At 43.8% G+C, this 1,126,881-nt stretch overlaps 1 protein-coding gene across 1 annotated transcript; it reads left to right on the top strand.

Moving 5' to 3' along the window:
* Nucleotides 1-228,579: 228,579 nt before the first annotated feature.
* LOC148474245 (C-type lectin domain family 2 member B-like) lies at nt 228,580-1,121,481 on the top strand. The gene is made up of 6 exons (XM_088458894.1): nt 228,580-228,652; nt 329,516-329,596; nt 401,178-401,231; nt 583,581-583,732; nt 958,120-958,226; nt 1,121,376-1,121,481. Exons 1-6 carry the CDS (start codon nt 228,580-228,582, stop codon nt 1,121,479-1,121,481), a joined length of 573 nt encoding a protein of 190 aa, XP_088315020.1.
* The last annotated feature ends 5,400 nt before the right edge of the window (nt 1,121,482-1,126,881 follow it).

Raw genomic sequence — 1,126,881 nt, 5'->3', positions numbered from 1 at the left:
ATTTTCAAAACCAGCACCAGACTCAACCTAGCCTGGGTGTAATGCCACAGCCAGGGGACCCTTTCACCGGGTCACCAAGGTAAAAGCATTAGTCAGCCCAAGCCAGAGATCCCAGAGGAGGGGTCCCCACAATAAAGAAGTTGCTCTCTCTCCTGAGCACCCCAGGCCTTGGCTAAAGCCTGGGGCTCTCCCCTCCACCCCTGGGTGGTAGGTGCAGGGGTATTAGTGATAATAATAAATGTATAATATTGCTTTTTTACAGTGGGACTACAGGTGCCGGTGTGCCTGCCCTTTAGCACTTGTGGAACTAAAAGTGCCAGCAGGTGGCCGGCACCAGTACCCCCATTGTAAAGCAAATAGTAAAAGACAACAGGACACTCACACTGTTAAAAGTATAAGTTTATTACACACAACACACACATACTACACTCACTTTGTACCCGGTGATCGGTCCCCTTCCCTTAGTTAATTGTAACCCTCTCTCTCGTACCTTATAAAGAGACCCTAGGTTACCAGATACTATACGTGACAATATATGTGCCTCCACCTAGGCTGGGGTTATAGGGCTAGCCTAGGAATATCATGTGTGAGTTATATGGTGTAATATTATGAATGTAATGTGACATGTAATTCATACAATACTGGTGCATTAACACTTTACTATAATGAATTGACCACCTGTTACTTTTCTGCACACGCTTCCCTCGATGACGCTCCTCCAATTCCTAGAGGTAAGTACTGCTTATAGTAGGCTAACACTTTGTATTTACATATGTCATAAATTCAGAGAAAAACATATTGATACAAGATTCACTACACATATATATAACACCAATTTTACTTCCATATGCAAATGGAATACCTTTTACACTAATATAAACTATTATAAAGTATAATACCTTTACACATAAAATGTTGCTCAGTATTTTAGTCTCTGCCTATGAAGTTCATTAATGTAGCAGATAAAGGTCCTTAATATGTCCAGAACCACCTGAGTGCAAATCCTAGTATCACTCGGCAGCGCAAAAGGAAGTTCAAAGTCCATTAAAGTTCACTAGTTCAACACAGTCTTCCTTAGTAATATTGCTGCAAATGTATATCCATATTAGAGGTGAGTGGGTTCGGATTTCTGAAATCCGAACCCCCCCGAGCCCCCCTGATCCGAGGCCGATCCGAGTCAGGCTCAACTTTTCCCGCCTGACTCGGATCTGAAATCGAGGCAAAATGTCATCATCCCGCCTTCCGGGTCTCACGGGTTTTGGATTCTATATAAGGTACCCGCGTCGGCGCCATTTTCTCACTCGGCTGTGGACAGTGAAGAGGGAGGGTGGGAGTTAGGGCTGGCTGGGCTGTGTAGTGTAGTGTAGCGTAGTGTTGTGCTGTGCTGCGCTGTGCTGCTGTTGTCCATAGGGGCTGTGTCCACTCCTCCAAAGTCCATAGGGGCTGGCTGGACTGTGTTGTGCAGTCAGTTGTCCATAGGGGCTGTGTCCACTCCAAAGTCCTGTGCAGTGTTCCAGTCCTAAAGGGGTGCTGTAGTGTTGTCCAGGGGGTGCTCTGTCCATCAGGGGTGCTCCCCCCAAGTGCAAAAAAAATATTTTTTTTTTCTGTGTTTGTGAATTGTGTGCGCAGTAGCCGCACGTGCATCAACAAAGTAGCGCCAAGTGTGTGCCTGTGTCATAGGTAAAGGGCCAGCTGGCTTGACCATTAAAGGGTGCTGTAACCCCCAAAGTACACTCCAACAAAAATAAAACATTTTCTTCTGTGTTTGTGAATTGTCTGCACTGCACGTGCATCCTCAAAGCAGCAGCGCCAAGCGTGCGTCTGTCTATTAAAGGGTGTTGTAACCCCCAAAGTGCGCTCCACAAAGAATAAAAAATTCTTCTTTTTTTTCCTGTCTTTGTGAATTGTGTGGCCTGCAGCTGCACGTGCATCAACAAAGGAGCAGCGCCAAGCGTGCGCCTGTGTCCCATAAGTAAAGAGCCGGCTGGCTCATTTCTTAAAGGGTGATGTAACCCACAAAGTGCACTAGTCTCCAACAAAAATAAAAAAATATTTTCTGTGTTTGTGTGCGCCTTAGCCGCACGTATATATCAATATAACATAAATGGAGGACCAAACTTTCTCCGATAAAAATAAAATAGGGAAAGATCAAGAACCACTTCCTCCCTCCTAGTGCTGAAGCTGCTGCCACTAGTCATGACATAGACGATAACATGCCATCAACGTCGTCTGCCAAGGCCGATGCCCAATGTCATAGTAGAGGGCACATACAATCCCAAATGACAAAGTTCAGGAAAATGACCTTGAAAAAAACATATAAATCATCTGAAGTGAAACGTAAACTTGCCAATATGCCATTTATGACACGGAGTGGCAAGGAACGGCTAAGGTCTTTCCCTATGTTCATGACTAGTGGTTCAGCTTCACATGACGATGGAAGCCCTCCTCCCACTAAAAAAATCAAATGATTTAAGCTGGCAAAAGCACAGTGAAGAACTGTGTGTTCTAAGAAGATATCACAAAGCCCCAAGGAGAGTCCAAGTGTGGTGGCGGTTGCGATGCCTGACCTTCCCAGCACTGGACGGGAAGAGGTGGCTCTTTCCACCATTTGCACGCCCTCTGCAAGTGCTGAAAGGAGCACCCACAGTCCACTTGCTGATATGCAAATTGAAGATGTCACTGTTGAAGTACAACAGGATGAGGATACTGGTGTAGCTGGCGCTGAGGAGGAAGTTGGTGAGGAGGATTCTGATGGTGATGTGGTTTGTTTAAATCAGGCTCCCGGGGAGACAGTTGTTGTCCGTTGGATGAAAAAGCCCATCACGGTCATGCGTGGGCAGAAGACCAAACATTCCACCTCTTTGGTCTGGCAATATTTCTATCCAAATCCGGACAACAACTGTCTTGCCATATGTACCATATGTAAAGGTGAAATAAGTAGGGGTAGGGACATTAACCACCTAGGAACATCCTCCCTTATACGGCACCTGCAGCGCGTTTATAAAAAGTCACTGTCAAGTTCAGAAACTTTGGCTAAGACCGTAAGCAGTCCAGGGACACCTAAATCCCGCTGTCCTGTTGTATCCAAGCGCCTGCAAACCACACCGTCAACTCCCTCCTCGTCAATTTCCTCCTTAGTCAGGATCAGAAAAAAGAAAATTGCCCCCCAGCACACTGCATATAAATCAAACATACTTGAATCCTACATGATAATAGAAATTAAGAGGTATTGGTTCTATCTTTACACACCTATCCTTTAACACTTCACTATCACCTTTTTTCCCCTTTTCGTGTGATGCCCTGGGGATGGTCCTTGGCTGGAATTTTTTGGGGTGCCTTGCTTCTCGGACGTGAACCCCTTAATGCTAGGGAAGCTGGTATAGAGGAGCCTTGATGACGGCCCAGCGCTTATTCATATATTAGCAAATGTATGTAGTCCAATACCTCTGAATTTCTATTATCATGTAGGATTCAAGTATTTTTGATTTATCTGCAGTGTGCTGGGGGGCAATTTTCTTTTTTCTGTGTTCAGTGTAAACCCCGCCCTTTACAAGCACCTGTAGTATATTAAGATGATTGAGCAACTACCATATTTTTTGCTTGCAGTTTGGAGGCATGAAAGGAGTCAGCATTAGGAGGAGGTGCTGATCCTTATAGTGCCATGTGGAGGTTTTTTGGGGTACCTCCAAGGTAAGTTAGCTCTCAGCTCATACATGTACTGTTATCATGCAGTACATCAATTTGTTATTATATGACCCAGAGTGGGTGCTACTATTATGTAGCAATAATTATTTTGGGGTGAGCGTTTGGGAGTGGGGCCCCCGGGATAGTTCTGGCTGGACCTTGCTCATGGCATCACCACTTAATTCACATAGAATATTTTTTCACTTTTCTATGCGTTTGTGTATTATTTATGTCATTTTAATTCTTTTACATCTCTTTAACACTTATTGATTTATCTTTACACACCTATCCTTTAACACTTCACTATCACCTTTTTTCCCCTTTTTGTGTGATGCCCTGGGGATGGTCCTAGGCTTGAATTTTTTGGGGTGCCTTGCTTCTCTGATGTGAACCCCTTAATGCTAGGGACGCTGGTATAGAGGAGCCTTGACGACGGCCCAGCGCTTATTCATATATTTGCAAATGTATGTAAACCAATACCTCTGAATTTCTATTATCATGTAGGATTCAAGTATTTTTGATTTATCTGCAGTGTGCTGGGGGGCAATTTTCTTTCTTCTGTGTTCAGTGTAAACCCCGCCCTTTACAAGCACCTGTAGTATATTAAGCTGATTGAGCAACTACCATATTTTTTGCTAACAATTTCTGACATGTCTACTGTCACTGCATATGATACTGTCACCATTGACAGAATGGTGGAGGATTACATCAGTGACAACATCCAAGTAGGCATGTCAGACAGTCCATACCTGTACTGGCAGGAAAAAGAGGCAATTTGGAGGCCCCTGTACAAACTGCATCTATTTTACCTGAGTTGCCCCTCCTCCAGTGTGTACTCAGAAAGAGTGTTTAGTGCAGCCGGGAACCTTGTCAGCGAAAGGCATAGGAGGTTGCTTCCACAAAATGTGGAGAAGATGATGTTCATAAAAATGAATTATCAACTGTTCCAGGGAGACCAGCCTCCAGAACGTACAGATGGACCTGTGGTGGTGGATTCCAGCGGGGATGAGTTAATACTCTGTGAGGATGAGGATGTACACACTGAAGAGGGTGAGGAATCGGTGGATGAGGAGGATGAGGACAACATCTTGCCTCCGTAGAGCCAGTTTGTGCAGGGACAGATTAATTGCCAGCTTGTTTTGTGGGGGCCCAAATGAACCAATCATTTCAGCCACAGTCATGTGGCAGACCCTGGCGCTGAAATGATTGGTTTGTTAAAGTGTGCATGTCCTGTTTATACAACATAAGGGTGGGTGGAAGGGCCCAAGGACAATTCCATCTTTTCACCTCTTTTTTTTCTTTGCATTATGTACAGTTTGGGGCCTAGTTTTTCAAACTGCCATCCTGTCTGCCACTGCAGTTTCACGCCTAGATGGGTCACGTGTTTGTGCCGCCCACTCGTGTCGCTTAGCATAGTCATCCAGCTACCTCGGTGCAACCTTTTGGACATAAAAACACTATTGTGAGGTGTGAGGTGTTCAGAATACACTGGAAATTAGTGGAAATTAAGGTTATTGAGGTTAATAATAGCATAGGAGCAGAGAAACCAACAAATTCTGTGATTTTAGCTGTTTTTATGCTTTTTTAAAAAAAAAATACAGATCCAAAACACAAAACCCAGAACCCAGAACACAGAAGGGTGGTTTTGGCAAAACCAATCCAGATCCAAAACACGAAGAAAGATCCAGATCCAAAACCAAAACACAAAACACAAAAAGTGGCCGGTGCACACCCCTAATCCATATACACTGAGAAATGTAGAAGAATGACATATAAGTCAGTAGAGGTAAGCCAGTGCTATATATACAGCTAAATTATACTGTCTTTCTTTCTTATATAAGCTGGCTGAGAGACAAAAACGTTCCTGAAGTGATTCTTCCTCAAATTACCCCCCCCCCGAATCCTCTATAAATGATAATGTAAGACCAATAATTAGCTTCTGTCTCCATACAACAACTGCATTAGTTTTATAGGGCTCTATTTACTACAATTCGCATATTGAATGCAGATTGTAGTGTGATATTACCGAGTAAATTCGCATTGCGAATTCAGGCAATAACACAGGGATTTACTATAAATCCCTTGCGACCCCCCCTCCCTTCATTACACTTACCTGCATCCTCCTGGCCTCCGGTGATCTTCTACGGGCTTCCCGATCAGGTGATCTCCCATACTGCACTGGGGCCTGATCACCTGATTACCAGGCCCCAGTGTACTATGGTAGACCAGCTGACTGGAGAGGAGCCTTCACCGGAGGCCCGATCACCGGTCCCTGGATTCAGGTAAGTAAAAAAAAAATGTTTCATTTTTTTTTTCTTTTTTTTTACAGCAATCAGCTTGCGGTCTGCTTAGACCACACAGCTGATTACTGGTACCGGCTCCCGCCTCTGCTCTCCCCATTAGAGCAGAGTGGGAGCCCGGTAACTGGGGGAGACCCTGGATAATGCCACCTCCAGGTGGCGTTCTTATCAAAGGGCTTCCCCCGGTATTTTTTTACAATTTATTTTTAGTAACTATGGTCGGATCACATTTCCCATTACAATTATGGGAAATGCGATCTGCTTTACTAAAAATAAGTGATACTAGGGGTTGGAGTATAATTTTACTAATTACCCTCCAATTGCCCTATAGTAACTACAGGTGAAACTAAAATAAAGTGAAAAGGGTGTGAAAACACAAAACAGCCTTTCTCACTTTATTTTAGTCAAAATAATGATAATAAATAGAGCCCATGGTCTTATCCTTTCCTTTCCCTGTTAGTCTGAAACTCAGTGTCCTCAGTATGGGTGTCAGCTTCTATACTATATATATGTCTCTCTGAGTTCAGAGCAATTAGTGGCTACTTAGTGCTGCTTGCAGGGCATGTACTTTTCTTTATCTACTCACTCGCTCCGTCCTGCGCTGATCATGAAGGGTGGGCTAGGGATACATTGCCTGTAACTGCAACTCTGTTACACTGTTTAGCTGATGTACACAGAGCCGGCCCTAGCCTATTTGGTGCCCTAGGCAAAATTTTGACTGGTGCCCCCTAGCATATAATCCCACCACCAATCTTATTGTTTATACGCGGACACCAAAAATAACACATCAATTGATCAACCAATATATCAGCCACTGTGTATCAGTGATATGTTCACAGAAATATTTTGTCGGCTCTGAAAAATTGTCATTAGCCATGGTATAGCGGCGTGTGTTATTGAAAGTATCTGGAGCACTATATATATATATATATATATATATATATATATATATATGTATACATATATATGTATACATATATACATAAATAGACATATATATATATATATATAAATCCATATATACTGTCTCTCTCTCTCTCTCTCTCTCTCTCTCTCTCTATATATATATATATCTATATTAGGGATGTGCAGGCTCGGATAGGTTCGAGTTTGCAGGCCGAGTTCGGATTGATGACGTTTTGCCTCTTTCCGAGTCCTGTTTTTTGGAGGGAAAAATCCGAACTCGGCCTGCAAACTCGAACCTATCCGAGCCTATATATATACACATGCAGATTACACTGTCAAACGCAGCACTGCCAAAAAACACACTCTTTGCACCCAGGCCTTTTTCCCAGCTAAATTTAATGAATCTGTGGCTAGTGGCTGGCTGTGCCTTATTGTTATTAGTTGTTTTAAATTCTTACCTGCGGGCACCGGGCAGCAGCCTGCGTTATTCAGAATGGCTGGCTCTGGCTGGGAGTGGGACTTAAGATGGAGGCGGAGGGCAAAGGCCCATGGGAGGTGTGGCATCTTGGCTCCTCCTGTAGACTGTCAGAATAAGCTTCTATGCAGAAGGACCGGGCAGATGCAGATCCCGGTCACATGACCGGCCTGGCCATCCGCTGCGCTGCCCGATCGGAGAGCTCCAATCTCGGAAGCGTTATGGGGATAGAGTGGGTAGCTGCGCCGCCGGCTCTGTGGTAGGTGGGACTGGGAGCAGCGGCTAGCAGCAGGCAGTGGCGGCAGGTGGAGGACTGAGGACAGACAGGCAGAGCTCAGCCCTGGAATGCCCCGAGCATACTGAGTCACCCCTAGGCATTTGCTTATAATGCCTATGCCTAGGGCTGGCTCTGGATATACAGGGAGACCGAATGGAGGCCTTGCCCACTGTCTCTGTAGCTGCCTGTCGTGGCTCTCCACCTTTATCTGCCTGTCAGGTGACTCTCCGCTTCTTCACATCTAAATACAAGAGTTTATCCATATAAACCTGGAAGTATACACCAAACATACAGATATGTCCACATACACTTCCCTAATTATTAGCCATATATACAATATGGCTACACAATAGAAATACCAGATTATCCCTAAAAAAAAAACTCACCTATCTCCTGGCACAGGTCGGTCCTCTTCTTCAGTAGAGTCCCGGCCATAAAAAAAAATACTCACCTTGCCCATTTTGGACGCTGGAGAGATGTATGTGTTTCCACATAGATTTCTGCCCCGGCAAGTGATTGAAACTTTGTGGGTTCCATCACTTCTGGGTTGCCAGCCAATCAGAGGCTGTTCTATTTAACTATTTTTTATTTATTTATTAACAGTATCTTATATAGCGCAGCATATTCCTTTGCGCTTATCAATTGGAAACATTAATAGAACAAAACTGGGTAATAACAGACAGATATATAGGTAGGAAGGCCCTGCTCATAAGCTTACAATCTATAGGGAAATAGGCATTGATACACAAGGATAGGTGCTATATATTGCATCTTGGTCCAGCCAGAATGCAGAGTTTCTTGGTGGGCTGCATGATCCAGTCACACAGGAATGTCAGACAAATATCAGGAGGATGTGAGAGAAAGACAATGTGTGAGGTTATGTGTGGACTGTGAGAGGGGATGTGATAAGACATGGAAGCTATGATGGTTATGTGGGTGGTTCTGGAATCTGATAAGCTTGCCTGAAGAGGTGAGTTTTCAGGGATCGCTTGAAGGATTGGAGACTAGAGGAAAGTCTTATTGTGTGTGGTAAGACATTCCATAGAGTGGGTGCAGCCCAAAGAAAGTCCTGTAACCATAAATGAGAGCAAGTAATGCGCGGGGATGAGAGACGCAGATCTTGTGCTGAGCGGAGAGGTCGCGTTGGGAGATATTTTGAAATGAGATGTATATTGGAGTAATTTGGTTAATGGCCTTTAGCCTTGTCTTTATAACCAAGTAAAACTAAATATGCTCCATAATTCTGTTACTTCTGTTCATTTTTTATATATTGTATAAGGCACCACATTATTTCTGGTTAAAATGTGTTGCAAAATAGAAATGTGTCAAAGCAATAACCAATAAAAAAATGTGTCTATGCCAAAGACTATCAAGGCCCCCAATCAGCCTATAATGAAAAGAAACACACAACAGCTTTATTTAAGTATATTTTAACACAGTGGCTGAATACACAACCCAGTGCCTCACAGCACTCCTAATAATGACACCCTAATGATGTTATTCTTTAACACAATTCCTAAACACACAACACAGTGCTTTACAGCACTCCCAGTAATGACACCCTAAAGATGTTATTCTTTAACACAGAGCTCGAATACACAAGTATTATTTTTTTAACACAGAGCGTGAGCACACCGCTCAGTGCCATGCAGCGCTTCTAGTAATAGCACCCTAATGACATTAATTTCAACACAGTACCAGAACACACAATACAGTGCCTCACAGTGCTCCTAGTAATGGCACCCTACTGATTTTATTTTTTAACACAGTGACCGAACACACAAAAGTTTTATTTTAATATTTTTTAACACAGTGCCTGCACAGTGCCTCACAGCGCTCCTAGTAATGGCACCCTAATGACATTATGTTTTAATACAGTACTTGAACACACAATACAGTGCCATACAGCGCTCTTAGTAATGGCACCCTAATGGATTATTTTTAACAGTATCAGAACACACAAAACAGTGCATCACAGTGTTTCTATGGCAGTGTCACCCTATGGCATTTTTTTAATAACACAGTGTCCCTTTAACACAGTTCTCCTCATGGCTTTTTTTAACACAGTGACTGTGTGAACACAGAACATAGGGCCTGATTCAGACCCGCTCGCAAGCACTTGAGCGCTTGCAAGCGGGTCGATGGTGTGCTCTGCGTACGCGCAGCAGGCACACTGCGTGTGCGCAAGCCCTAGAGCGAGAGAGAAAATCTCTCGCTCCGTGGCTCACTATAAAAGGGGCGGCTGTCGATGTTGATCGACAGCTCGCCCCATTTTGTAGGCATGGCCAGGGGGTAGCTTCACAAATGGAGGCGTTCCCAAGCGAACGCCTGCCATTTGTGGGCGGCCCCACTGACATCACCAGTGATGTCAGTGAGAGAGCTTCTGTGACCGGACGTCTAGGCCGGCCCTGGTCACAGGTTAGCGCTTTTGGACTCCCACTCACCATCAGTGACCGCCTGTCACTGACTCCGCCCACTGCGCCGTGGGTGTGTAACGATGCTGCTCTACCATCTACTCTACCATCAGCATTTGGAACCACTTTTTATGTTACCCTCAGGGTCCTACGTCAGCACCTGGAACCGCTTCTGCTGCGTATGCGTTGGACTAGCTGCGGCCACACCCCCTGATTTGTGTTGGCTAATTTCTCCTGATCCCTCGCAATGGACCAGGTCTGCACGGTAGCTTGGCAGAGGGCTTGAACTTGGAGATACGGAGCTCTTACCCAGAACAGCCGGAGAACGGAATAGCGTTTGGCGCAATTCTGATGGTCGCAGGATTGAGATACCAATTGAAGTCAGGCAAGATGTTTATTGCTCAAAGTCTTGAAGAAGACTCAACCTTCCAGATGAAGGGGTATAATCGCATACAAGAAATCTTATCAAGCAATTCTTCTCCTCAAAGAAGTTACAGGGTTGTACAAAAACACAGGCTCAAAGGATAGTCTCAGGCCATTGACTCTCTTCACACCTTCACAGCTTCCATCCTGGTCTCACTTGGAATGTACTTCAAAGAAAACTTTGTTACACAATGGGTCTGACCACTATCATAGGTCTGGATGATTAACATATCACTTCCTATGTCAGGAGGTGAGAAGGTCTCATAACCATTTCACTTAAATGCTACAGCCTTCTAACACAAAACAACTTATACATTCCTTATAAGTGCATAAGTTATTAAATATACTCTGCATCATGCACTAATGCATTGCAGATCAGCTGCAGTGCATTACAGCAATATAAATTTATACACTTTAATACAGTTTATTATAAACCATGTGCAGTGTGCTTTTACACTGTGTCCTCACTGGGACCGTAACTGTTTCAGCGGTGGTTGCAGTGACTCCCAGTGTGCAGCCACACTCTACCTACACTCCCCCAGTGCAGCCACACTCTACCTACACTCCCCCAGTGCAGCCACATTCTACCCACTCTCCCCCAGTGCAGCCACACACTACCTACACTCCCCCAGTGCAGCCACACTCTACCTACACTCCCCCAGTGCAGCCACACTCTACCTACACTCCCCCAGTGCAGCCACACTCTACCCACACTCCCCCAGTGCAGCCACACTCTACCTACTCTCCCCCAGTGCAGCCACACTCTACCCACACTCCCCCAGGGCAGCCACACTCTACCAACACTCCCCCAGTGCAGCCACACTCTACCCACACTCCCCCAGTGCAGCCACACTCTACCTACACTCCCCCAGTGCAGCCACACTCTACCTTGCTTGCGAGCGGGTCGATGTTGCTGCACCGTCATGTGCATGCGCGAGACCCGGATAGCGACGGGGACGCCATCACTCTGGGTCTCGCACCAAAGGGGGCATGCTGTTGATGGTGAGTGACAGCACACCCCCTTTGGTGGGCGTGCCAGGGGCATAGCTGCCCAGACGGAGGCGTTCCCATGGGAACGCTACCGTCTGGGTCCGGCCCCACTGACATCACAAGTGATGTCAGTGGGAGTGTTTTTGGCTCTGATAGAGCCAATAGCACTCCAGGCTTGTGGCCAATGAGACCCTACCGCAAGGGTCTCGTCGCAAGCCCGATGGTTGCAATGGTCTTGACCATCGCGATCATCTTTTTGGTTGCTCGCATAAGCTGTGGGTGGTCACCCAGGAGGCCGCTCCAGTATTAGGTAGGATGGCCCTGATTCAGAGTGACTCTGAATCAGGCTCTGAATCGGGCCCTCAGCGCGTAGCGCAGAGTATACATTTACAATGGGCGCCTGGTGCCTTTTTGTCCTTTTAAATATGGCAGCACAGCACGGGGGTTATCCCCTTCAGTGCTCTGGCAGCAATTAACCCCGTGTGGCCTGCCTCCAGCCACAGCTTCCGGCTCTATTAGAGCCAGAAGCTCTCTGGGTCTTGCGACCATGAGACCCTACCACAAGGGTCTCGTCTCAAGCCCGATGGTCGCGATGGTCTTGACCATCGCGACCATCACCCACAGCTATGTGAGCAGCCAGAAGGCCGCACAAAGAAAAAAAAAATGCCCAGATTCAGAGCGAGCACTCTTTCAGAGCGTCTGTCTCTGAATCAGGGTTATAGTGTTTTAAGTGTTTTTTTAATTCAGTGCTTAATGCCCAGAACACACAAAACAGTGCCTCACAGTGCACCTATGTCTTTATTTAATAACACAGTGCGCATGATTCAGAGCCGCTCGTAAGCGGCCGCTCGTAAGCGGCCGCTCGTTCACTCCGAGAAATGTTCGCACATCTGCGCATGCATATGGGTTATAATGCGCATGCGCCAACCAGTCACTGCGGTCAGAAATCGTGTGCTCGCAAAATAGCGAGTGCCTGCTAGTTTGAGTGACAGGATGAGGCGTTTGTGGGAGGTAACAGGGGAAGGTGCTTGAAAATGGGGAGTGGAGATTCGAACGCAGGCGTGCCAAACGGTCAAAATGGATGTTTTATGGGTGTGCATAATTAACAAAGCAGCGTCATCGACCACGTCACTTGGTTGTCTTTTAGCCTGAACTGCTCGCATGATTGCGGTAGGAAAATGCTACCACAAGAATAGCGAGCAGTTCATTCGCCTTTCGATGTACTCGATTAATCAAATAAATAGCGGAGATGACATTTGATGTGAACGGCCAAGGGGCGTCTTTACAAAATAACGAGCGCATGTTTCGGACGCTAGCTCAGACATAGAGGCGTCAACAGACCACAAAGAGCGAGTGCTCAATTTAAATAGCCAGCCCTTTTTCCTGAATGAGCGAGCGCAAATAGCGTCCGGCTCTGAATGAGGTCCAGTGCCCCTTAACACTGCTCCTAATGGAGGTTTAAGTGCCTGATAGTGAAGTAACAGTGCCTCACGGTGCTGCAGCCCACAGTCCACATCCTCTCCCTCCCATCTCATATGTGAAAACCAGTCACAAGGGAGGAACTTACATATTCAATAAAGAGTACATAGTTGACAGGATGACCCGAGCAGGGATTCGGTTTGACTTGTAACCCCTAACTTCAGGTGTGCTCCTATTCCAGGAATCCAAACTGGTACATCTCTATGCAAATCTAGTGCTAACATAGCTGTCATGGCTTCAGTGATCCACTGTTCAACAGGATGGTGGATGTCCCACTTGGTTCCTCTTAATAAACAACTTGAATGAACTTGATACAAACTGAATGAATTTGCTACAAATTAAATGAGAATGAAGGCGCCTAGATGGATAATGTCCTTACCTATACTTACTTTGGCACTACATATTCCACAAATGCTTTGACAAATGTCAAAGCATTTGGGGAAAAAATTCCACAGGTAGGAGATGGCTTTTTTGGCATTTTTCCCAGACAATGTGCTTCTTATCACTGGCATGAAGTGCTGCCGCTGGTAACTGACTTACTTCGACACAATCAAAATCACCCTCAACTACAGTAGTTCATGAAACATCAGTAGCAGGACCACTATTAGTAAAGAAAGTCCATGGTCTGGGTCTGTCCTTACCACTGCGTGTGGTGTATGGCATACATTTTATGTTCTTCATCAGGAACTTTTGCCTTCATAGTTAAATATGATGTTTTCTTAAAGATTGTCAAACATTGGGCCTGATTCAGAGCCGCTCGCTAGATACGATCGCTCGCACCCAGCATATGCAAATTCGCCTAAGTGACGGTATGCAGGCGCTCACTCAGAAAGGCATAAGCACGCCCACTTTGTGTTGGCGAGCGATCACTTTGGGTCTATAGACTCCCATTAGTATATGTAGAGATGCCCACTAGCTCACATCATCTCCAGGAAGTTTCTTTAAACATTGGTACATCGGGGACCATTGGAAGGGCTCGCAGCGCTTCTGGTTGCCTTACCCTACCTCAAGAACTGCGAGGACTTCAGTGTAAATAACAGGCAAGTGACGTGTACTATGACGCTGCCTGTTAATTATGCATGCCACTGAAACTGCGTTTAAACATTCAGGCACGCCTGCGTTCACACCTCCACTTACCCATTATTAGTGTCCTGCCCCTGTTACCACCCACAAATGGCCTCTCCTGTCACTCAATACACTGGGCTGCCTTTTCTGGGCGAGCGAGCGGATTCCGATTGCTCCAAGTAGTTTGTGCATGTGCAGAACCAAGCATACGCATGCGCGGTCGCTCACCTTCAGCCACGAATGAGCGAGCAACCACTTGTGAGCGGCTCTGAATGAGCTCCATTGTGTAGATTTTGGAGTGCCCTTTTTTACACACTTAACTTTCTTTGAAAGTACTGTAGATGTTGAAGAAGTACTATCACTGCCAGCACTTGTCCTCGGTTGCTCCTGTTCTTTTATCAATTGACCCATGATTGACTTTATTTTTATTGTACACCAGGATAAGAGTAAAACTGCTATAGTTGAATATTAACCACACCAAGTGAATGCACAATAGATAGGGAATTGAGGGACGGTTACATTTACCATGAAGGTTTAGTAAAAGACTGGAGATTTTTTTCTAAAGGGGGGCATTCACTACACGATTTTAGCAGGCGATTGAACGATAACGACGTCGTTATCGTTCAATCATTTAAAAATCGTTTATAAATCGTGCAGTGTTTGATCGTTAATGATCAAAGATGCGTGCTCCCGCTGGTCGTTTGATCGTCTCTTCAGTTGACTGAACATGCAGGTCAATTTCACTTGATCTATTAAAGATAGTTTGCAAATCGTTAAGGCTGAAAGATAAAATTTCAAGGGAAAAAATCAAGGGAAAATCATTTAGAGATTGGACAGGGAGTAGATCGTCTAGTGGATGTGCCCCTTAACACCTGAAAAAAAAAACTTTTTTTTCCATTTTTCATATTTTTTGGGGGTGCAGCTAATGAGAACACAACAACACCCAGTAACTAAGTGCAGTAATATATGCTGCCTATCCAAAACACACACACTTGAAATATGATTAAATTGAATTATAAAAGACTAAAAATATTAAAAAAAATTACAAAAAATAAACTTTTTTAACAGGCAAAGAAGTCTTCATTAGGGTGCAGCTCATTCAGACCACACACCATAGCCCTCATACACAAGTGACAAAATATAAACTGCAGTGTAGATAAATTCCCTTGTGAAAAACAAGTGCAAATTCACCTTAATAAACATACACAACAGCGTGTTTGCAGCACTGGATTGCAGTTGCAGTTAGTGCGAATGATTAAAAAAAAAAACAACACACATACTGTACACACTGCCTGCGGTCCGGTCACCCTTACCTCCTACTCCATCTACCTACTATAACTCTGTGTCCTCCTAATGGCATCCCAGCTACAGCCCACACCTTCCCCTGTGTGAAATGGCACCGGACTCTTATATACAATCCAAAACAGGTGAGATTCATGATTTCTGGGAAAATTAAATTTTGCCTCATTTTGAGTACTGAAATTGGTGGGAGGAATGTTCTGACTTGGTTTGAGAATCGAACTTTGCTGGAAGACCTGAGCCGGGACTCGGTTTGACTTGAAAACCTCAAGTTTGGGTGTTTTCAGATTTCATCAAAACTGAACAACGCATATGTAGTTTAAACTTGCAGCTGAAGCACATGGCAGCACCCCTGGGTCCTGGTGCTAAGTCAGTGTATGGGGGTAGGATGTCCAGGGGCTGGGTGCCATTGGCTGGAGCTGGCATTTTTCCAAAATGTTTGTTTAATGAAGTTGAGACCTTTTCTCGCCACTTACATCCCCCTGTGTTTAGGGCCATAGTATAGGGTACAGAGAGGGGGAGGTTAGGTTTAGGCACTAGGGGGGAGGGTAGGGTTAGGCACCGGGGAATTAGGGTTAGTTTTAGAAAAATAGCTATCTTCCCTATGGTTGTCGGGATTCTGGATGTCGGTATTGTGACAAGAGGAATCCCGACAGCTGGGATTTCCTACCCAACCTGTATAAATGTGTAGCTGTCTATAGATGGAGCATATCGCTTTGCAAATGTGTTTAGTTTTAAGGAATTTTGTGACTGTACCCCATTGTGTCCCATTATAGAGAGTATGGTAAGTTATTCTACTGATGCATTTTTAGATGACTAATAATAATAATAATAATAATAATAATAACATGTCTAGAAGAACTTGCTGTTTGGGCAAGTGGCAAAAGCCCCCGTGGCCAGGACGGTGGTGCACATAACCTTGGCATTGTTCAGGATCCTAGTTGCTGGAAAATGGTGACATGTTACAAATCATCACAATATGGAAAGAGAAGAGATGTAGATTATTATTAATACTTTTATTATTATTAGCACACGTCTGCTCACTATAGCAAAACTTAATCTGACATTTTGATCTCTAAAGAGGCATTTTCAAAACACACAAAACTGTTTTTTCAGACAACACTTTGGGCTCTATTTATTAACATTATTTTGACTAAAATAAAGTGATAAAGGCTGTTTTGTGTTTTCACACCCTTTTCACATTATTTTATTCTCACCTGTAGTTACTATAGGGCAATTGGAGTAGAATTCGTAAAATTCTACTCCAACCCCTAAGTATCACTTATTTTTAGTAAAGCAGATCGCATTTACCATAATTGTAATGGGAAATGTGATCCGACCATAGTTACTAAAAATAAATTGTAAAAAAATACCGGGGGAAGCCCTTTGATAAGAACGCCACCTGGAGGTGGCGTTATCCAGGGTCTCCTCCAGTTACCGGGCTCCCACTCTGCTCTAACAGGGGGAGCAGAGGCGGGAGCTGGTACCAGTAATCAGCTATGTGGTCTAAGCAGACCGCAAGCTGATTGCTGTAAAAAAAAGAAAAAAAAATGAAACATTTTTTTTTACTTACCTGAATCCAGGGACCGGTGATCGGGCCTCCGGTGATGGCTCCTCTCTGGTCAGCTGGTCTCCCACAGTGCACTGCTGCCCGGTCATCAGGTGATCGGGCTCCAGTGCAGTATGGGAGATCACCTGATCGGCAAGCCCGGAGAAGATCACCGGAGGCCAGGAGGATGCAGGTAAGTGTAATGAAGGGAGGGGGGTTGCGAGGGAGGGGGGTCACGGGGGTCCGCGATCGTGGGGGCGGGGCTTAGTGTTGATGGGGGGTAGCAGTGACGGTGGGTCTTGCATGCGCGGGCTCTTAGTCGCGGTATTTTTTCCGAAAATACCGTGACTAGAGGGTGGATGGGATCCACAGGGACAGAGCTTTATCGCAAGCTTTGTCCCTGCAAGGGATTTATAGTAAATCCCTGTGATATTGCCTGAATTCGCAATGCAAATTCACTCAGTAATATCACACTACAATCCGCATTCAATATGCGGGTTGTAGTAAATAGAGCCCTTTGTGAGAGAAATCACATAGACTGGAGTAAAATCCAAGATAAGTTTATTTTTACCCACAGGCAGATGTACAGGCATGTGCAGGATTCACAGGACATGTCAGTTCTTTACAGCCAAACAAGGTTCACAGTCTTTTATGTACAGCAACACAAGTTCTTTAGTAGACTCTCAGGTCCAGGACTCCTAACAGTACCACCTGGCCTGTCACCTGGGCAGCTTGTCCACCATCAGGAGGTCTGTCTCTTGTCTGAAGCCCTTTTACCATAAACTGACAGGTGTCTGCAGTCAGCTGCTTCTCAACACTCGCTAAAGGAAACACCTTTCCAGCCACAATCCTGTAGTTCTACAACCAAGTCAGATCTGTGCTGTCTCTGTCACAACTTTTATTCCTACCCACAGTCCTTCAGTTGGACAATCGCCCTCCCCGTGATGCACAGTTGGCACTGTGCCAGTTTGCTTAGTGAAAATATCTTGAATTTGCTCTGTGTATTCCATTAGAAGTGGGCGCAATCATTCAGTATGTGTCTGTAATTCTGCCATTTACTGCATATGCTTGTGTAAGGCTAGGCAGGACGGGGTGATGTAATCGTTATTGGGGACAAAATTGTGATGTTTTGGCAGAGGTCAGAACACAGAAAAAACATAAATTGGGCTCCCTTCAACCCTGTAGGCTGTACAAGTCAGATGGCCTGATATTGTTACTGCTAGTCATCCCAGGCCAGGGATCCCTGGGGAGCTGGGGCCCCCCCAATAAAGGGTTCCCCCTCCCTAGGGATCCTTGGCCTGGGCTATTAGTGGTCTGTTAGTGCTTTGGCTGGGGGACCTGGTGAAAGGCTTTCCCTGGCTGTGGCATTACCCCTGCGCTAGAAAAAGTTTGATACTGGTTCTGGAATTTACAAGGGACCCTACAAGTTTTTTCCTCCTGAATTACCAGATCCAGGACTGGCTCAGAGCACAGGGCTGGTTGCACTAAATACAGAGGACCCCTATGTCATTTGTCCCCTGTATTTAGCACAACCAGCACTGGGTCTCCTAAGGCCGGTATTGGTTGTTCTTTTGCGGAAATGGGCCGCGCTGTTTTTCTAGGTTTACACTGGCTTTAATTTATTTTTTAAAACACAGAAGCAGAAACAGAACTCCCTGATCCTGTCTGTGATCCTATGTTTATATTATTACATACAGATGCATGTATCATGGATCTCCCTGATCCCGTCTGTGATCCTGTGTTTATATTGTTACATAGAGATGCATGTATCATGGATCTCTCTGATCCCGTCTGTGATCCTGTGTTTATATTATTATATACAGATGCATGTATCATGGATCTCCCTGATCCCGTCCTGTGTTTATTTTGTTACACACTGTAACCAGTGTGTTAAATAGTTAATTTCTACATAAGCATATAAGTTGTAAGTTGTAACACATTTACCCTTGCTAGGCCTCATTGAGGTCCGCAAAGAGATTGTATGCATACAGTTGCAGTCTATGGACAGAATTGTTAAATATCACCTTTTGGGGTCAAATAAGACATAATTTGAGAGGCCTAGCATGTACCTGCCAATACTATTAGTAGATGTTTAATGAGCTATTCATAGCTTATATGTGTTATCAGTAGACAGCCACATTCCAATGGAGTGACCATTGTAAGATGTGTAGAGACGCTAAGCATTATGGGTAATCTGAGAATCTACAGAAAGGAGTTTTGAAAAACAGTTTAAATCCAGACATTAGGATATGTCATTACTGTATTTCTTTGTCTGAGTATATGTTAGTGCTTACAGAGCATGTGCAAGAGAGATAAGTTTGGTCAATGCTATGTTGGACCAACCAGTGCTTGATACCTAGTATGTAACTTATATGGGCTTAATATCTGGAAAGCCACCACCCCATACTAGGGTATATAAATCAAGAGCTTGACAAAGGTCGTGGCACATGCATGGATCTAAGGCCCTGATTCAGAGCCGGACACTCTGACAGAGCACTCACTCTGAATCAGGGCCGTCCTTCCTAATATCGGAGCGGCCTCCTGGCCACTCGCATAGTTGTGGGTGACCACCCACAGCTTATGCGAGCGGCCAAAAAGATGGTCGCGATGGTCAAGACCATCGCGACCATCGGGCTTGTGACAAGACCCCTGCGGTATGGTCTTGTGGCCGCAAGCCCTGGAGTGCTTTTTGCTCTGTCAGAGCCAAAAGCACTCTCACTGACATCACTTGTGAAGTCAGTGGGGCCGGCCCCAGACGGTAGGCGTTCCCATGGGAACGCCCCCCGCCACGCCCACCAAAGGGGGCATGCTGTCACTCACCATCGACAGCATGCCCCCTTTGGTGCGAGACTCATAGTGACAGCTTGGCCGTCGCTATTCGGGTCTCATGCATGCGCACGACGGAGTCCCCTCCATCGTGCGCATGTGCACTGGGCTAACATCGATCTGCTTGCGAGCGCTCAGCGCTCGCGAGCGGGTCTGAATTAGGCCCTAAGACTGCAGTAAGATGCCTTCAATGTAAATTGAACTACCTGCGCATTGTGAAACGAGGGCTCCCCGGAAGAAGATGAAGTACCGGTGTCATCTGAATACATAGACAAAAGTTGAGTATACAGTATACTTTGTATGTTGTTTGTTTGTTTGTTACCTGTAAATAAAGTATGTTCATTTGTACTCACTCATTTTGGTCACATACATGTGCACTATTTCATTTCGATCAGAATGAAACCCACCGTTATGCACACACAGGTGCATGTATCATGGATCTCCCTGATCCTGTCTGTGCTTCTGTGTTTATATTGTTACACACAGATGCATGTATCATGGATCTCCATGATCCCGTCCTTTCTTCTGTGTTTATATTGTTACACACAGATGCATGTATCACAGATCTCCCTGATCCCGTCCGTGCTTCTGTGTTTATATTGTTACACACAGATGCATGTATCACGGATCTCCCTGATCCCATCCGTTTTTCTGTGTTTATATTGTTACACACAGAGGCATGTATCACAGATCTCCCTGATCCCGTCCGTGCTTCTGTGTTTATATTGTTACACACAGATGCATGTATCACGGATCTCCCTGATCCCGTCTGTTCTTCTGTGTTTATATTGTTACACACAGATGCATGTATCACGGATCTCCCTGATCCTGTCCGTGTGTCTGTGTTTATATTGTTACACACAGATGCATGTATCACGGATCTCCCTGATCCCGTCCGTTCTTCTGTGTTTATATTGTTACACACAGATGCATGTATCACGGATCTCCCTGATCCCGTCCGTGCTTCTGTGTTTATATTGTTACACACAGGTGCATGTATCGTGGATCTCCCTGATCCTGTCTATGCTTCTGTTTTCATTTTGTTACACACAGGTGCATGTATCGTGGATCTCTCTGATCCTGTCTGTGCTCCTGTGTTAATATTGTTACACACAGATGCATGTATCACGGATCTCCCTGATCCCATCCGTGCTTCTGTGTTTATATTGTTACACACAGATGCATGTATCATGGATCTCCCTGATCCTGTCTGTGATCCTTTGTTTATTTTGTTACACACAGGTGCATGTATCGTGGATCTCCCTGATCCTGTCTGTGCTTCTGTTTTCATTTTGTTACACACAGGTGCATGTATCATGGATCTCCCTGATCCTGTCTGTGATCCTGTGTTTATTTAGTTACACACAGGTGCATGTGTGACGGATCTCCCTTATCCTGTCTGTGCTTCTGTTTTTATTTGTTACACACAGGTGCATGTATCATGGATCTCCCTGATCCTGTCTGTGCTTCTGTTTTTATTTTGTTAACCACAGGTGCATGTATCATGGATCTCACTGATCCTGTCTGTGCTTCTGTGTTTATTTTGTTACACACAGGTGCATGTATCATGGATCTCCCTGATCCTGTCTGTGCTTCTGTGTTTATTTTGTTACACACAGGTGCATGTATCGTGGATCTCCCTGATCCTGTCTATGCTTCTGTGTTTATTTTGTTATACACAGGTGCATGTATCATGGATCTCTCTGTTCCTGTCTGTGCTTCTGTGTTTATATTGTTACACACAGGTGCATGTATCATGGATCTCCCTGATCTTGTCTGTGCTTCTGTGTTTATTATGTTACACACAGGTGCATGTATCGTGGATCTCCCTGATCCTGTCTGTGATCCTGTGTTTATTTTGTTACACACAGGTGCATGTATCATGGATCTCACTGATCCTGTCTTTGCTTCTGTGTTTATATTGTTACACACAGGTGCATGTATCGTGGATCTCCCTGATCCTGTCTTTGCTTCTGTTTTTATTTTGTTACACACAGGTGCATGTATCGTGGATCTCCCTGATCCTGTCTGTGCTTCTGTTTTTATTTTGTTACACACAGGTGCATGTATCATGGATCTCTCTGATCCTGTCTGTGTTTCTGTTTTTATTTTGTTACACACAGGTGCATGTATCGTGGATCTCTCTGATCCTGTCTGTGATCCTGTGTTTATTTTGTTACACACAGGTGCATGTATCATGGATCTCCCTGATCCTGTCTGTGTTTCTGTTTTTATTTTGTTACACACAGGTGCATGTATCGTGGATCTCTCTGATCCTGTCTGTGATCCTGTGTTTATTTTGTTACACACAGGTGCATGTATCATGGATCTCTCTGATCCTGTCTGTGTTTCTGTTTTTATTTTGTTACACACAGGTGCATGTATCGTGGATCTCTCTGATCCTGTCTGTGATGCTGTTTATTTTGTAACACACAGGTGCATGTATCCTGGATCTCCCTGATCCAGTCTGTGATCCTTTGTTTATTTTGTTACACACAGGTGCATGTATCACGGATCTCCCTGATCCCATCCGTGCTTCTGTGTTTATATTGTTACACACAGATGCATGTATCATGGATCTCCCTGATCCTGTCTGTGATCCTTTGTTTATTTTGTTACACACAGGTGCATGTATCGTGGATCTCCCTGATCCTGTCTGTGATTCTGTGTTTATTTAGTTACACACAGGTGCATGTGTGACGGATCTCCCTTATCCTGTCTGTGCTTCTGTTTTTATTTGTTACACACAGGTGCATGTATCATGGATCTCCCTGATCCTGTCTGTGCTTCTGTTTTTATTTTGTTAACCACAGGTGCATGTATCATGGATCTCACTGATCCTGTCTGTGCTTCTGTGTTTATTTTGTTACACACAGGTGCATGTATCATGGATCTCCCTGATCCTGTCTGTGCTTCTGTGTTTATTTTGTTACACACAGGTGCATGTATCGTGGATCTCCCTGATCCTGTCTATGCTTCTGTGTTTATTTTGTTATACACAGGTGCATGTATCATGGATCTCTCTGTTCCTGTCTGTGCTTCTGTGTTTATATTGTTACACACAGGTGCATGTATCGTGGATCTCCCTGATCCTGTCTTTGCTTCTGTTTTTATTTTGTTACACACAGGTGCATGTATCGTGGATCTCCCTGATCCTGTCTGTGCTTCTGTTTTTATTTTGTTACACACAGGTGCATGTATCGTGGATCTCTCTGATCCTGTCTGTGATCCTGTGTTTATTTTGTTACACACAGGTGCATGTATCATGGATCTCCCTGATCCTGTCTGTGTTTCTGTTTTTATTTTGTTACACACAGGTGCATGTATCGTGGATCTCTCTGATCCTGTCTGTGATCCTGTGTTTATTTTGTTACACACAGGTGCATGTGTGACGGATGTCCCTGATCCTGTCTGTGATGCTGTTTATTTTGTAACACACAGGTGCATGTATCCTGGATCTCCCTGATCCAGTCTGTGATCCTTTGTTTATTTTGTTACACACAGGTGCATGTATCGTGGATCTACCTGATCCTGTCTGTGCTTCTGTTTTTATTTTGTTAAACACAGGTGCATGCTTCGTGGATTTCCCTGATCCTGTCTGTGCTTCTGTTTTTATTTTGTTACACACAGGTGCATGTATCATGGATCTCTCTGATCCTGTCTGTGATCCTGTGTTTATTTTGTTACACACAGGTGCATGTATCGTGGATCTCCCTGATCCTGTCTTTGCTTCTGTTTTTATTTTGTTACATGCAGGTGCATGTATCGTGGATCTCCCTGATCCTGTCTGTGTTTCTATGTTTATTTTGTTACACACAGGTGCATGTATCCAGTGGCGGGCTGGGCCGGGGGGCAGGGTGCCATATGCCCCCCGGGCCGGTATAATTTCAGTTATGGGTCCGTCATTCTCCATACACTTCTGGTGGTCGGGAGACATGCATAGGATGCTTCCCTTTCCACTCAGTTTGTGTAGCGAGGCTAATCAGTGCGGCCATCTGCCACACTGATTTTCTTTGAAGCCCTTGTAATAAGTAGCTGCCTGGGGAGCATCTTGTGCATGTCTCCCGGCCGCAGGCAGTGCAAGCCAGGATTTGGACTCACAGGCAGATCGCTCAGACATTCACCAGGGGCGTAACTGGGTGAGGGGAGGTGGCCAGGTACCTCCTCTTCCCTTCCACTTCCCATCTCTCACGCGCGGTCTGTCTCCACACTGCACTGCAGACTGCAGAGTCAGCAGGTAGAACGGGGAGCTAGTGATCCCTGCAGCGACTGTGCTTGTACAGATGCCTGGAGGCTTCCCCTTGTAGCCAGAATCACCTGGACTGTACATGGAGGTAACAAGTTTGGGGGCCCTACTACTAGGCCATTGACTGCCTGTCCAGCTGAGATGAGACTACAAGTCCCAACACAGCTTGTCAACTGGATGTGCTGGGACTTGTAGTTCCATCGCAACTAGAGAGGCCCTGAAAAAATGAAGTACACACACATATTATATATATATATATATATATATATATGTGTTTGTGTATGTATGTTTGTATATATATATATATATATATATACGTACATTCCACAAAGTCTGTCAATCGCATCATTGAAATCTGTAGCTTCCACTGGTGCCCTCAATCTCAATGTAAATCCCCCTCAGTCTCCGTCCTCACCCCCTCTGTAAGTTGCCCTCAGTCTCCCTGTCCTCTCCCTCCCTATAACTCCCCTTTAGTGTCCCTGCCCTCAGCCCCCCTTTAACACACACTCAATATTCCTGCCACTAATACTGCCTGTCACTTACCCTGATTCTCATTGCCCTGTCACTCAGTCACATTCACCCTTCATATAACTCTCACTGACCCTCATAGTGTCTATACTCATCATTTACTGTATTCCTGCCAGGCAATGACAGACATAGAGGGGCAGAACGGAAACAAAGACCAACAGAGGGGCAGAACGGAAACAAAGACGGACATAGAGGGGCAGAACGGAAACAAAGACGGACATAGAGGGGCAGAACGGAAACAAAGACAGACATAGATGGGGCAGAATGGAAACAAAGACAGACATAGAGGGGCAGAACGGAAACAAAGACAGACATAGATGGGGCAGAATGGAAACAAAGACGGACATAGAGGGGCAGAACGGAAACAAAGACAGACATAGAGGGGCAGAACGGAAACAAAGACAGACATAGAGGGGCAGAACGGAAACAAAGACAGACATAGATGGGCAGAACGGAAACAAAGACAGACATAGAGGGGCAGAACGGAAACAAAGACGGACATAGACGGGCAGAACGGAAACAAAGACAGACATAGAGGGGCAGAACGGAAACAAAGACGGACATAGAGGGGCAGAACAGAAACAAAGACAGACATAGAGGGGCAGAACAGAAACAAAGACAGACATAGAGGGGAAGAACGGAAACAAAGACAGACATAGAGGGGCAGAATGGAAACAAAGACAGACATAGATGGGGCAGAATGGAAACAAAGACAGACATAGAGGGGCAGAACGGAAACAAAGACAGACATAGAGGGGCAGAACGGAAACAAATACAGACATAGAGGGGCAGAACGGAAACAAAGACAGACATAGATGGGCAGAACGGAAACAAAGATAGACATAGATGGGCAGAACGGAAACAAAGACAGACATAGAGGGGCAGAACGGAAACAAAGACGGACATAGAGGGGCAGAACGGAAACAAAGACGGACATAGAGGGGCAGAAAGGAAACAAAGACGGACATAGAGGGGCAGAACGGAAACAAAGACAGACATAGAGGGGCAGAACGGAAACAAAGACAGACATAGAGGGGCAGAATGGAAACAAATACAGACATAGAGGGGCAGAACGGAAACAAAGACAGACATAGAGGGGCAGAACGGAAACAAAGACGGACATAGAGGGGCAGAACGGAAACAAAGACGGACATAGTGGGGCAGAACGGAAACAAAGACAGACATAGAGGGGCAGAACGGAAACAAAGACAGACATAGAGGGGCAGAACGGAAACAAAGACAGACATAGAGGGGCAGAACGGAAACAAAGACAGACATAGATGGGCAGAACGGAAACAAAGACAGACATAGAGGGGCAGAAAGGAAACAAAGACAGACATAGAGGGGCAGAACGGAAACAAATACAGACATAGATGGGCAGAACGGAAACAAATACAGACATAGATGGGCAGAACGGAAACAAAGACAGACATAGATGGGCAGAACGGAAACAAAGACAGACATAGAGGGGCAGAACGGAAACAAAGATGTATAGAGGGGGCAGAACGGAAACAAAGACAGACATAGAGGGGGCAGAACGGAAACAAAGACAGACATAGAGGGGCAGAACGGAAACAAAGACAGACATAGAGGGGCAGAACGGAAACAAATACAGACATAGATGGGCAGAACGGAAACAAAGACAGACATAGAGGGGCAGAACGGAAACAAAGACAGACATAGAGGGGCAGAACGGAAACAAAGACAGACATAGAGGGGCAGAACGGAAACAAAGACAGACATAGAGGGACAAAATGGAAACAAAGACAGACATAGAGGGGCAGAACGGAAACAAAGACAGACATAGAGGGGCAGAACGGAAACAAAGACAGACATAGAGGGGCAGAATGGAAACAAATACAGACATAGAGGGGCAGAACGGAAACAAAGACAGACATAGAGGGGCAGAACAGAAACAAAGACAGACATAGAGGGGCAGAACGGAAACAAAGACAGACATAGAGGGGCAGAACGGAAACAAAGACAGACATAGAGGGGCAGAACGGAAACAAAGACAGACATAGAGGGGCATAACTGAAACAAAGACAGACATAGAGGGGCAGAACGGAAACAAAGAGAGACATAGATGGGCTTAACGGAAACAAAGACAGACATAGATGGGCATAACTGAAACAAAGACAGACATAGATGGGCAGAACGGAAACAAAGACAGACATAGAGGGGCAGAACGGAAACAAAGACAGACATAGATGGGCAGAACGGAAACAAAGACAGACATAGATGGGCAGAACGGAAACAAAGACAGACATAGAGGGGCAGAACGGAAACAAAGACAGACATAGAGGGGCAGAACGGAAACAAAGACAGACAAAGAAGGGCAGAACAGAAACAAAGACAGACATAGAGGGGCAGAACGGAAACAAAGACAGACATAGAGGGGCAGAACGGAAACAAAGACAGACATAGAGGGGTAGAACGGAAACAAAGACAGACATAGAGGGGCAGAACGGAAACAAAGACAGACATAGATGGGCAGAACGGAAACAAAGACAGACATAGATTGGCAGAACGGAAACAAAGACAGACATAGATGGGCATAACGGAAACAAAGACAGACATAGATGGGCAGAACGGAAACAAAGACAGACATAGATGGGCAGAACGGAAGCAAAGACAGACATAGATGGGCAGAACGGAAACAAAGACAGACATAGATGGGCATAACGGAAACAAAGACAGACATAGATGGGCAGAACGGAAACAAAGACAGACATAGATGGGCAGAACGGAAGCAAAGACAGACATAGATGGGCAGAACGGAAGCAAAGACAGACATAGAGGGGCAGGAGAGCAAGAGGGGAAAAAGACCAAGATGGGATTGAAGAGAGAGACAAAGTAGTGAAGTAGTGGGATTGGAGAAAAAGAAATAGTGGAGGGAGAAGGGAGATATGGAGAAGAGACAGAATGGGAAGTGAAAGATGGAATGAGAAGGGAAAAGTGGGGAGGAGAAACGTGGGTTGAAGAAAGAGAGTTAAAAAGAAAAAGAAAGCCAGGCAACGCAGGACATTAAATCTAGTGTGTGTATATACTGTATATGTGCAGTATGTTTTTAAAAGTTAATTTTTGTGTGGATATTTTTTTTGCTGTAATGTGTGTTTACTAAGGGGTCTGTGTACTAAGCCATAGAGAGAGATAAAGTGGATGGAGATAAAGTACCAACCAATCAGCTCCTGTCATTTTACAGACTGTGTTTGAAAAATGATAGGCGCTGATTGGTTGGTACTTTATCTTCATTCAATTTAACTCTCTCCAGGGCTTAGTACTGTGCATTGTAATCTGCAGGGACTTAGTCACTGATGCTGCAGTGTGCTGGTGCTGCCCGTGGCTGAGGGCATGGGGGAGACTGGGAGCTCCTCTCTCTATTCCGCTCTTCAGCGCCTGCAAGTTGAAGTGTGGCAGCAACCGGTAGTTCCGCTGTGTGAGTCTGACAGGTCAGGTCAAACTTTTGTAGGGCGGCATGGGCAATGCTTATGTTTTTCTTTTGTTACACACAGGTGCATGTATCGTGGATCTCCCTGATCCTGTCTGTGCTTCTGTTTTTATTTTGTTACACACAGGTGCATGTATCGTGGATCTCCCTGATCCTGTCTGTGCTTCTGTTTTTATTTTGTTACACCCAGGTGCATGTATCGTGGATCTCCCTGATCCTGTCTGTGATCCTGTGTTTATTTTGTTACACACAGGTGCATGTATCGTGGATCTCCCTGATCCTGTCTGTGATGCTGTGTATATTTTGTTATACACAGGTGCATGTATCGTAGATCTCCCTGATCCTGTCTGTGATGCTGTGTTTATTTTGTTATACACAGGTGCATGTATCGTGGATCTCCCTGATCCTGTCTGTGATGCTGTGTTTATTTTGTTATACACAGGTGCATGTATCGTGGATCTCCCTGATCCTGTCTGTGATGCTGTGTTTATTTTGTTATACACAGGTGCATGTATCGTGGATCTACCTGATCCTGTCTGTGATGCTGTGTTTATTTTGTTATACACAGGTCATAGTTGCCGACATTCAGCTCCCTCTTTCCGGGAGGGAGCTGAATGCCTGCAAACAGCGGGGGGCGTGGCCGGGCACTGATGCATAATGGGGGTGAGGCCAGGGGCGTGTCTACACGATTGCGTGATCGTGGCCCTGCCCCCTCTTCACAATGCCAAAAATAAAGGCATTCTGAAGCAGGGGGCGGAGCCACGATGACGCGATTTAGCGCTAATCGCGTCATTGGGACCCCCGCTGCGGGGGGTTTCTGCTTGTAGTCGGGGGGTCAGGCGGCAGCCTGGAGGCTTGCCTGCCTTTCCGGGGGGTCAGGAGCGGCACCCGATATTCGGAAGGGTCCCGACCAAATCGGGAGGGTAGGCAAGCCTGACACAGGTGCATGTATCATGGATCTCACTGATCCTGTCTGTGCTTCTGTTTTTATTTTGTTACACACAGGTGCATGTATCGTGGATCTCCCTGATCCTGTCTGTGCTTCTGTTTTCATTTTGTTACACACAGGTGCATGTATCATGGATCTCCCTGATCCTGTCTGTGCTTCTGTTTTTATTTTGTTACACACAGGTGCATGTATCGTGGATCTCCCTGATCCTGTCTATGCTTCTGTTTTTATTTTGTTACACACAGGTGCATGTATCGTGGATCTCCCTGATCCTGTCTGTGCTTCTGTGTTTATATTGTTACACACAGGTGCATGTGTGACGGATCTCCCTGATCCTGTCTGTGGTTTTGTTTTTATTTTGTTACACACAGGTGCATGTATCATGGATCTCCCTGATCCCGTCTGTGCTTCTGTTTATATTGTTACACACAGGTGCATGCATCATGGATCTCCCTGATCCCGTCTGTGCTTCTGTTTATATTGTTACACACAGGTGCATGTATCATGGATCTCACTGATTCTGTCTGTGCTTCTGTTTTTATTTTGTTACACACAGGTGCATGTATTGTGGATCTCCCTGATCCTGTCTGTGGTTTTGTTTTTATTTTGTTACACACAGGTGCATGTATCATGGATCTCCCTGATCCCGTCTGTGCTTCTGTTTATATTGTTACACACAGGTGCATGTATCATGGATCTCCCTGATCCCGTCTGTGCTTCTGTTTATATTGTTACACACAGGTGCATGTATCATGGATCTCCCTGATCCCGTCTGTGCTTCTGTTTATATTGTTACACACAGATGCATGTATCATGGATCTCCCTGATTCCGTCTGTGCTTCTGTTTTTATTTTGTTACACACAGGTGCATGTATCATGGATCTCCCTGATCCTGTCTGTGCTTCTGTTTTTATTATGTTACATACAGGTGCTTGTATCGTGGATCTCCCTTATCCTGTCTGTGATCCTGTGTTTATTTTGTTACACACAGTTGCATGTATCATGGATCTCCCTGATCCTGTCTGTGCTTCTGTTTTTATCTTGTTACACACTGGTGCATGTATCATGGATCTCCCTGATCCTGTCTGTGCTTCTGTGTTTATATTGTTACACACAGGTGCATTTATCATGGATCTCCCTGATCCTGTCTGTGATCCTGTGTTTATTTTGTTACACACAGACGCATGTGTGACGGATCTCCCTGATCTGTGCATGTATCTGTGTAGGTTGAGTTATGAAACTCGAATGGAAAAATGGGTTGTATTTGGATTCTTTTTGTCTTTTGTGGCTGATTTGCACTATATTTTGGCCATTAAAAAATATACCGTCTGAGTTTCAGATATTGTTGGCAGAGCATTAGACCTCGAATGGAACAAAGTAGGCCGAGTTTAGCCTTTAGTAAATTAAGAATATGCATTTAATGGCCCAATTTACCTCTTTCAATGTCAGTCAATCTTAGAAAATTTACCTATATCAGTCACGGTCCTTCCTGACTTATACCCTGCATCCAGATATCCAGTGTTTAAAGTGGTCTTAGAGAAGCTTTGGAACTCCCCCTGACCCCCAATCAGATATTTTTTTGAAAAAGGAACAGCGTGCAGAAAAAAAGAGCTTGGTCTCTAAAGAAGGGGCGTGGTCACACAATAGTATTTCCTATTCAAATGACGCCACACAGTAGCATAATCTTGATTCACCCCTGATTCACATTGCACCACACAGTAGTGTCCCTTAATCATGTATGACACACAACAGTGCCCCTTATACACAATGCCCACTGTAGTGGTGGCCCTAATACACATAATACCCATTCTAGTGGTGCCCCCTATGCAGTGCTCCCTGTAGTGGTAGTGCCCCTTATGCAGTGTCCCAGTAGTGGTAGTGCCCCTTATGCAGTGCCCCCAGTAGTGGTGGTGCCTCTTATGCAGTGCCCCCAGTAGTGGTGGTGCCTCTTATGCAGTGCCCCAGTAGAGGTGGTGCCTCTTATGCAGTGCCCCAGTAGTGGTGGTGTCTCTTATGCAGTGCCCCCAGTAGTGGTAGTGCCCCTTATGCAGTGCCCTCAGTAGTGGTAGTGCCCCTTATGCAGTGCTCCCAGTAGTGGTAGTGCCTCTTATGCAGTGCTCCCAGTAATGGAAGTGCCCCTTATGCAGTGCCCCCAACAGTGGTAGTGCCCCTTATGCAGTGCCCCCAGTAGTGGTAGTGCCCCTTATACTTAATGCCCACTGTAGTAGTAGCCCTAATACACATAATACCCATTCTAGTGGTGCCCCTTATGCAGTGTCCCAGTAGTGGTAGTGCCTCTTATGCAGTTCCCCCAGTAGTGATAGTGCCCCTTATGCAGTGCCCTCAGTAGTGGTAGTGCCCCTTATGCAGTGCCCCCAGTAGTGGTAGTGCCCCCTATGCAATGCCCACTGTAGTGATAGTGCCCCTTATGCAGTGCCCTCAGTAGTGGTAGTGCCCCTTATGCAGTGCTCCCAGTAGTGGTAGTGCCCCATATGCAGTGCCCTCAGTAGTGGTAGTGCCCCTTATGCAGTGCCCCAGTAGTGGTAGTGCCCCTTATGCAGTGCCCCCAGTAGTGGTAGTGCCCCTTATGCAGTGCCCCCAGTAGTGGTAGTGCCCCTTATACTTAATGCCCACTGTAGTAGTGGCCCTAATACACATAATACCCATTCTAGTGGTGCCCCTTATGCAGTGTCCCAGTAGTGGAAGTGCCCCTTATGCAGTGCCCCCAGTAGTGGTAGTGCCCCTTATGCAGTGCCCCCAGTAGTGGTAGTGCCCCTTATGCAGTGGCCCCAGTAGTGGTAGTGCCCCTTATACTTAATGTCCACTATAGTAGTGGCCCTAATACACATAATACCCATTCTAGTGGTGCCACTTATGCAGTGTCCCAGTAGTGGTAGTGCCTCTTATGCAGTTCCCCCAGTAGTGGTAGTGCCCCTTATGCAGTGCCCCCAGTAGTGGTAGTGCCCCTTATGCAGTGCTCCCAGTAGTGGTAGTGCCTCTTATGCAGTGCCCCAGTAGTGGTACTGCCCCTTATGCGGTGCCCCCAGTAGTGGTAGTGCCCCTTATGCAGTGCCCTCAGTAGTGGTAGTGCCTCTTATGCAATGCCCCAGTAGTGGTAGTGCCCCTTATGCAGTGCCCCCAGTAATGGTAGTGCCCTTTATGCAGTGCCCCCAGTAGTGTTAGTGACCCTTATGCAGTGCCCCCAGTAGTGGTAGTGCCCCTTATGCAGATCCCCCAGTAGTGGTAGTGCCCCTTATGCAGTGCCCCCAGTAGTGGTAGTGACCCTTATGCAGTGCCCCCAGTAGTGGTAGTGCCCCTTATGCAGTGCCCCCAGTAGTGGTATAGACCCTTATGCAGAGCCCCCAGTAATGGTAGTGCCCCTTATGCAGTGCCCCCAGTAGTAGTAGTGCCCCTTATGCAGTGCACCCAGTAGTGGTAGTGACCCTTTTGCAGTGCCCCCAGTAACTGTAGTGCCCCTTATGCAGTGCCCTCAGTAGTGGTAGTACCCCTTATGCAGTGCCCCCAGTAGTGGTAGTGCCCCTTATGCAGTGCCCCCAGTAATGGTAGTGCCCCTTATGCAGTGCCCTCAGTAGTGGTAGTGCCCCTTATGCAGTGCCCCCAGTAGTGGTAGTGCCCCTTATGCAGTGCCCCCAGTAGTGGTAGTGCCCCTTATGCAGTGCCCCCAGCAGTGGTAGTGCCCCTTATGCAGTGTCCTCAGTAGTGGTAGTGCCCCTTATGCAGTGCTCCCAGTAGTGGTAGTGCCCCTTATGCAGTGCCCACAGTAGTGGTAGTGCCCCTTATGCAGTGCCCCCAGTAGTGGTAGTGCCCCTTATGCAGTGCCCCCAGTAGAGGTAGTGCCCCTTATGCAGTGCCCCCAGTAGTGGTAGTGCCCCTTATGCAGTGCCCCCAGTAGTGGTAGTGCCCCATATGCAGTGCCCCAGTAGTGGTAGTGCCCCTTATGCAGTGCCCCCAGTAGTGGTAGTGCCCCATATGCAGTGCCCCAGTAGTGGTAGTGCCCCTTATGCAGTGCCCCCAGTAGTGGTAGTGCCCCTTATGCAGTGCCCCCAGTAGTGGTAGTGACCCTTATACAGTGCCCCCACTAGTGGTAGTGACCCTTATGCAGTGCCCCCAGTAGTGGTAGTGACCCTTATGCAGTGCCCCCAGTAGTGGTAGTGCCTCTTATGCAGTGCTCCCAGTAGTGGTAGTGCCTCTTATGCAGTGCCCCCAGTAGTGGTAGTGCCCCTTATGCAGTGCTCCCAGTAGTGGTAGTGCCTCTTATGCAATGCCCCAGTAGTGGTAGTGCCCCTTATGCAGTGCCCCCAGTAGTGGTAGTGCCCCTTATGCAGTGCCCCCAGTAGTGGTAGTGCCCCTTATGCAGTGCCCCCAGTAGTGGAAGTGCCTCTTATGCAGTGCCCCCTGTAGTTTTAGTGCCTCTTATGCAGTGCCCCCAGTAGTGGTAGTGCCCCTTATGCAGTGCCCCCAGTAGTGGTAGTGCCCCTTATGCAGTGCCCCCAGTAGTGGTAGTGCCCCTTATGCAGTGCCCCCAGTAGTGGTAGTGCCCCTTATGCAGTGCCCCCTGTAGTGGTAGTGCCCCTTATGAAGAGCCCCCAGTAGTGGTAGTGCCCCTTATGCAGTGCCCCAGTAGTGGTAGTGCCCCTTATGCAGTGCCCCCAGTAGTGGTAGTGACCCTTATGCAGTGCCCCCAGTAGTGATAGTGACCCTTATGCAGTGCCCCCAGTAGTGGTAGTGCCTCTTATGCAGTGCTCCCAGTAGTGGTAGTGCCTCTTATGCAGTGCCCCCAGTAGTGGTAGTGCCCCTTATGCAGTGCTCCCTGTAGTGGTAGTACCCCTTATGCAGTGCCCCCAGTAGTGGTAGTGCCCCTTATGCAGTGCCCCCAGTAATGGTAGTGCCCCTTATGCAGTGCCCTCAGTAGTGGTAGTGCCCCTTATGCAGTGCTCCCAGTAGTGGTAGTGCCCCTTATGCAGTGCCCCCAGTAGTGGTAGTGCCTCTTATGCAGTGCCCCCAGTAGTGGTAGTGCCTCTTATGCAGTGCCCCCAGTAGTGGTATTGCCCCTTATGCAGTGCCCCAGTAGTGGTAGTGCCCCTTATGCAGTGCTCCCAGTAGTGGTTGTGCCTCTTATGCAGTGCCCCAAGTAGTGGTAGTGCCCCTTATGCAATGCCCCCAGTAGTGGTAGTGCCTCTTATGCAGTGCTCCCAGTAGTGGTAGTGCCCCTTATGCAGTGCCCCCAGTAGTGGTAGTGCCCCATATGCAGTGCCCCCAGTAGTGGTAGTGCCCCTTATGCAGTGCCCCCAGTAGTGGTAGTGCCCCTTATGCAGTGCCCCCAGTAGTGGTAGTGCCCCTTATGCAGTGCCCCCAGTAGTGGTATTGCCCCTTATGCAGTGCCCCCAGAAGTGGTAGTGACCCTTATGCAGTGCCCGCAGTAGTGGTAGTGACTTTTATGCAGTGCTCCCAGTAGTGGTAGTGCCTTTTATGCAGTGCTCCCAGTAGTGGTAGTGCCTCTTATGCAGTGCCCCCAGTAGTGGTAGTGCCCCTAATGCAGTGCTCCCAGTAGTGTTAGTGCCTCTTATGCAGTGCCCCAGTAGTGGTAGTGCCCCTTATGCAGTGCTCCCAGTAGTGTTAGTGCCCCTTATGCAGTGCCCCCAGTAGTGGTAGTGCCCCTTATGCAGTGCCCCCAGTAGTGGTAGTGCCCCTTATGCAGTGCCCCCAGTAGTGGAAGTGCCCCTTATGCAGTGCCCCCTGTAGTTTTAGTGCCTCTTATGCAGTGCCCCCAGTAGTGGTAGTGCCCCTTATGCAGTGCCCCCTGTAGTGGTAGTGCCCCTTATGCAGTGCCCCCAGTAGTGGTAGTGCCCCTTATGCAGTGCCCCCAGTAGTGGTAGTGACCCTTATGCAGTGCCCCCAGTAGTGGTAGTGCCCCTTATGCAGTGCCCCCTGTAGTGGTAGTGCCTCTTATGCAGTGCCCCCAGTAGTGGTAGTGCCCCTTATGCAGTGCTCCCAGTAGTGGTAGTGCCCCTTATGCAGTGCCCCCAGTAGTGGTAGTGCCCCTTATGCAGTGCCCCCAGTAGTGGTAGTGCCCCTTATGCAGTGCCCCCAGTAGTGGTAGTGCCCCTTATGCAGTGCCCCCAGTAGTGGTAGTGCCCCTTATGCAGTGCCCCCCATAGTGGTAGTGCCCCTTATGAAGAGCCCCCAGTAGTGGTAGTGCCCCTTATGCAGTGCCCCCAGTAGTGGTAGTGCCCCTTATGCAGTGCCCCCAGTAGTGGTAGTGCCCCTTATGCAATGCCCCAGTAGTGGTAGTGCCCCTTATGCAGTGCCCCCAGTAATGGTAGTGCCTCTTATGCAATGCCCCAGTAGTGGTAGTGCCCCTTATGCAGTGCCCCCAGTAGTGGTAGTGCCCCTTATGCAGATCCCCCAGTAGTGGTAGTGCCCCTTATGCAGTGCCCCCAGTAGTGGTAGTGACCCTTATGCAGATCCCCCAGTAGTGGTAGTGCCCCTTATGCAGTGCCCCCAGTAGTGGTAGAGACCCTTATGCAGTGCCCCCAGTAATGGTAGTGCCCCTTATGCAGTGCCCCCAGCAGTGGTAGTGCCCCTTATGCAGTGCCCCCAGTAGTGGTAGTGCCCCTTTTGCAGTGCCCCCAGTAACTGTAGTGCCCCTTATGCAGTGCCCCCAGTAGTGGTAGTACCCCTTATGCAGTGCCCCCAGTAGTGGTAGTGCCCCTTATGCAGTGCCCTCAGTAGTGGTAGTGCCCCTTATGCAGTGCCCCCAGTAGTGGTAGTGCCCCTTATGCAGTGCCCCCAGTAGTGGTAGTGCCCCTTAAGCAGTGCCCTCAGTAGTGGTAGTGCCCCTTATGCAGTGCCCCCAGTAGTGGTAGTGCCCCTTATGCAGTGCCCTCAGTAGTGGTAGTGCCCCTTATGCAGTGCTCCCAGTAGTGGTAGTGCCCCTTATGCAGTGCCCCCAGTAGTGGTAGAGACCCTTATGCAGTGCCCCCAGTAATGGTAGTGCCCCTTATGCAGTGCCCCCAGCAGTGGTAGTGCCCCTTATGCAGTGCCCCCAGTAGTGGTAGTGCCCCTTTTGCAGTGCCCCCAGTAACTGTAGTGCCCCTTATGCAGTGCCCCCAGTAGTGGTAGTACCCCTTATGCAGTGCCCCCAGTAGTGGTAGTGCCCCTTATGCAGTGCCCTCAGTAGTGGTAGTGTCCCTTATGCAGTGCCCCCAGTAGTGGTAGTGCCCCTTATGCAGTGCCCCCAGTAGTGGTAGTGCCCCTTATGCAGTGCCCTCAGTAGTGGTAGTGCCCCTTATGCAGTGCCCCCAGTAGTGGTAGTGCCCCTTATGCAGTGCCCTCAGTAGTGGTAGTGCCCCTTATGCAGTGCTCCCAGTAGTGGTAGTGCCCCTTATGCAGTGCCCCCAGTAGTGGTAGTGCCCCTTATGCAGTGCCCCCAGTAGTGGTAGTGCCCCTTATGCAGTGCCCCCAGTAGAGGTAGTGCCCCTTATGCAGTGCCCCCAGTAGTGGAAGTGCCCCTTATGCAGTGCCCCCAGTAGTGGTAGTGCCCCTTATGCAGTGCTCCCAGTAGTGGTAGTGCCTCTTATGCAGTGCCCCAGTAGTGGTACTGCCCCTTATGCGGTGCCCCCAGTAGTGGTAGTGCCCCTTATGCAGTGCCCTCAGTAGTGGTAGTGCCTCTTATGCAATGCCCCAGTAGTGGTAGTGCCCCTTATGCAGTGCCCCCAGTAATGGTAGTGCCCTTTATGCAGTGCCCCCAGTAGTGGTAGTGACCCTTATGCAGTGCCCCCAGTAGTGGTAGTGCCCCTTATGCAGATCCCCCAGTAGTGGTAGTGCCCCTTATGCAGTGCCCCCAGTAGTGGTAGTGACCCTTATGCAGTGCCCCCAGTAGTGGTAGTGCCCCTTATGCAGTGCCCCCAGTAGTGGTATAGACCCTTATGCAGTGCCCCCAGTAATGGTAGTGCCCCTTATGCAGTGCCCCCAGTAGTAGTAGTGCCCCTTATGCAGTGCCCCCAGTAGTGGTAGTGACCCTTTTGCAGTGCCCCCAGTAACTGTAGTGCCCCTTATGCAGTGCCCTCAGTAGTGGTAGTACCCCTTATGCAGTGCCCCCAGTAGTGGTAGTGCCCCTTATGCAGTGCCCCCAGTAATGGTAGTGCCCCTTATGCAGTGCCCTCAGTAGTGGTAGTGCCCCTTATGCAGTGCCCCCAGTAGTGGTAGTGCCCCTTATGCAGTGCCCCCAGTAGTGGTAGTGCCCCTTATGCAGTGCCCCCAGCAGTGGTAGTGCCCCTTATGCAGTGTCCCAGTAGTGGTAGTGCCCCTTATGCAGTGCTCCCAGTAGTGGTAGTGCCCCTTATGCAGTGCCCACAGTAGTGGTAGTGCCCCTTATGCAGTGCCCCCAGTAGTGGTAGTGCCCCTTATGCAGTGCCCCCAGTAGAGGTAGTGCCCCTTATGCAGTGCCCCCAGTAGTGGTAGTGCCCCTTATGCAGTGCCCCCAGTAGTGGTAGTGCCCCATATGCAGTGCCCCAGTAGTGGTAGTGCCCCTTATGCAGTGCCCCCAGTAGTGGTAGTGCCCCTTATGCAGTGCCCCCAGTAGTGGTAGTGACCCTTATACAGTGCCCCCAGTAGTGGTAGTGACCCTTATGCAGTGCCCCCAGTAGTGGTAGTGACCCTTATGCAGTGCCCCCAGTAGTGGTAGTGCCTCTTATGCAGTGCTCCCAGTAGTGGTAGTGCCTCTTATGCAGTGCCCCCAGTAGTGGTAGTGCCCCTTATGCAGTGCTCCCAGTAGTGGTAGTGCCTCTTATGCAATGCCCCAGTAGTGGTAGTGCCCCTTATGCAGTGCCCCCAGTAGTGGTAGTGCCCCTTATGCAGTGCCCCCAGTAGTGGTAGTGCCCCTTATGCAGTGCCCCCAGTAGTGGAAGTGCCTCTTATGCAGTGCCCCCTGTAGTTTTAGTGCCTCTTATGCAGTGCCCCCAGTAGTGGTAGTGCCCCTTATGCAGTGCCCCCAGTAGTGGTAGTGCCCCTTATGCAGTGCCCCCAGTAGTGGTAGTGCCCCTTATGCAGTGCCCCCAGTAGTGGTAGTGCCCCTTATGCAGTGCCCCCTGTAGTGGTAGTGCCCCTTATGAAGAGCCCCCAGTAGTGGTAGTGCCCCTTATGCAGTGCCCCAGTAGTGGTAGTGCCCCTTATGCAGTGCCCCCAGTAGTGGTAGTGACCCTTATGCAGTGCCCCCAGTAGTGGTAGTGACCCTTATGCAGTGCCCCCAGTAGTGGTAGTGCCTCTTATGCAGTGCTCCCAGTAGTGGTAGTGCCTCTTATGCAGTGCCCCCAGTAGTGGTAGTGCCCCTTATGCAGTGCTCCCTGTAGTGGTAGTACCCCTTATGCAGTGCCCCCAGTAGTGGTAGTGCCTCTTATGCAGTGCCCCCAGTAGTGGTATTGCCCCTTATGCAGTGCCCCAGTAGTGGTAGTGCCCCTTATGCAGTGCTCCCAGTAGTGGTTGTGCCTCTTATGCAGTGCCCCCAGTAGTGGTAGTGCCCCTTATGCAATGCCCCCAGTAGTGGTAGTGCCTCTTATGCAGTGCTCCCAGTAGTGGTAGTGCCCCTTATGCAGTGCCCCCAGTAGTGGTAGTGCCCCATATGCAGTGCCCCCAGTAGTGGTAGTGCCCCTTATGCAGTGCCCCCAGTAGTGGTAGTGCCCCTTATGCAGTGCCCCCAGTAGTGGTAGTGCCCCTTATGCAGTGCCCCCAGTAGTGGTAGTGACCCTTATGCAGTGCCCCCAGTAGTGGTAGTGACTTTTATGCAGTGCTCCCAGTAGTGGTAGTGCCTTTTATGCAGTGCTCCCAGTAGTGGTAGTGCCTCTTATGCAGTGCCCCCAGTAGTGGTAGTGCCCCTTATGCAGTGCCCCCAGTAGTGGTAGTGCCTCTTATGCAGTGCCCCCAGTAGTGGTAGTGCCCCTAATGCAGTGCTCCCAGTAGTGTTAGTGCCCCTTATGCAGTGCTCCCAGTAGTGTTAGTGCCCCTTATGCAGTGCCCCCAGTAGTGGTAGTGCCCCTTATGCAGTGCCCCCAGTAGTGGTAGTGCCCCTTATGCAGTCCCCCAGTAGTGGAAGTGCCCCTTATGCAGTGCCCCCTGTAGTTTTAGTGCCTCTTACGCAGTGCCCCCAGTAGTGGTAGTGCCCCTTATGCAGTGCCCCCTGTAGTGGTAGTGCCCTTATGCAGTGCCCCCAGTAGTGGTAGTGCCCCTTATGCAGTGCCCCCAGTAGTGGTAGTGCCCCTTATGCAGTGCCCCAGTAGTGGTAGTGCCCCTTATGCAGTGCCCCCAGTAGTGGTAGTGCCCCTTATGCAATGCCCCAGTAGTGGTAGTGCCCCTTATGCAGTGCCCCCAGTAATGGTAGTGCCTCTTATGCAATGCCCCAGTAGTGGTAGTGCCCCTTATGCAGTGCCCCCAGTAGTGGTAGTGCCCCTTATGCAGATCCCCCAGTAGTGGTAGTGCCCCTTATGCAGTGCCCCCAGTAGTGGTAGTGACCCTTATGCAGATCCCCCAGTAGTGGTAGTGCCCCTTATGCAGTGCCCCCAGTAGTGGTAGAGACCCTTATGCAGTGCCCCCAGTAATGGTAGTGCCCCTTATGCAGTGCCCCCAGCAGTGGTAGTGCCCCTTATGCAGTGCCCCCAGTAGTGGTAGTGCCCCTTTTGCAGTGCCCCCAGTAACTGTAGTGCCCCTTATGCAGTGCCCCCAGTAGTGGTAGTACCCCTTATGCAGTGCCCCCAGTAGTGGTAGTGCCCCTTATGCAGTGCCCTCAGTAGTGGTAGTGCCCCTTATGCAGTGCCCCCAGTAGTGGTAGTGCCCCTTATGCAGTGCCCCCAGTAGTGGTAGTGCCCCTTATGCAGTGCCCTCAGTAGTGGTAGTGCCCCTTATGCAGTGCCCCCAGTAGTGGTAGTGCCCCTTATGCAGTGCCCTCAGTAGTGGTAGTGCCCCTTATGCAGTGCTCCCAGTAGTGGTAGTGCCCCTTATGCAGTGCCCCCAGTAGTGGTAGTGCCCCTTATGCAGTGCCCCCAGTAGTGGTAGTGCCCCTTATGCAGTGCCCCCAGTAGAGGTAGTGCCCCTTATGCAGTGCCCCCAGTAGTGGAAGTGCCCCTTATGCAGTGCCCCAGTAGTGGTAGTGCCCCATATGCAGTGCCCCCAGTAGTGGTAGTGCCCCTTATGCAGTGCTCCCAGTAGTGGTAGTGACCCTTATGCAGTGCCCCCAGTAGTGGTAGTGCCTCTTATGCAGTGCTCCCAGTAGTGGTAGTGCCTCTTATGCAGTGCCCCCAGTAGTGGTAGTGCCCCTTATGCAGTGCTCCCAGTAGTGTTAGTGCCTCTTATGCAATGCCCCAGTAGTGGTAGTGCCCCTTATGCAGTGCCCCCAGTAGTGGTAGTGCCCCTTATGCAGTGCCCCCAGTAGTGGTAGTGCCCCATATGCAGTGCCCCCAGTAGTGGTAGTGCCCCTTATGCAGTGCTCCCAGTAGTGGTAGTGACCCTTATGCAGTGCCCCCAGTAGTGGTAGTGCCTCTTATGCAGTGCTCCCAGTAGTGGTAGTGCCTCTTATGCAGTGCCCCCAGTAGTGGTAGTGCCCCTTATGCAGTGCTCCCAGTAGTGTTAGTGCCTCTTATGCAGTGCCCCAGTAGTGGTAGTGCCCCTTATGCAGTGCCCCCAGTAGTGGTAGTGCCCCTTATGCAGTGCCCCCAGTAGTGGTAGTGCCCCATATGCAGTGCCCCCAGTAGTGGTAGTGCCCCTTATGCAGTGCCCCCAGTAGTGGTAGTGCCCCTTATGCAGTGCCCCCAGTAGTGGTAGTGACCCTTATGCAGTGCCCCCAGTAGTGGTAGTGACCCTTATGCAGTGCCCCCAGTAGTGGTAGTGACCCTTATGCAGTGCCCCCAGTAGTGGTAGTGCCTCTTATGCAGTGCTCCCAGTAGTGGTAGTGCCCCTTATGCAGTGCCCCCAGTAGTGGTAGTGCCCCTTATGCAGTGCCCCCAGTAGTGGTAGTGCCCCTTATGCAGTGCCCCCAGTAGTGGTAGTGCCCCTTATGCAGTGCCCCCAGTAGTGGTAGTGCCCCTTATGCAGTGCCCCCAGTAGTGGTAGTGCCCCTTATGCAGTGCCCCCAGTAGTGGTAGTGCCCCTTATGAAGAGCCCCCAGTAGTGGTAGTGCCCCTTATGCAGTGCCCCCAGTAGTGGTAGTGCCCCTTATGCAGTGCTCCCAGTAGTGGTAGTGCCCCTTATGCAGTGCCCCCAGTAGTGGTAGTGCCCCTTATGCAGTGCCCCCAGTAGTGGTAGTGCCCCTTATGCAGTGCCCCCTGTAGTGGTAGTGCCCCTTATGAAGAGCCCCCAGTAGTGGTAGTGCCCCTTATGCAGTGCCCCCAGTAGTGGTAGTGCCCCTTATGCAGTGCCCCCAGTAGTGGTAGTGACCCTTATGCAGTGCCCCCAGTAGTGGTAGTGACCCTTATGCAGTGCCCCCAGTAGTGGTAGTGCCCCTTATGCAGTGCTCCCAGTAGTGGTAGTGCCCCTTATGCAGTGCCCCCAGTAGTGGTAGTGCCCCTTATGCAGTGCTCCCTGTAGTGGTAGTGCCCCTTATGCAGTGCCCCCAGTAGTGGTAGTGCCCCTTATGCAGTGCCCCCAGTAATGGTAGTGCCCCTTATGCAGTGCCCCCAGTAGTGGTAGTGCCCCTTATGCAGTGCCCCCAGTAGTGGTAGTGCCCCTTATGCAGTGCCCCCAGTAGTGGTAGTGCCCCTTATGCAGTGCCCCCAGTAGTGGTAGTGCCTCTTATGCAGTGCCCCCAGTAGTGGTAGTGCCTCTTATGCAGTGCCCCAGTAGTGGTAGTGCCCCTTATGCAGTGCCCCCAGTAGTGGTTGTGCCTCTTATGCAGTGCTCCCAGTAGTGGTAGTGCCCCTTATGCAGTGCCCCCAGTAGTGGTAGTGCCTCTTATGCAGTGCTCCCAGTAGTGGTAGTGCCCCTTATGCAGTGCCCCCAGTAGTGGTAGTGCCCCTTATGCAGTGCCCCCAGTAGTGGTAGTGCCCCTTATGCAGTGCCCCCAGTAGTGGTAGTGCCCCTTATGCAGTGCCCCCAGTAGTGGTAGTGCCTCTTATGCAGTGCTCCCAGTAGTGGTAGTGCCTCTTATGCAGTGCCCCCAGTAGTGGTAGTGCCCCTTATGCAGTGCCCCCAGTAGTGGTAGTGCCCCTTATGCAGTGCCCCCAGTAGTGTTAGTGCCCCTTATGCAGTGCCCCCAGTAGTGATAGTGACCCTTATGCAGTGCCCCCAGTAGTGGTAGTGACCCTTATGCTGTGTCCCCAGTAGTGGTAGTGCCCCTTATGCAGTGCCCTCAGTAGTGGTAGTGCCCCTTATGCAGTACCCTCAGTAGTGGTAGTGCCTCTTATGCAATGCCCCAGTAGTGGTAGTGCCCCTTATGCAGTGCCCCCTGTAATGGTAGTGCCCCTTATGCAGTGCCCACAGTAGTGGTAGTGCCCCTTATGCAGTGCCCCCAGTAGTGGTAGTGCCCCTTATGCAGTGCCCCCAGTAGTGGTAGTGCCCCTTATGCAGTGCCCCCAGTAGTGGTAGTGCCCCTTATGCAGTGCCCCCAGTAGTGGTAGTGCCCCTTATGCAGTGCCCCCAGTAGTGGAAGTGCCTCTTATGCAGTGCCCCCTGTAGTTTTAGTGCCCCTTATGCAGTGCCCCCAGTAGTGGTAGTGCCCCTTATGCAGTGCTCCCAGTAGTGGTAGTGCCCCTTATGCAGTGCCCCCAGTAGTGGTAGTGCCCCTTATGCAGTGCCCCCAGTAGTGGTAGTGCCCCTTATGCAGTGCCCCCAGTGGTGGTAGTGCCCCTTATGCAGTGCCCCCAGTGGTGGTAGTGCCCCTTATGCAGTGCCCCCAGTAGTGGTAGTGCCCTTATGAAGAGCCCCCAGTAGTGGTAGTGCCCCTTATGCAGTGCCCCCAGTAGTGGTAGTGCCCCTTATGCAGTGCCCCCAGTAGTGGTAGTGACCCTTAAGCAGTGCACCCAGTAGTGGTAGTGCCTCTTATGCAGTGCTCCCAGTAGTGGTAGTGCATCTTATGCAGTGCCCCCAGTAGTGGTAGTGCCCCTTATGCAGTGCTCCCAGTAGTGGTAGTGCCCCTTATGCAGTGCCCCCAGTAGTGTTAGTGCCCCTTATGCAGTGCCCCCAGTAGTGTTAGTGCCCCTTATGCAGTGCCCCCAGTAGTGATAGTGAACTTTATGCAGTGCCCCCAGTAGTGGTAGTGACCCTTATGCTGTGTCCCCAGTAGTGGTAGTGCCCCTTATGCAGTGCCCTCAGTAGTGGTAGTGCCCCTTATGCAGTACCCTCAGTAGTGGTAGTGCCCCTTATGCAGTGCTCCCAGTAGTGGTAGTGCCTCTTATGCAATGCCCCAGTAGTGGTAGTGCCCATTATGCAGTGCCCCCTGTAATGGTAGTGCCCCTTATGCAGTGCCCCCAGTAGTGGTAGTGCCCCTTATGCAGTGCCCCCAGTAGTGGTAGTGCCAATTATGCAGTGCCCCCAGTAGTGGTAGTGCCCCTTATGCAGTGCCCCCAGTAGTGGTAGTGCCCCTTATGCAGTTCCCCCAGTAGTGGTAGTGCCCCTTATGCAGTGCCCCCAGTAGTGGTAGTGCCCCTTATGCAGTTCCCCCAGTAGTGGTAGTGCCCCTTATGCAGTGCCCCCAGTAGTGGTAGTGCCACTAATGCAGTGCCCTCAGTAGTGGTAGTGTCCCTTATGCAGTGCCCTCAGTAGTGGTAGTGCCCCTTATGCAGTTCCCCCAGTAGTGGTAGTGCCCCTTATGCAGTGCCCCCAGTAGTGGTAGTGCCCCTAATGCAGTGCCCCCAGTAGTGGTAGTGCCCCTTATGCAGAGCCCCCAGTAGTGGTAGTGCCCCTTATTCAGTGCCCTCAGTAGTGGTAGTGCCCCTTATGCAGTACCCACAGTAATGGTAGTGCCCCTTATGCAGTGCCCTCAGTAGTGGTAGTGCCCCTTATGCAGTGCCCTCAGTAATGGTAGTGCCCCTTATGCAGTGCCCTCAGTAGTGGTAGTGCCCCTTATGCAGTGCCTCCAGTAGTGGTAGTGCCACTTATGCAGTGCCCCCAGTAGTGGTAGTGCCCCTTATGCAGTGCCCCCAGTAGTGGTAGTGCCCCTTATGAAGAGCCCCCAGTAGTGGTAGTGCCCCTTATGCAGTGCCCCCAGTAGTGGTAGAGACCCTTATTCAGTGCCCCCAGTAAAGGTAGTGCCCCTTATGCAGTGCCCCCAGTAGTAGTAGTGCCCCTTATGCAGTGCCCCCAGTAGTGGTAGTGACCCTTTTGCAGTGCCCCCAGTAACTGTAGTGCCCCTTATGCAGTGCCCTCAGTAGTGGTAGTGGCCCTTATGCAGTGCTCCCAGTAGTGGTAGTGCCCATTATGCAGTGCCCCCAGTAATGGTAGTGCCCCTTATGCAGTGCCCCCAGTAGTGGTAGTGCCCCTTATGCAGTGCCCTCAGTAGTGGGAGTGACCCTTATGCAGTGCCCCCAGTAGTGGGAGTGACCCTTATGCAGTGCCCCCTGTAGTGGTAGTGCCCCTTATGCAGTGCCCCCAGTAGTGTTAGTGCCCCATATGCAGTGCCCCCATTAGTGGTAGTGCCCCTTATGCAGTACCCCCAGTAGTGGTAGTGCCCCTTATGCAGTGCCCCCAGTAGTGGCAGTGCCCCTTATGCAGTGCCCCCAGTAGTAGCAGTGACCCTTATGCAGTGCCCCCAGTAGTGGTAGTGACCCTTATGCAGTGCCCCCAGTAGTGGTAGTGACCCTTATGCAGTGCCCCCAGTAGTGGTAGTGACCCTTATGCAGTGCCCCCAGTAGTGGTAGTGCCTCTTATGCAGTGCTCCCAGTAGTGGTAGTGCCTCTTATGCAGTGCCCTCAGTAGTGGTAGTGCCCCTTATGCAGTGCTCCCAGTAGTGGTAGTGCCCCTTATGCAGTGCCCCCAGTAGTGGTAGTGCCCCTTATGCAGTGCCCCCAGTAGTGGTAGTGCCCCTTATGCAGTGCCCCCAGTAGTGGTAGTGCCCCTTATGCAGTGCTCCCAGTAGTGGTAGTGCCCCTTATGCAGTGCCCCCAGTAGTGGTAGTGACCCTTATGCAGTGCCCCCAGTAGTGGTAATGCCCCTTATGCAGTTCCCCCAGTAGTGGTAGTGCCCCTTATGCAGTTCCCCCAGTAGTGGTAGTGCCCCTTATGCAGTGCCCCCAGTAGTGGTAGTGCCCCTAATGCAGTGCCCTCAGTAGTGGTAGTGTCCCTTATGCAGTGCCCTCAGTAGTGGTAGTGTCCCTTATGCAGTTCCCCCAGTAGTGGTAGTGCCCCTTATGCAGTTCCCCCAGTAGTGGTAGTGCCCCTTATGCAGTTCCCCCAGTAGTGGTAGTGCCCCTTATGCAGTGCCCCCAGTAGTGGTAGTGCCCCTAATGCAGTGCCCTCAGTAGTGGTAGTGTCCCTTATGCAGTGCCCTCAGTAGTGGTAGTGTCCCTTATGCAGTTCCCCCAGTAGTGGTAGTGCCCCTTATGCAGTGCCCCCAGTAGTGGTAGTGCCCCTTATGCAGTGCCCCCAGTAGTGGTAGTGCCCCTTATGCAGAGCCCCCAGTAGTGGTAGTGCCCCTTATTCAGTGCCCTCAGTAGTGGTAGTGCCCCTTATGCAGTACCCACAGTAATGGTAGTGCCCCTTATGCAGTGCCCTCAGTAGTGGTAGTGCCCCTTATGCAGTGCCCTCAGTAATGGTAGTGCCCCTTATGCAGTGCCCTCAGTAGTGGTAGTGCTCCTTATGCAGTGCCCCCAGTAGTGGTATTGCCCCTTATGCAGTGCCTCCAGTAGTGGTAGTGCCCCTTATGCAGTGCCCCCAGTAGTGGTAGTGCCCCTTATGCAGTGCCCCCAGTAGTGGTAGTGCCCCTTATGAAGAGCCCCCAGTAGTGGTAGTTCCCCTTATGAAGAGCCCCCAGTAGTGGTAGTGCCACTTATGCAGTACCCCCAGTAGTGGTAGTGCCCCTTATGCAGTGCTCCCAGTAGTGGTAGTGCCCCTTATGCAGTGCCCTCAGTAGTGGTAGTGCCCCTTATGCAGTACCCACAGTGGTAGTGCCCTTTATGCTGTGCCTCCATAAGTGGTGCCCCCAATAGTAATGACCTTGAGTAATGCCAACAGTAGTAGTGTCCAAAACATGTTACCGCCCAAGTTACATATATTGTTGGCGGAGCTTTAGACCTTGAATGGAGCAGAGTAGGCAGAGTTTAGCCTTTAGTAAATTACAAATATGCATTTAATGGGCGAATTTGCCTCATTTAATGTCAGTCGAGCTTAGTAAATTTACCCCTATCAGTCATAGTCCTTCCTATCCTGTACCCTGCATCCAGATAGCCAGCATTTAAATTTGTCCTAGAAAAGCGGTGGAACTCCCCCCTCGGTAATTTTTTTAAAAAAGAGACAGCGCATCAAAAAATAAGGCGTGGTCTCTGAAGAAGTATTTCCAATTCAAATGATGCCACACAGCAGCATTATCTTGATTCACCCCTGATTCACATTACACCACACAGTAGTGTCCCTTATTCATGTATGATGCAGAGCAGTGCCCCTTTTACACAATGCCCACATTTGTGCCCCTTATACATAATACCCACAGTAGTAGTGCCCCTAATGCACATTCCATTTGTAGTGATGCCCCTTATGCATTGCCCCAATTAGTGGTGGTGCTCTTTATGCAGTGCCACAGTAATGAGAGTGCCCCTTATGCAGTGCCCCAAGTAGTGGTGGTGCCCCTTATGCAGTGGCACAGTAATGAGAGTGCCCCTTATGCAGTGCCCCTAGTAGTGGTAGTGCCCCTTATGCAATGCCCCCAGTAGTGGTGGTGCCCCTTATGCAGTGCCCTTAGTAGTGGTAGTGTCCCTTATGCAGTGCCCCAAGTAATGGTGGTGCCCCTTATGTAGAGCCCACAGTAGTGGTGGTGCCATTTATGCAGTGCCCTCAGTGGTGGTAGTGCCTCTTATGCAGTGCTCACAGTGGTAGTGCCCCTTATGCAGTGCCCCCAGTAGTGGTAGTGCCCACAGAGGTAGTGCCCCTTATGCAGTGCCCCCAGTAGGGGTAGTGCCTCTTATGCAGTGCCCATAGTGGTAGTGCCCCTTATGCAGTGTCCCCAGTAGTGGTGCCCCCTAATAGTAATGACCTCAAGTAATGCCCCCAAGAATAGTGGCCCCCAGAAGTTATGCCCCCAATAATGAAACCACTTAATTTAAAAAAAAAAAATACTTACCTTAAGCCCCGCTCCTGCGTCCCCTGCCTCCAGTCTGCCTGGCTGCTCCCATGGGAGAGATGTCATGACGTAATGCATTTGTCCCATAGTGCATTGGGGTGAGCCAGAAGCCGGAGCTCAAGAGTGAGCTAAAGCCTCCGGCTGGCGCTGCGGGAAAAGCCAGGTTTCTGCTGGTAACACAATCTCAGCGGGTGCCCGGCGGCACCGTGCTGAGGTGGGTGGGAGGAGACGGAACTGGTTCCATCTCCAAATAGAAGTAACAGAACGTTCCGGCCCACTTTAACCCCTGCAGACAATAATTTATATCTAGATGTACATTATTTCTTGGGCAGTGGTCAGAGTAATCAGGGAAAAGCAGTGACTAAAGCTGTATTGTTATATTTTATTGTGCCACAGATGCAATAAATGCAATACTTGATGTTTTCTCCATCTACTCATCCGAACACTATCTTGCAGCAGCTGCCGATTGTCCAGCCTACTTTGGGACACTGGCAAATACATTTTGTAAAAAGTTGGATGCTCCATGAGGTGCAGCCATTGTCACAGGAACAGAAGCTAGCGACGTAACCTGCAATAGGTAATAATAGAGTTAAACAGAAATAATAAAACTTCTAACAACATGAATATTTATACTTTGTGCATTACACCGTCCCACCACCATCTTCCCTACTACACAGAGCACCACAGAGTATGGAGACCAGTGTAAGCATGTTAGCAAGGAATCCACCTTCCGTTGCTGTCGGCCATGCAGTGGTGGATTTTCCAATAGGCTAACGTGGCATGTGCCTAGGGGATCCACTCGCTGGGGATGACACCTGGTCTCCCAGCATCAGGGCCCTGGTAGCTGCTGGCCTAATGGGACCTCCAAAAGGGTGGTGATACCTTTTATTATGCTGGTGGTGAGTTGTGCTACAAGTGGTGGGGTTGAGGCTGCTTTGGATGTCTGGAGACATCGGGGCTGCTTCTGGTGAAAGGGGCAGAGCCACAATTGTCATAATGTGGGGGCCGTGGCGGTTCTAGGGGTGGGCTAACAGGACCGTTGCCCGGGGCGCCGGCCCCTAGAGGGCGACACTGAGTCCCCAGAAGGTAAAAAAAAAAATAATCCCATAATAAAAAAAAAACCCCAGCGTCGGACCCCCCCGCGTTGCCGGGCGCCAGTTGATATTTGTTATCAGCGGGCACCCGGCTCCCTCCCTGCAACGGCAGACGAAGCTCACTCCAGAGCTCTGGCTACCGCATAGAGCACTATGGGAGGGAAGTCATGACGTGTTATAAAGGCCATTACTGCGTGTGGCATAATGTGTTTATAAAGGGCATTGCTGTGTAAGGCGCTTTACTGCACATGGCATTATTATTCGCCATGAGGGGAGAGCTTGGGGGAAGCCCAGCACCTTTGTAAGTTCTGGGCACGCCCCACAGTGTGATGAATTGGGAGTGTTCCGCAAGAACACGCCCCCTTTCCGGAAGCACGTGTGCTTTCAGCGCATGCAGAGGAATGTAATCTGCAAAAAGGTTTTTTTTTTTTTTGGGGGGTATAACTGTGAACTTTCGCCCTGAGCTCCACAATGTCTAGAACCGGCCCTGTGTGGGGGAGGTGTAAACAATAATATTGTGCTGTTCTTCAATCTCCTGTTCCATTGCAGCCTGTTATTACACCATGCTCTGGCCATGTTACTATCACACTCTCTGCCGAACCAAGGATGGTGAATGGGGGATGACCATTCCACAGTGACAGCTCATACAGGAGGCACCAGGAGGTCTATATAGTTGGAGGACGGGGGGGGGAGTGTGGTCATGGATAGTGGATTGTGGGTATGAATCAGAATGATGTCTTAGTTGTCTGTAGAGACAAAGTCTGAGGTGTACTAGTCCTCAGACATGCAGGGCCGGATTAACAATGGGGTGGGTGAAGCTGCAATTCCTGGTCCCCATGACAGTAGGCCCAAAAGATCGCTGGAGAGTGGTGAAAGTAAGATGGTATGGACCGGCAGCCATACCACCTTACTTATTGTCCACTCATGTGCCTGCCAGTGTCGTCCACTGGATGAGTATCACTGACTGTCAGTGATTACATGATGGCGCATCATCTAGCTAGTACACACACTATTCAGCGGCAGCACTGTGCAACTGATCAACTCCTTCACATCACAGCACCTGCCCTGGATCAGGTTCCTGACTCAGGGCCTGATGCAGACCCGCTCACGAGTGAAGGACGCTCGCAAGCAGGTCGATGGTGGCTGAATGCGCATGCGCACGACGGAGGGAGCTCCGTCATGCACATGCGCGAGACCCGGCGAGCGATGAGGAGTTCGTCGCTCGGGGTCTCGCACCAAAGGGGGTGTGCTGTCGATGGTGAGTGACAGCACGCCCCCTTTGGTGGGCGTGCTGGGGGCGTGGCTGCCAGATGGAGGCGTTCCCATGGGAACGCCTACCGTCTGAGTCAGGCCCCACTGACATCACTAGTGATGTCAGTGGGAGTGATTTTGGCTCTTATAGAGCCAAAATCACTCCAGGGCTTGCGGTCACCGAGACCCTACCGCAGGGTCTCGTCGCAAGTCCGATGGTCGCGATGGTCTTGACCATCGCGACCATCATCATGGATGCTCGCATTGCTGTGGGTGGTAACCCACAGCTATACGAGCGTCCAAGAGGCCGCTCCATTTTTAGGGAGGAGGGCCCTGATTCAGAGCAAGCGCTCTGGTCAGAGCGTTCAGCTCTGAATCAAGCCCTCAGTACCCACTCTGTCTCCTCCCCATTGTGCCCGGCCACCGGACCATGCAACATCTGGGCAGCGGTGCAGACGCCAGGTGAGGATGTCATGGCGCTGCTATCAATGCCACCTGACAACTCTGCAGTGGAGCTGTACCTGGAGGAGCGTCAGCGCAAAGGAGCACAAGAGAGCAGGGGAAGACGGGTAACTTTTCCGTGGACAGCACAAGACAGGTGGTAGAGAGGACAAAGCATGACAGGGGACAAAGGGGAGAAGAGGACAGTACAAGAGACAGGGCAGGGGGAGGTGATAACACAAGTTATAGAGAGAGAATGGGGGGATAGGGTTGCCACACATCCTATATTATACATAGCCTTGTCATAATATCCCTTTAATCCGGGATACCTGTGATTTACACAGGTTCGTGTGTCTGATTAATACCAGGTGAAATCCAGGCTTGAATTCAGCCAGCCAGAACCTGTGTTACTGATATGTGTCCCAGATTAAAGGCAAGCCTATGTGCGCTGCTGTGTGCATCATCCCCGTTACTAAGAGTGTCACGCTGCACAGCCATGCATTGCAGCAGCAGTACACAGGCAAAGGACTGAGCGCCTATGCAGCAACAGTGCAGCCTTTCCCTACCCCCATGGGATGGATGGATCCCAAGCTGCTATAAAGCTGGGATTTGGAGGCTGGAGTGGCTGCAGGCAGAAGGCAGTAGAGAAACACTATGGGCAGGAAGCTGGAGAGACTCAGAGGACAGGAAGCTGTAAAGACTCAGAGGACAGGAAGCTGGAAAGACAGGGGCTGGAGAGACACAAGGGGCAGGAGGCTGGAGAGGCACATGAGGCTCTAGGGGGGCAGGAGGCTGAAGGGGAAACAGGGGGCATGAGTTTGGTTGTACCTCTACTAATTGACAATGACATTGGACCATATGATCGCCTACATTAATAAGTATACCAACAGAAGATAAACGAAATGACTGTATAGGAGTGGAGAGGGTTAAACTTCCTAGGCTGGGGGCAGACCAGTGTGGGGAATCATGTGATAATTAGGGCCTATGGGTTCTTAGGATTGTAGGTTTTAGCAGGGATATTAGAGTTTGTTGGAGGCGGAGTCAGCCTCTTTTGTTCCTGTCTTCAGAGTTAGTAAGTGTTATTACTGAGCTCTGTGTTGCTGGGCAGTTTATATCAGAGTCCTACTTCTGTAACCTCCCCCCATTTGCCTGTGTTTCTTTCTTTCTTTAATTCCACTTCCTATCTCTATTGTGTTAAAAGAATATCCTGTGCTCCCTATTTTTGTGACCCTGATTTCTTTGCCCCACAATTACAACCCCCCCCATTTGTGTCATGCCCCGCCCCAGGCACGCAGCGCGGACCCCTGCCCGGTACCGGGTACCGGAGGCTAATGCTGGTGCCATAGTGGGAGCTCTTGATCGGCAGGATGGTACTGAGGTGGCCAGTGGGGAGTCCCCGGCGCCACAGCGGCGGCAAAGCTTAGGCGTGGCTGCACTGTGCAGCCGTGAGCGGGGGTCAGGTGCGGTGGCTCAGAGCCTGATAAGACCCTGCGAGTGGGCAGAGCCGCCGCAATGAGGCCGGTGACTGCTCGCCCGCAGAGGTTAGGCGCAGCGGCTCTGAGCAGCAGTTAGTGAGCCCGCGGGCGGGCAGAGCCGCCGCAGGGAGGTAGGTCAGCGGATGCTCGCCCCCCGCGGGTGCAGAGCCTACAGGGGTGCGCACGCTCCTTTAGAGGAGGTGTAGGGAGTAGGGCTAGTGCCCGGATGGGCAGCGGGGATCATCCCCGCAGTTCAGGTAGTGAGGGAGGTGAGAGACCTGGCCCTGTCAGTAGTGTAAGGGCTAGGTCAGGCAGGGAGGCTGGTGGCCATTACAGGGCAGTAGGAGCAGGCGTAGAAGGGGAGGGGCTAGGAGACAATATGGAGGATGATTGGCAGGCTGTGCACAGCTCTGATGGCAGCAGCCTGTCAGGTCCTGTTGTACAGCCAGAATCCACTGCTGCTGGTCAGCGCTCAGCGTGTAGGGGCGGGAGAAGCATTCCTGCGGTTGCAGTTTCCGGCTCACTGGATATGCAGTCCAGTAGTGGGCTTCCTAGTCAGGCTTTTGACCCTGCAGCGTTTGCGGCCATGATGTTATCTATGGCATCTGCATTTGCTCCCATGGTGGCGGCATTGGGTCCTAACTATGCAGCTAGTGTGGGAGTAGATCAAGGGCAGCGTTCCATTCCTGCTAATCTAGGGCCTGCTGTAAATCAGTTCATGCAGGCTTGTAGAGCTATGGCTGCTGCTGCGGCTTAGTTGGCAGCTGGTCCGGAGATGTCTGTGGTGCCTACTGCTGTTTCTTCTCTTGCCGTGTTGGCTGAGTCCGGGGTTTCGGCCCTGGGGCCAGTTTTACTGTCTTTTTCAGATGCTGTTGATGGCGGGACTATGGAGCAGGATTACAGCGTCGAGGAGGTGTCATCATCGGCAGCTTCCGGGGGTGACAAGGCTGGGTCGTCAGTTGTGACCTCAGAGGTTTTTGATGATGATATTTCTGATTCTGCCTCCTCTTTCTCCTCTGTTTCGGACTTGTCATCGTCTTCTTCCTCCTTGGCTTCTTCAGCCAGCAGCGCGATGAAGGCGCGGATGAGGGCTGCTAGATATGCACGACGAGAGGCGGCAAGGCGCGATAAGAGGGCAAAACGATGGCGTAAGGGGAATAGTTTGCGTAAGTCCAGGTAGCGCCAGGGTCAGCCAGGTGTGGTGTATTGCGGCAATACAGCGGTTTTGCGGGGTTTGCGTGCTTATTGCAAGAAGAAAATTAGGAAGGGCGATTACGTGGACATGTTTATCTTAACTGAGCAAGCCAAAAAGATTTTAAAGCAGCTAAGCTTAAAGGCGGTGTGGGGGTGGAATATTTTCGCTCTTATGATAACTGGCTGGCTGGGTTTTTGCGTATTCGCGGCATGCTACCTGAAAGATCGCCCAGGGGAGCACCTGAACGTAATACGGTATATCCACCTGATTCACGGGATGCAGCGTAAATCCAGGGGCAACGCCTGGAGGACCTTTGATGGGGAGTTTAAGCGCAAGCAGGACGGATCAAAAAACTTAGATTTCGGGTGCAAGGATGTGGAAGTGTGGCTTGACGTCACAGAACCACCTAAAGGTGGAGCGGAGGAGTCTCGGGCAGGCGGGGATACTAATAAGGGGGGGTCTGGTGCGTGGCACCCAAATTCTGATCCCTTCCCTGGGCGCCGGCAGACGGGCCCCGGGCGGCTTTCCGGGCAGACGCTTGTTAAGGGTAAATATTTTGCTTTTAATAATGCCACCTGTCCCCGGGGCCAACGGTGTCGTTTTCGACACCTTTGCTTGCATTGTAATGGATTGCACCCCGCCTCTAATTGCTTCCGGTTGTCGGCCCAACAGTGATCCAAGTCGGGAGGAGGAGCTATTCCCAAAGCCGGAGGTAGCGCAGGCGCTTAATAGGGCCCCAACACCTATCCGTTTGGATGCTATGTCCAGGTGGCTAGGGTGGTACCCTAATAGACAGGACGCTGAATTTCGTTTTTCGGGTTCGAGTTGGGTTTTAGTTTACCCGTTATAGGCAAAGTTTGAGTCTGTTCCCCTAGGAATTTACAATCTGCTCGAGTTTTTCCTGAAGTCCTTCAGGCAAAGATCGAGAAAGAAGTTCAGTTAGGACGGATGGCGGGTCCCTTTGCACATCCTCCAGTGGGGAACCTGATTCTTTCCCCGGTGGGGGTGTTGCCCAAGAATACTCCAGGAAAATTTCGGCTGATCCGGCATCTGTGTTATCCATCGGGGTCCTCAGTTAATGATGCTATACCTCCTGAACACTGTTCAGTGAGGTATCAGTCTTTTGATGATGCTTTCAGTATCGTTAGGGCATATGGATGTGGGGCCCTCATGGCTGAGATGGATGTTGAATCAGCCTTTTCGTTTGCTCCCTTTGCGACCTGAATCGTTTAGGTTCAGGGTTTTCGCATTGGGGGGGAATACTTCATAGTAAGTGCTTGCCTATGGGGTGTTCGATTTCCTGCGCATTTTTTGAAAGTTTAGCACCTTCCTTCATTGGTGCATGGATTTTTCTTGTGGGGATCATGGGATAGCGATGACTTCCTCTGCGTGGGCCCCGCTGGTTCAGAGCGTTGTAACGAGCTACTTGGTTCCATGAGAGCGCTGTTTTTTCTTTTTTCTTGTACCAATGGCAGATGAGAAGACAGAGGGTCCCCTCTCGTGTTTGTTGTTTTTTAGGTATCAGGATTGATACCTTGTCCGGCTCCTGTCGTCTTCCGCGATGATAAAGTTGACAATTTGCGAAAATCCATTTCAGAGAGTTTGGTTGCGCGTAAAATTTGTCCCAATCGCTTTTGGGTTGAATGAACTTTGCCTGTAGAGTTATACCAATGGGTATAGCATTTTGCCGAAAGCTAGAGAGGGCCACAGCGGGGGTTTCCAGACCGCACCATTTGATCGGTTTATCATCAAAAATAAAAAGAGACCTGAAAGTTTGGGTTTCCTTTCTGGCGGATTTTAATGGGGTCAGGGTCTGGTATCCCCTCTTGTGGACAATGTGGATTTGTAGCTGTTTACTGATGCAGCAGGATCTTCGAGGTTCGGTTGCTACCTGAAGGGATCCTGGTGCATCGCAACTTGGCCGGAGGAGTGGGTTCGTACAGGTTTGACAAGGGATATGTTGCTCTTAGAGTTGTTCCCAATAATGGTGGCCTTGGAGGTCTGGTGCGAGCGCATCTGCAATCGCAGCATTTTGTTCAGATGTGACAATCTGGGCGTGGTGCATGCGATAAATGGTCAGAGAGCAAAGTTTTTGTGGGTTTCGCGTGTGAGAGTGGGAAGTTTTTTCCGTGGACAAGGCCTCGGTGGTAAGGGTCAGCATCAGTTGATGCTTTCTTTTATTTGGCAGCTGTACATATCTGGCAGGTCAAGAGCAGTAGTCTCACGATATCTGGCAGGTATTTCGTTTTCTCCAAATTGAAGGGAATCCCTGACCTTACAAGGAGTTTTGTCATCACAAAGGCCTTGAAAGGATGGGCGCACGCTGAGCCAGTTACCCCCGATAAAAGACGGCCCATAGACATTTCCTTGTCACCGTCCATCCTAGGAGCAGTTGCGGACGTGGCGGTTCCGGTTTCGAAATGCTTTTGTTTGAGTTAGCTTTCTCCATGGCTTTTCATGGTGCTTTCCGGGTGTCAGAATTAGTTGCTCCCTCCAAATGGAGGGATTCAACTATGCTTCGTTCGGATATGAAGGTGAGTGAGAGGTCCTTGCTGTGCAGATTGCGTCGTTCTAAGACTGATCAGCTAGGCAGGGGTTGCTGGATAACATTGGTCCCCCCGGCGGATGGTCAAATTTGTCCGGTCGGCTTGGCCACTCATTATGCATCGGTTAGACCTTCAGCGGAGGGCTCATGGCTGATGCATTGCGATGGGCTTCCACTGACAGAATTTCAGTTTAGCTGGATGCTGCGGCGATGTCTTTGCAGCGTGGGCCTCTCACCAGGGGAATTCGGCACGCAGTCATTTCGAATCGGTGCTGCCGCTTCCGCCGCCACTGCGGGATCAGATTCAGGCTTTGGGCAGGTGGAAATCAGCCAGTGATAAGTGTTACATTCGGCCAAATCGTTGAGGTTTAATGTCGGGCATGCATGTTAATTATGGTTTGTTATGTGTTTACTAAATGTCATTGGTCCTGGTCTTGTCTGTTCTTCCCTTGTCTTTCCTACTCGGGGATTAGCTACTCACCATTGATTTCAGTGGGAGTCTGGAGAGTTTTGACGATTTTTTTTACCTGATCTGACAGACTTAATTCGGCTATTTGATTCACTATGATAATTATATGTCCCTCAGCAGGTTTTACGTTTTCTCTCCGGTCGAGTTCATTTGTGTTATCCCTAACCCCTCCCCCCCCTGCCATTTTATTGTTTTAACTTATCCTCTTGTGTCTTCATGTCGCTTCAGATTGGCACAGAAGCTTGTTGATCTTTAAAGATTCAGAACAAAATTTTTCTTTTTGGCAGATCCTCACTAATATGTTCCCCGTTAGATATACATTATTAAATATGCTAAGATTTTTACAATAACTTTAATCTTTTCATTGTTTTTCCCTCATTTATAGGAATGGCTAGTGATGATTGTACTGTATGGATAGTTGGCCATTCATTTGTTTTTGGGCAACTCAGTTCATGACCGCGCAGGAGGCGCCATTGTTTCCGGGATCTAGTGGAGTTAGATGGCTAGGGATCAGAGGTATGTTGAGGGAGAGCCTTAAGCCTACACTCTTGCAGCAGCTTTAGCGGTATGGCTTGCCAAGAGTCTTGGTGATACATCTAGGCGGGAATGTTCAGGGCAAGGGACATCTCTGGAGTTAAGGCATGCGGTGGTGGATGCGGTGGTGGATGATTTGGGTCAGATTATGATGGCTTGGCCATCTTGCAAAATAGTCTGGGCTTTCATGGTCCCTAGATTGTTGGCGTGGTGTGGTTAACGGCAGAGCCATTGATAAAGCTCGGAAAAAAAGTGAACTTGGCTGTTTCAAAATATGTGTTGAGAAATGGCGGGGCGGTGGTCAGACATACTAGGATTAAATTTAGGTATACTTACCTTTTACGGTCTCACGGGGTACACTTAGCTAAGGAAGGTTTGGTTCTTTTTCTTGAGGATCTGTTTGAGGTTGTGGTTTCTGTGCATTAGTTCTATGGTGGCAGTGCAAGGTTTCTGTTAGCAGAACCTTGCTTTTGGCGGGAAAGAACGGCAGGTTACCTATTAGCACTGTGAATATTGGTTTACTTTTTGTTTCGCTCACCTTCGTTGACTGTTAAAGTCTGCTGGACCACCCCGCCGGGGGCAGCATCATCACCTTTCCGGGTGGGTAGTCAAGGTAGAAGGCTTGAGCGTATTGTGTTGTGGTTAGAGTGTTTATAGTGTTAGGTTTGGGCTGTTGATAGCCGTTCTTTCTTTGCCACCATATTTCAATTAATTTAATTAATTTTAGTAATTAATTCATTATCTGTTAATTAAATAAAATAGCTAACAATTCTGCCAAATACAAGTCTCTGTGTCTTTATTTCAATTGAGTATGTTTTATTGTCAATGATTCACGCACTGGTCAATCCTCAGACGATGGGAGGTTTAGATAAACGAAATGACTGTATAGGAGTGGAGAGGGTTAAACTTCCTAGGCTGGGGGCAGACCAGTGTGGGGAATCATGTGATAATTAGGGCCTATGGGTTCTTAGGATTGTAGGTTTTAGCAGGGATATTAGAGTTTGTTGGAGGCGGAGTCAGCCTCTTTTGTTCCTGTCTTCCCACCCTCCCTCCCTAAATTTTATGTTATGTGCTCTCTTTGATTTGGGTTTGGTGATTTCTTCGTTGGCTATTTTAGGCAGGAAAGAACGGCAGGTTACCTATTAGCACTGTGAATATTGGTTTACTTTTTGTTTCGCTCACCTTCGTTGACTGTTAAAGTCTGCTGGACCACCCCGCCGGGGGCAGCATCATCACCTTTCCGGGTGGGTAGTCAAGGTAGAAGGCTTGAGCGTATTGTGTTGTGGTTAGAGTGTTTATAGTGTTAGGTTTGGGCTGTTGATAGCCGTTCTTTCTTTGCCACCATATTTCAATTAATTTAATTAATTTTAGTAATTAATTCATTATCTGTTAATTAAATAAAATAGCTAACAATTCTGCCAAATACAAGTCTCTGTGTCTTTATTTCAATTGAGTATGTTTTATTGTCAATGATTCACGCACTGGTCAATCCTCAGACGATGGGAGGTTTAGACAATGTCTGCTCAGGGAGGATCAATTTCTTCAGAGGTTCCCCATGGCAGAGAAAACAACAAATAGGTAAGGCATAATTTTAATTTGTACACACAAAAAACACAGTATAGAGCAGAGTAGTAAAATGCAGGACATACATAAGGATAGAAAGACAGCACAATGCAGGACATACATATGGGGAGACAGACAGCACAATGCAGGACATACATATGGGGAGACAGACAGCACAATGCGGGACATACATAAGGGTAGAAAGACAGCACAATGCAGGACACACATATGGGGAGACAGACAGCACAATGCAGGATATACATATGGGGAGACAGACAGCACAATGCAGGACATACATATGGGGAGACAGCACAATGCAGGACATACATATGGGGAGACAGCACAATGCAGGACATACATATGGGGAGACAGACAGCACAATGCGGGACATACATAAGGGTAGAAAGACAGCACAATGCAGGACACACAAATGGGGAGACAGACAGCACAATGCAGGATATACATATGGGGAGACAGACAGCACAATGCAGGACACACATATGGGGAGACAGACAGCACAATGCAGGACATACATATGGGGAGACAGACAGCACAATGCAGGATATACATAAGGGTAGAAAGACAGCACAATGCTGGACACACATATGGGGAGACAGACAGCGCAATGCAGGATATAAATATGGGGAGACAGACAGCACAATGCAGGACACACATATGGGGAGACAGACGGCACAATGCAGGACATACATATGGGGAGACAGCACAATATAGGACACACATATGGGGAGACAGACAGCACAATGCAGGACATATATTAGGGGAGACAGACAGCACAATGCAGGACACAGATATGGGGAGACAGACGGCACAATGCAGGATATACATATGGGGAGACAGACGGCACAATGCAGGACATACATAAGGGGAGACAGACAGCACAATGCAGGATATACATATAGGGAGACAGACAGCACAATGCAGGACATACATATGGGGAGACAGCACAATGCAGGACATACTTATGGGGAGACAGACAGCACAATGCAGGACATACATATGGGGAGACAGACAGCACAATGCAGGACATACATATGGGGAGACAGACAGCACAATGCAGGACATACATATGGGGAGACAGACAGCACAATGCAGGACATACATATGGGGAGACAGTCGGCACAGTGCAGGACATACATATGGGGAGACAGACAGCACAATGCAGGACATACATATGGGGAGACAGACAGCACAATGCAGGACATACATATGGGGAGACAGACTGCACAATGCAGGACACACATGGGGAGACAGCACAATGCAGGACATACATATGGGGAGACAGACAGCACAATGCAGGACATACATATGGGGAGACAGACAGCACAATGCAGGACATATATTAGGGGAGACAGACAGCACAATGCAGGACATTCATATGGGGAGACAGACGGCACAATGCAGGACATACATATGGGGAGACAGCACAATGCAGGACATACATATGGGGAGACAGACAGCACAATGTAGGACATACATATGGTAAGACAGACAGCACAATGCAGGATATACATATGGGGAGACAGACATCACAATGCAGGACATACATATGGGGAGACAGACAGCACAGTGTAGGACACACATATGGGAAGACAGACAGCACAATGCAGGATATACATATGGGGAGACAGACAGCACAATGCAGGACATACATATGGGGAGACAGACAGCACAATGCAGGACATACATATGGGGAGACAGACAGCACAATGCAGGACATACATATGGGGAGACAGACAGCACAATGCAGGACATACATATGGGGAGACAGACGGCACAGTGCTGGACATACATATGGGGAGACAGACGGCACAATGCAGGACATACATATGGGGAGACAGACGGCACAACGCAGGACATACATATGGGCAGACAGACGGCACAATGCAGGACATACATATGGGGAGACAGACAGCACAATGCAGGACATACATTAGGGGAGACAGACGGCACAATGCAGGATATACATATGGGGAGACAGACAGCACAATGCAGGACATAGATATGGGGAGACAGACGGCACAATGCAGGACATACATATGGGGAGACAGACAGCACAATGCAGGACATACATTAGGGGAGACAGATAGCACAATGCAGGACATACATATGGGGAGACAGACAGCACAATGCAGGACACACATATGGGGAGACAGATGGCACAATGCAGGACATACATTATGGGAGACAGACGGCACAGTGCAGGACTTTGAGATGGGACGGCATTTTGTGTATTAGGGGCAATAACAGCGCTTAAGTCCGGAGCACACGGTACATAGAGAGAAGTGGCGGCGGCAGTGTCAGACCTGCAGTGGACATTAATAGATCCATGAGGCTGCTCTCGCAGATGGCAATCACAGCCGCAGATAGGAAGGGGAATCAGTAGCGGCGGGCAGCGTTAGACCTGCGGCTGCATTCCCACACTATCTATGTTAGTAATAGGAAGGGGGACCCATATATACGTGGGGAACATTGTTTGCATTCTATTCATTACATGTTTGAGAAAGACTAACTATACCTCAGATCACCGTCAAATAAGTGGAAATTACACTCCACGAATAGACAATGTGAAATCAATGTGGAGAATGACTGGAGAGACAATAAATGTGTGACATTTTCCATTACTGTTATAAAACATCAAATAATTTGTCTATCATCCTCCCTATCCTGTTTTATATCTTCCTCAGGGCCGGATTAAGGCTTGTGGGGGCCCCAGGCAAGTAATTTGCGGGGAGCCCCTTCAAGCCACACAGAGTCGAGCCCAGCCCAGCCGTGCCCCCTGTAGCAGTCCCCCCTCAACAGTAGTCCCCCCAGGAGTACCCCTAGTAGTAATCCCCCTCTATGCTGTGTCCCCCAGTAGTGGTCCCACCAGTGTGCAGTGCCCCTAGTACTCCCCCGAGCAGTGCCCCTAGTAGTCCCCCCCAGCAGTGCCCCTAGTAGTACCCCCTGCAGTACCCTGAGTAGTAGTTGTACAACCTGCAGTGCCCCTAGTAGTACTAGTACCCCCACAGCAATGCCCCTTGTAGTACCCCCTGCAGTGCCCCTAGTAGTACCCCCAGCAGTGCCCTAGTAGTACCCCCAGCAGTGCCCTAGTTGTACCCCCAGCAGTGCCCCTAGTTGTCCCCCCCAGTAATCCCCCCCAGCAGTGCCCCTTGTAGTACCCCTGCAGTGCCCCTAATAGTACCCCCAGCAGTGTCCCTAGAAGTAGTAGTACCCCCCAGCAGTGCCCCCTATAGTACCCCCAGCAGTGTCCCTAGAAGTAGTAGTACCTCCCCAGCAGTGCCCCTAGTAGTAGTACCCCCTGCAGTGCCCCTAGTAGTACCCCCCAGCAGTGCCCCTAGTAGTAGTACCCCCTGCAGTGCCCCTAGTAGTACCCCCCAGCAGTGCCCCTTGTAGTACCCCCTGCAGTGCCCCTAGTAGTAGTACACCCCCCAGACACACACAAAAAAAACAACAACTTCCACTTACCTTAATCCTCGCTCTGTCGTCTGCTCCTCCGTCCGGTGTCCTCCCGGGCCGGCCCGCTCTGCATGATGGGAGAGACATCATGGCATCTCTCCCATCAGCCACTGCGGGAGCAGGAAGATGGAGGCTCCGGCAGTGGGAGCAGCAGCCGATGAGAGTCTGACTGACAATCATCAGCTGCTAAAACAAACACACAGCTGCCGGCGCCAGCGGCTGTGTTTGTGCTGTGTAGTGTGGACGGTACTTATGTGCCATCCGCACTACCGCCCTGCCCCAAGCTGATGCAGCAACACTCACTGTACTGCTGCATGCAACTGCAGAGCGCCCTCCTCCTGGGAACAGGTGCCGCCAGCACCTGTTCTCGGCAGGGTCACATCTACCCTGTGTGGGGGCCCTCTGTGTGTGGGGGCCCAGGGACAACCGCCCCTGTCGCCCCCCCCCTTAATCCAGCCCTGATCTTCCTAATAAACTGCCTTTAAAAAAGGATACAGTTACACTAACATTATGGGACAATGTAATAGGTAGTCAGTTTTAGTAACAGTACAACCTCGCACTTTCTCGCACTTTTAAAAAGTGAGAGTTTGTACTGAAACTCACAAATTCAATAGCCTGCAAACTTTACAGCTCGAGGCTACTGCATTTGCGAGTGCAGGTGAGTTTTTCCCTATGTAAACTGAAACCTTTTAATGCGAGTTTTACAAAAGCCATCACAGATCAGTGAGATCCGTGGTGGCTTCTGTGTCTGTTTAAATAAAAAAAAACGTGCACCCCCTCCCCAAAAGCATAACCAACCCCGGGCTTTATAAAGCCTGTTCTGGTTCTAAAAATACAGGGGCAAAAATGCGTAGGGGTCCCCTGTATATTAAGAACCAGCACAGGGCTTTGTTGAGCTGGTCCTGGTTCTGCAAAATCAGGGGACAATACGAGTAGGGGTCCCCTGAAAATTCCAAAACCAGCACCAAACTCTTTCTAGCGGGGGGATAATGCCACAGCCATGGAAAACTTTTCACCGGTTTCCCCGGCCAAAGCATTATCCCTGACCATTAGTCAGTCCAGGCCAGGGATCCCTGGGGAGTTGGGGACCCCCCAATAAAGGGGCCCCCCTCTCCAGGGCACCCCAGGCCTGGACTGATAGCCCGGGGCTATCCCCGGCACCCTAGGGCAGTGGGTGCCAGGTTGATAGTGTTAGTGTTCTGTGTTAAATTAAGGGTTAAATATTGTCTTTGGCTTTCCCAGCACACTCTGAATGGCAGCGTGGAGAGAACAACGGCGGTGAGCTGAGGTGACCCTGGACTGGAGGTGATTCTTGGTCAGGTTCTTTCACTCCCATCCTGCCCCCCGCCCCACACTACCACTCCCATCCTGCCCCCTGCCCCACACCACCACTCCCATCCTGCCCCCTGCCCCACACCACCACTCTCATCCTGCCCCACACCACCACTCCCATCCTGCCCCCTGCCCCACACCACCACTCCCATCCTGCCCCACACCACCACTCCCATCCTGCCCCCTGCCCCACACCACCACTCCCATCCTGCCCCCTGCCCCACACCACCACTCCCATCCTGCCCCACATCAGCACTCTCATCCTGCTCCCTTCTTTCCACTATTACTCCTATCCCACACCCTGTTCTGAACTACTACTCCCAGCCTGCCCCACACTACTACCACCAGCATTCCCCACACTACTACTCCAAGCCTGCACCTGCTCTGCCATTACTACTACTCCCATTTAACCCCCTGCTTCCCACTGCTACTACTCCCATCCTGGCCCATGTGTCCCACTACTACTACTCCCATCCTGGCCCATGTGTCCCACTACTACTACTTCCATCCCGACCCCAGCGGTGGCAGAGTTTATGACGTTTGTTCTGGTGGGGGCGTACACTGCGCACCCTATTTTTATTCTTGTGGAGAACAATGTGTTTGTATTTTTACCTCTGGGGGCCAATGTTTGTTTTCTGTAGGGGCCAATGTATTTGTTTTTTTCTGTGGGAGCTGGTGTGGGTTTTATTTTGTTCTTGTTGAGGCTAATGTGTTTTTATTTTAAACATTTTTTCATGTGGGGGCCAATGTGTTTTATTCTATAGCATGGAGGCTTTGTGTATTTTTTTTTTTTGCCGGGTGTCGTCCTATGTATTTTTTTTACTGTGGGGGTCAATATGTTTTTATTATTTTACTGTGGGATTTTTTTTATTTTTTTTTCCTGTTGGGGTTCAATGTGGGTTTTTTTTTCTGTGGGGGACAAAGTGTTTTATTTTTTTCTTGTGCATTGTTTTTATTCTGCACATGTGTCTGAGTGGCTGTGCAGGTACAGATGCACCGAGTAGTGTATTAGAAATGTATTAGGTGGTCACAGGGAGTTGGCTATAGAGATGTTGAATTGCTCACATTGGAGGCAATACTTAGATGGATGATCTGCGTCTAGCATAGGGCTATTGAAAGTTCCAATGCTGCAACCGATGGTGGTGTCTAAATTCTTAGGGGTCTACTCACTAATACTTGGAGAGATATAAAATGGAGAATGATAAGTCCCAGCCAATCAGCTCCAAACTGTAATTTTTCCACCCCCTCGATGGACCCCCTCCTCCTCAACAGCCACGCCCCCATTAGGGCTGCTTCCATAAATTTCCCGGGCTGGTTTTCCGTCCCAATCCGCCCCTGCGCCCATATCACTGGTCATAGCCCCAAATCACCACTCACCTTCTCCAACCACCCCCCCCCCCTCTTACCCTCGTGGCAACCAGGATTTGCAATGCGATATTTGAATGCAATGCAAGGATGTATCCAATATCACATGGAGGGACAGAGCTTGCACGAAAGCTCTGTCCCTGTGAATACTCTCTGAACACGGCTCAGGGTATTTTTCACTAAAATTATCCTTTGGTTCTGCTCATGGGATGCTGCCTGCTCCTCCCCCTCCTCTTCTGTTACCGCCCACTAAGCTGAGACTTAGCTGCATAGTGATCAGTGATCTGGTGAGATCCTCTGTGCCTCTGGTCAGCTGAACCAAGGGCTCCTGCACTGTGACCCCGGTATCAAACTTATGCCATAAAGTGAGATGCCGGTTACAGTGCAAGTCAGATGCCAGGGTCACAGAGCAGGATTTTGGCAATCATCTGACTGGAGGCACAGAGGAGCTCACTGGATCACCGGTCCCCTGGATGCAAGTAAGTTTTTTTTTTTTTTTATTATTATTACAGTGATCAGACTGTGGTCAATTTAGACACACAAAGCTGATCACAGGCACCGACTCCCATCTCTGCTGTCAGAATAGAGCAAGAGTTGGTGTAACCGGGGAAAACCCTAATTACGCCATTTCCAGGTGGTGTTATTATCACAGATCTTCCCTGGTATTTGTGTACAATGAAACGTTGGTAAATTTCAAGCCGATCACATTTCCCATTACAAATATGGGATATATGATCTGCTTACTAAAAGTAAGTGAATTAAAGGGCTTGGAGGATTTTTCACATAAACTACTTCAAAAGCCCCTTAATACATTTCAGTGGTGCCTGAAAGTTTGTGAACCATTCAGAACTTTCTATATTTCTGCTGAAATTTGGCTTAAAACTACCTCTGACTCTCACACAAGTCCTAAAATTAGAAAACTAAAACAAAATCAAACAAATGAGACAAAAAAATTAGACATGCTCATTTTTTTTTGAGGAAAATTACCCAATATCATATATCTGTGAGTGTCAAAAGTAAGTAAATCTTTAGGCTTAGCTGATATTTTGAAGGTTAAATTAGTGTCAGGTATATTCAATCTATGGGATAACAATCGGGTGTGAGTGCACAACCTGTCTTTTTTAAAGAACAGGGATCTATCGATGTCTGATGGTCACAACACATGTTTGTGGAAGTGTATCATGCCAGGAACAAAGGAGATTTCTAAGGACCTTAGAAGAAGAGTTGTTGATGCTCATCAGGCTAGAAAAGGGAATTGGTATGAAATACCGCCGGCCGCATGGCGGTTTAATTCCCAGCAGCGGCAGCCTCAACAGATGGAAAGTTCCCGGCAGTGGCAGCCCGACAGCGCTGGAAATCCCGATCGTCCTAAGGTAAGTATATACTAACCTAACTTAACCCCCCTAACCCTCCTTAGGGGTGCCAAACCCTAACCTCCTCCCCGAGTGCCTAACCCTAAGTTCACCCTGGGGGTGCCTAACCCTAACCCTCCCTCCCCCTAGCCTGACCCTAACCCTCCCGGGAGGGTGCCTGACCCTAAGTCCCCCCTGGGTGCCCTAAACCAAACCCCCCCCGCGGCTGTCCGCTCACGGCACCCGGCATCCCTTCAATCGGGATGCCGGGCGCCTGTCTCCCGGCATCAGTGAAATGAGCGGCATCTACATCTAGACGCCGGGCATTTCACCCTCACCAGGATATGACAGTCGGGAAGCCGGCTGTTAGTATAATGTCAGCCGGCTTCCCAATTGCATCCCTGGAAAAGGTTACAAAACCATCTCTAAAGAGTTTGTGCTTCACCAATCAGCAGTCAGACAGATTGTGTACAAATGGAGGAAATTCCAGACCATTATTACCCTCCCCAGGAGGAGTCAGACAACAAAGATCACGCCAAGAGCAAGGCGTCTAATAGTTTGCAAGGTCACAAAGGAACCCAAGTTAACCGCTAAGCAACTGAAGGCTTTCTCACATTAGCTAATGTTCATGAGTCCATCATTAGGACACTGAACAACAATAGTGTGCATGGCAGGATTGCAAGGAGAAAGCCGCTGCTCTCCAAAAAGAACATTGCTGCCCATCTGCAGTTTGCAGATCACCTGGACAAGCCAGAAGACTATTGGGACAATGTCTTGTGGACAGATGAGTCCACACTTTTTGGTTTAAATGAGAAGCATTATGTTTGGAGAAAGGAGAACACTGCATTCCAGCATAAAAACCTCATACCATCTGTGACACACAATGGTGGTGGTATCATGGTTTGGGCCTATTTTGCTGCATCATTGATGGGACAATTAATTCTGAATTTTACCAGAATAATCTAATGGAAAATGTCAGAACATCTGTCCATGAGCTGCATCTCAAGAGAACGTGGGTCATGCAGCAAGACAATGACCCAAAGCACACAAGTCAAGGTCCTGACCTTAATGCAATGGAAATGTTGTGGAAGGACCTGAAGTGAGCAGTTCATGGGAGGAAACCCACCAACATAGCAGAGGTGAAGCTGTTATGTACGGAGGAATGGGGTAAAATTCCTCCAAGCTGATGTTCAGGACTAATCAACAATTACTGGAAATGTTTAGAAGCCATTATTGCTGCACAAGGCGGTTATACCAAATACTGAAAGCAAAGGTTCACATACTTTTACCACTCAGATATGTGATATTGGATAATTTTCCTCAATAAAAAAATGAGCACATCTAATTTTTTTGTCTCATTTGTTTGTGGTTCTCTTTATCTACTTTTAGGACTTATGTGAAAATCTGAGGTAGGTTTAGGCCAAATTTCAGCAGAATAATAGAAAATTCTGAAGGGTTCACAAACCTTCAAGCACTACTGTACTTGATACTAAAATAATGTAAAAATAAAATTGATAAATAGCGGCCTTTGACAACATTTTGTGTCTGTACCCCATTACTAAGAGTGTGATATGATATTCTTCTAATACATTTTATTTATTTTTTTAGATCTTTTTATTTATCAAAATGTAAGACAAAAATATAAAACAACAACAGACATATACATCCGGAGTCATCAAAAAGCGGAAAAAGAGAGTCAAATGTTACAGCATGTGACAGAACCAGTCGAATGTTACAGCATGTGACAGAACCAGTCGAATGTTACAGCATGTGACAGAACCAGTCGAATGTTACAGCATGTGACAGAACCAGTCGAATGTTACAGCTTGTGACAAAAAGAATACAAATAAGCTTCTTCAAATCAGCTGACTATCTTATATATATTTTATCCTTTCCTCTTTCCTTCCATTTGTTAAACATATAAAAATGGATATGGAACAATGAACTTAAAACCTAAAATAGTGATAATTATTAATATTATATAAAATCAAGTTATTGATTATGGGAGCCATAAAAAACTCCAGTTATTGTGAAAAATATATCAAATTGTTACCTTGAATCTTATTAACAAATTTAAAAGATTAATATTAGAGCTTCAGAAACTGATCAGAGAGACAGTAATGGACAAAAGTTAAGGACGAGGAGGATTGGGGGGGAGAGAAAAGTTGGAAATGAGAGGAAGTGAGCCGTGAAAAAGGAGAGAGAAAAAAAATAACTAAATATAGAAATATAAAAAGGGGGGGGGGAGAGGGGCAACAGAAGAGAAAATAAATAAGTAAATAGATAACTTAATAAAAGTATATAAATATATTAGACTAACACCAGAATAGGGAATAAGTGTTTAAGATAGACAAAGAGCTCCTGTTGAGTTGGGGGGAGAAGCTTTTTTCCAGGACCTAGCGATCTGATATTTAGCCGCACAAGAAATATGCATAATCAATTTATTGTCAAACTTGGATAGCTGGCAGACCGAGGCACACAGGAGCAATGAGGCTGAGGGGAGGGGGGGCATAATGGAACTATAGAGTACATAAGTGACTGAACAAGCGACCAAAAAGGAATGATAGTAGGGCATGTCCACCAAATAAGGAAAAAGTAGCCTACTTGACCACAGTTTCACCAACACATGTTGGAAGTGGCGGGATATATTTGGTTAAGACGTTCCGGCACAAAATACCATCGGGTGTACACTTTATATGAGTTCTCTTTGATGGAAACACTGATAGAGCATTTTGATATATTGAGGCGGATAGCCTCCCAAGTTTCATCCCCAGAGAGATACCTAGGTCCATTTCCCAAGAAAGTTTGTGGGCCGCCAGAGGTGAATGCTCCTGGATGAGGATATTGTGATATATACAAGAAATAAGGCCTTTATCAGCAGGACTGTAAATACAAAGGCGTTCCATCGCCATGGTGTTGCAAAGAGAGTTAGAGTATGGAAGCGATGAGGTAACAAAGCTCCGGAGTTGGAGATATTGATAAAGACAGGTTTGCGGGAGTGAATGTTTCTCGCGGATGTCGGCGAACATTTGCGGAGCAAAATTACCAATGATGTGATGGAAACGGGTAATGCCAATATCTGACCAAGTAGTAGCCATATGGGGTGAGTTGCCAGGGGGAAAAGAGGGATGATTCCACAGGGGGTTTTGGGTGAAGGGTAGGTAGACAGAGCAAATTTAGAAGAGAGTGAGTCCTATGTAGACAAAGTGAGAATGACTGAGGGGATTGAGAGAGCTGAGGGGGGCCTGTGTTTGTGTTGAAGCCAGGGGAGGTCGGAAATGGGGGTGATTTTATAGAGTTCAGATTCCAGGTCAACCCATCATTTGGTACCTTTGGGGGAGTGCCAATCTGCCAGTTGGTTTAGCCTGGAGGCTTGGTAGTATTTAAATAGTGATGGAAGGCTTAGACCTCCTGTTACTGAACTTTTGAAAAGAATCTCCCTGCGGAGACGAGGTCTTCTATTGTTCCAAATAAACTTACCGTAGAGTGATTGAAGAGAAGAGAGAACATGGGGGGGTGGGGGTACAGGAATGGGGAGGGTCTGAAAAAGATATAATAGTCTGGGAAGAACATTCATTTTTACTGTGTTTATGTGGCCTATCCAGGAGATAAAAAGAGTATACCAATGAGAAATATCTTGCTCAATTGCACGGAATAAGGGTGGATAGTTCGCTTTGTACAGACTGTGGTAAGATTTTGTGAGGTGGATTCCAAGGTATTTAATAGAATCTGTCCTCCAGGTAAAGGTGAAATTAAGATGAAGGAGGTCCAGGGTTGCACTAGGGATATGGATGGGCAGGGCTTCAGATTTTATCGTGGTTTACTTTTTAATCAGACTAGCGACCATATAGAGATAATTCCTGGAAAAGATTTGGGAGAGAGATCAGAGGGTTGGTGAGGGTGAGGAGGACATCATTGGCAAAAAGAGAGATTTTGCATGAGGAATTGCCAATAGAGATACCAGAGATATCAATATTTGCTCAAATCCTACAGGCTAGGGGCTCTATAATCAAAGCATAGACAAGTAGGGAGAGTGGGCATCCCTGTCTGGTTCCATTTGAGATAGAGAAGGGGTCTGAGAGAAGGCCTCCTGCTAAAACAGAAGTGGAAGGATTGAAGTATAGAGCTCTAATGGCTTAGAGAAAATTGCCCTTGAAGCCAAAGCCAAGTAGAGTATCAGTCATAATAGGCCAAGAGACCTAAGGCCTTCTCAGCATCTAGGGTGAGGAAGAGGGAGGAGAGCTGAAGGGTATTGATGTGATGGATTAAATCTACTGTTCTACTGGTATTATCAAGTGCTTGACAGGTAGGCACAAAACCCACCTGATCTGGGTGGATGATAGAAGGGAGGATAGGATTTAATCTGTTTGCTAGGATTTTAGTGAAAAGTTTGAGGTGAGTGTTTAAAAGTGATATTGGGTGATAATTAGTTACAAGTTGGGAGTCCTTACCTGGCTTAGGGCGCAGGAAGGAAGCTACCCTCAAAGACATGATTTAAGAAGGTCGTAAGATGGGAAGTGAGAGAACCTTGAAAAGTCTTGTAATATGAAAAGGGAAGCCCATCTGGACCTGGTGCTTTTGAAGGTTTCTGGGTTTTAAGGGCATTAATTAATTTGTCTTCAGTTATGGGAAGACAAATATCCACAGCAGTGACAGAATCAATCTGAGGTAGAACACAGGAAGAAAGATATTCAGAAGTACGAATAGACGGGGCAGGTTGAGGAGAGTCATGATTTTTGAGATTGTAGAGGTGAGTATAATAGTCCCTAAAAATAGAGTTAATTTTAAGGGGATTTTATTGGAGAGATCCAGAGAGATCCTTGAGTGCCGGAATTGCTAGAAGAGATTTGCGAGCCTTCAGGCGATTGGCTAGTAAAGTGTCTGCCTTGTTGCTTTTTTCATAAAAGCGCTGATTTAACCTTCTAAGCGATTTCTCAATCTTCTTTGAGATAATAGCGTTAAGTGCAGATTTCGCTACCACCAGTTGTCTGTAGATGGCATCCATAGGTATGTTTATGAAGAGATTCCAACTGATGGACCTGTTCCATAAGGGACTTGAGGAGTTGTTTATGTTCCTTATTCCTATGTGAGGCATAGCTGATAATATTGCCCCAGAGGATGCCTTTATGAGCTTCCCAGATAATTGGAGAACAGCCAGAATCAGGCATATTAAGGGAAAAATAGTCCTTCAAAATATCTGTGATCTTTGCTCGGAAGTGAGGGATTTTTAATAGTGTCTCATTGAGTCTTCATGAGTGCCGGGCGACCGGGGTATCCACAAGGTCTAGAGTAGAGGTGAAAATTGAGTGGTCAGATCAAGAATTTGAGACAATCTCAGAGTTAATGAGGTGTTTGGAGACTAATAGACTGTAGAGGATTAAATGGATTCTTGAGTATGAATGGTGAGGAGCAGAAAAAAAGGTGTAGACTCTAAAAGAGGGGTTGAGAGAGCGCCATCTATCCGAGATCCGTGCTTCTATAACATGTTTAGTAAGAGAACTGGAGAGAGGGCATACCCGGGGATGGGCCTGATGGGAGGATTTATCTAAAGCAGGGTCCAGAACACAGTTAAAGTCTTCACCAAGAAACAGATAGCCAATACGTCTCGTATGCAATGAGCTAAAAAAGATTTTAAAAAGTGCTGGTGACCTACATTAGGAGCATAAATATTAGCAATAGTGACGTCTATATGTCCCAATCGCCCAGTTAAGATAATATAATGACCGTCTGAATCAGTAAGGACAGAGCTTTGAATGAAGGGCAGTTTATTGTTAATTAGGATCACAACTCCATTATGTTTGGTCATGCTGGAGGAGTAAAATACAGTGGATAATTGTTTAAAAAGTAAGGATGGATGGTCAAGGGACAGGAAGTGGGTTTCTTGTAAAATGACAATGTCTGCCTTAAGACTACGAATGGTTCGGAACAGATGCGAATGTTTCTGGGGGGTATTAAGACCTCAGACATTCATGGAAGCAATAGTGAAAGGCATGATGAGAAAGAAAAAAGAGAAAGAAAGAAAAAAAAATCAAATAAAAACTTAGCAGGTGGAAAAAATTAGACAGAATCTACGGCTCGCCTAGGGGGAGAGAAGGGATGGGAAAAGAAGAGAAAAGAGATGAAAAATGGCACCAAAAAGAAAAAGGAAAGAAAAAGTAGGGATAATGAAAATACTAGGGCTGAGTACGTAAACCTGAACAAAAATTTGGGGAGAAGTACACAGAAACTAGGACAAAATCATCCAAAGAGGCGCAGGCAAAATAGCCTGGGTCACCTCTAGGAAAAATAAATAAAAATAATTTACTTAGAATAAAATAACTGAAATCCTAATAGTTTATAGAGTGAAGGAAAAAGATGTTTGAGGGACTGCAATGTCCCCTGGGTGCTAAGGGGGAATAAAAGAAAAAAGAATAATAAAAAAGGAGAGGGGGGGTGGAGAAAGGGTAGCAAAGTGATATGCATGGAGGAAGATAATGGCATGTGAATTGGAGCCGCCTAAATCAGCATCATCTAATAATATCATAAACAGTGATTAACAGAGTACCAGTTTCTTAGATAAATTATATATATATAAAATATTCTAAAAAACAATAAAAGCATGATACAAAAAAATTGCCACAGGAAATAATCCTAATAAATCAATTACATATAATAGAATAAAGGTGAGAGAAAGGGGTAGAGGAAAAAAAGGGGTGGGGGGTTGAGGGAGACAAAACAATAAGCATAAAATAACACATTGATAATTGAATTGGAACACATTAGATCATAAACATCTAATAATATCATAAACCGTAGACTTAGAGATTAAATTACAAGTTCCTTGGAAAAGCTACAGAAACATGAAATGGAAAACAAAAACAGCAAAGTCATAGTCAGAGTGTAGCCTCGGAGAGGAAGATCACTTACGAATCAGGGGATTTGTTCCCAGGAGGTGGACCAGATTCCTTTAGGTGGGTTAATAAATCCTTGCACTCTCTGAGTTCTCGAATGAGGACTGATTTACCATTCAGGTCAACAATGAGCTTGAAAGGGAAGCCACAGCAATACTGGATATTCCTGTTACGCAGAGCTCTGGTTAAATCCCAAAAATTTCTCCGTTTGGCAATCGTCACGGGTGAAAGATCTTGGTAGAATTGGAGATTAACAGAATTGAAGAGGAGATGGGGCTTACCCCAGGTTGGAGCCAGAACAAGTTCCTTGTCCTTGTAACCAAGGAAGCGCATCATCACATCTCGGGGGGGGGGGGGTGTCGTTATCTCTTAGGGAATTCTCTGTTCTCCAAGATCCGGAATCAGAAAGGTTAAGAGATTGTGAAGATAAGGTTCCAAGGCTTCCAGAGAGAATGATTCTGGTATGTTTCGTTTACAAATGTTACTTCTATGCTCCCACTTTTCCAAGTCTTCGTTCTTTGTGCGGAGGTCTGAGAGTTCAGTAATGATGTGGTCCAGGTCCCTGCCAGTTTCATTGAGAGCTTTTTGAAAACTGTAATGGTGAGATTCTATTTTAGAGGTACTCGTGGCTAGAGATGAGATATCAGATTTGATGGAGGCCACTGCTTTGTCAAGCTTGTTTTCAAGAGAGTTCTTAAACTCTGTAATAAAAGAGCAGAGAGCTAAAATGTCCTCTTTAGTGGAAGGGGCAAGAGGTGAAGGACCTTCTTTATCCATATCGACCACAGTAGGGGAAGAAGGAACCCCTTGTTGGGAGGATCTAATGCCTCTGGTGAAGTGTTGGGAGATATCACCCCTTCCTTGTTTGGGATGTTTGGCAGCAGACATTTTCTTGTAGGCAGGAACCACGGAGGAGGGCTGTTTCCATTGAGAAAAAATAAAATTCCAGGGAAATAGAGAACAGGGTATCACCAATATAATATGTTATTGATAATGGTAAGAGGGGGGTCAGAGGACTCGTCCTCTAAAAAAACACTAAAAAAAAATCAATCCACTAGGACTAAAGGCAAGAGTCCGAGGGAGGAGTGTGGTGGGGGGGAATCTGATAAAGGCTGTATCAGGATGGTAGAGGTAGAGCAGTCCCCAGGGCAGTTGTTGGAGGACCACTCACTATCCCAGCAGATTCCCTGCAGGGAAACAGAAAGCAGCAGGATACGCTCCTATGGGGTGTGGAGGGAGGTTGGGAGTACCTCAATTGGAGACCCCTGGTACGGATCTATCTGTGGTCGCAGCATCCAGGAGTGTGCCAAATGAGACACTCCTGGTGGTACCTGTATTGCAGATCTATGGGGGATCCGGGGGACACCACAGTGATCCTGCAACCAACAACCACAGGGAGCGGATCACGGAAGGTTGGGACCACAGTCAGCACCACGTCTAAATGATAGGCTACAACTGAATGATGTGAGTGTGGGCTGGAGCAGTGATTCCAACACTGGTAGCCGAAGGGACCTCCAGTGTGTGTAAAGTTGCAGGAGTTGTGGGAGACAGCTGTACTTACAGTAAAGTAGTGCCCCTGGCTGTTCTCTGCATCCTCCACTGTCACTGGGACATAGGGCAGCTGCAGCAGGAATAGTAAGATAGTGGCTTCACGCGATTTGCGGGTCCGGCCGCGGGTATCTCCATGAGCCCTCCCGGGGTATGTGGGGTCGCTCCTGACAGTTCCAGCAGCCAGCAGTCCCCAAACAGCAGCAAGGTCTGCTGCTGCAATGCAATCCCCGTGCGACTTCCGGTCAGCGGAGCCGGCTCCAGCCGTCTAGGAGAGGCCGCGGCTTCAAATGGTTGGGTAGGCCGCAACACCGGGGGTGCCGCTAGAAGAGCACTGTTTGTAGGAGGTGGGGTCCGGGGCACATAGATGAGAGTAGCGGTCACCGGAGAAGCAGCCAAAGGTGGTAGACCCAGGTATAGGTGGGAAATCCCAGGGGATTGCAGGAGCTCTGGAGATACACGTCTGCTCAGATGGACAGCTAGGCCATGCCCCCCTTCTAATGCATTTTAGATAATAATAATAATAATAATAATAATAATAATAATAATAATAATCATAATATCTTACCTGGTGGACAAGTAGCGATATTCCCTGCTTGTCTAACACCAACACATAAAATCTGGAGTTTCTTCATGAGCTCAGTTGCTGAAAAATGATGACAGGTTACAAATCATTAGAATGTGGAGCATAAAAGAACAAATCTAGGAGCACTTTCTCTTATAGATCCGAATACTTGAATAAGTTTGAGGAAAGATAAGCACCCTGTTTACCATGGAATATTGCTAGTTCACCTGGGGTTAAGGAGAAGAGGGAGCGTAGCCAGGATTGTGTCCATCAAAACAATAGCCTATGGCAGCAATAAAGGGCAGGGCCCCTACTATGCATTATAAATAGCCTAGAAGAGGAGCCACCTTCCTCTTTTCCAGATCATGAACCAGGCTGGCTGAGTATCACCATTTATTAGTGCATTTGCTGCTCTGCTGTGTTTGTCATTAGCTGTTGCTTTACTGCTCCCCCTCCTTGTTTCCACTTTCATTTCCAGCCAGTTCCCCTGTATCCTTCCACCCTGTACCTACAGTAAGCAGACACTTCCCCTCCCCCTGCCCCACCAGCAGACACTTCCCCTCCCCCTGCCCCACCAGCAGACACTTCCCCTCCCCTTGCCCCACCAGCAGACACTTCTCCTCCCCCTTGCCCCACCAGCAGACAATTCCCCTCCCCCTTGCCCCACCAGCAGACACTTCCCCTCCCCCTGCCCCACCAGCAGCAGCTTCATATCATTTCACCATTGCAGATAAAAAGCTTTTTAATAAAGTGCAAATTTAAACAGCAGCTCATCTGCCAAAAAATGTTTTCATGTGTCTCATTATAAAGTAGGATTTGGGCACTTATCAGTACAGATTTATAACAAAAAAAAAAATTACATTAGTTTTAGAATTTTATAAGATTTCCCATAATATCCCCTTTGCATGCTCCCCCTCTATTTGCTGATTCCCCCTTTTTACCAACACCCCCAATGCAGTGTTATTCCAGCCTTCATAGCTGACACTACACATCAGTGCTGTTACACAACCCCCCACTAGGGATGGACTTTGATGGTCGATGATGGCCGGCCATCAATGTTTTTCTCCCGGTCTTAATGTTTTTGGCATTCGATGGCAGCATTCCAATGTTTGCTGCCATCAAATGGAAATCATTCAATGGTGTTCCGATGGTGGCTTATTTTCTTTAATTCTTAAAAGCTCTGCCTCCCATGGCTGCTGTGTGCTGTGTCTCTGCATGTGATAGTCTCCGTAGCTAATGCAGCTGGGCTCGTTGGAGGCTGTCTCTCTCTGCCTCACACATGACCCTCAGTCCCTTCCTCACTTCCCACTATGCTAGCTCTGATTGGCTCTCTGAGATTATGGGCTCTATTTACTACAATCCGCATATTGAATGCGGATTGTAGTGTGATATTACCGAGTGAATTCGCATTGCGAATTCAGGCAATATAACAGGGATTTACTATAAATCCCTTGCAGGGACAGAGCTTGCGATAAAGCTCTGTCCCTGAGGATCCCATCCGCACTCTAGTCGCGGTATTTTCGGAAAAAATACCGCGACTAAGAGCCCACGCATGCGCCGACCGACCACCGCTACTACCCCCCTCCGGAACTAAGCCCCGCCCCCGGCACTAAGCCCTGACCCCCGTGATCACGGACCCCCGTGATCCCCCCTCCCCCCCGCAAAACCCCCCCTTCATTACACTTACCTGCATCCTCCTGGCCTCCGGTGATCTTCTCCGGGCTTCCCGATCAGGTGATCTCCCATACTGCACTGTGGCCCAATCACCTGATGACCGGGCAGCAGGGCACTATGGGAGACCAGCTGACCAGAGAGGAGCCATCACCGGAGGCCCGATCACTGGTCCCAGGATTCAGGTAGGGAAAAAAAAATGTTTAATTTTTTTTTTCTTTTTTGTACAGCAATCAGCTTGCGGTCTGCTTAGACCACATAGCTGATTACTGGTACCGGCTCCCGCCTATGCTCTCCCCATTACAGCATAGTGGGAGCCCGGTAACTGGGGGAGACCCTGGATAACGCCACCTCCAGGTGGCGTTATTATCACAGGACTTCCCCCGGTATTTTTTTACAATTTATTTTTAGTAACTTAGGTCGGATCACATTTCCCATTACAATTATGGGAAATGCGATCTGCTTTACTAAAAATAAGTGATACTTAGGGGTTGGAGTAGAATTTTACTAATTCTACTCCAATTGCCCTATAGTAACTACAGGTGAAACTAAAATAATGTGCAAAGGGTGTGAAAACACCCTTTTTCACTTTATTTTAGTAAAAATAATATTAATAAATAGAGCCCAATGAGAGCCAATCAGTGTGCAGCCCTCACCCTGCAGCAGCAGTCACTCACAAACACACATCACAAAGATAGTGAGTGGGTCCCAGACTCATCTCCCAGTTTCAGCAGCAGCAGTGACTCACAGACACACATCACAAATAGAGTGAGCAGGTCCAAGAATCATCTCCCAGTGTCAGTAGAAGTGACCCACAGACACACATCACACATACAGTGACCAGGTCCCAGACTCATTTCCCAGAGTCAGCAGCAGCAGTGACTCAGAGACACACATCACACAGACAGTGAGCTGGTCCCAGACTCATCTCCCTGTGTCAGTAGCTGCAGTCTCTCATAAACACATATCACACAGACATTGACCAGGTCCCAGAGTCATCTCCCAGAGTCAGACGCAGCAGCAGTGACTCACAGACACACATCACACAGACAGTGAGAAGGTTCCAGTCTCATCTCCAAGTGTCAGTAGAAGTGACTCACAGACACACATCACACATACAGTGAGCAGGTCCCAGATCTTCTCCCAGTTTCAGCAGCAGCAGTGACTCACAGACACACATCACACATACAGTGACCAGGTCCCAGATTCATCTCCCAGTGTCAGCAGAAGTGACTCACAGACACACATCACACAGACAGTGAGCAGGTCCCAGACTCATTTTCCAGTGTCAACAGCAGCATTGACTCACAGACACACATCACACACTTAATGAGCAGGTCTCAGACTCATCTCACAGTGTCGGCAGCGGCAGTGACTCACAGACACACATCACACAGACAATGAGCAGGTCCAAGACTCATCTCCCAGTTTCAGCAGCAGCAGTGACTCACAGACACACATCACACAGACAGTTAGCAGGTACCAAACTCATCTTCCAGTTTTGGCAGCAGTGACTCACAGACACACATCACACATACAGTGAGCAGGTCCCAAACTCTTCTCCCAGTGTCAGCAGCAGCCGTCACTCATAGACACACATCACACAGACAGTGAGCTGGTCCCAGACTCATCTCCCAGTGTCAGCAGCAGCAGTGACTCACAGACACACATCACACAGACAGTGAGCTGGTCCTAGACTCATCTCCCAGTGTCAGCAGCAGCAGTCTCTCACAGACACACATCACACAGACAGTGAGCAGGTCTCAGACTCATCTCCCAGTGTCAACAGCAGCAGTCTCTCACAGACACACATCACACAGATAGTGAGCAGGTCCCAGACTCATCTCCAAGTGTAAGCAGCAGCAGTGACTCACAGACACACATCACACAGACAGTGAGCAGGTCCAAGAATCATTTGCCAGTGTCAGCAGCAGCAGTGACTCACAGACACACATCACACAGACAGTGATCAGGTCCCAGACTCATCTCCCAGTGTCAGCAGCAGCAGTGACTCAGAGACACACATCACACAGTCAGTGAGCAGGTCCCAGACTCATGTCCCAGTGTCAGCAGTAGCAGTGACTCAGAGACACACATCACACAGACAATGAGCAGGTCCCAGACTCTTCTCCCAGTGTCATCAGCAGCCGTCACTCACAGACACACATCACACAGACAGTGAGCTGGTCCCAGACTCATCTCCCACTGTTAGCAGCGGCAATGACTCACAGACACACATCACACAGATAGTGAGCAGGTCTCAGACTCATCTCCCAGTATAAGCAGCAGAAGTGACTCACAGATACACATTACACAGACAGTGAGCAGGTCTCAGACTCATCTCCCAGTATAAGCAGCAGAAGTGACTCACAGACACATATTACACAGACAGTGACAAGGTCCAGACTCTTCTCCCATTGTCAGCAGTGGCAGTCACTAACAGACACACATCACACAGACAGTGAGCAGGTCCCAGACTCATATTCCAGTGTCAGCAGCAGCAGTGACTCAGACTCAAATCACACAGACAGTGAGCAGGCCCCAGACTCCTCTCCCAGTGTCAGCAGCAGCAGTGACTCACAGACACACATCACACAGACAGTGAGCAGGTCCCAGACTACTCTCCCAGTGTCAGCAGCAGCAGTGACTTTCAGACACACATCACACAGACAGTGAGCAGGTCCCAGAATCATCTCCCAGTTTCAGCAGCAGCAGTGACTCACAGACACACATCATGCAGACAGTGAGCAGGTCCCAGACTCATCTCCCGGTGCCAGCAGCAGCAGTGACTCACAAATGCACATCACAGAGACAGTTAGCAGTTACCAGACTCATCTCCCAGTGTCAGCAGCAGCAGTGACTCACAGACACACATTACTCAGACAGTGAGCAGGTGCTAGACTTATCTCCCAGTGTCAGCAGCAGCAGTGACTCACAGACACACATCACACAGACAGTGAGCAGGTCCTAGACTCATTTCCCAGTATCAGCAGCAGCAGTGACTCACAGACACACATCACACAGACAGAGAGCAGGTCCCAGACTCCTCTCCCAGTGTGAGTAGCAGCAGTGACTTACAGACCCACATCACACAGACAGAGAGCAGGTCCCAGACTCCTCTCCCAGTGTGAGTAGCAGCAGTGACTCACAGACACATCACACAGACAGTGAGCAGGTCCCAGAATTATCTCCCAGTGTCAGCAGCAGCAATGACTCACAGACACATCACACAGACAGTGAGCAGGTCCCAGAATTATCTCCCAGTGTCAGCAGTAGCAGTGACTCACAGACACACATCACACAGACAATGAGCAGGTCCCAGAATTATCTCCCAGTGTCAGCAGTAGCAGTCACTAACAGACACACATCACACAGACAGTGAGCAGGTCCCAGACTCATATTCCAGTGTAAGTAGCAGTGACTCACAGACACACATCACACAGACAGTGCGCAGGTCCCAGACTCCTCTCCCAGTGTCAGCAGCAGCATTGACTCACAGACACACATCACACAGACAGTGAGCAGGTCCCAGACTCCTCTCCCAGTGTCAGTAGTAGCAGTGACTCACAGACACACATCACACAGACAGTGAGCAGGTCCCAGACTCCTCTCCCAGTGTCAGCAGCAGCAGTGACTCAGACACACATCATGCAGACAGTAAGCAGGTCCCAGACTCATCTCCCGGTGCCAGCAGCCGCAGTGACTCACAAATGCACATCACAGAGACAGTTAGCAGTTACCAGACTCATCTCCCAGTGTCAGCAGCAGCAGTGACTCACAGACACACATCACACAGACAGTGAGCAGGTCCTAGACTCATTTCCCAGTATCAGCAGCAGCAGTGACTCACAGACACACATCACACAGACAGAGAGCAGGTCCCAGACTCCTCTCCCAGTGTGAGTAGCAGCAGTGACTTACAGACCCACATCACACAGACAGAGAGCAGGTCCCAGACTCCTCTCCCAGTGTGAGTAGCAGCAGTGACTCACAGACACACATCACACAGACACAGAGCAGGTCCCAGACTCATCTCCCAGTGTTAGCAGCAGCAATGACTCACAGACACATCACACAGACAGTGAGCAGGTCCCAGAATTATCTCCCAGTGTCAGCAGTAGCAGTGACTCACAGACACACATCACACAGACAATGAGCAGGTCCCAGAATTATCTCCCAGTGTCAGCAGTAGCAGTCACTAACAGACACACATCACACAGACAGTGAGCAGGTCCCAGACTCATATTCCAGTGTAAGTAGCAGTGACTCACAGACACACATCACACAGACAGTAAGCAGGTCCCAGACTCCTCTCCCAGTGTCAGCAGCAGCAGTGACTCAGACACACATCATGCAGACAGTAAGCAGGTCCCAGACTCATCTCCCGGTGCCAGCAGCAGCAGTGACTCACAGACACACATCACACAGACAGTGAGCAGGTCCCAGACTCCTCTCCCAGTGTCAGCAGCAGCAGTGACTCAGACACACATCATGCAGACAGTAAGCAGGTCCCAGACTCATCTCCCGGTGCCAGCAGCCGCAGTGACTCACAAATGCACATCACAGAGACAGTTAGCAGTTACCAGACTCATCTCCCAGTGTCAGCAGCAGCAGTGACTCACAGACACACATTACGTAGACAGTGAGCAGGTGCCAGACTCATCTCCCAGTGTCAGCAGCAGCAGTGACTCACAGACACACATTACGCAGACAGTGAGCAGGTGCTAGACTCATCTCCCAGTGTGAGTAGCAGCAGTGACTCACAGACACACATCACACAGACAGAGAGCAGGTCCCAGACTCCTCTCCCAGTGTGAGTAGCAGCAGTGACTTACAGACCCACATCACACAGACAGTGAGCAGGTCCCAGACTCCTCTCCCAGTGTCAGCAGCAGCAGTGACTCACAGACACACATCACACACACAATGAGCAGGTACCAGACTCATCTCCCAGTGTCAGCAGCAGCATTGACTCACAGACACACATCACACAGACAGTGAGCAGGTCCCAGACTCATCTCCCAGTGTCAGCAGCAGCATTGACTCACAGACACACATCACACAGACAGTGAGCAGGTCCCAGAATCATCTCCCAGTGTCAGCAGCAACAGTGACTCACAGACACACATCACACAGACAGTAAGCAGGTCCCAGACTCATCTCCCAGTGTCAGTAGTAGCAGTGACTCACAGACACACATCACACAGACACAGAGCAGGTCCCAGACTCATCTCCCAGTGTTAGCAGCAGCAATGACTCACAGACACATCACACAGACAGTGAGCAGGTCCCAGAATTATCTCCCAGTGTCAGCAGTAGCAGTGACTCACAGACACACATCACACAGACAATGAGCAGGTCCCAGAATTATCTCCCAGTGTCAGCAGTAGCAGTCACTAACAGACACACATCACACAGACAGTGAGCAGGTCCCAGACTCATATTCCAGTGTAAGTAGCAGTGACTCACAGACACACATCACACAGACAGTGAGCAGGTCCCAGACTCATATTCCAGTGTAAGTAGCAGTGACTCACAGACACACATCACACAGACAGTGAGCAGGTCCCAGACTCCTCTCTCAGTGTCAGCAGCAGCAGTGACTCAGACACACATCATGCAGACAGTAAGCAGGTCCCAGACTCATCTCCCGGTGCCAGCAGCCGCAGTGACTCACAAATGCACATCACAGAGACAGTTAGCAGTTACCAGACTCATCTCCCAGTGTCAGCAGCAGCAGTGACTCACAGACACACATTACGCAGACAGTGAGCAGGTGCCAGACTCATCTCCCAGTGTCAGCAGCAGCAGTGACTCACAGACACACATTACGCAGACAGTGAGCAGGTGCTAGACTCATCTCCCAGTGTCAGCAGCAGCAGTGACTCACAGACACACATCACACAGACAGTGAGCAGGTCCCAGAATCATCTCCCAGTGTCAGCAGCAACAGTGACTCACAGACACACATCACACAGACAGTAAGCAGGTCCCAGACTCATCTCCCAGTGTCAGCAGCAGCAGTGACTCACAGACACACATCACACAGACACTGAGCAGGTCCCAGACTCATCTCCCTGTGTCAGCAGCAGCAGTGAATTACAGACACACATCTCACAGACAGTGAGAAGGTCCCAGACTCATCTCCCAGTGTCAGCAGCGGCATTGACTCACAGACACACATTACACAGACAGTGAGCAGGTCCCAGACTCATCTCCAAGTGTCCGCAGCGGCAGTGACTCACAGACACACATTACACACACACTGAGCAGGTCCCAGACTCCTCTACCAGTGTCAGCAGTGGCAGTGACTCACAGACACACATCACACAGACAATGAGCAGGTCCCAGACTCATCTCCCAGTGTCAGCAGTGGCAGTGACTCACAGACACACATCACACACACACACTGAGCAGGTCCCAGACTCCTCTCCCAGTGTCAGCAGTGGCAGTGACTCACAGACACACATCACACAGACAATGAGCAGGTCCCAGACTCATCTCCCAGTGTGAGTAGCAGCATTGACTCACAGACACACATTACACAGACAGTGAGCAGGTCCCAGACTCATCTCCAAGTGTCCGCAGTGGCAGTGACTCACAGACACACATTACACACACACTGAGCAGGTCCCAGACTCCTCTCCCAGTGTCAGCAGCAGCATTGACTCACAGACACACATTACACAGACAGTGAGCAGGTCCCAGACTCATCTCCAAGTGTCCGCAGCGGCAGTGACTCACAGACACACATTACACACACACTGAGCAGGTCCCAGACTCCTCTCCCAGTGTCAGCAGTGGCAGTGACTCACAGACACACATCACACAGACAATGAGCAGGTCCCAGACTCATCTCCCAGTGTGAGTAGCAGCAGTGACTCACAGACACACATTACACAGACAGTGAGCAGGTCCCAGACTCATCTCCAAGTGTCCGCAGCGGCAGTGACTCACAGACACACATTACACACACACTGAGCAGGTCCCAGACTCCTCTCCCAGTGTCAGCAGCAGCATTGACTCACAGACACACATTACACACACACTGAGCATGTCCCAGACTCCTCTCCCAGTGTCAGCAGTGGCAGTGACTCACAGACACACATCACACAGACAATGAGCAGGTCCCAGACTCATCTCCCAGTGTGAGTAGCAGCAGTGACTCACAGACACACATTACACAGACAGTGAGCAGGTCCCAGACTCCTCTCCCAGTGTCAGCAGCAGCATTGACTCACAGACACACATTACACAGACAATCAGCAGGTCCCAGACTCATCTCCAAGTGTCCGCAGCGGCAGTGACTCACAGACACACATTACACACACACTGAGCATGTCCCAGACTCCTCTCCCAGTGTCAGCAGTGGCAGTGACTCACAGACACACATCACACAGACAATGAGCAGGTCCCAGACTCATCTCCCAGTGTCAGCAGTGGCAGTTACTCACAGACACACATTACACAGACAGTGAGCAGGACCCAGACTCCTCTCCCAGTGTCAGCAGTGGCAGTGACTCACAGACACACATCCCTCAGTGAGCAGGTCCCAGACTCATCTCCCAGTGTCAGCAGCAGCAATGACTCACAGACACACATCACACAGACAGTGAGCAGGTCCCAGACTCATCTCCCAGTATCAGTAGCAGCAGTGACTCACAGACACATCACACAGACAGTGAGTTGGTCCTAGGCCCTCATTCAGAGCCGTACGCTCTGAGCAGAGCGCACGCTCTGAATGAGAGTCGGCCTCCATGAAAATGGAGCGTCCTCACCACCCACAGGCTATATGAGCGTGCATTTTGATGGCCGCAATGGTCATGACCATCGCGACCATCTAAACTGCGAGCCGGAGCCTGCGGTTGAGGTTTTCAACCGCAAGCTCCGGAGTGATTTTGGCTCTATCAGAGCAAAAATCACTCCCACTTACTTCACTAGTGATGTCAGTGGGCCGGCTTCTGACGGGAGGCGTTTCCATGGGAACACCCCCGTCAGGGTGGCACGCCCCCGGCATGCCTACCAAAGGGGGCGTGCTGTCAATCAACATCGACAGCACGCCCCCTTTGATCAGACACAACGAGCGAAGGACTTTCCTTCGCTCGTCACGTCTGGCGCATGCGCACGACGGAGCTCCCTCCGTCGTGCGCATGCTCAGTCCAGAACATTGACCCACTTGCGAGCGGACAGCCGCTCGCGAGTGGGTCTGAATCAGGCCCCTAGTCTTATCTCCCAGTGTCAGCAGCAGCAGTGACAGTGTTTTGGTGTCGTCCTCAGTACTGCCTGCATGGCTCAGCTGCTTTATTCTTTTCCTTTTTTTTTTCTGCCCCAGCTCTTACTCTCCCCCCTAATCTCACCCCTTTACTACTTATATAAATAGTTTTTACAATCAAATTATTTTGATGCAATGGTTAGTTACCATTGCATCAAACAATTCAGTGGTGAAACTGCCATCATTTGATAGTGGGCTTCCGATGTCCATCCCTACACCCCTCTACTCCTGGGCCCACTACCATTGTTTCACCATCCTGATGAGCTGAAGTATGGCGCACCACATGCTTCCACCTCACGTGTTATTATTTCAGTCCTCATGTTGCCGTCTCAGAGTCTTCCAAGGTTCCATAGGTTCTTTGGCTGTCCAGGTTGATCAGAAGAGAGATAAGTCATGGTGGGTGCACCACACAGTGAGGGACAAGCATTCACAGGCAATCGGTCATGGCCCGGCCTTCCTCTACCGGATCTGGTGAGCATATTGTTCCCCTTTTGTGCAGCATTTTCCCCTTTTCTTTACATGTTATAGGGATTCTTCCATATACACCGATAGGCTCAGTAAGTTCTTGAGGTGTTTGGTGCAAAAGATTAGGGGTAAGCATAAAAGCTCAAAGAGATCTAGTACTATATTAACAGCTAGGGTCCCGGTTGCAGCAGGGGATGGGGTCCATTGTGCAAACGCAGCTCTACTTAGGAGATTGGAGGTTAAAGTTATGGCAGCACAGATTGGGTAGTGGTTAACGTTACTGCCTCTCAGTGCAGACTTTATAGGTTCATTTCCATCCTTGGACCCAACTGTGTGGAGTTTGTTTATGCTACCATGTAATCTGGTTTCAGGGAGCGGATTAGGTAAGGCAAGTTGTAGGCATGTTTGCCAGTACGGCGGATGCTAAATGGCTTAAACCAGGTAAAGGCCTTGTTGGCATTTGGGGTTAGTTACCGTTTCATACTAGCGGTGTGCACCTGCCACTTTTCGTGTTTTGGTTTTGGATCTGGATCTTTCTTCGTGTTTTGGATCTGGATTGGTTTTGACAAAAGCACCCTTCTGTGTTTTGAGTTCTGGGTTTTGTGTTTTGGATCTGTATTTTTTTTTAAAAAAGCACAAAAAAGCTACAATCACAGAATTTATGGGTTTTTCTGCTCCTATGCTATTATTAACCTCAATAACCATAATTTCCACTAATTTCCATTCTTTTCTGAACACCTCATACCTCACAATAGTGTTTTTATATCCAAAAGGTTGCACCGAGGTAGCTGGATGACTATACTAAGAGATACGAGTGGGCGGCACAAACACGTGACCCATCTAGGAGTGACACTGCAGTGGCAGACAGGATGGCATTGAAAAACTAGGCCCCAAACTGTACATAATGCAAAGAAATAAAAGAGATGCAAGATGGAATTGTCCTTGGGCCCTCCCCCCCACCCTTATGTTGTATAAGCAGGACATGCACACTTTAACAAACCAAACATTTCAGCGCCAGGGTCTGCCACACGACTGTGGCTGAAATGATTGGTTAGTTTGGGCCCCCACAAAACAAGCTGGTAATTAATCTGTCCCTGCACAAACTGGCTCTACGGAGGCAAGATGTCGTCCTCATCCTCCACATCCACCGATTCCTCACCCTCTTCAGTGTTGTGTACATCCTCATCCTCACAGAGTATTAATTAATCCCTGCTGGAATCCACCACCACAGGTCCCTCTGTACGTTCTGGAGGCTGGTATCCCTGAAAGAGTTGATAATTAATTTTTATGAACATCATCTTCTCCACATTTTGTGGAAGCAACCTCCTACACCTTTCGCTGACAAGGTTCCCGGCTGCACTAAACACCCTTTCGGAGTACACACTGGAGGGGGGCAACTCAGGTAAAATAGAGCCAGTTTGTACAGGGGCCTCCAAATTGCCTCTTTTTCCTGCCAGTACAGGTACGGACTGTCTGACATGCCTACTAGGATGCTGTCACCAATGTAATCCTTTAACAGACAGACACACGCTTGTCGCTGCTGCTTTGATGATGCAGGTGCAGCTACAGCCCACACATTTCACAAAGACAGAAAAAAAATGAAGAATTTTTTATTTTGTTTGGAGTGCACTTTGGGGGTTACAGCACCCTTTAACGGACAAGCCAGACGGCCCTTTACTTATGACACAGGCGCACGCAGTCGCTGAATGGCAAAAGTGGCCAGAAATTTTTCGTCCCACCCAAAGCATCTCCTGCACGCCCCTGTCACTTTACAGAATATTATGTACCACCAAGTTTATTGTGAGCAAAACATTTGACGTGCTGTAATTTGCCCAGATGTAATGCCCTTACAATATTGGTGGCGTTGTCAGATATCACAAATCCCCTGGAAAGTCTAAGTGGGGTAAGCCACTGGGCGATGATTTCCCTCAGTTTCTCTAAGAGGTTGTCGGTGGTGTGCCTCTTACTGAAACCGGTGATACACAGCGTAGCCTGCCTTGGAACGAGCTGGCGTTTCTGAGATGCTGCTACTGGTGACGCTGCTGTTGTTGCTGCGTACCTTGATACATTTACCCAGTGGGCTGTCACAGTCATATAGTCCTTAGTCTGCCCTGTACCAGTTGTCCACATGTCAGTGTTTGAGTGGACATTGGGTACAATCGCATTTTTCAGGACACTGAGGACACTTTTTCTGACGTTTCTGTAAAGTCTCGGTTTCGCCTGCCTAGTGAAGTGGAATCTAGATGGGATTTGGAACCGGGGACACACTACCTCCATCAATTGTCTAAATCCCACTGCACTAATGGCAGATACCGGACACATGTCTATCACCAACATAGCAGTTAAGAGCTCAGTTATACGTTTTGCTTCAGGATGACTGCTTTCGTACTTCATCCTCCTCGCTAAGGACTGTTGGAGGGGCAATTGTTTAGTAAAAGTAGTGGTGTTCCTACTTCCTCTCTGGGATGATGAATAACTCCCAGCAGCAGCAACAGCACTAGGAGGAAGTAGTTCTTGATCCTTCCCTATCTTAATTTTATCGGAGAAAGTTTGGTCCTCCATTTATGTTATATTGATATATACGTGCGGCTAAAGCACACACAAACACAGAAAATATTTTTTTATTTTTGCTGGAGAGTAGTGCACTTTGTAGGTTACACCACCCTTTAAGAAATGAGCCAGCCGGCCCTTTACTTATGGGACACAGGCGCACGCTTGGCACTGCTCCTTTGTTGATGCACGTGCAGCCACAGTGCACACAATTCACAAACACAGAAAATATTTTTTTATTTTGTTTGGAGTGTACTTTGGGGGTTACAACACCCTATAACAGTCAAGCCAGCCGGACCTTTACTTATAACACAGGCGCACGCTTGGCACTACTTTGTTGATGCACGTGCGGCTACTGCGCACACAATTCACAAACACAGAAAATATTTTTTTGTTTTGTTTGGAGTGTACTTTGGGGATTACAACACCCTTTAAAGGACAAGCCAGCCGGCCCTTTACGTATGGGACACAGGCGCATGCTTGGCGCTGCTCCTTTGTTTGATGCACGTGCAGCCACAGTACACACAATTCATTAACACAGAAAAAATATATATTTTTTTGCACTTGTTGGGAGCACCCCTGATGGACAGAGCACCCCCTGGACAACACTACAGCACCCCTTTAGGACTGGGACACTGCACAGGACTTTGGACTGGACACAGCCCATATGGACAACTGACTGCACAACACAGTCCAGCCAGCCCCTATGGACTTTGAAGGAGTGGAACAGCCCCAATGGACAACAGCAGCACAGCGTAGCACAGCACAACACTACACTACACTGCACTACACTACATAGCCCAGCCAGCCCTAACTCCAACCCTCCCTCTTCACTGTCCACAGCAGAGTGAGAAAATAGCGCCGACGTGGGTACCTTATATAGGATCCAAAACCCGCGAGACCCAGAAGGCGGGATGATGACGTTTTGCCTCGATTTCAGATCCGAGTCAGGCGGGAAAAGTCAAGCCTGACTCGGATCGGGGGGGTTTGGATTTCAGAAATCCGAACCCGCTCACCCCTATTTCATACCTGATTTGGTTAATTGGCTTATTCATATTTGCGTTGAGTTTTACTGGAACACCCGTCGGGGAATACATGGATATATGAAGTACACACAGTTTTTTCAGGAAGAAGCAGGAAGGTTAGGCAGTGTTTTAGTTCGTGATTCAGGGACATGGAGTTTTTTGGTTGAAGGTTAATCGGCCATTCTGCATACTTATGGGTTCCATGATAGCCTGGAAGCAGCACTGTCCAAGTACCAAGTGCTGAGCACGGTGAAGGATATATGTTCTATAATGCCCAGTGCAACAGGGAGTCGGTGTAGGTGCATTGAATATCTGCATGCTGTGTGGTGATGGACGGCCATCGGCCAGTAATATAGCCGTATTGGTGGGGCAGGAGCGGGTCGTGTGGTGAACAAAATGAGCAGCAAGGGGGATAGGGTTAAAGGGTTTTTAAATTGGGTTTTCATTTGCTGTTAACGCACAATATATACATCGTATTCCAAACTGAGGACCTCATTCAGAGTCGGTCGTAGCGGCTGCACGGTCGTACGCCACCGATGTTCGCTAAACTGCGCATGCGTAAAGTTCACAATGCGCGTGCGCAATCTAGCTGCTACGATCAGAAATTTCTCTCTCCTTGAACACAGCCAGGTCGGTAGTTTGAGTGACAGAATGAGGTGTTTGTTGGTGGTAACAGGGGAAGGTGCTTGAAAACGGGGGAGTGGAGATCCGAACGCAGGCGTACCTAATTATGCGAATGGTGTTTTATGGGAGTGCATAATTAACAAAGTAGTGTCATGGCACACGTGACATGGGTGGTTTGTACACTGACCTGATCGTAGTGCTTAAGAGAGGGTATGGTCAACCTTAAGCTCTACGACCAGTTCCGATGGTTCCCGATGGTCTCGATTAATCCTTATATGCCCGGACATGACGTGAAATGCGTACGAGAAGGGGGCGTATTTTATGTCTTACGGCCGCATCCTCCCCTTGGTCGGCCAGCTAATGATCCGATCTTAAGGACGCAACTTGCGAGTGCATCATTTGCATATCCAGCCCCTTTTCCCTTACGACCGTGCGGCCGCTATGACCAACTCTGAATGAGGACCTGAATCTTTAGTCCATAACCAATCATCCAGAAGTGGTTAGGAGTAAATGGGTGGCCGAGGTGAGATTAGGGCGCATGTGTGGCACTTTCTTGCCTTTCCCTGGGAAGGGGGTTTGTACCTCGCCTTTGGAGCTTTTACCTAAGAGGGTGACGGGCAAGTTTAGATTTATCCAGCATCTTTCCTACCCAGAACAGTGATCTGTCAACGACGCGTTTAGATTCGGCAGTTTGCAGAGAGCTGTACCAATTCTTCGAGCAGGCATTGGAGAGGGTGCAAAGTTTTGGCGAGCGAGCCCACTGGGCTAAAGTGGATATCGAATACATTTTCGTTTAATGCTGCTTTCACTTTGTATCTTTTCTGTGTATGGGAATTTGAGTCACTGGAACTTATGCTGTAGATAGGTTCTTTCCAGTGGGTTGTTCTGTTTACTTTTCCTTTGTCACCTGTTGCAGCTCACCTTTGCAATGGTGCGTGCAGGCATGTATAAGTCACGGGGGGTGGCCCAGATTTTTTGGTTGCTTTATTGGTAGTGGGGCCAGTTGGTGGTTTTAGCTTGCAAGGATTTACTTTTTCTTTACAGGCATTTATCGATTCTAGGTGCATCGGTTTCCCACAACTAAACTGAGGTCTCTGTTACACGTTTGTCGTATCTGGAGATAGATAGACACTTTGGCCCTCATTCAGAGCCGTACGCTCTGAGCAGAGCGCACGCTCTGAATGAGGGCCGGCCTCCATGAAAATGGAGCGTCCTCCTGGATGCTCGTATAGCTGTGGGTCACAACCCACAGGCTATACGAGTGTGCAGTTTGATGGCCGCGATGGTCTTGACCATCGCGACCATCGAAACTGCGAGCCGGAGCCTGCGGATGAGGTTTTCCCGTGGGAACGCCTCCGTCTGGAAGGCACGCCCCCGGCACGCCTACCAAAGGGGGCGTGCTGTCAATCAACATCGACAGCACGCCCCCTTTGATCAGACACAACGAGCGAAGGACTTTCCTTCGCTCGTCGCGTCTGGCGCATGCGCATGACGGAGCTCCCTCTGTCGTGCGCATGCTCAGTCCAGAACATCGACCCACTTGCGAGCGGACAGCCGCTTGCGAGTGGGTCTGAAACAGGCCCTTTGTTAGGTCTTTACCAATTGCCTTTGGTTTAAGTTAGTGAATTGGCGAATTATTATGGAAGGTCACTAAAGCAATTGCAATCGCTTATAGGCTGTGAATTTTGATTGTAGAGTAGTACCCATGGGCAGGAAATTGTCAACATTTGGACCGCTTCATAGCCAGGATTCAAGATCTTGACATTTTCACTTGTCTCAGGACTGGTGGGAGGATCTGCAAGTTTGGTTGCTAAGGTTTCTTGATTTCAATGGAGTTAGAATTGGCTACCTGCTCGGGTGGACAATTATGGGTATCGGTTGTTTAAGGACACATCTAGTTTCGTAGTTTTAGGAGAGTTATTGAAGGGTGGCTGTACACAAGAACTTAGCTGGTTTCATGGATGCGGCAAGATCTGACTGACAGTTTGCTGTTTTTTTGGAATTTTTTCCAATCATGGTTGCAGCCGACATCTGGGCTACCAGACTCGGCAGCAGGATGATTATGTTATGCATTGATATTTTTGATGTAGTTCTTGCTATCAATATTTGTGGGGCTTTGTTTTTGAATTTGCTTAGGCATTTTTCACCTCTTTTTGTATTTGTGCAGGAGTATGGACGTTAGGGCATGTCACATTTGGAGAGTGGAGTATGGTATTGCAGATGACTTTGGAATCAGGGCCCACCTCCATTAATATGGAGCATCCTCCTGGATGCTCGTATAGCTGTGGGTCACCACCCACAGCATATACGAGCGTGCAGGATGATGGTCGCGATGGTCTTGACCATCGCGACCATCGAAACTGTGAGCAACAGCCTGCGGTTGAGGTTTTCAACCGGAAGGCCAGGAGTGATTTTGGCTCTATCAGAGCCAAAATCACTCCCACTGACATCACTAGTGATGTCAGTGGGGCCGGCTTCAGACGGTAGGTGTTCCCATGGGAACGCCTCCGTCTGGCAGCACGCCCCCGACATGCCCACCAAAGGGGGCGTGCTGTCAGTCAACATCGACAGCACGCCCCCTTTGATGAGACACTACGAGCGAAGGAAAGTCCTTCGCTCGTCGCGTCTCGCGCATGCGCACGACGGAGCTCCCTCCGTCGTGCGCATGCGCAGTGCAGACCATCGAACTACTTGCAAGCGGACAGCCGCTCGCGAGTGGGTCTGAATGAGGGCCTTTGTCTCGTTGTCCATGGATTGGGTTTTGGGGGCTGGCCTCCTCCCCTTTTTTGCTGAGATACATGGCTTACCCTGGTCCTGTTAATATCAGCTAGCTGTCTCGCCAGAATTTAAGTAGTTTGTTTTGATGTCATTGCCTGAGGATTTAGTTGACAGTTTATAATGTTTAGCAAAGTTTTCTTGGTTACGAGTGCAAGGGGAGGTTCTCCATTCCATGCATAGCTGTTGGAATCATTGTAAATGGCATGAGCAAAGTAATTGCGGAGCGTCCACATCTGCAGCTCGGTCTAGCGTTTTCTTCTTTCACAAAGTTTCCTGTTATGTCGGTCAGGAGTGGAGCACCCCATTCTAAGTGATTTTGCGAAGACCTGTTTAGCTATCAAATTTAAAGGAGCCGATACTTACAGGTTTGGGTATAGCATCGGTTAATTCAGAGGCGCAACTCTTTAATTTGGCATTTTGGTTAGCTTATTTAGGGATACTTTTAAGTGGTGGGTTGTTATCAAATAAGATGAGATAGATATCAACGGTGGATGGGCGATGGACCTCTATCCCAGCTCCAGCACACCCTTTCACCAATTTTAGTTGGATTGGCCGTACGTTTAATAGGTTATGGCCCCCAGGCAGCGCATGCTGGCTCCTTCATGCCACTCAGACATTATCTAGGTTTACTTTACAAGGGTCTTTCACAACTTTTTGATTGCTTTAGATTTGCCCTAGATCAGTTTGGCACACATTTTCCAGGATTGGGGCGGCAATCTGCATGGCAGCTGCAGGTGATTCATGGACGCCTTAAAACATTTAGGTCAATGGTAGTTGTCAGCCTACAAGAATAGTTGCATGGCGATAAGTTGCATAGTAATCAGCGCTTCTTGCGAGTTTGTTGGGAAACCCAGGGGCCTTATGCCTACTGCCGCTAGGGATTTTGAAGAGCTTTTCAGCTTTTGCCCTCAAAGAGGTTTTCTATTTTTCACCTTCAGATGGGTCACCCAACTTTTGTTTTCCTTTCCTTGGCTAGGATGTTTTTCTATAAATTGTATTTAGCCTATCCAGGTGTGATTAACCCCTTTTTGCAGGTTTATAGGAATTCTAACTGTAGGGTGTGGTTCATGGGATATTCATGTATCTACAGGGTTAATTAGCATCCTTTAGTAATTCAGGCCCCGCATTATTAGGTACTAATAAGATTCAGTGGTTTGGTGTTAGGGGCATGCGCTGGGGTGGCCTTTATTAGAAGTCTATGGACAGCAGAAGTCAGATTTGGGACCCCAATTGGTTGTACATTTGGGGGGAAATGATATGGGTACTTGTGATTGCATTGTACTTATTCTTGCTATTAGGAAGGACCTGCAAATAGTCTACTAGAGATGGCCAGCAGTAGGGTAGGCTGGTGGCAATACCAAGTCCAGTCAATAATGGGCGGGCAGGTTATATTAGCACCTTTGATTGCCTTACAGGAGAGGAGTTTTTATAGGCCCGATGGGGTACACCTCATGGGTGCAGGTCTAGAGTGTTTTATTCAAAAGATTGCAGTCTTCCTTGGAGTGCGATTATTTCCTGATAGGTGGCGGGGCTCGGCTCTTTGAGCCGAGCTTTGGCGGTAAGCAGTGCTCCTAGGCAGCCTATTATAGCGTAAGAGTGCCTGGGTAGCATTTGCCTTTTGATAGCGGCCAGTTGGTCATTCCCTTAAGGGGGGACTGGGCCATCATCTTAGGGAGGGGTCAATGCTGTGCCAATTAAGGGAGAATGGTTCTGCCTCAGGCCAGTTTATGCTGGGTGGGGATCTGCCTCTTATTATTTAGTCACATATATTTGCTGGGCTGTGGCCTTGGAGCAATGCATTTTTACTGCCACCATCTTTCTAATTACAAATTGATCAATACATTTTGGCTGTGTCCTCTTTTAATTCCACAGAGGTGTCCGTGTGGTTATTTCTAGTTAGTAGTTAAGTGAGTGAATTAGCATAATGTAAGATACAAACTATGGGTGACTTAAGCATAGGAGGACTGAGACATCTAGAGATGGTGAGCATTATATATATATATATGATAAATGGCAGATTATCATCCCATTTGTGGTCTCATAACAAGCTCAGTATTCAAGGAGGAAAAGGTAAATCTGGTCAGATGAGGATCATTATCTGCCTGTGTTTGAGGTAATCTTACTGGTAGTGACTGCCTGTGATCTGGCCAGCAGTTGTGTTACTAGGGCACTAGAGGCAGGCCCGCCAAGAGCCATGGTGGGCCCCGGTAATAGGGGGCATGGCCTAATCGCGGGAGGTGTGGCCACGCCCCCTCACCGGAAAAAAAAAACAGATTTCCAGCGCCGCACGCTCAGGAGGGGGGGCGCTCTGAGCCCCCTCAGCCCAGCGCAAAGCCAGGGGGGTGTGATCAGTGTGATCGCTCCCCCGCACAGGCATAGGAGACTGCTCCAGTCTCCAACTGCGCTCAGCACACGCTGTGTGCTGGGCTGCTGAGATGGGGGGGAGTGGTGCCGGACCCGGGCCCCCACCGGGCCCCTCAGGAAGCCCAGGCCCGGGTAATCTGTACCCACTCCCCCCCCTCTTGGCGCCCCTGACTAGAGGGGTGTGGACCAGGTGACACCATCTGAGGGGACCAAAATACTGTAGCAGAGCAGCTCTGCTACTTTGCTGCCACCCCCTTAGATGTTGTCACCAAGCAGCACTGCAGCAGCATCACCCAAAACCCTGATAAAGCAGAAATATGTATCTACTTATTTATACTCATAAAAAAATACAAAATATTAAGAATTTGAATGATTACCACAATTACTATTAGTCTGCGATACATTCCGGGGCTTGGATGTGGTGGGCAAAGTCATCTTTACATGGCATTGCCCAATAGAAGCCAATGGACTTCTATTCACTCTTTTTCCCCTGTGAGGGATCCAACCGGACCCCTCCCAGTACCCCCGCGGCATGTGTGTGTGTCATTCTACGCATGCACAGAAGGACACCAGAGGGATTTCTGGGTCATAGACCTGGAAATCCTTCACTTACAAAGGACAACTCTTATTGAGAGCGATGTCCAGTGCGTTTCTCTTCATGGATACTGGCGTAATTAATGCATGTGAAGAGTGGCCTGATGCATCGCACTCAATAACTGATGTTATAGCCAAAAAGTGGAGATGTACGCCGAACCCCGTGTTTTGGTTTTGGTGTTGCATCTTTATCTAACCTGGTTTTGGATCTGGATTGGTTTTGCCAAAACATCAGCTCCATGTTTTGTTTTTCGGTTTTGGTTTAGGATCTGGATTTTTTCTTAAAAAAATCATAAAAACAGCTAAAATAACATAAAATGGGCCTGTTTTTGTTCCTACAGTATTATTAACCTCAATATAATTTATTTCCACTCGTTTCCAGTCAATTTTGACCACCTCACAGCTCACTGTACTGATTTTTTCATCTAGTTAAGGACAAAAGGTTACATCCAGCTAGCTGGCTCAAAACTAATTGATAAATATAGTTGAGGACTGTGCAAATAAGATGGTTGGGGTACCCCTTGAGGATTGAAGAATTGATAGTTGATAGATGGCGCAGGCCCTGGCTGAAGTAAGAAGAATTGATAAGTGGTGCAGCCACTGGCTGTAAGTAGAGTTGATATTGATAATGTGGTGCAGCCCCTGGATGAAGAATTGATAGTTGGTGCAGCCACTGGCTGTAAGTAGAGTTGATATTGATAATGTGGTGCAGCCCCTGGATGAAGAATTGATAGTTGGTGCAGCCACTGGCTGAAGTAAGAAGAGTTGATATTGATAATGGGGATGTAGTCCGGAAGCCGACAGTCTAAATCCTGACTGCTGACTTCCCGACTTTCTAATCCCGGCAGGGTTCTAAAGACAGGCATCAAAATCCTGACACCTGTCATTAGATCTATACCGGGAGCCAGATACCCGGCCTACCGATCAAAGGTAAGCTGGGTGCGTACAAACGTAGGGGGGAGGGTTTGGTTAGGGGCTCCCGGGGGGGACTTGGGGTTAGGCACACCTCTGGGAGGTTAGGGTTAGGCTAGGAGAAGGGAAGGTTAGGGTTAGGCACCCCCGGGGTGAGGTTGGTGTTAGACACCCCCAGGATACTTAGAGTTTGGCTGTGGGGAAGGTGGGGTTAAGCACTTGGGGGGGAGGATAGGCACCCCCTAAAGGAGGGTTAGGTAATACTTACTACACCCTGATAATGTGGTGCAGCCACTGGCTAAAGAATTGATAGTTGGAGCAGCCACTGGCTGAAGTAAGAAGAGTTGACACTGGATAATTGGTGTAGCCTCTGGCTGAAGAATTGATAATTGGTGCAGCCTCTGGCTGAATGATTGATAGTTGTCGCAGCCACTGGATGCAGTAAAAAGAGTTGATACTTAATAATTGGTGCAGCCACTGGCTACATACTAGATAGTTGATAGTTAATTGTTGATGCAGCCTCCGGGCTGAGTAGTAGTGGAATACAGAGCTATGATTAGGAAGGAACCAGTCCTGCAACAGCCTTGAAGCCTGGAACTCTTGGCAAGTTGTGGCTGTTACAGGCTTGAGGGCTGGTGAGGAGTGACTGCAAGTGACCTTTGAGCCATGAAGCAGGATGCGGCATTTGGGCATGCAGGAGATGCTGTCTGTGGCCATTACAATTTCTGGACATTCATAAACCATAACATTAAAATGTCAGACAGCAATGCCCCAACCAACACATAATGGAAAGGAAAAAGGTGCAAGATGGAATTGTCCTTGGGGTCTCCATCCCACCTTTATGTTGTATATATGAAACAGGACATTCACAGTTTAACAAACCAATCACTTCAGTGACAGGGACTGCCACTTGTGGCTGAAATGATTGGTTTGTTTGGACCCCCCACAAAACAAGCTGCCAATGCACAGTGGACATTGGTGGCAATGATCCCATACACAAACTGGCTTTACAATACATTAGATTAGATGTTGTCATTGTCATCCTCATCAGTGTGTGCATTCTCCTCTTCTTCACACAATATTAAATCATCCCCACTGGAATCCACCATTACAGACGGTTCTGTATTTTTGGACATAAGTGCTGGTAAAGGTCTTCCTCGTGGAATCTGTAATTCATTTTGATGAACATCATCTTTTCCACATTTTGGGGAAGTAACCTCCTATGACGATCACTTACAAGGATCCAGGCTCTGCTGAAAACTCTTTCAGAGTACACACTGGAGGGTGGGCAACTTAAGTATTTCAAATAACCTCAATCTTCTGGCATTAACAGAAACATGGCTCACACAAACAGACCCTGCCTCCCCTGCAGCACATGGTGGCCTACACTTCACACACACCTCCAGGCATGGTAATAGTAAAGGAGGTGGAGTAGGAAAAATACTGTCTTTTACATACACAGTTATTCCACAGGTACCATCCCTAACATTTACATAATTTGAAGTACATTCTATTAGGACTTTCACTCCTTTCTCTCTGCGCATTGCTGCTATCTATCATCTGGATGACCCAATCAATTTCTGGAACATTTTTCTGCCTGGCTCCCTCACTTCCTATCCTCTGACAACTCCACCAATATTATGGGTGATTTCAATATCCCCATTGACAGTACACAATCTCCTCATGCCTCCAAACTTCTCTCCTTAACATCCTCTCTTGGCCTCTCCCATTGGACTGACTCCTCTACTCATAAGGAGGACACTGCCTTGATCTTGTATTTACCAGACTATGGGCCTGATTCAGAGCTGAACGCTCTGACCAGAGCGCTCGCTCTGAATAAGTGCCCTCCTCCCTGAAAATGGAGTGTCCTCACACCACCCACAGCTTATGCGAGCGTCCATGATGATGGTCGCGATGGTCAAGACCATCGCGACCATCGGGCTTGCAACGGAGACCCTGCAGTAGGGTCTTGCTCCCGCAAGCCCTGGAGTGATTTTGGCTCTATCAGAGCCAAAATCACTCCCACTGACATCACTAGTGATGTCAGTGGGGCCGGCTTCAGACGGTAGGTGTTCCCATGGGAACGCCTCCATCTGGCAGGCATGCCCCCGGCACGCCCACCAAAGGGGTCATGCTGTCTATCAACATTGACAGCACGCCCCCTTTGGTGCGAGACCCGGAGCAATGGAGAGCCCGTCGCTCGCCGGCTCTCACGCATGCACACAACGGAGCTCCCTCCGTCGTGCGCATGCGCAGTGAGGGAACATCACCCCGCTTGCAAGCATACTGCTGCTCATGAGCGGGTCTGAATGACCCCCTATGCTCAGTCTCTGATTTCACTAATTCTCCTTTCCCTCTCTCAGATCATAATCTTATCACCTGCACACTCTCCTCCATTGTGTCAACCTCAATGCCAAGCAAATCAACCAAACCTCCTCAAACCCGCAGAGATATTAATGCTATTAATTATGAACAACTATCCACCTCTCTGCAACAATCACTCTTACCTATTTCTAATTTCACTTCTCCTGAGACTGCTGTATCACACCTGAACCATACCCTAGAACTAGCCCTTGATGAAGTAGCTCCAGTTACCCATCACATTCCGCGTAGACTTAGACGTCAAGCGTGGCATTCCAAATTCACAAGACGCCTACAAAAACTCTCACGTAAAGTAGAACATCAGTGGCGAAAGTCTCATACTCCAAGTGACTTCCTCACATATAAAAGTATCTACCACTCTTATAGTAATGCACTAGATAATGCCAAACAGATATATTTCCAATCTGTTATCTCTGCCCAAGCCTCTAACCCCAAGCTACTTTTTAATACATTTAAATCACTACTTACCGCTCCGTCACCCAACCCACCTGCTACTATCAGTGCACAAGATCTTGCTTCCTATTTCAAAAACAAGATTGATAATATCCAAAATTAACTGGTATGCACTTCCTCAGCCAGAGTCTTGTTCAATTCCCTACCTGAACCCAGTGGCACGTTCTCATCATTTGACCCCACTAATGAAGATTATGTAGCTACACTCTTCTCATTCTCCTACTCTACTACCTCTCCTCTTGATCCTATACCCTCACAAATCAGTAAAGCTCTGTCTCCTGTGCTCATTCCACACTTAACCAAAATCTGTAATCTCTCTTTCACTACTGGTATCTTTCCATCACTGTTCAAGCATGCAGTGATCACTCTCAGTTTGAAAAAACAAAATTCTGACCCTAACTCTCTCTCAAATTACCGTCCTATCTCCCAGCTCCCTTGCCCCTCCAGGCTACTGGAGAGACTTGCCTACACTCGCCTCACACACTTTCTTAACACCAACAACTTATTGGATCCACTTCAGTCAGGCTTTCGTTCCCAACACTCCACTGAGACAGCACTGGCTAAGGTAGTAAATGATCTGGTCACTACCAAGGCTAAAGGCCATTATTCACTTCTAATTCTTCTAGATCTCTAAGCTGCCTTTGACACTCTTGACCAGGGGCAGATTGGGCCACCGGGACAGCGGGTAAGTTCCCGCTGGGCCGGCCCCATAATCCCCTCAGCCGGGCCGGCTCACATTGCCACTGGTTGCTGGCAGGGCTGGTTCACTGTTGCCCGCAGTCGCACTTCCAGTACTACTTACATTCCACTGTGGAATGCAAGTCTGGAAGCTGTCATAGCGAACACTTCCAGGAGCCGCTAGCCAAGAGCAGGGGCGGATAGCGTGGCTCCGCCTCCGTCTGGGAGTGGAGTAACCAACCTTACTACCTGAGCCATGGGACTGTCTGTCTGACCCGGAAGCAGGGCAACCAGCGGGACTAACGTCAATCAATGTGGGAGTCCAGGTACACGCTCTCCATGCCCCCTTACAGAGTCCCTACCCTTTGCTTCTTTCTCCAGCTCTCCTCTGGCCGGCCGGTCTATCTGCCCTGCAGTTTGCAGGCAGTAGTCTGTGGGAATCTCTCTACTCACCCCCAGTATTAATATTGTGCATCTCTAGTAGTACAATTGTCCCCATTATAAATTGTATTCTCCCACTATGCCACATTGCCCCCACTCCAATATTAAATATCATGCCTCACAGTCAGGGGCACCATCAGGGGCGATACTGCCAGGACTGGAGTCCCAGTCCTGGACAGGGGGGGCTACTGATCTTGTCTATCAGCCCTGGGGCCCACAATTTCATCCCTGCCTGGAATTCCAAATGTTTACAAGTATTGCAGACAGGTCAGTCTGGGGCAGTTATGTATGTTTATTTTTTCCTGTCAGGGGCTAATGTTTTATTTTATTCCAATTGAGGGCAATGTGTTGTTTTTTTCCGCCTGTTGGGGGCCATTGTGTTTTATTTTCTTCTTATTGAGGACAATGTGTGTTTGGTACTTTACCCTTTACCCTAATGTCCAACGTCATTCCCTACCATCCAATGTCATTCCCTACCATCCAAGTGGGCATGGAGGGGGAATAAATCCATGTGGCGAGCGAAGCATGGTGAGCTAAGCGAGCACGCAAGGGGCCGAATGGTATTTCCTCAAGTTTACGCTACTTATATATCTTCACTGAATAGTGAAGATACGTAAGTAGCGTAACTAGGGGCCGCAAAGATACAGAAGTACCGTGTGTTTTTCTTTCTTGTGGGTGCTAAAGTGTTTTTTTCGTGCAATGTTTTTTGTATGCACATGCATCTCAGTTGCATCGGTCATATGTCCATATGGTATTCAAGTGCTCCTTGTCTGGAATTGTTAATACCTAAACTAACAGCATTGGCCAATTAGGTCATTCATTGTATTAATTAACTATAGATCCAGGCCTTTTTACTTAGGATGCACCATTCCTATGCAATTACAGGCAGTTGGCTAATAAGACACAGATGTAAGGCAGTATGGGCGTGTCACTGAAAGTGGTTGCATACAGAAATGCTGAATTGCTTACATTGGAGGCCATACTCAGGTGGACTGCACCAAGCATAGAGTTAATATGATGCTGGTACGACTGATGGTGGGGTCTAAATGTGCACAAAGCATGATTGCAGACAGTGGGGGTCTCAGTCCTTGCATATTCGGATGCACAGATGTACACCAGGGAAGGGCATTGTAGCAGAATTAGCATAAAGTTGCAGACGCAGCTGCAGCAAAAGACGCAAGGAAGACCGTAACTGTGACCCCGCCCCCTTAACAGACCCCACCCCTTTAGGGCTGCTTCTATATATTTCCCGGGCTGGTTTTCTATCCCAATCCACCCCTGCTGTTGACCACTCTATTCTCATACAAACACTACAATTCTTAGGTCTTCAAGACACAGCCCTTTCTTGGTTCTCATCCTACCTATCTAATCGCTCTTTCACTGTTTGCTTTTCAGATTCTACCTCCACTTCGCTACCTCTATCAGTTGGAGTACCACAAGGTTCAGTATTAGGTCCTCTGCTTTTCTCAATATATACCACCTTTCTTGGCAAACTAATCAGCTCTTTTGGTTTTCAATATCACCTGTATGTGGTTGATACTCAAATCTATCTATCCTCCCCAGATTTGTCACCATCTGTGCTGGTCCGTGTCACTGAATGTCTCTCTGCCATTTCATCTTGGATGTCATCTCGCCACCTCAAACTTAATATATCCAAAACAGAATTAATTATATTTCCACCGGCCAATAGCAGTTACCAACCTGATATCTCTATTACTGTTGACAACTCGACAATTAACCCCACCCCACATACTTGACTCTGAACTGTCTTTTGTTCCCCACATTCAATCTGTCTCTAAATCCTGTTACATACATCTAAAAAACATATCCAAAATTTTACCATATCTTATGCAAGACACTGCAATAACTCTAATACATGCACTCATTATTTCCCGCATTGACTATTGCAATAGTCTCCTTATTGGTCTTCCCAAAAACAGGCTATCGCCATTACAATCCATTTTGAATGCAGCTGCGAGGTTGATCTTTCTCACCAAACGTTCAGTGTCTGCTGCCCCGCTCTGTCAGTCCCTCCATTGGCTGTCGGTCTTCTACCGTATTCGATTTAAAATACTTACACTCAGACATAAAGATATTAACCAAACAACACCAACATACATCTCTTCACTTATCTCAAAATATCTTCCAACCCGACATCTCCGTTCTGCACAAGATCTGCGTCTCTCATCCCCGCGCATTACTTGTTCCCATGCACAGGTACAGGACTTTTTTCAGGCTGCACCCTCACTGTGGAATACCCTCCCATGCACAATAAGACTTTCCACTAGTTTCCAAACATTCAAGCGTTCTCTGAAAACTCACCTCTTCAGCCAAGCTTATCAGTTCCAGGACCGCCCACCTAACCTTTTATAGCTCCCTATCTAACTCTCTTCTTATAGTAAACACCTATCACATCTTCTCTTTCTTCAATTTAACATCCTCCTAACCCTAGGCCAACTTTCCAGTGTGATTGGATTATACAGCCCACCAAGAACATCTGCAATTGGGCTAGACAAATTTGCAATATGCAGGGCCAGATTAACCATGGGGCAGGTGGAGCTACAGCTCCAGGCCCTTTATGGAAAATAGGCCCAAAGGATAGCAGTGGTTTAAGAAAGGTGGTACGATCCAGTAAGCGTTCCACCTTACATACTGGCCACTTAAGCACCTGCCGCTTTCAGGGCGATTGTAACACTGTATGCGGCTGGTAACATGGACCCACGGGGTGATCTGCTCCTATCCCTCCTACAGTGCCTCAGTAGCACTGCCCGGCTGCCGGCACCTGGATCACATGCACCAGCGCGTACATCACTTGATGACGTTGCCGTCAGTACAGACTCTGCAGTGGCAGAGCCTGGATCGGCAGTAGACCACGGACCGACACATGAAAGGTATGTTTTTCACAGGGCGGAGGGCACAATACAAAACATAGGGGGTGTTTCAGAGAACAATACACAAAGCATGGGGAGGGGGCAGAGGACAATACACAAAGCATGGGGAGGGGGGCAGAGGACAATACACAAAGCACGGGGAGGGGGGCAGTGGACAATACACAAAGCATGGGGAGGGGGGCAGAGGACAATACACAAAGCATGGGGAGGGGGGCAGAGGACAATACACAAAGCATGGGGAGGGGGGCAGAGGACAATACACAAAGCATGGGGAGGGGGCCAGAGGACAATACACAAAGCATGGGGAGGGGGGCAGAGGACAATACACAAAGCATGGGGAGGGGGGCAGAGGACAATACACAAAGCATGGGGAGGGGGGCAGAGGACAATACACAAAGCATGGGGAGGGGGGCCAGAGGACAATACACAAAGCATGGGGAGGAGGGCAGAGGACAATACACAAAGCATGGGGAGGGGGGCAGAGGACAATACACAAAGCACAGGGAGGGGGGCAGAGGACAATACACAAGGCATGGGGAGGGGGCAGAGGACAATACACAAAGCATGGGGAGGGGGCAGAGGATAATACACAAGGCATGGGGAGGGGGCAGAGGACAATACACAAGGCATGGGGAGGGGGCAGAGGACAATACACAAAGCATGGGGAGGGGGCAGAGGACAATACACAAAGCATGGGGAGGGGGGCAGAGGACAATACACAAAGCATATGAAGAGTGGCAGAGGACTTTACAAATCATGGTGGGTGGGAGAAGACAACACACAAAACATATGGAGGGAGAGGACAATACAAAACCTAATGGGTGAAGAGGACAATACCTAGACGTTAAGTCTCTGTGAATACATTGAATAGATGTTGATTTTATATAAATTTCCTTTACCCACCTTGTTCTATATCAAAATCTAACCATCAATTTTAATGGCACTGCCATCCACTAAGTAACATTTTATCATGGCTTCCTGGCACAATGTTCCCTAGCTTCTGGGCATTGCCAGTCACACTATGCCAGAAACGCCAGGTCCTTTAAAGATCCTCTGATCTGGTTACCTATCAATACCTATATTCCTCTGACACTGACATCATACATGGGACCAGTGCCCCAGTCAATGCCCAGGACTCTCCCAGGCTCTATGTACAACAATCCCAGACTCAATAGCACTTTAAGGGGTCTATTTACTAAGCAGTGTTAGGAGACAGAGTGAAAAGTGATAAGAAAGTTATAAGGTGCCAGCCAATCAGCTCCCAACTGTCATTTTTCAAACACAGCCTGTGAGATGACAGTTGGGAGCTGATTGGCTGGCACCTTATCACTTTCTTATCACTTTTCACTCTGTCTCCTAACTCTGCTTTGTAAATAGACCCCTTAATATTTGTCTCTGTTTACAATTATTGTCTCCCTGGTAGTGTTAGGGAATCCGGAACAGTAGTGTGGAAAGACTGGCAGTGCCAATGAGTCAGTTTGGGTTTTGGCGTTTGCCGCCTGGGTCCGATAACCTAATATTTATATATATGACGCTAGTCACACCCCCTGCAGCAGCACACTGTAGGCCTTGCATAAATTTCAGCTCCAGGCCCATATGGATCTTAATCTGGCACTGGCAATATGTAGCACCTCTCCTTGTGTATCAACACCTATTTCCCTATAGATTGTAAGCTTGCGAGCAGGGCCCTCTTACCCTTATGTATGTCTTTTACAACCCATTATAATGTTAATTCAAATTGTAAAGTGCGACGAAATTTGCTGCGCTATATAAGAAACTGTTAATAAATAAATAAATAAGTACAGCAAAGCCAGTTTGTGTAAGGGACTCCAAATTGCCTCTTTTTCCTGCCAGTGAAAGGGACAGAGTGACATGTCTATTTGGATGCTATCCTTTAAATAATCATCCACTATTCTCTGAATGGTGACCAGATCAGCAGTGGGTCTCTTTGGAAAATTTTGTTTTTTCCTGGCAGCTGTAGAAAATGAAGGAGGAGATGCTGCCGTGTCCCGTTACGCTTGAGCTGACAATTTTTTCACCACCAGCTCTTTGCATCTTTTCAGATTTATGTCCGTCAGAAAGAAAGACACTAGGTATGACAAACCTAGGATCAAGCATGGTCACCAAAATATAGTGATCTGATTTCAAGAGATTAATGACTCTTGTATCCTGTCCAAGCAAATGAAGGGCTTGATCTACAAGTCCGACATACTTAGTGGAATCTCTCCATTTCAGCTCCTCCTTCACTTTCTCCAGCTGCTTTTGCAAAAGTCTGATTTGGGGAATGACCTGACTCAAGCTGGCAGTGTCTGAACTAACTTCACATGTGGCAAGTTCAAAGGGTTTGAGAACCTTGCACAACACAGAAATGATTCTCCACTGCGCTTGACTAAGGTGCATTCCCACTCCTCTCCCTATGTCATAGGCTGTAGTGTAGCCTTTGATGGCCTTTTTCTGCTCCTCCATCCACTGAAGCTTATAGAGGGTAGAATTCCACCTAGTTACTACCTCTTGCTTCAGCTGATGGTAAATTCAACAGTTCTTGCTGCTGCTGCAATCTTCGACATGCAGTTGCTGAATGTCAAAAGTGTCCAGAAATATTTTGCGCTACTGAGAGCATCTCCTGCACACCCCTGTTATTTTTAAAAAAATGTTGCACCACCAAATTCATTGTGTGAGCAAAACATGGGATGTGTTCAAATTCGCCCAGATGTAATGCTCGCACAATATTGCTGGCATTGTCAGAAATCACAAATCCCAAGGAGAGTCCAAGTGGGGTAAGCCAATTTGCAATGATTTCCCTGAGTTTTTCTAATAGATTCTCAACGGTATGCCTCTTAGTGAAACTGGTGATACACAGACTAGCCTGCATCTGAATGAGCTGGCATTTGTTAGATACCGCTGCTGCTGTTTGCTCTGTTGGAGGCAATACACCTACCCAGTGGGCTGTCACAGTCATATAATCTTTTGTTTGCCCTGTCCCACTTGTCCACAGATCTGTGGTTAAGTGGACAGTGGACACAAAGGCATTTTGGAGGACATTAATAAGGTTTTTTTATATGTCCTTGTACATATTAGGAATTGCTTTTCTAGAGAAGTGGAATCTAGAAGGGACACAGTAGTGGGGACACAGGACCTCCATTAACTGTCTAAAACCCACTGCATTAATGGCGGATACTTGACGCACATCCAATTCCAGCATAGCTATTATGGCGTCAGTAATCCGCTGTGCAACTGAGTGTTTGCTGTCATACTTGTTTGCCAATGCAATGGGTTGTAAGATAGTCAATAATTTGGTTGAACTTGAACTACTAAAAGTAGCTTTTGTTCTGGTCCCCTTCTGGGATGAAGATCCGGTCATAGCAACAGCAGCAGCAGGCGTAACACTCAAGGATCCTTCTGAGGAACAACGGATAGGAGAGGAGTCAGTCCTTATGATATTGGATGCAGAACTACTTCTGATCATGAATGAGGATGCTGATGATGATGCAGGTGGTGGTGATGGATATTGCAGGCGCTTGGATCCAGATAGAAGGGAGCAGCTAGGTGACACTGGACTGATTGTTGTTTGCTTTTTTGTCCACAAAGTTTCTATACCCTTTCCAATTTGATGAATGCGCTGCAAGTGACGTGACAGGGAGGAGGTTCCAAGATGGTTAAGGTCCTTATCTCTACTCACTGTTACATGGCAATGGTTACAAGTGGCTTGGCAAAAGTTGTCTGGATTTGGGAGGAAATGATTCCACACATAAGTGGACTTTTGGTCCTTTGCCCAGGCATGGCAACAATGGGATTTTTCCCACCATGAGCAACAACTGTTGCCTGATTTACAGTTTTTACACAAACATCCTCATCATCAACATCCTCATCATCAACATCAACATCCTCATCATCTTTGTTGTTATTGCCAAATACATAAATATCCTCCTCATCCTCCTCGTGCAATTCCACAGAAGTATCTCGATTTCTATGTCAGCATGTTGACTTGTGCTGCTCATCCCCACATTTGTAGAGGGCACACAAATGGTGGAAGGAGGATCCAAAAGGACAGGCTCACACATGGCAACCACGAACACATTTGGACTCTCCTCGGGGATATGTGATTTTTTGGAGTACACAGTTGGTTCCAGTGTCTTACTAGTATTAACAATTTACATTTTTTTTGCACCTCTCCTACAAGCAGAGTGGCTTAAATCATCACTAGAACCACCAGTCATAAATAATAAAGGCCAAGGCCTTATCCTTTCCTTGCCACTTTGTGTAGTGAATGGCATATTGCCTATTTTTTGTTTATCTAAAGCTAACTTAGCTTTAGATTTTTTTTGCTTTAACAAAAGTTGATTTTTTTTGGCCTGACTTAAGCCCTGGTACATCGGCATTCATAGATGATGTTGACTGCTGCCGGCAGCTGCAACACTGGTATCTAGATCCTGCTCTCCGGTCATGTAACTGTCCTCCATACTCACTGCGGTCTTACAGCAGTGTCACCAAGCAATTATAGCGCAGCTAAGTTGGGGCTAACACACACAACCAACCACACACCACACAGAATTTTTTTTTTTTCACACTGGGGGTGAAGAACACCCCTTATGGACAGAGCACCCCCTGGACAACACAGCAGAACAGCCATCCCCTATGGACAACAGCCAGCCAGCCCCTATGGACTACAGCCAGCCATCCTCTATGGACAGGACAAAAGCTAGCCAGATCCTATATATGGACAACAGACAGCCAGCCCCTATGGATGGACAGGACAATCTCAGTCTCAACAGCCAACCAGCCCTTATATGGACAACTGCCAACCCCTATGGACATTAAGCAACACTGTAACCAGCACTATGCACAACAGCACAGCAAAGCTCCCAGCTCCCTCCCTCTTCACTCTCCACAGCCGGAATGAAAAATGATGGTGATCGCAGGCCCTTTATAGAATCCAAAATCCGTGAGAATCTGACAGTGGGATGATGACTTATTTTCGGATCCAAGTCAGATGGGAAAACCCGAGTTGACACGGATCACCTAAGTTCAAGTGGGTACGGTTCTCAGGGAACTGAACCCGCTCATCCCTACTAAAAAGTAGAGGTGTGCGGGTTTGGTTTTACTCGGATATGTTTGGATCTCAAAAACTGCATTTTATCAGCTATCACATGTTTTGGATAGCCAATAAAATAAATCCGAACTTGTGATAATTTTGGCATAAAGAACCCAGTAAATCCCCCCCCCATATAGCGTGACAAGTATGGAGGCATGACACAGGCCCTGCCCCAAAAATGGCACTCATCAGGGGGCGTGGCCATTGGGCACAAGTAACACCCTATTTCACATGCATGCTCCTTTGTTGCGCAAGAGGATTAACTGGGTGTTGCACAGGGTGTCTCCCCCCATAGTGCCACACAGGATGTCTCCCCCCCATAGTGCCGCACAGGCTGTCTACTCCCATAGTGCCGCACAGGGTGTCTCCCCCCATAGTGCTGCACAGGGTGTCTCCACCCCCATAGTGCCACACAGGGTGTCTCCCCCCCATAGTGCTGCACAGGGTGTCTCCCCCCCATAGTGCTGCACAGGGTGTCTCCCCCCAGAGTTCCGCACAGGGTGTCTCCCCCCCATAGTGCCGCACAGGGGGTCTCCCCCCCCATAGTGCCGCACAGGGTGTCTCCCCCCATAGTGCCGCACAGGGTGTCTCCCCACCATAGTGCCACACAGGGTGTCTCCCCCCATAGTGCCGCACAGGGTGTCTCCCCCCCATAGTGCCGCACAGGGTGTCTCCCCCCCATAGTGCCGCACAGGGTGTCTCCCCACCATAGTGCCACACAGGGTGTCTCCCCCCATAGTGCCGCACATGGTGTCTCCTCCCATAGTGCTGCACAGGGTGTCTCCCCCCATAGTGCCGCACAGGGTGTCGCCCCCCCATAGTGCCGCCACTGCTGCACAGCTAGATTTCCCCAAATGTGACTATCCAATATGTGATGAAATTACACATCACTTGGGCTACATTATGAATCATTTTAGCTACAGATTTAGATTGGGATGTACTAAACACAAAAATGCAGTAAAACCCCCCCAAAATGCGGTATTCAGGGATTTTCTGCTTACCCCATGTACAAAGCACTGTGGGAAACTCAATCTTCAGGTGGTGTTATACAATCAAAACCTATGGGCTTCTTCCTGGGAAGCTCCCCAGTAAGAAGCCCAATTGGATCCCTCCCATCTCCCCCCATGGGCGGCGTCCTTTTGCACACGTGCAGAACAATGCTAGAGGGACTTCTGGGTATTATCTGGGGGCATCACAAAAGACATTTCTTATTGGCAGAGCTGTTCTTTGTGATATTCTAAGTACATATCATGGTAGGTGAGGGGAGAGCGGTGTTTGGGAGAAATGTAGTATATAATTATATTGGGGCTGATTCTGAGTAAGAGACACATTCGCGGCCATTTTTCCATCTGGCGGCGGCCTCCATGCTTATTAAATTATTATAATCCAGCTGTGTATAGTAACAATGACAACACCCATTATATACAGTAATATAAGCTGCATCTCAAAATCACACTATACAAATTTTTAAATTCGATTATAAAAAACAGGCAATTATTTTGCACATTAGGAACAAAAAAGATTTTCTTTGCAATAATTGTTTTGGGGTGCAAATGATTTGGAGACCACCAAGCAGTTATAACAGTAATATACTCTGCATCTCAACACACATTTCATAAAAAATACAATGTATATTAACTTAGAAAAGACTGATGGTATTTATAAGATGACAGAAAAAAAATCATTTTAAATTTGTATTAATATTATTATTATTGTTAATGACAGCGGTCGGGATACCGATGCCATTGCTCATATTACCGGTGCCGTAATCCTGAAGCCAATCAAAATCTCAGAGCAGGCATCCCGACCAACGCGATACCACAGGTAAGTAGCAGGGTTAGAAGCAGGGTTAAGGTTAGGGTTAGGCATTAGGGGGAGTTCTAGGGTTAGGTACTAAGTGGGGAGGGTTAGATTTAGGGTGTGGAGAGAGGGAGGTTAGGCATACCGACCAACAAGTGGCACCTGTGTCCTGTACCCGTCCCCACCCCAGACAGAGCACAGGAATGTATTTTACAAATAATCTTGAAATAACACTGTCTCTGCCTACACAAGTGAGAAACAATATACTTTCTGCAGTGTAGATAGATTTTCTTTGTGAAAAAAAGTATAGTCACTTTATAACAAGCAATCAAAAGCCTCTGGGCAGCACCAAACATGGCAGACTGCAATTGCTCTGTGTGTGCCGAACAAACAAACTCAGATACACAGTGTGAAAGATGTCTGCAGTCATCCATCCCACCCACTAAATCTATTGGACCTACTACAACTCTCTCTGCCCTTATGGCATCAAGATGGCGTCCTAATAGAATTTTTTATGCACAGTCCACAATCCCAAACCATCTCCCTCCTGTGTGAAATGGTACCTGAACACGAGTTAGGGATTTGTATGCATAGTAAAGCACAGGAGATCTGACATCGCTGGGAAAATTATGTTTTTCCCTGTTTTGAGATCTGTGATCACTGGTCCCGTATATGTCTGATGTATTACTTACACTGCACTATGTATGGCTGGTCCCGTATATGTCTGATGTATCACATACACTGCACTATGTATGGTTGGACCTACTGCCGCATATAACGGGTTACTGTGATCACTGGTCCTGTATATGTCTGATGTATTACATACACTGCACTATGTATGGCTGGTCCTACTGCCCCATATAACAGGTTACTGTGATCACTGGTCCTGTATATGTCTGATGTATTACATACACTGCACTATGTATGGCTGGTCCTACTGCCCCATATAACGGGTTACTGTGATCACTGGCCCTGTATATGTCTGATGTATTACATACACTGCACTATGTATGGCTGGTCCTACTGCCACATATAACATGTTACTGTGATCACTGGCCCTGTATATGTCTGATGTATTACATACACTGCACTATGTATGGCTGGTCCTACTGCCACATATAACAGGTTACTGTGATCACTGGTCCTGTATATGTCTGATGTATTACATACACTGCACTATGTATGGCTGGTCCTACTGCCACATATAACAGGTTACTGTGATCACTGCTCCTGTATATGTCTGATGTATTACATACACTGCACTATGTATGGCTTGTCCTGTATATGTCTGATGTATTACATACACTGCACTATGTATGGCTGGTACTACTGCCACATATAACAGGTTACTGTCAGTGGCGTAACTAGGGTATTTGGAGCCCAGGGCAAATTTGTAAAGGTAGCCACCCTCCTCCGATGTGCACGCGCCAAAGGGGCCGGCGGCAAAAAAATGGGCGTGGTCACTTGAAAATGGGACGTGTCAACATGACACACCCCTTTATTTTCACACTGAACATTCCTATCCATATGCACCTTAATCCCAGTAGTACCCCTTATACAGTACCCCCAGTATGCAGTTGTGGTTCCTCTTATGCAGGCCCATAGTAGTGCCCCTTATACAGTATCCCCAGTAGTGGTCCCCCTTATACAGCCCCCAATTAGTTCCCCTTACTCAGTACCCCCAGTAGTGGCCCCCCCAAATGCAGTGCCCCACGTAGTGTTCCCCCTTATGCAGTGCCCCCAGTAGCAGTCCCCACAATGCAGTTTGCCCAGTAGCGGTATCCCATTATGCAGTGCCCTATATATGGTTCCCCCAGTAGTATTACCCCCCTATGCAGTGCCCTTTATATAGTGCCCCCAGCAGTAGCCTTCCCCATGCAGTTTTCCCAGTAGCGGTATCCCCTTATGCAGTGCCCTTTATATGGTGCCCCCAGTAGTAGTCCCCCCCTATGTAGTGCCCTTTATATAGTGCCCCCAGCAGTAGTCCCCCCCATGCAGTTTTCCAGTAGTGGTCCCCTTATGCAGGCACCCAGTAGTGATCCCCCCTATCCAGTGCCCCCTGTAGTGGCCCTTCCTATTATTGCCCCCAGTAGTGGTCCCCCGAGTGCAGTGCCTCTAGTAATAGGCCCCTTTTATAATGCCCCCAGTGGCAGTTCCCCCCCAAGTAGTAGTCCCCAGTATTGGTTCCCCCTCCTGATTAAGTGCCCCTAGTAGTAGCCCTCACCAGTAGAGGTCCTTCCAATAATGGTGCCCCCAGTAGTAGCCACCCCTCCCCCGTTGTGCCCCCACCACCAGTAAAGGTCCCCCCTGTAGTAGCCACTCCCCTCCCCTGTTGTGCAAATAGGTTAAAAAAAAAATATATAAAAACATACTTACCTGAATCCATGCTGCTGCTGCTCCGGTCCGCGACGCCGCTCCCGCCGCCGCCCTACAGTCCTCCAGGGCTGGACCGCTCAGCATTATGGGACTGACGTCATGACGTCAGTCCCATTACCCACTGCAGGAGCCGGACAGAAGCCTGGCTCTTGCAGTGGGTGCTGCAGCAGTCAATGAGAATCTATCTGACTCTCATTGGCTGCTGTTTAACACATGCATCTCTGCCAGCACTGGCAGTGATACGTGTGTTATGCACAGCCTGAGCCAGCCTCCTGGCGCTATTGGGCAAGCGCTCAGTGGGAGGGAACGGGCTCAGGCGTGCAGCACAGGACCGGCGCTGGAAGCCTAGCACCAGTCCTGTGTAAATGTGTAGCGCTGACTGCACTCATTGCGGTCGGCGCTACACTAACTAACTAGGGCGGGTGGGCCGGTACCGTGGCTGGCAGCGCCCCGCCGCGTCGCCGGTCCAATTGCGCCCAGGGCACCCCGCTCGCCCTGCCCTAGTTACGCCACTGGTTACTGTGATCACTGGCCCTGTATATGTCTGATGTATTACATACACTGCACTATGTATGGCTGGCCCTGCTGCCGCATATAACAGGTTACTGTGATCACTGGTCCTGTATATGTCTGATGTATTACATACACTGCACTATGTATGGCTGGCCCTGCTGCCGCATATAACAGGTTACTGTGATCACTGGTCCTGTATATGTCTGATGTATTACATACACTGCACTATGTATGGCTGGCCCTGCTGCCGCATATAACAGGTTACTGTGATCACTGGTCCTGTATATGTCTGATGTATTACATACACTGTAAACTGGCTGAAGCTGTAGAGACACAGGGGAGCTGAAATAAGGCAGGGACTGTAGTGAGACAGGGAGGCTGGAGCTGGACAGTAGCAGGGGAGATAGAAAGAGGCAGGGGTGATGGAGAGATGCAAGGGTCTGGATCTGGAGCAACACAGGTGGGCTTTGACGCATAAAATTGGGACAAGAGAGGGCTCTGCTCTGGCATGTATGGGTTTAATGGGCTCTAAGACATACATATGGACATAAGGGGGCATTGAGGCATATCAGGGGCACAAGGAGCTCCTTATTAGAGTGAGTAGAAAATGTCCTGAAATCTGACAAATAAAATTGTTCTAACCTGACTGATTCTGATTATGCCCCTTCCTAGGAATTTACAAAAGAAAAGGTTTAAACCTTATTACTTACCAATAGAAACAATACGATCATCAAATACTTGACTGAGGCTGCATGTTTCGGAGTTTCCATGGGTGACAGCAGAGACCAGGACCAGGACAATGAGTGGCAGAAACAGCTTCATTCTCCTGATGGCAGCGATGAGTCAGATACAGAATCCTGTAAGATAAATACACATTACTGTCCCACTACCTGGCTCATAGGTCCTGGAAATGATGAAAGTGTCCCAGGACCAGAAGTCAGAATAGTATTATTATTATTATTATTATTATTAGTATTAGTATTTATTACAGATTTGTGCAGACCTGTGTGTTTTGGTTTTGGATTTCTTAAAAAAGGTATATAAAACCGCTATAACCATGTAACATGGGCCTGTTGTTGTTCCTACAGTATTATTAAGCTCTATAGCATCAATTTCCAGTCGATTCTGGTCAGTGTTGACCACCTCACAGCTCACACCTCATAGCTCACACCTCATAGCTCACACCTCACAGCTCACACCTCACAGCTCACACCTCACAGCTCATACCTCATAGCTCACACCTCATAGCTCACACCTCATAGCTCACAGCTCACACCTCATAGCTCACACCTCATAGCTCACACCTCATAGCTCACAGCTCACACCTCATAGCTCACACCTCATAGCTCACACCTCACACCTCATAGCTCACAGCTCACACCTGACACCTCACAATACTGTTTTCAGTTTTCACCCATATTGGCCAAATGCTGCAGCGAGATGGCGCTAAACTATGGGCTTGATTCAGTCTTGGGAATAGAGTGAGATATCTCTCTCAACTGATCATCTTGGTGACACCATGCTGCACTGCATGGGGGGCAGATGTAAGATGTAACCAGGCTGCACTGCAGGTGGGGGCAGATGTAACATGTGCAGAGAGATTTAGATTTGGGAGGAGTGTTTCCACACTGACATGTAAATTGTAGAGTAATAATAAAGCTGTGCAGTATTTGTGGGCTACATACAAAAACAGCCAGTATTTACCCCACATGTAAAAAAAAATGTATTTACACCCCTTGCATTGCTATATGGTTTGTTCAGGTTCACAGTTGAGAGAGATATGTTTCTCTATTCCCAAGTCTGAATCAGGCCCTATATCTAGGTACTGTACACGCTTAACCGATATTGGCTGAGTTTGTCATTTCCAGGGATATCGGAATGACAAATCAGGCATATTGATAAATGTGTATGCCCCATGGGCACGCTGCCGTGGTCACATGCGATATCTTCTGGTTGGCCATTCTGCATGGTCAGTCAGAAGATATTGTGTATAATGCCATGCTGTGAATACACTATGGCATCCTACACCGTGCCATCACCCCAGCACCCTGCGTTTAGAGCGTAGGGAGGATGATCCAGGCAGCACTGTACCTGCGGTTCTGGCTGCAGGGTACCTATTAGTATCTCACATATACTGTTGCCATTACAATTCAATGTCATATTGCTTCAGTAGCTTACATAAAGCAGAGAGTATTCTCCACGGCGCTGGACTAAGGTATCATGTTATTCCTCTCCCTATGGGGCCCATTTATCAAAGTGTATTTGAAATAAAATCCCCAAAAACACTCATTTTCGGGGGTTTACCTCAAATACTAAGTATCCCCCGGATGTATTAATGAGGGACCGCAGTAGGTATCTCTGACATGGGGGAAGTGATGCTGCCAAATATATCAATATCCGCAAAGCGATGCATCCATATATTGGCCCCGATGGCTAATGCCGTCTGAAGGGCTATAATGCCCACTATTAGCCGGTGGAGGGATCCGCCGGAACCCTCCCCGGCTATGGCGGATGTGCATGTGCAGTCCACGGGACTGCGCATGCACACCACCCCCTGCGCTGGCCGGACATTCACCGGGACATCGCAGGGACTTTCGGAACAAGTGTCCCTGCATTTCCCGGATGATATATCCAGCCGAAGTGATCGCTTTTTGCAAAGTAGTCAGCTTCGTTACCTGAATGCCCTGATCGCTTTGTAAAAACGATCAGTGATAAATGTGCCCCTGTGTCATGGCTGGATGGGTACATTTGGATGAATCATTGCTGTTCCTCCATTAGCTAAATGTTAGGACTCACTTGCAGCCCAATTTACTACAAACTGCATTTAAAATGTGGTTGCAGTGTGATATTTTTGCCTAATTTTCATTGTGAATTTAGGGTTTATTATAAATCACTTAAAGTGACAGAGCTTTCAAGAAAGCTATATCCCTGCGAATCCCCTCCTGACCCCGCACTCTTACTTTCACTTAGCTCCGGTGGTGATCGCTGCTTCGGTGATGTCCTCTGGGGCTCCGGTCAGCTGGTCTCCCATCCTGCACTGTGACCCCGGTCAGCTGTTCTTTGCTGCAGCTGTCAAGGGTCACAGTGCAGGAGCTGGGAGACCAGTTGACCTCAGCCCCAAAGGACATCACCGGAGCAGTGATCACCCTGAATGCAGGTAAGTTTTTTTTTTTTTTACTTTTGTTATTTTATCCAGTGATCACTTATGGTCTGTTTAGACCACACAGCTGATCACTGGGGATGGCTCCCAGAACTGCTCTGCCTGCTAGAGCAGAGCAGGAGCCCGGTAACTGGGGGAGACCCTGGATAACGCCACCTCTAGGTAGCATTATTATCACAGGGCTTCCCCCGGTATTCTTTCACATGTAATTTTTTGTAAATCTCAGGCAGATCACATTTCCCATTACAATTATGGGAAATGTGATCTGCTTAGTAAAAATGTGTTAATTACGGGATTGGAGTAGATTTTTACGAATTCCACTCCAATTGCCCTTTAGTAAATTTAGGTGAAACTAAAATAACGTGAAAAGGGTGTGAAAATACAAAACAGCCTTTGGGGCCTATTCTTCAACACTAAATTAATGTTTTTAAGGACCTTTTCCTTAAATAACGTTATTTTAGTATTCATGAAGCCACTTAGCACAGGAGATATCACAGATATCTCCTTGCTAAGTCCTCCTGCATTAATTTCCACACTCCCCATATATTATTCCACCCAATAAACTAAATGTCTCTCAAATGTTTTCCCCAATCATATCCCCATCCCATGTAGAGTACAAAGCTGCCTGGAGGGAAGAGTGTAGAAGATAAATATATATATATATATATATATATATATACTGTATGTGGCTATCATACCTGGAGGGAACAAGTCTAATGCAATGTCTAACGAGAGGTGATGGGGGATGTGTTTAGGTTTTATATATTCAGGAATCTTGGTGGGTCCCGAAGGGATCTTGTCACAATGTTGAACCCACCAAAATTTCTAAATATATAAAACCTAAACATCTCCTCCACCACCGCTCCTTAGTCATTGCGTTATCATTTATACAAATTAGGGGTGTGCACCGGCCACTTTTCGTGTTTTGTGTTTTGGTTTTGGATCTGGATCTTTCTTCGTGTTTTGGATCTGGATTGGTTTTGCCAAAACCACCCTTCCGTGTTTTGGGTTCTGGGTTTTGTGTTTTGGATCTGTATTTTTTTTTAAAAAAGCATAAAAACAGCTAAAATCACAGAATTTGTTGGTTTCTCTGCTCCTATGCTATTATTAACCTCAATAACCTTAATTTCCACTCATTTCCAGTCTATTCTGAACACCTCACACCTCACAATAGTGTTTTCATGTCCAAAAGGTTGCACCGAGGTAGCTGGATGACTATGCTAAGCGACACGAGTGGGCGGCACAAACACGTGACCCATCTAGGAGTGACACTGCAGTGGCAGACAGGATGGCAGTTAGAAAAACTAGGCCCCAAACTGTACATAATGCAAAGAAAAAAAAGAAGTGCAAGATGGAATTGTCCTTGGGCCCTCCCACCCACCCTTATGTTGTATAAACAGGACATGCACACTTTAACAAATCAATCATTTCAGCGCCAGGGTCTGCCACACAACTGTGGCTGAAATGATTGGTTCGTTTGGGCCCCCACAAAACAAGCTGGCAATTAATGTGTCCCTGCACAAACTGGCTCTACGGAGGCAAGATGTCATCCTCATCCTCCTCATCCACCGATTCCTCACCCTCTTCAGTGTGTACATCCTCATCCTCACAAAGTATTAACTCGTCCCCACTTGAATCCACCACCACAGGTCCCTCTGTACCTTCTGGAGGCTGGTCTCCCTGGAAGAGCTGATAATTCATTTTGATGAACATCATCTTCTCCACATTCTGTGGAAGCAACCTCCTACGCCTTTCGCTGACAAGGTTCCCGGCTGCACTAAACACTCTTTCGGAGTACACACTGGAGGGGGGGCAACTCAGGTAAAATAGAGCCAGCTTGTACAGGGGCCTCCAAATTGCCTCTTTTTCCTGCCAGTACAGGTATGGACTGTCTGACATGCCTACTTGGATGCTGTCACCGATGTAATCCTCCACCATTCTGTCAATGGTGACAGTATCATATGCAGTGACAGTAGACATGTCAGAAATTGTTGCCAGGTCCTTCAGTCCGGACCAGATGTCCAAACTTGGTCCTGCCTGCCCTGCATCACCGCCAGCGGGTTGCTTAGGATACCTAAGTTTTTTCCTGGCAGCCCCAGTTGCGGGAGAAAATGAAGAAGGAGCCGTTGACGTGTCACGTTCCGCTTCAGATGACAGTGTGTTCACCAGCAGGTCTTTGCACCTCTGCAGGCTTGTGTCGGCCGGAAAGAGAGACACCACATAGGCTTTAAACCTAGGATCAAGCACGGTGGCCAAAATGTAGTGGTCTGATTTCAACAGATTGACCACCCTGGAATCCTGGCAAAGCGAATGAAGGGCTTCATCCACAAGTCCCACATGCCGAGCGGAATCGCTCCGTCTTAGCTCCTCCTTCACTTTCTCCAGCTGCTTCTGCAAAAGCCTGATGAGTGGAATGACCTGACTCAAGCTGGCTGTGTCTGAACTGACTTCACGTGTGGCAAGTTCGAAGGGCTGGAGAACCTTGCACAACACGGAAATCATTCTCCACTGCACTTGAGTCAGGTGCATACCCCCTCCTTTGCCTATGTCATAGGTGGATGTATAGGCTTGTATGGCCTTTTGCTGCTCCTCCATCCTCTGAAGCATATAGAGGGTTGAGTTCCACCGCGTCACAACCTCTTGCTTCAGGTGATGGCGGGGCAGGTTCAAGAGTGTTTGCTGGCGCTCCAGTCTTCGGCACGCAGTCGCTGAATGGCGAAAGTGGCCAGAAATTTTTCGGGCCACCCAAAGCGTCTCCTGCACGCCCCTGTCGCTTTTCAGAAAATTCTGCACCACCAAGTTTATTGTGTGAGCAAAACATGGGACGTGCTGGAATTTGCCCAGATGTAATGCCCGCACAATATTGGTGGCATTGTCAGATATCACAAATCCCCAGGAGAGTCTAAGTGGGGTAAGCCACTGGGCGATGATTTCCCTCAGTTTCTCTAAGAGGTTGTCGGCGGTGTGCCTCTTACTGAAACCGGTGATACACAGCATAGCCTGCCTTGTAACGAGCTGGCGTTTCTGAGATGCTGCTACTGGTGACGCTGCTGCTGTTGCTGCGTAAGGTGATACATCTACCCAGTGGGCTGTCACAGTCATATAGTCCTTAGTCTGCCCTGTTCCACTTGTCCACATGTCCGTGGTTAAGTGGACATTGTGTACAACGGCATTTTTCAGGACACTGAGGACACTTTTTCTGACGTTTCTGTACAGTCTCGGTATCGCCTGCCTAGTGAAGTGGAATCTAGACGGGATTTGGAACCGGGGACACACTACCTCCATCAATTGTCTAAATCCCACTGCACTAATGGCGGATACCGGACGCACGTCTAACACCAACATAGCAGTCAAGGCCTCAGTTATACGTTTTGCTTCAGGATGACTGCTGTCGTACTTCATCCTCCTCGCTAAGGACTGTTGGAGGGTCAATTGTTTAGTAAAAGTAGTGGTGTTCCTACTTCCTCTCTGGGATGATGAACGACTCCCAGCAGCAGCAACAGCAGCAGCGGCAGCAGTAGGCGTAGCAATGCAAGATCCTCCAGAGGAATCCCGGATAGGAGAGTCAGTCATGCCAGTGACATGGCCTGCAGGACTACTTCCGATCCTGACTAAGGAGGAAATTGACGAGGAGGGAGTTGACAGTGTGGTTTGCAGGCACTTGGATACAACAGGACAACGGGATTTAGGTGTCCCTGGACTGCTTACGGTCTTAGCCAAAGTTTCTGAACTTGACAGTAACTTTTTATGAACGCGCTGCAGGTGCCGTATAAGGGAGGATGTTCCTAGGTGGTTGACGTCCCTACCCCTACTTATTTCACCTTTACATATGGTACATATGGCAAGACAGTTGTTGTCCGGATTTGGATAGAAATATTGCCAGACCAAAGAGGTGGAATGTTTGGTCTTCTGCCCAGGCATGACCGTGATGGGCTTTTTCATCCCACGGACAACAACTGTCTCCCCCGGAGCCTGATTTAAACAAACCACATCACCATCAGAATCCTCCTCGCCAACTTCCTCCTCAGCGCCAGCTACACCAGTATCCTCATCCTGTTGTACTTCAACAGTGACATCTTCAATTTGCATATCAGCAAGTGGACTGTGGGTGCTCCTTTCAGCACTTGCAGGGGGCGTGCAAATGGTGGAAAGAGCCACCTCTTCCCGTCCAGTGCTGGGAAGGTCAGGCATCGCAACCACCACCACACTTGGACTCTCCTTGGGGATTTGTGATATCTTCTTAGAAAGCACAGTTCTTCACTGTGCTTTTGCCAGCTTAACTCTTTTGATTTTTTTAGTGGGAGGAGGGCTTCCATCGTCATGTGAAGCTGAACCACTAGTCATGAACATACTAGGGATCGACCTTAGCCGTTCCTTGCCACTCCGTGTCGTAAATGGCATATTGGCAAGTTTACGTTTCTCTTCAGCTGATTTAAATGTCTTTTTCAAGGTCATTTTCCTGAACTTTGCCATTTGGGATTGTATGTGCCCTCTACTATGACATTGGGCATCGGCCTTTGCAGACGACGTTGATGGCATGTTATCGTCTATGTCATGACTAGTGGCAGCAGCTTCAGCACTAGGAGGAAGTGGTTCTTGATCTTTCTCTATTTTATTTTTATCGGAGAAAGTTTGGTCCTCCATTTATGTTATATCGATTTGATATATACGTGCGGCTAAACACAGAAAATATTTTTTTTTTTGGTTTGGACTGGAGTGTACTTTGGGGGTTACAGCACCCTTTAACGGTCAAGCCAGCCGGCCCTTATGACACAGGCGCACTCTTGGCACTACTTTGTTGATGCACGTGCGGCTACTGCGCACACAATTCACAAACACAGAAAGTAATTTTTTTTTTTGTTTGGACTGGAGTGTACTTTGGGGGTTACAGCACCCTTTAATTGTCAAGCCAGCCGGCCCTTTACTTATGACACAGGCGCACGCTTGGCACTACTTTGTTGATGCACGTGCGGCTACTGCGCACACAATTCACAAACACAGAAAATATTTTTTTTTTTGGTTTGGACTGGAGTGTACTTTCGGGGGTTACAGCATCCTTAACGGTCAAGCCAGCCGGCCCTTTACTTATGACACAGGCGCACGCTTGGCACTACTTTGTTGATGCACGTGCGGCTACTGCGCACACAATTCACAAACACAGAAAATATATATTTTTTTGGTTTGGACTGGAGTGTCCTCTCGGGGGTTACAGCACCCTTAACGGTCAAGCCAGCCGGCCCTTTACTTATGACACAGGCGCACGCTTGGCACTACTTTGTTGATGCACGTGCGGCTACTGTGCACACAATTCACAAACACAGAAAATAATTTTTTTTTGGTTTGGACTGGAGTGTACTTTCGGGGGTTACAGCACCCTTTAACGGTCAAGCCAGCCGGCCCTTTACTTATGACACAGGCGCACGCTTGGCACTACTTTGTTGATGCACGTGCGGCTACTGCGCACACAATTCACAAACACAGAAAATAATTTTTTTTTTGGTTTGGACTGGAGTGTACTTTCGGGGGTTACAGCATCCTTAACGGTCAAGCCAGCCGGCCCTTTACTTATGACACAGGCGCACGCTTGGCACTACTTTGTTGATGCACGTGCGGCTACTGCGCACACAATTCACAAACACAGAAAATAATTTTTTTTTTGGTTTGGACTGGAGTGTACTCTCGGGGGTTACAGCACCCTTAACGGTCAAGCCAGCCGGCCCTTTACTTATGACACAGGCGCACGCTTGGCACTACTTTGTTGATGCACGTGCGGCTACTGCGCACACAATTCACAAACACAGAAAATATTTTTTTTTTTGGTTTGGACTGGAGTGTACTCTCGGGGGTTACAGCACCCTTAACGGTCAAGCCAGCCGGCCCTTTACTTATGACACAGGCGCACGCTTGGCACTACTTTGTTGATGCACGTGCGGCTACTGCGCACACAATTCACAAACACAGAAAATAATTTTTTTTTGGTTTGGACTGGAGTGTACTTTCGGGGGTTACAGCACCCTTTAACGGTCAAGCCAGCCGGCCCTTTACTTATGACACAGGCGCACGCTTGGCACTACTTTGTTGATGCACGTGCGGCTACTGCGCACACAATTCACAAACACAGAAAATAATTTTTTTTTTGGTTTGGACTGGAGTGTACTTTGGGGGTTACAGCACCCTTTAACGGTCAAGCCAGCCGGCCCTTTACTTATGACACAGGCGCACGCTTGGCACTACTTTGTTGATGCACGTGCGGCTACTGCGCACACAATTCACAAACACAGAAAATATTTTTTTTTTTGGTTTGGACTGGAGTGTACTTTGGGGGTTACAGCACCCTTAACGGTCAAGCCAGCCGGCCCTTTACTTATGACACAGGCGCACGCTTGGCACTACTTTGTTGATGCACGTGCGGCTATTGCGCACACAATTCACAAACACAGAAAATATATTATTTTTTTAGCACTTGGGGGGAGCACCCCTGATGGACAGAGCACCCCCTGGACAACACTACAGCACTCCTTTAGGACTGGGACACTGCACAGGACTTTGGAGTGGACACAGCCCCTATGGAGAACTGACTGCACAACACAGTCCAGCCAGCCCCTATGGACTTTGAAGTAGTGGACACAGCCCCTATTAACAACAGCAGCACAGCACAACACAGCCAGCCCCTATGGACTTTGAAGTAGTGGAAAACAGCAGCACTACACTACACTACACTACACAGCCCTAACTCCCACCCTCCCTCTTCACTGTCCACAGCCGAGTGAGAAAATGGCGCCGACGCGGGTACCTTATATAGGATCCAAAACCCGCGAGACTCGGAAGGCGGGATGATGACGTTTTGCCTCGATTTCAGATCCGAGTCAGGCGGGAAAAGTCGAGCCTGACTCGGATCGGACTCGGATCGGGGGGGCTCGGGGGGGTTCGGATTTCAGAAATCCGAACCCGCTCACCCCTAATACAAATAGGCGCCAGTGAATGCTTGCAGCACATACACATGGGTCTGCAGCTCTCAGTGTCTTCAGCATGTATCTTAGAATATTCCTCTATCGTAGCTGACTCCTCTTCCTGGCTCCATTGACATCCGGACTGCAACTTTTCAGAGGGCAGAGAAGCTGGCCAGGCTGTGCTGTGTGCAGTAGGATCCGTAGGTTGCAGCATTGGCTCTGCTGCACTGTGCAGATGCAGGCCAGCAATCTATTAGCCCAATATCTATGCCATCAGCCCAGGAAGAAGCGGAGTGAAACAGAGCTACCGGTATACTACTACTACTACTACTACTACTACTACACACCTCAGTTCACATAAAGGTAGAGCTCTCCACAAGCCCTCATCTCCCTTACCTGACAGTCAGTGGGTGAGCATCTCCATCTTCTTACCACCGTGGTGGTTGCACTACTGTAAGATAATCAGAGGGTTAGCCAGCATGTAGTGGCAGGTGCCAAAAGTAGGGTGTCCTTCAGCACAGTTGGCACCCCCTGAGAGCATGCCTATGATGCTGGTCAGGCGGCCTCCACTACACACAACTTGTGGTGGATGGCGGCTATTATTATTATTATTATTATTATCCTTTATTTATATGGTGCCACAAGGGTTCCGCAGCACCTTACACAGTACATAATCAAATGAGCACACAATAAAACAGTTATTAACAGTACAAACAATGCAGGACAGATACATGTTTAATACATTGCTGCATAACACTTAGATAAACAGCATGGTGTCGGCAACCAAGGGTGGGGAACTGTTGTATATTAAAGTATAATCAAGTGAAGGAGAAGCACATGAGGGAAGAGGGCCCAGCTCATGAGAGCTTACATTCTAAGGGGAGGGGGCAGACAGATAGGGGTGACACAGATGGGCTGGATACAAGGGTGACAGTAATATAACATTTATGGAAAGGTTAGTTTAAACTTAAGAGGAAAGGACAATGCGTTGATCCAAATTTCACCAAGCCTCAAGATTTGGGGGCCACAACCAAGGTCCATTAGAGGGGTCAGCTTGCTGCGTGGTTGGGTATGGCATAGTTGGAGTGGATAAGCATATTACATACGGAGGTCAGGAGGGATGTGAGCAGCATTGGAGATCCAGGTACAGGCACAGTCCATAGGCATGTTGGAAGTGTGGTGGTTTTTAAAAACAGTCCTTAATAGCAGGAATAGTTGACTTGTTAGTTTCTCCTTCTGTTCTCCTGAATAACTCCGGCTTCAATTTAATAATTCTAGTTACACTTTAAATTAAGCACTCTTGAAAATGCAGCCCTGGCTTAGCAGCCCAAGATGTAATGCTGGGCATACACGGCCAGATAAAATGTCTGTCAGACCGAAAGACATTTTATCTGGCAGCCTGCCAGCCGCAGATGTCGCCATAAAACGCTTGAGATTTCTCTCACAGTGTATCAGCCCGACATCCGCGCTCTGCCCCCGGGGAGGAGACATTTCCCTGTTCCTTCCGTAGGAAGGAACACAGGAAATGTCGGTCTGTCGGCCGCGGCTGGGCATACACTGCCTGATTTGGCCGACAGTTACCGGTAAATATCGCATCGGACGGGCATGCTGGACAATCCGGCATGCCCGACCGAGCAATATTTAACCCTCGGTCACCCCCCCCACATGCTACAATTATCGGGGCGATCCGCCGATATCAGGCGGATTGCCCCGATAGTTGTAGCATGTATGGCCAGCATAAGTAAATAAGTATGGCTGAAACCAGGTGTCCACACTGATTCTACCCCTCCCCAAACAGTAAAGGTTCTGCAAGCAAATAAACAAATGGTGAGAAGACAACCCACAAACACAGATACAGAGTTTCCTGCCTTGGTACAGACTTTAAAACTATATGAAATACTCTATAGTTAGATTACCTAGCAATTTTAAAGGCTGTGTAATAGTATCCAGATTCCAGACATTGTGAATCATGAGGTCCTCTCATCCAGTCCCTATCTCATCCAGTCCCTATCTCATCCAGTCCCTATCTCATCCAGTCCTTATCTCATCCAGTCCCTATCTCATCCAGTCCCTATCTCATCCAGTCCTTATCTCATCCAGTCCCTATCTCATCCAGACATTGTGCATCATGAGGTCCTCTCACCCAGTCCCTATCTCATCCAGACATTGTGCATCATAGGTCCTCTCACCCAGTCCTTATCTCATCCAGTCCCTATCTCATCCAGTCCCTATCTCATCCAGTCTCTATCTCATCCGGATATTGTGCATCATGAGGTTCTCTCCTCCAGTCCCTATTTCATCCAGACTTGTGCATCATGAGGTCCTCTCACCCAGTCCCTATCTCATCCAGACATTGTGCATCATGAGGTCCTCTCACCCAGTCCTTATCTCATCCAGTCCCTATCTCATCCAGTCCCTATCTCATCCAGTCCCTATCTCATCCAGTCCCTCTCTCATCCAGTCACTCTCTCATCCAGTCCCTATCTCATCCAGTCCCTATCTCATCCAGACATTGTGCATCATGAGGTCCTCTCACCCAGTCCTTATCTCATCCAGTCCCTATCTCATCCAGTCCCTATCTCATCCAGTCCCTATCTCATCCAAATATTGTGCATCATGAGGTCCTCTCACCCAGTCCCTATCTCATCCAGACATTGTGCATCATGAGGTCCTCTCACCCAGTCCTTATCTCATCCTGTCCCTATCTCATCCAGTCCCTATCTCATCCAGTCCCTATCTCATCCAGTCACTATCTCATCCAGTCCCTATCTCATCCAGTCACTCTCTCATCCAGTCCCTATCTCATCCAGTCACTCTCTCATCCAGTCCCTATCTCATCCGGACTTATGCATCATGAGGTCCTCTCACCCAGTCCCTATCTCATCCAGACATTGTGCATCATGATATCCTCTCACCCAGTCCCTATCTCATCCAGACATTGTGCATCATGAGGTCCTCTCATCCAGTCCCTATCTCATCCAGACATTGTGCATCATGAGGTCCTCTCCTCCAGTCCCTATCTCATCCTGTCCCTATCTCATCCAGTCCCTATCTCATCCAGTCACTCTCTCATCCAGTCACTCTCTCATCCAGTCCCTATCTCATCCAGACTTGTGCATGCGCAGACCGGATTCCCTATGGGATAGTGGGCAATCCAGGGTGTTGTTAAACATTTTGGAGTAGTGGTAGACTCTGCAGTGATACCGCAGATTCTGGGAGTACCACCTGTACTAGTGTGCCCTTGCATATGTGTAAATACATATGTTAAAATTGTAAAAATGCTTTAATATATACACAGCATAGTGGCTGTTATTGTATATTCTCTATATTAATGTATTTTGTCCACATGCTGCGCCCCTTTCTTGTGTGCATTCCACTCTCCCACCCACCCAAAGGGGTTAATGATTTTCCCCAGCCAGACTGTTCCATGTTAATGGGGCTCATGGCAGGGACTCTCCCATCAGACTCAAGATTGGGAGCCCTGCCTGCCTGTTAGCGTGCCCAGACCATTAGAGGAGAGGGACAGTGACATGTGGGATGTGGGTCTAGCGGGAATACAGCTGGAACGCGCTGGTGGCACAGTGGACCATTAGGGAATCCTGTATTGAGAGATTGACCATGGCTGCGCTGCAGCTGAGCAGTGTGAGGGATCGCCGGTGTTTAAGTGACAGAAGGCCGCTAGTGAAGGAGGAGCCAGGGTGGACCAGGGGAGACCAGCGCCGCCCATTCCTTCAACACATGCTAGAAGCAGGCAGTCTGGAGGCAGGTGTGTGGGAGGATCAAGGCTGCCCGGGGGGAAACAAGAGCAAGCCTTCATTGTATACCTCTCAGTGCCAGTGAGAAACTCGGAGGCAAGAGCGGAGGTGGATCTAGGTGGACTTCTCTCAGGAGGTGGGGCAGCTAATATTCACACATGGTTCCCTATGAGTCAGTCGGGAATCCAGGGTTTTGTTAAACATTCCGGGGTAGCGGAAGACTCTGCAGTGAAGCGGGAGTCTCCTGTGGGTTTCGGGAGGGTAGGCAACTATGCTCCTGTCAAAGCTGGATAATTGGCTGAGACAGAATCTGTTTAAAATTTAATCTGCACAATGCCATGTTGCGAATGGCAACAAGACGCCATTTTGCAAATGGGTGCCCAGCGCCATTTTAGCGAATCTCACACATAAGTACATACGGCGATGCTATTATTTAGCATTGTGCGATTCCCCCGCAATAGACCATTGTTAAAAGTCACCATTATATAAATGCATACATTGATATAAACATATAATATGATCAACCCTGCAAAACACGTACCACGGTGTACTTCACAAACACGTAGACGCACAACGCTAACTAGTGTCTTTTCTTAATACCCCAGTACTTACACACTGCACACTTACATAAAAAGGTTCCCTAATATTAAGGATAATATTTAAGGTTTTATTCATTAATAGTAATGTTGTGGAATACATGTTAGTTGATATCTAAGGTTTAGTACATGATAAGCAGACCGTGTTTGATATCATTCTAAACTACTGTGTCTTTGCAGATTTCCGGTTTCATCGGTGAGGAGATCGCAACATGTGTCTGCAAATTATGGATCATAGAGAGTTAGGCATTAAACTGTACTCTGTAATGCAGCCAGTTTAGATTTGTTATGCAGCGGGAAAATGGACACAAAGAGCTGTTGGAGACTGGACTGTGTCCATACGAACTGACCTATGAACTGTACTGTAACAGAAGAACCAGGAAGAAGAACCAATGGAATCATGCCAACCTGTTCTATTGTATTGCCTATCTCTGTAAGAGTATATATGCAGGCTCTCTGAAACTAGATGCCAGTCATCCTTTCTTTGCTGTTGACGGAGGTTTCATCTTTGATGCCGGGATCTGGATCCAGAGTGCATGCGAATGTAACGACTGTACCTTGCGACTGTATAATTTGTTTGCGCTAATTGTATTTCGATCACAGCATGTAACTATCTGCTTTTTCGTGAATAATAACTTTTTGTGCTTTGGAACCACAATCAAAGTTTGAAAGGAATTATTTCTTGTGCAACTCATAACGCTAAATAGCGACATTTTTAGAGTGTATAGATAGGTAGGAATCGATACTCCACTGTACTGTGTGAAATGAGCCTGATCACAAGGGAGGGACTTTTATATGAAATCTGAAACATGTAGTATCTGAGAACCCCAGGAAAAAAGATGTTTGGAGTAGGGATGAGGGGTTCGGATTCTGTAGAATCCAAACCGTTCTGAACATCGGGCATCCGAGTCAACCTGAGCCGGGACTCATGTGTTCCCACCTGACTCGGATCCCACTGTGAGGCTGAACGTCATCCTCCTGACGTTGGATTCTCGTGAGAGTTCAGCTCTACATAAGGCGCAGAGACCGGGACTCGGCATCATTTCTACCCAATGCTTGCAGGCATGGAACAAGGAGTTCCCTGGGGCAAGCATGAAGACACAGATGCATGGACGGATCATCTCCCTGGCAATTACAAGCCATCAAGATTAAGATGCTGCCGTCTAGCTTAATACGCTGCCCCTACACCCGAATAGCCAGGGTTGGTGAAAAGTTTCAGGGCGCCCTATGCAAAGGTTCACAATGCCGCCCCTGTTTTCCCGTAAACCCTCCGCTCAGCTCACAGACACATACACAGCGTCCTAATAATATTCACATGACACAAATTAATGGGATAATTCCCCCTGCAGTGCACCCAGTAGTAATGCTCTCTGCAGTGCCCCAGTAATAATGACCTTGTAGTGCCCCCAGTAGTAATGCTCTCTGCAGTGCCCCCAGTAGTAATGCTCTCTTCAGTGCCCCTAGTAGTAATGCCCTTGTAGTGCCCCCAATAGTAATGCTTCCTGCAGTGCCCCAGTAATAATGCCCCTGTAGTGCCCCCAGTAGTAATGCTCTCGGCAGTGCCCCCAGTAGTAATGCCCTTGTAGTGCCCCCAATAGTAATGCCCCTTGAAGTGCCCCCAGTAGTAAGGGCCCTTGTAGTGCACTGTGGGACCTGGAATCCAGAGCACCCTCCATAGTTAGGAGGACTCAGAAGCGCCCTCTAGTGGCCGGCGCACCTAGGTAGCTGCCTAAGCTTGCCTAGTGGTAGCGCCGGCCCTGCGAATTGCCCCTGCTAAAGGTATTTGGGTTTTTTAAATGGTCTCAATAGGAGCTATTTAGCGTCTTTGAGCAAGTGCTGAAGAATAGCATTTTGCTACTTTTTTTGGAAAAATAAGTAGTCTCATCAAATTTGTGGTACATGAAAATGGGTGCAAGCATAGTTCAAAATCACTAAAATCAAGCTTTAAAGTGCACCAAAAAACGAACCTTCAGCAAGCACCTGTAATCAAAAATACACCTCCCCCCATACTTGCAGCCCCCCCCCCAAGGCTATTTCGCTGTTTTTTTCATTTATACCCCCACTTTGAAATTTTTTGCTCAAATTTTTGAAGTTCTGCACTTTTTTCTGCCGGGTACTCTTGGGCAGTATTTGGAGCAAAAAGACGTCATTTTGGCCAATTTCACTTATGCCTGTAATCAATTTTAGCGTCTTTTCAGCAGTGCGAATACGCAATTCAATGCAATAGGTGAAAAAGTTTCTCCTATAAATACCCAAGGAAAAAAGTGCAGAATTGAGGTTTTGGGGTGCAGAGGAGCGGAAACATCTCTACGCCCTTTGTACACCCACTGTGACCATCACCAGGGGTTATGGCAATTCTTCAAAGCCCCATGTCATGTCTTTACGTAGTTTGTGTGCTCTGTATAAAGTGTGTGTATTATCATATTTCCCTAAAGTATATATTTCAGAAATGGCTGTTTGTGTAAACTGGATTGCAGAAGCTAATCAGGGCAAATGGTCAGGTGACATCTAGCCTGTGAAGACAAAGCTTCCAGACTGTAACATTTGCTCTCACCCTAGGGGGGGCAATGATGCAAGTCCAGTACACAGTCACACTGGCTGCTAGAAGGGTCATGTGTAACACCTCATGCTAGCAGTCTTCCTATCATAAAATATCTTCAAGGTCCAGGGAGTTATATTAGTGTCAGGTCTGGTAGTTTTGCTAATTTGCATCTACACAGACCCTGGGAGAACAAAGGAAAGTATTTTTGAGCCTGGAAGGGTGGGGTTCTGCTGAGGGAGAGGGGGGATGTGGATCCATAAGAATCATCTTCTTCTACCTGTCTGTGTTTACTTCCAGGGAGTAGCTGAGAGCTAAGGAGTGCCCCCCATGTCAGTCTATGGTGGTCTCACTCCAGATTCTCTAAGATCTCAGAGTAAGATACCTTAGGATTCTGATACTTTATCATTTTCTTTTATTTGTAATCATTCTGTGTAATTATATGTATGTATTGTTTATTTACCGATTTTTCCTGTAATTTAACCCTGGAGATATTTCTCAATAAGGGGCCTATTCATCAACACTAAAATAACGTTTTTAAGGACATTTTCCTTAAATAACGTTATTTTGGTATTCATGAAAAGACTTAGCACAGGAAATATCACAGATTTCTCCTTGCTAAGTTCCCCTGCGTTAATTTCCACACTCCCCATACATTAGTACATTAGTACATTAGTATTAGTACATTAGTACATTAGTATGGGGATATTAGTACATTAGTACATTAGTATTAGTACATTAGTACATTAGTATGGGGATATTAGTACATTAGTACATTAGTATGGGGATATTAGTACATTAGTACATTAGTACATTAGTATTAGTACATTAGTACATTAGTATGGGTACATTAGTACATTAGTACATTAGTACATTAGTATTAGTACATTAGTACATTAGTATGGGTACATTAGTACATTAGTACATTAGTATGGGTACATTAGTACATTAGTACATTAGTATGGGTACATTAGTATTAGTACATTAGTACATTAGTATGGGTACATTAGTATTAGTACATTAGTACATTAGTATGGGTACATTAGTACATTAGTATGGGTACATTAGTACATTAGTACATTAGTACATTAGTATTAGTACATTAGTACATTAGTATGGGTACATTAGTACATTAGTACATTAGTATGGGTACATTAGTACATTAGTACATTAGTATGGGTACATTAGTATTAGTACATTAGTACATTAGTATGGGTACATTAGTACATTAGTATGGGTACATTAGTACATTAGTATGGGTACATTAGTACATTAGTACATTAGTATGGGTACATTAGTATTAGTACATTAGTACATTAGTATGGGTACATTAGTACATTAGTACATTAGTATGGGGATGTGGAAATTGTGGTATTCATCAAATTCTGAAAATTATGAATTTTCGGAATTTGATGCAGTTACTATTCGCCACTGTGAGGTGGCGAATAGCAGAATCCACTTACCTGTAACCACGTGTGCAGGTCCCCCGACGAGTCCCTCCGGCGCTCTGCTCCATCCTCAGGCTCGGAGGCTGGTTGGACATGTGTGCTCCCCAGCAGAGTACAAGAAAGTTTAGCAAAAAAAAAAAGTTATTTTTTTTCTAATCTGTCATGTGGTCTGCTGGGAAACCACATGACAGACCAGCAGGACAGAGCCGGAGGCTGCTGCGCAGACAGGTAAGTCGGGGGGGGGTAGGTGAGCGGAGTGGGGAGGGGGGGTACACAAACTTAACGCATCTGTAGGCAGTGCTGCGCATGCGCTGGTTTTACAGATGTAACAGCGAATGCCCAGCACTGTTTCCAGACGCGATAAGGTAGTGTAGGCAGGAAAAGTATCTATTTCCCGAACAGCTGTCATCGCAAAAATGACAGGTACCGGAATAGACACTTATGGAGAGGGGGAATGATGAATTCCACCTATAATTAGCTAGAACTCCATGCGAGTTCTACCTAATTATCTCCAGAGAATTTTTAGGTTTAATGAATAGGCCCCTAAATCCTAAAACGTTATCAGTGTTAACTCTGTGCTGGAATGAATTCCCGTGCCTGGAGAGGCCCATGCTATATTTGTGTAATAACTGTGAGTTTAAGTGTCTGGCGAACTTAAGAGCGTTATTTTAATACTCTTCATGGTGACAGCTTAGGTAAAACCCACGTCACAACCACCCAGCTACGTCAGGTTGGTGTATCTGAGTGCAGGCTGGGCACGGTGTCGTGACACCCCCCTTGTCGCTAACTGCGGAAAAAACAACAAAAAAACCTCAAAGGACACCCCAAAAAAGCACTTTGAAAAAGTGGGCAAAAAATGTCAAAGTGGGGGTACAACGTCAAAAACTAGCGAAATAGCTTTTGGGGGGGTCTGCAAGTATGGGGAATGATTTTTTTATTATTGCAGGTGCTTGCTGAAGGTGCGTTTTTTTTTGGTGCACTTTAAAACATGATTTTAGTGATTTTGCACTATGCTTGCTCCCATTTTCATGTACCCCAAATTTGATGAGAATACTTATTTTGGCCCCAAAAAAGTTGCTAAATGCTATTCTTCACCATTCTCCCAAAGATGCTAAATTGCTCCTATTGAGACCATTTAAAGAACCCAAATACCTTTAGCAGGGCTAATTGGGGGTACCCATAGTGAACCACCATGTCAGAGCATCTTTAGGGGGTGTCAGGATGATTTCCCCAAAAATGACATGACTTTTTGCTGATTTAGGTTTCGCTGGGTCCCATTTTCGCCAGTTTGGAATTGAATACGGGGATACACGGGGTTGCGCGCGATACGTTTTCGACAGCAAAACCTCTGATGATGGACTTGCAGGACTTTTCACTCCAAATTGAATATGGCCCTTTGTACACCCAAAAAAAGCACTTTGAAAATGTGGGCAAAAAATTTCAAAGTGGGGGTACAACTTCAAAAACAATTGAAATAGCCTTTGGGGGGGTCTGCAAGTATTGGGGGAGGTTTTTTTTTTAATTGCAGGTGCTTGCTGAAGGTACCTTTTTTGGTGCACTTTAAAGCATGATTTTAGTGATTTTGTACTATGCTTGCTCCCATTTTCATGTGCCCCAAATTTGATGAGAATACGAATTTTTCCAAAAAAAGTAGCAGAATTCTATTCTTCACCACTTTCTCAAAGGCGCTAAATAGCTCCTATTGAGACCAATTAGGGACAAAGCCTGCAAGGTGTACGTTGGGGCTAGCATTGCCAGGATCTCTTGCATGGATGAAAGGGCTGGTTGGGACCTGTAGTTCCAAGGTTGAAAGTAGCATCAGGAGATGCGCTATTAGCGGGCAGCATCTTAAGCTAATGCGCTATTAGCAGGCAGCATCTTAAGCTAGACGGATGCGCCCATGTCCAGGCGTCCAAGATAGCGGGGAGCAGAAGGGGGTTTGATGAAGGGATGCACTGCAGCACATGGGGGTGCCCAGCAATTAGGGACAAGGTCAGCAAGGTGCACATTGGGGCTAGCATTGCCATGAGCACTTGCATAGATGAAAGGGCTTGCTGGGACCTGTAGTTCCACGGTTGAAAGTAGTGTCGGGGATGCGCTATTAGTGGGCAGCGTGTAGGATATGTACACCTTTTTGTATTGTCTAAAAGTAATGCATCAATCTTTTATCTGTCGATCTATTAGCTGTCTACTTAGTTGGCATAGATCTTGGACTAGTCGATCTTTTATCTGTCGATCTACAGTATTAACTGTCGATCTTTTATCTGTCGATCTATTTGATTTCAATCTGTTATTATGTCTATTTGTGGGGTGTCAATCTATTAATGGTCAATCTATTATTTGTCTACCTATTTGGTTGTCCATCTACGCTGTGTTGCCCTTATATACCTTTCGATCTTACATATTTGATATATTACATATTGATCTAATGTCCCGTTCGATTATATTACTGTCTGACTATTGTTACTGTTCGTCTATACTTTGTCTATCTAAACTACTGTACATGTGAAACTAATGTAGTCGACCATTTCATAGGCAAACGCAGGGGGGGTTTCCGTCTGCCTGGAAACCCCCCTCCCCAGCCCACACCATGACCACAATAGATATAGTAATAGAATAGAATTTTACTAGTGCTACATGTTCTTCTCAGTATCACAAATTAAATAATTAGCACCACCTGTGGATCTTTTAACATGTATCAGTCAGTAATAAATAACCTGTGCACCAACTAGGAGATCTGGAAAACATGCACTGTTAGGGATGTGCTGCTATAGAGCCCAATATGTACATATATGTCCAGAGCAGTGCTAGGTTCTGCTGCTTCTCCCAGACTCCCGGACTTGCTCCCATGCCCTGGAATGGTGCCCACAGCTAAAATAAAACCATTCAGCTCAGGCAGGATGGCCCTACTGCCACATTTAATGGCTTACTGTGAGCGCTGATCCTGTGTATGCTGGGATTATGACACAATACCCTTTGTATGACGCTTATTAAGCTGGTTAAGTGCTGATTATGTCCTCTTCATGGACTGGCAACACTCACTCTAAAATCAAGCATTTGGAAACCCCCCTGTAGAAATCCTGCGTTTGCCACTGCATTTAATGGTCGAACAAGTTTTGTCCGATCTAATAATCCCCTCCCGGTTGTATAACATCATTTAGGCAATAGCCTTTGTGTGGTTTGTTGACACAGAAGTGGGTGCCAGAATGAATGTGGGGATCTAGAATAGGGAGTTGGCTGAGATAAACTTTTCAGTATCTAGAGGTCATAGTATTTACTAAAATATATTATTATTATTATCCTTTATTTATATGGCGCCACAAGTGTTCCGCAGCGCCTTACACAGTACATAGAACTAATAAGTGAACAGGAATCAAGTAACTTACAGTACATTACAGTGCAGGACAAGGACACGATTTATATACATTACTGCAATAGCGATTATTACACTCACAATAAGCTGCCGGGAGTTATCAGTCACGTGTTAGGTGCCCTAATGGGGAGTAAGGAGTAGAAGAAAATGTAAAGAGAAGCACATAAGGGAAGAGGGCCCTGCTCGTGAGAGCTTACACTCTAAAGTAATATGTAATGCAACTAATTCATTCAGACTAATTCACTCATTGTGAGGGAAACCTTTTTTTATCAATAACTTGTACTATCACAGTGTATTAATATGCACTCTTAGATGTTGATGTTATTTGATGGATCCTGGTATAGCAGATTGCCAGAGTTCCTGAGGAATAAATATTATACATTGTTTCTTACACTTGGGTGTCATGTTCCTTTACTCGGCATAACACAATTCACTAACCCTTAGTCCTAGGGCAATAGGGCACTTTCCCAAGCCAACCCCTGGTGGATTGTGGGATAAGTGGAGACTTGGGTGGAGGCACTGCCAAGGGAGGATCAGTAGCGGAGGAAGGCTATCCGGAGCAGATGATAATAAGCCAGGGTTACATACAATATGCACTATGCGCCTGATTCACTACCGATCGCAACTGCGATTATGCACACAATCGGCCCGCAGTGCGCATGTACGAACCGGCCACTGCAATCGGGACTGTGATCGCAGACCCATCGCAGAGTGATGACAGGAAGCGCCATTTGTGGGTGGTGACGGATTACGGATGTGTGTAAGGTAAAGTTAGTGTTATAGTGTAGTGCTGCGAGGACATAGTGATCGCAATGGATTAGTATACCATCGCAGTTGCGATCCAAAGTGAATCAGTCCCTATGTTTTTACCTTGTTAGTCTAGGTGGTTGCACTAATGAGAGCTTCCATCCATCATGAATAATACAGCACAATATAGTAAGATGCTAATTCCCAGCCAGGCACAACCAGCCCCGTTCCCTGAGGACACACAATCAGTGGCTCACACTCACCTCTCTCTCCTGTGATGCAGATGAGCCACATCCACAGCTGGGCACCATAATATACCTCTCCGGGTCGCTCTGCGCAGTCACTTATTGGCTGGATATTGTGCTCACAAAAAAACAACAACAATAATACAGGAGAAAGATAAATCTTTGCCTGAGGTCATTATAACCTATGGAGAGCCACACAGGTAAGGTCACAAGATAGATCTTCTCACACAGGTTGTGCTGTGCAATGTCCACTAGGGGCAGAGCAGGTCTGGCTCACACCACAGGTGATGGTAATCTGCGTACAGTAATTACAGTATAGGGCTCCAATGATTTCCACATAAAAAAATCAGGGCATCGACTCCAGTGAGAAACTTCAAAAATATCTATAGAGCAAACAGTTAATATTGGAGGATGCCACAGGCAGAATCCCACTGACTTCAGCCTGCATGAGGACTCAACTAAAATTAGAGAGGAATTGAATAACTTCTCCATACAGTAACCGACGGCTCATGTACAGTGAGACACTGCTTATCTACAGACTACCGCACACTCTGTACACACTCCACACTCAGCCTGTCTCTCATTGGGTTACATTGGTGTACAGTGGTCTTACTATATTTATTAAGGGGCAGGTTGTCAAAGCCACCAATCATTGGTAGTTTTGACCAATCGTTTTAAAATAAGAATACAAATGAATTCTAAACAAGACTGGTTTAGCATTTAATTGGTATTGCCATTTTAAAACTATCACCGGTGTGGCTTTCACAAATAGCCTCTCAGTAAATCTAAGTAAACCCTTAGCCTCATTGGTGGTGATAGCTTCAGCATCAGTTTAGCTTTCCTGCTTCAAGATACAATTGATTTGATCTTTTGTTGTGTTTTGATCCCTGCTCATCTTTTTAACTTAGTTAGTCTGCTACCAGCCTTGACCTTTTGATCTGTTTTGGCTACTTATTTTGACTAATCCCTTTTGTTAGACAGTTAAATACTTATTATACAGATATATATATATATATATATACAGTAGTGTGGCCGGAGGCAGACCACACGTGCTTTAAATATTTGCCACGGCGCTGAAAGGGTTAACCCCCTGTGCTGCGGCGTCATATTTAAAGAGACAAAGGGCACTTGGCACCATGTTTAAATGTATTACCGGTGCTAGGCGCCGAGTGTTTAAACATAAAAACGAGATGGTATGTGCAGCACTGAGCCAGGACATGTATTGAAAAATAGGAAACCAGATGCTAATTGTGATTGCCTAGCAGGAGGTCTGATGAAAAGAAAGACCTGTTATGGTCAGTGAACTCTGGCTGGAAGCTTTCTGTGTGAAGGTGTGAAGACAGTCAAATGGCCAAGTCTTCCTGTGATATGTCCCTGAGATTGTCTCTTGTGTGTTTGCACTTTTGGGGAGAAAAGTGTTTGATTAATTTATGATTTCCTGAATATTGCAGGAGACGAAAGCGAATATTATTGCTGGTTATCCTACAAAGATATTTTGTCACTGTGTGATAAATGTATCAAAGGATGAAAGTAAATTACCAGTTCCTGTGGAATGTGAGTTGTAATTACCGTACATTTGGGATAGATGGTCTGATTGGGTTACAAGACCAACTGTGGGTGGATTTCACCATGCTGTATTATGTGTTCTGACTATAAAAAGAGGGACTGTGAGCCCTGTATGTGGTACAACCCTGTAACTTCTTTGAGGAGAAGAGCTGCTGATAATATTCCTGTACGTGGTACATCTTTGAAAATCCTTTGTGGAGAATTGCTGTTTGATTTCTGTGTGATATTCCCCTTCAGACGGAAGGGAGGGTCTTCTTTAAGACGGAGAGCAATAAAAACATTTGCCTTTAAATTCTACTACATCTGTATCTTGCGACCAACAGAATTCCGTAAAACGCTATTCCATTCTCCTGCTGTTCTGGGTAAGAGCTCCGTGTCTCCAAGTTCAAGCCCTCTGCCAAGCTACCATGCAGACCTGGTCCATTGCGAGGGATCAGGTGGGAACAGCTGACACCAAACAGTAGGTGTGTCTGCAGTTAATCAAACGCATATGCAGCAGAAGCGGTTCCAAGTTCCAAGGCAGGAGCCTGAGTGTACTTATAATAAGCGGTTCCAAACGCCGATGGTAGAGTTTGGTGGTGGCAGCATTGTTACACGCCCACGGTGCAGTGGGCGGAGTCAGTGACAGGTGGTTACTGACGGTGAGTGGGAGTCCAAAAGCGCTAACCTGTGACCAGGGATGGCCTAGGCGAAAGGCGTCCGGTCACATCTGGTGGCATAGCGGTGGGATAATCCCAGGCGGCTTTTCGGTCACCCGACGAGAGAAGCCGAGTTACTCAGGAGAGGAGTAGCTGCAGTTCAGGAGAACGCGCAGGATGACTGATAACAGCGGAATGGAGTTGCATGAGACGGAGGTGGAAAGTGCAGCCAGCGTAACAATGGACGCCCCTCAGAACGTGGTAAGAGCAACAAGTCCCACCCCCTCTAACAGCAGTAATGTTTCTCAGCATTCCCCAGCATGGCAGGGATCCCAACATCCCAGGGGGGACAGAATGGATTCCCTAGCAGAATGGAGCGAGAGGTACCTGTGGTGAGAGTCTACCTGGACTGGGGAGCTGGCCCAGAATTGAGGGATGTTGCAGTCATAGATGGCCTTCCAACTGATGTGGTCCTGGGGAATGACCTTGGTGGTGGAATTGTTACCATGTTTGCTGACGCCATCGACCAGAGTCAAGTTTCCGGATCACAGTCTACCTCAACTGCACCAGAACAGCCCAGCCCAGAGGAAAAGACTGCAGCGGCTAGAAAACTGCCAGCGCAGCTTACCACAGCATCAACAAGCCCAGAGGAAAAGATTACAGCGGCTAGATCAGCACATCTACCCAGCATGCCTTTTGCCTCTGGAATACCTACGTCGCCTAGCAATGCAGAGGAAGTTGGCTCCAGCTCGTTGGATCCTGTGAGGGTGCCCAGTGATGCTCCTGTCCCTAGTGGTTTGCCAACTCCGGCGGTGAGTATGAATGACCACGCTGACTTCCCTTTGACTGACCTTAACCAAACTGAACCTAGCGATCCAAACCCATATCCCCCTGTAGACTGTCCCTACTTAGAAGGAAGTGAGGGCCCCAGACAGGAGTTCAGGGAAGCTCAGCTTGCTGACCCATATCTGGAAGGCATATCGTGCCAAGCTGGCAGCAGCCTTTCAGGGATAGTGGCAGTGAGTGTGACCTGGCGGGAAGGGTTAAGGTACAGGGTAGCCAGGAAGGTAGAAGGGGATAGGCCAGTTAGGGAGCAAGGTCCCCTGCTTGTGCCAAGTAGATCGGGGAAGACACGCAGCCTACCCGTGGTGGATTCCACACGGAGCTCAGAGGCTGGTGATCTGCCAACCATCACTGTGGAACAGGTAGCGGACAAGGTGGTTAGAGAAGGCCTAGGTGACAGGGTAGGTTCCCCTAGTCATAGGTCATTGGAGGAGGATGGTAGGGCAGGTCTGACAGGTAGCGCAGACAGATGCCAGGTGGAGATGACAGAGGTGCAGTGCCCAGGGTATAGAGAGGGGGGAGACAGTGGTAGGCCCAGACCAGTGGGGGTGGAGGCAACCAGAAACTGTCCCCATCCCACAACCCCAAGACAGGTACTGACCTTAGAAACTGTAAGGCCCTACGGACGAGTTGTCCCTGACCTTAGTGCTGTAGTGACACCCCTTACAGAGTTTATTTATTTATTTATTTACAGTTTCTTATATAGCGCAAGAATATTCTGTTGCGCTTTACAATTGTCAACATTGATAGAACAAAACTGGGTAATAACAGACAGATATATAGGTAGGAAGGCCCTGCTCGCAAGCTTAAAATCTATAGGGAAATAGGCAGTAATACACATGGATAGGTGTTATATATTGCATCTTGGTCCAGCCACAATGCACAGTTTCTTGGTTGGCTGCATGATCCAGTCACACAGGAATGTCGGGCCAAATGTCATGAGGATGTGAGAGAAAGACAATGTGTGAGGTTATGTGTGGACTGTAAAAGGGGATGTAATTAGATATGGAAACTATGAAGGTTGTGTGGGCGGTTCTGAGATCTGATAAGCTTGCCTTGAGAGGTGAGTTTTCAGGGATCGCTTGAAGGATTGGAGACTAGAGGAATTGACCAGGGAGGGACTTCCCAAGTCAGTTGACTGGATGCCCGCTTGTGAGTTGGCATTCCAGTCATTGAAGGAGGCTCTGATACCAGCTCCAGTGCAGATGGCGCAATTTCAGGACCAGGACATTGTGGTATGAACTAATGCGTCATTGCATGGACTGGGAGCAGTACAGAGCCAGGAGGAGCCATATGGGCAGGAGCACCCTGTGGCTTGTTTGAGCAGGATACTGCTTCGGTGGGAGGTGGGGTATACCACAATTGGAACACAGTGGTTGGCAATTGTTTGGGCATTGGACCACCTTCAGCACTATGTGTGCGACCGGCCCCCCAAGAGGGAAACAGACAGACTGTTGTGGTGGAGCCTTGGACTGCAGTGTGACTATTTGGACATTGTGCACTGACAAGGAAAGGGCCACTGCAATATTGATTAACTGTCAAGGCCGGAGCCGAAGCCCACCAGGTAGCCTCCCTGAACCCCCCAAGAGACTGCGGGAACAGGAGCCATATCGTTGGGACATGGCCCTCTGGTAGCCCGCTTGAGGGGGGGGGGGAAGTGTGGCCGGAGGCAGACCACACATGCTTTAAATATTTGCCACGGTGCTGAAAGGGTTAACCCCCTGTGCTGCGGCGTCATATTTTAAGAGACAAAGGGCGCTTGGCACCATGTTTAAATGTATTACCGGTGCTAGGCGCCGAGTGTTTAAACATAAAAACATTTTCAAGATGGTATGTGCAGCACTGAGCCAGGACATGTATTTAAAATGTATGATTTTAAATGTAAAATGGTTTTAATGCACTTCTTGAATATGCCTGTATAAGACATGACCAGCTTGTGACTGTAGGAAACCAGATGCTAATTGTGATTGCCTAGCAGGAGGTCTGATGAAAAGAAAGACCTGTTATGGTCAGTGAACTCTGGCTGGAAGCTTTCTGTGTGAAGGTGTGAAGACAGTCAAATGGCCAAGTCTTCCTGTGATATGTCCCTGAGATTGTCTCCTGTGTGTTTGCACTTTTGGGGAGAAAAGTGTTTGATTAATTTATGATTTCCTGAATATTGCAGGAGACGAAAGCGAATATTATTGCTGGTTATCCTACAAAGATATTTTGTCACTGTGTGATAAATGTATCAAAGGATGAAAGTAAATTACCAGTTCCTGTGGAATGTGAGTTGTAATTACCGTACATTTGGGATAGATGGTCTGATTGGGTTACAAGACCAACTGTGGGTGGATTTCATCGTGCTGTATTATGTGTTCTGACTATAAAAAGAGGGACTGTGAGCCCTGTATGTGGTACAACCCTGTAACTTCTTTGAGGAGAAGAGCTGCTGATAAGATTCCTGTATGTGGTACATCTTTGAAAATCCTTTGTGGAGAATTGCGGTTTGATTTCTGTGTGATATTCCCCTTCAGGCGGAAGGGAGGGTCTTCTTTAAGACTGAGAGCAATAAACACCTTTGCCTTTAAATTTAACTACATCTGTATCTTGCAACCAACAGAATTGCGCAAAACGCTATTCCGTTCTCCTGCTGTTCTGGGTAAGAGCTCCGTGTCTCCAAGTTCAAGCCCTCTGCCATGCTACCATGCAGACCTGGTCCATTGCGAGGGATCAGGTGGGAACAGCCGACACCAACCAGGAGGTGTGTCTGCAGTTAATCAAACGCATACGCAGCAGAAGCGGTTCCAGGTTCCAAGGCAGGAGCCTGAGTGTAACTAATAAGCGGTTCCAAACACCGATGGTAGAGTTTGGTGGTGGCAGCATCGTTACATGCCCATGGCGCAGTGGGCGGAGTCAGTGATAGGTGGTCACTGACGGTGAGTGGGAGTCCAAAAGTGCTAAGGCGAAAGGCGTCCGGTCACAAGTATATATATATTTAGGATGAGCTTGTACGGATTTCTGAAATCTGAACCCCCCCCGAGCCCCCCAGATCCAAGCCAGGAACTGAGTATGGCTCGTGTTTTCCTGCCTAACTCGGAACTGAAATCAAGGCAAAACGTCATCATCCCGCCTTCCAGATCTCGCTGGTTTTGGATTCTATAAAAGGTCCCCACGTCTGCGCCATTTCTCACTCCAGCTGTGGACAGTGAAGAGGGAGGGTGGGAGCTAGGGCTGTCTGGGCTGTGTTGTGCTGCTGTTGTCCATAGGGGCTGTGTCCACTCAGTCCATAGGGGCTGACTGGGCTGTGTTGTGCTGCTGTTGTCCATAGGGGCTGGCTGGGCTGTTTTGTGCTGCTGTCACAGGGGCTGGCTGGGCTGTGTTGTGCAGTCAGTTGTCCATAGGGGCTGTGTCCACTCCAAAGTCTATAGGGGCTGGCTGGACTGTGTTGTGCAGTGTCCCATAAAGGCTGTAGACCTAAAGGGGTGTTGTAGTGTTCTCCAGGGGGTGATCTGTCCATCAGGGGTGCACCCCCAAAGTGCACTCCAAAAAAAAATTTTTTTCCCTGTATTTGTGAATTGTGTGTGCTGTAGCCGCATGTGCATCAACAAAGTAGCGCCAAGCATGTGCCTGTGTCATAAATCAAGGGATGGCTGGCTTGTCCGTTAAAGGGTGCTGTAACCCCCAAAGTGCACTCCAAAAAAAAAAATATTTTTTTTTTCTGTTTGTGAATTGTGTGGGCAGTAGCTGCACGTGCATCAACAAAGTAGCGCCAAGCACGCGCCTGTGTCATAAATCAAGGGCCAGCTGGCTTGTCTGTTAAAGGGTGCTGTAACCCCCAAAGTGCACTCCAAAAAATATATATTTTTTTCTGTGTTTGGGAGTTGTGTGCGCAGTAGCCACACGTGCATCAATAAAGTACTGTAGCGCCAAGCGTGCCCCTGTGTCATAAGTAAAGGGCCGGCTTGCTCATCTTTTAATAGGTGGTGTAACCCCCAAAGTGCACTCCAAACAAATAAAAAAATAATTACTTCTGTGTTTGTGAATTGTGTGCGCTGTAGCCGCATGTGCATCAACAAAGTAGCGCCAAGTGTGCGCCTGTGTCATAAATCAAGAGCCGGCTGGCTTGACCATTAAAGGGTGGTGTAACCCCCAATGTGCACTCCAAACAAAATAAAAAATTATTTTCTGTGTTTGTGAACTGTGTGCACTGTGGCTGCACGTGCATCAACAAAGGAGCAGCGCCAAGCGTGCGCCTGTGTCATAAGACTTTTAAAGGGTGGTGTAACCCCCAAAGTGCGCTCCACAAAAAATAATTCTTCTTTTTTTTCTGTTTGTGTGCGAAATGTATGCGCAGTAGCTGCACGTGCTTCAATAAAGGTGCAGCACCAAGCATGCGCCTGTGTCATAAGTCTTTTAAAGGGTGGTGTAACCCACAAAGTGTACTCCACAAAAAATAAACAATTCTTTTTTTTCTGTTTGTGTGTGAAATGTATGCGCAGTAGCCGCACGTGCATCAACAAAGGAGCAGCGCCAAGCATGCGCCTGTGTCCCATAAGTCTGTTAAAGGGTGGTGTAACCCCCAAAGTGCACTCCAACAAAATTAAAACATTTTCTTCTGTGTTTGTGAATTGTGTGCACTGTACGTGCATCCTCAAAGCAGCAGCACCAAGCGTGCGTCTGTCTGTTAAAGGGTGGAACATTTAATTAGGTTAATATGGTATGCATATAGGGCCTGATTCAGAGGCGCTCGCTATTTGCGAGCGCTCGCTCTGAATCAGGGTGGATTTAAAAAAAAAAATCTGCCTCCAGGGCTCTCACATAATTGTGGGTGACCTAGAGATGGTTGCGATTATCGCGACCATCGGGCTTGCGACGAGACCCTTGTGGTAGGGTCTCGGTTACCGCAAGCCCGAGTGAACTTCCTGCTCTAATAGATTAGAAAGTTCACTACTGACATCACGAATGCTGTCAGTAGGGCCACCCACAAACAGCATGCGTTCCTTTGGGAATGCCTCCGTTTGTCCAGCCTCCCAACCTAGAAAACGGGACGAGCTGTCCATCAACATCGATAGCCACCCCATTTTGCTGCGAGCCCCGGAGTGAGTGAAGGTCTCACTCGCTCCAGGGCTCGCACATTGCACATGCCGTGCGTGTGCACTGGCCGACCATCGACCCGATTGCGAGCGCTATGCGCTCATGAGCGGGTCTAAATCAGGCCCGTACTTACTTAAAGTGAGACGCACATTATTATCTACTACAGTATAAGGCGCTTGTTATATATACATATATAGGTATAAGGGGTGCACTCACCAGGCTTCTTTAAAAGTTGAATTTGTATTAAATTCCAGCAAAACAAGTGTACAGCGTATTACAGAATCAACGTTTCGGTCCTATCCATTTATCAAAGTACATCAATAGGACCAAAATGTTGATTCTGTAATACGCTGTACACTTGTTTTGCTGGTATGTAATACAAATAGAACTTTTAAAGAAGACTGGTGAGTGCACCCCTTATACTGTACTAATATTTTTGTGTGCATGGTCTTTTTGGTCCTGATTGGGTAGACACCCTAGCAAGATTCTACTATTACGATGTGAGTGTGCACCTCTCTGGATTTATAGAGATATATATCTTCTCAGTATAGGTGGCACACACAGAACTTCATAAATATACACAACAATGTATTCTTGTGGCAAAAAGACTCAGACGTTTCGGTTTATTCCAATCTTTGTCAAGGATACAAAACAAGATACAGTAAATGGCTGGTGGGCATCCAGGCACATATTGAATGAATCAGTGAGTGCCAGACAAGATTGGAATTGTATGCTTCCAGAACATAACTGAAGTGTTCTTTGGCATTCTGCGAGTACAGTAAGGGCACTTGACCTCATTTATATTTCTGTGGATGAGGATACACCGTATGGTTGCAGGGGCAGCAAAAGTTTTGAGAGGTTTTTAATTTTTATTGACGGACCTAATTCAGATTTAATTTGGCCTTTACAGATTGACATTCTGAGTCCCTCACAGAGTTAACATTTTGTCCTTATCTCCCACCTTTTGTGTTGAATTCACATATTTGACAAAAATGTTCTTGCCATTATTTATTGATTATCTTCAATTTGCTGCTCACAAGCTTACACTCTATAGGGAAATAGGCATTACTACACAGGATTGGTGTAACATATAGCATATTGGTCCAGCCAGATTGCTGAGGTTCTTGTTGAGCTCTATGATCCAGTCACACAGGAATGTTGCCAAAGGTCAGGAGGATTTAAAAGTGAAGATAGAAAATGTGTGGAATGTTAGAGGGGATGTAATTAGTTATGGAAGCTATGGAGGTTATGTGTGTGGTTCTAGAATCTGATAAGCTTGTCTGAAGAGGTGAGTTTTCAGGGAACGGTTGAAGGCTTGGAGACTAGAGGAAAGTCTTATTGTGTTCGAGAGGACATTCCACATAGTGGGTGCAGCCTGAAAAAAGTTCTGTAACCATGAATGGGAGCAAGACTCTCATGATGTTTGGGTTATAGGCCATTAATTTGTTTTTTGGGCACGACAGTCTACATTTGATTACAGTACTTTGCTTTTCCCAGGGACTCATAGTTAGGTGATTGGGTTATCCTGGCCTTGGTTGGGATACTTTGAAGGGTATATTACTGTGGAAGTGGAGTGGTTTAGACTGCCCAGATATGTCATGTTATATGTTGATGGCAATGATGACATTGGTGTACAGACATAAATTCAGTTAAGATTGACCATAGTTGAAGTCATACGCCTTTTATGAGGGTTTGGTCATCTTGTTTTTTTTATTTGGTCTTGTATAGTGCCTAAGATCTTCTGGAGAGGAGGTCTTGACTGTGTTGCATTGGCCAAGAAAAAAGTTAATACAGCTGTTAGCAAGTTTGTTTTGGCCAATGGTGGTGCGGTAGTATGGCATCCTCTAATCCATTAATGCTCTTCACATTTGTATCATGATGATGGTGTCCATTTGTCGGAAGTTGGCATGTTTTTGTTTATTGAGGGACCTTTAGGTGTTTAGTGAGCGCAGTTTAGGAGTGTATGGTGGCGGGGCATCACTCTGTTCTCAGAGTCTGGCTTTGGCAGGAAAGATTAGCAGGTCATTCAGCTCGGGTGGAGGTGATTTGTTTTTGGGTGCACTCATTCTTGTCTGAAGTCTGAACCACCCCACCAGGGGCAGCACTACACCTTTCTAGGTGACTTGTTATGTTGCAAGCTTGCATTGGGTAACCCCTTTCAGTTGTGTGTTGTAATCACCCATAGGACGGACTCCTCCTGCAATGCATGTTCTGTGTTTGCGTTGGTGCATGGCTAGGCTGCGATGATGATGGTGTCCGTCCATTTGTCAGAAGTTGGCATGTCTCTGTTTATTGAGGGACATTTAGGTGTTTAGTGAGCGTAGTTTAGGAGTGTATAGTGGTGGGGCATCGCTCTGTTCTCAGAGTCTGGATTTGGCAGGAAAGATTAGCAGGTCATTCAGCTCAGGTGGAGTTGATTTGTTTTTGGGTGCACTCATTATTGTCTGAAGTCTGAACCACCCCACCGGGGGCAGCACTACACCTTTCTGGGTGACTTGTTATGTTGCAAGCTTGCATTGGGTAACCCCTTTCAGTTGTGTGTTGTAATCACCCATAGGACAGACTCCTCCTGCAATGCATGTTTTGTTTTTGCGTTGGTGCATGGCTGGGCTGTGATGATGATGATGATGCCGCGTTTTCTTGCCACCATACAGTCTTCAATTTCTTTATCTTTTCAGTAAATAGCTATAACCTTTCTTAATGCCATTACCGTCTCTGTGTCATTATTTTTTTTAAGGTTTAAGGTTATTGCAACCGATTACACAAAACACATGTTAGGAGGTTTATCATAAGCTGACTGACTCCAAATAAAGCCTCATTGTTGGGACGCGGTGACCTGTTGCAGCCATTGTTCATACTAAGCTAATAGTGCGCTGTCCTCACAGGGGGAGACGTGGAACTCTGCATAAAGGGAAATAAACATGATTACATCTTCCCGTCTCATTCCCCAACCTGCTGCACCAGACACAGTTGGATTCCTCACAGCACAAGGGGCGCTACTTTCATCTAGGTATACATGGAGACGCAGCTCTAGCATATGTTCCCAATGGATAGGGTGGACACTACAGGGGTCATTCTGGTGTGGAAGCAGTTGCAGTAGTGACTGCAGCTCTTTATATTAATGCTGTGGCTGATCGGCAGCAGCCTATTGAGTCACCCACCAGCAGTGGCAGGAATACACCAATGGGCCCAATTCAGGTCCGGATGTTATTGCAGAGCTGCAAGGAAGCCGCTGTCTGATACCATCCAGCAAATATATAAATACTGCAGGAGGTGACTATGGGAAGCAGACGCCTCCTGACATCAAATAACAATCCGAGTGCAGTGTCCATAGACCCTGCAAGGAATCACCATGGCAACCATCATGATGGCGGCAGCACCAGCCAGTCTGAGTAAGCTTCAGGAAATCTGCATCCACCAGACCCTGGCCTTGGCACACCAAGAAAATGGGGGTGATGCACCCCCATTTCTGGTAACACTGGCCAGGCATGCCCCAACTCCACCTCCAAAACACCACAGCTTGTGAATCATGGGGGATCTGTGAGCACATGTGCAGAACAGGCTCTGCACAATCACAGTGTTCCAGTTATCAGAAAACTGCACTCAATGACCCACCAGCGTCCAGACCTGAATCAGGTACAATGTACGCAAAATGCACTATTGGAGGACCGCCCACTGCGCCAGTGAATATTGCACCTGTCTGATGGGACCATGGTCATCATAGTCAGTGGAACTGCATCTTTAGATACAGTCACTGACACCAACTTGACCGCAATACGCCCAGATCTTCGCAATTTGATCTGCATCTCCCGGCGGTAACCATCAGTACACATGCGCAGTGACTCTCAGACGCGTGTGCAGAGGGAAAACATCTGACACTTGTGTCCTGCGCTTCCTCCACGCCATTCACACTCACCCCCTATGTTTCTGTAAGGGAGGAAAGTAGGATCCTTCTCTGAGACATGGGAGAGTTATATTTATATCATCCGCTCAGGATTTATCAATGTCTGGGACATACGGTACCACTCAGTGTGCACTGACAATTTTAGTTAACAAACAACAAACAACCAAGAGTGAGTGACCCTGGGTCTGTCCCTATATTTATTCTATTTGGTTACAGTATTCGCAATTGGGATCAGTAGTAAAAAGTGATGACAGCAGTGGCTAAAGCAAGATTTTGAAAGGGGAGAGAGAGAGAGAGAGAGAGACATACCTTCCACAGGATTTAGGACCACTACAGTAAAATATACCACTCAGCTTACACACACACACACAGACAGACACACACACCTCTATCACTAAAAAACATGAATGCAGCAGGCAAATATATACAGCCAGCATGAGTTATTAAAGACCCCCCCTCCCCACAGAAGTCCCCCCTATACAGTGCCCCAGTAGTGGTCCCCCCTATACAGTGCCCCCAGTAGTTCCCCTTATACAGTGCCCCAGTAGTGGTCCCCCCTATGCACTGCCCCCAGGAGTGGTCCCCCCATGCAGTGCCACTTATACAGTGCCCCCAGTAGTGGTCCAACCTATGCTATGCCCCCAGTAGTGCCCCTTATACAGTGCCCCCAGTAGTTGTCCCACCCTGGGTTGTTTTAACAGCAGTGTGGGCCCAGGGCAAAGCAATGCACTGGGGCCCCTACCCACCCATTCATTGGAAAAAAAATTAAATAGTCAATAATACTAAACCTTCCTGCATGCCCATCAGACCTCCCACACATGCAGAGAGACTCTGTTTGATGCCGGCAGATGAAGTGAAACTGGGACTGAGGTGAGTACTCATCACGGGGGGGGCAGGAGGTTACATCAGAATACAGTGCACCGGCAGCCAACTTATAAAAATATCACAAATTTACCAACTGACTGCGGCTGCAGGGGGGCATGTTGGCGGGCCCCTACAAGCTTCGGGCCCTTGGGCAACCGCCCAGCAAGCCCAATGGAAGAAATGGCCCTGGTCTCACCTATGCAGTGTCCCAAGTAGTGCCCCTCATACGGTGCCCCCAGTACTGGTCGGCCCTATGCAGAGCCCCCAGTAGTGGTTCCACCATGCAGTGCCCCCAGTAGTGGTCCCCCTATGCAGTGCCCCCAGTAGTGGTCCCACTATGTAGTGCCCCCAGTAGTGGACTGCCCTATGCAGTGCCCCAAGTATTGGTCCCCCTATGCAGTGCCCCCAGTAGTGGTCCCCCTATGCAGTGCCCCCAGTAGTGGTCGCCCTATGCAGTGCCCCCAGTAGTGGTCTGCCCTATGCAGTGCCCCCAGTAGTGGTCCCCTTATGCAGTGCCCCCATCAGTGGTCCCCCTATGCAGTGCCCCCAGTAGTGGTCCCCTTATGCAGTGCCCCCAGTAGTGGTCTGCCCTATGCAGTGCCCCCAGTAGTGGTCCCCCTATGCACTGCCCCCACTAGAGGTCCCCTTATGCAGTGCCCCCAGCAGTGGTCCCCCTATGCAGTGCCCCAAGTAGTGGTCCCCCTATGCAGTGCCCCCAGTAGTTGTCCTCCTATGTAGTGCCCCCAGTAGTGGTCTCCCTATGTAGTGCCCCCAGTAGTGGTCCCCCTATGCTGTGCCCCCAGTAGTTGTCCCCCTATGCAGTACCCCCTGATGCAGTGCCCCCAGTAGTGATCCCCCTATGCAGTCCCCCAGTAGTGATCCCCCTATGCAGTGCCCCCAGTAGAGGTCCCACTATGTAGTGCCCCCAGTAGTTGTCTGCACTATGCAGTGCCCCAGTAGTGGTCCCCCTAAGCAGTGCCCCCAGTAGTGGTCCCCCTATGCAGTGCCCCCAGTAGAGGTCCCACTATGTAGTGCCCCCAGTAGTTGTCTGCCCTATGCAGTGCCCCCAGTAGTGGTCCCCATATGCAGTGCCCCCATCAGTGGTCCCCCTATGCAGTGCCCCCAGTAGTGGTCCCCTTATGCAGTGCCCCCAGTAGTGGTCTGCCCTATGCATTGCCCCCAGTAGTGGTCCCCCTATGCACTGCCCCCATTAGAGGTCCCCTTATGCAGTGCCCCAGTAGTGGTCCCCCTATGCAGTGCCCCCAGTAGTGGTTCCCCTATGCAGTGCCCCCAGTAGTTGTCCTCCTATGCAGTGCCCCATGTAGTGGTCCCCCTATGTAGTGCCCCCAGTAGTGGTCCCCCTATGCAGTGCCCCCAGTAGTTGTCCCCCTATGCAGTGCCCCCCTATGCAGTGCCCCCAGTAGTGATCCCCCTATGCAGTGCCCCCAGTAGTGATCCACCTATGCAGTGCCCCCAGTAGTGGTCTGCACTATGCAGTGCCCCCAGTAGTGGTCCCACTAAGCAGTGCCCCCAGTAGTGATCCCCCTATGCAGTGCCCCCAGTAGTAGTCCCCCTATGCAAAGCCCCCAGTAGTAGTCCCTCTGTGCAGTGCCCCTAGTAATGGTCTGTCAGTGTCATCTCTCCTCTGGGCTTATCCCAGAGGTGAGAGCTGGAAAGTAGGCAAGTAAGCGATTAGCACTACATACAGTTTTGCAGGGGTTAAAGTGGGCAGGAATGGGGTGGAACTGAGTTTTGTCACCTCTAATTGTAGGTATAACTAGTCCCACCTCCACCAAGTCCCTGCACAGAAGTCCCACAGACAGAGTGGTCGACTAGTACCCGGACGCTCTCGCTTCCAAAAGGGGCCGTGTATGCAAATCCCGTGATTGTACTGTCTGGTGAATGGACGCCCTCTATGTCTTAGAGAGCGACAGCAGAGTGAGCGCATGCTGGTATAAAGACACCCACTTTTCTGCAGCGATTGAGATAGACCCTACCCTTGAAGTAGATCCTACCCCTGAAGTAGATCCTACCCCGCTGCAAGCACTGTGATCACAAATGGTTGAAATATAACCATTTGATGTGTACAATGACACCTCCATGCTAATTATGTACACCTGTAAAATGCTGTATTGCCGCCCAGACACGCCTGCATTCGCAGCATCACTCCCCCGTTCACAAGCACCTTCCCCTGAAACCACCCACAAACGGCACTGACACTCAAAGTAGCATCCAGGCTGTGTACTATGAGCGCATGATTCCCGGACACAGTGACTAGTTCGCACATGCGTATTTTGCCACATACTCATGCGCAGACGGGCGACTATCACCCATAGCGTGTGTCCGCACTTAGCGTCCGGATCTGAATTGGGCCCAGAGAGCCCCTCACTGTCTGACTAGTGGGCTCAATTTCTTCAGAGAAACCAGCATATACTGTAGGTAAGAATCAAGCAAAGGCAATACATAGGGGCTGCAAAAAAACATCCAAGTGATATAGACTAGTTTGTAATAAAACTCACAGGGACGGCAGAGAGATAACACTGATGATATAGAATGTTTTTTTATTCTTTTTAAGTGATGTAACATTGTGGACTCAGCTGATGGCAGGGGCGCTAATAAAGCATCTAAATGTATTTCACACTGTCACAGCCTCCAAAGCCCAAAGCAGGCTATTCACTTTACTGTTTCTTATACACATGCGTGTGTGTGTATGCGTAAGTGTGTGTATGCATAAGTGTGTGTATGCGTAAGTGTGTGTATGTGTAAGTGTGCGTGTGTGTAAGTGTGTGTATGCGTAAGTGTGTGTATGTGTAAGTGCGTGTGTGTATGCGTAAGTGTGTGTATGCGTAAGTGTGTGTATGCATAAGTGTGTGTAAGTGTGTGTGTGTGTATGTGTAAGTGTGTGTATGCATAAGTGTGTGCATGTGTGTATGCGTGCGTGTGTGTGTGCGTAAGTGTGTGTATGTGTAAGTGTGTGTATGCGTAAGTGTGTGTATGTGTAAGTGCGTGTGTGTATGCGTAAGTGTGTGTATGCATAAGTGTGTGTAAGTTTGTGTGTGTGTATGTGTAAGTGTGTGTATGCATAAGTGTGTGCGTGTGTGTATGCGTGCGTGTGTGTATGCGTAAGTGTGTGTATGTGTAAGTGTGCATGTGTGTATGTGTAAGTGTGTGTATGTGTAAGTGTGTGTATGTGTAAGTGTGTGTGTGTGTATGTGTAAGTGTGTGTATGTGTAAGTGTAAGTGTATGCATAAGTGTGTGTATGCATAAGTGTGTGTAAGTGTGCGTGTGTGTATGTGTAAGTGTGTGTATGTGTAAGTGTACGTGTGTGTATGTGTAAGTGTGTGTGTATGTGTAAGTGTGTGTATGTGTAAGTGTGTGCATGTGTAAGTGTGCGTGTAAGTGTGTGTATGCATAAATGTGTGTACGTGTAAGTGTGTGTATGTGTAAGTGTGCATGTGTGTATGTGTAAGTGTGTGTATGTGTAAGTGTGCGTGTGTGTATAAAGATCAGTTTTCACACTTGTTTTGGCCTGTCAGACTGGCAGGGGGGGGGAGTGGGTGACAGGGGAGATAAGTACCACCGCCTCTCCAGGACCACTTTAAGCCCTGCAGTATTGCATAGAGAATGGAAGTCAGTGATGGGAGTGGATGAGAGCAGATCTTGTGGGACACACTATGATATAGGTGAAGAGATGTACTGTATGTTGGTGTAGTTTGGGTAATAGCCTCATATGTACAGTAAGTAGAAGTATTTTATATTTAACACGGTAAAATATAGGTAACCAATGCAGGGACTGACAGAGCGGAGCATCAGACAATGAATGATATAACTGAAGGGTGTCCCCCATGTCCCCCATGTCAGCCACACCGTACATACACAATAACATTATAATAACTCGCTAAAATAACAACTCTGACAAAGTTTATTGGATTATATTAGAGACCAGCATTTATTTATTTCATTTTATTTTAATTAAGATGTTTATATAGTCAAGACAATGTATGGTGGTGGTGAAGAAGAATGGCTATAACATAGCAAACACCTACTGTCTCACCCAAACTAACACATATGAACTGCAAAGGTAGATCGCCCAGGTGCTAAACACAGAATAATGGGTATCCAACTCCTCCTCCTAAATTTCAGTACCCACCCTATGAGGGAGCTGTTCCTGCCCCGTAGGGTGATGCAGCTCTCAACATAATCACAAAGTGTTCTGCTAATTAATTGTTTATTTTCCCACAAAGCAAAGTCCTGGCTTCAGAACTATCACACCTCCATCATACAACCTAGAAAAACCCTTTACGCCATCTGCACTCAGATGTACCACATCCACCTTATAAAGAAACATCATGAAAACATATTATAGGTTGCTCAACCAAAAACCCCTTTTTGGGCTAGGTGAAATGTATAAACAGCTCTACTCACCTTCTTCTGGGCCTCACCTATTACCACAGCACTGTGACCTACCAGCCTAGGAACCATACAGGACCACAATACCTTACTCCAAGGCCAGGCCGACATACTGTAAGATGTCCAAAATGCTGAACAAGTGAAAGTTTACCTCTTTCCCAATTCATTACAGCCTAAATGCACCACAAGCATCCAAGGGACACCATGATGGGCCACAGCCTCCAACAAATGCACCAGCAATGCATCCACAACATCCCGCTATAGCCTAACCAACATAGCCTAATAGACATGGGAAAAAGACTGCTCAGCCCAAAAAACATAGGAATGGCCCATGATCCAAATATCAAGAGCATGAGAGGATAAACCTAAGCGACGAAAAATGAGGGAAAATGTAAAAGACAGATATTAAATAAATATAATACAAAGCAATAATAACACAAAAGGAGAAGCAAAAACTGGGAGGGGGTAAGGTACACAAAGATGAACTCAGTGAGATATATATATATATATATATATATATATATATATATATATATATATATATCCTCCTCAGGGACATTAGAGCCAATTTTGCCTGTCTAGTGCGGAAAAATCAAAACCTCTCAATGCTCCCCTGCCAACACTGACCAGACGGGGAGCTCTGAGTAGGAAAGCCAAGCAATAGGTGACAAGCACAGGGACAACAAGATCAAAAAGAAAGAAAAATAATGCATAGAAAAGGGAAAACAAAACTACAAAGAAAAAAAAGGGGAGGGGAAACCAAACATGAAATAATAATGGCAATAAACCAAAAACCCAACAAAAACAGCAAGCCCCAGTAATCAACAGGACATATATAAGGTTTGTAACTAGAAGACTTTCACTGGCCCGAAACTTTAATCTCTGATACATAAAAAATATCTGCCGCTGAAAAAATAGTCTCACATATACTGTATGAAACTAGTGCGTCCTAAAATCTGCCAGCAAGAGGCTGAAACAGTACTTTAAAGACCAGGCAAACTGGAATTTTGATAAACAGGACCCATCAGCTTGCAGGAGCCAACACCCGGCTCCCAATGACAGAAAGGGCGCATAAACATGTGTAAGAACAACCAGACAAATCTTCATATCCATGAGGGCAGGTGGGACACCCATCTGGTCCTGCCCATGTTCCTGGTCCATTTTAGAGCACTGTATTTTGCAGAGAACTTCTCGCTCACCGATCATGGCATTGCCATAGCCAGCTTCTAAGGTGCCACCAACTCTGAAACCAAAACAAGCTTTGTTAATAGTATGCGAAGGCTGGATAAGCGTGAGTATAACTAAGAATACTATGTTTTTTGCTGTTTGGCTGTTAATGTCAGCCTTGTTGCTGGGCAGATTATAAGGCTGTCCAGTCAGCTGGTTGGGTGAGCCAATGATATTGCTTGAAGGAGTGGTCAGATGATCAGTATATATTGGCTTGTGTGAACATAGACAGCCTCTTGGTTCCTGGATTTTTTAAACAGTATTAGGCTGAGAAGTTTTTCCCTTTTTCTGTATAATCCTACTACCTTTACAGTCCCAGTTTATTACCTTGCATTCCCCCCCTTTTTCATATCTTCCCACTGGTGCATCCTTTTACATACATACCCTGTATATGCCGTCCTGCTCCCCCCTCTGTATCCTGTCCATATATAGCCCGTCCATGCCATCCTGTCCCCCACCTGCATCCTGGCTAATTAAGCACACAAGCACCTCGCACCTCCTGCATGAGGCATCCCCCCTCCACCTCCACTTGCTTGGACTCCCTCATGGCTGCATGTCCCCTGCTCATCCCGGGTCAGTGTGATCATTCCGCGCCAGCGGGAGCTCCCACTTCCACGCCTCCCACTGGTGCACTTTTGTCTGCCCTCTATCCCCACCCTCCTTCTCCACCTGCAGGGGTGAACACTCCCGCGCCTCCCGCCGTGCCGAGTCCCCAGCAACACAGGTGCCTCCCCGCACCAGCTGGAGCTTCCGCGGCTCCCGCGGGCGCTCCTTTGTCCTGCCCTTTAGCCCCTCTTTCATCTCCTCTGGCATAGGCCACCGCTCCCGCACCTCCTGCCAGTTTCCCGGTCACCCTGCCGCGAGAGCGGCACCGTCTACCCCCCCCGTGCATGACGCTCGGGGGGGGGCCTATTTTTTCCTTCCAGCAGCCAGCCATCTTCTCTGCCCATGCGGCAGGCTCGGCGCCCATTTTCCGTGGGGGCCATTTTGTAGTCCCACCTTGGTAGTGGTGACCTCAGCCCAACATCCAGCCTTAAGCCTTTCCTGAGCTGCGCTGGCAGCTTTAGTTACACTCCATTTTATTATCCACTGCTACCTCCACTAGCCCTCTGCCCCCTCTCCCCCACCCCCCTTTCATCTTTTTTTTTTTTCAGCTCCCTCACCCCCCCTCCCCCGGCCTCAGATTCATTGTTTCCTTTTCTGTACCCCCACTCATGTTTTATTATTATCTGCTGCCCCTCCTTCCCTGGCTATCTTTCTGTACACCTTCATCCATGCCTCCTTATAATATGTTCTCTTATGGCTCCCTTCATCTCTTCTTTGGCTCTGCTTCCTGTACCCCATCTTCCCCTTTATCCATCATCCTCACCCCTGTTGGTCCCATGTACCCTCCCTGTATACACCCCTGTCCCCCCCCTCATGCCTGCACCCCCCCTTCTCCTGCTCACCTTTCTCCTTTAGTTACAGGTCGGCCTGGCTCTGTGGGCACCTCAAGATGATGCAGTAGTTCATGCGGCTAATGTTCCAGTGCGGTGGCTAGTGATCCTGTACGTGTTGAGACGGTCATGGCGGTCGAGCTGGTTATGGCGGTCGAGCTGGCAGCTCCGCCGCGTTAAAACATCAAAGATGGCGCCTCGCAGAAGCATTGTAGAGGAGATTCTGGGCCCACCTGGTGATGGCGAGTATGATTGTGTCACAAATTTTGTTATGACTCCAGTTTTTGTTTTTCATCTAATATTTGCCTGGCCCGATTGCGTTAGATTGACAGGAGGGTTGCGCATAGGTTAGACAGGGGTTTAGGCGGTAATTACAGGGAGGCTTATGACGCAGTTCTGGGGGTTAGGAAACAAGGGTACTGTACATTGTGTGAATTCAGCTTTTGCTGTGCGCTTTGCACTTCAGCGAATAAGGATCCGCAGAAGTAAATTTGCTGATTTTTCTTGTTCAATTTTTGGATGTCATAGTATGGTATCAGGTGACTTAGGCGAGTGTCGCAATTTTTGTGAATATAATAAATTGGGTTGGGGGTGGAGTTACATGCTCCCCTGTGCCATGGGCTATTTGGCGAAGAGAGTGCGGAACACGGGTGGATTTATTATACATCTGTGTTGTAGTTACATGTTTGTCTAGTCCAGAAATTTGGCATGGGGCGATTTTATGCCCAATGCGGGCAGCACCATGATGGTAGGGTGGTTATGCCTTTTGGGTACAAAGGGTGTTTAAATTTGTTTATAGGTCACGCAGCAACGTTGACCCTCCTTGGTCACGGGGCTGCCTCCGCATTACCTCTTTGAAACGGGGTAATCCTGGTTTATTAAGGCATATGTTTCGCCAGTTATGATCCCCGATGTGTTGTAGGTTGGGCTGTCGTTTGCCCTCATGCCGCACTTGTGGGGGTAGCTCCTGTCCAAGGATAGCCTACGTGTATAGGTGGGTTTACCTCCCGATTCAGGGGTTAGCTCCAAGGTAGCTAGTCGGGCTCAGTCACCATTTTGTTTGGCTGTCTTTCGTAGGTGGTGTAGTGGTTAGCGTTCCTCCCTCCCAACGAAGAGGTTGTGGGTTCGGTTTCCACCTTGGCCGGATATCTTCCTGTGTTTGTGTTTCCTCCATGTATTCTGTTTCAATGCGTGGGGTTTTAGTGGTGTTCAGGTGAATTAGCAAAATAATGTTTACAAAGAAAAAATACAGGTGCACAACTCCAAATTAACTGATTATATATAATAAATACATTGATTTGCACACCTGGGAAGCCTGAGCCACTTCCCACTCAGACTAGCACTTCTACTACATTGGTTACAGCATGGAGTCTGGCAATGTAATATGCACACCAGTCAGGGCACAATATAGGTAAGTCCTGATAATATTTAGACTGTGTAGTGCAGCTTTGGTTCATTTTTGGGGTGTGGGTCCCCCTAGATTGCTTTGCTGATCTGCTTCAGGGCACCGCAGTATAACACATTTTCCTTTAACACATTTTAATACTTCACTGTCTGTTTCCTTTATATATATATGTATTTCACTTTTTTATTTTAATGCTTTATATGCGGCCAGCGGCTGCTCTTAACACTTCACTTTTCTTATTAGAGCGGTGTTTTGGGGTGGATTGGCTGGGCTAGTTTGGGGGTGTCCTGCGCTCTGGATTTGAGCCTTAGTATGTTAGGGACCTGCCCGACAAGAGGTTACCCGGATATGGTGGGCAGGCCCATAAGCTTGGCCAAGATTATGCCAAAAACCTCTATTGTATTTACTGCAAAATGTATTTATTTATATATAATCAGTTAATTTGGAGTTGTGCACCTGTATTTTTTCTTTGTGTATATATCAATGGTCTCCACAGGTAGCACCTCCAATTATATATATATATATATGTCCAGAATGTGCAGTCTGAGATCTCTTTTCTTTGCAAAATAATGTTTGCCTTCGGGCGGTGCGGTTTCCGGCACCTATATTGAGAAATCCATTTTTCTTACTTTCGCATGTTCAGGCCGGCACTGACCAGGTCGGTGCAGCACATCGTCCGTATTGATTTCTCTGCATGGGTGCGGGAAGGAGTGACATCTGTTTGGACCTCCTCTTGGGGCGCAGTCACCTTTTTTCTGTGTTTTGGGTGTTCCAGGTGCGCGTGGTATGATTGTAGGTTTTGTGTCCGGTTGGTAGGTTGGAGATGGAGATAGTCACGATAGCAGGTTATGGTTATTTGGTAGGTTTTGTAGCGTAGTGGGAAATGGATCACATATCACACTAGACATTTAAGGTTTTGAGCCTCAGTGGAAACATTTTAAAAAAAAAATAATAATAATAATGATGTACGGGGTTTTGTAAGTTGTTTGCTTAAATGCGGCGGATTTATAGGTTTACACAGTTTGAGCGAGCATTTCGTGGTTGGGCAAGTTTTCTTGTTCAATTTAACGGTGAACTAATTTGTACTTCAGCGGCAATTGTTGCTGCAATTTGTTTACCAATGCGGCTGGCTGGTCAGGTTTTTTGGGTTTTCAGTTGGAGGGAAATTTTTCAGTGTGGTTTATTACGATGCAGGTTTTTCGAGTAATTGTTGCTGTTCCCAATTTTCATGGCCAAATAAGGCTGGTTAGTGCGACTGAGGATTAATTATTTTCTAATCTACTCAATTGGGTGCAGTTCATGCCATCTACAACCGAAACTCGTTCCTTTTGCGTTTGCTTTGTCATTTAGTTTTGTGCGTTTAGTTTCAGAATATTATATTTCTACATACAAATTGCGTTTCGGTCTCTTGTCCCAATGATACCAAGGAGGTAATTGTCTGCCTGGCAATTTTGACGAGTAAGTTTTTCAATATTGCCTTTACTTCTTTGTTTGGAGCCATTCGTAGCGGAGCGGCTCCAAAGCCTCTGCGGTGGTGGCACCAGCGGGGATCTCATCTATTGTAAGCTTGAAGGTATTCATGTACATACCCAGTCAGTTATTACATGTTGGGTGAATGGTTTCCCCCCTTCGCGTCATCTCCTGGCGGCTTTTTGATGTACAGTTTTGATGCGTTGCTTGTGGTTACGGCAGGTGGCTTCTGATGGGTGTGAGGCTTCGCTTTTGCATTGGAACTTTCCAGCTGCAATTTTGGAGTGTTTAGTTTCATCAGGGATTTTGTTTAAAGATATTGTTTTTCAGGAGATCAGTGGTGCTTTGCAAGTTCATTGGGCAGTTCAGACCATAAAGGGGGGGGGTGGATAGTTTTCTTTTTCTCAAAATCCAGAGGTTCATTTGCCCGGTACGCCTTGCGGTGCATTACAGATGTGGTGCCCTGCTAGTGAACACAAGGAGAGTTTACATGCCAATCTTACCCTGCATTCTACAGTTCCCTTAGAGCACGAGGGTGATGTACAGCCCAATCTTATCCTACATACTACATTTTAGTTTTCTGCGGTTTTTGGTCTAAGTTTTGATTGGGGCAGTTTTTATGCTTCAGTTTCTAGTACTCATGTTCTTCAAACATCTTCGGTGGCATTTCCTGCAGAGTTTAGGGCGTGCAAATGGCTCCCTATGAGACATGTATTCAGTTGCGACTAGAACTAGTTGTGCACCTGGCGATAACCTGAAATGTTGTTTACCAACCAATGGTTGAACGACTAGCATTCAACAATTGGGGGGTGGTGAAGGAATTTTTTAAGTTTTCCTCCCGGGATCCTTGATCTGGCCCAATTGGGTTCACGGGTAGGTTATTTAGTTTTCCCCCTTCACTCGGGTTACTTGTTTCCCCTCTTATGCATCCCTGCTATTTAGTTGCTGTGTGTTTTCTTAAAGTTGTGTTGGGATGGTTTAGGTTTGGTGTGGTACTCATGGTACGGGACTTTGTTGCTCACTGGGAGTGCAGCATTTGACAGTTTGGTTTGAGAATGATGTGAAAGGTTTGGTGTAGAGTTTCGTGCTTGGATTTCTTGTGTCCTCGGTGACTAAATAGGATGTGTCTGCCTTGGAGGTGTTGCCCGTCATGGCAACAATGTGCGACAGCAGAAAGGTGCGGGGTGATCGTTCGTGGTGAGAGGTTTTGTTGGGCTTAAGACCAAATGGGAGGATGTGTGATCTGTATGGTGCATAGTGTGACTTGGAGAGTGGTGTATAAGCACGGTGCGTTAGACAGGACGAGGAAGAAGGTGAATGTGTCAGAAGACTGTCATGCGGTGCACTGGGTGGCTTGGTTGTGAGTCATAGCTTTTAGTTGGAGATTTAACTCTGTATTTTTTAATCCTGATTGAGGGCATCTTGATGACTTGGATTCAGTTTCCTTATTTAGGAATTCTTGTTTTGGGCTAGGTCGTGTTGGGTGGGGGGCCAGTTTTCTTTGGAGTCTGGCTTTGGTGGGAGTACACTGCAGCTCAGTGGCTGTATGTGGCGTAAGATACGTTGTGGGTGCACTTGCCCTCGATGAACCTGGCGAATTTGTCCTGCACCGCACGGGGGGACCCGGGCGCTTATTGCTTGAAGGAGTGGTCAGATGATCAGTATATATTGGCTTGTGTGAGCATGGACAGCCTCTTGGTTCCTGGATTTTTGAAACCCACATCCCACCCGTTACTATTTATGTTGTGTCATACTAACTATTTCTTCCCAATTCAGGGGAGTCTGGCTTTGGCGGGTGTAAGCTGCAGCTCAGTGGCTTTATGTGGTGTAAGATACGTTGTGGGGGCACTTGCCCTCGATGAACCTGGCGAATTTGTCCTACTCCGCATGGGGGGACCCGGGCGCTTTTTGGTACGGAAGCGCCTCGGATTGGCCCAGGAGGGAAGTGGGACCCTTGCAGCATTAGTGCGTCTAGAGGGGGGATGTGTCAGTCGTTACCCCGAGTATTTGAGCAAAGTAAAAGCTGGAACTGAGTCTGCAGCGTCTCTTTGCCACCCTGGTTAGGTTAATTAATTATAAATAAAAGCTGTGACCTTTTAGCCAAGCTCTTGTTGTCTGTGTCTTTATTTATTAGTTTAAGTTAAGTAAGCTATACAAGGTTGTTAAGGGTTAGAAGCAATAAACCAATGTATTTCTTAAGGCCAGTGCAAAAGCCAGTTTACACAACTGTGGCTTGTAAGATGAGGTATATCAATAGGACCCTTCCTGTCCACTAGAACAGGCACCATCCTGGCCTTTCAAGGCTTTCATAATAAGAAACATCTTGGTGAATTCAGAACTGATATACCCCGACTGACTGAGATACCTACCACCCTAGAACCACCAGCAAAATAAAGCAGCCAAATAAAAGCAGCCGAGAAAGGATTGCTTATGATTTAAAAGCCTTGTGCAACTTAAGTACCTTGTCCTTTAGCACCTATCCAAGGTATCAATTTTGATACCCAGTTAAGATAAATGTGCAGTGGGGCATCGAGTCTTCTCATGAACAAGGGTGACACCAAAATGGGTGAAGAGGGACCTCAAGGTAAACAGATGGAAGCTCTAAAATAGAATCAATTGGCGCTACCCCCTTGTTTGTGTAAAAACTAGGTGCTGCCTTTGATTCTTCATAGACCTAATGGAAATCAATAGATATTTTATTTGGTGCACTGAAAAATAATGTGTAGGACTATGAATCAGTAAATGAGAATTTTAATTCAAAATATTAAAATTAGTATAAGTATGTATACATAAAATAAAAACATCAAATAGATAAATATTTTGGATAATTATGGTAGATTATAGAGACAAAACATATATTCACAATTAAAAAAAATATATATACAGTATAAAAAAAAGGGTATAAAATGCCAGCAAAAGAAATAAAAATGTACGTCCTTCCAATATGCTTCAGACTGTGATGTCCAGGTGCGGTGGCGTTGCTGCTAATACACTCACTGCTAGTACAGAGTTCATGTGGGACTTATTGCAATAAGTTAAAACTGTCTGAGCCTTCTAAGCAAGCTTTATGGCAATGGCTGGGTATATGGAGGCTTCCAAAAATATTACCCAAATTAGTTGCAATTGTTCAAGTAGGGGATCCCCTATTGAAAGGTAGCTTTCCTGGTGGATGCTACGTGGTCATACCTGTGGGTCCCGGCACTGAGAGTGCTGTTTTGCAGGAGCGCTGTGCCAGGTGTTGCTATGCGTCTTCTTCTAGATTTATGCCTGGGCTGTGATTAACTTTCCTGCTTCTTTTGCCACTTCCAGACGCTGCTTACTGCTTGCCTTATTTTTCCTTTCTCCAGCCTGTGTGTCTCATTCAAGGGTGAGGGCTGCAGTTGTTCGCGATCCCATCCGAGAGCTACTTCCTGGTACCGGCTTCTCAGAGTGCTGTGATTAGCATACTGATGAGTAGGGTAGGTGTCTACCCTCCCATATATCCCTGAAGCCCATCATGTCCCCTTCTCAAAGAGGAATTCATAGGTACCTGTAAAAAAAAATCCATACCTCTCCCTATGCGGTCCATGTAGGCATCCATAGGGCTTGGCAAACAAACCAAAAATATGTGGACCAGTGGACATTAGTACTATCCTCTAAGGACAGTACTACACAAATGATGGCTCTGCCGCAGGATCTCACTATTAGAAATCCCAGTACTGAGCGCTCATTGGCTGAGAGAGGCGAGCCTTCTGCCTCTTAGCCAATGTGTGGTTCCCTCCATTGAAGTCAATGGTGAGAACCACGAAAGTAACCTTAAGTTGCCTTTGCGCTTCTCATCATTGAAGTCAATGGTGAGAACCGCTCATTGGCTGAGAGGCACAAGGCTCGCCTTTCTCAGCCAATGAGCTCTCAGCACTGTGATTTCTATAGTGATATCTTGCCGCTGAGCTGTCATTCAGGTCATACTGTCCTTAGAGGATAGTACTAATGTCTGCTGGTCAGCGTATTTTTGGTTTGTTGTTTTGCCAAGCCCTATGGATGCCTACATGGAACAAAGAGGATGTGATCCACGCATAGAGAGGGGTGAGTATGTTTTTTTTTTACAGGAACCTATGGATTCCTACTGGAGAAGGGGACATGATTGGCTTCAGGGATACATGTGAGATAGTGAGTGAGTGTGAATGTGTGTGTGCATGCAGGGTTGGACTGGCCCACAGGGGTACAGGGAAAATCCCCGGTGGGCCCCACTGCCTAAGGGCCCACCCCCTCTTCAAGGTGTCAGGTTCCAGACCTCATATTATACATTGTTACTCTAGTAGATGGTTAGTTATCTGGTGGAGCAGTACCACTGATAAATATGGGTGATTGGTTACCTTCTATAGAATCTACACCAGACTTATTGATTAGCCAAGCATTTTGGTTGACTGGCCACACCCCCTCTGATGGATAAACACACCCCTTAAGCATGGGCCCCTACAAATGCATTCCCCGGTGGGCCCTTCTTGCCCCAGTCCGACACTGTGTGCATGTATGTTTTATTAAACTTTTACTTTCATGGTGTGTGAGTTCTATGGGTTTTTTAAGTACAGGATTTATTTTGCAGTGGAACTACAGGTACCCGCAGGCCCGTAATGCCCCGCATTCTGGTACTTGTGGTTCTCCAAGTACCAGCATGCAGGGGAGGCTTGCTAGGACCTGCAGTTCTACTGCAATTGACAATACTTTTAACTCTTTCAAATGCACCACACTATAGTATCAACCCAGCACACACCACTCCAAGGGTGTTGAGCATGATCAACCTAGGTCTGGGGTGCCCTGAAGATGGGGACCCCTTTATTGGGGGGTCCCCAGATCCCCAGGGATCCCTGGCCTTGGCTGACTAGTGCTTAGGGGTAATGCTGTGGCTGGGGGATCTGGTGAAAGGGTTCCCCTGGCTGTGGCATTACCCCCCGCTCCATTAGTAAAAGTTTGGTGCTGGTTATGGAAACTAAAGGGGACCCCTACACTTTTTGTCCCCTGCATTTCCATAGCCAGGATGGTTTAGAGCCCAGTGCTGGTTGTGCTAAATACAGGGAACCCCTACGTCATTTGTCCCATGTATTTATGCAACCAGAGCTGGCTCTGAATAGCCAGGTGCTGGTTGTGCTTAATACAGTAGACCCGTACGTCGTTTGTCCCCTGTATTTAACAAAACCAGTACTGGGTCTACAAAGACCGGTGCTGTTTTTGTTTTGTTTTTTGGGGGGGGATTGCCACGTCATCCTGTTTATTTTTTTTACACAGGCTTTCATTTTTTTAAACCCAGATGCACAGATGGATCTCACTGATCTGTCCATCCATCTGTGTTTATTTTTTGACACACAGATGTATGTATCACAGATCTTCCTGATCCATCCGTGCTTTGTTCAAGTTAGTCAAAATCAAACGCTAAATACAAATGAATAATACGAATGATATCAAATGATTACACCATCGAACAACACGAATGACAGGAACTCAGCAGCTTAGTAAATTCAGTAAGCTGTTAGAAAAATGAAACACATGAATCCGGACGATGTCATCTGAGATAGATCTCGGATGACATCTAATAGAAATCATCAGCTTAGTAAATTTATCCCTAAGTGTTTTTGTCAAGTTGGACAGAGTGCTGCCTTCAGGATAATTGTTTGTGCCTTTTGCACTTGGGATAAATAATTTGGATGGCACCTGCCGTGGTTACGTCTAGCATCTGATTGCTGGCTATAAACTGAGTTCTGATATACTGTACGTATTGAGTCTCCCATATCCAATATTCCAAATACTCAAACTTTGTTTAAGGCACAATATTATTTGAAAAAATTGGATGAAAGTAACTTCAGGCTGTGTGTATAAGGAACATACTACAGTATAAATGAGTTTTGTGTTTAGGATTGGGTCCTATCCCATAGAACACATGTTCTCAAACTCATGGGGTGATTCAGATGCGGACACAACAAAGCGCACTTTTGCAGCCATCAGGGGCCGGGTATGCAAATTCCACGATCACACAGCATGGCTTAAGGATGCCCTCTATGTCTTAGAGAGCGTTGGCAGAGCGAACGCACACCGGTCTAAAGACGCCCACTTTCCTTTCTCAGTACACGTCATCTCCAGGAAGTGTATGTAATATCAGTAACATAGTGAACCATCGGAGCTGCTCACAGCCCTTGAGGTAGACCCTACCCCGCCGCAAGCACTGCGATCACTGCATCTGGAAATTCAACTAGGTGACGTGTACAATGATGCTTCTGTGCTAATTATGGATGCCCATTAAATTCCGTTTTGACACCCAGACACGCCTGCGTTCACAGCACCACTCCCCTGTTCACAAGCACCTTCCCCTGTTACCGCCCACAAATGGCGCTGTCACTCAAAGTGCGTCCAGTTGCGTGCTTCGAGCGAGCACTTCCCCATCGCACTGACTAGTTCATGCACTACGATGCATGCACAGATGGGCGACAATTGCCAATAGCAAGTGATCGCAGCTTAGCGTCCGGATCTTAATCGGGCCCCCAGTCCTCGAGACCCCAAACAGTGCATGTTTTCCAGGTCTCACAGAATCAAAAGTGAAATAATTAGCTCCACCTGTGGATCTTTTACAATGTGTCAGCGAGTAATGTATACACCTGTGCACCAGTTAGGTGACCTGAAAAACATGAACTGTGTGGGGTCCTGAGGACCAAGTTTGAGAACCACTTCCCTAGAAATGTCATTATGGTATGTAAATATTCCAAAATATGGAAAAATCTAAAATCCAAAATACTTCTGGTCCCAAGCATTTTGGATATGGGAAACTCACACTGTATATACATATACTGAAGTGCCAAAAGTCATGGGATAGCAATATGTAAAGGTAATGGTAGGTTGTGCCACCATACTCTGATGTCTTTGAGATGCCCAGACCTGCATTTAGGCTGCTCAAGGTAAGTGGATGTGAATTATTGGAGTTCAAACAGGGTATAATAATGGGTGCTCAATGGATGGGACATTCTATTTCTGAAGTTGTGTGGACATTCATCATTCCTCAATCTACTGTGTCACGTGTACTGGCAATACTTTATGGAAGGCATTACCACCCACTATGGACAGAGCAGTGGCCGACCACAGTTGCTTAATGATCATGACAAGAGGCATCTAGTCAGAATTGTCCTTGGTAACATACAAGCAACACTGGCTCAAATCACATCCACAATCAGTGCAGGAGGTACCAAACGCATATCCAGCAGGTAAGAACAGCTTTCTTTAGCTTCTATGGGATATGGGAATATCAGACTCTTCAGTGTGCCCCTGTTAATACTATGTAACTGGACACAGCGCCTCAACCGGACTTGTAACATCACTAATTGGATCATGGAGGACTGGCAACATGTGGTGTGGGTCTATGAGTCACAGTTCCAGTTGTTTTGGGCTGATGGTAGGGTTCAGGACTGACCAAGACCCATTGAAGCCATTGACCACAGTTGTCAACAAGGCGCCGTGCAGGATGTTGCTGGTTCCATAATGGTGTAGGGTCTTCTGGTCCTTCTAAACACAGCACTCACCATTAACTGCTATGTTGCATTGCTTGATGACCATTTGTGAATTTCATATACCCCCACAATTATGAAATATTCCAGCAATGGGCACTGTGTCATCAGTCCCAAGTAGTCCAGAATTGGTTCAAGGAGCATTGTAGAGAGTTTAGAAGAATGGTGTGGCCACCACGTTTCCCTGACATGGACCCAGGTGAGCATTTATGGGACATGGTACAGGGGTGTAGAGGAATCTTTTATATATTATGTTTATACCTGGGGTGCCAATTATTGAAGAAGGAATCTTCAATAATAATATATGTATACTATATTTATATATAATAAATATAGATAAAGTTCAATTAACATACATTTTATTATATATATATATAGAAAAGATGAGGAACGTACACAGTCACTTCAATGATAAATAGGTGCCAGGTCTGATAAAGCAGATATCAAAAAGGTCCCAAACAGCAAGCTTGCAAGGGACCAGACCAGCACACAATGTAAATAACAATATTCAATCACCATAAAAAAGTCATCTTCATGCACTGGTTTGAAGCATTAAAACTTTTTTATGGTGATTGAATATTGTTATTTACATTGTGTGCTGGTCTGGTCCCTTGCAAGCTTGCTGTTTGGGACCTTTTTGATATATATATATATATATTTGCAAATACATGCAGGTCTCATACGTATGAATTATGAAATTATGATTCCGAAAGTGAGTTCAGACTAGAGAGGAGCGGGTTCAGTTCCCTGAGCACCGAACTCATCCGAACTTAGCAGACACGAGGCAGATCCGAGTCGGCTCGAGTTTTCCCGCCTGACTCGGATCTCAAAATGAGGCAAAAAGTCATCCTCCCACTGTCGGATTCTCATGGGTTTTGGATTGTATAAAGGTCCCGCGATTGCCACCATTTTTCATTCCAGCTGTGGAGAGTGAATAGGGAGGGAGCTGGGAGCTGGGAGCTGCGCTGCTATTGTGCATAATAGAAGAAAAAGAATATATGCGCTGAGCTATAGTTCACAATGATTGAATGCAAAGGTTCGGGCCATCTCCTCCCCTTTCACAGACCTCCAATATGGATGCGCTGCTGGTTAGAGCACTAGGTTTAGCAGCTTGTGTGGGGTCCACCATCCATTGCCGTATACCCATACTGCCTTCCTCGGGAAGATCACCCTGGGCCAGCAGCACCGATATGTGTATCACATCCTAGCGGGACGCCGCTATTCACTATCAAATCAAACCAACCTGCATTTCCCTTACACTCACCTCTATTTTGGTGGAGCATCAGGGTTACCAGACTCCAATTAACACCTAGGAGTCTATGAGGCATCAAACTATCAGTAATTGTGTGCTAGCATTCATTCTATGTTGGGAGCTCCTCTGGCAGACTTATCAATTTTAACATTTTTGCGTTTGTTGATGTTTTGTTTTCATGACATTTTTGTAATGTATTTATGCATGCAGGTATTTATAATTTGAATACTGCTTCCTTAGATATGTTTTTTTGACCCGTATCAGTAAAGTTAATTATTCCTACATTCACCTATCTCATTTTGTTACTCATTAGCATATTCTGATTATTGACCATATCCATTTTGGGCCTAATTTAACATTCTGCATTCAATCATTGTGAACTAAAGCTGAGCGCGTATATTCTTTTTCTTCTAATTGCTTATGATAGAGTCAGCTATCATTCATATAGTGCAGCTCACTACAGAGCCATATATCCACATTTTTATCTCAGTGCACAGGTTTCCACCCCCCTTTCTTTATATATTGTGCATAATAGGGCTGGCTACAGTTGTGTTGTCACTCAGGGGCTGGCTGCTTAATGTCCTGTCCATAGGCAGTGTCGGACTGGGACATGAAGGGCCCATTGGGGGAATGCAGTGGTAGGGGGCCCATGCTTAAAGAGTTTGGACCGTCACCACAGATGCTTGGCTAACCAATGGGCAAATCTTGGTGTAGTTTCTATAGAAGAGAACCAAGCCCTCATGCTGATCAGTGTTCCTGGTAACTGACCATCTAATAGAGTAACAATGTATAATTTGGGCTCTGGAACCTGACACCTAGAGGAGGGGTGGACCCACAGGCAGTAGGGCCCACTGAGGATTTCCCCTATATCCCTGTGGGCCAGTCCAACCCTGTCCATAGGGACTGGCTGGATGTTGTCCATAGGGGCTGGCTGGCTGTTTTGAGGTTGTCCTGTCCATAGGGGCTGGCTGGCTGTTGTCCATGTTAATCCATATAGGGGCTGACTGTTGTCCATAGGGGCTGGCTGTTGTCCTTTCCATAGGGGCTGGCTGGCTGTTTTCCATATTAATCCATATAAGGGCTGTCTGGCTGTAGTCTATAGGGGCTGTCTGGCTGTTGTTCATAGGGGCTGGCTGGCTGTTGTCCATATTAATCCATATAAGGGCTGTCTGGCTGTAGTCTATAGGGGCTGTCTGGCTGTTGTCCATAAGGGCTGGCTGGGCTGTTGTCCATATTGATCCATATAAGGGCTGTCTGGCTGTAGTCTATAGGGGCTGTCTGGCTGTTGTCCACAGGGGCTGGCTGGCTGTTCTGCTGTGTTTTCCAGGGGGTGCTCTGTCCATCAGGGGTGCTCTTCACCACCAGTGTGAAAATAAAAACAATTCTTTGTGTGTGCATGTTAGCCACACCACCAGTGTGAAAATAAAAACAATATTTTTGTGTGCGAGTGTTAGTCTGCCACACCACCAGTGAAAAATTTAAAACAATTTATTTGTGTGTGCATGTTAGCCACACCACATGTATGAAAACAAAAGCAATTTTTTGTTTGCGTGTTAGCCTGCCACACCACCAGTGTGAAAATAGAAAAAAAAATTGTGTGTGTGTTAGCCACACCACCAGTGAAAAAAAAAGAAATAATTTTTTGTGTGTGGTTGGTTGTGTGCATTAGCCGCAACTTAGCTGTGCTAAAATTGCTTGGTGACACTGCTACTGTATAAGACCACAGTGAGTATGGAGGACAGTCACATGACAAGAGAGCAGGATCCACATACAGTACCAGTCTTGTAGCTGCCGGCAGCAGTCATGATGATGATGTAAGGCCGTCAATGTCATATATGAAGGTTGATGTACCAGGGCTTAAGTCAGGCTAAAAAAACAACTTTTACCCTGTTAAAGAAAAAAAAAATCTAAAGCTGCCAGCTGTAGAGAAACAAAAAATTCACTAAACGAAGTGACAAGGAAAGGATAAGGCCTTGGACTTTATTATTTATGACTTGTGGTTCTAGTGATGATTTAAGCCCCTCTGCTTGTAGTAGAGGTACAAAAAATTTTTTTTAATTGTTAAGACAAGTAAGACACCAAAACTGTGTGCTCTGAAAAATCACAAATCCCTGAGGAGAGTCCAAGTGTGACCGCGGTTGCCATGTGTGAGCCTGACCTTTCTAAAACTGTACTTGAGGAGGATCCTCCTTCCACCAATTGTGTGCCCTCTGCAAATGTGGGGATGAGCAGCACAAGTCAACATGCTAACGTAGAAATCGAGGATGCTTCTGTGGAATTGCACCAGGAGGATATTTATGTAGTTTGCGATAACAGCATGGATGATGAGGATGTTGATGATGATGAGGATGTTGATGGCGATGATGTCTGTGTAAAATCTGTAAATTAGGCAACAATTGTTGCTTCCATGCCTGGGCAAAGGACCAAAAAATCCACATCTCATGTGTGGAATCATTACCACCTAATTCCGGACAACTTTTGCCAAGCCATTTGTAACCATTGCCATGTAACAATGAGTACATGTTACGTCACTTGCAGCGCATTCATCAAATTGGAAAGGGTATAGAAATTTTGTGTACAAAAAAATTAACAATCAGTCCAGTGTCACCTAGCTGCTCCCTTCTATCTGGATCCAAGTGCCTGCAATCTCCACCACCAACACCTGCATCATCATCAGGCTACTCTGTGTATCACCGTTTTCACTAAGAGACATACCACTGAGAACCTCTTAGAAAAACTCAGGGAAATCATTGCAAAATTGCTTACCCCACTTGAACTCTCCTCGGGATTTGTGATTTCTGACAATGGCAGCAATATTGTGCGAGCATTACATGTGGGCGAATTTGAACACATCCCATGTTTTGCTCACACAATTAATTTGGTGGTGCAACATTTTATTTAAAATGATAGGGGCGTGCAGGAGATTCTCTTGGTGGCCCAAAAGATTTCTGGACATTTTTGACATTCAGCAACTGCCTGTCGAAGATTGCAGCACCAGCAAGTACTGTTTAGTTTGCCCTGCCATCAGCTGAAGCAAGAGGTAGTAACTAGGTAAAATTCTACCATTTATATGCTTCAACAGATGAAGGAGCAGAAAAAGGCCATCCAAGGATACACTGCGGCCTATGACATAGGGAGAGGAGCGGGAATGCACCTTTGTCAAGTGCAGTGGAGAATAATTACCATGTTGTGCAAGATTCTCAAACCCTTTGAACTTGTCACATGTGAAGTTAGTTCAGACACTGCCAGCTTGAGACAGGTCATTCCCCTAATCAGACTTTTGCAAAAGCAGCTGGAAAAACTGAAGGAGGAGCTGAAACAGACTGATTCCGCTAAGTATGTCAGACTTTTAGTTCAATCCCTTTATTCAATATGACAGGATCCAAGGGTCATCAATCTCTTGAAATCAGATCACTATATTTTGGCGACCATACTTGATCCTAGGTTTAAGTCATACCTTGTGTCTTTCTTTCCAATGGACATCATTCTGAAAAGATGCAAACAGCTGGTGGTGAAAAAATTGTCAGCTCAAGTGGCACGTGACACGGCAGCATCTCCTCCTTCATTTTCTACAGTTACCAGGAAAAAACTAATTTTCCTAAGAGACATACTGGTGGTGATGCAGATCAGTCAGCAAAACCTCACGACATCTGGTTGAGTCTGAAAGTACTGGCTACAATGAATGGCATGTCTACTGTGACTTTGTCTGATACGGTCACCATTCAGAGAATTCAGAGAATGGTGGATGATTATTTTAGTGATAGTATCCAAATAGGCATGTCACTCAGTCCCTTTCACTACTGACAGGAAAAAGAGGCAATTTGGAGTCCCTTACACTAGCTTTGCTGTACTTAAGTTGCCCACCCTCCAGTGTGTACTCTGAAAGAGTTTTCAGCTCAGCCTGGAACCTTGTCAGTGATCGTCATAGGAGGTTACTTCCCAAAAATGTGGAAAAGATGATGTTCATCAAAATGAATTACAAATTCCTCGAGGAAGACATTTACCAGCACTTAAGTTCAAAAAATACAGAAGCATATGTAATGGTGGATTCCAGTGGGGACGAATTAATATTGTGAGAAGAAGAGGAGGATACACACACTGATGGGGATGACGATGACAACAACGACATATAATCTAATGTATTGTAAAGCCAGTTTGTGTATGGGATCATTGCCACCAATGTCCACTGTGCATTGGCAGCTTGTTTTGTGGGGGGTCCAAACAAACCAATCATTTCAGCCACAAGTGGAAGTCCCTGTCGCTGAAGTGATTGGTTTGTTAAACTGTGAATGTCCTGTTTCATATATACAACATAAGGGTGGGTGGAGGGCCCAAGGACAATTCCATCTTGAGCCTTTTTGCTTTGCAGTATGTGCTGGTTGGGGCATTGCTGCCTGACATTTAATGTTATGGTTTATGAATGTCCAGAAATTGTAATGGCCACAGACAGCATCTCCTGCATGCCCCTATCATTTTTTTTAAAGAAAAGTCAGAAACAATTGCTGCTTGTTGTGTCAACCTGGCGGCACATGTCGTACAACAGTGACATTCACCCAAAGGTTCTCAGCCCTCAAGGCTGCTACACAGCCCAAAGGCCGCATCCTGGTTCACGGCGCAAATGCCACCTGTCATCACTCCTCACCAGCCCACAATGCTGTGATGGCCGCAACTTGCCAAGAGTTCAAGCCCTCAAGGCTGTTTCAGGACTGGTTCATTCCTAATCATAGGTCTGTATTCCACTACTACTACTACTCAGCCCAGAGGCTGCATCAACAATTAACTATCAACTATCAATTCTTCCGCCAGTGGCTGCACCAATTATCAAGTATCAACTCTACTTACTTCAGCCAGTGGCTGCACCAATTATCAAGTATCAACTCTTCTTACTTCAGCCAGTGGCTGCACCATTTATCAGGTATCAACTTTTCTTACTTCAGCCAGTGGCTGCACCAATTATCAAGTATCAACTCTCCTTACTTCAGCCGGTGGCTGCGCCAACTATCAACTGTCAATTATTCAATTCTGTGCAAAGATGATGGTACCCCATCCATCATCTTTGCACAGTCCTAAACTCTATTTATCACTCAGTTTTGAGCCAGCTAGCTGGATGCAACCTTTTGGCCCTTGGCTAGATAAAAAAAAATCAATATTGTGAGCTGTAAGGTGGTCAAAATTGACTGGAAATGAGTGGAAATAAATGTTATTGAGGTTATTAATACTGTAGGACCAAAAAAAGCCCATTTTATGTGATTTAGCTGTTTTTCTGATTTTTATAGAAATAATCTAAATCCAAAACCAAAAACAAAAAACAAAACACTTAGGTGAGGTTTTGGCAAAACCAATCCAGATCCAAAACCAGGGGAGATCCAGATCCAAAGCCAAAACCAAAACACGAGGGTCGGTGCACATCTCTAATTTAGATGTGGCGTACAAGCTCTGATTATCTGATATTTAATTACAGGCATATCAAGTTATACAGAATATGTTATACACAGTAGTGATATATATATATGCTAGTTATATTTATGCTTCCTTAAGACATACAACTTAACAAACAATTTAACAAACTTAGACAATTATTAACATGAATTGTGTACTTGCAAGTATATAGTTACCCTCTTGATGTTATAGGATCCATAGTCTCTCCCTCTGTTCTGACTCTGTACTAACTCCCTGTATTTCCCAGTGCCTGATATTTATACCCCTAACTGATCTAATCAATGTAATAGTTATTATTAGGTTTGCCCTACAGTATAACTGAACAAAAGGCCAGATAACATTAGCTAAGGATATGCAGATTTCTGATTGTGGTCTATGACTCTGCATTTATACACTCCCCTGTACATACCAGTATCTGTGTGTATTTTATTTCATCTATTTCTTACTATAAAGTAGAGCTATCTAAAATAGCCATTAATGATATTTTAATTCAGGCAATGTCTCAAATCCTAATCTTCCTAAAATATGAATAATTACCTAAATGGCAACAGGGATCCCCTCCTGGTCATGAGAAATTAGTTTGATTGGTTACACATTAAACTAACGTAATTATTCCCGATACACTTTGAAACATTTCTTCAAACCATTAGTTTTCGTTCTAACCAAGATTTTAACACAAAATATACAGTGATAACCATTGTGATAGTTACATATATTTTTTAAAATCTCTAAGATGGCTAAACTAACTCTATTTAACCTATTCTTCTGTAATATGACCATTACTGAGGTTTTATTCAGTATTCATGAGGAAAATATTTGATAAATCCAGACATTTAAAATACCATATTATAACTTGATTGTAGATATACTGTTTTCTATCTGTGGTGATGTCTTTAAGATACATCTTCTATACTGTGCCAACAGCAATTTGCTGGGGCAGGACAGTCATCTATGTGTCGGCTTGCCACTGGAGACGCGTTACCTTTGCAGTATGGAGGCAGTAGAATTCGGGGAAGCAGCCATTTTGCTTGCTATGCACTGGGCTGTGTACTTCGAGTGCTGTGGGCTTCCTCTGTTTTTTCCTCTTCACCACAATTCTGCAACACTCAGAACCTCCAGTGTCACCCACAGTAATACAGTATTTTGCAAACGTGCGTTGTGCGTCCTTTACAAAGTCTCTTGTCCTTTTTCTTTTTGTAGATAATAAATCTTAATTGTCTTTGCGCAATGATATTCCAAATTGCTGAGGTAGAGGAAGTCTACCATATTTACTCTATTCCATTTTCCTTACTGAATAAAGGGCCTGATTCAGACCCGGACGATATGCTGCGCTTGCTCGCATTGAGCGATTTTTCGCAATCTGCACATGCGTATGAGTTGCAATGCCCATGCGTGAACCAGTCATTGCGATGGGAAAGTGCTCGCCTGTAGGGCGCAGTCGGGCTGCTATTTTGAGTGACAGTGCCATTGTGGGTGGTAACAGGGGAAAGTGCTTGTAAACGGGGGTGTGGATGTGCGAATGCAGGCGTGCCCGACCGTCAGAACGGCGTGTAATGGGTGTGCATAATTTGCAAAGCAGCGTCATTACACACGTGACTGGTTTGTATTTTAGCCTGTACTGCTCGCAATGTTGTGGTGGGAAAAGGCTACCACAAGCGCCGTGAGCAGCTCCGATGGCTCTCCATGTTCCCGATTAATCCTACACCTGCCGGAGATGACGTGTGTTGAGAGTGGCAAAGGGGCGTCTTTATATAGGTGCGAGCGCATAGTGCGGCCGCTCGCTATTACTTAGTGGGCAGCTTTACGCGACGCAGTGCGAGCACATGATTTAAATAGCCGGCCCCTTTTAGCCAGCGAGCGGCTGCAAATAGCATCCGGGTCTGAATCAGGCCCAAATTCCCATACAGTCAGGTCTCATTCTTACCATATTCTTTTATACTATCTAACCGAAAACTAAAATAACCCTACACCAGAAAAATCCTACTTAATATCTTTATGTATTATAGGTTATATTTAACCTATAATACAATTAATAATACTATTTGGAATACTTTAATTTGTTTAACATAACATCATATCAATAAAATAAATGACTATACATATATGTTCTATACAGACATTAAATATCCTTTAGGAATGGCTTTCAATATGTGTAATTCAGCATTATGAGATGAAAACTGCTTTTGGATTTGTCCATGTGTCAGTATTTAAGGCTCTGCTTCTGATTCTTCTCTGCTGACAATCACCGACATCACGGGTTATGCAGTGAAGCTGAACTTATAAACTATAATTCAAACAAACAAAGAAATACAATGAATATCAAGGCAATTTAAGGAATGATTTTAGAGTTGTTTGCTAAACATTCTGTCCTGTCTTTTGCAGGTTATGTCAGGTACATAATTTACATATCTGGGGATTTAAAGATTTATGCCCCTTTTACATCCGAGCAAAAACCTGGGTTATTGCTGGGTCTACCCAGGTCGCAGCTCAGTGTAAAAGGGTCCCTAAAAAATAACCCAGGTCAAGTGACCCGGCAATCCAACCCAGGTAGCTACCAGGGTCTGACCCAGGATGGACCTGGGTAATGGTGCAGTGTAAATGGTGCAACCCAGGTTATCTGACCTGGGTCATGCCTAAATTAGCTGATTGGTGATTGTGGAGCAGTCACCTCCCACTTTTTATTACCTCACAAGTTTAGCAGGGCAGACCCAGGTTCAGTGTGAATGGGGCTGACCTGAGAATAGCCCAGATCGATGGTGCTGTGTAAATGGTGTCTGACCTGGGTTGAAAAACCATGTCTGAAAACCCAAGTTGGACCCGGGTTTTTGGTGGAAAAGAGGTATTACTAACATCCAGTTCTGGCCTGTGCCACAAACTTTGCTGCAGATATTCTGCAGGTTAGATTCAATCATGAAATTAAGGATTATGTTACCATGTGGGAGGTCTATAGGACAATCTCTAATTTCAATCCCAATGATGACTGCAAGTAAAGAAATTATACTTCTGTCTTGATTTGAGATCATACTCCCTTGTGAATAAGTCAGGATACAGCCTTTCTTCAATCGTAGTGTTTGCTGTTCAGTGTGACTTAGCATTGAAGAATCTTGGAGATCCTGGAAAATATTCTCAGAGAGAAACTAGTTAAACTGAGCCATGTATCCTTTGTAGGTTCCAGGGCTTTCAGGCTGCTCAGATCTGCAATAAAATGGTTGTGGCCCCAAAGCACAAAAATATTTTTCCCTGGTGATTATTTTTGTCATTGTTATCATTTGTGTGGTGTTTTCAGAATGACATTCTCCATGTGGTGTCTCTAAGAGTCTGAAACCATTTGTTCTAACACTAGATGGCTCTGAATGCAGTGTGGGTTTTACATAGGTATTGGAGCTCTGAGTATGACTAGATGTCTACACTCCTAAATTAACTTAATTGGGTAAATTTGCTAAGATTCGAGATTGGTCGATATGACAATCTCGGGTGAGTTTAGGCATGATTTTCATCTTGCAAATTTACTAAAGGCAAACTCAGGTGAGTTAGAGAGAGATTTCTCTCTTCTCACTCATAATACTTAGGTGAGATGGCAAACTCGAATCAACTCACCGTTGGGACAATTCGGAAGTACTTTTCACATAAAATAAACATCTCTCAAATTTACCAAGAATCAGGATGATAAGATCAGGTGAGATTGGAGTAAACTCTTTGCCAACCTCACTTTTCAAACTCTCAACCTCCTGAGCTGCGTGCTTGTAAATAGTTAAAATAGGGTTCATTTTGTTATAAAAAAATGACGTAGGGTCCCCCCCAAAAGAATAACCAGCCCCGGAATTGTAAGCCAGTCCTGGTTCTAAAATTATGGGGAACAAAATGAGTAGGGTTCCAATGTACTTTAAGAACCAGCACCAGGCTGCAGGGCCAGTCCTGGTTTTAAATATAGGGGGAAAAAATAGCTCCAAATAGAGAGGTCTCTTTTGAGTTACGCAGAGAGCCAAATAAAAATGGTTTGACCTATGAATGCCCGCAGTGGCCCACTCGAGTTTACAGGAGAAAAACCCCTACCTATGGGAATGACTCGGCTGGTGAAATCAAGCAAGCCCAAAAGAGGCTGAGCCAGATGTACGGTAGCATAACTTTCCCCGTGGCCAAGCAAACCTGAATGGTATCTTGCAACTTTAGGATCTAGTCCGCCGTGAGGTGACAGCACCCATGCAAGTTGTCGATTTCGATACCCAAGTAAAACAACCATGTAACAGGGCCTAAAATTTTGTCGCTTGCAATCGGAACCCCGTAACTAGAAAAAAGGGGCCTGAATGGAATGCAGCAATTACCGCAATGAGGAGAATCAGCAGGACCAACACAAAGAAAATCATCTAAATAGTGAGCGATACATGACCCACAGACCCAGACTCAATGCACCATTGCAGAAAAAATGCAGAATTTTCAAAAAGGCACAGGACACGGAACACCCCTTAGGCAAGCACTTGTCTATTTAGCATCCATCATCCAAGAAAAAACCCCAGCACAAATCAGGGTGCAAGGGCAGGAAAACGGAAAACTGATTCAACATCTACCCATTAAAGCACCAGACCATCGGCCCGGACAAGCTTCAGTGCCTGTTCAAATGACTGATAAGCCACAGAGCAAACACCTGCGGGATGGCATCATTAACCGATCTTCCAGATTGGCAAGATAGATGCTGAATGAGCCTAAAAAACCCTGGTGTCATCTTAGGGACAACACAACGGGAGGCAGCTCCATTCTGCAAGAGGAGGAGCAGAAAAGGGACCAATCATGCAACATAGCCGCTCATCCTCAAGGACCTTGTCCCAAACGATGAGCAGTTGCTCCCTTGCTGAGCAAAGTTTCCTGGGATAACTAACTGGCACATGAGATTCTACTGGCAAAAGAAAATCAAACTCAAAACGACCGCGTAAATATTGGGCTTCAACTCTGTTTGGATACCATGCCAACCACTTGGCCATGGCAACCAAATTAACCAGGGAAAAAGAGTTAGCTTGCAGCCCCGGATACGTTTTGCTTCCGGCATGCAGGGGCAGCAACTGGTTTTGAGCAGCTAGAAGTGGGGTGGCCTTCTCCACATTCAATGCAGAGGTGAGGAAAATGACACTGCTGCCAAAAATGACACTGAGCAAAGTTAAATGTGAAGCACTTGCCCTATTGCTGGGAGAGGGTGCAGGGTAACTTGTGCCTAATTTGCGACATTGATTAACCGTGGCAGGAGAAAAATGAAAACCTTGAGTGACCTCAAGCCACACCTGCATGTCTTTGACCTGAAGTCAATAATGCGCAAGCTTGTCCTGTTTGCAACTAAACTCTTTGTTGCAAATGCCATGCTCACCTCTACCAGACCGATACATGCTATGAATAAGAAGTCTCCAAATAGTATGTATATACCTATACCGCCCTTGCATTTTGCAGCACGCAAATCTTTCCTAATTTTCTCCATGAGGGAGTACACATCAACATATTGCTCCTTACAAATCTTGTCCCTAATGGTAGGTCGCAGCACACGCACAGTGGGCAACCCCAGCATCAGCACTATTGGCAGGAGCCTTGCCATCATGGCTGGTCGAGCGTGGGGGCCACATCCGCTGATCCTACTTATCAACCTCCAGCATAGCAAACTATGCCAGCGCGCCATACACATCATATGAGAAGGGCTGGAGTCACTAGACTCATCCAAAGTAGAAGAACTGACTTCACTAAATCTGGAATGAAAGCTCAATAACAGCCCACCTGAAACCTGAGCTGGAGGATCCTCAGATAAACCCAGCTGAGAACCTCCTGCAGCCTCCTCATCTTCAGCTTCCCACGAAGGGTCATCCAAATCTGAAAAAGAATAAGAGCACCCTCCAAAGCCGAGACAGGGCATGAACTCTCAGCAGCAGATAGAGCCCCAGCCACAATGCCCACAGGTGCAGCTCCTGATGCTACTCCTGAGGATGCAGATCCAACTGACATGTCAGTGGAAGGGAAAGCTAAAGCAGGCAAACCAGCCATGGACGCAAACCCCTGTACAAGGCTAATGGCCAGAAGGAGCAATAGGGGCTGGTGACGGGGATTGCACAGCAGTAGGGAGCAAAGCCACAAACACAGTGGCAATTGTTAGAAATAAAAACCCATCAGGGCAGCTGAGTCCAGAGCTGAGGACACAGATGAGCCAGCTAAGTGCACAGATCACCCAGCAGCAGTAGAAGCCTGTGGAGCACATGGAGCCACAGCAATGACAGGGTTAATGAAGAGGGCAAATTAGCCTGGGCTGCACTAGAAGTCCCAGGCAGTGACAGGGATGAGCCTGCAAGCGCTGGTTGTGTAAGCTCCACCCCCCACTGACTCCCACTGACTCCTAATATGGTGCCTGCCTCACCTGTTAATGAAGGTAGGGCCACTAATAAGAGCCCAGGGGCACTACTAGTGGATACTGCACTTGCAGAATATGAACGCCAAGAAGAACGCCATGCCTGCTATGACCCACGACCTCCACTAATGGAGTCTGAGTGGGATTAGGACCAGCTGCAGCTGCGGTCACCAGTGCCACCTGCGAGGAGGTAGGCAGCACTGGGAGGAAGCGGGCAGGGGCGAGGCATGACGGTGTAATGGGAAATAACACAGGGATGCAGGAGAAAACCAGGGCACAAGGCCAAAGAGAGAGGCGAAGGAGGAGAGGAACATTGAAATTAAATGAGGAGAGAGAAAGAACCAGGAGTAAGGAAAAGTTACACAGTCAGTATAGGCATAGAAGAAAGGAATAGAGAAATAGGCAGAGTATGTAGCACACAATAAAGTATCAAACGTTTAGTATAGACCCCCTTCCTGGAAAAATTTCTTCTGGAAAGAGGCCTAAAGCCTGTCAACCAGAACTTAAATAAACTCTGCAAAAAAACCACACCCCTAACGGTGCAATAGGTTAACTGAACTGCATGTGATCACCACCCAAGCCAGCCCCCAGCCTTCTGGTTTAGCCACTCCTGGCTCATCTAAGCCCTCCATTATTCATACATCTACACTATATCTCTTTGTAGTTTTAGGTGTTTCTATAATCTCCTCAAGAGAGGTCTCGACAATTTGGGCACAAGCTGCCAGGTTTATAGCTTCCAAATGTTCTCTTTATTTTCTTCTCTTTAAGAGACTTTAGTAATGTATGAATTTTTGCATTAATTGTCAGGCAGCTTTATAAAGAGGAGAACCTGACTTCTCGTTACATTTCTGATTAGCCTCTTTGGCTGAATTAGCATTTCTGTGCATTATCAGAAATGTTACAGCTACTTTTTGTGTATTCAGCATTGCATTTATTTTACAATGCTATAATCTATATATTTATTCCCTGTTTTTATTCAGATATCCTCTCCAAAAGATTTAATGGTTTCTTAAGGTTACTCTAATATCTGGTACATTTATTTGGGAATATTTAATTTCAATATTTTAAGCGTGATATCCTCCCTCATCTGTTCGCTAGCCTGATTAGTTAAACTCTAATATCCGCCAATCATTATTAATTTACTTATTTATTTTTACCCTAGGCCTTTCTTTTCTAGTCATTCGCAACTTATTCCAAAGTGATCTTGTAATTTGCCAGCAGGTAACAGCCCATTGTGCTGCTCCTAATAAATATGGTATTTAGTTCAATAGATAGACTATTTCCATGTCTGGTGCAAAATATTAAATGTGGAATCTTATATAATATTTATTTATTGTATCATATATTAATATATATCTTATATCTGCAAATATATTATAATGGGCTTACAAATTGGAATCAGTATGATTTACTGCCAGCGGAAACCCAGCAGTGAAGATCCTGAAAGGTAAGTATTTTTTCTATTTACTAACCTAACCTCCCCCCCTAAAACTAACCCTCCCTTAGGGGTGCCTATCCCTTACCTTCCCCCAAGTGCCTAAACCTAGCCCCCCTCTAAGTGCCTAAACCTAACCCCCCTTCCCTGCAGCCTAACCCTAAGTCTCCCGGGGGGGTGCCTATCCCTTACCTTCCCCCAAGTGCCTAAACCTAACTCCCCCTTCCCTGCAGCGTAATCCTAAGTCTCCCAGGGGGGTGCCTAACCCCAACCTCCCCCCTGGGGGTGCCTAACCATAACCCCCCCTTTCCCTAGCCTAAACCTAACCTCCCATGGGGGTGCCGAACCCTAACTCCCCCCAGGGAGCCCCTCACCTAATGCCCCCCCCCAGTGCGGCTGGCCGCCCCCAGCTTACCTTCGATCGGTAAGCCGGGTGTCGAGCTCCAAGCGTAGCTCTAATGACAGGCATCGGGATATCGACGCCTGACATTAGACTATTGCTGGAATTAGACAGTCGGGATGCCGACAGTCAGCATTTAGACCAATGGCATCCCGACTGCATCCCTACAAATTAGGTTGGCTCATAACAAAAGGACAGATGTTAGTACTAGTCCAATCACACAACAATGTACGTCACATGGACATTCCTATACATACGGTATGCATGTGATTGGCTCATGTGGTGTAAGGAGCTATAGCTCTACTGTCCAAGAAATATGTCCAGGCAAAGTATAAATATACAGAGATATATATATAATCTTTGCTCATTGACTATGCGAATATAGATATATCTATTGCAACAACAACTGTCCAAGCAATTCATCTATGCAAATGGTAAATATACTTTATGCAGGAAGGTGCCCTCATTAAACATATAAATACTATACCTTAGGAATATGAATCTATCGTCCAATCTTGCAGAGCCTTATATAATATATGCAGATTTCATGTATGGTTTCAGAGCTTCCAAAAATGAGTTTGAAACATGGAACATCAGCTATATTTATTCTAGGTATATAAAATACAAGATATGAAAAACACAGTGATAATAAGTCTATAATTATTATGCTTAAATATATCCCCACTGTGATTCTGCTAATGTGATAGTCAGCTTACAGCATTTGCTACTGCTTATAAATATTACAATCAGACAAACAGATACCGGAATCTTCACGTCCCATCTGGGGGGCCAAATGTTACAGAATCTTTTATATATTATATTTATACCAGGGATGCCAATTATTGAAGAAGGAATCTTCAATAATATAGGTTGAGTCTCCCATATCCAAATATTCTGAAATACTGAATATTTTTAGCAGGACTAGATAGTGAAACCTTTGCTTTTTGATGGTTCAATGAGTACAAACTTTGTTTAAAGCACAAAATTATAAAAAATATCATATATCAAGCTCTGTGTATAAGGAGTATACAAAACATAAATGCATTATGTGTTTAGATTTGGGTCCCATTCCCAAGATATTTAATTATTGTATGCAAATATTCTAAAATAAGGAATATTCCGATATCCAAAATACCCCTGGTCCCTAGCATTTTGGATATAGGAGACTCAACATGTATACTATATATATATATTAATAATAAATATTATTATTTATTTAGTAACAGTTTCTTATATAGCGCAGCATATTCCGTTGTGCTTTACAATTGGAAACTTAAATAGAACAAAACTGGGTAATAACAGACAGATACTGTATATAGGTAGGAAGGCCCTGCTAGCAAGCTTACAATCTATAGGGAAATAGGCAGTAATACACAAGGATAGGTGCTATATATTGCAATTTGGTCAAGCCATAATGCAGAGTTTCTTGGTTGGCTGCATGATCCAGTCAAACAGGAATGTCGGCCAAATATCAGGAGGATGTGGGAGAAAGACAATGTGTGAGGTTATGTGTGGACTGTGAGAGGGGATGTAATAAGACATGGAAGCTATGAAGGTTATGTGGTCAGTTCTGGAATCTGATAAGCTTGCCTGAAGAGGTGAGTTTTCAGGGAATGCTTGAAGGATTGGAGACTAGAGGAAAGTCTTATTGTGCATGGTAAGGCTTTCCATAGAGTGGGTGCAGACCAAAGAAAGTCCTGTAACTGTGAGTGGTAGCAAGTAATGCGTGGGGATGAGAGACGCAGATCTTGTGCTGAGCGGAGAGATCAGGTTGGGAGATATTTTGAAATGAGTGAAGAGATGTATGTTGGTGTGGTTTGGTTAATAGCCTTATGTGTAAGTAAAAGTATTTTATATTGAATACGGTAGAAAACCGGCAGCCAATGGAGGGACTGACAGAGTGGTGCAGCAGACGATGAATGTTTGGCAAGGAAGATAAGCTTCGCAGCAGCATTCATAAGTGATTGTAATGGCGATAGCCTGTTTTTGGGATGCCAGTAAGGAGACTATTGCAATAGTCAATGCGGGAAATAATGAGTGCATGGATTAGAGTTTTAGCAGTGTCTTGTGTGAGATATGGTCAAATTTTGGATATATTTTTTAGATGTAAGTAACATGATTTTGAGACAGATTGAAAGTGGGAAACAAAGGACAGTTCAGAGTCAAGTATGACACCTAGGCAGCGAGCTTGTGGGGTGGGGTGGATTGTCGAGTTGTCAACATAGATTGAGAGATCTGGTTGGTAACTGTTATTGGCTGGTGGAAATATAATGAATTCTGTTTTAGAAATATTAAGTTTAAGGTGGCGAGATGACATTCAAGATGAAATGACAGAAAGACATTCAGTGACACGGACAAATACAGATGGTGATAAATCTGGGGAGGATAGGTAGATTTGAGTATCATCCACATACAGATGGTACTGAATCCAAAAGAGCAGATTAGTTTCCTAATAGAGGTGGTATAAATTAAGAATAGCAGAGGACCTAAGACAAAGCCTTGCGGTACTCCAACTGAGAGAGGTAGCGAAGAGGAGACAGAATCAGAAAAACAAACAGTAAAAGAGCGATCAGATAGGTAGGAAGAGAACCAAGAAAGAGCTGTGTCCTTAAGACCTAGGGATTGTAATGTTTGTTTGAGAAGAGAGTGGTCAACAGTGTCAAAAGCAGCAGAGAGATCTAGAAGAATTAGAAGTGAGTAATGGCCTTTAGCCTTGGCAGTGACCAGATCATTTACTACCTTAGTCAGTACTGTCTCTGTGGAGTGTTGGGAACGAAAGCCATACTGAAGTGGGTCCAATAAGTTGTGTGAGTTAACAAAGTGTGTGAGGCGGGTGTAGACAAGTCTCTCCAGTAGCTTATAGAGGCATGAGAGCTGGAAGATAGGACAGTAATTTGAGAGAGTGTTAGGGTCAGAATTTTGTTTTTTCAGAATAGGAGTAATCATTGCATGTTTCAACAGTGATGGAAAGATGCCAGTAGAGACAGAGAGATTACAGATTTTAGTTAGGGTTGGGATGAGCACTGGAGACAGAGCTTTACTGATTTGTGAGGGTATAGGATCTAGAGAAGAGGTAATAGAGTAGGAGGATGAGAAGAGTGTAGATACTTCATCTTCATTTGTGGGGTCAAACGAAGAGAATGTGCCAGAGGGTTCAGGTAGGAAATTGAGCAGGTTATTAGCTGAGGAAGAGCATACCATTTAATTTCGGATCTTATCAATCTTGTCCTTGAAATAGGAAGCAAAATCTTGTGCACAGACAGTAGCAGGTGGCTTGGGTGAGGGAGGGAAAAGAAGCAGTTTAAATGTATTAAAAAGTTGATTGGGGTTAGAGGCTTGAACAGAGATTAGAAATTGGAAATATGTTTGTTTGGCAGTGTCCAGAGCAGTAGATAGTCTTATATGTGAGGAAGTCACTTGAAGTACGAGACTTTCGCCACTGATGTTCTACTTTACGTGAGAGTTTTTGTAGATGCCTCGTTAAGTTATAATGCCACGGTTGACGTCTAAGCCTACGTGGTGTGTGATGGGTAGCTGAAGCAACTTCATCAAGGGTTTTTCTAGAATCTGGCTTAGGTGTGATGCAGCAGTCTCAGGAGAAGTGAAAGTAGAAATTGGTGAGAGTCATTGTTGTAGAGAGGTAGATAGTTTTTGAAAGTAAATAGCATTAATATTTCTGTGGGTTTTAAGAGGTTTGGTTGATTTCAATGACACTGAGGTTGATGTAATGGAGGAAAGTGTGCAGGTGATAAGGTTGTGACCTGAGAGAGGGAAAGGAGCATTAGTGAAATCAGAAACTGAGCATAGTCTGGTGAATATAAGAACAATGCAGTGGCCCTCCCTATGATTGGGAGAGGCCAAGAGAGGAGGTTAGAGAGAGTAGTCTGGAGGCATGAGGAGATTGTGGACTGTCAATGGGGATATTGAAATCACCCATAATAATGGTAGAGATGTCTGAGGATAGTAAGTGAGGGAGCCAGGCAGAAAAATGTTCCAGAAATTGTTGGGGTGGCCCAGGTGGGCGATAGATAGCAGCAACTTGCAGAGAGAAAGGGATGAAAGTCCTAAATAGAATGTACTTCAAATGATGTAAATGTGAGTGAAGGTACCTGTGGGGAGAACGGTGTATGTGAAAGATTGGGAGAGTAATATTCCTACTCCACCACCGTTACTATTACCAGGCCTGGAGGTGTGTGAGAAGTGTAGGTCACCATATGAAAGTGCAGCAGGGGAGACAGTGTCTGATTGTGTTAGCCATATTTCTGTTATTGCCAGAAGGTTGAGGTTGGTTGAAATAAAGAGGTCGTGGATGGATGTTAGCTTATTGCAGACAGAACGTGCATTCCATAAGGCACATTTTAGTGACTTGGATGGTGAAGGGAGGCACGCCATGTTTATGAGGTTAGCTGGATTTATAGTTCGTTTTTGGTGTGGCATGTGGGTCAGGCCTGGATTAGGTGATATGTCACCAGCTAATAGAAGCAGCAGGAGAGAGATATAAGTACAATTGTGGGATTTGTATGACAGATTTTTATGACGACAGGTTGTGGATGTTAATGTCAGTGTGTATAGATAAGGTAAAAGCTAATGTGTGTGTGTAAGAGGAAAGTAGATTATGAGGCAGCAATATGTACAGAAGGATGAGATATAGGGAGAGTAAAGGATGAAGTAGCCTTAGAGATGCGTCCATGGAGTGAGATAATAAAAATACGTTTTTGTTACATTGTGTATTAAATATTTTTGAATGTGTTGAAACAAAATAAAAGTACTAGAAATAAATTAAGCTGTAATTACCTGGTTTTATATGTTGTTCAACTGTTTTTTAACTGTATAGTAATCACACTTAGTTATAACTACATCAAGCTGCCCGTAAGACTGACTGTTAAGAAATAGTATAATTGATTAAGACACATTGCACTGTGGGTTTAAGTAAACAGTCAGTATGACACTATAAACTATGCTTCAGTGATCCCCAAGTCATAAAAGATTCACATATATTTAAACTAGGGGTGTGCACCGGCCACTTTTCGTGTTTTGTGTTTTGGTTTTGGATCTGGATCTTTCTTCGTGTTTTGGATCTGGATTGGTTTTGCCAAAACCACCCTTCCGTGTTTTGGGTTCTGGGTTTTGTGTTTTGGATCTGTATTTTTTTTTAAAAAAGCATAAAAACAGCTAAAATCACAGAATTTGTAGGTTTTTCTGCTCCTATGCTATTATTAACCTCAATAACCTTAAATTCCACTCATTTCCAGTCTATTCTGAACACCTCACACCTCACAATAGTGTTTTTATGTCCAAAACGTTGCACCGAGGTAGCTGGATGACTATGCTAAGCGACACGAGTGGGTGGCACAAACACGTGACCCATCTAGGAGTGGCACTGCAGTGGCAGACAGGATGGCAGTTTGAAAAACTAGGCCCCAAACTGTACATAATGCAAAGAAAAAAAAGAGGTGCAAGATGGAATTGTCCTTGGGCCCTCCCACCCACCCTTATGTTGTATAAACAGGACATGCACACTTTAACAAACCAATCATTTCAGCGCCAGGGTCTGCCACACAACTGTGGCTGAAATGATTGGTTCGTTTGGGCCCCCACAAAACAAGCTGGCAATTAATGTGTCCCTGCACAAACTGGCTCTATGGAGGCAAGATGTCATCCTCATCCTCCTCATCCACCGATTCCTCATTCTCTTCAGTGTGTACATCCTCATCCTCACAAAGTATTAACTCGTCCCCACTTGAATCCACCACCACAGGTCCCTCTGTACCTTCTGGAGGCTGGTCTCCCTGGAAGAGCTGATAATTCATTTTGATGAACATCATCTTCTCCACATTCTGTGGAAGCAACCTCCTACACCTTTCGCTGACAAGGTTCCCGGCTGCACTAAACACTCTTTCGGAGTACACACTGGAGGGGGGGCAACTCAGGTAAAATAGAGCCAGTTTGTACAGGGGCCTCCAAATTGCCTCTTTTTCCTGCCAGTACAGGTATGGACTGTCTGCCATGCCTACTTGGATGCTGTCACCGATGTAATCCTCAACCATTCTGTCAATGGTGACAGTATCATATGCAGTGACAGTAGACATGTCAGAAATTGTTGCCAGGTCCTTCAGTCCGGACCAGATGTCCAAACTTGGTCCTGCCTGCCCTGCATCACCGCCAGTGGGTTGCTTAGGATACCTAAGTTTTTTCCTGGCAGCCCCAGTTGCAGGAGAAAATGAAGAAGGAGCCGTTGACGTGTCACGTTCCGCTTCAGCTGACAGTGTGTTCACCAGCAGGTCTTTGCACCTCTGCAGGCTTGTGTCGGCCGGAAAGAGAGACACCACATAGGCTTTAAACCTAGGATCGAGCACGGTGGCCAAAACGTAGTGGTCTGATTTCAACAGATTGACCACCCTGGAATCCTGGCAAAGCGAATGAAGGGCTTCATCCACAAGTCCCACATGCCGAGCGGAATCGCTCCGTCTTAGCTCCTCCTTCACTTTCTCCAGCTGCTTCTGCAAAAGCCTGATGAGGGGAATGACCTGACTCAAGCTGGCAGTGTCTGAACTGACTTCACGTGTGGCAAGTTCGAAGGGCTGGAGAACCTTGCACAACACGGAAATCATTCTCCACTGCGCTTGAGTCAGGTGCATACCCCCTCCTTTGCCTATGTCATAGGTGGATGTATAGGCTTGTATGGCCTTTTGCTGCTCCTCCATCCTCTGAAGCATATAGAGGGTTGAGTTCCACCGCGTCACAACCTCTTGCTTCAGGTGATGGCGGGGCAGGTTCAAGAGTGTTTGCTGGTGCTCCAGTCTTCGGCACGCAGTCGCTGAATGGCGAAACTGGCCAGAAATTTTTCGGGCCACCCAAAGCGTCTCCTGCACGCCCCTGTCGCTTTTCAGAAAATTCTGCACCACCAAGTTTATTGTGTGAGCAAAACATGGGACGTGCTGGAATTTGCCCAGATGTAATGCCCGCACAATATTGGTGGCGTTGTCAGATATCACAAATCCCCAGGAGAGTCTAAGTGGGGTAAGCCACTGGGCGATGATTTCCCTCAGTTTCTCTAAGAGGTTGTCGGCGGTGTGCCTCTTACTGAAACCGGTGATACACAGCGTAGCCTGCCTTGTAACGAGCTGGCATTTCTGAGATGCTGCTACTGGTGACGCTGCTGCTGTTGCTGCGTAAGGTGATACATCTACCCAGTGGGCTGTCACAGTCATATAGTCCTTAGTCTGCCCTGTTCCACTTGTCCACATGTCCGTGGTTAAGTGGACATTGTGTACAACGGCATTTTTCAGGACACTGAGGACACTTTTTCTGACGTTTCTGTACAGTCTCGGTATCGCCTGCCTAGTGAAGTGGAATCTAGACGGGATTTGGAACCGGGGACACACTACCTCCATCAATTGTCTAAATCCCACTGCACTAATGGCGGATACCGGACGCACGTCTAACACCAACATAGCAGTCAAGGCCTCAGTTATACGTTTTGCTTCAGGATGACTGCTGTCGTACTTCATCCTCCTCGCTAAGGACTGTTGGAGGGTCAATTGTTTAGTAAAAGAAGTGGTGTTCCTACTTCCTCTCTGGGATGATGAACGACTCCCAGCAGCAGCAACAGCAGCAGCGGCAGCAGTAGGCGTAGCAATGCAGGATCCTCCGGAGGAATCCCGGATAGGAGAGTCAGTCATGCCAGTGACATGGCCTGCAGGACTACTTCCGATCCTAACTAAGGAGGAAATTGACGAGGAGGGAGTTGACGGTGTGGTTTGCAGGCGCTTGGATACAACAGGACAACAGGATTTAGGTGTCCCTGGACTGCTTACGGTCTTAGCCAAAGTTTCTGAACTTGACAGTAACTTTTTATGAACGCGCTGCAGGTGCCGTATAAGGGAGGATGTTCCTAGGTGGTTGACGTCCCTACCCCTACTTATTTCACCTTTACATATGGTACATATGGCAAGACAGTTGTTGTCCGGATTTGGATAGAAATATTGCCAGACCAAAGAGGTGGAATGTTTGGTCTTCTGCCCAGGCATGACCGTGATGGGCTTTTTCATCCCACGGACAACAACTGTCTCCCCCGGAGCCTGATTTAAACAAACCACATCACCATCAGAATCCTCCTCGCCAACTTCCTCCTCAGCGCCAGCTACACCAGTATCCTCATCCTGTTGTACTTCAACAGTGACATCTTCAATTTGCATATCAGCAAGTGGACTGTGGGTGCTCCTTTCAGCACTTGCAGGGGGCGTGCAAATGGTGGAAAGAGCCACCTCTTCCCGTCCAGTGCTGGGAAGGTCAGGCATCGCAACCACCACCACACTTGGACTCTCCTTGGGGATTTGTGATATCTTCTTAGAAAGCACAGTTCTTCGCTGTGCTTTTGCCAGCTTAACTCTTTTGATTTTTTTAGTGGGAGGAGGGCTTCCATCGTCATGTGAAGCTGAACCACTAGTCATGAACATACTAGGGATCGACCTTAGCCGTTCCTTGCCACTCCGTGTCGTAAATGGCATATTGGCAAGTTTACGTTTCTCTTCAGCTGATTTAAATGTCTTTTTCAAGGTCATTTTCCTGAACTTTGCCATTTGGGATTGTATGTGCCCTCTACTATGACATTGGGCATCGGCCTTGGCAGACGACGTTGATGGCATGTTATCGTCTATGTCATGACTAGTGGCAACAGCTTCAGCACTAGGAGGAAGTGGTTCTTGATCTTTCTCTATTTTATTTTTATCGGAGAAAGTTTGGTCCTCCATTTATGTTATATCGATTTGATATATACGTGCGGCTAAACACAGAAAATAATTTTTTTTTGGGTTTGGACTGGAGTGTACTTTGTGGGTTACAGCACCCTTTAACGGTCAAGCCAGCCGGCCCTTTACTTATGACACAGGCGCACGCTTGGCACTACTTTGTTGATGCACGTGCGGCTACTGCGCACACAATTCACAAACACAGAAAATAATTTTTTTTTGGTTTGGACTGGAGTGTACTTTCGGGGGTTACAGCACCCTTAACGGTCAAGCCAGCCGGCCCTTTACTTATGACACAGGCGCACGCTTGGCACTACTTTGTTGATGCACGTGCGGCTACTGCGCACACAATTCACAAACACAGAAAATAATTTTTTTTTTGGTTTGGACTGGAGTGTACTTTCGGGGGTTACAGCACCCTTAACGGTCAAGCCAGCCGGCCCTTTACTTATGACACAGGTGCACGCTTGGCACTACTTTGTTGATGCACGTGCGGCTACTGCGCACACAATTCACAAACACAGAAAATAATTTTTTTTTTGGTTTGGACTGGAGTGTACTTTCGGGGGTTACAGCACCCTTAACGGTCAAGCCAGTCGGCCCTTTACTTATGACACAGGCGCACGCTTGGCACTACTTTGTTGATGCACGTGCGGCTACTGCGCACACAATTCACAAACACAGAAAATAATTTTTTTTTTGGTTTGGACTGGAGTGTACTTTCGGGGGTTACAGCACCCTTAACGGTCAAGCCAGCCGGCCCTTTACTTATGACACAGGCGCACGCTTGGCACTACTTTTTTGATGCACGTGCGGCTACTGCGCACACAATTCACAAACACAGAAAATAATTTTTTTTTGGTTTGGACTGGAGTGTACTTTCGGGGGTTACAGCACCCTTTAACGGTCAAGCCAGCCGGCCCTTTACTTATGACACAGGCACACGCTTGGCACTACTTTGTTGATGCACGTGCGGCTACTGCGCACACAATTCACAAACACAGAAAATATATTATTTTTTTAGCACTTGGGGGGAGCACCCCTGATGGACAGAGCACCCCCTGGACAACACTACAGCACTCCTTTAGGACTGGGACACTGCACAGGACTTTGGAGTGGACACAGCCCCTATGGAGAACTGACTGCACAACACAGTCCAGCCAGCCCCTATGGACTTTGAAGTAGTGGACACAGCCCCTATTAACAACAGCAGCACAGCACAACACAGCCAGCCCCTATGGACTTTGAAGTAGTGGACAACAGCAGCACTACACTACACTACACTACACTACACTACACAGCCCTAACTCCCACCCTCCCTCTTCACTGTCCACAGCCGAGTGAGAAAATGGCGCCGACGCGGGTACCTTATATAGGATCCAAAACCCGCGAGACTCGGAAGGCGGGATGATGACGTTTTGCCTCGATTTCAGATCCGAGTCAGGCGGGAAAAGACGAGCCTGACTCGGATCGGACTCGGATCGGGGGGGCTCGGGGGGGTTCGGATTTCAGAAATCCGAACCCGCTCACCCCTAATTTAAACAGATGAATAATAGTAGTTTGCAGGTGCAGAGTTTGAAAATGCTAGTATGGAAGGATCACCTACCTGGAAGATGAAATGAGATGAAGAAAGATTAGTCCAGGTTCATGCAGGGTAGAATTGTTTTTTTAACTGTACAGTAATCACACTTAGTTATAACTATACTTTGTTCATAACTACATCAAGCTGCAACCCTCAACATATACGCTTTAATATATATATATATATCCAAAAAATTAAGAGGGCTCTGCTCCAATTTTCAATGATGCAATAAGAAAAAAAAAACTTGATTAATGTTCATCACCACTCAGTAAATAGATTTCAATGGAATATACTCAAGTGAATCCTTTCAATTTGTCTGTTGACTTTGGTCCTCTCCTAGGCTGTTCTAGACCAGTGCAGTACACAACTTTAAAGCCATATGTAATGTCAATCAGTGACAGACCCTATCCGGGCCAAACCACAGCAGAGTTAGAATCAAGTGTTCCAGCAAGTGTTGTGAAGCCCCTCAGTCATCCAAACAGACACCTAAAATAGTGTTCCTTAATCTCAATTAGTTGACACCTGAGCACTTACCATTCCAACCCAGCTCCGCTCGCATGCTTTCCAGCATAATGTACATACTCCATCCTCCCAGCCTACCCCATCTGTTTTGCCCCTGTTTGTCTGTCCCTCCCCCTTAGAATGTAAGCGCCTATGAGCAGGGCCCTCTACCCTCTTGTGCTTCTCCTTACTCTACCTTCATCTACTTCTTACTCTCTACCAGGGCACCTAACACTTGGTTGCTTTGCATTGTTGCTTATCTGGATGTTATGGTCGCGAATGTAGCAATGTATATTATCCATGTCCTGTATTGTATTGTACTGTACTGTACTGTAAGTCACTGTAAATCAATCTATTTGTTTATGTTTTTTGTAAGGCGCTGCGGACACGAGTGATGTCAGTGGGAGAGATCTCGGCTCTGTGAGTGCCGAAATCTCTCTGGGGCTTACGGCAACGAGACCCTACCACAAGGGTCTTGTCGCAAGCCCGATGGTCATGATGGTCTTGACCATCACGACCATCTTCCTGGCCGCTCGCTATAGCTGTGGGTGGTCACCCACAGCTATGCGAGCGGCCAGGAGGCCGCTCTAAAAAACAAGAAGGCGGGCCCTGATTCAGAGCAAGCGCTCTGTCACAGCGTCCGGCTCTGAATCAGGGCCTCAATTCCTAGATGTGGCAATCTTTAAGGTCGATGGCAGTTTCGGTACCACCCTTTTCAGAAAAAATACAGACAGGATACTCTGTTGTATTTTACTAGTCACCACCCCAGGGTGCTGAAGGAGGGACTTCCAGTCTCACAATTTGTGAGAGTTTTGCTCAATAATACACAAGAAGAATTGGCTGAAGTACAATTGGCTGAGATGTTCCAAAGGTTCCTGGATCGAGGTTATTCCTCTGGATTAATTTGCAAATGCCTGGGTGAGGGCACGCAACATTCGCAAGAAGGAACCAAATAAAAAGAATAGGGGGACTATTGGAGAAATAACGGTGGTCACCACTCAGTTCAATACAAAAGCGTTGGTATTTGCCAAGTCTGTGACAAAACATTGGCCAATTATCGGCAGTGATGTGGCATTGAAAAATATGGCCAGTACCCCACTGGTTGATTTCAGAAAGGGTCATTATTTAATAGATCTGCTTATGAAACCAACTAAGAACTTTGCACGTAAGACCACAGAGACCTGGCTGCATGAAAAGAAAGTTGGTTGCTTTCGTTGCCTTGGGTGCACAACTTGCAGTGGCATGTTAACGGGTCAAGTTTTTGCACATTCACACACAGGTGCAAAGTTTAAAATTAAAAATTGGTTGACGTGCAGTTCAGCATTTGTGATATACATTCTTTCATGCCCCTGCGAACTTTATTATGTAGGCAAGACATCTAGATGTTTCAGGGAGCGTATGGCCAGTCATCGCCATTCGATAAGGCAAATGATACAAGAAGGATGGAGTGATAAACCTGTGGCATGCCATTTTATACTAGCGGGACATCAAGTCTCAATGTTGAAGGTTATGCATATAGATCACGTCCTGGCTTCTATGAGGGGTGGTGACAGGGAACGGATTTTATTACAAAAAGAATCAAAATGAATTTTTAAGCTAAATAAAATAGCCCCTAGGGGTTTAAATGAAAAGATTAATTTCAAATGCTTTCTATGATATGTGATGTTGGGTGTATTGAGCACTACATATTGAGAATGATCAACCCATTTAAAAAAAATATATATTAATTAGTGTAAATTATTATTTAGTGTTAAATATTGTTTATTGTGTATGTGGTAATGGATATTCACTATTGTTAAAAGTGTGGTGCAGACTTCAATCCCAGATACCGTGCAATCTAAAAATGTTGCATTGTGGTCTAGTTGATAAGAGTTGATATACAGTGGGCGCATGCGCGCTGATAGCTGTGGACACAACAAGGTTTTTTTGTAATCCGGGAGATGACCAGGAGAGCATTCCATTATGATAGTGCCATGTGGTGACACGCACACGTTATGGCTGGAACACACGCTAGAGGTTGTGGGTCCAGAAGTGAAGGAGTCTCGCGAGATGAGTCATCGGAGAATGATGGGACTCATGAACTGTATGCACATTATGGGTGGAATTCAATTGTCTGTTATTGGTAATTTTACTTACGGCTGGCAAAAGTTTCGCGCTAAGCACGCCTTATTTGTAGACCTATGCAATTAATTTAGCACTTAACCTTGATAGGCGCGTCCAGAGGGGGCGTTCGCGAAGATAGAGGGCGTGGTTTCACGCCTATTTCATTCTGCGCCATTAACCGAGTGGCCAGCATCGGAGCCTGGTATGCAGGGTTTTTTCCCAGGACGTCCAGCTACAGCGGTGATTTTTTTTTTTTATGGAATGCGGCCTTTTTGAGTGGATGTTGAGCCTGGACGAGTGATTAGTTCCTTTGGGCTGTTTGAAAACGCTATAATGAAAAGCGTGTTTACATTTTTTTTTAGGCAGAGGAGCTGTGGGTGTTAGGAAACAGAATCTGAGGGTAAGAATCATGTTATTTTAGTTTCTTGTGGCTTTGGATTGTATGGGAAAATGAATATTCTGGAGGGGGATTAAAGGTTTTATGATATTGGGGTGGGGAGGGGGGGATGATTTTGGAATGATAATGGAATTATTTTGGATTGTATGTTTTGCAGCATTTTTTTGTTTTCAAAATTTACCTTTTTCAAACAATTGTGTATATTCATGGAATAGTATGGAGTTGGGTGTTTTTTTTTTTTTTTTTAAAGAATCATTCGATTACAATTTACGCATTTGTAGCAAACCAATGTTTTACTGGGCAAATGTTTTGCAGGGAAATGCTCATTACAACGATGCATAATATTTTAATTTGAATTTAAAGTCAGTCGAAAAAGGTGTTAAGTAACAGGAAGAAAGGTTTATAGATAAGAGGCATGTGTTTTTGTGAGTGCAAGGTTGCTTACTGTCAGGGGTGTATATAGGTCTATCTTATTTGCTGTGGAAGTATATGTAGTGGCACCCACACTCCCCTTATAATTTCAGGCATTGTCCCCATTTTTTTTTTCACCCCAATGCTGAGTCTCCATTAGTAGGGCCCCCAGTATTATTCCACACTATACAATGTCCCTAGTAGTAGGCCCTCCTATGCAGTGTCCCCAGTAGTTGGCCCCATTTACTAATCAGTACTCCTAGTATTATTCTCCCCTATGCTGCAGTTCCCCCAGCAGTAGTGTACCCAGTATAGGCCATATACCCCCACAAAGTGGCCCCAGAAGATGCCCTCCTATACAGTGCCCGCAGTAGTAGTCCCCCCTCTACAGTATTTCCTGTATGACCCCACCCCATAAAAATAGTGTACCCAGTAGCGTGCCACCATGTATACTGTGCACCCTCTCCCCTGCCATGGTTTTCAGTCACACATAAATTAAAATCTTACCTGATCTGTGATCCTGCTGGCCATTGCTCCAGGGCCACTCTTGCTCTGCACAACAAGGGTTGGGAGAGACGTCACCTGGGAAAAACAGATCTCCAGAGTGAGCTCCAGAGTCTGCTACCTTATGTGGTTGATTCCTTAGCCAATAAATCTGGTTGTCTTTCATCCCCGATGCGATGTCTCATTTTTTTTCCCAATCTCTACCAAATATCTGGCGCCTGTATGTTTGTAATGTATTTATGGCTGCTGTCTCTCACTGTGGTTTGTTGTACACTTGTGGGGCCCATGGGACAAGCGGTGTCTGCAGGTTTAAGGCAATGGGTGTGTAGTTGCTAGTCCTAATTTATCCCTTGGTTGCTGGAAGGTGGTCCCCTTTGAGTAGTGTCGAAGGCGAGTGGCATCCAGGGCAATGGGTAGTTATGGGCCTGTGTACTGCAATGGTTTTTTTTTTTTGTGAATTTTTTAGTATTTTTTAATCTCCATGTTTTTTTTTAGCATTGTTTTTTTTTTAATATTTTTTTTTTTTAGTTGTGACTATAACAATTACTTAGTGATTTGTTTTAATTGATGTATGATGTTGGTCTGCATAAGTAATTTTTTTTAAATTTTTCATTTTTTTTGAAAAATGGTATAAAGTTGTCTGTTGGACTTTTTACCCCTTTTATTTGTTGATACTATCTTAATTTGTGAAATTTTGTGTAATTTTTTAGTAGGTTTGAAGCGTTTACAGGGTTTTTTTTTTTTGGTAGGTTTTTGGTGTTTAATCTTAGAGGTGATATGCACCCCTGGTTGTTTTTTAGCGCAGAAATGTACAAGCTTTTAGAGGCGTTAGGCGGGGCCATGTCTGAAGGCTTAACTCACCAGTCCATTTGGCCACTGTAGCTGTTGCATTTGAGCAGTACAGCAAGTCATTGGTATTGTTTCCTGCTTTTGGATAGTTTTAGAGGCAAAAAAGTAAGTGTTTTTGTGCCATTGTAAAAACCACAAAGATACATATATGCCATTAGAAGGAGCAATTACTGCAATGTACACAGGTGTTTAAGTGCAAATTTGTGTTTGATGTGTTTTTTTTGACATTTGTAGATTTATGGATATTATTTAAAGTGATGATGATAATGGAGATCAGTGTGTAACTGCTCCACCCAGTAAGCATAAAAAAATCGACCTAATTGTACTCAAATGGATGAGATTGATTCGGATGACCCTAACCCTCCCCAGGGGGGTGCCTAACCCTATGTCCCCCCGGGAGCCCTAAACCTAACCCTCCCCCCCGCGGCTGTCCGCTTGCGGCGCCCAGCATAGCTATGATCGGGATGCCTGGCGCCGGTCTCCCGGCGTTGGGGAAATGTGGGCGTCTACATCTAGATGCACGGCATTTCACCCTTGCCGGGATAAGACAGTCGGGAAGCCAGCTGCTGGTATTTAGGCAGTCGGCTTCCCGATTGCCTCCTCCCAAACATGTCTCTTTTTTCCAGCAATTTGGCTCTCTACCCCCCTTGGGCCTGGGAGGTGAAATGTTGCGCTTGCAGCTGATTGTGCCCGACAGGGGCAAAATTTCAATAGCTCCGTTGGGCACGTTTGGGACTTTAATCAATTGTATTCCACCCATATATGACCTTTTTAGTAAATGTTATAAAAAAAATTTTTTATGTGTGTAATGCAAATTTGTGAAAATTAATGTTTTTTTTTATTTTGTTAACTTTTTCTATTTTTATTTTATTTAAAGAAACAGACAAGAACATGTCAATTCAGCCCAAGTCAAAAATAATGAAGAAAAGTGTCACTCAACATGGTGATTTTTATTTTAAAAATATTTGTTAAAATTTGTAGTGATTGTGTTAAAACTTTGCTATGTTGTCATAGTAGTATGTGTTGACACAGAAGAATGGACATAGGTTTTTTTTTTTAGTATGAATAGTATTTAGTTTTTTGTTTTTTATTGTTTTTTTTTTTATTTTTTATCATTCTTTGTTTTTATAATAAAAATGTAGTGAATACATTGGACAATGGAGCTGGAGAAGGAACAAGTGTTATGAAACTTGGTAGTTGTGGATTTTTAATTTCAGGTATTTTTTTTTATTAATTGCGTGTTTATTTGTGTGTTGTGTGTGTTTTTTTTTTTTTTTAAATATGTTATTTTTCTGAGAGAGCTTTGTGGCAGGTGATTTTTTAGGCAATTATTTTCTGTTCCAATATTGTTTTGTTTGTTATATTTTCAAAGTATACGGGGCAATTCAATTGTTTTAGTGGGCTGCATCTCCTGTCTAAAGTGACAGGAGAAGACGGCACGCTATTTGATTTTTGGCTGTAATTGCACTGATCACTCCTTTAGAGGTGTGGTTTAGGCGTTTTAAGCTGCTGACCCCAATCATAGTGCTGGATTGCGAATGTTAAAAGTGATGTTTGGGCATCCAAACAGAACATTTTTAGCACATTCGTGCTCTCAAACCCCTTTGGGGCAGCGAATTTGAATTGTTGCGCTTGCAGCTTTTGGTGCATGATAGGAGACAGATTTGAATAACTCTGGCGGACTCTTTTTTTTATTTTTTTTTTATTTTGTATTTTGTCCTTTTTCTTATCCTTTTTTTTGTTTCTATTTTATTTATTTTTTTTTATTTATTTTATTTTGATGTATAAGGTAATTTGTTTTTAATTTTTTTTTGTTTGTTTTATTAAAAATGTATTAGCCCAAACAAAATCAATATCTAGACAAATAATGACCAAGGGCCAAAATACTGTAATGAAAAATGGAAAAATATCTTGTAGACTGAATAAGAAAACAAATCCCAGACATGCAGTAACATCTTTGTCTTTGACAACCAAAACACCACGACTTGTTGCTGAAGTAAATTCAGGTAATTTTTTTTTAATTTTTAATTAAATCAATGAATTGGTTATAAATCTTTTCAAACGGTATTAGTTGGAGTCCTATTTTAAGTGAGTTTGAAGTTGTTTGGGTTTTTTTTTTTAAAAATTGTGAGCTGCATTTAGGTTAGTCTCTTATTGGCACCCATACATCACAAATAGGCAAAATGTAGTGTTATTTGATCGTTACACCCTGTAATTTGCAAAATTTGAGGTGCCAATACACAACAGCGTTTTTCAGCTTTTGGCTATAGTTCTAAAAAATTTGCACAATGAAGTTAGGTCTGGCAAAGGCTGTTTATGTGCCTTACACTATTTTATTTATTTTTTATTGAAGAAGGATCTCTTTGAATAAATAACCCGCATAATTGTATAGTTTGGTTGAGTATTTTCCGGGTTTTTTTTTTAAATTTTGCTGGTTTAGTTTGTAGTCAATTGTATCAGAGGGCATAGTGAGAAGTATGTGTAGTTCTTTAATATTTGTTATTTTTGTCTGAAGTATTAAATTGTTGTTAAATGGTGTTTTTAATTTTGAATGGTTTTAAAATAATTATTTTTTTGTTTGTGTGAAAAATGTTTCACTCTTAAAAATGTTTTTCCAAAATGTTTTCATTAAAGGATTTTTGCCTCTTCAAAATGTAATTAATGATGCTGCTGGAGAAAACCAAAGCAATTTGGTGAATCAATCAACAGTAAATGAAGGTAAGTTTTTTTTTTGTTTTTTTGGTGAAAAATAATTTTAATTTGAAGAAAAATAATGTTTATTGTGAATATTTGTGCACTCTTTTTGATGTTGTTTATTTTACAGAAATGTTAATTTTTTTTTTGGAAAATACTTCATTTTAGGCGAAATAATGTCCATCAATCAAAGATCACCCATTCAAAATGCACATTTCATACCAACTGGAAATCGATGTCCAAGGGATACCAATATATTAGATAAAGAGGCTGTTAACCATCTACTGTCTACAGAAGCTGAAACAAATATAGCACATAACATTACAGGTAAATGGCAAACACCTATTCATTTTTAATTTTTTTAAAATACTGTGATCGTTTACCGCAAACTAAAATCATTTAAATGTTATGCATGCACAAGTTGTCAAATGCTTAATTGAATCAAACGAAGTCCTTTGTTTTTTTTTTTTTTTTTTAAATATTGTCTTCTGAAAATCAAAAAAAATTTTTTTGGCCTGTACTAATAAATCTTTTACATGTTGTCATTTTCTATTTTTTTTATTTTATTATAGCTTATTAAAAACATCATTGGTCTGTTATTTATTTATTTATTTTTTTAACAAATCTGTTTTTTTAAAGTAAATCTATAACAGAAAACTAACTTTAGGAAAATTATTTATTTTTTCTAAAAAAAATTTTTTTAGAGTTCAATTCTCCAGATTTAAATGATTCAGAATATATTGTTTTGACAAATATTTCCATGACAGGTAAGTTTTTTAATTTCTAACATAAAAAAGATCTACTTAAGCAGACTGTGAACTGAGGCAACTCAGGGCACTGTGTTCCCCTGGCATGAAATAGTAATTAGCAATAAAAGGTGTCATAATAGCATTGATGACAATTTTAGATGGTTATTCATTCCCTTGACATTTTTTTAAGTAAAAATTGTTAACAAAAATCCTGTTAACTGACTAAATATATGTAAAAGTAAACACGGAATACATCTGGTTTTTACAAATTATATGGGGTTTTGGGAGCATCGTCATTGAAAAATTTATCTAAAACATATATATATTTTTATAGTTTTGATTTTAAGGTTTTTTTTGTAAATTTCATAGTTAAATTTAAAAAAAAAAAAATTTTCCTAAAAATAACATAATTACACAGAAATGCCTCAAACCAAGATTCATGAAGTAGGTCCTGCAGCAGGAGAGTAGCAAAATACAGATCACGAAACGGTAGAAGGTAAGTTTTTTTTTTTTTTTTTTAAATTTTATCCATAATCAGAATTTGAATTTAGCTTTGTTTTTTACAATTGTTAAGTGTGTTTTGCAAATGTATACATTTCCAAAAGGTATATGAACAAAGCAATTAAATTCTTGTTTCAGTTGGTGAGTAACATATCTCTTCATTATTTTGGAAATGGCAGCAGCAGACATGTGCGAGCATTAACTTTAAGGATGGCGACCTGTGTGGGTGTGTGAAAGTCAAATGTAAATTGGCCATACAATTTTTGCTGGGTGTTACTAACCAGTCTACAGTGGTCACCTTTAGTAGTACTAAAAATTTTTATTTTTGCATTAAGGCCCGCCTTAATCTGTGACTTTTGACGACAGTTTGGCTTTGTTTTAAAGTTTGTGATACTAGTGTTATGAGTGTTTGTTTGTTTGTTTGTTTTTTTAAAAAATATATGTATTTATTAAATCAATACTGTAATTATTTTGTGTGTAATCACAGTCCTTAGAAATCCCTGCAAACGGACGGAATTTTGAGAATCTTGAGAATATAGATTTAACACAAGGTAAATTTTTATGTTTAGTAATCAAATGGAATTAAAAAAAAAATGTTCTCATTAAACTACATTTTTATATTTGCTAGTTTATTAGGGTTCTTTTTGGCATTTTTTTTAAATTCATAATGTTTATAATGTTTTGTTTTTTTAATTTGTAACGTTTTTGATTTTTTTATTAAAAAAAAAATGTTTATTCAGTTTTTCATTTTTAAAAAGTTGAAAAATGCTTATTTAAATTTTGTAATCTTAATTTGAAATTAATGTAAGGCCTTTTGTAACAAGTTTAAAATTTATGTTTTTAAATTTTGATTTTAGGGAGCTATTTTCATTTTTTACTTTTAAGAGAATCTTTTAAAAATTTAATTGGGAATTATCATCATTTAGGGATCACAAGTCAACGGCAACAGGTTAATGCTGCTAACCCTTTTGACGATATTACGACTTTTGCAAGCAAAATTGATGACAGACAAGAACTTCATCGACGAGAGATTGAGAAAAGTTTTTCAATAATTGGGGAAATTCTTAAATTTTTTTTTAATGTTTTTGAAAAAGAGCATGATAACAAAGTTACGCGTGCCACAATGCAGGACAGCATAAACCAATCTTTAATTGCCCAGTTAAATGCTATGAATACTTATATACTAAGCATTTCAAGGACCTTGGATAATATTAGTAAAATACAGCAACAAATTGCAGCAGCAACATTATCCATCTCTAAAAGTCTCGAATGTATTTCCACATAATTTAAAACAGATAGATATCGTGGAATATCTTTCCATGAACAAAACACTTTTAATCCTTTAACTGTACATCAGAATAATGTAATGATTCCCAAAAGTAGTGAAGTGAAAAGTGATGTTGACCAAGGCAAGATGACTACTAACCATCAGTCTCTTTATGACAGTTCAAATTAACATAGACATTTGTAATAGCAACACAAGGGAGTGTTTGGAGGTCGTCCTTAACAATAAGGGCTGTTTTAAAATTTTTAAAATGTTTACTAATTTTGACGTTTAGCTAACATTTAGGCATTTCAGGTAGAAAAATCTAAATTGACAAAAATAAATAGTAAACCAAAAATAAACATAATATGTAGAAATTTCATACTCTATTTTGTTAGTGTTTCTCCATGTTGTAATGGCTTACTAACTTTAAATTTCTAAATAATTTGAAACCAAATTTCTATTCTTGAAGCCGTTATGTAACAAACTTCCAAAATATAAAGGAAAAGAATACTTTAATTCAAAAAACTAATATTTTCAGATTTAATTTCCATGTACTGCTTATTCCGATGGAAGAGCTACATTTCCACTTGCATTTCCAGTGAGGTGTTAATGGAATATTGTAAAAAATTAGCAGATACAGTAAGGAAACCAAATTTTTAGGATGGGTGCCTCTAGGACTTTTTTGAAGGCATTTGCTGCTTAACGCAGCTCTGCCAGCATACTGTTTATGGAAACCCTTTTAAAATGACAAATTTATCACCTGTAGACAAATTCCATTCATTTTATTTAGAAAATACTTTTAAGGCAAAAGAATTGAAATGGGTCCTAAAAAATCCATACATTAGTCATGTTTCTTCTCTATGCATTTGTAATTTGCGTGGGAAGATTGATCTTGGAGCTATTCAAATCATTACTCATCTAACCAAGATTAATGATTTCTATTTACATCACTGTGAATTAGCAAACAAAAGACACACAAGTTTGTTTGCGAGGCTGATTCCAGGCCATCGCGCAAGGATAACAGCCGTGCAGCGGGAAGTGTGGAGGGGGAATGGCCGTTTTTGCAAATAAAAACTAATTTTTAAAGTGCGCTAACGACCCATCCCACCTCAAAAATAATGTAATTTTTTGGATTACAACAAAAAAATATCTATTTGCCAATATTTTCAAGCTAAAGAATGGAATTGTGGGGATAGTTCATATTTGCAGAGCAAAATATTTTGGAAAAAACAGTCTAAGCTAGAATTACCTTTAAAAATTATACTCAAAACCTTTGCTGTTTTATAAGATTTTTTAGTGCTTTACATGTTTTTTCTTCGCATCAACAATTTTTGAGTGTGTAAAGAAGTGCTCATGAGAGATCACTATTGGTTCTGAGCCTTCTTATATAGTCTTTAATAAGCTTACATTCTAATTTGCTAAAAACAATTTTTTCTAAAATATTGAAAGTGAGCTAATTTTTTCCAAAAACACAGAAATAAAAAACAAAAAGGTCTGATAAGAAGTCTACTATTGTTACTACTGTTATGTAAGGCTATGTTTGGTTCGATACTTGACTTTAAAGTCTGCTTTCAATTGTAATTTTACAAGTTTAAAAAATAAAGCAATTTTGTTTGCATTTGTAAAAAAAAAAAACAGAAATGCATAAATGTTTGCAATAAAACCATTTTACAAAATACTACCACCATTTACATGTGAAAAATGCATCCGTAAAAACCTAATGTTAGATTTATATTGTTATTAATAAAGTGACAATCTTTAAAAATTTCTGGGTTTTACATTGATTGATGTATTTTGAACAATTATTAATACACTAAACCAGTATCAGGTTCATCTTGCAAAAACAGGATTCAAATATCCTTTAAAATCAAAAACCCTTATTGCTTTGGTGTCTGACTAAACCCAAAGCCTTGTTTATTTTTGGTAAAGAAATCCAGTACCAGTAGGAAAATAAATGTTAATTAAATATCTGGTTTAATGAAAAAAAAATTACATCAACTACACGTTTTTTTTACACATCTGGCCAAGATCAGACCACTAAAGTGACAGAAGTTTGAGTGCCCTAATATATTTGTAAATTTTTGATTACTAATGCCTAATGGCTGTTAATGTAGTTTTTTCCCCTCCCTGATGTACTATCATAAATGACGGTTGCTTGGGGAAGAACTTTTCATTTGTTCTAACTAATCGTGCCTCAAGTGGTCAGGTTTAGGCATGTTAAGCAAATTAGACAGGTACCAAAAAAAAATCCTAAACAAAATAACAGAACTATTAATTGCTTTGGCTCAAACTGTTGCAAGGGGGGTTTGCAAAAAATGTTTGCCAGTCTTGATTTGCAAGACTACATTCTTACTATGTGAATTTGTTTCAAAAATAATTTTTCACACTTTCTAATCTTATAAAGTTTTAATGAAATACAAGACATAATTGCACTCTTTTTTTGTGTTTAAAGAAACAACAGTTAACAGAAATGTTTTTTTGGTATAAGAATTTTGAATATCAAAACATAAAAATAATCCAAACATTTCATATTATTAAAATTTCGAAATAAAAAAACCTTAACGAAACTTCAGGGTAGGTAATGGACACTTTTCTCTATTAATTATCTTACGTACTTCAATTCTATATAAAGGCAAAAAAAAATATAGACAATATTAACACATATATGTAAAAATTTTATTATTTATTTTAAAATAAATTGGTTTAACTACAAATTACAAAATGTTAGACAACCACACAGAGATAAGTTTTTGAAATTTTTGAATTATTTATGACAAATGTAAAAAAAACTTAATCAAAAAAACAAAAAATTACATCTATGCATATACATATTATTAATTATTTAAAAGGTAGGTTTAAAGGGAAGATGTAAACTGCTAATTTTCCAAAAAAAAAGATTTTACAATCTATACCGTTATTTATCGGGATAACTACTCAGTTAGGGGCCCATTTTTTAATGATTGCTATACAATCAGGGCATGCAGTACCACCCCTCATCTCGATGCAAAATACCATCTTATCTGCCGGTTGTATTATCCGGGGCATGCAGGGAGACGGGCTCCGAAAAGAGCCTGTTCCTGCGATGTCTCCGGAGGGCAGTCGGGGCTTCTGCGCATGTGCAGTCCCGCGGACTGCCCATTGCCGGCGGAGGGATTTGGGAGATCCCTCTGCCGGCAGAAAGGTGGTAAGTCCCTATAGACTACAGCGGCTAATGCTATTTTCAGATAGCTGTAGCTGCTGGATCCAAAATCACTAATGCTTTGCATTCCCAATAATAATACATTTGGAAGCATCGCATCCCCCATAGAAACCTATGGGGGAGGCGGCTGCCGGCGACAATGGACGGGATCACAGCAGGTATCAGAGATACCTGCTGCGATCCCACTTTCATACATCCAGGGGATAATTAATATTTGAGGTAAACCCCCTGAAAACAGGTGTTTTAGGGAAATTTACCTCAAAATTACATTGATAGATTGGACCCTTAGCCTGGCAAAGATTAACTCTTTGTTTTTGAACAAACGTTTCCCAAACTAAAGTTAGGGTTTGGAAAGCCACCCAGAAAAGAAAGGGAGCATAGAGGGCAGGACCAATTAGCCATAAGTGACGGGAGTTTGCAGATTGTTTTTAAACAAATATCAATGTTTTAAACACAAATAGATAACATAATGTAAAAGTCAACAAACATAAAAGAAAATATGGAAATATTTTAAATGAAAATATAGATTTGCAAACAGCTGTGCTGCTCTGAAAACTGTTCAACATTACTACTACAGCACTCACACTCTTGGGTGGTACAAGAAATCCACGCGCCACTTGGTGGCATCATGATGCCACGTCCATAAATCAGTGTAACAGTGTCTTTGAGGAACACGAAAAGATATTCAGAAAAGACACCACAGTTCTGCACCTAATACAATTGTAACAGATACACATCCATATGGGTTTACCCCAAATGGTAAAACACTATAAAATATGTGGCCTAAAAAGTATCCTCAAAAAATGAACCAAAGCAGTGGCCCTGGAAAAACACCAGTGATCTTCTTTAAAATTATCCATAAATCTATTTGACCTTGAAAAAGACCTTTAGCAGTGCACCCATGGAATTAAACAGATTACCAAAACAGTACCCCCAGTAGTGACCCAAAGCAGTGACCTGCACAATGGCCCCTATAATGCCCAATATAATGTGCCCACTCCACTCTGCTGAACCACTTAGCTCTCTTTACCATGTACACAGGGGTTTGCATATGGAATGTCCGGCCACGCACCGTATTGTAAGTCCTGCATGCCTCAAACATCATGCCATCACCACCGCCAGTGTGCATAGCCATTCACTAAAACATTATTTGTATGCCAGCGTCATGTTCCTGGTAGCACCAGTTGTAAGGGAATTTAATTGCAGCCTGGTCGGGTGCTAAGCCACATCATATGTGGTCACCGGTGGTGCACTGGTACAGGGGAATGGGGTGTGCAGCCAGCAGACGTGGTACAGCCCTCGGGTAAGTGCTCTTCATTTTCTTGTCACCCTGAAGAAGGATGACACCCTATACAAGCTACAACCTCCTTTTGACGCAATACTGTTTACATTAGTATAAACTAAAAAAAAAAATTTCAACAACGGTATGTACAAAAAAACATAACCTTATTTTTTCTATATTATACTTTGTTTGTCTGAGTAAAGCAAAAAAAACTTACAAATTATAAAAAAAATTTCCTTACATGAAAAATATGTATCCAGAAGATCTTGCCTGACTCGATTACCAGTTGCAAGAGGTTCATCTGGAACAGACATCACATCGGCATCCACAAGAACTTCGGGGTCAATTTCTGCCAAAGAATTTCCAGCTATGCAAATGTTGTGCAGTATACTGCATGCAAGAATAATATCAGAAGCCTTGGAAGCTGAATAGAGAAGAGTGCCTGCAGAATGATCCAAACATCGGAAATGAGTTTTCAAAATGCCAAAAGTGCGCTCAATAACACATCTTGTACATGTATGTGCAGCTTGATATTGTTTTTCCGAAGGCATGTCAGGATTTGACAATGGAGTTAATAACCATGGCCTGATCCCATAACCGGCGTCACCTGGAAAAATTAAGGTATACTAAGTAAAATACCAAATGTATCTAAAAAAAAAAAACATTGCAAAGAAAAAAAAAAATGTAGAACACTGGCCCTGATTCAGAGCCGAATGCTCTGACAAAGCGCTCGTTCTGATTCAGGGCCATCCATCCTATTTTTAGAGCGGCCTCCTAGCCGCTCGCAAAGCTGTGATTGACCACCCACAGCTATAGCCAACGAGCAGGAAGATGGTCTCCATGGTCAAGACCATCACTACCATCGGCCTTGAGACGACACCCTTGTGGTAGGGTCTCGTTTGCCGCAAGCCCTGGAGTGCTTTCAGCTCTATCAGAGCCGAGAACACTCCCACTGACCTCACTTGTGAGGTCAGTGGGGCCTGGCCCCAGACGGTAGGCGTTCCCATTGGTAATGCCTCAGTTTGGGCAGCAAGGCCTCCTACACGCCCACCAAAGGGGACGTGCTGTCACACACCATCGACAGCACGTCCCCTTTGTAGTGATTACAATAGCAATGGCTTGGCCGTCGCTATCCGGGTCTCGTGCATGGACAAGACGGAACCGGCTCCCTCGTGCGCATGCGCACTGGCCCAACATCGTCCCGCTTGCAAGCGTTTAGTGCTCGCCAGCAGGTCTGAATTAGGCCCAGTGGGCAGAATTCAATTGTATCTACCCCCCTTTGTGCCTGAGGAAGCTATTCAATTACTGCTCCTGTCGGGCACGATCAGCTGTCAGCACTCCATTTCAGTTCGCAGGCCCAGCAGGGTTCAAATTGAAAAGTGCAAAATTTAACCTATTTGGCCACATTAACCAATTATCGAGAACTCACCCAGCACTTTTGTCGGGGTCAGCTACTTTCCACGCCTAAACCCAACCACTTTGGCCGGAATTCAATTGATTATGCGGTCCGGATCTCCCGTCTAAAATGGCTGGAGTTTGTGGGCTAATTTTAAAATGTATTCAATTTTTGGGGCTGTTTGCGCCTTGGGAAAAATTCAAATGATCCCTGCCCCCTGCGCATCCAACAGAGCTATTCAATTACTGCTCCTGTCGGGCACGATCAACTGACAGCGCTACATTTCAACTTGCAGCCTCAGGGGGGTGAGAGCTTAAATGTGCGACAAATCACCTACTTGGCCACCCATACATCACTTTTCACAATCGCGCCCAGCATTTATGTCGAGGTTAGCTGCTTAACGCGCCTAAACCCAACCATTCTGGCTGCAAAAAACAACAAATTCAGCAAAAAATTCATAGCGCCACACGAAAACATGACACTTTTGACATGACAGGCGGACCACGAAAAGCATTGAAAACCATTAAAAATGTACAGGGTTTAGTCACGTACAGCAGCTACCCCCGACCAAAGTGCTGGCCATCTCAACGAAAAGTGATGTAAGGGTGGCAAAAAAAAATACTTTAAGGAAAAATTAACTCGCACCCTGCTGGGGCTAAAAAGCTGAAATAGAGCGCAGACAACAGATCGCAACCAACAGGAGCAAAATTTAAATAGATTCGTCGTGCACAAAGGGGGGGGGGAAACAATTGCATTCCGCCCTTTGTGTGCAATCACAAAAAAAATGGCAAAAATACAATAGCGGTCCATGATCACCATTCACTTCAGACGTGAGATCCGGACCGCGTAAACAAAGGAATTCCGCCCAATGTGAATTAGTGGGTGGGATTTTTTTGGTGAAAACATGTTTTACAAAATAAACAACCTGTTGACGGCAAAAGAGTGGAAATTGTATAAGTTCTTAACAAAGGAACAAAACTGTTTTCCAGCCACTAATTTAATAAATAAATGTGGCCCTAAGCTTTTTCGTAGCATTTCTGCTGCCATTCCCACAGGTGTGCTAGTTAAAAGCCTTAGGGGACCTTTTTTGAAGGTGGTTTAGGGGATGTTTTCAGGGGTTTAAACCTCAAATCAAAATATGCCATAGATGTTTTATTGGAGGGACCGCAGAAGGGATCACCGAAAACTTCCTACATTCCCTTCTTTGCCACCAGCAGCCAACTCCCCTATAGGTTTCTATGGGGGATGAGATGGTACAAAAAAAATTTAGCATAAAAAATACAAAGGATTTCGCATAAAGACCCCAGTAGCTAACACCATCTGAAGAAAGCTTAAGGCTCTGTAGACAAAAGACAACAGCGCACATTGGGGTACATGTATTATAGTGGCACGTTAAGTGCCGCTATAACACTTCCTGATTCGCCTCTTTACCGAGGCAAAGCAGGAAGCACAACCGGTGAGATGTGTGAACATCTCACCGGCCGGAGAGGGGGAGCATTAACTCCCCCCTCCGGCGCTACCCGCTACAGACCACATCGCATCAGCCTAGTGCTGATGCGATGTGTGTCAGGCCTGGCCGGCTCCACTGAGCATGCGCGGGATCTCGCAAGTATCGCCTGATCCCCGCGTGCAGCCCTGGAGCCACCAGCCACCACAGCTGGGACAGCTCTGTCCCTGCTGTGGTGATAGGCTAGCGCCAGGCTGTAGCTGTCAATAACGACAGCTACAGCCGGTCAAAGGGTCAGACGATCTGACCGTTCATACATAGCCCAGGCTGTCAGTGCTGCTATCTTGTAGATAACAGCAGCGATAATGACAGCGGCGCATAGCGCCCCTGTCATTTACCGCCCAGACCCCCGATCATACATCGGGGAGAAACGGTATCAGCGCACATAACGTGCGCTGATACGGCTTCTGGCCTTTATACATCTTTCCCATTATTAGTCAGTGGAGGGATCTACCCGATCCCTCCCCATCTACGGTGGATGTGCATGTGCCATCCATGGGACGGTGCATGCGCAACGCCCCCTGCACTGACCGGACACTCTCTGTGGACATCGCAGGGACGGGATCCTTTCAGAGCCGGTGTCCCTGCATGTCCCAGATAATACATCTGGCAACATTTTTGATTTTTTAAAAGAGGAAACATGAGGGCGTTACATGAAATTCCCTGTTCACAGTGCAAAAGCTATCCATGAAAAATAGGCAAATAGGACTGCTTAAGCTGCCCAGTGTATTTTTAAACACCAGTAAATGATTCCTGAAAGCAATCACATTGCACAGAATTGAATCGAGTAATTTCAAATTAAATAAATAAACCATTTTAAAAAAAAATACCTAGGAGCCATCCATACGGGAAAAATCCACCATCCTCAAACTTCCTAGATATAGTAAATTGTTGAAGTATGAATGAGTCATGAGTTGAGCCAGGAAAACAAACATTCACATACATTATTTAGCATTTAGCATCGCACACCATCTGAACGTTTAGCGAATGAAAACATTTACGATTGCGGAAGATCTCTTCCATCCTCACCGGTGCCAGAACAGCAACATGAGTGCAATCAATTGCACCTATTACATTGGGAAATTGGGCTATATTATAAAATTCGGATTTGACATTACGCCATTCTGCCTGACTATTGGGAAATTTAATAAAATTAGTTGTAATTTTGCGCATGCCCTTCAAAACCTTACCTAAAGCACGTGAAAACATTGGCTGGGAAAAACCAGCAACTTCGGCTAAAGTGGGCTGGAATGATCCTGAAGCAAAAAAATGCAGAGCTCCAAGTAACTTTCCAATACCAGGTACAGCTCTATTGCTACAGTATTTTGGCTCCAAATCATCCTTTAACATATTGTATAGTAAATAAATGCTATTAGTGGAAAGATGGAATAATTTCTGTACTTTATCCTCTGGCATATTAAGGACACGTCTACGCAAATATATACGTGGTCTGGGAACACGGCGAACCACATTGCTTAAAACTAATGTCTGTGGCTCATCAAAATAATCATTATTTTCTGTAAAACCATCAGGTAATGTAGAAATAACTGAAGTTTGACCATGAAGCCAGTCAGATTGGCTTTTTTCCGCACAAGCTAAAACAGCCAGCATCCACACGGACTCTGGAAATTGCTCCATAAGGAAAAATCAGTAGCCTTGAATATTTGGTCAGAAAAATAAATTTGCCAAATATATTACTAGGACAAATTAGCAGAGCAGATTCTTTTCACACACTAGCCTGCTGCCTGCAGTGTTAACAGTGATACATCCTGACAGGGGGGAAACACCATAACATTTATCATACAAAAAAAAAAAACACACAACCATTTCTTAAGAATTTAATAGAAAAACTTTATTTAGACACATTTCAAACAAAAGTAACTATTTTCAACAATACTCGCTCCCCCAAGGACAAGGGAGAAATAATGCGCCTCAACGGGGACAAATAAACGTGAAAAAAAAAAACACGCGCCCATTACAAAGATTTGAATGGCCATCCCCATTGTGAAATACGCTACAACATGGGCGCTCTTTCTTTACTGTATCGCGTCTTTGTAAAAGTCGAAAAGAATAGCACATGGAAATCGCGCTAACAACATCGCTGTCAAACGACGCGCAAAACGGGAGAATGTGACAATTGAATTCCGCCCTATGCTGGAAAGCATGTGAGCGGAGCTGGGTTGGAATGGTAAGTGCACAGGTGTCAACTAATTGAGATTAAGGAACACTATTTTAGGTGTCTGTTTGGATGACAGAGGGGCTTCACAACACTTGCTGGAACACTTGATTCTAACTCTGCTGTGGTTTGGCCCGGATAGGGTCTGTCACTGATTGACATTACATATGGCTTTAAAGTTGTGTACTGCACTGGTATAGAACAGCCTAGGAGAGGACCAAAGTCAACAGACAAATTGAAAGGATTCACTTGAGTATATTCCATTGAAATCTGTTGTGGATATTATGGCCTGATTCAGAGGCGCTCGCAAAAAGCGAGCGCTCGCTCTGAATCAGGGAGAGCGCTGTTTTTTTTAGGAGCGGCCTCCTGGACGCTCAAATAGCTGTGGGTGACACCCACAGCTATAGCGAGTGGCCGTGATGATGGTCGCAATGGTCAAGACCATCGCGACCGTCGGGCTTGCGACGAGACCCTTGTGGTAGGGTCACATGGTGACAAGCCCCAGAGAGCTTCTGGCTCAAATAGTGCCAGAATCTCTCTCAGTGACATTACTGGTGATGTCAGTGGGGCCTCCCAGAAACGGCAGGCGTTCGCTTGGGGACGCCTCCGTTTGCGAAGCCACCCCGGCCATGCCTACAAAATGGGGCAAGCTGTCGATCAACATCGACAGCCGCCCCTTTTGTAGTGAGTCCCAGAGCGAGCGCTTTTTGCGCTCGTCCCGGGGCATGCACAGTGCGCACGCCGCTCGTGCGCACTGTCCACCATCGACCCGCTTGCGAGCGCAATGCGCTTGTGAGCGGGTCTGTATCAGGCCCTTAGTGCATTGTCATACCTTTTTGGACATTTGATACAGCAACAGTGTTTTGTTTACTGTGTGGTAATGAACATTAAACAAGACATTTTACTTATTGCATCATTGAAAATTGGAGAAGTGCCCTCTTCATTTTTTGGATATGGACAGCAGTAATAATTACTGCTCTGGAGGTTGCACCTTCTATGTTGATAAATTAAGTGGTTGTGCATCTATTCTTCTACACACAGGGAAATCAATTTATATTAAACACTCCTTAACATGCACCTCAAAATTTGTCGTATATCTCCTGTCTTGTCCATGTGGCTTATGTTATGTGGGCAAGACTATTATAACGCTATTTAACCTCTGGTACAATCCTTCCTATAAACCTCTAAAATTGACGCTATTTGCGTACGCAGTCATACAGTAAAATAAAAGCCTTCAGACCTTGAAAATGTGTTTCCAAAGCACAAAGTATATTATTTCAACATAAAAACAGTACGTTACATGCATACAATACATACATACAATTTAGCGCAAAGATATTATACAGACCCAAGGTACAGTTATACATACGCAAGCGCACTGGGACCAGTTATCGGCATCCATAAGAAACCTCCATCAACAGCATCAGCATGAAGACTCCAGATTGGAGTCTGTACACACATTTATACCCTTACAGGGATAAGCAACATAATTGGAAAGTTTGGCAAGATTCCATTGGTTCTTCGTCACGGTGCTTCTGTTACAGGACATTTAACAGGTTGATTCAAATGGACACAGGTCAGCCCCAATGGCCTATTGTCTCCTTTCTCCTGCTGCATGCAAATCTAAGCTGATAACATTTACAAAATACATTTTAGTGCTTTAACTCTCTGCAGTCCATAATTCGTGAATGCATTTTGCGATCTTCTCACCGATGACACCGGAAAGCGGTTGAGACAGAGTAGATTAGTACGCTACCAAACATGGTTGGCTTATCATATACTAAACCTTAGATATCAAATAATCTTTATTTCACAACATTAGTAATAACTGAATAAAACCCTGAATATTACACTTTGAAGCTATGGAACCTTTTATGTGAGTGTGCAGTGTGTAAGTATTAGGGGTTTGGGAAAAGATGCTAGTTAGATTTATGTAATGAGGACTTCTAACTTGGAGCAGATGTGTACGCATGTAGCTAATTAACAGCGTTCGCATGCAGGATATTATCCATTCGCTCGTGGTGCGTTTATTTGTAGAGTGATACAGCGCAACTGTGTGTAATGTGCGGTGTTTATGCATGTGAGTCTATTTATGATGGATTTAATATATGCATACATATATATATATATATATATATATATTACATACACATATATATATCATCCCTGACTAACATTTTAAACTGCAATGCAATGTGTTATGGGCAGTGAGCTTCACTCTCAAACAGGGTGGAGACCCCCAGCTGTGTGCTGGTGCCAAACTGTCTGACAGTGAAACTAAGGGTTTTGTTCTGCCTATTTACAAATTCAATTGTGCAGATCACTGTCTGAGTTATATTTCAATAGCCATAGCTACACCTGCCTACATGTGAGGTTTCTTAATTTACATACAGAAACACCCACAGTTCCTGGTGTATTCTTTTTTTCTAATTCCTTTTCTCAGGAAGCTGTTTTTCTAGTTGCTAACTGATACTGTGTTTGTTTTGGTATATTTCTATGCAATGTTGTCCCCAGAATGGGCTTGTATACATCAGGGTATGGTTTCTGAAAGGATTATTAAAACATTGCCATATGTACTTAGCTCGTGAGTTGTAACTTAAAATGGCGCTGGATGGCCATTCGCAAAATGGCGTCGTGCAGATTCTGATTTTTTAGATGGAGTCTGGTTGCTATTCACAAGATGGCGTCGCTCCAAGCTAATTTTACACTTATTCTGTCTCAGCCACTAAACCAACTTCGACAAGACAGAGAGACAATTCAAGGAGAGAATGGCCCAACATAGGACGGCCATAAGGGCTTCCCTTCTACAGGGCAATAGCGAGCAAGCAGTGACCCGCTATTTTGTAGAGGCCAATAATACAATTGCTACTTTACCTTATCGTATGATTGATCACGTCCCTTGGTCTATCAGGGGAGGTGATAGATCAAAAAAATTAAATTGAAAGTTATTGGATTTCTACTTTAAACACGGTAAGTCCTTACAGTTTAAATGAGGCCTTACAGTTGAACTGTTTTCTTTAAATTGTGAGTTCTTTAAGATCACAGAGCTATTAAATAAGTATGAGTAGAGTGATATATAGAAAACATTTTTTTATATATTAATATTCATATTAAGACTGAATACTTGTTATTTCCTATGATAAAATAATATTAATATTCATATTAATATTTATATTACATGTAAACATGAACATATAATGTATGTAGTGGTCATTATATTATAATACAGGAGTAAAATCCTGATTTATCTAATTTTATTATGAAATTAGTGTTATTATAACAAATACATGTAATAAGTGAAGATATGTTTTTCACCACAAGATGTCACTATTTGTTTTATTCCATTAGTATATTTGATTTATGTTAGTTGGATTATTATCATTATTTTTATTTTGTCATTACCAATTTAGTTGTTTATATACACTTTGGCCCTCATTCAGAGCCGTACGCTCTGAGCAGAGCGCACGCTCTGCATGAGGGCCGGGCTCCATTTTCATGGAGCGTCCTCCTGGACGCTCGTATAGCTGTGGGTCACCACCCACAGGCTATACGAGCGTGCATTTTGATGGCCGCGATGGTCGTGACCATCGCGACCATCGAAATTGCGAGCCGGAGCCTGCGGTTGAGGTTTTCAACCGCAAGCTCCGGAGTGATTTTGGCTCTATCAGAGCCAAAATCACTCCCACTGACATCACTAGTGATGTCAGTGGGCCGGCTTCTGACGGGAGGCGTTCCCGTGGGAACGCCCCCGTCAGGGAGGCACGCCCCCGGCACGCCCACCAAAGGGGGCGTGCTGTCAATCAACATTGACAGCACGCCCCCTTTGATCGGACACAACGAGCGAAGGAAAGTCCTTCGCTCGTCGTGTCTGGCGCATGCGCACGACGGAGCTCCCTCCGTCGTGCGCATGCTCAGTGCAGACCATCGACCCACTTGCGAGCGGACAGCCGCTCGCGAGTGGGTCTGAATCAGGCCCTTTGTCACTTATTTGTTTCACATGAATGTTTTAATATTGTCTTCTCTTGGTTTTGAAGACATCTAATATACATTGTTTATCCTTCTAGCAATTGTGACAGCCCAGGGACCTCGTGGACGTCACTTCTGGTGTGACATCATAGCGGAAACCGGAAGTAATATGCCGGACGCCGGGAACATGGGCTGCACGTTGTGGGACCTATGCACCTACCTGTAAGTATAAATGATTGTCATTTTTTATGGTTTGTTGTGTGTCCTGATGAAGGGGGATTGGCCCCGAAATGTTGAAGAGCAAAGCACTGATTTTTACACACACACACCTACAGTATACACATGCACACACCTACTGTGTGTATACTGTAGGTGTGTGTGTATATACTGTAGGTGTGTGTGTATACTGTAGGTGTGTGTGTATATACTGTAGGTGTGTGTATACTGTAGGTGTATGTGTATAATGTAGGTGTGTGTGTGTGTATATACTGTAGGTGTGTGTGTATACTGTAGGTGTGTGTGTATATACTGTAGGTGTGTGCGTGTGTATACTGTAGGTGTGTGTATACTAGGGGTGAGCGGGTTCGGATTTCTGAAATCCGAACCCCCCCCGAGCCCCCCCGATCCGAGTCCAATCCGAGTCAGGCTCGACTTTTCCCGCCTGACTCGGATCTGAAATCGAGGCAAAACGTCATCATCCCGCCTTCCGAGTCTCGCGGGTTTTGGATCCTATATAAGGTACCCGCGTCGGCGCCATTTTCTCACTCGGCTATGGACAGTGAAGAGGGAGGGTGGGAGTTAGGGCTGTGTAGTGTAGTGTAGTGTAGTGCTGCGCTGTGCTGCTGTTGTCCACTACTTCAAAGTCCATAGGGGCTGGCTGTGTTGTGCTGTGCTGCTGTTGTTAATAGGGGCTGTGTCCACTACTTCAAAGTCCATAGGGGCTGGCTGGACTGTGTTGTGCAGTCAGTTCTCCATAGGGGCTGTGTCCACTCCAAAGTCCTGTGCAGTGTCCCAGTCCTAAAGGGGTGCTATAGTGTTGTCCAGGGGGTGCTCTGTCCATCAGGGGTGCTCCCCCCAAGTGCTAAAAAAATAATATATTTTCTGTGTTTGTGAATTGTGTGCGCAGTAGCCGCACGTGCATCAACAAAGTAGTGCCAAGAGTGCGCCTGTGTCATAAGTAAAGGGCCGGCTGGCTTGACCGTTAAAGGGTGCTGTAACCCCCAAAGTACACTCCAGTCCAAACCAAAAAAAAAATTATTTTCTGTGTTTGTGAATTGTGTGCGCAGTAGCCGCATGTGCATCAACAAAGTAGTGCCAAGCGTGCGCCTGTGTCATAAGTAAAGGGCCGGCTGGCTTGACCGTTAAAGGGTGCTGTAACCCCCAAAGTACACTCCAGTCCAAACCAAAAAAAAATTATTTTCTGTGTTTCTGAATTGTGTGCGCAGTAGCCGCACGTGCATCAACAAAGTAGTGCCAAGCGTGCGCCTGTGTCATAAGTAAAGGGCCGGCTGGCTTGACCGTTAAAGGGTGCTGTAACCCCCAAAGTACACTCCAGTCCAAACCAAAAAAAAAATTATTTTCTGTGTTTGTGAATTGTGTGCGCAGTAGCCGCACGTGCATCAACAAAGTAGTGCCAAGCGTGCGCCTGTGTCATAAGTAAAGGGCCGGCTGGCTTGACCGTTAAGGGTGCTGTAACCCCCGAAAGTACACTCCAGTCCAAACCAAAAAAAAAAATATTTTCTGTGTTTAGCCGCACGTATATATCAAATCGATATAACATAAATGGAGGACCAAACTTTCTCCGATAAAAATAAAATACAGAAAGATCAAGAACCACTTCCTCCTAGTGCTGAAGCTGCTGCCACTAGTCATGACATAGACGATAACATGCCATCAACGTCGTCTGCCAAGGCCGATGCCCAATGTCATAGTAGAGGAAACAATACAATCCCAAATGGCAAAGTTCAGGAAAATGACCTTGAAAAAGACATTTAAATCAGCTGAAGAGAAACATAAACTTGCCAATATGCCATTTACGACACGGAGTGGCAAGGAATGTCTAAGGTTGATCCGTAGTATGTTCATGACTAGTGGTTCAGCTTCACATGACAATGGAAGCCCTCCTCCCACTAAAAATATCAAAAGAGTTAAGCTGGCAAAAGCACAGCGAAGAACTGTGCTTTCTAAGAAGATATCACAAATCCCCAAGGAGAGTCCAAGTGTGGTGGTGGTTGCGATGCCTGACCTTCCCAGCACTGGATGGGAAGAGGTGGCTCTTTCCACCATTTGCACGCCCCCTGCAAGTGCTGAAAGGAGCACCCACAGTCCACTTGCTGATATGCAAATTGAAGATGTCACTGTTGAAGTACAACAGGATGAGGATACTGGTGTAGCTGGCGCTGAGGAGGAAGTTGGCGAGGAGGATTCTGATGGTGATGTGGTTTGTTTAAATCAGGCTCCGGGGGAGACAGTTGTTGTCCGTGGGATGAAAAAGCCCATCACGGTCATGCCTGGGCAGAAGACCAAACATTCCACCTCTTTGGTCTGGCAATATTTCTATCCAAATCCGGACAACAACTGTCTTGCCATATGTACCATATGTAAAGGTGAAATAAGTAGGGGTAGGGACGTCAACCACCTAGGAACATCCTCCCTTATACGGCACCTGCAGCGCGTTCATAAAAAGTTACTGTCAAGTTCAGAAACTTTGGCTAAGACCGTAAGCAGTCCAGGGACACCTAAATCCCGTTGTCCTGTTGTATCCAAGCGCCTGCAAACCACACCGTCAACTCCCTCCTCGTCAATTTCCTCCTTAGTCAGGATCGGAAGTAGTCCTGCAGGCCATGTCACTGGCATGACTGACTCTCCTATCCGGGATTCCTCTGGAGGATCCTGCATTGCTACGCCTACTGCTGCCGCTGCTGCTGTTGCTGCTGCTGGGAGTCGTTCATCATCCCAGAGAGGAAGTAGGAACACCACTACTTTTACTAAACAATTGACCCTCCAACAGTCCTTAGCAAGGAGGATGAAGTATGACAGCAGTCATCCTGAAGCAAAACGTATAACTGAGGCCTTGACTGCTATGTTGGTGTTAGACGTGCGTCCGGTATCCGCCATTAGTGCAGTGGGATTTAGACAATTGATGGAGGTAGTGTGTCCCCGGTTCCAAATCCCGTCTAGATTCCACTTCACTAGGCAGGCGATACCGAGACTGTACAGAAACGTCAGAAAAAGTGTCCTCAGTGTCCTGAAAAATGCCGTTGTACACAATGTCCACTTAACCACGGACATGTGGACAAGTGGAACAGGGCAGACTAAGGACTATATGACTGTGACAGCCCACTGGGTAGATGTATCACCTTACGCAGCAACAGCAGCAGCGTCACCAGTAGCAGCATCTCAGAAACTCCAGCTCGTTCCAAGGCAGGCTACGCTGTGTATCACCGGTTTCAGTAAGAGGCACACCGCCGACAACCTCTTAGAGAAACTGAGGGAAATCATCGCCCAGTGGCTTACGCCACTTAGACTCTCCTGGGGATTTGTGATATCTGACAACGCCACCAATATTGTGCGGGCATTACATCTGGGCAAATTCCAGCATGTCCCATGTTTTGCTCACACAATAAACTTGGTGGTGCAGAATTTTCTGAAAAGCGACAGGGGCATGCAGGAGACGCTTTGGGTGGCCCGAAAAATTTCTGGCCACTTTCGCCATTCAGCGACTGCGTGCAGAAGACTGGAGCGCCAGCAAACACTCTTGAACCTGCCCCGCCATCACCTGAAGCAAGAGGTTGTTACGCAGTGGAACTCAACCCTCTATATGCTTCAGAGGATGGAGGAGCAGCAAAAGGCCATACAAGCCTATACATCCACCTATGACATAGGCAAAGGAGGGGGTATGCACCTGGCTCAAGCGCAGTGGAGAATGATTTCCGTGTTGTGCAAGGTTCTCCAGCCCTTCGAACTTGCCACACGTGAAGTCAGTTCAGACACAGCCAGCTTGAGTCAGGTCATTCCCCTCATCAGGCTTTTGCAGAAGTAGCTGGAGAAAGTGAAGGAGGAGCTAAGACGGAGCGATTCCGCTCGGCATGTGGGACTTGTGGATGAAGCCCTTCATTCGCTTTGCCAGGATTCCAGGGTGGTCAATCTGTTGAAATCAGACCACTACATTTTGGCCACCGTGCTTGATCCTAGGTTTAAAGCCTATGTGGTGTCTCTCTTTCTGGCCGACACAAGCCTGCAGAGGTGCAAAGACCTGCTGGTGAACACACTGTCAGCTGAAGCGGAACGTGACACGTCAACGGCTCCTTCTTCATTTTCTCCCGCAACTGGGGCTGCCAGGAAAAAACGTAGGTATCCTAAGCAACCCGCTGGCGGTGATGCAGGGCAGGCAGGACCAAGTTTGGACATCTGGTCCAGACTGAAGGACCTGGCAACAATTTCTGACATGTCTACTGTCACTGCATATGATACTGTCACCATTGACAGAATGGTGGAGGATTACATCGGTGACAGCATCCAAGTAGGCATGTCAGACAGTCCATACCTGTACTGGCAGGAAAAAGAGGCAATTTGGAGGCCCCTGTACAAGCTGGCTCTATTTTATCTGAGTTGCACCCCCTCCAGTGTGTACTCCGAAAGAGTGTTTAGTGCAGCCGGGAACCATGTCAGTGAAAGGCGTAGGAGGTTGCTTCCACAGAATGTGGAGAAGATGATGTTCATCAAAATGAATTATCAGCTCTTCCAGGGAGACCAGCCTCCAGAAGGTACAGAGGGACCTGTGGTGGTGGATTCAAGTGGGGATGAGTTAATACTTTGTGAGGATGAGGATGTACACACTGAAGAGGGTGAGGAATCGGTGGATGAGGAGGATGAGGATGACATCTTGCCTCCGTAGAGCCAGTTTGTGCAGGGACACATTAATTGCCAGCTTGTTTTGTGGGGGCCCAAATGAACCAATCATTTCAGCCACAGTTGTGTGGCAGACCCTGGCGCTGAAATGATTGATTTGTTAAAGTGTGCATGTCCTGTTTATACAACATAAGGGTGGGTGGGAGGGCCCAAGGACAATTCCATCTTGCACCTCTTTTTTTTCTTTGCATTATGTACAGTTTGGGGCCTAGTTTTTTAATGCCATCCTGTCTGCCACTGCAGTTTCACGCCTAGATGGGTCACGTGTTTGTGCCGCCCACTCGTGTCGCTTAGCATAGTCATCCAGCTACCTCGGTGCAACGTTTTGTACATAAAAACACTATTGTGAGGTGTGAGGTATTCAGAATAGACTGGAAATGAGTGGAAATTAAGGTTATTGAGGTTAATAATAGCATAGGAGCAGAAAAACCTACAAATTCTGTGATTTTAGCTGTTTTTATGCTTTTTTTCAAAAAAATACAGATCCAAAACACAAAACCCAGAACCAAAAACACGGAAGGGTGGTTTTGGCAAAACCAATCCAGATCCAAAACACGAAGAAAGATCCAGATCCAAAACCAAAACACAAAACACGAAAAGTGGCCGGTGCACACCCCTAGTGTATACTGTAGGTGTGTGCATGTGTATACTGTAGGTGTGTGTGTGTATACTGTAGGTGTGTGTGTATATACTGTAGGTGTGTGTGTATATACTATAGGTGTGTGTATACTGTAGGTGTGTGTGCATGTGTATACTATAGGTGTGTGTGCATACTGTAGGTGTGTGCATGTGTATACTGTAGGTGTGTGTGTATACTGTAGGTGTGTGTGTGTATAATGTAGGTGTGTGTGCATGTATGTGTATACTGTAGGTGTGTGTGTGTATATACTGTAGGTGTGTGTATATAGTGTAGGTGTGTGTGTGTATACTGTAGGTGTGTGTGTATACTGTAGATGTATGCGTGTGTATAATGTAGGTGTGTGTATACTGTAGACGTATGCGTGTGTATACTGTAGGTGTGTGTGTATAATGTTGGTGTGTGTGCACGTGTGTGTATACTGTAGGTGTGTGTGTATACTGTAGATGTATGCGTGTGTAAAATGTAGGTGTGTGTGTATACTGTAGGTATGTGTGTATACTGTAGGTGTGTGTGTGTATACTGTAGGTGTGTGTGTATACTGTAGATGTATGCGTGTGTATACTCTAGGTTTGTGTGTGTATATACTGTAGGTGTGTGTATATACTTTAGGTGTGTGTGTGTGTATACTGTAGGTGTGTGTGTATACTGTAGATGTATGCATGTGTATACTGTAGGTGTGTGTATTCTGTAGGTGTGTGTATACTGTAGGTGTGTGTATTCTGTAGGTGTGTGTATACTGTAGGTGTGTGTGTATATACTGTAGGTGTGTGTGTATACTGTAGATGTATGCATGTGTATACTGTAGGTGTGTGTATACTGTAGGTGTGTGTGTATATACTGTAGGTGTGTGTGTATACTGTAGATGTATGCGTGTGTATAATGTAGGTGTGTGTATTCTGTAGGTGTGTGTGTATATACTGTAGGTGTGTGTGTATACTGTAGATGTATGCATGTGTATACTGTAGGTGTGTGTACATACTGTAGGTGTGTGTGTATATACTGTAGGGGTGTGTGTATATACTGTAGGTGTGTGTATATACTGTAGGTGTCTGTGTATACTGTAGATGTATGTGTGTGTATTCTGTAGGTGTGTGTGTATATACTGTAGGTGTGTGTGTGTATACTGTAGGTGTGTGTGTATACTGTAGATGTATGCGTGTGTATACTCTAGGTTTGTGTGTGTATATACTGTAGGTGTGTGTATATACTTTAGGTGTGTGTGTGTGTATACTGTAGGTGTGTGTATACTGTAGATGTATGCATGTGTATACTGTAGGTGTGTGTATTCTGTAGGTGTGTGTATACTGTAGGTGTGTGTATTCTGTAGGTGTGTGTATACTGTAGGTGTGTGTGTATATACTGTAGGTGTGTGTGTATACTGTAGATGTATGCATGTGTATACTGTAGGTGTGTGTATACTGTAGGTGTGTGTGTATATACTGTAGGTGTGTGTGTATACTGTAGATGTATGCGTGTGTATAATGTAGGTGTGTGTATTCTGTAGGTGTGTGTGTATATACTGTAGGTGTGTGTGTATACTGTAGATGTATGCATGTGTATACTGTAGGTGTGTGTACATACTGTAGGTGTGTGTGTATATACTGTAGGTGTGTGTGTATATACTGTAGGTGTGTGTATATACTGTAGGTGTCTGTGTATACTGTAGATGTATGTGTGTGTATTCTGTAGGTGTGTGTGTATATACTGTAGGTGTGTGTGTATATACTGTAGGTGTGTGTGTATATACTGTAGGTGTGTGTATACTGTAGGTGTGTGCGTGTGTATACTGTAGGTGTGTGTGTATACTGTAGGTGTGTGCATACTGTAGGTGTGTGCGTGTGTATACTGTAGGTGTGTGTGTATACTGTAGGTGTGTGTGTATAATGTAGGTGTGTGTGCATGTATGTGTATACTGTAGGTGTGTGTGTGTATATACTGTAGGTGTGTGTATATACTGTAGGTGTGTGTGTGTGTATACTGTAGGTGTGTGTGTTTACTGTAGATGTATGCGTGTGTATAATGTAGGTGTGTGTGTATACTGTAGATGTATGCGTGTGTATACTGTAGGTGTGTGTGTATAATGTAGGTGTGTGTGCACGTGTGTGTATACTGTAGGTTTGTGTGTGTGTATATACTGTAGGTATGTGTGTATACTCTAGTTGTGTGTGTATATACTGTAGGTATGTGTGTATACTGTAGGTGTGTGTGTATAATGTAGGTGTGTGTGTATAATGTAGGTGTGTGTGCACGTGTGTGTATACTGTAGGTGTGTGTGTATATACTGTAGGTGTGTGTATATACTGTAGGTGTGTGTGTGTATACTGTAGGTGTGTGTGTATACTGTAGATGTATGCGTGTGTATAATGTAGGTGTGTGTGTATACTGTAGGTATGTGTGTAAACTGTAGGTGTGTGTGTGTATACTGTTGGTGTGTGTGTATACTGTAGATGTATGCGTGTGTATACTGTAGGTTTGTGTGTGTATATACTGTAGGTGTGTGTATATACTGTAGGTGTGTGTGAGTATACTGTAGGTGTGTGTGTATACTGTAGATGTATGCATGTGTATACTGTAGGTGTGTGTGTATAATGTAGGTGTGTGTGTGTGTATATACTGTAGGTGTGTGTATATACTGTAGGTGTGTGTGTATACTGTAGATGTATGCGTGTGTAAAATGTAGGTGTGTGTGTATACTGTAGGTATGTGTGTATACTGTAGGTGTGTGTGTGTATACTGTAGGTGTGTGTGTATACTGTAGATGTATGCGTGTGTATACTCTAGGTTTGTGTGTGTATATACTGTAGGTGTGTGTATATACTTTAGGTGTGTGTGTATATACTGTAGGTGTGTGTATATACTTTAGGTGTGTGTGTGTATACTGTTGGTGTGTGTGTATACTGTAGATGTATGCATGTGTATACTGTAGGTGTGTGTATTCTGTAGGTGTGTGTATACTGTAGGTGTGTGTGTATATACTGTAGGTGTGTGTGTATACTGTAGATGTATGCATGTGTATACTGTAGGTGTGTGTATACTGTAGGTGTGTGTGTATATACTGTAGGTGTGTGTGTATACTGTAGATGTATGCGTGTGTATAATGTAGGTGTGTGTATTCTGTAGGTGTGTGTATATACTGTAGGTGTGTGTGTATACTGTAGATGTATGCATGTGTATACTGTAGGTGTGTGTATATACTGTAGGTGTGTGTGTGTGTATACTGTAGGTGTGTGTGTATATACTGTAGGTGTGTGTATATACTGTAGGTGTGTGTGTATACTGTAGATGTATGTGTGTGTATTCTGTAGGTGTGTGTGTATATACTGTAGGTGTGTGTATATACTGTAGGTGTGTGTGTATATATACTGTAGGTGTGTGTATACTGTATGTGTGTGTATATACTGTAGGTGTGTGTGTATATACTGTAGGTGTGTGTATACTGTATGTGTGTGTATATACTGTAGGTGTGTGTGTATATACTGTAGGTGTGTATGTATATACTGTAGGTGTGTGTGTATACTGTAGGTGTTTGTGTATATACTGTAGGTGTTTGTGTATATACTGTAGGTGTGTGTGCGTGTATGTGTGTATATACTAGGGGTGTGCACCGGCCACTTTTCGTGTTTTGTGTTTTGGTTTTGGATCTGGATCTTTCTTCGTGTTTTGGATCTGGATTGGTTTTGCCAAAACCACCCTTCCGTGTTTTGAGTTCTGGGTTTTGTGTTTTGGATCTGTATTTTTTTAAAAAAAAGCATAAAAACAGCTAAAATCACAGAATTTGTTGGTTTCTCTGCTCCTATGCTATTATTAACCTCAATAACCTTAATTTCCACTCATTTCCAGTCTATTCTGAACACCTCACTCCTCACAATAGTGTTTTTATGTCCAAAAGGTTGCACCGAGGTAGCTGGATGACTATGCTAAGCGACACTAGTGGGCGGCACAAACACGTGACCCATCTAGGCGTGATACTGCAGTGGCAGACAGGATGGCAGTTTGAAAAACTAGGCCCCAAACAGTACATAATGCATAGAAAAAAAAGAGGTGCAAGATGGAATTGTCCTTGGGCCCTCCCACCCACCCTTATGTTGTATAAACAGGACATGCACACTTTAACAAACCAATCATTTCAGCGCCAGGGTCTGCCACACAACTGTGGCTGAAATGATTGGTTCGTTTGGGCCCCCACAAAACAAGCTGGCAATTAATCTGTCCCTGCACAAACTGGCTCTACGGAGGCAAGATGTCATCCTCATCCTCCTCATCCACCGATTCCTCACCCTCTTCGGTGTGTACATCCTCATCCTCACAGAGTATTAACTCGTCCCAACTGGAATCCAACACCACAGGTCCCTCTGTGCGTTCTGGAGGCTGGTCTCCCTGGAAGAGCTGATAATTCATTTTGATGAACATCATCTTCTCCACATTCTGTGGATGCAACCTCCTACGCCTTTCGCTGACAAGGTTCCCGGCTGCACTAAACACTCTTTCGGAGTACACACTGGAGGGGGGGCAACTCAGGTAAAATAGAGCCAGTTTGTACAGGGGCCTCCAAATTGCCCCTTTTTCCTGCCAGTACAGGTATGGACTGTCTGACATGCCTACTTGGATGCTGTCACCGATGTAATCCTCCACCATTCTGTCAATGGTGACAGTATCATATGCAGTGACAGTAGACATGTCAGAAATTGTTGCCAGGTCATTCAGTCCAGACCAGATGTCCAAACTTGGTCCTGCCTGCCCTGCATCACCGCCAGCGGGTTGCTTAGGATACCTAAGTTTTTTCCTGGCAGCCCCAGTTGCGGGAGAAAATGAAGAAGGAGCTGTTGACGTGACACATTCCGCTTCAGCTGACAGTGTGTTCACCAGCAGGTTTTTGCACCTCTGCAGGCTTTTGTCAGCCGGAAAGAGAGACACCACATAGGCTTTAAACCTAGGATCGAGCATGGTGGCCAAAATGTAGTGGTCTGATTTCAACAGATTGACCACCCTGGAATCCTGGCAAAGTGAATGAAGGGCTTCATCCACAAGTCCCACATGCCGAGCGGAATCGCTCCGTCTTAGCTCCTCCTTCACTTTCTCCAGCTGCTTCTGCAAAAGCCTGATGAGGGGAATGACCTGACTCAAGCTGGCAGTGTCTGAACTGACTTCACGTGTGGCAAGTCCAAAGGGCTGGAGAACCTTGCACAACACGGAAATCATTCTCCACTGCGCTTGAGTCAGGTGCATACCCCCTCCTTTGCCTATGTCATAGGTGGATGTATAGGCTTGTATGGCCTTTTGCTGCTCCTCCATCCTCTGAAGCATATAGAGGGTTGAGTTCCACTGCGTCACAACCTCTTGCTTCAGGTGATGGCGTGCAGGTTTAAGAGTGTTTGCTGGCGCTCCAGTCTTCGGCACGCAGTCGCTGAATGGCGAAAGTGGCCAGAAATTTTTCGGGCCACCCAAAGCGTCTCCTGCATGCCCCTGTCGCTTTTCAGAAAATTCTGCACCACCAAGTTTATTGTGTGAGCAAAACATGGGACGTGCTGGAATTTGCCCAGATGTAATGCCCGCACAATATTGGTGGCGTTGTCAGATATCACAAAACCCCAGGAGAGTCTAAGTTGGGTAAGCCACTGGGCGATGATTTCCCTCAGTTTCTCTAAGAGGCTGTCAGTGGTGTGCCTCTTACTGAAACCAGTGATACACAGCGTAGCTTGCCTTGGAACGAGCTGGCGTTTCTGAGATGCTGCTACTGGTGACGCTGCTGCTGTTGCTGCGTAAGGTGATACATCTACCCAGTGGGCTGTCACAGTCATATAGTCCTTAGTCTGCCCTGTTCCACTTGTCCACATGTCCGTGGTTAAGTGGACATTGTGTACAATGGCATTTTTCATGACACTGAGGACACTTTTTCTGACGTTTCTGCACAGTCTCGGTATCGCCTGCCTAGTGAAGTGGAATCTAGATGGGATTTGGAACCAGGGACACACTACCTCCATCAATTGTCTAAATCCCACTGCATTAATGGCGGATACTGGACGCACGTCTAACACCAACATAGCAGTCAAGGCCTCAGTTATACGTTTTGCTTCAAGATGACTACTGTCGTACTTCATCCTCCTCGCTAAGGACTGTTGGAGGGTCAATTGTTTAGTAAAAGTAGTGGTGTTCCTACTTCCCCTCTGGGATGATGAATGACTCCCAGCAGCAGCAACAGCAGCAGCGGCAGCAGTAGGCATAGCAATGCAGGATCCTCCGGAGGAATCCCGGATAGGAGAGTCAGTCATGCCAGTGACATGGCCTGCAGGACTACTTCCGATCCTGACTAAGGAGGAAATTGACGAGGAGGGAGTTGACGGTGTGGTTTGCAGGCGCTTGGATACAACAGGACAATGGGATTTAGGTATCCCTGGACTGCTTACGGTCTTAGCCAAAGTTTCTGAACTTGACAGTAACTTTTTATGAACGCGCTGCAGGTGCCATATAAGGGAGGATGTTCCTAGGTGGTTGACGTCCCTACCCCTACTTATTTAACCTTTACATATGGTACATATGGCAAGACAGTTGTTGTCTGGATTTGGATAGAAATATTGCCAGACCAAAGAGGTGGAATGTTTGGTCTTCTGCCCAGGCATGACCGTGATGGGCTTTTTCATCCCACGGACAACTGTCTCCCCCGGAGCCAGATTTAAACAAACCATATCACTATCAGAATCCTCCTCGACAACTTCCTCCTCAGTGCCAGCTACACCAGTATCCTCATCCTGTTGTACTTCAACAGTGACATCTTCAATTTGCATATCAGCAAGTGGACTGTGGGTGCTCCTTTCAGCACTTGCAGGGGGCGTGCAAATGGTGGAAAGAGCCACCTCTTCCCGTCCAGTGCTGGGAAGGTCAGGCATCGCAACCACCACCACACTTGGACTCTCCTTGGGGATTTGTGATATCTTCTTAGAAAGCACAGTTCTTCGCTGTGCTTTTGCCAGCTTAACTCTTTTGATTTTTTTAGTGGGAGGAGGGCTTCCATCGTCATGTGAAGCTGAACCTCTAGTCATGAACATACTAGGGATCGACCTTAGCCGTTCCTTGCCACTCCGTGTCGTAAATGGCATATTGGCAAGTTTACGTTTCTCTTCAGCTGATTTAAATGTTTTTTTCAAGGTCATTTTCCTGAACTTTGTAATTTGGGATTGTATGTGCCCTCTATTATGACATTGGGCATCGGCCTTGGCAGACGACGTTGATGGCATGTTATCGTCTATGTCATGACTAGTGGCAGCAGCTTCAGCACTAGGAGGAAGTGGTTCTTGATCTTTCTCTATTTTATTTTTATCGGAGAAAGTCTGGGCCTCCATTTATGTTATATCGATTTGATATATACGTGCGGCTAAACACAGAAAATATTTTTTTATTTTTGCTGGAGAGTAGTGCACTTTGTGGGTTACACCACCCTTTAAGAAATGAACCAGCCGGCTCTTTACTTATGGGACACAGGCGCATGCTTGGCGCTGCTCCTTTGTTGATGCACGTGCGGCTACTGCGCACACAATTCACAAACACAGAAAATATATATATTTTTTTGTTTGGAGTGTACTTTGGGGGTTACAGCACCCTTTAACGGTCAAGCCAGCCAGCCCTTTACTTATGACACAGGCGCACGCTTGGCACTTCTTTGTTGATGCACGTGCGGCTACTGCGCACACAATTCACAAACACAGAAAATATATATTTTTTTGGTTTGGAGTGTACTTTGGGGGTTACAGCACCCTTTAACGGTCAAGCCAGCCGGCCCTTTACTTATGACACAGGCGCACGCTTGGCACTACTTTGTTGATGCACGTGCGGCTACTGCGCACACAATTCACAAGCACAGAAAAAATATTTTGTTAGTTGGTTTGTAGTGTACTTTGGGGGTTACAGCACACTTTAACGGTCAAGCCAGCCGGCCCTTTACTTATGACACAGGCGCACGCTTGGCACTACTTTGTTGATGCACGTGCGGCTACTGCGCACACAATTCACAAACACAGAAAAAATATTATTTTTTTAGCACTTGGGGGGAACACCCCTGATGGACAGAGCACCCCCTGGACAACACTACAGCACCCCTTTAGGACTGGGACACTGCACAGGACTTTGGAGTGGACACAGCCCCTATGGAGAACTGACTGCACAACACAGTCCAGCCAGCCCGTATGGACTTTGAAGTAGTGGACACAGCCCCTATTAACAGCAGCACAGCACAGCACAACACAGCCAGCCCCTATGGACTTTGAAGTAGTGGACACAGCCCCTATGGACAACAGCAGCACAGCACAGCACAGCACAACACTACTCTGCACTACACTACACTACACAGCCCAACTCCCACCCTCCCTCTTCACTGTCCACTGCCGAGTGAGAAAATGGCGCCGACGCGGGTACCTTATATAGGATCCAAAACCCACGAGACCCGGAAGGCGGGATGATGACGTTTTGCCTCGATTTCAGATCCGAGTCAGGCGGGAAAAGTCGAGCCTGACTCGGATCGGCCTCGGATCGGGGGGGCTCGGGGGGTCCGGATTTCAGAAATCCGAACCCGCTCACCCCTAGTATATACTGTAGGTGTGTGTGTATATACTGTAGGTGTGTATGTATATACTGTAGGTGTGTATGTATATACTGTAGGTGTTTGTGTGTCTATGTGTGTATACTGTAGGTGTGTGTGTGTATGTGTGTATATACTGTAGGTGTGTGTGCATACTGTAGGTGTGTGTATGCACGTGTGTATAAACTGTAGATGTGTGTGTGTATAAACTGTAGATGTGTGTGTGTATATACTGTAGGTGTGTGTGAGTATATGAGTGTATATCAGTATGCTTACTTACCCACATCCCTATTACTTAGATGTGAGGCTTGCTTATAGCTTACAGTGCAGTCATTGGTACAGATCTACTAATATAGCTTTATTAGAGCAGTTCCCTTTTTGGTGTCTCACTTCTTACCAGAGTCAGACCTCAGTAGGACGCAGAGAAGGTTATACCATGGCCGACATTGCCTATGCGGAGATGAACTTCACCAGGAAAGAAAAGTCACAAAACTCCGTGGTTCCAAAAGGTGAGAATTGTAATATATTTTATATATTATTATATATTTATTTAATAACTACAGTGTGTGTGTATATATATATATTGATATATAGTTCCAGATTTGATTCGGCACTCACTGTTTTGAATGAAAAATACTTGCTCCGGTGCCCTCCTATTACAGGGAAAGGCGTCCCCACCATATGCAAATGAAAGAGGCGGCACTCAGAAGACTTGTAAAACAAGTGAAGTGGTGCCATGCTTTCATTTACATCTTCATCTCATCAATGTTTCGGGGCCAACTGCCCCTTCATCAGGATGTCATAAATGATAACATTGATAATCAAACATGCTTTTATAACTCACCCCGCCGGACGTAACAATATTCACCAACCCTCTGCGCCACGCCGGGTCCCGGAACTCAGTCAACAAGCACACTGGTGATCATTGTGTGCAGCTGATGGTCATGCGGCCATGCCGGGCGCACAGGATGACAACACAATAATTATTCAGTAGTCATGGCAACTCTGTGTAACAGACATAATGACACATATAAATAAATGTGTACATTACAATAAACACACGTGGTGATAAATGAAAACAGCCAATCAATATGAAAAAAATCAACCTAAGTCAATTATATATAAAAAGAAACATTATGTGTAAAATATGAATATGTGAAAAAATATGTGATGATGTATGTGCTTAAATCGATCTGTATAACATTAGAAAACATATAATGTGAGTCTAAAAAACATGTAGTAATATTATTACAATGCCAGGTTACCCACAACACTGGCCAATAAATATATGCTGATAATACATGTGACTCTAATAAATATCTAATATCCTATATTATTGCCAGACTTTTGAAAACACCATCCATTTAATGTGTAAAAAATAACCATATACATAAAAAAGTGCTGAATAAAATGAAAACAAACAAAGAGTGTCAATAAATGGCATAAATAAAGCATAAAGATGATGTAAATGTATGAACATTATATATCACATTTCATGTCTAACACTAATCAAATAATGGACTACTATAAAATGTAATCACATGTAACCCATTGCTACTATACTAATATGGCAATAACGATGAAATATACATCTTATATCTTACATCATGTAAAGACATACATCGTACATCAAATCACCATATCGATACTCTGCAGGCATAGTAACAAATTGCCATGCCCACATGTACAGAAAAATACTTCAAATACAAGAAGGATATGAATATTCTTACTCAAATAAAAACACACAACTATCCTATGAACAAAATGTTCTATGGTAAATAAATGAAAACCAAAATGATCCAATATAGCAAAGAAGCTACATATAAATTAATGATGTAAAAACATCATAAAGAGCATCAGAACAATATGTATCCTAAAGACATGTTCAAAGATAGCAGCGTTTCATTTAAACCGCGAGGGGCCATAGTAACTAATCTGAAAATCCATGAAGCTTCAACAATTTTTTGGACCTGTCACCCCCTCTTATTGAATCTGGAACACGGTCAATGATCTTATAACGCACTGTGGCTATATTATGCTTCACAAAGGCAAAATGCCTGGCCACCGGTTGTTCACTGCTGCCTGACAAAAGCGCAGCTCTAATGGCGGCTCGATGTTGGGCCATTCTCTCTTTGAACTGGCGATCTGTCTTGCCCACGTAACATAACCCACATGGGCAAGACAGAACATACACCACAAACCGCGTGCTACATGTAAGGGGCCAGTTAATACTGAATTTCTTCCCTGAATAGGGATGAACAACATAATTCCCTGTCAGCACATATCTGCACGTGATGCAGCCAAGACATTTATAACATCCATTTTTCCTGCTTAAAAAACTAGTAACAGACGGTGTCTTAAAAGAAGTAATGTCTGTTTTCATTACATAGTCTTTGATGTTGCGGCTGCGTGTATAACTTGCCATGACTCGGGTGTCATGTAAAAGGGAAATACCTGGATAAGTAGCAATTATAGGCCACCATTTATTAACATGGGAAGACATATGACAACTATTTACATTAAATTCATTGACCCATGTTATCACCTTTATGAAGTTGTTTCTTTTCTTTAGGTACTAACAACTGCTGTCTGCTTTTACGTAATGCTTTATGCTTAGCTTAATGGGATACCCCGATGCAAAAATCTTTTCATTATCAAATCTAATTGTATCTCAGTTTCATTTTTGTCACTGGTTATCCTACAGACCCATTAAAAATTGGGAGTATGGTAGGCCAAACACAGTGGTTCGTGGATGAAAACTATTATATCTCAACAGAGTGTTCCTGTCAGTAGGCTTTACATACACCGATGTACTGATTGTAGAGTTGTTCATTTTAATATTAACATCCAAGAAATTAATCTCACTACAACTATATTGAGTGTGTCATGCCTTCAGCATAGGGTTTGTTATGTTACACTAATTCACATTAGCAGCCCCACCTAGTGGTCAGGACAGCAGCAGTTTAAATCCTTCTTAGCATTCCATAGCAGTCTAGCAATGCATTCTGGGCTAAAGGAGCTGTAAGCAGCCATTTTCCTTTCTCACATGGTCCCAGACAGTCATCATTACATATGCTCAACATGGTACAGTATCCAATGGTGAGTTCTAAGCTTCAACTGTGCCATAGATCTGCTTAGCCAGTTATGTTATGCATGTTAGCTGTACTATGTGACCCTACAGTCTATACTTTGCATACTGTATGTTACATGTTGTTTGCATATCCCATGTTATGTATATGTTTGCCTTGCATTCCCATGTACATATAGTAATTGCTTTTCATTGTTTGTTTTCAGTTTTATCACATAACTTATCATCGCTCATATCATCACTTATCATTTCTACACAAGTTCCTCTATCGAATAATAAACTCAGTTCTTCAGATCACATCTGACTGGATTATTGGAAGATAGAGTATTGGTTATGCTGGCTGCTCCAAATTTGTCAGACACTTAGTATGGGGCAGTACAGAGGGGTTAATTTGATAGGGATGGAGGAAGCATTTTGTGCAGAGACAATTGATAACAACTCTTGTATGTCTCCTCTCCAGAATATTAACAGATCATCGATGTATTGATAATACAAATAATATATTCAGAAATCACTGGATTTTCAAAAAGAGACTTTGTTCAACTTGCCACATGTATTGGCAAAGGACTGGGCTGCTGCAGAACCCATCGCGCATCCCGTCCTTTGTCCATAGAAAACACCATCAAACAAAAAATAGTTATGACTTAGGGTAAATTCAACAAGTGATAAGAAAAAACATAAATCAGAACCATCATATTTAGAATTATTAACCAGCAACTGTTCTACAGCCTTAATGCCCGCTCCATGCGGAATGCACATATAGAGACTCGACACATCGAGTGTCACCATAACAATATCAGTAGGTAATCTATCAAAAGATGACAAACGTCTTAATAAAGTTGTGGTGTCTTTTAAATAGGTGAAGGTGTCTTGGATGCAAGGTTGCAAATAAGTATAAACATAGATGGCAATAGCCTCACACAGAGAACCCCTGGCAGAAATAATGGGTCTGCCAGGGGGTTTCTGTGGATCCTTGTGCATTTTGGGTATAACATAAAAAATAGGCACTATTGGGTACTCTTGTCTTTCTAGTGATCCTACCAGTGATTATAAAAATGAATTAGATGTTTTGTTACAGCAAGCCAAATTAGAGGGTGTTGTTTCTAAAAATGTATGCAATAAGTTGATTACAGAGTACCCAATAGTGCCTATTTCTTATGTTATACCCAAAATGCACAAGACACTGGTCTGAGAAACAACTTAGTCTCTCCTTGCTTACAGATCTTGACCTCGACCATACGAACTTTTCCATCCTTGCATGGGAATGTCTTGGTGACAATACTCAAAGGCCAATCTTTACGTTGTGACTGACAATCTCTGACAAGCACAATATCACCAGGTTTTAGGTTGGGTTTGGCAACTTGCCACTTAGTCCTTGGCTGCAGGGTAGAGATATATTGTCTTTTACACCTGTCCCAAAAGGTGTTTGCTAGGCTTTGAACTTGCCTCCATTGTCGTTTGAATAAGTCTTTGTTGGTGAACTCTCCAGAAGGAGCATAGATAGTCCCAGTCTTCTGAGTAAGAAGAGTAGCAGGAGTAAGTAGAAGCGGATCTTCTGGGTCATTAGAAACTGAAGTCAAAGGTCTGGCATTAATGATAGCTGAGACTTCAGTCATGAAAGTTGTTAAACTCTCGTGAGTAAGTCTTGCAGTACCTACTTGTAGGGATACGGAATCAAGGATTCTGCGTATGATGCCAATTGTCCTTTCCCATGTACCTCTCATATGAGAAGAATGAGACGGGTTGAAAGTCCATGTACAACTTTGCTCACTGAGGTATCTCTCTACACCTTTAGTGTTGATGTTTGAGTGAATTTGTAGTTCTTTGGTTGCGTAAATATTTTGGCAGTGATGCCAACCTATGCATTCAGTCACTCTTAGAGATGTGGCACATTTAAATTAAGGGGCTATATGAGTTAGGCAGGTAATTGGTCTAAGAAGTGATTTCCAAGTTGAGAATCTTTGGAATCTGTGTGGCTCAAGTTGACAATGTGAGATCATGGTATGGATCATTGTCACAGCTAGCACTGCAGCACAAAGTTCTAGCCTGGGTATGGTACGGTATGCTCTGGAAGTGGTGCTAACTTCGCTTTGCCCATGACAAACCCAATATGACACTGGCCTCTAATATCCACAGTTTTAAGATATGCAACAGCGGCAATTGCTTGGATTGAAGCATCAGAAAATACACATAGTCTCTGGTTTCGTACTTCTGTAAAAGGCACAGGAGCATATGAATGTGTAATATAAAGGTTGGTTAAGGTGAACAGAGAACTTTTCCACTCCTCCCACAAATCTCTTTTCTGAGGAGACAGTGGCGCATCCCAGTCGGATGACTCGCAGGTTAGGTCTCTGAGCAAGGCTTTACCTTTGATAGTGACAGGAGCAGCAAATCCTAAGGGGTCATACAAGCTGTTTATAGCAGACAAGACATCTCTGCGGGTGTAGGGTCTTTCCCTACTGTTCACTTGAAGGTAAAGGAGTCAGATTTTAAGTCCCATAAGAGTCCAAGGCTACATTGAGCTGGTGCAGAATCCGTTCCTAACTCTATATCCCTTAAGTCACTGGTATGATCTTGAGAAGGGAAGGCTTCCATCACTCTTTTGCTGTTGGAAGCTATTTTGTGAAGCCTGAGATTAGAGCAGGCAAGCATTTCCTGAGCTCTCTTGAGGAGGCTGATTGCTGTCTCATCCATTGGCATAGATTTTAAACAGTCATCTACGTAGAAATCTTTTTCCACAAGTTGTCTAACATCAGAACCATACTCTAGCTCACCCTCTTGAGCTAAACATCTGAGTCCATAGATGGCAACTGCAGGGGAAGGGCTATTACCAAAGAGGTAATCATTTAGAGGGGTCATTGTCTCTGAACCAAAAGAATCTTAGGAAATTCCTGTCACTTTCCCTCATGAGGAGCAATGAAACATTTGTTGAATGTCCGGTGTGAAGGCAATAGAGTCCTTGCGGAAACAAATGAGTACTCCAAGGAGTTTGTTGTTAAGGTCTTGTCCTGTCAGGAGAACATCATTTAAGGAGATGCCTTCAAACTTGGCACTGGAATTAAGCACGACTCTGAGCTGACCTGGTTTCTTTGGGTGGTATACTCCAAACATTGGTAAGTACCAGAATTCATCTGTGTCTTTAAGAATGGGAGCTATCTCAGCATGACTGTTCTCAAATATTTTGTCCATGAAAGATCTTTCATTTCTGGCTTCTTGTGGAAGTTGCATTTTAGTGAAGAGAAGCATTTAAATACTTGTTCTCTGATGTTAGGTAAGCGCCGTCTGTGTGTTTTAAAGGGTAGAGGTGCAACCCAACTGTTGGCATCATCTTTGACTAGTCCCTTTTTCATTATTTCCAGGAATAGATTGTCTTCTATGGACATTGCGACTTGATCATCCGTTTTTGTGCTTTGGACGACTGTGCACCCCAAATGTTCTTGGTAGCTGTCACAGATGGTTTTCACTAGGGGAGTCTATGACAGTGCAGTGTGGTAGTTCCTTTATGAGGAAGTGATTGTGACATGGTTGAAATAGAGAAGGGCGTCCGTTTTCTAAAGTACAGGTAAGCATGCTGTTGACGGTAGCTGGTTTATGCACATTTCCAAGACATACTTCTCCTATTATGACCCATCCTAGATCTAATCTTTGAGCATAAGGAGCATTGTATGGACCGTTAATCTGACTTCTGACTTTGTGGACTCGTAAGATATCTCTCCCAATGAGTAGAATTATCTGGGCTAGTGGGTCCAGTTCTGGTATCAGATGTGCTATACGTTTTAAATGTGCCTGATGGATAGCTGCGTCTGGTGTGGGGATTTCAGACCTATTATCAGGGATCTCATTGCATTCAGTGATAGTGGGTAAGGGAAGGCATGTCTTTCTGTCTAAGGACTCGACTTGATAGCCGATTACTCTCTTCCCCATTGTCTCAAAACTCCCTGCACAACTCCTTAAGGAGTATGGAGTGCTGGGTCCTTTGATGTTAAAGGTCTCAAAGAAGGTTGCTCTGGCTAGAGACTTGTTACTTTGGTCATCTAGGATTGCATAAAGTTTGACAGCTTTCTCTGGTTGACCATTGGGGTAGACTCTGACTGAACAGATTTTGGTGCAAGATTTGCCACTAATAGTGTCTTTGCAGACTTCAGTACATTGAGAAGTTATCTCTGGTATGACTGCAGTAGTGTCTCTTTGCTCCACACTGAGCTCCCCGCCATGCTCTTTGTCCCCATAACTGTGTTGTAAAGTCAGTGGGGAAGGTCCAGGGTGTAGAGCTGTGTTGTGTTCTGTGCTGTGACATTCTATGCAGTTAACACTAACCTTACAATCCTTGGCAAGGTGGGTTGTAGAAGAGCAGCACTTGTAGCAGATGCCGATTTCTCTTAGGAATGCTTTGTGGTTCTCCAGGGACTTTTCTCTGAAGGCTTTGCATGTCAGGAGAGGATGCGGTTTGTTATGCAGGGGACACTGCTTGGCAGGATCTTTATCTTTGTTCTCTTGATGAGTAGAATTGGTAGACCTGTGGGAAGAATCCGTATAATGCACATTAGTCTTGTGAACTGCGACTGACATTTTGCGTGGCTTAGGTATAATAGCTTTTGAGCTGGTTTGGGCAAAGGCAAAACTAGGATCATTCCTGGTCTAAGCTTGTTGGTGCACAAAGTCCACAAAAACAGAGAATGGTGGAATGGTACGTTGTGCCGCTGCTTATATTTGGAACCATGGGTGAGCCATTGCTCCTGCAGATTGTAAGGTAGCTTTTGCACTATAGGGTTAATGCCTCTCGCTGTGTCGAGGAAGGCAAGTCTTGGTAAGTCTCCCTCACACTTGGCTACTTGAAGCTCCATTAGTAGGTCACTTAATTCTCTCAGTCTCTGATAGCTTTTGTTAGGTAACCTAGGGAAATCATCAATTCTTTTGAATAGTGCACTTTCCATTATCTCTGGTGAGCCATAGCACTCATTTAATCTATCCCAGATCTTGTTAAGGCCATTCTCAGGGTGGTTAATATTGATCACTCTTAACCTTCTAGCATGTTCAGCAGATTAATTCCCAAGCCATTTAATTAAAAGGTCTATCTCTTCCCTATGTGAAAGGCCTAACCCTCTGATTACATTTTGGAAAGAGGATTGCCAGGCTCTGAAGCTCTCAGGGCGATCATTGAACTTTGAGAGTCCATTTGTGACCAGCTCACAGCGAGCAAGAAACTTGGCAAAGTCTAATGTGTCTTGATTGGCTCTAGGAGATGCTGTTTGTGCAGTAAATGGTGCGTGGTCATACCTGTTAGGATTGTTTGGTTCCTGTTGGCTTGTATCATACCACTTTTGTGTGCGGGTAGTTGTGCCTTTGTTGTAGTTTGCAGATTCAGACACCTGGTGTGGGGGAAGATTGTCCCTCATGGGTTCCCTGTGTCTAGAAATCTCTTGTTTGCAAGTTTGCAGTTCACTGTTGACTAGTGGGGGCGCTGTATAGTGTGTTTGTCTTGTTTCACTGATGAAATCTGAATGCATGCTTTGTACTGATTGAGGTTTGCTGTCCATTTTGGATGCTTGATTTACATATTCTGATGGGCATTGCAATGAATTCTGTGATCCAAGCTCTGTGTCAAGCACATTGATCTTCCTTATATTAAGAAGTTCTACAGATTGTAAGAATTGTGCTTCAGCGATAGCAGCTGCTGCCTCCTTCTCTGCAGTGAGCTTCTCACTAATTGCTTCTAGGCGCTGTTTCTCCATAACTCTTTCTGCATCAGACGTGACCTCTCCATGTCTCTTTCTGCATCCAGACGTGACCTCTCTATTCCTTTCTCTGCTTCTAAACCTGATTTTTCTATTTTCAATCCCATCTCTTGTTCAGCAAAGGTGGCCCGCACTTTTGCAGCTTCCACTTTTGCGCGTGCCATTATGGCTGCATTGCTGACAGATAAAGATTTGGAGGAACTAGAGACTTGGGACCTTGTTTTGTATGAAGATGTCGTTTTCTGTGACATGATGATGGAACAGAAATGCTTGACTGTGTAGAGGCTGCTGTATTGTAATGTGCAGATAACTGAGCTGACACTGTAGCAGGTCTCTGAGCAGTCAGGGTATTGGGACTGTTGTTAGGCTGTTTGATTGTGCAGGGACTGTTGTCTTGCCATATGCAGGTGGCTGTACTGACAGTGTGAAATTCCTGTGTAGTCAATGGCAGTACTCCTATTGCTGAGCTGCCATGGTTAGACTGTATAGAAACTCTTGTGCTGTCATATGCAGATAGCTCTGGCTGGGAGTGTAACAGATCTGTGAGTCTGTATGTGTCCCACTTGCTGAAAGAAAATGTTGCTGACAAAGTCAGATATATGCATCAGATGCTGGAAGCCCGATGTTTTACTGTACTGCCCCGTCTGACCACCCACAGCTATAGCGAGCGGCCAAAAAGATGGTTGCGATGGTCAAGACCATCGCGACCATCTTGCTTGCGACGAGACCCTTGTGGTAGGGTCTCGTTGCTGCAAGCCCTGTAGTGCTTTCGGCTCTATCAGAGATGAGAGCACTCCCACTGACATCACTTTTGATGTCAGTGGGGCCGGCCCCAGATGGTAGGCGTTCCCATGGGAACGCATCCATCTGGGCAGTCATGCCCCTGGCATGCCCACCAAAGGGGGCGTGCTGTCACTCACCATTGACAGCATGCCCCCTTTGTAGCAAGACCCAGAGCGACGGCTTGGTTGTCGCTATCCGGTTCTCGCGCATGCGCATGACGGAGCCAGCTCCCTCATGCGCATGCGCAATGGGTCAACATCGACCCACTTGCGAGCGCTCAGTGCTTGCGAACGGGTCTGAATCAGGCCCAGAGTCATAACAAAATCTAGTTTGGGACCTGTATAGTGTTCATTAGACTCAAGCAGTATACGCATAGCTTCAACACCTAGAGAGTGTGGTATGCTAGTATCTAAACTAACCACAACATTACGCACCTTAGGCAAGGTATACAAAAAGGGATTCTTTGGAAAGTCACATGTAAGCACCTCCAAGGTAGACTTATCGATAATGCCATTTTCAAGTGCAGTGAGCAAAAATAGAGTCTATGGTCCTGATTCAGACCCACTCGCGAGCGGCTGTCCGCTCGCAAGTGGGTCGATGTTATGGACTGAGCATGCGCACGACGGAGGGAGCTCCGTCGTGCGCATGCGCCAGACGCGACGAGTGAAGGAAAGTCCTTCGCTCGTTGTGTCCGATCAAAGGGGGCATGCTGTCAATGTTGATTGACAGCACGCCCCCTTTGGTGGGTGTGCCGGGGCCGTGCCTCCCTGACGGGGGCGTTCCCACGGGAACGCCTCCCGTCAAAAGCCGGCCCACTGACATCACTAGTGATGTCAGTGGGAGTGATTTTGGCTCTGATAGAGCCAAAATCACTCCGGAGCTTGCGGTTGAAAACCTCAACCGCAGGCTCCGGCTCGCAATTTCGATGGTCGCGATGGTCACGACCATCGCGGCCAACACAATGCACGCTCATATAGCCTGTGGGTGGTGACCCACAGCTATACGAGCGCCCAGGAGGACGCTCCATTTTCATGGAGCCCGGCCCTCATTCAGAGCGTGCGCTCTGCTCAGAGCGTACGGCTCTGAATGAGGGCCTATATCCTTTTTGAATTGTAATGTACAATCCAGATCAAGTCTTTTACAAACCGATTCATCGCTTAGCTGCTTATTGATATCTTCTATATATGTGGTATGGTCCTGAAGGACAAGGGCCCCGCCCTTGTCGGCTGGCCTAGCCACAATTGACTTGCAGTCTCGTAGGGTATTGAGGGCATGATATTCTTCCTTTGAAAGGTTTTTAAAATTATTAGTTTTGTTTTTAACAGACTCTGCTGCTGTCTGGTCCAACATATGTCTGTAACTTTTAATAGATGCATTATGCGATTGGGGGTCAAAATGTGATTTGTTCTTTAAAGGATGATTCATAGGGGCCAATTGGACTTTACCAGGTTTATTGTGAAAATATTCTGTTAATTTCAAATTTCTTTGATGCCTCCACAAGTCCACCGACCAATCAAAAGCACTAAATTTGGCTGAGGGAACAAATGACAGTCCTCTGTTTAATAATGACTTGATCCGATGGCGTCAGATCATGAGAGGACAGATTAATAATCAGGTGCTCCGATTGTATTTCCCTCTGCCTCTTTCCTTGCCCCCCGCAGTGGGTCTTGGTACGTACCCTACCGTGCCCCTGGCATGGGTAGTTACCCCTAAAGGGTTTTTTGTTTGGAGGTACCTGGTGTTGACTCTACCTCACTTTGTGTTAACACTTCACCGGATGAAGGATCTAAAAGATACTTTCTGGGTGCTCTCGAACGGAACCTTTCCTGTCTTCTCACCTGTAAATGTCAATGTATTTTTAAATTAAATACATTGACACCAAATGGCTTGAATGAGACTATAAGCTATACTCGCTTCCTGTGAAAATAGTCACCGTTTATTGTATTAGAAAGTTGTTGTTCATTGGCAGAGTAATAGGAAGTGTAGTGTTGAAGATATCTGTCCAACATAAATATACCTTGACTAGCTAACTTTGAATGTTTGTTTTAGTTAGATCTTATTATAATTAGGGGTGAGTGGGTTCGGTTCTACTCAGTTCCATTCGGATTTAAAAACCGAATCTTATTGGCTATCAGCTGTCACGAGTTTTGGATAGCCAATAAGATTCGGTTTTTAAAACCGAACGGAACCGAGTAGAACCGAATCCGCTCACCCCTAATTATAATGCCTTAGTCAGGGTTGCCGACCCTCCTGATTTGGCCAGGAGCCTCCCGATAATCAGGTGCATCTCCCGGCCCTCCGGAAAGGCAGGCAAGCCACCCGGCGGCCGCCGATCCCCCTGAAATTTACTTTTAACCCCCGCTGCGAGGCCGGCCAGTAAAGCAATTCATGATGAATCGCGTAATTTTGGCCCTACCCCCTGCTTCACAATGCCTGTATTATCGGCATTGTGTATCGGGGGCGGGGCCAAATGATGCGATCACGTGACCACGCTCCCGTGATGCCTACAAACATCAGGCACCCATCCGGACACGCCTCTTTTTCCGGCCATGCCCCCCGCTGCCCTGCCGATCTGGCTGCTCCCTCCAGAAAGTCGGCAACTATGGCCTATGTAAGATTTACATCAGGCATATTGTGAGTATTACCATTTTTTTCTGATACTATTTGTGTTTTCTAAAAACAGTTGTTATCCTATAATTGTCAAGCACTTTGAATTACTTCAGGCGCTTGGGGTATGTATGCGCTTGATATATGATATGCACATTTTACTGATTTTATTATGTTTATGGTTTCTATGACAACGGCCTGACCCCTGTCTTCCTGACTTGCGGATGAGGTCATGACACCCGCAGCCGGAAGTCGGGTGCCCGGCATTGATGTGCATGAGGGTGGTGGTGATGTGATTTAGGTAAGTTGTATTACAGTGTTTTTGACCTTGAAATAAGATGTAGTAAAGCATCTGAAATGTTGGTCTGTTCAGCTGTGAGCTGTGGTCATTTCTTTCTGAAGTCCCTGGAGTGCTGTCCATTTCATACGTATGTATATATATATATATATATATATATATATATGTATATATATATATTTAGGAGCCGTGAACAATAACATTTTATCTATAAATACTGTATGTTGCTTCCCTGTAGATGTTCCTTGGCTGATGTCTGGGAGAGAATCTCTGATGCAGAATAAACAGATTACACAACAAGGGAGATTTATTAAAGTTTCTACAAATGAAACTGGTGGTGTTGCCGATAGTAACCAATAAATGTTGTCGATCATTTTCTGGGATGCCATATAGAAATGATACTAGAGGTGGATTGTTATTAGAGATGTGTGAGGACCCATGTTTTGGTTTTGGTTCTAATTCATCATTGTGTTGTGATTTTGGTTCTGTATCTTTTTCCAAAATTGATAAAAACAGATAATATCGCATAATTTCAGCCTTTTGTTGTTCCTACAATATTATTAGCCTGAATAACATTAATTTCTAGTCATTTAATTAATTTTGACCACCTCACAGCTCACAATATTGTTCACCTAAGGCTGCAGTGAGCTGGCTGGCTAAACTAAGCACCTGAGCAGCAGCACAAACATACGGATATTTAAAAGAAAAGAGCACATCTATGAAATATTGCCACACATCAGTCGCAAACAGGATTGCAATTTAATAAACTATACAACCACATAGAAACCAAGAATGTTTTCATTAATCAAGAATTAGATCAGAGGACCTAGGGCAGTACATGGAACTGTAGTATGTCTGTAGTGGAAGACAGGTAAAGGAAGGAAGGATTGATTTATCAGTTTCTATAATTGTTTTATTAATTAAGATAAAAAAGACAAAAAATAAAAAAGTGACAGAATGGAGCATATTTGGTATTATTCAATAACATGCACTAGAGCAGTGGTGACAACCACGGGCCCTTCCAGCTGCAGTGGAACTACGCATCCCAGCATGCACTGCCACAGTTTTGCTATTAGGGCATGCTAAAACTGTGGCAGAGCATGCTGGGATATGTAGTCCCACAGCAGCTGGAGGCCCGATTTTGACACCACTGCACTAGAGAAATTATTACCAGCAGTCAACAGAAATGTTTGCAAACTTTTAGATCATGGATAAGCCAAAAATCCTCTTCTTGTTGACTAGATTTAGGAGACAAAGGGGCCTATTCATCAAATGATAAATGGCCAAGTAACCATGCGGAAATGCCAGTTTCCGCATTTTTAAGTTACCGGCCATTCATCATTAGGGGTCTCCCCCCCCCCAGTATTCAGCAAACTCCGAAAACTGAAAGTTTTCGAAGTTTGCCCCAGTTGGGCGCAGTTGTCCCCTCACCGAAGCAATGATGAATTGCTCCAGTGTCAGGCTTCCCCCGCTGCGAGTTGGTTACTAAAGTATACCTTGCAGTGAGTCCAAACTTCATCATCGGAGGCCATACGGCCTTCAATGAAGAATAGGCCCCTAAAACATGATATTATCCCTTATACTAAGACTCTCTAGTGCAACTTATATATATACTACAGGCATTTGTTATCCAATTAGTAAGGAGGGAGGGAGGAGGGGTGGAGGGGTAGTATGGTGGGTCAGCCTCCAAATATTTGTTAGTGTAAGAAAGGCTGATGTGAAGTTTGCAGTTCTGAAATCCAAAATATTAATTTTCTTGGCCTCTTGTTTCAGCCCTTGTTTAGGAATACTTGGCAATGAACATTGTATTATTTTATGGTTAAAATGTGATGCAAATTAGTAATGTATTAGTGCAGTAACCAATAAAAATGTTTGTCTATGCAGAAATGACCATCCCCAATACCCCCGAAAAATTACAGCCCATAATGAAAAGTGATGCAAAGTAAAATAACACAAAGCTACTTTGTACAGTGGGGGCTAAAAATGTTTTTTTCTTCCTCCCAATAGTTAAAATGATTGTCTGACATCCTAATTTGTTGCTGTTAAAATAATCCTCCATCATTTTATTGATGGTACTGTATTATATTGAGTCATGGTAGAGGTTTCAATTATTTGGAGCAATTCTTTTAGGCTTGACCAGATGTCTCCCAGGTTGCAGCTTAGGATCGGCCATTACTCGCCTCAGCGCTGGCTTCCCCTGATCTCTAGAAAGGTCAGACTCCAGGTGCTGCGGCAAGTGATGCTGCGAGGATTATACCTGGGGTCTGCTAGGATGTCCATGTGCTCACTCGGTGATGTGGTTTCTGCAGTTACCATCATGGAGGAAGCCATGATAGTCTGTTAGTCTGTTTTCACCATTCTTCTGTAACAGTGCTGCGTCTAAAGCCACAGTGTGTGAACTTTGTACATTCATTGAGTACCATCTCGTGATACCAATCTCCTATGCCAGTTCTGTGTCTGAAGCTGCAGTGGGCGTATTTAATTAACATCTCATTACATCATCCTCCAGTGACAGCTCTGTGTCAGAAAACCATTAAGTGTGTATTCTATAAATCAGTTTAATTCTAAACCTCCAATATCTATCCCCTATGTTTTCCGGTGATAGTGTTCTTCCATTTGTACCCACTTGTGCTGGATACATGACCAAAGGGCCGCGACCTGCTTATTGACTGCAGTTTAAGCCCAAATCCTGCTTGGAGGGGTCACTGGTGAACAGTTCCCAGTAAATTAAGCTGCACATCCACTAGCATATATAAATGAGCGATTGAATGATTATGACATTGTAATCATTCAATTGCTCATTAATCATGCACAAATCATGCACTATAATGTTGGAAATGACCAGCGATGTACGCTCCCACTGGTAGTTTCCAACATCAATCATCACCTGAACATGATGGTCACACTGCCAACAACAACAGATTGGCCATGTTCGGGGAGGGAGGATGCCTACACTGAATGACATATTGTTCAGTGTAGGCACTATAGGGGATGAAGAACAACTGTACGATTACAATGTCATAATCATACTGTCGTTACGCTATTTGCTAGTGGATACATGGCTTTAGACTCCGCGTCTTTGGTCAGGTCTCACCAACATCCGCTACTAGTGGATGAAGAAGACACTGAACCAGGCCCCTCATCTCCTTTTCCTTCCTCAAACTGGATCCACATCTTCTAACTCCATATTAGAGAAACACCCTAGCCAGATCATGACAATGTCATAATGGCAATTTGCAGGATACTGTAAACTAAAGCACTGAGACTGTGTCATGTCATGTGCCACTTGAGCTGACAATTTGCTTACAAGGAGCTCTTGCTATCTCTTAAGATGTGTTAGCTGGAAAGTAAGACATTACGTACACCTTAAACCTAATATCAAGCATAGTTACCAATATTTAGAGATCCAATCTTGACAACCCTTTAGTCCTAGTGAAGCAAATACAGAACTTGATTTACAAGTCTAAAATACTTAGCAGAATCACTTAATTTAAACTCCTTTAGTTTCTCAAGCTGCTGTTCCAATAGCTTAATAAAGGGAATCACCTGACGCAGGCTGGCAGAGTCTAAACTCACTTCATTGATTGCTACTTCAAATGGTTTTAGAAGCTTGCAAAAAATGGAAAGTATTTTTCACTGTGATGGACTATGGTACATTCCCCCTCCTCCTCTCTCTATGTCATGGCTTGTTGTATAGATTTGGATGGCTTGTTGCTGTTCCTCCATTTTCTGAAGCATATAAATGTTGGAATTCCACCTGGTCACTACCTCTTGCTTCATTTGATGGCATGACAAAGTGAACTCTTAGCTGGTAGCTGAATGTCAAAAATGTCCAGCAATTTTACTGGCCACAGACAGCATCTCCTGCATGCCTCTTTCATTTTTTAGAATATTTTGAACCACCAAGTTTATTGTGAGGGCAAAACATGGGATGTGTACAAATTCACCCAGTTGTAATGTGCCTGAGAATAAAGAGACCGATGGAAGCATAATTGGATGGTGTTTGACATTGCAAAATAGAAGAGAAAAATATATCCCACAGGTTTTTAGATTCTGTCTGATATTTAGAAGCTGATAAGCTGCCCTGATTACCAGACTAACTGTGAGAGGCTAATAAAGTGTACTTCAGTCTCAGTAGTCAGTCTCTCAATGCCCGAGGAACAGGCCAGAGGCCTGTAGAGAGACACTGTGATTAATGAATGTAAGTGCTGTGCTAAAGACTTCTGTTTTGTAAAATGGATCTTAGGGCCTGATTCAGATTCACTCGCTTGGATGCGTAGCTGCTGATGTTTCGCAATGTGCACATGTGTATGCATCGCAATGCACATGTGTAAACTAGTCCATGCAATTGCAAAGTGATCACCCCATGTTTAAAGACACCCCGCCAGAATGAGTGACAGGTCAAGCCATTTGTGGGTGGTGACAGGTGTTGAACGATGAAAACAGGGGAGTGGAGGTGTGAATGCAGGCATGTCTGTGCATCTTAATGCCATTCCAGAGGCATGCTTTATTAAGACGGAGAGTCATAGTACACATCACCTGGCTGGATTTGACACTGACTTGCTCACAGTGCCTGCGGTAGGGTAAGGTCAGCCACAAGTGCTGTGTTCGCTTCTGATGATACTTGATGTTATCGATGGTTGCATACACTTCCTGGAGATGACATTTATAAGTGGGCATCTTAAGATAGGATGGTGGGCGTCTGCCTACACAGGGTGATCGCATGCCAAAATATAGTGGGCGTGCTTATGCCTTGCCGTGTGATCGCCTAACTTGCTGTTAGTTAGCCGAATTTGCATGCGCATTGAGCGAGCGAACACATCTAGCGAGCGGGTCTGAATTGGGCCCTTAGGTCTCTGCATCCTGAGAGAGGAAATCATGTTGTTTAATATAGAGATGGACAGGCCAGGATTTACTTTTATGCTTTGTTTATGTTTGTGTTGCTAATAAAACTAGCTGCAGTTACTTGTACCAAGGCCTGGCACTTCTGTACTACTTGGCTGCTGCAGGACAAGTGCAATCATTTACCCCAGGAAACGGCACCGTCGCCCCGATCTTTGCTCAATGCTATAAAATAATATGTTACTTGGGGTGAATATAGCTGCACCCGCCACACTCTGTGCCTGATTCAGGGGTGGATGCAGTGTTGGTGTAGCACATAAACAGCCGATATTGTTGTTCTGCGCATCCTGTTGTTACTACCGGGAGCCACAAAATTAATTTGGCTGCAGAGGGAGGTAATTATGGTGGGATTTTCTGGGTGGTAACAGGGGGGTGGCTAGTCATACGTGGGTGTGACACAGGTATGTTGTAAACAGGTGCGCTCACTCAGGCGGCCATGTTTAGATAAATAATCTGCTCTTCCATAGGGCTGGTGCAATGTTCCTTGGTTAGACAGATTTGTCAGACGGTGGATTAGTGCTGCAGCTGGTGAAGGTCTCTGCATGAATACTATCGGCAGAAGGTGGAGATGCGGATTAATGGCGTGCAGCTGTGAATATGGGTGCGATTCTAAGTCAGACTCACCGGTGTCATGTTTGAGTCTTACACAGCGATTGTGTCTGTTACTTTATGCTAATACTGGTATAAGTGCTTCTGTGATGTACATCAGTGCGTCTGAAAGTGCCAGGACTGGGAACCCACTTTGTGCATCTTTAGACGCCACCATCAGATGCAGCAACAAATCTTATACCAGCCCCTGCCAGGTGCAGAATCTCAGCAGAGGCTCCAATGTGCTCCTATAACACACTGGTGAAACTCCCATAACACACTGGTGACACTCCCATAAAACACTGGTGACGCTCCCATAACACACTGGTGAAACTCCCATAACACACTGGTGACACTCCTATAACACAATGGTGACACTCCCATAACATACTGGTGACACTCCCATAACATACTGGTGACACTCCAATAAAACACTGGTGACACTCCCATATCACAATGGTGATGCTCCCATAACACACTGGTGACGCTCCCATATCACACTGATGACGCTCCCATATCACACTGATGACACTCCCATATCACACTGGTGACACTCCCATAACACACTGGTAACTCTCCCATATCACACTGGTGACACTCCCATATCACACTGATGACACTCCCATAACACACTGATGACACTCCCATATCACACTGGTGACTCTCCCATATCACAATGGTGACACTCCCATAACACACTGGAGACACTCCCATATCACACTGGTGACACTCCCATAACACACTGGTGACACTCCCATAACACACTGGTGACACTCCCATAAAACACTGGTGACACTCCCATATCACAATGGTGACGCTCCCATAACACACTGGTGACGCTCCCATATCAAACTGATGACGCTCCCATATCACACTGATGACGCTCCCATATCACACTGGTGACACTCCCATATCACACTGATGACACTCCCATATCACACTGGTGACGCTCCCATAACACACTGGTGACACTCCCATATCACACTGATGACACTCCCATATCACACTGGTGACACTCCCATATCACACTGGTGACGCTCCCATAACACACTGGTGACGCTCCCATAACACACTGATGACACTCCCATATCACACTGGTGACACTCCCATAACACACTGGTGACACTCCCACATCACACTGGTGCTCCCATAACACACTGGTGACACTCCCATAACACACTGGTGACACTCCCATAACAGAATGGTGACACTCACATAACACATTGGTGACACTCCCATATCACACTGGTGACACTCCCATAACACACTGGTGACACTCCCATATCACACTGGTGACGCTCCCATATCACACTGGTGACGCTCCCATAACACACTGGTGACGCTCCCATAACACACTGGTGACACTCCCATATCACACTGGTGCTCCCATAACACACTGGTGACGCTCCCATAACACACTGGTGACACTCCCATAGACCACACTGGTGACGCTCCCATAACACATTGGTGACACTCCCATACCACAATGGTGATGCTCCCATATCACACTGGTGACGCTCCCATATCACAATGGTGATGCTCCCATAACACACTGGTGACGCTCCCATATCACACTGGTGACACTCCTATATCACACTGGTGACACTCCCATAACACACTGGTGACTCTCCCATAACACACTGGTGACGCTCCCATAACACACTGGTGATACTCCCATAACACACTGGTGACACTCCCATATCACACTGGTGACACTCCCATATCACACTGGTGACACTCCCATAACACACTGGTGACACTCCCATATCACACTGGTGACTCTCCCATAACACACTCTTGATGCTCCCATATCACACTGTTGACACTCCCATGACACACTGGTGACACTCCCATATCACACTGGTGACTCTCCCATAACAATCTCTTGATGCTCCCATATCACACTGGTGACTCTAACATAACACTCTCTTGATGCTCCCATATCACACTGTTGACACTCCCATAACACACTGGTGACACTCCCATAACACACTGGTGACACTCCCATAACACAAGCATAAGACAGTACCACTGTGAGACTGGACCGGCGCAGCCTAGGAATGAGCAATACATTGCAGAATGAATTCATCCCGATTGGTGCAGCATCTCTGTACACACACACCATGGGAGGCGTGCGCAGAGTTCTAATGTTTTTGCCCTGATGTGTGAGATTGCCCATTCCAAAATGGGGTCTGAATCTTATCCTGTAAAAAAAAATGTTTTACTTCAAAATGTGGTAATTCTGGTTTTGCATTATATTACAATCAAATATTTTTTAAAATGCTGAGATTATTTTTGGACTTATTACTTTCACAGTCTTGGCAGTGTTGTATTTTCTACCATAAATTGGCTTCATTAGCTGACGCTTACCTCGGAGGCAGCAGCATCTAATGAGTGTTATAGAGAAAATTAATAATTTGTTTCTCTAAAGTTCAAAAAAATAAAAACCTGATCAATGATTTGAGTAATATTATAAATCATCAGTGTGAACGGTTTTGATAGATGTAGAAGCTGGAAGACCCAGTGGGGCTCCGGCGTTGGTAGGGCTCCGACTTGGCATATACGGGCAATCCGGTGATTTGGAAATGTGGAGTTTTCCCTATAGCAACCAAACAGCTTCTAGCGATCATCTGTCTAGAACAGTGTGCCTGATGAAGTGACACACAAGTGAAACGCGTATAATTACACACTCATTGTTTACATCCATTTTATCCTGCAAATTCTGTTTTGCAATTTTATGGTGAATGTTGTTATTTTTTTTACACCGCTGAGTCTTTTTACAAATGCTACACCACTGAAGCTTGTTACAAATGCTACACCGCCGAGGCTTCTTACAAATGCTACACTGCCGAGGCTTTCTACAAATGCTACTCCGCCGAGGCTTTTTACAAATGCTACACTGCCGAGGCTTTCTACAAATGCTACTCCGCCGAGGCTTTTTACAAATGCTACACCGCCGAGGCTTTCTACAAATGCTACACCGCCGAGGCTTTCTACAAATGCTACACCGCTGCAGCTTTTTACAAATACTACACCACCGAGGCTTTTTACAAATGCTACACCGCCGTGGCTTTTTACAAATGCTACACCACCGAGGCTTTTTACAAATGCTACACCACCGAGGCTTTCTACAAATGCTACACCACCGAGGCTTTCTACAAATGCTACACTGCCGTGGCTTTCTACAAATGATACACCGCCGAGGCTTTTTACAAATGCTACACCGCCAAGGCTTTTTACAAATGCTACACCACCGAGGCTTTCTACAAATGCTACACCACCGAGGCTTTCTAAAAAATGCTACACTGCTGTGGCTTTCTACAAATGCTACACTGCCGAGGCTTTCTACAAATGCTACACCACCGAGGCTTTCTACAAATGCTACACCGCCGAGGCTTTTTACAAAGATAATTTTCTCTGTTACTATAAAATGTATTGTGAATATTACAAATCTGTTTTGTCTGTAATAGGAGATTCTTAACTCCATGATATCTCTTCAACTGTAATTTTGTGATTTGAGGAAATGGCTCCTAACAGACTTTACTTCTGAACTATACAAAAATGTATTGAAACCACATAAACCACTGATTTGGTGACTGAAACCGCCCATTACATTTATTTGGTTTATATAATTTATCCACAAAAGGTTTTTTGTCACTGCACCGTAGAGAACTTTGTACATTTAAATACTGTTATTTGTATGGCTGTGTAAATTCCTACAGTAATATATTCCCTTTTGTTTCATGTGGAGCTGTGAAATTGTCCCATACATACAGTATATATCTGCTGAAAGCTTGGTTACCAGTATTACATCCTGAGGACAGTATAACGGCCAGCACATTGCACTCTGTGGGACATGGGGCTGCTATAGGTGATCTATAGGTGTACACAATACTGGGTGCAATCAGCACAATATTGTTATATGATAGAGTTATCAGTACTTTGTATTCCATGTTACATGGATATAAGGGGCCAAATGTAATAGGGTAAGAGTGTAGAAAATGTGAGAGTTTAGCAGTAACCTCTCTCATTGGTCCAGTTTTATCTCCAAAATTGGAAAATATCTGGATGAGATTTTAAAACATGTGAGTTTCTTCTGCTGCTCTGTTGCTCTGCTGCTCTGTTGCTCTGTTGCTCTGCTGCTCTGCTGCTTTGTTGTTTTGTTGCTCTGTTGCTTTGTTGCTCTGTTGCCCTGTTGCTCTGCTGCTCTGTTGCTTTGTTGCTCTGTTGTTGTGTTGCTCTGTTGTTTTGTTGCTCCATTGCTCTGTTCCTCTGTTGCCCTGTTGCTCTGCTGCTCTGCTGCTCTGTTGCTCTGTTGCTCTGTTGCTCTGTTGCCCTGTTGCTCTGTTGCTCTGCTGCTCTGTTGCCCTGTTGCTCTGTTGTTGTGTTGCTCTGTTGTTTTGTTGCTTCATTGCTCTGTTGCTCTGTTGCTCTGTTGCCCTGTTGCTCTGCTGCTCTGCTGCTCTGTTGCTCTGTTGCCCTGTTATTTTGTTGTTCTGTTGCTCTGTTGCTTTGCTGCTCTGTTGTTGTGTTGCTCTATTGTTTTGTTGCTCCATTGCTCTGTTGCCCTGTTGCTCTGCTGCTCTGCTGCTCTGTTGCTTTGTTGTCCTGTTGTTTTGTTGTTCTGTTGCTCTGTTGCCCTTTTGTTTTGTTGTTTTGTTGTTTTGTTGCTCTGTTGCCCTGTTGTTTTGTTGCCCTGTTGTTTTGTTGCTCTGTTGCTCTGTTGCCTTGTTGCTCTGCTGCTCTGTTGCTTTGTTGTTCTGTTGCTTTGTTGCCCTGTTGCTCTGCTGCTCTGTTGCTCTGTTGCTTTGTTGCCCTGTTGTTTTGTTGTTCTGTTGCTCTGTTGCTTTGTTGCTCTGTTATTTTGTTGCTCTGTTGGCCTGTTGTTTTGTTGCTCTGTTGCCCTGTTGTTTTGTTGCTCTGATGCTTTGTTGCTCTGATGTTTTGTTGCTCTGTTGCTTTGTTGCTCTGTTGTTTTGTTGCTCTGTTACTTTGTTGCTCTGTTGTTTTGTTGCTCTGTTGCCCTGTTGTTTTGTTGCTCTGTTGCTTTGTTGCTCTGTTGTTTTGTTGCTCTGCTGCTCTGTTGCTCTGTTGCTTTGTTGCTCTGTTGGCCTGTTGTTTTGTTGCTCTGTTGCCCTGTTGCTCTGCTGCTCTGTTGCTCTGTTGCTTTGCTGCCCTGTTGTTTTGTTGCTCTGTTGCTCTGTTGCCCTGTCGCTCTGCTGCTATGTTGCTTTGTTGTTCTGTTGCTCTGTTGCTTTGTTGCTCTATTATTTTGTTGCTCTGTTGGCATGTTGTTTTGTTGCTCTGTTGCCCTGTTGTTTTGTTGCTCTGATGCTTTGTTGCTCTGATGTTTTGTTGCTCTGATGCTTTGTTGCTCTGTTGTTTTGTTGCTCTGTTGCTTTGTTGCTCTGTTGTTTTGTTGCTCTGTTGCCCTGTTGTTTTGTTGTTCTGTTGCTCTGTTGCTCTGTTATTTTGTTGCTCTGTTGGCCTGTTGTTTTGTTGCTCTGTTGCCCTGTTGTTTTGTTGCTCTGATGCTTTGTTGCTCTGTTGTTTTGTTGCTCTGTTGCTTTGTTGCCCTGTTGTTTTGTTGCTCTGTTGCTTTGTTGCCCTGTTGTTTTGTTGCTCTGTTGGCCTGTTGTTTTGTTGTTCTGTTGCTCTGTTGCTTTGTTGCTCTGTTGATTTGTTGTTCTGTTGCTCTGTTGCCCTGTTGTTTTGTTGCTCTGCTGCTTTGTTGCTCTGTTGTTTTGTTGCTTTGTTGCTCTGTTGCTTTGTTGCTCTGTTGTTGGACTCTATTACATTGGCCAAGTTTAGGGAAGTGTGAGAAAACTCTCTTCCTATTACATATGGTTCAACATGTATGATGTCTCTAATGGGAGTAATAACTGCTGTCACTCACATGCGCTCTCTTATCCCAGTCTCTCCACAGAGCGATGACATCACAGTCACATACGCGGCTGTTAGCAAAACAACAGGAAAGAAGAAGAAAAAATCTTCCAAGTCAAAGCAAGGTGGCTAATTGGTCTATAATTGTGTCACATAATTACTGAATGCAAATGTTGCTGGAAGCCCCATCATGACATCAGACCCTTAGGGACCCCATCACACATTGTACCTGACCTAACTTCTTCAGGGAAACAAATGTGTTTTCTACTCTCCCCCAATCCCTATGTTCCCTCATCATGGCAAAATACAGATAGGTCCTAATGCACCTTTGCCGCTTGTACAGCAAATTGATCCATGCATGGCACAAGTTGTGCACCCTCAAATGGAAACATGCACAGTGTTCACAACCGTGACACCATAGGATTGCATGGTGCGAATGCAGAGCGCGGCTTGGCGTACTGTGACATGCATGGCTGCTGATAATCATATAGTGTGATGCATGCGCATGTTTGCAGTGAGAGCAACAAAGATGAGAGGGAGAGGAAGAGAGAGGGAGAGAGAAAGAAAGAGAAGGGAGAGAGAGAGAGGGAGAGAGAGAAAAAGAGAGAGAGAGGGAGAGAATGAGGGGGAGAGAGAAGGGAAGAGAGAGAGAGAGGGAGAAAGAGAGTGGAGGGAGAGAGGGAGAGAGAAAGAGAGAGAGAGAGAGACAGAGAGAGAGAAAAAGAGAGAGAGGGAGAGAATGAGGGGGAGAGAGAGGGGGAGAGAGAGAGGGAGAAAGAGAGAGAAGGGAGAGAGAGAGAGGGAGATAGGGAGGGAGGGAGAGAGAGAGAGGGGGAGAGAGAGAGGGGGAGAGGGAGAAAGAGAGAGAGGGAGATAGAGAAGGGTAGAGATAAATAAATAAAAAAAAAAACACAATTAGCAAAGTTAAGATAAACAGAGAGTAAAGAAATGAGAGAAGTATCAGGACTGGAGAAGTCAGATGGGGGGGGGGGCAGAGGCCACTACTATTGTTCCTCTGAGATTGTACATAGAGCTTGTGCAGAGCCAGCTGATTAACAATTGATCTGTGATAGAGCCAAAAATACTTCATGGTGGTTGGTCCCTCTCCCAGGACCGGCCACCAAATCCATCCCTCTACTTTCACCCCTTCCCGCTGGCTTCCATTATTATTACCTCCATTACAACATGCCCCTTTGCTCTGATTTGTGTGGTGCCGGTTTATCTAGCCAAGTGAAACAGCTGATCCAGCTCTATACAGTCCAGATGAGAAGTGACCCAAAAGGAAAAATCAGGAATCAATCACAGATAATGAACCAAAGCTGTTAGTGAACTGTCAGCGCCCCCCCGCCACACACCATCACCAACACCGGTATCACCGCCAACACTACCACCATCATTCCAGTGTGTAATTCATATCTATTATGCAATCCTAATAACCCTTTTTCACTCAGTGCATCACCTATATCATTATCCAATCATAGTAATCACCCATCACCCCCTCCAGCCCAGTGTGTCACCTATATCAATATCCAATCATAGTAATCCCTCCTCATCTCCTCCAGCCCAGTGTGCCACCTATATCATTATACAATCAAAGTAATCACCCCTCACCCCCTCCAGCCCAGTGTGTCACCTATATCATTATCCAATCACAGTAATCCCTCATCTCCTCCAGCCCAGTGTGTCACCTATATCATTATCCAATCATAGTTATCCCTCCTCACCTCCTCCAGCTCAGTGTGTCACCTATATCATTATCCAATCATAGTAATCCCTCATCTCCTCCAGCCCAGTGTGTCACCTATATCATTATCCAATCATAGTTAACCCTCCTCACCTCCTCCAGCCCAGTGTGTCACCTATATTATTGTACAATCATAATAACTAATAATGTCATTATCCAATCATAGAAATCCTTCTTTATCCACTTCAGCTTAGTGTGTCACCTATATCATTATCCAATCATAGTAACCCCTCCTCATCCATTCCAGCAAAATGTGTCACCTATATCATAATCCAATCATAGCAGCCCCTCCTCATCCCCTCCAGCCAAGTGAATCACCTATATCATTATCCAATCATAGTTATCTCTTCTCATCCACTCCAGCCCAATGTGTCACCTATATCATTATCCAATCATAGTAACCCCTCCTCATCTCCTCCAGCCCAGTGTGTCACCTATATCATTATCCAATCATAGTGACTCCTCCTCATCCCCTTCAGCCCAGTGTGTTACCTATATCATTGTCCAATCATAGTAATCCCTCCTCCAGCCCAGTGTGTCACCTATATCACTATACAATCATAGTAACTCCTCCTCATCCCCTCCAGCTCAGTGTGTCACCTATATCATTATCCAATCATAGTAACCAATCCTCATCCCCTCCTGCCCAGTGTGTCACCTATATCACTGTGTAATAATTGTAACCCCTCCTCATCCTCTCCTGCCCAGTGTGTCACCTATATCATTATTTAATCATAGTAAACCCTCCTCACCCCCTCCAGCCCAGTGTGTCACCTATATCACTGTACAATCATAGTAACCCCTCCTCATCCCTTCCAGCCCATTGTGTCACCTATATCACTATCCAATCATAGTAATCCCTCATCACCCCCTCCAGCCCAGTGTGTCACCTATATCGTTGTATCATCATAGGAACTCCTCCAGCTCAATGTGTCACCTATATCATTGTACAGTCATAGTAATCCCTCTTAATCCCCTCCAGCTCTGTGTGTCACCAATATCACTGTACAATCATAGTAACCCCTCATCATCCTCTCCAGCCCAGTGTGTCACCTATATCATTGTACAATCATAGTAACCCCTCCACAACTCCTCCAGCCCATTGTGTCACCTATATCATTATCCAATCACAGTAACCCCTCTTTATCCCTTCCAGCACACTGTGTCACCTATATCATTGTACAGTCATAGTACCCCTCCTCATCCCCTCCAACCCAGTGTGTCACCTATATCATTATCCAATCATAGTAATCTCCCCAGCCCAGTGTGTCACCTATATCATTATACAATCATAGTAATTCTTCTTTATCCCCTCCAGCTCAGTGTGTCACCTATATAATTATCCGATCACAGTAACCCCTCCTCATGCCCTCCAGCCTACTGTGTCACGTATATCATTGTACAATCATAGTAACCCCTCCTTATCCCCTCCAGCCCAGTGTGTCACCTATATCACTGTACAATCATAGTAACCCCTCCCTATCCCCTCCAGCCCAGTGTGTCACCTATATCATTATCCAATCAAAGTAACCCCTCTTCAACTCCTCCAGCCCAGTGGGTCACCTATCATTGCACAATCATAATAATCCCTCTTTATGCCCTCCAGCTCAGTCTGTCACTTATATCATTGTACAATCATATTATCCCCTCCTCACCCCCTCCAACCCAGTGTGTCACCTATATCACTGTACAATCATAGTAACCCCTCCTCATCCCCTCCAGCCAAGTGTGTCACCTATATCATTAGCCAATCATAGTAACCCCTCTTCAACTCCTCCAGCCCAGTGGGACACCTATCATAGCACAATCTTAGTAATCCCTCCTCATTCCCTCCTGCCCAGTGTGTCACCTATATCATTGTACAATCATAATAATCCCTCCTCACTCCCACCAGCCCAGTGTGTCACCTATATCATTATCCAATCAAAGCAATCCCTCTTTATCCCCTCCAGCTCAGTGTGTCACCTATTTCGTTATCCAATCAATGCAATCCCTCCTCATCTCCTCCAGCCCAGTGTGTCACCTATATCATTGTACAATCATAGTAATCCCTCCTCACCCCCTCCAGCCAAGTGTGTCACCTATATCATTATCCAATCTTAGTAACCCCTCCTCACCCCATCCAGCCCAGTGTGTCACCTATATCATTATCCAATCATAGTAACCCCTCCTCAGCCCCTCCAGGCCAGTGTATCACCTATATCATTATCCAATAATAATAACCCCTCCTCATCCCCTCCTGCCCAGTGTGTCACCTATATCACTGTGTAATCATAGTAACCCCTCCTCATCCCCTCCTGCCCAGTGTGTCACCTATATCATTGTACAATCATAGGAACTCCTCCAGCCCAATGTGTCACCTATATCACTGTACAACCATAGTAACCCCTCCTCATGCCCTCCAGCGCAGTGTGTCACCTATATCATTCTCCAATCATAGAAACCCCTCCTCATCCCCTACAGCCAAGTGTGTCACCTATATCATTAGCCAATCATAGTAACCCCTTCTCTTCCCCTCCTGCCCAGTGTGTCACCTATATCATTATCCAATCATAGTTATTCCTCCAAACCCCCTCCAGCCAATTGTGTCACCTATAGCACTTTACAATCATAGTAACCCCTCCCCATCCCCTCCAGCACATTGTGTCACCTATATTATTATCCAATCATAGTAATCCCTCCTCACCCCCTCCTGCCCAGTGTGTCACCTATATCAATGTCCAATCATAGTAATCCCTCTTTATCCCCTCCAGCTCAGAGTGTCACCTATATCATTATCCAATTATAGTTAGCCCTCTTTATCCCCTCCAGCTCAGTGTGTCACCTATATCGTTGTCCAATCATAGTAATCCATCCTCATCTCCTCAAGCCCAGTGTGTCACCTATAGCATTATCCAATCATAGTTATCCCTTATCACCTCCTCCATCCCAGTGTATCACCTATATCATTATCCAATCATAGTTAGCCCTCTTTATCCCCTCCATCTCAGCGTGTCACCTATATCATTATCCAATCATAGTAATCCCTCATCTCCACCAGCCCAGTGTGTCACCTACATCATTATCCAATCATAGTAATCCCTCCTCAACTCCTCCAGCCCAGTGTGTCACCAGTATCATTATCCAATCATAGTAATCTCTCCTCATCTCCTCCAGCCCAGTGTGTCACCAATATCATTATCCAATCATAGTTAACCCTCCTCACCTCACCCAGCACATTGTGTCACCTATATCTTTTTCCAATCATTGTAACCCCTCCTCATCCCCTCCAGCCCAGTGTGTCACCTATATCATTGTACAATCATAGTTACCCCTCCTCATCACCTCCAGCCCATTGCTTCACCTATATCATAGCACAATCATAGTAATCCTTCTTTATCCCCTCCAGCTCAGTCTGTCACTAATATCATTGTACAATCATATTAATTCTTCTTAATCCCCTCCATCTCAGTGTGTCACCTATATAGTTATCTGATCACAGTAACCCCTCCCCATCCCCTCCAGCCCAGTGTGTCACCTATATCATTGTCCAATCATAGTAACCCCTCCTTATCTCCTAAAGCCCAGTGTGTCACCTATATCATTGTCCAATCATAGTAATCCCTCTTTATCCCCTCCAGCTCAGTGTGTCACCTATATCATTATCCAATTATAGTTAGCCCTCTTTATCCCCTCCAGCTCAGTGTGTCACCTATATCGTTGTCCAATCATAGTAATCCATCCTCATCCCCTCCTGCCCAGTGTGTCACCTATATTATTGTGCAATCATAGTAATCGCTCCTCACTCCCTCCAGCCCAGTGTGTCACCTATATCATTATCCAATCATAGTAATCCCTCCTCATCCCCTCCATCCCAGTGTGTCACCTATATCATTATCCAATCATAGTTATCCCTCCTCACCTCCTCCAGCCCAGTGTATCACCTATATCATTATCCAATCATAGTTAGCCCTCTTTATCCCCTCCATCTCAGCGTGTCACCTATATCATTATCCAATCATAGTAATCCCTCATCTCCACCAGCCCAGTGTGTCACCTACATCATTATCCAATCATAGTAATCCCTCCTCAACTCCTCCAGCCCAGTGTGTCAGCAATATCATTATCCAATCATAGTATTCTCTCCTCATCTCCTCCAGCCCAGTGTGTCACCAATATCATTATCCAATCATAGTTAACCCTCCTCACCTCACCCAGCACATTGTGTCACCTATATCTTTTTCCAATCATTGTAGCCCCTCCTCATCCCCTCCAGCCCAGTGTGTCACCTATATCATTGTACAATCATAGTTACCCCTCCTCATCACCTCCAGCCCATTGTTTCACCTATATCATAGCACAATCATAGTAATCCTTCTTTATCCCCTCCAGCTCAGTCTGTCACTAATATCATTGTACAATCATATTAATTCTTCTTAATCCCCTCCATCTCAGTGTGTCACCTATATAGTTATCTGATCACAGAAACCCCTCCCCATCCCCTCCAGCCCAGTGTGTCACCTATATCATTATACAATCAAAGTAATTCTTCTTTATCCCCTCCAGGTCAGTGTGTCACCTATATAATTATACAGTCATAGTAACCCCTTCTCATCCCCTCCTGCCAAGTGTGTCACCTATATCATTAGCCAATCATAGTAACCCCTCCACATCCCCTCCTGCCCAGTGTGTCACCTATATCATTATCCAATCATAGTAATTCCTCCTCACCCCCTCCAGCCCAGAGTGTCACCTATATCACTGTATAATCATAGCAACCCCTCCTCATCCCCTCCAGCGCATTGTGACAACTATATCATTATCCAATCATAGTAATCCCTCCTCAACTCCTCCAGCCCAGTGTGTCACCTATATCATTGTCCAATCATAGTAACCCCTCCTTATCTCCTAAAGCCCAGTGTGTCACCTATATCATTATAAAATCATAGTAATCCCTCTTTATTCTCTCCAGCTCAGCGTGTCACCTATATCATTATCCAATCATAGTAATCCCTCATCTCCTCCAGCCCAGTGAGTCACCTACATCATTATCCAATAATAGTAATCTCTCCTCATCTCCTCCAGCCCAGTGTGTCACCTATATCATTATTCAATCATAGTTAACCCTCCTCACTTCATCCAGCCCAGTGTGTGACCTATATCATTATCCAATATTAGTAACCCCTCCTCATCCCCTCCAGCCCATTGTGTCACCTATATCATTATCCAATCATAGTAATCCCTCCTCACCTCTTCCAGCCCAGTGTGTCACTTATATCATTGTCCAATCATAGTAACCCCTCTTCATCTCATCCAGCCCAGTGTGTCACCTATAAGATTATGCTATCATAGTAATCCATCTTTATCCCCTCCAGCTTAGTGTGTCACCTATATCATTATCCAATCATAGTAATACCTCATCTCCTCCAGCCTAGTTTGTCACCTATATCATTATTCAATCATAGTAATATCTCCACATCTCCTCCAGCACAGTGTGTCACCTTTCTCATTGTACAATCATAGTAACCCCTCCAGCCCAATGTGTCACCTGTATCACTGTACAATCATAGTAACCCCTCCTCATCCCCTCCTGCCCAGTGTGTCACTTATATCATTGTACAATCCTAGTAATCCCTCCTCACTCCCTCCAGCCCAATGTGTCACCTCTATCATTATCCAATCATAGTAACCCCTCCTCATCCGCTCCAGCTCAGTGTGTCACCTATATTATTATCCAATCATAGTCACCCCTCCTCATCTCCTCCAGCCCAGTGTGTCACCTATATTATTATGCAATCATAGTAACCCCTCCTCATCCCCTCCAGCCCAGTGTGTCACCTATATCATTATCCAAGCATAGTAATCCCTCCTCATCCCATCCAGCACAGTGTGTCACCTATATAATTTTCCAATCACAGTAAACCCTCCTCATCCCATCCAGCCCAGTGTGTCACCTATATCATTATACAATCAAAGTAATCACGCCTCACCCCCTCCAGCCCAGTGTGTCACCTATATCATTATCCAATCATAGTTATCCCTCCTCACCTCCTCTAGCTCAGTGTGTCACCTATATCATTATCCAATCATAGTAATCCCTCGTCTCCTCTAGCCCAGTGTGTCACCTATATCATTATCCAATCATAGTTAGCCCTCTTTATCCCCTCCATCTCAGCGTGTCACCTATATCATTATCCAATCATAGTAATCCCTCATCTCCACCAGCCCAGTGTGTCACCTACATCATTATCCAATCATAGTAATCCCTCCTCAACTCCTCCAGCCCAGTGTGTCAGCAATATCATTATCCAATCATAGTATTCTCTCCTCATCTCCTCCAGCCCAGTGTGTCACCAATATCATTATACAAGCATAGTTAACCCTCCTCACCTCACCCAGCACATTGTGTCACCTATATCTTTTTCCAATCATTGTAGCCCCTCCTCATCCCCTCCAGCCCAGTGTGTCACCTATATCATTGTACAATCATAGTTACCCCTCCTCATCACCTCCAGCCCATTGTTTCACCTATATTATAGCACAATCATAGTAATCCTTCTTTATCCCCTCCAGCTCAGTCTGTCACTAATATCATTGTACAATCATATTAATTCTTCTTAATCCCCTCCATCTCAGTGTGTCACCTATATAGTTATCTGATCACAGAAACCCCTCCCCATCCCCTCCAGCCCAGTGTGTCACCTATATCATTATACAATCAAAGTAATTCTTCTTTATCCCCTCCAGGTCAGTGTGTCACCTATATAATTATACAGTCATAGTAACCCCTTCTCATCCCCTCCTGCCAAGTGTGTCACCTATATCATTAGCCAATCATAGTAACCCCTCCACATCCCCTCCTGCCCAGTGTGTCACCTATATCATTATCCAATCATAGTAATTCCTCCTCACCCCCTCCAGCCCAGAGTGTCACCTATATCACTGTATAATCATAGCAACCCCTCCTCATCCCCTCCAGCGCATTGTGACAACTATATCATTATCCAATCATAGTAATCCCTCCTCAACTCCTCCAGCCCAGTGTGTCACCTATATCATTGTCCAATCATAGTAACCCCTCCTTATCTCCTAAAGCCCAGTGTGTCACCTATATCATTATAAAATCATAGTAATCCCTCTTTATTCTCTCCAGCTCAGCGTGTCACCTATATCATTATCCAATCATAGTAATCCCTCATCTCCTCCAGCCCAGTGAGTCACCTACATCATTATCCAATAATAGTAATCTCTCCTCATCTCCTCCAGCCCAGTGTGTCACCTATATCATTATTCAATCATAGTTAACCCTCCTCACTTCATCCAGCCCAGTGTGTGACCTATATCATTATCCAATATTAGTAACCCCTCCTCATCCCCTCCAGCCCATTGTGTCACCTATATCATTATCCAATCATAGTAATCCCTCCTCACCTCTTCCAGCCCAGTGTGTCACTTATATCATTGTCCAATCATAGTAACCCCTCCTCATCTCATCCAGCCCAGTGTGTCACCTATAAGATTATGCTATCATAGTAATCCATCTTTATCCCCTCCAGCTTAGTGTGTCACCTATATCATTATCCAATCATAGTAATACCTCATCTCCTCCAGCCTAGTTTGTCACCTATATCATTATTCAATCATAGTAATATCTCCACATCTCCTCCAGCACAGTGTGTCACCTTTCTCATTGTACAATCATAGTAACCCCTCCAGCCCAATGTGTCACCTGTATCACTGTACAATCATAGTAACCCCTCCTCATCCCCTCCTGCCCAGTGTGTCACTTATATCATTGTACAATCCTAGTAATCCCTCCTCACTCCCTCCAGCCCAATGTGTCACCTCTATCATTATCCAATCATAGTAACCCCTCCTCATCCGCTCCAGCTCAGTGTGTCACCTATATTATTATCCAATCATAGTCACCCCTCCTCATCTCCTCCAGCCCAGTGTGTCACCTATATTATTATGCAATCATAGTAACCCCTCCTCATCCCCTCCAGCCCAGTGTGTCACCTATATCATTATCCAAGCATAGTAATCCCTCCTCATCCCATCCAGCACAGTGTGTCACCTATATAATTTTCCAATCACAGTAAACCCTCCTCATCCCATCCAGCCCAGTGTGTCACCTATATCATTATACAATCAAAGTAATCACGCCTCACCCCCTCCAGCCCAGTGTGTCACCTATATCATTATCCAATCATAGTTATCCCTCCTCACCTCCTCTAGCTCAGTGTGTCACCTATATCATTATCCAATCATAGTAATCCCTCGTCTCCTCTAGCCCAGTGTGTCACCTATATCATTATCCAATCATAGTTAACCCTCCTCACCTCATCCAGCCCAGTGTGTCACCTATATCATTATCTAATCATAGTAATCACTCCTCATCTCCTCCAGCTCAGTGTGTCACCTATATCATTATACAATCATTGTAACCCATCCTCTTCCCCTCCAGCCCAGTGTGTCACCTATATGATTAGCCAATCTTTGTAATCCCTCCTCACCCCCTCCTGCCCAGTGTGTCACCTATATCATTACCCAATCATAGTAACTCCTCCTCATCTCCTCCAGCCCAGTGTGTCACCTATATCATTATCCAATCATAGTAACCCCTCCTCATCCCCTCCTCCCCAGTGTGTCACCTATATCACTGTATAATCATAGTAACCCCTCCTCATCCCCTCCTGCCCAGTGTGTCACCTATATCATTATCCGATCATAGTAATCCCTCCTCATCCCCTCCTGCCCAGTGTGTCACCTATATCATTATCTAATCATAGTAATCCCTCCTCATCTCCTCCAGCTCAGTGTGTCACCTATATCATTATCCAATCATTGTAACCCATCCTCTTCCCCTCCAGCCCAGTGTGTCACCTATATGATTAGCCAATCATTGTAATCCCTCCTCACCCCTCCTGCCCAGTGTGTCACCTATATCATTATCCAATCATAGTAACTCCTCCTCATCTCCTCCAGCCCAGTGTGTCACCTATATCCTTATCCAATCATAGTAACCCCTCCTCATCCCCTCCTCCCCAGTGTGTCACCTATATCACTGTATAATCATAGTAACCCCTCCTCATCCCCTCCTGCCCAGTGTGTCACCTATATCATTATCCAATCATAGTAATCCCTCCTCATCCCCTCCTGCCCAGTGTGTCACCTATATTATTGTACAATCATAATAACTAATGTCATTATCCAATCATAGAAATCCTTCTTTATCCACTTCAGCTTAGTGTGTCACCTATATCATTATCCAATCATAGTAACCCCTCCTCATCCCCTCCAGCCAAGTGAATCACCTATATCATTATCCAATCATAGTTATCTCTTCTCATCCTCTCCAGCCCATTGTGTCACCTATAGCATTATCCAATCATAGTAACCCCTCCTCATCTCCTCCAGCCCAGTGTGTCACCTATATCATTATCCAATCATAGTGACTCCTCCTCATCCCCTTCAGCCCGGTGTGTTACCTATATCATTGTCCATTCATAGTAATCCCTCCTCCAGCCCAGTGTGTCACCTATATCACTGTACAATCATAGTAACTCCTCCTCATCCCCTCCAGCTCAGTGTGTCACCTATATCATTATCCAATCATAGTAACCAATCCTCATCCCCTCCTGCCCAGTGTGTCACCTATATCACTGTGTAATAATTGTAACCCCTCCTCATCCCCTCCTGCCCAGTGTGTCACCTATATCATTATTTAATCATAGTAAACCCTCCTCACCCCCTCCAGCCCAGTGTGTCACCTATATCACTGTACAATCATAGTAACCCCTCCTCATCCCTTCCAGCCCATTGTGTCACCTATATCATTATCCAATCATAGTAATCCCTCGTCACCCCCTCCAGCCCAGTGTGTCACCTATATCATTGTATCATCATAGGAACTCCTCCAGCTCAATGTGTCACCTAGATCATTGTACAGTCATAGTAATCGCTCTTAATCCCCTCCAGCTCTGTGTGTCACCAATATCACTGTACAATCATAGTAACCCCTCCTCATCCTCTCCAGCCCAGTGTGTCACCTATATCATTGTACAATCATAGTAACCCCTCCACAACTCCTCCAGCCCATTGAGTCACCTATATCATTATCCAATCATAGTAACCCCTCTTTATCCCTTCCAGCACACTGTGTCACCTATATCATTGTACAATCATAGTAACCCCTCCTCATCCCCTCCAACCCAGTGTGTCACCTATATCATTGTGAAATCATAGTAACCCCGCCAGCCCAGTGTGTCACCTATATCATTATACAATCATAGTAATTCTTCTTTATCCCCTCCACCTCAGTGTGTCACCTATATAATTATCCGATCACAGTAACCCCTCATCATGCCCTCCAGCCTACTGTGTCACGTATATCATTGTACAATCATAGTAACCCCTCCTTATCCCCTCCAGCCCAGTGTGTCACCTATATCACTGTACAATCATAGTAACCCCTCCCTATCCCCTCCAGCCCAGTGTGTCACCTATATCATTATCCAATCAAAGTAACCCCTCTTCAACTCCTCCAGCCCAGTGGGTCACCTATCATTGCACAATCATAATAATCCCTCTTTATGCCTTCCAGCTCAGTCTGTCACTTATATCATTATACAATCATAGTATCCCCTCCTCACCCCCTCCAATCCAGTGTGTAACCTATATCTCTGTACAATCATAGTAACCCCTCCTCATCCCCTCCAGCCAAGTGTGTCACCTATATCATTAGCCAATCATAGTATCCCCTCCTCACTCCCACCAGCCCAGTGTGTCACCTATATCATTATCCAATCAAAGCAATCCCTCTTTATCCCCTCCAGCTCAGTGTGTCACCTATATCATTATCCAATCAATGCAATCCCACCTCATCTCCTCCAGCCCAGTGTGTCACCTATATCATTGTACAATCATAGTAATCCCTCCTCACCCCCTCCAGCCAAGTGTGTCACCTATATCATTATCCAATCTTAGTAACCCCTCCTCATCCCCTCCAGCTCAGTTTGTCAACTATATCATTCTCCAATCATAGTAACCCCTCCTCATACCCTCCTGCCCAGTGTGTCACCTATATCACTGTATAATCATAGTAACCCCTCCTCATCCCCTCCTGCCCAGTGTGTCACCTATATTATTATCCAATCACAGGAATCCCTCCTCACCCGCTCTTGCCCAGTGTGTCAGCTATATCACCATACAATAATAGTAACCTCTCCTCATCCCCTCCTGCCCAGTGTGTCACCTATATCATTGTACAATCATAGGAACTCCTCCAGCCCAATGTGTCACCTATATCACTGTACAACCATAGTAACCCCTCCTCTTCCCCTCCTGCCCAGTGTGTCACCTATATCATTATCCAATCATAGTTATTCCTCCAAACCCCCTCCAGCCAATTGTGTCACCTATAGCACTTTACAATCATAGTAACCCCTCCCCATCCCCTCCAGCACATTGTGTCACCTATATTATTATCCAATCATAGTAATCCCTCCTCACCCCCTCCTGCCCAGTGTGTCACCTATATCAATGTCCAATCATAGTAATCCCTCTTTATCCCCTCCAGCTCAGAGTGTCACCTATATCATTATCCAATTATAGTTAGCCCTCTTTATCCCCTCCAGCTCAGTGTGTCACCTATATCGTTGTCCAATCATAGTAATCCATCCTCATCTCCTCAAGCCCAGTGTGTCACCTATAGCATTATCCAATCATAGTTATCCCTTATCACCTCCTCCATCCCAGTGTATCACCTATATCATTATCCAATCATAGTTAGCCCTCTTTATCCCCTCCATCTCAGCGTGTCACCTATATCATTATCCAATCATAGTAATCCCTCATCTCCACCAGCCCAGTGTGTCACCTACATCATTATCCAATCATAGTAATCCCTCCTCAACTCCTCCAGCCCAGTGTGTCACCAGTATCATTATCCAATCATAGTAATCTCTCCTCATCTCCTCCAGCCCAGTGTGTCACCAATATCATTATCCAATCATAGTTAACCCTCCTCACCTCACCCAGCACATTGTGTCACCTATATCTTTTTCCAATCATTGTAACCCCTCCTCATCCCCTCCAGCCCAGTGTGTCACCTATATCATTGTACAATCATAGTTACCCCTCCTCATCACCTCCAGCCCATTGCTTCACCTATATCATAGCACAATCATAGTAATCCTTCTTTATCCCCTCCAGCTCAGTCTGTCACTAATATCATTGTACAATCATATTAATTCTTCTTAATCCCCTCCATCTCAGTGTGTCACCTATATAGTTATCTGATCACAGTAACCCCTCCCCATCCCCTCCAGCCCAGTGTGTCACCTATATCATTGTCCAATCATAGTAACCCCTCCTTATCTCCTAAAGCCCAGTGTGTCACCTATATCATTGTCCAATCATAGTAATCCCTCTTTATCCCCTCCAGCTCAGTGTGTCACCTATATCATTATCCAATTATAGTTAGCCCTCTTTATCCCCTCCAGCTCAGTGTGTCACCTATATCGTTGTCCAATCATAGTAATCCATCCTCATCCCCTCCTGCCCAGTGTGTCACCTATATTATTGTGCAATCATAGTAATCGCTCCTCACTCCCTCCAGCCCAGTGTGTCACCTATATCATTATCCAATCATAGTAATCCCTCCTCATCCCCTCCATCCCAGTGTGTCACCTATATCATTATCCAATCATAGTTATCCCTCCTCACCTCCTCCAGCCCAGTGTATCACCTATATCATTATCCAATCATAGTTAGCCCTCTTTATCCCCTCCATCTCAGCGTGTCACCTATATCATTATCCAATCATAGTAATCCCTCATCTCCACCAGCCCAGTGTGTCACCTACATCATTATCCAATCATAGTAATCCCTCCTCAACTCCTCCAGCCCAGTGTGTCAGCAATATCATTATCCAATCATAGTATTCTCTCCTCATCTCCTCCAGCCCAGTGTGTCACCAATATCATTATCCAATCATAGTTAACCCTCCTCACCTCACCCAGCACATTGTGTCACCTATATCTTTTTCCAATCATTGTAGCCCCTCCTCATCCCCTCCAGCCCAGTGTGTCACCTATATCATTGTACAATCATAGTTACCCCTCCTCATCACCTCCAGCCCATTGTTTCACCTATATCATAGCACAATCATAGTAATCCTTCTTTATCCCCTCCAGCTCAGTCTGTCACTAATATCATTGTACAATCATATTAATTCTTCTTAATCCCCTCCATCTCAGTGTGTCACCTATATAGTTATCTGATCACAGAAACCCCTCCCCATCCCCTCCAGCCCAGTGTGTCACCTATATCATTATACAATCAAAGTAATTCTTCTTTATCCCCTCCAGGTCAGTGTGTCACCTATATAATTATACAGTCATAGTAACCCCTTCTCATCCCCTCCTGCCAAGTGTGTCACCTATATCATTAGCCAATCATAGTAACCCCTCCACATCCCCTCCTGCCCAGTGTGTCACCTATATCATTATCCAATCATAGTAATTCCTCCTCACCCCCTCCAGCCCAGAGTGTCACCTATATCACTGTATAATCATAGCAACCCCTCCTCATCCCCTCCAGCGCATTGTGACAACTATATCATTATCCAATCATAGTAATCCCTCCTCAACTCCTCCAGACCAGTGTGTCACCTATATCATTGTCCAATCATAGTAACCCCTCCTTATCTCCTAAAGCCCAGTGTGTCACCTATATCATTATAAAATCATAGTAATCCCTCTTTATTCTCTCCAGCTCAGCGTGTCACCTATATCATTATCCAATCATAGTAATCCCTCATCTCCTCCAGCCCAGTGAGTCACCTACATCATTATCCAATAATAGTAATCTCTCCTCATCTCCTCCAGCCCAGTGTGTCACCTATATCATTATTCAATCATAGTTAACCCTCCTCACTTCATCCAGCCCAGTGTGTGACCTATATCATTATCCAATATTAGTAACCCCTCCTTATCCCCTCCAGCCCATTGTGTCACCTATATCATTATCCAATCATAGTAATCCCTCCTCACCTCTTCCAGCCCAGTGTGTCACTTATATCATTGTCCAATCATAGTAACCCCTCCTCATCTCATCCAGCCCAGTGTGTCACCTATAAGATTATGCTATCATAGTAATCCATCTTTATCCCCTCCAGCTTAGTGTGTCACCTATATCATTATCCAATCATAGTAATACCTCATCTCCTCCAGCCTAGTTTGTCACCTATATCATTATTCAATCATAGTAATATCTCCACATCTCCTCCAGCACAGTGTGTCACCTTTCTCATTGTACAATCATAGTAACCCCTCCAGCCCAATGTGTCACCTGTATCACTGTACAATCATAGTAACCCCTCCTCATCCCCTCCTGCCCAGTGTGTCACTTATATCATTGTACAATCCTAGTAATCCCTCCTCACTCCCTCCAGCCCAATGTGTCACCTCTATCATTATCCAATCATAGTAACCCCTCCTCATCCGCTCCAGCTCAGTGTGTCACCTATATTATTATCCAATCATAGTCACCCCTCCTCATCTCCTCCAGCCCAGTGTGTCACCTATATTATTATGCAATCATAGTAACCCCTCCTCATCCCCTCCAGCCCAGTGTGTCACCTATATCATTATCCAAGCATAGTAATCCCTCCTCATCCCATCCAGCACAGTGTGTCACCTATATAATTTTCCAATCACAGTAAACCCTCCTCATCCCATCCAGCCCAGTGTGTCACCTATATCATTATACAATCAAAGTAATCACGCCTCACCCCCTCCAGCCCAGTGTGTCACCTATATCATTATCCAATCATAGTTATCCCTCCTCACCTCCTCTAGCTCAGTGTGTCACCTATATCATTATCCAATCATAGTAATCCCTCGTCTCCTCTAGCCCAGTGTGTCACCTATATCATTATCCAATCATAGTTAACCCTCTTTATCCCCTCCATCTCAGCGTGTCACCTATATCATTATCCAATCATAGTAATCCCTCATCTCCACCAGCCCAGTGTGTCACCTACATCATTATCCAATCATAGTAATCCCTCCTCAACTCCTCCAGCCCAGTGTGTCAGCAATATCATTATCCAATCATAGTATTCTCTCCTCATCTCCTCCAGCCCAGTGTGTCACCAATATCATTATCCAAGCATAGTTAACCCTCCTCACCTCACCCAGCACATTGTGTCACCTATATCTTTTTCCAATCATTGTAGCCCCTCCTCATCCCCTCCAGCCCAGTGTGTCACCTATATCATTGTACAATCATAGTTACCCCTCCTCATCACCTCCAGCCCATTGTTTCACCTATATCATAGCACAATCATAGTAATCCTTCTTTATCCCCTCCAGCTCAGTCTGTCACTAATATCATTGTACAATCATATTAATTCTTCTTAATCCCCTCCATCTCAGTGTGTCACCTATATAGTTATCTGATCACAGAAACCCCTCCCCATCCCCTCCAGCCCAGTGTGTCACCTATATCATTATACAATCAAAGTAATTCTTCTTTATCCCCTCCAGGTCAGTGTGTCACCTATATAATTATACAGTCATAGTAACCCCTTCTCATCCCCTCCTGCCAAGTGTGTCACCTATATCATTAGCCAATCATAGTAACCCCTCCACATCCCCTCCTGCCCAGTGTGTCACCTATATCATTATCCAATCATAGTAATTCCTCCTCACCCCCTCCAGCCCAGAGTGTCACCTATATCACTGTATAATCATAGCAACCCCTCCTCATCCCCTCCAGCGCATTGTGACAACTATATCATTATCCAATCATAGTAATCCCTCCTCAACTCCTCCAGCCCAGTGTGTCACCTATATCATTGTCCAATCATAGTAACCCCTCCTTATCTCCTAAAGCCCAGTGTGTCACCTATATCATTATAAAATCATAGTAATCCCTCTTTATTCTCTCCAGCTCAGCGTGTCACCTATATCATTATCCAATCATAGTAATCCCTCATCTCCTCCAGCCCAGTGAGTCACCTACATCATTATCCAATAATAGTAATCTCTCCTCATCTCCTCCAGCCCAGTGTGTCACCTATATCATTATTCAATCATAGTTAACCCTCCTCACTTCATCCAGCCCAGTGTGTGACCTATATCATTATCCAATATTAGTAACCCCTCCTCATCCCCTCCAGCCCATTGTGTCACCTATATCATTATCCAATCATAGTAATCCCTCCTCACCTCTTCCAGCCCAGTGTGTCACTTATATCATTGTCCAATCATAGTAACCCCTCCTCATCTCATCCAGCCCAGTGTGTCACCTATAAGATTATGCTATCATAGTAATCCATCTTTATCCCCTCCAGCTTAGTGTGTCACCTATATCATTATCCAATCATAGTAATACCTCATCTCCTCCAGCCTAGTTTGTCACCTATATCATTATTCAATCATAGTAATATCTCCACATCTCCTCCAGCACAGTGTGTCACCTTTCTCATTGTACAATCATAGTAACCCCTCCAGCCCAATGTGTCACCTGTATCACTGTACAATCATAGTAACCCCTCCTCATCCCCTCCTGCCCAGTGTGTCACTTATATCATTGTACAATCCTAGTAATCCCTCCTCACTCCCTCCAGCCCAATGTGTCACCTCTATCATTATCCAATCATAGTAACCCCTCCTCATCCGCTCCAGCTCAGTGTGTCACCTATATTATTATCCAATCATAGTCACCCCTCCTCATCTCCTCCAGCCCAGTGTGTCACCTATATTATTATGCAATCATAGTAACCCCTCCTCATCCCCTCCAGCCCAGTGTGTCACCTATATCATTATCCAAGCATAGTAATCCCTCCTCATCCCATCCAGCACAGTGTGTCACCTATATAATTTTCCAATCACAGTAAACCCTCCTCATCCCATCCAGCCCAGTGTGTCACCTATATCATTATACAATCAAAGTAATCACGCCTCACCCCCTCCAGCCCAGTGTGTCACCTATATCATTATCCAATCATAGTTATCCCTCCTCACCTCCTCTAGCTCAGTGTGTCACCTATATCATTATCCAATCATAGTAATCCCTCGTCTCCTCTAGCCCAGTGTGTCACCTATATCATTATCCAATCATAGTTAACCCTCCTCACCTCATCCAGCTCAGTGTGTCACCTATATCATTATACAATCATTGTAACCCATCCTCTTCCCCTCCAGCCCAGTGTGTCACCTATATGATTAGCCAATCTTTGTAATCCCTCCTCACCCCCTCCTGCCCAGTGTGTCACCTATATCATTACCCAATCATAGTAACTCCTCCTCATCTCCTCCAGCCCAGTGTGTCACCTATATCATTATCCAATCATAGTAACCCCTCCTCATCCCCTCCTCCCCAGTGTGTCACCTATATCACTGTATAATCATAGTAACCCCTCCTCATCCCCTCCTGCCCAGTGTGTCACCTATATCATTATCCGATCATAGTAATCCCTCCTCATCCCCTCCTGCCCAGTGTGTCACCTATATCATTATCCAATCATTGTAACCCATCCTCTTCCCCTCCAGCCCAGTGTGTCACCTATATGATTAGCCAATCATTGTAATCCCTCCTCACCCCTCCTGCCCACTGTGTCACCTATATCATTATCCAATCATAGTAACTCCTCCTCATCTCCTCCAGCCCAGTGTGTCACCTATATCCTTATCCAATCATAGTAACCCCTCCTCATCCCCTCCTCCCCAGTGTGTCACCTATATCACTGTATAATCATAGTAACCCCTCCTCATCCCCTCCTGCCCAGTGTGTCACCTATATCATTATCCAATCATAGTAATCCCTCCTCATCCCCTCCTGCCCAGTGTGTCACCTATATTATTGTACAATCATAATAACTAATGTCATTATCCAATCATAGAAATCCTTCTTTATCCACTTCAGCTTAGTGTGTCACCTATATCATTATCCAATCATAGTAACCCCTCCTCATCCCCTCCAGCCAAGTGAATCACCTATATCATTATCCAATCATAGTTATCTCTTCTCATCCTCTCCAGCCCATTGTGTCACCTATAGCATTATCCAATCATAGTAACCCCTCCTCATCTCCTCCAGCCCAGTGTGTCACCTATATCATTATCCAATCATAGTGACTCCTCCTCATCCCCTTCAGCCCGGTGTGTTACCTATATCATTGTCCATTCATAGTAATCCCTCCTCCAGCCCAGTGTGTCACCTATATCACTGTACAATCATAGTAACTCCTCCTCATCCCCTCCAGCTCAGTGTGTCACCTATATCATTATCCAATCATAGTAACCAATCCTCATCCCCTCCTGCCCAGTGTGTCACCTATATCACTGTGTAATAATTGTAACCCCTCCTCATCCCCTCCTGCCCAGTGTGTCACCTATATCATTATTTAATCATAGTAAACCCTCCTCACCCCCTCCAGCCCAGTGTGTCACCTATATCACTGTACAATCATAGTAACCCCTCCTCATCCCTTCCAGCCCATTGTGTCACCTATATCATTATCCAATCATAGTAATCCCTCGTCACCCCCTCCAGCCCAGTGTGTCACCTATATCATTGTATCATCATAGGAACTCCTCCAGCTCAATGTGTCACCTAGATCATTGTACAGTCATAGTAATCTCTCTTAATCCCCTCCAGCTCTGTGTGTCACCAATATCACTGTACAATCATAGTAACCCCTCCTCATCCTCTCCAGCCCAGTGTGTCACCTATATCATTGTACAATCATAGTAACCCCTCCACAACTCCTCCAGCCCATTGAGTCACCTATATCATTATCCAATCATAGTAACCCCTCTTTATCCCTTCCAGCACACTGTGTCACCTATATCATTGTACAATCATAGTAACCCCTCCTCATCCCCTCCAACCCAGTGTGTCACCTATATCATTGTGAAATCATAGTAACCCCGCCAGCCCAGTGTGTCACCTATATCATTATACAATCATAGTAATTCTTCTTTATCCCCTCCACCTCAGTGTGTCACCTATATAATTATCCGATCACAGTAACCCCTCATCATGCCCTCCAGCCTACTGTGTCACGTATATCATTGTACAATCATAGTAACCCCTCCTTATCCCCTCCAGCCCAGTGTGTCACCTATATCACTGTACAATCATAGTAACCCCTCCCTATCCCCTCCAGCCCAGTGTGTCACCTATATCATTATCCAATCAAAGTAACCCCTCTTCAACTCCTCCAGCCCAGTGGGTCACCTATCATTGCACAATCATAATAATCCCTCTTTATGCCTTCCAGCTCAGTCTGTCACTTATATCATTATACAATCATAGTATCCCCTCCTCACCCCCTCCAATCCAGTGTGTAACCTATATCTCTGTACAATCATAGTAACCCCTCCTCATCCCCTCCAGCCAAGTGTGTCACCTATATCATTAGCCAATCATAGTATCCCCTCCTCACTCCCACCAGCCCAGTGTGTCACCTATATCATTATCCAAACAAAGCAATCCCTCTTTATCCCCTCCAGCTCAGTGTGTCACCTATATCATTATCCAATCAATGCAATCCCACCTCATCTCCTCCAGCCCAGTGTGTCACCTATATCATTGTACAATCATAGTAATCCCTCCTCACCCCCTCCAGCCAAGTGTGTCACCTATATCATTATCCAATCTTAGTAACCCCTCCTCATCCCCTCCAGCTCAGTTTGTCAACTATATCATTCTCCAATCATAGTAACCCCTCCTCATACCCTCCTGCCCAGTGTGTCACCTATATCACTGTATAATCATAGTAACCCCTCCTCATCCCCTCCTGCCCAGTGTGTCACCTATATTATTATCCAATCACAGGAATCCCTCCTCACCCGCTCTTGCCCAGTGTGTCAGCTATATCACCATACAATAATAGTAACCTCTCCTCATCCCCTCCTGCCCAGTGTGTCACCTATATCATTGTACAATCATAGGAACTCCTCCAGCCCAATGTGTCACCTATATCACTGTACAACCATAGTAACCCCTCCTCATGCCCTCCAGCGCAGTGTGTCACCTATATCATTATCCAATCATAGAAACCCCTCCTCATCCCCTCCAGCCAAATGTGTCACATATATCATTAGCCAATCATAGTAACCCCTCCTCTTCCCCTCCTGCCCAGTGTGTCACCTATATCATTATCCAATCATAGTTATTCCTCCAAACCCCCTCCAGCCAATTGTGTCACCTATAGCACTTTACAATCATAGTAACCCCTCCTCATCTCCTCCAGTGCATTGTGTCACCAATATCATTATTCAATCATAGTAATCCCTCCTCACCCCCTCCTGCCCAGTGTGTCACCTATATCATTGTCCAATCATAGTAATCCCTCTTTATCCCTCCAGCTCAGTGTGTCACCTATATCATTATCCAATTATAGTTAGCCCTCTTTATCCCCTCCAGCTCAGTGTGTCACCTATATCGTTGTCCAATCATAGTAATCCATCCTCATCTCCTAGAGCCCAGTGTGTCACCTATAGCATTATCCAATCATAGTTAGCCCTCTTTATCCCCTCCATCTCAGCGTGTCACCTATATCATTATCCAATCATAGTAATCCCTCATCTCCACCAGCCCAGTGTGTCACCTACATCATTATCCAATCATAGTAATCCCTCCTCAACTCCTCCAGCCCAGTGTGTCACCAATATCATTATCCAATCATAGTTAACCCTCCTCACCTCACCCAGCACATTATGTCACCTATATATTTTTCCAATCATTGTAACCCCTCCTCATCCCCTCCAGCCCAGTGAGTCACCTATATTATTGTACTATCATAGTAACCCCTCCTCATCACCTCCAGCCCATTGTTTCACCTATATCATAGCACAATCATAGTAATCCTTCTTTATCCCCTCCAGCTCAGTCTGTCACTAATATCATTGTACAATCATATTAATTCTTCTTAATCCCCTCCATCTCAGTGTGTCACCTATATAGTTATCTGATCACAGTAACCCCTTCTCATCCCCTCCTGCCAAGTGTGTCACCTACATCATTAGCCAATCATAGTAACCCCTCCACATCCCCTCCTGCCCAGTGTGTCACCTATATCATTATCCAATCAGAGTAATTCCACCTCACCCCCTCCAGCCCAGAGTGTCACCTATATCACTGTATAATCATAGCAACCCCTCCTCATCCCCTCCAGCGCATTGTGACAACTATATCATTATCCAATCATAGTAATCCCTCCTCAACTCCTCCAGCCCAGTGTGTCACCTATATCATTGTCCAATCATAGTAACCCCTCCTTATCTCCTAAAGCCCAGTGTGTCACCTATATCATTATCCAATCATAGTAATCCCTCTTTATTCTCTCCAGCTCAGCGTGTCACAAATATCATTATCCAATCATAGTAATGCCTCATCTCCTCCAGCCCAGTGTGTCACCTACATCATTATCCAATAATAGTAATCTCTTCTCATCTCCTCCAGCCCCGTGTGTCACCTATATCATTATTCAAACATAGTTAACCCTCCTCACTTCATCCAGCCCAGTGTGTGACTTATATCATTATCCAATATTAGTAACCCCTCCTCATCCCCTCCAGCCCAGTGTGTCACCTATATCATTATCAAATCATAGTAATCCCTCTTTATTCTCTCCAGCTCATCGTGTCACCTATATCATTATCCAATCATAGTAATCCCTCATCTCCTCCAGCCCAGTGTGTCACCTATATCATTATCCAATCATAGTAACCCCTCCTCATCCCCTCCAGCCCATTGTGTCACCTATATCATTATCCAATCATAGTACACCCTCCTCATCTCCTCCAGCCCAGTGTGTCACCTATATGATTATGCTATCATAATAATCCCTCTTTATCCCCTCCAGCTCTGTGTGTCACCTATATCATTATCCAATCATATTAATCCCTCATCTCCTCCAGCCTTGTTTGTCACATATATCATTATCCAATCATAGTAATATCTCCACATCTCCTCCAGCACAGTGTGTCACCTATCTCATTGTACAATCATAGTAACCCCTCCAGCCCAATGTGTCACCTGTATCGCTGTACAATCATAGTAACCCCTCCTCATCCCCTACTGCCCAGTGTGTCACCTATATCATTGTACAATCATAGTAATTCTTCCTCACTCCCTCCAGCCCAGTGTGTCACCTATATCATTATCCAATCATAGTAATCCCTCCTCATCCCCTCCATTCTAGTGTGTCACCTCTATCATTATCCAATCATAGTAACCCCTCCTCATCCGCTCCAGCTCAGTGTGTCACCTATATTATTATCCAATCATAGACACCCCTCCTCATCTCCTCCAGCACAGTGTGTCAACTATATTATTATCCAATCATAGTAACCCCTCCTCATCCCTTCCAGCCCAGTGTGTCACCTATATCATTATACAAGCATAGTAATCCCTCCTCATCCCCTCCAGCCCAGTGTGTCACCTATATCATTTTCCAATCATAGTAAACCCTCCTCATCCCATCCAGCCCAGTGTGTCACCTATATCATTATCCTATCATAGTAATCCCTCCTCATCTCCTCCAGCTCAATGTGTCACCTATATCATTTTCCAATCATAGTAATCCCTCTTTATCCCCTCCAGCTCAGTGTGTCACCTATATCATTATCCAATCATAGGTAGCCCTCTTTATCCCCTTCAGCTCAGTGTGTCACCTTTATCGTTGTCCAATCATAGTAATCCATCCTCATCTCCTCAAGACCAGTGTGTCACCTATAGCATTATTCAATCATAGTTAACCCTCCTCACCTCATCCAGCCCAGTGTGTCACCTATATCATTATCCAATCATAGTAACCCCTCCTCTTCCCCTCCAGCCCATTGTGTCACCTATATCATTATCCAATCATAGTAATCCCTCCTCACCTCTTCCAGCCCAGTGTGTCACTTATATCATTGTCCAATCATAGTAACCCCTCCTCATCTCCTCCAGCCCAGTGTGTCACCTATATGATTATGCTATCATAGTAATCCCTCTTTATCCCCTCCAGCTCAGTTTGTCACCTATATCATTATCCAATCATAGTAATCCCTCATCTCCTCCATCCTAGTTTGTCACCTATATCATTATCCAATCATAGTAATATCTCCACATCTCCTCCAGCACAATGTGTCACCTATCTCATTGTACAATCATAGTAAACCCTCCAGCCCAATGTGTCACCTGTATCACTGTACAATCATAATAACCGCTCCTCATCCCCTCCAGCCCAGTGTGTCACCTATATCATTGTACAATCATAGTAATCCCTCCTCACTCCCTCCAGCCCAGTGTGTCACCTATATCATTATCCAATCATAGTAATCCCTCCTCATCCCCTCCATCCCAGTGTGTCACCTCTATCATTATCCAATCATAGTAACCCCTCCTCATCCGCTCCAGCTCAGTGTGTCACCTATATTATTATCAAATCATAGTAACCCCTCCTCATCTCCTCCTCCCCAGTGTATCACCTATATCATTATCCAATCATAGTAACCCCTCCTCATCTCCTCAAGCCCATTGTGTCACCTATATCATTATCCAATCATAGAAATCCCTCCTCACCTCCTCCAGCCCAGTGTGTCACCTATATTCATATCCAAGCATAGTAATCCCTCCTCATCCCCTCCAGCCCAGTATATCACCTATATCATTATCCAATCATATTAATCCCTCCTCATCTCCTCCAGCTCAGTGTGTCTCCTATATCATTGTACAATAATAGTAATCCCTCTTTATACCCTCCAGCTCAGTGTGTCACCTATATCACTGTACAATCATAGTAACCCCTCCTCATCCCCTCCAGCTCAGTGTATTACCTATATCATTATCCAATCATAGTAAACCCTCCTCATCTCCTCCTGCCCAGTGTATCACCTATATCATTATCCAATCATAGTAACCCCTCCTCATCTCCTCAAGCCCAGTATGTCACCTATATCATTATCCAATCATAGTAATCCATCCTCACCTCCTCCAGCCCAGTGTATTACCTATATCATTATCCAAGCATAGTAATCTCTCCTCATCCCCTCCAGCCCAGTGTGTCACCTATATCATTATCCAATCATAGTTTTCCCTCCTCACCTCCTCCAGCCCAGTGTGTCACCTATATCATTATCCAAGCATAGTAATCCCTCCTCATCCCCTCTCGCCCAGTGTATCACCTATATCATTATCCAAGCATAGTAATCCCTCCTCATCCCCTCTCGCCAAGTGTATCACCTATATCATTATACAATCATAGTAATCCCTCCTCATCCCCTCCAGCTCAGTGTGTCACCTGTATCACTGTACAATCATAGTAACCTCTCCTCATCCCCTCCAGCCCAGTGTGTCACCTATATTATTATCCAATCATAGTAATCCCTCCTCATCCCCTCCATCCCAGTGTGTCACCTCTATCATTATCCAATCATAATAACCCCTCCTCATCCGCTCCAGCTCAGTGTGTCACCAATATTATTATCCAATCATAGTCACCCCTCCTCATCTCCTCCAGCCCAGTGTGTCACCTATATTATTATCCAATCATAGTAATCCCTCCTCATCCCCTCCATCCCAGTGTGTCACCTTTATCATTATCCAATCTTTGTAACCCCTCCTCATCTCCTCCAGCCCAGTGTGTCACCTATATCATTGTACAATCATAGTAATCCCTCCTCACCCCCTCCAGCGAAGTGTGTCACCTATATCATTATCCAAACTTAGTAACCCCTCCTCACCCCATCCAGCCCAGTGTGTCACCTATATCATTATCCAATCATAGTAACCCCTCCTCACCCCCTCCAGCCCAGTGTGTCACCTACATCATTATCCAATCATAGTAATCCCTCCTCAGCCCCTCCAGGCCAGTGTATCACCTATATCATTATCCAATCATAGGTACCCCTCATCATCTCCTCCATCCCAGTGTGTCACCTATATCATTATCCAATAATAGTAACCCTTCCTCATCCCCTCCAGCTCAGTGTGTCAACTATATCATTATCCAATCATAGTAACCCCTCCTCATACCCTCCTGCCTAGTGTGTCCCCTATATCACTGTATAATCATAGTAACCCCTCCTCATCCCCTCCTGCCCAGTGTGTCACCTATATTATTATCCAATCACAGGAATCCCTCCTCACCCGCTCCAGCCCAGTGTGTCAGCTATATCACCATACAATAATAGTAACCTCTCCTCATCAACATCTTCCCAGTGTGTCACCTATATCATTGTACAATCATAGGAACTCCTCCAGCCCAATGTGTCACCTATATCACTGTACAATCATAGTAACCCCTCCTCATGCCCTCCAGCGCAGTGTGTCACCTATATCATTATCCAATCATAGAAACCCCTCCTCATCCCCTCCAGCCAAGTGTGTCACCTATATCATTAGCCAATCAAAGTAACTCCTCCTCTTCCCCTCCTGCCCAATGTGTCACCTATATCATTATCCAATCATAGTTATTGCTCCAAACCCCCTCCAGCCCACTGTGTCACCTATATCATTTTAGAATCATAGTAACCCCTCCTCATCCCCTCCAGTGCATTGTGTCACCTATATCATTATCCAATCATAGTAATCCCTACTCACTCCCTCCTGCCCAGTGTGTCACCTATATCATTGTCCAATCATAGTAATCCCTCTTTATCCCCTCCAGCTCAGTGTGTCACCTCTATCATTATCCAATCATAGTAACCCCTCCTCATCCGCTCCAGCACAGTGTGTCACCTATATCATTATTCAATCATAGTAACCCCTCCTCATTCCCTCCTGCCCAGTGTGTCACCTATATCATTGTGCAATCATAGTAATCCCTCCTCACTCCCTCCAGCCCAGTGTGTCACCTATATCATTATCCAATCATAGTAATCCCTCCTCATCCCCTCCATCCCAGTGTGTCACCTATATCATTATCCAATCATAGTAACCCCTCCTCATCCGCTCCAGCTCAGTGTGTCACCTATATTATTATCCAATCATAGTCGCCCCTCCTCATCTCCTCCAGCCCAGTGTGTCACCTATATTATTATCCAATCATAGTAACCCCTCCTCATCCCCTCCAGCCCAGTGTGTCACCTATTTCATTATCCAAGCATAGTAATCCCTTCTCATCCCCTCCAGCCCAGTGTGTCACCTATATCGTTTTCCAATCATAGTAAATCCTCCTCATCCCATCCAGCCAAGTGTGTCACCATATCATTATCCAATCATAGTAATCCCTCCTCATCTCCTCCAGCTCAGTGTGTCACCTATATCATTTTCCAATCATAGTAATCCCTCTTTATCCCCTCCAGCTCAGTGTGTCACCTATATCATTATCCAATAATAGTTAGCACTCTTTATCCCCTTCAGCTCAGTGTGTCACCTATATCCTTGTCCAATCATAGTAATCCATCCTCATCTCCTCAAGCCCAGTGTGTAACCTATAGCATTATCCAATCATAGTTATCCCTCCTCAACTCCTCCAGCCCAGTGTATCACCTATATCATTATCCAATCATAGTTAGCCCTCTTTATCCCCTCCAGCTCAGCGTGTCACCTATATCATTATCCAATCATAGTAATCCCTCAACTCCACCAGCCCAGTGTGTCACCTACATCATTATCCAATCATAGTAATCTCTCCTCATCTCCTCCAGCCCAGTGCTTCACCTATATCATTATCCAATCATAGTTAACCCTCCTCACCTCACCCAGCACATTGTGTCACCTATATCCTTATCCAATCATTGTAACCCCTCCTCATCCCCTCCAGCCCAGTGTGTCACCTATATCATTATACAATCATAGAAATTCTTCTTTATCCCCTCCAGGTCAGTGTGTCAACTATATAATTATACAATCATAGTAACCACTCCTCATCCCCTCCTGCCAAGTGTGTCACCTATATCATTAGCCAATCAAAGTAACCCCTCCACATCCCCTCCTGCCCAGTGTGTCAACTATATCATTATCCAATCATAGTAATCCCTCCTCTACTCCTCCAGCCCAGTGCGTCACCTATATCAATGTCCAATCATAGTAACACCTCCTTATCTCCAAAAGCCCAGTGTGTCACCTATATCATTATCCAATCATAGTAATCCCTCTTTATTCTCTCCAGCTCAGCGTGTCACCTATATCATTATCAAATCTTAGTAATCCCTCATCTCCTCCAGCCCAGTGTGTCACCTACATCATTATCCAATAATAGTAATCTCTCTACATCTCCTCCAGCCCAGTGTGTCACCTATAGCATTATCCAATCATAGTTATCCCTCCTCACCTCCTCCAGCCCAGTGTATCACCTATATCATTATCCAATCATAGTTAGCCCTCTTTATCCCCTCCAGCTCAGCGTGTGACCTATATCATTATCCAATCATAGTAATCCCTCATCTCCACCAGCCCAGTGTGTCACCTACATCATTATCCAATCATAGTAATCTCTCCTCATCTCCTCCAGCCCAGTGTTTCACCTATATCATTATCCAATCATAGTTAACCCTCCTCACCTCACCCAGCACATTGTGTCACCTATATCCTTATCCAATCATTGTAACCCCTCCTCATCCCCTCCAGCCCAGTGTGTCACCTATATCATTATCCAATCATAGTAATCCCTCCTCATCTCCTCCAGCTCAGTGTGTCACCTATATCATTTTCCAATCATAGTAATCCCTCTTTATCCCCTCCAGCTCAGTGTGTCACCTATATCATTATCCAATCATAGTTAGCCCTCTTTATCCCCTTCAGCTCAGTGTGTCACCTATATCGTTGTCCAATCATAGTAATCCATCCTCATCTCCTCAAGCCCAGTGTGTCACCTATAGCATTATCCAATCATAGTTATACCTCCTCACCTCCATCAGCCCAGTGTATCACCTATATCATTATCCAATCATAGTTAGCCCTCTTTATCCCCTCCAGCTCAGCATGTCACCTATATCATTATCCAATCATAGTAACTTCTCCTCATCTCCACCAGCCAATTGTGTCACCTATATCATTATCCATACATAGTAATCCCTCCTTAACCCCTCCAGCCCAGTGTGTCACCTCTATCGTTATCCAATCATAGTAATCCCTCCTCATCTCCTCCTGCTCAGTGTGTCACCTACATCATTATCCAATCAGAGTAATCTCTCCTCATCCCCTCCAGCCCAGTGTGTTACCAATATTATTATCCAATCATAGTAATCCCTCATCTCCTCCAGCCCAGTGTGTCACCTTTATCATTATCCAATCTTAGTAATCCCTCATCTCCTCCAGCCCAGTGTGTCACCTACATCATTATCCAATAATAGTAATCTCTCTACATCTCCTCCATCCCAGTGTGTCACCTATATCATTATTCAATCATAGTTAACCCTCCTCACCTCATCCAGCCCAGTGTGTCACCTATATCATTATCCAATCATAGTAACCCCTCCTCATGCCCTCCAGCCCATTGTGTCACCTATATCAATATCCAATCATAGTAATCCCTCCTCACCTCTTCCAGCCCAGTGTGTCACTTATATCATTGTCCAATCATAGTAACCCCTCCTCATCTCCTCCAGCCCAGTGTGTCACCTATATGATTATGCTATCATAGTAATCCCTCTTTATCCCCTCCAGCCCAGTGTGTCACCTATATCATTATCAAATCATTGTAATCTCTCCTTATCCCCTCCAGCCCAGTGTGTCACCTATATCATTATCCAATCATAGTAATCCCTCCTCATCTCCTCCAGCTCAGTGTGTCACCTATATCATTTTCCAATCATAGTAATCCCTCTTTATCCCCTCCAGCTCAGTGTGTCACCTATATCATTATCCAATCATAGTTAGCCCTCTTTATCCCCTTCAGCTCAGTGTGTCACCTATATCGTTGTCCAATCATAGTAATCCATCCTCATCTCCTCAAGCCCAGTGTGTCACCTATAGCATTATCCAATCATAGTTATACCTCCTCACCTCCATCAGCCCAGTGTATCACCTATATCATTATCCAATCATAGTTAGCCCTCTTTATCCCGTCCAGCTCAGCGTGTCACCTATATCATTATCCAATCATAGTAATCCCTCATCTCCACCAGCCCAGTGTGTCACCTACATCATTATCCAATCATTGTAATCTCTCCTCATCTCCTCCAGCCCAGTGTGTCACCTATATCATTATCCAATCATAGTTAACCCTCCTCACCTCACCCAGCACATTGTGTCACCTATATCCTTATCCAATCATTGTAACCCCTCCTCATCCCCTCCAGCCCAGTGTGTCACCTATATCATTGTACAATCATAGTAACCCCTCCTCATCCTCTCCAGCCCATTGTTTCACCTATTTCATAGCACAATCATTTTAATCCTTCTTTATCCCCTCCAGCTCAGTCTGTCACTAATATCATTGTACAATCATATTAATTCTTCTTATTCCCCTCCATCTCAGTGTGTCACCTATATAATTATCTGATCACAGTAACCCCTCCCCATCCCCTCCAGCCCAGTGTGTCAACTATATCATTATACAATCATAGTAATTCTTCTTTATCCCCTCCAGGTCAGTGTGTCACCTATATAATTATACAATCATAGTAACCCCTCCTCATCCCCTCCAGCCAAGTGTGTCACCTATATCATTAGCCAATCAAAGTAACCCCTCCACATCCCCTCCTGCCCAGTGTGTCAACTATATCATTATCCAATCAAAGTAATTCCTCCTCTACTCCTCCAGCCCAGTGTGTCACCTATATCATTGTCCAATCATAGTAACACCTCCTTATCTCCTAAAGCCCAGTGTGTCACCTATATCATTATCCAATCATAGTAATCCCTCTTTATTCTCTCCAGCTCAGCGTGTCACCTATATCATTATCCAATCTTAGTAATCCCTCATCTCCTCCAGCCCAGTGTGTCACCTACATCATTATCCAATAATAGTAATCTCTCTACATCTCCTCCATCCCAGTGTGTCACCTATATCATTATTCAATCATAGTTAACCCTCCTCACCTCATCCAGCCCAGTGTGTCACCTATATCATTATCCAATCATAGTAACCCCTCCTCATCCCCTCCAGCCCATTGTGTCACCTATATCAATATCCAATCATAGTAATCCCTCCTCACCTCTTCCAGCCCAGTGTGTCACTTATATCATTGTCCAATCATAGTAACCCCTCCTCATCTCCTCCAGCCCAGTGTGTCACCTATATGATTATGCTATCATAGTAATCCCTCTTTATCCCCTCCAGCTCAGTGTGTCACCTATATCATTATCCAATCAAAGTAATCCCTCATCTCCTCCAGTCTACTTTGTCACCTATATCATTATCCAATCATAGTAATATCTCCACATCTCCTCCAGCACAGTGTGTCACCTATCTCTTTGTACAATCATAGTAACCCCTCCAGCCCAATGTGTCACCTGTATCACTGTATAATCATAGTAACCCCTCCTCATCCCCTCCTGCCCAGTGTGTCACCTATATCATTAATCATAGTAATCCCTCCTCATCTCCTCCATTCCAGTGTGTCACCTATATCATTATCCAATCATAGTAACCCCTCCTCATCTCCTCCAGCTCAATATGTCACCAATATCATTATCCAATCAAAGTAATCCCTCCTCAACCCCTCCAGCCCAGTGTGTCACCTATATCATTATCCAATCATAGTAATCCCTCCTCATCTCCTAAAGCCCAATTTGTCACCTATATCATCATCCAATCATAGTAATCCCTCCTCATCTCCTCCAGCCCAGTGTGCCACCTATATTATTATCCAGTCATAGTGACCCCTCCTCATCCCCTCCAGCCCAGTGTGCACATATCATTATCCAATCATAGTGACTCCTCCTCATCCCCTCCAACCCAGTGTGTAACCTATATCATTATCCAATCATAGTAACCTCTCCTCATCTCCTCCAGCCCAGTGTGTCACCTATATCATTATCCAATCATAGTAATCTCTCCATATCCCCTCCAACCCAGTGTTTAACCAATATCTTTATCCAATCATAGTAATCCCTCCTCATCTCCTCCAGCCCAGTGTATCACCTATATTATTATCCAGTCATAGTTACCCCTCCTCATCCCCTCCAGCCCAGTGTGCACATATCATTATCCAATCATAGTGACCCCTCCTCATCCCCTCCAGCCCAGTGTGTCACCTATATCATTATCCAGTCATAGTAACTTCTCCTCATCTCCACCAGCCAATTGTGTCACCTATATCATTATCCATACATAGTAATCCCTCCTTAACCCCTCCAGCCCAGTGTGTCACCTCTATCGTTATCCAATCATAGTAATCCCTCCTCATCTCCTCCTGCTCAGTGTGTCACCTACATCATTATCCAATCAGAGTAATCTCTCCTCATCCACTCCAGCCTAGTGTGTTACCATTATTATTATCCAATCATAGTAATCCCTCATCTCCTCCAGCCCAGTGTGTCACCATTATCATTATCCAATCATAGTAACTCCTCCTCATCCCCTCCAGACAGTGTGTCAACTATATCATTATCCAATCATAGTAATCCCTCCTCATCTCCACCAGCCCAGTGTTTTACCTATATCATTATCCAATCATAGTGACCCCTCCTCATCCCCTCCAGCCCAGTGTGTCACCTATATCATTATCCAATCATAGTGACCCCTCCTCATCCCCTCCAACCCAGTGTGTAACCTATATCATTATCCTATCATAGTAACCTCTCCTCATCTCCTCCAGCCCAGTGTATCACCTATATCATTATCCAATCATAGTAACCCCTCCTCATCTCCTCCAGCCCAGTGTGTCACCTATAAGATTGTAAATTCATAGTAATCCCTCAACTCCTCCAGCCCAGTGTGTCACCTATATCATTATCAAATCATTGTAATCTCTCCTTATCCCCTCCAGCCCAGTGTGTTACCAATATCTTTATCCAATCATAGTAATCCCTCCTCATCTCCTCCAGCCCAGTGTGTCACCTATATTATTATCCAGTCATAGTGACCCCTCCTCTTCCCCTCCAGCCCAGTGTGCACATATCATTATCCAATCATAGTGACCCATCCTCATCTCCTCCAGCCCAGTGTGTCACCTATATCATTATCCAGTCATAGTAACTTCTCCTCATCTCCTCCAGCCAAGTGTGTCACCTATATCATTATCCATACATAGTAATCCCTCCTTAACCCCTCCAGCCCAGTGTGTCACCTATATCATTATCCAATCATAGTAATCCCTTCTCATCCCCTCCAGCCCAGTGTGTCACCTACATCATTATCCAATCAGAGTAATCTCTCCTCATCCCCTCCAGCCCAGTGTGTTACCAATATTATTATCCAATCATAGTAATCCCTCATCTCCTCCAGCCCAGTGTGTCACCTCTATCATTATCCAATCATAGTGACCCCTCCTCATCCCCTCCAACCCAGTGTGTAACCTATATCATTATCCTATAATAGTAACCTCTCCTCATCTCCTCCAGCCCAGTGTGTCACCTATATCATTATCCAATCATAGTAACCCCTCCTCATCTCCTCCTGCCCAGTGTGTCACCTATAACATTGTACATTCATAGTAATCCCTCAACTCCTCCAGCCCAGTTTGTCACCTATATCATTATCCAATCATTGTAATCTCTCCTTATCCCCTCCAGCCCAGTGTGTTACCAATATCTTTATCCAATCATAGTAATCCCTCCTCATCTCCTCCAGCCCAGTGTGTCACCTATATTATTATCCAGTCATAGTGACCCCTCCTCATCCCCTCCAGCCCAGTGTGCACATATCAATATCCAATCATAGTGACCCCTCCTCATCCCCTCCAGCCCAGTGTGTCACCTATATCATTATCCAATCATAGTAACTTCTCCTCATCTCCTCCAGCCAAGTGTGTAACCTATATCATTATCCATACATAGTAATCCCTCCTTAACCCCTCCAGCCCAGTGTGTCACCTATATCATTATCCAATCATAGTAATCCCTCCTCATCCCCTCCAGCCCAGTGTGTCACCTACATCATTATCCAATCAGAGTAATCTCTCCTCATCCCCTCCAGCCCAGTGTGTTACCAATATTATTATCCAATCATAGTAATCCCTCATCTCCTCCAGCCCAGTGTGTCACCTTTATCATTGTCCAATCATAGTGATCCCTCCTCACCCCCTTTAGCACATTTTTCATGTACCTTTAATGATGCAGGTGCTCTGCATTTTATTATCAACTAATGGGTATAATAAGGGCTATTTTTGACCCACAACATTCACTCCTGATGAAGGTGAGTGACCATTGCTCAGTTTTTAGCTTGATCCAGATTCCAGTGACACATTGGTCATTTATTGGACGTATTTCTCTCGGCCTTGGAAACACATGCAGCTTTATAGGATACCGTCAGGGCTTGTGCTTCAACACAAATGCTTTCTGTGCTGGATGTCAGAAGATTTCTCCAGGACTATATATCCATCTTTGGTACCTTGAGAACGAGAACAAGTCCTAATTACTATAAATTCAGATTACTATTTCACTAGGAGCGGGTCCGAATGGACAATTATAGTGTCATTTAAATGCATTTAGCCCTTTTACTACTTTAGAGCACCTTTCATGCTTATTCAGAGCAATATATTAATCTTTATGTAATAAACAATATATATATATTTTACTTTCATTGTCCATCAGTGTTATTGATATAACTATGTGTGAATTAATGTACCTTTAGCGCAGGTGTTCAATATATTGTCTTTTACCTATTCAAAGATGGCCCATCAGCTGTATGGAGGTATGAGGTGCTTGGTGACTGTACTTTTTCTCATATTATGCTCTTCATGATAAACCAAAATGGTGAATGTCAGTAACCAAACCAACCATTGGCTCTATTTATATTACTTAGAGCCGTTACTGGCAACAGTGTAATAACTGATTGGCAAATACACAAACTCTTCTTGCCATCAATACCATTAAAATTTTTATATATAGTTATTGTAAATATCAAAATCTTTAAGTGTAACTCTCAAATCAGTTTATTATTGTGGAAAAATAAACTTGTAGTGGATGTATGCTTTAAGCTTGGGTCTTGTCTGGGGTCAGCCAAGGAATAGACAGTAGCCAGGCCCCAATATTGTGTGGCCATGTATCCTCCAGAGTAGCTCTGGTGTTAAATATTATGGCATCCACCCCCCATTCCTGGTTCTGCTACTGTAGTGTTTCTAATCCCCGCTCCTCGGGACTGCTCACATTTCCCATACCACCTACAGGAGACCTTCAGGTGTGTTCCTGAGGGCCATGCTTGAGAACCACTGCAAAACTGGAATCCACCCACGTTGTATGAGAGATGTCTTATGTCTCTGCTATGAGTAAATAGCTGCTGTCACTCACCTGTGCTCTCTTATCCCAGTCTCTCTGCAGAGTGGTGACATCACAGACGCATACGTGGTCATTAGGAAAACACCAGGAAAGAAGAAGGAGAAAACAGCCGAGACACAGCAAGGTGAATTCTATAATTGCGTCACATAATAATAATGTAAAGGTGGAAGTCCCGTCACCACGTTACACCAAACTTCCCTGTGAAAAAGTGATAGCCTTTTGCCAATTTAATGTATTATGATCATTTGTGGTGCTCTGAATCATAGGTGTTTTTATTATGGGTGCAGTACACACTGGTCCCTCAGTCACGGTATCCCAATGGCACCCACAGTTTAGAGTACTGCCAGAATTATTTATTTTGACTGGTGAGACGAAGCTCTGCTCCACTATTCCTAGGGTACTGGAGATGGTTATTAGTGGTGACATCTAGGAGAAGATAGGTGATGTCAGCCTGGCTACTCGTTATGTATCGGAGGTGGTAAGCAGGTGATATCAGCCGTGCCACTTGTTATGACATTACTTCAGCAACAGGGACTATCACTTTTGTGGCTGAAGTGGTTGGTTTGCTTGGGCCCAACAAAACAAGCTACCATTGGGCTTAAGGCAGCTAACAGTACTGTTAATGATTTTTTTATTTACACTGGCAAGATGTCATCATCCTCATCATTGTTAACATCTACTTCACACAATATTAACTCAATCTGCTGGAATCCACCATTACAGAAGTCTCTGTATTTTGATGCAATTGGCGGTAAAGGTCTTCGTCATGAAATTTATAATTCATTTTGATGAACATCATCTTTTCCATATTTTGAGGAAGCAGCCACCTATACTGATTGCTGACAAGGTTCACGGCTGTGCTGAAATCTCTTTCCAAGTACAAACTGGAGTGTGGGCAACTTATTTAAAGCAAAGCTGGTTTGTACAAGGGCCTCCAAATTGCCTTTTTTTCCTCCCAGCAGTCAAGGGACTGTCTGACATGCATATTTATACACTGTCATTAAGATAATCCTTCACCATTCTGTGGATGGTGACCTTATTAGATTTCATTATGGTTAATGTGTCACTAATTTTGGGCAACTCTTTTAGACCTGACCAGATGTCAACATTTTGTGATGACTTATCTACATCACCAGTGGGTCTCTTGGGAAAGCTCAGTTTTTTTTCTGGCACCAGCAGTTGCTGAATAAACTGAAGGAGGAGACGTCATTGACATGATGACATCTCCTCCTTCAGCAACTGCTGAATAAAGTGCCAGTGCCACTTGAGCTAAAAACTTGCTCACCAGGTGCTCTTTTCATCTCTTTAATCTGTCAGTTGGAAAGAAAGACATGATGTAGGACTTAAACCAAGGGACAAATTTACTAAGATTCGAGATGGTCCCGATTTTCAAAGCAATTTATCTTGCTGGAACTCACCAAAATTCGGGTGATTTAATCCCTTTTAATTTACCAAATTTACCAACAGGCGATTTGAGGCTAAACGAGTTGGCCTATAGTGAAGCAGAACGAGAGCTCATTTTGCAGGAGATTACTCACCAGAGATTGCAGTGTTTTCTTTCTGCAAATCTCTCCTGAGCTGGCAGCCAGCATATATCAGTGAGATATGTGCTTGCTGCTTGTGTGTTAAGCCTTGTAAAAAATAGATAAATGTTTTTTTTTTAAAATGACGTGAGGCCACCCCCAAAACACTAACCAGCCTTGGGCTTGCCAGCCTGTCCTGGTTCTTCACATTACAGGGAAGAAAATGTGTAGGTATCCACTGTAATGTAAGAACCAGCACAAGGCAGCAGAGACAGAGCTGGTTTTAAATATATGGAGAAAATAAATGACGTGAGGTCCCCCATATATTTAAAACCAGCCCTTGACCCTTTCTAATGGGGGATTGATGCCAAAGCCAGAGGTGCCCTTTCACCGGGCACCCCAGCCGCAGCATCAGCCCTGACCATTAGTCAGTCCAGGCCAGGGATCCCTGGGTAGTTGGTGACCCCCCAATAAAGGGGTCACCCTTTCCAGGGCACCCCTGGCCTAGGCTGATGCCCAGTGCTATCCCCACCACCCCTGGGTGGTGGGTGGCAGGTTGATAGTGTAAGGTGTAGTGCAAAAATTAATTTTTCATCATTGTCTTTACAGTGGAACTACAGGTCCTAGCAAGCCTCCCCCGCATGCTGGTTTTTGGAGAATCACAAGTACCAACATGCGAGGCATTAAGGGCCCACTGGTACCTGTAGTTCACCTGTAAAGAAATTGTTAATAAAACACACAATACACCGAGAAAATAAAGCTTTATTGCATCCTTAAACACACTTACACATACTCACCTGCTGCCAGATGTTCATGTCCCCTTGTCAACATAAAGTATCCCCTCGAATTACCTGTAAAGAAAGATCCAATTCTCACCTGTATCTCCCTCAATGTTCTCCTCAGAAATCCAATACGTGGGCCGGATACAGTGAAACAACATGCTTCTGCATGCTATTACACTGCACTAATGTCTTCTCATGGGAACGAGTTCACTTCAGTCCCAGGCCGCCGGCCAATCAGCAGCTAACATTAGCGGCCACTCATTGGCTGGGACCCACATGGAGGAGCCACTCATTGGCTAAGCCCACATGGGTCCCAGCTAATGAGCACCCACTAATTTTAGCCGCCGCTGATTGGCCGCCATCTGGAAACAGGTATGTATGTGTAAGTGTGTTTAAGAATGCAGCACAGTTTTATTTTCACAGTGTGTTGTGTATTTTATTAATCATTTCTTTACAGGTGAACTACTTTTGGGGGGGACCTCATGTAATTTTTTTTAAATTAACCCTATTTTAGCCATTTACAGAAAGAAACATACACAAATCACAATGAGTTTGAACAGTGATTTTGACAGAGACTTTGCTCCTATCTCACCCGAGCTTGTCATCCCGATTTTTGGTAAATTTGAGAGATGAATGTTTTAAGTGAAAAGTACTTCTGATTTGGCCCGATGGTGATAAGATTCGAGATTGCTATCTAACCCGAGTTTTACGAGTGAGATAAGAGAAATCTCTCTCCAACTCACCTGACTTTGCCTTTACTAAATTTGCAAGCAGGGAAAAAATCAATAAATCACCCGAGATGGTCATCTCAACCTATCTCGATTCTTAGTAAATTTACCCCCTAGGATCAAGTACGGTCGCCAAAATGTAGTGATTCAATTTCAAGATGCTGACAACCCTTTGATCCTGGTAAAGCAAATAAAACACCTAATCTACAAGTGTGATATACTTAGCGAAATCACTTAATTTAATCTCCTTCTTCAGTTTTTCAAGCTGCATTTCCAAAAGTCTAATTAAGGGAATCACCTGACTCAATCTGGCAGAGTCTGAACTCACTTTACGGGTGATTAAAAGTATTCTCCACTGCACTGGAATAAGGTACATTCCCCCTCCTCTCCCTATGTCATGGGATGGCTTGTTGCTGTTCCTCCATTCACTGAAGCATATAAAGGGTAGAATTAAACCTGGTCACTACCTCTTGCTTCAGTTGGTGACAAACTGAACTGTTCTTGTGGGTGCTGCCATCATCTACATGCAATTGCTGAATGGCAAAAATGTCCAGAAATTGTTTGGACCATAGACAGCATCCCTGGCACGCTCCAGTAATGTTTTATTAGATTCTGCCCCACCAAGTTTATTGCATAAGCAAAACATGGGAAATGTTGGAATTGACCCATCTGTAATGCTCTCAAAATATTAGTGGCATTGTCAGAAATCACCATTCCTGACGAAAGACCAAGTGGGGTAAGCCTTTTTTGCTATAACATCCCTTAACTTTTCTAATTGGTTGACACTGGTATGTTTCTCAGTGAATCCAATGATACAGAGAGTAGACTGCCTGGGAAGGAGCTGTTCTTTTGGGTTACCTACTGCTGCTGTTGAAGGTGGTACACTAACCCAGTGGGCTGTCACAGTCATGCAATCTTAAGTTTGCCCAGTACCGCTTGTCCACATATCTGTGATTAGGTGGACAGTGGGTACAATGGCAATTTGTAGGCCAATAATAATTTTTTTTATTAATGTTCTGGTACAGGCTTGGAATTGCTTTTATGGTAAAATAGAACCTAGATGGGATTTGGTAGTGGGGACACAGGACCTCAATTAACTGTCTAAAACCAGATGCATTAATGGCGGATATTGGACGCAGATCTAATATTACCATCATGACATCAGTGATCCGCTGTGCTTCTGAGTGACAGTTGTCAAACTTGCTTCCCCTGCAAAATATTGTTTAACAGTCAATTGTTTTTTTAAACTACTACTAGTATTCTTGGTCCCCTTCTGGGTTGAAGATCCACCCCCAGCAGCAGCAGGTGTAGCACTCAAGGATTCTTCTAAGGAATCCTGGATAGAGGAGGAGTCACCTAGTCATAGCAGGGATTTGTGACATTTCTGAATACACTGGGCCTGATTCAGCAAGGATTGCAGTTGCTCATACGCACAAAATTGGCAGATTGTTGCGCACTGTGCATGAATCGCAGTGCGAACCGGCCACTGCAACCGGGACTGTGATCACAGTGACCACGCAGACCCAACGCAGAGTGATTGACAAGAAGTGCTGTTTGTGGGTGGTGATGGGGGTGGTCGGGTAAATGCAGGCCTGCCAGTGGATTTCAACGCAGTTGCAGGGGTGTGCGTAAATTAGCCACTGCGATACCAGACGCTGCCTGAGGCCTCATAACATGCACTGAAGTGAGCAATTCCCGGGGTGAGGTCTGACCTGCCTTACCTGTGCATATGGGTACGATGTTACTCGATGTTACAGATTATTTTGCTATATAGGAATGTGAGTAAGGGGAAGTGAGCATCCTTATGTTAGGCTGCGACCGCAATACGAATGCAAACGTTTACATATCACCGCTGCTATTAGTGACTGTGCTGCGTGCGTATAAGCAGAATAGCGATCCTTGCTCAATCAGGCCCAGTTTGTTCTTTTGCCATAGTGCTTTTTTTTAGCACTGATTTTTTCTGTGTTAAATTTTTTAAAAACCTCTTCTACACTCTGAGTGAGACGTTATGTGAGGCAGAAGAAGATGCTTCACTGACAGCAGTTGCAGAACCACCAGTCACAAATAAAGGCCGAGGCCAGACCCTTTCCTTGCCACTGCGCGTGGTGTATGGCATGTTGGCAATTTTATGTAAAATATTCTTTTGATTTCAGATGCCCTGACTTAAAATCTTTGTGCCCTTTAGCACCAGCATTAGTAGACCAAGGGCCACGGCCTTAATTAATATTACCTGCGCTGTGCCTCGCAAATGTTGGTTTTATAAAAAAAAATCAAAAAACATTATTGTGGGTGTTCAAAAAAACATTAGGCCATTATACATTGTTTGAGAACACTGACGATCAGTAGGTCAAGGACCGCTGCCTAAATTAATATTAGTTGGTGGCCTTTAACCTACTGACCATTAGTGTTCATAAACACTATAGGACGCCTGAAGTTTTTTGAACATACAAAACATTTTTGTAGTTTTTTTTCAATTTGTTTTTTTAATAAATATTTTTTATTTTTTACACACTGTTGCGAATCACCTATTGTCATAGTGGGCACCAATAAAGGGTTAATGCTACACTGTTGGCAGTGACAAAAAAACCCCAGTGGGTTTGGTTTCCTGGAAACCGAACCTGCTTATCTCAAGTATACAGTATACAGTATATATTACATATGAAAATGTAAAGGAACTTCAGCTCCTTCTGACACCCCTCTTACAGGGAAAACACTTTTATATATCCATAGAAATGTGAGTGACCTGGGTGCTGCTATTTCAGTGTCTCCGCAGAGTGAAGATGCGACAATCACATACTCAGTGGTCAGGAAATCGCAGAAACCAGAAGAGAATGAGATAAGTCCTGGTATGGCCGAGGAAAGGAGAAATGTTACAGGATGGATGGAAATGTTATTACAGTACAGAGGTACGAGCTTGTCAAGATAGCATGATTCTAATGGAAAATGAGGTACAGTATGAGGCACAACCTGTCACTATGACATCATAACTCTCTCATAACATGGCTCATCCCACAGTGACATCAGTCCCATCATACAGTATTTTTTAGTTCCAGCCAGTGACATCAGTCCCATCACATGTTATAGCCCCACCCACAGTGACATCAGCCCATCACATTGTATAGTCCCACCCACAGAGAATCATTTCTATCATGTAACAGCCCCATCCACATTAACACAAGTCCCATTACATGATATAGCCCCGTTCACAGTAATATCAGTCCCATCACATGTTATAGAGCTGACCGCAGTGACATTTCAGTCCTATCACATGTTATAGCCACACCCACAGTGACATCAGTCCCATCACATGTTATAGTCCCAACCACAGTGACACCAGTCCCAACACATGTTATAGCCCCACACACAGTGACATTACTCCCATCACATGGTATAGCCCCACCAACAGTGACATCACTCCCATCACATGGTATAGCCCCACCCACAGTGACATCAGTCCTATCACATCATAGTCCCAACCACAGTGACATCAGTCCTATCACATCATAGTCTCAACCACTGTGACATCAGTTCTATCACATCATAGTCCCAACAACACAGAATCAGTAGAAAGTGATGATGGGTGTGTAAGAGGGACTGGTAGTATAGCCAAAGATGATGGGTTTGTGAGGGGGGCTGGCAGTGTAGCCAGTGATGATGGGAGTGTGAGGGCAACTGGCACTGTAGCCAGGGATGATGAGTGTGTGAGGGGGGCTGGCAGTGTAGCCAGGGATGATGGGAGTGTGAGGGGGGCTGGCTGTGTAGCCAGGGATGATGGGTGTGTGAGGGCAACTGGCAGTGTAGCCAGGGATGATGGGAGTGTGAGGGCAACTGGCAGTGTAGCCAGGGATGAGGGGTGTGTGAGGGGGCTAGCAGTGTAGCAAGGGATGATGGGTGTGTGAGGGGGGCTGGCAGTGTAGCCAGGGATGATGAGTGTGTGAGGGGGGCTGGCAGTGTAGCCAGGGATGATGGGAGTGTGAGGGGGGCTGGCTTTGTAGCCAGGGATGATGGGTGTGTGGGGGGAGGCTGGCAGCGTAGCCAGTGATGATGGGTTTTGTGAGGCAGCCTGGCAGTGTAGCCAGGGATGATGGTTGTGTGAGGGAGGCTGGCAGTGTAGCCAGTGATGATGGGTGAGTGAGAGGGGCTGGCAGTGTAGCCAGTGATGATGGGTGTGTGAGAGGGGCTGGCAGTGTAGCCAGTGATGATGGGTTTGTGAGGGGGGCTGGCACTGTAGCCAGGGATGATGGGTGTGTGAAGGGGGCTGGCATTGTAGTCAGTGATGATGGTTGTATGAGGGGGGCTGGCAGTTTAGCCAGTGACGATTAGTGTGTGAGGGGGGCTGGCAGTGAAGCCAGTGATGATGGTTGTGTGAGGGGGCTGGCAGTGTAGCCAGTGATGACGGGTGTGTGAGGGGGGCTGGCAGTGTAGCCAGTGATGATGGGTGTGTGAGGGCAACTGGCACTGTAGCCAGGGATGATGGGAGTGTGAGGGCAACTGGCAGTGCAGCCAGGGATGATGAGTGTGTGAGGGGGGCTGGCAGTGTAGCCAGGGATGATGGGAGTGTGAGGGGGGCTGGCTGTGTAGCCAGGGATGATGGGTGTGTGAGGGCAACTGGCAGTGTAGCCAGGGATGATGGGAGTGTGAGGGCAACTGGCAGTGTAGCCAGGGATGAGGGGTGTGTGAGGGTGCTAGCAGTGTAGCAAGGGATGATGGGTGTGTGAGGGGGCTAGCAGTGTAGCAAGGGATGATGAGTGTGTGAGGGGGGCTGGCAGTGTAGCCAGGGATGATGGGAGTGTGAGGGGGGCTGGCTTTGTAGCCAGGGATGATGGGTGTGTGGGGGGAGGCTGGCAGCGTAGCCAGTGATGATGGGTTTTGTGAGGCGGCCTGGCAGTGTAGCCAGGGATGATGGTTGTGTGAGGGAGGCTGGCAGTGTAGCCAGTGATGATGGGTGAGTGAGAGGGGCTGGCAGTGTAGCCAGTGATGATGGGTGTGTGAGAGGGGCTGGCAGTGTAGCCAGTGATGATGGGTTTGTGAGGGGGGCTGGCACTGTAGCCAGGGATGATGGGTGTGTGAAGGGGGCTGGCATTGTAGTCAGTGATGATGGTTGTGTGAGGGGGGCTGGCAATTTAGCCAGTGACGATTAGTGTGTGAGGGGGGCTGGCAGTGAAGCCAGTGATGATGGGTGTGTGAGGGGGCTGGCAGTGTAGCCAGTGATGATGGGTGTGTGAGGGCAACTGGCAGTGTAGCCAAGGATGATGGGTGTTTGAGGGGGCTGGCAGTGTAGCCAGGGCTGATGGGTGTGTGAGGGGGACTGGCAGTGTAGAAAGGGATGATGGGTGTGTGAGGGGGGCTGGCAGTGTAGCCAAGGATGATGAGTGTGTGAGGGAGGCTGGCAGTGTAGCAAGGGATGATGGGTGTGTGAGGGGGGCTGGCAATGTAGCCAGGGATGATGGGTGTGTGAGGGGGGCTGGCAGTGTAGCCAGGGATGATGGGTGTGTGAGGGGGGCTGGCAGTGTAGCCAGTGATGATGGGTGTGTAAGAAGGGCTGGCAGTGTAGCTAGTGATGATGGGAGTGTGAGGGGGGATGGCAGTTTAACAATGGATGATGGGTGTGAGAGGGGGGCTGGCAGTGTAGCCAGGGATGATGGGTGTGAGAGGGGGGCTGGCAGTATAGCCAGGGATGATGGGTGTGTGAGGGGAGCTGGCAGTTTAGCCAGTGACGACGGCTGTGTGAGGGGGCTGGCAGAGAAGCCAGTGATGATGGGTGTGTGAGGGGGGCTGGCAGTGTAGCCAGTGATGATGGGTGTGTGAGGGGGGCTGGCAGTGTAGCCAGTGATGATGAGTGTGTGAGGAGGGCTGGCAGTGTAGCCAGGGATGATGGGTCTGTGAGGGGAGCTGGCAGTTTAGCCAGTGATGACAGGTGTGTGAGGGGGGCTGGCAGTGTAGCCAGTGATGATGGGTGTGTGAGGGGGGCTGGCAGTGTAGCCAGCGATGATGGGTGTGTGAGGGAGGCTTGCAGTGTAGGCAGGGATGATGGGTGTGTGAGGGGGGCTTGCAGTGTAGCCAGTGATGATGGGTGTGTGAGGGGGGCTGGCAGTGTAGCCAGTGATGATAGGTGTGTGAGGGGGGCTGGCAGTGTAGCCAGGGCTGATGGGTGTGTGAGGGGGGCTGGCAGTGTAGCCAGGGATGATGGGTGTGACGGGGACTGGCAGTGTAGCCAGGGATGATGGGTGTGTGAGGGAGGCTGGCAGTGTTGCCAGGGATGATGAGTGTGTGAGGGGGGCTGGCAGTGTAGCCAGGGATGATGGGTGTGTGAAGGGGGCTGGTAGTGTAGCCAGGGATGATGGGTGTCTGAGGGGAGCTGGCAGAGTAGCCAGTGATGATGGGTGTGTGAGGGTGTGCTGGCAGTTTAGCCAGGGATGATGGGTGTGTGAGGGGGGCTGACAGTGTAGCCGGGGATGATGGGTGAGTGAGGGGGGCTGGCAGTGTAGCCTGTGATGATGGGTGTTTGAGGGGGGCTGGCAGTGTAGCCAGTGATGATGGGTGTGTGAGGGAGGCTGGCAGTGTAGCCGGGAATGATGGGTGTGTGAGGGGGCTGGCAGTGTAGCCAGTGATGATAGGTGTGTGAGGGGGCTGGCAGTGTAGTTGGGATGATGGGTGTGTGAGGGAGGCTGGCAGTGTAGCCAGGGATAATGGGTGTGTGAGGGGGGCTGGCTGTGTAGCCAGTGATGATGGGTGTGTGAGGGGGGCTGGCAGTGTAGCCAGTGATGATGGGTGTTTGAGGGTGGCTGGCAGGGTAGCCAGTGATGATGGGTGTGTGAGGGGGGCTGGCAGTGTAGCCAGGGATGATGGGTGTGAGGGGGGCTGGCAGTGTAGCCAGGGATGTAGGTTGTGTGAGGGGGGCTGGCAGTGTAGCCAGTGATGATGGGTGTGTGTGGAGGGCTGGCAGGGTAGCCAGGGTTGATGGGTATGTGAGGGGGGCTGGCATGGTAACCAGGGGTGATACCCCTTGCCATGTATCTCTTTGCTTAATCTATGACTTTTTACCAGTTGCTTTGATAAAAAAAATACCAATCCTATGGACTCATAGTACACAGCACACAGTAGCATTGGCCCTGATTCAGAGCCGGACGCTATAACAAAGCGCTCGCTCTGAATCAGGGCCGGGCTATTTTTTTTTTTTTGAACGGCCTCCTGGCTGCTCGCATAGCTGTGGGTGACCACCCACAGCTATAGCGAGCGGCCAGGAAAACCATCGGGCTTGTGATGAGTCCCTTGTGGTAGGGTCTCGTTGCCGCAAGCCCCAGAGAGATTTCGGCTCAAACAGACTCGTGATGTCAGTGGGGCTGGCCCCAAATGGAGGTTTTCACATGGGAACGCCTCTGTTTGGGAGCCACTCCCCCGGCCCACCCACCAAAGGGGGCGTGCTGTCACTCAAGATCGACAGCACGCCCTCTCTGGTACGAGACCTGGAGCGATGGATTGCCCGTCACTATCCGGGTCTCGTGCATGCGCTCTGGGCCACCATCGACCCAGTTGCGAACGCTCATCGCTTCCGACCTGGTCTGAATCAGGCCCATAGTTCAGAGCACACAGGTACATAGGGCCTGATTCAGAGGCGCTCGCAAAAAGCGAGTGCTCGCTCTGAATCAGGGCGGCCGCTTGTTTTTATAGTTGCAGCCTCCTGGCTGCTGGCATAGTTGTGGGTTACCACCCATAGCTTATGCGAGCGGCCAGGTGATGGTTGCAATGGTCAAGACCGTCGCGACCATTGGGCTTGCCACAAGAGGGTCTGAATCAGGTCCACAGTCACATAGTAAGAGCACACAGGGGCCTATTCATCAAAACATACTTATCACAAGTTCTAATCATGGTTCAAACTCGTTGCGAGTTCAAACACAGTTTAGGAGCCATCCATCATGCCTCATCCATCATGCCTCATCCATCATGCCTCATTCATAATGCCTCATCCATCATGCCTCATCCATCATGCCTCATCCATCATGCCTCATCCATCATGCCTCATCCATCATGCCTCATTCATCATGTCTCCTGCTCTAAGCTTTCATTTCCGAAAAACTGCTGTTTCTACAAAGTACTTTTTCGTAAGTGAGAAACTTTCCCTTGTCTGTCTTCTAACTGCGCATGCAGATCTCAATGACAGGCTGCAGACTTCACCCCCCGCACGGGTGTCTGACTGCCCCCTCCCCCCCACAGGTGTCCAACCCTGCCCCCTTTCCTGAGCAGGATTGTGACCCCCCCTCCCCGGTTTCTTACCGGCCTCCTTTGTGCCGTCGCATCTCTTTAGCCCGGCTCACCTGTCCTATTTCAGTGAGCCGACCACATGTCTTCAGTTCACCGGAGCTCGGCATTGCAGACATAGCAGGGGAGGGGTCTGCAGTGCCCCGGAGCTCGGCATTGCAGACATAGCAGGGGAGGGGTCTGCAGTGCCCCAGAGCTCGGCAGTGCAGACATAGCAGGGGAGGGGTCTGCAGTGCCCCAGAGCATGGCATTGCAGACATAGCAGGGGAGGGGTCTGCAGTGCCCTGGAGCTTGGCATTGCAGACATAGCAGGGGAGGGGTCTGCAGTGCCCCGGAGCTTGGCATTGCAGACATAGCAGGGGAAAGGTCTGCAGTGCCCCAGAGCTCGGCAGTGCAGACATAGCAGGGGAGGGGTCTGCAGTGCCCCAGAGCACGGCATTGCAGACATAGCAGGGGAGGGGTCTGCAGTGCCCCAGAGCTTGGCATTGCAGACATAGCAGGGGAGGGGTCTGCAGTGCCCCAGAGCTCAGCAGTGCAGACATAGCAGGGGAGGGGTCTGCAGTGCCCCAGAGCACGGCATTGCAGACATAGCAGGGGAGGGGTCTGCAGTGCCCCTGCGCTGTGTGGCTGCCATGTAAACAACAGCCTCTGATGGATATCAGGGGCTGGACGCCACCTGAAACCAAACTTAATATTTCCTTAGCATTTCATCTCCTCTGTCAGATTGTCACACAAACAGACTGATCCCAGAATAGCAATATGCAAATAGGCCACACTGTGCTGCAATCACATTGCAATTACGGACAAAGAGGAATCCAACGCAAAGTGAGTGACAGGCTGTCAGCATTTGGGGGTGCTAATGGGGGATGGAATGTAGGTGTGTCTGTCCATTCAATTCCATTTTATGGGTGAACATAAATTAACCACCACATTTGCATACATGGCCTGAGAGCACTCTGCCTGTAATGAGACCTGCAGCATCTGCAGCATGAGAGCTCTCTGCGTGTAATGAGACCTGCAGCATCTGCAGCATGAGAGTTGTCTGCTTGTAATGAGACCTGCAGCGTCTGCAGCATGAGAGCTCTCTGCGTGTAATGAGACCTGCAGCATCTGCAGCATGAGAGTTCTCTGCGTGTAATGAGACCTGCAGCGTCTGCAGCATGAGAGCTCTCTGCGTGTAATGAGACCTGCAGCGTCTGCAGCATGAGAGCTCTCTGCGTGTAATGAGACCTGCAGGGTCTGCGGCATGAGAGCTCTCTGCGTGTAATGAGACCTGCAGCGTCTGCAGCATGAGAGCTCTCTGCGTGTAATGAGACCTGCAGTGTCTGCAGCATAAGAGCTCTCTGTGTGTAATGAGACCTGCAGTGTCTGCAGCATGAGAGCTCTCTGTGTGTAATGAGACCTGCAGTGTCTGCAGCATGAGAGCTCTCTGCGTGTAATGAGACCTGCAGTGTCTGTGGCCTGAGAGCTCTCTGCGTGTAATGAGACCTGCAGTGTCTGCAGCATGAGAGCTCTCTGCGTGTAATGAGACCTGCAGTGTCTGCGGCATGAGAGCGCTCAGCCTGTAATGAGACCTGCAGCGTCTGCAGCATGAGAGCTCTCTGCGTGTAATGAGACCTGCAGTGTCTGCAGCATGAGAACTCTCTGCCTGTAATGAGACCTGCAGCGTCTGCAGCATGAGAGTTCTCTGCCTGTAATGAGACCTGCAGTGTCTGCGGCATGAGAGCTCTCTGCATGAGGAGACCTGCAGCATCTGCAGCATGAGAGCTCTCTGCGTGTAATGAGACCTGCAGCATCTGCAGCATGAGAGCTCTCTGCGTGTAATGAGATCTGCAACGTTTGCAGCATGAGAGATCTCTGAGTGTAATGAGACCTGCAGTGTCTGCAGCATGAGAGCTCTCTGCGTGTAATGAGACCTGCAGCATCTGCAGCATGAGAGCTCTCTGCGTGTAATGAGACCTGCAGTGTCTGCAGCATGACCGCTCTCTGCGTGTAATGAGACCTGCAGCATCTGCAGCATGAGAGCTCTCTGCGTGTAATGAGACCTGCAGTGTCTGCGGCATGAGAGCTCTCTGCGTGAGGAGACCTGCAGCATCTGCAGCATGAGAGCTCTCTGCGTGTAATGAGACCTGCAGCATCTGCAGCATGAGAGCTCTCTGCGTGTAATGAGACCTGCAGCGTCTGCAGCATGAGAGCTCTCTGCGTGTAATGAGACCTGCAGCGTCTGCAGCATGAGAGCTCTCTGCGTGTAATGAGACCTGCAGCGTCTGCAGCATGAGAGCTCTCTGCCTGTAATGAGACCTGCAGTGTCTGCGGCATGAGAGCTCTCTGCATGAGGAGACCTGCAGCATCTGCAGCATGAGAGCTCTCTGCATGTAATGAGACCTGCAGCATCTGCAGCATGAGAGCTCTCTGTGTGTAATGAGATCTGCAACGTTTGCAGCATGAGAGATCTCTGAGTGTAATGAGACCTGCAGTGTCTGCAGCATGAGAGCTCTCTGCGTGTAATGAGACCTGCAGCATCTGCAGCATGAGAGCTCTCTGCTTGTAATGAGACCTGCAGTGTCTGCAGCATGACCTCTCTCTGTGTGTAATGAGACCTGCAGCATCTGCAACATGAGAGCTCTCTGCGTGTAATGAGATCTGCAACGTTTGCAGCATGAGAGCTCTTTGAGTGTAATGAGATCTGCAACGTCTGCAGCATGAGAGCTCTTTGAGTGTAATGAGACCTGCTGCATCTGCAGCATGAGAGCTCTCTGCGTGTAATGAGACCTGCAGCGTCTGCAGCATGAGAGCTCTCTGCGTGTAATGAGACCTGCAGCATCTGCAGCATGAGAGCTCTCTGCGTGTAATGAGACCTGCAGCGTCTGCAGCATGAGAGCTCTCTGGCCCTCTTTCAGAGGTACTCGCAAAATGCGAGCGCTCGCTCTGAATGTGGGCGGCCAGATGTCTTTTGAAGTGCCGCCTCCTGGTCACTAGCTAAGCTGTGGGTTACCACCCACAGCTTTAGCGACCAACCAGGTTGATGGCCAATACCATCGGGGGATTGCGATGAGACCCTTGTGTTAGGGTCTCGGCAACCGCAAGCCCCGTGGAGCAGGAAGCTCCCCTCTGACATCACTGCTGATGTCAGTGCAGCCGCCCACAAAACAGCATGCTTTCCTTAAGGGACGCCTCCGTTTGTGAAACCACCCCCTCTCCCCACCTACTAAACGGGGTGAGCTGTCGATCAACATTGACAGCCACCCCGTTGGTAGCGAGCTCCGGAGCAAGAGAATTTCTCTCTCGCTCCGGGGCTTGCGCACGCGCAGTGTGGCTGCTGTGCCTGTGCAGGGCCTAAACATTGACGCGCTTGCGAGTGGGTGTGAATGAGGTCCTCTGTGTGTGAGGAGATTTGCAGTGTCTGCGGCTGGTGAGACCTGGTGTAATTCCTACGTGACTGGCCGATGTGCATCCATGGTACCGATGTTTATGCAGGAGAGCGACATTGCACTGATATGAGAGGGCAGCAGCGGGCGTCTTCATGCCAGCTGAGCTAGCACTGGAGGTTATATGACATATATAATAGGTGATGTATATTATATCAGTCTGTAATAACAGTGTTGTCAGTCTCACATACAGTAAATCCATCGTCCTCTCACTCATGTCATAACCAGAAACAGGAACCACTGTACATACAAAGACCAGAAACCATCTATGGAAGAAGGAAAAGCTGAGCAGCTCGGTCACAGCTGGGAGCAAACACTGACCCATCATCAGCACAATGACAACAACACAATACACAATTTCTACATAATCCCCTGTAATAATATCAGTATAACGTGTGTATTATAGGAAATGTGGCACTCCCTACCGTAATCTATCACGGATTAGACAAATTACCCCGAAGATCTCGTACTGTATAATCATATTATATTGTCACAAAACCCTTTATAATGTACATTACCCCATATATAAACTAGCGATGTGCGCAGACCCCATGTTTTCATTATCATTCTGGCAAAAACACACTCAAGCGTTTTGCTTCGGATTTGGTTCTGGATTTGGTTCTGGATTGTTTTAAAATTTCTAAAAACAGCAAAATGGTGTAATTTGTGCCTGTTCACATGCAATCAAAGCACAAGATGGTTTCCTAAATCCGCGTTCTGAATTTACAGCATTCCCAAGCCGCACATCTCTAATATAAACCACGCTGCGTCCAGCTCATTACTGTGCACGGTGACTTTATGTTCTGTATTACGTCAGTAAGGGACATTGTGGGGATACAGACAGCGAGTTCAGGGGACAGCGTCCGAGACACAGTAATATGGAGGGTACAGAGATAAAACCAGTGTATGGAGGAACAGAACCACACTTGTAACATGCTGGACGCATGCACTAACAGGAGTATATATTCATACACACCATCATCAGCACCTGCCCTGTCCTAGGGTCAAATATCCATGTGATAACAGCAGTATATATACCTACACACTAGGGGTGTGCACCGGCCACTTTTCGTGTTTTGTGTTTTGGTTTTGGATCTGGATCTTTCTTCGTGTTTTGGATCTGGATTGGTTTTGCCAAAACCACCCTTCCGTGTTTTGGGTTCTGGGTTTTGTGTTTTGGATCTGTATTTTTTTGAAAAAAAGCATAAAAACAGCTAAAATCACAGAATTTGTAGGTTTCTCTGCTCCTATGCTATTATTTCCCTCAATAACCTTAATTTCCACTCATTTCCAGTCTATTCTGAACGCCTCACACCTCACAATAGTGTTTTTATGTCCAAAAGGTTGCACCGAGGAAGCTGGATGACTATGCTAAGCGACACGAGTGGGCGGCACAAACACGTGACCCATCTAGGCGTGATACTGCAGTGGCAGACAGGATGGCAGTTTGAAAACTAGGCCCCAAACTGTACATAATGCAAAGAAAAAAAAGAGGTGCAAGATGGAATTGTCCTTGGGCCCTCCCACCCACCCTTATGTTGTATAACCAGGACATGCACACTTTAACAAACCAATCATTTCAGCGTCAGGGTCTGCCACACGACTGTGGCTGAAATGATTGGTTCGTTTGGGCCCCCACAAAACAAGCTGGCAATTAATCTGTCCCTGCACAAACTGGCTCTACGGAGGCAAGATGTCATCCTCATCCTCCTCATCCACCGATTCCTCACCCTCTTCAGTGTGTACATCCTCATCCTCACAAAGTATTAACTCGTCCCCACTTGAATCCACCACCACATGTCCCTCTGTACGTTCTGGAGGCTGGTCTCCCTGGAAGAGCTGATAATTCATTTTGATGAACATCATCTTCTCCACATTCTGTGGAAGCAACCTCCTACGCCTTTCGCTGACAAGGTTCCCGGCTGCACTAAACACTCTTTCGGAGTACACACTGGAGGGGGGGCAACTCAGGTAAAATAGAGCCAGTTTGTACAGGGGCCTCCAAATTGCCTCTTTTTCCTGCCAGTACAGGTATGGACTGTCTGACATGCCTACTTGGATGCTGTCACCGATGTAATCCTCCACCATTCTGTCAATGGTGACAGTATCATATGCAGTGACAGTAGACATGTCAGAAATTGTTGCCAGGTCCTTCAGTCCGGACCAGATGTCCAAACTTGGTCCTGCCTGCCCTGCATCACCGCCAGCGGGTTGCTTAGGATACCTAAGTTTTTTCCTGGCAGCCCCAGTTGCGGGAGAAAATGAAGAAGGAGCTGTTGACGTGTCACGTTCCGCTTCAGTTGACAGTGTGTTCACCAGCAGGTCTTTGCACCTCTGCAGGCTTGTGTCGGCCGGAAAGAGAGACACCACATAGGCTTTAAACCTAGGATCGAGCACGGTGGCCAAAATGTAGTGGTCTGATTTCAACAGATTGACCACCCTGGAATCCTGGCAAGTCCCACATGCCGAGCGGAATCGCTCCGTCTTATCTCCTCCTTCACTTTCTCCAGCTGCTTCTGCAAAAGCCTGATGAGGGGAATGACCTGACTCAAGCTGGCAGTGTCTGAACTGACTTCACGTGTGGCAAGTTCGAAGGGCTGGAGAACCTTGCACAACACGGAAATCATTCTCCACTGCGCTTGAGTCAGGTGCATACCCCCTCCTTTGCCTATGTCATAGGTGGATGTATAGGCTTGAATGGCCTTTTGCTGCTCCTCCATCCTCTGAAGCATATAGAGGGTTGAGTTCCACCGCGTCACAACCTCTTGCTTCAGGTGATGGCGGGGCAGGTTCAAGAGTGTTTGCTGGTGCTCCAGTCTTCGGCACGCAGTCGCTGAATGGCGAAAGTGGCCAGAAATTTTTTGGGCCACCCAAAGCGTCTCCTGCACGCCCCTGTCGCTTTTCAGAAAATTCTGCACCACCAAGTTTATTGTGTGAGCAAAACATGGGACGTGCTGGAATTTGCCCAGATGTAATGCCTGCACAATATTGGTGGCATTGTCAGATATCACAAACCCCCAGGAGAGTCTAAGTGGGGTAAGCCACTGGGCGATGATTTCCCTCAGTTTCTCTAAGAGGTTGACGGCGGTGTGCCTATTACTGAAACCGGTGATACACAGCGTAGCCTGCCTTGGAACGAGCTGGCGTTTCTGAGATGCTGTGACTGGTGACGCTGCTGCTGTTGCTGCGTAAGGTGAAACATCTACCCAGTGGGCAGTCACAGTCATATAGTCCTTAGTCTGCCCTGTTCCACTTGTCCACATGTCCGTGGTTAAGTGGACATTGGGTACAATGGCATTTTTCCGGACACTGAGGACACTTTTTCTGACGTTTCTGTACAGTCTCGGTATCGCCTGCCTAGTGAAGTGGAATCTAGACGGGATTTGGAACCGGGGACACACTACCTCCATCAATTGTCTAAATCCCACTGCACTAATGGCGGATACCGGACGCACGTCTAACACCAACATAGCAGTCAAGGCCTCAGTTATACGTTTTGCTTCAGGATGACTGCTGTCGTACTTCATCCTCCTCGCTAAGGACTGTTGGAGGGTCAATTGTTTAGTAAAAGTAGTGGTGTTCCTACTTCCTCTCTGGGATGATGAACGACTCCCAGCAGCAGCAACAGCAGCAGTGGCAGCAGGAGGCGTAGCAATGCAGGATCATCCGGAGGAATCCTGGATAGGAGAGTCAGTCATGCCAGTGACATGGCCTGCAGGACTACTTCCGATCCTGACTAAGGAGGAAATTGACGAGGAGGGAGTTGACGGTGTGGTTTGCAGGTGCTTGGATACAACTAGACAACTGGATTTAGGTGTCCCTGGACTGCTTACGGTCTTAGCCAAAGTTTCTGAACTTGACAGTAACTTATTATGAACGCGCTGCAGGTGCCATATAAGGGAGGATGTTCCTAGGTGGTTAACGTCCCTACCCCTACTTATTTCACCTTTACATATGGTACATATGGCAAGACAGTTGTTGTCCGGATTTGGATAGAAATATTGCCAGACCAAAGAGGTGGAATGTTTGGTCTTCTGCCCAGGCATGACCGTCATGGGCTTTTTCATCCCACGGACAACAACTGTCTCCCCCGGAGCCTGATTTAAACAAACCACATCACCATCAGAATCCTCCTCACCAACTTCCTCCTCAGCGCCAGCTACACCAGTATCCTCATCCTGTTGTACTTCAACAGTGACAGCTTCAATTTGCATATCAGCAAGTGGACTGTGGGTGCTCCTTTCAGCACTTGCAGGGGGCGTGCAAATGGTGGAAAAAGCCACCTCTTCCCGTCCAGTGCTGGGAAGGTCAGGCATCGCAACCACCACCACACTTGGCCTCTCCTTGGGGATTTGTGATATCTTCTTAGAAAGCACAGTTCTTCGCTGTGCTTTTGCCAGCTTAACTCTTTTGATTTTTTTAGTGGGAGGAGGGCTTCCATCGTCATGTGAAGCTGAACCACTAGTCATGAACATACTAGGGATCGACCTTAGCCGTTCCTTGCCACTCCGTGTCGTAAATGGCATATTGGCAGGTTTACATTTCTCTTCAGCTGATTTAAATGTTTTTTTCAAGGTCATTTTCCTGAACTTTGTCATTTGGGATTGTATGTGCCCTCTATTATGACATTGGGCATCGGCCTTGGCAGACGACGATGATGGCATGTTATCGTCTATGTCATGACTAGTGGCAGCAGCTTCAGCACTAGGAGGAAGTGGTTCTTGATCTTTCTCTGTTTTATTTTTATCGGAGAAAGTTTTGTTCTCCATTTATGTTATATCGATTTGATATATACGTGTGGCTAAACACAGAATTTTTTTTTTATTTTTGCTGGAGAGTAGTGCACTTTGTGGGTTACACCAGCCTTTAAGAAATGAGCCAGCTGGCTCTTTACTTATGGGACACAGGCGCACGCTTGGTGCTGCTCCTTTGTTGATGCACGTGCGGCTACAGCGCACATAATTCACAAACACAGAAAATATATATTTTTTTGGTTTGGACTGGAGTGTACTTTGGGGGTTACAGCACCCTTTAACGGTCAAGCCAGCCGGCCCTTTACTTATGACACAGGTGCACGCTTGGCACTACTTTGTTGATGCACGTGCGGCTACTGCGCACACAATTCACAAACACAGAAAATAATTTTTTTTTTGGTTTGGACTGGAGTGTACTTTGGGGGTTACAGCACCCTTTAACAGTCAAGCCAGCCGGCCCTTTACTTATGACACAGGCGCACGCTTGGCACTAGTTTGTTGATGCACGTGCGGCTACTGCACACACAATTCACAAACACAGAAAATAAATTTTTTTTTGGTTTGGACTGGAGTGTACTTTGGGGGTTACAGCACCCTTTATCGGTCAAGCCAGCTGGCCCTTTACTTATGACACAGGCGCACGCTTGGCACTACTTTGTTGATGCACGTGCGGCTACTGCGCACACAATTCACAAACACAGAGAATAATTTTTTTTTTGGTTTGGACTGGAGTGTACTTTGGGGGTTACAGCACCCTTTAACAGTCAAGCCAGCCGTCCCTTTACTTATGACACAGGCGCACGCTTGGCACTACTTTGTTGATGCACGTGCGGCTACTGCGCACACAATTCACAAAAACAGAGAATAATTTTTTTTTGGTTTGGACTGGAGTGTACTTTGGGGGTTACAGCACCCTTAACAGTCAAGCCAGCTGGCCCTTTACTTATGACACAGGCGCACGCTTGGCACTACTTTGTTGATGCACGTGCTGCTACTTCGCACACAATTCACAAACACAGAAAATATTTTTTTTTTGGTTTGGACTGGAGTGTACTTTGGGGGTTACAGCACCCTTTAACGGTCAAGCCAGCCGGCCCTTTACTTATGAAACAGGCGCACGCTTGGCACTACTTTGTTGATGCATGTGCTAACAGCATTATATATACCTACACACCATCATCAGCATGTATCTACACCTGCCCTGTCCTAGGGGCAAATATCCATGTGCTAACAGGAGTATATATACCTACACACCATCATCAGGATGTATCTGTACCTGCCCTTTCCTAGGGGCAAATATCCATGTGCTAACAGCAGTATAGACCTATACACCATCATCAGCACCTGCCCTTTCCTATGGGCAACTATCCATGTGCTAACAGGAGTATATATACCTACACACCATCATCAGCATGTATCTGTACCTGACCTTTCCTAGGGGCAAAAATCCATGTGCTAACAGGAGTATATATACCTACACACCATCATCAGCATGTATCTGTACCTGCCCTTTCCTAGGGGCAACTATCCATGTGCTAACAGCAGTATATGTACCTTCACACCGTCATCAGCATGTATCTGCACCTGCCCTTTCCTAGGGGCAAATATCCATGTGCTAACAGCAGTATATATACCTACACACCATCATCAGCATGTATCTGCACCTGCCCTTTCCAAGGGGCAAATATCCATGTGCTAACTGCAGTATATATACCTACACACCATCATCAGCATGTATCTGCACCTACACTTTCCTAGGGGCAACTATCCATGTACTAAGAGCAGTTTATACCTACACACCATCATCTTCATGTATCTGTACCTGCCCTTACCTAGGGGCAAATATCCATGTGCTAACTGGAGTATATATACCTACGCACCATCATCAGCATATATCTACACCTGCCCTTTCCTAGGGGCAACTATCCATGTGCTAACAGCAGTATATAAACCTACACACCATCATCAGCATGTATCTGCACCTGCCCTTTCCGAGGGGCAAATATCCATGTGCTAACAGCTGTATATACCTACACACCATCATCAGCACCTGCTCTTTACTAGGGGCAAAAATCCATGTACTAACAGGAGCATATATACCTACACACCGTCATCAGCATGTATCTGCACCTGCCCTTTCCTATGGGCAAATATCCATGTACTAACAGGAGTATATATACATACACAACATCATCAGCATGTATCTGCACCTGCCCTTTCCTAGGGGCAAATATCCATGTGCTAACAGCAGTATATATACCTACACACCATCATCAGCATGTATCTGTACCTGCCCTTCCCTAGGGGCAAATATCCATGTGCTAACAGGAGTATATATACCTACACACCTTCATCAGCATGTATCTGCACCTGCCCTGTCCTAGGTGCTAATATCCATGTGCTAACAGCAGTATATATACCTACACACTAGGGGTGAGCGGGTTCGGATTTCTGAAATCCGAACCCCCCCGAGCTCCCCCGATCCGAGTCCGATCCGAGTCAGGCTCGACTTTTCCCGCCTGACTCGGATCTGAAATCGAGGCAAAACGTCATCATCCCGCCTTCCGAGTCTCGCGGGTTTTGGATCCTATATAAGGTACCCGCGTCGGCGCCATTTTCTCACTCGGCTGTGGACAGTGAAGAGGGAGAGTGGGAGTTAGGGCTGTGTAGTGTAGTGTAGTGTAGTGCTGCTGTTGTCCACTACTTCAAAGTCCATAGGGGCTGGCTGTGTTGTGCTGTGCTGCTGTTGTTAATAGGGGCTGTGTCCACTACTTCAAAGTCCATAGGGGCTGGCTGGACTGTGTTGTGCAGTCAGTTCTCCATAGGGGCTGTGTCCACTCCAAAGTCCTGTGCAGTGTCCCAGTCCTAAAGGAGTGCTGTAGTGTTGTCCAGGGGGTGCTCTGTCCATCAGGGGTGCTCCCCCCAAGTGCTAAAAAAATAATATATTTTCTGTGTTTGTGAATTGTGTGCGCAGTAGCCGCACGTGCATCAACAAAGTAGTGCCAAGCGTGCGCCTGTGTCATAAGTAAAGGGCCGGCTGGCTTGACTGTTAAGGGTGCTGTAACCCCCGAAAGTACACTCCAGTCCAAACCAAAAAAAAAATTATTTTCTGTGTTTGTGAATTGTGTGCGCAGTAGCCGCACGTGCATCAACAAAGTAGTGCCAAGCGTGCACCTGTGTCATAAGTAAAGGGCCGGCTGGCTTGACCGTTAAGGGTGCTGTAACCCCCGAAAGTACACTCCAGTCCAAACCAAAAAAAAAATTATTTTCTGTGTTTGTGAATTGTGTGCGCAGTAGCCGCACGTGCATCAACAAAGTAGTGCCAAGCGTGCGCCTGTGTCATAAGTAAAGGGCCGGCTGGCTTGACCGTTAAAGGGTGCTGTAACCCCCAAAGTACACTCCAGTCCAAACCAAAAAAAAAATTATTTTCTGTGTTTGTGAATTGTGTGCGCAGTAGCCGCACGTGCATCAACAAAGTAGTGCCAAGCGTGCGCCTGTGTCATAAGTAAAGGGCCGGCTGGCTTGACCGTTAAAGGGTGCTGTAACCCCCGAAAGTACACTCCAGTCCAAACCAAAAAAAAATTATTTTCTGTGTTTGTGAATTGAGTGCGCAGTAGCCGCACATGCATCAACAAAGTAGTGCCAAGCGTGCGCCTGTGTCATAAGTAAAGGGCCGGCTGGCTTGACCGTTAAGGGTGCTGTAACCCCCGAGAGTACACTCCAGTCCAAACCAAAAAAAAAATTATTTTCTGTGTTTGTGAATTGTGTGCGCAGTAGCCGCACGTGCATCAACAAAGTAGTGCCAAGCGTGCGCCTGTGTCATAAGTAAAGGGCCGGCTGGCTTGACCGTTAAGGGTGCTGTAACCCCCGAAAGTACACTCCAGTCCAAACCAAAAAAAAAATTATTTTCTGTGTTTGTGAATTGTGTGCGCAGTAGCCGCACGTGCATCAACAAAGTAGTGCCAAGCGTGCGCCTGTGTCATAAGTAAAGGGCTGGCTGGCTTGACCGTTAAGGGTGCTGTAACCCCCGAAAGTACACTCCAGTCCAAACCAAAAAAAAAAATATTTTCTGTGTTTGTGAATTGTGTGCGCAGTAGCCGCACGTGCATCAACAAAGTAGTGCCAAGCGTGCGCCTGTGTCATAAGTAAAGGGCCGGCTAGCTTGACCATTAAGGGTGCTGTAACCCCCGAAAGTACACTCCAGTCCAAACCAAAAAAAAAATTATTTTCTGTGTTTGTGAATTGTGTGCGCAGTAGCCGCACGTGCATCAACAAAGTAGTGCCAAGCGTGCGCCTGTGTCATAAGTAAAGGGCCGTCTTGCTTGACTGTTAAGGGTGCTGTAACCCCCGAAAGTACACTCCAGTCCAAACCAAAAAAAAAATTATTTTCTGTGTTTGTGAATTGTGTGCGCAGTAGCCGCACGTGCATCAACAAAGTAGTGCCAAGCGTGCGCCTGTGTCATAAGTAAAGGGCCGGCTGGCTTGACCGTTAAGGGTGCTGTAACCCCCGAAAGTACACTCCAGTCCAAACCAAAAAAAAAATTATTTTCTGTGTTTGTGAATTGTGTGCGCAGTAGCCGCACGTGCATCAACAAAGTAGTGCCAAGCGTGCGCCTGTGTCATAAGTAAAGGGCCAGCTGGCTTGACAATTAAAGGGTGCTGTAACCCCCAAAGTACACTCCAGTCCAAACCAAAAAAATAATTATTTTCTGTGTTTGTGAATTGTGTGCGCAGTAGCCGCACGTGCATCAACAAAGTAGTGCCAAGAGTGCGCCTGTGTCATAAGGGCCGGCTGGCTTGACCGTTAAAGGGTGCTGTAACCCCCAAAGAACACTCCAGTCCAAACCAAAAAAAAAATTATTTTCTGTGTTTAGCCGCACGTATATATCAAATCGATATAACATAAATGGAGGACCAAACTTTCTCCGATAAAAATAAAATAGAGAAAGATCAAGAACCACTTCCTCCTAGTGCTGAAGCTGCTGCCACTAGTCATGACATAGACGATAACATGCCATCAACGTCGTCTGCCAAGGCCGATGCCCAATGTCATAGTAGAGGGCACATACAATCCCAAATGGCAAAGTTCAGGAAAATGACCTTGAAAAAGACATTTAAATCAGCTGAAGAGAAACGTAAACTTGCCAATATGCCATTTACGACACGGAGTGGCAAGGAACGGCTAAGGTCGATCCCTAGTATGTTCATGACTAGTGGTTCAGCTTCACATGACGATGGAAGCCCTCCTCCCACTAAAAAAATCAAAAGAGTTAAGCTGGCAAAAGCACAGCGAAGAACTGTGCTTTCTAAGAAGATATCACAAATCCCCAAGGAGAGTCCAAGTGTGGTGGTGGTTGCGATGCCTGACCTTCCCAGCACTGGATGGGAAGAGGTGGCTCTTTGCACGCCCCCTGCAAGTGCTGAAAGGAGAACCCACAGTCCACTTGCTGATATGCAAATTGAAGATGTCACTGTTGAAGTACAACAGGATGAGGATACTGGTGTAGCTGGCGCTGAGGAGGAAGTTGGCGAGGAGGATTCTGATGGTGATGTGGTTTGTTTAAATCAGGCTCCGGGGGAGACAGTTGTTGTCCGTGGGATGAAAAAGCCCATCACGGTCATGCCTGGGCAGAAGACCAAACATTCCACCTCTTTGGTCTGGCAATATTTCTATCCAAATCCGGACAACAACTGTCTTGCCATATGTACCATATGTAAAGGTGAAATAAGTAGGGGTAGGGACGTCAACCACCTAGGAACATCCTCCCTTATACGGCACCTGCAGCGCGTTCATAAAAAGTTACTGTCAAGTTCAGAAACTTTGGCTAAGACCGTAAGCAGTCCAGGGACACCTAAATCCCGTTGTCCTGTTGTATCCAAGCGCCTGCAAACCACACCGTCAACTCCCTCCTCGTCAATTTCCTCCTTAGTCAGGATCGGAAGTAGTCCTGCAGGCCATGTCACTGGCATGACTGACTCTCCTATCCGGGATTCCTCTGGAGGATCCTGCATTGCTACGCCTACTGCTGCCACTGCTGCTGTTGCTGCTGCTGGGAGTCGTTCATCATCCCAGAGAGGAAGTAGGAACACCACTACTTTTACTAAACAATTGACCCTCCAACAGTCCTTAGCGAGGAGGATGAAGTACGACAGCAGTCATCCTGAAGCAAAACGTATAACTGAGGCCTTGACTGCTATGTTGGTGTTAGACGTGCGTCCGGTATCCGCCATTAGTGCAGTGGGATTTAGACAATTGATGGAGGTAGTGTGTCCCCGGTTCCAAATCCCGTCTAGATTCCACTTCACTAGGCAGGCGATACCGAGACTGTACAGAAACGTCAGAAAAAGTGTCCTCAGTGTCCTGAAAAATGCCGTTGTACACAATGTCCACTTAACCACGGACATGTGGACAAGTGGAACAGGGCAGACTAAGGACTATATGACTGTGACAGCCCACTGGGTAGATGTATCACCTTACGCAGCAACAGCAGCAGCGTCACCAGTAGCAGCATCTCAGAAACGCCAGCTCGTTACAAGGCAGGCTACGCTGTGTATCACCGGTTTCAGTAAGAGGCACACCGCCGACAACCTCTTAGAGAAACTGAAGGAAATCATCGCCCAGTGGCTTACCCCACTTAGACTCTCCTGGGGATTTGTGATATCTGACAACGCCACCAATATTGTGCGGGCATTACATCTGGGCAAATTCCAGCACGTGCCATGTTTTGCTCACACAATAAACTTGGTGGTGCAGAATTTTCTGAAAAGCGACAGGGGCGTGCAGGAGACGCTTTGGGTGGCCCGAAAAATTTCTGGCCACTTTCGCCATTCAGCGACTGCGTGCCGAAGACTGGAGCGCCAGCAAACACTCTTGAACCTGCCCCGCCATCACCTGAAGCAAGAGGTTGTGACGCGGTGGAACTCAACCCTCTATATGCTTCAGAGGATGGAGGAGCAGCAAAAGGCCATACAAGCCTATACATCCACCTATGACATAGGCAAAGGAGGGGGTATGCACCTGACTCAAGCGCAGTGGAGAATGATTTCCGTGTTGTGCAAGGTTCTCCAGCCCTTCGAACTTGCCACACGTGAAGTCACTTCAGACACAGCCAGCTTGAGTCAGGTCATTCCCCTCATCAGGCTTTTGCAGAAGCAGCTGGAGAAAGTGAAGGAGGAGCTAAGACGGAGCGATTCTGCTCGGCATGTGGGACTTGTGGATGAAGCCCTTCATTCGCTTTGCCAGGATTCCAGGGTGGTCAATCTGTTGAAATCAGACCACTACATTTTGGCCACCGTGCTTGATCCTAGGTTTAAAGCCTATGTGGTGTCTCTCTTTCCGGCCGACACAAGCCTGCAGAGGTGCAAAGACCTGCTGGTGAACACACTGTCAGCTGAAGCGGAACGTGACACGTCAACGGCTCCTTCTTCATTTTCTCCCGCAACTGGGGCTGCCAGGAAAAAACTTAGGTATCCTAAGCAACCCGCTGGCGGTGATGCAGGGCAGGCAGGACCAAGTTTGGACATCTGGTCCGGACTGAAGGACCTGGCAACAATTTCTGACATGTCTACTGTCACTGCATATGATACTGTCACCATTGACAGAATGGTGGAGGATTACATCGGTGACAGCATCCAAGTAGGCATGTCAGACAGTCCATACCTGTACTGGCAGGAAAAAGAGGCAATTTGGAGGCCCCTGTACAAGCTGGCTCTATTTTACCTGAGTTGCCCCCCCTCCAGTGTGTACTCCGAAAGAGTGTTTAGTGCAGCCGGGAACCTTGTCAGCGAAAGGCGTAGGAGGTTGCTTCCACAGAATGTGGAGAAGATGATGTTCATCAAAATGAATTATCAGCTCTTCCAGGGAGACCAGCCTCCAGAAGGTACAGAGGGACCTGTGGTGGTGGATTCAAGTGGGGACGAGTTAATACTTTGTGAGGATGAGGATGTACACACTGAAGAGGGTGAGGAATCGGTGGATGAGGAGGATGAGGATGACATCTTGCCTCCGTAGAGCCAGTTTGTGCAGGGACACATTAATTGCCAGCTTGTTTTGTGGGGGCCCAAACGAACCAATCATTTCAGCCACAGTTGTGTGGCAGACCCTGGCACTGAAATGATTGATTTGTTAAAGTGTGCATGTCCTGTTTATACAACATAAGGGTGGGTGGGAGGGCCCAAGGACAATTCCATCTTGCACTTCTTTTTTTTCTTTGCATTATGTACAGTTTGGGGCCTAGTTTTTCTAACTGCCATCCTGTCTGCCACTGCAGTGTCACTCCTAGATGGGTCACGTGTTTGTGCCGCCCACTCGTGTCGCTTAGCATAGTCATCCAGCTACCTCGGTGCAACCTTTTGGACATGAAAACACTATTGTGAGGTGTGAGGTGTTCAGAATAGACTGGAAATGAGTGGAAATTAAGGTTATTGAGGTTAATAATAGCATAGGAGCAGAGAAACCAACAAATTCTGTGATTTTAGCTGTTTTTATGCTTTTCAAAAAAAAAATACAGATCCAAAACACAAAACCCAGAACCCAAAACACGGAAGGGTGGTTTTGGCAAAACCAATCCAGATCCAAAACACGAAGAAAGATCCAGATCCAAAACCAAAACACAAAACACGAAAAGTGGCCGGTGCACACCCCTACTACACACCATCATCAGCATGTATCTGTACCTGCCCTATCCTAGGGGCAAATATCCATGTGCTAACAGCAGTATTTACACCTATACACCATCATCAGCATGTATCTGTACCTGCCCTATCCTAGAGGCAAATATCCATGTGCTAATAGGAGTATATATACCTACACATCATCATCAGCATGTATATGCACCTGCCCTATCCTAGGGGCAAATATCCATGTGCTAAAAGCAGTATATATACCTACACACCATCATCAGCATGTATCTGTACCTGCCCTTCCCTAGGGGCAAATATCCATGTGCTAACAGGAGTATATATACCTACACACCTTCATCAGCATGTATCTGCACCTGCCCTGTCCTAGGTGCTAATATCCATGTGCTAACAGCAGTATATATACCTACACACTAGGGGTGAGCGGGTTCGGATTTCTGAAATCCGAACCCCCCCGAGCCCCCCCGATCCGAGTCCGATCCGAGTCAGGCTCGACTTTTCCCGCCTGACTCGGATCTGAAATCGAGGCAAAACGTCATCATCCCGCCTTCCGAGTCTCGCGGGTTTTGGATCCTATATAAGGTACCCGCGTTGGCGCCATTTTCTCACTCGGCTGTGGACAGTGAAGAGGGAGGGTGGGAGTTAGGGCTGTGTAGTGTAGTGTAGTGTAGTGCTGCTGTTGTCCACTACTTCAAAGTCCATAGGGGCTGGCTGTGTTGTGCTGTGCTGCTGTTGTTAATAGGGGCTGTGTCCACTACTTCAAAGTCCATAGGGGCTGGCTGGACTGTGTTGTGCAGTCAGTTCTCCATAGGGGCTGTGTCCACTCCAAAGTCCTGTGCAGTGTCCCAGTCCTAAAGGAGTGCTGTAGTGTTGTCCAGGGGGTGCTCTGTCCATCAGGGGTGCTCCCCCCAAGTGCTAAAAAAATAATATATTTTCTGTGTTTGTGAATTGTGTGCGCAGTAGCCGCACGTGCATCAACAAAGTAGTGCCAAGTGTGCGCCTGTGTCATAAGTAAAGGGCCGGCTGGCTTGACTGTTAATGGTGCTGTAACCCCCGAAAGTACACTCCAGTCCAAACCAAAAAAAAAATTATTTTCTGTGTTTGTGAATTGTGTGCGCAGTAGCCGCACGTGCATCAACAAAGTAGTGCCAAGCGTGCACCTGTGTCATAAGTAAAGGGCCGGCTGGCTTGACCGTTAAGGGTGCTGTAACCCCCGAAAGTACACTCCAGTCCAAACCAAAAAAAAAAATATTTTCTGTGTTTGTGAATTGTGTGCGCAGTAGCCGCACGTGCATCAACAAAGTAGTGCCAAGCGTGCGCCTGTGTCATAAGTAAAGGGCCGGCTGGCTTGACCGTTAAAGGGTGCTGTAACCCCCAAAGTACACTCCAGTCCAAACCAAAAAAAAAATTATTTTCTGTGTTTGTGAATTGTGTGCGCAGTAGCCGCACGTGCATCAACAAAGTAGTGCCAAGCGTGCGCCTGTGTCATAAGTAAAGGGCCGGCTGGCTTGACCGTTAAAGGGTGCTGTAACCCCCGAAAGTACACTCCAGTCCAAACCAAAAAAAAATTATTTTCTGTGTTTGTGAATTGAGTGCGCAGTAGCCGCACATGCATCAACAAAGTAGTGCCAAGCGTGCGCCTGTGTCATAAGTAAAGGGCCGGCTGGCTTGACCGTTAAGGGTGCTGTAACCCCCGAGAGTACACTCCAGTCCAAACCAAAAAAAAAATTATTTTCTGTGTTTGTGAATTGTGTGCGCAGTAGCCGCACGTGCATCAACAAAGTAGTGCCAAGCGTGCGCCTGTGTCATAAGTAAAGGGCCGGCTGGCTTGACCGTTAAGGGTGCTGTAACCCCCGAAAGTACACTCCAGTCCAAACCAAAAAAAAAATTATTTTCTGTGTTTGTGAATTGTGTGCGCAGTAGCTGCACGTGCATCAACAAAGTAGTGCCAAGCGTGCGCCTGTGTCATAAGTAAAGGGCTGGCTGGCTTGACCGTTAAGGGTGCTGTAACCCCCGAAAGTACACTCCAGTCCAAACCAAAAAAAAAATTATTTTCTGTGTTTGTGAATTGTGTGCGCAGTAGCCGCACGTGCATCAACAAAGTAGTGCCAAGCGTGCGCCTGTGTCATAAGTAAAGGGCCGGCTGGCTTGACCGTTAAGGGTGCTGTAACCCCCGAGAGTAGACTCCAGTCCAAATCAAAAAAAAAATTATTTTCTGTGTTTGTGAATTGTGTGCGCAGTAGCCGCACGTGCATCAACAAAGTAGTGCCAAGCGTGCGCCTGTGTCATAAGTAAAGGGCCGGCTAGCTTGACCATTAAGGGTGCTGTAACCCCCGAAAGTACACTCCAGTCCAAACCAAAAAAAAAATTATTTTCTGTGTTTGTGAATTGTGTGCGCAGTAGCCGCACGTGCATCAACAAAGTAGTGCCAAGCGTGCGCCTGTGTCATAAGTAAAGGGCCGGCTGGCTTGACAATTAAAGGGTGCTGTAACCCCCAAAGTACACTCCAGTCCAAACCAAAAAAAAAATTATTTTCTGTGTTTGTGAATTGTGTGCGCAGTAGCCGCACGTGCATCAACAAAGTAGTGCCAAGAGTGCGCCTGTGTCATAAGGGCCGGCTGGCTTGACCGTTAAAGGGTGCTGTAACCCCCAAAGTACACTCCAGTCCAAACCAAAAAAAAAATTATTTTCTGTGTTTAGCCGCACGTATATATCAAATCGATATAACATAAATGGAGGACCAAACTTTCTCCGATAAAAATAAAATAGAGAAAGATCAAGAACCACTTCCTCCTAGTGCTGAAGCTGCTGCCACTAGTCATGACATAGACGATAACATGCCATCAACGTCGTCTGCCAAGGCCGATGCCCAATGTCATAGTAGAGGGCACATACAATCCCAAATGGCAAAGTTCAGGAAAATGACCTTGAAAAAGACATTTAAATCAGCTGAAGAGAAATGTAAACTTGCCAATATGCCATTTACGACACGGAGTGGCAAGGAACGGCTAAGGTCGATCCCTAGTATGTTCATGACTAGTGGTTCAGCTTCACATGACGATGGAAGCCCTCCTCCCACTAAAAAAATCAAAAGAGTTAAGCTGGCAAAAGCACAGCGAAGAACTGTGCTTTCTAAGAAGATATCACAAATCCCCAAGGAGAGTCCAAGTGTGGTGGTGGTTGCGATGCCTGACCTTCCCAGCACTGGACGGGAAGAGGTGGCTCTTTGCACGCCCCCTGCAAGTGCTGAAAGGAGCACCCACAGTCCACTTGCTGATATGCAAATTGAAGATGTCACTGTTGAAGTACAACAGGATGAGGATACTGGTGTAGCTGGCGCTGAGGAGGAAGTTGGCGAGGAGGATTCTGATAGTGATATGGTTTGTTTAAATCAGGCTCCGGGGGAGACAGTTGTTGTCCGTGGGATGAAAAAGCCCATCACGGTCATGCCTGGGCAGAAGACCAAACATTCCACCTCTTTGGTCTGGCAATATTTCTATCCAAATCCGGACAACAACTGTCTTGCCATATGTACCATATGTAAAGGTGAAATAAGTAGGGGTAGGGACGTCAACCACCTAGGAACATCCTCCCTTATACGGCACCTGCAGCGCGTTCATAAAAAGTTACTGTCAAGTTCAGAAACTTTGGCTAAGACCGTAAGCAGTCCAGGGACACCTAAATCCCGTTGTCCTGTTGTATCCAAGCGCCTGCAAACCACACCGTCAACTCCCTCCTCGTCAATTTCCTCCTTAGTCAGGATCGGAAGTAGTCCTGCAGGCCATGTCACTGGCATGACTGACTCTCCTATCCGGGATTCCTCTGGAGGATCCTGCATTGCTACGCCTACTGCTGCCACTGCTGCTGTTGCTGCTGCTGGGAGTCGTTCATCATCCCAGAGAGGAAGTAGGAACACCACTACTTTTACTAAACAATTGACCCTCCAACAGTCCTTAGCGAGGAGGATGAAGTACGACAGCAGTCATCCTGAAGCAAAACGTATAACTGAGGCCTTGACTGCTATGTTGGTGTTAGACGTGCGTCCGGTATCCGCCATTAGTGCAGTGGGATTTAGACAATTGATGGAGGTAGTGTGTCCCCGGTTCCAAATCCCGTCTAGATTCCACTTCACTAGGCAGGCGATACCGAGACTGTACAGAAACGTCAGAAAAAGTGTCCTCAGTGTCCTGAAAAATGCCGTTGTACACAATGTCCACTTAACCACGGACATGTGGACAAGTGGAACAGGGCAGACTAAGGACTATATGACTGTGACAGCCCACTGGGTAGATGTATCACCTTACGCAGCAACAGCAGCAGCGTCACCAGTAGCAGCATCTCAGAAACGCCAGCTCGTTACAAGGCAGGCTACGCTGTGTATCACCGGTTTCAGTAAGAGGCACACCACCGACAACCTCTTAGAGAAACTGAGGGAAATCATCGCCCAGTGGCTTACCCCACTTAGACTCTCCTGGGGATTTGTGATATCTGACAACGCCACCAATATTGTGCGGGCATTACATCTGGGCAAATTCCAGCACGTGCCATGTTTTGCTCACACAATAAACTTGGTGGTGCAGAATTTTCTGAAAAGCGACAGGGGCGTGCAGGAGACGCTTTGGGTGGCCCGAAAAATTTCTGGCCACTTTCGCCATTCAGCGACTGCGTGCCGAAGACTGGAGCGCCAGCAAACACTCTTGAACCTGCCCCGCCATCACCTGAAGCAAGAGGTTGTGACGCGGTGGAACTCAACCCTCTATATGCTTCAGAGGATGGAGGAGCAGCAAAAGGCCATACAAGCCTATACATCCACCTATGACATAGGCAAAGGAGGGGGTATGCACCTGACTCAAGCGCAGTGGAGAATGATTTCCGTGTTGTGCAAGGTTCTCCAGCCCTTCGAACTTGCCACACGTGAAGTCACTTCAGACACAGCCAGCTTGAGTCAGGTCATTACCCTCATCAGGCTTTTGCAGAAGCAGCTGGAGAAAGTGAAGGAGGAGCTAAGACGGAGCGATTCTGCTCGGCATGTGGGACTTGTGGATGAAGCCCTTCATTCGCTTTGCCAGGATTCCAGGGTGGTCAATCTGTTGAAATCAGACCACTACATTTTGGCCACCGTGCTTGATCCTAGGTTTAAAGCCTATGTGGTGTCTCTCTTTCCGGCCGACACAAGCCTGCAGAGGTGCAAAGACCTGCTGGTGAACACACTGTCAGCTGAAGCGGAACGTGACACGTCAACGGCTCCTTCTTCATTTTCTCCCGCAACTGGGGCTGCCAGGAAAAAACTTAGGTATCCTAAGCAACCCGCTGGCGGTGATGCAGGGCAGGCAGGACCAAGTTTGGACATCTGGTCCGGACTGAAGGACCTGGCAACAATTTCTGACATGTCTACTGTCACTGCATATGATACTGTCACCATTGACAGAATGGTGGAGGATTACATCGGTGACAGCATCCAAGTAGGCATGGCAGACAGTCCATACCTGTACTGGCAGGAAAAAGAGGCAATTTGGAGGCCCCTGTACAAGCTGGCTCTATTTTACCTGAGTTGCCCCCCCTCCAGTGTGTACTCCGAAAGAGTGTTTAGTGCAGCCGGGAACCTTGTCAGCGAAAGGCGTAGGAGGTTGCTTCCACAGAATGTGGAGAAGATGATGTTCATCAAAATGAATTATCAGCTCTTCCAGGGAGACCAGCCTCCAGAAGGTACAGAGGGACCTGTGGTGGTGGATTCAAGTGGGGACGAGTTAATACTTTGTGAGGATGAGGATGTACACACTGAAGAGGGTGAGGAATGGGTGGATGAGGAGGATGAGGATGACATCTTGCCTCCGTAGAGCCAGTTTGTGCAGGGACACATTAATTGCCAGCTTGTTTTGTGGGGGCCCAAACGAACCAATCATTTCAGCCACAGTTGTGTGGCAGACCCTGGCACTGAAATGATTGATTTGTTAAAGTGTGCATGTCCTGTTTATACAACATAAGGGTGGGTGGGAGGGCCCAAGGACAATTCCATCTTGCACTTCTTTTTTTTCTTTGCATTATGTACAGTTTGGGGCCTAGTTTTTCTAACTGCCATCCTGTCTGCCACTGCAGTGTCACTCCTAGATGGGTCACGTGTTTGTGCCGCCCACTCGTGTCGCTTAGCATAGTCATCCAGCTACCTCGGTGCAACCTTTTGGACATGAAAACACTATTGTGAGGTGTGAGGTGTTCAGAATAGACTGGAAATTAGTGGAAATTAAGGTTATTGAGGTTAATAATAGCATAGGAGCAGAGAAACCAACAAATTCTGTGATTTTAGCTGTTTTTATGCTTTTTAAAAAAAAAATACAGATCCAAAACACAAAACCCAGAACCCAAAACACGGAAGGGTGGTTTTGGCAAAACCAATCCAGATCCAAAACACGAAGAAAGATCCAGATCCAAAACCAAAACACAAAACACGAAAAGTGGCCGGTGCACACCCCTACTACACACCATCATCAGCATGTATCTGTACCTGCCCTATCCTAGGGGCAAATATCCATGTGCTAACAGCAGTATTTATACCTATACACCATCATCAGCATGTATCTGCACCTGCCCTATCCTAGAGGCAAATATCCATGTGCTAATAGGAGTATATATACCTACACATCATCATCAGCATGTATATGCACCTGCCCTATCCTAGGGGCAAATATCCATGTGCTAACAGGAGTATATATACCTACACGTCATCATCAGCATGTATATGCACCTGCCCTTTCCTAGGGGCAATTATCCATGTGCTAACAGCAGTATATATACCTCCACACCATCATCAGCATGTATCTGTACCTGCCCTTTCCTAGGGGCAAATATCCATGTGCTAACAGCAGTATATATACCTGCACACCATCATCAGCAGGTATCTGTACCTGCCCTTTCCTAGGGGCAAATATCCATGTGCTAACAGGAGTATATATACCTACACATCATCATCAGCATGTATCTGTACCTGCCCTTTCCTAGGGGCAAATATCCATGTGCTAACAGCAGTATATATACCTGAACACCATCATCAGCATGTATCTGTACCTGCCCTTTCCAAGAGGCAAATATCCATGTGCTAACAGCAGTATATATACCTGCACACCATCATCAGCAGGTATCTGTACCTGCCCTTTCCTATGGGCAAATATCCATGTGCTAACAGCAGTATATATACCTACACACCAACATCAGCATGTATCTGTACCTGCCCTTTCCTAGGGGCAAATATCTATGTGCTAACAGCAGTATATATACCTACACACCATCATCAGCATGTATCTGTACCTGCCCTTTCCTAGGGGCAAATATCCATGTGCTAACTGGAGTATATATACCTACACACCATCATCAGCATGTATCTGTACCTGCCCTTTCCTATGGGCAAATATCCATGTGCTAACAGCAGTATATAAACCTACACACCATCATCAGCATATATCTACACCTGCCCTTTCCTAGGGGCAACTATCCATGTACTAAGAGCAGTATATATACCTGCACACCATCATCAGCAGGTATCTGTACCTGCCCTTTCCTATGGGCAAATATCCATGTGCTAACAGCAGTATATAAACCTACACACCATCATCAGCATGTATCTGCACCTGCCCTTTCCTAGGGGCAACTATCCATGTACTAAGAGCAGTATATATACCTGCACACCATCATCAGCAGGTATCTGTACCTGCCCTTTCCTAGGGGCAAATATCCATGTGCTAACAGGAGTATATATACCTACACATCATCATCAGCATGTATCTGTACCTGCCCTTTCCTAGGGGCAAATATCCATGTGCTAACAGCAGTATATATACCTACACACCATCATCAGCATGTATATGTACCTGCCCTTTCCTATGGGCAAATATCCATGTGCTAACAGCAGTATATATACCTACACACCATCATCAGCATGTATCTGTACCTGCCCTTTCCTAGGGGCAAATATCCATGTGCTAACAGCAGTATATATACCTACACACCGTCATCAGCATGTATATGCACCTGCCCTTTCCTAGGGGCAATTATCCATGTGCTAATAGCAGTATATATACCTACACACCATCATCAGCATGTATATGCACCTGCCCTTTCCTAGGGGCAATTATCCATGTGCTAACAGGAGTATATACCTACACACCATCATCAGCATGTATCTGTACCTGCCCTATTCTAGGGGCAACTATCCATGTGTTAACAGCAGTATATAAACCTTTACACCAACATCAGCATGTATCTGCACCTGCCCTTTCCTAGGGGCAAATATCCATGTGCTAACAGCACTATATATACCTACACACCAACATCAGCATGTATCTGCACCTGCTCTTTACTAGGGGCAAATATCCATGTACTAACAGCAGTATATAAACCTTTACACCAACATCAGCATGTATCTGTACCTGCCCTTTCCTAGAGGCACATATGCATGTTCTAACAGGAGTATATATACCAACACATCATCATCAGCATTTATCTGCACCTGCCCTATTCTAGGGGCAAATATCCATGTGCTAACAGCAGTATATATACCTACACACCATCATCAGCATGTATCTGTACCTGCCCTTTCCTAGGGGCAAATATCTATGTGCTAACAGCAGTATATATACCTACACACCATCATCAGCATGTATCTGCACCTACACTTTCCTAGGGGCAAATATCCATGTGCTAACTGGAGTATATATACCTACGCACCATCATCAGCATATATCTACACCTGCCCTTTCCTAGGGGCAACTATCCATGTGCTAACAGGAGTATATAAACCTACACACCATCATCAGCATGTATCTGCACCTGCCCTTTCCTAGGGGCAAATATCCATGTGCTAACAGCAGTATATATACCTACACACCATTATCAGCATTTATCTGCACCTGCCCTATTCTAGGGGCAAATATCCATGTGCTAACAGGAGTACATATACCTACACACCATCATCAGCATGTATCTGCACCTGCCCTTACCTAGGGGCAAATATCCATGTGCTAACAGCACTATATATACCTACACACCAACATCAGCATGTATCTGCACCTGCTCTTTACTAGGGGCAAATATCCATGTACTAACAGGAGTATATATATCTACACACCATCATCAGCATGTATCTGCACCTACACTTTCCTAGGGGCAACTATCCATGTGCTAACAGCAGTATATAAACCTTTACACCAACATCAGCATGTATCTGTACCTGCCCTTTCCTAGAGGCACATATGCATGTTCTAACAGGAGTATATATACCTGCACACCATCATCAGCATTTATCTGCACCTGCCCTATTCTAGGGGCAAATATCCATGTGCTAACAGGAGTACATATACCTACACACCATCATCAGCATGTATCTGCACCTACACTTTCCTAGGGGCAAATATCCATGTGCTAACTGGAGTATATATACCTACGCACCATCATCAGCATATATCTACACCTGCCCTTTCCTAGGGGCAACTATCCATGTGCTAACAGGAGTATATAAACCTACACACCATCATCAGCATGTATCTGCACCTGCCCTTTCCTAGGGGCAAATATCCATGTGCTAACAGCAGTATATATACCTACACACCATCATCAGCATGTATCTGTACCTGACCTTTCCTAGGGGCAACTATCCATGTACTAAGAGCAGTTTATACCTACACACCATCATCAGCATGTATCTGCACCTGCCCTTACCTAGGGGCAAATATCCATGTGCTAACTGGAGTATATATACCTACGCACCATCATCAGCATATATCTACACCTGCCCTTTCCTAGGGGCAAATATCCATGTGCTAACAGGAGTATATATACCTACACACCATCATCAGCATGTATCTGCACCTGCCCTTTCCTAGGGGCAAATATCCAAGTGCTAACAGGAGAATATATACCTACACATCATCATCAGCATGTATCTGCACCTGCCCTTTCCTAGGGGCAAATATCCATGTGCTAACAGCAGTATATATACCTACACACCATCATCAGCATGTATCTGCACCTGACCTTTCCTAGGGGCAAATATCCATGTGCTAACAGCAGTATAGACCTATACACCATCATCAGCACCTGCCCTTTCCTAGGGGCAAATATCCATGTGCTAACAGCAGTATATATACCTATACACCATCATCAGCATGTATCTGCACCTGCCCTTCCCTAGGGGCAAATATCCATGTACTAACAGGAGTATATATACCTACACACCATCATCAGCATGAATCTGCACCTGCCCTTTCCTAGGTGCTAATATCCATGTGCTAACAGCAGTATATATACCTGCACACCATCATCAGCATGTATCTGTACCTGCCCTTTCCTAGGGGCAATTATCCAAGAGCTAACAGGAGTATATATACCTACACACCATCATCAGCATGTATCTGTACCTGCCCTTTCCTAGGGGCAATTATCCAAGAGCTAACAGGAGTATATAAACCTTTACACCAACATCAGCACCTGCTCTTTACTAGGGGCTAATATCCATGTACTAACAGCAGTATATATACCTACACGTCATCATCAGCATGTATCTGTACCTGCCCTTTCCTAGGGGCAAATATCCATGTGCTAACAGGAGTATATATACCTACACGTCATCATCAGCATGTATCTGTACCTGCCCTTTCCTAGGGGCAAATATCCATGTGCTAACAGCAGTATATATACCTACACACCATCATCAGCATGTATCTGCACCTGCCCTTTCCTAGGGGCAAATATCCAAGTGCTAACAGGAGAATATATACCTACACATCATCATCAGCATGTATCTGCACCTGCCCTTTCCTAGGGGCAAATATCCATGTGCTAACAGCAGTATATATACCTACACACCATCATCAGCATGTATCTGCACCTGACCTTTCCTAGGGGCAAATATCCATGTGCTAACAGCAGTATAGACCTATACACCATCATCAGCACCTGTCCTTTCCTAGGGGCAAATATCCATGTGCTAACAGCAGTATATATACCTATACACCATCATCAGCATGTATCTGTACCTGCCCTTTCCTAGGGGCAAATATCCATGTGCTAACAGCAGTATATATACCTACACACCATCATCAGCATGTATCTGTACCTGCCCTTTCCTAGGGGCAATTATCCAAGAGCTAACAGGAGTATATATACCTACATATGTATACATGTATATTGAAGTATATATACCTACACACCATCATCAGCATGTATCTGTACCTGCCCTTTCCTAGGGGCAATTATCCAAGAGCTAACAGGAGTATATAAACCTTTACACCAACATCAGCACCTGCTCTTTACTAGGGGCTAATATCCATGTACTAACAGCAGTATATATACCTACACGTCATCATCAGCATGTATCTGTACCTGCCCTTTCCTAGGGGCAAATATCCATGTGCTAACAGCAGTATATATACCTGCACACCATCATCAGCATGTATCTGTACCTGCCCTTTCCTAGGGGCAAATATCCATGTGCTAACAGCAGTATATATACCTATACACCATCATCAGCATGTATATGCACCTGCCCTTTCCTAGGGGCAATTATCCATGTGCTAACAACAGTATATATATATATACCTACACACCATCATCATCATGTATCTGTACCTGCCCTTTCTTAGGGGCAAACATCCATGTGCTAACAGCAGTATATATACCTACATATGTATACATGTATATAGAAGTATATATACCTTCACACCGCTCTGGATGGGCCTTTCCTGGACATTGCCAACATGAGTATGATGCATTTGAGTAAATACATTCAGATCGCTGCTACCTCTGGTGTTCACATTATGGGGCCTATTCATCAACACTAAAATAACGTTTTTAAGGACATTTTCCTTAAATAATGTTATTTTGGTATTCATGAACAGACTTTTGCATGGGAGATATCACAGATATCTCCTTGCTAAGTCCCCCTGCGTTAATTTCCACACTCCCCATACATTAGTACATTAGTATGGGTACATTAGTACATTAGTATGTGGACATTAGTACATTAGTACATTAGTATGGGGATGTGGAAATTGTGGTATTCATCAAATTCTGAAAATTATGAATTTTCGGAATTTGATGCAGTTACTATTCGCCACTGTGAGGTGGCGAATAGCAGGTGAAACTTACCTGTATCCGCATGTGCAGGTCCCCCGACGAGTCCCTCCGGCGCTCTGCTCCGTCCTCAGGCTCTGGAGGCTGGTCTGTCATGTGTGCTCCCCAGTAGAGCACAAGAAAGTTTAGACAAAAAAAAAAGTTTTTTTTTTTTTCTAATCCGTCATGTGGTCTGCTGGGAAACCACATGACAGACCAGCAGGACGGAGCCGGAGGCTGCTGCGCGGACAGGTAAGTCGGGGGGGAGGGAGTTGAGCGGAGGGGGGAGGGTCGGGGGGTTACGAAACTTAACGCATCTGTAGGCAGTACTGCGCATGCGCTGGTATTAACAGCGAATGCGCAGCACTGTTTCCAGACGCGATAAGGTAGTGTAGGCAGGAAAAGTATCTATTTCCCGAAAAGCTGTCATCGCAAAAATGACAGGTACCGGAATAGACAGTTATGGAGAGGGGGAATGATGAATTCCACCTATAATGAGCTAGAACTCCATGCCAGCTCTAAACCTAATTATCTCCAGAGAATTTTTAGGTTTGATGAATAGGCCCCTAAATCAGTATAGCGAATGACCTTAAGATTCACTGTGCAAACTGTTGTACATACATATCTCAGACATAGAGCTCATAGATGATCTCTGCATCACCCAGGGCTGCACATTATAACATATCCAACAGGCCATAATTCTCTTACACAATGATGGTGAAGATATCTGGCAGACAGAATGTGTGTGTGGGGAGGGGGAGTTAATGTGTGCTGGCAGATGTGTGACATATAATGAATTGGGGGCAGTGTTATGAAGTACATTATGATATTGGTATCACATCTGTGTGGTATATTATGAATTGGAGAGTGCAGGGGAAGTGGGTGAAATGTTGCCTAGGGCACCCAGGAACATAGCACCGGCCCTACATGTCTGTGAGCGCAGAGCTGAGTGTGTGACCACCTGACATAGATATAGCTGATGTGCCTTACGTGAATTGCGCTGTCATGTGTTTGTGCTATTTGGTATTGCAGAACCAAAAGCATCTCAATTATTCACTTTTATTAGAAAATGTAACAAAACATATTTAAAAAAATAGCCCCTAAAATTGTTTTAGTTCCGTATTCTGACCCATTGTCAGTGTCTGCGTTTCTGTGTTACAGGGAAGAATCACATCCTCTGTAGTACATGAGAGTAACTGATGTTTCCACTTCTCCAGGTATCAGGTCGTATCTGTTCCTCATCCCCACCCTGATTGCCGTCATCCTGTTCATCTCCACCATCGTCCTGAGCGCGACCTGTGAGTATGCAACGCTTCAGCGCAGACATTACAATCACCTCTCACCTTCTACCTCCAACAACGGAGAAATTCTGAATTATGTTAATGGAAATTCAATCAGCAAAAAAAATCACATCAACAAATATAAATCATTTGTGAATAAATGGAAATAAGTGGGATGTATAAAGCAGAAAATAATAACACAACTGGCGACGTAATTAGTGTACAGACACGAATGCTCTCATCAGTCATAGGGGTATAATTACTATAGTGAGAGTTTTTAGAAGTGCAGTTGTTGCCCATAACAACCAATCTAGATTCTAACTATTATCTGCTAGAAAGTGTAAGAGAAATGATAAGTAGAATCTATTTGGTTGCTATGGGCAACAACTCCAATTCTAAAACCTGCACTTTTAGTAAATATACCATATAATGGGCCAGATTCAGCAATGATCACAACTGCGATTACAGAAGCAATTGGACGATTGTTGCATTCTGTGCATGCGTATGCATCACATTGCGCGGGCGCAAACTAGCCACTGCCATCGCAGAGACTACGCAGTCCCATCACAGAGTGAATAAGAGAAGGTACCATGTTTGGGTGGTGACAGGGGGGTGGTTGGTGAAATGCAGGAGTGCCAGTGCATTTGAATGCGATTACAAGGGCGTGCATAAATTATCCACTTTGATGTTATGTGCAGCTCGATAACATGGTGTTTGATGAGGTTAGTAATTCCTGAGTAAGGACAGAGCCTGTGTAAGTGTGTGTGAGGATGTGATGGTACTCCATGTTACTGATGGTCTCTCAGTCTTGTGTAATCACTGTGTGTGAAGAGGTTAGTAATTCCTGAGTAAGGTCAGAGCCTGTGTAAGTGTGTGTGAGGCTGTGATGGTACTCTATGTTACTGATGGTGTCTCAGTCTTGTGTAGTCACTGCGTGTGATGAGGTTAGTAATTCCTGAGTAAGGTCAGAGCCTGTGTAAGTGTGTGTGAGGCTGTGATGATACTCCATGTTACTGATGGTATCTCAGTCTTGTGTAATCACTGCGTGTGATGAGGTTAGTAATTCCTGAGTAAGGTCAGAGCCTGTGTAAGTGTGTGTGAGGATGTGATGGTACTCCATGTTACTGATGGTTTCTCAGTCTTGTGTAATCACTGTGTGTGATGAGGTTAGTAATTCCTGAGTAAGGTCAGAGCTGTGTAAGTGTGTGTGAGGATGTGATGGTACTCCATGTTACTGATGGTCTCTCAGTCTTCTGTAATCACTGTGTGTGAAGAGGTTAGTAATTCCTGAGTAAGGTCAGAGCCTGTGTAAGTGTGTGTGAGGATGTGATGGTACTCCATGTTACTGATGGTGTCTCAGTCTTGTGTAGTCACTGTGTGTGAAGAGGTTAGTAATTCCTGAGTAAGGTCAGAGCCTGTGTAAGTGTGTGTGAGGATGTGATGGTACTCTATGTTACTGATGGTATCTCAGTCTTGTGTAGTCACTGTGTGTGAAGAGGTTAGTAATTCCTGAGTAAGGTCAGAGCCTGTGTAAGTGTGTGTGAGGATGTGATGGTACTCCATGTTACTGATGGTATCTCAGTCTTGTGTAGTCACTGTGTGTGATGAGGTTAGTAATACCTGATTAAGGTCAGATCCTGCGCACCTGTCTGTGAGGATGTGATGGTACTCCATGTTACTGATGGTCTCTCAGTCTTGTGTAATCACTGTGTGTGATGAGGTTAGTAATTCCTGAGTAAGGTCAGAGCCTGTGTAAGTGTGAGGCTGTGATGGTACTCTATGTTACTGATGGTATCTCAGTCTTGTGTAGTCACTGCGTGTGATGAGGATAGTAATTCCTGAGTAAGGTCAGAGCCTGTGTAAATGTGTGTGAGGCTGTGTTGGTACTCCATGTTACTGATGGTGTCTCAGTCTTGTGTAGTCACTGTGTGTGATGAGGTTAGTAATTCCTGAGTAAGGTCAGATCCTGTGTAAGTGTGTGAGGATGTGATGGTACTCCATGTTACTGATGGTGTCTCAGTCTTGTGTAATCACTGTGTGTGATGAGGTTAGTAATTGCTGAGTAAGGTCAGAGCCTGTGTAAGTGTGTGTGAGGATGTGATGGTACTCCATGTTACTGATGGTCTCTCAGTCTTGTGTAATCACTGTGTGTGATGAGGTTAATAATTCCTGAGTAAGGTCAGAGCCTGTGTAAGTGTGTGTGAGGATGTGATGATACTCCATGTTACTGATGGTCTCTCAGTCTTGTGTAGTCACTGTGTGTGATGAGGTTAGTAATTCCTGAGTAAGGTCAGAGCCTGTGTAAGTGTGTGTGAGGCTGTAATAGTACTCCATGTTACTGATGGTCTCTCAGTCTTGTGTAATCACTGTGTGTGAAGAGGTTAGTAATTCCTGAGTAAGGTCAGAGCCTGTGTAAGTGTGTGTGAGGCTGTGATGGTACTCTATGTTACTGATGGTCTCTCAGTCTTGTGTAATCACTGCGTGTGATGAGGTTAGTAATTCCTGAGTAAGGTGAGAGCCTGCGCACCTGTCTGTGAGGATGTGATGGTACTTCATGTTACTGATGGTCTCTCAGTCTTGTGTAATCACTGCGTGTAATGAGGTTAGTAATTCCTGAGTAAGGTCAGAGCCTGTGTAAGTGTGTGTGAGGATGTGATGGTACTCCATGTTACTGATGGTGTCTCAGTCTTGTGTAAGCACTGCGTGTGATGAGGTTAGTAATTCCTGAGTAAGGTCAGAGCCTGTGTAAGTGTGTGTGAGGAAGTGATGGTACTCCATGTTACTGATGGTTTCTCAGTCTTGTGTAATCACTGTGTGTGATGAGGTTAGTAAATCCTAAGTAAGGTCAGAGCCTGTGTAAGTGTGTGTGAGGCTGTGATAGTACTCCATGTTACTGATGGTGTCTCAGTCTTGAGTAGTCACTGTGTGTGATGAGGTTAGTAATTCCTGAGTAAGATCAGGGACTGTGTAAGTGTGTGTGAGGCTGTGATGGTACTCCATGTTACTGATGGTTTCTCAGTCTTGTGTAATCACTGTGTGTGATGAGGTTAGTAATTCCTGAGTAAGGTCAGAGCCTGCGCACCTGTCTGTGAGGATGTGATGGTACTCCATGATACTGATGGTCTCTCTGTCTTGTGTAATCACTGCGTGTAATGAGGTTAGTAATTCCTGAGTAAGTTCAGAGCTGTGTAAGTGTGTGTGAGGCTGTGATGGTACTCCATGTTACTGATGATGTCTCAGTCTTGTGTAGTCACTGCGTGTGATGAGGTTAGTAATTCCTGAGTAAGGTCAGAGCCTGTGTAAGTGTGTGTGAGGCTGTGATGATACTCCATGTTACTGATGGTTTCTCAGTCTTGTGTAATCACTGTGTGTGATGAGGTTAGTAATTCCTGAGTAAGGTCAGAGCTGTGTAAGTGTGTGTGAGGATGTGATGGTACTCCATATTACTGATGGTCTCTCAGTCTTGTGTAATAACTGTGTATGATGAGGTTAGTAATTCCTGAGTAAGGTCAGAGCCTGTGTAAGTGTGTGTGAGGCTGTGATGATACTCCATGTTACTGATGGTTTCTCAGTCTTGTGTAATCACTGTGTGTGATGAGGTTAGTAATTCCTGAGTAAGGTCAGAGCCTGTGTAAGTGTGTGTGAGGATGTGATGGTACTCCATGTTACTGATGGTTTCTCAGTCTTGTGTAATCACTGTGTGTGATGAGGTTAGTAATTTCTGAGTAAGGTCAGAGCCTGTGTAAGTGTGTGTGAGGCTGTGATGGTACGTCATGTTACTGATCGTCTCTCAGTCTTGTGTAATCACTGCGTGTGATGAGGTTAGTAATTCCTGAGTAATGTCAGAGCCTGTGTAACTGTAAGTGAGCCTGTGATGGTACTCCATGTTACTGATGGTCTCTCAGTCTTGTGTAATCACAGTGTGTGATGTGGTTAGTTATTCCTGCGTAAGGTCAGAGCCTGTGTAAGTGTGTGTGAGGCTGTGATGGTACTCCATGTTACTGATGGTCTCTCAGTCTTGTGTAATCACTGTGTGTGATGTGGTTAGTAATTCCTGAGTAAGGTCAGAGCCTGTGTAAGTGTGTGTGAGGATGTGAGGGTACTCCATGTTACTGATGGTGTCTCAGTCTTGTGTAATCACTGCGTGTGATGAGGTTAGTGATTCCTGAGTAAGGTTAGAACCTGTGTAAGTGTGTGTGAGGCTGTGATGGTACTCCATGTTACTGATGGTCTCTCAGTCTTGTGTAGTCACTGTGTGTGATGAGGTTAGTAATTCCTGAGTAAGGTCAGAGCCTGTGTAAGTGTGTGTGAGGATGTGATGATACTCCATGTTACTGATGGTCTCTCAGTCTTGTGTAGTCACTGCGTGTGATGAGGTTAGTAATTCCTGAGTAAGGTCAGAGCCTGTGTAAGTGTGTGTGAGGCTGTGATAGTACTCCATGTTACTGATGGTCTCTCAGTCTTGTGTAATCACTGTGTGTGATGAGGTTAGTAATTCCTGAGTAAGGTCAGAGCCTGTGTAAGTGTGTGTGAGGCTGTGATGGTACTCCATGTTGCTGATGGTGTCTCAGTCTTGTGTAGTCACTGTGTGTGATGAGGTTAGTAATTCCTGAGTAAGGTCAGATCCTGTGTAAGTTTGTGTCAGGATGTGATGGTACTCCATGTTACTGATGGTGTCTCAGTCTTGTGTAATCACTGTGTGTGAAGAGGTTAGTAATTCCTGTGTAAGGTCAGAGCCTGCGCACCTGTCTGTGAGGATGTGATGGTACTCTATGTTACTGTTGGTCTCTCAGTCTTGTGTAATCACTGCGTGTGATGAGGTTAGTAATTCCTGAGTAAGGTCAGAGCCTGTGTAAGTGTGTGTGAGGATGTGATGGTACTCCATGTTACTGATGGTGTCTCAGTCTTGTGTAATCACTGTGTGTGATGAGGTTAGTAATTCCTGAGTAAGGTCAGAGCCTGTGTAAGTGTGTGTGAGGATGTGATGGTACTCCATGTTACTGATGGTTTCTCAGTCTTGTGTAATCACTGTGTGTGATGAGGTTAGTAAATCCTAAGTATGGATAGAGCCTGTGTAAGTGTGTGTGAGGCTATGATAGTACTCCATGTTACTGATGGTGTCTCAGTCTTGAGTAGTCACTGCGTGTGATGAGGTTAGAAATTCCTGAGTAAGGTCAGAGCCTGTGTAAGTGTGTGTGAGGCTGTGATAGTACTCCATGTTACTGATTGTCTCTAAGTCTTGTGTAGTCACTGTGTGTGATGATGTTAGTAATTCCAGAGTAAGGTCAGAGCCTGTGTCAGTGTGTGTGAGGCTGTGATGGTACTCCATGTTACTGATGGTATCTCAGTCTTGTGTAGTCACTGCGTGTGATGAGGTTAGTAATTCCTGAGTAAGGTCAGAGCCTGCGCACCTGTCTGTGAGGATGTGATGGTACTCCATGATACTGATGGTCTCTCTGTCTTGTGTAATCACTGCGTGTAATGAGGTTAGTAATTCCTGAGTACGTTCAGAGCTGTGTAAGTGTGTGTGAGGCTGTGATGGTACTCCATGTTACTGATGATGTCTCAGTCTTGTGTAGTCACTGCGTGTGATGAGGTTAGTAATTCCTGAGTAAGGTCAGAGGCTGTGTAAGTGTGTGTGAGGCTGTGATGATACTCCATGTTACTGATGGTTTCTCAGTCTTGTGTAATCACTGTGTGTGATGAGGTTAGTAATTCCTGAGTAAGGTCAGAGCTGTGTAAGTGTGTGTGAGGATGTGATGGTACTCCATGTTACTGATGGTCTCTCAGTCTTGTGTAATAACTGTGTATGATGAGGTTAGTAATTCCTGAGTAAGGTCAGAGCCTGTGTAAGTGTGTGTGAGGCTGTGATGATACTCCATGTTACTGATGGTTTCTCAGTCTTGTGTAATCACTGTGTGTGATGAGGTTAGTAATTCCTGAGTAAGGTCAGAGCCTGTGTAAGTGTGTGTGAGGATGTGATGGTACTCCATGTTACTGATGGTTTCTCAGTCTTGTGTAATCACTGTGTGTGATGAGGTTAGTAATTTCTGAGTAAGGTCAGAGCCTGTGTAAGTATGTGCGAGGATGTGATGGTACTCCATGTTACTGATGGTTTCTCAGTCTTGTGTAATCACTGTGTGTGATGAGGTTAGTAATTCCTGAGTAAGGTCAGAGCCTGAGTAAGTGTGTGTGAGGATGTGATGGTACTCCATGTTACTGATGGTTTCTCAGTCTTGTGTAATCACTGTGTGTGATGAGGTTAGTAATTCCAGAGTAAGGTCAGAGCCTGTGTAAGTGTGTGTGAGGATGTGATGGTACTCCATGTTACTGAAGGTCTCTCAGTCATGTGTAATCACTGTGTTTGATGAGATTAGTAATTCCTGAGTAAGGTCAGAGCCTGTGTAAATGTGTGTGAGGCTGTGATTGTACTCCATGTTACTGATGGTTTCTCAGTCTTGTGTAATCACTGTGTGTGATGAGGTTAGTAATTCCTGAGTAAGGTCAGAGCCTGTGTAAGTGTGTGTGAGGATGTGATGGTACTCCATATTACTGATGGTTTCTCAGTCTTGTGTAATCACTGTGTGTGATGAGGTTAGTAATTCCTGAGTAAGGTCAAAGCCTGTGTAAGTGTGTGTGAGGCTGTGATGGTACTCCTTGTTACTGATGGTCTCTCAGTCTTGTGTAGTAACTGTGTGTGATGAGGTTAGTAATTCCTGAGTAAGGTCAGAGCCTGTGTAAATGTGTGTGAGGCTGTGATGGTACTCCATGTTACTGATGGTTTCTCAGTCTTGTGTAATCACTGTGTGTGATGAGGTTAGTAATTCCTGAGTAAGGTCAGAGCCTGTGTAAGTGTGTGTGAGGATGTGATGGTACTCCATGTTACTGATGGTGTCTCAGTCTTGTGCAATCACTTTGTGTGATAAGGTTAGTAATTCTTGAGTAAGGTCAAAGCCTGTGTAAGTGTGTGTGAGGCTGTGATGGTACGTCATGTTACTGATCGTCTCTCAGTCTTGTGTAATCACTGCGTGTGATGAGGTTAGTAATTCCTGAGTAATGTCAGAGCCTGTGTAACTGTAAGTGAGGCTGTGATGGTACTCCATGTTACTGAAGGTCTCTCAGTCTTGTGTAATCACAGTGTGTGATGTGGTTAGTTATTCCTGCGTAAGGTCAGAGCCTGTGTAAGTGTGTGTGAGGCTGTGATGGTACTCCATGTTACTGATGGTCTCTCAGTCTTGTGTATTCACTGTGTGTGATGTGGTTAGTAATTCCTGAGTAAGGTCAGAGCCTGTGTAAGTGTGTGAGGATGTGAGGGTACTCCATGTTACTGATGGTGTCTCAGTCTTGTGTAATCACTGCGTGTGATGAGGTTAGTAATTCCTGAGTAAGGTCAGAGCCTGTGTAAGTGTGTCTGAGGATGTGATGGTACTCCATGTTACTGATGGTCTCTCAGTCTTGTGTAGTCACTGTGTGTGATGAGGTTAGTAATTCCTGAGTAAGGTCAGAGCCTGTGTAAGTGTGTGTGAGGATGTGATGATACTCCATGTTACTGATGGTCTCTCAGTCTTGTGTAGTCACTGCGTGTGATGAGGTTAGTAATTCCTGAGTAAGGTCAGAGCCTGTGTAAGTGTGTGTGAGGCTGTGATAGTACTCCATGTTACTGATGGTCTCTCAGTCTTGTGTAATCACTGTGTGTGATGTGGTTAGTTATTCCTGAGTAAGGTCAGAGCCTGTGTAAGTGTGTGTGAGACTGTGATGGTACTCCATGTTACTGATGGTTTCTCAGTCTTGTGTAATCACTGTGTGTGATGAGGTTAGTAATTCCTGAGTAAGGTCAAAGCCTGTGTAAGTGTGTGTGAGGCTGTGATGGTACTCCTTGTTACTGATGGTCTCTCAGTCTTGTGTAGTAACTGTGTGTGATGAGGTTAGTAATTCCTGAGTAAGGTCAGAGCCTGTATAAATGTGTGTGAGGCTGTGATGGTACTCCATGTTACTGATGGTTTCTCAGTCTTGTGTAATCACTGTGTGTGATGAGGTTAGTAATTCCTGAGTAAGGTCAGAGCCTGTGTAAGTGTGTGTGAGGATGTGATGGTACTCCATGTTACTGATGGTGTCTCAGTCTTGTGCAATCACTTTGTGTGATAAGGTTAGTAATTCTTGAGTAAGGTCAAAGCCTGTGTAAGTGTGTGTGAGGCTGTGATGGTACGTCATGTTACTGATCGTCTCTCAGTCTTGTGTAATCACTGCGTGTGATGAGGTTAGTAATTCCTGAGTAATGTCAGAGCCTGTGTAACTGTAAGTGAGGCTGTGATGGTACTCCATGTTACTGATGGTCTCTCAGTCTTGTGTAATCACAGTGTGTGATGTGGTTAGTTATTCCTGCGTAAGGTCAGAGCCTGTGTAAGTGTGTGTGAGGCTGTGATGGTACTCCATGTTACTGATGGTCTCTCAGTCTTGTGTAATCACTGTGTGTAATGTGGTTAGTAATTCCTGAGTAAGGTCAGAGCATGTGTAAGTGTGTGTGATGATGTGAGGGTACTCCATGTTACTGATGGTGTCTCAGTCTTGTGTAATCACTGCGTGTGATGAGGTTTGTGATTCCTGAGTAAGGTTAGAACCTGTGTAAGTGTGTGTGAGGCTGTGATGGTACTCCATGTTACTGATGGTCTCTCAGTCTTGTGTAGTCACTGTGTGTGATGAGGTTAGTAATTCCTGAGTAAGGTCAGAGCCTGTGTAAGTGTGTGTGAGGATGTGATGATACTCCATGTTACTGATGGTCTCTCAGTCTTGTGTAGTCACTGCGTGTGATGAGGTTAGTAATTCCTGAGTAAGGTCAGAGCCTGTGTAAGTGTGTGTGAGGCTGTGATAGTACTCCATGTTACTGATGGTCTCTCAGTCTTGTGTAATCACTGTGTGTGATGTGATTAGTAATTCCTGAGTAAGGTCAGAGCCTGTGTAAGTGTGTGTGAGGCTGTGATGGTACTCCATGTTACTGATGGTCTCTCAGTCTTGTGTAATCACTGTGTGTGATGTGGTTAGTTATTCCTGAGTAAGGTCAGAGCCTGTGTAAGTGTGTGTGAGACTGTGATGGTACTCCATGTTACTGATGGTTTCTCAGTCTTGTGTAATCACTGTGTGTGATGAGGTTAGTAATTCCTGAGTAAGGTCAAAGCCTGTGTAAGTGTGTGTGAGGCTGTGATGGTACTCCTTGTTACTGATGGTCTCTCAGTCTTGTGTAGTAACTGTGTGTGATGAGGTTAGTAATTCCTGAGTAAGGTCAGAGCCTGTGTAAATGTGTGTGAGGCTGTGATGGTACTCCATGTTACTGATGGTTTCTCAGTCTTGTGTAATCACTGTGTGTGATGAGGTTAGTAATTCCTGAGTAAGGTCAGAGCCTGTGTAAGTGTGTGTGAGGATGTGATGGTACTCCATGTTACTGATGGTGTCTCAGTCTTGTGCAATCACTTTGTGTGATAAGGTTAGTAATTCTTGAGTAAGGTCAAAGCCTGTGTAAGTGTGTGTGAGGCTGTGATGGTACGTCATGTTACTGATCGTCTCTCAGTCTTGTGTAATCACTGCGTGTGATGAGGTTAGTAATTCCTGAGTAATGTCAGAGCCTGTGTAACTGTAAGTGAGGCTGTGATGGTACTCCATGTTACTGATGGTCTCTCAGTCTTGTGTAATCACAGTGTGTGATGTGGTTAGTTATTCCTGCGTAAGGTCAGAGCCTGTGTAAGTGTGTGTGAGGCTGTGATGGTACTCCATGTTACTGATGGTCTCTCAGTCTTGTGTAATCACTGTGTGTGATGTGGTTAGTAATTCCTGAGTAAGGTCAGAGCCTGTGTAAGTGTGTGTGAGGATGTGAGGGTACTCCATGTTACTGATGGTGTCTCAGTCTTGTGTAATCACTGCGTGTGATGAGGTTAGTGATTCCTGAGTAAGGTTAGAACCTGTGTAAGTGTGTGTGAGGCTGTGATGGTACTCCATGTTACTGATGGTCTCTCAGTCTTGTGTAGTCACAGTGTGTGATGAGGTTAGTAATTCCTGAGTAAGGTCAGAGCCTGTGTAAGTGTGTGTGAGGATGTGATGATACTCCATGTTACTGATGGTCTCTCAGTCTTGTGTAGTCACTGCGTGTGATGAGGTTAGTAATTCCTGAGTAAGGTCAGAGCCTGTGTAAGTGTGTGTGAGGCTGTGATAGTACTCCATGTTACTGATGGTCTCTCAGTCTTGTGTAATCACTGTGTGTGATGAGGTTAGTAATTCCTGAGTAAGGTCAGAGCCTGTGTAAGTGTGTGTGAGGCTGTGATGGTACTCCATGTTGCTGATGGTGTCTCAGTCTTGTGTAGTCACTGTGTGTGATGAGGTTAGTAATTCCTGAGTAAGGTCAGATCCTGTGTAAGTTTGTGTCAGGATGTGATGGTACTCCATGTTACTGATGGTGTCTCAGTCTTGTGTAATCACTGTGTGTGAAGAGGTTAGTAATTCCTGTGTAAGGTCAGAGCCTGCGCACCTGTCTGTGAGGATGTGATGGTACTCTATGTTACTGTTGGTCTCTCAGTCTTGTGTAATCACTGCGTGTGATGAGGTTAGTAATTCCTGAGTAAGGTCAGAGCCTGTGTAAGTGTGTGTGAGGATGTGATGGTACTCCATGTTACTGATGGTGTCTCAGTCTTGTGTAATCACTGTGTGTGATGAGGTTAGTAATTCCTGAGTAAGGTCAGAGCCTGTGTAAGTGTGTGTGAGGATGTGATGGTACTCCATGTTACTGATGGTTTCTCAGTCTTGTGTAATCACTGTGTGTGATGAGGTTAGTAAATCCTAAGTATGGATAGAGCCTGTGTAAGTGTGTGTGAGGCTATGATAGTACTCCATGTTACTGATGGTGTCTCAGTCTTGAGTAGTCACTGCGTGTGATGAGGTTAGAAATTCCTGAGTAAGGTCAGAGCCTGTGTAAGTGTGTGTGAGGCTGTGATAGTACTCCATGTTACTGATGGTCTCTAAGTCTTGTGTAGTCACTGCGTGTGATGATGTTAGTAATTCCAGAGTAAGGTCAGAGCCTGTGTCAGTGTGTGTGAGGCTGTGTTGGTACTCCATGTTACTGATGGTATCTCAGTCTTGTGTAGTCACTGCGTGTGATGAGGTTAGTAATTCCTGAGTAAGGTCAGAGCCTGCGCACCTGTCTGTGAGGATGTGATGGTACTCCATGATTCTGATGGTCTCTCTGTCTTGTGTAATCACTGCGTGTAATGAGGTTAGTAATTCCTGAGTAAGTTCAGAGCTGTGTAAGTGTGTGTGAGGCTGTGATGGTACTCCATGTTACTGATGATGTCTCAGTCTTGTGTAGTCACTGCGTGTGATGAGGTTAGTAATTCCTGAGTAAGGTCAGAGGCTGTGTAAGTGTGTGTGAGGCTGTGATGATACTCCATGTTACTGATGGTTTCTCAGTCTTGTGTAATCACTGTGTGTGATGAGGTTAGTAATTCCTGAGTAAGGTCAGAGCTGTGTAAGTGTGTGTGAGGATGTGATGGTACTCCATGTTACTGATGGTCTCTCAGTCTTGTGTAATAACTGTGTATGATGAGGTTAGTAATTCCTGAGTAAGGTCAGAGCCTGTGTAAGTGTGTGTGAGGCTGTGATGATACTCCATGTTACTGATGGTTTCTCAGTCTTGTGTAATCACTGTGTGTGATGAGGTTAGTAATTCCTGAGTAAGGTCAGAGCCTGTGTAAGTGTGTGTGAGGATGTGATGGTACTCCATGTTACTGATGGTTTCTCAGTCTTGTGTAATCACTGTGTGTGATGAGGTTAGTAATTTCTGAGTAAGGTCAGAGCCTGTGTAAGTATGTGCGAGGATGTGATGGTACTCCATGTCACTGATGGTTTCTCAGTCTTGTGTAATCACTGTGTGTGATGAGGTTAGTAATTCCTGAGTAAGGTCAGAGCCTGAGTAAGTGTGTGTGAGGATGTGATGGTACTCCATGTTACTGATGGTTTCTCAGTCTTGTGTAATCACTGTGTGTGATGAGGTTAGTAATTCCAGAGTAAGGTCAGAGCCTGTGTAAGTGTGTGTGAGGATGTGATGGTACTCCATGTTACTGAAGGTCTCTCAGTCATGTGTAATCACTGTGTTTGATGAGATTAGTAATTCCTGAGTAAGGTCAGAGCCTGTGTAAATGTGTGTGAGGCTGTGATTGTACTCCATGTTACTGATGGTTTCTCAGTCTTGTGTAATCACTGTGTGTGATGAGGTTAGTAATTCCTGAGTAAGGTCAGAGCCTGTGTAAGTGTGTGTGAGGATGTGATGGTACTCCATATTACTGATGGTTTCTCAGTCTTGTGTAATCACTGCGTGTGATGAGGTTAGTAATTCCTGAGTAAGGTCAAAGCCTGTGTAAGTGTGTGTGAGGCTGTGATGGTACTCCTTGTTACTGATGGTCTCTCAGTCTTGTGTAGTAACTGTGTGTGATGAGGTTAGTAATTCCTGAGTAAGGTCAGAGCCTGTGTAAATGTGTGTGAGGCTGTGATGGTACTCCATGTTACTGATGGTTTCTCAGTCTTGTGTAATCACTGTGTGTGATGAGGTTAGTAATTCCTGAGTAAGGTCAGAGCCTGTGTAAGTGTGTGTGAGGATGTGATGGTACTCCATGTTACTGATGGTGTCTCAGTCTTGTGCAATCACTTTGTGTGATAAGGTTAGTAATTCTTGAGTAAGGTCAAAGCCTGTGTAAGTGTGTGTGAGGCTGTGATGGTACGTCATGTTACTGATCGTCTCTCAGTCTTGTGTAATCACTGCGTGTGATGAGGTTAGTAATTCCTGAGTAATGTCAGAGCCTGTGTAACTGTAAGTGAGGCTGTGATGGTACTCCATGTTACTGAAGGTCTCTCAGTCTTGTGTAATCACAGTGTGTGATGTGGTTAGTTATTCCTGCGTAAGGTCAGAGCCTGTGTAAGTGTGTGTGAGGCTGTGATGGTACTCCATGTTACTGATGGTCTCTCAGTCTTGTGTATTCACTGTGTGTGATGTGGTTAGTAATTCCTGAGTAAGGTCAGAGCCTGTGTAAGTGTGTGTGAGGATGTGAGGGTACTCCATGTTACTGATGGTGTCTCAGTCTTGTGTAATCACTGCGTGTGATGAGGTTAGTAATTCCTGAGTAAGGTCAGAGCCTGTGTAAGTGTGTATGAGGATGTGATGGTACTCCATGTTACTGATGGTCTCTCAGTCTTGTGTAGTCACTGTGTGTGATGAGGTTAGTAATTCCTGAGTAAGGTCAGAGCCTGTGTAAGTGTGTGTGAGGATGTGATGATACTCCATGTTACTGATGGTCTCTCAGTCTTGTGTAGTCACTGCGTGTGATGAGGTTAGTAATTCCTGAGTAAGGTCAGAGCCTGTGTAAGTGTGTGTGAGGCTGTGATAGTACTCCATGTTACTGATGGTCTCTCAGTCTTGTGTAATCACTGTGTGTGATGTGATTAGTAATTCCTGAGTAAGGTCAGAGCCTGTGTAAGTGTGTGTGAGGCTGTGATGGTACTCCATGTTACTGATGGTCTCTCAGTCTTGTGTAATCACTGTGTGTGATGTGGTTAGTTATTCCTGAGTAAGGTCAGAGCCTGTGTAAGTGTGTGTGAGACTGTGATGGTACTCCATGTTACTGATGGTTTCTCAGTCTTGTGTAATCACTGTGTGTGATGAGGTTAGTAATTCCTGAGTAAGGTCAAAGCCTGTGTAAGTGTGTGTGAGGCTGTGATGGTACTCCTTGTTACTGATGGTCTCTCAGTCTTGTGTAGTAACTGTGTGTGATGAGGTTAGTAATTCCTGAGTAAGGTCAGAGCCTGTGTAAATGTGTGTGAGGCTGTGATGGTACTCCATGTTACTGATGGTTTCTCAGTCTTGTGTAATCACTGTGTGTGATGAGGTTAGTAATTCCTGAGTAAGGTCAGAGCCTGTGTAAGTGTGTGTGAGGATGTGATGGTACTCCATGTTACTGATGGTGTCTCAGTCTTGTGCAATCACTTTGTGTGATAAGGTTAGTAATTCTTGAGTAAGGTCAAAGCCTGTGTAAGTGTGTGTGAGGCTGTGATGGTACGTCATGTTACTGATCGTCTCTCAGTCTTGTGTAATCACTGCGTGTGATGAGGTTAGTAATTCATGAGTAATGTCAGAGCCTGTGTAACTGTAAGTGAGGCTGTGATGGTACTCCATGTTACTGATGGTCTCTCAGTCTTGTGTAATCACAGTGTGTGATGTGGTTAGTTATTCCTGCGTAAGGTCAGAGCCTGTGTAAGTGTGTGTGAGGCTGTGATGGTACTCCATGTTACTGATGGTCTCTCAGTCTTGTGTAATCACTGTGTGTAATGTGGTTAGTAATTCCTGAGTAAGGTCAGAGCCTGTGTAAGTGTGTGTGATGATGTGAGGGTACTCCATGTTACTGATGGTGTCTCAGTCTTGTGTAATCACTGCGTGTGATGAGGTTTGTGATTCCTGAGTAAGGTTAGAACCTGTGTAAGTGTGTGTGAGGCTGTGATGGTACTCCATGTTACTGATGGTCTCTCAGTCTTGTGTAGTCACTGTGTGTGATGAGGTTAGTAATTCCTGAGTAAGGTCAGAGCCTGTGTAAGTGTGTGTGAGGATGTGATGATACTCCATGTTACTGATGGTCTCTCAGTCTTGTGTAGTCACTGCCTGTGATGAGGTTAGTAATTCCTGAGTAAGGTCAGAGCCTGTGTAAGTGTGTGTGAGGCTGTGATAGTACTCCATGTTACTGATGGTCTCTCAGTCTTGTGTAATCACTGTGTGTGATGAGGTTAGTAATTCCTGAGTAAGGTCAGAGCCTGTGTAAGTGTGTGTGAGGCTGTGATGGTACTCCATGTTGCTGATGGTGTCTCAGTCTTGTGTAGTCACTGTGTGTGATGAGGTTAGTAATTCCTGAGTAAGGTCAGATCCTGTGTAAGTGTGTGTGAGGATGTGATGGTACTCCATGTTACTGATGGTGTCTCAGTCTTGTGTAATCACTGTGTGTGAAGAGGTTAGTAATTCCTGTGTAAGGTCAGAGCCTGCGCACCTGTCTGTGAGGATGTGATGGTACTCTATGTTACTGTTGGTCTCTCAGTCTTGTGTAATCACTGCGTGTGATGAGGTTAGTAATTCCTGAGTAAGGTCAGAGCCTGTGTAAGTGTGTGTGAGGATGTGATGGTACTCCATGTTACTGATGGTGTCTCAGTCTTGTGTAATCACTGTGTGTGATGAGGTTAGTAATTCCTGAGTAAGGTCAGAGCCTGTGTAAGTGTGTGTGAGGATGTGATGGTACTCCATGTTACTGATGGTTTCTCAGTCTTGTGTAATCACTGTGTGTGATGAGGTTAGTAAATCCTAAGTATGGATAGAGCCTGTGTAAGTGTGTGTGAGGCTATGATAGTACTCCATGTTACTGATGGTGTCTCAGTCTTGAGTAGTCACTGCGTGTGATGAGGTTAGAAATTCCTGAGTAAGGTCAGAGCCTGTGTAAGTGTGTGTGAGGCTGTGATAGTACTCCATGTTACTGATGGTCTCTAAGTCTTGTGTAGTCACTGCGTGTGATGATGTTAGTAATTCCAGAGTAAGGTCAGAGCCTGTGTCAGTGTGTGTGAGGCTGTGATGGTACTCCATGTTACTGATGGTATCTCAGTCTTGTGTAGTCACTGCGTGTGATGAGGTTAGTAATTCCTGAGTAAGGTCAGAGCCTGCGCACCTGTCTGTGAGGATGTGATGGTACTCCATGATACTGATGGTCTCTCTGTCTTGTGTAATCACTGCGTGTAATGAGGTTAGTAATTCCTGAGTAAGTTCAGAGCTGTGTAAGTGTGTGTGAGGCTGTGATGGTACTCCATGTTACTGATGATGTCTCAGTCTTGTGTAGTCACTGCGTGTGATGAGGTTAGTAATTCCTGAGTAAGGTCAGAGCCTGTGTAAGTGTGTGTGAGGCTGTGATGATACTCCATGTTACTGATGGTTTCTCAGTCTTGTGTAATCACTGTGTGTGATGAGGTTAGTAATTCCTGAGTAAGGTCAGAGCTGTGTAAGTGTGTGTGAGGATGTGATGGTACTCCATGTTACTGATGGTCTCTCAGTCTTGTGTAATAACTGTGTATGATGAGGTTAGTAATTCCTGAGTAAGGTCAGAGCCTGTGTAAGTGTGTGTGAGGCTGTGATGATACTCCATGTTACTGATGGTTTCTCAGTCTTGTGTAATCACTGTGTGTGATGAGGTTAGTAATTCCTGAGTAAGGTCAGAGCCTGTGTAAGTGTGTGTGAGGATGTGATGGTACTCCATGTTACTGATGGTTTCTCAGTCTTGTGTAATCACTGTGTGTGATGAGGTTAGTAATTCCAGAGTAAGGTCAGAGCCTGTGTAAGTGTGTGTGAGGATGTGATGGTACTCCATGTTACTGAAGGTCTCTCAGTCATGTGTAATCACTGTGTTTGATGAGATTAGTAATTCCTGAGTAAGGTCAGAGCCTGTGTAAATGTGTGTGAGGCTGTGATTGTACTCCATGTTACTGATGGTTTCTCAGTCTTGTGTAATCACTGTGTGTGATGAGGTTAGTAATTCCTGAGTAAGGTCAGAGCCTGTGTAATTGTGTGTGAGGATGTGATGGTACTCCATATTACTGATGGTTTCTCAGTCTTGTGTAATCACTGCGTGTGATGAGAATAGTAATTCCTGAGTAAGGTCAGAGCCTGTGTAAGTGTGTGTGAGGCAGTGATGGTACTCCATGTTACTGATGGTCTCTCAGTCTTGTGTAATCACTGTGTTTGATGAGGTTAGTAATTCCTGAGTAAGGTCAAAGCCTGTGTAAGTGTGTGTGAGGCTGTGATGGTACTCCTTGTTACTGATGGTTTCTCAGTCTTGTGTAGTAACTGTGTGTGATGAGGTTAGTAATTCCTGAGTAAGGTCAGAGCCTGTGTAAATGTGTGTGAGGCTTTGATGGTACTCCATGTTACTGATGGTTTCTCAGTCTTGTGTAATCACTGTGTGTGATGAGGTTAGTAATTCCTGAGTAAGGTCAGAGCCTGTGTAAGTGTGTGTGAGGATGTGATGGTACTCCATGTTACTGATGGTGTCTCAGTCTTGTGCAATCACTTTGTGTGATAAGGTTAGTAATTCCTGAGTAAGGACAAAGCCTGTGTAAGTGTGTGTAAGGCTGTGATGGTACTTCATGTTACTGATGGTCTCTCAGTCTTGTGTAATCACTGCGTGTGATGAGGTTAGTAATTCCTGAGTAATGTCAGAGCCTGTGTAACTGTAAGTGAGGCTGTGATGGTACTCCATGTTACTGATGGTCTCTCAGTCTTGTGTAATCACTGTGTGTGATGTGGTTAGTTATTCCTGAGTAAGGTCAGAGCCTGTGTAAGTGTGTGTGAGACTGTGATGGTACTCCATGTTACTGATGGTTTCTCAGTCTTGTGTAATCACTGTGTGTGATGAGGTTAGTAATTCCTGAGTAAGGTCAAAGCCTGTGTAAGTGTGTGTGAGGCTGTGATGGTACTCCTTGTTACTGATGGTCTCTCAGTCTTGTGTAGTAACTGTGTGTGATGAGGTTAGTAATTCCTGAGTAAGGTCAGAGCCTGTGTAAATGTGTGTGAGGCTGTGATGGTACTCCATGTTACTGATGGTTTCTCAGTCTTGTGTAATCACTGTGTGTGATGAGGTTAGTAATTCCTGAGTAAGGTCAGAGCCTGTGTAAGTGTGTGTGAGGATGTGATGGTACTTCATGTTACTGATGGTGTCTCAGTCTTGTGCAATCACTTTGTGTGATAAGGTTAGTAATTCTTGAGTAAGGTCAAAGCCTGTGTAAGTGTGTGTGAGGCTGTGATGGTACGTCATGTTACTGATCGTCTCTCAGTCTTGTGTAATCACTGCGTGTGATGAGGTTAGTAATTCCTGAGTAATGTCAGAGCCTGTGTAACTGTAAGTGAGGCTGTGATGGTACTCCATGTTACTGATGGTCTCTCAGTCTTGTGTAATCACAGTGTGTGATGTGGTTAGTTATTCCTGCGTAAGGTCAGAGCCTGTGTAAGTGTGTGTGAGGCTGTGATGGTACTCCATGTTACTGATGGTCTCTCAGTCTTGTGTAATCACTGTGTGTGATGTGGTTAGTAATTCCTGAGTAAGGTCAGAGCCTGTGTAAGTGTGTGTGAGGATGTGAGGGTACTCCATGTTACTGATGGTGTCTCAGTCTTGTGTAATCACTGCGTGTGATGAGGTTAGTAATTCCTGAGTAAGGTCAGAGCCTGTGTAAGTGTGTGTGAGGATGTGATGGTACTCCATGTTACTGATGGTCTCTCAGTCTTGTGTAGTCACTGTGTGTGATGAGGTTAGTAATTCCTGAGTAAGGTCAGAGCCTGTGTAAGTGTGTGTGAGGATGTGATGATACTCCATGTTACTGATGGTCTCTCAGTCTTGTGTAGTCACTGCGTGTGATGAGGTTAGTAATTCCTGAGTAAGGTCAGAGCCTGTGTGTGTGTGTGAGGCTGTGATAGTACTCCATGTTACTGATGGTCTCTCAGTCTTGTGTAATCACTGTGTGTGATGTGATTAGTAATTCCTGAGTAAGGTCAGAGCCTGTGTAAGTGTGTGTGAGGCTGTGATGGTACTCCATGTTACTGATGGTCTCTCAGTCTTGTGTAATCACTGTGTGTGATGTGGTTAGTTATTCCTGAGTAAGGTCAGAGCCTGTGTAAGTGTGTGTGAGACTGTGATGGTACTCCATGTTACTGATGGTTTCTCAGTCTTGTGTAATCACTGTGTGTGATGAGGTTAGTAATTCCTGAGTAAGGTCAAAGCCTGTGTAAGTGTGTGTGAGGCTGTGATGGTACTCCTTGTTACTGATGGTCTCTCAGTCTTGTGTAGTAACTGTGTGTGATGAGGTTAGTAATTCCTGAGTAAGGTCAGAGCCTGTGTAAATGTGTGTGAGGCTGTGATGGTACTCCATGTTACTGATGGTTTCTCAGTCTTGTGTAATCACTGTGTGTGATGAGGTTAGTAATTCCTGAGTAAGGTCAGAGCCTGTGTAAGTGTGTGTGAGGATGTGATGGTACTCCATGTTACTGATGGTGTCTCAGTCTTGTGCAATCACTTTGTGTGATAAGGTTAGTAATTCTTGAGTAAGGTCAAAGCCTGTGTAAGTGTGTGTGAGGCTGTGATGGTACGTCATGTTACTGATCGTCTCTCAGTCTTGTGTAATCACTGCGTGTGATGAGGTTAGTAATTCCTGAGTAATGTCAGAGCCTGTGTAACTGTAAGTGAGGCTGTGATGGTACTCCATGTTACTGATGGTCTCTCAGTCTTGTGTAATCACTGTGTGTGATGTGGTTAGTAATTCCTGAGTAAGGTCAGAGCCTGTGTAAGTGTGTGTGAGGATGTGAGGGTACTCCATGTTACTGATGGTGTCTCAGTCTTGTGTAATCACTGCGTGTGATGAGGTTAGTGATTCCTGAGTAAGGTTAGAACCTGTGTAAGTGTGTGTGAGGCTGTGATGGTACTCCATGTTACTGATGGTCTCTCAGTCTTGTGTAGTCACTGTGTGTGATGAGGTTAGTAATTCCTGAGTAAGGTCAGAGCCTGTGTAAGTGTGTGTGAGGATGTGATGATACTCCATGTTACTGATGGTCTCTCAGTCTTGTGTAGTCACTGCGTGTGATGAGGTTAGTAATTCCTGAGTAAGGTCAGAGCCTGTGTAAGTGTGTGTGAGGCTGTGATAGTACTCCATGTTACTGATGGTCTCTCAGGCTTGTGTAATCACTGTGTGTGATGAGGTTAGTAATTCCTGAGTAAGGTCAGAGCCTGTGTAAGTGTGTGTGAGGCTGTGATGGTACTCCATGTTACTGATGGTCTCTCAGTCTTGTGTAATCACTGTGTGTGATGAGGTTAGTAATTCCTGAGTAAGGTCAGAGCCTGTGTAAGTGTGTGTGAGGCTGTGATGATACTCCATGTTGCTGATGGTATCTCAGTCTTGTGTAGTCACTGCATGTGATGAGGATAGTAATACCTGAGTAAGGTCAGAGCCTGTGTAAGTGTGTGTGATGCTGTGATGGTACTCCATGTTACTGATGGTTTCTCAGTCTTGTGTAATCACTGTGTGTGATGAGGTTAGTAATTCCTGAGTATGGTCAGAGCCTGTGTAAATGTGTGTGAGGATGTGATGGTACTCCATGTTACTGATGGTGTCTCAGTCTTGTGTAGTCACTGTGTTTGATGAGGTTAGTAATTCCTGAGTAAGGTCAGATCCTGTGTAAGTGTGTGTGAGGATGTGATGGTACTCCATGTTACTGATGGTGTCTCAGTCTTGTGTAATCACTGTGTGTGAAGAGGTTAGTAATTCCTGAGTAAGGTCAGAGCCTGTGTAAGTGTGTGTGAGGATGTGATGGTACTCCATGTTACTGATGGTTTCTCAGTCTTGTGTAATCACTGTGTATGATGAGGTTAGTAAATCCTAAGTATGGATAGAGCCTGTGTAAGTGTGTGTGAGGCTATGATAGTACTCCATGTTACTGATGGTGTCTCAGTCTTGAGTAGTCACTGCGTGTGATGAGGTTAGAAATTCCTGAGTAAGGTCAGAGCCTGTGTAAGTGTGTGTGAGGCTGTGATAGTACTCCATGTTACTGATGGTCTCTAAGTCTTGTGTAGTCACTGCGTGTGATGATGTTAGTAATTCCAGAGTAAGGTCAGAGCCTGTGTCAGTGTGTGTGAGGCTGTGATGGTACTCCATGTTACTGATGGTATCTCAGTCTTGTGTAGTCACTGCGTGTGATGAGGATAGTAATTCCTGAGTAAGGTCAGAGCCTGCGCACCTGTCTGTGAGGATGTGATGGTACTCCATGTTACTGATGGTCTCTCAGTCTTGTGTAATCATTGTGTGTGATGAGGTTATTAATTCCTGAGTAAGGTCACACTGCGTGTGATGAGGTTAGTAATTCCTGAGTAAGGTCAGAGCCTGTGTAAGTGTGTGTGAGGATGTGATGGTACTCCATGTTACTGATGGTTTCTCAGTCTTGTGTAATCACTGTGTTTGATGAGGTAAGTAAATCCTGAGTAAGGTCAGAGCCTGTGTAAGTGTGTGTGATGCTGTGATAGTACTCCATGTTACTGATGGTATATCTGTCTTGTGTAGTCACTGTGTGTGATGAGGTTAGTAATTCCTGAGTAAGGTCAGAGCCTGTGTAAGTGTGTGTGAGGATGTGACGGTACTCCATGTTACTGATGGTCTCTCAGTCTTGTGTTTTCACTGTGTGTGATGAGGTTAGTAATTCCTGAGTAAGATCAGGGACTTTGTAAGTGTGTGTGAGGCTGTGATGGTACTCCATGTAACTGATGGTTTCACAGTCTTGTGTAATCACTGTGTGTGATGAGGTTAGTAATTCCTGAGTAAGGTCAGAGCCTGCGCACCTGTCTGTGAGGATGTGATGGTACTCCATGATACTGATGGTCTCTCTGTCTTGTGTAATCACTGCGTGTAATGAGGTTAGTAATTCCTGAGTAAGGTCAGAGCTGTGTAAGTGTGTGTGAGGCTGTGATGGTACTCCATGTTACTGATGATGTCTCAGTCTTGTGTAGTCACTGCGTGTGATGAGGTTAGTAATTCCTGAGTAAGGTCAGAGCCTGCGCACCTGTCTGTGAGGATGTGATGGTACTCCATGTTACTGATGGTCTCTCAGTCTTGTGTAATCACTGTGTGTGATGAGGTTATTAATTCCTGAGTAAGGTCACACTGCATGTGATGAGGTTAGTAATTCCTGAGTAAGGTCAGAGCCTGTGTAAGTGTGTGTGAGGATGTGATGGTACTCCATGTTACTGATGGTTTCTCAGTCTTGTGTAATCACTGTGTTTGATGAGGTAAGTAAATCCTGAGTAAGGTCAGAGCCTGTGTAAGTGTGTGTGAGGCTGTGATAGTACTCCATGTTACTGATGGTGTCTCAGTCTTGAGTAGTCACTGTGTGTGATGAGGTTAGTAATTCCTGAGTAAGGTCAGATCCTGTGTAAGTGTGTGTGAGGATGTGATGGTACTACATGTTACTGATGGTGTCTCAGTCTTGTGTAATCACTGTGTGTGATGAGGTTAGTAATTCCTGAGTAAGGTCAGAGCCTGTGCACCTGTCTGTGAGGATGTGATGGTACTCCATGATACTGATGGTCTCTCAGTCTTGTGTAATCACTGTGTGTGATGAGGTTAGTAATTCCTGAGTAAGGTCAGAGCCTGTGTAAGTGTGTGTGCGGCTGTGATGGTACTCCATGTTACTGATGGTATCTCAGTCTTATGTAGTCACTGTGTGTGATGAGGATAATAATTCCTGAGTAAGGTCAGAGTCTGTGTAAGTGTGTGTGAGACTGTGATGGTACTCCATGTTACTGACGGTATCTCTGTCTTGTGTAGTCACTGTGTGTGATGAGGTTAGTAATTCCTGAGTAAGGTCCGAGCCAGTGTAAGTGTGTGTGAGGATGTGACGGTACTCCATGTTACTGATGATGTCTCAGTCTTGTGTAGTCACTGCGTGTGATGAGGTTAGTAATTCCTGAGTAAGGTCAGAGCCTGTGTAAGTGTGTGTGAGGCTGTGATGATACTCCATGTTACTGATGGTTTCTCAGTCTTGTGTAATCACTGTGTGTGATGAGGTTAGTAATTCCTGAGTAAGGTCAGAGCCTGTGTAAGTGTGTGTGAGGCTGTGATGATACTCCATGTTACTGATGGTTTCTCAGTCTTGTGTAATCACTGTGTGTGATGAGGTTAGTAATTCCTGAGTAAGGTCAGAGCCTGTGTAAGTGTGTGTGAGGATGTGATGGTACTCCATGTTACTGATGGTTTCTCAGTCTTGTGTAATCACTGTGTGTGATGAGGTTAGTAATTCCTGAGTAAGGTCAGAGCCTGTGTAAGTATGTGCGAGGATGTGATGGTACTCCATGTTACTGATGGTTTCTCAGTCTTGTGTAATCACTGTGTGTGATGAGGTTAGTAATTCCTGAGTAAGGTCAGAGCCTGTGTAAGTGTGTGGGAGGATGTGATGGTACTCCATGTTACTGATGGTTTCTCAGTCTTGTGTAATCACTGTGTGTGATGAGGTTAGTAATTCCTGAGTAAGGTCAGAGCCTGTGTAAGTGTGTGTGAGGCAGTGATGGTACTCCATGTTACTGATGGTCTCTCAGTCTTGTGTAATCACTGTGTTTGATGAGGTTAGTAATTCCTGAGTAAGGTCAAAGCCTGTGTAAGTGTGTGTGAGGCTGTGATGGTACTCCTTGTTACTGATGGTCTCTCAGTCTTGTGTAGTAACTGTGTGTGATGAGGTTAGTAATTCCTGAGTAAGGTCAGAGCCTGTGTAAATGTGTGTGAGGCTGTGATGGTACTCCATGTTACTGATGGTTTCTCAGTCTTGTGTAATCACTGTGTGTGATGAGGTTAGTAATTCCTGAGTAAGGTCAGAGCCTGTGTAAGTGTGTGTGAGGATGTGATGGTACTCCATGTTACTGATGGTTTCTCAGTCTTGTGTAATCACTGCGTGTGATGAGGTTAGTAATTCCTGAGTAAGGTCAGAGCCTGTGTAAGTGTGTGTGAGGCAGTGATGGTACTCCATGTTACTGATGGTCTCGCAGTCTTGTGTAATCACTGTGTTTGATGAGGTTAGTAATTCCTGAGTAAGGTCAAAGCCTGTGTAAGTGTGTGTGAGGCTGTGATGGTACTCCTTGTTACTGATGGTCTCTCAGTCTTGTGTAGTAACTGTGTGTGATGAGGTTAGTAATTCCTGAGTAAGGTCAGAGCCTGTGTAAATGTGTGTGAGGCTGTGATGGTACTCCATGTTACTGATGGTTTCTCAGTCTTGTGTAATCACTGTGTGTGATGAGGTTAGTAATTCCTGAGTAAGGTCAGAGCCTGTGTAAGTGTGTGTGAGGATGTCATGGTACTTCATGTTACTGATGGTGTCTCAGTCTTGTGCAATCACTTTGTGTGATGAGGTTAGTAATTCCTGAGTAAGGTCAGAGCCTGTGTAAGTGTGTGTGAGGATGTGATGGTCCTCCATGTTACTGATGGTCTCTCAGTCTTGTGTAATCACTGTGTGTGATGAGGTTAGTAATTCCTGAGTAAGGTCAGAGCCTGTGTAAGTGTGTGTGAGGCTGTGATGGTACTCCATGTTACTGATGGTCTCTCAGTCTTGTGTAATCACTGTGTGTGATGTGGTTAGTTATTCCTGAGTAAGGTCAGAGCCTGTGTAAGTGTGTGTGAGGCTGTGATGGTACTCTATGTTACTGATGGTATCTCAGTCTTGTGTAGTCACAGCGTGTGATGAGGATAGTAATACCTGAGTAAGGTCAGAGCCTGTGTAAATGTGTGTGAGGCTGTGATGGTACTCCATGTTGCTGATGGTGTCTCAGTCTTGTGTAGTCACTGAGTGTGATGAGGTTAGTAATTCCTGTGTAAGGTCAGAGCCTGCGCACCTGTCTGTGAGGATGTGATGGTACTCTATGTTGCTGTTGGTCTCTCAGTCTTGTGTAATCACTGCGTGTGATAAGGTTAGTAATTCCTGAGTAAGGTCAGAGCCTGTGTAAGTGTGTGTGAGGATGTGATGGTACTCCATGTTACTGATGGTGTCTCAGTCTTGTGTAATCACTGTGTGTGATGAGGTTAGTAATTCCTGAGTAAGGTCAGAGCCTGTGTAAGTGTGTGTGAGGATGTGATGGTACTCTATGTTGCTGTTGGTCTCTCAGTCTTGTGTAATCACTGCGTGTGATAAGGTTAGTAATTCCTGAGTAAGGTCAGAGCCTGTGTAAGTGTGTGTGAGGATGTGATGGTACTCCATGTTACTGATGGTGTCTCAGTCTTGTGTAATCACTGTGTGTGATGAGGTTAGTAATTCCTGAGTAAGGTCAGAGCCTGTGTAAATGTGTGTGAGGCTGTGATGGTACTCCATGTTGCTGATGGTGTCTCAGTCTTGTGTAATCACTGTGTGTGATGAGGTTAGTAATTCCTGAGTAAGGTCAGAGCCTGTGTAAGTGTGTGTGAGGATGTGATGGTACTCTATGTTGCTGTTGGTCTCTCAGTCTTGTGTAATCACTGCGTGTGATAAGGTTAGTAATTCCTGAGTAAGGTCAGAGCCTGTGTAAGTGTGTGTGAGGATGTGATGGTACTCCATGTTACTGATGGTGTCTCAGTCTTGTGTAATCACTGTGTGTGATGAGGTTAGTAATTCCTGAGTAAGGTCAGAGCCTGTGTAAATGTGTGTGAGGCTGTGATGGTACTCCATGTTGCTGATGGTGTCTCAGTCTTGTGTAATCACTGCGTGTGATAAGGTTAGTAATTCCTGAGTAAGGTCAGAGCCTGTGTAAGTGTGTGTGAGGATGTGATGGTACTCCATGTTACTGATGGTGTCTCAGTCTTGTGTAATCACTGTGTGTGATGAGGTTAGTAATTCCTGAGTAAGGTCAGAGCCTGTGTAAGTGTGTGTGAGGATGTGATGGTACTCCATGTTACTGATGGTTTCTCAGTCTTGTGTAATCACTGTGTGTGATGAGGTTAGTAAATCCTAAGTAAGGTCAGAGCCTGTGTAAGTGTGTGTGAGGCTGTGATAGTACTCCATGTTACTGATGGTGTCTCAGTCTTGAGTAGTCACTGCGTGTGATGAGGTTAGAAATTCCTGAGTAAGGTCAGAGCCTGTGTAAGTGTGTGTGAGGCTGTGATAGTACTCCATGTTACTGATGGTCTCTCAGTCTTGTGTAGTCACTGCATGTGATGAGGATAGTAATTCCTGAGTAAGGTCAGAGCCTGCGCATCTGTCTGTGAGGATGTGATGGTACTCCATGTTACTGATGGTCTCTCAGTCTTGTGTAATCACTGTGTGTGATGAGGTTATTAATTCCTGAGTAAGATCACACTGCATGTGATGAGTTTAGTAATTCCTGAGTAAGGTCAGAGCCTGTGTAAGTGTGTGTGAGGATGTGATGGTACTCCATGTTACTGATGGTTTCTCAGTCTTGTGTAATCACTGTGTTTGATGAGGTAAGTAAATCCTAAGTAAGGTCAGAGCCTGTGTAAGTGTGTGTGAGGCTGTGATAGTACTCCATGTTACTGATGGTCTCTCAGTCTTGTGTAGTCACTGTGTGTGATGAGGTTAGTAATTCCTGAGTAAGGTCAGAGCCTTTGCACCTGTCTGTGAGGATGTGATGGTACTCCATGACACTGATGTGTAATCAGTCTTGTGTAATCACTGTGTGTGATGAGGTTAGTAATTCCTGAGTAAGGTCAGAGCCTGTGCACCTGTCTGTGAGGATGTGATGGTACTCCATGATACTGATGTGTAATCAGTCTTGTGTAATCACTGTGTGTGATGAGGTTAGTAATTCCTGAGTAAGGTCAGAGCCTGTGTAAGTGTGTGTGAGGCTGTGATGGTACTCCATGTTACTGATGGTATCTCAGTCTTGTGTAGTCACTGTGTGTGATGAGGTTAATAATTCCTGAGTAATGTCAGAGCCTGTGTAAGTGTGTGTGAGACTGTGATGGTACTCCATGTTACTGACGGTATCTCAGTCTTGTGTAGTCACTGTGTGTGATGAGGTTAGTAATTCCTGAGTAATGTCAGAGCCTGTGTAACTGTAAGTGAGGCTGTGATGGTACACCATGTTACTGATGGTCTCTCAGTCTTGTGTAATCACTGTGTGTGACGTGGTTAGTTATTCCTGAGTAAGGTCAGAGCCTGTGTAAGTGTGTGTGAGACTGTGATGGTACTTCATGTTACTGATGGTTTCTCAGTCTTGTGTAATCACTGTGTGTGATGTGGTTAGTAATTCCTGAGTAATGTCAGAGCCTGTGTAACTGTAAGTGAGGCTGTGATGGTACTCCCTGTTACTGATGGTCTCTCAGTCTTGTGTAATCACTGTGTGTGATGTGGTTAGTTATTCCTGAGTAAGGTCAGAGCCTGTGTAAGTGTGTGTGAGGCTGTGATGGTACTCCATGTTACTGATGGTCTCTCAGTCTTGTGTAATCACTGTGTGTGATGTGGTTAGTAATTCCTGAGTAAGGTCAGAGCCTGTGTAAGTGTGTGTGTGTGAGGATGTGATGGTACTCCATGTTACTGATGGTGTCTCAGTCTTGTGTAATCACTGCGTGTGATGAGGTTAGTAATTCCTGAGTAAGGTCAGAGCCTGTGTAAGTGTGTGTGAGGATGTGATGGTACTCCATGTTACTGATGGTCTCTCAGTCTTTTGTAGTCACTGTGTGTGATGAGGTTAGTAATTCCTGAGTCAGGTCAGAGCCTGTGTAAGTGTGTGTGAGGATGTGATGATACTCCATGTTACTGATGGTCTCTCAGTCTTGTGTAGTCACTGCGTGTGATGAGGTTAGTAATTCCTGAGTAAGGTCAGAGCCTGTGTAAGTGTGTGTGAGGCTGTGATAGTACTCCATGTTACTGATGGTCTCTCAGTCTTGTGTAATCACTGTGTGTGATGAGATTAGTAATTCCTGAGTAAGGTCAGAGCCTGTGTAAGTGTGCGTGAGGCTGTAATGGTACTCCATGTTGCTGATGGTGTCTCAGTCTTGTGTAGTCACTGTGTGTGATGAGGTTAGTAATTCCTGAGTAAGGTCAGAGCCTGTGTAAGTGTGTGTGAGGATGTGATGGTACTCCATGTTACTGATGGTTTCTCAGTCTTGTGTAATCACTGTGTGTGATGAGGTTAGTAAATCCTAAGTAAGGTCAGAGCCTGTGTAAGTGTGTGTGAGGCTGTGATAGTACTCCATGTTACTGATGGTGTCTCAGTCTTGAGTAGTCACTGCGTGTGATGAGGTTAGAAATTCCTGAGTAAGGTCAGAGCCTGTGTAAGTGTGTGTGAGGCTGTGATAGTACTCCATGTTACTGATGGTCTCTCAGTCTTGTGTAGTCACTGCGTGTGATGAGGATAGTAATTCCTGAGTAAGGTCAGAGCCTGCGCATCTGTCTGTGAGGATGTGATGGTACTCCATGTTACTGATGGTCTCTCAGTCTTGTGTAATCACTGTGTGTGATGAGGTTATTAATTCCTGAGTAAGATCACACTGCGTGTGATGAGTTTAGTAATTCCTGAATAAGGTCAGAGCCTGTGTAAGTGTGTGTGAGGATGTGATGGTACTCCATGTTACTGATGGTTTCTCAGTCTTGTGTAATCACTGTGTTTGATGAGGTAAGTAAATCCTAAGTAAGGTCAGAGCCTGTGTAAGTGTGTGTGAGGCTGTGATAGTACTCCATGTTACTGATGGTGTCTCAGTCTTGAGTAGTCACTGTGTGTGATGAGGTTAGTAATTCCTGAGTAAGGTCAGATCCTGTGTAAGTGTGTGTGAGGATGTGATGGTACTACATGTTACGGATGGTGTCTCAGTCTTGTGTAATCACTGTGTGTGATGAGGTTAGTAGTTTCTGAGTAAGGTCGAGCCTGTTCACCTGTCTGTGAGGATGTGATGGTACTCCATGATACTGATGGTCTCTCAGTCTTGTGTAATCACTGTGTGTGATGAGTTTAGTAATTCCTGAGTAAGGTCAGAGCCTGTGTAAGTGTGTGTGAGGCTGTGATGGTACTCCATGTTACTGATGGTATCTCAGTCTTGTGTAGTCACTGTGTGTGATGAGGTTAATAATTCCTGAGTAAGGTCAGAGCCTGTGTAAGTGTGTGTGAGACTGTAATAGTACTCCATGTTACTGACGGTATCTCAGTCTTGTGTAGTCACTGTGTGTGATGAGGTTAGTAATTCCTGAGTAAGGTCAGAGCCTGTGTAAGTGTGTGTGAGGCTGTGATGGTACTCCATGTTACTGATGGTCTCTCAGTCTTGTGTAATCACTGTGTGTGATGTGGTTAGTAATTCCTGAGTAATGTCAGAGCCTGTGTAACTGTAAGTGAGGCTGTGATGGTACACCATGTTACTGATGGTCTCTCAGTCTTGTGTAATCACTGTGTGTGACGTGGTTAGTTATTCCTGAGTAAGGTCAGAGCCTGTGTAAGTGTGTGTGAGACTGTGATGGTACTTCATGTTACTGATGGTTTCTCAGTCTTGTGTAATCACTGTGTGTGATGTGGTTAGTAATTCCTGAGTAATGTCAGAGTCTGTGTAACTGTAAGTGAGGCTGTGATGGTACTCCATGTTACTGATGGTCTCTCAGTCTTGTGTAATCACTGTGTGTGATGTGGTTAGTTATTCCTGAGTAAGGTCAGAGCCTGTGTAAGTGTGTGTGAGGCTGTGATGGTACTCCATGTTACTGATGGTCTCTCAGTCTTGTGTTATCACTGTGTGTGATGTGGTTAGTAATTCCTGAGTAAGGTCAGAGCCTGTGTAAGTGTGTGTGAGGATGTGATGGTACTCCATGTTACTGATGGTCTCTCAGTCTTGTGTAGTCACTGTGTGTGATGAGGTTAGTAATTCCTGAGTAAGGTCAGAGCCTGTGTAAGTGTGTGTGAGGATGTGATGATACTCCATGTTACTGATGGTCTCTCAGTCTTGTGTAGTCACTGCGTGTGATGAGGTTAGTAATTCCTGAGTAAGGTCAGAGCCAGTGTAAGTGTGCGTGAGGATGTGATGGTACTCTATGTTATTGATGGTATCTCAGTCTTGTGTAGTCACTGCGTGTGATGAGGATAGTAATACCTGAGTAAGGTCAGAGCCTGTGTAAATGTGTGTGAGGCTGTGATGGTACTCCATGTTGCTGATGGTGTCTCAGTCTTGTGTAGTCACTGTGTGTGATGAGGTTAGTAATTCCTGAGTAAGGTCAGATCCTGTGTAAGTGTGTGTGAGGATGTGATGGTACTCCATGTTACTGATGGTGTCTCAGTCTTGTGTAATCACTGTGTGTGATGAGGTTAGTAATTCCTGTGTAAGGTCAGAGCCTGCGCACCTGTCTGTGAGGATGTGATGGTACTCTATGTTACTGTTGGTCTCTCAGTCTTGAGTAATCACTGCGTGTGATGAGGTTAGTAATTCCTGAGTAATGTCAGAGCCTGTGTAAGTTTGTGTGAGGATGTGATGGTACTCCATGTTACTGATGGTGTCTCAGTCTTGTGTAATCACTGTGTGTGATGAGGTTAGTAATTCCTGAGTAAGGTCAGAGCCTGTGTAAGTGTGTGTGAGGATGTGATGGTACTCCATGTTACTGATGGTTTCTCAGTCTTGTGCAATCACTGTGTGTGATGAGGTTAGTAAATCCTAAGTAAGGTCAGAGCCTGTGTAAGTGTGTGTGAGGCTGTGATGGTACTCCATGTTACTGATGGTATCTCAGTCTTGTGTAGTCACTGTGTGTGATGAGGTTAATAATTCCTGAGTAAGGTCAGAGCCTGTGTAAGTGTGTGTGAGACTGTGATGGTACTCCATGTTACTGACGGTATCTCAGTCTTGTGTAGTCACTGTGTGTGATGAGGTTAGTAATTCCTGAGTAAGGTCAGAGCCTGTGTAAGTGTGTGTGAGGCTGTGATGGTACTCCATGTTACTGATGGTCTCTCAGTCTTGTGTAATCACTGTGTGTGATGTGGTTAGTAATTCCTGAGTAATGTCAGAGCCTGTGTAACTGTAAGTGAGGCTGTGATGGTACACCATGTTACTGATGGTCTCTCAGTCTTGTGTAATCACTGTGTGTGACGTGGTTAGTTATTCCTGAGTAAGGTCAGAGCCTGTGTAAGTGTGTGTGAGGCTGTGATGGTACTCCATGTTACTGATGGTCTCTCAGTCTTGTGTAATCACTGTGTGTGATGTGGTTAGTAATTCCTGAGTAAGGTCAGAGCCTGTGTAAGTGTGTGTGTATGAGGATGTGATGGTACTCCATGTTACTGATGGTGTCTCAGTCTTGTGTAATCACTGCGTGTGATGAGGTTAGTAATTCCTGAGTAAGGTCAGAGCCTGTGTAAGTGTGTGTGAGGATGTGATGGTACTCCATGTTACTGATGGTCTCTCAGTCTTGTGTAGTCACTGTGTGTGATGAGGTTTGTAATTCCTGAGTAAGGTCAGAGCCTGTGTAAGTGTGTGTGAGGATGTGATGATACTCCATGTTACTGATGGTCTCTCAGTCTTGTGTAGTCACTGCGTGTGATGAGGTTAGTAATTCCTGAGTAAGGTCAGACCCTGTGTAAGTGTGTGTGAGGCTGTGATGGTACTCCATGTTACTGATGGTCTCTCAGTCTTGTGTAATCACTGTGTGTGATGAGATTAGTAATTCCTGATTAAGGTCAGAGCCTGTGTAAGTTTGCGTGAGGCTGTGATGGTACTCTATGTTACTGATGGTATCTCAGTCTTGTGTAGTCACTGCGTGTGATGAGGATAGTAATTCCTGAGTAAGGTCAGAGCCTGTGTAAATGTGTGTGAGGCTGTGATGGTACTCCATGTTGCTGATGGTGTCTCAGTCTTGTGTAGTCACTGTGTGTGATGAGGTTAGTAATTCCTGAGTAAGGTCAGATCCTGTGTAAGTGTGTGTGAGGATGTGATGGTACTCCATGTTACTGATGGTGTCTCAGTCTTGTGTAATCACTGTGTGTGATGAGGTTAGTAATTCCTGTGTAAGGTCAGAGCCTGCGCACCTGTCTGTGAGGATGTGATGGTACTTTATGTTACTGTTGGTCTCTCAGTCTTGTGTAATCACTGCGTGTGATGAGGTTAGTAATTCCTGAGTAAGGTCAGAGCCTGTGTAAGTGTGTGTGAGGCTGTGATGGTACTCCATGTTACTGATGGTGTCTCAGTCTTGTGTAATCACTGTGTGTGATGAGGTTAGTAATTCCTGAGTAAGGTCAGAGCCTGGGTAAGTGTGTGTGAGGATGTGATGGTACTCCATGTTACTGATGGTCTCTCAGTCTTGTGCAGTCACTGTGTGTGATGAGGTTTGTAATTCCTGAGTAAGGTCAGAGCCTGTGTAAGTGTGTGTGAGGCTGTGATAGTACTCCATGTTACTGATGGTGTCTCAGTCTTGAGTAGTCACTGCGTGTGATGAGGTTAGAATTTCCTGAGTAAGGTCAGAGCCTGTGTAAGTGTGTGTGAGGCTGTGATAGTACTCCATGTTACTGATGGTCTCTCAGTCTTGTGTAGTCACTGCGTGTGATGAGGTTAGTAATTCCTGAGTAAGGTCAGAGCCTGTGTCAGTGTGAGTGAGGCTGTGATGGTACTCCATGTTACTGATGGTATCTCAGTCTTGTGTAGTCACTGCGTGTGATGAGGATAGTAATTCCTGAGTAAGGTCAGAGCCTGCGCATCTGTCTGTGAGGCTGTGATAGTACTCCATGTTACTGATGGTCTCTCAGTCTTGTGTAGTCACTGCGTGTGATGAGGTTAGTAATTCCTGAGTAAGGTCAGAGCCTGTGTAAGTGTGTGTGAGGCTGTGATGCTACTCCATGTTACTGACGGTATCTCAGTCTTGTGTAGTCACTGTGTGTGATGAGGTTAGTAATTCCTGAGTAAGGTCAGAGCCTGTGTAAGTGTGTGTGAGGCTGTGATGGTACTCCATGTTACTGATGGTCTCTCAGTCTTGTGTAATCACTGTGTGTGATGTGGTTAGTAATTCCTGAGTAATGTCAGAGCCTGTGTAACTGTAAGTGAGGCTGTGATGGTACACCATGTTACTGATGGTCTCTCAGTCTTGTGTAATCACTGTGTGTGACGTGGTTAGTTATTCCTGAGTAAGGTCAGAGCCTGTGTAAGTGTGTGTGAGACTGTGATGGTACTTCATGTTACTGATGGTTTCTCAGTCTTGTGTAATCACTGTGTGTGATGTGGTTAGTAATTCCTGAGTAATGTCAGAGCCTGTGTAACTGTAAGTGAGGCTGTGATGGTACTCCCTGTTACTGATGGTCTCTCAGTCTTGTGTAATCACTGTGTGTGATGTGGTTAGTTATTCCTGAGTAAGGTCAGAGCCTGTGTAAGTGTGTGTGAGGCTGTGATGGTACTCCATGTTACTGATGGTCTCTCAGTCTTGTGTAATCACTGTGTGTGATGTGGTTAGTAATTCCTGAGTAAGGTCAGAGCCTGTGTAAGTGTGTGTGTGTGAGGATGTGATGGTACTCCATGTTACTGATGGTGTCTCAGTCTTGTGTAATCACTGCGTGTGATGAGGTTAGTAATTCCTGAGTAAGGTCAGAGCCTGTGTAAGTGTGTGTGAGGATGTGATGGTACTCCATGTTACTGATGGTCTCTCAGTCTTTTGTAGTCACTGTGTGTGATGAGGTTAGTAATTCCTGAGTCAGGTCAGAGCCTGTGTAAGTGTGTGTGAGGATGTGATGATACTCCATGTTACTGATGGTCTCTCAGTCTTGTGTAGTCACTGCGTGTGATGAGGTTAGTAATTCCTGAGTAAGGTCAGAGCCTGTGTAAGTGTGTGTGAGGCTGTGATAGTACTCCATGTTACTGATGGTCTCTCAGTCTTGTGTAATCACTGTGTGTGATGAGATTAGTAATTCCTGAGTAAGGTCAGAGCCTGTGTAAGTGTGCGTGAGGCTGTAATGGTACTCCATGTTGCTGATGGTGTCTCAGTCTTGTGTAGTCACTGTGTGTGATGAGGTTAGTAATTCCTGAGTAAGGTCAGAGCCTGTGTAAGTGTGTGTGAGGATGTGATGGTACTCCATGTTACTGATGGTCTCTCAGTCTTGTGTAATCACTGTGTGTGATGAGATTAGTAATTCCTGAGTAAGGTCAGAGCCTGTGTAAGTGTGCGTGAGGCTGTAATGGTACTCCATGTTGCTGATGGTGTCTCAGTCTTGTGTAGTCACTGTGTGTGATGAGGTTAATAATTCCTGAGTAAGGTCAGAGCCTGTGTAAGTGTGTGTGAGACTGTGATGGTACTCCATGTTACTGACGGTATCTCAGTCTTGTGTAGTCACTGTGTGTGATGAGGTTAGTAATTCCTGAGTAAGGTCAGAGCCTGTGTAAGTGTGTGTGAGGCTGTGATGGTACTCCATGTTACTGATGGTCTCTCAGTCTTGTGTAATCACTGTGTGTGATGTGGTTAGTAATTCCTGAGTAATGTCAGAGCCTGTGTAACTGTAAGTGAGGCTGTGATGGTACACCATGTTACTGATGGTCTCTCAGTCTTGTGTAATCACTGTTTGTGACGTGGTTAGTTATTCCTGAGTAAGGTCAGAGCCTGTGTAAGTGTGTGTGAGGCTGTGATGGTACTCCATGTTACTGATGGTCTCTCAGTCTTGTGTAATCACTGTGTGTGATGTGGTTAGTAATTCCTGAGTAAGGTCAGAGCCTGTGTAAGTGTGTGTGTATGAGGATGTGATGGTACTCCATGTTACTGATTGTGTCTCAGTCTTGTGTAATCACTGCGTGTGATGAGGTTAGTAATTCCTGAGTAAGGTCAGAGCCTGTGTAAGTGTGTGTGAGGATGTGATGGTACTCCATGTTACTGATGGTCTCTCAGTCTTGTGTAGTCACTGTGTGTGATGAGGTTTGTAATTCCTGAGTAAGGTCAGAGCCTGTGTAAGTGTGTGTGAGGATGTGATGATACTCCATGTTACTGATGGTCTCTCAGTCTTGTGTAGTCACTGCGTGTGATGAGGTTAGTAATTCCTGAGTAAGGTCAGACCCTGTGTAAGTGTGTGTGAGGCTGTGATGGTACTCCATGTTACTGATGGTCTCTCAGTCTTGTGTAATCACTGTGTGTGATGAGATTAGTAATTCCTGATTAAGGTCAGAGCCTGTGTAAGTTTGCGTGAGGCTGTGATGGTACTCTATGTTACTGATGGTATCTCAGTCTTGTGTAGTCACTGCGTGTGATGAGGATAGTAATTCCTGAGTAAGGTCAGAGCCTGTGTAAATGTGTGTGAGGCTGTGTTGGTACTCCATGTTGCTGATGGTGTCTCAGTCTTGTGTAGTCACTGTGTGTGATGAGGTTAGTAATTCCTGAGTAAGGTCAGATCCTGTGTAAGTGTGTGTGAGGATGTGATGGTACTCCATGTTACTGATGGTGTCTCAGTCTTGTGTAATCACTGTGTGTGATGAGGTTAGTAATTCCTGTGTAAGGTCAGAGCCTGCGCACCTGTCTGTGAGGATGTGATGGTACTTTATGTTACTGTTGGTCTCTCAGTCTTGTGTAATCACTGCGTGTGATGAGGTTAGTAATTCCTGAGTAAGGTCAGAGCCTGTGTAAGTGTGTGTGAGGCTGTGATGGTACTCCATGTTACTGATGGTGTCTCAGTCTTGTGTAATCACTGTGTGTGATGAGGTTAGTAATTCCTGAGTAAGGTCAGAGCCTGGGTAAGTGTGTGTGAGGATGTGATGGTACTCCATGTTACTGATGGTCTCTCAGTCTTGTGCAGTCACTGTGTGTGATGAGGTTTGTAATTCCTGAGTAAGGTCAGAGCCTGTGTAAGTGTGTGTGAGGCTGTGATAGTACTCCATGTTACTGATGGTGTCTCAGTCTTGAGTAGTCACTGCGTGTGATGAGGTTAGAATTTCCTGAGTAAGGTCAGAGCCTGTGTAAGTGTGTGTGAGGCTGTGATAGTACTCCATGTTACTGATGGTCTCTCAGTCTTGTGTAGTCACTGCGTGTGATGAGGTTAGTAATTCCTGAGTAAGGTCAGAGCCTGTGTCAGTGTGAGTGAGGCTGTGATGGTACTCCATGTTACTGATGGTATCTCAGTCTTGTGTAGTCACTGCGTGTGATGAGGATAGTAATTCCTGAGTAAGGTCAGAGCCTGCGCATCTGTCTGTGAGGCTGTGATAGTACTCCATGTTACTGATGGTCTCTCAGTCTTGTGTAGTCACTGCGTGTGATGAGGTTAGTAATTCCTGAGTAAGGTCAGAGCCTGTGTAAGTGTGTGTGAGGCTGTGATGGTACTCCATGTTACTGACGGTATCTCAGTCTTGTGTAGTCACTGTGTGTGATGAGGTTAGTAATTCCTGAGTAAGGTCAGAGCCTGTGTAAGTGTGTGTGAGGCTGTGATGGTACTCCATGTTACTGATGGTCTCTCAGTCTTGTGTAATCACTGTGTGTGATGTGGTTAGTAATTCCTGAGTAATGTCAGAGCCTGTGTAACTGTAAGTGAGGCTGTGATGGTACACCATGTTACTGATGGTCTCTCAGTCTTGTGTAATCACTGTGTGTGACGTGGTTAGTTATTCCTGAGTAAGGTCAGAGCCTGTGTAAGTGTGTGTGAGACTGTGATGGTACTTCATGTTACTGATGGTTTCTCAGTCTTGTGTAATCACTGTGTGTGATGTGGTTAGTAATTCCTGAGTAATGTCAGAGCCTGTGTAACTGTAAGTGAGGCTGTGATGGTACTCCCTGTTACTGATGGTCTCTCAGTCTTGTGTAATCACTGTGTGTGATGTGGTTAGTTATTCCTGAGTAAGGTCAGAGCCTGTGTAAGTGTGTGTGAGGCTGTGATGGTACTCCATGTTACTGATGGTCTCTCAGTCTTGTGTAATCACTGTGTGTGATGTGGTTAGTAATTCCTGAGTAAGGTCAGAGCCTGTGTAAGTGTGTGTGTGTGAGGATGTGATGGTACTCCATGTTACTGATGGTGTCTCAGTCTTGTGTAATCACTGCGTGTGATGAGGTTAGTAATTCCTGAGTAAGGTCAGAGCCTGTGTAAGTGTGTGTGAGGATGTGATGGTACTCCATGTTACTGATGGTCTCTCAGTCTTTTGTAGTCACTGTGTGTGATGAGGTTAGTAATTCCTGAGTCAGGTCAGAGCCTGTGTAAGTGTGTGTGAGGATGTGATGATACTCCATGTTACTGATGGTCTCTCAGTCTTGTGTAGTCACTGCGTGTGATGAGGTTAGTAATTCCTGAGTAAGGTCAGAGCCTGTGTAAGTGTGTGTGAGGCTGTGATAGTACTCCATGTTACTGATGGTCTCTCAGTCTTGTGTAATCACTGTGTGTGATGAGATTAGTAATTCCTGAGTAAGGTCAGAGCCTGTGTAAGTGTGCGTGAGGCTGTAATGGTACTCCATGTTGCTGATGGTGTCTCAGTCTTGTGTAGTCACTGTGTGTGATGAGGTTAGTAATTCCTGAGTAAGGTCAGAGCCTGTGTAAGTGTGTGTGAGGATGTGATGGTACTCCATGTTACTGATGGTTTCTCAGTCTTGTGTAATCACTGTGTGTGATGAGGTTAGTAAATCCTAAGTAAGGTCAGAGCCTGTGTAAGTGTGTGTGAGGCTGTGATAGTACTCCATGTTACTGATGGTGTCTCAGTCTTGAGTAGTCACTGCGTGTGATGAGGTTAGAAATTCCTGAGTAAGGTCAGAGCCTGTGTAAGTGTGTGTGAGGCTGTGATAGTACTCCATGTTACTGATGGTCTCTCAGTCTTGTGTAGTCACTGCGTGTGATGAGGATAGTAATTCCTGAGTAAGGTCAGAGCCTGCGCATCTGTCTGTGAGGATGTGATGGTACTCCATGTTACTGATGGTCTCTCAGTCTTGTGTAATCACTGTGTGTGATGAGGTTATTAATTCCTGAGTAAGATCACACTGCGTGTGATGAGTTTAGTAATTCCTGAATAAGGTCAGAGCCTGTGTAAGTGTGTGTGAGGATGTGATGGTACTCCATGTTACTGATGGTTTCTCAGTCTTGTGTAATCACTGTGTTTGATGAGGTAAGTAAATCCTAAGTAAGGTCAGAGCCTGTGTAAGTGTGTGTGAGGCTGTGATAGTACTCCATGTTACTGATGGTGTCTCAGTCTTGAGTAGTCACTGTGTGTGATGAGGTTAGTAATTCCTGAGTAAGGTCAGATCCTGTGTAAGTGTGTGTGAGGATGTGATGGTACTACATGTTACGGATGGTGTCTCAGTCTTGTGTAATCACTGTGTGTGATGAGGTTAGTAGTTTCTGAGTAAGGTCGAGCCTGTTCACCTGTCTGTGAGGATGTGATGGTACTCCATGATACTGATGGTCTCTCAGTCTTGTGTAATCACTGTGTGTGATGAGTTTAGTAATTCCTGAGTAAGGTCAGAGCCTGTGTAAGTGTGTGTGAGGCTGTGATGGTACTCCATGTTACTGATGGTATCTCAGTCTTGTGTAGTCACTGTGTGTGATGAGGTTAATAATTCCTGAGTAAGGTCAGAGCCTGTGTAAGTGTGTGTGAGACTGTAATAGTACTCCATGTTACTGACGGTATCTCAGTCTTGTGTAGTCACTGTGTGTGATGAGGTTAGTAATTCCTGAGTAAGGTCAGAGCCTGTGTAAGTGTGTGTGAGGCTGTGATGGTACTCCATGTTACTGATGGTCTCTCAGTCTTGTGTAATCACTGTGTGTGATGTGGTTAGTAATTCCTGAGTAATGTCAGAGCCTGTGTAACTGTAAGTGAGGCTGTGATGGTACACCATGTTACTGATGGTCTCTCAGTCTTGTGTAATCACTGTGTGTGACGTGGTTAGTTATTCCTGAGTAAGGTCAGAGCCTGTGTAAGTGTGTGTGAGACTGTGATGGTACTTCATGTTACTGATGGTTTCTCAGTCTTGTGTAATCACTGTGTGTGATGTGGTTAGTAATTCCTGAGTAATGTCAGAGTCTGTGTAACTGTAAGTGAGGCTGTGATGGTACTCCATGTTACTGATGGTCTCTCAGTCTTGTGTAATCACTGTGTGTGATGTGGTTAGTTATTCCTGAGTAAGGTCAGAGCCTGTGTAAGTGTGTGTGAGGCTGTGATGGTACTCCATGTTACTGATGGTCTCTCAGTCTTGTGTAATCACTGTGTGTGATGTGGTTAGTAATTCCTGAGTAAGGTCAGAGCCTGTGTAAGTGTGTGTGAGGATGTGATGGTACTCCATGTTACTGATGGTCTCTCAGTCTTGTGTAGTCACTGTGTGTGATGAGGTTAGTAATTCCTGAGTAAGGTCAGAGCCTGTGTAAGTGTGTGTGAGGATGTGATGATACTCCATGTTACTGATGGTCTCTCAGTCTTGTGTAGTCACTGCGTGTGATGAGGTTAGTAATTCCTGAGTAAGGTCAGAGCCTGTGTAAGTGTGCATGAGGATGTGATGGTACTCTATGTTATTGATGGTATCTCAGTCTTGTGTAGTCACTGCGTGTGATGAGGATAGTAATACCTGAGTAAGGTCAGAGCCTGTGTAAATGTGTGTGAGGCTGTGATGGTACTCCATGTTGCTGATGGTGTCTCAGTCTTGTGTAGTCACTGTGTGTGATGAGGTTAGTAATTCCTGAGTAAGGTCAGATCCTGTGTAAGTGTGTGTGAGGATGTGATGGTACTCCATGTTACTGATGGTGTCTCAGTCTTGTGTAATCACTGTGTGTGATGAGGTTAGTAATTCCTGTGTAAGGTCAGAGCCTGCGCACCTGTCTGTGAGGATGTCATGGTACTCTATGTTACTGTTGGTCTCTCAGTCTTGAGTAATCACTGCATGTGATGAGGTTAGTAATTCCTGAGTAATGTCAGAGCCTGTGTAAGTTTGTGTGAGGATGTGATGGTACTCCATGTTACTGATGGTGTCTCAGTCTTGTGTAATCACTGTGTGTGATGAGGTTAGTAATTCCTGAGTAAGGTCAGAGCCTGTGTAAGTGTGTGTGAGGATGTGATGGTACTCCATGTTACTGATGGTTTCTCAGTCTTGTGCAATCACTGTGTGTGATGAGGTTAGTAAATCCTAAGTAAGGTCAGAGCCTGTGTAAGTGTGTGTGAGGCTGTGATGGTACTCCATGTTACTGATGGTATCTCAGTCTTGTGTAGTCACTGTGTGTGATGAGGTTAATAATTCCTGAGTAAGGTCAGAGCCTGTGTAAGTGTGTGTGAGACTGTGATGGTACTCCATGTTACTGACGGTATCTCAGTCTTGTGTAGTCACTGTGTGTGATGAGGTTAGTAATTCCTGAGTAAGGTCAGAGCCTGTGTAAGTGTGTGTGAGGCTGTGATGGTACTCCATGTTACTGATGGTCTCTCAGTCTTGTGTAATCACTGTGTGTGATGTGGTTAGTAATTCCTGAGTAATGTCAGAGCCTGTGTAACTGTAAGTGAGGCTGTGATGGTACACCATGTTACTGATGGTCTCTCAGTCTTGTGTAATCACTGTGTGTGACGTGGTTAGTTATTCCTGAGTAAGGTCAGAGCCTGTGTAAGTGTGTGTGAGGCTGTGATGGTACTCCATGTTACTGATGGTCTCTCAGTCTTGTGTAATCACTGTGTGTGATGTGGTTAGTAATTCCTGAGTAAGGTCAGAGCCTGTGTAAGTGTGTGTGTATGAGGATGTGATGGTACTCCATGTTACTGATGGTGTCTCAGTCTTGTGTAATCACTGCGTGTGATGAGGTTAGTAATTCCTGAGTAAGGTCAGAGCCTGTGTAAGTGTGTGTGAGGATGTGATGGTACTCCATGTTACTGATGGTCTCTCAGTCTTGTGTAGTCACTGTGTGTGATGAGGTTTGTAATTCCTGAGTAAGGTCAGAGCCTGTGTAAGTGTGTGTGAGGATGTGATGATACTCCATGTTACTGATGGTCTCTCAGTCTTGTGTAGTCACTGCGTGTGATGAGGTTAGTAATTCCTGAGTAAGGTCAGACCCTGTGTAAGTGTGTGTGAGGCTGTGATGGTACTCCATGTTACTGATGGTCTCTCAGTCTTGTGTAATCACTGTGTGTGATGAGATTAGTAATTCCTGATTAAGGTCAGAGCCTGTGTAAGTTTGCGTGAGGCTGTGATGGTACTCTATGTTACTGATGGTATCTCAGTCTTGTGTAGTCACTGCGTGTGATGAGGATAGTAATTCCTGAGTAAGGTCAGAGCCTGTGTAAATGTGTGTGAGGCTGTGATGGTACTCCATGTTGCTGATGGTGTCTCAGTCTTGTGTAGTCACTGTGTGTGATGAGGTTAGTAATTCCTGAGTAAGGTCAGATCCTGTGTAAGTGTGTGTGAGGATGTGATGGTACTCCATGTTACTGATGGTGTCTCAGTCTTGTGTAATCACTGTGTGTGATGAGGTTAGTAATTCCTGTGTAAGGTCAGAGCCTGCGCACCTGTCTGTGAGGATGTGATGGTACTCTATGTTACTGTTGGTCTCTCAGTCTTGTGTAATCACTGCGTGTGATGAGGTTAGTAATTCCTGAGTAAGGTCAGAGCCTGTGTAAGTGTGTGTGAGGCTGTGATGGTACTCCATGTTACTGATGGTGTCTCAGTCTTGTGTAATCACTGTGTGTGATGAGGTTAGTAATTCCTGAGTAAGGTCAGAGCCTGGGTAAGTGTGTGTGAGGATGTGATGGTACTCCATGTTACTGATGGTCTCTCAGTCTTGTGCAGTCACTGTGTGTGATGAGGTTTGTAATTCCTGAGTAAGGTCAGAGCCTGTGTAAGTGTGTGTGAGGCTGTGATAGTACTCCATGTTACTGATGGTGTCTCAGTCTTGAGTAGTCACTGCGTGTGATGAGGTTAGAATTTCCTGAGTAAGGTCAGAGCCTGTGTAAGTGTGTGTGAGGCTGTGATAGTACTCCATGTTACTGATGGTCTCTCAGTCTTGTGTAGTCACTGCGTGTGATGAGGATAGTAATTCCTGAGTAAGGTCAGAGCCTGTGTCAGTGTGAGTGAGGCTGTGATGGTACTCCATGTTACTGATGGTATCTCAGTCTTGTGTAGTCACTGCGTGTGATGAGGATAGTAATTCCTGAGTAAGGTCAGAGCCTGCGCATCTGTCTGTGAGGATGTGATGGTACTCCATGTTACTGATGGTCTCTCAGTCTTGTGTAATCACTGTGTGTGATGAGATTATTAATTCCTGAGTAAGGTCACACTGCATGTGATGAGGTTAGTAATTCCTGAGTAAGGTCAGAGCCTGTGTAAGTGTGTGTGAGGATGTGATGGTACTCCATGTTACTGATGGTCTCTCAGTCTTGTGTAATCACTGTGTGTGATGAGATTAGTAATTCCTGATTAAGGTCAGAGCCTGTGTAAGTTTGCGTGAGGCTGTGATGGTACTCTATGTTACTGATGGTATCTCAGTCTTGTGTAGTCACTGCGTGTGATGAGGATAGTAATTCCTGAGTAAGGTCAGAGCCTGTGTAAATGTGTGTGAGGCTGTGATGGTACTCCATGTTGCTGATGGTGTCTCAGTCTTGTGTAGTCACTGTGTGTGATGAGGTTAGTAATTCCTGAGTAAGGTCAGATCCTGTGTAAGTGTGTGTGAGGATGTGATGGTACTCCATGTTACTGATGGTGTCTCAGTCTTGTGTAATCACTGTGTGTGATGAGGTTAGTAATTCCTGTGTAAGGTCAGAGCCTGCGCACCTGTCTGTGAGGATGTGATGGTACTCTATGTTACTGTTGGTCTCTCAGTCTTGTGTAATCACTGCGTGTGATGAGGTTAGTAATTCCTGAGTAAGGTCAGAGCCTGTGTAAGTGTGTGTGAGGCTGTGATGGTACTCCATGTTACTGATGGTGTCTCAGTCTTGTGTAATCACTGTGTGTGATGAGGTTAGTAATTCCTGAGTAAGGTCAGAGCCTGGGTAAGTGTGTGTGAGGATGTGATGGTACTCCATGTTACTGATGGTCTCTCAGTCTTGTGCAGTCACTGTGTGTGATGAGGTTTGTAATTCCTGAGTAAGGTCAGAGCCTGTGTAAGTGTGTGTGAGGCTGTGATAGTACTCCATGTTACTGATGGTGTCTCAGTCTTGAGTAGTCACTGCGTGTGATGAGGTTAGAATTTCCTGAGTAAGGTCAGAGCCTGTGTAAGTGTGTGTGAGGCTGTGATAGTACTCCATGTTACTGATGGTCTCTCAGTCTTGTGTAGTCACTGCGTGTGATGAGGATAGTAATTCCTGAGTAAGGTCAGAGCCTGTGTCAGTGTGAGTGAGGCTGTGATGGTACTCCATGTTACTGATGGTATCTCAGTCTTGTGTAGTCACTGCGTGTGATGAGGATAGTAATTCCTGAGTAAGGTCAGAGCCTGCGCATCTGTCTGTGAGGATGTGATGGTACTCCATGTTACTGATGGTCTCTCAGTCTTGTGTAATCACTGTGTGTGATGAGATTATTAATTCCTGAGTAAGGTCACACTGCATGTGATGAGGTTAGTAATTCCTGAGTAAGGTCAGAGCCTGTGTAAGTGTGTGTGAGGATGTGATGGTACTCCATGTTACTGATGGTCTCTCAGTCTTGTGTAGTCACTGTGTGTGATGAGGTTTGTAAGTCCTGAGTAAGGTCAGAGCCTGTGTAAGTGTGTGTGAGGATGTGATGATACTCCATGTTACTGATGGTCTCTCAGTCTTGTGTAGTCACTGCGTGTGATGAGGTTAGTAATTCCTGAGTAAGGTCAGAGCCTGTGTAAGTGTGTGTGAGGCTGTGATAGTACTCCATGTTACTGATGGTCTCTCAGTCTTGTGTAATCACTGTGTGTGATGAGATTAGTAATTCCTGATTAAGGTCAGAGCCTGTGTAAGTTTGCGTGAGGCTGTGATGGTACTCTATGTTACTGATGGTATCTCAGTCTTGTGTAGTCACTGCGTGTGATGAGGATAGTAATACCTGAGTAAGGTCAGAGCCTGTGTAAATGTGTGTGAGGCTGTGATGGTACTCCATGTTGCTGATGGTGTCTCAGTCTTGTGTAGTCACTGTGTGTGATGAGGTTAGTAATTCCTGAGTAAGGTCAGATCCTGTGTAAGTGTGTGTGAGGATGTGATGGTACTACATGTTACTGATGGTGTCTCAGTCTTGTGTAATCACTGTGTGTGATGAGGTTAGTAGTTCCTGAGTAAGGTCAGAGCCTGTGCACCTGTCTGTGAGGATGTGATGGTACTCCATGATACTGATGGTCTCTCAGTCTTGTGTAATCACTGTGTGTGATGAGGTTAGTAATTCCTGAGTAAGGTCAGAGCCTGTGTAAGTGTGTGTGAGGCTGTGATGGTACTCCATGTTACTGATGGTATCTCAGTCTTGTGTAGTCACTGTGTGTGATGAGGTTAATAATTCCTGAGTAAGGTCAGAGCCTGTGTAAGTGTGTGTGAGACTGTGATGGTACTCCATGTTACTGACGGTATCTCAGTCTTGTGTAGTCACTGTGTATGATGAGGTTAGTAATTCCTGAGTAAGGTTAGAGCCTGTGTAAGTGTGTGTGAGGATGTGATGGTACTCCATGTTACTGATGGTTTCTCAGTCTTGTGTAATCACTGTGTGTGATGAGGTTAGTAATTCCTGAATAAGGTCAGAGCCTGTATAAGTGTGTGCGAGGATGTGATGGTACTCCATGTTTCTGATGGTCTCTCAGACTTGTGTAATCACTGTGTGTGATGAGGTTAGTAATTACTGAGTTAAGTCAGAGCCTGTGTAACTGTGTGTGAGGCTGTGATGGTACTCCATGTTACTCATGGTATCTCAGTCTTGAGTAATCACTGCGTGTGATGAGGTTAGTAATTCCTGAGTAAGTTCAGAGCCTGTATAAGTGTGTGTGAGGATGTGATGGTACTCCATGTTACTGATGGTTTCTCAGTCTTGTGTAGTCACTGTGTGTTATGTAGTTAGAAATTCCTGAGTAAGGTCAGAGCCTGTGTAACTGTAAGTGAGGCTGTGATGGTACTCCATGTTACTGATGGTCTCTCAGTCTTGTGTAATCACTGTGTGTGATGTGGTTAGTTATTCCTGAGTAAGGTCAGAGCCTGTATAAGTGTGTGTGAGGCTGTGATAGTACTCCATGTTACTGATGGTCTCTCAGTCTTGTGTAATCACTGTGTGTGATATGGTTAGTGATTCCAGAGTAAGTTCAAAGCCTGTGTAAGTGTGTGTGAGAATGTGATAGTACTCCATGTTACTGATGGTTTCTCAGTCTTGTGTAATCACTGCGTGTGATGAGGTTAGTAATTCCTGAGAAAGGTCAGAGCCTGTGTAAGTGTGTATGAGGCTGTGATGGTACTCCATGTTACTGGGTCTCTCAGTCTTGTGGAATCATTGTGTGTGATGAGGTTAATAATTCCTGAGTAAGGTCAGAGCCTGCGCACCTGTCTGTGAGGATGTGATGGTACTCCATGTTACTGATGGTTTCCCAGTCTTGTGTAATCACTGTGTGTGATGTGGTTAGTAATTCCTGAGTAATGTCAGAGCCTGCGCAAGTGTCTGTGAGGCTGTGATGGTACTCCATGTTACTGATGGTCTCTCAATCTTGTGTAATCACTGTGTGTGATGAGGTTAGTAATTCCTGAGTAAGGTCAGAGCCTGTGTAAGTGTGTGTGAGGATGTAATGGTACTCCATGTTACTGATGGTCTCTCAGTCTAGTGTAATCACTGTGTGTGATGAGGTTAGTAATTCCTGAGTAAGATCAGAGCCTGTGTAAGTGTGTGTGAGGCTGTGATGGTACTCCATGTTACTGATGGTATCTCAGTCTTGAGTAATCACTGTGTGTGATGAGGTTAGTAATTCCTGAGTAAGGTCAGAGCCTATGTAAGTGTGTGTGAGGATGTGATGGTGCTCCATGTTACTGATGGTCTCTCAGTTTTGTGTAATCACTGTGTGTAATGAGGTTAATAATTCCTGAGTAAGATCAGAGCCTATGTAAGTGTGTGTGAGGCTGTGATGGTACTCCATGTTACTGATGGTATCTCAGTCTTGTGTAATGACTGTGTGTGATGAGGTTAATAATTCCTGAGTAAGGTCAGAGCCTGTGTAAGTGTGTGTGAGGCTGTGAAGGTACTCCATGTTACTGATGGTTTCTCAGTCTTGTGTAGTCACTGTGTGTGATGAGGTTTGTAATTCCTGAGTAAGGTCAGAGCCTGTGTAAGTGTGTGTGAGGATGTGATAGTACTCCATGTTACTGATGGTCTCTCAGTCTTGTGTAGTCACTGTGTGTGATGAGGTTAGTAATTCCTGAGTAAGGTCAGAGCCTGTGTAAGTGTGTGTGAGGATGTGATGATACTCCATGTTACTGATGGTCTCTCAGTCTTGTGTAGTCACTGCGTGTGATGAGGTTAGTAATTCCTGAGTAAGGTCAGAGCCTGTGTAAGTGTGTGTGAGGCTGTGATGGTACTCCATGTTACTGATGGTCTCTCAGTCTTGTGTAATCACTGTGTGTGATGAGATTAGTAATTCCTGATTAAGGTCAGAGCCTGTGTAAGTTTGCGTGAGGCTGTGATGGTACTCTATGTTACTGATGGTATCTCAGTCTTGTGTAGTCACTGCGTGTGATGAGGATAGTAATACCTGAGTAAGGTCAGAGCCTGTGTAAATGTGTGTGAGGCTGTGATGGTACTCCATGTTGCTGATGGTGTCTCAGTCTTGTGTAGTCACTGTGTGTGATGAGGTTAGTAATTCCTGAGTAATGTCAGAGCCTGTGTAAGTTTGTGTGAGGATGTGATGGTACTCCATGTTACTGATGGTGTCTCAGTCTTGTGTAATCACTGTGTGTGATGAGGTTAGTAATTCCTGAGTAAGGTCAGAGCCTGTGTAAGTGTGTGTGAGGATGTGATGGTACTCCATGTTACTGATGGTTTCTCAGTCTTGTGCAATCACTGTGTGTGATGAGGTTATTAAATCCTAAGTAAGGTCAGAGCCTGTGTAAGTGTGTGTGAGGCTGTGATGGTACTCCATGTTACTGACGGTATCTCAGTCTTGTGTAGTCACTGTGTGTGATGAGGTTAGTAATTCCTGAGTAAGGTCAGAGCCTGTGTAAGTGTGTGTGAGGCTGTGATGGTATACTCCATGTTACTGATGGTCTCTCAGTCTTGTGTAATCACTGTGTGTGATGTGGTTAGTAATTCCTGAGTAATGTCAGAGCCTGTGTAACTGTAAGTGAGGCTGTGATGGTACACCATGTTACTGATGGTCTCTCAGTCTTGTGTAATCACTGTGTGTGACGTGTTTAGTTATTCCTGAGTAAGGTCAGAGCCTGTGTAAGTGTGTGTGAGGCTGTGATGGTACTCCATGTTACTGATGGTCTCTCAGTCTTGTGTAATCACTGTGTGTGATGTGGTTAGTAATTCCTGAGTAAGGTCAGAGCCTGTGTAAGTGTGTGTGTATGAGGATGTGATGGTACTCCATGTTACTGATGGTGTCTCAGTCTTGTGTAATCACTGCGTGTGATGAGGTTAGTAATTCCTGAGTAAGGTCAGAGCCTGTGTAAGTGTGTGTGAGGATGTGATGGTACTCCATGTTACTGATGGTCTCTCAGTCTTGTGTAGTCACTGTGTGTGATTAGGTTTGTAATTCCTGAGTAAGGTCAGAGCCTGTGTAAGTGTGTGTGAGGATGTGATGATACTCCATGTTACTGATGGTCTCTCAGTCTTGTGTAGTCACTGCGTGTGATGAGGTTAGTAATTCCTGAGTAAGGTCAGAGCCTGTGTAAGTGTGTGTGAGGCTGTGATGGTACTCCATGTTACTGATGGTCTCTCAGTCTTGTGTAGTCACTGCGTGTGATGAGGATAGTAATTCCTGAGTAAGGTCAGAGCCTGTGTAAATGTGTGTGAGGCTGTGATGGTACTCCATGTTGCTGATGGTGTCTCAGTCTTGTGTAATCAATGTGTGTGATGAGGTTAGTAATTCCTGAGTAAGGTCAGAGCCTGTGTAAGTGTGTGCGAGGATGTGATGGTACTCCATGTTACTCATGGTATCTTAGTCTTGAGTAATCACTGAGTGTGATGAGGTTAGTAATTCCTGAGTAAGGTCAGAGCCTATGTAAGTGTGTGTGAGGATGTGATGGTACTCCATGTTACTGATGGTTTCTCAGTCTTGTGTAGTCACTGTGTGTTATGTAGTTAGAAATTCCTGAGTAATGTCAGAGCCTGTGTAACTGTAAGTGAGGCTGTGATGGTACTCCATGTTACTGATGGTCTCTCAGTCTTGTGTAATCACTGTGTGTGATGTGGTTAGTTATTCCTGAGTAAGGTCAGAGCCTGTATAAGTGTGTGTGAGGCTGTGATAGTACTCCATGTTACTGATGGTCTCTCAGTCTTGTGTAATCACTGTGTGTGATGTGGTTAGTGATTCCAGAGTAAGTTCAAAGCCTGTGTAAGTGTGTGTGAGAATGTGATGGTACTCAATGTTACTGGGTCTCTCAGTCTTGTGGAATCACTGTGCGTGATGAGGTTAGTAATTCCTGAGTAAGCTCAGAGCCTGCGCACCTGTCTGTGAGGATGTGATGGTACTAAATGTTACTGATGGTTTCTCAGTCTTGTGTAATCACTGTGTGTGATGAGGTTAGTAATTCCTGAGTAAGCTCAGAGCCTGCGCACCTGTCTGTGAGGATGTGATGGTACTAAATGTTACTGATGGTTTCTCAGTTTTGTGTAATCACTGTGTGTGTGATGAGGTTAGTAATTCCTGAGTTTGGTCAGAGCCTGTGTAAGTGTGTGTGAGGCTGTGATGGTACTCCATGTTACTGATGGTCTCTCAGTCTTGTGTAATCACTGTGTGTGATGTGGTTAGTGATTCCTGAGTAAGGTCAGAGCCTGCGCAAGTGTCTGTGAGGCTGTGATGGTACTAAATATTACTGATGGTCTCTCAGTTTTGTGTAATCACTGTGTGTGAAGAGGTTAGTAAATCCTGAGTAAGGTCAGATCCTGTGTAAGTGTGTGTGAGGATGTGATTGTACTCCATGTTACTGATGGTATCTCAGTCTTGTGTAATCACTGTGTGTGATGAGATTAGTAATTCCTGAGTAAGGTCAGAGCCTGTGTAAGTGTGTGTGAGGCTGTGATGATACTCCATGTTACTGATGGTCTCTCAGTCTTGTGTAGTCACTGTGTGTGTGATGAGGTTAGTAATTCCTGAGTAATGTCAGAGCCTGCGCACCTGTCTGTGAGGATGTGATGGTACTCCATGTTACTGATGGTCTCTCAGTCTAGTGTAATCACTGCGTGTGATGAGGTTAGTAATTCCTTAGTAAGGTCATAGCATGTGTAAGTGTGTGTTAGGCTTTGATGGTACTCAATGTTACTGATGGTCTCTCAGTCTTGTGTAGTCACTGTATGTGTGATGAGTTTTTTAATCCTGAGTAAGGTCAGAGCCTGCGCACCTGTCTGTGAGGATGTCATGGTATTCCATGTTTCTGATGGTCTCACAGTCTAGTGTAATCACTGCGTGTGATGAGGTTAGTAATTCCTGAGTAAGGTCAGAGCCTGTGTAAGTGTGTGTGAGGATGTGAGGGTACTCCATGTTACTGATGGTGTCTCAGTCTTGTGTAATCACTGCGTGTGATGAGGTTAGTAATTCCTGAGAAAGGTCAGAGCCTGTTTAAGTGTGTATGAGGCTGTGATGGTACTCCATGTTTCTTATGGTTTCTCAGTCTTGTGTAGTCACTGTGTGTGATGTGGTTAGTAATTCATGAGAAAGGTCAGAGCCTGTGTTAGTGTGTGTGAGGCTTTGAAGGTACTCCATGTTACTGATGGGATTTCAGTCTTTTGTAGTCACTGTGTGTGATGAGGTTAGTAATTCCTGAGTAAGGTCAGGGCGTGTGTAATTATGTGTGAGGCTGTGATGGTACTCCATGTTACTGATGGTTTCTATGTCTTGTGTAATCACTGTGTGTGATGAGGTTAGTAATTCCTTAGTAAGGTCAGAGCCTGTGTAAGTGTGTGTGAGGCTGTGATGGTACTCCATGTTACTGATGGTTTCTCAGTCTTGTGTAATCACTGTGTTTGATGAGGTTAGTAATTCCTGAGTAATGTCAGAGCCATTGTAACTGGAAGTGAGGCTGTGATGGTACTCCATGTTACTGATGGTCTCTCAGTCTTGTGTAATCACTGTGTGTGATGTGGTTAGTGATTCCTGAGTAAGGTCAGAGCCTGTGTAAGTGTATGTGTGAGGCTGTGATGGTACTCCATGTTACTGGGTCTCTCAGTCTTGTGGAATCACTGTGTGTGATGAGGTTAGTAATTCCTGAGTAAGGTCAGAGCCTGCACACCTGTCTTTGAGGATGTGATGGTACTCCATGTTACTGATGGTCTCTCAGTCTTGTGTAGTCACTGTGTGTGATGAGGTTAGTAATTCCTGAGTAAGGTCAGAGCCTGCGCAAGTGTCTGTGAGGCTGTGATGGTACTCCATGTTACTGATGGTCTCTCAGTCTTGTGTAATCACTGTGTGTGATGAGGTTAGTAATTCCTGAGAAAGGTCAGAGCCTGTGTTAGTGTGTGTGAGGCTGTGATGGTACTCCATGTTACTGATGGGATCTCAGTCTTGTGTAGTCACTGTGTGTGATGAGGTTAGTAATTCCTGAGTAAGGTAAGATCCTGTGTAAGTAAGTGTGAGGCTGTGATGGTACTCCATGTTACTGATGGTTTCTCAGTCTTGTGTAATCACTGTGTGTGATGAGGTTAGTAATTCCTGAGTAAGGTCAGAGCCTGTGTAAGTGTGTGTGAGGCTGTGATGGTACTCCATGTTACTGATGGTTTCTCAGTCTTGTGTAATCACTGTGTGTGATGAGGTTAGTAATTCCTGAGTAATGTCAGAGCCTGTGTAAGTGGAAGTGAGGCTGTGATGGTACTCCATGTTACTGATGGTCTCTCAGTCTTGTGTAATCACTGTGTGTGATGTGGTTAGTTATTCCTGAGTAAGGACAGAGCCTGTGTAAGTGTGTGTGAGGTTGTGTTGGTACTCCATGTTACTGATGGTCTCTCAGTCTTGTGTAATCACTGTTTGTGATGTGGTTGGTGATTCCTGAGTAAGGTCAGAGCCTGAGTAAGTGTGTGTGAGAATGTGATAGTACTCCATGTTACTGATGGTTTCTCAGTCTTGTGTAATCACTGCGTGTGATGAGGTTAGTAATTCCTGAGAAAGGTCAGAGCCTGTGTAAGTGTGTGTGAGGCTGTGATGGTACTCCATGTTACTGGGTCTCTCAGTCTTGTGGAATCACTGTGCGTGATGTGGTTAGTAATTCCTGAGTAAGGTCAAAGCCTGCGCACCTGTCTGTGAGGATGTGATGGAACTCCATGAAACTGATGGTTTCTCAGTCTTGTGTACTCACTGTGTGTGATGTGGTTAGTAATTCCTGAGAAAGGTCAGAGCCTGTGTAAGTGTGTGTGAGGCTGTGATGGTACTCCATGTTACTGATGGTCTCTCAGTCTTGTGTAGTCACTGTGTGTGTGATGAGGTTAGTAATCCTGAGTAAGGTCAGAGCCTGTGCAAGTGTCTGTGAGGCTGTGATGGTACTCCATGTTACTGATGGTCTCTCAGTTTTGTGTAATCACTGTGTGTGATGAGGTCAGTAATTCCTGAGTAAGGTCAGAGCCTGTGTAAGTGTGTGTGAGGATGTGATAGTACTCCATGTTACTGATGGTATCTCAGTCTTGTGTAATCACTGTGTGTGATGAGGTTAATAATTCCTGAGTAAGGTCAGAGCCTGTGTAAGTGTGTGTGAGTCTTTGATGGTACTCCATGTTTCTGATGGTATCTCAGTCTTGTGTAGTCACTGTGTGTGTAATGAGGATAGTAATTCCTGAGTAAGGTCAGAGCCTGCACACCTGTCTGTGAGGATGTGATGGTACTCCATGTTACTGATGGTCTCTCAGTCTAGTGTAATCACTGCGTGTGATGAGGTTATTAATTCCTGAGTAAGGTCAGAGCCTTTGTAAGTGTGTGTGAGGCTGTGATGGTACTCCATGTTACTGATGGTATCTCAGTCTTGAGTAATCACTGTGTGTGATGAGGTTAGTAATTCCTGAGTAAGGTCAGAGTCTATGTAAGTGTGTGTGAGGATGTGATGGTACTCCATGTTACTGATGGTGTCTCAGTCTTGAGTAATCACTGTGTTTGATGAGGTCAGTAATTCCTGAGTAAGGTCAATTCCTGTGTAAGTGTGTGTGAGGCTGTGATGGTACTCGATGTTACTGATGGTCTCTCAGTCTTGTGTAATCACTGTGTGTGATGTGGTTAGTGATTCCTGAGTAAGGTCACAGCCTGTGTAAGTGTGTGTGAGAATGTGATAGTACTCCATGTTACTGATGGTTTCTCAGTATTGTGTAATCACTGCGTGTGATGAGGTTAGTAATTCCTGAGAAAGGTCAGAGCCTGTGTAAGTGTGTGTGAGGCTGTGATGGTACTCCATGTTACTGATGGTCTCTCCGTCTTGTGTAGTCACTGTGTGTGATAAGGTTAGTAATTCCTGAGTAAGGTCAGAGCCTGTGTAAGTGTGTGTGAGGCTATGATGGTACTCTATGTTTCTGATGGACTCTCAGTCTTGTGTAATCACTGTGTGTGATGAGGTTAGTAATTCCTTAGTAAGGTCAGAGCCTGTGTAAGTGTGTGTGAGGCTGTGATAGTACTCCATGTTACTGATGGTCTCTCAGTCTTGTGTAGTCACTGTATGTGTGATGAGTTTAGTAATCCTGAGTAAGGTCAGAGCCTGCGCACCTGTCTGTGAGGATGTCATGGTATTCCATGTTACTGATGGTCTCACAGTCTAGTGTAATCACTGCGTGTGATGAGGTTAGTAATTCCAGAGTAAGGTCAAAGCCTGTGTAAGTGTGTGTGAGGCTGTGATGGTACTCCATGTTACTGATGGTATCTCAGTCTTGAGTAATCACTGTGTGTGATGAGGTTAGTAATTCCTGAGTAAGGTCAGAGCCTATGTAAGTGTGTGTGAGGATGTGATAGTACTCCATGTTACAGATGGTTTCTCAGTCTTGTGTAATCACTGTGTGTGATGAGGTTAGTAATTCCTGAGAAAGGTCAGAGCCTGTGTAAGTGTGTGTGAGGCTGTGATGGTACTCCATGTTACTGGGTCTCTCAGTCTTGTGGAATCACTGTGCGTGATGTGGTTAGTAATTCCTGAGTAAGGTCAAAGCCTGCGCACCTGTCTGTGAGGATGTGATGGAACTCCATGAAACTGATGGTTTCTCAGTCTTGTGTACTCACTGTGTGTGATGTGGTTAGTAATTCCTGAGAAAGGTCAGAGCCTGTGTAAGTGTGTGTGAGGCTGTGATGGTACTCCATGTTACTGATGGTCTCTCAGTCTTGTGTAGTCTTTGTGTGTGTGATGAGGTTAGTAATCCTGAGTAAGGTCAGAGCCTGTGCAAGTGTATGTGAGGCTGTGATGGTACTCCATGTTACTGATGGTCTCTCAGTTTTGTGTAATCACTGTGTGTGATGAGGTCAGTAATTCCTGATTAAGGTCAGAGCCTGTGTAAGTGTGTGTGAGGATGTGATAGTACTCCATGTTACTGATGGTATCTCAGTCTTGTGTAATCACTGTGTGTGATGAGGTTAGTAATTCCTGAGTAAGGTCAGAGCCTGTGTAAGTGTGTGTGAGGCTTTGATGGTACTCCATGTTACTGATGGTATCTCAGTCTTGTGTAGTCAACGTGTGTGTAATGAGGATAGTAATTCCTGAGTAAGGTCAGAGCCTGCACACCTGTCTGTGAGGATGTGATGGTACTCCATGTTACTGATGGTCTCTCAGTCTAGTGTAATCACTGCGTGTGATGAGGTTATTAATTCCTGAGTAAGGTCAGAGCCTGTGTAAGTGTGTGTGAGGCTGTGATGGTACTCCATGTTACTGATGGTATCTCAGTCTTGAGTAATCACTGTGTGTGATGAGGTTAGTAATTCCTGAGTAAGGTCAGAGCCTATGTAAGTGTGTGTGAGGATGTGATGGTACTCCATGTTACTGATGGTGTCTCAGTCTTGAGTAATCACTGTGTTTGATGAGGTCAGTAATTCCTGAGTAAGGTAAGATCCTGTGTAAGTGTGTGTGAGGCTGTGATGGTACTCGATGTTACTGATGGTCTCTCAGTCTTGTGTAATCACTGTGTGTGATGTGGTTAGTGATTCCTGAGTAAGGTCACAGCCTGTGTAAGTGTGTGTGAGAATGTGATAGTACTCCATGTTACTGATTGTTTCTCAGTATTGTGTAATCACTGCGTGTGATGAGGTTAGTAATTCCTGAGAAAGGTCAGAGCCTGTGTAAGTGTGTGTGAGGCTGTGATGGTACTCCATGTTACTGATGGTCTCTCAGTCTTGTGTAGTCACTGTGTGTGATAAGGTTAGTAATTCCTGAGTAAGGTCAGAGCCTGTGTAAGTGTGTGTGAGGCTATGATGGTACTCTATGTTACTGATGGACTCTCAGTCTAGTGTAATCACTGTGTGTGATGAGGTTAGTAATTCCTTAGTAAGGTCAGAGCCTGTGTAAGTGTGTGTGAGGCAGTGATGGTACTCCATGTTACTGATGGTCTCTCAGTCTTGTGTAGTCACTGTGTGTGTAATGAGGATAGTAATTCCTGAGTAAGGTCAGAGCCTGTGCAAGTGTCTGTGAGGCTGTGATGGTACTCCATGTTACTGATGGTCTCTCAGTTTTGTGTAATCACTGTGTGTGATGAGGTCAGTAATTCCTGAGTAAGGTCAGAGCCTGTGTAAGTGTGTGTGAAGATGTGATAGTACTCCATGTTACTGATGGTATCTCAGTCTTGTGTAATCACTGTGTGTGATGAGGTTAGTAATTCCTGAGTAAGGTCAGAGCCTGTGTAAGTGAGTGTGAGGCTTTGATGGTACTCCATGTTACTGATGGTATCTCAGTCTTGTGTAGTCACTGTGTGTGTAATGAGGATAGTAATTCCTGAGTAAGGTCAGAGCCTGCACACCTGTCTGTGAGGATGTGATGGTACTCCATGTTACTGATGGTCTCTCAGTCTAGTGTAATCACTGCGTGTGATGAGGTTATTAATTCCTGAGTAAGGTCAGAGCCTGTGTAAGTGTGTGTGAGGCTGTGATGGTACTCCATGTTACTGATGGTATCTCAGTCTTGAGTAATCACTGTGTGTGATGAGGTTAGTAATTCCTGAGTAAGGTCAGAGCCTATGTAAGTGTGTGTGAGGATGTGATGGTACTCCATGTTACTGATGGTGTCTCAGTCTAGAGTAATCAATGTGTTTGATGAGGTCAGTAATTCCTGAGTAAGGTCAGATCCTGTGTAAGTGTGTGTGAGGCTGTGATGGTACTCGATGTTACTGATGGTCCCTCAGTCTTGTGTAATCACTGTGTGTGATGTGGTTAGTGATTACTGAGTAAGGTGACAGCCTGTGTAAGTGTGTGTGAGAATGTGATAGTACTCCATGTTACTGATGGTTTCTCAGTATTGTGTAATCACTGCGTGTGATGAGGTTAGTAATTCCTGAGAAAGGTCAGAGCCTGTGTAAGTGTGTGTGAGGCTGTGATGGTACTCCATGTTACTGATGGTCTCTCAGTCTTGTGTAGTCACTATGTGTGATAAGGTTAGTAATTCCTGAGTAAGGTCAGAGCCTGTGTAAGTGTGTGTGAGGCTATGATGGTACTCTATGTTACTGATGGTCTCACAGTCTAGTGTAATCACTGCATGTGATGAGGTTAGTAATTCCAGAGTAAGGTCAAAGCCTGTGTAAGTGTGTGTGAGGCTGTGATGGTACTCCATGTTACTGATGGTATCTCAGTCTTGAGTAATCACTGTGTGTGATGAGGTTAGTAATTCCTGAGTAAGGTCAGAGCCTATGTAAGTGTGTGTGAGGATGTGATAGTACTCCATGTTACTGATGGTTTCTCAGTCTTGTGTAATCACTGCGTGTGATGAGGTTAGTAATTCCTGAGAAAGGTCAGAGCCTGTTTAAGTGTGTATGAGGCTGTGATGGTACTCCATGTTTCTTATGGTTTCTCAGTCTTGTGTAGTCACTGTGTGTGATGTGGTTAGTAATTCCTGAGAAAGGTCAGAGCCTGTGTTAGTGTGTGTGAGGCTTTGATGGTACTCCATGTTACTGATGGGATCTCAGTCTTTTGTAGTCACTGTGTGTGATGAGGTTAGTAATTCCTGAGTAAGGTCAGGGCCTGTGTAATTATGTGTGAGGCTGTGATGGTACTCCATGTTACTGATGGTTTCTATGTCTTGTGTAATCACTGTGTGATGAGGTTAGTAATTCCTTAGTAAGGTCAGAGCCTGTGTAAGTGTGTGTGAGGCTGTGATGGTACTCCATGTTACTGATGGTTTCTCAGTCTTGTGTAATCACTGTGTTTGATGAGCTTAGTAATTCCTGAGTAATGTCAGAGCCATTGTAACTGGAAGTGAGGCTGTGATGGTACTCCATGTTACTGATGGTCTCTCAGTCTTGTGTAATCACTGTGTGTGATGTGGTTAGTGATTCCTGAGTAAGGTCAGAGCCTGTGTAAGTGTATGTGTGAGGCTGTGATGGTACTCCATGTTACTGGGTCTCTCAGTCTTGTGGAATCACTGTGTGTGATGAGGTTAGTAATTCCTGAGAAAGGTCAGAGCCTGTGTTAGTGTGTGTGAGGCTGTGATGGTACTCCATGTTACTGATGGGATCTCAGTCTTGTGTAGTCACTGTGTGTGATGATGTTAGTAATTCCTGAGTAAGGTAAGATCCTGTGTAAGTAAGTGTGAGGCTGTGATGGTACTCCATGTTACTGATGGTTTCTCAGTCTTGTGTAATCACTTTGTGTGATGAGGTTAGTAATTCCTGAGTAAGGTCAGAGCCTGTGTAAGTGTGTGTGAGGCTGTGATGGTACTCCATGTTACTGATGGTTTCTCAGTCTTGTGTAATCACTGTGTGTGATGAGGTTAGTAATTCCTGAGTAATGTCAGAGCCTGTGTAAGTGGAAGTGAGGCTGTGATGGTACTCCATGTTACTGATGGTCTCTCAGTCTTGTGTAATCACTGTGTGTGATGTGGTTAGTTATTCCTGAGTAAGGACAGAGCCTGTGTAAGTGTGTGTGAGGTTGTGTTGGTACTCCATGTTACTGATGGTCTCTCAGTCTTGTGTAATCACTGTTTGTGATGTGGTTGGTGATTCCTGAGTAAGGTCAGAGCCTGAGTAAGTGTGTGTGAGAATGTGATAGTACTCCATGTTACTGATGGTTTCTCAGTCTTGTGTAATCACTGCGTGTGATGAGGTTAGTAATTCCTGAGAAAGGTCAGAGCCTGTGTAAGTGTGTGTGAGGCTGTGATGGTACTCCATGTTACTGATGGTCTCTCAGTTATGTGTATTCACTGTGTGTGATGAGGTCAGTAATTCCTGAGTAAGGTCAGAGCCTGTGTAAGTGTGTGTGAGGATGTGATAGTACTCCATGTTACTGATGGTATCTCAGTCTTGTGTAATCACTGTGTGTGATGAGGTTAGTAATTCCTGAGTAAGGTCAGAGCCTGTGTAAGTGTGTGTGAGTCTTTGATGGTACTCCATGTTTCTGATGGTATCTCAGTCTTGTGTAGTCACTGTGTGTGTAATGAGGATAGTAATTCCTGAGTAAGGTCAGAGCCTGCACACCTGTCTGTGAGGATGTGATGGTACTCCATGTTACTGATGGTCTCTCAGTCTAGTGTAATCACTGCGTGTGATGAGGTTATTAATTCCTGAGTAAGGTCAGAGCCTGTGTAAGTGTGTGTGAGGCTGTGATGGTACTCCATGTTACTGATGGTATCTCAGTCTTGAGTAATCACTGTGTGTGATGAGGTTAGTAATTCCTGAGTAAGGTCAGAGTCTATGTAAGTGTGTGTGAGGATGTGATGGTACTCCATGTTACTGATGGTGTCTCAGTCTTGAGTAATCACTGTGTTTGATGAGGTCAGTAATTCCTGAGTAAGGTCAATTCCTGTGTAAGTGTGTGTGAGGCTGTGATGGTACTCGATGTTACTGATGGTCTCTCAGTCTTGTGTAATCACTGTGTGTGATGTGGTTAGTGATTCCTGAGTAAGGTCACAGCCTGTGTAAGTGTGTGTGAGAATGTGATAGTACTCCATGTTACTGATGGTTTCTCAGTATTGTGTAATCACTGCGTGTGATGAGGTTAGTAATTCCTGAGAAAGGTCAGAGCCTGTGTAAGTGTGTGTGAGGCTGTGATGGTACTCCATGTTACTGATGGTCTCTCCGTCTTGTGTAGTCACTGTGTGTGATAAGGTTAGTAATTCCTGAGTAAGGTCAGAGCCTGTGTAAGTGTGTGTGAGGCTATGATGGTACTCTATGTTTCTGATGGACTCTCAGTCTTGTGTAATCACTGTGTGTGATGAGGTTAGTAATTCCTTAGTAAGGTCAGAGCCTGTGTAAGTGTGTGTGAGGCTGTGATAGTACTCCATGTTACTGATGGTCTCTCAGTCTTGTGTAGTCACTGTATGTGTGATGAGTTTAGTAATCCTGAGTAAGGTCAGAGCCTGCGCACCTGTCTGTGAGGATGTCATGGTATTCCATGTTACTGATGGTCTCACAGTCTAGTGTAATCACTGCGTGTGATGAGGTTAGTAATTCCAGAGTAAGGTCAAAGCCTTTGTAAGTGTGTGTGAGGCTGTGATGGTACTCCATGTTACTGATGGTATCTCAGTCTTGAGTAATCACTGTGTGTGATGAGGTTAGTAATTCCTGAGTAAGGTCAGAGCCTATGTAAGTGTGTGTGAGGATGTGATAGTACTCCATGTTACTGATGGTTTCTCAGTCTTGTGTAATCACTGCGTGTGATGAGGTTAGTAATTCCTGAGAAAGGTCAGAGCCTGTGTAAGTGTGTGTGAGGCTGTGATGGTACTCCATGTTACTGGGTCTCTCAGTCTTGTGGAATCACTGTGCGTGATGTGGTTAGTAATTCCTGAGTAAGGTCAAAGCCTGCGCACCTGTCTGTGAGGATGTGATGGAACTCCATGAAACTGATGGTTTCTCAGTCTTGTGTACTCACTGTGTGTGATGTGGTTAGTAATTCCTGAGAAAGGTCAGAGCCTGTGTAAGTGTGTGTGAGGCTGTGATGGTACTCCATGTTACTGATGGTCTCTCAGTCTTGTGTAGTCACTGTGTGTGTGATGAGGTTAGTAATCCTGAGTAAGGTCAGAGCCTGTGCAAGTGTCTGTGAGGCTGTGATGGTACTCCATGTTACTGATGGTCTCTCAGTTTTGTGTAATCACTGTGTGTGATGAGGTTAGTAATTCCTGAGTAAGGTCAGAGCCTGTGTAAGTGTGTGTGAGGATGTGATAGTACTCCATGTTACTGATGGTATCTCAGTCTTGTGTAATCACTGTGTGTGATGAGGTTAGTAATTCCTGAGTAAGGTCAGAGCCTGTGTAAGTGTGTGTGAGGCTTTGATGGTACTCCATGTTACTGATGGTATCTCAGTCTTGTGTAGTCACTGTGTGTGTAATGAGGATAGTAATTCCTGAGTAAGGTTCAGAGCCTGCACACCTGTCTGTGAGGATGTGATGGTACTCCATGTTACTGATGGTCTCTCAGTCTAGTGTAATCACTGCGTGTGATGAGGTTATTAATTCCTGAGTAAGGTCAGAGCCTGTGTAAGTGTGTGTGAGGCTGTGATGGTACTCCATGTTACTGATGGTATCTCAGTCTTGAGTAATCACTGTGTGTGATGAGGTTAGTAATTCCTGAGTAAGGTCAGAGCCTATGTAAGTGTGTGTGAGGATGTGATGGTACTCCATGTTACAGATGGTGTCTCAGTCTTGAGTAATCACTGTGTTTGATGAGGTCAGTAATTCCTGAGTAAGGTAAGATCCTGTGTAAGTGTGTGTGAGGCTGTGATGGTACTCGATGTTACTGATGGTCTCTCAGTCTTGTGTAATCACTGTGTGTGATGTGGTTAGTGATTCCTGAGTAAGGTCACAGCCTGTGTAAGTGTGTGTGAGAATGTGATAGTACTCCATGTTACTGATTGTTTCTCAGTATTGTGTAATCACTGCATGTGATGAGGTTAGTAATTCCTGAGAAAGGTCAGAGCCTGTGTAAGTGTGTGTGAGGCTGTGATGGTACTCCATGTTACTGATGGTCTCTCAGTCTTGTGTAGTCACTGTGTGTGATAAGGTTAGTAATTCCTGAGTAAGGTCAGAGCCTGTGTAAGTGTGTGTGAGGCTATGATGGTACTCTATGTTACTGATGGACTCTCAGTCTAGTGTAATCACTGTGTGTGATAAGGTTAGTAATTCCTTAGTAAGGTCAGAGCCTGTGTAAGTGTGTGTGAGGCAGTGATGGTACTCCATGTTACTGATGGTCTCTCAGTCTTGTGTAATCACTGTGTTTGATGACGTTAGTAATTCCTGAGTAAGGTCAAAGCCTGTGTAAGTGTGTGTGAGGCTGTGATGGTACTCCATGTTACTGATGGTCTCTCAGTCCTGTGTAGTAACTGTGTGTGATGAGGTTAGTAATTCCTGAGTAAGGTCAGAGCCTGTGCAAGTGTCTGTGAGGCTGTGATGGTACTCCATGTTACTGATGGTCTCTCAGTTTTGTGTAATCACTGTGTGTGATGAGGTCAGTAATTCCTGAGTAAGGTCAGAGCCTGTGTAAGTGTGTGTGAGGATGTGATAGTACTCCATGTTACTGATGGTATCTCAGTCTTGTGTAATCACTGTGTGTGATGAGGTTAGTAATTCCTGAGTAAGGTCAGAGCCTGTGTAAGTGTGTGTGAGGCTTTGATGGTACTCCATGTTACTGATGGTATCTCAGTCTTGAGTAATCACTGTGTGTGATGAGGTTAGTACTTCCTGAGTAAGGTCAGAGCCTATGTAAGTGTGTGTGAGGATGTGATGGTACTCCATGTTACTGATGGTGTCTCAGTCTAGAGTAATCAATGTGTTTGATGAGGTCAGTAATTCCTGAGTAAGGTCAGATCCTGTGTAAGTGTGTGTGAGGCTGTGATGGTACTCGATGTTACTGATGGTCCCTCAGTCTTGTGTAATCACTGTGTGTGATGTGGTTAGTGATTACTGAGTAAGGTCACAGCCTGTGTAAGTGTGTTTGAGAATGTGATAGTACTCCATGTTACTGATGGTTTCTCAGTATTGTGTAATCACTGCGTGTGATGAGGTTAGTAATTCCTGAGAAAGGTCAGAGCCTGGGTAAGTGTGTGTGAGGCTGTGATGGTACTCCATGTTACTGATGGTCTCTCAGTCTTGTGTAGTCACTATGTGTGATAAGGTTAGTAATTCCTGAGTAAGGTCAGAGCCTGTGTAAGTGTGTGTGAGGCTATGATGGTACTCTATGTTACTGATGGTCTCACAGTCTAGTGTAATCACTGCGTGTGATGAGGTTAGTAATTCCAGAGTAAGGTCAAAGCCTGTGTAAGTGTGTGTGAGGCTGTGATGGTACTCCATGTTACTGATGGTATCTCAGTCTTGAGTAATCACTGTGTGTGATGAGGTTAGTAATTCCTGAGTAAGGTCAGAGCCTATGTAAGTGTGTGTGAGGATGTGATAGTACTCCATGTTACTGATGGTTTCTCAGTCTTGTGTAATCACTGCGTGTGATGAGGTTAGTAATTCCTGAGAAAGGTCAGAGCCTGTTTAAGTGTGTATGAGGCTGTGATGGTACTCCATGTTTCTTATGGTTTCTCAGTCTTGTGTAGTCACTGTGTGTGATGTGGTTAGTAATTCCTGAGAAAGGTCAGAGCCTGTGTTAGTGTGTGTGAGGCTTTGATGGTACTCCATGTTACTGATGGGATCTCAGTCTTTTGTAGTCACTGTGTGTGATGAGGTTAGTAATTCCTGAGTAAGGTCAGGGCCTGTGTAATTATGTGTGAGGCTGTGATGGTACTCCATGTTACTGATGGTTTCTATGTCTTGTGTAATCACTGTGTGATGAGGTTAGTAATTCCTTAGTAAGGTCAGAGCCTGTGTAAGTGTGTGTGAGGCTGTGATGGTACTCCATGTTACTGATGGTTTCTCAGTCTTGTGTAATCACTGTGTTTGATGAGGTTAGTAATTCCTGAGTAATGTCAGAGCCATTGTAACTGGACGTGAGGCTGTGATGGTACTCCATGTTACTGATGGTCTCTCAGTCTTGTGTAATCACTGTGTGTGATGTGGTTAGTGATTCCTGAGTAAGGTCAGAGCCTGTGTAAGTGTATGTGTGAGGCTGTGATGGTACTCCATGTTACTGGGTCTCTCAGTCTTGTGGAATCACTGTGTGTGATGAGGTTAGTAATTCCTGAGTAAGGTCAGAGCCTGCACACCTGTCTTTGAGGATGAGATGGTACTCCATGTTACTGATGGTCTCTCAGTCTTGTGTAGTCACTGTGTGTGATGAGGTTAGTAATTCCTGAGTAAGGTCAGAGCCTGCGCAAGTGTCTGTGAGGCTGTGATGGTACTCCATGTTACTGATGGTCTCTCAGTCTTGTGTAATCACTGTGTGTGATGAGGTTAGTAATTCCTGAGAAAGGTCACAGCCTGTGTTAGTGTGTGTGAGGCTGTGATGGTACTCCATGTTACTGATGGGATCTCAGTCTTGTGTAGTCACTGTGTGTGATGAGGTTAGTAATTCCTGAGTAAGGTCAGATCCTGTGTAAGTAAGTGTGAGGCTGTGATGGTACTCCATGTTACTGATGGTTTCTCAGTCTTGTGTATTCACTGTGTGTGATGAGGTTAGTAATTCCTGAGTAAGGTCAGAGCCTGTGTAAGTGTGTGTGAGGCTGTGATGGTACTCCATATTACTGATGGTTTCTCAGTCTTGTGTAATCACTGTGTGTGATGAGGTTAGTAATTCCTGAGTAATGTCAGAGCCTGTGTAAGTGGAAGTGAGGCTGTGATGGTACTCCATGTTACTGATGGTCTCTCAGTCTTGTGTAATCACTGTGTGTGATGTGGTAGTTATTCCTGAGTAAGGACAGAGCCTGTGTAAGTGTGTGTGAGGTTGTGATGGTACTCCATGTTACTGATGGTCTCTCAGTCTTGTGTAATCACTGTTTGTGATGTGGTTGGTGATTCTTGAGTAAGGTCAGAGCCTGTGTAAGTGTGTGTGAGAATGTGATAGTACTCCAAGTTACTGATGGTTTCTCAGTCTTGTGTAATCACTGCGTGTGATGAGGTTAGTAATTCCTGAGAAAGGTCAGAGCCTGTGTAAGTGTGTGTGAGGCTGTGATGGTACTCCATGTTACTGGGTCTCTCAGTCTTGTGGAATCACTGTGCGTGATGTGGTTAGTAATTCCTGAGTAAGGTCAAAGCCTGCGCACCTGTCTGTGAGGATGTGATGGAACTCCATGTAACTGATGGTTTCTCAGTCTTGTGTACTCACTGTGTGTGATGTGGTTAGTAATTCCTGAGAAAGGTCAGAGCCTGTGTAAGTGTGTGTGAGGCTGTGATGGTACTCCATGTTACTGATGGTCTCTCAGTCTTGTGTAGTCACTGTGTGTGTGATGAGGTTAGTAATCCTGAGTAAGGTCAGAGCCTGTGCAAGTGTCTGTGAGGCTGTGATGGTACTCCATGTTACTGATGGTCTCTCAGTTTTGTGTAATCACTGTGTGTGATGAGGTCATTAATTCCTGAGTAAGGTCAGAGCCTGTGTAAGTGTGTGTGAGGCTTTGATGGTACTCCATGTTACTGATGGTATCTCAGTCTTGTGTAGTCACTGTGTGTGTAATGAGGATAGTAATTCCTGAGTAAGGTCAGAGCCTGCACACCTGTCTGTGAGGATGTGATGGTACTCCATGTTACTGATGGTCTCTCAGTCTAGTGTAATCACTGCGTGTGATGAGGTTATTAATTCCTGAGTAAGGTCAGAGCCTGTGTAAGTGTGTGTGAGGCTTTGATGGTACTCCATGTTACTGATGGTATCTCAGTCTTGTGTAATCACTGTGTGTGATGAGGTTAGTAATTCCTGAGTAAGGTCAGAGCCTATGTAAGTGTGTGTGAGGATGTGATGGTACTCCATGTTACTGATGGTGTCTCAGTCTTGAGTAATCACTGTGTTTGATGAGGTCAGTAATTCCTGAGTAAGGTCAGATCCTGTGTAAGTGTGTGTGAGGCTGTGATGGTACTCGATGTTACTGATGGTCTCTCAGTCTTGTGTAATCACTGCGTGTGATGAGGTTAGTAATTCCTGAGAAAGGTCAGAGCCTGTGTAAGTGTGTGTGAGGCTGTGATGGTACTCCATGTTACTGATGGTCTCTCAGTCTTGTGTAGTCACTGTGTGTGATAAGGTTAGTAATTCCTGAGTAAGGTCAGAGCCTGTGTAAGTGTGTGTGAGGCTATGATGGTACTCTATGTTACTGATGGTCTCACAGTCTAGTGTAATCACTGCGTGTGATGAGGTTAGTAATTCCAGAGTAAGGTCAAAGCCTGTGTAAGTGTGTGTGAGGCTGTGATGGTACTCCATGTTACTGATGGTATCTCAGTCTTGAGTAATCACTGTGTGTGATGAGGTTAGTAATTCCTGAGTAAGGTCAGAGCCTATGTAAGTGTGTGTGAGGATGTGATAGTACTCCATGATACTGATGGTTTCTCAGTCTTGTGTAATCACTGTGTGTGATGTGGTTAGTAATTCCTGAGAAAGGTCAGAGCCTGTGTTAGTGTGTGTGAGGCTTTGATGGTACTCCATGTTACTGATGGGATCTCAGTCTTTTGTAGTCACTGTGTGTGATGAGGTTAGTAATTCCTGAGTAAGGTCAGGGCCTGTGTAATTATGTGTGAGGCTGTGATGGTACTCCATGTTACTGATGGTTTCTCAGTCTTGTGTAATCACTGTGTTTGATGAGGTTAGTAATTCCTGAGTAATGTCAGAGCCATTGTAACTGGAAGTGAGGCTGTGATGGTACTCCATGTTACTGATGGTCTCTCAGTCTTGTGTTATCACTGTGTGTGATGTGGTTAGTGATTCCTGAGTAAGGTCAGAGCCTGTGTAAGTGTATGTGTGAGGCTGTGATGGTACTCCATGTTACTGGGTCTCTCAGTCTTGTGGAATCACTGTGTGTGATGAGGTTAGTAATTCCTGAGTAAGGTCAGAGCCTGCACACCTGTCTTTGAGGATGTGATGGTACTCCATGTTACTGATGGTCTCTCAGTCTTGTGTAGTCACTGTGTGTGATGAGGTTAGTAATTCCTGAGTAAGGTCAGAGCCTGCGCAAGTGTCTGTGAGGCTGTGATGGTACTCCATGTTACTGATGGTCTCTCAGTCTTGTGTAATCACTGTGTGTGATGAGGTTAGTAATTCCTGAGAAAGATCAGAGCCTGTGTTAGTGTGTGTGAGGCTGTGATGGTACTCCATGTTACTGATGGGATCTCAGTCTTGTGTAGTCACTGTGTGTGATGAGGTTAGTAATTCCTGAGTAAGGTCAGATCCTGTGTAAGTAAGTGTGAGGCTGTGATGGTACTCCATGTTACTGATGGTTTCTCAGTCTTGTGTAATCACTGTGTGTGATGAGGTTAGTAATTCCTGAGTAATGTCAGAACCTGTGTAAGTGGAAGTGAGGCTGTGATGGTACTCCATGTTACTGATGGTCTCTCAGTCTTGTGTAATCACTGTGTGTGATGTGGTTAGTTATTCCTGAGTAAGGACAGAGCCTGTGTAAGTGTGTGTGAGGTTGTGATGGTACTCCATGTTACTGATGGTCTCTCAGTCTTGTGTAATCACTGTTTGTGATGTGGTTGGTGATACCTGAGTAAGGTCAGAGCCTGTGTAAGTGTGTGTGAGAATGTGATAGTACTCCATGTTACTGATGGTTTCTCAGTCTTGTGTAATCACTGCGTGTGATGAGGTTAGTAATTCCTGAGAAAGGTCAGAGCCTGTGTAAGTGTGTGTGAGGCTGTGATGGTACTCCATGTTACTGGGTCTCTCAGTCTTGTGGAATCACTGTGCGTGATGTGGTTAGTAATTCCTGAGTAAGGTCAAAGCCTGCGCACCTGTCTGTGAGGATGTGATGGAACTCCATGTAACTGATGGTTTCTCAGTCTTGTGTACTCACTGTGTGTGATGTGGTTAGTAATTCCTGAGAAAGGTCAGAGCCTGTGTAAGTGTGTGTGAGGCTGTGATGGTACTCCATGTTACTGATGGGATCTCAGTCTTGTGTAGTCACTGTGTGTGATGAGGTTAGTAATTCCTGAGTAAGGTCAGATCCTGTGTAAGTAATTGTGAGGCTGTGATGGTACTCCATGTTACTGATGGTTTCTCAGTCTTGTGTAATCACTGTGTGTGATGAGGTTAGTAATTCCTGAGTAATGTCAGAGCCTGTGTAAGTGGAAGTGAGGCTGTGATGGTACTCCATGTTACTGATGGTCTCTCAGTCTTGTGTAATCACTGTGTGTGATGTGGTTAGTTATTCCTGAGTAAGGACAGAGCCTGTGTAAGTGTGTGTGAGGTTGTGATGGTACTCCATGTTACTGATGGTCTCTCAGTCTTGTGTAATCACTGTTTGTGATGTGGTTGGTGATTCCTGAGTAAGGTCAGAGCCTGTGTAAGTGTGTGTGAGAATGTGATAGTACTCCATGTTACTGATGGTTTCTCAGTCTTGTGTAATCACTGCGTGTGATGAGGTTAGTAATTCCTGAGAAAGGTCAGAGCCTGTGTAAGTGTGTGTGAGGCTGTGATGGTACTCCATGTTACTGGGTCTCTCAGTCTTGTGGAATCACTGTGCGTGATGTGGTTAGTAATTCCTGAGTAAGGTGAAAGCCTGCGCACCTGTCTGTGAGGATGTGATGGAACTCCATGTAACTGATGGTTTCTCAGTCTTGTGTACTGACTGTGTGTGATGTGGTTAGTAATTCCTGAGAAAGGTCAGAGCCTGTGTAAGTGTGTGTGAGGCTGTGATGGTACTCCATGTTACTGATGGTCTCTCAGTCTTGTGTAGTCACTGTGTGTGTGATGAGGTTAGTAATCCTGAGTAAGGTCAGAGCCTGTGCAAGTGTCTGTGAGGCTGTGATGGTACTCCATGTTACTGATGGTCTCTCAGTTTTGTGTAATCACTGTGTGTGATGAGGTCAGTAATTCCTGAGTAAGGTCAGAGCCTGTGTAAGTGTGTGTGAGGATGTGATAGTACTCCATGTTACTGATGGTATCTCAGTCTTGTGTAATCACTGTGTGTGATGAGGTTAGTAATTCCTGAGTAAGGTCAGAGCCTGTGTAAGTGTGTGTGAGGCATTGATGGTACTCCATGTTACTGATGGTATCTCAGTCTTGTGTAGTCACTGTGTGTGTAATGAGGATAGTAATTCCGGAGTAAGGTCAGAGCCTGCACACCTGTCTGTGAGGATGTGATGGTACTCCATGTTACTGATGGTCTCTCAGTCTAGTGTAATCACTGCGTGTGATGAGGTTATTAATTCCTGAGTAACGTCAGAGCCTGTGTAAGTGTGTGTGAGACTGTGATTGTACTCCATGTTACTGATGGTATCTCAGTTTTGAGTAATCACTGTGTGTGATGAGGTTAGTAATTCCTGAGTAAGGTCAGAGCCTATGTAAGTGTGTGTGAGGATGTGATGGTACTCCATGTTACTGATGATGTCTCAGTCTTGAGTAATCACTGTGTTTGATGAGGTCAGTAATTCCTGAGTAAGGTTAGATCCTGTGTAAGTGTGTGTGAGGCTGTGATGGTACTCGATGTTACTGATGGTCTCTCAGTCTTGTGTAATCACTGTGTGTGATGTGGTTAGTGATTCCTGAGTAAGGTCACAGCCTGTGTAAGTGTGTGTGAGAATGTGATAGTACTCCATGTTACTGATGGTTTCTCAGTATTGTGTAATCACTGCGTGTGATGAGGTTAGTAATTCCTGAGAAAGGTCAGAGCCTGTGTAAGTGTGTGTGAGGCTGTGATGGTACTCCATGTTACTGATGGTCTCTCAGTCTTGTGTAGTCACTGTGTGTGATAAAGTTAGTAATTCCTGAGTAAGGTCAGAGCCTGTGTAAGTGTGTGTGAGGCTATGATGGTACTCTATGTTACTAATGGACTCTCAGTCTTGTGTAATCACTGTGTGTGATGAGGTTAGTAATTCCTTAGTAAGGTCAGAGCCTGTGTAAGTGTGTGTGAGGCTGTGATGGTACTCCTTGTTACTGATAGTTTTTCAGTCTTTTTTTGTCACTATGTGTGATGAGGTTAGTAATTCCTGAGTAAGGTCAGAATCTTTGTAAGTGTGTTTGAGGCTGTGATGGTACTCCATGTTACTTATGGTTTCTCAATGTTATGTAGTCACTCTGGGCCTGATTCACTCCAGCACGCGAGCGCTGAGTGCTCGCAAGTGGGTCGATGTTGCCCAACTGCGCATGCGCACGATGGAGGCTGCTCCATCGTGCGCATGTGCGAGTCCCGAATAACGATGGCCAAGCCGTCGTTACAGGTCTTGCACCAAAGGGGGCGTGCTGTCGATGGTGAGTGACATCACGCCCCAATTGTTGGGTGTGCCGGGTGCGTGGCTGCCCAGACGGAGCTGTTCAAATGGGAAAGCCTACCGTCTGGGTCCCAGTGATGTCAGTGGGAGTGTTTTTGGCTCTTATACAGCCAAAAGCACTCCAGGGCTTGTGGCCAACGAGACCCTACCACAAGGGTCTCATCACAAGCCCGATGGTCACGATGGTCTTGACCATTGCGACCATCTTTTTGGCCGCTCGCATAAGCTGTGGGTGGTCATCCATAGCTATGTGAGCGGCCAGGAGGCCCCTCCAATATTAGGTATAATGACCCTGATTCAGAGTGAGTGCTCTTGTCAGAGCATGCGGCTCTGAATCAGGCCCTCTGTGTGATGAGGTTAGTAATTCCTGAGTAAGGTCAGATCCTGTGTAAGTGTGTGTGAGGCTATGATGGTACTCCATGTTACTGATGGTTTCTCTGTCTTGTGTAGTCACTGTGTGTGATGAGGCTAGTAATTCCTGAGTAAGGTCAGAACCAGTGTAAGTGTGTGTGAGGCTGTGATGGTACTCCATGTTACTGATGGTTTCTCAGTCTTGTGTAGTCACTGTGTGTGATGAGATTAGTGATTCCAGAGTAAGGTCAGAGCCTGTATAAGTGTGTGTGAGGCTGTGATGTTGCTCCATGTTACTGATGGTTTCACAGTCTTTTTTTGTCACTGTGTGTGATGAGGTTAGTAATTCCTGAGTAAGGTCAGAATCTTTGTAACTGTGTTTGAGGCTGTGATAGTACTCCAAATACTGATGGTATCTCAGTCTTGTGTAATCACTGTGTGTGATGAGGATAGTAATTCCTGAGTAAGGTCAGAGCCTGTTTAAGTGTGTGTGAGGCTGTGATGGTACTCCATGTTACTGATGGTTTCTCAGTCTTGTGTAGTCACTGTGTGTGATGAGATTAGTGATTCCTGAGTAAGGTCAGAGCCTGTGTAAGTGTGTGTGAGGATATGATAGTTCTCCATGTTACTGATGGTGTCTCAGTCTTGTGTAATCACTGTGTGTGATGAGGTTAGTAATTCCTGAGTAAGGTCAGAGCCTGTGTAAGTGTGTGTGAGGCTGTGATGGTACTCCATGTTGCTGATGGTCTCTCAGTCTTGTGTAGTCACTGTGTGTGATGAGGTTAGTGATTCCTGAGTAAGGTCAGAGCCTGTGTAAGTGTGTGTGAGGACGTGATGGTTCTCCATGTTACTGATGGTATCTCAGTCTTGTGTAATCACTGTTTGTGATGAGGTTTGTAATTCCTGAGTAATGTCAGAGCCTGTGTAAGTGTGTGTGAGGCTGTGATAGTGCTCCATGTTACTGATGGTATTTCAGTCTTGTGTAATCACTGTGTGTGATTAGGTTAGTAATTCCTGAGTAAGGTCAGAGCCTGTGTAAGTGTGTATGAGGCTGTGATGGTACTCCATGTTACTGATGGTGTCTCAGTCTTGAGTAATCACTGTGTGTGATGAGATTAGTGATTCCTGAGTAAGGTCAGAGGCTGTGTAAGTGTGTGTGAGGCTGTGATGGTACTGCATGTTACTGATGGGATCTCAGTCTAGTGTAATCAATATATAGGTCGCACTACCAGAAAACTGAGCTTAAGAATGTCCAAACATATCAGAAATATTAAAAGAGGGCTGGACACACACAATTTGTCATTGCATTTCAAGGAGACACAAACAGGACCCAAAGAAATTGAAATTTACAGGGATTTGCATCATTGAGAAGAACTGGAGGGGTGGGGATTTTGAAAAGATTATAAATAGAGACAAATTAAAATGGATTTTTACCATGAAAACACTTAGGACCTCATTCAGAGTCGGTCGTTGCAGCCGCATGGTCGTACTGGAAAAGGGGCCGGATATGCAAATGATGCACTCGCATGTTGCGTCCCTAAGGTCGGATCGTTAGCTGGCCGACCAAGGGGAGGAAGCGGTTGGAACACAAAAAATACGCCCCCATCTCGTACGCATTACACATCATCTCCGGCCATATAAGGATTAATCGCGAGCATCGGGAATCATCAGAACTGGTCGTAGATCTTAAGGTTGACCATACCCTCTCTTAAGCTCTACGATCATGTCAGTGTTCAAACCTCCCATGTCACGTGTGCCATGTCACTACTTTGTTAATTATGCACTCCCATAAAACGCCGTTCACATAATTAGGCACGCCTGCGTTCGGATCTCCACTACCCCGTTTTCTAGCACCTTCCCCTTTTACCACCCACAAAAGCACCTCAATCTGTCACTCAAACTACCGACCTGGCTGTGTTCAAGGAGAGATAAATTTCTGATCATAGCCGCTAGTTAACGCACGTGCATTGCGAACTTTACGCAATGCACAGTTTAGCGAACATCGGTGGCGTACGACCATGTGGCCGTGCGGCCGCAATAACCGACTCTGAATGAGGTCCTTAGACCACACGGACTTAACGTGGAGAACGAAATAAAAGCGAGCAGAAGCCTGCGGTTGAGTTTCTCAACTGCAAGGCCAGGAGTGATTTTGGCTCTATCTCCGTCTGGGAAGCACGCCCCCGGCACTCCCCCGGCATGCCCACCAAAGGGGACATGCTGTCAATCAACATTGACAGCACGCCCCCTTTGATCAGACACTACAAGCGAAGGAAAGTCCTTCGCTCGTCGCGTCTCGCGCATGCGCACGACGGAGCTCCCTCCGTCATGCGCATTTGTAGTGCACACCATCGACCCACTTGCGAGCGGACAGCCGCTCTCGTGTGGGTCTGAATCAGGCCCTATATCCTAATAAGGAATCCGGAGTCTCCTCGCACCTACTGCGAGTTGAGCAGCTGCGCGTACTGCTGAGCCCGGGTGCCACGTGATCTAACGGGATTGTGACACCCGGAAGTCTAGCAGTGCACAGTGTGGACTTCATCTTGGATGAAGCAGGACAACGGAGACCAGGAGGATGATAGAGAAGACAGAGGGTACACCCGGAGGTGAACCGAACGGACGCTGAGGGTAAGTAGGTGCACCTGGGGGTCTCGGGACGCTGCCCCACCAGACACCACTTACACACCTCACGTACACAGATCCCCACAAGGTAGACTTTGCCATCCCTGACTACAGCAGACTACTGCTTTACCAATATATCCCGTGCACTGTCATTTATCCTGTTAATACTCCACTCCAGACTTGCCACCATTAACCATTGGAGTACGGGACTAATATCAACACCCCTGGTAAGCAACGAGATTGCTGACCTCCACACAATACTGCACTCAGCAGTCATTATTTGCCTGGCATTTTATATAAGAGCACTGCAATAAATACAACCATACTTTATACACTGTGTGAGTTCCAGCAGTTGATATAGAATATATAAGTGCAAACAGTAATCATAATTTGCCCAGAGAAAAATATAATCTACACCATCATAAAGACAATATCCTATTCCAAGTGCAGTACCCCCCTCCAGCATTTACAACCCCCTATAAACCTGCCCCACCAGAACAGGCTTTGCCACATGGCGAGGGTGTAGTCTGGAGGTAGGAGGTAGTACAGTAGGTGAGAGGTGATTTGTTAAAGTTTTGTGCAATGTCTGAAGTCTCTTCATTTTCTGTGTAGTCTTATCTTTTGTCTGGTGTCGTTTCTATTTTCTGTAGTGTCAGTGGTCATTTGTCATACTCGCCTACCTTGCCGTATCTTGTACTGACCTTGTCTCCATATATAGGCAGAAGCAAATTGGATACACACTGTAATGGATCAGAAACATGTTATTCCACAGGTAACGTGTTTGTGTTTGTGCAGTCGTGTTACATGTACCCTCATCCCTCATGTGCTTTTCCTCCTTTAGTTATAGTATCATGTACTCCTAAAAACCCCAATTGGCACCTAACGCTTTGTTGTTTTTTGCCCTTCTGCTTGTGGTATGCAGCAATGTATCCAAACCATGTCCTTGTCTTGCCTTGTTTTGTATTACTATTACTGTTTTTTTCTGGTGTGCTCATTTATGTACTGTATAAGGCGCTGCGGAACCTTTGTGGCGCCATATAAATAAAGGATAATAATAATAATAAGAGGTGTGTGCTGAGGTGACCTCTGAACTGTAAGCTCCTAACAGCAATATCTCTAAGTATTTAAGGTATCTATGTACTAAGTCTTGGAGAGAGATATAATGGATGGAGATAAAGGGCGGGATGTACAGTACTAAGCCTTAGAGAGAGATATAATGGATGGAGATAAAGGGCGGGATGTACAGTATTAAGCCTAAGGGCTCTATTTACTACAATCCGCATATTGAATGCGGATTGTAGTGTGATATTACCGAGTGAATTTGCATTGCGAATTCAGGCAATATCACAGGGATTTACTATAAATCCCTTGCAGGGACAGAGCTTGCAATAAAGCTCTGTCCCTGCGGATCCCATCCGCACTCTAGTCGCGGTATTTTCTGAAAAAATACCGCGACTAAGAACCCGCGCATGCGCTGACCCACCGTCGCATGCTACCCCTCACTGACGCTAAGCCCCACCCCCCACGATCGCCGACTCCCGCGACCCCCCCGCAACCCCCCCTTCATTTCACTTACCTGCATCCTCCTGGCCTCCGGTGATCTTCTCCGGGCTTCCCGATCAGGTGATCTCCCATACTGCACTGGGACCCGATCACCTGATGACCGGGCAGCAGGGCACTATGGGAGATCAGCTGACCGGAGAGGAGCCATCACTGGAGGCCCGATCACCGGTCTCTGGATTCAGGTATGTAAAAAAAAATTGTTTCATTTTTTTTTTCTTTTTTTTACAGCAATCAGCTGGCGGTCTGTTTAGACCAAACAGCTGATTACTGGTACCGGCTCCCGCCTCTGCTCTCCCTGATAGAGCAGAGTGGGAGCCCAGTAAATGGGGGAGACCCTGGATAACGCCACCTCCGAGTGGCATTATTATCACAGGGCTTTCCCCGTATTTTTTTACAATTTAGTTTTAGTAACTTTGGTCGGATCACATTTCCCATTACAATTATGGGAAATGCAATCTGATTACTAAAAATAAGTGATATTTAGGGGTTGGAGTAGAATTTTACTAATTCTACTCCAATTGCACTGCAATAACTATTGGTGAAACTAAAATAATGTGAAAAGGGGGTGAAAACACCCTTTTTCACTTTATTTTAGTAAAAATTATGTTAATAAATAGAGCCCTTAGAGAGAGATATAATGGATGGAGATAACGGGCGGCATGTACAGTACTAAGCCTTAGAGAGAGATATAATGGATGGAGATAAAGGGCAGGATATACAGTACTAAGCCTTAGAGAGAGTTATAATGGATGGAGATAAAGGTTGGGATGTACAGTACTAAGTCTTAGAGAAAGCTATAATGGATGGAGATAAATGGCGGGATGTACAGTACTAAGTCTTGGAGAGAGATCTAATGGATGGAGATAAAGGGCGGGATGTACAGTACTAAACCTTAGAGAGAGCTATAATGGATGGAGATAAAGGGCGGGGTGTACAGTACTAAGTCCTAGAGATAGCTATAATGGATGGAGATAAAGGGTGGGATGTAGAGTACTAAGCCTTAGAGAGATATATAATGGATGGAGATAAAGGGCGGGATGTACAGTACTAAGTCTTAGAGAGAGCTATAATGGATGGAGATAACTGGCAGGATGTACAGTACTGAGCCTTAGAGAGAGCTATTATGGATGGAGATAAAGGGCGGTATGTACAGTACTAAGTCCAAGAGAAAGCTATAATGGATGGAAATAAAGGGCGGGATGTACAGTACTAAGCCTTAGAGAGAGATATAATGGATGGAGATAAAGGGCAGGATGCTCAGTACTAAGCCTTAGAGAGAGATAAGACAGAAGGAGACAAAGGGTGGGATGTACAGTACTAAGCCTCAGAGAGAGATATAATGGATGGAGATAAAGGGTGGAATGTACAGTACTAAGCCTCAGAGAGAGATATAATGGATGGAGATAAAGGGCGGGATGTACAGTACTAAGTATCACATACGCAATGTGGTGCATCCCACCTCTCAACAGATACATACCACAGTATGTACCTAGAATATCACAAAGGACAGATCTCCCGATAAGCTCCGTCCTTTGTGATGGCCCCAGAGAGAGAGACTTCCGTCCTTGTGTAATCACTGCGTCTGATGAGGTTAGTAATTCCTGAGTAAGGTCAGAGCCTGTGTAAGTGTGTGTGAGGCTGTGATGGTACTCCATGTTACTGATGGTTTCTCAGTCTTGTGTAATCAATGCGTGTGATGAGGTTAGTAATTCCTGAGTAAGGTCAGAGCCTGTGTAAGTGTGTGTGAGGATGTGATGGTACTCCATGTTACTGATGGTTTCTCAGTCTTGTGTAATCTCTGCGTGTGATGAGGTTAGTAATTCCTGAGTAAGGTCAGAGCCTGTGTAAGTGTGTGTGTGGCTGTGATGGTACTCCATGTTACTGATGGTTTCATAGTCTTGAGTAGTCACTGTGTGTGATGAGGTTAGTAATTCCTGAGTAAGATCAGAGACTGTGTAAGTGTGTGTGAGGCTGTGATGGTACTCCATGTGACTGATGGTCTCTCAGTCTTGTGTAATCACTGCGTGTGATGAGGTTAGTAATTCCTGAGTAAGGTCAGAGCCTGTGTAAGTGTGCGTGAGGATGTGATGGTACTCCATGTTACTGATGGTCTCTCAGTCTTGTGTAATCACTGCGTGTGATGAGGTTAGTAATTTCTGAGTAAGGTCAGAGTCTGTAAGTGTGCGTGAGGATGTGATGGTACTCCATGTTACTGATGGTCTCTCAGTCTTGTGTAATCACTGTGTGTGATGAGGGTAGTAATACCTGAGTAAGGTCAGAGCCTGTATAAGTGTGTATGAGGATGTGATGGTACTCCTTGTTACTGATGGTCTCTCAGCCTTGTGTAATCACTCTGTGTGATGAGGTTAGTAATACCAGAGTAGGGTCAGAGCCTGTGTAAGTGTGTGTGAGGCTGTGATGGTACTCCATGTTACTAATGGTCTCTCAGTCTTGTGTAATCACCGCGTGTGATGAGTTTAGTAATTCCTGAGTAAGGTCAGAGCCTTTGTAAGTGTGCGTGAGGCTGTGATTTTACTCCATGTTACTGATGGTCTCTCAGTCTTGTGTAATCACTGCATGTGATGAGGTAAGTAATTCCTGAGAAAAGTCAGAGCCTGTGTAAGTGTGTGTGAGGATGTGATGGTACTCCATGTTACTGATGGTGTCTCAGTCTTGTGTAGTCACTGTGTGTGATGAGGTTAGTAATTCCTGAGTAAGGTCAAAGCTATGTAAGTGTGTGTGAGGCTGTGAAGGTACTCCATGTTACTGATGGTGTCTCAGTCTTGTGTAATCACTGCATGTGATGAGGTTAGTAATTCCTGAGTAAGGTCAGAGCCTGTGTAAGTGTGTGTGAGGATGTGATGGTACTCCATGTTACTGATGGTGTCTCAGTCTTGTGTAGTCACTGCGTGTGATGAGGTTAGTAATTCCTGAGTAAGTTCAGACTCTGTGTAAGTGTGTGTAAGGCTGTGATGGTACTCCATCTTACTGATGGTGTCTCAGTCTTGTGTAATCACTGTGTGTGAAGAGGTTAGTAATTCCTGAGTAAGGTCAGAGCCTGTGTAAGTGTGTGTGAGGCTGTGATGGTACTCCATGTTACTGATGGTTTCTCAGTCTTGTGTAATCACTGTGTGTGATGAGGGTAGTAATTCCTGAGTAAGGTCAGAGCTGTGTAAGTGTGTGTGAGGATGTGATTGTACTCCATGTTACTGATGGTTTCTCAGTCTTGTGTAATCACTGTGTGTGATGAGGTTAGTAATTCCTGAGTAAGGTCAGAGCCTGTGTAAGTGTGTGTGAGGATGTGATGGTACTCCATGTTACTGATGGTCTCTCAGTCTTGTGTAGTCACTGTGTGTGATGAGGTTAGTAATTCCTGAGTAAGGTCAGAGCTTGTGTAAGTGTGTGTGAGGCTGTGATGGTACTCCATGTTACTGATGGTATCTCAGTCTTGTGTAATCACTGTGTGTGATGAGGTTAGTAATTCCTGAGTAAGGTCAGAGCCTGTGTAAGTGTGTGTGAGGCTGTGATGGTACTCCATGTTACTGATGGTGTCTCAGTCTTGTGTAATCACTGTGTGTGATGAGGTTAGTAATTCCTGAGTAAGGTCAGAGCCTGTGTAAGTGTGTGTGAGGCTGCGATGGTACTCCATGTTACTGATGGTTTTGCAGTCTTGCTAAGGATTACGGATGTGTGTAAGTGCTGCGACGGTATAGTGATCACAGTGGATTATTATATCATCGCAGTCAGACTACATGCGTTATAGCAGCAGCTTTCGCAGTTCCAATCTGTAGTGAATTAGGCCCAATGTCAGTAGGACACTGCAGACCTGGCTGTAATGTTGTGATATACATTTTGTGTTGGCATTTTAACTTTAGACAAGGTGTTTTACAATCATGTTTATTGTTGTAGGGGTAAATTTACAAAGTGATGATTTTGCGTCAGAAGCTAGCGGCTATATGCTTTATGTTGCTATAAATATGTGTATTTACTATTCAGTGGTTTTCAGTGTAAATAGAGAACAGACAGTGATGTTGGACAGTTTTCTCATCAGATTTGACATTTGCGATGAAAACAGAAGATAAAACCGAAAACAGAAACTGACAAAAATTAGACCAACATTTACTGGTGCTGTATATAGGGTAACACCTATCACGGGCAATTTCTGCATCACAACCCCCTATAAAACCATATCACGTGCAACAGTACTGGAGTTATATACATGGCAGAGTGCCCCTGCGACATGCAATCTATAGGACGCACTACCAGAAAACTGAGCGTAAGAATGTCCAAACATATCAGAAATATTAAAAGAGTGCTGGACACACACAATTTGTCATTGCATTTCAAGGAGACACAAACAGGACCCAAAGAAATTGAAATTTACAGGGATTTGCATCATTGAGAAGAACTGGAGGGGTGGGGATTTTGAAAAGATTATAAATAGAGAGGAATTAAAATGGATCTTTACCATGAAAAAACTTAGGACCTCATTCAGAGTCGGTCGTTGCGGCCGCACGGTCGTACTGGAAAAGGGGCCGGATATGCAAATGATGCACTTGCTTGTTGCGTCCCTAAGGTCTGATTGTTAGCTGGCCGACCAAGGGGAGGAAGCGGTCGGAACACAAAAAACGCCCCCATCTCGAACGCATTACACGTCATCTCCGGCCATATAAGGATTCATCGCGAGCATCGGGAACCATCAGAACTGGTCGTAGAGCTTAAGGTTGACCATACCCTCTCTTAAGCACTACGATCATGTCAGTATAAAAAACACCCATGTCACGTGTGCCATGACACTACTTTGTTAATTATGCACTCCCATAAAATGCCGTTCGCATAATTAGGCACTCCTGCGTTCGGATCTCCACTCCCCCGTTTTCAAGACCCTTCCCCTGTTACCACCCACAAACGCCTCAATCTGTCACTCAAACTGGCTGTGTTTAAGGAGAGAGAAATTTCTGATTGTAGCCGCTAGTTTGAGCACTTTACGCATGTGCAGTTTAGCGAACATCGGTGGTGTACGACCATGCGGCCGCAATGACCGACTCTGAATAAGGTCCTTAGACCACACGGACTTAACGTGGAGAACGAAATAAAAGCGATCATTATTAAAGAATAACATACACAGCCAATATTGGTATTGATAAGGGAACAGAGTGTATGTACCACATCCATCATCTTACTGATACAATAGGTAGATGGTGGTTCCATTATGGAAGGACAACCATATACATAATACACCACCAGGTCACCACTAACACTGTCAGTTGGTGCCAATTGTATAGGCACAGGTAGATGGTGTTTATATATAACTTAGATGGGTCATACACGCTGTATACACCTTCAGTCAGACCTTTCCCAGAACCAAAATGGCCACCATTTTAGATTTTCCCTTCACCAAGATGGCCTCTATACATCATGTATCCAGTAGAGTATGGCAGCAAAACGCAATGAGGGAGATGCCACACACAACATGGCGCTGAGTAGTACTCCCCTATATATAGAGTTACCACAAACAAGATGGTGCACATTACACTCCCTGAGGAAGGCCCGGAAGGCCAACAACGCGTCAGAGTTAACGCCAATAGACTTTCACACCTTTATACCAGAGACAACTATATCCTAATAAGGAATCCGGAGTCTCCTCACACCTTCTGCGAGTTGACCAGCTGCGCGTACTGCTGAGCCCGGGTGCCACGTGATCTAACGGGATTGTGACACCTAGAAGTCTCGCAATGCACAGTGTGGACTTCATCTTGGATGAAGCAGGACAACGGAGACCAGGAGGACGATAGAGAAGACAGAGGGTACACACGGAGGTGAATCGAACGGATGCTGAGGGTAAGAAGGTGCACCTGGGGGTCTCGGGACGCCGCCCCACCAGACACCACTTACACACCTCACATACACAGATCCCCACAAGGTAGACTTTGCCATCCCTGAGGGACTACAGCACACTACTGCTTTACCAATATATCCCGTGCACTGTCATTTATCCTGTTAATACTCCACTCCAGACTTGCCACCATTAACCATTGGAGTACGGGACTAATATCAACACCCCTGGTAAGCAACGAGATTGCTGACCTCCATACAATACAGCACTCAGCAGTCATTATTTGCCTGTCATTTTATATAAGAACACTGCAATAAATACAACCATACTTTATACACTGTGTGAGTTCCAGCAGTTGATATAGAATATATAAGTGCAAACAGTAATCATAATTTGCCCAGAGAAAAATATAATATACACCATTATAAAGACAAAATCCTATTCCAAGCGCAGTACCCCCCTCCAGCATTTACAACCCCCTATAAACCTGCCCCACCAGAACAGGTTTGCCACATGGCGAGGGTGTAGTCTGGAGGTAGGAGGTAGTACAATAGGTGAGAGGTGATTTGTTAAAGTTTTGTGCAATGTCTGAAGTGTTTTCATTTTCTGTGTAGTCTTATCTTTTGTCTGGTGTCTTTTTATTTTCTGTAGTGTCAGTGGTCATTTGTCATACTCGCCTACCTTGCCGTATCTTGTGGGAGACTCCCATATCAATGTCGAGTCTCCCGATGGAGAAGAAAATTTATTAAAAACCCTGCATTCCCCTGCTATGCCGCAGTGCAGCTGTGACAGGATGGCTTCTAAGCCGGGAATAACCTACTGTATGAACAGAGGAGCTCATTCATACCCGCTCGCTAAGATGCATATTCTCGCTGCTGCCAATGGTATACAGGGCTTCATTCAGAGCCACTTGTAAGCGGCCGCTCGTTCGTTATGAGCGATGTTCGCACATCTGCGCATGCGTACGGATTGTAATACGCATGTGTGAACCAGTCAGTGCAGCCGAAAATCGTGTGTTCGCTAAATAGCGAATGCCTGCTAGTTTGAGTGACAGGAGGAGGCATTTGTGGGTGGTAACAGGGGAAGGTGCTTGAAAACGGGGAGTGAAATTCAGAGCGCAGGCGTGCTTAAAGGTCAACATGGGCGTTTTAAGGGTGTGCATAATTAATACAGCAGCATCATTGACCACGTCACTGGGTTATTTTATAGTCAGAACTGCTCGCAAGACTGCGGTAGAAAAACCAACCACAAGAATAGCGAGCAGTTCATACGCTGCTCGATGTACTCGATTAATCTATTAAATAGCGGACATGACGTATGATGCGAGCGGCCAGGGGGCGTTTTTTTGCTAAATTACGACCGCAAGTTTTGTTTGCTCGTTCAGACATAGAGGCATGAACAGACCGCAAAGAGCGAATGGTTAATTTGAATAGCCACCCCTTTTTTCTGAACGAGCGAGCGCAAATAGCATCCGGCTCTGAATCAGACCCACAGTGTGCATGCATTGTGCATATGCGCATACCTTAGCGAAAGTTCAAAGCATTTGCTCACTGCGCATAGACAGCCCAGCAGAGTGAGTGACAGGGGAAGCCATTTGTAGGTGGTAATAGGGGCTGGCCATTAAAAACGGGGGAGTGGAGGTGCAAACGCAGGCGTGCCTGAGCATCTCAGCGGCATGTTTGAGGTGTCATAATTATAAGATAGCATCATAGTACACGTCACCTGGCTGGTTTTTACACTGAGGTGCTCGCAGTGCTTGTGGCACGGTATGGTCAACCTCAAGCGCTGCGATAGCATCCGATGTACCGATGGTTGCATACACTTCCTGGACATGACGTGCACAAGTGGGCATCTTAAGACAGGCTGATGGGTGTCTGCACACACTATGTGATCGCTCTCTAAGGAATACTGGGTTTAATAATGTATTGCTGTCCGGTAGCACTGCCTACACAATTTGCATTCACATCGTGCGAGCGATTGTATCTAGCGAGCGGCTCTGAATCAGGCCCTGAGCACCCATTAGCTGCATATGCTGCTTGTAGCCACCAGGGGGAGTAACCACTTCTTAAATGTGTTAGTATATAGTGGGGTTAAGATCTGTACTGACCTTGGCCCTGATTCAGAGCCGTTCGTTAGAGGCAGTACGCTCATTGCGTTCCGATGTTGAGTAACCGCGCATGCGTCGGTGTTACACTGCGCATGTGCATACGGCAGATTGCGAGTTTTTTTTGTCTCGTTCATCAACTAGCGTACAGGAAGTGACATGTCAAATGTGATTGACAGAACCGGCCGTTTTTGGGCGTTGACGGGGGTGGAGATGGAAAAACGCAGGCGTGGCGAGGCGTTTTTGGGGCGTACATACATTAACAAATGCGAACGTCAAATGTGTTCGTACCAATTCATACGTCACTGGATGATCCTCTTTCCCTTCAAAATGCTCGCACAGCTTAGGGGCTGGATAACTCGACCACAGTGGCGATGGCCTTCTCCTCCGTCCCGGCACTCCACGATGTTGCATCGATTAATCACGGCTTGTCAGAAACTCAATTAGTGTTGGATTGAAAACCGGCTTGGTATGTGTTAGGAAAGCAGTTTTTTTGGATAGCACAAAACCGAACGCAGGTGGAAATCAGAGCTGCTAATGTCTGGATTACACAATCAATTAGCGTACAGTTGTGGGGGTGTATTTTGCCCGCAATGTGTTCGTTTTTGGACTATTGTAACAATAATGTCATCATGTTTCAGTTTGGTGCCTCATTTTGTGTTTGCAAGGTGTTTATTCCTCCTTAGGTAATGTTTTAAACGTTCCTTAACGAGCACTTTTTTTACAATGTGTAATTTTTTAGTTTGAACGTTGTTGCCTTGTGGGCCCGGATTAAATGTAACCCATTTTGTCAATAATGTCAGAATGCAAAGTCGTACATTTCTGTTAAATTTATTTGTATCCACCCATAAATAAAAAAACATATTGAACTCCAACATTTTTGCCAGTGTTCCACAATATTTATTAATTGTGCAAACAATAATTTTTGAATAAACATAAATGTAAAAATTAAAAACAATTCACAAGAAAGGAGAGGGAGGTTTTGGCCACAAAGGAATATGAGCCAAGCACAGAAGGAGTGTGGGAAAAGTAGCCAATGGTGTCACCGTTTTTTCGCCCGTTTGGCTGGGGGAGGGAGGGCGCCAGACCGGGTCCGGGATGTCATCGGGCTGGCCTGTCCAGAGGCAGATGTTGTGGCCTCTGGACTAGGCACAGGGCTAGGCACATTTGGAGGATTGGCTGATGTTGTGCCAGAGGTGGAGGATCCTGATGTTCCGGCAGGAAGGGAGGTCGGCTCCACCATGTGCTGGCGAACGAGCTGCTCCAGGGCAGTGGCGATGCGGATGTTGGCCCTGGTATTTTCCGCCAGGGCCTGACCAATGGTCACGTTGGCCGCAGCATTTTGCTCCAGGGCCTCAGCCACCCATATCAGACTGGCGTCCATCCTCTGCAGAATCTCCGTATGGAAATCTGATTTTAAATTGAGTTCTGTGAGGAGGGACACTGCCTGCGAGGGGGATTGCCCTGGACTGGCTTCTACAGGGTCCTCAGCCGGATGTACTGGTTCCTCCCCTGCAGAGCCAGCAGAAATTCTGCGGCCAAGGCTCCCCTCTGGAGCAGACTCATCCGCCTGTGTCTCTGTTGGAAAAATGAGAAAAGACTCACATTAGAATCTACATATTGGCACAATAACATTTCACAGTTGGTGACATCACAACATTTACCTGGGACAACATGAGGAGCCGCAAAGTCTGGCATGTCCGTATCCATGTTTGACACGCCAAACACCTCCACAGGCTGCACACACCCCTGTGCCATCTCTTCTAATTCAGTAAACTCCAATGACACAAGGGTGGGACCCCCACCTGTCCCCCTTGCATGCCTAGCCCTGTGTGCCATTTTTTGTTTCAGGCGATATTTGAAGTCTTTTAAATTGGAACCATTACTTTTTATTTGATTTGGTTGTTGGTTTTAGGGTGGTCAAGTGTTTACTTACCGCCGTTTGACATCCCAGGCTAGATGGACATAATCATCCACCCTATTGACATCCACGGCTACCTCTTCCCACATTCTCCACTTCTGGCTTGCACTCATATTCCTGTCTGCCTGTGGCAGGATGTCCACACATTTCTGAATCAAAACCTCCAACTCCTTTCTTGTGAATTGTGGCTGCCTTTTCTTTTTGGCAGCTTTGCCCGGAATACTGGGCCCAGCAGCCTCTTCCATGTCATCCTCCTCACCTATTTGGGGTAATTTGAAGAAATCTGAACTTCCCAACTTGCACAATAATATGTTTATAATTAATCATTGAGTCAAAATGCATGAAATACTTACCGCGTGACTGTTGTCCATTGTTTTCCTGGTCTGTAGCCATGTGTGTTGTTCCAACTAGAAATACACCAGAATTGTGTTTTTGGCTCGTGACGTATTTATACATGCGTCCTTATTTTGCGGCCGCATCATTGATTGTGCGTTCCTCTGATCCTTCCTTAATTTGGGCGGGAAACGAAACACTATTTATGGGTTGGGGCGTCTCGACTCGAGGTGGCGTTTATTGAATGTTGGAGGTTACATTAGTTGGAGTTGATTGTTGGCTGGTTTAGGAGATTGCGTTTATTGTGGGGGGTTTTTTGGTGAGCGGTTTTTCTTGGTTTTCCGTCCCTTTTTTTTCAATTTTGGTTTTTTGGCTCGTTTCCAGTTTTGGTAAGTTTGTGGAAGTATAACTTCAGGTCAATTTGTCTCTCATTGTGGTGTTGATTTTTCTAATCATTTTTTTCCGTTATTTCATCTCTCTTAGGTTTTTTTTTGGCTCTGCCCCAAAGACATTTTGGTCAGGTTTCTTAGATATTAGTTCTTGGTAAGTTCATGTGTTAAATTGTTTAGGAAATGTTCTTGTTTGTCTGTACGCAACTTTGGTTGGCCTTCCACATGTAACGTTGTTTTTTGCCAAATCGAACTCTGTGTTTTTGTTGGGTTTTTTTGCGGCGTTATTGTGCCCTGTATTTGCGAACTAATTAGCGCATTTTTACTACTTGCTATTGTGCCCTGTATTTGCGAACTAATTAGCGCATTTTTACTACTTGCTATTGTGCCCTGTATTTGCGAACTAATTAGCGCATTTTTACTACTTGCTATTGTGCCCTGTATTTGTGAACTAATTAGCGCATTTTTACTACTTGCTATTGTGCCCTGTATTTGTGAACTAATTAGCGCATTTTTACTACTTGCTATTGTGCCCTGTATTTGCGAACTAATTAGTGCATTTTTACTACTTGCTATTGTGCCCAGTATTTGCGAACTAATTAGCGCATTTTTACTACTTGCTATTGTGCCCTGTATTTGCGAACTAATTAGCGCATTTTTACTACTTGCTATTGTGCCCTGTATTTGCGAACTAATTAGCGCATTGTGAAATGTGTATTCATCCCTTAATAATGTTTTTTGTCGCCTGGAGCATTGGTTGATTACATGTGGCCTCTATTTGACGTAGTGTGCGTAACGTCATTTTGCTCTTGGGCCAAATGTGTGTGTGTGTCCCCTTTTATGTTTTGTGTTGCTTAAATTTGTGATAATGACATGGCCAGCATAAAATGATGTATATTTTTGATGTTATTATTTGCAGTTACAACATATCATGACAATACCCCGGCATGTAAGCATCAATGGATGGTATTTGAAAGCAAAGTTACATGTATTTTTATTGGGTGTTGTAAAAAGGCTGACCTTCCAATGTTGTCATTTCAGGTTGATTTGGGTCGGATTGTTCTGGCCCTGCTTCCGGAAGCCGACCAACCTCAATCTCGTCCCAGGCATAGGCATCGTAGGCGTGCAAGGCCCCAGATATTTCGAACACGTGTCACCCTTTTTGGAATGCCAGATGATGAGGTTTTAAGATGATACCGTCTTCCTCCAAAAATCATCATAGACACTCTTTCATTAATAGAGAGTGATCTTGAGCGGCAAATTGACAGTCCTACAGCAATTCCACCACTTACGCAATTAATGGCGGTGTTACATTTCTGTGCCTCAGGATCGTTCCAAACAACGGTGGGAAAAGTGGCGGGAATCTCACAATCCTCCTTTTCCCGGATCCTGAGGGCCGTGATGGAGGCACTTTTCAAGCACCTCCATCATTTTATTCAAATGCCTTTGGATATGGGTGCCCTTAGTGTGGCCAAGGCCAATTTTTACCAAATAGCTGGCTTCCCACACATCATAGGGGTTGTGGATGGTACTCACATACCACTTCAGCCTCCAGCACGGCTGGAGGCAATATTTAGAAACCGTAAACACTATCACTCCCTCAATGTAATGGTGGTATGTGATGCCTCCCTCCAGATCCTGTCCCTGAATGCAAAATTACCAGGAAGTGCACATGACTCCTTCGTCATCCGGCAATCAGGGATATGGCACAAATTAACCAACCTACAAGCTGGTGATGCGTGGCTTCTGGGTAAGTGGAGACCTTTAGAACATAACAATGTTAAGCTTCATACAGAGTGAGCCTGATGTTGTCTTTTCGTTTTCACAGGAGACAGTGGCTACCCTTGCACGCCCTGGCTGCTCACTCCTTATTTGGCTCCCACACCAGGGCCACAAAGTGAGTATAATTCTGCACTTACAGCCACCAGGCAAGTGGTGGAGCGCTGTATCGGCCTTTTAAAAGGCCGATTCAGATGCCTCCACCGCTCCGGTGGTGAACTCATGTTTCAAAAATTGTGGTCCTGTGTGGGATATTTCACAACATCGCCATAAGGAGTGGTGTCCCAATGCAGCCAGAGGATGCCTTACCTGAGGATGGCCCCCCCGAGGTTGGTCGGAGGTCAGTATGTGGGGGGGCCATACGCGATGATGTGGTGGCCAGATTTTTTAGGTAATTATTTGCAAAAAAACTGTGTTGATACCTAATGTGGTTGTGTTTGTTTGAGAGCATCTAATTTTTTGCTAATTTTTTACTCCCTCTTCTGTTTTTTGACATAATCTTTGGCACTCCAACGATGACTACTTCCTGCTACTCTTACAAAACCTGTATGTGGATATTTTGTGGCTATATTCTGGAACACTTATTGCCATGCCATATATGTGGACTCATGTTGGCATGGTCCTTTGTCAACCAGTTCTTGATTGTTTTTTTATGATGTATTTTTTTTGGTATGTGTTGTATTTGAGATTATCACTGTGTGTTTTGTTTGTGAGTGACCACTTTGAATTTTCTGTTATGTTGGTAATAAATGTTTTTAGAGTGAAATGTTGTCCCTTTTTTGTAACGTTACCACCAAGTGTAACCAGGTTCACACACGTAACATTTGACTAAGGGGTAATCCATTACTGACGCCATTTGAGCAAAAATGATTCCTTTATTCAGGGTCCAAACCAACACCAAAAGGAAGCCTGGACAATCCTTTTGCTTCGTAATATTGCCCTAAGCTGCTTGCACACCAACTAGGAACCTGGAAAATGTAGAAATATCTAATTGTGACTACACCAAAAAAGGGAAATCAGATTTGTACTGTTAGGTGTTTCTTGTGGCTGTTTGACCCAAAAATAGAACACACACTCTTATTGGCCCAAATGTGAAATCCTTGCAGGAACACTCTACTTATGTCAGGGTAAACAATATGTGGTTGGGACAAAATGAATGAGCCAGAACGTAACTTCAAACAAAACAATTTATTTACAGAATGGTGAAAAAAAAAAAAACTACTCCCTAAGGAGGACCGACATACGGTCAAGGACCACCAGCACCCCGATGATAGTGCTGTGCATCTGGGCCATACATCCGGCTAAATTTGCCTGAAGCCTCTGTTCCTCTGTGGGTGAGAAAAATTTGGGGATTAATACAACAATAGTGAAACCACATTAAAAAACAATAAAAAAAACAAAAACAACAAAAAACATTTTAACAAAACTGCATTAAAAATCATCGCACTAAAATGGTGTAGGGAAAAAATACAAGGCCTATGTCCAAATTCCGACAGGTGTGCTATGTGTATGTTGAAAACAGCAGTAACAGGTTACGGCAATCGGCCAAAACCACTTATTTTTAAAAAAAAAACTCAAAAAACAAAAAATTAAAAAACAAACAAACAAACAGTTTGTGTCGATAAAAAACAGCAAAAAAAAACATACCGGAAGACCCAACGCCAGCTACAGAAGGCCCTCCATCGTCCTCCTCGGAGGTGGGTCCATTCCCCAAAGATCGGGCCGGTGTAATGACCGACTTCGGGGAGGGGGTCATTCGAAGAGGGGTGGTTGGAGGAGAGGTGGAATTGGGACGGAGGGGAAGGAGTCCAGAAAAATCTGGCTGAGGGTGTAGGAAGGCTGGGGAGGAGGGGGGAATAGGGGAAGGAGTGGAGTTGGAGTGTTGGCTGGGGGTGGGGGAGAGTGGCCGTGCTCGCCGTCTGGCGGGACGCTGACGGCGTAGTCTTCGCTGGGCCCCTAAAAGATTAGAAACAAATTGGGGTTAGTGCCAACACAAATCCGCAAACAACATCAATTTCAAATGCACCCCCCCAAAAAAAAAAGAGGAGAATGAATACATCTGAAAGACAGGGAAAACATGGCCATGCAGATATGAGGTGAATGAATAAATCTGAAAGACAGGGAAAACATGGCCATGCAGATATGAGGAGAATGAATAAATATGAAAGACACGGAAAACATGGCCATGCAGATAGGAGGAGAATGAATAAATTTGAAAGACACGGAAAACATGGCCATGCAGTTAGGGCCACAAAGACAAACATGAAAACCACAATCCATTAAACTTACTCGCAGCGATCTGCATGCGAAAGCATGCCAGCAAGCGGGGCGTCCGCCGTTGCAGGTCCGACCACCTGCGCTCCAGCTGCCCGATATGGCGGCGTGAGCCGAAGGAGCGCAGGCGGGCCCGAACCTCCGCATATGCGGATCGCTTCTCCCGGTTGGTGATGGGTGGAGGCTGGCTGGTTATCCGCCGATCCATCACCTCCGTAAGCACCAGCAGCTCGCGCCTGGTGAATGCGGAGGCTCTCATGATGGCAATGGAGTTTTTAATAAAAATAATTTTTGATAAAGTGCTCAAAAATTTTATGATTGGCTAATGTATTTAGGAAATTAACAGGAGCAATTCTATTGGTTAGTGTATGAGTCATGTGTTCGACAGGGCCAGAAATCTGTGGAGACTTATGATAGGCTTAATGCAGTGACATGCGTAAGCAATTTACCTAAAGAAATGAACTCCATGAAATATGCGGGCCTAAAAACAAATAGACCAATTATTTAATACGGGTTAACATGTATTTTGACAAATAAAAGCGAATGTTTAAGCCGTACGAATTCTGCGGGTAAACACAAACACGGACATAAATAAAGTTTATTGCATTGTGAAAAAAAAAAAAAAAAACAATTAAGCTAATTGATATATTGATTGGCATGTTACGATTGAGGGAGGTAGGCAGAATAAACGAGCAGTTAATCGAAATGTGACAGTCCAACTTCCGGGTAGTACTAGAGCGTGCGTTCCCTTCAAACCACTTCGGGGATGTATGCTCGCTATTTGGCACGCTCGTTAGTTAGAGGAGGGGCGCCTGAGTTTGGGGAGGATGTTTTGATGCGAACGAAAATACGAGCGTGTGCCTGAATTTAAATATTTTTTTACGTTCGCCCAACGTACGAACGGCCACTTGCGTCCGGGTCTGAATGTGGGCCCTTGTCTCCATATATAGGCAGAAGCAAATTGGATACACACTGTAATCGATCAGAAACATGTTATTCCACAGGTAACGTGTTTGTGTTTGTGCAGTCGTGTTACATGTACCCTCATCCCTCATGTGCTTTTCCTCCATTAGTTATAGTATCATGTACTCCTAAAAACCCCAATTGGCACCTAATGCTTGGTTGTTTATGCCCTTCTGCTTGTGGTATGCAGCAATGTTTCCAAACCATCTCCTTGTCTTGCCTTGTTTTGTATTACTATTACTGTTTTTTCTGGTGTGCTCATTTATGTACTGTATAAGGCGCTGCGGAACCTTTGAGGCGCCATATAAATAAAGGATAATAATAATAATAAGAGGTGTGTGCTGAGGTGACCTCTGAACTGTAAGCTCCTAACAGCAATATCTCTAAGTATTTAAGGTATCTATGTACTAAGTCTTGGAGAGAGATATAATGGATGGAGATAAAGGGCGGGATGTACAGTACTGAGACTTAGAGAGAGATATAATGGATGGAGAAAAAAGGCAGGATGTACAGTACTAAGCCTTAGAGAGAGATATAATGGATGGAGATAAATGGCGGGATGTACAGTACTGAGCCTTAGTGAGAGCTATAATGGATAGAGATAATGGGTGGGATGTACAGTACTGAGCCTTAGAGAGAGCTATAATGGATGGAGATAAAGGGCGGGATGTACATTACTAAGCCTTAGAGAGAGATATAATGGATGGAGATAAAGGGCGGGATGTACAGTATTAAGCCTTAGAGAGAGATATAATGGATGGAGATAATGGGCGGGATGTACAGTACTGAGCCTTAGAGAGAACTATAATGGATGGAGATAAAGGGCAGGATGTTCAATACTAAGTTTTAGAGAAAGCTATAATGGATGGAGATAAAGGACAGGATGTATAGTACTAAGCCTTAGAGAGATAAATAATGGATGGAGGTAAAGGGCGGGATGTACAGTACTAAGCCTTAGAGATAGCTATAATGGATGGAGATAATGGGCGGGATGTACAATACTAAGCCTTAGAGAGAGAGATAGTGGATTGAGATAAAGGGCGGGATGTACAATACTAAGCCTTAGAGAGAGATATAATGGATGGAGATAACGGGCCGGATGTACAATACTAAGCCATAGAGAGAGATATAATGGATGGAGATAAAGGGCAGGATGTACAGTTCTAAGCCTTAGTGAGAGCTATAATGGATGGAGATAAAGGGCGGGATGTACAGTATTAAGCCTTAGAGAGAGATATAATGGATGGAGATAATGGGCGGGATGTACAGTACTAAGCCTTAGAGAGAGATATAATGGATGGAGATAAAGGGCGGGATGTACAGTACTAAACCATAGAGAGAGATATAATGGATTGAGATAAAGGGCAGGATGTTCAGTACTAAGTTTTAGAGAAAGCTATAATGGAAGGAGATAAAGGGCAGGATGTACAGTACTAAGCCTTAGAGAGATATATAATGGATGGAGATAAAGGGTGGGATGTACAGTACTAAGCATTAGAGAGAGATAAGATAGAAGGAGATAAAGGTTGGGATGTGCAGTACTAAGCCTTAGAGAGAGATATAATGGATGGAGATAAAGGGCGGGATGTACAGTACTAAGCCTTAGAGAGAGATATAATGAATGGAGATAAAGAGCGGGATGTACAGTACTAAGCCTTAGAGAGATATATAATGGATGGAGATAAAGGGCGGTATGTACAGTACTAATCCTTAGTGAGAGCTATAATGGATGGAGATAAAGGGCAGGATGTACAGTGCTAAGCCTTAGTGAGAGCTATAATGGATGGAGATAAATGGTGGGATGTACAGTATCAAGCCTTAGAGAGATATATAATGGATGGAGATAATGGGCTGGATGTACAGTACTGCGCCTTAAAGAGAGATATAATGGATGGAGATAAAGGGCGGGAAGTACAGTACTAAGCCTTAGTGAGAGCTTTAATGGATGGATATAAAGGGTGGGATGTACAGTACTAAGCCTTAGAGAGAGCTATAATGGATGGAGAAAACGGCGGGATGTACAGTAATGAGCCTTAGAGAGAGCTATAATGGATGGAGAAAAAGGGCAGGATGTACAGCACTGAGCCTTAGAGAGAGATATAATGTATGGAGATAAAGGGCGGGATGTACAGTACTAAGCATTACAGAGAGATATATAATGGATAGAGATATAGGGCGGGATGTACAGTACTAAGCCTTAGAGAGAGATAAAATGAATGGAGATAAAGGGCGGGATGTACGGTACTAAGCCTTAGTGAGAGCTATAATGGATGGAGATAAAGGGCGGGATGTACAGTACTAAGCCTTCGTGAGAGCAATAATGGATGAAGATAAAGGGCGGGATGTACAGTATTAAGCATTAGAGAGAGATATAATGGATGGAGATAAAGGGCGGGATGTACAGTTCTAATCCATAGAGAGAGATATAATGGATGGAGATAAAGGGCAGGATGTTCAGTACTAAGTTTTGGAGAAAGCTATAATGGATGGAGATAAAAGGCAGGATGTACAGTACTAAGCCTTAGAGAGATATATAATGGATGTAGATAAAGGGCGGGATGTACAGTACTAAGCCTTAGAGAGAGATAAGATGGAAGGAGATAAAGGGCGGGATGTACAGTACTAACCCTTAGAGAGAGCTATAATGGATGGAGATAACGGGCGGGATGTACAATACTAAGCCTTGGAGAGAGATATAATGGTTGGAGATAAAGAGCGGGATGTACAGTACTAAGCTATAGAGAGAGATATAATGGATTGAGATAAAGGGCAGGATGTTCAGTACTAAGTTTTAAAGAAAGCTATAATGGATGGAGATAAAGGGCAGGATGTACAGTACTAAGCCTTAGAGAGATATATAATGGATGGAGGTAAAGGGCGGGATGTACAGTACTAAGCCTTAGAGAGATATAAGATGTTAGGAGATAAAGGTCGGGATGTACAATACTAAGCCTTAGAGAGAGCTAGAATGGATGGAGATAATGGGCGGGATGTAAAATACTATGCCTTGGAGAGAGATATAATGGATGGAGATAAAGGGCGGGATGTACAGTACTAAGCCTTAGAGAGTGATATAATGGATGGAGATAAAGGGCGGGATGTACAGTACTAAGCCTTAGAGAGAGATATAATGGATGGAGATAAAGGTCGGGATTTACAGTACTAAGCCTTAGTGAGAGCTATAATGGATGGGAATAAAGGGTGGGATGTACAGTTCTAAGCCTTATAGAGAGCTATAATGGATGGAGATAAATGGCGGGATGCACAGTATTAAGCATTAGAGAGAGATATAATGGATGGAGATAATGGGCTGGATGTACAGTACTAAGCCTTAGAGAGATATATAATGGATGGAGATAACGGGCGGGATGTACAGTACTAAGCCTTATAGAGAGATATAATGGATGGAGATAAAGGGCGAGATGTACAGTACTAAGCCTTAGAGAGAGATATAATGGATGGAGATAAACGGTGGGATGTACAGTACTAAGCCATAGAGAGAGATGTAATGGATGGAGATAAGGGGCAGGATGTACAGTACTAAGCCTTAGAGAGAGATATAATGGATGGAGATACAGGGTGGGATGTACAGTACTAAGCCTTAGTGAGAGCTATAATGGATGGAGATAAAGGGCGGGATTTACAGTACTAAGCCTTAGTGAGAGCTATAATGGATTGAGATAAAGGGTGGGATGTACAGTACTAAGCGTTAGAGAGAGATATATAATGGATAAAGATATAGGGCGGGATGTACAGGACTAAGCCTTAGAGAGAGATAAAATGAATGGAGATAAAGGGCGGGATGTACGGTACTAAGCCTTAGTGAGACCTATAATGGATGGAGATAAAGGGCGGGATGTACAGTACTAAGCCTTCGTGAGAGCTATAATGGATGGAGATAAAGGGCGGGATGTACAGTATTAAGCCTTAGAGAGAGATATAATGGATGGAGATAAAGGGCAGGATGTACAGTACTAAGCCTTAGAGAGATATATAATGGATGTAGATAAATGGCGGGATGTACAGTACTAAGCCTTAGAGAGATTTAAGATGGAAGGAGATAACGGGCGGGATGTACAATACTAAGCCTTGGAGAGAGATATAATGGATGGAGATAAAGGGCAGGATATACAGTACTAAGCCATAGAGAGAGATATAATGGATTGAGATAAAGGGCAGGATGTTCAGTACTAAGTTTTAGAGAAAGCTATAATGGATTGAGATAAAGGGCAGGATGTACAGTACTAAGCCTTAGAGAGATATATAATGGATGGAGGTAAAGGGCGGGATGTACAGTACTAAGCATTAGAGAGATATAAGATGTTAGGAGATAAAGGTCAGGATGTACAGTGCTAAGCCTTAGAGAGAGCTAGAATGGATGGAGATAATGGGCGGGATGTAAAATACTATGCCTTGGAGAGAGATATAATGGATGGAGATAAAGGGCGGGATGAACAGTACTAAGCCTTAGAGAGAGATATAATGGATGGAGATAAAGGGCGGGATGTACAGTACTAAGCCTTAGAGAGAGATATAATGGAGGAAGACAAAGGTCGGGATTTACAGTACTAAGCCTTAGTGAGAGCTATAATGGATGGAGATAAAGGGCGGGATGTAAAGTACTAAGCCTTAGAGAGAGCTATAATGGATGGAGATAAATGGCGGGATGCACAGTATTAAGCCTTAGAGAGAGATATAATGGATGGAGATAATCGGCTGGATGTACAGTACTTAGCCTTAGAGAGAGATATAATGGATGGAGATAATGGGCGGGATGTACAGTAGTAAGCCATAGAGAGAGATATAATGGATGGAGATAAAGGGTGGGATGTACAGTACTAAGCCTTAGAGAGAGCTATAATGGATGGAGATAAAGGGTGGGATGTACAGTAATATATCTTAGAGAGATAATGGATGGAGATAAAGGGGGGGATGTACAGTACTAAGCCTTAGATAGAGATATAATGGATGGAGATAAAGGGCAGGATGTACAGTACTAAGTTTTAGGGAAAGCTTTAATGGATGGAGGTAAAGGGCAGGATGTACAGTACTAAGCCTTAGAGAGAGAAATAAGGGATGGTCATAAAGGGCAAGATGTACAATACTAAGCCTTAGAGAGAGATAAGATGGAAGGAGATAAAGGGCAGGATGTACAGTACTGAGCCTTAGAGAGAGCTATAATGGAACGAGATAACAGGCGGGATGTACAGTACTAAGCCTAAGAGAGAGCTATAATGGAAGGAGATAAAGGGCGGGATGTACAGTACTAAGCCTTAGTGAGAGCTATAATGGAAGGAGATAAAGGGTGGGATGTACAACACTAAGCCTTAGAGAGAGAGTTATAATGGATGAAGATAGAGGGCGGGATGTACAGTACTAAGTTTTAGGGAAAGCTATAATGGATGGAGATAATGGGCGGGATGTACAGTACTGAGCCTTAGAGAGAGCTATAATGGATGGAGATAAAGGGCGGGATGTACAGTACTAAGCATTAGAGAGAGATAAAATGGATGGAGATAAAGGGTGGGATGTACAGTTCTAAGCCTCAGAGAGAGATATAATGGATGGAGATAAAGGGCGGGATGTAGAGTACTAAGACTTAGAGAGAGATATAATGGATGGAGAAAAAGGGTGGGAAGTACAGTACTAAGACTTAGTGAGATATATAATGGATGGAGATAAAGGGCGGGATGAACAGTACTAAGCCTTAGAGAGAGATAAAATGGATGGAGATAAAGGCCGGGATGTACAGTACTAAGCCTTAGAGAGAGATAAGATGGAAGGAGATAAAGGGCGGGATGTACAGTACTAAGCCTTAGAGAGAGCTATAATGGATGGAGATAACGGGCGGGATGTACAGTACTAAGTGATAAAGAGAGATATAATGGATGGAGATAAAGGGCGGGATGTTCAGTAATAAGTTTTAGAGAAAGCTATAATGGATGGAGATAAAGGGCAGGATGTACAGTACTAAGCCTTAGAGAGAGATATAATGGAAGGAGATAAAGGGTGGGATGTACAGTACTAAGCCTTAGAGAGAGCTATAATGGATGGAGATAACGGGCGGGATGTACAGTACTAAGCCTTAGAGAGAGATATAATGGTTGGAGATAAAGGGCGGGATGTACAGTACTAAGCCTTAGAGAGAGATATAATGGATGGAGATACAGGGTGGGATGTACAGTACTAAGCCTTAGTGAGAGCTATAATGGATGGAGATAAAGGGTGGGATATACAGTACTAAGCCTTAGTGAGAGTTATAATGGATGGAGATAAAGAGCGGGATGTACAGTACTAAGTTTTGGAGAAAGCTATAATGGATAGAGATAAAGGGCAGGATGTACAGTACTAAGCCTTAGAGAGATATATAATGGATGTAGATAAAGGGCGGGATGTAAATTACTAAGCCTTAGAGAGAGCTATAATGGATGGAGATAACGGGCGGGATGCACAATACTAAACCTTGGAGAGAGATATAATGGATGGAGATAAAGGGCGGAATAAAGGGTGGGATGTACTAAGCCAGAGAGAGATATAATGGATGGAGATAAACGGCGAGATGTACAGTACTAAGCCTTAGTGAGAGCTATAATGGATGGAGATAAAGGGAGGGATGTACAGTATTAAGCCTTAGAGAGAGATATAATGAATGGAGTTAATGGGTGGGATGTACAGTACTAAGCCTTAGTGAAAGCTATAATGGATGGAGATAAATGGCGGGATGCACAGTATTAAGCCTTAGAGAGACATAAAATGGATGGAGATAAAGGGCAGGATGTACAGTACTAAGCAATGGAGAGAGCTATAATGGATGGAGAAAAAGGGCTTGATGTACAGTACTAATCCTTAGAGAGAGATATAATGGATGGAGATAAAGGGCAGAATGTACAGTACTAAGCCTTAGAGAGATAAAATGGATGGAGATAAAGCGGGATGTACAGTACTAAGACTTAGAGAGAGATATAATGGATGGAGAAAAAGGGTGGGATGTACAGTACTAAGACTTAGTGAGATATATAATGGATGGAGATAAAGGGCGGGATGTACAGTACTAAGCCTTAGAGAGAGCTATAATGGATGGAGCTAATGGGCGGGATGTACAGTACTAAGTGTTAAAGAGAGATAAAATGGATGGAGACAATGGGCGGGATGTACAGTACTAAACCTAAGTGAGAGCTATAATGGATGGAGATATATGGCGGGAAGTACAGTTTTAAGCCTTAGAGAGACATAAAATGGATGGAGATAAAGGGCAGGATGTACAGTACTAAGCATTGCAGAGAGCTATAATGGATGGAGATAAAGGGCAGGATGTACAGTACTAATCCTTAGAGAGAGATATAATGGATGGAGATAAAGGGCAGGATGTACAGTACTAAGCATTAGAGAGATAAAATGGAAGGAGATAAAGCGGGATGTACAGTACTAAGCCATAGAGAGAGATATAATGGATGGAGAAAAAGGGTGGGATGTACAGTACTAAGACTTAGTGAGATATATAATGGATGGAGATAAAGGGCGGGATGTACAGTACTAAGCCTTAGAGAGAGATAAAATGGATGGAGATAAAGGGCGGGATGTACAGTACTAAGCCTTAGAGAGAGATAAGATGGAAGGAGAAAAAGGGCGGGATGTACAGTACTAAGCCTTAGAGAGAGCTATAATGGATGGAGATAACGGGCGGGATGTACAGTACTAAGTCTTAAAGAGAGATATAATGGATGGAGATAAAGGGCGGGATGTACAGTACTATTTCTTAGAGAGAGATATAATAGATGGAGATAAAGGGCGGGATGTACAGTACTATTTCTTAGAGAGAGATATAATAGATGGAGATAAAGGGCGGGATGTACAGTACTAAGCCTTAGAGAGAGATAAGATGGAAGGAGATAAAGGGTGGGATGTACAGTACTAAGCCTTAGAGAGAGCTATAATGGATGGAGATAACGGGCGGGATGTACAGTACTAAGCCTTAGACAGAGCTATAATGGATGGATATAAAGGGCGGGACATACAGTACTAAGCATTAGTGAGAGCTATTATGGATGGAGATAAAGGGCGGGATGTACAGTACTAAGCCTTAGAGAGAGATATAATGATTGGAGATAAAGGGCGGGATGTACAGTACTAAACCTTAGAGAGAGATAAGATGGAAGGAGATAAAGGGTGGGATGTACAGTACTAATCCTTAGAGAGAGCTATAATGGATGGAGATAACGGGCGGGATGTACAGTACTAAGCCTTAGAGAGAGCTATAATGGATGGATATAAAGGGTGGGACATACAGTACTAAGCATTAGTGAGAGCTATTATGGATGGAGATAAAGGGCGGGATGTACAGTACTAAGCCTTAGAGAGAGATATAATGGTTGGAGATAAAGGGCGGGATGTACAGTACTAAACCTTAGAGAGAGATAAGATGGAAGGAGATAAAGGGTGGGATGTACAGTACTAATCCTTAGAGAGAGCTATAATGGATGGAGATAACGGGCGGGATGTACAGTACTAAGCCTTAGAGAGAGCTATAATGGATGGATATAAAGGGCGGGAAATACAGTACTAAGCATTAGTGAGAGCTATTATGGATGGAGATAAAGGGCAGGATGTACAGTACTAAGCCTTAGAGAGAGATAATATGGAAGAGATAAAGGGTGGGATGTACAGTACTAAGCCTTAGAGACGGCAATAATGGATGGAGATAATAGGCGGGATGTACAGTACTAAGCCTTAGAGAGAGATATAATGGATGGAGATAAAGGGCGGGATGTTCAGTACTAAGTTTTAGAGAAAGCTATAATGGATGGAGATAAAGGGCGGGATGTACAGTACTAAGCCTTAGAGAGAGATATAATGGATGGAGATAAAGGGCGAGATGTACAGTACTAAGCCTTAGAGAGAGATAAGATGGAAGGAGATAAAGGGTGGGATGTACAGTACTAAGCCTTAGAGAGATATAATGGATGGAGATACAGGGTGGGATGTACAGTACTAAGCCTTAATGAGAGCTATAATGGATGGAGATAAAGGGCGGGACTTACAGTACTAAGCCTTAGTGAGAGCTATAATGGATGGAGATAAAGCGGGATGTACAGTACTAAGCCTTAGAGAGAGATATAATGGATGGAGAAAAAGGGTGGGATGTACAATACTAAGACTTAGTGAGATATATAATGGATAGAGATAAAGGGCGGGATGTACAGTACTAAGCCTTAGAGAGAGATAAGATGGAAGGAGATAAAGGGCGGGATGTACAGTAGTAAGCCTTAGAGAGAGCTATAATGGATGGAGATAACGGGCGGGATGTACAGTACTAAGTCTTAAAGAGAGATATAATGGATGGAGATAAAGGGCGGGATATTCAGTACTAAGTTTTAGAGAAAGCTATAATGGATGGAGATAAAGGGCAGGATGTACAGTACTAAGCCTTAGAGAGAGATATAATAGATGGAGATAAAGGGCGGGATGTACAGTACTAAGCCTTAGAGAGAGATAAGATGGAAGGAGATAAAGGGTGGGTTGTACAGTACTAAGCCTTAGAGAGAGCTATAATGGATGGAGATAACGGGCGGGATGTACAGTACTAAGCCTTAGAGAGAGCTATAATGGATGGATATAAAGGGCGGGACATACAGTACTAAGCATTAGTGAGAGCTATTATTGATGGATATAAAGGGCGGGATGTACAGTACTAAGCCTTAGAGAGAGATATAATGGTTGGAGATAAAGGGCGGGACGTACAGTACTAAGCCTTAGAGAGAGATAATATGGAAGGAGATAAAGGGTGGGATGTACAGTACTAAGCCTTAGAGAGAGCTATAATGGATGGAGATAATGGGCGGGATGTACAGTACTAAGCCTTAGAGAGAGTTATAATGGATGGAGATAAAGGGCGGGATGTTCAGTACTAAGTTTTAGAGAAAGCTATAATGGATGGAGATAAAGGGCGGGATAAACAGTACTAAGCCTTAGAGAGAGATATAATGGATGGAGATAAAGGGCGGGATGTACAGTACTAAGCCTTAGAGAGAGATAAGATGGAAGGAGATAAAGGGTGGGATGTACAGTACTAAGCCTTAGAGAGAGATATAATGGATGGATATACAGGGTGGGATGTACAATACTAAGCGTTAGAGAGAGATATATAATGGATAAAGATATAGGGCGGGATGTACAGTACTAAGCCTTAGAGAGAGATAAAATGGATGGAGATAAAGGGCGGGATGTACAGTATTAAGCCTTAGAGAGAGATATAATGGATGGAGATAAAGGGCAGGATGTACAGTTCTAATCCATAGAGAGAGATATAATGGATGGAGATAAAGGGCAGGATGTTCAGTACTAAGTTTTGGAGAAAGCTATAATAGATAGAGATAAAGGGCGGGATGTACAGTACTAAGCCTTAGAGAGATATATAATGGATGTAGAAAAAGGGCGGGATGTACAGTACTAAGCCTTAGAGAGAGAGAAGATGGAAGGAGATAATGGGCGGGATGTACAGTACTAAGCCTTAGAGAGAGCTATAATGGATGGAGATAACGGGCGGGATGTACAATACTAAGCCTTAGTGAGAGCTATAATGGATGGAGATAAAGGGAGGGATGTACAGTATTAAGCCTTAGAGAGAGATATAATGAATGGAGATAATGGGTGGGATGCACAGTACTAAGCCTTAGTGAGAGCTATAATGGATGGAGATAAATGGCGGGATGTACAGTATTAAGCCTTAGAGAGACATAAAATGGATGGAGATAAAGGGCAGGATTTACAGTACTAAGCAATGGAGAGAGCTATAGTGGATGGAGAAAAAGGGCTTGATGTACAGTACTAATCCTTAGAGAGAGATATAATGGATGGAGATAAAGGGCAGAATGTACAGTACTAAGCCTTAGAGAGATAAAATGGATGGAGATAAAGCGGGATGTACAGTACTAAGCCTTTGAGAGAGATATAATGGATGGAGAAAAAGGGTGGGATGTACAGTACTAAGCCTTAGAGAGAGAGAAGATGGAAGGAGATAAAGGGCGGGATGTACAGTACTAAGCCTTAGAGAGAGCTATAATGGATGGAGATAACGGGCGGGATGTACAATACTAAGCCTTGGATAGAGATATAATGGATGGAGATAAAGGGCGGAATAAAGGGTGGGATGTACTAAGCCAGAGAGAGATATAATGGATCGAGATAAATGGCGAGATGTACAGTACTAAGCCTTAGTGAGAGCTATAATGGATGGAGATAACGGGCGGGATGTACAGTACTAAGTCTTAAAGAGAGATATAATGGATGGAGATAAAGAACGGGATGTTCTGTACTAAGTTTTAGAGAAAGCTATAATGGATGGAGATAAAGGGCAGGATGTACAGTACTAAGCCTTAGAGAGAGATATAATAGATGGAGATAAAGGGCGGGATGTACAGTACTAAGCCTTAGAGAGAGATAAGATGGAAGGAGATAAAGGGTGGGATGTACAGTACTAAGCCTTAGAGAGAGCTATAATGGATGGAGATAACGGGCGGGATGTACAGTACTAAGCCTTAGAGAGAGCTATAATGGATGGATATAAAGGGCGGGACATACAGTACTAAGCATTAGTGAGAGCTATTATGGATGGAGATAAAGGGCGGGATGTACAGTACTAAGCCTTAGAGAAAGATATAATGGTTGGAGATAAAGGGCGGGATGTACAGTACTAAGCCTTAGAGAGAGATAATATGGAAGGAGATAAAGGGTGGGATGTACAGTACTAAGCCTTAGAGAGAGCTATAATGGATGGAGATAATGGGCGGGATGTACAGTACTAAGCCTTAGAGAGAGATATAATGTATGGAGATAAAGGGCGGGATGTTCAGTACTAAGTTTTAGAGAAAGCTATAATGGATGGAGATAAAGGGCGGGATGTACAGTACTAAGCCTTAGAGAGAGATAAGATGGAAGGAGATAAATGGTGGGATGTACAGTACTAAGCCTTAGAGAGAGATATAATGGATGGATATACAGGGTGGGATGTACAGTACTAAGCGTTAGAGAATGATATATAATGGATAAAGATATAGGGCGGGATGTACAGTACTAAGCCTTAGAGAGAGATAAAATGGATGGAGATAAAGGGCGGGATGTACAGTATTAAGCCTTAGAGAGAGATATAATGGATGGAGATAAAGGGCAGGATATACAGTTCTAATCCATAGAGAGAGATATAATGGATGGAGATAAAGGGCAGGATGTTCAGTACTAAGTTTTGGAGAAAGCTATAATGGATAGAGATAAAGGGCGGGATGTACAGTACTAAGCCTTAGAGAGATATATAATGGATGTAGATAAAGGGCGGGATGTACAGTACTAAGCCTTAGAGAGAGCTATAATGGATGGAGATAACGGGCGGGATGTACAATACTAAGCCTTGGATAGAGATATAATGGATGGAGATAAAGGGCGGAATAAAGGGTTGGATGTTCTAAGCCAGAGAGAGATATAATGGATCGAGATAAATGGCGAGATGTACAGTACTAAGCCTTAGTGAGAGCTATAATGGATGGAGATAAAGGGTGGGATGTACAGTATTAAGACTTAGAGAAAGATATAATGAATCGAGATAATGGGCGGGATGTACAGTACTAAGCCTTAGAGAGAGCTATAATGGATGGAGATAAATGGCGGGATGTACAGTATTAAGCCATAGAGAGACATAAAATGGATGGAGATAAAGGGCAGGATGTACAGTACTAAGCATTGGAGAGAGCTATAATGGATGGAGAAAAAGGGCAGGATGTACAGTACTAATCCTTAGAGAGAGATATAATGGATGGAGATAAAGGGCAGGATGTACAGTATTAAGCCTTAGATAGATAAAATGGATGGAGATAAAGCGGGATGTACAGTACTAAGCATTAGAGAGAGATATAATGGATGGAGAAAAAGGGTGGGATGTACAGTACTAAGACTTAGTGAGATATATAATGGATGGAGATAAAGGGCGGGATGTACAATACTAAGCTTTAGAGAGAGATAAGATGGAAGGAGATAAAGGGCGGGATGTACAGTACTAAGCCTTAGAGAGAGCTATAATGGATGGAGATAACGGGTGGGATGTACAGTACTAAGAGTTAAAGAGAGATAAAATGGATGGAGATAATGGGTGGGATGTACAGTACTAAGCCTTAGTGAGAGCTATAATGGATGGAGATAAATGGTGGGATGTACAGTATTAAGCCTTAGAGAGACATAAAATGGATGGAGATAAAGGGCAGGATGTACAGTACTAAGTTTTAGAGAAAGCTATAATGGATGGAGATAAAGGGCGGGATAAACAGTACTAAGCCTTAGAGAGAGATATAATGGATGGAGATAAAGGGCGGGATGTACAGTACTAAGCCTTAGAGAGAGATAAGATGGAAGGAGATAAAGGGTGGGATGTACAGTACTAAGCCTTAGAGAGAGATATAATGGATGGATATACAGGGTGGGATGTACAATACTAAGCGTTAGAGAGAGATATATAATGGATAAAGATATAGGGCGGGATGTACAGTACTAAGCCTTAGAGAGAGATAAAATGGATGGAGATAAAGGGCGGGATGTACAGTATTAAGCCTTAGAGAGAGATATAATGGATGGAGATAAAGGGCAGGATGTACAGTTCTAATCCATAGAGAGAGATATAATGGATGGAGATAAAGGGCAGGATGTTCAGTACTAAGTTTTGGAGAAAGCTATAATAGATAGAGATAAAGGGCGGGATGTACAGTACTAAGCCTTAGAGAGATATATAATGGATGTAGAAAAAGGGCGGGATGTACAGTACTAAGCCTTAGAGAGAGAGAAGATGGAAGGAGATAAAGGGCGGGATGTACAGTACTAAGCCTTAGAGAGAGCTATAATGGATGGAGATAACGGGCGGGATGTACAATACTAAGCCTTAGTGAGAGCTATAATGGATGGAGATAAAGGGAGGGATGTACAGTATTAAGCCTTAGAGAGAGATATAATGAATGGAGATAATGGGTGGGATGCACAGTACTAAGCCTTAGTGAGAGCTATAATGGATGGAGATAAATGGCGGGATGTACAGTATTAAGCCTTAGAGAGACATAAAATGGATGGAGATAAAGGGCAGGATTTACAGTACTAAGCAATGGAGAGAGCTATAGTGGATGGAGAAAAAGGGCTTGATGTACAGTACTAATCCTTAGAGAGAGATATAATGGATGGAGATAAAGGGCAGAATGTACAGTACTAAGCCTTAGAGAGATAAAATGGATGGAGATAAAGCGGGATGTACAGTACTAAGCCTTAGAGAGAGATATAATGGATGGAGAAAAAGGGTGGGATGTACAGTACTAAGCCTTAGAGAGAGAGAAGATGGAAGGAGATAAAGGGCGGGATGTACAGTACTAAGCCTTAGAGAGAGCTATAATGGATGGAGATAACGGGCGGGATGTACAATACTAAGCCTTGGATAGAGATATAATGGATGGAGATAAAGGGCGGAATAAAGGGTGGGATGTACTAAGCCAGAGAGAGATATAATGGATCGAGATAAACGGCGAGATGTACAGTACTAAGCCTTAGTGAGAGCTATAATGGATGGAGATAACGGGCGGGATGTACAGTACTAAGTCTTAAAGAGAGATATAATGGATGGAGATAAAGAACGGGATGTTCTGTACTAAGTTTTAGAGAAAGCTATAATGGATGGAGATAAAGGGCAGGATGTACAGTACTAAGCCTTAGAGAGAGATATAATAGATGGAGATAAAGGGCGGGATGTACAGTACTAAGCCTTAGAGAGAGATAAGATGGAAGGAGATAAAGAGTGGGATGTACAGTACTAAGCCTTAGAGAGAGCTATAATGGATGGAGATAACGGGCGGGATGTACAGTACTAAGCCTTAGAGAGAGCTATAATGGATGAATATAAAGGGCGGGACATACAGTACTAAGCATTAGTGAGAGCTATTATGGATGGAGATAAAGGGCGGGATGTACAGTACTAAGCCTTAGAGAAAGATATAATGGTTGGAGATAAAGGGCGGGATGTACAGTACTAAGCCTTAGAGAGAGATAATATGGAAGGAGATAAAGGGTGGGATGTACAGTACTAAGCCTTAGAGAGAGCTATAATGGATGGAGATAATGGGCGGGATGTACAGTACTAAGCCTTAGAGAGAGATATAATGGATGGAGATAAAGGGCGGGATGTTCAGTACTAAGTTTTAGAGAAAGCTATAATGGATGGAGATAAAGGGCGGGATGTACAGTACTAAGCCTTAGAGAGAGATAAGATGGAAGGAGATAAATGGTGGGATGTACAGTACTAAGCCTTAGAGAGAGATATAATGGATGGATATACAGGGTGGGATGTACAGTACTAAGCGTTAGAGAATGATATATAATGGATAAAGATATAGGGCGGGATGTACAGTACTAAGCCTTAGAGAGAGATAAAATGGATGGAGATAAAGGGCGGGATGTACAGTATTAAGCCTTAGAGAGAGATATAATGGATGGAGATAAAGGGCAGGATATACAGTTCTAATCCATAGAGAGAGATATAATGGATGGAGATAAAGGGCAGGATGTTCAGTACTAAGTTTTGGAGAAAGCTATAATGGATAGAGATAAAGGGCGGGATGTACAGTACTAAGCCTTAGAGAGATATATAATGGATGTAGATAAAGGGCGGGATGTACAGTTCTAAGCCTTAGAGAGAGAGAAGATGGAAGGAGATAAAGGGCGGGATGTACAGTACTAAGCCTTAGAGAGAGCTATAATGGATGGAGATAACGGGCGGGATGTACAATACTAAGCCTTGGATAGAGATATAATGGATGGAGATAAAGGGCGGAATAAAGGGTTGGATGTTCTAAGCCAGAGAGAGATATAATGGATCGAGATAAATGGCGAGATGTACAGTACTAAGCCTTAGTGAGAGCTATAATGGATGGAGATAAAGGGTGGGATGTACAGTATTAAGACTTAGAGAAAGATATAATGAATCGAGATAATGGGCGGGATGTACAGTACTAAGCCTTAGAGAGAGCTATAATGGATGGAGATAAATGGCGGGATGTACAGTATTAAGCCATAGAGAGACATAAAATGGATGGAGATAAAGGGCAGGATGTACAGTACTAAGCATTGGAGAGAGCTATAATGGATGGAGAAAAAGGGCAGGATGTACAGTACTAATCCTTAGAGAGAGATATAATGGATGGAGATAAAGGGCAGGATGTACAGTATTAAGCCTTAGATAGATAAAATGGATGGAGATAAAGCGGGATGTACAGTACTAAGCATTAGAGAGAGATATAATGGATGGAGAAAAAGGGTGGGATGTACAGTACTAAGACTTAGTGAGATATATAATGGATGGAGATAAAGGGCGGGATGTACAATACTAAGCCTTAGAGAGAGATAAAATGGATGGAGATAAAGGGCGGGATGTACAGTACTAAGCTTTAGAGAGAGATAAGATGGAAGGAGATAAAGGGCGGGATGTACAGTACTAAGCCTTAGAGAGAGCTATAATGGATGGAGATAACGGGTGGGATGTACAGTACTAAGAGTTAAAGAGAGATAAAATGGATGGAGATAATGGGCGGGATGTACAGTACTAAGCCTTAGTGAGAGCTATAATGGATGGAGATAAATGGTGGGATGTACAGTATTAAGCCTTAGAGAGACATAAAATGGATGGAGATAAAGGGCAGGATGTACAGTACTAAGCATTGGAGAGAGCTATAATGGATGGAGATAAAGGGCAGGATGTACAGTACTAAGCCTTAGAGAGAGATATAATGGATGGAGATAAAGGGTGGGATGTACAGTACTAATCCTTAGAGAGAGATAAGATGGAAGGAGATAAAGGGTGGGATGTACAGTACTAAGCCTTAGAGAGAGCTATAATGGATGGAGATAACGGGCGGGATGTACAGTACTAAGCCTTAGAGAGAGCTATAATGGATGGATATAAAGGGCGGGACATACAGTACTAAGCATTAGTGAGAGCTATTATGGATCGAGATAAAGGGCGGGATGTACAGTACTAAGCCTTAGAGAGAGATATAATGGTTGGAGATAAAGGGCGGGATGTACAGTACTAAGCCTTAGAGAGAGATAATATGGAAGTAGATAAAGGGTGGGATGTACAGTACTAGGCATTAGAGAGAGATATAATGGATGGAGATAAAGGGCGGGATGTTCAGTACTAAGTTTTAGAGAAAGCTATAATGGATGGAGATAAAGGGCGGGATGTACAGTACTAAGCGTTAGAGAGAGATATAATGGATGGAGATAAAGGGCGGGATGTACAGTACTAAGCCTTAGAGAGAGATAAGATGGAAGGAGATAAAGGGTGGGATGTACAGTACTAAGCCTTAGAGAGAGATATAATGGATGGGGATACAGGGTGGGATGTACAGTACTAAGCCTTAGTGAGAGCTATAATGGATAGAGATAAAGGGCGGGATTTACAGTACTAAGCCTTAGTGAGAGCTATAATGGATGGAGATAAAGGGTGGGATGTACAGTACTAAGCGTTAGAGAGAGATATATAATGGATAAAGATATAGGGCGGGATGTACAGTACTAATCCTTAGAGAGAGATAAAATGGATGGAGATAAAGGGCGGGATGTACAGTATTAAGCCTTAGAGAGAGATATAATTGATGGAGATAAAGGGCGGGATGTACAGTTCTAATCCATAGAGAGAGATATAATGGATGGAGATAAAGGGCTGGATGTTCAGTACTAAGTTTTGGAGAAAGCTATAATGGATAGAGATAAAGGGCAGGGTGTACAGTACTAATCCATAGAGAGAGATATAATGGATGGAGATAAAGGGCTGGATGTTCAGTACTAAGTTTTGGAGAAAGCTATAATGGATAGAGATAAAGGGCAGGGTGTACAGTACTAATCCATAGAGAGAGATATAATGGATGGAGATAAAGGGCGGGATGTACAGTACTAAGCCTTAGTGAGAGCTATAATGGATGGAGATAAAGGGTGGGATGTACAGTACTAAGCCTTAGTGAGAGCTATAATGGATAGAGATAAAGGGTGGGATTTACAGTACTAAGCGTTAGTGAGAGCTATAATGGATGGAGATAAAGGGCGGGATGTACAGTACTAAGCCTTAGAGAGAGATATATAATGTATAAAGATATAGGGCAGGATGTACAGTACTAATCCTTAGAGAGAGATAAAATGGATGGAGATAAAGGGCGGGATGTACAGCATTAAGCCTTAGAGAGAGATATAATGGATGGAGATAAAGGGCGGGATGTACAGTTCTAATCCATAGAGAGAGATATAATGGATGGAGATAAAGGGCTGGATGTTCAGTACTAAGTTTTGGAGAAAGCTATAATGGATAGAGATAAAGGGCAGGGTGTACAGTACTAAGCCTTAGAGAGATATATAATGGAAGTAGATAAAGGGCGGGATGTACAGTACTAAGCCTTAGAGAGAGATAAGATGTAAGGAGATAAAGGTCAGGATGTACAGTACTAAGCCTTAGAGAGAGCTAGAATGGATGGAGATAATGGGCGGGATGTACAGTACTAAGCCTTGGAGAGAGATATAATGGATGGAGATAAAGGGCGGGATGTACAGTACTAAGCCTTAGTGAGATCTATAATGGATGCAGATAAAGGGCGGGATGTACAGTACTAAGCCTTATAGAGAGCTATAATGGATTGAGATAACGGGCGGGATGTACAGTACTAAGCCTAAGAGAGAGCTATAATGGATGGAGATAAAGGGCGGGATGTACAGTACTAAGCCTTAGAGAGAGCTCTAATGGATGGAGATAAAGGGCAGGATGTACTGTACTAAGCCTTCGAGAGAGAGTTATAATGTATGAAGATAGAGGGCGGGATGTACAGTACTAAGTTTTAGGGAAAACTATAATGGATGGAGATAATGGGCATGATGTACAGTACTGAGCCTTAGAGAGAGCTATAATGGATGGAGATAAAGGGCGGGATGTACAGTACTAAGCCTTAGAGAGAGATATAATGGTTGGAGATAAAGGGCGGGATGTACAGTTCTAAGCCTTAGAGAGAGATAGTATGGAAGGAGATAAAGGGTGGGATGTACAGTACTAAGCCTTAGAGAGAGCTATAATGGATGGAGATAATGGGCGGGATGTACAGTACTAAGCCTTAGAGAGAGATATAATGGATGGAGATAAAGGGCGGGATGTTCAGTACTAAGTTTTAGAGAAAGCTATAATGGATGGAGATAAAGGGCGGGATGTACAGTACTAAGCCTTAGAGAGAGATATAATGGATGGAGATAAAGGGTGGGATGTACAGTACTAAGCCTTAGAGAGAGATAATATGGAAGGAGATAAAGGGTGGGATGTACAGTACCAAGCCTTAGAGAGAGATATAATGGATGGAGATACAGGGTGGGATGTACAGAACTAAGCCTTAGTGAGAGCTATAATGGATGGAGATAAAGGGCGGGATTTACAGTACTAAGCCTTAGTGAGAGCTATAACGGATGGAGATAAAGGGCGGGATGTACAGTACTAAGCGTTAGAGAGAGATATATAATGGATAAAGATATAGGGCGTGATGTACAGTACTAAGCCTTAGAGAGAGATAAAATGGATGGAGATAAAGGGCGGGATGTACAGTATTAAGCCTTAGAGAGAGATATAATGGATGGAGATAAAGGGCGAGATGTACAGTTCTAATCCACAGAGAGAGATATAATGGATGGAGATAAAGGGCAGGATGTTCAGTACTAAGTTTTGGAGAAAGCTATAATGGATAGAGATAAAGGGCTGGATGTACAGTACTAAGCCTTAGAGAGATATATAATGGATGTAGATAAAGGGCGGGATGTACAGTACTAAGCCTTAGAGAGAGATAAGATGGAAGGAGATAAAGGGCGGGATGTACAGTACTAACCCTTAGATAGAGCTATAATTGATGGAGATAACGGGCGGGATGTACAATACTAAGCCTTGGAGAGAGATATAATGGATGGAGATAAAGGGCGGAATAAAGGGTGGGATGTAATAAGCCAGAGAGAGATATAATGGATGGAGATAAACGGCGAGATGTACAGTACTAAGCCTTATGTGAGAGCTATAATGGATGGAGATAAAGGGTGGGATGTACAGTATTAAGCCTTAGAGAAAGATATAATGAATGGAGATAATGGGCGGGATGTACAGTACTAAGCCTTAGAGAGAGCTATAATGGATGGAGATAAATGGCGGGATGTACAGTATTAAGCCTTAGAGAGACATAAAATGGATGGAGATAAAGGGCAGGATGTACAGTACTAAGCATTGGAGAGAGCTATAATGGATGGAGAAAAAGGGCAGGATGTACAGTACTAATCCTTAGAGAGAGATATAATGGATGGAGATAAAGGGCAGGATGTACAGTACTAAGCCTTAGAGAGATAAAAAGGAAGGAGATAAAGCGGGATTTACAGTACTAAGCCTTAGAGAGAGATATAATGGATGGAGAAAAAGGGTGGGATGTACAGTACTAAGACTTAGTGAGATATATAATGGATGGATATAAAGGGCGGGATGTACAGTACTAAGCCTTAGAGAGAGATAAAATGGATGGAGATAAAGGGCGAGATGTACAGTACTAAGCCTTAGAGAGAGATAAGATGGAAGGAGATAAAGGGCGGGATGTACAGTACTAAGCCTTAGAGAGAGCTATAATGGATGGAGATAACGGGCGGGATGTACAGTACTAAGTGTTAAAGAGAGATAAAATGGATGGAGATAATGGGCGGGATGTACAGTACTAAGCCTTAGTGAGAGCTATAATGGATGGAGATAAAGGGTGGGATGTACAGTATTAAGCCTTACAGAGACATAAAATGGATGGATATAAAGGGCAGGATGTACAGTACTAAGCATTGGAGAGAGCTATATTGGATGGAGATAAAGGGCTGGATGTACAGTACTAATCCTTAGAGAGAGATATAATGGATGGAGATAAAGGGCAGTATGTACAGTACTAAGCCTTAGAGAGTTAAAATGGATGGAGATAAAGCGGGATGTACAGTTCTAAGCCTTAGAGAGAGATATAATGGATGGAGAAAAAGGGTGGGATGTACAGTACTAAGACTTAGTGAGATATATAATGGATGGAGATAAAGGGCGGGATGTACAGTACTAAGCCTTAGAGAGAGATAAGATGGAAGGAGATAAAGGGCGGGATGTACAGTACTAAGCCTTAGAGAGAGCTATAATGGATGGAGATAACGGGAGGGATGTACAACACAAAGTCTTAAAGAGAGATATAATGGATGGAGATAAAGGCGGGATGTTCAGTACTAAGTTTTAGAGAAAGCTATAATGGATGGAGATAAAGGGCAGGATGTACAGTACTAAGCCTTAGAGAGAGATATAATGGATGGAGATAAAGGGCGGGATGTACAGTACTAAGCATTAGAGAGAGATAAGATGGAAGGAGATAAAGGGTGGGATGTACAGTACTAAACCTTAGAGAGAGCTATAATGGATGGAGATAACGGGTGGGATGTACAGTACTAAGCCTTAGAGAGAGCTATAATGGATGGATATAAAGGGCGGGACATACAGTACTAAGCATTAGTGAGAGCTATTATGGATGGAGATAAAGGGCGGGATGTACAGTACTAAGCCTTAGAGAGAGATATAATGGTTGGAGATAAAGGGCGGGATGTACAGTACTAAGCCTTAGAGAGAGATAATATGGAAGTAGATAAAGGGTGGGATGTACAGTACTAAGCCTTAGAGAGAGATATAATGGATGGAGATAAAGGGCGGGATGTTCAGTACTAAGTTTTAGAGAAAGCTATAATGGATGGAGATAAAGGGTGGGATGTACAGTACTAAGCGTTAGAGAGATATATAATGGATGGAGATAAAGGGCGGGATGTACAGTACTAAGCCTTAGAGAGAGATAAGATGGAAGGAGATAAAGGGTGGGATGTACAGTACTAAGCCTTAGAGAGAGATATAATGGATGGAGATACAAGGTGGGATGTACAGTACTAAGCCTTAGTGAGAACTATAATGGATGGAGATATAGGGCGGGATTTACAGTACTAAGCCTTAGTGAGAGCTATAATGGATGGAGATAAAGGGCGGGATGTACAGTACTAAGCGTTAGAGAGAGATATATAATGGATAAAGATATAGGGCGGGATGTACAGTACTAAGCCTTAGAGAGAGATAAAATGGATGGAGATAAAGGGCGGGATGTACAGTATTAAGCCTTAGAGAGAGATATAATGGATGGAGATAATGGGCGGGATGTACAGTTCTAATCCATAGAGAGAGATATAATGGATGGAGATAAAGGGCTGGATGTTCTGTACTAAGTTTTGGAGAAAGCTATAATGGATAGAGATAAAGGGCAGGGTGTACAGTACTAAGCCTTAGAGAGATATATAATGGATGTAGATAAAGGGCGGGATGTACAGTACTATGCCTTAGAGAGAGATAAGATGGAAGGAGATAAAGGGCGAGATGTACAGTACTAAGCCTTAGAGAGAGATAAGATGGAAGGAGATAAAGGGCGGGATGTACAGTACTAAGCCTTAGAGAGAGCTATAATGGATGGAGATAACAGGCGGGATGTACAGTACTAAGTGTTAAAGAGAGATAAAATGGATGGAGATAATGGGCGGGATGTACAGTACTAAGCCTTAGTGAGAGCTATAATGGATGGAGATAAAGGGTGGAATGTACAGTATTAAGCCTTAGAGAGACATAAAATGGATGGAGATAAAGGGCAGGATGTACAGTACTAAGCATTGGAGAGAGCTATAATGGATGGAGATAAAGGGCAGGATGTACAGTACTAATCCTTAGAGAGAGATATAATGGATGGAGATAAAGGGCAGGATGTACAGTACTAAGCCTTAGAGAGATAAAATGGATGGAGATAAAGCGGGATGTACAGTTCTAAGCCTTAGAGAGAGATATAATGGATGGAGAAAAAGGGGGGGATGTACAGTACTAAGCCTTAGAGAGAGATAAAATGGATGGAGATAAAGGGCGGGATGTACAGTACTAAGCCTTAGAGAGAGATAAGATGGAAGGAGATAAAGGGCGGGATGTACAGTACTAAGCCTTAGAGAGAGCTATAATGGATGGAGATAACGGGAGGGATGTACAGCACTAAGTCTTAAAGAGAGATATAATGGATGGAGATAAAGGCGGGATGTTCAGTACTAAGTTTTAGAGAAAACTATAATGGATGGAGATAAAGGGCAGGATGTACAGTACTAAGCCTTAGAGAGAGATATAATGGATGGAGATAAAGGGCGGGATGTACAGTACTAAGCATTAGAGAGAAATAAGATGGAAGGAGATAAAGGGTGGGATGTACAGTACTAAACCTTAGAGAGAGCTATAATGGATGGAGATAACGGGCGGGATGTACAGTACTAAGCCTTAGAGAGAGCTATAATGGATGGATATAAAGGGCGGGACATACAGTACTAAGCATTAGTGAGAGCTATTATGGATGGAGATAAAGGGCGGGATGTACAGTACTAAGCCTTAGAGAGAGATATAATGGTTGGAGATAAAGGGCGGGAAGTACAGTACTAAGCCTTAGAGAGAGATAATATGGAAGTAGATAAAGGGTGGGATGTACAGTACTAAGCCTTAGAGAGAGATATAATGGATGGAGATAAAGGGCGGGATGTTCAGTACTAAGTTTTAGAGAAAGCTATAATGGATGGAGATAAAGGGCGGGATGTACAGTACTAAGCGTTAGAGAGAGATATAATGGATGGAGATAAAGGGCGGGATGTACAGTACTAAGCCTTAGAGAGAGATAAGATGGAAGGAGATAAAGGGTGGGATGTACAGTACTAAGCCTTAGAGAGAGATATAATGGATGGAGATACAAGGTGGGATGTACAGTACTAAGCCTTAGTGAGAGCTATAATGGATGGAGATATAGGGCGGGATTTACAGTACTAAGCCTTAGTGAGAGCTATAATGGATGGAGATAAAGGGCGGGATGTACAGTACTAAGCGTTAGAGAGAGATATATAATGGATAAAGATATAGGGCGGGATGTACAGTACTAAGTCTTAGAGAGATATAAGATGTAAGGAGATAAAGGTCGGGATGTACAGTACTAAGCCTTAGAGAGAGCTAGAATGGATGGAGATAATGGGCGGGATGTACAATACTAAGCCTTGGATAGAGATATAATGGATGGAGATAAAGGGCGGGATGTACAGTACTAAGCTTTAAAGAGAGATATAATGGATTGAGATAAAGGGCGGGATGTACAGTACTAAGCCTTAGAGAGAGATATAATGGATGGAGATAAAGGGCGGGATGTACAGTACTAAGCCTTAGTGAGAGCTATAATGGATGGAGATAAAGGGCGGGATGTACAGTACTAAGCCTTATAGAGAGCTATAATGGATTGAGATAACGGGCGGGATGTACAGTACTAACCATTAGAGAGAGATAAAATGGATGGAGATAAAGGGTGGGATGTACAGTTCTGAGCCTTAGAGAGAGATATAATGGATGGAGATAAAGGGCGGGATGTACAGTACTAAGCCTTAGAGAGAGAGTTATAATGGATGAAGATAGAGGGCAGGATGTACAGTACTAAGTTTTAGGGAAAGCTATAATGGATGGAGATAATGGGCGGGATGTACAGTACTGAGCCTTAGAGAGAGCTATAATGGATGGAGATAAAGGGCAGGATGTACAGTACTAAGCATTAGAGAGAGATATAATGGATGGAGATAAAGGGCAGAATGTACAGTACTAAGCCATAGAGAGAGATATAATGGATGGAGATAAAGGGTGGGATGTATAGTACTAAGCCTTAGAGTGAGATATAATGGATGGAGATAAAGGGCGGGATGTACAGTACTAAGCCTTAGAGAGAGCTATAATGGATGGATATAAAGGGGGGGACATACAGTACTAAGCATTAGTGAGAGCTATTATGGATGGAGATAAAGGGCTGGATGTACAGTACTAAGCCTTAGAGAGAGATATAATGGTTGGAGATAAAGGGCGGGATGTACAGTTCTAAGCCTTAGAGAGAGATAGTATGGAAGGAGATAAAGGGTGGGATGTACAGTACTAAGCCTTAGAGAGAGCTATAATGGATGGAGATAATGGGCGGGATGTACAGTACTAAGCCTTAGAGAGAGATATAATGGATGGAGATAAAGGGCGGGATGTACAGTACTAAGCCTTAGAGAGAGATATAATGGATGGAGATAAAGGGCGGGATGTACAGTACTAAGCCTTAGTGAGAGCTATAATGGATGGAGATAAAGGGCGGGATGTACAGTACTAAGCCTTATAGAGAGCTATAATGGATTGAGATAACGGGCGGGATGTACAGTACTAAGCATTAGAGAGAGATAAAATGGATGGAGATAAAGGGTGGGATGTACAGTTCTGAGCCTTAGAGAGAGATATAATGGATGGAGATAAAGGGCGGGATGTACAGTACTAAGCCTTAGAGAGAGAGTTATAATGGATGAATATAGAGGACAGGATGTACAGTACTAAGTTTTAGGGAAAGCTATAATGGATGGAGATAATGGGCGGGATGTACAGTACTGAGCCTTAGAGAGAGCTATAATGGATGGAGATAAAGGGCAGGATGTACAGTACTAAGCATTAGAGAGAGATATAATGGATGGAGATAAAGGGCAAAATGTACAGTACTAAGCCATAGAGAGAGATATAATGGATGGAGATAAAGGGTGGGATGTATAGTACTAAGCCTTAGAGAGAGATATAATGGATGGAGATAAAGGGTGGGATGTACAGTACTAAGCCTTAGAGAGAGATATAATGGATGGAGATAAATGGCAGGAATTACAGTACTAAGCCTTAGAGAGAGATAAGATGGAATGAGATAAAGGGTGGGATGTACACTACTAAGCCTTAGAGAGAGCTATAATGGATGGAGATAAAGGGCGGTATGTACAGTACTAAGCCTTAGAGAGAGATAACATGTAATGAGATAAAGGGCGGGAATTACAGTATTAAGCCTTAGAGAGAGATATAATGGATGGAGATAAAGGGTTGGATGTACTAAGCCTTAGAGAGAGATATAATGGATGGAGTTAAAGGGCGAGATGTTCAGTACTAAGCCTTAGATATAGCTATAATGGATGGAGATAACTGGCGAGATGTACAGTACTAAGCCTTAGAGAGAGCTATAATGGATGGAGATAACAGCGGGATGTACAGTACTAAGCCTTGGAGAGAGATATAATGGATGGAGATAAAGGGCGGGATGTACAGTACTAAGCCTTAGAGAGAGATATAATGGATGGAGATAAAGGGCGGAATGTACAGTACTAAGCCTTAGAGAGAGTTAAAATGGATGGAGATAAAGGGCGGGACACACAGTACTAAGCCTTAGTGAGAGCTATAATGGATGGAGATAAAGGGCGGGATGTACAGCACTAAGCCTTAATGAGAGCTAAAATGGATAGAGATAAAGGGCGGGATGTACAGTCTTAAGCCTTAGAGAGAGATATAATGGATGGAGATAATGGGCGGGATGTACAGTACTGAGCCTTAGAGAGAGCTATAATGGATGGAGATAATGTGCGGGATGTAGAGTAATGAGCCTTAGAGAGAGCTATAATGTATGAAGATAAAGGGCGGAATGTACAGTACTAAGCATTAGAGAGAGATAAAATGGATGGAGATAAAGGGAGGGATTTACAATTCTAAGCCTTAGAGAGAGATATCATGGATGGAGATAAAGGGCGGGATGTTCAGTACTAAGTTTTAGAGAAAGCTATATTGGATGGAGATAAAGGGCAGGATGTACAGTACTAAGCCTTAGAGAGAGATAAGATGGAAGGAGATAAAGGGCGGAATGTACAGTACTAAGCATTAGAGAGAGATAAAATGGATGGAGATAAAGGGCTGGATTTACAATTCTAAGCCTTAGAGAGAGATATCATGGATGGAGATAAAGGGCGGGATGTTCAGTACTAAGTTTTAGAGAAAGCTATAATGGATGGAGATAACGGGCGGGATGTACAGTACTAAGCCTTAGAGAGAGCTCTAAAGGATGGAGATAACGGGCGGGATGTCAAGTACTAAGCCTTAGACAGAGATATAATGGATGGAGATAAAGGGCAGGATGTACAGTACTAAGCCTTAGAGAGAGATATCATGGATGGAGATAAAATGCGGGATGCGCAGTACTAAGCCTTGGAGAGAGCTATAATGGATGGAGATAACTGGCGAGATGTACAGTACTAAGCCTTAGAGAGAGCTATAATGGATGGAGATAACAGCGGGATGTACAGTACTAAGCCTTAGAGAGAGATATAATGGATGGAGATAAAGGGCAGGATGTACAGTACTAAGCCTTAGAGAGAGATAAGATGGAAGGAGATAAATGGCGGGAAGTACAGTACTAAGCCTTAGAGAGAGATAAGATGGAATGAGATAAAGGGTGGGATGTACACTACTAAGCCTTAGAGAGAGCTATAATGGATGGAGATAAAGGGCGGTATGTACAGTACTAAGCCTTAGAGAGAGATAAGATGTAATGAGATAAAGGGCGGGATGTACAGTATTAAGCCTTAGAGAGAGATATAATGGATGGAGATAATGGGCGGGATGTACAGTACTGAGCCTTAGAGAGAGCTATAATGGATGGAGATAATGTGTGGGATGTAGAGTAATGAGCCTTAGAGAGAGCTATAATGTATGGAGATAAAGGGCGGAATGTACAGTACTAAGCATTAGAGAGAGATAAAATGGATGGAGATAAACGGCTGGATTTACAATTCTAAGCCTTAGAGAGAGATATCATGGATGGAGATAAAGGGCGGGATGTTCAGTACTAAGTTTTAGAGAAAGCTATAATGGATGGAGAAAACGGGCGGGATGTACAGTACTAAGCCTTAGAGAGAGCTCTAAAGGATGGAGATAACGGGCGGGATGTCAAGTACTAAGCCTTAGACAGAGATATAATGGATGGAGATAAAGGGCAGGATGTACAGTACTAAGCCTTAGAGAGAGATATAATGGATGGAGATAAAATGCGGGATGCGCAGTACTAAACCTTGGAGAGAGATATAATGGATGGAGATAAAGGGCGGGACATACAGTACTAAGCCTTAGAGAGAGATATAATGGATGGAGATAAAGGGCATGATCTACAGTACTAAGCATTAGAGAGAGATATAATGGTTGGAGATAAAGGGCGGGATCTACAGTACTAAGCCTTAGAGAGAGATATAATGGATGGAGATAAAGGGCGAGATGTACAATACTAAGCCTTAGAGAGAGATATAATGGATGGAGATAAAGGGTGGGATGTACAGTACTAAGCATTAGAGAGAGCTATAATGGATTGAGATAAAGGGCAGGATGTACAGTACTAAGTCTTAGAGAGATAAAATGGATGGAGATAAAGGGCGTGTTGAACAGTATTAAGCCTAAGAGAGGTATAATGGATGGAGATAAAGAGCAGTATGTACAGTACTAATCCTTAGAGAGAGATATAATGGATGGAGATAAAGGGCAGGATGTACAGTACTAAGCCTTAGTGTGATAAAATGGATGGATATAAAGGGCGGGACATACAGTACTAAGCATTAGTGAGAGCTATTATGGATGGAGATAAAGGGCGGGATGTACAGTACTAAGCCTTAGAGAGAGATATAATGGTTGGAGATAAAGGGCGGGATGTACAGTACTAAGCCTTAGAGAGAGATAATATGGAAGTAGATAAAGGGTGGGATGTACAGTACTAAGCCTTAGAGAGAGATATAATGGATGGAGATAAAGGGCGGGATGTTCAGTACTAAGTTTTAGAGAAAGCTATAATGGATGGAGATAAAGGGCGGGATGTACAGTACTAAGCGTTAGAGAGAGATATAATGGATGGAGATAAAGGGCGGGATGTACAGTACTAAGCCTTAGAGAGAGATAAGATGGAAGGAGATAAAGGGTGGGATGTACAGTACTAAGCCTTAGAGAGAGATATAATGGATGGAGATACAAGGTGGGATGTACAGTACTAAGCCTTAGTGAGAGCTATAATGGATGGAGATATAGGGCGGGATTTACAGTACTAAGCCTTAGTGAGAGCTATAATGGATGGAGATAAAGGGCGGAATGTACAGTACTAAGCGTTAGAGAGAGATATATAATGGATAAAGATATAGGGCGGGATGTACAGTACTAAGCCTTAGAGAGAGATAAAATGGATGGAGATAAAGGGCGGGATGTACAGTATTAAGCCTTAGAGAGAGATATAATGGATGGAGATAATGGGCGGGATGTACAGTTCTAATCCATAGAGAGAGATATAATGGATGGAGATAAAGGGCTGGATGTTCTGTACTAAGTTTTGGAGAAAGCTATAATGGATAGAGATAAAGGGCAGGGTGTACAGTACTAAGCCTTAGAGAGATATATAATGGATGTAGATAAAGGGCGGGATGTACAGTACTATGCCTTAGAGAGAGATAAGATGGAAGGAGATAAAGGGCGAGATGTACAGTACTAAGCCTTAGAGAGAGATAAGATGGAAGGAGATAAAGGGCGGGATGTACAGTACTAAGCCTTAGAGAGAGCTATAATGGATGGAGATAACGGGTGGGATGTACAGTACTAAGTGTTAAAGAGAGATAAAATGGATGGAGATAATGGGCGGGATGTACAGTACTAAGCCTTAGTGAGAGCTATAATGGATGGAGATAAAGGGTGGGATGTACAGTATTAAGCCTTAGAGAGACATAAAATGGATGGAGATAAAGGGCAGGATGTACAGTACTAAGCATTGGAGAGAGCTATAATGGATGGAGATAAAGGGCAGGATGTACAGTACTAATCCTTAGAGAGAGATATAATGGATGGAGATAAAGGGCAGGATGTACAGTACTAAGCCTTAGAGAGATAAAATGGATGGAGATAAAGCAGGATGTACAGTTCTAAGCCTTAGAGAGAGATATAATGGATGGAGAAAAAGGGGGGGATGTACAGTACTAAGCCTTAGAGAGAGATAAAATGGATGGAGATAAAGGGCGGGATGTACAGTACTAAGCCTTAGAGAGAGATAAGATGGAAGGAGATAAAGGGCGGGATGTACAGTACTAAGCCTTAGAGAGAGCTATAATGGATGGAGATAACGGGAGGGATGTACAGCACTAAGTCTTAAAGAGAGATATAATGGATGGAGATAAAGGCGGGATGTTCAGTACTAAGTTTTAGAGAAAGCTATAATGGATGGAGATAAAGGGCAGGATGTACAGTACTAAGCCTTAGAGAGAGCTATAATGGATGGATATAAAGGGCGGGACATACAGTACTAAGCATTAGTGAGAGCTATTATGGATGGAGATAAAGGGCGGGATGTACAGTACTAAGCCTTAGAGAGAGATATAATGGTTGGAGATAAAGGGCGGGAAGTACAGTACTAAGCCTTAGAGAGAGATAATATGGAAGTAGATAAAGGGTGGGATGTACAGTACTAAGCCTTAGAGAGAGATATAATGGATGGAGATAAAGGGCGGGATGTTCAGTACTAAGTTTTAGAGAAAGCTATAATGGATGGAGATAAAGGGCGGGATGTACAGTACTAAGCGTTAGAGAGAGATATAATGGATGGAGATAAAGGGCGGGATGTACAGTACTAAGCCTTAGAGAGAGATAAGATGGAAGGAGATAAAGGGTGGGATGTACAGTACTAAGCCTTAGAGAGAGATATAATGGATGGAGATACAAGGTGGGATGTACAGTACTAAGCCTTAGTGAGAGCTATAATGGATGGAGATATAGGGCGGGATTTACAGTACTAAGCCTTAGTGAGAGCTATAATGGATGGAGATAAAGGGCGGGATGTACAGTACTAAGCGTTAGAGAGAGATATATAATGGATAAAGATATAGGGCGGGATGTACAGTACTAAGTCTTAGAGAGATATAAGATGTAAGGAGATAAAGGTCGGGATGTACAGTACTAAGCCTTAGAGAGAGCTAGAATGGATGGAGATAATGGGCGGGATGTACAATACTAAGCCTTGGATAGAGATATAATGGATGGAGATAAAGGGCGGGATGTACAGTACTAAGCTTTAAAGAGAGATATAATGGATTGAGATAAAGGGCGGGATGTACAGTACTAAGCCTTAGAGAGAGATATAATGGATGGAGATAAAGGGCGGGATGTACAGTACTAAGCCTTAGTGAGAGCTATAATGGATGGAGATAAAGGGCGGGATGTACAGTACTAAGCCTTATAGAGAGCTATAATGGATTGAGATAACGGGCGGGATGTACAGTACTAACCATTAGAGAGAGATAAAATGGATGGAGATAAAGGGTGGGATGTACAGTTCTGAGCCTTAGAGAGAGATATAATGGATGGAGATAAAGGGCGGGATGTACAGTACTAAGCCTTAGAGAGAGAGTTATAATGGATGAAGATAGAGGGCAGGATGTACAGTACTAAGTTTTAGGGAAAGCTATAATGGATGGAGATAATGGGCGGGATGTACAGTACTGAGCCTTAGAGAGAGCTATAATGGATGGAGATAAAGGGCAGGATGTACAGTACTAAGCATTAGAGAGAGATATAATGGATGGAGATAAAGGGCAGAATGTACAGTACTAAGCCATAGAGAGAGATATAATGGATGGAGATAAAGGGTGGGATGTATAGTACTAAGCCTTAGAGAGAGATATAATGGATGGAGATAAAGGGCGGGATGTACAGTACTAAGCCTTAGAGAGAGCTATAATGGATGGATATAAAGGGGGGGACATACAGTACTAAGCATTAGTGAGAGCTATTATGGATGGAGATAAAGGGCTGGATGTACAGTACTAAGCCTTAGAGAGAGATATAATGGTTGGAGATAAAGGGCGGGATGTACAGTTCTAAGCCTTAGAGAGAGATAGTATGGAAGGAGATAAAGGGTGGGATGTACAGTACTAAGCCTTAGAGAGAGCTATAATGGATGGAGATAATGGGCGGGATGTACAGTACTAAGCCTTAGAGAGAGATATAATGGATGGAGATAAAGGGCGGGATGAACAGTTCTAAGCCTTAGAGAGAGATATAATGGATGGAGATAAAGGGCGGGATGTACACTACTAAGCCTTAGTGAGAGCTATAATGGATGGAGATAAAGGGTGGGATGTACAGTACTAAGCCTTATAGAGAGCTTTAATGGATTGAGATAACGGTCGGGATGTACAGTACTAAGCATTAGAGAGAGATAAAATGGATGGAGATAAAGGGTGGGATGTACAGTTCTGAGCCTTAGAGAGAGATATAATGGATGGAGATAAAGGGCAGAATGTACAGTACTAAGCCATAGAGAGAGATATAATGGATGGAGATAAAGGGTGGGATGTATAGTACTAAGCCTTAGAGAGAGATATAATGGATGGAGATAAAGGGTGGGATGTACAGTACTAAGCCTTAGAGAGAGATATAATGGATGGAGATAAATGGCAGGAATTACAGTACTAAGCCTTAGAGAGAGATAAGATGGAATGAGATAAAGGGTGGGATGTACACTACTAAGCCTTAGAGAGAGCTATAATGGATGGAGATAAAGGGCGGTATGTACAGTACTAAGCCTTAGAGAGAGATAAGATGTAATGAGATAAAGGGCGGGATGTACAGTATTAAGCCTTAGAGAGAGATATAATGGATGGAGATAAAGGGTTGGATGTACTAAGCCTTAGAGAGAAATATAATGGATGGAGTTAAAGGGCGGGATGTACAGTACTAACCCTTAGATAGAGCTATAATTGATGGAGATAACGGGCGGGATGTACAATACTAAGCCTTGGAGAGAGATATAATGGATGGAGATAAAGGGCGGAATAAAGGGTGGGATGTAATAAGCCAGAGAGAGATATAATGGATGGAGATAAACGGCGAGATGTACAGTACTAAGCCTTAGTGAGAGCTATAATGGATGGAGATAAAGGGTGGGATGTACAGTATTAAGCCTTAGAGAAAGATATAATGAATGGAGATAATGGGCGGGATGTACAGTACTAAGCCTTAGAGAGAGCTATAGTGGATGGAGATAAATGGCGGGATGTACAGTATTAAGCCTTAGAGAGACATAAAATGGATGGAGATAAAGGGCAGGATGTACAGTACTAAGCAGTGGAGAGAGCTATAATGGATGGAGAAAAAGGGCAGGATGTACAGTACTAATCCTTAGAGAGAGATATAATGGATGGAGAAAAAGGGCAGGATGTACAGTACTAAGCCTTAGAGAGATAAAATGGAACGAGATAAAGCGGGATTTACAGTACTAAGCCTTAGAGAGAGATATAATGGATGGAGAAAAAGGGTGGGATGTACAGTACTAAGACTTAGTGAGATATATAATGGATGGATATAAAGGGTGGGATGTACAGTACTAAGCCTTAGAGAGAGCTATAATGGATGGAGATAACGGGCGGGATGTACAGTACTAAGTGTTAAAGAGAGATAAAATGGATGGAGATAATGGGCGGGATGTACAGTACTAAGCCTTAGTGAGAGCTATAATGGATGGAGATAAAGGGTGGGATGTACAGTATTAAGCCTTAGAGAGACATAAAATGGATGGAGATAAAGGGCAGGATGTACAGTACTAAGCATTGGAGAGAGCTATAATGGATGGAGATAAAGGGCAGGATGTACAGTACTAATCCTTAGAGAGAGATATAATGGATGGAGATAAAGGGCAGGATGTACAGTACTAAGCCTTAGAGAGATAAAATGGATGGAGATAAAGCGGGATGTAAAGTTCTAAGCCTTAGAGAGAGATATAATGGATGGAGAAAAAGGGTGGGATGTACAGTACTAAGACTTAGTGAGATATATAATGGATGGAGATAAAGGGTGGGATGTACAGTACTAAGCCTTAGAGAGAGATATAATGGATGGAGATAAAGGGCGGGATGTACAGTACTAAGCATTAGAGAGAGATAAGATGGAAGGAGATAAAGGGTGGGATGTACAGTACTAAACCTTAGAGAGAGCTATAATGGATGGAGATAACGGGTGGGATGTACAGTACTAAGCCTTAGAGAGAGCTATAATGGATGGATATAAAGGGCGGGACATACAGTACTAAGCATTAGTGAGAGCTATTATGGATGGATATAAAGGGCGGGATGTACAGTACTAAGCCTTAGAGAGAGATATAATGGTTGGAGATAAAGGGCGGGATGTACAGTACTAAGCCTTAGAGAGAGATAATATGGAAGTAGATAAAGGGTGGGATGTACAGTACTAAGCCTTAGAGAGAGATATAATGGATGGAGATAAAGGGCGGGATGTTCAGTACTAAGTTTTAGAGAAAGCTATAATGGATGGAGATAAAGGGTGGGATGTACAGTACTAAGCGTTAGAGAGAGATATAATGGATGGAGATAAAGGGCGGGATGTACAGTACTAAGCCTTAGAGAGAGATAAGATGGAAGGAGATAAAGGGTGGGATGTACAGTACTAAGCCTTAGAGAGAGATATAATGGATGGAGATACAAGGTGGGATGTACAGTACTAAGCCTTAGTGAGAGCTATAATGGATGGAGATATAGGGCGGGATTTACAGTACTAAGCCTTAGTGAGAGCTATAATGGATGGAGATAAAGGGCGGGATGTACAGTACTAAGCGTTAGAGAGAGATATATAATGGATAAAGATATAGGGCGGGATGTACAGTACTAAGCCTTAGAGAGAGATAAAATGGATGGAGATAAAGGGCGGGATGTACAGTATTAAGCCTTAGAGAGAGATATAATGGATGGAGATAATGGGCGGGATGTACAGTTCTAATCCATAGAGAGAGATATAATGGATGGAGATAAAGGGCTGGATGTTCTGTACTAAGTTTTGGAGAAAGCTATAATGGATAGAGATAAAGGGCAGGGTGTACAGTACTAAGCCTTAGAGAGATATATAATGGATGTAGATAAAGGGCGGGATGTACAGTACTATGCCTTAGAGAGAGATAAGATGGAAGGAGATAAAGGGCGAGATGTACAGTACTAAGCCTTAGAGAGAGATAAGATGGAAGGAGATAAAGGGCGGGATGTACAGTACTAAGCCTTAGAGAGAGCTATAATGGATGGAGATAACGGGCGGGATGTACAGTACTAAGTGTTAAAGAGAGATAAAATGGATGGAGATAATGGGCGGGATGTACAGTACTAAGCCTTAGTGAGAGCTATAATGGATGGAGATAAAGGGTGGGATGTACAGTATTAAGCCTTAGAGAGACATAAAATGGATGGAGATAAAGGGCAGGATGTACAGTACTAAGCATTGGAGAGAGCTATAATGGATGGAGATAAAGGGCAGGATGTACAGTACTAATCCTTAGAGAGAGATATAATGGATGGAGATAAAGGGCAGGATGTACAGTACTAAGCCTTAGAGAGATAAAATGGATGAAGATAAAGCGGGATGTACAGTTCTAAGCCTTAGAGAGAGATATAATGGATGGAGAAAAAGGGGGGGATGTACAGTACTAAGCCTTAGAGAGAGATAAAATGGCTGGAGATAAAGGGCGGGATGTACAGTACTAAGCCTTAGAGAGAGATAAGATGGAAGGAGATAAAGGGCGGGATGTACAGTACTAAGCCTTAGAGAGAGCTATAATGGATGGAGATAACGGGAGGGATGTACAGCACTAAGTCTTAAAGAGAGATATAATGGATGGAGATAAAGGCGGGATGTTCAGTACTAAGTTTTAGAGAAAGCTATAATGGATGGAGATAAAGGGCAGGATGTACAGTACTAAGCCTTAGAGAGAGCTATAATGGATGGATATAAAGGGCGGGACATACAGTACTAAGCATTAGTGAGAGCTATTATGGATGGAGATAAAGGGCGGGATGTACAGTACTAAGCCTTAGAGAGAGATATAATGGTTGGAGATAAAGGGCGGGAAGTACAGTACTAAGCCTTAGAGAGAGATAATATGGAAGTAGATAAAGGGTGGGATGTACAGTACTAAGCCTTAGAGAGAGATATAATGGATGGAGATAAAGGGCGGGATGTTCAGTACTAAGTTTTAGAGAAAGCTATAATGGATGGAGATAAAGGGCGGGATGTACAGTACTAAGCGTTAGAGAGAGATATAATGGATGGAGATAAAGGGCGGGATGTACAGTACTAAGCCTTAGAGAGAGATAAGATGGAAGGAGATAAAGGGTGGGATGTACAGTACTAAGCCTTAGAGAGAGATATAATGGATGGAGATACAAGGTGGGATGTACAGTACTAAGCCTTAGTGAGAGCTATAATGGATGGAGATATAGGGCGGGATTTACAGTACTAAGCCTTAGTGAGAGCTATAATGGATGGAGATAAAGGGCGGGATGTACAGTACTAAGCGTTAGAGAGAGATATATAATGGATAAAGATATAGGGCGGGATGTACAGTACTAAGTCTTAGAGAGATATAAGATGTAAGGAGATAAAGGTCGGGATGTACAGTACTAAGCCTTAGAGAGAGCTAGAATGGATGGAGATAATGGGCGGGATGTTCAATACTAAGCCTTGGATAGAGATATAATGGATGGAGATAAAGGGCGGGATGTACAGTACTAAGCTTTAAAGAGAGATATAATGGATTGAGATAAAGGGCGGGATGTACAGTACTAAGCCTTAGAGAGAGATATAATGGATGGAGATAAAGGGCGGGATGTACAGTACTAAGCCTTAGTGAGAGCTATAATGGATGGAGATAAAGGGCGGGATGTACAGTACTAAGCCTTATAGAGAGCTATAATGGATTGAGATAACGGGCGGGATGTACAGTACTAACCATTAGAGAGAGATAAAATGGATGGAGATAAAGGGTGGGATGTACAGTTCTGAGCCTTAGAGAGAGATATAATGGATGGAGATAAAGGGCGGGATGTACAGTACTAAGCCTTAGAGAGAGAGTTATAATGGATGAAGATAGAGGGCAGGATGTACAGTACTAAGTTTTAGGGAAAGCTATAATGGATGGAGATAATGGGCGGGATGTACAGTACTGAGCCTTAGAGAGAGCTATAATGGATGGAGATAAAGGGCAGGATGTACAGTACTAAGCATTAGAGAGAGATATAATGGATGGAGATAAAGGGCAGAATGTACAGTACTAAGCCATAGAGAGAGATATAATGGATGGAGATAAAGGGTGGGATGTATAGTACTAAGCCTTAGAGAGAGATATAATGGATGGAGATAAAGGGCGGGATGTACAGTACTAAGCCTTAGAGAGAGCTATAATGGATGGATATAAAGGGGGGGACATACAGTACTAAGCATTAGTGAGAGCTATTAAGGATGGAGATAAAGGGCTGGATGTACAGTACTAAGCCTTAGAGAGAGATATAATGGTTGGAGATAAAGGGCGGGATGTACAGTTCTAAGCCTTAGAGAGAGATAGTATGGAAGGAGATAAAGGGTGGGATGTACAGTACTAAGCCTTAGAGAGAGCTATAATGGATGGAGATAATGGGCGGGATGTACAGTACTAAGCCTTAGAGAGAGATATAATGGATGGAGATAAAGGGCGGGATGTACAGTACTAAGCCTTAGAGAGAGATATAATGGATGGAGATAAAGGGCGGAATGTACAGTACTAAGCCTTAGTGAGAGCTATAATGGATGGAGATAAAGGGTGGGATGTACAGTACTAAGCCTTATAGAGAGCTATAATGGATTGAGATAATGGGCGGGATGTACAGTACTAAGCATTAGAGAGAGATAAAATGGATGGAGATAAAGGGTGGGATGTACAGTTCTGAGCCTTAGAGAGAGATATAATGGATGGAGATAAAGGGCAGAATGTACAGTACTAAGCCATAGAGAGAGATATAATGGATGGAGATAAAGGGTGGGATGTATAGTACTAAGCCTTAGAGAGAGATATAATGGATGGAGATAAAGGGTGGGATGTACAGTACTAAGCCTTAGAGAGAGATATAATGGATGGAGATAAATGGCAGGAATTACAGTACTAAGCCTTAGAGAGAGATAAGATGGAATGAGATAAAGGGTGGGATGTACACTACTAAGCCTTAGAGAGAGCTATAATGGATGGAGATAAAGGGCGGTATGTACAGTACTAAGCCTTAGAGAGAGATAAGATGTAATGAGATAAAGGGCGGGATGTACAGTATTAAGCCTTAGAGAGAGATATAATGGATGGAGATAATGGGCGGGATGTACAGTACTGAGCCTTAGAGAGAGCTATAATGGATGGAGATAATGTGTGGGATGTAGAGTAATGAGCCTTAGAGAGAGCTATAATGTATGGAGATAAAGGGCGGAATGTACAGTACTAAGCATTAGAGAGAGATAAAATGGATGGAGATAAACGGCTGGATTTACAATTCTAAGCCTTAGAGAGAGATATCATGGATGTAGATAAAGGGCGGGATGTTCAGTACTAAGTTTTAGAGAAAGCTATAATGGATGGAGATAACGGGCGGGATGTACAGTACTAAGCCCTAGAGAGAGCTCTAAAGGATGGAGATAACGGGTGGGATGTCAAGTACTAAGCCTTAGACAGAGATATAATGGATGGAGATAAAGGGCAGGATGTACAGTACTAAGCCTTAGAGAGAGATATAATGGATGGAGATAAAATGCGGGATGCGCAGTACTAAACCTTGGAGAGAGATATAATGGATGGAGATAAAGGGCGGGACATACAGTACTAAGCCTTAGAGAGAGATATAATGGATGGAGATAAAGGGCATGATCTACAGTACTAAGCATTAGAGAGAGATATAATGGTTGGAGATAAAGGGCGGGATCTACAGTACTAAGCCTTAGAGAGAGATATAATGGATGGAGATAAAGGGCGAGATGTACAATACTAAGCCTTAGAGAGAGATAAAATGGATGGAGATAAAGGGTGGGATGTACAGTACTAAGCATTAGAGAGAGCTATAATGGATTGAGATAAAGGGCAGGATGTACAGTACTAAGTCTTAGAGAGATAAAATGGATGGAGATAAAGGGCGTGTTGAACAGTATTAAGCCTAAGAGAGGTATAATGGATGGAGAAAAAGAGCAGTATGTACAGTACTAATCCTTAGAGAGAGATATAATGGATGGAGATAAAGGGCAGGATGTACAGTACTAAGCCTTAGTGTGATAAAATGGATGGAGAGAAAGGGCGGGATGTACTGTACTAAGCCTTAGTGTGATAAAATGGATGGAGATAAAGGGTGGGATGTACAGTACTAAGCATTAGAGAGAGCTATAATGGATTGAGATAAAGGGCAGGATGTACAGTACTAAGTCTTAGAGAGATAAAATGGATGGAGATAAAGGGCGTGTTGAACAGTATTAAGCCTAAGAGATGTATAATGGATGGAGATAAAGAGCAGGATGTACAGTACTAAGCCTTAGAGAGAGATATAATGGATGGAGATAAAGGGCAGAATGTACAGTACTAAGCCATAGAGAGAGATATAATGGATGGAGATAAAGGGTGGGATGTATAGTACTAAGACTTAGAGAGAGATATAATGGATGGAGATAAAGGGCGGGATGTACAGTACTAAGCCTTAGAGAGAGCTATAATGGATGGATATAAAGGGGGGGACATACAGTACTAAGCATTAGTGAGAGCTATTATGGATGGAGATAAAGGGCTGGATGTACAGTACTAAGCCTTAGAGAAAGATATAATGGTTGGAGATAAAGGGCGGGATGTACAGTTCTAAGCCTTAGAGAGAGATAGTATGGAAGGAGATAAAGGGTGGGATGTACAGTACTAAGCCTTAGAGAGAGCTATAATGGATGGAGATAATGGGCGGGATGTACAGTACTAAGCCTTAGAGAGAGATATAATGGATGGAGATAAAGGGCGGGATGTACAGTACTAAGCCTTAGAGAGAGATATAATGGATGGAGATAAAGGGCGGGATGTACAGTACTAAGCCTTAGTGAGAGCTATAATGGATGGAGATAAAGGGCGGGATGTACAGTACTAAGCCTTATAGAGAGCTATAATGGATTGAGATAACGGGCGGGATGTACAGTACTAAGCATTAGAGAGAGATAAAATGGATGGAGATAAAGGGTGGGATGTACAGTTCTGAGCCTTAGAGAGAGATATAATGGATGGAGATAAAGGGCAGAATGTACAGTACTAAGCCATAGAGAGAGATATAATGGATGGAGATAAAGGGTGGGATGTATAGTACTAAGCCTTAGAGAGAGATATAATGGATGGAGATAAAGGGTGGGATGTACAGTACTAAGCCTTAGAGAGAGATATAATGGATGGAGATAAATGGCAGGAATTACAGTACTAAGCCTTAGAGAGAGATAAGATGGAATGAGATAAAGGGTGGGTTGTACACTACTAAGCCTTAGAGAGAGCTATAATGGATGGAGATAAAGGGCGGTATGTACAGTACTAAGCCTTAGAGAGAGATAAGATGTAATGAGAGAAAGGGCGGGATGTACAGTATTAAGCCTTAGAGAGAGATATAATGGATGGAGATAATGGGCGGGATGTACAGTACTGAGCCTTAGAGAGAGCTATAATGGATGGAGATAATGTGTGGGATGTAGAGTAATGAGCCTTAGAGAGAGCTATAATGTATGGAGATAAAGGGCGGAATGTACAGTACTAAGCATTAGAGAGAGATAAAATGGATGGAGATAAACGGCTGGATTTACAATTCTAAGCCTTAGAGAGAGATATCATGGATGGAGATAAAGGGCGGGATGTTCAGTACTAAGTTTTAGAGAAAGCTATAATGGATGGAGATAACGGGCGGGATGTACAGTACTAAGCCTTAGAGAGAGCTCTAAAGGATGGAGATAACGGGCGGGATGTCAAGTACTAAGCCTTAGACAGAGATATAATGGATGGAGATAAAGGGCAGGATGTACAGTACTAAGCCTTAGAGAGAGATATAATGGATGGAGTTAAAATGCGGGATGCGCAGTACTAAACCTTGGAGAGAGATATAATGGATGGAGATAAAGGGCGGGACATACAGTACTAAGCCTTAGAGAGAGATATAATGGATGGAGATAAAGGGCATGATCTACAGTACTAAGCATTAGAGAGAGATATAATGGTTGGAGATAAAGGGCGGGATCTACAGTACTAAGCCTTAGAGAGAGATATAATGGATGGAGATAAAGGGCGAGATGTACAATACTAAGCCTTAGAGAGAGATAAAATGGATGGAGATAAAGGGTGGGATGTACAGTACTAAGCATTAGAGAGAGCTATAATGGATTGAGATAAAGGGCAGGATGTACAGTACTAAGTCTTAGAGAGATAAAATGGATGGAGATAAAGGGCGTGTTGAACAGTATTAAGCCTAAGAGAGGTATAATGGATGGAGATAAAGAGCAGTATGTACAGTACTAATCCTTAGAGAGAGATATAATGGATGGAGATAAAGGGCAGGATGTACAGTACTAAGCCTTAGTGTGATAAAATGGATGGAGAGAAAGGGCGGGATGTACTGTACTAAGCCTTAGTGTGATAAAATGGATGGAGATAAAGGGTGGGATGTACAGTACTAAGCATTAGAGAGTGCTATAATGGATTGAGATAAAGGGCAGGATGTACAGTACTAAGTCTTAGAGAGATAAAATGGATGGAGATAAAGGGCGTGTTGAACAGTATTAAGCCTAAGAGAGGTATAATGGATGGAGATAAAGAGCAGTATGTACAGTACTAAGCCTTAGTGAGAGATATAATGAATGGAGATAAAGGGCAGGATGTACAGAACTAAGCCTTAGAGAGAGATATAATGGATGGAGATAAAGGGGCGGGATGTACAGTACTAAGCCTTAGAGAGAGATATAATGGATGGAGATAACGGGCTGAATTTACAGTACTAAGCCTTAGAGAGAGCTATAATGGATGGAGATAACGGACGGGATGTACAGTACTAAGCCTTAGAGAGAGATATAATGGATGGAGATAAAGGGCGGTATGTACAGTACTAAGCCTTAGAGAGAGATATAATGGATGGAGATAAAGTGCAGATTTACAGTACTAAGCCTTAGAGAGAGATATAATGGATGGAGATAAAGGGCGGGACATACAGTACTAAGCCTTAGAGAGAGATATAATGGATGGATATAAAGGGCGGGATCTACAGTACTAAGCCTTAGAGAGAGATATAATGGATGGAGATAAAGGGCGGGATAAAGGGTGGGATGTACTAAGCCAGAGAGAGATATAATGGATGGAGATAAACGGCGGGATGTACAGTATTAAGCCTTAGAGAGACATAAAATGGATGGAGATAAAGGGCAGGATGTACAGTACTAAGCATTGGAGAGAGCTATAATGGATGGAGATAAAGGGCAGGATGTACAGTACTAAGCCTTAGAGAGAAAAAATGGATGGAGATAAAAGGCGGGATGTACAGTATTAAGCCTAAGAGATATATAATGGATGGAGATAAAGGGCAGGATGTACAGTACTAAGCCTTAGAGAGATAAAATAGATGGAGAGAAAGGGCGGGATGTACAGTACTAAGCCTTAGTGAGAGATATAATGAATGGAGATAAAGGGCAGAATGTACAGAACTAAGCCTTAGAGAGAGATATAAAGGATGGAGATAAAGGGGCGGGATGTACAGTACTAAGCCATAGAGAGATAAAATGGATGGAGATAAAGGGCGGGATGTACAGTACTAAGCCTTAGAGAGATAAAATGGATGGAGATAAAGGGCGGGATGTACAGTACTAAGCCTTAGAGAGAGAAATAATGGATGGAGATAAAGGGTGGGATGTACAGTACTAAGGCTTAGTGAGATATATAATGGATTGAGATAAAGGGCGGGATGTACAGTACTAAGCCTTAGAGTGAGATAAGATGGAAGGAGATAAAGGGCAGGATGTACAGTACTAAGCTTTAGAGAGAGCAATAATGGATGGAGATAACGGGCGGGATGTACAGTACTAAGCCTTAGAGAGAGCTATAAAGCATGGAGATAATGGGCGGGATGTCAAGTACTAAGCCTTAGACAGAGATATAATGGATGGAGATAAAGTGCAGGATGTACATTACTAAGCCTTAGAGAGAGATATAATGGATGGAGATAAAGTGCGGGATGCACAATACTAAGCCTTGGAGAGAGATATAATGGATGGAGATAAAGGGCGGGACATACAGTACTAAGCCTTAGAGAGAGATATAATGGATGGAGATAAAGGGCATGATCTACAGTACTAAGCCTTAGAGAGAGATATAATGGATGGAGATAAAGGGCGAGATGTACAGTACTAAGCCTTAGAGAGAGATAAAATGGATGGAGATAAAGGGTGGGATGTACAGTACTAAGCATTAGTGAGAGCTATAATGGATTGAGAAAAAGGGCAGGATGTACAGTACTAAGCCTTAGAGAGATAAAATGGATGGAGATAAAGGGCGGGATGTACAGTATTAAGCCTAAGAGAGGTATAATGGAAGGAGATAAAGAGCAGTATGTACAGTACAAATCCTTAGAGAGAGATATAATGGATGGAGATAAAGGGCAGGATGTACAGAACTAAGCCTTAGAGAGATAAAATGGATGGAGAGAAAGGGCGGGATGTACTGTACTAAGCCTTAGTGAGAGATATAATGAATGGAGATAAAGTGCAGGATGTACAGAACTAAGCCTTAGAGAGAGATATAATGGATGGAGATAAAGGGGCGGAATGTACAGTACTAAGCCTTAGAGAGAGATATAATGGATGGAGATAACGGGAAATAATTTACAGTACTAAGCCTTAGAGAGAGCTATAATGGATGGAGATAACGGGCGGGATGTACAGTACTAAACCTTAGAGAGAGATATAATGGATGGAGATAAAGGGCGGGACATACAGTACTAAGCCTTAGAGAGAGATATAATGGATGGAGATAAAGGGCGGGATCTACAGTACTAAGCCTTAGAGAGAGATATAATGGATGGAGATAAAGGGCGGGATAAAGCGTGGGATGTACTAAGCCAGAGAGAGATATAATGGATGGAGATAATGGGCGGGATGTACAGTACTAAGCCTTAGCGAGAGCTATAATGAATGGAGATAAATGGCGGGATGTACAGTATTAAGCCTTAGAGAGACATAAAATGGATGGAGATAAAGGGCAGGTTGTACAGTACTAAGCATTGGAGAGAGCTATAATGGATGGAGATAAAGGGCAGGATGTACAGTACTAAGTCTTAGAGAGATAAAATGGATGGAGATAAAGGGCGGGATGTACAGTTTTAAGCCTAAGAGAGATATAATGGATGGAGATAAAGGGCAGGATGTACAGTACTAAGCCTTAGAGAGATAAAATGGAAGGAGAGAAAGGGCAGGATGTACAGAACTAAGCCTTAGAGAGAGATATAAAGGATGGAGATAAAGGGGCGGGATTTACAGTACTAAGCCTTAGAGAGATAAAATGGATGGAGATAAAGGGCGGGATGTACAGAACTAAGCCTTAGAGTGATAAAATGGATGGAGATAAAGGGCGGGATGTACAGTACTAAGCCTTAGAGAGAGATATAATGGATGGAGATAAAGGGTGGGATGTACAGTACTAAGGCTTAGTGAGATATATAATGGATGGAGATAAAGGGCGGGATGTACAGTACTAAGCCTTAGAGTGAGATAAGATGGAAGGAGATAAAGGGCGGGATGTACAGTACTAAGCCTTAGAGAGAGCAATAATGGATGGAGAAAATGGGCGGGATGTACAGTACTAAGCCTTAGAGAGAGATATAATGGATGTAGATAAAGGGTGGGATGTTCAGTACTAAGCCTTAGAGACAGATATAATGGATGGAGATAAAGGGCGGGACATACAGTACTAAGCATTAGTGAGAGGTATTATGGATGGAGATAAAGGGCGGGATGTATAGTACTAAGCCTTAGAGAGAGATATAATGGTTGGAGATAAAGGGCGGGATGTACAGTACTAAGCCTTAGAGAGAGATAATTTGGAAGGAGATAAAGGGTGGAATGTACAGTACTAAGCCTTAGAGAGAGCTATAATGGATGGAGATAACGGGCGGGATGTACAGTACTAAGCCAAAGAGAGAGCTATAATGGATGGAGATAACGGGCGGGATGTACAGTACTAAGCCTTAGAGAGAGATATAATGGATGGAGATAAAGGGCGGGATGTTCAGTACTAAGCCTTAGAGAGAGCAATAATGGATGGAGATAATGGGCTGGATGTACAGTACTAAGTCTTAGAGAGAGATGAGATGGAAGGAGATAAAGGGCGGGATGTACAGTACTAAGCCTTAGGTAGAGCTATAATGGATGGAGATAACGGGCGGGATATACAGTACTAAGCCTTAGAGAGAGCTATAATGGATGGAGATAACGGGAGGGATGTACAGTACTAATCCTTAGAGAGAGATATAATGGATGTAGATAAAGGGTGGGATGTTCAGTACTAAGTTTTAGAGAAAGCTATAATGGATGGAGATAAAGGACAGGATGCACAGTAGTAAGCCTTAGAGAGAGATATAATGGATGGAGATAAAGTGCGGGATGTACAGTACTAAGCCTAAGAGACAGATATAATGGATGGAGATAAAGGGCGGGACTTACAGTACTAAGCATTAGAGAGAGTTATTATGGATGGAGATAAAGGGCGGGATGTATAGTACTAAGCCTTAGAGAGAGATATAATGGTTGGAGATAAAGGGCGGGATGTACAGTACTAAGCCTTAGAGAGAGATAATTTGGAAGGAGATAAAGGGTGGGATGTACAGTACTAAGCCTTAGAGAGAGCTATAATGGATGGAGATAATGGGCGGGATGTACAGTACTAAGCCTTAGAGAGAGCTATAATGGATGGAGATAACGGGCGGGATGTACAGTACTAAGCCTTAGAGAGAGATATAATGAATGGAGATAAAGGGCGGGATGTTCAGTACTATTTTTTAGAGAAAGCTATAATGGATGGAGATAAAGGGCGGGAAGTACAGTACTAAGCCTTAGAGAGAGATATAATGGATGGAGATAAAGGGCGGGATGTACAGTACTAAGCCTTAGAGAGAGATAAGATGGAAGGAGATAAAGGATGGGATGTACAGTACTAAGCCTTAGATAGAGCTATAATGGATGGAGATAACGGGCGGGATGTACACTACTAAGCCTTAGAGAGAGCTATAATGGATGGAGATAACGGGCGGGATGTACAGTACTAAGCCTTAGAGAGAGATATAATGGATGGAGATAAAGGGCGGGATGTCCAGTACTAAGCCTTAGAGAGAGATATAATGGATGGAGATAAAGTGTGGGATGCACAATACTAAGCCTTAGAGAGAGATATAATTTATGGAGATTAGGGGCGGGACATACAGTACTAAGCCTTAGAGAGAGCTATAATGGTTGGAGATAAAGGGCGGGATCTACAATACTAAGCCTTAGAGAGAGATATAAAGGAAGGAGATAAAGAGCGTGATCTACAGTACTAAGCCTTAGAGAGAGATATAATGGATGGAGATAAAGGGCGGGACATACAGTACTAAGCCTTGGAGAGAGATATAATGGATGGAGATAAAGGGCGGGATCTACATTACTAAGCCTTAGAGAGAGATTTAATGGATGGAGATAAAGGGCGGGATCTACAGTATTAAGCCTTAGAGAGAGATATAATGGATGGAGATAAAGGGCGGGATAAAGGGTGGGATGTACTAAGCCAGAGAGAGATATAATGGATGGAGATAAAGGGCGAGATGTACAGTACTAAGCCTTTGTGACAGATATAATGGATGGAGATAAAGGGCGGGACATACAGTACTAAGCATTAGTGAGAGTTATTATGGATGGAGATAAAGGGCGGGATGTATAGTACTAAGCCTTAGAGAGAGATATAATGGTTGGAGATAAAGGGGCTGGATGTACAGTACTAAGCCTTAGAGAGAGATAATTTGGAAGGAGATAAAGGGTGGGATGTACAGTACTAAGCCTTAGAGAGAGCTATAATGGATGGAGATAACGGGTGGGATGTACAGTACTAAGCCTTAGAGAGAGCTATAATGGATGGAGATAACGGGCGGGATGTACAGTACTAAGCCTTAGAGAGAGAGATAATGGATGGAGATAAAGGGCGGGATGTTCAGTACTAAGTTTTAGAGAAAGCTATAATAGATGGAGATAAAGGGCGGGAAGTACAGTACTAATCCTTAGAGAGAGATATAATGGATGGAGATAAAGGGCGGGATGTACAGTACTAAGCCTTAGAGAGAGATAAGATGGAAGGAGATAAAGGGTGGGATGTACAGTACTAAGCCTTAGATAGAGCTATAATGGATGGAGATAAAGGGCGGGATGTACACTACTAAGCCTTAGAGAGAGCTATAAAGGATGGAGATAATGGGCGGGATGTACAGTACTATGCCTTAGAGAGAGATATAATGGATGGAGATAAAGGGCGGGATGTACAGTACTAAGCCTTAGAGAGATATATAATGGATGGAGATAAAGTGTGGGATGCACAATACTAAGCCTTAGAGACAGATATAATGGATGGAGATTAGGGGCGGGACATACAGTACTAAGCCTTAGAGAGAGCTATAATGGTTGGAGATAAAGGGCGGGATCTACAATACTAAGCCTTAGAGAGAGATATAAAGGGTGGAGATAAAGAGCGGGATCTACAGTACTAAGCCTTAGAGAGAGATATAATGGATGGAGATAAAGGGCGGGACATACAGTACTAAGCCTTAGAGAGAGATATAATGGATGGAGATAAAGGGCGGGATCTACATTACTAAGCCTTAGAGAGAGATTTAATGGATGGAGATAAAGGGTGGGATCTACAGTATTAAGCCTTAGAGAGAGATATAATGGATGGAGATAAAGGGCGGGATAAAGGGTGGGATGTACTAAGCCAGAGAGAGATATAATGGATGGAGATAAAGGGCGAGATGTACAGTACTAAGCCTTAGTGAGAGCTATAATGGATGGAGATAAAGGGAGGGATGTACAGTATTAAGCCTTAGAGAGACATAAAATGGATGGAGATAAAGGGCGGGATGTACAGTACAAAGCATTAGAGAGAGCTATAATGGATGGAGATAAAGGGGCGGGATGTACAGTTCTAAGCCTTAGAGAGATAAAATGGATGGAGATAAAGGGCGGGATGTACAGTATTAAGCCTAAGAGAGATATAATGAATGGAGATAAAGGGCAGGAAGTACAGAACTAAGCCTTAGAGAGAGATATATTGGATGGAGATAAAGGGGCGTGATGTACAGTACTAAGCCTTAGATAGATAAAATGGATGGAGATAAAGGGCGGGATGTACAGTACTAAGCCTTAGAGAGATAAAATGGATGGAGATAAAGGGCGGGATGTACAGTACTAAGCCTTAGAGAGAGATATAATGGATGGAGATAAAGGGCGGGATGTACAGTTCTAAGCCTTAGAGAGAGATAAGATGGAAGGAGATAAAGGGTGGGATGTACAGTACTAAGCCTTAGATAGAGCTATAATGGATGAAGATAACGGGCGGGATGTACAGTACTAAGCCTTAGAGAGAGCTATAATGGATGGAGATAATGGGCGGGATGTACAGTACTAAGCCTTAGAGAGAGAAATAATGGATGGAGATAAAGGGCGGGATCTAAAATACTAAGCCTTAGAGAGAGATATAATGGATGGAGATAAAGGGCGGGATCTACAGTACTAAGCTTTAGAGAGAGATATAATGGATGGAGATAAAGGGCGAGATGTACAGTCCTAAGCCTTAGAGAGAGATAAAATGGATGGAGATAAAGGGTGGGATGTACAGTACTAAGCATTAGAGAGAGCTATAATGGATGGAGATAAAGGGCAGGATGTACAGTACTAAGCCTTAGAGAGATAAAATGGATGGAGATAAAGTGCGGGATGTACAGTATTAAGCCTAAGAGAGATATAGTGGATGGAGATAACGGGCAGTATGTACAGAACTAATCCTTAGAGAGAGATATAATGGATGGAGATAAAGGGCAGGATGTACAGTACTAAGCCTTAGAGAGATAAAATGGATGGAGAGAAAGGGTGGGATGTACTCTACTAAGCCTTAGTCAGAGATATAATGAATGGAGATAAAGGGCAGGATGTACAGAACTAAGCCTTAGAGAGAGATATAATGGATGGAGATAAAGGGTGGGATGTACAGTACTAAGCATTAGAGAGATAAAATGGATGGAGATAAAGGGCGGGATGTACAGTACTAAGCCTTAGAGAGATAAAATGGATGGAGATAAAGGGCGGGATGTACAGTACTAAGCCTTAGAGAGAGATATAATGGATGGAGATAAAGGGTGGGATGTACAGTGCTAAGACTTAGTGAGAGATATAATGGATGGAGATAAAGTGGGGATGTACAATATTAAGCCTAAGAGAGATATAATGGATGGAGATAAAGTGCAGGATGTACAGTACTAAGCCTTAGAGAGATAAAATGGATGGAGAGAAAGGACGGGATGTACAGTACTAAGCCTTAGTGAGAGATATAATGAATGGAGATAAAGGGCTGGATGTACAGAACTAAGCCTTAGAGAGAGATATAATGGATGTAGATAAAGGGGCGGGATGTACAGTACTAAGCCTTAGAGAGATAAAATGTAAGGAGATAAAGGGCGGGATGTACAGTACTAAGCCTTAGAGAGATAAAATGGATGGAGATAAAGGGCGAGATGTACAGTACTAAGCCTTAGAGAGAGATATAATGGATGGAGATAAAGGGTGGGATGTACAGTACTAAGGCTTAGTGAGATATATAATGGATGGAGATAAAGGGTTGGATGTACAGTACTAAGCCTTAGAGAGAGATATAATGGATGGAGATAACGGGCGGGATGTACAGTTCTAAGCCTTAGAGAGAGCTATAATGGATGGAGATAACGGGCGGGATGTACAGTACTAAGCCTTAGAGAGAGCTATAATGGATGGAGATAACGGGCGGGATGTACAGTACTAAGCCTTAGAGAGAGATATAATGGATGGAGGTAAAGGGCGGGATGTTCAGTACTAAGTTTTAGAGAAAGCTATAATGGATGGAGATAAAGGGCAGGATGTACAGTAGTAAGCCTTAGAGAGAGATATAATGGATGGAGATAAAGTGCGAGATGTACAGTACTAAGCCTTAGAGACAGATATAATGGATGGAGATAAAGGACGGGACATACAGTACTAAGCATTAGTGAGAGTTATTATGGATGGAGATAAAGGGCGGGATGTACAGTACTAAGCCTTAGAGAGAGATAATATGGAAGGAGATAAAGGGTGGGATGTACAGTACTAAGCCTTAGAGAGAGCTATAATGGATGGAGATAACGGGCGGGATGTACAGTTCTAAGCCTTAGAGAGAGCTATAATGGATGGAGATAACGGGCGGGATGTACAGTACTAAGCCTTAGAGAGAGATATAATGGATGGAGATAAAGGGCAGGATGTACAGTACTATGCCTTAGAGAGAGATATATAGTGGATGGAGATAAAGTGCGGTATGTACAGTATTAAGCCTTAGAGAGAGATATAAAGGACGGAGATAAAGGGCTGGACATACAGTACTAAACCTTAGAGAGAGATATAATGGATGGAGATAAAGGGCAGGATCTACAGTACTAAGCCTTAGAGAGAGATATAATGGATGGAGATAAAGGGCGGGATCTACAGTATTAAGCCTTAGAGAGAGATATAATGGATGGAGATAAAGGGCGGGATAAAGGGTGGGATGTACTAAGCCAGAGAGAGATATAATGGATGGAGATAAAGGGCGAGATGTACAGTATTAAGCCTAAGAGAGATATAATGGATGGAGATAAAGGGCAGGATGTACAGTACTAATCCTTAGAGAGAGATATAATGGATGGAGATAAAGGGCAGGATGTACAGTACTAAGCCTTAGAGAGATAAAATGGATGGAGAGAAAGGGCGGGATGTACAGTACTAAGCCTTAGTGAGAGATATAATGAATGGCGATAAAGGGCAGGATGTACAGAACTAAGCCTTAGAGAGAGATATAATGGATGGAGATAAAGGGGCGGGATGTACAGTACTAAGCCTTAGAGAGATAAAATGGATGGAGATAATGGGCGGGATGTACAGTTCTAAGCCTTAGAGAGAGATATAATGGATGGAGATAAAGGGTGGGATGTACAGTACTAAGGCTTAGTGAGATATATAATGGATGGAGATAAAGGGTGGGATGTACAGTACTAAGCCTTAGAGAGAGCTATAATGGATGGAGATAACGGGTGGGATGTACAGTACTAAGCCTAAGAGAGAGATATAATGGATGGAGATAAAGGGCGGGATGTTCAGTACTAAGTTTTAGAGAAAGCTATAATGGATGGAGATAAAGGGCGGGATGTACAGTACTAAGCGTTAGAGAGATATATAATGGATAGAGATAAAGTGCGGGATGTACAGTACTAAGCCTTAGAGACAGATATAATGGATGGAGATAAAGGGCGGGACATACAGTACTAAGCATTAGTGAGAGTTATTATGGATGGAGATAAAGGGCGGGATGTACAGTACTAAGCCTTATAGAGAGATATAATGGTTGGAGATAAAGGGCGGGATGTACAGTACTAAGCCTTAGAGAGAGATAATATGGAAGGAGATAAAGGGTGGGATGTACAGTACTAAGCCTTAGAGAGAGCTATAATGGATAGAGATAACGGGCGGGATGTACAGTTCTAAGCCTTAGAGAGAGCTTAAATGGATGGAGATAACGGGCGGGATGTACAGTACTAAGCCTTAGAGAGAGATATAATGGATGGAGATAAAGGGCGGGATGTTCAGTACTAAGTTTTAAAGAAAGCTATAATGGATGGAGATAAAGGGCGGGATGTACAGTACTAAGCGTTAGAGGGGGATATAATGGATGGAGATAAAGTGCGGGATATACAGTACTAAGCCTTAGAGAGAGATAAGATGGAAGGAGATAAAGGGTGGGATGTACAGTACTAAGCCTTAGATAGAGCTATAATGGATGGAGATAACGGGCGGGATGTACAATACTAAGCCTTAGAGAGAGCTATAATGGATGGAGATAACGGGCGGGATGTACAGTACTAAGCCTTAGAGAGAGATATAATGGATGGAGATAAAGGGCAGGATGTACAGTACTAAGCATTAGTGAGAGTTATTATGGATGGAGATAAAGGGCGGGATGTACAGTACTAAGCCTTATAGAGAGATATAAAGGTTGGAGATAAAGGTCGGGATGTACAGTACTAAGCCTTAGAGAGAGATAATATGGAAGGAGATAAAGGGTGGGATGTACAGTACTAAGCCTTAGAGAGAGCTATAATGGATAGAGATAACGGGCGGGATGTACAGTTCTAAGCCTTTGAGAGAGCTATAATGGATGGAGATAACGGGCGGGATGTACAGTACTAAGCCTTAGAGAGAGATATAATGGATGGAGATAAAGGGCGGGATCTACAGTCCTAAGCCTTAGAGAGAGATATAATGGATGGAGATAAAGGGCGGGATGTACAGAACTAAGCCTTAGAGAGAGATATAATGGATGGAGATAAAGGGGCGGGATGTACAGTACTAAGCCTTAGAGAGATAAAATGGATGGAGATAAAGGGGCGGGATGTACAGTACTAAGCCTTAGAGAGATAAAATGGATGGAGATAAAGGGCGGGATGTACAGTACTAAGCCATAGAGAGAGATATAATGGATTGAGATAAAGGGCGGGATGTACAGTACTAAGCCTTAGAGAGAGATAAGATGGAAGGAGATAAAGGGTGGGATGTACAGTACTAAGCCTTAGATAGAGCTATAATGGATGGAGATAACGGGCGGGATGTACAGTACTAAGCCTTAGAGAGAGCTATAATGGATGGAGATAACGGGCGGGATGTACAGTACTAAGCCTTAGAGAGATATATAATGGATGGAGATAAAGGGCGGGATGTAAAGTACTAAGCCTTAGAGAGAGAGATATAATGGAAGGAGATAAAGGGCAGGATGTACAGAACTAAGCCTTAGAGAGAGATATAATGGATGGAGATAAAGGGCGGGATGTACAGTACTAAGCCTTAGAGAGAGATATAATGGATGGAGATAAAGGGTGGGATGTACAGTACTAAGACTTAGAGATATAATGGATGGAGATAAAGTGGATATGTACAGTATTAAGCCTAAGAGAGATATAATGGATGGAGATAAAGGGCAGTATGTACAGTACTAATCCTTAGAGAGAGATATAATGGATGGAGATAAAGGGCAGGATGTACAGTACTAAGCCTTAGGGAGATAAAATGGATGGAGAGAAAGGCTGGGATGTACTGTACTAAGCCTTAGTCAGAGATATAATGAATGGAGATAAAAGGCAGGATGTACAGAACTAAGCCTTAGAGAGAGATATAATGGATGGAGATAAAGGGTGGGATGTACAGTACTAAGCCTTAGAGAGAGCTATAATGGATGGAGATAACGGGTGGGATGTACAGTACTAAGCCTTAGAGAGAGATATAATGGATGGAGATAAAGGGCGGGATGTTCAGTACTAAGTTTTAGAGAAAGCTATAATGGATGGAGATAAAGGGCGGGATGTACAGTACTAAGCGTTAGAGAGATATATAATGGATGGAGATAACGGGCGGGATGTACAGTACTAAGCCTTAGAGAGAGATATAATGGATGGAGATAAAGGGCAGGATGTACAGTACTAAGCATTAGTGAGAGTTATTATGGATGGAGATAAAGGGCGGGATGTACAGTACTAAGCCTTATAGAGAGATATAATGGTTGGAGATAAAGGTCGGGATGTACAGTACTAAGCCTTAGAGAGAGATAATATGGAAGGAGATAAAGGGTGGGATGTACAGTACTAAGCCTTAGAGAGAGCTATAATGGATAGAGATAACGGGCGGGATGTACAGTTCTAAGCCTTTGAGAGAGCTATAATGGATGGAGATAACGGGCGGGATGTACAGTACTAAGCCTTAGAGAGAGATATAATGGATGGAGATAAAGGGCGGGATGTTCAGTACTAAGTTTTAGAGAAAGCTATAATGGATGGAGATAAAGGGCGGGATGTACAGTACTAAGCGTTAGAGAGAGATATAATGGATGGAGATAAAGGGCGGGATATACAGTACTAAGCCTTAGAGAGAGATAAGATGGAAGGAGATAAAGGGTGGGATGTACAGTACTAAGCCTTAGATAGAGCTATAATGGATGGAGATAACGGGCGGGATGTACAGTACTAAGCCTTAGAGAGAGCTATAATGGATGGAGATAACGGGCGGGATGTACAGTACTAAGCCTTAGAGAGAGATATAATGGATGGAGATAAAGGGCGGGATGTACAGTACTAAGCCTTAGAGAGATATATAATGGATGGAGATAAAGGGCGGGACATACAGTACTAAGCCTTAGAGAGAGATATAATGGATGGAGATAAAGGGTGGGATCTACAATACTAAGCCTTAGAGAGAGATATAATGGATGGAGATAAAGAGCAGGATCTACAGTACTAAGCCATAGAGAGAGATATAATGGATGGAGATAAAGGGCGGGACATACAGTACTAAGCCTTAGAGAGAGATATAATGGATGGAGATAAAGGGCAGGATCTACAGTCCTAAGCCTTAGAGAGAGATATAATGGATGGAGATAAAGGGCGGGATGTACAGAACTAAGCCTTAGAGAGAGATATAATGGATGGAGATAAAGGGGCGGGATGTACAGTACTAAGCCTTAGAGAGATAAAATGGATGGAGATAAAGGGGCGGGATGTACAGTACTAAGCCTTAGAGAGATAAAATGGATGGAGATAAAGGGCGGGATGTACAGTACTAAGCCATAGAGAGAGATATAATGGATTGAGATAAAGGGCGGGATGTACAGTACTAAGCCTTAGAGAGAGATAAGATGGAAGGAGATAAAGGGTGGGATGTACAGTACTAAGCCTTAGATAGAGCTATAATGGATGGAGATAACGGGCGGGATGTACAGTACTAAGCCTTAGAGAGAGCTATAATGGATGGAGATAACGGGCGGGATGTACAGTACTAAGCCTTAGAGAGATATATAATGGATGGAGATAAAGGGCGGGATGTAAAGTACTAAGCCTTAGAGAGAGAGATATAATGGAAGGAGATAAAGGGCAGGATGTACAGAACTAAGCCTTAGAGAGAGATATAATGGATGGAGATAAAGGGCGGGATGTACAGTACTAAGCCTTAGAGAGAGATATAATGGATGGAGATAAAGGGTGGGATGTACAGTACTAAGACTTAGTGAGAGATATAATGGATGGAGATAAAGTGGATATGTACAGTATTAAGCCTAAGAGAGATATAATGGATGGAGATAAAGGGCAGTATGTACAGTACTAATCCTTAGAGAGAGATATAATGGATGGAGATAAAGGGCAGGATGTACAGTACTAAGCCTTAGGGAGATAAAATGGATGGAGAGAAAGGCTGGGATGTACTGTACTAAGCCTTAGTCAGAGATATAATGAATGGAGATAAAAGGCAGGATGTACAGAACTAAGCCTTAGAGAGAGATATAATGGATGGAGATAAAGGGTGGGATGTACAGTACTAAGCATTAGAGAGATAAAATGGATGGAGATAAAGGGCGGGATGTACAGTACTAAGCATTAGAGAGATAAAATGGATGGAGATAAAGTGCAGGATGTACAGTACTAAGCCTTAGAGAGAGATATAATGGATGGAGATAAAGGGTGGGATGTACAGTACTAAGACTTAGTGAGAGATATAATGGATGGAGATAAAGGGCGGTATGTACAGTACAATGCCTTAGAGAGAGATATATAGTGGATTGAGATAAAGTGTGGGATGTACAGTATTAAGCCTTAGAGAGAGATATAATGGATGGAGATAAAGGGCGGGACATACAGTACTAAGCCTTAGAGAGAGATATAATGTATGGAGATAAAGGGCGGGATCTACAGTACTAAGCCTTAGAGAGAGATATAATGGAGACTGGAGACTGGAGTTGTGAGAAGAGCCATGTGCACGGCAATGGAAGTAGAGATTATGGGGGTGGGCAGCGCTCTGGAGGGGGGCATTTCTGGAGACTCGGTTATCCCTGGAGACGCAGGCAGGGTTGGAAGAGGCATCGGAGGAGGGAGAGGAGGCAAAAAAGGGGTAAACGAGCTGGTACTAGAGCCAGGCTCAATTTATGTTTTATCAAACCCCCTTTGCCTAGCTTATTTCTAGCAAATGTTCAGTCCCTGACTAGTAAACTGGACGAATTACATGCAGTTCTTTCATACATGAAGCATCTGGAGTCCAGCTCTGTATTAATTTTTACCGAGACTTGGCTAAATGACTTAGTTCTGGATACTGCGGTCTCTTTTGGAAACAGGATTCTGTTCAGAGCAGACAGAACTTCTTCATCAGGGAAAAGTAGGGGTGGGGGGCTGTGTTTGTATGTCCTGCGTACCTGGTGTATTGATGCTATCTGTATTGGTAATCATTGCTCAGTGGATATTGAATATCTTTCTGTCAAATGTAGACCCTTTTATTTGCCCAGAGAAGTTTCGGTGGCAATTATCATTGCCGTTTATATTCCCCCTCAGGCTAATGTGACAATTGCCCTGGGAATTCTTTACGAGGAAATTGCGAAATTACAATCTGTGTATGTTGAGGCAGTTTTCATTATAGCAGGTGATTTCAATCAAGCTGACCTGAGGAAAGTATTGCCTAAGTTATATAAAAATGTATCGGCTCCAACTAGGGGCATGCGTACCTTGGACCAGGTGTATACAAACCTCAAGTCAGCTTATGAAACTGTTGTTTGCCCCCATATTGGCAGATCCGATCGTATGTCCCTGTTTCTCATACCTGTTTACAGGTCATTAGTTAGGAGAGTGCGACCGGTCAGACGTCTGGTAACTATATGGCCGGAGGACGCACTGACTAGATTACAGGATATGTTGGAATTCACAAACTGGGATTTGTTTATTGATGAGAGTAGGGTAAATGGCGATATAGATATTGACTCTCTAGCATCATTGATATTAGGTTACATCGGTTGCTGTACGGATAGTGTTACAGTAACAAAGAGTATTAAAATATTTCCCAACGTGAAGCCTTGGTTGAACGGGGAAGTTCGATCTCTACTCAAGGCTCGTGATAGAGCGTTTAAATCTGGTGATTTAGAAATGTTGAAATCTTCCAGGTGTGAATTGCAGAAAGGTATTAGGAGGGCTAAAATTAGTTACTCCGCAAAGATTGAAGCTAGAAGTCATGATAACAGGAATCCGAGAAGCCTGTGGCAGATGATCCAGGATATTACTGGTTGTAAAATAAAAAAGGAGGTGATTAGCAATGACAATAATCTATTAGCTGAAGATTTGAACCTGTTCTACTCTAGGTTTGATCAAGAGAATAGTTTTTCTGTTACGCCCCAAATTCCCCGGGTGGGGGAGTCTCCTCTTATGTTGGAGGAGTATGATGTGATTAAATGTCTACGTCGGGTTGATTTGTGTAAATCAGCCGGCCCGGATGGGATTAGCGGTAAAGTCCTCAAGGGGTGTGCAGACCAGTTAAGTTGGATATTAACGGTCTTATTTAATTTGTCCCTTTTTAATTGTGTAGTGCCGAGATGTTTTAAGAAGGCAAATATTGTTCCAGTTCCAAAAAAGGGGGTAGTAAAATGCCTTAATGATTATCGCCCAATTGCACTAACTTCATTGATAATGAAATGCATTGAAAGGCTGGTATTAGGACATATTCAATCTTTTTTCCCAGTAGATTTTGATCCTTTTCAGTTTGCATATAGGAAAAATCGTTGCACTGATGATGCGGTACTTACAGCACTTCACTCTATTTTAGCTCATTTGGAAGTGAGGGATTCTTATGTTCGGATACTCTTTGTTGATTTTAGTTCTGCTTTTAATACGGTTATTCCCATCTCACTAACATCTAAGTTGTTTGACTTGGGGTTAAGTGGGTCTATTTGTAACTGGGTTTTAAACTTTTTAACTGATAGACCACAAGTAGTTAGAATTGGAGGTGCTGTGTCGGGGGAAGTGTTGATTAAGACTGGTGTTCCCCAGGGTTGTGTTCTCAGCCCCCTATTATACTCGCTATTTACCCACGACTGCGTGTCGACTTCTGATTCTGTGAAAATCATCAAATTTGCTGATGATATTGCAGTCGTTGGGTTAATTAGCAGGAATGATGAGTCCCATTATAGGAAAGAGATCAAAAATTTGGTTTCTTGGAGTGGTGATAATCACTTGCTCCTAAATGGTGACAAGACAAAAGAACTGGTAATTGATTTTCGTAGGAGATGTTTAGAGCAGAAATTGCCAGTGTCTATTAACAACCAGGATGTTGATATAGTTGAGTCTTTTAAATTTCTGGGTATCCAGGTTGCGGCAGATTTGACATGGTCTTTAAATACACTGTCCCTAATTAAAAAGGCGCAACAGCGTTTGTTTTTCCTAAGACGTTTGAGGGCCTCGGGAGTTAGCAAAGTAACTATGCTAAACTTTTACAGATGCTCAATTGAGAGCATTCTGACGTTTGGTATCATTATCTGGTATGGCAACTGCACAGCGAGTGAAAGAAGTGCACTGGAACGGGTTGTTAGGACCGCCAGCAAAATCATTGGCGTGCAGTTGCCAACTATTCATGATGTTTATGGGCTTAGGGTTCTAAAGAGAACCAAAGGTATCATATCGGATCCAAGCCATCCATTTCATGAATTTTTTGATAAGCTCCCATCTTTAAAGCGGTTTAGAGTACTTCGGGCACGTACGAGTCGCTTGAGGGTTAGTTTTCTTCCATCTGCTGTGCGCATGTTGAATGCTATGATTGTATCTCTTTAGTTAATTTTAATTTTATTATTTTTGTGAAATTGTTTGTGATAACCTTTACCATGGATTGCTATTCACTGTTTTAAAAAAGTGCAATGTAATTTCGTCTGTCAAACTGGTTTTGCTGATGACAACAATAAATACAATAATGGATGGAGATAAAGGGCGGGATCTACAGTATTAAGCCTTAGAGAGATATATAATGGATGGAGATAAAGGGCGGGATAAAGGGTGGGATGTACAAAGCCAGAGAGAGATATAATGGATGGAGATAAAGGGCGAGATGTACAGTATTAAGCCTTAGAGAGACATAAAATGGATGGAGATAAAGAGCGGGATGTACAGTACAAAGCATTAGAGAGAGCTATAATGGATGGAGATAAAGGGCAGGATGTACAGTACTAATCCTTAGAGAGATAAAATGGATGGAGATAAAGGGCGGGATGTACAGTATTAAGCCTAAGAGAGATATAATGAATGGAGATAAAGGGCGGGATGTACAGAACTAAGCCTTAGAGAGAGATATAATGGATGGAGATAAAGGGCGGGATGTACAGTACTAAGCCTTAGAGAGATAAAATGGATGGAGATAAAGGGCGGGATGTACAGTACTAAGCCTTAGAGAGAGATAAAACGGATGGAGATAAAGGGCGGGATGTACAGTACTAAGCCTTAGAGAGAGATAAGATGGAAGGAGATAAAGGGTGGGATGTACAGTACTAAGCCTTAGAGAGAGCTATAATGGATGGAGATAAAGTGGCGGGATGTACAGTACTAAGCCTTAGAGAGATAAAATGGATGAAGATAAAGTGCGGGATGTACAGTACTAAGCCTTAGAGAGATATAGTGGATGGAGATAAAGGGCGGGATGTACAGTACTAAGCCTTAGAGAGAGCTATAATGGATGGAGATAACGGGCGGGATGTACAGTTCTAAGCCTTAGAGAGAGCTATAATGGATGGAGATAACGGGCGGGATGTACAGTACTAAGCCTTAGAGAGAGATATAATGGATGGAGATAAAGGGCAGGATGTACAGTACTATGCCTTAGAGAGAGATATATAGTGGATGGAGATAAAGTGCGGGATGTACAGTATTAAGCCTTAGAGAGAGATATAATGGACGGAGATAAAGGGCTGGACATACAGTACTAAGCCTTAGAGAGAGATATAATGGATGGAGATAAAGGGCAGGATCTACAGTACTAAGCCTTAGAGAGAGATATAATGGATGGAGATAAAGGGCGGGATCTACAGTACTAAGTCTTAGAGAGAGATATAATGGATGGAGATAAAGGGCGGTATGTACAGTTCTAAGCCTTAGAGAGAGATATAATGGATGGAGATAAAGGGTGGGATGTACTAAGCCAGAGAGAGATATAATAGATAGAGATAAAGGGCGAGATGTACAGTACTAAGCCTTAGTGAGAGCTATAATGGATGGAGATAAACGGCGGGATGTACAGTATTAAGCCTTAGAGAGAGATATAATGAATGGAGATAATGGGCGGGATGTACAATACTAAGCCTTAGTGAGAGCTATAATGGATGGAGATACATGGCGGGATGTACAGTATTAAGCCTTAGAGAGACATAAAATGGATGGAGATAAAGGGCGGGATGTACAGTACAAAGCATTAGAGAGAGCTATAATGGATGGAGATAAAGGGCAGGATGTACAGTACTAAGCGTTAGAGAGATAAAATGGATGGAGATAAAGGGCGGGATGTACAGTATTAAGCCTAAGAGAGATATATTGGATGGAGATAAAGGGCAGGATGTACAGTACTAATCCTTAGAGAGAGATATAATGGATGGAGATAAAGGGCAGGATGTACAGTACTAAGCCTTAGAGAGATAAAATGGATGGAGAGAAAGGGCGGGATGTACAGTACTAAGCCTTAGTGAGAGATATAATGAATGGAGATAAAGGGCAGGATGTACAGAACTAAGCCTTAGAGAGAGATATAATGGATGGAGATAAAGGGGCGGGATGTACAGTACTAAGCCTTAGAGAGATAAAATGGATGGAGATAAAGGGCGGGATGTACAGTACTAAGCCTTAGAGAGATAAAATTGATGGAGATAAAGGGCTGGATGTACAGTTCTAAGCCTTAGAGAGAGATATAATGGATGGAGATAAAGGGTGGGATGTACAGTACTAAGGCTTAGTGAGATATATAATGGATGGAGATAAAGGGTGGGATGTACAGTACTAAGCCTTAGAGAGAGATAAAATGGATGGAGATAAAGGGCGGGATGTACAGTACTAAGCCTTAGAGTGAGATAAGATGGAAGGAGATAAAGGGCGGGATGTACAGTACTAAGCCTTAGAGAGAGAAATAATGGATGGAGATAACGGGCGGGATGTACAGTACTAAGTCTTAGAGAGAGATAAAATGGATGGAGATAATGGGCGGGATGTACAGTACTAAGCCTTAGAGAGAGATAAGATGGAAGGAGATAAATGGCGGGATGTACAGTACTAAGCCTTAGATAGAGCTATAATGGATGGAGATAACGGGCGGGATGTACAGTACTAAGCCTTAGAGAGAGCTATAATGGATGGAGATAACGGGCGGGATGTACAGTACTAAGCCTTAGAGAGAGATATAATGGATGGAGATAAAGGGTGGGATGTTCAGTACTAAGTTTTAGAGAAAGCTATAATGGATGGAGATAAAGGGCAGGATGTGCAGTAGTAAGCCATAGAGAGAGATATAATGGATGGAGATAAAGTGCGGGATGTACAGTACTAAGCCTTAGAGACAGATATAATGGATGGAGATAAAGGGCGGGACATACTGTACTAAGCAATTGTGAGAGTTATTATGGATGGAGATAAAGGGCGGGATGTACAGTACTAAGCCTTATAGAGAGATATAATGGTTGGAGATAAAGGGCGGGATGTACAGTACTAAGCCTTAGAGAGAGATAATATGGAAGGAGATAAAGGGTGGGATGTACAGTACTAAGCTTAGAGAGAGCTATAATGGATAGAGATAACGGGCGGGATGTACAGTTCTAAGCCTTAGAGAGAGCTATAATGGATGGAGATAACGGGCGGGATGTACAGTACTAAGCCTTAGAGAGAGATATAATGGATGGAGATAAAGGGCGGGATGTTCAGTACTAAGTTTTAGAGAAAGCTATAATGGATGGAGATAAAGGGCGGGATGTACAGTACTAAGCGTTAGAGAGAGATATAATGGATGGAGATAAAGGGCTGGATATACAATACTAAGCCTTAGAGAGAGATAAGATGGAAGGAGATAAAGGGTGGGATGTACAGTACTAAGCCTTAGATAGAGCTATAATGGATGGAGATAACGGGCGGGATGTACAGTACTAAGCCTTAGAGAGAGCAATAATGGATCGAGATAACGGCGGGATGTACAGTACTAAGCCTTAGAGAGAGATATAATGGATGGAGATAAAGGGCGGGATGTACAGTACTAAGCCTTAGAGAGAGATATAATGGATGGAGATAAAGGGCGGGACATACAGTACTAAGCCTTAGAGAGAAATATAATGGATGGAGATAAAGGGTGGGATCTACAATACTAAGCCTTAGAGAGAGATATAATGGATGGAGATAAAGAGCGGGATCTACAGTTCTAAGCCATAGAGAGAGATATAATGGAAGGAGATAAAGGGCGGGACATACAGTACTAAGCCTTAGAGAGAGATATAATGGATGGAGATAAAGGGCGGGATCTACAGTACTAAGCCTTAGAGAGAGATATAATGAATGGAGATAAAGGGCAGGATGTACAGAACTAAGCCTTAGAGAGAGATATAATGGATGGAGATAAAGGGGCGGGATGTACAGTACTAAGCCTTAGAGAGATAAAATGGATGGAGATAAAGGGCGGGATGTACAGTACTAAGCCTTAGAGAGATAAAATGGATGGAGATAAAGGGCGGGATGTACAGTTCTAAGCCTTAGAGAGAGATATAATGGATGGAGATAAAGGGTGGGATGTACAGTACTAAGGCTTAGTGAGATATATAATGGATGGAGATAAAGGGTGGGATGTACAGTACTAAGCCTTAGAGAGAGATAAAATGGATGGAGATAGAGGGCGGGATGTACAGTACTAAGCCTTAGAGTGAGATAAGATGGAAGGAGATAAAGGGCGGGATGTACAGTACTAAGCCTTAGAGAGAGAAATAATGGATGGAGATAATGGGCGGGATGTACAGTACTAAGTCTTAGAGAGAGAGATAAAATGGATGGAGATAATGGGCGGGATGTACAGTACTAAGCCTTATAGAGAGATAAGATGGAAGGAGATAAATGGCGGGATGTACAGTACTAAGCCTTAGATAGAGCTATAATGGATGGAGATAACGGGCGGGATGTACAGTACTAAGCCTTAGAGAGAGATATAATGGATGGAGATAAAGGGTGGGATGTTCAGTACTAAGTTTTAGAGAAAGCTATAATGGATGGAGATAAAGGGCAGGATGTGCAGTAGTAAGCCATAGAGAGAGATATAATGGATGGAGATAAAGTGCGGGATGTACTGTACTAAGCCTTTAGAGACAGATATAATGGATGGAGATAAAGGGCGGGACATACTGTACTAAGCATTAGTGAGAGTTATTATGGATGGAGTTAAAGGGCGGGATGTACAGTACTAAGCCTTATAGAGAGATATAATGGTTGGAGATAAAGGGCGGGATGTACAGTACTAAGCCTTAGAGAGAGATAATATGGAAGGAGATAAAGGGTGGGATGTACAGTACTAAGCCTTAGAGAGAGCTATAATGGATAGAGATAACGGGCGGGATGTACAGTTCTAAGCCTTAGAGAGAGCTATAATGGATGGAGATAACGGGCGGGATGTACAGTACTAAGCCTTAGAGAGAGATATAATGGATGGAGATAAAGGGCGGGATGTTCAGTACTAAGTTTTAGAGAAAGCTATAATGGATGGAGATAAAGGGCAGGATGTACAGTACTAAGCGTTAGAGAGAGATATAATGGATGGAGATAAAGGGCGGGATATACAATACTAAGCCTTAGAGAGAGATAAGATGGAAGGAGATAAAGGGTGGGATGTACAGTACTAAGCCTTAGATAGAGCTATAATGGATGGAGATAACGGGCGGGATGTACAGTACTAAGCCTTAGAGAGAGCAATAATGGATGGAGATAACGGGCGGGATGTACAGTACTAAGCCTTAGAGAGAGATATAATGGATGGAGATAAAGGGCGGGATGTACAGTACTAAGCCTTAGAGAGAGATATAATGGATGGAGATAAAGGGCGGGACATACAGTACTAAGCCTTAGAGAGAGATATAATGGATGGAGATAAAGGGTGGGATCTACAATACTAAGCCTTAGAGAGAGATATAATGGATGGAGATAAAGAGCGGGATCTACAGTTCTAAGCCTTAGAGAGAGATATAATGGATGGAGATAAAGGGTGGGATGTACAGTACTAAGGCTTAGTGAGATATATAATGGATGGAGATAAAGGGTGGGATGTACAGTACTAAGCCTTAGAGAGAGATAAAATGGATGGAGATAAAGGGCGGGATGTACAGTACTAAGCCTTAGAGTGAGATAAGATGGAAGGAGATAAAGGGCGGGATGTACAGTACTAAGCCTTAGAGAGAGAAATAATGGATGGAGATAACGGGCGGGATGTACAGTACTAAGTCTTAGAGAGAGAGATAAAATGGATGGAGACAATGGGCGGGATGTACAGTACTAAGCCTTAGAGAGAGATAAGATGGAAGGAGATAAATGGCGGGATGTACAGTACTAAGCCTTAGATAGAGCTATAATGGATGGAGATAACGGGCGGGATGTACAGTACTAAGCCTTAGAGAGAGCTATAATGGATGGAGATAATGGGCGGGATGTACAGTACTAAGCCTTAGAGAGAGATATAATGGATGGAGATAAAGGGTGGGATGTTCAGTACTAAGTTTTAGTGAAAGCTATAATGGATGGAGATAAAGGGCAAGATGTGCAGTAGTAAGCCATAGAGAGAGATATAATGGATGGAGATAAAGTGCGTGATGTACAGTACTAAGCCTTAGAGACAGATATAATGGATGGAGATAAAGGGCGGGACATACTGTACTAAGCATTAGTGAGAGTTATTATGGATGGAGATAAAGGGCGGGATGTACAGTACTAAGCCTTATAGAGAGATATAATGGTTGGAGATAAAGGGCGGGATGTACAGTACTAAGCCTTAGAGAGAGATAATATGGAAGGAGATAAAGGGTGGGATGTACAGTACTAAGCCTTAGAGAGAGCTATAATGGATAGAGATAAAGGGCGGGACGTACAGTACTAAGCCTTAGAGAGAGATATAATGGATGGAGATAAAGGGCGGGATCTACAGTACTAAGCCTTAGAGAGAGATATAATGGATGGAGATAAAGGGCGGGATGTACAGAACTAAGCTTTAGAGAGAGATATAATGGATGGAGATAAAGGGGCGGGATGTACAGTACTAAGCCTTAGAGAGATAAAATGGATGGAGATAAAGGGCGGGATGTACAGTACTAAGCCATAGAGAGAGATATAATGGATTGAGATAAAGGGCGGGATGTACAGTACTAAGCCTTAGAGAGAGATAAGATGGAAGGAGATAAAGGGTGGGATGTACAGTACTAAGCCTTAGATAGAGCTATAAAGGATGGAGATAACGGGCGGGATGTACAGTACTAAGCCTTAGAGAGAGCTATAATGGATGGAGATAACGGGCGGGATGTACAGTACTAAGCCTTAGAGAGAGATATAATGGATGGAGATAAAGGGCGGGATGTACAGTACTAAGCCTTAGAGAGAGATATAATGGATGGAGATAAAGGGCAGGATGTACAGAACTAAGCCTTAGAGAGAGATATAATGGATGGAGATAAAGGGCGGGATGTACAGTACTAAGCCTTAGAGAGAGATATAATGGATGGAGATAAAGGGTGGGATGTACAGTACTAAGACTTAGTGAGAGATATAATGGATGGAGATAAAGTGGATATGTACAGTATTAAGCCTAAGAGAGATATAATGGATGGAGATAAAGGGCAGTATGTACAGTACTTTTCCTTAGAGAGAGATATAATGGATGGAGATAAAGGGCAGGATGTACAGTACTAAGCCTTAGGGAGATAAAATGGATGGAGAGAAAGGGTGGGATGTACTGTACTAAGCCTTAGTCAGAGATATAATGAATGGAGATAAAGGGTGGGATGTACAGTACTAAGCATTAGAGAGATAAAATGGATGGAGATAAAGGGCGGGATGTACAGTACTAAGCATTAGAGAGATAAAATGGATGGAGATAAAGGGCAGGATGTACAGTACTAAGCCTTAGAGAGAGATATAATGGATGGAGATAAAGGGCGGTATGTACAGTACTATGCCTTAGAGAGAGATATATAGTGGATGGAGATAAAGTGCGGGATGTACAGTATTAAGCCTTAGAGAGAGATATAATGGATGGAGATAAAGGGCGGGACATACAGTACTAAGCCTTAGAGAGAGATATAATGTATGGAGATAAAGGGCGGGATCTACAGTACTAAGCCTTAGAGAGATATATAATGGATGGAGATAAAGGGCGGGATAAAGGGTGGGATGTACTAACCCAGAGAGAGATATAATGGATGGAGATAAAGGGCGAGATGTACAGTATTAAGCCTAAGAGAGATATAATGGATGGAGATAAAGGGCAGGATGTACAGTACTAATCCTTAGAGAGAGATATAATGGATGGAGATAAAGGGCAGGATGTACAGTACTAAGCCTTAGAGAGATAAAATGGATGGAGAGAAAGGGCGGGATGTACAGTACTAAGCCTTAGTGAGAGATATAATGAATGGCGATAAAGGGCAGGATGTACAGAACTAAGCCTTAGAGAGAGATATAATGGATGGAGATAAAGGGGCGGGATGTACAGTACTAAGCCTTAGAGAGATAAAATGGATGGAGATAATGGGCGGGATGTACAGTTCTAAGCCTTAGAGAGAGATATAATGGATGGAGATAAAGGGTGGGATGTACAGTACTAAGGCTTAGTGAGATATATAATGGATGGAGATAAAGGGTGGGATGTACAGTACTAAGCCTTAGAGAGAGCTATAATGGATGGAGATAACGGGTGGGATGTACAGTACTAAGCCTTAGAGAGAGATATAATGGATGGAGATAAAGGGCGGGATGTTCAGTACTAAGTTTTAGAGAAAGCTATAATGGATGGAGATAAAGGGCGGGATGTACAGTACTAAGCGTTAGAGAGATATATAATGGATGGAGATAAAGTGCGGGATGTACAGTACTAAGCCTTAGAGACAGATATAATGGATGGAGATAAAGGGCGGGACATACAGTACTAAGCATTAGTGAGAGTTATTATGGATGGAGATAAAGGGCGGGATGTACAGTACTAAGCCTTATAGAGAGATATAATGGTTGGAGATAAAGGGCGGGATGTACAGTACTAAGCCTTAGAGAGAGATAATATGGAAGGAGATAAAGGGTGGGATGTACAGTACTAAGCCTTAGAGAGAGCTATAATGGATAGAGATAACGGGCGGGATGTACAGTTCTAAGCCTTAGAGAGAGCTATAATGGATGGAGATAACGGGCGGGATGTACAGTACTAAGCCTTAGAGAGAGATATAATGGATGGAGATAAAGGGCGGGATGTTCAGTACTAAGTTTTAGAGAAAGCTATAATGGATGGAGATAAAGGGCGGGATGTACAGTACTAAGCGTTAGAGGGGGATATAATGGATGGAGATAAAGTGCGGGATATACAGTACTAAGCCTTAGAGAGAGATAAGATGGAAGGAGATAAAGGGTGGGATGTACAGTACTAAGCCTTAGATAGAGCTATAATGGATGGAGATAACGGGCGGGATGTACAATACTAAGCCTTAGAGAGAGCTATAATGGATGGAGATAACGGGCGGGATGTACAGTACTAAGCCTTAGAGAGAGATATAATGGATGGAGATAAAGGGCAGGATGTACAGTACTAAGCATTAGTGAGAGTTAATATGGATGGAGATAAAGGGCGGGATGTACAGTACTAAGCCTTATAGAGAGATATAATGGTTGGAGATAAAGGTCGGGATGTACAGTACTAAGCCTTAGAGAGAGATAATATGGAAGGAGATAAAGGGTGGGATGTACAGTACTAAGCCTTAGAGAGAGCTATAATGGATAGAGATAACGGGCGGGATGTACAGTTCTAAGCCTTTGAGAGAGCTATAATGGATGGAGATAACGGGCGGGATGTACAGTACTAAGCCTTAGAGAGAGATATAATGGATGGAGATAAAGGGCGGGATGTTCAGTACTAAGTTTTAGAGAAAGCTATAATGGATGGAGATAAAGGGCGGGATGTACAGTACTAAGCGTTAGAGAGAGATATAATGGATGGAGATAAAGTGCGGGATATACAGTACTAAGCCTTAGAGAGAGATAAGATGGAAGGAGATAAAGGGTGGGATGTACAGTACTAAGCCTTAGATAGAGCTATAATGGATGGAGATAACGGGCGGGATGTACAGTACTAAGCCTTAGAGAGAGCTATAATGGATGGAGATAACGGGCGGGATATACAGTACTAAGCCTTAGAGAGAGATATAATGGATGGAGATAAAGGGCGGGATGTACAGTACTAAGCCTTAGAGAGATATATAATGGATGGAGATAAAGGGCGGGACATACAGTACTAAGCCTTAGAGAGAGATATAATGGATGGAGATAAAGGGTGGGATCTACAATACTAAGCCTTAGAGAGAGATATAATGGATGGAGATAAAGAGCGGGATCTACAGTACTAAGCCATAGAGAGAGATATAATGGATGGAGATAAAGGGCGGGATGTACAGTACTAAGCCATAGAGAGAGATATAATGGATTGAGATAAAGGGCGGGATGTACAGTACTAAGCCTTAGAGAGAGATAAGATGGAAGGAGATAAAGGGTGGGATGTACAGTACTAAGCCTTAGATAGAGCTATAATGGATGGAGATAACGGGCGGGATGTACAGTACTAAGCCTTAGAGAGAGCTATAATGGATGGAGATAACGGGCGGGATGTACAGTACTAAGCCTTAGAGAGATATATAATGGATGGAGATAAAGGGCGGGATGTAAAGTACTAAGCCTTAGAGAGAGAGATATAATGGAAGGAGATAAAGGGCAGGATGTACAGTACTAAGCCTTAGAGAGAGATATAATGGATGGAGATAAAGGGCGGGATGTACAGTACTAAGCATTAGAGAGATAAAATGGATGGAGATAAAGGGTGGGATGTACAGTACTAAGCATTAGAGAGATAAAATGGATGGAGATAAAGGGCAGGATGTACAGTACTAAGCCTTAGAGAGAGATATAATGGATGGAGATAAAGGGTGGGATGTACAGTACTAAGACTTAGTGAGAGATATAATGGATGGAGATAAAGGGCGGTATGTACAGTACAATGCCTTAGAGAGAGACATATAGTGGATGGAGATAAAGTGTGGGATGTACAGTATTAAGCCTTAGAGAGAGATATAATGGATGGAGATAAAGGGCGGGACAAACAGTACTAAGCCTTAGAGAGAGATATAATGTATGGAGATAAAGGGCGGGATCTACAGTACTAAGCCTTAGAGAGAGATATAATGGAGACTGGAGACTGGAGTTGTGAGAAGAGCCATGTGCACGGCAATGGAAGTAGAGATTATGGGGGTGGGCAGCGCTCTGGAGGGGGGCATTTCTGGAGACTCGGTTATCCCTGGAGACGCAGGCAGGGTTGGAAGAGGCATCGGAGGAGGGAGAGGAGGCAAAAAAGGGGTAAACGAGCTGGTACTAGAGCCAGGCTCAATTTATGTTTTATCAAACCCCCTTTGCCTAGCTTATTTCTAGCAAATGTTCAGTCCCTGACTAGTAAACTGGACGAATTACATGCAGTTCTTTCATACATGAAGCATCTGGAGTCCAGCTCTGTATTAATTTTTACCGAGACTTGGCTAAATGACTTAGTTCTGGATACTGCGGTCTCTTTTGGAAACAGGATTCTGTTCAGAGCAGACAGAACTTCTTCATCAGGGAAAAGTAGGGGTGGGGGGCTGTGTTTGTATGTCCTGCGTACCTGGTGTATTGATGCTATCTGTATTGGTAATCATTGCTCAGTGGATATTGAATATCTTTCTGTCAAATGTAGACCCTTTTATTTGCCCAGAGAAGTTTCGGTGGCAATTATCATTGCCGTTTATATTCCCCCTCAGGCTAATGTGACAATTGCCCTGGGAATTCTTTACGAGGAAATTGCGAAATTACAATCTGTGTATGTTGAGGCAGTTTTCATTATAGCAGGTGATTTCAATCAAGCTGACCTGAGGAAAGTATTGCCTAAGTTATATAAAAATGTATCGGCTCCAACTAGGGGCATGCGTACCTTGGACCAGGTGTATACAAACCTCAAGTCAGCTTATGAAACTGTTGTTTGCCCCCATATTGGCAGATCCGATCGTATGTCCCTGTTTCTCATACCTGTTTACAGGTCATTAGTTAGGAGAGTGCGACCGGTCAGACGTCTGGTAACTATATGGCCGGAGGACGCACTGACTAGATTACAGGATATGTTGGAATTCACAAACTGGGATTTGTTTATTGATGAGAGTAGGGTAAATGGCGATATAGATATTGACTCTCTAGCATCATTGATATTAGGTTACATCGGTTGCTGTACGGATAGTGTTACAGTAACAAAGAGTATTAAAATATTTCCCAACGTGAAGCCTTGGTTGAACGGGGAAGTTCGATCTCTACTCAAGGCTCGTGATAGAGCGTTTAAATCTGGTGATTTAGAAATGTTGAAATCTTCCAGGTGTGAATTGCAGAAAGGTATTAGGAGGGCTAAAATTAGTTACTCCGCAAAGATTGAAGCTAGAAGTCATGATAACAGGAATCCGAGAAGCCTGTGGCAGATGATCCAGGATATTACTGGTTGTAAAATAAAAAAGGAGGTGATTAGCAATGACAATAATCTATTAGCTGAAGATTTGAACCTGTTCTACTCTAGGTTTGATCAAGAGAATAGTTTTTCTGTTACGCCCCAAATTCCCCGGGTGGGGGAGTCTCCTCTTATGTTGGAGGAGTATGATGTGATTAAATGTCTACGTCGGGTTGATTTGTGTAAATCAGCCGGCCCGGATGGGATTAGCGGTAAAGTCCTCAAGGGGTGTGCAGACCAGTTAAGTTGGATATTAACGGTCTTATTTAATTTGTCCCTTTTTAATTGTGTAGTGCCGAGATGTTTTAAGAAGGCAAATATTGTTCCAGTTCCAAAAAAGGGGGTAGTAAAATGCCTTAATGATTATCGCCCAATTGCACTAACTTCATTGATAATGAAATGCATTGAAAGGCTGGTATTAGGACATATTCAATCTTTTTTCCCAGTAGATTTTGATCCTTTTCAGTTTGCATATAGGAAAAATCGTTGCACTGATGATGCGGTACTTACAGCACTTCACTCTATTTTAGCTCATTTGGAAGTGAGGGATTCTTATGTTCGGATACTCTTTGTTGATTTTAGTTCTGCTTTTAATACGGTTATTCCCATCTCACTAACATCTAAGTTGTTTGACTTGGGGTTAAGTGGGTCTATTTGTAACTGGGTTTTAAACTTTTTAACTGATAGACCACAAGTAGTTAGAATTGGAGGTGCTGTGTCGGGGGAAGTGTTGATTAAGACTGGTGTTCCCCAGGGTTGTGTTCTCAGCCCCCTATTATACTCGCTATTTACCCACGACTGCGTGTCGACTTCTGATTCTGTGAAAATCATCAAATTTGCTGATGATATTGCAGTCGTTGGGTTAATTAGCAGGAATGATGAGTCCCATTATAGGAAAGAGATCAAAAATTTGGTTTCTTGGAGTGGTGATAATCACTTGCTCCTAAATGGTGACAAGACAAAAGAACTGGTAATTGATTTTCGTAGGAGATGTTTAGAGCAGAAATTGCCAGTGTCTATTAACAACCAGGATGTTGATATAGTTGAGTCTTTTAAATTTCTGGGTATCCAGGTTGTGGCAGATTGGACATGGTCTTTAAATACACTGTCCCTAATTAAAAAGGCGCAACAGCGTTTGTTTTTCCTAAGACGTTTGAGGGCCTCGGGAGTTAGCAAAGTAACTATGCTAAACTTTTACAGATGCTCAATTGAGAGCATTCTGACGTTTGGTATCATTATCTGGTATGGCAACTGCACAGCGAGTGAAAGAAGTGCACTGGAACGGGTTGTTAGGACCGCCAGCAAAATCATTGGCGTGCAGTTGCCAACTATTCATGATGTTTATGGGCTTAGGGTTCTAAAGAGAACCAAAGGTATCATATCGGATCCAAGCCATCCATTTCATGAATTTTTTGATAAGCTCCCATCTTTAAAGCGGTTTAGAGTACTTCGGGCACGTACGAGTCGCTTGAGGGTTAGTTTTCTTCCATCTGCTGTGCGCATGTTGAATGCTATGATTGTATCTCTTTAGTTAATTTTAATTTTATTATTTTTGTGAAATTGTTTGTGATAACCTTTACCATGGATTGCTATTCACTGTTTTAAAAAAGTGCAATGTAATTTCGTCTGTCAAACTGGTTTTGCTGATGACAACAATAAATACAATAATGGATGGAGATAAAGGGCGGGATCTACAGTATTAAGCCTTAGAGAGATATATAATGGATGGAGATAAAGGGCGGGATAAAGGGTGGGATGTACAAAGCCAGAGAGAGATATAATGGATGGAGATAAAGGGCGAGATGTACAGTATTAAGCCTTAGAGAGACATAAAATGGATGGAGATAAAGAGCGGGATGTACAGTACAAAGCATTAGAGAGAGCTATAATGGATGGAGATAAAGGGCAGGATGTACAGTACTAATCCTTAGAGAGATAAAATGGATGGAGATAAAGGGCGGGATGTACAGTATTAAGCCTAAGAGAGATATAATGAATGGAGATAAAGGGCGGGATGTACAGAACTAAGCCTTAGAGAGAGATATAATGGATGGAGATAAAGGGCGGGATGTACAGTACTAAGCCTTAGAGAGATAAAATGGATGGAGATAAAGGGCGGGATGTACAGTACTAAGCCTTAGAGAGAGATAAAACGGATGGAGATAAAGGGCGGGATGTACAGTACTAAGCCTTAGAGAGAGATAAGATGGAAGGAGATAAAGGGTGGGATGTACAGTACTAAGCCTTAGAGAGAGCTATAATGGATGGAGATAAAGTGGCGGGATGTACAGTACTAAGCCTTAGAGAGATAAAATGGATGAAGATAAAGTGCGGGATGTACAGTACTAAGCCTTAGAGAGATATAGTGGATGGAGATAAAGGGCGGGATGTACAGTACTAAGCCTTAGAGAGAGCTTTAATGGATGGAGATAACGGGCGGGATGTACAGTTCTAAGCCTTAGAGAGAGCTATAATGGATGGAGATAACGGGCGGGATGTACAGTACTAAGCCGTAGAGAGAGATATAATGGATGGAGATAAAGGGCAGGATGTACAGTACTATGCCTTAGAGAGAGATATATAGTGGATGGAGATAAAGTGCGGGATGTACAGTATTAAGCCTTAGAGAGAGATATAATGGACGGAGATAAAGGGCTGGACATACAGTACTAAGCCTTAGAGAGAGATATAATGGATGGAGATAAAGGGCAGGATCTACAGTACTAAGCCTTAGAGAGAGATATAATGGATGGAGATAAAGGGCGGGATCTACAGTACTAAGTCTTAGAGAGAGATATAATGGATGGAGATAAAGGGCGGTATGTACAGTTCTAAGCCTTAGAGAGAGATATAATGGATGGAGATAAAGGGTGGGATGTACTAAGCCAGAGAGAGATATAATAGATAGAGATAAAGGGCGAGATGTACAGTACTAAGCCTTAGTGAGAGCTATAATGGATGGAGATAAAGGGCGGGATGTACAGTATTAAGCCTTAGAGAGAGATATAATGAATGGAGATAATGGGCGGGATGTACAATACTAAGCCTTAGTGAGAGCTATAATGGATGGAGATACATGGCGGGATGTACAGTATTAAGCCTTAGAGAGACATAAAATGGATGGAGATAAAGGGCGGGATGTACAGTACAAAGCATTAGAGAGAGCTATAATGGATGGAGATAAAGGGCAGGATGTACAGTACTAAGCGTTAGAGAGATAAAATGGATGGAGATAAAGGGCGGGATGTACAGTATTAAGCCTAAGAGAGATATATTGGATGGAGATAAAGGGCAGGATGTACAGTACTAATCCTTAGAGAGAGATATAATGGATGGAGATAAAGGGCAGGATGTACAGTACTAAGCCTTAGAGAGATAAAATGGATGGAGAGAAAGGGCGGGATGTACAGTACTAAGCCTTAGTGAGAGATATAATGAATGGAGATAAAGGGCAGGATGTACAGAACTAAGCCTTAGAGAGAGATATAATGGATGGAGATAAAGGGGCGGGATGTACAGTACTAAGCCTTAGAGAGATAAAATGGATGGAGATAAAGGGCGGGATGTACAGTACTAAGCCTTAGAGAGATAAAATGGATGGAGATAAAGGGCGGGATGTACAGTTCTAAGCCTTAGAGAGAGATATAATGGATGGAGATAAAGGGTGGGATGTACAGTACTAAGGCTTAGTGAGATATATAATGGATGGAGATAAAGGGTGGGATGTACAGTACTAAGCCTTAGAGAGAGATAAAATGGATGGAGATAAAGGGCGGGATGTACAGTACTAAGCCTTAGAGTGAGATATGATGGAAGGAGATAAAGGGCGGGATGTACAGTACTAAGCCTTAGAGAGAGAAATAATGGATGGAGATAACGGGCGGGATGTACAGTACTAAGTCTTAGAGAGAGATAAAATGGATGGAGATAATGGGCGGGATGTACAGTACTAAGCCTTAGAGAGAGATAAGATGGAAGGAGATAAATGGCGGGATGTACAGTACTAAGCCTTAGATAGAGCTATAATGGATGGAGATAACGGGCGGGATGTACAGTACTAAGCCTTAGAGAGAGCTAAAATGGATGGAGATAACGGGCGGGATGTACAGTACTAAGCCTTAGAGAGAGATATAATGGATGGAGATAAAGGGTGGGATGTTCAGTACTAAGTTTTAGAGAAAGCTATAATGGATGGAGATAAAGGGCAGGATGTGCAGTAGTAAGCCATAGAGAGAGATATAATGGATGGAGATAAAGTGCGGGATGTACAGTACTAAGCCTTAGAGACAGACATAATGGATGGAGATAAAGGGCGGGACATACTGTACTAAGCAATTGTGAGAGTTATTATGGATGGAGATAAAGGGCGGGATGTACAGTACTAAGCCTTATAGAGAGATATAATGGTTGGAGATAAAGGGCGGGATGTACAGTACTAAGCCTTAGAGAGAGATAATATGGAAGGAGATAAAGGGTGGGATGTACAGTACTAAGCTTAGAGAGAGCTATAATGGATAGAGATAACGGGCGGGATGTACAGTTCTAAGCCTTAGAGAGAGCTATAATGGATGGAGATAACGGGCGGGATGTACAGTACTAAGCCTTAGAGAGAGATATAATGGATGGAGATAAAGGGCGGGATGTTCAGTACTAAGTTTTAGAGAAAGCTATAATGGATGGAGATAAAGGGCGGGATGTACAGTACTAAGCGTTAGAGAGAGATATAATGGATGGAGATAAAGGGCTGGATATACAATACTAAGCCTTAGAGAGAGATAAGATGGAAGGAGATAAAGGGTGGGATGTACAGTACTAAGCCTTAGATAGAGCTATAATGGATGGAGATAATGGGCGGGATGTACAGTACTAAGCCTTAGAGAGAGCAATAATGGATCGAGATAACGGCGGGATGTACAGTACTAAGCCTTAGAGAGAGATATAATGGATGGAGATAAAGGGCGGGATGTACAGTACTAAGCCTTAGAGAGAGATATAATGGATGGAGATAAAGGGCGGGACATACAGTACTAAGCCTTAGAGAGAAATATAATGGATGGAGATAAAGGGTGGGATCTACAATACTAAGCCTTAGAGAGAGATATAATGGATGTAGATAAAGAGCGGGATCTACAGTTCTAAGCCATAGAGAGAGATATAATGGAAGGAGATAAAGGGCGGGACATACAGTACTAAGCCTTAGAGAGAGATATAATGGATGGAGATAAAGGGCGGGATCTACAGTACTAAGCCTTAGAGAGAGATATAATGAATGGAGATAAAGGGCAGGATGTACAGAACTAAGCCTTAGAGAGAGATATAATGGATGGAGATAAAGGGGCGGGATGTACAGTACTAAGCCTTAGAGAGATAAAATGGATGGAGATAAAGGGCGGGATGTACAGTACTAAGCCTTAGAGAGATAAAATGGATGGAGATAAAGGGCGGGATGTACAGTTCTAAGCCTTAGAGAGAGATATAATGGATGGAGATAAAGGGTGGGATGTACAGTACTAAGGCTTAGTGAGATATATAATGGATGGAGATAAAGGGTGGGATGTACAGTACTAAGCCTTAGAGAGAGATAAAATGGATGGAGATAGAGGGCGGGATGTACAGTACTAAGCCTTAGAGTGAGATAAGATGGAAGGAGATAAAGGGCGGGATGTACAGTACTAAGCCTTAGAGAGAGAAATAATGGATGGAGATAACGGGCGGGATGTACAGTACTAAGTCTTAGAGAGAGAGATAAAATGGATGGAGATAATGGGCGGGATGTACAGTACTAAGCCTTAGAGAGAGATAAGATGGAAGGAGATAAATGGCGGGATGTACAGTACTAAGCCTTAGATAGAGCTATAATGGATGGAGATAACGGGCGGGATGTACAGTACTAAGCCTTAGAGAGAGATATAATGGATGGAGATAAAGGGTGGGATGTTCAGTACTAAGTTTTAGAGAAAGCTATAATGGATGGAGATAAAGGGCAGGATGTGCAGTAGTAAGCCATAGAGAGAGATATAATGGATGGAGATAAAGTGCGGGATGTACTGTACTAAGCCTTAGAGACAGATATAATGGATGGAGATAAAGGGCGGGACATACTGTACTAAGCATTAGTGAGAGTTATTATGGATGGAGATAAAGGGCGGGATGTACAGTACTAAGCCTTATAGAGAGATATAATGGTTGGAGATAAAGGGCGGGATGTACAGTACTAAGCCTTAGAGAGAGATAATATGGAAGGAGATAAAGGGTGGGATGTACAGTACTAAGCCTTAGAGAGAGCTATAATGGATAGAGATAACGGGCGGGATGTACAGTTCTAAGCCTTAGAGAGAGCTATAATGGATGGAGATAACGGGCGGGATGTACAGTACTAAGCCTTAGAGAGAGATATAATGGATGGAGATAAAGGGCGGGATGTTCAGTACTAAGTTTTAGAGAAAGCTATAATGGATGGAGATAAAGGGCAGGATGTACAGTACTAAGCGTTAGAGAGAGATATAATGGATGGAGATAAAGGGCGGGATATACAATACTAAGCCTTAGAGAGAGATAAGATGGAAGGAGATAAAGGGTGGGATGTACAGTACTAAGCCTTAGATAGAGCTATAATGGATGGAGATAACGGGCGGGATGTACAGTACTAAGCCTTAGAGAGAGCAATAATGGATGGAGATAACGGGCGGGATGTACAGTACTAAGCCTTAGAGAGAGATATAATGGATGGAGATAAAGGGCGGGATGTACAGTACTAAGCCTTAGAGAGAGATATAATGGATGGAGATAAAGGGCGGGACATACAGTACTAAGCCTTAGAGAGAGATATAATGGATGGAGATAAAGGGTGGGATCTACAATACTAAGCCTTAGAGAGAGATATAATGGATGGAGATAAAGAGCGGGATCTACAGTTCTAAGCCTTAGAGAGAGATATAATGGATGGAGATAAAGGGTGGGATGTACAGTACTAAGGCTTAGTGAGATATATAATGGATGGAGATAAAGGGTGGGATGTACAGTACTAAGCCTTAGAGAGAGATAAAATGGATGGAGATAATGGGCGGGATGTACAGTACTAAGCCTTAGAGAGAGATAAGATGGAAGGAGATAAATGGCGGGATGTACAGTACTAAGCCTTAGATAGAGCTATAATGGATGGAGATAACGGGCGGGATGTACAGTACTAAGCCTTAGAGAGAGCTAAAATGGATGGAGATAACGGGCGGGATGTACAGTACTAAGCCTTAGAGAGAGATATAATGGATGGAGATAAAGGGTGGGATGTTCAGTACTAAGTTTTAGAGAAAGCTATAATGGATGGAGATAAAGGGCAGGATGTGCAGTAGTAAGCCATAGAGAGAGATATAATGGATGGAGATAAAGTGCGGGATGTACAGTACTAAGCCTTAGAGACAGACATAATGGATGGAGATAAAGGGCGGGACATACTGTACTAAGCAATTGTGAGAGTTATTATGGATGGAGATAAAGGGCGGGATGTACAGTACTAAGCCTTATAGAGAGATATAATGGTTGGAGATAAAGGGCGGGATGTACAGTACTAAGCCTTAGAGAGAGATAATATGGAAGGAGATAAAGGGTGGGATGTACAGTACTAAGCTTAGAGAGAGCTATAATGGATAGAGATAACGGGCGGGATGTACAGTTCTAAGCCTTAGAGAGAGCTATAATGGATGGAGATAACGGGCGGGATGTACAGTACTAAGCCTTAGAGAGAGATATAATGGATGGAGATAAAGGGCGGGATGTTCAGTACTAAGTTTTAGAGAAAGCTATAATGGATGGAGATAAAGGGCGGGATGTACAGTACTAAGCGTTAGAGAGAGATATAATGGATGGAGATAAAGGGCTGGATATACAATACTAAGCCTTAGAGAGAGATAAGATGGAAGGAGATAAAGGGTGGGATGTACAGTACTAAGCCTTAGATAGAGCTATAATGGATGGAGATAATGGGCGGGATGTACAGTACTAAGCCTTAGAGAGAGCAATAATGGATCGAGATAACGGCGGGATGTACAGTACTAAGCCTTAGAGAGAGATATAATGGATGGAGATAAAGGGCGGGATGTACAGTACTAAGCCTTAGAGAGAGATATAATGGATGGAGATAAAGGGCGGGACATACAGTACTAAGCCTTAGAGAGAAATATAATGGATGGAGATAAAGGGTGGGATCTACAATACTAAGCCTTAGAGAGAGATATAATGGATGTAGATAAAGAGCGGGATCTACAGTTCTAAGCCATAGAGAGAGATATAATGGAAGGAGATAAAGGGCGGGACATACAGTACTAAGCCTTAGAGAGAGATATAATGGATGGAGATAAAGGGCGGGATCTACAGTACTAAGCCTTAGAGAGAGATATAATGAATGGAGATAAAGGGCAGGATGTACAGAACTAAGCCTTAGAGAGAGATATAATGGATGGAGATAAAGGGGCGGGATGTACAGTACTAAGCCTTAGAGAGATAAAATGGATGGAGATAAAGGGCGGGATGTACAGTACTAAGCCTTAGAGAGATAAAATGGATGGAGATAAAGGGCGGGATGTACAGTTCTAAGCCTTAGAGAGAGATATAATGGATGGAGATAAAGGGTGGGATGTACAGTACTAAGGCTTAGTGAGATATATAATGGATGGAGATAAAGGGTGGGATGTACAGTACTAAGCCTTAGAGAGAGATAAAATGGATGGAGATAGAGGGCGGGATGTACAGTACTAAGCCTTAGAGTGAGATAAGATGGAAGGAGATAAAGGGCGGGATGTACAGTACTAAGCCTTAGAGAGAGAAATAATGGATGGAGATAACGGGCGGGATGTACAGTACTAAGTCTTAGAGAGAGAGATAAAATGGATGGAGATAATGGGCGGGATGTACAGTACTAAGCCTTAGAGAGAGATAAGATGGAAGGAGATAAATGGCGGGATGTACAGTACTAAGCCTTAGATAGAGCTATAATGGATGGAGATAACGGGCGGGATGTACAGTACTAAGCCTTAGAGAGAGATATAATGGATGGAGATAAAGGGTGGGATGTTCAGTACTAAGTTTTAGAGAAAGCTATAATGGATGGAGATAAAGGGCAGGATGTGCAGTAGTAAGCCATAGAGAGAGATATAATGGATGGAGATAAAGTGCGGGATGTACTGTACTAAGCCTTAGAGACAGATATAATGGATGGAGATAAAGGGCGGGACATACTGTACTAAGCATTAGTGAGAGTTATTATGGATGGAGATAAAGGGCGGGATGTACAGTACTAAGCCTTATAGAGAGATATAATGGTTGGAGATAAAGGGCGGGATGTACAGTACTAAGCCTTAGAGAGAGATAATATGGAAGGAGATAAAGGGTGGGATGTACAGTACTAAGCCTTAGAGAGAGCTATAATGGATAGAGATAACGGGCGGGATGTACAGTTCTAAGCCTTAGAGAGAGCTATAATGGATGGAGATAACGGGCGGGATGTACAGTACTAAGCCTTAGAGAGAGATATAATGGATGGAGATAAAGGGCGGGATGTTCAGTACTAAGTTTTAGAGAAAGCTATAATGGATGGAGATAAAGGGCAGGATGTACAGTACTAAGCGTTAGAGAGAGATATAATGGATGGAGATAAAGGGCGGGATATACAATACTAAGCCTTAGAGAGAGATAAGATGGAAGGAGATAAAGGGTGGGATGTACAGTACTAAGCCTTAGATAGAGCTATAATGGATGGAGATAACGGGCGGGATGTACAGTACTAAGCCTTAGAGAGAGCAATAATGGATGGAGATAACGGGCGGGATGTACAGTACTAAGCCTTAGAGAGAGATATAATGGATGGAGATAAAGGGCGGGATGTACAGTACTAAGCCTTAGAGAGAGATATAATGGATGGAGATAAAGGGCGGGACATACAGTACTAAGCCTTAGAGAGAGATATAATGGATGGAGATAAAGGGTGGGATCTACAATACTAAGCCTTAGAGAGAGATATAATGGATGGAGATAAAGAGCGGGATCTACAGTTCTAAGCCTTAGAGAGAGATATAATGGATGGAGATAAAGGGTGGGATGTACAGTACTAAGGCTTAGTGAGATATATAATGGATGGAGATAAAGGGTGGGATGTACAGTACTAAGCCTTAGAGAGAGATAAAATGGATGGAGATAAAGGGCGGGATGTACAGTACTAAGCCTTAGAGTGAGATAAGATGGAAGGAGATAAAGGGCGGGATGTACAGTACTAAGCCTTAGAGAGAGAAATAATGGATGGAGATAACGGGCGGGATGTACAGTACTAAGTCTTAGAGAGAAATAAAATGGATGGAGATAATGGGCGGGATGTACAGTACTAAGCCTTAGAGAGAGATAAGATGGAAGGAGATAAATGGCGGGATGTACAGTACTAAGCCTTAGATAGAGCTATAATGGATGGAGATAACGGGCGGGATGTACAGTACTAAGCCTTAGAGAGAGCTATAATGGATGGAGATAATGGGCGGGATGTACAGTACTAAGCCTTAGAGAGAGATATAATGGATGGAGATAAAGGGTGGGATGTTCAGTACTAAGTTTTAGTGAAAGCTATAATGGATGGAGATAAAGGGCAAGATGTGCAGTAGTAAGCCATAGAGAGAGATATAATGGATGGAGATAAAGTGCGGGATGTACAGTACTAAGCCTTAGAGACAGATATAATGGATGGAGATAAAGGGCGGGACATACTGTACTAAGCATTAGTGAGAGTTATTATGGATGGAGATAAAGGGCGGGATGTACAGTACTAAGCCTTATAGAGAGATATAATGGTTGGATTTAAAGGGCGGGATGTACAGTACTAAGCCTTAGAGAGAGATAATATGGAAGGAGATAAAGGGTGGGATGTACAGTACTAAGCCTTAGAGAGAGCTATAATGGATAGAGATAACGGGTGGGATGTACAGTTCTAAGCCTTAGAGAGAGCTATAATGGATGGAGATAACGGGCGGGATGTACAGTACTAAGCCTTAGAGAGAGATATAATGGATGGAGATAAAGGGCGGGATGTTCAGTACTAAGTTTTAGAGAAAGCTATAATGGATGGAGATAAAGGGCGAGATGTACAGTACTAAGCGTTAGAGAGAGATATAATGGATGGAGATAAAGGGCGGGATATACAATACTAAGCCTTAGAGAGAGATAAGATGGAAGGAGATAAAGGGTGGGATGTACAGTACTAAGCCTTAGATAGAGCTATAATGGATGGAGATAACGGGCGGGATGTACAGTACTAAGCCTTAGAGAGAGCAATAATGGATGGAGATAACGGGCGGGATGTACAGTACCAAGCCTTAGAGATAGATATAATGGATGGAGATAAAGGGCGGGATGTACAGTACTAAGCCTTAGAGACAGATATAATGGATGGCGATAAAGGGCGGGACATACAGTACTAAGCCTTAGAGAGAGATATAATGGATGGAGATAAAGGGCGGGATCTACAGTACTAAGCCTTAGAGAGAGATATAATGGATGGAGATAAAGGGCGGGATGTACAGAACTAAGCCTTAGAGAGAGATATAATGGATGGAGATAAAGGGGCGGGATGTACAGTACTAAGCCTTAGAGAGATAAAATGGATGGAGATAAAGGGCGGGATGTACAGTACTAAGCCATAGAGAGAGATATAATGGATTGAGATAAAGGGCGGGATGTACAGTACTAAGCCTTAGAGAGAGATAAGATGGAAGGAGATAAAGGGTGGGATGTACAGTACTAAGCCTTAGATAGAGCTATAAAGGATGGAGATAACGGGCGGGATGTACAGTACTAAGCCTTAGAGAGAGCTATAATGGATGGAGATAACGGGCGGGATGTACAGTACTAAGCCTTAGAGAGAGATATAATGGATGGAGATAAAGGGCGGGATGTACAGTACTAAGCCTTAGAGAGAGATATAATGGATGGAGATAAAGGGCAGGATGTACAGAACTAAGCCTTAGAGAGAGATATAATGGATGGAGATAAAGGGCGGGATGTACAGTACTAAGCCTTAGAGAGAGATATAATGGATGGAGATAAAGGGTGGGATGTACAGTACTAAGACTTAGTGAGAGATATAATGGATGGAGATAAAGTGGATATGTACAGTATTAAGCCTAAGAGAGATATAATGGATGGAGATAAAGGGCAGTATGTACAGTACTTTTCCTTAGAGAGAGATATAATGGATGGAGATAAAGGGCAGGATGTACAGTACTAAGCCTTAGGGAGATAAAATGGATGGAGAGAAAGGGTGGGATGTACTGTACTAAGCCTTAGTCAGAGATATAATGAATGGAGATAAAGGGTGGGATGTACAGTACTAAGCATTAGAGAGATAAAATGGATGGAGATAAAGGGCGGGATGTACAGTACTAAGCATTAGAGAGATAAAATGGATGGAGATAAAGGGCAGGATGTACAGTACTAAGCCTTAGAGAGAGATATAATGGATGGAGATAAAGGGCGGTATGTACAGTACTATGCCTTAGAGAGAGATATATAGTGGATGGAGATAAAGTGCGGGATGTACAGTATTAAGCCTTAGAGAGAGATATAATGGATGGAGATAAAGGGCGGGACATACAGTACTAAGCCTTAGAGAGAGATATAATGTATGGAGATAAAGGGCGGGATCTACAGTACTAAGCCTTAGAGATAGATATAATGGATGGAGATAAAGGGCGGGATCTACAGTATTAAGCCTTAGAGAGATATATAATGGATGGAGATAAAGGGCGGGATAAAGGGTGGGATGTACTAAGCCAGAGAGAGATATAATGGATGGAGATAAAGGGCGAGATGTACAGTACTAAGCCTTAGTGAGAGCTATAATGGATGGAGATAAAGGGCGGGATGTACAGTATTAAGCCTTAGAGAGAGATATAATAAATGGAGATAATGGGCGGGATATACAGTACTAAGCCTTAGTGAGAGCTATAATGGATGGAGATAAATGGCGGGATGTACAGTATTAAGCCTTAGAGAGACATAAAATGGATGGAGATAAAGAGCGGGATGTACAGTACAAAGCATTAGAGAGAGCTATAATGGATGGAGATAAAGGGCAGGATGTACAGTACTAATCCTTAAAGAGATAAAATGGATGGAGATAAAGTACGGGATGTACAGTATTAAGCCTAAGAGAGATATAATGAATGGAGATAAAGGGCGGGATGTACAGAACTAAGCCTTAGAGAGAGATATAATGGATGGAGATAAAGGGGCGGGATGTACAGTACTAAGCCTTAGAGAGATAAAATGGATGGAGATAAAGGGCGGGATGTACAGTACTAAGCCTTAGAGAGATAAAATGGATGGAGATAAAGGGCGGGATGTACAGTACTTAGCCTTAGAGAGAGATAAAATGGATGGAGATAAAGGGCGGGATGTACAGTACTAAGCCTTAGAGAGAGATAAGATGGAAGGAGATAAAGGGTGGGATGTACAGTACTAAGCCTTAGAGAGAGCTATAATGGATGGAGATAAAGGGGCGGGATGTACAGTACTAAGCCTTAGAGAGATAAAATGGATGGAGATAAAGTGCGGGATGTACAGTACTAAGCCTTAGAGAGATATAATGGATGGAGATAAAGGGCGGGATGTACAGTACTAAGCCTTAGAGAGAGATATATTGGATGGAGATAAAGGGCGGGATGTACAGTACTGAGCCTTAGAGAGAGCTATAATGGATGGAGATAAAGGGCGGCATGTACAGTACTAAGCCTTAGAGAGAGATATAATGGATGTAGATAAAGGGCGGGATGTACAGTACTAAGCCTTAGAGAGAGCTATAATGGATGGACATAAAGGGCGGGATGTACATTACTAAGTCTTAGAGAGAGATAAATTGGATGGAGATAAAGGGTGGGATGTACAGTACTAAGCCTTAGAGAGAGATAAGATGGAAGAAGATAAAGGGCGGGATGTACAGTACTAAGTCTTAGAGAGAGATATAATGGATGGAGATAAAGGGCGGGATGTACAGTACTAAGTCTTAGATAGAGATAAAATGTATGGAGATAAAGGGCGGGATGTACAGTACTACGCCTTAGAGAGAGATAAGATGGAAGGAGATAAAGGGTGGGATGTACAGTACTAAGCCTTTGAGAGAGATATAATGGATGGAGATAAAGGATGGGATGTACAGTACTAAGCCTTAGAGAGAGCTATAATGGATGGAGATAAAGGGCGGGATGTACAATACTAAGCCATAGAGAGAGATAAAATGGATTGAGATAAAGGGTGGGATGTTCAGTACTAAGCCTTAGAGAGAGATAAGATGGAAGGAGATAAAGGGCGGGATGTACAGTACTAAGCCTTAGAGAGAGCTATAATGGACGGAAAAAAGGGTTGGATGTACAGTGCTAAGCCTTAGAGAGAGATATAATGGATGGAGATAAAGGACGGGATGTACAGTACTAAGCCTTAGAGAGAGCTATAATGGATGGAGAAAAATGGCGGGATGTATAGTACTAAGCCTTAGAGAGAGCTATAATGGACGGAAATAAAGGGCGGGATGTACAGTACTAAGCCTTAGTGAGAGCTATAGTGGATGGAGATAAAGGGCGGGATGTACAATACTGAGCCATAGAGAGAGATGTCATGGATGGAGATAAAGGGCGGGATGTACAGTACTAAACCTTAGAGAGAGATATAATGGATGGGCGGGATCTACAGTACTAAGCCTTAGAGAGAGATATAATGGATGGAGATAAAGGGCGGGATCTACAGTACTAAGCCTTAGAGAGATATATAATGGATGGAGATAAAGGGCGGGATAAAGGGTGGGATGTACTAAGCCTTAGAGAGAGATATAATGGATGGAGATAAAGGGTGGGATGTACAGTACTAAGCCTTAGAGTGAGATAAAATGGATGAAGATAAAGGGCGAGATGTACAGTACTAAGCCTTAGAGAGAGATATAATGGATGGAGATAAAGGGTGGGATGTACAATACTAAGCCTTTGTGAGAGCTATAATGGATGGAGATAAAGGGTGGGATGTACAGTACTAAGCCTTGGAGAGAGATAAAATGGATGAAGATAACGGGTGGGATGTACAGTGCTAAGTATCACGTCCGCAATGTGGTGCATCCCACCTCTCGTCAGATACATACCACAGTATGTACCTGGAATATCACAAAGGACAGAACTCCAGATAAGCGCCGTCCTTTGTGATGGCCCCAGAGAGAGACTTCCGTCCTTCTGCGCATGGTGATGGGAGGGATCTGGTTGCAACCCTCTCAGGGGGGAGCGTACCGATAAGATGCCCATAGACTACTATTGGGTATCACAGCCTGAAGATGCTTAGTACATATGGGGAATGCAGTAAAACCCCTGAAAACAGCATTTTTGAGGGTTTTACCACATTTTCCCCTTTAGTACTTTCTTCCCAAAGTACCAACCAGTCAGCTCCTAAATGTCATTTTTTTAAACATTTGACAGTAAGGAGCTGATTGACTGGAGCACCATCATCATATGTTGTGTTTCACTCATTGTGAAAGATAAAACTCATTGATAAATGAGGCACACAGCCTGCAAGCGTCAGTTCGGAGCTGATTAGTTGGTACTTTATCTCCATCCACATTAACTCTCTCCAAGGCTTAGTACATAGACCCCTATGTTTATTATCCAGGAATCAGGAAGCGTCAGCACTAGATAGACATCAATAATAACACAAACCACAAACAGAATATGTTCAGGGCATAAGCGTAAAAGGGGAGAAGTGAGATTGTTTGTGGCATTAGCAGGAAGCAGAGAGGTGGAACAGGATGGGGGGTACAGTAAGTGCAAACTATTAGAGATGGAACCAGTCATTGCAGCTGGTGAGTATCTTGGCATTATCATTATTATATTATAATACTTTATTCAGTAGGAGTAGCAAGATACACGCAGCTCCTTATATAAAGGTATTCAGGAGCGACGAGAGGGGGGGAGCGGGCACTAATTGCCTGGGATTCCTGGAGGGGCATGGTGCCATCCCCCCTACCTCTTTCATACACGCTGCTGTGTGCTGGGCTGCACTGAGAGACTGCTCGCGGCTGCTAAATAGCAGCCGCAGCAGTCTCCTATGCCTGTGGGGGGAGCAATTACACTGATTGTGCCCCCCACTGGCTATGTGCCAGGTTTAGGGGGCTCACAGCACCCCCTCCCATCCCTAAGGGAGTGTGGACATGTCTCCTACAATTAGGCAACGTCCCCTTTGCCTAGGCCCGGTGACGCTCTTGGTGTGCCTGAGGGTCAGGGATAAAGAGGAAGAGAGAGAGGTGGCAGAAATCTTTAAGGCGCGTGTGAGAGTTAGTAACCAGAGATGAGGTGAGTCAGTGCTCATAGGAGGAATGAAGAGGGTTGGAGGGAGTTTGGACATAGATTAGGGGAGTCAGTGCTCATAGAAGGAACAGAGAGGGTGGTATGTAGTGTGGAAAGAGATGAGGTGAGTCAGTGCTCATAGGAGGAATGGAGAGAGTGGGAAGGAGTGTGGACATAGATTAGGTGAGTCAGTGCTCATTGGATGAACGGAGAGGGTAGCAAGGAGTGTGGAAAGAGATGAGTTGAGTCAGGGCTCATAGGAGGAATGGAAAGGGTGGGAGGGAGTGTGGACAGAGGTGAGTCAGTGCTCATAGGAGGAAAAAAGAGGGTGGGAGGGAGAGTTGGACAGAGGTGAGGTGAGTCAGTGCTCATAGGAGGAAAAAAGAGGATGGGAGGGAGCATTGGATAGAGGTGAGTCAGTGCTCATAGGAGGAATGGAGAGGGTGGGATGGAGTGTGGACAGAGGTGAGGTGAGTCAGTGCTCATTGAAGATACAGAGAGGGTGGGATGGAGTGTTGGACAGAGGTGAGTCAGTGCTCATAGGAGGAATGGAGAGGGTGGGAGGGAGTGTGGAAAGAGATGAGGTGAGTCAGTGCTCATGGGAGGAACGGAGAGGGTGTGAACATAGATTAGGTGAGTCAGTTCCCATAGGAGGAATGAAGAGGGTGGGAAGGAGTGTGGACATATATTAGGTGAGTCAGTTCCCATAGGAGGAATGAAAAGGGTGGGAAGGAGTGTGAACAGGTTAGGTAGGAGATAGGTGAGGAGTGTTTAAGATATGTATACAGTATGTGTTGGTCAGATGTTTGACCTGGATTCTGAATTGGCAGTCATTGAAAGAGGTTATAGTGTTTGGAAGCAGAAGCCATATTGCGAAAGATGAAAATGAGATGACCAGCAGCATTAATGATAGATTGAAAGAGGGAGAGATGAGAACAAGGGGGGCTAGGAAGGAGAAGTTTATGTTAGTCAAAGTGGGTGATAATAAGTGTATGGGTGACAGTTCTGGATGAGGATGGTATCTTCTGAAGGTGAAATGAACAGGATTGAAAGGTGTCCTAATTGTGATAACTGAAGGATAGAGCAGGGTGGCACTGAGGTGGATTTTGGAGACAGAAGAGAGGGTAATTTTAATAGCAGAGATAGAGAAAGGAGTGATGGGACCCTGGAAGGAGAGTGTTTTGGCAAAAACACCCACAGATGTTATGGTTTTGGTTTTATAAATACCACCCGTAAGTATTTTGGTTCAGTTTAGGTTTTGTTTTTGGATTTCTTTAATATTGCTAAAAGCTGCTAAAATCATGTATTTTGGACCTGCTTACAAGCAATCCAACACCCGAGATCCGTTTTTTAGATCTGAGATCCAAACTTCTGGGTAGACATGAGCCTGGACTCTGTTCCACTCAGAACCCCAATGGAGAAGGAATCTGTTGTACAGGAGAATAGAAATAAATTACATATGAGAGATACCCCAAATAATAATGATTTTTAATCCAAAATATAACTGGGAGGGGGGGGGGGGGTGATACTACATATCCAAAAGATATACAAATTGGAAAGGAAAAAGGAAAGGATTCTGTATATAGTGCACAAATGTTAAAATATACCCTTTATTCTATTAATAATAATATTCAGATAATACAAAAGCAAAGTGAAGTATTTGGGTAAAAGTATAGTAAGAATTATGTGTACAGTATAGTATGAAAAAAGTGATTAAAATAAAAAATATACAATAGTCGAGTGTCTGTTCAAGAATCTTTCAATAAAGGGTTAAATCAATTCTCTAAAAGTGATGTCTGGTCTCGTTACTTATTTTCATAATATCCTAAGTACCAATGTGATCTTACAAATATGTGACTGCTATTCCCAAATCTAAATATGTCAGAATGGCTCCAGCTAATTGAAAATGTTGCCCATAATCAGAGTAACTATATATCTCTCATATTAGTCTGTCATATTGTAACAGTTATTCACTGTATGTATCAGATACAATTGTTACTAGTAGAAAAGGACACAGTTACAAATATCATAAACTGCAGCTAGTGCATCCTCACCACACGGATATCCTGTAACCCTCTGCTCAGAGGATTTGCAATAGCAGCATATCAGGAATACACAGGATTACATTATATACCGTCTCATGGGAAGTCAGTGCGGCTATACTGGCGTGCTTATTAGGTAGTTTATGGAAATAGTTGTATTTTAGTCGATGATCATCACCACGTAATCAGTGTAGTACAGAGCCTGTGACTTTCACTTTATTTAATTGAATAGACAGATAAGTGAATTGTATCCTAATAAACATAATCTGAAATATCAGTAATTACAATAACACTACATCAATAAATCAGTATTATTGCATATGTATAACACATCACTGCTATCAGTATCACACAGACACTTATTGGGTCAATTTTCCTTATCATATAGAGCGATTCCACTGCAAATATACTGTGTATTGTGCCGCTGTAATTCCTATCACTACTACTGTGTCCTTTATTCCTATATTAGATGCAAGTAAGGACAGGTCTCCCATTATCAGTCATATCGGGTTGTATCAGCGGCATATGGAGGAAAGGATATGATCCTATCTATACTTATTATGTCATAGCATTCACCAGACTCATGAATAGTTTGTGTATATATAGAGGCAGTACTTAGTTTGTGTATAGATAGAGACAGTACTTAGTTTGTGTATAAAGGCAGTACTTAGTTTGTGTATAGATAGAGGCAGTACTTAGTTTGTGTATAGATAGAGACAGTACTTAGTTTGTGTATAGATAGAGACAGTACTTAGTTTGTGTATAGATAGAGGCAGTACTTAGTTTGTGTATAGATAGAGACAGTACTTAGTTTGTGTATAGATAGAGGCAGTACTTAGTTTGTGTATAGATAGAGACAGTACTTAGTTTGTGTATAGATAGAGACAGTACTTAGTTTGTGTATAGATAGAGGCAGTACTTAGTTTATGTATAGATAGAGGCAGTACTTAGTTTGTGTATAGATAGAGGCAGTATTTAGTTTGTGTATAGATAGAGGCAGTACTTAGTTTGTGTATAGATAGAGGCAGTACTTAGTTTGTGTATAGATAGAGGCAGTATTTAGTTTGTGTATAGATAGAGACAGTACTTAGTTTGTGTATAGATAGAGACAGTACTTAGTTTGTGTATAGATAGAGACAGTACTTAGTTTGTGTATAGATAGAGGCAGTACTTAGTTTGTGTATAGATAGAGACAGTACTTAGTTTGTGTATAGATAGAGGCAGTACTTAGTTTGTGTATAGATAGAGACAGTACTTAGTTTGTGTATAGATAGAGGCAGTACTTAGTTTGTGTATAGATAGAGACAGTACTTAGTTTGTGTATAGATAGAGACAGTACTTAGTTTGTGTATAGATAGAGGCAGTACTTAGTTTATGTATAGATAGAGGCAGTACTTAGTTTGTGTATAGATAGAGGCAGTATTTAGTTTGTGTATAGATAGAGGCAGTACTTAGTTTGTGTATAGATAGAGGCAGTATTTAGTTTGTGTATAGATAGAGACAGTATTTAGTTTATGTATAGATAGAGGCAGTACTTAGTTTGTGTATAGATAGAGGCAGTATTTAGTTTGTGTATAGATAGAGGCAGTACTTAGTTTGTGTATAGATAGAGGCAGTATTTAGTTTGTGTATAGATAGAGGCAGTACTTAGTTTGTGTATAGATAGAGGCAGTACTTAGTTTGTGTATAGATAGAGACAGTACTTAGTTTGTGTATAGATAGAGGCAGTACTTAGTTTGTGTATAGATAGAGGCAGTAATTAGTTTGTGTATAGATAGAGGCAGTACTTAGTTTGTGTATAGATAGAGGCAGTACTTAGTTTGTGTATAGATAGAGGCAGTACTTAGTTTGTGTATAGATAGAGGCAGTACTTAGTTTGTGTATAGATAGAGACAGTACTTAGTTTGTGTATAGATAGAGACAGTACTTAGTTTGTGTATAGATAGAGGCAGTACTTAGTTTATGTATAGATAGAGGCAGTACTTAGTTTGTGTATAGATAGAGGCAGTACTTAGTTTATGTATAGATAGAGGCAGTACTTAGTTTATGTATAGATAGAGGCAGTACTTAGTTTGTGTATAGATAGAGGCAGTATTTAGTTTGTGTATAGATAGAGGCAGTACTTAGTTTGTGTATAGATAGAGGCAGTATTTAGTTTGTGTATAGATAGAGACAGTATTTAGTTTATGTATAGATAGAGGCAGTACTTAGTTTGTGTATAGATAGAGGCAGTATTTAGTTTGTGTATAGATAGAGGCAGTACTTAGTTTGTGTATAGATAGAGGCAGTATTTAGTTTGTGTATAGATAGAGGCAGTACTTAGTTTGTGTATAGATAGAGGCAGTACTTAGTTTGTGTATAGATAGAGACAGTACTTAGTTTGTGTATAGATAGAGACAGTACTTAGTTTGTGTATAGATAGAGGCAGTATTTAGTTTGTGTATAGATAGAGGCAGTACTTAGTTTGTGTATAGATAGAGGCAGTACTTAGTTTGTGTATAGATAGAGACAGTACTTAGTTTGTGTATAGATAGAGGCAGTACTTAGTTTGTGTATAGATAGAGGCAGTACTTAGTTTGTGTATAGATAGAGACAGTACTTAGTTTGTGTATAGATAGAGGCAGTACTTAGTTTGTGTATAGATAGAGGCAGTACTTAGTTTGTGTATAGATAGAGACAGTACTTAGTTTGTGTATAGATAGAGGCAATACTTAGTTTGTGTATAGATAGAGGCAGTACTTAGATTGTGTATAGATAGAGGCAGTAATTAGTTTGTGTATAAATAGAGGCAATACTTAGTTTGTGTATAGATAGAGGGAGTACTTAGATTGTGTATAGATAGAGACAGTACTTAGTTTGTGTATAGATAGAGACAGTACTTAGTTTGTGTATAGATAGAGGCAGTACTTAGATTGTGTATAGATAGAGGCAGTACTTAGTTTGTGTATAGATAGAGATAGTACTTAGTTTGTGTATTGATAGAGGCAGTACTTAGTTTGTGTATAGATAGAGGCAGTACTTAGTTTGTGTATAGATAGAGACAGTACTTAGTTTGTGTATAGAGGCAGTACTTAGTTTGTGTATAGATAGAGGCAGTACTTAGTTTGTGTATAGATAGAGGCAGTACTTAGTTTGTGTATAGATAGAGGCAGTACTTAGTTTGTGTATAGATAGAGGCAGTACTTAGTTTGTGTATAGATAGAGGCAGTATTTAGTTTGTGTATAGATAGAGGCAGTACTTAGATTGTGTATAGATAGAGGCAGTACTTAGTTTGTGTATAGATAGAGGCAGTACTTAGATTGTGTATAGATAGAGACAGTACTTAGTTTGTGTATAGATAGAGACAGTACTTAGTTTGTGTATAGATAGAGACGGTACTTAGTTTGTGTATAGATAGAGACAGTACTTAGTTTGTGTATAGATAGAGACAGTACTTAGTTTGTGTATAGATAGAGACAGTACTTAGTTTGTGTATAGATAGTGGCAGTACTTAGTTTGTGTATATATAGAGGCAGTACTTAGTTTGTGTATAGATAGAGGCAGTACTTAGTTTGTGTATAGATAGAGGCAGTATTTAGTTTGTGTATAGATAGAGGCAGTACTTAGTTTGTGTATAGATAGAGGCAGTATTTAGTTTGTGTATAGATAGAGGCAGTACTTAGTTTGTGTATAGATAGAGGCAGTATTTAGTTTGTGTATAGATAGAGGCAGTACTTAGTTTGTGTATAGATAGAGGCAGTACTTAGTTTGTGTATAGTTAGAGGCAGTACTTAGTTTGTGTGTATATAGAGGCAGTACTTAGTTTGTGTATAGATAAAGACAGTACTTAGTTTGTGTATAGATAGAGACAGTACTTAGTTTGTGTATAGATAGAGGCAGTATTTAGTTTGTGTATAGATAGATGCAGTACTTAGTTTGTGTATAGATAGAGGCAGTACTTAGTTTGTGTATAGATAGAGACAGTACTTAGTTTGTGTATAGATAGAGGCAGTACTTAGTTTGTGTATAGATAGAGGCAGTACTTAGTTTGTGTATAGATAGAGACAGTACTTAGTTTGTGTATAGATAGAGGCAGTACTTAGTTTGTGTATAGATAGAGGCAGTACTTAGTTTGTGTATAGATAGAGACAGTACTTAGTTTGTGTATAGATAGAGGCAATACTTAGTTTGTGTATAGATAGAGGCAGTACTTAGATTGTGTATAGATAGAGGCAGTACTTAGTTTGTGTATAAATAGAGGCAATACTTAGTTTGTGTATAGATAGAGGGAGTACTTAGATTGTGTATAGATAGAGACAGTACTTAGTTTGTGTATAGATAGAGACAGTACATAGTTTGTGTATAGATAGAGGCAGTACTTAGATTGTGTATAGATAGAGGCAGTACTTAGTTTGTGTATAGATAGAGATAGTACTTAGTTTGTGTATTGATAGAGGCAGTACTTAGTTTGTGTATAGATAGAGGCAGTACTTAGTTTGTGTATAGATAGAGGCAGTACTTAGTTTGTGTATAGATAGAGGCGGTACTTAGTTTGTGTATAGATAGAGGCGGTACTTAGTTTGTGTATAGATAGAGGCGGTACTTAGTTTGTGTATAGATAGAGACGGTACTTAGTTTGTGTATAGATAGAGGCGGTACGTAGATTGTGTATAGATAGAGGCGGTTCTTAGTTTGTGTATAGATAGAGGCGGTACTTAGTTTGTGTATAGATAGAGGCGGTACTTAGTTTGTGTATAGATAGAGGCGGTACTTAGTATGTGTATAGATGGAGGCAGTACTTAGTTTGTGTATAGAGGCAGTACTTAGTTTGTGTATAGATAGAGACAGTACTTAGTTTGTGTATAGATAGAGGCAGTACTTAGATTGTGTATAGATAGAGGCAGTACTTAGTTTGTGTATAGATAGAGATAGTACTTAGTTTGTGTATTGATAGAGGCAGTACTTAGTTTGTGTATAGATAGAGGCAGTACTTAGTTTGTGTATAGATAGAGGCAGTACTTAGTTTGTGTATAGATAGAGGCGGTACTTAGTTTGTGTATAGATAGAGGCGGTACTTAGCTTGTGTATAGATAGAGGCGGTACTTAGTTTGTGTATAGATAGAGACGGTACTTAGTTTGTGTATAGATAGAGGCGGTACTTAGATTGTGTATAGATAGAGGCGGTTCTTAGTTTGTGTATAGATAGAGGCGGTACTTAGTTTGTGTATAGATAGAGGCGGTACTTAGTTTGTGTATAGATAGAGGCGGTACTTAGTTTGTGTATAGATAGAGGCGGTACTTAGTTTGTGTATAGATAGAGGCAGTACTTAGTTTGTGTATAGATAGAGGCAGTACTTAGTTTGTGTATAGATAGAGGCAGTACTTAGTTTGTGTATAGATAGAGGCAGTACTTAGTTTGTGTATAGATAGAGACAGTACTTAGTTTGTGTATAGATAGAGACAGTACTTAGTTTGTGTATAGATAGAGGCATTACTTAGTTTGTGTATAGATAGAGGCAGTACTTAGTTTGTGTATAAATAGAGGCAATACTTAGTTTGTGTATAGATAGAGGCAGTACTTAGTTTGTGTATAGATGGAGGCAGTACTTAGTTTGTGTATAGATAGAGACAGTACTTAGTTTGTGTATAGATAGAGGCAGTACTTAGTTTGTGTATAGATAGAGGCAGTACTTAGTTTGTGTATAGATAGAGACAGTACTTAGTTTGTGTATAGATAGAGGCAGTACTTAGTTTGTGTATAGATAGTGGCAGTACTTAGTTTGTGTATAGATAGAGATAGTACTTAGTTTGTGTATAGATAGAGGCAGTACTTAGTTTGTGTATAGATAGAGGCAGTACTTAGTTTGTGTATAAATAGAGGCAGTACTTAGTTTGTGTATAGATGGAGGCAGTACTTAGTTTGTGTATAGATAGAGGCAGTACTTAGTTTGTGTATAGATAGAGACAGTACTTAGTTTGTGTATAGATAGTGGCAGTACTTAGTTTGTGTATAGATAGAGGCAGTACTTAGTTTGTGTATAGATAGAGACAGTACTTAGTTTGTGTATAGATAGAGACAGTACTTAGTTTGTGTATAGATAGAGGCAGTACTTAGTTTGTGTATAGATGGAGACAGTACTTAGTTTGTGTATAGATGGAGGCAGTACTTAGTTTGTGTATAGATAGAGGCAGTACTTAGTTTGTGTATAGATAGAGGCAGTACTTAGTTTGTGTATAGATAGAGACAGTACTTAGTTTGTGTATAGATAGAGGCAGTACTTAGTTTGTGTATAGATAGAGGCAGTACTTAGTTTGTGTATAGATAGAGGCAGTACTTAGTTTGTGTATAGATAGAGGCAGTACTTAGTTTGTGTATAGATAGAGGCAGTAATTAGTTTGTGTATAGATAGAGGCAGTACTTAGTTTGTGTATATATAGAGGCAGTACTTAGTTTGTGTAAAGATAGAGACAGTACTTAGTTTGTGTATAGATAGAGACAGTACTTAGTTTGTGTATAGATAGAGACAGTACTTAGTTTGTGTATAGATAGTGGCAGTACTTAGTTTCTGTATAGATAGAGGCAGTACTTAGTTTGTGTATAGATAGAGGCAGTACTTAGTTTGTGTATAGATAGAGGCAGTACTTAGTTTGTGTATAGATAGAGGCAGTATTTAGTTTGTGTATAGATGGAGGCAGTACTTAGTTTGTATATAGATAGAGACAGTACTTAGTTTGTGTATATATAGAGGCAGTACTTAGTTTGTGTATAGATAGAGGTAGTACTTAGTTTGTGTATAGATGGAGGCAGTACTTAGTTTTTGTATAGATAGAGACAGTACTTAGTTTGTGTATAGATAGAGGCGGTACTTAGTTTGTGTATAGATAGAGGCGGTACTTAGTTTGTGTATAGATAGAGGCGGTACTTAGTTTGTGTATAGATAGAGACGGTACTTAGTTTGTGTATAGATAGAGGCGGTACGTAGATTGTGTATAGATAGAGGCGGTTCTTAGTTTGTGTATAGATAGAGGCGGTACTTAGTTTGTGTATAGATAGAGGCGGTACTTAGTTTGTGTATAGATAGAGGCGGTACTTAGTATGTGTATAGATGGAGGCAGTACTTAGTTTGTGTATAGAGGCAGTACTTAGTTTGTGTATAGATAGAGACAGTACTTAGTTTGTGTATAGATAGAGGCAGTACTTAGATTGTGTATAGATAGAGGCAGTACTTAGTTTGTGTATAGATAGAGATAGTACTTAGTTTGTGTATTGATAGAGGCAGTACTTAGTTTGTGTATAGATAGAGGCAGTACTTAGTTTGTGTATAGATAGAGGCAGTACTTAGTTTGTGTATAGATAGAGGCGGTACTTAGTTTATGTATAGATAGAGGCGGTACTTAGTTTGTGTATAGATAGAGGCGGTACTTAGTTTGTGTATAGATAGAGACGGTACTTAGTTTGTGTATAGATAGAGGCGGTACTTAGATTGTGTATAGATAGAGGCGGTTCTTAGTTTGTGTATAGATAGAGGCGGTACTTAGTTTGTGTATAGATAGAGGCGGTACTTAGTTTGTGTATAGATAGAGGCGGTACTTAGTTTGTGTATAGATAGAGGCGGTACTTAGTTTGTGTATAGATAGAGGCGGTACTTAGTTTGTGTATAGATAGAGGCGGTACTTAGTTTGTGTATAGATAGAGGCGGTACTTAGTTTGTGTATAGATAGAGGCAGTACTTAGTTTGTGTATAGATAGAGACAGTACTTAGTTTGTGTATAGATAGAGACAGTACTTAGTTTGTGTATAGATAGAGGCATTACTTAGTTTGTGTATAGATAGAGGCAGTACTTAGTTTGTGTATAAATAGAGGCAATACTTAGTTTGTGTATAGATAGAGGCAGTACTTAGTTTGTGTATAGATGGAGGCAGTACTTAGTTTGTGTATAGATAGAGACAGTACTTAGTTTGTGTATAGATAGAGGCAGTACTTAGTTTGTGTATAGATAGAGGCAGTACTTAGTTTGTGTATAGATAGAGACAGTACTTAGTTTGTGTATAGATAGAGGCAGTACTTAGTTTGTGTATAGATAGTGGCAGTACTTAGTTTGTGTATAGATAGAGATAGTACTTAGTTTGTGTATAGATAGAGGCAGTACTTAGTTTGTGTATAGATAGAGGCAGTACTTAGTTTGTGTATAAATAGAGGCAATACTTAGTTTGTGTATAGATAGAGGCAGTACTTAGTTTGTGTATAGATGGAGGCAGTACTTAGTTTGTGTATAGATAGAGGCAGTACTTAGTTTGTGTATAGATAGAGACAGTACTTAGTTTGTGTATAGATAGTGGCAGTACTTAGTTTGTGTATAGATAGAGGCAGTACTTAGTTTGTGTATAGATAGAGACAGTACTTAGTTTGTGTATAGATAGAGACAGTACTTAGTTTGTGTATAGATGGAGACAGTACTTAGTTTGTGTATAGATGGAGGCAGTACTTAGTTTGTGTATAGATAGAGGCAGTACTTAGTTTGTGTATAGATAGAGGCAGTACTTAGTTTGTGTATAGATAGAGACAGTACTTAGTTTGTGTATAGATAGAGGCAGTACTTAGTTTGTGTATAGATAGAGGCAGTACTTAGTTTGTGTATAGATAGAGGCAGTACTTAGTTTGTGTATAGATAGAGGCAGTACTTAGTTTGTGTATAGATAGAGGCAGTAATTAGTTTGTGTATAGATAGAGGCAGTACTTAGTTTGTGTATATATAGAGGCAGTACTTAGTTTGTGTAAAGATAGAGACAGTACTTAGTTTGTGTATAGATAGAGACAGTACTTAGTTTGTGTATAGATAGAGACAGTACTTAGTTTGTGTATAGATAGTGGCAGTACTTAGTTTCTGTATAGATAGAGGCAGTACTTAGTTTGTGTATAGATAGAGGCAGTACTTAGTTTGTGTATAGATAGAGGCAGTACTTAGTTTGTGTATAGATAGAGGCAGTATTTAGTTTGTGTATAGATGGAGGCAGTACTTAGTTTGTATATAGATAGAGACAGTACTTAGTTTGTGTATATATAGAGGCAGTACTTAGTTTGTGTATAGATAGAGGTAGTACTTAGTTTGTGTATAGATGGAGGCAGTACTTAGTTTTTGTATAGATAGAGACAGTACTTAGTTTGTGTATATATAGAGGCAGTACTTAGTTTGTGTATAGATAGAGGTAGTACTTAGTTTGTGTATAGATAGAGGCAGTACTTAGTTTGTGTATAGATAGAGACAGTACTTAGTTTGTGTATAGATAGAGACAGTACTTAGTTTGTGTATAGATGGGGATGCAGTACTTAGTTTGTGTATAGATAGAGACAGTACTTAGTTTGTGCATAGATGGAGACAGTACTTAGTTTGTGTATAGTTGGAGGCAGTACTTAGTTTGTGTATAGATAGAGACAGTACTTAGTTTGTGTATAGATGGAGGCAGTACTTAGTTTGTGTATAGATAGAGGCAGTACTTAGTTTGTGTATAGATAGAGGCAGTACTTAGTTTGTGTATAGATAGAGGCAGTACTTAGTTTGTGTATAGATAGAGGCAGTACTTAGTTTGTGTATAGATAGAGGCAGTACTTAGTTTGTGTATAGATAGAGACAGTACTTAGTTTGTGTATAGATAGAGGCAGTACTTAGTTTGTGTATAGATAGTGGCAGTACTTAGTTTGTGTATAGATAGAGGCAGTACTTAGTTTGTGTATAGATAGAGGCAGTACTTAGTTTGTGTATAGATAGAGGCAGTAATTAGTTTGTGTATAGATAGAGGCAGTACTTAGTTTGTGTATAGATAGAGGCAGTACTTAGTTTGTGTATAGATAGAGACAGTACTTAGTTTGTGTATAGATAGAGGCAGTACTTAGTTTGTGTATAGATAGAGACAGTACTTAGTTTGTGTATAGATGGAGACAGTACTTAGTTTGTGTATAGATAGAGACAGTACTTAGTTTGTGTATAGATGGAGACAGTACTTAGTTTGTGTTTATAGATAGAGGCAGTACTTAGTTTGTGTATAGATAGAGGCAGTACTTAGTTTGTGTATAGATAGAGGCAGTACTTAGTTTGTGTATAGATAGAGGCAGTACTTAGTTTGTGTATAGATAGAGGCAGTACTTAGTTTGTGTATAGATAGAGGCAGTACTTAGTTTGTGTATAGATAGAGGCAGTACTTAGTTTGTGTATAGATAGAGGCAGTATTTAGTTTGTGTATAGATAGAGGCAGTAATTAGTTTGTGTATAGATAGAGGCAGTACTTAGTTTGTGTATAGATAGAGACAGTACTTAGTTTGTGTATAGATAGTGGCAGTACTTAGTTTCTGTATAGATAGAGGCAGTACTTAGTTTGTGTATAGATAGAGGCAGTACTTAGTTTGTGTATAGATAGAGGCAGTACTTAGTTTGTGTATAGAAAGAGGCAGTAATTAGTTTGTGTATAGATAGAGGCAGTACTTAGTTTGTGTATATATATAGAGGCAGTACTTAGTTTGTGTATAGATAGAGACAGTACTTAGTTTGTGTATAGATAGAGACAGTACTTAGTTTCTGTATAGATAGAGGCAGTACTTAGTTTGTGTATAGATAGAGGCGGTACTTAGTTTGTGTATAGATAGAGGCGGTACTTAGTTTGTGTATAGATAGAGACGGTACTTAGTTTGTGTATAGATAGAGACAGTACTTAGTTTGTGTATAGATAGAGACGGTACTTAGTTTGTGTATAGATAGAGGCAGTATTTAGTTTGTGTATAGATGGAGGCAGTACTTAGTTTGTGTATAGATAGAGGCAGTACTTAGTTTGTGTATAGATAGAGACAGTACTTAGTTTGTGTATAGATGGAGGCAGTACTTAGTTTGTGTATAGATAGAGGCAGTACTTAGTTTGTGTATAGATAGAGGCAGTACTTAGTTTGTGTATAGATAGAGGCAGTACTTAGTTTGTGTATAGATAGAGGCAGTACTTAGTTTGTGTATAGATAGAGGCAGTACTTAGTTTGTGTATAGATAGAGACAGTACTTAGTTTGTGTATAGATAGAGGCAGTACTTAGTTTGTGTATAGATAGTGGCAGTACTTAGTTTGTGTATAGATAGAGGCAGTACTTAGTTTGTGTATAGATAGAGGCAGTACTTAGTTTGTGTATAGATAGAGGCAGTAATTAGTTTGTGTATAGATAGAGGCAGTACTTAGTTTGTGTATAGATAGAGGCAGTACTTAGTTTGTGTATAGATAGAGACAGTACTTAGTTTGTGTATAGATAGAGGCAGTACTTAGTTTGTGTATAGATAGAGACAGTACTTAGTTTGTGTATAGATGGTGACAGTACTTAGTTTGTGTATAGATAGAGACAGTACTTAGTTTGTGTATAGATGGAGACAGTACTTAGTTTGTGTTTATAGATAGAGGCAGTACTTAGTTTGTGTATAGATAGAGGCAGTACTTAGTTTGTGTATAGATAGAGGCAGTACTTAGTTTGTGTATAGATAGAGGCAGTACTTAGTTTGTGTATAGATAGAGGCAGTATTAGTTTGTGTATAGATAGAGGCAGTACTTAGTTTGTGTATAGATAGTGGCAGTACTTAGTTTCTGTATAGATAGAGGCAGTACTTAGTTTGTGTATAGATAGAGGCAGTACTTAGTTTGTGTATAGATAGAGGCAGTACTTAGTTTGTGTATAGATAGAGGCAGTAATTAGTTTGTGTATAGATAGAGGCAGTACTTAGTTTGTGTATATATAGAGGCAGTACTTAGTTTGTGTATAGATAGAGACAGTACTTAGTTTCTGTATAGATAGAGGCAGTACTTAGTTTGTGTATAGATAGAGGCGGTACTTAGTTTGTGTATAGATAGAGGCGGTACTTAGTTTGTGTATAGATAGAGACGGTACTTAGATTGTGTATAGATAGAGACAGTACTTAGTTTGTGTATAGATAGAGACAGTACTTAGTTTGTGTATAGATAGAGGCAGTATTTAGTTTGTGTATAGATGGAGGCAGTACTTAGTTTGTATATAGATAGAGGCAGTATTTAGTTTGTGTATAGATGGAGGCAGTACTTAGTTTGTATATAGATAGAGGCAGTACTTAGTTTGTGTATAGATAGAGGCAGTACTTAGTTTGTGTACAGATAGAGGCAGTCTTAGTTTGTGTATAGATAGAGGCAGTCTTAGTTTGTGTATAGATAGAGGCAGTCTTAGTTTGTGTATAGATAGAGGCAGTACTTAGTTTGTGTATAGATAGAGGCAGTCTTAGTTTGTGTATAGATAGAGGCAGTCTTAGTTTGTGTATAGATAGAGGCAGTCTTATTAGTTTGTGTATAGATAGAGGCAGTATTAGTTTGTGTATAGATAGAGGCAGTACTTAGTTTGTGTATAGATAGAGGCAGTCTTAGTTTGTGTATAGATAGAGGCAGTACTTAGTTTGTGTATAGTTAGAGGCGGTACTTAGTTTGTGTATAGACAGAGACATGACTTAGTTTGTGTACAGATAGAGCCGGTACTTAGTTTGTGTACAGATAGAGGCAGTACTTAGTTTGTGTATAGACAGAGATGGTACTTAGTTTGTGTATAGATAGAGGCAGTACTTAGTTTGTGTATAGATAGAGGCAGTACTTAGTTTGTGTATAGATAGAGGCAGTACTTAGTTTGTGTATAGATAGAGGCAGTACTTAGTTTGTGTATAGATAGAGGCAGTACTTAGTTTGTGTATAGATAGAGGCAGTACTTAGTTTGTGTATAGATAGAGGCAGTAATTAGTTTGTGTATAGATAGAGGCAGTACTTAGTTTGTGTATAGATAGAGACAGTACTTAGTTTGTGTATAGATAGTGGCAGTACTTAGTTTCTGTATAGATAGAGGCAGTACTTAGTTTGTGTATAGATAGAGGCAGTACTTAGTTTGTGTATAGATAGAGGCAGTCTTAGTTTGTGTATAGATAGAGGCAGTCTTAGTTTGTGTATAGATAGAGGCAGTCTTATTAGTTTGTGTATAGATAGAGGCAGTATTAGTTTGTGTATAGATAGAGGCAGTACTTAGTTTGTGTATAGATAGAGGCAGTCTTAGTTTGTGTATAGATAGAGGCAGTACTTAGTTTGTGTATAGATAGTGGCAGTACTTAGTTTGTGTATAGATAGAGGCAGTACTTAGTTTGTGTATAGATAGAGGCAGTACTTAGTTTGTGTATAGATAGAGGCAGTAATTAGTTTGTGTATAGATAGAGGCAGTACTTAGTTTGTGTATAGATAGAGGCAGTACTTAGTTTGTGTATAGATAGAGACAGTACTTAGTTTGTGTATAGATAGAGGCAGTACTTAGTTTGTGTATAGATAGAGACAGTACTTAGTTTGTGTATAGATGGAGACAGTACTTAGTTTGTGTATAGATAGAGACAGTACTTAGTTTGTGTATAGATGGAGACAGTACTTAGTTTGTGTTTATAGATAGAGGCAGTACTTAGTTTGTGTATAGATAGAGGCAGTACTTAGTTTGTGTATAGATAGAGGCAGTACTTAGTTTGTGTATAGATAGAGGCAGTACTTAGTTTGTGTATAGATAGAGGCAGTACTTAGTTTGTGTATAGATAGAGGCAGTACTTAGTTTGTGTATAGATAGAGGCAGTAATTAGTTTGTGTATAGATAGAGGCAGTACTTAGTTTGTGTATAGATAGAGACAGTACTTAGTTTGTGTATAGATAGTGGCAGTACTTAGTTTCTGTATAGATAGAGGCAGTACTTAGTTTGTGTATAGATAGAGGCAGTACTTAGTTTGTGTATAGATAGAGGCAGTACTTAGTTTGTGTATAGATAGAGGCAGTAATTAGTTTGTGTATAGATAGAGGCAGTACTTAGTTTGTATATATATAGAGGCAGTACTTAGTTTGTGTATAGATAGAGACAGTACTTAGTTTCTGTATAGATAGAGGCAGTACTTAGTTTGTGTATAGATAGAGGCGGTACTTAGTTTGTGTATAGATAGAGGCGGTACTTAGTTTGTGTATAGATAGAGACGGTACTTAGTTTGTGTATAGATAGAGACAGTACTTAGTTTGTGTATAGATAGAGACAGTACTTAGTTTGTGTATAGATAGAGGCAGTATTTAGTTTGTGTATAGATGGAGGCAGTACTTAGTTTGTATATAGATAGAGGCAGTATTTAGTTTGTGTATAGATAGAGGCAGTACTTAGTTTGTGTATAGATAGAGACAGTACTTAGTTTGGGTATAGATAGAGACAGTACTTAGTTTGTGTATAGATAGAGGCAGTACTTAGTTTGTGTACAGATAGAGGCAGTCTTAGTTTGTGTATAGATAGAGGCAGTCTTAGTTTGTGTATAGATAGAGGCAGTCTTAGTTTGTGTATAGATAGAGGCAGTACTTAGTTTGTGTATAGATAGAGGCAGTCTTAGTTTGTGTATAGATAGAGGCAGTCTTAGTTTGTGTATAGATAGAGGCAGTCTTATTAGTTTGTGTATAGATAGAGGCAGTATTAGTTTGTGTATAGATAGAGGCAGTACTTAGTTTGTGTATAGATAGAGGCAGTCTTAGTTTGTGTATAGATAGAGGCAGTACTTAGTTTGTGTATAGTTAGAGGCGGTACTTAGTTTGTGTATAGACAGAGACATGACTTAGTTTGTGTACAGATAGAGCCGGTACTTAGTTTGTGTACAGATAGAGGCAGTACTTAGTTTGTGTATAGACAGAGATGGTACTTAGTTTGTGTATAGATAGACTTGGTACTTAGTTTGTGTACAGATAGAGGCAGTGCTTAGTTTGTATATAGATAGAGGCAGCACTTAGTTTGTGTATAGATGGGGAGGCAGTACTTAGTTTGTGTATAGATGGGGAGGCAGTGCTTAGTTTGTATATAGATAGATGCAGCACTTAGTTTGTGTATAGATGGGGAGGCAGAACTTAGTTTGTGTATAGATGGGGAGACAGTACTTAGTTTGTGTATAGCTGGAGACAGTACTTAGTTTGTGTATAGATAGAGGCAATACTTAGTTTGTGTATAGATAGAGGCAGTACTTAGTTTGTGTATAGATAGAGGCAGTACTTAGTTTGTGTATAGATAAAGGCAGTACTTAGTTTGTGTATAGGTAGAGGCAGTACTTAGTTTGTGTATAGATGGAGGCAGTACTTAGTTTGTGTATAGATAGAGGCAGTACTTAGTTTGTGTATAGATGGGGAGGCAGTACTTAGTTTGTGTATAGATGGGGAGGCAGTACTTAGTTTGTTTATAGACAGAGACAGTACTTAGTTTGTGTATAGATAGAGGCAGTACTTAGTTTGTGTATAGATAGAGGCAGTACTTAGTTTGTGTAGATAGAGGCATTACTTAGATTGTGTATAGATAGAGGCGGTACTTAGATTGTGTATAGATAGAGCCAGTACTTAGTTTGTGTATAGATAGAGACAGTACTTAGTATGTGTATAGATAGAGGCAGTACTTAGTTTGTGTTTAGATAGAGGCAGTACTTAGTTTGTGTATATATAGAGGCAGTACTTAGTTTGTGTATAGATAGAGACAGTACTTAGTTTGTGTATAGATAGAGGTAGTACTTAGTTTGTGTATTGATTGGGAGGCAGTACTTAGTTTGTGTATAGATAGATGCAGTACATAGTTTGTGTATAGATGGATGCAGTACTTAGTTTGTGTATAGACAGAGGCAGTACTTAGTTTGTGTATAGATAGAGGCAGTACTTAGTTTGTGTATAGATAGAGGCAGTACTTAGTTTGTGTATAGATGGAGGCAGTACTTAGTTTGTGTATAGATAGAGGCAGTACTTAGTTTGTGTATAGATAGAGGCAGTACTTAGTTTGTGTATAGATGGAGGCAGTACTTAGTTTGTGTATAGGTAGAGGCAGTACTTAGTTTGTGTATAGGTAGAGGCAGTACTTAGTTTGTGTATAGATGGAGGCAGTACTTAGTTTGTGTATATATGGAGGCAGTACTTAGTTTGTGTATAGATGAGGAGGCAGTACTTAGTTTGTGTATAGGTAGAGGCAGTACTTAGCATGTGTATAGATGGAGGCAGAACTTAGTTTGTGTATAGATGGAGACAGTACTTAGTTTGTGTATATAGGGAGGCAGTACTTAGTTTGTGTATAGATGGGGAGGCAGTACATAGTTTGTGTATAGATGGGGAGGCAGTACTTAGTTTGTGTATAGACAGAGACAGTACTTAGTTTGTGTATAGATAGAGGCAGTACTTAGTTTGTGTAGATAGAGGCGGTACTTAGTTTGTGTATAGATAGAGACAGTACTTAGTTTGTGTATAGATAGAGACAGTACTTAGTTTGTGTATAGATAGAGGCAGTACTTAGTTTGTGTATAGATGGAGGCAGTACTTAGTTTGTGTATAGATGGAGACAGTACTTAGTTTGTGTATAGATGGAGGCAGTACTTAGTTTGTGTATAGATAGAGGCAGTACTTAGTTTGTGTATAGATAGAGGCAGTATGTTGTTTGTGTATAGATAGAGACAGTACTTAGTTTCTGTATAGATAGAGGCAGTACTTAGTTTGTGTATAGCTAGAGACAGTACTTAGTTTGTGTATAGATAGAGGCAATACTTAGTTTGTGTATAGATAGAGGCAGTACTTAGTTTGTGTATAGGTAGAGGCAGTACTTAGTTTGTGTATAGATGGAGGCAGTACTTAGTTTGTGTATAGATAGAGGCAATACTTAGTTTGTGTATAGATAGAGGCAGTACTTAGTTTGTGTATAGCTAGAGACAGTACTTAGTTTGTGTATAGATAGAGGCAATACTTAGTTTGTGTATAGATAGAGGCAGTACTTAGTTTGTGTATAGGTAGAGGCAGTACTTAGTTTGTGTATAGATGGAGGCAGTACTTAGTTTGTGTATAGATAGAGGCAATACTTAGTTTGTGTATAGATAGAGGCAGTACTTAGTTTGTGTATAGATAGAGGCAGTACTTAGTTTGTGTATAGATAGAGACAGTACTTAGTTTGTGTATAGATAGAGGCAGTACTTAGTTTGTGTATAGATAGAGGCAGTACTTAGTTTGTGTATAGGTAGAGGCAGTACTTAGTTTGTGTATAGATAGAGGCAATACTTAGTTTGTGTATAGATAGAGACAGTACTTAGTTTGTGTATAGATAGAGGCAATACTTAGTTTGTGTATAGATAGAGGCAGTACTTAGTTTGTGTATAGATAGAGGCAGTACTTAGTTTGTGTATAGGTAGAGGCAGTACTTAGTTTGTGTATAGATAGAGGCAATACTTAGTTTGTGTATAGATAGAGACAGTACTTAGTTTGTGTATAGATAGAGGCAGTACTTAGTTTGTGTATAGATAGAGGCAGTACTTAGTTTGTGTATAGATAGAGGCAGTACTTAGTTTGTGTATAGATAGAGGCAGTAATTAGTTTGTGTATAGATAGAGGCAGTACTTAGTTTGTGTATAGATAGAGGCAGTACTTAGTTTGTGTATAGATAGAGACAGTACTTAGTTTGTGTATAGATAGAGACAGTACTTAGTTTGTGTATAGATAGAGGCAGTACTTAGTTTGTGTATAGATAGAGGCGGTACTTAGATTGTGTATAGATAGAGGCAGTACTTAGTATGTGTATAGATAGTGACAGTACTTAGTTTGTGTATAGATAGAGGCAGTACTTAGTTTGTGTATATATAGAGGCAGTACTTAGTTTGTGTATATATAGAGGCAGTATGTTGTTTGTGTATAGATAGAGACAGTACTTTGTTTCTGTATAGATAGAGGCAGTACTTAGTTTGTGTATAGATAGAGGCAGTACTTAGTTTGTGTATAGATAGAGGCAGTACTTAGTTTGTGTATAGATAGAGGCAGTACTTAGTTTGTGTATAGATAGAGGCAGTACTTAGTTTGTGTATAGATAGAGGCAGTACTTAGTTTGTGTATAGATAGAGGCAGTACTTAGTTTGTGTATAGATAGAGACAGTACTTAGTTTGTGTATAGATAGAGGCAGTACTTAGTTTGTGTATAGATAGTGGCAGTACTTAGTTTCTGTATAGATAGAGGCAGTACTTAGTTTGTGTATAGATAGAGGCAGTACTTTGTTTGTGTATAGATAGAGGCAGTACTTAATTTGTGTATAGATAGAGGCAGTACTTAGTTTGTATATATATAGAGGCAGTACTTAGTTTGTGTATAGATAGAGACAGTACTAAGTTTCTGTATAGATAGAGGCAGTACTTAGTTTGTGTATAGATAGAGGCGGTACTTAGTTTGTGTATAGATAGAGGCGGTACTTAGTTTGTGTATAGATAGAGGCGGTACTTAGTTTGAGTATAGATAGAGACAGTACTTAGTTTGTGTATAGATAGAGGCAGTATTTAGTTTGTGTATAGATGGAGGCAGTACTTAGTTTGTATATAGATAGAGGCAGTATTTAGTTTGTGTATAGATGGAGGCAGTACTTAGTTTGTATATAGATAGAGGCAGTACTTAGTTTGTGTATAGATAGAGGCAGTACTTAGTTTGTGTATAGTTAGAGGCAGTACTTAGTTTGTGTACAGACAGAGACAGGACTTAGTTTGTGTACAGATAGAGCCGGTACTTAGTTTGTGTACAGATAGAGGCAGTACTTAGTTTGTGTATAGATAGAGACAGTACTTAGTTTGTGTATAGATAGAGGCAGTACTTAGTTTGTGTATAGATAGTGGCAGTACTTAGTTTGTGTATAGATAGAGGCAGTACTTAGTTTGTGTATAGATAGAGGCAGTACTTAGTTTGTGTATAAATAGAGGCAATACTTAGTTTGTGTATAGATAGAGGCAGTACTTAGTTTGTGTATAGATGGAGGCAGTTCTTAGTTTGTGTATAGATAGAGACAGTACTTAGTTTGTGTATAGATAGAGACAGTACTTAGTTTGTGTATAGATAGAGACAGTACTTAGTTTGTGTATAGATAGTGGCAGTACTTAGTTTGTGTATAGATAGAGACAGTACTTAGTTTGTGTATAGATAGAGACAGTACTTAGTTTGTGTATAGATGGAGACAGTACTTAGTTTGTGTATAGATGGAGGCAGTACTTAGTTTGTGTATAGATAGAGGCAGTACTTAGTTTGTGTATAGATAGAGACAGTACTTAGTTTGTGTATAGATAGAGGCAGTACTTAGTTTGTGTATAGATAGAGGCAGTACTTAGTTTGTGTATAGATAGAGGCAGTACTTAGTTTGTGTATAGATAGAGGCAGTAATTAGTTTGTGTATAGATAGAGGCAGTACTTAGTTTGTGTATAGATAGAGGCAGTACTTAGTTTGTGTATAGATAGAGGCAGTACTTAGTTTGTGTATAGATAGAGGCAATACTTAGTTTGTGTATAGATAGAGGCAGTACTTAGTTTGTGTATAGATAGAGGCAGTAATTAGTTTGTGTATAGATAGAGGCAGTACTTAGTTTGTGTATAGATAGAGGCAGTACTTAGTTTGTGTAAAGATAGAGACAGTACTTAGTTTGTGTATAGAGACAGTACTTAGTTTGTGTATAGAGAGTGGCAGTACTTAGTTTCTGTATAGATAGAGGCAGTACTTAGTTTGTGTATAGATAGAGGCAGTACTTAGTTTGTGTATAGATAGAGGCAGTACTTAGTTTGTGTATAGATAGAGGCAGTACTTAGTTTGTGTATAGATAGAGGCAGTACTTAGTTTGTGTATAGATAGAGGCGGTACATAGTTTGAGTATAGATAGAGACGGTACTTAGTTTGTGTATAGATAGAGACAGTACTTAGTTTGTGTATAGATAGAGGCAGTATTTAGTTTGTGTATAGATGGAGGCAGTACTTAGTTTGTATATAGATGGAGGCAGTACTTAGTTTGTGTATAGATAGAGGCAGTACTTAGTTTGTGTATAGATAGAGACAGTACTTAGTTTGTGTATAGATAGAGACAGTACTTAGTTTGTGTATAGATAGAGACAGTACTTAGTTTGTGTATAGATGGAGACAGTACTTAGTTTGTGTTTATAGATAGAGGCAGTACTTAGTTTGTGTATAGATAGAGGCAGTACTTAGTTTGTGTATAGATAGAGGCAGTACTTAGTTTGTGTATAGATAGAGGCAGTACTTAGTTTGTGTATAGATAGAGGCAGTACTTAGTTTGTGTATAGATAGAGGCAGTAATTAGTTTGTGTATAGATAGAGGCAGTACTTAGTTTGTGTATAGATAGAGACAGTACTTAGTTTGTGTATAGATAGAGGCAGTACTTAGTTTGTGTATAGATAGTGGCAGTACTTAGTTTCTGTATAGATAGAGGCAGTACTTAGTTTGTGTATAGATAGAGGCAGTACTTAGTTTGTGTATAGATAGAGGCAGTACTTAGTTTGTGTATAGATAGAGGCAGTAATTAGTTTGTGTATAGATAGAGGCAGTACTTAGTTTGTGTATAGATAGAGGCAGTACTTAGTTTGTGTATAGATAGAGGCAGTAATTAGTTTGTGTATAGATAGAGGCAGTACTTAGTTTGTGTATAGATAGAGGCAGTACTTAGTTTGTGTATAGATAGAGGCAGTACTTAGTTTATGTATAGATAGAGGCAGTAATTAGTTTGTGTATAGATAGAGGCAGTAATTAGTTTGTGTATAGATAGAGGCAGTACTTAGTTTGTGTATAGATAGAGGCAGTACTTAGTTTGTGTATAGATAGAGGCAGTACTTAGTTTGTGTATATATAGAGGCAGTACTTAGTTTGTGTATAGATAGAGGCAGTACTTAGTTTGTGTATAGATAGAGACAGTACTTAGTTTCTGTATAGATAGAGGCAGTACTTAGTTTGTGTATAGATAGAGGCGGTACTTAGTTTGTGTATAGATAGAGGCGGTACTTAGTTTGTGTATAGATAGAGGCGGTACTTAGTTTGTGTATAGATAGAGACAGTACATAGTTTGTGTATAGATAGAGACAGTACTTAGTTTGTGTATAGATAGAGGCAGTATTTAGTTTGTGTATAGATGGAGGCAGTACTTAGTTTGTATATAGATAGAGGCAGTATTTAGTTTGGGTATAGATGGAGGCAGTACTTAGTTTGTATATAGATAGAGGCAGTACTTAGTTTGTGTATAGATAGAGGCAGTACTTAGTTTGTGTATAGATAGAGACAGTACTTAGTTTGTGTATAGATAGAGACAGTACTTAGTTTGTGTACAGATAGAGGCAGTCTTAGTTTGTGTATAGATAGAGGCAGTCTTAGTTTGTGTATAGATAGAGGCAGTCTTAGTTTGTGTATAGATAGAGGCAGTACTTAGTTTGTGTATAGATAGAGGCAGTCTTAGTTTGTGTATAGATAGAGGCAGTCTTATTAGTTTGTGTATAGATAGAGGCAGTACTTAGTTTGTGTATAGATAGAGGCAGTCTTATTAGTTTGTATATAGATAGAGGCAGTACTTAGTTTGTGTATAGATAGAGGCAGTCTTAGTTTGTGTATAGATAGAGGCAGTCTTATTAGTTTGTGTATAGATAGAGGCAGTACTTAATTTGTGTATAGATAGAGGCAGTACTTAGTTTGTGTATATATAGAGGCAGTACTTAGTTTGTGTATAGATAGAGACAGTACTAAGTTTCTGTATAGATAGAGGCAGTACTTAGTTTGTGTATAGATAGAGACATTACTAAGTTTCTGTATAGATAGAGGCAGTACTTAGATTGTGTATAGATAGAGGCGGTACTTAGTTTGTGTATAGATAGAGGCGGTACTTAGTTTGTTTATAGATAGAGGCGGTACTTAGTTTGAGTATAGATAGAGACAGTACTTAGTTTGTGTATAGATGGAGGCAGTACTTAGTTTGTGTATAGATAGAGACAGTACTTAGTTTGTGTATAGATAGAGGCAGTATTTAGTTTGTGTATAGATGGAGGCAGTACTTAGTTTGTATATAGATAGAGGCAGTATTTAGTTTGTGTATAGATGGAGGCAGTACTTAGTTTGTATATAGATAGAGGCAGTACTTAGTTTGTGTATAGATAGAGGCAGTACTTAGTTTGTGTATAGTTAGAGGCGGTACTTAGTTTGTGTATAGACAGAGACAGGACTTAGTTTGTGTACAGATAGAGCCGGTACTTAGTTTGTGTACAGATAGAGGCAGTACTTAGTTTGTGTATAGATAGAGACAGTACTTAGTTTGTGTATAGATAGAGGCAGTACTTAGTTTGTGTATAGATAGTGGCAGTACTTAGTTTGTGTATAGATAGAGGCAGTACTTAGTTTGTGTATAGATAGAGGCAGTACTTAGTTTGTGTATAAATAGAGGCAATACTTAGTTTGTGTATAGATAGAGGCAGTACTTAGTTTGTGTATAGATGGAGGCAGTACTTAGTTTGTGTATAGATAGAGACAGTACTTAGTTTGTGTATAGATAGAGGCAGTACTTAGTTTGTGTATAGATAGAGGCAGTACTTAGTTTGTGTATAGATAGAGGCAGTACTTAGTTTGTGTATAGATAGAGGCGGTACATAGTTTGAGTATAGATAGAGACGGTACTTAGTTTGTGTATAGATAGAGACGGTACTTAGTTTGTGTATAGATAGAGGCAGTATTTAGTTTGTGTATAGATGGAGGCAGTACTTAGTTTGTATATAGATGGAGGCAGTACTTAGTTTGTGTATAGATAGAGGCAGTACTTAGTTTGTGTATAGATAGAGACAGTACTTAGTTTGTGTATAGATAGAGGCAGTACTTAGTTTGTGTATAGATAGAGACAGTACTTAGTTTGTGTATAGATAGAGACAGTACTTAGTTTGTGTATAGATAGTGGCAGTACTTAGTTTGTGTATAGATAGAGACAGTACTTAGTTTGTGTATAGATAGAGACAGTACTTAGTTTGTGTATAGATGGAGACAGTACTTAGTTTGTGTATAGATGGAGGCAGTACTTAGTTTGTGTATAGATAGAGGCAGTACTTAGTTTGTGTATAGATAGAGACAGTACTTACTTTGTGTATATATAGAGGCAGTACTTAGTTTGTGTATAGATAGAGACAGTACTAAGTTTCTGTATAGATAGAGGCAGTACTTAGTTTGTGTATAGATAGAGGCAGTACTTAGTTTGTGTATAGATAGAGGCGGTACTTAGTTTGTGTATAGATAGAGGCGGTACTTAGTTTGAGTATAGATAGAGACAGTACTTAGTTTGTGTATAGATAGAGACAGTACTTAGTTTGAGTATAGATAGAGACAGTACTTAGTTTGTGTATAGATAGAGACAGTACTTAGTTTGTGTATAGATAGAGACAGTACTTAGTTTGTGTATAGATAGAGGCAGTATTTAGTTTGTGTATAGATGGAGGCAGTACTTAGTTTGTATATAGATAGAGGCAGTATTTAGTTTGTGTATAGATAGAGGCAGTACTTAGTTTGTATATAGATAGAGGCAGTACTTAGTTTGTGTATAGATAGAGGCAGTACTTAGTTTGTGTATAGATAGAGGCAGTACTTAGTTTGTATATAGATAGAGGCAGTACTTAGTTTGTGTATAGATAGAGGCAGTACTTAGTTTGTGTATAGTTAGAGGCGGTACTTAGTTTGTGTACAGATAGAGACAGTACTTAGTTTGTGTACAGATAGAGGCGGTACTTAGTTTGTGTACAGATAGAGCCGGTACTTAGTTTGTGTACAGATAGAGGCAGTACTTAGTTTGTGTATAGATAGAGACAGTACTTAGTTTGTGTATAGATAGAGGCAGTACTTAGTTTGTGTATAGATAGTGGCAGTACTTAGTTTGTGTATAGTTAGAGGCAGTACTTAGTTTGTGTATAGATAGAGGCAGTACTTAGTTTGTGTATAAATAGAGGCAATACTTAGTTTGTGTATAGATAGAGGCAGTACTTAGTTTGTGTATAGATGGAGGCAGTACTTAGTTTGTGTATAGATAGAGACAGTACTTAGTTTGTGTATAGATAGAGACAGTACTTAGTTTGTGTATAGATAGTGGCAGTACTTAGTTTGTGTATAGATAGAGACAGTACTTAGTTTGTGTATAGATAGAGACAGTACTTAGTTTGTGTATAGATGGAGACAGTACTTAGTTTGTGTATAGATGGAGGCAGTACTTAGTTTGTGTATAGATGGAGGCAGTACTTAGTTTGTGTATAGATAGAGACAGTACTTAGTTTGTGTATAGATAGAGGCAGTACTTAGTTTGTGTATAGATAGAGGCAGTACTTAGTTTGTGTATAGATAGAGGCAGTACTTAGTTTGTGTATAGATAGAGGCGGTACTTAGTTTGTGTATAGATAGAGGCAGTAATTAGTTTGTGTATAGATAGAGGCAGTACTTAGTTTGTGTATAGATAGAGGCAGTACTTAGTTTGTGTATAGATAGAGGCAGTACTTAGTTTGTGTATAGATAGAGGCAGTACTTAGTTTGTGTATAGATAGAGGCAGTACTTAGTTTGTGTATAGATAGAGGCAGTATTTAGTTTGTGTATAGATGGAGGCAGTACTTAGTTTGTATATAGATGGAGGCAGTACTTAGTTTGTGTATAGATAGAGGCAGTACTTAGTTTGTGTATAGATAGAGACAGTACTTAGTTTGTGTATAGATAGAGACAGTACTTAGTTTGTGTATAGATAGAGACAGTACTTAGTTTGTGTATAGATGGAGACAGTACTTAGTTTGTGTTTATAGATAGAGGCAGTACTTAGTTCGTGTATAGATAGAGGCAGTACTTAGTTTGTGTATAGATAGAGGCAGTACTTAGTTTGTGTATAGATAGAGGCAGTACTTAGTTTGTGTATAGATAGAGGCAGTACTTAGTTTGTGTATAGATAGAGGCAGTAATTAGTTTGTGTATAGATAGAGGCAGTACTTAGTTTGTGTATAGATAGAGACAGTACTTAGTTTGTGTATAGATAGAGGCAGTACTTAGTTTGTGTATAGATAGTGGCAGTACTTAGTTTCTGTATAGATAGAGGCAGTACTTAGTTTGTGTATAGATAGAGGCAGTACTTAGTTTGTGTATAGATAGAGGCAGTACTTAGTTTGTGTATATATAGAGGCAGTACTTAGTTTGGGTATAGATAGAGACAGTACTTAGTTTGTGTATAGATAGAGACAGTACTTAGTTTCTGTATAGATAGAGGCAATACTTAGTTTGTGTATAGACAGAGACAGTACTTAGTTTGTGTATAGACAGAGACAGTACTTAGTTTGTTTATAGACAGAGACAGTACTTAGATTGTGTATAGACAGAGGCGGTACTTAGATTGTGTATAGATAGAGGCAGTACTTAGTTTGTGTATAGATGGAGACAGTACTTAGTTTGTGTATAGATAGAGACAGTACTTAGTATGTGTATAGATAGAGGCAGTACTTAGTTTGTGTATATATAGAGGCAGTACTTAGTTTGTGTATAGATAGAGACAGTACTTAGTTTGTGTATAGATAGAGGCAGTACTTAGTTTGTGTATAGATGGAGACAGTACTTAGTTTGTGTATAGATAGAGGCAGTACTTAGTTTGTGTATAGAGACAGTACTTAGTTTGTGTTTAGATAGAGGCAGTACTTAGTTTGTGTATATATAGAGGCAGTACTTAGTTTGTGTATAGATAGAGACAGTACTTAGTTTGTGTATAGATAGAGGCAGTACTTAGTTTGTGTATAGATGGAGACAGTACTTAGTTTGTGTATTGATTGGGAGGCAGTACTTAGTTTGTGTATAGATAGATGGAGTACTTAGTTTGTGTATAGATGGAGACAGTACTTAGTTTGTGTATAGACGGAGGCAGTACTTAGTTTGTGTATAGATAGAGGCAGTACTTAGTTTGTGTATAGATAGAGGCAGTACTTAGTTTGTGTATAGGTAGGGGCAGTACTTAGTTTGTGTATAGATGGAGAAAGAACTTAGTTTGTGTATTGATTGGGAGGCAGTACTTAGTTTGTGTATAGATAGATGCAGTACTTAGTTTGTGTATAGATGGAGACAGTACTTAGTTTGTGTATAGACGGAGGCAGTACTTAGTTTGTGTATAGATAGAGGCAGTACTTAGTTTGTGTATAGATAGAGGCAGTACTTAGTTTGTGTATAGATAGAGGCAGTACTTAGTTTGTGTATAGATAGAGGCAGTACTTAGTTTGTGTATAGATAGATGCAGTACTTAGTTTGTGTATAGATGGAGACAGTACTTAGTTTGTGTATAGACGGAGGCAGTACTTAGTTTGTGTATAGATAGAGGCAGTACTTAGTTTGTGTATAGATAGAGGCAGTACTTAGTTTGTGTATAGGTAGAGGCAGTACTTAGTTTGTGTATAGATGGAGGCAGTACTTAGTTTGTGTATATATGGAGGCAGTACTTAGTTTGTGTATAGATGGGGAGGCAGTACTTAGTTTGTGTATAGGTAGAGGCAGTACTTAGCATGTGTATAGATGGAGACAGTACTTAGTTTGTGTATATAGGGAGGCAGTACTTAGTTTGTGTATATATGGGGAGGCAGTACTTAGTTTGTGTATAGATAGAGGCAGTACTTAGTTTGTGTATAGACAGAGACAGTACTTAGTTTGTGTATAGATAGAGGCAGTACTTAGTTTGTGTAGATAGAGGCGGTACTTAGATTGTGTATAGATAGAGGCGGTACTTAGTTTGTGTATAGATAGAGACAGTACTTAGTTTGTGTATAGATAGAGACAGTACTTAGTTTGTGTATAGATAGAGGCAGTACTTAGTTTGTGTATAGATAGAGGCAGTACTTAGTTTGTGTATAGATGGAGGCAGTACTTAGTTTGTGTATAGATGGAGGTAGTACTTAGTTTGTGTATAGATGGAGGCAGTACTTAGTTTGTGTATAGATAGAGACAGTACTTAGTTTGTGTATAGATAGAGACAGTACTTAGTTTGTGTATAGATAGAGACAGTACTTAGTTTGTGTATAGATAGAGACAGTACTTAGTTTGTGTATAGATAGAGACAGTACTTAGTTTGTGTATAGATGGAGGCAGTACTTAGTTTGTGTATAGATGGAGACAGTACTTAGTTTGTGTGTAGATAGAGACAGTACTTAGTTTGTGTATAGATAGAGACAGTACTTAGTTTGTGTATAGATAGAGACAGTACTTAGTTTGTGTATAGATAGAGGCAGTACTTAGTTTGTGTATAGATGGTTGCAGTACTTAGTTTGTGTATGGATGGAGGCGGCACTTAGTTTGTGTATAGATAGAGGCGGCACTTAGTTTGTGTATAGATAGAGACAGTACTTAGTTTGTGTATAGATAGAGACAGTACTTAGTTTGTGTATAGATAGAGGCAGTACTTAGTTTGTGTATAGATAGAGGCAGTACTTAGTTTGTGTATAGATAGAGACAGTACTTAGTTTGTGTATAGATGGAGACAGTACTTAGTTTGTGTATAGATAGAGGCAGTACTTAGTTTGTGTATAGATAGAGGCAGTACTTAGTATGTGTATATATAGAGACAGTACTTAGTATGTGTATAGATAGAGACAGTACTTAGTTTCTGTATAGATAGAGACAGTACTTAGTTTGTGTATAGATAGAGACAGTACTTAGTTTGTGTTTATAGATAGAGACAGTACTTAGTTTGTGTATAGATAGAGACAGTACTTAGTTTGTGTATAGATGGAGACAGTACTTAGTTTGTGTATAGATGGAGACAGTACTTAGTTTGTGTATAGATAGAGGCAGTACTTAGTTTGTGTATAGATGGAGACAGTACTTAGTATGTGTATATATAGAGACAGTACTTAGTTTGTGTATAGATATAGGCAGTACTTAGTTTGTGTATAGATAGAGGCAGTACTTAGTTTGTGTATAGATAGAGGCAGTACTTAGTTTGTGTATAGATAGAGGCAGTACTTAGTTTGTGTATAGATAGAGACAGTACTTAGTTTGTGTATAGATGGAGACAGTACTTAGTTTGTGTATAGATAGAGGCAGTACTTAGTTTGTGTTTATAGATAGAGGCAGTACTTAGTTTGTGTATAGATAGAGGCAGTACTTAGTTTGTGTATAGATAGAGGCAGTACTTAGTTTGTGTGTAGGTAGAGACAGTACTTAGTTTGTGTTTATAGATAGAGACAGTACTTAGTTTGTGTGTAGGTAGAGACAGTACTTAGTTTGTGTTTATAGATAGAGACAGTACTTAGTTTGTGTGTAGGTAGAGACAGTACTTAGTTTGTGTTTATAGATAGAGACAGTACTTAGTTTGTGTATATATAGAGGCAGTACTTAGTTTGTGTATAGATAGAGGCAGTACTTAGTTTGTGTATAGATAGAGACAGTACTTAGTTTGTGTATAGATGGAGACAGTACTTAGTTTGTGTATAGATAGAGGCAGTACTTAGTTTGTGTATAGATAGAGGCAGTACTTAGTATGTGTATATATAGAGACAGTACTTAGTATGTGTATAGATAGAGACAGTACTTAGTTTCTGTATAGATAGAGACAGTACTTAGTTTGTGTATAGATAGAGACAGTACTTAGTTTGTGTTTATAGATAGAGACAGTACTTAGTTTGTGTATAGATAGAGACAGTACTTAGTTTGTGTATAGATGGAGACAGTACTTAGTTTGTGTATAGATGGAGACAGTACTTAGTTTGTGTATAGATAGAGGCAGTACTTAGTTTGTGTATAGATGGAGACAGTACTTAGTATGTGTATATATAGAGACAGTACTTAGTTTGTGTATAGATATAGGCAGTACTTAGTTTGTGTATAGATAGAGGCAGTACTTAGTTTGTGTATAGATAGAGGCAGTACTTAGTTTGTGTATAGATAGAGGCAGTACTTAGTTTGTGTATAGATAGGGACAGTACTTAGTTTGTGTATAGATGGAGACAGTACTTAGTTTGTGTATAGATAGAGGCAGTACTTAGTTTGTGTTTATAGATAGAGGCAGTACTTAGTTTGTGTATAGATAGAGGCAGTACTTAGTTTGTGTATAGATAGAGGCAGTAATTAGTTTGTGTATAGATAGAGGCAGTACTTAGTTTGTGTATAGATAGAGACAGTACTTAGTTTGTGTATAGATAGAGGCAGAACTTAGTTTGTGTATAGATAGTGGCAGTACTTAGTTTCTGTATAGATAGAGGCGGTACTTAGTTTGTGTATAGATAGAGACAGTACTTAGTTTGTGTATAGATAGAGACAGTACTTAGTTTGTGTATAGATAGAGACAGTACTTAGTTTGTGTATAGATAGAGGCAGTAATTAGTTTGTGTATAGATAGAGGCAGTACTTAGTTTGTGTATATATAGAGGCAGTACTTAGTTTGTGTATAGATAGAGGCGGTACTTAGTTTGTGTATAGATAGAGGCGGTACTTAGTTTGTGTATAGATAGAGGCGGTACTTAGTTTGTGTATAGATAGAGACAGTACTTAGTTTGTGTATAGATAGAGACAGTACTTAGTTTGTGTATAGATAGAGACAGTACTTAGTTTGTGTATAGATAGAGACAGTACTTAGTTTCTGTATAGATAGAGGCAGTACCTAGTTTGTGTATAGATAGAGGCGGTACTTAGTTTGTGTATAGATAGAGGCGGTACTTAGTTTGTGTATAGATAGAGGCGGTACTTAGTTTGTGTATAGATAGAGACAGTACTTAGTTTGTGTATAGATAGAGACAGTACTTAGTTTGTGTATAGATAGAGGCAGTATTTAGTTTGTGTATAGATGGAGGCAGTACTTAGTTTGTATATAGATAGAGGCAGTATTTAGTTTGGGTATAGATGGAGGCAGTACTTAGTTTGTATATAGATAGAGGCAGTACTTAGATTGTGTATAGATAGAGGCAGTACTTAGTTTGTGTATAGATAGAGACAGTACTTAGTTTGTGTATAGATAGAGACAGTACTTAGTTTGTGTATAGATAGAGGCAGTACTTAGTTTGTGTACAGATAGAGGCAGTCTTAGTTTGTGTATAGATAGAGGCAGTACTTAGTTTGTGTATAGATAGAGACAGTACTTAGTTTGTGTGTAGGTAGAGACAGTACTTAGTTTGTGTTTATAGATAGAGACAGTACTTAGTTTGTGTGTAGGTAGAGACAGTACTTAGTTTGTGTTTATAGATAGAGACAGTACTTAGTTTGTGTATATATAGAGGCAGTACTTAGTTTGTGTATAGATAGAGGCAGTACTTAGTTTGTGTATAGATAGAGACAGTACTTAGTTTGTGTATAGATGGAGACAGTACTTAGTTTGTGTATAGATAGAGGCAGTACTTAGTTTGTGTATAGATAGAGGCAGTACTTAGTATGTGTATATATAGAGACAGTACTTAGTATGTGTATAGATAGAGACAGTACTTAGTTTGTGTATAGATAGAGACAGTACTTAGTTTGTGTATAGATAGAGACAGTACTTAGTTTGTGTTTATAGATAGAGACAGTACTTAGTTTGTGTATAGATAGAGACAGTACTTAGTTTGTGTATAGATGGAGACAGTACTTAGTTTGTGTATAGATGGAGACAGTACTTAGTTTGTGTATAGATAGAGGCAGTACTTAGTTTGTGTATAGATGGAGACAGTACTTAGTATGTGTATATATAGAGACAGTACTTAGTTTGTGTATAGATATAGGCAGTACTTAGTTTGTGTATAGATAGAGGCAGTACTTAGTTTGTGTATAGATAGAGGCAGTACTTAGTTTGTGTATAGATAGAGGCAGTACTTAGTTTGTGTATAGATAGAGACAGTACTTAGTTTGTGTATAGATGGAGACAGTACTTAGTTTGTGTATAGATAGAGGCAGTACTTAGTTTGTGTTTATAGATAGAGGCAGTACTTAGTTTGTGTATAGATAGAGGCAGTACTTAGTTTGTGTATAGATAGAGGCAGTAATTAGTTTGTGTATAGATAGAGGCAGTACTTAGTTTGTGTATAGATAGAGACAGTACTTAGTTTGTGTATAGATAGAGGCAGTACTTAGTTTGTGTATAGATAGTGGCAGTACTTAGTTTCTGTATAGATAGAGGCAGTACTTAGTTTGTGTATAGATAGAGGCAGTACTTAGTTTGTGTATAGATAGAGACAGTACTTAGTTTGTGTATAGATAGAGGCAGTACTTAGTTTGTGTATAGATAGAGACAGTACTTAGTTTGTGTATAGATAGAGGCAGTACTTAGTTTGTGTATAGATGGTTGCAGTACTTAGTTTGTGTATGGATGGAGGCGGCACTTAGTTTGTGTATAGATAGAGGCGGCACTTAGTTTGTGTATAGATAGAGACAGTACTTAGTTTGTGTATAGATAGAGACAGTACTTAGTTTGTGTATAGATAGAGGCAGTACTTAGTTTGTGTATAGATAGAGGCAGTACTTAGTTTGTGTATAGATAGAGACAGTACTTAGTTTGTGTATAGATGGAGACAGTACTTAGTTTGTGTATAGATAGAGGCAGTACTTAGTTTGTGTATAGATAGAGGCAGTACTTAGTATGTGTATATATAGAGACAGTACTTAGTATGTGTATAGATAGAGACAGTACTTAGTTTCTGTATAGATAGAGACAGTACTTAGTTTGTGTATAGATAGAGACAGTACTTAGTTTGTGTTTATAGATAGAGACAGTACTTAGTTTGTGTATAGATAGAGACAGTACTTAGTTTGTGTATAGATGGAGACAGTACTTAGTTTGTGTATAGATGGAGACAGTACTTAGTTTGTGTATAGATAGAGGCAGTACTTAGTTTGTGTATAGATGGAGACAGTACTTAGTATGTGTATATATAGAGACAGTACTTAGTTTGTGTATAGATATAGGCAGTACTTAGTTTGTGTATAGATAGAGGCAGTACTTAGTTTGTGTATAGATAGAGGCAGTACTTAGTTTGTGTATAGATAGAGGCAGTACTTAGTTTGTGTATAGATAGAGACAGTACTTAGTTTGTGTATAGATGGAGACAGTACTTAGTTTGTGTATAGATAGAGGCAGTACTTAGTTTGTGTTTATAGATAGAGGCAGTACTTAGTTTGTGTATAGATAGAGGCAGTACTTAGTTTGTGTATAGATAGAGGCAGTACTTAGTTTGTGTGTAGGTAGAGACAGTACTTAGTTTGTGTTTATAGATAGAGACAGTACTTAGTTTGTGTGTAGGTAGAGACAGTACTTAGTTTGTGTTTATAGATAGAGACAGTACTTAGTTTGTGTGTAGGTAGAGACAGTACTTAGTTTGTGTTTATAGATAGAGACAGTACTTAGTTTGTGTATATATAGAGGCAGTACTTAGTTTGTGTATAGATAGAGGCAGTACTTAGTTTGTGTATAGATAGAGACAGTACTTAGTTTGTGTATAGATGGAGACAGTACTTAGTTTGTGTATAGATAGAGGCAGTACTTAGTTTGTGTATAGATAGAGGCAGTACTTAGTATGTGTATATATAGAGACAGTACTTAGTATGTGTATAGATAGAGACAGTACTTAGTTTCTGTATAGATAGAGACAGTACTTAGTTTGTGTATAGATAGAGACAGTACTTAGTTTGTGTTTATAGATAGAGACAGTACTTAGTTTGTGTATAGATAGAGACAGTACTTAGTTTGTGTATAGATGGAGACAGTACTTAGTTTGTGTATAGATGGAGACAGTACTTAGTTTGTGTATAGATAGAGGCAGTACTTAGTTTGTGTATAGATGGAGACAGTACTTAGTATGTGTATATATAGAGACAGTACTTAGTTTGTGTATAGATATAGGCAGTACTTAGTTTGTGTATAGATAGAGGCAGTACTTAGTTTGTGTATAGATAGAGGCAGTACTTAGTTTGTGTATAGATAGAGGCAGTACTTAGTTTGTGTATAGATAGGGACAGTACTTAGTTTGTGTATAGATGGAGACAGTACTTAGTTTGTGTATAGATAGAGGCAGTACTTAGTTTGTGTTTATAGATAGAGGCAGTACTTAGTTTGTGTATAGATAGAGGCAGTACTTAGTTTGTGTATAGATAGAGGCAGTAATTAGTTTGTGTATAGATAGAGGCAGTACTTAGTTTGTGTATAGATAGAGACAGTACTTAGTTTGTGTATAGATAGAGGCAGTACTTAGTTTGTGTATAGATAGTGGCAGTACTTAGTTTCTGTATAGATAGAGGCGGTACTTAGTTTGTGTATAGATAGAGACAGTACTTAGTTTGTGTATAGATAGAGACAGTACTTAGTTTGTGTATAGATAGAGACAGTACTTAGTTTGTGTATAGATAGAGGCAGTAATTAGTTTGTGTATAGATAGAGGCAGTACTTAGTTTGTGTATATATAGAGGCAGTACTTAGTTTGTGTATAGATAGAGGCGGTACTTAGTTTGTGTATAGATAGAGGCGGTACTTAGTTTGTGTATAGATAGAGGCGGTACTTAGTTTGTGTATAGATAGAGACAGTACTTAGTTTGTGTATAGATAGAGACAGTACTTAGTTTGTGTATAGATAGAGACAGTACTTAGTTTGTGTATAGATAGAGACAGTACTTAGTTTCTGTATAGATAGAGGCAGTACCTAGTTTGTGTATAGATAGAGGCGGTACTTAGTTTGTGTATAGATAGAGGCGGTACTTAGTTTGTGTATAGATAGAGGCGGTACTTAGTTTGTGTATAGATAGAGACAGTACTTAGTTTGTGTATAGATAGAGACAGTACTTAGTTTGTGTATAGATAGAGGCAGTATTTAGTTTGTGTATAGATGGAGGCAGTACTTAGTTTGTATATAGATAGAGGCAGTATTTAGTTTGGGTATAGATGGAGGCAGTACTTAGTTTGTATATAGATAGAGGCAGTACTTAGATTGTGTATAGATAGAGGCAGTACTTAGTTTGTGTATAGATAGAGACAGTACTTAGTTTGTGTATAGATAGAGACAGTACTTAGTTTGTGTATAGATAGAGGCAGTACTTAGTTTGTGTACAGATAGAGGCAGTCTTAGTTTGTGTATAGATAGAGGCAGTACTTAGTTTGTGTATAGATAGAGACAGTACTTAGTTTGTGTGTAGGTAGAGACAGTACTTAGTTTGTGTTTATAGATAGAGACAGTACTTAGTTTGTGTGTAGGTAGAGACAGTACTTAGTTTGTGTTTATAGATAGAGACAGTACTTAGTTTGTGTATATATAGAGGCAGTACTTAGTTTGTGTATAGATAGAGGCAGTACTTAGTTTGTGTATAGATAGAGACAGTACTTAGTTTGTGTATAGATGGAGACAGTACTTAGTTTGTGTATAGATAGAGGCAGTACTTAGTTTGTGTATAGATAGAGGCAGTACTTAGTATGTGTATATATAGAGACAGTACTTAGTATGTGTATAGATAGAGACAGTACTTAGTTTGTGTATAGATAGAGACAGTACTTAGTTTGTGTATAGATAGAGACAGTACTTAGTTTGTGTTTATAGATAGAGACAGTACTTAGTTTGTGTATAGATAGAGACAGTACTTAGTTTGTGTATAGATGGAGACAGTACTTAGTTTGTGTATAGATGGAGACAGTACTTAGTTTGTGTATAGATAGAGGCAGTACTTAGTTTGTGTATAGATGGAGACAGTACTTAGTATGTGTATATATAGAGACAGTACTTAGTTTGTGTATAGATATAGGCAGTACTTAGTTTGTGTATAGATAGAGGCAGTACTTAGTTTGTGTATAGATAGAGGCAGTACTTAGTTTGTGTATAGATAGAGGCAGTACTTAGTTTGTGTATAGATAGAGACAGTACTTAGTTTGTGTATAGATGGAGACAGTACTTAGTTTGTGTATAGATAGAGGCAGTACTTAGTTTGTGTTTATAGATAGAGGCAGTACTTAGTTTGTGTATAGATAGAGGCAGTACTTAGTTTGTGTATAGATAGAGGCAGTAATTAGTTTGTGTATAGATAGAGGCAGTACTTAGTTTGTGTATAGATAGAGACAGTACTTAGTTTGTGTATAGATAGAGGCAGTACTTAGTTTGTGTATAGATAGTGGCAGTACTTAGTTTCTGTATAGATAGAGGCAGTACTTAGTTTGTGTATAGATAGAGGCAGTACTTAGTTTGTGTATAGATAGAGGCAGTACTTAGTTTGTGTATAGATAGAGGCAGTACTTAGTTTGTGTATAGATAGAGGCAGTAATTAGTTTGTGTATAGATAGAGGCAGTACTTAGTTTGTGTATATATAGAGGCAGTACTTAGTTTGTGTATAGATAGAGGCGGTACTTAGTTTGTGTATAGATAGAGGCGGTACTTAGTTTGTGTATAGATAGAGGCGGTACTTAGTTTGTGTATAGATAGAGACAGTACTTAGTTTGTGTATAGATAGAGACAGTACTTAGTTTGTGTATAGATAGAGACAGTACTTAGTTTGTGTATAGATAGAGACAGTACTTAGTTTCTGTATAGATAGAGGCAGTACTTAGTTTGTGTATAGATAGAGGCGGTACTTAGTTTGTGTATAGATAGAGGCGGTACTTAGTTTGTGTATAGATAGAGGCGGTACTTAGTTTGTGTATAGATAGAGACAGTACTTAGTTTGTGTATAGATAGAGACAGTACTTAGTTTGTGTATAGATAGAGGCAGTATTTAGTTTGTGTATAGATGGAGGCAGTACTTAGTTTGTATATAGATAGAGGCAGTATTTAGTTTGGGTATAGATGGAGGCAGTACTTAGTTTGTATATAGATAGAGGCAGTACTTAGATTGTGTATAGATAGAGGCAGTACTTAGTTTGTGTATAGATAGAGACAGTACTTAGTTTGTGTATAGATAGAGACAGTACTTAGTTTGTGTACAGATAGAGGCAGTCTTAGTTTGTGTATAGATAGAGGCAGTCTTAGTTTGTGTATAGATAGAGGCAGTACTTAGTTTGTGTATAGATAGAGGCAGTCTTAGTTTGTGTATAGATAGAGGCAGTCTTATTAGTTTGTGTATAGATAGAGGCAGTATTAGTTTGTGTATAGATAGAGGCAGTACTTAGTTTGTGTATAGATAGAGGCATTACTTAGTTTGTGTATAGTTAGAGGCGGTACTTAGTTTGTGTATAGTTAGAGGCGGTACTTAGTTTGTGTATAGACAGAGACAGGGCTTAGTTTGTGTACAGATAGAGCCGGTACTTAGTTTGTGTACAGATAGAGGCAGTACTTAGTTTGTGTATAGTTAGAGGCGGTACTTAGTTTGTGTATAGACAGAGATGGTACTTAGTTTGTGTATAGATAGACTTGGTACTTAGTTTGTGTATAGATAGAGGCAGTGCTTAGTTTGTATATAGATAGAGGCAGCACTTAGTTTGTGTATAGATGGGGAGGCAGTACTTAGTTTGTGTATAGATGGGGAGGCAGTGCTTAGTTTGTATATAGATAGAGGCAGCACTTAGTTTGTGTATAGATGGGGAGGCAGCACTTAGTTTGTGTATAGATGGGGAGACAGTACTTAGTTTGTGTATAGATGAGGAGGCAGTACTTAGTTTGTGTATAGATATAGGCAGTCTTAGTTTGTGTATAGATAGAGGCAGTCTTAGTTTGTGTATAGATAGAGGCAGTACTTAGTTTGTGTATAGTTAGAGGCGGTACTTAGTTTGTGTTCAGATAGAGCCGGTACTTAGTTTGTGTACAGATAGAGCCGGTACTTAGTTTGTGTACAGATAGAGCCGGTACTTAGTTTGTGTACAGATAAAGGCAGTACTTAGTTTGTGTATAGTTAGAGGCGGTACTTATTTTGTGTATAGACAGAGACGGTACTTAGTTTGTGTATAGATAGAGGCGGTACTTAGTTTGTGTATAGATAGAGGCAGTGCTTAGTTTGTGTATAGATAGAGGCAGTGCTTAGTTTGTGTATAGATGGGGAGGCAGTACTTAGTTTGTGTATAGATAGAGGCAGTACTTAGTTTGTGTATAGATGGGGAGGCAGTACTTAGTTTGTGTATAGATAGAGACAGTACTTAGTTTGTGTATAGATAGAGACAGTACTTAGTTTGTGTATAGATAGAGGCAGTATTTGGTTTGTGTATAGATAGAGGCAGTACTTAGTTTGTGTATAGATAGAGGCAGAACTTATTTTGTGTATTGATAGAGGCAGTATATAGTTTATGTATAGATACTGGCAGTACTTAGTTTGTGTATAGATAGAGGCAGTACTTAGTTTGTGTATAGATAGAGGCAGTATTTAGTTTATGTATAGATAGAGGCAGTACTTAGTTTGTGTATAGATAGAGGCAATACTTAGTTTGTGTATAGATAGAGGCAGTATTTAGTTTATGTATAGATAGAGGCAGTACTTAGTTTGTGTATAGATAGAGGCAGTACTTAGTTTGTGTATAGGTAGAGGCAGTACTTAGTTTGTGTATAGATGGAGGCAGTACTTAGTTTGTGTATATATAGAGGCAGTACTTAGTTTGTGTATAGATGGGGAGGCAGTACTTAGTTTGTGTATAGATGGGGAGGCAGTACTTAGTTTGTTTATAGACAGAGACAGTACTTAGTTTGTGTATAGATAGAGACAGTACTTAGTTTGTTTATAGACAGAGACAGTACTTAGATTGTGTATAGACAGAGGCGGTACTTAGATTGTTTATAGATAGAGGCAGTACTAAGTTTGTGTATAGATAGAGGCAGTACTTAGTTTGTTTATAGATAGAGGCAGTACTTAGATTGTGTATAGATAGAGGCAGTACTCTGTTTGTGTATAGATAGAGGCAGTACTTAGTTTGTGTATAGATAGAGGCAGTACTTAGTTTGTGTATAGATAGAGGCAGTACTTAGTTTGTTTATAGACAGAGACAGTACTTAGTTTGTGTATAGATAGAGACAGTACTTAGTTTGTTTATAGACAGAGACAGTACTTAGATTGTGTATAGACAGAGGCGGTACTTAGATTGTGTATAGATAGAGGCAGTACTTAGTTTGTGTATAGATGGAGACAGTACTTAGTTTGTGTATAGATAGAGACAGTACTTAGTATGTGTATAGATAGAGGCAGTACTTAGTTTGTGTATATATAGAGGCAGTACTTAGTTTGTGTATAGATAGAGACAGTACTTAGTTTGTGTATAGATAGAGGCAGTACTTAGTTTGTGTATAGATGGAGACAGTACTTAGTTTGTGTATAGATAGAGGCAGTACTTAGTTTGTGTATAGAGACAGTACTTAGTTTGTGTTTAGTTAGAGGCAGTACTTAGTTTGTGTATATATAGAGGCAGTACTTAGTTTGTGTATAGATAGAGACAGTACTTAGTTTGTGTATAGATAGAGGCAGTACTTAGTTTGTGTATAGATGGAGACAGTACTTAGTTTGTGTATTGATTGGGAGGCAGTACTTAGTTTGTGTATAGATAGATGCAGTACTTAGTTTGTGTATAGATGGAGACAGTACTTAGTTTGTGTATAGACGGAGGCAGTACTTAGTTTGTGTATAGATAGAGGCAGTACTTAGTTTGTGTATAGATAGAGGCAGTACTTAGTTTGTGTATAGGTAGAGGCAGTACTTAGTTTGTGTATAGATGGAGACAGAACTTAGTTTGTGTATTGATTGGGAGGCAGTACTTAGTTTGTGTATAGATAGATGCAGTACTTAGTTTGTGTATAGATGGAGACAGTACTTAGTTTGTGTATAGACGGAGGCAGTACTTAGTTTGTGTATAGATAGAGGCAGTACTTAGTTTGTGTATAGATAGAGGCAGTACTTAGTTTGTGTATAGATAGAGGCAGTACTTAGTTTGTGTATAGATAGAGGCAGTACTTAGTTTGTGTATAGATAGATGCAGTACTTAGTTTGTGTATAGATGGAGACAGTACTTAGTTTGTGTATAGACGGAGGCAGTACTTAGTTTGTGTATAGATAGAGGCAGTACTTAGTTTGTGTATAGATAGAGGCAGTACTTAGTTTGTGTATAGGTAGAGGCAGTACTTATTTGTGTATAGATGGAGGCAGTACTTAGTTTGTGTATATATGGAGGCAGTACTTAGTTTGTGTATAGATGGGGAGGCAGTACTTAGTTTGTGTATAGGTAGAGGCAGTACTTAGCATGTGTATAGATGGAGACAGTACTTAGTTTGTGTATATAGGGAGGCAGTACTTAGTTTGTGTATATATGGGGAGGCAGTACTTAGTTTGTGTATAGATAGAGGCAGTACTTAGTTTGTGTATAGACAGAGACAGTACTTAGTTTGTGTATAGATAGAGGCAGTACTTAGTTTGTGTAGATAGAGGCGGTACTTAGTTTGTGTATAGATAGAGGCGGTACTTAGATTGTGTATAGATAGAGGCGGTACTTAGTTTGTGTATAGATAGAGACAGTACTTAGTTTGTGTATAGATAGAGACAGTACTTAGTTTGTGTATAGATAGAGGCAGTACTTAGTTTGTGTATAGATAGAGGCAGTACTTAGTTTGTGTATAGATGGAGGCAGTACTTAGTTTGTGTATAGATGGAGGCAGTACTTAGTTTGTGTATAGATGGAGACAGTACTTAGTTTGTGTGTAGATAGAGACAGTACTTAGTTTGTGTATAGATAGAGACAGTACTTAGTTTGTGTATAGATAGAGACAGTACTTAGTTTGTGTATAGATAGAGGCAGTACTTAGTTTGTGTATAGATGGTTGCAGTACTTAGTTTGTGTATGGATGGAGGCGGCACTTAGTTTGTGTATAGATAGAGGCGGCACTTAGTTTGTGTATAGATAGAGGCAGTACTTAGTATGTGTATAGATAGAGGCAGTACTTAGTTTGTGTATAGATAGAGACAGTACTTAGTTTGTGTATAGATGGAGGCAGTACTTAGTTTGTGTATAGATAGAGACAGTACTTAGTTTGTGTATAGATAGAGACAGTACTTAGTTTGTGTATAGATAGAGACAGTACTTAGTTTGTGTATAGATAGAGACAGTACTTAGTATGTGTATAGATAGAGGCAGTACTTAGTATGTGTATAGATAGAGACAGTACTTAGTTTGTGTATAGATGGAGGCAGTACTTAGTTTGTGTATAGATAGAGACAGTACTTAGTTTGTGTATAGATAGAGACAGTACTTAGTTTGTGTATAGATAGAGACAGTACTTAGTTTGTGTATAGATAGAGACAGTACTTAGTTTGTGTATAGATAGAGACAGTACTTAGTTTGTGTATAGATGGAGGCAGTACTTAGTTTGTGTATAGATGGAGACAGTACTTAGTTTGTGTGTAGATAGAGACAGTACTTAGTTTGTGTATAGATAGAGACAGTACTTAGTTTGTGTATAGATAGAGACAGTACTTAGTTTGTGTATAGATAGAGGCAGTACTTAGTTTGTGTATAGATGGTTGCAGTACTTAGTTTGTGTATGGATGGAGGCGGCACTTAGTTTGTGTATAGATAGAGGCGGCACTTAGTTTGTGTATAGATAGAGGCAGTACTTAGTATGTGTATAGATAGAGGCAGTACTTAGTTTGTGTATAGATAGAGGCAGTACTTAGTTTGTGTATAGATAGAGGCAGTACTTAGTGTGTGTATATATAGAGGCAGTATGTTGTTTGTGTATAGATAGAGACAGTACTTAGTTTCTGTATAGATAGAGGCAGTACTTAGTTTGTGTATAGCTAGAGACAGTACTTAGTTTGTGTATAGATAGAGGCAATACTTAGTTTGTGTATAGATAGAGGCAGTACTTAGTTTGTGTATAGATAGAGGCAGTACTTAGTTTGTGTATAGATAAAGGCAGTACTTAGTTTGTGTATAGATGGAGGCAGTACTTATTTTGTGTATAGATAGAGACAGTACTTAGTTTGTGTATAAATAGAGGCAGTACTTAGTTTGTGTATAGATAGAGGCAGTACTTAGTTTGTGTATAGATAGATACAGTACTTAGTTTGTGTATAGATAGAGGCAGTATTTGGTTTGTGTATAGTTAGAGGCAGTATTTGGTTTGTGTATAGATAGAGGCAGTACTTAGTTTGTGTATAGATAGAGGCAGAACTTATTTTGTGTATTGATAGAGGCAGTATATAGTTTATGTATAGATAGTGGCAGTACTTAGTTTGTGTATAGATAGAGGCTGTACTTAGTTTGTGTATAGATAGAGGCAGTATTTAGTTTATGTATAGATAGAGGCAGTACTTAGTTTGTGTATAGATAGAGGCAGTACTTAGTTTGTATATAGGTAGAGGCAGTACTTAGTTTGTGTATAGATGGAGGCAGTACTTAGTTTGTGTATAGATAGAGGCAGTACTTAGTTTGTGTATAGATGGGGAGGCAGTACTTAGTTTGTGTATAGATGGGGAGGCAGTACTTAGTTTGTGTATAGACAGAGACAGTACTTAGTTTGTGTATAGATAGAGGCAGTACTTAGTTTGTGTATAGATAGAGGCAGTACTTAGTTTGTGTATAGATAGAGGCAGTACTTAGTTTGTGTAGATAGAGGCATTACTTAGATTGTGTATAGATAGAGGCGGTACTTAGATTGTGTATAGATAGAGACGGTACTTAGTTTGTGTATAGATAGAGGCAGTACTTAGTTTGTGTATAGATAGAGGCAGTACTTAGTTTGTGTAGATAGAGGCAGTACTTAGATTGTGTATAGGTAGAGGCCGTACTTAGTTTGTGTATAGATGGAGGCAGTACTTAGTTTGTGTATATATGGAGGCAGTACTTAGTTTGTGTATAGGTAGAGGCCATACTTAGTTTGTGTATAGATGGAGGCAGTACTTAGTTTGTGTATATATGGAGGCAGTACTTAGTTTGTGTATAGATGGGGAGGCAGTACTTAGCTTGTGTATAGGTAGAGGCAGTACTTAGCATGTGTATAGATGGAGGCAGTACTTAGTTTGTGTATATATGGAGGCAGTACTTAGTTTGTATATATATGGGGAGGCAGTACTTAGTTTGTGTATAGATAGAGGCAGTACTTAGTTTGTGTAGATAGAGGCGGTACTTAGTTTGTGTATAGATAGAGGCGGTACTTAGTTTGTGTAGATAGAGGCAGTACTTAGTTTGTGTATAGATAGAGACAGTACTTAGATTGTGTATAGATAGAGGCAGTACTTAGTTTGTGTATAGATAGAGGCAGTACTTAGTTTGTGTGTATATAGAGGCAGTACTTAGTTTGTGTATAAAGACAGTACTTAGTTTGTGTATAGATAGAGGTAGTACTTAATTTGTGTATAGATAGAGGTAGTACTTAGTTTGTGTATTGATTGGGAGGCAGTACTTAGTTTGTGTATAGATAGAGGCAGTATATAGTTTATGTATAGATAGAGGCAGTACTTAGTGTGTGTATAGGTAGAGGCAATACTTAGTTTGTGTATAGGTAGAGGCAGTACTTAGTTTGTGTATAGAGGGAGGCAGTACTTAGTTTGTGTATAGATAGAGGCAGTACTTAGTTTGTGTATAGATGGAGGCAGTACTTAGTTTGTGTATAGATGGAGGCAGTACTTAGTTTGTGTATAGATGGGGAGGCAGTACTTAGTTTGTGTATAGACAGAGACAGTACTTAGTTTGTGTATATATAGAGGTAGTACTTAGTTTGTGTATAGATAGAGACAGTACTTAGTTTGTGTATAGATAGAGGCAGTACTTAGTTTGTGTAGATAGAGGCGGTACTTAGTTTGTGTATAGATAGAGGCAGTACTTAGTTTGTGTAGATAGAGGCGGTACTTAGTTTGTGTATAGATGGGGAGGCAGTACTTAGATTGTGTATAGATAGAGGCAGTACTTAGTTTGTGTAGATAGAGGCGGTACTTAGTTTGTGTATAGATAGAGGCAGTACTTAGTTTGTGTAGATAGAGGCGGTACTTAGTTTGTGTATAGATGGGGAGGCAGTACTTAGATTGTGTATAGATAGAGGCAGTACTTAGTTTGTTTATAGATAGAGGCAGTACTTAGTTTGTGTGTATATAGAGGCAGTACTTAGTTTGTGTATAAAGACAGTACTTAGTTTGTGTATAGATAGAGGTAGTACTTAATTTGTGTATAGATAGAGGTAGTACTTAGTTTGTGTATTGATTGGGAGGCAGTACTTAGTTTGTGTATAGATAGAGGCAGTATATAGTTTATGTATAGATAGAGGCAGTACTTAGTGTGTGTATAGGTAGAGGCAGTACTTAGTTTGTGTATAGGTAGAGGCAGTACTTAGTTTGTGTATAGAGGGAGGCAGTACTTAGTTTGTGTATAGATAGAGGCAGTACTTAGTTTGTGTATAGATGGAGGCAGTACTTAGTTTGTGTATAGATGGAGGCAGTACTTAGTTTGTGTATAGAGGGAGGCAGTACTTAGTTTGTGTATAGATAGAGGCAGTACTTAGTTTGTGTATAGAGGGAGGCAGTACTTAGTTTGTGTATAGATAGAGGCAGTACTTAGTTTGTGTATAGATGGAGACAGTACTTAGTTTGTGTATAGATGGGGAGGCAGTACTTAGTTTGTGTATAGACAGAGACAGTACTTAGTTTGTGTATATATAGAGGTAGTACTTAGTTTGTGTATAGATAGAGACAGTACTTAGTTTGTGTATAGATAGAGGCAGTACTTAGTTTGTGTATAGATAGAGGCAGTACTTAGTTTGTGTAGATAGAGCCGGTACTTAGATTGTGTATAGATAGAGGCGGTACTTAGATTGTGTATAGATAGAGGCGGTACTTAGTTTGTGTATAGATAGAGACAGTACTTAGTTTGTGTATAGATAGAGGTAGTACTTAGTTTGTGTATAGATAGAGGTAGTACTTAGTTTGTGTACAGATAGAGGCAGTACATAGTTTGTGTATAGATAGAGGTAGTACTTAGATTGTGTATAGATAGAGCCAGTACTTAGTTTGTGTACAGATAGAGGCAGTACTTAGTTTGTGTATAGGTAGAGGTAGTACTTAGTTTGTGTACAGATAGAGGCAGTACTTAGTTTGTGTATAGATAGAGGTAGTACTTAGATTGTGTATAGATAGAGCCAGTACTTAGTTTGTGTATAGATAGAGGCAGTACTTAGTTTGTGTATAGGTAGAGGCAGTACTTAGTTTGTGTATAGATAGATGTAGTACATAGTTTGAGTATAGATAGAGGTGGTACTTAGTTTGTGTATAGATAGAGGCAGTACTTAGTTTGTGTATAGATAGAGGCAGTACTTAGTTTGTGTATAGGTAGAGGCAGTACTTAGTTTGTGTATAGGTAGAGGCAGTACTTAGTTTGTGTATAGATAGAGGCAGTACTTAGTTTGTGTATAGATAGAGGCAGTTTTAGTTTGTGTATATCTAGAGGCAGTCTTAGTTTGTGTATAGATAGAGGCAGTAATTAGTTTGTGTATAGATAGAGACAGTAATTAGTTTGTGTATAGATAGAGGCGTTACTTAGTTTGTGTATAGATAGAGACAGTAATTAGTTTGTGTATAGATAGAGGCAGTACTTAGTTTGTGTAGATAGAGGCGGTACTTAGTTTGTGTATAGATAGAGGCGGTACTTAGATTGTGTATAGAAAGAGGCGGTACTTAGATTGTGTATAGATAGAGGCGGTACTTAGTATGTGTATAGATAGAGGCGGTACTTAGTTTGTGTATAGATAGAGGCAGTACTTAGTTTGTGTATAGATAGAGGCAGTACTTAGTTTGTGTATAGATAGAGACAGTACTTAGTTTGTGTATAGATAGAGGCAGTACTTAGTTTGTGTATAGATAGAGGCAGTACTTAGTTTGTGTGTATATAGAGGCAGTACTTAGTTTGTGTATAGAGACAGTACTTAGTTTGTGTATAGATAGAGGTAGTACTTAGTTTGTGTATAGATAGAGGCAGTACTTAGTTTGTGTAGATAGAGCCGGTACTTAGATTGTGTATAGATAGAGGCGGTACTTAGATTGTGTATAGATAGAGGCGGTACTTAGTTTGTGTATAGATAGAGATAGTACTTAGTTTGTGTATAGATAGAGGTAGTACTTAGTTTGTGTATAGATAGAGGTAGTACTTAGTTTGTGTACAGATAGAGGCAGTACTTAGTTTGTGTATAGATAGAGGTAGTACTTAGATTGTGTATAGATAGAGCCAGTACTTAGTTTGTGTACAGATAGAGGCAGTACTTAGTTTGTGTATAGGTAGAGGTAGTACTTAGTTTGTGTACAGATAGAGGCAGTACTTAGTTTGTGTATAGATAGAGGTAGTACTTAGATTGTGTATAGATAGAGCCAGTACTTAGTTTGTGTATAGATAGAGGCAGTACTTAGTTTGTGTATAGGTAGAGGCAGTACTTAGTTTGTGTATAGATAGATGTAGTACATAGTTTGAGTATAGATAGAGGTGGTACTTAGTTTGTGTATAGATAGAGGCAGTACTTAGTTTGTGTATAGATAGAGGCAGTACTTAGTTTGTGTATAGGTAGAGGTAGTACTTAGTTTGTGTATAGGTAGAGGCAGTACTTAGTTTGTGTATAGATAGAGGCAGTACTTAGTTTGTGTATAGATAGAGGCAGTTTTAGTTTGTGTATATCTAGAGGCAGTCTTAGTTTGTGTATAGATAGAGGCAGTAATTAGTTTGTGTATAGATAGAGACAGTAATTAGTTTGTGTATAGATAGAGGCGTTACTTAGTTTGTGTATAGATAGAGACAGTAATTAGTTTGTGTATAGATAGAGGCAGTACTTAGTTTGTGTAGATAGAGGCGGTACTTAGTTTGTGTATAGATAGAGGCGGTACTTAGATTGTGTATAGAAAGAGGCGGTACTTAGATTGTGTATAGATAGAGGCGGTACTTAGTATGTGTATAGATAGAGGCGGTACTTAGTTTGTGTATAGATAGAGGCAGTACTTAGTTTGTGTATAGATAGAGGCAGTACTTAGTTTGTGTATAGATAGAGACAGTACTTAGTTTGTGTATAGATAGAGGCAGTACTTAGTTTGTGTATAGATAGAGGCAGTACTTAGTTTGTGTGTATATAGAGGCAGTACTTAGTTTGTGTATAGAGACAGTACTTAGTTTGTGTATAGATAGAGGTAGTACTTAGTTTGTGTATAGATAGAGGTAGTACTTAGTTTGTGTATTGATTGGGAGGCAGTACTTAGTTTGTGTATAGATAGAGGCAGTATATAGTTTATGTATAGATAGAGGCAGTACTTAGTTTGTGTATAGGTAGAGGCCGTACTTAGTTTGTGTATAGGTAGAGGCCGTACTTAGTTTGTGTATAGATGGAGGCAGTACTTAGTTTGTGTATATATGGAGGCAGTACTTAGTTTGTGTATAGATGGGGAGGCAGTACTTAGCTTGTGTATAGGTAGAGGCAGTACTTAGTTTGTGTATAGATAGAGGCAGTACTTAGTTTGTGTAGATAGAGGCGGTACTTAGTTTGTGTATAGAGAGAGGCGGTACTTAGATTGTGTATAGATAGAGGCAGTACTTAGTATGTGTATAGATAGAGGCAGTACTTAGTTTGTGTATAGATAGAGGCAGTACTTAGTTTGTGTGTATATAGAGGCAGTACTTAGTTTGTGTATAGAGACAGTACTTAGTTTGTGTATAGATAGAGGTAGTACTTAGTTTGTGTATAGATAGAGGTAGTACTTAGTTTGTGTATAGATAGAGGCAGTACTTAGTTTGTGTATAGATAGAGACAGTACTTAGTTTGTGTATAGATAGAGACAGTACTTAGTTTGTGTATAGATAGAGGTAGTACTTAGTTTGTGTATAGATAGAGGCAGTACTTAGTTTGTGTATAGAGACATTACTTAGTTTGTGTGTATATAGAGGCAGTACTTAGTTTGTGTATAGAGACAGTACTTAGTTTGTGTATAGATAGAGGTAGTACTTAGTTTGTGTATAGATAGAGGTAGTACTTAGTTTGTGTATAGATAGAGACAGTACTTAGTTTGTGTATAGATAGAGGTAGTACTTAGTTTGTGTATTGATTGGGAGGCAGTACTTAGTTTGTGTATAGATAGATGCAGTACATAGTTTGTGTATAGATAGAGGTGGTACTTAGGGCCTGATTCCGACCCACTCGCGAGCGGCTGTACGCTCGCAAGTGGGTCGATGGTCTGCACTGAGCATGCGCACGACGGAGGGAGCTCCGCCGTGCGCATGCGCCAGACACGACGAGCGAAGGACTTTCCTTCGCTCGTTGTGTCCGATCAAAGGGGGCGTGCTGTCAATGTTGATTGACAGCACGCCCCCTTTGGTGGGCGTGCCGGGGGCGTGCCTCCCTGATGGGGGCGTTCCCACGGGAACGCCTCCCGTCAGAAGCCGGCCCACTGACATCACTAGTGATGTCAGTGGGAGTGATTTTGGCTCTGATAGAGCCAAAATCACTCCGGAGCTTGCGGTTGAAAACCTCAACCGCAGGCTCCGGCTCGCAATTTCGATGGTCGCGATGGTCACGACCATCGCGGCCATCAAAATGCACGCTCGTATAGCCTGTGGGTGGTGACCCACAGCTGTACGAGTGTCCAGGAGGACGCTCCATGAAAAAGGAGCCCGGCCCTCATGCAGAGCGTGCGCTCTGCTCAGAGCATACGGCTCTGAATGAGGGCCTTAGTTTGTGTATAGATAGAGGCAGTACTTAGTTTGTGTATAGGTAGAGGCAGTACTTAGTTTGTGTATAGGTAGAGGCAGTACTTAGTTTGTGTATAGATGGAGGCAGTACTTAGTTTGTGTATATATGGATGCAGTACTTAGTTTGTGTATAGGTAGAGGCAGTACTTAGCATGTGTATAGATGGAGGCAGTACTTAGTTTGTGTATATAGGGAGGCAGTACTTAGTTTGTGTATATATGGGGAGACAGTACTTAGTTTATGTATAGACAGAGACAGTACTTAGTTTGTGTATAGATAGAGGCAGTACTTAGTTTGTGTATAGATGGAGACAGTACTTAGTTTGTGTAGATAGAGGCGGTACTTAGTTTGTGTATAGATAGAGGCGGTACTTAGATTGTGTATAGATAGAGGCAGTACTTAGTATGTGTATAGATAGAGGCAGTACTTAGTTTGTGTATAGATAGAGGCAGTACTTAGTTTGTGTGTATATAGAGGCAGTACTTAGTTTGTGTATAGATAGAGGTAGTACTTAGTTTGTGTATAGATAGAGGTAGTACTTAGTTTGTGTATAGATAGAGGCAGTACTTAGTTTGTGTATAGATAGAGACAGTACTTAGTTTGTGTATAGATAGAGGTAGTACTTAGTTTGTATATAGATAGAGGTAGTACTTAGTTTGTGTATTGATTGGGAGGCAGTACTTAGTTTGTGTATAGATAGAGGCAGTACTTAGTTTCTGTATAGATAGAGGCAGTACTTTGTTTGTGTATAGATAGAGGCAGTATATAGTTTATGTATAGATAGAGGCAGTACTTAGTTTGTGTATAGGTAGAGGCAGTACTTAGTTTGTGTATAGGTAGAGGCCGTACTTAGTTTGTGTATAGATGGAGGCAGTACTTAATTTGTGTATATATGGAGGCAGTACTTAGTTTGTGTATAGATGGGGAGGCAGTACTTAGCTTGTGTATAGGTAGAGGCAGTACTTAGCATGTGTATAGATGGAGGCAGTACTTAGTTTGTGTATATATGGAGGCAGTACTTAGTTTGTGTATATATGGGGAGGCAGTACTTAGTTTGTGTATAGATGGGGAGGCAGTACTTAGTTTGTGTATAGACAGAGACAGTACTTAGTTTGTGTATAGATAGAGGCAGTACTTAGTTTGTGTAGATAGAGGCGGTACTTAGTTTGTGTATAGATAGAGGCGGTACTTAGATTGTGTATAGATAGAGGCAGTACTTAGTATGTGTATAGATAGAGGCAGTACTTAGTTTGTGTATAGATAGAGGCAGTACTTAGTTTGTGTGTATATAGAGGCAGTACTTAGTTTGTGTATAGAGACAGTACTTAGTTTGTGTATAGATAGAGATAGTACTTAGTTTGTGTATAGATAGAGGTAGTACTTAGTTTGTGTATAGATAGAGGTAGTACTTAGTTTGTGTATAGATAGAGGCAGTACTTAGTTTGTGTATAGAGACAGTACTTAGTTTGTGTATAGATAGAGGCAGTACTTAGTTTGTGTATAGATAGAGGCAGTATATAGTTTATGTATAGATAGAGGCAGTACTTAGTGTGTGTAAAGGTAGAGGTAGTACTTAGTTTGTGTACAGGTAGAGGCAGAACTTAGTTTGTGTATAGATGGAGGCAGTACTTAGTTTGTGTATATATGGAGGCAGTACTTAGTTTGTGTATAGATGGGGAGGCAGTACTTAGTTTGTGTATAGGTAGAGGCAGTACTTAGCATGTGTTTAGATGGAGGCAGTACTTAGTTTGTGTATATAGGGAGGCAGTACTTAGTTTGTGTATATATGGGGAGGCAGTACTTAGTTTGTGTATAGACAGAGACAGTACTTAGTTTGTGTATAGATAGAGGCAGTACTTAGTTTGTGTAGATAGAGGCGGTACTTAATTTGTGTATAGATAGAGGCAGTACTTAGATTGTGTATAGATAGAGGCGGTACTTAGATTGTGTATAGATAGAGGCGGTACTTAGTATGTGTATAGATAGAGGTAGTACTTAGTTTGTGTATAGATAGAGGCAGTACTTAGTTTGTGTGTATATAGAGGCAGTACTTAGTTTGTGTATAGAGACAGTACTTAGTTTGTGTATAGATAGAGGTAGTACTTAGTTTGTGTATAGATAGAGGTAGTACTTAGTTTGTGTATTGATTGGGAGGCAGTACTTAGTTTGTGTATAGATAGAGGCAGTATATAGTTTATGTATAGATAGAGCCAGTACTTAGTTTGTGTATAGGTAGAGGCCGTACTTAGTTTGTGTATAGGTAGAGGCCATACTTAATTTGTGTATAGATGGAGGCAGTACTTAGTTTGTGTATATATGGAGGCAGTACTTAGTTTGTGTATAGATGGGGAGGCAGTATTTAGCTTGTGTATAGGTAGAGGCAGTACTTAGTTTGTGTATAGATAGAGGCAGTACTTAGTTTGTGTAGATAGAGGCGGTACTTAGTTTGTGTATAGATAGAGGCGGTACTTAGATTGTGTATAGATAGAGGCAGTACTTAGTATGTGTATAGATAGAGGCAGTACTTAGTTTGTGTATAGATAAAGGCAGTACTTAGTTTGTGTGTACATAGAGGCAGTACTTAGTTTGTGTATAGAGACAGTACTTAGTTTGTGTATAGATAGAGGTAGTACTTAGTTTGTGTATAGATAGAGGTAGTACTTAGTTTGTGTATAGATAGAGGTAGTACTTAGTTTGTGTATAGATAGAGGCAGTACTTAGTTTGTGTATAGAGACATTACTTAGTTTGTGTATAGATAGAGGCAGTACTTAGTTTGTGTATAGATAGAGGCAGTATATAGTTTATGTATAGATAGAGGCAGTACTTAGTGTGTGTATAGGTAGAGGCAGTACTTAGTTTGTGTATAGGTAGAGGCAGTACTTAGTATGTGTATAGAGGGAGGCAGTACTTAGTTTGTGTATAGATAGAGGCAGTACTTAGTTTTTTGTATAGATGGAGGCAGTACTTAGTTTGTGTATATATGGAGGCAGTACTTAGTTTGTGTATAGATGAGGAGGCAGTACTTAGTTTGTGTATAGACAGAGACAGTACTTAGTTTGTGTATAGATAGAGACAGTACTTAGTTTGTGTATAGATAGAGGCAGTACTTAGTTTGTGTAGATAGAGGCGGTACTTAGATTGTGTATAGATAGAGGCGGTACTTAGATTGTGTATAGATAGAGGCGGTACTTAGATTGTGTATAGATAGAGGCGGTACTTAGATTGTGTATAGATAGAGGCGGTACTTAGTATGTGTATAGATAGAGGCGGTACTTAGTTTGTGTTTAGATAGAGGCAGTACTTAGTTTTTGTATAGATAGAGGCAGTACTTAGTTTGTGTATAGATAGAGACAGTACTTAGTTTGTGTATAGATAGAGGTAGTACTTAGTTTGTGTATATATAGAGGTAGTACTTAGTTTGTGTACAGATAGAGTCAGTACTTAGTTTGTGTGAATAGATAGATGCAGTACATAGTTTGTGTATAGATAGAGGCAGTACTTAGTTTGTGTATAGATAGAGGCAGTACTTAGTTTGTGTATAGGTAGAGGCAGTACTTAGTTTGTGTATAGGTAGAGGCAGTACTTAGTTTGTGTATAGATGGAGGCAGTACTTAGTTTGTGTATATATGGAGGCAGTACTTAGTTTGTGTATTGATGGGGAGGCAGTACTTAGTTTGTGTATATGTAGAGGCAGTACTTAGCATGGGTATAGATGGAGGCAGTACTTAGTTTGTGTATATATGGAGGCAGTACTTAGTTTGTGTATATATGGGGAGGCAGTACTTAGTTTGTGTATAGACAGAGACAGTACTTAGTTTGTGTATAGATAGAGGCAGTACTTAGATTGTGTATAGATAGAGGCAGTACTTAGTATGTGTATAGATAGAGGCAGTACTTAGTTTGTGTATAGATAGAGGCGGTACTTAGATTGTGTATAGATAGAGGCAGTACTTAGTTTGTGTATAGATAGAGGCAGTACTTAGTTTGTGTATAGATAGAGGCAGTACTTAGTTTGTGTGTATATAGAGGCAGTACTTAGTTTGTGTATAGAGGCAGTACTTAGTTTGTGTATTGATTGGGAGGCAGTTCTTAGTTTGTGTATAGATAGAGGCAGTACTTAGTTTGTGTATAGAGGCAGTACTTAGTTTGTGTATAGAGGCAGTACTTAGTTTGTGTATTGATTGGGAGGCAGTTCTTAGTTTGTGTATAGATAGAGGCAGTACTTAGTTTGTGTATAGTCAGAGACAGTACTTAGTTTGTGTATATATAAAGACAGTACTTAGTTTGGGTATAGCTAGAGGCAGTACTTATTTTGTGTATAGATAGAGGCGATACTTAGATTGTGTATAGATAGAGGCGGTACTTAGATTGTGTATAGATAGAGGCAGTACTTAGTTTGTGTATAGATAGAGGTAGTACTTAGTTTGTGTATAGATAGAGGCAGTACTTAGTTTGTGTATAGATAGAGGTAGTACTTAGTTTGTGTTTAGATAGAGGCGGTACTTAGTTTGTGTATATATAGAGGCAGTACTTAGTTTGTGTATAGATAGAGACGGTACTTAGTTTGTGTATAGATAGAGGTAGTACTTAGTTTGTGTATAGATAGAGGTAGTACTTAGTTTGTGTACAGATAGAGGCAGTACTTAGTTTGTGTATAGATAGAGGTAGTACTTAGATTGTGTATAGATAGAGCCAGTACTTAGTTTGTGTATAGATAGAGGTGGTACTTAGTTTGTGTATAGATAGAGGCGGTACTTAGTTTGTGTATAGATAGAGGCAGTACTTAGTTTGTGTATAGGTAGAGGCAGTACTTAGTTTGTGTATAGGTAGAGGCAGTACATAGCATGTGTATAGATGGAGGCAGTACTTAGTTTGTGTATATATGGAGGCAGTACTTAGTTTGTGTATATATGGGGAGGCAGTACTTAGTTTGTGTATAGACAGAGACAGTACTTAGTTTGTGTATAGATAGAGGCAGTACTTAGTTTGTGTAGATAGAGGCGGTACTTAGTTTGTGTATAGATAGAGGCGGTACTTAGATTGTGTATAGATAGAGGCAGTACTTAGTTTGTGTGTATATAGAGGCAGTACTTAGTTTGTGTATAGAGACAGTACTTAGTTTGTGTATAGATAGAGGTAGTACTTAGTTTGTGTATAGATAGAGGTAGTACTTAGTTTGTGTATAGAGACAGTACTTAGTATGTGTATAGAGACAGTACTTAGTATGTGTATAGATACAGGCAGTACTTAGTTTGTGTATAGAGACAGTACTTAGTTTGGGTATAGATAGAGGTAGTACTTAGTTTGTGTATAGATAGAGGTAGTACTTAGTTTGTGTATAGAGACAGTACTTAGTATGTGTATAGATGGAGACAGTACTTAGTTTGTGTATATATAAAGACAGTACTTAGTTTGTGTATAGATGGAGACAGTACTTAGTTTGTGTATAGATAGAGGCAGTACTTAGTTTGTGTATAGATAGAGGCAGTACTTAGTTTGTGTATAGATAGAGGCAGTACTTAGTTTGTGTATAGATAGAGGCTGTACTTAGTTTGTGTATAGATAGAGACAGTACTTAGTTTGTGTATAGATAGAGGCAGTACTTAGTTTGTGTATAGATGGAGACAGTACTTAGTTTGTGTATAGATAGAGGCAGTACTTAGTTTGTGTATAGATAGAGGCAGTACTTAGTTTGTGTATAGATGGAGGCAGTACTTAGTTTGTGTATAGATAGAGGCAGTACTTAGTTTGTGTATAGATGGAGACAGTACTTAGTTTGTGTATAGATAGAGGCAGTACTTAGTTTGTGTATAGATAGAGGCAGTACTTAGTTTGTGTATAGATAGAGGCAGTACTTAGTTTGTGTATAGATAGAGGCAGTACTTAGTTTGTGTATAGATAGAGGCAGTACTTAGTTTGTGTATAGATGGAGACAGTACTTAGTTTGTGTATAGATAGAGGCATTACTTAGTTTGTGTATAGATAGAGGCAGTACTTAGTTTGTGTATAGATAGAGGCAGTACTTAGTTTGTGTATAGATGGAGGCAGTACTTAGTTTGTGTATAGATGGAGGCAGTACTTAGTTTGTGTATAGATAGAGGCAATACTTAGTTTGTGTATAGATAGAGGCAGTACTTAGTTTGTGTATAGATAGAGGCAGTACTTAGTTTGTGTATAGATAGAGGCAATACTTAGTTTGTGTATAGATAGAGACAGTACTTAGTTTGTGTATAGATAGAGGCAGTACTTAGTTTGTGTATAGATAGAGGCAGTACTTAGTTTGTGTATAGGTAGAGGCAGTACATAGTTTGTGTATAGTTAGAGGCAGTACTTAGTTTGTGTATAGATAGAGGCAGTACTTAGTTTGTGTATAGATAGAGGCAGTACTTAGTTTGTGTATAGATAGTGACAGTACTTAGTTTGTGTATAGGTAGAGGCAGTACTTAGTTTGTGTATAGGTAGAGGCAGTACTTAGTTTGTGTATAGATAGAGGCAGTACTTAGTTTGTGTATAGAGAGAGGCAGTACTTAGTTTTTGTATAGAGAGAGGCAGTACTTAGTTTGTGTATAGATAGAGACAGTACTTAGTTTGTGTATAGATGGAGGCAGTACTTAGTTTGTGTATAGATAGTGACAGTACTTAGTTTGTGTATAGGTAGAGGCAGTACTTAGTTTGTGTATAGATAGAGGCAGTACTTAGTTTGTGTATAGATAGAGGCAGTACTTAGTTTGTGTATAGATAGTGACAGTACTTAGTTTGTGTATAGGTAGAGGCAGTACTTAGTTTGTGTATAGGTAGAGGCAGTACTTAGTTTGTGTATAGATAGAGGCAGTACTTAGTTTGTGTATAGATAGAGGCAGTACTTAGTTTTTGTATAGATAGAGGCAGTACTTAGTTTGTGTATAGATAGAGACAGTACTTAGTTTGTGTATAGATGGAGGCAGTACTTAGTTTGTGTATAGATAGTGACAGTACTTAGTTTGTGTATAGGTAGAGGCAGTACTTAGTTTGTGTATAGATAGAGGCAGTACTTAGTTTGTGTATAGATAGAGGCAGTACTTAGTTTGTGTATAGGTAGAGGCAGTACTTAGTTTGTGTATAGATAGAGACAATACTTAGTTTGTGTATAGATAGAGGCAGTACTTAGTTTGTGTATAGATAGAGGCAGTACTTAGTTTGTGTATAGATAGAGGCAGTACTTAGTTTGTGTATAGATAGAGGCAGTACTTAGTTTGTGTATAGATAGAGGCAGTACTTAGTTTGTGTATAGATAGAGGCAGTACTTAGTTTGTGTATAGATAGAGGCAGTACTTAGTTTGTGTATAGATGGAGGCAGTACTTAGTTTGTGTATAGATGGAGGCAGTACTTAGTTTGTGTATAGATAGAGGCAATACTTAGTTTGTGTATAGATAGAGGCAGTACTTAGTTTGTGTATAGATAGAGGCAGTACTTAGTTTTATGTATAGATAGAGGCAGTACTTAGTTTGTGTATAGATAGAGGCAGTACTTAGTTTGTGTGTAGATAGAGACAGTACTTAGTTTGTGTGTAGATAGAGGCAATACTTAGTTTGTGTATAGATAGAGGCGGTACTTAGTTTGTGTATAGATAGAGACAGTACTTAGTTTGTGTATAGATAGAGGCAGTACTTAGTTTGTGTATAGATGGAGGCAGTACTTAGTTTGTGTATAGATAGAGACAGTACTTAGTTTGTGTATAGATAGAGACAGTACTTAGTTTGTGTATAGATAGAGGCAATACTTAGTTTGTGTATAGATAGAGGCGGTACTTAGTTTGTGTATATATAGAGACAGTACTTAGTTTGTGTATAGATAGAGGCAGTACTTAGTTTGTGTATAGATGGAGGCAGTACTTTTTTTGTGTATAGATAGAGACAGTACTTAGTTTGTGTATAGATAGAGACAGTACTTAGTTTGTGTATAGATAGAGGCAGTACTTAGTTTGTGTATAGATAGAGGCAGTACTTAGTTTGTGTATAGATAGAGACAGTACTTAGTTTGTGTATAGATATAGGCAGTACTTAGTTTGTGTATAGATATAGGCAGTACTTAGTTTGTGTATAGATAGAGGCAGTACTTAGTTTGTGTATAGATAGAGGCAGTACTTAGTTTGTGTATAGATAGAGACAGTACTTAGTTTGTGTATAGATGGAGACAGTACTTAGTTTGTGTATAGATAGAGGCAGTACTTAGTTTGTGTATAGATAGAGGCAGTACTTAGTTTGTGTATAGATAGAGGCAGTACTTAGTTTGTGTATAGATAGAGGCAGTACTTAGTTTGTGTATAGATAGAGACAGTACTTAGTTTGTGTATAGATGGAGGCAGTACTTAGTTTGTGTATAGATAGTGACAGTACTTAGTTTGTGTATAGGTAGAGGCAGTACTTAGTTTGTGTATAGATAGAGGCAGTACTTAGTTTGTGTATAGATAGAGGCAGTACTTAGTTTGTGTATAGGTAGAGGCAGTACTTAGTTTGTGTATAGATAGAGACAGTACTTAGTTTGTGTATAGATAGAGGCAGTACTTAGTTTGTGTATAGATAGAGGCAGTACTTAGTTTGTGTATAGATAGAGGCAGTACTTAGTTTGTGTATAGATAGAGGCAGTACTTAGTTTGTGTATAGATAGAGGCAGTACTTAGTTTGTGTATAGATAGAGGCAGTACTTAGTTTGTGTATAGATGGAGGCAGTACTTAGTTTGTGTATAGATGGAGGCAGTACTTAGTTTGTGTATAGATAGAGGCAATACTTAGTTTTATGTATAGATAGAGGCAGTACTTAGTTTGTGTATAGATAGAGGCAGTACTTAGTTTGTGTGTAGATAGAGACAGTACTTAGTTTGTGTATAGATAGAGGCAATACATAGTTTGTGTATAGATAGAGGCGGTACTTAGTTTGTGTATAGATAGAGACAGTACTTAGTTTGTGTATAGATAGAGACAGTACTTAGTTTGTGTATAGATAGAGACAGTACTTAGTTTGTGTATAGATAGAGGCAGTACTTAGTTTGTGTATAGATAGAGGCAGTACTTAGTTTGTGTATAGATGGAGGCAGTACTTAGTTTGTGTATAGATGGAGGCAGTACTTAGTTTGTGTATAGATAGAGGCAATACTTAGTTTGTGTATAGATAGAGGCAGTACTTAGTTTGTGTATAGATAGAGGCAGTACTTAGTTTTATGTATAGATAGAGGCAGTACTTAGTTTGTGTATAGATAGAGACAGTACTTAGTTTGTGTATAGATAGAGGCAGTACTTAGTTTTATGTATAGATAGAGGCAGTACTTAGTTTGTGTATAGATAGAGGCAGTACTTAGTTTGTGTGTAGATAGAGACAGTACTTAGTTTGTGTATAGATAGAGGCAATACATAGTTTGTGTATAGATAGAGGCGGTACTTAGTTTGTGTATATATAGAGACAGTACTTAGTTTGTGTATAGATAGAGGCAATACATAGTTTGTGTATAGATAGAGGCAGTACTTAGTTTGTGTATATATAGAGGCAGTACTTAGTTTGTGTATAGATAGAGACAGAACTTAGTTTGTGTATAGATAGAGGCAGTACTTAGTTTTATGTATAGATAGAGGCAGTACTTAGTTTGTGTATAGATAGAGGCAGTACTTAGTTTGTGTGTAGATAGAGACAGTACTTAGTTTGTGTATAGATAGAGGCAATACATAGTTTGTGTATAGATAGAGGCGGTACTTAGTTTGTGTATAGATAGAGACAGTACTTAGTTTGTGTATAGATAGAGACAGTACTTAGTTTGTGTATAGATAGAGACAGTACTTAGTTTGTGTATAGATAGAGACAGTACTTAGTTTGTGTATAGATAGAGGCAGTACTTAGTTTGTGTATAGATAGAGACAGTACTTAGTTTGTGTATAGATAGAGACAGTACTTAGTTTGTGTATAGATAGAGGCAGTACTTAGTTTGTGTATAGATAGAGACAGTACTTAGTTTGTGTATAGATAGAGACAGTACTTAGTTTGTGTATAGATAGAGACAGTACTTAGTTTGTGTATAGATAGAGACAGTACTTAGTTTGTGTATAGATAGAGACAGTACTTAGTTTGTGTATAGATAGAGACAGTACTTAGTTTGTGTATAGATAGAGACAGTACTTAGTATGTGTATAGATAGAGACAGTACTTAGTTTGTGTTTATAGATAGAGACAGTACTTAGTTTGTGTATAGATGGAGGCAGTACTTAGTTTGTGTATAGATAGAGACAGTACTTAGTTTGTGTATAGATAGAGACAGTACTTAGTTTGTGTATATATAGAGACAGTACTTAGTTTGTGTATAGATAGAGACAGTACTTAGTTTGTGTATAGATAGAGGCAGTACTTAGTTTGTGTATAGATAGAGGCAGTACTTAGTTTGTGTATAGATAGAGGCAGTACTTAGTTTGTGTATAGATAGAGACAGTACTTAGTTTGTGTATAGATGGAGACAGTACTTAGTTTGTGTATAGATAGAGGCAGTACTTAGTATGTGTATAGATAGAGACAGTACTTAGTTTGTGTATAGATAGAGACAGTACTTAGTTTGTGTATAGATATAGGCAGTACTTAGTTTGTGTATAGATATAGGCAGTACTTAGTTTGTGTATAGATAGAAGCAGTACTTAGTTTGTGTATAGATAGAGGCAGTACTTAGTTTGTGTATAGATAGAGACAGTACTTAGTTTGTGTATAGATGGAGACAGTACTTAGTTTGTGTATAGATGGAGACAGTACTTAGTTTGTGTATAGATAGAGACAGTACTTAGTTTGTGTATAGATAGAGGCAGTACTTAGTATGTGTATAGATAGAGACAGTACTTAGTTTGTGTATAGATAGAGACAGTACTTAGTTTGTGTATAGATATAGGCAGTACTTAGTTTGTGTATAGATATAGGCAGTACTTAGTTTGTGTATAGATAGAGGCAGTACTTAGTTTGTGTATAGATAGAGGCAGTACTTAGTTTGTGTATAGATAGAGACAGTACTTAGTTTGTGTATAGATGGAGACAGTACTTAGTTTGTGTATAGATAGAGGCAGTACTTAGTTTGTGTATAGATAGAGGCAGTACTTAGTTTGTGTATAGATAGAGGCGGTACTTAGTTTGTGTATAGATAGAGGCAGTACTTAGTTTGTGTATAGATAGAGACAGTACTTAGTTTGTGTATAGATGGAGACAGTACTTAGTTTGTGTATAGATAGAGACAGTACTTAGTTTGTGTATAGATGGAGACAGTACTTAGTTTGTGTATTGATATAGGCAGTACTTAGTTTGTGTATAGATGGAGACAGTACTTAGTGTGTGTATAGATCGATGCAATACTTAGTTTGTGTATAGATAGAGACAGTGCTTAGTTTGTGTATAGATGGATACAGTACTTAGTTTGTGTATAGATAGAGGCAGTACTTAGTTTGTGTATAGATGGAGACAGTACTTAGTTTGTGTATAGATAGAGGCAGTACTTAGTTTGTGTATAGATAGAGGCAGTACTTAGTTTGTGTATAGATAGAGACAGTACTTAGTTTGTGTATAGATAGAGACAGTACTTAGTTTGTGTATAGATAGAGGCGGTACTTAGTTTGTGTATAGATAGAGACAGTACTTAGTTTGTGTATAGATAGAGACAGTACTTAGTTTGTGTATAGATAGAGGCAGTACTTACTGTGTGTATATATAGAGGCAGTATGTTGTTTGTGTATAGATGGAGACAGTACTTAGTTTGTGTATAGATGGAGACAGTACTTAGTTTGTGTATAGATAGAGACAGTACTTAGTTTGTGTATAGATAGAGGCAGTACTTAGTTTGTGTATAGATGGAGACAGTACTTAGTTTGTGTATAGATAGAGACAGTACTTAGTTTGTGTATAGATAGAGGCAGTACTTAGTTTGTGTATAGATGGAGACAGTACTTAGTTTGTGTATAGATAGAGGCAGTACTTAGTTTGTGTATAGATAGAGGCAGTACTTAGTTTGTGTATAGATAGAGGCAGTACTTAGTTTGTGTATAGATAGAGACAGTACTTAGTTTGTGTATAGATGGAGACAGTACTTAGTTTGTGTATAGATAGAGGCAGTACTTAGTTTGTGTATAGATGGAGACAGTACTTAGTTTGTGTATAGATAGAGACAGTACTTAGTTTGTGTATAGATGGGGAGGCAGTACTTAGTTTGTGTATAGATGGGGAGGCAGTACTTAGTTTGTGTATAGATAGAGACAGTACTTAGTTTGTGTATAGATAGAGGCAGTACTTAGTTTGTGTATAGATGGGGAGGCAGTACTTAGTTTGTGTATAGATGGAGGCAGTACTTAGTTTGTGTATAGATTGAGACAGTACTTAGTTTGTGTATAGATAGAGACAGTACTTAGTTTGTGTATAGATAGAGGCAGTACTTAGTTTGTGTATAGATGGAGACAGTACTTAGTTTGTGTATAGATAGAGACAGTACTTAGTTTGTGTATAGATAGAGGCAGTACTTAGTTTGTGTATAGATAGAGACAGTACTTAGTTTGTGTATAGATTGAGACAGTACTTAGTTTGTGTATAGATAGAGACAGTACTTAGTTTGTGTATAGATAGAGGCAGTACTTAGTTTGTGTATAGATAGAGGCAGTACTTAGTTTGTGTATAGATAGAGGCGGTACTTAGATTGTGTATAGAAAGAGGCGGTACTTAGATTGTGTATAGATAGAGGCGGTACTTAGTATGTGTATAGATAGAGGCGGTACTTAGTTTGTGTATAGATAGAGGCAGTACTTAGTTTGTGTATAGATAGAGGCAGTACTTAGTTTGTGTATAGATAGAGACAGTACTTAGTTTGTGTATAGATAGAGGCAGTACTTAGTTTGTGTATAGATAGAGGCAGTACTTAGTTTGTGTGTATATAGAGGCAGTACTTAGTTTGTGTATAGAGACAGTACTTAGTTTGTGTATAGATAGAGGTAGTACTTAGTTTGTGTATAGATAGAGGCAGTACTTAGTTTGTGTAGATAGAGCCGGTACTTAGATTGTGTATAGATAGAGGCGGTACTTAGATTGTGTATAGATAGAGGCGGTACTTAGTTTGTGTATAGATAGAGATAGTACTTAGTTTGTGTATAGATAGAGGTAGTACTTAGTTTGTGTATAGATAGAGGTAGTACTTAGTTTGTGTACAGATAGAGGCAGTACTTAGTTTGTGTATAGATAGAGGTAGTACTTAGATTGTGTATAGATAGAGCCAGTACTTAGTTTGTGTACAGATAGAGGCAGTACTTAGTTTGTGTATAGGTAGAGGTAGTACTTAGTTTGTGTACAGATAGAGGCAGTACTTAGTTTGTGTATAGATAGAGGTAGTACTTAGATTGTGTATAGATAGAGCCAGTACTTAGTTTGTGTATAGATAGAGGCAGTACTTAGTTTGTGTATAGGTAGAGGCAGTACTTAGTTTGTGTATAGATAGATGTAGTACATAGTTTGAGTATAGATAGAGGTGGTACTTAGTTTGTGTATAGATAGAGGCAGTACTTAGTTTGTGTATAGATAGAGGCAGTACTTAGTTTGTGTATAGGTAGAGGTAGTACTTAGTTTGTGTATAGGTAGAGGCAGTACTTAGTTTGTGTATAGATAGAGGCAGTACTTAGTTTGTGTATAGATAGAGGCAGTTTTAGTTTGTGTATATCTAGAGGCAGTCTTAGTTTGTGTATAGATAGAGGCAGTAATTAGTTTGTGTATAGATAGAGACAGTAATTAGTTTGTGTATAGATAGAGGCGTTACTTAGTTTGTGTATAGATAGAGACAGTAATTAGTTTGTGTATAGATAGAGGCAGTACTTAGTTTGTGTAGATAGAGGCGGTACTTAGTTTGTGTATAGATAGAGGCGGTACTTAGATTGTGTATAGAAAGAGGCGGTACTTAGATTGTGTATAGATAGAGGCGGTACTTAGTATGTGTATAGATAGAGGCGGTACTTAGTTTGTGTATAGATAGAGGCAGTACTTAGTTTGTGTATAGATAGAGGCAGTACTTAGTTTGTGTATAGATAGAGACAGTACTTAGTTTGTGTATAGATAGAGGCAGTACTTAGTTTGTGTATAGATAGAGGCAGTACTTAGTTTGTGTGTATATAGAGGCAGTACTTAGTTTGTGTATAGAGACAGTACTTAGTTTGTGTATAGATAGAGGTAGTACTTAGTTTGTGTATAGATAGAGGTAGTACTTAGTTTGTGTATTGATTGGGAGGCAGTACTTAGTTTGTGTATAGATAGAGGCAGTATATAGTTTATGTATAGATAGAGGCAGTACTTAGTTTGTGTATAGGTAGAGGCCGTACTTAGTTTGTGTATAGGTAGAGGCCGTACTTAGTTTGTGTATAGATGGAGGCAGTACTTAGTTTGTGTATATATGGAGGCAGTACTTAGTTTGTGTATAGATGGGGAGGCAGTACTTAGCTTGTGTATAGGTAGAGGCAGTACTTAGTTTGTGTATAGATAGAGGCAGTACTTAGTTTGTGTAGATAGAGGCGGTACTTAGTTTGTGTATAGAGAGAGGCGGTACTTAGATTGTGTATAGATAGAGGCAGTACTTAGTATGTGTATAGATAGAGGCAGTACTTAGTTTGTGTATAGATAGAGGCAGTACTTAGTTTGTGTGTATATAGAGGCAGTACTTAGTTTGTGTATAGAGACAGTACTTAGTTTGTGTATAGATAGAGGTAGTACTTAGTTTGTGTATAGATAGAGGTAGTACTTAGTTTGTGTATAGATAGAGGCAGTACTTAGTTTGTGTATAGATAGAGACAGTACTTAGTTTGTGTATAGATAGAGACAGTACTTAGTTTGTGTATAGATAGAGGTAGTACTTAGTTTGTGTATAGATAGAGGCAGTACTTAGTTTGTGTATAGAGACATTACTTAGTTTGTGTGTATATAGAGGCAGTACTTAGTTTGTGTATAGAGACAGTACTTAGTTTGTGTATAGATAGAGGTAGTACTTAGTTTGTGTATAGATAGAGGTAGTACTTAGTTTGTGTATAGATAGAGACAGTACTTAGTTTGTGTATAGATAGAGGTAGTACTTAGTTTGTGTATTGATTGGGAGGCAGTACTTAGTTTGTGTATAGATAGATGCAGTACATAGTTTGTGTATAGATAGAGGTGGTACTTAGGGCCTGATTCCGACCCACTCGCGAGCGGCTGTACGCTCGCAAGTGGGTCGATGGTCTGCACTGAGCATGCGCACGACGGAGGGAGCTCCGCCGTGCGCATGCGCCAGACACGACGAGCGAAGGACTTTCCTTCGCTCGTTGTGTCCGATCAAAGGGGGCGTGCTGTCAATGTTGATTGACAGCACGCCCCCTTTGGTGGGCGTGCCGGGGGCGTGCCTCCCTGATGGGGGCGTTCCCACGGGAACGCCTCCCGTCAGAAGCCGGCCCACTGACATCACTAGTGATGTCAGTGGGAGTGATTTTGGCTCTGATAGAGCCAAAATCACTCCGGAGCTTGCGGTTGAAAACCTCAACCGCAGGCTCCGGCTCGCAATTTCGATGGTCGCGATGGTCACGACCATCGCGGCCATCAAAATGCACGCTCGTATAGCCTGTGGGTGGTGACCCACAGCTGTACGAGCGTCCAGGAGGACGCTCCATGAAAAAGGAGCCCGGCCCTCATGCAGAGCGTGCGCTCTGCTCAGAGCATACGGCTCTGAATGAGGGCCTTAGTTTGTGTATAGATAGAGGCAGTACTTAGTTTGTGTATAGGTAGAGGCAGTACTTAGTTTGTGTATAGGTAGAGGCAGTACTTAGTTTGTGTATAGATGGAGGCAGTACTTAGTTTGTGTATATATGGATGCAGTACTTAGTTTGTGTATAGGTAGAGGCAGTACTTAGCATGTGTATAGATGGAGGCAGTACTTAGTTTGTGTATATAGGGAGGCAGTACTTAGTTTGTGTATATATGGGGAGACAGTACTTAGTTTATGTATAGACAGAGACAGTACTTAGTTTGTGTATAGATAGAGGCAGTACTTAGTTTGTGTATAGATGGAGACAGTACTTAGTTTGTGTAGATAGAGGCGGTACTTAGTTTGTGTATAGATAGAGGCGGTACTTAGATTGTGTATAGATAGAGGCAGTACTTAGTATGTGTATAGATAGAGGCAGTACTTAGTTTGTGTATAGATAGAGGCAGTACTTAGTTTGTGTGTATATAGAGGCAGTACTTAGTTTGTGTATAGAGACAGTACTTAGTTTGTGTATAGATAGAGGTAGTACTTAGTTTGTGTATAGATAGAGGTAGTACTTAGTTTGTGTATAGATAGAGGCAGTACTTAGTTTGTGTATAGATAGAGACAGTACTTAGTTTGTGTATAGATAGAGGTAGTACTTAGTTTGTATATAGATAGAGGTAGTACTTAGTTTGTGTATTGATTGGGAGGCAGTACTTAGTTTGTGTATAGATAGAGGCAGTACTTAGTTTCTGTATAGATAGAGGCAGTACTTTGTTTGTGTATAGATAGAGGCAGTATATAGTTTATGTATAGATAGAGGCAGTACTTAGTTTGTGTATAGGTAGAGGCAGTACTTAGTTTGTGTATAGGTAGAGGCCGTACTTAGTTTGTGTATAGATGGAGGCAGTACTTAATTTGTGTATATATGGAGGCAGTACTTAGTTTGTGTATAGATGGGGAGGCAGTACTTAGCTTGTGTATAGGTAGAGGCAGTACTTAGCATGTGTATAGATGGAGGCAGTACTTAGTTTGTGTATATATGGAGGCAGTACTTAGTTTGTGTATATATGGGGAGGCAGTACTTAGTTTGTGTATAGATGGGGAGGCAGTACTTAGTTTGTGTATAGACAGAGACAGTACTTAGTTTGTGTATAGATAGAGGCAGTACTTAGTTTGTGTAGATAGAGGCGGTACTTAGTTTGTGTATAGATAGAGGCGGTACTTAGATTGTGTATAGATAGAGGCAGTACTTAGTATGTGTATAGATAGAGGCAGTACTTAGTTTGTGTATAGATAGAGGCAGTACTTAGTTTGTGTGTATATAGAGGCAGTACTTAGTTTGTGTATAGAGACAGTACTTAGTTTGTGTATAGATAGAGATAGTACTTAGTTTGTGTATAGATAGAGGTAGTACTTAGTTTGTGTATAGATAGAGGTAGTACTTAGTTTGTGTATAGATAGAGGCAGTACTTAGTTTGTGTATAGAGACAGTACTTAGTTTGTGTATAGATAGAGGCAGTACTTAGTTTGTGTATAGATAGAGGCAGTATATAGTTTATGTATAGATAGAGGCAGTACTTAGTGTGTGTAAAGGTAGAGGTAGTACTTAGTTTGTGTACAGGTAGAGGCAGAACTTAGTTTGTGTATAGATGGAGGCAGTACTTAGTTTGTGTATATATGGAGGCAGTACTTAGTTTGTGTATAGATGGGGAGGCAGTACTTAGTTTGTGTATAGGTAGAGGCAGTACTTAGCATGTGTTTAGATGGAGGCAGTACTTAGTTTGTGTATATAGGGAGGCAGTACTTAGTTTGTGTATATATGGGGAGGCAGTACTTAGTTTGTGTATAGACAGAGACAGTACTTAGTTTGTGTATAGATAGAGGCAGTACTTAGTTTGTGTAGATAGAGGCGGTACTTAATTTGTGTATAGATAGAGGCAGTACTTAGATTGTGTATAGATAGAGGCGGTACTTAGATTGTGTATAGATAGAGGCGGTACTTAGTATGTGTATAGATAGAGGTAGTACTTAGTTTGTGTATAGATAGAGGCAGTACTTAGTTTGTGTGTATATAGAGGCAGTACTTAGTTTGTGTATAGAGACAGTACTTAGTTTGTGTATAGATAGAGGTAGTACTTAGTTTGTGTATAGATAGAGGTAGTACTTAGTTTGTGTATTGATTGGGAGGCAGTACTTAGTTTGTGTATAGATAGAGGCAGTATATAGTTTATGTATAGATAGAGCCAGTACTTAGTTTGTGTATAGGTAGAGGCCGTACTTAGTTTGTGTATAGGTAGAGGCCATACTTAATTTGTGTATAGATGGAGGCAGTACTTAGTTTGTGTATATATGGAGGCAGTACTTAGTTTGTGTATAGATGGGGAGGCAGTATTTAGCTTGTGTATAGGTAGAGGCAGTACTTAGTTTGTGTATAGATAGAGGCAGTACTTAGTTTGTGTAGATAGAGGCGGTACTTAGTTTGTGTATAGATAGAGGCGGTACTTAGATTGTGTATAGATAGAGGCAGTACTTAGTATGTGTATAGATAGAGGCAGTACTTAGTTTGTGTATAGATAAAGGCAGTACTTAGTTTGTGTGTACATAGAGGCAGTACTTAGTTTGTGTATAGAGACAGTACTTAGTTTGTGTATAGATAGAGGTAGTACTTAGTTTGTGTATAGATAGAGGTAGTACTTAGTTTGTGTATAGATAGAGGTAGTACTTAGTTTGTGTATAGATAGAGGCAGTACTTAGTTTGTGTATAGAGACATTACTTAGTTTGTGTATAGATAGAGGCAGTACTTAGTTTGTGTATAGATAGAGGCAGTATATAGTTTATGTATAGATAGAGGCAGTACTTAGTGTGTGTATAGGTAGAGGCAGTACTTAGTTTGTGTATAGGTAGAGGCAGTACTTAGTATGTGTATAGAGGGAGGCAGTACTTAGTTTGTGTATAGATAGAGGCAGTACTTAGTTTTTTGTATAGATGGAGGCAGTACTTAGTTTGTGTATATATGGAGGCAGTACTTAGTTTGTGTATAGATGAGGAGGCAGTACTTAGTTTGTGTATAGACAGAGACAGTACTTAGTTTGTGTATAGATAGAGACAGTACTTAGTTTGTGTATAGATAGAGGCAGTACTTAGTTTGTGTAGATAGAGGCGGTACTTAGATTGTGTATAGATAGAGGCGGTACTTAGATTGTGTATAGATAGAGGCGGTACTTAGATTGTGTATAGATAGAGGCGGTACTTAGATTGTGTATAGATAGAGGCGGTACTTAGTATGTGTATAGATAGAGGCGGTACTTAGTTTGTGTTTAGATAGAGGCAGTACTTAGTTTTTGTATAGATAGAGGCAGTACTTAGTTTGTGTATAGATAGAGACAGTACTTAGTTTGTGTATAGATAGAGGTAGTACTTAGTTTGTGTATATATAGAGGTAGTACTTAGTTTGTGTACAGATAGAGTCAGTACTTAGTTTGTGTGAATAGATAGATGCAGTACATAGTTTGTGTATAGATAGAGGCAGTACTTAGTTTGTGTATAGATAGAGGCAGTACTTAGTTTGTGTATAGGTAGAGGCAGTACTTAGTTTGTGTATAGGTAGAGGCAGTACTTAGTTTGTGTATAGATGGAGGCAGTACTTAGTTTGTGTATATATGGAGGCAGTACTTAGTTTGTGTATTGATGGGGAGGCAGTACTTAGTTTGTGTATATGTAGAGGCAGTACTTAGCATGGGTATAGATGGAGGCAGTACTTAGTTTGTGTATATATGGAGGCAGTACTTAGTTTGTGTATATATGGGGAGGCAGTACTTAGTTTGTGTATAGACAGAGACAGTACTTAGTTTGTGTATAGATAGAGGCAGTACTTAGATTGTGTATAGATAGAGGCAGTACTTAGTATGTGTATAGATAGAGGCAGTACTTAGTTTGTGTATAGATAGAGGCGGTACTTAGATTGTGTATAGATAGAGGCAGTACTTAGTTTGTGTATAGATAGAGGCAGTACTTAGTTTGTGTATAGATAGAGGCAGTACTTAGTTTGTGTGTATATAGAGGCAGTACTTAGTTTGTGTATAGAGGCAGTACTTAGTTTGTGTATTGATTGGGAGGCAGTTCTTAGTTTGTGTATAGATAGAGGCAGTACTTAGTTTGTGTATAGAGGCAGTACTTAGTTTGTGTATAGAGGCAGTACTTAGTTTGTGTATTGATTGGGAGGCAGTTCTTAGTTTGTGTATAGATAGAGGCAGTACTTAGTTTGTGTATAGTCAGAGACAGTACTTAGTTTGTGTATATATAAAGACAGTACTTAGTTTGGGTATAGCTAGAGGCAGTACTTATTTTGTGTATAGATAGAGGCGATACTTAGATTGTGTATAGATAGAGGCGGTACTTAGATTGTGTATAGATAGAGGCAGTACTTAGTTTGTGTATAGATAGAGGTAGTACTTAGTTTGTGTATAGATAGAGGCAGTACTTAGTTTGTGTATAGATAGAGGTAGTACTTAGTTTGTGTTTAGATAGAGGCGGTACTTAGTTTGTGTATATATAGAGGCAGTACTTAGTTTGTGTATAGATAGAGACGGTACTTAGTTTGTGTATAGATAGAGGTAGTACTTAGTTTGTGTATAGATAGAGGTAGTACTTAGTTTGTGTACAGATAGAGGCAGTACTTAGTTTGTGTATAGATAGAGGTAGTACTTAGATTGTGTATAGATAGAGCCAGTACTTAGTTTGTGTATAGATAGAGGTGGTACTTAGTTTGTGTATAGATAGAGGCGGTACTTAGTTTGTGTATAGATAGAGGCAGTACTTAGTTTGTGTATAGGTAGAGGCAGTACTTAGTTTGTGTATAGGTAGAGGCAGTACATAGCATGTGTATAGATGGAGGCAGTACTTAGTTTGTGTATATATGGAGGCAGTACTTAGTTTGTGTATATATGGGGAGGCAGTACTTAGTTTGTGTATAGACAGAGACAGTACTTAGTTTGTGTATAGATAGAGGCAGTACTTAGTTTGTGTAGATAGAGGCGGTACTTAGTTTGTGTATAGATAGAGGCGGTACTTAGATTGTGTATAGATAGAGGCAGTACTTAGTTTGTGTGTATATAGAGGCAGTACTTAGTTTGTGTATAGAGACAGTACTTAGTTTGTGTATAGATAGAGGTAGTACTTAGTTTGTGTATAGATAGAGGTAGTACTTAGTTTGTGTATAGAGACAGTACTTAGTATGTGTATAGAGACAGTACTTAGTATGTGTATAGATACAGGCAGTACTTAGTTTGTGTATAGAGACAGTACTTAGTTTGGGTATAGATAGAGGTAGTACTTAGTTTGTGTATAGATAGAGGTAGTACTTAGTTTGTGTATAGAGACAGTACTTAGTATGTGTATAGATGGAGACAGTACTTAGTTTGTGTATATATAAAGACAGTACTTAGTTTGTGTATAGATGGAGACAGTACTTAGTTTGTGTATAGATAGAGGCAGTACTTAGTTTGTGTATAGATAGAGGCAGTACTTAGTTTGTGTATAGATAGAGGCAGTACTTAGTTTGTGTATAGATAGAGGCTGTACTTAGTTTGTGTATAGATAGAGACAGTACTTAGTTTGTGTATAGATAGAGGCAGTACTTAGTTTGTGTATAGATGGAGACAGTACTTAGTTTGTGTATAGATAGAGGCAGTACTTAGTTTGTGTATAGATAGAGGCAGTACTTAGTTTGTGTATAGATGGAGGCAGTACTTAGTTTGTGTATAGATAGAGGCAGTACTTAGTTTGTGTATAGATGGAGACAGTACTTAGTTTGTGTATAGATAGAGGCAGTACTTAGTTTGTGTATAGATAGAGGCAGTACTTAGTTTGTGTATAGATAGAGGCAGTACTTAGTTTGTGTATAGATAGAGGCAGTACTTAGTTTGTGTATAGATAGAGGCAGTACTTAGTTTGTGTATAGATGGAGACAGTACTTAGTTTGTGTATAGATAGAGGCATTACTTAGTTTGTGTATAGATAGAGGCAGTACTTAGTTTGTGTATAGATAGAGGCAGTACTTAGTTTGTGTATAGATGGAGGCAGTACTTAGTTTGTGTATAGATGGAGGCAGTACTTAGTTTGTGTATAGATAGAGGCAATACTTAGTTTGTGTATAGATAGAGGCAGTACTTAGTTTGTGTATAGATAGAGGCAGTACTTAGTTTGTGTATAGATAGAGGCAATACTTAGTTTGTGTATAGATAGAGACAGTACTTAGTTTGTGTATAGATAGAGGCAGTACTTAGTTTGTGTATAGATAGAGGCAGTACTTAGTTTGTGTATAGGTAGAGGCAGTACATAGTTTGTGTATAGTTAGAGGCAGTACTTAGTTTGTGTATAGATAGAGGCAGTACTTAGTTTGTGTATAGATAGAGGCAGTACTTAGTTTGTGTATAGATAGTGACAGTACTTAGTTTGTGTATAGGTAGAGGCAGTACTTAGTTTGTGTATAGGTAGAGGCAGTACTTAGTTTGTGTATAGATAGAGGCAGTACTTAGTTTGTGTATAGAGAGAGGCAGTACTTAGTTTTTGTATAGAGAGAGGCAGTACTTAGTTTGTGTATAGATAGAGACAGTACTTAGTTTGTGTATAGATGGAGGCAGTACTTAGTTTGTGTATAGATAGTGACAGTACTTAGTTTGTGTATAGGTAGAGGCAGTACTTAGTTTGTGTATAGATAGAGGCAGTACTTAGTTTGTGTATAGATAGAGGCAGTACTTAGTTTGTGTATAGATAGTGACAGTACTTAGTTTGTGTATAGGTAGAGGCAGTACTTAGTTTGTGTATAGGTAGAGGCAGTACTTAGTTTGTGTATAGATAGAGGCAGTACTTAGTTTGTGTATAGATAGAGGCAGTACTTAGTTTTTGTATAGATAGAGGCAGTACTTAGTTTGTGTATAGATAGAGACAGTACTTAGTTTGTGTATAGATGGAGGCAGTACTTAGTTTGTGTATAGATAGTGACAGTACTTAGTTTGTGTATAGGTAGAGGCAGTACTTAGTTTGTGTATAGATAGAGGCAGTACTTAGTTTGTGTATAGATAGAGGCAGTACTTAGTTTGTGTATAGGTAGAGGCAGTACTTAGTTTGTGTATAGATAGAGACAATACTTAGTTTGTGTATAGATAGAGGCAGTACTTAGTTTGTGTATAGATAGAGGCAGTACTTAGTTTGTGTATAGATAGAGGCAGTACTTAGTTTGTGTATAGATAGAGGCAGTACTTAGTTTGTGTATAGATAGAGGCAGTACTTAGTTTGTGTATAGATAGAGGCAGTACTTAGTTTGTGTATAGATAGAGGCAGTACTTAGTTTGTGTATAGATGGAGGCAGTACTTAGTTTGTGTATAGATGGAGGCAGTACTTAGTTTGTGTATAGATAGAGGCAATACTTAGTTTGTGTATAGATAGAGGCAGTACTTAGTTTGTGTATAGATAGAGGCAGTACTTAGTTTTATGTATAGATAGAGGCAGTACTTAGTTTGTGTATAGATAGAGGCAGTACTTAGTTTGTGTGTAGATAGAGACAGTACTTAGTTTGTGTGTAGATAGAGGCAATACTTAGTTTGTGTATAGATAGAGGCGGTACTTAGTTTGTGTATAGATAGAGACAGTACTTAGTTTGTGTATAGATAGAGGCAGTACTTAGTTTGTGTATAGATGGAGGCAGTACTTAGTTTGTGTATAGATAGAGACAGTACTTAGTTTGTGTATAGATAGAGACAGTACTTAGTTTGTGTATAGATAGAGGCAATACTTAGTTTGTGTATAGATAGAGGCGGTACTTAGTTTGTGTATATATAGAGACAGTACTTAGTTTGTGTATAGATAGAGGCAGTACTTAGTTTGTGTATAGATGGAGGCAGTACTTTTTTTGTGTATAGATAGAGACAGTACTTAGTTTGTGTATAGATAGAGACAGTACTTAGTTTGTGTATAGATAGAGGCAGTACTTAGTTTGTGTATAGATAGAGGCAGTACTTAGTTTGTGTATAGATAGAGACAGTACTTAGTTTGTGTATAGATATAGGCAGTACTTAGTTTGTGTATAGATATAGGCAGTACTTAGTTTGTGTATAGATAGAGGCAGTACTTAGTTTGTGTATAGATAGAGGCAGTACTTAGTTTGTGTATAGATAGAGACAGTACTTAGTTTGTGTATAGATGGAGACAGTACTTAGTTTGTGTATAGATAGAGGCAGTACTTAGTTTGTGTATAGATAGAGGCAGTACTTAGTTTGTGTATAGATAGAGGCAGTACTTAGTTTGTGTATAGATAGAGGCAGTACTTAGTTTGTGTATAGATAGAGACAGTACTTAGTTTGTGTATAGATGGAGGCAGTACTTAGTTTGTGTATAGATAGTGACAGTACTTAGTTTGTGTATAGGTAGAGGCAGTACTTAGTTTGTGTATAGATAGAGGCAGTACTTAGTTTGTGTATAGATAGAGGCAGTACTTAGTTTGTGTATAGGTAGAGGCAGTACTTAGTTTGTGTATAGATAGAGACAGTACTTAGTTTGTGTATAGATAGAGGCAGTACTTAGTTTGTGTATAGATAGAGGCAGTACTTAGTTTGTGTATAGATAGAGGCAGTACTTAGTTTGTGTATAGATAGAGGCAGTACTTAGTTTGTGTATAGATAGAGGCAGTACTTAGTTTGTGTATAGATAGAGGCAGTACTTAGTTTGTGTATAGATGGAGGCAGTACTTAGTTTGTGTATAGATGGAGGCAGTACTTAGTTTGTGTATAGATAGAGGCAATACTTAGTTTTATGTATAGATAGAGGCAGTACTTAGTTTGTGTATAGATAGAGGCAGTACTTAGTTTGTGTGTAGATAGAGACAGTACTTAGTTTGTGTATAGATAGAGGCAATACATAGTTTGTGTATAGATAGAGGCGGTACTTAGTTTGTGTATAGATAGAGACAGTACTTAGTTTGTGTATAGATAGAGACAGTACTTAGTTTGTGTATAGATAGAGACAGTACTTAGTTTGTGTATAGATAGAGGCAGTACTTAGTTTGTGTATAGATAGAGGCAGTACTTAGTTTGTGTATAGATGGAGGCAGTACTTAGTTTGTGTATAGATGGAGGCAGTACTTAGTTTGTGTATAGATAGAGGCAATACTTAGTTTGTGTATAGATAGAGGCAGTACTTAGTTTGTGTATAGATAGAGGCAGTACTTAGTTTTATGTATAGATAGAGGCAGTACTTAGTTTGTGTATAGATAGAGACAGTACTTAGTTTGTGTATAGATAGAGGCAGTACTTAGTTTTATGTATAGATAGAGGCAGTACTTAGTTTGTGTATAGATAGAGGCAGTACTTAGTTTGTGTGTAGATAGAGACAGTACTTAGTTTGTGTATAGATAGAGGCAATACATAGTTTGTGTATAGATAGAGGCGGTACTTAGTTTGTGTATATATAGAGACAGTACTTAGTTTGTGTATAGATAGAGGCAATACATAGTTTGTGTATAGATAGAGGCAGTACTTAGTTTGTGTATATATAGAGGCAGTACTTAGTTTGTGTATAGATAGAGACAGAACTTAGTTTGTGTATAGATAGAGGCAGTACTTAGTTTTATGTATAGATAGAGGCAGTACTTAGTTTGTGTATAGATAGAGGCAGTACTTAGTTTGTGTGTAGATAGAGACAGTACTTAGTTTGTGTATAGATAGAGGCAATACATAGTTTGTGTATAGATAGAGGCGGTACTTAGTTTGTGTATAGATAGAGACAGTACTTAGTTTGTGTATAGATAGAGACAGTACTTAGTTTGTGTATAGATAGAGACAGTACTTAGTTTGTGTATAGATAGAGACAGTACTTAGTTTGTGTATAGATAGAGGCAGTACTTAGTTTGTGTATAGATAGAGACAGTACTTAGTTTGTGTATAGATAGAGACAGTACTTAGTTTGTGTATAGATAGAGGCAGTACTTAGTTTGTGTATAGATAGAGACAGTACTTAGTTTGTGTATAGATAGAGACAGTACTTAGTTTGTGTATAGATAGAGACAGTACTTAGTTTGTGTATAGATAGAGACAGTACTTAGTTTGTGTATAGATAGAGACAGTACTTAGTTTGTGTATAGATAGAGACAGTACTTAGTTTGTGTATAGATAGAGACAGTACTTAGTATGTGTATAGATAGAGACAGTACTTAGTTTGTGTTTATAGATAGAGACAGTACTTAGTTTGTGTATAGATGGAGGCAGTACTTAGTTTGTGTATAGATAGAGACAGTACTTAGTTTGTGTATAGATAGAGACAGTACTTAGTTTGTGTATATATAGAGACAGTACTTAGTTTGTGTATAGATAGAGACAGTACTTAGTTTGTGTATAGATAGAGGCAGTACTTAGTTTGTGTATAGATAGAGGCAGTACTTAGTTTGTGTATAGATAGAGGCAGTACTTAGTTTGTGTATAGATAGAGACAGTACTTAGTTTGTGTATAGATGGAGACAGTACTTAGTTTGTGTATAGATAGAGGCAGTACTTAGTATGTGTATAGATAGAGACAGTACTTAGTTTGTGTATAGATAGAGACAGTACTTAGTTTGTGTATAGATATAGGCAGTACTTAGTTTGTGTATAGATATAGGCAGTACTTAGTTTGTGTATAGATAGAAGCAGTACTTAGTTTGTGTATAGATAGAGGCAGTACTTAGTTTGTGTATAGATAGAGACAGTACTTAGTTTGTGTATAGATGGAGACAGTACTTAGTTTGTGTATAGATGGAGACAGTACTTAGTTTGTGTATAGATAGAGACAGTACTTAGTTTGTGTATAGATAGAGGCAGTACTTAGTATGTGTATAGATAGAGACAGTACTTAGTTTGTGTATAGATAGAGACAGTACTTAGTTTGTGTATAGATATAGGCAGTACTTAGTTTGTGTATAGATATAGGCAGTACTTAGTTTGTGTATAGATAGAGGCAGTACTTAGTTTGTGTATAGATAGAGGCAGTACTTAGTTTGTGTATAGATAGAGACAGTACTTAGTTTGTGTATAGATGGAGACAGTACTTAGTTTGTGTATAGATAGAGGCAGTACTTAGTTTGTGTATAGATAGAGGCAGTACTTAGTTTGTGTATAGATAGAGGCGGTACTTAGTTTGTGTATAGATAGAGGCAGTACTTAGTTTGTGTATAGATAGAGACAGTACTTAGTTTGTGTATAGATGGAGACAGTACTTAGTTTGTGTATAGATAGAGACAGTACTTAGTTTGTGTATAGATGGAGACAGTACTTAGTTTGTGTATTGATATAGGCAGTACTTAGTTTGTGTATAGATGGAGACAGTACTTAGTGTGTGTATAGATCGATGCAATACTTAGTTTGTGTATAGATAGAGACAGTGCTTAGTTTGTGTATAGATGGATACAGTACTTAGTTTGTGTATAGATAGAGGCAGTACTTAGTTTGTGTATAGATGGAGACAGTACTTAGTTTGTGTATAGATAGAGGCAGTACTTAGTTTGTGTATAGATAGAGGCAGTACTTAGTTTGTGTATAGATAGAGACAGTACTTAGTTTGTGTATAGATAGAGACAGTACTTAGTTTGTGTATAGATAGAGGCGGTACTTAGTTTGTGTATAGATAGAGACAGTACTTAGTTTGTGTATAGATAGAGACAGTACTTAGTTTGTGTATAGATAGAGGCAGTACTTACTGTGTGTATATATAGAGGCAGTATGTTGTTTGTGTATAGATGGAGACAGTACTTAGTTTGTGTATAGATGGAGACAGTACTTAGTTTGTGTATAGATAGAGACAGTACTTAGTTTGTGTATAGATAGAGGCAGTACTTAGTTTGTGTATAGATGGAGACAGTACTTAGTTTGTGTATAGATAGAGACAGTACTTAGTTTGTGTATAGATAGAGGCAGTACTTAGTTTGTGTATAGATGGAGACAGTACTTAGTTTGTGTATAGATAGAGGCAGTACTTAGTTTGTGTATAGATAGAGGCAGTACTTAGTTTGTGTATAGATAGAGGCAGTACTTAGTTTGTGTATAGATAGAGACAGTACTTAGTTTGTGTATAGATGGAGACAGTACTTAGTTTGTGTATAGATAGAGGCAGTACTTAGTTTGTGTATAGATGGAGACAGTACTTAGTTTGTGTATAGATAGAGACAGTACTTAGTTTGTGTATAGATGGGGAGGCAGTACTTAGTTTGTGTATAGATGGGGAGGCAGTACTTAGTTTGTGTATAGATAGAGACAGTACTTAGTTTGTGTATAGATAGAGGCAGTACTTAGTTTGTGTATAGATGGGGAGGCAGTACTTAGTTTGTGTATAGATGGAGGCAGTACTTAGTTTGTGTATAGATTGAGACAGTACTTAGTTTGTGTATAGATAGAGACAGTACTTAGTTTGTGTATAGATAGAGGCAGTACTTAGTTTGTGTATAGATGGAGACAGTACTTAGTTTGTGTATAGATAGAGACAGTACTTAGTTTGTGTATAGATAGAGGCAGTACTTAGTTTGTGTATAGATAGAGACAGTACTTAGTTTGTGTATAGATTGAGACAGTACTTAGTTTGTGTATAGATAGAGACAGTACTTAGTTTGTGTATAGATAGAGGCAGTACTTAGTTTGTGTATAGATAGAGGCAGTACTTAGTTTGTGTATAGACAAATTACTAATTACTAATTTTCTCCTTTTTATGGATTTTATTAATTTATTGTCCATTTTATAATATGTACTTTTTTCTCTCTTTTACATGTACTACAAATATTTATGACCTTCAATAAAAGTCCCCTCATCCATTTTAGGATATTATGAAGTATGGCAGTAGATTATTTAATAGAGGACGTGGACAAATTAAAGTTATGGATATAATCAAATATGCCCTGAGTTAAATGGCCACCACTCACTTTACGATCGCATCTGGTCAGGTGACCGGAAACCTTCAGTCTAACACATGGCATTCATCTTAGCAAGCAGGATGACTGGGGGGGGGGGAGAACCGGATGATAGGAGGTTTGCAAAGGTCAATCTACGGCGTTATAAACGGGTGTCTATTTAGCCGTGGACTGGAAGTGACAAGTGGAATGCAATAGTCACTTCCTGTATTGGATAGCCGGATGAAGACCATCTGTACACATCCAGGATAGGGGTATTTAAACCCCAAGAGTTTAGTCGCATGCTATCAGCTCCTGATGAAGAATTATCGAAACCCATTGTGCGGACTGCATGCTTGGACCTGGTTCTCTAAAAAGGATATCATGTATTCGTCGGTTGAATCCTGAACTGAGTTCCCTATACACCTATTGCGGTGGTGCTGTGCAATGTGATCCACTTGCTTGATTAAGCTAGCCCACCACAATCCCCAACGAGGGTGATAATCTTTTTAAAAGAAACTTTATGGAATTATCTTGATATTACACTGCCATGTATGGTCTGTGATTGATGTTTTTACATATGTGTATCTTTGTTATGTGTGATATTAAATATCATTAGAAATTGTCACACTTGTAAGGGATATTATTACCTCTTATATACCTTGTTGTAGGTACAAACATCTTCTAGTTCCCAGCGCCGGGTATTGAATATATCACTGTTTATCATTATTGTTGTGTATAACTCTGGAGTAATTTAATCTCCTATATACTATGTTACAGGAGGTCGCTGTCCTCTGTGTCCGGCTAACTGGATCCTTACTGATAACAAATGTTATTTCTTCTCTGAAAACAAAAAGAACAAAGATCAGAGTGAGAGAAACTGCACCGAGAGCGGCTCCCGGCTGGCAACGGTGAAGGAGGGAGTAATACTGGTCAGTCTCGGGGTCACTGGTCAGTCTGACATTGGGGGGCAGAGAGATCCTATGCGAGATGTTTATTCTTCTCACAGTGGTACCTGGTGGGTTATTATTGTTTCAAATAGAAAACACCCAAACTTTCCAGTTGATCTGAATTGTAAAATGATAAACAGTTAATGAATATACTGTAATGCAAATTAGCCCCATCTGGCTCACACACCTCAGGGTCAGCTGTTTTACATGCAGACAGGGGGGTGCTGAAAATTTTGACACATCATGTAAAATGTGAAAATCTATTACAAAACTACCAGAGACTAATTACTTACTGTATGTGTGATGTATATAGATGTGGAGGTAGTACTCAGTACTGTCTGTGTGATGTATATAGATGTGGAGGTAGAACTCATTACTGACTGTGTGATGTGTATAGATGTGGAGGTAGTACTCAGTACTGCCTGTGTGATGTGTATAGATATGGAGGTAGTACTCGGTACTGACTGTGTGATGTGTATAGATGTGGAGGTAGTACTCAGTACTGCCTGTGTGATGTGTATAGATGTGGAGGTAGTACTCTGTACTGCCAGTGTGATGTGTATAGATGTGGAGGTAGTACTCAGTACTGCCTGTGTGATGTGTATATATGTGGAGGTAGTACTCAGTACTGTCTGTGTGAAGTTTATAGATGTGAAGGTACTACTCCAGTACTGCCTGTGTGATATGTATAGATGTGGAGGAAATACTCAGTACTGCCTGTGTGATGTGTATTGATGTGGAGTGGGTACTCCAGTACTGCCTGTGTGATGTGTATAGATGTGGAGGTAGTACTCAGTACTGCCTGTGTGATATGTATAGATGTGGAGGTAGTACTCAGTACTGTCTGAGTGCTATGTATAGATGTGGAGGTAGTTCTCAGTACTGCCTGTGTGATGGGTATAGATGTGGAGGTAGTACTCAGTACTGCCGTTGTGATGTGTATAGATATGGAGGTAGTACTCGGTGCTGCCTGTTTGATGTGTATAGATGTGGAGGTAGTACTCAGTACTGCCTGTGTGATATGTATAGATGTGGAGGTAGTACTTAGCACTGCCTGTGTGATGTTTATAGATGTGGAGGTAGTACTCAGTACTGCCTGTGTGATGTGTATATATGTGGAGGTAGTACTCAGTACTGCCTGTGTGATGTATATAGATGTGGAGGTAGTACTCAGTACTGTCTGTGTGATGTATATAGATGTGGCGGTAGTACTCGGTACTGCCTGTGTGATGTGTATAGATGTGGAGGTAGTACTCAGTACTGCCTGTGTGATGTGTATAGATGTGGAGGTAGTACTCAGTACAGCCTGTGTGATGTGTATAGATGTGGAGGTAGTACTCAGTACTGCCTGTGTTATGTGTATATATGTGGAGGTTTTACTCGGTACTGTCTGTGTGAAGTTTATAGATGTGAAGGTACTACTCATGAACTGCATGCGTGATATGTATAGATGTGGAGGTAATACTCAGTACTGCCTGTGTGATGTGTTTTGATGTGGAGGTAGTACTCAGTACTGCCTGTGTGATGTGTATATATGTGGAGGAAGTACTCAGTACTGTCTGTGTGAAGTTTATAGATGTGAAGGTACTACTCCAGTACTGCCTCTGTGATATGTATAGATGTGGAGGTAATACTTAGTACTGCCTGTGTGATGTGTATAGATGTGGAGGAAGTACTCAGTACTGCCTGTGTGATATGTATAGATGTGTAGGTAGTACTCAGTACTGTCTGTGTGCTATGTATAGATGTGGAGGTAGTACTCAGTACTGCCTGTGTGATGGGTATAGATGTGGAGGTTGTACTCAGTACTGCCTGTGTGATGTATATAGATGTGGAGGTTGTACGCAATACTGCCTGTGTGATGTATATAGATGTGGAGGTAGTACTCAGTACTGCTTGTGTGATGTTTATAGATATGGAGATTGTACTCAATACTGCCTGTGTGATGTATAGAGATGTGGAGGTAGTACTCAGTACAGCCTTTGTGATGTATATAGATGTGGAGGTAGTACTCAGTACTGCCTTTGTGATGTGTATAGATATGGAGGTAGTACTCGGTACTGCCTGTTTGATGTGTATAGATGTGGAGGTAGTACTCAGTACTGCCTGTGTGATATGTATAGATGTGGAGGTAGTACTTAGCACTGCCTGTGTGATGTATATAGACGTGGAGGTAGTACTCAGTACTGCCTGTTGATATGTATAGATGTGGAGGTAGTACTCACTCACTGCCTTTGTGATGTGTATAGATGTGGAGGTAGTACACAGTACTGCCTGTGTGATGTGTTTTGATGTGGAGGTAGTACTCAGTACTGCCTGTGTGATGTGTATATATGTGGAGGTAGTACACAGTACTGCCTGTGTGATGTATATAGATGTAGAGGTAGTACTCAGTACTGCCTGTGTGATGTATATAGATGTGGAGGTAGTACTCGGTACTGCCTGTGTGATGTGTATAGATGTGGAGGTTGTACTCAGTACTGCCTGTGTGATGTGTATAGATGTGGAGGTAGTACTCAGTACTGCCTGTGTGATGTATATAGACGTGGAGGTAGTACTCAGTACTGCCAGTTGATATGTATAGATGTGGAGGTAGTACTCACTAACTGTCTATGTGATGTGTATAGATGTGGAGGTAGTACACAGTACTGCCTGTGTGATGTGTTTTGATGTGGAGGTAGTACTCAGTACTGCCTGTGTGATGTGTATACATGTGGAGGTAGTACACAGTACTGCCTGTGTGATGTATATAGATGTGGAGGTAGTTCTCAGTACTGTCTGTGTGATGTATATAGATGTGGAGGTAGTACTCGGTACTGCCTGTGTGATGTGTATAGATGTGGTGGTTGTACTCAGTACTTCCTGTGTGATGTGTATAGATGTGGAGGTAGTACTCAGTACTGCCTGTGTGATGAGTATAGATGTGGAGGTAGTACTCAGTACTGCCTGTGTGATGTGTATATATGTGGAGGTAGTACTCAGTACTGTCTGTGTGAAGTTTATAGATGTGAAGGTACTACTCTAGAACTGCATGCATGATATGTATAGATGTGGAGGAAATACTCAGTACTGCCTGTGTGATGTGTATTGATGTGGAGGTAGTACTCAGTACTGCCTGTGTGATGTGTTTTGATGTGGAGGTAGTACTCAGTACTGACTGTGTGATGTGTATATATGTGGAGGTAGTACTCAGTACTGCCTGTGTGATGTATATAGATGTAGAGGTAGTTCTCAGTACTGTCTGTGTGATGTATATAGATGTGGAGGTAGTACTCGGTACTGCCTGTGTGATGTGTATAGATGTGGTGGTTGTACTCAGTACTTCCTGTGTGATGTGTATAGATGTGGAGGTAGTACTCAGTACTGCCTGTGTGATGAGTATAGATGTGGAGGTAGTACTCAGTACTGCCTGTGTGATGTGTATATATGTGGAGGTAGTACTCAGTACTGTCTGTGTGAAGTTTATAGATGTGAAGGTACTACTCTAGAACTGCATGCATGATATGTATAGATGTGGAGGAAATACTCAGTACTGCCTGTGTGATGTGTATTGATGTGGAGGTAGTACTCAGTACTGCCTGTGTGATGTGTTTTGATGTGGAGGTAGTACTCAGTACTGACTGTGTGATGTGTATATATGTGGAGGTAGTACTCAGTACTGCCTGTGTGATGTATATAGATGTGGAGGTAGTATTCAGCACTGCCTATGTGATGTGTATAGATGTGGAGGAAGTATTCAGTACTGCCTATTTGATATGCATAGATGTGGAGGTAGTACTCAGTACTGCCTGTGTGATGTGTATAGATGTGGAGGTAGTACTCAGTACTGCCTGTGTGATGTATATAGATGTGGAGGTGGTACTCAATACAGCCTGTGTGATGTGTATAGATGTGGAGGTAGTACTCAGTCCTTTCTGTGTGCTATGTATAGATGTGGAGGTAGTACTCAGTACTTCCTGTGTGATGTGTATAGATGTGGAGGTAGTACTCAGTACTGCCTGTGTGATAAGTATTGATGTGGAGGTAGTACTCAGAACAGTCTGTGTGTATGTATAGATGTGGAGGTAGTACTCAGTACTGCCTGTGTGATGTGTATAGATGTGGAGGTTGTACTCAATACTGCCTGTGTGATGTATACAGATGTGCAGGTAGTACTCAGTACTGCTTGTGTGATGTTTATAGATATGGAGGTTGTACTCAATACTGCCTGTGTGATGTATAGAGATGTGGAGGTAGTACTCAGTACTGCCTGTGTGATGTATATAGATGTGGAGGTAGTACTCAGTACTGCCTTTGGGATGTGTATAGATATGGAGGTAGTTCTCGGTACTGCCTGTTTGATGTGTATAGATGTGAAGGTACCACTCCAGTACTGCCTGTGTGATATGTATAGATGTGGAGGAAATACTCAGTACTGCCTGTGTGATGTGTATTGATGTGGAGGTAGTACTCCAGTACTGCCTGTGTGATGTGTATAGATGTGGAGGTAGTACTCAGTACTGCCTGTGTGCTATGTATAGATGTGGAGGTAGTACTCAGTACTGTCTGTGTGCTATGTATAGATGTGAAGGTAGTACTCAGTACTGTCTGTGTGCTATGTATAGATGTGGAGGTAGTACTCAGCACTGCCTGTGTGATGGGTATAGATGTGGAGGTAGTACTCAGTACTGCCTTTGTGATGTGTATAGATATGGAGGTAGTACTCGGTGCTGTCTGTTTGATGTGTATAGATGTGGAGGTAGTACTCATTACTGCCTGTGTGATATGTATAGATGTGGAGGTAGTACTTAGCACTGCCTGTGTGATGTTTATAGATGTGGAGGTAGTACTCAGTACTGCCTGTTGATATGTATAGATGTGGAGGTAGTACTCAGTACTGCCTGTGTGATGTGTATAGATGTGGAGGTAGTACACAGTACTGCCTGTGTGATGTGTTTTGATGTGGAGGTAGTACTCAGTACTGCCTGTGTGATGTGTATATATGTGGAGGTAGTACTCAGTACTGCCTGTGTGATGTATATAGATGTGGAGGTAGTACTCAGTACTGTCTGTGTGATGTATATAGATGTGGAGGTAGTACTCGGTACTGCCTGTGTGATGTGTATAGATGTGGAGGTAGTCCTCAGTACTGCCTGTGTGATGTGTATAGATGTGGAGGTAGTACTCAGTACAGCCTGTGTGATGTGTATAGATTTGGAGGTAGTACTCAGTACTGCCTGTGTGATGTGTATATATGTGGAGGTAGTACTCAGTAATGTCTGTGTGAAGTTTATAGATGTGAAGGTACTACTCCAGAACTGCATGCGTGATATGTATAGATGTGGAGGTAATACTCAGTACTGCCTGTGTGATGTGTATTGATGTGGAGGTAGTTTTCAGTACTGCCTGTGTGATGTGTTTTGATGTGGAGGTAGCACTCAGTACTGCCTGTGTGATGTGTTTATATGTGGAGGAAGTGCTCAGTACTGTCTGTGTGAAGTTTATAGGTGTGAAAGTACTACTCCAGTACTGCCTGTGTGATTTGTATAGAAGTGGAGGTAATACTCAGTACTGCCTGTGTGATGTATGTAGATGTGGAGGTAGTACTCAGTACTGCCTGTGTGATGTGTATAGATGTGGAGGTAGTACTCAGTACTGCCTGTGTGATGTGTATAGATGTGGAACTATTACTCAGTCCTTTCTGTGTGCTATGTATAGATGTGGAGGTAGTACTCAGTACTTCCTGTGTGACATGTATAGATGTGGAGGTAGTACTCTTTACTGCCTGTGTGATATGTATAGATGTGGAGGTTGTACTCAATACTGCCTGTGTGATGTATATAGATGTGGAGGTAGTACTCAGTACTGCTTGTGTGATGTTTATAGATATGGAGGTTGTACTCAATACTGCCTGTGTGATGTATAGAGATGTGGAGGTAGTACTCAGTACTGCCTGTGTGATGTATATAGATGTGGAGGTAGTACTCAGTAATGCCTTTGTATTGTGTATAGATATGGAGGTAGTACTCTCTACTGCCTGTTTGATGTGTATAGATGTGGAGGTAGTACTCAGTACTGCCTGTGTGATATGTATAGATGTGGAGGTAGTACTTAGTACTGCCTGTGTGATGTATATAGATGTGGAGGTAGTACTCAGTACTGCCTGTTGATATGTATAGATGTGGAGGTAGTACTCAGTACTGCCTGTGTGATGTGTATAGATGTGGAGGTAGTACTCAGTACTGCCTGTGTGATGTGTATAGATGTGGAGGTAGTATATAGTACTGCCTGTGTGATGTGTATAGATGTGGAGGTAGTACTTAGTACTGTCTGTGTGATGATTATAGATGTGAAGGTACTACTCCAGTACTGCCTGTGTGATATGTATAGATGTGGAGGTAGTACTCAGTACTGCCTGTGTGATGTGTATTGATGTGGAGGTAGTACTCAGTACTGCCTGTGTGATGTGTATGTATGTGGTGGTAGTACTCTGTACTGCCTGTGTGATGTATATAGATGTGGAGGTAGTACTCAGTACTGCCTGTGTGATGTGTATAGATGTGGAGGTAGTACTCTGTACTGCCTGTTTGATATGTATAGATGTGGAGGTAATACTCAGTACTGACTGTGTGATGTGTATAGATGTGGAGGTAGTACTCAGTACTGCCTGTGTGATGTATATAGATGTGGAGGTTGAACTCAATACTGCCTGTGTGATGTGTATAGATGTGGAGGTAGTACTCAGTACTTTCTATGTGCTATGTATAGATGTGGAGGTAGTACTCAGTACTGCCTGTGTGATGTGTATAGATGTGGAGGTAGAACTCAGTACTGCCTGTGTGATATGTATAGATGTGGAGGTAGTACTCAGTACTGTCTGTGTGCTATGTATAGATGTGGAGGTAGTACTTGGTACTGCCTGTGTGATGTATATAGATGTGGAGGTAGTACTCAGTACTGCCTGTTGATATGTATAGATGTGGAGGTAGTACTCAGTACTGCCTGTGTGATGTGTATAGATGTGGAGGTAGTACACAGTACTGCCTGTGTGATGTGTATATATGTGGAGGTAGTACTTAGTACTGTCTGTGTGATGATTATAGATGTGAAGGTACTACTCCAGTACTGCCTGTGTGATATGTATAGATGTGGAGGTAGTACTCAGTACTGCCTGTGTGATGTGTATTGATGTGGAGGAAGTACTCAGTACTGCCTGTGTGATTTGTATATATGTGGTGGTAGTACTCTGTACTGCCTGTGTGATGTATATAGATGTGGAGGTAGTACCCAGTACTGCCTGTGTGATGTGTATAGATGTGGAGGTAGTACTCAGTACTGCCTGTTTGATATGTATTGATGTGGAGGTTATACTCAGTACTGACTGTGTGATGTGTATAGATGTGGAAGGTAGTACTCAGTACTGCCTGTGTGATGTATATAGATGTGGAGGTTGAACTCAATACTGCCTGTGTGATGTGTATAGATGTGGAGGTAGTACTCAGTACTGCCTGTGTGATGTGTATAGATGCGGAGGTAGTACACAGTACTGCCTGTGTGATGTGTATATATGTGGAGGTAGTACTTAGTACTGTCTGTGTGATGATTATAGATGTGAAGGTACTACTCCAGTACTGCCTGTGTGATATGTATAGATGTGGAGGTAGTACTCAGTAGTGCCTGTGTGATGTATATAGATGTGGAGGTAGTACTCGGTACTGCCTGTGTGATGTGTATAGATGTGGAGGTTGTACTCAGTACTGCCTGTGTGATGTGTATAGATGTGGAGGTAGTACTCAGTACTGCCTGTGTGATGTGTATAGATGTGGAGGTAGTACTCAGTACTGCCTGTGTGATGTGTATATATGTGGAGGTAGTACTCAGTACTGTCTGTGTGAAGTTTATAGATGTGAAGGTACTACTCCAGAACTGCATGCATGATATGTATAGATGTGGAGGTAATACTCATTACTGCCTGTGTGATGTGTATTGATGTGGAGGTAGTACTCAGTACTGCCTGTGTGATGTGTTTTGATGTGGAGGTAGTACTCAGTACTGCCTGTGTGATGTGTATATATGTGGAGGTAGTACTCAGTACTGCCTGTGTGATGTATATAGATGTGGAGGTAGTATTCAGCACTGCCTGTGTGATGTGTATAGATGTGGAGGAAGTATTCAGTACTGCCTATTTGATATGTATAGATGTGGAGGTAGTACTCAGTACTGCCTGTGTGATGTGTATAGATGTGGAGGTAGTACTCAGTACTGCCAGTGTTATGTATATAAATGTGGATGTTGTACTCAATACTGCCTGTGTGATGTGTATAGATGTGGAACTATTACTCAGTCCTTTCTGTGTGCTATGTATATATGTGGAGGTAGTACTCAGTACTTCCTGTGTGACGTGTATAGATGTGGAGGTAGTACTCTTTACTGCCTGTGTGATATGTATAGATGTGGAGGTTGTACTCAATACTGCCTGTGTGATGTATATAGATGTGGAGTTAGTACTCAGTACTGCTTGTGTGATGTTTATAGATATGGAGGTTGTACTCAATACTGCCTGTGTGATGTATAGAGATGTGGAGGTAGTACTCAGTACTGCCTGTGTGATGTATATAGATGTGGAGTTAGTACTCAGTACTGCCTTTGTATTGTGTATAGATATGGAGGTAGTACTCTCTACTGCCTGTTTGATATGTATAGATGTGGAGGTAGTACTCAGTACTGCCTGTGTTTTATGTATAGATGTGGAGGTAGTACTTAGTACTGCCTGTGTGATGTATATAGATGTGGAGGTAGTACTCAGTACAGCCTGTTGATATGTATAGATGTGGAGGTAGTACTCAGTACTGCCTGTGTGATGTGTATAGATGTGGAGGTAGTACACAGTACTGCCTGTGTGATGTGTATATATGTGGTGGTAGTACTCTGTACTGCCTGTGTGATGTATATAGATGTGGAGGTAGTACTCAGTACTGCCTGTGTGATGTGTATAGATGTGGAGGAAATACTCAGTACTGCCTGTGTGATGTGTATTGATGTGGAGGTAATACTCAGTACTTTCTATGTGCTATGTATAGATGTGGAGGTAGTACTCAGTACTGCCTGTGTGATGTGTATAGATGTGGAGGTAGTACTCAGTACTGTCTGTGTGCTATGTATAGATGTGGAGGTAGTACTCAGTACTGCTTGTGTGATGTTTATAGATATGGAGGTTGTACTGAATACTGCCTGTGTGATGTATATAGATGTGGAGGTAGTACACAGTACTGCCTGTGTGATGTGTATAGATTTGGAGGTAGTACTCAGTACTGCCTTTGTGATGTGTATAGATATGGAGGTAGTACTCGGTACTGCCTGTTTGATGTGTATAGATGTGGAGGTAGTACTCAGTACTGCCTGTGTGATGTATATAGATGTGGAGGTAGTACTCAGTACTGCCTGTTGATATGTATAGATGTGGAGGTAGTACTCAGTACTGCCTGTGTGATGTGTATAGATGTGGAGGTAGTACACAGTACTGCCTGTGTGATGTGTATATATGTGGAGGTAGTACTTAGTACTGTCTGTGTGATGATTATAGATGTGAAGGTACTACTCCAGTACTGCCTGTGTGATATGTATAGATGTGGAGGTAGTACTCAGTACTGCCTGTGTGATGTGTATTGATGTGGAGGTAGTACTCAGTACTGCCTGTGTGATGTGTATGTATGTGGTGGTAGTACTCTGTACTGCCTGTGTGATGTATATAGATGTGGAGGTAGTACTCAGTACTGCCTGTGTGATGTGTATAGATGTGGAGGTAGTACTCTGTACTGCCTGTTTGATATGTATAGATGTGGAGGTAATACTCAGTACTGACTGTGTGATGTGTATAGATGTGGAGGTAGTACTCAGTACTGCCTGTGTGATGTATATAGATGTGGAGGTTGAACTCAATACTGCCTGTGTGATGTGTATAGATGTGGAGGTAGTACTCAGTACTTTCTATGTGCTATGTATAGGTGTGGAGGTAGTACTCAGTACTGCCTGTGTGATATGTATAGATGTGGAGGTAGTACTCAGTACGGTCTGTGTGCTATGTATAGATGTGGAGGTAGTTCTGAGTACTGCTTGTGTGATGTGTATAGATGTGGAGGTTGTACTGAATACTGCCTGTGTGATGAATATAGATGTGGAGGTAGTACACAGTACTGCCTGTGTGATGTGTATAGATTTGGAGGTAGTACTCAGTACTGCCTTTGTGATGTGTATAGATATGGAGGTAGTACTCGGTACTGCCTGTTTGATGTGTATAGATGTGGAGGTAGTACTCAGTACTGCCTGTGTGATATGTATAGATGTGGAGGTAGTACTTAGTACTGCCTGTGTGATGTATATAGATGTGGAGGTAGTACTCAGTACTGCCTGTTGATATGTATAGATGTGGAGGTAGTACTCAGTACTGCCTGTGTGATGTGTATAGATGTGGAGGTAGTACACAGTACTGCCTGTGTGATGTGTATATATGTGGAGGTAGTACTTAGTACTGTCTGTGTGATGATTATAGATGTGAAGGTACTACTCCAGTACTGCCTGTGTGATATGTATAGATGTGGAGGTAGTACTCAGTACTGCCTGTGTGATGTGTATTGATGTGGAGGAAGTACTCAGTACTGCCTGTGTGATTTGTATATATGTGGTGGTAGTACTCTGTACTGCCTGTGTGATGTATATAGATGTGGAGGTAGTATCCAATACTGCCTGTGTGATGTGTATAGATGTGGAGGTAGTACTCAGTACTGCCTGTTTGATATGTATAGATGTGGAGGTAATACTCAGTACTGACTGGTGTGATGTGTATAGATGTGGAAGGTAGTACTCAGTACTGCCTGTGTGATGTATATAGATGTGGAGGTTGAACTCAATACTGCCTTTGTGATGTGTATAGATGTGGAGGTAGTACTCAGTACTTTCTATGTGCTATGTATAGATGTGGAGGTAGTACTCAGTACTGCCTGTGTGATGTGTATAGATGTGGAGGTAGTACACAGTACTGCCTGTGTGATGTGTATATATGTGGAGGTAGTACTTAGTACTGTCTGTGTGATGATTATAGATGTGAAGTTACTACTCCAGTACTGCCTGTGTGATATGTATAGATGTGGAGGTAGTACTCAGTAGTGCCTGTGTGATGTATATAGATGTGGAGGTAGTACTCGGTACTGCCTGTGTGATGTGTATAGATGTGGAGGTTGTACTCAGTACTGCCTGTGTGATGTGTATAGATGTGGAGGTAGTACTCAGTACTGCCTGTGTGATGTGTATAGATGTGAGGTAGTACTCAGTACTGCCTGTGTGATGTGTATATATGTGGAGGTAGTACTCAGTACTGTCTGTGTGAAGTTTATAGATGTGAAGGTACTACTCCAGAACTGCATGCATGATATGTATAGATGTGGAGGTAATACTCAGTACTGCCTGTGTGATGTGTATTGATGTGGAGGTAGTACTCAGTACTGCCTGTGTGATGTGTTTTGATGTGGAGGTAGTACTCAGTACTGCCTGTGTGATGTGTATATATGTGGAGGTAGTACTCAGTACTGCCTGTGTGATGTATATAGATGTGGAGGTAGTATTCAGCACTGCCTGTGTGATGTGTATAGATGTGGAGGAAGTATTCAGTACTGCCTATTTGATATGTATAGATGTGGAGGTAGTACTCAGTACTGCCTGTGTGATGTGTATAGATGTGGAGGTAGTACTCAGTACTGCCAGTGTTATGTATATAAATGTGGATGTTGTACTCAATACTGCCTGTGTGATGTGTATAGATGTGGAACTATTACTCAGTCCTTTCTGTGTGCTATGTATAGATGTGGAGGTAGTACTCAGTACTTCCTGTGTGACGTGTATAGATGTGGAGGTAGTACTCTTTACTGCCTGTGTGATATGTATAGATGTGGAGGTTGTACTCAATACTGCCTGTGTGATGTATATAGATGTGGAGGTAGTACTCAGTACTGCTTGTGTGATGTTTATAGATATGGAGGTTGTACTCAATACTGCCTGTGTGATGTATAGAGATGTGGAGGTAGTACTCAGTACTGCCTGTGTGATGTATATAGATGTGGAGGTAGTACTCAGTACTGCCTTTTTATTGTGTATAGATATGGAGGTAGTACTCTCTACTGCCTGTTTGATATGTATAGATGTGGAGGTAGTACTCAGTACTGCCTGTGTGATATGTATAGATGTGGAGGTAGTACTTAGTACTGCCTGTGTGATGTATATAGATGTGGAGGTAGTACTCAGTACTGCCTGTTGATATGTATAGATGTGGAGGTAGTACTCAGTACTGCCTGTGTGATGTGTATAGATGTGGAGGTAGTACACAGTACTGCCTGTGTGATGTGTATATATGTGGAGGTAGTACTTAGTACTGTCTGTGTGATGATTATAGATGTGAAGGTACTACTCCAGTACTGCCTGTGTGATATGTATAGATGTGGAGGTAGTACTCAGTACTGCCTGTGTGATGTGTATTGATGTGGAGGTAGTACTCAGTACTGCCTGTGTGATGTGTATATATGTGGTGGTAGTACTCTGTACTGCCTGTGTGATGTATATAGATGTGGAGGTAGTACTCAGTACTGCCTGTGTGATGTGTATAGATGTGGAGGTAGTACTCAGTACTGCCTGTTTGATATGTATAGATGTGGAGGTAATACTCAGTACTGACAGTGTGATGTGTATAGATGTGGAGGTAGTACTCAGTACTGCCTGTGTGATGTATATAGATGTGGAGGTTGAACTCAATACTGCCTGTGTGATGTGTATAGATGTGGAGGTAGTACTCAGTACTTTCTATGTGCTATGTATAGATGTGGAGGTAGTACTCAGTACTGCCTGTGTGATGTGTATAGATGTGGAGGTAGTACACAGTACTGCCTGTGTGATGTGTATATATGTGGAGGTAGTACTTAGTACTGTCTGTGTGATGATTATAGATGTGAAGGTACTACTCCAGTACTGCCTGTGTGATATGTATAGATGTGGAGGTAGTACTCAGTAGTGCCTGTGTGATGTATATAGATGTGGAGGTAGTACTCGGTACTGCCTGTGTGATGTGTATAGATGTGGAGGTTGTACTCAGTACTGCCTGTGTGATGTGTATAGATGTGGAGGTAGTACTCAGTACTGCCTGTGTGATGTGTATAGATGTGGAGGTAGTACTCAGTACTGCCTGTGTTATGTGTATATATGTGGAGGTAGTACTCAGTACTATCTGTGTGAAGTTTATAGATGTGAAGGTACTACTCCAGAACTGCATGCATGATATGTATAGATGTGGAGGTAATACTCAGTACTGCCTGTGTGATGTGTATTGATGTGGAGGTAGTACTCAGTACTGCCTGTGTGATGTGTTTTGATGTGGAGGTAGTACTCAGTACTGCCTGTGTGATGTGTATATATGTGGAGGTAGTACTCAGTACTGCCTGTGTGATGTATATAGATGTGGAGGTAGTATTCAGCACTGCCTGTGTGATGTGTATAGATGTGGAGGAAGTATTCAGTACTGCCTATTTGATATGTATAGATGTGGAGGTAGTACTCAGTACTGCCTGTGTGATGTGTATAGATGTGGAGGTAGTACTCAGTACTGCCAGTGTTATGTATATAAATGTGGATGTTGTACTCAATACTGCCTGTGTGATGTGTATAGATGTGGAACTATTACTCAGTCCTTTCTGTGTGCTATGTATATATGTGGAGGTAGTACTCAGTACTTCCTGTGTGACGTGTATAGATGTGGAGGTAGTACTCTTTACTGCCTGTGTGATATGTATAGATGTGGAGGTTGTACTCAATACTGCCTGTGTGATGTATATAGATGTGGAGGTAGTACTCAGTACTGCTTGTGTGATGTTTATAGATATGGAGGTTGTACTCAATACTGCCTGTGTGATGTATAGAGATGTGGAGGTAGTACTCAGTACTGCCTGTGTGATGTATACAGATGTGGAGGTAGTACTCAGTACTGCCTTTGTATTGTGTATAGATATGGAGGTAGTACTCTCTACTGCCTGTTTGATATGTATAGATGTGGAGGTAGTACTCAGTACTGCCTGTGTTTTATGTATAGATGTGGAGGTAGTACTTAGTACTGCCTGTGTGATGTATATAGATGTGGAGGTAGTACTCAGTACAGCCTGTTGATATGTATAGATGTGGAGGTAGTACTCAGTACTGCCTGTGTGATGTGTATAGATGTGGAGGTAGTACACAGTACTGCCTGTGTGATGTGTATATATGTGGTGGTAGTACTCTGTACTGCCTGTGTGATATATATAGATGTGGAGGTAGTACTCAGTACTGCCTGTGTGATGTGTATAGATGTGGAGGAAATACTCAGTACTGCCTGTGTGATGTGTATTGATGTGGAGGTAATACTCAGTACTTTCTATGTGCTATGTATAGATGTGGAGGTAGTACTCAGTACTGCCTGTGTGATGTGTATAGATGTGGAGGTAGAACTCAGTACTGCCTGTGTGATATGTATAGATGTGGAGGTAGTACGCAGTACTGTCTGTGTGCTATGTATAGATGTGGAGGTAGTTCTGAGTACTGCTTGTGTGATGTGTATAGATGTGGAGGTTGTACTGAATACTGCCTGTGTGATGTATATAGATGTGGAGGTAGTACACAGTACTGCCTGTGTGATGTGTATAGATTTGGAGGTAGTACTCAGTACTGCCTTTGTGATGTGTATAGATATGGAGGTAGTACTCGGTACTGCCTGTTTGATGTGTATAGATGTGGAGGTAGTACTCAGTACTGCCTGTGTGATATGTATAGATGTGGAGGTAGTACTTAGTACTGCCTGTGTGATGTATATAGATGTGGAGGTAGTACTCAGTACTGCCTGTTGATATTTATAGATGTGGAGGTAGTACTCAGTACTGCCTGTGTGATGTGTATAGATGTGGAGTTAGTACACAGTACTGCCTGTGTGATGTGTATATATGTGGAGGTAGTACTTAGTACTGTCTGTGTGATGATTATAGATGTGAAGGTACTACTCCAGTACTGCCTGTGTGATATGTATAGATGTGGAGGTAGTACTCAGTACTGCCTGTGTGATGTGTATTGATGTGGAGGTAGTACTCAGTACTGCCTGTGTGATGTGTATAGATGTGGAGGTTGTACTCAGTACTGCCTGTGTGATGTGTATAGATGTGGAGGTAGTACTCAGTACTGCCTGTGTGATGTGTATAGATGTGGAGGTAGTACTCAGTACTGCCTGTGTAATGTGTATATATGTGGAGGTAGTACTCAGTACTGTCTGTGTGAAGTTTATAGATGTGAAGGTACTACTCCAGAACTGCATGCATGATATGTATAGATGTGGAGGTAATACTCAGTACTGCCTGTGTGATGTGTATTGATGTGGAGGTAGTACTCAGTACTGCCTGTGTGATGTGTTTTGATGTGGAGGTAGTACTCAGTACTGCCTGTGTGATGTGTATATATGTGGAGGTAGTACTCAGTACTGCCTGTGTGATGTATATAGATGTGGAGGTAGTATTCAGCACTGCCTGTGTGATGTGTATAGATGTGGAGGAAGTATTCAGTACTGCCTATTTGATATGTATAGATGTGGGGGTAGTACTCAGTACTGCCTGTGTGATGTGTATAGATGTGGAGGTAGTACTCAGTACTGCCAGTGTTATGTATATAAATGTGGATGTTGTACTCAATACTGCCTGTGTGATGTGTATAGATGTGGAACTATTACTCAGTCCTTTCTGTGTGCTATGTATAGATGTGGAGGTAGTACTCAGTACTTCCTGTGTGACGTGTATAGATGTGGAGGTAGTACTCTTTACTGCCTGTGTGATATGTATAGATGTGGAGGTTGTACTCAATACTGCCTGTGTGATGTATATAGATGTGGAGGTAGTACTCAGTACTGCTTGTGTGATGTTTATAGATATGGAGGTTGTACTCAATACCTGCCTGTGTGATCGTATAGAGATGTGGAGGTAGTACTCAGTACTGTGTGTGATGTATATAGATGTGGAGGTAGTACTCAGTACTGCCTTTGTATTGTGTATAGATATGGAGGTAGTACTCTCTACTGCCTGTTTGATATGTATAGATGTGGAGGTAGTACTCAGTACTGCCTGTGTTTTATGTATAGATGTGGAGGTAGTACTTAGTACTGCCTGTGTGATGTATATAGATGTGGAGGTAGTACTCAGTACAGCCTGTTGATATGTATAGATGTGGAGGTAGTACTCAGTACTGCCTGTGTGATGTGTATAGATGTGGAGGTAGTACACAGTACTGCCTGTGTGATGTGTATATATGTGGTGGTAGTACTCTGTACTGCCTGTGTGATGTATATAGATGTGGAGGTAGTACTCAGTACTGCCTGTGTGATGTGTATAGATGTGGAGGAAATACTCAGTACTGCCTGTGTGATGTGTATTGATGTGGAGGTAATACTCAGTACTTTCTATGTGCTATGTATAGATGTGGAGGTAGTACTCAGTACTGCCTGTGTGATGTGTATAGATGTGGAGGTAGAACTCAGTACTGCCTGTGTGATATGTATAGATGTGGAGGTAGTACGCAGTACTGTCTGTGTGCTATGTATAGATGTGGAGGTAGTTCTGAGTACTGCTTGTGTGATGTGTATAGATGTGGAGGTTGTACTGAATACTGCCTGTGTGATGTATATAGATGTGGAGGTAGTACACAGTACTGCCTGTGTGATGTGTATAGATTTGGAGGTAGTACTCAGTACTGCCTTTGTGATGTGTATAGATATGGAGGTAGTACTCGGTACTGCCTGTTTGATGTGTATAGATGTGGAGGTAGTACTCAGTACTGCCTGTGTGATATGTATAGATGTGGAGGTAGTACTTAGTACTGCCTGTGTGATGTATATAGATGTGGAGGAAGTACTCAGTACTGCCTGTTGATATGTATAGATGTGGAGGTAGTACTCAGTACTGCCTGTGTGATGTGTATAGATGTGGAGGTAGTACACAGTACTGCCTGTGTGATGTGTATATATGTGGAGGTAGTTCTTAGTACTGTCTGTGTGATGATTATAGATGTGAAGGGTACTACTCCAGTACTGCCTGTGTGATATGTATAGATGTGGAGGTAGTACTCAGTACTGCCTGTGTGATCGTGTATTGATGTGGAGGTAGTACTCAGTACTGCCTGTGTGATGTGTATAGATGTGGAGGCTGTACTCAGTACTGCCTGTGTGATGTGTATAGATGTGGAGGTAGTACTCAGTACTGCCTGTGTGATGTGTATAGATGTGGAGGTAGTACTCAGTACTGCCTGTGTAATGTGTATATATGTGGAGGTAGTACTCAGTACTGTCTGTGTGAAGTTTATAGATGTGAAGGTACTACTCCAGAACTGCATGCATGATATGTATAGATGTGGAGGTAATACTCAGTACTGCCTGTGTGATGTGTATTGATGTGGAGGTAGTACTCAGTACTGCCTGTGTGATGTGTTTTGATGTGGAGGTAGTACTCAGTACTGCCTGTGTGATGTGTATATATGTGGAGGTAGTACTCAGTACTGCCTGTGTGATGTATATAGATGTGGAGGTAGTATTCAGCACTGCCTGTGTGATGTATATAGATGTGGAGGTAGTACTCAGTACTGCCTGTTGATATGTATAGATGTGGAGGTAGTACTCAGTACTGCCTGTGTGATGTGTATAGATGTGGAGGTAGTACACAGTACTGCCTGTGTGATGTGTATATATGTGGAGGTAGTACTTAGTACTGTCTGTGTGATGATTATAGATGTGAAGGTACTACTCCAGTACTGCCTGTGTGATATGTATAGATGTGGAGGTAGTACTCAGTACTGCCTGTGTGATGTGTATTGATGTGGAGGTAGTACTCAGTACTGCCTGTGTGATGTGTATGTATGTGGTGGTAGTACTCTGTACTGCCTGTGTGATGTATATAGATGTGGAGGTAGTACTCAGTACTGCCTGTGTGATGTGTATAGATGTGGAGGTAGTACTCTGTACTGCCTGTTTGATATGTATAGATGTGGAGGTAATACTCAGTACTGACTGTGTGATGTGTATAGATGTGGAGGTAGTACTCAGTACTGCCTGTGTGATGTATATAGATGTGGAGGTTGAACTCAATACTGCCTGTGTGATGTGTATAGATGTGGAGGTAGTACTCAGTACTTTCTATGTGCTATGTATAGATGTGGAGGTAGTACTCAGTACTGCCTGTGTGATATGTTATAGATGTGGAGGTAGTACTCAGTACGGTCTGTGTGCTATGTATAGATGTGGAGGTAGTTCTGAGTACTGCTTGTGTGATGTGTATAGATGTGGAGGTTGTACTGAATACTGCCTGTGTGATGAATATAGATGTGGAGGTAGTACACAGTACTGCCTGTGTGATGTGTATAGATTTGGAGGTAGTACTCAGTACTGCCTTTGTGATGTGTATAGATATGGAGGTAGTACTCGGTACTGCCTGTTTGATGTGTATAGATGTGGAGGTAGTACTCAGTACTGCCTGTGTGATATGTATAGATGTGGAGGTAGTACTTAGTACTGCCTGTGTGATGTATATAGATGTGGAGGTAGTACTCAGTACTGCCTGTTGATATGTATAGATGTGGAGGTAGTACTCAGTACTGCCTGTGTGATGTGTATAGATGTGGAGGTAGTACACAGTACTGCCTGTGTGATGTGTATATATGTGGAGGGTAGTACTTAGTACTGTCTGTGTGATGATTATAGATGTGAAGGTACTACTCCAGTACTGCCTGTGTGATATGTATAGATGTGGAGGTAGTACTCAGTACTGCCTGTGTGATGTGTATTGATGTGGAGGAAGTACTCAGTACTGCCTGTGTGATTTGTATATATGTGGTGGTAGTACTCTGTACTGCCTGTGTGATGTATATAGATGTGGAGGTAGTATCCAATACTGCCTGTGTGATGTGTATAGATGTGGAGGTAGTACTCAGTACTGCCTGTTTGATATGTATAGATGTGGAGGTAATACTCAGTACTGACTGTGTGATGTGTATAGATGTGGAAGGTAGTACTCAGTACTGCCTGTGTGATGTATATAGATGTGGAGGTTGAACTCAATACTGCCTGTGTGATGTGTATAGATGTGGAGGTAGTACTCAGTACTTTCTATGTGCTATGTATAGATGTGGAGGTAGTACTCAGTACTGCCTGTGTGATGTGTATAGATGTGGAGGTAGTACACAGTACTGCCTGTGTGATGTGTATATATGTGGAGGTAGTACTTAGTACTGTCTGTGTGATGATTATAGATGTGAAGTTACTACTCCAGTACTGCCTGTGTGATATGTATAGATGTGGAGGTAGTACTCAGTAGTGCCTGTGTGATGTATATAGATGTGGAGGTAGTACTCGGTACTGCCTGTGTGATGTGTATAGATGTGGAGGTTGTACTCAGTACTGCCTGTGTGATGTGTATAGATGTGGAGGTAGTACTCAGTACTGCCTGTGTGATGTGTATAGATGTGGAGGTAGTACTCAGTACTGCCTGTGTGATGTGTATATATGTGGAGGTAGTACTCAGTACTGTCTGTGTGAAGTTTATAGATGTGAAGGTACTACTCCAGAACTGCATGCATGATATGTATAGATGTGGAGGTAATACTCAGTACTGCCTGTGTGATGTGTATTGATGTGGAGGTAGTACTCAGTACTGCCTGTGTGATGTGTTTTGATGTGGAGGTAGTACTCAGTACTGCCTGTGTGATGTGTATATATGTGGAGGTAGTACTCAGTACTGCCTGTGTGATGTATATAGATGTGGAGGTAGTATTCAGCACTGCCTGTGTGATGTGTATAGATGTGGAGGAAGTATTCAGTACTGCCTATTTGATATGTATAGATGTGGAGGTAGTACTCAGTACTGCCTGTGTGATGTGTATAGATGTGGAGGTAGTACTCAGTACTGCCAGTGTTATGTATATAAATGTGGATGTTGTACTCAATACTGCCTGTGTGATGTGTATAGATGTGGAACTATTACTCAGTCCTTTCTGTGTGCTATGTATAGATGTGGAGGTAGTACTCAGTACTTCCTGTGTGACGTGTATAGATGTGGAGGTAGTACTCTTTACTGCCTGTGTGATATGTATAGATGTGGAGGTTGTACTCAATACTGCCTGTGTGATGTATATAGATGTGGAGGTAGTACTCAGTACTGCTTGTGTGATGTTTATAGATATGGAGGTTGTACTCAATACTGCCTGTGTGATGTATAGAGATGTGGAGGTAGTACTCAGTACTGCCTGTGTGACGTATATAGATGTGGAGGTAGTACTCAGTACTGCCTTTTTATTGTGTATAGATATGGAGGTAGTACTCTCTACTGCCTGTTTGATATGTATAGATGTGGAGGTAGTACTCAGTACTGCCTGTGTGATATGTATAGATGTGGAGGTAGTACTTAGTACTGCCTGTGTGATGTATATAGATGTGGAGGTAGTACTCAGTACTGCCTGTTGATATGTATAGATGTGGAGGTAGTACTCAGTACTGCCTGTGTGATGTGTATAGATGTGGAGGTAGTACACAGTACTGCCTGTGTGATGTGTATATATGTGGAGGTAGTACTTAGTACTGTCTGTGTGATGATTATAGATGTGAAGGTACTACTCCAGTACTGCCTGTGTGATATGTATAGATGTGGAGGTAGTACTCAGTACTGCCTGTGTGATGTGTATTGATGTGGAGGTAGTACTCAGTACTGCCTGTGTGATGTGTATATATGTGGTGGTAGTACTCTGTACTGCCTGTGTGATGTATATAGATGTGGAGGTAGTACTCAGTACTGCCTGTGTGATGTGTATAGATGTGGAGGTAGTACTCAGTACTGCCTGTTTGATATGTATAGATGTGGAGGTAATACTCAGTACTGACAGTGTGATGTGTATAGATGTGGAGGTAGTACTCAGTACTGCCTGTGTGATGTATATAGATGTGGAGGTTGAACTCAATACTGCCTGTGTGATGTGTATAGATGTGGAGGTAGTACTCAGTACTTTCTATGTGCTATGTATAGATGTGGAGGTAGTACTCAGTACTGCCTGTGTGATGTGTATAGATGTGGAGGTAGTACACAGTACTGCCTGTGTGATGTGTATATATGTGGAGGTAGTACTTAGTACTGTCTGTGTGATGATTATAGATGTGAAGGTACTACTCCAGTACTGCCTGTGTGATATGTATAGATGTGGAGGTAGTACTCAGTAGTGCCTGTGTGATGTATATAGATGTGGAGGTAGTACTCGGTACTGCCTGTGTGATGTGTATAGATGTGGAGGTTGTACTCAGTACTGCCTGTGTGATGTGTATAGATGTGGAGGTAGTACTCAGTACTGCCTATGTGATGTGTATAGATGTGGAGGTAGTACTCAGTACTGCCTGTGTTATGTGTATATATGTGGAGGTAGTACTCAGTACTATCTGTGTGAAGTTTATAGATGTGAAGGTACTACTCCAGAACTGCATGCATGATATGTATAGATGTGGAGGTAATACTCAGTACTGCCTGTGTGATGTGTATTGATGTGGAGGTAGTACTCAGTACTGCCTGTGTGATGTGTTTTGATGTGGAGGTAGTACTCAGTACTGCCTGTGTGATGTGTATATATGTGGAGGTAGTACTCAGTACTGCCTGTGTGATGTATATAGATGTGGAGGTAGTATTCAGCACTGCCTGTGTGATGTGTATAGATGTGGAGGAAGTATTCAGTACTGCCTATTTGATATGTATAGATGTGGAGGTAGTACTCAGTACTGCCTGTGTGATGTGTATAGATGTGGAGGTAGTACTCAGTACTGCCAGTGTTATGTATATAAATGTGGATGTTGTACTCAATACTGCCTGTGTGATGTGTATAGATGTGGAACTATTACTCAGTCCTTTCTGTGTGCTATGTATATATGTGGAGGTAGTACTCAGTACTTCCTGTGTGACGTGTATAGATGTGGAGGTAGTACTCTTTACTGCCTGTGTGATATGTATAGATGTGGAGGTTGTACTCAATACTGCCTGTGTGATGTATATAGATGTGGAGGTAGTACTCAGTACTGCTTGTGTGATGTTTATAGATATGGAGGTTGTACTCAATACTGCCTGTGTGATGTATAGAGATGTGGAGGTAGTACTCAGTACTGCCTGTGTGATGTATATAGATGTGGAGGTAGTACTCAGTACTGCCTTTGTATTGTGTATAGATATGGAGGTAGTACTCTCTACTGCCTGTTTGATATGTATAGATGTGGAGGTAGTACTCAGTACTGCCTGTGTTTTATGTATAGATGTGGAGGTAGTACTTAGTACTGCCTGTGTGATGTATATAGATGTGGAGGTAGTACTCAGTACAGCCTGTTGATATGTATAGATGTGGAGGTAGTACTCAGTACTGCCTGTGTGATGTGTATAGATGTGGAGGTAGTACACAGTACTGCCTGTGTGATGTGTATATATGTGGTGGTAGTACTCTGTACTGCCTGTGTGATATATATAGATGTGGAGGTAGTACTCAGTACTGCCTGTGTGATGTGTATAGATGTGGAGGAAATACTCAGTACTCCCTGTGTGATGTGTATTGATGTGGAGGTAATACTCAGTACTTTCTATGTGCTATGTATAGATGTGGAGGTAGTACTCAGTACTGCCTGTGTGATGTGTATAGATGTGGAGGTAGAACTCAGTACTGCCTGTGTGCTATGTATAGATGTGGAGGTAGTTCTGAGTACTGCTTGTGTGATGTGTATAGATGTGGAGGTTGTACTGAATACTGCCTGTGTGATGTATATAGATGTGGAGGTAGTACACAGTACTGCCTGTGTGATGTGTATAGATTTGGAGGTAGTACTCAGTACTGCCTTTGTGATGTGTATAGATATGGAGGTAGTACTCGGTACTGCCTGTTTGATGTGTATAGATGTGGAGGTAGTACTCAGTACTGCCTGTGTGATATGTATAGATGTGGAGGTAGTACTTAGTACTGCCTGTGTGATGTATATAGATGTGGAGGTAGTACTCAGTACTGCCTGTTGATATTTATAGATGTGGAGGTAGTACTCAGTACTGCCTGTGTGATGTGTATAGATGTGGAGGTAGTACACAGTACTGCCTGTGTGATGTGTATATATGTGGAGGTAGTACTTAGTACTGTCTGTGTGATGATTATAGATGTGAAGGTACTACTCCAGTACTGCCTGTGTGATATGTATAGATGTGGAGGTAGTACTCAGTACTGCCTGTGTGATGTGTATTGATGTGGAGGTAGTACTCAGTACTGCCTGTGTGATGTGTATAGATGTGGAGGTTGTACTCAGTACTGCCTGTGTGATGTGTATAGATGTGGAGGTAGTACTCAGTACTGCCTGTGTGATGTGTATAGATGTGGAGGTAGTACTCAGTACTGCCTGTGTAATGTGTATATATGTGGAGGTAGTACTCAGTACTGTCTGTGTGAAGTTTATAGATGTGAAGGTACTACTCCAGAACTGCATGCATGATATGTATAGATGTGGAGGTAATACTCAGTACTGCCTGTGTGATGTGTATTGATGTGGAGGTAGTACTCAGTACTGCCTGTGTGATGTGTTTTGATGTGGAGGTAGTACTCAGTACTGCCTGTGTGATGTGTATATATGTGGAGGTAGTACTCAGTACTGCCTGTGTGATGTATATAGATGTGGAGGTAGTATTCAGCACTGCCTGTGTGATGTGTATAGATGTGGAGGAAGTATTCAGTACTGCCTATTTGATATGTATAGATGTGGGGGTAGTACTCAGTACTGCCTGTGTGATGTGTATAGATGTGGAGGTAGTACTCAGTACTGCCAGTGTTATGTATATAAATGTGGATGTTGTACTCAATACTGCCTGTGTGATGTGTATAGATGTGGAACTATTACTCAGTCCTTTCTGTGTGCTATATATAGATGTGGAGGTAGTACTCAGTACTTCCTGTGTGACGTGTATAGATGTGGAGGTAGTACTCTTTACTGCCTGTGTGATATGTATAGATGTGGAGGTTGTACTCAATACTGCCTGTGTGATGTATATAGATGTGGAGGTAGTACTCAGTACTGCTTGTGTGATGTTTATAGATATGGAGGTTGTACTCAATACTGCCTGTGTGATGTATAGAGATGTGGAGGTAGTACTCAGTACTGCCTGTGTGATGTATATAGATGTGGAGGTAGTACTCAGTACTGCCTTTGTATTGTGTATAGATATGGAGGTAGTACTCTCTACTGCCTGTTTGATATGTATAGATGTGGAGGTAGTACTCAGTACTGCCTGTGTTTTATGTATAGATGTGGAGGTAGTACTTAGTACTGCCTGTGTGATGTATATAGATGTGGAGGTAGTACTCAGTACAGCCTGTTGATATGTATAGATGTGGAGGTAGTACTCAGTACTGCCTGTGTGATGTGTATAGATGTGGAGGTAGTACACAGTACTGCCTGTGTGATGTGTATATATGTGGTGGTAGTACTCTGTACTGCCTGTGTGATGTATATAGATGTGGAGGTAGTACTCAGTACTGCCTGTGTGATGTGTATAGATGTGGAGGAAATACTCAGTACTGCCTGTGTGATGTGTATTGATGTGGAGGTAATACTCAGTACTTTATATGTGCTATGTATAGATGTGGAGGTAGTACTCAGTACTGCCTGTGTGATGTGTATAGATGTGGAGGTAGAACTCAGTACTGCCTGTGTGATATGTATAGATGTGGAGGTTGTACGCAGTACTGTCTGTGTGCTATGTATAGATGTGGAGGTAGTTCTGAGTACTGCTTGTGTGATGTGTATAGATGTGGAGGTTGTACTGAATACTGCCTGTGTGATGTATATAGATGTGGAGGTAGTACACAGTACTGCCTGTGTGATGTGTATAGATTTGGAGGTAGTACTCAGTACTGCCTTTGTGATGTGTATAGATATGGAGGTAGTACTCGGTACTGCCTGTTTGATGTGTATAGATGTGGAGGTAGTACTCAGTACTGCCTGTGTGATATGTATAGATGTGGAGGTAGTACTTAGTACTGCCTGTGTGATGTATATAGATGTGGAGGTAGTACTCAGTACTGCCTGTTGATATGTATAGATGTGGAGGTAGTACTCAGTACTGCCTGTGTGATGTGTATAGATGTGGAGGTAGTACACAGTACTGCCTGTGTGATGTGTATATATGTGGAGGTAGATCTTAGTACTGTCTGTGTGATGATTATAGATGTGAAGGTACTACTCCAGTACTGCCTGTGTGATATGTATAGATGTGGAGGTAGTACTCAGTACTGCCTGTGTGATGTGTATTGATGTGGAGGTAGTACTCAGTACTGCCTGTGTGATGTGTATAGATGTGGAGGTTGTACTCAGTACTGCCTGTGTGATGTGTATAGATGTGGAGGTAGTACTCAGTACTGCCTGTGTGATGTGTATAGATGTGGAGGTAGTACTCAGTACTGCCTGTGTAATGTGTATATATGTGGAGGTAGTACTCAGTACTGTCTGTGTGAAGTTTATAGATGTGAAGGTACTACTCCAGAACTGCATGCATGATATGTATAGATGTGGAGGTAATACTCAGTACTGCCTGTGTGATGTGTATTGATGTGGAGGTAGTACTCAGTACTGCCTGTGTGATGTGTTTTGATGTGGAGGTAGTACTCAGTACTGCCTGTGTGATGTGTATATATGTGGAGGTAGTACTCAGTACTGCCTGTGTGATGTATATAGATGTGGAGGTAGTATTCAGCACTGCCTGTGTGATGTGTATAGATGTGGAGGAAGTATTCAGTACTGCCTATTTGATATGTATAGATGTGGGGGTAGTACTCAGTACTGCCTGTGTGATGTGTATAGATGTGGAGGTAGTACTCAGTACTGCCAGTGTTATGTATATAAATGTGGATGTTGTACTCAATACTGCCTGTGTGATGTGTATAGATGTGGAGCTATTACTCAGTCCTTTCTGTGTGCTATGTATAGATGTGGAGGTAGTACTCAGTACTTCCTGTGTGACGTGTATAGATGTGGAGGTAGTACTCTTTACTGCCTGTGTGATATGTATAGATGTGGAGGTTTTACTCAATACTGCCTGTGTGATGTATATAGATGTGGAGGTAGTACTCAGTACTGCTTGTGTGATGTTTATAGATATGGAGGTTGTACTCAATACTGCCTGTGTGATGTATAGAGATGTGGAGGTAGTACTCAGTACTGCCTGTGTGATGTATATAGATGTGGAGGTAGTACTCAGTACTGCCTTTGTATTGTGTATAGATATGGAGGTAGTACTCTCTACTGCCTGTTTGATGTGTATAGATGTGGAGGTAGTACTCAGTACTGCCTGTGTGATATGTATAGATGTGGAGGTAGTACTTAGTACTGCCTGTGTGATGTATATAGATGTGGAGGTAGTACTCAGTACTGCCTGTTGATATGTATAGATGTGGAGGTAGTACTCAGTACTGCCTGTGTGATGTGTATAGATGTGGAGGTAATACACAGTACTGCCTGTGTGATGTGTATATATGTGGTGGTAGTACTCTGTACTGCCTGTGTGATGTATATAGATGTGGAGGTAGTACTCAGTACTGCCTGTGTGATGTGTATAGATGTGGAGGAAATAATCAGTACTGCCTGTGTGATGTGTATTGATGTGGAGGTAATACTCAGTACTTTCTATGTGCTATGTATAGATGTGGAGGTAGTACTCAGTACTGCCTGTGTGATGTGTATAGATGTGGAGGTAGAACTCAGTACTGCCTGTGTGATATGTATAGATGTGGAGGTAGTACTCAGTACTGTCTGTGTGCTATGTATAGATGTGGGGGTAGTTCTGAGTACTGCTTGTGTGATGTGTATAGATGTGGAGGTTGTACTGAATACTGCCTGTGTGATGTATATAGATGTGGAGGTAGTACACAGTACTGCCTTTGTGATGTGTATAGATATGGAGGTAGTACTCGGTACTGCCTGTTTGATGTGTATAGATGTGGAGGTAGTACTCAGTACTGCCTGTGTGATATGTACAGATGTGGAGGTAGTACTTAGTACTGCCTGTGTGATGTATATAGATGTGGAGGTAGTACTCAGTACTGCCTGTTGATATGTATAGATGTGGAGGTAGTACTCAGTACTGCCTGTGTGATGTGTATAGATGTGGAGGTAGTACACAGTACTGCCTGTGTGATGTGTATATATGTGGAGGTAGTACTTAGTACTGTCTGTGTGATGATTATAGATGTGAAGGTACTACTCCAGTACTGCCTGTGTGATATGTATAGATGTGGAGGTAGTACTCAGTACTGCCTGTGTGATGTGTATTGATGTGGAGGTAGTACTCAGTACTGCCTGTGTGATGTGTATAGATGTGGAGGTTGTACTCAGTACTGCCTGTGTGATGTGTATAGATGTGGAGGTAGTACTCAGTACTGCCTGTGTGATGTGTATAGATGTGGAGGTAGTACTCAGTACTGCCTGTGTGATGTGTATATATGTGGAGGTAGTACTCAGTACTGTCTGTGTGAAGTTTATAGATGTGAAGGTACTACTCCAGAACTGCATGCATGATATGTATAGATGTGGAGGTAATACTCAGTACTGCCTGTGTGATGTGTATTGATGTGGAGATAGTACTCAGTACTGCCTGTGTGATGTGTTTTGATGTGGAGGTAGTACTCAGTACTGCCTGTGTGATGTGTATATATGTGGAGGTAGTACTCAGTACTGCCTGTGTGATGTATATAGATGTGGAGGTAGTATTCAGCACTGCCTGTGTGATGTGTATAGATGTGGAGGAAGTATTCAGTACTGCCTGTTTGATATGTATAGATGTGGAGGTAGTACTCAGTACTGCCTGTGTGATGTGTATAGATGTGGAGGTAGTACTCAGTACTGCCTGTGTGATGTATATAGATGTGGAGGTTGTACTCAAAACAGCCTGTGTGATGTGTATAGATGTGGAGGTAGTACTCAGTCCTTTCTGTGTGCTATTTATAGATGTGGAGGTAGTACTCAGTACTTCCTGTGTGATGTTTATAGATGTGGAGGTAGTACTCAGTACTGCCTGTGTGATGTGTATTGATGTGGAGGTAGTACTCAGTACTGCCTGTGTGATGTGTATATATGTGGTGGTAGTACTCTGTACTGCCTGTGTGATGTGTATTGATGTGGAGGTAGTACTCAGTACTGCCTGTGTGATGTGTATAGATGTGGAGGAAGTATTCAGTACAGCCTGTTTGATATGTATAGATGTGGAGGTAGTACTCAGTACTGCCTGTGTGATGTGTATAGATGTGGAGGTAGTACTCAGTACTGCCTGTGTGATGTATATAGATGTGGAGGTTGAACTCAATACTGCCTGTGTGATGTGTATAGATGTGGAGGTAGTACTCAGTACTTTCTATGTGCTATGTATAGATGTGGAGGTAGTACTCAGTACTGCCTGTGTGATGTGTATAGATGTGGAGGTAGAACTCAGTACTGCCTGTGTGATATGTATAGATGTGGAGGTAGTACTCAGTACTGTCTGTGTGCTATGTATAGAAGTGGAGGTAGTTCTAAGTACTGCTTGTGTGATGTGTATAGATGTGGAGGTTGTACTGAATACTGCCTGTGTGATGTATATAGATGTGGAGGTAGTACACAGTACTGCCTGTGTGATGTGTATAGATGTGGAGGTAGTACTCAGTACTGCCTGTGTGATGTGTATAGATTTGGAGGTAGTACTCAGTACTGCCTTTGTGATGTGTATAGATATGGAGGTAGTACTCGGTACTGCCTGTTTGATGTGTATAGATGTGGAGGAAGTACTCAGTACGGCCTGTGTGATATGTATAGATGTGGAGGTAGTACTTATTACTGCCTGTGTGATGTATATAGATGTGAAGGTACTACTCCAGTACTGCCTGTGTGATATGTATAGATGTGGAGGTAGTACTCAGTACTGCCTGAGTGATGTGTATTGATGTGGAGGTAGTACTCAGTACTGCCTGTGTGATGTATATAGATGTGGAGGTAGTATTCAGCACTGCCTGTGTGATGTGTATAGATGTGGAGGAAGTATTCAGTACTGCCTATTTGATATGTATAGATGTGGGGGTAGTACTCAGTACTGCCTGTGTGATGTGTATAGATGTGGAGGTAGTACTCAGTACTGCCAGTGTTATGTATATAAATGTGGATGTTGTACTCAATACTGCCTGTGTGATGTGTATAGATGTGGAACTATTACTCAGTCCTTTCTGTGTGCTATGTATAGATGTGGAGGTTGTACTCAGTACTTCCTGTGTGACGTGTATAGATGTGGAGGTAGTACTCTTTACTGCCTGTGTGATATGTATAGATGTGGAGGTTGTACTCAATACTGCCTGTGTGATGTATATAGATGTGGAGGTAGTACTCAGTACTGCTTGTGTGATGTTTATAGATATGGAGGTTGTACTCAATACTGCCTGTGTGATGTATAGAGATGTGGAGGTAGTACTCAGTACTGCCTGTGTGATGTATATAGATGTGGAGGTAGTACTCAGTACTGCCTTTGTATTGTGTATAGATATGGAGGTAGTACTCTCTACTGCCTGTTTGATATGTATAGATGTGGAGGTAGTACTCAGTACTGCCTGTGTTTTATGTATAGATGTGGAGGTAGTACTTAGTACTGCCTGTGTGATGTATATAGATGTGGAGGTAGTACTCAGTACAGCCTGTTGATATGTATAGATGTGGAGGTAGTACTCAGTACTGCCTGTGTGATGTGTATAGATGTGGAGGTAGTACACAGTACTGCCTGTGTGATGTGTATATATGTGGTGGTAGTACTCTGTACTGCCTGTGTGATGTATATAGATGTGGAGGTAGTACTCAGTACTGCCTGTGTGATGTGTATAGATGTGGAGGAAATACTCAGTACTGCCTGTGTGATGTGTATTGATGTGGAGGTAATACTCAGTACTTTCTATGTGCTATGTATAGATGTGGAGGTAGTACTCAGTACTGCCTGTGTGATGTGTATAGATGTGGAGGTAGAACTCAGTACTGCCTGTGTGATATGTATAGATGTGGAGGTAGTACGCAGTACTGTCTGTGTGCTATGTATAGATGTGGAGGTAGTTCTGAGTACTGCTTGTGTGATGTGTATAGATGTGGAGGTTGTACTGAATACTGCCTGTGTGATGTATATAGATGTGGAGGTAGTACACAGTACTGCCTGTGTGATGTGTATAGATTTGGAGGTAGTACTCAGTACTGCCTTTGTGATGTGTATAGATATGGAGGTAGTACTCGGTACTGCCTGTTTGATGTGTATAGATGTGGAGGTAGTACTCAGTACTGCCTGTGTGATATGTATAGATGTGGAGGTAGTACTTAGTACTGCCTGTGTGATGTATATAGATGTGGAGGTAGTACTCAGTACTGCCTGTTGATATGTATAGATGTGGAGGTAGTACTCAGTACTGCCTGTGTGATGTGTATAGATGTGGAGGTAGTACACAGTACTGCCTGTGTGATGTGTATATATGTGGAGGTAGTTCTTAGTACTGTCTGTGTGATGATTATAGATGTGAAGGTACTACTCCAGTACTGCCTGTGTGATATGTATAGATGTGGAGGTAGTACTTAGTACTGCCTGTGTGATGTGTATTGATGTGGAGGTAGTACTCAGTACTGCCTGTGTGATGTGTATAGATGTGGAGGTTGTACTCAGTACTGCCTGTGTGATGTGTATAGATGTGGAGGTAGTACTCAGTACTGCCTGTGTGATGTGTATAGATGTGGAGGTAGTACTCAGTACTGCCTGTGTAATGTGTATATATGTGGAGGTAGTACTCAGTACTGTCTGTGTGAAGTTTATAGATGTGAAGGTACTACTCCAGAACTGCATGCATGATATGTATAGATGTGGAGGTAATACTCAGTACTGCCTGTGTGATGTGTATTGATGTGGAGGTAGTACTCAGTACTGCCTGTGTGATGTGTTTTGATGTGGAGGTAGTACTCAGTACTGCCTGTGTGATGTGTATATATGTGGAGGTAGTACTCAGTACTGCCTGTGTGATGTATATAGATGTGGAGGTAGTATTCAGCACTGCCTGTGTGATGTGTATAGATGTGGAGGAAGTATTCAGTACTGCCTATTTGATATGTATAGATGTGGGGGTAGTACTCAGTACTGCCTGTGTGATGTGTATAGATGTGGAGGTAGTACTCAGTACTGCCAGTGTTATGTATATAAATGTGGATGTTGTACTCAATACTGCCTGTGTGATGTGTATAGATGTGGAGCTATTACTCAGTCCTTTCTGTGTGCTATGTATAGATGTGGAGGTAGTACTCAGTACTTCCTGTGTGACGTGTATAGATGTGGAGGTAGTACTCTTTACTGCCTGTGTGATATGTATAGATGTGGAGGTTTTACTCAATACTGCCTGTGTGATGTATATAGATGTGGAGGTAGTACTCAGTACTGCTTGTGTGATGTTTATAGATATGGAGGTTGTACTCAATACTGCCTGTGTGATGTATAGAGATGTGGAGGTAGTACTCAGTACTGCCTGTGTGATGTATATAGATGTGGAGGTAGTACTCAGTACTGCCTTTGTATTGTGTATAGATATGGAGGTAGTACTCTCTACTGCCTGATTGATGTGTATAGATGTGGAGGTAGTACTCAGTACTGCCTGTGTGATATGTATAGATGTGGAGGTAGTACTTAGTACTGCCTGTGTGATGTATATAGATGTGGAGGTAGTACTCAGTACTGCCTGTTGATATGTATAGATGTGGAGGTAGTACTCAGTACTGCCTGTGTGATGTGTATAGATGTGGAGGTAGTACACAGTACTGCCTGTGTGATGTGTATATATGTGGTGGTAGTACTCTGTACTGACTGTGTGATGTATATAGATGTGGAGGTAGTACTCAGTACTGCCTGTGTGATGTGTATAGATGTGGAGGAAATAATCAGTACTGCCTGTGTGATGTGTATTGATGTGGAGGTAATACTCAGTACTTTCTATGTGCTATGTATAGATGTGGAGGTAGTACTCAGTACTGCCTGTGTGATGTGTATAGATGTGGAGGTAGAACTCAGTACTGCCTGTGTGATATGTATAGATGTGGAGGTAGTACTCAGTACTGTCTGTGTGCTATGTATAGATGTGGGGGTAGTTCTGAGTACTGCTTGTGTGATGTGTATAGATGTGGAGGTTGTACTGAATACTGCCTGTGTGATGTATATAGATGTGGAGGTAGTACACAGTACTGCCTGTGTGATGTGTATAGATTTGGAGGTAGTACTCAGTACTGCCTTTGTGATGTGTATAGATATGGAGGTAGTACTCGGTACTGCCTGTTTGATGTGTATAGATGTGGAGGTAGTACTCAGTACTGCCTGTGTGATATGTATAGATGTGGAGGTAGTACTTAGTACTGCCTGTGTGATGTATATAGATGTGGAGGTAGTACTCAGTACTGCCTGTTGATATGTATAGATGTGGAGGTAGTACTCAGTACTGCCTGTGTGATGTGTATAGATGTGGAGGTAGTACACAGTACTGCCTGTGTGATGTGTATATATGTGGAGGTAGTACTTAGTACTGTCTGTGTGATGATTATAGATGTGAAGGTACTACTCCAGTACTGCCTGTGTGATATGTATAGATGTGGAGGTAGTACTCAGTACTGCCTGTGTGATGTGTATTGATGTGGAGGTAGTACTCAGTACTGCCTGTGTGATGTGTATAGATGTGGAGGTTGTACTCAGTACTGCCTGTGTGATGTGTATAGATGTGGAGGTAGTACTCAGTACTGCCTGTGTGATGTGTATAGATGTGGAGGTAGTACTCAGTACTGCCTGTGTGATGTGTATATATGTGGAGGTAGTACTCAGTACTGTCTGTGTGAAGTTTATAGATGTGAAGGTACTACTCCAGAACTGCATGCATGATATGTATAGATGTGGAGGTAATACTCAGTACTGCCTGTGTGATGTGTATTGATGTGGAGATAGTACTCAGTACTGCCTGTGTGATGTGTTTTGATGTGGAGGTAGTACTCAGTACTGCCTGTGTGATGTGTATATATGTGGAGGTAGTACTCAGTACTGCCTGTGTGATGTATATAGATGTGGAGGTAGTATTCAGCACTGCCTGTGTGATGTGTATAGATGTGGAGGAAGTATTCAGTACTGCCTGTTTGATATGTATAGATGTGGAGGTAGTACTCAGTACTGCCTGTGTGATGTGTATAGATGTGGAGGTAGTACTCAGTACTGCCTGTGTGATGTATATAGATGTGGAGGTTGTACTCAAAACAGCCTGTGTGATGTGTATAGATGTGGAGGTAGTACTCAGTCCTTTCTGTGTGCTATTTATAGATGTGGAGGTAGTACTCAGTACTTCCTGTGTGATGTTTATAGATGTGGAGGTAGTACTCAGTACTGCCTGTGTGATGTGTATTGATGTGGAGGTAGTACTCAGTACTGCCTGTGTGATGTGTATATATGTGGTGGTAGTACTCTGTACTGCCTGTGTGATGTGTATTGATGTGGAGGTAGTACTCAGTACTGCCTGTGTGATGTGTATAGATGTGGAGGAAGTATTCAGTACAGCCTGTTTGATATGTATAGATGTGGAGGTAGTACTCAGTACTGCCTGTGTGATGTGTATAGATGTGGAGGTAGTACTCAGTACTGCCTGTGTGATGTATATAGATGTGGAGGTTGAACTCAATACTGCCTGTGTGATGTGTATAGATGTGGAGGTAGTACTCAGTACTTTCTATGTGCTATGTATAGATGTGGAGGTAGTACTCAGTACTGCCTGTGTGATGTGTATAGATGTGGAGGTAGAACTCAGTACTGCCTGTGTGATATGTATAGATGTGGAGGTAGTACTCAGTACTGTCTGTGTGCTATGTATAGAAGTGGAGGTAGTTCTAAGTACTGCTTGTGTGATGTGTATAGATGTGGAGGTTGTACTGAATACTGCCTGTGTGATGTATATAGATGTGGAGGTAGTACACAGTACTGCCTGTGTGATGTGAATAGATGTGGAGGTAGTACTCAGTACTGCCTGTGTGATGTGTATAGATTTGGAGGTAGTACTCAGTACTGCCTTTGTGATGTGTATAGATATGGAGGTAGTACTCGGTACTGCCTGTTTGATGTGTATAGATTAGGGGTGAGCGGGTTCGGATTTCTGAAATCCGAACCCCCCCGAGCCCCCCCGATCCGAGTCCGATCCGAGTCAGGCTCGACTTTTCCCGCCTGACTCGGATCTGAAATCGAGGCAAAACGTCATCATCCCGCCTTCCGAGTCTCGCGGGTTTTGGATCCTATATAAGGTACCCGCGTCGGCGCCATTTTCTCACTCGGCTGTGGACAGTGAAGAGGGAGGGTGGGAGTTAGGGCTGTGTAGTGTAGTGTAGTGTAGTGTAGTGCTGCTGTTGTCCACTACTTCAAAGTCCATAGGGGCTGGCTGTGTTGTGCTGTGCTGCTGTTGTTAATAGGGGCTGTGTCCACTACTTCAAAGTCCATAGGGGCTGGCTGGACTGTGTTGTGCAGTCAGTTCTCCATAGGGGCTGTGTCCACTCCAAAGTCCTGTGCAGTGTCCCAGTCCTAAAGGAGTGCTGTAGTGTTGTCCAGGGGGTGCTCTGTCCATCAGGGGTGCTCCCCCCAAGTGCTAAAAAAATAATATATTTTCTGTGTTTGTGAATTGTGTGCGCAGTAGCCGCACGTGCATCAACAAAGTAGTGCCAAGCGTGCGCCTGTGTCATAAGTAAAGGGCCGGCTGGCTTGACCGTTAAAGGGTGCTGTAACCCCCGAAAGTACACTCCAGTCCAAACCAAAAAAAAATTATTTTCTGTGTTTGTGAATTGTGTGCGCAGTAGCCGCACGTGCATCAACAAAGTAGTGCCAAGCGTGCGCCTGTGTCATAAGTAAAGGGCCGGCTGGCTTGACCGTTAAGGGTGCTGTAACCCCCGAAAGTACACTCCAGTCCAAACCAAAAAAAAAATTATTTTCTGTGTTTGTGAATTGTGTGCGCAGTAGCCGCACGTGCATCAACAAAGTAGTGCCAAGCGTGCGCCTGTGTCATAAGTAAAGGGCCGGCTGGCTTGACCGTTAAGGGTGCTGTAACCCCCGAAAGTACACTCCAGTCCAAACCAAAAAAAAAATTATTTTCTGTGTTTGTGAATTGTGTGCGCAGTAGCCGCACGTGCATCAACAAAGTAGTGCCAAGCGTGCACCTGTGTCATAAGTAAAGGGCCGGCTGGCTTGACCGTTAAGGGTGCTGTAACCCCCGAAAGTACACTCCAGTCCAAACCAAAAAAAAAATTATTTTCTGTGTTTGTGAATTGTGTGCGCAGTAGCCGCACGTGCATCAACAAAGTAGTGCCAAGCGTGCGCCTGTGTCATAAGTAAAGGGCCAGCTGGCTTGACCGTTAAAGGGTGCTGTAACCCCCAAAGTACACTCCAGTCCAAACCAAAAAAAAAATTATTTTCTGTGTTTGTGAATTGTGTGCGCAGTAGCCGCACGTGCATCAACAAAGTAGTGCCAAGCGTGCGCCTGTGTCATAAGTAAAGGGCCAGCTGGCTTGACCGTTAAAGGGTGCTGTAACCCCCAAAGTACACTCCAGTCCAAACCAAAAAAAAAATTATTTTCTGTGTTTGTGAATTGTGTGCGCAGTAGCCGCACGTGCATCAACAAAGTAGTGCCAAGCGTGCGCCTGTGTCATAAGTAAAGGGCCGGCTGGCTTGACCGTTAAGGGTGCTGTAACCCCCGAAAGTACACTCCAGTCCAAACCAAAAAAAAAATTATTTTCTGTGTTTGTGAATTGTGTGCGCAGTAGCCGCACGTGCATCAACAAAGTAGTGCCAAGCGTGCGCCTGTGTCATAAGTAAAGGGCCAGCTGGCTTGACCGTTAAGGGTGCTGTAACCCCCGAAAGTACACTCCAGTCCAAACCAAAAAAAAAATTATTTTCTGTGTTTGTGAATTGTGTGCGCAGTAGCCGCACGTGCATCAACAAAGTAGTGCCAAGCGTGCGCCTGTGTCATAAGTAAAGGGCCGGCTGGCTTGACCGTTAAAGGGTGCTGTAACCCCCGAAAGTACACTCCAGTCCAAACCAAAAAAAAATTATTTTCTGTGTTTGTGAATTGTGTGCGCAGTAGCCGCACGTGCATCAACAAAGTAGTGCCAAGCGTGCGCCTGTGTCATAAGTAAAGGGCCGGCTGGCTTGACCGTTAAGGGTGCTGTAACCCCCGAAAGTACACTCCAGTCCAAACCAAAAAAAAAATTATTTTCTGTGTTTGTGAATTGTGTGCGCAGTAGCCGCACGTGCATCAACAAAGTAGTGCCAAGCGTGCGCCTGTGTCATAAGTAAAGGGCCGGCTGGCTTGACCGTTAAGGGTGCTGTAACCCCCGAAAGTACTCTCCAGTCCAAACCCAAAAAAAAATTATTTTCTGTGTTTGTGAATTGTGTGCGCAGTAGCCGCACGTGCATCAACAAAGTAGTGCCAAGCGTGCACCTGTGTCATAAGTAAAGGGCCGGCTGGCTTGACTGTTAAGGGTGCTGTAACCCCCGAAAGTACACTCCAGTCCAAACCAAAAAAAAAATTATTTTCTGTGTTTGTGAATTGTGTGCGCAGTAGCCGCACGTGCATCAACAAAGTAGTGCCAAGCGTGCGCCTGTGTCATAAGTAAAGGGCCGGCTGGCTTGACCGTTAAAGGGTGCTGTAACCCCCAAAGTACACTCCAGTCCAAACCAAAAAAAAAATTATTTTCTGTGTTTGTGAATTGTGTGCGCAGTAGCCGCACGTGCATCAACAAAGTAGTGCCAAGCGTGCGCCTGTGTCATAAGTAAAGGGCCGGCTGGCTTGACCGTTAAGGGTGCTGTAACCCCCGAAAGTACACTCCAGTCCAAACCAAAAAAAAAATTATTTTCTGTGTTTGTGAATTGTGTGCGCAGTAGCCGCACGTGCATCAACAAAGTAGTGCCAAGCGTGCGCCTGTGTCATAAGTAAAGGGCCGGCTGGCTTGACCGTTAAGGGTGCTGTAACCCCCGAAAGTACACTCCAGTCCAAACCAAAAAAAAAATTATTTTCTGTGTTTGTGAATTGTGTGCGCAGTAGCCGCACGTGCATCAACAAAGTAGTGCCAAGCGTGCGCCTGTGTCATAAGTAAAGGGCCGGCTGGCTTGACCGTTAAGGGTGCTGTAACCCCCGAAAGTACACTCCAGTCCAAACCAAAAAAAAAATATTTTCTGTGTTTGTGAATTGTGTGCGCAGTAGCCGCACGTGCATCAACAAAGTAGTGCCAAGAGTGCGCCTGTGTCATAAGTAAAGGGCCGGCTGGCTTGACCGTTAAAGGGTGCTGTAACCCCCGAAAGTACACTCCAGGCCAAACCAAAAAAAAATTATTTTCTGTGTTTGTGAATTGTGTGCGCAGTAGCCGCACGTGCATCAACAAAGTAGTGCCAAGAGTGCGCCTGTGTCATAAGTAAAGGGCCGGCTGGCTTGACCGTTAAAGGGTGCTGTAACCCACAAAGTACACTCCAGTCCAAACCAAAAAAAAAATTATTTTCTGTGTTTAGCCGCACGTATATATCAAATCGATATAACATAAATGGAGGACCAAACTTTCTCCGATAAAAATAAAATAGAGAAAGATCAAGAACCACTTCCTCCTAGTGCTGAAGCTGCTGCCACTAGTCATGACATAGACGATAACATGCCATCAACGTCGTCTGCCAAGGCCGATGCCCAATGTCATAGTAGAGGGCACATACAATCCCAAATGGCAAAGTTCAGGAAAATGACCTTGAAAAAGACATTTAAATCAGCTGAAGAGAAACGTAAACTTGCCAATATGCCATTTACGACACGGAGTGGCAAGGAACGGCTAAGGTCGATCCCTAGTATGTTCATGACTAGTGGTTCAGCTTCACATGACGATGGAAGCCCTCCTCCCACTAAAAAAATCAAAAGAGTTAAGCTGGCAAAAGCACAGCGAAGAACTGTGCTTTCTAAGAAGATATCACAAATCCCCAAGGAGAGTCCAAGTGTGGTGGTGGTTGCGATGCCTGACCTTCCCAGCACTGGACGGGAAGAGGTGGCTCTTTCCACCATTTGCATGCCCCCTGCAAGTGCTGAAAGGAGCACCCACAGTCCACTTGCTGATATGCAAATTGAAGATGTCACTGTTGAAGTACAACAGGATGAGGATACTGGTGTAGCTGGCGCTGAGGAGGAAGTTGGCGAGGAGGATTCTGATGGTGATGTGGTTTGTTTAAATCAGGCTCCGGGGGAGACAGTTGTTGTCCGTGGGATGAAAAAGCCCATCACGGTCATGCCTGGGCAGAAGACCAAACATTCCACCTCTTTGGTCTGGCAATATTTCTATCCAAATCCGGACAACAACTGTCTTGCCATATGTACCATATGTAAAGGTGAAATAAGTAGGGGTAGGGACGTCAACCACCTAGGAACATCCTCCCTTATACGGCACCTGCAGCGCGTTCATAAAAAGTTACTGTCAAGTTCAGAAACTTTGGCTAAGACCGTAAGCAGTCCAGGGACACCTAAATCCCGTTGTCCTGTTGTATCCAAGCGCCTGCAAACCACACCGTCAACTCCCTCCTCGTCAATTTCCTCCTTAGTCAGGATCGGAAGTAGTCCTGCAGGCCATGTCACTGGCATGACTGACTCTCCTATCCGGGATTCCTCTGGAGGATCCTGCATTGCTACGCCTACTGCTGCCGCTGCTGCTGTTGCTGCTGCTGGGAGTCGTTCATCATCCCAGAGAGGAAGTAGGAACACCACTACTTTTACTAAACAATTGACCCTCCAACAGTCCTTAGCGAGGAGGATGAAGTACGACAGCAGTCATCCTGAAGCAAAACGTATAACTGAGGCCTTGACTGCTATGTTGGTGTTAGACATGCGTCCGGTATCCGCCATTAGTGCAGTGGGATTTAGACAATTGATGGAGGTAGTGTGTCCCCGGTTCCAAATACCGTCTAGATTCCACTTCACTAGGCAGGCGATACCGAGACTGTACAGAAACGTCAGAAAAAGTGTCCTCAGTGTCCTGAAAAATGCCGTTGTACACAATGTCCACTTAACCACGGACATGTGGACAAGTGGAACAGGGCAGACTAAGGACTATATGACTGTGACAGCCCACTGGGTAGATGTATCACCTTACGCAGCAACAGCAGCAGCGTCACCAGTAGCAGCATCTCAGAAACGCCAGCTCGTTACAAGGCAGGCTACGCTGTGTATCACCGGTTTCAGTAAGAGGCACACCGCCGACAACCTCTTAGAGAAACTGAGGGAAATCATCGCCCAGTGGCTTACCCCACTTAGACTCTCCTGGGGATTTGTGATATCTGACAACGCCACCAATATTGTGCGGGCATTACATCTGGGCAAATTCCAGCACGTCCCATGTTTTGCTCACACAATAAACTTGGTGGTGCAGAATTTTCTGAAAAGCGACAGGGGCGTGCAGGAGACGCTTTGGGTGGCCCGAAAAATTTCTGGCCACTTTCGCCATTCAGCGACTGCGTGCCGAAGACTGGAGCGCCAGCAAACACTCTTGAACCTGCCCCGCCATCACCTGAAGCAAGAGGTTGTGACACGGTGGAACTCAACCCTCTATATGCTTCAGAGGATGGAGGAGCAGCAAAAGGCCATACAAGCCTATACATCCACCTATGACATAGGCAAAGGAGGGGGTATGCACCTGACTCAAGCGCAGTGGAGAATGATTTCCGTGTTGTGCAAGGTTCTCCAGCCCTTCGAACTTGCCACACGTGAAGTCAGTTCAGACACTGCCAGCTTGAGTCAGGTCATTCCCCTCATCAGGCTTTTGCAGAAGCAGCTGGAGAAAGTGAAGGAGGAGCTAAGACGGAGCGATTCCGCTCGGCATGTGGGACTTGTGGATGAAGCCCTTCATTCGCTTTGCCAGGATTCCAGGGTGGTCAATCTGTTGAAATCAGACCACTACATTTTGGCCACCGTGCTCGATCCTAGGTTTAAAGCCTATGTGGTGTCTCTCTTTCCGGCCGACACAAGCCTGCAGAGGTGCAAAGACCTGCTGGTGAACACACTGTCAGCTGAAGCGGAACGTGACACGTCAACAGCTCCTTCTTCATTTTCTCCTGCAACTGGGGCTGCCAGGAAAAAACTTAGGTATCCTAAGCAACCCGCTGGCGGTGATGCAGGACAGGCAGGACCAAGTTTGGACATCTGGTCCGGACTGAAGGACCTGGCAACAATTTCTGACATGTCTACTGTCACTGCATATGATACTGTCACCATTGACAGAATGGTGGAGGATTACATCGGTGACAGCATCCAAGTAGGCATGGCAGACAGTCCATACCTGTACTGGCAGGAAAAAGAGGCAATTTGGAGGCCCCTGTACAAACTGGCTCTATTTTACCTGAGTTGCCCCCCCTCCAGTGTGTACTCCGAAAGAGTGTTTAGTGCAGCCGGGAACCTTGTCAGCGAAAGGCGTAGGAGGTTGCTTCCACAGAATGTGGAGAAGATGATGTTCATCAAAATGAATTATCAGCTCTTCCAGGGAGACCAGCCTCCAGAAGGTACAGAGGGACCTGTGGTGGTGGATTCAAGTGGGGACGAGTTAATACTTTGTGAGGATGAGGATGTACACACTGAAGAGGGTGAGGAATCGGTGGATGAGGAGGATGAGGATGACATCTTGCCTCCATAGAGCCAGTTTGTGCAGGGACACATTAATTGCCAGCTTGTTTTGTGGGGGCCCAAACGAACCAATCATTTCAGCCACAGTTGTGTGGCAGACCCTGGCGCTGAAATGATTGGTTTGTTAAAGTGTGCATGTCCTGTTTATACAACATAAGGGTGGGTGGGAGGGCCCAAGGACAATTCCATCTTGCACCTCTTTTTTTTCTTTGCATTATGTACAGTTTGGGGCCTAGTTTTTCAAACTGCCATCCTGTCTGCCACTGCAGTTTCACGCCTAGATGGGTCACGTGTTTGTGCCGCCCACTCGTGTCGCTTAGCATAGTCATCCAGCTACCTCGGTGCAACGTTTTGGACATAAAAACACTATTGTGAGGTGTGAGGTGTTCAGAATAGACTGGAAATGAGTGGAAATTAAGGTTATTGAGGTTAATAATAGCATAGGAGCAGAAAAACCTACAAATTCTGTGATTTTAGCTGTTTTTATGCTTTTTTAAAAAAAAATACAGATCCAAAACACAAAACCCAGAACCCAAAACACGGAAGGGTGGTTTTGGCAAAACCAATCCAGATCCAAAACACGAAGAAAGATCCAGATCCAAAACCAAAACACAAAACACGAAAAGTGGCCGGTGCACACCCCTAGTATAGATGTGGAGGAAGTACTCAGTACGGCCTGTGTGATATGTATAGATGTGGAGGTAGTACTTATTACTGCCTGTGTGATGTATATAGATGTGAAGGTACTACTCCAGTACTGCCTGTGTGATATGTATAGATGTGGAGGTAGTACTCAGTACTGCCTGTGTGATGTGTATTGATGTGGAGGTAGTACTCAGTACTGCCTGTGTGATGTGTATATATGTGGTGGTAGTACTCTGTACTGCCTGTGTGATGTATATAGATGTGGAGGTAGTACTCAGTACTGCCTGTGTGATGTGTATAGATGTGGAGGTAGTACTCAGTACTGCCTGTTTGATATGTACAGATGTGGAGGTAATACGCAGTACTGACTGTGTAATGTGTATAGATGTGGGGGTAGTACTCAGTACTGCCTGTGTGATGTATATAGATGTGGAGGTTGAACTCAATACTGCCTGTGTGATGTGTATAGATGTGGAGGTAGTACTCAGTACTTTCTATGTGCTATGTATAGATGTGGAGGTAGTACTCAGTACAGCCTGTGTGATGTGTATAGATGTGGAGGTAGAACTCAGTACTGCCTGTGTGATATGTATAGATGTGGAGGTAGTACTCAGTACTGTCTGTGTGCTATGTATAGATGTGGAGGTAGTTCTGAGTACTGCTTGTGTGATGTGTATAGATGTGGAGGTTGTACTGAATACTGCCTTTCTGATGTATATAGATGTGGAGGTAGTACACAGTACTGCCTGTGTGATGTGTATAGATGTGGAGGTAGTACTCAGTACTGCCTGTGTGATGTGTATAGATTTGGAGGTAGTACTCAGTACTGCCTTTGTGATGTGTATAGATATGGAGGTAGTACTCGGTACTGCCTGTTTGATGTGTATAGATGTGGAGGTAGTACTCAGTACTGCCTGTGTGATATGTATAGATGTGGAGGTAGTACTTAGCACTGCCTGTGTGATGTATATAGACGTGGAGGTAGTACTCAGTACTGCCTGTTTGATGTGTATAGATGTGGAGGTAGTACTCAGTACTGCCTGTGTGATATGTATAGATGTGGAGGAAGTACTTAGCACTGCCTGTGTGATGTGTATAGATGTGGAGGTAGTACTCACTAACTGTCTGTGTGATGTGTATAGATGTGGAGGTACTACTCTAGAACTGCATGCATGATATGTATAGATGTGGAGGAAATACTCAGTACTGCCTGTGTGATGTGTATTGATGTGGAGGTAGTACTCAGTACTGCCTGTGTGATGTGTTTTGATGTGGAGGTAGTACTCAGTACTGACTGTGTGATGTGTATATATGTGGAGGTAGTACTCAGTACTGCCTGTGTGATGTATATAGATGTGGAGGTAGTATTCAGCACTGCCTGTGTGATGTGTATAGATGTGGAGGAAGTATTCAGTACTTCCTGTTTGATATGTATAGATGTGGAGGTAGTACTCAGTACTGCCTGTGTGATGTGTATAGATGTGGAGGTAGTACTCAGTACTGCCTGTGTGATGTATATAGATGTGGAGGTTGTACTCAATACAGCCTGTGTGATGTGTATAGATGTGGAGGTAGTACTCAGTCCTTTCTGTGTGCTATGTATAGATGTGGAGGTAGTACTCAGTACTTCCTGTGTGATGTGTATAGATGTGGAGGTAGTACTCAGTACTGCCTGTGTGATATGTATTGATGTGGAGGTTTTACTCAGTACTGTCTGTGTGTATGTATAGATGTGGAGGTAGTACTCAGTACTGCTTGTGTGATGTTTAAAGATATGGAGGTTGTACTCAATACTGCCTGTGTGATGTATAGAGATGTGGAAGTAGTACTCAGTACTGCCTGTGTGATGTATATAGATGAGGAGGAAGTACTCAGTACTGCCTTTGGGATGTGTATAGATATGGAGGTAGTACTCGGTACTGCCTGTTTGATGTGTATAGATGTGAAGGTACTACTCCAGTACTGCCTGTGTGATATGTATAGATGTGGAGGAAATACTCAGTACTGCCTGTGTGATGTATATAGATGTGGAGGAAATACTCAGTACTGCCTGTGTGATGTGTATTGATGTGGAGGTAGTACTCAGTACTGCCTGTGTGATGTGTTTTGATGTGGAGATAGTACTCAGTACTGACTGTGTGATGTGTATATATGTGGAGGTGGTACTCAGTACTGCCTGTGTGATGTATATAGATGTGGAGGTAGTATTCAGCACTGCCTGTGTGATGTGTATAGATGTGGAGGAAGTATACAGTACTGCCTGTTTGATATGTATAGATGTGGAGGTAGTACTCAGTACTGCCTGTGTGATGTGTATAGATGTGGAGGTAGTACTCAGTACTGCCTGTGTGATGTATATAGATGTGGAGGTTGTACTCAAAACAGCCTGTGTGATGTGTATAGATGTGGAGGTAGTACTCAGTCCTTTCTGTGTGCTATGTATAGATGTGGAGGTAGTACTCAGTACTTCCTGTGTGATGTTTATAGATGTGGAGGTAGTACTCAGTACTGCCTGTGTGATGTGTATTGATGTGGAGGTAGTACTCAGTACTGCCTGTGTGATGTGTATATATGTGGTGGTAGTACTCTGTACTGCCTGTGTGATGTGTATTGATGTGGAGGTAGTACTCAGTACTGCCTGTGTGATGTGTATAGATGTGGAGGAAGTATTCAGTACAGCCTGTTTGATATGTATAGATGTGGAGGTAGTACTCAGTACTGCCTGTGTGATGTGTATAGATGTGGAGGTAGTACTCAGTACTGCCTGTGTGATGTATATAGATGTGGAGGTTGAACTCAATACTGCCTGTGTGATGTGTATAGATGTGGAGGTAGTACTCAGTACTTTCTATGTGCTATGTATAGATGTGGAGGTAGTACTCAGTACTGCCTGTGTGATGTGTATAGATGTGGAGGTAGAACTCAGTACTGCCTGTGTGATATGTATAGATGTGGAGGTAGTACTCAGTACTGTCTGTGTGCTATGTATAGAAGTGGAGGTAGTTCTAAGTACTGCTTGTGTGATGTGTATAGATGTGGAGGTTGTACTGAATACTGCCTGTGTGATGTATATAGATGTGGAGGTAGTACACAGTACTGCCTGTGTGATGTGTATAGATGTGGAGGTAGTACTCAGTACTGCCTGTGTGATGTGTATAGATTTGGAGGTAGTACTCAGTACTGCCTTTGTGATGTGTATAGATATGGAGGTAGTACTCGGTACTGCCTGTTTGATGTGTATAGATGTGGAGGTAGTACTCAGTACGGCCTGTGTGATATGTATAGATGTGGAGGTAGTACTTAGTACTGCCTGTGTGATGTATATAGATGTGATGGTACTACTCCAGTACTGCCTGTGTGATATGTATAGATGTGGAGGTAGTACTCAGTACTGCCTGTGTGATGTGTATTGATGTGGAGGTAGTACTCAGTACTGCCTGTGTGATGTGTATATATGTGGTGGTAGTACTCTGTACTGCCTGTCTGATGTATATAGATGTGGAGGTAGTACTCAGTACTGCCTGTGTGATGTGTATAGATGTGGAGTTAGTACTCAGTACTGCCTGTTTGATATGTACAGATGTGGAGGTAATACGCAGTACTGACTGTGTAATGTGTATAGATGTGGGGGTAGTACTCAGTACTGCCTGTGTGATGTATATAGATGTGGAGGTTGAACTCAATACTGCCTGTGTGATGTGTATAGATGTGGAGGTAGTACTCAGTACTTTCTATGTGCTATGTATAGATGTGGAGGTAGTACTCAGTACAGCCTGTGTGATGTGTATAGATGTGGAGGTAGAACTCAGTACTGCCTGTGTGATATGTATAGATGTGGAGGTAGTACTCAGTACTGTCTGTGTGCTATGTATAGATGTGGAGGTAGTTCTGAGTACTGCTTGTGTGATGTGTATAGATGTGGAGGTTGTACTGAATACTGCCTTTCTGATGTATATAGATGTGGAGGTAGTACACAGTACTGCCTGTGTGATGTGTATAGATGTGGAGGTAGTACTCAGTACTGCCTGTGTGATGTGTATAGATTTGGAGGTAGTACTCAGTACTGCCTTTGTGATGTGTATAGATATGGAGGTAGTACTCGGTACTGCCTGTTTGATGTGTATAGATGTGGAGGTAGTACTCAGTACTGCCTGTGTGATATGTATAGATGTGGAGGTAGTACTTAGCACTGCCTGTGTGATGTATATAGACGTGGAGGTAGTACTCAGTACTGCCTGTTTGATGTGTATAGATGTGGAGGTAGTACTCAGTACTGCCTGTGTGATATGTATAGATGTGGAGGTAGTACTTAGCACTGCCTGTGTGATGTGTATAGATGTGGAGGTAGTACTCACTAACTGTCTGTGTGATGTGTATAGATGTGGAGGTACTACTCTAGAACTGCATGCATGATATGTATAGATGTGGAGGAAATACTCAGTACTGCCTGTGTGATGTGTATTGATGTGGAGGTAGTACTCAGTACTGCCTGTGTGATGTGTTTTGATGTGGAGGTAGTACTCAGTACTGACTGTGTGATGTGTATATATGTGGAGGTAGTACTCAGTACTGCCTGTGTGATGTATATAGATGTGGAGGTAGTATTCAGCACTGCCTGTGTGATGTGTATAGATGTGGAGGAAGTATTCAGTACTTCCTGTTTGATATGTATAGATGTGGAGGTAGTACTCAGTACTGCCTGTGTGATGTGTATAGATGTGGAGGTAGTACTCAGTACTGCCTGTGTGATGTATATAGATGTGGAGGTTGTACTCAATACAGCCTGTGTGATGTGTATAGATGTGGAGGTAGTACTCAGTCCTTTCTGTGTGCTATGTATAGATGTGAAGGTAGTACTCAGTACTTCCTGTGTGATGTGTATAGATGTGGAGGTAGTACTCAGTACTGTCTGTGTGTATGTATAGATGTGGAGGTAGTACTCAGTACTGCTTGTGTGATGTTTAAAGATATGGAGGTTGTACTCAATACTGCCTGTGTGATGTATAGAGATGTGGAAGTAGTACTCAGTACTGCCTGTGTGATGTATATAGATGTGGAGGAAGTACTCAGTACTGCCTTTGGGATGTGTATAGATATGGAGGTAGTACTCCAGTACTGCCTGTGTGATGTGTATAGATGTGGAGGTAGTACTCAGTACTGCCTGTGTGATATGTATAGATGTGGAGGTAGTACTCAGTACTGTCTGTGTGCTATGTATAGATGTGGAGGTAGTACTCAGTACTGTCTGTGTGCTATGTATAGATGTGGAGGTAGTACTCAGCACTACCTGTGGGATGGGTATAGATGTGGAGGTAGTACTCAGTACTGCCTTTGTGATGTGTATAGATATGGAGGTTGTACTCGGTGCTGTCTGTTTGATGTGTATAGATGTGGAGGTAGTACTCAGTACTGCCTGTGTGATATGTATAGATGTGGAGGTAGTACTTAGCACTGCCTGTGTGATGTTTATAGATGTGGAGGTAGTACTCAGTACTGCCTGTTGATATGTATAGATGTGGAGGTAGTACTCAGTACTGCCTGTGTGATGTGTATAGATGTGGAGGTAGTACACAGTACTGCCTGTGTGATGTGTTTTGATGTGGAGGTAATACTCAGTACTGCCTGTGTGATGTGTATATATGTGGAGGTAGTACTCAGTACTGCCTGTGTGATGTATATAGATGTGGAGGTAGTACTCAGTACTGTCTGTGTGATGTATATAGATGTGGAGGTAGTACTCGGTACTGCCTGTGTGATGTATATAGATGTGGAGGTTGTACTCAGTACTGTCTGTGTGATGTATATAGATGTGGAGGTAGAACTCAGTACTGCCTGTGTGATATGTATAGATGTGGAGGTAGTACTCTTTTCTGCCTGTGTGATGTGTATAGATGTGGAGGTAGTACTCAGTACTGCCAGTTGATATGTATAGATGTGGAGGTAGTACTCACTAACTGTCTGTGTGATGTGTATAGATGTGGAGGTAGTACACAGTACTGCCTGTGTGATGTGTTTTGATGTGGAGGTAGTACTCAGTACTGCCTGTGTGATGTGTATACATGTGGAGGTAGTACACAGTACTGCCTGTGTGATGTATATAGATGTGGAGGTAGTACTCAGTACTGTCTGTGTGATGTGTATATAATATATGTGGAGGTAGTACTCAGTACAGTCTGTGTGAAGTTTATAGATGTGAAGGTACTACTCTAGAACTGCATGCATAATATGTATAGATGTGGAGGAAATACTCAGTACTGCCTGTGTGATGTATATAGATGTGGAGGTTGTACTCAATACAGCCTGTGTGATGTGTATAGATGTGGAGGTAGTACTCAGTCCTTTCTATGTGCTATGTATAGATGTGGAGGTAGTGCTCAGTACTTCCTGTGTGATGTGTATAGATGTGGAGGTAGTACTCAGTACTGCCTGTGTGATATGTATTGATGTGGAGGTAGTACTCAGTACTGTCTGTGTGTATGTATAGATGTGGAGGTAGTACTCAGTACTGCCTGTGTGATGTGTATAGATGTGGAGGTTGTACTCAATACTGCCTGTGTGATGTATACAGATGTGGAGGTAGTACTCAGTATTGCTTGTGTGATGTTTATAGATATGGAGGTTGTACTCAATACTGCCTGTGTGATGTATAGAGATGTGGAGGTAGTACTCAGTACTGCCTGTGTGATGTATATAGATGTGGAGGAAGTACTCAGTACTGCCTTTGGGATGTGTATAGATATGGAGGTAGTACTCGGTACTGCCTGTTTGATGTGTATAGATGTGAAGGTACTACTCCATTACTGCCTGTGTGATATGTATAGATGTGGAGGAAATACTCAGTACTGCCTGTGTGATGTGTATTGATGTGGAGGTAGTACTCCAGTACTGCCTGTGTGATGTATATAGATGTGGAGGTAGTACTCGGTACTGCCTGTGTGATGTGTATAGATGTGGAGGTAGTACTCAGTACTGCCTGTGTGATGTGTATAGATGTGGAGGTAGTACTCAGTACAGCCTGTGTGATGTGTATAGATGTGGAGGTAGTACTCAGTACTGCCTGTGTGATGTGTATATATGTGGAGGTAGTACTCATTACTGTCTGTGTGAAGTTTATAGATGTGAAGGTACTACTCCAGAACTGCATGCGTGATATGTATAGATGTGGAGGTAATACTCAGTACTGCCTGTGTGATGTGTATTGATGTGGATGTAGTTTTCAGTACTGCCTGTGTGATGTGTTTTGATGTGGAGGTAGCACTCAGTACTGCCTGTGTGATGTGTATATATGTGGAGGAAGTACTCAGTACTGTCTGTGTGAAGTTTATAGATGTGAAGGTACTACTCCAGTACTGCCTGTGTGATTTGTATAGATGTGGAGATAATACTTAGTCCTTCCTGTGTGATGTGTATAGATGTGGAGGAAGTACTCAGTACTGCCTGTGTGATATGTATAGATGTGGAGGTAGTACTCAGTACTGCCTGTGTGATGGGTATAGATGTGGAGGTTGTACTCAGTACTGCCTGTGTGATGTATATAGATGTGGAGGTTGTACTCAATACTGCCTGTGTGATGTATAGAGATGTGGAGGTAGTACTCAGTACTGCCTTTGTGATGTGTATAGATATGGAGGTAGTACTCGGTACTGCCTGTTTGATGTGTATAGATGTGGAGGTAGTACTCAGTACTGCCTGTGTGATATGTATAGATGTGGAGGTAATACTTAGCACTGCCTGTGTGATGTATATAGATGTGGAGGTAGTACTCAGTACTGCCTGTTGATATGTATAGATGTGGAGGTAGTACTCACTAACTGCCTGTGTGATGTGTATAGATGTGGAGGTAGTACACAGTACTGCCTGTGTGATGTGTTTTGATGTGGAGGTAGTACTCATTACTGCCTGTGTGATGTGTATATATGTGGAGGTAGTACACAGTACTGCCTGTGTGATGTATATAGATGTGGAGGTAGTACTCAGTACTGTCTGTGTGATGTATATAGATGTGGAGGTAGTACTCGGTACTGCCTGTGTGATGTGTATAGATGTGGAGGTTGTACTCAGTACTGCCTGTGTGATGTGTATAGATGTGGAGGTAGTACTCACGACTGCCTGTGTGATGTGTATAGATGTGGAGGTAGTACTCAGTACTGCCTGTGTGATGTGTATATATGTGGAGGTAGTACTCAGTACTGTCTGTGTGAAGTTTATAGATGTGAAGGTACTATTCCAGAACTGCATGCATGATATGTATAGATGTGGAGGTAATACTCAGTACTGCCTGTGTGATGAATATTGATGTGGAGGTAGTACTCAGTACTGCCTGTGTGATGTGTTTTGATGTGGAGGTAGTACTCAGTACTGCCTGTGTGATGTGTTTTGATGTGGAGGTAGTACTAAGTACTGCCTGTGTGATGTGCATATATGTGGAGGTAGTACTCAGTACTGCCTGTGTGATGTATATAGATGTGGAGGTAGTACTCGGTACTGCCTGTGTGATGTGTATAGATGTGGAGGTTGTACTCAGTACTGCCTGTGTGATGTGTATAGATGTGGAGGTAGTACTCAGTACTGCCTGTGTGATGTGTATAGATGTGGAGGTAGTACTCAGTACTGCCTGTGTGATGTGTATATATGTGGAGGTAGTACTCAGTACTGTCTGTGTGAAGTTTATAGATGTGAAGGTACTACTCCAGACCTGCATGCATGATATGTATAGATGTGGAGGTAATACTCAGTACTGCCTGTGTGATGTGTATTGATGTGGAGGTAGTACTCAGTACTGCCTGTGTGATGTGTTTTGATGTGGAGGTAGTACTCAGTACTGCCTGTGTGATGTGTATAGATGTGGAGGTAGTACTCAGTACTGCCTGTGTGATGTGTATAGATGTGGAGGTAGTACTCAGTACTGCCTGTTTGATATGTATAGATGTGGAGGTAATACTCAGTACTGACTGTGTGATGTGTATAGATGTGGAGGTAGTACTCAGTACTGCCTGTGTGATGTATATAGATGTGGAGGTTGAACTCAATACTGCCTGTGTGATGTGTATAGATGTGGAGGTAGTACTCAGTACTTTCTATGTGCTATGTATAGATGTGGAGGTAGTACTCAGTACTGCCTGTGTGATGTGTATAGATGTGGAGGTAGAACTCAGTACTGCCTGTGTGATATGTATAGATGTGGAGGAAGTACTCAGTACTGTCTGTGTGCTATGTATAGATGTGGAGGTAGTTCTGAGTACTGCTTGTGTGATGTGTATAGATGTGGTGGTTGTACTGAATACTGCCTGTGTGATGTATATAGATGTGGAGGTAGTACACAGTACTGCCTGTGTGATGTGTATAGATGTGGAGGTAGTACTCAGTACTGCCTGTGTGATGTGTATAGATTTGGAGGTAGTACTCAGTACTGCCTTTGTGATGTGTATAGATATGGAGGTAGTACTCAGTACTGCCTGTTTGATGTATATAGATGTGGAGGTAGTACTCAGTACTGCCTGTGTGATATGTATAGATGTTGAGGTAGTACTTAGCACTGCCTGTGTGAGGTATATAGACGTGGAGGTAGTACTCAGTACTGCCTGTTGATATGTATAGATGTGGAGGTAGTACCCACTAACTGCCTGTGTGATGTGTATAGATGTGGAGGTAGTACACAGTACTGCCTGTGTGATGTGTTTTGAGGTGGAGGTAGTACTCAGTACTGCCTGTGTGATGTGTCTATATGTGGAGGTAGTACACAGTACTGCCTGTGTGATGTATATAGATGTGGGAGGTAGTACTCAGTACTGTCTGTGTGATGTATATAGATGTGGAGGTAGTACTCGGTACTGCCTGTGTGATGTGTATAGATGTGGAGGTTGTACTCAGTACTGCCTGTGTGATGTGTATAGATGTGGAGGTAGTACTCAGTACTGCCTGTGTGATGTGTATAGATGTGGAGGTAGTACTCAGTACTACCTGTGTGATGTGTATATATGTGGAGGTAGTGCTCAGTACTGTCTGTGTGAAGGTTATAGATGTGAACGTACTACTCCAGAACTGCATGCATGATATGTATAGATGTGGAGGTAATACTCAGTACTGCCTGTGTGATGTGTATTGATGTGGAGGTAGTACTCAGTACTGCCTGTGTGATGTGTTTTGATGTGGAGGTAGTACTCAGTACTGTCTGTGTGATGTGTATATATGTGGAGGTAGTACTCAGTAGTGCCTGTGTGATGTATATAGATGTGGAGGTAGTACTCGGTACTGCCTGTGTGATGTGTATAGATGTGGAGGTTGTACTCAGTACTGCCTTTGTGATGTGTATAGATGTGGAGGTAGTACTCAGTACTGCCTGTGTGATGTGTATAGATGTGGAGGTAGTACTCAGTACTGCCTGTGTGATGTGTATATATGTGGAGGTAGTACTCAATACTGTCTGTGTGAAATTTATAGATGTGAAGGTACTACTCCAGAACTGCATGCATGATATGTATAGATGTGGAGGTAATACTCAGTACTGCCTGTGTGATGTGTATTGATGTGGAGGTAGTACTCAGTACTGCCTGTGTGATGTGTTTTGATGTGGAGGTAGTACTCAGTACTGCCTGTGTGATGTGTATATATGTGGAGGTAGTACTCAGTACTGCCTGTGTGATGTATATAGATGTGGAGGTAGTATTCACCACTGCCTGTGTGATGTGTATAGATGTGGAGGAAGTATTCAGTACTGCCTATTTGATATGTATAGATGTGGAGGTAGTACTCAGTACTGCCTGTGTGATGTGTATAGATGTGGAGGTAGTACTCAGTACTGCTCGTGTTATGTATATAAATGTGGATGTTGTACTCAATACTGCCTGTGTGATGTGTATAGATGTGGAACTATTACTCAGTCCTTTCTGTGTGCTATGTATAGATGTGGAGGTAGTACTCAGTACTTCCTGTGTGACGTGTATAGATGTGGAGGTAGTACTCCGTACTGCCTGTGTGATATGTATAGATGTGGAGGTTGTACTCAATACTGCCTGTGTGATGTATATAGATGTGGAGGTAGTACTCAGTACTGCTTGTGTGATGTTTATAGATATGGAGGTTGTACTCAATACTGCCTGTGTGATGTATAGAGATGTGGAGGTAGTACTCAGTACTGCCTGTGTGATGTATATAGATGTGGAGGTAGTACTCAGTACTGCCTTTGTGATGTGTATAGATATGGAGGTAGTACTCTCTACTGCCTGTTTGATGTGTATAGATGTGGAGGTAGTACTCAGTACTGCCTGTGTGATATGTATAGATGTGGAGGTAGTACTTAGTACTGCCTGTGTGATGTATATAGATGTGGAGGTAGTACTCAGTACTGCCTGTCGATATGTATAGATGTGGAGGTAGTACTCAGTACTGCCTGTGTGATGTGTATAGATGTAGAGGTAGTACACAGTACTGCCTGTTTGATGTGTATATATGTGGAGGTAGTACTTAGTACTGTCTTTGTGATGTTTATAGATGTGAAGGTACTACTCCAGTACTGCCTGTGTGATATGTATAGATGTGGAGGTAGTACTCAGTACTGCCTGTGTGATGTGTATTGATGTGGAGGTAGTACTCAGTACTGCCTGTGTGATGTGTATATATGTGGTGGTAGTACTCAGTACTGCCTGTGTGATGTATATAGATGTGGAGGTTGAACTCAATACTGCCTGTGTGATGTGTATAGATGTGAAGGTAGTACTCAGTACTTTCTATGTGCTATGTATAGATGTGGAGGTAGTACTCAGTACTGCCTGTGTGATGTGTATAGATGTGAAGGTAGAACTCAGTACTGCCTGTGTGATATGTATAGATGTGAAGGTAGTACTCAGTACTTTCTATGTGCTATGTATAGATGTGGAGGTAGTTCTGATTACTGCTTGTGTGATGTGTATAGATGTGGAGGTTGTACTGAATACTGCCTGTGTGATGTATATAGATGTGGAGGTAGTACACAGTACTGCCTGTGTGATGTGTATAGATGTGGAGGTAGTACTCAGTACTGCCTGTGTGATGTGTATAGATTTGGAGGTAGTACTCAGTACTGCCTTTGTGATGTGTATAGATATGGAGGTAGTACTCAGTACTGCCTGTTTGATGTATATAGATGTGGAGGTAGTACTCAGTACTGCCTGTGTGATATGTATAGATGTTGAGGTAGTACTTAGCACTGCCTGTGTGAGGTATATAGACGTGGAGGTAGTACTCAGTACTGCCTGTTGATATGTATAGATGTGGAGGTAGTACCCACTAACTGCCTGTGTGATGTGTATAGATGTGGAGGTAGTACACAGTACTGCCTGTGTGATGTGTTTTGAGGTGGAGGTAGTACTCAGTACTGCCTGTGTGATGTGTCTATATGTGGAGGTAGTACACAGTACTGCCTGTGTGATGTATATAGATGTGGAGGTAGTACTCAGTACTGTCTGTGTGATGTATATAGATGTGGAGGTAGTACTCGGTACTGCCTGTGTGATGTGTATAGATGTGGAGGTTGTACTCAGTACTGCCTGTGTGATGTGTATAGATGTGGAGGTAGTACTCAGTACTGCCTGTGTGATGTGTATAGATGTGGAGGTAGTACTCAGTACTACCTGTGTGATGTGTATATATGTGGAGGTAGTGCTCAGTACTGTCTGTGTGAAGTTTATAGATGTGAACGTACTACTCCAGAACTGCATGCATGATATGTATAGATGTGGAGGTAATACTCAGTACTGCCTGTGTGATGTGTATTGATGTGGAGGTAGTACTCAGTACTGCCTGTGTGATGTGTTTTGATGTGGAGGTAGTACTCAGTACTGTCTGTGTGATGTGTATATATGTGGAGGTAGTACTCAGTAGTGCCTGTGTGATGTATATAGATGTGGAGGTAGTACTCGGTACTGCCTGTGTGATGTGTATAGATGTGGAGGTTGTACTCAGTACTGCCTTTGTGATGTGTATAGATGTGGAGGTAGTACTCAGTACTGCCTGTGTGATGTGTATAGATGTGGAGGTAGTACTCAGTACTGCCTGTGTGATGTGTATATATGTGGAGGTAGTACTCAATACTGTCTGTGTGAAATTTATAGATGTGAAGGTACTACTCCAGAACTGCATGCATGATATGTATAGATGTGGAGGTAATACTCAGTACTGCCTGTGTGATGTGTATTGATGTGGAGGTAGTACTCAGTACTGCCTGTGTGATGTGTTTTGATGTGGAGGTAGTACTCAGTACTGCCTGTGTGATGTGTATATATGTGGAGGTAGTACTCAGTACTGCCTGTGTGATGTATATAGATGTGGAGGTAGTATTCACCACTGCCTGTGTGATGTGTATAGATGTGGAGGAAGTATTCAGTACTGCCTATTTGATATGTATAGATGTGGAGGTAGTACTCAGTACTGCCTGTGTGATGTGTATAGATGTGGAGGTAGTACTCAGTACTGCTCGTGTTATGTATATAAATGTGGATGTTGTACTCAATACTGCCTGTGTGATGTGTATAGATGTGGAACTATTACTCAGTCCTTTCTGTGTGCTATGTATAGATGTGGAGGTAGTACTCAGTACTTCCTGTGTGACATGTATAGATGTGGAGGTAGTACTCCGTACTGCCTGTGTGATATGTATAGATGTGGAGGTTGTACTCAATACTGCCTGTGTGATGTATATAGATGTGGAGGTAGTACTCAGTACTGCTTGTGTGATGTTTATAGATATGGAGGTTGTACTCAATACTGCCTGTGTGATGTATAGAGATGTGGAGGTAGTACTCAGTACTGCCTGTGTGATGTATATAGATGTGGAGGTAGTACTCAGTACTGCCTTTGTGATGTGTATAGATATGGAGGTAGTACTCTCTACTGCCTGTTTGATGTGTATAGATGTGGAGGTAGTACTCAGTACTGCCTGTGTGATATGTATAGATGTGGAGGTAGTACTTAGTACTGCCTGTGTGATGTATATAGATGTGGAGGTAGTACTCAGTACTGCCTGTCGATATGTATAGATGTGGAGGTAGTACTCAGTACTGCCTGTGTGATGTGTATAGATGTAGAGGTAGTACACAGTACTGCCTGTTTGATGTGTATATATGTGGAGGTAGTACTTAGTACTGTCTTTGTGATGTTTATAGATGTGAAGGTACTACTCCAGTACTGCCTGTGTGATATGTATAGATGTGGAGGTAGTACTCAGTACTGCCTGTGTGATGTGTATTGATGTGGAGGTAGTACTCAGTACTGCCTGTGTGATGTGTATATATGTGGTGGTAGTACTCAGTACTGCCTGTGTGATGTATATAGATGTGGAGGTTGAACTCAATACTGCCTGTGTGATGTGTATAGATGTGAAGGTAGTACTCAGTACTTTCTATGTGCTATGTATAGATGTGGAGGTAGTACTCAGTACTGCCTGTGTGATGTGTATAGATGTGAAGGTAGAACTCAGTACTGCCTGTGTGATATGTATAGATGTGAAGGTAGTACTCAGTACTTTCTATGTGCTATGTATAGATGTGGAGGTAGTTCTGATTACTGCTTGTGTGATGTGTATAGATGTGGAGGTTGTACTGAATACTGCCTGTGTGATGTATATAGATGTGGAGGTAGTACACAGTACTGCCTGTGTGATGTGTATAGATGTGGAGGTAGTACTCAGTACTGCCTGTGTGATGTGTATAGATTTGGAGGTAGTACTCAGTACTGCCTTTGTGATGTGTATAGATGTGGAGGTAGTACTCAGTACTGCCTGTTTGATGTGTATAGCTGTGGAGGTAGTATACAGTACTGCCTGTGTGATATGTATAGATGTGGAGGTAGTACTTAGCACTGCCTGTGTGATGTATATAGACGTGGAGGTAGTACTCAGTACTGCCAGTTGATATGTATAGATGTGGAGGTAGTACTCACTAACTGCCTGTGTGATGTGTATAGATGTGGAGGTAGTACACAGTACTGCCTGTGTGATGTTTTTAGATGTGGAGGTAGTACTCAGTACTATCTGTGTGCTATGTATAGATGTGGAGGTAGTTCTGAGTACTGCTTGTGTGATGTGTATAGATGTGGAGGTTGTACTGAATACTGCCTGTGTGATGTGTATATATGTTTAGGTAGTACACAGTACTGCCTGTGTGATGTATATAGATGTGGAGGTAGTACTCAATACTGTCTGTGTGATGTATATAGATGTGGAGGTAGTACTCGGTACTGCCTGTGTGATGTGTTTAGATGTGGAGGTTGTACTCAGTACTGCCTGTGTGATGTGTATAGATGTGGAGGTAGTACTCAGTACTGCCTGTGTGATGTGTATAGATGTGGAGGTAGTACTCAGTACTGCCTGTGTGATGTGTATATATGTGGAGGTAGTACTCAGTACTGTCTGTGTGAAGTGTATAGATGTGAAGGTACTACTCTAGAACTGCATGCATGATATGTATAGATGTGGAGGAAATACTCAGTACTGCCTGTGTGATGTGTATTGATGTGGAGGTAGTACTCAGTACTGCCTGTGTGATGTGTTTTGATGTGGAGGTAGTACTCAGTACTGACTGTGTGATGTGTATATATGTGGAGGTAGTACTCAGTACTGCCTGTGTGATGTATATAGATGTGGAGGTAGTATTCAGCACTGTCTTTGTGATGTGTATAGATGTGGAGGAAGTATTCAGTACTGCCTGTTTGATATGTATAGATGTGGAGGTAGTACTCAGTACTGCCTGTGTGATGTGTATAGATGTGGAGGTAGTACTCATTACTGCCTGTGTGATGTATATAGATGTGGAGGTTGTACTCAATACTGCCTGTGTGATGTGTATAGATGTGGAGGTAGTACTCTGTCCTTTCTGTGTGCTATGTATAGATGTGGAGGTAGTACTCAGTACTTCCTCTGTGTTGTGTATAGATGTGGAGGTAGTACTCAGCACTGCCTGTGTGATATGTATTGATGTGGAGGTAGTATTCAGTACTGCCTGTGTGATGTGTATTGATGTGGAGGTAGTACTCAGTACTGCCTGTGTGATGTGTATAGATGTGGAGGAAATACTCAGTACTGCCTGTGTGATGTGTATTGATGTGGAGGTAGTACTCCAGTACTGCCTGTGTGATGTGTATAGATGTGGAGGTAGTACTCAGTACTGTCTGTGTGCTATGTATAGATGTGGAGGTAGTACTAAGCACTTCCTGTGTGATGGGTATAGATGTGGAGGTAGTACTCAGTACTGCCTTTGTGATGTGTATAGATATGGATGTAGTACTCGGTGCTGCCTGTTTGATGTGTATAGATGTGGAGGTAGTACTCAGTACTGCCTGTGTGATATGTACAGATGTGGAGGTAGTACTTAGCACTGCCTTTGTGATGTTTATAGATGTGGAGGTAGTACTCAGTACTGCCTGTGTGATGTGTATAGTTGTGGAGGTAGTACTCAGTACTGCCAGTGTTATGTATATAAATGTGGATGTTGTACTCAATACTGCCTGTGTGATGTGTATAGATGTGGAACTATTACTCAGTCCTTTCTGTGTGCTATGTATAGATGTGGAGGTAGTACTCAGTACTTCCTGTGTGACGTGTATAGATGTGGAGGTAGTACTCTTTACTGCCTGTGTGATATGTATAGATGTGGAGGTTGTACTCAATACTGCCTGTGTGATGTATATAGATGTGGAGGTAGTACTCAGTACTGCTTGTGTGATGTTTATAGATTTGGAGGTTGTACTCAATACTGCCTGTGTGATGTATAGAGATGTGGAGGTAGTACTCAGTACTGCCTGTGTGATGTATATAGATCTGGAGGTAGTACTCAGTACTGCCTTTGTGATGTGTATAGATATGGAGGTAGTACTCTCTACTGCCTGTTTGATGTGTATAGATGTGGAGGTAGTACTCAGTACTGCCTGTGTGATATGTATAGATGTGGAGGTAGTACTTAGTACTGCCTGTGTGATGTATATAGATGTGGAGGTAGTACTCAGTACTGCCTGTTGACATGTATAGATGTGGAGGTAGTACTCAGTACTGCCTGTGTGATGTGTATAGATGTGGAGGTAGTACACAGTACTGCCTGTGTGATGTGTATATATGTGGAGGTAGTACTTAGTACTGTCTGTGTGATGATTATAGATGTGAAGGTACTACTCCAGTACTGCCTGTGTGATATGTATAGATGTGGAGGTAGTACTCAGTACTGCATGTGTGATGTGTCTTGATGTGGAGATAGTACTCAGTACTGCCTGTGTGATGTGTATATATGTGGTGGTAGTACTCTGTACTGCCTGTGTGATGTATATAGATGTGGAGGTAGTACTCAGTACTGCCTGTGTGATGTGTATAGATGTGGAGGTAGTACTCAGTACTGCCTGTTTGATATGTATAGATGTGGAGGTAATACTCAGTACTGACTGAGTGATGTGTATAGATGTGGAGGTAGTACTCAGTACTGCCTGTGTGATGTATATAGATGTGGAGGTTGAACTCAATACTGCCTGTGTGATGTGTATAGATGTGGAGGTAGTACTCAGTACTTTCTATGTGCTATGTATAGATGTGGAGGTAGTACTCAGTACTGCCTGTGTGATGTGTATAGATGTGGAGGTAGAACTCAGTACTGCCTGTGTGCTATGTATAGATGTGGAGGTAGTTCTGAGTACTGCTTGTGTGATGTGTATAGATGTGGAGGTTGTACTGAATACTGCCTGTGTGATGTATATAGATGTGGAGGTAATACACAGTACTGCCTGTGTGATGTGTATAGATGTGGAGGTAGTACTCAGTACTGCCTGTGTGATGTGTATAGATTTGGAGGTAGTACTCAGTACTGCCTTTGTGATGTGTATAGATATGGAGGTAGTACTCGGTACTGCCTGTTTGATGTGTATAGATGTGGAGGTAGTACTCAGTACTGCCTGTGTGATATGTATAGATGTGGAGGTAGTACTTAGTACTGCCTGTGTGATGTATATAGATGTGGAGGTAGTACTCAGTACTGCCTGTTGATATGTATAGATGTGGAGGTAGTACTCAGTACTGCCTGTGTGATGTGTATAGATGTGGAGGTAGTACACAGTACTGCCTGTGTGATGTGTATATATGTGGAGGTAGTACTTAGTACTGTCTGTGTGATGATTATAGATGTGAAGGTACTACTCCAGTATTGCCTGTGTGATATGTATAGATGTGGAGGTAGTACTCAGTACTGCCTGTGTGATGTGTATTGATGTGGAGGTAGTACTCAGTACTGCCTGTGTGATGTGTATATATGTGGAGGTAGTACTCTGTACTGCCTGTGTGATGTATATAGATGTGGAGGTAGTACTCAGTACTGCCTGTGTGATGTGTATAGATGTGGAGGTAGTACTCAGTACTGCCTGTTTGATATGTATAGATGTGGAGGTAATACTCAGTACTGACTGTGTGATGTGTATAGATGTGGAGGTAGTACTCAGTACTGCCTGTGTGATGTGTATAGATGTGGAGGTAGAACTCAGTACTGCCTGTGTGATATGTATAGATGTGGAGGTAGTACTCAGTACTGTCTGTGTGCTATGTATAGATGTGGAGGTAGTTCTGAGTACTGCTTGTGTGATGTGTATAGATGTGGAGATTGTACTGAATACTGCCTGTGTGATGTATATAGATGTGGAGGTAGTACACAGTACTGCCTGTGTGATGTGTATAGATGTGGAGGTAGTACTCAGTACTGCCTGTGTAATGTGTATAGATTTGGAGGTAGTACTCAGTACTGCCTTTGTGATGTGTATCGATATGGAGGTAGTACTCGGTACTGCCTGTTTGATGTGTATAGATGTGTAGGTAGTACTCAGTACTGCCTGTGTGTTATGTATAGATGTGGAGGTAGTACTTAGCACTGCCTGTGTGATGTATATAAACGTAGAGGTAGTACTCAGTACTGCCTGTTGATATGTATAGATGTGGAGGTAGTACTCACTAACTGCCTGTGTGATGTGTATAGATGTGGAGGTAGTACACAGTACTGCCTGTGTGATGTGTTTTGAGGTGGAGGTAGTACTCAGTACTGCCTGTGTGATGTGTATATATGTGGAGGTAGTACACAGTACTGCCTGTGTGATGTATATAGATGTGGAGGTAGTACTCAGTACTGTCTGTGTGATGTATATAGATGTGGAGGTAGTACTCGGTACTGCCTGTGTGATGTGTATAGATGTGGAGGTTGTACTCAGTACTGCCTGTGTGATGTGTATAGATGTGGAGGTAGTACTCAGTACTGCCTGTGTGAAGTGTATAGATGTGGAGTTAGTACTCAGTACTACCTGTGTGATGTGTATATATGTTGAAGTAGTACTCAGTACTGTCTGTGTGAAGTTTATAGATGTGAAGGTACTACTCCAGAACTGCATGCATGATATGTATAGATGTGGAGGTAATACTCAGTACTGCCTGTGAGATGTGTATTGATGTGGAGGTAGTACTCAGTACTGCCTGTGTGATGTGTTTTGATGTGGAGGTAGTACTCAGTACTGTCTGTGTGATGTGTATATATGTGGAGGTAGTACTCAGTAGTGCCTGTGTGATGTATATAGATGTGGAGGTAGTACTCGGTACTGCCTGTGTGATGTGTATAGATGTGGAGGTTGTACTCAGTACTGCCTGTGTGATGTGTATAGATGTGGAGGTAGTACTCAGTACTGCCTGTGTGATGTGTATAGATGTGGAGGTAGTACTCAGTACTGTCTGTGTGATGTGTATATATGTGGAGGTAGTACTCAGTACTGTCTGTGTGAAGTTTATAGATGTGAAGGTACTACTCCAGAACTGCATGCATGATGTGTATAGATGTGGAGGTAGTACTCAGTACTGCCTGTGTGATGTGTTTTGATGTGGAGGTAGTACTCAGTACTGTCTGTGTGATGTGTATATATGTGGAGGTAGTACTCAGTAGTGCCTGTGTGATGTGTATATATGTGGAGGTAGTACTCAGTAGTGCCTGTGTGATGTATATAGATGTGGAGGTAGTACTCGGTACTGCCTGTGTGATGTGTATAGATGTGGAGGTAGTACTCAGTACTGCCTGTGTGATGTGTATAGATGTGGAGGTAGTACTCAGTACTGCCTGTGTGATGTGTATAGATGTGGAGGTAGTACTCAGTACTGCCTGTGTGATGTGTATAGATGTGGAGGTAGTACTCAGTACTGCCAGTGTTATGTATATAAATGTGGATGTTGTTCTCAATACTGCCTGTGTGATGTGTATAGATGTGGAACTATTACTCAGTCCTTTCTGTGTGCTATGTATAGATGTGGAGGTAGTACTCAGTACTGCCTGTGTGATGTGTATAGATGTGGAGGTAGTACTCAGTACTTCCTGTGTGACGTGTATAGATGTGGAGGTAGTACTCTTTACTGCCTGTGTGATATGTATAGATGTGGAGGTTGTACTCAATACTGCCTGTGTGATGTATATAGATGTGGAGGTAGTACTCAGTACTGCTTGTGTGATGTTTATAGATATGGAGGTTGTACTCAATACTGCCTGTGTTATGTATAGAGATGTGGAGGTAGTACTCAGTACTGCCTGTGTGATGTATATAGATCTGGAGGTAGTACTCAGTACTGCCTTTGTGATGTGTATAGATATGGAGGTAGTACTCTCTACTGCCTGTTTGATGTGTATAGATGTGGAGGTAGTACTCAGTACTGCCTGTGTGATATGTATAGATGTGGAGGTAGTACTTAGTACGGCCTGTGTGATGTGTATTGATGTGGAGGTAGTACTCAGTACTGCCTGTGTGATGTGTTTTGATGTGGAGGTAGTACTCAGTACTGTCTGTGTGATGTGTATATATGTGGAGGTAGTACTCAGTAGTGCCTGTGTGATGTATATAGATGTGGAGGTAGTACTCGGTACTGCCTGTGTGATGTGTATAGATGTGGAGGTTGTACTCAGTACTGCCTGTGTGATGTGTATAGATGTGGAGGTAGTACTCAGTACTGCCTGTGTGATGTGTATATATGTGGAGGTAGTACTCAGTACTGTCTGTGTGAAGTTTATAGATGTGAAGGTACTACTCCAGAACTGCATGCATGATATGTATAGATGTGGAGGTAATACTCAGTACTGCCTGTGTGATGTGTATTGATGTGGAGGTAGTACTCAGTACTGCCTGTGTGATGTGTTTTGATGTGGAGGTAGTACTCAGTACTGCCTGTGTGATGTGTATATATGTGGAGGTAGTACTCAGTACTGCCTGTGTGATGTATATAGATGTGGAGTTAGTATTCAGAACTGCCTGTGTGATGTGTATAGATGTGGAGGAAGTATTCAGTACTGCCTATTTGATATGTATAGATGTGGAGGTAGTACTCAGTACTGCCTGTGTGATGTGTATAGATGTGGAGGTAGTACTCAGTACTGCCAGTGTTATGTATATAAATGTGGATGTTGTACTCAATACTGCCTGTGTGATGTGTATAGATGTGGAACTATTACTCAGTCCTTTCTGTGTGCTATGTATAGATGTGGAGGTAGTACTCAGTACTTCCTGTGTGATGTGTATAGATGTGGAGGTAGTACTCAGTACTGCCTGTGTGATATGTATAGATGTGGAGGTTGTACTCAATACTGCCTGTGTGATGTATATAGATGTGGAGGTAGTACTCAGTACTGCTTGTGTGATGTTTATAGATATGGAGGTTGTACTCAATACTGCCTGTGTGATGTATAGAGATGTGGAGGTAGTACTCAGTACTGCCTGTGTGATGTATATAGATGTGGAGGTAGTACTCAGTACTGCCTTTGTGATGTGTATAGATATGGAGGTAGTACTCTCTACTGCCTGTTTGATGTGTATAGATGTGGAGGTAGTACTCAGTACTGATTGTGTGATATGTATAGATGTGGAGGTAGTACTTAGTACTGCCTGTGTGATGTATATAGATGTGGAGGTAGTACTCAGTACTGCCTGTTGATATGTATAGATGTGGAGGTAGTACTCAGTACTGCCTGTGTGATGTGTATAGATGTGGAGGTAGTACACAGTACTGCCTGTGTGATGTGTATATATGTGGAGGTAGTACTTAGTACTGTCTGTGTGATGATTATAGATGTGAAGGTACTACTCCAGTACTGCCTGTGTGATATGTATAGATGTGGAGGTAGTACTCAGTACTGCATGTGTGATGTGTCTTGATGTGGAGATAGTACTCAGTACTGCCTGTGTGATGTGTATATATGTGGTGGTAGTACTCTGTACTGCCTGTGTGATGTATATAGATGTGGAGGTAGTACTCAGTACTGCCTGTGTGATGTGTATAGATGTGGAGGTAGTACTCAGTACTGCCTGTTTGATATGTATAGATGTGGAGGTAATACTCAGTACTGACTGAGTGATGTGTATAGATGTGGAGGTAGTACTCAGTACTGCCTGTGTGATGTATATAGATGTGGAGGTTGAACTCAATACTGCCTGTGTGATGTGTATAGATGTGGAGGTAGTACTCAGTACTTTCTATGTGCTATGTATAGATGTGGAGGTAGTACTCAGTACTGCCTGTGTGATGTGTATAGATGTGGAGGTAGAACTCAGTACTGCCTGTGTGATATGTACAGATGTGTAGGTAGTACTCAGTACTGTCTGTGTGCTATGTATAGATGTGGAGGTAGTTCTGAGTACTGCTTGTGTGATGTGTATAGATGTGGAGGTTGTACTGAATACTGCCTGTGTGATGTATATAGATGTGGAGGTAGTACACAGTACTGCCTGTGTGATGTGTATAGATGTGGAGGTAGTACTCAGTACTGCCTGTGTGATGTGTATAGATTTGGAGGTAGTACTCAGTACTGCCTTTGTGATGTGTATAGATATGGAGGTAGTACTCGGTACTGCCTGTTTGATGTGTATAGATGTGGAGGTAGTACTCAGTACTGCCTGTGTGATATGTATAGATGTGGAGGTAGTACTCAGTACTGCCTGTGTGATGTATATAGATGTGGAGGTAGTACTCAGTACTGCCTGTTGATATGTATAGATGTGGAGGTAGTACTCAGTACTGCCTGTGTGATGTGTATAGATGTGGAGGTAGTACACAGTACTGCCTGTGTGATGTGTATATATGTGGAGGTAGTACTTAGTACTGTCTGTGTGATGATTATAGATGTGAAGGTACTACTCCAGTATTGCCTGTGTGATATGTATAGATGTGGAGGTAGTACTCAGTACTGCCTGTGTGATGTGTATTGATGTGGAGGTAGTACTCAGTACTGCCTGTGTGATGTGTATATATGTGGAGGTAGTACTCTGTACTGCCTGTGTGATGTATATAGATGTGGAGGTAGTACTCAGTACTGCCTGTGTGATGTGTATAGATGTGGAGGTAGTACTCAGTACTGCCTGTTTGATATGTATAGATGTGGAGGTAATACTCAGTACTGACTGTGTGATGTGTATAAATGTGGAGGTAGTACTCAGTACTGCCTGTGTGATGTGTATAGATGTGGAGGTAGAACTCAGTACTGCCTGTGTGATATGTATAGATGTGGAGGTAGTACTCAGTACTGTCTGTGTGCTATGTATAGATGTGGAGGTAGTTCTGAGTACTGCTTGTGTGATGTGTATAGATGTGGAGGTTGTACTGAATACTGCCTGTGTGATGTATATAGATGTGGAGGTAGTACACAGTACTGCCTGTGTGATGTGTATAGATGTGGAGGTAGTACTCAGTACTGCCTGTGTAATGTGTATAGATTTGGAGGTAGTACTCAGTACTGCCTTTGTGATGTGTATCGATATGGAGGTAGTACTCGGTACTGCCTGTTTGATGTGTATAGATGTGTAGGTAGTACTCAGTACTGCCTGTGTGATATGTATAGATGTGGAGGTAGTACTTAGCACTGCCTGTGTGATGTATATAAACGTAGAGGTAGTACTCAGTACTGCCTGTTGATATGTATAGATGTGGAGGTAGTACTCAGTACTGCCTGTGTGATGTGTATAGATGTGGAGGTAGTACACAGTACTGCCTGTGTGATGTGTTTTGAGGTGGAGGTAGTACTCAGTACTGCCTGTGTGATGTGTATATATGTGGAGGTAGTACACAGTACTGCCTGTGTGATGTATATAGATGTGGAGGTAGTACTCAGTACTGTCTGTGTGATGTATATAGATGTGGAGGTAGTACTCGGTACTGCCTGTGTGATGTGTATAGATGTGGAGGTTGTACTCAGTACTGCCTGTGTGATGTGTATAGATGTGGAGGTAGTACTCAGTACTGCCTGTGTGAAGTGTATAGATGTGGAGTTAGTACTCAGTACTACCTGTGTGATGTGTATATATGTGGAAGTAGTACTCAGTACTGTCTGTGTGAAGTTTATAGATGTGAAGGTACTACTCCAGAACTGCATGCATGATATGTATAGATGTGGAGGTAATACTCAGTACTGCCTGTGTGATGTGTATTGATGTGGAGGTAGTACTCAGTACTGCCTGTGTGATGTGTTTTGATGTGGAGGTAGTACTCAGTACTGTCTGTGTGATGTGTATATATGTGGAGGTAGTACTCAGTAGTGCCTGTGTGATGTATATAGATGTGGAGGTAGTACTCGGTACTGCCTGTGTGATGTGTATAGATGTGGAGGTTGTACTCAGTACTGCCTGTGTGATGTGTATAGATGTGGAGGTAGTACTCAGTACTGCCTGTGTGATGTGTATAGATGTGGAGGTAGTACTCAGTACTGTCTGTGTGATGTGTATATATGTGGAGGAAGTACTCAGTACTGTCTGTGTGAAGTTTATAGATGTGAAGGTACTACTCCAGAACTGCATGCATGATGTGTATAGATGTGGAGGTAGTACTCAGTACTGCCTGTGTGATGTGTTTTGATGTGGAGGTAGTACTCAGTACTGTCTGTGTGATGTGTATATATGTGGAGGTAGTACTCAGTAGTGCCTGTGTGATGTGTATATATGTGGAGGTAGTACTCAGTAGTGCCTGTGTGATGTATATAGATGTGGAGGTAGTACTCGGTACTGCCTGTGTGATGTGTATAGATGTGGAGGTAGTACTCAGTACTGCCTGTGTGATGTGTATAGATGTGGAGGTAGTACTCAGTACTGCCTGTGTGATGTGTATAGATGTGGAGGTAGTACTCAGTACTGCCTGTGTGATGTGTATAGATGTGGAGGTAGTACTCAGTACTGCCAGTGTTATGTATATAAATGTGGATGTTGTTCTCAATACTGCCTGTGTGATGTGTATAGATGTGGAACTATTACTCAGTCCTTTCTGTGTGCTATGTATAGATGTGGAGGTAGTACTCAGTACTTCCTGTGTGACGTGTATAGATGTGGAGGTAGTACTCTTTACTGCCTGTGTGATATGTATAGATGTGGAGGTTGTACTCAATACTGCCTGTGTGATGTATATAGATGTGGAGGTAGTACTCAGTACTGCTTGTGTGATGTTTATAGATATGGAGGTTGTACTCAATACTGCCTGTGTTATGTATAGAGATGTGGATGTAGTACTCAGTACTGCCTGTGTGATGTATATAGATCTGGAGGTAGTACTCAGTACTGCCTTTGTGATGTGTATAGATATGGAGGTAGTACTCTCTACTGCCTGTTTGATGTGTATAGATGTGGAGGTAGTACTCAGTACTGCCTGTGTGATATGTATAGATGTGGAGGTAGTACTTAGTACTGCCTGTGTGATGTGTATTGATGTGGAGGTAGTACTCAGTACTGCCTGTGTGATGTGTTTTGATGTGGAGGTAGTACTCAGTACTGTCTGTGTGATGTGTATATATGTGGAGGTAGTACTCAGTAGTGCCTGTGTGATGTATATAGATGTGGAGGTAGTACTCGGTACTGCCTGTGTGATGTGTATAGATGTGGAGGTTGCACTCAGTACTGCCTGTGTGATGTGTATAGATGTGGAGGTAGTACTCAGTACTGCCTGTGTGATGTGTATAGATGTGGAGGTAGTACTCAGTACTGCCTGTGTGATGTGTATATATGTGGAGGTAGTACTCAGTACTGTCTATGTGAAGTTTATAGATGTGAAGGTACTACTCCAGAACTGCATGCATGATATGTATAGATGTGGAGGTAATACTCAGTACTGCCTGTGTGATGTGTTTTGATGTGGAGGTAGTACTCAGTACTGCCTGTGTGATGTGTTTTGATGTGGAGGTAGTACTCAGTACTGCCTGTGTGATGTGTATATATGTGGAGGTAGTACTCAGTACTGCCTGTGTGATGTATATAGATGTGGAGTTAGTATTCAGAACTGCCTGTGTGATGTGTATAGATGTGGAGGAAGTATTCAGTACTGCCTATTTGATATGTATAGATGTGGAGGTAGTACTCAGTACTGCCTGTGTGATGTGTATAGATGTGGAGGTAGTACTCAGTACTGCCAGTGTTATGTATATAAATGTGTATGTTGTACTCAATACTGCCTGTGTGATGTGTATAGATGTGGAACTATTACTCAGTCCTTTCTGTGTGCTATGTATAGATGTGGAGGTAGTACTCAGTACTTCCTGTGTGATGTGTATAGATGTGGAGGTAGTACTCAGTACTGCCTGTGTGATATGTATAGATGTGGAGGTTGTACTCAATACTGCCTGTGTGATGTATATAGATGTGGAGGTAGTACTCAGTACTGCTTGTGTGATGTTTATAGATATGGAGGTTGTACTCAATACTGCCTGTGTGATGTATAGAGATGTGGAGGTAGTACTCAGTACTGCCTGTGTGATGTATATAGATGTGGAGGTAGTACTCAGTACTGCCTTTGTGATGTGTATAGATATGGAGGTAGTACTCTCTACTGCCTGTTTGATGTGTATAGATGTGGAGGTAGTACTCAGTACTGCCTGTGTGATATGTATAGATGTGGAGGTAGTACTTAGTACTGCCTGTGTGATGTATATAGATGTGGAGGTAGTACTCAGTACTGCCTGTTGATATGTATAGTTGTGGAGGTAGTACTCAGTACTGCCTGTGTGATGTGTATAGATGTGGAGGTAGTACACAGTACTGCCTGTGTGATGTGTATATATGTGGAGGTAGTACTTAGTACTGTCTTTGTGATGTTTATAGATGTGAAGGTACTACTCCAGTACTGCCTGTGTGATATGTATAGATGTGGAGGTAGTACTCAGTACTGCCTGTGTGATGTGTATTGATGTGGAGGTATTACTCAGTACTGCCTGTGTGATGTGTATATGTGGTGGTAGTACTCAGTACTGCTTGTGTGATGTTTATAGATATGGAGGTTGTACTCAATACTGCCTGTGTGATGTATAGAGATGTGGAGGTAGTACTCAGTACTGCCTGTGTGATGTATATAGATGTGGAGGTAGTACTCAGTACTGCCTTTGTGATGTGTATAGATATGGAGGTAGTACTCTCTACTGCCTGTTTGATGTGTATAGATGTGGAGGTAGTACTCAGTACTGCCTGTGTGATATGTATAGATGTGGAGGTAGTACTTAGTACTGCCTGTGTGATGTATATAGATGTGGAGGTAGTACTCAGTACTGCCTGTTGATATGTATAGTTGTGGAGGTAGTACTCAGTACTGCCTGTGTGATGTGTATAGATGTGGAGGTAGTACACAGTACTGCCTGTGTGATGTGTATATATGTGGAGGTAGTACTTAGTACTGTCTTTGTGATGTTTATAGATGTGAAGGTACTACTCCAGTACTGCCTGTGTGATATGTATAGATGTGGAGGTAGTACTCAGTACTGCCTGTGTGATGTGTATTGATGTGGAGGTATTACTCAGTACTGCCTGTGTGATGTGTATATGTGGTGGTAGTACTCAGTACTGCCTGTGTGATGTATATAGATGTGGAGGTAGTACTCAGTACTGCCTGTGTGATGTGTATAGATTAGGGGTGTGCACCGGCCACTTTTCGTGTTTTGTGTTTTGGTTTTGGATCTGGATCTTTCTTCGTGTTTTGGATCTGGATTGGTTTTGCCAAAACCACCCTTCCGTGTTTTGGGTTCTGGGTTTTGTGTTTTGGATCTGTATTTTTTTGAAAAAAAGCATAAAAACAGCTAAAATCACAGAATTTGTGGGTTTTTCTGCTCCTATGCTATTATTAACCTCAATAACCTTAATTTCCACTCATTTCCAGTCTATTCTGAACACCTCACACCTCACAATAGTGTTTTTATGTCCAAAAGGTTGCACCGAGGTAGCTGGATGACTATGCTAAGCGACACGAGTGGGCGGCACAAACACGTGACCCATCTAGGCGTGAAACTGCAGTGGCAGACAGGATGGCAGTTTGAAAAACTAGGCCCCAAACTGTACATAATGCAAAGAAAAAAAAGAAGTGCAAGATGGAATTGTCCTTGGGCCCTCCCACCCACCCTTATGTTGTATAAACAGGACATGCACACTTTAACAAACCAATCATTTCAGCGCCAGGGTTTGCCACACAACTGTGGCTGAAATGATTGGTTCGTTTGGGCCCCCACAAAACAAGCTGGCAATTAATGTGTCCCTGCACAAACTGGCTCTACGGAGGCAAGATGTCATCCTCATCCTCCTCATCCACCGATTCCTCACCCTCTTCAGTGTGTACATCCTCATCCTCACAAAGTATTAACTCGTCCCCACTTGAATCCACCACCACAGGTCCCTCTGTACCTTCTGGAGGCTGGTCTCCCTGGAAGAGCTGATAATTCATTTTGATGAACATCATCTTCTCCACATTCTGTGGAACCAACCTCCTACGCCTTTCGCTGACAAGGTTCCCGGCTGCACTAAACACTCTTTCGGAGTACACACTGGAGGGGGGGCAACTCAGGTAAAATAGAGCCAGTTTGTACAGGGGCCTCCAAATTGCCTCTTTTTCCTGCCAGTACAGGTATGGACTGTCTGACATGCCTACTTGGATGCTGTCACCGATGTAATCCTCCACCATTCTGTCAATGGTGACAGTATCATATGCAGTGACAGTAGACATGTCAGAAATTGTTGCCAGGTCCTTCAGTCCAGACCAGATGTCCAAACTTGGTCCTGCCTGCCCTGCATCACCGCCAGTGGGTTGCTTAGGATACCTAAGTTTTTTCCTGGCAGCCCCAGTTGCGGGAGAAAATGAAGAAGGAGCCGTTGACGTGTCACGTTCCGCTTTAGCTGACAGTGTGTTCACCAGCAGGTCTTTGCACCTCTGCAGGCTTGTGTCGGCCGGAAAGAGAGACACCAAATAGGCTTTAAACCTAGGATCGAGCACGGTGGCCAAAACGTAGTGGTCTGATTTCAACAGATTGACCACCCTGGAATCCTGGCAAAGCGAATGAAGGGCTTCATCCACAAGTCCCACATGCCGAGCGGAATCGCTCCGTCTTAGCTCCTCCTTCACTTTCTCCAGCTGCTTCTGCAAAAGCCTGATGAGGGGAATGACCTGACTCAAGCTGGCAGTGTCTGAACTGACTTCACGTGTGGCAAGTTCGAAGGGCTGGAGAACCTTGCACAACACGGAAATCATTCTCCACTGCGCTTGAGTCAGGTGCATACCCCCTCCTTTGCCTATGTCATAGGTGGATGTATAGGCTTGTATGGCCTTTTGCTGCTCCTCCATCCTCTGAAGCATATAGAGGGTTGAGTTCCACCGCGTCACAACCTCTTGCTTCAGGTGATGGCGGGGCAGGTTCAAGAGTGTTTGCTGGCGCTCCAGTCTTCGGCACGCAGTCGCTGAATGGCGAAAGTGGCCAGAAATTTTTCGGGCCACCCAAAGCGTCTCCTGCACGCCCCTGTCGCTTTTCAGAAAATTCTGCACCACCAAGTTTATTGTGTGAGCAAAACATGGGACGTGCTGGAATTTGCCCAGATGTAATGCCCGCACAATATTGGTGGCGTTGTCAGATATCACAAATCCCCAGGAGAGTCTAAGTGGGGTAAGCCACTGGGCGATGATTTCCCTCAGTTTCTCTAAGAGGTTGTCGGCGGTGTGCCTCTTACTGAAACCGGTGATACACAGCGTAGCCTGCCTTGTAACGAGCTGGCGTTTCTGAGATGCTGCTACTGGTGACGCTGCTGCTGTTGCTGCGTAAGGTGATACATCTACCCAGTGGGCTGTCACAGTCATATAGTCCTTAGTCTGCCCTGTTCCACTTGTCCACATGTCCGTGGTTAAGTGGACATTGTGTACAACGGCATTTTTCAGGACACTGAGGACACTTTTTCTGACGTTTCTGTACAGTCTCGGTATCGCCTGCCTAGTGAAGTGGAATCTAGACGGGATTTGGAACCGGGGACACACTACCTCCATCAATTGTCTAAATCCCACTGCACTAATGGCGGATACCGGACGCACGTCTAACACCAACATAGCAGTCAAGGCCTCAGTTATACGTTTTGCTTCAGGATGACTGCTGTCGTACTTCATCCTCCTCGCTAAGGACTGTTGGAGGGTCAATTGTTTAGTAAAAGTAGTGGTGTTCCTACTTCCTCTCTGGGATGATGAACGACTCCCAGCAGCAGCAGCAACAGCAGCAGCGGCAGCAGTAGGCGTAGCAATGCAGGATCCTCCGGAGGAATCCCGGATAGGAGAGTCAGTCATGCCAGTGATATGGCCTGCAGGACTACTTCCGATCCTGACTAAGGAGGAAATTGACGAGGAGGGAGTTGACGGTGTGGTTTGCAGGCGCTTGGATACAACAGGACAACGGGATTTAGGTGTCCCTGGACTGCTTACGGTCTGAGCCAAAGTTTCTGAACTTGACAGTAACATTTTATGAACGCGCTGCAGGTGCCGTATAAGGGAGGATGTTCCTAGGTGGTTGACGTCCCTACCCCTACTTATTTCACCTTTACATATGGTACATATGGCAAGACAGTTGTTGTCCGGATTTGGATAGAAATATTGCCAGACCGAAGAGGTGGAATGTTTGGTCTTCTGCCCAGGCATGACCGTGATGGGCTTTTTCATCCCACGGACAACAACTGTCTCCCCCGGAGCCTGATTTAAACAAACCACATCACCATCAGAATCCTCCTCGCCAACTTCCTCCTCAGCGCCAGCTACACCAGTATCCTCATCCTGTTGTACTTCAACAGTGACATCTTCAATTTGCATATCAGCAAGTGGACTGTGGGTGCTCCTTTCAGCACTTGCAGGGGGCGTGCAAATGGTGGAAAGAGCCACCTCTTCCCGTCCAGTGCTGGGAAGGTCAGGCATCGCAACCACCACCACACTTGGACTCTCTTTGGGGATTTGTGATATCTTCTTAGAAAGCACAGTTCTTCGCTGTGCTTTTGCCAGCTTAACTCTTTTGATTTTTTTAGTGGGAGGAGTGCTTCCATCGTCATGTGAAGCTGAACCACTAGTCATGAACATACTAGGGATCGACCTTAGCCGTTCCTTGCCACTCCGTGTCGTAAATGGCATATTGGCAAGTTTACGTTTCTCTTCAGCTGATTTAAATGTCTTTTTCAAGGTCATTTTCCTGAACTTTGCCATTTGGGATTGTATGTGCCCTCTACTATGACATTGGGCATCGGCCTTGGCAGACGACGTTGATGGCATGTTATCGTCTATGTCATGACTAGTGGCAGCAGCTTCAGCACTAGGAGGAAGTGGTTCTTGATCTTTCTCTATTTTATTTTTATCGGAGAAAGTTTGGTCCTCCATTTATGTTATATCGATTTGATATATACGTGCGGCTAAACACAGAAAATAAATTTTTTTTTGGTTCGGACTGGAGTGTACTTTGTGGGTTACAGCACCCTTTAACGGTCAAGCCAGCCGGCCCTTAACTTATGACACAGGCGCACTCTTGGCACTACTTTGTTGATGCACGTGCGGCTACTGCGCACACAATTCACAAACACAGAAAATAATTTTTTTTTGGTTTGGACTGGAGTGTACTTTGGGGGTTACAGCACCCTTTAATGGTCAAGCCAGCTGGCCCTTTACTTATGACACAGGCGCACGCTTGGCACTACTTTGTTGATGCACGTGCGGCTACTGCGCACACAATTCACAAACACAGAAAATAATTTTTTTTTGGTTTGGACTGGAGTGTACTTTCGGGGGTTACAGCACCCTTTAACGGTCAAGCCAGCCGGCCCTTTACTTATGACACAGGCGCACGCTTGGCACTACTTTGTTGATGCACGTGCGGCTACTGCGCACACAATTCACAAACACAGAAAATAATTTTTTTTTAGGTTTGGACTGGAGTGTACTTTCGGGGGTTACAGCACCCTTAACGGTCAAGCCAGCCGGCCCTTTACTTATGACACAGGCGCACGCTTGGCACTACTTTGTTGATGCACGTGCGGCTACTGCGCACACAATTCACAAACACAGAAAATAATTTTTTTTTTGGTTTGGACTGGAGTGTACTTTCGGGGGTTACAGCACCCTTAACGGTCAAGCCAGCCGGCCCTTTACTTATGACACAGGCGCACGCTTGGCACTACTTTGTTGATGCACGTGCGGCTACTGCGCACACAATTCACAAACACAGAAAATAATTTTTTTTTTGGTTTGGACTGGAGTGTACTTTCGGGAGTTACAGCACCCTTAACGGTCAAGCCAGCCGGCCCTTTACTTATGACACAGGCGCACGCTTGGCACTACTTTGTTGATGCACGTGCGGCTACTGCGCACACAATTCACAAACACAGAAAATAATTTTTTTTTGGTTTGGACTGGAGTGTACTTTCGGGGGTTACAGCACCCTTTAACGGTCAAGCCAGCCGGCCCTTTACTTATGACACAGGCGCACGCTTGGCACTACTTTGTTGATGCACGTGCGGCTACTGCGCACACAATTCACAAACACAGAAAATAATTTTTTTTTGGTTTGGACTGGAGTGTACTTTCGGGGGTTACAGCACCCTTTAACGGTCAAGCCAGCCGGCCCTTTACTTATGACACAGGCGCACGCTTGGCACTACTTTGTTGATGCACGTGCGGCTACTGCGCACACAATTCACAAACACAGAAAATAATTTTTTTTTAGGTTTGGACTGGAGTGTACTTTCGGGGGTTACAGCACCCTTAACGGTCAAGCCAGCCGGCCCTTTACTTATGACACAGGCGCACGCTTGGCACTACTTTGTTGATGCACGTGCGGCTACTGCGCACACAATTCACAAACACAGAAAATAATTTTTTTTTAGGTTTGGACTGGAGTGTACTTTCGGGGGTTACAGCACCCTTAACGGTCAAGCCAGCCGGCCCTTTACTTATGACACAGGCGCACGCTTGGCACTACTTTGTTGATGCACGTGCGGCTACTGCGCACACAATTCACAAACACAGAAAATAATTTTTTTTTGGTTTGGACTGGAGTGTACTTTCGGGGGTTACAGCACCCTTTAACGGTCAAGCCAGCCGGCCCTTTACTTATGACACAGGCGCACTCTTGGCACTACTTTGTTGATGCACGTGCGGCTACTGCGCACACAATTCACAAACACAGAAAATAATTTTTTTTTAGGTTTGGACTGGAGTGTACTTTCGGGGGTTACAGCACCCTTAACGGTCAAGCCAGCCGGCCCTTTACTTATGACACAGGCGCACGCTTGGCACTACTTTGTTGATGCACGTGCGGCTACTGCGCACACAATTCACAACCACAGAAAATAATTTTTTTTTGGTTTGGACTGGAGTGTACTTTCGGGGGTTACAGCACCCTTTAACGGTCAAGCCAGCCGGCCCTTTACTTATGACACAGGCGCACGCTTGGCACTACTTTGTTGATGCACGTGCGGCTACTGCGCACACAATTCACAAACACAGAAAATATTTTTTTTTTAGGTTTGGACTGGAGTGTACTTTCGGGGGTTACAGCACCCTTAACGGTCAAGCCAGCCGGCCCTTTACTTATGACACAGGCGCACGCTTGGCACTACTTTGTTGATGCACGTGCGGCTACTGCGCACACAATTCACAAACACAGAAAATAATTTTTTTTTGGTTTGGACTGGAGTGTACTTTCGGGGGTTACAGCACCCTTAACGGTCAAGCCAGCCGGCCCTTTACTTATGACACAGGCGCACGCTTGGCACTACTTTGTTGATGCACGTGCGGCTACTGCGCACACAATTCACAAACACAGAAAATAATTTTTTTTTTGGTTTGGACTGGAGTGTACTTTCGGGGGTTACAGCACCCTTAACGGTCAAGCCAGCCGGCCCTTTACTTATGACACAGGCGAACGCTTGACACTACTTTGTTGATGCACGTGCGGCTACTGCGCACACAATTCACAAACACAGAAAATAATATTTTTTTGGTTTGGACTGGAGTGTACTTTCAGGGGTTACAGCACCCTTTAACGGTCAAGCCAGCCGGCCCTTTACTTATGACACAGGCGCACGCTTGGCACTACTTTGTTGATGCACGTGCGGCTACTGCGCACACAATTCACAAACACAGAAAATAATTTTTTTTTGGTTTGGACTGGAGTGTACTTTCGGGGGTTACAGCACCCTTTAACGGTCAAGCCAGCCGGCCCTTTACTTATGACACAGGCGCACGCTTGGCACTACTTTGTTGATGCACGTGCGGCTACTGCGCACACAATTCACAAACACAGAAAATAATTTTTTTTTAGGTTTGGACTGGAGTGTACTTTCGGGGGTTACAGCACCCTTAACGGTCAAGCCAGCCGGCCCTTTACTTATGACACAGGCGCACGCTTGGCACTACTTTGTTGATGCACGTGCGGCTACTGCGCACACAATTCACAAACACAGAAAATAATTTTTTTTTAGGTTTGGACTGGAGTGTACTTTCGGGGGTTACAGCACCCTTAACGGTCAAGCCAGCCGGCCCTTTACTTATGACACAGGCGCACGCTTGGCACTACTTTGTTGATGCACGTGCGGCTACTGCGCACACAATTCACAAACACAGAAAATATATTATTTTTTTAGCACTTGGGGGGAGCACCCCTGATGGACAGAGCACCCCCTGGACAACACTACAGCACCCCTTTAGGACTGGGACACTGCACAGGACTTTGGAACTGACTGCACAACACAGTCCAGCCAGCCCCTATGGACTTTGAAGTAGTGGACACAGCCCCTATTAACAACAGCAGCACAGCACAACACAGCCAGCCCCTATGGACTTTGAAGTAGTGGACAACAGCAGCACTACACTACACTACACTACACAGCACTAACTCCCACCCTCCCTCTTCACTGTCCACAGCCGAGTGAGAAAATGGCGCCGACGCGGGTACCTTATATAGGATCCAAAACCCGCGAGACTCGGAAGGCGGGATGATGACGTTTTGCCTCGATGTCAGATCCGAGTCAGGCGGGAAAAGTCGAGCCTGACTCGGATCGGACTCGGATCGGGGGGGCTCGGGGGGGTTCGGATTTCAGAAATCCGAACCCGCTCACCCCTAGTATAGATGTGGAGGTAGTACTCAGTACTGCCTGTTTGATATGTATAGATGTGGAGGTAATACTCAGTACTGCCTGTGTGATGTGTATTGATGTGGAGGTAGTACTCAGTACTGCCTGTGTGATATGTACAGATGTGTAGGTAGTACTCAGTACTGTCTGTGTGCTATGTATAGATGTGGAGGTAGTTCTGAGTACTGCTTGTGTGATGTGTATAGATGTGGAGGTTGTACTGAATACTGCCTGTGTGATGTATATAGATGTGGAGGTAGTACACAGTACTGCCTGTGTGATGTGTATAGATGTGGAGGTAGTACTCAGTACTGCCTGTGTGATGTGTATAGATTTGGAGGTAGTACTCAGTACTGCCTTTGTGATGTGTATAGATATGGAGGTAGTACTCGGTACTGCATGTTTGATGTGTATAGATGTGGAGGTAGTACTCAGTACTGCCTGTGTGATATGTACAGATGTGGAGGTAGTACTTAGCACTGCCTGTGTGATGTATATAGACGTGGAGGTAGTACTCAGTACTGCCAGTTGATATGTATAGATGTGGAGGTAGTACTCACTAACTGCCTGTGTGATATGTATAGATGTGGAGGTAGTACTCAGTACTGCATGTGTGATGTGTATTGATGTGGAGATAGTACTCAGTACTGCCTGTGTGATGTGTATATATGTGGTGGTAGTACTCTGTACTGCCTGTGTGATGTATATAGATGTGGAGGTAGTACTCAGTACTGCCTGTGTGATGTGTATAGATGTGGAGGTAGTACTCAGTACTGCCTGTTTGATATGTATAGATGTGGAGGTAATACTCAGTACTGACTGAGTGATGTGTATAGATGTGGAGGTAGTACTCAGTACTGCCTGTGTGATGTATATAGATGTGGAGGTTGAACTCAATACTGCCTGTGTGATGTGTATAGATGTGGAGGTAGAACTCAGTACTGCCTGTGTGATATGTACAGATGTGTAGGTAGTACTCAGTACTGTCTGTGTGCTATGTATAGATGTGGAGGTAGTTCTGAGTACTGCTTGTGTGATGTGTATAGATGTGGAGGTTGTACTGAATACTGCCTGTGTGATGTATATAGATGTGGAGGTAGTACACAGTACTGCCTGTGTGATGTGTATAGATGTGGAGGTAGTACTCAGTACTGCCTGTGTGATGTGTATAGATTTGGAGGTAGTACTCAGTACTGCCTTTGTGATGTGTATAGATATGGAGGTAGTACTCGGTACTGCCTGTTTGATGTGTATAGATGTGGAGGTAGTACTCAGTACTGCCTGTGTGATATGTATAGATGTGGAGGTAGTAGTTAGTACTGCCTGTGTGATGTATATAGATGTGGAGGTAGTACTCAGTACTGCCTGTTGATATGTATAGATGTGGAGGTAGTACTCAGTACTGCCTGTGTGATGTGTATAGATGTGGAGGTAGTACACAGTACTGCCTGTGTGATGTGTATATATGTGGAGGTAGTACTTAGTACTGTCTGTGTGATGATTATAGATGTGAAGGTACTACTCCAGTATTGCCTGTTGATATGTATAGATGTGGAGGTAATACTCAGTACTGACTGTGTGATGTGTATAGATGTGGAGGTAGTACTCAGTACTGCCTGTGTGATGTATATAGATGTGGAGGTTGAACTCAATACTGCCTGTGTGATGTGTATAGATGTGGAGGTAGTACTCAGTACTTTCTATGTGCTATGTATAGATGTGGAGGTAGTACTCAGTACTGCCTGTGTGATGTGTATAGATGTGGAGGTAGAACTCAGTACTGCCAGTGTGATATGTATAGATGTGGAGATAGTACTCAGTACTGTCTGTGTGCTATGTATAGATGTGGAGGTAGTTCTGAGTACTGCTTGTGTGATGTGTATAGATGTGGAGGTTGTACTGAATACTGCCTGTGTGATGTATATAGATGTGGAGGTAGTACACAGTACTGCCTGTGTGATGTGTATAGATGTGGAGGTAGTACTCAGTACTGCCTGTGTAATGTGTATAGATTTGGAGGTAGTACTCAGTACTGCCTTTGTGATGTGTATCGATATGGAGGTAGTACTCGGTACTGCCTGTTTGATGTGTATAGATGTGGAGGTAGTACTCAGTACTGCCTGTGTGATATGTATAGATGTGGAGGTAGTACTTAGCACTGCCTGTGTGATGTATATAAACGTGGAGGTAGTACTCAGTACTGCCTGTTGATATGTATAGATGTGGAGGTAGTACTCACTAACTGCCTGTGTGATGTGTATAGATGTGGAGGTAGTACACAGTACTGCCTGTGTGATGTGTTTTGAGGTGGAGGTAGTACTCAGTACTGTCTGTGTGATGTATATAGATGTGGAGGTAGTACTCGGTACTGCCTGTGTGATGTGTATAGATGTGGAGGTTGTACTCAGTACTGCCTGTGTGATGTGTATAGATGTGGAGGTAGTACCCAGTACTGCCTGTGTGAAGTGTATAGATGTGGAGGTAGTACTCAGTACTACCTGTGTGATGTGTATATATGTGGAAGTAGTACTCAGTACTGTCTGTGTGAAGTTTATAGATGTGAAGGTACTACTCCAGAACTGCATGCATGATATGTATAGATGTGGAGGTAATACTCAGTACTGCCTGTGTGATGTGTATTGATGTGGAGGTAGTACTCAGTACTGCCTGTGTGATGTGTTTTGATGTGGAGGTAGTACTCAGTACTGTCTGTGTGATGTGTATATATGTGGAGGTAGTACTCAGTAGTGCCTGTGTGATGTATATAGATGTGGAGGTAGTACTCGGTACTGCCTGTGTGATGTGTATAGATGTGGAGGTTGTACTCAGTACTGCCTGTGTGATGTGTATAGATGTGGAGGTAGTACTCAGTACTGCCTGTGTGATGTGTATAGATGTGAAGGTAGTACTCAGTACTGTCTGTGTGATGTGTATATATGTGTAGTTAGTACTCAGTACTGTCTGTGTGAAGTTTATAGATGTGAAGGTACTACTCCAGAACTGCATGCATGATATGTATAGATGTGGAGGTAATACTCAGTACTGCCTGTGTGATGTGTATTGATGTGGAGGTAGTACTCAGTACTGCCTGTGTGATGTGTTTTGATATGGAGGTACTACTCAGTACTGCCTGTGTGATGTGTATATATGTGGAGGTAGTATTCAGAACTGCCTGTGTGATGTGTATAGATGTGGAGGTAGTACTAAGTACTGCCTGTGTGATGTATATAGATGTGGAGGTTGTACTCAATACTGCCTGTGTGATGTGTATAGATGTGGAGGTAGTACTCTGTCCTTTCTGTGTGCTATGTATAGATGTGGAGGTAGTACTCAGTACTTCCTCTGTGTTGTGTATAGATGTGGATGTAGTACTCAGCACTGCCTGTGTGATATGTATTGATGTGGAGGTAGTATTCAGTACTGCCTGTGTGATGTGTATAGATGTGGAGGTTGTACTCAATACTGCCTGTGTGATGTATACAGATGTGGAGGTAGTACTCAGTACTGCTTGTGTGATGTTTATAGATATGGAGGTTGTACTCAATACTGCCTGTGTGAAGTGTATAGATGTGGAGTTAGTACTCAGTACTACCTGTGTGATGTGTATATATGTGGAAGTAGTACTCAGTACTGTCTGTGTGAAGTTTATAGATGTGAAGGTACTACTCCAGAACTGCATGCATGATATGTATAGATGTGGAGGTAATACTCAGTACTGCCTGTGTGATGTGTATTGATGTGGAGGTAGTACTCAGTACTGCCTGTGTGATGTGTTTTGATGTGGAGGTAGTACTCAGTACTGTCTGTGTGATGTGTATATATGTGGAGGTAGTACTCAGTAGTGCCTGTGTGATGTATATAGATGTGGAGGTAGTACTCGGTACTGCCTGTGTGATGTGTATAGATGTGGAGGTTGTACTCAGTACTGCCTGTGTGATGTGTATAGATGTGGAGGTAGTACTCAGTACTGCCTGTGTGATGTGTATAGATGTGGAGGTAGTACTCAGTACTGTCTGTGTGATGTGTATATATGTGGAGGTAGTACTCAGTACTGTCTGTGTGAAGTTTATAGATGTGAAGGTACTACTCCAGAACTGCATGCATGATATGTATAGATGTGGAGGTAATACTCAGTACTGCCTGTGTGATGTGTATTGATGTGGAGGTAGTACTCAGTACTGCCTGTGTGATGTGTTTTGATGTGGAGGTAGTACTCAGTACTGCCTGTGTGATGTGTATATATGTGGAGGTAGTACTCAGTACTGCCTGTGTGATGTATATAGATGTGGAGGTAGTATTCCGAACTGCCTGTGTGATGTGTATAGATGTGGAGGAAGTATTCAGTACTGCCTATTTGATATGTATAGATGTGGAGGTAGTACTCAGTACTGCCTGTGTGATGTGTATAGATGTGGAGGTAGTACTCAGTACTGCCAGTGTTATGTATATAAATGTGGATGTTGTACTCAATACTGCCTGTGTGATGTGTATAGATGTGGAACTATTTCTCAGTCCTTTCTGTGTGCTATGTATAGATGTGGAGGTAGTACTCAGTACTTCCTGTGTGATGTGTATAGATGTGGAGGTAGTACTCTTTACTGCCTGTGTGATATGTATAGATGTGGAGGTTGTACTCAATACTGCCTGTGTGATGTATATAGATGTGGAGGTAGTACTCAGTACTGCTTGTGTGATGTTTATAGATATGGAGGTTGTACTCAATACTGCCTGTGTGATGTATAGAGATGTGGAGGTAGTACTCAGTACTGCCTGTGTGATGTATATAGATGTGGAGGTAGTACTCAGTACTGCCTTTGTGATGTGTATAGATATGGAGGTAGTACTCTCTACTGCCTGTTTGATGTGTATAGATGTGGAGGTAGTACTCAGTACTGCCTGTGTGATATGTATAGATGTGGAGGTAGTACTTAGTACTGCCTGTGTGATGTATATAGATGTGGAGGTAGTACTCAGTACTGCCTGTTGATATGTATAGATGTGGAGGTAGTACTCAGTACTGCCTGTGTGATGTGTATAGATGTGGAGGTAGTACACAGTACTGCCTGTGTGATGTGTATATATGTGGAGGTTGTACTCAGTACTGCCTGTGTGATATGTATAGATGTGGAGGTTGTACTCAATACTGCCTGTGTGATGTATATAGATGTGGAGGTAGTACTCAGTACTGCTTGTGTGATGTTTATAGATATGGAGGTTGTACTCAATACTGCCTGTGTGATGTATAGAGATGTGGAGGTAGTACTCAGTACTGCCTGTGTGATGTATATAGATGTGGAGGTAGTACTCAGTACTGCCTTTGTGATGTGTATAGATATGGAGGTAGTACTCTCTACTGCCTGTTTGATGTGTATAGATGTGGAGGTAGTACTCAGTACTGCCTGTGTGATATGTATAGATGTGGAGGTAGTACTTAGTACTGCCTGTGTGATGTATATAGATGTGGAGGTAGTACTCAGTACTGCCTGTTGATATGTATAGATGTGGAGGTAGTACTCAGTACTGCCTGTGTGATGTGTATAGATGTGGAGGTAGTACACAGTACTGCCTGTGTGATGTGTATATATGTGGAGGTAGTACTTAGTACTGTCTTTGTGATGTTTATAGATGTGAAGGTACTACTCCAGTACTGCCTGTGTGATATGTATAGATGTGGAGGTAGTACTCAGTACTGCCTGTGTGATGTGTATTGATGTGGAGGTAGTACTCAGTACTGCCTGTGTGATGTGTATATATGTGGTGGTAGTACTCAGTACTGCCTGTGTGATGTATATAGATGTGGAGGTAGTACTCAGTACTGCCTGTGTGATGTGTATAGATGTGGAGGTAGTACTCAGTACTGCCTGTTTGATATGTATAGATGTGGAGGTAATACTCAGTACTGCCTGTGTGATGTGTATTGATGTGGAGGTAGTACTCAGTACTGCCTGTGTGATGTGTATAGATGTGGAGGTAGAACTCAGTACTGTCTGTGTGCTATGTATAGATGTGGAGGTAGTTCTGAGTCCTGCTTGTGTGATGTGTATAGATGTGGAGGTTGTACTGAATACTGCCTGTGTGATGTATATAGATGTGGAGGTAGTACACAGTACTGCCTGTGTGATGTGTATAGATGTGGAGGTAGTACTCAGTACTGCCTGTGTGATGTGTATAGATTTGGAGGTAGTACTCAGTACTGCCTTTGTGATGTGTATAGATATGGAGGTAGTACTCGGTACTGCATGTTTGATGTGTATAGATGTGGAGGTAGTACTCAGTACTGCCTGTGTGATATGTATAGATGTGGAGGTAGTACTTAGCACTGCCTGTGTGATGTATATAGACGTGGAGGTAGTACTCAGTACTGCCAGTTGATATGTATAGATGTGGAGGTAGTACTCACTAACTGCCTGTGTGATATGTATAGATGTGGAGGTAGTACTCAGTACTGCATGTGTGATGTGTATTGATGTGGAGATAGTACTCAGTACTGCCTGTGTGATGTGTATATATGTGGTGGTAGTACTCTGTACTGCCTGTGTGATGTATATAGATGTGGAGGTAGTACTCAGTACTGCCTGTGTGATGTGTATAGATGTGGAGGTAGTACTCAGTACTGCCTGTTTGATATGTATAGATGTGGAGGTAATACTCAGTACTGACTGAGTGATGTGTATAGATGTGGAGGTAGTACTCAGTACTGCCTGTGTGATGTATATAGATGTGGAGGTTGAACTCAATACTGCCTGTGTGATGTGTATAGATGTGGAGGTAGTACTCAGTACTTTCTATGTGCTATGTATAGATGTGGAGGTAGTACTCAGTACTGCCTGTGTGATGTGTATAGATGTGGAGGTAGAACTCAGTACTGCCTGTGTGATATGTACAGATGTGTAGGTAGTACTCAGTACTGTCTGTGTGCTATGTATAGATGTGGAGGTAGTTCTGAGTACTGCTTGTGTGATGTGTATAGATGTGGAGGTTGTACTGAATACTGCCTGTGTGATGTATATAGATGTGGAGGTAGTACACAGTACTGCCTGTGTGATGTGTATAGATGTGGAGGTAGTACTCAGTACTGCCTGTGTGATGTGTATAGATTTGGAGGTAGTACTCAGTACTGCCTTTGTGATGTGTATAGATATGGAGGTAGTACTCGGTACTGCCTGTTTGATGTGTATAGATGTGGAGGTAGTACTCAGTACTGCCTGTGTGATATGTATAGATGTGGAGGTAGTACTTAGTACTGCCTGTGTGATGTATATAGATGTGGAGGTAGTACTCAGTACTGCCTGTTGATATGTATAGATGTGGAGGTAGTACTCAGTACTGCCTGTGTGATGTGTATAGATGTGGAGGTAGTACACAGTACTGCCTGTGTGATGTGTATATATGTGGAGGTAGTACTTAGTACTGTCTGTGTGATGATTATAGATGTGAAGGTACTACTCCAGTATTGCCTGTTGATATGTATAGATGTGGAGGTAATACTCAGTACTGACTGTGTGATGTGTATAGATGTGGAGGTAGTACTCAGTACTGCCTGTGTGATGTATATAGATGTGGAGGTTGAACTCAATACTGCCTGTGTGATGTGTATAGATGTGGAGGTAGTACTCAGTACTTTCTATGTGCTATATATAGATGTGGAGGTAGTACTCAGTACTGCCTGTGTGATGTGTATAGATGTGGAGGTAGAACTCAGTACTGCCAGTGTGATATGTATAGATGTGGAGGTAGTACTCAGTACTGTCTGTGTGCTATGTATAGATGTGTAGGTAGTTCTGAGTACTGCTTGTGTGATGTGTATAGATGTGGAGGTTGTACTGAATACTGCCTGTGTGATGTATATAGATGTGGAGGTAGTACACAGTACTGCCTGTGTGATGTGTATAGATGTGGAGGTAGTACTCAGTACTGCCTGTGTAATGTGTATAGATTTGGAGGTAGTACTCAGTACTGCCTTTGTGATGTGTATCGATATGGAGGTAGTACTCGGTACTGCCTGTTTGATGTGTATAGATGTGGAGGTAGTACTCAGTACTGCCTGTGTGATATCTATAGATGTGGAGGTAGTACTTAGCACTGCCTGTGTGATGTATATAAACGTGGAGGTAGTACTCAGTACTGCCTGTTGATATGTATAGATGTGGAGGTAGTACTCACTAACTGCCTGTGTGATGTGTATAGATGTGGAGGTAGTACACAGTACTGCCTGTGTGATGTGTTTTGAGGTGGAGGTAGTATTCAGTACTGTCTGTGTGATGTATATAGATGTGGAGGTAGTACTCGGTACTGCCTGTGTGATGTGTATAGATGTGGAGGTTGTACTCAGTACTGCCTGTGTGATGTGTATAGATGTGGAGGTAGTACTCAGTACTGCCTGTGTGAAGTGTATAGATGTGGAGGTAGTACTCAGTACTACCTGTGTGATGTGTATATATGTGGAAGTAGTACTCAGTACTGTCTGTGTGAAGTTTATAGATGTGAAGGTACTACTCCAGAACTGCATGCATGATATGTATAGATGTGGAGGTAATACTCAGTACTGCCTGTGTGATGTGTATTGATGTGGAGGTAGTACTCAGTACTGCCTGTGTGATGTGTTTTGATGTGGAGGTAGTACTCAGTACTGTCTGTGTGATGTGTATATATGTGGAGGTAGTACTCAGTAGTGCCTGTGTGATGTATATAGATGTGGAGGTAGTACTCGGTACTGCCTGTGTGATGTGTATAGATGTGGAGGTTGTACTCAGTACTGCCTGTGTGATGTGTATAGATGTGGAGGTAGTACTCAGTACTGCCTGTGTGATGTGTATAGATGTGGAGGTAGTACTCAGTACTGTCTGTGTGATGTGTATATATGTGGAGTTAGTACTCAGTACTGTCTGTGTGAAGTTTATAGATGTGAAGGTACTACTCCAGAACTGCATGCATGATATGTATAGATGTGGAGGTAATACTCAGTACTGCCTGTGTGATGTGTATTGATGTGGAGGTAGTACTCAGTACTGCCTGTGTGATGTGTTTTGATATGGAGGTAGTACTCAGTACTGCCTGTGTGATGTGTATATATGTGGAGGTAGTATTCAGAACTGCCTGTGTGAGGTGTATAGATGTAGAGGTAGTACTCAGTACTGCCTGTGTGATGTATATAGATGTGGAGGTTGTACTCAATACTGCCTGTGTGATGTGTATAGATGTGGAGGTAGTACTCTGTCCTTTCTGTGTGCTATGTATAGATGTGGAGGTAGTACTCAGTACTTCCTCTGTGTTGTGTATAGATGTGGAGGTAGTACTCAGCACTGCCTGTGTGATATGTATTGATGTGGAGGTAGTATTCAGTACTGCCTGTGTGATGTGTATAGATGTGGAGGTTGTACTCAATACTGCCTGTGTGATGTATACAGATGTGGAGGTAGTACTCAGTACTGCTTGTGTGATGTTTATAGATATGGAGGTTGTACTCAATACTGCCTGTGTGATGTATAGAGATGTGGAGGTAGTACTCAGTACTGCCTGTGTGATGTATATAGATGTGGAGTTAGTACTCAGTACTGCCTTCTGGATGTGTATAGATATCGAGGTAGTACTCGGTACTGCCAGTTTGATGTGTATAGATGTGGAGGTAGTACTCTCTACTGCCTGTTTGATGTGTATAGATGTGGAGGTAGTACTCAGTACTGCCTGTGTGATATGTATAGATGTGGAGGTAGTACTTAGTACTGCCTGTGTGATGTGTATTGATGTGGAGGTAGTACTCAGTACTGCCTGTGTGATGTGTTTTGATGTGGAGGTAGTACTCAGTACTGTCTGTGTGATGTGTATATATGTGGAGGTAGTACTCAGTAGTGCCTGTGTGATGTATATAGATGTGGAGGTAGTACTCGGTACTGCCTGTGTGATGTGTATAGATGTGGAGGTTGTACTCAGTACTGCCTGTGTGATGTGTATAGATGTGGAGGTAGTACTCAGTACTGCCTGTGTGATGTGTATAGATGTGGAGGTAGTACTCAGTACTGCCTGTGTGATGTGTATATATGTGGAGGTAGTACTCAGTACTGTCTGTGTGAAGTTTATAGATGTGAAGGTACTACTCCAGAACTGCATGCATGATATGTATAGATGTGGAGGTAATACTCAGTACTGCCTGTGTGATGTGTATTGATGTGGAGGTAGTACTCAGTACTGCCTGTGTGATGTGTTTTGATGTGGAGGTAGTACTCAGTACTGCCTGTGTGATGTGTATATATGTGGAGGTAGTACTCAGTACTGCCTGTGTGATGTATATAGATGTGGAGGTAGTATTCAGAACTGCCTGTGTGATGTGTATAGATGTGGAGGAAGTATTCAGTACTGCCTATTTGATATGTATAGATGTGGAGGTAGTACTCAGTACTGCCTGTGTGATGTGTATAGATGTGGAGGTAGTACTCAGTACTGCCAGTGTTATGTATATAAATGTGGATGTTGTACTCAATACTGCCTTTGTGATGTGTATAGATGTGGAACTATTACTCAGTCCTTTCTGTGTGCTATGTATAGATGTGGAGGTAGTACTCAGTACTTCCTGTGTGATGTGTATAGATGTGGAGGTAGTACTCAGTACTGCCTGTGTGATATGTATAGATGTGGAGGTTGTACTCAATACTGCCTGTGTGATGTATATAGATGTGGAGGTAGTACTCAGTACTGCTTGTGTGATGTTTATAGATATGGAGGTTGTACTCAATACTGCCTGTGTGATGTATAGAGATGTGGAGGTAGTACTCAGTACTGCCTGTGTGATGTATATAGATGTGGAGGTAGTACTCAGTACTGCCTTTGTGATGTGTATAGATATGGAGGTAGTACTCTCTACTGCCTGTTTGATGTGAATAGATGTGGAGGTAGTACTCAGTACTGCCTTTGTGATGTGTATCGATATGGAGGTAGTACTCGGTACTGCCTGTTTGATGTGTATAGATGTGGAGGTAGTACTCAGTACTGCCTGTGTGATATCTATAGATGTGGAGGTAGTACTTAGCACTGCCTGTGTGATGTATATAAACGTGGAGGTAGTACTCAGTACTGCCTGTTGATATGTATAGATGTGGAGGTAGTACTCACTAACTGCCTGTGTGATGTGTATAGATGTGGAGGTAGTACACAGTACTGCCTGTGTGATGTGTTTTGAGGTGGAGGTAGTATTCAGTACTGTCTGTGTGATGTATATAGATGTGGAGGTAGTACTCGGTACTGCCTGTGTGATGTGTATAGATGTGGAGGTTGTACTCAGTACTGCCTGTGTGATGTGTATAGATGTGGAGGTAGTACTCAGTACTGCCTGTGTGAAGTGTATAGATGTGGAGGTAGTACTCAGTACTACCTGTGTGATGTGTATATATGTGGAAGTAGTACTCAGTACTGTCTGTGTGAAGTTTATAGATGTGAAGGTACTACTCCAGAACTGCATGCATGATATGTATAGATGTGGAGGTAATACTCAGTACTGCCTGTGTGATGTGTATTGATGTGGAGGTAGTACTCAGTACTGCCTGTGTGATGTGTTTTGATGTGGAGGTAGTACTCAGTACTGTCTGTGTGATGTGTATATATGTGGAGGTAGTACTCAGTAGTGCCTGTGTGATGTATATAGATGTGGAGGTAGTACTCGGTACTGCCTGTGTGATGTGTATAGATGTGGAGGTTGTACTCAGTACTGCCTGTGTGATGTGTATAGATGTGGAGGTAGTACTCAGTACTGCCTGTGTGATGTGTATAGATGTGGAGGTAGTACTCAGTACTGTCTGTGTGATGTGTATATATGTGGAGTTAGTACTCAGTACTGTCTGTGTGAAGTTTATAGATGTGAAGGTACTACTCCAGAACTGCATGCATGATATGTATAGATGTGGAGGTAATACTCAGTACTGCCTGTGTGATGTGTATTGATGTGGAGGTAGTACTCAGTACTGCCTGTGTGATGTGTTTTGATATGGAGGTAGTACTCAGTACTGCCTGTGTGATGTGTATATATGTGGAGGTAGTATTCAGAACTGCCTGTGTGAGGTGTATAGATGTAGAGGTAGTACTCAGTACTGCCTGTGTGATGTATATAGATGTGGAGGTTGTACTCAATACTGCCTGTGTGATGTGTATAGATGTGGAGGTAGTACTCTGTCCTTTCTGTGTGCTATGTATAGATGTGGAGGTAGTACTCAGTACTTCCTCTGTGTTGTGTATAGATGTGGAGGTAGTACTCAGCACTGCCTGTGTGATATGTATTGATGTGGAGGTAGTATTCAGTACTGCCTGTGTGATGTGTATAGATGTGGAGGTTGTACTCAATACTGCCTGTGTGATGTATACAGATGTGGAGGTAGTACTCAGTACTGCTTGTGTGATGTTTATAGATATGGAGGTTGTACTCAATACTGCCTGTGTGATGTATAGAGATGTGGAGGTAGTACTCAGTACTGCCTGTGTGATGTATATAGATGTGGAGTTAGTACTCAGTACTGCCTTCTGGATGTGTATAGATATCGAGGTAGTACTCGGTACTGCCAGTTTGATATGTATAGATGTGGAGGTAGTACTCTCTACTGCCTGTTTGATGTGTATAGATGTGGAGGTAGTACTCAGTACTGCCTGTGTGATATGTATAGATGTGGAGGTAGTACTTAGTACTGCCTGTGTGATGTGTATTGATGTGGAGGTAGTACTCAGTACTGCCTGTGTGATGTGTTTTGATGTGGAGGTAGTACTCAGTACTGTCTGTGTGATGTGTATATATGTGGAGGTAGTACTCAGTAGTGCCTGTGTGATGTATATAGATGTGGAGGTAGTACTCGGTACTGCCTGTGTGATGTGTATAGATGTGGAGGTTGTACTCAGTACTGCCTGTGTGATGTGTATAGATGTGGAGGTAGTACTCAGTACTGCCTGTGTGATGTGTATAGATGTGGAGGTAGTACTCAGTACTGCCTGTGTGATGTGTATATATGTGGAGGTAGTACTCAGTACTGTCTGTGTGAAGTTTATAGATGTGAAGGTACTACTCCAGAACTGCATGCATGATATGTATAGATGTGGAGGTAATACTCAGTACTGCCTGTGTGATGTGTATTGATGTGGAGGTACTACTCAGTACTGCCTGTGTGATGTGTTTTGATGTGGAGGTAGTACTCAGTACTGCCTGTGTGATGTGTATATATGTGGAGGTAGTACTCAGTACTGCCTGTGTGATGTATATAGATGTGGAGGTAGTATTCAGAACTGCCTGTGTGATGTGTATAGATGTGGAGGAAGTATTCAGTACTGCCTATTTGATATGTATAGATGTGGAGGTAGTACTCAGTACTGCCTGTGTGATGTGTATAGATGTGGAGGTAGTACTCAGTACTGCCAGTGTTATGTATATAAATGTGGATGTTGTACTCAATACTGCCTTTGTGATGTGTATAGATGTGGAACTATTACTCAGTCCTTTCTGTGTGCTATGTATAGATGTGGAGGTAGTACTCAGTACTTCCTGTGTGATGTGTATAGATGTGGAGGTAGTACTCAGTACTGCCTGTGTGATATGTATAGATGTGGAGGTTGTACTCAATACTGCCTGTGTGATGTATATAGATGTGGAGGTAGTACTCAGTACTGCTTGTGTGATGTTTATAGATATGGAGGTTGTACTCAATACTGCCTGTGTGATGTATAGAGATGTGGAGGTAGTACTCAGTACTGCCTGTGTGATGTATATAGATGTGGAGGTAGTACTCAGTACTGCCTTTGTGATGTGTATAGATATGGAGGTAGTACTCTCTACTGCCTGTTTGATGTGAATAGATGTGGAGGTAGTACTCAGTACTGCCTGTGTGATATGTATAGATGTGGAGGTAGTACTTAGTACTGCCTGTGTGATGTATATAGATGTGGAGGTAGTACTCAGTACTGCCTGTTGATATGTATAGATGTGGAGGTAGTACTCAGTACTGCCTGTGTGATGTGTATAGATGTGGAGGTAGTACACAGTACTGCCTGTGTGATGTGTATATATGTGGAGGTAGTACTTAGTACTGTCTTTGTGATGTTTATAGATGTGAAGGTACTACTCCAGTACTGCCTGTGTGATATGTATAGATGTGGAGGTAGTACTCAGTACTGCCTGTGTGATGTGTATTGATGTGGAGGTAGTACTCAGTACTGCCTGTGTTATGTGTATATATGTGGTGGTAGTACTCAGTACTGCCTGTGTGATGTATATAGATGTGGAGGTAGTACTCAGTACTGCCTGTGTGATGTGTATAGATGTGGAGGTAGTACTCAGTACTGCCTGTTTGATATGTATAGATGTGGAGGTAATACTCAGTACTGCCTGTGTGATGTGTATTGATGTGGAGGTAGAACTCAGTACTGTCTGTGTGCTATGTATAGATGTGGAGGTAGTTCTGAGTCCTGCTTGTGTGATGTGTATAGATGTGGAGGTTGTACTGAATACTGCCTGTGTGATGTATATAGATGTGGAGGTTGTACACAGTACTGCCTGTGTGATGTGTATAGATGTGGAGGTAGTACTCAGTACTGCCTGTGTGATGTGTATAGATTTGGAGGTAGTACTCAGTACTGCCTTTGTGATGTGTATAGATATGGAGGTAGTACTCGGTACTGCATGTTTGATGTGTATAGATGTGGAGGTAGTACTCAGTACTGCCTGTGTGATATGTATAGATGTGGAGGTAGTACTTAGCACTGCCTGTGTGATGTACATAGACGTGGAGGTAGTACTCAGTACTGCCAGTTGATATGTATAGATGTAGAGGTAGTACTCACTAACTGTCTGTGTGATGTGTATAGATGTGGAGGTAGTACACAGTACTGCCTGTGTGATGTTTTTAGATGTGGAGGTAGTACTCAGTACTGTCTGTGTGCTATGTATAGATGTGGAGGTAGTACTGAGTACTGCTTGTGTGATGTGTATAGATGTGGAGGTTGTACTGAATACTGCCTGTGTGATGTGTATATATGTTTAGGTAGTACACAGTACTGCCTGTGTGATGTATATAGATGTGGAGGTAGTACTCAATACTGTCTGTTTGATGTATATAGATGTGGAGGTAGTACTCGGTACTGCCTGTGTGATGTGTATAGATGTGGAGGTTGTACTCAGTACTGCCTGTGTGATGTGTATAGATGTGGAGGTAGTACTCAGTACTGCCTGTGTGATTTGTATAGTTGTGGAGGTAGTACTCAGTACTGCCTGTGTGATGTGTATATATGTGGAGGTAGTACTCATTACTGTCTGTGTGAAGTTTATAGATGTGAAGCTACTACTCTAGAACTGCATGCATGATATGTATAGATGTGGAGGAAATACTCAGTACTGCCTGTGTGATGTGTATTGATGTGCAGGTAGTACTCAGTACTGCCTGTGTGATGTGTTTTGATGTGGAGGTAGTACTCAGTACTGCCTGTGTGATGTGTATAGATGTGGAGGTATTACTCAGTACTGCCTGTGTGATGTATATAGATGTGGAGGTAGTACTCAATACTGCCTGTGTGATGTGTATAGATGTGGAGGTACTACTCAGTACTGCCTGTTTGATATGTATAGATGTGGAGGTAATACTCAGTACTGACTGTGTGATGTGTATAGATGTGGAGGTTGTACTCAGTACAGCCTGTGTGATGTATATAGATGTGGAGGTTGAACTCAGTACTGCCTGTGTGATGTGTATAAATGTGGAGTTAGTACTCAGTACTTTCTATGTGCTATGTATAGATGTGGAGGTAGTACTCAGTACTGCCTGTGTGATGTGTATAGATGTGGAGGTAGAACTCAGTACTGCCTGTGTGATATGTACAGATGTGGAGGTAGTACTCAGTACTGTCTGTGTGCTATGTATAGATGTGGAGGTAGTTCTGAGTACTGCTTGTGTGATGTGTATTGATGTGGAGGTTGTACTGAATACTGCCTGTGTGATGTATATAGATGTGGAGGTAGTACACAGTACTGCCTGTGTGATGTGTATAGATGTGGAGGTAGTACTCAGTACTGCCTGTGTGATGTGTATAGATTTGGAGGTAGTACTCAGTACTGCCTTTGTGATGTGTATAGATATGGAGGTAGTACTCGGTACTGCCTGTGTGATGTATATAGATGTGGAGGTAGTACTCAGTACTGCCTGTGTGATATGTATAGATGTGGAGGTAGTACTCAGTACTGCCTGTGTGATATGTATAGATGTGGAGGTAGTACACAGTACTGCCTGTGTGATGTGTATATATGTGGAGGTAGTACTTAGTACTGTCTGTGTGATGATTATAGATGTGAAGGTACTACTCCAGTACTGCCTGTGTGATATGTATAGATGTGGAGGTAGTACTCAGTACTGCCTGTGTGATGTTTATTGATGTGGAGGTAGTACTCAGTACTGCCTGTGTGATGTGTATATATGTGGAGGTAGTACTCTGTACTGCCTGTGTGATGTATATAGATGTGGAGGTAGTACTCAGTACTGCCTGTTGATATGTATAGATGTGGAGGTAGTACTCACTAACTGCCTGTGTGATGTGTATAGATGTCGAGGTAGTACACAGTACTGCCTGTGTGATGTGTTTTGAGGTGGAGGTAGTACTCAGTACTGCCTGTGTGATGTGTATATATGTGGAGGTAGTACACAGTACTGCCTGTGTGATGTATATAGATGTGGAGGTAGTACTCAGTACTGTCTGTGTGATGTATATAGATGTGAAGGTAGTACTCGGTACTGCCTGTGTGATGTGTATAGATGTGGAGGTTGTACTCAGTACTGCCTGTGTGATGTGTATAGATGTGGAGGTAATACTCAGTACTGCCTGTGTGATGTGTATAGATGTGGAGGTAGTACTCAGTACTACCTGTGTGATGTGTATATATGTGGAAGTAGTACTCAGTACTGTCTGTGTGAAGTTTATAGATGTGAAGGTACTACTCCTGAACTGCATGCAAGATATGTATAGATGTGGAGGTAATACTCAGTACTGCCTGTGTGATGTGTATTGATGTGGAGGTAGTACTCAGTACTGCCTGTGTGATGTGTTTTGATGTGGAGGTAGTACTCAGTACTGTCTGTGTGATGTGTATATATGTGGAGGTAGTACTCAGTAGTGCCTGTGTGATGTATATAGATGTGTAGGTAGTACTCGGTACTGCCTGTGTGATGTGTATAGATGTGGAGGTTGTACTCAGTACTGCCTGTGTGATGTGTATAGATGTGGAGGTAGTACTCAGTACTGCCTGTGTGATGTGTATAGATGTGGAGGTAGTACTCAGTACTGCCTGTGTGAAGTGTATATATGTGGAGGTAGTACTCAGTACTGTCTGTGTGAAGTTTATAGATGTGAAGGTACTACTCCAGAACTGCATGCATGATATGTATAGATGTGGAGGTAATACTCAGTACTGCCTGTGTGATGTGTATTGATGTGGAGGTAGTACTCAGTACTGCCTGTGTGATGTGTTTTGATGTGGAGGTAGTACTCAGTACTGCCTGTGTGATGTGTATATATGTGGAGGTAGTACTCAGTACTGCCTGTGTGATGTATATAGATGTGGAGGTAGTATTCAGCACTGCCTGTGTGATGTGTATAGATGTGGAGGAAGTATTCAGTACTGCCTATTTGATATGTATAGATGTGGAGGTAGTACTCAGTACTGCCTGTGTGATGTGTATAGATGTGGAGGTAGTACACAGTACTGCCTGTGTGATGTGTATATATGTGGTGGTAGTACTCTGTACTGCCTGTGTGATGTATATAGATGTGGAGGTAGTACTCAGTACTGCCTGTGTGATGTGTATAGATGTGGAGGAAATACTCAGTACTGCCTGTGTGATGTGTATTGATGTGGAGGTAATACTCAGTACTTTCTATGTGCTATGTATAGATGTGGAGGTAGTACTCAGTACTGCCTGTGTGATGTGTATATATGTGGAGGTAGTACTCAGTACTGCCTGTGTGATGTATATAGATGTGGAGGTAGTATTCAGCACTGCCTGTGTGATGTGTATAGATGTGGAGGAAGTATTCAGTACTGCCTATTTGATATGTATAGATGTGGAGGTAGTACTCAGTACTGCCTGTGTGATGTGTATAGATGTGGAGGTAGTACTCAATACTGCCTGTGTGATGTGTATAGATGTGGAGGTAGTACTCAGTACTGCCTGTTTGATATGTATAGATGTGGAGGTAATACTCAGTACTGACTGTGTAATGTGTATTGATGTGGAGATAGTACTCAGTACTGCCTGTGTGATGTGTATATATGTGGTGGTAGTACTCTGTACTGCCTGTGTGATGTATATAGATGTGGAGGTAGTACTCAGTACTGCCTGTGTGATGTGTATAGATGTGGAGGTAGTACTCAGTACTGCCTGTTTGATATGTATAGATGTGGAGGTAATACTCAGTACTGACTGAGTGATGTGTATAGATGTGGAGGTAGTACTCAGTACTGCCTGTGTGATGTATATAGATGTGGAGGTTGAACTCAATACTGCCTGTGTGATGTGTATAGATGTGGAGGTAGTACTCAGTACTTTCTATGTGCTATGTATAGATGTGGAGGTAGTACTCAGTACTGCCTGTGTGATGTGTATAGATGTGGAGGTAGAACTCAGTACTGCCTGTGTGATATGTACAGATGTGTAGGTAGTACTCAGTACTGTCTGTGTGCTATGTATAGATGTGGAGGTAGTTCTGAGTACTGCTTGTGTGATGTGTATAGATGTAGAGGTTGTACTGAATACTGCCTGTGTGATGTATATAGATGTGGAGGTAGTACACAGTACTGACTGTGTGATGTGTATAGATGTGGAGGTAGTACTCAGTACTGCCTGTGTGATGTGTATAGATTTGGAGGTAGTACTCAGTACTGCCTTTGTGATGTGTATAGATATGGAGGTAGTACTCGGTACTGCCTGTTTGATGTGTATAGATGTGGAGGTAGTACTCAGTACTGCCTGTGTGATATGTATAGATGTGGAGGTAGTACTTAGTACTGCCTGTGTGATGTATATAGATGTGGAGGTAGTACTCAGTACTGCCTGTTGATATGTATAGATGTGGAGGTAGTACTCAGTACTGCCTGTGTGCTGTGTATAGATGTGGAGGTAGTACACAGTACTGCCTGTGTGATGTGTATATATGTGGAGGTAGTACTTAGTACTGTCTGTGTGATGATTATAGATGTGAAGGTACTACTCCAGTATTGCCTGTTGATATGTATAGATGTGGAGGTAATACTCAGTACTGACTGTGTGATGTGTATAGATGTGGAGGTAGTACTCAGTACTGCCTGTGTGATGTATATAGATGTGGAGTTTGAACTCAATACTGCCTGTGTGATGTGTATAGATGTGGAGGTAGTACTCAGTACTTTCTATGTGCTATGTATAGATGTGGAGGTAGTACTCAGTACTGCCTGTGTGATGTGTATAGATGTGGAGGTAGAACTCTGTACTGCCAGTGTGATATGTATAGATGTGGAGGTAGTACTCAGTACTGTCTGTGTGCTATGTATAGATGTGGAGGTAGTTCTGAGTACTGCTTGTGTGATGTGTATAGATGTGGAGGTTGTACTGAATACTGCCTGTGTGATGTATATAGATGTGGAGGTAGTACACAGTACTGCCTGTGTGATGTGTATAGATGTGGAGGTAGTACTCAGTACTGCCTGTGTAATGTGTATAGATTTGGAGGTAGTACTCAGTACTGCCTTTGTGATGTGTATCGATATGGAGGTAGTACTCGGTACTGCCTGTTTGATGTGTATAGATGTGGAGGTAGTACTCAGTACTGCCTGTGTGATATGTATAGATGTGGAGGTAGTACTTAGCACTGCCTGTGTGATGTATATAAACATGGAGGTAGTACTCAGTACTGCCTGTTGATATGTATAGATGTGGAGGTAGTACTCACTAACTGCCTGTGTGATGTGTATAGATGTGGAGGTAGTACACAGTACTGCCTGTGTGATGTGTTTTGAGGTGGAGGTAGTACTCAGTACTGTCTGTGTGATGTATATAGATGTGGAGGTAGTACTCGGTACTGCCTGTGTGATGTGTATAGATGTGAAGGTTGTACTCAGTACTGCCTGTGTGATGTGTATAGATGTGGAGGTAGTACTCAGTACTGCCTGTGTGAAGTGTATAGATGTGGAGGTAGTACTCATTACTACCTGTGTGATGTGTATATATGTGGAAGTAGTACTCAGTACTGTCTGTGTGAAGTTTATAGATGTGAAGGTACTACTCCAGAACTGCATGCATGATATGTATAGATGTGGAGGTAATACTCAGTACTGCCTGTGTGATGTGTATTGATGTGGAGGTAGTACTCAGTACTGCCTGTGTGATGTGTTTTGATGTGGAGGTAGTACTCAGTACTGTCTGTGTGATGTGTATATATGTGGAGGTAGTACTCAGTAGTGCCTGTGTGATGTATATAGATGTGGAGGTAGTACTCGGTACTGCCTGTGTGATGTGTATAGATGTGGAGGTTGTACTCAGTACTGCCTGTGTGATGTGTATAGATGTGGAGGTAGTACTCAGTACTGCCTGTGTGATGTGTATAGATGTGGAGGTAGTACTCAGTACTGTCTGTGTGATGTGTATATATGTGGAGGTAGTACTCAGTACTGTCTGTGTGAAGTTTATAGATGTGAAGGTACTACTCCAGAACTGCATGCATGATATGTATAGATGTGGAGGTAATATTCAGTACTGCCTGTGTGATGTGTATTGATGTGGAGGTAGTACTCAGTACTGCCTGTGTGATGTGTTTTGATATGGAGGTAGTACTCAGTACTGCCTGTGTGATGTGTATATATGTGGAGGTAGTATTCAGAACTGCCTGTGTGATGTGTATAGATGTGGAGGTAGTACTAAGTACTGCCTGTGTGATGTATATAGATGTGGAGGTTGTACTCAATACTGCCTGTGTGATGTGTATAGATGTGGAAGTAGTACTCTGTCCTTTCTGTGTGCTATGTATAGATGTGGAGGTAGTACTCAGTAGTTCCTCTGTGTTGTGTATAGATGTGGAGGTAGTACTCAGCACTGCCTGTGTGATATGTATTGATGAGGAGGTAGTATTCAGTACTGCCTGTGTGATGTGTATAGATGTGGAGGTTGTACTCAATACTGCCTGTGTGATGTATACAGATGTGGAGGTAGTACTCAGTACTGCTTGTGTGATGTTTATAGATATGGAGGTTGTACTCAATACTGCCTGTGTGATGTATAGAGATGTGGAGGTAGTACTCAGTACTGCCTGTGTGATGTATATAGATGTGGAGTTAGTACTCAGTACTGCCTTCTGGATGTGTATAGATATGGAGGTAGTACTCGGTACTGCCTGTTTGATGTGTATAGATGTGAAGGTACTACTCCAGTACTGCCTGTGTGATATGTATAGATGTGGAGGAAATACTCAGTACTGCCTGTGTGATGTGTATTGATGTGGAGGTAGTACTCCAGTACTGCCTGTGTGATGTGTATAGATGTGGAGGTAGTACTCAGTACTGTCTGTGTGCTATGTATAGATGTGGAGGTAGTACTAAGCACTGCCTGTGTGATGGGTATAGATGTGGAGGTAGTACTCAGTACTGCCTTTGTGATGTGTATAGATATGGAGGTAGTACTCGGTGCTGCCTGTTTGATGTGTATAGATGTGGAGGTAGTACTCAGTACTGCCTGTGTGATATGTATAGATGTTGAGGTAGTACTTAGCACTGCCTGTGTGATGTTTATAGATGTGGAGGTAGTACTCAGTACTGCCTGTGTGATGTGTATAGATGTGGAGGTAGTACTCAGTACTGCCAGTGTTATGTATATAAATGTGGATGTTGTACTCAATACTGCCTGTGTGATGTGTATAGATGTGGAACTATTACTCAGTCCTTTCTGTGTGCTATGTATAGATGTGGAGGTAGTACTCAGTACTTCCTGTGTGATGTGTATAGATGTGGAGGTAGTACTCTTTACTGCCTGTGTGATATGTATTGATGTGGAGGTTGTACTCAATACTGCCTGTGTGATGTATATAGATGTGGAGGTAGTACTCAGTACTGCTTGTGTGATGTTTATAGATATGGAGGTTGTACTCAATACTGCCTGTGTGATGTATAGAGATGTGGAGGTAGTACTCAGTTCTGCCTGTGTGATGTATATAGATCTGGAGGTAGTACTCAGTACTGCCTTTGTGATGTGTATAGATATGGAGGTAGTACTCTCTACTGCCTGTTTGATGTGTATAGATGTGGAGGTAGTACTCAGTACTGCCTGTGTGATATGTATAGATATGGAGGTAGTACTTAGTACTGCCTGTGTGATGTGTATTGATGTGGAGGTAGTACTCAGTACTGCCTGTGTGATGTGTTTTGATGTGGAGGTAGTACTCAGTACTGTCTGTGTGATGTGTATATATGTGGAGGTAGTACTCAGTAGTGCCTGTGTGATGTATATAGATGTGGAGGTAGTACTCGGTACTGCCTGTGTGATGTGTATAGATGTGGAGGTTGTACTCAGTACTGCTTGTGTGATGTGTATAGATGTGGAGGTAGTACTCAGTACTGCCTGTGTGATGTGTATAGATGTGGAGGTAGTACTCAGTACTGCCTGTTTGATATGTATAGATGTGGAGGTAATACTCAGTACTGACTGAGTGATGTGTATAGATGTGGAGGTAGTACTCAGTACTGCCTGTGTGATGTATATAGATGTGGAGGTTGAACTCAATACTGCCTGTGTGATGTGTATAGATGTGGAGGTAGTACTCAGTACTTTCTATGTGCTATGTATAGATGTGGAGGTAGTACTCAGTACTGCCTGTGTGATGTGTATAGATGTGGAGGTAGAACTCAGTACTGCCTGTGTGATATGTACAGATGTGTAGGTATTACTCAGTACTGTCTGTGTGCTATGTATAGATGTGGAGGTAGTTCTGAGTACTGCTTGTGTGATGTGTATAGATGTAGAGGTTGTACTGAATACTGCCTGTGTGATGTATATAGATGTGGAGGTAGTACACAGTACTGCCTGTGTGATGTGTATAGATGTGGAGGTAGTACTCAGTACTGCCTGTGTGATGTGTATAGATTTGGAGGTAGTACTCAGTACTGCCTTTGTGATGTGTATAGATATGGAGGTAGTACTCGGTACTGCCTGTTTGATGTGTATAGATGTGGAGGTAGTACTCAGTACTGCCTGTGTGATATGTATAGATGTGGAGGTAGTACTTAGTACTGCCTGTGTGATGTATATAGATGTGGAGGTAGTACTCAGTACTGCCTGTTGATATGTATAGATGTGGAGGTAGTACTCAGTACTGCCTGTGTGATGTGTATAGATGTGGAGGTAGTACACAGTACTGCCTGTGTGATGTGTATATATGTGGAGGTAGTACTTAGTACTGTCTGTGTGATGATTATAGATGTGAAGGTACTACTCCAGTATTGCCTGTTGATATGTATAGATGTGGAGGTAATACTCAGTACTGACTGTGTGATGTGTATAGATGTGGAGGTAGTATTCAGTACTGCCTGTGTGATGTGTATAGATTTGGAGGTAGTACTCAGTACTGCCTTTGTGATGTGTATAGATATGGAGGTAGTACTCGGTACTGCCTGTTTGATGTGTATAGATGTGGAGGTAGTACTCAGTACTGCCTGTGTGATATGTATAGATGTGGAGGTAGTACTTAGTACTGCCTGTGTGATGTATATAGATGTGGAGGTAGTACTCAGTACTGCCTGTTGATATGTATAGATGTGGAGGTAGTACTCAGTACTGCCTGTGTGATGTGTATAGATGTGGAGGTAGTACACAGTACTGCCTGTGTGATATGTATATATGTGGAGGTAGTACTTAGTACTGTCTGTGTGATGATTATAGATGTGAAGGTACTACTCCAGTATTGCCTGTTGATATGTATAGATGTGGAGGTAATACTCAGTACTGACTGTGTGATGTGTATAGATGTGGAGGTAGTATTCAGTACTGCCTGTGTGATGTATATAGATGTGGAGGTTGAACTCAATACTGCCTGTGTGATGTGTATAGATGTGGAGGTAGTACTCAGTACTTTCTATGTGCTATGTATAGATGTGGAGGTAGTACTCAGTACTGCCTGTGTGATGTGTATAGATGTGGAGGTAGAACTCTGTACTGCCAGTGTGATATGTATAGATGTGGAGGTAGTACTCAGTACTGTCTGTGTGCTATGTATAGATGTGGAGGTAGTTCTGAGTACTGCTTGTGTGATGTGTATAGATGTGGAGGTTGTACTGAATACTGCCTGTGTGATGTATATAGATGTGGAGGTAGTACACAGTACTGCCTGTGTGATGTGTATAGATGTGGAGGTAGTACTCAGTACTGCCTGTGTAATGTGTATAGATTTGGAGGTAGTACTCAGTACTGCCTTTGTGATTTGTATCGATATGGAGGTAGTACTCGGTACTGCCTGTTTGATGTGTATAGATGTGGAGGTAGTACTCAGTACTGCCTGTGTGATATGTATAGATGTGGAGGTAGTACTTAGCACTGCCTGTGTGATGTATATAAACGTGGAGGTAGTACTCAGTACTGCCTGTTGATATGTATAGATGTGGAGGTAGTACTCACTAACTGCCTGTGTGATGTGTATAGATGTGGAGGTAGTACACAGTACTGCCTGTGTGATGTGTTTTGAGGTGGAGGTAGTACTCAGTACTGTCTGTGTGATGTATATAGATGTGGAGGTAGTACTCGGTACTGCCTGTGTGATGTGTATAGATGTGGAGGTTGTACTCAGTACTGCCTGTGTGATGTGTATAGATGTGGAGGTAGTACTCAGTACTGCCTGTGTGAAGTGTATAGATGTGGAGGTAGTACTCAGTACTACCTGTGTGATGTGTATATATGTGGAAGTAGTACTCAGTACTGTCTGTGTGAAGTTTATAGATGTGAAGGTACTACTCCAGAACTGCATGCATGATATGTATAGATGTGGAGGTAATACTCAGTACTGCCTGTGTGATGTGTATTGATGTGGAGGTAGTACTCAGTACTGCCTGTGTGATGTGTTTTGATGTGGAGGTAGTACTCAGTACTGTCTGTGTGATGTGTATATATGTGGAGGTAGTACTCAGTAGTGCCTGTGTGATGTATATAGATGTGGAGGTAGTACTCGGTACTGCCTGTGTGATGTGTATAGATGTGGAGGTTGTACTCAGTACTGCCTGTGTGATGTGTATAGATGTGGAGGTAGTACTCAGTACTGCCTGTGTGATGTGTATAGATGTGGAGGTAGTACTCAGTACTGTCTGTGTGATGTGTATATATGTGGAGGTAGTACTCAGTACTGTCTGTGTGAAGTTTATAGATGTGAAGGTACTACTCCAGAACTGCATGCATGATATGTATAGATGTGGAGGTAATACTCAGTACTGCCTGTGTGATGTGTATTGATGTGGAGGTAGTACTCAGTACTGCCTGTGTGATGTGTTTTGATATGGAGGTAGTACTCAGTACTGCCTGTGTGATGTGTATATATGTGGAGGTAGTATTCAGAACTGCCTGTGTGATGTGTATAGATGTGGAGGTAGTACTAAGTACTGCCTGTGTGATGTATATAGATGTGGAGGTTGTACTCAATACTGCCTGTGTGATGTGTATAGATGTGGAAGTAGTACTCTGTCCTTTCTGTGTGCTATGTATAGATGTGGAGGTAGTACTCAGTAGTTCCTCTGTGTTGTGTATAGATGTGGAGGTAGTACTCAGCACTGCCTGTGTGATATGTATTGATGAGGAGGTAGTATTCAGTACTGCCTGTGTGATGTGTATAGATGTGGAGGTTGTACTCAATACTGCCTGTGTGATGTATACAGATGTGGAGGTAGTACTCAGTACTGCTTGTGTGATGTTTATAGATATGGAGGTTGTACTCAATACTGCCTGTGTGATGTATAGAGATGTGGAGGTAGTACTCAGTACTGCCTGTGTGATGTATATAGATGTGGAGTTAGTACTCAGTACTGCCTTCTGGATGTGTATAGATATGGAGGTAGTACTCGGTACTGCCTGTTTGATGTGTATAGATGTGAAGGTACTACTCCAGTACTGCCTGTGTGATATGTATAGATGTGGAGGAAATACTCAGTACTGCCTGTGTGATGTGTATTGATGTGGAGGTAGTACTCCAGTACTGCCTGTGTGATGTGTATAGATGTGGAGGTAGTACTCAGTACTGTCTGTGTGCTATGTATAGATGTGGAGGTAGTTCTAAGCACTGCCTGTGTGATGGGTATAGATGTGGAGGTAGTACTCAGTACTGCCTTTGTGATGTGTATAGATATGGAGGTAGTACTCGGTGCTGCCTGTTTGATGTGTATAGATGTGGAGGTAGTACTCAGTACTGCCTGTGTGATATGTATAGATGTTGAGGTAGTACTTAGCACTGCCTGTGTGATGTTTATAGATGTGGAGGTAGTACTCAGTACTACCTGTGTGATGTGTATAGATGTGGAGGTAGTACTCAGTACTGCCAGTGTTATGTATATAAATGTGGATGTTGTACTCAATACTGCCTGTGTGATGTGTATAGATGTGGAACTATTACTCAGTCCTTTCTGTGTGCTATGTATAGATGTGGAGGTAGTACTCAGTACTTCCTGTGTGATGTGTATAGATGTGGAGGTAGTACTCTTTACTGCCTGTGTGATATGTATAGATGTGGAGGTTGTACTCAATACTGCCTGTGTGATGTATATAGATGTGGAGGTAGTACTCAGTACTGCTTGTGTGATGTTTATAGATATGGAGGTTGTACTCAATACTGCCTGTGTGATGTATAGAGATGTGGAGGTAGTACTCAGTACTGCCTGTGTGATGTATATAGATCTGGAGGTAGTACTCAGTACTGCCTTTGTGATGTGTAAAGATATGGAGGTAGTACTCTCTACTGCCTGTTTGATGTGTATAGATGTGGAGGTAGTACTCAGTACTGCCTGTGTGATATGTATAGATGTGGAGGTAGTACTTAGTACTGCCTGTGTGATGTGTATTGATGTGGAGGTAGTACTCAGTACTGCCTGTGTGATGTGTTTTGATGTGGAGGTAGTACTCAGTACTGTCTGTGTGATGTGTATATATGTGGAGGTAGTACTCAGTAGTGCCTGTGTGATGTATATAGATGTGGAGGTAGTACTCGGTTCTGCCTGTGTGATGTGTATAGATGTGGAGGTTGTACTCAGTACTGCCTGTGTGATGTGTATAGATGTGGAGGTAGTACTCAGTACTGCCTGTGTGATGTGTATAGATGTGGAGGTAGTACTCAGTACTGCCTGTTTGATATGTATAGATGTGGAGGTAATACTCAGTACTGACTGAGTGATGTGTATAGATGTGGAGGTAGTACTCAGTACTGCCTGTGTGATGTATATAGATGTGGAGGTTGAACTCAATACTGCCTGTGTGATGTGTATAGATGTGGAGGTAGTACTCAGTACTTTCTATGTGCTATGTATAGATGTGGAGGTAGTACTCAGTACTGCCTGTGTGATGTGTATAGATGTGGAGGTAGAACTCAGTACTGCCTGTGTGATATGTACAGATGTGTAGGTAGTACTCAGTACTGTCTGTGTGCTATGTATAGATGTGGAGGTAGTTCTGAGTACTGCTTGTGTGATGTGTATAGATGTAGAGGTTGTACTGAATACTGCCTGTGTGATGTATATAGATGTGGAGGTAGTACACAGTACTGCCTGTGTGATGTGTATAGATGTGGAGGTAGTACTCAGTACTGCCTGTGTGATGTGTATAGATTTGGAGGTAGTACTCAGTACTGCCTTTGTGATGTGTATAGATATGGAGGTAGTACTCGGTACTGCCTGTTTGATGTGTATAGATGTGGAGGTAGTACTCAGTACTGCCTGTGTGATATGTATAGATGTGGAGGTAGTACTTAGTACTGCCTGTGTGATGTATATAGATGTGGAGGTAGTACTCAGTACTGCCTGTTGATATGTATAGATGTGGAGGTAGTACTCAGTACTGCCTGTGTGATGTGTATAGATGTGGAGGTAGTACACAGTACTGCCTGTGTGATGTGTATATATGTGGAGGTAGTACTTAGTACTGTCTGTGTGATGATTATAGATGTGAAGGTACTACTCCAGTATTGCCTGTTGATATGTATAGATGTGGAGGTAATACTCAGTACTGACTGTGTGATGTGTATAGATGTGGAGGTAGTATTCAGTACTGTCTGTGTGATGTATATAGATGTGGAGGTTGAACTCAATACTGCCTGTGTGATGTGTATAGATGTGGAGGTAGTACTCAGTACTTTCTATGTGCTATGTATAGATGTGGAGGTAGTACTCAGTACTGCCTGTGTGATGTGTATAGATGTGGAGGTAGAACTCTGTACTGCCAGTGTGATATGTATAGATGTGGAGGTAGTACTCAGTACTGTCTGTGTGCTATGTATAGATGTGGAGGTAGTTCTGAGTACTGCTTGTGTGATGTGTATAGATGTGGAGGTTGTACTGAATACTGCCTGTGTGATGTATATAGATGTGGAGGTAGTACACAGTACTGCCTGTGTGATGTGTATAGATGTGGAGGTAGTACTCAGTACTGCCTGTGTAATGTGTATAGATTTGGAGGTAGTACTCAGTACTGCCTTTGTGATTTGTATCGATATGGAGGTAGTACTCGGTACTGCCTGTTTGATGTGTATAGATGTGGAGGTAGTACTCAGTACTGCCTGTGTGATATGTATAGATGTGGAGGTAGTACTTAGCACTGCCTGTGTGATGTATATAAACGTGGAGGTAGTACTCAGTACTGCCTGTTGATATGTATAGATGTGGAGGTAGTACTCACTAACTGCCTGTGTGATGTGTATAGATGTGGAGGTAGTACACAGTACTGCCTGTGTGATGTGTTTTGAGGTGGAGGTAGTACTCAGTACTGTCTGTGTGATGTATATAGATGTGGAGGTAGTACTCGGTACTGCCTGTGTGATGTGTATAGATGTGGAGGTTGTACTCAGTACTGCCTGTGTGATGTGTATAGATGTGGAGGTAGTACTCAGTACTGCCTGTGTGAAGTGTATAGATGTGGAGGTAGTACTCAGTACTACCTGTGTGATGTGTATATATGTTGAAGTAGTACTCAGTACTGTCTGTGTGAAGTTTATAGATGTGAAGGTACTACTCCAGAACTGCATGCATGATATGTATAGATGTGGAGGTAATACTCAGTACTGCCTGTGTGATGTGTATTGATGTGGAGGTAGTACTCAGTACTGCCTGTGTGATGTGTTTTGATGTGGAGGTAGTACTCAGTACTGTCTGTGTGATGTGTATATATGTGGAGGTAGTACTCAGTATTGCCTGTGTGATGTATATAGATGTGGAGGTAGTACTCGGTACTGCCTGTGTGATGTGTATAGATGTGGAGGTTGTACTCAGTACTGCCTGTGTGATGTGTATAGATGTGGAGGTAGTACTCAGTACTGCCTGTGTGATGTGTATAGATGTGGAGGTAGTACTCAGTACTGTCTGTGTGATGTGTATATATGTGGAGGTAGTACTCAGTACTGTCTGTGTGAAGTTTATAGATGTGAAGGTACTACTCCAGAACTGCATGCATGATATGTATAGATGTGGAGGTAATACTCAGTACTGCCTGTGTGATGTGTATTGATGTGGAGGTAGTACTCAGTACTGCCTGTGTGATGTGTTTTGATATGGAGGTAGTACTCAGTACTGCCTGTGTGATGTGTATATATGTTGAGGTAGTATTCAGAACTGCCTGTGTGATGTGTATAGATGTGGAGGTAGTACTAAGTACTGCCTGTGTGATGTATATAGATGTGGAGGTTGTACTCAATACTGCCTGTGTGATGTGTATAGATGTGGAAGTAGTACTCTGTCCTTTCTGTGTGCTATGTATAGATGTGGAGGTAGTACTCAGTACTTCCTCTGTGTTGTGTATAGATGTGGAGGTAGTACTCAGCACTGCCTGTGTGATATGTATTGATGAGGAGGTAGTATTCAGTACTGCCTGTGTGATGTGTATAGATGTGGAGGTTGTACTCAATACTGCCTGTGTGATGTATACAGAAGTGGAGGTAGTACTCAGTACTGCTTGTGTGATGTTTATAGATATGGAGGTTGTACTCAATACTGCCTGTGTGATGTATAGAGATGTGGAGGTAGTACTCAGTACTGTCTGTGTGATGTGTATATATGTGGAGGTAGTACTCAGTACTGTCTGTGTGAAGTTTATAGATGTGAAGGTACTACTCCAGAACTGCATGCATGATATGTATAGATGTGGAGGTAATACTCAGTACTGCCTGTGTGATGTGTATTGATGTGGAGGTAGTACTCAGTACTGCCTGTGTGATGTGTTTTGATGTGGAGGTAGTACTCAGTACTGCCTGTGTGATGTGTATATATGTGGAGGTAGTACTCAGTACTGCCTGTGTGATGTATATAGATGTGGAGGTAGTATTCAGAACTGCCTGTGTGATGTGTATAGATGTGGAGGAAGTATTCAGTACTGCCTATTTGATATGTATAGATGTGGAGGTAGTACTCAGTACTGCCTGTGTGATGTGTATAGATGTGGAGGTAGTACTCAGTACTGCCAGTGTTATGTATATAAATGTGGATGTTGTACTCAATACTGCCTGTGTGATGTGTATAGATGTGGAACTATTACTCAGTCCTTTCTGTGTGCTATGTATAGATGTGGAGGTAGTACTCAGTACTTCCTGTGTGATGTGTATAGATGTGGAGGTAGTACTCAGTACTGCCTGTGTGATATGTATAGATGTGGAGGTTGTACTCAATACTGCCTGTGTGATGTATATAGATGTGGAGGTAGTACTCAGTACTGCTTGTGTGATGTTTATAGATATGGAGGTTGTACTCAATACTGCCTGTGTGATGTATAGAGATGTGGAGGTAGTACTCAGTACTGCCTGTGTGATGTATATAGATGTGGAGGTAGTACTCAGTACTGCCTTTGTGATGTGTATAGATATGGAGGTAGTACTCTCTACTGCCTGTTTGATGTGAATAGATGTGGAGGTAGTACTCAGTACTGCCTGTGTGATATGTATAGATGTGGAGGTAGTACTTAGTACTGCCTGTGTGATGTATATAGATGTGGAGGTAGTACTCAGTACTGCCTGTTGATATGTATAGATGTGGAGGTAGTACTCAGTACTGCCTGTGTGATGTGTATAGATGTGGAGGTAGTACACAGTACTGCCTGTGTGATGTGTATATATGTGGACGTAGTACTTAGTACTGTCTTTGTGATGTTTATAGATGTGAAGGTACTACTCCAGTACTGCCTATGTGATATGTATAGATGTGGAGGTAGTACTCAGTACTGCCTGTGTGATGTGTATTGATGTGGAGGTAGTACTCAGTACTGCCTGTGTGATGTGTATATATGTGGTGGTAGTACTCAGTACTGCCTGTGTGATGTATATAGATGTGGAGTTAGTACTCAGTACTGCCTTCTGGATGTGTATAGATATGGAGGTAGTACTCGGTACTGCCTGTTTGATGTGTATAGATGTGAAGGTACTACTCCAGTACTGCCTGTGTGATATGTATAGATGTGGAGGAAATACTCAGTACTGCCTGTGTGATGTGTATTGATGTGGAGGTAGTACTCCAGTACTGCCTGTGTGATGTGTATAGATGTGGAGGTAGTACTCAGTACTGTCTGTGTGCTATGTATAGATGTGGAGGTAGTACTAAGCACTGCCTGTGTGATGGGTATAGATGTGGAGGTAGTACTCAGTACTGCCTTTGTGATGTGTATAGATATGGAGGTAGTACTCGGTGCTGCCTGTTTGATGTGTATAGATGTGGAGGTAGTACTCAGTACTGCCTGTGTGATATGTATAGATGTTGAGGTAGTACTTAGCACTGCCTGTGTGATGTTTATAGATGTGGAGGTAGTACTCAGTACTGCCTGTGTGATGTGTATAGATGTGGAGGTAGTACTCAGTACTGCCAGTGTTATGTATATAAATGTGGATGTTGTACTCAATACTGCCTGTGTGATGTGTATAGATGTGGAACTATTACTCAGTCCTTTCTGTGTGCTATGTATAGATGTGGAGGTAGTACTCAGTAATTCCTGTGTGATGTGTATAGATGTGGAGGTAGTACTCTTTACTGCCTGTGTGATATGTATAGATGTGGAGGTTGTACTCAATACTGCCTGTGTGATGTATATAGATGTGGAGGTAGTACTCAGTACTGCTTGTGTGATGTTTATAGATATGGAGGTTGTACTCAATACTGCCTGTGTGATGTATAGAGATGTGGAGGTAGTACTCAGTACTGCCTGTGTGCTGTATATAGATCTGGAGGTAGTACTCAGTACTGCCTTTGTGATGTGTATAGATATGGAGGTAGTACTCTCTACTGCCTGTTTGATGTGTATAGATGTGGAGGTAGTACTCAGTACTGCCTGTGTGATATGTATAGATGTGGAGGTAGTACTTAGTACTGCCTGTGTGATGTGTATTGATGTGGAGGTAGTACTCAGTACTGCCTGTGTGATGTGTTTTGATGTGGAGGTAGTACTCAGTACTGTCTGTGTGATGTGTATATATGTGGAGGTAGTACTCAGTAGTGCCTGTGTGATGTATATAGATGTGGAGGTAGTACTCGGTACTGCCTGTGTGATGTGTATAGATGTGGAGGTTGTACTCAGTACTGCCTGTGTGATGTGTATAGATGTGGAGGTAGTACTCAGTACTGCCTGTGTGATGTGTATAGATGTGGAGGTAGTACTCAGTACTGCCTGTGTGATGTGTATATATGTGGAGGTAGTACTCAGTACTGTCTGTGTGAGGTTTATAGATGTGAAGGTACTACTCCAGAACTGCATGCATGATATGTATAGATGTGGAGGTAATACTCAGTACTGCCTGTGTGATGTGTATTGATGTGGAGGTAGTACTCAGTACTGCCTGTGTGATGTGTTTTGATGTGGAGGTAGTACTCAGTACTGCCTGTGTGATGTGTATATATGTGGAGGTAGTACTCAGTACTGCCTGTGTGATGTATATAGATGTGGAGGTAGTATTCAGAACTGCCTGTGTGATGTGTATAGATGTGGAGGAAGTATTCAGTACTGCCTATTTGATATGTATAGATGTGGAGGTAGTACTCAGTACTGCCTGTGTGATGTGTATAGATGTGGAGGTAGTACTCAGTACTGCCAGTGTTATGTATATAAATGTGGATGTTGTACTCAATACTGCCTGTGTGATGTGTATAGATGTGGAACTATTACTCAGTCCTTTCTGTGTGCTATGTATAGATGTGGAGGTAGTACTCAGTACTTCCTGTGTGATGTGTATAGATGTGGAGGTAGTACTCAGTACTGCCTGTGTGATATGTATAGATGTGGAGGTTGTACTCAATACTGCCTGTGTGATGTATATAGATGTGGAGGTAGTACTCAGTACTGCTTGTGTGATGTTTATAGATATGGAGGTTGTACTCAATACTGCCTGTGTGATGTATAGAGATGTGGAGGTAGTACTCAGTACTGCCTGTGTGATGTATATAGATGTGGAGGTAGTACTCAGTACTGCCTTTGTGATGTGTATAGATATGGAGGTAGTACTCTCTACTGCCTGTTTGATGTGAATAGATGTGGAGGTAGTACTCAGTACTGCCTGTGTGATATGTATAGATGTGGAGGTAGTACTTAGTACTGCCTGTGTGATGTATATAGATGTGGAGGTAGTACTCAGTACTGCCTGTTGATATGTATAGATGTGGAGGTAGTACTCAGTACTGCCTGTGTGATGTGTATAGATGTGGAGGTAGTACACAGTACTGCCTGTGTGATGTGTATATATGTGGACGTAGTACTTAGTACTGTCTTTGTGATGTTTATAGATGTGAAGGTACTACTCCAGTACTGCCTATGTGATATGTATAGATGTGGAGGTAGTACTCAGTACTGCCTGTGTGATGTGTATTGATGTGGAGGTAGTACTCAGTACTGCCTGTGTGATGTGTATATATGTGGTGGTAGTACTCAGTACTGCCTGTGTGATGTATATAGATGTGGAGGTAGTACTCAGTACTGCCTGTGTGATGTGTATAGATGTGGAGGTAGTACTCAGTACTGCCTGTTTGATATGTATAGATGTGGAGGTAATACTCAGTACTGCCTGTGTGATGTGTATTGATGTGGAGGTAGTACTCAGTACTGCCTGTGTGATGTGTATAGATGTGGAGGTAGAACTCAGTACTGTCTGTGTGCTATGTATAGATGTGGAGGTAGTTCTGAGTCCTGCTTGTGTGATGTGTATAGATGTGGAGGTTGTACTGAATACTGCCTGTGTGATGTATATAGATGTGGAGGTAGTACACAGTACTGCCTGTGTGATGTGTATAGATGTGGAGGTAGTACTCAGTACTGCCTGTGTGATGTGTATAGATTTGGAGGTAGTACTCAGTACTGCCTTTGTGATGTGTATAGATATGGAGGTAGTACTCGGTACTGCATGTTTGATGTGTATAGATGTGGAGGTAGTACTCAGTACTGCCTGTGTGATATGTATAGATGTGGAGGTAGTACTTAGCACTGCCTGTGTGATGTATATAGACGTGGAGGTAGTACTCAGTACTGCCAGTTGATATGTATAGATGTGGAGGTAGTACTCACTAACTGCCTGTGTGATGTGTATAGATGTGGAGGTAGTACACAGTACTGCCTGTGTGATGTTTTTAGATGTGGAGGTAGTACTCAGTACTGTCTGTGTGCTATGTATAGATGTGGAGGTAGTTCTGAGTACTGCTTGTGTGATGTGTATAGATGTGGAGGTTGTACTGAATACTGCCTGTGTGATGTGTATATATGTTTAGGTAGTACACAGTACTGCCTGTGTGATGTATATAGATGTGGAGGTAGTACTCAATACTGTCTGTGTGATGTATATAGATGTGGAGGTAGTACTCGGTACTGCCTGTGTGATGTGTATAGATGTGGAGGTTGTACTCAGTACTGCCTGTGTGATGTGTATAGATGTGGAGGTAGTACTCAGTACTGCCTGTGTGATGTGTATAGTTGTGGAGGTAGTACTCAGTACTGCCTGTGTGATGTGTATATATGTGGAGGTAGTACTCATTACTGTCTGTGTGAAGTTTATAGATGTGAAGGTACTACTCTAGAACTGCATGCATGATATGTATAGATGTGGAGGAAATACTCAGTACTGCCTGTGTGATGTGTATTGATGTGCAGGTAGTACTCAGTACTGCCTGTGTGATGTGTTTTGATGTGGAGGTAGTACTCAGTACTGCCTGTGTGATGTGTATAGATGTGGAGGTATTACTCAGTACTGCCTGTGTGATGTATATAGATGTGGAGGTAGTACTCAGTACTGCCTGTGTGATGTGTATAGATGTGGAGGTAGTACTCAGTACTGCCTGTTTGATATGTATAGATGTGGAGGTAATACTCAGTACTGACTGTGTGATGTGTATAGATGTGGAGGTTGTACTCAGTACAGCCTGTGTGATGTATATAGATGTGGAGGTTGAACTCAGTACTGCCTGTGTGATGTGTATAAATGTGGAGGTAGTACTCAGTACTTTCTATGTGCTATGTATAGATGTGGAGGTAGTACTCAGTACTGCCTGTGTGATGTGTATAGATGTGGAGGTAGAACTCAGTACTGCCTGTGTGATATGTACAGATGTGGAGGTAGTACTCAGTACTGTCTGTATGCTATGTATAGATGTGGAGGTAGTTCTGAGTACTGCTTGTGTGATGTGTATTGATGTGGAGGTTGTACTGAATACTGCCTGTGTGATGTATATAGATGTGGAGGTAGTACACAGTACTGCCTGTGTGATGTGTATAGATGTGGAGGTAGTACTCAGTACTGCCTGTGTGATGTGTATAGATTTGGAGGTAGTACTCAGTACTGCCTTTGTGATGTGTATAGATATGGAGGTAGTACTCGGTACTGCCTGTTTGATGTGTATAAATGTGGAGGTAGTACTCAGTACTGCCTGTGTGATATGTATAGATGTGGAGGTAGTACTTAGTACTGCCTGTGTGATGTATATAGATGTGGAGGTAGTACTCAGTACTGCCTGTTGATATGTATAGATGTGGAGGTAGTACTCTGTACTGCCTGTGTGATGTGTATAGATGTGGAGGTAGTACACAGTACTGCCTGTGTGATGTGTATATATGTGGAGGTAGTACTTAGTACTGTCTGTGTGATGATTATAGATGTGAAGGTACTACTCCAGTACTGCCTGTGTGATATGTATAGATGTGGAGGTAGTACTCAGTACTGCCTGTGTGATGTGTATTGATGTGGAGGTAGTACTCAGTACTGCCTGTGTGATGTGTATATATGTGGAGGTAGTACTCTGTACTGCCTGTGTGATGTATATAGATGTGGAGGTAGTACTCAGTACTGCCTGTTGATATGTATAGATGTGGAGGTAGTACTCACTAACTGCCTGTGTGATGTGTATAGATGTGGAGGTAGTACACAGTACTGCCTGTGTGATGTGTTTTGAGGTGGAGGTAGTACTCAGTACTGCCTGTGTGATGTGTATATATGTGGAGGTAGTACACAGTACTGCCTGTGTGATGTATATAGATGTGGAGGTAGTACTCAGTACTGTCTGTGTAATGTATATAGATGTGGAGGTAGTACTCGGTACTGCCTGTGTGATGTGTATAGATGTGGAGGTTGTACTCAGTACTGCCTGTGTGATGTGTATAGATGTGGAGGTAGTACTCAGTACTGCCTGTGTGATGTGTATAGATGTGGAGGTAGTACTCAGTACTACCTGTGTGATGTGTATATATGTGGAAGTAGTACTCAGTACTGTCTGTGTGAAGTTTATAGATGTGAAGGTACTTCTCCTGAACTGCATGCAAGATATGTATAGATGTGGAGGTAATACTCAGTACTGCCTGTGTGATGTGTATTGATGTGGAGGTAGTACTCAGTACTGCCTGTGTGATGTGTTTTGATGTGGAGGTAGTACTCAGTACTGTCTGTGTGATGTGTATATATGTGGAGGTAGTACTCAGTAGTGCCTGTGTGATGTATATAGATGTGTAGGTAGTACTCGGTACTGCTTGTGTGATGTGTATAGATGTGGAGGTTGTACTCAGTACTGCCTGTGTGATGTGTATAGATGTGGAGGTAGTACTCAGTACTGCCTGTGTGATGTGTATAGATGTGGAGGTAGTACTCAGTACTGCCTGTGTGAAGTGTATATATGTGGAGGTGGTACTCAGTACTGTCTGTGTGAAGTTTATAGATGTGAAGGTACTACTCCAGAACTGCATGCATGATATGTATAGATGTGGAGTTAATACTCAGTACTGCCTGTGTGATGTGTATTGATGTGGAGGTAGTACTCAGTACTGCCTGTGTGATGTGTTTTGATGTGGAGGTAGTACTCAGTACTGCCTGTGTGATGTGTATATATGTGGAGGTAGTACTCAGTACTGCCTGTGTGATGTATATAGATGTGGAGGTAGTATTCACCACTGCCTGTGTGATGTGTATAGATGTGGAGGAAGTATTCAGTACTGCCTATTTGATATGTATAGATGTGGAGGTAGTACTCAGTACTGCCTGTGTGATGTTTATAGAATAGATGTGGAGGTAGTACACAGTACTGCCTGTGTGATGTGTATATATGTGGTGATAGTACTCTGTACTGCCTGTGTGATGTATATAGATGTGGAGGTAGTACTCAGTACTGCCTGTGTGATGTGTATAGATGTGGAGGAAATACTCAGTACTGCCTGTGTGATGTGTATTGATGTGGAGGTAATACTCAGTACTTTCTATGTGCTATGTATAGATGTGGAGGTAGTACTCAGTACTGCCTGTGTGATGTGTATATATGTGGAGGTAGTACTCAGTACTGCCTGTGTGATGTATATAGATGTGGAGGTAGTATTCAGCACTGCCTGTGTGATGTGTATAGATGTGGAGGAAGTATTCAGTACTGCCTATTTGATATGTATAGATGTGGAGGTAGAACTCAGTACTGCCTGTGTGATGTGTATAGATGTGGAGGTAGTACTCAGTACTGCCAGTGTTATGTATATAAATGTGGATGTTGTACTCAATACTGCCTGTGTGATGTGTATAGATGTGGAACTATTACTCAGTCCTTTCTGTGTGCTATGTATAGATGTGGAGGTAGTACTCAGTACTTCCTGTGTGATGTGTATAGATGTGGAGGTAGTACTCAGTACTGCCTGTGTGATATGTATAGATGTGGAGGTTGTACTCAATACTGCCTGTGAGATGTATATATATGTGGAGGTAGTACTCAGTACTGCTTGTGTGATGTTTATAGATATGGAGGTTGTACTCAACACTGCCTGTGTGATGTATAGAGATGTGGAGGTAGTACTCAGTACTGCCTGTGTGATGTATATAGATGTGGAGGTAGTACTCAGTACTGCCTTTGTGATGTGTATAGATATGGAGGTAGTACTCTCTACTGCCTGTTTGATGTGTATAGATGTGGAGGTAGTACTCAGTACTGCCTGTGTGATATGTATAGATGTGGAGGTAGTACTTAGTACTGCCTGTGTGATGTATATAGATGTGGAGGTAGTACTCAGTACTGCCTGTTGATATGTATAGATGTGGAGGTAGTACTCAGTACTGCCTGTGTGATGTGTATAGATGTGGAGGTAGTACACAGTACTGCCTGTGTGATGTGTATATATGTGGAGGTAGTACTTAGTACTGTCTTTGTGATGTTTATAGATGTGAAGGTACTACTCCAGTACTGCCTGTGTGATATGTATAGATGTGGAGGTAGTACTCAGTACTGCCTGTGTGATGTGTATAGATCTGGAGGGAGTACTCAGTACTGCCTGTTTGATATGTATAGATGTGGAGGTAATACTCAGTACTGCCTGTGTGATGTGTATAGATGTGGAGGTAGTACTCAGTACTGCCTGTGTGATGTATATAGATGTGGAGGTTGAACTCAATACTGCCTGTGTGATGTGTATAGATGTGGAGGTAGTACTCAGTACTTTCTATGTGCTATGTAAAGATGTGGAGGTAGTACTCAGTACTGCCTGTGTGATGTGTATAGATGTGGAGGTAGAACTCAGTACTGCCTGTGTGATATGTATAGATGTGGAGGTAGTACTCAGTACTGTCCGTGTGCTATGTATAGATGTGGAGGTAGTTCTGAGTACTGCTTGTGTGATGTGTATAGATGTGGAGGTTGTACTGAATACTGCCTGTGTGATGTATATAGATGTGGAGGTAGTACTCAGTACTGCCTGTGTGATGTGTAGAGATGTGGAGGTAGTACTTAGTACTGTCTGTGTGATGTTTATAGATGTGAAAGTACTACTCCAGTACTGCCTGTGTGATATGTATAGATGTGGAGGTAGTACTCAGTACTGCCTGTGTGATGTGTATTGATGTGGAGGTAGTACTCAGTACTGCCTGTGTGATGTGTATATATGTGGTGGTGGTACTCAGTACTGCCTGTGTGATGTATATAGATGTGGAGGTAGTACTCAGTACTGCCTGTGTGATGTGTATAGATGTGGAGGTAGTACTCAGTACTGCCTGTTTGATATGTATAGATGTGGAGGTAGTACTCAGTACTGCCTGTGTGATGTGTATAGATGTGGAGGTAGTACTCAGTACTGCCTGTGTGATGTATATAGATGTGGAGGTTGAACTCAATACTGCCTGTGTGATGTGTATAGATGTGGAGGTAGTACTCAGTACTGCCTGTGTTATGTGTATAGATGTGGAGGTAGTACTCAGTACTGCCTGTGTGATGTGTTTTGATGTGGAGGTAGTACTCAGTACTGCCTGTGTGATGTGTATATATGTGGAGGTAGTACTCAGTACTGCCTGTGTGATGTATATAGATGTTGAGGTAGTATTCAGCACTGCCTGTGTGATGTGTATAGATGTGGAGGAAGTATTCAGTACTGCCTGTTTGATATGTATAGATGTGGAAGTAGTACTCAGTACTGCCTGTGTGATGTGTATAGATGTGGAGGTAGTACTCAGTACTGCCTGTGTGATGTATATAGATGTGGAGGTTGTACTCAATACTGCCTGTGTGATGTGTATAGATGTGGAACTATTACTCAGTCCTATCTGTGTGCTATGTATAGATGTGGAGGTAGTACTCAGTACTTCCTGTGTGATGTGTATAGATGTGGAGGTAGTACTCAGTACTGCCTGTGTGATATGTATACATGTGGAGGTAGTACTCAGTACTGTCTGTGTGCTATGTATAGATATGGAGGTAGTACTCAGTACTGCCTGTGTGATGTGTATAGATGTGGAGGTTGTACTCAATACTGCCTGTGTGATGTATATAGATTAGGGGTGTGCACCGGCCACTTTTCGTGTTTTGTGTTTTGGTTTTGGATCTGGATCTTTCTTCGTGTTTTGGATCTGGATTGGTTTTGCCAAAACCACCCTTGCGTGTTTTGGGTTCTGGGTTTTGTGTTTTGGATCTGTATTTTTTTGAAAAAAAGCATAAAAACAGCTAAAATCACAGAATTTGTAGGTTTTTCTGCTCCTATGCTATTATTAACCTCAATAACCTTAATTTCCACTCATTTCCAGTCTATTCTGAATACCTCACACCTCACAATAGTGTTTTTATGTCCAAAAGGTTGCACCGAGGTAGCTGGATGACTATGCTAAGCGACACAAGTGGGCGGCACAAACACGTGACCCATCTAGGCGTGAAACTGCAGTGGCAGACAGGATGGCATTGAAAAACTAGGCCCCAAACTGTACATAATGCAAAGAAAAAAAAGAGGTGCAAGATGGAATTGTCCTTGGGCCCTCCCACCCACCCTTATGTTGTATAAACAGGACATGCACACTTTAACAAACCAACATTTCAGCGCCAGGGTCTGCCACACAACTGTGGCTGAAATGATTGGTTTGTTTGGGCCCCCACAAAACAAGCTGGCAATTTATCTGTCCCTGCACAAACTGGCTCTACGGAGGCAAGATGTCATCCTCATCCTCCTCATCCACCGATTCCTCACCCTCTTCAGTGTGTACATCCTCATCCTCACAGAGTATTAATTCGTCCCTGCTGGAACCACAGGTCCCTCTGTACGTTCTGGAGGCTGGTCTCCCTGGAAGAGTTGATAATTCATTTTATGAACATCATCTTCTCCACATTTTGTGGAAGCAACCTCCTACGCCTTTCGCTGACAAGGTTCCCGGCTGCACTAAACACTCTTTCGGAGTACACACTGGAGGGGGGGCAACTCAGGTAAAATAGAGCCAGTTTGTACAGGGACCTCCAAATTGCTTCTTTTTCCTGCCAGTACAGGTACGGACTGTCTGACATGCCTACTTGGATGCTGTCACCGATGTAATCCTTTAACAGACAGACGCACGCTTGTCGCTGCTGCTTTGAGGATTCAAGTGCGGCTACAGCCCACACAATTCACAAAGACAGAAAAAAAAAAGAATATTTTTATTGTTTGTGGAGCACACTTTGAGGGTTACACCACCCTTTAACAGACAGACGCACGCTTGTCGCTGCTGCTTTGAGGATGCAAGTGCGGCTACAGCCCACACAATTCACAAAGACAGAAAAAAGAAGAATATTTTAATTGTTTGTGTAGAACACTTTGAGGTGTCACCACCCTTTAACAGACAGACGCACGCTTGTCGCTGCTGCTTTAAGGATGCAGGTGCGGCTACAGCCCACACATTTCACAAAGACCAAAAAAAAAAGAACAATATTTTAATTGTTTGTGTAGAACACTTTGAGGTGTCACCACTGTTTAACAGACAGACGCACGCTTGTCGCTGCTGCTTTAAGGATGCAGGTGCGGCTACAGCCCACACAATTCACATAGACAGAAAAAAAAGAACAATATTTTAATTGTTTGTGTAGCACACTTTGAGGGTGTCACCACCCTTTAACAGACAGACGCACGCTTGTCGCTGCTGCTTTGAGGATGCAAGTGTGGCTACATCGCACACAAGTCACAAACACATTAAAAAAATAGTTTTTTATTTTTTGGAACACTTTGAGAGTTACACCACCCTTTAACAGACAGACGCACGCTTGTTGCTGCTGCTTTAAGGATGCAGGTGCGGCTACAGCCCACACAATTCACAAAGACCGAAAAAAAAGAACAATATTTTAATTGTTTGTGTAGAACACTTTGAGGGTGTCACCACCCTTTAACAGACAGACGCACGCTTGTCGCTGCTGCTTTAAGGATGCAGGTGCGGCTACACCCCACACAATTCACATAGACAGAAAAAAGAAGAATATTTTTATTGTTTGTGTAGCACACTTTGAGGGTGTCACCACCCTTTAACAGACAGACGCACGCTTGTCGCTGCTGCTTTAAGGATGCAGGTGCGGCTACATCGCACACAAGTCACAAACACATTAAAAAAATAGTTTTTTATTTTTTGGAGCACTTTGAGAGTTACACCACCCTTTAACAGACAGACGCACGCTTGTCGCTGCTGCTTTAAGGATGCAGGTGCGGCTACAGCCCACACATTTCACAAAGACTGAAAAAAAAAGAACAATATTTTAATTTTTTGTGTAGAACACTTTGAGGGTGTCACCACCCTTTAACAGACAGACGCACGCTTGTCGCTGCTGCTTTAAGGATGCAGGTGCGGCTACAGCCCACACATTTCACAAAGACCGAAAAAAAAAGAACAATATTTTAATTGTTTGTGTAGAACACTTTGAGGGTGTCACCACCCTTTAACAGACAGACGCACGCTTGTCGCTGCTGCTTTAAGGATGCAGGTGCGGCTACAGCCCACACATTTCACAAAGACCAAAAAAAAAAGAACAATATTTTAATTGTTTGTGTAGCACACTTTGAGGGTGTCACCACCCTTTAACAGACAGACGCATGCTTGTCGCTGCTGCTTTAAGGATGCAGGTGCGGCTACAGCCCACACATTTCACAAAGACCAAAAAAAAAAGAACAATATTTTAATTGTTTGTGTAGCACACTTTGAGGGTGTCACCACCCTTTAACAGACAGACGCACGCTTGTCGCTGCTGCTTTAAGGATGCAGGTGCGGCTACAGCCCACACAATTCACAAAGACAGAAAAAAAAAGAACAATATTTTAATTGTTTGTGTAGCACACTTTGAGGGTGTCACCACCCTTTAACAGACAGATGCACGCTTGTCGCTGCTGCTTTGAGGATGCAGGTGGAATCTAGACGGGATTTGGAACCGAGGACACACTACCTCCATCAATTGTCTAAATCCCACTGCACTAATGTCGGATACCGGACGCACGTCTAACACCAACATAGCAGTCAAGGCCTCAGTTATACGTTTTGCTTCAGGATGACTGCTGTCGTACTTCATCCTCATCGCTAGGGACTGTTGGAGGGTCAATTGTTTAGTAAAAGTAGTGATGTTCCTACTTCCTCTCTGGGATGATGAACAACTCCCAGCAGCAGCAACAGCACTAGGAGGAAGTGGTTCTTGATCTTTCCCTATTTTATTTTTATCGGAGAAAGTTTGGTCCTCCATTTATGTTATATTGATATATATACGTGCGGCTAAAGCGCACACAAACACAGAAAATATTATTTTATTTTTGCTGGAGAGTAGTGCACTTTGTGGGTTACACCACCCTTTAAGAAATGAGCCAGCCGGCTCTTTACTTATGGGACACAGGCGCACGCTTGGCGCTGCTCCTTTGTTGATGCACGTGCAGCCACAGTGCACACAATTCACAAACACAGAAAATAATTTTTTTTTTGGTTTGGACTGGAGTGTACTTTCGGGGGTTACAGCACCCTTAACGGTCAAGCCAGCCGGCCCTTTACTTATGACACAGGCGCACGCTTGGCACTACTTTGTTGATGCACGTGCGGCTACTGCGCACACAATTCACAAACACAGAAAATAATTTTTTTTTTGGTTTGGACTGGAGTGTACTTTCGGGGGTTACAGCACCCTTAACGGTCAAGCCAGCCGGCCCTTTACTTATGACACAGGCGCACGCTTGGCACTACTTTGTTGATGCACGTGCGGCTACTGCGCACACAATTCACAAACACAGAAAATATATTATTTTTTTAGCACTTGGGGGGAGCACCCCTGATGGACAGAGCACCCCCTGGACAACACTGCAGCACTCCTTTAGGACTGGGACACTGCACAGGACTTTGGAGTGGACACAGCCCCTATGGAGAACTGACTGCACAACACAGTCCAGCCAGCCCCTATGGACTTTGAAGTAGTGGACACAGCCCCTATTAACAACAGCAGCACAGCACAACACAGCCAGCCCCTATGGACTTTGAAGTAGTGGACAACAGCAGCACTACACTACACAGCCCTAACTCCCACCCTCCCTCTTCACTGTCCACAGCCGAGTGAGAAAATGGCGCCGACGTGGGTACCTTATATAGGATCCAAAACCCGCGAGACTCGGAAGGCGGGATGATGACGTTTTGCCTCGATTTCAGATCCGAGTCAGGCGGGAAAAGTCGAGCCTGATTCGGATCGGACTCGGATCGGGGGGGCTCGGGGGGGTTCGGATTTCAGAAATCCGAACCCGCTCACCCCTAATATAGATGTGGAGGTAGTACACAGTACTGCCTGTGTGATGTATATATATGTGGAGGTAGTACTTAGTACTGTCTGTGTGATGTTTATAGATGTGGAGGTAGTACTCAGTACTGCCTGTGTGATGTGTATAGATGTGGAGGTAGTACTCAGTACTGCCTGTTTGATATGTATAGATGTGGAGGTAGTACTCAGTACTGCCTGTGTGATGTGTATAGATGTGGAGGTAGTACTCAGTACTGCCTGTGTGATGTATATAGATGTGGAGGTTGAACTCAATACTGCCTGTGTGATGTGTATAGATGTGGAGGTAGTACTCAGTACTTAAACTTTCTATCGTCAGATGATAGATGTGACCCATAAACTTAAACTAAACTTAACTAAAATAAACACAGGAGACCAAGTTATGCCGTTTAAATTAATTGGTCAGCTTTATTTGGTTACAAAGGTAGACATGGTGGCAGGAGAAAGAACGGCAACTAACCCGCGTCCGCTTGTCTTAGGCCGGAAGTAAATCACAACTTGTGAGGGCCAACTATCCCAGACAAGGGTAGGGTGATCTTAAAAACTTGCAAAGGGCCAACTATCCCTTTCAGAGCAAGTGATGCGGCCCCAACACCCATGCCAATGCACCATTCATCCTGCTCGGTCGAGAGGTGCCGCTGACCCCAATAGGGTGAAATCAGCCTATCAGTGCATTGAAGGGGTGCGCACCGCTATTACTGCTGCAAGATGGACACTTCAATATTGCCGGTCTTTCCCGCCACAGCGGCTCTCAGGAGAGAAGCAGCCCGCCACCATGCTAACCAACCAAACCCTTAAAAACTGCAAAAATATCTTCTAGAAACAAAAAATTACCCTCCTCAGTAAGATGAACTCCATCCCTGCGGAAAAGGTGGGCATCCTGAATCCGAATTAAAGGATGGTGCACCACTAGCCCTCCCATTTCCAGCACGTGCCTAGCCACCCATTTGTTAACCTTCCTCCTGGACCTGTCCAAAGCCACACTATTATAGCAATAGCGCCAGGAAAGCCTGGCGATGATAGGGGACCACACCAAAAGGCAGTTAGGCAATAACCGAACCACCTCTCTCAAGTCACGAACAATCGCATGGCGCAACTCTAAGGACGTTTGCTGACCCAAATCGTTGCCCCCGAGATGGATAATTAACACTAAAGGGGGATCAAATTCAGCTACTGCCCTGTGCAAGTTGCGCAACAAAGCTTCCCACAGCATGCCCCTCTGCCCCAACCACCTAACACTCTCCCAACGTGGGAACACGGAGGCATCTTCAGCAAAGCGCGACTGCCCGGCCCAAAAAATAAAAGAGTGACCAATCAACCAAATGGGCCTAGCGTCCTGGAAACCTGCAAATATACAGAAATATAATAGATAAGTATATATGCAACATGTAAATCACGAAGAAGGAGTGGGAGGGTGGGAGGGGGGGAGGAAGACTTGACCCGAGGTGAAAACCTACAAAAAACCTGCTGGATCTTTTCTATATTTCATTTGTTCACATTAATATTATTTTAAGCTAAACGATCAATGTCCAAAGCAGGGCAAAAAACAGGGCAAAATCTCTCGGGACACCCCACCGGAAAGGCAGCGAGTTGGCCAAGGCACTCAAGTCCAAACGAATAAAGTATAACAATTTATGATTCCAGACGAACATAACTTCTGTAAGCATTGGACTTCCATCTTCCGAGAGCCTGGATCTCCTGTGAAGAAAGACCCGAGGAGGCCGCAAAAGTGGCGGCACCTATTCTAAAAGAATGGGTGCCGTAATCCGAAGGGGAAAGCCCGAGGTGCCGTATGCAGCGATGGAAGACCGATCTAAATTGGAATTTAGTCAAAGGACTTCCGTCCTCGTGCATAAGCCAAGCCCCCGGCCGCATTGGCCTGCAAAGAGTATATTGGGAGGCTAAGTGAACCGGACAAATCCCATCATCAGGACAGGACTCCAGGGACACCCAGCGACCTCTACCCATCTGATCGGTCTTGGAACGCCGAATACGGCACAGCAGCGTATCACGCAGCAAAATGTGACAATGAAGCAGAGGGGGCTGAGCGCGGCGCGAAGACGCTACCAGCTCGCTGATGCAAAACGCCCCATGAAAGGCCATCGCAAAAGCGAGTCGGAATAACAGAACCTCGAATTGCGAAGAACAAATGCCCGTCAAACTTTCACCTAGACGCGCTAACAAATCAGGACCAATAGGACGACGTCGGTCATCCGCGGCAGGCCTGAGGCGAGACCAACCCCTAAGGGCCCTTTGTATTAAAAAACCCTTAGTTATGTCCCTCCGCCCCGCTAGGCGCAAAAAGAACGAAATCCCAGCAAGCCTCTGGGCAACATAAGCCCGCGACCTGCCGGAATCGAACAAGAAACAAACAAAAGCAACCATATTAGTATCACGAGATTTACCTGACGAACTCCGCCCTTGCAAAAACTTCTCCCACTGTTGCCAAGATGTCTGGTAGGCCGTCAACGTCCGTGGGGCCACGGACCGACGTGCGAGATCTTCCATTCTGGTTTGATGATCTGCCAACAATGAAATGGACAAAGCTAACCTTTTAATGCCGCGTACGGGGCCAATTCGCGGAACCGTCGCCAATCCTGTCTGGAGAGCGCATCAGCAATGGAATTATCAGTACCCGGCACATGACGAGCTGTGAACAATATGTTAAACTGCAAAGCGCGCAGAACCAGCCAAGCAAGAAGCCGCAACACTGGCAGCGACGACGATCTTTGGTTATTGATCGCATGTACTACCCCCAGGTTATCGCACCAAAAAACTATGGAACGGTCGCGCAACCGCTGACACCATAGCTCTAATGCCACCACTATGGGAAACAGCTCCAGTAGGAGCAAGTTCTTGGTCAATCCTGCCTGCACCCATTCCGCCGGCCAAACTGAAAAACACCAATCTCCTCCCAAAAAAGATCCGAAACCTGATGATCCAGCAGCATCCGTGAAGAGCTGCAGGCAAGCATTAGGCTGAGGATCCGCAGGCCAGACGCGCACTCCATTAAAATCGACCAAAAAAAAACGTCCCAAACCGCCAGGTCCAGCTTTAGCTCAGACGACAGTCGCAGAAAATGGTGCGGGTGACGCAGCCCTACCAAAGCCCTCTGTAGCTTCCGACAGAAAATATTCCCCATCGGGATAACTCGACACGCGAAGTTAAACAGCCCGAGCAGGGATTGACCTTGACGAAGAGTTACCTTTCCTCCTGCCAACGCTAGGAGGATAGTATCCTGCAAGCGACGAATCTTGTCCGGCGGCAGCCGGCAAAGACCCTCCAAGGTATCAATTTCAATACCCAAGAAAACCAGCTTAGTGGCTGGGCCCTCAGTTTTATCTTGCGCAATAGGTACTCCAAATTCCGAGAAGAGTGCTTGCAATGAAAAAAGGAGACGATTGCAGCGACGCGAGCCAGCTGGACCTACGCACAAGAAGTCATCCAAGTAATGGGCTATGCTCGTCTCCCCAGACCCCACCGCGACACACCAATGGAGAAAGGAACTGAAACACTCGAAGAACGCGCAGGAAATAGAACAACCCATCGGAAGACATTTGTCCAGGTAATAGCCATCCGTCAACTGAAACCCCATGAAACGAAATGATTCAGGATGCAGGGGCAACAATCTGAAGGCGGACTCAATGTCCACTTTCGCCATGAAAGAACCCTGACCCGCTGCGCGAACCAAGGCTAACGCAGATTCGAATGACTGGTACTGTACGCGGCAGACCTCAACATCTATGGCGTCGTTAACCGACGTGCCTGACGGATGTGACAGGTGCTGAATTAAACGGTAACTCCCGGGGGCCTTCTTGGGGACAACACCCACAGGGGAAAGGACCAGATCGGGTATCGGAGGCTGCGGGAAAGGTCCAATCATGCGACCCAGCCCTACCTCCTTCATAACCTTATCCTTTAGTACGTGAGGTAAATCGCAGGCCGAGCGTAAATTCCTAGGGGACCCGGAACTGACAGGCCGTATTATTGGAAGCGAAAATCCTTCTGCAAAACCCTTACGCAAAAAGGCGGCGGCGTCCCGCACAGGATACCAGTCTAACCATTTTGCCATGGCATCCAGATGAATGGGGGTCAACGCTTTTCTTTGAAGTCCCGGCCCCTGACCGTTTGGCAGAGGGTACTGCAGAGGAGGCCTGAGCTCCTCCTGGACCGCGGGAGCAGTCCTTACTGGGGTGTGCCGCGCCGCAGCGAAGGCACTGGTGTCGAAAGCGACACCTGTTACCAAGGGTACAATTCCCATTGTTGTATGCGTAACACTTCCGCTTGTTTTGCCCTCCATTGGCTGTCCTTGGTGCCGAGGGGGACGAGGGTTGAACTGGCCACCCAGGGGACTGATCAACAAGGACGCGTGTAGGCTGGGTCACCTCCATCCACACTTCAACATCTTTACAACCCAATTCCATGACCTTAACCCGATCTTGTTTTCGACTAAACTCTTCGTCGTATTGACGCCAAGCCATACTGCGTGAGGCCTTGAATAGGCCATGTATCAGGTGTAAGTATCGTATTACGTTAAGGTACTCGGAAGGCCTTGTTTTGAGATAGCAAGTTGAGAACACGCAGAACCCAGATATCCAATTCGTGTAAGACTTAAAGGCCTCCAGACCAATACCCCCTTTTGCCTTTGCGGTCGCAGCAGCTTTCTTCGCCATAGCTGTAAGGGTGAACATATCTACGTAGCGCCCTTTTTTGATCCGCTGCTTAACCCTGGTACGCATACCTCGAGTGACAGCTGTATTAGCGCAGTGTACAACATCCTCCGGACCCACTCCGCGATCTACACTGGTACTACTGCCAGAGGACCGTTCGCTAGAATGCCTGTGACGACGTGAGCGACGTCTGCGAGACCTCCTTGCCCTTTTACGCCTAGCCTTCCGCGAACTATCGCTTGAAGAGGAAGAGGAAATGGAAGTAGACCCGCAGTCAGACGTACTGTCACACTCACCAGAAGCGCTGGCGAGGGCATTGGAAACTCCAGCGCCCGCGTTAGCTCCGACTTCCGCCGTCACACTTCTGGTCGGGGCTGCGACCACTGTTAACTCCTCCAGTCTGTCGTCTGTAAAAGAAGAGACTGAGGCGGCATTGTGCGCATTGTCTGTGTCCGTAGCCTGATTGGGCTGAGGAAGGGAGATAGCAGAGGGAGAGAAAGAAACGGAAGGAGCTGCGGGCATGGGAGCGAGGGAAAGACCGCAAATCCTGCCTAATTGCTGCACCAGAGGGCCAAGCTGCGTCTGCACGGCGGACGCCGCTGACGCAGAAGGGCCTCCAGTGTCAGCGTTTCCAGGCTGCTGGGTCAAAAGCGGTGTCAGTGCACCCACCACAGACACCAGCAGTCCGGCTATGGCACCAGCATCCAGCAACGGAGCACTCCCTGGTGCCGCAGGCCCTGCAGGCATAGCAGACGCCGGAGCAGCTGCCACCCCCGCAGGCCTGGAGGAGCTGGCTACTGCAGACATGGGGGACCCCATGTCTGCATCATTATGAACAGAGGGCAGCAGAAGAGGGGGCGGATTAACCTGCCTGTCACTATGCAGGCGTTGGCTCCGCCCCCTTCATCTCCGCCCCCCCGCCTGTATTAATGTGGGCCTGCGTGCAAGCCGGCGCCATGACAGGCATCCGGCCTGCACGCTTATGTGGCCGCTTCCGCCGCCCTTCCCCCCGGACTTCAGCCGGCTCCCTCTGAGCGGCCACCGGGGAAGAAGGGACAGGCGGTGTGACTGCCCGCTGCTGGCCGCGAGAGCGGCCGGAGCGCGCACCCGCGACTCACGCAGGCACTATAGTATGCCTGGCTGCCCCCGATCCCCGCCCGCCCTGGTCCCCAGTCGCACTAGTACTGGCGACCCGCGGGGAACCAGGTGCAGGCGGAGGCAGCACCTGTGGCGTCTCGCGGGACCGCCGCGGCCACGTGCACATGACCGCAGCGTTGTCCGCTAAGGGGCCCGCTGTACCTGACCCTCCCGAACGCCGGGAGGGCAGTACCTGAGGGAAATAAAGTGCGCCGGGCCCGCACCGTCTGACAGACGGGCGGGTACCGAGCACGCGCGCTGGGGGCGGCTCATAGTGCAGGGAAGCAAGATAGGTAGGTAAAGAAAGAGAAAGAAAAGTTAGATAAGAAAAAAGAGTGTATATATAGGGAAAGTATAGAGAATAGAGTAGGGAAAGATATAAAGTAGGGAAAGAGAAAGTAGGGATAAATAAAAACGATTATCCCAACAGACAGATCTGCTAATAAAGGAACTGCACTTCCCTGGTCGCAGATCAATTCAAAAGAGGCAGATTTTACCACAGTAGATTCTCTACACCCTCTCACTAACTCCGCCCCTAACCCAATGTCCTATCGCATCTGCCTATAACTGTAAACAAACATTTTTAAATTTATTAACCCCTCTATCCCTGACTAGAAGTTTATGTGCCGTCGGCTCTATTCCTAACCTCCGTTATATTTCTATGTGCTATGTATAGATGTGGAGGTAGTACTCAGTACTGCCTGTGTGATGTGTATAGATGTGGAGGTAGTACTCAGTACTGTCTGTGTGCTATGTATAGATGTGGAGGTAGTACTGAGTACTGCTTGTGTGATGTGTATAGATGTGGAGGTTGTACTGAATACTGCCTGTGTGATGTATATAGACGTGGAGATAGTACTCAGTACTGCCTGTTGATATGTATAGATGTGGAGGTAGTACTCACTAACTGCCTGTGTGATGTGTATATATGTGGAGGTAGTACTCAGTACTGCCTGTGTGATGTGTATATATGTGGAGGTAGTACTCAGTACTGTCTGTGTGAAGTTTATAGATGTGAAGGTACTACTCCAGAACTGCATGCATGATATGTATAGATGTGGAGGTAATATTAAGTACTGCCTGTGTTATGTGTATTGATGTGGAGGTAGTACTCAGTACTGCCTGTGTGATGTGTCTTGATGTGGAGGTAGTACTCAGTACTGCCTGTGTGATGTGTATATATGTGGAGGTAGTACTCAGTACTGCCTGTGTGATGTATATAGATGTTGAGGTAGTATTCAGCACTGCCTGTGTGATGTGTATAGATGTGGAGGAAGTATTCAGTACTGCCTGTTTGATATGTATAGATGTGGAGGTAGTACTCAGTACTGCCTGTGTGATGTGTATAGATGTGGAGGTAGTACTCAGTACTGCCTGTGTGATGTATATAGATGTGGAGGTTGTACTCAATACTGCCTGTGTGATGTGTATAGATGTGGAACTATTACTCAGTCCTTTCTGTGTGCTATGTATAGATGTGGAGGTAGTACTCAGTACTTCCTGTGTGATGTGTATAGATGTGGAGGTAGTACTCAGTACTGCCTGTGTGATATGTATAGATGTGGAGGTAGTACTCAATACTGCCTGTGTGATGTATATAGATGTGGAGGTAGTACACAGTACTGCCTGTGTGATGTGTATATATGTGGAGGTAGTACTTAGTACTGTCTGTGTGATGTTTATAGATGTGAAGGTACTACTCCAGTACTGCCTGTGTGATATGTATAGATGTGGAGGTAGTACTCAGTACTGCCTGTGTGATGTGTATTGATGTGGAGGTAGTACTCAGTACTGCCTGTGTGATGTGTATATATGTGGTGGTGGTACTCAGTACTGCCTGTGTGATGTATATAGATATGGAGGTAGTACTCAGTACTGCCTGTGTGATGTGTATAGATGTGGAGGTAGTACTCAGTACTGCCTGTTTGATATGTATAGATGTGGAGGTAGTACTCAGTACTGCCTGTGTGATGTGTATAGATGTGGAGGTAGTACTCAGTACTGCCTGTGTGATGTATATAGATGTGGAGGTTGAACTCAATACTGGCTGTGTGATGTGTATAGATGTGGAGGTAGTACTCAGTACTGCCTGTGTGATGTGTATAGATGTGGAGGTAGTACTCAGTACTGCCTGTGTGATGTGTTTTGATATGGACGTAGTACTCAGTACTGCCTGTGTGATGTGTATATATGTGGAGGTAGTACTCAGTACTGCCTGTGTGATGTATATAGATGTTGAGGTAGTATTCAGCACTGCCTGTGTGATGTGTATAGATGTGGAGGAAGTATTCAGTACTGCCTGTTTGATATGTATAGATGTGGAGGTAATACTCAGTACTGCCTGTGTGATGTGTATAGATGTGGAGGTAGTACTCAGTACTGCCTGTGTGATGTATATAGATGTGGAGGTTGTACTCAATACTGCCTGTGTGATGTGTATAGATGAGGAACTATTACTCAGTCCTTTCTGTGTGCTATGTATAGTTGTGGAGGTAGTACTCAGTACTTCCTGTGTGATGTGTATAGATGTGGAGGTAGTACTCAGTACTGCCTGTGTGATATGTATAGATGTGGAGGTAGTACTCAGTACTGTCTGTGTGCTATGTATAGATATGGAGGTAGTACTCAGTACTGCCTGTGTGATGTGTATAGATGTGGAGGTTGTAATCAATACTGCCTGTGTGATGTATATAGATGTGGAGCTAGTACACAGTACTGCCTGTGTGATGTGTATATATGTGGAGGAAGTACTTAATACTGTCTGTGTGATGTTTATAGATGTGAAGGTACTACTCCAGTACTGCCTGTGTGATATGTATAGATGTGGAGGTAGTACTCAGTACTGCCTGTGTGAAGTGTATTGATGTGGAGGTAGTACTCAGTACTGCCTGTGTGATGTGTATATATGTGGTGGTGGTACTCAGTACTGCCTGTGTGATGTATATAGATGTGGAGGTAGTACTCAGTACTGCCTGTGTGATGTGTATAGATGTGGAGGTAGTACTCAGTACTGCCTGTTTGATATGTATAGATGTGGAGGTAGTACTCAGTACTGCCTGTGTGATGTGTATAGATGTGGAGGTAGTACTCAGTACTGCCTGTGTGATGTATATAGATGTGGAGGTTGAACTCAATACTGGCTGTGTGATGTGTATAGATGTGGAGGTAGTACTCAGTACTGCCTGTGTGATGTGTATAGATGTGGAGGTAGTACTCAGTACTGCCTGTGTGATGTGTTGTGATGTGGAGGTAGTACTCAGTACTGCCTGTGTGATGTGTATATATGTGGAGGTAGTACTCAGTACTGCCTGTGTGATGTATATAGATGTTGAGGTAGTATTCAGCACTGCCTGTGTGATGTGTATAGATGTGGAGGAAGTATTCAGTACTGCCTGTTTGATATGTATAGATGTGGAGGTAATACTCAGTACTGCCTGTGTGATGTGTATAGATGTGGAGGTAGTACTCAGTACTGCCTGTGTGATGTATACAGATGTGGAGGTTGTACTCAATACTGCCTGTGTGATGTGTATAGATGTGGAACTATTACTCAGTCCTTTCTGTGTGCTATGTATAGTTGTGGAGGTAGTACTCAGTACTTCCTGTGTGATGTGTATAGATGTGGAGGTAGTACTCAGTACTGCCTGTGTGATATGTATAGATGTGGAGGTAGTACTCAGTACTGTCTGTGTGCTATGTATAGATATGGAGGTAGTACTCAGTCCTGCCTGTGTGATGTGTATAGATGTGGAGGTTGTAATCAATACTGCCTGTGTGATGTATATAGATGTGGAGGTAGTACACAGTACTGCCTGTGTGATGTGTATATATGTGGAGGTAGTACTTAGTACTGTCTGTGTGATGTTTATAGATGTGAAGGTACTACTCCAGTACTGCCTGTGTGATATGTATAGATGTGGAGGTAGTACTCAGTACTGCCTGTGTGATGTGTATTGATGTGGAGGTAGTACTCAGTACTGCCTGTGTGATGTGTATATATGTGGTGGTGGTACTCAGTACTGCCTGTGTGATGTATATAGATGTGGAGGTAGTACTCAGTACTGCCTGTGTGATGTGTATAGATGTGGAGGTAGTACTCAGTACTGCCTGTTTGATATGTATAGATGTGGAGGTAGTACTCAGTACTGCCTGTGTGATGTGTATAGATGTGGAGGTAGTACTCAGTACTGCCTGTGTGATGTATATAGATGTGGAGGTTGAACTCAATACTGCCTGTGTGATGTGTATAGATGTGGAGGAAGTACTCAGTACTTTCTATGTGCTATGTATAGATGTGGAGGTAGTACTCAGTACTTCCTGTGTGATGTGTATAGATGTGGAGGTAGTACTCAGTACTGCCTGTGTGATATGTATAGATGTGGAGGTAGTACTCAGTACTGTCTGTGTGCTATGTATAGATGTGGAGGTAGTACTGAGTACTGCTTGTGTGATGTGTATAGATGTGGAGGTTGTACTGAATACTGCCTGTGTGATGTATATAGACGTGGAGATAGTACTCAGTACTGCCTGTTGATATGTATAGATGTGGAGGTAGTACTCACTAACTGCCTGTGTGATGTGTTTTGATGTGGAGGTAGTACTCAGTACTGCCTGTGTGATGTGTATATATGTGGAGGTAGTACACAGTACTGCCTGTGTGATGTATATAGATGTGGAGGTAGTACTCAGTACTGTCTGTGTGATGTATATAGATGTGTATGTAGTGCTCGGTACTGCCTGTGTGATGTGTATAGATGTGGAGGTTGTACTCAGTACTGCCTGTGTGATGTGTATAGATGTGGAGGAAGTACTCAGTACTGCCTGTGTGATGTGTATAGATGTGGAGGTAGTACTCAGTACTGCCTGTGTGATGTGTATATATGTGGAGGTAGTACTCAGTACTGTCTGTGTGAAGTTTATAGATGTGAAGGTACTACTCCAGAACAGCATGCATGATATGTATACATATGGAGGTAATACTCAGTACTGCCTGTGTGATGTGTATTGATGTGGAGGTAGTACTCAGTACTGCCTGTGTGATGTGTTTTGATGTGGAGGTAGTACTCAGTACTGCCTGTGTGATGTGTATATATGTGGAGGTAGTACTCAGTACTGCCTGTGTGATGTATATAGATGTGGAGGTAGTAGTCAGTACTGCCTGTGTGATATGTATAGATGTGGAGGTAGTACTCAGTACTGTCTGTGTGCTAAGTATAGATGTGGAGGTAGTACTGAGTACTGCTTGTGTGATGTGTATAGATGTGGAGGTTGTACTGAATACTGCCTGTGTGATGTATATAGACGTGGAGGTAGTACTCAGTACTGCCTGTTGATATGTTTAGATGTGGAGGTAGTACTCACTAACTGCCTGTGTGATGTGTATAGATGTGGAGGTAGTACACAGAACTGCCTGTGTGATGTGTTTTGATGTGGAGGTAGTACTCAGTACTGCCTGTGTGATGTGTATATATGTGGAGGTAGTACACAGTACTGCCTGTGTGATGTATATAGATGTGGAGGTAGTACTCAGTACTGTCTGTGTGATGTATATAGATGTGGAGGTAGTACTCGGTACTGCCTGTGTGATGTGTATAGATGTGGAGGCTGTACTCAGTACTGCCTGTGTGATGTGTATAGATGTGTAGGTAGTACTCAGTACTGCCTATGTGATGTGTATAGATGTGGAGGTAGTACTCAGTACTGCCTGTGTGATGTGTATATATGTGGAGTTAGTACTCAGTACTGTCTGTGTGAAGTTTATAGATGTGAAGGTACTACTCCAGAACTGCATGCATGATATGTATAGATGTGGAGGTAATACTCAGTACTGCCTGTGTTATGTGTATTGATGTGGAGGTAGTACTCAGTACTGCCTGTGTGATGTGTTTTGATGTGGAGGTAGTACTCAGTACTGCCTGTGTGATGTGTATATATGTGGAGGTAGTACTCAGTACTGCCTGTGTGATGTATATAGATGTTGAGGTAGTATTCAGCACTGCCTGTGTGATGTGTATAGATGTGGAGGAAGTATTCAGTACTACCTGTTTGATATGTATAGATGTGGAGGTAGTACTCAGTACTGCCTGTGTGATGTTTATAGATGTGGAGGTAGTACTCAGTACTGCCTGTGTGATGTATATAGATGTGGAGGTTGTACTCAATACTGCCTGTGTGATGTGTATAGATGTGGAACTATTACTCAGTCCTTTCTGTGTGCTATGTATAGATGTGGAGGTAGTACTCAGTACTTCCTGTGTGATGTGTATAGATGTGGAGGTAGTACTCAGTACTGCCTGTGTGATATGTATAGATGTGGAGGTAGTACTCAGTACTGTCTGTGTGCTATGTATAGATATGGAGGTAGTACTCAGTACTGCCTGTGTGATGTGTATAGATGTGGAGGTTGTACTCAATACTGCCTGTGTGATGTATATAGATGTGGAGGTAGTACACAGTACTGCCTGTGTGATGTGTATATATGTGGAGGTAGAACTTAGTACTGTCTGTGTGATGTTTATAGATGTGAAGGTACTACTCCAGTACTGCCTGTGTGATATGTATAGATGTGGAGGTAGTACTCAGTACTGCCTGTGTGATGTGTATTGATGTGGAGGTAGTACTCAGTACTGCCTGTGTGATGTGTCTTGATGTGGAGGTAGTACTCAGTACTGCCTGTGTGATGTGTATATATGTGATGGTGGTAGTCAGTACTGCCTGTGTGATGTATATAGATGTGGAGGTAGTACTCAGTACTGCCTGTGTGATGTGTATAGATGTGGAGGTAGTACTCAGTACTGCCTGTGTGATATAAATAGATGTGGAGCTAGTTCTCAGTACTGCCTGTTCGATGTGTATAGATGTGGATGTAGTACTCAGTACTGTCTTTGTGATGTGTATTTATGTGGAGGTAGTACTTAGTACTGCCTGTGTAATGTTTATTGATGTGAAGGTAGTACTTAGTACAGCCTGTGTGATGTGTATAGATGTGGAGGTAGTACTTAGTACTGCTTATGTGATGTGTACAGAAGAGGTGGTAGTACTAAGTACTGCCTGTGTGATGTTTATAGATGTGGAGGTAGTACTCAGTACTGCCTTTGTGATGTGTATAGATGTGGAGGTAGTACTCAGTACTGCCTGTGTGATATGTATAGATGTGGAGGTAGTACTCAGTACTGCCTGTGTGATATGTATAGATGTGGAGGTAGTACTCAGTACTGCCTGTGTGATATAATATAGAAGTGGAGCTAGTACTCAGTATTGCCTGTTTGATGTGTATAGATGTGGAGGTAGTACTCAGTACTGCCTGTGTGACATAAATAGATTTGGAGCTAGAACTCAGTACTGCTTGTGTGATATGTATAGATAGCGATGTAGTACTCAGTACTGCCTGTGTGATGTATATAGATGTGGAGGTAGTACTCAGTACTGCCTAAGTGATGTGTATAGATGAGGAGGTAGTACTCAGTACTGTCTGTGTGATGTGTATAGATATGGAGGTAGTACTCAGTACTGTCTGTGTGATGTGTATAGTTGTGGATGTAGTACTCAGTAATGCCTGTGTGATATATATATATATATATATATATATATATATATATATATATATAGATGTGGAGGTAATTCTCACTACTGTCTATGTGATATGTATAGATGTGGATGTAGTACTCAGTACTGCTTGTGTGATGTGTATAGATGTGGAGGTAGTACTCAGTACTGCCTGTTTGATGTGTATATATGTGGAGCTAGTACTCAGTACTGTCTGTGTGATGTGTATAGATGTGGATGTAGTACTCAGTACTGCCTGTGTGATGTATACAGATGTGGCGGTAGTACTCAGTACTGCCTGCGTGATGTGTTTAGATGTGGAGGTAGTACTCAGTACTGCCTAAGTGATATAAATAGATGTGGAGCTAGTTCTCAGTACTGCCTGTTCGATGTGTATAGATGTGGATGTAGTACTCAGTACTGTCTTTGTGATGTGTATTAATGTGGAGGTAGTACTTAGTACTGCCTGTGTAATGTTTATTGATGTGAAGGTAGTACTTAGTACAGCCTGCGTGATGTGTATAGATGTGGAGGTAGTACTCAGTACTGCCTGTGTGATATGTACAGAAGTGGAGGTAGTACTAAGTACTGCCTGTGTGATGTTTATAGATGTGGAGGTAGTACTTAGTACTGCTTATGTGATGTGTACATAAGTGGTGGTAGTACTAAGTTCTGCCTGTGTGATGTTTATAGATGTGGAGGTAGTACTCAGTACTGCCTGTGTGATATGTATAGATGTGGAGTTAGTACTCAGTACTGCCTGTGTGATATGTATAGATGTGGAGGTAGTACTCAGTACAGCCTGTGTGATATAATATAGAAGTGGAGCTAGTACTCAGTATTGCCTGTTTGATGTGTATAGATGTGGAGGTAGTACTCAGTACTGTCTTTGTGATGTGTATAGATGTGGAGGTAGTACTCAGTACTGCCTGTGTGACATAAATAGATTTGGAGCAAGAACTCAGTACTGCCTTTGTGATATGTATAGATAGCGATGTAGTACTCAGTACTGCCTGTGTGATGTATATAGATGTGGAGGTAGTACTCAGTACTGCCTAAGTGATGTGTATAGATGAGGAGGTAGTACTCAGTACTGTCTGTGTGATGTGTTTAGATATGGAGGTAGTACTCAGTACTGTCTGTGTGATGTGTATAGATGTGGATGTAGTACTCAGTACTGCCTGTGTGATATATATATATATATATATATATATATATATAGATGTGGAGGTAGTTCTCAGTACTGTCTGTGTGATATGTATAGATGTGGATGTAGTACTCAGTACTGCCTGTGTGATGTGTATAGATGTTGAGGTAGTACTCACTACTGCCTGTGTGATGTGTATATATGTGGAGCTAGTACTCAGTACTGTCTGTGCAATGTGTATAGATGTGGATGTAGTACGCAGTACTGCCTGTGTGATGTATACAGATGTGGCGGTAGTACTCAGTACTGCCTGCGTGATGTGTGTAGATGTGGAGGTAGTACTGAGTACTGCCTGTGTGATGTGTATAGATGTGGAGGTAGTTCTCAGTACTGCCTGTATGATATGTATAGATGTGGAGGTAGTACTCAGTACTGCCTTTGTGATGTGTATAGATGTGGAGGCAGTACTCAGTACTGCCTGTGTGATATGTATAGATGTGGAGGTAGTACTCAGTACTGCCTGTGTGATATGTATAGATGTGGAGGCAGTGCTCAGTACTGCCTGTGTGATGTGTATAGATGTGAAGATATTACTCAGTACTGCCTTTGTGATGTGTATAGATGTGGAGGTAGTACTCAGTACTGTCTGTGTGATGTGTACATATGTGGAGCTAGTACTCAGTACTGTCTGTGTGATGTGTATAGATGTGGATGTAGTACTCAGTACTGCCTGTGTGATGTTTACAGATGTGGCGGTAGTACTCAGTACTGCCTGCGTGATGTGTTTAGATGTGGAGGTAGTACTCAGTACTGCCTAAGTGATGTGTATAGATGTGGAGGTAGTACTCAGTACTGCCTCAGTGATGTGTATAGATGTGGAGGTAGTACTCAGTACTGTCTGTGTGATGTGTATAGATATGGAGGGAGTACTCAGTACTGTCTATGTGATGTGTATAGATGTGGATGTAGTACTCAGTACTGCCTGTGTGATATATATATATATATATAGATGTGGAGGTAGTTCTCAGTACTGTCTGTGTGATATGTATAGATGTGGATGTAGTACTCAGTACTGCCTGTGTGATGTGTATAGATGTGGAAGTAGTACTCAGTACTGCCTGTGTGATGTGTATATATGTGGAGCTAGTACTCAGTACTGTCTGTGTGATGTGTATAGATGTGGATGTAGTACTCAGTACTGCCTGTGTGATATATATATATATATATATATATATAGATGTGGAGGTAGTACTTAGTACTGCCTGTGTGCTGTGTATAGTTTAGAAGGTAGTACTCAGTACTGCCTGTGTGATGTATATAGATGGGTAGCCAGTACTCAGTACTACCTGTGTGATGTGTATAGATGTGGATGTAAAAATAATAATAATAATAATGATAATAATAATAATAATAATAATAATAATAATAATAATAATAATAATTGTAATTTTATGTATATAGCGCTTTTCTCCTAAAGGACTCAAAGTGCTTTACATTTACAGTACAAAATACAAAATAAGCTTAAACAAGGGACATTAGTGAAATGCTTGGGTGAATAGGTGAAAAGGGACAATAGTGAAATGCTTGTGTGAAAGTAGTACTCAGTACTGCCTGTGTGATGTGTATAGATGTGGAGGTAGTACTCAGTACTGCTGTGTGATTTGTATAGATGTGGAGGTAATACTTAGTACTGCCTGTGGAATGTTTATTGATGTGAAGGTAGTACTTAGTACAGCCTGCGTGATGTCTATAGATGTGGAGGTAGTACTTAGTACTGCTTATGTGATGTGTACAGAAGTGGTGGTAGTACTAAGTACTGCCTGTGTGATGTTTATAGATGTGGAGGTAGTACTCAGTACTGCCTTTGTGATGTGTATAGATGTGGAGGTAGTACTCAGTACTGCCTGTGTGATATGTTTAGATGTGGAGGTAGTACTCAGTACTGCCTGTGTGATATGTATAGATGTGGAGGTAGTACTCAGTACTGCCTGTGTGATATAAAATAGAAGTGGAGCTAGTATTCAGTATTGCCTGTTTGATGTGTATAGATGTGGAGGTAGTACTCAGTACTGTCTTTGTGATGTGTATAGATGTGGAGGTAGTACTCAGTACTGCCTGTGTGACATAAATAGTTTTGGAGCTAGAACTCAGAACTGCCTGTGTGATATGTATAGATAGCGATGTAGTACTCAGTACTGCCTGTGTGATGTATATAGATGTGGAGGTAGTACTCTGTACTGCCTAAGTGATGTGTATAGATGAGGAGGTAGTACTCAGTACTGTCTGTGTGATGTGTTTAGATATGGAGGTAGTACTCAGTACTGTCTGTGTGATGTGTATAGATGTGGATGTAGTACTCAGTACTGCCTGTGTGATATAAATATATATAGATGTGGAGGTAGTTCTCAGTACTGTCTGTGTGATATGTATAGATGTGGATGTAGTACTCAGTACTGCCTGTGTGATGTGTATAGATGTGGAGGTAGTACTCAGTACTGCCTGTGTGATGTGTATATATGTGGAGCTAGTACTCAGTACTGTCTGTGTGATGTGTATAGATAGCGATGTAGTACTCAGTACTACCTGCGTGATGTGTTTAGATGTGGAAGTAGTACTGAGTACTGCCTGTGTGATGTGTATAGATGTGGAGGTAGTACTCAGTACTGCCTGTATGATATGTATAGATGTGGAGGTAGTACTCAGTACTGCCTTTGTGATGTGTATAGATGTGGAGGCAGTACTCAGTACTGCCTGTGTGTTATATATATATATATATAAATATATATATATATATATATATATATATATAGATGTGTAGGTAGTTCTCAGTACTGTCATTGTGATGTGTATAGATATGGAATAGTACTCAGTACTATCTGTGTGATGTGTATAAATGTGGATGTAGTACTCAGTACTGCCTATGTTTTATATATATATATATATATATATATATATATATATATATATATATATATATATATATATGTATATATAGATGTGGAGGTAGTTCACAGTACTGTCTGTCTGATATGTATAGGTGTGGATGTAGTACTCAGTATTGCCTGTGTGATGTGTATATATGTGGAGCTAGTACTCAGTACTGTCTGTGTGATGTGTATAGATGTGGATGTAGTACTCAGTACTGCCTGTGTGATGTGTATAGATGTGGAGGTAGTACTCAGTACTGCCTGCGTGATGAGTTTAGATGTGGAGTTAGTACTTAGTACTACCTGTGTGATGTGAATAGATGTGGAGGTAGTACTCAGTACTGCCTGTATGATATGTATAGATGTGGCGGTAGTACTCAGTACTGCCTTTGTGATGCGTATAGATGTGGAGGTAGTACTTAGTACTGCCTGTGTGATATGTATAGACGTGGAGGTAGTACTCAGTACTGCCTGTCTGATATGTATAGATGTGGAGATAGTACTCAGTATTGCCTGTTTGATGTGTATAGATGTGGATGTAGTACTCAGTACTGCCTGTGTGATACATATATATATATATATATATATATATATATATATATATATATAGATGTGGAGGTAGTACTTAGTACTGCCTGTGTGCTGTGTATAGTTTAGGAGGTAGTACTCAGTACTGCCTGTGTGATATGTATAGATGTGGATGTAAAAAAAAAAAATAATAATAATAGTAATAATAATAATAATAATAATAATAATAATAATAATAATAATAATAATAATAATAATAATTTTATTTATATAGTTCTTTTCTCCTAAAGGACTCAAAGTGCTTTACATTTACAGTACAAAATACAAAATAAGTTTAAAGAAGGGACATTAGTGAAATGCTTGGGTGAATAGGTGAAAAGGGACAATAGTGAAATGCTTGTGTGAAAGTAGTACTCAGTACTGCCTGTGTGATGTGTATAGATGTGGATGTAGTACTCAGTACTGTCTTTGTGATGTGTATTAATGTGGAGGTAGTACTTAGTACTGCCTGTGTAATGTTTATTGATGTGAAGGTAGTACTTAGTACAGCCTGCGTGATGTGTATAGATGTGGAGGTAGTACTTAGTACTGCTTATGTGATGTGTACAGAAGTGGTGGTAGTACTAAGTACTGCCTGTGTGATGTTTATAGATGTGGAGGTAGTACTCAGTACTGCCTTTGTGATGTGTATAGATGTGGTGGTAGTACTCAGTACTGCCTGTGTGATATGTTTAGATGTGGAGGTAGTACTCAGTACTACCTGTGTGATATGTATAGATGTGGAGGTAGTACTCAGTACTGCCTGTGTGATATAAAATAGAAGTGGAGCTAGTACTCAGTATTGCCTGTTTGATGTGTATAGATGTGGAGGTAGTACTCAGTACTGTCTTTGTGATGTGTATAGATGTGGAGGTAGTACTCAGTACTGCCTGTGTGACATAAATAGTTTTGGAGCTAGAACTCAGTACTGCCTGTGTGATATGTATAGATAGCGATGTAGTACTCAGTACTGCCTGTGTGATGTATATAGATGTGGAGGTAGTACTCTGTACTGCCTAAGTGATGTGTATAGATGAGGAGGTAGTACTCAGTACTGTCTGTGTGATGTGTTTAGATATGGAGGTAGTACTCAGTACTGTCTGTGTGATGTGTATAGATGTGGATGTAGTACTCAGTACTGCCTGTGTGATATAAATATATATAGATGTGGAGGTAGTTCTCAGTACTGTCTGTGTGATATGTATAGATGTGGATGTAGTACTCTGTACTGCCTGTGTGATGTGTATAGATGTGGAGGTAGTACTCAGTACTGCCTGTGTGATGTGTATATATGTGGAGCTAGTACTCAGTACTGTCTGTGTGATGTGTATAGATAGCGATGTAGTACTCAGTACTACCTGCATGATGTGTTTAGATGTGGAGGTAGTACTGAGTACTGCCTGTATGATATGTATAGATGTGGAGGTAGTACTCAGTACTGCCTTTGTGATGTGTATAGATGTGGAGGCAGTACTCAGTACTGCCTGTGTGATGTGTATATATGTGGAGCTAGTACTCAGTACTGTCTGTGTGATGTGTATAGATGTGAATGTAGTTCTCAGTACTGCCTGTGTGATGTATACAGGTGTGGCGGTAGTACTCAGTACTGCCTGCGTGATGTGTTTAGGTGTGGAGGTAGTACTGAGTACTGCCTGTGTGATGTGTATAGATGTGGAGGTAGTACTCAGTTCTGCCTGTATGATATGTATAGATGTGGAGCTAGTACTCTGTACTGCCTTTGTGATGTGTATAGATGTGGAGGCAGTACTCAGTACTGCCTGTGTGATATGTATAGATGTGGAGGTAGTACTCAGTACTGCCTGTGTGATATGTATAGATGTGGAGGCAGTGCTCAGTACTGCTTGTGTGATGTGTATAGATGTGGAGGTAACTCAGTACTGCCTTTGTGATGTGTATAGATGTGGAGGTAGTACTCAGTACTGCCAGTGTGATATGTATAGATGTGGAGATAGTACTCAGTACTGCCTGTGTGATGTGTATAGATGTGGAGGTAGTTCTCAGTATCGCCTTTTTGATGTGTATAGATGTGGAGGTAGTACTCTGTACTGCTTGTGTGATATAAATAGATTTGGAGCTAGTACTCAGTACTGCCTGTGTGATGTATATAGATGTGGAGGTAGTACTCTGTACTGTCTGTGTGATGTGTATAGATGTGGATGTAGTACTTAGTACTGCCTGTGTGATGTGTATAGATGTGGAGGTAGTACTCAGTACTGACTGTGTGATATAAATAGATGTGGAGCTAGTACTCAGTACTGCCTGTTTGATGTGTATAGATGTGGATGTAGTACTCAGTACTGTCTTTGTGATGTGTATTGATGTGGAGGTAGTACTTAGTATGCCTATGTGATGTGTATTGATGTGGAGGTAGTAATTAGTACTGCCTGTGTGATGTGTATGGATGTGGAGGTAGTACTCAGTACTGACTGTGTGATGTGTATAGATGTGGAGCTTGTACTCAGTACTGCCTGTATGATATGTATAGATGTGGAGGCTGTGCTCAGTACTGCCTGTGTGATGTGTAAAGATGTGGAGGCAGTACTCAGTACTGCCTTTGTGATGTGTATAGATGTGGAGGTAGTACTCAGTACTGCCTGTGTGATATGTATAGATGTGGAGGTAGTACTCAGTACTGCCTGTCTGATATGTATAGATGTGGAGATAGTACTCAGTACTGCCTGTTTGATGTGTATAGATGTGGAGGTAGTACTCAGTACTGCCTGTGTGATATAAATAGATGTGGAGCTAGTACTCAGTACTGCCTGTGTGATGTATATAGATGTGGAGGTAGTACTCAGTACTGCATAAGTGATGTGTATAGATGTGGAGGTAGTACTCAGTACTGTCTGTGTGATATGTATAGATGTGGAGATAGTACTCAGTACTGCCTGTTTGATGTGTATAGATGTGGAGGTAGTACTCACTACTGCCTGTGTGATATAAATTAATGTGGAGCTAGTACTCAGTACTGCCTGTGTGATATGTATAAACAGTGATGTAGTACTCAGTACTGCCTGTGTGATGTATATAGATGTGGAGGTAGTACTCAGTACTGCATAAGTGATGTGTATAGATGTGGAGGTAGTACTCAGTACTGTCTGTGTGATGTGTATAGATATGGAATAGTACTCAGTACTATCTGTGTGATGTGTATAGATGTGGATGTAGTACTCAGTACTGCCTATGTTATATATATATATATATATATATATGTATATATATATGTATATATAGATGTGGAGGTAGTTCTCAGTACTGTCTGTCTGATATGTATAGGTGTGGATGTAGTACTCAGTATTGCCTGTGTGATGTGTATATATGTGGAGCTAGTACTCAGTACTGTCTGTGTGATGTGTATAGATGTGGATGTAGTACTCAGTACTGCCTGTGTGATGTGTATAGATGTGGAGGTAGTACTCAGTACTGCCTGTGTGATGTATACAGATGTGGCGGTAGTACTCAGTACTGCCTGCGTGATGAGTTTAGATGTGGAGGTAGTACTTAGTACTACCTGTGTGATGTGAATAGATGTGGAGGTAGTACTCAGTACTGCCTGTATGATATGTATAGATGTGGCGGTAGTACTCAGTACTGCCTTTGTGATGCGTATAGATGTGGAGGTAGTACTTAGTACTGCCTGTGTGATATGTATAGACGTGGAGGTAGTACTCAGTACTGCCTGTCTGATATGTATAGATGTGGATATAGTACTCAGTACTGTCTTTGTGATGTGTATAGATGTGTAGGTAGTACTCAGTACTGTCTTTGTGATATAAATAGATGTGGAGCTAGTACTCGGTACAGCCTGTGTGATATGTATAGACAGCGATGTAGTACTCAGTACTGCCTGTGTGATGTATGTAGATGAGGAGGTAGTACTCAGTACTGCCTAAGTGATGTGTATAGATGTGGAGGTAGTACTCAGTTCTGTCTGTGTGATGGGTATAGATATGAGGTAGTACTCAGTACTGTCTGTGTGATGTGTATACATGTGGATGTAGTACTCAGTACTGCCTGTGTGATATATACTTATATATGTGGAGGTAGTTCTCAGTACTGTCTGTGTGATATGTATAAATGTGGATGTAGTACTCAGTACTGCCTGTGTGATGTGTATAGATGTGGAGGTAGTACTCAGTACTGCCTGTGTGATGTGTGCAGATGTGGAGCTAGTACTCAGTACTGTCTGTGTGATGTGTATAGATGTGGATGTAGTACTCAGTACTGCCTGTGTGATGTGTATAGATGTGGAGCTAGTACTCAGTACTGCCTGTGTGATGTATACAGATGTGGCGGTAGTACTCAGTACTGCCTGCGTGATGTGTTTAGATGTGGAGGTAGTACTTAGTACTCCCTGTGTGATGTGTATAGATGTGGAGGTAGTACTCAGTACTGCCTGTATGATATGTATAGATGTGGAGGTAGTACTCAGTACTGCCTTTGTGATGTGTATAGATGTGGAGGTAATACTCAGTACTGCCTGTGTGATATGTATAGATGTGGAGGTAGTACTCAGTTCTGCCTCTGTGATATGTATAGATGTAGTGATAGTACTTAGTACTGCCTGTTTGATGTGTATAGATGTGGAGGTAGTACTCAGTACTGCCTGTGTGATATAAATAGAAGTGGAGGTAGTACTCAGTACTGTCTTTGTGATGTGTATAGATGTGGAGGTAGTACTCAGTACTGTCTTTGTGCTGTGTATAGATGTGGAGGTAGTACTCAGTACTGCCTGTGTGATATAAATAGATGTGGAGCTAGTACTCAGTACTGCCTGTGTGATATGTATAGACAGGGATGTAGTACTCAGTACTGCCTGTGTGAAGTATGTAGATGAGGAGGTAGTACTCAGTACTGCCTAAGTGATGTGTATAGATGTGGAGGTAGTACTCAGTACTGTCTGTGTGATGTGTATAGATACGGAGGTAGTACTCAGTACTGTCTGTGTGATGTGTATAAATGTGGATGTAGTACTCAGTACTGCCTGTGTGATATATATATATATATATATATATATATATATAGATGTGGAGGTAGTTCTCAGTACTGTCTGTGTGATGTGTATAGATGTGGAGGTAGTACTCAGTACTGCCTGTGTGATGTGTATAGATGTGGAGCTAGTACTCAGTACTGTCTGTGTGATGTGTATAGATGTGGAGCTAGTACTCAGTACTGTCTGTGTGATGTGTATAGATGTGGATGTAGTACTCAGTACTGCCTGTGTGATATATATAGATGTGGAGGTAGTACTTAGTACAGCCTGTGTGCTGTGTATAGATTTGGAGGTAGTACTCAGTACTGCCTGTGTGATGTATATAGATGGGGAGCCAGTACTCAGTACTGCCTGTGTGATGTGTATAGATGTGGAGGTAGTACTTAGTACTGCCTGTGTGATGTGTATAGATGTGGATGTAATAATAATAATAATAATAATAATAATAATAATAATAATAATAATAATAATAATAATAATAATTGTAATTTTATGTATATAGCGCTTTTCTCCTAAAGGACTCAAAGTGCTTTACATTTACAGTACAAAATACAAAATAAGCTTAAACAAGGGACATTAGTGAAATGCTTGGGTGAATAGGTGAAAAGGGACAATAGTGAAATGCTTGGGTGAAAGTAGTACTCAGTACTGCCTGTGTGATGTGAATAGATGTGGAGGTAGTACTCAGTACTTCCTGTTTGATTTGTATAGATGTGGAGGTAGTACTCAGTACTGCCTGTGTGATATAAATAGATGTGGAGCTAGTTCTCAGTACTGCCTGTTCGATGTGTATAGATGTGGATGTAGTACTCAGTACTGTCTTTGTGATGTGTATTGATGTGGAGGTAGTACTTAGTACTGCCTGTGTAATGTGTATTGATGTGGAGGTAGTAGTTAGTACTGCCTGTGTGATGTGTATAGATGTGGAGGTAGCACTTAGTACTGCTTATGTGAGGTGTACAGATGTGGAGGTAGTACTCAGTACTGCCTGTGTGATATGTACAGATGTGGTGGTAGTACTCAGAACTGCCTTTGTGATGTGTATTGATGTGGAGGTAGTACTTAGTACTGCCTGTGTAATGTGTATTGATGTGGAGGTAGTAGTTAGTACTGCCTGTGTGATGTGTATAGATGTGGAGGTAGCACTTAGTACTGCTTATGTGATATGTATAGATGTGGAGGTAGTACTCAGTACTGCCTGTGTGATATGTACAGATGTGGTGGTAGTACTCAGAACTGCCTAAGTGATGTGTATAGATGTGGAGGTAGTACTCAGTACTGTCTGTGTGATGTGTATAGATGTGGATGTAGTACTCAGTACTGCCTGTGTGATATATATATATATATATATATATATATAGATGTGTAGGTAGTTCTCAGTACTGTCTTTGTGATATGTATAGATGTGGATGTAGTACTTAGTACTGCCTGTGTGATGTGTATAGATGTGGAGGTAGTACTCAGTACTGACTGTGTGATATAAATAGATGTGGAGCTAGTACTCAGTACTGCCTGTTTGATGTGTATAGATGAGGATGTAGTACTCAGTACTGTCTTTGTGATGTGTATTGATGTGGAGGTAGTACTTAGTACTGCCTGTGTGATGTGTATTGATGTGGAGGTAGTACTTAGTACTGCCTGTGTGATGTGTATAGATGTGGAGGTAGTACTTAGTACTGCTTATGTGATGTGTTTAGATGTGGAGTTAATACTCTGTACTGCCTGTGTGATATGTACAGATGTGGTGGTAGTACTCAGTACTGCCTGTGTGATGTGTATGGATGTGGAGGTAGTACTCAGTACTGACTGTGTGATGTGTATAGATGTGGAGCTTGTACTCAGTATTGCCTGTATGATATGTATAGGTGTGGAGGCAGTGCTCAGTACTGCCTGTGTGATGTGTAAAGATGTGGAGGCAGTACTCAGTACTGCATTTGTGATGTGTATAGATGTGGAGGTAGTACTCAGTACTGCCTGTGTGATATGTATAGATGTGGAGGTAGTACTCAGTACTGCCTGTGTGATATGTATAGATGTGGAGATAGTACTCAGTACTGCCTGTGTGATGTGTATAGATGTGGAGGTAGTACTCAGTACTGCCTGTGTGATATAAATAGAAGTGGCGCTAGTACTCAGTATTGCCTGTTTGATGTGTATAGATGTGGATGCAGTACTCAGGACTGTCTTTGTGATGTGTATAGATGTGGAGGTAGTCCTCAGTACTTTCTTTGCGATGTGTATAGATGTGGAGGTAGTACTCAGTACTGCCTGTGTGATATAAATTAATGTGGAGCTAGTACTCACTACTGCCTTTGTGATATGTATAAACAGCGATGTAGTACTCAGTACTGCCTGTGTGATGTATATAGATGTGGAGGTAGTACTCAGTACTGCCTAAGTGATGTGTATAGATGTGGAGGTAGTACTCAGTACTGTCTGTGTGATGTGTATAGATATGGAATAGTACTCAGTACTATCTGTGTGATGTGTATAGATGTGGATGTAGTACTCAGTACTGCCTATGTTATATATATATATATATATATATATATATATATATAGATGTGGAGGTAGTTCTCAGTACTGTCTGTCTGATATGTATAGGTGTGGATGTAGTACTCAGTACTGCCTGTGTGATGTGTATAGATGTGGAGGTAGTACTCAGTATTGCCTGTGTGATGTGTATATATGTGGAGCTAGTACTCAGTACTGTCTGTGTGATGTGTATAGATGTGGATGTAGTACTCAGTACTGCCTGCGTGATGTGTTTAGATGTGGAGGTAGTACTTAGTACTACCTGTGTGATGTGAATAGATGTGGAGGTAGTACTCAGTACTGCCTGTATGATATGTATAGATGTGGCGGTAGTACTCAGTACTGCCTTTGTGATGCGTATAGATGTGGAGGTAGTACTTAGTACTGCCTGTGTGATATGTATAGACGTGGAGGTAGTACTCAGTACTGCCTGTCTGATATGTATAGATGTGGATATAGTACTCAGTACTGTCTTTGTGATGTGTATAGATGTGTAGGTAGTACTCAGTACTGTCTTTGTGATATAAATAGATGTGGAGCTAGTACTCGGTACAGCCTGTGTGATATGTATAGACAGCGATGTAGTACTCAGTACTGCCTGTGTGATGTATGTAGATGAGGAGGTAGTACTCAGTACTGCCTAAGTGATGTGTATAGATGTGGAGGTAGTACTCAGTTCTGTCTGTGTGATGGGTATAGATATGAGGTAGTACTCAGTACTGTCTGTGTGATGTGTATACATGTGGATGTAGTACTCAGTACTGCCTGTGTGATATATACTTATATATGTGGAGGTAGTTCTCAGTACTGTCTGTGTGATATGTATAAATGTGGATGTAGTACTCAGTACTGCCTGTGTGATGTGTATAGATGTGGAGGTAGTACTCAGTACTGCCTGTGTGATGTGTGCAGATGTGGAGCTAGTACTCAGTACTGTCTGTGTGATGTGTATAGATGTGGATGTAGTACTCAGTACTGCCTGTGTGATGTGTATAGATGTGGAGCTAGTACTCAGTACTGCCTGTGTGATGTATACAGATGTGGCGGTAGTACTCAGTACTGCCTGCGTGATGTGTTTAGATGTGGAGGTAGTACTTAGTACTCCCTGTGTGATGTGTATAGATGTGGAGGTAGTACTCAGTACTGCCTGTATGATATGTATAGATGTGGAGGTAGTACTCAGTACTGCCTTTGTGATGTGTATAGATGTGGAGGTAATACTCAGTACTGCCTGTGTGATATGTATAGATGTGGAGGTAGTACTCAGTTCTGCCTCTGTGATATGTATAGATGTAGAGATAGTACTTAGTACTGCCTGTTTGATGTGTATAGATGTGGAGGTAGTACTCAGTACTGCCTGTGTGATATAAATAGAAGTGGAGGTAGTACTCAGTACTGTCTTTGTGATGTGTATAGATGTGGAGGTAGTACTCAGTACTGTCTTTGTGCTGTGTATAGATGTGGAGGTAGTACTCAGTACTGCCTGTGTGATATAAATAGATGTGGAGCTAGTACTCAGTACTGCCTGTGTGATATGTATAGACAGCGATGTAGTACTCAGTACTGCCTGTGTGAAGTATGTAGATGAGGAGGTAGTACTCAGTACTGCCTAAGTGATGTGTATAGATGTGGAGGTAGTACTCAGTACTGTCTGTGTGATGTGTATAGATACGGAGGTAGTACTCAGTACTGTCTGTGTGATGTGTATAGATGTGGATGTAGTACTCAGTACTGCCTGTGTGATATATATATATATATATATATATATATAGATGTGGAGTTAGTTCTCAGTACTGTCTGTGTGATGTGTATAGATGTGGAGGTAGTACTTAGTACTGCCTGTGTGATGTGTATAGATGTGGAGCTAGTACTCAGTACTGTCTGTGTGATGTGTATAGATGTGGAGCTAGTACTCAGTACTGTCTGTGTGATGTGTATAGATGTGGATGTAGTACTCAGTACTGCCTGTGTGATATATATAGATGTGGAGGTAGTACTTAGTACAGCCTGTGTGCTGTGTATAGATTTGGAGGTAGTACTCAGTACTGCCTGTGTGATGTATATAGATGGGGAGCCAGTACTCAGTACTGCCTGTGTGATGTGTATAGATGTGGAGGTAGTACTTAGTACTGCCTGTGTGATGTGTATAGATGTGGATGTAATAATAATAATAATAATAATAATAATAATAATAATAATAATAATAATAATAATAATAATAATAATAATAATAATAATAATAATAATTGTAATTTTATGTATATAGCGCTTTTCTCCTAAAGGACTCAAAGTGCTTTACATTTACAGTACAAAATACAAAATAAGCTTAAACAAGGGACATTAGTGAAATGCTTGGGTGAATAGGTGAAAAGGGACAATAGTGAAATGCTTGGGTGAAAGTAGTACTCAGTACTGCCTGTGTGATGTGAATAGATGTGGAGGTAGTACTCAGTACTTCCTGTTTGATTTGTATAGATGTGGAGGTAGTACTCAGTACTGCCTGTGTGATATAAATAGATGTGGAGCTAGTTCTCAGTACTGCCTGTTCGATGTGTATAGATGTGGATGTAGTACTCAGTACTGTCTTTGTGATGTGTATTGATGTGGAGGTAGTACTTAGTACTGCCTGTGTAATGTGTATTGATGTGGAGGTAGTAGTTAGTACTGCCTGTGTGATGTGTATAGATGTGGAGGTAGCACTTAGTACTGCTTATGTGAGGTGTACAGATGTGGAGGTAGTACTCAGTACTGCCTGTGTGATATGTACAGATGTGGTGGTAGTACTCAGAACTGCCTTTGTGATGTGTATTGATGTGGAGGTAGTACTTAGTACTGCCTGTGTAATGTGTATTGATGTGGAGGTAGTAGTTAGTACTGCCTGTGTGATGTGTATAGATGTGGAGGTAGCACTTAGTACTGCTTATGTGATATGTATAGATGTGGAGGTAGTACTCAGTACTGCCTGTGTGATATGTACAGATGTGGTGGTAGTACTCAGAACTGCCTAAGTGATGTGTATAGATGTGGAGGTAGTACTCAGTACTGTCTGTGTGATGTGTATAGATGTGGATGTAGTACTCAGTACTGCCTGTGTGATATATATATATATATATATATATATATATATATATATATATATATAGATGTGTAGGTAGTTCTCAGTACTGTCTTTGTGATATGTATAGATGTGGATGTAGTACTTAGTACTGCCTGTGTGATGTGTATAGATGTGGAGGTAGTACTCAGTACTGACTGTGTGATATAAATAGATGTGGAGCTAGTACTCAGTACTGCCTGTTTGATGTGTATAGATGTGGATGTAGTACTCAGTACTGTCTTTGTGATGTGTATTGATGTGGAGGTAGTACTTAGTACTGCCTGTGTGATGTGTATTGATGTGGAGGTAGTACTTAGTACTGCCTGTGTGATGTGTATAGATGTGGAGGTAGTACTTAGTACTGCTTATGTGATGTGTTTAGATGTGGAGTTAATACTCTGTACTGCCTGTGTGATATGTACAGATGTGGTGGTAGTACTCAGTACTGCCTGTGTGATGTGTATGGATGTGGAGGTAGTACTCAGTACTGACTGTGTGATGTGTATAGATGTGGAGCTTGTACTCAGTATTGCCTGTATGATATGTATAGGTGTGGAGGCAGTGCTCAGTACTGCCTGTGTGATGTGTAAAGATGTGGAGGCAGTACTCAGTACTGCATTTGTGATGTGTATAGATGTGGAGGTAGTACTCAGTACTGCCTGTGTGATATGTATAGATGTGGAGGTAGTACTCAGTACTGCCTGTGTGATATGTATAGATGTGGAGATAGTACTCAGTACTGCCTGTGTGATGTGTATAGATGTGGAGGTAGTACTCAGTACTGCCTGTGTGATATAAATAGAAGTGGCGCTAGTACTCAGTATTGCCTGTTTGATGTGTATAGATGTGGATGCAGTACTCAGGACTGTCTTTGTGATGTGTATAGATGTGGAGGTAGTCCTCAGTACTTTCTTTGCGATGTGTATAGATGTGGAGGTAGTACTCAGTACTGCCTGTGTGATATAAATTAATGTGGAGCTAGTACTCACTACTGCCTTTGTGATATGTATAAACAGCGATGTAGTACTCAGTACTGCCTGTGTGATGTATATAGATGTGGAGGTAGTACTCAGTACTGCCTAAGTGATGTGTATAGATGTGGAGGTAGTACTCAGTACTGTCTGTGTGATGTGTATAGATATGGAATAGTACTCAGTACTATCTGTGTGATGTGTATAGATGTGGATGTAGTACTCAGTACTGCCTATGTTATATATATATATATATATATATATATATATATAGATGTGGAGGTAGTTCTCAGTACTGTCTGTCTGATATGTATAGGTGTGGATGTAGTACTCAGTACTGCCTGTGTGATGTGTATAGATGTGGAGGTAGTACTCAGTATTGCCTGTGTGATGTGTATATATGTGGAGCTAGTACTCAGTACTGTCTGTGTGATGTGTATAGATGTGGATGTAGTACTCAGTACTGCCTGCGTGATGTGTTTAGATGTGGAGGTAGTACTTAGTACTACCTGTGTGATGTGAATAGATGTGGAGGTAGTACTCAGTACTGCCTGTATGATATGTATAGATGTGGTGGTAGTACTCAGTACTGCCTTTGTGATGCGTATAGATGTGGAGGTAGCACTTAGTACTGCCTGTGTGATATGTATAGACGTGGAGGTAGTACTCAGTACTGCCTGTCTGATATGTATAGATGTGGAGATAGTACTCAGTACTGCCTGTTTGATGTGTATAGATGTGTAGGTAGTACTCAGTACTGTCTTTGTGATATAAATAGATGTGGAGGTAGTACTCGGTACTGCCTGTGTGATATGTATAGACAGCGATGTAGTACTCAGTACTGCCTGTGTGATGTATGTAGATGAGGAGGTAGTACTCAGTACTGCCTAAGTGATGTGTATAGATGTGGAGGTAGTACTCAGTACTGCCTGTGTGATATAAATAGAAGTGGAGCTAGTACTCAGTATTGCCTGTTTGATGTGTATAGATGTGTAGGTAGTACTCAGTACTGTCTTTGTGATATAAATAGATGTGGAGCTAGTACTCGGTACTGCCTGTGTGATATGTATAGACAGCGATGTAGTACTCAGTACTGCCTGTGTGATGTATGTAGATGAGGAGGTAGTACTCAGTACTGCCTAAGTGATGTGTATAGATGTGGAGGTAGTACTCAGTACTGTCTGTGTGATGTGTATAGATATGGAGGTAGTACTCAGTACTGCCTGTGTGATATAAATAGAAGTGGAGCTAGTACTGAGTATTGCCTGTTTGATGTGTATAGATGTGGATACAGTACTCAGTACTGTCTTTGTGATGTGTATAGATGTGGAGGTAGTACTCAGTACTGTCTTTGTGCTGTGTATAGATGTGGAGGTAGTACTCAGTACTGCCTGTGTGATATAAATAGATGTGGAGCTAGTACTCAGTACTGCCTGTGTGATATGTATAGACAGCGATGTAGTACTCAGTACTGCCTGTGTGAAGTATGTAGATGAGGAGGTAGTACTCAGTACTGCCTGTGTGATGTGTATAGATGTGGAGCTAGTACTCAGAACTGCCTAAGTGATGTGTATAGATGTGGAGGTAGTACTCAGTACTGTCTGTGTGATGTGTAAAGATGTGGATGTAGTACTCAGTACTGCCTGTGTGATGTGTATAGATGTGGATGTAATAATAATAATAATAATAATAATAATAATAATAATAATAATAATTTTATTTATATAGCGCTTTTCTCCTAAAGGACTCAAAGTGCTTTACATTTACAGTACAAAATACAAAATAAGCTTAAACAAGGGACATTAGTGAAATGCTTGGGTGAATAGGTGAAAAGGTACAATAGTGAAATGCTTGTGTGAAAGTAGTACTCAGTACTGCCTGTGTGATGTGTATAGATGTGAAGGTAGTACTCAGTACTGACTGTGTGATATAAATAGATGTGGAGCTAGTACTCAGTACTGCCTGTTTGATGTGTATAGATGTGGAGGTAGTACTCAGTACTGTCTTTGTGATGTGTATTGATGTGGAGGTAGTACTTAGTACTGCCTGTGTGATGTGTATAGATGTGGAGGTAGTACTTAGTACTGCTTATGTGATGTGTTTAGATGTGGAGGCAGTACTCAGTACTGCCTGTGTGATATGTACAGATGTGGTGGTAGTACTAAGTACTGCCTGTGTGATGTGTATGGATGTGGAGGTAGTACTCAGTACTGACTGTGTGATGTGTATAGATGTGGAGCTAGTACTCAGTACTGCCTGTGTGATATGTATAGATGTGGAGACAGTGCTAAGTACTGCCTGTGTGATGTGTATAGATGTGGAGGTAGTACTCAATACTGTCTTTGTGATGTGTATAGATGTGGAGGTAGTACTCAGTACAGCCTGTGAGATATAAATAGATGTGGAGCTAGTACTCAGTACTGCCTGTGTGATATGTATAGACAGCGATGTAGTACTCAGTACTGCCTGTGTGATGTATGTAGATGAGGAGGTAGTACTCAGTACTGCCTAAGTGATGTGTAAAGATATGGAGGTAGTACTCAGTACTGTCTGTGTGATATGTATAGATGTGGATGTAGTACTCAGTACTGCCTGTGTGATGTGTATAGATGTGGAGGTAGTACTCAGTACTGACTGTGTGATATAAATAGATGTGGAGCTAGTACTCAGTACTGCCTGTTTGATGTGTATAGATGTGGATGTAGTACTCAGTACTGTCTTTGTGATGTGTATTGATGTGGAGGTAGTACTTAGTACTGCCTGTGTGATGTGTATAGATGTGGAGGTAGTACTTAGTACTGCTTATGTGATGTGTTTAGATGTGGAGGCAGTACTCAGTACTGCCTGTGTGATATGTACAGATGTGGTGGTAGTACTCAGTACTGCCTGCGTGATATGTATAGATGTGGAGGTAGTACTTAGTACTGACTGTGTGATGTGTATAGATGTGGAGCTAGTACTCAGTACTGCCTGTGTGATATGTATAGATGTGGAGACAGTGCTAAGTACTGCCTGTGTGATGTGTATAGATGTGGAGGTAGTACTCAATACTGTCTTTGTGATGTGTATAGATGTGGAGGTAGTACTCAGTACAGCCTGTGAGATATAAATAGATGTGGAGCTAGTACTCAGTACTGCCTGTGTGATATGTATAGACAGCGATGTAGTACTCAGTACTGCCTGTGTGATGTATGTAGATGAGGAGGTAGTACTCAGTACTGCCTAAGTGATGTGTAAAGATATGGAGGTAGTACTCAGTACTGTCTGTGTGATATGTATAGATGTGGATGTAGTACTCAGTACTGCCTGTGTGATGTGTATAGATGTGGAGGTAGTACTCAGTACTGACTGTGTGATATAAATAGATGTGGAGCTAGTACTCAGTACTGCCTGTTTGATGTGTATAGATGTGGATGTAGTACTCAGTACTGTCTTTGTGATGTGTATTGATGTGGAGGTAGTACTTAGTACTGCCTGTGTGATGTGTATAGATGTGGAGGTAGTACTTAGTACTGCTTATGTGATGTGTTTAGATGTGGAGGCAGTACTCAGTACTGCCTGTGTGATATGTACAGATGTGGTGGTAGTACTCAGTACTGCCTGCGTGATATGTATAGATGTGGAGGCAGTGCTAAGTACTGCCTGTGTGATGTGTATAGATGTGGAGGTAGTACTCAATACTGTCTTTGTGATGTGTATAGATGTGGAGGTAGTACTCAGTACTGCCTGTGAGATATAAATAGATGTGGAGCTAGTACTCAGTACTGTCTGTGTGATATGTATAGACAGCGATGTAGTACTCAGTACTGCCTGTGTGATGTATGTAGATGAGGAGGTAGTACTCAGTACTGCCTAAGTGATGTGTATAGATATGGAGGTAGTACTCAGTACTGTCTGTGTGATGTGTAAAGATGTGGATGTAGTACTCAGTACTGCCTGTGTGATATATATATAGATGTGGAGGTAGTTCTCAGTACTGTCTGTGTGATATGTATAGATGTGGATGTAGTACTCCGTACTGCCTGTGTGATGTGTATAGATGTGGAGGTAGTACTCAGTACTGCCTGTGTGATGTGTATAGATGTGGAGCTAGTACTCAGTACTGTCTGTGTGATGTCTATAGATGTGAATGTAGTACTCAGTACTGCCTGTGTGATGTATATAGATGTGGAGGTAGTACTCAGAACTGCCTATGTGATGTGTATAGATGTGGAGATAGTACTCAGTACTGTCTGTGTGATGTGTATAGATGTGGATGTAGTACTCAGTACTGCCTGTGTGATATATATATATATAGATGTGGAGGTAGTTCTCAGTACTGTCTGTGTGATATGTATAGATGTGGATGTAGTACTCAGTACTGCCTGTGTGATGTTTATAGATGTGGAGGTAGTACTCAGTACTGACTGTGTGATATAAATAGATGTGGAGCTAGTACTCAGTACTGCCTGTTTGATGTGTATAGATGTGGATGTAGTACTCAGTACTGTCTTTGTGATGTGTATTGATGTGGAGGTAGTATTTAGTACTGCCTGTGTGATGTGTATTGATGTGGAGGTAGTACTTAGTACTGCCTGTGTGATGTGTATAGATGTGGAGGTAGTACTTAGTACTGCTTATGTGATGTGTTTAGATGTGGAGGTAGTACTCAGTACTGCCTGTGTGATATGTACAGATGTGGTGGTAGTACTCAGTACTGCCTGTATGATGTGTATGGATGTGGAGGTAGTACTCAGTACTGCCTGTGTGATATGTGTAGATAGTGATGTAGTACTCAGTACTGCCTGTGTGATGTATATAGATGTGGAGGTAGTACTCAGAACTGCCTAAGTGATGTGTATAGATGTGGAGGTAGTACTCAGTACTGTCTGTGTGATGTGTAAAGATATGGAGGTAGTACTCAGTACTGTCTGTGTGATGTGTATAGATGTGGATGTAGTACTCAGTATTGCCTGTGTGATGTGTATAGATGTGGAGGTAGTACTCAGTACTGCCTGTGTGATGTATACAGATGTGGCGGTAGTACTCAGTACTGCCTGCGTGATGTGTTTAGATGTGGAGGTAGTACTGAGTACTACCTGTGTGATGTGTATAGATGTGGAGGTAGTACTCAGTACTGCCTGTATGATAAGTTTAGATGTGGAGGTAGTACTCAGTACTGCTTTTGTGATGTGTTTAGATGTGGAGGCAGTGCTCAGTACTGCCTGTGTGATATGTATAGATGTGGAGGTAGTACTCAGTACTGCCTGTGTGATATGTATAGATGTGGAGATAGTACTCAGTACTGCCTGTGTGATGTGTATAGATGTGGAGGTAGTACTCAGTACTGCCTGTGTGAAATAATAGAAGAGGTGCTAGTACTCAGAATTGCCTGTTTGATGTGTATAGATGTGGATGTAGTACTCAGGACTGTCTTTGTGATGTGTATAGATGTGGAGGTAGTACTCAGTACTGCCTGTGTGATATAAATAGATTTGGAGCTAGTACTCAGTACTGCCTGTGTGATGTATATAGATGTGGAGGTAGTACTCAGAACTGCCTAAGTGATGTGTATAGATGTGGAGGTAGTACTCAGTACTGTCTGTGTGATGTGTAAAGATGTGGATGTAGTACTCAGTACTGCCTGTGTGATATATATATATAGATGTGGAGGTAGTTCTCAGTACTGTCTGTGTGATATGTATAGATGTGGATGTAGTACTCAGTACTGTCTTTGTGATGGTATAGATGTGGAGGTAGTACTCAGTACTGCCTGTGTGATATAAACAGATTTGGAGCTAGTACTCAGTACTGCCTGTGTGATATGTGTAGATAGCGATGTAGTACTCAGTACTGCCTGTGTGATGTATATAGATGTGGAGGTAGTACTCAGTACTGCGTAAGTGATGTGCATAGATGTGGAGGTAGTACTCAGTACTGTCTGTGTGATGTGTAAATATATGGAGGTAGTACTCTGTACTGTCTGTGTGATGTGTATAGATGTGGATGTAGTACTCAGTACTGCCTCTGTGATGTGTATAGATTTGGAGGTAGTACTTAGTACTGCTTATGTGATGTGTTTAGATGTGGAGGTAGTACTCAGTACTGCCTGTGTGATATGTACAGATGTGGTGGTAGTACTCAGTACTGCCTGTATGATGTGTATGGATGTGGAGATAGTACTCAGTACTGCTTGTGTGATGTGTAAAAATGTGGAGGTAGTTCTCAGTACTGCCTGTGTGATATAAATAGAAGTGGAGTTAGTACTCAGTATTGCCTGTTTGATGTGTATAGATGTAGAGGTAGTACTCAGTACTGTCTTTGTGATGGTATAGATGTGGAGGTAGTACTCAGTACTGCCTGTGTGATATAAATAGATTTGGAGCTAGTACTCAGTACTGCCTGTGTGATATGTGTAGATAGCAATGTAGTACTCAGTACTGCCTGTGTGATGTATATAGATGTGGAGGTAGTACTCAGTACTGCCTAAGTGATGTGTATAGATGTGGAGGCAGTACTTAGTACTGTCTGTGTGATGTGTAAAGATTTGGAGGTAGTACTCAGTACTGTCTGTGTGATGTGTATAGATGTGGATGTAGTACTCAGTACTGCCTGTGTGATGTGTATAGATGTGGAGGTAGTACTCAGTACTGTCTTTGTGATGTGTATTGATGTGGAGGTAGTATTTAGTACTGCCTGTGTGATGTGTATTGATGTGGAGGTAGTACTTAGTACTGCCTGTGTGATGTGTATAGATGTGGAGGTAGTACTTAGTACTGCTTATGTGATGTGTTTAGATGTGGAGGTAGTACTCAGTACTGCCTGTGTGATATGTACAGATGTGGTGGTAGTACTCAGTACTGCCTGTATGATGTGTATGGATGTGGAGGTAGTACTCAGTACTGCCTGTGTGATATGTGTAGATAGTGATGTAGTACTCAGTACTGCCTGTGTGATGTATATAGATGTGGAGGTAGTACTCAGAACTGCCTAAGTGATGTGTATAGATGTGGAGGTAGTACTCAGTACTGTCTGTGTGATGTGTAAAGATATGGAGGTAGTACTCAGTACTGTCTGTGTGATGTGTATAGATGTGGATGTAGTACTCAGTATTGCCTGTGTGATGTGTATAGATGTGGAGGTAGTACTCAGTACTGCCTGTGTGATGTATACAGATGTGGCGGTAGTACTCAGTACTGCCTGCGTGATGTGTTTAGATGTGGAGGTAGTACTGAGTACTACCTGTGTGATGTGTATAGATGTGGAGGTAGTACTCAGTACTGCCTGTATGATAAGTTTAGATGTGGAGGTAGTACTCAGTACTGCTTTTGTGATGTGTTTAGATGTGGAGGCAGTGCTCAGTACTGCCTGTGTGATATGTATAGATGTGGAGGTAGTACTCAGTACTGCCTGTGTGATATGTATAGATGTGGAGATAGTACTCAGTACTGCCTGTGTGATGTGTATAGATGTGGAGGTAGTACTCAGTACTGCCTGTGTGAAATAATAGAAGAGGTGCTAGTACTCAGAATTGCCTGTTTGATGTGTATAGATGTGGATGTAGTACTCAGGACTGTCTTTGTGATGTGTATAGATGTGGAGGTAGTACTCAGTACTGCCTGTGTGATATAAATAGATTTGGAGCTAGTACTCAGTACTGCCTGTGTGATGTATATAGATGTGGAGGTAGTACTCAGAACTGCCTAAGTGATGTGTATAGATGTGGAGGTAGTACTCAGTACTGTCTGTGTGATGTGTAAAGATGTGGATGTAGTACTCAGTACTGCCTGTGTGATATATATATATAGATGTGGAGGTAGTTCTCAGTACTGTCTGTGTGATATGTATAGATGTGGATGTAGTACTCAGTACTGTCTTTGTGATGGTATAGATGTGGAGGTAGTACTCAGTACTGCCTGTGTGATATAAACAGATTTGGAGCTAGTACTCAGTACTGCCTGTGTGATATGTGTAGATAGCGATGTAGTACTCAGTACTGCCTGTGTGATGTATATAGATGTGGAGGTAGTACTCAGTACTGCGTAAGTGATGTGCATAGATGTGGAGGTAGTACTCAGTACTGTCTGTGTGATGTGTAAATATATGGAGGTAGTACTCTGTACTGTCTGTGTGATGTGTATAGATGTGGATGTAGTACTCAGTACTGCCTCTGTGATGTGTATAGATTTGGAGGTAGTACTTAGTACTGCTTATGTGATGTGTTTAGATGTGGAGGTAGTACTCAGTACTGCCTGTGTGATATGTACAGATGTGGTGGTAGTACTCAGTACTGCCTGTATGATGTGTATGGATGTGGAGATAGTACTCAGTACTGCTTGTGTGATGTGTAAAAATGTGGAGGTAGTTCTCAGTACTGCCTGTGTGATATAAATAGAAGTGGAGTTAGTACTCAGTATTGCCTGTTTGATGTGTATAGATGTAGAGGTAGTACTCAGTACTGTCTTTGTGATGGTATAGATGTGGAGGTAGTACTCAGTACTGCCTGTGTGATATAAATAGATTTGGAGCTAGTACTCAGTACTGCCTGTGTGATATGTGTAGATAGCAATGTAGTACTCAGTACTGCCTGTGTGATGTATATAGATGTGGAGGTAGTACTCAGTACTGCCTAAGTGATGTGTATAGATGTGGAGGCAGTACTTAGTACTGTCTGTGTGATGTGTAAAGATTTGGAGGTAGTACTCAGTACTGTCTGTGTGATGTGTATAGATGTGGATGTAGTACTCAGTACTGCCTGTGTGATGTGTATAGATGTGGAGGTAGTACTCAGTACTGCCTGTGTGATGTATACAGATGTGGCGGTAGTACTCAGTACTGCCTGCGTGATGTGTTTAGATGTGGAGGCAGTACTGAGTACTACCTGTGTGATGTGTTTAGATGTGGAGGTAGTACTCAGTACTGCCTGTATGATAAGTTTAGATGTGGAGGTAGTACTCAATACTGCCTTTGTGATGTGTTTAGATGTGGAGGCAGTGCTCAGTACTGCCTGTGTGATATGTATAGATGTGGTGGTAGTACTCAGTACTGCCTGTGTGATATGTATAGATGTGGAGGCAGTGCTCAGTACTGTCTATGTGATGTGTATAGATGTGGAGGTATTACTCAGTACTGCCTTTGTGATGTGTATAGATGTGGAGGTAGTACTCAGTACTGCCTGTGTGATATGTATAGATGTGGAGGTAGTACTCAGTACTGCCTGTGTGATATGTATAGATGTGGAGATAGTACTCAGTACTGCCTGTGTGATGTGTATAGATGTGGAGGTAGTACTATGTACTGCCTGTGTGAAATAAATAGAAGTGGAGCTAGTACTCAGAATTGCCTGTTTGATGTGTGTAGATGTGTATGTAGTACTCAGGACTGTCTTTGTGATGTTTATAGATGTGGAGGTAGTACTCAGTACTGCCTGTGTGATATAAATAGATTTGGAGCTAGTACTCAGTACTGCCTGTGTGATATGTATAGATAGCAAGGTAGTACTCAGAACTGCCTAAGTGATGTGTATAGATGTGGAGGTAGTACTCAGTACTGTCTGTGTGATGTGTATAGATGTGGATATAGTACTCAGTACTGCCTGTGTGATATATATATATATATATATATATATATATATAGATGTGGAGGTAGTTCTCAGTACTGTCTGTGTGATATGTATAGATGTGGATGTAGTACTCAGTACTGTCTGTGTGATATATATATATATATATATATATATATATATATATAGATGTGGAGGAAGTTCTCAGTACTGTCTGTGTGATGTGTATAGATGTGGATGTAGTACTCAGTACTGCCTGTGTGATATATATATATAGATGTGGAGGTAGTTCTCAGTACTGTCTGTGTGATATGTATAGATGTGGATGTAGTACTCAGTACTGTCTTTGTGATGGTATAGATGTGGAGGTAGTACTCAGTACTGCCTGTGTGATGTGTATAGATGTGGAGGTAGTACTCAGTACTGCCTGTGTGATGTATATAGATGTGGAGGTAGTACTCAGAACTGCCTAAGTGATGTGTATAGATGTGGAGGTAGTACTCAGTACTGTCTGTGTGATATGTATAGATGTGGATGTAGTACTCAGTACTGCCTGTGTGATGTGTATAGATGTGGAGGTAGTACTCAGTACTGACTGTGTGATATAAATAGATGTGGAGCTAGTACTCAGTACTGCCTGTTTGATGTGTATAGATGTGGATGTAGTACTCAGTACTGTCTTTGTGATGTGTATTGATGTGGAGGTAGTACTTAGTACTGCCTGTGTGATGTGTATTGATGTGGAGGTAGTACTTAGTACTGACTGTGTGATATAAATAGAAGTGGAGCTAGTACTCAGAATTGCCTGTTTGATGTGTATAGATGTGGATGTAGTACTCAGTACTGCCTGTGTGATATGTATAGATGTGGATGTAGTACTCAGTACTGCCTGTGTGATGTGTATAGATGTGGAGGTAGTACTCAGTACTGACTGTGTGATATAAATAGAAGTGGAGCTAGTACTCAGAATTGCCTGTTTGATGTGTATAGATGTGGATGTAGTACTCAGGACTGTCTTTGTGATGTGTATAGATGTGGAGGTAGTACTCAGTACTGCCTGTGTGATATGTATAGATGTGGAGGTAGTACTCAGTTCTGCCTGTGTGATATGTATAGATGTGGAGGCAGTGCTCAGTACTGTCTGTGTGATGTGTATAGATGTGGAGGTATTACTCAGTACTGCCTTTGTGATGTGTATAGATGTGGAGGTAGTACTCAGTACTGTCTGTGTGATGTGTATAGATGTGGATGTAGTACTCAGTACTGCCTGTGTGATATATATATATAGATGTGGAGGTAGTTCTCAGTACTGTCTGTGTGATATGTATAGATGTGGAAGTAGTACTCAGTACTGCCTGTGTGATGTGTATAGATGTGGAGGTAGTACTCAGTACTGACCCTGTGATACAAATAGATGTGGAGCTAGTACTCAGTACTGCCTGTTTGATGTGTATAGATGTGGAGGTAGTACTCAGTACTGCCTGTGTGATGTGTATGGATGTGGAGGTAGTACTCAGTACTGACTGTGTGATGTGTATAGATGTGGAGCTAGTACTCAGTACTGCCTGCGTGATATGTATAGATGTGGAGGCAGTGTTAAGTACTGCCTGTGTGATGTGTATAGAAATGGAGGTAGTACTCAGTACTGTCTGTGTGATGTGTAAAGATGTGAAGGTAGTACTCAGTACTGTCTTTGTGATGTGTATAGATGTGGAGGTAGTACTCAGTACTGCCTGTGAGACATAAATAGATGTGGAGCTAGTACTCAGTACTGCCTGTGTGATATGTATATACAGCGATGTAGTACTCAGTACTGCCTGTGTGATGTATGTAGATGAGGAGGTAGTACTCAGTACTGCCTAAGTGATGTGTATAGATGTGGAGGTAGTACTCAGAACTGTGTGTGTGATGTGTATAGATATGGAGGTAGTACTCAGTACTGTCTGTGTGATGTGTAAAGATGTGGATGTAGTACTCAGTACTGCCTGTGTGATGTGTATAGATGTGGAGGTAGTACTCAGTACTGACTGTGTGATACAAATAGATGTGGAGCTAGTACTCAGTACTGACTGTTTGATGTGTATAGATGTGGATGTAGTACTCAGTACTGTCTTTGTGATGTGTATTGATGTGGAGGTAGTACTTAGTACTGCCTGTGTGATGTGTATTGAAGTGGAGGTAGTACTTAGTACTGCCTGTTTGATGTGTATAGATGTGGATGTCGTACTCAGGACTGTCTTTGTGATGTGTATAGATGTGGATGTAGTACTCAGTACTGCCTGTGTGATGTGTATAGATGTGGAGGTAGTACTCAGTACTGACTGTGTGATATAAATAGAAGTGGAGCTAGTACTCAGAATTGCCTGTTTGATGTGTATAGATGTGGATGTAGTACTCAGGACTGTCTTTGTGATGTGTATAGATGTGGAGGTAGTACTCAGTACTGCCTGTGTGATATGTATAGATGTGGAGGTAGTACTCAGTTCTGCCTGTGTGATATGTATAGATGTGGAGGCAGTGCTCAGTACTGTCTGTGTGATGTGTATAGATGTGGAGGTATTACTCAGTACTGCCTTTGTGATGTGTATAGATGTGGAGGTAGTACTCAGTACTGTCTGTGTGATGTGTATAGATGTGGATGTAGTACTCAGTACTGCCTGTGTGATATATATATATAGATGTGGAGGTAGTTCTCAGTACTGTCTGTGTGATATGTATAGATGTGGAAGTAGTACTCAGTACTGCCTGTGTGATTTGTATAGATGTGGAGGTAGTACTCAGTACTGACCCTGTGATACAAATAGATGTGGAGCTAGTACTCAGTACTGCCTGTTTGATGTGTATAGATGTGGAGGTAGTACTCAGTACTGCCTGTGTGATGTGTATGGATGTGGAGGTAGTACTCAGTACTGACTGTGTGATGTGTATAGATGTGGAGCTAGTACTCAGTACTGCCTGCGTGATATGTATAGATGTGGAGGCAGTGCTAAGTACTGCCTGTGTGATGTGTATAGAAATGGAGGTAGTACTCAGTACTGTCTGTGTGATGTGTAAAGATGTGAAGGTAGTACTCAGTACTGTCTTTGTGATGTGTATAGATGTGGAGGTAGTACTCAGTACTGCCTGTGAGATATAAATAGATGTGGAGCTAGTACTCAGTACTGCCTGTGTGATATGTATATACAGCGATGTAGTACTCAGTACTGCCTGTGTGATGTATGTAGATGAGGAGGTAGTACTCAGTACTGCCTAAGTGATGTGTATAGATGTGGAGGTAGTACTCAGAACTGTGTGTGTGATGTGTATAGATATGGAGGTAGTACTCAGTACTGTCTGTGTGATGTGTAAAGATGTGGATGTAGTACTCAGTACTGCCTGTGTGATGTGTATAGATGTGGAGGTAGTACTCAGTACTGAATGTGTGATACAAATAGATGTGGAGCTAGTACTCAGTACTGACTGTTTGATGTGTATAGATGTGGATGTAGTACTCAGTACTGTCTTTGTGATGTGTATTGATGTGGAGGTAGTACTTAGTACTGCCTGTGTGATGTGTATTGAAGTGGAGGTAGTACTTAGTACTGCCTGTTTGATGTGTATAGATGTGGATGTCGTACTCAGGACTGTCTTTGTGATGTGTATAGATGTGGAGGTAGTACTCAGTACTGCCTGTGTGATATAAATAGATTTGGAGCTAGTACTCAGTACTGCCTGTGTGATATGTATAGATGTGGAGGTAGTACTCAGTACTGCCTGTGTGATATGTATAGATGTGGAGGCAGTGCTCAGTACTGTCTGTGTGATGTGTATAGATGTGGAGGTATTACTCAGTACTGCCTTTGTGATGTGTATAGATGTGGAGGTAGTACTCAGTACTGTCTGTGTGATGTGTATAGATGTGGATGTAGTACTCAGTACTGCCTGTGTGATATATATATATATATATACATATATATATATATATATATATATATATATATATATATATAGATGTGGAGGTAGTTCTCAGTACTGTCTGTGTGATATGTATAGATGTGGATGTAGTACTCAGTACTGCCCGTGTTATGTGTATAGATGTGGAGGTAATACTCAGTACTGACTGTGTGATACAAATAGATGTGGAGCTAGTACTCAGTACTGCCTGTTTGATGTGTATAGATGTGGATGTAGTACTCAGTACTGTCTTTGTGATGTGTATTGATGTGGAGGTAGTACTTAGTACTGCCTGTGTGATGTGTATTGATGTGGAGGTAGTACTTAGTACCGCCTGTGTGATGTGTATAGATGTGGAGGTAGTACTTAGTACTGCTTATTTGATATGTTTAGATGTGGAGGTAGTACTCAGTACTGCCTGTGTGATATGTATAGATGTGGAGGCAGTGCTAAGTACTGCCTGTGTGATATGTATAGACAACGATGTAGTACTCAGTACTGCCTGTGTGATGTATGTAGATGAGGAGGTAGTACTCAGTACTGTCTGTGTGATGTGTATAGATATGGAGGTAGTACTCAGTACTGTCTGTGTGATGTGTAAAGATGTGGATGTAGTACTCAGTACTGCCTGTGTGATATATATATATAGATGTGGAGGTAGTTCTCAGTACTGTCTGTGTGATATGTATAGATGTGGATGTAGTACTCAGTACTGCCTATGTGATGTGTATAGATGTGGAGGTAGTACTCAGTACTGCCTGTGTGATGTGTATAGATGTGGAGCTAGTACTCAGTACTGTCTGTGTGATGTCTATAGATGTGGATGTAGTACTCAGTACTGCCTGTGTGATGTATATAGATGTGGAGGTAGTACTCAGAACTGCCTAAGTGATGTGTATAGATGTGGAGATAGTACTCAGTACTGTCTGTGTGATGTGTATAGATGTGGATGTAGTACTCAGTACTGCCTGTGTGATGTTTATAGATGTGGAGGTAGTACTCAGTACTGACTGTGTGATATAAAAAGATGTGGAGCTAGTACTCAGTACTGCCTGCGTGATGTGTTTAGATGTGGAGGAAGTACTGAGTAGTACCTGTGTGATGTGTATAGATGTGGAGGTAGTACTCAGTACTGCCTGTATGATATGTTTAGATGTGGAGGTAGTACTCTGTACAGCCTTTGTGATGTGTATAGATGTGGAGGCAGTGCTCAGTACTGCCTGTGTGATATGTATAGATGTGGAGGTAGTACTCAGTACTGCCTGTGTTATATGTATAGATGTGGAGCTAGTACTCAGTACTGTCTGTGTGATGTCTATAGATGTGGATGTAGTACTCAGTACTGCCTGTGTGATGTATATAGATGTGGAGGTAGTACTCAGAACTGCCTAAGTGATGTGTATAGATGTGGAGATAGTACTCAGTACTGTCTGTGTGATGTGTATAGATGTGGATGTAGTACTCAGTACTGCCTGTGTGATGTGTATAGATGTGGATGTAGTACTCAGTACTGACTGTGTGATATAAATAGATGAGGAGCTAGTACTCAGTACTGCCTGCGTGATGTGTTTAGATGTGGAGAAAGTACTGAGTAGTACCTGTGTGATGTGTATAGATGTGGAGGTAGTACTCAGTACTGCCTGTATGATATGTTTAGATGTGGAGGTAGTACTCTGTACAGCCTTTGTGATGTGTATAGATGTGGAGGCAGTGCTCAGTACTGCCTGTGTGATATGTATAGATGTGGAGGTAGTACTCAGTACTGCCTGTGTTATATGTATAGATGTGGAGGCAGTGCTCAGTACTGTCTGTGTGATGTGTATAGATGTGGAGGTATTACTCAGTACTGCCTTTGTGATGTGTCTAGATGTGGAGGTAGTACTCAGTACTGCCTGTGTGATATGTATAGATGTGGAGGTGGTACTCAGTACTGCCTGTGTGATATGTATAGATGTGGAGATAGTACTCAGTACTGCCTGTGTGATGTGTATAGATGTGGAGGTAGTACTCTGTACTGCCTGTGTGATATAAATAGAAGTGGAGCTATTACTCAGAATTGCCTGTTTGATGTGTATAGATGTGGAGGTAGTACTCAGGACTGTCTTTGTGATGTGTATAGATGTGGAGGTAGTACTTAGTACTGCCTGTGTGATATAAATAGTATTGGAGCTAGTACTCAGTACTGCCTGTGTGATATGTATAGATAGCGATGTAGTACTCAGTACTGCCTGTGTGATGTATATAGATGTGGAGGTAGTACTCAGAACTGCCTAAGTAATGTGTATAGATGTGGAGGTAGTACTCAGTACTGTCTGTGTGATGTGTATAGATGTGGATGTAGTACTCAGTACTGCCTGTGTGATATATATATAGATGTGGAGGTAGTTCTCAGTACTGTCTTTGTGATATGTATAGATGTGGATGTAGTACTCAGTACTGCCTGTGTGATGTGGATGTGGAGGTAGTACTCAGTACTGACTGTGTGATATAAATAGATGTGGAGCTAGTACTCAGTACTGCCTTTTTGATGTGTATAGATGTGGATGTAGTACTCAGTACTGTCTTTGTGATGTGTATTGATGTGGAGGTAGTACTTAGTACTGCCTGTGTGATGTGTATTGATGTGGAGGTAGTACTTAGTACTGCCTGTGTGATGTGTATAGATGTGGAGGTAGTACTTAGTACTGCTTATGTGATGTGTTTAGATGTGGAGGTAGTACTCAGTACTGCCTGTGTGATATGTACAGATGTGGTGGTAGTACTCAGTACTGCCTGTGTGATGTGTATGGATGTGGAGGTAGTACTCAGTACTGACTGTGTGATGTGTATAGCTGTGGAGCTAGTACTCAGTACTGCCTGTGTGATATGTATAGCTGTGGAGCTAGTACTCAGTACTGCATGTGTGATGTTTATAAATGTGGAGGTAGTACTCAGTACTGCCTTTGTGATGTGTATAGATGTGGAGGTAGTACTCAGTACTGCCTGTGTGATATGTATAGATGTGGAGGTAGTACTCAGTACTGTCTGTGTGATGTGTATAGATGTGGATGTAGTACTCAGTACTGCCTGTGTGATATATATATATAGATGAGGAGGTAGTTCTCAGTACTGTCTGTGTGATATGTATAGATGTGGATGTAGTACTCAGTACTGTTTTTGTGATGGTATAGATGTGGAGGTAGTACTCAGTACTGCCTGTGTGATATAAATAGATTTGGAGCTAGTACTCAGTACTGCCTGCGTGATATGTGTAGATAGCGATGTAGTACTCAGTACTGCCTGTGTGATGTATATAGATGTGGAGGTAGTACTCAGTACTGCCTAAGTGATGTGTATAGATGTGGAGGTAGTACTCAGTACTATCTGTGTGATGTGTAAATATATGGAGGTAGTACTCAGTACTGTCTGTGTGATGTGTATAGATGTGGATGTTGTACTCAGTACTGCCTGTGTGATGTGTATAGATGTGGAGGTAGTTCTCAGTACTGCCTGTGTGATGTATACAGATGTGGCGGTAGTACTCAGTACTGCCTGCGTGATGTGTTTAGATGTGGAGGTAGTACTGAGTACTACCTGTGTGATGTGTATAGATGTGGAGGTAGTACTCAGTACTGCCTGTGTGATGTATATAGATGTGGAGGTAGTACTCAGAACTGCCTAAGTGATGTGTAAATATATGGAGGTAGTACTCAGTACTGTCTGTGTGATGTGTATAGATGTGGATGTAGTACTCAGTACTGCCTGTGTGATGTGTATAGATGTGGAGGTAGTACTCAGTACTGACTGTGTGATATAAATAGATGTGGAGCTAGTACTCAGTACTGCCTGTTTGATGTGTATAGATGTGGATGTAGTACTCAGTACTGTCTTTGTGATGTGTATTGATGTGGAGGTAGTACTTAGTACTGCCTGTGTGATTTGTATTGATGTGGAGGTAGTACTTAGTACTGCCTGTGTGATGTGTATAGATGTGGAGGCAGTACTTAGTACTGCTTATGTGATGTGTTTAGATGTGGAGGTAGTACTCAGTACTGCCTGTGTGATATGTACAGATGAGGTGGTAGTACTCAGTACTGCCTGTGTGATGTGTATGGATGTGGAGGTAGTACTCAGTACTGCCTGTGTGATATGTATAGATGTGGAGATAGTACTCAGTACTGCCTGTGTGATGTGTAAAGATGTGGAGGTAGTTCTCAGTACTGCCTGTGTGATATAAATAGAAGTGGAGCTAGTACTCAGTACTGCCTGTTTGATGTGTATAGATGTGGAGGTAGTACTCAGTACTGTCTTTGTGATGGTATAGATGTGGAGGTAGTACTCAGTACTGTTTGTATGATATAAATAGATTTGGAGCTAGTACTCAGTACTGCCTGTGTGATATGTGTAGATAGCGATGTAGTACTCAGTACTGCCTGTGTGATATGTGTAGATAGCGATGTAGTACTCAGTACTGCCTGTGTGATGTATATAGATGTGGAAGTAGTACTCAGTACTGCCAAAGTGATGTGTATAGATGTGGAGGTAGTACTCAGTACTGCCTGTGTAATATATATAGATGTGGAGGTAGTACTCAGAACTGCCTAAGTGATGTGTATAGATCTGGAGGTAGTACTCAGTACTGTCTGTGTGATGTGTATAGATGTGGATGTAGTACTCAGTACTAACTGTGTGATGTGTATAGATGTGGAGGTAGTACTCAGTACTGACTGTGTGATATAAATAGATGTGGATCTAGTACTCAGTACTGCCTGTTTGATGTGTATAGATGTGGATGTAGTACTCAGTACTGTCTTTGTGATGTGTATTGATGTGGAGGTAGTACTTAGTACTGCCTGTGTGATGTGTATTGATGTGGAGGTAGTACTTAGTACTGCCTGTGTGATGTGTATAGATGTGGAGACAGTACTTAGTACTGCTTATGTGATGTGTTTAGATGTGGAGGTAGTACTGTGTACTGCCTGTGTGATATGTACAGATGTTGTGGTAGTACTCAGTACTGCCTGTGTGATGTGTATGGATGTGGAGGTAGTACTCAGTACTGCCTGTGTGATATGTATAGATGTGGAGATAGTACTCAGTACTGCCTGTGTGATGTGTAAAGATGTGGAGATAGTTCTCAGTACTGCCTGTGTGATATAAATAGAAGTGGAGCTAGTACTCAGTATTGCCTGTTTGATGTGTATAGATGTGGAGGTAGTACTCAGTACTGTCTTTGTGATGGTATAGATGTGGAGGTAGTACTCAGCACTGCCTGTGTGATATAAATAGATTTGGAGCTAGTACTCAGTACTGCCTGTGTGATATGTGTAGATAGCGATGTAGTACTCAGTACTGCCTGTGTGATGTATATAGATGTGGAAGTAGTACTCAGTACTGCCTAAGTGATGTGTATAGATGTGGAGGTAGTACTCCATACTGTCTGTGTGATGTGTAAAGATATGGAGGTAGTACTCAGTACTGCCTGTGTGATGTGTATAGATGTGGAGGTAATACTCAGTACTGCCTGTGTGATGTATACAGATGTGGTGGTAGTACTCAGTACTGCCTGCGTGATGTGTTTAGATGTGGAGGAAGTACTGAGTACTACCTGTGTGATGTGTATAGATGTGGAGGTAGTACTCAGTACTGCCTGTATGATATGTTTAGATGTGGAGGTAGTACTCAGTACTGCCTTTGTGATGTGTATAGATGTGGAGGCAGTGCTCAGTACTGCCTGTGTGATATGTATAGATGTGGAGGTAGTACTCAGTACTGCCTGTGTGATATGTATAGATGTGGAGGCAGTGCTCAGTACTGTCTGTGTGATGTGTATAGATGTGGAGGTATTACTCAGTACTGCCTTTGTGATGTGTATAGATGTGGAGATAGTTCTCAGTACTGCCTGTGTGATGTATATAGATGTGGAGGTAGTACTCAGTACTGCCTGTGTGATATAAATAGAAGTGGAGCTAGTACTCAGTACTGCCTGTGTGATGTGTGTAGATGTGGATGTAATAATAATAATAATAATAATAATAATAATAATAATAATAATAATAATAATAATAGTAATAATAATAATAATAATAATAATAATAATAATAATAATAATAATAATAATTTTATTTATATAGCGCTTTTCTCCTAAAGGACTCAAAGTGCTTTACATTTACAGTACAAAATACAAAATAAGCTTAAACAAGGGATATTAGTGAAATGCTTGGGTGAATAGGTGAAAAGGGACAATAGTGAAATGCTTGGGTTTAAGTAGTACTCTGTACTGCCTGTGTAATGTTTATAGATGTGGAGGTAGTACTCAGTACTTCCTGTTTGATTTGTATAGATGTGGATGTAGTACTCAGGACTGTCTTTGTGATGTGTATAGATGTGGAGGTAGTACTTAGTACTGCCTGTGTGATATAAATAGATTTGGAGCTAGTACTCAGTACTGCCTGTGTGATATGTATAGATAGCGATGTAGTACTCAGTACTGCCTGTGTGATGTATATAGATGTGGAGGTAGTACTCAGAACTGCCTAAGTGATGTGTATAGATGTGGAGGTAGTACTCAGTACTGTCTGTGTGATGTGTATAGATGTGGATGTAGTACTCAGTACTGCCTGTGTGATATATATATAGATGTGGAGGTAGTTCTCAGTACTGTCTTTGTGATATGTATAGATGTGGATGTAGTACTCAGTACTGCCTGTGTGATGTGGATAGATGTGGAGGTAGTACTCAGTACTGACTGTGTGATATAAATAGATGTGGAGCTAGTACTCAGTACTGCCTTTTTGATGTGTATAGATGTGGATGTAGTACTTAGTACTGTCTTTGTGATGTGTATTGATGTGGAGGTAGTACTTAGTACTGCCTGTGTGATGTGTATTGATGTGGAGGTAGTACTTAGTACTGCCTGTGTGATGTATATAGATGTGGAGGTAGTACTTAGTACTGCTTATGTGATGTGTTTAGATGTGGAGGTAGTACTCAGTACTGCCTGTGTGATATGTACAGATGAGGTGGTAGTACTCAGTACTGCCTGTGTGATGTGTATGGATGTGGAGGTAGTACTCAGTACTGCCTGTGTGATATGTATAGATGTGGAGATAGTACTCAGTACTGCCTGTGTGATGTGTAAAGATGTGGAGGTAGTTCTCAGTACTGCCTGTGTGATATAAATAGAAGTGGAGCTAGTACTCAGTACTGCGTGTTTGATGTGTATAGATGTGGAGGTAGTACTCAGTACTGTCTTTGTGATGGTATAGATGTGGAGGTAGTACTCAGTACTGCCTGTGTGATATAAATAGATTTGGAGCTAGTACTCAGTACTGCCTGTGTGATATGTGTAGATAGCGATGTAGTACTCAGTACTGCCTGTGTGATATGTGTAGATAGCGATGTAGTACTCAGTACTGCCTGTGTGATGTATATAGATGTGGAAGTAGTACTCAGTACTGCCAAAGTGATATGTATAGATGTGGAGGTAGTACTCAGTACTGCCTGTGTAATATATATAGATGTGGAGGTAGTACTCAGAACTGCCTAAGTGATGTGTATAGATCTGGAGGTAGTACTCAGTACTGTCTGTGTGATGTGTATAGATGTGGATGTAGTACTCAGTACTAACTGTGTGATGTGTATAGATGTGGAGGTAGTACTCAGTACTGACTGTGTGATATAAATAGATGTGGATCTAGTACTCAGTACTGCCTGTTTGATGTGTATAGATGTGGATGTAGTACTCAGTACTGTCTTTGTGATGTGTATTGATGTGGAGGTAGTACTTAGTACTGCCTGTGTGATGTGTATTGATGTGGAGGTAGTACTTAGTACTGCCTGTGTGATGTGTATAGATGTGGAGACAGTACTTAGTACTGCTTATGTGATGTGTTTAGATGTGGAGGTAGTACTGTGTACTGCCTGTGTGATATGTACAGATGTTGTGGTAGTACTCAGTACTGCCTGTGTGATGTGTATGGATGTGGAGGTAGTACTCAGTACTGCCTGTGTGATATGTATAGATGTGGAGATAGTACTCAGTACTGCCTGTGTGATGTGTAAAGATGTGGAGATAGTTCTCAGTACTGCCTGTGTGATATAAATAGAAGTGGAGCTAGTACTCAGTATTGCCTGTTTGATGTGTATAGATGTGGAGGTAGTACTCAGTACTGTCTTTGTGATGGTATAGATGTGGAGGTAGTACTCAGCACTGCCTGTGTGATATAAATAGATTTGGAGCTAGTACTCAGTACTGCCTGTGTGATATGTGTAGATAGCGATGTAGTTCTCAGTACTGCCTGTGTGATGTATATAGATGTGGAAGTAGTACTCAGTACTGCCTAAGTGATGTGTATAGATGTGGAGGTAGTACTCCATACTGTCTGTGTGATGTGTAAAGATATGGAGGTAGTACTCAGTACTGCCTGTGTGATGTGTATAGATGTGGAGGTAATACTCAGTACTGCCTGTGTGATGTATACAGATGTGGTGGTAGTACTCAGTACTGCCTGCGTGATGTGTTTAGATGTGGAGGAAGTACTGAGTACTACCTGTGTGATGTGTATAGATGTGGAGGTAGTACTCAGTACTGCCTGTATGATATGTTTAGATGTGGAGGTAGTACTCAGTACTGCCTTTGTGATGTGTATAGATGTGGAGGCAGTGCTCAGTACTGCCTGTGTGATATGTATAGATGTGGAGGTAGTACTCAGTACTGCCTGTGTGATATGTATAGATGTGGAGGCAGTGCTCAGTACTGTCTGTGTGATGTGTATAGATGTGGAGGTATTACTCAGTACTGCCTTTGTGATGTGTATAGATGTGGAGATAGTTCTCAGTACTGCCTGTGTGATGTATATAGATGTGGAGGTAGTACTCAGTACTGCCTGTGTGATATAAATAGAAGTGGAGCTAGTACTCAGTACTGCCTGTGTGATGTGTGTAGATGTGGATGTAATAATAATAATAATAATAATAATAATAATAATAATAATAATAATAGTAATAATAATAATAATAATAATAATAATAATAATAATAATAATAATTTTATTTATATAGCGCTTTTCTCCTAAAGGACTCAAAGTGCTTTACATTTACAGTACAAAATACAAAATAAGCTTAAACAAGGGATATTAGTGAAATGCTTGGGTGAATAGGTGAAAAGGGACAATAGTGAAATGCTTGGGTTTAAGTAGTACTCTGTACTGCCTGTGTGATGTTTATAGATGTGGAGGTAGTACTCAGTACTTCCTGTTTGATTTGTATAGATGTGGATGTAGTACTCAGGACTGTCTTTGTGATGTGTATAGATGTGGAGGTAGTACTTAGTACTGCCTGTGTGATATAAATAGATTTGGAGCTAGTACTCAGTACTGCCTGTGTGATATGTATAGATAGCGATGTAGTACTCAGTACTGCCTGTGTGATGTATATAGATGTGGAGGTAGTACTCAGAACTGCCTAAGTGATGTGTATAGATGTGGAGGTAGTACTCAGTACTGTCTGTGTGATGTGTATAGATGTGGATGTAGTACTCTGTACTGCCTGTGTGATATATATATAGATGTGGAGGTAGTTCTCAGTACTGTCTTTGTGATATGTATAGATGTGGATGTAGTACTCAGTACTGCCTGTGTGATGTGTATAGATGTGAAGGTAGTACTCAGTACTGACTGTGTGAAATAAATAGATGTGGAGCTAGTACTCAGAACTGCCTGTTTGATGTGAATAGATGTGGATGTAGTACTCAGTACTGTCTTTGTGATGTGTATTGATGTGGAGGTAGTACTTAGTACTGCCTGTGTGATGTGTATTGATGTGGAGGTAGTACTCAGTACTGCCTGTGTGATGTGTATAGATGTGGAGGTAGTACTTAGTACTGCTTATGTGATGTGTTTAGATGTGGAGGTAGTACTCAGTACTGCCTGTGTGATATGTACAGATGTGGTGGTAGTACTCAGTACTGCCTGTGTGATGTGTATGGATGTGGAGGTAGTACTCAGTACTGCCTGTGTGATATGTATAGATGTGGAGATAGTACTCAGTACTGTCTTTGTGATGTGTATTGATGTGGAGGTAGTACTTAGTACTGCCTGTGTGATGTGTATTGATATGGAGGTAGTACTTAGTACTGCCTGTGTGATGGGTATAGATGTGGAGGTAGTACTTAGTACTGCTTATGTGATGTGTTTAGATGTGGAGGTAGTACTCAGTACTGCCTGTGTGATATGTACAGATGTGGTGGTAGTACTCAGTACTGCCTGTGTGATGTGTATGGATGTGGAGGTAGTACTCAGTACTGGCTGTGTGATGTGTATAGATGTGGAGCTAGTACTCAGTACTGCCTGTGTGATATGTATAGATGTGGAGGCATTGCTCAGTACTGCCTGTGTGATGTGTATAGATGTGGAGGTAGTACTCAGTACTGTCTTTGTGATGTGTATAGATGTGGAGGTAGTACTCAGTACTGCCTGTGAGATATAAATAGATGTGGAGCTAGTACTCAGTACTGCCTGTGTGATATGTATAGACAGCGATGTAGTACTCAGTACTGCCTGTGTGATGTATGTAGATGAGGAGGTAGTACTCAGTACTGCCTAAGTGATGTGTATAGATGTGGAGGTAGTACTCAGTACTGTCTGTGTGATGTGTATAGATATGGAGGTAGTACTCAGTACTGTCTGTGTGATGTGTATAGATGTGGAGGTAGTACTCAGTACTGCCTGTGTGATATATATATATAGATGTGGAGGTAGTTCTCAGTACTGTCTGTGTGATATGTATAGATGTGGATGTAGTACTCAGTACTGCCTGTGTGATGTGTATAGATGTGGAGGTAGTACTCAGTACTGCCTGTGTGATGTGTATATATGTGGAGCTAGTACTCAGTACTGTCTGTGTGATGTGTATAGATGTGGATGTAGTACTCAGTACTGCCTGTGTGATATAAATAGATGTGGAGCTAATTCTCAGTACTGCCTGTTCGATGTGTATAGATGTGGATGTAGTACTAAGTACTGTCTTTGTGATGTGTATTGATGTGGAGGTAGTACTTAGTACTGCCTGTGTAATGTGTATTGATGTGGAGGTAGTACTTAGTACTGCCTGTGTGATGTGTATAGATGTGGAGGTAGTACTTAGTACTGCTTATGTGATGTGTACAGATGTGGAGGTAGTCCTCAGTACTGCCTGTGTGATATGTACAGATGTGGTGGTAGTACTCAGTACTGCATGTGTGATGTTTATAAATGTGGAGGTAGTACTCAGTACTGCCTTTGTGATGTGTATAGATGTGGAGGTAGTACTCAGTACTGAATGTGTGATATATATAGTTGTGGAGGTAGTACTTAGTACTGCCTGTGTGCTGTGTATAGATTTGGAGGTAGTACTCTGTACAGCCTGTATGATGTATATAGATGGGGAGCCAGTACTCAGTACTGCCAGTGTGATGTGTATAGATGTGGAGGTAGTACTTAGTACTGCCTGTGTGATGTGTGTAGATGTGGATGTAATAATAATAATAATAATAATAATAATAATAATAATAATAATAATAATAATAATAATAATAATAATAATAATAATTTTATTTATATAGCGCTTTTCTCCTAAAGGACTCAAAGTGCTTTACATTTACAGTACAAAATACAAAATAAGCTTAAACAAGGGACATTAGTGAAATGCTTGGGTGAATAGGTGAAAAGGGACAATAAAGAAATGCTTGGGTGAAAGTAGTACTCAGTACTGCCTGTGTGATGTGTATAGATGTGGAGGTAGTACTCAGTACTTCCTGTTTGATTTGTATAGATGTGGAGGTAGTACTCAGTACTGCCTATGTGATATAAATAGATGTGGAGCTAGTTCTCAGTACTGCCTGTTCGATGTTTATAGATGTGGATGTAGTACTCAGTACTGTCTTTGTGATGTGTATTGATGTGGAGGTAGTACTTAGTACTGCCTGTGTAATGTGTATTGATGTGGAGGTAGTACTTAGTACTGCCTGTGTGATGTGTATAGATGTGGAGGTAGTACTTAGTACTGCTTATGTGATGTGTACAGATGTGGTGGTAGTACTCAGTACTGCCTGTGTGATATGTACAGATGTGGTGGTAGTACTCAGTACTGCATGTGTGATGTTTATAAATGTGGAGGTAGTACTCAGTACTGCCTTTGTGATGTGTATAGATGTGGAGGTAGTACTCAGTACTGCCTGTGTGATATGTATAGATGTAGAGGTAGTACTCAGTACTGTCTGTGTGATGTGTATAGATGTGGATGTAGTACTCAGTACTGCCTGTGTGATATATATATATAGATGTGGAGGTAGTTCTCAGTACTGTCTGTGTGATATGTATAGATGTGGATGTAGTACTCAGTACTGTCTTTCTGATGGTATAGATGTGGAGGTAGCACTCAGTACTGCCTGTGTGATATAAATAGATTTGGAGCTAGTACTCAGTACTGCCTGTGTGATATGTGTAGATAGCGATGTAGTACTCAGTACTGCCTGTGTGATGTATATAGATGTGGAGGTAGTACTCAGTACTGCCTAAGTGATGTGTATAGATGTGGAGGTAGTACTCAGTACTGCCTAAGTGATGTGTATAGATGTGGAGGTAGTACTCAGTACTGCCTGTGTGATATGTATAGATGTAGAGGTAGTACTCAGTACTGTCTGTGTGATGTGTATAGATGTGGATGTAGTACTCAGTACTGCCTGTGTGATATATATATAGATGTGGAGGTAGTTCTCAGTACTGTCTGTGTGATATGTATAGATGTGGATTTAGTACTCAGTACTGCCTGTGTGATGTGTATAGATGTGAAGGTAGTACTCAGTACTGACTGTGTGATATAAATAGATGTGGAGCTAGTACTCAGAACTGCCTGTTTGATGTGTATAGATGTGGATGTAGTACTCAGTACTGTCTTTGTGATGTGTATTGATGTGGAGGTAGTACTTAGTACTGCCTGTGTGATGTGTATTGATGTGGAGGTAGTACTCAGTACTGCCTGTGGGATGTGTATAGATGTGGAGGTAGTACTTAGTACTGCTTATGTGATGTGTTTAGATGTGGAGGTAGTACTCAGTACTGCCTGTGTGATATGTACAGATGTGGTGGTAGTACTCAGTACTGCCTGTGTGATGTGTATGGATGTGGAGGTAGTACTCAGTACTGCCTGTGTGATATGTATAGATGTGGAGATAGTACTCAGTACTGCCTGTGTGATGTGTAAAGATGTGGAGGTAGTTCTCAGTACTGCCTGTGTGATATAAATAGAAGTGGAGCTAATACTCAGTATTGCCTGTTTGATGTGTATAGATGTGGAGGTAGTACTCAGTACTGTCTTTGTGATGGTATAGATGTGGAGGTAGTACTCAGTACTGCCTGTGTGATATAAATAGATTTGGAGCTAGTACTCAGTACTGCCTGTGTGATATGTGTAGATAGCGATGTAGTACTCAATACTGCCTGTGTGATGTATATAGATGTGGAGGTAGTACTCAGTACTGCCTAAGTGATGTGTATAGATGTGGAGGTAGTACTCCGTACTGTCTGTGTGATGTGTAAAGATATGGAGGTAGTACTCAGTACTGTCTGTGTGATGTGTATAGATGTGGATGTAGTACTCAGTACTGCCTGTGTGATGTGTATAGATGTGGAGGTAGTTCTCAATACTGCCTGTGTGATGTATACAGATGTGGCGGTAGTACTCGGTACTGCCTGCGTGATGTGTTTAGATGTGGAGGTAGTACTCAGTACTGCCTGTGTGATGTGTATAGATGTGTAGGTAGTACTCAGTACTGCCTGTGTGATGTATATAGATGTGGAGGTAGTACTCAGAACTGCCTAAGTGATGTGTATAGATGTGGAGGTAGTACTCAGTACTGTCTGTGTGATGTGTATAGATGTGGATGTAGTTCTCAGTACTGCCTGTGTGATATATATATAGATGTGGAGGTAGTTCTCAGTACTGTCTGTGTGATATGTATAGATGTGGATGTAGTACTCAGTACAGCCTGTGTGATGTGTATAGATGTGAAGGTAGTACTCAGTACTGACTGTGTGAAATAAATAGATGTGGAGCTAGTACTCAGAACTGCCTGTTTGATGTGTATAGATGTGGATGTAGTACTCAGTACTGTCTTTGTGATGTGTATTGATGTGGAGGTAGTACTTAGTACTGCCTGTGTGATGTGTATTGATGTGGAGGTAGTACTCAGTACTGCCTGTGTGATGTGTATAGATGTGGAGGTAGTACTTAGTACTGCTTATGTGATGTGTTTAGATGTGGAGGTAGTACTCAGTACTGCCTGTGTGATATGTACAGATGTGGTGGTAGTACTCAGTACTGCCTGTGTGATGTGTATGGATGTGGAGGTAGTACTCAGTACTGCCTGTGTGATATGTATAGATGTGGAGATAGTACTCAGTACTGTCTTTGTGATGTGTATTGATATGGAGGTAGTACTTAGTACTGCCTGTGTGATGTGTATTGATATGGAGGTAGTACTTAGTACTGCCTGTGTGATGGGTATAGATGTGGAGGTAGTACTCAGTACTGCCTGTGAGATATAAATAGATTTGGAGCTAGTACTCAGTACTGCCTGTGTGATATGTGTAGATAGCGATGTAGTACTCTGTACTGCCTGTGTGATGTATATAGATGTGGAGGTAGTACTCAGTACTGCCTAAGTGATGTGTATAGATGTGGAGGTAGTACTCCGTACTGTCTGTGCGATGTGTATAGATGTGGAGCTAGTACTCAGTACTGCCTGTGTGATATGTATAGATGTGGAGGCAGTGCTCAGTACTGCCTGTGTGATGTGTATAGATGTGGAGGTAGTACTCAGTACTGTCTTTGTGATGTGTATAGATGTGGAGGTAGTACTCAGTACTGCCTGTGAGATATGTATAGACAGCGATGTAGTACTCAGTACTGCCTGTGTGATGTATGTAGATGAGGAGGTAGTACTCAGTACTGCCTAAGTGATGTGCATAGATGTGGATGTAATAATAATAATAATAATAATAATAATAATAATAATAATAATAATAATAATAATAATAATTTTATTTATATAGCGCTTTTCTCCTAAAGGACTCAAAATGCTTTACATTTACAGTACAAAATACAAAATAAGCTTAAACAAGGGACATTAGTGAAATGCTTGGGTGAATAGGTGAAAAGGGACAATAAAGAAATGCTTGGGTGAAAGTAGTACTCAGTACTGCCTGTGTGATGTGTATAGATGTGAAGGTAGTACTCAGTACTGACTGTGTGATATAAATAGATGTGGAGCTAGTACTCAGAACTGCCTGTTTGATGTGTATAGATGTGGATGTAGTACTCAGTACTGTCTTTGTGATGTGTATTGATGTGGAGGTAGTACTTAGTACTGCCTGTGTGATGTGTATTGATGTGGAGGTAGTACTCAGTACTGCCTGTGTGATGTGTATAGATGTGGAGGTAGTACTTAGTACTGCTTATGTGATGTGTTTAGATGTGGAGGTAGTACTCAGTACTGCCTGTGTGATATGTACAGATGTGGTGGTAGTACTCAGTACTGCCTGTGTGATGTGTATGGATGTGGAGGTAGTACTCAGTACTGCCTGTGTGATATGTATAGATGTGGAGATAGTACTCAGTACTGTCTTTGTGATGTGTATTGATGTGGAGGTAGTACTTAGTACTGCCTGTGTGATGTGTATTGATATGGAGGTAGTACTTAGTACTGCCTGTGTGATGGGTATAGATGTGGAGGTAGTACTTAGTACTGCTTATGTGATGTGTTTAGATGTGGAGGTAGTACTCAGTACTGCCTGTGTGATATGTACAGATGTGGTGGTAGTACTCAGTACTGCCTGTGTGATGTGTATGGATGTGGAGGTAGTACTCAGTACTGGCTGTGTGATGTGTATAGATGTGGAGCTAGTACTCAGTACTGCCTGTGTGATATGTATAGATGTGGAGGCATTGCTCAGTACTGCCTGTGTGATGTGTATAGATGTGGAGGTAGTACTCAGTACTGTCTTTGTGATGTGTATAGATGTGGAGGTAGTACTCAGTACTGCCTGTGAGATATAAATAGATGTGGAGCTAGTACTCAGTACTGCCTGTGTGATATGTATAGACAGCGATGTAGTACTCAGTACTGCCTGTGTGATGTATGTAGATGAGGAGGTAGTACTCAGTACTGCCTAAGTGATGTGTATAGATGTGGAGGTAGTACTCAGTACTGTCTGTGTGATGTGTATAGATATGGAGGTAGTACTCAGTACTGTCTGTGTGATGTGTATAGATGTGGATGTAGTACTCAGTACTGCCTGTGTGATATATATATAGATGTGGAGGTAGTTCTCAGTACTGTCTGTGTGATATGTATAGATGTGGATGTAGTACTCAGTACTGCCTGTGTGATGTGTATAGATGTGGAGGTAGTACTCAGTACTGCCTGTGTGATGTGTATATATGTGGAGCTAGTACTCAGTACTGTCTGTGTGATGTGTATAGATGTGGATGTAGTACTCAGTACTGCCTGTGTGATATAAATAGATGTGGAGCTAATTCTCAGTACTGCCTGTTCGATGTGTATAGATGTGGATGTAGTACTAAGTACTGTCTTTGTGATGTGTATTGATGTGGAGGTAGTACTTAGTACTGCCTGTGTAATGTGTATTGATGTGGAGGTAGTACTTAGTACTGCCTGTGTGATGTGTATAGATGTGGAGGTAGTACTTAGTACTGCTTATGTGATGTGTACAGATGTGGAGGTAGTCCTCAGTACTGCCTGTGTGATATGTACAGATGTGGTGGTAGTACTCAGTACTGCATGTGTGATGTTTATAAATGTGGAGGTAGTACTCAGTACTGCATTTGTGATGTGTATAGATGTGGAGGTAGTACTCAGTACTGAATGTGTGATATATATAGTTGTGGGGGTAGTACTAAGTACTGCCTGTGTGCTGTGTATAGATTTGGAGGTAGTACTCTGTACAGCCTGTGTGATGTATATAGATGGGGAGCCAGTACTCAGTACTGCCAGTGTGATGTGTATAGATGTGGAGGTAGTACTTAGTACTGCCTGTGTGATGTGTGTAGATGTGGATGTAATAATAATAATAATAATAATAATAATAATAATAATAATAATAATAATAATAATAATAATAATAATTTTATTTATATAGCGCTTTTCTCCTAAAGGACTCAAAGTGCTTTACATTTACAGTACAAAATACAAAATAAGCTTAAACAAGGGACATTAGTGAAATGCTTGGGTGAATAGGTGAAAAGGGACAATAAAGATATGCTTGGGTGAAAGTAGTACTCAGTACTGCCTGTGTGATGTGTATAGATGTGGAGGTAGTACTCAGTACTTCCTGTTTGATTTGTATAGATGTGGAGGTAGTACTCAGTACTGCCTATGTGATATAAATAGATGTGGAGCTAGTTCTCAGTACTGCCTGTTCGATGTTTATAGATGTGGATGTAGTACTCAGTACTGTCTTTGTGATGTGTATTGATGTGGAGGTAGTACTTAGTACTGCCTGTGTAATGTGTATTGATGTGGAGGTAGTACTTAGTACTGCCTGTGTGATGTGTATAGATGTGGAGGTAGTACTTAGTACTGCTTATGTGATGTGTACAGATGTGGTGGTAGTACTCAGTACTGCCTGTGTGATATGTACAGATGTGGTGGTAGTACTCAGTACTGCATGTGTGATGTTTATAAATGTGGAGGTAGTACTCAGTACTGCCTTTGTGATGTGTATAGATGTGGAGGTAGTACTCAGTACTGCCTGTGTGATATGTATAGATGTAGAGGTAGTACTCAGTACTGTCTGTGTGATGTGTATAGATGTGGATGTAGTACTCAGTACTGCCTGTGTGATATATATATATATAGATGTGGAGGTAGTTCTCAGTACTGTCTGTGTGATATGTATAGATGTGGATGTAGTACTCAGTACTGTCTTTCTGATGGTATAGATGTGGAGGTAGCACTCAGTACTGCCTGTGTGATATAAATAGATTTGGAGCTAGTACTCAGTACTGCCTGTGTGATATGTGTAGATAGCGATGTAGTACTCAGTACTGCCTGTGTGATGTATATAGATGTGGAGGTAGTACTCAGTACTGCCTAAGTGATGTGTATAGATGTGGAGGTAGTACTCAGTACTGCCTAAGTGATGTGTATAGATGTGGAGGTAGTACTCAGTACTGTCTGTGTGATGTGTAAATATATGGAGGTAGTACTCAGTACTGTCTGTGTGATGTGTATAGATGTGGATGTAGTACTCAGTACTGCCTGTGTGATGTGTATAGATGTGGAGGTAGTACTTAGTACTGCCTGTGTGATGTGTGTAGATGTGGATGTAATAATAATAATAATAATAATAATAATAATAATAATAATAATAATAACAATAATAATAATAATAATAATAATAATAATAATAATAATAATTTTATTTATATAGCGCTTTTCTCCTAAAGGACTCAAAGTGCTTTACATTTACAGTACAAAATACAAAATAAGCTTAAACAAGGGACATTAGTGAAATGCTTGGGATAATAGGTGAAAAGGGACAATAGTGAAATGCTTCGGTGAAAGTAGTACTCAGTACTGCCTGTGTGATGTGTATAGATGTGGAGGTAGTACTCAGTACTTCCTGTTTGATTTGTATAGATGTGGAGGTAGTACTCAGTACTGCCTGTGTGATATAAATAGATGTGGAGCTAATTCTCAGTACTGCCTGTTCGATGTGTATAGATGTGGATGTAGTACTTAGTACTGCCTGTGTAATGTGTATTGATGTGGAGGTAGTACTTATTACTGCCTGTGTGATGTGTACATATGTGGAGGTAGTCCTCAGTACTGCCTGTGTGATATTTACAGATGTGGTGGTAGTACTCAGTACTGCATGTGTGATGTTTATAAATGTGGAGGTAGTACTCAGTACTGCCTGTGTGATATGTATAGATGTGGAGGTAGTTCTCAGGACTGCCTGTGTGATATATATAGATGTGGAGGTAGTACTTAGTACTGCCTGTGTAATGTGTATTGATGTGGAGGTAGTACTTAGTACTGCCTGTGTGATGTGTACAGATGTGGAGGTAGTCCTCAGTACTGCCTGTGTGATATTTACAGATGTGGTGGTAGTACTCAGTACTGCATGTGTGATGTTTATAAATGTGGAGGTAGTACTCAGTACTGCCTGTGTGATATGTATAGATGTGGAGGTAGTTCTCAGTACTGCCTTTGTGATGTGTATAGATGTGGAGGTAGTACTCAGTACTGCCTGTGTGATATGTATAGATGTGGAGGTAGTTCTCAGTACTGCCTGTGTGATATATATAGATGTGGAGGTAGTCCTTAGTACTGCCTGTGTGCTGTGTATAGATTTGGAGGTAGTACGCAGTACAGCCTGTGTGATGTATATAGATGGGGAGCCAGTACTCAGTACTGCCTGTGTGATGTGTATAGATGTGGAGGTAGTACTTAGTACTGCCTGTGTGATGTGTGTAGATGTGGATGTAATAATAATAATTATAATAATAATAATAATAATAATAATAATAATAATAATAATAATAATAATAATTTTATTTATATAGCGCTTTTCTCCTAAAGGACTCAAAGTGCTTTACATTTACAGTACAAAATACAAAATAAGCTTAAACAAGGGACATTAGTGAAATGCTTGGGTGAATAGGAGAAAAGGGACAATAGTGAAATGCTTGGGTAAAAGTAGTAATCAGTACTGCCTGTGTGATGTGTATACATGTGGAGGTAGTACTCAGTACTGCCTGTGTGATGTGTATAGATGTGGAGGTAGTACTCAGTACTGCCTGTTCGATGTGTATAGATGTGGATGTAGTACTCAGTACTGTCTTTGTGATGTGTATTGATGTGGAGGTAGTACTTAGTACTGCCTGTGTAATGTGGATTGATGTGGAGGTAGTACTTAGTACTCCCTGTGTGATGTGTGTAGATGTGGAGGTAGTACTTAGTACTGCCTGTGTGATATGTACAGATGTGGTGGTAGTACTCAGTACTGCATGTGTGATGTTTTTAAATGTGGAGGTAGTACTCAGTACTGCCATTGTGATGTGTATAGGTGTGGAGGTAGTACTCAGTACTGCCTGTGTGATATGTATAGATGTGGAGGTAGTACTCAGTACTGCCTGTGTGATATGTATAGATGTGGAGATAGTACTCAGTACTGCCTGTGTGATGTGTAAAGATGTGGAGGTAGTTCTCAGTACTGCCTGTGTGATATAAATAGAAGTGGAGCTAGTACTCAGTATTGCCTGTTTGATGTGTATAGATGTGGAGGTAGTACTCAGTACTGTCTTTGTGATGTGTATAGATGTGGATGTAGTACTCAGTACTGCCTGTGTGATATAAATAGATTTGGAGCTAGTACTCAGTACTGCCTGTGTGATATGTGTAGATAGCGATGCAGTACTCAGTACTGCCTGTGTGATGTATATAGATGCGGAGGTAGTAGTCAGTACTGCCTAAGTGATGTGTATAGATGTGGAGGTAGTACTCAGTACTGTCTGTGTGATGTGTAAAGATATGGAGGTAGTACTCAGTACAGTCTGTGTGAAGTGTATAGATGTGGATGTAGTACTCAGTACTGCCTGTGTGATGTGTATAGATGTGGAGGTAGTACTCAGTACTGCCTGTGTGATGTATATAGATGTGGCGGTAGTCCTCAGTACTGCCTGCGTGATGTGTTTAGATGTGGAGGTAGTACTGAGTAATACCTGTGTGATGTGTATAGATGTGGAGGTAGTACTCAGTACTGCCTGTATGATATGTTTAGATGTGGAGGTAGTACTCAGTACTGCCTTTGTGATGTGTATAGATGTGGAGGCAGTGCTCACTACTGTCTGTGTGATATGTATAGATGTGGAGGTATTACTCAGTACTGCCTTTGTAATGTGTATAGATGTGGAGGTAGTACTCAGTACTGCCTGTGTGATATATATATATATAGATGTGGAGGTAGTTCTCAGTACTGTCTATGTAATATGTATAGATGTGGATGGAGTACTCAGTACTGCCTGTATGATGTGTATAGATGTGGAGGTAGTACTCAGTACTGACTGTGTGATATAAATAGATGTGGAGCTAGTACTCAGTACTGCCTGTTTGATGTGTATAGATGTGGATGTGGTACTCAGTACTGTCTTTGTGATGTGTATTGATGTGGAGGTAGTACTTAGTACTGCCTGTGTGATGTGTATTGATATGGAGGTAGTACTTAGTACTGCCTGTGTGATGTGTATAGATGTGGAGGTAGTACTTAGTACTGCTTATGTGATGTGTTTAGATGTGGAGGTAGTACTCAGTACTGCCTGTGTGATATGTACAGATGTGGTGGTAGTACTCAGTACTGCCTGTGTGATGTGTATGGATGTGGAGGTAGTACTCAGTACTGACTGTGTGATGTGTATAGATGTGGAGCTAGTACTCAGTACTGCCTGTGTGATATGTATAGATGTGGAGGCAGTGCTCAGTACTGCCTGTGTGATGTGTATAGATGTGGAGGTAGTACTCAGTACTGTCTTTGTGATGTGTATAGATGTGGAGGTAGTACTCAGTACTGCCTGTTTGATATAAATAGATGTGGAGCTAGTACTCAGTACTACCTGTGTGATATGTATAGACAGCGATGTAGTACTCAGTACTGCCTGTGTGATGTATGTAGATGAGGAGGTAGTACTCAGTACTGCCTAAGTGATGTGTATAGATGTGGAGGTAGTACTCAGTACTGTCTGTGTGATGTGTATATATATGGAGGTAGTACTCAGTACTGTCTGTGTGATGTGTATAGATGTGGATGTAGTACTCAGTACTGCCTGTGTGATATATATATAGATGTGGAGGTAGTTCTCAGTACTGTCTGTGTGATATGTATAGATGTGGATGTAGTACTCAGTACTGCCTGTGTGATGTGTATAGATGTGGAGGTAGTACTCAGTACTGCCTGTGTGATGTGTATATATGTGGAGCTAGTACTCAGTACTGTCTGTGTGATTTGTATAGATGTGGATGTAGTACTCAGTACTGCCTGTGTGATATATATAGATGTGGAGGTAGTACTTAGTACTGCCTGTGTGATATGTATAGATGTGGAGGTAGTACTCAGTACTGCCTGTGTGATATGTATAGATGTGGAGATAGTACTCAGTACTGCCTGTGTGATGTGTATAGATGTGGAGGTAGTACTTAGTACTGCCTGTGTGATGTGTGTAGATGTGGATGTAATAATAATAATAATAATAATAATAATAATAATAATAATAATAATAATAATAATTTTATTTATATAGCGCTTTTCTCCTAAAGGACTCAAAGTCCTTTACATTTACAGTACAAAATACAAAATAAGCTTAAACAAGGGACATTAGTGAAATGCTTGGGTGAATAGGTGAAAAGGGACAATAGTGAAATGCTTGGGTGAAAGTAGTACTCAGTACTGCCTGTGTGATGTGTATAGATGTGGAGGTAGTACTCAGTACTTCCTATTTGATTTGTATAGATGTGGAGGTAGTACTCAGTACTGCCTGTGTGATATATATAGATGTGGAGGTAGTACTCAGTACTGCCTGTGTGATATGTATAGATGTGGAGGTAGTACTCAGTACTGCCTGTGTGATATGTATAGATGTGGAGATAGTACTCAGTACTGCCTGTGTGATGTGTAAAGATGTGGAGGTAGTTCTCAGTACTGCCTGTGTGATATAAATAGAAGTGGAGCTAGTACTCAGTATTGCCTGTTTGATGTGTATAGATGTGGAGGTAGTATTCAGTACTGCCTGTGTGATGTGTATAGATGTGGAGGTAGTACTCAGTACTGCCTGTGTGATATAAATAGATTTGGAGCTAGTACTCAGTACTGCCTGTGTGATATGTGTAGTTAGCGATGCAGTACTCAGTACTGCCTGTGTGATGTATATAGATGCGGAGGTAGTAGTCAGTACTGCCTAAGTGATGTGTATAGATGTGGAGGTAGTACTCAGTACTGTCTGTGTGATGTGTAAAGATATGGAGGTAGTACTCAGTACAGTCTGTGTGAAGTGTATAGATGTGGATGTAGTACTCAGTACTGCCTGTGCGATGTGTACAGATGTGGAGGTAGTACTCAGTACTGCCTGTGTGATGTATATAGATGTGGCGGTAGTCCTCAGTACTGCCTGCGTGATGTGTTTAGATGTGGAGGTAGTACTGAGTAATACCTGTGTGATGTGTATAGATGTGGAGGTAGTACTCAGTACTGCCTGTATGATATGTTTAGATGTGGAGGTAGTACTCAGTACTGCCTTTGTGATGTGTATAGATGTGGAGGCAGTGCTCACTACTGTCTGTGTGATATGTATAGATGTGGAGGTAGTACTCAGTACTGCCTGTGTGATATGTATAGTTGTGGAGGCAGTGCTCAGTACTGTCTGTGTGATGTGTATAGATGTGGAGGTATTACTCAGTACTGCCTTTGTAATGTGTATAGATGTGGAGGTAGTACTCAGTACTGCCTGTGTGATATGTATAGATGTGGAGATAGTACTCAGTACTGCCTGTGTGATATGTATTGATAGCGATGTAGTACTCAGTACTGCCTCTGTGATGTATATAGATGTGGAGGTAGTACTCAGAACTGCCTAAGTGATGTGAATAGATGTGGAGGTAGTACTCAGTACTGCCTGTGTGATGTGTATAGATGTGGATGTAGTACTCAGTACTGCCTGTGTGATATATATATAGATGTGGAGGTAGTTCTCAGTACTGTCTATGTAATATGTATAGATGTGGATGGAGTACTCAGTACTGCCTGTATGATGTGTATAGATGTGGAGGTAGTACTCAGTACTGACTGTGTGATATAAATAGATGTGGAGCTAGTACTCAGTACTGCCTGTTTGATGTGTATAGATGTGGATGTGGTACTCAGTACTGTCTTTGTGATGTGTATTGATGTGGAGGTAGTACTTAGTACTGCCTGTGTGATGTGTATTGATATGGAAGTAGTACTTAGTACTGCCTGTGTGATGTGTATAGATGTGGAGGTAGTACTTAGTACTGCTTATGTGATGTGTTTAGATGTGGAGGTAGTACTCAGTACTGCCTGTGTGATATGTACAGATGTGGTGGTAGTACTCAGTACTGCCTGTGTGATGTGTATGGATGTGGAGGTAGTACTCAGTACTGACTGTGTGATGTGTATAGATGTGGAGCTAGTACTCAGTACTGCCTGTGTGATATGTATAGATGTGGAGGCAGTGCTCAGTACTGCCTGTGTGATGTGTATAGATGTGGAGGTAGTACTCAGTACTGTCTTTGTGATGTGTATAGATGTGGAGGTAGTACTCAGTACTGCCTGTTTGATATAAATAGATGTGGAGCTAGTACTCAGTACTACCTGTGTGATATGTATAGACAGCGATGTAGTACTCAGTACTGCCTGTGTGATGTATGTAGATGAGGAGGTAGTACTCAGTACTGCCTAAGTGATGTGTATAGATGTGGAGGTAGTACTCAGTTCTGTCTGTGTGATGTGTATATATATGGAGGTAGTACTCAGTACTGTCTGTGTGATGTGTATAGATGTGGATGTAGTACTCAGTACTGCCTGTGTGATATATATATAGATGTGGAGGTAGTTCTCAGTACTGTCTGTGTGATATGTATAGATGTGGATGTAGTACTCAGTACTGCCTGTGTGATGTGTATAGATGTGGAGGTAGTACTCAGTACTGCCTGTGTGATGTGTATATATGTGGAGCTAGTACTCAGTACTGTCTGTGTGATTTGTATAGATGTGGATGTAGTACTCAGTACTGCCTGTGTGATATATATAGATGTGGAGGTAGTACTTAGTACTGCCTGTGTGCTGTGTATAGATTTGGAGGTAGTACTCAGTACAGCCTGTGTGATGTATATAGATGGGGAGCCAGTACTCAGTACTGCCTGTGTGATGTGTATAGATGTGGAGGTAGTACTTAGTACTGCCTGTGTGATGTGTGTAGATGTGGATGTAATAATAATAATAATAATAATAATAATAATAATAATAATAATAATAATAATAATAATTTTATTTATATAGCGCTTTTCTCCTAAAGGACTCAAAGTCCTTTACATTTACAGTACAAAATACAAAATAAGCTTAAACAAGGGACATTAGTGAAATGCTTGGGTGAATAGGTGAAAAGGGACAATAGTGAAATGCTTGGGTGAAAGTAGTACTCAGTACTGCCTGTGTGATGTGTATAGATGTGGAGGTAGTACTCAGTACTTCCTATTTGATTTGTATAGATGTGGAGGTAGTACTCAGTACTGCCTGTGTGATATAAATAGATGTGGAGCTAATTCTCAGTACTGCCTGTTCGATGTGTATAGATGTGGATGTAGTACTTAGTACTGCCTGTGTAATGTGTATTGATGTGGAGGTAGTACTTAGTACTGCCTGTGTGATGTGTACAGATGTGGAGGTAGTCCTCACTACTGCCTGTGTGATATTTACAGATGTGGTGGTAGTACTCAGTACTGCATGTGTGATGTTTATAAATGTGGAGGTAGTACTCAGTACTGCCTGTGTGATATGTATAGATGTGGAGGTAGTTCTCAGTACTGCCTGTGTGATATATATAGATGTGGAGATAGTACTGAGTACTGCCTGTGTAATGTGTATTGATGTGGAGGTAGTACTTAGTACTGCCTGTGTGATGTGTACAGATGTGGAGGTAGTCCTCAGTACTGCCTGTGTGATATTTACAGATGTGGTGGTAGTACTCAGTACTGCATGTGTGATGTTTATAAATGTGGAGGTAGTACTCAGTACTGCCTGTGTGATATGTATAGATGTGGAGGTAGTTCTCAGTACTGCCTTTGTGATGTGTATAGATGTGGAGGTAGTACTCAGTACTGCCTGTGTGATGTGTATAGATGTGGAGGTAGTACTCAGTACTGCCTAAGTGATGTGTATAGATGTGGAGGTAGTAATCAGTACTGTCTGTGTGATGTGTAAATATATGGAGGTAGTACTCAGTACTGTCTGTGTGATGTGTATAGATGTGGATGTAGTACTCAGTACTGCCAGTGTGATGTGTATAGATGTGGAGGTAGTTCTCAGTACTGCCTGTGTGATGTATACAGATGTGGCGGTAGTACTCAGTACTGCCTGCGTGATGTGTTTAGATGTGGAGAAAGTACTCAGTACTGCCTGTGTGATGTGTATAGATGTGGAGGTAGTACTCAGTACTGCCTGTGTGATGTATATAGATGTGGAGGTAGTACTCAGAACTGGATAAGTGATGTGTATAGATGTGGAGGTAGTACTCAGTACTGTCTGTGTGATGTTTATAGATGTGGATGTAGTTCTCAGTACTGCCTGTGTGATATATATATAGATGTGGAGGTAGTTCTCAGTACTGTCTGTGTGATATGTATAGATGTGGATGTAGTACTCAGTACTGCCTGTGTGATGTGTATAGATGTGGAGGTAGTACTCAGTACTGACTGTGTGATATAAATAGATGTGGAGCTAGTACTCAGTACTGCTTGTTTGATGTGTATAGATGTGGATGTAGTACTCAGTACTGTCTTTGTGATGTGTATTGATGTGGAGGTAGTACTTAGTACTGCTTATGTGATGTGTTTAGATGTGGAGGTAGTACTCTGTACTGCCTGTGTGATATGTACAGATGTGGCGGTAGTACTCAGTACTGCCTGTGTGATATAAATAGATGTGGAGCTAGTACTCAGTACTGCTTGTTTGATGTGTATAGATGTGGATGTAGTACTCAGTACTGTCTTTGTGATTTGTATTGATGTGGAGGTAGTACTTAGTACTGCTTATGTGATGTGTTTAGATGTGGAGGTAGTACTCTGTACTGCCTGTGTGATATGTACAGATGTGGCGGTAGTACTCAGTACTGCCTGTGTGATGTGTACAGATGTGGAGGTAGTCCTCAGTACTGCCTGTGTGATATTTACAGATGTGGTGGTAGTACTCAGTACTGCATGTGTGATGTTTATAAATGTGGAGGTAGTACTCAGTACTGCCTGTGTGATATGTATAGATGTGGAGGTAGTTCTCAGTACTGCCTTTGTGATGTGTATAGATGTGGAGGTAGTACTCAGTACTGCCTGTGTGATATGTATAGATGTGGAGGTAGTTCTCAGTACTGCCTGTGTGATATATATAGATGTGGAGGTAGTCCTTAGTACTGCCTGTGTGCTGTGTATAGATTTGGAGGTAGTACGCAGTACAGCCTGTGTGATGTATATAGATGGGGAGCCAGTACTCAGTACTGCCTGTGTGATGTGTATAGATGTGGAGGTAGTACTTAGTACTGCCTGTGTGATGTGTGTAGATGTGGATGTAATAATAATAATTATAATAATAATAATAATAATAATAATAATAATAATAATAATAATAATAATAATAATAATTTTATTTATATAGCGCTTTTCTCCTAAAGGACTCAAAGTGCTTTACATTTACAGTACAAAATACAAAATAAGCTTAAACAAGGGACATTAATGAAATGCTTGGGTGAATAGGAGAAAAGGGACAATAGTGAAATGCTTGGGTAAAAGTAGTACTCAGTACTGCCTGTGTGATGTGTATACATGTGGAGGTAGTACTCAGTACTGCCTGTGTGATGTGTATAGATGTGGAGGTAGTACTCAGTACTGCCTGTTCGATGTGTATAGATGTGGATGTAGTACTCAGTACTGTCTTTGTGATGTGTATTGATGTGGAGGTAGTACTTAGTACTGCCTGTGTAATGTGGATTGATGTGGAGGTAGTACTTAGTACTCCCTGTGTGATGTGTGTAGATGTGGAGGTAGTACTTAGTACTGCCTGTGTGATATGTACAGATGTGGTGGTAGTACTCAGTACTGCATGTGTGATGTTTTTAAATGTGGAGGTAGTACTCAGTACTGCCATTGTGATGTGTATAGGTGTGGAGGTAGTACTCAGTACTGCCTGTGTGATATGTATAGATGTGGAGGTAGTACTCAGTACTGCCTGTGTGATATGTATAGATGTGGAGATAGTACTCAGTACTGCCTGTGTGATGTGTAAAGATGTGGAGGTAGTTCTCAGTACTGCCTGTGTGATATAAATAGAAGTGGAGCTAGTACTCAGTATTGCCTGTTTGATGTGTATAGAGGTGGAGGTAGTACTCAGTACTGTCTTTGTGATGGTATAGATGTGGAGGTAGTACTCAGTACAGCCTGTGTGATATAAATAGATTTGGAGCTAGTACTCAGTACTGCCTGTGTGATATGTGTAGATAGCGATGTAGTTCTCAGTACTGCCTGTGTGATGTATATAGATGTGGAGGTAGTACTCAGTACTGCCTAAGTGATGTGTATAGATGTGGAGGTAGTACTCCGTACTGTCTGTGTGATGTCTAAAGATATGGAGGTAGTACTCAGTACTGTCTGTGTGATGTGTATAGATGTGGATGTAGTACTCAGTACTGCCTGTGTGATGTGTATAGATGTGGAGGTAGTACTCAGTACTGCCTGTGTGATGTATACAGATGTGGTGGTAGTACTCAGTACTGCCTGCGTGATGTGTTTAGATGTGGAGGAAGTACTGAGTACTACCTGTGTGATGTGTATAGATGTGGAGGTAGTACTCAGTACTGCCTGTATGATATGTTTAGATGTGGAGGTAGTACTCAGTACTGCCTTTGTGATTTGTATAGATGTGGAGGCAGTGCTCAGTACTGCCTGTGTGATATGTATAGATGTGGAGGTAGTACTCAGTACTGCCTGTGTGATATGTATAGATGTGGAGGCAGTGCTCAGTACTGTCTGTGTGATGTGTATAGATGTGGAGGTATTACTCAGTACTGCCTTTGTGATGTGTATAGATGTGGAGGTAGTACTCAGTACTGCCTGTGTGATATGTATAGATGTGGAGGTGGTACTCAGTACTGCCTGTGTGATGTGTATAGATGTGGAGGTAGTACTCAGTACTGTCTTTGTGATGTGAATTGATGTGGAGGTAGTACTTAGTACTGCCTGTGTAATGTGTATTGATGTGGAGGTAGTACTTAGTACTGCCTGTGTGATGTGTATAGATGTGGAGGTAGTACTTAGTACTGCTTATGTGATGTGTACAGATGTGGAGGTAGTCCTCAGTACTGCCTGTGTGATATGTACAGATGTGGTGGTAGTACCCAGTCCTGCATGTGTGATGTTTATAAATGTGGAGGTAGTACTCAGTACTGCCTTTGTGATGTGTATAGATGTGGAGGTAGTACTCAGTACTGCCTGTGTGATATGTATAGATGTGCAGGTAGTACTCAGTTCTGCCTGTGTGATATGTATAGATGTGGAGAAAGTACTCAGTACTGCCTGTGTGATATAAATAGAAGTGGAGCTAGTACTCAGTACTGCCTGTGTGATATGTGTAGATAGTGATGCAGTACTCAGTACTGCCTGTGTGATGTATATAGATGTGGATGTAGTACTCAGTACTGCCTAAGTGATGTGTATAGATGTGGAGGTAGTACTCAGTACTGTCTGTGTGATGTGTAAAGATATGGAGGTAGTACTCAGTACTGTCTGTGTGAAGTGTATAGATGTGGATGTAGTACTCAGTACTGCCTGTGTGATGTGTACAGATGTGGAGGTAGTACTCAGTACTGCCTGTGTGATGTATATAGATGTGGCGGTAGTACTCAGTACTGCCTGCGTGATGTGTTTAGATGTGGAGGTAGTACTGAGTAATACCTGTGTGATGTGTATAGATGTGGAGGTAGTACTCAGTACTGCCTGTATGATATGTTTTGATGTGGAGGTAGTACTCAGTACTGCCTTTGTGATGTGTATAGATGTGGAGGCAGTGCTCTCTACTGCCTGTGTGATATGTATAGATGTGAAGGTAGTACTCAGTACTGCCTGTGTGATATGTATAGATGTGGAGGCAGTGCTCAGTACTGTCTGTGTGATGTGTATAGATGTGGAGGTATTACTCAGTACTGCCTTTGTGATGTGTATAGATGTGGAGGTAGTACTCAGTACTGCCTGTGTGATATGTATAGATGTGGAGGTAGTACTCAGTACTGCCTGTGTGATATGTATAGATGTGGAGATAGTACTCAGTACAGCCTGTGTGATGTATATAGATGTGGAGGTAGTACTCAGAACTGCCTAAGTGATGTGTATAGATGTGGAGGTAGTACTCAGTACTGTCTTTGTGATGGTTTAGATGTGGAGGTAGTACTCAGTACTGCCTATGTGATATAAATAGATTTGGAGCTAGTACTCAGTACTGCCTGTGTGATATGTGTAGATAGCGATGTAGTTCTCAGTACTGCCTGTGTGATGTATATAGATGTGGAGGTAGTACTTAGTACTGCCTGTGTAATGTGGATTGATGTGGAGGTAGTACTTAGTACTCCCTGTGTGATGTGTGTAGATGTGGAGGTAGTACTTAGTACTGCCTGTGTGATATGTACAGATGTGGTGGTAGTACTCAGTACTGCATGTGTGATGTTTTTAAATGTGGAGGTAGTACTCAGTACTGCCATTGTGATGTGTATAGGTGTGGAGGTAGTACTCAGTACTGCCTGTGTGATATGTATAGATGTGGAGGTAGTACTCAGTACTGCCTGTGTGATATGTATAGATGTGGAGATAGTACTCAGTACTGCCTGTGTGATGTGTAAAGATGTGGAGGTAGTTCTCAGTACTGCCTGTGTGATATAAATAGAAGTGGAGCTAGTACTCAGTATTGCCTGTTTGATGTGTATAGAGGTGGAGGTAGTACTCAGTACTGTCTTTGTGATGGTATAGATGTGGAGGTAGTACTCAGTACAGCCTGTGTGATATAAATAGATTTGGAGCTAGTACTCAGTACTGCCTGTGTGATATGTGTAGATAGCGATGTAGTTCTCAGTACTGCCTGTGTGATGTATATAGATGTGGAGGTAGTACTCAGTACTGCCTAAGTGATGTGTATAGATGTGGAGGTAGTACTCCGTACTGTCTGTGTGATGTCTAAAGATATGGAGGTAGTACTCAGTACTGTCTGTGTGATGTGTATAGATGTGGATGTAGTACTCAGTACTGCCTGTGTGATGTGTATAGATGTGGAGGTAGTACTCAGTACTGCCTGTGTGATGTATACAGATGTGGTGGTAGTACTCAGTACTGCCTGCGTGATGTGTTTAGATGTGGAGGAAGTACTGAGTACTACCTGTGTGATGTGTATAGATGTGGAGGTAGTACTCAGTACTGCCTGTATGATATGTTTAGATGTGGAGGTAGTACTCAGTACTGCCTTTGTGATTTGTATAGATGTGGAGGCAGTGCTCAGTACTGCCTGTGTGATATGTATAGATGTGGAGGTAGTACTCAGTACTGCCTGTGTGATATGTATAGATGTGGAGGCAGTGCTCAGTACTGTCTGTGTGATGTGTATAGATGTGGAGGTATTACTCAGTACTGCCTTTGTGATGTGTATAGATGTGGAGGTAGTACTCAGTACTGCCTGTGTGATATGTATAGATGTGGAGGTGGTACTCAGTACTGCCTGTGTGATGTGTATAGATGTGGAGGTAGTACTCAGTACTGTCTTTGTGATGTGAATTGATGTGGAGGTAGTACTTAGTACTGCCTGTGTAATGTGTATTGATGTGGAGGTAGTACTTAGTACTGCCTGTGTGAGGTGTATAGATGTGGAGGTAGTACTTAGTACTGCTTATGTGATGTGTACAGATGTGGAGGTAGTCCTCAGTACTGCCTGTGTGATATGTACAGATGTGGTGGTAGTACCCAGTCCTGCATGTGTGATGTTTATAAATGTGGAGGTAGTACTCAGTACTGCCTTTGTGATGTGTATAGATGTGGAGGTAGTACTCAGTACTGCCTGTGTGATATGTATAGATGTGCAGGTAGTACTCAGTTCTGCCTGTGTGATATGTATAGATGTGGAGAAAGTACTCAGTACTGCCTGTGTGATATAAATAGAAGTGGAGCTAGTACTCAGTACTGCCTGTGTGATATGTGTAGATAGTGATGCAGTACTCAGTACTGCCTGTGTGATGTATATAGATGTGGATGTAGTACTCAGTACTGCCTAAGTGATGTGTATAGATGTGGAGGTAGTACTCAGTACTGTCTGTGTGATGTGTAAAGATATGGAGGTAGTACTCAGTACTGTCTGTGTGAAGTGTATAGATGTGGATGTAGTACTCAGTACTGCCTGTGTGATGTGTACAGATGTGGAGGTAGTACTCAGTACTGCCTGTGTGATGTATATAGATGTGGCGGTAGTACTCAGTACTGCCTGCGTGATGTGTTTAGATGTGGAGGTAGTACTGAGTAATACCTGTGTGATGTGTATAGATGTGGAGGTAGTACTCAGTACTGCCTGTATGATATGTTTTGATGTGGAGGTAGTACTCAGTACTGCCTTTGTGATGTGTATAGATGTGGAGGCAGTGCTCTCTACTGCCTGTGTGATATGTATAGATGTGAAGGTAGTACTCAGTACTGCCTGTGTGATATGTATAGATGTGGAGGCAGTGCTCAGTACTGTCTGTGTGATGTGTATAGATGTGGAGGTATTACTCAGTACTGCCTTTGTGATGTGTATAGATGTGGAGGTAGTACTCAGTACTGCCTGTGTGATATGTATAGATGTGGAGGTAGTACTCAGTACTGCCTGTGTGATATGTATAGATGTGGAGATAGTACTCAGTACAGCCTGTGTGATGTATATAGATGTGGAGGTAGTACTCAGAACTGCCTAAGTGATGTGTATAGATGTGGAGGTAGTACTCAGTACTGTCTTTGTGATGGTTTAGATGTGGAGGTAGTACTCAGTACTGCCTATGTGATATAAATAGATTTGGAGCTAGTACTCAGTACTGCCTGTGTGATATGTGTAGATAGCGATGTAGTTCTCAGTACTGCCTGTGTGATGTATATAGATGTGGAGGTAGTACTCAGTACTGCCTAAGTGATGTGTATAGATGTGGAGGTAGTACTCCGTACTGTCTGTGTGATGTGTAAATATATGGAGTTAGTACTCAGTACTGTCTGTGTGATGTGTATAGATGTGGATGTAGTACTCAGTACTGCCTGTGTGATGTGTATAGATGTGGAGGTAGTACTCAGTACTGCCTGTGTGATGTATACAGATGTGGTGGTAGTACTCAGTACTGCCTGCGTGATGTGTTTAGATGTGGAGGAAGTACTGAGTACTACCTGTGTGATGTGTATAGATGTGGAGGTAGTACTCAGTACTGCCTGTATGATATGTTTAGATGTGGAGGTAGTACTAAGTACTGCCTTTGTGATGTGTATAGATGTGGAGGCAGTGCTCAGTACTGCCTGTGTGATATGTATAGATGTGGAGGTAGTACTCAGTACTGCCTGTGTGATATGTATAGATGTGGAGGCAGTGCTCAGTACTGTCTGTGTGATGTGTATAGATGTGGAGGTATTACTCAGTACTGCCTTTGTGATGTGTATAGATGTGGAGGTAGTACTCAGTACTGCCTGTGTGATATGTATAGATGTGGAGGTGGTACTCAGTACTGCCTGTGTGATATGTATAGATGTGGAGATAGTACTCAGTACTGCCTGTGTGATGTGTATAGATGTGGAGGTAGTACTCAGTACTGCCTGTGTGATATAAATAGAAGTGGAACTAGTACTCAGAATTGCCTGTTTGATGTGTATAGATGTGGATGTAGTACTCAGGACTGTCTTTGTGATTTGTATAGATGTGGAGGTAGTACTTAGTACTGCCTGTGTGATATAAATAGATTTGGAGCTAGTACTCAGTACTGCCTGTGTGATATGTATAGATAGCGATGTTGTACTCAGTACTGCCTGTGTGATATAAATAGATTTGGAGCTAGTACTCAGTACTGCCTGTGTGATATGTATAGATAGCGATGTTGTACTCAGTACTGCCTGTGTGATGTATATAGATGTGGAGGTAGTACTCAGAACTGCCTAAGTGATGTGTATAGATGTGGAGGTAGTACTCAGTACTGTCTGTGTGATGTGTATAGATGTGGATGTAGTACTCAGTACTGCCTGTGTGATATATATATAGATGTGGAGGTAGTTTTCAGTACTGTCTGTGTGATATGTATAGATGTGGATGTAGTACTCAGTACTGCCTGTGTGATGTGTTTAGATGTGGAGGTAGTACTCAGTACTGACTGTGTGATATAAATAGATGTGGAGCTAGTACTCAGTACTGCCTGTTTGATGTGTATAGATGTGGATGTAGTACTCAGTACTGTCTTTGTGATGTGTATTGATGTGGAGGTAGTACTTAGTACTGCCTGTGTGATGTGTATTGATGTGGAGGTAGTACTTAGTACTTCTTATGTGATGTGTTTAGATGTGGAGGTAGTACTCAGTACTGCCTGTGTGATATGTACAGATGTGGTGGTAGTACTCAGTACTGCCTGTGTGATGTGTATGGATGTGGAGGTAGTACTCAGTACTGACTGTGTGATGTGTATAGATGTGGAGCAAGTACTCAGTACTGCCTGTGTGATATGTATAGATGTGGAGTAAGTGCTCAGTACTGCCTGTGAGATGTGTATAGATGTGGAGGTAGTACTCAGTACTGTCTTTGAGATGTGTATAGATGTGGAGGTAGTACTCAGTACTGCCTGTGAGATATAAATAGATGTGGAGCTAGTACTCAGTACTGCCTGTGTGATATGTATAGACAGCGATGTAGTAGTCAGTACTGCCTGTGTGATGTATGTAGATAAGGAGGTAGTACTCAGTACTGCCTAAGTGATGTGTATAGATGTGGAGGTAGTACTCAGTACTGTCTGTGTGATGTGTATAGATATGGAGGTAGTACTCAGTACTGTCTGTGTGATGTGTATAGATGTGGATGTAGTACTCAGTACTGCCTGTGTGATATATATATAGATGTGTAGGTAGTTCTCAGTACTGTCAGTGTGATATGTATGGATGTGGATTTAGTACTCAGTACTGCCTGTGTGATGTGTATATATGTGGAGCTAGTACTCAGTACTGTCTGTGTGATGTGTATAGATGTGGATGTAGTACTCAGTACTGCCTGTGTGATATATATAGATGTGGAGGTAGTACTTAGTACTGCCTGTGTGCTGTGTATAGATTTGGAGGTAGTACTCAGTACAGCCTGTGTTATGTATATAGATGGGGAGCCAGTACTCAGTACTGCCTGTGTGATGTGTATAGATGTGGAGGTAGTACTTAGTACTGCCTGTGTGATGTGTGTAGATGTGGATGTAATAATAATAATAATAATAATAATAATAATAATAATAATAATAATAATTTTATTTAAATAGCGCTTTTCTCCTAAAGGACTCAAAGTGCTTTACATTTACAGTACAAAATACAAAATAAGCTTAAACAAGGGACATTACTGAAATGCTTGGTGGAATAGGTGAAAAGGGACAATAGTGAAATGCTTCGGTGAAAGTAGTACTCAGTACTTCCTGTTTGATTTGTATAGATGTGGAGGTAGAACTCAGTACTACCTGTGTTATATAAATAGATGTGGAGCTAATTCTCAGTACTGCCTGTTCGATGTGTATAGATGTGGATGTAGTACTCAGTACTGTCTTTGTGATGTGAATTGATGTGGAGGTAGTACTTAGTACTGCCTGTGTAATGTGTATTGATGTGGAGGTAGTACTTAGTACTGCCTGTGTGATGTGTATAGATGTGGAGGTAGTACTTAGTACTGCTTATGTGATGTGTACAGATGTGGAGGTAGTCCTCAGTACTGCCTGTGTGATATGTACAGATGTGGTGGTAGTACCCAGTACTGCATGTGTGATGTTTATAAATGTGGAGGTAGTACTCAGTACTGCCTTTGTGATGTGTATAGATGTGGAGAAAGTACTCAGTACTGCCTGTGTGATGTGTAAAGATGTGGAGGTAGTACTCAGTATTGCCTGTTTGATGTGTATAGATGTGGAGGTAGTACTCAGTACTGTCTTTGTGATGGTATAGATGTGGAGGTAGTTCTCAGTCCTGCCTGTGTGATATAAATAGATTTGGATCTAGTACTCAGTACTGCCTGTGTGATATGTGTAGATAGCGATGTAGTTCTCAGTACTGCCTGTGTGATGTATATAGATGTGGATGTAGTACTCAGTACTGCCTAAGTGATGTGTATAGATGTGGAGGTAGTTCTCAGTACTGCCTGTGTGATATAAATAGAAGTGGAACTAGTACTCAGAATTGCCTGTGTGATGTGTATAGATGTGGAGGTAGTACTCAGTACTGCCTGTATGATATGTTTAGATGTGGAGGTAGTACTCAGTACTGCCTTTTGTGATGTGTATAGATGTGGAGGCAGTGCTCAGTACTGCCTGTGTGATATGTATAGATGTGGAGGTAGTACTCAGTACTGCCTGTGTGATATGTATAGATGTGGAGGCAGTGCTCAGTACTGTCTGTGTGATGTGTATAGATGTGGAGGTATTACTCAGTACTGCCTTTGTGTTGTGTATAGATGTGGAGGTAGTACTCAGTACTGCCTGTGTGATATGTATAGATGTGGAGGTGGTACTCAGTACTGCCTGTGTGATATGTATAGATGTGGAGATAGTACTCAGTACTGCCTGTGTGATGTGTATAGATGTGGAGGTAGTACTCAGTACTGCCTGTGTGATATAAATAGAAGTGGAACTAGTACTCAGAATTGCCTGTTTGATGTGTATAGATGTGGATGTAGTACTCAGGACTGTCTTTGTGATTTGTATAGATGTGGAGGTAGTACTTAGTACTGCCTGTGTGATATAAATAGATTTGGAGCTAGTACTCAGTACTGCTTGTGTGATATGTATAGATAGCGATGTTGTACTCAGTACTGCCTGTGTGATGTATATAGATGTGGAGGTAGTACTCAGAACTGCCTAAGTGATGTGTATAGATGTGGAGGTAGTACTCAGTACTGTCTGTGTGATGTGTATAGATGTGGATGTAGTACTCAGTACTGCCTGTGTGATATATATATATAGATGTGGAGGTAGTTCTCAGTACTGTCTGTGTGAAGTGTATAGATGTGGATGTAGTACTCAGTACTGCCTGTGTGATGTGTACAGATGTGGAGGTAGTACTCAGTACTGCCTGTGTGATGTATATAGATGTGGCGGTAGTACTCAGTACTGCCTGCGTGATGTGTTTAGATGTGGAGGTAGTACTGAGTAATACCTGTGTGATGTGTATAGATGTGGAGGTAGTACTCAGTACTGCCTGTATGATATGTTTTGATGTGGAGGTAGTACTCAGTACTGCCTTTATGATGTGTATAGATGTGGAGGCAGTGCTCTCTACTGCCTGTGTGATATGTATAGATGTGGAGGTAGTAGTCAGTACTGCCTGTGTGATATGTATAGATGTGGAGGCAGTGCTCAGTACTGTCTGTGTGATGTGTATAGATGTGGAGGTATTACTCAGTACTGCCTTTGTGATGTGTATAGATGTGGAGGTAGTACTCAGTACTGCCTGTGTGATATGTATAGATGTGGAGGTAGTACTCAGTACTGCCTGTATGATATGTATAGATGTGGAGATAGTACTCAGTACTGCCTGTGTGATGTATATAGATGTGGAGGTAGTACTCAGAACTGCCTAAGTGATGTGTATAGATGTGGAGGTAGTACTCAGTACTGTCTGTGTGATGTGTATAGATGTGGATGTAGTACTCAGTACTGCCTGTGTGATATATATATATATATATATATATATATATATATATATATAGATGTGGAGGTAGTTCTCAGTACTGTCTGTGTAATATGTATAGATATGGATGTAGTACTCAGTACTGCCTGTGTGATGTGTATAGATGTGGAGGTAGTACTCAGTACTGACTGTGTGATATAAATAGATGTGGAGCTAGTACTCAGTACTGCCTGTTTGATGTGTATAGATGTGGATGTAGTACTCAGTACTGTCTTTGTGATGTGTATTGATGTGGAGGTAGTACTTAGTACTGCCTGTATGATGTGTATTGATGTGGAGTTAGTACTTAGTACTGCCTGTGTGATGTGTATAGATGTGGAGGTAGTACTTAGTACTGCTTATATGATGTGTTTAGATATGGAGGTAGTACTCAGTACTGTCTGTGTGATGTGTATAGATGTGGATGTAGTACTCAGTACTGCCTGTGTGATATATATATATATATATATATATATATATATATATATATATATATATATAGATGTGGAGGTAGTTCTCAGTACTGTCTGTGTGATATGTATAGATGTGGATGTAGTACTCAGTACTGCCTGTGTGATGTGTATAGATGTGGAGGTAGTACTCAGTACTGCCTGTGTGATGTGTATATATGTGGAGCTAGTACTCAGTACTGTCTGTGTGATGTGTATAGATGTGGATGTAGTACTCAGTACTGACTGTGTGATATATATAGATGTGGAGGTAGTACTTAGTACTGCCTGTGTGCTGTGTTTAGGTTTGGAGGTAGTACTCAGTACAGCCTGTGTGATGTGTATGGATGTGGAGGTAGTACTCAGTACTGCCTGTGTGATATGTATAGATGTGGAGATAGTACTCAGTACTGCCTGTGTGATGTGTAAAGATGTGGAGGTAGTTCTCAGTACTGCCTGTGTGATATAAATAGAAGTGGAGCTAGTACTCAGTATTGCCTGTTTGATGTGTATAGATGTGGAGCTAGTACTCAGTATTGCCTGTTTGATGTGTATAGAGGTGGAGGTAGTACTCAGTACTGTCTTTGTGATGGTATAGATGTGGAGGTAGTACTCAGTACTGCCTATGTGATATAAATAGATTTGGAGCTAGTACTCAGTACTGCCTGTGTGATATGTGTAGATAGCGATGTAGTTCTCAGTACTGCCTGTGTGATGTATATAGATGTGGAGGTAGTACTCAGTACTGCCTAAGTGATGTGTATAGATGTGGAGGTAGTACTCCGTACTGTCTGTGTGATGTGTAAATATATGGAGGTAGTACTCAGTACTGTCTGTGTGATGTGTATAGATGTGGATGTAGTACTCAGTACTGCCTGTGTGATGTGTATAGATGTGGAGGTAGTACTCAGTACTGCCTGTGTGATGTATACAGATGTGGTGGTAGTACTCAGTACTGCCTGCGTGATGTGTTTAGATGTGGAGGAAGTACTGAGTACTACCTGTGTGATGTGTATAGATGTGGAGGTAGTACTCAGTACTGCCTGTATGATATGTTTAGATGTGGAGGTAGTACTAAGTACTGCCTTTGTGATGTGTATAGATGTGGAGGCAGTGCTCAGTACTGCCTGTGTGATATGTATAGATGTGGAGGTAGTACTCAGTACTGCCTGTGTGATATGTATAGATGTGGAGGCAGTGCTCAGTACTGTCTGTGTGATGTGTATAGATGTGGAGGTATTACTCAGTACTGCCTTTGTGATGTGTATAGATGTGGAGGTAGTACTCAGTACTGCCTGTGTGATATGTATAGATGTGGAGGTGGTACTCAGTACTGCCTGTGTGATATGTATAGATGTGGAGATAGTACTCAGTACTGCCTGTGTGATGTGTATAGATGTGGAGGTAGTACTCAGTACTGCCTGTGTGATATAAATAGAAGTGGAACTAGTACTCAGAATTGCCTGTTTGATGTGTATAGATGTGGATGTAGTACTCAGGACTGTCTTTGTGATTTGTATAGATGTGGAGGTAGTACTTAGTACTGCCTGTGTGATATAAATAGATTTGGAGCTAGTACTCAGTACTGCCTGTGTGATATGTATAGATAGCGATGTTGTACTCAGTACTGCCTGTGTGATGTATATAGATGTGGAGGTAGTACTCAGAACTGCCTAAGTGATGTGTATAGATGTGGAGGTAGTACTCAGTACTGTCTGTGTGATGTGTATAGATGTGGATGTAGTACTCAGTACTGCCTGTGTGATATATATATAGATGTGGAGGTAGTTTTCAGTACTGTCTGTGTGATATGTATAGATGTGGATGTAGTACTCAGTACTGCCTGTGTGATGTGTATAGATGTGGAGGTAGTACTCAGTACTGACTGTGTGATATAAATAGATGTGGAGCTAGTACTCAGTACTGCCTGTTTGATGTGTATAGATGTGGATGTAGTACTCAGTACTGTCTTTGTGATGTGTATTGATGTGGAGGTAGTACTTAGTACTGCCTGTGTGATGTGTATTGATGTGGAGGTAGTACTTAGTACTTCTTATGTGATGTGTTTAGATGTGGAGGTAGTACTCAGTACTGCCTGTGTGATATGTACAGATGTGGTGGTAGTACTCAGTACTGCCTGTGTGATGTGTATGGATGTGGAGGTAGTACTCAGTACTGACTGTGTGATGTGTATAGATGTGGAGCAAGTACTCAGTACTGCCTGTGTGATATATATAGATGTGGAGTAAGTGCTCAGTACTGCCTGTGAGATGTGTATAGATGTGGAGGTAGTACTCAGTACTGTCTTTGAGATGTGTATAGATGTGGAGGTAGTACTCAGTACTGCCTGTGAGATATAAATAGATGTGGAGCTAGTACTCAGTACTGCCTGTGTGATATGTAAAGACAGCGATGTAGTACTCAGTACTGCCTGTGTGATGTATGTAGATAAGGAGGTAGTACTCAGTACTGCCTAAGTGATGTGTATAGATGTGGAGGTAGTACTCAGTACTGTCTGTGTGATGTGTATAGATATGGAGGTAGTACTCAGTACTGTCTGTGTGATGTGTATAGATGTGGATGTAGTACTCAGTACTGCCTGTGTGATATATATATAGATGTGTAGGTAGTTCTCAGTACTGTCTGTGTGATATGTATGGATGTGGATTTAGTACTCAGTACTGCCTGTGTGATGTGTATATATGTGGAGCTAGTACTCAGTACTGTCTATGTGATGTGTATAGATGTGGATGTAGTACTCAGTACTGCCTGTGTGCTGTGTATAGATTTGGAGGTAGTACTCAGTACAGCCTGTGTTATGTATATAGATGGGGAGCCAGTACTCAGTACTGCCTGTGTGATGTGTATAGATGTGGAGGTAGTACTTAGTACTGCCTGTGTGATGTGTGTAGATGTGGATGTAATAATAATAATAATAATAATAATAATAATAATAATAATAATAATAATTTTATTTAAATAGCGCTTTTCTCCTAAAGGACTCAAAGTGCTTTACATTTACAGTACAAAATACAAAATAAGCTTAAACAAGGGACATTACTGAAATGCTTCGGTGAAAGTAGTACTCAGTACTGCTTATGTGATGTGTATAGATGTGGAGGTAGTACTCAGTACTTTTTGTTTGATTTGTATAGATGTGGAGGTAGTACTCAGTACTGCCTGTGTTATATAAATAGATGTGGAGCTAATTCTCAGTACTGCCTGTTCGATGTGTATAGATGTGGATGTAGTACTCAGTACTGTCTTTGTGATGTGAATTGATGTGGAGGTAGTACTTAGTACTGCCTGTGTAATGTGTATTGATGTGGAGGTAGTACTTAGTACTGCCTGTGTGATGTGTATAGATGTGGAGGTAGTACTTAGTACTGCTTATGTGATGTGTACAGATGTGGAGGTAGTCCTCAGTACTGCCTGTGTGATATGTACAGATGTGGTGGTAGTACCCAGTACTGCATGTGTGATGTTTATAAATGTGGAGGTAGTACTCAGTACTGCCTGTGTGATATAAATAGAAGTGGAGCTAGTACTCAGTATTGCCTGTTTGATGTGTATAGATGTGGAGGTAGTACTCAGTACTGTCTTTGTGATGGTATAGATGTGGAGGTAGTTCTCAGTCCTGCCTGTGTGATATAAATAGATTTGGATCTAGTACTCAGTACTGCCTGTGTGATATGTGTAGATAGCGATGTAGTACTCATTACTGCCTGTGTGATGTATATAGATGTGGAGGTAGTACTCAGTACTGTCTGTGTGATGTGTAAAGATATGGAGGTAGTACTCAGTACTGTCTGTGTGAAGTGTATAGATGTGGATGTAGTACTCAGTACTGCCTGTGTGATGTGTACAGATGTGGAGGTAGTACTCAGTACTGCCTGTGTGATGTATATAGATGTGGCGGTAGTACTCAGTACTGCCTGCATGATGTGTTTAGATGTGGAGGTAGTACTGAGTAATACCTGTGTGATGTGTATAGATGTGGAGGTAGTACTCAGTACTGCCTGTATGATATGTTTTGATGTGGAGGTAGTACTCAGTACTGCCTTTGTGATGTGTATAGATGTGGAGGCAGTGCTCTCTACTGCCTGTGTGATATGTATAGATGTGGAGGTAGTACTCAGTACTGCCTGTGTGATATGTATAGATGTGGAGGCAGTGCTCAGTACTGTCTGTGTGATGTGTATAGATGTGGAGGTATTACTCAGTACTGCCTTTGTGATGTGTATAGATGTGGAGGTAGTACTCAGTACTGCCTGTGTGATATGTATAGATGTGGAGGTAGTACTCAGTACTGCTTGTGTGATATATATATATATATAGATGTGGAGGTAGTTCTCAGTACTGTCTGTGTAATATGTATAGATATGGATGTAGTACTCAGTACTGCCTGTGTGATGTGTATAGATGTGGAGGTAGTACTCAGTACTGACTGTGTGATATAAATAGATGTGGAGCTAGTACTCAGTACTGCCTGTTTGATGTGTATAGATGTGGATGTAGTACTCAGTACTGTCTTTGTGATGTGTATTGATGTGGAGGTAGTACTTAGTACTGCCTGTATGATGTGTATTGATGTGGAGTTAGTACTTAGTACTGCCTGTGTGATGTGTATAGATGTGGAGGTAGTACTTAGTACTGCTTATCTGATGTGTTTAGATATGGAGGTTGTACTCAGTACTGTCTGTGTGATGTGTATAGATGTGGATGTAGTACTCAGTACTGCCTGTGTGATATATATATATATATATATATATATATATATATAGATGTGGAGGTAGTTCTCAGTACTGTCTGTGTGATATGTATAGATGTGGATGTAGTACTCAGTACTGCCTGTGTGATGTGTATAGATGTGGAGGTAGTACTCTGTACTGCCTGTGTGATGTGTATATATGTGGAGCTAGTACTCAGTACTGTCTGTGTGATGTGTATAGATGTGGATGTAGTACTCAGTACTGACTGTGTGATATATATAGATGTGGAGGTAGTACTTAGTACTGCCTGTGTGCTGTGTTTAGATTTGGAGGTAGTACTCAGTACAGCCTGTGTGATGTGTATGGATGTGGAGGTAGTACTCAGTACTGCCTGTGTGATATGTATAGATGTGGAGATAGTACTCAGTACTGCCTGTGTGATGTGTAAAGATGTGGAGGTAGTTCTCAGTACTGCCTGTGTGATATAAATAGAAGTGGAGCTAGTACTCAGTATTGCCTGTTTGATGTGTATAGAGGTGGAGGTAGTACTCAGTACTGTCTTTGTGATGGTATAGATGTGGAGGTAGTACTCAGTACTGCCTATGTGATATAAATAGATTTGGAGCTAGTACTCAGTACTGCCTGTGTGATATGTGTAGATAGCGATGTAGTTCTCAGTACTGCCTGTGTGATGTATATAGATGTGGAGGTAGTACTCAGTGCTGCCTAAGTGATGTGTATAGTTGTGGAGGTAGTACTCCGTACTGTCTGTGTGATGTGTAAAGATATGGAGGTAGTACTCAGTACTGTCTGTGTGATGTGTATAGATGTGGATGTAGTACTCAGTACTGCCTGTGTGATGTGTATAGATGTGGAGGTAGTACTCAGTACTGCCTGTGTGATGTATACAGATGTGGTGGTAGTACTCAGTACTGCCTGCGTGATGTGTTTAGATGTTGTGGAAGTACTGAGTACTACCTGTGTGATGTGTATAGATGTGGAGGTAGTACTCAGTACTGCCTGTATGATATGTTTAGATGTGGAGGTAGTACTCAGTACTGCCTTTTGTGATGTGTATAGATGTGGAGGCAGTGCTCAGTACTGCCTGTGTGATATGTATAGATGTGGAGGTAGTACTCAGTACTGCCTGTGTGATATGTATAGATGTGGAGGCAGTGCTCAGTACTGTCTGTGTGATGTGTATAGATGTGGAGGTATTACTCAGTACTGCCTTTGTGATGTGTATAGATGTGGAGGTAGTACTCAGTACTGCCTGTGTGATATGTATAGATGTGGAGGTGGTACTCAGTACTGCCTGTGTGATATGTATAGATGTGGAGATAGTACTCACTACTGCCTGTGTGATGTGTATAGATGTGGAGGTAGTACTCAGTACTGCCTGTGTGATATAAATAGAAGTGGAACTAGTACTCAGAATTGCCTGTTTGATGTGTATAGATGTGGATGTAGTACTCAGGACTGTCTTTGTGATTTGTATAGATGTGGAGGTTGTACTCAGTACTGTCTGTGTGATGTGTATAGATGTGGATGTAGTACTCAGTACTGCCTGTGTGATATATATATAGATGTGGAGGTAGTTCTCAGTACTGTCTGTGTGATATGTATAGATGTGGATGTAGTACTCAGTACTGCCTGTGTGATGTGTATAGATGTGGAGGTAGTACTCAGTACTGACTGTGTGATATAAATAGATGTGGAGCTAGTACTCAGTACTGCCTGTTTGATGTGTATAGATGTGGATGTAGTGCTCAGTACTGTCTTTGTGATGTGTATTGATGTGGAGGTAGTACTTAGTACTGCCTGTGTGATGTGTATTGATGTGGAGGTAGTACTTAGTACTTCTTATGTGATGTGTTTAGATGTGGAGGTAGTACTCAGTACTGCCTTTGTGATATGTACAGATGTGGTGGTAGTACTCAGTACTGCCTGTGTGATGTGTATGGATGTGGAGGTAGTACTCAGTACTGACTGTGTGATGTGTATAGATGTGGACCTAGTACTCAGTACTGCCTGTGTGATATGTATAGATGTGGAGTAAGTGCTCAGTACTGCCTGTGAGATGTGTATAGATGTGGAGGTAGTACTCAGTACTGTCTTTGTGATGTGTATAGATGTGGAGGTAGTACTCAGTACTGCCTGTGAGATATAAATAGATGTGGATCTAGTACTCAGTACTGCCTGTGTGATATGTATAGACAGCGATGTAGTACTCAGTACTGCCTGTGTGATGTATGTAGATAAGGAGGTAGTACTCAGTACTGCCTAAGTGATGTGTATAGATGTGGAGGTAGTACTCAGTACTGTCTGTGTGATGTGTATAGATATGGAGGTAGTACTCAGTACTGTCTGTGTGATGTGTATAGATGTGGATGTAGTACTCAGTACTGCCTGTGTGATATATATATAGATGTGGAGGTAGTTCTCAGTACTGCCTGTGTGATGTGTATAGATGTGGAGGTAGTACTTAGTACTGCTTATCTGATGTGTTTAGATATGGAGGTAGTACTCAGTACTGTCTGTGTGATGTGTATAGATGTGGATGTAGTACTCAGTACTGCCTGTGTGATATATATATATATATATATATATATATATATATATATATAGATGTGGAGGTAGTTCTCAGTACTGTCTGTGTGATATGTATAGATGTGGATGTAGTACTCAGTACTGCCTGTGTGATGTGTATAGATGTGGAGGTAGTACTCAGTACTGCCTGTGTGATGTGTATATATGTGGAGCTAGTACTCAGTACTGTCTGTGTGATGTGTATAGATGTGGATGTAGTACTCAGTACTGACTGTGTGATATATATAGATGTGGAGGTAGTACTTAGTACTGCCTGTGTGCTGTGTTTAGATTTGGAGGTAGTACTCAGTACAGCCTGTGTGATGTGTATGGATGTGGAGGTAGTACTCAGTACTGCCTGTGTGATATGTATAGATGTGGAGATAGTACTCAGTACTGCCTGTGTGATGTGTATAGATGTGGAGGTAGTACTCAGTACTGCCTGTGTGATATAAATAGAAGTGGAGCTAGTACTCAGTATTGCCTGTTTGATGTGTATAGAGGTGGAGGTAGTACTCAGTACTGTCTTTGTGATGGTATAGATGTGGAGGTAGTACTCAGTACTGCCTATGTGATATAAATAGATTTGGAGCTAGTACTCAGTACTGCCTGTGTGATATGTGTAGATAGCGATGTAGTTCTCAGTACTGCCTGTGTGATGTATATAGATGTGGAGGTAGTACTCAGTACTGCCTAAGTGATGTGTATAGTTGTGGAGGTAGTACTCCGTACTGTCTGTGTGATGTGTAAAGATATGGAGGTAGTACTCAGTACTGTCTGTGTGATGTGTATAGATGTGGATGTAGTACTCAGTACTGCCTGTGTGATGTGTATAGATGTGGAGGTAGTACTCAGTACTGCCTGTGTGATGTATACAGATGTGGTGGTAGTACTCAGTACTGCCTGCGTGATGTGTTTAGATGTTGTGGAAGTACTGAGTACTACCTGTGTGATGTGTATAGATGTGGAGGTAGTACTCAGTACTGCCTGTATGATATGTTTAGATGTGGAGGTAGTACTCAGTACTACCTTTTGTGATGTGTATAGATGTGGAGGCAGTGCTCAGTACTGCCTGTGTGATATGTATAGATGTGGAGGTAGTACTCAGTACTGCCTGTGTGATATGTATAGATGTGGAGGCAGTGCTCAGTACTGTCTGTGTGATGTGTATAGATGTGGAGGTATTACTCAGTACTGCCTTTGTGATGTGTATAGATGTGGAGGTAGTACTCAGTACTGCCTGTGTGATATGTATAGATGTGGAGGTGGTACTCAGTACTGCCTGTGTGATATGTATAGATGTGGAGATAGTACTCACTACTGCCTGTGTGATGTGTATAGATGTGGAGGTAGTACTCAGTACTGCCTGTGTGATATAAATAGAAGTGGAACTAGTACTCAGAATTGCCTGTTTGATGTGTATAGATGTGGATGTAGTACTCAGGACTGTCTTTGTGATTTGTATAGATGTGGAGGTAGTACTTAGTACTGCCTGTGTGATATAAATAGATTTGGAGCTAGTACTCAGTACTGCTTGTGTGATATGTATAGATAGCGATGTTGTACTCAGTACTGCCTGTGTGATGTATATAGATGTTGAGGTAGTACTCAGAACTGCCTAAGTGATGTGTATAGATGTGGAGGTAGTACTCAGTACTGTCTGTGTGATGTGTATAGATGTGGATGTAGTACTCAGTACTGCCTGTGTGATATATATATAGATGTGGAGGTAGTTCTCAGTACTGTCTGTGTGATATGTATAGATGTGGATGTAGTACTCAGTACTGCCTGTGTGATGTGTATAGATGTGGAGGTAGTACTCAGTACTGACTGTGTGATATAAATAGATGTGGAGCTAGTACTCAGTACTGCCTGTTTGATGTGTATAGATGTGGATGTAGTGCTCAGTACTGTCTTTGTGATGTGTATTGATGTGGAGGTAGTACTTAGTACTGCCTGTGTGATGTGTATTGATGTGGAGGTAGTACTTAGTACTTCTTATGTGATGTGTTTAGATGTGGAGGTAGTACTCAGTACTGCCTGTGTGATATGTACAGATGTGGTGGTAGTACTCAGTACTGCCTGTGTGATGTGTATGGATGTGGAGGTAGTACTCAGTACTGACTGTGTGATGTGTATAGATGTGGAGCTAGTACGCAGTACTGCCTGTGTGATATGTATAGATGTGGAGTAAGTGCTCAGTACTGCCTGTGAGATGTGTATAGATGTGGAGGTAGTACTCAGTACTGTCTTTGTGATGTGTATAGATGTGGAGGTAGTACTCAGTACTGCCTGTGAGATATAAATAGATGTGGATCTAGTACTCAGTACTGCCTGTGTGATATGTATAGACAGCGATGTAGTACTCAGTACTGCCTGTGTGATGTATGTAGATAAGGAGGTAGTACTCAGTACTGCCTAAGTGATGTGTATAGATGTGGAGGTAGTACTCAGTACTGTCTGTGTGATGTGTATAGATATGGAGGTACTACTCAGTACTGTCTGTGTGATGTGTATAGATGTGGATGTAGTACTCAGTACTGCCTGTGTGATATATATATAGATGTGGAGGTAGTTCTCAGTACTGTCTGTGTGATATGTATAGATGTGGATTTAGTACTCAGTACTGCCTGTGTGATGTATATAGATGTGGAGGTAGTACTCAGTACTGCCTGTGTGATATATATAGATGTGGAGGTAGTACTTAGTACTGCCTGTGTGCTGTGTATAGATTTGGAGGTAGTACTCAGTACAGCCTGTGTTATGTATATAGATGGGGAGCCAGTACTCAGTACTGCCTGTGTGATGTGTATAGATGTGGAGGTAGTACTTAGTACTGCCTGTGTGATGTGTGTAGATGTGGATGTAATAATAATAATAATAATAATAATAATAATAATAATAATAATAATAATAATAATTTTATTTATATAGCGCTTTTCTCCAAAAGGACTCAAAGTGCTTTACATTTACAGTACAAAATACAAAATAAGCTTAAACAAGGGACATTAGTGAAATGCTTCGGTGAAAGTAGTACTCAGTACTGCCTGTGTGATGTGTATAGATGTGGAGGTAGTACTCAGTACTTCCTGTTTGATTTGTATATATGTGGAGGTAGTACTCAGTACTGCCTGTGTTATATAAATAGATGTGGAGCTAATTCTCAGTACTGCGTGTTCGATGTGTATAGATGTGGATGTAGTACTCAGTACTGTCTTTGTGATGTGAATTGATGTGGAGGTAGTACTTAGTACTGCCTGTGTAATGTGTATTGATGTGGAGGTAGTACTTAGTACTGCCTGTGTAATGTGTATAGATGTGGAGGTAGTACTTAATACTGCTTATGTGATGTGTACAGATGTGGAGGTAGTCCTCAGTACTGCCTGTGTGATATGTACAGATGTGGTGGTAGTACCCAGTACTGCATGTGTGATGTTTATAAATGTGGAGGTAGTACTCAGTACTGCCTTTGTCATGTGTATAGATGTGGAGGTAGTACTCAGTACTGCCTGTGTGATATGTATAGATGTGGAGGTAGTACTCAGTACTGCCTGTGTGATATGTATAGATGTGGAGAAAGTACTCAGTACTGCCTGTGTGATGTGTAAAGATGTGGAGGTAGTTCTCAGTACTGTCTTTGTGATGGTATAGATGTGGAGGTAGTTCTCAGTACTGCCTGTGTGATATAAATAGATTTGGAGCTAGTACTCAGTACTGCCTGTGTGATATGTGTAGATAGCGATGCAGTACTCAGTACTGCCTGTGTGATGTATATAGATGTGGATGTAGTACTCAGTACTACCTAAGTGATGTGTATAGATGTGGAGGTAGTACTGAGTAATACCTGTGTGATGTGTATAGATGTGGAGGTAGTACTCAGTACTGCCTGTATGATATGTTTTGATGTGGAGGTAGTACTCAGTACTGCCTTTGTGATGTGTATAGATGTGGAGGCAGTGCTCTCAACTGCCTGTGTGATATGTATAGATGTGGAGGTAGTACTCAGTACTGCCTGTGTGATATGTATAGATGTGGAGGCAGTGCTCAGTACTGTCTGTGTGATGTGTATAGATGTGGAGGTATTACTCAGTACTGCCTTTGTGATGTGTATAGATGTGGAGGTAGTACTCAGTACTGCCTGTGTGATATGTATAGATGTGGAGATAGTACTCAGTACTGCCTGTGTGATGTATATAGATGTGGAGGTAGTACTCAGAACTGCCTAAGTGATGTGTATAGATGTGGAGGTAGTACTCAGTACTGTCTGTGTGATGTGTATAGATGTGGATGTAGTACTCAGTACTGCCTGTGTGATATATATATAGATGTGGAGGTAGTTCTCAGTACTGTCTGTGTAATATGTATAGACATGGATGTAGTACTCAGTACTGCCTGTGTGATGTGTATAGATGTGGAGGTAGTACTCAGTACTGACTGTGTGATATAAATAGATGTGGAGCTAGTACTCAGTACTGCCTGTTTGATGTGTATAGATGTGGATGTAGTACTCAGTACTGTCTTTGTGATGTGTATTGATGTGGAGGTAGTACTTAGTACTGCCTGTATGATGTGTATTGATGTGGAGTTAGTACATAGTACTGCCTGTGTGATGTGTATAGATGTGGAGGTAGTACTTAGTACTGCTTATGTGATGTGTTTAGATATGGAGGTAGTACTCAGTACTGTCTGTGTGATGTGTATAGATGTGGATGTAGTACTCAGTACTGCCTGTGTGATATATATATATATATATATATATATATATATATATAGATGTGGAGGTAGTTCTCAGTACTGTCTGTGTGATATGTATAGATGTGGATGTAGTACTCAGTACTGCCTGTGTGATGTGTATAGATGTGGAGGTAGTACTCAGTACTGCCTGTGTGATGTGTATATATGTGGAGCTAGTACTCAGTACTGTCTGTGTGATGTGTATAGATGTGGATGTAGTACTCAGTACTGACTGTGTGATATATATAGATGTGGAGGTAGTACTTAGTACTGCCTGTGTGCTGTGTTTAGATTTGGAGGTAGTACTCAGTACAGCCTGTGTGATGTATATAGATGGGGAGCCAGTACTCAGTACTACCTGTGTGATGTGTATAGATGTGGAGGTTGTACTTAGTACTGCCTGTGTGATGTGTGTAGATGTGGATGTAATAATAATAATAATAATAATAATAATAATAATAATAATAATAATAATAATAATTTTATTTATATAGTGCTTTTCTCCTAAAGGACTCAAAGTGCTTTACATTTACAGTACAAAATACAAAATAAGTTTAACAAGGGACATTAGTGAAATGCTTGGGTGAATAGGTGAAAAGGGACAATAGTGAAATGCTTGGGTGAGAGTAGTACTCAGTACTGCCTGTGTGATGTGTATAGATGTGGAGGTAGTACTCAGTACTTCCTGTTTGATTTGTATAGATGTGGAGGTAGTACTCAGTACTGCCTGTGTGATATAAATAAATGTGGAGCTAGTTCTCAGTACTGCCTGTTCGATGTGTATAGATGTGGATGTAGTACTCAGTACTGTCTTTGTGATGTTTATTGATGTGGAGGTAGTACTTAGTACTGCCGGTGTAATGTGTATTGATGTGGAGGTAGTACTTAGTACTGCCTGTGTGATGTGTATAGATGTGGAGGTAGTACTAAGTACTGCTTATGTGATGTGTACAGATGTGGAGGTAGTACTCAGTACTGGCTTTGTGATATGTACAGATGTGGTGGTAGTACTCAGTACTGCATGTGTGATGTTTATAAATGTGGAGGTAGTACTCAGTACTGCCTTTGTGATGTGTATAGATGTGGAGGTAGTACTCAGTACTGCCTGTGTGATATGTAAAGATGTAGAGGTAGTACTCAGTACTGTATGTGTGATGTGTATAGATGTGGATGTAGTACTCAGTACTGCCTGTGTGATATATATATAGATGTGGAGGTAGTTCTCAGTACTGTCTGTGTGATATGTATAGATGTGGATGTAGTACTCAGTACTGTCTTTCTGATGGTATAGATGTGGAGGTAGTACTCAGTACTGCCTGTGTGATATAAATAGATTTGGAGCTAGTACTCAGTACTGCCTGTGTGATATGTGTAGATAGCGATGTAGTACTCAGTACTGCCTGTGTGATGTATATAGATGTGGAGGTAGTACTCAGTACTGCCTAAGTGATGTGTATAGATGTGGAGGTAGTACTCAGTACTGTCTGTGTGATGTGTAAATATATGGAGGTAGTACTCAGTACTGTCTGTGTGATGTGTATAGATGTGGATGTAGTACTCAGTACTGCCTGTGTGATGTGTATAGATGTGGAGGTAGTTCTCAGTACTGCCTGTGTGATGTATACAGATGTGGCGGTAGTACTCAGTACTGCCTGCGTGATGTGTTTAGATGTGGAGGTAGTACTGAGTACTACCTGTGTGATGTGTATAGATGTGGAGGTAGTACTCAGTACTGCCTGTGCGATGTATATAGATGTGGAGGTAGTACTCAGAGCTGCCTAAGTGATGTGTATAGATGTGGAGGTAGTACTCAGTACTGTCTGTGTGATGTGTATAGATGTGGATGTAGTACTCAGTACTGCCTGTGTGATGTGTATAGATGTGGAGGTAGTACTCAGTACTGCCTGTGTGATGTATACAGATGTGGTGGTTGTACTCAGTACTGCCTGCGTGATGTGTTTAGATGTGGAGGAAGTACTGAGTACTACCTGTGTGATGTGTATAGATGTGGAGGTAGTACTCAGTACTGCCTGTATGATATGTTTAGATGTGGAGGTAGTACTCAGTACTGCCTTTGTGATGTGTATAGATGTGGAGGCAGTGCTCAGTACTGCCTGTGTGATATGTATAGATGTGGAGGTAGTACTCAGTACTGCCTGTGTGATATGTATAGATGTGGAGGCAGTGCTCAGTACTGTCTGTGTGATGTGTATAGATGTGGAGGTATTACTCAGTACTGCCTTTGTGATGTGTATAGATGTGGAGGTAGTACTCAGTACTGCCTGTGTGATATGTATAGATGTGGAGGTGGTACTCAGTACTGCCTGTGTGATATGTATAGAAGTGGAGATAGTACTCAGTACTGCCTGTGTGATGTGTATAGATGTGGAGGTAGTACTCAGTACTGCCTGTGTGATATAAATAGAAGTGGAACTAGTACTCAGAATTGCCTGTTTGATGTGTATAGATGTGGATGTAGTACTCAGGACTGTCTTTTTGATTTGTATAGATGTGGAGGTAGTACTTAGTACTGCCTGTGTCATATAAATAGATTTGGAGCTAGTACTCAGTACTGCCTGTGTGATATGTATAGATAGCGATGTTGTACTCAGTACTGCCTGTGTGATGTATATAGATGTGGAGGTAGTACTCAGAACTGCCTAAGTGATGTGTATAGATGTGGAGGTAGTACTCAGTACTGTCTGTGTGATGTGTATAGATGTGGATGTAGTACTCAGTACTGCCTGTGTGATATATATATAGATGTGGAGGTAGTTCTCAGTACTGTCTGTGTGATATGTATAGATGTGGATGTAGTACTCAGTAATGCCTGTGTGATGTATATAGATGTGGAGGTAGTACTCAGTACAGACTGTGTGATATAAATAGATGTGGAGCTAGTACTCAGTACTGCCTGTTTGATGTGTATAGATGTGGATGTAGTACTCAGTACTGTCTTTGTGATGTGCATTGATGTGGAGGTAGTACTTAGTACTGCCTGTGTGATGTGTATTGATGTGGAGGTAGTACTTAGTACTTCTTATGTGATGTGTTTAGATGTGGAGGTAGTACTCAGTACTGCCTGTGTGATATGTACAGATGTGGTGGTAGTACTCAGTACTGCCTGTGTGATGTGTATGGATGTGGAGGTAGTACTCAGTACTGACTGTGTGATGTGTATAGATGTGGAGCTAGTACTCAGTACTGCCTGTGTGATATGTATAGATGTGGAGTAAGTGCTCAGTACTGCCTGTGAGATGTTTATAGATGTGGAGGTAGTACTCAGTATTGTCTTTGTGATGTGTATAGATGTGGAGGTAGTACTCAGTACTGCCTGTGAGATATAAATAGATGTGGAGCTAGTACTCAGTACTGCCTGTGTGATGTGTATAGACAGCGATGTAGTACTCAGTACTGCCTGTGTGATGTATGTAGATAAGGAGCTAGTACTCAGTACTGCCTAAGTGATGTGTATAGATGTGGAGGTAGTACTCAGTACTGTCTGTGTGATGTGTATAGATATGGAGGTAGTACTCAGTACTGTCTGTGTGATGTGTATAGATGTGGATGTAGTACTCAGTACTGCCTGTGTGATATATATATAGATGTGGAGGTAGTTCTCAGTACTGTCTGTGTGACATGTATAGATGTGGATTTAGTACTCAGTACTGCCTGTGTGATGTATATAGATGTGGAGGTAGTACTCAGTACTGCCTGTGTGATGTGTATATATGTGGAGCTAGTACTCAGTACTGTCTGTGTGATGTGTATAGATGTGGATATAGTACTCAGTACTGCCTGTGTGATATATATAGATGTGGAGGTAGTACTTAGTACTGCCTGTGTGCTGTGTATAGATTTGGAGGTAGTACTCAGTACAGCCTGTGTTATGTATATAGATGGGGAGCCAGTACTCAGTACTGCCTGTGTGATGTGTATAGATGTGGAGGTAGTACTTAGTACTGCCTGTGTGATGTGTGTAGATGTGGATGTAATAATAATAATAATAATAATAATAATAATAATAATAATAATAATAATAATAATTTTATTTATATAGCGCTTTTCTCCGAAAGGACTCAAAGTGCTTTACATTTACAGTACAAAATACAAAATAAGCTTAAACAAGGGACATTAGTGAAATGCTTGGGTGAATAGGTGAAAAGGGACAATAGTGAAATGCTTCGGTGAAAGTAGTACTCAGTACTGCCTGTGTGATGTGTATAGATGTGGAGGTAGTACTCAGTACTTCCTGTTTGATTTGTATAGATGTGGAGGTAGTACTCAGTACTTCCTGTTTGATTTGTATAGATGTGGAGGTAGTACTCAGTACTGCCTGTGTTATATAAATAGATGTGGAGCTAATTCTCAGTACTGCCTGTTCGATGTGTATAGATGTGGATGTAGTACTCAGTACTGTCTTTGTGATGTGAATTGATGTGGAGGTAGTACTTAGTACTGCCTGTGTAATGTGTATTGATGTGGAGGTAGTACTTAGTACTGCCTGTGTGATGTGTATAGATGTGGAGGTAGTACTTAGTACTGCTTATGTGATGTGTACAGATGTGGAGGTAGTCCTCAGTACTGCCTGTGTGATATGTACAGATGTGGTGGTAGTACCCAGTACTGCATGTGTGATGTTTATAAATGTGGAGGTAGTACTCAGTACTGCCTTTGTGATGTGTATAGATGTGGAGGTAGTACTCAGTACTGCCTGTGTGATATGTATAGATGTGGAGGTAGTACTCAGTACTGCCTGTGTGATATGTATAGATGTGGAGAAAGTACTCAGTACTGCCTTTGTGATGTGTATAGATGTGGAGGTAGTACTCAGTACTGCCTGTGTGATATGTATAGATGTGGAGGTAGTACTCAGTACTGCCTGTGTGATATGTATAGATGTGGAGGTAGTACTCAGTACTTCCTGTGTGATATAAATAGAAGTGGAGCTAGTACTCAGTATTGCCTGTTTGATGTGTATAGATGTGGAGGTAGTACTCAGTACTGTCTTTGTGATGGTATAGATGTGGAGGTAGTTCTCATTACTGCCTGTGTGATATAAATAGATTTGGAGCTAGTACTCAGTACTGCCTGTGTGATATGTGTAGATAGCGATGCAGTACTCAGTACTGCCTGTGTGATGTATATAGATGTGGATGTAGTACTCAGTACTGCCTAAGTGATGTGTATAGATGTGGAGGTAGTACTCAGTACTTTCTGTGTGATGTGTAAAGATATGGAGGTAGTACTCAGTACTGCCTGTGTGATGTGTACAGATGTGGAGGTAGTACTCAGTACTGCCTGTGTGATGTATATAGATGTGGCGGTAGTACTCAGTACTGCCTGCGTGATGTGTTTAGATGTGGAGGTAGTACTGAGTAATACCTGTGTGATGTGTATAGATGTGGAGGTAGTACTCAGTACTGCCTGTATGATATGTTTTGATGTGGAGGTAGTACTCAGTACTGCCTTTGTGATGTGTATAGATGTGGAGGCAGTGCTCTCTACTGACTGTGTGATATGTATAGATGTGGAGGTAGTACTCAGTACTGCCTGTGTGATATGTATAGATGTGGAGGCAGTGCTCAGTACTGTCTGTGTGATGTGTATAGATGTGGAGGTATTACTCAGTACTGCCTTTGTGATGTGTATAGATGTGGAGGTAGTACTCAGTACTGCCTGTGTGATATGTATAGATGTGGAGATAGTACTCAGTACTGCCTGTGTGATGTATATAGATGTGGAGGTAGTACTCAGAACTGCCTAAGTGATGTGTATAGATGTGGAGGTAGTACTCAGTAATGTCTGTGTGATGTGTATAGATGTGGATGTAGTACTCAGTACTGCCTGTGTGATATATATATAGATGTGGAGGTAGTTCTCAGTACTGTCTGTGTAATATGTATAGATATTGATGTAGTACTCAGTACTGCCTGTGTGATGTGTATAGATGTGGAGGTAGTACTCAGTACTGACTGTGTGATATAAATAGATGTGGAGCTAGTACTCAGTACTGTCTTTGTGATGTGTATTGATGTGGAGGTAGTACTTAGTACTGCCTGTATGATGTGTATTGATGTGGAGTTAGTACTTAGTACTGCCTGTGTGATGTGTATAGATGTGGAGGTAGTACTTAGTACTGCTTATGTGATGTGTTTAGATATGGAGGTAGTACTCAGTACTGTCTGTGTGATGTGTATAGATGTGGATGTAGTACTCAGTACTGCCTGTGTGATATATATATATATATATATATATATATATATATATATATATATATAGATGTGGAGGTAGTTCTCAGTACTGTCTGTGTGATATGTATAGAGGTGGATGTAGTACTCAGTACTGCCTGTGTGATGTGTATAGATGTGGAGGTAGTACTCAGTACTGCCTGTGTGATGTGTATATATGTGGAGCTAGTACTCAGTACTGTCTGTGTGATGTGTATAGATGTGGATGTAGTACTCAGTACTGACTGTGTGATATATATAGATGTGGAGGTAGTACTTAGTACTGCCTGTGTGCTGTGTTTAGATTTGGAGGTAGTACTCAGTACTGCCTGTGTGATGTGTATATATGTGGAGCTAGTACTCAGTACTGTCTGTGTGATGTGTATAGATGTGGATGTAGTACTCAGTACTACCTGTGTGATGTGTATAGATGTGGAGGTTGTACTTAGTACTGCCTGTGTGATGTGTGTAGATGTGGATGTAATAATAATAATAATAATAATAATAATAATAATAATAATAATAATAATAATAATAATAATAATAATAATAATTTTATTTATATAGCGCTTTTCTCCTAAAGGACTCAAAGTGCTTTACATTTACAGTACAAAATACAAAATAAGTTTAACAAGGGACATTAGTGAAATGCTTGGGTGAATAGGTGAAAAGGGACAATAGTGAAATGCTTGGGTGAAAGTAGTACTCAGTACTGCCTGTGTGATGTGTATAGATGTGGAGGTAGTACTCAGTACTTCCTGTTTGATTTGTATAGATGTGGAGGTAGTACTCAGTACTGCCTGTGTGATATAAATAAATGTGGAGCTAGTTCTCAGTACTGCCTGTTCGATGTGTATAGATGTGGATGTAGTACTCAGTACTGTCTTTGTGATGTGTATTGATGTGGAGGTAGTACTTAGTACTGCCTGTGTAATGTGTATTGATGTGGAGGTAGTACTTAGTACTGCCTGTGTGATGTGTATAGATGTGGAGGTAGTACTAAGTACTGCTTATGTGATGTGTACAGATGTGGAGGTAGTACTCAGTACTGCCTTTGTGATATGTACAGATGTGGTGGTAGTACTCAGTACTGCATGTGTGATGTTTATAAATGTGGAGGTAGTACTCAGTACTGCCTTTGTGATGTGTATAGATGTGGAGGTAGTACTCAGTACTGCCTGTGTGATATGTATAGATGTAGAGGTAGTACTCAGTACTGCCTGCGTGATGTGTTTAGATGTGGAGGTAGTACTGAGTAATACCTGTGTGATGTGTATAGATGTGGAGGTAGTACTCAGTACTGCCTGTATGATATGTTTTGATGTGGAGGTAGTACTCAGTACTGCCTTTGTGATGTGTATAGATGTGGAGGCAGTGCTCTCTACTGACTGTGTGATATGTATAGATGTGGAGGTAGTACTCAGTACTGCCTGTGTGATATGTATAGATGTGGAGGCAGTGCTCAGTACTGTCTGTGTGATGTGTATAGATGTGGAGGTATTACTCAGTACTGCCTTTGTGATGTGTATAGATGTGGAGGTAGTACTCAGTACTGCCTGTGTGATATGTATAGATGTGGAGATAGTACTCAGTACTGCCTGTGTGATGTATATAGATGTGGAGGTAGTACTCAGAACTGCCTAAGTGATGTGTATAGATGTGGAGGTAGTACTCAGTAATGTCTGTGTGATGTGTATAGATGTGGATGTAGTACTCAGTACTGCCTGTGTGATATATATATAGATGTGGAGGTAGTTCTCAGTACTGTCTGTGTAATATGTATAGATATTGATGTAGTACTCAGTACTGCCTGTGTGATGTGTATAGATGTGGAGGTAGTACTCAGTACTGACTGTGTGATATAAATAGATGTGGAGCTAGTACTCAGTACTGTCTTTGTGATGTGTATTGATGTGGAGGTAGTACTTAGTACTGCCTGTATGATGTGTATTGATGTGGAGTTAGTACTTAGTACTGCCTGTGTGATGTGTATAGATGTGGAGGTAGTACTTAGTACTGCTTATGTGATGTGTTTAGATATGGAGGTAGTACTCAGTACTGTCTGTGTGATGTGTATAGATGTGGATGTAGTACTCAGTACTGCCTGTGTGATATATATATATATATATATATATATATATATATATATATAGATGTGGAGGTAGTTCTCAGTACTGTCTGTGTGATATGTATAGAGGTGGATGTAGTACTCAGTACTGCCTGTGTGATGTGTATAGATGTGGAGGTAGTACTCAGTACTGCCTGTGTGATGTGTATATATGTGGAGCTAGTACTCAGTACTGTCTGTGTGATGTGTATAGATGTGGATGTAGTACTCAGTACTGACTGTGTGATATATATAGATGTGGAGGTAGTACTTAGTACTGCCTGTGTGCTGTGTTTAGATTTGGAGGTAGTACTCAGTACTGCCTGTGTGATGTGTATATATGTGGAGCTAGTACTCAGTACTGTCTGTGTGATGTGTATAGATGTGGATGTAGTACTCAGTACTACCTGTGTGATGTGTATAGATGTGGAGGTTGTACTTAGTACTGCCTGTGTGATGTGTGTAGATGTGGATGTAATAATAATAATAATAATAATAATAATAATAATAATAATAATAATAATTTTATTTATATAGCGCTTTTCTCCTAAAGGACTCAAAGTGCTTTACATTTACAGTACAAAATACAAAATAAGTTTAACAAGGGACATTAGTGAAATGCTTGGGTGAATAGGTGAAAAGGGACAATAGTGAAATGCTTGGGTGAAAGTAGTACTCAGTACTGCCTGTGTGATGTGTATAGATGTGGAGGTAGTACTCAGTACTTCCTGTTTGATTTGTATAGATGTGGAGGTAGTACTCAGTACTGCCTGTGTGATATAAATAAATGTGGAGCTAGTTCTCAGTACTGCCTGTTCGATGTGTATAGATGTGGATGTAGTACTCAGTACTGTCTTTGTGATGTGTATTGATGTGGAGGTAGTACTTAGTACTGCCTGTGTAATGTGTATTGATGTGGAGGTAGTACTTAGTACTGCCTGTGTGATGTGTATAGATGTGGAGGTAGTACTAAGTACTGCTTATGTGATGTGTACAGATGTGGAGGTAGTACTCAGTACTGCCTTTGTGATATGTACAGATGTGGTGGTAGTACTCAGTACTGCATGTGTGATGTTTATAAATGTGGAGGTAGTACTCAGTACTGCCTTTGTGATGTGTATAGATGTGGAGGTAGTACTCAGTACTGCCTGTGTGATATGTATAGATGTAGAGGTAGTACTCAGTACTGTCTGTGTGATGTGTATAGATGTGGATGTAGTACTCAGTACTGCCTGTGTGATATATATATATAGATGTGGAGGTAGTTCTCAGTACTGTCTGTGTGATATGTATAGATGTGGATGTAGTACTCAGTACTGTCTTTCAGATGGTATAGATGTGGAGGTAGTACTCAGTACTGCCTGTGTGATATAAATAGATTTGGAGCTAGTACTCAGTACTGCCTGTGTGATATGTGTAGATAGCAATGTAGTACTCAGTACTGCCTGTGTGATGTATATAGATGTGGAGGTAGTACTCAGTACTGCCTAAGTGATGTGTATAGATGTGGAGGTAGTACTCAGTACTGTCTGTGTGATGTGTAAATATATGGAGGTAGTACTCAGTACTGTCTGTGTGATGTGTATAGATGTGGATGTAGTACTCAGTACTGCCTGTTTGATGTGTATAGATGTGGAGGTAGTTCTCAGTACTGCCTGTGTGATGTATACAGATGTGGCGGTAGTACTCAGTACTGCCTGCGTGATGTGTTTAGATGTGGAGGTAGTACTGAGTACTACCTGTGTGATGTGTATAGATGTGGAGGTAGTACTCAGTACTGCCTGTGTGATGTATATAGATGTGGAGGTAGTACTCAGAGCTGCCTAAGTGATGTGTATAGATGTGGAGGTAGTACTCAGTACTGTCTGTGTGATGTGGATAGATGTGGATGTAGTACTCAGTACTGCCTGTGTGATATATATATAGATGTTGAGGTAGTTCTCAGTACTGTCTGTGTGATATGTATAGATGTGGATGTAGTACTCAGTACTGCCTGTGTGATGTGTATAGATGTGTAGGTAGTACTCAGTACTGACTGTGTGATATAAATAGATGTGGAGCTAGTACTCAGTACTGCCTGTTTGATGTGTATAGATATGGATGTAGTACTCAGTACTGTCTTTGTGATGGTATAGATGTGGAGGTAGTACTCAGTACTGCCTATGTGATATAAATAGATTTGGAGCTAGTACTCAGTACTGCCTGTGTGATATGTGTAGATAGCGATGTAGTTCTCAGTACTGCCTGTGTGATGTATATAGATGTGGAGGTAGTACTCAGTACTGCCTAAGTGATGTGTATAGATGTGGAGGTAGTACTCCGTACTGTCTGTGTGATGTGTAAATATATGGAGGTAGTACTCAGTACTGTCTGTGTGATGTGTATAGATGTGGATGTAGTACTCAGTACTGCCTGTGTGATGTGTATAGATGTGGAGGTAGTACTCAGTACTGCCTGTGTGATGTATACAGATGTGGAGGTAGTACTTAGTACTGCTTATGTGATGTGTTTAGATGTGGAGGTAGTACTCAGTACTGCCTGTGTGATATGTACAGATGTGGTGGTAGTACTCAGTACTGCCTGTGTGATGTGAATGGATGTGGAGGTACAACTTAGTACTGCCTGTGTGATATGTATAGATGTGGAGATAGTACTCAGTACTGCCTGTGTGATGTGTAAAGATGTGGAGGTAGTTCTCAGTACTGCCTGTGTGATATAAATAGAAGTGGAGCTAGTACTCAGTAATGCCTGTTTGATGTGTATAGATGTGGAGGTAGTACTCAGTAATGCCTGTGTGATATAAATAGATTTGGAGCTAGTACTCAGTACTGCCTGTGTGATATGTGTAGATAGCGATGTAGTACTCAGTACTGCCTGTGTGATGTGTATAGATGTGGAGGTAGTACTCCGTACTGTCTGTGTGATGTGTAAAGATATGGAGGTAGTACTCAGTACTGTCTGTGTGATGTGTATAGATGTGGATGTAGTACTCAGTACTGCCTGTGTGATGTGTATAGATGTGGAGGTAGTACTCAGTACTGCCTGTGTGATGTATACAGATGTGGTGGTAGTACTCAGTACTGCCTGCGTGATGTGTTTAGATGTGGAGAAAGTACTGAGTACTACCTGTGTGATGTGTATAGATGTGGAGGTAGCACTCAGTACTGCCTGTATGATATGTTTAGATGTGGAGGTAGTACTCAGTACTGCCTGTGTGATGTGTATAGATGTGGAGGCAGTGCTCAGTACTGCCTGTGTGATATGTATAGATGTGGAGGTAGTACTCAGTGCTGCCTGTTTGATATGTATAGATGTGGAGGCAGTGCTCAGTACTGTCTGTGTGATGTGTATAGATGTGGAGGTATTACTCAGTACTGCCTTTGTGATGTGTATAGATGTGGAGGTAGTACTCAGTACTGCCTGTGTGATATGTATAGATGTGGAGGTGGTACTCAGTACTGCCTGTGTGATGTGTATAGATGTGGAGGTAGTACTCAGTACTGCCTGTGTGATATAAATAGAAGTGGAGCTAGTACTCAGAATTGCCTGTTTGATGTGTATAGATGTGGATGTAGTACTCTGGACTGTCTTTGTGATGTGTATAGATGTGGAGGTAGTACTCAGTACTGCCTGTGTGATATAAATAGATTTGGAGCTAGTACTCTGTACTGCCTGTGTGATATGTATAGGTAGCGATGTAGTACTCAGTACTGCCTGTGTGATGTATATAGATGTGGAGGTAGTACTCAGAACTGCCTAAGTGATGTGTATAGATGTGGAGGTAGTACTCAGTACTGTCTGTGTGATGTGTATAGATGTGGATGTAGTACTCAGTACTGCCTGTGTGATATATATATATATAGATGTGGAGGTAGTTCTCAATACTGTCTGTGTGATATGTATAGATGTGGATGTAGTACTCAGTACAGCCTATGTGATGTGTATAGATGTGGAGGTAGTACTTAGTACTGCTTATGTGATGTGTTTAGATGTGGAGGTAGTACTCAGTACTGCCTGTGTGATATGTACAGATGTGGTGGTAGTACTCAGTACTGCCTGTGTGATGTGTATGGATGTGGAGGTAGTACTCAGTACTGCCTGTGTGATATGTATAGATGTGGAGATAGTACTCAGTATTGCCTGTTTGATGTGTATAGATGTGGAGGTAGTACTCAGTACTGTCTTTGTGATGGTATAGATGTGGAGGTAGTACTCAGTACTGCCTGTGTGATATAAATAGATTTGGAAGTAGTACTCAGTACTGCCTGTGTGATATGTATAGATAGCGATGTAGTACTCAGTATTGCCTGTGTGATGTGTATAGATGTGGAGGTAGTACTCAGTACTGTCTGTCTGATGTGTATAGATGTGGAGGTAATACTCAGTACTGCCTGTGTGATATGAGAAACCGAAAGATTGCATAAGAAAAGAGGTGTTTTAAACCTCTAGGATGGGGGCAGGCATGTATGCAAATTACTTGTGGGAGTTAGCCTATGGCAAGCAGGGGCGGGTTTGTAACAGGAACATTATATAGTGGGATAAAAGTGTGGGCCAAAGCCTCTTTGTTCCAGATTCCTCCAGGACAGGGAAGTGCATTGTGTCAGTTGTCATTTTCCTTAATAAAACTCTCTTAGTGCTTCTCCTTCTTCTCCTCTTCTCTCCTCCTTTTCCTTATTGTATTTAGTCTCTTTTCATTTACTTCATATCATTGCTTTTACTTTTCCTTTCTGTCCTCAATCAGTGTCTTTTCTGATTTCTTGTTCTGCTGGGGGTGGGTGTAGCTATGTCCTGCCTAGTAATGAGCCTCCCCAGACCCTGGTCCCTGGCTCCACAGTGTCCCCATGTTATTAGGAGCTGCAGGTGTGGTTCCCCTATTGATAGTTCTATCCCCCCTCAGGCTGCAGCAGCTTTGTGGAAGGTGTGCCAGTGCGGGGGAGGGGTGCTTCCCTTTAGTCCTTAATGCCCCTGGTCAATATTATCTTTGTGGCTGCAATGGCCAGCACCATAGGCAAATGCAGGAGGGGTTTATGAGTGCCTTACCTGAACCCCCCCTCAGCCCACACCATGATGACTACAATAGAAATAGCATATAATACTAAAGTTGCATGTTTTTTAGGATCCCCTCAGTGTCACAAATGAAATAACTAGCACTACAGTCCCTGTTGATCTTTTAAATGTGTCAGCCAGTAGAAAAAGTTAAAAAGCCAGTAATGAATATTGTTGTGCACCAACTAGATCTGGAAAACATGCACTGTACGGGGTGCACTGATATGGATCACCTATTGGATCAATTATTAACACTGGATAATACACCATCCAGTACATAGGGGACCAATCTGTGCATCTATGTCCAGGACAGAGCATGGTTTCTTTTTCTGCCCTCTCCCAGATTCCCCAACTTGCTCATATGATCTGTAAAGGAGCCGGCACATGAAATAAAAAGATTCAGCTCAGACAGGATGGCTCTACTTCTACATATAATTACTTACTGTGTCTGCTGGTCCTGTATATGCCAGAATTATATCATTCAGTACATTCGTATGATGTATTTTATAGATGGTCTAAGTGCTGATTATGCCCTCTTAATGGTAGAAAACAGTTGCAGCAAACAGTGTCAGTATTATGCTGGGCATTGAGGTATCATTGGGGGAATAGAATGCTTTAGTGATGCGTTATATGACAGTAAGGGGTAATGGCTTTGACTCTGCTTTATTTATCTATAGCACCTTAGATCTAGCTTTTATCTCCTTTGAATCATTATTATCAGCCAATAGAGGAGATTGTATTATATACTGTATTCTGAGCATTTAACTTACAAAATAGACAGAATACATGTGCTACAGTGAATTTCTACAGGGTGCACAGCTTATTATTGCAATCACTGCCCCAAGCAGCTATCACCGGGAAGCTCCATTCTCAGCTATGCTCCTACTTCGACAAATATACATTGCTGGAGGTCACGCAGCCTTCGCGTCCTGCCTATGAGGGGTACAACGCGTGCAAAGCAGCTAGTTCAGTTCGTCAGGGCTAACAGCAGGCGTCTGGGGAAAATGCTTCGCCTTTAATAATTCCACATTAAAATTTCGTTTTCGTCACCTCTGCTTGCGATGTGGTGGCAATCACCCAGTTGCCAAGTGTTTCAAGGGGGGTGCCCAGCAGCAGCCTGCACAGCCAGCAAAAGGCACAAGTGCTAAGTAAAGTTCCATCCCCTGTCCGTGTCACAGCGATAGCAAAATGGTTGAGTTGGTACCCCGGTTCTGCAGGACGCAGAATTTTCGTTAAAAGGCTTCAGTTTTGGTTTTCGTTTACCTATTTGCAGGGATGTCGACACATATTCGCCTAGAAATTTGAAGTCTGCCTTTGAATTGCCTCACATTCTTAGGGAAAAAGTGGCTGGCGAGGTTAGCGCAGGCGCATTGCTGGGCCTTTTGCAGAACCCCCATTAGGGATCTTGTGAATTCCCCGGTGGGAGTGGTTCCCAAGAAAATTCCAGGAAAATAAGGGCTCATGCAACATCTGTCTTATCCGCCAGGCTCGTCAGTAAATTATGCCATACCAGTTGAGGTTTCCTCGGTGGTGTACCAGTCTTTTGACGATGCTTTGGATGTCATTAGGTGTTATGGTCCGGGCGCACTGATGGCTAAGATAGATGTTGAGTCAGCTTTTCGTCTACTTCCTTTGCACCCAGAGTCATTCCAGTTTATGGGTTTTTAGCTTGGACAACGGATATTGCATAGACAAATGCTTGCCTATGGGGTGTTCTGTGTCCTGTGCGTTTTTCGAGCATTTTAGCACCTTCCTACACTGGTGCGAGGAATTTATTTATTTAATTTTTGCGGTAGTCATGGAATAGCCCACTATCTCGATGACTTTCTGTGTGTCGGCCCTTCCGGTTCAGGCAGATGCAGTTATCTTTTGTTTTCTTTACGAGCGCTGTTTTTTCATTTGGAGTTCCCGTTGCTGTGGACAAAACGGAGGGCCCTTCCCCTTGTCATTCCTGGGTATCGAGATCTGTACCTCGGTGGGTTCTTGTCGCATTCCTCTCGATAAGCCTGTCAAGTAATGCCATAGCGGAATGCACGGCTTCCAGTAGAATTACCCTGCGGCAGGTGCAATCCCTCCTGGGCCTGTAAAGTAATTCCAATGGGCAGAGCTTTTTCACGTAAATTGGAAAGGGCCATGGCTGGTGTCACTAACCGAGACATTTGCTACGTTTATCCTCAGAGATTAAGCAGGACCTCTCTGTCTGGGTCTCGTTTCTTCGGGATTTTAATGGCGTTCGGTTGTGGATGTCTCCAGCCGCTGACAATTTGCAGCTGCAGCTGTTCACCGACGCAGCAGGCACCACGGGGTTCGGATGTTACCTTGATGGCTCCTGGTGCGTTGGCCGTTGGCTGGAAGAATGGGTGGGAAAGGGTTTGACTAAGGACTTACTCCTTCTCAAACTCTTTCCCATAATGGTTTCCTTGGAAATCTGGGGGGAATGGTTACGCAATCGCAGCATCATTATCAGGTGTGACAACCTGGGCATGGTCCATGCGATACAATCAGCAACATGCGGCTTCCCTGCTGGTTTTGCGCTTGCTAGCGCAGCTGTGCTCACATGTTTGCGCTGTAACATCATGTTTAAGGCAAGACATGTTCCTGGGGTGGAGAATGAGATAGACGATGCGTTATCACGTTTCCAGTGGGCTAGGTCCCGATCTGTGGCCCTGGTGCTGACGTTGTGCTTTGCCCCTCTTATGTTTGGCAGGTGATCGAGCCGGCATGGAGGGCTAAGCAGAACAGTCTTTAGCCCCCTCCACGTTGCGAGCATATCGGCAGGCATGGAATGAATGGGAAGATTATTCCCGTAGCAGCAAACAGGCAGGTAAGAGTCAGCATCGTTCGATGCTTTCTTTTATTTGGAGTCTCCGTTTGGCTGGCAGATCCAGGGCTTCTGTTGCGCGCTCTTTGGGGGGCATTGCATTTTATTGTAAATTGAAGGGCCAACCTGACTTTACTAAAAGTTTTCTGATAGTGAAGGCTTTAAAGGGTTGGGCACGGGTCTCCCGGCCAGTAGCTGACCGTAGGGAGACCTGTGGACGCTCATCTGCTTCCGGCAGTATTAGGGGCAGTTCTCGGAGTGGCTCTTACTGCGTATGAGGCGGTCCTGATTCAAGTGGTGTTTTCGGAGGCTTTTCACGGCACCTTGAGGGTATCGGAGCTGGTGGCATCATCCAAATGGGTTGATGCCGCCATGCTCCTCTCGGATATCCTGGTCAGTGAGAGGTCTGTTCTCTGTAGGATTCGGCGGTCAAAGACCGACCAGACTGGTAGGGGTGGGTGGATCTCGTTGGGTCCATCTAGGTACGAACAGATCTGCCCCGTGGCACTAGCTATGCGGTATGAGTTATTGCGGCCGGATGTTCCTGGTTCATGACTCATGCATATGGACAGGACTCCGCTTACCAAATACCAGTTTGGTTGGTTTTTGAAGAGGTTTGTATCAGTTTTAGGCCTCCCGCCTCAAGATTTTGGTACACACTCGTTTCTGATCGGAGCCGCAACTTCGGCGGCAGCTGCGGGTTTCTCGGCATCAGAAATTAAGGCCCTAGGACATTGGAAATCGGATAGTTATAAAGGTTACATTCGACCTAGGCATGAAGGCCCTTTGTTTAAAGTCATTTCACAGTCTGTTCCGGTTACGTTTATATTTTATGCTTGCCTGGTTTTTGTCTTGTCTCATGTACTGTCCTGTCTTGTCTGTTACCCCTGTCCGTCCTACTCGGGATTAGCTACTCGCCATTGCTGGCAATGGGAGTCTTGAGGGATTTTACAATTTTTACCTGAACTGACGGATTCAATTCGGCTATTCTCAATCATTTAATTAGGCCATAGTCCATCCCTCAGCAGGTTTTTATTTTACCTCTTGCCGAGTTCACCTGTTTTTTCCCAATTCCCCCCCACCCATTCTTCCCCTTTGTGTCTTCTGTTTGTCTCAGCCACTTCAAATAGTAAAGTCGGCGACCAATAGAAAATTTTTCTTTTTGGCAGATACTCACTTATGTTCTATCAGATCCCACTAATACACCATAAAATTTTATTGTTTTATGACAATTACTAATTTTTTATTTACTGCTTTCCTCCACCTTTAGGATTGCTCTTTGACACGCAGGACATTTGGGTTATAGGCCACTCATATATTTTCTGGGCTGCTAGGTTTGAGTTCAGATCAAGCTCCAATTTTTGAATATTCAGCTAGGGTCCGTTGGATAGGTTCCAGAGGTATGAGATGGCATTCCTTTTGTCCTAAACTGTTAGAGTATGCAAGGCTTTTTGGTAGGCCACGTATTTTGGTGGCTTATTTAGGAGGCAACGACTTAGGGCAGAGGTCCACTGTAGAATTACGAGTTGATATTGTCAACGATTTGGCAAGGGTGCTATCGGCCTGGCCCTTGTGTAAATTAATTTGGTCTTGCATTGTACCTCGACAGGTCTGGCGTGGGGTTAGGAGTTTTCCTGCTAATGACGAAGCTAGGAAGAAACTTAATTTCGCAGTTGCCAAATTTGTGATGGCCAATTATGGCCGTTTCATTTACCATAATAACATTCAATTTCGATTTAGTTATATGTATAGACCTGATGGAGTTCATTTAACAGAGGAGGGTGTGTCATTGTTTATTGGGGATCTTTTTGAGGAGTTGGCATTATTGGGGTAGTACTTGGTATGGTGGCGGTGCGGCGCTTCTATAAGCTGAACCTTGCTGTGGCGGGAAAGAACGGCAGGTCGCCAGTCCGGGTGCAATTATGATTTAAGGGCGCTCCCTTCGTTGACTGGTAGTTGGCTGTACCAACCTAACTGGGGGCAGTATCACCACCTAAACGGGTGGGAAGTCAAGATGGGGGTGAGCGTTACCTTTTGTTGATGATATGAGTTACATGGTTATGTGTATGCACTCTGGGCGATCTACGCCTGCTATGCCTTTTGTTGTTTGTGTGTGGGCATAGCAGATCTGGCTGATTTCTGGCCGTCCTTTCTTTGCCACCATACATCCTTAAATAAATAATAATTATTATTGCTCCAATAAATCGCCATCAAGTTATCTGCCAAATCCACGTCTCAGTGTCTTTATTTTATGTTAATATGATAAGTGGTTTGCACACATGACAACACCTCATCCGATAGAAGGTTTAATATATATAGATGTGGAGGTAGTTCTCAGTACTGTCTGTGTGAAATGTATAGATGTGGATGTAGTACTCAGTACTGACTGTGTGATATAAATAGATGTGGAGCTAGTACTCAGTACTGCCTGTTTGATGTGTATAGATGTGGATGTAGTACTGAGTACTGTCTTTGTGATGTGTATTGATGTGGAGGTAGTACTTAGTACTGCCTGTGTGATGTGTATTGATGTGGAGGTAGTACTTAGTACTGCCTGTGTGATGTGTATAGATGTTGAGGTAGTACTTAGTACTGCTTATGTGATGTGTTTAGATGTGGAGGTAGTACTCAGTACTGCCTGTGTGATATGTACAGATGTGGTGGTAGTACTCAGTACTGCCTGTGTGATGTGTATGGATGTGGAGGTAGTACTCAGTACTGACTGTGTGATGTGTATAGATGTGGAGCTAGTACTCAGTACTGCCTGTGTGATATGTATAGATGTGGAGTAAGTGCTCAGTACTGCCTGTGTGATGTGTATAGATGTGGAGGTAGTACTCAGTACTGTCTTTGTGATGTGTATAGATGTGGAGGTAGTACTCAGTACTGCCTGTGAGATATAAATAGATGTGGAGCTAGTACTCAGTACTGCCTGTGTGATATGTATAGACAGTGATGTAGTACTCAGTACTGCCTGTGTGATGTATGTAGAAGAGGAGGTAGTACTCAGTACTGCCTAAGTGATGTGTATAGATGTGGAGGTACTACTCAGTACTGTCTGTGTGATGTGTATAGATATGGAGGTAGTACTCAGTACTGTCTGTGTGATGTGTATAGATGTGGATGTAGTACTCAGTACTGCCTGTGTGATATATATATAGATGTGGAGGTAGTTCTCAGTACTGTCTGTGTGATGTGTACAGATGTGGAGGTAGTACTCAGTACTGCCTGTGTGATATGTACAGATGTGGTGGTAGTACTCAGTACTGCATGTGTGATGTTTATAAATGTGGAGGTAGTACTAAGTACTGCCTTTGTGATGTGTATAGATGTGGAGGTAGTACTCAGTACTGCCTGTGTGATATGTATAGATGTGGAGGTAGTACTCAGTACTGTCTGTGTGATGTGTATAGATGTGGATGTATTACTCAGTACTGCCTATATGATATATATATATATATATATAGATGTGGAGGTAGTTCTCAGTACTGTCTGTGTGATATGTATAGATGTGGATATAGTACTCAGTACTGTCTTTGTGATGGTATAGATGTGGAGGTAGTACTCAGTACTGCCTGTGTGATATAAATAGATTTGGAGCTAGTACTCAGTACTGCCTGTGTGATATGTGTAGATAGCGATGTAGTACTCAGTACTGCCTGTGTGATGTGTATAGATGTGGAGGTAGTACTCAGTACTGTCTGTGTGATGTGTAAATATATGGAGGTAGTACTCAGTACTGTCTGTGTGATGTGTATAGATGTGGATGTAGTACTCAGTACTGCCTGTGTGATGTGTATAGATGTGGAGGTAGTTCTCAGTACTGCCTGTGTGATGTATACAGATGTGGCGGTAGTACTCAGTACTGCCTGCGTGATGTGTTTAGATGTGGAGGTAGTACTGAGTACTACCTGTGTGATGTGTATAGATGTGGAGGTAGTACTCAGTACTGCCTGTGTGATGTATATAGATGTGGAGGTAGTACTCAGAACTGCCTAAGTGATGTGTATAGAGTATATAGACGTGGAGGTAGTACTCAGTACTGTCTGTGTGATGTGTATAGATGTGGATGTAGTACTCAGTACTGCCTGTGTGATATATATATATAGATGTGGAGGTAGTTCTCAGTACTGTCTGTGTGATATGTATAGATGTGGATGTAGTACTCAGTACTGCCTGTGTGATGTGTATAGATGTGGAGGTAGTACTCAGTACTGACTGTGTGATATAAATAGATGTGGAGCTAGTACTCAGTACTGCCTGTTTGATGTGTATAGATGTGGATGTAGTACTCAGTACTGTCTTTGTGATGTGTATTGATGTGGAGGTAGTACTTAGTACTGCCTGTGTGATGTGTATTGATGTGGAGGTAGTACTTAGTACTGCCTGTGTGATGTGTATAGATTTGGAGGTAGTTCTCAGTACTGCCTGTGTGATATGTACAGATGTGGTGGTAGTACTCAGTACTGCCTGTGTGATGTGTATGGATGTGGAGGTAGTACTCAGTACTGCCTGTGTGATATGTATAGATGTGGAGATAGTACTCAGTACTGCCTGTGTGATGGGTAAAGATGTGGAGGTAGTTCTCAGTACTGCCTGTGTGATATAAATAGAAGTGGAGCTAGTACTCAGTATTGCCTGTTTGATGTGTATAGATGTGGAGGTAGTACTCAGTACTGCCTGTGTGATATAAATAGATTTGGAGCTAGTGCTCAGTACTACCTGTGTGATATGTGTAGATAGCGATGTAGTACTCAGTACTGCCTGTGTGATGTATATAGATGTGGAGGTAGTACTCAGTACTGTCTTTGTGATGGTATAGATGTGGAGGTAGTACTCAGTACTGCCTGTGTGATATAAATAGATTTGGAGCTAGTACTCAGTACTACCTGTGTGATATGTGTAGATAGCGATGTAGTACTCAGTACTGCCTGTGTGATGTATATAGATGTGGAGGTAGTACTCAGTACTGCCTAAGTGATGTGTATAGATGTGGAGGTAGTACTCCGTACTGTCTGTGTGATGTGTAAAGATATGGAGGTAGTACTAAGTACTGTCTGTGTGATGTGTATAGATGTGGATGTAGTACTCAGTACTGCCTGTGTGATGTGTATAGATGTGGATGTAGTACTCAGTACTGCCTGTGTGATGTATACAGATGTGGTGGTAGTACTCAGTACTGCCTGCGTGATGTGTTTAGATGTGGAGGAAGTACTGAGTACTACCTGTGTGATGCGTATAGATGTGGAGGTAGTACTCAGTACTGCCTGTATGATATGTTTAGATGTGGAGGTAGTACTCAGTACTGCCTTTGTGATGTGTATAGATGTGGAGGCAGTGCTCAGTACTGCCTGTGTGATATGTATAGATGTGGAGGTAGTACTCAGTACTGCCTGTGTGATATGTATAGATGTGGAGGCATTGCTCAGTACTGTCTGTGTGATGTGTATAGATGTGGAGGTATTGCTCAGTACTGCCTTTGTGACGTGTATAGATGTGGAGCTAGTACTCAGTACTGCCTGTGTGATATGTATAGATGTGGAGGTGGTACTCAGTACTGCCTGTGTGATATGTATAGATGTGGAGATAGTACTCAGTACTGCCTGTGTGATGTGTATAGATGTGGAGGTAGTACTCAGTACTGCCTGTGTGATAAAAATAGAAGTGGAGCTAGTACTCAGAATTGCCTGTGTGATGTATATAGATGTAGAGGTAGTACTCAGAACTGCCTAAGTGATGTGTATAGATGTGGAGGTAGTACTCAGTATTGTCTGTGTGATGTGTATAGATGTGGATGTAGTACTCAGTACTGCCTGTGTGATGTATATAGATATAGAGGTAGTACTCAGAACTGCCTAAGTGATGTGTATAGATGTGGAGGTAGTACTCAGTATTGTCTGTGTGATGTGTATAGATGTGGATGTAGTACTCAGTACTGCCTGTGTGATATATATATAGGTGTGGAGGTAGTTCTCAGTACTGTCTGTGTGATATGTATAGATGTAGATGTAGTACTCAGTACTGCCTGTGTGATGTGTATAGATGCATAGGTAGTACTCAGTACTGACTGTGTGATATAAATAGATGTGGAGCTAGTACTCAGTACTGCTTGTTTGACGTGTATAGATGTGGATGTAGTACTCAGTGCTGTCTTTGTGATGTGTATTGATGTGGAGGTAGTACTTAGTACTGCCTGTGTGATGTGTATTGATGTGGAGGTAGTACTTAGTCCTGCCTGTGTGATGTGTATAGATGTGGAGGTAGTACTTAGTATTGCTTATGTGATGTGTTTAGATGTGGAGGTAGTATTCAGTACTGCCTGTGTGATATGTACAGATGTGGTGGTAGTACTCAGAACTGCCTGTGTGATGTGTATGGATGTGGAGGTAGTACTCAGTACTGACTGTGTGATGTGTATAGATGTGGAGGTAGTACTCAGTACTGCCTGTGTGATGTATATAGATGTGGAGGTAGTACTCAGAACTGCCTAAGTGATGTGTATAGAGTATATAGACGTGGAGGTAGTACTCAGTACTGTCTGTGTGATGTGTATAGATGTGGATGTAGTACTCAGTACTGCCTGTGTGATATATATATATAGATGTGGAGGTAGTTCTCAGTACTGTCTGTGTGATATGTATAGATGTGGATGTAGTACTCAGTACTGCCTGTGTGATGTGTATAGATGTGGAGGTAGTACTCAGTACTGACTGTGTGATATAAATAGATGTGGAGCTAGTACTCAGTACTGCCTGTTTGATGTGTATAGATGTGGATGTAGTACTCAGTACTGTCTTTGTGATGTGTATTGATGTGGAGGTAGTACTTAGTACTGCCTGTGTGATGTGTATTGATGTGGAGGTAGTACTTAGTACTGCCTGTGTGATGTGTATAGATGTGGAGGTAGTTCTCAGTACTGCCTGTGTGATATGTATAGATGTGGAGATAGTACTCAGTACTGCCTGTGTGATGGGTAAAGATGTGGAGGTAGTTCTCAGTACTGCCTGTGTGATATAAATAGAAGTGGAGCTAGTACTCAGTATTGCCTGTTTGATGTGTATAGATGTGGAGGTAGTACTCAGTACTGTCTTTGTGATGGTATAGATGTGGAGGTAGTACTCAGTACTGCCTGTGTGATATAAATAGATTTGGAGCTAGTACTCAGTACTACCTGTGTGATATGTGTAGATAGCGATGTAGTACTCAGTACTGCCTGTGTGATGTATATAGATGTGGAGGTAGTACTCAGTACTGCCTAAGTGATGTGTATAGATGTGGAGGTAGTACTCCGTACTGTCTGTGTAATGTGTAAAGATATGGAGGTAGTACTAAGTACTGTCTGTGTGATGTGTATAGATGTGGATGTAGTACTCAGTACTGCCTGTGTGATGTGTATAGATGTGGATGTAGTACTCAGTACTGCCTGTGTGATGTATACAGATGTGGTGGTAGTACTCAGTACTGCCTGCGTGATGTGTTTAGATGTGGAGGAAGTACTGAGTACTACCTGTGTGATGCGTATAGATGTGGAGGTAGTACTCAGTACTGCCTGTATGATATGTTTAGATGTGGAGGTAGTACTCAGTACTGCCTTTGTGATGTGTATAGATGTGGAGGCAGTGCTCAGTACTGCCTGTGTGATATGTATAGATGTGGAGGTAGTACTCAGTACTGCCTGTGTGATATGTATAGATGTGGAGTCATTGCTCAGTACTGTCTGTGTGATGTGTATAGATGTGGAGGTATTGCTCAGTACTGCCTTTGTGATGTGTATAGATGTGGAGGTAGTACTCAGTACTGCCTGTGTGATATGTATAGATGTGGAGGTGGTACTCAGTACTGCCTGTGTGATATGTATAGATGTGGAGATAGTACTCAGTACTGCCTGTGTGATGTGTATAGATGTGGAGGTAGTACTCAGTACTGCCTGTGTGATAAAAATAGAAGTGGAGCTAGTACTCAGAATTGCCTGTGTGATGTATATAGATGTAGAGGTAGTACTCAGAACTGCCTAAGTGATGTGTATAGATGTGGAGGTAGTACTCAGTATTGTCTGTGTGATGTGTATAGATGTGGATGTAGTACTCAGTACTGCCTGTGTGATGTATATAGATATAGAGGTAGTACTCAGAACTGCCTAAGTGATGTGTATAGATGTGGAGGTAGTACTCAGTATTGTCTGTGTGATGTGTATAGATGTGGATGTAGTACTCAGTACTGCCTGTGTGATATATATATAGGTGTGGAGGTAGTTCTCAGTACCGTCTGTGTGATATGTATAGATGTAGATGTAGTACTCAGTACTGCCTGTGTGATGTGTATAGATGCATAGGTAGTACTCAGTACTGACTGTGTGATATAAATAGATGTGGAGCTAGTACTCAGTACTGCTTGTTTGACGTGTATAGATGTGGATGTAGTACTCAGTGCTGTCTTTGTGATGTGTATTGATGTGGAGGTAGTACTTAGTACTGCCTGTGTGATGTGTATTGATGTGGAGGTAGTACTTAGTCCTGCCTGTGTGATGTGTATAGATGTGGAGGTAGTACTTAGTATTGCTTATGTGATGTGTTTAGATGTGGAGGTAGTATTCAGTACTGCCTGTGTGATATGTACAGATGTGGTGGTAGTACTCAGAACTGCCTGTGTGATGTGTATGGATGTGGAGGTAGTACTCAGTACTGACTGTGTGATGTGTATAGATGTGGAGGTAGTACTCAGTACTGCCTGTGTGATGTATATAGATGTGGAGGTAGTACTCAGAACTGCCTAAGTGATGTGTATAGAGTATATAGACGTGGAGGTAGTACTCAGTACTGTCTGTGTGATGTGTATAGATGTGGATGTAGTACTCAGTACTGCCTGTGTGATATATATATATAGATGTGGAGGTAGTTCTCAGTACTGTCTGTGTGATATGTATAGATGTGGATGTAGTACTCAGTACTGCCTGTGTGATGTGTATAGATGTGGAGCTAGTACTCAGTACTGCCTGTTTGATGTGTATAGATGTGGATGTAGTACTCAGTACTGTCTTTGTGATGTGTATTGATGTGGAGGTAGTACTTAGTACTGCCTGTGTGATGTGTATTGATGTGGAGGTAGTACTTAGTACTGCCTGTGTGATGTGTATAGATGTGGAGGTAGTTCTCAGTACTGCCTGTGTGATATGTATAGATGTGGAGATAGTACTCAGTACTGCCTGTGTGATGGGTAAAGATGTGGAGGTAGTTCTCAGTACTGCCTGTGTGATATAAATAGAAGTGGAGCTAGTACTCAGTATTGCCTGTGTGATGTGTATAGATGTGGAGGTAGTACTCAGTACTGTCTGTGTGATGTGTAAATATACGGAGGTAGTACTCAGTACTGTCTGTGTGATGTGTATAGATGTGGATGTAGTACTCAGTACTGCCTGTGTTATGTGTAAAGATGTGGAGGTAGTTCTCAGTACTGCCTGTGTGATGTATACAGATGTGGCGGAAGTACTCAGTACTGCCTGCGTGATGTGTTTAGATGTGGAGGTAGTACTGAGTGCTACCTGTGTGATGTGTATAGATGTGGATGTAGTTCTCAGTACTGCCTGTGTGATATATATATATATAGATGTGGAGGTAGTTCTCAGTACTGTCTGTGTGATATGTATAGATGTGGATGTAGTACTCAGTACTGCCTGTGTGATGTGTATAGATGTGGAGGTAGTACTCAGTACTGACTGTGTGATATAAATAGATGTGGAGCTAGTACTCAGTACTGCCTGTTTGATGTGTATAGATGTGGATGTAGTACTCAGTTCTGTCTTTGTGATGTGTATTGATGTGGAGGTAGTACTTAGCACTGCCTGTGTGATGTGTATTGATGTGGAGGTAGTACTTAGTACTGCCTGTGTGATGTGTATAGATGTGGAGGTAGTACTTAGTACTGCTTATGTGATGTGTTTAGATGTGGAGGTAGTACTCAGTAATGCCTGTGTGATATAAATAGATTTGGAGCTAGTACTCAGTACTGCCTGTGTGATATGTGTAGATAGCGATGTAGTACTCAGTACTGCCTGTGTGATGTATATAGATGTGGAGGTAGTACTCAGTACTGCCTAAGTGATGTGTATAGATGTGGAGGTAGTACTCAGTACTGCCTGTGTGATGTATAGAGATGTGGTGGTAGTACTCAGTACTGCCTGCGTGATGTGTTTAGATGTGGAGGAAGTACTGAGTACTACCTGTGTGATGTGTATAGATGTGGAGGTAGTACTCAGTACTGCCTGTATGATATGTTTAGATGTGGAGGTAGTACTCAGTACTGCCTTTGTGATGTGTATAGATGTGGAGGCAGTGCTCAGTACTGCCTGTGTGATATGTATAGATGTGGAGGTATTACTCAGTACTGCCTGTGTGATATGTATAGATGTGGAGGCAGTGCTCAGTACTGTCGGTGGGATGTGTATAGTTGTGGAGGTATTACTCAGTACTGCCTTTGTGATGTGTATAGATGTGGAGGTAGTACTCAGTACTGCCTGTGTGATATGTATAGATGTGGAGGTGGTACTCAGTACTGCCTGTGTGATATGTATAGATGTGGAGATAGTACTCAGTACTGCCTGTGTGATGTGTATAGATGTGGAGGTAGTACTCAGTACTGCCTGTGTGATATAAATAGAAGTGGAGCTAGTACTCAGAATTGCCTGTTTGATATGTATAGATGTGGATGTAGTACTCAGGACTGTCTTTGTGATGTGTATAGATGTGGAGGTAGTACTTAGTACTGCCTGTGTGATATAAATAGATTTGGAGCTAGTACTCAGTACTGCCTGTGTGACATGTATAGATAGCGATGTAGTACTCAGTACTGCCTGTGTGATGTATATAGATGTGGAGGTAGTACTCAGAACTCCCTAAGTGATGTGTATAGATGTGGATGTAGTACTCAGTACTGCCTGTGTGATATATATATTGATGTGGAGGTAGTTCTCAGTACTGTCTGTGTGATGTGTATAGATGTGGATGTAGTTCTCAGTACTGCCTGTGTGATATATATATAGATGTGGAGGTAGTTCTCAGTACTGTCTGTGTGATATGTATAGATGTGGATGTAGTACTCAGTACTGCCTGTGTGAAGTGTATACATGTGGAGGTAGTACTCAGTACTGACTGTGTGATATAAATAGATGTGGAGCTAGTACTCAGTACTGCCTGTTTGATGTGTATAGATGTGGATGTAGTACTCAGTACTGTCTTTGTGATGTGTATTGATGTGGAGGTAGTACTTAGTACTGCCTGTGTGATGTGTATTGATGTGGAGGTAGTACTTAGTACTGCTTATGTGATGTGTTTAGTTGTGGAGGTAGTACTCAGTACAGCCTGTGTGATATGTACAGATGTGGTGGTAGTACTCAGTACTGCCTGTGTGATGTGTATGGATGTGGAGGTAGTACTCAGTACTGACTGTGTGATGTGTATAGATGTGGAGCTAGTACTCAGTACTGCCTGTGTGATATGTATAGATGTGGAGTAAGTGCTCAGTACTGCCTGTGTGATGTGTATAGATGTGGAGGTAGTACTCAGTACTGTCTTTGTGATGTGTATAGATGTGGAGGTAGTACTCAGTACTGCCTGTGAGATATAAATAGATGTGGAGCTAGTACTCAGTACTGCCTGTGTGATATGCATAGACAGCGATGTAGTACTCAGTTCTGCCTGGGTGATGTATGTAGATAATTAGGTAGTACTCAGTACTGCCTAAGTGATGTGTATAGATGTGGAGGTAGTACTCAGTACTGTCTGTGTGATGTGTATAGATATGGAGGTAGTACTCAGTACTGTCTATGTGATGTGTATAGATGTGGATGTAGTACTCAGTACTGCCTGTGTGATATATATATAGATGTGGAGGTAGTTCTCAGTACTGTCTGTGTGATATGTGTAGATGTGGATGTAGTACTCAGTACTGCCTGTGTGATGTATATAGATGTGGAGGTAGTACTTAGTACTGCCTGTGTGATGTGTATAGATGTGGATGTAAAAATAATAATAATAATAATAATAATAATAATAATAATAATAATAATTTTATTTATATAGTACTTTTCTCCTAAAGGACTCAAAGTGCTTTACATTTACAGTACAAAATACAAAATAAGCTTAAACAAGGGACATTAGTGAAATGCTTAGGTGAATAGGTGAAAAGGGACAATAGTGAAATGCTTGTGTGAAAGTAGTACTCAGTACTGCCTGTGTGATGTGTATAGATGTGGAGGTAGTACTCAGTACTGCCTGTGTGATTTGTATAGATGTGGAGGTAGTACTCAGTACTGCCTGTGTGATTTGTATAGATGTGGAGGTAGTACTCAGTACTGCCTGTGTGATATAAATAGATGTGGAGCTAGTTCTCAGTACTGCCTGTTCGATGTGTATTGATGTGGAGGAAATACTTAGTACTGCCTGTGTGATGTGTATAGATGTGGAGGTAGTACTTAGTACTGCTTATGTGATGTGTACAGAAGTGGTGGTAGTACTCAATACTGCCTGTGTGATGTTTATAGATGTGGAGGTAGTACTCAGTGCTGCCTTTGTGATGTGTATAGATGTGGAGGTAGTACTCAGTACTGCCTGTGTGATGTGTATAGATGTGGAGGTAGTTCTCAGTACTGCCTGTGTGATATGTATAGATGTGAAGGTAGTACTCAGTTCTGCCTGTGTGATATAAATAGAAGTGGAGCTAGTACTCAGTATTGCCTGTTTGATGTGTATACATGTGGAGGTAGTACTCAGTACTGTCTTTGTGATGTGTATAGATATGGAGGTAGTACTCAGTACTGCCTGTGTGATATAAATAGATTTGGAGCTAGTACTCAGTATTGCCTGTTTGATGTGTATACATGTGGAGGTAGTACTCAGTACTGTCTTTGTGATGTGTATAGATGTGGAGGTAGTACTCAGTACTGCCTGTTTGATATGTATAGATAGCGATGTAGTACTCAGTACTGCCTGTGTGATGTATATAGATGTGGAGGTAGTACTCAGTACTGCCTAAGTGATGTGTATAGATGTGGAGGTAGTACTCAGTACTGTCTGTGTGATGTGTATAAATATGGAGGTAGTACTCAGTACTGCCTGTGTGATGTGTATAGATGTGGAGGTAGTACTCAGTACTGCCTGTGTGATGTATATAGATGTGGAGGTAGTACTCAGAACTGCCTAAGTGATGTGTATAGATGTGGAGGTAGTACTCAGTACTGTCTGTGTGATGTGTATAGATGTGGATGTAGAACTCAGTACTGCCTGTGTGATACATATATAGATGTGGAGGTAGTTCTCAGTACTGTCTGTGTGATATGTATAGATGTGGATGTAGTACTCAGTACTGCCTGTGTGATGTGTATAGATGTGGAGGTAGTACTCAGTACTGCCTGTGTGATATGTATAGATGTGGAGATAGTACTCAGTACTGCCTGTGTGGTGTGTATAGATGTGGATGTAGTACTCAGGACTGTCTTTGTGATGTGTATAGATGTGGAGGTAGTACTCAGTACTGCCTGTGTGATATAAATAGATTTGGAGTTAGTACTCAGTACTGCCTGTGTGATATGTATAGATAGCGATGTAGTACTCAGTACTGCCTGTGTGATGTATATAGATGTGGAGGTAGTACTCAGTACTGCCTAAGTGATGTGTATAGATGTGGAGGTAGTACTCAGTACTGTCTGTTTGATGTGTATAGATATGGAAGTAGTACTCAGTACTGCTTGTGTGATATAAATAGATTTGGAGCTAGTACTCAGTACTGCCTGTGTGATATGTATAGATAGCGATGTAGTACTCAGTACTGCCTGTGTGATGTATATAGATGTGGATGTAGTACTCAGAACTGTGTAAGTGATGTGTATAGATGTGGAGGTAGTACTCAGTACTGTCTGTGTGATGTGTATAGATGTGGATGTAGTACTCAGTACTGCCTGTGTGATATATATATATAGATGTGGAGGTAGTTCTCAGTACTGTCTGTGTGATATGTATAGATGTGGATGTAGTACTCAGTACTGCCTGTGTGATGTATATAGATGTGGAGGTAGTACTCAGAACTGCCTAAGTGATGTGTATAGATGTGGATGTAGTACTCAGTACTGCCTGTGTGATGTGTATAGATGTGGAGGTAGTACTCAGTACTGACTGTGTGATATAAATAGATGTGGAGGTAGTACTTAGTACTGCCTGTGTGATATGTACAGATGTGGTGGTAATACTCAGTACTGCCTGTGTGATGTGTATGGATGTGGAGGTAGTACTCAGTACTGACTGTGTGATGTGTATAGATGTGGAGCTAGTACTCAGAACTGCCTGTGTGATATGTATAGATCTGGAGGCAGTGCTCAGTACTGCCTGTGTGATGTGTATAGATGTGGAGGTAGTACTCAGTACTGTCTTTGTGATGTGTATAGATGTGGAGGTAGTACTCAGTACTGCCTGTGAGATATAAATAGATGTGGAGCTAGTACTCAGTACTGCCTGTGTGATATGTATAGACAGCGATGTAGTACTCAGTACTGCCTGTGTGATGTGTATGGATGTGGAGGTAGTACTCAGTACTGACTGTGTGATGTGTATAGATGTGGAGCTAGTACTCAGTACTGCCTGTGTGATATGTATAGATGTGTAGTAAGTGCTCAGTACTGCCTGTGTGATGTGTATAGATGTGGAGGTAGTACTCAGTACTTTCTTTGTGATGTGTATAGATGTGGAGGTAGTACTCAGTACTGCCTGTGAGATATAAATAGATGTGGAGCTAGTACTCAGTACTGCCTGTGTGATATGTATAGACAGCGATGTAGTACTCAGTTCTGCCTGGGTGATGTATGTAGATGAGGAGGTAGTACTCAGTACTGCCTAAGTGATGTGTATAGATGTGGAGGTAGTACTCAGTACTGTCTGTGTGATGTGTATAGATATGGAGGTAGTACTCAGTACTGTCTGTTTGATGTGTATAGATGTGGAGGTAGTACTCAGTACTGCCTGTGTGATATAAATAGATTTGGAGTTAGTACTCAGTACTGCCTGTGTGATATGTATAGATAGCGATGTAGTACTCAGTACTGCCTGTGTGATGTGTATAGATGTGGATGTAAAAATAATAATAATAGTAATAATAATAATAATAATAATAATAATAATAATTTTATTTATATAGTACTTTTCTCCTAAAGGACTCAAAGTGCTTTACATTTACAGTACAAAATACAAAATAAGCTTAAACAAGGGACATTAGTGAAATGCTTGGGTGAATAGGTGAAAAGGGACAATAGTGAAATGCTTGTGTGAAAGTAGTACTCAGTACTGCCTGTGTGATTTGTATAGATGTGGAGGTAGTACTCAGAACTGTCTGTTCGATGTGTATAGATGTGGATGTAGTACTCAGTACTGTCTTTGTGATGTGTATTGATGTGGTGGTAGTACTTAGTACTGCCTGTGTAATGTGTATTGATGTGGAGGAAGTACTCAGTACTGCCTGTGTGATGTTTATAGATGTGGAGGTAGTACTCAGTACTGCCTTTGTGATGTGTATTGATGTGGAGGTAGTACTCAGTACTGCCTGTGTGATATGTATAGATGTGGAGGTAGTACTCAGTACTGCCTGTGTGATATGTATAGATGTGGAGGTAGTACTCAGTACTGCCTTTGTGATGTGTATTGATGTGGAGGTAGTACTCAGTACTGCCTGTTTGATGTGTATACATGTGGAGGTAGTACTCAGTACTGTCTTTGTGATGTGTATAGATGTAGAGGTAGTATTTAGTACTGCCTGTGTAATGTGTATTGATGTGGAGGAAGTACTTAGTACTGCCTGTGTGATGTGTATAGATGTGGAGGTAGTACTTAGTACTGCTTATGTGATGTGTACAGAAGTGGTGGTAGTACTCAGTACTGCCTGTGTGATTTTTATAGATGTGGAGGTAGTACTCAGTACTGCCTTTGTGATGTGTATAGATGTGGAGGTAGTACTCAGTACTGCCTGTGTGATATGTATAGATGTGGAGGTAGTACTCAGTACTGCCTGTGTGTTATGTATAGATGTGGAGGTAGTACTCAGTACTGCCTGTGTGATATAAATAGATTTTGAGTTAGTACTCAGTACTGCCTGTGTGATATGTATAGATAGCGATGTAGTACTCAGTACTGCCTGTGTGATGTGTATTGATGTGGAGGTAGTACTTAGTACTGCCTTTGTGATGTGTATTGATGTGGAGGTAGTACTTAGTATTGCCTGTGTGATGTGTATAGATGTGGAGGTAGTACTTAGTACTGCTTATGTGATGTGTTTAGATGTGGAGGTAGTACTCAGTACTGCCTGTGTGATATGTACAAATGTGGTGGTAGTACTCAGTACTGCCTGTGTGATGTGTATGGATGTGGAGGTAGTACTCAGTACTGACTGTGTGATGTGTATAGATGTGGAGCTAGTACTCAGTACTGCCTGTGTGATATGTATAGATGTGGAGGCAGTGCTCAGTACTGCCTGTGTGATGTGTATAGATGTGGAGGTAGTAGTACTGCCTAAGTGATGTGTATAGATGTGGAGGTAGTACTCAGTACTGCCTAAGTGATGTGTATAGATGTGGAGGTAGTACTCAGTACTGCCTGTGTGATATGTATAGATGTGGAGGTAGTACTCAGTACTGACTGTGTGATATGTATAGATGTGGAGGTAGTACTCAGTTCTGCCTGTGTGATATAAATAGAAGTGGAGCTAGTACTCAGTATTGCCTGTTTGATGTGTATACATGTGGAGGTAGTACTCAGTACTGTCTTTGTGATGTGTATAGATGTGGAGGTAGTACTCAGTAGTGCCTGTGTGATATAAATAGATTTGGAGTTAGTACTCAGTACTGCCTATGTGATATGTATAGATAGCGATGTAGTACTCAGTACTGCCTGTGTGATGTATATAGATGTGGAGGTAGTACTCAGTACTGCCTGTGTGATGTGTATAGATGTGGAGGTAGTACTCAGTACTGCCTGTGTGATGTATATAGATGTGGAGGTAGTACTCAGAACTGCCTAAGTGATGTGTATAGATGTGGAGGTTGTACTCAGTACTGTCTGTGTGATGTGTATAGATGTGGATGTAGTACTCAGTACTGCCTGTGTGATATATATATAGATGTGGAGGTAGTTCTCAGTACTGTCTGTGTGATATGTATAGATGTGGATGTAGTACCCAGTACTGCCTGTGTAATGTGTATAGATGTGGAGGTAGCACTCAGTACTGCCGGTGTGATATGTATAGATGTGGAGATAGTACTCAGTACTGCCTGTGTGATATAAATAGAAGTGGAGCTAGTACTCATTATTGCCTGTTTGATGTGTATAGATGTGGAGGTAGTACTCAGTACTGCCTGTGATATATAAATAGATGTGGAGCTAGTACTCAGTACTGCCTATGTGATATGTATAGACAGCGATGTAGTACTCAGTACTGCCTGTGTGATGTATGTAGATGAGGAGGTAGTAGTACTGCCTAAGTGATGTGTATAGATGTGGAGGTAGTACTCAGTACTATCTGTGTGATGTGTATAGATATGGAGGTAGTACTCAGTACTGTCTGTGTGATGTGTATAGATGTGGATGTAGTACTCAGTCCTGCCTGTGTGATATATATATATAGATGTGGAGGTAGTTCTCAGTACTGTCTGTGTGATATGTATAGATGTGGATGTAGTACTCAGTACTGCCTGTGTGATGTGTATAGATGTGGAGGTAGTACTCAGTACTGCCTGTGTGATATGTATATATGTGGAGCTAGTACTCAGTAATGTCTGTGTGATGTGTATAGATGTGGATGTAGTACTCAGTACTGCCTGTGTGATATATATATAGATGTGGAGGTAGTTCTCAGTACTGCCTGTGTGATGTGTATAGATGTGGAGGTAGTACTCAGTACTGCCTGTGTGATTTGTATAGATGTGGAGGTAGTACTCAGTACTGCCTGTGTGATATAAATAGATGTGGAGCTAGTTCTCAGTACTGCCTGTTCGATATGTATAGATGTGGATGTAGTACTCAGTACTGTCTTTGTGATGTGTATTGATGTGGTGGTAGTACTTAGTACTGCCTGTGTAATGATGTGGAGGAAGTACTCAGTACTGCCTGTGTGATTTTTATAGATGTGGAGGTAGTACTCAGTACTGCCTTTGTGATGTGTATAGATGTGGAGGTAGTACTCAGTACTGCCTGTGTGATATGTATAGATGTGGAGGTAGTACTCAGTACTGACTGTGTGATATGTATAGATGTGGAGGTAGTACTCAGTTCTGCCTGTGTGATATAAATAGAAGTGGAGCTAGTACTCAGTATTGCCTGTTTGATGTGTATACATGTGGAGGTAGTACTCAGGACTGTCTTTGTGATGTGTATAGATGTGGAGGCAGTACTCAGTACTGCTTGTGTGATATAAATAGATTTGGAGCTAGTACTCAGTACTGCCTGTGTGATATGTATAGATAGCGATGTAGTACTCAGCACTGCCTGTGTGATGTGTATAGATGTGGAGGTAGTACTCAGTACTGTCGTTGTGATGTGTATAGATGTGGATGTAGTACTCAGTACTGCCTGTGTGATGTATATAGATGTGGAGGTAGTACTCAGAACTGCCTATGTGATGTGTATAGATGTGGAGGTAGTACTCAGTACTGTCGTTGTGATGTGTATAGATGTGGATGTAGTACTCAGTACTGCCTGTGTGATATATATATATAGATGTGGAGGTAGTTCTCAGTACTGTCTGTGTGATATGTATAGATGTGGATGTAGTACTCAGTACTGCCTGTGTGATGTATATAGATGTGGAGGTAGTACTCAGAACTGCCTAAGTGATGTGTATAGATGTGGAGGTTGTACTAAGAACTGTCTGTGTGATGTGTATAGATGTGGATGTAGTACTCAGTACTGCCTGTGTGATATATATATATAGATGTGGAGGTAGTTCTCAGTACTGTCTGTGTGATATGTATAGATGTGGATGTAGTACTCAGTACTGCCTGTGTGATTTGTATAGATGTGGAGGTAGTACTCAGTACTGACTGTGTGATATAAATAGATGTGGAGGTAGTACTTAGTACTGCCTGTGTGATATGTACAGATGTGGTGGTAGTACTCAGTACTGCCTCTGTGATGTGTATGGATGTGGAGGTAGTACTCAGTACTGACTGTGTGATGTGTATAGATGTGGAGCTAGTACTCAGTACTGCCTTTGTGATATGTATAGATGTGGAGGCAGTGCTCAGTACTGCCTGTGTGATGTGTATAGATGTGGAGGTAGTACTCAGTACTGTCGTTGTGATGTGTATAGATGTGGAGGTAGTACTCAGTACTGCCTGTGAGATATATATGTAGATGTGGAGCTAGTACTCAGTACTGCCTGTGTGATTTGTATAGACAGCGATGTAGTACTCAGTACTGCCTGTGTGATGTATGTAGATGAGGAGGTAGTACTCAGTACTGCCTAAGTGATGTGTATAGATGTGGAGGTAGTACTCAGTACTGTCTGTGTGATGTGTATAGATGTGGATGTAGTACTCAGTACGGCCTGTGTGATATATATATAGATGTGGAGGTAGTTCTCAGTACTGTCTGTGTGATATGTATAGATGTGGAGGTAGTACTCAGTACTGCCTGTGTGATGTGTATAGATGTGGAGGTAGTACTCAGTACTGCCTGTGTGATGTGTATATATGTGGAGCTAGTACTCAGTACTGTCTGTGTGATGTGTATAGATGTGGAGGTAGTACTCAGTACTGACTGTGTGATGTGTATAGATGTGGAGGTAGTACTCAGTACTGTCGTTGTGATGTGTATAGATGTGGAGGTAGTACTCAGTACTGCCTGTGAGATATATATGTAGATGTGGAGCTAGTACTCAGTACTGCCTGTGTGATTTGTATAGACAGCGATGTAGTACTCAGTACTGCCTGTGTGATGTATGTAGATGAGGAGGTAGTACTCAGTACTGCCTAAGTGATGTGTATAGATGTGGAGCTAGTTCTCAGTACTGCCTGTTCGATATGTATAGATGTGGATGTAGTACTCAGTACTGTCTTTGTGATGTGTATTGATGTGGTGGTAGTACTTAGTACTGCCTGTGTAATGTGTAATGATGTGGAGGAAGTACTCAGTACTGCCTGTGTGATTTTTATAGATGTGGAGGTAGTACTCAGTACTGCCTTTGTGATGTGTATAGATGTGGAGGTAGTACTCAGTACTGCCTGTGTGATATGTATAGATGTGGAGGTAGTACTCAGTACTGACTGTGTGATATGTATAGATGTGGAGGTAGTACTCAGTTCTGCCTGTGTGATATAAATAGAAGTGGAGCTAGTACTCAGTATTGCCTGTTTGATGTGTATACATGTGGAGGTAGTACTCAGGACTGTCTTTGTGATGTGTATAGATGTGGAGGCAGTACTCAGTACTGCTTGTGTGATATAAATAGATTTGGAGCTAGTACTCAGTACTGCCTGTGTGATATGTATAGATAGCGATGTAGTACTCAGCACTGCCTGTGTGATGTGTATAGATGTGGAGGTAGTACTCAGTACTGTCGTTGTGATGTGTATAGATGTGGATGTAGTACTCAGTACTGCCTGTGTGATGTATATAGATGTGGAGGTAGTACTCAGAACTGCCTATGTGATGTGTATAGATGTGGAGGTAGTACTCAGTACTGTCGTTGTGATGTGTATAGATGTGGATGTAGTACTCAGTACTGCCTGTGTGATATATATATATAGATGTGGAGGTAGTTCTCAGTACTGTCTGTGTGATATGTATAGATGTGGATGTAGTACTCAGTACTGCCTGTGTGATGTATATAGATGTGGAGGTAGTACTCAGAACTGCCTAAGTGATGTGTATAGATGTGGAGGTTGTACTAAGAACTGTCTGTGTGATGTGTATAGATGTGGATGTAGTACTCAGTACTGCCTGTGTGATATATATATATAGATGTGGAGGTAGTTCTCAGTACTGTCTGTGTGATATGTATAGATGTGGATGTAGTACTCAGTACTGCCTGTGTGATGTGTATAGATGTGGAGGTAGTACTCAGTACTGACTGTGTGATATAAATAGATGTGGAGGTAGTACTTAGTACTGCCTGTGTGATATGTACAGATGTGGTGGTAGTACTCAGTACTGCCTCTGTGATGTGTATGGATGTGGAGGTAGTACTCAGTACTGACTGTGTGATGTGTATAGATGTGGAGCTAGTACTCAGTACTGCCTTTGTGATATGTATAGATGTGGAGGCAGTGCTCAGTACTGCCTGTGTGATGTGTATAGATGTGGAGGTAGTACTCAGTACTGTCGTTGTGATGTGTATAGATGTGGAGGTAGTACTCAGTACTGCCTGTGAGATATATATGTAGATGTGGAGCTAGTACTCAGTACTGCCTGTGTGATTTGTATAGACAGCGATGTAGTACTCAGTACTGCCTGTGTGATGTATGTAGATGAGGAGGTAGTACTCAGTACTGCCTAAGTGATGTGTATAGATGTGGAGGTAGTACTCAGTACTGTCTGTGTGATGTGTATAGATGTGGATGTAGTACTCAGTACGGCCTGTGTGATATATATATAGATGTGGAGGTAGTTCTCAGTACTGTCTGTGTGATATGTATAGATGTGGAGGTAGTACTCAGTACTGCCTGTGTGATGTGTATAGATGTGGAGGTAGTACTCAGTGTACTGCCTGTGTGATGTGTATATATGTGGAGCTAGTACTCAGTACTGTCTGTGTGATGTGTATAGATGTGGAGGTAGTACTCAGTACTGCCTGTGTGATGTATATAGATGGGGAGCCAGTACTCAGTACTGCCTGTGTGATGTGTATAGATGTGGATGTAAAAATAATAATAATAATAATAATAATAATAATAATAATAATAATAATAATAATAATAATTTTACTTATATAGTACTTTTTTCCTAAAGGACTCAAAGTGCTTTACATTTACAGTACAAAATACAAAATAAGCTTAAACAAGGGACATTAGTGAAATGCTTGGGTGAATAGGTGAAAAGGGACAATAGTGAAATGCTTGTGTGAAAGTAGTACTCAGTACAGCCTGTGTGATGTGTATAGATGTGGAGGTAGTACTCAGTACTGCCTGTGTGATTTGTATAGATGTGGAGGTAGTACTCAGTACTGCCTGTGTGATATAAATAGATGTGGAGCTAGTTCTCAGTACTGTCTGTTCGATGTGTATAGATGTGGATGTAGTACTCAGTACTGTCTTTGTGATGTGTATTGATGTGGAGGTAGTACTTAGTACTGCCTGTGTAATGTGTATTGATGTGGAGGAAGTACTTAGTACTGCCTGTGTGATGTGTATAGATGTGGAGGTAGTACTTAGTACTGCTTATGTGATGTGTACAGAAGTGCTGGTAATACTCAGTACTGCCTGTGTGATTTTTATAGATGTGGAGGTAGTACTCAGTACTGCCTTTGTGATGTGTATAGATGTGGAGGTAGTACTCAGTACTGCCTGTGTGATATGTATAGATGTGGAGGTAGTACTCAGTACTGCCTGTGTGTTATGTATAGATGTGGAGGTAGTACTCAGGTACTGCTTGTGTGATATAAATAGAGGTGGAGCTAGTACTCAGTATTGCCTGTTTGATGTGTATAGATGTGGAGGTAGTACTCAGTACTGTCTTTGTGATGTGTATAGATGTGGAGGTAGTACTCAGTACTGCCTGTGTGATATAAATAGTTTTTGAGTTAGTACTCAGTACTGCCTGTGTGATATGTATAGATAGCGATGTAGTACTCAGTACTGCCTGTGTGATGTGTATTGATGTGGAGGTAGTACTTAATACTGCCTGTGTGATGTGTATTGATGTGTAGGTAGTACTTAGTACTGCCTGTGTGATGTGTATAGATGTGGAGGTAGTACTTAGTACTGCTTATGTGATGTGTTTAGATGTGGAGGTAGTACTCAGTACTGCCTGTGTGATATGTACAAATGTGGTGGTAGTACTCAGTACTGCCTGTGTGATGTGTATGGATGTGGAGGTAGTACTCAGTACTGACTGTGTGATGTGTATAGATGTGGAGCTAGTACTCAGTACTGCCTGTGTGATATGTATAGATGTGGAGGCAGTGCTCAGTACTGCCTGTGTGATGTGTATAGATGTGGAGGTAGTACTCAGTACTGCCTGTGTGATGTGTATAGATGTGGAGGTAGTACTCAGTACTGACTGTGTGATATAAATAGATGTGGAGGTAGTACTTAGTACTGCCTGTGTGATATGTACAGATGTGGTGGTAGTACTCAGTACTGCCTGTGTGATGTGTATGGATGTGGAGGTAGTACTCAGTACTGACTGTGTGATGTGTATAGATGTGGAGCTAGTACTCAGTACTGCCTGTGTGATATGTATAGATGTGGAGGCAGTGCTCAGTACTGCCTGTGTGATGTGTATAGATGTGGAGGTAGTACTCAGTACTGTCGTTGTGATGTGTACAGATGTGGAGGTAGTACTCAGTACTGCCTGTGTGATATGTATAGACAGCGATGTAGTACTCAGTACTGCCTGTGAGATATATATGTAGATGTGGAGCTAGTACTCAGTACTGCCTGTGTGATATGTATAGACAGCGAAGTAGTACTCAGTACTGCCTGTGTGATGTATGTAGATGAGGAGGTAGTACTCAGTACTGCCTAAGTGATGTGTATAGATGTGGAGGTAGTACTCAGTACTGTCTGTTTGATGTGTATAGATGTGGATGTAGTACTCAGTACGGCCTGTGTGATATATATATAGATGTGGAGGTAGTTCTCAGTACTGTCTGTGTGATATGTATAGATGTGGAGGTAGTACTCAGTACTGCCTGTGTGATGTGTATAGATGTGGAGGTAGTACTCAGTACTGCCTGTGTGATGTGTATATATGTGGAACTAGTACTCAGTACTGCCTGTGTGATGTATATAGATGGGGAGCCAGTACTCAGTACTGCCTGTGTGATGTGTATAGATGTGAAGGTAGTACTTAGTACTGCCTGTGTGATGTGTATAGATGTGGATGTAAAAATAATAATAATAATAATAATAATAATAATAATAATAATAATAATAATAATAATAATAATAATAATAATAATTTTATTTATATAGTACTTTTTCCCTAAAGGACTCAAAGTGCTTTACATTTACAGTACAAAATACAAAATAAGCTTAAACAAGGGACATTAGTGAAATGCTTGGGTGAATAGGTGAAAAGGGACAATAGTGAAATGCTTGTGTGAAAGTAGTACTCAGTACAGCCTGTGTGATGTGTATAGATGTGGAGGTAGTACTCAGTACTGCCTGTGTGATTTGTATAGATGTGGAGGTAGTACTCAGTACTGCCTGTGTGATATAAATGGATGTGGAGCTAGTTCTCAGTACTGTGTTCGATGTGTATAGATGTGGATGTAGTACTCAGTACTGTCTTTGTGATGTGTATTGATGTGGAGGTAGTACTTAGTACTGCCTGTGTAATGTGTATTGATGTGGAGGAAGTACTTAGTACTGCCTGTGTGATGTGTACAGAAGTGGTGGTAGTACTCAGTACTGCCTGTGTGATTTTTATAGATGTGGAGCTAGTACTCAGTACTGCCTGTGTGATATGTATAGACAGCGATGTAGTACTCAGTACTGCCTGTGTGATGTATGTAGATGAGGAGGTAGTACTCAGTACTGGCTAAGTGATGTGTATAGATGTGGAGGTAGTACTCAGTACTGTCTGTGTGATGTGTATAGATGTGGATGTAGTACTCGGTACGGCCTGTGTGATATATATATAGATGTGGAGGTAGTTCTCAGTACTGTCTGTGTGATATGTATAGATGTGGAGGTAGTACTCAGTACTGCCTGTGTGATGTGTATAGATGTGGAGGTAGTACTCAGTACTGCCTGTGTGATGTGTATATATGTGGAGCTAGAACTCAGTACTGTCTGTGTGATGTGTATAGATGTGGAGGTAGTACTCAGTACTGCCTGTGTGATGTATATAGATGGGGAGCCAGTACTCAGTACTGCCTGTGTGATGTGTATAGATGTGGATGTAAAAATAATAATAATAATAATAATAATAATAATAATAATAATAATAATAATAATAATTTTATTTATATAGTACTTTTTTCCTAAAGGACTCAAAGTGCTTTACATTTACAGTACAAAATACAAAATAAGCTTAAACAAGGGACATTAGTGAAATGCTTGGGTGAATAGGTGAAAAGGGACAATAGTGAAATGCTTGTGTGAAAGTAGTACTCAGTACAGCCTGTGTGATGTGTATAGATGTGGAGGTAGTACTCAGTACTGCCTGTGTGATATAAATAGATGTGGAGCTAGTTCTCAGTACTGTCTGTTCGATGTGTATAGATGTGGATGTAGTACTCAGTACTGTCTTTGTGATGTGTATTGATGTGGAGGTAATACTTAGTACTGCCTGTGTAATGTGTATTGATGTGGAGGAAGTACTTAGTACTGCCTGTGTGGTGTGTATAGATGTGGAGGTAGTACTTAGTACTGCTTATGTGATGTGTACAGAAGTGCTGGTAATACTCAGTACTGCCTGTGTGATTTTTATAGATGTGGAGGTAGTACTCAGTACTGCCTTTGTGATGTGTATAGATGTGGAGGTAGTACTCAGTACTGCCTGTGTGTTATGTATAGATGTGGAGGTAGTACTTAGTACTGCCTGTGTGTTATGTATAGATGTGGAGGTAGTACTCAGTACTGCTTGTGTGATATAAATAGAGGTGGAGCTAGTACTCAGTATTGCCTGTTTGATGTGTATAGATGTGGAGGTAGTACTCAGTACTGTCTTTGTGATGTGTATAGATGTGGAGGTAGTACTCAGTACTGCCTGTGTGATATAAATAGTTTTTGAGTTAGTACTCAGTACTGCCTGTGTGATATGTATAGATAGCGATGTAGTACTCAGTACTGCCTGTGTGATGTGTATGGATGTGGAGGTAGTACTTAGTACTGCCTGTGTGATATGTATAGATGTGGATGTAGTACTCAGTACTGCCTGTGTGATGTGTATAGATGTGGATGTAGTACTCAGTACTGCCTGTGTGATGTGTATAGATGTGGATGTAGTACTCAGTACTGCCTGTGTGATATATATATATATATATATATATATATATATATATTTATATATAGATGTGGAGGTAGTACTTAGTACTGCCTGTGTGCTGTGTATAGTTTTGGAGGTAGTACTCAGTACTGCCTGTGTGATGTGTATAGATGTGGAGGTAGTACTTAGTACTGCCTGTGTGATGTGTATAGATGTGGATGTAAAAATAATAATAATAATAATAATAATAATAATAATAATAATAATAATAATAATAATAATAATTTTATTTATATAGTACTTTTCTCCTAAAGGACTCAAAGTGCTTTACATTTACAGTACAAAATACAAAATAAGCTTAAACAAGGGACATTAGTGAAATGCTTGGGTGAATAGGTGAAAAGGGACAATAGTACTGCCTTTGTGATGTGTATAGATGTGGAGGTAGTACTCAGTACTGCCTGTGTGATATGTATAGATGTGGAGGTAGTACTCAGTACTGCCTGTGTGTTATGTATAGATGTGGAGGTAGTACTCAGTACTGCTTGTGTGATATAAATAGAGGTGGAGCTAGTACTCAGTATTGCCTGTTTGATGTGTATAGATGTGGAGGTAGTACTCAGTACTGTCTTTGTGATGTGTATAGATGTGGAGGTAGTACTCAGTACTGCCTGTGTGATATAAATAGTTTTTGAGTTAGTACTCAGTACTGCCTGTGTGATATGTATAGATAGCGATGTAGTACTCAGTACTGCCTGTGTGATGTATATAGATGTGGAGGTAGTACTCAGTACTGCCTAAGTAATGTGTATAGATGTGGAGGTAGTACTCAGTACTGTCTGTGTGATGTGTATAGATATGGAGGTAGTACTCAGTACTGTCTGTGTGATGTGTATAGATGTGGATGTAGTACTCAGTACTGCCTGTGTGATATGTATAGATGTGGATGTAGTACTCAGTACTGCCTGTGTGATGTGTATAGATGTGGAGGTAGTACTCAGTACTGCCTGTGTGATGTGTATATATGTGGAGCTAGTACTCAGTACTGTCTGTGTGATGTGTATAGATGTGGATGTAGTACTCAGTACTGCCTGTGTGATAGATATATATATATATATATATATATATATATATATATATATATATTTATATATATATATAGATGTGGAGGTAGTACTTAGTACTGCCTGTGTGATGTGTATAGATGTGGAGGTAGTACTTAGTACTGTCTGTGTGATGTGTATAGATATGGAGGTAGTACTCATTACTGTCTGTGTGATGTGTATAAATGTGGATGTAGTACTCAGTACAGCCTGTGTGATGTGTATAGATGTGGAGGTAGTACTCAGTACTGCCTGTGTGATTTGTATAGATGTGGAGGTAGTACTCAGTACTGCCTGTGTGATATAAATAGATGTGGAGCTAGTTCTCAGTACTGTGTTCGATGTGTATAGATGTGGATGTAGTACTCAGTACTGCCTGTGTAATGTGTATTGATGTGGAGGAAGTACTCAGTACTGACTGTGTGATATGTATAGATGTGGAGGTAGTACTCAGTATTGCCTGTTTGATGTGTATACATGTGGGGGTAGTACTCAGTACTGTCTGTGTGATGTGTATAGATGTGGAGGTAGTACTCAGTACTGCCTGTGTGATATAAATAGATTTGGAGTTAGTACTCAGTACTGCCTATGTGATATGTATAGATAGCGATGTAGTACTCAGTACTGCCTGTGTGATGTATATAGATGTGGAGGTAGTACTCAGTACTGCCTGTGTGATGTGTATAGATGTGGAGGTAGTACTCAGTACTGCCTGTGTGATGTGTATAGATGTGGAGGTAGTACTCAGTACTGCCTGTGTGATGTGTATAGATGTGGATGTAGTACTCAGTACTGCCTGTGTGATGTGTATAGATGTGGAGGTAGTACTCAGTACTGCCTGTGTGATGTATATAGATGTGGAGGTAGTACTCAGAACTGCCTAAGTGATGTGTATAGATGTGGAGCTTGTACTCAGTACTGTCTGTGTGATGTGTATAGATGTGGATGTAGTACTCAGTACTGCCTGTGTGATATATATATAGATGTGGAGGTAGTTCTCAGTACTGTCTGTGTGATATGTATAGATGTGGATGTAGTACCCAGTACTTCCTGTGTGATGTGTATAGATGTGGAGGTAGCACTCAGTACTGCCTGTGTGATATGTATAGATGTGGAGATAGTACTCAGTACTGCCTGTGTGATGTGTATAGATGTGGAGCTAGTACTCAGTACTGCCTGTTTGATGTGTATAGATGTGGATGTAGTACTCAGGACTGTCTTTGTGATGTGTATAGATGTGGAGGCAGTACTCAGTACTGCTTGTGTGATATAAATAGATTTGGAGCTAGTACTCAGTACTGCCTGTGTGATATGTATAGATTGCGATGTGGTACTCAGCACTGCCTGTGTGATGTATATAGATATGGAGGTAGTACTCAGAACTGCCTAACTGATGTGTATAGATGTGGAGGTAGTACTCAGTACTGTCGTTGTGATGTGTATAGATGTGGATGTAGTACTCAGTACTGCCTGTGTGATATATATATAGATGTGGAGGTAGTTCTCAGTACTGTCTGTGTGATATGTATAGATGTGGATGTAGTACTCAGTACTGCATGTGTGATGTATATAGATGTGGAGGTAGTACTCAGAACTGCCTAAGTGATGTGTATAGATGTGGAGGTTGTACTAAGAACTGTCTGTGTGATGTGTATAGATGTGGATGTAGTACTCAGTACTGCCTGTGTGATATATATATAGATGTGGAGGTAGTTCTCAGTACTGTCTGTGTGATTTGTATAGATGTGGATGTAGTACTCAGTACTGCCTGTGTGATGTGTATAGATGTGGAGGTAGTACTCAGTACTGACTGTGTGATATAAATAGATGTGGAGGTAGTACTTAGTACTGCCTGTGTGATATGTACAGATGTGGTGGTAGTACTCAGTACTGCCTGTGTGATGTGTATGGATGTGGAGGTAGTACTCAGTACTGACTGTGTGATGTGTATAGATGTGGAGCTAGTACTCAGTACTGCCTGTGTGATATGTATAGAATGTGGAAGCAGTGCTCAGTACTGCCTGTGTGATGTGTATAGATGTGGAGGTAGTACTCAGTACTGTCGTTGTGATGTGTACAGATGTGGAGGTAGTACTCAGTACTGCCTGTGTGATATGTATAGACAGCGATGTAGTACTCAGTACTGCCTGTGAGATATATATGTAGATGTGGAGCTAGTACTCAGTACTGCCTGTGTGATATGTATAGACAGCGATGTAGTACTCAGTACTGCCTGTGTGATGTATGTAGAAGAGGAGGTAGTACTCAGTACTGCCTAAGTGATGTGTATAGATGTGGAGGTAGTACTCAGTACTGTCTGTGTGATGTGTATAGATGTGGATGTAGTACTCAGTACGGCCTGTGTGATATATATATAGATGTGGAGGTAGTTCTCAGTACTGTCTGTGTGATATGTATAGATGTGGAGGTAGTACTCAGTACTGCCTGTGTGATGTGTATAGATGTGGAGGTAGTACTCAGTACTGCCTGTGTGATGTGTATATATGTGGAGCTAGTACTCAGTACTGTCTGTGTGATGTGTATAGATGTGGAGGTAGTATTCATTACTGCCTGTGTGATGTATATAGATGGGGAGCCAGTACTCAGTACTGCCTGTGCGATGTGTATAGATGTGGAGGTAGTACTTAGTACTGCCTGTGTGATATGTATAGACAGCGATGTAGTACTCAGTACTGCCTGTGTGATGTATGTAGATGAGGAGGTAGTACTCAGTACTGCCTAAGTGATGTGTATAGATGTGGAGGTAGTACTCAGTACTGTCTGTGTGATGTGTATAGATATGGAGGTAGTACTCAGTACTATCTGTGTGATGTGTATAGATGCGGATGTAGTACTCAGTACTGCCTGTGTGATATATATATATATATAGATGTGGAGGTAGTTCTCAGTACTGTCTGTGTGATATGTATAGATGTGGATGTAGTACTCAGTACTTCCTGTGTGATGTGTATAGATGTGGATGTAGTACTCAGTACTGCCTGTGTGATGTGTATATGTGTGGAGCTAGTACTCAGTACTATCTGTGTGATGTGTATAGATGTGGATGTAGTACTCAGTACTGCCTGTGTGATATATATATATATATATATATATATATATATATAGATGTGGAGGTAGTACTTAGTACTGCCTGTGTGCTGTGTAAAGTTTTGGTGGTAGTACTCAGTACTGCCTGTGTGATGTATATAGATGGGGAGCCAGTACTCAGTACTGCCTGTGTGATGTGTAAAGATGTGGAGGTAGTACTTAGTACTGCCTGTGTGATGTGTATAGATGTGGATGTAAATATAATAATAATAATAATAATAATAATAATAATAATAATAATAATAATAATAATAATAATAAAAATAATAATAATAATAATAATAATAATAATAATAATAATAATAATAATAATAATTTTATTTATATAGTACTTTTCTCCTAAAGGACTCAAAGTGCTTTACATTTACAGTACAAAATACAAAATAAGCTTAAACAAGGGACATTAGTGAAATGCTTGGGTGAATAGGTGAAAAGGTACAATAGTGAAATGCTTGTGTGAAAGTAGTACTCAGTACTGCCTGTGTGATGTGTATAGATGTGGAGGTAGTACTCAGTACTGCCTGTGTGATGTGTATAGATGTGGAGGTAGTACTCAGTACTGCCTGTGTGATTTGTTTAGATGTGGAGGTAGTACTCAGTACTGCCTGTGTGATATAAACAGATGTGGAGCTAGTTCTCAGTACTGCCTGTTCGATGTGTATAGATGTGGATGTAGTACTCAGTACTGACTGTGTGATATGTATAGATGTGGAGGTAGTACTCAGTTCTGCCTGTGTGATATAAATAGAAGTGGAGCTAGTACTCAGTATTGCCCGTTTGATGTGTATACATGTGGAGGTAGTACTCAGTACTGTCTTTGTGATGTGTATAGATGTGGAGGTAGTACTCAGTACTGCCTGTGTGATATAAATAGATTTGGAGTTAGTACTCAGTACTGCCTATGTGATATGTATAGATAGCGATGTAGTACTCAGTACTGCCTGTGTGATGTATATAGATGTGGAGGTAGTACTCAGTACTGCCTGTGTGATGTGTATAGATGTGGAGGTAGTACTCAGTACTGCCTGTGTGATGTATATAGATGTGGAGGTAGTACTCAGAACTGCCTAAGTGATGGGTATAGATGTGGAGGTTGTACTCAGTACTGTCTGTGTGATGTGTATAGATGTGGATGTAGTACTCAGTACTGCCTGTGTGATATATATATAGATGTGGAGGTAGTTCTCAGTACTTCCTGTGTGATGTGTATAGATGTGGAGGTAGCACTCAGTACTGCCTGTGTGATATGTATAGATGTGGAGATAGTACTCAGTACTGCCTGTGTGATGTGTATAGATGTGGAGGTAGTACTCAGTACTGCCTGTGTGATATAAATAGAAGTGGAGCTAGTACTCAGTATTGCCTGTTTGATGTGTATAGATGTGGAGGTAGCACTCAGTACTGCCTGTGTGATATGTATAGATGTGGAGATAGTACTCAGGACTGTCTTTGTGATGTGTATAGATGTGGAGGTAGTACTCAGTACTGCTTGTGTGATATAAATAGATTTGGAGCTAGTACTCAGTACGGCCTGTGTGATATGTATAGATAGCGATGTAGTACTCAGCACTGCCTGTGTGATGTATATAGATGTGGAGGTAGTACTCAGAATTGCCTAAGTGATGTGTATAGATGTGGAGGTTGTACTAAGAACTGTCTGTGTGATGTGTATAGATGTGGATGTAGTACTCAGTACTGCCTGTGTGATATATATATAGATGTGGAGGTAGTTCTCAGTACTGTCTGTGTGATATGTATAGATGTGGAGGTAGTACTCAGTACTGACTGTGTGATATAAATAGATGTGGAGGTAGTACTTAGTACTGCCTGTGTGATATGTACAGATGTGGTGGTAGTACTCAGTACTGCCTGTGTGATGTGTATAGATGTGGATGTAGTACTCAGTACTGCCTGTGTGATAGATATATAGATGTGGATGTAGTACTCAGTACTGCATGTGTGATGTATATAGATGTGGAGGTAGTACTCAGAACTGCCTAAGTGATGTGTATAGATGTGGAGGTTGTACTAAGAACTGTCTGTGTGATGTGTATAGATGTGGATGTAGTACTCAGTACTGCCTGTGTGATATATATATAGATGTGGAGGTAGTTCTCTGTACTGTCTGTGTGATTTGTATAGATGTGGATGTAGTACTCAGTACTGCCTGTGTGATGTGTATAGATGTGGAGGTAGTACTCAGTACTGACTGTGTGATATAAATAGATGTGGAGGTAGTACTTAGTACTGCCTGTGTGATATGTACAGATGTGGTGGTAGTACTCAGTACTGCCTGTGTGATGTGTATGGATGTGGAGGTAGTACTCAGTACTGACTGTGTGATGTGTATAGATGTGGAGCTAGTACTCAGTACTGCCTGTGTGATATGTATAGATGTGGAGGCAGTGCTCAGTACTGCCTGTGTGATGTGTATAGATGTGGAGGTAGTACTCAGTACTGTCGTTGTGATGTGTACAGATGTGGAGGTAGTACTCAGTACTGCCTGTGTGATATGTATAGACAGCGATGTAGTACTCAGTACTGCCTGTGAGATATATATGTAGATGTGGAGCTAGTACTCAGTACTGCCTGTGTGATATGTATAGACAGCGATGTAGTACTCAGTACTGCCTGTGTGATGTATGTAGAAGAGGAGGTAGTACTCAGTACTGCCTAAGTGATGTGTATAAATGTGGAGGTAGTACTCAGTACTGTCTGTGTGATGTGTATAGATGTGGATGTAGTACTCAGTACGGCCTGTGCGATATATATATAGATGTGGAGGTAGTTCTCAGTACTGTCTGTGTGATATGTATAGATGTGGAGGTAGTACTCATTACTGCCTGTGTGATGTGTATAGATGTGGAGGTAGTACTCAGTACTGCCTGTGTGATGTGTATATATGTGGAGCTAGTACTCAGTACTGTCTGTGTGATGTGTATAGATGTGGAGGTAGTACTCATTACTGCCTGTGTGATGTATATAGATGGGGAGCCAGTACTCAGTACTGCCTGTGAGATGTGTATAGATGTGGAGGTAGTACTTAGTACTGCCTGTGTGATGTGTATAGATGTGGATGTAAAAATAATAATAATAATAATAATAATAATAATAATAATAATAATAATAATAATAATAATTTTATTTATATAGTACTTTTTTCCTAAAGGACTCAAAGTGCTTTACATTTACAGTACAAAATACAAAATAAGCTTAAACAAGGGACATTAGTGAAATGCTTGGGTGAATAGGTGAAAAGGGACAATAGTGAAATGCTTGTGTGAAAGTAGTACTCAGTACAGCCTGTGTGATGTGTATTGATGTGGAGGTAGTGCTCAGTACTGCCTGTGTGATTTGTATAGATGTGGAGGTAGTACTCAGTACTGCCTGTGTGATATAAATAGATGTGGATGTAGTTCTCAGTACTGTGTTCGATGTGTATAGATGTGGATGTAGTACTCAGTACTGTCTTTGTGATGTGTATTGATGTGGAGGTAGTACTTAGTACTGCCTGTGTAATGTGTATTGATGTGGAGGAAGTACTTAGTACTGCCTGTGTGTTGTGTATAGATGTGGAGGTAGTACTTAGTACTGCTTATGTGATGTGTACAGAAGTGGTGGTAGTACTCAGTACTGCCTGTGTGATTTTTATAGATGTGGAGGTAGTACTCAGTACTGCCTGTGTGTTATGTATAGATGTGGAGGTTGTACTCAGTACTGCTTGTGTGATATAAATAGAAGTGGAGCTAGTACTCAGTATTGCCTGTTTGATGTGTATAGATGTGGAGGTAGTACTCAGTACTGTCTTTGTGATGTGTATAGATGTGGAGGTAGTACTCAGTACTGCCTGTGTGATATAAATAGTTTTTGAGTTAGTACTCAGTACTGCCTGTGTGATGTGTATTGATGTGGAGGTAGTACTTAGTACTGCCTGTGTGATGTGTATTGATGTGGAGGTAGTACTTAGTACTGCTTATGTGATGTGTTTAGATGTGGAGGTAGTACTCAGTACTGCCTGTGTGATATGTACAAATGTGGTGGTAGTACTCAGTACTGCCTGTGTGATGTGTATGGATGTGGTGGTAGTACTCAGTACTGCCTGTGTGATGTGTATGGATGTGGAGGTAGTACTCAGTACTGACTGTGTGATGTGTATAGATGTGGAGCTAGTACTCAGTACTGCCTGTGTGATATGTATAGATGTGGAGGCAGTGCTCAGTACTGCCTGTGTGAAGTGTATAGATGTGGAGGTAGTACTCAGTACTGTCTTTGTGATGTGTATAGATGTGGATGTAGTACTCAGTACTGCCTGTGTGATATATATATAGATGTGGAGGTAGTTCTCAGTACTGTCTGTGTGATATGTATAGATGTGGATGTAGTACTCAGTACTGCATGTGTGATGTATATAGATGTGGAGGTAGTACTCAGAACTGCCTAAGTGATGTGTATAGATGTGGAGGTTGTACTAAGAACTGTCTGTGTGATGTGTATAGATGTGGATGTAGTACTCAGTACTGCCTGTGTGATATATATATAGATGTGGAGGTAGTTCTCTGTACTGTCTGTGTGATTTGTATAGATGTGGATGTAGTACTCAGTACTGCCTGTGTGATGTGTATAGATGTGGAGGTAGTACTCAGTACTGACTGTGTGATATAAATAGATGTGGAGGTAGTACTTAGTACTGCCTGTGTGATATGTACAGATGTGGTGGTAGTACTCAGTACTGCCTGTGTGATGTGTATGGATGTGGAGGTAGTACTCAGTACTGACTGTGTGATGTGTATAGATGTGGAGCTAGTACTCAGTACTGCCTGTGTGATATGTATAGATGTGGAGGCAGTGCTCAGTACTGCCTGTGTGATGTGTATAGATGTGGAGGTAGTACTCAGTACTGCCTGTGTGATATGTATAGACAGCGATGTAGTACTCAGTACTGCCTGTGAGATATATATGTAGATGTGGAGCTAGTACTCAGTACTGCCTGTGTGATATGTATAGACAGCGATGTAGTACTCAGTACTGCCTGTGTGATGTATGTAGAAGAGGAGGTAGTACTCAGTACTGCCTAAGTGATGTGTATAAATGTGGAGGTAGTACTCAGTACTGTCTGTGTGATGTGTATAGATGTGGATGTAGTACTCAGTACGGCCTGTGCGATATATATATAGATGTGGAGGTAGTTCTCAGTACTGTCTGTGTGATATGTATAGATGTGGAGGTAGTACTCATTACTGCCTGTGTGATGTGTATAGATGTGGAGGTAGTACTCAGTACTGCCTGTGTGATGTGTATGGATGTGGAGGTAGTACTCAGTACTGACTGTGTGATGTGTATAGATGTGGAGCTAGTACTCATTACTGCCTGTGTGATGTATATAGATGGGGAGGCAGTGCTCAGTACTGCCTGTGAGATGTGTATAGATGTGGAGGTAGTACTTAGTACTGCCTGTGTGATGTGTATAGATGTGGATGTAAAAATAATAATAATAATAATAATAATAATAATAATAATAATTTTATTTATATAGTACTTTTTTCCTAAAGGACTCAAAGTGCTTTACATTTACAGTACAAAATACAAAATAAGCTTAAACAAGGGACATTAGTGAAATGCTTGGGTGAATAGGTGAAAAGGGACAATAGTGAAATGCTTGTGTGAAAGTAGTACTCAGTACAGCCTGTGTGATGTGTATTGATGTGGAGGTAGTGCTCAGTACTGCCTGTGTGATTTGTATAGATGTGGAGGTAGTACTCAGTACTGCCTGTGTGATATAAATAGATGTGGATGTAGTTCTCAGTACTGTGTTCGATGTGTATAGATGTGGATGTAGTACTCAGTACTGTCTTTGTGATGTGTATTGATGTGGAGGTAGTACTTAGTACTGCCTGTGTAATGTGTATTGATGTGGAGGAAGTACTTAGTACTGCCTGTGTGTTGTGTATAGATGTGGAGGTAGTACTTAGTACTGCTTATGTGATGTGTACAGAAGTGGTGGTAGTACTCAGTACTGCCTGTGTGATTTTTATAGATGTGGAGGTAGTACTCAGTACTGCCTGTGTGTTATGTATAGATGTGGAGGTTGTACTCAGTACTGCTTGTGTGATATAAATAGAAGTGGAGCTAGTACTCAGTATTGCCTGTTTGATGTGTATAGATGTGGAGGTAGTACTCAGTACTGTCTTTGTGATGTGTATAGATGTGGAGGTAGTACTCAGTACTGCCTGTGTGATATAAATAGTTTTTGAGTTAGTACTCAGTACTGCCTGTGTGATGTGTATTGATGTGGAGGTAGTACTTAGTACTGCCTGTGTGATGTGTATTGATGTGGAGGTAGTACTTAGTACTGCTTATGTGATGTGTTTAGATGTGGAGGTAGTACTCAGTACTGCCTGTGTGATATGTACAAATGTGGTGGTAGTACTCAGTACTGCCTGTGTGATGTGTATGGATGTGGTGGTAGTACTCAGTACTGCCTGTGTGATGTGTATGGATGTGGAGGTAGTACTCAGTACTGACTGTGTGATGTGTATAGATGTGGAGCTAGTACTCAGTACTGCCTGTGTGATATGTATAGATGTGGAGGCAGTGCTCAGTACTGCCTGTGTGAAGTGTATAGATGTGGAGGTAGTACTCAGTACTGTCTTTGTGATGTGTATAGATGTGGAGGTAGTACTCAGTACTGCCTGTGAGATATAAATAGATGTGGAGCTAGTACTCAGTACTGCCTGTGTGATATGTATAGACAGCGATGTAGTACTCAGTACTGCCTGTGTGATGTATGTAGATGAGGAGGTAGTACTCAGTACTGCCTAAGTGATGTGTATAGATGTGGAGGTAGTACTCAGTACTGTCTGTGTGATGTGTATAGATATGAAGGTAGTACTCAGTACTATCTGTGTGATGTGTATAGATGTGGATGTAGTACTCAGTACTGCCTGTGTGATATATATATATAGATGTGGAGGTAGTTCTCAGTACTGTCTGAGTGATATGTATGGATGTGGATGTAGTACTCAGTACTGCCTGTGTGATGTGTATAGATGTGGATGTAGTACTCAGTACTGCCTGTGTGATGTGTATATATGTGGAGCTAGTACTCAGTACTGTCTGTGTGATGTGTATAGATGTGGATGTAGTACTCAGTACTGCCTGTGTGATATATATATATATATATATATATATATAGATGTGGAGGTAGTACTTAGTACTGCCTGCGTGCTGTGTAAAGTTTTGGAGGTAGTACTCAGTACTGCCTGTGTGATGTATATAGATGGGGAGCCAGTACTCAGTACTGCCTGTGTGTTGTGTATAGATGTGGAGGTAGTACTTAGTACTGCCTGTGTGATGTGTATAGATGTTGATGTAAAAATAATAATAATAATAATAATAATAATAATAATAATAATAATAATTTTATTTATATAGCGCTTTTCTCCTAAAGGACTCAAAGTGCTTTACATTTACAATACAAAATACAAAATAAGCTTAAACAAGGGACATTAGTGAAATGCTTGGGTGAATAGGTGAATAGGGACAATAGTGAAATGCTTGTGTGAAAGTAGTACTCAGTACTGCCTGTGTGATGTGTATAGATGTGGAGGTAGTACTCAGTACTGCCTGTGTGATGTGTATAGATGTGGAGGTAGTACTCAGTACTGCCTGTGTGATATAAATAGATGTGGAGCTAGTTCTCAGTACTGCCTGTTCGATGTGTATAGATGTGGATGTAGTACTCAGTACTGTCTTTGTGATGTGTTTTGATGTGGAGGTAGTACTTAGTACTGCCTGTGTAATGTGTATTGATGTGGAGGAAGTACTTAGTACTGCCTGTGTGATGTGTATAGATGTGGAGGTAGTACTTAGTACTTCTTATGTGATGTGTACAGAAGTGGTGGTAGTACTCAGTACTGCCTGTGTGATGTTTTTAGATGTGGAGGTAGTACTCAGTACTGCCTTTGTGATGTGTATAGATGTGGAGGTAGTACTCAGTACTGCCTGTGTGATATGTATAGATGTGGAGGTAGTACTCAGTACTGCCTGTGTGATATGTATAGATGTGGAGGTAGTACTCAGTTCTGCCTGTGTGATATAAATAGAAGTGGAGCTAGTACTCAGTATTGCCTGTTTGATGTGTATACATGTGGAGGTAGTACTCAGTACTGTCTTTGTGATGTGTATAGATGTGGAGGTAGTACTCAGTACTGCCTGTGTGATATAAATAGATTTGGAGTTAGTACTCAGTACTGCCTGTGTGATATGTATAGATAGCGATGTAGTACTCAGTACTGCCTGTGTGATGTGTATAGATGTGGAGGTAGTACTCAGTACTGTCTGTGTGATGTGTATAGATATGGAGGTAGTACTCAGTACTGTCTGTGTGATGTGTATAGATGTGGATGTAGTACTCAGTACTGCCTGTGTGATATGTGTAGATGTGGATGTAGTACTCAGTACTGCCTGTGTGATGTATATAGATGTGGAGGTAGTACTCAGAACTGCCTAAGTGATGTGTATAGATGTGGAGGTAGTACTCAGTACTGTCTGTGTGATGTGTATAGATGTGGATGTAGTACTCAGTACTGCCTGTGTGATATATATATATAGATGTGGAGGTAGTTCTCAGTACTGTCTGTGAGATATGTATAGATGTGGATGTAGTACTCAGTACTGCCTGTGTGATGTGTATAGATGTGGAGGTAGTACTCAGTACTGCCTGTGTGATGTGTATAGATGTGGAGGTAGTACTCAGTACTGCCTGTGTGTTATGTATAGATGTGGAGGTAGTACTCAGTACTGCCTGTGTGATATAAATAGAAGTGGAGCTAGTACTCAGTATTGCCTGTTTGATGTGTTTAGATGTGGATGTAGTACTCAGGACTGTCTTTGTGATGTGTATAGATGTGGAGGTAGTACTCAGTACTGCCTGTGTGTTATGTATAGATGTGGATGTAGTACTCAGTACTGCTTGTGTGATATAAATAGATTTGGAGCTAGTACTCAGTACTGCCTGTGTGATATGTATAGATAGCGATGTAGTACTCAGTACTGCCTGTGTGATGTATATAGATGTGGAGGTAGTACTCAGAACTGCCTAAGTGATGTGTATAGATGTGGAGGTAGTACTCAGTACTGCCTGTGTGATGTATATAGATGTGGAGGTAGTACTCAAAACTGCCTAAGTGATGTGTATAGATGTGGAGGTAGTACTCAGTACTGTCTGTGTGATGTGTATAGATGTGGATGTAGTACTCAGTACTGCCTGTGTGATATATATATAGATGTGGAGGTAGTTATCAGTACTGTCTGTGTGATATGTATAGATGTGGATGTAGTACTTAGTACTGCCTGTGTGATGTATATAGATGTGGAGGTAGTACTCAGAACTGCCTAAGTGATGTGTATAGATGTGGAGGTAGTACTCAGTACTGCCTGTGTGATGTGTATAGATGTGGAGGTAGTACTCAGTACTGCCTGTGTGATATAAATAGATGTGGAGCTAGTTCTCAGTACTGCCTGTTCGATGTGTATAGATGTGGATGTAGTACTCAGTACTGTCTTTGTGATGTGTTTTGATGTGGAGGTAGTACTTAGTACTGCCTGTGTAATGTGTATTGATGTGGAGGAAGTACTTAGTACTGCCTGTGTGATGTGTATAGATGTGGAGGTAGTACTTAGTACTTCTTATGTGATGTGTACAGAAGTGGTGGTAGTACTCAGTACTGCCTGTGTGATGTTTTTAGATGTGGAGGTAGTACTCAGTACTGCCTTTGTGATGTGTATAGATGTGGAGGTAGTACTCAGTACTGCCTGTGTGATATGTATAGATGTGGAGGTAGTACTCAGTACTGCCTGTGTGATATGTATAGATGTGGAGGTAGTACTCAGTTCTGCCTGTGTGATATAAATAGAAGTGGAGCTAGTACTCAGTATTGCCTGTTTGATGTGTATACATGTGGAGGTAGTACTCAGTACTGTCTTTGTGATGTGTATAGATGTGGAGGTAGTACTCAGTACTGCCTGTGTGATATAAATAGATTTGGAGTTAGTACTCAGTACTGCCTGTGTGATATGTATAGATAGCGATGTAGTACTCAGTACTGCCTGTGTGATGTGTATAGATGTGGAGGTAGTACTCAGTACTGTCTGTGTGATGTGTATAGATATGGAGGTAGTACTCAGTACTGTCTGTGTGATGTGTATAGATGTGGATGTAGTACTCAGTACTGCCTGTGTGATATGTGTAGATGTGGATGTAGTACTCAGTACTGCCTGTGTGATGTATATAGATGTGGAGGTAGTACTCAGAACTGCCTAAGTGATGTGTATAGATGTGGAGGTAGTACTCAGTACTGTCTGTGTGATGTGTATAGATGTGGATGTAGTACTCAGTACTGCCTGTGTGATATATATATATAGATGTGGAGGTAGTTCTCAGTACTGTCTGTGAGATATGTATAGATGTGGATGTAGTACTCAGTACTGCCTGTGTGATGTGTATAGATGTGGAGGTAGTACTCAGTACTGCCTGTGTGATGTGTATAGATGTGGAGGTAGTACTCAGTACTGCCTGTGTGTTATGTATAGATGTGGAGGTAGTACTCAGTACTGCCTGTGTGATATAAATAGAAGTGGAGCTAGTACTCAGTATTGCCTGTTTGATGTGTTTAGATGTGGATGTAGTACTCAGGACTGTCTTTGTGATGTGTATAGATGTGGAGGTAGTACTCAGTACTGCCTGTGTGTTATGTATAGATGTGGATGTAGTACTCAGTACTGCTTGTGTGATATAAATAGATTTGGAGCTAGTACTCAGTACTGCCTGTGTGATATGTATAGATAGCGATGTAGTACTCAGTACTGCCTGTGTGATGTATATAGATGTGGAGGTAGTACTCAGAACTGCCTAAGTGATGTGTATAGATGTGGAGGTAGTACTCAGTACTGCCTGTGTGATGTATATAGATGTGGAGGTAGTACTCAAAACTGCCTAAGTGATGTGTATAGATGTGGAGGTAGTACTCAGTACTGTCTGTGTGATGTGTATAGATGTGGATGTAGTACTCAGTACTGCCTGTGTGATATATATATAGATGTGGAGGTAGTTATCAGTACTGTCTGTGTGATATGTATAGATGTGGATGTAGTACTTAGTACTGCCTGTGTGATGTATATAGATGTGGAGGTAGTACTCAGAACTGCCTAAGTGATGTGTATAGATGTGGAGGTAGTTCTCAGTACTGTCTGTGTGATGTGTATAGATGTGGATGTAGTACTCAGAACTGCCTGTGTGATATATATATAGATGTGGAGGTAGTTCTCAGTACTGTCTGTTTGATATGTATAGATGTGGATGTAGAACTCAGTACTGCCTGTGTGATGTGTATAGATGTGGAGGTAGTACTCAGTACTGACTGTGTGATATAAATAGATGTGGAGGTAGTACTTAGTACTGCCTGTGTGATATGTACAGTGATGGTGGTAGTACTCAGTACTGCCTGTGTGATGTGTATGGATGTGGAGGTAGTACTCAGTACTGACTGTGTGATGTGTATAGATGTGGAGGCAGTGCTCAGTACTGCCTGTGTGATGTGTATAGATGTGGAGGTAGTACTCAGTACTGTCGTTGTGATGTGTATAGATGTGGAGGTAGTACTCAGTACTGCCTGTGAGATATAAATAGATGTGGAGCTAGTACTCAGTACTGCCTGTGTGATATGTATAGACAGCGATGTAGTACTCAGTACTGCCTGTGTGATGTATGTAGATGAGGAGGTAGTACTCAGTACTGCCTAAGTGATGTGTATAGATGTGGAGGTAGTACTCAGTACTGTCTGTGTGATGTGTATAGATATGGAGGTAGTACTCAGTACTGTCTGTGTGATGTGTATAGATGTGGATGTAGTACTCAGTACTGCCTGTGTGATATATATATATAGATGTGGAGGTAGTTCTCCGTACTGTCTGTGTGATATGTATAGATGTGGAGGTAGTACTCAGTACTGCCTGTGTGATGTGTATAGATGTGGAGGTAGTACTCAGTACTGCCTGTGTGATGTGTATATATGTGGAGCAAGTACTCAGTACTGTCTGTGTGATGTGTATAGATGTGGATGTAGTACTCAGTACTGCCTGTGTGATATATATATATATATAATATATATATATATATATATATAGATGTGGAGGTAGTACTTAGTACTGCCTGTGTGCTGTGTATAGTTTTGGAGGTAGTGCTCAGTTCTGCCTGTGTGATGTATATAGATGGAGAGCCAGTACTCAGTACTGCCTGTGTGATGTGTATAGATGTGGAGGTAGTACTTAGTACTGCCTGTGTGATGTGTATAGATGTGGATGTAAAAATAATATTAATAATAATAATAATAATAATAATAATTTTATTTATATAGTTCTTTTTTCCTAAAGGACTCAAAGTGCTTTACATTTACAGTACAAAATACAAAATAAGCTTAAACAAGGGACATTAGTGAAATGCTTGGGTGAATAGGTGAAAAGGGACAAGAGTGAAATGCTTGTGTGAAAGTAGTACTCAGTACTGCCTGTGTGATGTGTATAGATGTGGAGGTAGTACTCAGTACTGCCTGTGTGATTTGTATAGATGTGGAGGTAGTACTCAGTACTGCCTGTGTGATATAAATAGATGTGGAGCTAGTTCTCAGTACTGCCTGTTCGATGTGTATAGATGTGGATGTAGTACTCAGTACTATCTTTGTGATGTGTATTGATGTGGAGGTAGTACTTAGTACTGCCTGTGTAATGTGTATTGATGTGGAGGAAGTACTTAGTACTGGCTGTGTAATGTGTATAGATGTGGAGGTAGTACTCAGTACTGCCTGTGTGATTTGTATAGATGTGGATGTAGTACTCAGTACAGCCTGTGTGATATATATATATATATATATATATATATATATATATATAGATGTGGAGGTAGTTCTCAGTACTGTCTGTGTGATATGTATAGATGTGGAGATAGTACTCAGTACTGCCTGTGTGATGTGTATAGATGTGGAGGTAGTACTCAGTACTGCCTGTGTGATATGTATAGATGTGGAGGTAGTACTCAGTACTGCCTGTGTGATATAAATAGAAGTGGAGCTAGTACTCAGTACTGCCTGTGTGTTATGTATAGATGTGGATGTAGTACTCAGTACTGCTTGTGTGATATAAATAGATTTGGAGCTAGTACTCAGTACTGCCTGTGTGATATGTATAGATAGCGATGTAGTACTCAGTACTGCCTGTGTGATGTATATAGATGTGGAGGTAGTACTCAGAACTGCCTAAGTGATGTGTATAGATGTGGAGGTAGTACTCAGTACTGCCTGTGTGATGTATATAGATGTGGAGGTAGTACTCAAAACTGCCTAAGTGATGTGTATAGATGTGGAGGTAGTACTCAGTACTGTCTGTGTGATGTGTATAGATGTGGATGTAGTACTCAGTACTGCCTGTGTGATATATATATAGATGTGGAGGTAGTTATCAGTACTGTCTGTGTGATATGTATAGATGTGGATGTAGTACTTAGTACTGCCTGTGTGATGTATATAGATGTGGAGGTAGTACTCAGAACTGCCTAAGTGATGTGTATAGATGTGGAGGTAGTTCTCAGTACTGTCTGTGTGATGTGTATAGATGTGGATGTAGTACTCAGAACTGCCTGTGTGATATATATATAGATGTGGAGGTAGTTCTCAGTACTGTCTGTTTGATATGTATAGATGTGGATGTAGAACTCAGTACTGCCTGTGTGATGTGTATAGATGTGGAGGTAGTACTCAGTACTGACTGTGTGATATAAATAGATGTGGAGGTAGTACTTAGTACTGCCTGTGTGATATGTACAGTGATGGTGGTAGTACTCAGTACTGCCTGTGTGATGTGTATGGATGTGGAGGTAGTACTCAGTACTGACTGTGTGATGTGTATAGATGTGGAGGCAGTGCTCAGTACTGCCTGTGTGATGTGTATAGATGTGGAGGTAGTACTCAGTACTGTCGTTGTGATGTGTATAGATGTGGAGGTAGTACTCAGTACTGCCTGTGAGATATAAATAGATGTGGAGCTAGTACTCAGTACTGCCTGTGTGATATGTATAGACAGCGATGTAGTACTCAGTACTGCCTGTGTGATGTATGTAGATGAGGAGGTAGTACTCAGTACTGCCTAAGTGATGTGTATAGATGTGGAGGTAGTACTCAGTACTGTCTGTGTGATGTGTATAGATATGGAGGTAGTACTCAGTACTGTCTGTGTGATGTGTATAGATGTGGATGTAGTACTCAGTACTGCCTGTGTGATATATATATATAGATGTGGAGGTAGTTCTCCGTACTGTCTGTGTGATATGTATAGATGTGGAGGTAGTACTCAGTACTGCCTGTGTGATGTGTATAGATGTGGAGGTAGTACTCAGTACTGCCTGTGTGATGTGTATATATGTGGAGCAAGTACTCAGTACTGTCTGTGTGATGTGTATAGATGTGGATGTAGTACTCAGTACTGCCTGTGTGATATATATATATATATAATATATATATATATATATATATATAGATGTGGAGGTAGTACTTAGTACTGCCTGTGTGCTGTGTATAGTTTTGGAGGTAGTGCTCAGTTCTGCCTGTGTGATGTATATAGATGGAGAGCCAGTACTCAGTACTGCCTGTGTGATGTGTATAGATGTGGAGGTAGTACTTAGTACTGCCTGTGTGATGTGTATAGATGTGGATGTAAAAATAATATTAATAATAATAATAATAATAATAATAATTTTATTTATATAGTTCTTTTTTCCTAAAGGACTCAAAGTGCTTTACATTTACAGTACAAAATACAAAATAAGCTTAAACAAGGGACATTAGTGAAATGCTTGGGTGAATAGGTGAAAAGGGACAAGAGTGAAATGCTTGTGTGAAAGTAGTACTCAGTACTGCCTGTGTGATGTGTATAGATGTGGAGGTAGTACTCAGTACTGCCTGTGTGATTTGTATAGATGTGGAGGTAGTACTCAGTACTGCCTGTGTGATATAAATAGATGTGGAGCTAGTTCTCAGTACTGCCTGTTCGATGTGTATAGATGTGGATGTAGTACTCAGTACTATCTTTGTGATGTGTATTGATGTGGAGGTAGTACTTAGTACTGCCTGTGTAATGTGTATTGATGTGGAGGAAGTACTTAGTACTGGCTGTGTAATGTGTATAGATGTGGAGGTAGTACTCAGTACTGCCTGTGTGATTTGCATAGATGTGGATGTAGTACTCAGTACAGCCTGTGTGATATATATATATATATATATATATATATATATATATATAGATGTGGAGGTAGTTCTCAGTACTGTCTGTGTGATATGTATAGATGTGGAGATAGTACTCAGTACTGCCTGTGTGATGTGTATAGATGTGGAGGTAGTACTCAGTACTGCCTGTGTGATATGTATAGATGTGGAGGTAGTACTCAGTACTGCCTGTGTGATATAAATAGAAGTGGAGCTAGTACTCAGTACTGCCTGTGTGATATGTATAGATGTGGAGGTAGTACTCAGTACTGCCTGTGTGATATAAATAGATTTGGAGTTAGTACTCAGTACTGCATGTGTGATATGTATAGATAGCGATGTAGTACTCAGTACTGCCTGTGTGATGTATATAGATGTGGAGGTAGTACTCAGTACTGCCTAAGTGATGTGTATAGATGTGGAGGTAGTACTCAGTACTGTCTGTGTGATGTGTATAGATAAGGAGGTAGTACTCAGTACTGTCTGTGTGATGTGTATAGATGTGGATGTAGTACTCAGTACTGCCTGTGTGATATATATATATATATATATATATATATATATATATATATATAGATGTGGAGGTAGTTCTCAGTACTGTCTGTGTGATATGTATAGATGTGGATGTAGTACTCAGTACTGCCTGTGTGACGTGTATAGATGTGGAGGTATTACTCAGTACTGCCTGTGTGATGTGTATAGATGTGGAGCTAGTACTCAGTACTGTCTGTGTGATGTGTATAGATGTGGATGTAGTACTTAGTACTGCCTGTGTGATGTGTTTAGATGTGGAGGTAGTACTTAGTACTGCCTATGTGATGTGTATAGATGTGGATGTATTACTCAGTACTGCCTGCGTGATGTGTTTAGATGTGGAGGTAGTACTTAGTACTACCTGTGTGATGTGAATAGATGTGGAGGTAGTACTCAGTACTGCCTGTATGATATGTATAGATGTGGCGGTAGTACTCTGTACTGCCTTTGTGATGTGTATAGATGTGGAGGTAGTACTTAGTACTGCCTGTGTGATATGTATAGATGTGGAGGTAGTACTCAGTACTGCCTGTGTGATATGTATAGATGTGGAGATAGTACTCAGTACTGCCTGTGTGATGTGTATAGATGTGGAGGTAGTACTCAGTACTGCCTGTGTGATATAAATAGAAGTGGAGCTAGTACTCAGTATTGCCTGTTTGATGTGTATAGATGTGGATATAGTACTCAGTATTGTCTTTGTGATGTGTTTAGATGTGGAGGTAGTACTCAGTACTGTCTTTGTGATGTGTATAGATGTGGAGGTAGTACTCAGTACTGCCTGTGTGATATAAATAGATGTGGAGCTAGTACTCAGTACTGCCTGTGTGATATGTATAGACAGCGATGTAGTACTCAGTATTGCCTGTGTGATGTATGTAGATGAGGAGGTAGTACTCAGTATTGCCTAAGTGATGAGTATAGATGTGGAGGTAGTACTCAGTACTGTCTGTGTGATGTGTATAGATATGGAGGTAGTACTCAGTACTGTCTGTGTGATGTGTATACATGTGGATTTAGTACTCAGTACTACCTGTGTGATATATATATATATATATATATATATATAGATGTGGAGGTAGTTCTCAGTACTGTCTGTGTGATATGTATAGATGTGGATGTAGTACTCAGTACTGCCTGTGTGATGTGTATAGATGTGGAGGTAGTTCTCAGTACTGCCTGTGTGATGTGTATATATGTGGAGCTAGTCCTCAGTACTGTCTGTGTGATGTGTATAGATGTGGATGTAGTACTTAGTACTGCCTGTGTGATGTGTATAGATGTGGAGGTAGTACTTAGTACTGCCTGTGTGATGTGTATAGATGTGGAGGTAGTACTTAGTACTGCCTATGTGATGTGTATAGATGTGGATGTAGTACTCAGTACTGTCTTTGTGATGTGTATTGATGTGGAGGTAGTACTTAGTACTGCCTGTGTGATGTGTATTGAAGTAGAGGGAGTACTTAGTACTACCTGTGTGATGTGTATAGATGTGGAGGTAGTACTTTGTACTGCCTATGTGATGTGTTTAGATGTGGAGGTAGTACTCAGTACTGCCTGTGAGATATGTACAGATGTGGTGGTAGTACTCAGTACTGCCTGTGTGATGTGTATGGATGTGGAGGTAGTAATCAGTACTGATTGTGTGATGTGTATAGATGTGGAGCTAGTACTCAGTACTGCCTGTGTGATATGTATAGATGTGGAGGTAGTACTCAGTACTGTCTTTGTGATGTGTATAGATGTGGAGGTAGTACTCAGTACTGCCTGTGAGATATAAATAGATGTGGAGCTAGTACTCAGTACTGCCTGTGTGATATGTATAGACAGCAATGTAGTACTCAGTACTGCCTGTGTGATGTATGTAGATGAGGAGGTAGTACTCAGCACTGCCTAAGTGATGTGTATAGATGTGGAGGTAGTACTCAGTACTGTCTGTGTGATGTGTATAGATATGGAGGTAGTACTCAGTACTATCTGTGTGATGTGTATAGATGTGGATGTAGTACTCAGTACTGCCTGTGTGATATATATATATAGATGTGGAGGTTGTTCTCAGTACTGTCTTTGTGATGTGTATTGATGTGGAGGAAGTACTTAGTACTGCCTGTGTGATGTGTATAGATGTGGAGGTAGTACTTAGTACTGCTTATGTGATGTGTACAGAAGTGGTGGTAGTACTCAGTACTGCCTGTGTGATATGTATAGATGTGGAGGTAGTACTCAGTACTGCCTGTGTGTTATGTATAGATGTGGAGGTAGTACTCAGTACTGCCTGTGTGATATAAATAGAAGTGGAGCTAGTACTCAGTATTGCCTGTTTGATGTGTATAGATGTGGAGGTAGTACTCAGTACTGTCTTTGTGATGTGTATCGATGTGGAGGTAGTACTCAGTACTGCCTGTGTGATATAAATAGATTTGGAGTTAGTACTCAGTACTGCCTGTGTGATATGTATAGATAGCGATGTAGTACTCAGTACTGCCTGTGTGATGTATATAGATGTGGAGGTAGTACTCAGTACTGCCTAAGTGATGTGTATAGATGTGGAGGTAGTACTCAGTACTGTCTGTGTGATATGTATAGATGTGGAGATAGCACTCAGTACTGCCTGTGTGATGTGTATAGATGTGGAGGTAGTACTCAGTACTGCCTGTGTGATATAAATAGAAGTGGAGCTAGTACTCAGTATTGCCTGTTTGATGTGTATAGATGTGGATGTAGTACTCAGTACTGCCTGTGTGAAATAAATAGATTTGGAGCTAGAACTCTGTACTGCCTGTGTGATATGTATAGATAGCGATGTAGTACTCAGTACTGACTATGTGATGTATATAAATGTGGAGGTAGTACTCAGAACTGCCTAAGTGATGTGTATAGATGTGGAGGTAGTACTTAGTACTGTCTGTGTGATGTGTATAGATGTGGATGTAGTACTCAGTACTGCCTGTGATATATATATATATAGATGTGGAGGTAGTTCTCAGTACTGTCTGTGTGATATGTATAGATGTGGATGTAGTACTCAGCACTGCCTGTGTGATGTGTATAGATGTGGAGGTAGTACTCAGTACTGACTGTGTGATATAAATAGATGTGGAGCTAGTACTCAGTACTGCCTGTTTGATGTGTATAGATGTGGATGTAGTACTCAGTACTGTCTTTGTGATGTGTATTGATGTGGAGGTAGTACTTAGTACTGCCTGTGTGATGTGTATTGATGTGGAGGTAGTACTTAGAACTGCCTGTGTGATTTTTATAGAAGTGGAGGTAGTACTCAGTACTGCCTGTGTGATATGTATAGATGTGGAGGTAGTACTCAGTACTGCCTGTGTGTTATGTATAGAAGTGGAGCTAGTACTCAGTATTGCCTGTTTGATGTGTATAGATGTGGAGGTAGTACTCAGTACTGTCTTTGTGATGTGTATAGATGTGGAGGTAGTACTCAGTACTGCCTGTGTGATATAAATAGATTTGGAGTTATTACTCAGTACTGCCTGTGTGATATGTATAGATAGCGATGTAGTACTCAGTACTGCCTGTGTGATGTATATAGATGTGGAGGTAGTACTCAGTACTGCCTAAGTGATGTGTATAGATGTGGAGGTAGTACTGAGTACTGTCTGTGTGATGTGTATAGATATGGAGGTAGAACTCAGTACTGTCTGTGTGATGTGTATAGATGTGGATGTAGTACTCAGTACTGCCTGTGTGATATATATATATATATATATATATATATATTTATAGATGTGGAGGTAGTTCTCAGTACTGTCTGTGTGATATGTATAGATGTGGAGATAGTACTCAGTACTGCCTGTGTGATGTGTATAGATGTGGAGGTAGTACTCAGTCCTGCCTGTGTGATATGTATAGATGTGGAGGTAGTACTCAGTACTGCCTGTGTGATATAAATAGAAGTGGAGCTAGTACTCAGTATTGCCTGTTTGATGTGTATAGATGTGGAGGTAGTACTCAGTTTTGTCTTTGTGATGTGTATAGATGTGGAGGTAGTACTCAGTACTGCCTGTGTGATATAAATAAATTTGGAGTTAGTACTCAGTACTGCATGTGTGATATGTATAGATAGCGATGTAGTACTCAGTACTGCCTGTGTGATGTATATAGATGTGGAGGTAGTACTCAGTACTGCCTAAGTGATGTGTATAGATGTGGAGGTAGTACTCAGTACAGTCTGTGTGATGTGTATAGATAAGGAGGTAGTACTCAGTACTGTCTGTGTGATGTGTATAGATGTGGATGTAGTACTCAGTACTGCCTGTGTGATATATATATATATATATATATATATATATATATATATATATATAGATGTGGAGGTAGTTCTCAGTACTGTCTGTGTGATATGTATAGATGTGGATGTAGTACTTAGTACTGCCTAAGTGATGTGTATAGATGTGGAGGTATTACTCAGTACTGCCTGTGTGATGTGTATAGATGTGGAGCTAGTACTCAGTACTGTCTGTGTGATGTGTATAGATGTGGATGTAGTACTTAGTACTGCCTGTGTGATGTGTTTAGATGTGGAGGTAGTACTTAGTACTGCCTATGTGATGTGTATAGATGTGGATGTAGTACTCAGTACTGCCTGCGTGATGTGTATGGATGTGGAGGTAGTAATCAGTACTGATTGTGTGATGTGTATAGATGTGGAGCTAGTACTCAGTACTGCCTGTGTGATATGTATAGATGTGGATGTAGTACTCAGTACTGTCTTTGTGATGTGTATAGATGTGGAGGTAGTACTCAGTACTGCCTGTGAGATATAAATAGATGTGGAGTTAGTACTCAGTACTGCCTGTGTGATATGTATAGACAGCAATGTAGTACTCAGTACTGCCTGTGTGATGTATGTAGATGAGGAGGTAGTACTCAGCACTGCCTAAGTGATGTGTATAGATGTGGAGGTAGTACTCAGTACTGTCTGTGTGATGTGTATAGATATGGAGGTAGTACTCAGTACTATCTGTGTGATGTGTATAGATGTGGATGTAGTACTCAGTACTGCCTGTGTGATATATATATATAGATGTGGAGGTTGTTCTCAGTACTGTCTTTGTGATGTGTATTGATGTGGAGGAAGTACTTAGTACTGCCTGTGTGATGTGTATAGATGTGGAGGTAGTACTTAGTACTGCTTATGTGATGTGTACAGAAGTGGTGGTAGTACTCAGTACTGCCTGTGTGATATGTATAGATGTGGAGGTAGTACTCAGTACTGCCTGTGTGTTATGTATAGATGTGGAGGTAGTACTCAGTACTGCCTGTGTGATATAAATAGAAGTGGAGCTAGTACTCAGTATTGCCTGTTTGATGTGTATAGATGTGGAGGTAGTACTCAGTACTGTCTTTGTGATGTGTATCGATGTGGAGGTAGTACTCAGTACTGCCTGTGTGATATAAATAGATTTGGAGTTAGTACTCAGTACTGCCTGTGTGATATGTATAGATAGCGATGTAGTACTCAGTGAGCTAGTACTCAGTACTGTCTGTGTGATGTGTATAGATGTGGATGTAGTACTTAGTACTGCCTGTGTGATGTGTATAGATGTGGAGGTAGTACTTAGTACTGCCTGTGTGATGTGTATAGATGTGGAGGTAGTACTTAGTACTGCCTGTGTGATGTGTATAGATGTGGAGGTAGTACTTAGTACTGTCTTTGTGATGTGTATTGATGTGGAGGTAGTACTTAGTACTGCCTGTGTGATGTGTATTGAAGTAGAGGGAGTACTTAGTACTACCTGTGTGATGTGTATAGATGTGGAGGTAGTACTTTGTACTGCCTATGTGATGTGTTTAGATGTGGAGGTAGTACTCAGTACTGCCTGTGAGATATGTACAGATGTGGTGGTAGTACTCAGTACTGCCTGTGTGATGTGTATGGATGTGGAGGTAGTAATCAGTACTGATTGTGTGATGTGTATAGATGTGGAGCTAGTACTCAGTACTGCCTGTGTGATATGTATAGATGTGGAGGTAGTACTCAGTACTGTCTTTGTGATGTGTATAGATGTGGAGGTAGTACTCAGTACTGCCTGTGAGATATAAATAGATGTGGAGCTAGTACTCAGTACTGCCTGTGTGATATGTATAGACAGCAATGTAGTACTCAGTACTGCCTGTGTGATGTATGTAGATGAGGAGGTAGTACTCAGCACTGCCTAAGTGATGTGTATAGATGTGGAGGTAGTACTCAGTACTGTCTGTGTGATGTGTATAGATATGGAGGTAGTACTCAGTACTATCTGTGTGATGTGTATAGATGTGGATGTGGTACTCAGTACTGCCTGTGTGATATATATATAGATGTGGAGGTAGTTCTCAGTACTGTCTGTGTGATATGTATAGATGTGGAGGTAGTACTCAGTACTGGCTGTGTGATGTGTATAGATGTGGAGGTAGTACTCAGTACTGCCTGTGTGATGTGTATATATGTGGAGCTAGTACTCAGTACTGTCTGTGTGATGTGTATAGATGTGGAGATAGTACTCAGTACTGCCTGTGTGATATAAATAGATGTGGAGCTAGTTCTCAGTACTGCCTGTGTGATGTGTATAGATGTGGATGTAAAAATAATAATAATAATAATAATAATAATAATAATAATAATAATAATAATTTTATTTATATAGTACTTTTTTCCTAAAGGACTCAAAGTGCTTTACATTTACAGTACAAAATACAAAATAAGCTTAAACAAGGGACATTAGTGAAATGCTTTGGTGAATAGGTGAAAAGGGACAATAGTGAAATGCTTGTGTGAAAGTAGTACTCAGTACAGCCTGTGTGATTTGTATAAATGTGGAGATAGTACTCAGTACTGCCTGTGTGATATAAATAGATGTGGAGCTTGTTCTCAGTACTGCCTGTTCGATATGTATAGATGTGGATGTAGTACCCAGTACTGTCTTTGTGATGTGTATTGATGTGGAGGTAGTACTTAGTACTGCCTGTGTAATGTGAATTGATGTGGAGGAAGTACTTAGTACTGCCTGTGTGATGTGTATAGATGTGGAGGTAGTACTTAGTACTGCTTATGTGATGTGTACATAAGTGGTGGTAGTACTCAGTACTGCCTGTGTGATTTTTATAGATGTGGAGGTAGTACTCAGTACTGCCTTTGTGTTGTGTATAGATGTGGAGGTAGTACTCAGTACTGCCTGTGTGATATAAATAGATTTGGAGTTAGTACTCAGTACTGCCTGTGTGATATGTATAGATAGCGATGTAGTACTCAGTACTGCCTGTGTGATATATATATAGATGTGGAGGTAGTACTCAGTACTGCCTAAGTGATGTGTATAGATGTGGAGGTAGTACTCAGTACTGTCTGTGTGATGTGTATAGATATGGAGGTAGTACTCAGTACTGTCTGTGTGATGTGTATAGATGTGGATGTAGTACTCAGTACTGCCTGTGTGATATATATATATATATATATATATATAGATGTGGAGGTAGTTCTCAGTACTGTCTGTGTGATATGTATAGATGTGGATGTAGTACTCAGTACTGCCTGTGTGATGTGTATAGATGTGGAGGTAGTTCTCAGTACTGCCTGTGTGATGTGTATATATGTGGAGCTAGTACTCAGTACTGTCTGTGTGATGTGTATAGATGTGGATGTAGTACTTAGTACTGCCTGTGTGATGTGTATAGATGTGGAGGTAGTACTTAGTACTGCCTGTGTGATGTGTATAGATGTGGAGGTAGTACTTAGTACTGCCTATGTGATGTGTATAGATGTGGATGTAGTACTCAGTACTGTCTTTGTGATGTGTATTGATGTGGAGGTAGTACTTAGTACTGCCTGTGTGATGTGTATTGAAGTAGAGGGAGTACTTAGTACTACCTGTGTGATGTGTATAGATGTGGAGGTAGTACTTAGTACTGCCTATGTGATGTGTTTAGATGTGGAGGTAGTACTCAGTACTGCCTGTGAGATATGTACAGATGTGGTGGTAGTACACAGTACTGCCTGTGTGATGTGTATGGATGTGGAGGTAGTAATCAGTACTGATTGTGGGATGTGTATAGATGTGGAGCTAGTACTCAGTACTGCCTGTGTGATATGTATAGATGTGGAGGTAGTACTCAGTACTGTCTTTGTGATGTGTATAGATGTGGAGGTAGTACTCAGTACTGCCTGTGAGATATAAATAGATGTGGAGCTAGTACTCAGTACTGCCTGTGTGATATGTATAGACAGCAATGTAGTACTCAGTACTGCCTGTGTGATGTATGTAGATGAGGAGGTAGTACTCAGCACTGCCTAAGTGATGTGTATAGATGTGGAGATAGTACTCAGTACTGTCTGTGTGATGTGTATAGATATGGAGGTAGTACTCAGTACTATCTGTGTGATGTGTATAGATGTGGATGTAGTACTCAGTACTGCCTGTGTGATATATATATAGATGTGGAGGTAGTTCTCAGTACTGTCTGTGTGATATGTATAGATGTGGAGGTAGTACTCAGTACTGCCTGTGTGATGTGTATAGATGTGGAGGTAGTACTCAGTACTGCCTGTGTGATATAAATAGAAGTGGAGCTAGTACTCAGTATTGCCTGTTTGATGTGTATAGATGTGGATGTAGTACTCAGGACTGTCTTTGTGATGTGTATAGATGTGGAGGTAGTACTCAGTACTGCCTGTGTGAAATAAATAGATTTGGAGCTAGAACTCTGTACTGCCTGTGTGATATGTATAGATAGCGATGTAGTACTCAGTACTGCCTATGTGATGTATATAGATGTGGAGGTAGTACTCAGTACTGCCTAAGTGATGTGTATAGATGTGGAGGTAGTACTCAGTACTGCCTGTGATATATATATATATATATATATATATATATATATATATATAGATGTGGAGGTAGTTCTCAGTACTGTCTGTGTGATATGTATTGATGTGGAGGTAGTACTTAGTACTGCCTGTGTGATGTGTATTGATGTGGAGGTAGTACTTAGAACTGCCTGTGTGATTTTTATAGATGTGGAGGTAGTACTCAGTACTGCCTGTGTGATATGTATAGATGTGGAGGTAGTACTCAGTACTGCCTGTGTGTTATGTATAGATGTGGAGGTAGTACTCAGTACTGCCTGTGTGATATAAATAGAAGTGGAGCTAGTACTCAGTATTGCCTGTTTGATGTGTATAGATGTGGATATAGTACTCAGTATTGTCTTTGTGATGTGTTTAGATGTGGAGGTAGTACTCAGTACTGTCTTTGTGATGTGTATAGATGTGGAGGTAGTACTCAGTACTGCCTGTGTGATATAAATAGATGTGGAGCTAGTACTTAGTACTGCCTGTGTGATATGTATAGACAGCGATGTAGTACTCAGTATTGCCTGTGTGATGTATGTAGATGAGGAGGTAGTACTCAGTATTGCCTAAGTGATGAGTATAGATGTGGATGTAGTACTCAGTACTGTCTGTGTGATGTGTATAGATATGGAGGTAGTACTCAGTACTGTCTGTGTGATGTGTATACATGTGGATTTAGTACTCAGTACTGCCTGTGTGATATATATATATATATATATATATATAGATGTGGAGGTAGTTCTCATTACTGTCTGTGTGATATGTATAGATGTGGATGTAGTACTCAGTACTGCCTGTGTGATGTGTATAGATGTGGAGGTAGTTCTCAGTACTGCCTGTGTGATGTGTATATATGTGGAGCTAGTACTCAGTACTGTCTGTGTGATGTGTATAGATGTGGATGTAGTACTTAGTACTGCCTGTGTGATGTGTATAGATGTGGAGGTAGTACTTAGTACTGCCTGTGTGATGTGTATAGATGTGGAGGTAGTACTTAGTACTGTCTTTGTGATGTATATTGATGTGGAGGTAGTACTTAGTACTGCCTGTGTGATGTGTATTGAAGTAGAGGGAGTACTTAGTACTACCTGTGTGATGTGTATAGATGTGGAGGTAGTACTTAGTACTGCCTATGTGATGTGTTTAGATGTGGAGGTAGTACTCAGTACTGCCTGTGAGATATGTACAGATGTGGTGGTAGTACTCAGTACTGCCTGTGTGATGTGTATGGATGTGGAGGTAGTAATCAGTACTGATTGTGTGATGTGTATAGATGTGGAGCTAGTACTCAGTACTGCCTGTGTGATATGTATAGATGTGAAGGTAGTACTCAGTACTGTCTTTGTGATGTGTATAGATGTGGAGGTAGTACTCAGTACTGCCTGTGAGATATAAATAGATGTGGAGCTAGTACTCAGTACTGCCTGTGTGATATGTATAGACAGCAATGTAGTACTCAGTACTGCCTGTGTGATGTATGTAGATGAGGAGGTAGTACTCAGCACTGCCTAAGTGATGTGTATAGATGTGGAGGTAGTACTCAGTACTGTCTGTGTGATGTGTATAGATATGGAGGTAGTACTCAGTACTATCTGTGTGATGTGTATAGATGTGGATGTAGTACTCAGTACTGCCTGTGTGATATATATATAGATGTGGAGGTAGTTCTCAGTACTGTCTGTGTGATATGTATAGATGTGGAGGTAGTACTCAGTACTGGCTGTGTGATGTGTATAGATGTGGAGGTAGTACTCAGTACTGCCTGTGTGATGTGTATATATGTGGAGCTAGTACTCAGTACTGTCTGTGTGATGTGTATAGATGTGGAGATAGTACTCAGTACTGCCTGTGTGATATAAATAGATGTGGAGCTAGTTCTCAGTACTGCCTGTGTGATGTGTATAGATGTGGATGTAAAAATAATAATAATAATAATAATAATAATAATAATAATAATAATAATAATAATAATAATAATAATTTTATTTATATAGTACTTTTTTCCTAAAGGACTCAAAGTGCTTTACATTTACAGTACAAAATACAAAATAAGCTTAAACAAGGGACATTAGTGAAATGCTTTGGTGAATAGGTGAAAAGGGACAATAGTGAAATGCTTGTGTGAAAGTAGTACTCAGTACAGCCTGTGTGATTTGTATAGATGTGGAGATAGTACTCAGTACTGCCTGTGTGATATAAATAGATGTGGAGCTAGTTCTCAGTACTGCCTGTTCGATATGTATAGATGTGGATGTAGTACCCAGTACTGTCTTTGTGATGTGTATTGATGTGGAGGTAGTACTTAGTACTGCCTGTGTAATGTGAATTGATGTGGAGGAAGTACTTAGTACTGCCTGTGTGATGTGTATAGATGTGGAGGTAGTACTTAGTACTGCTTATGTGATGTGTACATAAGTGGTGGTAGTACTCAGTACTGCCTGTGTGATTTTTATAGATGTGGAGGTAGTACTCAGTACTGCCTTTGTGTTGTGTATAGATGTGGAGGTAGTACTCAGTACTGCCTGTGTGATATAAATAGATTTGGAGTTAGTACTCAGTACTGCCTGTGTGATATGTATAGATAGCGATGTAGTACTCAGTACTGCCTGTGTGATATATATAGATGTGGAGGTAGTACTCAGTACTGCCTAAGTGATGTGTATAGATGTGGAGGTAGTACTCAGTACTGTCTGTGTGATGTGTATAGATATGGAGGTAGTACTCAGTACTGTCTGTGTGATGTGTATAGATGTGGATGTAGTACTCAGTACTGCCTGTGTGATATATATATATATATATATATATATAGATGTGGAGGTAGTTCTCAGTACTGTCTGTGTGATATGTATAGATGTGGATGTAGTACTCAGTACTGCCTGTGTGATGTGTATAGATGTGGAGGTAGTTCTCAGTACTGCCTGTGTGATGTGTATATATGTGGAGCTAGTACTCAGTACTGTCTGTGTGATGTGTATAGATGTGGATGTAGTACTTAGTACTGCCTGTGTGATGTGTATAGATGTGGAGGTAGTACTTAGTACTGCCTGTGTGATGTGTATAGATGTGGAGGTAGTACTTAGTACTGCCTATGTGATGTGTATAGATGTGGATGTAGTACTCAGTACTGTCTTTGTGATGTGTATTGATGTGGAGGTAGTACTTAGTACTGCCTGTGTGATGTGTATTGAAGTAGAGGGAGTACTTAGTACTACCTGTGTGATGTGTATAGATGTGGAGGTAGTACTTAGTACTGCCTATGTGATGTGTTTAGATGTGGAGGTAGTACTCAGTACTGCCTGTGAGATATGTACAGATGTGGTGGTAGTACACAGTACTGCCTGTGTGATGTGTATGGATGTGGAGGTAGTAATCAGTACTGATTGTGGGATGTGTATAGATGTGGAGCTAGTACTCAGTACTGCCTGTGTGATATGTATAGATGTGGAGGTAGTACTCAGTACTGTCTTTGTGATGTGTATAGATGTGGAGGTAGTACTCAGTACTGCCTGTGAGATATAAATAGATGTGGAGCTAGTACTCAGTACTGCCTGTGTGATATGTATAGACAGCAATGTAGTACTCAGTACTGCCTGTGTGATGTATGTAGATGAGGAGGTAGTACTCAGCACTGCCTAAGTGATGTGTATAGATGTGGAGATAGTACTCAGTACTGTCTGTGTGATGTGTATAGATATGGAGGTAGTACTCAGTACTATCTGTGTGATGTGTATAGATGTGGATGAAGTACTCAGTACTGCCTGTGTGATATATTTATAGATGTGGAGGTAGTTCTCAGTACTGTCTGTGTGATATGTATAGATGTGGAGGTAGTACTCAGTACTGCCTGTGTGATCTGTATAGATGTGGAGGTAGTACTCAGTACTGCCTGTGTGATATAAATAGAAGTGGAGCTAGTACTCAGTATTGCCTGTTTGATGTGTATAGATGTGGATGTAGTACTCAGGACTGTCTTTGTGATGTGTATAGATGTGGAGGTAGTACTCAGTACTGCCTGTGTGAAATAAATAGATTTGGAGCTAGAACTCTGTAGTGCCTGTGTGATATGTATAGATAGCGATGTAGTACTCAGTACTGCCTATGTGATGTATATAGATGTGGAGGTAGTACTCAGTACTGCCTAAGTGATGTGTATAGATGTGGAGGTAGTACTCAGTACTGCCTGTGATATATATATATATATATATATATATATATATATAGATGTGGAGGTAGTTCTCAGTACTGTCTGTGTGATATGTATAGATGTGGATGTAGTACTCAGTACTGTCTGTGTGATGTGTATAGATGTGGAGGTAGAACTCAGTACTGACTGTGTGATATAAATAGATGTGGAGCTAGTACTCAGTACTGCCTGTTTGATGTGTATAGATGTGGATGTAGTACTCAGTACTGTCTTTGTGATGTGTATTGATGTGGAGGTAGTACTTAGTACTGCCTGTGTGATGTGTATTGATGTGGAGGTAGTACTTAGAACTGCCTGTGTGATTTTTATAGATGTGGAGGTAGTACTCAGTACTGCCTGTGTGATATGTATAGATGTGGAGGTAGTACTCAGTACTGCCTGTGTGTTATGTATAGATGTGGAGGTAGTACTCAGTACTGCCTGTGTGATATAAATAGAAGGGGAGCTAGTACTCAGTATTGCCTGTTTGATGTGTATAGATGTGGAGGTAGTACTCAGTACTGTCTTTGTGATGTGTATAGATGTGGAGGTAGTACTCAGTTCTGCCTGTGTGATATAAATAGATTTGGAGTTATTACTCAGTACTGCCTGTGTGATATGTATAGATAGCGATGTAGTACTCAGTACTGCCTGTGTGATGTATATAGATGTGGAGGTAGTACTCAGTACTGCCTAAGTGATGTGTATAGATGTGGAGGTAGTACTCAGTACTGTCTGTGTGATGTGTATAGGTATGGAGGAAGTACTCAGTACTGTCTGTGTGATGTGTATAGATGTGGATGTAGTACTCAGTACTGCCTGTGTGATATATATATATATATATATATATATATATATATATATATATATAGATGTGGAGGTAGTCCTCAGTACTGTCTGTGTGATATGTATAGATGTGGAGATAGTACTCAGTACAGCCTGTGTGATGTGTATAGATGTGGAGGTAGTACTCAGTACTGCCTGTGTGATATGTATAGATGTGGAGGTAGTACTCAGTACTGCCTGTGTGATATAAATAGAAGTGGAGCTAGTACTCAGTACTGCCTGTTTGATGTGTATAGATGTGGAGGTAGTACTCAGTTTTGTCTTTGTGATGTGTATAGATGTGGAGGTAGTACTCAGTACTGCGTGTGTGATATAAATAGATTTGGAGTTAGTACTCAGTACTGCATGTGTGATATGTATAGATAGCGATGTAGTACTCTGTACTGCCTGTGTGATGTATATAGATGTGGAGGTAGTTCTCAGTACTGTCTGTGTGATATGTATAGATGTGGATGTAGTACTCAGTACTGCCTGTGTGATGTGTATAGATGTGGAGGTATTACTCAGTACTGCCTGTGTGATGTGTATAGATGTGGAGCTAGTACTCAGTACTGTCTGTGTGATGTGTATAGATGTGGATGTAGTACTCAGTACTGCCTGCGTGATGTGTATAGATGTGGAGCTAGTACTCAGTACTGCCTGTGTGATGTATACAGTTGTGGCGGTAGTACTCAGTACTGCCTGCGTGATGTGTTTAGATGTGGAGGTAGTACTGAGTACTAACCTGTGTGATGTGTATAGATGTGTAGGTAGTACTCAGTACTGCCTGTATGATATGTATAGATGTGGAGGTAGTACTCAGTACTGCCTTTGTGATGTGTATAGATGTGGAGGCAGTACTCAGTACTGCCTGTGTGATATGTATAGATGTGGAGGTAGTACTCAGTACTGCCTGTGTGATATGTATAGATGTGGAGGCAGTGCTCAGTACTGCCTGTGTGATGTGTATACATGTGGAGGTATTACTCAGTACTGCCTTTGTGATGTGTATAGATGTGGAGGTAGTACTCAGTACTGCCTGTGTGATATGTATAGATGTGGAGGTAGTACTCAGTACTGCCTGTGTGATATGTATAGATGTGGAGATAGTACTCAGTACTGCCTGTGTGTTATGTATAGATGTGGAGATAGTACTCAGTACTGCCTGTGTGATGTATATAGATGTGGAGGTAGTACTCTGTACTGCCTGTGTGATATAAATAGAAGTGGAGCTAGTACTCAGTATTGCCTTTTTGATGTGTATATATGTGGATGTAGTACTTAGGACTGTCTTTGTGATGTGTATAGATGTGGAGGTAGTACTCAGTACTGCCTGTGTGATATAAATAGATTTGGAGCTAGTACTCAGTACTGCCTGTGTGATATGTATAGATAGCGATGTAGTACTCAGTACTGCCTGTGTGATGTATATAGATGTGGAGGTAGTACTCAGACCTGTCTTTGTGATATGTATAGATGTGTATGTAGTACTCAGTACTGCCTGTGTGATGTGTATAGATGTGGAGGTAGTACTCAGTACTGACTGTGTGATATAAATAGATGTGGAGCTAGTACTCAGTACTGTCTGTGTGATGTGTATAGATGTGGATGTAGAACTCAGTACTGCCTGTGTGATATATATATAGATGTGGAGGTAGTTCTCAGTACTGTCTTTGTGATATGTATAGATGTGTATGTAGTACTCAGTACTGCCTGTGTGATGTGTATAGATGTGGAGGTAGTACTCAGTACTGACTGTGTGATATAAATAGATGTGGAGCTAGTACTCAGTACTGCCTGTTTGATGTGTATAGATGTGGATGTAGTACTCAGTACTGTCTTTGTGATGTGTAATGATGTGGAGGTAGTACTTAGTACTGCCTGTGTGATGTGTATTGATGTGGAGGTAGTCCTCAGTACTGACTGTGTGATGTGTATAGATGTGGAGCTTGTACTCAGTACTGCCTGTATGATATGTATAGATGTGGAGGCAGTGCTCAGTACTGCCTGTGTGATGTGTAAAGATGTGGAGGTAGTACTCAGTACTGCCTTTGTGATGTGTATAGATGTGGAGGTAGTACTCAGTACTGCCTGTGTGATATGTATAGATGTGGAGGTAGTACTCAGTACTGCCTGTGTGATATGTATAGATGTGGAGATAGTACTCCGTACTGCCTGTGTGATGTGTATCGATGTGGAGGTAGCACTCCGTACTGCCTGTGTGATATAAATAGAAGTGGAGCTAGTACTCAGGACTGTCTTTGTGATGTGTATAGATGTGGAGGTAGTACTCAGTACCTTCTTTGTATTGTGTATAGATGTGGAGGTAGTACTCAGTACTGCCTAAGTGATGTGTATAGATGTGGAATAGTACTCAGTACTGTCTGTGTGATGTGTATAGATGTGGATGTAGTACTCAGTACTGCCTATGTTATATATATATATATATAAATATATATTTATATATATATATAGATGTGGAGGTAGTTCTCAGTACTGTCTGTGTGATATGTATAGATGTGGATGTAGTACTCAGTACTGCCTGTGTGATGTGTATAGATGTGGAGGTAGTACTCAGTACTGTCTGTGTGATGTGTATATATGTGGAGCTAGTACTCAGTACTGTCTGTGTGATGTGTATAGATGTGGATGTAGTACTTAGTACTGCCTGTGTGATGTGTATAGATGTGGAGGTAGTACTTAGTACTGCCTGTGTGATGTGTATAGATGTGGAGGTAGTACTTAGTACTGCCTATGTGATGTGTATAGATGTGGATGTAGTACTCAGTACTGCCTGCGTGATGTGTTTAGATGTGGAGGTAGTACTTAGTACTACCTGTGTGATGTGAATAGATGTGGAGGTAGTACTCAGTACTGCCTGTATGATATGTATATATGTGGCGGTAGTACTCAGTACTGCCTTTGTGATGTGTATAGATGTGGAGGTAGTACTTAGTACTGCCTGTGTGATATGTATAGATGTGGAGCTAGTACTCAGTACTGCCTGTGTGATATGTAAAGACAGCGATGTAGTACTCAGTATTGCCTGTGTGATGTATGTAGATGAGTAGGTAGTACTCAGTATTGCCTAAGTGATGTGTATAGATGTGAAGGTAGTGCTCAGTACTGTCTGTGTGATGTGTATAGATGTGGAGGTAGTACTCAGTACTGTCTTTGTGATGTGTATAGATGTGGAGGTAGTACTCAGTACTGCCTGTGTGATATAAATAGATGTGGAGCTAGTACTCAGTACTGCCTGTGTGATATGTAAAGACAGCGATGTAGTACTCAGTATTGCCTGTGTGATGTATGTAGATGAGTAGGTAGTACTCAGTATTGCCTAAGTGATGTGTATAGATGTGGAGGTAGTGCTCAGTACTGTCTGTGTGATGTGTATAGATATGGAGGTAGTACTCAGTACTGTCTGTGTGATGTATATACATGTGGATGTAGTACTCAGTACTGCCTGTGTGATATATATATATATATATATATATATATATATATATATATATATATATAGATGTGCAGGTAGTTCTCAGTACTGTCTGTGTGATATGTATAGATGTGGATGTAGTACTCAGTACTGCCTGTGTGATGTGTATAGATGTGGAGGTAGTACTCAGTACTGCCTGTGTGATGTGTATAGATGTGGAGGTAGTACTCAGTACTGCCTGTGTGATGTGTATAGATGTGGAGGTAGTACTCAGTACTGCCTGTGTGATGTGTATATATGTGGAGCTAGTACTCAGTTCTGTCTGTGTGATGTGCATAGATGTGGATGTAGTACTTAGTACTGCCTGTGTGATGTGTATAGATGTGGAGGTAGTACTTAGTACTGCTTGTGTGATGTGTATAGATGTGGAGGTAGTATTTAGTACTGCCTATGTGATGTGTATAGATGTGGATGTAGTACTCAGTACAGTCTTTGTGATGTGTATTGATGTGGAGGTAGTACTCAGTACTGCCTGTGTGATATGTACAGATGTGGTGGTAGTACTCAGTACCGCCTGTGTGATGTGTATGGATGTGGAGGTAGTACTCAGTACTGCTTGTGTGATGTGTATTGATGTGGAGGGACTACTTAGTACTGCCTGTGTGATGTGTATAGATGTGGAGGTAGTACTTAGTACTGCCTATGTGATGTGTTTAGATGTGGAGGTAGTACTCAGTACTGCCTGTGTGATATGTACAGATGTGGCGGTAGTACTCAGTACTGCCTGTGTGATGTGTATGGATGTGGAGGTAGTACTCAGTACTGATTGTGTGATGTGTATAGATGTGGAGCTAGTACTCAGTACTGCCTGTGTGATATGTATAGATGTGGAGGTAGTACTCAGTACTGTCTTTGTGATGTGTAAAGATGTGGAGGTAGTACTCAGTACTGCCTGTGAGATATAAATAGATGTGGAGCTAGTAATCAGTACTGCCTGTGTGATATGTATAGACAGCGATGTAGTACTCAGTACTGCCTGTGTGATGTATGTAGATGAGGAGGTAGTACTCAGTACTGCCTAAGTGATGTGTATAGATGTGGAGGTAGTACTCAGTACTGTCTGTGTGATGTGTATAGATATGGAGGTAGTACTCAGTACAGTCTGTGTGATGTGTATAGATGTGGATGTAGTACTCAGTACTGCCTGTGTGATATATATATATAGATGTGGAGGTAGTTCTCAGTACTGTCTGTGTGATATGTATAGATGTGGAGGTAGTACTCAGTACTGCCTGTGTGATGTGTATAGATGTGGAGGTAGTACTCAGTACTGCCTGTGTGATGTGTATAGATGTGGAGATAGTACTCAGTATTGTCTGTGTGATGTATATAGATGTGGAGGTAGTACTCAGTACTGCCTGTGTGTTATGTATAGATGTGGAGGTAGTACTCAGTACTGCCTGTGTGATATAAATAGAAGTGGAGCTAGTACTCAGTATTGCCTGTTTGATGTGTATAGATGTGGAGGTAGTACTCAGTACTGTCTTTGTGATGTGTATAGATGTGGAGGTAGTACTCAGTACTGACTGTGTGATATAAATAGATTTGGAGTTAGTACTCAGTACTGCCTGTGTGATATGTATAGATAGCGATGTAGTACTCAGTACTGCCTGTGTGAAGTATATAGATGTGGAGGTAGTACTCAGTACTGCCTAAGTGATGTGTATAGATGTGGAGGTAGTACTCAGTACTGTCTGTGTGATGTGTAAAGATATGGAGGAAGTACTCAGTACTGTCTGTGTGATGTGTATAGATGTGGATGTAGTACTCAGTACTGCCTGTGTGATATATATATATAGATGTGGAGGTAGTTCTCAGTACTGTCTGTGTGATATGTATAGATGTGGAGATAGTACTCAGTACTGCCTGTGTGATGTGTATAGATGTGGAGGTAGTACTCAGTGCTGCCTGTGTGATATAAATAGAAGTGGAGCTAGTACTCAGTACTGCCTGTGTGATGTATATAGATGTGGAGGTAGTACTCAGAACTGCCTAAGTGATGTGTATAGATGTGGAGGTAGTACTCAGTACTGCCTTTGTGATGTGTATAGATGTGGAGGTAGTACTCAGTACTGCCTGTGTGATATGTATAGATGTGGAGGTAGTACTCAGTACTGCCTGTGTGTTATGTATAGATGTGGAGGTAGTACTCAGTACTGCCTGTGTGATATAAATAGAAGTGGAGCTAGTACTCAGTATTGCCTGTTTGATGTGTATAGATGTGGAGGTAGTACTCAGTACTGTCTTTGTGATGTGTATAGATGTGGAGGTAGTACTCAGTACTGCCTGTGTGATATAAATAGATTTGGAGTTAGTACTCAGTACTGCCTGTGTGATAAGTATAGATAGCGATGTAGTACTCAGTACTGCCTGTGTGATGTATATAGATGTGGAGGTAGTACTCAGTACTGCCTAAGTGATGTGTATAGATGTGGAGGTAGTACTCAGTACTGTCTGTGTGATGTGTATAGATATGGAGGTAGTACTCAGTACTGTCTGTGTTATGTGTATAGATGTGGATGTAGTACTCTGTACTGCCTGTGTTATATATATATATATATATATATATATATAGATGTGGAGGTAGTTCTCAGTACTGTCTGTGTGATATGTATAGATGTGTAGATAGTACTCAGTACTGCCTGTGTGATATAAATAGATTTCGAGCTAGTACTCAGTACTGCCTGTGTGATATGTATAGATAACGATGTAGTACTCAGTACTGCCTGTGTGATGTATATAGATGTGGAGGTAGTACTCAGAACTGCCTAAGTGATGTGTATAGATGTGGAGGTAGTACTCAGTACTGTCTGTGTGATGTGTATAGATGTGGATGTAGTACTCAGTACTGCCTGTGATATATATATAGATGTGGAGTTAGTTCTCAGTACTGTCTGTGTGATGTGTATAGATGTGGATGTAGTACTCAGTACTGCCTGAGTGATGTGTATAGATGTGGAGGTAGTACTCAGTACTGCCTGTGTGATGTATACAGATGTGGCGGTAGTACTCAGTACCGCCTGCGTGATGTGGTTAGATGTGGAGGAAGTACTTAGTACTACCTGTGTGATGTGAATAGATGTGGAGGTAGTACTCAGTACTGCCTGTATGATATGTATAGATGTGGCGGTAGTACTCAGTACTGCCTTTGTGATGTGTATAGATGTGGAGGTAGTAATTAGTACTGCCTGTGTGATATGTATAGATGTGGAGGTAGTACTCAGTACTGCCTGTGTGATATGTATAGATGTGGAGATAGTACTCAGTACTGCCTGTTTGATATGTATAGATGTGGAGGTAGTACTCAGTACTGCCTGTGTGATATAAATAGAAGTGGAGCTAGTACTCAGTATTGCCGGTTTGATGTGTATAGATGTGGATATAGTACTCAGTACTGTCTTTGTGATGTGTATAGATGTGGAGGTAGTACTCAGTACTGTCTTTGTGATGTGTATAGATGTGGAGGTAGTACTCAGTACTGCCTGTGTGATATAAAAAGATGTGGAGCTAGTACTCAGTACTGCCTGTGTGATATGTATAGACAGCGATGTAGTACTCAGTATTGCCTGTGTGATGTATGTAGATGAGGAGGTAGTACTCAGTATTGCCTAAGTGATGTGTATAGATGTGGAGGTAGTACTCAGTACTGTCTGTGTGATGTGTATAGATATGGAGGTAGTACTCAGTACTGTCTGTGTGATGTGTATACATGTGGATGCAGTACTCAGTACTGCCTGTGTGATATATATATATATATATATATATATATATATATAGATGTGGAGGTAGTTCTCAGTACTGTCTGTGTGATATGTATAGATGTGGATGTAGTACTCAGTACTGCCTGTGTGATGTGTATAGATGTGGAGGTAGTACTCAGTACTGCCTGTGTGATGTGTATATATGTGGAGCTAGTACTCAGTACTGCCTGTGTGATGTGTATAGATGTGGAGGTAGTACTCAGTACTGCCTATGTGATGTGTATAGATGTGGAGGTAGTACTCAGTACTGCCTGTGTGATATGTATAAATGTGGAGGTAGTACTCCGTACTGCCTGTGTGATGTGTATAGATGTGGAGGTAGTACTCAGTACTGCCTGTGTGATGTGTATATATGTGGAGCTAGTACTCAGTACTGCCTGTGTGATGTGTATAGATGTGGAGGTAGTACTCAGTACTGCCTGTGTGATATGTATAGATGTGGAGATAGTACTCAGTACTGCCTGTTTGATGTGTATAGATGTGGATATAGTACTCAGTACTGTCTTTGTGATGTGTATAGATGTGGAGGTAGTACTCAGTACTGTCTTTGTGATGTGTATAGATGTGGAGGTAGTACTCAGTACTGCCTGTGTGATATAAATAGAAGTGGAGCTAGTACTCAGTATTGCCTGTTTGATGTGTATAGATGTGGATATAGTACTCAGTACTGTCTTTGTGATGTGTATAGATGTGGAGGTAGTACTCAGTACTGTCTTTGTGATGTGTATAGATGTGGAGGTAGTCCTCAGTACTGCCAGTGTGATATGTATAGACAGCGATGTAGTATTCAATACTGCCTGTGTGAAGTATGTAGATGAGGAGGTAGTACTCAGTACTGCCTAAGTGATGTGTATAGATGTGGAGGTAGTACTCAGTACTGTCTGTGTGATGTGTATAGATACGGAGGTAGTACTCAGTACTGTCTGTTTGATGTGTATAGATGTGGATGTAGTACTCAGTACTGTCTTTGTGATGTGTATAGATGTGGAGGTAGTACTCAGTACTGTCTTTGTGATGTGTATAGATGTGGAGGTAGTACTCAGTACTGCCTGTGTGATATAAATAGATGTGGAGCTAGTACTCAGTACTGCCTGTGTGATATGTATAGACAGCGATGTAGTACTCAGTATTGCCTGTGTGATGTATGTAGATGAGGAGGTAGTACTCAGTATTGCCTAAGTGATGTGTATAGATGTGAATGCAGTACTCAGTACTGCCTGTGATATATATATATATATATATATATATATATATATATATATATATATATATAGATGTGGAGGTAGTTCTCAGTACTGTCTGTGTGATATGTATAGATGTGGATGTAGTACTCAGTACTGCCTGTGTGATGTGTATAGATGTGGAGGTAGTACTCAGTACTGCCTGTGTGATGTGTATAAATGTGGAGCTAGTACTCAGTACTGCCTGTATGATGTGTATAGATGTGGATGTAGTACTCAGTACTGCCTATGTGATGTGTATAGATGTGGAGGTAGTACTCAGTACTGCCTGTGTGATGTATACAGATGTGGCGGTAGTACTCAGTACTGCCTGCGTGATGTGTTTAGATGTGGAGGTAGTACTTAGTACTCCCTGTGTGATGTGTATAGATGTGGAGGTAGTACTCAGTACTACCTGTATGATATGTATAGATGTGGAGGAAGTACTCAGTACTGCCTTTGTGATGTGTATAGATGTGGTGGTAGTACTCAGTACTGTCTGTGTGATGTGTATAGATACGGAGGTAGTACTCAGTACTGTCTGTTTGATGTGTATAGATGTGGATGTAGTACTCAGTACTGCCTGTGTGATATATATATAGATGTGGAGGTAGTTCTCAGTACTGTCTGTGTGATATGTATAGATGTGGATGTAGTACTCAGTACTGCCTGTGTGATGTCTATAGATGTGGAGGTAGTACTCATTACTGACTGTGTGATGTGTATAGATGTGGAGGTAGTACTCAGTACTGTCTGTGTGATGTGTATAGATGTGGATGTAGTTCTCAGTACTGCATGTGTGATATATATAGATGTGGAGGTAGTTCTTAGTACTGCCTGTGTGCTGTGTATAGATTTGGAGGTAGTACTCAGTACTGCCTGTGCGATGTATATAGATGGGGAGCCAGTACTCAGTACTGCCTGTGTGATGTGTATAGATGTGGAGGTAGTACTTATTACTGCCTGTGTGATGTGTATAGATGTGGATGTAATAATAATAATAATAATAATAATAATAATAATAATAATAATAATAATAATAATAATAATAATAATAATAATAATAATAATAATAATAATAATTTTATTTATATAGCGCTTTTCTCCTAAAGGACTCAAAGTGCTTTACATTTACAGTATAAAAAACAAAATAAGCTTAAACAAGGGACATTAGTGAAATGCTTGGGTGAATAGGTGAAAAGGGACAATAGTGAAATGCTTGGGTGAAAGTAGTACTCAGTACTGCCTGTGTGATGTGTATAGATGTGGAGGTAGTACTCAGTACTTCCTGTTTGATTTGTATAGATGTGGAGGTAGTACTCACTACTGCCTGTGTGATGTGTATAGATGTGGAGGTAGTACTCAGTACTTCCTGTTTGATTTGTATAGATGTGGAGGTAGTACTCAGTACTGCCTGTGTGATATAAACAGATGTGGAGCTAGTTCTCAGTACTGCCTGTTCGATGTGTATAGATGTGGATGTAGTACTCAGTACTGCCTGTGTGATGTGTATATATGTGGAGCTAGTACTCAGTTCTGTCTGTGTGATGTGCATAAATGTGGATGTAGTACTTAGTACTACCTGTGTGATGTGTATAGATGTGGAGGTAGTACTTAGTACTGCTTGTGTGATGTGTATAGATGTGGAGGTAGTATTTAGTACTGCCTATGTGATGTGTATAGATGTGGATGTAGTACTCAGTACTGTCTTTGTGATGTGTATTGATGTGGAGGTAGTACTTAGTACTGCCTGTGTAATGTGCATTGATGTGGAGGTAGTACTTAGTTCTGCCTGTGTGATGTGTATAGATCTGGAGGTAGTACTTAGTACTGCTTATGTGATGTGTACAGATGTGGAGGTAGTACTCAGTACTGCCTGTGTGATATGTACAGATGTGGTGGTAGTACTCAGTACTGCCTGTGTGATGTTTATAAATGTGGAGGTAGTACTCAGTACTGCCTGTGTGATATGTATAGATGTGGAGCTAGTACTTAGTATTGCCTGTTTGATGTGTATAGATGTGGAGGTAGTACTCAGTACTGTCTTTGTGATGGTATAGATGTGGAGGTAGTACTCAGTACTGCCTGTGTGATATAATTAGATTTGGAGCTAGTACTCAGTACTGCCTGTGTGATATGTGTAGATAGTGATGTAGTACTCAGTACTGCCTGTGTGATGTATATAGATTTGGAGGTAGTACTCAGTACTGCCTAAGTGATGTGTATAGATGTGGAGGTAGTACTCAGTACTGTCTGTGTGATGTGTATAGATGTGGAGGTATTACTCAGTACTGCCTTTGTGAAGTGTATAGATGATGATGTAGTACTCAGGACTGTCTTTGGGATGTGTATAGATGTGGAGGTAGTACTCAGTACTTCCTGTTTGATTTGTATAGATGTGGAGGTAGTACTCACTACTGCCTGTGTGATGTGTATAGATGTGGAGGTAGTACTCAGTACTTCCTGTTTGATTTGTATAGATGTGGAGGTAGTACTCAGTACTGCCTGTGTGATATAAACAGATGTGGAGCTAGTTCTCAGTACTGCCTGTTCGATGTGTATAGATGTGGAGGTAGTACTCAGTACTGCCTGTGTGATATAATTAGATTTGGAGCTAGTACTCAGTACTGCCTGTGTGATATGTGTAGATAGCGATGTAGTACTCAGTACTGCCTGTGTGATGTATATAGGTGTGGAGGTAGTGCTCAGAACTGCCTAAGTGATGTGTATAGATGTGGAGGTAGTACTTAGTACTGTCTGTGTGATGTGTATAGATGTGGATGTAGTACTCAATACTGCCTGTGTGATATATATATATATAGATGTGGAGGTAGTTCTCAGTCCTGTCTTTGTGATATGTATAGATGTGGATGTAGTACTCAGTACTGCCTGTGTGATGTGTATAGATGTGGAGGTAGTACTCAGTACTGACTGTGTGATATAAAGAGATGTGGAGCTAGTACTCAGTACTGCCTGTTTGATGTGTATAGATGTGGATGTAGTACTCAGTACTGTCTTTGTGATGTGTATTGATGTGGATGTAGTAATTAGTACTGCCTGTGTGATGTGTATTGATGTGGAGGTAGTACTTAGTACTGCCTGTGTGATGTGTATAGATGTGGAGGTAGTACTTAGTAGTGCTTATGTGATGTGTTTAGATGTGGAGGTAGTACTCAGTACTGCCTGTGTGATATGTACAGATGTGGTGGTAGTACAAAGTACTGCCTGTGTGATGTGTATGGATGTGGAGGTAGTACTCAGTACTGACTGTGTGATGTGTATAGATGTGGAGCTAGTACTCAGTACTGCCAGTGTGATATGTATAGATGTGGAGGCAGTGCTCAGTACTGCCTGTGTGATGTGTATAGATGTGGAGGTAGTACTCAGTACTGCCTTTGTGATGTGTATAGATGTGGAGGTAGTACTCAGTACTGCCTGTGTGATATGTATAGATGTGGAGGTAGTACTCAGTACTGCCTGTGTGATATGTATAGATGTGGAGATAGTACTCAGTACTGCCTGCGTGATGTGTATAGATGTGGAGGTAGTACTCAGTACTGCCTGTGTGATATAAATAGAAGTGGAGCTAGTACTCAGTATTGCCTGTTTGATGTGTATAGATGTGGATGCAGTACTCAGGACTGTCTTTTTGATGTGTATAGATGTAGAGGTAGTACTCAGTACTTTCTTTGTATGTGTATAGATGTGGAGGTAGTACTCAGTACTGCCTGTGTGATATAAATTAATGTGGAGCTAGTACTCAGTACTGCCTGTGTGAAATGTATAGACAGCGATGTAGTACTCAGTACTGCCTGTGTGAAGTATATAGATGTGGAGGTAGTACTCAGTACTGCCTAAGTGATGTGTATAGATGTGGAGGTAGTACTCAGCACTGTCTGTGCGATGTGTATAGATATAGACGTAGTACTCAGTACTGTCTGTGTGATGTGTATAGATGTGGACGTAGTACTCAGTACTGCCTATGTGATAGATAGATAGATATATATATATATATATATTTATATATATATAGATGTGGAGGTAGTTCTCAGTACTGTCTGTGTGATCTGTATAGATGTGGATGTAGTACTCAGTACTGCCTGTGTGATGTGTATAGAAGTGGAGCTAGTACTCAGTATTGCCTGTTTGATGTGTATAGATGTGGATATAGTACTCAGTACTGTCTTTGTGATGTGTATAGATGTGGAGGTCGTACTCAGTACTGTCTTTGTGACGTGTATAGATGTGGAGGTAGTACTCAGTTCTGCCTGTGTGATATAAATAGATGTGGAGATAGTTCTCAGTACTGCCTGTGTGATATGTATAGACAGCGATGTAGTACTCAGTACTGCCTGTGTGATGTATGTAGATGAGGAGGTAGTACTCAGTACTGTCTGTGTGATGTGTATAGATGTGGATGTAGTACTCAGTACTGCCTGTGTGATATATATATATAGATGTGGAGGTAGTTCTCAGTACTGTCTGTGTGATATGTATAGATGTGGATGTAGTACTCAGTACTGCCTGTGTGATGTGTATAGATGTGGAGGTAGTACTCAGTACTGCCTGTGTGATGTGTATATATGTGGAGCTAGTACTCAGTACTGTCTGTGTGATGTGTATAGCTGTGGATGTAGTACTCAGTACTGCCTGTGTGATGTGTATAGATGTGGAGGTAGTACTCAGTACTGCCTGTGTTATGTATACAGATGTGGCGGTAGTACTCAGTACTGCCTGTGTGATGTGTTTAGATGTGGAGGTAGTACTCAGTACTGCCTGTGTGATATGTATAGATGTGGAGATAGTACTCAGTACTGCCTGTTTGATGTGTATAGATGTGGATGTAGTACTCAGTACTGCCTGTGTGATATATATATATATATATATATATATATATATAGATGTGGAGGTAGCTCTCAGTACTGTCTGTGTGATATGTATAGATGTGGATGTAGTACTCAGTACTGCCTGTGTGATATGTATAGATGTGGAGGTAGTACTCAGTACTGCCTGTGTGATGTGTATAGATGTGGAGCTAGTACTCAGTACTGTCTGTGTGATGTGTATAGATGTGGATGTAGTACTCAGTACTGCCTGTGTGATGTGTATAGATGTGGAGGTAGTACTCAGTACTGCCTGTGTGATGTATACAGATGTGGCGGTAGTACTCATTACTGCCTGCGTGATGTGTTTAGATGTGGAGGTTGTGCTTAGTACTACCTGTGTGATGTGTATAGATGTGGAGGTAGTACTCAGTACAGCCTAAGTGATGTGTATAGATGTGGAGGTAGTACTCACTACTGTCTGTGTGATGTGTATAGATATGGAGGAAGTACTCAGTACTGCCTGTGTGATGTGTATAGATGTGGAGGTAGTACTCAGTACTGCCTGTGTGATGTATACAGATGTGGCGGTAGTACTCAGTACTGCCTGCGTGATGTGTTTAGATTTGGATGTAGTACTTAGTACTACCTGTGTGATGTGTATAGATGTGGAGGTAGTACTCAGTACTGCCTGTATGATATGTATAGATGTGGAGGTAGTACTCAGTACTGCCTTTGTGATGTGTATAGATGTGGAGGTAGTACTCAGAACTGCCTGTGTGATATGTATAGATGTGGAGGTAGTACTCAGTACTGCCTGTGTGATATGTATAGATGTGGAGATAGTACACTGTACTGCCTGTTTGATGTGTATAGATGTGGAGGTAGTACTCAGTACTGCCTGTGTGATATAAATAGAAGTGGAGCTAGTACTCAGTATTGCCTGTTTGATGTGTATAGATGTGGATATAGTACTCAGTACTGTCTTTGTGATGTGTATAGATGTGGAGGTAGTACTCAGTACTGTCTTTGTGATGTGTATAGATGTGGAGGTAGTACTCAGTACTGCCTGTGTGATATAAATAGATGTGGAGCTAGTACTCAGTACTGCCTGTGTGATGTATGTAGATGATGAGGTAGTACTCAGTACTGCCTAAGTGATGTGTATAGATGTGGAGGTAGTACTCAGTACTGTCTGTGTGATGTGTATAGATATGGAGGTAGTACTCAGTACTGTCTGTGTGATGTTTCTAGATGTGGATGTAGTACTCAGTACTGCCTGTATGATATATATATATATATATATATATATATATATATATATATATATATATATAGATGTGGAGGTAGTTCTCAGTACTGTCTGTGTGATATGTATAGATGTTGATGTGGTACTCAGTACTACCTGTGTGATGTGTATAGATGTGGAGGTAGTACTCAGTACTGCCTGTGTGATGTGTATATATGTGGAGCTATTACTCAGTACTGTCTGTGTGATGTGTATAGATGTGGATGTAGTACTCAGTACTGCCTGTGTGATGTATACCGATTTGGCGGTAGTACTCAGTACTACCTGTGTGATGTGTATAGATGTGGAGATAGTACTCAGTACTGCCTGTGTGATATAAATAGAAGTGGAGCTAGTACTCAGTATTGCCTGTTTGATGGGTATAGATGTGGATGCAGTACTCAGGTCTGTCTTTGTGATGTGTATAGATGTGGAGGTAGTACTCAGTACTTTCTTTGTGATGTGTATAGATGTGGAGGTAGTACTCAGTACTGCCTGTGTGATATAAATTAATGTGGAGCTAGTACTCAGTACTGCCTGTGTGAAATGTATAGACAGCGATGTAGTACTCAGTACTGCCTGTGTGATGTATATAGATGTGGAGGTAGTACTCAGTACTGCCTAAGTGATGTGTATAGATGTGGAGGTAGTACTCAGTACTGTCTGTGCGATGTGTGTAGATATGGAGGTAGTACTCAGTACTGTCTGTGTGATGTGTATAGATGTGGACGTAGTACTCAGTACTGCATATGTGATATATATATATATATATATATATATATATATATATATAGATGTGGAGGTAGTTCTCAGTACTGTCTGAGTTATATGTATAGATGTGGATGTAGTACTCAGTACTGCCTGTGTGATGTGTATAGAAGTGGAGCTAGTACTCAGTATTGCCTGTTTGATGTGTATAGATGTGGATATAGTACTCAGTACTGTCTTTGTGATGTGTATAGATGTGGAGGTAGTACTCAGTACTGTCTTTGTGATGTGTATAGATGTGGAGGTAGTACTCAGTTCTGCCTGTGTGATATAAATAGATGTGGAGCTAGTACTCAGTACTGCCTGTGTGATATGTATAGACAGCGATGTAGTACTCAGTACTGCCTGTGTGATGTATTTAGATATGGAGGTAGTACTCAGTACTGCCTAAGTGATGTGTATAGATGTGGAGGTAGGACTCAGTACTGTCTGTGTGATGTGTATAGATGTGGATGTAGTACTCAGTACTGCCTGTGTGATATATATATATATATATATATATATATATATATATATATATATATATATATATATATAGATGTGGAGGTAGTTCTCAGTACTGTCTGTGTGATATGTATAGATGTGGATGTAGTACTCAGTACTGCCTGTGTGATATGTATAGATGTGGAGGTAGTACTCAGTACTGCCTGTGTGATGTGTATAGATGTGGAGCTAGTACTCAGTACTGTCTGTGTGATGTGTATAGATGTGGATGTAGTACTCAGTACTGCCTGTGTGATGTGTATAGATGTGGAGGTAGTACTCAGTACTGCCTGTGTGATGTATACAGATGTGGCGGTAGTACTCAGTACTGCCTGCGTGATGTTTTTAGATGTGGAGGTAGTGCTTAGTACTACCTGTGTGATGTGTATAGATGTGGAGGTAGTACTCAGTACTGCCTGTATGATATGTATAGATGTGGAGGTAGTACTCAGTACTTCCTTTGTGATGTGTATAGATGTGGAGGTAGTACTCAGTACTGCCTGTGTGATATGTGTAGATATGGAGGTAGTACTCAGTACTGCCTTAGTGATGTGTATAGATGTGGAAGTAGTACTCAGTACTGCCTGTGTGATGTGTATAGATGTGGAGGTAGTACTCAGTACTGCCTGTGTGATGTGTATATAAGTTAGGGGTGTGCACCGGCCACTTTTCATGTTTTGTGTTTTGGTTTTGGATCTGGATCTTTCTTCGTGTTTTGGATCTGGATTGGTTTTGCCAAAACCACCCTTCCGTGTTTTGGGTTCTGGGTTTTGTGTTTTGGATCTGTATTTTTTTTTGAAAAAGCATAAAAACAGCTAAAATCACAGAATTTGTTGGTTTCTCTGCTCCTATGCTATTATTAACCTCAATAACCTTAATTTCCACTCATTTCCAGTCTATTCTGAACACCTCATACCTCACAATAGTGTTTTTATGTCCAAAAGGTTGCACCGAGGTAGCTGGATGACTATGCTAAGCGACACGAGTGGGCGGCACAAACACGTGACCCATCTAGGAGTGACACTGCAGTGGCAGACAGGATGGCAGTTAGAAAAACTAGGCCCCAAACTGTACATAATGCAAAGAAAAAAAAGAAGTGCAAGATGGAATTGTCCTTGGGCCCTCCCACCCACCCTTATGTTGTATAAACAGGACATGCACACTTTAACAAATCAATCATTTCAGCGCCAGGGTCTGCCACACAACTGTGGCTGAAATGATTGGTTCGTTTGGGCCCCCACAAAACAAGCTGGCAATTAATGTGTCCCTGCACAAACTGGCTCTACGGAGGCAAGATGTCATCCTCATCCTCCTCATCCACCGATTCCTCACCCTCTTCAGTGTGTACATCCTCATCCTCACAAAGTATTAACTCGTCCCCACTTGAATCCACCACCACAGGTCCCTCTGTACCTTCTGGAGGCTGGTCTCCCTGGAAGAGCTGATAATTCATTTTGATGAACATCATCTTCTCCACATTCTGTGGAAGCAACCTCCTACGCCTTTCGCTGACAAGGTTCCCGGCTGCACTAAACACTCTTTCGGAGTACACACTGGAGGGGGGGCAACTCAGGTAAAATAGAGCCAGCTTGTACAGGGGCCTCCAAATTGCCTCTTTTTCCTGCCAGTACAGGTATGGACTGTCTGACATGCCTACTTGGATGCTGTCACTGATGTAATCCTCCACCATTCTATCAATGGTGACAGTATCATATGCAGTGACAGTAGACATGTCAGAAATTGTTGCCAGGTCCTTCAGTCCGGACCAGATGTCCAAACTTGGTCCTGCCTGCCCTGCATCACCGCCAGCGGGTTGCTTAGGATACCTAAGTTTTTTCCTGGCAGCCCCAGTTGCGGGAGAAAATGAAGAAGGAGCCGTTGACGTGTCACGTTCCGCTTCAGCTGACAGTGTGTTCACCAGCAGGTCTTTGCACCTCTGCAGGCTTGTGTCGGCCGGAAAGAGAGACACCACATAGGCTTTAAACCTAGGATCAAGCACGGTGGCCAAAATGTAGTGGTCTGATTTCAACAGATTGACCACCCTGGAATCCTGGCAAAGCGAATGAAGGGCTTCATCCACAAGTCCCACATGCCGAGCGGAATCGCTCCATCTTAGCTCCTCCTTCACTTTCTCCAGCTGCTTCTGCAAAAGCCTGATGAGGGGAATGACCTGACTCAAGCTGGCTGTGTCTGAACTGACTTCACGTGTGGCAAGTTCGAAGGGCTGGAGAACCTTGCACAACACGGAAATCATTCTCCACTGCACTTGAGTCAGGTGCATACCCCCTCCTTTGCCTATGTCATAGGTGGATGTATAGGCTTGTATGGCCTTTTGCTGCTCCTCCATCCTCTGAAGCATATAGAGGGTTGAGTTCCACCGCGTCACAACCTCTTGCTTCAGGTGATGGCGGGGCAGGTTCAAGAGTGTTTGCTGGCGCTCCAGTCTTCGGCACGCAGTCGCTGAATGGCGAAAGTGGCCAGAAATTTTTCGGGCCACCCAAAGCGTCTCCTGCACGCCCCTGTCGCTTTTCAGAAAATTCTGCACCACCAAGTTTATTGTGTGAGCAAAACATGGGACGTGCTGGAATTTGCCCAGATGTAATGCCCGCACAATATTGGTGGCGTTGTCAGATATCACAAATCCCCAGGAGAGTCTAAGTGGGGTAAGCCACTGGGCGATGATTTCCCTCAGTTTCTCTAAGAGGTTGTCGGCGGTGTGCCTCTTACTGAAACCGGTGATACACAGCGTAGCCTGCCTTGTAACGAGCTGGCGTTTCTGAGATGCTGCTACTGGTGACGCTGCTGCTGTTGCTGCGTAAGGTGATACATCTACCCAGTGGGCTGTCACAGTCATATAGTCCTTAGTCTGCCCTGTTCCACTTGTCCACATGTCCGTGGTTAAGTGGACATTGTGTACAACGGCATTTTTCAGGACACTGAGGACACTTTTTCTGACATTTCTGTACAGTCTCGGTATCGCCTGCCTAGTGAAGTGGAATCTAGACGGGATTTGGAACCGGGGACACACTACCTCCATCAATTGTCTAAATCCCACTGCACTAATGGCGGATACCGGACGCACGTCTAACACCAACATAGCAGTCAGGGCCTCAGTTATACGTTTTGCTTCAGGATGACTGCTGTCGTACTTCATCCTCCTCGCTAAGGACTGTTGGAGGGTCAATTGTTTAGTAAAAGTAGTGGTGTTCCTACTTCCTCTCTGGGATGATGAACGACTCCCAGCAGCAGCAACAGCAGCAGCGGCAGCAGTAGGCGTAGCAATGCAGGATCCTCCAGAGGAATCCCGGATAGGAGAGTCAGTCATGCCAGTGACATGGCCTGCAGGACTACTTCCGATCCTGACTAAGGAGGAAATTGACAAGGAGGGAGTTGACGGTGTGGTTTGCAGGCGCTTGGATACAACAGGACAACGGGATTTAGGTGTCCCTGGACTGCTTACGGTCTTAGCCAAAGATTCTGAACTTGACAGTAACTTTTTATGAACGCGCTGCAGGTGCCGTATAAGGGAGGATGTTCCTAGGTGGTTGACGTCCCTACCCCTACTTATTTCACCTTTACATATGGTACATATGGCAAGACAGTTGTTGTCCGGATTTGGATAGAAATATTGCCAGACCAAAGAGGTGGAATGTTTGGTCTTCTGCCCAGGCATGACCGTGATGGGCTTTTTCATCCCACGGACAACAACTGTCTCCCCTGGAGCCTGATTTAAACAAACCACATCACCATCAGAATCCTCCTCGCCAACTTCCTCCTCAGCGCCAGCTACACCAGTATCCTCATCCTGTTGTACTTCAACAGTGACATCTTCAATTTGCATATCAGCAAGTGGACTGTGGGTGCTCCTTTCAGCACTTGCAGGGGGCGTGCAAATGGTGGAAAGAGCCACCTCTTCCCGTCCAGTGCTGGGAAGGTCAGGCATCGCAACCACCACCACACTTGGACTCTCCTTGGGGATTTGTGATATCTTCTTAGAAAGCACAGTTCTTCGCTGTGCTTTTGCCAGCTTAACTCTTTTGATTTTTTTAGTGGGAGGAGGGCTTCCATCGTCATGTGGAGCTGAACCACTAGTCATGAACATACTAGGGATCGACCTTAGCCGTTCCTTGCCACTCCGTGTCGTAAATGGCATATTGGCAAGATTACGTTTCTCTTCAGCTGATTTAAATGTCTTTTTCAAGGTCATTTTCCTGAACTTTGCCATTTGGGATTGTATGTGCCCTCTACTATGACATTGGGCATCAGCCTTGGCAGACGACGTTGATGGCATGTTATCGTCTATGTCATGACTAGTGGCAGCAGCTTCAGCACTAGGGGGAAGTGGTTCTTGATCTTTCTCTATTTTATTTTTATCGGAGAAAGTTTGGACCTCCATTTATGTTATATCGATTTGATATATACGTGCGGCTAAACACAGAAAATCATTTTTTTTTTGGTTTGGACTGGAGTGTACTTTCGGGGGTTACAGCACCCTTAACGGTCAAGCCAGCCGGCCCTTTACTTATGACACAGGTGCACTCTTGGCACTACTTTGTTGATGCACGTGCGGCTACTGCGCACACAATTCACAAACACAGAAAATAATTTTTTGGGGGGTTTGGACTGGAGTGTACTTTCGGGGGTTACAGCACCCTTAACGGTCAAGCCAGCCGGCCCTTTACTTATGACACAGGCGCACGCTTGGCACTACTTTGTTGATGCACGTGCGGCTACTGCGCACACAATTCACAAACACAGAAAATATATTTTTTTTGGTTTGGACTGGAGTGTACTTTCGGGGGTTACAGCACCCTTTAACGGTCAAGCCAGCCGGCCCTTTACTTATGACACAGGCGCACGCTTGGCACTACTTTGTTGATGCACGTGCGGCTACTGCGCACACAATTCACAAACACAGAAAATAATTTTTTTTTAGGTTTGGACTGGAGTGTACTTTCGGGGGTTACAGCACCCTTAACGGTCAAGCCAGCCGGCCCTTTACTTATGACACAGGCGCACGCTTGGCACTACTTTGTTGATGCACGTGCGGCTACTGCGCACACAATTCACAAACACAGAAAATAATTTTTTTTTTGGTTCGGACTGGAGTGTACTTTGTGGGTTACAGCACCCTTTAACGGTCAAGCCAGCCGGCCCTTTACTTATGACACAGGCGCACTCTTGGCACTACTTTGTTGATGCACGTGCGGCTACTGCGCACACAATTCACAAACACAGAAAATAATTTTTTTTTGGTTTGGACTGGAGTGTACTTTGGGGGTTACAGCACCCTTTAACGGTCAAGCCAGCCGGCCCTTTACTTATGACACAGGCGCACGCTTGGCACTACTTTGTTGATGCACGTGCGGCTACTGCGCACACAATTCACAAACACAGAAAATAATTTTTTTTTGGTTTGGACTGGAGTGTACTTTCGGGGGTTACAGCACCCTTTAACGGTCAAGCCAGCCGGCCCTTTAATTATGACACAGGCGCACGCTTGGCACTACTTTGTTGATGCACGTGCGGCTACTGCGCACACAATTCACAAACACAGAAAATAATTTTTTTTTAGGTTTGGACTGGAGTGTACTTTCGGGGGTTACAGCACCCTTAACGGTCAAGCCAGCCGGCCCTTTACTTATGACACAGGCGCACGCTTGGCACTACTTTGTTGATGCACGTGCGGCTACTGCGCACACAATTCACAAACACAGAAAATAATTTTTTTTTTGGTTTGGACTGGAGTGTACTTTCGGGGGTTACAGCACCCTTAACGGTCAAGCCAGCCGGCCCTTTACTTATGACACAGGCGAACGCTTGACACTACTTTGTTGATGCACGTGCGGCTACTGCGCACACAATTCACAAACACAGAAAATATATTATTTTTTTAGCACTTGGGGGGAGCACCCCTGATGGACAGAGCACCCCCTGGACAACACTACAGCACCCCTTTAGGACTGGGACACTGCACAGGACTTTGGAACTGACTGCACAACACAGTCCAGCCAGCCCCTATGGACTTTGAAGTAGTGTACACAGCCCCTATTAACAACAGCAGCACAGCACAACACAGCCAGCCCCTATGGACTTTGAAGTAGTGGACAACAGCAGCACTACACTACACTACACTACACAGCACTAACTCCCACCCTCCCTCTTCACTGTCCACAGCCGAGTGAGAAAATGGCGCCGACGCGGGTACCTTATATAGGATCCAAAACCCGCGAGACTCGGAAGGCGGGATGATGACGTTTTGCCTCGATGTCAGATCCGAGTCAGGCGGGAAAAGTCGAGCCTGACTCGGATCGGACTCGGATCGGGGGGGCTCGGGGGGGTTCGGATTTCAGAAATCCGAACCCGCTCACCCCTAATATAAGTGGAGCTAGTACTCATTACTGTCTGTGTAATGTGTATAGATGTGGATGTAGTACTCAGTACTTTCTGTGATATATATATAGATGTGGAGGTAGTACTTAGTACTGCCTGTGTGCTGTGTATAGATTTGGAGGTAGTAATTAGTACTGCCTGTATGATGTATATAGATGGGGAGCCAGTACTCAGTACTGCCTGTGTGATGTGTATAGTTGTGGATGTAATAATAATAATAATAATAATAATAATAATAATTTTATTTACATAGCGCTTTTCTCCTAAAGGACTCAAAGTGCTTTACATTTATAGTACAAAATACAAAATAAGCTTAAACAAGGGACATTAGTGAAATGTTTGGGTGAAAGTAGTACTCAGTACTGCCTGTTCGATGTGTATAGATGTGGAGGTAGTACTTAGTACTGCTTATGTGATATGTACAGATGTGGAGGTAGTACTCAGTACTGCCTGTGTGATATGTACAGATGTGGTGGTAGTACTCAGTACTGCCTGTGTGATGTTTATAGATGTGGAGGTAGTACTCAGTACTGCCTTTGTGATGTGTATAGATGTGGAGGTAGTACTCAGTACTGCCTGTGTGATATGTATAGATGTGGAGATAGTACTCAGTACTGCCTGTGTGATATGTATAGATGTGGAGATAGTACTCAGTACTGCATGTGTGATGTGTAAAGATGTGGAGGTAGTTCTCAGTACTGCCTGTGTGATATAAATAGAAGTGGAGCTAGTACTCAGTACTGCCTGTGTGATATGTATAGATAGCGATGTAGTACTCAGTACTGCCTGTGTGATGTGTATAGAAGTGGAGCTAGTACTCAGTATTGCCTGTTTGATGTGTATAGATGTGGATATAGTACTCAGTACTGTCTTTGTGATGTATATAGATGTGGAGGTAGTACTCAGTACTGTCTGTGTGATGTGTATAGATGTGGATGTAGTACTCAGTACTGCCTGTGTGATATATATATAGATGTGGAGGTAGTTCTCAGTACTGTCTGTGTGATATGTATAGATGTGGAGGTAGTACTCAGTACTGCCTGTGTGATGTGTATATATGTGGAGCTAGTACTCAGTACAGTCTGTGTGATGTGTATAGATTAGGGGTGTGCACCGGCCACTTTTCGTGTTTTGTGTTTTGGTTTTGGATCTGGATCTTTCTTCGTGTTTTGGATCTGGATTGGTTTTGCCAAAACCACCCTTCCGTGTTTTGGGTTCTGGGTTTTGTGTTTTGGATCTGTATTTTTTTTTAAAAAAGCATAAAAACAGCTAAAATCACAGAATTTGTAGGTTTTTCTGCTCCTATGCTATTATTAACCTCAATAACCTTAATTTCCACTCATTTCCAGTCTATTCTGAACACCTCACACCTCACAATAGTGTTTTTATGTCCAAAACGTTGCACCGAGGTAGCTGGATGACTATGCTAAGCGACACGAGTGGGCGGCACAAACACGTGACCCATCTAGGCGTGAAACTGCAGTGGCAGACAGGATGGCAGTTTGAAAAACTAGGCCCCAAACTGTACATAATGCAAAGAAAAAAAAGAGGTGCAAGATGGAATTGTCCTTGGGCCCTCCCACCCACCCTTATGTTGTATAAACAGGACATGCACACTTTAACAAACCAATCATTTCAGCGCCAGGGTCTGCCACACAACTGTGGCTGAAATGATTGGTTCATTTGGGCCCCCACAAAACAAGCTGGCAATTAATGTGTCCCTGCACAAACTGGCTCTATGGAGGCAAGATGTCATCCTCATCCTCCTCATCCACCGATTCCTCACCCTCTTCAGTGTGTACATCCTCATCCTCACAAAGTATTAACTCGTCCCCACTTGAATCCACCACCACAGGTCCCTCTGTACCTTCTGGAGGCTGGTCTCCCTGGAAGAGCTGATAATTCATTTTGATGAACATCATCTTCTCCACATTCTGTGGAAGCAACCTCCTACGCCTTTCGCTGACAAGGTTCCCGGCTGCACTAAACACTCTTTCGGAGTACACACTGGAGGGGGGGCAACTCAGGTAAAATAGAGCCAGTTTGTACAGGGGCCTCCAAATTGCCTCTTTTTCCTGCCAGTACAGGTATGGACTGTCTGCCATGCCTACTTGGATGCTGTCACCGATGTAATCCTCCACCATTCTGTCAATGGTGACAGTATCATATGCAGTGACAGTAGACATGTCAGAAATTGTTGCCAGGTCCTTCAGTCCGGACCAGATGTCCAAACTTGGTCCTGCCTGTCCTGCATCACCGCCAGCGGGTTGCTTAGGATACCTAAGTTTTTTCCTGGCAGCCCCAGTTGCAGGAGAAAATGAAGAAGGAGCTGTTGACGTGTCACGTTCCGCTTCAGCTGACAGTGTGTTCACCAGCAGGTCTTTGCACCTCTGCAGGCTTGTGTCGGCCGGAAAGAGAGACACCACATAGGCTTTAAACCTAGGATCGAGCACGGTGGCCAAAATGTAGTGGTCTGATTTCAACAGATTGACCACCCTGGAATCCTGGCAAAGCGAATGAAGGGCTTCATCCACAAGTCCCACATGCCGAGCGGAATCGCTCCGTCTTAGCTCCTCCTTCACTTTCTCCAGCTGCTTCTGCAAAAGCCTGATGAGGGGAATGACCTGACTCAAGCTGGCAGTGTCTGAACTGACTTCACGTGTGGCAAGTTCGAAGGGCTGGAGAACCTTGCACAACACGGAAATCATTCTCCACTGCGCTTGAGTCAGGTGCATACCCCCTCCTTTGCCTATGTCATAGGTGGATGTATAGGCTTGTATGGCCTTTTGCTGCTCCTCCATCCTCTGAAGCATATAGAGGGTTGAGTTCCACCGTGTCACAACCTCTTGCTTCAGGTGATGGCGGGGCAGGTTCAAGAGTGTTTGCTGGCGCTCCAGTCTTCGGCACGCAGTCGCTGAATGGCGAAAGTGGCCAGAAATTTTTCGGGCCACCCAAAGCGTCTCCTGCACGCCCCTGTCGCTTTTCAGAAAATTCTGCACCACCAAGTTTATTGTGTGAGCAAAACATGGGACGTGCTGGAATTTGCCCAGATGTAATGCCCGCACAATATTGGTGGCGTTGTCAGATATCACAAATCCCCAGGAGAGTCTAAGTGGGGTAAGCCACTGGGCGATGATTTCCCTCAGTTTCTCTAAGAGGTTGTCGGCGGTGTGCCTCTTACTGAAACCGGTGATACACAGCGTAGCCTGCCTTGTAACGAGCTGGCGTTTCTGAGATGCTGCTACTGGTGACGCTGCTGCTGTTGCTGCGTAAGGTGATACATCTACCCAGTGGGCTGTCACAGTCATATAGTCCTTAGTCTGCCCTGTTCCACTTGTCCACATGTCCGTGGTTAAGTGGACATTGTGTACAACGGCATTTTTCAGGACACTGAGGACACTTTTTCTGACGTTTCTGTACAGTCTCGGTATCGCCTGCCTAGTGAAGTGGAATCTAGACGGTATTTGGAACCGGGGACACACTACCTCCATCAATTGTCTAAATCCCACTGCACTAATGGCGGATACCGGACGCACGTCTAACACCAACATAGCAGTCAAGGCCTCAGTTATACGTTTTGCTTCAGGATGACTGCTGTCGTACTTCATCCTCCTCGCTAAGGACTGTTGGAGGGTCAATTGTTTAGTAAAAGTAGTGGTGTTCCTACTTCCTCTCTGGGATGATGAACGACTCCCAGCAGCAGCAACAGCAGCAGCGGCAGCAGTAGGCGTAGCAATGCAGGATCCTCCAGAGGAATCCCGGATAGGAGAGTCAGTCATGCCAGTGACATGGCCTGCAGGACTACTTCCGATCCTGACTAAGGAGGAAATTGACGAGGAGGGAGTTGACGGTGTGGTTTGCAGGCGCTTGGATACAACAGGACAACGGGATTTAGGTGTCCCTGGACTGCTTACGGTCTTAGCCAAAGTTTCTGAACTTGACAGTAACTTTTTATGAACGCGCTGCAGGTGCCGTATAAGGGAGGATGTTCCTAGGTGGTTGACGTCCCTACCCCTACTTATTTCACCTTTACATATGGTACATATGGCAAGACAGTTGTTGTCCGGATTTGGATAGAAATATTGCCAGACCAAAGAGGTGGAATGTTTGGTCTTCTGCCCAGGCATGACCGTGATGGGCTTTTTCATCCCACGGACAACAACTGTCTCCCCCGGAGCCTGATTTAAACAAACCACATCACCATCAGAATCCTCCTCGCCAACTTCCTCCTCAGCGCCAGCTACACCAGTATCCTCATCCTGTTGTACTTCAACAGTGACATCTTCAATTTGCATATCAGCAAGTGGACTGTGGGTGCTCCTTTCAGCACTTGCAGGGGGCATGCAAATGGTGGAAAGAGCCACCTCTTCCCGTCCAGTGCTGGGAAGGTCAGGCATCGCAACCACCACCACACTTGGACTCTCCTTGGGGATTTGTGATATCTTCTTAGAAAGCACAGTTCTTCGCTGTGCTTTTGCCAGCTTAACTCTTTTGATTTTTTTAGTGGGAGGAGGGCTTCCATCGTCATGTGAAGCTGAACCACTAGTCATGAACATACTAGGGATCGACCTTAGCCGTTCCTTGCCACTCCGTGTCGTAAATGGCATATTGGCAAGTTTACGTTTCTCTTCAGCTGATTTAAATGTCTTTTTCAAGGTCATTTTCCTGAACTTTGCCATTTGGGATTGTATGTGCCCTCTACTATGACATTGGGCATCGGCCTTGGCAGACGACGTTGATGGCATGTTATCGTCTATGTCATGACTAGTGGCAGCAGCTTCAGCACTAGGAGGAAGTGGTTCTTGATCTTTCTCTATTTTATTTTTATTGGAGAAAGTTTGGTCCTCCATTTATGTTATATCGATTTGATATATACGTGCGGCTAAACACAGAAAATAATTTTTTTTTTGGTTTGGACTGGAGTGTACTTTGTGGGTTACAGCACCCTTTAACGGTCAAGCCAGCCGGCCCTTTACTTATGACACAGGCGCACTCTTGGCACTACTTTGTTGATGCACGTGCGGCTACTGCGCACACAATTCACAAACACAGAAAATAATTTTTTTTTGGTTTGGCCTGGAGTGTACTTTCGGGGGTTACAGCACCCTTTAACGGTCAAGCCAGCCGGCCCTTTACTTATGACACAGGCGCACTCTTGGCACTACTTTGTTGATGCACGTGCGGCTACTGCGCACACAATTCACAAACACAGAAAATAATTTTTTTTTGGTTTGGACTGGAGTGTACTTTCGGGGGTTACAGCACCCTTAACGGTCAAGCCAGCCGGCCCTTTACTTATGACACAGGCGCACGCTTGGCACTACTTTGTTGATGCACGTGCGGCTACTGCGCACACAATTCACAAACACAGAAAATATTTTTTTTTTTGGTTTGGACTGGAGTGTACTTTCGGGGGTTACAGCACCCTTAACGGTCAAGCCAGCCGGCCCTTTACTTATGACACAGGCGCACGCTTGGCACTACTTTGTTGATGCACGTGCGGCTACTGCGCACACAATTCACAAACACAGAAAATAATTTTTTTTTTGGTTTGGACTGGAGTGTACTTTCGGGGGTTACAGCACCCTTAACGGTCAAGCCAGCCGGCCCTTTACTTATGACACAGGCGCACGCTTGGCACTACTTTGTTGATGCACGTGCGGCTACTGCGCACACAATTCACAAACACAGAAAATATTTTTTTTTTTGGTTTGGACTGGAGTGTACTTTGGGGGTTACAGCACCCTTTAACGGTCAAGCCAGCCGGCCCTTTACTTATGACACAGGCGCACGCTTGGCACTACTTTGTTGATGCACGTGCAGCTACTGCGCACACAATTCACAAACACAGAAAATAATTTTTTTTTTGGTTTGGACTGGAGTGTACTTTCGGGGGTTACAGCACCCTTAACAGTCAAGCCAGCCGGCCCTTTACTTATGACACAGGTGCACGCTTGGCACTACTTTGTTGATGCACGTGCGGCTACTGCGCACACAATTCACAAACACAGAAAATAATTTTTTTTTTGGTTTGGACTGGAGTGTACTTTCGGGGGTTACAGCACCCTTAACGGTCAAGCCAGCCGGCCCTTTACTTATGACACAGGCGCACGCTTGGCACTACTTTGTTGATGCACGTGCGGCTACTGCGCACACAATTCACAAACACAGAAAATAATTTTTTTTTTGGTTTGGACTGGAGTGTACTTTCGGGGGTTACAGCACCCTTAACGGTCAAGCCAGCCGGCCCTTTACTTATGACACAGGCGCACGCTTGGCACTACTTTGTTGATGCACGTGCGGCTACTGCGCACACAATTCACAAACACAGAAAATAATTTTTTTTTGGTTTGGACTGGAGTGTACTTTCGGGGGTTACAGCACCCTTTAACGGTCAAGCCAGCCGGCCCTTTACTTATGACACAGGCGCACGCTTGGCACTACTTTGTTGATGCACGTGCGGCTACTGCGCACACAATTCACAAACACAGAAAATAATTTTTTTTTTGGTTTGGACTGGAGTGTACTTTCGGGGGTTACAGCACCCTTAACGGTCAAGGCAGCTGGCCCTTTACTTATGACACAGGCGCACGCTTGGCACTACTTTGTTGATGCACGTGCGGCTACTGCGCACACAATTCACAAACACAGAAAATAATTTTTTTTTTGGTTTGGACTGGAGTGTACTTTCGGGGGTTACAGCACCCTTAACGGTCAAGCCAGCCGGCCCTTTACTTATGACACAGGCGCACGCTTGGCACTACTTTGTTGATGCACGTGCGGCTACTGCGCACACAATTCACAAACACAGAAAATAATTTTTTTTTTGGTTTGGACTGGAGTGTACTTTGGGGGTTACAGCACCCTTTAACGGTCAAGCCAGCTGGCCCTTTACTTATGACACAGGCGCACGCTTGGCACTACTTTGTTGATGCACGTGCGGCTACTGCGCACACAATTCACAAACACAGAAAATAATTTTTTTTTTGGTTTGGACTGGAGTGTACTTTCGGGGGTTACAGCACCCTTAACGGTCAAGCCAGCCGGCCCTTTACTTATGACACAGGTGCACGCTTGGCACTACTTTGTTGATGCACGTGCGGCTACTGCGCACACAATTCACAAACACAGAAAATAATTTTTTTTTTGGTTTGGACTGGAGTGTACTTTCGGGGGTTACAGCACCCTTAACGGTCAAGCCAGCCGGCCCTTTACTTATGACACAGGCGCACGCTTGGCACTACTTTGTTGATGCACGTGCGGCTACTGCGCACACAATTCACAAACACAGAAAATAATTTTTTTTTTGGTTTGGACTGGAGTGTACTTTCGGGGGTTACAGCACCCTTAACGGTCAAGCCAGCCGGCCCTTTACTTATGACACAGGCGCACGCTTGGCACTACTTTGTTGATGCACGTGCGGCTACTGCGCACACAATTCACAAACACAGAAAATAATTTTTTTTTGGTTTGGACTGGAGTGTACTTTCGGGGGTTACAGCACCCTTTAACGGTCAAGCCAGCCGGCCCTTTACTTATGACACAGGCGCACGCTTGGCACTACTTTGTTGATGCACGTGCGGCTACTGCGCACACAATTCACAAACACAGAAAATATATTATTTTTTTAGCACTTGGGGGGAGCACCCCTGATGGACAGAGCACCCCCTGGACAACACTACAGCACTCCTTTAGGACTGGGACACTGCACAGGACTTTGGAGTGGACACAGCCCCTATGGAGAACTGACTGCACAACACAGTCCAGCCAGCCCCTATGGACTTTGAAGTAGTGGACACAGCCCCTATTAACAACAGCAGCACAGCACAACACAGCCAGCCCCTATGGACTTTGAAGTAGTGGACAACAGCAGCACTACACTACACTACACTACACTACACAGCCCTAACTCCCACCCTCCCTCTTCACTGTCCACAGCCGAGTGAGAAAATGGCGCCGACGCGGGTACCTTATATAGGATCCAAAACCCGCGAGACTCGGAAGGCGGGATGATGACGTTTTGCCTCGATTTCAGATCCGAGTCAGGCGGGAAAAGTCGAGCCTGACTCGGATCGGACTCGGATCGGGGGGGCTCGGGGGGGTTCGGATTTCAGAAATCCGAACCCGCTCACCCCTAGTATAGATGTGGATGTAGTACTCAGTACTGCCTGTGTGATGTGTATAGATGTGGAGGTAGTACTCAGTACTGCCTGTGTGATGTATACAGATGTGGCGGTAGTACTCAGTACTGCCTGCGTGATGTGATTAGATGTGGAGGTAGTACTGATTGCTACCTGTGAGATGTGTATAGATGTGGAGGTAGTACTCAGTACTGCCTGTATGATATGTATTGATGTGGAGGTAGTACTCAGTACTGCGTTTGTGATGTGTATAGATGTGGAGGTAGTACTCAGTACTGCCTGTGTGATTTGTATAGATGTGGAGATAGTACTCAGTACTGACTGTGTGATATGTATAGATGTGGAGATAGTACTCAATATTGCCTGTTTGATGTGTATAGATGTGGATATAGTACTCAGTACTGTCTTTGTGATGTGTATAGATGTGGAGGTTGTACTCAGTACTGTCTGTGTGATGTGTATAGATGTGGATGTAGTACTCAGTACTGCCTGTGTGATATAAATAGATGTGGAGGTAGTTCTGAGTACTGCCTGTGTGATATGTATAGACAGCGATGTACTACTCAGTACTGTCTGTGTGATGTATGTAGATGAGGAGGTAGTACTCAGTACTGCCTAAGTGATGTGTATAGATATGGAGGTAGTACTCAGTACTGTCTGTGTGATGTGTATAGATGTGGAGGTAGTACTCAGTACTGCCTATGTGATATATATATATAGATGTGGAGGTAGTACTTAGTACTGCTTGTGTGATGTGTATAGATGTGGATGTAATAATAATAATAATAATAATAATAATAATAATAATTTTATTTATATAGCGCTTTTCTCCTAAAGGACTCAAAGTGCTTTACATTTACAATACAAAATACAAAATAAGCTTAAACAAGGGACATTAGTGAAATGCTTGGGTGAATAGGTGAAAAGGGACAATAGTGAAATGCTTGGGTGAAAGTAGTACTCAGTACTGCCTGTGTGATTCTTATATAGATGTGGAGGTAGATCTCAGTACTGCCTGTGTGATGTGTATAGATGTGGAGGTAGTACTCAGTACTGCCTGTGTGATATAAATAGATGTGGAGCTATTTCTCAGTACTGCCTGTTCGATGTGTATAGGTGTGGATGTAGTACTTAGTACTGTCTTTGTGATGTGTATTGATGTGGAGGTAGTACTTCTTACTGCCTGTATAATGTGTATTGATGTGGAGGTAGTAGTTAGTACTGCTTATGTGATGTGTACAGATGTGGAGGTAGTACTCATCTGTCTTTGTGATGTGTATAGATGTGGAGGTAGTACTCAGTACTGCCTGTGTGATATAAATAGATTTGGAGCTAGTACTCAGTACTGCCTGTGTGATATGTATAGATAGCGATGTAGTACTCAGTACTGCCTGTGTGATGTATATAGATGTGAAGGTAGTACTCAGTACTGCCTAAGTGATGTGTATAGATGTGGAGGTAGTACTCAGTACTGTCTGTGTGATGTGTATAGATGTGTATGTAGTACTCAGTACTGCCTGTGTGATATATATATAGATGTGGAGGTAGTTCTCAGTACTGTCTGTGTGAAATGTATAGATGTGGATATAGTACTCAGTACTGCCTGTGTGATGTGTATAGATGTGGAGGTAGTACTCAGTTCTGCCTGTGTGAAGTGTATATATGTGGAGCGAGTACTCAGTACTGCCTGTGTGATGTATACTGATGTGGCAGTAGTACTCAGTACTGCCTGCGTGATGTGTTTTGATGTGGAGGTAGTACTGAGTACTACCTGTGTGATGTGTATAGATGTGGAGGTAGTACTCAGTACTGCCTGTATGATATGTATAGATCTGGAGGTAGTACTCAGTACTGCCTTTGTGATGTGTATAGATGTGGAGGCAGTACTCAGTACTGCCTGTGTGATATGTATAGATGTGGAGGTAGTACTCAGTACTGCCTGTGTGATATGTATAGATGTGGAGGCAGTGCTCAGTACTGCCTGTGTGATGTGTATAGATGTGGAGGTATTACTCAGTACTGCCTTTGTGATGTGTATAGATGTGGAGGTAGTACTCAGTACTGCCTGTGTGATATGTATAGATGTGGAGGTAGTACTCAGTACTGCCTGTGTGATATGTATAGATGTGGAGGCAGTGCTCAGTACTGCCTGTGTGATGTGTATAGATGTGGAGGTATTACTCAGTACTGCCTTTGTGATGTGTATAGATGTGGAGGTAGTACTCAGTACTGCCTGTGTGATATGTATAGATGTGGAGGTAGTACTCAGTACTGCCTGTGTGATATGTATAGATGTGGAGATAGTACTCAGTACTGCCTGTGTGATGTGTATAGATGTGGATGTAGTACTCAGTACTGCCTGTGTGATATAAATAGAAGTGGAGCTAGTACTCAGTATTGCCTGTTTGATGTGTATAGATGTGGATGTAGTACTCAGGACTGTCTTTGTGATGTGTATAGATGTGAAGGTAGTACTCAGTACTGCCTGTGTGATATAAATAGATTTGGAGCTAGTACTCAGTACTTCCTGTGTGATATGTATAGATAGCGATGTAGTACTCAGTACTGCCTGTGTGATGTATATAGATGTGGAGGTAGTACTCAGTACTGCCTAAGTGATGTGTATAGATGTGGAGGTAGTACTCAGTACTGTCTGTGTGATGTGTATAGATGTGGATGTAGTACTCAGTACTGCCTGTGTGATGTGTATTGATGTTGAGCTAGTACTTTGTACTGCCTGTGTGATGTGTATAGATGTGGAGGTAGTACTTAGTACTGCTTATGTGATGTGTATGGATGTGGAGGTAGTTCTCAGTACTGTCTGTGTGATATGTATAGATGTGGATGTAGTACTCAGTCCTGCCTTTGTTATGTGTATAGATGTGGAGGTAGTACTCAGTACTGACTGTGTGATATAAATAGATGTGTAGCTAGTACTCAGTACTGCCTGTTTGATGTGTATAGATGTGGATGTAGTACTCAGTACTGTCTTTGTGATGTGTATTGATGTGGAGGTAGTACTTAGTACTGCCTGTGTAATGTGTATTGATGTGGAGGTAGTACTTAGTACTGCCTGTGTGATGTGTATAGATGTGGAGGTAGTACTTAGTACTGCTTATGTGATGTGTATGGATGTTGAGGTAGTACTCAGTACTGACTGTGTGATGTGTATAGATGTGGAGCTAGTACTCAGTACTGCCTGTGAGAGATGTATAGATGTGGAGGCAGTGCTCAGTACTGCCTGTGTGATGTGTTTAGATGTGGAGATAGTACTGAGTACTACCTGTGTGATGTGTATAGATGTGGAGGTAGTACTCAGTACTGCCTGCATGATATGTATAGATCTGGAGGTAGTACTCAGTACTGCCTTTGTGATGTGTATAGATGTGGAGGCAGTACTCAGTACTGCCTGTGTGATATGTATAGATGTGGAGGTAGTACTCAGTACTGCCTGTGTGATATGTATAGATGTGGAGGCAGTGCTCAGTACTGCCTGTGTGATGTGTATAGATGTGGAGGTATTACTCAGTACTGCCTTTATGATGTGTATAGATGTGGAGGTAGTACTCAGTACTGCCTGTGTGATATGTATAGATGTGGAGGTAGTACTCAGTACTGCCTGTGTGATATGTATAGATGTGGAGATAGTACTCAGTACTGCCTGTGTGATGTGTATAGATGTGGATGTAGTACTCAGTACTGCCTGTGTGATATAAATAGAAGTGGAGCTAGTACTCAGTATTGCCTGTTTGATGTGTATAGATGTGGATGTAGTTCTCAGGACTGTCTTTGTGATGTGTATAGATGTGAAGGTAGTACTCAGTACAGCCTGTGTGATATAAATAGATTTGGAGCTAGTACTCAGTACTTCCTGTGTGATATGTATAGATAGCGATGTAGTACTCAGTACTGCCTGTGTGATGTATATATATGTGGAGGTAGTACTCAGTACTGCCTAAGTGATGTGTATAGATGTGGAGGTAGTACTCAGTACTGTCTGTGTGATGTGTATAGATGTGGATGTAGTACTCAGTACTGCCTGTGTGATGTGTATTGATGTGGAGGTAGTACTTAGTACTGCCTGCGTGATGTGATTAGATGTGGAGGTAGTACTGAGTGCTACCTGTGAGATGTGTATAGATGTGGAGGTAGTACTCAGTACTGCCTGTATGATATGTATTGATGTGGAGGTAGTACTCAGTACTGCGTTTGTGATGTGTATAGATGTGGAGGTAGTACTCAGTACTGCCTGTGTGATATGTATAGATGTGGAGATAGTACTCAGTACTGACTGTGTGATATGTATAGATGTGGAGGTAGTACTCAGTACTGCCTGTGTGATATAAATTAATGTGGAGCTAGTACTCAGTACTGCCTGTATGAAATGTATAGACAGCGATGTAGTACTCAGTACTGCCTGTGTGATGTATATAGATGTGGAGGTAGTACTCAGTACTGCCTAAGTGATGTGTGTAGATGTGGAGGTAGTACTCAGTACTGTCTGTGCGATGTGTATAGATATGGAGGTAGTACTCAGTACTGTCTGTGTGATGTGTATAGATGTGGACGTAGTACTCAGTACTGCCTATGTGATATATATATATATATATATATATATATATATAGATGTGGAGGTAGTTCTCAGTACTGTCTGTGTTATATGTATAGATTTGGATGTAGTACTCAGTACTGCCTGTGTGATGTGTATAGAAGTGGAGCTAGTACTCAGTATTGCCTGTTTGATGTGTATAGAAGTGGATATAGTACTCAGTACTGTCTTTGTGATGTGTATAGATGTGGAGGTAGTACTCAGTACTGTCTTTGTGATGTGTATAGATGTGGAGGTAGTACTCAGTTCTGCCTGTGTGATATAAAAAGATGTGGAGCTAGTACTCAGTACTGCCTGTGTGATATGTATAGACAGCGATGTAGTACTCAGTACTGCCTGTGTGATGTACTTAGATATGGAGGTAGTACTCAGTACTGCCTAAGTGATGTGTATAGATGTGGAGGTAGGACTCAGTACTGTCTGTGTGATGTGTATAGATATGGAGGTAGTACTCAGTACTGTCTGTGTGATGTGTATAGATGTGGATGTAGTACTCAGAACTGCCTGTGTGATATATATATATATATATATATATATATATATATAGATGTTGATGTAGTTCTCAGTTCTGTCTGTGTGATATGTATAGATGTGGATGTAGTACTCAGTACTGCCTGTGTGATATGTATAGATGTGGAGGTAGTACTCAGTACTGCCTGTGTGATGTGTATAGATGTGGAGCTAGTACTCAGTACTGTCTGTGTGATGTGTATAGATGTGGATGTAGTACTCAGTACTGCCTGTGTGATGTGTATAGATGTGGAGGTAGTACTCAGTACTGCCTGTGTGATGTATACAGATGTGGCGGTAGTACTCAGTACTGCCTGCGTGATGTGTATAGATGTGGAGGTAGTGCTTAGTACTACCTGTGTGATGTGTATAGATGTGGAGGTAGTACTCAGTACTGCCTGCGTGATGTGTTTAAATTTGGATGTAGTACTTAGTACTACCTGTGTGATGTGTATAGATGTGGAGGTAATACTCAGTACTGCCTGTGTGATATGTATAGATGTGGAGGTAATACTCAGTACTGCCTGTGTGATATGTATAGATGTGGAGATAGTACTCAGTACTGCCTGTGTGATGTGTATAGATGTGGAGGTAGTACTCAGTACTGCCTGTGTGATATAAATAGATGTGGAGCTAGTACTCAGTACTGCCTGTGTGATATGTATAGACAGCGATGTAGTACTCAGTACTGCCTGTGTGATGTATGTAGATGAGGAGGTAGTACTCAGTACTGCCTGTGTGATGTGTATAGATGTGGAGGTAGTACTCAGTACTGCCTGTGTGATGTGTATTTATGTGGAGCTAGTACTCAGTACTGTCTGTGTGATGTGTATAGATGTGGATGTAGTACTCAGTACTGCCTGTGTGATGTGTATAGATGTGGAGGTAGTACTCAGTACTGCCTGTGTGATGTATACAGATGTGGAGGTAGTAATCAGTACTGCCTGTATGATATGTATAGATGTGGAGGTAGTACTCAGTACTGCCTTTGTGATGTGTATAGATGTGGAGGTAGTACTCAGTACTGCCTGTGTGATATGTATAGATGTGGAGGTAGTACTCAGTACTGCCTGTGTGATATGTATAGATGTGGAGATAGTACACTGTACTGCCTGTTTGATGTGTATAGATGTGGAGGTAGTACTCAGTACTGCCTGTGTGATATAAATAGAAGTGGAGCTAGTACTCAGTATTGCCTGTTTGATGTGTATAGATGTGGATATAGTCCTCAGTACTGTCTTTGTGATGTGTATAGATGTGGAGGTAGTACTCAGTACTGTCTTTGTGATGTGTATAGATGTGGAGGTAGTACTCAGTACTGCCTGTGTGATATAAATAGATGTGGAGCTAGTACTCAGTACTGCCTGTGTGATATGTATAGACAGCGATGTAGTACTCAGTACTGCCTGTGTGATGTATGTAGATGAGGAGGTAGTACTCAGTACTGCCTAAGTGATGTGTATAGATGTGGAGGTAGTACTCAGTCCTGTCTGTGTGATGTGTATAGATATGGTGGAAGTACTCAGTACTGTCTGTGTGATGTGTATAGATGTGGATGTAGTACTCAGTACTGCCTGTATGAAATATATATATATATATATATATATATATATATATATATATAGATGTGGAGGTAGTTCTCAGTACTGTCTGTGTGATATGTATAGATGTGGATGTAGTACTCAGTACTGCCTGTGTGATGTGTATAGATGTGGAGGTAGTACTCAGTACTGCCTGTGTGATGTGTATATATGTGGAGCTAGTACTCAGTACTGTCTGTGTGATGTGTATAGATGTGGATGTAGTACTCAGTACTGCCTGTGTGATGTGTATAGATGTGGAGGTAGTACTCAGTACTGCCTGTGTGATGTATACAGATGTGGCGGTAGTACTCAGTACTGCCTGTGTGATGTGTTTAGATTTGGATGTAGTACTTAGTACTACCTGTGTGATGTGTATAGATGTGGAGGTAGTACTCAGTACTGCCTGTATGATATGTATAGATGTGGAGGTAGTACTCAGTACTGCCTTTGTGATGTGTATAGATGTGGAGGTAGTACTCAGTACTGCCTGTGTGATATGTATAGATGTGGAGGTAGTACTCAGTACTGCCTGTGTGATATGTGTAGATATGGAGGTAGTACTCAGTACTGCCTGTGTGATATGTATAGATGTGGAGGTAGTACTCAGTACTGTCTTTGTGATGTGTATAGATGTGGAGGTAGTACTCAGTACTGCCTGTGTGATATAAATAGATGTGGAGCTAGTACTCAGTACTGCCTGTGTGATATGTATAGACAGCGATGTAGTACTCAGTACTGCCTGTGTGATGTATGTAGATGAGGAGGTAGTACTCAGTACTGCCTTAGTGATGTGTATAGATGTGGAGGTAGTACTCAGTACTGCCTGTGTGATATATATATATATAGATGTGGAGGTAGTTCTCAGTACTGTCTGTGTGATATGTATAGATGTGGAAGTAGTACTCAGTACTGCCTGTGTGATGTGTATAGCTGTGGAGGTAGTATTCAGTACTGCCTGTGTGATGTGTATATAAGTGGAGCTAGTACTCAGTACTGTCTGTGTAATGTGTATAGATGTGGATGTAGTACTCAGTACTTCCTGTGTGATATATATAGATGTGGAGGTAGTACTTAGTACTGCCTGTGTGCTGTGTATAGATTTGGAGGTAGTAATTAGTACTGCCTGTGTGATGTATATAGATGTGGAGGTAGTACTCAGTACTGCCTGCGTGATGTGTTTAGATTTGGATGTAGTACTTAGTACTACCTGTGTGATGTGTATAGATGTGGAGGTAATACTCAGTACTGCCTGTGTGATATGTATAGATGTGGAGGTAATACTCAGTACTGCCTGTGTGATATGTATAGATGTGGAGATAGTACTCAGTACTGCCTGTTTGATGTGTATAGATGTGGAGGTAGTACTCAGTACTGCCTGTGTGATATAAATAGATGTGGAGCTAGTACTCAGTACTGCCTGTGTGATATGTATAGACAGCGATGTAGTACTCAGTACTGCCTGTGTGATGTATGTAGATGAGGAGGTAGTACTCAGTACTGCCTAAGTGATGTGTATAGATGTGGAGGTAGTACTCAGTCCTGTCTGTGTGATGTGTATAGATATGGTGGAAGTACTCAGTACTGTCTGTGTGATGTGTATAGATGTGGATGTAGTACTCAGTACTGCCTGTATGAAATATATATATATATATATATATATATATATAGATGTGGAGGTAGTTCTCAGTACTGTCTGTGTGATATGTATAGATGTGGATGTAGTACTCAGTACTGCCTGTGTGATGTGTATAGATGTGGAGGTAGTACTCAGTACTGCCTGTGTGATGTGTATATATGTGGAGCTAGTACTCAGTACTGTCTGTGTGATGTGTATAGATGTGGATGTAGTACTCAGTACTGCCTGTGTGATGTGTATAGATGTGGAGGTAGTACTCAGTACTGCCTGTGTGATGTATACAGATGTGGCGGTAGTACTCAGTACTGCCTGCGTGATGTGTTTAGATTTGGATGTAGTACTTAGTACTACCTGTGTGATGTGTATAGATGTGGAGGTAGTACTCAGTACTGCCTGTATGATATGTATAGATGTGGAGGTAGTACTCAGTACTGCCTTTGTGATGTGTATAGATGTGGAGGTAGTACTCAGTACTGCCTGTGTGATATGTATAGATGTGGAGGTAGTACTCAGTACTGCCTGTGTGATATGTATAGACAGCGATGTAGTACTCAGTACTGCCTGTGTGATGTATGTAGATGAGGAGGTAGTACTCAGTACTGCCTAAGTGATGTGTATAGATGTGGAGGTAGTACTCAGTCCTGTCTGTGTGATGTGTATAGATATGGTGGAAGTACTCAGTACTGTCTGTGTGATGTGTATAGATGTGGATGTAGTACTCATTACTGCCTGTATGAAATATATATATATATATATATATATATATATATAGATGTGGAGGTAGTTCTCAGTACTGTCTGTGTGATATGTATAGATGTGGATGTAGTACTCAGTACTGCCTGTGTGATGTGTATAGATGTGGAGGTAGTACTCAGTACTGCCTGTGTGATGTGTATATATGTGGAGCTAGTACTCAGTACTGTCTGTGTGATGTGTATAGATGTTGATGTAGTACTCAGTACTGCCTGTGTGATGTGTATAGATGTGGAGGTAGTACTCAGTACTGCCTGTGTGATGTATACAGATGTGGCGGTAGTACTCAGTACTGCCTGTGTGATGTGTTTAGATTTGGATGTAGTACTTAGTACTACCTGTGTGATGTGTATAGATGTGGAGGTAGTACTCAGTACTGCCTGTATGATATGTATAGATGTGGAGGTAGTACTCAGTACTGCCTTTGTGATGTGTATAGATGTGGAGGTAGTACTCAGTACTGCCTGTGTGATATGTATAGATGTGGAGGTAGTACTCAGTACTGCCTGTGTGATATGTATAGATGTGGAGATAGTACACTGTACTGCCTGTTTGATGTGTATAGATGTGGAGGTAGTACTCAGTACTGCCTGTGTGATATAAATAGAAGTGGAGCTAGTACTCAGTATTGCCTGTTTGATGTGTATAGATGTGGATATAGTCCTCAGTACTGTCTTTGTGATGTGAATAGATGTGGAGGTAGTACTCAGTACTGTCTTTGTGATGTGTATAGATGTGGAGGTAGTACTCAGTACTGCCTGTGTGATATAAATAGATGTGGAGCTAGTACTCAGTACTGCCTGTGTGATATGTATAGACAGCGATGTAGTACTCAGTACTGCCTATGTGATGTATGTAGATGAGGAGGTAGTACTCAGTACTGCCTTAGTGATGTGTATAGATGTGGAGGTAGTACTCAGTACTGCCTGTGTGATATATATATATAGATGTGGAGGTAGTTCTCAGTACTGTCTGTGTGATATGTATAGATGTGGAAGTAGTACTCAGTACTGCCTGTGTGATGTGTATAGCTGTGGAGGTAGTATTCAGTACTGCCTGTGTGATGTGTATATAAGTGGAGCTAGTACTCAGTACTGTCTGTGTAATGTGTATAGATGTGGATGTAGTACTCAGTACTTCCTGTGTGATATATATAGATGTGGAGGTAGTACTTAGTACTGCCTGTGTGCTGTGTATAGATTTGGAGGTAGTAATTAGTACTGCCTGTGTGATGTATATAGATGGGGAGCCAGTACTCAGTACTGCCTGTGTGATGTGTATAGATGTGGAGGTAGTACTTAGTACTGCCTGTGTGATGTGTATAGTTATGGATGTAATAATAATAATAATAATAATAATAATAATAATAATAATAATAATAATAATTTTATTTACATAGCGCTTTTCTCCTAAAGGACTCAAACTGCTTTACATTTACAGTACAAAATACAAAATAAGCTTAAACAAATGACATTAGTGAAATGCTTGGGTGAATAGGTGAAAAGGGACAATAGTGAAATGCTTGGGTGAAAGTAGAACTCAGTACTGCCTGTGTGATGTGTATAGATGTGGAGGTAGTACTCAGTACTGCCTGTTTGATTTGTATAGATGTGGAGGTAGTACTCAGTACTGCCTGTGTGATAAAAATAGATTTGGAGCTAGTTCTCTGTACTGCCTGTTCGATGTGTATAGATGTGGATGTAGTACTCAGTACTGTCTTTGTGATGTGTACAGATGTGGAGGTAGTACTCAGTACTGCCTTTGTGATATGTACAGATGTGGTGGTAGTACTGAGTACTGCCTGTGTGATGTTTATAGATGTGGAGGTAGTACTCAGTACTGCCTGTGTGATATAAATAGAAGTGGAGCTAGTACTCAGTACTGCCTGTGTGATATGTAAAGATAGCGATGTAGTACTCAGTACTGCCTGTGTGATGTATATAGATGTGGAGGTAGTACTCAGTACTGCCTGTGTGATATAAATAGAAGTGGAGCTAGTACTCAGTACTGCCTGTGTGATATGTAAAGATAGCGATGTAGTACTCAGTACTGCCTTTGTGATGTGTATAGATGTGGAGGTAGTACTCAGTACTGCCTGTGTGATGTTTATAGATGTGGAGGTAGTACTCAGTACTGCCTGTGTGATATAAATAGAAGTGGAGCTAGTACTCAGTACTGCCTGTGTGATATGTAAAGATAGCGATGTAGTACTCAGTACTGCCTGTGTGATGTATATAGATGTGGAGGTAGTACTCAGTACTGCCTAAGTGATGTGTATAGATGTGGAGGTAGTACTCAGTACTGTCTGTGTGATGTGTATAGATGTGGATGTAGTACTCATTACTGCCTTTGTGATGTGTATAGAAATGGAGCTAGTACTCAGTATTGCCTGTTTGATGTGTATAGATGTGGAGGTAGTACTCAGTACTGTCTTTGTGATGTGTATAGATGTGGAGGTAGTACTCAGTACTGCCTGTGTGATATAAATAGATTTGGAGCTAGTACTCAGTACTGCCTGTGTGATATGTATAGATAGCGATGCAGTACTCAGTACTGCCTGTGTGATGTATATAGATGTGGAGGTAGTAGTCAGTACTGTCTGTGAGATGTGTATAGATATGGAGTAAGTACTCAGTACTATCTGTGTGATGTGTATAGATGTGGATGTAGTACTCAGTACTGCCTGTGTGATATATATATAGATGTGGAGGTAGTTCTCAGTACTGTCTGTGTGATATGTATAGATGTTGATGTAGTACTCAGTACTGCCTGTGTGATGTGTATAGATGTGGAGGTAGTAGTCAGTACTGCCTGTGTGATGTGTATATATGTGGAGCTAGTACTCAGTACAGTCTGTGTGATGTGTATAGATGTGGATGTAGTACTCAGTACTGCCTGTGTGATATGTATAGATGTGGAGGTAGTACTCAGTACTGCCTGTGTGATGTATACAGATGTGGCGGTAGTACTCAGTACTGCCTGCATGATGTGATTAGATGTGGAGGTAGTACTGAGTGCTACCTGTGAGATGTGTATAGATGTGGAGGTAGTACTCAGTACTGCCTGTATGATATGTATTGATGTGGAGGTAGTACTCAGTACTGCGTTTGTGATGTGTATAGATGTGGAGGTAGTACTCAGTACTGCCTGTGTGATTTGTATAGATGTGGAGATAGTACTTAGTACTGACTGTGTGATATGTATAGATGTGGAGATAGTACTCAGTACTGCCTGTTTGATGTGTATAGATGTGGAGGTAGTACTCAGTACTGCCTGTGTGATATAAATAGAAGTGGAGGTAGTACTCAGTATTGCCTGTTTGATGTGTATAGATGTGGAGGTAGTACTCAGTACTGTCTGTGTGATGTGTATACTTGTGGAGGTATTACTCAGTACTGCCTGTGTGATATAAATAGATTTGGAGCTAGTACTCAGTACTGCCTGTGTGATATGTATAGATAGCGATGTAGTACTCAGTACTGCCTGTGTGATGTATATAGATGTGGAGGTAGTACCCAGTACTGCCTAAGTGATGTGTATAGATGTGGAGGTAGTACTCAGTACTGTCTGTGTGATGTGTATAGATATGGAGGTAGTAATCAGTACTGTCTGTGTGATGTGTATAGATGTGGATGTAGTACTCAGTTCTGCCTGTGTGATTTGTATAGATGTGGAGGTAGTACTCAGTACTGCCTGTGTGATATAAATAGATGTGGAGCTAGTTCTCAGTACTGCCTGTTCGATGTGTATAGATGTGGATGTAGTACTCAGTACTGTCTTTGTGATGTGTATTGATGTGCAGGTAGTACTTAGTACTGCCTGTGTGATGTGTATTGATGTGGAGGTAGTACTCAGTACTGCCTGTGTGATATAAATAGATGTGGAGCTAGTTCTCAGTACTGACTGTTCGATGTGTATAGATGTGGATGTAGTACTCAGTACTGTCTTTGTGATGTGTATTGATGTGCAGGTAGTACTTAGTACTGCCTGTGTGATGTGTATAGATGTGGAGGTAGTACTCAGTACTGCCTGTGTGAAGTGTATATATGTGGAGCTAGTACTAAGTACTGCCTGTGTGATGTATACTGATGTGGCGGTAGTACTCAGTGCTGCCTGCGTGATGTGTTTAGATGTGGAGGTAGTACTGAGTACTACCTGTGTGATGTGTATAGATGTGGAGGTAGTACTCAGTACTGCCTGTATGATATGTATAGATCTGGAGGTAGTACTCAGTACTGCCTTTGTGATGTGTATAGATGTGGAGGCAGTACTCAGTACTGCCTGTGTGATATGTATAGATGTGGAGGTAGTACTCAGTACTGCCTGTGTGATATGTATAGATGTGGAGGCAGTGCTCAGTACTGCCTGTGTGATGTGTATAGATGTGGAGGTATTACTCAGTACTGACTTTGTGATGTGTATAGATGTGGAGGTAGTACTCAGTACTGCCTGTGTGATATGTATAGATGTGGAGATAGTACTCAGTACTGCCTGTGTGATGTTTATAGATGTGGATGTAGTACTCAGTACTGCCTGTGTGATATAAATAGTATTGGAGCTAGTACTCAGTATTGCCTGTTTGATGTGTATAGATGTGGATGTAGTACTCAGGACTGTCTTTGTGATGTGTATAGATGTGAAGGTAGTACTCAGTACTGCCTGTGTGAAATAAATAGATTTGGAGCTAGTACTCAGTACTTCCTGTGTGATATGTATAGATAGCGATGTAGTACTCAGTACTGCCTGTGTGATGTATATAGATGTGGAGGTAGTACTCAGTACTGCCTAAGTGATGTGAATAGATGTGGAGGTAGTACTCAGTACTGTCTGTGTGATGTGTATAGATATGGAGGTAGTACTCAGTACTGTCTGTGTGATGTGTATAGATGTGGATGTAGTACTCTGTACTGCCTGTGTGATGTGTATTGATGTGGAGGTAGTACTTAGTACTGCCTGTGTGATGTGTATAGATGTGGAGGTAGTACTTAGTACTGCTTGAGTGATGTGTATGTATGTGGAGGTAGTTCTCAGTACTGTCTGTGTGATATGTATAGATGTGGATGTAGTACTCAGTACTGCCTTTGTTATGTGTATAGATGTGGAGGTAGTACTCAGTACTGCCTGTGTGATATAAATAGAAGTGGAGCTAGTACTCAGTATTGCCTGTTTGATGTGTATACATGTGGAGGTAGTACTCTGTACTGTCTTTGTGATGTGTATAGATGTGGAGGTAGTACTCAGTACTGCCTATGTGATGTATATAGATGTGGAGGTAGTACTCAGTACTGCCTGTGTGATATGTATAGATAGCGATGTAGTACTCAGTACTGCCTATGTGATGTATATAGATGTGGAGGTAGTACTCAGTACTGCCTAAGTGACGTGTATAGATGTGGAGGTAGTACTCAGTACTGTCTGTGTGATGTGTATAGATATGGAGGTAGTACTCAGTACTGTCTGTGTGATGTGTATAGAAGTGGATGTAGTACTCAGTACTGCCTGTGTGATATATATATAGATGTGGAAGTAGTTCTCAGTACTGTATGTGTGAAATGTATAGATGTGGAGCTAGTACTCAGTACTGCCTGTGTGATGTATACTGATGTGGCGGTAGTACTCAGTACTGCCTGTGTGATGTGTTTAGATGTGGAGGTAGTACTGAGTACTACCTGTGTGATGTGTATAGATGTGGAGGTAGTACTCAGTACTGCCTGTGTGATATGTATAGATGTGGAGGTAGTACTGAGTACTACCTGTGTGATGTGTATAGATGTGGAGGTAGTACTCAGTACTGTCTGTATGATATGTATAGATAAGGAGGTAGTACTCAGTACTGCCTTTGTGATGTGTATAGATGTGGAGGCAGTACTCAGTACTGCCTGTGTGATATGTATAGATGTGGAGGTAGTACTGAGTACTACCTGTGTGATGTGTATAGATGTGGAGGTAGTACTCAGTACTGTCTGTATGATATGTATAGATAAGGAGGTAGTACTCAGTACTGCCTTTGTGATGTGTATAGATGTGGAGGCAGTACTCAGTACTGCCTGTGTGATATGTATAGATGTGGAGGTAGTACTCAGAACTGCCTGTGTGATATGTATAGATGTGGAGGCAGTGCTCAGTACTGCCTGTGTGATGTGTATAGATGTGGAGGTATTACTCAGTACTGCCTTTGTGATGTGTATAGATGTGGAGGTAGTACTCAGTACTGCCTGTGTGATATGTATAGATGTGGAGGTAGTACTCAGTACTGCCTGTGTGATATAAATAGATTTGGAGCTAGTACTCAGTACTGCCTGTGTGATATGTATAGATAGCGATGCAGTACTCAGTACTGCCTGTGTGATGTATATAGATGTGGAGGTAGTAGTCAGTACTGTCTGTGAGATGTGTATAGATATGGAGTAAGTACTCAGTACTATCTGTGTGATGTGTATAGATGTGTATGTAGTACTCAGTACTGCCTGTGTGATATATATATAGATGTGGAGGTAGTTCTCAGTACTGTCTGTGTGATATGTATAGATGTTGATGTAGTACTCAGTACTGCCTGTGTGATGTGTATAGATGTGGAGGTAGTAGTCAGTACTGCCTGTGTGATGTGTATATATGTGGAGCTAGTACTCAGTACAGTCTGTGTGATGTGTATAGATGTGGATGTAGTACTCAGTACTGCCTGTGTGATATGTATAGATAGCGATGTAGTACTCAGTACTGCCTATGTGATGTATATAGATGTGGAGGTAGTACTCAGTACTGCCTAAGTGACGTGTATAGATGTGGAGGTAGTACTCAGTACTGTCTGTGTGATGTGTATAGATATGGAGGTAGTACTCAGTACTGTCTGTGTGATGTGTATAGAAGTGGATGTAGTACTCAGTACTGCCTGTGTGATATATATATAGATGTGGAGGTAGTTCTCAGTACTGTATGTGTGAAATGTATAGATGTGGAGCTAGTACTCAGTACTGCCTGTGTGATGTATACTGATGTGGCGGTAGTACTCAGTACTGCCTGCGTGATGTGTTTAGATGTGGAGGTAGTACTGAGTACTACCTGTGTGATGTGTATAGATGTGGAGGTAGTACTCAGTACTGCCTGTGTGATATGTATAGATGTGGAGGTAGTACTGAGTACTACCTGTGTGATGTGTATAGATGTGGAGGTAGTACTCAGTACTGTCTGTATGATATGTATAGATAAGGAGGTAGTACTCAGTACTGCCTTTGTGATGTGTATAGATGTGGAGGCAGTACTCAGTACTGCCTGTGTGATATGTATAGATGTGGAGGTAGTACTGAGTACTACCTGTGTGATGTGTATAGATGTGGAGGTAGTACTCAGTACTGTCTGTATGATATGTATAGATAAGGAGGTAGTACTCAGTACTGCCTTTGTGATGTGTATAGATGTGGAGGCAGTACTCAGTACTGCCTGTGTGATATGTATAGATGTGGAGGTAGTACTCAGAACTGCCTGTGTGATATGTATAGATGTGGAGGCAGTGCTCAGTACTGCCTGTGTGATGTGTATAGATGTGGAGGTATTACTCAGTACTGCCTTTGTGATGTGTATAGATGTGGAGGTAGTACTCAGTACTGCCTGTGTGATATGTATAGATGTGGAGGTAGTACTCAGTACTGCCTGTGTGATATAAATAGATTTGGAGCTAGTACTCAGTACTGCCTGTGTGATATGTATAGATAGCGATGCAGTACTCAGTACTGCCTGTGTGATGTATATAGATGTGGAGGTAGTAGTCAGTACTGTCTGTGAGATGTGTATAGATATGGAGTAAGTACTCAGTACTATCTGTGTGATGTGTATAGATGTGGATGTAGTACTCAGTACTGCCTGTGTGATATATATATAGATGTGGAGGTAGTTCTCAGTACTGTCTGTGTGATATGTATAGATGTTGATGTAGTACTCAGTACTGCCTGTGTGATGTGTATAGATGTGGAGGTAGTAGTCAGTACTGCCTGTGTGATGTGTATATATGTGGAGCTAGTACTCAGTACAGTCTGTGTGATGTGTATAGATGTGGATGTAGTACTCAGTACTGCCTGTGTGATATGTATAGATGTGGAGGTAGTACTCAGTACTGCCTGTGTGATGTATACAGATGTGGCGGTAGTACTCAGTACTGCCTGCATGATGTGATTAGATGTGGAGGTAGTACTGAGTGCTACCTGTGAGATGTGTATAGATGTGGAGGTAGTACTCAGTACTGCCTGTATGATATGTATTGATGTGGAGGTAGTACTCAGTACTGCGTTTGTGATGTGTATAGATGTGGAGGTAGTACTCAGTACTGCCTGTGTGATTTGTATAGATGTGGAGATAGTACTTAGTACTGACTGTGTGATATGTATAGATGTGGAGATAGTACTCAGTACTGCCTGTTTGATGTGTATAGATGTGGAGGTAGTACTCAGTACTGCCTGTGTGATATAAATAGAAGTGGAGGTAGTACTCAGTATTGCCTGTTTGATGTGTATAGATGTGGAGGTAGTACTCAGTACTGTCTGTGTGATGTGTATACTTGTGGAGGTATTACTCAGTACTGCCTGTGTGATATAAATAGATTTGGAGCTAGTACTCAGTACTGCCTGTGTGATATGTATAGATAGCGATGTAGTACTCAGTACTGCCTGTGTGATGTATATAGATGTGGAGGTAGTACCCAGTACTGCCTAAGTGATGTGTATAGATGTGGAGGTAGTACTCAGTACTGTCTGTGTGATGTGTATAGATATGGAGGTAGTAATCAGTACTGTCTGTGTGATGTGTATAGATGTGGATGTAGTACTCAGTTCTGCCTGTGTGATTTGTATAGATGTGGAGGTAGTACTCAGTACTGCCTGTGTGATATAAATAGATGTGGAGCTAGTTCTCAGTACTGCCTGTTCGATGTGTATAGATGTGGATGTAGTACTCAGTACTGTCTTTGTGATGTGTATTGATGTGCAGGTAGTACTTAGTACTGCCTGTGTGATGTGTATTGATGTGGAGGTAGTACTCAGTACTGCCTGTGTGATATTAATAGATGTGGAGCTAGTTCTCAGTACTGACTGTTCGATGTGTATAGATGTGGATGTAGTACTCAGTACTGTCTTTGTGATGTGTATTGATGTGCAGGTAGTACTTAGTACTGCCTGTGTGATGTGTATAGATGTGGAGGTAGTACTCAGTACTGCCTGTGTGAAGTGTATATATGTGGAGCTAGTACTAAGTACTGCCTGTGTGATGTATACTGATGTGGCGGTAGTACTCAGTGCTGCCTGCGTGATGTGTTTAGATGTGGAGGTAGTACTGAGTACTACCTGTGTGATGTGTATAGATGTGGAGGTAGTACTCAGTACTGCCTGTATGATATGTATAGATCTGGAGGTAGTACTCAGTACTGCCTTTGTGATGTGTATAGATGTGGAGGCAGTACTCAGTACTGCCTGTGTGATATGTATAGATGTGGAGGTAGTACTCAGTACTGCCTGTGTGATATGTATAGATGTGGAGGCAGTGCTCAGTACTGCCTGTGTGATGTGTATAGATGTGGAGGTATTACTCAGTACTGCCTTTGTGATGTGTATAGATGTGGAGGTAGTACTCAGTACTGCCTGTGTGATATGTATAGATGTGGAGATAGTACTCAGTACTGCCTGTGTGATGTTTATAGATGTGGATGTAGTACTCAGTACTGCCTGTGTGATATAAATAGTATTGGAGCTAGTACTCAGTATTGCCTGTTTGATGTGTATAGATGTGGATGTAGTACTCAGGACTGTCTTTGTGATGTGTATAGATGTGAAGGTAGTACTCAGTACTGCCTGTGTGAAATAAATAGATTTGGAGCTAGTACTCAGTACTTCCTGTGTGATATGTATAGATAGCGATGTAGTACTCAGTACTGCCTGTGTGATGTATATAGATGTGGAGGTAGTACTCAGTACTGCCTAAGTGATGTGAATAGATGTGGAGGTAGTACTCAGTACTGTCTGTGTGATGTGTATAGATATGGAGGTAGTACTCAGTACTGTCTGTGTGATGTGTATAGATGTGGATGTAGTACTCTGTACTGCCTGTGTGATGTGTATTGATGTGGAGGTAGTACTTAGTACTGCCTGTGTGATGTGTATAGATGTGGAGGTAGTACTTAGTACTGCTTGAGTGATGTGTATGTATGTGGAGGTAGTTCTCAGTACTGTCTGTGTGATATGTATAGATGTGGATGTAGTACTCAGTACTGCCTTTGTTATGTGTATAGATGTGGAGGTAGTACTCAGTACTGCCTGTGTGATATAAATAGAAGTGGAGCTAGTACTCAGTATTGCCTGTTTGATGTGTATAGATGTGGAGGTAGTACTCTGTACTGTCTTTGTGATGTGTATAGATGTGGAGGTAGTACTCAGTACTGCCTATGTGATGTATATAGATGTGGAGGTAGTACTCAGTACTGCCTGTGTGATATGTATAGATAGCGATGTAGTACTCAGTACTGCCTATGTGATGTATATAGATGTGGAGGTAGTACTCAGTACTGCCTAAGTGACGTGTATAGATGTGGAGGTAGTACTCAGTACTGTCTGTGTGATTTGTATAGATATGGAGGTAGTACTCAGTACTGTCTGTGTGATGTGTATAGAAGTGGATGTAGTACTCAGTACTGCCTGTGTGATATATATATAGATGTGGAGGTAGTTCTCAGTACTGTATGTGTGAAATGTATAGATGTGGAGCTAGTACTCAGTACTGCCTGTGTGATGTATACTGATGTGGCGGTAGTACTCAGTACTGCCTGCGTGATGTGTTTAGATGTGGAGGTAGTACTGAGTACTACCTGTGTGATGTGTATAGATGTGGAGGTAGTACTCAGTACTGTCTGTATGATATGTATAGATAAGGAGGTAGTACTCAGTACTGCCTTTGTGATGTGTATAGATGTGGAGGCAGTACTCAGTACTGCCTGTGTGATATGTATAGATGTGGAGGTAGTACTCAGAACTGCCTGTGTGATATGTATAGATGTGGAGGCAGTGCTCAGTACTGCCTGTGTGATGTGTATAGATGTGGAGGTATTACTCAGTACTGCCTTTGTGATGTGTATAGATGTGGAGGTAGTACTCAGTACTGCCTGTGTGATATGTATAGATGTGGAGGTAGTACTCAGTACTGCCTGTGTGATATAAATAGATGTGGAGGTAGTTCTCAGTACTGCCTGTGTGATATGTATAGACAGCGATGTACTACTCAGTACTGTCTGTGTGATGTATGTAGATGAGGAGGTAGTACTCAGTACTGCCTAAGTGATGTGTATAGATGTGGAGGTAGTACTCAGTACTGTCTGTGTGATGTGTATAGATATGGAGGTAGTACTCAGTACTGTCTGTGTGATGTGTATATCTGTGGAGGTAGTACTCAGTACTGCCTATGTGATATATATATAGATGTGGAGGTAGTACTTAGTACTGCCTGTGTGATGTGTATAGATGTGGATGTAATAATAATAATAATAATAATAATAATAATAATAATAATAATAATAATAATAATAAAAAAAATAATTTTATTTATATAGCGCTTTTCTCCTAAAGGACTCAAAGTGCTTTACATTTACAGTACAAAATACAAAATAAGCTTAAACAAGGGACATTAGTGAAATGCTTGGGTGAATAGGTGAAAAGGGACAATAGTGAAATGCTTCGGAGAAAGTAGTACTCAGTACTGCCTGTGTGATGTGTATAGATGTGGAGGTAGTACTCAGTACTGCCTGTGTGATGTGTATAGAAGTGGAGCTAGTACTCAGTATTGCCTGTTTGATGTGTATAGAAGTGGATATAGTACTCAGTACTGTCTTTGTGATGTGTATAGATGTGGAGGTAGTACTCAGTACTGTCTTTGTGATGTGTATAGATGTGGAGGTAGTACTCAGTTCTGCCTGTGTGATATGTATAGACAGCGATGTAGTACTCAGTACTGCCTAAGTGATGTGTATAGATGTGGAGGTAGGACTCAGTACTGTCTGTGTGATGTGTATAGATATGGAGGTAGTACTCAGTACTGTCTGTGTGATGTGTATAGATGTGGATGTAGTACTCAGAACTGCCTGTGTGATATATATATATATATATATATATATATATATATATATATATATATATATATAGATGTTGATGTAGTTCTCAGTTCTGTCTGTGTGATATGTATAGATGTGGATGTAGTACTCAGTACTGCCTGTGTGATATGTATAGATGTGGAGGTAGTACTCAGTACTGCCTGTGTGATGTGTATAGATGTGGAGCTAGTACTCAGTACTGTCTGTGTGATGTGTATAGATGTGGATGTAGTACTCAGTACTGCCTGTGTGATGTGTATAGATGTGGAGGTAGTACTCAGTACTGCCTGTGTGATGTATACAGATGTGGCGGTAGTACTCAGTACTGCCTGCGTGATGTGTATAGATGTGGAGGTAGTGCTTAGTACTACCTGTGTGATGTGTATAGATGTGGAGGTAGTACTCAGTACTGCCTGCGTGATGTGTTTAGATTTGGATGTAGTACTTAGTACTACCTGTGTGATGTGTATAGATGTGGAGGTAGTACTCAGTACTGCCTGTGTGATATGTATAGACAGCGATGTAGTACTCAGTACTGCCTGTGTGATGTATGTAGATGAGGAGGTAGTACTCAGTACTGCCTAAGTGATGTGTATAGATGTGGAGGTAGTACTCAGTCCTGTCTGTGTGATGTGTATAGATATGGTGGAAGTACTCAGTACTGTCTGTGTGATGTGTATAGATGTGGATGTAGTACTCAGTACTGCCTGTATGAAATATATATATATATATATATATATATATATATATAGATGTGGAGGTAGTTCTCAGTACTGTCTGTGTGATATGTATAGATGTGGATGTAGTACTCAGTACTGCCTGTGTGATGTGTATAGATGTGGAGGTAGTACTCAGTACTGCCTGTGTGATGTGTATATATGTGGAGCTAGTACTCAGTACTGTCTGTGTGATGTGTATAGATGTGGATGTAGTACTCAGTACTGCCTGTGTGATGTGTATAGATGTGGAGGTAGTACTCAGTACTGCCTGTGTGATGTATACAGATGTGGCGGTAGTACTCAGTACTGCCTGCGTGATGTGTTTAGATTTGGATGTAGTACCTAGTACTACCTGTGTGATGTGTATAGATGTGGAGGTAGTACTCAGTACTGCCTGTATGATATGTATAGATGTGGAGGTAGTACTCAGTATTGCCTTTGTGATGTGTATAGATGTGGAGGTAGTACTCAGTACTGCCTGTGTGATATGTATAGATGTGGAGGTAGTACTCAGTACTGCCTGTGTGATATGTATAGATGTGGAGATAGTACACTGTACTGCCTGTTTGATGTGTATAGATGTGGAGGTAGTACTCAGTACTGCCTGTGTGATATAAATAGAAGTGGAGCTAGTACTCAGTATTGCCTGTTTGATGTGTATAGATGTGGATATAGTCCTCAGTACTGTCTTTGTGATGTGTATAGATGTGGAGGTAGTACTCAGTACTGTCTTTGTGATGTGTATAGATGTGGAGGTAGTACTCAGTACTGCCTGTGTGATATGTATAGACAGCGATGTAGTACTCAGTACTGCCTGTGTGATGTATGTAGATGAGGAGGTAGTACTCAGTACTGCCTAAGTGATGTGTATAGATGTGGAGGTAGTACTCAGTCCTGTCTGTGTGATGTGTATAGATATGGTGGAAGTACTCAGTACTGTCTGTGTGATGTGTATAGATGTGGATGTAGTACTCAGTACTGCCTGTATGAAATATATATATATATATATATATATATATATATATATATATATATATATAGATGTGGAGGTAGTTCTCAGTACTGTCTGTGTGATATGTATAGATGTGGATGTAGTACTCAGTACTGCCTGTGTGATGTGTATAGATGTGGAGGTAGTACTCAGTACTGCCTGTGTGATGTGTATATATGTGGAGCTAGTACTCAGTACTGTCTGTGTGATGTGTATAGATGTGGATGTATTACTCAGTACTGCCTGTGTGATGTGTATAGATGTGGAGGTAGTACTCAGTACTGCCTGTGTGATGTATACAGATGTGGCGGTAGTACTCAGTACTGCCTGTGTGATGTGTTTAGATTTGGATGTAGTACTTAGTACTACCTGTGTGATGTGTATAGATGTGGAGGTAGTACTCAGTACTGCCTGTATGATATGTATAGATGTGGAGGTAGTACTCAGTACTGCCTTTGTGATGTGTATAGATGTGGAGGTAGTACTCAGTACTGCCTGTGTGATATGTATAGATGTGGAGGTAGTACTCAGTACTGCCTGTGTGATATGTATAGATGTGGAGATAGTACACTGTACTGCCTGTTTGATGTGTATAGATGTGGAGGTAGTACTCAGTACTGCCTGTGTGATGTATGTAGATGAGGAGGTAGTACTCAGTACTGCCTTAGTGATGTGTATAGATGTGGAGGTAGTACTCAGTACTGCCTGTGTGATATATATATATAGATGTGGAGGTAGTTCTCAGTACTGTCTGTGTGATATGTATAGATGTGGAAGTAGTACTCAGTACTGCCTGTGTGATGTGTATAGCTGTGGAGGTAGTATTCCGTACTGCCTGTGTGATGTGTATATAAGTGGAGCTAGTACTCAGTACTGTCTGTGTAATGTGTATAGATGTGGATGTAGTACTCAGTACTTCCTGTGTGATATATATAGATGTGGAGGTAGTACTTAGTACTGCCTGTGTGCTGTGTATAGATTTGGAGGTAGTAATTAGTACTGCCTGTGTGATGTATATAGATGGGGAGCCAGTACTCAGTACTGCCTGTGTGATGTGTATAGATGTGGAGGTAGTACTTAGTGCTGCCTGTGTGATGTGTATAGTTATGGATGTAATAATAATAATAATAATAATAATAATAATAATAATAATAATAATAATAATAATAATAATAATTTTATTTACATAGCGCTTTTCTCCTAAAGGACTCAAACTGCTTTACATTTACAGTACAAAATACAAAATAAGCTTAAACAAGGGACATTAGTGAAATGCTTGGGTGAATAGGTGAAAAGGGACAATAGTGAAATGCTTGGGTGAAAGTAGAACTCAGTACTGCCTGTGTGATGTGTATAGATGTGGAGGTAGTACTCAGTACTGCCTGTGTGATATGTATAGACAGCGATGTAGTACTCAGTACTGCCTGTGTGATGTATGTAGATGAGGAGGTAGTACTCAGTACTGCCTAAGTGATGTGCATAGATGTGGAGGTAGTACTCAGTCCTGTCTGTGTGATATGTATAGATGTGGAGGTAGTACTCAGTACTGCCTGTTTGATTTGTATAGATGTGGAGGTAGTACTCAGTACTGCCTGTGTGATAAAAATAGATTTGGAGCTAGTTCTCTGTACTGCCTGTTCGATGTGTATAGATGTGGATGTAGTACTCAGTACTGTCTTTGTGATGTGTATTGATGTTGAGGTAGTACTTAGTACTGCCTGTGTAATGTGTATTGATGTGGAGGTAGTACTTAGTACTGCCTGTGTGATGTGTATAGATGTGGAGGTAGTACTTAGTACTGCTTATGTGATATGTACAGATGTGGAGGTAGTACTCAGTACTGCCTTTGTGATATGTACAGATGTGGTGGTAGTACTCAGTACTGCCTGTGTGATGTTTATAGATGTGGAGGTAGTACTCAGTACTGCCTGTGTGATATGTATAGATGTGGAGATAGTACTCAGTACTGCCTGTGTGATATGTATAGATGTGGAGATAGTACTCAGTACTGCATGTGTGATGTGTAAAGATGTGGAGGTAGTTCTCAGTACTGCCTGTGTGATATAAATAGATTTGGAGCTAGTACTCAGTACTGCCTGTGTGATATGTAAAGATAGCGATGTAGTACTCAGTACTGCCTGTGTGATGTATATAGATGTGGAGGTAGTACTCAGTACTGCCTAAGTGATGTGTATAGATGTGGAGGTAGTACTCAGTACTGTCTGTGTGATGTGTATAGATGTGGATGTAGTACTCATTACTGCCTTTGTGATGTGTATAGAAGTGGAGCTAGTACTCAGTATTGCCTGTTTGATGTGTATAGATGTGGATATAGTACTCAGTACTGTCTTGTGATGTGTATCGATGTGGAGGTAGTACTCAGTATTGCCTGTTTGATGTGTATAGATGTGGAGGTAGTACTCAGTACTGTCTTTGTGATGTGTATAGATGTGGAGGTAGTACTCAGTACTGCCTGTGTGATATAAATAGATTTGGAGCTAGTACTCAGTACTGCCTGTGTGATATGTATAGATAGCGATGCAGTACTCAGTACTGCCTGTGTGATGTATATAGATGTGGAGGTAGTAGTCAGTACTGTCTGTGAGATGTGTATAGATATGGAGTAAGTACTCAGTACTATCTGTGTGATGTGTATAGATGTGGATGTAGTACTCAGTACTGCCTGTGTGATATATATATAGATGTGGAGGTAGTTCTCAGTACTGTCTGTGTGATATGTATAGATGTTGATGTAGTACTCAGTACTGCCTGTGTGATGTGTATAGATGTGGAGGTAGTAGTCAGTACTGCCTGTGTGATGTGTATATATGTGGAGCTAGTACTCAGTACAGTCTGTGTGATGTGTATAGATGTGGATGTAGTACTCAGTACTGCCTGTGTGATATGTATAGATGTGGAGGTAGTACTCAGTACTGCCTGTGTGATGTATACAGATGTGGCGGTAGTACTCAGTACTGCCTGCATGATGTGATTAGATGTGGAGGTAGTACTGAGTGCTACCTGTGAGATGTGTATAGATGTGGAGGTAGTACTCAGTACTGCCTGTATGATATGTATTGATGTGGAGGTAGTACTCAGTACTGCGTTTGTGATGTGTATAGATGTGGAGGTAGTACTCAGTACTGCCTGTGTGATTTGTATAGATGTGGAGATAGTACTCAGTACTGACTGTGTGATATGTATAGATGTGGAGATAGTACTCAGTACTGCCTGTTTGATGTGTATAGATGTGGAGGTAGTACTCAGTACTGCCTGTGTGATATAAATAGATGTGGAGGTAGTTCTCAGTACTGCCTGTGTGATATGTATAGACAGCGATGTACTACTCAGTACTGTCTGTGTGATGTATGTAGATGAGGAGGTAGTACTCAGTACTGCCTAAGTGATGTGTATAGATGTGGAGGTAGTACTCAGTACTGTCTGTGTGATGTGTATAGATATGGAGGTAGTACTCAGTACTGTCTGTGTGATGTGTATAGATGTGGAGGTAGTACTCAGTACTGCCTATGTGATATATATATAGATGTGGAGGTAGTACTTAGTACTGCCTGTGTGATGTGTATAGATGTGGATGTAATAATAATAATAATAATAATAATAATAATAATAATAATAATAATAATAATAATTAATAATAATATTAATAATAATAATAATAATAATAATAAAAAAAATAATTTTATTTATATAGCGCTTTTCTCCTAAAGGACTCAAACTGCTTTACATTTACAGTACAAAATACAAAATAAGCTTAAACAAGGGACATTAGTGAAATGCTTCGGTGAAAGTAGTACTCAGTACTGCCTGTGTGATGTGTATAGATGTGGAGGTAGTACTCAGTACTGCCTGTGTGATTTGTATAGATGTGGAGGTAGTACTCAGTACTGCCTGTGTGATATAAATAGATGTGGAGCTAGTACTCAGTATTGCCTGTTTGATGTGTATAGATGTGGAGGTAGTACTCAGTACTGCCTGTGTGATATAAATAGATGTGGAGCTAGTACTCAGTACTGCCTGTTCGATGTGTATAGATGTGGATGTAGTACTCAGTACTGTCTTTGTGATGTGTATTGATGTGGAGGTAGTACTTCTTACTGCCTGTGTGATGTGTATAGATGTGGAGGTAGTACTCAGTACTGCCTGTGTGATGTGTAAAGATGTGGAGGTAGTACTCAGTACTGTCTGTGTGATGTGTATACTTGTGGAGGTATTACTCAGTACTGCCTGTGTGATATAAATAGATTTGGAGCTAGTACTCAGTACTGCCTGTGTGATATGTATAGATAGCGATGTAGTACTCAGTACTGCCTGTGTGATGTATATAGATGTGGAGGTAGTACCCAGTACTGCCTAAGTGATGTGTATAGATGTGGAGGTAGTACTCAGTACTGTCTGTGTGATGTGTATAGATATGGAGGTAGTAATCAGTACTGTCTGTGTGATGTGTATAGATGTGGATGTAGTACTCAGTTCTGCCTGTGTGATTTGTATAGATGTGGAGGTAGTACTCAGTACTGCCTGTGTGATATAAATAGATGTGGAGCTAGTTCTCAGTACTGCCTGTTCGATGTGTATAGATGTGGATGTAGTACTCAGTACTGTCTTTGTGATGTGTATTGATGTGCAGGTAGTACTTAGTACTGCCTGTGTGATGTGTATTGATGTGGAGGTAGTACTCAGTACTGCCTGTGTGATATAAATAGATGTGGAGCTAGTTCTCAGTACTGCCTGTTCGATGTGTATAGATGTGGATGTAGTACTCAGTACTGTCTTTGTGATGTGTATTGATGTGCAGGTAGTACTTAGTACTGCCTGTGTGATGTGTATAGATGTGGAGGTAGTACTCAGTACTGCCTGTGTGAAGTGTATATATGTGGAGCTAGTACTAAGTACTGCCAGTGTGATGTATACTGATGTGGCGGTAGTACTCAGTGCTGCCTGCGTGATGTGTTTAGATGTGGAGGTAGTACTGAGTACTACCTGTGTGATGTGTATAGATGTGGAGGTAGTACTCAGTACTGCCTGTATGATATGTATTGATCTGGAGGTAGTACTCAGTACTGCCTTTGTGATGTGTATAGATGTGGAGGCAGTACTCAGTACTGCCTGTGTGATATGTATAGATGTGGAGGCAGTGCTCAGTACTGCCTGTGTGATGTGTATAGATGTGGAGGTATTACTCAGTACTGCCTTTGTGATGTGTATAGATGTGGAGGTAGTACTCAGTACTGCCTGTGTGATATGTATAGATGTGGAGATAGTACTCAGTACTGCCTGTGTGATGTTTATAGATGTGGATGTAGTACTCAGTACTGCCTGTGTGATATAAATAGTATTGGAGCTAGTACTCAGTATTGCCTGTTTGATGTGTATAGATGTGGATGTAGTACTCAGGACTGTCTTTGTGATGTGTATAGATGTGAAGGTAGTACTCAGTACTGCCTGTGTGAAATAAATAGATTTGGAGCTAGTACTCAGTACTTCCTGTGTGATATGTATAGATAGCGATGTAGTACTCAGTACTGCCTGTGTGATATATATAGATGTGGAGGTAGTACTCAGTACTGCCTAAGTGATGTGAATAGATGTGGAGGTAGTACTCAGTACTGTCTGTGTGATGTGTATAGATATGGAGGTAGTACTCAGTACTGTCTGTGTGATGTGTATAGATGTGGATGTAGTACTCTGTACTGCCTGTGTGATGTGTATTGATGTGGAGGTAGTACTTAGTACTGCCTGTGTGATGTGTATAGATGTGGAGGTAGTACTTAGTACTGCCTGTGTGATGTGTATGTATGTGGAGGTAGTTCTCAGTACTGTCTGTGTGATATGTATAGATGTGGATGTAGTACTCAGTACTGCCTTTGTTATGTGTATAGATGTGGAGGTAGTACTCAGTACTGCCTGTGTGATATAAATAGAAGTGGAGCTAGTACTCAGTACTGCCTGTGTGATATGTATAGATAGCGATGTAGTACTCAGTACTGCCTGTGTGATGTATATAGATGTGGAGGTAGTACTCAGTACTGCCTAAGTGACGTGTATAGATGTGGAGGTAGTACTCAGTACTGTCTGTGTGATGTGTATAGATATGGAGGTAGTACTCAGTACTGTCTGTGTGATGTGTATAGAAGTGGATGTAGTACTCAGTACTGCCTGTGTGATATATATATAGATGTGGAGGTAGTTCTCAGTACTGTATGTTTGAAATGTATAGATGTGGATATAGTACTCAGTACTGCCTGTGTGATGTGTATAGATGTGGAGGTAGTACTCAGTACTGCCTGTGTGAAGTGTATATATGTGGAGCTAGTACTCAGTACTGCCTGTGTGATGTATACTGATGTGGCGGTAGTACTCAGTACTGCCTGCGTGATGTGTTTAGATGTGGAGGTAGTACTGAGTACTACCTGTGTGATGTGTATAGATGTGGAGGTAGTACTCAGTACTGCCTGTATGATATGTATAGATAAGGAGGTAGTACTCAGTACTGCCTTTGTGATGTGTATAGATGTGGAGGCAGTACTCAGTACTGCCTGTGTGATATGTATAGATGTGGAGGTAGTACTCAGAACTGCCTGTGTGATATGTATAGATGTGGAGGCAGTGCTCAGTACTGCCTGTGTGATGTGTATAGATGTGGAGGTATTACTCAGTACTGCCTTTGTGATGTGTATAGATGTGGAGGTAGTACTCAGTACTGCCTGTGTGATATGTATAGATGTGGAGGTAGTACTCAGTACTGCCTGTGTGATATGTATAGATGTGGAGATAGTACTCAGTACTGCCTGTGTAATGTGTATTGATGTGGAGGTTTTACTTAGTACTGCCTGTGTGATGTGTATAGATGTGGAGGTAGTACTTAGTATTGCTTATGTGATGTGTATGGATGTTGAGGTAGTACTCAGTACTGACTGTGTGATGTGTATAGATGTGGAGCTAGTACTAAGTACTGCCTGTGAGAGATGTATAGATGTGGAGGCAGTGCTCAGTACTGCCTGTCTGATGTGTTTAGATGTGGAGGTAGTACTGAGTACTACCTGTGTGATGTGTATAGATGTGGAGGTAGTACTCAGTACTGCCTGTATGATATGTATAGATCTGGAGGTAGTACTCAGTACTGCCTTTTTGATGTGTATAGATGTGGAGGCAGTACTCAGTACTGCCTGTGTGATATGTATAGATGTGGAGGTAGTACTCAGTACTGCCTGTGTGATATGTATAGATGTGGAGGCAGTGCTCAGTACTGCCTGTGTGATGTGTATAGATGTGGAGGTATTACTCAGTACTGCCTTTGTGATGTCTATAGATGTGGAGGTAGTACTCAGTACTGCCTGTGTGATATGTATAGATGTGGAGGTAGTACTCAGTACTGCCTGTGTGATGTGTATAGATGTGGATTTAGTACTCAGTACTGCCTGTGTGATATAAATAGAAGTGGAGCTAGTACTCAGTATTGCCTGTTTGATGTGTATAGATGTGGAGGTAGTACTCAGTACTGTCTTTGTGATGGTATAGATGTGGAGGTAGTACTCAGTACTGCCTGTGTGATATAAATAGATTTGGAGCTAGTACTCAGTACTGCCTGTGTGATATGTATAGATAGCGATGTAGTACTCAGTACTGCCTGTGTGATGTATATAGATGTGGAGGTAGTACTCAGTACTGCCTTTGTGATGTGTATAGATGTGGAGGTAGTACTCAGTACTGCCTGTGTGATATGTATAGATGTGGAGATAGTACTCAGTACTGCCTGTGTGATATGTATAGATGTGGAGCTAGTACTCAGTATTGCCTGTTTGATGTGTATAGATGTGGATATAGTACTCAGTACTGTCTTTGTGATGTGTATAGATGTGGAAGTAGTACTCAGTACTGTCTGTGTGATGTGTAAAGATATGGAGGTAGTACTCAGTACTGTCTGTGTGATGTGTATAGATGTGGATGTAGTACTCAGTACTGCCTGTGTGATTTGTATAGATGTGGATGTAGTACTCAGTACTGCCTGTGTGATATAAATAGAAGTGGAGCTAGTACTCAGTATTGCCTGTTTGATGTGTATAGATGTGGAGGTAGTACTCAGTACTGTCTTTGTGATGTGTATAGATGTGGAGGTAGTACTCAGTACTGCCTGTGTGATATAAATAGATTTGGAGCTAGTACTCAGTACTGCCTGTGTGATATGTATAGATAGCGATGTAGTACTCAGTACTGCCTGTGTGATGTATATAGATGTGGAGGTAGTACTCAGTACTGCCTAAGTGATGTGTATAGATGTGGAGGTAGTAGTAAGTACTGTCTGTGAGATGTGTATAGATATGGAGTAAGTACTCTGTACTATCTGTGTGATGTGTATAGATGTGGATGTAGTACTCAGTACTGGCTGTGTGATATATATATAGATGTGGAGGTAGTTCTCAGTACTGTCTGTGTGATATGTATAGATGTGGATGTAGTACTCAGTACTGCCTGTGTGATGTGTATAGATGTGGAGGTAGTACTCAGTACTGCCTGTGTGATGTGTATATATGTGGAGCTAGTACTCAGTACTGTCTGTGTGATGTGTATAGATGTGGATGTAGTACTCAGTACTGCCTGTGTAATGTGTATAGATGTGGAGGTAGTACTCAGTACTGCCTGTGTGATGTATACAGATGTGGCGGTAGTACTCAGTACTGCCTGCGTGATGTGTTTAGATGATGAGGTAGTACTGAGTGCTACCTGTGAGATGTGTATAGATGTGGAGGTAGTACTCAGTACTGCCTGTATGATATGTATTGATGTGGAGGTAGTACTCAGTACTCCGTTTGTGATGTGTATAGATGTGGAGGTAGTACACAGTACTGCCTGTGTGATATGTATAGATGTAGAGATAGTACTCAGTACTGCCTGTGTGATGTGTATAGATGTGGAGGTAGTACTCAGTACTGCCTGTTTGATGTGTATAGATGTGGAGGTAGTACTCAGTACTGCCTGTGTGATATAAATAGAAGTGGAGCTAGTACTCAGTATTGCCTGTTTGATGTGTATAGATGTGGATATAGTACTCAGTATTGTCTTTGTGATGTGTATAGATGTGGAGGTAGGACTCAGTACTGCCTGTGTGATATAAATAGATGTGGAGGTAGTTCTCAGTACTGCCTGTGTGATATGTATAGACAGCGATGTACTAAGTACTGTCTGTGTGATGTATGTAGATGAGGAGGTAGTACTCAGTACTGCCTAAGTGATGTGTATAGATGTGGAGGTAGTACTCAGTACTGTCTGTGTGATGTGTATAGATATGGAGGTTGTACTCAGTACTGTCTTTGTGATGTGTATAGATGTGGAGGTAGGACTCAGTACTGCCTGTGTGATATAAATAGATGTGGAGGTAGTTCTCAGTACTGCCTGTGTGATATGTATAGACAGCGATGTACTACTCAGTAATGTCTGTGTGATGTATGTAGATGAGGAGGTAGTACTCAGTACTGCCTAAGTGATGTGTATAGATGTGGAGGTAGTACTCAGTACTGTCTGTGTGATGTGTATAGATATGGAGGTAGTACTCAGTACTGTCTGCGTGATGTGTATAGATGTGGAGGTAGTACTCAGTACTGCCTATGTGATATATATATAGATGTGGAGGTATTACTTAGTACTGCCTGTGTGATGTGTATAGATGTGGATGTAATAATAATAATAATAATAATAATAATAATAATAATAATAATAATAATAATAATAATAATAATAATAATAATTTTATTTATATAGTGCTTTTCTCCTAATGGACTCAAAGTGCTTTACATTTACAGTACAAAATACAAAATAAGCTTAAACAAGGGACATTAGTGAAATGCTTGGGTGAAAGTAGTACTCAGTACTGCCTGTGTGATATATATATATAGATGTGGAGGTAGTTCTCAGTACTGCCTGTGTGATGTGTATAGATGTGGAGGTAGTACTCAGTACTGCCTGTGTGATTTGTATAGATGTGGAGGTAGTACTCAGTACTGCCTGTGTGATATAAATAGATGTGGAGCTATTTCTCAGTACTGCCTGTTCGATGTGTATAGATGTGGATGTAGTACTCAGTACTGTCTTTGTGATCTGTATTGATGTGGAGGTAGTACTTCTTACTGCCTGTATAATGTGTATTGATGTGGAGGTAGTAGTTAGTACTGCCTGTGTGATGTGTATAGATGTGGAGGTAGTACTTAGTACTGCTTATGTGATGTGTACAGATGTGGAGGTAGTACTCAGTACTGCCTGTGTGATATGTACAGATGTGGAGGTAGTACTCAGTACTGCCTGTGTGATTTGTATAGATGTGGAGGTAGTACTCAGTACTGCCTGTGTGATATAAATAGATGTGGAGCTAGTTCTCAGTACTGCCTGTTCGATGTGTATCGATGTGGATGTAGTACTCAGTACTGTCTTTGTGATGTGTATTGATGTGCAGGTAGTACTCATCTGTCTTTGTGATGTGTATAGATGTGGAGGTAGTACTCAGTACTGCCTGTGTGATATAAATAGATTTGGAGCTAGTACTCAGTACTGCCTGTGTGATATGTATAGATTGCGATGTAGTACTCAGTACTGCCTGTGTGATGTATATAGATGTGGAGGTAGTACTCAGTACTGCCTAAGTGATGTGTATAGATGTGGAGGTAGTACTTAGTACTGTCTGTATGATGTGTATAGATGTGGATGTAGTACTCAGTACTGCCTGTGTGATATATATATAGATGTGGAGGTAGTTCTCAGTACTGTCTGTGTGAAATGTATAGATGTGGATATAGTACTCAGTACTGCCTGTGTGATGTGTATAGATGTGGAGGTAGTACTCAGTTCTGCCTGTGTGAAGTGTATATATGTGGAGCTAGTACTCAGTACTGCCTGTGTGATGTATACTGATGTGGCGGTAGTACTCAGTACTGCCTGCGTGATGTGTTTTGATGTGGAGGTAGTACTGAGTACTACCTGTGTGATGTATATAGATGTGGAGGTAGTACTCAGTACTGCCGGTATGATATGTATAGATCTGGAGGTAGTACTCAGTACTGCCTTTGTGATGTGTATAGATGTGGAGGCAGTACTCAGTACTACCTGTGTGATATGTATAGATGTGGAGGTAGTACTCAGTACTGCCTGTGTGATATGTATAGATGTGGAGGTATTACTCAGTACTGCCTGTGTGATGTGTATAGATGTGGAGGTATTACTCAGTACTGCCTTTGTGATGTGTATAGATGTGGAGGTAGTACTCAGTACTGCCTGTGTGATATGTATAGATGTGGAGGTAGTACTCAATACTGCCTGTGTGATATGTATAGATGTGGAGATAGTACTCAGTACTGCCTGTGTGATGTGTATAGATGTGGATGTAGTACTCAGTACTGCCTGTGTGATATAAATAGAAGTGGAGCTAGTACTCAGTATTGCCTGTGTGATGTGTATAGATGTGAATGTAGTACTCAGGACTGTCTTTGTGATGTGTATAGATGTGGAGGTAGTACTCAGTACTGCCTAAGTGATGTGTATAGATGTGGAGGTAGTACTCAGTACTGTCTGTGTGATATGTATAGATGTGGAGGTAGTACTCAGTACTGTCTGTGTGATGTGTATAGATATGGAGGTAGTACTCAGTACTGTCTGTGTGATGTGTATAGATGTGGATGTAGTACTCAGTACTGCCTGTGTGATGTGTATAGATGTTGAGCTAGTACTTAGTACTGCTTATGTGATGTGTATGGATGTGGAGGTAGTTCTCAGTACTGTCTGTGTGATATGTATAGATGTGGATGTAGTACTCAGTACTGCCTTTGTTATGTGTATAGATGTGGAGGTAGTACTCAGTACTGACTGTGTGATATAAATAGATGTGGAGCTAGTACTCAGTACTGTCTTTGTGATGTGTATTGATGTGGAGGTAGTACTTAGTACTGCCTGTGTAATGTGTATTGATGTGGAGGTAGTACTTAGTACTGCCTGTGTGATGTGTATAGATGTGGAGGTAGTAATTAGTACTGCTTATGTGATGTGTATGGATGTTGAGGTAGTACTCAGTACTGACTGTGTGATGTGTATAGATGTGGAGCTAGTACTCAGTTCTGCCTGTGAGAGATGTATAGATGTGGAGGCAGTGCTCAGTACTGCCTGTGTGATGTGTTTAGATGTAGAGATAGTACTGAGTACTACCTATGTGATGTGTATAGATGTGGAGGTAGTACTCAGTACTGCCTGTATGATATGTATAGATCTGGAGGTAGTACTCAGTACTGCCTTTGTGATGTGTATAGATGTGGAGGCAGTACTCAGTACTGCCTGTGTGATATGTATAGATGTGGAGGTAGTACTCAGTACTGCCTGTGTGATATGTATAGATGTGGAGGCAGTGCTCAGTACTGCCTGTGTGATGTGTATAGATGTGGAGGTATTACTCAGTACTGCCTTTGTGATGTGTATAGATGTGGAGGTAGTACTCAGTACTGCCTGTGTGATATGTATAGTTGTGGAGGTAGTACTCAGTACTGCCTGTGTGATATGTATAGATGTGGAGATAGTACTCAGTACTGCCTGTGTGATGTGTATAGATGTGGATGTAGTACTCAGTACTGCCTGTGTGATATAAATAGAAGTGGAGCTAGTACTCAGTATTGCCTGTTTGATGTGTATAGATGTGGATGTAGTACTCAGGACTGTCTTTGTGATGTGTATAGATGTGAAGGTAGTACTCAGTACTGCCTGTGTGATATAAATAGATTTGGAGCTAGTACTCAGTACTTCCTGTGTGATATGTATAGATAGCGATGTAGTACTCAGTACTGCCTGTGTGATGTATATATATGTGGAGGTAGTACTCAGTACTGCCTAAGTGATGTGTATAGATGTGGAGGTAGTACTCAGTATTGTCTGTGTGATGTGTATAGATGTGGATGTAGTACTCAGTACTGCCTGTGTGATGTGTATTGATGTGGAGGTAGTACTTAGTACTGCCTGTGTGATGTGTATAGATGTGGAGGTAGTACTTAGTACTGCTTATGTGATGTGTATGGATGTGGAGGTAGTTCTCAGTACTGTCTGTGTGATATGTATAGATGTGGATGTAGTACACAGTACTGCCTTTGTTATGTGTATAGATGTGGAGGTAGTACTCAGTACTGACTGTGTGATAAACATAGATGTGGAGCTAGTACTCAGTACTGCCTGTTTGATGTGTATAGATGTGGATGTAGTACTCAGTACTGTCTTTGTGATGTGTATTGATGTGGAGGTAGTACTTAGTACTGCCTGTGTAATGTGTATTGATGTGGAGGTAGTACTTAGTACTGCCTGTGTGATGTGTATAGATGTGGAGGTAGTACTTAGTACTGCTTATGTGATGTGTATGGATGTTGAGGTAGTACTCAGTACTGACTGTGTGATGTGTATAGATGTGGAGCTAGTACTCAGTACTGCCTGTGAGAGATGTATAGATGTGGAGGCAGTGCTCAGTACTGCCTGTGTGATGTGTATAGATGTGGAGGTAGTACTCAGTACTGCCTTTGTGATGTGTATAGATGTGGAGGTAGTACTCAGTACTGCCTGTGTGATATGTATAGATGTGGAGATAGTACTCAGTACTGCCTGTGTGATATGTATAGATGTGGAGATAGTACTCAGTACTGCCTGTGTGATGTGTAAAGATGTGGAGGTAGTTCTCAGTACTGCCTGTGTGATATAAATAGATGTGGAGCTAGTACTCAGTATTGCCTGTTTGATGTGTATAGATGTGGAGGTAGTACTCAGTACTGCCTGTGAGAGATGTATAGATGTGGAGGCAGTGCTCAGTACTGCCTGTGTGATGTGTATAGATGTGGAGGTAGTACTCAGTACTGCCTTTGTGATGTGTATAGATGTGGAGGTAGTACTCAGTACTGCCTGTGTGATATGTATAGATGTGGAGATAGTACTCAGTACTGCCTGTGTGATATGTATAGATGTGGAGATAGTACTCAGTACTGCATGTGTGATGTGTAAAGATGTGGAGGTAGTTCTCAGTACTGCCTGTGTGATATAAATAGAAGTGGAGCTAGTACTCAGTATTGCCTGTTTGATGTGTATAGATGTGGAGGTAGTACTCAGTACTGTCTTTGTGATGGTATAGATGTGGAGGTAGTACTCAGTACTGCCTGTGTGATATAAATAGAATTGGAGCTAGTACTCAGTACTGCCTGTGTGATATGTATAGATAGCGATGTAGTACTCAGTACTGCCTGTGTGATGTATATAGATGTGGAGGTAGTACTCAGTACTGCCTAAGTGACGTGTGTAGATGTTGAGGTAGTACTCAGTACTGTCTGTGTGATGTGTAAATATATGGAGGTAGTACTCAGTACTGTCTGTGTGATGTGTATAGATGTGGATGTAGTACTCAGTACTGCCTGTGTGATGTGTATAGAAGTGGAGCTAGTACTCAGTATTGCCTGTTTGATGTGTATAGATGTGGATATAGTACTCAGTACTGTCTTTGTGATGTGTATAGATGTGGAAGTAGTACTCAGTACTGTCTGTGTGATGTGTAAAGATATGGAGGTAGTACTCAGTACTGTCTGTGTGATGTGTATAGATGTGGATGTAGTACTCAGTACTGCCTGTGTGATTTGTATAGATGTGGATGTAGTACTCAGTACTGCCTGTGTGATATAAATAGAAGTGGAGCTAGTACTCAGTATTGCCTGTGTGATGTATATAGATGTGGAGGTAGTACTCAGTACTGCCTAAGTGATGTGTATAGATGTGGAGGTAGTAGTCAGTACTGCCTGTGTGATGTGTATAGATATGGAGTAAGTACTCAGTACTATCTGTGTGATGTGTATAGATATGGAGTAAGTACTCAGTACTATCTGTGTGATGTGTATAGATGTGGATGTAGTACTCAGTACTGCCTGTGTGATATATATATAGATGTGGAGGTAGTTCTCAGTACTGTCTGTGTGATATATATAGATATGGAGTAAGTACTCAGTACTATCTGTGTGATGTGTATAGATGTGGATGTAGTACTCAGTACTGCCTGTGTGATATATATATAGATGTGGAGGTAGTTCTCAGTACTGTCTGTGTGATATGTATAGATGTGGATGTAGTACTCAGTACTGCCTGTGTGATGTGTATAGATGTGGAGATAGTTCTCAGTACTGTCTGTGAGATGTGTATAGATATGGAGTAAGTACTCAGTACTATCTGTGTGATGTGTATAGATGTGGATGTAGTACTCAGTACTGCCTGTGTGATATATATATAGATGTGGAGGTAGTTCTCAGTACTGTCTGTGTGATATGTATAGATGTGGATGTAGTACTCAGTACTGCCTGTGTGATGTGTATAGATGTGGAGGTAGTACTCAGTACTGCCTGTGTGATGTGTATATATGTGGAGCTAGTACTCAGTACTGTCTGTGTGATGTGTATAGATGTGGATGTAGTACTCAGTACTGCCTGTGTAATGTGTATAGATGTGGAGGTAGTACTCAGTACTGCCTGTGTGATGTATACAGATGTGGCGGTAGTACTCAGTACTGCCTGCGTGATGTGTTTAGATGATGAGGTAGTACTGAGTGCTACCTGTGAGATGTGTATAGATGTGGAGGTAGTACTCAGTACTGCCTGTATGATATGTATTGATGTGGAGGTAGTACTCAGTACTCCGTTTGTGATGTGTATAGATGTGGAGGTAGTACTCAGTACTGTCTTTGTGATGTGTATAGATGTGGAGGTAGTACTCAGTACTGCCTGTGTGATATAAATAGATGTGGAGCTAGTTCTCAGTACTGCCTGTTCGATGTGTATCGATGTGGAGGTAGTACTCAGTACTGCCTGTGTGATATGTATAGATGTGGAGATAGTACTCAGTACTGCCTGTTTGATGTGTATAGATGTGGAGGTAGTACTCAGTACTGCCTGTGTGATATAAATAGAAGTGGAGCTAGTACTCAGTATTGCCTGTTTGATGTGTATAGATGTGGATATAGTACTCAGTACTGTCTGTGTGATGTGTATAGATGTGGAGGTAGTACTCAGTACTGCCTATGTGATATATATATATAGATGTGGAGGTATTACTTAGTACTGCCTGTGTGATGTGTATAGATGTGGATGTAATAATAATAATAATAATAATAATAATAATAATAATAATAATAATAATAATAATAATAATAATAACAACAATAATAATAATAATAATAATAATAATTTTATTTATATAGTGCTTTTCTCCTAATGGACTCAAAGTACTTTACATTTACAGTACAAAATACAAAATAAGCTTAAACAAGGGACATTAGTGAAATGCTTGGGTGAAAGTAGTACTCAGTACTGCCTGTGTGATATATATATATATACATGTGGAGGTAGTTCTCAGTACTGCCTGTGTGATGTGTATAGATGTGGAGGTAGTACTCAGTACTGCCTGTGTGATTTGTATAGATGTGGAGGTAGTACTCAGTACTGCCTGTGTGATATAAATAGATGTGGAGCTATTTCTCAGTACTGCCTGTTCGATGTGTATAGATGTGGATGTAATACTCAGTACTGTCTTTGTGATCTGTATTGATGTGGAGGTAGTACTTCTTACTGCCTGTATAATGTGTATTGATGTGGAGGTAGTACTTAGTACTGCTTATGTGATGTGTACAGATGTGGAGGTAGTACTCAGTACTGCCTGTGTGATATGTACAGATGTGGAGGTAGTACACAGTACTGCCTGTGTGATTTGTATAGATGTGGAGGTAGTACTCAGTACTGCCTGTGTGATATAAATAGATGTGGAGCTAGTTCTCAGTACTGCCTGTTCGATGTGTATCGATGTGGATGTAGTACTCAGTACTGTCTTTGTGATGTGTATTGATGTGCAGGTAGTACTCATCTGTCTTTGTGATGTGTATAGATGTGGAGGTAGTACTCAGTACTGCCTGTGTGATATAAATAGATTTGGAGCTAGTACTCAGTACTGCCTGTGTGATATGTATAGATTGCGATGTAGTACTCAGTACTGCCTGTGTGATGTGTATAGATGTGGAGGTAGTACTCAGTTCTGCCTGTGTGATGTGTATAGATGTGGATGTAGTACTCAGTACTGCCTGTGTGATATATATATAGATGTGGAGGTAGTTCTCAGTACTGTCTGTGTGAAATGTATAGATGTGGATATAGTACTCAGTACTGCCTGTGTGATGTGTATAGATGTGGAGGTAGTACTCAGTTCTGCCTGTGTGAAGTGTATATATGTGGAGCTAGTACTCAGTACTGCCTGTGTGATGTATACTGATGTGGCGGTAGTACTCAGTACTGCCTGCGTGATGTGTTTTGATGTGGAGGTAGTACTGAGTACTACCTGTGTGATGTGTATAGATGTGGAGGTAGTACTCAGTACTGCCTGTATGATATGTATAGATCTGGAGGTAGTACTCAGTACTGCCTTTGTGATGTGTATAGATGTGGAGGCAGTACTCAGTACTACCTGTGTGATATGTATAGATGTGGAGGTAGAACTCAGTACTGCCTGTGTGATATGTATAGATGTGGAGGCAGTGCTCAGTACTGCCTGTGTGATGTGTATAGATGTGGAGGTATTACTCAGTACTGCCTTTGTGATGTGTATAGATGTGGAGGTAGTACTCAGTACTGCCTGTGTGATATGTATAGATGTGGAGGTAGTACTCAGTACTGCCTGTGTGATATGTATAGATGTGGAGATAGTACTCAGTACTGCCTGTGTGATGTGTATAGATGTGAATGTAGTACTCAGGACTGTCTTTGTGATGTGTATAGATGTGAAGGTAGTACTCAGTACTGCCTGTGTGATATAAATAGATTTGGAGCTAGTACTCAGTACTTCCTGTGTGATATGTATAGATAGCGATGTAGTACTCAGTACTGCCTGTGTGATGTATATAGATGTGGAGGTAGTACTCAGTACTGCCTAAGTGATGTGTATAGATGTGGAGGTAGTACTCAGTACTGTCTGTGTGATGTGTATAGATATGGAGGTAGTACTCAGTACTGTCTGTGTGATGTGTATAGATGTGGATGTAGTACTCAGTACTGCCTGTGTGATGTGTATTGATGTTGAGCTAGTACTTAGTACTGCCTGTGTGATGTGTATAGATGTGGAGGTAGTACTTAGTACTGCTTATGTGATGTGTATGGATGTGGAGGTAGTTCTCAGTACTGTCTGTGTGATATGTATAGATGTGGATGTAGTACTCAGTACTGCCTTTGTTATGTGTATAGATGTGGAGGTAGTAATCAGTACTGACTGTGTGATATAAATAGATGTGGAGCTAGTACTCAGTACTGCCTGTTTGATGTGTATAGATGTGGATGTAGTACTCAGTACTGTCTTTGTGATGTGTATTGATGTGGAGGTAGTACTTAGTACTGCCTGTGTAATGTGTATTGATGTGGAGGTAGTACTTAGTACTGCCTGTGTGATGTGTATAGATGTGGAGGTAGTAATTAGTACTGCTTATGTGATGTGTATGGATGTTGAGGTAGTACTCAGTACAGACTGTGTGATGTGTATAGATGTGGAGCTAGTACTCAGTACTGCCTGTGAGAGATGTATAGTTGTGGAGGCAGTGCTCAGTACTGCCTGTGTGATGTGTTTAGATGTGGAGATAGTACTGAGTACTACCTGTGTGATGTGTATAGATGTGGAGGTAGTACTCAGTACTGCCTGTATGATATGTATAGATCTGGAGGTATTACTCAGTACTGCCTTTGTGATGTGTATAGATGTGGAGGCAGTACTCAGTACTGCCTGTGTGATATGTATAGATGTGGAGGTAGTACTCAGTACTGCCTGTGTGATATGTATAGATGTGGAGGTAGTACTCAGTGCTGCCTGTGTGATATGTATAGATGTGGAGATAGTACTCAGTACTGCCTGTGTGATGTGTATATACATGTGGATGAAGTAGTCAGTACTGCCTGTGTGATATAAATAGAAGTGGAGCTAGTACTCAGTATTGCCTGTTTGATGTGTATAGATGTGGATGTAGCACTCAGGACTGTCTTTGTGATGTGTATAGATGTGGAGGTAGTACTCAGTACTGCCTGTGTGATATGTATAGATGTGGAGGTAGTACTCAGTACTGCCTGTGTGATATAAATAGATGTGGAGCTAGTACTCAGTACTGCCTGTGTGATATGTATAGACAGCGATGTAGTACTCAGTACTGCCTGTGTGATGTGTATAGATGTGGAGGTAGTACTTATTACTGCCTGTGTGATGTGTATAGATGTGGATGTAATAATAATAATAATAATAATAATAATAATAATAATAATAATAATTATAATAATAATTATTTTATTTATATAGCGCTTTTCTCCTAAAGGACTCAAAGTGCTTTACATTTACAGTACAAAATACAAAATAAGCTTAAACAAGGGACATTAGTGAAATGCTTGGGTGAATAGGTGAAAAGGGACAATAGTGAAATGCTTGGGTGAAAGTAGTACTCAGTACTGCCTGTGTGATATAAATAGATGTGGAGGTATTACTCAGTACTGCCTTTGTGATGTGTATAGATGAGGAGGTAGTACTCAGTACTGCCTGTGTGATGTGTATAGATGTGGAGGTAGTACTCAGTACTGCCTGTGTGATATAAATAGATGTGGAGGTATTACTCAGTACTGCCTTTGTGATGTGTATAGATGAGGAGGTAGTACTCAGTACTGCCTGTGTGATGTGTATAGATGAGGAGGTAGTACTCAGTACTGCCTGTGTGATATGTATAGATGTGGAGGTAGTACTCACTACTGCCTGTGTGATGTGTATAGATGTGGAGGTAGTACTCAGTACTGCCTGCTCGATGTGTATAGATGTGGATATAGTACTCAGTACTGTCTTTGTGATGTGTATTGATGTGGAGGTAGTACTTAGTACTGAATGTGTAATGTGTATTGATGTGGAGGTAGTACTTAGTACTGTCTGTGTGATGTGTATAGATGTGGAGGTAGTACTTAGTACTGCTTATGTGATGTGTACAGATGTGGAGGTAGTACTCAGTACTGCCTGTGTGATATGTACAGATGTGGAGGTAGTACTCAGTACTGCCTGTGTGATGTTTATAGATGTGGAGGTAGTACTCAGTACTGCCTTTGTGATATGTATAGATGTGGATATAGGGCCTGATTCAGACCCACTCGCGAGCGGCTGTCCGCTCGCAAGTGGGTCGATGTTATGCACTGAGCATGCGAACGACGGAGGGAGCTCCGTCGTGCGCAAGCGCCAGACGCGACGAGCGAAGGAAAGTCCTTCGCTCGTTGTGTCCGATCAAAGGGGGCGTGCTGTCAATGTTTATTGACAGCACGCCCCCTTTGGTGGGCGTGCCGGGGGCGTGCCTCCCTGACGGGGCGTTCCCACGGGAACGCCTCCCGTCAGAAGCCGGCCCACTGACATCACTAGTGATGTCAGTGGGAGTGATTTTGGCTCTGATAGAGCCAAAATCACTCCGGAGCTTGCGGTTGAAAACCTCAACCGCAGTCTCCGGCTCGCAATTTCGATGGTCGCGATGGTCTCGACCATCGCGGCCATTACAAAGCACGCTCGTATAGCCTGTGGGTGGTGACCCACTGCTATACGAGCGTCTAGGAGGACGCTCCATGAAAATGGAGCCCGGCCCTCATTCAGAGCATGCGCTCTGCTCAGAGCGTACGGCTCTGAATGAGGGCCATAGTACTCAGTACTGCCTGTGTGATGTGTAAAGATGTGGAGGTAGTTCTCAGTACTGCCTGTGTGATATAAATAGAAGTGGAGCTAGTACTCAGTATTGCCTGTTTGAAGTGTATAGATGTTGAGGTAGTACTCAGTACTGTCTTTGTGATGTGTATAGATGTGGAGGTAGTACTCAGTACTGCCTGTGTGATATAAATAGATGTGGAGCTAGTACTCAGTACTGCCTGTGTGATATTTATAGATAGCGATGTAGTACTCAGTACTGCCTGTGTGATGTATATAGATGTAGAGGTAGTACACAGTACTGCCTAAGTGATGTGTATAGATGTGGAGGTAGTACTCAGTACTGTCTGTGTGATGTGTATAGATATGGAGGTAGTACTCAGTACTGTCTGTGTGATGTGTATAGATGTGGATGTAGTACTCAGTACTGCCTGTGTGATTTGTATAGATGTGGAGGTAGTACTCAGTACTGACTGTGTGATATAAATAGATGTGGAGCAAGTACTCAGTACTGCCTGTTTGATGTGTATAGATGTGGATGTAGTACTCAGTACTGTCTTTGTGATGTGTATTGATGTGGAGGTAGTACTTAGTACTGCCTGTGTGATGTGTATAGATGTGGAGGTAGTACTCAGTACTGTCTTTGTGATGTGTATAGATGTGGAGGTAGTACTCAGTACTGCCTGTGTGATATAAATAGATGTGGAGCTAGTACTCAGTACTGCCTGTGTGATATTTATAGATAGCGATGTAGTACTCAGTACTGCCTGTGTGATGTATATAGATGTAGAGGTAGTACACAGTACTGCCTAAGTGATGTGTATAGATGTGGAGGTAGTACTCAGTACTGTCTGTGTGATGTGTATAGATATGGAGGTAGTACTCAGTACTGTCTGTGTGATGTGTATAGATGTGGATGTAGTACTCAGTACTGCCTGTGTGATTTGTATAGATGTGGAGGTAGTACTCAGTACTGACTGTGTGATATAAATAGATGTGGAGCAAGTACTCAGTACTGCCTGTTTGATGTGTATAGATGTGGATGTAGTACTCAGTACTGTCTTTGTGATGTGTATTGATGTGGAGGTAGTACTTAGTACTGCCTGTGTGATGTGTATTGATGTGGAGGTAGTACTTAGTACTGCCTGTGTGATGTATATAGATGTGGAGGTAGTACACAGTACTGCCTGTGTGATATGTATAGATGTGGAGGCAGTGCTCAGTACTGCCTGTGTGATGTGTATAGATGTGGAGGTAGTACTTAGTACTGCCTGTGTGATATGAATAGATGTGGAGGTAGTTCTCAGTACTGCCTGTGTGATATGTATAGATGTGGAGGCAGTGCTCAGTACTGCCTGTGTGATGTGTATAGATGTGGAGGTAGTACTTAGTACTGCCTGTGTGATATGAATAGATGTGGAGGTAGTTCTCAGTACTGTCTGTGTGATGCGTATAGATCTGGAGGTAGTTCCCAGTACTGCCTGTGTGATGTGTATAGATGTGGAGGTAGTCCTCAGTACTGAATGTGTGATATGTATAGATGTGGAGGTAGTACTCAGTACTGCCTGTGTGATATGTATAGATGTGGAGATAGTACTCAGTACTGCCTGTGTGATGTATATAGATGTGGAGGTAGTACTCAGTACTGCCTGTGTGATGTGTATAGATGTGGAGGTAGTACTCAGTACTGTCTGTGTGATATGTATAGATGTGGGGGTAGTACTCAGTACAGTCTGTGTGATATGTATAGATGGCGATGTAGTACTCAGTACTGCCTGTGTGATGTGTATATATGTGGGGGTAGTACTTAGTACTGTCTGTGTGATATGTATAGATGGTGATGTAGTACTCAGTACTGCCTGTGTGTTGTGTACATATGTGCAGGTAGTACTGAAAATACTGCTGTCACCATATACAGATTTGTAATACGGCGTGGTTTAATCAATACTCCCTCTAGATGCATCGTCTCCATTAATCTTTGTTGCAAATAGGCACAGAAATTATATTTCTTGAACTTTGTGTAGCAGCTGCATTTTAATTGCCTTGTGTGTGGTCCAGAGGGGCTGATGGATACTCTGCGGTTTACAATATGTAAATCCTTTGAAGCCAGCCACACCAGGAAGAGAGGGTGATAACGATCTATGTCAATTCTTGTGATTTCTGGAATGTTTATAATATAACTGTATCTTATCTCGTTAACCGACATTTATGGGGCCCTTTGACCAGCTGAGTAAAATGTGAAATATTGTCTTGTGTTATTTTAAATGAAAAATGTGTGTAAGTCACAGATTTTATTAACAGCTGGCACTGGGAGAGGTAACCGAAAGGTGGAGGCTTGGAGGGTTCTTTCAGGAGCATAAGAGTGCGCTCTCTCTAAACAGCTTGTTCATTCAGTGGGGTTCAGACAGAAGTGCTGTGAATGCGCCAGGTTCTTCTTGTGGGTGAAAACCCCCCACCCCATCAGCAGTGTTAAGAACTTTGTTGTAAGTTGTTTTAAGGATTCTGAATAATTTCTCTTTTATTTTTAGCAACTATTTGCATATATAATTTGTGTCATGTTATTAATATTTTTGTAACTAAGCCTTGGAAATATTTTTTGGATTAAAACACATTTAAACTAGTATATTCTCTGTGATTCTTATTGAACTTGTAAGCCTGTGAGGCCCATTAATATTATTATTATTATTATTATTATTATTATTATTATTATTATTATTATTATTATCATCATTTATTTACAGCACTGTACAAAGTACATAAACAAATAGGTGACCAGTGACTTACAGTACAATACAGGACAAGGACATGGAAAATATAGATTGCTACATTGGTGACCATAACACCCAGATAAGCAACAGAACACAAGCAACCAAGTGTTAGGTGCCCTGGTAGAGAGTAAGAAGTAGATGAAGGTAGAGTAAGGAGAAGCACAAGAGGGTAGAGGGCCCTGCTCATAAAAGCTTACATTCTAAAAGTGAGAGGAAGACAGACAGGGGTGACACAGATGGGGTAGATGGGGAGGAAGGAGTATGTAACAGCAAGTTAGGATGACTGCTGGATGGCTTTGATGAAGTAGTGGGTCTTGAGAGCCCGTTTGAAGGATTGCAAACAGGTGCAGAGACTGATGGGGAGTGGGAGAGAGTTCCAAAGGTGGGGAGCAGCACGGCAATGTCTTGGAGGCGGGAGTGGGAGGAAGTAATCAGCTGGCATGAATGGCGTTGTGCATTAGTTGAGCGAAGGGGGCGGAGAGGAGCGTGAAGGGAGATGAGATCAGAGATGTATATGGGAGAAGATTGGGTGAGGGCTTTGTAAGTGAGCGTGAGAACCTTAAATTGGGTTCTAAAAGGGAAGGGGAGCCAGTGGAGGGCTTGTAGGAGAGGGGAGGCAGATGTAGAGGATTTGGAGAGGAAGATGAGCCGAGCAGTAGCACTGAGCACAGACAGGAGAGGAGAGAGATGGGAGTTGGGGAGGCCAGATAGGAGGAGGTTACAATAGTCCATTCTGGAGATGACCAGTGAGTGTATGAGGGTTTTAGTAGCATCCTGGGTGAGATAGGGTCTGATCTTGGAGCTATTTTGGAGATGGAAACAACAGGACTGTGAGAGATTCTGGATATGTGGTTTGAAGGAGAGGGACGAGTCCAGGATAACTCCAAGACAGCGCACCTTGGGACTAGATGAGATAGTAATACCATCAACTGATAAAGAAATAGTGGGAAGTGAGGTGATGTGGGAGGGTGCGAAGACGATCAGTTCTGTCTTAGACATATTAAGTTTAAGATCTGTGTGTAATTGAAGGTGATTTTATTAATAATCTGTTGGGAGATCGCAGACCTCCAGAGAAAAGTCTGCATGGTGGCAGAAGAATTATGTTTTTTGGTAAGTGACCGAGGTGCGCTGGTGTCACGACCAGCTGATCCAGATTGTTGAATCTGTAAGTCAGCCCAGGATCGTGACAGTCATATCAGCAACCATCCCCCCGTTACCACCCAGTCCGGGTCCAGGAACGCCCCTTACATCTCTGCTACTGTGAATCTAACTATGATCTGCGACTCTGTATGAACAAAATCGTGACACATGCGCAGATGAAAAACATCGCTCCACTTTGTCCAGCTCAGAATCAGGCCCTTAATATCTAGTAAGATCCCTTTATTCACCTATTCTCTGTCTCTCTTTCTCTCTACTAAACATGTTAGCAATCACCAGTGGACATGGGGCAATACTGTCCCAAGTGATTTTCTAACATCCAAAGGATGAGTAATAACAAGACTCACCCAAACACTAATGACACATTACCGTGTGCACTCATGTTTTACTTTTTCTCTGACGTTTCCCTGGACAACCAAGGGGAACATTCTCTTTCCTTTTCTCTTCCTTCTCCTTAGGAACATTGAAAGATGTAAGACCTAAGAAGCACTGAAACACAACCCCCAAACTAATTACTTATATTTTACAAACTGTTTTTGATCAGTTGACGTATTCCAAGTTGCAAACTTCTGGTCCAGTGAAATGAGACAACCTTGGCTTTTTTTTTTAAACTAATAAGCCCCTTTAAATTTCTGTGTTATCTCTATGTGGATGATACCCAAAATAGGCTATAATCTCCAGGCCTCTCACTATCTGTGTTGACCCACAAAATTTCATTCTACTGTTAATTTCTTTACGGTTTCATTCCACATGTCCGATCTCCACCTCAAAATCAATCATTCAAAAACTGAGCTAATAATAATTCCCACCAATCAACAAATCTCCAATTACAGGTGGCTAGTATGTATCATATGTCCTATATCTCATGGCTTGTGTACAGCATATCTCCAAATACAGATGGCTAGTATGTATCATGCGTCCTATATCTCATGGCCTGTGTACAGCATATCTCCAAATACAGATGGCTAGTATGTATCATATGTCCTATATCTCATGGCTTGTGTACAGCAGATCTCCATTAATATGTGACTAGTATATATCATATGTCCTATATCTCATGGCCTGTATACAGCATATCTCCAAATACAGATGGCTAGTATGTATCATATGTCCTATATCTCATGGCTTGTGTACAGCAGATCACTAATTACAGGTGGCTAGTATATATCATATACCCTATATCTCATGGCTTGTGTACAGCAGATCACCAATTACAGGTGGCTAGTATGTATCATATGTCCTATATCTCATGGCTTGTGTACAGCAGATCATCAATTACAGGTGGCTAGTATATATCATATGCCCTATATCTCATTGATTGTGTACAGCAGATCACCAATTACAGGTGGCTAGTATGTATCATATGTCCTATATCTCATGGCTTATGTACAGATGATCTCCATTTACAGGTAGCTAGTATATATCATATGCCCTATATCTCATGGCCTGTGAACGGCATATCTCCAAATACAGATGGCAAGTATATATCATATGACCTATATCTCATGGCTTGTGTACAGCAGATCACCAATTACAGGTGGCTAGTATATATCATATGTCCTATATCTCATGGCCTGTGTACAGCATATCGCCAATTACAGGTGGCTAATGTGTATTATACAGTCAGGTGCATAAATATTGAGACATTGACAGAATTTTCATATTTTGGCCTCTGTTCACCACCACAATGGCTTTGAAATGAAACAAACAAGATGTGATTTAACTGCAGACTTTCAGATTTAATTTGAGGGTAATTACATCCAAATCGGGTAAACGGTGTAGGAATTACAACGGTTTCTATATGTGCCTCCCACTTAAAAGGGGCCAAAAGTAATGGGACTATCAACTCAAAAGCTATTTCATGGACAGGTGTGGGCTATTCCCTCATTATTTCATTATCAATTAAGCAGGTAAAAGGTCTGGAGTTGATTCTAGGTGTGACATTTGCATTTGGAATCAGTTGCTGTCGACTCTCAATATGAGATCCAAAGAGCTGTCACTATCAGTGAAGCAAGCCTTCATTAGGCTGAAAAATCAAAACAAACTCATCAGAGAGAGGGCAAAAACATTAGGTGTGGCCAAATCAACTGTTTGGAATATTCTTAAAAAGAAAGAACGCACCGGAGAGCTCAGCAACACCAAAAGACCCGGAAGGCCACGGAAAACAATTGTGGTGGATGACAGAAGAATTATTTCCCTGGTGAAGAAAAACCCCTTCACAACAGTTGGCCAAATCAAGAACACTCTCCAGGAGGTAGGTGTATATGTGTCAAAGTCAACAATCAAGAGAAGACTTCACAAGAGTGAATATAGAGGGTTCACCACAAGATGTAAACCATTGGTGAGCCTCAAAAACAGGAATACCAGATTAGAATTGCCAAACAACATCTAAAAAAGCCATTACAGTTCTGGAACAACATCCTACGGACAGATGAGACAAAGATCAACTTGTACCAGAGTGATGGGAAGAGAAGAGTATGAAGAAGGAAAGGAACTGCTCATGATCCCAAACATACAACCTCATCAGTGAAGCATGGTGTTGGTAGTGTCATGGCGTGGGCATGTATGGCTGCCAATGGAACTGGTTCCCTTGTATTTATTGATGATGTGACTGCTGACAAAAGCAGCAGAATGAATTCTGAAGTATTTCGGGCAATATTATATGCTCATATTCAGTCAAATGCTTCAGAACTCATTGGACGGCGCTTCACAGTGTAGATGGACAATGACCCGAAGCATACTGCAAAAGCAACCACAGAGTTTTTTAAGGCTAAAAAGTGGAATGTTATGCAATGGCCAAGTCAATCCCCTGACCTGAATCCGATTGAGCATGCATTTCACTTGATAAAGACAAAACTGAAGGGAAAATGCCCCAAGAACAAGCAGGAACTGAAGACATTTGCAATAGAGGCCTGGCAGAGCATCACCAGGGATGAAACCCATCGTCTGGTGATGTCTATGCGTTCCAGACTTCAGGCTGTAATTGCCTGAAAAGGATTTGCAACAAAGTATTAAAAAGTGTAAGTTAGATTTAGGATTGTTTAGTTTGTCCCATTACTTTTGGCCCCTTAAAAAGTGGGAGGCCATTGTAATTCCTACACCGTTCACCTGATTTGGATGTAATTACCATCAAATTAAATCTGAAAGTCTGCAGTTAAAGCACATCTTGTTTGGTTCATTTCAAAGCCATTGTGGTGGTGAATAGAGGCCAAAATATGAAAATTCTGTCAATGTCCCAATATTTATGCACCTGACTGTATGTCCTATATCTCATGGCTTGTGTACAGCAGATCTCCAACTACAGGTGGCTAGTATATATCATATGTCCTATATATCATGGCTTGTGTACAGCAGATCTCCAATTACAGGTGGCTAGTATGTATCATATCTCCTATATATCATGGCTTGTGTACAGCAGATATCCCCCCTCAGGTGGCTAGTATGTATCATATGTCCTGTATCTCACGGCTTGTGTACAGCAGATATCCAATTACAGGTGGCTAGTATGTATCATTTCTCCTATATATCATGGCTTGTGTACAGCAGATATCCCCCCTCAGGTGGCTAATATGTATCATATGTCCTGTATCTCATGGCTTGTGTACAACAGATCTCCAATTACAGGTGGCTAGTATGTATCATATGTCCTATATGTCATGGCTTGTGTACAGCAGATCACCAATTACAGGTGGCTAGTATATATCATATGTCCTATATCTCATGGCTTGTGTACAGCAGATGTCCCCTCTCAGGTAGCTGATTCCCACCAACAAGGCTTATTTTGCCATGATAGATCTGTCTGTCCTAAAGTATGCAAATAATAATAATAATGTTTTTTATATTGCACTTTTCTCCCAATAGGACTCCAAGAGCTTTACATTTGCATTTAAAACACAAAATACACAATAAGACAGACATTAGTGAAATGCGTGAGTAACCTCAGTCTGTTTTTGAAGGATTCTAGAGTGGAGGCCTCTCTAACTGAGCGGGGAAGTGAATTCCATAGAGTCGGAGCTGTAAAGCTAAAAGCTCAACCCCCAGATGAGTTCAGGGAGGCTCTAGGTACTGCTAATAGTCATTCATCTACAGATCACAGTAATCAAGTGGGACAGTTATTAGAATGTAAGCTCTCATGAGCAGGGCCCTCTTCCCTCATGTGCTTCTCCTTACTCATACATTCATCTACTCCTCACTCTTGGACTCTGGTTATGTAGGGCTATAAAAGTCAGTTAGCCAATCCTGAAATAGATTCTCCATCTTACGGACAGCCAGTGGAGGTAGCAGAGAATGGGATGGGTGATATGTGGCTGGAATGGGACTGGTTGGTGAATAGCCCAGCAGCTTCATGTCACACTCTGGACTATTAAAAGCACTTTCTTACCACTCCGGTGACTGTCCAGGATAGCACAAAGGTCCGCTCACTCTGCATATCACTCCCGACTGGTGCTGAGGTCTCTCTGTGCTGCTCTTGCTTCATCTGCTCACTGTCCTGTTACTGAGCATGGAGATGGCTCTCCGCAGCCCCTTGCTCACAGCGTGTCTTCCCAGCATGACGACACACAGGCTGCACACCAGAGTTCCCTCCTAAATAACAGTATGGACGCAGCCATGTTGGACTCTTCCTCCTCTCAGAGCGCTGCTCCCAGACCAGCTGATCACAGCTTCCAATCCCTGGGGATCCTCCCCTATAAATTCCATTTCCTGACTGGCCTCCGTTTCCAGTACAATGTTGCTCCTGCTGCAGTTACAGCTCAGTGCTGAGCTCCCAGGTGCTCTGTATCTGTATGGTCCCAGTCGTTATATCAAGTTACTATATCCGATAAACAAGTCTCCTATAGCATCTTGCACATCAGTCTGGTTTTACCACTGAGACTTGTTCTTAGTCACCATTGGTTCCACTGCGTTGTGTAAATGCTCTCTGAAGTAACATCTGTATATTAGACTTTGCCTTCAGTCAGTAGTGGTTAGTGATTTTCTATCACTGGTGGCTGGTGTATAGCAGATCACAAACTGCACTTCCTATCAATCAAATGTTCCTGGGGCTGCGGACTCCCTGTGCACACATACTCCATCCCACTGGCCGGTTCTCGCACCCGCACTGCGATGCATGCGCAGAGGAAAACCATTGACCCATTGCGTCTGCATCCATGCGTTCCTTGCTGAATCAGGCCGTGTATACATATATCATTATACTCAATGCTGCTGGATAGGGTGAGGAGCACCAGGGAGCACTCATTATTATCTAGCTGACAGCCCGATGCTGCGATCTCTTTATAGCTTCAGACAAGAAGCCATATTACAGTTTCCTCTCTATGATATAGATATAAATGCACAGAGCACTAATTCTAACCTTTATATGTTATCTATATGTGGTGTGTTCACAGAAACTGGTGACTATCACAGAACAGGAGTTCTGGATTGGATTATCTCCTGAAGGAAGCCATTACCAGGGGAACGTGTGGACAGGAAGATGGGCTGATGGCAGCACTCAGTAAGGTCCTCTCATTATATCATCTCCAGCTGTGAGGTCTCCATCACAGAGACCACATGCCCCTACCACCCCCCAGTCCCCATCACTAATGTACATGGTCCCACTGCTTGTACCCCCTCTCCATCACAGAGGGCACATGCCCCTACCACCCCCAGTCCCATCACTAATGTACATGGTCCCACTGCTTGTACTCCCTCTCCATCACAGAGGGCACATGCCCCTACCACTACTGTCCCCAACCCTAATGTACATGGTCCCACTGCTTGTATCCCCTCTCCATCACAGAGGCCACATGCCCCTACCACCCACCAGTCCCCATCACTAATGTACATGGTCCCACTGCTTGTACCCCCTCTCCATCACAGAGGGCACATGCCCCTACCACCCCCAGTCCCTTCACTAATGTACATGGTCCTACTGTTTGTACCCCCTCTCCATCACAGAGGGCACATGCCCCTACCACCCCCAGTCCCATCACTAATGTACATGGTCCCACTGCTTGTACCCCCTCTCCATCACAGAGGGCACATGCCCCTACCACTCCTGTCCCCAACCCTAATGTACATGGTCCCACTGCTTGTATCCCCTCTCCATCACAGAGGCCACATGCCCCTACCACCCCCCAGTCCCCATCACTAATGTACATGGTCCCACTGCTTGGAACCCCTCTCCATCACAGAAGGCACATGCCCCTACCACCCCCAGTCCCATCACTAATGTACATGGTCCTACTGTTTGTACCCCCTCTCCATCACAGAGGGCACATGCCCCTACCACCCCCAGTCCCATCACTAATGTACATGGTCCCACTGCTTGTACCCCCTCTCCATCACAGAGGGCACATGCCCCTACCACTCCTGTCCCCAACCCAAATGTACATGGTCCCACTGCTTGTATCCCCTCTCCATCACAGAGGCCACATGCCCCTACCACCCCCCAGTCCCCATCACTAATGTACATGTTCCCACTGCTTGTACCCCCTCTCCATCACAGAGGGCACATGCCCCTACCACCCCCAGTCCCATCACTAATGTACATGGTCCTACTGCTTGTACCCCCTCTCCATCACAGAGGGCACATGCCCCTACCACCCCCAGTCCCATCACTAATGTACATGGTCCCACTGCTTGTAACCCCTCTCCATCACAGAGGGCACATGCCCCTACCACCCCCAGTCCCCGTCACTAATGTACATGGTCCCTCTGCTTGTAACCCCTCTCAATCACAGAAGGCACATACCCCTACCACCCCCAGTCCCCGTCACTAATGTACATGGTCCCACTGCTTGTATCCCCTCTCCATCACAGAGGGCACATGCCCCTACCACCCCCAGTCCCATCACTAATGTACATGGTCCCACTGCTTTTATCCCCTCTCCATCACAGAGGGCACATGCCCCTACCACCCCCTGTCCCATCACTAATGTACATGGTCCCACTGCTTGTATCCCCTCTCCATCACAGAGGGCACATGCCCCTACCACCCCCAGTTCCCATCACTAATGTACATGGTCCCAATGCTTGTACCCCCTCTCCATCACAGAGGGCACATGCCCCTACCACCCCCAGTCCCATCACTAATGTACATGGTCCCACTGCTTGTATTCCCTCTCCATCACAGAGGGCACATGCCCCTACCACCCCCCAGTCCCATCACTAATGTACATGGTCCTACTGTTTGTACCCCCTCTCCATCACAGAGGGCACATGCCCCTACCACCCCCAGTCCCATCACTAATGTACATGGTCCCACTGCTTGTACCCCCTCTCCATCACAGAGGGCACATGCCCCTACCACTCCTGTCCCCAACCCAAATGTACATGGTCCCACTGCTTGTATCCCCTCTCCATCACAGAGGCCACATGCCCCTACCACCCCCCAGTCCCCATCACTAATGTACATGTTCCCACTGCTTGTACCCCCTCTCCATCACAGAGGGCACATGCCCCTACCACCCCCAGTCCCATCACTAATGTACATGGTCCTACTGCTTGTACCCCCTCTCCATCACAGAGGGCACATGCCCCTACCACCCCCAGTCCCATCACTAATGTACATGGTCCCACTGCTTGTAACCCCTCTCCATCACAGAGGGCACATGCCCCTACCACCCCCAGTCCCCGTCACTAATGTACATGGTCCCTCTGCTTGTAACCCCTCTCAATCACAGAAGGCACATACCCCTACCACCCCCAGTCCCCGTCACTAATGTACATGGTCCCACTGCTTGTATCCCCTCTCCATCACAGAGGGCACATGCCCCTACCACCCCCAGTCCCATCACTAATGTACATGGTCCCACTGCTTTTATCCCCTCTCCATCACAGAGGGCACATGCCCCTACCACCCCCTGTCCCATCACTAATGTACATGGTCCCACTGCTTGTATCCCCTCTCCATCACAGAGGGCACATGCCCCTACCACCCCCAGTTCCCATCACTAATGTACATGGTCCCAATGCTTGTACCCCCTCTCCATCACAGAGGGCACATGCCCCTACCACCCCCAGTCCCATCACTAATGTACATGGTCCCACTGCTTGTATTCCCTCTCCATCACAGAGGGCACATGCCCCTACCACCCCCCAGTCCCATCACTAATGTACATGGTCCCACTGCTTGTAACCCCTCTCCATCACAGAGGGCACATGCCCCTACTTCCCCCCAGTCCCCATCACTAATGTACATGGCTCCACTGCTTGTACCCCCTCTCCATCACAGAGGGCACATGCCCCTACCACCCCCAGTCCCCATCACTAATGTACATGGCTCCACTACTTGTACCCTCTCTCCATCACAGAGGGCACATGCCCCTACCACCCCCCAGTCCCCAACCCTAATGTGGTCCCACTGTAGTACCCTCTCTCCATCACAGAGGGCACATGCCCCTACCACCCCCCTGTCCCCAACCCTAATGTGGTCCCACTGTTTATCCCCCTCTCCATCACAGAGGGCACATGCCCCTACCACCCCCAGTCCCCATCACTAATGTACATGGTCCCACTGCTTGTACCCCCTCTCCATCACAGAGGGCACATGTCCCCAAAACAGTCGCAGTATTTCTTACATCCATTCCCCGTTATCTCCCCCAAACGCTCACTGACTGTTAACCACACTGCAGATAAATAGTCTCTGTGAGTGACTACGGTAATAAACCATGACCAGGGGCGGATTGGGATGGAAAACCAGCCCGGGAAATTTCTGGAAACAGCCCTAATGGGGGTGGGTCTGTTGAGGGGGTAGGTCTGTGGAGGAGGGCAGTATACTCCCTCCTCTTATGGCCTGAAGGGGCTTTTGCAAGCCACTGAGGGGAACAGGGTCTGCAAAATAAATTTTGGTGAATGATGCACTTTTTGGGGGGCCCCCATCCCTCTGCATTAGGTACAGGCAGGGATGGTCAGACCTGATTACCGATGGGAAGCTGCACATTTTTCATGCACCTCCCTCCGCCTTCCATTTCCCCTCCCTCTCCAGAGTCAGAGCTAAGGCGGACGGGTGGGATTTTATACCCGAGTCTGCACCATTCAGGGTGCCTGGTGCCCTACATGCCCGAGTAACATGCTTAATGGTCAGACCAGCCCTGGGTACAGGCCAGTTAGTTTTAAAGTGTTTTCTTACCTATATGGTGGAACCTATGAAGAATTTGAGCCTCACTGCACAGTGTCTTCATCTGGTATTCACTATTCATGTAGGAGATCACACTGTGTAAAACCAATGTCACCATGATAACCAGATAATGTTAGTAACAGAACTTTTTGTGCAGGGCAAAATGTGAATTTCTCTGATGAAACAATTTCTGTGCTTCTCCAGGCCCACTGTGGCTCTTCAGGCTACCTGTGTCTCTTCATCTCCAGGACCCCCTGCCTCTCTCCAGGATCCCTTATGTCTCTCTCCAGGACCCCATTATGTTTCTCTCCAGGACCCCGTTATGGTTCTCTCCAGGACCCAGTTATGTTTCTCTCCATCCCCAGGGTCCCCTGCGTCTCTCCATCCCCAGGGCCCCCTGCGTCTCTCCATCCCAAGAACCCACTGAGTCTCTCCATACCCAGGCCCAGTGTGTCTCAGCCCCATTCCCCCAGACCCAGTGTGTGTGTCTCAGCCCCATTCCCCCAGACCAAGTTTGTGTTTCTCAGTCCCATTCCCCCAGCCTCAGTGTGGCTGACTCAGCCACAAGCCCCAGCCTCAGTGTGGCTGTCTCAGCCACAATCCCCAGCCCCAGAGTAGCAGTCTCAGCCACATTCCCCAGCCCCAGTGTGGCAGTCTTAGCCACATTCCCCAGCCCCAGTGTGGCAGTCTGAGCCACATTCCCCAGCCCAGTGTGGCAGTCTCAGCCACATTCCCAAGCCCCAGTGTAGCAGTCTCAGCCACATTCCCCAGCCCCAGTGTGGCAGTCTCAGCCACATTCCCCAGCCCCAGTGTGGAAGTCTCAGCCACATTCCCCAGCCCCAGTGTGGCAGTCTCAGCCTCATTCCCCAGCCCCAGTGTGGAAGTCTCAGCCACATTCCCCAGCCCCAGTGTGGCAATCTCAGCCACATTCCCCAGCCCCAGTGTGGAAGTCTCAGCCACATTCCCCAGCCCCAGTGTGACAATCTCAGCCACATTCCCCAGCCCCAGTGTGGCAGTCTCAGCCACATTCCCCAGCCGCAGTGTGGCAGTCTCAGCCACATTCCCCAGCCCCAGTGTGGCAGTCTCAGCCATATTCCCCAGCCTCAGTGTGGAAGTCTCAGCCACATTCCCCAGCCCCAGTGTGGCAGTCTCAGCCACATTCCCCAGCCTCAGTGTGGCAGTCTCAGCCACAAACCCCAGCCCCAGTGTAGCATTCTCAGCCACATTCCCCAGCCCCTGTGTGGCAGTCTTAGCCACATTCCCCAGCCCCAGTGTGGCAGTCTGAGCCACATTCCCAAGCCCCAGTGTGGCAGTCTCAGCCAAATTCCCCTGCCCCAGTGTAGCAGTCTCAGCCACATTCCCCAGCCCCAGTGTGGCAGTCTCAGCCACATTCCCCAGCCCCAGTGTGGAAGTCTCAGCCACATTCCCCAGCCCCAGTGTGTCAGTCTCAGCCACATTCCCCAGCCCCAGTGTGACAGTCTCAGCCACATTCCACAGCCCCAGTGTGGCAGTCTCAGCCACATTCCCCAGCCCCAGTGTGGCAGTCTCAGCCACATTCCCCAGCCGCAGTGTAGCAGTCTCAGCCACATTCCCCAGCCTCAGTGTGGCAGTCTTAGCCACATTCCCCAGTCCCAGTGTGGCAGTCTCAGCCACATTCCCCAGCCTCAGTGTGGCAGTCTCAGCCACATTCCCCAGCCCCAGTGTGGCAGTCTCAGCCACATTCCCCAGCCCCAGTGTGGCAGTCTCAGCCACATTCCCCAGCCCCAGTGTGGCAGTCTCATCCACATTCCCCAGCCCCAGTGTGGCAGTCTCAGCCACATTCCCCAGCCTCAGTGTCGCAGTCTCGGCCACATTCCCCAGCACCTGTGTGGCAGTCTCAGCCACATTCCCCAGCCCCAGTGTGGCAGTCTCAGCCACATTCCCCAGCCGCAGTGTAGCAGTCTCAGCCACATTCCCCAGCCCCAGTGTGACATTCTCAGCCACATTCCCCAGCCCCAGTGTGGCAGTCTCAGCCACATTCCCCAGCCCCAGTGTTTCAGTCTCAGCCACATTCCCCAGCCCCAGTGTGGCAGTCTCAGCCACATTCCCCAGCCCCAGTGTGGCAGTCTCAGCCACATTCCCCAGCCTCAGTGTCGCAGTCTCGGCCACATTCCCCAGCCCCAGTGTGGCAGTCTCAGCCACATTCCCCAGCCCCAGTGTGGCAGTCTCAGCCACATTCCCCAGCCCCAGTATGGCAGTCCTAGCCACATTTCCCAGTTCCAGTGTGTGGCTTCCCCCTCCCCAGCCCTGTGTCGTCAGGTCAAACCTCCCCGCTCCCCCCCTATCCTGCTGCCGCTAACTCCACTTAGCTGCTGCTGTTGCTCCTCCTCTATTTGGCTACCCCCGTTAAACATTTTTACTTTTTTTTTGTAAGCTACTGCGCATGCGCACTGCGCAGAAACTGTACAGCTGTCCGATTTGTGATAACCTCCGATCACACCACCAGTTGAGGGTGAGCATAGTTCGGCCACCTGCCACTGTATTGACTGGCTCAGTGGGAACCAGCCCGGTGTCCAGGCAGATCAATCCACCCCTGACCATTATGTATGTGTAGTGTCACTCAGATGCATGTACAGACAGCTGACAACCGCTCAACTGTGATTAAATCAGAATAGCGCACATCTCTGTATGAGGCCATAGTCCCAGCATGTATACAGGCAGGAAAACCCGTAGCAGGCACATGGATTATATGGGCATAGCGCACATCTCTGTATGAGGACATAGTCCCAGCATGTATACAGACAGGAAACCCGTATCAGGCACAGTGATTATTATATGGGCATAACGCACATCTCTGTATGAGGACATAGTCCCAGCATGTATACAGACAGGAAACCCGTAGAAGGCACAGTGATTATATGGGCATAGCGCACATCTCTGTATGAGGCCATAGTCCCAGCATATATACAGACAGGAAACCCGTATCAGGCACAGTGATTATTATATGGGCATAACGCACATCTCTGTATGAGGCCTTAGTCCCAGCATATATACAGACAGGAAACCCGTATCAGGCACAGTGATTATTATATGGGCATAGCGCACATCTCTGTATGAGGCCATAGTCCCAGCATGTATACAGGCAGGAAACCCGTAGCAGGCACAATGATTATATGGGCATAGCGCACATCACTGTATGAGGTCCATAGTCCCAGCATATATATAGGCTGGAAACCCGTAGCAGGCACAGTGATTATATGGGCATAGCGCACATCTCTGTATGAGGCCATAGTCCCAGCATGTATACAAGCAGGAAACCCGTAGCAGGCACAGTGATTATATGGGCATAGCGCACATCTCTATATGAGGCCATAGTCCCAGCATGTATACAGACAGGAAACCCGTAGCAGGCACAGTGATTATATGGGCATAGCGCACATCTCTGTATGAGGTCATAGTCCCAGTATGTATACAGACAGGAAACCCGAAGCAGGCACAGTGATTATATGGGCATAGAGCACATCTCTGTATGAGGCCCATAGTCCCAGCATATATACAGACAGGAAACCTGTAGCAGGCACAGTGATTATATGGGCATAGCGCACATCTCTGTATGAGGCCATAGTCCCAGCATGTATACAGTCAGGAAACCCGTAGCAGGCACAGTGATTATATGGGCATAGCGCACATCTCTGTATAAGGCCGTAGTCCCAGCATATATACAGACAGTAAACCCGTAGCAGGAACAGAGATTATATTTGCATAGCGCACATCTTTGTATGAGACCATAGTCCCAGCATGTATACAGACAGGAAACCCGTAGCAGGCACAGTGATTATTTGGGCATAGCGCACATCTCTGTATGAGGCCATAGTCCCAGCATGTACACAGGTAGGAAACACGTAGCAGGCACAGTGATTATATGGGCATAGCGCACATCCCTGTATGAGGGCATAGTCCCAGCATATATACAGACAGGAAACCTGTAGCAGGCACAGTGATTATATGGGCATAGCGCACATCTCTGTATGAGGGCATAGTCCCAGCATGTATACAGACGGGAAACCCGTAGCAGGCACAGTGATTATATGGGCAGAGCGCACATCTCTGTATGAGGTCATAGTCCCAGAATGTTTACAGACAGGAAACCCGTAGCAGGCACAGTGATTATATGGGCAGAGCGCACATCTCTGTATGAGGTCATAGTCCCAGAATGTTTACAGACAGGAAACCCGTAGCAGGCACAGTGATTATATGGGCATAGCGCACATCTCTGTATGAGGCCATAGTCCCAGCATATATACAGGCAGGAAACCCGTAGCAGGCACAGTGATTATATGTGCATAGCGCACATCTCTGTATGAGGCCATAGTCCCAGCATATATACAGGCAGGAAACCCGTAGCAGGCACAATGATTATATGGGCATAGCGCACATCTCTGTATGAGGCCATAGTCCCAGAATGTATACAGGCAGGAAACCCGTAGCAGGCACAGTGATTATATGGGCATAGCGCACATCTCTGTATGAGGTCCATAGTCCCAGCATATTTAAAGCAAGGAAACCCGTAGCAGGCACAGTGATTATATGGGCATAGCGCACATCTCTGTATGAGGCCATAGTCACAGCATGTATACAGACAGGAAACCCATAGCAGGCACAGTGATTATATGGGCATAGCGCACATCTCTGTATGATGGCATAGTCCCAGCATATATACAGACAGGAAACCTGTAGCAGGCACAGTGATTATATGGGTATAGCGCACATCCCTGTATGAGGGCATAGTCCCAGCATATATACAGACAGGAAACCTGTAGCAGGCACAGTGATTATATGGGCATAGCGCACATCTCTGTATGAGGCCATAGTCCCAGCATGTATACAGACGGGAAACCCGTAGCAGGCACAGTGATTATATGGGCAGAGCGCACATCTCTGTATGAGGTCATAGTCCCAGAATGTTTACAGACAGGAAACCCGTAGCAGGCACAGTGATTATATGGGCATAGCGCACATCTCTGTATGAGGCCATAGTCCCAGCATATATACAGACAGGAAACCCGTAGCAGGCACAGTGATTATATGGGCATAGCGCACATCTCTGTATGAGGCCATAGTCCCAGCATATATACAGACAGGAAACCCGTAGCAGGCACAGTGATTATATGGGCATAGCGCACATCTCTGTATGAGGTCATAGTCCCAGCATATATACAGGCAGGAAACCCGTAGCAGGCACAATGATTATATGGGCATAGCGCACATCTCTGTACGAGGTCCATAGTCCCAGCATATTTAAAGCAAGGAAACCCGTAGCAGGCACAGTGATTATATGGGCATAGCGCACATCTCTGTATGAGGCCATAGTCCCAGCATGTATACAGACAGGAAACCCGTAGCAGGCACAGTGATTATATGGGCATAGCGCACATCTCTTTATGAGGTCATAGTCCCAGCATGTATACCGACAGGAAACCCGTAGCAGACACAGTGATTATATGGGCATAGCGCACATCTCTTTATGAGGTCATAGTCCCAGCATGTATAGAGGCAGGAAACCCGTAGCAGGCACAGTGATTATATGGGCATAGCGCACATCTCTGTATGATGCCATAGTCCCAGCATATATACAGACAGGAAACCCGTAGCAGGCACAGTGATTATATGGGCATAGCGCACATCTCTGTATGAGGTCATAGTCCCAGCATGTATACAGGCAGGAAACCCGTAGCAGGCACAGTGATTATATGGGCATAGCGCACATCTCTGTATGAGGCCATTGTCCCAGCATATATACAGACAGGAAACCCGAAGCAGGCACAGTGATTATATGGGCATAGTGCACATCTCTGTATGAGGCCCATAGTCCCAGCATATATACAGACAGGAAACCCGTAGCAGGCACAGTGATTATATGGGCATAGCGCACATCTCTGTATGAGGCCCATAGTCCCAGCATATATACAGACAGGAAACCCGTAGCAGGCACAGTGATTATATGGGCATAGCGCACATCTCTGTATGAGGCCATAGTCCCAGCATGTTTACAGACAGGAAACCCGTAGCAGGAACAGAGATTATATGGGCATAGCGCACATCTCTGTATGAGACCATAGTCCCAGCATGTATACAGACAGGAAACCCGTAGCAGGCACAGTGATTATATGGGCATAGCGCACATCTCTGTATGAGGCCATAGTCCCAGCATGTATACAGGCAGGAAACCCGTAGCAGGCACAGTGATTATATGGGCATAGCGCACATCTCTGTATGAGGCCATAGTCCCAGCATATATACAGACAGGAAACCTGTAGCAGGCACAGTGATTATATGGGCATAGCGCACATCTCTGTATGAGACCATAGTCCCAGCATGTATACAGATAGGAAACCCGTAGCAGGCACAGTGATTATATGGGCAGAGCGCACATCTCTGTATGAGGTCATAGTCCCAGAATGTTTACAGACAGGAAACCCGTAGCAGGCACAGTGATTATATGGGCAGAGCGCACATCTCTGTATGAGGTCATAGTCCCAGAATGTTTACAGGCAGGAAACCCGTAGAAGGCACAGTGATTATATGGGCATAGCGCACATCTCTGTATGAGGCCATAGTCCCAGCATATATACAGACAGGAAACCCGTAGCAGGCACAGTGATTATATGGGCATAGCGCACATCTCTGTATGAGGTCATAGTCCCAGCATATATACAGGCAGGAAACCCGTAGCAGGCACAATGATTATATGGGCATAGCGCACATCTCTGTACGAGGTCCATAGTCCCAGCATATTTAAAGCAAGGAAACCCGTAGCAGGCACAGTGATTATATGGGCATAGCGCACATCTCTGTATGAGGCCATAGTCCCAGCATGTATACAGACAGGAAACCCGTAGCAGGCACAGTGATTATATGGGCATAGCGCACATCTCTGTATGAGGCCATAGTCCAAGCATATATACAGACAGGAAACCCGTAGCAGACACAGTGATTATATGGGCATAGCGCACATCTCTTTATGAGGTCATAGTCCCAGCATGTATAGAGGCAGGAAACCCGTAGCAGGCACAGTGATTATATGGGCATAGCGCACATCTCTGTATGAGGCCATAGTCCCAGCATATATACAGACAGGAAACCCGTAGCAGGCACAGTGATTATATGGGCATAGCGCACATCTCTGTATGAGGTCATAGTCCCAGCATGTATACAGGCAGGAAACCCGTAGCAGGCACAGTGATTATATGGGCATAGCGCACATCTCTGTATGAGGCCATAGTCCCAGCATGTATACAGACAGGAAACCCGTAGCAGTAACAGAGATTATATGGGCATAGCGCACATCTCTGTATGAGGTCATAGTCCCAGCATATATACAGACAGGAAACCCGAAGCAGGCACAGTGATTATATGGGCATAGCGCACATCTCTGTATGAGGCCCATAGTCCCAGCATATATACAGACAGGAAACCCGTAGCAGGCACAGTGATTATATGGGCATAGCGCACATCTCTGTATGAGGCCATAGTCCCAGCATGTTTACAGACAGGAAACCCGTAGCAGGCACAGTGATTATATGGGCATAGCGCACATCTCTGTATGAGGCCATAGTCCCAGCATATATACAGACAGGAAACCCGTAGCAGGCACAGTGATTATATGGGCATAGCGCACATCTCTGTATGAGGTCATAGTCCCAGCATATATACAGACAGGAAACCCGAAGCAGGCACAGTGATTATATGGGCATAGTGCACATCTCTGTATGAGGCCCATAGTCCCAGCATATATACAGACAGGAAACCCGTAGCAGGCACAGTGATTATATGGGCATAGCGCACATCTCTGTATGAGGCCCATAGTCCCAGCATATATACAGACAGGAAACCCGTAGCAGGCACAGTGATTATATGGGCATAGCGCACATCTCTGTATGAGGCCATAGTCCCAGCATGTTTACAGACAGGAAACCCGTAGCAGGAACAGAGATTATATGGGCATAGCGCACATCTCTGTATGAGACCATAGTCCCAGCATGTATACAGACAGGAAACCCGTAGCAGGCACAGTGATTATATGGGCATAGCGCACATCTCTGTATGAGGCCATAGTCCCAGCATGTATACAGACAGGAAACCCGTAGCAGGAACAGAGATTATATGGGCATAGCGCACATCTCTGTATGAGACCATAGTCCCAGCATGTATACAGATAGGAAACCCGTAGCAGGCACAGTGATTATATGGGCATAGCGCACATCTCTGTATGAGGCCATAGTCCCAGCATATATACAGACAGGAAACCCGTAGCAGGCACAGTGATTATTTGGGCATAGCGCACATCTCTGTATGAGGCCATAGTCCCAGCATGTACACAGGTAGGAAACACGTAGCAGGCACAGTGATTATATGGGCATAGCGCACATCTCTGTATGAGGGCATAGTCCCAGCATATATACAGACAGGAAACCTGTAGCAGGCACAGTGATTATTTGGGCATAGCGCACATCTCTGTATGAGGGCATAGTCCCAGCATGTATACAGACGGGAAACCCGTAGCAGGCACAGTGATTATATGGGCATAGCGCACATCTCTGTATGAGGCCATAGTCCCAGCATATATACAGGCAGGAAACCCGTAGCAGGCACAGTGATTATATGGGCATAGCGCACATCTCTGTATGAGGCCATAGTCCCAGCATATATACAGGCAGGAAACCTGTAGCAGGCACAATGATTATATGGGCATAGCGCACATCTCTGTACGAGGTCCATAGTCCCAGCATGTATACAGACAGGAAACCCATAGCAGGCACAGTGATTATATGGGCATAGCGCACATCTCTGTATGAGGCCATAGTCCCAGCATGTATACAGACAGGAAACCCGTAGCAGGCACAGTGATTATATGGGCATAGCGCACATCTCTGTATGAGGCCATAGTCCCAGCATGTATACAGACAGGAAACCCGTAGCAGGCACAGTGATTATATGGGCATAGCGCACATCTCTGTATGAGGCCATAGTCCCAGCATATATACCGACAGGAAACCCGTAGCAGGCACAGTGATTATATGGGCATAGCGCACATCTCTGTATGAGGCCATAGTCCCAGCATATATACAGGCAGGAAACCCGTAGCAGGCACAGTGATTATATGGGCATAGCGCACATCTCTGTATGAAGCCCATAGTCCCAGCATGTATACAGGCAGGAAACCCGTAGCAGGCACAGTGATTATATGGGCATAGCGCACATCTCTGTATGAGGCCATAGTCCCAGCATATATACAGACAGGAAACCCGTAGCAGGCACAGTGATTATATGGGCATAGCGCACATCTCTGTATGAGGGCATAGTCCCAGCATATATACAGACAGGAAACCTGTAGCAGGCACAGTGATTATATGGGCATAGCGCACATCTCTGTATGAGGGCATAGTCCCAGCATGTATACAGACGGGAAACCCGTAGCAGGCACAGTGATTATATGGACATAGCGCACATCTCTGTATGAGGCCATAGTCCCAGCATATATACAGGCAGGAAACCCGTAGCAGGCACAGTGATTATATGGGCATAGCGCACATCTCTGTATGAGGCCATAGTCCCAGCATATATACAGGCAGGAAACCCGTAGCAGGCACAATGGTTATATGGGCATAGCGCACATCTCTGTACGAGGTCCATAGTCCCAGCATATTTAAAGCAAGGAAACCCGTAGCAGGCACAGTGATTATATGGGCATAGCGCACATCTCTGTATGAGGCCATAGTCCCAGCATGTATACAGACAGGAAACCCGTAGCAGGCACAGTGATTATATGGGCATAGCGCACATCTCTGTATGAGGCCATAGTCCCAGCATATATACAGACAGGAAACCCATAGCAGGCACAGTGATTATTTGGGCATAGCGCACATCTATGTATGAGGCCATAGTCCCAGCATGTACACAGGTAGGAAACCCGTAGCAGGCACAGTGATTATATGGGCATAGCGCTCATCTCTGTATGAGGCCATAGTCCCAGCATATATACAGGCAGGAAACCCGTAGCAGGCACAGTGATTATATGGGCATAGCGCACATCTCTGTATGAGGCCATAGTCCCAGAATGTTTACAGACAGGAAACCCGTAGCAGGCACAGTGATTATATGGGCATAGCGCACATCTCTGTATGAGGCCATAGTCCCAGCATATATACAGGCAGGAAACCCGTAGCAGGCACAGTGATTATATGGGCATAGCGCACATCTCTGTATGAGGCCATAGTCCCAGCATATATACAGGCAGGAAACCCGTAGCAGGCACAATGATTATATGGGCATAGCGCACATCTCTGTACGAGGTCCATAGTCCCAGCATATTTAAAGCAAGGAAACCCGTAGCAGGCACAGTGATTATATGGGCATAGCGCACATCTCTGTATGAGGCCATAGTCACAGCATGTATACAGACAGGAAACCCATAGCAGGCACAGTGATTATATGGGCATAGCGCACATCTCTGTATGAGGCCATAGTCCCAGCATGTATACAGACAGGAAACCCGTAGCAAGCACAGTGATTATATGGGCATAGCGCACATCTCTGTATGAGGCCATAGTCCCAGCATATATACAGACAGGAAACCCGTAGCAGGCACAGTGATTATATGGGCATAGCGCACATCTCTGTATGAGGTCATAGTCCCAGCATGTATACAGGCAGGAAACCTGTAGCAGGCACAGTGATTATATGGGCATAGCGCACATCTCTGTATGAGGTCATAGTCCCAGCATATATACATACAGGAAACCCGAAGCAGGCACAGTGATTATATGGGCATAGCGCACATCTCTGTATGAGGCCCATAGTCCCAGCATATATACAGACAGGAAACCCGTAGCAGGCACAGTGATTATATGGGCATAGCGCACATCTCTGTATGAGACCATAGTCCCAGCATGTATACAGACAGGAAACCCGTGGCAGGCACAGTGATTATATGGGCATAGCGCACATCTCTGTATGAGGTCCATAGTCCCAGCATGTATACAGATAGGAAAACCCGTAGCAGGCACAGTGATTATATGGGCATAGCGCACATCTCTGTATGAGGCCATAGTCCCAGCATATATACAGACAGGAAACACGTAGCAGGCACAGTGATTATATGGGCATAGCGCACATCCCTGTATGAGGGCATAGTCCCAGCATATATACAGACAGGAAACCTGTAGCAGGCACAGTGATTATATGGGCATAGCGCACATCTCTGTATGAGGCCATAGTCCCAGCATGTATACAGACGGGAAACCCGTAGCAGGCACAGTGATTATATGGGCAGAGCGCACATCTCTGTATGAGGTCATAGTCCCAGAATGTTTACAGACAGGAAACCCGTAGCAGGCACAGTGATTATATGGGCATAGCGCACATCTCTGTATGAGGCCATAGTCCCAGCATATATACAGACAGGAAACCCGTAGCAGGCACAGTGATTATATGGGCATAGCGCACATCTCTGTATGAGGTCATAGTCCCAGCATATATACAGGCAGGAAACCCGTAGCAGGCACAATGATTATATGGGCATAGCGCACATCTCTGTACGAGGTCCATAGTCCCAGCATATTTAAAGCAAGGAAACCCGTAGCAGGCACAGTGATTATATGGGCATAGCGCACATCTCTGTATGAGGCCATAGTCCCAGCATGTATACAGACAGGAAACCCGTAGCAGGCACAGTGATTATATGGGCATAGCGCACATCTCTGTATGAGGCCATAGTCCCAGCATATATACCGACAGGAAACCCGTAGCAGACACAGTGATTATATGGGCATAGCGCACATCTCTTTATGAGGTCATAGTCCCAGCATGTATAGAGGCAGGAAACCCGTAGCAGGCACAGTGATTATATGGGCATAGCGCACATCTCTGTATGAGGCCATAGTCCCAGCATATATACAGACAGGAAACCCGTAGCAGGCACAGTGATTATATGGGCATAGCGCACATCTCTGTATGAGGTCATAGTCCCAGCATGTATACAGGCAGGAAACCCGTAGCAGGCACAGTGATTATATGGGCATAGCGCACATCTCTGTATGAGGCCATAGTCCCAGCATGTATACAGACAGGAAACCCGTAGCAGTAACAGAGATTATATGGGCATAGCGCACATCTCTGTATGAGGTCATAGTCCCAGCATATATACAGACAGGAAACCCGAAGCAGGCACAGTGATTATATGGGCATAGCGCACATCTCTGTATGAGGCCCATAGTCCCAGCATATATACAGACAGGAAACCCGTAGCAGGCACAGTGATTATATGGGCATAGCGCACATCTCTGTATGAGGCCATAGTCCCAGCATGTTTACAGACAGGAAACCCGTAGCAGGCACAGTGATTATATGGGCATAGCGCACATCTCTGTATGAGACCATAGTCCCAGCATGTATACAGACAGGAAACCCGTAGCAGGCACAGTGATTATATGGGCATAGCGCACATCTCTGTATGAGGCCATAGTCCCAGCATGTATACAGACAGGAAACCCGTAGCAGGAACAGAGATTATATGGGCATAGCGCACATCTCTGTATGAGACCATAGTCCCAGCATGTACACAGGTAGGAAACACGTAGCAGGCACAGTGATTATATGGGCATAGCGCACATCTCTGTATGAGGCCATAGTCCCAGCATGTATACAGACGGGAAACCCGTAGCAGGCACAGTGATTATATGGGCATAGCGCACATCTCTGTATGAGGTCATAGTCCCAGCATGTATACAGGCAGGAAACCTGTAGCAGGCACAGTGATTATATGGGCATAGCGCACATCTCTGTATGAGGTCATAGTCCCAGCATATATACATACAGGAAACCCGAAGCAGGCACAGTGATTATATGGGCATAGCGCACATCTCTGTATGAGGCCCATAGTCCCAGCATATATACAGACAGGAAACCCGTAGCAGGCACAGTGATTATATGGGCATAGCGCACATCTCTGTATGAGACCATAGTCCCAGCATGTATACAGACAGGAAACCCGTGGCAGGCACAGTGATTATATGGGCATAGCGCACATCTCTGTATGAGGTCCATAGTCCCAGCATGTATACAGATAGGAAAACCCGTAGCAGGCACAGTGATTATATGGGCATAGCGCACATCTCTGTATGAGGCCATAGTCCCAGCATATATACAGACAGGAAACACGTAGCAGGCACAGTGATTATATGGGCATAGCGCACATCCCTGTATGAGGGCATAGTCCCAGCATATATACAGACAGGAAACCTGTAGCAGGCACAGTGATTATATGGGCATAGCGCACATCTCTGTATGAGGCCATAGTCCCAGCATGTATACAGACGGGAAACCCGTAGCAGGCACAGTGATTATATGGGCAGAGCGCACATCTCTGTATGAGGTCATAGTCCCAGAATGTTTACAGACAGGAAACCCGTAGCAGGCACAGTGATTATATGGGCATAGCGCACATCTCTGTATGAGGCCATAGTCCCAGCATATATACAGACAGGAAACCCGTAGCAGGCACAGTGATTATATGGGCATAGCGCACATCTCTGTATGAGGTCATAGTCCCAGCATATATACAGGCAGGAAACCCGTAGCAGGCACAATGATTATATGGGCATAGCGCACATCTCTGTACGAGGTCCATAGTCCCAGCATATTTAAAGCAAGGAAACCCGTAGCAGGCACAGTGATTATATGGGCATAGCGCACATCTCTGTATGAGGCCATAGTCCCAGCATGTATACAGACAGGAAACCCGTAGCAGGCACAGTGATTATATGGGCATAGCGCACATCTCTGTATGAGGCCATAGTCCCAGCATATATACCGACAGGAAACCCGTAGCAGACACAGTGATTATATGGGCATAGCGCACATCTCTTTATGAGGTCATAGTCCCAGCATGTATAGAGGCAGGAAACCCGTAGCAGGCACAGTGATTATATGGGCATAGCGCACATCTCTGTATGAGGCCATAGTCCCAGCATATATACAGACAGGAAACCCGTAGCAGGCACAGTGATTATATGGGCATAGCGCACATCTCTGTATGAGGTCATAGTCCCAGCATGTATACAGGCAGGAAACCCGTAGCAGGCACAGTGATTATATGGGCATAGCGCACATCTCTGTATGAGGCCATAGTCCCAGCATGTATACAGACAGGAAACCCGTAGCAGTAACAGAGATTATATGGGCATAGCGCACATCTCTGTATGAGGTCATAGTCCCAGCATATATACAGACAGGAAACCCGAAGCAGGCACAGTGATTATATGGGCATAGCGCACATCTCTGTATGAGGCCCATAGTCCCAGCATATATACAGACAGGAAACCCGTAGCAGGCACAGTGATTATATGGGCATAGCGCACATCTCTGTATGAGGCCATAGTCCCAGCATGTTTACAGACAGGAAACCCGTAGCAGGCACAGTGATTATATGGGCATAGCGCACATCTCTGTATGAGACCATAGTCCCAGCATGTATACAGACAGGAAACCCGTAGCAGGCACAGTGATTATATGGGCATAGCGCACATCTCTGTATGAGGCCATAGTCCCAGCATGTATACAGACAGGAAACCCGTAGCAGGAACAGAGATTATATGGGCATAGCGCACATCTCTGTATGAGACCATAGTCCCAGCATGTACACAGGTAGGAAACACGTAGCAGGCACAGTGATTATATGGGCATAGCGCACATCTCTGTATGAGGCCATAGTCCCAGCATGTATACAGACGGGAAACCCGTAGCAGGCACAGTGATTATATGGGCATAGCGCACATCTCTGTATGAGGTCATAGTCCCAGAATGTTTACAGACAGGAAACCCGTAGCAGGCACAGTGATTATATGGGCATAGCGCACATCTCTGTATGAGGCCATAGTCCCAGCATATATACAGGCAGGAAACCTGTAGCAGGCACAATGATTATATGGGCATAGCGCACATCTCTGTACGAGGTCCATAGTCCCAGCATGTATACAGACAGGAAACCCATAGCAGGCACAGTGATTATTTGGGCATAGCGCACATCTCTGTATGAGGCCATAGTCCCAGCATGTACACAGGTAGGAAACACGTAGCAGGCACAGTGATTATATGGGCATAGCGCACATCTCTGTATGAGGGCATAGTCCCAGCATATATACAGACAGGAAACCTGTAGCAGGCACAGTGATTATATGGGCATAGCGCACATCTCTGTATGAGGGCATAGTCCCAGCATGTATACAGACGGGAAACCCGTAGCAGGCACAGTGATTATATGGGCAGAGCGCACATCTCTGTATGAGGTCATAGTCCCAGAATGTTTACAGACAGGAAACCCGTAGCAGGCACAGTGATTATATGGGCATAGCGCACATCTCTGTATGAGGCCATAGTCCCAGCATATATACCGACAGGAAACCCGTAGCAGGCACAGTGATTATATGGGCATAGCGCACATCTCTGTATGAGGCCATAGTCCCAGCATATATACAGGCAGGAAACCTGTAGCAGGCACAATGATTATATGGGCATAGCGCACATCTCTGTACGAGGTCCATAGTCCCAGCATGTATACAGACAGGAAACCCATAGCAGGCACAGTGATTATATGGGCATAGCGCACATCTCTGTATGAGGCCATAGTCCCAGCATGTATACAGACAGGAAACCCGTAGCAGGCACAGTGATTATATGGGCATAGCGCACATCTCTGTATGAGGCCATAGTCCCAGCATATATACCGACAGGAAACCCGTAGCAGGCACAGTGATTATATGGGCATAGCGCACATCTCTGTATGAGGCCATAGTCCCAGCATGTATACAGGCAGGAAACCCGTAGCAGGCACAGTGATTATATGGGCATAGCGCACATCTCTGTATGAGGCCATAGTCCCAGCATATATACAGACAGGAAACCCGTAGCAGGCACAGTGATTATATGGGCATAGCGCACATCTCTGTATGAGGGCATAGTCCCAGCATATATACAGACAGGAAACCTGTAGCAGGCACAGTGATTATATGGGCATAGCGCACATCTCTGTATGAGGGCATAGTCCCAGCATGTATACAGACGGGAAACCCGTAGCAGGCACAGTGATTATATGGGCATAGCGCACATCTCTGTATGAGGCCATAGTCCCAGCATATATACAGGCAGGAAACCCGTAGCAGGCACAGTGATTATATGGGCATAGCGCACATCTCTGTATGAGGCCATAGTCCCAGCATATATACAGGCAGGAAACCCGTAGCAGGCACAATGATTATATGGGCATAGCGCACATCTCTGTACGAGGTCCATAGTCCCAGCATATTTAAAGCAAGGAAACCCGTAGCAGGCACAGTGATTATATGGGCATAGCGCACATCTCTGTATGAGGCCATAGTCCCAGCATGTATACAGACAGGAAACCCGTAGCAGGCACAGTGATTATATGGGCATAGCGCACATCTCTGTATGAGGCCATAGTCCCAGCATATATACAGACAGGAAACCCATAGCAGGCACAGTGATTATTTGGGCATAGCGCACATCTATGTATGAGGCCATAGTCCCAGCATGTACACAGGTAGGAAACCCGTAGCAGGCACAGTGATTATATGGGCATAGCGCACATCTCTGTATGAGGCCATAGTCCCAGCATATATACAGGCAGGAAACCCGTAGCAGGCACAGTGATTATATGGGCATAGCGCACATCTCTGTATGAGGCCATAGTCCCAGAATGTTTACAGACAGGAAACCCGTAGCAGGCACAGTGATTATATGGGCATAGCGCACATCTCTGTATGAGGCCATAGTCCCAGCATATATACAGGCAGGAAACCCGTAGCAGGCACAGTGATTATATGGGCATAGCGCACATCTCTGTATGAGGCCATAGTCCCAGCATATATACAGGCAGGAAACCCGTAGCAGGCACAATGATTATATGGGCATAGCGCACATCTCTGTATGAGGTCCATAGTCCCAGCATATTTAAAGCAAGGAAACCCGTAGCAGGCACAGTGATTATATGGGCATAGCGCACATCTCTGTATGAGGCCATAGTCACAGCATGTATACAGACAGGAAACCCATAGCAGGCACAGTGATTATATGGGCATAGCGCACATCTCTGTATGAGGCCATAGTCCCAGCATGTATACAGACAGGAAACCCGTAGCAAGCACAGTGATTATATGGGCATAGCGCACATCTCTGTATGAGGCCATAGTCCCAGCATATATACAGACAGGAAACCCGTAGCAGGCACAGTGATTATATGGGCATAGCGCACATCTCTGTATGAGGTCATAGTCCCAGCATGTATACAGGCAGGAAACCTGTAGCAGGCACAGTGATTATATGGGCATAGCGCACATCTCTGTATGAGGTCATAGTCCCAGCATATATACAGACAGGAAACCCGAAGCAGGCACAGTGATTATATGGGCATAGCGCACATCTCTGTATGAGGCCCATAGTCCCAGCATATATACAGACAGGAAACCCGTAGCAGGCACAGTGATTATATGGGCATAGCGCACATCTCTGTATGAGACCATAGTCCCAGCATGTATACAGACAGGAAACCCCGTAGCAGGCACAGTGATTATATGGGCATAGCGCACATCTCTGTATGAGGTCCATAGTCCCAGCATGTATACAGATAGGAAACCCGTAGCAGGCACAGTGATTATATGGGCATAGCGCACATCTTTGTATGAGGCCATAGTCCCAGCATGTATACAGTCAGGAAACCCGTAGCAGGACCTCATCTCTGTATGAGGTCCATAGTCCCAGCATGTATACAGATAGGAAACCCGTAGCAGGCACAGTGATTATATGGGCATAGCGCACATCTCTGTATGAGGCCATAGTCCCAGCATATATACAGACAGGAAACACGTAGCAGGCACAGTGATTATATGGGCATAGCGCACATCCCTGTATGAGGGCATAGTCCCAGCATATATACAGACAGGAAACCTGTAGCAGGCACAGTGATTATATGGGCATAGCGCACATCTCTGTATGAGGGAATAGTCCCAGCATGTATACAGACGGGAAACCCGTAGCAGGCACAGTGATTATATGGGCATAGCGCACATCTCTGTATGAGGCCATAGTCCCAGCATATATACAGGCAGGAAACCCGTAGCAGGCACAGTGATTATATGGGCATAGAGCACATCTCTGTATGAGGCCCATAGTCCCAGCATGTATACAGACGGGAAAACCGTAGCAGGCACAGTGATTATATGGGCAGAGCGCACATCTCTGTATGAGGTCATAGTCCCAGAATGTTTACAGACAGGAAACCCGTTGCAGGCACAGTGATTATATGGGCATAGCGCACATCTCTGTATGAGGCCATAGTCCCAGCATATATACAGGCAGGAAACCCGTAGCAGGCACAATGATTATATGGGCATAGCGCACATCTCTGTACGAGGTCCATAGTCCCAGCATGTATACAGACAGGAAACCCATAGCAGGCACAGTGATTATATGGGCATAGCGCACATCTCTGTATGAGGCCATAGTCCCAGCATGTATACAGACAGGAAACCCATAGCAGGCACAGTGATTATATGGGCATAGCGCACATCTCTGTATGAGGCCATAGTCCCAGCATGTATACAGACAGGAAACCCGTAGCAGGCACAGTGATTATATGGGCATAGCGCACATCTCTGTATGAGGCCATAGTCCCAGCATATATACCGACAGGAAACCCGTAGCAGGCACAGTGATTATATGGGCATAGCGCACATCTCTTTATGAGGTCATAGTCCCAGCATGTATACAGACAGGAAACCCGTAGCAAGCACAGTGATTATATGGGCATAGCGCACATCTCTGTATGAGGCCATAGTCCCAGCATATATACAGACAGGAAACCCGTAGCAGGTACAGTGATTATATGGGCATAGCGCACATCTCTGTATGAGGTCATAGTCCCAGCATATATACAGACAGGAAACCCGAAGCAGGCACAGTGATTATATGGGCATAGCGCACATCTCTGTATGAGGCCCATAGTCCCAGCATATATACAGACAGGAAACCCGTAGCAGGAACAGAGATTATATGGGCATAGCGCACATCTCTGTATGAGGTCCATAGTCCCAGCATGTATACAGATAGGAAACCCGTAGCAGGCACAGTGATTATATGGGCATAGCGCACATCTTTGTATGAGGCCATAGTCCCAGCATGTATACAGACAGGAAACCTGTAGCAGAAACAGTGATTATATGGGCATAGCGCACATCTCTGTATGAGGCCATAGTCCCAGCATGTATACAGGCAGGAAAAACGTAGCAGGCACAGTGATTATATGGGCATAGCGCACATCTCTGTATGAGGCCATAGTCCCAGCATATATACATGCGGGAAACCTGTAGCACGCACAGTGATTATATGGGCATAGCGCACATCTCTGTATGAGGTCATAGTCCCAGAATATATACAGGCAGGAAACCCGTAGCAGGCACAGTTATTATATGGGCATAGCGCACATCTCTGTATGAGGTCATAGTCCCAGCATATATACAGGCTGGAAACCCGTAGCAGGCACAGTGATTATATGGGCATAGCGCACATCTCTGTATAAGGTCCATAGTCCCAGCATATATACAGACAGGAAACCTGTAGCAGGCACAGTGATTATATGGGCATAGCGCACATCTCTGTATGAGGTCATAGTCCCAGCATGTATACAGACAGGAAACCTGTAGCAGGCACAGTGATTATATGGGCATAGCGCACATCTCTGTATGAGGCCATAGTCCCAGCATGTATACAGACAGGAAACCCGTAGCAGGCACAGTGATTATATGGGTATAGCGCACATCTCTGTATGAGGCCATAGTCCCAGCATGTATACAGACAGGAAACCCGTAGCAGGCACAGTGATTATATGGGCATAGCGCACATCTCTGTATGAGGCCATAGTCCCAGCATGTATACAGACAGGAAACCCGTAGCAGGCACAGTGATTATATGGGCATAGCGCACATCTCTGTATGAGGCCGTAGTCCCAGCATGTATACAGACAGGAAACCCGTAGCAGGCACAGTGATTATATGGGCATAGCGCACATCTCTGTATGAGGCCATAGTCCCAGCATATATACAGACAGGAAACCCGTAGCAGGCACAGTGATTATATGGGCATAGCGCACATCTCTGTATGAGGCCATAGTCCCAGCATGTATACAGACAGGAAACCCGTAGCAGGCACAGTGATTATATGGGCATAGCGCACATCTCTGTATGAGGCCATAGTCCCAGCATATATATAGACAGGAAACCCGTAGCAGGCACAGTGATTATATGGGCATAGAGCACATCTCTGTATGAGGCCATAGTCCCAGCATCTATACAGGCAGGAATCCCGTAGCAGGCACAGTGATTATATGGGCATAGCGCACATCTCTGTATGAGGCCATAGTCCCAGCATATATACAGGCAGGAAACCCGTAGCAGGCACAGTGATTATATGGGCATAGCGAACATCTCTGTATGAGGCCCATAGTCCCAGCATGTATACAGACAGGAAACCCGTAGCAGGCACAGTGATTATATGGGCAAAGCGCACATCTCTGTATGAGGCCATTGTCCCAGCATGTATACAGGCAGGAATCCCGTAGCAGGCACAGTGATTATATGGGCATAGCGCACATCTCTGTATGAGGCCATTGTCCCAGCATATATATAGACAGAAAACCCGTAGCAGGCACAGTGATTATATGGGCATAGCGCACATCTCTGTATGAGGCCTTAGTCCCAGCATATATATAGACAGGAAACCCGTAGCAGGCACAGTGATTATATGGGCATAGCGCACATCTCTGTATGAGGCCATAGTCCCAGCATGTATACAGGCAGGAAACCCGTAGCAGGCACAGTGATTATATGGGCATAGCGCACATCTCTGTATGAGGCCATAGTCCCAGCATATATACAGACAGGAAACCCGTAGCAGGCACAGTGATTATATGGGCATAGCGCACATCTCTGTATGAGGGCATAGTCCCAGCATATATACAGACAGGAAACCTGTAGCAGGCACAGTGATTATATGGGCATAGCGCACATCTCTGTATGAGGGCATAGTCCCAGCATGTATACAGGCAGGAAACCCGTAGCAGGCACAATGATTATATGGGCATAGCGCACATCTCTGTACGAGGTCCATAGTCCCAGCATATTTAAAGCAAGGAAACCCGTAGCAGGCACAGTGATTATATGGGCATAGCGCACATCTCTGTATGAGGCCATAGTCCCAGCATATATACAGGCAGGAAACCCGTAGCAGGCACAGTGATTATATGGGCATAGCGCACATCTCTGTATGAGGCCATAGTCCCAGCATATATACAGGCAGGAAACCCGTAGCAGGCACAATGATTATATGGGCATAGCGCACATCTCTGTATGAGGCCATAGTCCCAGCATATATACAGACAGGAAACCCATAGCAGGCACAGTGATTATTTGGGCATAGCGCACATCTATGTATGAGGCCATAGTCCCAGCATGTACACAGGTAGGAAACCCGTAGCAGGCACAGTGATTATATGGGCATAGCGCACATCTCTGTATGAGGCCATAGTCCCAGCATATATACAGGCAGGAAACCCGTAGCAGGCACAGTGATTATATGGGCATAGCGCACATCTCTGTATGAGGCCATAGTCCCAGAATGTTTACAGACAGGAAACCCGTAGCAGGCACAGTGATTATATGGGCATAGCGCACATCTCTGTATGAGGCCATAGTCCCAGCATATATACAGGCAGGAAACCCGTAGCAGGCACAGTGATTATATGGGCATAGCGCACATCTCTGTATGAGGCCATAGTCCCAGCATATATACAGGCAGGAAACCCGTAGCAGGCACAATGATTATATGGGCATAGCGCACATCTCTGTACGAGGTCCATAGTCCCAGCATATTTAAAGCAAGGAAACCCGTAGCAGGCACAGTGATTATATGGGCATAGCGCACATCTCTGTATGAGGCCATAGTCACAGCATGTATACAGACAGGAAACCCATAGCAGGCACAGTGATTATATGGGCATAGCGCACATCTCTGTATGAGGCCATAGTCCCAGCATGTATACAGACAGGAAACCTGTAGCAGGCACAGTGATTATATGGGCATAGCGCACATCTCTGTATGAGGCCATAGTCCCAGCATATATACAGGCAGGAAACACGTAGCAGGCACAGTGATTATATGGGCATAGCGCACATCTCTGTATGAGGCCATAGTCCCAGCATGTATACAGACAGGAAACCCGTAGCAGGAACAGAGATTATATGGGCATAGCGCACATCTCTGTATGAGGTCCATAGTCCCAGCATGTATACAGATAGGAAACCCGTAGCAGGCACAGTGATTATATGGGCATAGCGCACATCTTTGTATGCGGCCATAGTCCCAGCATGTATACAGACAGGAAACCCGTAGCAGAAACAGTGATTATATGGGCATAGCGCACATCTCTGTATGAGGCCATAGTCCCAGCATGTATACAGGCAGGAAAAACGTAGCAGGCACAGTGATTATATGGGCATAGCGCACATCTCTGTATGAGGCCATAGTCCCAGCATATATACATGCGGGAAACCTGTAGCACGCACAGTGATTATATGGGCATAGCGCACATCTCTGTATGAGGTCATAGTCCCAGAATATATACAGGCAGGAAACCCGTAGCAGGCACAGTTATTATATGGGCATAGCGCACATCTCTGTATGAGGTCATAGTCCCAGCATATATACAGGCTGGAAACCCGTAGCAGGCACAGTGATTATATGGGCATAGCGCACATCTCTGTATAAGGTCCATAGTCCCAGCATGTATACAGACAGGAAACCTGTAGCAGGCACAGTGATTATATGGGCATAGCGCACATCTCTGTATGAGGTCATAGTCCCAGCATGTATACAGACAGGAAACCCGTAGCAGGCACAGTGATTATATGGGTATAGCGCACATCTCTGTATGAGGCCATAGTCCCAGCATGTATACAGACAGGAAACCCGTAGCAGGCACAGTGATTAAATGGGCATAGCGCACATCTCTGTATGAGACCATAGTCCCAGCATGTATACAGACAGGAAACCCGTAGCAGGCACAGTGATTATATGGGTATAGCGCACATCTCTGTATGAGGCCATAGTCCCAGCATGTATACAGACAGGAAACCCGTAGCAGGCACAGTGATTATATGGGCATAGCGCACATCTCTGTATAAGGTCCATAGTCCCAGCATGTATACAGACAGGAAACCTGTAGCAGGCACAGTGATTATATGGGCATAGCGCACATCTCTGTATGAGGCCATAGTCCCAGCATGTATACAGACAGGAAACCCGTAGCAGGCACAGTGATTATATGGGTATAGCGCACATCTCTGTATGAGGCCATAGTCCCAGCATGTATACAGACAGGAAACCCGTAGCAGGCACAGTGATTAAATGGGCATAGCGCACATCTCTGTATGAGACCATAGTCCCAGCATGTATACAGACAGGAAACCCGTAGCAGGCACAGTGATTATATGGGTATAGCGCACATCTCTGTATGAGGCCATAGTCCCAGCATGTATACAGACAGGAAACCCGTAGCAGGCACAGTGATTATATGGGCATAGCGCACATCTCTGTATGAGGCCATAGTCCCAGCATGTATACAGACAGGAAACCCGTAGCAGGCACAGTGATTATATGGGCATAGCGCACATCTCTGTATGAGGCCGTAGTCCCAGCATGTATACAGACAGGAAACCCGTAGCAGGCACAGTGATTATATGGGCATAGCGCACATCTCTGTATGAGGCCATAGTCCCAGCATATATACAGACAGGAAACCCGTAGCAGGCACAGTGATTATATGGGCATAGCGCACATCTCTGTATGAGGCCATAGTCCCAGCATATATATAGACAGGAAACCCGTAGCAGGCACAGTGATTATATGGGCATAGAGCACATCTCTGTATGAGGCCATAGTCCCAGCATGTATACAGGCAGGAATCCCGTAGCAGGCACAGTGATTATATGGGCATAGCGCACATCTCTGTATGAGGCCATAGTCCCAGCATATATACAGGCAGGAAACCCGTAGCAGGCACAGTGATTATATGGGCATAGCGAACATCTCTGTATGAGGCCCATAGTCCCAGCATGTATACAGACAGGAAACCCGTAGCAGGCACAGTGATTATATGGGCATAGCGCACATCTCTGTATGAGGCCTTAGTCCCAGCATATATATAGACAGGAAACCCGTAGCAGGCACAGTGATTATATGGGCATAGCGCACATCTCTGTATGAGGCCATAGTCCCAGCATGTATACAGGCAGGAAACCCGTAGCAGGCACAGTGATTATATGGGCATAGCGCACATCTCTGTATGAGGCCATAGTCCCAGCATATATACAGACAGGAAACCCGTAGCAGGCACAGTGATTATATGGGCATAGCGCACATCTCTGTATGAGGGCATAGTCCCAGCATATATACAGACAGGAAACCTGTAGCAGGCACAGTGATTATATGGGCATAGCGCACATCTCTGTATGAGGGCATAGTCCCAGCATGTATACAGACGGGAAACCCGTAGCAGGCACAGTGATTATATGGGCATAGCGCACATCTCTGTATGAGGCCATAGTCCCAGCATATATACAGGCAGGAAACCCGTAGCAGGCACAATGATTATATGGGCATAGCGCACATCTCTGTACGAGGTCCATAGTCCCAGCATATTTAAAGCAAGGAAACCCGTAGCAGGCACAGTGATTATATGGGCATAGCGCACATCTCTGTATGAGGCCATAGTCCCAGCATATATACAGGCAGGAAACCCGTAGCAGGCACAGTGATTATATGGGCATAGCGCACATCTCTGTATGAGGCCATAGTCCCAGCATATATACAGGCAGGAAACCCGTAGCAGGCACAGTGATTATATGGGCATAGCGCACATCTCTGTATGAGGCCATAGTCCCAGCATATATACAGACAGGAAACCCATAGCAGGCACAGTGATTATTTGGGCATAGCGCACATCTATGTATGAGGCCATAGTCCCAGCATGTACACAGGTAGGAAACCCGTAGCAGGCACAGTGATTATATGGGCATAGCGCACATCTCTGTATGAGGCCATAGTCCCAGCATATATACAGGCAGGAAACCCGTAGCAGGCACAGTGATTATATGGGCATAGCGCACATCTCTGTATGAGGCCATAGTCCCAGAATGTTTACAGACAGGAAACCCGTAGCAGGCACAGTGATTATATGGGCATAGCGCACATCTCTGTATGAGGCCATAGTCCCAGCATATATACAGGCAGGAAACCCGTAGCAGGCACAGTGATTATATGGGCATAGCGCACATCTCTGTATGAGGCCATAGTCCCAGCATATATACAGGCAGGAAACCCGTAGCAGGCACAATGATTATATGGGCATAGCGCACATCTCTGTACGAGGTCCATAGTCCCAGCATATTTAAAGCAAGGAAACCCGTAGCAGGCACAGTGATTATATGGGCATAGCGCACATCTCTGTATGAGGCCATAGTCACAGCATGTATACAGACAGGAAACCCATAGCAGGCACAGTGATTATATGGGCATAGCGCACATCTCTGTATGAGGCCATAGTCCCAGCATATATACAGACAGGAAACCCGTAGCAGGCACAGTGATTATATGGGCATAGCGCACATCTCTGTATGAGGTCATAGTCCCAGCATGTATACAGACAGGAAACACGTAGCAGGCACAGTGATTATATGGGCATAGCGCACATCTCTGTATGAGGTCATAGTCCCAGCATATATACAGACAGGAAACCCGAAGCAGGCACAGTGATTATATGGGCATAGCGCACATCTCTGTATGAGGCCCATAGTCCCAGCATATATACAGACAGGAAACCCGTAGCAGGCACAGTGATTATATGGGCATAGCGCACATCTCTGTATGAGACCATAGTCCCAGCATGTATACAGACAGGAAACCCGTAGCAGGCACAGTGATTATATGGGCATAGCGCACATCTCTGTATGAGGTCCATAGTCCCAGCATGTATACAGATAGGAAACCCGTAGCAGGCACAGTGATTATATGGGCATAGCGCACATCTTTGTATGAGGCCATAGTCCCAGCATGTATACAGTCAGGAAACCCGTAGCAGGACCTCATCTCTGTATGAGGTCCATAGTCCCAGCATGTATACAGATAGGAAACCCGTAGCAGGCACAGTGATTATATGGGCATAGCGCACATCTCTGTATGAGGCCATAGTCCCAGCATATATACAGACAGGAAACACGTAGCAGGCACAGTGATTATATGGGCATAGCGCACATCCCTGTATGAGGGCATAGTCCCAGCATATATACAGACAGGAAACCTGTAGCAGGCACAGTGATTATATGGGCATAGCGCACATCTCTGTATGAGGGCATAGTCCCAGCATGTATACAGACGGGAAACCCGTAGCAGGCACAGTGATTATATGGGCAGAGCGCACATCTCTGTATGAGGCCATAGTCCCAGCATATATACAGGCAGGAAACCCGTAGCAGGCACAGTGATTATATGGGCAGAGCGCACATCTCTGTATGAGGCCATAGTCCCAGCATGTATACAGGCAGGAAACCCGTAGCAGGCACAGTGATTATATGGGCATAGCGCACATCTCTGTATGAGGTCATAGTCCCAGCATATATACAGGCAGGAAACCCGTAGCAGGCACAGTGATTATATGGGCAGAGCGCACATCTCTGTATGAAGCCATAGTCCCAGCATGTATACAGACGGGAAAACCGTAGCAGGCACAGTGATTATATGGGCAGAGCGCACATCTCTGTATGAGGTCATAGTCCCAGAATGTTTACAGACAGGAAACCCGTTGCAGGCACAGTGATTATATGGGCATAGCGCACATCTCTGTATGAGGCCATAGTCCCAGCATGTATACAGACAGGAAACCTGTAGCAGGCACAGTGATTATATGGGCATAGCGCACATCTCTGTATGAGGTCATAGTCCCAGCATATATACAGGCAGGAAACCCGTAGCAGGCACAATGATTATATGGGCATAGCGCACATCTCTGTACGAGGTCCATAGTCCCAGCATATTTAAAGCAAGGAAACCCGTAGCAGGCACAGTGATTATATGGGCATAGCGCACATCTCTGTATGAGGCCATAGTCCCAGCATGTATACAGACAGGAAACCCATAGCAGGCACAGTGATTATATGGGCATAGCGCACATCTCTGTATGAGGCCATAGTCCCAGCATGTATACAGACAGGAAACCCGTAGCAGGCACAGTGATTATATGGGCATAGCGCACATCTCTGTATGAGGCCATAGTCCCAGCATATATACCGACAGGAAACCCGTAGCAGGCACAGTGATTATATGGGCATAGCGCACATCTCTTTATGAGGTCATAGTCCCAGCATGTATACAGGCAGGAAACCCGTAGCAGGCACAGTGATTATATGGGCATAGCGCACATCTCTGTATGAGGCCATAGTCCCAGCATGTATACAGACAGGAAACCCGTAGCAAGCACAGTGATTATATGGGCATAGCGCACATCTCTGTATGAGGCCATAGTCCCAGCATATATACAGACAGGAAACCCGTAGCAGGCACAGTGATTATATGGGCATAGCGCACATCTCTGTATGAGGTCATAGTCCCAGCATGTATACAGGCAGGAAACCCGTAGCAGGCACAGTGATTATATGGGCATAGCGCACATCTCTGTATGAGGCCATAGTCCCAGCATGTATACAGACAGGAAACCCGTAGCAGTAACAGAGATTATATGGGCATAGCGCACATCTCTGTATGAGGTCATAGTCCCAGCATATATACAGACAGGAAACCCGAAGCAGGCACAGTGATTATATGGGCATAGCGCACATCTCTGTATGAGGCCCATAGTCCCAGCATATATACAGACAGGAAACCCGTAGCAGGCACAGTGATTATATGGGCATAGCGCACATCTCTGTATGAGGCCATAGTCCCAGCATGTTTACAGACAGGAAACCCGTAGCAGGCACAGTGATTATATGGGCATAGCGCACATCTCTGTATGAGGCCATAGTCCCAGCATATATACAGACAGGAAACCCGTAGCAGGCACAGTGATTATATGGGCATAGCGCACATCTCTGTATGAGGTCATAGTCCCAGCATATATACAGACAGGAAACCCGAAGCAGGCACAGTGATTATATGGGCATAGTGCACATCTCTGTATGAGGCCCATAGTCCCAGCATATATACAGACAGGAAACCCGTAGCAGGCACAGTGATTATATGGGCATAGCGCACATCTCTGTATGAGGCCCATAGTCCCAGCATATATACAGACAGGAAACCCGTAGCAGGCACAGTGATTATATGGGCATAGCGCACATCTCTGTATGAGGCCATAGTCCCAGCATGTTTACAGACAGGAAACCCGTAGCAGGAACAGAGATTATATGGGCATAGCGCACATCTCTGTATGAGACCATAGTCCCAGCATGTATACAGACAGGAAACCCGTAGCAGGCACAGTGATTATATGGGCATAGCGCACATCTCTGTATGAGGCCATAGTCCCAGCATGTATACAGACAGGAAACCCGTAGCAGGAACAGAGATTATATGGGCATAGCGCACATCTCTGTATGAGACCATAGTCCCAGCATGTATACAGATAGGAAACCCGTAGCAGGCACAGTGATTATATGGGCATAGCGCACATCTCTGTATGAGGCCATAGTCCCAGCATATATACAGACAGGAAACCCGTAGCAGGCACAGTGATTATTTGGGCATAGCGCACATCTCTGTATGAGGCCATAGTCCCAGCATGTACACAGGTAGGAAACACGTAGCAGGCACAGTGATTATATGGGCATAGCGCACATCTCTGTATGAGGGCATAGTCCCAGCATATATACAGACAGGAAACCTGTAGCAGGCACAGTGATTATTTGGGCATAGCGCACATCTCTGTATGAGGGCATAGTCCCAGCATGTATACAGACGGGAAACCCGTAGCAGGCACAGTGATTATATGGGCATAGCGCACATCTCTGTATGAGGCCATAGTCCCAGCATATATACAGGCAGGAAACCCGTAGCAGGCACAGTGATTATATGGGCATAGCGCACATCTCTGTATGAGGCCATAGTCCCAGCATATATACAGGCAGGAAACCTGTAGCAGGCACAATGATTATATGGGCATAGCGCACATCTCTGTACGAGGTCCATAGTCCCAGCATGTATACAGACAGGAAACCCATAGCAGGCACAGTGATTATATGGGCATAGCGCACATCTCTGTATGAGGCCATAGTCCCAGCATGTATACAGACAGGAAACCCGTAGCAGGCACAGTGATTATATGGGCATAGCGCACATCTCTGTATGAGGCCATAGTCCCAGCATGTATACAGACAGGAAACCCGTAGCAGGCACAGTGATTATATGGGCATAGCGCACATCTCTGTATGAGGCCATAGTCCCAGCATATATACCGACAGGAAACCCGTAGCAGGCACAGTGATTATATGGGCATAGCGCACATCTCTGTATGAGGCCATAGTCCCAGCATATATACAGGCAGGAAACCCGTAGCAGGCACAGTGATTATATGGGCATAGCGCACATCTCTGTATGAAGCCCATAGTCCCAGCATGTATACAGGCAGGAAACCCGTAGCAGGCACAGTGATTATATGGGCATAGCGCACATCTCTGTATGAGGCCATAGTCCCAGCATATATACAGACAGGAAACCCGTAGCAGGCACAGTGATTATATGGGCATAGCGCACATCTCTGTATGAGGGCATAGTCCCAGCATATATACAGACAGGAAACCTGTAGCAGGCACAGTGATTATATGGGCATAGCGCACATCTCTGTATGAGGGCATAGTCCCAGCATGTATACAGACGGGAAACCCGTAGCAGGCACAGTGATTATATGGACATAGCGCACATCTCTGTATGAGGCCATAGTCCCAGCATATATACAGGCAGGAAACCCGTAGCAGGCACAGTGATTATATGGGCATAGCGCACATCTCTGTATGAGGCCATAGTCCCAGCATATATACAGGCAGGAAACCCGTAGCAGGCACAATGGTTATATGGGCATAGCGCACATCTCTGTACGAGGTCCATAGTCCCAGCATATTTAAAGCAAGGAAACCCGTAGCAGGCACAGTGATTATATGGGCATAGCGCACATCTCTGTATGAGGCCATAGTCCCAGCATGTATACAGACAGGAAACCCGTAGCAGGCACAGTGATTATATGGGCATAGCGCACATCTCTGTATGAGGCCATAGTCCCAGCATATATACAGACAGGAAACCCATAGCAGGCACAGTGATTATTTGGGCATAGCGCACATCTATGTATGAGGCCATAGTCCCAGCATGTACACAGGTAGGAAACCCGTAGCAGGCACAGTGATTATATGGGCATAGCGCTCATCTCTGTATGAGGCCATAGTCCCAGCATATATACAGGCAGGAAACCCGTAGCAGGCACAGTGATTATATGGGCATAGCGCACATCTCTGTATGAGGCCATAGTCCCAGAATGTTTACAGACAGGAAACCCGTAGCAGGCACAGTGATTATATGGGCATAGCGCACATCTCTGTATGAGGCCATAGTCCCAGCATATATACAGGCAGGAAACCCGTAGCAGGCACAGTGATTATATGGGCATAGCGCACATCTCTGTATGAGGCCATAGTCCCAGCATATATACAGGCAGGAAACCCGTAGCAGGCACAATGATTATATGGGCATAGCGCACATCTCTGTACGAGGTCCATAGTCCCAGCATATTTAAAGCAAGGAAACCCGTAGCAGGCACAGTGATTATATGGGCATAGCGCACATCTCTGTATGAGGCCATAGTCACAGCATGTATACAGACAGGAAACCCATAGCAGGCACAGTGATTATATGGGCATAGCGCACATCTCTGTATGAGGCCATAGTCCCAGCATGTATACAGACAGGAAACCCGTAGCAAGCACAGTGATTATATGGGCATAGCGCACATCTCTGTATGAGGCCATAGTCCCAGCATATATACAGACAGGAAACCCGTAGCAGGCACAGTGATTATATGGGCATAGCGCACATCTCTGTATGAGGTCATAGTCCCAGCATGTATACAGGCAGGAAACCTGTAGCAGGCACAGTGATTATATGGGCATAGCGCACATCTCTGTATGAGGTCATAGTCCCAGCATATATACATACAGGAAACCCGAAGCAGGCACAGTGATTATATGGGCATAGCGCACATCTCTGTATGAGGCCCATAGTCCCAGCATATATACAGACAGGAAACCCGTAGCAGGCACAGTGATTATATGGGCATAGCGCACATCTCTGTATGAGACCATAGTCCCAGCATGTATACAGACAGGAAACCCGTGGCAGGCACAGTGATTATATGGGCATAGCGCACATCTCTGTATGAGGTCCATAGTCCCAGCATGTATACAGATAGGAAAACCCGTAGCAGGCACAGTGATTATATGGGCATAGCGCACATCTCTGTATGAGGCCATAGTCCCAGCATATATACAGACAGGAAACACGTAGCAGGCACAGTGATTATATGGGCATAGCGCACATCCCTGTATGAGGGCATAGTCCCAGCATATATACAGACAGGAAACCTGTAGCAGGCACAGTGATTATATGGGCATAGCGCACATCTCTGTATGAGGCCATAGTCCCAGCATGTATACAGACGGGAAACCCGTAGCAGGCACAGTGATTATATGGGCAGAGCGCACATCTCTGTATGAGGTCATAGTCCCAGAATGTTTACAGACAGGAAACCCGTAGCAGGCACAGTGATTATATGGGCATAGCGCACATCTCTGTATGAGGCCATAGTCCCAGCATATATACAGACAGGAAACCCGTAGCAGGCACAGTGATTATATGGGCATAGCGCACATCTCTGTATGAGGTCATAGTCCCAGCATATATACAGGCAGGAAACCCGTAGCAGGCACAATGATTATATGGGCATAGCGCACATCTCTGTACGAGGTCCATAGTCCCAGCATATTTAAAGCAAGGAAACCCGTAGCAGGCACAGTGATTATATGGGCATAGCGCACATCTCTGTATGAGGCCATAGTCCCAGCATGTATACAGACAGGAAACCCGTAGCAGGCACAGTGATTATATGGGCATAGCGCACATCTCTGTATGAGGCCATAGTCCCAGCATATATACCGACAGGAAACCCGTAGCAGACACAGTGATTATATGGGCATAGCGCACATCTCTTTATGAGGTCATAGTCCCAGCATGTATAGAGGCAGGAAACCCGTAGCAGGCACAGTGATTATATGGGCATAGCGCACATCTCTGTATGAGGCCATAGTCCCAGCATATATACAGACAGGAAACCCGTAGCAGGCACAGTGATTATATGGGCATAGCGCACATCTCTGTATGAGGTCATAGTCCCAGCATGTATACAGGCAGGAAACCCGTAGCAGGCACAGTGATTATATGGGCATAGCGCACATCTCTGTATGAGGCCATAGTCCCAGCATGTATACAGACAGGAAACCCGTAGCAGTAACAGAGATTATATGGGCATAGCGCACATCTCTGTATGAGGTCATAGTCCCAGCATATATACAGACAGGAAACCCGAAGCAGGCACAGTGATTATATGGGCATAGCGCACATCTCTGTATGAGGCCCATAGTCCCAGCATATATACAGACAGGAAACCCGTAGCAGGCACAGTGATTATATGGGCATAGCGCACATCTCTGTATGAGGCCATAGTCCCAGCATGTTTACAGACAGGAAACCCGTAGCAGGCACAGTGATTATATGGGCATAGCGCACATCTCTGTATGAGACCATAGTCCCAGCATGTATACAGACAGGAAACCCGTAGCAGGCACAGTGATTATATGGGCATAGCGCACATCTCTGTATGAGGCCATAGTCCCAGCATGTATACAGACAGGAAACCCGTAGCAGGAACAGAGATTATATGGGCATAGCGCACATCTCTGTATGAGACCATAGTCCCAGCATGTACACAGGTAGGAAACACGTAGCAGGCACAGTGATTATATGGGCATAGCGCACATCTCTGTATGAGGCCATAGTCCCAGCATGTATACAGACGGGAAACCCGTAGCAGGCACAGTGATTATATGGGCATAGCGCACATCTCTGTATGAGGTCATAGTCCCAGCATGTATACAGGCAGGAAACCTGTAGCAGGCACAGTGATTATATGGGCATAGCGCACATCTCTGTATGAGGTCATAGTCCCAGCATATATACATACAGGAAACCCGAAGCAGGCACAGTGATTATATGGGCATAGCGCACATCTCTGTATGAGGCCCATAGTCCCAGCATATATACAGACAGGAAACCCGTAGCAGGCACAGTGATTATATGGGCATAGCGCACATCTCTGTATGAGACCATAGTCCCAGCATGTATACAGACAGGAAACCCGTGGCAGGCACAGTGATTATATGGGCATAGCGCACATCTCTGTATGAGGTCCATAGTCCCAGCATGTATACAGATAGGAAAACCCGTAGCAGGCACAGTGATTATATGGGCATAGCGCACATCTCTGTATGAGGCCATAGTCCCAGCATATATACAGACAGGAAACACGTAGCAGGCACAGTGATTATATGGGCATAGCGCACATCCCTGTATGAGGGCATAGTCCCAGCATATATACAGACAGGAAACCTGTAGCAGGCACAGTGATTATATGGGCATAGCGCACATCTCTGTATGAGGCCATAGTCCCAGCATGTATACAGACGGGAAACCCGTAGCAGGCACAGTGATTATATGGGCAGAGCGCACATCTCTGTATGAGGTCATAGTCCCAGAATGTTTACAGACAGGAAACCCGTAGCAGGCACAGTGATTATATGGGCATAGCGCACATCTCTGTATGAGGCCATAGTCCCAGCATATATACAGACAGGAAACCCGTAGCAGGCACAGTGATTATATGGGCATAGCGCACATCTCTGTATGAGGTCATAGTCCCAGCATATATACAGGCAGGAAACCCGTAGCAGGCACAATGATTATATGGGCATAGCGCACATCTCTGTACGAGGTCCATAGTCCCAGCATATTTAAAGCAAGGAAACCCGTAGCAGGCACAGTGATTATATGGGCATAGCGCACATCTCTGTATGAGGCCATAGTCCCAGCATGTATACAGACAGGAAACCCGTAGCAGGCACAGTGATTATATGGGCATAGCGCACATCTCTGTATGAGGCCATAGTCCCAGCATATATACCGACAGGAAACCCGTAGCAGACACAGTGATTATATGGGCATAGCGCACATCTCTTTATGAGGTCATAGTCCCAGCATGTATAGAGGCAGGAAACCCGTAGCAGGCACAGTGATTATATGGGCATAGCGCACATCTCTGTATGAGGCCATAGTCCCAGCATATATACAGACAGGAAACCCGTAGCAGGCACAGTGATTATATGGGCATAGCGCACATCTCTGTATGAGGTCATAGTCCCAGCATGTATACAGGCAGGAAACCCGTAGCAGGCACAGTGATTATATGGGCATAGCGCACATCTCTGTATGAGGCCATAGTCCCAGCATGTATACAGACAGGAAACCCGTAGCAGTAACAGAGATTATATGGGCATAGCGCACATCTCTGTATGAGGTCATAGTCCCAGCATATATACAGACAGGAAACCCGAAGCAGGCACAGTGATTATATGGGCATAGCGCACATCTCTGTATGAGGCCCATAGTCCCAGCATATATACAGACAGGAAACCCGTAGCAGGCACAGTGATTATATGGGCATAGCGCACATCTCTGTATGAGGCCATAGTCCCAGCATGTTTACAGACAGGAAACCCGTAGCAGGCACAGTGATTATATGGGCATAGCGCACATCTCTGTATGAGACCATAGTCCCAGCATGTATACAGACAGGAAACCCGTAGCAGGCACAGTGATTATATGGGCATAGCGCACATCTCTGTATGAGGCCATAGTCCCAGCATGTATACAGACAGGAAACCCGTAGCAGGAACAGAGATTATATGGGCATAGCGCACATCTCTGTATGAGACCATAGTCCCAGCATGTACACAGGTAGGAAACACGTAGCAGGCACAGTGATTATATGGGCATAGCGCACATCTCTGTATGAGGCCATAGTCCCAGCATGTATACAGACGGGAAACCCGTAGCAGGCACAGTGATTATATGGGCATAGCGCACATCTCTGTATGAGGTCATAGTCCCAGAATGTTTACAGACAGGAAACCCGTAGCAGGCACAGTGATTATATGGGCATAGCGCACATCTCTGTATGAGGCCATAGTCCCAGCATATATACAGGCAGGAAACCTGTAGCAGGCACAATGATTATATGGGCATAGCGCACATCTCTGTACGAGGTCCATAGTCCCAGCATGTATACAGACAGGAAACCCATAGCAGGCACAGTGATTATTTGGGCATAGCGCACATCTCTGTATGAGGCCATAGTCCCAGCATGTACACAGGTAGGAAACACGTAGCAGGCACAGTGATTATATGGGCATAGCGCACATCTCTGTATGAGGGCATAGTCCCAGCATATATACAGACAGGAAACCTGTAGCAGGCACAGTGATTATATGGGCATAGCGCACATCTCTGTATGAGGGCATAGTCCCAGCATGTATACAGACGGGAAACCCGTAGCAGGCACAGTGATTATATGGGCAGAGCGCACATCTCTGTATGAGGTCATAGTCCCAGAATGTTTACAGACAGGAAACCCGTAGCAGGCACAGTGATTATATGGGCATAGCGCACATCTCTGTATGAGGCCATAGTCCCAGCATATATACCGACAGGAAACCCGTAGCAGGCACAGTGATTATATGGGCATAGCGCACATCTCTGTATGAGGCCATAGTCCCAGCATATATACAGGCAGGAAACCTGTAGCAGGCACAATGATTATATGGGCATAGCGCACATCTCTGTACGAGGTCCATAGTCCCAGCATGTATACAGACAGGAAACCCATAGCAGGCACAGTGATTATATGGGCATAGCGCACATCTCTGTATGAGGCCATAGTCCCAGCATGTATACAGACAGGAAACCCGTAGCAGGCACAGTGATTATATGGGCATAGCGCACATCTCTGTATGAGGCCATAGTCCCAGCATATATACCGACAGGAAACCCGTAGCAGGCACAGTGATTATATGGGCATAGCGCACATCTCTGTATGAGGCCATAGTCCCAGCATGTATACAGGCAGGAAACCCGTAGCAGGCACAGTGATTATATGGGCATAGCGCACATCTCTGTATGAGGCCATAGTCCCAGCATATATACAGACAGGAAACCCGTAGCAGGCACAGTGATTATATGGGCATAGCGCACATCTCTGTATGAGGGCATAGTCCCAGCATATATACAGACAGGAAACCTGTAGCAGGCACAGTGATTATATGGGCATAGCGCACATCTCTGTATGAGGGCATAGTCCCAGCATGTATACAGACGGGAAACCCGTAGCAGGCACAGTGATTATATGGGCATAGCGCACATCTCTGTATGAGGCCATAGTCCCAGCATATATACAGGCAGGAAACCCGTAGCAGGCACAGTGATTATATGGGCATAGCGCACATCTCTGTATGAGGCCATAGTCCCAGCATATATACAGGCAGGAAACCCGTAGCAGGCACAATGATTATATGGGCATAGCGCACATCTCTGTACGAGGTCCATAGTCCCAGCATATTTAAAGCAAGGAAACCCGTAGCAGGCACAGTGATTATATGGGCATAGCGCACATCTCTGTATGAGGCCATAGTCCCAGCATGTATACAGACAGGAAACCCGTAGCAGGCACAGTGATTATATGGGCATAGCGCACATCTCTGTATGAGGCCATAGTCCCAGCATATATACAGACAGGAAACCCATAGCAGGCACAGTGATTATTTGGGCATAGCGCACATCTATGTATGAGGCCATAGTCCCAGCATGTACACAGGTAGGAAACCCGTAGCAGGCACAGTGATTATATGGGCATAGCGCACATCTCTGTATGAGGCCATAGTCCCAGCATATATACAGGCAGGAAACCCGTAGCAGGCACAGTGATTATATGGGCATAGCGCACATCTCTGTATGAGGCCATAGTCCCAGAATGTTTACAGACAGGAAACCCGTAGCAGGCACAGTGATTATATGGGCATAGCGCACATCTCTGTATGAGGCCATAGTCCCAGCATATATACAGGCAGGAAACCCGTAGCAGGCACAGTGATTATATGGGCATAGCGCACATCTCTGTATGAGGCCATAGTCCCAGCATATATACAGGCAGGAAACCCGTAGCAGGCACAATGATTATATGGGCATAGCGCACATCTCTGTATGAGGTCCATAGTCCCAGCATATTTAAAGCAAGGAAACCCGTAGCAGGCACAGTGATTATATGGGCATAGCGCACATCTCTGTATGAGGCCATAGTCACAGCATGTATACAGACAGGAAACCCATAGCAGGCACAGTGATTATATGGGCATAGCGCACATCTCTGTATGAGGCCATAGTCCCAGCATGTATACAGACAGGAAACCCGTAGCAAGCACAGTGATTATATGGGCATAGCGCACATCTCTGTATGAGGCCATAGTCCCAGCATATATACAGACAGGAAACCCGTAGCAGGCACAGTGATTATATGGGCATAGCGCACATCTCTGTATGAGGTCATAGTCCCAGCATGTATACAGGCAGGAAACCTGTAGCAGGCACAGTGATTATATGGGCATAGCGCACATCTCTGTATGAGGTCATAGTCCCAGCATATATACAGACAGGAAACCCGAAGCAGGCACAGTGATTATATGGGCATAGCGCACATCTCTGTATGAGGCCCATAGTCCCAGCATATATACAGACAGGAAACCCGTAGCAGGCACAGTGATTATATGGGCATAGCGCACATCTCTGTATGAGACCATAGTCCCAGCATGTATACAGACAGGAAACCCCGTAGCAGGCACAGTGATTATATGGGCATAGCGCACATCTCTGTATGAGGTCCATAGTCCCAGCATGTATACAGATAGGAAACCCGTAGCAGGCACAGTGATTATATGGGCATAGCGCACATCTTTGTATGAGGCCATAGTCCCAGCATGTATACAGTCAGGAAACCCGTAGCAGGACCTCATCTCTGTATGAGGTCCATAGTCCCAGCATGTATACAGATAGGAAACCCGTAGCAGGCACAGTGATTATATGGGCATAGCGCACATCTCTGTATGAGGCCATAGTCCCAGCATATATACAGACAGGAAACACGTAGCAGGCACAGTGATTATATGGGCATAGCGCACATCCCTGTATGAGGGCATAGTCCCAGCATATATACAGACAGGAAACCTGTAGCAGGCACAGTGATTATATGGGCATAGCGCACATCTCTGTATGAGGGAATAGTCCCAGCATGTATACAGACGGGAAACCCGTAGCAGGCACAGTGATTATATGGGCATAGCGCACATCTCTGTATGAGGCCATAGTCCCAGCATATATACAGGCAGGAAACCCGTAGCAGGCACAGTGATTATATGGGCATAGAGCACATCTCTGTATGAGGCCCATAGTCCCAGCATGTATACAGACGGGAAAACCGTAGCAGGCACAGTGATTATATGGGCAGAGCGCACATCTCTGTATGAGGTCATAGTCCCAGAATGTTTACAGACAGGAAACCCGTTGCAGGCACAGTGATTATATGGGCATAGCGCACATCTCTGTATGAGGCCATAGTCCCAGCATATATACAGGCAGGAAACCCGTAGCAGGCACAATGATTATATGGGCATAGCGCACATCTCTGTACGAGGTCCATAGTCCCAGCATGTATACAGACAGGAAACCCATAGCAGGCACAGTGATTATATGGGCATAGCGCACATCTCTGTATGAGGCCATAGTCCCAGCATGTATACAGACAGGAAACCCATAGCAGGCACAGTGATTATATGGGCATAGCGCACATCTCTGTATGAGGCCATAGTCCCAGCATGTATACAGACAGGAAACCCGTAGCAGGCACAGTGATTATATGGGCATAGCGCACATCTCTGTATGAGGCCATAGTCCCAGCATATATACCGACAGGAAACCCGTAGCAGGCACAGTGATTATATGGGCATAGCGCACATCTCTTTATGAGGTCATAGTCCCAGCATGTATACAGACAGGAAACCCGTAGCAAGCACAGTGATTATATGGGCATAGCGCACATCTCTGTATGAGGCCATAGTCCCAGCATATATACAGACAGGAAACCCGTAGCAGGTACAGTGATTATATGGGCATAGCGCACATCTCTGTATGAGGTCATAGTCCCAGCATATATACAGACAGGAAACCCGAAGCAGGCACAGTGATTATATGGGCATAGCGCACATCTCTGTATGAGGCCCATAGTCCCAGCATATATACAGACAGGAAACCCGTAGCAGGAACAGAGATTATATGGGCATAGCGCACATCTCTGTATGAGGTCCATAGTCCCAGCATGTATACAGATAGGAAACCCGTAGCAGGCACAGTGATTATATGGGCATAGCGCACATCTTTGTATGAGGCCATAGTCCCAGCATGTATACAGACAGGAAACCTGTAGCAGAAACAGTGATTATATGGGCATAGCGCACATCTCTGTATGAGGCCATAGTCCCAGCATGTATACAGGCAGGAAAAACGTAGCAGGCACAGTGATTATATGGGCATAGCGCACATCTCTGTATGAGGCCATAGTCCCAGCATATATACATGCGGGAAACCTGTAGCACGCACAGTGATTATATGGGCATAGCGCACATCTCTGTATGAGGTCATAGTCCCAGAATATATACAGGCAGGAAACCCGTAGCAGGCACAGTTATTATATGGGCATAGCGCACATCTCTGTATGAGGTCATAGTCCCAGCATATATACAGGCTGGAAACCCGTAGCAGGCACAGTGATTATATGGGCATAGCGCACATCTCTGTATAAGGTCCATAGTCCCAGCATATATACAGACAGGAAACCTGTAGCAGGCACAGTGATTATATGGGCATAGCGCACATCTCTGTATGAGGTCATAGTCCCAGCATGTATACAGACAGGAAACCTGTAGCAGGCACAGTGATTATATGGGCATAGCGCACATCTCTGTATGAGGCCATAGTCCCAGCATGTATACAGACAGGAAACCCGTAGCAGGCACAGTGATTATATGGGTATAGCGCACATCTCTGTATGAGGCCATAGTCCCAGCATGTATACAGACAGGAAACCCGTAGCAGGCACAGTGATTATATGGGCATAGCGCACATCTCTGTATGAGGCCATAGTCCCAGCATGTATACAGACAGGAAACCCGTAGCAGGCACAGTGATTATATGGGCATAGCGCACATCTCTGTATGAGGCCGTAGTCCCAGCATGTATACAGACAGGAAACCCGTAGCAGGCACAGTGATTATATGGGCATAGCGCACATCTCTGTATGAGGCCATAGTCCCAGCATATATACAGACAGGAAACCCGTAGCAGGCACAGTGATTATATGGGCATAGCGCACATCTCTGTATGAGGCCATAGTCCCAGCATGTATACAGACAGGAAACCCGTAGCAGGCACAGTGATTATATGGGCATAGCGCACATCTCTGTATGAGGCCATAGTCCCAGCATATATATAGACAGGAAACCCGTAGCAGGCACAGTGATTATATGGGCATAGAGCACATCTCTGTATGAGGCCATAGTCCCAGCATCTATACAGGCAGGAATCCCGTAGCAGGCACAGTGATTATATGGGCATAGCGCACATCTCTGTATGAGGCCATAGTCCCAGCATATATACAGGCAGGAAACCCGTAGCAGGCACAGTGATTATATGGGCATAGCGAACATCTCTGTATGAGGCCCATAGTCCCAGCATGTATACAGACAGGAAACCCGTAGCAGGCACAGTGATTATATGGGCAAAGCGCACATCTCTGTATGAGGCCATTGTCCCAGCATGTATACAGGCAGGAATCCCGTAGCAGGCACAGTGATTATATGGGCATAGCGCACATCTCTGTATGAGGCCATTGTCCCAGCATATATATAGACAGAAAACCCGTAGCAGGCACAGTGATTATATGGGCATAGCGCACATCTCTGTATGAGGCCTTAGTCCCAGCATATATATAGACAGGAAACCCGTAGCAGGCACAGTGATTATATGGGCATAGCGCACATCTCTGTATGAGGCCATAGTCCCAGCATGTATACAGGCAGGAAACCCGTAGCAGGCACAGTGATTATATGGGCATAGCGCACATCTCTGTATGAGGCCATAGTCCCAGCATATATACAGACAGGAAACCCGTAGCAGGCACAGTGATTATATGGGCATAGCGCACATCTCTGTATGAGGGCATAGTCCCAGCATATATACAGACAGGAAACCTGTAGCAGGCACAGTGATTATATGGGCATAGCGCACATCTCTGTATGAGGGCATAGTCCCAGCATGTATACAGGCAGGAAACCCGTAGCAGGCACAATGATTATATGGGCATAGCGCACATCTCTGTACGAGGTCCATAGTCCCAGCATATTTAAAGCAAGGAAACCCGTAGCAGGCACAGTGATTATATGGGCATAGCGCACATCTCTGTATGAGGCCATAGTCCCAGCATATATACAGGCAGGAAACCCGTAGCAGGCACAGTGATTATATGGGCATAGCGCACATCTCTGTATGAGGCCATAGTCCCAGCATATATACAGGCAGGAAACCCGTAGCAGGCACAATGATTATATGGGCATAGCGCACATCTCTGTATGAGGCCATAGTCCCAGCATATATACAGACAGGAAACCCATAGCAGGCACAGTGATTATTTGGGCATAGCGCACATCTATGTATGAGGCCATAGTCCCAGCATGTACACAGGTAGGAAACCCGTAGCAGGCACAGTGATTATATGGGCATAGCGCACATCTCTGTATGAGGCCATAGTCCCAGCATATATACAGGCAGGAAACCCGTAGCAGGCACAGTGATTATATGGGCATAGCGCACATCTCTGTATGAGGCCATAGTCCCAGAATGTTTACAGACAGGAAACCCGTAGCAGGCACAGTGATTATATGGGCATAGCGCACATCTCTGTATGAGGCCATAGTCCCAGCATATATACAGGCAGGAAACCCGTAGCAGGCACAGTGATTATATGGGCATAGCGCACATCTCTGTATGAGGCCATAGTCCCAGCATATATACAGGCAGGAAACCCGTAGCAGGCACAATGATTATATGGGCATAGCGCACATCTCTGTACGAGGTCCATAGTCCCAGCATATTTAAAGCAAGGAAACCCGTAGCAGGCACAGTGATTATATGGGCATAGCGCACATCTCTGTATGAGGCCATAGTCACAGCATGTATACAGACAGGAAACCCATAGCAGGCACAGTGATTATATGGGCATAGCGCACATCTCTGTATGAGGCCATAGTCCCAGCATGTATACAGACAGGAAACCTGTAGCAGGCACAGTGATTATATGGGCATAGCGCACATCTCTGTATGAGGCCATAGTCCCAGCATATATACAGGCAGGAAACACGTAGCAGGCACAGTGATTATATGGGCATAGCGCACATCTCTGTATGAGGCCATAGTCCCAGCATGTATACAGACAGGAAACCCGTAGCAGGAACAGAGATTATATGGGCATAGCGCACATCTCTGTATGAGGTCCATAGTCCCAGCATGTATACAGATAGGAAACCCGTAGCAGGCACAGTGATTATATGGGCATAGCGCACATCTTTGTATGCGGCCATAGTCCCAGCATGTATACAGACAGGAAACCCGTAGCAGAAACAGTGATTATATGGGCATAGCGCACATCTCTGTATGAGGCCATAGTCCCAGCATGTATACAGGCAGGAAAAACGTAGCAGGCACAGTGATTATATGGGCATAGCGCACATCTCTGTATGAGGCCATAGTCCCAGCATATATACATGCGGGAAACCTGTAGCACGCACAGTGATTATATGGGCATAGCGCACATCTCTGTATGAGGTCATAGTCCCAGAATATATACAGGCAGGAAACCCGTAGCAGGCACAGTTATTATATGGGCATAGCGCACATCTCTGTATGAGGTCATAGTCCCAGCATATATACAGGCTGGAAACCCGTAGCAGGCACAGTGATTATATGGGCATAGCGCACATCTCTGTATAAGGTCCATAGTCCCAGCATGTATACAGACAGGAAACCTGTAGCAGGCACAGTGATTATATGGGCATAGCGCACATCTCTGTATGAGGTCATAGTCCCAGCATGTATACAGACAGGAAACCCGTAGCAGGCACAGTGATTATATGGGTATAGCGCACATCTCTGTATGAGGCCATAGTCCCAGCATGTATACAGACAGGAAACCCGTAGCAGGCACAGTGATTAAATGGGCATAGCGCACATCTCTGTATGAGACCATAGTCCCAGCATGTATACAGACAGGAAACCCGTAGCAGGCACAGTGATTATATGGGTATAGCGCACATCTCTGTATGAGGCCATAGTCCCAGCATGTATACAGACAGGAAACCCGTAGCAGGCACAGTGATTATATGGGCATAGCGCACATCTCTGTATAAGGTCCATAGTCCCAGCATGTATACAGACAGGAAACCTGTAGCAGGCACAGTGATTATATGGGCATAGCGCACATCTCTGTATGAGGCCATAGTCCCAGCATGTATACAGACAGGAAACCCGTAGCAGGCACAGTGATTATATGGGTATAGCGCACATCTCTGTATGAGGCCATAGTCCCAGCATGTATACAGACAGGAAACCCGTAGCAGGCACAGTGATTAAATGGGCATAGCGCACATCTCTGTATGAGACCATAGTCCCAGCATGTATACAGACAGGAAACCCGTAGCAGGCACAGTGATTATATGGGTATAGCGCACATCTCTGTATGAGGCCATAGTCCCAGCATGTATACAGACAGGAAACCCGTAGCAGGCACAGTGATTATATGGGCATAGCGCACATCTCTGTATGAGGCCATAGTCCCAGCATGTATACAGACAGGAAACCCGTAGCAGGCACAGTGATTATATGGGCATAGCGCACATCTCTGTATGAGGCCGTAGTCCCAGCATGTATACAGACAGGAAACCCGTAGCAGGCACAGTGATTATATGGGCATAGCGCACATCTCTGTATGAGGCCATAGTCCCAGCATATATACAGACAGGAAACCCGTAGCAGGCACAGTGATTATATGGGCATAGCGCACATCTCTGTATGAGGCCATAGTCCCAGCATATATATAGACAGGAAACCCGTAGCAGGCACAGTGATTATATGGGCATAGAGCACATCTCTGTATGAGGCCATAGTCCCAGCATGTATACAGGCAGGAATCCCGTAGCAGGCACAGTGATTATATGGGCATAGCGCACATCTCTGTATGAGGCCATAGTCCCAGCATATATACAGGCAGGAAACCCGTAGCAGGCACAGTGATTATATGGGCATAGCGAACATCTCTGTATGAGGCCCATAGTCCCAGCATGTATACAGACAGGAAACCCGTAGCAGGCACAGTGATTATATGGGCATAGCGCACATCTCTGTATGAGGCCTTAGTCCCAGCATATATATAGACAGGAAACCCGTAGCAGGCACAGTGATTATATGGGCATAGCGCACATCTCTGTATGAGGCCATAGTCCCAGCATGTATACAGGCAGGAAACCCGTAGCAGGCACAGTGATTATATGGGCATAGCGCACATCTCTGTATGAGGCCATAGTCCCAGCATATATACAGACAGGAAACCCGTAGCAGGCACAGTGATTATATGGGCATAGCGCACATCTCTGTATGAGGGCATAGTCCCAGCATATATACAGACAGGAAACCTGTAGCAGGCACAGTGATTATATGGGCATAGCGCACATCTCTGTATGAGGGCATAGTCCCAGCATGTATACAGACGGGAAACCCGTAGCAGGCACAGTGATTATATGGGCATAGCGCACATCTCTGTATGAGGCCATAGTCCCAGCATATATACAGGCAGGAAACCCGTAGCAGGCACAATGATTATATGGGCATAGCGCACATCTCTGTACGAGGTCCATAGTCCCAGCATATTTAAAGCAAGGAAACCCGTAGCAGGCACAGTGATTATATGGGCATAGCGCACATCTCTGTATGAGGCCATAGTCCCAGCATATATACAGGCAGGAAACCCGTAGCAGGCACAGTGATTATATGGGCATAGCGCACATCTCTGTATGAGGCCATAGTCCCAGCATATATACAGGCAGGAAACCCGTAGCAGGCACAGTGATTATATGGGCATAGCGCACATCTCTGTATGAGGCCATAGTCCCAGCATATATACAGACAGGAAACCCATAGCAGGCACAGTGATTATTTGGGCATAGCGCACATCTATGTATGAGGCCATAGTCCCAGCATGTACACAGGTAGGAAACCCGTAGCAGGCACAGTGATTATATGGGCATAGCGCACATCTCTGTATGAGGCCATAGTCCCAGCATATATACAGGCAGGAAACCCGTAGCAGGCACAGTGATTATATGGGCATAGCGCACATCTCTGTATGAGGCCATAGTCCCAGAATGTTTACAGACAGGAAACCCGTAGCAGGCACAGTGATTATATGGGCATAGCGCACATCTCTGTATGAGGCCATAGTCCCAGCATATATACAGGCAGGAAACCCGTAGCAGGCACAGTGATTATATGGGCATAGCGCACATCTCTGTATGAGGCCATAGTCCCAGCATATATACAGGCAGGAAACCCGTAGCAGGCACAATGATTATATGGGCATAGCGCACATCTCTGTACGAGGTCCATAGTCCCAGCATATTTAAAGCAAGGAAACCCGTAGCAGGCACAGTGATTATATGGGCATAGCGCACATCTCTGTATGAGGCCATAGTCACAGCATGTATACAGACAGGAAACCCATAGCAGGCACAGTGATTATATGGGCATAGCGCACATCTCTGTATGAGGCCATAGTCCCAGCATATATACAGACAGGAAACCCGTAGCAGGCACAGTGATTATATGGGCATAGCGCACATCTCTGTATGAGGTCATAGTCCCAGCATGTATACAGACAGGAAACACGTAGCAGGCACAGTGATTATATGGGCATAGCGCACATCTCTGTATGAGGTCATAGTCCCAGCATATATACAGACAGGAAACCCGAAGCAGGCACAGTGATTATATGGGCATAGCGCACATCTCTGTATGAGGCCCATAGTCCCAGCATATATACAGACAGGAAACCCGTAGCAGGCACAGTGATTATATGGGCATAGCGCACATCTCTGTATGAGACCATAGTCCCAGCATGTATACAGACAGGAAACCCGTAGCAGGCACAGTGATTATATGGGCATAGCGCACATCTCTGTATGAGGTCCATAGTCCCAGCATGTATACAGATAGGAAACCCGTAGCAGGCACAGTGATTATATGGGCATAGCGCACATCTTTGTATGAGGCCATAGTCCCAGCATGTATACAGTCAGGAAACCCGTAGCAGGACCTCATCTCTGTATGAGGTCCATAGTCCCAGCATGTATACAGATAGGAAACCCGTAGCAGGCACAGTGATTATATGGGCATAGCGCACATCTCTGTATGAGGCCATAGTCCCAGCATATATACAGACAGGAAACACGTAGCAGGCACAGTGATTATATGGGCATAGCGCACATCCCTGTATGAGGGCATAGTCCCAGCATATATACAGACAGGAAACCTGTAGCAGGCACAGTGATTATATGGGCATAGCGCACATCTCTGTATGAGGGCATAGTCCCAGCATGTATACAGACGGGAAACCCGTAGCAGGCACAGTGATTATATGGGCAGAGCGCACATCTCTGTATGAGGCCATAGTCCCAGCATATATACAGGCAGGAAACCCGTAGCAGGCACAGTGATTATATGGGCAGAGCGCACATCTCTGTATGAGGCCATAGTCCCAGCATGTATACAGGCAGGAAACCCGTAGCAGGCACAGTGATTATATGGGCATAGCGCACATCTCTGTATGAGGTCATAGTCCCAGCATATATACAGGCAGGAAACCCGTAGCAGGCACAGTGATTATATGGGCAGAGCGCACATCTCTGTATGAAGCCATAGTCCCAGCATGTATACAGACGGGAAAACCGTAGCAGGCACAGTGATTATATGGGCAGAGCGCACATCTCTGTATGAGGTCATAGTCCCAGAATGTTTACAGACAGGAAACCCGTTGCAGGCACAGTGATTATATGGGCATAGCGCACATCTCTGTATGAGGCCATAGTCCCAGCATGTATACAGACAGGAAACCTGTAGCAGGCACAGTGATTATATGGGCATAGCGCACATCTCTGTATGAGGTCATAGTCCCAGCATATATACAGGCAGGAAACCCGTAGCAGGCACAATGATTATATGGGCATAGCGCACATCTCTGTACGAGGTCCATAGTCCCAGCATATTTAAAGCAAGGAAACCCGTAGCAGGCACAGTGATTATATGGGCATAGCGCACATCTCTGTATGAGGCCATAGTCCCAGCATGTATACAGACAGGAAACCCATAGCAGGCACAGTGATTATATGGGCATAGCGCACATCTCTGTATGAGGCCATAGTCCCAGCATGTATACAGACAGGAAACCCGTAGCAGGCACAGTGATTATATGGGCATAGCGCACATCTCTGTATGAGGCCATAGTCCCAGCATATATACCGACAGGAAACCCGTAGCAGGCACAGTGATTATATGGGCATAGCGCACATCTCTTTATGAGGTCATAGTCCCAGCATGTATACAGGCAGGAAACCCGTAGCAGGCACAGTGATTATATGGGCATAGCGCACATCTCTGTATGAGGCCATAGTCCCAGCATGTATACAGACAGGAAACCCGTAGCAAGCACAGTGATTATATGGGCATAGCGCACATCTCTGTATGAGGCCATAGTCCCAGCATATATACAGACAGGAAACCCGTAGCAGGCACAGTGATTATATGGGCATAGCGCACATCTCTGTATGAGGTCATAGTCCCAGCATGTATACAGGCAGGAAACCCATAGCAGGCACAGTGATTATATGGGCATAGCGCACATCTCTGTATGAGGTCATAGTCCCAGCATGTATACAGACAGGAAACCCGTAGCAGGTACAGTGATTATATGGGCATAGCGCACATCTCTGTATGAGGTCATAGTCCCAGCATATATACAGACAGGAAACCCGAAGCAGGCACAGTGATTATATGGGCATAGCGCACATCTCTGTATGAGGCCCATAGTCCCAGCATATATACAGACAGGAAACCTGTAGCAGGCACAGTGATTATATGGGCATAGCGCACATCTCTGTATGAGGCCATAGTCCCAGCATATGTACAGGCAGGAAACACGTAGCAGGCACAGTGATTATATGGGCATAGCCCACATCTCTGTATGAGGCCATAGTCCCAGCATGTATACAGACAGGAAACCCGTAGCAGGAACAGAGATTATATGGGCATAGCGCACATCTCTGTATGAGGTCCATAGTCCCAGCATGTATACAGATAGGAAACCCGTAGCAGGCACAGTGATTATATGGGCATAGCGCACATCTTTGTATGAGGCCATAGTCCCAGCATGTATACAGACAGGAAACCCGTAGCAGAAACAGTGATTATATGGGCATAGCGCACATCTCTGTATGAGGCCATAGTCCCAGCATGTATACAGGCAGGAAAAACGTAGCAGGCACAGTGATTATATGGGCATAGCGCACATCTCTGTATGAGGCCATAGTCCCAGCATATATACATGCGGGAAACCTGTAGCACGCACAGTGATTATATGGGCATAGCGCACATCTCTGTATGAGGTCATAGTCCCAGAATATATACAGGCAGGAAACCCGTAGCAGGCACAGTTATTATATGGGCATAGCGCACATCTCTGTATGAGGTCATAGTCCCAGCATATATACAGGCTGGAAACCCGTAGCAGGCACAGTGATTATATGGGCATAGCGCACATCTCTGTATAAGGTGCATAGTCCCAGCATGTATACAGACAGGAAACCTGTAGCAGGCACAGTGATTATATGGGCATAGCGCACATCTCTGTATGAGGTCATAGTCCCAGCATGTATACAGACAGGAAACCTGTAGCAGGCACAGTGATTATATGGGCATAGCGCACATCTCTGTATGAGGCCATAGTCCCAGCATGTATACAGACAGGAAACCCGTAGCAGGCACAGTGATTATATGGGTATAGCGCACATCTCTGTATGAGGCCATAGTCCCAGCATGTATACAGACAGGAAACCCGTAGCAGGCACAGTGATTAAATGGGCATAGCGCACATCTCTGTATGAGACCATAGTCCCAGCATGTATACAGACAGGAAACCCGTAGCAGGCACAGTGATTATATGGGCATAGCGCACATCTCTGTATGAGGCCATAGTCCCAGCATGTATACAGACAGGAAACCCGTAGCAGGCACAGTGATTATATGGGCATAGCGCACATCTCTGTATGAGGCCGTAGTCCCAGCATGTATACAGACAGGAAACCCGTAGCAGGCACAGTGATTATATGGGCATAGCGCACATCTCTGTATGAGGCCATAGTCCCAGCATATATACAGACAGGAAACCCGTAGCAGGCACAGTGATTATATGGGCATAGCGCACATCTCTGTATGAGGCCATAGTCCCAGCATGTATACAGACAGGAAACCCGTAGCAGGCACAGTGATTATATGGGCATAGCGCACATCTCTGTATGAGGCCATAGTCCCAGCATGTATACAGGCAGGAAACCCGTAGCAGGCACAGTGATTATATGGGCATAGCGCACATCTCTGTATGAGGCCATAGTCCCAGCATATATACAGGCAGGAAACCCGTAGCAGGCACAGTGATTATATGGGCATAGCGAACATCTCTGTATGAGGCCCATAGTCCCAGCATGTATACAGACAGGAAACCCGTAGCAGGCACAGTGATTATATGGGCATAGCGCACATCTCTGTATGAGGCCATTGTCCCAGCATGTATACAGGCAGGAATCCCGTAGCAGGCACAGTGATTATATGGGCATAGCGCACATCTCTGTATGAGGCCATTGTCCCAGCATATATATAGACAGGAAACCCGTAGCAGGCACAGTGATTATATGGGCATAGCGCACATCTCTGTATGAGGCCTTAGTCCCAGCATATATATAGACAGGAAACCCGTAGCAGGCACAGTGATTATATGGGCATAGCGCACATCTCTGTATGAGGCCATTGTCCCAGCATGTATACAGGCAGGAATCCCGTAGCAGGCACAGTGATTATATGGGCATAGCGCACATCTCTGTATGAGGTCATAGTCCCAGCATGTATACAGGCAGGAAACCCGTAGCAGGCACAGTCATTATATGGGCATAGTGCACATCTCTGTATGAGGCCATAGTCCCAGCATATATACAGACAGGAAACCTGTAGCAGGCACAGTGATTATATGGGCATAGCGCACATCTCTGTATCAGGCCATAGTCCCAGCATGTATACAGACAGGAAACCCGTAGCAGGCACAGTGATTACATGGGCATAGTGCACATCTCTGTATGATGCCATAGTCCCAGTATGTATACAGACAGGAAACCCGTAGCAGGCACAGTGATTATACGGGCATAGTGCTCATCTGTGTATGAGGCCATAGTCCCAGCATATATACAGACAGGAAACCCGTAGCAGGCACAGTGATTATATGGGCATAGCGCACATCTCTGTATGAGGCCATAGTCCCAGCATGTATATATATAGGCAGGAAACCCGTAGCAGGCACAGTGATTATATGGGCATAGCGCACATCTCTGTATGAGGCCATAGTCCCAGCATGTATACAGACAGGAAACCCGTAGCTGGCACAGTGATTATATGGGCATAGTGCACCTCTCTGTATGAGGCCATAGTCCCAGCATGTATACAGACAGGAAACCCATAGCAGGCACAGTGATTATATGGGCATAGCGCACATCTCTGTATGAGGCCATAGTCCCAGCATGTATACAGACAGGAAACCCGTAGCAGGCACAGTGATTATATGGGCATAGCGCACATCTCTGTATGAGGCCATAGTCCCAGCATGTATACAGACAGGAAACCCGTAGCAGGGACAGTGATTATATGGGCATAGCGCACATCTCTGTATGAGGTCATAGTCCCAGTATGTATACAGACAGGAAACCCGAAGCAGGCACAGTGATTATATGGGCATAGTGCACATCTCTGTATGAGGCCATAGTCCCAGCATGTATACAGGCAGGAAACCCGTATCAGGCACAGTGATTATATGGGCATAGCACACATCTCTGTATGAGGCCATAGTCCCGGCAAGTATACAGGCAGGAAACCCGTAGCAGGCACAGTGATTATATGGGCATAGCGCACATCTCTGTATGAGGCCATAGTCCCAGCATGTATACAGACAGGAAACCCGTAGCAGGCACAGTGATTATATGGGCATAGCGCACATCTCTGTATGAGGCCATAGTCCCAGCATATATACAGGCAGGAAACCCGTAGCAGGCACGGTGATTATATGGGCGTAGCGCACATCTCTGTATGAGGCCATAGTCCCAGCATGTACACATACAAGAAACACGTAGCAGCCACAGTGATTATATGGGCATAGCGCACATCTCTGTATGAGGCCATAGTCCCAGCATGTATACAGGCAGGAAACCCGTAGCAGGCACAGTGATTATATGGGCATAGCGCACATCTCTGTATGAGGCCATAGTCCCAGCATGTATACAGGCAGGAAACCCGTAGCAGGCACAGTGATTATATGGGCATAGCGCACATCTCTGTATGAGTCCATAGTCCCAGCATGTATACAGGCAGGAAACCCGTAGCAAGCACAGTGATTATATGGGCATAGCGCACATCTCTGTATGAGGCCATAGTCCCAGCATGTATACAGACAGGAAACCCGTAGCAGGCACAGTGATTATATGGGCATAGCGCACATCTCTGTATGAGGTCATAGTCCCAGCATGTATACAGACAGGAAACCCGTAGCAGGTACAGTGATTATATGGGCATAGCGCACATCTCTGTATGAGGTCATAGTCCCAGCATATATACAGACAGGAAACCCGAAGCAGGCACAGTGATTATATGGGCATAGCGCACATCTCTGTATGAGGCCCATAGTCCCAGCATATATACAGACAGGAAACCTGTAGCAGGCACAGTGATTATATGGGCATAGCGCACATCTCTGTATGAGGCCATAGTCCCAGCATGTATACAGACAGGAAACACGTAGCAGGCACAGTGATTATATGGGCATAGCGCACATCTCTGTATGAGGCCATAGTCCCAGCATGTGTACAGACAGGAAACCCGTAGCAGGAACAGAGATTATATGGGCATAGCGCACATTTCTGTATGAGGACCATAGTCCCAGCATGTATACAGACAGGAAACCCGTAGCAGGAACAGAGATTATATGGGCATAGCGCACATTTCTGTATGAGGCCATAGTCCAAGCATATATACAGGCAGGAAAAACGTAGCAGGCACAGTGATTATATGGGCATAGCGACAAATTTCTGTATGAGGCCATAGTCCCAGCATGTATACAGACAGGAAAACCGTAGCAGAAACAGTGATTATATGGGCATAGCGCACATCTCTGTATGAGGCCATAGTCCCAGCATGTATACAGGAAGGAAAAACGTAGCAGGCACAGTGATTATATGGGCATAGTGCACATCTCTGTATGAGGCCATAGTCCAAGCATGTATATTCACTGGAAACCTGTAGCAGGCACAGTGATTATATGGGCATAGCGCACATCTCTGTATGAGGCCATAGTGCCAGCATGTATACAGAAAGGAAACCCGTAGCAGGCACAGTGATTATATGGGTATAGCGCACATCTCTGTATGAGGCCATAGTCCCAGCATGTATACAGACAGGAAACCCGTAGCAGGCACAGTGATTATATGGGTATAGCGCACATCTCTGTATGAGGCCCATAGTCCCAGCATATATACAGACAGGAAACCCGTAGCAGGCACAGTGATTATATGGGCATAGCGCACATCTCTGTATGAGGCCATAGTCCCAGCATGTATACAGACAGGAAACCCGTAGCAGGCACAGTGATTATATGGGCATAGCGCACATCTCTGTATGAGGCCATAGTCCCAGCATATATATAGACAGGAAACCCGTAGCAGAAACAGTGATTATATGGGCATAGCGCACATCTCTGTATGAGGCCATAGTCCCAGCATGTATACAGGCAGGAAAAACGTAGCAGGCACAGTGATTATATGGGCATAGTGCACATCACTGTATGAGTCCATAGTCCCAGCATATATACATGCGGGAAACCTGTAGCACGCACAGTGATTATATGGGCATAGCGCACATCTCTGTATGAGGTCATAGTCCCAGAATATATACAGGCAGGAAACCCGTAGCAGGCACAGTTATTATATGGGCATAGCGCACATCTCTGTATGAGGTCATAGTCCCAGCATATATACAGGCTGGAAACCCGTAGCAGGCACAGTGATTATATGGGCATAGCGCACATCTCTGTATAAGGTGCATAGTCCCAGCATGTATACAGACAGGAAACCTGTAGCAGGCACAGTGATTATATGGGCATAGCGCACATCTCTGTATGAGGTCATAGTCCCAGCATGTATACAGACAGGAAACCTGTAGCAGGCACAGTGATTATATGGGCATAGCGCACATCTCTGTATGAGGCCATAGTCCCAGCATGTATACAGACAGGAAACCCGTAGCAGGCACAGTGATTATATGGGTATAGCGCACATCTCTGTATGAGGCCATAGTCCCAGCATGTATACAGACAGGAAACCCGTAGCAGGCACAGTGATTAAATGGGCATAGCGCACATCTCTGTATGAGGCCATAGTCCCAGCATGTATACAGACAGGAAACCCGTAGCAGGCACAGTGATTATATGGGCATAGCGCACATCTCTGTATGAGGCCATAGTCCCAGCATGTATACAGACAGGAAACCCGTAGCAGGCACAGTGATTATATGGGCATAGCGCACATCTCTGTATGAGGCCGTAGTCCCAGCATGTATACAGACAGGAAACCCGTAGCAGGCACAGTGATTATATGGGCATAGCGCACATCTCTGTATGAGGCCATAGTCCCAGCATGTATACAGACAGGAAACCCGTAGCAGGCACAGTGATTATATGGGCATAGCGCACATCTCTGTATGAGGCCATAGTCCCAGCATGTATACAGACAGGAAACCCGTAGCAGGCACAGTGATTATATGGGCATAGCGCACATCTCTGTATGAGGCCATAGTCCCAGCATATATACAGGCAGGAAACCCGTAGCAGGCACAGTGATTATATGGGCATAGCGAACATCTCTGTATGAGGCCCATAGTCCCAGCATGTATACAGACAGGAAACCCGTAGCAGGCACAGTGATTATATGGGCATAGCGCACATCTCTGTATGAGGCCTTAGTCCCAGCATATATATAGACAGGAAACCCGTAGCAGGCACAGTGATTATATGGGCATAGCGCACATCTCTGTATGAGGCCATTGTCCCAGCATGTATACAGGCAGGAATCCCGTAGCAGGCACAGTGATTATATGGGCATAGCGCACATCTCTGTATGAGGTCATAGTCCCAGCATGTATACAGGCAGGAAACCCGTAGCAGGCACAGTCATTATATGGGCATAGCGCACATCTCTGTATGAGGCCATAGTCCCAGCATATATATAGACAGGAAACCCGTAGCAGGCACAGTGATTATATGGGCATAGAGCACATCTCTGTATGAGGCCATAGTCCCAGCATATATACAGGCAGGAAACCCATAGCAGGCACAGTGATTATATGGGTATAGCGCACATCTCTGTATGAGGCCATAGTCCCAGCATGTATACAGGCAGGAATCCCGTAGCAGGCACAGTGATTATATGGGCATAGCGCACATCTCTGTATGAGGCCATAGTCCCAGCATATATACAGGCAGGAAACCCGTAGCAGGCACAGTGATTATATGGGCATAGCGAACATCTCTGTATGAGGCCCATAGTCCCAGCATGTATACAGACAGGAAACCCGTAGCAGGCACAGTGATTATATGGGCATAGCGCACATCTCTGTATGAGGCCATTGTCCCAGCATGTATACAGGCAGGAATCCTGTAGCAGGCACAGTGATTATATGGGCATAGCGCACATCTCTGTATGAGGCCATTGTCCCAGCATATATATAGACAGGAAACCCGTAGCAGGCACAGTGATTATATGGGCATAGTGCACATCTCTGTATGATGCCATAGTCCCAACATGTATACAGACAGGAAACCCGTAGCAGGCACAGTGATTATATGGGCATAGTGCACATCTCTGTATGTGGCCATAGTCCCAGCATGTATATATATTCAGGAAACACGTAGCAGGCACAGTGATTATATGGGCATAGTGCTCATCTGTGTATGAGGCCATAGTCCCAGCATATATACAGACAGGAAACCCGTAGCAGGCACAGTGATTATATGGGCATAGCGCACATCTCTGTATGAGGCCATAGTCCCAGCATGTATATATATAGGCAGGAAACCCGTAGCAGGCACAGTGATTATATGGGCATAGTGCTCATCTGTGTATGAGGCCATAGTCTCAGCATATATACAGACAGGAAACCCGTAGCAGGTACAGTGATTATATGGGCATAGCGCACATCTCTGTATGAGGCCATAGTCCCAGTATGTATACAGACAGGAAACCCGTAGCTGGCTCAGTGATTATATGGGCATAGTGCACATCTCTGTATGAGGCCATAGTCCCAGCATGTATACAGACAGGAAACCCATAGCAGGCACAGTGATTATATGGGCATAGCGCACATCTCTGTATGAGGCCATAGTCCCAGCATGTATACAGACAGGAAACCCGTAGCAGGCACAGTGATTATATGGGCATAGCGCACATCTCTGTATGAGGCCATAGTCCCAGCATGTATACAGACAGGAAACCCGTAGCAGGGACAGTGATTATATGGGCATAGCGCACATCTCTGTATGAGGTCATAGTCCCAGTATGTATACAGACAGGAAACCCGAAGCAGGCACAGTGATTATATGGGCATAGTGCACATCTCTGTATGAGGCCATAGTCCCAGCATGTATACAGACAGGAAACCCGTAGCAGGCACAGTGATTATATGGGCATAGCGCACATCTCTGTAAGAGGCCATAGTCCCAGCATGTATACAGACAGGAAACCCGTAGCAGGCATAGTGATTATATGGGCATAGAGCACATCTCTGTATGAGGCCATAGTCCCAGCATGTATACAGGCAGGAAACCCGTATCAGGCACAGTGATTATATGGGCATAGCACACATCTCTGTATGAGGCCATAGTCCCAGCATGTATACAGACAGGAAACCCGTAGCAGAAACAGTGATTATATGGGCATAGCGCACATCTCTGTATGAGGCCATAGTCCCAGCATGTATACAGGCAGGAAAAACGTAGCAGGCACAGTGATTATATGGGCATAGCGCACATCTCTGTATGAGGCCATAGTCCCAGCATGTATACAGACAGGAAACCCGTAGCTGGCTCAGTGATTATATGGGCATAGTGCACATCTCTGTATGAGGCCATAGTCCCAGCATGTATACAGACAGGAAACCCATAGCAGGCACAGTGATTATATGGGCATAGCGCACATCTCTGTATGAGGCCATAGTCCCAGCATGTATACAGACAGGAAACCCGTAGCAGGCACAGTGATTATATGGGCATAGCGCACATCTCTGTATGAGGCCATAGTCCCAGCATGTATACAGACAGGAAACCCGTAGCAGGGACAGTGATTATATGGGCATAGCGCACATCTCTGTATGAGGTCATAGTCCCAGTATGTATACAGACAGGAAACCCGAAGCAGGCACAGTGATTATATGGGCATAGTGCACATCTCTGTATGAGGCCATAGTCCCAGCATGTATACAGACAGGAAACCCGTAGCAGGCACAGTGATTATATGGGCATAGCGCACATCTCTGTAAGAGGCCATAGTCCCAGCATGTATACAGACAGGAAACCCGTAGCAGGCATAGTGATTATATGGGCATAGAGCACATCTCTGTATGAGGCCATAGTCCCAGCATGTATACAGGCAGGAAACCCGTATCAGGCACAGTGATTATATGGGCATAGCACACATCTCTGTATGAGGCCATAGTCCCGGCAAGTATACAGGCAGGAAACCCGTAGCAGGCACAGTGATTATATGGGCATAGCGCACATCTCTGTATGAGGCCATAGTCCCAGCATATATACAGGCAGGAAACCCGTAGCAGGCACAGTGATTATATGGGCATAGCGCACATCTCTGTATGAGGCCATAGTCCCAGCATATATACAGGCAGGAAACCCGTAGCAGGCACAGTGATTATATGGGCATAGCGCACATCTCTGTATGAGGCCATAGTCCCAGCATGTATATATATAGGCAGGAAACCCGTAGCAGGCACAGTGATTATATGGGCATAGCGCACATCTCTGTATGAGGCCATAGTCCCAGCATGTATACAGACAGGAAACCCGTAGCTGGCACAGTGATTATATGGGCATAGTGCACCTCTCTGTATGAGGCCATAGTCCCAGCATGTATACAGACAGGAAACCCATAGCAGGCACAGTGATTATATGGGCATAGCGCACATCTCTGTATGAGGCCATAGTCCCAGCATGTATACAGACAGGAAACCCGTAGCAGGCACAGTGATTATATGGGCATAGCGCACATCTCTGTATGAGGCCATAGTCCCAGCATGTATACAGACAGGAAACCCGTAGCAGGGACAGTGATTATATGGGCATAGCGCACATCTCTGTATGAGGTCATAGTCCCAGTATGTATACAGACAGGAAACCCGAAGCAGGCACAGTGATTATATGGGCATAGTGCACATCTCTGTATGAGGCCATAGTCCCAGCATGTATACAGGCAGGAAACCCGTATCAGGCACAGTGATTATATGGGCATAGCACACATCTCTGTATGAGGCCATAGTCCCGGCAAGTATACAGGCAGGAAACCCGTAGCAGGCACAGTGATTATATGGGCATAGCGCACATCTCTGTATGAGGCCATAGTCCCAGCATGTATACAGACAGGAAACCCGTAGCAGGCACAGTGATTATATGGGCATAGCGCACATCTCTGTATGAGGCCATAGTCCCAGCATATATACAGGCAGGAAACCCGTAGCAGGCACGGTGATTATATGGGCGTAGCGCACATCTCTGTATGAGGCCATAGTCCCAGCATGTACACATACAAGAAACACGTAGCAGCCACAGTGATTATATGGGCATAGCGCACATCTCTGTATGAGGCCATAGTCCCAGCATGTATACAGGCAGGAAACCCGTAGCAGGCACAGTGATTATATGGGCATAGCGCACATCTCTGTATGAGGCCATAGTCCCAGCATGTATACAGGCAGGAAACCCGTAGCAGGCACAGTGATTATATGGGCATAGCGCACATCTCTGTATGAGTCCATAGTCCCAGCATGTATACAGGCAGGAAACCCGTAGCAAGCACAGTGATTATATGGGCATAGCGCACATCTCTGTATGAGGCCATAGTCCCAGCATGTATACAGACAGGAAACCCGTAGCAGGCACAGTGATTATATGGGCATAGCGCACATCTCTGTATGAGGTCATAGTCCCAGCATGTATACAGACAGGAAACCCGTAGCAGGTACAGTGATTATATGGGCATAGCGCACATCTCTGTATGAGGTCATAGTCCCAGCATATATACAGACAGGAAACCCGAAGCAGGCACAGTGATTATATGGGCATAGCGCACATCTCTGTATGAGGCCCATAGTCCCAGCATATATACAGACAGGAAACCTGTAGCAGGCACAGTGATTATATGGGCATAGCGCACATCTCTGTATGAGGCCATAGTCCCAGCATGTATACAGACAGGAAACACGTAGCAGGCACAGTGATTATATGGGCATAGCGCACATCTCTGTATGAGGCCATAGTCCCAGCATGTGTACAGACAGGAAACCCGTAGCAGGAACAGAGATTATATGGGCATAGCGCACATTTCTGTATGAGGACCATAGTCCCAGCATGTATACAGACAGGAAACCCGTAGCAGGAACAGAGATTATATGGGCATAGCGCACATTTCTGTATGAGGCCATAGTCCAAGCATATATACAGGCAGGAAAAACGTAGCAGGCACAGTGATTATATGGGCATAGCGACAAATTTCTGTATGAGGCCATAGTCCCAGCATGTATACAGACAGGAAAACCGTAGCAGAAACAGTGATTATATGGGCATAGCGCACATCTCTGTATGAGGCCATAGTCCCAGCATGTATACAGGAAGGAAAAACGTAGCAGGCACAGTGATTATATGGGCATAGTGCACATCTCTGTATGAGGCCATAGTCCAAGCATGTATATTCACTGGAAACCTGTAGCAGGCACAGTGATTATATGGGCATAGCGCACATCTCTGTATGAGGCCATAGTGCCAGCATGTATACAGAAAGGAAACCCGTAGCAGGCACAGTGATTATATGGGTATAGCGCACATCTCTGTATGAGGCCATAGTCCCAGCATGTATACAGACAGGAAACCCGTAGCAGGCACAGTGATTATATGGGTATAGCGCACATCTCTGTATGAGGCCCATAGTCCCAGCATATATACAGACAGGAAACCCGTAGCAGGCACAGTGATTATATGGGCATAGCGCACATCTCTGTATGAGGCCATAGTCCCAGCATGTATACAGACAGGAAACCCGTAGCAGGCACAGTGATTATATGGGCATAGCGCACATCTCTGTATGAGGCCATAGTCCCAGCATATATATAGACAGGAAACCCGTAGCAGAAACAGTGATTATATGGGCATAGCGCACATCTCTGTATGAGGCCATAGTCCCAGCATGTATACAGGCAGGAAAAACGTAGCAGGCACAGTGATTATATGGGCATAGTGCACATCACTGTATGAGTCCATAGTCCCAGCATATATACATGCGGGAAACCTGTAGCACGCACAGTGATTATATGGGCATAGCGCACATCTCTGTATGAGGTCATAGTCCCAGAATATATACAGGCAGGAAACCCGTAGCAGGCACAGTTATTATATGGGCATAGCGCACATCTCTGTATGAGGTCATAGTCCCAGCATATATACAGGCTGGAAACCCGTAGCAGGCACAGTGATTATATGGGCATAGCGCACATCTCTGTATAAGGTGCATAGTCCCAGCATGTATACAGACAGGAAACCTGTAGCAGGCACAGTGATTATATGGGCATAGCGCACATCTCTGTATGAGGTCATAGTCCCAGCATGTATACAGACAGGAAACCTGTAGCAGGCACAGTGATTATATGGGCATAGCGCACATCTCTGTATGAGGCCATAGTCCCAGCATGTATACAGACAGGAAACCCGTAGCAGGCACAGTGATTATATGGGTATAGCGCACATCTCTGTATGAGGCCATAGTCCCAGCATGTATACAGACAGGAAACCCGTAGCAGGCACAGTGATTAAATGGGCATAGCGCACATCTCTGTATGAGGCCATAGTCCCAGCATGTATACAGACAGGAAACCCGTAGCAGGCACAGTGATTATATGGGCATAGCGCACATCTCTGTATGAGGCCATAGTCCCAGCATGTATACAGACAGGAAACCCGTAGCAGGCACAGTGATTATATGGGCATAGCGCACATCTCTGTATGAGGCCGTAGTCCCAGCATGTATACAGACAGGAAACCCGTAGCAGGCACAGTGATTATATGGGCATAGCGCACATCTCTGTATGAGGCCATAGTCCCAGCATGTATACAGACAGGAAACCCGTAGCAGGCACAGTGATTATATGGGCATAGCGCACATCTCTGTATGAGGCCATAGTCCCAGCATGTATACAGACAGGAAACCCGTAGCAGGCACAGTGATTATATGGGCATAGCGCACATCTCTGTATGAGGCCATAGTCCCAGCATATATACAGGCAGGAAACCCGTAGCAGGCACAGTGATTATATGGGCATAGCGAACATCTCTGTATGAGGCCCATAGTCCCAGCATGTATACAGACAGGAAACCCGTAGCAGGCACAGTGATTATATGGGCATAGCGCACATCTCTGTATGAGGCCTTAGTCCCAGCATATATATAGACAGGAAACCCGTAGCAGGCACAGTGATTATATGGGCATAGCGCACATCTCTGTATGAGGCCATTGTCCCAGCATGTATACAGGCAGGAATCCCGTAGCAGGCACAGTGATTATATGGGCATAGCGCACATCTCTGTATGAGGTCATAGTCCCAGCATGTATACAGGCAGGAAACCCGTAGCAGGCACAGTCATTATATGGGCATAGCGCACATCTCTGTATGAGGCCATAGTCCCAGCATATATATAGACAGGAAACCCGTAGCAGGCACAGTGATTATATGGGCATAGAGCACATCTCTGTATGAGGCCATAGTCCCAGCATATATACAGGCAGGAAACCCATAGCAGGCACAGTGATTATATGGGTATAGCGCACATCTCTGTATGAGGCCATAGTCCCAGCATGTATACAGGCAGGAATCCCGTAGCAGGCACAGTGATTATATGGGCATAGCGCACATCTCTGTATGAGGCCATAGTCCCAGCATATATACAGGCAGGAAACCCGTAGCAGGCACAGTGATTATATGGGCATAGCGAACATCTCTGTATGAGGCCCATAGTCCCAGCATGTATACAGACAGGAAACCCGTAGCAGGCACAGTGATTATATGGGCATAGCGCACATCTCTGTATGAGGCCATTGTCCCAGCATGTATACAGGCAGGAATCCTGTAGCAGGCACAGTGATTATATGGGCATAGCGCACATCTCTGTATGAGGCCATTGTCCCAGCATATATATAGACAGGAAACCCGTAGCAGGCACAGTGATTATATGGGCATAGTGCACATCTCTGTATGATGCCATAGTCCCAACATGTATACAGACAGGAAACCCGTAGCAGGCACAGTGATTATATGGGCATAGTGCACATCTCTGTATGTGGCCATAGTCCCAGCATGTATATATAGGCAGGAAACACGTAGCAGGCACAGTGATTATATGGGCATAGTGCTCATCTGTGTATGAGGCCATAGTCCCAGCATATATACAGACAGGAAACCCGTAGCAGGCACAGTGATTATATGGGCATAGCGCACATCTCTGTATGAGGCCATAGTCCCAGCATGTATATATATAGGCAGGAAACCCGTAGCAGGCACAGTGATTATATGGGCATAGTGCTCATCTGTGTATGAGGCCATAGTCTCAGCATATATACAGACAGGAAACCCGTAGCAGGTACAGTGATTATATGGGCATAGCGCACATCTCTGTATGAGGCCATAGTCCCAGTATGTATACAGACAGGAAACCCGTAGCTGGCTCAGTGATTATATGGGCATAGTGCACATCTCTGTATGAGGCCATAGTCCCAGCATGTATACAGACAGGAAACCCATAGCAGGCACAGTGATTATATGGGCATAGCGCACATCTCTGTATGAGGCCATAGTCCCAGCATGTATACAGACAGGAAACCCGTAGCAGGCACAGTGATTATATGGGCATAGCGCACATCTCTGTATGAGGCCATAGTCCCAGCATGTATACAGACAGGAAACCCGTAGCAGGGACAGTGATTATATGGGCATAGCGCACATCTCTGTATGAGGTCATAGTCCCAGTATGTATACAGACAGGAAACCCGAAGCAGGCACAGTGATTATATGGGCATAGTGCACATCTCTGTATGAGGCCATAGTCCCAGCATGTATACAGACAGGAAACCCGTAGCAGGCACAGTGATTATATGGGCATAGCGCACATCTCTGTAAGAGGCCATAGTCCCAGCATGTATACAGACAGGAAACCCGTAGCAGGCATAGTGATTATATGGGCATAGAGCACATCTCTGTATGAGGCCATAGTCCCAGCATGTATACAGGCAGGAAACCCGTATCAGGCACAGTGATTATATGGGCATAGCACACATCTCTGTATGAGGCCATAGTCCCAGCATATATACAGACAGGAAACCCGAAGCAGGCACAGTGATTATATGGGCATAGCGCACATCTCTGTATGAGGCCCATAGTCCCAGCATATATACAGACAGGAAACCTGTAGCAGGCACAGTGATTATATGGGCATAGCGCACATCTCTGTATGAGGCCATAGTCCCAGCATGTATACAGACAGGAAACCCGTAGCAGAAACAGTGATTATATGGGCATAGCGCACATCTCTGTATGAGGCCATAGTCCCAGCATGTATACAGGCAGGAAAAACGTAGCAGGCACAGTGATTATATGGGCATAGCGCACATCTCTGTATGAGGCCATAGTCCCAGCATGTATACAGACAGGAAACCCGTAGCTGGCTCAGTGATTATATGGGCATAGTGCACATCTCTGTATGAGGCCATAGTCCCAGCATGTATACAGACAGGAAACCCATAGCAGGCACAGTGATTATATGGGCATAGCGCACATCTCTGTATGAGGCCATAGTCCCAGCATGTATACAGACAGGAAACCCGTAGCAGGCACAGTGATTATATGGGCATAGCGCACATCTCTGTATGAGGCCATAGTCCCAGCATGTATACAGACAGGAAACCCGTAGCAGGGACAGTGATTATATGGGTATAGCGCACATCTCTGTATGAGGCCCATAGTCCCAGCATATATATAGACAGGAAACCCGTAGCAGAAACAGTGATTATATGGGCATAGCGCACATCTCTGTATGAGGCCATAGTCCCAGCATGTATACAGGCAGGAAAAACGTAGCAGGCACAGTGATTATATGGGCATAGTGCACATCACTGTATGAGTCCATAGTCCCAGCATATATACATGCGGGAAACCTGTAGCACGCACAGTGATTATATGGGCATAGCGCACATCTCTGTATGAGGTCATAGTCCCAGAATATATACAGGCAGGAAACCCGTAGCAGGCACAGTTATTATATGGGCATAGCGCACATCTCTGTATGAGGTCATAGTCCCAGCATATATACAGGCTGGAAACCCGTAGCAGGCACAGTGATTATATGGGCATAGCGCACATCTCTGTATAAGGTGCATAGTCCCAGCATGTATACAGACAGGAAACCTGTAGCAGGCACAGTGATTATATGGGCATAGCGCACATCTCTGTATGAGGTCATAGTCCCAGCATGTATACAGACAGGAAACCTGTAGCAGGCACAGTGATTATATGGGCATAGCGCACATCTCTGTATGAGGCCATAGTCCCAGCATGTATACAGACAGGAAACCCGTAGCAGGCACAGTGATTATATGGGTATAGCGCACATCTCTGTATGAGGCCATAGTCCCAGCATGTATACAGACAGGAAACCCGTAGCAGGCACAGTGATTAAATGGGCATAGCGCACATCTCTGTATGAGGCCATAGTCCCAGCATGTATACAGACAGGAAACCCGTAGCAGGCACAGTGATTATATGGGCATAGCGCACATCTCTGTATGAGGCCATAGTCCCAGCATGTATACAGACAGGAAACCCGTAGCAGGCACAGTGATTATATGGGCATAGCGCACATCTCTGTATGAGGCCGTAGTCCCAGCATGTATACAGACAGGAAACCCGTAGCAGGCACAGTGATTATATGGGCATAGCGCACATCTCTGTATGAGGCCATAGTCCCAGCATGTATACAGACAGGAAACCCGTAGCAGGCACAGTGATTATATGGGCATAGCGCACATCTCTGTATGAGGCCATAGTCCCAGCATGTATACAGACAGGAAACCCGTAGCAGGCACAGTGATTATATGGGCATAGCGCACATCTCTGTATGAGGCCATAGTCCCAGCATATATACAGGCAGGAAACCCGTAGCAGGCACAGTGATTATATGGGCATAGCGAACATCTCTGTATGAGGCCCATAGTCCCAGCATGTATACAGACAGGAAACCCGTAGCAGGCACAGTGATTATATGGGCATAGCGCACATCTCTGTATGAGGCCTTAGTCCCAGCATATATATAGACAGGAAACCCGTAGCAGGCACAGTGATTATATGGGCATAGCGCACATCTCTGTATGAGGCCATTGTCCCAGCATGTATACAGGCAGGAATCCCGTAGCAGGCACAGTGATTATATGGGCATAGCGCACATCTCTGTATGAGGTCATAGTCCCAGCATGTATACAGGCAGGAAACCCGTAGCAGGCACAGTCATTATATGGGCATAGCGCACATCTCTGTATGAGGCCATAGTCCCAGCATATATATAGACAGGAAACCCGTAGCAGGCACAGTGATTATATGGGCATAGAGCACATCTCTGTATGAGGCCATAGTCCCAGCATATATACAGGCAGGAAACCCATAGCAGGCACAGTGATTATATGGGTATAGCGCACATCTCTGTATGAGGCCATAGTCCCAGCATGTATACAGGCAGGAATCCCGTAGCAGGCACAGTGATTATATGGGCATAGCGCACATCTCTGTATGAGGCCATAGTCCCAGCATATATACAGGCAGGAAACCCGTAGCAGGCACAGTGATTATATGGGCATAGCGAACATCTCTGTATGAGGCCCATAGTCCCAGCATGTATACAGACAGGAAACCCGTAGCAGGCACAGTGATTATATGGGCATAGCGCACATCTCTGTATGAGGCCATTGTCCCAGCATGTATACAGGCAGGAATCCTGTAGCAGGCACAGTGATTATATGGGCATAGCGCACATCTCTGTATGAGGCCATTGTCCCAGCATATATATAGACAGGAAACCCGTAGCAGGCACAGTGATTATATGGGCATAGTGCACATCTCTGTATGATGCCATAGTCCCAACATGTATACAGACAGGAAACCCGTAGCAGGCACAGTGATTATATGGGCATAGTGCACATCTCTGTATGTGGCCATAGTCCCAGCATGTATATATAGGCAGGAAACACGTAGCAGGCACAGTGATTATATGGGCATAGTGCTCATCTGTGTATGAGGCCATAGTCCCAGCATATATACAGACAGGAAACCCGTAGCAGGCACAGTGATTATATGGGCATAGCGCACATCTCTGTATGAGGCCATAGTCCCAGCATGTATATATATAGGCAGGAAACCGTAGCAGGCACAGTGATTATATGGCATAGTGCTCATCTGTGTATGAGGCCATAGTCTCAGCATATATACAGACAGGAAACCCGTAGCAGGTACAGTGATTATATGGGCATAGCGCACATCTCTGTATGAGGCCATAGTCCCAGTATGTATACAGACAGGAAACCCGTAGCTGGCTCAGTGATTATATGGGCATAGTGCACATCTCTGTATGAGGCCATAGTCCCAGCATGTATACAGACAGGAAACCCATAGCAGGCACAGTGATTATATGGGCATAGCGCACATCTCTGTATGAGGCCATAGTCCCAGCATGTATACAGACAGGAAACCCGTAGCAGGCACAGTGATTATATGGGCATAGCGCACATCTCTGTATGAGGCCATAGTCCCAGCATGTATACAGACAGGAAACCCGTAGCAGGGACAGTGATTATATGGGCATAGCGCACATCTCTGTATGAGGTCATAGTCCCAGTATGTATACAGACAGGAAACCCGAAGCAGGCACAGTGATTATATGGGCATAGTGCACATCTCTGTATGAGGCCATAGTCCCAGCATGTATACAGACAGGAAACCCGTAGCAGGCACAGTGATTATATGGGCATAGCGCACATCTCTGTAAGAGGCCATAGTCCCAGCATGTATACAGACAGGAAACCCGTAGCAGGCATAGTGATTATATGGGCATAGAGCACATCTCTGTATGAGGCCATAGTCCCAGCATGTATACAGGCAGGAAACCCGTATCAGGCACAGTGATTATATGGGCATAGCACACATCTCTGTATGAGGCCATAGTCCCAGCATATATACAGACAGGAAACCCGAAGCAGGCACAGTGATTATATGGGCATAGCGCACATCTCTGTATGAGGCCCATAGTCCCAGCATATATACAGACAGGAAACCTGTAGCAGGCACAGTGATTATATGGGCATAGCGCACATCTCTGTATGAGGCCATAGTCCCAGCATGTATACAGACAGGAAACCCGTAGCAGAAACAGTGATTATATGGGCATAGCGCACATCTCTGTATGAGGCCATAGTCCCAGCATGTATACAGGCAGGAAAAACGTAGCAGGCACAGTGATTATATGGGCATAGCGCACATCTCTGTATGAGGCCATAGTCCCAGCATGTATACAGACAGGAAACCCGTAGCTGGCTCAGTGATTATATGGGCATAGTGCACATCTCTGTATGAGGCCATAGTCCCAGCATGTATACAGACAGGAAACCCATAGCAGGCACAGTGATTATATGGGCATAGCGCACATCTCTGTATGAGGCCATAGTCCCAGCATGTATACAGACAGGAAACCCGTAGCAGGCACAGTGATTATATGGGCATAGCGCACATCTCTGTATGAGGCCATAGTCCCAGCATGTATACAGACAGGAAACCCGTAGCAGGGACAGTGATTATATGGGCATAGCGCACATCTCTGTATGAGGTCATAGTCCCAGTATGTATACAGACAGGAAACCCGAAGCAGGCACAGTGATTATATGGGCATAGTGCACATCTCTGTATGAGGCCATAGTCCCAGCATGTATACAGACAGGAAACCCGTAGCAGGCACAGTGATTATATGGGCATAGCGCACATCTCTGTAAGAGGCCATAGTCCCAGCATGTATACAGACAGGAAACCCGTAGCAGGCATAGTGATTATATGGGCATAGAGCACATCTCTGTATGAGGCCATAGTCCCAGCATGTATACAGGCAGGAAACCCGTATCAGGCACAGTGATTATATGGGCATAGCACACATCTCTGTATGAGGCCATAGTCCCGGCAAGTATACAGGCAGGAAACCCGTAGCAGGCACAGTGATTATATGGGCATAGCGCACATCTCTGTATGAGGCCATAGTCCCAGCATATATACAGGCAGGAAACCCGTAGCAGGCACAGTGATTATATGGGCATAGCGCACATCTCTGTATGAGGCCATAGTCCCAGCATATATACAGGCAGGAAACCCGTAGCAGGCACAGTGATTATATGGGCATAGCGCACATCTCTGTATGAGGCCATAGTCCCAGCATATATACAGGCAGGAAACCCGTAGCAGGCACGGTGATTATATGGGCGTAGCGCACATCTCTGTATGAGGCCATAGTCCCAGCATGTACACATACAAGAAACACGTAGCAGCCACAGTGATTATATGGGCATAGCGCACATCTCTGTATGAGGCCATAGTCCCAGCATGTATACAGGCAGGAAACCCGTAGCAGGCACAGTGATTATATGGGCATAGCGCACATCTCTGTATGAGGCCATAGTCCCAGCATGTATACAGGCAGGAAACCCGTAGCAGGCACAGTGATTATATGGGCATAGCGCACATCTCTGTATGAGTCCATAGTCCCAGCATGTATACAGGCAGGAAACCCGTAGCAGGCACAGTGATTATATGGGCATAGCGCACATCTCTTTATGAGGTCATAGTCCCAGCATGTATACAGGCAGGAAACCCGTAGCAGGCACAGTGATTATATGGGCATAGCGCACATCTCTGTATGAGTCCATAGTCCCAGCATGTATACAGGCAGGAAACCCGTAGCAAGCACAGTGATTATATGGGCATAGCGCACATCTCTGTATGAGGCCCATAGTCCCAGCATGTATACAGACAGGAAACCCGTAGCAGGCACAGTGATTATATGGGCATAGCGCACATCTCTGTATGAGGTCATAGTCCCAGCATGTATACAGACAGGAAACCCGTAGCAGGTACAGTGATTATATGGGCATAGCGCACATCTCTGTATGAGGTCATAGTCCCAGCATATATACAGACAGGAAACCCGAAGCAGGCACAGTGATTATATGGGCATAGCGCACATCTCTGTATGAGGCCCATAGTCCCAGCATATATACAGACAGGAAACCTGTAGCAGGCACAGTGATTATATGGGCATAGCGCACATCTCTGTATGAGGCCATAGTCCCAGCATATATACAGGCAGGAAACACGTAGCAGGCACAGTGATTATATGGGCATAGCGCACATCTCTGTATGAGGCCATAGTCCCAGCATGTATACAGACAGGAAACCCGTAGCAGGAACAGAGATTATATGGGCATAGCGCACATCTCTGTATGAGGTCCATAGTCCCAGCATGTATACAGATAGGAAACCCGTAGCAGGCACAGTGATTATATGGGCATAGCGCACATCTTTGTATGAGGCCATAGTCCAAGCATATATACAGGCAGGAAAAACGTAGCAGGCACAGTGATTATATGGGCATAGCGACACATTTCTGTATGAGGCCATAGTCCCAGCATGTATACAGACAGGAAACCCGTAGCAGGAACAGAGATTATATGGGCATAGCGCACATCTCTGTATGAGGCCATAGTCCCAGCATATATACAGGCAGGAAACACGTAGCAGGCACAGTGATTATATGGGCATAGCGCACATCTCTGTATGAGGCCATAGTCCCAGCATGTATACAGACAGGAAACCCGTAGCAGGAACAGAGATTATATGGGCATAGCGCACATCTCTGTATGAGGCCATAGTCCCAGCATATATACAGGCAGGAAACACGTAGCAGGCACAGTGATTATATGGGCATAGCGCACATCTCTGTATGAGGCCATAGTCCCAGAATATATACAGGCAGGAAACCCGTAGCAGGCACAGTTATTATATGGGCATAGCGCACATCTCTGTATAAGGTCCATAGTCCCAGCATGTATACAGACAGGAAACCCGTAGCAGGCACAGTGATTATATGGGCATAGTGCACATCTCTGTATGAGGCCATAGTCCCAGCATGTACACATACAAGAAACACGTAGCAGGCACAGTGATTATATGGGTATAGCGCACATCTCTGTATGAGGCCATAGTCCCAGCATATATACAGACAGGAAACCCGTAGCAGGCACAGTGATTATATGGGCATAGCGCACATCTCTGTATGAGGCCATAGTCCCAGCATGTATACAGACAGGAAACCCGTAGCAGGCACAGTGATTATATGGGCATAGCGCACATCTCTGTATGAGGCCATAGTCCCAGCATATATATAGACAGGAAACCCGTAGCAGGCACAGTGATTATATGGGCATAGCGCACATCTCTGTATGAGGCCATAGTCCCAGCATGTATACAGACAGGAAACCCGTAGCAGGCACAGTGATTATATGGGCATAGCGCACATCTCTGTATGAGGCCCATAGTCCCAGCATGTATACAGTCAGGAAACCCGTAGCAGGCACAGTGATTATATGGGCATAGCGCACATCTCTGTATGAGGCCATAGTCCCAGCGTATAAACAGACAGGAAACCAGTAGCAGGCACAGTGATTATATGGGCATAGCGCACATCTCTGTATGAGGCCCATAGTCCCAGCATGTATACAGACAGGAAACCCGTAGCAGGCACAGTGATTATATGGGCATAGCGCACATCTCTGTATGAGGCCATAGTCCCAGCATATATATAGACAGGAAACCCGTAGCAGGCACAATGATTATATGGGCATAGAGCACATCTCTGTATGAGGCCATAGTCCCAGCATATATATAGACAGGAAACTCGTAGCAGGCACAGTGATTATATGGGCATAGCGCACATCTCTGTATGAGGCCATAGTCCCAGCATATATACAGGCAGGAAACCCGTAGCAGGCATAGTGATTATATGGGCATAGCGAACATCTCTGTATGAGGCCCATAGTCCCAGCATATATACAGGCAGGACAACCGTAGGAGGCACAGTGATTATATGGGCATAGCGCACATCTCTGTATGAGGCCATTGTCCCAGCATGTATACAGGCAGGAATCCCGTAGCAGGCACAGTGATTATATGGGCATAGCGCACATCTCTGTATGAGGCCATAGTCCCAGCATATATATAGACAGGAAACCCGTAGCAGGCACAGTGATTATATGGGCATAGCGCACATCTCTGTATGAGGTCATAGTCCCAGCATATATACAGGCAGGAAACCCGTAGCAGGCACAATGATTATATGGGCATAGCGCTCATCTCTGTACGAGGTCCATAGTCCCAGCATATTTAAAGCAAGGAAACCCGTAGCAGGCACAGTGATTATATGGGCATAGCGCACATCTCTGTATGAGGCCATAGTCCCAGCATGTATACAGACAGGAAACCCGTAGCAGGCACAGTGATTATATGGGCATAGCGCACATCTCTGTATGAGGCCATAGTCCCAGCATATATACCGACAGGAAACCCGTAGCAGGCACAGTGATTATATGGGCATAGCGCACATCTCTGTATGAGGTCATAGTCCCAGCATGTATACAGACAGGAAACCCGTAGCAAGCACAGTGATTATATGGGCATAGCGCACATCTCTGTATGAGGTCATAGTCCCAGCATGTATACAGGCAGGAAACCCGTAGCAGGCACAGTGATTATATGGGCATAGCGCACATCTCTGTATGAGGCCATAGTCCCAGCATGTATACAGACAGGAAACCCGTAGCAAGCACAGTGATTATATGGGCATAGCGCACATCTCTGTATGAGGCCATAGTCCCAGCATACATACAGACAGGAAACCCGTAGCAGGCACAGTGATTATATGGGCATAGCGCACATCTCTGTATGAGGTCATAGTCCCAGCATGTATACAGGCAGGAAACCCGTAGCAGGCACAGTGATTATATGGGCATAGCGCACATCTCTGTATGAGGTCATAGTCCCAGCATGTATACAGACAGGAAACCCGTAGCAGGTACAGTGATTATATGGGCATAGCGCACATCTCTGTATGAGGTCATAGTCCCAGCATATATACAGACAGGAAACCCGAAGCAGGCACAGTGATTATATGGGCATAGCGCACATCTCTGTATGAGGCCCATAGTCCCAGCATATATACAGACAGGAAACCTGTAGCAGGCACAGTGATTATATGGGCATAGCGCACATCTCTGTATGAGGCCATAGTCCCAGCATATATACAGGCAGGAAACACGTAGCAGGCACAGTGATTATATGGGCATAGCGCACATCTCTGTATGAGGCCATAGTCCCAGCATATATACAGGCAGGAAACACGTAGCAGGCACAGTGATTATATGGGCATAGCGCACATCTCTGTATGAGGGTATAGTCCCAGCATGTATACAGACAGGAAACCCGTAGCAGGAACAGAGATTATATGGGCATAGCGCACATCTCTGTATGAGGTCCATAGTCCCAGCATGTATACAGATAGGAAACCCGTAGCAGGCACAGTGATTATATGGGCATAGCGCACATCTTTGTAGGAGGCCATAGTCCCAGCATGTATACAGACAGGAAACCCGTAGCAGAAACAGTGATTATATGGGCATAGCGCACATCTCTGTATGAGGCCATAGTCCCAGCATGTATACAGGCAGGAAAAACGTAGCAGGCACAGTGATTATATGGGCATAGCGCACATCTCTGTATGAGGCCATAGTCCCAGCATATATACATGCAGGAAACCTGTAGCACGCACAGTGATTATATGGGCATAGCGCACATCTCTGTATGAGGTCATAGTCCCAGAATATATACAGGCAGGAAACCCGTAGCAGGCACAGTTATTATATGGGCATAGCGCACATCTCTGTATGAGGTCATAGTCCCAGCATATATACAGGCTGGAAACCCGTAGCAGGCACAGTGATTATATGGGCATAGCGCACATCTCTGTATAAGGTCCATAGTCCCAGCATGTATACAGACAGGAAACCCGTAGCAGGCACAGTGATTATATGGGCATAGCGCACATCTCTGTATGAGGCCATAGTCCCAGCATGTATACAGGCAGGAAACCCGTAGCAGGCACAGTGATTATATGGGCATAGCGCTCATCTCTGTATGAGGCCATAGTCCCAGCATGTACACATACAAGAAACACGTAGCAGCCACAGTGATTATATGGGCAGAGCGCACATCTCTGTATGAGGTCATAGTCCCAGAATGTTTACAGACAGGAAACCCGTTGCAGGCACAGTGATTATATGGGCATAGCGCACATCTCTGTATGAGGCCATAGTCCCAGCATGTATACAGAGAGGAAACCTGTAGCAGGCACAGTGATTATATGGGCATAGCGCACATCTCTGTATGAGGTCATAGTCCCAGCATGTATACAGAGAGGAAACCCGTAGCAGGCACAATGATTATATGGGCATAGCGCACATCTCTGTACGAGGTCCATAGTCCCAGCATATTTAAAGCAAGGAAACCCGTAGCAGGCACAGTGATTATATGGGCATAGCGCACATCTCTGTATGAGGCCATAGTCCCAGCATGTATACAGACAGGAAACCCATAGCAGGCACAGTGATTATATGGGCATAGCGCACATCTCTGTATGAGGCCATAGTCCCAGCATGTATACAGACAGGAAACCCGTAGCAGGCACAGTGATTATATGGGCATAGCGCACATCTCTGTATGAGGCCATAGTCCCAGCATATATACCGACAGGAAACCCGTAGCAGGCACAGTGATTATATGGGCATAGCGCACATCTCTTTATGAGGTCATAGTCCCAGCATGTATACAGGCAGGAAACCCGTAGCAGGCACAGTGATTATATGGGCATAGCGCACATCTCTGTATGAGGCCATAGTCCCAGCATGTATACAGACAGGAAACCCGTAGCAAGCACAGTGATTATATGGGCATAGCGCACATCTCTGTATGAGGCCATAGTCCCAGCATATATACAGACAGGAAACCCGTAGCAGGCACAGTGATTATATGGGCATAGCGCACATCTCTGTATGAGGTCATAGTCCCAGCATGTATACAGGCAGGAAACCCATAGCAGGCACAGTGATTATATGGGCATAGCGCACATCTCTGTATGAGGTCATAGTCCCAGCATGTATACAGACAGGAAACCCGTAGCAGGCACAGTGATTATATGGGCATAGCGCACATCTCTGTATGAGGCCATAGTCCCAGCATATATACAGACAGGAAACCCGAAGCAGGCACAGTGATTATATGGGCATAGCGCACATCTCTGTATGAGGCCATAGTCCCAGCATATATACAGACAGGAAACCCGTAGCAGGTACAGTGATTATATGGGCATAGCGCACATCTCTGTATGAGGTCATAGTCCCAGCATATATACAGACAGGAAACCCGAAGCAGGCACAGTGATTATATGGGCATAGCGCACATCTCTGTATGAGGCCCATAGTCCCAGCATATATACAGACAGGAAACCCGTAGCAGGGACAGTGATTATATGGGCATAGCGCACATCTCTGTATGAGGTCATAGTCCCAGTATGTATACAGACAGGAAACCCGAAGCAGGCACAGTGATTATATGGGCATAGTGCACATCTCTGTATGAGGCCATAGTCCCAGCATGTATACAGGCAGGAAACCCGTATCAGGCACAGTGATTATATGGGCATAGCGCACATCTCTGTATGAGGCCATAGTCCCGGCAAGTATACAGGCAGGAAACCCGTAGCAGGCACAGTGATTATATGGGCATAGCGCACATCTCTGTATGAGGCCATAGTCCCAGCATGTATACAGACAGGAAACCCGTAGCAGGCACAGTGATTATATGGGCATAGCGCACATCTCTGTATGAGGCCATAGTCCCAGCATATATACAGGCAGGAAACCCGTAGCAGGCACGGTGATTATATGGGCGTAGCGCACATCTCTGTATGAGGCCATAGTCCCAGCATGTACACATACAAGAAACACGTAGCAGCCACAGTGATTATATGGGCATAGCGCACATCTCTGTATGAGGCCATAGTCCCAGCATGTATACAGGCAGGAAACCCGTAGCAGGCACAGTGATTATATGGGCATAGCGCACATCTCTGTATGAGGCCATAGTCCCAGCATGTATACAGGCAGGAAACCCGTAGCAGGCACAGTGATTATATGGGCATAGCGCACATCTCTGTATGAGTCCATAGTCCCAGCATGTATACAGGCAGGAAACCCGTAGCAAGCACAGTGATTATATGGGCATAGCGCACATCTCTGTATGAGGCCATAGTCCCAGCATGTATACAGACAGGAAACCCGTAGCAGGCACAGTGATTATATGGGCATAGCGCACATCTCTGTATGAGGTCATAGTCCCAGCATGTATACAGACAGGAAACCCGTAGCAGGTACAGTGATTATATGGGCATAGCGCACATCTCTGTATGAGGTCATAGTCCCAGCATATATACAGACAGGAAACCTGTAGCAGGCACAGTGATTATATGGGCATAGCGCACATCTCTGTATGAGGCCATAGTCCCAGCATATATACAGACAGGAAACCCGAAGCAGGCACAGTGATTATATGGGCATAGCGCACATCTCTGTATGAGGCCCATAGTCCCAGCATATATACAGACAGGAAACCTGTAGCAGGCACAGTGATTATATGGGCATAGCGCACATCTCTGTATGAGGCCATAGTCCCAGCATATATACAGGCAGGAAACACGTAGCAGGCACAGTGATTATATGGGCATAGCGCACATCTCTGTATGAGGCCATAGTCCCAGCATGTGTACAGACAGGAAACCCGTAGCAGGAACAGAGATTATATGGGCATAGCGCACATTTCTGTATGAGGACCATAGTCCCAGCATGTATACAGACAGGAAACCCGTAGCAGGAACAGAGATTATATGGGCATAGCGCACATCTCTGTATGAGGTCCATAGTCCCAGCATGTATACAGATAGGAAACCCGTAGCAGGCACAGTGATTATATGGGCATAGCGCACATCTTTGTATGAGGCCATAGTCCAAGCATATATACAGGCAGGAAAAACGTAGCAGGCACAGTGATTATATGGGCATAGCGACAAATTTCTGTATGAGGTCATAGTCCCAGCATGTATACAGGCAGGAAAAACGTAGCAGGCACAGTGATTATATGGCCATAGCGCACATCTCTGTATGAGGTCATAGTCCCAGAATATATACAGACAGGAAACCCGTAGCAGGCACAGTGATTATATGGGCATAGTGCACATCTCTGTATGAGGCCATAGTCCAAGCATGTATATTCACTGGAAACCTGTAGCAGGCACAGTGATTATATGGGCATAGCGCACATCTCTGTATGAGGCCATAGTCCCAGCATGTATACAGAAAGGAAACCCGTAGCAGGCACAGTGATTATATGGGTATAGCGCACATCTCTGTATGAGGCCATAGTCCCAGCATGTATACAGACAGGAAACCCGTAGCAGGCACAGTGATTATATGGGTATAGCGCACATCTCTGTATGAGGCCCATAGTCCCAGCATATATACAGACAGGAAACCCGTAGCAGGCACAGTGATTATATGGGCATAGCGCACATCTCTGTATGAGGCCATAGTCCCAGCATGTATACAGACAGGAAACCCGTAGCAGGCACAGTGATTATATGGGCATAGCGCACATCTCTGTATGAGGCCATAGTCCCAGCATATATATAGACAGGAAACCCGTAGCAGAAACAGTGATTATATGGGCATAGCGCACATCTCTGTATGAGGCCATAGTCCCAGCATGTATACAGGCAGGAAAAACGTAGCAGGCACAGTGATTATATGGGCATAGCGCACATCACTGTATGAGTCCATAGTCCCAGCATATATACATGCGGGAAACCTGTAGCACGCACAGTGATTATATGGGCATAGCGCACATCTCTGTATGAGGTCATAGTCCCAGAATATATACAGGCAGGAAACCCGTAGCAGGCACAGTTATTATATGGGCATAGCGCACATCTCTGTATGAGGTCATAGTCCCAGCATATATACAGGCTGGAAACCCGTAGCAGGCACAGTGATTATATGGGCATAGCGCACATCTCTGTATAAGGTGCATAGTCCCAGCATGTATACAGACAGGAAACCTGTAGCAGGCACAGTGATTATATGGGCATAGCGCACATCTCTGTATGAGGTCATAGTCCCAGCATATATATAGACAGGAAACCCGTAGCAGGCACAGTGATTATATGGGCATAGAGCACATCTCTGTATGAGGCCATAGTCCCAGCATGTATACAGGCAGGAATCCCGTAGCAGGCACAGTGATTATATGGGCATAGCGCACATCTCTGTATGAGGCCATAGTCCCAGCATATATACAGGCAGGAAACCCGTAGCAGGCACAGTGATTATATGGGCATAGCGAACATCTCTGTATGAGGCCCATAGTCCCAGCATGTATACAGACAGGAAACCCGTAGCAGGCACAGTGATTATATGGGCATAGCGCACATCTCTGTATGAGGCCATTGTCCCAGCATGTATACAGGCAGGAATCCCGTAGCAGGCACAGTGATTATATGGGCATAGCGCACATCTCTGTATGAGGCCATTGTCCCAGCATATATATAGACAGGAAACCCGTAGCAGGCACAGTGATTATATGGGCATAGTGCACATCTCTGTATGATGCCATAGTCCCAGCATGTATACAGACAGGAAACCCGTAGCAGGCACAGTGATTATATGGGCATAGTGCACATCTCTGTATGTGGCCATAGTCCCAGCATGTATATATAGGCAGGAAACACGTAGCAGGCACAGTGATTATATGGGCATAGTGCTCATCTGTGTATGAGGCCATAGTCCCAGCATATATACAGACAGGAAACCCGTAGCAGGCACAGTGATTATATGGGCATAGCGCACATCTCTGTATGAGGCCATAGTCCCAGCATGTATATATATAGGCAGGAAACCCGTAGCAGGCACAGTGATTATATGGGCATAGTGCTCATCTGTGTATGAGGCCATAGTCCCAGCATATATACAGACAGGAAACCCGTAGCAGGTACAGTGATTATATGGGCATAGCGCACATCTCTGTATGAGGCCATAGTCCCAGCATGTATACAGACAGGAAACCCGTAGCTGGCTCAGTGATTATATGGGCATAGTGCACATCTCTGTATGAGGCCATAGTCCCAGCATGTATACAGACAGGAAACCCATAGCAGGCACAGTGATTATATGGGCATAGCGCACATCTCTGTATGAGGCCATAGTCCCAGCATGTATACAGACAGGAAACCCGTAGCAGGCACAGTGATTATATGGGCATAGCGCACATCTTTGTATGAGGCCATAGTCCCAGCATGTATACAGACAGGAAACCCGTAGCAGGGACAGTGATTATATGGGCATAGCGCACATCTTTGTATGAGGCCATAGTCCCAGCATGTATACAGACAGGAAACCCGTAGCAGGCACAGTGATTATATGGGCATAGCGCACATCTCTGTATGAGGCCATAGTCCCAGCATGTATACAGACAGGAAACCCGTAGCAGGGACAGTGATTATATGGGCATAGCGCAGATCTCTGTATGAGGTCATAGTCCCAGTATGTATACAGACAGGAAACCCGAAGCAGGCACAGTGATTATATGGGCATAGTGCACATCTCTGTATGAGGCCATAGTCCCAGCATGTATACAGACAGGAAACCCGTAGCAGGCATAGTGATTATATGGGCATAGAGCACATCTCTGTATGAGGCCATAGTCCCAGCATGTATACAGGCAGGAAACCCGTATCAGGCACAGTGATTATATGGGCATAGCACACATCTCTGTATGAGGCCATAGTCCCGGCAAGTATACAGGCAGGAAACCCGTAGCAGGCACAGTGATAATATGGGCATAGCGCACATCTCTGTATGAGGCCATAGTCCCAGCATGTATACAGACAGGAAACCCGTAGCAGGCACAGTGATTATATGGGCATAGCGCACATCTCTGTATGAGGCCATAGTCCCAGCATATATACAGGCAGGAAACCCGTAGCAGGCACGGTGATTATATGGGCGTAGCGCACATCTCTGTATGAGGCCATAGTCCCAGCATGTACACATACAAGAAACACGTAGCAGCCACAGTGATTATATGGGCATAGCGCACATCTCTGTATGAGGCCATAGTCCCAGCATGTATACAGGCAGGAAACCCGTAGCAGGCACAGTGATTATATGGGCATAGCGCACATCTCTGTATGAGGCCATAGTCCCAGCATGTATACAGACAGGAAACCCGTAGCAGGCACAGTGATTATATGGGCATAGCGCACATCTCTTTATGAGGTCATAGTCCCAGCATGTATACAGGCAGGAAACCCGTAGCAGGCACAGTGATTATATGGGCATAGCGCACATCTCTGTATGAGTCCATAGTCCCAGCATGTATACAGGCAGGAAACCCGTAGCAAGCACAGTGATTATATGGGCATAGCGCACATCTCTGTATGAGGCCCATAGTCCCAGCATGTATACAGACAGGAAACCTGTAGCAGGCACAGTGATTATATGGGCATAGCGCACATCTCTGTATGAGGTCATAGTCCCAGCATATATACAGACAGGAAACCCGAAGCAGGCACAGTGATTATATGGGCATAGCGCACATCTCTGTATGAGGCCCATAGTCCCAGCATATATACAGACAGGAAACCTGTAGCAGGCACAGTGATTATATGGGCATAGCGCACATCTCTGTATGAGGCCATAGTCCCAGCATATATACAGGCAGAAAACACGTAGCAGGCACAGTGATTATATGGGCATAGCGCACATCTCTGTATGAGGCCATAGTCCCAGCATGTATACAGACAGGAAACCCGTAGCAGGAACAGAGATTATATGGGCATAGCGCACATCTCTGTATGAGGTCCATAGTCCCAGCATGTATACAGATAGGAAACCCGTAGCAGGCACAGTGATTATATGGGCATAGCGCACATCTTTGTATGAGGCCATAGTCCAAGCATATATACAGGCAGGAAAAACGTAGCAGGCACAGTGATTATATGGGCATAGCGACACATTTCTGTATGAGGCCATAGTCCCAGCATGTATACAGACAGGAAACCCGTAGCAGGAACAGAGATTATATGGGCATAGCGCACATCTCTGTATGAGGTCCATAGTCCCAGCATGTATACAGACAGGAAACCCGTAGCAGAAACAGTGATTATATGGGCATAGCGCACATCTCTGTATGAGGCCATAGTCCCAGCATGTATACAGGCAGGAAAAACGTAGCAGGCACAGTGATTATATGGGCATAGCGCACATCTCTGTATGAGGCCATAGTCCCAGCATATATACATGCGGGAAACCTGTAGCACGCACAGTGATTATACCCATAGAGCACATCTCTGTATGAGGTCATAGTCCCAGAATATATACAGGCAGGAAACCCGTAGCAGGCACAGTTATTATATGGGCATAGCGCACATCTCTGTATAAGGTCCATAGTCCCAGCATGTATACAGACAGGAAACCCGTAGCAGGCACAGTGATTATATGGGCATAGTGCACATCTCTGTATGAGGCCATAGTCCCAGCATGTACACATACAAGAAACACGTAGCAGGCACAGTGATTATATGGGTATAGCGCACATCTCTGTATGAGGCCATAGTCCCAGCATATATACAGACAGGAAACCCGTAGCAGGCACAGTGATTATATGGGCATAGCGCACATCTCTGTATGAGGCCATAGTCCCAGCATGTATACAGACAGGAAACCCGTAGCAGGCACAGTGATTATATGGGCATAGCGCACATCTCTGTATGAGGCCATAGTCCCAGCATGTATACAGACAGGAAACCCGTAGCAGGCACAGTGATTATATGGGCATAGCGCACATCTCTGTATGAGGCCATAGTCCCAGCATATATATAGACAGGAAACCCGTAGCAGGCACAGTGATTATATGGGCATAGCGCACATCTCTGTATGAGGCCATAGTCCCAGCATGTATACAGACAGGAAACCCGTAGCAGGCACAGTGATTATATGGGCATAGCGCACATCTCTGTATGAGGCCCATAGTCCCAGCATGTATACAGTCAGGAAACCCGTAGCAGGCACAGTGATTATATGGGCATAGCGCACATCTCTGTATGAGGCCATAGTCCCAGCATATATACAGACAGGAAACCCGTAGCAGGCACAGTGATTATATGGGCATAGCGCACATCTCTGTATGAGGCCATAGTCCCAGCATGTATATATATAGGCAGGAAACCCGTAGCAGGCACAGTGATTATATGGGCATAGCGCACATCTCTGTATGAGGCCATAGTCCCAGCATGTATACAGACAGGAAACCCGTAGCTGGCTCAGTGATTATATGGGCATAGTGCACATCTCTGTATGAGGCCATAGTCCCAGCATGTATACAGACAGGAAACCCATAGCAGGCACAGTGATTATATGGGCATAGCGCACATCTCTGTATGAGGCCATAGTCCCAGCATGTATACAGACAGGAAACCCGTAGCAGGCACAGTGATTATATGGGCATAGCGCACATCTCTGTATGAGGCCATAGTCCCAGCATGTATACAGACAGGAAACCCGTAGCAGGGACAGTGATTATATGGGCATAGCGCACATCTCTGTATGAGGTCATAGTCCCAGTATGTATACAGACAGGAAACCCGAAGCAGGCACAGTGATTATATGGGCATAGTGCACATCTCTGTATGAGGCCATAGTCCCAGCATGTATACAGACAGGAAACCCGTAGCAGGCACAGTGATTATATGGGCATAGCGCACATCTCTGTAAGAGGCCATAGTCCCAGCATGTATACAGACAGGAAACCCGTAGCAGGCATAGTGATTATATGGGCATAGAGCACATCTCTGTATGAGGCCATAGTCCCAGCATGTATACTGGCAGGAAACCCGTATCAGGCACAGTGATTATATGGGCATAGCGCACATCTCTGTATGAGGCCATAGTCCCGGCAAGTATACAGGCAGGAAACCCGTAGCAGGCACAGTGATTATATGGGCATAGCGCACATCTCTGTATGAGGCCATAGTCCCAGCATGTATACAGACAGGAAACCCGTAGCAGGCACAGTGATTATATGGGCATAGCGCACATCTCTGTATGAGGCCATAGTCCCAGCATATATACAGGCAGGAAACCCGTAGCAGGCACGGTGATTATATGGGCGTAGCGCACATCTCTGTATGAGGCCATAGTCCCAGCATGTACACATACAAGAAACACGTAGCAGCCACAGTGATTATATGGGCATAGCGCACATCTCTGTATGAGGCCATAGTCCCAGCATGTATACAGGCAGGAAACCCGTAGCAGGCACAGTGATTATATGGGCATAGCGCACATCTCTGTATGAGGCCATAGTCCCAGCATGTATACAGGCAGGAAACCCGTAGCAGGCACAGTGATTATATGGGCATAGCGCACATCTCTGTATGAGTCCATAGTCCCAGCATGTATACAGGCAGGAAACCCGTAGCAGGCACAGTGATTATATGGGCATAGCGCACATCTCTTTATGAGGTCATAGTCCCAGCATGTATACAGGCAGGAAACCCGTAGCAAGCACAGTGATTATATGGGCATAGCGCACATCTCTGTATGAGGCCCATAGTCCCAGCATGTATACAGACAGGAAACCCGTAGCAGGCACAGTGATTATATGGGCATAGCGCACATCTCTGTATGAGGTCATAGTCCCAGCATGTATACAGACAGGAAACCCGTAGCAGGTACAGTGATTATATGGGCATAGCGCACATCTCTGTATGAGGTCATAGTCCCAGCATATATACAGACAGGAAACCCGAAGCAGGCACAGTGATTATATGGGCATAGCGCACATCTCTGTATGAGGCCCATAGTCCCAGCATATATACAGACAGGAAACCTGTAGCAGGCACAGTGATTATATGGGCATAGCGCACATCTCTGTATGAGGCCATAGTCCCAGCATATATACAGGCAGGAAACACGTAGCAGGCACAGTGATTATATGGGCATAGCGCACATCTCTGTATGAGGCCATAGTCCCAGCATGTATACAGACAGGAAACCCGTAGCAGGAACAGAGATTATATGGGCATAGCGCACATCTCTGTATGAGGTCCATAGTCCGAGCATGTATACAGATAGGAAACCCGTAGCAGGCACAGTGATTATATGGGCATAGCGCACATCTTTGTATGAGGCCATAGTCCAAGCATATATACAGGCAGGAAAAACGTAGCAGGCACAGTGATTATATGGGCATAGCGACACATTTCTGTATGAGGCCATAGTCCCAGCATGTATACAGACAGGAAACCCGTAGCAGGAACAGAGATTATATGGGCATAGCGCACATCTCTGTATGAGGTCCATAGTCCCAGCATGTATACAGACAGGAAACCCGTAGCAGAAACAGTGATTATATGGGCATAGCGCACATCTCTGTATGAGGCCATAGTCCCAGCATGTATACAGGCAGGAAAAACGTAGCAGGCACAGTGATTATATGGGCATAGCGCACATCTCTGTATGAGGCCATAGTCCCAGCATATATACATGCGGGAAACCTGTAGCACGCACAGTGATTATACCCATAGAGCACATCTCTGTATGAGGTCATAGTCCCAGAATATATACAGGCAGGAAACCCGTAGCAGGCACAGTTATTATATGGGCATAGCGCACATCTCTGTATAAGGTCCATAGTCCCAGCATGTATACAGACAGGAAACCCGTAGCAGGCACAGTGATTATATGGGCATAGTGCACATCTCTGTATGAGGCCATAGTCCCAGCATGTACACATACAAGAAACACGTAGCAGGCACAGTGATTATATGGGTATAGCGCACATCTCTGTATGAGGCCATAGTCCCAGCATATATACAGACAGGAAACCCGTAGCAGGCACAGTGATTATATGGGCATAGCGCACATCTCTGTATGAGGCCATAGTCCCAGCATGTATACAGACAGGAAACCCGTAGCAGGCACAGTGATTATATGGGCATAGCGCACATCTCTGTATGAGGCCATAGTCCCAGCATGTATACAGACAGGAAACCCGTAGCAGGCACAGTGATTATATGGGCATAGCGCACATCTCTGTATGAGGCCATAGTCCCAGCATATATATAGACAGGAAACCCGTAGCAGGCACAGTGATTATATGGGCATAGCGCACATCTCTGTATGAGGCCATAGTCCCAGCATGTATACAGACAGGAAACCCGTAGCAGGTACAGTGATTATATGGGCATAGCGCACATCTCTGTATGAGGCCCATAGTCCCAGCATGTATACAGACAGGAAACCCGAAGCAGGCACAGTGATTATATGGGCATAGCGCACATCTCTGTATGAGGCCCATAGTCCCAGCATATATACAGACAGGAAACCTGTAGCAGGCACAGTGATTATATGGGCATAGCGCACATCTCTGTATGAGGCCATAGTCCCAGCATATATACAGGCAGGAAACACGTAGCAGGCACAGTGATTATATGGGCATAGCGCACATCTCTGTATGAGGCCATAGTCCCAGCATATATACAGGCAGGAAACACGTAGCAGGCACAGTGATTATATGGGCATAGCGCACATCTCTGTATGAGGGTATAGTCCCAGCATGTATACAGACAGGAAACCCGTAGCAGGAACAGAGATTATATGGGCATAGCGCACATCTCTGTATGAGGTCCATAGTCCCAGCATGTATACAGATAGGAAACCCGTAGCAGGCACAGTGATTATATGGGCATAGCGCACATCTTTGTAGGAGGCCATAGTCCCAGCATGTATACAGACAGGAAACCCGTAGCAGAAACAGTGATTATATGGGCATAGCGCACATCTCTGTATGAGGCCATAGTCCCAGCATATATACATGCAGGAAACCTGTAGCACGCACAGTGATTATATGGGCATAGCGCACATCTCTGTATGAGGTCATAGTCCCAGAATATATACAGGCAGGAAACCCGTAGCAGGCACAGTTATTATATGGGCATAGCGCACATCTCTGTATGAGGTCATAGTCCCAGCATATATACAGGCTGGAAACCCGTAGCAGGCACAGTGATTATATGGGCATAGCGCACATCTCTGTATAAGGTCCATAGTCCCAGCATGTATACAGACAGGAAACCCGTAGCAGGCACAGTGATTATATGGGCATAGCGCACATCTCTGTATGAGGCCATAGTCCCAGCATGTATACAGGCAGGAAACCCGTAGCAGGCACAGTGATTATATGGGCATAGCGCTCATCTCTGTATGAGGCCATAGTCCCAGCATGTACACATACAAGAAACACGTAGCAGCCACAGTGATTATATGGGCATAGCGCACATCTCTGTATGAGGCCATAGTCCCAGAATGTTTACAGACAGGAAACCCGTAGCAGGCAGAGTGATTATATGGGCATAGCGCACATCTCTGTATGAGGCCATAGTCCCAGCATATATACAGGCAGGAAACCCGTAGCAGGCACAGTGATTATATGGGCATAGAGCACATCTCTGTATGAGGCCCATAGTCCCAGCATGTATACAGACGGGAAAACCGTAGCAGGCACAGTGATTATATGGGCAGAGCGCACATCTCTGTATGAGGTCATAGTCCCAGAATGTTTACAGACAGGAAACCCGTTGCAGGCACAGTGATTATATGGGCATAGCGCACATCTCTGTATGAGGCCATAGTCCCAGCATGTATACAGACAGGAAACCTGTAGCAGGCACAGTGATTATATGGGCATAGCGCACATCTCTGTATGAGGTCATAGTCCCAGCATATATACAGGCAGGAAACCCGTAGCAGGCACAATGATTATATGGGCATAGCGCACATCTCTGTACGAGGTCCATAGTCCCAGCATATTTAAAGCAAGGAAACCCGTAGCAGGCACAGTGATTATATGGGCATAGCGCACATCTCTGTATGAGGCCATAGTCCCAGCATGTATACAGACAGGAAACCCATAGCAGGCACAGTGATTATATGGGCATAGCGCACATCTCTGTATGAGGCCATAGTCCCAGCATGTATACAGACAGGAAACCCGTAGCAGGCACAGTGATTATATGGGCATAGCGCACATCTCTGTATGAGGCCATAGTCCCAGCATATATACCGACAGGAAACCCGTAGCAGGCACAGTGATTATATGGGCATAGCGCACATCTCTTTATGAGGTCATAGTCCCAGCATGTATACAGGCAGGAAACCCGTAGCAGGCACAGTGATTATATGGGCATAGCGCACATCTCTGTATGAGGCCATAGTCCCAGCATGTATACAGACAGGAAACCCGTAGCAAGCACAGTGATTATATGGGCATAGCGCACATCTCTGTATGAGGCCATAGTCCCAGCATATATACAGACAGGAAACCCGTAGCAGGCACAGTGATTATATGGGCATAGCGCACATCTCTGTATGAGGTCATAGTCCCAGCATGTATACAGGCAGGAAACCCATAGCAGGCACAGTGATTATATGGGCATAGCGCACATCTCTGTATGAGGTCATAGTCCCAGCATGTATACAGACAGGAAACCCGTAGCAGGCACAGTGATTATATGGGCATAGCGCACATCTCTGTATGAGGCCATAGTCCCAGCATATATACAGACAGGAAACCCGAAGCAGGCACAGTGATTATATGGGCATAGCGCACATCTCTGTATGAGGCCATAGTCCCAGCATATATACAGACAGGAAACCCGTAGCAGGTACAGTGATTATATGGGCATAGCGCACATCTCTGTATGAGGTCATAGTCCCAGCATATATACAGACAGGAAACCCGAAGCAGGCACAGTGATTATATGGGCATAGCGCACATCTCTGTATGAGGCCCATAGTCCCAGCATATATACAGACAGGAAACCTGTAGCAGGCACAGTGATTATATGGGCATAGCGCACATCTCTGTATGAGGCCATAGTCCCAGCATATATACAGGCAGGAAACACGTAGCAGGCACAGTGATTATATGGGCATAGCGCACATCTCTGTATGAGGCCATAGTCCCAGCATGTATACAGACAGGAAACCCGTAGCAGGAACAGAGATTATATGGGCATAGCGCACATCTCTGTATGAGGTCCATAGTCCCAGCATGTATACAGATAGGAAACCCGTAGCAGGCACAGTGATTATATGGGCATAGCGCACATCTTTGTATGAGGCCATAGTCCCAGCATGTATACAGACAGGAAACCCGTAGCAGAAACAGTGATTATATGGGCATAGCGCACATCTCTGTATGAGGCCATAGTCCCAGCATGTATACAGGCAGGAAAAACGTAGCAGGCACAGTGATTATATGGGCATAGCGCACATCTCTGTATGAGGCCATAGTCCCAGCATATATACATGCGGGAAACCTGTAGCACGCACAGTGATTATATGGGCATAGCGCACATCTCTGTATGAGGTCATAGTCCCAGAATATATACAGGCAGGAAACCCGTAGCAGGCACAGTTATTATATGGGCATAGCGCACATCTCTGTATGAGGTCATAGTCCCAGCATATATACAGGCTGGAAACCCGTAGCAGGCACAGTGATTATATGGGCATAGCGCACATCTCTGTATGAGGTCATAGTCCCAGCATGTATACAGACAGGAAACCTGTAGCAGGCACAGTGATTATATGGGCATAGCGCACATCTCTGTATGAGGCCATAGTCCCAGCATGTATACAGACAGGAAACCCGTAGCAGGCACAGTGATTATATGGGTATAGCGCACATCTCTGTATGAGGCCATAGTCCCAGCATGTATACAGACAGGAAACCCGTAGCAGGCACAGTGATTAAATGGGCATAGCGCACATCTCTGTATGAGACCATAGTCCCAGCATGTATACAGACAGGAAACCCGTAGCAGGCACAGTGATTATATGGGCATAGTGCACATCTCTGTATGAGGCCATAGTCCCAGCATGTATACAGACAGGAAACCCGTAGCAGGCACAGTGATTATATGGGCATAGCGCACATCTCTGTATGAGGCCGTAGTCCCAGCATGTATACAGACAGGAAACCCGTAGCAGGCACAGTGATTATATGGGCATAGCGCACATCTCTGTATGAGGCCATAGTCCCAGCATATATACAGACAGGAAACCCGTAGCAGGCACAGTGATTATATGGGCATAGCGCACATCTCTGTATGAGGCCATAGTCCCAGCATGTATACAGACAGGAAACCCGTAGCGGGCACAGTGATTATATGGGCATAGCGCACATCTCTGTATGAGGCCATAGTCCCAGCATATATACAGACAGGAAACCCGTAGCAGGCACAGTGATTATATGGGCATAGCGCACATCTCTGTATGAGGCCATAGTCCCAGCATATATACAGGCAGGAAACCCGTAGCAGGCACAGTGATTATATGGGCATAGCGAACATCTCTGTATGAGGCCCATAGTCCCAGCATGTATACAGACAGGAAACCCGTAGCAGGCACAGTGATTATATGGGCATAGCGCACATCTCTGTATGAGGCCATTGTCCCAGCATGTATACAGGCAGGAATCCCGTAGCAGGCACAGTGATTATATGGGCATAGCGCACATCTCTGTATGAGGCCATTGTCCCAGCATATATATAGACAGGAAACCCGTAGCAGGCACAGTGATTATATGGGCATAGCGCACATCTCTGTATGAGGCCTTAGTCCCAGCATATATATAGACAGGAAACCCGTAGCAGGCACAGTGATTATATGGGCATAGCGCACATCTCTGTATGAGGCCATTGTCCCAGCATGTATACAGGCAGGAATCCCGTAGCAGGCACAGTGATTATATGGGCATAGCGCACATCTCTGTATGAGGTCATAGTCCCAGCATGTATACAGGCAGGAAACCCGTAGCAGGCACAGTCATTATATGGGCATAGCGCACATCTCTGTATGAGGCCATAGTCCCAGCATATATACAGACAGGAAACCTGTAGCAGGCACAGTGATTATATGGGCATAGCGCACATCTCTGTATCAGGCCATAGTCCCAGCATGTATACAGACAGGAAACCCGTAGCAGGCACAGTGATTACATGGGCATAGTGCACATCTCTGTATGAGGCCATAGTCCCAGCATGTATACAGACAGGAAACCCGTAGCAGGCACAGTGATTATATGGGCATAGTGCACATCTCTGTATGATGCCATAGTCCCAGCATGTATACAGACAGGAAACCCGTAGCAGGCACAGTGATTATATGGGCATAGTGCTCATCTGTGTATGAGGCCATAGTCCCAGCATATATACAGACAGGAAACCCGTAGCAGGCACAGTGATTATATGGGCATAGCGCACATCTCTGTATGAGGCCATAGTCCCAGCATGTATATATATAGGCAGGAAACCCGTAGCAGGCACAGTGATTATATGGGCATAGCGCACATCTCTGTATGAGGCCATAGTCCCAGCATGTATACAGACAGGAAACCCGTAGCTGGCACAGTGATTATATGGGCATAGTGCACATCTCTGTATGAGGCCATAGTCCCAGCATGTATACAGACAGGAAACCCATAGCAGGCACAGTGATTATATGGGCATAGCGCACATCTCTGTATGAGGCCATAGTCCCAGCATGTATACAGACAGGAAACCCGTAGCAGGCACAGTGATTATATGGGCATAGCGCACATCTCTGTAAGAGGCCATAGTCCCAGCATGTATACAGACAGGAAACCCGTAGCAGGCATAGTGATTATATTGGCATAGAGCACATCTCTGTATGAGGCCATAGTCCCAGCATGTATACAGGCAGGAAACCCGTATCAGGCACAGTGATTATATGGGCATAGCGCACATCTCTGTATGAGGCCATAGTCCCAGCATATATACAGGCAGGAAACCCGTAGCAGGCACGGTGATTATATGGGCGTAGCGCACATCTCTGTATGAGGCCATAGTCCCAGCATGTACACATACAAGAAACACGTAGCAGCCACAGTGATTATATGGGCATAGCGCACATCTCTGTATGAGGCCATAGTCCCAGCATGTATACAGGCAGGAAACCCGTAGCAGGCACAGTGATTATATGGGCATAGCGCACATCTCTGTATGAGGCCATAGTCCCAGCATGTATACAGACAGGAAACCCGTAGCAGGCACAGTGATTATATGGGCATAGCGCACATCTCTTTATGAGGTCATAGTCCCAGCATGTATACAGGCAGGAAACCCGTAGCAGGCACAGTGATTATATGGGCATAGCGCACATCTCTGTATGAGTCCATAGTCCCAGCATGTATACAGGCAGGAAACCCGTAGCAAGCACAGTGATTATATGGGCATAGCGCACATCTCTGTATGAGGCCATAGTCCCAGCATGTATACAGACAGGAAACCCGTAGCAGGCACAGTGATTATATGGGCATAGCGCACATCTCTGTATGAGGTCATAGTCCCAGCATGTATACAGACAGGAAACCCGTAGCAGGTACAGTGATTATATGGGCAGAGCGCACATCTCTGTATGAGGTCATAGTCCCAGCATATATACAGACAGGAAACCCGAAGCAGGCACAGTGATTATATGGGCATAGCGCACATCTCTGTATGAGGCCCATAGTCCCAGCATATATACAGACAGGAAACCTGTAGCAGGCACAGTGATTATATGGGCATAGCGCACATCTCTGTATGAGGCCATAGTCCCAGCATATATACAGGCAGGAAACACGTAGCAGGCACAGTGATTATATGGGCATAGCGCACATCTCTGTATGAGGCCATAGTCCCAGCATGTATACAGACAGGAAACCCGTAGCAGGAACAGAGATTATATGGGCATAGCGCACATCTCTGTATGAGGTCCATAGTCCCAGCATGTATACAGATAGGAAACCCGTAGCAGGCACAGTGATTATATGGGCATAGCGCACATCTTTGTATGAGGCCATAGTCCAAGCATATATACAGGCAGGAAAAACGTAGCAGGCACAGTGATTATATGGGCATAGCGACAAATTTCTGTATGAGGCCATAGTCCCAGCATGTATACAGACAGGAAACCCGTAGCAGGAACAGAGATTATATGGGCATAGCGCACATTTCTGTATGAGGACCATAGTCCCAGCATGTATACAGACAGGAAACCCGTAGCAGAAACAGTGATTATATGGGCATAGCGCACATCTCTGTATGAGGCCATAGTCCCAGCATGTATACAGGCAGGAAAAACGTAGCAGGCACAGTGATTATATGGGCATAGCGCACATCTCTGTATGAGGCCATAGTCCCAGCATATATACATGCGGGAAACCTGTAGCACGCACAGTGATTATACCCATAGAGCACATCTCTGTATGAGGTCATAGTCCCAGAATATATACAGGCAGGAAACCCGTAGCAGGCACAGTTATTATATGGGCATAGCGCACATCTCTGTATAAGGTCCATAGTCCCAGCATGTATACAGACAGGAAACCCGTAGCAGGCACAGTGATTATATGGGCATAGTGCACATCTCTGTATGAGGCCATAGTCCAAGCATGTATACAGACAGGAAACCTGTAGCAGGCACAGTGATTATATGGGCATAGCGCACATCTCTGTATGAGGCCATAGTCCCAGCATGTATACAGACAGGAAACCCGTAGCAGGCACAGTGATTATATGGGCATAGTGCACATCTCTGTATGAGGCCATAGTCCCTGCATATATATAGACTGGAAACCCGTAGCAGAAACAGTGATTATATGGGCATAGCGCACATCTCTGTATGAGGCCATAGTCCCAGCATGTATACAGACAGGAAACCCGTAGCAGGCACAGTGATTATATGGGCATAGCGCACATCTTTGTATGAGGCCATAGTCCCAGCATGTATACAGACAGGAAACCCGTAGCAGGCACAGTGATTATATGGGCATAGCGCACATCTCTGTATGAGGCCATAGTCCCAGCATGTATACAGACAGGAAACCCGTAGCAGGCACAGTGATTATATGGGCATAGCGCACATCTCTGTATGAGGCCATAGTCCCAGCATGTATACAGGCAGGAAAAACGTAGCAGGCACAGTGATTATATGGGCATAGCGCACATCACTGTATGAGTCCATAGTCCCAGCATATATACATGCGGGAAACCTGTAGCACGCACAGTGATTATATGGGCATAGCGCACATCTCTGTATGAGGTCATAGTCCCAGAATATATACAGGCAGGAAACCCGTAGCAGGCACAGTTATTATATGGGCATAGCGCACATCTCTGTATGAGGTCATAGTCCCAGCATATATACAGGCTGGAAACCCGTAGCAGGCACAGTGATTATATGGGCATAGCGCACATCTCTGTATAAGGTGCATAGTCCCAGCATGTATACAGACAGGAAACCTGTAGCAGGCACAGTGATTATATGGGCATAGCGCACATCTCTGTATGAGGTCATAGTCCCAGCATGTATACAGACAGGAAACCTGTAGCAGGCACAGTGATTATATGGGCATAGCGCACATCTCTGTATGAGGCCATAGTCCCAGCATGTATACAGACAGGAAACCCGTAGCAGGCACAGTGATTATATGGGTATAGCGCACATCTCTGTATGAGGCCATAGTCCCAGCATGTATACAGACAGGAAACCCGTAGCAGGCACAGTGATTATATGGGCATAGCGCACATCTCTGTATGAGGTCCATAGTCCCAGCATGTATACAGACAGGAAACCCGTAGCAGGCACAGTGATTATATGGGCATAGCGCACATCTCTGTATGAGGCCATAGTCCCAGCATGTATACAGACAGGAAACCCGTAGCAGGCACAGTGATTTTATGGGCATAGCGCACATCTCTGTATGAGGCCATAGTCCCAGCATGTATACAGACAGGAAACCCGTAGCAGGCACAGTGATTATATGGGCATAGCACACATCTCTGTATGAGGCCATAGTCCCAGCATGTATACAGACAGGAAACCCGTAGCAGGGACAGTGATTATATGGGCATAGCGCACATCTCTGTATGAGGTCATAGTCCCAGTATGTATACAGACAGGAAACCCGAAGCAGGCACAGTGATTATATGGGCATAGCGCACATCTCTGTAAGAGGCCATAGTCCCAGCATGTATACAGACAGGAAACCCGTAGCAGGCATAGTGATTATATGGGCATAGAGCACATCTCTGTATGAGGCCATAGTCCCAGCATGTATACAGGCAGGAAACCCGTATCAGGCACAGTGATTATATGGGCATAGCACACATCTCTGTATGAGGCCATAGTCCCGGCAAGTATACAGGCAGGAAACCCGTAGCAGGCACAGTGATTATATGGGCATAGCGCACATCTCTGTATGAGGCCATAGTCCCAGCATGTATACAGACAGGAAACCCGTAGCAGGCACAGTGATTATATGGGCATAGCGCACATCTCTGTATGAGGCCATAGTCCCAGCATATATACAGGCAGGAAACCCGTAGCAGGCACGGTGATTATATGGGCGTAGCACACATCTCTGTATGAGGCCATAGTCCCAGCATGTACACATACAAGAAACACGTAGCAGCCACAGTGATTATATGGGCATAGCGCACATCTCTGTATGAGGCCATAGTCCCAGCATGTATACAGGCAGGAAACCCGTAGCAGGCACAGTGATTATATGGGCATAGCGCACATCTCTGTATGAGGCCATAGTCCCAGCATGTATACAGACAGGAAACCCGTAGCAGGCACAGTGATTATATGGGCATAACGCACATCTCTGTATGAGGCCATAGTCCCAGCATGTATACAGACAGGAAACCCGTAGCAGGCACAGTGATTATATGGGCATAGCGCACATCTCTGTATGAGGCCATAGTCCCAGCATGTATACAGACAGGAGACCCGTAGCAGGCACAGTGATTATATGGGCATAGCGCACATCTCTTTATGAGGTCATAGTCCCAGCATGTATACAGGCAGGAAACCCGTAGCAGGCACAGTGATTATATGGGCATAGCGCACATCTCTGTATGAGTCCATAGTCCCAGCATGTATACAGGCAGGAAACCCGTAGCAAGCACAGTGATTATATGGGCATAGCGCACATCTCTGTATGAGGCCATAGTCCCAGCATGTATACAGACAGGAAACCCGTAGCAGGCACAGTGATTATATGGGCATAGCGCACATCTCTGTATGAGGTCATAGTCCCAGCATGTATACAGACAGGAAACCCGTAGCAGGTACAGTGATTATATGGGCATAGCGCACATCTCTGTATGAGGCCGTAGTCCCAGCGTATATACAGGCAGGAAACACGTAGCAGGCACAGTGATTATATGGGCATAGCGCACATCTCTGTATGAGGCCGTAGTCCCAGCGTATATACAGGCAGGAAACACGTAGCAGGCACAGTGATTATATGGGCATAGCGACAAATTTCTGTATGAGGCCATAGTCCCAGCATATATACAGACAGGAAACCCGTAGCAGGAACAGAGATTATATGGGCATAGCGCACATTTCTGTATGAGGACCATAGTCCCAGCATGTATACAGACAGGAAACCCGTAGCAGAAACAGTGATTATATGGGCATAGCGCACATCTCTGTATGAGGCCATAGTCCCAGCATGTATACAGGCAGGAAAAACGTAGCAGGCACAGTGATTATATGGGCATAGCGCACATCTCTGTATGAGGCCATAGTCCCAGCATATATACATGCGGGAAACCTGTAGCACGCACAGTGATTATACCCATAGCGCACATCTCTGTATAAGGTCCATAGTCCCAGCATGTATACAGACAGGAAACCCGTAGCAGGCACAGTGATTATATGGGCATAGTGCACATCTCTGTATGAGGCCATAGTCCAAGCATGTATATTCACTGGAAACCTGTAGCAGGCACAGTGATTATATGGGCATAGCGCACATCTCTGTATGAGGCCATAGTCCCAGCATGTATACAGACAGGAAACCCGTAGCAGGCACAGTGATTATATGGGTATAGCGCACATCTCTGTATGAGGCCATAGTCCCAGCATATATACAGACAGGAAACCCGTAGCAGGCACAGTGATTATATGGGCATAGCGCACATCTCTGTATGAGGCCATAGTCCCAGCATGTATACAGACAGGAAACCCGTAGCAGGCACAGTGATTATATGGGCATAGCGCACATCTCTGTATGAGGCCATAGTCCCAGCATGTATACAGACAGGAAACCCGTAGCAGGCACAGTGATTATATGGGCATAGCGCACATCTCTGTATGAGGCCATAGTCCCAGCATATATATAGACAGGAAACCCGTAGCAGGCACAGTGATTATATGGGCATAGCGCACATCTCTGTATGAGGCCATAGTCCCAGCATGTATACAGACAGGAAACCCGTAGCAGGCACAGTGATTATATGGGCATAGCGCACATCTTTGTATGAGGCCATAGTCCCAGCATGTATACAGACAGGAAACCCGTAGCAGAAACAGTGATTATATGGGCATAGCGCACATCTCTGTATGAGGCCATAGTCCCAGCATGTATACAGGCAGGAAAAACGTAGCAGGCACAGTGATTATATGGGCATAGCGCACATCACTGTATGAGTCCATAGTCCCAGCATATATACATGCGGGAAACCTGTAGCACGCACAGTGATTATATGGGCATAGCGCACATCTCTGTATGAGGTCATAGTCCCAGAATATATACAGGCAGGAAACCCGTAGCAGGCACAGTTATTATATGGGCATAGCGCACATCTCTGTATTAGGTCATAGTCCCAGCATATATACAGGCTGGAAACCCGTAGCAGGCACAGTGATTATATGGGCATAGCGCACATCTCTGTATAAGGTGCATAGTCCCAGCATGTATACAGACAGGAAACCTGTAGCAGGCACAGTGATTATATGGGCATAGCGCACATCTCTGTATGAGGTCATAGTCCCAGCATGTATACAGACAGGAAACCTGTAGCAGGCACAGTGATTATATGGGCATAGCGCACATCTCTGTATGAGGCCATAGTCCCAGCATGTATACAGACAGGAAACCCGTAGCAGGCACAGTGATTATATGGGTATAGCGCACATCTCTGTATGAGGCCATAGTCCCAGCATGTATACAGACAGGAAACCCGTAGCAGGCACAGTGATTATATGGGCATAGCGCACATCTCTGTATGAGACCATAGTCCCAGCATGTATACAGACAGGAAACCCGTAGCAGGCACAGTGATTATATGGGCATAGCGCACATCTCTGTATGAGGCCGTAGTCCCAGCATGTATACAGACAGGAAACCCGTAGCAGGCACAGTGATTATATGGGCATAGCGCACATCTCTGTATGAGGCCATAGTCCCAGCATATATACAGACAGGAAACCCGTAGCAGGCACAGTGATTATATGGGCATAGCGCACATCTCTGTATGAGGCCATAGTCCCAGCATGTATACAGACAGGAAACCCGTAGCAGGCACAGTGATTATATGGGCATAGCGCACATCTCTGTATGAGGCCATAGTCCCAGCATATATACAGGCAGGAAACCCGTAGCAGGCACAGTGATTATATGGGCATAGCGCACATCTCTGTATGAGGCCATAGTCCCAGCATGTATACAGACAGGAAACCCGTAGCAGGCACAGTGATTATATGGGCATAGCGAACATCTCTGTATGAGGCCCATAGTCCCAGCATGTATACAGACAGGAAACCCGTAGCAGGCACAGTGATTATATGGGCATAGCGCACATCTCTGTATGAGGCCATTGTCCCAGCATGTATACAGGCAGGAATCCCGTAGCAGGCACAGTGATTATATGGGCATAGCGCACATCTCTGTATGAGGCCATTGTCCCAGCATATATATAGACAGGAAACCCGTAGCAGGCACAGTGATTATATGGGCATAGCGCACATCTCTGTATGAGGCCATTGTCCCAGCATGTATACAGGCAGGAAACCCGTAGCAGGCACAGTCATTATATGGGCATAGTGCACATCTCTGTATGAGGCCATAGTCCCAGCATATATACAGACAGGAAACCTGTAGCAGGCACAGTGATTATATGGGCATAGCGCACATCTCTGTATCAGGCCATAGTCCCAGCATGTATACAGACAGGAAACCCGTAGCAGGCACAGTGATTATATGGGCATAGTGCACATCTCTGTATGAGGCCATAGTCCCAGCATGTATATATATAGGCAGGAAACCCGTAGCAGGCACAGTGATTATATGGGCATAGCGCACATCTCTGTATGAGGCCATAGTCCCAGCATGTATATATATAGGCAGGAAACCCGTAGCAGGCACAGTGATTATATGGGCATAGCGCACATCTCTGTATGAGGCCATAGTCCCAGCATGTATACAGACAGGAAACCCGTAGCTGGCTCAGTGATTATATGGGCATAGTGCACATCTCTGTATGAGGCCATAGTCCCAGCATGTATACAGACAGGAAACCCATAGCAGGCACAGTGATTATATGGGCATAGCGCACATCTCTGTATGAGGTCATAGTCCCAGTATGTATACAGACAGGAAACCCGAAGCAGGCACAGTGATTATATGGGCATAGTGCACATCTCTGTATGAGGCCATTGTCCCAGCATGTATACAGACAGGAAACCCGTAGCAGGCACAGTGATTATATGGGCATAGCGCACATCTCTGTAAGAGGCCATAGTCCCAGCATGTATACAGACAGGAAACCCGTAGCAGGCATAGTGATTATATGGGCATAGAGCACATCTCTGTATGAGGCCATAGTCCCAGCATGTATACAGGCAGGAAACCCGTATCAGGCACAGTGATTATATGGGCATAGCACACATCTCTGTATGAGGCCATAGTCCCGGCAAGTATACAGGCAGGAAACCCGTAGCAGGCACAGTGATTATATGGGCATATCGCACATCTCTGTATGAGGCCATAGTCCCAGCATGTATACAGACAGGAAACCCGTAGCAGGCACAGTGATTATATGGGCATAGCGCACATCTCTGTATGAGGCCATAGTCCCAGCATGTATACAGACAGGAAACCCGTAGCAGCCACAGTGATTATATGGGCATAGCGCACATCTCTGTATGAGGCCATAGTCCCAGCATATATACAGGCAGGAAACCCGTAGCAGGCACGGTGATTATATGGGCGTAGCGCACATCTCTGTATGAGGCCATAGTCCCAGCATGTACACATACAAGAAACACGTAGCAGCCACAGTGATTATATGGGCATAGCGCACATCTCTGTATGAGGCCATAGTCCCAGCATGTATACAGGCAGGAAACCCGTAGCAGGCACAGTGATTATATGGGCATAGCGCACATCTCTGTATGAGGCCATAGTCCCAGCATGTATACAGACAGGAAACCCGTAGCAGGCACAGTGATTATATGGGCATAGCGCACATCTCTTTATGAGGTCATAGTCCCAGCATGTATACAGGCAGGAAACCCGTAGCAGGCACAGTGATTATATGGGCATAGCGCACATCTCTGTATGAGTCCATAGTCCCAGCATGTATACAGGCAGGAAACCCGTAGCAAGCACAGTGATTATATGGGCATAGCGCACATCTCTGTATGAGGCCATAGTCCCAGCATGTATACAGACAGGAAACCCGTAGCAGGCACAGTGATTATATGGGCATAGCGCACATCTCTGTATGAGGTCATAGTCCCAGCATGTATACAGACAGGAAACCCGTAGCAGGTACAGTGATTATATGGGCATAGCGCACATCTCTGTATGAGGTCATAGTCCCAGCATATATACAGACAGGAAACCCGAAGCAGCCACAGTGATTATATGGGCATAGCGCACATCTTTGTATGAGGCCATAGTCCAAGCATATATACAGGCAGGAAAAACGTAGCAGGCACAGTGATTATATGGGCATAGCGACACATTTCTGTATGAGGCCATAGTCCCAGCATGTATACAGACAGGAAACCCGTAGCAGGAACAGAGATTATATGGGCATAGCGCACATCTCTGTATGAGGTCCATAGTCCCAGCATGTATACAGACAGGAAACCCGTAGCAGAAACAGTGATTATATGGGCATAGCGCACATCTCTGTATGAGGCCATAGTCCCAGCATGTATACAGGCAGGAAAAACGTAGCAGGCACAGTGATTATATGGGCATAGCGCACATCTCTGTATGAGGCCATAGTCCCAGCATATATACATGCGGGAAACCTGTAGCACGCACAGTGATTATACCCATAGAGCACATCTCTGTATGAGGTCATAGTCCCAGAATATATACAGGCAGGAAACCCGTAGCAGGCACAGTTATTATATGGGCATAGCGCACATCTCTGTATAAGGTCCATAGTCCCAGCATGTATACAGACAGGAAACCCGTAGCAGGCACAGTGATTATATGGGCATAGTGCACATCTCTGTATGAGGCCATAGTCCCAGCATGTACACATACAAGAAACACGTAGCAGGCACAGTGATTATATGGGTATAGCGCACATCTCTGTATGAGGCCATAGTCCCAGCATATATACAGACAGGAAACCCGTAGCAGGCACAGTGATTATATGGGCATAGCGCACATCTCTGTATGAGGCCATAGTCCCAGCATGTATACAGACAGGAAACCCGTAGCAGGCACAGTGATTATATGGGCATAGCGCACATCTCTGTATGAGGCCATAGTCCCAGCATGTATACAGACAGGAAACCCATAGCAGGCACAGTGATTATATGGGCATAGCGCACATCTCTGTATGAGGCCCATAGTCCCAGCATGTATACAGTCAGGAAACCCGTAGCAGGCACAGTGATTATATGGGCATAGCGCACATCTCTGTATGAGGCCATAGTCCCAGCGTATATACACACAGGAAACCAGTAGCAGGCACAGTGATTATATGGGCATAGCGCACATCTCTGTATGAGGCCATAGTCCCAGCATGTATACAGACAGGAAACCCGTAGCAGGCACAGTGATTATATGGGCATAGCGCACATCTCTGTATGAGGCCATAGTCCCAGCATATATATAGACAGGAAACCCGTAGCAGGCACAGTGATTATATGGGCATAGCGCACATCTCTGTATGAGGCCATAGTCCCAGCATGTATACAGACAGGAAACCCGTAGCAGGCACAGTGATTATATGGGCATAGCGCACATCTCTGTATGAGGCCCATAGTCCCAGCATGTATACAGTCAGGAAACCCGTAGCAGGCACAGTGATTATATGGGCATAGCGCACATCTCTGTATGAGGCCATAGTCCCAGCGTATATACACACAGGAAACCAGTAGCAGGCACAGTGATTATATGGGCATAGCGCACATCTCTGTATGAGGCCCATAGTCCCAGCATGTATACAGACAGGAAACCCGTAGCAGGCACAGTGATTATATGGGCATAGCGCACATCTCTGTATGAGGCCATAGTCCCAGCATATATATAGACAGGAAACCCGTAGCAGGCACAGTGATTATATGGGCATAGAGCACATCTCTGTATGAGGCCATAGTCCCAGCATATATATAGACAGGAAACTCGTAGCAGGCACAGTGATTATATGGGCATAGCGAACATCTCTGTATGAGGCCCATAGTCCCAGCATATATACAGGCAGGACAACCGTAGGAGGCACAGTGATTATATGGGCATAGCGCACATCTCTGTATGAGGCCATTGTCCCAGCATGTATACAGGCAGGAATCCCGTAGCAGGCACAGTGATTATATGGGCATAGCGCACATCTCTGTATGAGGCCATAGTCCCAGCATATATATAGACAGGAAACCCGTAGCAGGCACAGTGATTATATGGGCATAGCGCACATCTCTGTATGAGGTCATAGTCCCAGCATATATACAGGCAGGAAACCCGTAGCAGGCACAATGATTATATGGGCATAGCGCTCATCTCTGTACGAGGTCCATAGTCCCAGCATATTTAAAGCAAGGAAACCCGTAGCAGGCACAGTGATTATATGGGCATAGCGCACATCTCTGTATGAGGCCATAGTCCCAGCATGTATACAGACAGGAAACCCGTAGCAGGCACAGTGATTATATGGGCATAGCGCACATCTCTGTATGAGGCCATAGTCCCAGCATATATACCGACAGGAAACCCGTAGCAGGCACAGTGATTATATGGGCATAGCACACATCTCTGTATGAGGCCATAGTCCCAGCATGTATACAGGCAGGAAACCCGTAGCAGGCACAGTGATTATATGGGCATAGCGCACATCTCTGTATGAGGCCATAGTCCCAGCATGTATACAGACAGGAAACCCGTAGCAAGCACAGTGATTATATGGGCATAGCGCACATCTCTGTATGAGGCCATAGTCCCAGCATACATACAGACAGGAAACCCGTAGCAGGCACAGTGATTATATGGGCATAGCGCACATCTCTGTATGAGGTCATAGTCCCAGCATGTATACAGGCAGGAAACCCGTAGCAGGCACAGTGATTATATGGGCATAGCGCACATCTCTGTATGAGGTCATAGTCCCAGCATGTATACAGACAGGAAACCCGTAGCAGGTACAGTGATTATATGGGCATAGCGCACATCTCTGTATGAGGTCATAGTCCCAGCATGTATACAGACAGGAAACCCGTAGCAGGTACAGTGATTATATGGGCATAGCGCACATCTCTGTATGAGGCCCATAGTCCCAGCATATATACAGACAGGAAACCTGTAGCAGGCACAGTGATTATATGGGCATAGCGCACATCTCTGTATGAGGCCATAGTCCCAGCATATATACAGGCAGGAAACACGTAGCAGGCACAGTGATTATATGGGCATAGCGCACATCTCTGTATGAGGCCATAGTCCCAGCATGTATACAGACAGGAAACCCGTAGCAGGAACAGAGATTATATGGGCATAGCGCACATCTCTGTATGAGGTCCATAGTCCCAGCATGTATACAGATAGGAAACCCGTAGCAGGCACAGTGATTATATGGGCATAGCGCACATCTTTGTAGGAGGCCATAGTCCCAGCATGTATACAGACAGGAAACCTGTAGCAGGCACAGTGATTATATGGGCATAGCGCACATCTCTGTATCAGGCCATAGTCCCAGCATGTATACAGACAGGAAACCCGTAGCAGGCACAGTGATTACATGGGCATAGTGCACATCTCTGTATGAGGCCATAGTCCCAGCATGTATACAGACAGGAAACCCGTAGCAGGCACAGTGATTATATGGGCATAGTGCACATCTCTGTATGATGCCATAGTCCCAGCATGTATACAGACAGGAAACCCGTAGCAGGCACAGTGATTATATGGGCATAGTGCACATCTCTGTATGTGGCCATAGTCCCAGCATGTATATATAGGCAGGAAACACGTAGCAGGCACAGTGATTATATGGGCATAGTGCTCATCTGTGTATGAGGCCATAGTCCCAGCATATATACAGACAGGAAACCCGTAGCAGGCACAGTGATTATATGGGCATAGCGCACATCTCTGTATGAGGCCATAGTCCCAGCATGTATACAGACAGGAAACCCGTAGCTGGCTCAGTGATTATATGGGCATAGTGCACATCTCTGTATGAGGCCATAGTCCCAGCATGTATACAGACAGGAAACCCATAGCAGGCACAGTGATTATATGGGCATAGCGCACATCTCTGTATGAGGCCATAGTCCCAGCATGTATACAGACAGGAAACCCGTAGCAGGCACAGTGATTATATGGGCATAGCGCACATCTCTGTATGAGGCCATAGTCCCAGCATGTATACAGACAGGAAACCCGTAGCAGGGACAGTGATTATATGGGCATAGTGCACATCTCTGTATGAGGCCATAGTCCCAGTATGTATACAGACAGGAAACCCGAAGCAGGCACAGTGATTATATGGGCATAGCGCACATCTCTGTATGAGGCCATAGTCCCAGCATGTATACAGACAGGAAACCCGTAGCAGGCACAGTGATTATATGGGCATAGCGCACATCTCTGTAAGAGGCCATAGTCCCAGCATGTATACAGACAGGAAACCCGTAGCAGGCATAGTGATTATATGGGCATAGAGCACATCTCTGTATGAGGCCATAGTCCCAGCATGTATACAGGCAGGAAACCCGTATCAGGCACAGTGATTATATGGGCATAGCACACATCTCTGTATGAGGCCATAGTCCCGGCAAGTATACAGGCAGGAAACCCGTAGCAGGCACAGTGATTATATGGGCATAGCGCACATCTCTGTATGAGGCCATAGTCCCAGCATGTATACAGACAGGAAACCCGTAGCAGGCACAGTGATTATATGGGCATAGCGCACATCTCTGTATGAGGCCATAGTCCCAGCATGTACACATACAAGAAACACGTAGCAGCCACAGTGATTATATGGGCATAGCGCACATCTCTGTATGAGGCCATAGTCCCAGCATGTATACAGGCAGGAAACCCGTAGCAGGCACAGTGATTATATGGGCATAGCGCACATCTCTGTATGAGGCCATAGTCCCAGCATGTATACAGACAGGAAACCCGTAGCAGGCACAGTGATTATATGGGCATAGCGCACATCTCTTTATGAGGTCATAGTCCCAGCATGTATACAGGCAGGAAACCCGTAGCAGGCACAGTGATTATATGGGCATAGCGCACATCTCTGTATGAGTCCATAGTCCCAGCATGTATACAGGCAGGAAACCCGTAGCAAGCACAGTGATTATATGGGCATAGCGCACATCTCTGTATGAGGCCATAGTCCCAGCATGTATACAGACAGGAAACCCGTAGCAGGCACAGTGATTATATGGGCATAGCGCACATCTCTGTATGAGGTCATAGTCCCAGCATGTATACAGACAGGAAACCCGTAGCAGGTACAGTGATTATATGGGCATAGCGCACATCTCTGTATGAGGTCATAGTCCCAGCATATATACAGACAGGAAACCCGAAGCAGCCACAGTGATTATATGGGCATAGCGCACATCTTTGTATGAGGCCATAGTCCAAGCATATATACAGGCAGGAAAAACGTAGCAGGCACAGTGATTATATGGGCATAGCGACACATTTCTGTATGAGGCCATAGTCCCAGCATGTATACAGACAGGAAACCCGTAGCAGGAACAGAGATTATATGGGCATAGCGCACATCTCTGTATGAGGTCCATAGTCCCAGCATGTATACAGACAGGAAACCCGTAGCAGAAACAGTGATTATATGGGCATAGCGCACATCTCTGTATGAGGCCATAGTCCCAGCATGTATACAGGCAGGAAAAACGTAGCAGGCACAGTGATTATATGGGCATAGCGCACATCTCTGTATGAGGCCATAGTCCCAGCATATATACATGCGGGAAACCTGTAGCACGCACAGTGATTATACCCATAGAGCACATCTCTGTATGAGGTCATAGTCCCAGAATATATACAGGCAGGAAACCCGTAGCAGGCACAGTTATTATATGGGCATAGCGCACATCTCTGTATAAGGTCCATAGTCCCAGCATGTATACAGACAGGAAACCCGTAGCAGGCACAGTGATTATATGGGCATAGCACACATCTCTGTATGAGGCCATAGTCCCAGCATGTACACATACAAGAAACACGTAGCAGGCACAGTGATTATATGGGTATAGCGCACATCTCTGTATGAGGCCATAGTCCCAGCATATATACAGACAGGAAACCCGTAGCAGGCACAGTGATTATATGGGCATAGCGCACATCTCTGTATGAGGCCATAGTCCCAGCATGTATACAGACAGGAAACCCATAGCAGGCACAGTGATTATATGGGCATAGCGCACATCTCTGTATGAGGCCATAGTCCCAGCATGTATACAGACAGGAAACCCGTAGCAGGCACAGTGATTATATGGGCATAGCGCACATCTCTGTATGAGGCCATAGTCCCAGCATATATATAGACAGGAAACCCGTAGCAGGCACAGTGATTATATGGGCATAGCGCACATCTCTGTATGAGGCCCATAGTCCCAGCATGTATACAGTCAGGAAACCCGTAGCAGGCACAGTGATTATATGGGCATAGCGCACATCTCTGTATGAGGCCATAGTCCCAGCGTATATACACACAGGAAACCAGTAGCAGGCACAGTGATTATATGGGCATAGCGCACATCTCTGTATGAGGCCCATAGTCCCAGCATGTATACAGACAGGAAACCCGTAGCAGGCACAGTGATTATATGGGCATAGCGCACATCTCTGTATGAGGCCATAGTCCCAGCATATATATAGACAGGAAACCCGTAGCAGGCACAGTGATTATATGGGCATAGAGCACATCTCTGTATGAGGCCATAGTCCCAGCATATATATAGACAGGAAACTCGTAGCAGGCACAGTGATTATATGGGCATAGCGCACATCTCTGTATGAGGCCATAGTCCCAGCATATATACAGGCAGGAAACCCGTAGCAGGCATAGTGATTATATGGGCATAGCGAACATCTCTGTATGAGGCCCATAGTCCCAGCATATATACAGGCAGGACAACCGTAGGAGGCACAGTGATTATATGGGCATAGCGCACATCTCTGTATGAGGCCATTGTCCCAGCATGTATACAGGCAGGAATCCCGTAGCAGGCACAGTGATTATATGGGCATAGCGCACATCTCTGTATGAGGCCATAGTCCCAGCATATATATAGACAGGAAACCCGTAGCAGGCACAGTGATTATATGGGCATAGCGCACATCTCTGTATGAGGTCATAGTCCCAGCATATATACAGGCAGGAAACCCGTAGCAGGCACAATGATTATATGGGCATAGCGCTCATCTCTGTACGAGGTCCATAGTCCCAGCATATTTAAAGCAAGGAAACCCGTAGCAGGCACAGTGATTATATGGGCATAGCGCACATCTCTGTATGAGGCCATAGTCCCAGCATATATACCGACAGGAAACCCGTAGCAGGCACAGTGAATATAGGGGCATAGCGCACATCTCTGTATGAGGTCATAGTCCCAGCATGTATACAGGCAGGAAACCCGTAGCAGGCACAGTGATTATATGGGCATAGCGCACATCTCTGTATGAGGCCATAGTCCCAGCATGTATACAGACAGGAAACCCGTAGCAGGCACAGTGATTATATGGGCATAGCGCACATCTCTGTATGAGGTCATAGTCCCAGCATGTATACAGACAGGAAACCCGTAGCAGGTACAGTGATTATATGGGCATAGCGCACATCTCTGTATGAGGTCATAGTCCCAGCATATATACAGACAGGAAACCCGAAGCAGGCACAGTGATTATATGGGCATAGCGCACATCTCTGTATGAGGCCCATAGTCCCAGCATATATACAGACAGGAAACCTGTAGCAGGCACAGTGATTATATGGGCATAGCGCACATCTCTGTATGAGGCCATAGTCCCAGCATATATACAGGCAGGAAACACGTAGCAGGCACAGTGATTATATGGGCATAGCGCACATCTCTGTATGAGGCCATAGTCCCAGCATGTATACAGACAGGAAACCCGTAGCAGGAACAGAGATTATATGGGCATAGCGCACATCTCTGTATGAGGTCCATAGTCCCAGCATGTATACAGATAGGAAACCCGTAGCAGGCACAGTGATTATATGGGCATAGCGCACATCTTTGTAGGAGGCCATAGTCCCAGCATGTATACAGACAGGAAACCCGTAGCAGAAACAGTGATTATATGGGCATAGCGCACATCTCTGTATGAGGCCATAGTCCCAGCATGTATACAGGCAGGAAAAACGTAGCAGGCACAGTGATTATATGGGCATAGCGCACATCTCTGTATGAGGCCATAGTCCCAGCATATATACATGCAGGAAACCTGTAGCACGCACAGTGATTATATGGGCATAGCGCACATCTCTGTATGAGGTCATAGTCCCAGAATATATACAGGCAGGAAACCCGTAGCAGGCACAGTTATTATATGGGCATAGCGCACATCTCTGTATGAGGTCATAGTCCCAGCATATATACAGGCTGGAAACCAGTAGCAGGCACAGTGATTATATGGGCATAGCGCACATCTCTGTATAAGGTCCATAGTCCCAGCATGTATACAGACAGGAAACCCGTAGCAGGCACAGTGATTATATGGGCATAGCGCACATCTCTGTATGAGGCCATAGTCCCAGCATGTATACAGGCAGGAAACCCGTAGCAGGCACAGTGATTATATGGGCATAGTGCACATCTCTGTATGAGGCCATAGTCCCAGCATGTACACATACAAGAAACACGTAGCAGCCACAGTGATTATATGGGCATAGCGCACATCTCTGTATGAGGCCATAGTCCAAGCATGTATATTCACAGGAAACCTGTAGCAGCCACAGTGATTATATGGGCATAGCGCACATCTCTGTATGAGGCCATAGTCCCAGTATGTATACAGACAGGAAACCCGAAGCAGGCACAGTGATTATATGGGCATAGTGCACATCTCTGTATGAGGCCATAGTCCCAGCATATATATAGACAGGAAACCCGTAGCAGGCACAGTGATTATATGGGCATAGCACACATCTCTGTATGAGGCCATAGTCCCAGCATATATACAGGGCAGGCAGGAAACCCGAAGCAGGCACAGTGATTATATGGGCATAGCGCACATCTCTGTATGAGGCCATAGTCCCAGCATGTATACAGACAGGAAACCCGTAGCAGGCACAGTGATTATATGGGCATAGCGCACATCTCTGTATGAGGCCATAGTCCCAGCATGTATACAGACAGGAAACCCGTAGCAGGCACAGTGATTATATGGGCATAGCGCACATCTCTGTATGAGGCCATAGTCCCAGCATATATACAGGCAGGAAACCCGTAGCGGGCACGGTGATTATATGGGCATAGCGCACATCTCTGTATGAGGCCATAGTCCCAGCATGTACACATACAAGAAACACGTAGCAGCCACAGTGATTATATGGGCATAGCGCACATCTCTGTATGAGGCCATAGTCCCGGCAAGTATACAGGCAGGAAACCCGTAGCAGGCACAGTGATTATATGGGCATAGCGCACATCTCTGTATGAGGCCATAGTCCCAGCATGTATACAGACAGGAAACCCGTAGCAGGCACAGTGATTATATGGGCATAGCGCACATCTCTGTATGAGGCCATAGTCCCAGCATATATACAGGCAGGAAACCCGTAGCTGGCACGGTGATTATATGGGCGTAGCGCACATCTCTGTATGAGGCCATAGTCCCAGCATGTACACATACAAGAAACACGTAGCAGCCACAGTGATTATATGGGCATAGCGCACATCTCTGTATGAGGCCATAGTCCCAGCATGTATACAGGCAGGAAACCCGTAGCAGGCACGGTGATTATATGGGCATAGCGCACATCTCTGTATGAGGCCATAGTCCCAGCATGTACACATACAGGAAACCCGTAGCAGGCACAGTGATTATATGGGTATAGCGCACATCTCTTTATGAGGTCATAGTCCCAGCATGTATACAGACAGGAAACCCGTAGCAGGCACAGTGATTATATGGGTATAGCGCACATCTCTTTATGAGGTCATAGTCCCAGCATGTATACAGGCAGGAAACCCGTAGCAGGCACAGTGATTATATGGGCATAGCGCACATCTCTGTATGAGGCCATAGTCCCAGCATGTATACAGACAGGAAACCCGTAGCAGGCACAGTGATTATATGGGTATAGCGCACATCTCTTTATGAGGTCATAGTCCCAGCATGTATACAGGCAGGAAACCCGTAGCAGGCACAGTGATTATATGGGCATAGCGCACATCTCTGTATGAGGCCATAGTCCCAGCATATATACAGACAGGAAACCCGTAGCAGGCACAGTGATTATATGGGCATAGCGCACATCTCTGTATGAGGCCATAGTCCCAGCATATATACAGACAGGAAACCCGTAGCAGGCACAGTGATTATATGGGTATTGTGCACATCTCTGTATGAGGCCATAGTCCCAGCATATATACAGACAGGAAACCCGTAGCAGGCACAGTGATTATATGGGCATAGCGCACATCTCTGTATGAGGCCATAGTCCCAGCATATATACAGGCAGGAAACCCGTAGCAGGCACAGTGATTATATGGGCATAGCGCACATCTCTGTATGAGGCCATAGTCCCAGCATGTATACAGACAGGAAACCCGTAGCAGGCACAGTGATTATATGGGCATAGCGCACATCTCTGTATGAGGTCATAGTCCCAGCATGTATACAGACAGGAAACCCGTAGCAGGTACAGTGATTATATGGGCATAGCGCACATCTCTGTATGAGGTCATAGTCCCAGCATATATACAGACAGGAAACCTGTAGCAGGCACAGTGATTATATGGGCATAGCGCACATCTCTGTATGAGGTCATAGTCCCAGCATGTATACAGACAGGAAACCCGTAGCAGGTACAGTGATTATATGGGCATAGCGCACATCTCTGTATGAGGTCATAGTCCCAGCATATATACAGACAGGAAACCCGAAGCAGGCACAGTGATTATATGGGCATAGCGCACATCTCTGTATGAGGCCCATAGTCCCAGCATATATACAGACAGGAAACCTGTAGCAGGCACAGTGATTATATGGGCATAGCGCACATCTCTGTATGAGGTCCATAGTCCCAGTATGTATACAGGCAGGAAACCCGAAGCAGGCACAGTGATTATATGGGCATAGCGCACATCTCTGTATGAGGTCCATAGTCCCAGCGTATATACAGGCAGGAAACCTGTAGCAGGCACAGTGATTATATGGGCATAGCGCACATCTCTGTATGAGGCCATAGTCCCAGTATGTATACAGGCAGGAAACCCGTAGCAGGCACAGTGATTATATGGGCATAGCGCACATCTCTGTATGAGGCCATAGTCCCAGTATGTATACAGGCAGGAAACCCGTAGCAGGAACAGAGATTATATGGGCATAGCGCACATCTCTGTATGAGGTCCATAGTCCCAGCATGTATACAGATAGGAAACCCGTAGCAGGCACAGTGATTATATGGGCATAGCGCACATCTTTGTATGAGGCCATAGTCCAAGCATGTATACAGACAGGAAACCCGTAGCAGAAACAGTGATTATATGGGCATAGCGCACATCTCTGTATGAGGCCATAGTCCCAGCATGTATACAGGCAGGAAAAACGTAGCAGGCACAGTGATTATATGGGCATAGCGACACATTTCTGTATGAGGTCATAGTCCCAGAATGTTTAGAGACAGGAAACCCGTAGCAGGCACAGTGATTATATGGGCATAGCGCACATCTCTGTATGAGGCCATAGTCCCAGCATTTATACATGCGGGAAACCTGTAGCACGCACAGTGATTATATGGGCATAGCGCACATCTCTGTATGAGGCCTTAGTCCCAGCATATATACAGACAGGAAACCCGTAGCAGGCACAGTGATTATATGGGCATAGCGCACATCTCTGTATGAGGGTATAGTCCCAGCATGTATACAGGCAGGAAACCCGTAGCAGGCACAGTGATTATATGGGCATAGCGCACATCTCTGTATGAGGCCATAGTCCCAGCATATATACAGGCAGGAAACCCGTAGCAGGCACAGTGATTATATGGGCATAGCGCACATCTCTGTATGAGGCCATAGTCCCAGCATGTATACAGACAGGAAACCCGTAGCAGGCACAGTGATTATATGGGTATAGCGCACATCTCTGTATGAGGCCATAGTCCCAGCATATATACAGGCAGGAAACCCGTAGCAGGCACAGTGATTATATGGGCATAGCGCACATCTCTGTATGAGGCCATAGTCCCAGCATATATACAGACAGGAAACCCGTAGCAGGCACAGTGATTATATGGGCATAGCACACATCTCTGTATGAGGCCATAGTCCCAGCATATATACAGGCAGGAAACCCGTAGCAGGCACAGTGATTATATGGGCACAGCGCACATCTCTGTATGAGGCCATAGTCCCAGCATGTATACAGATAGGAAACCCGTAGCAGGCACAGTGATTATATGGGCATAGCGCACATCTCTGTATGAGGTCATAGTCCCAGCATGTATACAGACAGGAAACCCTTAGCAGGTACAGTGATTATATGGGCATAGCGCACATCTCTGTATGAGGTCATAGTCCCAGCATATATACAGACAGGAAACCCGAAGCAGGCACAGTGATTATATGGGCATAGCGCACATCTCTGTATGAGGCCCATAGTCCCAGCATATATACAGACAGGAAACCTGTAGTAGGCACAGTGATTATATGGGCATAGCGCACATCTCTGTATGAGGCCATAGTCCCAGCATGTATACAGGCAGGAAACCCGTAGCAGGCACAGTGATTATATGGGCATAGCGCACATCTCTGTATGAGGCCATAGTCCCAGTATGTATACAGGCAGGAAACCCGTAGCAGGAACAGAGATTATATGGGCATAGCGACACATTTCTGTATGAGGTCATAGTCCCAGAATGTATACAGGCAGGAAACCCGTAGCAGGCACATTGATTATATGGGCATAGTGCACATCTCTGTATGAGGCCATAGTCCCAGCATGTACACATACAAGAAACACGTAGCAGGCACAGTGATTATATGGGCATAGCACACATCTCTGTATGAGGCCATAGTCCAAGCATGTATATTCACAGGAAACCTGTAGCAGGCACAGTGATTATATGGGCATAGCGCACATCTCTGTATGAGGCCATAGTCCCAGCATGTATACAGACAGGAAACCTGTAGCAGGCACAGTGATTATATGGGCATAGCGCACATCTCTGTATGAGGCCATAGTCCCAGCATGTATACAGACAGGAAACCCGTAGCAGGCACAGTGATTATATGGGTATAGCGCACATCTCTGTATGAGGCCATAGTCCCAGCATGTATACAGACAGGAAACCCGTAGCAGGCACAGTTATTATATGGGCATAGCGCACATCTCTGTATGAGGCCATAGTCCCAGCATGTATACAGACAGGAAACCCGTAGCAGGCACAGTGATTATATGGGCATAGTGCACATCTCTGTATGAGGCCATAGTCCCAGCATGTATACAGACAGGAAACCCGTAGCAGGCACAGTGATTATATGGGCATAGCGCACATCTCTGTATGAGGCCATAGTCCCAGCATGTATACAGACAGGAAACCCGTAGCAGGCACAGTGATTATATGGGCATAGCGCACATCTCTGTATGAGGCCATAGTCCCAGCATATATATAGACAGGAAACCCGTAGCAGGCACAGTGATTATATGGGCATAGCGCACATCTCTGTATGAGGCCTATAGTCCCAGCATGTATACAGTCAGGAAACCCGTAGCAGGCACAGTGATTATATGGGCATAGCGCACATCTCTGTATGAGGCCATAGTCCCAGCGTATATACAGACAGGAAACCAGTAGCAGGCACAGTGATTATATGGGCATAGCGCACATCTCTGTATGAGGCCCATAGTCCCAGCATGTATACAGTCTGGAAACCCGTAGCAGGCACAGTGATTATATGGGCATAGCGCACATCTCTGTATGAGGCCATAGTCCCAGCATATATATAGACAGGAAACCCGTAGCAGGCACAGTGATTATATGGGCATAGTGCACATCTCTGTATGAGGCCATAGTCCCAGCATATATATAGACAGGAAACCCGTAGCAGGCACAGTGATTATATGGGCATAGCGCACATCTCTGTATGAGGCCATAGTCCCAGCATATATACAGGCAGGAAACCCGTAGCAGGCACAGTGATTATATGGGCATAGCGAACATCTCTGTATGAGGCCCATAGTCCCAGCATATATACAGGCAGGACAACCGTAGGAGGCACAGTGATTATATGGGCATAGCGCACATCTCTGTATGAGGCCATTGTCCCAGCATGTATACAGGCAGGAATCCCGTAGCAGGCACAGTGATTATATGGGCATAGCGCACATCTCTGTATGAGGCCATAGTCCCAGCATATATATAGACAGGAAACCCGTAGCAGGCACAGTGATTATATGGGCATAGCGCACATCTCTGTATGAGGCCCATAGTCCCAGCATGTATACAGTCAGGAAACCCGTAGCAGGCACAGTGATTATATGGGCATAGCGCACATCTCTGTATGAGGCCATAGTCCCAGCGTATATACAGACAGGAAACCAGTAGCAGGCACAGTGATTATATGGGCATAGCGCACATCTCTGTATGAGGCCATAGTCCCAGCATGTATACAGTCTGGAAACCCCTAGCAGGCACAGTGATTATATGGGCATAGCGCACATCTCTGTATGAGGCCCATAGTCCCAGCATGTATACAGTCTGGAAACCCCTAGCAGGCACAGTGATTATATGGGCATAGCGCACATCTCTGTATGAGGCCATAGTCCCAGCATATATATAGACAGGAAACCCGTAGCAGGCACAGTGATTATATGGGCATAGAGCACATCTCTGTATGAGGCCATAGTCCCAGCATATATATAGACAGGAAACCCGTAGCAGGCACAGTGATTATATGGGCATAGCGCACATCTCTGTATGAGGCCATAGTCCCAGCATATATACAGGCAGGAAACCCGTAGCAGGCACAGTGATTATATGGGCATAGCGAACATCTCTGTATGAGGCCCATAGTCCCAGCATATAAACAGGCAGGACAACCGTAGGAGGCACAGTGATTATATGGGCATAGCGCACATCTCTGTATGAGGCCATTGTCCCAGCATGTATACAGGCAGGAATCCCGTAGCAGGCACAGTGATTATATGGGCATAGCGCACATCTCTGTATGAGGCCATAGTCCCAGCATGTATACAGGCAGGAAACCCGTAGCAGGCACAGTGATTATATGGGCATAGCGCACATCTCTGTATGAGGCCATAGTCCCAGCATATATACAGACAGGAAACCCGTAGCAGGCACAGTGATTTTATGGGCATAGCGCACATCTCTGTATGAGGCCATAGTCCCAGCATGTATACAGGCAGGAAACCCGTAGCAGGCACAGTGATTATATGGGCATAGCGCACATCACTGTATGAGGCCATAGTCCCAGCATGTGTACAGGCAGGAAACCCATAGCAGGCACAGTGATTATATGGGCATAGCGCACATCACTGTATGAGGCCATAGTCCCAGCATATATACAGGCAGGAAACCCGTAGCAGGCACAGTGATTATATGGGCATAGCGCACATCTCTGTATGAGGCCAGAGTCCCAGCATGTATACAGACAGGAAACCCGTAGCAGGAACAGTGATTATATGGGCATAGCGCACATCTCTGTATGAGGCCATAGTCCCAGCATGTATACAGGCTGGAAACCTGTAGCAGGCACAGTGATTATATGGGCATAGCACACATCTCTGTATGAGGCCATAGTCCGAGCATGTATACAGGCAGGAAACCTGTAGCAGGCACAGTGATTATATGGGCATAGCGCACATCTCTGTATGAGGCCATAGTCCCAGCATGTATACAGGCAGGAAACCCGTAGCAGGCACAGTGATTATATGGGCATAGCGCACATCTCTGTATGAGGCCATAGTCCCAGCATGTATACAGACAGGAAAACCCGTAGCAGGCACAGTGATTATATGGGCATAGCGCACATCTCTGTATGAGGCCATAGTCCCAGCATGTATACAGACAGGAAACCCGTAGCAGGCACAGTGATTATATGGGCCTAGCGCACATCTCTGTATGAGGCCATAGTCCCAGCATGTATACAGACAGGAAAACCCGTAGCAGGCACAGTGATTATATGGGCATAGCGCACATCTCTGTATGAGGCCATAGTCCCAGCATGTATACAGGCAGGAAACCCGTAGCAGGCACAGTGATTATATGGGTATTGTGCACATCTCTGTATGAGGCCATAGTCCCAGCATGTATACAGGCAGGAAACCCGTAGAAGGCACAGTGATTATATGGGCATAACGCACATCTCTGTATGAGGCCATAGTCCCAGCATGTATACAAGCAGGAAACCCGTAGCAGGCACAGTGATTATATGGGCATAACGCACATCTCTGTATGAGGCCATAGTCCCAGCATGTATACAGACAGGAAACCCATAGCAGGCACAGTGATTATATGGGCATAGCGCACATCTCTGTATGAGGCCATAGTCCCAGCATGTATACAGGCAGGAAACCCGTAGCAGGCACAGTGATTATATGGGCATAGAGCACATCTCTGTATGACGCCATGGTCCCAGCATATATATAGACAGGAAACCCGTAGCAGGCACAGTGATTATATGGGCATAGAGCACATCTCTGTATGAGGCCATAGTCCCAGCATGTATACAGGCAGGAAACCCGTAGCAGGCACAGTGATTATATGGGCATAGCGCACACCTTTGTATGAGGCCATAGTCCCAGCATGTATATTGGCTGGAAACCTGTAGCAGGCACAGTGATTATATGGGCATAGCGCACATCTCTGTATGAGGGTATAGTCCCAGCATGTATACAGACAGGAAACCCATAGCAGGCACAGTGATTATATGGGCATAGCGCACATCTCTGTATGAGGCCATAGTCCCAGCATATATACAGACAGGAAACCCGTAGCAGGCACAGTGATTATATGGGCATAGCGCACATCTCTGTATGAGGCCATAGTCCCAGCATATATACAGACAGGAAACCCGTAGCAGGCACAGTGATTATATGGGCATAGAGCACATCTCTGTATGAGGCCATAGTCCCAGCATATATACAGACAGGAAACCCATAGCAGGCACAGTGATTATATGGGCATAGAGCACATCTCTGTATGAGGCCATAGTCCCAGCATATATACAGACAGGAAACCCGTAGCAGGCACAGTGATTATATGGGCATAGCGCACATCTCTGTATGAGGCCATAGTCCCAGTATGTATATACAGACAGGAAACCCGTAGCAGGCACAGTGATTATATGGGCATAGCGCACATCTCTGTATGAGGCCATAGTCCCAGCATATATACAGGCAGGAAACCCATAGCAGGCACAGTGATTATATGGGCATAGCGCACATCTCTGTATGAGGCCATAGTCCCAGCATGTATATAGACAGGAAACCCGTAGCAGGCACAGTGATAATATGGGCATAGCGCACATCTCTGTATGAGGCCATAGTCCCAGTATGTATATACAGACAGGAAACCCGTAGCAGGCACAGTGATTATATGGGCATAGCGCACATCTCTGTATGAGGCCATAGTCCCAGCATATATACAGGCAGGAAACCCATAGCAGGCACAGTGATTATATGGGCATAGCGCACATCTCTGTATGAGGCCATAGTCCCAGCATTTATACAGGCAGGAAACCCGTAGCAGGCACAGTGATTATATGGGCATAGAGCACATCTCTGTATGCGGCCATAGTCCCAGCATATATACAGACAGGAAACCCGTAGCAGGCACAGTGATTATATGGGCATAGCGCACATCTCTGTATGAGGCCATAGTCCCAGCATATATACAGACAGGAAACCCGTAGCAGGCACAGTGATTATATGGGCATAGCGCACATCTCTGTATGAGGTCATAGTCCCAGCATATATACAGACAGCAAACCCGTAGCAGGCACAGTGATTATATGGGCATAGCACACATCTCTGTATGAGGTCATAGTCCCAGCATATATACAGACAGCAAACCCGTAGCAGGCACAGTGATTATATGGGCATAGCGCACATCTCTGTATGAGGCCATAGTCCCAGCATGTATACAGACAGGAAACTCGTAGCAGACACAGTGATTATATGGGCATAGCGCACATCTCTGTATGAGGTCAAAGTCCCAGCATATATACAGACAGGAAACCCGTAGCAGGCACAGTGATTATATGGGCATAGCGCACATCTCTGTATGAGGCCATAGTCCCAGCATGTATACAGACAGGAAACCCGTAGCAGGCACAGTGATTATATGGGCATAGCGCACATCTCTGTATGAGGCCATAGTCCCAGCATGTATACAGACAGGAAACCCGTAGCAGGCACAGTGATTATATGGGCATAGCGCACATCTCTGTATGAGGCCCATAGTCCCAGCATGTATACAGTCAGGAAACCCGTAGCAGGCACAGTGATTATATGGGCATAGCGCACATCTCTGTATGAGGCCATAGTCCCAGCGTATATACAGACAGGAAACCAGTAGCAGGCACAGTGATTATATGGGCATAGCGCACATCTCTGTATGAGGCCCATAGTCCCAGCATGTATACAGTCTGGAAACCCCTAGCAGGCACAGTGATTATATGGGCATAGCGCACATCTCTGTATGAGGCCATAGTCCCAGCATATATATAGACAGGAAACCCGTAGCAGGCACAGTGATTATATGGGCATAGCGCACATCTCTGTATGAGGCCATAGTCCCAGCATATATACAGGCAGGAAACCCGTAGCAGGCACAGTGATTATATGGGCATAGCGCACATCTCTGTATGAGGCCATAGTCCCAGCATATATACAGGCAGGAAACCCGTAGCAGGCACAGTGATTATATGGGCATAGCGAACATCTCTGTATGAGGCCCATAGTCCCAGCATATATACAGGCAGGACAACCGTAGGAGGCACAGTGATTATATGGGCATAGCGCACATCTCTGTATGAGGCCATTGTCCCAGCATGTATACAGGCAGGAATCCCGTAGCAGGCACAGTGATTATATGGGCATAGCGCACATCTCTGTATGAGGCCATAGTCCCAGCATGTATACAGGCAGGAAACCCGTAGCAGGCACAGTGATTATATGGGCATAGCGCACATCTCTGTATGAGGCCATAGTCCCAGCATATATACAGGCAGGAAACCCGTAGCAGGCACAGTGATTATATGGGCATAGTGCACATCTCTGTATGAGGCCATAGTCCCAGCATGTATACAGGCAGGAAACCCGTAGCAGGCACAGTGATTATATGGGCATAGCGCACATCACTGTATGAGGCCATAGTCCCAGCATGTGTACAGGCAGGAAACCCGTAGCAGGCACAGTGATTATATGGGCATAGCGCACATCACTGTATGAGGCCATAGTCCCAGCATATATACAGGCAGGAAACCCGTAGCAGGTACAGTGATTATATGGGCATAGCGCACATCTCTGTATGAGGCCAGAGTCCCAGCATGTATACAGACAGGAAACTCGTAGCAGGAACAGTGATTATATGGGCATAGCGCACATCTCTGTATGAGGCCATAGTCCCAGCATATATACAGGCAGGAAACCCGTAGCAGGCACAGTGATTATATGGGCATAGCGCACATCTCTGTATGAGGCCATAGTCCCAGCATGTATACAGGCAGGAAACCTGTAGCAGGCACAGTGATTATATGGGCATAGCGCACATCTCTGTATGAGGCCATAGTCCCAGCATGTATACAGACAGGAAAACCCGTAGCAGGCACAGTGATTATATGGGCATAGCGCACATCTCTGTATGAGGCCATAGTCCCAGCATGTATACAGGCAGGAAACCCGTAGCAGGCACAGTGATTATATGGGCATAGCGCACATCTCTGTATGAGGCCATAGTCCCAGCATGTATACAGACAGGAAAACCCGTAGCAGGCACAGTGATTATATGGGCATAGCGCACATCTCTGTATGAGGCCATAGTCCCAGCATGTATACAGGCAGGAAACCTGTAGCAGGCACAGTGATTATATGGGCATAGCGCACATCTCTGTATGAGGCCATAGTCCCAGCATGTATACAGACAGGAAAACCCGTAGCAGGCACAGTGATTATATGGGCATAGCGCACATCTCTGTATGAGGCCATAGTCCCAGCATGTATACAGGCAGGAAACCCGTAGAAGGCACAGTGATAATATGGGCATAACGCACATCTCTGTATGAGGCCATAGTCCCCGCATGTATACAGACAGGAAACCCGTAGCAGGCACAGTGATTATATGGGCATAGCGCACATCTCTGTATGAGGCCATAGTCCCAGCATGTATACAAGCAGGAAACCCGTAGCAGGCACAGTGATTATATGGGCATAGCGCACATCTCTGTATGAGGCCATAGTCCCAGCATGTCTACAGACAGGAAACCCGTAGCAGGCACAGTGATTATATGGGCAAAGCGCACATCTCTGTATGACGCCATGGTCCCAGCATATATATAGACAGGAAACCCGTAGCAGGCACAGTGATTATATGGGCATAGCGCACACCTTTGTATGAGGCCATAGTCCCAGCATGTATATTGGCTGGAAACCTGTAGCAGGCACAGTGATTATATGGGCATAGCGCACATCTCTGTATGAGGCCATAGTCCCAGCATGTATACAGACAGGAAACCCGTAGCAGGCACAGTGATTATATGGGCATAGCGCACATCTCTGTATGAGGCCATAGTCCCAGCATATATACAGACAGGAAACCCGTAGCAGGCACAGTGATTATATGGGCATAGCGCACATCTCTGTATGAGGCCATAGTCCCAGCATATATACAGGCAGGAAACCCGTAGCAGGCACAGTGATTATATGGGCATAGTGCACATCTCTGTATGAGGCCATAGTCCCAGCATGTATACAGGCAGGAAACCCGTAGCAGGCACAGTGATTATATGGGCATAGCGCACATCACTGTATGAGGCCATAGTCCCAGCATGTGTACAGGCAGGAAACCCGTAGCAGGCACAGTGATTATATGGGCATAGCGCACATCACTGTATGAGGCCATAGTCCCAGCATATATACAGGCAGGAAACCCGTAGCAGGTACAGTGATTATATGGGCATAGCGCACATCTCTGTATGAGGCCAGAGTCCCAGCATGTATACAGACAGGAAACTCGTAGCAGGAACAGTGATTATATGGGCATAGCGCACATCTCTGTATGAGGCCATAGTCCCAGCATATATACAGGCAGGAAACCCGTAGCAGGCACAGTGATTATATGGGCATAGCGCACATCTCTGTATGAGGCCATAGTCCCAGCATGTATACAGGCAGGAAACCTGTAGCAGGCACAGTGATTATATGGGCATAGCGCACATCTCTGTATGAGGCCATAGTCCCAGCATGTATACAGACAGGAAAACCCGTAGCAGGCACAGTGATTATATGGGCATAGCGCACATCTCTGTATGAGGCCATAGTCCCAGCATGTATACAGGCAGGAAACCCGTAGCAGGCACAGTGATTATATGGGCATAGCGCACATCTCTGTATGAGGCCATAGTCCCAGCATGTATACAGACAGGAAAACCCGTAGCAGGCACAGTGATTATATGGGCATAGCGCACATCTCTGTATGAGGCCATAGTCCCAGCATGTATACAGGCAGGAAACCTGTAGCAGGCACAGTGATTATATGGGCATAGCGCACATCTCTGTATGAGGCCATAGTCCCAGCATGTATACAGACAGGAAAACCCGTAGCAGGCACAGTGATTATATGGGCATAGCGCACATCTCTGTATGAGGCCATAGTCCCAGCATGTATACAGGCAGGAAACCCGTAGAAGGCACAGTGATTATATGGGCATAACGCACATCTCTGTATGAGGCCATAGTCCCCGCATGTATACAGACAGGAAACCCGTAGCAGGCACAGTGATTATATGGGCATAGCGCACATCTCTGTATGAGGCCATAGTCCCAGCATGTATACAAGCAGGAAACCCGTAGCAGGCACAGTGATTATATGGGCATAGCGCACATCTCTGTATGAGGCCATAGTCCCAGCATGTCTACAGACAGGAAACCCGTAGCAGGCACAGTGATTATATGGGCAAAGCGCACATCTCTGTATGACGCCATGGTCCCAGCATATATATAGACAGGAAACCCGTAGCAGGCACAGTGATTATATGGGCATAGCGCACACCTTTGTATGAGGCCATAGTCCCAGCATGTATATTGGCTGGAAACCTGTAGCAGGCACAGTGATTATATGGGCATAGCGCACATCTCTGTATGAGGCCATAGTCCCAGCATGTATACAGACAGGAAACCCGTAGCAGGCACAGTGATTATATGGGCATAGCGCACATCTCTGTATGAGGCCATAGTCCCAGCATATATACAGACAGGAAACCCGTAGCAGGCACAGTGATTATATGGGCATAGCGCACATCTCTGTATGAGGCCATAGTCCCAGCATATATACAGACAGGAAACCCGTAGCAGGCACAGTGATTATATGGGCATAGTGCACATCTCTGTATGAGGCCATAGTCCCAGCATGTATACAGGCAGGAAACCCCTAGCAGGCACAGTGATTATATGGGCATAGAGCACATCTCTGTATGAGGCCATAGTCCCAGCATATATACAGACAGGAAACCCGTAGCAGGCACAGTGATAATATGGGCATAGCGCACATCTCTGTATGAGGCCATAGTCCCAGCATGTATATAGGCAGGAAACCCGTAGCAGGCACAGTGATTATATGGGCATAGCGCACATCTCTGTATGAGGCCTTAGTCCAAGCATGTATATTCACAGGAAACCCGTAGCAGGCACAGTGATTATATGGGCATAGCGCACATCTCTGTATGAGGCCATAGTCCCAGCATATATACAGGCAGGAAACCCATAGCAGGCACAGTGATTATATGGGCATAGCACACATCTCTGTATGAGGCCATAGTCCCAGCATTTATACAGGCAGGAAACCCGTAGCAGGCACAGTGATTATATGGGCATAGCGCACATCTCTGTATGAGGCCATAGTCCCAGCATATATACAGACAGGAAACCCGTAGCAGGCACAGTGATTATATGGGCATAGCGCACATCTCTGTATGAGGCCATAGTCCCAGCATATATACAGACAGGAAACCCGTAGCAGGCACAGTGATTATATGGGCATAGAGCACATCTCTGTATGCGGCCATAGTCCCAGCATATATACAGACAGGAAACCCGTAGCAGGCACAGTGATTATATGGGCATAGCGCACATCTCTGTATGAGGCCATAGTCCCAGCATATATACAGACAGGAAACCCGTAGCAGGCACAGTGATTATATGGGCATAGCGCACATCTCTGTATGAGGTCATAGTCCCAGCATATATACAGACAGCAAACCCGTAGCAGGCACAGTGATTATATGGGCATAGCGCACATCTCTGTATGAGGCCATAGTCCCAGCATGTATACAGACAGGAAACCCGTAGCAGGCACAGTGATTATATGGGCATAGCGCACATCTCTGTATGAGGTCAAAGTCCCAGCATATATACAGACAGGAAACCCGTAGCAGGCACAGTGATTATATGGGCATAGCGCGCATCTCTGTATGAGGCCATAGTCCCAGCATGTATACAGGCAGGAAACCCGTAGCAGGCACAGTGATTATATGGGCATAGCGCACATCTCTGTATGAGGCCATAGTCCCAGCATGTATACAGGCAGGAAACCCGTAGCAGGCACAGTGATTATATGGGCATAGCACACATCTCTGTATGAGGCCATAGTCCCAGCATTTATACAGGCAGGAAACCCGTAGCAGGCACAGTGATTATATGGGCATAGAGCACATCTCTGTATGCGGCCATAGTCCCAGCATATATACAGACAGGAAACCCGTAGCAGGCACAGTGATTATATGGGCATAGCGCACATCTCTGTATGAGGCCATAGTCCCAGCATATGTACAGACAGGAAACCCGTAGCAGGCACAGTGATTATATGGGCATAGCGCACATCTCTGTATGAGGCCATAGTCCCAGCATGTATACAGGCAGGAAACCCGTAGCAGGCACAGTGATTATATGGGCATAGCGCACATCTCTGTATGAGGCCATAGTCCCAGCATGTATACAGACAGGAAACCCATAGCAGTCACAGTGATTATATGGGCATAGCGTACATCTCTGTATGAGGCCATAGTCCCAGCATGTATAAAGGCTGGAAACCCGTAGCAGGCACAGTGATTATATGGGCATAGCGCACATCTCTGTATGAGGCCATAGTCCCAGCATGTATACAGACAGGAAACCCGTAGCAGGCACAGTGATTATATGGGCATAGCGCACATCTCTGTATGAGGCCATAGTCCCAGCATATATACAGACTGGAAACCCGTAGCAGGCACAGTGATTATATGGGCATAGCGCACATCTCTGTATGAGGCCATAGTCCCAGCATGTATACAGGCAGGAAACCCGTAGCAGGCACAGTGATTATATGGGCATAGCACACATCTTTGTATGAGGCCATATTCCCAGCATATATACAGGCAGGAAACCCGTAGCAGGCACAATGATTATATGGGCATAGCGCACATCTCTTTATGAGGCCATAGTCCCAGCATGTATATTGGCTGGAAACCTGTAGCAGGCACAGTGATTATATGGGCATAGTGCACATCTCTGTATGAGGCCATAGTCCCAGCATATATACAGACAGGAAACCCGTAGGAGGCACAGAGATTATATGGGCATAGCGCACATCTCTGTATGAGGCCATAATCCCAGCATGTATATAGGCAGGAAACCCGTAGCAGGCACAGTGATTATATGGGTATAGCGCACATCTCTGTATGAGGCCATAGTCCCAGCATATATACAGACAGGAAACCCGTAGGAGGCACAGAGATTATATGGGCATAGCGCACATCTCTGTATGAGGCCATAGTCCCAGCATGTATATAGGCAGGAAACCCGTAGCAGGCACAGTGATTATATGGGTATAGCGCTCATCTCTGTATGAGGCCATAGTCCCAGCATATATACAGACAGGAAACCCGTAGTAGGCACAGTGATTATATGGGCATAGCGCATATCTCTGTATGAGGCCTTAGTCCCAGCATATATACAGACAGGAAACCCGTAGCAGGCACAGTGATTATATGGGCATAGCGCACATCTCTGTATGAGGCCATAGTCCCAGCAGGTATACAGGCAGGAAACCCATAGCAGGCACAGTGATTATATGGGCATAGCACACATCTCTGTATGAGGCCATAGTCCCAGCATGTATACAGGCAGGAAACCCGTAGCAGGCACAGTGATTATATGGGCATAGCGCACATCTCTGTATGAGGCCATAGTCCCAGCATGTATACAGACAGGAAACCCGTAGCAGGCACAGTGATTATATGGGCATAGCGCACATCTCTGTATGAGGCCATTGTCCCAGCATATATACAGACAGGAAACCCGTAGCAGGCACAGTGATTATATGGGCATAGCGCACATCTCTGTATGAGGCCATTGTCCCAGCATATATACAGACAGGAAACCCGTAGCAGGCACAGTGATTATATGGGCATAGCGCACATCTCTGTATGAGGCCATAGTCCCAGCATGTATACAGGTAGGAAACCCGTAGCAGGCACAGTGATTATATGGGTATAGCGCACATCTCTGTATGAGGCCTTAGTCCCAGCATATATACAGACAGGAAACCCGTAGCAGGCACAGTGATTATATGGGCATAGCGCACATCTCTGTATGAGGGTATAGTCCCAGCATGTATACAGGCAGGAAACCCGTAGCAGGCACAGTGATTATATGGGCATAGCGCACATCTCTGTATGAGGCCATAGTCCCAGCATGTATACAGACAGGAAACCCGTAGCAGGCACAGTGATTATATGGGTATAGCGCACATCTCTGTATGAGGCCATAGTCCCAGCATATATACAGGCAGGAAACCCGTAGCAGGCACAGTGATTATATGGGCATAGCGCACATCTCTGTATGAGGCCGTAGTCCCAGCATGTATACAGACAGGAAACCCGTAGCAGGCACAGTGATTATATGGGTATAGCGCACATCTTTGTATGAGGCCATAGTCCCAGCATATATACAGGCAGGAAACCCGTAGCAGGCACAGTGATTATATGGGCATAGCGCACATCTCTGTATGAGGGTATAGTCCCAGCATGTATACAGGCAGGAAACCCGTAGCAGGCACAGTGATTATATGGGCATAGCGCACATCTCTGTATGAGGCCATAGTCCCAGCATGTATACAGACAGGAAACCCGTAGCAGGCACAGTGATTATAAGGGCATAGCGCAAATCTCTGTATGAGGCCATAGTCCCCGCATGTATACAGACAGGAAACCCGTAGCAGGCACAGTGATTATATGGGTATAGCGCACATCTCTGTATTAGGCCATAGTCCCAGCATATATACAGGCAGGAAACCCGTAGCAGGCACAGTGATTATATGGGCATAGCGCACATCTCTGTATGAGGGTATAGTCCCAGCATGTATACAGACAGGAAACCCGTAGCAGGCACAGTGATTATATGGGCATAGCGCACATCTCTGTATGAGGCCATAGTCCCAGCATGTATACAGACAGGAAACCCGTAGCAGGCATAGTGATTATATGGGCATAGCACACATCTCTGTATGAGGCCATAGTCCCAGCATGTATACAGACAGGAAACCCGTAGCAGGCACAGTGATTATATGGGCATAGCGCACATCTCTGTATGAGGCCATAGTCCCAGCATGTATACAGACAGGAAACCCGTAGCAGGCACAGTGATTATATGGGCATAGCGCACATCTCTGTATGAGGCCATAGTCCCAGCATGTATACAGACAGGAAACCCGTAGCAGGCACAGTGATTATATGGGCATAGCGCACATCTCTGTATGAGGCCGTAGTCCCAGCATGTATACAGACTGGAAACCCGTAGCAGGCACAGTGATTATATGGGCATAGCGCACATCTCTGTATGAGGCCATAGTCCCAGCATGTATACAGACAGGAAACCCGTAGCAGGCACAGTGATTATATGGGTATAGCGCACATCTCTGTATGAGGCCATAGTCCCAGCATATATACAGGCAGGAAACCCGTAGCAGGCACAGTGATTATATGGGCATAGCGCACATCTCTGTATGAGGCCATAGTCCCAGCATGTATACAGGCAGGAAACCCGTAGCAGGCACAGTGATTATATGGGCATAGCGCACATCTCTGTATGAGGCCATAGTCCCAGCATGTATACAGACATGAAACCCGTAGCAGGCACAGTGATTATATGGGCATAGCGCACATCTCTCTCTGTATGAGGCCATAGTCCCAGCATGTATACAGACATGAAACACGTAGCAGGCACAGTGATTATATGGGCATAGCGCACATCTCTGTATGAGGCCATAGTCCCAGCATGTATACAGGCAGGAAACACGTAGCAGGCACAGTGATTATATGGGCATAGCGCACATCTCTGTATGAGGCCATAGTCCCAGCATGTATACAGACATGAAACCCGTAGCAGGCACAGTGATTATATGGGCATAGCGCACATCTCTCTCTGTATGAGGCCATAGTCCCAGCATGTATACAGACAGGAAACCCGTAGCAGGCACAGTGATTATATGGGCATAGCGCACATCTCTCTCTGTATGAGGCCATAGTCCCAGCATGTATACAGACAGGAAACCCGTAGCAGGCACAGTGATTATATGGGCGTAGCACACATCTCTGTATGAGGCCGTAGTCCCAGCATGTATACAGACAGGAAACCCGTAGCAGGCACAGTGATTATATGGGCATAGCGCACATCTCTGTATGAGGCCATAGTCCCAGCATATATATAGACAGGAAACCCGTAGCAGGCACAGTGATTATATGGGCATAGCGCACATCTCTGTATGAGGCCCATAGTCCCAGCATGTATACAGTCAGGAAACCCGTAGCAGGCACAGTGATTATATGGGCATAGCGCACATCTCTGTAAGAGGCCCATAGTCCCAGCATGTATACAGACAGGAAACCCGTAGCAGGCACAGTGATTATATGGGCATAGCGCACATCTCTGTATGAGGCCATAGTCCCAGCATGTATACAGTCTGGAAACGCGTAGCAGGCACAGTGATTATATGGGCATAGCGCACATCTCTGTATGAGGCCATAGTCCCAGCATATATATAGACAGGAAACCCGTAGCAGGCACAGTGATTATATGGGCATAGCGCACATCTCTGTATGAGGCCATAGTCCCAGCATGTATACAGTCTGGAAACGCGTATCAGGCACAGTGATTATATGGGCATAGCGCACATCTCTGTATGAGGCCATAGTCCCAGCATATATATAGACAGGAAACCCGTAGCAGGCACAGTGATTATATGGGCATAGAGCACATCTCTGTATGAGGCCATAGTCCCAGCATGTATACAGACAGGAAACCCGTAGCAGGCACAGTGATTATATGGGCATAGCGCACATCTCTGTATGAGGCCATAGTCCCAGCATATATACAGGCAGGAAACCCGTAGCAGGCACAGTGATTATATGGGCATAGCGCACATCTCTGTATGAGGCCATAGTCCCCGCATGTATACAGACAGGAAACCTGTAGCAGGCACAGTGATTATATGGGCATAGCGCACATCTCTGTATGAGGCCATAGTCCCCGCATGTATACAGACAGGAAACCCGTAGCAGGCACAGTGATTATAAGGGCATAGCGCAAATCTCTGTATGAGGCCATAGTCCCAGCATGTATACAGATAGGAAACCCGTAGCAGGCACAGTGATTATATGGGCATAGCGCACATCTCTGTATGAGGCCATAGTCCCAGCATGTATACAGACAGGAAACACGTAGCAGGCACAGTGATTATATGGGTATAGCGCACATCTCTGTATGAGGCCGTAGTCCCAGCATGTATACAGACTGGAAACCCGTAGCAGGCACAGTGATTATATGGGTATAGCGCACATCTCTGTATGAGGCCATAGTCCCAGCATGTATACAGACAGGAAACCCGTAGCAGGCACAGTGATTATATGGGCATAGCACACATCTCTGTATGAGGCCATAGTCCCAGCATGTATACAGGCAGGAAACCTGTAGCAGGCACAGTGATTATATGGGTATAGCGCACATCTCTGTATGAGGCCATAGTCCCAGCATGTATACAGGCAGGAAACCCGTAGCAGGCACAGTGATTATATGGGCATAGCGCACATCTCTGTATGAGGCCATAGTGCCAGCATGTATACAGACAGGAAACCCGTAGCAGGCACAGTGATTATATGGGCATAGCGCACATCTCTGTATGAGGCCGTAGTCCCAGCATGTATACAGGCAGGAAACCCGTAGCAGGCACAGTGATTATATGGGCATAGTGCACATCTCTGTATGAGGCCCATAGTCCCAGCATGTATACAGACTGGAAACCCGTAGCAGGCACAGTGATTATATGGGCATAGCGCACATCTCTGTATGAGGTCCATAGTCCCAGCATGTATACAGACAGGAAACCCGTAGCAGGCACAGTGATTATATGGGCATAGCGCACATCTCTGTATGAGGCCATAGTCCCAGCATGTATACAGACAGGAAACCCGTAGCAGGCACAGTGATTATATGGGTATAGCGCACATCTCTGTATGAGGCCATAGTCCCAGCATATATACAGGCAGGAAACCCGTAGCAGGCACAGTGATTATATGGGCATAGCGCACATCTCTGTATGAGGCCATAGTCCCAGCATGTATACAGGCAGGAAACCCGTAGCAGGCACAGTGATTATATGGGCATAGCGCACATCTCTGTATGAGGCCATAGTCCCAGCATGTATACAGGCAGGAAACACGTAGCAGGCACAGTGATTATATGGGCATAGCGCACATCTCTGTATGAGGCCATAGTCCCAGCATGTATACAGACATGAAACCCGTAGCAGGCACAGTGATTATATGGGCATAGCGCACATCTCTCTCTGTATGAGGCCATAGTCCCAGCATGTATACAGACAGGAAACCCGTAGCAGGCACAGTGATTATATGGGCATAGCGCACATCTCTGTATGAGGCCATAGTCCCAGCATATATATAGACAGGAAACCCGTAGCAGGCACAGTGATTATATGGGCATAGCGCACATCTCTGTATGAGGCCCATAGTCCCAGCATGTATACAGTCAGGAAACCCGTAGCAGGCACAGTGATTATATGGGCATAGCGCACATCTCTGTATGAGGCCCATAGTCCCAGCATGTATACAGACAGGAAACCCGTAGCAGGCACAGTGATTATATGGGCATAGCGCACATCTCTGTATGAGGGTATAGTCCCAGCATGTATACAGGCAGGAAACCCGTAGCAGGCACAGTGATTATATGGGCATAGCGCACATCTCTGTATGAGGCCATAGTCCCAGCATGTATACAGACAGGAAACCCGTAGCAGGCACAGTGATTATAAGGGCATAGCGCAAATCTCTGTATGAGGCCATAGTCCCCGCATGTATACAGACAGGAAACCCGTAGCAGGCACAGTGATTATATGGGTATAGCGCACATCTCTGTATTAGGCCATAGTCCCAGCATATATACAGGCAGGAAACCCGTAGCAGGCACAGTGATTATATGGGCATAGCGCACATCTCTGTATGAGGGTATAGTCCCAGCATGTATACAGACAGGAAACCCGTAGCAGGCACAGTGATTATATGGGCATAGCGCACATCTCTGTATGAGGCCATAGTCCCAGCATGTATACAGACAGGAAACCCGTAGCAGGCACAGTGATTATATGGGCATAGCACACATCTCTGTATGAGGCCATAGTCCCAGCATGTATACAGATAGGAAACCCGTAGCAGGCACAGTGATTATATGGGCATAGCGCACATCTCTGTATGAGGCCATAGTCCCAGCATGTATACAGACAGGAAACCCGTAGCAGGCACAGTGATTATATGGGCATAGCGCACATCTCTGTATGAGGCCGTAGTCCCAGCATGTATACAGACTGGAAACCCGTAGCAGGCACAGTGATTATATGGGCATAGCGCACATCTCTGTATGAGGCCATAGTCCCAGCATGTATACAGACAGGAAACCCGTAGCAGGCACAGTGATTATATGGGTATAGCGCACATCTCTGTATGAGGCCATAGTCCCAGCATATATACAGGCAGGAAACCCGTAGCAGGCACAGTGATTATATGGGCATAGCGCACATCTCTGTATGAGGCCATAGTCCCAGCATGTATACAGGCAGGAAACCCGTAGCAGGCACAGTGATTATATGGGCATAGCGCACATCTCTGTATGAGGCCATAGTCCCAGCATGTATACAGGCAGGAAACACGTAGCAGGCACAGTGATTATATGGGCATAGCGCACATCTCTGTATGAGGCCATAGTCCCAGCATGTATACAGACATGAAACCCGTAGCAGGCACAGTGATTATATGGGCATAGCGCACATCTCTCTCTGTATGAGGCCATAGTCCCAGCATGTATACAGGCAGGAAACCCGTAGCAGGCACAGTGATTATATGGGCATAGCGCACATCTCTGTATGAGGCCATAGTGCCAGCATGTATACAGACAGGAAACCCGTAGCAGGCACAGTGATTATATGGGCATAGCGCACATCTCTGTATGAGGCCGTAGTCCCAGCATGTATACAGGCAGGAAACCCGTAGCAGGCACAGTGATTATATGGGCATAGTGCACATCTCTGTATGAGGCCCATAGTCCCAGCATGTATACAGACTGGAAACCCGTAGCAGGCACAGTGATTATATGGGCATAGCGCACATCTCTGTATGAGGTCCATAGTCCCAGCATGTATACAGACAGGAAACCCGTAGCAGGCACAGTGATTATATGGGCATAGCGCACATCTCTGTATGAGGCCATAGTCCCAGCATGTATACAGACAGGAAACCCGTAGCAGGCACAGTGATTATATGGGTATAGCGCACATCTCTGTATGAGGCCATAGTCCCAGCATATATACAGGCAGGAAACCCGTAGCAGGCACAGTGATTATATGGGCATAGCGCACATCTCTGTATGAGGCCATAGTCCCAGCATGTATACAGGCAGGAAACCCGTAGCAGGCACAGTGATTATATGGGCATAGCGCACATCTCTGTATGAGGCCATAGTGCCAGCATGTATACAGACAGGAAACCCGTAGCAGGCACAGTGATTATATGGGCATAGCGCACATCTCTGTATGAGGCCGTAGTCCCAGCATGTATACAGGCAGGAAACCCGTAGCAGGCACAGTGATTATATGGGCATAGTGCACATCTCTGTATGAGGCCCATAGTCCCAGCATGTATACAGACTGGAAACCCGTAGCAGGCACAGTGATTATATGGGCATAGCGCACATCTCTGTATGAGGTCCATAGTCCCAGCATGTATACAGACAGGAAACCCGTAGCAGGCACAGTGATTATATGGGCATAGCGCACATCTCTGTATGAGGCCATAGTCCCAGCATGTATACAGACAGGAAACCCGTAGCAGGCACAGTGATTATATGGGTATAGCGCACATCTCTGTATGAGGCCATAGTCCCAGCATATATACAGGCAGGAAACCCGTAGCAGGCACAGTGATTATATGGGCATAGCGCACATCTCTGTATGAGGCCATAGTCCCAGCATGTATACAGGCAGGAAACCCGTAGCAGGCACAGTGATTATATGGGCATAGCGCACATCTCTGTATGAGGCCATAGTCCCAGCATGTATACAGGCAGGAAACACGTAGCAGGCACAGTGATTATATGGGCATAGCGCACATCTCTGTATGAGGCCATAGTCCCAGCATGTATACAGACATGAAACCCGTAGCAGGCACAGTGATTATATGGGCATAGCGCACATCTCTCTCTGTATGAGGCCATAGTCCCAGCATGTATACAGACAGGAAACCCGTAGCAGGCACAGTGATTATATGGGCATAGCGCACATCTCTGTATGAGGCCATAGTCCCAGCATATATATAGACAGGAAACCCGTAGCAGGCACAGTGATTATATGGGCATAGCGCACATCTCTGTATGAGGCCCATAGTCCCAGCATGTATACAGTCAGGAAACCCGTAGCAGGCACAGTGATTATATGGGCATAGCGCACATCTCTGTATGAGGCCCATAGTCCCAGCATGTATACAGACAGGAAACCCGTAGCAGGCACAGTGATTATATGGGCATAGCGCACATCTCTGTATGAGGGTATAGTCCCAGCATGTATACAGGCAGGAAACCCGTAGCAGGCACAGTGATTATATGGGCATAGCGCACATCTCTGTATGAGGCCATAGTCCCAGCATGTATACAGACAGGAAACCCGTAGCAGGCACAGTGATTATAAGGGCATAGCGCAAATCTCTGTATGAGGCCATAGTCCCCGCATGTATACAGACAGGAAACCCGTAGCAGGCACAGTGATTATATGGGTATAGCGCACATCTCTGTATTAGGCCATAGTCCCAGCATATATACAGGCAGGAAACCCGTAGCAGGCACAGTGATTATATGGGCATAGCGCACATCTCTGTATGAGGGTATAGTCCCAGCATGTATACAGACAGGAAACCCGTAGCAGGCACAGTGATTATATGGGCATAGCGCACATCTCTGTATGAGGCCATAGTCCCAGCATGTATACAGACAGGAAACCCGTAGCAGGCACAGTGATTATATGGGCATAGCACACATCTCTGTATGAGGCCATAGTCCCAGCATGTATACAGATAGGAAACCCGTAGCAGGCACAGTGATTATATGGGCATAGCGCACATCTCTGTATGAGGCCATAGTCCCAGCATGTATACAGACAGGAAACCCGTAGCAGGCACAGTGATTATATGGGCATAGCGCACATCTCTGTATGAGGCCGTAGTCCCAGCATGTATACAGACTGGAAACCCGTAGCAGGCACAGTGATTATATGGGCATAGCGCACATCTCTGTATGAGGCCATAGTCCCAGCATGTATACAGACAGGAAACCCGTAGCAGGCACAGTGATTATATGGGTATAGCGCACATCTCTGTATGAGGCCATAGTCCCAGCATATATACAGGCAGGAAACCCGTAGCAGGCACAGTGATTATATGGGCATAGCGCACATCTCTGTATGAGGCCATAGTCCCAGCATGTATACAGGCAGGAAACCCGTAGCAGGCACAGTGATTATATGGGCATAGCGCACATCTCTGTATGAGGCCATAGTCCCAGCATGTATACAGGCAGGAAACACGTAGCAGGCACAGTGATTATATGGGCATAGCGCACATCTCTGTATGAGGCCATAGTCCCAGCATGTATACAGACATGAAACCCGTAGCAGGCACAGTGATTATATGGGCATAGCGCACATCTCTCTCTGTATGAGGCCATAGTCCCAGCATGTATACAGACAGGAAACCCGTAGCAGGCACAGTGATTATATGGGCATAGCGCACATCTCTCTCTGTATGAGGCCATAGTCCCAGCATGTATACAGACAGGAAACCCGTAGCAGGCACAGTGATTATATGGGCGTAGCACACATCTCTGTATGAGGCCGTAGTCCCAGCATGTATACAGACAGCAAACCCGTAGCAGGCACAGTGATTATATGGGCATAGCGCACATCTCTGTATGAGGCCATAGTCCCAGCATATATATAGACAGGAAACCCGTAGCAGGCACAGTGATTATATGGGCATAGCGCACATCTCTGTATGAGGCCCATAGTCCCAGCATGTATACAGTCAGGAAACCCGTAGCAGGCACAGTGATTATATGGGCATAGCGCACATCTCTGTATGAGGCCCATAGTCCCAGCATGTATACAGACAGGAAACCCGTAGCAGGCACAGTGATTATATGGGCATAGCGCACATCTCTGTATGAGGCCATAGTCCCAGCATGTATACAGTCTGGAAACGCGTAGCAGGCACAGTGATTATATGGGCATAGCGCACATCTCTGTATGAGGCCATAGTCCCTGCATATATATAGACAGGAAACCCGTAGCAGGCACAGTGATTATATGGGCATAGCGCACATCTCTGTATGAGGCCATAGTCCCAGCATATATATAGACAGGAAACCCGTAGCAGGCACAGTGATTATATGGGCATAGAGCACATCTCTGTATGAGGCCATAGTCCCAGCATGTATACAGACAGGAAACCCGTAGCAGGCACAGTGATTATATGGGCATAGCGCACATCTCTGTATGAGGCCATAGTCCCAGCATATATACAGGCAGGAAACCCGTAGCAGGCACAGTGATTATATGGGCATAGCGCACATCTCTGTATGAGGCCATAGTCCCCGCATGTATACAGACAGGAAACCTGTAGCAGGCACAGTGATTATATGGGCATAGCGCACATCTCTGTATGAGGCCATAGTCCCCGCATGTATACAGACAGGAAACCCGTAGCAGGCACAGTGATTATAAGGGCATAGCGCAAATCTCTGTATGAGGCCATAGTCCCAGCATGTATACAGATAGGAAACCCGTAGCAGGCACAGTGATTATATGGGCATAGCGCACATCTCTGTATGAGGCCATAGTCCCAGCATGTATACAGACAGGAAACCCGTAGCAGGCACAGTGATTATATGGGTATAGCGCACATCTCTGTATGAGGCCGTAGTCCCAGCATGTATACAGACTGGAAACCCGTAGCAGGCACAGTGATTATATGGGCATAGCGCACATCTCTGTATGAGGCCATAGTCCCAGCATGTATACAGACAGGAAACCCGTAGCAGGCACAGTGATTATATGGGCATAGCACACATCTCTGTATGAGGCCATAGTCCCAGCATGTATACAGGCAGGAAACCTGTAGCAGGCACAGTGATTATATGGGTATAGCGCACATCTCTGTATGAGGCCATAGTCCCAGCATGTATACAGGCAGGAAACCCGTAGCAGGCACAGTGATTATATGGGCATAGCGCACATCTCTGTATGAGGCCATAGTGCCAGCATGTATACAGACAGGAAACCCGTAGCAGGCACAGTGATTATATGGGCATAGCGCACATCTCTGTATGAGGCCGTAGTCCCAGCATGTATACAGGCAGGAAACCCGTAGCAGGCACAGTGATTATATGGGCATAGCGCACATCTCTGTATGAGGTCCATAGTCCCAGCATGTATACAGACAGGAAACCCGTAGCAGGCACAGTGATTATATGGGCATAGCGCACATCTCTGTATGAGGCCATAGTCCCAGCATGTATACAGACAGGAAACCCGTAGCAGGCACAGTGATTATATGGGTATAGCGCACATCTCTGTATGAGGCCATAGTCCCAGCATATATACAGGCAGGAAACCCGTAGCAGGCACAGTGATTATATGGGCATAGCGCACATCTCTGTATGAGGCCATAGTCCCAGCATGTATACAGGCAGGAAACCCGTAGCAGGCACAGTGATTATATGGGCATAGCGCACATCTCTGTATGAGGCCATAGTCCCAGCATGTATACAGGCAGGAAACACGTAGCAGGCACAGTGATTATATGGGCATAGCGCACATCTCTGTATGAGGCCATAGTCCCAGCATGTATACAGACATGAAACCCGTAGCAGTCACAGTGATTATATGGGCATAGCGCACATCTCTCTCTGTATGAGGCCATAGTCCCAGCATGTATACAGACAGGAAACCCGTAGCAGGCATAGTGATTATATGGGCATAGCGCACATCTCTCTCTGTATGAGGCCATAGTCCCAGCATGTATACAGACAGGAAACCCGTAGCAGGCACAGTGATTATATGGGCGTAGCACACATCTCTGTATGAGGCCGTAGTCCCAGCATGTATACAGACAGGAAACCCGTAGCAGGCACAGTGATTATATGGGCATAGCGCACATCTCTGTATGAGGCCATAGTCCCAGCATATATATAGACAGGAAACCCGTAGCAGGCACAGTGATTATATGGGCATAGCGCACATCTCTGTATGAGGCCCATAGTCCCAGCATGTATACAGTCAGGAAACCCGTAGCAGGCACAGTGATTATATGGGCATAGCGCACATCTCTGTATGAGGCCCATAGTCCCAGCATGTATACAGACAGGAAACCCGTAGCAGGCACAGTGATTATATGGGCATAGCGCACATCTCTGTATGAGGCCATAGTCCCAGCATGTATACAGTCTGGAAACGCGTAGGAGGCACAGTGATTATATGGGCATAGCGCACATCTCTGTATGAGGCCATAGTCCCAGCATATATATAGACAGGAAACCCGTAGCAGGCACAGTGATTATATGGGCATAGCGCACATCTCTGTATGAGGCCATAGTCCCAGCATATATATAGACAGGAAACCCGTAGCAGGCACAGTGATTATATGGGCATAGAGCACATCTCTGTATGAGGCCATAGTCCCAGCATGTATACAGACAGGAAACCCGTAGCAGGCACAGTGATTATATGGGCATAGCGCACATCTCTGTATGAGGCCATAGTCCCAGCATATATACAGGCAGGAAACCCGTAGCAGGCACAGTGATTATATGGGCATAGCGCACATCTCTGTATGAGGCCATAGTCCCCGCATGTATACAGACAGGAAACCCGTAGCAGGCACAGTGATTATAAGGGCATAGCGCAAATCTCTGTATGAGGCCATAGTCCCAGCATGTATACAGATAGGAAACCCGTAGCAGGCACAGTGATTATATGGGCATAGCGCACATCTCTGTATGAGGCCATAGTCCCAGCATGTATACAGACAGGAAACCCGTAGCAGGCACAGTGATTATATGGGTATAGCGCACATCTCTGTATGAGGCCGTAGTCCCAGCATGTATACAGACTGGAAACCCGTAGCAGGCACAGTGATTATATGGGCATAGCGCACATCTCTGTATGAGGCCATAGTCCCAGCATGTATACAGACAGGAAACCCGTAGCAGGCACAGTGATTATATGGGCATAGCACACATCTCTGTATGAGGCCATAGTCCCAGCATGTATACAGGCAGGAAACCTGTAGCAGGCACAGTGATTATATGGGTATAGCGCACATCTCTGTATGAGGCCATAGTCCCAGCATGTATACAGGCAGGAAACCCGTAGCAGGCACAGTGATTATATGGGCATAGCGCACATCTCTGTATGAGGCCGTAGTCCCAGCATGTATACAGGCAGGAAACCCGTAGCAGGCACAGTGATTATATGGGCATAGCGCACATCTCTGTATGAGGCCGTAGTCCCAGCATGTATACAGGCAGGAAACCCGTAGCAGGCACAGTGATTATATGGGCATAGCGCACATCTCTGTATGAGGCCATAGTCCCAGCATGTATACAGGCAGGAAACCCGTATCAGGCACTGTGATTATATGGGCATAGCGTACATCTCTGTATGAGGCCAAAGTCCCAGCATGTATACAGGCAGGAAACCCGTAGCAGGCACAGTGATTATATGGGCATAGCGCACATCTCTGTATGAGGCCAAAGTCCCAGCATGTATACAGGCAGGAAACCCGTATCAGGCACTGTGATTATATGGGCATAGCGTACATCTCTGTATGAGACCATAGTCCCAGCATGTATACAGACAGGAAACCCGTAGCAGGCACAGTGATTATATGGGCATAGCGCACATCTCTTTATGAGGCCATAGTCCCAGCATGTATACAGGCAGGAAACCCATAGCAGGCACAGTGATTATATGGGCATAGCGCACATCTCTGTATGAGGCCATAGTCCCAGCATATATACAGACAGGAAACCCGTAGCAGGCACAGTGATTATATGGGTATAGCGCACATCTCTGTATGAGGCCATAGTCCCAGCATATATACAGGCAGGAAACCTGTAGCAGGCACAGTGATTATATGGGCATAGCACACATCTCTGTATGAGGCCATAGTCCCAGCATATATACCGGCAGGAAACCCGTAGCAGGCACAGTGATTATATGGGCATAGCGCACATCTCTGTATGAGGCCGTAGTCCCAGCATGTATACAGGCAGGAAACCCGTATCAGGCACTGTGATTATATGGGCATAGCGTACATCTCTGTATGAGGCCAAAGTCCCAGCATGTATACAGGCAGGAAACCCGTAGCAGGCACAGTGATTATATGGGCATAGCGCACATCTCTGTATGAGGCCAAAGTCCCAGCATGTATACAGGCAGGAAACCCGTATCAGGCACTGTGATTATATGGGCATAGCGTACATCTCTGTATGAGACCATAGTCCCAGCATGTATACAGACAGGAAACCCGTAGCAGGCACAGTGATTATATGGGCATAGCGCACATCTCTTTATGAGGCCATAGTCCCAGCATGTATACAGGCAGGAAACCCATAGCAGGCACAGTGATTATATGGGCATAGCGCACATCTCTGTATGAGGCCATAGTCCCAGCATATATACAGACAGGAAACCCGTAGCAGGCACAGTGATTATATGGGTATAGCGCACATCTCTGTATGAGGCCATAGTCCCAGCATATATACAGGCAGGAAACCCGTAGCAGGCACAGTGATTATATGGGCATAGCGCACATCTCTGTATGAGGCCATAGTCCCAGCATGTATACAGGTAGGAAACCTGTAGCAGGCACAGTGATTATATGGGTATAGCGCACATCTCTGTATGAGGCCATAGTCCCAGCATATATACAGACAGGAAACCCGTAGCAGGCACAGTGATTATATGGGCATAGCGCACATCTCTGTATGAGGGTATAGTCCCAGCATGTATACAGGCAGGAAACCCGTAGCAGGCACAGTGATTATATGGGCATAGCGCACATCTCTGTATGAGGCCATAGTCCCAGCGTATATACAGGCAGGAAACCCGTAGCAGGCACAGTGATTATATGGGCATAGCGCACATCTCTGTATGAGGCCGTAGTCCCAGCATATATACAGACAGGAAACCCATAGCAGGCACAGTGATTATATGGGCATAGCGCACATCTCTGTATGAGGCCATAGTCCCAGCATGTATACAGACAGGAAACCCGTAGCAGGCACAGTGATTATATGGGTATAGCGCACATCTCTGTATGAGGCCATAGTCCCAGCATATATACAGGCAGGAAACCCGTAGCAGGCACAGTGATTATATGGGTATAGCGCACATCTCTGTATGAGGCCATAGTCCCAGCATATATACAGGCAGGAAACCCGTAGCAGGCACAGTGATTATATGGGTATAGCGCACATCTCTGTATGAGGCCATAGTCCCAGCATATATACAGACAGGAAACCCGTAGCAGGCACAGTGATTATATGGGTATAGCGCACATCTCTGTATGAGGCCATAGTCCTAGCATATATACAGGCAGGAAACCCGTAGCAGGCACAGTGATTATATGGGTATAGCGCACATCTCTGTATGAGGCCATAGTCCCAGCATATATACAGGCAGGAAACCCGTAGCAGGCACAGTGATTATATGGGCATAGCGCACATCTCTGTATGAGGGTATAGTCCCAGCATGTATACAGGCAGGAAACCCGTAGCAGGCACAGTGATTATATGGGCATAGCGCACATATCTGTATGAGGCCATAGTCCCAGCATATATACAGACAGGAAACCCGTAGCAGGCACAGTGATTATATGGGCATAGCGCACATCTCTGTATGAGGCCATAGTCCCAGCATGTATACAGACAGGAAACCCATAGCAGGCACAGTGATTATATGGGCATAGCGCACAGCTCTGTATGAGGCCATAGTCCCAGCATGTATACAGACAGGAAACCCGTAGCAGGCACAGTGATTATATGGGTATAGCGCACATCTCTGTATGAGGCCATAGTCCCAGCATATATACAGGCAGGAAACCCGTAGCAGGCACAGTGATTATATGGGCATAGCGCACATCTCTGTATGAGGCCATAGTCCCAGCATGTATACAGGCAGGAAACCCGTAGCAGGCACAGTGATTATATGGGCATAGCGCACATCTCTGTATGAGGCCATAGTCCCAGCATGTATACAGGCAGGAAACACGTAGCAGGCACAGTGATTATATGGGCATATCGCACATCTCTGTATGAGGCCATAGTCCCAGCATGTATACAGACATGAAACCCGTAGCAGGCACAGTGATTATATGGGCATAGCGCACATCTCTGTATGAGGCCATAGTCCCAGCATGTATACAGGCAGGAAACCCGTAGCAGGTACAGTGATTATATGGGTATTGCGCACATCTCTGTATGAGGTCATAGTCCCAGCATGTATACAGGCAGGAAACCCGTAGCAGGCACAGTGATTATATGGGCATAGCGCACATCTCTGTATGAGACCATAGTCCCAGCAAGTATACAGGCAGGAAACCCGTAGCAGGCACAGTGATTATATGGGTATTGTGCACATCTCTGTATGAGGCCATAGTCCCAGCAAGAATACAGGCAGGAAACCCGTAGCAGGCACAGTGATTATATGGGCATAGCGCACATCTCTGTATGAGGCCATAGTCCCAGCATGTATACAGGCAGGAAACCCGTAGAAGGCACAGTGATTATATGGGCATAACGCACATCTCTGTATGAGGCCATAGTCCCAGCATGTATACAGACAGGAAACCCGTAGCAGGCACAGTGATTATATGGGCATAGCGCACATCTCTGTATGAGTCCATAGTCCCAGCATGTATACAAACAGGAAACCCGTAGCAGGTACAGTGATTATATGGGCATAGCGCACATCTCTGTATGAGTCCATAGTCCCAGCATGTATACAGACAGGAAACCCATAGCAGGCACAGTGATTATATGGGCATAGCGCACATCTCTGTCTGTATGAGGCCATATTCCCAGCATGTATATAGGCAGGAAACCCGTAGCAGGCACAGTGATTATATGGGTATTGCGCACATCTCTGTATGAGGTCATAGTCCCAGCATGTATACAGGCAGGAAACCCGTAGCAGGCACAGTGATTATATGGGCATAGCGCACATCTCTGTATGAGTCCATAGTCCCAGCATGTATACAGACAGGAAACCCGTAGCAGGCACAGTGATTATATGGGCATAGCGCACATCTCTGTATGAGTCCATAGTCCCAGCATGTATACAAACAGGAAACCCGTAGCAGGTACAGTGATTATATGGGCATAGTGCACATCTCTGTATGAGTCCATAGTCCCAGCATGTATACAGACAGGAAACCCATAGCAGGCACAGTGATTATATGGGCAAAGCGCACATCTCTGTAAGACGCCATAGTCCCAGCATATATATAGACAGGAAACCCGTAGCAGGCACAGTGATTATATGGGCATAGCACACATCTCTGTATGAGGCCATAGTCCCAGCATATATACAGGCAGGAAACCCGTAGCAGGTACAGTGATTATATGGGCATAGCGTACATCTCTGTATGAGACCATAGTCCCAGCATGTATACAGACAGGAAACCCGTAGCAGGCACAGTGATTATATGGGCATAGCACACATCTCTGTATGAGGCCATAGTCCCAGCATGTATACAGACAGGAAACCCGTAGCAGGCACAGTGATTATATGGGCATAGTGCACATCTCTGTATGAGGCCATAGTCCCAGCATGTATACAGACAGGAAACCTGTAGCAGGTACAGTGATTATATGGGCATAGCGCACATCTCTGTATGAGTCCATAGTCCCAGCATGTATACAGACAGGAAACCCGTAGCAGGCACAGTGATTATATGGGCATAGTGCACATCTCTGTATGAGGCCATAGTCCCAGCATGTATACAGACAGGAAACCTGTAGCAGGTACAGTGATTATATGGGCATAGCGCACATCTCTGTATGAGTCCATAGTCCCAGCATGTATACAGACAGGAAACCTGTAGCAGGTACAGTGATTATATGGGCATAGCGTACATCTCTGTATGAGACCATAGTCCCAGCATGTATACAGACAGGAAACCCGTAGCAGGTACAGTGATTATATGGGCATAGCGTACATCTCTGTATGAGACCATAGTCCCAGCATGTATACAGACAGGAAACCCATAGCAGGCACAGTGATTATATGGGCATAGCACACATCTCTGTATGAGGCCATAGTCCCAGCATGTATACAGACAGGAAACCCGTAGCAGGCACAGTGATTATATGGGCATAGCGCACATCTCTGTATGAGGCCATAGTCCCAGCATGTATACAGGCAGGAAACCCGTAGCAGGCACAGTGATTATATGGGCATAGCGCACATCTCTGTATGAGGCCATAGTCCCAGCATGTATACAGGCAGGAAACACGTAGCAGGCACAGTGATTATATGGGCATATCGCACATCTCTGTATGAGGCCATAGTCCCAGCATGTATACAGACATGAAACCCGTAGCAGGCACAGTGATTATATGGGCATAGCGCACATCTCTGTATGAGGCCATAGTCCCAGCATGTATACAGGCAGGAAACCCGTAGCAGGTACAGTGATTATATGGGTATTGCGCACATCTCTGTATGAGGTCATAGTCCCAGCATGTATACAGGCAGGAAACCCGTAGCAGGCACAGTGATTATATGGGCATAGCGCACATCTCTGTATGAGACCATAGTCCCAGCAAGTATACAGGCAGGAAACCCGTAGCAGGCACAGTGATTATATGGGTATTGTGCACATCTCTGTATGAGGCCATAGTCCCAGCAAGTATACAGGCAGGAAACCCGTAGCAGGCACAGTGATTATATGGGCATAACGCACATCTCTGTATGAGGCCATAGTCCCAGCATGTATACAGACAGGAAACCCGTAGCAGGCACAGTGATTATATGGGCATAGCGCACATCTCTGTAGGAGGCCATAGTCCCAGCATGTATACAGACAGGAAACCTGTAGCAGGTACAGTGATTATATGGGCATAGCGCACATCTCTGTATGAGTCCATAGTCCCAGCATGTATACAAACAGGAAACCCGTAGCAGGTACAGTGATTATATGGGCATAGCGCACATCTCTGTATGAGTCCATAGTCCCAGCATGTATACAGACAGGAAACCCATAGCAGGCACAGTGATTATATGGGCATAGCGCACATCTCTGTCTGTATGAGGCCATATTCCCAGCATGTATATAGGCAGGAAACCCGTAGCAGGCACAGTGATTATATGGGTATTGCGCACATCTCTGTATGAGGTCATAGTCCCAGCATGTATACAGGCAGGAAACCCGTAGCAGGCACAGTGATTATATGGGCATAGCGCACATCTCTGTATGAGGCCATAGTCCCAGCATGTATACAGGCAGGAAACCCGTAGCAGGCACAGTGATTATATGGGCATAGCGCACATCTCTGTATGAGACCATAGTCCCAGCAAGTATACAGGCAGGAAACCCGTAGCAGGCACAGTGATTATATGGGTATTGTGCACATCTCTGTATGAGGCCATAGTCCCAGCAAGTATACAGGCAGGAAACCCGTAGCAGGCACAGTGATTATATGGGCATAGCGCACATCTCTGTATGAGGCCATAGTCCCAGCATGTATACAGGCAGGAAACCCGTAGAAGGCACAGTGATTATATGGGCATAACGCACATCTCTGTATGAGGCCATAGTCCCAGCATGTATACAGACAGGAAACCCGTAGCAGGCACAGTGATTATATGGGCATAGCGCACATCTCTGTATGAGGCCATAGTCCCAGCATGTATACAGACAGGAAACCTGTAGCAGGTACAGTGATTATATGGGCATAGCGCACATCTCTGTATGAGTCCATAGTCCCAGCATGTATACAAACAGGAAACCCGTAGCAGGTACAGTGATTATATGGGCATAGCGCACATCTCTGTATGAGTCCATAGTCCCAGCATGTATACAGACAGGAAACCCATAGCAGGCACAGTGATTATATGGGCAAAGCGCACATCTCTGTAAGACGCCATAGTCCCAGCATATATATAGACAGGAAACCCGTAGCAGGCACAGTGATTATATGGGCATAGCACACATCTCTGTATGAGGCCATAGTCCCAGCATATATACAGGCAGGAAACCCGTAGCAGGCACAGTGATTATATGGGCATAGCACACATCTCTGTATGAGGCCATAGTCCCAGCATGTATACAGACAGGAAACCCGTAGCAGGCACAGTGATTATATGGGCATAGTGCACATCTCTGTATGAGGCCATAGTCCCAGCATGTATACAGACAGGAAACCTGTAGCAGGTACAGTGATTATATGGGCATAGCGCACATCTCTGTATGAGTCCATAGTCCCAGCATGTATACAGACAGGAAACCCGTAGCAGGCACAGTGATTATATGGGCATAGCGCACATCTCTGTATGAGTCCATAGTCCCAGCATGTATACAGACAGGAAACCTGTAGCAGGTACAGTGATTATATGGGCATAGCGTACATCTCTGTATGAGACCATAGTCCCAGCATGTATACAGACAGGAAACCCGTAGCAGGTACAGTGATTATATGGGCATAGCGTACATCTCTGTATGAGACCATAGTCCCAGCATGTATACAGACAGGAAACCTGTAGCAGGTACAGTGATTATATGGGCATAGCGTACATCTCTGTATGAGACCATAGTCCCAGCATGTATACAGACAGGAAACCCGTAGCAGGCACAGTGATTATATGGGCATAGCACACATCTCTGTATAAGGCCATAGTCCCAGCATGTATACAGACAGGAAACCCGTAGCAGGTACAGTGATTATATGGGCATAGCGCACATCTCTGTATGAGACCATAGTCCCAGCATGTATACAGACAGGAAACCCGTAGCAGGCACAGTGATTATATTTGCATAGCGCACATCTCTGTATGAGGCCATAGTCCCAGCATGTATACAGACAGGAAACCCGTAGCAGGCACAGTGATTATATGGGCATAGCACACATCTCTGTATGAGTCCATAGTCCCAGCATATATACAGGCAGGAAACCCATAGCAGGCACAGTGATTATATGGGCATAGCGCACATCTCTGTATGAGGCCATAGTCCCAGCATGTATACAGACAGGAAACCCGTAGCAGGCACAGTGATTATATGGGCATAGCGCACATCTCTGTATGAGGCCATAGTCCCAGCATGTATACAAACAGGAAACCCGTAGCAGGTACAGTGATTATATGGGCATAGCGCACATCTCTGTATGAGTCCATAGTCCCAGCATGTATACAGACAGGAAACCTGTAGCAGGTACAGTGATTATATGGGCATAGCGTACATCTCTGTATGAGACCATAGTCCCAGCATGTATACAGACAGGAAACCCGTAGCAGGCACAGTGATTATATGGGCATAGCGCACATCTCTGTATGAGGCCATAGTCCCAGCATGTATACAGACAGGAAACCCGTAGCAGGCACAGTGATTATATTTGCATAGCGCACATCTCTGTATGAGGCCATAGTCCCAGCATGTATACAGACAGGAAACCCGTAGCAGGCACAGTGATATATGGGCATAGCGCACATCTCTGTATGAGACCATAGTCCCAGCATATATATAGACAGGAAACCCGTAGCAGGCACAGTGATTATATGGGCATAGCGCACATCTCTGTATGAGTCCATAGTCCCAGCATATATACAGGCAGGAAACCCATAGCAGGCACAGTGATTATATGGGCATAGCGTACATCTCTGTATGAGACCATAGTCCCAGCATGTATACAGACAGGAAACCCGTAGCAGGCACAGTGATTATATGGGCATAGCGCACATCTCTGTATGAGGGTATAGTCCCAGCATGTATACAGACAGGAAACCCGTAGCAGTCACAGTGATTATATGGGCATAGCGCACATCTCTGTATGAGGCCATAGTCCCAGCATGTATACAGGCAGGAAACCCGTAGCAGGCACAGTGATTATATGGGCATAGCGCACATCTCTGTATGAGGTCATAGTCCCAGCATGTATACAGACAGGAAACCCGTAGCAGGCACAGTGATTATATGGGCATAGCGCACATCTCTGTATGAGGCCATAGTCCCAGCATATATACAGGCAGGAAACCCGTAGCAGGCACAGTGTTTATATGGGCATAGCGCACATCTCTGTATGAGGGTATAGTCCCAGCATGTATACAGGCAGGAAACCCGTAGCAGGCACAGTGATTATATGGGCATAGCGCACATCTCTGTATGAGGCCATAGTCCCAGCATGTATAAATACAGGAAACCCGTAGCAGGCACAGTGATTATATGGGCATAGCGCACATCTCTGTATGAGGCCGTTGTCCCAGCATGTATAAAGGCTGGAAACCCGTAGCAGGCACAGTGATTATATGGGCATAGCGCACTTCTCTGTATGAGGCCATAATCCCAGCATGTATACAGACAGGAAACCCGTAGCAGGCACAGTGATTATATGGGCATTGCGCACATCTCTGTATGAGGCCATAGTCCCAGCATATATACAGACAGCAAACCCGTAGCAGGCACAGTGATTATATGGGCATAGCGCACATCTCTGTATGAGGCCATAGTCCCAGCATGTATAAAGGCTGGAAACCCGTAGTAGGCACAGTGATTATATGGGCATAGCGCACATCTCTGTATGAGGCCATAGTACCAGTATGTATATAGGCAGGAAACCCGTAGCAGGCACAGTGATTATATGGGCATAGCGCACATCTCTGTATGAGGTCATTGTCCCAGCATGTATACAGACATGAAACCCGTAGCAGGCACAGTGATTATATGGGCATAGCGCACATCTCTGTATGAGGCCATAGTCCCAGCATGTATACAGGCAGGAAACCCGTAGCAGGCACAATGATTATATGGGCATAGCGCACATCTCTGTATGAGGCCATAGTGCCAGCATATATACAGGCAGGAAACCCGTAGCAGGCACAGTGATTATATGGGCATAGCGCACATCTCTGTATGAGGCCATAGTGCCAGCATATATACAGGCAGGAAACCCGTAGCAGGCACAGTGATTATATGGGCATAGCGCACATCTCTGTTTGAGGCCATAGTCCCAGCATGTATATTGGCTGGAAACCTGTAGCAGGCACAGTGATTATATGGGCATAGCGCACATCTCTGTATGAGGCCATAGTCCCAGCATATATACAGACAGGACAACCGTAGGAGGCACAGAGATAATATGGGCATAGTGCACATCTCTGTATGAGGCTATAGTCCCAGCATGTATATAGGCAGGAAACCCGTAGCAGGCACAGTGATTATATGGGCATACCGCACAACTCTGTATGAGGCCTTAGTCCCAGCATGTATACAGGCAGGAAACCCGTAGCAGGCACAGTGATTATATGGGCATAGCGCACATCTCTGTATGAGGCCATAGTCCCAGCATATATACAGACAGGAAACCCGTAGCAGGCACAGTGATTATAAGGGCATAGCGCATATCTCTGTATGAGGCCTTAGTCCCAGCATATATACAGACAGGAAACCCGTAGCAGGCACAGTGATTATAAGGGCATAGCGCATATCTCTGTATGAGGCCATAGTCCCAGCAGGTATACAGGCAGGAAACCCATAGCAGGCACAGTGATTATATGGGCATAGCGCTCATCTCTGTATGAGGCCATAGTCCCAGCATGTATACAGACAGGAAACCCGTAGCAGGCACAGGGATTATATGGGCATAGCGCACATCTCTGTATGAGGCCATAGTCCCAGCATATATACAGACAGGAAACCCGTAGCAGGCACAGTGATTATAAGGGCATAGCGCACATCTCTGTATGAGGCCAGAGTCCCAGCATGTATACAGACAGGAAACCCGTAGCAGGCACAGTGATTATATGGGCATAGCACACATCTCTGTATGAGGCCATAGTCCCAGCATGTATACAGGCAGGAAACCCGTAGCAGGCACAGTGATTATATGGGCATAGCGCACATCTCTGTATGAGGCCATAGTCCCAGCATGTATACAAGCAGGAAACCCGTAGAAGGCACAGTGATTATATGGGCATAGCGCACATCTCTGTATGAGGCCATAGTCCCAGCATGTATACAAGCAGGAAACCCGTAGCAGGCACAGTGATTATATGGGCATAGCGCACATCTCTGTATGAGTCCATAGTCCCAGCATGTATACAGACAGGAAACCCGTAGCAGGCATAGTGATTAAATGGGCAAAGCGCACATCTCTGTATGAGGCCATAGTCCCAGCATATATACAGGCAGGAAACCCGTAGCAGGCACAGTGATTATATGGGCAAAGCGCACATCTCTGTATGAGGCCATAGTCCCAGCATATATACAGGCAGGAAACCCGTAGCAGGCACAGTGATTATATGGGCAAAGCGCACATCTCTGTATGACGCCATAGTCCCAGCATATATATAGACAGGAAACCCGTAGCAGGCACAGTGATTATATGGGCATAGAGCACATCTCTGTATGAGGCCATAGGCCCAGCATGTATACAAGCAGGAAACAGGTAGCAGGCACAGTGATTATATGGGCATAGCGCACACCTTTGTATGAGGCCATAGTCCCAGCATATATACAGGCAGGAAACCCGTAGCAGGCACAGTGATTATATGGGCATAGCGCACATCTCTGTATGAGGCCATAGTCCCAGCATGTATACAGGCAGGAAACCCGTAGCAGGCACAGTGATTATATGGGCATAGCACACATCTCTGTATGAGGCCATAGTCCCAGCATGTATACAGGCAGGAAACCTGTAGCAGGCACAGTGATTATATGGGCATAGCGCACATCTCTGTATGAGGCCATAGTCCCAGCATATATACAGACAGGAAACCCGTAGCAGGTACAGTGATTATATGGGTATTGCGCACATCTCTGTATGAGTCCATAGTCCCAGCATGTATACAGACAGGAAACCTGTAGCAGGTACAGTGATTATATGGGCATAGCGTACATCTCTGTATGAGACCATAGTCCCAGCATGTATACAGGCAGGAAACCCGTAGCAGGCACAGTGATTATATGGGCATAGCGCACATCTCTGTATGAGTTCATAGTCCCAGCATGTATACAGACAGGAAACCTGTAGTAGGCACAGTGATTATATGGGCATAGCGCACATCTCTGTATGAGGCCGTAGTCCCAGCATGTATACAGGCAGGAAACCCGTAGCAGGCACAGTGATTATATGGGCATAGCGCACATCTCTGTATGAGTCCATAGTCCCAGCATGTATACAGACAGGAAACCTGTAGTAGGCACAGTGATTATATGGGCATAGCGCACATCTCTGTATGAGGCCGTAGTCCCAGCATATATACAGGCAGGAAACCCGTAGCAGGCACAGTGATTATATGGGCATAGAGCACATCTCTGTATGAGGCCCACAGTCCCAGCATGTATATTCACAGGAAACCCGTAGCAGGCACAGTGATTATATGGGTATAGCGCACATCTCTGTATGAGGCCATAGTCCCAGCATATATACAGACAGGAAACCCGTAGCAGGCACAGTGATTATATGGGCATAGCGCACATCTCTGTATGAGGCCATAGTCCCAGCATGTATACAGACAGGAAACCTGTAGCAGGTACAGTGATTATATGGGCATAGCGCACATCTCTGTATGAGTCCATAGTCCCAGCATGTATACAGACAGGAAACCCGTAGCAGGTACAGTGATTATATGGGCATAGCGCATATCTCTGTATGAGTCCATAGTCCCAGCATGTATACAGACAGGAAACCTGTAGCAGGTACAGTGATTATATGGGCATAGCGTACATCTCTGTATGAGACCATAGTCCCAGCATGTATACAGACAGGAAACCCGTAGCAGGCACAGTGATTATATGGGCATAGCGCACATCTCTGTATGAGGCCATAGTCCCAGCATGTATACAGACAGGAAACCCGTAGCAGGCACAGTGATTATATGGGCATAGCACACATCTCTGTATGACGCCATAGTCCCAGCATGTATACAGACAGGAAACCCGTAGCAGGCACAGTGATTATATGGGCATAGCACACATCTCTGTATGAGGCCATAGTCCCAGCATGTATACAGACAGGAAACCCGTAGCAGGCACAGTGATTATATGGGCATAGCGCACATCTCTGTATGAGGCCATAGTCCCAGCATGTATATAGGCAGGAAACCTGTAGCAGGCACAGTGATTATATGGGCATAGCACACATCTCTGTATGAGGCCATAGTCCCAGCATGTATACAGACAGGAAACCCGTAGCAGGCACAGTGATTATATGGGCATAGCGCACATCTCTGTATGAGGCCATAGTCCCAGCATGTATACAGACAGGAAACCCGTAGCAGGCACAGTGATTATATGGGCATAGCACACATCTCTGTATGAGGCCATAGTCCCAGCATGTATACAGACAGGAAACCCGTAGCAGGCACAGTGATTATATGTTTATAGCGCACAAATCTGTATGAGGCCATAGTCCCAGCATGTATACAGACAGGAAACCCGTAGCAGGCACAGTGATTATATGGGCATAGCACACATCTCTGTATGAGGCCATAGTCCCAGCATATATACAGACAGGAAACCCGTAGCAGGCACAGTGATTATATGGGCATAGAGCACATCTCTGTATGAGGCCATAGTCCCAGCATGTATACAGACAGGAAACCCGTAGCAGTCACAGTGATTATATGGGCATAGCGCACATCTCTGTATGAGGCCATAGTCCCAGCATGTATACAGGCAGGAAACCCGTAGCAGGCACAGTGATTATATGGGCATAGCGCACATCTCTGTATGAGGTCATAGTCCCAGCATGTATACAGACAGGAAACCCGTAGCAGGCACAGTGATTATATGGGCATAGCGCACATCTCTGTATGAGGCCATAGTCCCAGCATATATACAGGCAGGAAACCCGTAGCAGGCACAGTGATTATATGGGCATAGCGCACATCTCTGTATGAGGCCATAGTCCCAGCATATATACAGGCAGGAAACCCGTAGCAGGCACAGTGATTATATGGGCATAGCGCACATCTCTGTATGAGGGTATAGTCCCAGCATGTATAAAGGCTGGAAACCCGTAGTAGGCACAGTGATTATATGGGCATAGCGCACATCTGTGTATGAGGCCATAGTCCCAGCATGTATATAGGCAGGAAACCCGTAGCAGGCACAGTGATTATATGGGCATAGCGCACATCTCTGTATGAGGTCATTGTCCCAGCATGTATACAGACATGAAACCCGTAGCAGGCACAATGATTATATGGGCATAGCGCACATCTCTGTATGAGGCCATAGTCCCAGCATATATACAGGCAGGAAACCCGTAGCAGGCACAGTGATTATATGGGCATAGCGCACATCTCTGTTTGAGGCCATAGTCCCAGCATATATACAGACAGGAAACCCGTAGCAGGCACAGTGATTATATGGGCATAGCGCACATCTCTGTTTGAGGCCATAGTCCCAGCATGTATATTGGCTGGAAACCTGTAGCAGGCACAGTGATTAAATGGGCATAGCGCACATCTCTGTATGAGGCCATAGTCCCAGCATGTATACAGACAGGAAACCCGTAGCAGGCACAGTGATTATATGGGCATAGCGCACATCTCTGTATGAGGCCTTAGTCCCAGCATATATACAGACAGGAAACCCGTAGCAGGCACAGTGATTATAAGGGCATAGCGCATATCTCTGTATGAGGCCATAGTCCCAGCAGGTATACAGACAGGAAACCCGTAGCAGGCACAATGATTATAAGGGCATAGCGCATATCTCTGTATGAGGCCATAGTCCCAGCAGGTATACAGGCAGGAAACCCATAGCAGGCACAGTGATTATATGGGCATAGCGCTCATCTCTGTATGAGGCCATAGTCCCAGCATGTATACAGGTAGGAAACCCATAGCAGGCACAGTGATTATATGGGCATAGCGCACATCTCTGTATGAGGCCAGAGTCCCAGCATGTATACAGACAGGAAACCCGTAGCAGGCACAGTGATTATATGGGCATAGCACACATCTCTGTATGAGGCCATAGTCCCAGCATGTATACAGGCAGGAAACCCGTAGCAGGCACAGTGATTATATGGGTATTGTGCACATCTCTGTATGAGGCCATAGTCCCAGCATGTATACAGGCAGGAAACCCGTAGAAGGCACAGTGATTATATGGGCATAACGCACATCTCTGTATGAGGCCATAGTCCCAGCATGTATACAAGCAGGAAAACCGTAGCAGGCACAGTGATTATATGGGCATAGCGCACATCTCTGTATGAGGCATAGTCCCAGCATGTATACAGACAGGAAACCCGTAGCAGGCACAGTGATTATATGGGCATAGCGCACATCTCTGTATGAGTCCATAGTCCCAGCATGTATACAGACAGGAAACCCGTAGCAGGCATAGTGATTATATGGGCAAAGCGCACATCTCTGTATGAGGCCATAGTCCCAGCATATATACAGGCAGGAAACCCGTAGCAGGCACAGTGATTATATGGGCAAAGCGCACATCTCTGTATGAGGCCATAGTCCCAGCATATATACAGGCAGGAAACCCGTAGCAGGCTCAGTGATTATATGGGCATAACGCACATCTCTGTATGAGGCCATAGTCCCAGCATGTATACAGACAGGAAACCCATAGCAGGCACAGGGATTATATGGGCATAGTGCACATCTCTGTATGACGCCATAGTCCCAGCATGTATACAAGCAGGAAACAGGTAGCAGGCACAGTGATTATATGGGCATAGAGCACATCTCTGTATGAGGCCATAGGCCCAGCATGTATACAAGCAGGAAACAGGTAGCAGGCACAGTGATTATATGGGCATAGCGCACACCTTTGTATGAGGCCATAGTCCCAGCATATATACAGGCAGGAAAAACCGTAGCAGGCACAGTGATTATATGGGCATAGCGCACATCTCTGTATGAGGCCATAGTCCCAGCATATATACAGACAGGAAACCTGTAGCAGGCACAGTGATTATATGGGCATAGCGCACATCTCTGTATGAGGCCATAGTCCCAGCATATATACAGACAGGAAACCTGTAGCAGGCACAGTGATTATATGGGCATAGCGCACATCTCTGTATGAGGCCATAGTCCCAGCATATATACAGACAGGAAACCTGTAGCAGGCACAGTGATTATATGGGCATAGCGCACATCTCTGTATGAGGCCATAGTCCCAGCATGTATACAGGCAGGAAACCTGTAGCAGGCACAGTGATTATATGGGCATAGCGCACATCTCTGTATGAGGCCATAGTCCCAGCATATATACAGACAGGAAACCCATAGCAGGCACAGTGATTATATGGGCATAGCGCACATCTCTGTATGAGGCCATAGTCCCAGCATATATACAGACAGGAAACCTGTAGCAGGCACAGTGATTATATGGGCATAGCGCACATCTCTGTATGAGGCCATAGTCCCAGCATATATACAGACAGGAAACCTGTAGCAGGCACAGTGATTATATGGGCATAGCGCACATCTCTGTATGAGGCCATAGTCCCAGCATGTATACAGGCAGGAAACCTGTAGCAGGCACAGTGATTATATGGGCATAGCGCACATCTCTGTATGAGGCCATAGTCCCAGCATATATACAGACAGGAAACCCATAGCAGGCACAGTGATTATATGGGCATAGCGCACATCTCTGTATGAGGCCATAGTCCCAGCATGTATACAGACAGGAAACCTGTAGCAGGTACAGTGATTATATGGGCATAGCGTACATCTCTGTATGAGACCATAGTCCCAGCATGTATACAGGCAGGAAACCCGTAGCAGGCACAGTGATTATATGGGCATAGCGCACATCTCTGTATGAGGCCATAGTCCCAGCATGTATACAGACAGGAAACCTGTAGCAGGCACAGTGATTATATGGGCATAGCGCACATCTCTGTATGAGACCATAGTCCCAGCATGTATACAGACAGGAAACCTGTAGCAGGCACAATGATTATATGGGCATAGCGCACATCTCTGTACGAGGTCCATAGTCCCAGCATGTATACAGACAGGAAACCCATAGCAGGCACAGTGATTATATGGGCATAGCGCACATCTCTGTATGAGGCCATAGTCCCAGCATATATACAGGCAGGAAACCCGTAGCAGGCACAGTGATTATATGGGCAAAGCGCACATCTCTGTATGAGGCCATAGTCCCAGCATATATACAGGCAGGAAACCCGTAGCAGGCACAGTGATTATATGGGCATAACGCACATCTCTGTATGAGGCCATAGTCCCAGCATGTATACAGACAGGAAACCCATAGCAGGCACAGGGATTATATGGGCATAGTGCACATCTCTGTATGAGGCCATAGTCCCAGCATATATACAGGCAGGAAACAGGTAGCAGGCACAGTGATTATATGGGCATAGAGCACATCTCTGTATGAGGCCATAGGCCCAGCATGTATACAAGCAGGAAACAGGTAGCAGGCACAGTGATTATATGGGCATAGCGCACACCTTTGTATGAGGCCATAGTCCCAGCATATATACAGGCAGGAAACCCGTAGCAGGCACAGTGATTATATGGGTATAGCGCACATCTCTGTATGAGTCCATAGTCCCAGCATGTATACAGACAGGAAACCTGTAGCAGGTACAGTGATTATATGGGCATAGCGTACATCTCTGTATGAGACCATAGTCCCAGCATGTATACAGGCAGGAAACCCGTAGCAGGCACAGTGATTATATGGGCATAGCGCACATCTCTGTATGAGGTCATAGTCCCAGTATGTATACAGGCAGGAAACCCGTAGCAGGCACAGTGATTATATGGGCATAGCGCACATCTCTGTATGAGGGTATAGTCCCAGCATGTATACAGACAGGAAACCCGTAGCAGGCATAGTGATTATATGGGCATAGCGCACATCTCTGTATGAGGCCATAGTCCCAGCATATATACAGACAGGAAACCTGTAGCAGGCACAATGATTATATGGGCATAGCGCACATCTCTGTATGAGGCCATAGTACCAGCATGTATACAGACAGGAAACCCGTAGCAGGCACATTGATTATATGGGCATAGCGCACATCACTGTATGAGGCCATAGTCCCAGCATATATACCGACAGGAAAACCCGTAGCAGGCACAGTGATTATATGGGCATAGCGCACATCACTGTATGAGGCCATAGTCCCAGCATATATACAGACAGGAAACCTGTAGCAGGCACAGTGATTATATAGGTATTGCGCACATCTCTGTATGAGACCATAGTCCCAGCATATATACAGACAGGAAACCTGTAGCAGGTACAGTGATTATATGGCATAGCGTACATCTCTCTCTGTATGAGGCCATATTCCCAGCATGTATATAGGCAGGAAACCCGTAGCAGGTACAGTGATTATATGGGCATAGCGCACATCTCTGTATGAAGCCATATTCCCAGCATGTATATAGGCAGGAAACCCGTAGCAGGCACAGTGATTATATGGGCATAGCGCACATCTCTGTATGAGGTCATAGTCCCAGCATGTATACAGGCAGGAAACCCGTAGCAGGCACAGTGATTATATGGGCATAGCGCACATCTCTGTATGAAGCCATATTCCCAGCATGTATATAGGCAGGAAACCCGTAGCAGGCACAGTGATTATATGGGTATAGCGCACATCTCTGTATGAGGCCATAGTCCCAGCATATATACAGGCAGGAAACCCGTAGCAGGCACAGTGATTATTTGGGTATAGCGCACATCTCTGTATGAGGCCATAGTCCCAGCATGTATACAGGCAGGATACCCGTAGCAGGCACAGTGATTATATGGGCATAGCGCACATCTCTGTATGAGACCATAGTCCCAGCATGTATACACACAGGAAACCCGTAGCAGGCACAGTGATTATATGGGCATAGCGCACATCTCTGTATGAGGCCATAGTCCCAGCATGTATACAAGCAGGAAACCCGTAGCAGGCACAGTGATTATATGGGCATAGCGCACATCTCTGTATGGGGCCATAGTCCCAGCATATATACAGGCAGGAAACCCGTAGCAGGCACAGTGATTATATGGGCAAAGCGCACATCTCTGTATGACGCCATAGTCCCAGCATATATATAGACAGGAAACCCGTAGCAGGCACAGTGATTATATGGGCATAGAGCACATCTCTGTATGAGGCCATAGTCCCAGCATGTATACAGGCAGGAAACCCGTAGCAGGCACAGTGATTATATGGGCAAAGCGCGCATCTCTGTATGACGCCATAGTCACAGCATATATATAGACAGGAAACCCGTAGCAGGCACAGTGATTATATGGGCATAGCGCACATCTCTGTATGAGGCCATAGTCCCAGCATGTATACAGGCAGGAAACCCGTAGCAGGCACAGTGATTATATGGGCATAGCGCACATCTCTGTATGAGGCCATAGTCCCAGCATATATACAGGCAGGAAACCCGTAGCAGGCACAGTGATTATATGGGCATAGCGCACATCTCTGTATGAGGCCATAGTCCCAGCATGTATACAGGCAGGAAACCCGTAGCAGGCACAGTGATTATATGGGCAAAGCGCGCATCTCTGTATGACGCCATAGTCACAGCATGTATACAGGCAGGAAACCCGTAGCAGGCACAGTGATTATATGGGCATAGCGCACATCTCTGTATGAGGCCATAGTCCCAGCATGTATACAGGCAGGAAACCCGTAGCAGGCACAGTGATTATATGGGCATAGCGCACATCTCTGTATGAGGCCATAGTCCCAGCATATATACAGGCAGGAAACCCGTAGCAGGCACAGTGATTATATGGGCATAGCGCACATCTCTGTATGAGGCCATAGTCCCAGCATATATACAGACAGGAAACCCGTAGCAGGTACAGTGATTATATGGGTATTGCGCACATCTCTGTATGAGGTCCATAGTCCCAGCATATATACAGACAGGAAACCCGTAGCAGGCAGAGTGATTATATGGGCATAGCGCACATCTCTGTATGAGGCCATAGTTCCAGCATGTATACAGACAGGAAACCTGTAGCAGGTACAGTGATTATATGGGCATAGCGCACATCTCTGTATGAGGCCATAGTCCCAGCATGTATACAGATAGGAAACCCGTAGCAGGCACAGTGATTATATGGGTATAGCGTACATCTCTGTATGAGACCATAGTCCCAGCATGTATACAGACAGGAAACCCGTAGCAGGCACAGTGATTATATGGGCATAGCGCACATCTCTGTATGAGTCCATAGTCCCAGCATGTATACAGGCAGGAAACCCGTAGCAGGCACAGTGATTATATGGGCATAGCGCACATCTCTGTATGAGGCCATAGTCCCAGCATATATACAGGCAGGAAACCCGTAGCAGGCACAGTGATTATATGGGCATAGCGCACATCTCTGTATGAGGCCATAGTCCCAGCATATATACAGACAGGAAACCCGTAGCAGGTACAGTGATTATATGGGTATTGCGCACATCTCTGTATGAGGTCCATAGTCCCAGCATATATACAGACAGGAAACCCGTAGCAGGCAGAGTGATTATATGGGCATAGCGCACATCTCTGTATGAGGCCATAGTCCCAGCATATATACAGACAGGAAACCTGTAGCAGGCACAGTGATTATATAGGTATTGTGCACATCTCTGTATGAGACCATAGTCCCAGCATATATACAGACAGGAAACCTGTAGCAGGTACAGTGATTATATGGGCATAGCGCACATCTCTGTATGAGGCCATAGTCCCAGCATGTATACAGATAGGAAACCCGTAGCAGGCACAGTGATTATATGGGTATAGCGTACATCTCTGTATGAGACCATAGTCCCAGCATGTATACAGACAGGAAACCCGAAGCAGGCACAGTGATTATATGGGCATAGCGCACATCTCTGTATGAGGCCATAGTCCCAGCATGTATACAGACAGGAAACCCGTAGCAGGCACAGTGATTATATGGGCATAGCGCACATCTCTGTATGAGGCCATAGTCCCAGCATGTATACAGGCAGGAAACCCGTAGCAGGCACAGTGATTATATGGGCATAGCGCACATCTCTGTATGAGGCCATAGTCCCAGCATGTATACAGACAGGAAACCCGTAGCAGGAACAGTGATTATATGGGCATAGCGCACATCTCTGTATGAGGCCGTAGTCCCAGCATGTATACAGACAGGAAACCCGTAGGAGGCACAGAGATTAAATGGGCATAGCGCACATCTCTGTATGAGGCCATAGTCCCAGCATGTATATAGGCAGGAATCCCGTAGCAGGCAGAGTCATTATATGGGCATAGCGCACATCTCTGTATGAGGCCATAGTCCCAGCATATATACAGGCAGGAAATCCGTAGCAGGCACAGTGATTATATGGGCATAGCGTACATCTCTGTATGAGGCCATATTCCCAGCATGTATATAGGCAGGAAACCCGTAGCAGGTACAGTGATTATATGGGTATTGCGCACATCTCTGTATGAGGTCATAGTCCCAGCATGTATACAGGCAGGAAACCCGTAGCAGGCACAGTGATTATATGGGCATAGCACACATCTCTGTATGAGGCCCGAGTCCCAGCATGTATACAGGCAGGAAACCCGTAGCAGGCACAGTGATTATATGGGCATAGCGCACATCTCTGTATGAGGCCATAGTCCCAGCATGTATACAGACAGGAAACCCGTAGCAGGCACAGTGATTATATGGGCATAGCGCACATCTCTGTATGAGGCCATAGTCCCAGCATGTATACAGGCAGGAAACCCGTAGCAGGCACAGTGATTATATGGGCATAGCGCACATCTCTGTATGAGGCCATAGTCCCAGCATGTATACAGGCAGGAAACCCGTAGCAGGCACAGTGATTATATGGGCATAGCACACATCTCTGTATGAGGCCCGAGTCCCAGCATATATACAGGCAGGAAACCTGTAGCAGGCACAGTGATTATATGGCATAGCGTACATCTCTGTATGAGGCCATAGTCCCAGCATGCATACAGGCAGGAAACCCGTAGCAGGCACAGTGATTATATGGCATAGCGTACATCTCTGTATGAGGCCATATTTCCAGCATGTATACAGGCAGGAAACCTGTAGCAGGCACAGTGATTATATGGGCATAGCGCACATCTCTGTATGAGGTCATAGTCCCAGCATGTATACAGGCAGGAAACCCATAGCAGGCACAGTGATTATATGGGCATAGCGCATATCTCTGTATGAGCCCATAGTCCCAGCATGTATACAGACAGGAAACCCGTAGCAGGCACAGTGATTATATGGGCATAGCGCACATCTCTGTATGAGGCCATAGTCCCAGCATGTATACAGGCAGGAAACCCGTAGCAGGCACAGTGATTATATGGGCATAGCACACATCTCTGATAGACACCTCACCAGTACATCCGGGCATCTCCTGTAGGGAATGAGAGGAACATGAGCTTTCACCTAATTATTATCTCTCTCTTAGATCTGTCAGTGAAGGGACTGGAAGTTGTGTGAAGATAGGACGTCGTCTGTTTCTGGAGAACTGTTACGCAGAGCTGCACTGGATCTGTGAGAGAGACACAATGTAACTATCTGCAGGAGAGGACTGATCTGGCCGATAATTGTGGAATAGTCATTTGTTACCTGTGTTTCCCGTTGTCACCACATACTATAATACAGTAAAATAAATGTTACCAATCAGTGTTCAGATCCTCTCTATACGGCTGTCCTGCCTGTACCTGGTGCCTGTATGCTGGATCATACCACTTTCATGTAGGGATGTGGGAGAGACGATTAGTTATATTTTTGCCAACTCATTTACAATCTCAAGAGGCGCACTGCACTGGAACAAATGGCTTTATTTATCAGCTCCTGGTTACTGGACTACAGTGGACAGCATTGCTGCATCCAGCACTGGGGCAATGAATTTGACCCTACTCAGGGTCCTATATGTGTAGAGTTTGTATGCCCTTCCTGTGTTGGCATGAGTTTAATCTGGGTGATCTGGCTACTTCCAAAAATAGTGATAAGTTAATTGCATACTAGCCTACTCTCCCAGAGTGTCCAGGAGGTTCCCAAAAATCAGGATGCGCTCATGGCCCCCCGGAAGAGTGGGAAAGTTTCCCAGCCAGCCCCACCCACCCACAAAGCCCCCATTGGCGTTTGTTTCCCCCCACGCGCCAGTGTCCTCTCCCCATACTTGCCTACTCTCCCAGAACCTGCGTGAGGCTCTCGCATCCTGGGAAATGTAGGCACTTCTCCTGCATTCCGTCCTCCTCCTAGTGTAGTGATAGGGATCGGAGGCCCATGAGTAGGGGCAGGGCCTAAAGCCGCAATTCTAAGAAAATTACATAATTTTGTCCCTCCCCCTAGTTATAGAGGGTGGGGCTTAATGACACTGATAGTTTGGCCCTGCCCCCATCACTTCCCACCTGATCTCCTCTCTGCGCAACTCCCGAAAACAAAAATCTAAAAGTTGGTAAGTCTGCCTTTCCACCTTTTATAAGTGGGCAGTCTGGGGGAGACGATGATGTGATCACAGCATTGCATAGTGGGGGTGGGGTCGCGATGATGTGATCACACAGTCACTCCCAAGACCTGCCCCCAAACTCGTGTCACGCCCAAGCTGTGTCAACCTGGCTGCCTCCTCCCAGATTGTCGGCAAGTCCAATTGGCAGCTAACTAAAATTGTGAAATAGGATTTGTACTGTACAAATTAGAGATGGACTCCATTTCTGCTAGATTTGGATTTGGCTCTGATTCGTCATTTGGATTTGGATTTGGAATTTTTACAAAAAGTAAAAAAAAAAACTAAAATCACATAATTTGGGCTTTTTTTCGTTCCTAGAGCAGTGGATCGGAAAAATTTGCACTGTGGCACCCTGGGGTGCCTCTGGACACTTCCTCAGGTTGGTGTTCCAGCACCAAATCAAATTATTTATGGTCAATGTAATGTAAATATGTGGACAAAAAGTGCAAACTTGTCCCCATCACATAACTGACCCTAAGGATGACAGGTCAGCACAATTTACTTCACTTTACTACATTTATTTCTGAATATCTCAATGATAAACTTTTGGCTTAGGGGGACCGTGAAAACAATGCTGATACTCTAGGGCGCCCTAATTCCAAAAAATTTGGGAAGCACTGTCCTAGAGTATTATTAACCTCAATAACATTAATTTCCAGTCATTTACAGCCAGTTTAGACCACTTCACAGCTCACAGTATCAGATGCTGTTTTAGTGATTGCCTCAGCACAGTTTTGAAAATTTATACTGGGTAAATTACAACTACTGCTCCCATCAGATGCTGTTTTAGTGATTGCCTCAGCACAGTTTTGAAAATTTATACTGGGTAAATTACAACTACTGCTCCCATCAGATGCTGTTTTAGTGATTGCCTCAGCACAGTTTTGAAAATTTATACTGGGTAAATTACAACTACTGCTATACTAAGAGCAATTTATCTAAAGGAAGTTAGGAATGTATTGTGAATCTGTGTTGGCCTCCCCCTTCTCACAAATTGTTTATCTTAGACTTTATTGCATCCCAATTTAGTGTGTGTTAGAGCTTTTGGGGTGGGGTCCCAATCAGTGAGCACAGAGACACATGTTTGTAACTTTAGATATTACTGCTCCCACAGGCTGCATAGCCGGAGGCTGCCATAGTCTGTGTTAAGATTCAAAGTGTTCTGATTATAAGTGTAAATACAATTTGATAACTAAGTCGGAGTTAAACTGGAGGAAAACGAAACTCAAAACCAGAGCACTTTCTGAACAACAAGAAGCAACATACTTATGTGAATGAACAAAATCAACATCTTCTGCTGTATCCAGGCAACTACTTACTGCACTCACTGCTTGGACACTGCAAGTGCTCCCCTGTCTGTGTGCTGCTCTTGTTGATTGATCTTTGTTGAACAGAACACTTTGGACTGGATCAGCTCGGGTACATTGTAATTTTGTCCTCATTCATTTTGTATTGCCTTTTCCAATTGTGTCACATCTATCCACATTAATCATTTGTTTATAAACTAATTCCTGCACCCACTACTCACATACCTCTCCTTTATATATCACTTTTGGAGCTGCGCTCATACATTAGCAGCACTGTTCTTTACATGTATTTTTGAACATTTAACAACTTTAATCCACACTGACTCTATATCTCACTGTCTCTACATCACACAGCCTCCACTCCAGTTTACATCTCAATTATTACCTTGTCCACAGCATGAACACCCTTACTTCACACAACCCCCATATTCTATGTCCACATAATCCTCTACTTTATCCGTCCCTCTCTTCCCCCTCCTGTTTCCTCCACTTGCTGTTCTTCCTTTTTTTCTCTCATCAGTCTGCTTCCAACCCTCTGCTTCTTTCCCCCACTTCTCCTATACCTCCACTCTCAACCACCTCCCTCCATGGTCTTGTTACCCCACTACTAAGCCCCATTCCCTCCTCGTTCTGTCTGTCACCTCCAGGGCTGCCAAGAGAAATTCTGGGCCCGGGTACTGCAACATCCTGTGGGACCACATCATGTATGGCTGCACCCATTTGTGAGTGGGTCTAGCATGTGAGATGCACCCACTCACAGGAGCATGGCATAGCACCCAGCAGCTGGAACTAAAGTAGTCACTACTGTATTAGGATGGCGGGACAGTCCCATAATAGCTGCATTTCTTGTCAGGCTGTATATAGATGCTAAAATGTAACACACAAATTAAAGTGCTTCTACTTTACTTTGTACATCTCTCATGTAAATAACACAAACAATCTATTTTCTATCATAGAGATAGATGTATGAAGGACTTAATTTTTACATAACATCAGGTCGTCTTATACACACACATTCCGCAGCACATATCCTAACCCACTGCTCCATGCTCCTTCTTCACTATCTACCCCTCTGTGTCGCCCCTGTCTGTCTGCCCTTCCCCTTTAGAATGTAAGCTCTCACGAGCAGGGCCCTCATCCTCAAGTGCTTCTCCTCCCCCTACTTATAGTATAATTTACTCCTAACTCCCTACAATGGCACCTACCACCTGGTTGCTCATGTCCTGCTGCTTGTGTTTTGCAGCTGAGTTTATAACCTTGTCCTTGTCCTGCATTGTTTTGTATTACTATTAACTGTTTTTCTTGTGTGCTCATTTATGTACTGTGTAAGGCGCTGCGGAACCTTTGTGGCGCCATATAAATAAAGGATAATAATAATAATAATAATAATAATAACAATATTGTTTTCACCATTATTGGCCAAAGGCTGCAGTGAGCTGGCTGGTTACAGCCAGCAGAGTCGCAGTACTTGTATACACACAGGGGTATGGCCCAAGGAGTCACAGTGCTTGTATACAGTATACACAGAGGGCTAAGGCCCAAGGAGTCACAGTGCTTGTATACAGTATACACACAGGGGTACGGCCCAAGGAGTCACAGTGCTTGTATACAGTATACACAGTGGGGTATGGCCCAAGGAGTCATAGTGCTTGTATACAGTATACAAACAGGGGTACGGCCCAAGGAGTCACAGTGATTGTATACAGTATATACAGTGTGGTATGGCCCAAGGAGTCACAGTGCTTGTATACAGTATACACAGTGGGGTATGGCCCAAGAAGTCACAGTGCTTGTATACAGTATACACAGAAGGCCTAGGCCCAAGGAGTCACAGTGCTTGTATACAGTATACACAGTGGGGTATGGCCCAAGGAGTCACAGTGCTTGTATACAGTATACACAGAGGGCCTAGGCCCAAGGTGTCACAGTGCTTGTATACAGTATACACAGTGGGGTATGGCCCAAGGAGTCACAGTGCTTGTATACAGTATACACAGTAGGATATGGCCCAAGGAGTCACAGTGCTAGTATACAGTATACAAACAGGGGTACGGCCCAAGGAGTCACAGTGCTAGTATACAGTATACAAACAGGGGTACGGCCCAAGGAGTCACAGCGATTGTATACAGTATATACAGCGTGGTATGGTCCAAGGAGTCACAGTGCTTGTATACAGTATACACAGTGGGGTATGGCCCAAGGAGTCACAGTGCTTGTATACAGAATACACAGTGGGGTATGGCCCAAGGAATCACAGTGCTTGTATACAGTATACACAGAGGGCCTAGGCCCAAGGAGTCACAGTGCTTGTATACAGTATACACAGAGGGCTAAGGCCCAAGGAGTCACAGTGCTTGTATACACAGAGGTAAAAGGGGGTACACACCACGCTTTGATACTAGTAAACCTTTTTTTATGCGTGTTCTGCTGCTAGGAAGTAAGAGGGTACACTTCACCTTACCCTCATCAAATATAAATGCAAATAAACAAAAATTAACTCGGTATAATTAAAAAGTTTATTTATATGAATAAAGCATAAAAATCTTCTGTATACATATATATTATACAGTAAAAAAACGTGGTCCTAATACCGGTATACAACATTCAAAACAAAAATTAGGACAATAACATTGAACATATAACATATTCTATATAGGGAAAAGAATGTGGGAAACGGGGTAAGGAAAGAAACAAAAGCACAGGAGTATATGGTATTCACATAAATTCCAGCACTAGAGAATATAGAAATATAGAAAGAAAAAGACTCCTTTAGTGAGGCACACCCCGGATGATAGAAAAGAGATTAGAAAAATAGATATGAAAATTATTAATATTAAAAAACAACTTTTATTAGGTACATAAAAAATTTCGGCAAGCACAGAATCTAATACGTAGAAAAAATACTAATAACAAAAGTAATAAAGACAGCATTAAATCAACAGGTATAAACAATTCTATTCAATGTACAAAACATGTATCACGCACAATTAATTTATAGATAGTGCATATAGTTATTGGGTCATAGCAAAGAATGGTCAAGCACAATTATTCCATAGAAAAATCCCTAGTCCAGAGAATAATGATAATTTAATATTCAGTAGATTATGGCAAAGGATATGACATAAATAAATACAAAAAAAAAAATATGATGA

This window comes from Taudactylus pleione, unplaced genomic scaffold (assembly GCF_031769625.1).
Source record: "Taudactylus pleione unplaced genomic scaffold, aTauple2 ptg000862l, whole genome shotgun sequence".
Classification (NCBI taxonomy): Eukaryota; Metazoa; Chordata; class Amphibia; order Anura; family Myobatrachidae; genus Taudactylus; species Taudactylus pleione.
The sequence above is the reverse complement of the archived record's forward strand: the minus strand, read 5'-3'. Positions and strand labels throughout refer to the sequence as shown.

Bases quoted from the DNA above. Each gene is read 5' to 3' on its own strand.
- LOC148474245 (XM_088458894.1), top strand. From the start codon at position 228,580: ATGGCCGACATTGCCTATGCGGAGATGAACTTCACCAGGAAAGAAAAG. The intron at 329,597-401,177 runs GTGAGTATGCAA...CTCCATATATAG, and splicing joins CATCGTCCTGAGCGCGACCT to GCAGAAGCAAATTGGATACA. The intron at 958,227-1,121,375 runs GTAAGGTCCTCT...TCTCTCTCTTAG, and splicing joins TGGGCTGATGGCAGCACTCA to ATCTGTCAGTGAAGGGACTG.